This window comes from Giraffa tippelskirchi, chromosome 6 (genome assembly GCF_054371585.1).
Source record: "Giraffa tippelskirchi isolate mGirTip1 chromosome 6, T2T-mGirTip1v1.2.pri, whole genome shotgun sequence".
Classification (NCBI taxonomy): domain Eukaryota; kingdom Metazoa; phylum Chordata; class Mammalia; order Artiodactyla; family Giraffidae; genus Giraffa; species Giraffa tippelskirchi.
In genome coordinates this window covers 3,565,518-4,686,360 of record NC_137280.1, presented here as the reverse complement: position 1 = coordinate 4,686,360, position 1,120,843 = coordinate 3,565,518, and the positions used below count along the sequence as shown (strand labels likewise).

At 39.6% G+C, this 1,120,843-nt stretch overlaps 9 protein-coding genes, 8 long non-coding RNA genes, 2 other non-coding genes and 1 pseudogene across 75 annotated transcripts; 8 read left to right on the top strand and 12 right to left on the bottom strand.

Annotated features, from left to right (window-relative positions):
• Positions 1 to 6,568: 6,568 nt before the first annotated feature.
• On the bottom strand, positions 6,569 to 11,626 carry LOC145508973 (uncharacterized). Its single transcript, XR_014055750.1, has 2 exons — positions 11,176 to 11,626; positions 6,569 to 7,057 (listed from the first exon to the last, which is right to left on the bottom strand). It is a non-coding gene; the product is annotated as an uncharacterized LOC145508973 (long non-coding RNA).
• Positions 11,627 to 13,417: 1,791 nt separating this feature from the next.
• CA3 (carbonic anhydrase 3) lies at positions 13,418 to 23,171 on the bottom strand. Its single transcript, XM_081496787.1, has 7 exons — positions 23,107 to 23,171; positions 22,233 to 22,430; positions 19,852 to 19,970; positions 18,050 to 18,142; positions 16,953 to 17,015; positions 15,926 to 16,081; positions 13,418 to 14,396 (listed from the first exon to the last, which is right to left on the bottom strand). Exons 1-7 carry the CDS (start codon positions 23,138 to 23,140, stop codon positions 14,277 to 14,279), a joined length of 783 nt encoding a protein of 260 aa, XP_081352913.1. The 5' UTR covers positions 23,141 to 23,171; the 3' UTR covers positions 13,418 to 14,276.
• Positions 23,172 to 79,952: 56,781 nt separating this feature from the next.
• Positions 79,953 to 80,710, top strand: LOC145508970 (nucleolar protein 16-like). Of its 2 annotated transcripts, XM_081496786.1 has the most exons (2): positions 79,955 to 80,281; positions 80,352 to 80,710. In XM_081496786.1, the coding sequence occupies exons 1-2, from the start codon at positions 80,067 to 80,069 to the stop codon at positions 80,626 to 80,628; spliced, it is 492 nt and encodes a 163-aa protein (XP_081352912.1). In that variant the 5' UTR covers positions 79,955 to 80,066; the 3' UTR covers positions 80,629 to 80,710. The 2 variants fall into 2 exon arrangements, with proteins under 2 accessions (XP_081352911.1, XP_081352912.1); XM_081496785.1 differs by having other exon boundaries at positions 79,953 to 80,611.
• An 8,408-nt stretch (positions 80,711 to 89,118) lies between these two features.
• On the bottom strand, positions 89,119 to 93,106 carry LOC145508969 (uncharacterized). Of its 2 annotated transcripts, none has more exons than XR_014055748.1 (4): positions 93,026 to 93,106; positions 92,389 to 92,462; positions 90,123 to 90,370; positions 89,119 to 89,757 (listed from the first exon to the last, which is right to left on the bottom strand). It is a non-coding gene; the product is annotated as an uncharacterized LOC145508969 (long non-coding RNA). The 2 variants fall into 2 exon arrangements; XR_014055747.1 differs by having other exon boundaries at positions 92,602 to 93,070.
• Positions 93,107 to 117,992: 24,886 nt separating this feature from the next.
• On the top strand, positions 117,993 to 125,867 carry CA1 (carbonic anhydrase 1). Of its 2 annotated transcripts, XM_081496783.1 has the most exons (7): positions 117,993 to 118,053; positions 118,546 to 118,743; positions 120,101 to 120,219; positions 120,498 to 120,593; positions 121,528 to 121,590; positions 124,080 to 124,235; positions 125,174 to 125,867. In XM_081496783.1, the coding sequence occupies exons 1-7, from the start codon at positions 118,017 to 118,019 to the stop codon at positions 125,288 to 125,290; spliced, it is 786 nt and encodes a 261-aa protein (XP_081352909.1). In that variant the 5' UTR covers positions 117,993 to 118,016; the 3' UTR covers positions 125,291 to 125,867. The 2 variants fall into 2 exon arrangements, with proteins under 2 accessions (XP_081352909.1, XP_081352910.1); XM_081496784.1 differs by lacking the exon at positions 118,546 to 118,743 and having other exon boundaries at positions 118,017 to 118,053; positions 125,174 to 125,290.
• On the bottom strand, positions 119,977 to 136,821 carry LOC145508968 (uncharacterized). The gene is made up of 4 exons (XR_014055745.1): positions 136,704 to 136,821; positions 123,435 to 123,473; positions 120,452 to 120,780; positions 119,977 to 120,211 (listed from the first exon to the last, which is right to left on the bottom strand). It is a non-coding gene; the product is annotated as an uncharacterized LOC145508968 (long non-coding RNA).
• Positions 136,822 to 166,811: 29,990 nt separating this feature from the next.
• On the bottom strand, positions 166,812 to 216,908 carry CA13 (carbonic anhydrase 13). Of its 3 annotated transcripts, none has more exons than XM_081496776.1 (7): positions 216,788 to 216,908; positions 211,073 to 211,270; positions 200,380 to 200,498; positions 193,827 to 193,922; positions 192,478 to 192,540; positions 191,788 to 191,943; positions 166,812 to 167,815 (listed from the first exon to the last, which is right to left on the bottom strand). In XM_081496776.1, the coding sequence occupies exons 1-7, from the start codon at positions 216,822 to 216,824 to the stop codon at positions 167,702 to 167,704; spliced, it is 783 nt and encodes a 260-aa protein (XP_081352902.1). In that variant the 5' UTR covers positions 216,825 to 216,908; the 3' UTR covers positions 166,812 to 167,701. The 3 variants fall into 3 exon arrangements, with proteins under 3 accessions (XP_081352902.1, XP_081352903.1, XP_081352901.1); XM_081496777.1 differs by lacking the exon at positions 166,812 to 167,815 and adding an exon at positions 178,048 to 180,619 and having other exon boundaries at positions 216,788 to 216,882; XM_081496775.1 differs by lacking the exon at positions 166,812 to 167,815 and adding an exon at positions 178,048 to 180,208 and having other exon boundaries at positions 216,788 to 216,882.
• Positions 216,909 to 234,098: 17,190 nt separating this feature from the next.
• Positions 234,099 to 260,393, top strand: RBIS (ribosomal biogenesis factor). 25 transcript variants are annotated; one of them, XR_014055718.1, is made up of 8 exons: positions 234,990 to 235,067; positions 237,370 to 237,486; positions 241,362 to 241,478; positions 241,751 to 242,162; positions 249,344 to 249,442; positions 252,581 to 252,643; positions 254,804 to 254,978; positions 257,465 to 259,189. XR_014055718.1 is itself a non-coding variant. In XM_081496782.1 (4 exons), the coding sequence occupies exons 2-4, from the start codon at positions 237,373 to 237,375 to the stop codon at positions 241,820 to 241,822; spliced, it is 303 nt and encodes a 100-aa protein (XP_081352908.1). In that variant the 5' UTR covers positions 234,099 to 234,329; positions 237,370 to 237,372; the 3' UTR covers positions 241,823 to 244,613. The 25 variants fall into 25 exon arrangements, 4 of the variants coding, with proteins under 4 accessions (XP_081352908.1, XP_081352907.1, XP_081352904.1 ...); XR_014055735.1 differs by lacking the exon at positions 241,751 to 242,162 and having other exon boundaries at positions 234,990 to 235,060; positions 255,287 to 259,189; XR_014055720.1 differs by lacking the exon at positions 241,751 to 242,162 and having other exon boundaries at positions 256,024 to 259,189.
• Positions 241,863 to 264,253, bottom strand: E2F5 (E2F transcription factor 5). Its single transcript, XM_081496774.1, has 8 exons — positions 263,955 to 264,253; positions 249,972 to 250,081; positions 248,967 to 249,128; positions 247,683 to 247,726; positions 245,675 to 245,739; positions 244,147 to 244,414; positions 243,598 to 243,645; positions 241,863 to 242,634 (listed from the first exon to the last, which is right to left on the bottom strand). Exons 1-8 carry the CDS (start codon positions 264,144 to 264,146, stop codon positions 242,525 to 242,527), a joined length of 999 nt encoding a protein of 332 aa, XP_081352900.1. The 5' UTR covers positions 264,147 to 264,253; the 3' UTR covers positions 241,863 to 242,524.
• Positions 264,254 to 272,447: 8,194 nt separating this feature from the next.
• On the bottom strand, positions 272,448 to 312,722 carry LRRCC1 (leucine rich repeat and coiled-coil centrosomal protein 1). Of its 3 annotated transcripts, none has more exons than XM_081496773.1 (19): positions 312,569 to 312,722; positions 310,054 to 310,263; positions 309,718 to 309,783; positions 303,384 to 303,551; positions 301,285 to 301,460; positions 300,981 to 301,190; positions 295,891 to 296,087; positions 295,474 to 295,621; positions 294,210 to 294,358; positions 285,705 to 285,909; positions 284,816 to 284,955; positions 283,689 to 283,890; positions 282,930 to 283,115; positions 281,989 to 282,163; positions 280,909 to 281,072; positions 277,619 to 277,827; positions 277,392 to 277,529; positions 274,637 to 274,772; positions 272,448 to 272,780 (listed from the first exon to the last, which is right to left on the bottom strand). In XM_081496773.1, exons 4-19 carry the CDS (start codon positions 303,544 to 303,546, stop codon positions 272,658 to 272,660), a joined length of 2,721 nt encoding a protein of 906 aa, XP_081352899.1. In that variant the 5' UTR covers positions 303,547 to 303,551; positions 309,718 to 309,783; positions 310,054 to 310,263; positions 312,569 to 312,722; the 3' UTR covers positions 272,448 to 272,657. The 3 variants fall into 3 exon arrangements, with proteins under 3 accessions (XP_081352899.1, XP_081352896.1, XP_081352897.1); XM_081496770.1 differs by having other exon boundaries at positions 310,058 to 310,263; XM_081496771.1 differs by lacking the exons at positions 295,474 to 295,621; positions 295,891 to 296,087 and having other exon boundaries at positions 310,058 to 310,263.
• TRNAG-CCC (transfer RNA glycine (anticodon CCC)) lies at positions 288,414 to 288,486 on the bottom strand. The gene has a single exon. It is a non-coding gene; the product is annotated as a tRNA-Gly (tRNA).
• A 168-nt stretch (positions 312,723 to 312,890) lies between the features above and the next one.
• Positions 312,891 to 341,818, top strand: LOC145508966 (uncharacterized). Of its 6 annotated transcripts, XR_014055738.1 has the most exons (6): positions 312,891 to 313,596; positions 316,136 to 316,171; positions 319,928 to 320,019; positions 338,337 to 338,440; positions 338,692 to 338,794; positions 338,888 to 339,261. It is a non-coding gene; the product is annotated as an uncharacterized LOC145508966 (long non-coding RNA). The 6 variants fall into 6 exon arrangements; XR_014055743.1 differs by lacking the exons at positions 319,928 to 320,019; positions 338,337 to 338,440 and adding exons at positions 330,944 to 331,020; positions 332,647 to 332,695 and having other exon boundaries at positions 338,692 to 339,261; XR_014055739.1 differs by having other exon boundaries at positions 338,692 to 339,261.
• Positions 341,819 to 347,772: 5,954 nt separating this feature from the next.
• Positions 347,773 to 368,089, bottom strand: LOC145509301 (solute carrier family 7 member 13-like). The gene is made up of 4 exons (XM_081497900.1): positions 367,405 to 368,089; positions 365,124 to 365,255; positions 356,498 to 356,859; positions 347,773 to 349,332 (listed from the first exon to the last, which is right to left on the bottom strand). The coding sequence occupies exons 1-4, from the start codon at positions 368,087 to 368,089 to the stop codon at positions 349,039 to 349,041; spliced, it is 1,473 nt and encodes a 490-aa protein (XP_081354026.1). The 3' UTR covers positions 347,773 to 349,038.
• Positions 368,090 to 408,300: 40,211 nt separating this feature from the next.
• On the bottom strand, positions 408,301 to 408,685 carry LOC145509102 (GTP-binding nuclear protein Ran-like; annotated as a pseudogene).
• Positions 408,686 to 485,481: 76,796 nt separating this feature from the next.
• RALYL (RALY RNA binding protein like) lies at positions 485,482 to 1,034,251 on the bottom strand. Of its 21 annotated transcripts, none has more exons than XR_014055712.1 (10): positions 1,034,126 to 1,034,251; positions 889,836 to 890,114; positions 640,199 to 640,274; positions 613,327 to 613,359; positions 577,727 to 577,774; positions 566,226 to 566,389; positions 542,242 to 542,355; positions 525,438 to 525,566; positions 522,648 to 522,820; positions 485,482 to 486,463 (listed from the first exon to the last, which is right to left on the bottom strand). XR_014055712.1 is itself a non-coding variant. In XM_081496753.1 (10 exons), the coding sequence occupies exons 3-10, from the start codon at positions 890,089 to 890,091 to the stop codon at positions 486,446 to 486,448; spliced, it is 882 nt and encodes a 293-aa protein (XP_081352879.1). In that variant the 5' UTR covers positions 890,092 to 890,114; positions 911,392 to 911,455; positions 1,034,105 to 1,034,251; the 3' UTR covers positions 485,482 to 486,445. The 21 variants fall into 21 exon arrangements, 20 of the variants coding, with proteins under 20 accessions (XP_081352879.1, XP_081352880.1, XP_081352891.1 ...); XM_081496753.1 differs by lacking the exon at positions 525,438 to 525,566 and adding an exon at positions 911,392 to 911,455 and having other exon boundaries at positions 1,034,105 to 1,034,251; XM_081496754.1 differs by lacking the exons at positions 525,438 to 525,566; positions 1,034,126 to 1,034,251 and adding exons at positions 994,586 to 994,774; positions 1,009,708 to 1,009,819.
• LOC145508957 (uncharacterized) lies at positions 716,976 to 725,826 on the top strand. The gene is made up of 2 exons (XR_014055713.1): positions 716,976 to 717,062; positions 725,581 to 725,826. It is a non-coding gene; the product is annotated as an uncharacterized LOC145508957 (long non-coding RNA).
• Positions 754,522 to 757,982, bottom strand: LOC145508959 (uncharacterized). The gene is made up of 2 exons (XR_014055715.1): positions 755,853 to 757,982; positions 754,522 to 755,735 (listed from the first exon to the last, which is right to left on the bottom strand). It is a non-coding gene; the product is annotated as an uncharacterized LOC145508959 (long non-coding RNA).
• TRNAC-ACA (transfer RNA cysteine (anticodon ACA)) lies at positions 756,057 to 756,128 on the top strand. Its single transcript has one exon. It is a non-coding gene; the product is annotated as a tRNA-Cys (tRNA).
• Positions 1,009,897 to 1,033,210, top strand: LOC145508958 (uncharacterized). The gene is made up of 5 exons (XR_014055714.1): positions 1,009,897 to 1,010,313; positions 1,010,464 to 1,010,664; positions 1,023,545 to 1,023,623; positions 1,023,870 to 1,024,134; positions 1,031,076 to 1,033,210. It is a non-coding gene; the product is annotated as an uncharacterized LOC145508958 (long non-coding RNA).
• A 25,959-nt stretch (positions 1,034,252 to 1,060,210) lies between the features above and the next one.
• Positions 1,060,211 to 1,094,229, top strand: LOC145511430 (uncharacterized). Its single transcript, XR_014057849.1, has 6 exons — positions 1,060,211 to 1,062,834; positions 1,063,446 to 1,063,531; positions 1,069,474 to 1,069,704; positions 1,075,816 to 1,075,886; positions 1,079,505 to 1,079,588; positions 1,094,142 to 1,094,229. It is a non-coding gene; the product is annotated as an uncharacterized LOC145511430 (long non-coding RNA).
• Positions 1,094,230 to 1,120,843: the final 26,614 nt, after the last annotated feature.

Sequence of the window (1,120,843 nt, the reverse complement as noted above, 5' to 3'; positions counted from 1 at the left end):
CTGTGAAGCTAGCCTGTGGCTTTACTTACATGGAAGTAATAGAAGCACATTTTGATTATTAAATATCTCTAAAACTTCAAACACCACCAAACTGCAGTTCAGGAAATTGATTCTTATTATTCAAGTGAGTCTCCCCTTCCTCTCTCACTTCTGGAAAATAAACTCCTTTTTAGTGGAGCAGGCCCTCCCCACAGAGCTGAGCTTGGAGAGAACTTGCATACTCACTGCAGGCAGAAAACATTTCATCTTTGGATACTCAGTAGAGATCGACACTTTTTTATTAACTTTTTATTACATTGATTGTCTTAGCACTTTTTTCTGTCCTTTTTTATTTTAATGATAGAGATGCCTTTGTGCCTTCACGTAGATGCATTCAGAATTCAGAATGGAACTTTATTTTACTGAGGCATTCCTAGCAGGCAGTCATGATTCAGTTATGTTCAAAAGACTACTCTAAGACTGGATTTTTAAATGTCAAAAATATTAGTTATCCTACACACGTTTCTACTGGACAGGAAGACCCCTTCGTTTAAGAATAATTCTAAATAAAGAAACTGTTACAATACCTGAAGAAAGGTACTTTTTCTCTGTCCCAGAAGGAAAACATGGCAGGCTATATATCAGGAAATTATAATACAAAAATCTTGAAGTCTGTGCTCTAATTATCATAATAAAAAGGTTTCTAACATATTAATCTTCATAAAAATATAAAATAAAATGTAAAAGTATTTGTTCCCTCCAGTAAATATATTGGTAATATATTTTACAAAGTGAAATGTACATAGTTTATTAGACATTTAACTACAAAACTAATAAGATAATAAACAGTTAAGTAGTCTCTTGTTTGTTACAATTACAATTTTCAAGTAAATACCTATGGAGGCTAAGAACTGCTCCCTTTTGGGGGCTCCCATTGGTCTTTGCACACATCTCCATCTATCCTAGTATTTTCCATACCACATTCTAATCTGACACTGTCTTATGATCAGCAGGCTGTAATCCACCACCCCAATAAGCTTCTGGCTGTTCATTTGTAAAGTAGGAATAATGACGCCAATCTCAGGCTTGTTATAAGGACTTAATGAGGGACTGTGTATAAATCACCTGCTACATAAAGGCCCTCAATTCATCCCAGACATTGTTACACTGTTAGAATATAATGTAATAAATGCAAAATTAAATACCTGGGCAAGGCTCAGGGGAACAATTAAGAAGAATGAGGCTCCAGCAGCGTGAGTTTTTTGTAGGGGTGGCGAGGATTCTTCGAGCCATAGAAAAGTCCATTTTAGCACAATTGCATATTAGTTTTTATTAAGCTGAGCCATCTGAGATTGAGAGCTGTATCACATTATTTGACTTTGAGTCCTAGGTATCTGTCACTTTTATCTGGCATGAGCTCCAGGATACAAGTAGTAACTATCCAAGTAATGCTCTTTGAAATTATGAAGTCACTAATCCAAATGGAGGCAATAGCAATCTTTCTTCACAGAAGCCAGTAACAAATAACATTGTGCTGAAATTGGACTTGGTTTTGAAACTGGGTTAATTGACTAACACTCTGACCTTGGGGGAATTGCATGGTTTTGCAAAGATTCAATTTTCTCATTTGAAAAGCCAAAATAATATTACCTACCTGCTGGAGTTGTGGCAAGGACTAATGTTTAAAGGGACTAACTTGTGAAAAAAGATTTAGAATGGTGCCAATATTTAGAGCTTGATGAATCCTAGCTTCCATTACTACTATTACACGGTTTTTGAACTCCTGTTCTGTGCTTACTATTTTTCAGGTGCTGTGTGGGCTGGCAAAGCTGTAGTCATCTGTCCACTCATTGATTCAACAAACCTATCAGGTACTGTAATGTACCAGGCTCAGGGGCTGCAGCCACGGACCAGATGGGCAGGATCCCACTCTCATGGAGCTTACCTGGGGATGGATGGGCGTGGAATACGGTAAATGAATAAGCAGCAAGGGACACGGATTTCCAGTGACGCAGAGAAGAGCAAGGCAGTGGATGTTACCACAGGCACTGCGGCTAGTTATGAAGACCTATTGAAGGCCGTGGCATTTCAGAAAGCGCTCAAGAAATATCCAGGGGAGGACATTCCAGGCAGAGGAAAAGTAAGTGTGAAGGCCCTGATCAAGCACATTTCCAGAGCAGAGACGCTTGTGACGAGAGCATTGTGACTGAGGAAAAGAAGACAAGGAGGGAAGTCAGGGGCAGGCAGGGACAGCCACCCGTGGGGTGTTAGCAGCCTGCTCCCCAGGAGAGACTTGAGACGACAGCACACGGAAGCTGCCGGGAGGCTGGAAGCTGGGGAAAGCGGCAAACCGCAGTGACATGATGCTCTTCAGCACCAGCAGGAGTTCCGAGATGATCTCGTTTGGTTATTTTTTTGGATGAGGAAACTGGGAGAGGTTCCCAGAAAGTGCTGACGGACCCCTCACCACCCCTCACTTCCTTGCCTTGGACCATCTGACAATGACTTTTCACAAAAAGATGTAAGCTCCTTTTCTGACTCATGGTTGACCCATTTTAATCCTGGCTCTGGCCTTCCCCTTGGCCTCTGGGTCTCTTGACATTCTTCTGCAAGGGGATAGGAGGAGTGGCCGAGAGCCCGGGTCTCCTGAATTTGGATTGAGTTTTCCAAATCCAAACTCAGCTTCTACTCAAAGGCTGTGAAAGTGAAAGTCGCTCAGTCATGTCCGACTCTTTGTGACCCTATGGACTATACAGCCCATGGAATTTTCCAGGCCAGAATACTGGAGTGGGTAGCCTTTCCCTTCTCCAGCTCCAGGGGATCTTCCCAACCCAGGGATCAAACCCAGGTCTCCCATATTACAGGCAGATTCTTTACCAGCTGAGCCACCAGGGATGCCCAAGATACTGGAGTGGGTAGCTTATCCCTTCTCCAGGGGGTCTTCCTGACCCAGGAATCGAACCGGGGTCTCCTGCATTTCAGGCGATTCTTTACCGACTGAGCTATCAGGGAAGCCCTCAAAGGCTACTCAAAGGTAAATTCAACCTTTACCCTCTCCTCCACCTTGGATGATTTATATATTCCACCTCCTCACGTCTGTTTCTACATCCACAATGTGATAAGAGTACCTAGGGTTGTGGGAGTGTTAGATGAGCTAATTCGTGTGATACAGTCACGTAAGCTAGCATGCCGCCTGGTGCTATTAGCTGCTCCGTTAAGATTCTCCTTAGTGCAGCAGAGAGGCGTAGACCTGTGCAGTGGGAATCAACTTCATGGGAAAACGGACCTGAGTCCAGATTCTGGCTCCGTCACTCATGGTCTGTGTCACCATCACCCTGAGTGAGCTTCGGAATCCTTCTGAACTCTACTTATTTGTAAATTAGTGAGAAATTCTGCTTCTGAAGCATTATGATGAAACCTGACCTCTGGAAGATAGCAAAATATGGTTCTGGAACATTTTCTTTATTGAATCAATGGTTTAATTGTTATTACAGTACTTCGCATTGTAAAATCATGAATTGGTTTTTCTGTTTCTCTAACTTGGATGAAAAAGATCACATTTACTTAAGGAATATGTTCGGAGTTCCTTCTCTTACAGAAAAAAAAAACATTTATGGAAATCTGATAATGCTGCAAGCACTATCCTGAGGATTTTACAAAGCCCTGAGGCACCGATGTAGCTCAGTCTGCCCCAGGTTGTCCCAGAACAGAGTTTGGGTATTTAGCTATCCGCTGTGCAGCCGCGTGTTATAGTAACAATGCATTCAGATTATGCATGAAGTACTACTCTGTAAAGGGCTTCCCCAGTGGCTCAGCCGTCAAGAATCTGCCGGCAATTCAGGAGCCGCAGGAGCTGAGGGTTCAATCTCTGAGTCTGGAACATCTAAAGAAGCACAAGGCAACCCACTCCAGTGTTCTTGCCTGGAGAATCCCAAGGACAGAGGAGCCTGGTGGGCTACAGTCCATGGGGTCTCAAAGAGTCGGACACGGGACTTAGCACGCACGCACTACTCTGTAAAACAAAGTTATATCGACATGGTCATTTTTAGGGTTTTCTACCAAAACCCCTCTAATCACTGAAGTGGTGGGAGACAGCACCAAGTATACATCTAACGGGGCTTCCCTGGTGGCTCAGCTGGTGAAGAATCTGCCTGCAATATGGGAGAGCTGGGTTCAATCCCTGGGTTGGGAAGATCCCCTGGAGGAGGTATAGCAACCCATGCCAGTATTCTTGCCTGGAGAATCCCATGGACAGAGGTGCCTGGCGGACTACAGTCCATGCGGTTGCGAAGAGTCAGATACGACAGCGTGACTACGCACAGCACAGCATGCATCTAATAAACGGATGAGCTCAACTTCCCTTAGTAAACTGCTCTTCCAACTTTGAAAGCGTTAGTTCCTAAATGTGTCTTTTTTTTCATGATAACCTAGTAACATCTCAACTTTTCCTTATAACTAAGTCTATTTAGTTTTTTAAAGTGGTTGGTAAATTCAAATATTGTTTCAATCAACCAGAACTGGAATGGAAGTATTAGGTGGGATAATTACACTGGAAATGCAAATCATACATTTGTAATATTTTATGTTCCATGGCATCTGCCGCATGGGATACCGTGAAGTACTCAGTAAAAGTCTGCCTCTCCTTAGAGCTTTAGTCAGAGGCGAGACCGCCAGTGTCTGGGACATTTTGGTTTTCACCACTGGTAAGGGCCATTGTGCTACTGGCCTCCAGGAATGCTGTAAAACACCCTATGATTCACAGCACAGCTCTCTGTAACAAAAATTACTCAGTCCAAAACGTTAATAGTACCCTGATCATGAAACCCTGCCTTAAGCGTATCCATAAGGCGATGCTTTTGTAAAAATTATGTATGGGTCCAGCAAGACAAGAGCCCTGGGACAGTTCTTTGTCCATAATATGCCCGCACTCATTTTTGTTGGTTGGATTGGATAGAAAATGTAAAGTCTCACTGCTGTACCTTCCAATGATTGTCCACTTTGCTTCAGCATATCTCCAATAACGGCTCTCCTACCCAAATTATGATAGTTGGTATATGTTAGTCATAACTTCATCACATGATTCAACTTCTCATTTGCTTATAAATCACCACCTTGTACAGGGAATTTTTGACTTCCTCTTAGAAACAAGAACAATTTAATTTTTCCATACAAGGGGAATTATAGGCATGACAAGTAATTTTTTCCCCCTTATCAAGGGCAAGAGTCAGGATTCACTGTTATCATAGAGCAAAACATTCTTTCCCACCCCAATTTTAAATTTGAATGTATACTTTTAATGATTTTGTTGTTGCTGTTTTAGGTTGTTGTTTAGGGTGCCCTCAAGTGTCTCCATGTAATTATGTTTTTCTGCCAATGAGAACCTGGCTTTTACCCCTCTTAAAAGCAGGAGTAAATCACTCTATGCTTCTGGAGCCTCACTCACGCTGGAATAGCCCGTGGAAGGCTTGTTGGTATTGAGTTGCTCAGTCGTGCCTGGCTCTGCGACTCCATGGACCGCAGCCCGCCAGGCCTCCCTGGAAGGCCTTGATCCAGGTCAGTCTGGTTTTCTGAAAACTGTTTTAAGAGTATACAGATGGGAAAAGGGCATTTTTATTACCCTAAGAAATATATGGATAGGCCATAGGATACAGAAATGGTTACATTTTATAACCCCGTAGTTTGTTAATTTTTTACTTATCCAGGTTAACTCGAACGAGAAATTGAGTCTATTTTATGCAAGGAAAGATACCTTGAAAGTTTTGGACTGCTGAAGGAGGATTTGGGGATAGGAGACAAGTAGTCCATAACCTGAAAATACGGCACCTGACGTTGAAGCTCCACGGCACTGTCTTTACACTTTGTTGTTTCATATTACTTATGTGTGTTTGCTTTACCGCTTCACCAAAACTGCCTGTTTTACAGGCCGCAGCGTTTTCAGTTGCTCTGTACAAACCACCTCCGTTGTTCTCAGTGCCTCCCTGTCTCTTTCCTTCCTGTTCTTCTCCTCCCCCTCTTCCTCTCCCTTCTTCTTTCTCTCTCTTTCTCTTCCACTTGAGCAGGGAACGTAATATACACGTGGATGAATAAATTTCCGCACGTTAATATTTTAAGGGAAAAAAGGAACGGTATAGCCAACATCCTTTGATGTGATGGGATGTCTTTTTCTTTCCTCTCTTTCTTGTTTTGTTCCTTTGTCATCTTTAATGATGCTAAAAGAGTTTATAACCAAGTCAAAAAAAAAACAAATGAACCCAAGGTCAAAACTGGTCAGTCGAAACCACGTGCTACACTTCTCACAAGTCACAGCAGGGCCTGTTTGCACTGTTTTTCTAACACCTGTGATGGCTATCCTTTCTACTTTCAGCTCATCCCCACTCGCGGAGACAGTGGATGCAGCAGGCGCCCCCGGAGGTGAGGAACTATAGAACAGACCGCAGCTGGTGGGCTGGCAGGGGTCTGGCTGAGCTGATCCTGCTCGTGCGAGGCTCCCGACCAGCCACTTCCACGTGCGGTGCACGCATATGCTGGTGCACGTGAGGGACTGCTCCGGAGTAGGGAAAAAACACAAGAATGTTTCTCTTCATAGTGATTTTTTTCGCCCCCTGAAAATTTCCACTTTATTTATATTTTATAGCATATACAGTGGCATAATGCTGTGAGTATAAATTTTATTTTTAGAAATTTTGTGTTGGTGGTTCGTCTTCTAAGACTGGGCCCTTGTGGCTACGTCAGCCAGAGTCTGGAGTCACTGTTGACCTGGAGGCCCAGGAGGCCCAGGGCCAGGTTTTGCAGGTTGTGTTTGCCCTTGGTTCTGCTATTTCTTCCTTTTCCCAATGATGCTGATATCACTATTTACCACGTATTTCGTGCCCAGTGTGCAGGGCACCTTGGCCATGCCCGATAAGGCCTTCCTCTCAGCAGTCGTAGCCACACTTGGCACAATTTCTCTTGAGTAATGTCTGAAGGTTCGTTCCTTCTTTCCATTTTTTTCCTCCTCTGTGATGCTTCCAGGTAGCCCCTCAACTACTTCTATATCTTTCATTCTTGACACGTAACAGCTTTCAGAAAGCATGAAATCCTTTAAAGAAAAAGATTTTTTAGTCACTTGTGTATACTTTCAAAATTGTACATCAAAGGACTTCCCTGGTGGTCTAGTGGTTGGGACTTCGTTTTCCAGTGTTGCAGGGTGGGGTGGGGAGGAGGGTAAGGGTTTGATCCCTGGTCGAGGAGCTGGGATCCCATGTGCTTTGCAGCCAAAAAGCCAAAGCATGAACAGAGGCAGTGCTGTGACAAATTCAACAGAGACTTTAGAAAACAATACACATTAAAAAAAAAAAGTCTCTAAAAAAAGTAAAATAAAATTATACGTCAAATATTGAATGCTTTTGCCTAGCCAAAACCGCTCCATTCTTAGCAAGCTCGAACTTTCTTCTTTGCTCCCTATGGTTATTTCATAATTCCTCTGAAACTCCCCAGCCCTCCTGGGGCCTAATCAATGTTTCATATCAATTAAGCTGCTAAGGGCAAGAGGCTTAGTACACCTCACGATCTTGACAACAGGCCTTCTGTTAGAGAAAACAAACTGAAAGAAATAAATCAGATCTCTGATGAAATATCATTAAAATACTTCTTTAAATAAAAAAAAAAAAAATTATAGAGGCAACCAGAGATTTACACTTCAAGTTACAAATTCAGCTGCCCAGTACCATTTCTCATGCACCTCCCCATCCATCAGGAGATAACTCAAGTTTGATTTCCGGTAAATTCACTGTCTGGGTAAACGTTTTTTTTTTTCTTCAAATACTCCACTATACTGTAAAGTAAGCTCCAAGTAGTAACTACAAGTGTGTGAGACATATAGGGTGTATTTGTCTATGTTGTTTATGGAGGGCGGGACATTTACCAATTTGCTTGGGGTGGGGCAGAATGTGCCAGTTGAAACTGTTTATTGAATTTTCGAAACTGTCACACTTGGCTTGTTTCTGGCCCCACCACAAGTATTTGAGTTAAAGAATTATCTTTATAACGTGTGTGGAACAGCAGTGGGCACAAAGGTGAAGGAAAAGGAGAACAAAAAATCACAAATAAGAAAATAAAGGCAAATTTATAAAAGTTCAAGCACTAGCATTAAACTGTGCCGGTTCGTATTGCCAGATTCCAGAGTCACAGGCTCGTTGCCAGCTACCTTCAAGTTGCATACGAGAAGCATGGGTGCTAAGAGATAAATGTTCTGGTAGAGAATCTCCTTTTATATCTCTTAAAATATGTCTCTTCTCTACCCATCTGAATTTGCAGATGATGAGGTTTGGGTGTATATAAAACAGCTATCTCTGCCCGCCCCTCCCTGCCATTCTCTGGGCAGACTCGCCTGGGTGGCAGCAGAAACTGCTCTTTCGTCCAAGCCCCTCGGTCTGTCATTCCCTGCCCCTCTGAGGATAAGCACAGAGTTCCCGCCAGCTCGTGGACTTAGACCGGCATGCATTGTTTTCGGATTCCCTCTGCCTCCTCCATCTGTCCACCTGTCCATCCGTCCATTCATTCCTCCTTTCATTCGACAGATAATTCTCAGCCTCTGTGATCCAGATAACTGTGCTGAGTACTGGGTCCTCTGCAGTATCACAAGACAACGTCCTTACCCTCCTAAAATCTCTTTGCCCCCACTGGTCATCCCACATACACACATATGCACACACACACACCTACTTACATTACAGATAGAATTGACAAGTTACCTTGTTAACTCTTAAAATTAATTCCTGGTGCAAGAACCCGAGCCCCAAGTCGTCACTGGACAAGAGTTTCCTTATTGCTAAACTTTCTAACTGCACCTTTTCCTGCTTGGTTCTCAGTTCTTTCCTGGGCTGGAACCCACCCTTCTACCTTCTCTGCTGGGCTTGTACAATCTCCCTACCCGTGACAGGTCGCTGCAGCGGAGTCTTATGTCCCATTAAACTAATCTCACACACAGGAGTGAGAAGGGCGAATTCTTTAAGTCCAAGTTGCCTGGTATTTTCAAGCACTTCCATTTGTAATATACTTTCAAGGGATTCAAGTGCCCTTGGGGGAATGACTTCCCTTGAACAAACGTGTTTGGAACCACCCAGATTTCACATGAGTTGAGGGAGTATGGTAGAAATACATGGACATGCTTAAACATTTAATGTCCAAAATATTTTTCCTGAGCTTCCAGGCTGCTCTACCTGGGAATAACTTAAATACAAGGGAGAATCTGACTCCTTGTTTACTGCACACAGTCGATTCTCACCTGGCTAAAATTAGCTTTTAACTCACTGGCTTCTACGCCGCTGCCGTGCACGTGGTCCCCTGGGCCTGCACGGTTACTCTCCCTCTTACCCTGCTGATTACCTGTGATTATCTGCCTGGTCAAGCCGTCAAGCGGCTGCCATTAAATGCTTGCAAATCTAAAGGACTTAACTGGCTCTCTCGTCATCTCCTGGATCCCGGATTCATGCCTTGACTGTTTTATTTCCTTTGTACGGTTGGAGCTGAGTTGCCTCCCGCTGGACGGATGACTTGTGCACCTCATTCAGGATTCTGATTTTATGTCGTGCCCAGACAAACCCCAGATTAATTTCATGGCAAGAGACTTTCCATACTTACCATGAGGATAGATTTGCCACTTTACGGAGCACTCCAAGGGACTCTATTCTGCCAACATTGCTAAGTCAGCAAAACAGAATGACCATCACGGTTCCCCACCTGTCTATTTTGGTTTAGTCTTTGAATGTTTTGCTAATCATACGTGTTCTCAGTAGCTCAGGTGTAGAAATTCAGAATAGAACCTTCCTCCAGAAACATTTTCTGAGCCTTCCCCAAATCACTCCTTCTAGCTTTATGCTTGTTTTCAATGTGGCCACAGCTTGTTTTTCCTGCTGAAAAGTATGTGACAAGAGTTATCACCCTTGTTTGCAAAGAGCATTTTCCCTAATGCCAAGCACAGAGGAAACTCGTTAGGGGAGCTCACTGCAGTAACTCCCAAGCATCATCTGAATTGCTAAGATATGGATTCATGACCTTACATAAAGAAAGAAGCGTGATTTTAGGTACTGAAGAAGCCATTAGAATTTTTTCTTAGTTGAAGTAAAATTAACTCACAGAAGGTGATGGTTAGTGTTAAGTCACTTTAGTTGTGTCCGACCTTTGCAACCCCTTGGACTGTAGCCCACTCAGGCTCCTCTGTCCATGGGATTCTCCAGACAAGAATACTGGAATGGGTTGCCATGCCCTCCTCCAGGGGATCTTCCCGGCCCAGGAAGTGAACCAGGGTCTCCTGCCTTGCAGGCAGATTCTTTACCAACTGAGCTATCAGGGAAGCCCAAAGTTTTGTTACATGCTAGAAAAGGTACTGAAGAGGTTTAGGTGTATTAACTCATTTAATTCTTAAAATAACCCTCTGAGCAGGTACTATTATCATTCCTGCTCACAGATAGGAGACTGAGGCCGAGAGAAGTTAACTTGCCTGAGGTCATGTATCCGGGCAGTGTTGTGTACCTTGCCCCCAGGCCTCCAGAAGACTGAACAGGGCTGTAAAAAGCTCATTTCTCATAGGTCTCGATTTTAGTGTAGCAACTACTAACTCATAGGCTTCGCAAAGTGAACCTGTTAGTTGCTTAGTCATGTCCGACCCTTGTGTGACTCCACGGACTGTACCTCTGTCCATGGGATTCTCCAGGCAGGAATACGGCAGTGGATTGCCATTCCCTTCTCCAGGGGATCTTCCCGACCCAGGGATCAAACCCACATCTCCTGTGTCTCTTGCAGATTGATTGTCTACCTGCTGAGCCACCAGAGAAGCCTGGCTTCACATTTGGCTGTGAAAATTCTCAGAAATATGTAAGACTCTCACCACGTTTTCTGTTGCAGATAGGTATTGATGGTTAATGCAGAACATTTGAGAAAAGGAGATAGGGTGTTCAGGATTTAAAAGTAAAAACCCTTATTGCTGTACAAGTGGCATTTCATTTGTCATTTTTGTCATTATTTCGCTGCCCTCTAGTGACCCAAATGAAATTTTTAAATATGTTGCTGCCATCTAGTGATCAAAATGAAAATAACATGCAAATGATTTTGCCTTCTTATTTGCATTTTAAGTCTTCAGTGCTACCGTGTTTAGTGCTAAGTGTTTAGCCCCAATGTCATGTCTGACTCTCTGCTACTGTGTGGACTGTATCTTACCAGGATCCTCTCTGTCCATGGGATTTCCCAGGCAAGTATACTGGAGAGGGTTGCCATTTCCTTTCTTCACCAGATCTTTCCGACCCAGAGATCAAAGTCATGTCTCCTGCTTGGCAGGTGGATTCTTTACCACTGAGCTACCTGGTTAGGAATCGTTTTTTAAAAATCATTAAATATTCATATACTAAATCCAAAATTCTAAAATAATAACATTTGCAGTTGTTTTTTCTTACTTCTCACTTATGCTTTCTCTGCTAAAATAATGTATTTTGCTCATGTCCATAGTCCATTTTCATTTGATATTAAAATATCAAATAAGCAGGTTTTAGAGGAGAAACTAAAATCTAATTTTATTTATGCGTGGTGTCTGATGTGGTTTTGGATCATATGTTTAGAATGATTTTATTTGCACCAATTCTTATTTGAATAACATATTAATTTTTCATATCTATCCAAGCTTGTTTATAGTTGATCAATTTCACCCATATTAATTGAATTACATAAATGATTATAGTTGACACCGAAATCTGCCATTTTACACGTTCTGTGTAGAATTCTTCCCATTCATCTACATAAATATTCACCGACTGCACGTAAAGAATTCCGAACCAGTGGTCCTGAATAGTTATTTACCTCTTCATAAATATATTCTGTCTCCCCATTAAATGGGTGGGAATTATATTGGCAGCCTCAAAAGGTAACAAGGCCTTATGTTCAGTAAATTCTTATTGATGATGCTCCACTCATAGACTTTCAAGGTTGTCATCATCTATTATAACACCCTTCCTTCAAATTAGTTTCTGCCCTTTGTTGACGTTTTAAAATATCTGAAATGATTATATCCTCAAGAACAAGAGTTTACAAATGTGAAACATTTTCACCACAGCAGCTCCTACCCAAGTCGCCTCTGTAGGCTGTGTATGCCTAAAACGTCTTTGTTTGGAAGCCTGTATGTGATCAGAATAATGGTCCTCCCACTGAATACAGACTACAAGTGTGGTTTTGATGTTCTAGTGGACATTTATAGTAACTCAGCACTTTTGAGTTGCAGGCAGAAGTTGAGAGGAAGTTTTAAGTTGAGTGATAATTGTGATCATTGGCAATGACTTGGGTGAGGGGCAGGGAATATACATTCTACTGGAAAGCTACGACCTAAAGCCAAAGAGATCATTTTCCAAGGATATCTAAATTAAATGAAATGAACAAAGAAACAGTATTAATCTTCATCCTGTGTTGTTCAAGAAGACAAGTATTTGTTTTGGGTTTATCTATGTTCATGACATTATTTATTCACCAAATATTTGCTGAGCGCTTATTAAGTGCCAGACACCGTACTAGGCAAAAAAGGGGGAATGTTAGCGTACATGATTCAGGTCTATGCCATCACATCACGGAGCTTGTGATCTAGGGAGACACCTTTCCTTGATTAGATATTTTCCTTAACACAGTTACAGCTTTGTCCAGCCCATCCTTCAATAAGCGCCACTGTGGCTGAAATTAAGCCCTCTGTGCCTCCACCATATAGTGTTTTCATAGTGCTCCCAGCATTACCAAGTACCCAAGTACCCTGAGAGAATCAGCTTGTGTATTACCACTAATTGATGAAACCTCCACACCTCCTAATTTCAAGGGATTTAATTAACACACTCAGTTTGCACTGACCAACCTGGTTTTCCTTCACCCAAGTGGTAATCTATTAAATAACGTTAGCCTCCCAGGACTCTGTCATGTGACTTGACTTCCAGCTTTGCAGGACTCTCCTGACCCAATACCATTCTCATTCCTAAGGGTAATTCAATTATTGCTGCCATTTTCAAAAGTAAGTTAACAGATTAGCCCGTGACGTGATGAGAGTTCATCATGGCTACTAATGGCAAAACTGGACTTTATGTCTAGAGATATTTCACTTTTGAAGGTCTCAAATGTATGGATGTTTGCAGTGTCAGACAGACATCATCTCGATGCGCATTTAAAAATTAATGACATAAAGGCTATAGTCTGACCTGATTCTATGCACCTAACACGGTACTGATAAGGACGCCCTAACCTAACCAGTCTACACGGTCAAGTTTGTGGCTACACATGTCTCTTCTGGCCTGCAGCTCCCTTGGAAGGCCCCCAGGAAATGCTTCGTCCGCTCCACGAGGAATGCAGCTTCCAGTCAAACTCAGAATGAGTCCCTCCAGTTATGAAAACAAACTCACAAAGTTCCCCTCCGCAAAAAACACGCAGCTCGCAAGTGTCTGCATTCATGTCTTTATTAGTTTTGATGATCAGTACAACTGCTTTTACTTCAAATGCAGTCATTCATTCCTGCAAGTTCTAGGAATCGTTAATCCCACCCTCACATTGGAAATATCTCAGAGACATTTTTTACGTTAAGAAGCATGCAAAGATAAAAGTAGTAAAATGAAAAATAAATGGCCCTCCTTCAGGTAAAGAAAAATGTTAGGATAAAGTCAACTATCTTCATGAAGAAAACATTCAAATAATGGGTCAAATTTTTAAAAAAAATTCCTGGTCAGTGTGTTTTACTTTCATTGATAACCAAAACCAGGCAATCTCTACAGCGGTTTTAAATGTTAATAAATGACGCACTTCTTATTGGTTTGTTTAAGGGTTAAAACACATAATCATCTCCATCCTTGATGTTCACAGTCACTTTAATTTCTGCTACAGGATCTGCAGACCCCTCTACACCCACATATAGAAGGACTCACTATTTCTTTAAGATGGATAACGCATCATATGAAAAGGGTAAACAGAAGTTCTGTGAACTTTAAGATGACCCAGAAAGGGTGCCCCGGAGCCACTTTTTCTGTCTTTACTCTCCTCACCCTGTTTCTTCTTCTTCTTTGAAACCTTACTAGAAACGCTACTTTTATAGGAAACGTGATTATCACAGGGGCCAACGCTCTCCCATCAGATCCTGTGACTGTAGCTCTGATTTCCTGGTGATGGCATCTCTCATCTGCTCTGCTCTGTGTGGAGACACGGGGACGGGCCTGGAGCATACCCGAGTCAGAAGCACCAAGAGGAGGCGAGGGACCAAGCTCTGCAGGGCCAGCTTCCTTTCCTGAAGAGGGCGAGCTCCAGCGGCCTCACTTGAACGAGGCCTTCACGACCCTGCCCTTGATGGGCTGCGGGGGGCGCCAGTTCCTCACCAGGGGCACAGGAGGCTCGTTCTCGGCGCTGGAGTACAGGGTGCGCAGCTTGGCCATCTGCAGGCGGGAAGGGGAGCCGTCACACCACGTCCGGGCCCGGCTGGCGCTAAGCCTGCGGCAGAGACACCGCTGGCTTTCTGAAGGAGCCAACCACAAAACCCGTCTCCAGTGTTCAGTCTGGAGTTACTGGTTGCCAGTTTCCAAGTAAGAACAACCTCTTCTTGGTTAAAAAAAAGAAAACAACAACAACCTTTTTCTTCCTTTTGTAGAGGATCACTATGCCCTGTGATTAAAACCTTTTCATCTGGAATTCTGAAACAATTATCTTAATCTGATGAATCCGTCTGAAATCTATCCCTTATGTAAGAGAGGAAGACAGTGTCGCTGCAAATAATAAGCTCAACTGGCCTTCACTGCATAAGTTAATGGAGCCAATTTACATGACTGTAATTTACATGAAGGGAAGCCTAAACAGACAGACCAAAGGCATTCGAAAGCAGACAGAGGGGAGGTGCAATCTCAGATGCTACCCTTGGCTGTGAGGTCATGAGCAAATTACTTAATCTTTCTGAGCATCAGCGTACTTAGCTGTAAAACTGAGGAACTAGTCATGTCCGGCTCTTGCAACCCATGGACTGTAGCCCACCAGGCGCCTCTGTCCATGGGGTTTTCCAGGCAAGAATACTGGAGTGGGTTGCCATTCCCTTTTCCAGGGATTCTCCTGAGCCAGGGATCGAACCCGGGTCTCCTGCATGGCAGGCAGATTCTTCACATTCTGAGCCACCAGGGAAGCCTACACCACACAAGGATGTTCAATCTTTTCCCATCCTCTCTGCAAGGCTGCCTTTATCATCCTATCTGCTAAACAGTCCCCAAACAGTATTTGGGGTTCTCCAAATTAGCAAAGACAATGAGATGGTTGGATGGCATCACCAACTCAATGGACATGAGTTTGAGCAAGCTTCGAGAGTTGGTAATGGACAGGGAGGCCTGGCGAGCTACAGTCCATGGGGTTGCAGAGAGCTGGACATGACTGAGCGACTGAACTGGACTGAATTCATGTGAATCTGAACTAAGTGTTTCTGGAGCACAAGCTCAGGCATTGTTCACCACCACCATCATCTATAAATGTTTTGCACTTAGCCTGGTACCCTTTAGAAGCTGAGTTTTAGAAAGTTAAACAGGCTAATTGTAATTAACCAAGGCAAACTATGAACGCTCCAGCGGTAGAGATTGGGTAAGCATCTATTTAGCAGCTTTATATTTTCAGAGACTTTCACACACACTGTCTACCCTTAGCAATTCCCTGGTGGCTCAGCTGGTAAAGAATCCGCCTGCAGTGGGGGAGACCCGGGTTCCATCCCTGGGTGGGGAAGATCCCCTGGCGAGGGGAAAGGCTACCCACTCCAGCATTCTGGCCTGGAGAATTCCATGGTCAGAGGAGCCTGGCAGGTTACAGTCCGTGGGGTTACCAAGAGTCGGACATGACTGGGCGCCTTTCACACACACACACTTTGCGGTTAGCGCTGGCGTCCCGCGGCTCCCTGCAGACCCTGGAGACCCGCGCCGGCCCGGCGGGCGCTCACCTGGTCGGAGCTGACGGTGATGGGCTCCTTCAGCAGCAGCCACACGATGCACTCCTCGCAGGGCGGCGTGGTGAACGAGCCCTGGTAGGTCCAGTAGTCCCGGCAGGCGGGGAACAGGCAGGACGGGTTGAAGTTGTTGAAGGGCGCCTCCTTGCCCTGCGAGAGAGAGAGCGGGGGTGAGCAGGCGGGCGCAGCACCCGGCATCTCACCTGGGGGAGTTGGGGGGGGGGGCGGAGGGGAGCGATTCCAAAGACAACGGAGAAAACAAGCTTGGGAGCAAATCCGTGTCTTGTAGAAATAAAAGGTGGGTGGGGGGGCAGGTTTGCATGACATGACTTTGGCACAGACATTGTAATATTTTATCCCTTATTCGCTGTCTGTAGAACTATAAATCCACCATTTCTCAAGAAAAAGGATAAACTCATTGTAAACTAACAAATATTTCATAGAAATTAGTTCTGTGATTTCCGATGATACAAAACAGGCTTCTATTTTTATAAAATGTCATCCTCAGAATACTTTACCTGGTGGTAAAACTAAAAGTGATTGACCAGAACAGTCTCAAAGAATTATAAGTGAGTCTCTTAAGTAGAAGAATTTATGTTAAGATTTAAAATACACAGGTGCAATCCAGGAGAGAAAGGGAAACACTAGGACCCAAACCTTTAGTACCTCTGCAAATGTGTAAGAGTGTGTGTGTGTGTGTGTGTCTGTGTGTGTGTGTGTGTGTGTTGGGTAGGGAAATACCACTCAACTTCTCTCTCAAACATTTCATTAAAAATGTAATCATCTGACAGGTTGACTATGAGGATTAAATAAGCTTATGTATGTGAAACTGCTCTAAAACCAACAAGCCATAAAAATATACTAACATAACAGCATTTGCTTTTATTATGGATGCCTAGCATATTCATCAAACAATTTACTAATGGATTTCAGGTGAAAGAAGCACACTTGAAAAATGTAAAAAGAAAAAAATTGACATAACCTGATTTTATGTTCTAAGAGGGAAGATGATACTTTTTACCTTCGTCTTAATTTTGTCCAGTGCATCAAGGAGCAGCTGGAACTCGCCTTTCTCACGTCCTATCTGTAAGAAAAAAAGAGAGAGAAAGAAAACTAACGATTATATTTTCTCTTCTCCATAATTTAGGATTGTCTTAAAAGCTGATTTTAATCCATCCATCTACAACCAGTGTTTATAAATGCCAGAATATATTGCATGAAGCAAAAACATAAGTTTATCCCTCCCCCGAAATTTTAGAGTATGTATTTTCTGAACTAAACTTGGACTCTGGGTCTCTGAAATACAAAACCCCAAAATTACATGTTGATTTACATCTATGTCCTTGACCTTCTCTGTGAAGTCATTCTACTTTTCTTTTTAATATAATTGGAGCTAAGAGGACACAATGTACGTAAAACTAAACCTTTTGTCTTTCTGTTCAGACCCACTCCACTTCCTGTAGTGTTGTGTTCAAGCACTGAAAATGACCCAATGAATTCAGAACATAAAACAAATTAGGTCATTCAAAAAGAAAGAAGCCAGATTTTCACCTCTGGCTTAAAATCTAGATCATGTTACCACTAAATTCATGTGTTAATGACACTAAGTCCTCTCTAAACCAAGGCTGGCTCAACAACACACACATTCCATGTGCTATCTTAGCCTGGGATCATGTGAGTGGTGGCCACCCTAAGCTGAGAGGATGTTCAGCCAGGGACTTGGCATCACAGCGGTTTCCAACACTGGCTTTTCTGGTTTCCACTGCAATTGACGTGGAGCAGCCAGAAAGGGTAATGAATAAGGCTGCCCTTGCCTTCACTGCTGCTGAAATAAGCTCCTTCAAAGGCTCCATCCCCACTGCCCCAACACACACACACACACACACACACCCTGCACCTTCAGAAAATTTAGAAGGGCTAGGGGGACCAAAGTATAGCACAAGGTACTCTTTTAAGGGAGAATAAAACCTTTTGAGCTGATCTTATCGGAAATATCTTGATTAGTTGAATGAATCCTGAACTTCATTCCTCTCTCCCCTATAAATAAAATGAAGTGAAACCTAAGCATTGATAAGGAACTAAACTTTGAAAAAAATATGCACTCAATTTTTACCTTACCTTCAGAAAAACACCAACAACAGCCACTCCATCGGGATGCTTCAGAGCAGTTGCAAAACTGTTATACTTTGTATTCCAGTGAACCAGATGAAGCTGAAACCATAGAACAGAGGTTAGGAGGTACATGCCTAAAATAAGGAAATAAGTGTGAAATTATTCACAATAAACCCAACAATTTTACAGTCTCAGATTGCTGAACACTCTCATAGAATTTGACAGAATTCTAAAAGTTAACATGCGATATTTTGGCAAGACTTTGGCTCAAATAAAAAGTTGTGACAGGTAGAATTGGTGAAATCCAAACTGTCATTAAATCAATTCATAATATTACATTAGCTTTGTATAATATTAGTCCTTTTTCTGATCAAATCAAACACAGAGCTATAAACAGGAATCTGCTAACATTTTAAAGTCACAATTAACTGGGAAGTAGAAGAGGAAAAATAAAGGGACAAATTTTTGGATGTTTTTCATGCCTCTCTTAGCAACAAGCACTCTAGAACCAGTTGGTAACTTATCTTAATAAGGTTAAGGTGCTTATATATGCACCAGTTAAATTAGTCAAAATTTCCACATTGAGTTATACAGAATGGTAAGAGAATACCATAGTTTGTGGCAGCTTAAAAATACTGTCTTCAAGAACAAAACTGTGTGATAATCCCATGTGTCAAGACCAAACTGCAAGCCCTGCCCCTATTGGTAAGGAATATACCAAATTTTCCCCCTTTTGTGGGGAAAGACGTCTGAAAGGCATTCTCAATTTATCCTGTCACTGGCTGTCTGGATGGCCTGCAGAGAAACCGAATGATCACAGGGAAGTACTCTGGGTCTCTCACGGTTCAGTTGAGCTGTTTTGTTAAGTTGAGTTAAGCTTCCTTATGAATCTGCCTGAGAGAGTATCCACAAACGGCTCCGAGGTTGGCTCCTATGTTGACCAGAGCCTGCCTCTGAAGAGTCTGGCAGTGCAAATGGAATTACCCTCACCTCCAGGGCATGTGTCGCCCCTTACAGGCTTGGCTTTATACAGAGAGCATGCTGGAGGCTTGTCTTATTTTCTTGTAATATGATGCCTTGATCTGAGCTGCAAATCATGCGCTTCCTTTAATGGGTTCTCGGGAACAGAGTAGATAGTATCTGCTCGTTTTAAATTGTGTGTATCTATAGCTAGCTATCTCTCTGCTTGCTCAAGTCCACGTATACATATAAAATCACATGCATACCTATACTGACGCACCCCCTTCCTTAAGAGACTAGAGCCTGGGCATCAGCCAGAATTACTAAGTGCTATTTTTAAAGCACCACACTCTCATAAAAGAGGAGGCTTAGAGCACTGGGCAGGATGATGAAGCCAGTCAGCATGAAGCAGAGCACCAGTCTAGCACCACGTACTGTGTGACTTCGTTACGTAAGCTTCTGGCACCTCAGTTTCCTCACCTGTAGCCCATCCCGTAACATGCCGAGAGGACCACATGGGTTAATACCTGCAGGCACTTAATAAGCATTGGCTCCCCTTCTCTTTTCGGTTCCATTCCGAGCCCCGGTTTTATAAAATTATTACTATTAAGCAGCCATTCACTTTCTAAATATAACCTTGCAAGTCTTCAGGCATGACACTAACTCACCTACACTCTCTCTTAACTGTCTAACGCAGAACGTTTGGCAGCTTCCGTTTATGCTAAAACTCCTGCAGCTCTTTTCAGAACCACAGGCTTGAAGGACACGCAGGATGCTCTTCCGCCGTCACCTTTCAGCGCAGGTCTCACTGGGTGAGAGGCAGAGAGGGTCCTGGCAGGTGTTCTTACCTCTGCTGCATACTTGACTCCATCCACGCTGTGCTCTGAGCCATGATCATCCGAGGAGCCCCAGTGGAGGTGGAACTGGCGGAGCCGGTAGGGCGCAGCGAGGGGCCCACCTCTCAGCACTGTGTGTCAGAGAAGCTAGGTCAGCAGTGAGCTCGCGCTTCTTGGACAGAGCCCTGCTTCAGACAGCTACCTTAGAGCAAAGCTTGATGGGCTGGGCTGGCGGTGGCATTCCCAAGGTCACTGGTCTCTTTCTCACAAAGTGAAGCCTTGGGCTGTGTCAAAATAAGTGCTTTCTCTTCTCCGTCTTTCTGATTTTGTTTGCTTGTTTTGTCATATTTGCATGTCAATTTCACACGCATGAAAATAAAATTAAGCCAGCAGATGGGCAATGAAAACAACTAAACCCTAAAATCAAAATCAAAATTTGCTGTGGGCCACTCTGGGGAGAACAGGACAGTTGAGAGCCTGGCAGACTCAGGGTCCAATCCCAACCCCTACCCCTTGCGAGTTGTGTGATCTCAGGCAAGTTGCTAAACTTCTCTGAACCCATTTCTGCATGTCGCCAAAGGTGATAATAATACTAACCTTTCAGAGCTGCTGTGAGGATTAAATGAGATTAAGGACTTTAAACTGCTCATCACAGTGCCTGGCACAGTCGTCACTGAGCAAATGTGAATTCCTTCTCCATGTCTTGCCTCCAACTACACTTTTCTGCAAGACTACAGACAAGAGCTCACACCCACAGCCAATTCAGACTGTGCTTATTCAAATGAGATGGAATGGAAAATTCTGAAGTTTCCCAGGGAGTCAATCAATGCTGACCCTTAAACGAGATGATTCTCCATAGTATGAATGTGAGTTTGCTGTCCAAGTATCTCAACTTGGCACTTAACTCAGTTTCACTTCATTCAGCCTGGAGAGTGATTTAGAAGTTCAAATATTTTCTATAGGATATTGGAAACTATACAGCAGCCATAAAATCAAAGTTTACCAATGTAAGCTAGATCAAAATAGAATTCAGAGGATAGCTATTCTAGAAAAGATAGATCAACTGTTGGTGTTGAAATGGCAGACTGAAAGTCATAGGATAGGTCTCAAGTGATAGAAAGGGACTAGCATGAGCTTGGTCACGTAGCAAGGAGTGTTTGAATTGCATTTTTTCTGCCCATTTTGTCCATTTGATTAATTGCTCTTTGCACTTTTACCATCCACTAGGAACAGTTATAATTCGGTCATGTAAGTCCAATTTATTAGGATGAATCATATGAAAGTGTCAATATTCAATCATATTTGCTTACAAAAAGGCTTCTTCATGTGATCCAACCTAACAGATCCTGTTTAATTTTATTACTTATCCTTCAGAATGGAACTTGACTTAAATGGAGAAAAAAATAACAGATACCAATGAGATAATTATTTAAAGAATATACATTTCTATGATATTCCTTACCTGGAACTTGCTAGTAGGTAGAAATTATAGCAATTACTCTTTAATTACAGGATCACTGAGAATATTCATTCATGTACATCAGTAAGGATAATTTTAACTTTTTTACAAATGTGGTTATAGGAAAACATATATCGTATATCATGTACCAAAACGCTAAAGGTAGATTCTTACCTCATTCACAGTAAAATAAAATATTTCTAATTAGCCTTCTTTTATTTCACTGATTTGCTTAATGGTTATAGATGAAATAGCTTTTTTTAAAACATGCAACTTTTCATTTTCAGTTCAGTTCAGTCGCTCAGTGGCATCTGACTCTTTGCGACCCCATGGACAAATACAAATCAAAACTCAAGGAGAAATTGTCAGTCTTCAAAAACACTCACCAAAATGATTAGTCAGGCGAGCCCCACTGAAGGCTAGTCTTCTTGCTTATACCATGGGTCTGCTCTCTCCCCTGGATCGGCCCCCCCCCACCCACCAGGAGAAGAGAGGACCTACTTGGTTCTTTGCTGTTTCTTGCTCTGTAGGATGGAATCTATGCCACATCTGAGAATGGGAGCCTTGCTCTCCAGGACTTCGTTAAGATGCAAAACCCCCCTCAAGTATAGACCATCAGAGCCCAAAGAACACTCGTTTGGACTCATTACCATCACCTCCCTACTAAGCTTCATTTCAGGGGAACACTGCCAACTTTTAGCTTGGGCATGGGGCCATTTTGGAGCAGCCAGCATGACCGGGGTTAAAGAGTGAGACATTCTTCTTCACTGTATCAATATAATCCTTCAGACGAGAGCAAAGCCAAGTGTCATCTCCATTTTCAGATAAGAAGTGCCCCCTTGTCCCACCGACTCTGTTGCTGTGACATAAATCACATTTTGCCAATACAGCCATTGAGAATGTCCTTGTGTCTCTACCGAGGTGTCATACTTACTTGACCGGTCATAAGTATCATCAAACACAACCCTGCAGGTCTTCCCGTTATTCAGGATGGTCTTGGCAGAGCCCGGGTCATAGGACGCTGTCCATGGCTTCAGGGAAGGGTCGTGCTTGATGTCCTTAGTGTTCAGTTCAATGGGCGACTGGTTCTCTCCCTTGGCATTCGGGTAAAGTTCATGCCAACGGTCAGGACCTAGGAAATCAAATTGAGGGGATTCATTTATCTGGTGGTGCAATCCAAGTCCTCTCTCTAAGTGACTAAACCAGCAAAGTACACGGAGGCTGGACAGTGATTATGAAAAGGTCTTGGATATCAGATTGGGCAATAAAAGCTTGGGGACAAAGACCTGTTCTTAGTTTCGTTAACAGCATACCTCTAAGGCTATATTTAACTCTGTGTATTTCCCCAAAGCGTCCCTGTATTGACTCAAATACAGCCTCAAAGACTTATTTTTGAAGTGAACTTCATCGCATGTTTCACCAATGCCCTCTCCTATCACAGAGCTGGAATCGAACAGCGCTGACCCTAAGTGGGTTTCCGAGCATCTCGTATCCCTTTCCCCACGGGGAGGCAGAAACTGCAGGCAGAGCAGCTCGTACCAACACCAGGCTCAAGAAGAGCTTGCCCAGCCAGTCTCGAGAGAAGGGGACCCCCAGAAGCGGCCCTGGGTGGGTGGGCTTCTCGGTCAGAGGCACTGAGATCTGGGCACGTTACCGGTTCCTGCAGTGGGCATACCAGTCGCTCCAGGAGCCGGAGAGATGAACGCGCGATCAAGGTGAGCCGGCCGGCCGCGCGGGGCCCTAGGGAAGGGTCCGGGGTGGGGGAGCGCCCCCGACCCCCGCGCCCCGGCAGGCCGCCGGACACTCACCGTTGTGGTCGGCGTAGCCCCACTCCTTGGCCATGGCGATGCCGGGCGCTGCCTCCGCTCCCGCCGTGCGTGGCCCGCCGGCGCCCCTTTTATGCCGGGCCCCTCACTCCTGCGTGGCCTTATTAGGTCAGCGAGGGTGGGGCGGGGGGCTAAAGAGACCGGGGTGGTGCTCGGGAGGCGGGCTGGGGGAAGCCAATGAATTCCGCGGGCTGGACAGCTGTCGGGGTGGGGGGAGACGGGCCCCCGCCCCCTGACCCTGGAAGGGGGGCTCCCTCCCGGCTCCCAAAGCGCCAGGGCCCCCTAACCCAGAGCCGAAGTGCAGAGGCCGGCGACTCTCGGCTCCGCTCCTCCAAGCTCCCCCCTTTTTTGGGGGGCGGGGGCGCAGTGGTTGCGCTTGCCTCCAGACTGAAAGCTGCGTCCCGCTGGCTGGCGCTTGCAGCCCCGCTTTGGTAGTTGCTTTCAGCGCTGCCTGTCTGGCGGGCTGCGGTCTCTGGATGCTTCTGCGGGTTGACTTCGCTCCAGCGATCCGGTTACCGTGGCTGGAAAGAACACGTTTGCCTGACCCATGTTTGACTCCTTCGCAGGCAACATGCAAAATCCTAGGCGCAAAGGATGGGAAGAAGCAGGCAAGAGGGCAGGTTCTCTCAACTCCGTTATCCTTAAGAGAGAGATGGTGCCGGGTTCCTCGCGGGTCCCCTCGGTCTGTAGGACGCCGGGGGCTGGGTCTCGGGGATCTAGGTGAGGACTGGACCCAGGTTACTGCGGAGTAGGAGCTTGGTTCTGATCTACCGACCCGGTGAGCTCTACCTCTGCTCACGAAAAGTCCAGAACATTCTGGAGTGTTGGAGGGTCAGGAACATAAAGGGAATCATATTGTTTAAAATGTATGACCTCATTTTCCAAGACATAGTGAAAGCTTCGACGAAGAAAAGAGAGGAAAAGTTTTCCAGAATTGCTTTGTATTTTTTTTCTCCCCCTCCCAAATTGTTTTATAGCATGGTGACCCATGCAAAAAGAGACTAGAACTGGTATACACAGTGTGCACATCAAAAATGTATTTTTAAATATCTGGTTGTAGTTCACATTGAAAAACCACAGTAGTAGATACTTACAATTTTAAGAATATATTGTAAAAAAAAATTTTTTTTTTGTTCTAGGTCAGTATTAATTTTATTTTTTTTAAAAAAAGACAACAGGAAGAGATAAACCTATTTTCAGTACTGTCTTGAACAGAGTTGTAACATGATACTTTTTAAATTTCTTTGACTTTTATTGATGTTAGGATTTTGTGTTTGGGGATTACAAAACTTGAAAAGGAAATATCTTATCATGGTAAAGATAGCTCACGCCGAAGGCATGTGGAATGACTGACCACACTCATAACCTGGACGCCGGGGGAGTCACTCTCCCAGCGTATTTTTGTGCCCAGGGATTATTTGATCCACACAATAGCGGCGCTGAATCAAGAACTGACATGGTTTGGAAAATCCAGGCAAACAGCAATGCAAGTGCTCTTAGCCTCTGAGCTCAATTATGTCAGTGTTGGATTAGAAAGGCTACTGAGTTGGCATATCTGGGCCAGTTTTCTGCTTTAATGTGATTAGTTGTGTGCTGCTGTAGTTTTTAGTTAATGGAGGTTATATTCTGCATAATTATCTGTATTAGTAAACTATGATCCTGTTCCAATTCATTAAATTGTTTCCATTTCTCTTTTTCTGCTATATGTGGTTAGAAGATTGGTAACTAAGTTTCGAGTCATTTGATACAGCAATGATACAGATCAAGTTTTCAATAAACTCTTTATACCAAGCAAGGCCAACAGTATTGTTTGTTGGTATTGGACTTCATCATACTGTTACCATTTCTGCATAGAAAGTTTTTAAGTGGGTTTTCATCAATTAAAAAACTTTAAAAGACTGTACACAGCACATCAATAGCAAACACTTGCACAGTAGCACAAATTTTCACATAAACACTAGTTAGAATTTGCAAAGTGAAATATTTAGTAGTTTGGGGTTTGTGGTCTTGAAAACTGTTGATTGGTTTTCCATTGCACTTTCCTATGAGAGTTAACCAAAATTGGAATTTCAAGACAGTTTTTAGACAGTAATATGTTTTTCAAAAGCCCCAAATTAATCATCTGCATTTTGATTTATTTACTCCAGCATTTTTGTCCATAAATTTCAAAATTCTCTATCCATAAAGCAAAGAGAAAATTCTAAATTGTGTCCAAGACACTGAGATTTCTGGAGCTGGCTTTTAAAAAAGATTGTTGGGTTATACACCAAGAAAAAAGAATGCCAGAAAAAGCCACAAATTATCCCTGAGTATGAGCACAGTGTTCCTCCTAGCACTAGCACTGAAAAGTTGGTGCACTAGGCAGTCTGTAAGATGAGTGTGTTCATGTAGAGAACAGAAGAGGCGGGGACAGAGTAACCAAGGAAGAGAATTTGGGTCAGCAAAATTACTGGGGTTGGGAGTGTCTGGATGCAGAAGTTTCAACTAGGTGGTATACTAAAATTATAAACTTGAGAGCTCTAAGGTGATCAAATTTAAACCTAGTTTTGGTCTTGATTTGGCATTTTATTTTTCAGGATGCTAGGTAATATAAATCTTCTGCAAGTTGATAGCCATTTGGTGTTTCTAGTGCATCAGAAACCCCCCCAAAAAGATGATAAATTGCCTATTTATTCATGTCTAACTGAAACTGTGAGTCGCACAGTCATGTCTGACTCCTTGTGACCCCATGGAGTGTAGCCCACCAGGCTCCTCTGTCCATGGGATTCTCCAGGCAAGAATACTGGAGTGAGTAGCCTTTCTCTTCTTCAGGGGATCTTCCTGACCCAGGGATTGAACCTGGGTCTCCTGCTTTGCAGGCAGATTCTTGACCATCTGAGCCACCAGGGAAGCCCCATCTTGCCTTTTGTGTGTATCACAGAGCACAGGAGCTAACCCACAGACATCACAAAGGATGCATTTGGCTGGTATAAGATAAAACTAATACCCACAGCATTCACCTTCTCCTTGGACTATTTTGAGCTGCCTGGTCTAATGGACCCTTCATGCAGTGGGAATCACAGTAAACCTTTTAAAATATATGTGACCAGTCATGTGCAAAATGTATTAATCTAACAAAATTAACTGAAACTCTTTAAGCACTGTGATAAGAACTACAAAGACTCTTATTCCTACAAGTTTTAAACAGTTCTTTGGTATGTATTTGATAAATGAGTTTTTAGAAATGAAGTGCAATTTCCTCTAAATGACATTCAGGGTCTTCAAGTGTCTATCCACACTGTTTTTCCATTTTATCCTCAGCTTACCTTCCAAATTCACTCACCCTCTGCTTCAGTTACAGAGTGTCCTTCACTCTTCCCATAACACAATTTTTTTCCCACCTCTGTGCCTTTTCACACACTATTACCTTTGACTCCATTATCCTTTCTATCATCTATACCTGGTAAAGCTAAGCTGTTTATAGCAACAGTTCCACAGACTGTATAGTGAGTGTTTATGTAAGATTTTACACTGAAAAGACGTTGGTTCATCTTTAAGGTCAACCTACCTTCTTTTCCTCTCTGCTGCCATTTTAACTCAGGGCCAAGCCACTGATAGAATTGCATTGACGTGTGTTTTGTATTATTTTTATTGGGTGGGGGTTGTTTCCAAAACAACGTACATACTTGTTTGCTTGCCTGAGAAAAATCAATCATCAGCCTCACTTCTCTGAAACCTAGCAAAACCCCAGGTCCACTTCTGGCTTTTCCCATAAAGCACTGCTAGCCTAGGCTGGTCAGAGAGCTTCTCAGAACAGTAATAACTGCCTGGCATGCAACACTTGATTATTAGCACTAAAAAAAGTAATGACATGTGCAAACACTTGCAAACTCACATTTCATGTTTGTAATTATTCTCATGTTAAACAGTTGACTAAATAAGAGCTGCAGAGTTTCCATGCAGGAAGGAAACTCAGTGTCATTTGTTTTTTATTGTAAAGAGCACACCTGCCTTTGTTGTTGTTCTTCAGTCGCCGAGTCCTGCCTGACTCTTCATGACCCCATGGACTGCAGCACACCAGGCTTCCCTGTCCCTCATCATCTCCCAGAGTTTGCCCAAGTTCACGTGCATTGAATCGGCGATGCCATCCAACCATCTCATCCTCTGTTGTCCTCTTCTCCTCCTGCCTTCAATCCTTCCCAGCATCAGTGTCTTTTCCAATGAGTCAGTTCTTCACATCACGTGGCCAAAGTATTGGAGTTTCAGCTTCAGCATCAGTCTTTCCAAAGAGTATTCAGGACTGATCTCCTTTAGGATGGACTGGTTGGATCTCCTTGCTGTCCAAGGGACTCTCAAGGGTCTTCTCCAACAGTACAGTGTCATTTTCTTTTTTTTAATTGTAAAGCAAAAACCTGCCTTTACTGCTAAGTCGCCTCAGTCGTGTCCAACTCTGTGTGACCCCATAGATGGCAGCCCACCAGGCTCCACCGTCCCTGGGATTCTCCAGGCAAGAACACTGGAGTGGGTTGCCATTTCCTTCTCCAAAACCTGCCTTTAGGTATGCCCAAAATCATGGCTTTTAAAGACATTAAGAGACATTAGAGATTGCTTTTCACCAACTTTCTGAATAACAGAGCAGAAAAATATCTGCATTGTTTGAATATTGTAGCCTTTTAATATTATTCAATTAATATTAATATATAATTACATACATTATATATTTTAAATTATATTATATATTTATATATAATATAATATTATATATATTATATTATCACATATATTTATTATATACATTTTTATACAAATAATAATATGTTTATTATAATAATTGTATTATAATAATATAATATATTATTTTATATATATTATTATATATAATATAATAGAACAAAATTTATTATAAATTATATATATTTATTATATTTATATTATTATATAATTATTATAACATTATATATTATATATAATATAACTCTATGTTATATAGTTATATATTTAATATATATTATATATTCAATTATATATAATATAATTATATATAATATAATTAATATTAATATTGAGTAATATTTTCCCTATATTCAGTAACCAAGGCTAATAGGAATCTTTGAATTAGTGTCATATACCACACAGCTGTCTTTTCATATATATATATTCAAAATAAACAATAAAGTTTAAATAATGTATTCTTAAAATATTTTATATTGATATAATTGCAGAATTTCCTGTACTTTTGCAATTTATTGAGATATAATTGACAAATAAAATTGTAAGTTATTTAAACTATATATTGCAGTGATTTAGTGCATGAATACATTGGTGAAGAGATCTCTAGACTTTCCCATTCTATTGTTTTCCGCTATTTCTTTGCATTGATCACTGAGGAAGGCTTTCTTATCTTTCCTTGCTATTCTTTGGAACTCTGCATTCAAATAGGTATATCTTTCCTTTTCTCCTTTGCCTTTCACTTATCTTCTTTTCTCAGCTATTTGTAAGGCCTCCTCAGACAGCCATTTTGCCTTTTTGCATTTCTTTTTCTTGGGGATGGTCTTGACCACTGCCTACTGTACAATGTCACAAACCTCCGACCATAGTGCATCAGGCACTCTGTCTATCAGATCTAATCCTTTGAATCTATTTGTCACTTCCACTGTATAATCATAAGGGATTTGATTTAGGTCATACCTGAATGGTCTAGTGGTTTTCCCCGCTTTCTTCAATTTAAGTCTGAATTTGGCAATAAGGAGTTCATGATCTGAGCCACAGTCAGCTCCCTGTCTTGTTTTTGCTGACTGTATAGAGCTTCTCCATCTTTGGCTGCAAAGAATATAATCAATCTGATTTTTGTGTTGACCATCTGGTGATGTCCATGTGTAGAGTCTTTTCTTGTGTTGTTGGAAGAGGGTGTTTGCTATGACCAGTGCGTTCTCTTGGCAAAACTCTATTAGCCTTTGCCCTGTTTCATTCTGTACCCCAAGGCCAAATTTGCCTGTTACTCCAGGTGTTTCTTGACTTCCTACTTTTGCATTCCAGTCCCCTATAATGAAAAGGATGTTTTTTGGGTGTTAGTTCTAGAAGGCCTTGTAGGTCTTCATAGAACCGTTCAGCTTCTTCAGCATTACTGGTCGGAACATAGACAAAGAATGTTCAAACTACTGCACAGTTGCACTCATCTCACACGCTAGTAAAGCAATGCTCAAAATTCTCCAAGCCAGGCTTCAACAATACATGAACTGTGAACTTCCAGATATTCAAGCTGGATTTAGAAAAGGCAGAGGAACCAGAAATCAAATTGCCAACATCCGTTGGATCATCAAAAAAGCAAGAGAGTTTCAGAAAAACGCCTACTGCTTTATCGATTACACCAAAGCCTTTGATAGTGTGGATCACAACAAGCTGTGGAAAATTCTTAAAGAGATGGGAATACCAGACCACCTGACCTGCCTCTTGAGAAATTTGTATACAGGTCAGGAAGCAACTGTTAGAACTGGACATGGAACAACAGACTGGTTCCAAATTGGGAAAGGAGTACATCAAGGCTGTATATTGTCACCCTGCTTATTTAACTTATATGCAGAGTACATCATGAGAAACGCTGGGCTGGAAGAAACACAAGCTGGAATCAAGATTGCCGGGAGAATTATCAATAACCTCAGATATGCAGATGACACCACCCTTATGGCAGAAAGTGAAGAAGAACTAAAGAGCCTCTTGATAAAAGTGAAAGAGGAGAGTGAAAAAGTTGGCTTAAAACTCAACATTCAGAAAACTAAGATCATGGCATCTGGTCCCATCACTTCATGGCAAACAGATGGGGAAACAATGGAAACAATGTCAGACTTTATCTTTTGGGGGCTCCAAAATCACTGCTGACGGTGACTGCAACCATGAAATTAAAAGACGCTTGCTCCTTGGAAGAAAAGTTATGACCAACCTAGACAGCATATTAAAAAGCAGAGACATTACTTTGCCAACAAAGTTCCATCTAGTTAAAGCTATGGTTTTTCCAGTGGTCATGTATGGATGTGAGAGTTGGACAATAAAGAAAGCTGAGTGCTAAAGGATTGACACTTTTGAACTGTGGTGTTGGAGAAGACTCTTGAGAGTCCCTTGGACTGCAAGGAGATCCAACCAGTCCATCCTAAAGGAAATCAGTCCTGAATATTCATTGGAAGGACTGATGCTGAAGCTGAAACTCCAATACTTTGGCCACGTGATGTGAAGAACTGACTCATTTGAAAAGACCCTGATGCTGGGAAAGATTGAGGGCAGGAGGAGAAGGGGACGACAGAGGATGAGATGGTTGGATGGCATCAACGACTCAATGGACATGAGTTTGGGTAAACTCCGGGAGTTGGTGATGGACGGGGAGGCCTGGCGTGCTGCAGTCCGTGGGGTCTCAGAGAGTCAGCCAGGAACGAGCCACTGAACTGAGCTGATATGTTGTGGGAAGATTCCTCCCGTTTAGTTGGTTAACACACCCGTTACCTCACCTATTTATCTTTTTCTATATGCAAGAACATTTAGTTCTTCTCTCTTAGCAAATTTCAGTTACACAACCGCCATTAACCCTAGTCACTACAGTATACATTAAATCTCTCAGATTTTATTCTTATTATAGCTAAATTTTATAATCCTTTATTAACCTCTTCCTATTTCCAATTTTCAATATTTTAAAAGTAAAAATTCCATCTATAAAAATAAATTAACGTCTTCATTTCCTCCATTGTAGATGCTATTGATCCTGAGATAAATTATTAGTTTATGTCCTGCTAAGAAAAAATGCTGTCAATTAAGCCATCATACACAACTTTTTAAAAATTCCTTCAATAATGTCTCATACATTAAGATATTAATTTTATCCGCTGTCTTTAGAAAAAGTTATGCGGACACTTCTGATTTTGATGCTAAGGGATAAGGATGCTCTTGTCATGTAGCGAATGTAATTTCTGATACATTCATAGCCTTGTATCTCACGTTTCTCTACGTGATAGAAAATTCCCTTGACAGCATTAATTTGGAGGTATAAATGAGCCGCTTTTGGAGTTGATGAGAGCATTAAACTTCATGGGGAAACCCAGATTCTAGTCTCAAGTCTCATCCTTAACTATGTGTGTAACTGCAAAGTTGCCTAACATCCAAAGCAATGTTTTCTCATATATATAAGTGCAAAGGGTAGACTAGAGCCTGGGAATGTCCCTTCATCTTTGCACATCTATGATCATTGACTATCACATACAACATTTCTCTATGTTGGCAGGCCTTAATATTTGGAAGAATTAATGTTTCTCACAGATTATAAGGCTCTAACGTGTGTGTTAAAACCTATATAATGCTTATTATCATTAAAACAAAAAAAATAACAACAGAAAATCTAATTTCCATTCAGCTATAGCTTTACAGTATTGTTTGTTATTTTGTTTTACTCAACCTAATATATCCTCTTGATGTGTGATGATATGGGGAAAATTAATTATTTTCTGTGATATACTGGTAATTTTTCTTATAAATTACAATCAACTGAAATTCCTGACATATATTTTTGTTTTTGGTATTCTAGCAACTTGAAACAAGTATGAGGTGTTTTTAAAGATTTTTCTTAATGTGGACCATTTTTAAAGTCTTTACTGAATTTGTCATAATATTGTTTTATGTTTTGTCTTTTTTGGCCATGAGGCATGTGAGATCTTAACTCCTGGACCAGGGATTGAACCCACACCCCCTGCATTGGAAGGCAAAATCTTAACCATTGGACCTCCAGGGAAGTCCTAAAACCAGTGTGAAATTTTGAGGGTAATTTTCTCAAACCAGAAACTTCTTTAGTTGACCACTGTCATTGTAAAGAAAAATGCAACTATGTAACACAAACACTACATTATCTTCAAGGTAATTGTAGTATATACTCAGTCATATGAAATGCAAAATTAGGAAATTCCACTTGGAGCTGCACTAAACTATTGTTTTTATATTGTGCTCTGTTACATAACCTACCTGCCTTGTTTTAGGAGAGGAATGTTTATGGTAGAATTTTAATATATTTTTTGTGAAATGCTAGCTCACCTTATCCCTAAGAAAAAAGTGTAGTATTCTCTTTCTATGACCTTGAAAAGCATAGTGCAATATAAATAGCTAATCAAATGAAGCCTTGTACAACTAAAAATGTTGAGAGATCAACATAAATATTTATGTCTAAAACAAATGGTTTTCTTACATGCTAGAACAAATAATTTCCTGGAGTCAATTGAATGTGTAACTAGAATGGAAACTTTTAGAATTAAAGTTCCATATCAGAATTGTCTTTAGTAAAATGTGCTTTTCCTCATACATCATAAATATCATGTGAATTCCAAATACTTTAAGGGATTTATATTTAACACTAAAAACTTCTTTTGTAAGAGCCACTATATTTAACCTTTGAAAATTCTTTTTATGATCCAATATGTTTAATCTTCAAATATACTTAACTACCTAATAGAAGCCAGAATTAGTCTTTACAGCTTAATTTTTCAGAATGTCCTACTGAAAATAGAATATAACTGAACGAAAAGGACTTGCATGATGTGTAAAAGCAAATGTCAATATGGAAGAGTCAGAACTTCTTTCTCCAGGCAGTGAAGGCATATTACATCTCACTCTTCAGACCAGAGAACGTAATCACTGTTAGTTAGCATTTATGAGGAGAAGGCAATGGCACCCCACTCCAGTACTCTTGCCTGGAAAATCCCATGGACGGAGGAACCTGGTAGGCTGCAGTCCATGGGGTCGCACAGAGTCGGACACAACTGACGCGACGCAGCAGCAGCATTTATGAATGTCAACAACGTGGAAAAATTGGAAAGCATATCCACACTTTAGGCCAAGAAAGTTCCAACTTGGACTTGATGTGTAAGAAGAACAGACAAGACCCAGTGGGAAAGTGGTGAGCTGGATGGGGAATAACATCATCAGAGACCAAGGGTGTCCTGCTCCCGCTTGGAGATCTATCCTGCAGCTCCCCGTTAATCCCTCATTAAACTCTGATGTTCCACTGACATTAACCCTCAGGACAGTTTATCCCTCTGTACTGTCAGAGCTTGAATCCTCAAGGGTCTCCATTCTGACCAGATTTGGGGTTTTCAATTTTACCCACAATTAGTAGTCATTTATTAACGACCTTAAAGACATTCCTCTTTGCAGAGGGCGTCAAGGACAGGGTAGAGAAGAAAAACTTCATGCAGAGGAACCTCCATTCCAATGAGATGGATGAAACTTGCCATCCCCCATGGGCAGAAGCACAAACAGAAATACCTCGCTCACAGCCAGACTGATGCACATGGCCCTTCCAAAATAAACAGGGAGAGATGCTTTGCTTGGCAATCATTGTGTTCGGACTCACAATTACTTTTCTAAGGTATTCTTTCTTCACACAGGGATCAGAACTGAGCCTGAGAGGAACAGCTGGTCAGATCTTTTCATCTTTGGCTTAAGTCACCAACTTCCCACACTGATATTTGATTGAGAGGATGACTAATGAGCATTGCTGTCCAGGGTTGCTCACACCACAATGCAACCAGCAACGTTGCCTAGTCTGGGATGGGCTGATGAGAGACATACGTGGTAGCCTGGCATGTCTGATGTTGCACAAACTTTCTCCTTGTCATAATTTAAAAGAGGCGTGAGCCCAAAATTGACTCTAAAAAAATGAATCTATCAGTGCTGATTCAGAAACAATCATTTCTTCACACTCTCACATTGCCGAAATGTTGTTACTAAAATCTACATTGCTTTTCTTTAAGGTACATTATTTAAGGAAATAAAGAAGTTTCTTTCTTCGGCAGTGGTAACTTAGAGCTGTTCTTCATTATTTGTCTTGTAAAGAATTTTATTGCTCTTTTAACAAGAACAGATTCATTTTAAAAATTCAGAAATATAAGTATTGCATTGCATAGAAAATATAAATTATAATCATTTATTTCAGAAATGTGATATTCTTTGCTTTGAGCATGTATCTTCAGTTTAGAATTTGCTACAGAAAAAGATAAATGATATGTCACAAATCTCGGCGCAAATCCTGTCGTTCAGAAATGGTTTCTTTGCCAATAGATAGAAACTTCTGAGATCATCACATTTCATTTCATAGTTTTCAAGTTATTGCAATGCAAAAATGTGTTTGTTTTATTCAATGACTGGCCCAACACTGTCTTCCAGCCTTTACTACAAGTGACTAATCATAGCAACTATTACTTCTGAGGTTCCTATTAGTATATTGAAAGTGTTAGTCATTCAGTCATGTTCAACTCTGTGACACCATGGACTGTAGCCTGCCAGGTTCCTCTGTTCATGGGTTTCTCCAGGCAAGAATACAGGAGTAGGTAATTATTCCCTTCTCCAGGGGATCTTCCCAACCCAGGGATCAAACCCAGGTCTCCGGCATTGCAGGCAGATTTTTTACCATCTGAACCACCTGGGAAGTCCATTAGTACATTGGACATACCCAATTCAGTGGATTCCAAATGGGATAATATTTTATCAAAATCCAATAAGTTTTTAATACAGGCCTAAAGAATGTAGTTGAAAGAATATCACTTATTCGTGCCTTCAACACAGTTTTTAATTCCTCCTGCATGCTCCTGTGAGCTCTGTTCTAGGCACTGGGGATAAATTAAGGAGCAAGAGAGATTGTGCACCTCCTTGAGCGTACAGTCTGGTTGGTTGGTACTGGCAGAAGGCAAATAAACAGACAATAACAGTTGGATTATAGGGAAAATCCACTGGAGAGATTGGAAAAGAAAGATCTTCTTTATTTAAATGTGACAGTTATGGAAGAGTTTCCTGAGGAGGTGAAGCAAAAGAACTTAAAAAAGCATGGAAAGGCATTAACCATTGCAAGAATTCAAGAAAGTGCATTTCAAATGGAAGAAACTCCAAGCACACTTTGTGTAGATGGTATTAGTTAGGGGAGAGAGTGGTAACAATGTGAGGATAGAAGGGATGGTAGGGGCCAGGCCATATAGGTCGCAGAGAAGAGCTGATCTTTTGCTACAGTGCAATGCAGTTGCTGGAGAATGTAATGCTGATGAGGAATATGACCTGATTTGCTTTTGCAGATCACTCTGACTACTACATGGGGTGAAAATGGAGGTAAAAAGCAAGAGAGGAACATTAATTTGCATTGTTATGAATTTAGCAAAACATTACTTCCTGTAATGTTGGAGCTACAGATCTCAGTAGCGTTTGTAGTAGCAGCACTAGTGACATTTGTATGACTGCACAAGGAGGAAGACACAGGAAACAAACTCAGTTCCATATTTCAACTTGGTTGCCTTTAAAATGAGGCAATGGAAATACAGAAAAATATCTTGCTTTCTTCCACATTAGGAGACAGGGAATGGTTATCAGAGATTTAGGTTAGCTAATAGGTCATTGATATTGCCCCTGATGATCTCCATTTTGTGTCTTGAAATATATCTAAATGTATGTGGACCAAAGCAGCCAAGAAAAGGAAGTATGCAGCTCTCCAGTTCCCTCCCAGCTAAAGGAAGACCACAGATTCGCTGTGGCAAGAAACAGCTGATGCTTGAACGAGTTTTTCAAGTTCATTCATTTGCTTTTGTTCATGTATTCAGTTAGTTGCTTTTAAAATAGGTGCCAACCTCAGCTCTGCCACTTAGTTAGGGCCAGAAAGTTCCTCGAGCACCAGCATCTGCATTAGCATTAGTAGAGTGAGGAAGTGTTTGCTCTAAGGATTAATTAACATAACACCTCTAAAGTGCTTGAAATACTACCTGGAATTAGTAAGTATTCAATAATTACTAGCTTAAAAAACACAGGAATGTAAAAGAGATAAAATTTTGCCCTGGGTTAATTAGCTCTCGATTAAAAGAAAATTTCATGAAGGCAGAAACCAGCAATGTCTTGTTCATAACTGTATGCCAAATAGCCCATTGCTAGACACCAGGCAGCCTCGTAACACTGATACATATTACTGAAGGAAGGCAGGCAGGAAGGGAGGGAGGGAGGGAGATTTTAATAATAGAAAGTGAATTGTCTGAAGAAGGATCCCATGAAGGAAAGGAATTGCTTATATTCCAAACATGATAAAAGACTGCAACATGTTGAAGACTGCTTGAGATTATATAGAACTAGAATAGAGGTTCTAGAGATATTTGTATGCATATGCATATATATATATAACTATATATATAATTATATATAACTAGAATATGTATATATATATATACATATACACCTAGAACAGAGGTTCTAGAGATATTTGTATGCATATGTGTTACACTTAGAATATTGCGTGTATATAATGTCCATTCTAGTGTCTGATTTCAATTTCCAAAATATACCTCCAGGGTATCCATTTATCGTCATTTCCACTATCAATATCTAAGTAGAAGTCACAGACGTCCCTCCCCTGGACTATCGCTGTGTCTTCTGGGTATGCCAAGAATATACTAAACTCCTTCCAGCCACAGCACCTTTCAGCTTGTCGGATCTTCTATCTGGAATGCTCTTCCTCTGGGATCTTTCCCTTTACTCAGGCTTCAGCTTAAAAGTCACCAGCTCTGGGAATGAAACTTGGTGCAACCACTATGGAGAACAGGATGGAGGCTCCTTTAAAAACTAAAAATAGAGTTACATATGATCCTGCAATCACACACCTGGGCATATATCCAGAGAAAATCATAACTTGAAAAAATAGATGCACCTCAACGTTCATTGAAGCACTATTTATGATAGCCAAGACATGGAGGCTACTTGAACGTCAACGGACAGATGAGTGGATAGAGACGTGGCATATATATGCAATGGAACATTTGTTGTTGCTTAGCTGCTGAGCTGTTTCTGACTCTTTGTGACCCCATGGACTGTAGTCTGCCAGGCTCCTCTGTCCATGGGATTTTCCGGGCAAGAATACTGAAGTCGGTTGTCATTTCCTTCTCTGGGGAACTTCCCAACCGAGGGATCGAACTTGCATTTCCTGTACTGGCAGGTGGATTGTTTTACTGCTGGATTAACTGGGAAGCCCATTAGTGGAACATTACTCAGCCATAAAAAAGAATGAAATAATGCCATTTGCAGCAATATGGATGAACCTAAGATTATCATACTGAATGAAAGTAGACAAGGACAAATATCATATGATATAGCTTACATATGGATTCCGGGAAAAAATGTACAAACAAGTTTATTTACAGATCAGAAACAGACCCACAGACATAGGAAAAAGCTTATGGTAATCAGAGGGGAAGGTAGAGGACCGGGATAAATTAGGATAGGATTTCCATGAACACACTACTTAAATATCTAACCAAGAAGGACCAACTGTGTAGCACAGAGAACTGTACTCAACATTTCGTAACGACCTACAAGGGAGAACAATCTGAAAAAGAATAGACGTAAATATGCATGTATAATATATACATGTACTTGTATATATATACGTATATACGTATATGCGTGCATGCTGAGTCACTCAGTTGTGTCCGACTCTTTGTGAGCCCATAGACTGCAGCCCACCAGGCTCTTCTGTGCATGGGATTTTCCAGGCAAGAATACTGGAGTGGATCGCCATTTCTACTCCAGGGAATCTTCCTGACCCAAGAATTGAACCCACATCTCCTGCATCTCCTGTATTAGCAGACGGATTCTTTCCCACTTGGGAAGCCCCTTATATACGTACATATGTACAACTGAGTCACTATGTGCTGTACATCTGAAGCTAATATGACCTTGGAATTCAGCTGTGCATCAATAAAAAACCATGTCAGCAACTCAGAGTGCTTGTTCTTGGCCATCTCACCCAAGTAGATTCCCCTTCATTTTTGCGAAGACATCATGTCTATTTTCTTTTTTCTGCTTATTAAAATGTATAGTAATTTATCTGTTTGTTTCTTAAAATGAATGGATGAATTTATTTCTGATTTGACTGGCATCAAAATAAACTAGACAAAAATTTATTGAAAGCACTATTGTCCTTTGTCTCTTCTAAAGACTTAAAATTTGTGGTGGGACCTACAAGTTCAAATTAAACACATGTTTTTCCCAGCAGCATATCAGAGAGCACCTGTTAGTCACAGGTTCACTATTTATAGGGAATTAAAACTACTCTGCAAGCTTCACAAAAGTCATCTGCCTACCACAAGAGTAATTACGGTAATTTCCATCTCTTACTCCTTCCACTCTCTGGTAGGCATCTGCTATCATGGCATGCAAAGCAAAATCCCAATTCAGGAATGAAAACCTGAAACCATGCTATCTGCTTTTGTGTACTCTGGCACTGTCTTATTTAAAATTATCCAAGAATGAAAATATGAGCTAAGCTGTTTGCTTTTTTAAACACCGAACGTGTCGATCCTGAAATTCCACTGGACAGGCTTTTACTCCCCGCAAAGATAAGAGTTCCTGCTGACCTTGAATTATTCAGATGTCTAGCAACAAAATACCCTCCAATGTATTCACTCTGAACAGATAGAATTTGAGCCAAATTATCTCACAATCAAAATCAGTCTGTTATAACTCATTAAATAAAATGTAATTTAAAAGAATTTTTAGGAACGCTTTAAGATCTGGGGCTCTGAAATCCAGCAACCTGAGTTTGAGTGTTAGCACTAACAAGCCAAGAATCCTTGGATAGGTAAACTCCATAACTACAGATGAAGCTATATCTTCATCTACAAAATGAAGATAATAAAGTGTTTCATTAAGATCTTGTCAGAACTAAATATGCTAATGCATGTAGAATATTTTCCATAGTAGCTTCCTTAATACATATTAGGGCTTCCCTGATAGCTCAGTTGGTAAAGAATCCGTCTGCAATGCAGGAGACCCTCGTTCAATTCCTGGGCCAGGAAAATCCCCTGGAGAAGAGATAGGCTACCCACTGCAGTATTCTTGGGCTTCCCTGGTGGCTCAGCTGGTAAAGAATCCTCCTGCGATGCTGAAGACCTGGGTTCTATCCCTGGGTCGGGAAGATCCCCTGGAGAAGGGAAAGGCTACCCACTCCAGTATTCTGGCCTGGAGAATTCCATGGACTGTATAGTCCATGGGGTTGCAAAGAGTCTGACACAACTGAATGACTTTCACTAATACATATTAGCTGATACAATAATAATGATTACTATAGCTGTTGTTATTGCATCTTTGATTTCAAATGGATCACATAAATCCTCAAGTCCCAACCTCAGTGATGATCCAGGGACCTCCAATCACAAGTAGTCATCCAGAGTCCTCTTGAATGATTTGCATGAGTAACTGCTCAGCAAATTACAAAATAGATTATTCTTGTTTCCACAACTCCAACTATCTGAAACTAATTTAATCACAAATCTGTCTTCCTATCTTGTGTGGGGTTCTAGTTCTGTGAGAGTAAATAAAATTAAACTAAACCTCCAGCCCTAAGATATGCCTTCAAGTCTTTGATAAAAGTTAATCCATTACACTTCCCCCACCTCAATGGTACTGCACAATTCTTCATACTAAGCTAAACATGAGTTTGGGTAAACTCTGGGAGTTGGTGATGGACAGGGAGGCCTGGCGTGCTGCAGTCCATGGGGTCGCAAAGAGTCGGACACGACTGAGGGACTGAACTGAACTGAACTGAAGCTAAACATCTCCAGTGACACAGTTGCATTTTCCTGATCTCTCTCCTCTGAATATTCCACTTTGCTGATATTCTTCCTAACAATGACTGAACAAAATCCTTCAAAATCTGCCTGACAAGAGCAGTGACTGGAAGTGCAATTACGTTCCTTTCCCTGGACACTAGTTTTCGTTTAATGCAAGATAAGAATGCCTCAGCTGTTTTGGCTCACACCTTTGAATGATATTGAGCTTGCTCTCAATTAAATATCCAAGTCTTTTTCATGCGAATTCCTGTTAAGCCAGTTCTCCCTGCATCCTGTATTAATATCAGCCCATAGTTCCAGTCTGACGAAATATTTTTTGAATGCTGATTCCTTCTTTGAGTGTATTAACTATCATTTCCAGCTTTGTGTCAACAGCGAATGCGGTCAGCCTGCCTCTGCCTTCATTCATGTTGTTGCTAAGTCTGTCAAATAGGATCCAGCTATGGGAAGAACTCTTTGACCACTGTGGGGATATCCCTCCAGGTCGAGGTCAGTCCATGAATTAACATTCTCTGAGGACAGTTATTCTCTCTGTAAATCTCCCTAAGTACAATGCTCCTATTCTTACTTACAAGCACGCTGCTGTTGGATGTGTGACTAAATGGACCATCAGGGGCTTTGGGCCCAAATATGTGCCGTGCTGTGCTTAGCCACTCAGTCGTGCCCGACTCTTTGTGACCCCGTGAACTGTAGCCCACCAGGCTCCTCTGTCCATGGGATTCTCCAGGCAAGAGTACTGGAGTGGGTAGCTTTCCCTCCTCTGGGGGATCTTCCCAACCCAGGGATGGAACCTAGGTCTCCCACATTACAGGCAGATTCTTTACCATTTGAGCCACCGAGGATGCCCAGGAATAATGGAGTGGGTAGCCTATCCCTTCTCCAGGGGATCTTCCAGACCCAGGAACCGAACCAGGGTCTCCTGCATTGTAGGCAGATTATTTACCAGCTGAGATACCAGGGAAGCCCAGGCTCAAATATGACTGGATTCAAATCCTTGCTTAGTCACTTGTTTTGTAACTACCCGTGTAATGTTGGACCATTTATTTAACCTCTCTGAACTTCTTTTGCCTAATTTACAAAATAGTTTTTAACTAGTAAGCTAATTCCATGAAGAGCTGTGTCATGTTGATCTGTGTGCTAAGTCACTTCAGTTGTGTCCAACTCTATGCAACCCCATGGACTGTAGCCCCCCAGGATCCTCTGTCCATGGGATTCTCCAAGCAAGAATACTGGGTGTGGGATGCCATGTCCTCCTCCAGGGGGTCTTTCTGCCCCAGGGGTGGAACCCGTGTCTCTTGCCTCTCATGCAGTAGCAGGCAGGGTCTTCACCACTAGTGTCCCCCGGGGAGCCCCTATGTTATCTCCAATAGCCCACATACTTGAGGCACATTCTCAGTAACTTTGCAAAATGAATTGCTGAATAAATAAAAGAACAGTGATTGAGTCAAATTGCTTATTCTGATCAAAATACATTGCCTACATCCATCTCTGATCTATTTGGTCCACTTATGGAAAATGATAGTAAATGAGATTATTATTAAAGTACTATTCTTAAATTATCCATTTAGCTCCTAATAATCACTATATCTCTCTATTTTTATTGAGATATAATTCACATATTATAAAATTTATCCTTTTAACGTGTACAATCTCGTGGCTTTTAGTATATTCACAGAGTTGTGCGAACATCAGAATTCAACTTCAGAATATTTTTATCATCTGGAAAAGAAATCCTGTATCCATTAGGAGTCACTCCCCCATTTCTTTCAAACTTTCAGTCCTAGACAACTATTAATCTGCTTTCTGATTCTACAGTTTTGCCTGTTATCTAACGTTGTAGGTAAACAGAATCATTTAATAAGCTGTCTTCTGTGGTTGTATTCTTTCACTGCATCTTTTCAGGGTTTATCCAGGTTGTGGCCTGTATCGGTACTTCATTTCCTTTAGGGACGACTAGTATTGTATGGATGTACTATGCATTGTTTACCCACTCATTAGTTTATAGACATGGGAGTTGTTTCAACTTTTTGGCTATTATGAATAATGCTGCTATGACGATTTGCACGAAAGTTATTGGATGGACGTATGTTTTCATTTCTCTTAGATGTATACCCATGAGTGAATTTATTGGTTACAGGGTTACTCTGTTTAACATATTAAGGCATTGTTTTCAAAAGCAGTTATATCAATACCATTTTACTTTCCCACCAACAGTGTAGGAGGGTTCTAAGTTCTTCACATTTTAACCAACATATGCTCTTTTTTTTAGCATTTATTTTTTTTCCTTTTAAAATTATTTGTTTTGCATTGGGGTACAGCCAATTGACAAACAATGTTGTAATAGTTTCAGGCGAACAGTGAAGAAACTCTGCCATACAAATACATGGACCGATTCTCCCCCAAACTCCCCTCCCATCCAGTCTATCATATAACGTTGAGCAGAGTTCCATGTGCTGTACAGTAGATCTTTGCTGGTTATCCATTTTAAATACAGCTGAATGTACATGTCCATCCCAAACTCCCTAACTATCCCTTCCCCTCAGCCTTCCCCCCAGAAACCATAAGCTCATTCTCAAAGCCTGTGAGTCTGTTTCTGTTTTGTGCATAAGTTCACTTGTATCATTTCTTTTTAGATAGATTCCACACATAAAGGATGTCATATCATATTTCACCTTCTCGGTCTGACTTACTCCACTCAGTATGACACTCTCTGGATCCATCCATGTTGCTGCAAATGGCATTATTTCATTCTTTTTAATGGCTGAGTAGTATTCCATTGTATATATGTACCATATCTTCTTTACCTATTCCTCTGTTGATGGACATTTAGGTTGAGTCCATGTCTAGCCAACACTCGTTATTGTTCAACTTTTTGATTGTAGACACCTTAGTGTGTGTGTAATGCTATCACAGTGTGGTTTTGACTTGTGTTTCCATGAGAACAAATGCTGCTAGGCATCTTTTCTTGTGCTTATTTTCCATTTGTATATCTTCTTTGAAGTATTCCTATCCAAAGTATTTGCTTATTTTTCAATTTTTATTTGTCTTTTTATTGTTGAGTTGTAAGAGGTCTTTTATATTCTGGATACTAGTCCTTTATCAGATGTATAATTTGCAAGTATTTTCTCCCATTCCATGGGCTATCTTTTAACTTTTTTGATAATGTCTTTTGAAACACAAATTTTTTAAAAAATTGATGGAGTTATATGTATATATGCATGTATCTTATCCTTATGCTTTTAGTGTCATATGTAAGAAACCATTGCCTAATCCAAAGTTACAAAGTTATATGTCTGTTTTCTTTTATGGCTTCTAAGAGTTTTACAGTTTTGCACTGTCTGAGATTTTTAACCATTTGGAATTAATTTTTATATATGGCATGAGATAGTGGTCTTTCTTCATTCTACAGCACATGAGTAGCCAGTTGTCCTAGAACAGGTAGTCAAAAAGGTTAATTTTTCTATATTGAATATTCTTGGAATCTTTGTTGAAAATCAATTGACTGTAAATTATTTTTTTGTTTTAGTATACTTCCAATTCTCTTCCAGTGCTCTACATGACTATCATTATGCCAGTATCACATTGTTTTGAATACTATAACTTTGTAATAAGTTTTTAAATTGACAAATGTGAGTCCATCTTTGTTGGTTTTCAAGACTGTTTAAACTATCTGGCTCTCTTGTATTTTAATGTAAATTTTAGAATAAATTTCCCATTTCTGTTAAAAAAAAAAATGGACAGCTAGGATTTTAATAGGAATTGCATTACCATGAGAATTTGAGGAGTATTTCTATCTTAAAAATATCAAGCTTTCAAACCATGTATTAGGTATTCATTTATTTCAATGATGTTTTGTGGCTTTCAGTGTATAAGTCATGAACTATTTTGCTAATTTTATTTGTAACAATTTTATTATTTTTGATGCAACTATAAATGAAGTTTTTAAAAATTTCCTTTCAGATTGTTCATTGCTAGTGTTATAGACATGTAACAGATTTTTGCATTATTACTTGTACGCTGAAATCTTATTTATTAGCTGTAATAGGAGATTCTTTTTTGCATCTTCCCTAGGATCTTTTCTATGTAAGATGTCTTTTGTAACTATAGATAATTTTACTTTTTCCTTTCTGATTTTGATGCCTGTAATTTCCGTTTCTTGCTTAATTATGCTTGCTGAATCTCCAGTACAATGTTGTATTGTATGTTGAATGTTGAAGTGGTGAGAGTGGATATCCGTTTCCTATTACTAATGTGGAGAAAAAATTTCATTATTTTATGATCAAGTATGATATTAGCTATGGGAGTTCATAGATGCCCTCTATCAAGCTGGGGAAGTTTCTTTCTGTTCCTGATTTGTTAAATATTTTTTCTTTTTTATCGTGCAAAGGTATTGGATTTTATCAAAAGCTTCTCTGTATCTATTGAAGTGACCATGTGGTTTTTGCCCTTTATTCTATTGATGTGGTGCATTACATTGATTTATTTTCATATGTTGAAACAACCTTGCATTCTCGGATAAATCTTATGTGGTCATGGAATATAATCCTTTTTTTAAAATGTCACTGGATTCAGTTCGCTAGTAACTCAATGAACCAATATTTTCCAAATGGCCGAAGGATGATATTACAAAATCATGCATGGGTAAACAGTCTATTTAAAGTACAAGATAGGCCATGGATTTTAATGTGACAGGACATGAAAAAGTCATTAATATGGTTTTAGATTCTACATTTAAGCTAATCTTTAAGAATCTACTGTTTGTTGAGTTTTAGGGTAATATTAAAAAATTAGCCATAATTATATGAAAAGCCTGTTAAAATGTAGTCAGTTCTGCTTTAATGCATGTTTTGAAAATCTAAAGTTGTTATAAGCAGAACCACTCAAAGAGGGCAATACGCCGCACCCAGCTGAGTGGAGTTGTGTGGGGCTATAGGAAATGCATCTGGACAATACTTTGTGAGTGCGCTGGGCCACATCTTTTCACATCTGATGTTCAAAGCTTCCTTGCAACACCTGTCACCAGTTCTCAGAAACTCCCCAGATATAAGCCTTCTGTCGGCCAACAGCACAGGGTTCCTGCCATAAACTCTCTTAACACTCCCATTGCCTCTCTATTTATCTCTCCCTCTCTTATGCTCACATAAGTCAGTGATCTTAGCATCGAAAATGTGCTAACGTTTAGGAAAAGAGCATACAGGTGGTAATAGAAGTGAGAGACAAGGCATACTGGTGAAAGTGAAGGCACCCACTTGTAAAAGCAAACTTCAGATAATTTTCAAGGTAAAGTACCATGTGTATTACAGTGCTTACTCATTTCTTAATCACTTACCTGTGTAAAACGGTGCTACCAGTTTTAATGTGCCACTGAGAAATTTATGAGTGTTATATCCCTAACCCTATTTCCTAACCCTATTTTCCTATAAGCTTTGTGTATTTTTTATGGGGCTTCAGTCGGTAAAGAATCTGCCTGCAGTGCAGGGGACCCAGGTTCAATCTCTGGGCCTAGAAGATCCCCTGGAGAAGGAAATGGCAACCCACTCCAGTATTCTTGCCTGGGAAAGCCTACAAACAGAGGAGCCTGGCAGGCTACAGTCCATGGATTTGCAAGAGTCAGACACGACGGAGCAACTAACACTTGATACTACTTGATGTCATATCAGTTATATTTACATCTAGAAAGAAAGACAAACCAGCAAAAACAACCAACATCAGTGTCATGAAGAACTCACTCTAAGGAATCTTTCCTAGGTATCTGTTTAGAATGAGAGGTTTCAGTTTTTGGAGCTCTCCCATCTATGTCACACTCTGCCAATGCTTGTGCGTGTGGACATATAACACAATAAACTTTGAACAGAATTAACATGCAGTATTCCTTTCTCTTAAAAGACACCACCATTCCAGTCCTATAATTGCTGACTTATGTGAGCACTGATTCATTCAAAAATTTGTATTAGTATATACCAGGGATATAAAAGTGAACAAAAGAAAAACTGGACGGACATACTTGCCCTCATTTATTCTAGCTAAGGGAAACGGGCAATTCACAAAATTGATAAGTAAATTGTACAGCAATTTAAAATGTGATTAGCACTTTTGAGAAAAAGGAAAAAGTGAGATGCCAATTTAAAAAACAGGTGAGAGATGGGAGAGCCTGGTTTCACCATGGCTGCTCATTTTCTTCCCTGCAAGGATGACGTCTGCACAAATAATTAGAAGATATTGCCATGACTGAGTTTCTCTGTCGAGTTGGTGTCATGATGTTCCCCTCCCACGGCTCCCTTGGATGTGCGGCCCCTGCCTTGCTGCCCGCGTAAAGCAGCCCCGCGGTGCCGTCTGCTGGTCTCCCTCCTCCGGCACCTCCATGCATTCTTGTCCCTTTTCCAGCGCTCATCAAATATCTTTCCAGTGCGCCCGCGATGGAGGGTGTGTTCTCCCAGCAGGAGAGATGTTTGTTCCTCCAAGTGGCATTTTTAAAAAAACATTTGACTTGCATCATGAGTGTCTTACACTAATGTCCTCTAAACAGTCTCCCCTTGCGGACACACCCTCCAAGCCCACCCTTCTAAACCTCCCTTTCCTGCCACAGTGCATGCTTCTCCTGGAACAAGCTGCCCGTCTCTGTTATTTTTTCTGTAGACCATTATTCTCTATTACCTGAGGGATCTGTCTTTTTATATATTTTTAAAAATTTTACAAAAGTCATCCCAGCTATGGGGCTTCTTTGGAGGTCCAATGGTTAAGACTCAATGCTTCTAACGCAGGGAGCATGGGTTTGTTCCCTGGGCAGAGAACCAAGATCGCACAGGCCTGCCACACAGTATGGCCAAAACAAACAAAAAAAGAAAACAAAACAAAAAAACAGAAATAATCACAGCTAACTTTAGAAAGCTATGTTTAAGTTGGTTACCAATGTTTACTCCAATACTTTATGTGTACAAATAGAAAGCAATTTACCAGACACTAGCATTTGAATTAGCAAGAGTCCCCCAAATCTGAAGCCTGAAGAAATATTGGTATCATTTTCCCAAGAATATTCATGCTATCTAAGGACATCTATATTCAAAGAATTTCATTATAGGTAGTGTCATGATGGATACAATTCCTAAAATTGTTGAGTCACAGTTTGGGAGAGATGCTTTCCCCAGTAGGATGCAAAGAGAAAGGAATTAGCATGTGTTCAGCTTCTACTAGATATAAAGTTCAGTGATGGTCCTCACAGCACTGTAAGGAGCTAGACTCTAATATACCCATTTGACAAATGACGCAACTGTGGTCTAAGAAGGTGAGAACTGATTCATTAGAAAAGACCCTGATGTTGGGAAAGATTGAAGGCAGGAAGAGAAGGGACAACAGAGGATGAGATGGTTGGATGGCATCACCGACTTCATGGACACGAGTTGAGTAAACTACGGGAGTTGGTGATGGACAGGGAAGCCTGGTGTGCTGCAGTCCATGGGATCGCAAAGAGTCAGACACGACTGAGCGACTGAACTGAACCGAACCTCCTTCAGGTCAGACAGTTATAAACTGGCAAAGTTCAGACTCACAAACTGGTCTGTCTTTCTAGTAGTTCATATAATAATAGAACTCAAACGACACCCTTTCTAAAGAGTAATTAATATAGAAATCCAAGCCATAACAACTTACTAACCAAACAAAGAATGGTTGAGTCATGTCTAATTCTTAAAGTGCCTAAGGATAGTTAATTGAAGAGCCATCAGTTTACATGAAAAATAGATGCAGAATTTGTGACCAGAAAAGAGATCAAAGGTCAAAATCCCTGTATCGCCCCCAAAACACACAGAGCAGGAAAGATTTTTGTCCTAGGACCTTATAAAATTCTCTTTAAAACCTTTATTTTCAGCATATTTTAAGAAGCAATGACAAGCATTTAACAAATACCCGAGTGTTGAAATACACATTGAATAACACAGTGGTGAACATTCAAGACTGACATGTAAATTTTTGTTCTGGTGCAAAGTATAAGGAGGGAGTGTCTGTCTCATCATTGCCAAGATTGCAATTATCAAGCTGTTACTGGAGTCAGCTTCCCTCTTGGTCCGTGCAGGGGCGTGATCATGGGCCCTGTGGTCATTGCCTCTATACAGAACAGTCAGCTCTGCTCTGAGAACACTTGTTGCATAACCACCAACAGCACTCAAATGAGGCCAGACATCATGAGTTCACTTTCCTGGTCCAAAGAGCAGCTGTGAATGGGAGTGGGGATGACTTGGAGCCCACCGAAAAGAACCATGAGTGGAAAACCAGCTCAGTCACTGAGGTTTAACCAAGGATTGTCACTAATATCAGTACCATGACCAGCAGGCTTCCCTGGTGGCTGAGACGGTCAAGAATCTGCCTTCAAGGCAGGAGACCCAGGTTCAATCACTGAGTCATTACAGTCCGTGGGGTCACAAAGTCAGACAGGACTGCGTAACTAACATTTTCACTTTTCATGATGACCATGCAATTTATCCTCCAAACTAGAGCTCTTTAGAGGGGACTGTTATTAATAAATACCTTGAGATAGCAGAAATAAACTGGGGTTGCCCCCGGAAGTGCAGGACTGTTACTAGTATCATGTCTGTAAATAAGAAGATAAGCATCTTAACAGCGCATATGCACTATGAAGTGTCACAAACTCTCTGGGATCATTTTGGACTAAAGAAGCTATGTGACAATTCCAGCCAGAAGCATTGCCTCTGGTCTGGGCAATAGAGAAAAGTGAAAGTGAAGTCGCTCAGCGTGTTGGACTCTTTGCGACTCCATGAACTGTAGCCCACCAGGCTCCTCAGTCCATGGAATTTTCCAGGCAAGAGTACTGGAGTGGGTTGCCATTTCCTTCTCCAGGGGATCTTCCCAAGCCAGGGATGGAACCCGGGTCTCCTGCACTGCAGGCAAACACTTTACCATCTGAGCCACTAGGAATGAACCTCAGCCTGTGTTAGCGTGCAGAAAGCAAGACCACGATTCTGTTTTACCTTTTGTCCCAAGAATACAAACTCCAAGACAAAAGGGCAATGACATGGAGTAAATCACGACTTTCACCCTCTTCCCTGGAGCCTCATGGCAGTTTGTTCATACTTAAATACTAGTACTCAATAAGATCTGTGGCTCTTCATCTTATTCCCTATCTGTGAGCAACTTTAGAACAAAGAGCATTTATCTTACTCAACTCTGGAGCCCAGATGAGGTGAGATGAGATGAGATGAGATGAGATGGGATTCAGCACAGAGCTGCATAGTGCATCTTCAATAAATGCAAAGGTACATTGAATGAAAATGGTGGGATTGAGATTCTTAATCCTGAAAACTATAGAAGTCTACATTCACTAACATGGAACTACATCCACTAACAACATGGAACTACATCCACTAACATGGAACTACATCCACTAACATGGAACGACATCCACTAACATGGAAATTAAGAAATGAATTTTCCCTCTTGGTTACTAAAGACCCAACTGATTGAGTTTCAGGAAGAACCTCCTTAGAAAATCTGAGTGCCTCTGACCCTCACTTACTTTACTTTGCTTTCATATGCAAATGTAAGAATGAGAGCAAAATAGATCTTTTCAAGCGTATCACAACATTAACGACAGGCTTCAATCAGCTTTAGCTTTGCCAGTTACTTGTTTAATCTCTGCGGAGCCTTTTTGGTGATTTCAGCTTTGTTCTGCCGGCAGGGTATCAGGTTTTCCAGCCTACTTTTGTGTTTGCTAAGCAGAGATCATTGCGGTGTGTCCTAAGACAGGCAGGGATGGTAAACATTCCTTTTGGACTCACCCTGCCGTACCTTTCTCTCTCTCCAGCCGCCATGGAATCAGAGTGCTAAATAAAGAACTTACATGTGTTTTTAAGCAGCCAAATTCACCTCTGTTTATTTCACCTCCAGGAATATTCTTTGGCTAGAATCTCTGGGAGCTTCATTTACTGGTGGCTCAGTTAAGACAGACCACAACATACTTCCAAGATGGTTTCTGGACCGAATTCAACTAGAGCTACTTCAAATTCTTTTCAGACGTGGACAGGGCATAAATACATATATTTTTGATAGCAACTATGGAAGAGTTGCGGCAGCATATCTTTTCTGGAATGAGGTGGGATATAAATAAATAGGTAACTACGCAGAGCTCCATCTCAAATATTTGTTTACAAGGAAAAGGTCTGAAGCCTCCAATCCATCCTCTCTATGCAGCTGGAGTTATTTTCCTAAAGGGAGAAACGGATCCCATCACGGCCCTGCCTCCAAGCCTCCCAAGTCTTAGTTGACCCACCAGTTTGCCTGTCTTACCTCTACTTCCAAGGCTCAGGGAGCTATAAACTTCCCTAACTCACCTCTCCCACCCTCTCACATGCTCCTTCCATTCCTGGGTAGTGGCATGGTCCTCACTTGCCTTGTGTAACACTTCCATGCCGATCAGTGTTAGCAAGAATGACCCCATCCCCTAGCCCTCCACGCTCTGCCCCGTGACCAAGAAGCACCCACTGATTTCCCTACTTGCTTCGCCTAATCGAACGTGATGGGGCTTGGGGTTCATATCCTCAGAAGGCCTTACGTGGACAAGTCATCCTAGGTGAGGTCATCGTAGACAAGCCAGCTCCCAGCTGCAGGCCAGCAGATGGCAGATGCAAGGGTGAACCCTGCCGAGATGGGTGGGGATCGTGCAGCCAGACCCATAGAATCCCCCAGCCATCCACAGCTTCGTGATGAGTGACGCTTGCTTATTGTTCAAGCCACTGGATTGGGAAGAGTAGTGATTGTTTACAGAGACTTCGTGTGGCTAAACAGAATGGATAGACCATCTACATACCAAACTACTTACACTCCCTGAACACAAATGACCTTTCAACTCGCCACTGTTTTTAAAGATGCTATTCTCTCTGCTTGGAGTCTCAGTTCGGTCCACAGTTATTAACAGGTCGTCCACATTCTGCAACATTCATCCCCCCTTTCTTTTTCAGCAGGAGACACTTCCACTCCCTTTTCAAGATCTTGCAACGCAAGTGCTCCCACGACACCATTAATCGTGGGCTGAATTGAACCCTCTCTTTCCTCAATTACTCACTGTCTCCACGCTTCTCAGCATTTCACACCTACCTCTGTTCTAGCAGTTGTCGCTTTATACTGAGTTTATTTTGCATTTTTGTCTCCTACATTGAACTATAAGCTCCTTGAGAGGAGAAGAGAGGCTCTTTTACAGCAGCCAGGGCCTAGGACAGGTCTACACACTTTAGTTGCGTGGCTCTGTCAACTTCCTACTAGAGTTTGTTCCTTATCAATTTCTATGTTCATAAAATAAAGACATGGAAGTATTACACAATACAAGTGAGGACTATAAGTTAATTTTCAATCATATGTTAGCACTATGCTAGCATTAAGGAAATAAAAAACAGGCCATTAAGCCTATAAGAGATGGTTTAAGGTCATCATAAAGATTTGTGGGATAGTCAACCCCTTGAATGATCTGAATTACCAAATTTTTACTTTATTCAGAAGCCAGAAGGTATATTCTTACTGGAACTACTACACATAAGAAGGAAGATACAGGGCAGAAAATGATTTTCACTGTCTAGTAATTCTGTCTTGGCAAACACATTTGATTACTATATCTGATTCCTGCTCAAAGAGCGTATCTTTTGACTACGAGAGAGGACTTGAAAAACGCATAATGTGAATTGAACTTGTTCTAATACTGCCATGCACGCTCTCCTTTTGCGTGGCACCATGTTAAACAGGTTCTTTGGGATGCATGGACTAAAGACTCCACCCAGATAGCTCAGGGAGGGAAGGTCATTTTCAGGATGCTAAGACCGAGGCCAACAGGATCCTTACCTGAAAAACTCTGAGGACAGGAGCCCCAGGGCAGATGCCACAGAGAAGGGCTCCGGAAGGCTGGCCGCCATGTGACTGATGTGCCCCGTCAGCCCGCGGGGTCCCCTGACCCGCCAGCGGCCCCGCGGCTGGCCTCACCCCGGGGCAGAGGACGCTGCCCACGCCCGTCTTCCCGGCCCCCGGCCCCGCTTCCACCGAGACGAGACTCACCATCTTGGCTGCTGTCCTCACAGCCTCTCTCAGAGGGGCCTGTTCATTTTTGCTCCCCTCCGGAGGACTGATTCACTTCATGTTGGTAAATGCATCTCGCCAAGAGACGTTATCTGATTGACACAGCGGCTGCGCCTTCACCCCGCCCGCCGCGGTTCCCCACCCGAGCTGGGGGCCAGCCCCCAGACTGGCTCCCTCGCTCCTTTGGAAAGCAATGGTTCATTAGCTTAAGACTGAAGAATGAAGTGTGTATTTCCTCTGGGCCTTAAATACTCATTATTAGTTTAGCTTTTGTTTCAAAGGAAAAGAGAAGAAGAAAGGAACAAAATTTTAAGATCCTGATTGGTTGAGTTTTTTAAAAAAATAGACAATTTTTATAGCAGTTTTAGGTTCACAGCAAAATTGAGTCAAAAGTATAGAGATTTCCCTTATATCCCCTGGCTACACACATGCACAGTCTCTTCCACTATCAATATCCCCCACCAGAGTGGTTATTATCAATGAACCTACATTGATATGCCATATCATTCAAAAACAGTTTGTACTAGGGTTTACTCTTGTACATTATATGGGTTGTAAGTTTATGACATGTACCCACCATTACAGCATCATAGGGAATAGTTTCACTGCCCTAAAAATACTCTGTTCTCTTCCTGTTCATCTCTTCCCCCTCCTAATTCCTGCCAATCACTGATTTTTTCACTGTCTCCAAACCTTTGCCTTTTCTAGAATGTAAGGTAGCTGGAATCATACACTAAGTAGCCTTTTCAGATTGGCCTCTTTGACTCAGTAAGGGGCATCTCTGTTTCCCCCATGTTCTTTCTTGGCTTGTTAGCTCGTTTCTTTTTAGCATTGAATACTCTTCCATTGTCTGAATGTACTACAGTTTATTTTTATTTATCCGTTCACTTACTGAAGGACATCTTGGCTGTTTCCAAGTTCAGGCAATTACGGGTAAAGCTGCTATCAACATCCATATGCATATTGTTTGGGTAAGCATAAGTTTTCAACACTTTTGAGCAAATACCAAGCTATTGCTGGATCGCATGATAAGAGTGTGCTTAGTTTTATAAGAAACTGCAAAGTGTCTTCCCACTGGTTGACTTGGAAACTTTCTGCTCTCAGAATATTAATGCCATCTTCTCCGAAGCATGGAATCGACGGTGATGTACAATGACTCAGCTCTGCCCTGATCAGTCTATGAAAATACTCTTCTATTGCTTTTCTGATCTCTTTTTCTTATTCTTCACAACAATTTTGCAGTCTCCACATCTTGTCCACTCCCCATCCACACCTGAGGTTGTGATTTCAGAGAAAATGAGGCGTTCTGAATAGAGCCACTTCAACAGTTTCTGGCTGCAAAATAACCTGCCCTTTTCCATCCATCTTCTTTCGCTTTGTCACTCTCTTGCTCTCTCTCTCGCTCGCACTCTCTCTCTGGCACACACACACACACACACACACACACACACACACACACAGAGTTTCTCTTTCCTCCAGCCAAGCACGATTCTTTTATCTGAGCTCTGAACCTCAATCTAACCACATAGTTTTCTGTTTTCCTTTTATGTCTTCAAAAATTTCCTCTTCTCTTTCTTCTCAGTGGGTAAAAAGCTTAAATCACTGGCATCTGAAAGGAGCAATGCTAAGAGCCTCCAGTCATCCTGCCGTAGTCTCTTCCCTCCACGGCTTCTCTCTAGAAGCAGGAGGTCTCCTCTGCTAACTTTAGCTCTCTTTTCCCTCCACGGCTTCTCTCTAGAAGCAGGAGGTCTCTTCTGCTAACTTTAGCTCTCTCTTCCCTCCACGGCTTCTCTCTAGAAGCGGATGGTCTCCTCTGCTAACTTGCTTGCCCTCTTGCCGTTCAGTCCCCTCCCCACTGACCTCTGTGCCCTTCCTCCTCTGAATCTGTGTTCTCTGGGGTCCGCAGTTAACCTCTAATCGTGAAATGCCGTGCCGACTCCTCCGCCTTGTCATGGCTCTGTTCCACTCACTTCCAGGCCTCACTCTGACCACTGTCCCAGTTTGGATCCTACCCCTACCCTCATTTACTGACCTACCTGTCCTGTCTCACGTATGTCTTTTTTGTGGATTATTTCTTTTCAAGCCTTCAGCTGGGCTGCTTAGACCTAACTGTTGTTCTGGGGTGTTGACCTGCATCGTTGACATATTAGTCCAGCACACCTTCACCCCGCTGATGGGTGGCAGGGTGTTTAACTTTATATCATCTAATCAGGTTACTTCAACTCCAACTTATAAGTTTAAAAGCTCACAAATTTAGAACGCACAGTATTCCCTTTCATGATGAATGAGTTTCTAGTTATCCAAACCCAAGTGCTTGCTTCAGTAGTTTTAGTACCTTTGCAATGTGCTAAGTTGCTTCAGTCATGCCCAACTCTCTGCGACCCTATAGCCCGCCAGGCTCCTCTGTCCGTGGGATTCTCCAGGCAAGAACACTGGAGTGGGTTGCCGTGCCCTCCTCAGGGGATCTTCCTGACCCAGGGAGCGAACCTGTATCTGTATCTCTTACGTCTCCTGCATTATCAGGCAGGTTCTTTACCAGTGGCGACCTGGGAATCCCATCTTTGCAATACTCCACTGCAATTCTCTCTGTGCTCAGTCCTCCTCAAATCATCCATAATGCACTGTTGGAGTTGTTATGCTAACAAATAAATCTGACTTTCACCTCTCTATTTAGAAATATTTGATAGCTCTCTGCTACCTATAGAATGAAGTAGAAACTTCTTAGAAGGCAAACAAATCCCTCCTCATCCAGCTTTTATCTGACTCTTCATCTTGGTCTCCTGCTGTGCTTGCTATCACACTTTACACTCCAGAATTACTCAATTACTATACATATGTGCTCCAGAGAACATCTGTCATTTTGGATGCTCAACGGCAACTAGAAAAAAACCAAGACCCACACTAGTTTTGTTAATAGGAAGAATTCAATGTAATTAATCATTTGGACATGCACTGCGGGGCTGAAAAGGCAAAGGAGATAGCTGAGGCAACACAGAGTTAGCAACTGCAGGAGCCATCTGTCAGCCTGTGGTTGGGGGGCAAAGAGAAGAGGTTAGTAGAACCTGGAAGCTTATGGAAAGGGCCCTGTAGAGTTGGGACCCAGATATCCCAGGAAGGGGCAGCCCTCCTGCTGCGTTAGTATCTCAGGAGTGCCTCTCAGTGGAGCTTAGTCCCAGATTACTGAAAGGCGGGCACTGGCTATTTGGAGCAAGTATCTCATTATGGCATTGCTGTTTGAACTGGGGGAAAAACTCAGGACTGGAATCAACTGCCCTTATCAGGTTGGACAATCATTTCTATGGTGCCTCTAGTAGGAGGATGGAGCCAAAGAGGAAAAAACAAGCCCCTCTCAAACTGCAACCTTCCAGTCTTCCTCCTTGACCCCATCAGCAGAATTTATCGGGGGTCCAGCTGGCAAAGAAGAAATGGAGCTTGCAGAGCCTCAGCCTCAGCACTGTGAAGCAGAGAACAGAAGGACAGTGGCTTAATAACCAGCATCCAAACAGCCTTCCTACTTGAGAAATGAGAAGACTGAAGGAAAGCAAAGCTGTGTTTCTAACTCTGAAAGATGAAGGGAAAGAGTGTTCCTTCCTTTCCGAGTTCCATGCAGTTAGAGCACCTCCCTTTACCCCTAAAGACTATCCCTCTCAGGACTCTATCCCTGGAATGAGAAATGCAAAGATGAAGGGACAGTACAGAGAGTTTATTTCAGCTGTGGCTCTTGCAGCAACAGACCACTGCAGGGAGACAGTGGTCTCAGGAACTGCAGTGATGGTGACCAGCGACAAGACCACCAATGACAAGACTCCCAGGGGGTGCTTCCAGGGTCTGCCAGTGCACTTCTAGCTAGCCAGCCGCCTCTTGTGTTTTCTCTATTATGAATTTAGTTCTTTAGATTTCCTGAGGATTCTGGAGGTATGGAAATATCATCCGATAAATTATTTTCTGCTTAAGTTATCCAACATAAATTTCTGTTGATTGCAGAAATGATATCCTGCCTAGTATATCCAACGTGCTCGCATATCTCATGCCTTTACAATTTTTTCCCACTTGTGAGATTCCTTACTTTCATTTGTTCATTACTTATCTTTCAGGTATTACCTCTTCTGCTTCCAAACAGATACAGTTTTCCATCACAAAGAGTGACTGTCTTTATCTTGCACTCTAGTCAAATGTTGGTGTTTTCCCCTCTGGTGGTAACTTCTTGAGGTTTGTGTATCTAAAACAGAGCTTCGAATATAGAAGCTCAAAAATATTTGTTGAATAAATAAATGAATGACTTGAAATTCATTGACATTGCTAATGTTTAGTTGCAAATATCTAGATGCTTTTTTGTACTATGTGAATTATAACTATTAGTAATCACAACTGATCACACTTCAGGCCCAAGCTACCCAATAATTTCAGCATTTATAATTTATAACATTTAGAAACTGCAAGTGTTTCTCTTAGGCCCTATTTTTCTTATATCCTCCTCCAGCATACACATTAGGTTAATAATGTATGTACTGTGTTTCCATGATAGCTAAGTTTATTAATCAAAATATCAGGTTCAGAAAAATTATGTCACAGTGCAGAAACAGTGTCCTTGCAGAATGTACTGTGTGTTATAATTTATTCATAATTCTGATAACTATACATCATAGCTGTCATATGTTATGATAGTTTATACATTGTAGCCATTCTGGTGGCTCCTTTAACAGCTAATAATAGAGGGATCTAAAGTAACTCTTTCCTTTTCAATGAGCCTCTATAATCCCATGGTGGAGAAAAGAGCCTATTCCATGGGTCCTTTTCGGAGAGGCTCTGTGCAGTTAGACGATCGCCCTCTGTCCCCTCTTAGCCTTATACAGCCATTGGCAGCTGACCGTGGCGGTTCTGAAACCTCTCCAGGTCTGGCAGCTTGCTTTTCACTTTCACCAATCTGGTTTCTCGAACCTGTCTGACAGCCCGTGCAGGCGGCTTCCTAGAGTACAAAGCAAGTTCCTGTGCCAATATATTTAAGCATGCTCGGCTAGCCACTCTAGAACAGAGCTTAAACCTCCAAGCACTGGCACTCCTAAGCCAGAGAGTTAAGAGGGACTGAGAGCATTTTATAAAACTATAACCCAAGAGAGAGACGGGGCATATGCCTTAAGGGCCTTCATGACCAACAGTTTATTAAACATTTACTGTGGGCCCAGAACTCTGTCCCTCCTCCCAAATTTGACCCTGAGTATGTCTGAGCAAATTCATTACTCTCTTCTCACTTACCAGTATAAATGGAGGAAAAAATCTTTTCTGTGTCCAGTTTCTGCAGGAAAAGCAAATACATCTATATTGTCTGGGCAGAATGAGGGGCTCTCCCTGAAGAGCCTCTTCCAATTCTGAAATCTACCTTCCAATTCTGAAATCTATCTTCCAATCTGGAATCTGTCTTCAAACCAACTGACCCTGAAAGTCTGATTGAGAGCTTGTCAGTCACAGAGACACTCGAGAATACTAAAAACTAGAGAAATGAAGAAAAAAAAAATGCTAGTCTTGACAGGATTCTGAGTACAAATTTTGTAACTTTATAAAGAATAGTCAGAAATTCTTCCAACATTTTTCTTTATCAAATTGCTATGGAGTCACACACAGAGAATTACATTCACAATATAAAACATTTGTGTCTAGTGTTTTAGCTGCTGTGTCCCAACATATCTTGGAAGGGTAGAGTTACAGAAAAAAATAGAGTTGACTATTTCCAATTCCAAAGAAGGCTGAGAACCAAAGAAATGATGCTTTCAAATTGTGGTGCTGGAGAAGACTCTTGAGAGTCTCTTGAAATGCAAGGAGATCAAACCAGTCAATCCTAAAGGAAATCAACCCTGAATATTCATTGGAAGGACTGTTGCTGAAGCTCCAATACTTTGGCGACCTGATGTGAAGAGCTCACTGGAAAAGACCCTGATGCTGGGAAAGATTGAAGGCAAAAGGAGAAGGGGGCTGCAGAGAATGAGATGGCTAGAGAGCATCACTGATTCAGTGGACATGAATCTGCGCAAACTTGGGAAGGTAGTGGAGGACAGAGGAGCCTGGTGTGCTGCAGTCCATGGGATCACAAACTGTCAGTCTGTTGTGTGACTGAACAGACTGTTCAGTTGTTGACTGAACAACAACAACAGCTTCCAGTTGAGTTCCCTTTGCTGTATCTAGAAAATATCTCCACAATAAAAGCTTTAATTTTTATTATAAAATATTTAGTGATTTAATGATAAGAATTTGCATTCTTTTTTTTTTTTCTCCATTGCTTTTGCACCCTCACTGTGGGTCAGCTCAGGGCCTGATTCATCATTCTGTATCCAGGGTCTAGTCAAGTACCTGACTTCTAGGAGTCACTCATTAAATAGCTTGTGAAAACATAAGTAAAAGCTCCTTAAGAAACAAAAGAGGTAAAAGAGAGAAGTCTTGCCCTTGAGTCTGAATAGAGAAGATTCACATACATGGCACAGTTGAGGAGTTACTATAGGGCAAGGAAAGATGCCCAAGGTGGTACCCTGTCAATTTTGTCTGTGAGAACTGAAGGCATTTCAGATGAAGACAAGAATAATCTGGCGGTTAAACTGGCCTGGGCAGGGTTTCATGGTGGAGAGAATTGAGGCAAACCTTATGGGAATGTATTTAAATTGACAAGAAAAGAGCATTCAAGTAGCGATGAAAACTAAAGATTGTAGCAATGGAATTTTATGGAAGATATTAATGATCATATTATAAATCTGTTAGATAGAGCAGTGAGAGAAAAGAACTTTCTCTTGCTTGAAATCTCCTTGATTTCTCCTCTTTTAAAAAATATATGTTCCTTCTGGTTCAAGATGGCAGAATAGAAGGACAGGCACTCACCTCTTCCTGCAAGAGCACAAAATGAGCTGTTGAACAACCATTGGCTGGAGGATGCTGGAACCCACCAAAAAAAAGACACCCCATGTGAAAATACAAAGAAGCCACAGCGAGATGGTAAGAGGGAGGCAATCATGACAAAATCAAGTCCTGTACCCCCCGGTCGGGTGATCCACAGACTGGAGAAAAATAATACCGGAGGAATTCTCACACTGTTGTGAAGGTTCTGGACCCCATGTCAGATTTCCCAGCCCGGGGACCTGACAAAGGGACTGGGAATCCCGAGGGAATCTGACCTTGAGGGCCAGCAGGATTTGATCACAGGCCTTCCACAGGACTGGGGGGAGCAGAGACTCCAGTCTTGGAGGGCACACACAAAATTTTCATTCACCAAGACCCAGAGGAGAGGAGCAGTGACCCCACAGGAGACCGAACCAAAACTACCTGCTAGTGTTGGAGGGCCTCCTGCGGAGGCGTGGGTCGGCAAGGCCGACACAGGGGCTGGGGAGCTGGAAGGTCTCCCGGGGCGCTGGCGTAATCCCGCTTGGAGGTTGCCACTGACCCAACCAAAAAACAGCAAACCCCAGGGCTGGGTCACCTCAGGCCAAACAACTACCAGGGAGAGGGTGCAACCCCGCCCATCAGCAGATGATTGGGTTAAAGCTTCGCTGAGCAGGCCCTGCCCACAGAGCAAGACTCAGTTTTTCCCACCACCAGTCCCTCCACCAGGAAGCTTCCCCAAGCCTCTCAGCCTCCTCCATCAGAGGGCAGACAGAGGAAGCAAGAGGCACAGTCTCACAGCAGCTAAAACAAAAGCCATATTACAGAAAGCTAATCACGACAAAAAAGCTGAAAGTTATGTCCCGGATGAAGACACAAAGTAAAACCCCAGAAAACAGCTAAACAAAGTGGAGTTAGGCAATCTTCCAGAAAAAGAATTCAGAATAATGATAGTGAAGGTGATCCAGAACCTTGGGAAAGGAATGGAGGCAAAGATTGAGACGATGCAGGAAATGGTTACCAAAGACCTAGAAGGACTAAAGAACAAACAAACAGGGATGAATAATACGCTGGAAGGAACCCGTAGCAGAATACCTGAGGCAGAAGCACGGATAAATGACCTGGAGGACAGAATGGTGGAAGTCACGGCCACAGAACAGAATCTAGAAAAAAGAATGAAAAGAAGTGAAGACAGCCGACGAGCCCCCTGGGACAACATTAAACACACCAACAATCACATTATAGGGGTCCCAGTAGGAGAAGAGAGAGAGAGAAAGGACTTGGGAAAACATTTGAAGAGATAATAGCGGAGAACTTCCCTCACATGGGAAAGGCAATAGCCACCCAAGTCCAGGAAGCACAGAGTGCCAGGCAGGATAAAAGCCAGGAGGAACAGAGACACAGAGTAATCAAACTGACAAACATTAAAGACAGAGATAAAATGTTAAAACAAACAAGGGGGAAAAGACAGACAACAAACAAGGGCACTCCCACCAGGCTATCGTGCCCACCAGGCTATCAGCTGACTTCTCAACAGAAACGCTACCAGCCAGAAGGGAATGGCGTGATATTTAAAGTGATGAAAGGGGAGAACCTACAACCAAGCATACTCTACCCAGCAAGCCTCTTCTTCAGATTTGATGGAGAGATCAACAGCTTTCCAAACAAGCAAAAGTTATGAGAATTCAGCACCACCAAACCAGCTTTACGACAAATGCTAAAGGAACTTCTCTAGGCAGAAAACACAAGAGAAGGAATAGGTCGACAGAAAATAAACCCAAAGCAATTAAAAAACAGTAATAGGATCATACATATCAGTGATTACCTTAAATGTAAATGGACTTAATGCACCAGCCAAAAGGCACAGACTGGCTGAGCAGATGAAACGTGTACACGTATGCACTTCCACTCACCACATCTCTCTGCTTGACACCCCCCCAAGTTGTACATAATTATTTTATATTGTCAGTTATGTTCCATTATGGCTTGCGATTACAATTATCTTTTATTTTTTGTCTCGCTATTGATTGTGAAAACTGATAAACATCTTTTACTCTTGTGATTATGTAACTATTACTCACTTAATACCATTCTATCATGATTGGTCAACAGAATATAAGAGAACTCTAAGTCACCAAAACTAGGATCTAATAGAAAAACCTGTAATCATTTTTTTAAGATCCAGATGCATATCAGAATTATCTTGAAATTGTTTGAAAAATACAAATGCTCAGGTATTGCCTTTTTACTCCAGATATGCTTCTAATGAGCAGTCATGTTTAAAAACAACTGGACTATATGACTATAGTCATAAAAACTAAACTGGACTAAAAACAATTGGACTATATGTTTACTTTTAACTAGTTTGTTTCACTTTTTCTATTTCATATTCAGTGCTCCCATTTCATTGTTCAACTTCTCCATATCTTTTTTTTTTTGAAGTTCTTTCTCAAGTCTTTATCAAGTGTAGTAGAAAAGCTTTTGTATACATATATATATATAAATATGCATAATATATATATTTTAGAAAACTTATGAAATTTGCCTAACTAAAAAAATTATGACATTTTGAATCCACTTTCTTGACTTAGTATGAACAGAATGCTAGATTTCTAATTAAAAATTGGATGTGCAACAAGCAGCAAAGGCTTACTGTACAGCATAAGGAACTATCGTCAGTGTCTTGTAATAACCTATGATGGAAAATAATTTCAAAAGTAATATATGTGTATTTGTGTAACTGAATCACCTTGCTCTGCACCTGAAACATTGCAGGTCAACTACATTTCAATTATATATATATATATATATTTAAGAATATATGTATATGTTCCACCTGTTCTTCAAGGCTGTGTCCATCACTCACTGCCCTTCCCTCGCTGACCCAGCCTCAATCTTGCTCCCTTCTAACAGCTCTTCCTTTGCATATTTGTCCTGTACCATTTGGCACCCAAAGTGTACTACACTGAAGCAGTGGAAAGTAGTGGAAAGAGGGGCCCAAACCTAACATCCTAGTGTTAGCTCTTCAGCCAAATGGCTTGGTGGTGGTTGTTTTCAGTCGCTAAGTCATGTCCGACTCTTCGTGACCCCACGGACTGTAGCCCACCAGGCTTCTGCATCCATGGGATTTTCCAGGCAAGAATACTGGAGTGGGTTGCCATTTCCTTGTCCAGAAATGGCTTGGTGACTTTGGCTAATCATTAAACCTCTATCGACCTCAGTATCCTGGGTAATTTCTAAGGGTCTTTCTACACATAAGAATCTTTTCTTTTTTTTTTCTTTTTGGCCTTTTAACGCCTTAGCGGCGTTGGGTAGGGCCAGGTTAGGCCCGCCACCCCTCGACAGGGGCATAAGGGACGTGCCAGCTACCCTCGGCCGGGGGCCCCTAGCATGGCACCTCAGCCCACTCCACCACACTCGATTGGCTTCCTGCTCCATGGGCAGAAACGCGCTGCCCTAGGAATGTCTTTGCAAGGCTCCCAGAGTGCGGGCAGACACCCAGGCTTGATTCAGTAATTGAGGCCCTGGGAACTGGCCGGAGGGGAAAATATCAGACAGTAGGGGAAAATATCAGACCCAACCTCCAAATCCTATCCATTTCCAGAAGTCTTAGGCTCTTTCTAAGTGTCTGGTCCAGGGTGTGATGTCTTTGTAGCCTTCTCTTGCTACACAGCTTACTCATTTAACCACTCTTCTCTAGTTTATGATCAGACAGTTTTGATTTGAATTCAACTCTATCAATTTCTGTTTGCCTGTGGCAAGTTGCTTAACTTTATTTTGTTATACGCAAAACACAACTGTAAGAGTACCTATTCCTTGTTGTGAGGCTAAAGACTTGTGAGAATTAAAACAGATACTTCATAAAGAATTTAGCACATTTATTCCCAGAAGAAATGCCAAAAGAAGTGATTTTTCTCCTCCTATCCAGTGTGCTGAAACCCTGTTCCAAGAATCACAATTATCGCTAACAGCCATTTGAGCCTTCAGCATAACCACACCTGCCATACTATGGGCTGACTCCACTTGTCTTCATCTTTCAGTTTCCAAGCTGCTTTCTAGACAGGCTTCAATAAGAAATGTTCAATTTTTTTCAACGGGTACTGGTGGTCAGGAAAAACAAGGTTAACATATATATATATGTATATATATATATATGCAACCCCTGGTTTTAGTTCTCCTGTATCTAAAACAAAGAGTCAGACATGACTGAGCATGCACGAATAGCATAGCACAGCTTATCTAAAAGGTAGGAGTGTGTCCCACAAGTATGAATGTTATGTTGCTCTTATCTTTATGGTCTCTTGAATTAACCGATCTCAAATTAATGAGGTTGCGAATTAAGACTTAATTTAATAGGTAGCAAAGAAAAAACTATGAATTTTTAAGAGGTGAATGAACAAGGGGTGAAACTGAGCGAGCACCGGCCGTAAGATGTACTGTATCTGAGGAAAGAAAAGATGTTTGCTCTAAACTGTGTATATTCTGATGGGATGAGGATGTGCTGCTTTTTAAAACACTTGGGAAATACAATCTCACCCAAATGTCAAGGTCTGATTAGTAGAGTTCTATTCTCAGGAACATATTTAGAAAGGAAGGAAAGAAGAGCTTGGCTTTTTAAATGAAAAACCTACACTGCTCCAATCCCCTGGATAGAAATAAACTGAAATGCTAGTTACTCACCTAAGCACATTTCAAGTAATAAACTAGTTTCTAGATCTACGTTGGTATTTTGAAATCCATAGGGGAAATTGCAAATCCTTGTTTCAAGAGTATCTCACTTTAAGAGGAGCAAACAGAATGAAACCTTTGAACCAGTATGTTTTATCATCAGTAACCTATCACTGAACTACATTATGAGTGATGTGCATTTTGGAAACTAAAGCCAAAATTAACTGATCTTGGTACAGCATGGAATAATTAAACAACTACCCAAAATGAGGGCTTCCCCAGTGGCTCAGCAGGTAAAGAATCCACCTGCAAGGCAGAAGACACAGGAGACATGGATTCAATCCCCGGATCAGGAAGATCCCCTGGACAAGGAAATGGCAACCCGCTCCAGTGTTCTTGCCTGGAGAATGCCATGGAAGGCTACAGTCCATGAAGCCACAAAGAGTCGGACACGACTGAAGTGACTTAGTACGCATGCACCCAAAATGAGTACAAGGAAGTTCCATTTTCCTCAATCAAAAATGAGAAAACATAAAAATGAGGTTAAACAATCTAAAACGTCCTGGAAAATAATAAAGTCATTCTCCCCCACATGTATCACATTTTTAAAAACTGAATTCACCGTTTGAAAATAGCACACAACTTTCAGTCCTAAGATTTCCCCTAATCATTTCTCAACTCAGTTTCTATTGAATTGATCAAAGAAAAAAGGCTTTATTATTTCTTAGCCATAAATTTTATTTAGTTTCTTAACAGCTTTATTGAGATACAATTCACATATTATATAATCCACCTATTTAAAGTATACATTTCAATGACTTTTAGTGTATTCAGAGCTGTTTATCTCTCAGCACAATAAGGTTCAGAATGTTTTCATTATCCCAAAAGAGACCTCCATACCTATTAGCAGAAATCCTTATTTTCCCCTATTACTCCAGTCGGCTCTAGGCAACCACTAATCTTTAATACGTGGTTCTTTGTGATTACAAGTTTCATTATGGATGTATTTAAGAATAGAATATACAACGCCCTATTGCAGCTTTGCTTTCACAATTATAGTGGATTAGATGAAGAAATATAGCTCTTTCCCTTTTTCATTTCTGAGTAAATATTGTATGAGAAGACAAAGGAAAAAAGAAAAAGAATAATATTAGGAAAAGAGAAAGAAAGATAGATTTTTCTTAAAGAAAAGCGAAGAAACCTGATGTGTAAGAAGGAAGGGAAGGGATGGACTGGCACTTCCAGCTCCTACTGGAGAGGCGCACTGCTGATTCCTCACTCAGCTTTAAGAGGAGACAAAGGCAGACACAAATTCCTACCACTCTGCAAAATGAACTGAAATACAAATGCTGCACATACGTATCAGAATAAACATCCTGAGTGAGGTCAGACATAGGCAAAAGCTACTGAAGAGTCATGTGCACAGTAAGTAACATGAGCACTCACCCATCATGTTCCTCCTAAATTCTGTTTTTTTTGATAGCCCTGTGTCCTCTGTCCTGACTCTGATTTTAGATACTGTCTTTCTTAATAGTCTCCATTTTTCTTTTTCTCAGCTTTTGTCATCACACACGGCCACAGACGAAAAATCCTTTCTTTTTGTGATGAGAACTTTCAAGATCCATTCTCCCAACAACTCTCAAACATACAAAACACAGCATTATTAACCACAGCCACCAGGGCACATGTTCTACCCCGTGACTCGTTTATTTTATAAGCGGAAGTGTGTACCTTTCAATCCCCTTCACCCAAATGCTTTTGATTACACCGCACGCTTGAAAGCCTCATGAGGACAATGTTTAGTCTGCATCCCCGTAGTCCCTGGCGCACCTATACTCTCTCCACTGATGTACCTGTCCTCATTCTTGATTCTTTACAGATCAGTTGAGGTTGGCAGTGTTATCTTTTCACCTCATGGACTGGCAGTGCCTTCGCTTAAAAGTGTTGACGCTGTTCATACCTCTTAAATGACCTCGACTTGTCCATGCAAACATACATTGCTGCATTATACCAGGAAGGGACTTAGGGGTCATCTGCCAACTTTATCAGAGATCAACTCTCATGGCCTGAATCACTTGCCTAAGCTCTCAGAGCCACTCACTGGAAGAGGCAATCTTTCCAGTCCAATGCTCTTTCCTATTTTAAGTTTTTCTTTAATTTCTATGAAAAATTAGTCAAGTTGTATTATAGCTTCAGGTCTTCAAACTGGAGTGCACAGCCCCTAGGTGCACATAGAAACAATTCAAGGACACGAAGCATGTCCAAGAAATCAGCTTCTAGGTCCTCACCTTCCATGCCTGCCTTTCCTAGTATTTGTTGCCTGAAAATACACCTGTGGTTGAAACTCCAGTTATCTTTTCCTATTTCCACTTCCCTAATTGACCACCTCTTGATCTATAAAAGACCATCTTTCAGTTTATTTCTCATCTTTCCTGAATTTACCATGCACCACCCCATGCAGAAAGGGACAATTCCAAATGCTGGAGTCATCCAAACTTCCTTTCATATCAAGACACCAGATAGCACAATGCGGCTTTGTGTCTTTCCTTTTCTTATATTTATTTCTAAGACAAAAATATGGCATTAGCAAAACAGTATTTTTATATGCTGTTGTAATATTCTAAATTACGTGTGTTATAAAGTGGTAGTTCAGTGATAAGGTTTACTAATGACCTCTCAGTTCAGTTCAGTCGCTCAGTCTTGTCCCACGCTTTGCGACCCCATGGACTGCAGTCCACCAGGCCTCCCTGTCCATCACCAACTCACGGAGTTTACCCAAACTCATGTCCATTGAGTCAGTGATGCCATCCAACCATCTCATCATCTGTCGGCCCCTTCTCCTTCTGCCCTCAATCTTTCCCAGCATCAGGGTCTTTTCCAATGAGTCAGTTCTTCACATCAGGTGACCAAAGTATTGGAGCTTCAGCTTCAGTCCTTCCAATGAATATTCAGGACTGATCTCCTTTAGAACTGACTGATTGGATCTCCTTGCAGTCTAAGGGACTCTCAAGAGTCTTCTCCAGCACCACAGTTCAAAAGCATCAATTCTTCGGTGCTCAGCTCTCTTCAGCACAATAAAGGACAGATGACCTCTAGGATGCTTCAGTAGAGGTGGAAGAAGTTTAGCCTTATCTCACAGCTTTTCTTTCTCAGTATTCTGCTGGGTATTCTGAACAAGGTTTTTTTTTTTCTGGATGTTACTAAATATTTCTCTAAATCCATAAAATTCTTTGGATATTTATGAAGACTGTATTCAATTTGTAAATTACCATAAAGAAGATTGACATCTTTATGACTGAGTCATATTACCCCAAAATAGTGAATATCTTTTCATTTGTGCAATCTGCCTTTGTGTTATCCTCACCCATATTTTGTAAATTTCTTGTTTACTTCTAACAATTTTATCTTTATTATTATTATTTTTTTTTTGCCAAATAGAGTTTTCTGTATCACTTTATCATTTAGCTGATAGTGGAGACAGTATTGTGTTGGCACAAGGATAGACATATGTCAAAGAAATAGAATTGAGAGCCCAGAAATAAACCCATGCCTTACTTATTTTCAACAAGTGCGTAGAGACCATTAAATGCAGAAAGAATAGTCTTCAAGTGATTCTGGGACAGCTAGACAACCACATTTGAAAGAGTGAATCATCTCCCACCATAACAAAAATTAGCTCAAACTAGATCAAAGGCCTAAGTATAAGAGCAAAGCCTATATGCCTCCTATAAGAAAACATAGGATTAATCTTCACGGCACAGAATTCGACAAATGATTCTTAAATAAGATACCAAAAGCCTGAGCAACAAAAGAAAATAATTGATAAATTGAAGTTATTAAGAATTAAATTTTTGCCTCTCAGAAAGCACCACTAAGAAAGAGAAAAGACAGCCCAAAGAATGGGAGAAAATATTTACAAATTATATACCTGACAAGGGACTTATATCTAGAATATACTAAGAACTCTTATAATTCAATAATAAAGACAAACAAGCAATGTTTTCAAACGAGCAAAGGGGCTAAGTAGACACTCCACCAAAAAATATATACAAACAGCTAATAAGCACAAGAAAAGATCAACAATATTAATCATCATAAAAACCAAAACCACAATGAGAAATTACTTCACATCCACTAGGATGTCTAAACACATAGTCAGATCACAGCATGTTGGCAAGAATATGGAAAATCAGAGCCCTTATCCACTGCTAGTGGGAATGTAAAAAGGTAAGCCACTTTGAAAAACAGTCTGGCCATTTCTCACACAATTATTCATAGAGTTACCATATAACTTAGCATATCCACTCCTAGGGATACATCCAAAAGAAATCAAAAATATATCTAAACAGAATCTTACACATGAATGTTTACAGCAACATTGTTCATAATTGCCAAAAATAGAAGCAATCCAAATGTCCATCAATGGTCAAAAAGAATAAGCAAAACATGATGTATTGACACAATGAAATATTACTGGCAATAAAGAAAAATTAAATACTGAAACATGCTAGAGCACAGATAAACCTAAAAATCATCATGCTAAATACTCCAGGCAAACGTGGCCTTAGGGTACAGAATGAAGCAGGGCAAAGGCCAAAGAGTTTTGCCAAGAGAACGCACTGGTCATAGCAAACACCCTCTTCCAACAACACAAGAGAAGACTCTACACATGGACATTACCAGATGGTCAACACTGAAATCAGATTGATTATATTCTTTGCAGCCAAAGATGGAGAAGCTCTATACAGTCAGCAAAAACAAGACCAGGAGCTGACTGTGGCTCAGATCATGAACTCCTTATTGCCAAATTCAGACTGAAGTTGAAGAAAGTAAGGAAAACCACTAGACCATTCAGGTTTGACCTAAATCAAATCCCTTATGATTATACAGTGGAAGTGACAAATAGATTCAAGGGATTAGATCTGATAGGCAGAGTGCCTGAAGAACTATGGATGGAGGTTCATGACATTGTACAGGAGGCAGTGATCAAGACAATCCCCAAGAAAAAGAAATGCAAAAAGGCAAAATGGCTGTCTGAGGAGGCCTTACAAGTAGCTGAGAAAAGAAGAGAAGCAAAAGGCAAAGGAGAAAAGGAAAGATATACCCATTTGAATGCAGAGTTCCAAAGGACAGCAAGGAGAGATAAGAAAGCCTTCCTCAGCAATCAATGCAAAGAAATAGAGGAAAACAATAGAATAGGAAAGACTAGAGATCTCTTCAAGACAATTAGAGATACCAAGGGAACATTTCATGCAAAGATGGGCTCAATAAAGGAAAGAAATGGTATGGACCTGACAGAAGCAGAAGATATTAAGAAGAGGTGGCAAGAATACACAGAAGAACTATAAAAAAGACCTTCACGACCCAGATAATCACAATGGTGTGATCACTCACCTAGAGCCAGACATCCTGGAATGTCAAGTCAAGTGGGCCTTAGGAAGCATCACTATGAACAAAGCTAGTGGAGGTGATGGAATTCCAGTTGAGCTATTTCAAATCCTAAAAGATGATGCTGTGGAAGTGCTGCACTCAATATGTCGGCAAATTTGGAAAACTCAGCAGTGGCCACAGGATTGGAAAAGGTAAGTTTTCATTCTAATCCCAAAGAAAGACAATGCCAAAGAATGCTCAAACTACCACACAATTGTACTCATCTCACACACTAGCAAAGTAATGCTCAAAATTCTCCAAGCCAGGATTCAACAGTACATGAACCGTGAACTTCCAGATGTTGAAGGTAGATTTAGAAAAGGCGGAGGAATCAGAGATCAAATTGCCAACATCCATTGGACCATCAAAAAAGCAAGAGAGTTCCAGAAAAACATCTACTTCTGTTTTATTGCATGTGCCAAAGCTTTTGACTGTGTGGATCACCACGAATTTTGGAAAATTCTGAAAGAGATGGGAATACCAGACCACCTGACCTGCCTCCTGAGAAATCTGTATGCAGGTCAGGAAGCAACAGTTAGAACTGGACATGGTACCACAGACTTGTTCCAAATCGGGAAAGGAGTACATCAAGGCTGTATATTGTCACCCTGTTATTTAACTTATATGCAGAGTGCATCATGAGAAATGCTGGGCTGGATGAAGGACAAGTTGGAATTAAGGTTTCCAGAAGAAATATCAGTAACCTCAGATATGCAGATGACACCACCCGTATGGCAGAAAGTGAGGAACTAAAGAGCCTCTTGATGAAAATGAAAGAGGAAAGTGAAAAAGTTGGCTTAAAACTCAACATTCAGAAAACTAAGATCATGGCATCTGGTCCCATCACTTCATGGGAAATAGATGGGGAAACAGTGGAAACAGTGGCAGACTTTATCTTTTTGGGTTCCAATATCACTGCAGATGGTGACTGTAGATATGAAATTAAAAGGCGCTTACTCCTTGGAAGGAAAGTTGTGACCAACCTAGATGGCATATTACAAAGAAGAGACATTACTTTGCCAACAAAGGTCCATCTAGTCAAGGCTGTGGTTTTTCCAGTAGTCATGTATGGATGTGAAAGTTGGAATATAAAGAAAGCTGAGTGCCAAAGAATTGATGCTTTTGAACTGTGGTGCTGGAGAAGACTCTTGAGAGTCCCTTGGACTGAAAGCAGATCCAACCAGTCCATCCTAAAGGAGATCAGTCTTGAATATTCATTGGAAGGACTGATGCTGAACCTGAAACTCCAATATTCTGGCCACCTGATGCGAAGAGCTGACTCATTTGAAAAGACCCTGATGCTGGGAAAGATTGAAGGCGGGAGGAGACGGGGACGTCAGAGGATGAGATGGCTGGATGGTATCACCAACTCAATGGACATGAGTTTGGGTAAACTCTGGGAGTTGGTGATGGGCAGGGAGGCCTGGCATGCTGCAATGCATGGGGTCGCAAAGAGTCGGACCCAACTGAGCGAATGAAATGAACTGAACTGATAGTATATGAATTAAATCCAATGAAGTTGTTTTTAAATGAAGAAGAAGGACTTCAAAATGTGGGATTTCTCTAAAATGTCTTAAAAACCTTGAAATTTTCCTAAAAGTGCTAGAAATCTTTATTGAATCCATATGATTGTAACTAGAAAACTCTTAATAAAATGTACTACATATTTCCCCCCAAAAATGGAAATTGTCTGCATTAAACTATATGGACATCAGTTTAAGAAGACAGAACTGTGAAATCAAGATCAAGAAATGGTAAAATGGGCATTTGGAAGCCAGGAGCAGAAAGGAAATTAGGATCCATTGCAGAGGTCTAACTTTCAGAAAGGTGAAAGTTTATCAGTTCCTTGGGGGACACAAAGCCTTCTTTTTTGTCACTAATGTTTTAAAAGTTCAAAAGAGATCTTATAGAAAGAGCCGTTAAAGAATTTCAGAAGATGTATAATAAGTCTATCTTAGGAATATAGTTAAAATGCAATGCTTGCCAAGTACTTAATCTGGAAACATAGAGTATCTTGTTTACATATAGCATAGTAAATTTCAGAAGATTTGGTGAAAGGAGGGAAAACTTGTGTGAGAATGCGTAAATTTACAAATGAACAAAATCAAAAAAAGGCAGTCTTTAACCTTTAAATAGACTCTGGCCTTGAAGTCATGGTTATTTATGGAAAAAAGTCATTCTAAACAAAGATGCTAGATAAAAAACTAGCTCAGCACAAAAATCATGCATACAGATATACAAAGTCGTCATATTTTTTCAAAAAGTAGAAGCTACAGTTTATTGAAACCTTCTAGATTCTAGGCACTGTGTTAGTACTTTAAAACATTATCTTATTTAAGCCTTACAAGCACCCCACATAACTGGTGTTTATAACCACTCTTTTTTATATAAGGCAAGATGATCAGAGAAAGTCAGTGATGATGATGACCCTGGACATTAAATATAGCATCAAGGCAGACTTAAATTTCAGTTGGAGTCACTAGTCTGCTGAGAGAAATGTCGTCATTGACTATAAGGATTCTTAGACTTTAAATCAGAGTCCTGGATTTTGAGTGATTGTTCCAAATGGCCCATTAAAATCTAAGACCAGAAATAGCTTTGTTTGAATTCTACAAAGTCATGGCACTGAATCTAACCACAAGATTGACTGATCGTTCATTTTGCAGACTTGGCAGCTTTTGCGATGATGGTTTAAGAACTATCAACTTTCACTTCTTCCTTTCTTCCCGAGTTTATGGAGGATATTTTTATTTTTGGAGTGTTTTCTTACATACAGAGAAATGATGCTTAGCGTTAGTGTCACTCTGACCTGAGGGCTGATTCAACCAATCAGTACTTTTTTCCACAATAACATATTTTTTAAATACTATAATAACAAAAATATAAGCTAAATTACCCCTAAAGTATCCATAAATAATTCTGAACTAGAGTAAAAAAAGCTTTACTTCTAAGTAGAATTTACAAATTATCTAGATTTTGTGTCTCTTCTCCTATTGTTTTCACCTGGCTGCTGGCCCCAGCTCTTAATCGCTGCAGGGAGAATGAGGAAACAGGGAAACGATGATGCTTATTATTTTTAAAAAGAAAAGAACTTGCAATGAACGTGACTGTGTTTATTTGTTTTTGGCTGAGCTGCATCTTCGTTGCTTGCGGGGCTTTTCCCCAGCTGTGGAGCGCAGGGCTAGTCCTGGCTGGGGTGCACCGGCCTCTCACTGGGGGGCCTTCCCCTGTTCCTGAGCACAGGTTCCACGGTGCCTGGTCAGGGGCCAGGGCGCGTGGGCTCAGTAGCCGCACCCCCAGGCTCTAGAGCGCGGGCTCAGCAGCTGCCGCCCCGGACTTAGTTGCTCCGCAGCACGTGGGATCTTCCCGCATCAGGGATCAGACTGTCTCCTGCATTAACAGGCAGATTCCTTCCCACTGAGCCACCATGGAGGCTCCTGCATTTCAGTTATTTATAGATTAAATTTTTAATATGCTTGTTCCCTGTGGCTGTTAACCTCTGATACAGAGGTTGGGTCTATATCTGAATTTGTATCATAAAATTTAAACAAAGTCACGTAAAGATGGATTTCAGTGAGCACAACATTCTGTTTAAGAAATAAGGATGTCAAAGATAGAAGAAAAAATATGGATAAAATGATTGGAATGATTCAGAGTATTTTTTTTTTCATTTCCGGTGATAAATTGATCAGTAATCCACTTTGTCATAAAGGAGATTTCAGGCTGTAGATCAGTTAAAGTAAATTTGGAAATTTATTTCCACACGGCTGCTGACTCCCAGTGTCTTGGCCTTCTACCTTTTCCCTTCTTTTGAGTGTCGGCCTCAATCTCCGGCCAATGCACTGCTCCCACCCCTAAGTAGCATCATTGTCTATGGCTTTCAAATATTGTCCAGATCAGATTCTCTAAGCCAGCTCTGTGTCCTCTCCAATGGCCTTTAACCAACCTAGTCCTGGCATTTACATAAGACCAGGATATTAAAACATTCCCTTGTGTGTGTTTGAAGGTGTACTCATTGCTCAGTTATTTCAGAGACATTTTAGGACAACCGCTCTATCTTTAACGTGTCTGTAGACAGGTGTCAGGATGGACCATCCAAGAGTGTCAGAAGCCATTAAAGGATTAGTAATGTTATTCGTTCTAGAACTTGGCAAAGGCCAAGTGCTTGAGTGGGGTCACTGGGTTTAAAAAACTTGGAATAATTAAGTAGAGGGCTAGAGATTCAATACCTCGACGCTTGAGTCCCATTTCTGACTTGCTTCGGGATCCCGGACAAGACCTCCCTTTCTTTGAGCTTCTCACTGCTTCAGTTTTCCCTCAGGAAAATGGGCACAAGCTGTCTTATTCCTCTTTGGATTCCCTACAAGCTGGGAGAAGGCCTTAGAAAGCATCACTACGAACAAAGCTAGTGGAGGTGATGGAATTCCAGCTGAGCTATTTCAAATCCTGAAAGATGATGCTGTGAAAGTGCTGCACTCGATATGCCAGCAAATCTGGAAAACTCAACAGTGGCCACAAAACTGCAAAAGATCAGTTTTCATTCCAATCCCAAAGAAAGGCAATGCCAAAGAATGCTCAAACAACTGCACAATTGCACTCATCTCACATGCTAGTAAAGTAATGCTCAAAATTCTCCAAGCCAGGCTTCAGCCATACGTGAACCGTGAACTTCCAGATGTTCAAGCTGGTTTTAGAAAAAGCAGAGGAACCAGAGATCAAATTGCCAATATCCGCTGGATCATTGAAAAAGCAAGAGAGTTCCAGAAAAACATCTATTTCTGCTTTATTGACTATGCCAAAGCCTTTGACTGTGTGGATCACAATAAACTGTGGAAAATTCTGAAAGAGATGGGAATACCAGACCATCTGACCTGTCTCTTGAGAAACCTGTATGCAAGTCAGGAAGCAACAGTTAGAACTGGACATGCAACAACAGACTGGTTCCAAATAGGAAAAGGAGTACGTCAAGGCTGTATATTGTCACCCTGCTTATTTAACTTATATGCAGAGTACATCATGAGAAACACTGGGCTGGAAGAAACACAAGCTGGAATCAAGATTGCTGGGAGAAATATCAATAACCTCAGATATGCAGATGACACCACCCTTATGGCAGAAAGTGAAGAAGAACTAAAGAGCCTCTTGATGAAAGTGAAAGAGGAGAGTGAAAAAGTTGGCTTAAAGCTCAACGTTCAGAAAACTAAGATCATGGCATCTGGTCCCATCACTTCATGGCAAATAGATGGGGAAACAGTGGAAACAGTGTCAGACTTTATTTTTTTGGGCTCCAGAATCACTGCTGATGGTGACTGCAGCCATGAAATTAAAAGACGCTTACTCCTTGGAAGGAAGGTTATGGCCAACCTAGATAGCATATTTAAAAGCAGAGACATTCCTTTGCCAACAAAAGTCCGTCTAGTCAAGGCTATGGTTTTTCCAGTGGTCATGTATGGATGTGAGAGTTGGACGGTGAAGAAAGCTGAGCGCCGCAGAATTGATGCTTTTGAACTGTGGTGTTGGAGAAGACTCTTGAGAGTCCCTTGGACTGCAAGGAGATCCAGTCAATCCATCCTAAAAGAGATCAATCCTGGGTGTTCATTGGAAGGTCTGATGTTGAAGCTGAAACTCCAATACTTTGGCCACCTCATGCAAATGGTTGACTCATTGGAAAAGACCCTAATGCTGGGTAGGATTGGGGGTGGGAGAAGGGGACGACAGAGGATGAGATGGTTGGATGGCATCACCAACTCGATGAACATGGGTTTGGGTAGACTCCGGGAGTTGGTGATGGACAGGGAGGCCTGGCGTGCTGCAGTTCATGGGGTCCCAGAGAGTCAGACATGACTGAGCGACTGAACTGAACTGAACTGAACATAGGAGCACCTCAATACATAAGGCAAATGCTAACAGCCGTAAAAGGAGAACTCAACAGTAACACAATAATATTGAGAGACTTTAACACCCCACTTACACCAATGCACAGATAATCCACAGAGAAAATTAATAAGGAAACAAGCTTTAAATGACACATTATACCAATAGACTCATTTGATATCTATAAGATATGCCATCCAAAAGATGAAATAAACTTTCTTTAAGGTATATAAGGAACATTCTCCAGGGCAGACCCTGGCTTGATTTGTGACCTATATCTTGGGTCACAACCGGGACCCAGAATTTTGTTCAAACTTCACAAAATTTTATGCTAGTGTCCATTATTTGTTTTCACACCTTATTCAAGATTCCACATCATATTTAGTTGCATTGAGCAGCTTCAGCTGCATGCAACAAATTCTGGTAAATTCTCCTTTCATTCTTATTCTATTACAAATATTTTCTAATTTTCCTTGTTTTGGCTTCTTAGATACACCCATCATTTAAAAATGGACATTTAATTTCCAAATACATGAGGTTTTTAAAGTATATTAGCTAGTTGCTCAGTCGTGTCCAAGTCTTTGTGACCACGTGGACCACCAGGGACCCGCCAGGCCCCTCTGTCCATGGGATTATCCAGGCAAGAATTCTGGAGTAGGTAGCCATTTCCTTGTCCAGGGGACATTTCTGACCCAGGGATTAAAGCCGGTTTCCTGCATTGCAAGCAGATTCTTTACCATCTGAGCCACCAGGGAAGACAAAGTGTTAGTCACTCAGTCATGTCCAACTCTTTGCAACCCCATGTACTATAACCCACCAGGCTCCTCCGTCCATGGAATTCTTCAGGAAAGAATATTGGAGTGGGTAGCCATTCCCTTCTCCTAGTTTTAAAGTATCTTTGATATTAATTTCTCATTTGGATATTAATTTCTTCTCTTCAATCACCCTTGGTGCTTTTTCAGTCTTATAACTTTATTGAGACTTTCAACGGCTAAGTCAAAGATCTCTCTTGGTAAATGTTACTTTGCATTTGAACAGACTTTGGACCTTGAAATGAAATTTTGCACCTTGTTTTATGTCCCTGGATATGTTCTAGTGTCTCCTAAATGTTACATTGCACTTGAAAATAAGGATTATTTTCAAATATCTTTTTATATTGATTTTAAACATAATTCCACAGTGATAAGAGAACAGACTTTGGACCTTGAAATGAAATTTCTACACCTTGTTTTATGTCCCTGGATATGTTCCAGTGTCTCCTAGTTTATAGTTTATGAGAACTTGAATACAATTTGTATTCTACTGTTGTGTGAAAATTGTATAAATCTTAGTTATGTTGAATTGGTTCATGGTGCTTTTCAGGTCTACTATATCTATCTACTTTTCTGTGTATTCATTCTATTAATTTTTGAGAGTTTGATATTGAAAGCCCAACTAAAAATCTTATCTACTTAAAATGACTGTAATATATACTGGAACTATACATAATTTTGTTCTGTATTTTCCAAGTCTCCTGTAAATGTGTTATCATAGTTTCATGATCTAAAAATAAAAAAGAAAGGGAAAAATATTAAAAAATAAAAATAATGATAGAACCAACACTCTACCCCATCACGACAAAACTAGAATTCCCTCCTTGGTGATAATTCATGCCAGAGAGGAAGAAACACCAAGAAAGAACTAGCCTTTAAGATGCAGCTCCACAACACTCTGCTGCATTTGGTATTATTATGGGTCTAGGTGCTTTCACTGGTTTGTGATCCAGAAGTTCAAACTCTCCAAATAAGCCATTATTTCAACCAAATATGGCAAATTCTGAACCCTAGATGCCATTGAATTTTACTAATGCAAACCTTGTAGCTCCAGATCTCAATGGCTTGCCCAACACCAATCAACAAAGAAATAACTGAGACAAAAGTCCCATAGTAGTTGGTTAAATTGGCAGGGGCCGGGGTGAGGGGTGGGGAGCTTATCTGAAGCTAATACTGGAGACCCCACCTCAGCCATGGATATTTTGTCAAACCATCTAATGGCTTGTTACCCACATGAGTCCAAATTAGGCCTTATGATTTAAAATTTATTTGCAGCAGAACCCCTTTCATCACCTATCTGGGTAAAACCTGGGATTACTGAGGACCTTTAGATTCAGCTACTTTCAAGTGAGGCTTTAATGATGTCTGTTCAAGTTCTGGTGCTTTGCACTAATTACAGTAGTTTCAGGATGCCAGCACCATGCCAGCTCTGCACCCACAAAACCTTTGACATAAAGGATGTTTGCAAGTGATGCTTTCAGGGCCCAACATATCTTCAAATTCTACAAGGCACTTAGACTCAGTATAATACCCTAGAGCCACAGAGATAACAATCTACGTCAACCTCAGTGGACATCTACACCAGAAGGATACTGTAGTGTCACCGTGCCCAAGAGCTGGTCATTGGTGAGGATTTTACCTCTGCCTCCCAACCAGATACAGGAGTCCCAACTACACCAGAGCTGGGAAGGCCTCACCACACACAGAAGACCCAGACTCTTGATTTTCTAGTGACTAATTACTGTTGAATTCTGCTTTAAAAGATGGGACCCACCAGACTGGAGTGACTTTCCAGACATTGCTATTTGCTTGCTGTATGACCCAACTCTGGTTTTTCATACCTGCAAAAGAATACATCCTGCCCCTATAGTTATAAGTCAACCTACACCATGTTAAGCCCCTATGGGACCAAGCACAGTGTCTCCACAACGCTCCATTACCATCCACCTCTCCTTCCTAAAGGGCAGCCTCACCAAAGCTCTCTGACCTTTAACGGGAGAATTCTACTGGCCTCTCAGTGTTCAAACCACGCATCCCCCTTCATCCTCTTCCCCTCCCCCTCCAGCTTTCAGCATCCAGGCTCACACTTTAGTCTGTCTTACCCAACAGTGTCTATCCCTCTTGCCTTAAAAGACTGCAATGCAAGTAAAATGCAAACTCAACACCCTAAACTCGAATGTTTACATGTCTAATACATACATACTGAAATAGCCTCTCATACGCGGACTAGCTATAGCTGTTGGATGTGCCATCAGTCCACTTTCACATATACTACACCGCACATTTATGCAGCTGACATTTGGTCCAGAGAAGGAAAAGAACTGCAAATTAAAACCCAGTGCACACAGCCGTCTCCCCTGTATCTGGGGCGCCCCCTCATGGCGAGTGGCAACAGCTGTCATGGTTCCTCAGTACACACCACACAGGGATCCACCGACCCTCAACAAACACCCAACAAAAATCGCTGTCTTCCTCTGGTCCCGTGCTTTGACCATTCCCGTTTACAAAAAGCAAGGTTCAGCTTTTCAGTCCAAAGACAACACCACAGGACTACACTGTGGTCCGACACATGAGGGTCTCATCTCTTCTGCTTTGCCCTTCTGTTATCTCCTAGACACAGACCACACAGACGCGCTTAACCCTCTAAGGGTCTTCCATTTTTATAAACTTTAATAGTTTTTCCTGACCCTGGCCAGACATGATCGACATGCAGCATTCATACCTGTAATACCGGCGCTCACCACGCCTCTGAGACTTGCGGGAATAGCCAGAGGCTTAGGCCATTGCTTTGACCCAACAGTCAAAAATCAATGACATGTACCTGTGGAAGTCCATAATTCTGCTGCTGCTGCTGCTGCTGCTAAGTCGCTTCAGTCGTGTCCTACTCTGTGCGACCCCATAGACGGCAGCCCACCAGGCTCCGCCGTCCCTGGGATTCTCCAGGCAAGAACGGTGGAGTGGGGTGCCATTTCCTTCTCCTCCGTAATTGTATTATCTCGTATTTCTCAAGTACAGCAAATATTAAGTCTGCTTAATCAAGGCCAGAGGACTCCGGCAAATACAGTTTCTGACAATAGATTCGTTCCAGCTAATCAAGGAGATGTTTGTGATGTTACCCCACCCTGCTCACCATACTTAAGCTGCCCCTCCAGCTCCAACTTGTTACCTTGTCCCCATGTGCAACCTGCTGCATGCCCCTGCATGGGAACCTTCTCTCTTTTGGAGTTGAAAGTGACAGTTCTGTCTTTAAGTTGGCTGTGTCCCACCACCAAACAGTTCTCAGTTCAGTTCAGTCACTCAGTCGTGTCCGACGCTTTGTGACCCCAGGGACTGCAGCACGCCAGGCCTCCCTGTCCATCACCAACTCCCGGAGTTTACTCAAACTCCTGTCCATTGAGTCAGTGATGCCATCCAACCGTTCCATCCTCTGTCGACCCCTTCTCCTCCTGTCTTCAGTCTTTCTCAGCATCAGGGACTTTTGAAATGAGTCAGCTCTTCACATCAGGTGGCCAAAGTATTGGAGTTTCAGCTTCAGCATCAGTCTTTCCAATGACTATTCAGGACTGATCTCCTTTAGGATGGACTGGTTGGATCTCCTTGCAGTCCAAGGGACTCTCAAGAGTTTTCTCCAACAACACAGTTCAAAAGCATCAGTTCTTCGGCGCTCAGCTTTCTTTTTAGTCCAACTCTCACATCCATACATGACCACTGGAAAAACCATAGCCTTGACTAGATGGACCTTTGTTGGCAAAGTAATGTCTCTGCTTTTTAATATGCTGTCCAGGTTTGTCATAACTTTTCTTCCAAGGAGTAAGCGTCTTTTAATTTCATGGCTGCAGTTGCCACCTGCAGTGATATTAAAGTCTGCCACTGTTTCCACTGTTTCCCCATCTATTTCCCATGAAGTGATGGGACCACATGCCATGATCTTAGTTTTCTGAATGTTGAGCTTTAAGCCAAATTTTCACTCTCCTCTTTCACTTTCATCAAGAGGCTCTTTAGTTTTTAGTTTTCTGCCATAAGGATGGTGTCATCTACATAGGTTTTAATTGCAGTTTAACATATTAAAGCTGCCAAGTTTAAAAACAAATTTTTCTGAAGCTTTAGCATTTAGCAAACAAATATTTATAAATCTGGAAATTTAGGTGGGAAATACAAATTATTACTTATACTTAATCCTTAATGAAGATTCAATCCAATGTTAATTCCTCTAAACAAGTAATGGAATTAATAGGCCTGGTTAATGAAATCTCTTTAAACATTTTAAAATATGTCAATTATAAGTTTAGTCTATGGAGTCCCTCAAGCATCTCAAATGTCTGACATGTTAGTCTTTTATACACTTAACAAGTAAAGGCTGGGGTAGAGTGGGGGATGGGCTTATCTAAAAGTAACTCTGGTAAAAGAAATAAATCAAATATACACGTTAGTAAGTTATGTTCTCTTAAACATTTAAACACTGTACAAACTTAAGAAAGTTCTCTTAAATCTTTGAAATCAAATTGCTCATGTATGGAAGATTGAGTTTCCCGAAAGCCTGCAAAACCACGTGCTCCACTAGCCGGAAGGCGTCGCTACACGAGGTAGTTGGAGTGAGAAGCAGAGTCTAGTACCCGGTGCTGTGGTCAGTGCAATGCCCAAAGCCAAGGGAAAGACTCGGAGGCAGAAATTCGGTTATAATGTTAACCGGAAGCGTCTGAACCGGAATGCACGACGGAAGGCAGCGCCGCGGATCGAATGCTCACACATCCGACATGCCTGGGACCGGACCAAATCGGTGCGGCAGAACCTGGCCGAGATGGGTTTGGCTATGGACCCCAACAGGGCAGTGCCCCTTCTTAAGAGAAAGGTAAAGGCCATGGAAGTGGATGTAGAGGAGAGGCCTAAGGAGCTTGTGCGGAAGCCTTATGTGCTTAATGACCTGGAGGCAGAAGCCAGCATTCCAGAAAAGAAAGGAAATACACTGTCACGAGATTTCATTGACTATGTTCGCTACATGGTGGAGAACCATGGGGAGAACTATAAGGCTATGGCCCGGGACGAGAAGAATTACTATCAAGATACCCCAAAACAGATTCGGAATAAGATCAATGTCTACAAGCGTTTTTACCCAGCAGAGTGGCAAGCCTTCACTGATTCTTTGCAAAAGAATAAAATGGAGGTTGAGTGACTGGTTTATGCCTGCCCCAAGTTGAGGCTTCCTCCTGGACCAGAGAAGCAAGGAGGGGTGTGCACCTACAGATGAGGCCGGCCAAACCCCATGCAATCAAAAGGTTACAGTGCATGTGTGCGCGTGTGCACGCACACAAACACACACACACAGAGATACAATCTCGCTCACATTTTACTTTGGAGAAGATACTGTCTCCCAGAGGCTCCAACTTATATTCTTCTGGGGGCTCTGCGAAAAGCCAGAACCTGCTGTTTTCTGAGCGGGCGGTTTGTTTGCATATAGTCTGTGTACAAAAAAATAGTTATTTTTACTTCTCTGACAGTTTTGTATTTGCCCTCCCAGCTAAGCCCTGGGGCTGCCCCTTCAGTAACCTCCTCAACCAAAGTAAAGAGGCCATTCAGTCCTAAAAAAAAAAAAAAAAAAAAAAAAATTGCTCATGTATGTAATATTCTAAAATGTCAGGTTCTGTTCATTATTTCAAGCACCTTAAAGGTAATATTTCATAGATTAGTCCAATGATTAAATAATTCTGAAACCTAGTACAAACATGTTAATACTGTAGTTTTAATTAAGTTTATCATTATAATTAATTTCATCATTTTATCACTGTTTTCTCAATTTTTCAGAGTTGCTTGCTAAAATAAAGAGAAGAGACATAGGATCTCGTTGGGCTGAGGTTACTGATCAAGAAGATCAGTGCCAATTAAAGAATTCCAGGGAGGAACAAGGACCCACTTTGTTGCTAGCCAGGGCTAGGGGGACTCCTCATGGGCCAAAGGTCAACCTGTGGGGTGTGTCCTTGAGGCACTAGAATGTTTCAAGCTCACTCCATCTTTACAACCTGGCACATGACGTGTGTCTTTCCCCAGTTTTTAACATTAACCTCTTTTATAACTTTTTTCTGGTTTGTAGTTGATACTCTACAAGCTAATATTCTTTACCACTTGAGTAAATTTAACTTATCTCTTCATTGCATGATTGGAATCTGCATGTTTTTATACTTTATATATTTGATTTATCTATAATCCTATTGTTTTATAGACCACTCCCTACCTGATAAACACAATCAATTTGGCATTTATTTTAGAGTATCGTCCCTTGGACTGCAAGGAGATCCAATCAATCCATCCTAAAAGAGATCAATCCTGGGTGTTCGTTGGAAGGTCTGATGTTGAGGCTGAAACTCCAATACTTTGGCCACCTCATGCGAAGGGTTGACTCATTGGAAAAGACCCTAATGCAGGGAAGGATTGGGGGCGGGAGGAGAAGGGGACAACAGAGGATGAGATGGTTGGATGGCATCACCGACTCGATGGACATGGGTTTGGGTAGACTCCGGGAGTTGGTGATGGACAGGGAGGCCTGGCATACTGCGATTCATGGGGTCGCAAAGAGTTGGACACGATTGAGCAACTGAACTGAACTGAACTGATTATCTAGGTTTGCACTGAGTTCACGATCTGTAGCTCAGACTCATGCACTCTTCCATCTCCAAAGTCTGGGCTAGAAAGTCCCAGCATATGGTAGTCATGTGGGAGGCTCCACCGTACCTGAGTTCCTGGTTGCAGTTCATCCATCTTATTGAGCATCCCCTCAATACCGTGCACCTTATTTCCCTTGAAAAGACATACATTCATTGAAAGCATGACACTCTTCCCTTGGGAAGTTTTTGCCTATTTTATTTTTTGCTTCTGTCATGTCAGCCTTTGTTTTAATCTTTTCATTTATTGTAAAATATGGGTTTTAGTCATAACTCTAAAAAAAAGGGTAAACAGATCTTTTATGCACATTTGGGCAGGATAAGGGAGGTGGATAGGATATAGAATTAGAGGTACTCAGTGCTAACTTTCTGAAAGTGGAGATAAAAGGCTTGAAATAGGACAGTGCGGTCCTAGTACAGGCCAGCACGAGGCAGGTAAATTCTTCGCTCCGAAGCCTTCCTTGATCCAGGCTGTTTTATGTCTTGTTCATGTGTCTTTGATGTCTGCTTAGGTTTCTCTTGTGGCCCTTGCCTCAGCACTTTGTAACTATCTGAGGGGACTAGCACTGCACTGAGAAACAAAAATGCTGAGACTCAAACAGAGGTGGTGCGACTGTGCGATGCCCAAGTTTCAGGACGCTCCGTTTCCTTGACTCCACTTCCAAGATCCTGGAAGGGCCCTAGCAATGTCTTCAGGTAGTCATATGTTCATATAAAATGCACAGAAGATATTTAACCACAATTATACTTTGAGATCTTACCATCATCAGATTGCCTGTGTCAAATGTTGCTAAAAGGGCTGCAGGTATTTTGAGATCCAGATAAGGGAATGTTGAATTTTAGTTTGGGTTTGATGGGATAGATTTATGTGATTCATGGTCATTTCCATATATTAATAATTTATTGTGAGCCATTAGCGTAGCACCCACACTATGCCAAAACAAACATGAAGAACCCAAAGTTTTATCAAAATGCAAAAGTCTCCTAATGGCTCCAGCTTCAGAAATTGCTAGGTTGTGAAAAGAAAGAGATTGTGAAATGTAGAGAAAGAGTAAACTGTCAAAAAAAAAATTTCAATCACCAAATAAATAAAATTGTAAATAGAGAATTTGATCCTCATCCTAGTCAAGGGAGAAATTTTTTTTTCCTCTTAGGAAGAGATCTGGGAATGCCTTATATACAGTTAAAACCACATCATGTTTTTATAGGAATAATACAAAATTAAAATTATGAGAATCTTATTGGTCGGGCACAATTGTTCAAGGGTATGTAAAGTTTTAGGCACCTCATTGTCAATAACAAAAAACAAATTTTACTCAAGTATACTGGAAGACTAAAATACCTTTCTATTCTTTGTACAGAAAATGATACACATTTTTGTCATATAAAGAGATAATTGAAGGTTATGAAACAAAAATGTAAGGAAAAGATATTATGAAGTTGTATCAGGCAGTTTGTTAATATAAAATATTATAATTTTTCTGGATTTTGTGATGTTTTTATTTGCTAAATTTTTTAAATGTTTGTTATGATCTTTTGTTCTAAGTAGATATTCATCTTAGAAACTAATTTTCATTATTACTTTTGTATTCTTTGTGGTACAATTAAATTTACCATTTTAGGCAAACAGTTTTGTGACGTTAAGTACATTCATCTTGTTATACAACTGTCACCACTGTATCCATCTCCAGACCTCTTTCACCTTCTCAATCTAAAATTCCATTCCCATTAAATCATCTTTCTATTCTCAATAATTCCCCCTCTCTCTCCTCAGCCCCTGGTACTGCTATTGTACTTTTCAGCTCTGTGAATTTTGCTATTTTAGGTACCTCATATATGTGGAATCATATTTGCCTTATTCCTTTGTCCTTTTGTGTCTGGTTTTCACTTGGCGTAGTCTTCAAGGTTCACCTATGTTGTATCATTCATTTTGAAGGCTGAATAATAGTATATTGTATGTATATACCACATTTTATTTGTCCATTCATCTGTCAATAGACACGTGGGTTGTTTACACCTTTTGGCTATTATGAATGATGCTGCTATGAACATAGGTATACAAATATTTGTTCTGGTCCCTGTTTTCAATTCTTTTAGGTTTACACAGAGAAGTGGAAACGCTGGATTGCACGGTAGCTCTACATTTAATATTTTAGGAACCACCGTACCATTTTCCACAATTGCACATTTTATGTGCCTACAAGCAATGCACAAGAGGTTCTGATCTCGCCACATCATTGCCAGTACTTGTCATTTTCTGAGATTTTTGGGGGCAGGGGGAACAGAGATTGTTTTCTTTGGTTTTTTGACAGTAGCCAATTAATGGCTTTGAAGGGTATTCCAGTTTTAGAGGGCCCCCAACACTTGAGTCTTCCCTTGCATTGGGTCAGAACTTCAGCTCCACTGTGGTATATGTCAGTTTACTCAATTTCTCTGTCTTTGTGTTTACTCATTTATAAAATGAGGATAATAATAAGGCTGCCTCTAGAACTGTTTTGAAGATTTGATAAAGTAATATATGTGAAACCCTTAACGCAGTGCCTACACTGAGGAAGTACCAGTACTTTCACTATTTTATTACTATTTTTTATTTGCACACCTTTCTCCTGTACTGTACTTGAGCTGCTCACTCATATTTTTATCTATAAAACCTAGTTTGGGGCCTGACACACAGTCAGGGTTTAATAAGGGTTTGAGGACTGAGCTTAAAATAGTCTGCAGAACACAGGCTGCAGTCCTTTCAGCCACGGTGACTGTAGGAGCTCAGAAGGTCTTTAATGCAGAACTGAAAGTGCATATCAGAGTTTTGCTGCTCTGTAACTCACGGTGTGCAATTCAGGGCTTATCAAGGTAGTCAACTCTTTGCGGCTCTCTTTCTCCAATGCTCACTCATGCCCAGCAAGTGATTTTCCTTTTCTCATCAAGTTATAAGTCAAAGAACCTCGCTGGGTATTACTTTAGACAAATATTTGTGCTGGGCGGACTCTACTTATTGCTGAAAAGCTTTTGGCGCCCCAAGGCAGATGGAGTAAGTGGCATATGTTTTAGAGAGCTGCCTCCACTGGGCTGCTTTCTGCTTGCCTGCACTCTCTGTGACACTAAAGCCTGTGTAGGATTTGTGGATCCCAATCCTAGGTGGGCCTTAGAGTTCATAAAAACCCTAAAACTGTATCTGAAATTGGGTAGGGTGTGTGTGAGAGAGAAAATATGGACAGTTTTGAGAGACATAGATCCGACTTTTATCAGAATCTGAAAGGAGTTTATGGCCGAAAAAGGATTAAGAATGACAAATCTAGAAGGCTTCCGGCATCTGACTCATTATCAAGCCAGAGTCTGAAGTTTAGGAGAAGAAATAGAGCTCTTTATACAAATTGTGATGTAAGTTCAGGTCTTAGCTAGGAGTAAGCCACAGAATCACCTCCCAGCCCCGTCAGTGAAACTGGAGAGATAATTTAAACCTCCTTTAAAGTCCATCAATGCACAGCGTTGATCCACAGGCTGTAGACTGACGCTAAAGTTGGTAGAAATGTCATAATAGCGGGGGGCTATACAAGGAAGCATGCAGGGATCACACAAGGAAACATAACTTTCAATCAACAAGGAACATAATAATGTGAATGATGGATGGGGGATGAGGGGAGGATGTTGAGATCAGTCCACCATAGTGCCAGGTGCCCATTCATCTCCTCTTCAGTTAGAGGCTGAGAGTCTACTTTTTAAAAAGAACATTGTTCATTTGTTTCCTGTCAAGTACAACTTTCACAGCATGCCATTTTGGGGTACCTACTACAACGTGAGGGACCCTAAGAAGCTGCTCAAGTCAAAAACCCCTCCTTCTCTAGCCTGTGCTAGTCCATGAATACAGCCCTTCGCTTGAGTTTAAAACCACCATACAAAACACAGATGTGACTGAGGAAAGCTAAAGAAGTTTTAAACCATTTTCTTCCACTCACACCCTGATGTGAATTCATTTCAAGATGGCTAATTGGCTCAGGTTGGACAAACTTGAATACAGGGTTAGAAGCTAGAGATATGTGTCCTAGGCAGTCCAATGCCCAAAGTGGGTTAGACACGAAGTAGTATTAGGAAACCATAAACTTGGAAAAGAGAGAATACCATGAAAGATGAAATGGATGTGAACAGGAAGTAGGAGGGGAAAGCCATTTCACAGCTGTATCAACCAACTGCAATTTTGACCTCTGATTTCCATAAAGTAAAGATCTTTCACAAAGTAAACATGTTATTTTAAAGAGTATCCGAGATGACCATGCAATTATGATGTGCAGTTTAAATGGATGATGGGAGAACCTCAGAGGGAAGAGCATAGAGACCAAGGTACAAGGCTGTAAGAGGAGAAGAAAAGTGACTACTTTTGCTTGAAAATGTTCTTAACTGACTTGATCTGCCACTGATTTGTAGGCTTCAGATTCCAACTGCAAAGGAAGCATTTTCTGAGCCTCCCTGGAGAAAACCCATGACCTCAAAATCCTCTCCCTGAAGCTCCGTCCAGAGGCTTGGTACTGTCCCAAGAAGAAAGCTGGATTTAGTTTCTGGAAGGCAGGACTGTGTTGGGAGTGTGGTAAGACTGACATGATGGTGACAAGCCTGGAACTTCTTGGCTTTGATGCATGGCTGTTGGACCGTCTTAGGAATAGGACACCAAACTCCCAATATTACACAATTATATCAATCTGGAATTGTCTAGCTTGTTCCTCTTTTTCAAAAACAGTTAAATTTTAAGAAAGATGGAGGGTCAATTTTGAAAAACTATAAGGAAACCCAAAAGAGACTCCTGTGCATGTCAACTGCCTCAGTTAGAATGAAACACAATTATCAAAGGGTATTTATGTTTGTTTTATACAAGCAAAATAGAAAAAATACTTTCATATGCTTAAAGCGATTATGTATCACAACTAAAGACAGAAAAGATTTTTTAAATTACAAATGCAATTTACAAATAATCTGCCATTTTTTCCTCCAATCCTTTGTGTTTTTATTGATTTTCTTATATGAGTAGCTACAAAAGTCAACAGTCCCTCATCTCTTATTCCCTCCAAGCATATTCCCTTCAAGGCAGCAAACGTTACCAGGTTGGCGTTTTTCTGCTCACTCATCAACAAATGCGTTCACATGTATATATGCAAAAAATGTGCTATGTACAAAATCAGGATCATATTATGCTGTTGCTCTGCAATTCACTTTATGTACTTAAAATATTGCAAACGCTGTTATCTAGAATCATTATTTCAGCCATATGCCTTTAGGTTATTTTCAGATGCCTCTTCTTACAAACTCCAATTCAATTAACATCCTTATACTTCAAATTATTTGAAGAGTTAATTGTTATTAATTCTTCAGTAGCATGGAGTTCTAAACATGACATTTAGAAACCCCAGTCTATGTCCATTTGTAATTCAAATGAGCACTACACACTAATGATTGTACCACCTCATGCTTCCCCAAGGACTAGCATCAATGTTTTGCATTTTGCCCTCCATCCTTTCTGTTTCTCATTGCTTTGAATTTCATTTTCTGACTCAATGGTCACATAGAAAGTCTTTTCATACACCATTGTCCATTGGTGAGCAGAGTCTGAACACTATTCTTTTGGAGGCAAGGGAAAAGGTGACCTTTTTGTGTTCTGGATAAGAAAGGGTATGGTGGGCTTCTCCCCTCCCCAGCTGTGTAGATTAGCAAATTCTGCACCAAGTTGCAGGTCTTCCCCAGAGTTGCTAATGTTGACCCCTAAGAAGCAGGCAGCACACTGGCAAGTGGCAAAGCAAATTTTCTCCAAAGACCAAGAAAGATCCACTGGGCTTGACTGGTTCCCCCTCTGGGAGACAGAGTTTCTGAGTTTCTCACCCTGGACCATCAGGCCTGTTTCCAGCAAGGAGCCACTGCCTTCCCCAGCTCCAGAAACACTTACGCGCCACACCTGACGTGTGTTCTTAAGACTTACATTTTGGAAGCCCTTAGGCCTTGCTTATTCAACTTGTTGAATCTTGCCAGCAAGGCATTGACAAGAAGAGAGGGTCATGGATTTGCAATCAGATTATCATTTTCCCCAATTTCTTACGTCTTCTTCATCTGTGTGCTCAGAGATTATGGCCATGGTTGTTCTCCATGAACTTTAAAACAAGTTCATAAGCCCAGGCTGTGTTGTAGGTAAAGAGGAGAAATTTTTTAAATACTTAAAAAGTGGACCAACTCTTTATAAAGTTATCTAGAATAAAACTCACACAAAGTCTATTAAATGACTTACCGATTCTTGCAAACACTAATCTTGAAGTTACATCCTGTGTACGAACGGGTGCAGGACCCTGTGGCATGAAGACCATATTTGGCTTCCCCGGCCCGCAATGTGAGAAATTCCTTCTACTGTAATAATATTAGGGAGGCTGTGTCCAGCCAAGCAGGGGTCACTTTCTTAACTCATAGAGGTTTGTCACGTCAGGTAAAGTTTCAGAATCATTTAATCTCACCTTTCATCATCCATTATGGTGGAGCCTAAACTATCTACTTCTAGATTTATGTGCCTGTAAATTTTGCATGTTGCTCCAAAAAGAGGAGTAAGTTTACACCCCAGATAAAGCCATGTTTCTGGAATATAGAAGTTGTTGTTGTTTAAACTGATGCAATATGGTCTCTTGAGCAGATATTATGACTCAGTTCAGAGACTGTCACCCTTTTATAGGATGAAGACAATCGAAGGAATCGTTCTGCTTCCTGCGGCTGAGCTGCCCCTCTGAGGCCAGCGTCTTCCTGGAGCCCCCGCCCCATCTTTCCGCCCACCTCCCCAGCGCATCTTGGGTCTCTTAGCTGTTGGGACTTTCCGCATCCCTCTCTTGACCATAGATGGAGGGCAGAGGGCTGCGTGCAGAGCCAAGCAGCAGCTGTTGCTGCCAGCACCGTGACCTGAAGCTGAAGACCCCCCTCCAGCCTTCTCAGGCTGCTGCCTCACCACTTACCCCTTGGCTGCACGGCAGCGTGGCCCGTGTCCAGGGTAATTTAATACTTTCACCTCGGTCACAGTTTATGACATATTGAACGTTGAAACATTTATTCTCCAGTTAGGTTTCAGGTTTCTAGTACTAAGATTAGAGCAAGTCTTAAGTAAAGAGACAGTATCCCTTTCCTGAAAATGGTGTGCCAAGATTCTGGCCCCTTTTCCTGAGATGAGATGATTCCTAGCTTAGCGTGTATTGCAGCAGTCTTGCTTGATTGAAAGTGCTGTCATTCCAGCTCCAGCCACATATTCTGCTGGCCTCACATTGCTTGTTCACAGCGTCACAAATGTCCCATGCAAATAAAGAACAGACTAAACTCACTCATTTATCCATCCCAACATTTGACAAATAATTACTGAGGATCTGTTAAGAGTAGTGGAAGATTACTAACATCTTATCATCTAGTAGAAAGACAAGTATACACATAAACATAACCAAGGTTTTCATATGAAAAATGTCATAAGAAAGATATAAAACAAATTCTACAGCCACCCAGAGATCTTTTCCAACTTGGGAGAATTATAAATTTCACGAACGACTTCCTTAAGGAAATACTTATCATCTGAGATTTACGTTGAATAATGGCTGGATTTTCACAAGTGGATATGTGTGTTTGGACTGGAAAGCTGGATGTCCCTCGTGTAAAAGCAGCCCATGGCAAAGCCTGAAGGTGAAGAGAAACACAAAATCAATATGAGGAGAACATATAATCCTGTTTTACTAACAGATAAACAATATAAAAGGAACATGCAAGATATAAGACTAGAGAAACATGTTTGTAGCGCAGGTTGTGATGTTCACCTTATATGAAAAGTATTGGGGAGCTGTCAAAAGTTAACAGATCAGAAATGAGCTGAATGGAACTAGGCCTCGGGGCAATGATCCTCACAGAAGGACCTGAGCTGCACTGAAGGGGACAGAGGCTCAGGCAGTGAGGCCTGTGGGGGATACAAAGTCATGTCAACAAGTGAAAGGCAATGCAAAGGGAAAGGTAGGGAGACAGCCGGGTGCTGTGGAGGCAGAACTGACAGCATTCACGTGTGGTGCTGGTGGTGGTTCAGTTGCTAAGTCGGGTCTGACTCTTGCGACCCCATAGACTGTAGCCCGCCAGGCTCCTCTGTCCATGGGATTCTCCAGGCAAGAATACTGCAGTGGGTTGCCATTGCCTTCTCCAGGAGATCTTCCCAACGCAGGAATCGAACCTGGGTCTGCTGCATAGCAGGCAGCTTCTTTACTGACTGGGCTATGAGGGAAGCCCAGCTTCCACTCATGGAAACCTACGGAAAGAGAGGGGGTCGTGAGAAGTCCAGGCCTGGGGGCTGAGCCCCCGCCCCCCCCGGCTTTGTGGCGACATTAACTGATACATCGGAGGCAGGAGAAGGATCAGGAGACCATCTGGAGGCAGGAAGACTCCGAGTGCCGGCCAGTCACTCGATCAGGGCCGATCTCACAGCAGAAAGACTGAGCAGAGGAGCTCTCAGTTAAAAGAGGAACATTTTGTTAAAGGGGTTTGAGGCAGACTAGAGTTACTTCTTTGTATATTACATATCTATTTCCTGGAAGAAGGAAAGCTTCACAAGGGCAGGAATATTTGTTGAATCACAATGAAGACGGTTGCGATGAGGATTTAGTAACACATGTAAAGCTGATCTTGGGCCTTACTTAATTAAGCATAAGATTGAGTTCACTTACAACCAATATGGGTAGCAGGTTTGAAATGCAGCACTTGCTATTGTCGGATATCAATTATCAATGGCACTGGCTGTTGTCAGATGTACATTTCCGAAAACTTATGAATAAAGTTGATTACAGGATTTGGGGAAAAATAGAGAGTAGCATTTTCTTAGCAATGCCTTGCAAGTATGTAAGTCTACACCTCTTAAATGATTAACAGATGGGACACTTGACAGCATTCATCACCTGCATGAACAGAAATATTTATGGTGCATGGCACTTCACCAGCGGTGGAAAAGATATGGGTAAAAGTTAGTGTTTAAATTAGCTACAAAGAAATTGAAGTTTCTCCCATTAGTTGGAAAAGTAACAAGGGGCTACCTGAAGCCAAAGCGTTGAGAAACAAAAGTGTTCCTTCACTTTTTCCTTAAGCTGTGAGGAGATGAATATGCCCCCAAACACCAACCACGATGACAGAGCAAACCTGTGTGGGTTTATAACAGCCCTTATAAAATAAAACTCACATCAAAATCAACCTGACTCACCTTTATGCAACTGTGCCACAGGGGAATTAAGATGGACAGTGCACATAAATGACTTTATTGGTAATCGTGTTGCCAAATCACACGTTTTCAGCTATTCTTAACCATTTCCTCTTACATATCTATTATTGGCATCAGCATTGATATTTTCTTCAAAATAATATATGATATATGTTATCTTCCTAGAAAATCCAAAAGAATCAATGGATGACTAATTAGAACTTGAAAGTCCAGTAAGATCTCCAGAAGAAATAAAATGTAGAAACATCCACTCCCTTCTGCTCTATCAGCCACAATTGATTAAAAAACGCAAATCAAGACTATAATGAGGTATCACCTCACATTGGTCAGAATGGCTATCATCAAAAAGTCTACAAACAATAAATGCAGGAGAGGATGTGGAGAAAAGGGAACCCTCCTGTATCGTTGGTGGGAGGGTAAATTCATGCAGCCTCAATGGAGAAAGTATGGAGGTTCCTTTAGAAACTAGGAATAAACCTAGCATATGACCCAGAAATCCCACTATTGAGCATATACCCTGAGAAAAATCACAGTTCAAAAAGACCCATGCACCCCAATGTCTATTAAAGCACTATTTATAACATCCAGGACGCGGAAGCAACCTAGGCGTCCGCTGACAAATGAATGTGACTGGATAAAGAAGTTGTGGTGCATATATACCACGGAATGTTACTCAGCCATAAAAAGGAATGAAATCGGGTCTTTTGTAGCATTGTAGAGTCTGTCATACAGAGGGAAGTAAGTCAGAGAGAAAAAAACAAATATTGTTTTATTTGCATATTAATGCACATATATAGAATCTAGAAAAAATGGTACTGATGAACCTATTTTCAAGGCAGAAATAGATAGAAATGGAGAAGTGGAGAATGGACTTGTGGACACAGTAGGTAAATGAGAGGGCGGGATGAGAGCATCATTGACATGTACACACTACCACCTTCAAAACAGAGGGCTGGCGGGAAGCTTCTGTAGAGCACGGGGAGCTCAGCTCTGCGAGGACCTGGAGTAGTGGGGGGGTGGGGTGGCAGGGAGGCTCAAAGGGAGGGGACGTATCATACCTAGAGCCGATTCGCGTTGACGTACAGCAGAAACTGACATAGCGTTGTGAAGCAATTACCCTCCGATTAAAAATCTAAGAAACCACAAAAAATATCCAAAGAGCAATATTCTTTACAATACTAATGAAACTATTACTTTAGCATATTATTTCAAGCACCCTAGGCCTGCCCCCAACACACACACACACACACACACACACACCACATTTATACCTGCATTTTAGAAAGCAAAATCTCTGGATCATTTTAAACTCAAGATGAAGTTAATTTCCCTGACTCTCCTTCCCTAAATGTACCAAGGCAATCATGTCGAGGGACTGAAATCCATCTCTTTTCCCCATTTAGCCAGTTTCCTCCTCAATACCCCACCATCGCTATCAACGTGCACCCCTATTTAATGAATCTTTGAGAAGCTGTTCTCTGCTCCCTATCTGTGGTCATCTGAATGGTTTTTGTTGTTGTTCAGTGGCTAAGTTATGTCCAACTCTTTGCAACCACATGGACTGCAGCAATTTTCTTAAAGAGATCTCTAGTCTTCCCCATTCTATTGTTTTCCTCTATTTATTTGCATTGTTGATTTAAGAAGGCCTTCTTATCTTTCAGGCTTCCCTGATAGCTCAGCTGGTAAAGAATCCACCTGCAATGCAGGAGTGCCGATTTGAGTCCTGGGTTGGAAAGATCCCCCGGAGAAGGGAAAGGCTACCCACTCCAGCATTCTGGCCTGGGGAATTCTGTGGTCCATGAGGTCACAAAGAATTGGACAGGACGGAGTGACTTTCACTTTCACTTCCTTTCTTATCTCACCTAGCTGTTCTCTGGAACTCTGCATTCAGTTGGGTTTATCTATCCCTTTCTCCCTTGGTTTTCACTTCTCTTCTTTCCTGAGCTATTTGTAAAGCCCCCTCAGACAGCCACCTTGCTTTCTTGCATTTCTCTTTCTTTGGGATGGTTTTGGTCGCTGCCTCCTGTACAGTGTTGCAAACCTCTGTCCATAGTTCTTCAGGCACTCTGTCTACCAGGTCTAATCCCTTGAATCCATTAATCACCTCCACTGTATAATTATAAGGGATTTAATTTAGGTCCTACCTGAATGGCCTAGTGGTGTCCCACACTTTCTGTAGTTTAAGCCTGAATTTTGTTATAAGGAGCTGATGATCTGAGCCACAGTCAGCTCCAGGTCTTGTTTTTGCTGACTGTATACTGTATACTGATTTTGGTATTGACTATTTGGTGATGTGCTTATGTAGAGTCTTCTCTTGTGTTGTTGGGAAAGGATGTTTCCTATGACCAATGCTTTCTTTTAGCAAAACTCTATTAGACTTTGCCTTGCTTCATTTTGTACTCCAAGGCCAAACTTACCTGTTACTCCAGGTATCTCTTGACTTCCTACTTTTGCATTCCAGTCCCCTATGATGAAAAAGACATCCTTTTTTGGTGTTAGTTCTAGAAGGTCCTGCAGGTCTTCTTAGAACTGGTCAACTTCAGCTTCTTTGGCATTAGTGGTTGAGGCATAGACTTGGATTACTGTGATATTGAATGGTTTGCCTTGGAAACGAACCAAGATCATTCTGTCATTTTTGAGATTGCACCCAAGTACTGCATTTCAGACTTTTGTTGACTATGATGGCTACTCTATTTCTTCTAAGGGATTCATGCCCATAGTAGTAGATATAACGGTCATCTGAATTAAATTCACCTATTCACATCCATTTTAGTTCACTGAGTCCTAAGATGTCAATGTTCACTCTTGCCATCTGCTTGACCATGTCCAGTTTACCTTGATTCATGGACCTGACTTTCCAGGTTCCTATGCAATATTGTGCTTTACATCATCAGGCTTTACTTTCACCACCAGCCACACCCACAGCTGGTCACTGGTCAGCTGAATAATGGCCCCCAAAGATTATCAAGCCCTAATCCTCAGAAACTATAAATTTGCTACTTTACAGGGGCTTTGCATTAACTAAGAACCTTAGTTAACTAAGGTTCTTAGTTAAAAAATAAGCTCTCTCACTGTTTCCATTGTTTCCCCATATATTTGCCATGAAGTGATGGGACCAGGTGCCATGATCTTAGTTAATCCTTAGTTAATACTTAGTTAATCTCAGATTAATAAACCTGAGATTGTAAAGTTATTCTGAATTATCCAGGTGGGCCTGATATAATCACAAGGTTCCTTATAAGCATGAGACAGAGAGCAGAAAGAGAAAAGATGCTAAGCTTCTGGCTTTAAGGACAGAAAAGTGGCTACGAGTCAAGAAGTGCAGGCAGTATCTAGAATCCAGAAAAGGCAAAGAATCATATCTCCCCTAGAGCCTGGCAAATGAACGCAGCCCTGCCAAAACTTTGATTTTAGTCCCTAAGACTCATTTCAAAGTTCTGACCACCACAAGTGTTGAGAATAAATTTGCATTCTTTTAAGCTGTTAAATTTTGGTAATTTGTTACATCAGCAGTAGAAAACTATTAATATTATGTTACTTCTATGTATCATTTGCCCTAAATCCTGGACCATGAGGCTGTGGACTGCCTGCTGAGAGTGAAGCAATTTGTATGATCAGTGCATACTTCAGTATGAGAGTACTGGAGGACTCAGTATGAACGGCACTGACTCAGAAAAGAAAGTATGAAGTGAGATCCAAATGGAGCTTCTAGTGAGGAACATCCAGTGCATTTCAGACATTGTGCTAAATGCTTTACATATGTTGCCTCTTCATATTTTTCTTGTGTCAGTCAGTTCAGTCACTCAGTCGTGTCCCACTCTTTGTGACCCCATGGATCTCCAGGCCTCCCTGTCCATCACCAACTCCCGGAGTTTACTCAAACTCATGTCCATCGAGTCGGTGATGCCATCCAGCCATCTCATCCTCTGTCGTCCCCTTCTCCTCCTGCCCTCAATCTTTCCCAGCATCAGGGTCTTTTCCAATGAGTCAGCTCTTCACATGAGGTGGCCAAAGTATTAGAGTTTCAGCTTCAACATCAGTCCTTCCAATGAACACCCAGGACTGATCTCCTTTAGGATGGACTGGTTGGATCTCCTTGCGGTCCAAGGGACTCTCAAGAGTCTTCTCCAACACCACAGTTCAAAAGCATCAATTCTTTGGCATTCAGCTTTCTTCACTGTCCAACTCTCACATCCAAACATGACTCCTGGAAAAACCATAGCCTTGACTAGACGTACCTTTGTTGGCAGAGTAATGTCTCTGCTTTTAAATATGCTATCTAGGTTGGTCATAACCTTCCTTCCAACGAGTAAGCATCTTTTAATTTCATGGCTTTTAATTTCATGGGGTAAAGTAGATAAACTTAAAATATATTATAAAGGAAGAAAATATTAAACCTGCTAGTGGTTTTCACATAGGTTCTATGCAAAGAAATGCTCAAAACAGACTCTCAGAGTTCTTCCTCGAGAAATAGGGAAGGTGGTAGTGCCATTTATAGGTGCAATACTGAGAGGGAAAATTGTTGGGGTCGGAGATTAGAGTTACATTTTGTACATGTTTAACTTTGCTAACTTCTGCTTTATTCTAAAATAAGCTTTAATGTTGAGTGTCCAGGATAAACATTTAGCTATATATGTTTCAGGTGTACAGTGTTATAGTTCAACACCTGTATACACTATAGAGTCGTTACAGAAAACTAAGATCATGATATCTGGTCTCATCACTTCACGGGAAATAGATGGGGAAACAGTGGAAACAGTGTCAGACTTTATTTTTGGGGGCTCCAAAATCACTGTGGATGGTGATTGCAGCCATGAAATTAAAAGATGCTTACTCGTTGGAAAGAAGGTTATGACCAACCTAGATAGCATATTTAAAAGCAGAGACATTACTCTGCCAACAAAGGTCCGTCTAGTCAAGGCTATGGTTTTTCCAGTGGTCATGTATGGATGTGAGAGTTGGACCATAAAGAAAGCTGAGTGCCGAAGAATTGATGCTTTTGAACTGTGGTGTTGGAGAAGACTCTTGAGAGTCCCTTGGACTGCAAGGAGATCCAACTAGTCTATCCTAAAGGAGATCAGTCCTGGGTATTCATTGGAAGGACTGATGTTGAAGCTAAAACTCCAATACTTTGGCCACCTGATGCGAAGAGCTGACTCATTGGAAAAGACCCTGATGCTGGGAAAGATTGAGGGCAGGAGGAGAAGGGGACGCCAGAGGATGAGATGGTTGGATGGCATCATTGACTCGATGGACATGGGTTTGGGTGGACTCCGGGAGTTGGTGATGGACAGGGATGCCTGGCGTGCTGCGGTTCATGAGGTCGCAGAGTCAGACATGACTGAGTGACTGAACTGAACTGAACTGAACCACAGATAGTTACCACCCATCACCAACAGTTGACTGCTGTCACCCACTCTGCCCACCCACCAACCCTTTTCCCCTCTTGGCAACCACCAATCCATTCTCTGTATCTATGAATTTGCTTTTTATTTTGTTTTATTTTATTTGTGAGTTTGCTTTGGCTTTGAATTCCACATAGGAGTGAAATCATATAGTACTTGTCTTTCTCTGTCTGATTGATTTCACTGACCATAATGTCCTCAAGGTCCATCCGTGCTGCCATGAATGGCAGAATTTCATTCCTTTTTATAACTACTATTTCACTGTCAATGTATACTTATATACACTGTATGTCCTTTATCCACTCAACCATAGATGGACACCTAGGTTGTTTCCATTCCTTGGCTACTGTAAATAATGCTGCCGTGAACACAGGTGTACGTATCTTTTTGAATTATTGTTTTCATGTTCTTTGGATAAATACCCAGAAGTGAAATAGCTGGGTCATATGGTAATTCTATTCTTAGTTTTTTGAGGAATATTCATATCATTTTCCATAGTGGCTGCAGCAATTTACAGTCCCGTGTTCTTTGCAGGCAAAGATGGAGAAGCTCTATACAATCAACAAAAACAAAACTTGGAACTGGTTGTGGCTCAGAGCATGAACTCCTTGTTGTAAAATTCAGACATAAATCTAAGAAAGGAGGGAAAACCAGCTGGCCATTCAGGTATGATCTGAATCAATCCCTTATGATTATACAGTGCAGGTGATGAATAGATTCAAGGGATTCGATCTGATAGACAGAGTGCCTGAAGAACTGTGGACAGAAATCCACATCATTGTACAAGAAGCAATGACCAAAACCATCCCAAAGAAAAAGAATGCAAGAAGGCAAAGCGTTTGTCTGAGGAGGCTTTACAAATAGCTGAGGAAAGAAGAGAAAGAAAAGGCAGGGGAGAAAGGGAAAGACATACCCAGCTAAATGCAAAGTTCCAGAGAATAGCAAGGAAAGATAAGAAGGCCTTCATAAATCGACAGTGCAAACAGAGGGAAACAATAGAATGAGAAAGACTAGAAATATCTTAAAGAAAACTGGAGATATCAAGGGAACATTTCATGCAAGGTGGGCACAATAAAGGACAGAAATGTTATGGACCTAACAGAAGCAGAAGAGATTAAGAAGAGATGGCAAAAGTACACGAAGAACTGTACTAAAAAGTTCTTAATGACCCAGATAACCATGATGGTGTGGTCACTCACCTAGAGCCAGACATCCTGGAGTGTGAAGTCAAGTGGGCCTTGGGAAGCATTACAGCCAACAAAGCTAGTGGCGGTGATGGAATTCTCCCTGAGCTATTTAAAATCTTAAAAGGTGATGCTGTTAAAGTGTTGCACTCAATATGCCAGCAAACTTGGAAAATTCAGCAGTGGTCATAGGCCTGGAAAAGGCCAGTTTTCATTCCATTCCCAAGCAAGGACAATGCCAAAGAATGTTCAACCTCTTAACTAATTATTGTAATAGTATAGCCAATTTTGTATAGTTAGTTTTACTCTTTTTGTCTTTGACTTATATGTTTGCTTTATAAGCGACTGATTCACTATCTTTATCATACATCTGCTTTTTCCAGTCAGATTTTTACTTTGATGTGTTTTCTTATTATTATGAATCAGTACCATTTCTTTCAGTTCAAAGAAGTCCCTCTTAACATTGTTGGGCCAGTTTAACAGTAGTGAACTTTCTTAGCTTTTGTTTTTCTGGGAAACTTTTAAACCTTCCTTCAATTTTGAGTAATAACCTTGCTGGGTAGAGAATTCCTGATTCAGAAGTTGTTTTGTTTTTTATTTTTATTTTTCCCTTTTAGTTCTTTGAATATCTCACACTCTTCTCTCTGGCCTGTGAGGTTGCTGCAGAAAAATCTGCTGATGGCCCCTGTGTTTAACAAGTTGTTTTTCTCTTGCTGCTTTTAGGATTCTTTTTATCTTTTATTTTTACCATCACAACTACAGCTATAATATTTGTAATTATAATTAATTTTAATTATAATATTTCACTTTTACTATTTTAATTATGTGTTTTGGTGTGAATCTCTTCGAGTCCATCAAATCTGAAACTCTCTGAGCTTCCTGGACCTGAATGTCGGTTTCCTTCCCAGGTTAGGGGAGTTTTCAGCTGCTACTTCTTTAAATAAATTTTCTTTCTCTTGTCCTTCAGGGACCCCTATAATGTGAATATTCTGCTTGATGTTGTCCCAGAGGTCCCTCAGAGTATCTGCACTGTTTTAAATTCCGTTTGCATTCCGCTGCTCTGTCTGGGTGAGTTCCATTGTTTTGTCTTCCGGGTCATTGATTCATTCCTCTGCCTCATCCACTCTGCCGCTGAATCGCTGGGGTGTATTTTTCAGCTCAATTATAACTTCTGTCTGGCATTTGCTTCTACCTTCTGTCTCTCTGTTTAACGTCTCACTGTGTTTGTCCATTCATTTCCCGAGTTCAATGGGCATCTTTATGACCTGACATCATACCAGGCAGATTGTGCGTCTCGAGTTTTGTTTAGTTCTTTTTTCCGAAGTTTTGTCTTGTTCTTTTGATGGGGACCTATTTCTGTGTCTCCTCGTTTTGCCTAATTCTGTTTTCCGTTCTTGCGTCCTGGGTAAGTCCGCCGCCTCTCCCAGACTGGAAGGAGTCGCCTTGTGCAGGACGTGCTGTGGGGCTCAGATGTGGACTGGCACCTGAGCCCCTGCTCAGGTGGTGTCTCCGGTGTGGGCTGCGTGCCCTTCTTGATGGGGCAGGGCTAAAGCTGCTGCTGCGGGGCGCTGGTGGCCAGGGGTGGCTGCTGACCCGGCAGACCCAGCGCGGCCCAGACACAGCAGCGGCAGAGCTGGATCTCAGAACTCTACGGGGCCCAGCCCTGGGAGCTGCCAGCTGCTGGCGGATAGGGTTATTGCCCAGTCAGCTGTGAATCCCGTCTGGGCTGCAGAGGTGGAGGAGGCTTTGTGGCGCTGTGCTTCTGGTACCAACAGATTAGATGGAGGTTTACAAAATGGAGCCTGCCCTGCGGCTGGTGTTGAGAGAGTTGAAGCTTAGGGCCCTTTAAGGAGGAGGTGAACCTTCTCGCTCATGCATTCCTTAAGCCTCATGCAACAATGGATCTTGCAGGAAGGCTGGTCTTTCTTTAGGTCTGGAGCTAATGAATACACAACACAATGTCTTACTCACGGAAATGCTTTTCTTAGGCTCTACGTTAGTGATTAGAATTGTAACAAATCTTGCCTGGGAACCTGTCTCTCAAGACTTGCACCCCTGATGACACAGCAGCTGCGTATCTCACCCAGAGACCTTGCCTGGAACCCATTCTCCCTGGTTAATCTTGTGCCAAAATTTTCTCAGGATATATGCCTTGGGAAAGGGTCTGGTGGAACTCTTACAGATCTCAAGATATTCATTTCATCTGTTCTCAGCAGCCAGTTGAGAAGTATATAATGCCCTGCTTAAACTAGTGAGGGTGGTTCCTCTTTCTACCCCCTGCTGATATCTATGTCAGAAGCTTTCACTGCACAAAGCTCTAAGTGACTGAGCCCCGTCTTTGGTCCCAGAGTTAAATCTTCTCCCTGGGAGACCATGAACTCAGCACCTACAGCCGTCAGCCGCCAGCGTCTCGGTCTCCAGAGAGAGCATCCCGACTGGTCTCTGCCTCTCTAACATATGCTCCAAAGTTAGTAAGCGGATCTCCTTTACTTACAGCCTGAAATGACCAATGTAATGTCTCTGTGATGGTTTTGGAGTCAAGTGAGTCTGTGTGCAAGCCCTTTAAAAGTGAGTTTCCCATTCCCTGTAGTTTTAATAGTTTTCTTGAATTTCCCATTGATTTTCAAAGCCAGGTGCTTTGGAAGCTCATTTCTCCTGTGCAGGGTCTAAGGGTTGGGATGCCTGAAAAGTGAAAGTGAAAGTCTCTCAGTCATGTCCAGCTCTTTGCGACCTGGAATCGATCCGGGGTCTCCTGCCTTGCAGGCGGACTCTTTACCAGCCGAGCCACCAGGAAGCCCAAGAATACTGGAGCGGGTAGCCTATCCCTTCTCCAGGGGATCTTCCCGACCCAGGAATTGAACTGGGGTCTCCTGCATTGCAGGTGGATTCTTTACCAACTGAGCTATCAGGGAAGTCCTTGGGATGCCTGATGTGGAGCTCTTGCTTCTCAGGGAGATAATCATACCTTTGTGACCCTTCCTGACAGTGGATCACCGGGGCGCAGATACTGTTTTATTCTCAGCATGACTATGTCTCAGTTTTTCCGGCCCATCTCAGCGATATCCTTCTACTCTCTGTTGTGGAGTCTCTGTTCATCCACTTGCCATGCCCCTTTCAGAGGAATTATTCCACATGCAGCTGTAGGCTTGTTGTGTCTATGGGAGAACATGAGTTCAGGATCTTCCTAGCCCACCATCTTGAGCATACCTCTTGGGCCAAATTTTGTATTTAATTTTCACCGTATAGGTTGACAGGTAAAGGTGAATAGTGTCTTTGGAACACATGTGTGCCTATTTTCAGGGAACAATGGTATTTCAACTTAGAAATAAAATGGTTGGCTTGATTTTCTATTTAAGATATGACTATTTAAGACGTGACTATTTCAAACATGAGGGGCCAAAAACTATTAAAAAACAAAAACACGAAATCTCATCTTTTAAGTTTTCCTGGAAGGATTTATGGGAAAAGGACTAGGTAATTTGTTCCCAAAGACTGGGTGATGAAGACTTAATGGAGCTTAAACTGTTCTTTCTGTATCTTTATGTCTTCTTCCTCTTCTTTTTTTCTTCCATTAACCGAATGCTGCAACCAGGAAACACAATCTGTCTCGGACAAATACCACATGCTCACCACGTCCCTCCAAAGAACGCCGTCCCCTCAGCGGTACGTCACATATTACACTGGTGAACGGGTTTTGAGTCTGTTGTGCTTACCTTAGGGCTCAGTTTTCAGAGAGTCTGGACATCCCAGGGTAACTGAAGGAGGTCATATGGGCCATGGTGGAATAAACTGTGTTATAACCTCCGTCACGTTGTCAACTAGATGTAAAGTGCCATTGCAAGCAGCTTCCACTGGGTTCTTGCCCAGAGGAAGAGCAGAGAACCTTTGATAAAATCGGTCTTCTGTTTCTCCAGATTCCCTTCACCCTCACTTTATCTCCACGTCAGCCTTTCTTTTAGTTTGAAACCCAGTGTTTTACTCCTTTCAAACTCTCCCCACCAGTTAAAATAATAAAGGTCCTGATGTGATCATTCCCACTTCGTTGAACCTCATTTTTCTTTGTTAGCTATTTCTGGTATATCTGTTTTTCAGTCTAGTTTATATTTCCCTAAGCCTCACCCACCAACCTGTAAGGACAAATTAAATCACTGATTTCTTGATCAGATCTGCTGGAATAAGATTCTCTACATTCGGACCCCAATCAAAACCTCACCCCCACTCATCCTTGGAGTCCTCTAGGTTTGTCATAGCTTTTCTTCGAAGGAGCAAGTGTCTTTTAATCTCATGGCTGTGTCACTGTCTGCAATGATTTTGGAGCCCAAGAAAACAAAACCTGCCACTGTTTCCTAGATAGCATATTAAACAGCAGAGACATCACTTTGCTGACAAAGGTCCGTATAGTCAAAGCTATGGTTTTTCCAGTAATTGTATATGGATGTGAGAGTTGGACCATAAAGAAGGCTAAGTACCAAAGAATTGATGCTTTTTAACTGCGTTGTTGGAGAAGACTCTTGAGAGTCCCTTGGACTTGTAGAAAATCAAACCAGTCCATCCTAAAGGAAATTAACCCTATATAGTCATTGGAAGAACTGATGCTGAAGCTGAAACTCCAATACTTTGGCTACCTGATGAGAAGAGCCAACTCATTGGAAAAGACCCTGATGCTGGGAAAGATTGAAGGCGGGAGGAGAAGGGGGTGTAATTATGTAATTGGTGCTATACCATATCTATTATTATCCAATTTAACTTTTTTGCTTAGTTATGTTTTTGAGATTTATCTGTGTTGATGCATATAGTTCTGTTTATACTCAATTGTATGGCAATGAACTTGTCCATTTTCCTGTTGGATGATATTTGTTTCCAGCTTTTAGCTATTAACCACTGAAAATAATGCTTCAATAATTATTTTTTCCTTCTAATGGAATTTAAAGCAATTATAGTGTGGAAAACTTAGATTAAGGAAGTGTTCTTCGGAGGTTGTGGTTATGGTTGTTGCTGAAGGTCAGACTACTTGGGTTGGGATAAGAGAAGGGTGGTAAGAAAGAACTGTTTTCCTAGAATATCCCTTCCTTTCTCGTACATTCTTTATGACTCTAACAACTTTTGCCTCCTTTCTTTCTGCCACCAAGACTCTCTTATGTAGCTACAAGACCCAACCTAATCTCTTCTAGTAGAAATAGTCTGCATTTGGAATTTCTGCTTCTATGAAACTTCAAACAAAGTGCCATAAACCAACTAAGCTTTATTTTTCTCATCCACAGAATTTTAAATGATATTAATAACTTAGGAGTGTTATTGTGGGAAGTGAAAGATAATAACTGGGGCCTTAAGGCAAATTAGACTCTTCCTAAAGATAACTGGAGTATGTCCCCTCCTGTTGAATCTGGGCAACTCTGTGACTTAGGACCTCTTAATATGATTTCTCTAGCAGGGCAATCAACTCTTTAAATGCAGACTCACGCCTCCGAGAGCTTATTCCTGGATAAAGAAAGTTGAAGTCATCAGCCTCAAGGCCTGACCCTGGAAATCGTTGTGGTCTCTTTCACCCAATTCCACTCGTCAAAGCAGGAATACAGGACTGGAACAGTCCATTAACTGATCTCATCAATCATAAATCCTTTCCTTCCTTCACACCTATTGATAATTTTCCACCTCATTTAGTATAAAAGAACTTGAAGTGTCTAAGGCCCTGAGTGACTGTTTGCGTGTGTACTTCTCTAAATGCATTTCAAAGGTGTTCCCTGTTCACTGTGCTTCAGTTTTATTTCTGTACTTTTGCAGGTAGCAGGCTACCCCAAAAATCTGTGATTTAAGGCAACTATTTTTTTATCTCACAATTGGGTGGTGTGGGGGTTCACAGGATTAGGAAAGCTGTTCTGGTTTTGCCTGGACCCACTCCTGCAGTTGTATTTAACCAGAGGCTCAGCAGGAAGCTAAACTCTGTTGGCACTCAGGGGTGATCAGGCTTGGCTCTCCAAGTGGGGTTTCCATTTGAAGGAGGCAAGACCAGGCAAGGCCCTCTCTCAAGGCCCACCTGTGTTCCAAATAAGTACTTTTCAAGCTTCTGTTGTTCGCTGATGTCCCGTGAGCTGATGAGGTCACATGGCCCAGCCCAAAGTCAATGTGGGGGTGGATTTCATAAGAGCATGGACACCAGGAGGCAGGGTTCGCTGGGGGCCATTAACGTGACAAGACCCAAAGGCCTGATTTCATTTCCTAGAATCACCAGGTCCTTTTCTACCCTAGGGCTCTGCATCGTTTCCGCCTTCAGTCGTTCAACAAATATTTAGATACCCACAGGCGCCGGACAAAGCGCTCGCGGCTCTTGTGAAGTGTTCCTTTTAAGAGGGGAAACACAATTCCCAAGTGCAAAAATAAGCATGGTAATTTTAGATGGTTATGAGAGCTCTGAAGAATCGATCGAGGTTGCGGGTAGAAAGTGACCGGCAGAGGTGGAAACGCTGAGCTGAGCGAGGTCAGGAGGCTCTGAGCAGGCAGCCCTGGATCTGAAATCTGCAGGACAAGAAGGGGCCGGCCCGGGGCGGCGCAGGCGCAGAGGGCTCCAGGCGGAGGCGCAGCCCGCGGCTCCGCCAGGCCCGGGCCCTCCAGCCCCGCTCTTCACGCGGCGGGTACCGGCGCCTGTCGACTTGAAGGCCAGTTCTCTCAGCTGGCTCTCTCTGTCTGCCTAACCTAAAGTCGCCTATTCTTGCCCTCACTATCCCCTAACCTAGTTTAGTCTTTTAAAGAATTTACAATTCTCAGGTATTTGGTTGTTGTTTACTTGTTATAAGTCCCCAATAAGGTATAAGTCCCATGAAAATGGGATCATCTCCCAATGTTTCTTGAATAATTCATTAGTGAGTTCACTTCGGTCGCTCAGTCGTGCCCGACTCTTTGGGACCCCATGGACTGCAGCACCAAGCCTCCCTGTCCATCACCAGCCCCCGGAGCTTACTCAAACTCCCGTCCACCGCGTCAGTGATGCCATCCAATAGAACTATGATTATTCAGGATTCAAAAATGTTTGGTAAGCAAATACATAAATGAATTAAGATAGTCCCAGTCTGAAAGGGTGACCACAAATGGCTGGCGTGGGACAGTTTCCCAAGTCCGATTCTTGACGTGTCCAGACTGCTGCAGACCTTCAGGTTGGTTTGGGACCATCCACTTTCTGGAGGTTTCATTTTCAAAAATTCCTTGGAGCTTCCTGGAGTCTGAGTTTTGGTCAGTACTGCCCTGACTACCTTAACAGGTTTCCATCGTTTTAAAACCCAGAAAGGAAACTTGGGATTCTTTTTCCTTAAAAACTCTCCTGAGATTCTTATACAAAATTCCTACCTTTTTCTCCTGCTACTTTCAAATTCTTCTTGGAGAAAAAAGAAAAAGATTTTAATTCTATATCTTAGGCATCACCTCCCATGAACAATGATAACAGTGGTCGATCATCCTACTTTGCTTACCAGATATCAGACACTTGAAGCATAATGTTATTAGCCCTGACTACAATCCTGCAAGGTAGGAATTCTTTTCCTCGTTTTCCAGGTGGGGAAACAGACTGACAGAGGTCTGTCCACAGTGTCATCTCAGGGTTGAGTGGTGGGGCAGGTAATCAGACGCCTGAGTCTAGAGCTGGCGGTGTTCCTACCACGCACATTGCCCTTATGTTGACCCACTTCACACAGGACAGAGAAATACAGATCCACCATGACTTGCTCCCAACCCTGAAATCCAAAACTTTCTGCAAACCAAAAACTTTTCTGCAAAAATCTGACTTGACTTGGCCTGAACTCATTTATGGACAAAACTTGGCCTGAACTGATATGAAGCTAATTATACTCCTCACTTATGCCGCTTATCAGGACTAGTCATACATTTTGGTATAAAAATAGTAAAATGTTAAATTACAGGGTGCTCTTCCACCTCCTTAGTGCCCCATTAAGGACAGTATGTATATACTATCTGCCCTGTAATGCTCCTGTAAGATCTGAAAAGTTCTAAACTCTGAAGCGCATGTGGTCCCAGGAGTTTCAGATGAGCAACCAGGAATCTGTTATATCTGTGAGTTATCCTATCGTCCACAAAGCTTTTACAAAGTGGAAGTAATTTTTTCTTATTTTCCTCTCACGCCCAAAGAGGAATTGAGGAAATTTTCTAACGTGCCTTATTTTGTTGCTTTCTATAAAGCCACTTCATTCTGTGGTTGCAGGGTATCAGCTGTACTTGATACCAAGAGAAGTTTGGGGTTATTTGTCCAAGCAAAAAGACACTTAATTTTAAAAATTAAATAACATGCTAAGGGGGAGAGGTGAAGGCCAAAAACGTATACAGAGTATACTAGTGTATTCTTTGAAAGAGAAAAATCTGTGCAGTTTTTTTCATGTGTGTTTATCAACTAGAAAAGTATGAGCGAAATTGATAACTGTGGTTCTCTCTGCGATGATTGAGGGAGGTTTTTTTTTATTTTGTACCCTGTCATACCTTTAAGTTTAGAACCACATGAATGTATTATCCACCGAGAAACTTAAAGTCATAAATAAACATACCCATGAATGATTTTTCACAATGTGTGAGAGACTCGAGACACAGGTGCCAAGTCAGCTGAGTTAATGTTCACAGCCCGGCGTCAGCCATCAGCGCGGCACACAGTTAACTGCCCATGCTTTTCTTGCTTTCTCCCTTTCCCGTGTAGGACAGGTGTTTTTCCCCTCATCTTCCATCCCTGAAGAGCGCGCAGTGGCCTTTGCTTCTGGCTCAGGCCAGCCTGCCCTCACTGTCTGCCGCTTCGGTCCCAGACAGTATTCATCTCTGGCAAGAGCTCTCAGCCCCTGGCCTTAAGTGGTCATCTGAGCCTGAACTCGACAGATGGTCCCAGAACAGAACAGGGCAGAATCAGAGGGTTCTGAACAGGAGGCTGGGCAAAGCTGGAGGGCAGGAGTGGTCAGAGTGGGCCCGTGGGTCTGGGCAGGCAGCAGTCGGTCTGTGACGGGCAGCCCCGGGCAAGGGCAAGGGCCAGGTGTGGGTGGGGCATGGGGGCTGAGGTGCAGAGGGCAGAGCCACTGTGGATGGCGCCCAACGGAACTGCAGCTGGGCTCCAAGTGTCGGCCTGACGTTCACGCTGGGCACTAAAAACAGAGCTCAGCTTCCAGAAAAGACAGGCTCATGTGTGTTTACGCCAGAATGGAGCTATAGCGTTCCCTCTGGCCTGGAGAGGACTCTGAGAGTCCCTTGGACTGCAAGGAGATCCAACCAGTCCATCCCAAAGGAGATCAGTCCTGAATAATCATTGGAAGGCCAGATGCTGAAGCTGAAACTCCAGTCCTTTGGCCACCTGATGCAAACAGCTGATTCATTTGAAAAGACCCTGATGCTGGGAAAGATTGAAGGTGGGAGGAGAAGGGGACAACAGAGGATGAGACAGTTGGATGGCATCACCAACTCAATGGACATGAGTTTGAGTAAACTCCGGGAATTGGCAATGGACAGGGAGGCCTGGCATGCTGCAGTCCACGGGGTCGCGAAGAGTTGGACACGACTGAGCGACTGAAGCAAGCTGAACTGGACTAGTTTTAAGCACATTTCCTCTTGAGGAAAATGAGAAAGGTCAGGATTCTGTAGGTGCTGCTTGTAACACAGAGTGGTTGTCATTCCCTCCCCTCCCTCACGCAGGGCTGTCCTGCCCAATTTTATACTCTAAGAAGCCACAGGTCACTGAAATCCCTGCAAACTTGCGTTGTCCTTCCCCTAAAGTTGGGTTGAAATGATCTAGGGGGCAGCCTTGATGGCTAAGGAGGCAGACTGGTGACCTCAACAGCAGTGTGGGTGAAAAAGTGAGTCACACACTCAACCCGCACCTCATTTCAACAACCAGAAGTCGTGGTGCCCAACTGCCGTGGGACCATTGGCCTTACGCTTTGTTCGTATTGTGATGAGGGGATTGAGCTGGGCTCAATTTAGCTTTGTGTAGACACGGCAATTCAAGACTTGTCCGTAGCTATATTTCAATCCTCCTAAATCTAATGGATTTAAAAATCTCTCAGGTGCCTCCGTTTATCATCAGTCTTTGCACTGGCTCAACAGGAGCCTTGCAAAAATTATATAATGGTGCCTCACCTCTATGTTCTCTGCAGGGGGAATGGAAAGAACTAGACTTTCAAGCTCACTTTGAAAGAGGCAAGCGGGAAGGAGACTGAGAGCAGACCATAAATCTGTTGGTTGAGGCAGGACACCTGCCCTGTCAGTCTTTGCTACATCCAAATGGAAAAATGGGTGATCTAGGATTACCTTCCCACAATGCCAATGGTCAAGGCACTGAAAGGTCACATCTATTACGGTTGGCGTTTCTCTCCCCACTGAGCTGCTTTCTGAGTGGATGTCATACCCATCTCATACAGAAGGCATGTTCATCATGCCAGAACATCGCTGCTAATATTTGATCTAATAAAAGACACACTATCTTTTCTTCAAGCTTCATGATGTCTAGCTGCTGTCAGATGATCATTCCTTTCTTCCCTATCATTCCAACTTTGTGTTCTAAGGACTTGAATCCTTAAGCAAAGTTTTATTTGCCACCTCTCATTTTAAAGTTAAAGTGATTCTTTTAAAAACGTAGCAACCAAAATAAACAGCACAGTCAGCTTTATTTCCAGAAGTAACTTTATGTTAATAGTCGGTGTGCCTTTGGAAGGAGCCACTGGCCTTTACTAATACTATCAAGTTCCCCAGCAAACCACATGGCACTATTTGTGTAGTATTGTAAGTGGGGAGAGGAAGGACTAGAAACACAATCTTCACCAAAAAACAAAATTAGGATTGAAACAAGTAGCAACAGCTGGTACCAGCTGCAAGCAACTGCAGGGTGGAATCCTGTCCAACTCTGCAGGCGGATGTCTGAGCACTTTTGGAGCCTGGAGCAGGAGGAGCAAAAGGCCACTTCCTAAGAATGTCAAACCTAAACCCAGCCAGCTAGCGCCCCCAGAAATCGGCAACAGGAGGAATTCATCTTCCTTAGATCCAATCACCGTATAAAATCAGCCCTATTTGTTCTAGGAAGTCCACGCACATGACCTTCATGCTAACTGGAGCTTGGTTCTTAGCCACTGGGGCCCTTAAGGACGCCTCTGGACTCTGTGGGTCTCCATTTCAAAAGCATTATTGACCTGAAGCTGGGGAGGTTTTTCCTGGAGTTCTTTCTCACCAGACTGGTTCCGGCTGCCTCCTGAGTGATGATGGAAAACTAAGGCACTAGCCAACATGTCATTCCCTCATTTTGTAATCATCAGGCAGTTGCACAAAGGTTATGTGGAACTTTACCAAGTAGTCAAAAGCACAGTCCCGGGCAGTCTTAAAGGATTTAGGACTGTTAACGGCACCACCCAAGTATTGCATGTTAAGGAACTCCACCTAGCCAGATAAACTAGGTATAAGGGAATGCAATCAACACCTTTTCACTCTCAACCGTGACGTTTGGAAACCCAAGGCCCATTCAAGTCACAGTTGAGAACTGCTGCTTGGCTAACCTCTCCAACATTTTCTGATTCCAAAAAGGAGCCGTAAGAAACCACAGGAAAAGACCCTGTGCACTCTTGCTGTGGAGTCATTGCTGAAGGAGGAGTATTTTATCAGAGATCTTTAAGAGTCCTTAAAATTCTTCACTTATAGCCAAGTCCATCTTAAAGATCAGCTTAGTATAAGTTACATATTTAGGTGGCTCTCACTTGCCTAAGGGTGTTCCAGGTGGCACTAGTGGTAAAGAATCTGCCTGCCAATGGAGGATATGTAAGAGACACGGGTTCGATCTCTGGGTTGGGAAGATCCCCTGGAGGAGGAAATGGCACCCCACTCCAGGATTCTTGCCTGGAGAATTCCATGGACAGAGGAGCCTGAAGGGCTACAGTCCATGGGGTTGCAAAGAGTCAGACACGACTGAGAAATTTAAAAAACAGCAGAGAAGATTCAGAATAATGCCTCTAGCAACTAAACAAGTAATCTGTATATGGGAGACAGGATCTGGAGGAACTTTCATTAAAATCTTGCTATTTGGCCTTTAGTGCAGAGGACAAGAATCTTTTCTGAAATCCTGTTGTAGGGATTCCGATGTAAATTTTCTTTTTCTTCTTCTAGCCCTAGGAATAGAAGAGAGGAGGATATATTACGGTCCATCCTATGCTCTGATCCTTCACCCTTAGGACTAGAAGAAACAAAGTAGATTTTTGTGTGAATGTAGAAATATGTTTACCAGCTACACTGGAAACAGGGAGTTGAAATCATGTGTAGCTTGGTTTCTCCAAAGACATGTTGGAAGCGTGGGCACTGAAACAGTGTCGCGGGCATTTACCTCTCCTCTCCCAAGTTAACTGCAGTCCATGCAGTTTCCCATTATCAGTAGTACTCTCAGTGGGAAAAATCACAGCTATGTTTTACTGTGCATCAGCTATGTGCCTTTATCTCTAATCCTGATAAAAAAAGAAAACCCTTCAAGAGAGTGCTATCACTAAACCAGTTCAAAATGAATTATACAGTGATGCAGAGAAATCGGGATAGACAAGTTTTAGTTAATGCTAATGACTGAAAATAGCCGTGAAGCAAATGAAAGTCTTTAGAGACCTAAGGAGCATTGTATTGATAGCAATGGCTTCATCCCCATCAGGCGTCTGCGTTCCCTCGCTTACGATCAATAAACAGACCCTCGGCAACGCGTGCGCTCCGAGTCGCTCTGCGCACCCACTATTTCAATTAGTGGTCTTGCCACTCTTCTTTGGTAGCCTCAGTAAGACAAGGATCAGTGAAGAGTAAATTAAAACAGCAACCTCCGGCATGCAGCCGTGGATATTTCCACTGCTAAAAGGCACTTGGTTATTAGGCTTGTCTCCGCTTAATCATGGACCTGACTTGAACACTCGATTCAAAAACTCCTGCAGAGCAAGCCGTCACTCTGGTGATGTTAGCACGTTGACCCAATAGATTAAAAAGCATCAAAAAAAAAAAAAAAAAAAGAATGGAAAAAAGATGTTCTTTTCTGAAGTCAGGAACGAGTAAAAGGATCAAAGGATTTTTAAAGTCTCAGAGGGATTAAAAACTAGTAAAACAGTGAATATTTCTTTCAGTGGCTGCTAATATTTGTATTCTTGCTAAAGGCAGAAGGCATCTCAGGAAGATGATATTTCTCTTCAAAGAGTGTTTGTAAAAGTGTCTAAATGTATTTGATCAGAGACGTTTTCATCGAAGCATATCTTTTGGTAATTAGATTGTGAAGGCAGATTCATATAGCCCCCAGATGCATCTGAAAAGGCAGCAGTACCACTGATACAAACCACTAACGCAACACCACTAATGCAATGCCACTGAAAGAGCTTGAAGTTTGTCAGCAGTCCAGACGGGCTCGGGTCATCTCACAAAAGTAAGGGACTGGATGAGACAAACACAGGCATTTTCATTCACATATCTGTGACTCTAAAGCCAGTGACCTACAGACTGCACATTAAAAACCACAGGGTCAAGAGAGGACATATTCAGTTGCAAATGTGTTTTAGAAATCTAGCCTCTGATAAAAATGGTTTGAGAGCTAATAGAATTATTTGGGAAGTCAAGAGAAAATGTTTTTAAATCTTCAAATAACTTTTCGGTAGATGGACCCCAAAAAGTTTGCATAAAGATGTTACAACAAGGCAATTGATGTGACTGAACTTCACCCCCATTAATATTTAAGTTTGAGCACTTATCTCCTTTAGTGTTTACATGTGGGATTTAGTTTAATCTGTGGCAAGCAGATTTCTGTTACACAACTGTTTGAATTTCAGGCCACATGCAATTACTTGAACTATTTTACTTTATTTCATGTATTTATATTATGTATTTACTTGAGAGTTAAAAATCAAACTTTTTTGAGGCTGAAGTTAATCATTTACACTTGTGCAGTATTTTAAGGTTTGTAAAGCATTATGCATGCTATTTTCTTTTTAGATGAAAAATATTGTTTAACTATGTCATCTGCTATAGAGGAGCTCACTAATTCCCTAAACATGATAGGAGATAAGACATAAATATTATTTTGTCTGTTTTAAAAATAAATATAAGGATGATGCATTTAACCTGCTCAAGTTACCCATTCATCTAGTAGAAGAGGCTCAACAATTAGCTTTAAAGTGCATAAGCCTATATTTTCAGTGTATTCAGTATGTATCTTTCCAATCAGTGATTTTAACATGTATGACAATCAACTAGACATATTTAAAATGTAATGTTTTCAAAAGCAAGAAATTGTAAGAAACCAAAAGCCTCAAGGCTGTAGATTAAAATAGTTACCTACGTAGAGTTGACTTGGTTATTAGAGAAATATTCATTAGTGAATTTTAAAACTGCTTTCAAAATAAAAATAAAATGTTCCAATGCAGGAAATAAAAGGTTAAAATTTTTTCTTTAAGAGTCATGGATTTATGAAATTTATATGTCAAAACTTCAAACCACATTTCAAGAGTTAAGTTTTGACACTTACAAAGTATCAAAAAATTTGACACTTATAAAGACCAACATTCTCACTCTCCCAGCAGTGACTGACAGACACAGACGGGTCACTTCATTCCTCCATTAATAGAACTGAACGGGGAAAGCTTTGTTTTCTGAGTTCCAAATGTGAACATGAGTTTACCTTCAGCAAAGCTCATTCACACCTGAGTTCAGACCAGCACATCTGGGTCAGTGTAGTCCCCGATGAGGGTTCTATTCTTCTAAGTCTTTATAAAAATCCAATAATTGAAGTTCAAAATGACCCCTTAATTGTTCTCTCTAAAATGTTTATTGAACACCACTATTTACCGTGCGTGTTATAATTAAAGCAAACAGTGAGATTAAAAAAACAATAAAATAGCCCATTGTTATCAAGGTGTCATTATAGAGATGGTTATAGGTATTAAGCAAGTAAACAAATAAACTTCAGAATGCAAAAAAATAATAATTTCAAGATGCAACAAATATAATGAAAGAAATATGGAAGGAATTAATAGAGTGACTGAGAACTGGGGAATATGTTAAATTTGAAGGTCAGGAAACCTATCTCTGAGAAGATGATATTTGAGCCTGTGAAAAGATCTGGATACAGAGGAATCCAGACAGAGGGGACAGCAAGTGCAAAGTACTAAAATGGGAACAAGCGTGGTATGGGTGGAGACAGACTTCCATTGGAAAGAATGAAGCTGGTAAAGCAGCTTGTTACAAGTGGAGAGAAAGACTAATTTGGAAGAAATAATCCAGCCATTTCAATTGATTCAGCAGAATTTCCAATTGTCTTACTGAAGAAATGTCTGAGATAATATTACCATTTTCCATGTCCCACTTCTCCACTAGAATTAAGCTTTCTCTTGTCACCCTAAACAGTACCATTTCTGGAGAAATGGGGAAATTAAGGAGCAATGTGAGAGTTATGCCATTTAATAAACATGACACTTGATTTTCACTATGTATATTTCCTTATTTTAGTGAAAATATGGGTCCCAGGAAATCCACTTATCCTATGGAATACTAAACATTATAGAACTGCTACTGTCATTAGAATTTCTTTTCAGTGGCATTTAACAGATTTCTACCATAACGAGACACCATTCTTTCACATTCTTAGTTCCTTCTATACCAAAAAACTATTTTTAATTATAAATTTAAAGTTGTAACTCATCATAATTTACTTGCCTTCATAATAGTTCATGTTTTCAATTTTAAAATATTAAAATAGGAATCAGAGGAAATGTTCATTCAAGAGACTAGGAGGAAAAAAAATCAGATAAGAAACACTAAGACTTTTAAATATAATTTAGAGTTGGCTAAATATGGTTTTCAAATTTTGTGAAACACTGAGAAAATGTCTCTGCTCAGTTGAAAACATTTTAGGGCACTAAAATTATCTTCAGTAAAGTTAACTGATGCTACTCAATAAATAAATGTTATCAGCTATTAAGCAAGTTTAAAGCAAACATTTTATGGACAGCCTGTTAAAGATGGTCATGCGATAAAATAGAGAAGAGGATGCACTATGGGTTTTAGATTCAAATCCTGCCTCGTCCACTTGATTTTCTGAGCCTCAATTATTCCTCTTTAAAAGTAGAGTGAGACTAACCTAACCCCAAGTCTACTGTGAGAACTGAACGAGGTCATCATTTTTAATGTCAATTATTCAGTGAACCGTAGTCTCTTCTAGCCTGTTCCAACACTCCTAAATGCGTGCATAGTGAAATAGCTCACCTTAATCACAGTAAATCTTTTGTGCTCAGATGCTCAGTCATGTCTGACTCTTTGCAACTCCATGGACTGTAGCCCGCCAGGCTCCTCTGTCCATGGAATTTTCCAGGCAAGAATCCTGGAGTGGGGAGCCATTTTCTCCTCCAGGGAATCTTCCCAACCCAGGGATCACACCCGTGTCTCTTATGCCCCCTGAATTGGCAGGTGGATTCTTTACCACTAGCATCACTTGGTTCAGTTCAGTTCAGTTCAGTCGCTGGGTCATGTCCGACTCTTTGCGACCCCATGAACCGCAGCACCCAGGCCTCACTGTCCATCACCAACTCCTGGAGCTTACCCAAACTCATGCCAATTGAGTTGGTGATGCCATCCAACCATCTTAGGAAGCACAGTAAATCTTTTAGCCTCTTTGTAGTTCTTTTTGTTTGTGTGTTTGCTGCAATAATTTTATTTATTGCAAAGGATGGTCAAGAGATAAAATTAGGGCATATGGATTAAGAGTAAAGATAATATCAACATTTTAGCTTTAAGCTTTTTTCAGTAAATATATGACTTCTAAAATTCCATTTTATAAGGTAAAGAAAGCAATCTTTCTTCCCTCTCCCCCAGCCTATTAATACATTTTCATCAAATTTGAAGATTAAGCCAATGTAATTGTTAAAATTAAACATTCTGCACATCATTCTTTCAACATTTAAACATTTTTATTTAAAATACTAAAATCTTTTATTTTAATTTTCTCCATTTTATTGACATATAGCTTGACACTTCTAAATGTTAGCAATTAACCAATTCTCTATCAAAATTTATTTATGCAGTTTTACATTACTTTTTAAAAATATATATGTTTCTCCATCAGCTTACTTGTTCCTGCTTCAGTTGCAAGTACCTATGGATTCGTTTGGAATATTCTAACAGGCCTTGGGAAACCTTCTACAATGTGTGCTTACATTCTGGATGGTTTGGAGGAATAAACTGTTTAAATTAGAGGAGCGGAGTTCAGTGCAGACTAAACTCTTCGGTGCGCAGGAGCATTCCTAAGATTATAGGCGCAGAAAAGTGTCCTGTGAGGATGCTACCGGTGAAAGTGGAAGGAACACAGCGTGAGACATCTGGATTTAGTACAGATATTAAGCTGAAAGAGGTGAAGTTTGTAAGCAGAAAAAGTGATAAAAGTAAATGAGAGGAGTGTCAGGACGTAAAACCATAGGTGCTCATTAAATTTTACATCTTTCTCTATATAGCTTTCTGCTTGTGGTAGTAAACAAACACACCCTGGCTACATAATTGAATAAAGGGTCATAATGGTTAGGATTCAAGCCAATTTTGTGCCCAAACTTTAAATAAATTATCATTCCTATATGAATGTTAAACATTCATGTGATGAATTATCATGCAATCATGTAATAAAAAGGGAGTTATCTTTTCTCAAATAGGTTGATTAATATAGTAGTTCAACTTAAAGTTACTTTTAACAAAGTATCAGTCAGCAGGCATCTTAACTAGACACAACTTAGCAAATAAACAAAAAAATGAGAGCAATAACTGACAGAGTAGCCTATTTCTCTCCTTCTATGAGCTTCTGGGCAACCTGAGGCTCTAAATCTAAAATAAAGTAACCCAAGGGTCAACACTCACTATTGGTCATCTTGAGACAGACCAGTCTGGATCAACCAAGTCAATCCTCCTGCAAACAGAATCAAGTGGAGATAAGCGGGTATTTGTTGACAGTAGAAAGTCAACAAAGAGTGCAAGTGTTGGAGTCAAACAGATCTAGGTTTAAACCCTATCCTGACAAGATGTAAGCATCCACTTACAAGCATTTATAACCCTGAGGAGTTGTCTTCACTTTCTTCTTATGTGGAATACAAATTTTAATGCCTGATTGGGTTATTGTGAGAATTAAATGATTTGCTGCATATAAACCTGTTAGCATAGCATTTGAAATATCCTGGGCCCTCAATAAATGGTATCTTTTAAAAGTTCCCTTTAAGTAATAAATCTTTCTACTTACTAAAGCAAGGAATGGAAACTCAGGTCTCTTCCCATTCTGCATCTGAGCCCATTCTGCATCTGTCATCACCCAAAACGGACAGATAAGGTGTCTCTGATAAGCCTTGCTAAGGACTGTGACAGACCGATTTCCTTCAGAAAGCCCAGGGAGCTCAGAAAATATCCGAATATGGAAGGAGGTACAACTCCCAGGGCATGGAAAGCGTTAATATGAAAGCTTATTTTTTCAGGTGGCGTTTCCTCTGAGCACATTTAGAGCCTTGGAAATGTGGACCTAGCCAAGATCTGACACATATTAATCACTCTTCTTTGCCTCCTGGACAAGTCCTGTGAATCTTCTTATCACTCAACAGCTGGCAAGTCTCACCTCAGTCCAGGCTTCAGCTGGACTTCAGAGGATCAGGCCGAGAAGGGAAACTGGGTATCACCCACCTCCTGGCTCAGCCAGTGTGGCCTTCAGCGGAGATGGAGGCAAAGAAAACAGCTAGACGTGGAGGCTGAAGTCTTGGCTTCTTGCTGGTTGTGGTGAAGAACCCTCAACATCTCTCAGCTGCAAAATGATAATTCTCATGTATAGGATTTTTGTGTGTGGTGTTGATGGTAAAATAATATGAAAGTGCTCTATAAATCGTACGCGTGTGTGAGCACTCAGTCATGTCTCACTCTTTGGGACCCCATGGACTGTAGTCCACGAGGCTCCTCGGTCTGTGGAATTTTCCAGGCTAGAATACTGGAGTGGGTTGCCATTTCCTCCTCCAGGGGATCTTCCTGACCCAGGGATCCAACCCATGACTCTTACATCTCCTGCATTAGCAGGCATGTTTGTTTGTTTATTTTTCTCCTACAAATTGTATAGAACTATACAAAAGAAAGTCTTCTATTTCGATATTTGATGTGTAACATAAATATTGGGCTGTATTTAATTTCAGTATTAATAAAATGCTCTCCATTTATGGTGGCTCTAGTGGTAAAGAATCCACCTTCCAATGTAGAAGACTCAAGAGACACAGGTTCAATCCTTGGGTTGGGAAGGTCCCCTGGAGTTGGAAATGGCAACCCACTCCAGTATTCTTGCCTGGAAAAACTCCATGGACAGAGGAGCCTGGCGGGCTACAGTCCATGGGGTTGCAAAGAGTCAGACACAACTGTGCTCACACATAAAACAAATCTACATTTGTGAATTCCAATACTGCTCAAAAACGAAGAACTTTATTCTCATCTTATATGTCTTTGAAACGTACTGTCATGAATAATATATTGAGTTGGCCAAAAAGTTTGGGTTTTTTCCATAAGATTTCACAATATACTACAAATTACAAACCCAATGTATTACAAATGATTAGTGATTCTCTTATCTGATTTTAAATTAACATCATGATATTGGTTCTGATCTGCCTGTAAATATGCAAATTATTCTGCTGACTGAATTACTGTTGTTAGTATTGTTTAAGTGTCCAGCAAGGGTAAAAGCTGGGAATCTCAAATGCACAGTCCTTTTTAACTAGAAATTCAAAGAATCATGTGTGACAACTCAGCCATATCTTCTACTAACATGAGAATAACAGGGCTTGGTTTTGCATAAGCTAAGATTTTGAAATTTCTCTTTAGCAATATAAGAAAATAAAACAATTGGAACTGACCTTACCTTTGTGAGCTTTTTGAAACCATACCTTTTTTTTTAACATGCATATACTTCCTGATAGATAAAGATGATGAAATAGTGGGCTGAGTGACTAACACACAGGGACAAGGGCAGAGACGTTCTATAAAAACCCTGCGAACTGTGGCTTCCGTTGTCTGTTGCACCGTTATTTCAGGTATTATCTTTGTTTTCAGAATAAGAAAACTAAGTAGAAGATCATGGCAAGTCCTGACTGGGGATATGACGGTGAAAACGGTAAGCATTCTTCTGCTCATGTAGATCAAATAACAGCTTATTCCCTTTTCCAGTAAAAGAGATATTGAGCACTTAAAATAACGGTGAAGTCATAGATTAATGGTTTGAAGTGCCTTTGACTTATACTAGCTTTGCATGAATTTTCAACAGTTGTCCTTTGGGTGATGATTGTCTACAAAATGTATTCTGCGTCTTTTCTCCTCTCTCCCTCTCAGCCTCTCTCCCTCTCTATGTAAAGAGAGGTCTATTGCTAACAGCAAAATATGTATAGTCTGATCCCATAGACTGTGACTATACTATTTCTGTTGACAAAGACACTTTTATAGTGTAGCATAGAAAAGGGACCTTCTCAAACCCTGAATTTCCACTAAGTTAACCAGAATATCATTTAAGATACCTGAATAAATCCCAATCTAGTGAAGTTCTATTCCTAAAACTTGGACTCAAGCTTTAGATCAAGTTTTGATTGTGATCATATGCTTGTCCTGGTAGGTCCTGAACACTGGGGCAAGCGGTACCCCATTGCAAATGGAAATAACCAATCGCCTATCGACATTAAAACCAGTGAAACCAAACATGATGCTTCTCTGAAACCTGTCAGTGTCTGCTACAATCCAGCCACAGCCAAAGAAATCGTCAACGTGGGACATTCCTTTCATGTAAATTTTGAGGACTGTGATAATAGATCAGGTGAGCCAAAAGATCCTTCTAATTTTTGTCTTTGACTTTACTGGGGAAATTGAAACAACAGGGCTTGGAAACATGAGCAGCCATGCTCAGTCTTTTGTGCACATGCGTAGCATTGATGCCATCTACTGTGGCGTCATGAAGTTTTAAAATATTTCCCTGTTAGAAATGATTCTGGGGACTCCCAGCTCTGTCTTTTTTTTAGCCCTTCTCCTTCTCAGTGAGTCTATTCCATCTCTTCTGGTTTTCAGTGTCTTTATGCTAACTTTACACCCTCTGAATAAACAGTAGTTTTTCACAAAATCCTGTGAACCATCATGAATATAAAAACTGAAAAGGCAAATATTTTCTAATTGAGATGAGGGTGGAGGGGCGCATTAGGGAAGAAATACAGGTGAAGAGTATATTTATTTTGTGTGGCCAGAAACATGGCCCCATAACCGTGAAGCCCTTGGGTGCCAGTGAAAAAAACTGGTCTTGGGTGAATCTTGCTTGGACTCATTCTGTCATAAGTATTTTTGTCTAGCTTCCCCTCTCCCTATTAGATCATAGCAACTGAATTATCTTCATCTCCCAAAATCTAGCACACTTCCTCATTCACAGGAAAATTCCCAAAACTGTTTACTGAATAGTTTATTAAATGACAGTTTCATAAATCAGCTCCACTGTCAAAAGACAAACTTTGTCTTAGCGCTTTCCTACAAGGTTCTGAGCCTAAATTTTAGACATCTTGTGGCTATGTCCTCTTTGTTAATATTGGATTAGGTGTGGTAGTGTGTGTGTTTTATTAATCATATGGTTGGCTAGACTCTTTAAAGCAAAATGATCCTTCAGTTTTAGAGTTTTAAAAGTAACCCTACTGTCCTGCTGGAACTTCTTTCGGTCCCTGGCTAGGGATTCTCAGCAAAGCTGTCAGAATACCCTCTTGTGTCTTGATCAGTTACAAGGTATGTGCGGAGTGATTTGTTACTAAAAATAAATTGCTAGATATCTTAATGCATACTGTCCATTACTGTCTGTTGAAAGAATGAATGAACTTATAAACTAAAGCAGATTCATGGAAAGGCCTATAATCCTATAATTCACTCATCTTCCAATATGTTTTCTTGAAAACAGGAAAAGGTAAAATTATAGCCCATGTGCTGAGAACCATAGATAACTCAAGCACTATCTTATGGTGCACTATGCATTGGAAGACCGTCATTGTGGACATGGGGAAAAAACCAACAAGATGGAAACTTTGGCACTGCTGTTTATTCTCATTTCTACTCAATCCAATGTAATGTTAGTCTGTATTAAATGCAAAGACAAGCTGGAGCTCATGGTTGTAACACTAACAGCAGTCTCCCTTTTCTTCTAGTGCTGAAAGGCGGTCCTCTATCTGAAAGCTACAGGCTGCGCCAGTTCCATTTTCACTGGGGCATCACCGATGACTATGGTTCTGAGCACTTAGTGGATGGAGCCACATTTTCTGGAGAGGTAATGTAATATTGAATAGTTATGATATTGTGGAAAAAAGAAGTTTTACTTACTGGTTCCAGGATTTGCAATGTGCCCACTCTATTCAACTCTATTTTCTTAAGAAAACCCTTCTAAAGAGTGCAAACATAGCCCTTCCCATGCCCTGGATAAAGGGTCACACAAGCTTTATCTATCCAAGCCAAGATATATCTTTATATATGACCATGTTAAGGTCTAACTTACTTTTTACCTTCACAGTAGTATGAATAACTGCTCAATCACATTGTGTTTTTTAGCTTCATTTAGTTCACTGGAATTCTGCCAAGTACTCCAGCTTGGCTGATGCTGCCTCACAGGCTGATGGTTTGGCAATTATTGCTGTTTTCTTGAAGGTGAGTCATAGAGAGTCACGGAGCTCTGCTAGAATTATTCCTGACCAGTTAGACCTCAAAATAGGATGAAACACAGCAAAGGGATCTTTGCGTCTTTCTTTTTTTGAAATGTCCACTTCCGCTAGCGACAGCGCAGGTGAACAAGCGGCTCTCTAGCGTATGTTTGCTTTCTCTTGACTTTCCCCTCCTGAAGAGAGAAATAAATTTCAGGCAGAAATGAAAGGGGAACGTGTTGATGGTGGGACTAATTTTTTTACTTTTCAGCTCATCTTTCACTTTCCTTCTAAACTTTCTACATCACAGAGTTGGGAGTTTATCAATTTAATATTTCATCAGGAAAAAAATATGAAGAGGACTTTTGTCCCATAAAGAAACTTCAATTGATATTTAATATGGAAGATTCAAATCTTCTGCAGGAAAGCCCCTGAAAAGTCCTATAGGGAAGTTATTATTAAATTGAGTATATTTGGGTGACCAACTTTTGGAATGATAGCAATTCTAGCTAATCTTTATTTACCATTCATTTTATTGATTATAATTAATAGAACAGACCAAAGAGATTTTATTTTGTATTTTAGTTTTGCTAAATTCATGTATTTTGACTTGCATATCTTTTCTGCTTTTAATTTTTTAAAAATTAACTAAATGGGATTTTACTTGATAGCAATAGAAATTAACACAACATTGTAAATCAACTATGCTTCAATAAATTTAAAAAAAGAAATAAAAAAAAAAATTGACAACTGCAACAGAGGGGGGATAAAAGAAAAAAAAATCCAAAAGAATCTACAAAACAAGTCAAAACAAGAATAATAAATGTTTTCCTTGAGTCAAAAAAAAAAATAAAAAATAAAAAAAAAAAATAAAAATTAACTAAATGGGATTTTACTTGATAACAATTTTTATCTCACACTTTATTTTTTTTAATCTCCAGGTGGGTCAGGCCAACCCAAACCTGCAGAAAGTGCTTGATGCCCTAAAAGCAGTTAAAACTAAGGTAAATAGATAATTAAGTTAGTTTAAATCAGAGAACAAGAATCTACAAAGCCATGGAAATCATTTAATTACATATTTGATATGAGGAGTAGGAAGTCCTAAGCAAAACCATCAGTCTGAAAATCAAGGTGCTGCTCACATGTTCCTTATTTCTGAGGTCTCTGACTCAGTGATTTATTTTGGTTTTGTTTCTCATAGTTACTGCTTATCAATTTCAGCAAGATGAAGCCTGTAGAAGAATGGTTTTCACAGCTGTTTCATAGATCATAACCATGATGCCCACTGTCAGCTTAGAAAAAAGATGGATTTCTCTGATATATTTAACCTTAGCTTCACCATTTTGATAATAAAGAGTTAAATCATATGTCAGAGATTTGCCATTGTCACTCACAGTTTGGAGAACTATCATACTTTTACATAAAATAAATCTAGTTCATATTGAGTCCAAAAAAAATTAAACTTCAAGTGCGTATTTTATAAAATGAGAAAGTTTAAAGATAAATAAGCACTCAATTCAGGAATATAAAAAATGATATATGAAAAGAAAGTAGAAGGAAATGATTAATTAAGATAAGCAAAACATTAATTAAATAAGAAAAAATATGAATAAATACGAAGTAAAATTTTATTAATAAAATGAAAGCTAATTCTTTGGGGAAAAGTAACCCCCAAAAAAGACACTTTTGGCAAGTTTGATGATGGGGGAAAAAAGTATAAATACAAAAAATTATTACAAATAAGGAAATGGGTCATAATTAAAGATGTATTAGAAGGTTTTAAAAGAGAAAAGTTTGTACAGTTGACCCTTGAACAACATGGGTTTGAACAGCACAGGTGCATTAATCTGCAGATTTTTTTTTGATAAATGCTTGCTACAGCACCACACAATTGTCCTTTAAATGCACCTGCTGATGCACAACCATGTTTATGAGGGATGACCATAAAGTTATGTGCGGATTTCTAACTGCTCGAGAGGTCAGCATGCCTAACCCCGACATTGCTCAAGGGTCAGCAGTACCACACTGCATGAGCAAATTCAAAAATTTAGATTACGTAGATGAATGTCTAGGAAAATGTAGAGAAAATGACTCAAAATATGGTGAAAGTCTAAACAGACCAATAATCTAAAAAAAGTTGAAAAACTAGTAAAAAAAAAAAATATATATATATATATATCCAGTAAAAGAAAACTCTAGGCCCAGACCACTTTATGGGGAAATGTTACACAACTTTTAATAAACAATCACGCCACTTTAACTAAACTGCCTAGATTAGGGGACAAAAAAAACTTATTTCAATTTCATTTAATGAAACCTAACACCCAAACTGGGTCAGAACACCACAAAAAGGACACCCCGGGCTAACCTTACTTAGGGATGTAGCTAAAGGAAATATCACAATGGATTACAGCAAATCATATTCAACAGTATATTAAAAGAGTCATGCTTTCAAACTAGTAGAATTTATCCAAGGAATGCAAGGATGATTCAATATTAGACTATTTCCCAATATAATTCATTACATTAGCAAATTTCACTTGTTAGATGCTTGAAAAATGTTTGATTAAAATTCAGTGTCCATTCCTGAAGAGTAAAAGAGAGAAATAAAAAAATTCTATTTAAACTTAAACTGAACTTAAGAAAGAATATCAAATAGAAATTTGAATCAAACATCAAACTTAGTAGTGAAATATTTGAAGCATTTTCATTGCAATCGAGAGTAAGACCAGGGTGTCAATTGTGACCACCACAAATGAACATTCCAATGAATGTCCTAGACAATATAGTTAAATAAGGAAAGAACTGAGTACGTATTAGAATAAATATTAGAAAAACAAAGACAAACCTATCATCAAGTGTAGAGGGTATAATCACTGACATCCACCTGGAAAATTACAAAATAAACATAATTAATACACAAGTTCTAATAAAGTTGACCACATAAAATAGTAGCATATGAATATAAATTTATTTTCTATACACCAATATGACCAATCACTAAAGAAATAGGAATAAAGAATATAGATTATAAAAAAATTTTGAACCTTTGCTTATACTTAGCCAAAGGAAGAAGATAGATCAGTCACAATTCTAGTGTCCCATATTTTCAGTCATCTATTACATTTATTGTTCATATTTACAAACGTGTTGTTGTTGTTTAGTCACTAAGTGGTGTCCAATTCTTTGTGACTCCATGGACTGTAGCTTACCAGGCTCTTCTGTCTGTGAGATTTCTCAGGCAAGAGTACTGGAGTGGGTGCCATTTCCTCCTCCAGGGGCTCTTCCCGACCCAGGGATCGAACCTGTGTCTCCTGCATTGGTGGGCAGCTGAGCCACCACAAACGTACCAATCATGAAATACTATAGAGTAGAACATTGGTTAAATTCTTTGATAAGACCTATCTACCAAATAATATGTATGTCATATATGTAATGATGTAAATATTTTATATCATGGCATAATAATATATTGCTTTTCTTTTTGTTTCAGAACAAGCAAGTTCCGTTCACAAATTTTGACCCCTGTGTCCTCCTGCCTTCATCTCCGGATTACTGGACCTACTTTGGTTCACTGACTCACCCTCCTCTTCACGAGAGTGTCACCTGGATCATCTTTAAAGAGAGCATCTGTGTGAGCTCAGAACAGGTAGAGTATCAGAGTGCATGCGCGGGAATTGGAAGTGCACAGCAGGAACATCAGGTCAATTCATACTGAGGGAAATTATTATTGCAATTCGATTTTGGAAAGTTCCCTTTCCCTTTCAACTGAAAGAGATTTATTGGTGACATCAGGTCTATTTAATAACCAAAAAGTAGAGTGTATTTATAAGCACTTTTTTTTCTTTATGTAGAGATTCTGAATTCTCGCTATTCTTTTCGCCTTACTAAGGAAAAATCCAACCTTGTTACGTATCTTCCTAAGAGTTTCAACAACAAGAGAAAATGGTCACTCGCAGTGCTACTAAGGCTTCGGGGAGCTGTGACTCTCGAGTGGCATACCTTGATCACTGACATTGGTTTTTCATTCTGTTTTAAATCTTAAGCTCTTAAATATTCAGTAAAATATCTCATTAATGTTTATAATTATGATAAAAACTGCCACTGATTGAGCAACTCTTTTTATCAGGTGCCTTACATACGTTTCGTGAGTCAAGTCTCACGGCAAACCTGTAGGACAGGCGGTGTGACCCGTTGGTATAAGAGCTGACACTTTTTCAGCATATGCTATATGCCAAACGCCATTCTGAGAACTTTATGTGCTTTGACCCATTTAGCCTTCACCAAATCACAATGAAATAGCACCACGTGGAAACTGAGGCACCAAGCAGGGAGTCTCTTACCCAAGTGTGCCCAAGTGTGAGAAGCTGGGACTCTAATCCAGTCAGTCATTGATAATTTAAGCCAAATGCTTGGTGCAAAGACATGTGGAAGAACTGTTGGCTTCCTCCCTTTCCATCAGTGAAACCACTGCAGTCTTCAACCCAATTTTGTAAATATCAGTGCGTCAATTATATTAGGGGAGAAAAGTGTTCTGTGTAACATCAGTAGCTTTTGCTTCTTTAAATATGTTATCCTTCCCCCCAGCTGGCGCAGTTCCGCAGCCTGCTGTCAAATGCTGAAGGTGGTAGAGAAGTCCCCATCAAGCACAACAACCGTCCGCCCCAGCCTCTGAAGGGCAGAACAGTGAAAGCTTCATTCTGATGGGCCCAAGAGGAAGCTTCTCTTCCCTCAAGAAACACAGCTCTGCTTCTGATATAATCCAACAAAACTAGCTTTAAGAAACAAGTTTATTTCAATGCTAGTAAGACAGCCTACTTGCGAATTTACTCTGCAGAACGCAAAATCTTTTTCTTCTTTATGTTTAACTCAAATAGTAATCTGTAAGTTCACTAAACTTGTGCTTAAATTCAAATCTATTTCATTGACTTCCTTATAACTGCAATTAAGGCATGTTTAATTTCTTAATGACGTTTACCCTTTCCCATTTTATTCAGTTTAATTGAACCAAAAATCATTTTATCCCTTTCTTCTTGTCTATTATGTACTATACTTTTAAAAGGTGTTAGGTTTCTACCCCATTTATGTTCAAGAATCTTAAATGCTTTCATTTGCAAAATTATTTTGATGCAATATCAGATCTATTACTCAAATGTAATGACCTAAGAGCAGCTTAAGATGAAATGTTAGAAATTCATTTGCTTACTCTTGAAGACAAATATGCAGCTAAGATGACAACTGGATTTTATATTATTATAAAATAAATGGCCCAACATTGCTACCATTTGTGTGCTGTCTTATAAAAATGATGTATCTCAGATAAGAACTGACACTTCTGGTTATTCCTCCACCCGTTAGCAAGGCCGATGGGGTTGTTCCATTATTATAACTAGTCAGCTTACATGAAGAATCTGTACATCAAACTTGGAAGAAAAATCACCTGTGAATTATTTATAAAAATAATGAAGGAATCACTTGACTTAGAATCATATAGAAACATCACATAATCTTTCAGTCAGGTGTGTACTTAATCTGAAGTCAGTTCTTTCTGAAGCCATATCTACACTCAGAATTCTACAAATCTTGTGTCCAGTGTTTAGTTTTGTGATTTACTTACTTTCCCTTCTCTGAGAAATCATAATGGCGTCAAAACCCTCATCCATCCCCATGTTCTAGTCTTGTCTAATGTCACAGAATCAGTCAAAACTTCTCACAACTGTAATCACAGTTAAAAAGACAGACAAACCAGATTCTTTATTGCTCTGAGGGAGCTTTTATGTAAAGGCTGTGTTTATTTTGTACCTAAAAATCCTAGGAGACATCTTTGGAAATTTTTATTTGGAGCCCAGAATTTAAGTGAATCTTCTGTATTAAAAATGTAAGGGCCAAGAAGCACTTCATTTATCTCAACCCCCATAAGCATTCTAAAAAATTAAATACTTTCTTTGCAAACGTAATCTGACTGTGTGTATTAATATCTATTTGCCAGATATTGAGAAGGCCTGAAACAGGCTTGATAAAATTTTCATCTAAAGTTATCAAAGGTCATCATGAGGGCCAAAGAAAGAGAAGTCTAAGAAATACATTTGCAAAAGAGGCTCAGGACCTACAATGTTTGAAAGTATTTTCTGAAAATAAATTGAACAATTTAAAAATAAATCTCATGGCAATGATAAGAAAAGGACCTGACTTGATGACCCACATTTTTTTTAAGGAAGTTAAAAATGGATTCCAGGAGTTAAATACGTCTGTGAGTCTTATTATGGAAAGGGCAAAGAAGTGACAGCAGATATATGATGGTCATCGAACTTTATCCCTTAGCTAAATGCCAGTTGGAAAGCGTGGTTCCCGGTCACTTGCTTCTGCCAGAATTTCACATATTTGGCCGCGCTCACGATGCATTATGGGAGCTGTCCACGTTTCTCTGAAGTAGCCGATAAACGCAGCTGCCAGAGGAGGCATGCGGACAGGACCTCGGACCACCTAAGCATGCAGCTCGGGTCCTTCTCTGACTCACGTTCCTGTTTTGTGCACTCTCCCTTTGTTGCCAACTTAGGTGGAGGATTTGAACGTCCTGCAAGGATTCTCGGTCTCTTCCCCATGTTTGGCCGCTGACTTCCTTTATGCCAAACCTGCTGGGCTTCTAACCATCCAGAAGAACAATGCCAGCTGATGGGCTCAGCAATAGGCTCAAGAGTAGAAAGGTGCTTCTGCTCCCTGGAGTCTTTTGTCTTAGGACCACCCGCTTCATAAACATCACACTGAGCTTTAATGAAACCCTTTAGTTAATCTTCGAGTCCAGGTTCCTCGAGCTGTTTTCTAAATTATTCATTTCTATAAGCTTCAGCAAAATAACTCTGAAAGCATTAAATTCATCAAAGAGAATTAGGGCAAAGGAAAGGAAGGGGGGGAATGTTGAAATATTTAATTTCCTGACAGAACTCAAAAGAGAAAATTTTCATTTATTGTAATTCTGGTTGTTCTGTATTAGTGGTTCTTCACCCTTTTGTGATCATGGATTTCTATAAATACGTGAGTAAAGCTATGAAACTTCTCCCTACCTCCCCACGAAATGAAAAGAATTATATATATGTGAAATCTGACATAGATTTTTAGAGTATTTAGGGACTCATTCCCTTCTTTGGTTCCTCGTAACAAAGTCAATCCTGGACCCCAGGATGAGATCCTGACTCTAAACTATGAAAAAAAAAAGCTGAGCTACAACGGTCTCCTGGTCTCTCTTTATCTCGCTTCTTAACATTTATTTTTGCTTTTGTGCCTCATTTTTTACAGCAGGTCCTTAGAGATAGAATAACAGTGTATTTCCAGTATAGCTCATGAATTATCCCTTTGCGGTTTTTCTATTTTCCAAATATTATTTTGGGTTGGTATGAGGTCCCACTGTAAAAGAGATGAAAAATTTAAAAAGAAAGATAATCCAAACCCCTGTGAATTTGTTCATTTATTCGTGGGCAGACTAACCAAGAATTACAATGAGCATAAAAAGGCTTAGAAGAAAAAAATCTTTTGAGGAAGATATCATCAGATAATAACGGGTTCAAATCACTCTGAAAGTTATGGACACTTTGTATCTAAGACCATGAAAGCATAAGGAAATATTTATATTCTGAACACTATCTTCATGACTATCTATAAATACCAAATACTTATTTACCTACTGTTCTCTATGAGACATTGTACTAGGATTCCCTTATTACTTTTATTAGATTTGGCTATTTTAAATCTCACAAGGTAGACAAAGGAAAGATGGGCATAGATAAAAATGAAAAACTGCATTTATTCCAGGACTGCTCCATTTGACATAAAGGAAACATGGATGTGGATATTTAACCTACTGCCAGAAAATAGTGGATTTGATGTTCCTAGGCTTACATGGACACATTTATAAAGCTAAGGGGAAAATGTATAAAATAAAAAAGATCTTAATAGAAATGTAACATACTTGAAAGAAGTTAGGAGAAATGGTCTCACATATTTCTGCTTACAAATACCACTTTTAATAGAGAAGTAACTCATAGGAGTAACTAGAGTCTTAAATATATGTGTATACCCTCATCTTGTATCTTTACAAGTATCTTTAGTATCTTTATCTTAAAAGTAAACCCATGGACAAAGGGTAATGTTTGCAAGCATTAGAATGCTCAGAGCCCAGGTGCACTCACTAGAGGCTTCTTGGAAGGGCATCTGGGCTAATCCCCTTACTATGAGAAGGTAGAAATAGCAATTATGTCAGAGAGGAAAAGCGTTTAAGTGGCCTTATTTTTTCCCCTCAAAGACTAGAGAATATTACTTCCCCAAACCATCAGCAAATATTCTAATACCCTTTTAGAAGCAGATACATGCCAAGCTATTTGGATGTGTTATTTTCCATCATGTTATTAAATCACCTAAGTAGCCAGCAGAAACAAACAAGCCTACCAGGCAGGAATAATGTTTACTTACTCAGAAAAAATTAGTTAGAAAATCAGTTACTTTGGTGTATCTCACTCATATACCAAAATAAATCTGAGATGGATTGTATTAGATTTTTCAATGAAATAATATGCTATAAAAATAAGTAAATATTTAAATATATGGTAGGAGAAGAACTTTTTCTAAAATACCAAAGACACAAACTGAGAAATAACCTAAATATGTAGGTCAAGCAACAATAACAAAAAACATTTTAATGAAAAGGAAAGTGGTACCTGGAGGAAAGTTTTCAATAGAAACGCCAGCCACAGGAACAAGGCCTTTGCTATAGAAAAAGTTTTCATTATTTGTTAACATAAAAATTGAATTCCCAAGAGAAAATAGCAAGAAGATAAAAACAGGCAACTCTGTAAAGAAGAAAGACAAATGACCGACAAATATATGAAAAAATGCTCAATCTTAATAGTCAAAGAAGTATAGCTTTAAAAATGTTCTCTGATTCTTTGCATATAATATTGGTAAATATTTTTTAAATAATACACAGTATTGTCAGTGATGTAAAGAAATAAGAACTGCCATACATTGCTTTAAAGAGCATAGTCAGTCCATTCATGAATAATGCAAAAGTTATATTCCAGAGGAAATTTTATTACCAAAAAGTAAGTAAACTGTAGGTTCAATGTAGGAAAGGAAATTTAATTTGTAGAATTCTAGACTTGCTGTAATGTGATTAACTTTTCTATTACTCTGATTCCCAAGGCTATAAAAATTCTATTCTTTTTACATTTATGATTTCTCAAATTTATATTTTCATTTGTGATCAAGGTATGAATGCTCTCATCCAATTGCCTTTTTGATGTCTCCACTTTAGCTCAGTTGGTAAAGAATCCGCCTGCAATGCGGGAGACCTGGGTTCGATCCCTGAGTTGGGAAGATCACCTGGAGAAGGGAAAGGCTATCCACTCCAATATTCTGGCCTGGAGCATTTCATGGACTGTATAGACTGCATTCCATGGGGTCCCAAAGAGTTGGACACAACTGAGCAACTTTCACTTTCATTTTCTGTCTCCACGTAGTTGTCACAAGGACATCTCAACCTGTTCAAAACACAACTCTTGGAGCCCCCCCAAGACCTGGCACCTACCACCCCCAGTGGGGCCAGCGCTGACAGAGAGGAGGATTTGCTTATACCCCAGGGGCCAATTGCACTGTTGTTGGTGGTTGTGATTAGTTGTTAAGTCATGTCCAATTCTTTTGCAACCCCATGGACTGCAGCCCACCAGGCACCTTTGTGCATGGGACTTCCTAGGCAAGAATACTGTTGTGGGTTTCCATTTCCTTCTCCAGAGGCTCTTCCCAACCCAGGGATCAAACTTGCATCTCCAGCTTTAGCAGGAGGATTCCTACCACTGAGCCACCAGCAGGGTGGAAAAGGTAAAACATGCCCCTGACTAACTGATGCCACCTTTGAGCTTCAAGTGATTCCTTTGGTTCTAACTTTTCAAACACAACCTTCCTTTTATCACTATAACCCTCTATGTCTATTCCAAAAAGCTAATAAACTGAAACCTCAACAGAACGGAGTCCGGAGGCCAGAATAGGGCGCTCTCGCGTCCTGTGACCATAGCAGAGCCCAGCAGGAAGTGGAGCCAAAGATCTATCTTCCCTGACAAGGACTTGGTCGATGGAAAGCAGTGGATTCTGTTTCCTGTAGCCTCCTACCTTCCTTCCCCTCCCCATGAAAGCTTTCTTCCCTTGCCATGCGGGGTCTTGAATGTGGCTTGCCAAGGTTGCAGACCCACAAACTGCAATTCTCTGCTGATCTTAAATAAACATTTGTTTTCTTTTTTTCGTGGGGAAATAGCTGTCAGTCTCTTTGGTTTAGGTCAACATTCAGGGACCAGAAAAGATCCCCATAGGTATTGGGGCTTGTGAGCAAACAGATAGGACACCCACAATTGAGCTGATTGAGCTCACTGCTCGTCTCGCTGACCCTGGAGCTTGAAAATTTGCTTTTCTCCTGGATCCAAGCTTACATCATTCTTGTATTTGAAGTTCTTCAGGCTTTATCCAGAATCTGTTTCAAGGTTTCATCCTTTCTGGTTAAGACTTCGTTCTATATGTGATAACTCATCCGGAACTTTGGTCTCATTTTGATATACGACTGTTTCAATGGCAACTGTGCTGGTTAACCATCAGCTCACTCCTTTGTTCAGTTCAGTCCAGTCACTCAGTCGTGTCTGACTCTTTGCGACCCCATGAATTGCAGCACGCCAGGCCTCCCTGTCCATCACCAAATCCCGGAGTCTACCTAAACCCATGTCCATCGAGTCGGTGATGCTATCCAACCATCTCATCCTCTGTCATCCCCTTCTCTTCCTGCCCCCAATCCTTCCCAGCATTAGGATCTTTTCCAATGAGTCAGCTCTTCTCATGAGGTGGCCAAAGTATTGGAGTTTCAGCTTCAACATCAGTCCTTCCAATGAACACCCAGGACTTATCTCCTTTAGGATGGACTGGTTGGATCTTCTTACAGTCCAAGGGACTCTCAAGAGTCTTCTTCAACACCACAGTTCAAAAGCATCAATTCTTCGGTGCTCAGCTTTCTTCACCGTTCAACTCTCACATCCATACATGACTACTGGAAAAATCATAGCCTTGACTAGATGGACCTTTGTTGGCAGAGTAATGTCTCTGCTTTTAAATATGCTATCAAGGTTGGCCATAACCTTCCTTCCAAGGAGTAAGCGTCTTTTAATTTCATGGCTGCAGTCACCATCTGCAGTGATTTTGGAGCCCCCCAAAATAAAGTCTGACACTGTTTGTACTGTTTCCCCATCTATTTGCCATGAAGTGATGCAACCAGATGCCATGATCTTAGTTTTCTGAATATTGAGCTTTAAGCCAACTTTTTCACTCTCCTCTTTCACTTTCATCAAGAGGCTCTTTAGTTCTTCTTCACTTTCTGCCATAAGGGTGGTGTCATCTGCATATCTGAGGTTATTGATATTTCTCCCAGCAATCTTTTTTTTTAATTAGTTTATTTTCTATTTTTTAACTTTACAATATTGTATTTGTTGATTCCAGCTTGTGTTTCTTCCAGCCCAGTGTTTCTCACGATGTACTTTGCATATAAGTTAAATAAGCAGGGTGACAATATACAGCCTTGACGTACTCCTTTTCCTATTTGGAACCAGTCTGTTGTTCCATGTCCAGTTCTAACTCTTGCTTCCTAACCTGCATACAGGTTTCTCAAGAGACAGGTCAGATGGTCTGGTATTCCCATCTCTTTAAGAGTTTTCCACAGTTTATTGTGAACCACACAGTCGGCCTTGGCATAGTCTATAAAGCAGAAATAGATGTTTTTCTGGAAGAAATGGGGGCTATTCTGTGGAAACTGGCTGAAAATCCTTTGGCTTGGCTCCTGTAAAACCAAGCTGTTCCCTTAGAACTGACAGGTTTTAGGTCTGCAGGCTGTTAGAATTGTAAGCTATTTGAATTGAGTTGTTTGAGCTCTAAGCTTTCCGAGTTGTTGAAGATTTTGAAAATGATTATTTTCCTTGAGCAAAAAAAAGCCTCTGAGAAACGGAATCCCAGTTTCGAGCGTGCACCCCTCCTCGCACAAAAAGTCCAGTGGGTTTTATGTTTAAAAACTGATGTCCTTCCGCCTGTGCATTTCTAGCTAAGTGGTCATATCCGACTAAAGACAATTTAGAATATCAATGGCCACAACGGGGAACTTTGGAAATCCCCATGCTTGCATTCCTTAAAGCTAAATTGGACAACAATAGTGTTAAAATTTCCAGAACTGAACAGGATGTTTATTTTGATTGGTATTTGGAGCTGTCCAAACATTGTTGGAAGCCTAAATATGCCTCTCTGCAAAATAAGATTCTAAGAGTGACTGAGGCGAACACGCTTTTAGAGAAAGACGAAATGAGTCCCGCAGCCTCCCGCCGGCGTCCCCCGTGACGGCTCCGTCTCAGGCTCAGGTCATCCCACCGTGTCTGTCCCTCTGGTCCTTGAGCTCAGGCGTCAGTCCCGCAGCCAGCACCGTCTTCCTCCTTCCCATCTATGCTGCCTACACCTCTTCTGTACATTGTTTCCCTGTACTAATTCTCTTATCAAACTTCTCCTTTTCTCTGAAACTCTCCCCACTCCCTTTTTCTCTAAACTTATCAGAGCCTATTCCCTTGAAAATTAAGCCTTCTGAGGATCCAGAGGTTAAACCTTTAATTTTTTATATTCCCCAGACTGAAGCAACATTCATAGCTCACCTCCCTTCAAGAGTCAAATACATCCCTCAAAACCTCTCCCCAGAATTAATCAGTGTTCTATGAGTAAAGGAGTTCTTCAAGGCATAAAGCCCATAACAGAAGATTACAAGGCATAGGACCACGTTATTCCTTGTACTAGTCCCTGTAATGTTCCCATTTTATCCCTGAGAAGACCTGAGGGCCCAGGGTGGGAGTTTGTCCAGAACCTCTGAGCAGCAAATCACATTGCTATTCCTCACACCCTGTGGTTCCTAACCCTCATTCTTTCTGACATCCTTTCCCACTGGAAATAGAATTTTTACTGTAACTGATTTAAGCAGTGCATTCTTGAGTGTTCTAGTTCATGAAGCTAGCCAATACTTCTTTTTTTTTTTTGCCTTCTCTTGGAAGAAAAACAATTCACCTGGCCTGAGAATCCTCATTTCTTACTGACCTGAAGGCTAATCTCTATGATATAAAGTTCCAGACAGTGTTGCTTTCCAGTGTAACCTTAACTTGCTTAGCTTGGGATAAGATTTAGTAGGAAACGGTGCTTCAGTAACCAGCTTAAAGGTCTAGTCGCCATTGCCATGTTGCCGCAGGGACCCACTTCCTGTCTCAAGGCTGGCTGCCCCATTCCGACTACAGAAAAATCTGAGCAGCCGGCTAGTTCCCCTCTTGTTCTCCCTCCCCAAATTTTGTTTTCATGTAAAAGACAAATAAATGACCTGACTCCCTTAAAAAAAAAAAAAAAAAAAGTTCCCTAGGGGTTCTACTTCGTGGCAATAGACAGATAATCTGCTTCTTTGTTCTCCTTTTCAAATCTCTTCACAGGAAGACTACATCCACTTGCTAAAGCCTTGAGCCTGAAAGGAACATAAGTCACCAAAGAAAACCTGCAAACCCAGGTTGGGTATTTATGGCATCTGATGTGAGAACAAGTGCCACTCCCTGATCCAGACAGACTTCACAGTGTCCCGAGTTTCACAAAACCCAAAACGAAGTGTCAGCTGCAAGGTTCTCTTGGGCTAGTTGGTTGTTGCCAAAATTGTATTCTAAATTTTTCTCTCAGGTCCAGATTTCTGCATGTTTTACTAAACAGTAGCAACACTGACCCAATCTAATGGGAAAAACCAGATAACATGACTTTTAATCCTTTAAAGAAGAGTTTGATGAAGCCACCTGCCATTGGGCATCCCAAATATCAGATTCCTTTTTTACTTTTTGTGTATGAAGAGGAAGGGAATGCCCTTGGATACTTACTCCGAAAATGAGGGGACCACCATTGACCTACATAGTATTTTAGCCAGCAAATGGAGCTTGTGAGATACGGCTGTCCTCTTGCCTTATTGCCATTATGGCCTCTGCCCTTTTTATTAAAGCCACCAAGAAAATCATTATGAGGTCCCCTTTAATCATTTGTATATCTCACGCTGTAGAAGCTGTCCCAAATTCTCAATTACACTCAGTGTTTCTCAGCCAGCCATCTCACCTTCTACAAAGTCCTTTTGTTAACTCCCCCTAACATAACTCTCATACACTGTGATGACCTTAATTCTCCTTCAATCCCTGATGAAGTCCTTCACAAATGCTTAGCACTGACAGGTCACCTCCTGACTCTCTGTGTCGATCTGCAGGAAATTCCTCTGGGTAATGCTAATTTTTCATGGTTCACTGGTGGTTCCTATTTAAAAGATGACAATGGTGACTATTGTGCCAGGCATGCTATTGCAACTCCTTTTGATGTTGTTGAGGCAGCTCTTTCACTTATAATTACTTCTGCCCAACAGGCTGAATTATACCCTCTTACATGGGCTTGTACTTTAGCCAACAACAAAGCTGCCAGCATTTATACTAATAGTAGATATACTTTTGGAGTATCTCATGACTTTGAAATGTGGAAACAGCATAGCTCCCTAATTCCAATAAAAATAAAATTTTAATTAGCACCCATATTCAGGAATTCTTAGACCCAATACTTTTACCTGCTGCTTTAGCTGTTATTAAGATTTAGGGGCATTCTCAACTTGACTCTGCAAGCTAAAGGACATCACCTTCCTGATATTTCTGCAAGGAATGATGCCCTTAGAGTGACCAACAGCAGTCAAACCTCAGTCATGTTCCAAAGAGATGTTTCTCCAAGTAACTAGAAAACTTCATAGAGAAGCCCCAAAATTGGTCTTGGGGGGAAAAAATTAAAAGTTCAACAATTGCTGGTTTGATAAAAAGAGAAGGCTCTGTTTTAGATCAAATAACAACATAGTCCTGCAGAAGACCCTAAAATTCTCACTCCTCACCACTGTCCATGCATTAAATCATTGTTGTACTACAAAGTGATAGCCTTCATGAATCAATATTGGTGGGAAAACGTTAACAAAGCCACAAAAAGCGTCTGCCTCACTAGTTCCCAGGTGGCGCCAGTGGTAAAGAACACCCCTGCCAATGCAGGAGATGTAAGAGACACAGTTTTGAACCTTGGGTCAAGAAGATCCCCTGGAGGAGGACATGGCAACCTGCTCCAGTATTCTTGCTTGGAGACTCCCATGGACAGAGGAGCCTGGCGGGCTACAGTCTATGGGGTCGCAAAGTCAGACACGACTGAAGCTTAGCACACACTAGTTCCACTTGTCCTAAGTAAAACCCAAGGAAGCCTGTTCGTGCTGCTCCCAAACATTTTAAACTGCTTAAAGAACAATTTGGGGTTTGGCAAATAGGTTTCATATATTGTCTTCTGTTTAATGGTTATATTTGAGTCATGGTCTATGTGTTTTCACACTGGTCTGAAGCCTTCCCTTAAAGACAGCCTTCAAGGGAAAGTCCTTTTGGAGAAGATTATCCCTACCTGGGGAAACCCTCTGAAACATCATAGGGATCAAAGAACCATTTTACTGATCAGATACTTTGACAAGTATGTGCTGTTTGGACAGTTTTACAACTCTTTTCCTGTGCTTACCACGCTTAATCCTCTCGTTTAGTCTAATACACTAGTAACATTACTAGAACACAATTGGCAGCATTTGTAGAGGCCTTCCAAATACCTCAACCGAAAGAATTGTCGTTTTTCTTTGTAAGTCTTGAACCCACACCTTTTGGAGTTGGTAAATTTTTAAACTTTGAGATAGTCACAGAATGCCCGGTGTACTTCTCTCCCGCCTTCTTTGACCCATAACCCATAAAAAGAGAGCGATTTCAGTAATTGCAAAGGCCTGATTGCTTCTATTAAAAATAACCATGGTTTGGTAGAGCAGTCCTTTCACAGGATGCTCTCAGGAGACAGAGACCATGCAGTTTGTAGATTTTTGCCTATTGGAAAAGGCACCTCTAGAACTCTCTTCAGTCTTACCAGCCAGGCTTCCTATCAGGTACTGCTAACCAATCCTTGTGCTGTCAGACTCCGCAGAATAGATACCTGGATTCAAGGTACACACCTAGAGAAAGCACTGGACCCCAACTGGACCAGCAGCACATCATCTGGTGGCCTGAAAGTAAAGATGATCCAGAACTGAAGTAGATGACATCCGGTGCCATGGCTTTCCAGAGGCATCCAGACCAGGCCTGTTAGAAGCTTGTCCCCAGCCCTTTGATGATGACACAATGCTTTAGGTGATCTCTAGTTGACACTGACCTTTGATCGTGATAACATGTGGATTTTTAGATAAAACATGCTTGAGAGTTTTCCCTCTTACCCTTCCTTCTTACTCAAATGTGACCTCAATACGTTTCCAGCCTGTGCACTTTCCCTTCAGCATGAGACGCTACACCCAGGAAGTGTTCTTTCTATTATTGAGGGACAGAAGGTTACTGACACCACGAATCCTAACGCTTGGTCAACACTGCTCTTCCAGAGAAAGCTCTTGATCAAATGGGGAAATGTAAAAAAGGAATCAGTAGGAACCTTCTCAAATGGAGTGAGGAGACCAGAAGGGAGAGCCCAACAAGAAAGAAGACCGACTCCTCTTCTTTCTCGGCAGAAACTGAGCCAATGAAAACCAGGAACTTTTGTTTACCGTAGCCCTCCCAACTGTCTTCTCCTTTTTATAAAAGAATTCTCCCTCCTGAGCTGTGCGGGGATTTGCACATGGCTCACTATGGTTGCAGACCCTGAAATGTAATTCTCTGCTGATCCCAAATAACTGCGCGTTTTTCTCTGAAGAAATAACTTGAAATCTATTTGTTTTCGGCCAACACTGTCATTAAAAGAAAAGTGCTCTCAGACAAATCTAAATTCCCTGCATTTTTCTAGTCCCAGTTCCAGATTCCTAGGAAAAGAACTCCAACTGACCCAGCTTAGATGAAGCTCAGCCTTGTTCCTGTAAACTCTGGCTGAGGACTGGGTGGGGGTCTCATTGAATTCAGGGGCTTCCAAGAACGCATAGGCTCTGGGAGCAGAAGCAGTTTAGAGCGTCATTGTGAGCCAAATGGACACCCCAACATGGGTTGCTATTGCTCTGAAGGTTAGGAACAAAGAAAAGAAAACTTTAGACTCATAGGTAAAGTTTAAACTGGCCTTATTGTAGAAAGACTGGCCTTATTGTAGAAAGACATCTCCAACTCTGGAATCGCGAATGTTCCCTAACATATGCAATGTCAGAAACTTATCACGTCATTTGGGCATCAAAAGCAGCAATTTCCTGTCACTCACCATATGAATTGCATAGCAGGTAAAGAAATTATTTTTATTTTGTAAGTGCAAGAGCTAATCATTAAGCCAGGTCCAAAAAAAAAAAAAAAAAGTCATGATCTTCAGAAAACTAACTCAAAGGGAAATCTAAGCTCTCAGACGAAACATAGATAAAACAGGGGCCTTTTTGGTTCCATAGAAACTTGGAGCCCAGAAGGTTCTGCAAATTGAAAAACAAGTAAGGGAACAAGAATCATCTTCAGTAACTTTTATCACTTTCTTAGATGGCTAAGACTCAATGAAAGCTAAAGAGAAAAGAGGTACTTGGAGAAAAATCTCAAAACTAAGAGATCACTTAGCCATGTTTTTTCCTTTCTAAAACTGGAAAAAGAATGATTCCTTTTTTGTATTTTTGTAAATCTGTGTTGTGCAAGAGTGATCTGTAAACTCTTAATTCCTAACTCCAGTAGGAATGCAGTTTTCTGTTGCACTAAAAAAGGACTTAATTCCAGAGAGCAAAGTCCCAAGTCAAAATTCAAGTGCTCAGACAATGGTATCAATTCTCATTAAAGACCTGCTTAAGCTATAGTCCCATCAGGAATTTGGCTCACTTTCCTGTTGTTCATGCTTTTCTTTTCTTTTCTTTCTTTCTTTTTTTTTGCTTTACCTCCTGGTTCTTTTCTTGTAATATTTTTCCCTTGGTTTCACAAGGCTAAGCAAACAGAAACTGAAGCACACCCATCCCCTCCTTTCCTATTTCAGGTCTGTATTGCGTGCGTGGGTGCGCTCAGTCATGTCTGACTCTTTGCAACCCCAAAGACTGTAGCCCGCCAGGCTCCTCCGTCCATGCAATTTCCCAGTCAAGAATACTGGAGCGCGTTGCCATTTCCTTCTCCAGGGGATCTTCCCTACCCAGGGATCGAATCTACATCTCTCTAGTCTCCTGCATTGGCAGGCAGGTTCTTTACGACTAGCGCCACCCGGAAAGCCCACGGGTAACACAGTTCTTTACTGCTTTACCCTAAATTACTAAAACAGATTTCAAACTTTTCCCTTATCTAAGCCCTGAGGTTAACTAAAGTTCCTCTTCCTGAAGGTGATTTCTCCCCAAACCAGAGTTATCAGGCCAACTCGTTATATGCTCTCAAGGCACCCTAAACTTCTTGACAGTACTTCATACAGTTGTAATGTGTGCAAATATTCATCTTGTGTTGATTAACCTTGCCAGACCACAAACCATGAGATCCATGACAGTATCTGTTGACCTCCTTTCTATATTTCCAGTAATTAGCCTAATATCTGTTATATAGTAAGCACTTAATAGGCTTTCCATGAGTAAAAGAATAGAATTCCCTAGCCAGTAATCTATATTCAAAAGTGACTCCCAAATCTGGAAAATATTAACCATCTGAGGAGGTTTCATTTGTTTTCTAAGTCACCCTAATGTTCTCATTCTACGGACCTGAGTTGATCCATTATCTTTCTCAAAGATCCCCCAAGCGATTATGAAAATTAAGCACAGTCAATTTGATATGGTTTCTGATTTCTATGCAAGAAAAATATAAAACAGTAAATCATTGACTCAGACATTTGAATTAGAATTCTTATTCCTTCTTATTTCAAATGTTTACAAAGTATTTTTGTATGTTGACAGCACTACACTCACCTGTGGGGGATCAAGAAATGAATAGAACACAGATCCGCTTAATAAGCATCTTACAAAGTCTAATTTTGTGTTTCTTTTATCTTCAGCCATTTACTCTGTGTTTACCACTTGGAGGACACTGTGTATGCCGGGTAAATACAGAGATAAGTAAAATAGGCCCTGTCAGACAGGAGCTTACAGTCTATTCCAGGAGACATCTATGTAAACAACCATAAATCAAATTAGGTTTAAATATATAATACGATAAATATTTCGGAGAAGGCAGTGGCACCCCACTCCAGTACTCTTGCCTGGAAAATCCCATGGGTGGAGGAGCCTGGTGGGCTGCAGTCTGTGGGGTCGCTAGGAGTCAGACAGAACTGAGCGACTTCACTTTCACTTTTCACTTTCATGCTTTGGAGAAGGAAATGGCAACCCACTCCATTGTTCTTGCCTGGAGAATCTCAGGGACAGGGAAGCCTGGTGGGCTGCTGTCTATGGGGTCGCACAGAGTCAGACACGACTGAAGCGACTGAGCAGCATGATAAATAAAAATACAAAACGGTGCTATGGGAAGGACAAGGAAGAATGACTTCACTGCCTATAACTTCATCTAGCAAGATTGTTCTGCCTTATCAGTTCAGTTCAGTTGCTCAGTCGTGTCCGACTCTTTGCGACTCAATGAACCGCAGCACGTCAGGCCTCCCTGTCCATCACCAACTCCTGGAGTTTACCCAAACCCATGTCCATCGAGTCGGTGATGCCATCCAGCCATCTCATCCTCTGGCGTCCCCTTCTCCTCCTGCCCTCAATCTTTCCCAGCATCAGGGTCTTTTCCAAGGAGTCAACTCTTTGCATCAGGTGGCCAAAGGATTGGAGTTTGAGCTGCAGCATCAGTCCTTCCAATGAACACCCAGGATTGATCTCCTTTAGGATGGACTGGTTGGATCTCCTTGCAGTCCAAGGGACTCTCAAGAGTCTTCTTCAGCACCACAGTTTGAAAGCATCAATTCTTTGGTGCTCAGCTTTCTTTATAGTCCAATTCTCACATCCATACATGACTACTGGAAAAACCATAGCCTTGACTAGATGGACCTTTGTTGGCAGAGTAATGTCTCTGCTTTTTAATGTGCTGTCTAGGTTGGTCATAACTTTCCTTCCAAGGAGTAAGCGTCTTTTAATTTCATGGCTGTAGTCACCATCTGCAGTGATTTTGGAGCCCAAAATAATAAAGTCAGCCACTGTTTCCACTGTTTCCCCATCTATCTGCCATGAAGTGATGGGACCAAATGCCATGATCTTACTTTTCTGAATGTTGAGCTTTAAGCCAACATTTTCACTCTCCTCTTTCACTTTCATCAAGAGGCTCTTTAGTTCTTCTTAGCTTTCTGCCATAAGGGTGGTGTCTTCTGCATATCTGAGGTATTGATATTTCTCCTGGCAATCTTGATTCCAGCTTGTGCTTCCTCCAGCCCAGCATTTCTCATGATGTACTCTGCATATAAGTTAAATAAGCAGGGTGACAATATACAGCCTTGACGTACTCCTTTCCCAATTTGGAACCAGTCTGTTGTTTCATGTCCGGTTCTAACTGTTGTTTCCTGACCTGCATACAGATTTCTCAGGAGGCAGGTCAGGTGGTCTGGTATTCCCACTTCTTTAAGAATTTTTCACAATTTGTTGTGATCCACACAGTCAAAGGCTTTGGCCTAGTAAACAAAGCAGAAGTAGATGCTTTTCTGGAACTCTCTTGCTTTTTCTATGATCCAACGGATGTTGGCAATTTGATCTCTGGTTCCTCTGCCTTTTCTAAATCCAGCTTGAACATGTATCAGATACAGATTTGCATGTCTTTCAAGGCACCGCCAACCCTCTTTAACAAGCTGGACATAATAGAAGGGTTTAGAATCTATTTTCAGTCTTGTCTTCTGGAGTGAGGAATGTGCTAGGAGAGAGTAGACTTAACTCAGTGAAGTGAAGAAATGCCATCTTGTCACGCAAAGTAAAATATGTAAAAGGTAAGACACAGACAAAAACTAATGCACTTATAGTAAAAGATAAAGCTAATGCCATGCCTATACAAGCTAATGCCATGCCGTCCAGAACCAGCTGGATGATCCAGAATGCAGTCGCCAAATCAAGAGCCGCATACAGAAACCTGAGATTGATAAGCCAGGTTTCAATTCCTGAGTGAAATAAAAAGAAGATTAAAGCAATTATTATCCATATCCTAAGAGAATTGTCTTATCATTGCTTGGACTTTGCTCTACAGAGTCTGGGCAAAAGCAGTAGTTTTGAAGTTGTAGTAACAAGATCAGTAGCAGGGCTGGTAGGTGTGGGGACCCAGGTTAAGGCTAGATATCTCATATCCCTGTATTTAAGGTCAGGATAAGTTTTAGAGACCAGCAGAATTAAATTTGCATCAAGTGGTCCAGTGGCCCCAGCTGTGATGAGAAGACTTACTAAGCATGGATAAGAAGAAATTTTTAAAGAGAGATAAACAGCATAATCCTCATTGCCTATGACTATCAAAGTCCCAGGCCAGCTTCAAGCTACATGTATTATAAATCTGCTCCCAGTCAGTTTTGAAAGGTTGTTGTTGTTTAGTTACTAAGTTGTGTCGGACTCTTTTGCAACCCCATGGATTGTAGCCTGCCAGGCTCCTCTATCCATGGGATTTCCCAGGCAAAAGTACTGGAGTGGGTTGCTATTGCCTTCTCCGGGGGATCTTTCCAACCCAGGAATCGAACCCATATCTCTTGCGTTGGCAGGTGGATTCTTTACCACTGAGCTGCCAGAGAAATCCCTTTGAATAGTTACATGAAGTCAAATAAAACACAATGCAACAACCCAAAAAAGTCATTTTAGGTTAAACTGGATTTATAAATAAATGATTCAGCAGTTTTTAAGAACAAAGGAACATTCTCTAAAGTTAGAGTCTATTCAGAAAACTCAAGAAGGTTTCCAACTACTTCCCATTGAGCAAAGCAGACAAAGACTCTTACCAAAAGTAACTAACTGAAGGGCAACGTAGTATGTGCAGAAAACTTTTTGATGAGCAGTTATATTAAAACCCAATTATCTCTGACCTGACGGGCCTGTGAGTTGAACATCTTGGACTCATGGAGACAGCAGCCAAGAAACTGCTCATCCTGGGACTGACCACAGTTGCGTAACCGCATCAGACCAGTTTCACTGAGAACTTCTTGGTTCTGAGTCTCCCTGGAATCAGTCTTTTCTTAGTAAGAATGCACCCACTTTGTAATTCAAAGTATTAAAATAATATATTCAAATTAATTCACAGGGAGACAAAGGCGTGTGATAGTGTAAGTAGTTAAAATGCTGGAGGCGATGGAAACAGGAGCACAGTTCACTTCAACAAACATCTATTAAATCACCACGAAATGCCAGGACTACCCAGAGCTCCGGCTTCTTGCCAAGTCCTGGATCCCTCTCAGTTTCTCTCATCATCTCCATTTCCACCACAACTTTCTTAAGGTCATCGGTTTCTCACTGGAATAACTGCCACCCCAGTTGGTACCTGTGCCTCTGCTCTGGCCCTTCACCAACTGCTCTCTACAACGAAGTTCAGGCTAGACAAATCCCTCCCCTGTAAGAAATCCTTCACAGTTCCTCCTTGTTTCAGGCTAAGTTCTCAGTGGCCCTAAGACCCCTGTGAGGTGTCCCAGCTGTCTCTCCCCCTTCACTCCCCACCACTCCCCTCAGGCCTCCTGTGTCCAGCCGTACAGGCTTGTTTCCAGTTCCCTACAGGCTACGCAAGTAAGCTCAGTGCCTTTGCACATGCTGCCAGCAACATGCCCCATGGTGCTGTTTCCTTCAAGATTCAACCAGATAGTTCCCTCATCTAAAACATTCCTTGGTCCCAGAGGTAATAGTTACACAGCGTCATCCTTAGACCCAAGCTAGAAGGACCCTGGGCTGGGCCCTGCCCTTTGGAGGGCCTTAGACATCATGAGAGCTTCCCTGGGGGCTCAGACTGTAAAGAAATCTGCCTGCAATGCAGGAGACCAGGGTCTTTTGATCCCTGAGTCGGGAAGACCCCCTGGAGAAGGGAATGGCTACCCACTCCAGTATTCTTGCCTGGAGAATTTCATGGACAGAGGAGTCTGTTGGGCTACAGTCCATGGGGTTGCAAAGAGTCGGGCATGACTGAACGACTAACATGCTTCAGACATCACAAATAAAAATAAACGTACGAAAGATAGTGTGGACCCTCTGTCCCTTGGGGTCTGCTGCTCAGCGCTGACACAGCAAGATCCACAGCCCTGGGTGTCTGCTCTCTGACTAACACGACTCAGGCCCCTAGGTCATCTCCACACCTCTAGCTCTGCTCTGCTTCCTCGTCCCTGAGGCTGCAGGCTCTCCCACCTCTGCAGCGTGGGGAGGATTTGAGCAGCAACCACATCGACAAGGGAAAAGCCACTGTAATCACTTTTTCCAGATAGCATTCATCCTTGCCAAGCAAACTGCTGTTCCCAGCAGAGCCAAGGACCCATTTTCTTGTTTGTTTGTGGCCTCAAATTTATGCTTCCAGAGCTACTCAGAAATTAGTGAGTATTCACAGCAGTTGCACATGGCAGCTGGGGAAATTTTGCAATTCATATTACTCTTAAATTTGTATATAAATAAGTCTAGATGTAATATGTGTGACTCATCAATCCAATTAACAACTAGGTGACTGTTGATTGTTAGAATGGGGATGCCTTTGATTTTTATAGATAACAATGTTTAATACAATTTCATTACATTTTCAAAAAATGAATAAAAAATATCAGCTGTAGTTAAATAAAAACTTTAATGCTTTTTATTTTCTATTTTATTTTTAACAGATAACTTTGAATACATGAAAAATAGTTTTTTGAAACAATATGAAAGGAAATAATTTAAAATTTGTATATGTTTAAACAAATAATTTGATGAAAATATGCTCAAGTTTTTGACTCTTTGTGACCCCATTGACATATAGCCCACCAGGCTCCTCTGTCCATCGGGATTTTTCAGGTAAGAATACTGGAGTGGGTTGCCATGGCCTCCTCCAGGGGATCTTCCCTGAACCCAGGGATCAAATACAAGTCTCCCACATTGCAGGCAGATTCTTTAAAATCTAAGCCATCAGGAAAGCCCAAGAGTACTGGAGTGGGTAGCCTAACCCTTCTCCAGGGGATCTTCCCAACCCTGAAATCGAACCAGGGTGTCCTGCATTGCAGGTGGACTTTTTTACCAGCTGACCTACCAGGGAAGCTCTAAACATACAATTTGGTGGAAATATGCTCAAATTTTATGCAATTTAAAGACAGTGTATATTGAGACATTTAAGTCATCAACAGTATAAAAAGTATGTGAAAATCTCAATCATCAAATTATCATTAGTTATTTTGCTAAAGTCAAGTCTAAAAATATATTAGTGGACTATATACATTTTAGTCCAGGAAAGGGAAGATTGACGTGCTGCAGTCCATGGGTTTGCAAAGAGTCGGACATGACTGAGTGACTGAACTGAACCAATATGCATTTTATTTACTAATTGTGCTTATTTTTATTTTATTACTCATCCAAATATTGCCAGCTCTTCTGCAGAATACACAGACATGCCCACTAATATTTAATTCAGCTGATTTTGATATTGTGCCAGCTTCTACTAATAAAAAATGCTTAGATTTAAACATTTTTCAATTTTTTTTGTCACAAAAACAGCATTGTGAAACTTGGTTTTCAATGTTTAAACATTTTGGCATAAGGAGTGTGGTTTTCCATTTGCCCTTGTTCCCAGCCCCTCAAATCTTCCAAATGGGCCTGGGTTAAGCTTTCTCTCTGCTGTGCTTCTTTAGAGGCTGCCCATTTGTTTGCTATGGATGTGCAGCATTGTATTACAAGTTCTTTTTTCACAAACCTCTTTTTAGTTCTAACTGTGGTAGTCTCAGGGCAGAGACTACACTTTTGTAACCCAATTGTGCAGGACACAGAAGTTAAATAAATAGGTTGAATTAATACATAGGCAAAACAAGGCAGCATTGTCTAAGAACAGAAACTATTGAGCCTAACTGCCCAGGTTGCAACCCCAACTCTGATATTGTCTCTTAATCGAGAGCAGTAACCTCTTAACCCCTCAGCTCCTTGAGTTCCTCGCCCACAAAATAGAAACAACAAGAGAGCCTACTTCATAAGGTTGTCATTAGCACTGAAGCATTAATGCAATGACAAGTGAGCTCATAGTTACAAAAACTTAAAATTGTGGCTGCACATTAGGTAGTTAGTATTTACAAAATCAATCCCTAAATAAAATCAAATTACATTTGTTTAGGTTTCACTAGACATAATATCTCATTTTATCACAGCAATCCTTTGAATCATGTACAGTTATTATCCTTATTTACAGATGAAGAAACTGAAGCTTTTACAGGCTTTTGATGCTTGTTAAAACCCAAATCTAGCAAAACTGGGATTGAAATTCCAATTTTGTGGCAGCAGAGCCTGAACCTTTAACTACCAAATGAATTTTCTTTCCAGATACGATTATTTAGAAATATATGTACATCAAACCAGTCAATCGTAAAGGGAACCAGTCCTGAATATTCATTGGAAGGACTGATGTTGAAGCTGAAGCTCCAATACTTTGGCCACCTGATTTGGACTGATTCATTGGAAAAGACCCTGATGCTGGAAAAGACTGAGGGCAGGAGGAGAAGGGGACGACAGAGGATGAGATGGTTGGATGGCATCACCGACTCAATGGACATGAGTTTGAGTAAGCTCCGGGAGTTGGTGATGGACAGGGAGGCCTGGTGTGCTGCAGTCCATGGGGTCGCAAAGAGTCGGACACGACTGAGCAACTGAACTGAACTGAATATATATATATATATATAAATTATGAAAATTTAAGAAAACTGCTTTCTTAAAACCAAATTTTATTTAATTTTTTAATTTTCATAATGTTCTAAAAAGATTTCAAAGGGAAAGTTTTTTAAAATTCTAACAGCAAATCAATAAAAGTTTAGTAGGCAGCAAGTCAAAAAAGTAATATGTTTTATTGTTAAATGTGAATAAAAGAAATGAGCTTAAATATTTGTCATTAGTCCTTAAGAATGCAGTATGCTCCGCCTAAAAGGCCTTGGATATTGAAGGAGTTTATGAGCACTGTTATGCTAATTTGTGGTACAGGAAGTATATAAGAATTATGGAAAGTTTCCTGGTAAAAAAAAAAATGAAATGACTTCTGTCAGGTCATCTTTGGAGCTTAGACAATGAATTGAATTTGAATGAATAACTTTGAATTATAATTGCTCTAACATCATACGTCTGAATTACTAAGCAATTTCATGAGATTTGAGGGTGTTGTCACCCTGTTTTATGCTCTCAAGCTTATAAACATGACATGAGATATTCTCTACTGTTAATGACTTTATAATGTAATAAGAAAGCAAAATAGCCAGGCAGAGGTTTTATTAAAAAGCAAACAAGCAGTACAAACATAAAATGTACTGCTAACATGGCCAGAAATGGGAAAAATTTAAACTTATAAACATAGGGATGTTGCATTACTCTGTGTTTACCCTGGAAGGATGAACTAAATAATATAGTCAGAAAAACATACTAAGAAATAGGCCAAATGGCCACAGAGGAATCATAATGAACGAACAGGACAATCCACTTGCCCTGTTGAAGCAAGAACAGTCCAGATGAAGGAGATTTGGTCAAGATGGTGATGCCATAGTAGAAACACCCAATATCACAATTGTAGAAATAAAATGTACTCTTCCTGCCTTGGGCTGTTACTCTTACATTCTCTGAGTCACTCTATAATAGTTATAAGTTCATTATATGTTCTTTAAGAATTCATTTGCTGCACAAATTGAGTGTAGATCCTAGACCACAGATGCATAAGACACAACATTAATTCTTAAGGGGAGCCATTAAAGGAGGAGAAAGAGAAAAGGCAATAGACAGTCCCACATTGCCCTCCTTCCCAGCACTCATCACATGTATAATTACACATTGATGTTTGAGATTCCTGTGCGGTCAGGGGCCTTGTTTGTCATTTCACTGACACATTCCGACTGCCTGACACATAATAGTTACTCCACAAATATTTGTTCATTGATGTAGACAATTTGTTTGCCAGTAGGTAAATTTATTTTGTTTTTGTCCTGAATGAAATTTTGTTGTTCTTGGTGGAGGAAAAAAAAGCATATTTGTGAAATTATACAGGAAAGGTCTGCCAGAATTCTAATATGGTGGTAGCAAGGCTTCCATAGAGAACATGCTGGTTTTCTTTATTAACTTCCAAAGTCTTCCATTTCCTAAATTTCACATATGGAACAAGTCCAGTTAAAGAAACAGGACCAGCAAGAAAAGGATGGATTGGAGATGGGCAAGACAGGCTTCCCCGGTAGCTCAGTGGTAAAGAACCCACCTGCCAAAGCAGGAGACACAGGTTCAATCCTTGAGTCACAAAGATCCCCTGGAGGAGGAAATGGCAACCCACGCCAGTATTCTCACCTGGGAAACCCCATGGACAGAGGAGCCTCACTGGTTACAGTCCATGCAGCCGCAGAAGAGTTGGACACGAGTTAGCGACTAAAACAGCAACAAAGACAGCAGGAAGGAAAACGATTTCGTAGACAGACCTCTGCACCTCATTCTCTCAACTGCAAACTGGTGATAATTTTTTGAGACTATTCTGAGATAGCAATGATGTTTAAAGAGTATTCTAAAAGAACAAATTATAGATTATAATTAGACCTGTATATATATATATATATATATATATATATATTCAGGTATAATAGAAACTGATGCATAGTCCACATTCAATAAATCTCATTGAATCTAATGAGTACAAGTATTGTCCTTTAGAAGAAATATTTCCAGAAGGAAGAGAGAAAGTTGTCTGAAGTTTACATGAGAACCAGGATATAGAAAACTTCAAGATCCCCATTTTCAAGTGCTTGCTAAGGGACTTCCCAAATCACTCTCCCTGAGGAAAGTTCTCCAATCCTTTTCCAGTTTACTGGAATAAAGATGCTTACTCACACACTCAACCTGCCTGAGTTAAGAACCTCGTTCTTATCTGTACAGTGTTGTTTTGAAACATCTTTCTCAATCTGTGACCTGATGGTCTGAGATTTGTCACAGTTCCCTTCAGGAGCTTGTTAATAGATAAAAGTGTTAGTTGCTCAGTCAACTCATTGTGACCCCATGGACTATAGCCCACCAGGCTCCTCTGTCCATGGGATTCTCCAAGCAAGACTACTGGAGTGGGTGGCCATTCCCTTCTCCAGGGGATCTTCCAGACCCAGGGATGGAACCCTGGTCTCCTGCATTGCAGGCAGATTCTTTACCATCTGAGCCACCAGGGAAGCCCTATTAATGGGAACTTCTGGAAAAAAACGTTTTGAGACTAAACACTGGCTCAACCCAACCTCTTTCAAGGGACATTTCACCAGTAATTTCAAAATTAATTTTAAAAACTCTATACATTCCACTCTGTGGTGTAACATTTTAAAAATTTGAATTGCAATATTTTATTTAGATCTTAAAAATGAGTGTCAGGTGAACTAAGGAATATTGAGCTCATTTCTACCACTGCTCATTACTGGTAACATAAACGATAATTAGGTCAGTAGGTCCTGTGTGTCTCCTTGACACCCACAGACTTTGAGAGACGAGAATGTAAAGCATTAGTGTGGAAAAGACAGTCTGGACCTTTTAGTAGCAAAACAACTGAAAGATTATACTCTGCTGAAATTGATTCTGAACAAATGCCTTTGTGGTGCGTTAAAGTCACCATAGTATTGTTTGCTTACTTCCTGAACAAACATTGTCCTTAAGAATGGATTCTGTTGGCAAGAGTTAGTCCTTATCTAGCAAAGTTTTTAAAAGCTCGTAGTAATCACAGTGAGCTCTGAATCTGGGTGGGCATGCGGTGTTGAATGCTCTGGCGTGGGAACCTTACTTTGATAATCCCTGAGCTGAAAACACGATGCAGAACACAAAAGGCATCCCGACTGCAGGGGCTGGCAATGCTCCTCTTTTCTGTAACCAAACCAGTATGACCCGTCATTGCTGAACCATCTTCACTTCTGCTCTCCCCATCAGCATTTGCTGCCTTGTATCATTGTAGCTTGCTGGTCTTCTCTAAGAAGAATTTAGAACTCTTTTAAAGGAGACCCAGAATATCATGCTAGTCTTCTGAATATATGGAGACTAGGAAATGTGATGCTATATATGTGCAGGAGAAGCATTGCCTTTCTTAAACAGAACTGTGAAGTTGCCACCCTCTGGCATTTTCCAGGATGTGCAGGAAGTAGGATTGTAATACAGGCTCACTTTGTAAAACGCAAATCATCTTAATGAATGAATAAAGCTTATCCATAATCTTCGAACTGGTTCAAAATTGAAGAAGGAGTATGTCAAGGCTGTGTATTATCACTCTGCTTATTTAATTTATATGCAGAGTACATCATACAAAATGCCAGGCTGGATGAATCACAAGCTAGAATCAAGAGTGCCAGGGGAAATATCAATAACCTCAGATAGGCAAATGATACCACTTTAATGGCAGAAAGTGAAGAGGAACTAAAGAGCCTGTTGATGAAGATGAAAGAGGAGAGTGAAAAAGCTGGCTTAAAACTGAACATTCAAAAAGCTAAGGTCATGGCATCTGGTCCCATCACTTCGTGGTAAACAGATAGGGAAAATGTGGAAACAGTGTCATATTCTCATTTTCTTGGGCTTCAAAATCACTGCAGATGGTGATTGCAGCCACAAAATTAAAAGATGCTTGCTCCTTGGAAGAATAGCTATGACCCAGCTAGACATCATAGTAAAAAGCAGAGACATTACTTTGTCAACAATGGTCCAACTAGTCAAAGCTATGGTTTTCCCAGTACTCATGTATGGATGTGAGAGTTGGATCATAAAGAAGACTGAGCACCAAAGAATAGATGATTTGGGAATGTAGTGCTGGAGAAGGCTCTTGAGAATCCCTTGAACGGCAAGGAGGTCAAACCAGTCAATCCTAAAGGAGATCAACCTTGAAATTCATTGGAAGGACTGGTGCTAAAGCTGAAACTTTAATACTTTGGCCACCTGATGCAAAGAGCTGACCCATTGGAAAGGATCCTAATGTTGGGAAAGATTGAGGGCAGAAGGAGAAGGGGACGGCAGAGAATGAGATGGTTGGATGGCATCACCGACTCAATGGACATGAATTTGAGCAAACTCCAGGAGATAGTGAAGGACCGGGAAGCCTGGCATGCTGCAAGCCATGGGGTCACAAAGAGTCAGACATGACTTAGCAACTGAACAACCACAGTAATCTTACTACCCAAAGACAACTATTCAGATTTGGTACACAATCTCCAGATATGCAAAGTCAACTGGAGAGAGAGAGAAAGGAGAGAGAAGGAGGAAGAAAGGAAGGAAAGGGGAGAGGGAGGACAAGTTAAGATTTATTCTTCTATGATTTGCTTGCTTCATTTGTCAATAATTTTTGAATGTTTTTCCATATCAATTAATACATTTCTATCAGGTAATCTTTAACGACAAAATAGTTTTCTAGACGTTGGTGTGCCATGATTCATTTCTAATCCTTTAGAGTTAGACATTTGGATTGTTGTCACTTTTGTTTGACAGGCGACTGTGTGGTGATCATATTGCAAAACATGTACATAAATATTTACACACTTAGGTTTTCTTCCTTGGTGTAAATTTACAAAAGCTGGAAGAATAGGCCCATTTCAAGCTTTTGGTGCATCATTTCCTCTGAGAGGCATGCCTGGTGTCCTAGGACTAGAGTTGCCATTGCTCAGGGACAATCAACCAAATATGGTGAAAGGGGAATCTTCTTAGGAAAAAATGATGTCAGGTTTTTGTTCTCATTTGAAGGAAATCTGAGCTTCCCTAAACCTTGCAAACTAGCCTTGGCACCCTCAGCGTACCCACTGGGCCATGTTTGATCACCTGTGACAGTTGAAGGGGGCTTGGAGAAATGAGAAATTCCTATCTTTAACAAGGTGTCAGGAACTACCTGCCTGCCCTAGGGGAGGAAAAGCGAACATTGTCGTTCTCCATTAAGTGGGATTTAGGAAATCCAAATCCATCTTCTCTCTACAGCAGAGCCTCAGATCACAGACCTGCCAGCTTTGAAGCATGGTTCTTCCAGTTGTGACATATTCACAGAGTGCAACGGCTTTGCACTTGCCATTTTCTCTCTCACGCTTCCAAGAATCCACCCATACTTTCTCTCTTATGTAATTTTTATAATCCTTTATAAACTATAAACCTTTTTATGGACACTCCCTTCTCACCCTCTTTATTTACCACATGCACTTCCCTATTGCATGAAATTCCTACATCTATATTTAATCCCTGTTCCTGAGTCTCCTTCCAGATGACCTCAGTCTTTGTGAGAAAGGGCAGGAACTGGATCACTAATGATCTGGGGGTAACCTGGGAAGTAGGTTACATCATGGAAAACAACCTGAACGCTTTCTGCTGATTGTAGTCAAAATTTTCAACAATGGCTTTGAGTTAAAATTTAATTTACACAAAGCCTCAATGAGATACCATATTACACCTCTCAGGATGGTGTTGATGAGGGTGCAGAGAAATTGGAATGCTGTCCATTGCTCGTGGAATAGAAAATGATAAAGCAGCATTGAAAACCGTTTGTCTGTGCCTCACAAAGTGAGACATACACTACCATGTGATCCAGCTATTCCACAACTAGGTATTACCCAAAGAATTGAGAGCAGGGTCTCAAACAGATATTTATGCCAATGTTCACTGCAGCATTATTCACAACTGTCAAAACATAGAAACAATCCAGGTGTCCATCAACAGATGAATGGATGAACAGATAAATGCATCATATATGCAACGAAATATTCAGTTCAGTTCAGTCTCTCAGTCGTGTCCAACTCTTTGCAACCCCATGAACTGCAGCACGTCAGGCCTCCCTGTCCATCACCAACTCCCAAAGTTTACCCAAGTTCATGGCCATTGAGTCGGTGATGCCATCCAACCATCTCATCCTCTGTCGACCCCTTCTCCTCCAACCTTCAATCTTTCCCAGCATCAGGGTCTTTTCCAATGAGTCAGCTTTTCGCACATCAGGTGGCCAAAGTATTGGAGCTTCAGCTTCAGCATCTGTCCTTCCAATGAATATTCAGAACTGATTTCCTTTAGGATGGACTGGTTGGATCTCCTTGCAGTCCAAGGGACTTTCAAGAGTCTTCTCCAACACCACAGTTCAAAAGCATCAATTCTTTTGTGTTCAGCTTTCTTTACAGTCCAACTCTCACATCCATACATGACTACTGGAAAAACCATAGCCTTCACTAGATGGACCTTTGTTGGCAAAGTAATGTCTCTGCTTTTTAATATGCTATCTAGGTTGGTCATAATTTTCCTTCCAAGGAGTAGGCATCATTTTATTTCATGGCTGCAGTCACCATCTGCAGCAATTTTGGAGCCCCCCAAAATAAAATTTGTCACTGTTTCCATTGCTTCCCCATCTATCTGCCATGAAGTGATGGGACCAGATGCCATGATCTTAGTTTTCTGAATGTTGAGCTTTAAGCCAACCTTTTCACTCTCCTCTTTCACTTTCATCAAGAGGCTGTTTAGTTCCTCTTCACTTTCTGCCATAAGGGTGGTGTCATCTGCATATCTGAGGTTATTGATACTTCTCCCAGCAATCTTGATTCTAACTTGTGCTTCTTCCAGCCCAGAGTTTCTCATGATGTACTCTGCATATAAGTTAAATAAGCAGGGTGACAATGTACAGCCTTGACGTACTCCTTTTCCTATTTGGAACCAGTCTGTCATTACTTGTCCGGTTCTAACTCTTGCTTCCTGACCTGCATACTGGTTTCTCAAGAGGCAAGTCAGGTGGTCTGATATTCCCATCTCTTTCAGAATTTTCCACAGTTTATTGTGATCCATATAGTCAAAGGCATTGGCATAGTCAATAAAGCAGAAGTAGATGCTTTTCTGGAATTCTCTTGCTTTTTAAATGATCTGGTGGGTGTTGGCATTTTGATCTCTGGTTCCTCTGCCTTTTCTAAAATCAGCTTGAACATCTGGAAGTTCACGGTTTACATATTGCTCAAGCACGGCTTGGAGAATTTTGAGCAATACTTGACTAGCATGTGAGATGAGTGCAATTGTGCGGTAGTTTGAACATTCTTTGGCATTGCCTTTCTTTGGGATTGGAATGAAAACTGACCTTTTCCAGTCCTGTGGCCACTGCTGAGTTTTCCAAATTTGCTGACATATTGAGTGCAGCACTTCCAGAGCATCATCTTTCAGGATTTGAAATAGCTCAACTGGAATTCCATCACCTCCACTAGCTTTGTTCATAGTGATGCTTCTTAAGACCCACTTGACTTCACATTCCAGGATATCTGGCTCTATGTGAGTGATAACACCATCATGATTATCTGGGTCATGAAAATCTTTTCTGTACAGTTCTTCTGTGTATTCTTGCCACCTCTTCTTAATATCTTCTGCTTCTGTTAGGTCCCTACCATTTCTGTCCTTTATTGAGCCCATCTTTGTATGAAATGTTTCCTTGGTATCTCTAATTTTCTTGAAGAGATCTCTAGTCTTTCCCATTCTATTGTTTTCCTCTATTTCTTTGCATTGATCACTGAGGAAGGCTTTCTTATCTCTCCTTGCTATTCTTTGGAACTCTGCGTTCAGATGCTTATATCTTTCCTTTTCTCCTTTGCTTTTCACTTCTCTTCTTTTCACAGCTCTTTGTAAGGCCTCCTCAGACAGATATTTGGCCTTTTTGCATTTCTTGTTCTTGGTGATGGTCTTGATTCCTGTCTCCTGTACAATGTCATGAACCTCCGTCCATAGTTCATCAGGCACTCTGTCTATCAGATCTAGTCCCTTAAATCTATTTCTCACTTCCACTGTATAATCATAAGGGATTTGATGTAGGTCATACCTGAATGGTCTAGTGGTTTTCCCCACTTTCTTCAATGTAAGTCTGAATTTGACAACTCAGTGAAACTAAACCATGTCATGTGGGACCACCCAAGACGGATGGGTCATGGTGGAGAGGTCTGACAGAATGTGGTCCACTGGAGAAGGAAAAGGCAAACTGGTTCAATATTCTTACCTTGAGAACCCCATGAACAGCACGAAAAGGCAAAAAGATAGGACACTGAAAGATGAACTTCCCCAGGTTGGTAGTGCCCAATATGCTACTGGAGATCAGTGGAGAAATAACTCCACAAAGAATGAAGGGATGGAGCCAAAGCAAAAGCAACACCCAGCTGTGGACGTGACTGGTGATAGAAGCAAGGTCCCATGCTGTAAAGAGCAATATTGCATAGGAACCTGGAATGTTAGGTCCATGAATCAAGGAAATTGGAAGTGGTCAAACAGGAGATGGCAAGAGTGAAGATCAACATTCTAGGAATCAGTGAACTAAAATGGACTGGAATGGGTGAATTTAACTCAGATGACCATTATATCTACTATTGTGGGCAGGAATCCCTTAGAAGAAATGGAGTAGCCATCATAGTCAACAAAAGAGTCCAAAATGCAGTACTTGGATGCAGTCTCAAAAATGACAGAATGATCTCTGTTCATTTCCAAGGCAAACCATTCAATATCACTGTAATCCAAGTCTATGCCCCGACCAGTAACCCTGAAGAAGCTGAAGTTGTATGGTTCTATGAAGACCTACAAGACCTTCTAGAACTAACACCCAAAAAACATGTCCTTTTCATTATAGGGGACTGGAATGCAAAAGTAAGAAGTCAAGAAACACCTGGAGTAACATGCAAATTTGGCCTTGGAGTACAGAATGAAGCAGGGCAAAGGCTAATAGAGTTTTGCCAAGAGAACGCCTTGGTCATAGCAAACACCCTCTTCCAACAACACAAGAGAAGACTCTACACGTGGACATCACCAGATGGCCGACACCGAAATCAAATTGATTATATTCTTTGCAGCCAAAGATGGAGAAGCTCTATACAGTCAGCAAAAACAAGACTGGGAGCAGACTGTGGCTCAGATCATGAACTCCTTGTTGCCAAATTCAGACTTAAATTTAAGAATGTGGGGAAAACCACTAGACCATTCAGGCATGACCTAAATCAAATCCCTTATGGTTATACAGTGGAATGAAATATTATTCAGTCATAAAAAGAAGTTCTAATACATGCTGCAACATGGATAAATCTTGAAAACGTTATGCTGAGTAAACAAATTAGACACAAAAGAACTCCACTACCACGGACTATCTAAAACAGACAAATCTGTAAAAACAGAAAACACATTAGAGTTTACAGGGTCTGAGAGGAGGGAGGGATGGGGAGTTATTGCTTCATGGTTACAGAGTTTCTATTTGCGGTCATGAAAATGTTTTGGAAATAAATAGTGATGATGGTTGCACAATATTGTGAATGTAATTAATGCCACTGAATTAAACAATTAAAATGACAAATTTGGTGCGTGCTAAGTGACTCAGCCGTGTCCAAATCTTTGCAACTCCATGGACTGTAACCCACCAGGCTCCTCTGTCCATGGAATTTTCCAGGGCAGAATACTGGAGTGGGTCACCATTCCCTTCTCCAGGGGACTTCCCAACCCAGGGATCGAACCCAGGTCTCCTGCTTTGGCAGGCGGATTCTTACCACTAGTGCCACCTGGATTTTATGGTAATTCTGAATATTTTATTGCCATGAAAGAAGTCAAAATGTAATACACCAAAAAACATTGAATTTTACACCTGAAGTGGGTGAACTGTAATGGTATGTGGACTGTATCTGAATAGTGTTATTTTTTAAGTTCTCTTATAAAAATTCGCCTACTTTGCATCTGAATTACTTTCGTTAAGAAGAAAGCATAGGCAAATTTGGACATATTTTTAAAATTAAGTTTCGGTGGTTATTTTTCCTTTCCTACCTACAGTTCCCGGTAGCACAGAAAAATGCCTTACCTGCACTATGCTATGTGTGCATGCGTGCTCAGTGGCTTCAGTCCTGTCCAACCCTCTGTGACCCCATGAACTGTAGCCCGTCAGGCTCCTCGGTCCATGGGACTCTCCAGGCAGGAATACTGGAATGGGGAGCCATTCCTTTCTCCAGGGGATCTTCCCAACCTCAGGATTGAACTGGAGTCTCCTGCACTGCAGGCAGATTCTCTACCACCTGAGCCACCAGGAAAGCCCTGAATAAGGCAGTATCTGATACAGATGGTTTTCATCAGAGCTCGGCTTCGTGCTGGAGAATTCCAAGGACAGGGGAGCCTGGCAGGCTACAGTCTACAGGGTTGCAAGAGTTGGACATGACTGGGTGACTAAGCATACAGGCTTCATGCTGTGAAAAGGGTGCAAACCACTCTCAATGATGGAAGCAAAAATCAGCTAACCTAAGGCTGAGGAGGTTACTCCAACTTTTTAATTCTTGAAATATTTTCAAAAACTAGTTTGGGGAAAATAATATATACCCATTTTTGCACCAGACATAGAAAACAAAACACAACTTTTGGAGGAAATCTTTATTATGCTTCAATACTCAAGGATACGTAATAAGATTAGGAAAAAGACTGACCCAAACGTACGGGAAAAATTGAGGGTGACGGACAATCTGCAGGGCATCATGATGGGCTTTGGGTCCTTCTTCCTCTACTTTTTGGATGGACCATCTAACATTTTTCAGTTTTGCTTAACTTCTTATCCACAGTTTTTCTTATATGAAATAAGAATAATACAAATTAGGGTAGTCGTGAAGATCAAACAAAATATTTTGTAAAGTGATCAACAGCATGTTAATTCTCAGCAGTGAATACCATGTAAGAATCAGCTCATGAGAACTTGTTTGATCCTTTTTAGATGTCTCAAGCAGTGGCTAAAGATTTTATTTCCTCCTTTTTCCAACAGAACTGTTTTTATCATTAGTCGTTATCAAAGTATCAAAGTTGTTTCACAATGTTGTGTTGGCCTCTGGTGTACAGCAAAATGAATCAGTTATACATATACAGATATCCACTCATTTGTAGATTCTTTTCCCATGTAGGTCAAAACAGAGTATTAAGTATTGGAGTTTCAGCTTCAGCATCAGTCCTTCCAATGAATATTCAGGACTGATTTCCTTTAGGATGGACTGGTTGGATCTCCTTGCTGTCCAAGGAAGGACTGATGTTGAAGCTGAAACTCCAATACTCTGGCCACCTGATGCGAAGAGTTGACTCATAGGAAAACACCCTGATGTGGGAAAGATTGAAGGTGGGAGGAGAGGGGGACGACAGAGATGTTTGGATGGCATCACCGATTCAATGGACATGAGTTTGAGTAAGCTCCGGGAGTTGGTGATGGACAGGGAAGCCTGGCGTGCTGCAGTCCATGAGGTCGCAAGGAGTCGGACACGACTGAGTGACTGAACTGAATTGAACTGTGCCTATGCAAAAAGAAAAAATTCTTTATAATAGACTCTCCCAATGCTCCAGTAACTCGGGGTCTATGGTTTTGCATTTTCACACCTGGAGCCAATACTCACCCCCACACCTCCAAGGAGACAAGCGGCTCACTTTCTCCTACAGTGGGGGTGACATTTGTTTCTACAGAATCTTCAAGAGCATGCATCTCACTGTTGTATTGTATTGTGTCCTGATATAATAGATGCAGCTTTGCATTGTCTTTCCTAATTTAAAAAACCTCACTCAAGAAAACTGATAATACTGGTAAGAAAATTGTAAAATGTCTTCAGAGTTCCATGCTATTCTAGAACGCCAGCTCATATACCACCCAGGTGTTAACTGAGTCATTTGCTCAAAAAACATTTGGCTTCCAAAAATAGGACCTGGCTTATAGAGCTCATTCTCTTTACTCGTGGGTTTTTGAATGATTGCATGCCCTCCTTTTTGGAAGCAGGGGCTGAACTGTCTTTCTTTCGGTATCCTTTGTAGTCTTGTGATTCTATGCATCTGGATTTTACTCCCTGTAGAGTGGGCAAAAGACTGTTGCCTCTGCACAAGTTCTTGTTTTTATCTTTTAAATTGTTTAGTTTACGCAATTTTTAGAAGTTACTATTTACAGTTATTACAAAATATTGGCTGTACTCCCCACATTGCACAACACATCCTTGGGCCTATCTTATAGTCAGTGCCTCGGGCCTCCCACTCCCCACCCGGTATGGCCCCTCCCCGATCCCCACTGGTAGCCATAGCTTGTTCTCCATATCTGTGCATCAACATCTCTCCTATTATGTTGACTAGTTTGTTGAAACTTCAGAATTCCACGTGTTAAGTGATATCATACAGTATTTGTCTTTCTCAGTCTGACTTACTTCACTTAAGATACTGTCCCTCAAGTCCATTTGTGTTGTCGCAAATAGCAAACGTTTGTTCTTTTTTATGGCTGAGTAGTATTCCATGATATAAAGATACCACATCTTCTTTATCCACTCATCTATCATTATTATTATTTTTTTGGCTACACTGAGCAGCATGTGGGATCCTAGCTCCCCAACCAGGAATCGAAGCTCCCTGCATTAGAAGGTGGGCTCTTGACTGCTGGACTGCCCAGGAAGTCCCCGCCACTTGTTTGTTGATGGATACTTTGGGTGCTTCTATAACTTGCCAGATATAAGTAATGCTGCTATGAACACCGAGGATGAGACATGCCTCTGTGTCCTTGTCTTTCGAAGTACAGCGCTGACTCAAGAATCAGTGATTGGGAATCGTGAAGGTGTAGAAGCAAAGAAGAGCTGTTGGCTAAGGAGATGGTAACAGTTTAGACTGTAAGTCGGCCACAGAGCAGAACCACCAAACTCCCTGAAAGACTAGATAAAGGCTGGACACACACACCTAAGCTGTTTTTACAGGAAGCAGACCCTCTTCCGGATGGAAACTTCTGACCATAAGAGTATAAACCCTAGACTGGCTGACACCCGAAGGCTGGTGATGCTTGGAACGTCACCTTGCTGCCAACCAACGCAAGGACTGCCCACCGGCTGACCACGCCCTGCCCCTGTAATGCTCTGAAACCCCTCGCCACCCCCTCCAGACTGGGTCACACGGCCTGGAGGCTGTTGGCCCACTGTGGCCCCCTTTGCCTTGGCAAAGCAGTAAAAGTGACTCTTCTCGAATTCACCCAAGACTCTCTCCGTGTTTCCATTTGGCACCAGTGAACAGAGGCTGAGTTTTGGCAACAAGGAGCCTGTACTTTTTCAAATTCGTGCTTTTTTTTTTTTCAGATACATACCCAGGAGTGGGATTGCTATGTCATAGGTCCTTTTATCGTAACCTCTGACCTTTCCTAAATGCCAGCGGGCTCTCTCAAGCTGCCCTTTCGTGTGTCATAGGTCATTAATAACTGGGACTCCTTGTGTCGCTTGGCCAACCAGAGGAAGCCTCTCGCAAGCGCTCCCTGCTAGCCTGTGAGGCAGGCTTACACCGAAAGCAAAGCCTGATGTAAGACTCTTTTATAGTTATCTTGTTAAATTCTCACTTTAAGAGAAGAAGGCCAGGGATGTTTGTGGAGATACAGTCGCTTTGCTGCTAGTGTTTCTGGAACAGTAGAGAACCTCAGCAGGGCTCTGGCAGTGAAGGATAAAAACTCTCCCTCTCTCTGTCTCTCTCTGTCTCTCTCTCTTTCTGTATTTCTGGGGCCACTGCTCTTCTCCCCGGCAGTACAAACACCCAGGACTGCGCTCTTGCTGATAAAAGAAAGAGGAATTACTCATAAACATATCTTTTTCTGTGTAGCACAGCCCAGAAGTTAAATATAGTTTATATGTTTTTGCTACTTATACTCTTAAAATGCCACGACTGACTCTAAATTCACTCTGAAAAAAAAAGTCAAGTTTAAGAACATTTCTCTATTTTACAAAACAAATAAATGAACAGACTCCACCCTTATACGGCCACCCTTATCTCTCTCACAAGGCTGTGAACCCTTTCAGGTTAGGAGCAATGTCTTAGGCAGCTTCCCATACCCGCGCTCATCACAAGGCCTGGCCCACAGTAGAGACTCAGGAAGGAAGGGTTGTGTGCCAAGTCTCTTCAGTCATATCCGACTCTTTGCGACCCCATGGACTGTAGCCCGCCAGGCTCCTCTGTCCATGGGATTCTCGAGGCCACAATACTGGAGTGGTTTGCCATTCCCTTCTCCAGGGGATCTTCCCGACCCGGGGATCAAACCCGGGTCTCTTAGGTCGCTTGCGTTGGCAAGTGGATTCTTTACCACTAGCACCACCACACCACAGTGACTGACACAGGGTAGGGACCAGGAAAGAATGGTTGAATAAACACCAGGTGTTGGTAAGGTGCTCACTGGAAGGACTGATCCTGAAGCTGAAACTCCAATCCTTTGGCCACCTGATGCGAAGAGCTGACTCATTGGAAAAGACCCTGATGCTGGGAAAGATTGAGGGCAGGAGGAGAAGAGGACGACAGAGGATGAGATGGTTGGATGGCATCACCGACTCAATGGGCAGGGGTTTGGGTAAACTCCGGGAGCTGGTGATGGACAGGGAGGCCTGGCGTGCTGCGGTTCATGGGGTCGCAAAGAGTCGGAGACAACTGAGCGACTGAAGTGAACTGAACTGAACCTTTACTTTTTTTAATTCGCCGGTAACTATAACCTATTTATAAATAAATGAGTTTGTTCAAAAACATTCAGCACTATGTGTCTGATGCCGTGTTAAAACTGGGATAAAAACATGAAACGGACACAGCCCCTGCCCCAGAAGAGCAGCGGTAGGCCAGCAGCGGGGGAGGCAAACCCAAAGGATTGTGTTACAAGGTGGGCCGGGGCCGCAAACGAAATAGACTGAAGCAGAGTTGAAAAAGCTCTCATTTCTGCCCAGCAGAGAGAGACGGTCACAGAAGGATTCTGAGAGGAGGCTGCTTGTGCTGGTCCTTAAAGGACAAAGGAATAGAGAAAAGGAATCTAGTGGGAAAGAAGAAAAGCATGAGCGCAAGCAAAAGGAGCAGAGAGCAGGGCTTGCTTAGAGCTCGCGAGTTGCCTGGAAAGTCCAGGCACCGGGACTGCGGGAGAGGTGCTTCCACTGAGTGGCAAGAAATGAGGCTGGAAAGGGGGTGGAGGCAGAGGGCAGCCTTTGAAGGTGAAAATCCTTGATGCTAAGCCTCCCCTCTGTCAGCTGTGTCGCCCCCATCAAAGGTGTGCAGCTGGGGAAGAACCAGCAGGTCTGCGTGGTAGAGAAGCGATCAGTACAGAGGGGAGGCTTTCGGGCCAAGGGCAAGAGAAGGGGCGGTGAGGACCATCAGACCCTGCACCGGAGCACACACGGTGTCCCAGCTCACGGCTCTGGGTGAAGCTGTGAGGTGCAAGGCATTCAACCACCCCATTCGTCCAGTCCTGACTGCATCCCACAGAGCCAAACTTAAAACGATTTCTCTGTGCAAGACGGTGAATGTATGACTTTTGCCAGTTAAAATCCTGGCGACTCTTTGCATACCTATTTAACAAAAAAGGCATGTTCTTTCTTTGTTTGCGCCACCCTTAATCCTGCCTCTGTGTGACTCCATAGACTGAATATCTCTGCCTTACGGGAAGAGTGATTAGCACCTCCGGGCACTGTGCAACATGCTTCAACCATTTGCCACCACCCTGCCATGGATGATGTCATGTGGAGGTGAGGAAATAGAACAATTTTTCCTCCCGTTCTCTCTACTGAGCTTGCAGGCAGAGATGCCAGCTGGAGGGTTTCTGTTTCACTGAGGAAAGTAAACTACAGCTTTTGGCTTTAAAAAAAAACAAAACACAGCCTTTATCCTTCACATTATAAAATACATTGTAAGTTTCTACAAATCTGGAACTTTCAAGCATGGAGTCACAATCAATTTATCTGATACCGTCAATTTTCCACTGCATTATCTGATCTATAAAAAGTAAAACAAACTTTCAGAACTTGATAAAAGCAAGATGCACTAGAGAGTCATTGTCTCAATACTAAAAAAGGCAAAATGGTCAGAGTGTTATTGGTGTGGAAGTAAGAAAATGAGTGATTTTTTTCTCTTTTTTTTCTCTTGTCTTCAGTAAATGGTATTTTAAAGCCACTGCCTGCACCTGTTAAACACATTAACATTTTCCCAGTAGAGCCTGTGAATGGGGTGCTCCAATTAAATCCTGCCTGTCTAAACCTCAGAGGCAAGATATCTTCCGGAAAAGTCCAGTTCTCCAAGTCAGACTCCCCTCTAGGGTGGCCCCTCACAGTTCCAAGATGCCAGAGTCTCTCACCTTTTCTGTGGTCCCTGAATAGCCCTTTGTGAGTGGCTTCAATAGACCCCTTATTCAGAATCAGGCTGCTTTCCCACCGACTCTCTGGCCGCCTCCACAGCTCCTCAGCAAGCTAAAATTCTTCTCGGCCAACCCGGCTCAGCCACAGTCAACCTCCCGTTTGAGGCCCAGCTTGCCTTTTCAATTAGGTTAGTTTAAATACACTAACTCGTGTTGCCGAGTTTTCATTTGCTTGTTTGGTATTTTGCTTGCTTTTGCCTGTTGCTGTTGTTTTGTTCTTTAAAGCTGTTACCTTTGGGTGGCGAGTTGGCTGGCTTTGTGCTCACATTGTGGTTGGCAGGGTAAATTGTAAATTGCCTCAGACAGAAGCTTGCTGCCTAAAATGCTTATACACAGGAAAAGAATTCAAGGAAAAATTGATGCTCTTAAGAGTATTGTTTATAACAATAAAAAATGGAGCTAAACTAAATGCTCACTAGGGGAATTATAAATTACATATTTTTTAAAAAATTAAATAGAAAAAGAAGATGTTCTTAGGAGTACCATTTATAACAATAAAAAACAGAACTAATCTAAATGCTCACTAGAGGAATTATCAGCTATGATATAGTTAGTTTAAACTTGGTTGAGCAGCAGGAACATCTTCGTTGAAACATTACACATAAGCTAAATATGCAAGTTGGTGTGAGATATTTTTGAATATGAACTGCTGTAAGTGAAGCAGGAGGAAGGGGAGGACCCAAGGCCTTCCTGTTTGTGCCCCCACCCACCCTCCACTCTGCACGGGGCCCCAGACCACCTCTGAGACAGCCACAGGGCACCGTGGAGCATGGTGCAAAACTACTGCTGCACCATACCTGTTGTCACTAAAAATAAGTGTACAGCCACACAAGCAAAATGTTTCTGAGACAATGCTATGAAGTAATGATAGATGAGTAGGGAGGAACTCAGGCACACTATGCACACGTAGATACATACAACTGTATAAAATGTACGCAATTAAGACGATTGGAAAGATGGTAGACAGGGGACCATAACTGGTCTTATCTTGTGCTTAGTCAGTCATGTCTGACTCTGTGACCCCATGGACTGTAGCCCCCCACACAGGCTCATCTGTCCATGGGATTCTCCAGGCAAGAATACTGGAGTGGGTTGCCATTCTCTTCTATGGGTCTAATCTTACAAGGTTGTTTTAGACTTAATGGAAATGTATTTTATCAATGTCACTGAGCAGCCCTAATGCTTTAGGCAATTAAAGTGGTTTTCCTCAACATTCTCATCTGTAAAATGGCAATCATGGCGTTACTGTGAGCCTCAAACCGGTTGATTTGTGTACAGAGCTTAAAGTAATGGCTCGATAGATATTAACCATCATTAGTGATATCATCAGTTCCTTACACTCAGGTGCTGTAAGGGACTGATGCCTCAGCTGGTAAAGAATCCACCTGCCATGAGGGAGACCTGGGTTGAACCCCTGGGTTGGGAAGATCCCCTGGAGCAGGGCATGGCATCCACTCCAGTATTCTTACCTGGAGAGCCAAGCACAGCACACTCAAGCGGGGTACCATGGCCTTAAAGAGTCGGACGTGACTTGGCGACTGAACGACAACAACAGCATTCAAGTGTAAAACTTTTGAGGTAAAGTGACAGCAAAAGAGAAGCGTTCAGATTTAGCCAGCTGCCCATCTCCCTTCTCTTTTGCTAAATGCAGTAAATATCTGCCACGCTCGCTATGGAAGGCCACCCCTGATCTAAGACTCTCCATCGCTGCAGAGGTTTCTAGATTTCCAAGCAATCCTCTTTTTAACACTCTATTAAAATTGTATTTCCTTCTCAAACCTCTAATGCAATTAACAAAATCAGCACAACAGGAAACTTCATTCTTCTTGGGTGTATAATGAATTGGGGAATTTTTGCTTTAGATTATTTTCATTTAATCTGATGTTCTACACACATACAGACCAGAGAAGGTACTTGAAGCAAGGCTTCAGTATTTAAGTACATTGACTACATATTTTGTGGGAAAAGGAAGATCTATATTTATATGACATCTGTCACGTAAATAAAATCAGTAGGATGCTTTATGTCTTATTGTCTTTCTAACTTCTGTTATTCATCTGTTTGCTAACATTCCCTCTCCAACATCTCATCCAAGCCTCTAATTTCTGAGGCTGATTCCCTTGCTTTAAGCTTACATCAGAAGCAGCGGCATCTTAAATATAGTGTCAGTATTTATTCTTGTACCAACTTGAATTGGTTAATCAGCAAACCATAACTGGCTTACTTGATGTCTAAATATGTTGATTAAAGTCATGATTTTTCTAAAGCTGACTCACTTTTATTATTGTATTTAAAGAAATGCTTCCGGGCTTACATTCTTAAGAAAGCAATCCCTGCCCCCATCCCTTTTTTTTTTTCCTTTAAAACGTTTTTTTTCTACCTCCACTTGGAAAGTACCAAACATCAGCAGTGACATCTAGTGCCTGAGTCTAAAAGGAATCTGGAACTTTTAGATTGCTGTTGCATCTCCTTGGCTGACAGACTGGGTTCATTCAAGCAATAAGTTTCTTGAGTCTCCCTGTGATGACACCTTTAAGCATCTTTCTTGTCTACGTTGCATAACCAACTCACTGTGTCGAATCCCTTTTTCTTCCTTTTTTTGTGGATTAGCAAAATGAGACCTGAAGAAGTTGAGACACTTGCTGCTGCTCACAAGCCATTAAACTTCCCCCTCCTTTCTGATTAGAAACAAGGCCCCTGGGCAGCCACTGTCTTTAACCTCAAATCTAAAAATGTCCAGAAGCTCAGATTAGCCCCAGGTGATACCCTGCGGGAAGGTAGGGCCAGAAACCCTGAAGGCTTTTCAAAAGCCTTTATCTTTTTGGTGAAAGATTTTTTTTTAAAAAAATCACTTTTCTCTTATATGAGAAAGTAGTAATCTGATATCTCTAGAATTTTATGACAAGAAAAATCTTACTTATGCTCCCTTTTTGTTAACATTTTTTGTGAAAATTTTCATTGTTGTTTTTTAATTTCCCTAATTGTAAGAATTGATGCTTTTGGACTGTGGTGTTCGAGAAGACTCTTGAGAGTCCCTTGAACTGCAAGAAGATCCAAGCAGGCCATCCCAAAGGAAATCAGTCCTGAATGTTCATTAGAAGCACTGATGCTGAAGCTGAAGCTCCAATACTTTGGCCATCTGATGGGAAGAACTGACTCATTGGAAAAGACCCTGATGCTGGGAAAGATTGAGGGGAGGAGGAGAAGGGGACGACAGAGAATGAGATGGTTGGATGGCATCACCGACTCAATGGATATGAGTTTGAGCAAGCTCTGGGAGTTGGTGATGGACAGGGAGGCCTGGCGTGCTGCAGTCCATGGGATTACAAAGAGTCGGACATGACTGAGCCACTGAACTGAACTGAACTGAAATATAAGAATGGTCTGGGAGGAGAGGAGGTGTGTGTGCCTTGGATGGATATACGGGGATCTGTGAGAGGAAAGCTAGGCTGATCAAGGTGGTAGACTGCCTTGAATGAAATCTCTGAGCCTTGAAGGCAGCGATGACGTTTTGATACAGAAGAGAATGAGGACTGAAGAAAGAATACCAGCTAGTCTCCTAACTCCACCAAGAATCGCAACGAGAGTGTGAAGTGAAAGTGAAAGTTGCTCAGTCATGTCCAACTCTTTGCGATCCCATGGACTATACAGTCCATGGAATTCTCCAGGCCAGAATACTGGAGTGGGTAGACTTTCCCTTCTCCAGAGGATCTTCTCGACCCAGGAATCGAACGGGTGTCTCCTGCATTGCAGGCGGATTCTTTACTGACTGAACTATCTGAGGTGGTGCCAAAGAGAAGATCAATATGGTAAAAATGACACAAATGTCTTCATAAGAGGGCATCTGATAAGAACACTTTTAATAAGTAAATTTCTGATATCCGCCAATGTATCCTGAACACTGTTTACAGATCCCTGACCTAATCCATCCCTTTTGCACAGAAAGAGAACACTCGCAGATGAGCCTTTATGCCATTCATTAAAAAAAACAAAAAAACCAGGAAAAAAGGATGACATATTTACAGCAGTACGGGTGAAGAGCTGCAGCTCAGCATTAAAGCAGGTCTGACTCCAGGGACATGTCAGGCAATCTGAGGCCCCTTCCCTGGTCTTTCGCTAGCAAAAGTAGACTGCAGAGGGCAGGGACGTCCTGACTGTTACCGAGTGCTTCCTCAGCCTTCTCCCCCTGGGCAGGGCGGAGAGGCGGCGCAGTGGGATCTGCATGGTGCCCAGAGGATTAGACTCGCAGAGCAGGTGGCAGGGCTGCACCTGGAGGGCACGGTAGCCTGAGATGTACCTGAGGGAGGGGGCGAAGAGGAGGCGGGGACAAAAGAGAGGAATTAAGGACCAAGCAGGAGCACACCGACTCGGGAGCACAGAGGCGGCACTCGGTCTCATACTGAGGAGTAAAGGAGGGGGAGCCTTTGTCAGGAGGTGGGAGGACAGCACAGGGCTCCCCTTGGAGGCCCGGGAGGCGCGATCTCCCTGCAGCCTCTCCCCCCCGGGGCTCCCATCAGCCTTCCTTCTCCAACAGCACCATCTGGGGGCAAAAAAGGAACAGGTCGCGGCTGTCCACTGCCCTCCTCCTTTCTCACCCTTTAGGGAGATTCTGCTCACACGAATTTTTCCTCTAAAAGTTTTTTTTTAATTCCTGATAAAATACTCTTTTTCTTTCACCAAACGTTCTCCCTTCAGATATGGATGCTTTACTGCAGGAACATGTTTTCCTGCTCTGCGTGCTCTCCCGCGCATCCTTTCTCTCCTTTCTTTCAGCGTGTCTCTCACAGGAGCTGCGCTGCTCTGGAAGGTCAGCTCTCAGTGTCTCTCACAGGAGCTGCGCTGCTCTGGAAGGTCATCTCTCAGTGTCTCTCACACAGGCAGTGCTCTTCTGGGAGGTGGTCTCTCGGTATGTCTCACACGAGCAGCATTGTTCTGGAAGGTCTTGTGTCCAGGGCAAAGTGACCACCTGAGTTGGAAATACATCATCCATTAAACCGTGAGGGAGGGTCTTCGAGGGAATTCACGACTTGACAGTAAGATTTATACACTCATAAATTGCATGATAACTTGCAAAAACCATTTGAAGTACTAAAGCAAATTGCAAATAGTGTGTGCACATATATGTATATGCATTACTGTACTAACTCACACCTTAAAGACCGCTAGATCTTGTAAAAGGTTTTCTAAGGAATACTGCACGTTGTATATATGGTACCAAAGCTGACATATAATTGTAAGTCTACACTCAGTCTTGTGCAGAAGCACAAGACTGCTCCAGAAAATTAAAGATTATATTGTGAATCATGGTGTTATTTTACTTGTTTTTATTGAACTATAATTAACATACAACACTGTGTAATTTTAAGATGTACAATGTGTTGATTTGATATACTTATATATTGCATTAGCTAACACCTCTCTCTTGACACATAATTATCACTTCTTTTATATGGTGAGAGCATTTAAGGTCTAGTCTCTCAGCAACTTTGAAATGTATAATACAGTAGCATTGTCTATAATCACATTTCTGTGCATCAGTTCAGTTCAGTCGCTCAGTCACGTCTGACTCTTTGCGACCCCATGAACCGCAGCATGCCAGGCCTCCCTGTCCATCACCAACTCCCGGAGTTTATGCAAACTCATGTCCATCGAGTGGGTGATGCCATCCAACCATCTCATCCTCTGTCATCCCCTTTGCCTCCTGCCCTCAATCTTTCCCAGCATCAGGGTCTTTTCCAATGAGTCAGTTCTTCACATCAGGTGGCCAAAGTATTGGAGTTTCAGCTTCAAAATCAGTCCTTCCAATGAACACCCAGGACTGGTCTCCTGTAGGATGGACTGGTTGGATCTCCTTGCAGTCCAAGGGACTCTCAAGAGTCTTCTCCAACACCACAGTTCAGATCTTCAGAATTTTCTTTTTCGAGTTGCAAGTTGGTACCCTTCGACTATGTTTATTTTAAATTTGAGTGAAAAAATATTCATTTGTTCATTAAATAGATATTTATTATATCTATCATGTGCCAAGGACTATTTCAGTGCTCAAAACTATAGTTAACAAAGTAAAACCCCTGTTCCTAAGAAAGTTAACCTTCCTGTAGGAGAAGATGACATTAGAAATGAACAATATTATGTTATATTAAGTGCTATGAGAAAATAGGCAGGCAGGGTAAGGAGAAAGAGACTGATGGGTGCTACCTCAGTGTGGTCAGGGAAAGCCTCTCTGAGGGGGTGACCTTTGGACGAATGAAGGCGTGATCCGTGAGAAGACCCAGAGAAGGGCCTTAAAGGTGAAGAGACTGAGAGATGGGAGGACTTGAAAGGCCCGTTGGAGGAAGCACAGGGGTGTGCGGGCAGCGGGGACAGAGGCAGCCAGCGCACGGTGCCGCGGGGCCCCAGCCCTGTGAGGACTTAGGCTTTTATTCTGAGTGACAGGAAGTCCCTGAAGTGTGGTGCTGGATGGAACGGAGCCCTTTGACCTATTGGCTTCTGTTTTAAGGTTTCCTCTGGCTGCTTTGTGGAGAAGACAGTAGGTGGCAACAATGGAGCAGGCAAACCAGTTAGGAGCTGCTCTTTAAGTGTCCACAGGGCCTGCTGAGAGACTGACGTGGTGTGAAAGAGGGGGTTGAGAGATGACTGTGAGTTTGGAGAAGCTGGTGGTGCCCGTCCCTGGTACGAAGCTCCTGGGAGAGCGCAAGGTGCAGGGAAGAGCAGGGGTCTGTCTGGATGTGTCGGCCGTGGGTGTCCATCAGAAACCCCATGCAGCTGTCCTGTAGGCAGCCGGATATATGAATTAGAAGTTCAGAGGAAAGGTTGGGGCTGGACTATACATATGTGTATTTAAATGTTGTTTAAAGTCATGGAACGAGAAAACGACTCACCCACAGAGGGAGGGAAGTAGAGAGAAGACCAGATGAGAAAGATACAGCTGGAAAGGACAGAGGAAACCAGGTGTGTCTCAAAAAAGTGAAGAGATGCCTACACGTGTGTGTGTGTGTGTGTGTGTGTGTGTGTGCGTGTTTGTAGGGCTCTGTGTAGGGCTTCCCTGGTGGCTCAGGCGGTAAAGAATCTGCCTGCAATTCAGGAGACACAGTTCAGTCCCTGGGTAGGGAAGATCCCTTAGAGCAAGGAATGGCAAACTACTCCAGTATTCTTGCCTGGAGAATTCCATGGACGGAGGAGCCCAACGGTCAACAGTCCATGGGGTCACAAAGAGTTGGACATGACTGAACAACCAACACTTTCACTTTCAGGACTGTGTGTGTGTGTGTGTGTGTGTGTACAGGTATGTATGTGTGTATATAGATGTATATGTGTGTGCCTGTGTATGTATATACATGTATGTGTGTATGTATATCCATGTCTAGTTTTTAATTATTTAGTTATTAATTAGTCAATAATTAATTTCATAATTAGGCAGTATTTCTCTGATTCTGTCCCAAGACTACAGGAGATTAAAGGAACTTTGGGGAGAAGGAGCACAGATGATTTTGGGCTTTGATTTATGACTTCATTGCAGAACATTCACATCTAAGCCCACATATCAGAAATTATTACAGAACAATAGAATGTGATTAAGTTTTACCAAGTCATTTGTAGCATACTATCTGATCTGGTGATTAATTGACACATCTGCACAGAATCAGTTATGGGGACTAATACCAGAATGATCTGTTGTTGAACATTAGCAGTTTGGAGATGTATATGAAATAATTCTTTTATTAAAAATATTTTTAAAAGAATATGCCTCATAACCTTGTCAATCTTCCTAATTTTTTAAAAGGAATCATCTTCATTAAATGCAACAGAGATTTTTTTGCTTGGATAGAAATGCAGTGTATCCTCATAATAATGACAGTAAGTAGAGCTCTCAGCTTCCTCCTTTCCTTAATATTGGTTGCAAAGCCAGATTTGGATTTTCTTTTTCTATTATGTGAAAGAATAATCGGGGATCAAATCTCAAACTCTAGTGATAAGTGAGTATACTCGGCCAAAAAGCGTGCTTCTGGGTAGCTCCAAGTTACAACAGACCCTTCCATTGTTTGAGGAAGGGGCACTTCAAGCTCGTGTCTGTCCAGGCTCCCATTTTAAAGGAAAAACACAGAAAGTATATTGACCACACAGCAAATAAAAGGAGCTTTAGGAATGACTGTTTCCTGGCTCTGTTTCAGGATTGAGTGGCGGCTGGAAAACCCCACACGCCGTAGCAGAGAAGAGAAAAAGGCATGGGGAGGTAAACGATACTCGAGAGACCCCCTGGGATCAGGGCTGCAGGAGTGTCCCGCATCCCAAAGATGTTCATTGTATAACAGACCCGAAAATTGTCTTTAAAAGTCTTTATACATGCAAAATCTTCAGTCACAGAATTGTGAATAGTCTGATTGGTATTTACCACAGTCGATGCCTCCCATCTATACCCCTGATTTCACCCTTTGGTTTCTCATCTTGGCTGACTTAGTAAACAGTGCATCTGTCTGTATCACGTATTAAGTTTGCCCAACCTAAATTTCCATCAATAGATGAGTGCAAAAAGAAGATGTGGTACATATATACAATGGAGTACTACTCAGCTGTTAAAAATAATGAAACAATGCCACTTGCAGCAGCATGGATGGACCTAGAGATTAGCCTACTAAGTGACGTAAGTCAGAAAGACAAATACCATATCATATCACTTATATATGTGAGATCTAAAATATGACACAAATTAATGTATCCACAAAACAGAAACAGACTCCCAGACACAGAGAACAGAACTGCCTTTGCCAAGGTGGGGAGGGAGGGATGGATTGAGAATTTGGGATTAGGAGATGAAAGCAATGGTATACAGAATGAATAAACAGCAAAGTCCTGTGATAAACCATCATGGAAAAGAATATGAAAAATAATGTATACATGTCATTTTAATGTACAATAGAAATTAACACAACATTGTAAATTAACTACACTTAAATAAAATAATTTGCCAACAAAGTTCCATCTAGTCAAAGCTATGGGTTTTCCAATAGTCATGTATGGATGTGAGAGCTGGACTATAAAGAAAGCTGAGCACCAAAGAATTGATGCTTTTGAACTGTGGTGTTGGAGAAGACTCTTGAGAGTCCCTTGGACTGCAAGGAGACCCAACCAGTCCATCCTAAAGGAAATCAGTCCTGAACATTCATTGGAAGGACTGATGTTGAAGCTGAAACTCCAATACTTTGGCCACCTCATGTGAAGAGCTGACTCCTTTGAAAAGGCCCTGATGCTGGGAAAGACTGAAGGCAGGAGGAGAAGGGGTCAACAGAGGATAAGATGGTTGGATGGCATCACCAACTCGATGGATATGAGTCTGAGTAAACTCCGGGAGTTGGTGATGGACAGGGAGGCCTGGCGTGCTGCAGTCCATGGGGTTGCGAAGAGTTGGACATGACTGAGGGACTGAACTGAACTGAACTGAAATAAAATAAAATAAAATGTTGTTTCCCTAGGAGAAAATCACCATAAAAATAAAACAAAATAAAATGAAGAAACAGGATACATTGAGTTCTTTTTAGTATGCTGTCTCATTCTTTGTTTTCTTTTTTATCTATTCTGTAAATAGATTTAAACAATACCATTGTTAGTCTTGAAAGATTTACTGAGACCTTCCAAGGGGAAAAAAAAAAAGGCTTGAGAATAAGAAAAATAAGTTTAAAAGTTTACATATCAGCTAAATAGCTCTACGAGTTTGGTTTTATAATCTATAGATTATGAATAAGAGCAGACTTTTGAAAACTCTCCTTAAAGCGCAGAGTGGCCTTCAGATTTTAAACTCTAACTTGAGTTAATGTGACTTGTCCAAAAAAAAGAGTGTGCCAACTAGGGAAAAGGTTGATTCGTCACAAAAGAACAGAGAAAAGGAAAACTGCAGAGGTGCATATTAATAAAGTTTATCCAAGCATGACCCAATGCTGAGATAATATTAGCCAAGAGACCAAAGTCCTTCTGCCAAAATTATCCGTATTTTAGAGGCAGTGCTATGGAGATACAACCAACAATATTCTATCATTATAGTCTCATTTTTATTTTTTTTTTAATTTATTTATTTTAATTGGAGGCTAATTACTTTACAATATTGTAGTAGTTTTGTTATACATTGACACGAATCAGCCATGGGTTTACATGTGCCCCCTGTCCTGAACCCCCCTCCCACCTCCCTCCCCAGCCCATCCCTCTGGGTCATCCCAGTGCCCCAGCCCTGAGCACCCTGTCTCATGCATTGAACCTGGACTGGCGATCTGTTTCACATATGATATAATACATGTTTCAATGCTGTTCTCTCAAATCATCCCACCCTCACCTTCTCCCACAGAGTCCAAAAGTCTCTTCTTTATATCTGTGTCTCTTTTGCTGTCTCGCATATAGGGTCATCGTTACCATCTTTCTAAATTCCATATATATGTGTCAGTACACTGTATTGGTGCTTTTCTTTCTGGCTTACTTCACTCTGTATAATAGGCTCCAGTTTCATCCACCTCATTAGAACTGATTCAAATGTATTCTTTTTAATGGCTGAGTAATATTCCATTGTGTATATGTACCACAGCTTCCTTATCCATTCGTCTGCTGATGGACATCTAGGTTGCTTCCATGTCCTGGCTATTATAAACAGTGCTGCGATGAACATTGGGGTACACTTGTCTCTTTCAATTCTGGTTTCCTCAGTGTGTATGCCCAGCAGTGGGATTTCTGGGTCATATGGCAGTTCTATTTCCAGTTTTTTAAGGAATCTCCACACTGTTCTCCATAGTGGCTATACTAGTTTGCATTCCCACCAACAGTGTAAGAGGGTTCCCTTTTCTCCACACCCTCTCCAGCATTTCTTGTTTGTAGACTTTTGGATAGGAGGCATTCTGACCGGTGTGAGATGGTACCTCATTGTGGTTTTGATTTTTAAAAGCACCCTTTTAGGGACTTGGATGTTTCATACTCTTCCAGGTCTAGTCATAAAACACTTACTGCTTCTATTTATCCTCTTTGTTCTGAGTTCCATACACACCAGGCAAACTTTTGATTCAGTTTTCTGTGTATGGTAGTCTTCCTAGTGGAACTCAGTAAATGTCCCCTGAATGAATGACCCAGCTAAGAACTATACTCAAGGTCCAGCTTGAGTATTTCAAGCTAAGGTAAGACTTGTATTACTCTTCCTAAATTAATAACTTGAGTTTTGTTTTATATAGCAGCCTTGCAAACTCACTCTTTGGGTATGCACTTGAAAAAGGTATTCATTGTTGTGATGAACTGGGTTTCAGACCTTGCAGAGCTGAGCCCTGTGTCTGGACCTGGAGAGTTCCGTCAAGGCAGATCCGCTAGTGCAATTTCTTAGGAAAATACTGTGATGGCCAGCTCCTGGTCGCACATTCCCTTCTTGTATTGCTATGACCCAGCAAGAAAGCAGAATCATAACTAACCTGTCAGGACAGCTACTCTTTTCCAAGAGGAGAAGCAAGAACTGGAAGATAGAAGCCCTGGAGAGACAATTCCCTAAGGGTGGAAGAGAAGGAGATACCAAAAAGGGGATCAGGGGTTAGGAAAGGATGTGGCAAGGAAACTTGAAGGTCATGGTCAAAAGCATTCAGAAACACCCCATCAGAAAAAGAGAAAGGGCTGGGAAGAAATTTTTCCAAACTGAGTACTTAGAACAGAAGGAGGAGAAGTTTGCTAGAAGCAAAAAGTCAGTGGAAAATTTCTGTTAGCAGAACCCAGGGAACTACGAGGCCAGGACCTCAAGTGACTACAATAAGTAGTGTGGCCTTGAAATCAAGGAGTTAACCTAAATTTAGAAAAAAATTGTATTATTCCTTCAGCACCTAAACAGGAACTAATGAAAATTTCTTGACCTTGAACTTGATGTTAGGAAGAATAAATCTAGAAGTACCTGAAATTAGGTAATTAATCCTATGTCAAATAATGTGAGATGATGTGACTACCATTTACCTTTTCTATGTGAGTAATACATACATATATATATATATGTACATGGGCTTCCCAGGTGGTGTTAGTGGTAAAGAACCCGCCTGCCAATGCAGGAGACTTAAGAGCCATGGGTTTGATCCCTGGGTCAAGAAGATCCTCTGGAGGAAGGAATGGCAACCCACTCCAGTATTTTTGCCTAGAGAATCCCATGGACAAGAGGAGCCTGGTGGGCTACAGTCCATCAGACACAACTGAAGCGACTTAGCACTCACACATGCATATGTATGACTACTAATACCATTTACATATCATTTACAGTCACAACCCTGATGCTAAGAAATCAGCAGTTTTAAACATCATTGCTTTTGCATTGGTAATGCAAGTGTCCAGTAGTGAAAAAGGCAGATAGCTTCCTGGGACAATTAAACAATAGTTTTCTTTTTCTTTGAGTTTTTTTTTGTTGTTGTTGTTGTTGTTCATTTGTTTGTTTGTGTCTGTCTATCTTTATTGAATTTGTTACAATATTGCTTCCTGTTGTTTTTTTTTTAATGCTTTGGTTTTTTGGCTGTGAAGCATGTGGGATCTTAGTTCCCTGGCCAGGGATCAAACCCACACCCCCTGCCTTGGAAGGCGAAGTCTTAACCACTGGTCTGCCAGGGAAGTCCCTGTTTTCTTTGGTTGATTTGGCTGTGCTAGGATCTTCCATATTTTCAGTGGTACATGGGATCTTCGGTTGTGGCCTGTGGGATTTAGTTCCCTGACCAAGGATTGAACCCAGGATCCTGGCGTGGAGAGCCTAGAATCCTAGTCACTGGACTACCAGGGAAATCCAGAAAATAGTTTTGACTTCACTGACCCCTTGAAACTGTCTCAGAACCCTCAGGGGTCTTCAGACCAGACTGAGGGCCACTGGTCTGTAGCACTTGCTGTGGAAGGAAATTCTCGAGTTGTCCAGGTGAGGGCAATAGAAGGTTTTGCTCAGAGGAGAGGTGTGAGAACCTTGGCTTTTGCAAGAAGGGCAATAACTTGTCTGGAGACCGTCCTGGGGTTCCTGGTGGCTCAGATGGTGAATCCGCCTGCAGTGTGGGAGACCTGGATACGAAAGAGTCGGACCCGGCTGAGTGACAAGGCACAGCACATCCTGGGGAGAGGGTGTCCCGTTTAGTTACGTCACAACAATGCAACCTATAGCCCCTACACATTTATCTTGGGTTAATTTCACAACTGGTAAACTAACATTTCCTTTACAGAACAAATTGCTTGGATTTTTAGCTTCCCTGGTGTCTCAGACAGTAAAGAATCTGCCTGCCATGGGGGGGATACCCAGGTTCGATCCCTGAGTCAGGAAGATCCCCTGGAGGAGTGCATGGCGACCCACTCCAGTATTCTTGCCTAGAGAATCCAATGGACAAAGGAGCCTGGTGGGCTACAGTCCATGGGGTCACAAAGAGCTGGACACAACTGCGCGACTAACATACAGAATCCAGATCAGTTACTTACGGGCACTTGCTAGTTTATTGCGGAAGGACAGATTGCAGGATGTGCTAAGTTTACACAGAATCAGTATAGTTATCCATTCCTGTGTTGACTGGTTAATTCTTTCAACAAATGCTTCTTGAGCCATCCGTGAATACAGGGCCCCGTGACTAGTTAGAGATCATCAGTCCACACCGGTGGATGGACAGATTCGACGGAGGCTGGAAGAGGTGAGGACAAGGTCTAATGGAGACACCTTGCCTCCTGAGACCTGAGAGCTCACCAGGAGACAGACCACAGTGGTCAGAACCCGGTGTCTACACTCGGAAGACTCGCTGATCGGGTCCACAAGCGTCTCTGTCCTTATATAGGCCAGGTTCTCCGGTTCCACTTCGGGTACCACATTTGACAGATCTCTGGTCTTCCTTCTCACTGTGGGAAAGGACCCATTTATCACTTCATCAAAGCATTAGTAAAAAAAAAAAAATTTGATCTCGTGTCCTTTTCTGTTTTAATGTGCAGGTTTTTTTTTTTTTTTAACATTTTTTGAATTTTATTTATCTGTTTGTGACTGCACTGGATTTCCACTGCTGAGTGCAGGCTCTCTCCAGCTGCGGGGTCGGGCTTCCCCTTGCAGAGGCTTCTTGTTGCCGCGCAGAGGCTCCGGGCTTCAGGAATTGCCCGGCATGGGCTCTCCAGCGCCGGCTCAGGAGCTGCGGTGCGTGGGCTTAGCCATGCCGCAGCACGTGGGATCTTCCCGGGGCAGGGACTGAACCCGTGTCCCCTGCATTGGCAGGCAGATTCCTAACTGCTGGACCACGAAGGAAGCCCTCTTGTGCTCTTCTCCTCCCGTCTTCAATCTTTCCCAGCATCAGGGTCTTTTCCAAAGAGTCAGTTCTTCGCATCAGGTGGTCGAAATCATGAAACCAAAGACTGAGGACCAGTGCCCAACCGAAGGAAACGCAATAACCGCAAAGAGATCAAACCAGTCCATCCTAAGGGAAATCAGTCCTGAATATTCATTGGAAGGACTGATGCTGAAGCTGAAACACCAATGCTTTGGCCACCTGATGCAAAGAGCTGACTCATTGGAAAAGACCCTGATGCTGGGAAAGATTGAGGGCAGGAGGAGAAGGGGACGACAGAGGATGAGATGGTTGGATGGCATCACCGACTCAATGGACAGGAGTTTAAGCAAGCTCTGGGAGTTAGTGATGGACAGGGAGGCCTGGTATGATACAGTCCATGATGTTGCAAAGAGCTGGACACAACTGAGCAACTCAACTGAACTGAACTGAGTCTCATGGCTATTTTAGCCATACTACGGTTGTGTAGGGTTTGCCAGGTGGTGCAATGGTAAAGATTCTGCCTGCCAATACAGGAGACATAAGACACACAGGTTTCTTCCCTAGGTTAGGAAGATCCCCTGGAGGAGGGCATGGCAATCCACTCCAGTATTCTCGCCTGGAGAATCCCATGGACAGAGGAGGCTGGCGGGCTATAGTCCACAGGATTGCAAAGAGCTAGACATGACTGAGTGACTGAGCGCGCGCGCGCACACACACACACACACACACACACACAGAGTTCTGTAGGATAATGTCCTAACTTGTGAAAAAATACACTGAAGTTTCTGAGATGATGCAGTAACCTGTTGGCAACTTTACTCCCAAATTCAGAGGGAAAAAAAAATGTGCTTATAATTTTTCTGTGGATTTGAAACTGTCTTCTAAATACAGACTGTAAAAGTGTAATTTCATTCTGTATCTTGCATAAACAAGTTCAAAGTTTGTCTCATTATCTTTATTGTGATTGAATCCAATTTAAGTTAAAATACAAAATGCTTAACAAATATAAATCCAATACAGGTGGGAAACAAAAGATTAGTATTTACAACTCTTTAATCTTTGCAAAAGATAACAGTTTTGGATAACACTTAGACCTTTTTGCCTCTGAGAGATAAATAAATTAGCAGACAACCTTCAAGGAAATCAGTGCCGTATGGACTTTTTTGTCTACTAAAGTCCAGTCTGTAGCATAGAACTGATGGAATACTGTGGCAGAAACCATGAATTACAAAGTGGTAATGCTCATACACAGTAACTAGAATCCCTGTCTTACATGTTAGTTACTTTCTCTGAGAAAACAGACTTCTTTGACTCACTAGGATACTTCACAACATGTCTTTCCAAACTAAAGAAATTCATTCAACACCAGTCTTTCTAAAGCCATTAGAACTTCTGGTTACACAGGCAGATTTAACAAGTATTCCTTTAAGAAAAAAGTAATTTTCAAGAGATAAATTGCACTTTACTTGTTACATGAACTTAGCAGTACATTTGATTGCCAGCAGCAAGATAATCACCAAAGATACAGAATAAAGGTTTAAGATATCCAATTAATTACATATTTATTATATGTCAATCTCCTACAAGGCCTCAAGCTAGATAACGTAAAGTGAAAAAGAAAATCAAAGGAGCTTTCATCTTAGGAATTCATCTTAATGCAAACATATACGTCATTGTTACACAATTTACTGAATACTTCCAGTTATGAAAATCTACATCCAGAGAAAGACAGGTGTATGAAACAAATCATCACAATCAAGGAAATTCAGTTAACTTCTTTCAGAAGATGACAGGAGTGTAGTATGTGTTCGTCTTAAATTTGATTATTAAGTTAAGGCTTAGTGTCACTCCCTTTGTACCAGAAAGAGCAGAAGGACCTCTCCCTTTCTTCTTCACCAAAACCAAGCAAAAATATATGAGATAACAGGTTAAAGTGAGTATCAAGGACCAACTTACAAAACTGCTTAGGAGATGCGGGGAACACGTGCGTAAGGGGAGCTAGGCACTGCTATGGAAAAGGGCTGACGGGACTGTGGACCGAGCGAATATTTGAGACTCGAGTAATTCTCCCCATTAGTTGACAAAACAGTGATGTTCACAGGACTGCTCTCTGCTCTGCTGCCAAAACACAGGGCAAAATTAGGCAATCTGTCCCTCGAGCCCACAGGCAGCTCTGCCCGCGTGGTACCACTAGTTTCAAACCACGCCATAAACATCGTTTATGTCATAAACTGACAATCACTGTGTCTGATCAATTATCAGCCAGTTTATTATTAACATCACCAAGTGAATGAGATAGGTGTGTAAATCATTAAAGTTTAAATAGCTACTTATATCCTGGGGAAGTCCTCAGGAAAACTGGATGGGCTCTTCTTGAGCTGTGGAATAGGTGCTTTAATTCACTATATCCCATCTCCCCACAGCTCTCATTCTGTTCGCTTTATCAGCAGTACTCCACAATGAGACCCAGCAACATAATCCAAATGAAAATTCACTTGAAAAGGAAATAGTATCTACTTTTACGAATTGGGATGATATCAAGATATCCAGCAGAATCACTTGTTTAGAAAAAGGTACCACTATCCTATCACTCTGGGAATGTAAGTATATCGCCAACACCACTGAGAGACGTGACTGATCAGTCTCTATGGCAAGGGACGATTCCTAGTACGTTCTGAGGTTTGAGATGCCCGCCCTGTGGTCACACAGGTTGAAAAAGATGTATTCTATGGGCTTTAATACACATCAATGTTTGCTGCTTATATACGTAAGAGTGCAAATCTGAGACAGATGACTTAAGTCAGTTTGATTCAAAAGATCTGATTTTCTTTGGGCACAAGCTGATGGCAAAATGGCTATGTCACCCCATAAAAGTCACCCCATAAATTACAATTCTAGGAAAGAACAGTTAGTCGGGAATTTTGCGTTTGTTTTGTTTTCTCTCCACAGGCATGTCTGGGGTGGTCTCTTGGTGACAACTTTTAACGGAAAGAGGCTCTCACTTTTCGGCCCCTCAAAGGCTGTGGTGGACGGTGATTGCTCAGCAAAAAGGCTGCTGTTTCACCCTCCCCAGTACACAGGAGCGTGCGGAAAGCGGCCAGCTGTTGAAGAAAAGACAAGAGTTATTAGCAGAGAAAGTCACGCCAGTGTTAATGAACTGCCCTGCCTAGAGAGTTAAGAAGCATATAAGCTTTCTTCTACTAGGAATTAAATGTATTTCAATGAAAATTTTCTAAGTTATGGCTCACATATCATAAAGCAACTCTTCTGCTAGATTCTTGCCCCTATACAAACACCTATGGGTTCAAAAATAAGTATAGAAGCATTCTTCATTTGAAGATCAAATAAGGGAGAAAAAAACATTTAGGATGTGGTTTAAAGAGAACATGTGTAGAAATCAGAAAACGTGACCTCCAGTGGCTTTGCAGGCTGGGTCCCACTCCCACTTCTGCCACTAGGAGCTGTGTGACCTCGGGAAATTCACTTATTGTCTTTCATCTTCCTTTCCTCACCTATAAAGTGAAGCATCGGATTAGATTAGCTCAGCAGGAGCCATCAGTGCTTAGAACTACACTGGACACTTAGGAACACTCCAACATAACAGGGCCCAAGGGAGCAACGTGGTGTTCACCCTATAGAATGCTCATCTTTCATGTGCTTTTTCCCTTAAACGGTGATTTACCCCTCACCGTAACTGTGCCTTACCAGCAACTAACTAGGGGGAAAGTCTAGAGTCCTTCACTGCTGGCAATATTTCAATACAGTTTAAGTGGTATAGGAGTATTTCTCATTACAAAGCTTTACTTTTCCTTATCACACACACAACAAAATGCTTACTTACCTTCATGTAGTACACGTGTCAAGAAGAAAATAGAAATTACTAGTAATCACATCACAAAATTTAACCACTGTTCACATTACGGAGTATATCCTTCCAGAAGTTTCTCTGTGTACAAACACTATGCACTGGTGCATGCATTTGACAGTTTTCGTGCAAAATAAGCTCAATATATTTACTCATCTGAAACCTTATTTTTTCACTTAATATATATCTTTTGCATGTCAATAGATATTAGTCTATGTCACTTTTTTTAACTGTTGAAAAGTTTATGTTATAAGCATGTTTATGAGTTATTCAGCAATTCCTTGGTGATTTAATATTACTAAGATTAAGAACAGGTTTATAGTGGTAAAATGAAAGTTGGGTAAAGTATCTGAATAACTCTGCTGTCTCAAAAACATTCACTAAAAACATATGCCACATGAGTTAAGTTTTTGCTATTTGTTGTTTGCATGTGCACAAATTATTAAACTGTTGAAAACAGCCTTTATTCTCTAAGGTTTGATAGTCATCTAATCAAAGAGTCACAGAAATTCAGACCAGGACATGTCACTTAGATTTCCGTCATTACCATTTATCTAAAGCCTAAAATAGCTCTCTTACAGTACTAGCCAGGATAGGGGACAGAGGTGATAGCGGTCCTTCACAATAAATAGGCAATAGTTTATAACCATGCTCCACGGAGAAAAGTTCAAGCACCATACAGAAGCAGTCACGTGTTTCCACAACTGATATTTTGCAGTGTCTTTTCAAAGAGTAGAGATATGGGGAGGATAAGATAAATATTTACAACTTGCTATTACTCATGTTTCATTAGACCACATCACTATGGCAAAAGCAAGACGAGACATAAATAATTCTCTGCTAAAGTCAAGTTGCTGCTGTTGTTATTTAGTTGCTCAATCATGTCCAACTCTTTGCAACCCCATGGACTGTCCATAGGATTTCCCAGGCAAGAATATTGGAGTGGGTTGCCATTTCCTTCTCCAGGGGATCTTCCCCACCCCAGGATCAAACCCTCACCTCCTGTATTGCAGGAGGATTCTTTACCGCTGAGCCACCAGGGAAGCAGAGGCTGATGAAATCTAACCTCCGGAGCCACCAGAAGATGTGCAGTCTTCTGCAGGTCATGATGACCCAGGTCTGTCTGGAGTGGCCACTCCAGGTAACTGCAGGAATCTGGCTACTGACTCATTGGCCTCATCAAGCACAACTAGCCTCCCATGGAAACTCATTCCTCTGTAGATCTTGGCTTAATTTATACCCTTGTGAAAGTCACTCAGTTGTGTCCAACTCTCTGCGACCCCACGGACTGCAGCCCGTCAGGCTCCTCTGTCCATGGAATTCTCCAGGCCAGGATACTGGAGTTGGTAGCCTTTCCCTTCTCCAGGGGATCTTCCCAACCCAGAGATCGAACCCAGCTCTCCCGCATTGCAGGTGGATTCTTTACCAGCTGAGCCACCAGGGAAGCCCAATATACACCCTTAGCCCTCTCCAATGCCTCTGCAAACTGATACTGGTTCCCTATGTCTGCAGCATTTTAGCCTCATCAGTTTAGAACTGGAACTTAACTCTAGATCTTTCTCTGACCAGTTTGCTCATTTTGCTAAAAGTCTCTGAGCCCATCCTGATGTCTCATCAAACTCCTTCCCTTTCTGGCTCTGGCTCCTCCTCCCAGTCACTTAGACCAGCCCTGTAGACCCTGCATCACCCAGGGTTACACCACTTACACTGCTTACACTGGTTTCTCTTTGCTTCCGGGTCCTTCACCGCCGCACTGGCTTCAAGATGCAGACCCTTGACTGGCCGCTACCAGCCTCCTGCCCTCCCCAGGCCTCTGGCTTCATTCCAGCAGAAAACCTGTCTCTCTATTCCTAAGGCTGACGCAACCTCTACACAGCTCCTGCGAGAACCTCTGCAGCTCAGTTGGAAGGCTGAGGTTGGTATGACCTGTCTTACTGTTTTCTTGGGCTCTAATACTGAAAGTTTAAATTTCTTCTGTAATAACCCCAGTGAGCAGAAATAGCTTTTCTGATGTTTTGGAAACAGTTTTGATTAGTCACTCTAGGGCTCAAATGTTTTTACTAGCTCTCCGTTGCCGGACAAAGTTGAGTAATAATAAAAATAAGCTCTCTTAAGAAATATGATGGGCCAGGCACTGTGCTAAGTGTTTTACATCGCATATCACATTTAATCCCCCGAACAAGCCTATCAGTAATATACTATTATCCCTATTCTAAAGATGAGGAACTCGAGGGCTCGTTAAGAAATGTCAACAAATGAGCCACCCGGTAAATAGACATGCAAAACCGTCTGCATCTCTACCGCATCTACTACCACAGCACTACTCTGCATCTCTAAGTGGTTTTCTTGTTTTTGTCTCTTGTTTTTCACCCTTTTCTTCTGATCTCTTCTTATTTACTTTTTACTATGGAAGCTTTCAGACATACACAGAGGTAGACAGAGCAACATGATAAACCGTCACCAGCTTCAGCAGCCATCAGCACACGGCCAGCTCTGTTTCCTCCACACTCTCACGCATTCTCTCTCTCCATTTCTCAGTCCTGCCCAAATTGCATTATTTTGAAGCAAACTCCAACTATCATTTCAGGTATAAACATTTCAAAATAGATCTCTAACATGTATGACATTGTGAACTTTATTCAGGCCCCAAAACAAACTTGTTGGAACAGCTGCTAAGCCTCTTGGCCACCTGGTTGCAAATCATCTCCAAATCATCACCTATTATTCCACACACAGGTCCCACTCTAAGGAAGTTTTGTGAAGAGGGTGGGGAGGGGGACCCAGAGAATCTGAATGGAAAGACTTAGGGGTTATTCTTAAACCTTCAGATTCCCGGACCTCATCTCAGACTGCTAAAGCAGTTTTCTAGTAAGGCTCAAGGATCCACATAGCTTTCTCAGGTGATTCTTCATAATATATATACATAATATATATATATAACTCTACTTGTGTATCTGTTTTTGGCTGTCTAGGTCTTCGTTGCTTCGGGGCCGCTCACCGCGCAGCCTCTCCCGCTGCAGGGCGGGGTCCTGGGCGCGGGCTCCGCCGTGGCCGCTCGCAGGCCTTAGAGCGCAGGCTCAGTTGTTGCGGTGAACGGACTGTGTGGCTCCGAGGCGTGTGGGATCTTCCCGGCTCAGGGTAGAACCCGTGTCTCCTGCACTAGTGGGCGGATTCTCTACCGCTGAGCCACCAGGGAAGCCCTGTCTGGTGATTCTTGCATACACTAAACTTTGAGAACCACAGGTGCAAAGTTACCCACATGGTTTTTGCATAGTTCCTTCTCACCTTTATTTACACTACTCCTTCTTGAAATTCCCCCTTTCCTTTATACCCCCAAACAGTTCCCACTTTTGAAACCAACCCAAATGTCAGCTCTTTCATGAAGTCTTTTCCTAATCTCTCCACTGAGAACTAGTCTCTCCCCTTCTGAACTTCCCTTATACCTTATAATTCTCTCACAGTACCAAGCAAAGCCACTGGGTGACAGTTTTTATGCTTTTATTGTATCCTCTGTATTAGATTCTAAACTGCTGGAGAACAAGGATCCTTTAAACACTTGTCTGTATCTCTTGCATCATGCCTTATAAGAACTGGCCATTATTAAACGATGCCAGAAATGACTTGTAGTGTCTTCTATGATTTAAAACTTTAATTGCGAAGCTAAGTGATACAGTTTTATATATATCAGGTTGAGCAATGTTGAAGTGAATGAATTCTTTTCCCCATTTCATGCATAGTCTAAAGAGGCAGAAGTTAGGAAAATTTTCCTAGACTGTTAATCATCATTCACTACAAAATACAAAATTTTACTATTAAAAAGGGACATTAGGCTTTTGATTCCAGATATATTGGACTAAAAACCCTGAAGACAACCTTCCTACAGAAGATAACTCTAAAACCCAGACACAATTCAAAAAAACAATCAGATGCAGGTACTGAAGAGTGAATGGAAGTACAAGGATTCAGATGAGAAGTTCATGTTCACTTAGGAAGGTGACTTCCTGTCTCTACAGTTTTTCACCTAGACAGGGTGCTGTCTGCACTGGAGACATACCTGCCTTGCAAGGCATACCCCCCCAAACTCTATACCAAGAACCTGACATGGCTTTACTGAGACTGGAGCTACTGCAAGAGAAAGAAAATTTCCAATTCAAATCAAGCCAAGAAAATTATCTGCTAATCCAAAGGAAACAACAGTCATCAGAGAAAAATAACAGATTCAGAATCTCCACAACTTAAAATTCATAACATCTAGGTTGCAATACAAAATTACTTAATATACAAAGAATCAAGAAAATGTAAACATGATCAAAGAAAGAAAATTCGGTGAAGTCAGACTCAAGATGAACCACATGTGGAACTTACAAGGATTTTAGAGTGAATACTTTCACTACCTATGAACTACTTGAAGTTAAACAAAGCACATTTCTTAGTGTGTGAGAAATCCCAGTAGAGTAATGGGAATTCTCAGAAAAGAAATAGAACTAAGAAGAAAAACATAAATTTTAGAACTAAAAACTACAATTTCTAAAGCAAGAAATTCACTGGCTAGAATTAACAGTCAAATGGACATGACAGAGGGAAAAACAAATGAGCTTGAATATAGATCAATAGAAACTATCCACAGTCAGTTCAGTTCAGTAGCTCAGTCATGTCCAACTCTTTGCGACCCCATGGACTGCAGCATGCCAGGCTTCCCTGTCCATCACCAACTCCCAGAGCTTACTCAAACCCATGTCCATCAAGTCATTAATGCCATCCAACCATCTCATCCTCTGTCATCCCCTTCTCCTCCTGCCTTCAATCTTTCCCAGCATCAGGGTCTTTTCTAGTGAGTCAGTTCTTCACATCAGGTGGCCAAAGTATTGGAGTTTAAGCTTTAGCATCAGTCCTTCCAATTCAGGACTGATTTCCTTTAGGATGGACTGGTTGGATCTCCTTGCAGTCCAAGGGATTCTCAAGAGTCTTCTCCAACACCACAGTTCAAAAGCATCAATTCTTCAGCACTCAGCTTTCTTTATAGTCCAACTCTCACATCCATACACGACTCCTGGAAAAACCGTAGCCTTGACTAAACGGACCTTTGTTGGCAAAGTAATGTCTCTGCTTTTTAATATGCTGCCTTTGTTGGTCATACCTTTTATTCCAAGGAGCAAGTGTCTTTTAATTTCATGGCTGCAGTCACCATCTGCAGTGATTCTGGAGCCCCCCAAAATAAAGTCTCTCACTGTTTCCATTGTCACCCCATCTATTTGCCATGAAGTGATGGGACCAGATGCCATGATCTTAGTTTTCTGAATGTTGAGTTTGAAGCCAACTTTCTCACCCTCCTCTTTCACTTTTATCAGAGGCTCTTTAGTTCTTCTTCACTTTCTGCCATAAGGGTGGTGTCATCTACATATCTGAGGTTACTGATATTTCTTCCAGCAATCTCAGTTCCAGCTTGTGCTTCACCCAGCCCAGCATCCATTGTGAAGAGCAGAAATTAAAAAATATTTAAAACTAATAGAGCCTTGGGGGATCTGTTCTGAACAGGTCAAATGTATGCATAATTAGAATATCAGATATGAAAGAAACCTATGAGTCCATCAAGAGATGAATGGATAAAGGTGTGGGGTGTATTATATATGGTACATATATACATACATACATATATATATATATATATACGGTGTACATATATGTGTGTGTGTATATATATATATATACATCGTATACATATATACACACACATACACAATAGTATATTATTTGGTCATTAAAATGAAAATGCCATTCGCAGCAATAGGAATAGATCTGGAGAGTATCATGTTTAGAAAAATAAGTCAGAGAAAGACAAATATTGTGTTTTCATTCATATTTGTATCTATAAAATAAAACAAATGAATGAATATAACAAAACAGAAACAAGTTTACAGATACAGAGAAGAAGCTAGTGGTTAAGGAAGGTAGAAGGGTGGGGGAGAGGTGATACTGGTGAAGGTGATTAGACGCACAAACCATCAGGTAGCATAGAATAAACAAGTTACAAGGATATAAGGTGCAGCGCAGGGAATGCAGCCAACACTTCACAGCAACTTCACACAGAGTACAAACAAAAATAGTAAATAATTACATTGTACACCTGAAACGATACAATATTGTAAATCAACTGTATTTCAATGTAAAAAAGAATATCAGAAGGAAAGGAAAGAGAATGGAGCATAGCATACCCCAAAACTGACTCATAAATAATATAAGACTTAAATGTAAGAGCTAAAACTATTACTTAAAGTAGGAAGAATATTTTGTGGCATATAGCTAGGCAAAGATTTCTTAAACAAGACACCAAAGCACACACTATAAAAGGTATTTTGATAAAATGACCTTCATCAAGATTAAGAAGTCTTCTTTAACCTTGGCTCTTCAAAAGACATAGCAGGGGGGAAAAAGACAACTTTTTGTAAAGCACATGTTGAAAACAGGGCTTTTATCTGGATTGTATAAAAAAAACCTCTTGCAACTCCACAATGAGAAGACGAAACAGTCAAATTTTAAAATGAACAAATTATTTGAACAAATATTTCACAAAAGAAGATAAAAGCATAATCAATAATTATATGAAAAAATGGTCAACATCCTTAGTCATCAGATAAATGCAAATTAAAAATCACATACACCATACATACCCACTAGAATGGCTAAAAGTTAAAGTTACTTACAAAATCAAGTGTTAACAACGATGTAGAAAAGCTAGAAATCTTTTGCATTGCTGGTGCAAATGGAAGACGACAGAGTCACATCAGGAAACGAAATGGCAGAACCTTATAAACACAGACATGACCTAGCAATCCAGGGCTAGGTATTGCCACAAGAAGTGAAAATATGTGTCTACATGGAAGTGTATATGCCAATTATTCCTAACAGCTAAATATGGGTAGTTATTATTTATAATGGTCCCAAACTGGAAGCAATCCAAATGGCTAATCAGTTAGAGAACAGATTAAAAAGGAATGCCGTATCCATACCATAAATATTGCATGCATGCGTGTAAAGTTGCTTCAGTCATATCTGACTCTTTGAGACCCCATGGACTGCAGCCCATCAGGCTCCTCTGTCCGTGGGATTCTCCAGGCAAGAATATTGGAGTGGGTTGCCATGCCCTCCTCCAGGGGATCTTCCAAACCCAGGGACTGAACCTGCATCTCTTAATATATAACCTGCTTTGGCAGATGGGTTCTTTACCACAATCGCCACCTGGGAAGTCCATAAATATCACTTAGTAACAAAGAGGAAATCAATATATCTTAAAAATATTATGTGAAACGAAGTCCAACACAACAGTCCGTGTACTGTATGTGCGTGTGTGCTCAGTTGCTCAGTCGCGTCCGACTCTTTGTGACCCCATGGACTGCAGCCCACCAGGCTCCTCTGTCCATGGGATTCTCCGGGCAAGAATACTGGAGTGGGTTGTCATTTCCTTCTCCAGAGGATGTTCCTGACCCAGGGATGGAATCCGCATCTCCTGCATTGGCACGTGAATTCTTTACCGCTGTACACTTATGATTCCATTTCAATAAAATTCTAAAAAAGACAAAATTCTTGTGACATCTCAGTGGTTGCCTAGGGCATGGGTGAGGAAGAATGTGGAATATAAAGGAGCACAAGCAAACTTTTTCAGCCAAGGGATCTATTCCATACTTTGATTGCAGTAGTAGTTGTTGCAATAATCAAAATCATCACCTGCATACTAAAATTTATTAATCTTATTGTATGCAAATATCATAATAAACAACAAAGGTAATTTTTTTGAAAAAAAAAAAGAAGCTCAGAATTAAATTATGCACATCAAATTTCAGCAGATGAGGAAGCCAATTTAGATAATCTGGGATAAACCACAGAGACTTGGCAAGAGACGTCAGCCTTCCAAAGGATGACAGATCTGTTATCAGCATCAAAAACAGTGTATCTTTTTACTGGCCTGGCAGTTAAATCAAACATTTCAGCAAATGACTCTAGGGAGAAAAATGGACTTGAATCAAGAAAAAGGAAATGGAAACCATCTGATTTGCCCTTTAGGTCAAACAGTGACTTGGCAAGAAATAGAAGCAGGGAAAAAACCTTGAAAAAACCGGCACCAACTTACTAAAAAGAGGATTTAATCTTCAAAACTAAGGACATTATATAGTGGAATTGGAAAAGAAATAAAAACAATATTTTCCAGATTCTTCTAAAATAAAGGACTGCTAAAATTGGTATTAAAAATTACCTTTTGTAAAGTAACCCTCAACTCAGTGGTATACACAAAAAGGACCTTCCTTTTACTTTATACAAAAGAGCTAAGCAACTAAATAATCTTATCAACCGATTTCATGTGTGGGAATATTTTAAAATCTGCTTTTTATTATAGAACAGTTTTAGATTTACAGAATTACTGCAAAGATAGAATAATTCTTGTACATCCCACAATTCAATTTCCCCTGTTTTTTTTTTTTTCCTTTCACTCTCAAAGGATGCACACAGAAGTGCCTCCTGTTATTAACATTCTGTATTAGTATGGTACATTTTTAGCAATTAGTCAACCAATACTAATATCATTAACTGAAGTCCATTCTTTAGTTAGATTTCTTCTGTTTTTACCTAATGTTGTTTTCTGTTCCAGGATCCTATCAGGAAATAAATTCATACTTGTTGTTTGCTTGAGTATTTCATGATTATGACAATTTTTTGTTTTTGATGACCTTGACAGTTTTGAGGATTATTGATCAGGCATTTTGAGAACGGGGCACGGCCTGATGTTTTTCTTATGGTTAAAATGGGACTGGACTTTTAAAATATCTTTTACTTCATTCTTTAAATCTTAAATCACCATAATAATTTGGATTACTAAGCTATTATAATCATCATAATAATTGTGATTACTACTCAAATAATCATTTCAATCTGACTGAAAATGTCTGGCAGTGTTCCTGCTACAGCAGATTTAAGTGAATGTCTCAGAATGAATTACCACTCACACTAAAGCTCTAAAATACAGCCGTTATTTTATAAACTCTAACTGCATAAAAACCACATTAATAATTAATATTAATAAATGGAACCTCAAAATGAATTATTGCTCACACTAAAGTTCTAAAATACAGCTATTATTTTATAAATGGCATAAAAACTACACAGTAATTAATATTAATGATTAAAATGAGATACAATAGTGAACTCACATCTAGGCAGTCATTCCTACACTTGCAGGGTGTTATTTTTGATTAGGTTAAATGTATGTATTGTATGTGCCTAAATAATATTTTGATATATTCTCTTCCAAATCACAGGTGGATTAAAAATATATATTTTCCAACTGGTTTTAATGGATAAAGTATTTCTTAAAAAGTGAGAAAAAACACAATTCCCTTATTAACTGTTACTATTAACCTGTCAAATTTAATAAAGGAAAGTAAAAGTAAACCATTTAGTGCATGAAGAGGAGAAGAATGAACTGCATTAAGAAAGCCACTGAGTCCCTGGGAGGTCATTTTTCTCATGATGCAACTTACCTTATTTATGATGGAAAAATCCACAGGAATTTCCATGTCAGTCAAGCTCTGGCTATCTACCCAGATTTTTATAAAATGTTTTAATAAGTATGAGCCAGATTATTATCTGGCTTTCATCCTAAACACAAGGTCAACATAAGTTGGATGATTCAACACCCCAAGGAGAAACGTTACCTGATACCACCTTTGTGAAGGTGAACCAAGTCTAGTCTTTGATTAGGGGAAAGATGTAAACAGTTAGGCATGTGGGCTAGCCCAGAACGGGAGTACATCATTAGCTGCAAAAATTACCAGGCTCTGTTCTTGCTGAGATTTCACAGCATATAATTCAAAAAATAAAACAATGACAAAACCCAAACCAAATCCATTAGGCAAACAGCATCCACCCAGCAGATTGGTCAGTCCCTTGGTGGGCTTCCCCGGAAGATGCAGATTTGACCCCCGGGTCGGGAAGAGCCCCTGGAAGAGCCCCTGGAAGAGGCCACGGCAACCCACTCCAATATTCTCGCCTGGAAAATCCCAGGGACAGAGGAGCCTGGCGGACTACAGTCCATGGGGTCGCAGAGAGTCAGACACGACTGAGTGACTGATCCACCACCATGGGGGATCACAGCTCTATCTGGAGTTTCTGGGCATCAAAGACACGCTGAACCTGCAGACCGTTTGGCCCATGGACCACGGGAGCCTTATCAGAAGAACGAGAGAGAAAATGTGTTCCCAGGAAGAGCACAGGCGGCCACCCACAGCTTCTTAGCAAATGCTCAGCTTCACAATAGCTGTGTCAACAAAAGCCAGAAGATCAGACGGATTTCTTCAGTCTAGCAAGTACAGAGTGCTGCGCCCACCCCACGGCTGTTCTCACTGCTCCCTTTCTGAACGTGAAATCTGCAGGAGGAGCAGGTCCAGGCACCAAGGTCAAAAAGGAGAATGTCGCTCTTTGAGGGAAGCCTCTCTCCTGATTTTCCCTTTTGTATCCCAGACCTTTAACAGCTTGGGCCACACAAGAGAAGAAAGAGTGGAGCCCTTACAGGGGCACTTCACGTCCATCCATGCCTGTCTGCACATTGCATTTCTAAGAAATGCGAAAGAAAGAATCTACTCATAGAAGGTCAAGTAAGAAAGGAAGGGAAACCTCATCGGGTTCTACCGCTCATCTGATTAACGAAGGGAAAACATAGGCTTCCTAACAGCAGAAATGAAGGGCAAGGTGTGAAAAACACACCCACACAAGATTCAGCCCAGTTTCCTCTAGAGAGTCAGGGTCAGCGTGGAGCAAGCGATGTACCTGTTGAGAGCTGATGTTTATAGGCTGTTTTAAAATGATCCAAGTGACGCTCTCCAGAAGAGGTGGGACTGTAAGAGACCCAGGATACGTCCAATAATCCCGGCATGGAGGAAGCAGACACACCGGGTCAAAATTCGTGAACCGAGTTTGTTTACCCTGAGGAAGAAAAGAGAATTCTCGTAAATTACAATGGGAAAGCTTTACACAGACCTAAAAAAATAAATATCCGTGAAATGCTATTTCACTGGAATTCTGCAATTCATGGAATTATTTACTATCTGCTGTTAGGTCTTTAAAAAAAACTATCGGCCTTACTCTAAAAATTGAAGATGAAGTAGCTCCTCACCTAGATTTATTTAAGTAGCACTGGATTTCTTTTTAATGTAAGTGGCCCTACATTATTTGTTGTAGATAATTTAAGATATTTAGGTAATTTTAGAAATGTTAGCTAATTTACATAAAATTTAATGTAAATTTTAAAAATTTACATTATTGTTTTAGATAATTTAAGACCCCTTCATAATTTTCAAGAGATAAGTGGCAATGTTACTTCCATTCTATTGGTCAAGGATGTTCCAAACCTGCTTCTAAGCCAGCAGCATACGCTATGTCGAAGTCTAACAGAAGATAAGAGAATTCAGGAGAAAACAAGGAACATATTAGTCACTGGTAAACAGTCATTAATTTTACCTTTTCTTTAATGGAATCCAAAATGTCAGTAATCTTTTGCAGTTGGGGATTATGTTCACCAATCTGAAAACATGAAATTACAAAAGAAATGGTTACTGTCTGACTCAGTCCATTTCAGTCACTATTGTTTTATTTTTTTTAAACCCTAAGTCACCTCAGAACAAGCAGTGATTGTTCTATAATGAGGCTCTCTTTCACCTGCCAGCCTTATCACACCAGAAAAATCTAAACAACAAGATAATATTACAGGGCTCCTTGGCTGAACTATACCTTTGATTCCAAAGCTGGAAGTAATGGCTTCATATTTTTTCAGCTTTATGAACGTTTAGGGTACAGGTTCTCTCAAGAGAAACTTTGCTTAGGAAACTCCTCCATAACACCTGCACTGCTTAATTAGATGTGACTTTCAGACCCTGATTCTTGGTGACGTCAAACATTAGAGGAGAACATCTCCCACTTTCAGCTTAAAATGACTTGAGGTTCTGAATCAACAGACTATGTCATCATGAGGAGAAGCCTTCAGAAAATATATATGTACTTATTTTTCTTTATTTGGGGTGTCCTGAATTATCTGAAGGTTTTAAGTCATTCAGGGTTCAAGTATAATGCCTTTCCCCACTTGGACCTCACGCCACCATCAGACCTGGGGGCCAAAAACAGCAGCTGCTGCCACGCATGCAGGTCTCCACTCTGCCCCTCGCTTCCCCGAGCCCTGGGCAGCGAGCGACACCACACACAGAGCCGCTGGCATCACAAGAGTGCACACCCGAAAGAAGCTGGCGCAGTGGGGGTTGAGCCGCCCAGCCCTTGCACTGGTATTAGGACAGTGACGCTTGCTAACCTCATATGAATACCAGACAAAGGAAAACACAACAAAATCTTTTAAATCAGTCAGTGCTTTTGGGATAATAAACCATAATAAACTAGTGGTCAAACTAGTGCTTCAAGAATCAGGAACTTGAACTTTACCCTAACCTGTCTCTCCAAGTATTGAGCAATCAGGAAGAGCCTATCATAAAGATTTCCTTCTCAAGGTATCAGTGTAATGCTTCTGCTGTTAGGTAGCACTTCTGGTATTATTGTTCCTGCAGCTACATCTGCTCTTCACTAAAACTGATCCGTGGACAAGACGACGAATCATAAGACAACCCTCCTAGGGAGGCTCTGGGCCCTGAGAGGAACCAGAAACTAACACACAAAATGTGAACATTCACTTCAAAAGGACAACATTAAGCCTAGAACAAGCTTACTATTATTGAATAAAAAGTGGAAGACTATCTACTCCACAATGAAACTCTTTATCCAACACAGCTGACTAGTTATTCAAAATGAAATCAATGGATTTTCACCTGTAAAAATATTCCCAAGACAGCTAGTCCATCTGGCTCATGAGCTGCCTCAACAAAGCTGGGGTATTTGTCTGAATTCCAGTGAACAACGTGGAGCTGCAAGGGAGGAACACGGCATAATTCAAATATTATTTTTTAAATACCTTTAAAAACATAAATGCAAATAAAACATTTATATATATCTTTCTGTCCTATGCACGTATGTGTATAATGTATTCATCACAAGAACCTTGGACAGAATCCTCCTATTTACTTGGGTCTAAAAACTACAAAAGGAACGGACCCTGTCACTTAGCTGGTCTGTGGTGTCCTGTGCTGAAGTGTACATCATAGAAGGTTCTGGAGCATCCTGCCAAGCCCCTCTAGCCCTGAAAATCTCCAGCCATCACTCCCAAGAGACTCAGGGCTCCCCCACATCCACAGTTCAGTTCAGTCGCTCAGTCGTGTCTGACTCTTTGCGACCCCATGGACTACAGAACGCCAGGCCTCCCTGTCCAACACCAACTCCTAGAGTTTACTCAAACTCATGTCCATTGAGTCAGTGATGCCATCCAACCATCTCATCCTCTGTCGTCCCCTTCTCCTGCCTTCAATCTTTCCTAGCGTCAGAGTCTTTTCCATTGAGTCAGCTCTTCGCATCAGGTGGCCAAAATGTTGGAGTTTCAGCTTCAGCCTCAGTCCTTCCAATTAGTATTCAGGACTGATCTCCTTTAGGAGGGACTGGTTGGATCTGCTTGCAGTCCAAGGGACTCTCAAGAGTCTTTTCCAACACCGCAGTTCAAAACACCCACGCCCACAGAGGGAACTGCAATTGGGGAGCTTCCGTCAGCCCCCGCTGGCGGCCGAGTCCAGCACACAGGCTCACGCTCACAGGCAGGTGGGGAAGTCAACCCCCCCCCAGAAGGTAATCGGGCACAGTCCTGCTCCTAAGGGCAGTGCCCAGTGGTCCTTGAAAAGTTTTAAGTCTTAAAAGTTTAAGACTATTTATGGCTTGAAAATGCAAATTCACCTTAAAAATAATTGCTTTTAGCAATAGTTACATATATTCGACCTTCTATGAATGCTCAAATTCTTTGCTGAGACGAAGTTTTAACAGGGAAAAGAGGTCTCAGGGTGTTGCAAACAGAGGCATCTCAGGAAGAAAATGAGAGGCAATTGACAAGGGGAAAAGGAAACTCAGGGAGACGAGGAGGCGGAGGCCTTGGCGCTGGAGAAGACGGGCTTCACCCGCTTCACGGCTCCACCCCAAAGCGGCTGACTGCAAACGCCAAAGGTGAGCTCCGTGTCCCACCGCGGGACGCAACGCAGAATCCCCAACTCACAACCAAGTGTGAAGGGTTGCAGAGTGGCAGCAAGGCGGAAAACCGTTCCTGGAGGATCTTCATCCCTGGCTAAGGGCGGGACAAACCAAGACAGAAGCTGGAAGGCCATGGGCCCCCAGCCGGCTCGGCCAAGGCCATGGCGAAGGCCGGGCTTCAGGCGAGACCTCCTCCAAAGGAGCCCTTCTGGCGCTCAGGGAGGAAAACACCGATGGAGGGTTTCATGCGCAGATCACCCTTCTAGCTATTACAGAGAGAATTTAGCACCCTCAAGTGAATGGTTTTACCCATTCCTTTAAATATAACTTCCTATCTTGCAGGCAACAAATATGGGAGGCTTGTAAGATAAATAAGAATTCTAAACCGTGAACTATAAAACTTTAAAATAGTGCGCCATCCAGAAACAATCAAGGAAGAAAATACAAAAATACAAGGATTCTTGTGGTGCCATGCTCCGTGCTGATTTGAGATAGTCGGGGGGGAGCACAAAGCCTGAAAGCTTTGGATGATGAAACAAAATTCATTCGGCTCACATGAGACCAGTGCTGTTCCCCAGTGAGGGAGGGGCAGGCAGGTACACTGAGCTGTTTGCAATGGCTCCAAGAAAACACAGCAGTTCACTTAGTAAGAGATGAGACCAAAGAGACAGACAGATGGGAAATGCCCTCTTCAGGTTCACAACCCCACAGGACTAGAAAACGAATGTGTCACTAAGGAGGTGGAAATCTATCTATCTTTCCACTGGTTAAAAAGCAACAGGTATTTGAAATACTATGGGAAACTAAAGCAAGAAAAATCTTTTGTTCTTTTAAACGAGTCCTTCTCTCTGCCACACACCTTGCTTAACTGGAAGTGTCACCTAAGGGGAACTGACGCAGCTTTTATTAGCATTTATATATGAACTAAACCTCAAACTAATAACAAACACATTTCCGAACAGTGACAGCCACAGTGATTTGAACTGAATGACAAAAAGTTATCATAGCCAATGTACAAATGGAAATAAGATTCTCCCCTATTGAAGAGCAGTTTCTAAATAATAGCATTATTCAACTTTAGTGTTTTTAAATTGCATACTACTGATACATAAAATGAGCTCATTATGCTGAAAGTCCCCATTAATGTTGAAATCATAACTTTACTATCAGCTACACATTTAATATGCTTATCATATATTTGGTATAAATTATAATCAGATAAAGTTCCAAATATGCAATGGACTATTAGCCTACTTTTTTTTATTAATAGATATGCAACTCTTGGGATAAAGTCTTCCATGATTTAGATTATTTTAATCTCTGTAATGTCACAAATCATTAGATTAGACTCCAGATTAAACTAATCATTAGATTAGACTCCAAATTAAACTGTTTATCTAGGTTACAGCTTTAAAGGGCTTCCCTTGTGGCTCAGCTGGTAAAGAATCTGCCTGCAATGCAGGAGACCCAGAGAAGGGAAAGGCTACCCACTCCAGTATTGTGGCCTGGAGAATTCCTTGAACTGTATAGTCCATGGGGTCGCAAAGAGTCGGACACGACTGAGTGACTTTCACTCACAGCTTTAAATGGTTTTTCCTTTCATTTTTTTATTTTTTAAGAGGATACAACTTGATGATAATCCTGAGCTTAGGTACAAAAGTAGCTGAAAAACTAAGGTAATTCATTGGAATCACTTCTATAGCCAAACACAAAGGGATCCTTTTGAACCTGAAGCCAAATGCAAATGAATCCCAAATGCCTCCGTTGGCAGCTCTGACCTCTTCTTTAGACTCAGGTTTGTATCCAGTACCCTACTTGAACGCGAGCCTAGAATATCTATGTTGTCGCTGTTTAGCTGCTAAATCGCGTCCAACTCTTTGTGACCCCATGAACTGTAGCCTGCCAGGCTCCTCTGTCCATGGGATTTTCCAGGCAAGAGTACTGGAGTGGCTTGCTATTGCCTTCTCAGGGGAACTTCCCCACCCAGGGCTCAAACCCCAGTCTTACCCCTCCTGCACTGGCAGGCGGACTCTTTACCACTGAGCCACCTGGGAAGCCAAGCCCGAGGCATCTCCTGATTAACACATCGCAGCAGTTAACTCCTGTCTGCAACCTGCTCCTCCCTGAACTTTCCTGTCTCAGCAAAAAGGACAACCATCCTCACAGCTGCTCAAGCCAAAATCTTTTGGCTTGAGTTCTCTTTTTCTTTCCTTCAGTCTTGACTTCCTTCTCCTGGACAGGTTGCACAGATTTTACCTCCCAAACATATCCCGCACCTGTTTAACTCTCTTTACCTCCACTACCCCAAGGCACAAATCACCATCATCGTGCATGTGAACACGTTCACAACCTTCTAGTCTGTCTCCCTGCTTCCTCCATGCTTGCTCAACCTCTTTGCCACAGAGCAGCTAGTTATATTTTATAAAATATAAACCAGGATATGCCATTGCCCTACTCGAAACCCTCCACTGTCTTGGTCCTGCTACACAGAGATAAGCTGCAAACTGCTCACCAAGCCCCCCAAAGCCCAATGCAGTAGGGTCCCTGCAGCCTCTCCGGGACACGACTTACAACTTCTCTAGTTCGGTCAAATCCTGGAAGCCAAGGTCTCTCTTCTTGAACATGCCAACCTCATTGTTTGCCTGAGAGCCTCTGTACCTGCTGTTCCCACTTACTAGAAAGATCTCCCTGGATCTCCTCCGGCCATTCAGTCTCAAAGGTGATCACATGTCATCCCAAAGAGGCCCTCCTTAAGCACCCAGTCACTCCACCAGATCATATGGTGGTGTTCCTGTTAAAGACCCTACCGCATACGATTTATTTATTTGCCTACTATCGACCCCGAACACCCACCGACCCCGAGGTCTGACCCAGACCTCCCCTCCCTCCAATAACCTTCCTGTTTCTCGCCAGAAACACTGAGTCCTCCCCTGCCTTCCCCTCGCCTCTAATCAATCACCAAACCCCAAGGAACCAACCCTCCCAGGGCACCCTCTTCTATTCCCTGGAACTTCCCCCAAAAGCCTCCTCACTGACTCCCCTCACCCACCCCTGCTTCAACCCAATCGGTTTTCAAACTGTAGCTTAAATGATATTTTTAAAGCACAAAGATGATCACTTCTTGATTCAAAGACAGTCAGCGGCTTCCGCTTGCACTGAAAGTTTGTGATCCTTACACGATTCCCCTGCGTACGATCAGGCCCCTCCGGCCTCCCCGACTTCACCCCTGAGAACCTGCCCTTTGTTCTTCATGCTCCAACCACACTGGCCATTCTGTTCTTCAAACGTGTGATAATAGGTGATCCCCTTCCTGGCCCCGAGTGCTCACACAGGACTCTCTGCAGCTCCCTCTCTGCGTTGCCCGGCTCACTCCTGCTCCTCCTTCAGGCCTGGGGTGAGAAACCTCCCAGGAGGAAGTGCTCCCCGACCCATCCCTCCTCATGCCCAGCACTGCCTTCGTGATGAGCACGGGTAAGCTGGGCCCCGACTAGGCTCTCAAAGGAATGAATGAATGAGCGCGTGCACGAGCAGATGAAATAAACAGCCTGAAATACACACGAAGAGCAGCATGGAATTCCAGTCAAAGCTTTACCCACGTCAAGAAGGAAAACCTAAAGAGATGGCCCTTGCCCTACGAGTCAGGACTCTGAGCCTCCGGCGAACTGCAGGATCTGAGGGCCCTTTTCAGGAAAGGCACTTGCCAGCTCACAGTCTGCCCCTCTCAGACGTGCTTTCACGTGTAGGAGGCTAGAAGGCATAGCCATACAGCAGCGCGACCGAAACTCGCCTAAGTGACGTAGGAAAGTTACGAGACAGTGACCCAAAGCCAGCTCTCAGTCCCCACAAAGCTTCTGAGATGTAGAACAAGATATCAAATTCAGAACACAAAACTTTGGGAAGCAAACAGGAAAACTATTCAGTAGGTGATATAAACTGACACGCCACACAGATTCAGGAGCCCCACTTTCCACATGCCTGGCATTGTTTTGTCCACTTTAGACGTAAATCTTATTCCTCCAGCCCAGGGACAGGGCAGGTCACATATCCTAAGCACTTGGCCTCAGACAAAAGTGCCTTAGTAGGCAAAAAAGGACATTTTGATTGATGGTCTCAGAGAGCAGCTGTACATGTCAATGGAAAAAGACAACTGGAAAGGGGCCTGTTTACGGAATCTCTCTCATCAGCAGGGCTATGAAAGCATATCTCAACTCCACAACTCAGTAATTAAGAGAAAAATGAAGAAAAATTGGACGTGCCTGGTAACATTGCCCTGTCTTGCTGAGACAACTCACGAGACACATTATATATTTTCGCTTAAGTAGCTTTGGTTGAATCATACAATGATTCACTTTCATCTCATGGAAAAACTAGGCGTTAGCAATATTTAACTGTATTAAAACTTGAAGACTATTATGCTTTATCCTTTAACCAGAGGGTTAGAAAAAGCAGAACATAATTAATGAATATCAGGTATAAGGAAAAGAAGTAACTCCCCAATGGAAAAATCAAGTCAATGAACACTTCATCCTGTTCTACTTTAGCAAGGACTTAAAGAGTTAACAGAAACTCCGTTTTAATACTTGGGGTTGTGGAGGTAAGATAGAGTTCAGGAGAGTCTGTGACTTTACTTTTTGTCCCTAAAGGAATTTTGCCATTTACAATTAACTCTATAATATGGACTTTACATGTGTGTACACAGTTGGGCCTGAAGCAAATGTTTCTTTCCCTTCCTTCCACTTAATCTGTCTGTAGTTTATTCATTTCTAAAACGGGCACAATAACCCTAATCTTTAAGGCTCAGAAGGGGTGAATTTGTGGCTCTCGTGTTAATAAACTCTCATACTGACAGAATAAAGCAATTTCAGCCACTGAGATACACCAATCTGGCGTAAAGAGAGTTGTCTCATGCGTCCCTTAAATCCCATCACATAGACAAACTCTGTGAATATGTATAAATGAGCCAGCTAAACTAACAGCATCCTGAAACAACTGTACTCCCGCACGCCAATAAAATTTTTAAAAAATGATAAGGACCTACTGTATAGCACAAGGAACTCTACTCCATACTGTGCAATAACCTATATGGGAAAAGAATCTGAAAAAGAACAGATATATGCACATGCCTAACTGAATCACTTTGCTGTATACCTGAAAGTTACATGACATTGTAAATTAACTATATTCCAATATGAAATAAAAAGCAAATTAAAAAGAAGGGAAAAACTCTGAGCCACAAATACATGGCTGCTGACTCACCTCTGCAGCGTATCTCACGCCGTCCACCACGTGTTCAGAGCCGTGATCATCAGCGGACCCCCAGTGAAGGTGAAACTGCCGTAGCCTGTAGCTTCCAGTCAGGGGGCCCCCACACAGGACTACACATCAATACAGTTTAAATTGTTAGTAGGAAAAAAAAAAAAACATGTGAATATCCTGTCCACAAGCCACAGCGTCACCCTGGATCATTCAACATCTCCATGTCCTCCAAGGGATGTTTTTTATAAATGTGTCATTCAGTTTGCTGACAGGAATACAACTTTTAGGTAGTCAAGGAGTAAAACCAAGTGTTTTAAAAGGTTAGAGAATCCACAATAGGTTTTTACAGAATATCTGGGAAATCGGATGTCTGGGAAACAGAATATCTGGGAAACAGACACGCTGATTAGAAAGTAGAAAAACTGGGAGTTCATCAAGGTAAAGAATTGCTCCGTGAAATGGAAGATGTCAGCCTCTCTAAATAAGAATGTGAACTGCAAAGAGGTCCATCTTGAACTCTGTGGAGCAGCCCAGCATTCCAGACCGAGAACAGGCCTCAGGGTTAGAAGACCTGGGCTCATACTCTATTTACTGGGTCTTCTTGCACACCCTCTAATTTTAAAACCTCAGCTTTCGTGTCTATAACTTCAAGAGAGTATACCTCCTCTTAAAGCTGCTGTGAAATCAGAAATAAAACTGGACACAAAGCACCTATCACTGCCTGGCAGACAGGCAGCATGCTGGACACGCTAGCTATGACTGCTGTTTCATTGCGGTTACAATCACTGCAGACACTGGCAAAGTAAGCACATCTTTTATACTTGAATTCCATCTTCTTGGAGAAGCATGAATTACAAAACAAAATTAACTCTTTTAAGTTAATCCATCACATCTTTGTCACTTTGGCAGAGTATATTTTAGTCCTTTGCCTCAACACATATGATCTCTAAAACCATGCCAACAGAATCATATCTTAAGTATACAGTAAAGCTTCTTAGTAGAAAACAGTCCTAAACTGTCTCCTCCCAATTAATCTTTATTGGGCAAATCTTCAAAGGATATGTGAGGATAAGAAAGTAGGGCAGGTTGATTACATCAAAAGCATGACTCATCTCTCATCAACACCAATAGGCTTGAGTGTGGAACGGTGAGCTGCAGCCTTAAATAGTAGCTTAATTTAAATGACCCTCCTCTTCAGAAGAAACATATGCACATATATATCTCAAAACTCATCAAGAATGATCCACCTTATATAAGCAGCAAAAGATGTTAAGCGGTATCATGAAGTGTTCTACAAACAACAAGAAATAAAAGACAAAACTATTATACAGAGTGAAGTAAGTCAGAAAGAGAAAGACAAATACTGTATACTAACACATATATATGGAATCTAGAAAGATGGTATCGACGATCCTACGTGCAGGGCAGCAAGAAAAGACACAGACGTAAAGAACAGACTTTTGGACTCAGTGGGAGGAGAGGGTGGGATGATTTGAGAGTAGAGCATTGAAATGTACGTTACCATATGTAAAACAGATAACCAGTGTGAGTTCAGTGCAGGAAGCAGGGCACCCAAAGCCGGTGCTCTGGGACCACTGGGAGGCAAGGGACACATGTATACCTATGGCAGATTCATTCTGATGTGTGGCAAAAAACCATCATAATATTGTGATTATCCTCCGATTAAATAAATAAACAAATATCAACACTAAAAAAAAAAACAGACAAAATAATACATTTGCTTAAGGCACAGTCCTCTCCGAACTATTCTGTAGGTGAAAGAATGATCTAGACTCCATCCGTATTGACCAGTACAACTGAACTCATTTCTCCCTTGCTTGTTTGACCCAGCAGAAGCTGAACACCAGTGATTAAGAGCTGGTGATTAAGATCAAGGAATAGTCCCAGCTCAGCTGCTAAACTGTGGCATGTTTCAAAACTCACTTAAGCATCCATGGGCTTTAGCTCTCTTGTCTATGTTTGTAACTGACTATTTTTAATTAGGAGATTGGAATGGATCGTAGAAGTTAAATTCTATGGTTCCCAAAACTGCCTAAGGAAAAACAAATTGGGAGCATATGGAATAAAATCTTTTGTAAGATTAAATGGTTGGGACTTCCTTTAGATTCATTTGTGTCCAGATTTCTTTATGATAAATAAAGATCATTGTGTTTCAAGCCCTCTGAAAAACAGAAGGGAAGAGAGAATCACTTATACCAAACTTGAATTCCATCCTCTTGGAGAAGCATGAAATACAAAACAAAATTAACTCTTTTAAGTTAATCCATCACATCTTTGCCACTTTGGCAGAGTATATTTTAGTCCTTTGCCTCAACACATATGATCTCTAAAATCATGCCAACAGAATCATATCTTAAGTATACAGAATCATATCTTAAGGCACAGTCCTCTCCGAACTATTCTGTTCGGAGCTCACTCTTCTGTTACTCTGACACGAAGAGAAAATTGTAGTTTCTCCTCCCACTGGACAGGAGGACACTGTCTGCTTGGGTCCCTGCCACACCCTCACCTAACACAGTAACCATCACAGAGGAGATGAACAGCAAATATCTGACGAAGGAATGAATAAAATATTTTATTTGTATTTAGACAAACAGTTTCAAGGATGCTGCTGCTGCTGCTAAGTTGCTTCAGTCGTGTCCGACTCTGTGCAACCCCATAGACGGCAGCCCACCAGGCTCCCCCATCCCTGGGATTCTCCAGGCAAAACACTGGAGTGGGCTGCCATTTCCTTCTCCAGTGCATGAACATGAAAGTGAAGTCGCCCAGTCGTGTCCGACTCTTCATGACCCCATGGACTGCAGCCTACCAGGCTCCTCCGTCCATGGGATTTTTCAAGGATGATTCACAGATAAATTAATTTAAAAGGCACGTTTCCCTAAGTGACTCCATACAGCATGGACGTAGCAGCATTTCAAACAAAAAGAAATCAACACTCCTATTTCTTTTTCGAGCTGAACCATGAAGTCATTTCTTCACATACAAAAAGCAGATTAGAGAGCCTGAGGGCTCACGCAGAATGAACTTTGGAAGAGGAGGCAAACACGCCGGCTCAGGAGAAAGACCGTGATATTAAAAATCACACACCTTATTAGGGAACGTCCAAGAACACTGGGTGATCTCTTGAAAGCTTGCTCTGAATGCAGGGTTTAAAAGCCAGATTAGCACAACTCTGCTTAGTTAAGCAGTGGAGACTGCCTTACTCTTTACATATCTGGACTTTGTTTCGATTAAAATGTCCAGCCTGGGACTATGATCAGCAAACGTCTAACCACGAAGACTGTTCTCTAGGGGCAGTGCCCTACCAAAGAAACACAGAGTGGGAAAGAATGAGTCCAGATTCCAAAGCTAATCACAAGTGCTGAGATGGTCTATAAGCAAACAGCTCAACGATGGCAGAAAATGAACAATGGTGACAAAAATTATTTTTAATGAGGATGATTCAGTGTTTGCACAAGTCAAATTATTCACCTTACTTTTCAACCTAGATGAATAAATCTATCTTGTTTCCATCTTAAGCTTGAAAATTAGCAATTATTTCACCAGAATCATATATATATGATCTCCAGGGGATCTTCCCGACCCAGGGATCAAGCCGAGGTCTCCCGCATTACAGTTTCTTTACCATCTGAGCTACCGGAGAAGCCTCATATATGTATATATGCCTCCAATAAGATTTTAAAAAGCTATTTCAAGTAAAGCTCATATAAGAGTCTACACCAATTAAGAAAGCAGGGTTGATTTTAAAGTTTGGGAAATTTTAATAACTTGGTAAATGGATGTCTGTCATTTGCTGTATGCTGCAAAGACCAACTGGAAACATATGTGTTACTCTGATGAACTTAACTTTTTTTAATTGTTAATGCACTGTAGTAAGTTGCCTAAAATGATAAGCAAGCCTGGCAAAACAAAATTAGAAAAAAATTAATTTAAAAATCGAAACACCTGTCTGTTCACGCATTTACCATCTATCTCGCTAGGATACAAACCCCCTGAAGGCAGAACTGATCTCATTCTCCTGGATAACCAGTGTGGATGACAGTGCCCGGCTCAATAAACGTTATAAAGTAAGAAAGAGAAGCACTCCTTCACAACCTTCAGTTTGTACGGATGCTACTGAAGCACCCTGGCCATCACTAAAGTCCACAGTCTCAGGACTCTGTGAATCTAATGAACGTCATGGCCTGATCACAGTGGGGTCAACAGTTCTCTGAAGTAAAAGTAAATGAACAGCACATCTGTGCTATGGTTGGAATCTAGGAAAAGAGGAAGCAAAGAGAACAAACCCACCAGGATTATAGCAAGAGAGAGAGAGGAGACAGGAATGGTCCCAGCTGCTGGGCTTGAATTCTTTCTAGACCCAGGAACTCTTCACTAGTCTGGCTTCCTCTCCTCTGAGCACAGACTCGTCAACTTACTCTCCGCTCACTCATTCGTTCAACAACCCTTAAGAGCTTAGAGTGGGCCAGCAACTGTGTTCAGGGTAAGAACGCGTGAGCAGGGCCATCTCTGTATCTTGGCTGGGGCAGGGGTGGGAGAGCATGTCTAAGGTGTGCTACACAGCCCCATAACGTTTCCTATTTCTTCTTCTTTTTTAATATGTAATTCGAGATCCTGTACATTTGCTTAACTTCAGGCAGTTACCTAGAACTAGATAACAGGAGTATAACTGAGAAATTGACAATTTTTAGACTTGAAAAATTATAGTACAACCACTGAATCCATCAAGTGACTGGTATTCGTTTGTTGTTCAGTCGCTTAGTCGTGTCTGACTCTTTGTGACCCCATGGAGTGCGGCACACCAGGCCTCCCTGTCCATCACCATCTCCTGGAGCTTACTCAAACTCATGTCCATTGAGTCAGTGATGCCATCCAACCATCTCATCCTCTGTTGTCCCCTTCTCCTGCCTTCAATCTTTCCCACCATCAGGGTCTTTTCCAATGAGTCAGCTCTTCGCATCAGGTGGCCAAAGTACTGGAGCTTCAGCTTCAGCATCAGTCCTTCCAATGGATATTCAGGACTGATTTCTTTTAGGGTGGACTGCTTGGATCTCCTGGCAGTCCAAGGGACTCTCAAGAGTCTTCTCCAACACTGAAGTTCAAAAGCATCAATTCTTCAGGGCCCAGCTCTCTTCATGGTACAACTCTCACATCCATACATGACCACTGGAGAAACCATAGCTTTGACTAGATGGACTTTTCTCAGCAAAGTGATGTCTCTGTTTTTTAATTCATTGTCTAGGTTTGTCATAGCTTTCCTTCCAGGGAACAACTGTCTCTTAATTTCATGGTCGCAGTCACTGACTGCAGTGATTTTGGAGCCCAAGAAAACAAAATCTGTCACTGCTTCCACTTTTTCCCCTTCTATTTTCCATGAGCTGATGGGACTGGATGCCATGATCTTAGTTTTTTTTTGAGTTTCAAGCCTCCTTTTTCACTCTCCTCCTTCACCCTCATCAAGAGGCTCTTTAGTTCCTCTTCCCTTTCTGCTAATAAAGTGGTATCATCTGCATATCTGAGGTTGTTGATATTTCTCCCATCAATCATCAATCATAACACCGGCTTGTGACTCATCCAGCCTGGCATTTTGCATGATGTACTTTACATATAGCGCTTCCCAGGTGGTGCTAGTGGTAAAGAACCCACCTGCCAATGCAGGAGATGTGGGTTCGACCCCTGGTTCAGGAAGATCCCCAGGAGGAGAGCATAGCAACCCACTCCAGTATTCTTGCCTGGAGAATCCCATGGATGGAGGAGCTTCACAGGCTACAGTCCACAGCGTAGCAAAGAGTTGGACACAACTGAAGTGACTTAGCACAGCACTGCAGCACTTTGCATATAAGTTAAGTAAGCAGAGCAACCATATCCAGCCTTGACGCACTCCTTTCCATTTTGGAACCAGTCCGTCGTTCCATGTCTGGTTCTAACTGCTACTTCTTGACCTGCATACAGGTTTCTTAGGAGACAAGTAAGAAGGTCTGGTATTCCTATCTCTTTAAGAATTTTCCACAGTTTGTTGTGATCCACACAAAGTCTTTAGTGTAGTTGATGAAGCAGAAGTAGCTGCTTTTCTGGAACTCCCTTGCTTTCTCGATGGTCCAACGAATGCTGACAATTTGATCTCTGGTTCCTCTGCCTTTTCTAAATCCAGCTTGAACATCTGGAAGTTCGCGGTTCACACACTGCTGAAGCCTGACTTGAAAGATTTTGAGCATAACCTTGCTAGCACGTGAAGGGAGCGCAACTTCATGGTAGTCTGAGCATCTTTGGCATTGCCTTTCTTTGGGATTGGAATGAAAACTGACTTTGCCAGTCCTGTGGCCACAGCTGAGTTTTCCAAATTTGCTGGCATATTGAGTGTAGCACTTTAACAGCATCTTTTTAGGATCTGAAATAGCGCAGCTGGAATTTCATCACCTCCACTAGCTTTGTTCATAGTGATGCTTCCTAAGGCCCACTTGATTTCACACTTCAGGATGTTTGGCTCTAGGTGAGTGATCACACCATCATGGTTATTCAGGTCATTAAGACCTTTTTTTGTACAGTTCTTCTGTGTATTCTTGCCACTTCTTCTTAATCTCTTCTGTTTCTGTTAGGTCCATACCATTTCTATTCTTTATCATGCCCATCTTTGCATAAAATGTTCCCTTGATATTTCCAATTTTTTTAAGAGAGCACTAATCTTTCCCATTCTATTGTGTTCCCCTATTTCTTTGCATTGTTCATTTAAGAAGGCCTTCTTAGTTGTCTTCCCTATTCTCTGGAACTCTGCGTTCAGTTGGGTAGGTCTTTTCCTTTCTTCCTTGCTTTTTGTGTCTCCTCTTTCTGCAGCTATTTGTAAAGCCTTCTCAGACAACCTCTTTGCCTTCTTATATTTCTCTTCCTTTGGGATGGTTTTGTTCACTGCCTCCTGTACAACGTCAGAAACCTTTGTCCATAGTTCTTCAGGCAGTCTGTCTGCCATATCTAATCCCTTGAATTGGTCTATCACCTCCATTGTATAATCATAAGGGATTTGATTGAGGTCATACCTGAATGACCTAGTCATTTTCCCGAGGTCTTTCTTCAACTGAAGTCTGTATTTGGCAATAAGCTCATGACCTGAGCCACGGTCAGCTCAAAGTCTCTCTTTTTTTTTTTTTTGCTGACTATATAGAGCTTCTTCATCTTCAGCCGCAAAGAACATAATCAATCTGATTTCAGTATTGACCATTTGGTGATGTGTAGAGTCATCTCTTGTGTTCTTGGAAAAGGGCATTTACTATGACCAGCATGTTCTCTTGGTAAAACTCTGTTAGTCTTTGCCCTGCTTCAAGACCAAACTTGCTTGTTATGCTGCGTATCTCCTGACTTCCTAATTTTGCATTCCAATCCCCTATGATGAAAAGGACATCTTTTTTGGTGTTAGATCTAGAAGGTCTTGTAAGTCTTCATAAAACTGGGCAACTTCAGTTTCTTCAGCATCAGTGGTTGGGGCATAAACTTGGATACTGTGATTCTGAATGGTTTGCCTTGGAAGTTAACCAAAATTATTCTGTTGTTTTTGAGACTGCACCCAAGTACTGCTTTTCAGATTCATCTGTTGACTATGATGGCTACTCCGTTTCTTCTAAGGGATTCTTGCCCACAGCGGTAGATATAATGGTCATCTGAGTTAAATTTCCCATTTCCCATTCATTTTAGTTCACTGATTCCTAACATGTCGACGTTCACTCTTGCCATCTCCTGCCTGACCACTTCCAGTTTACCTTGATTCATGGACTTAACATTCCAGGTTCCAGTGCAGTACTGTTCTTTACAGCATCAGACTTGACTTTCACCCCCAGACACGTCCACGACTGAGCATCACTTCCCCTTGGCCCAGCCGCCCCATTCTTTCTGGAGCTGTTAGTAATTGCCCTCTACTCTTCCCAGTAGCATACTGAACACTTCCCAACCTGGGCGGCTCATCTTCGGTGTCATATCTTTTTGCCTTTTCATACTGTCCATGGGGTTCTCGTGGCAAGAATACAGGAATGAGCTGCCCCTCCCTCCTCCAGCGGACCACGTTTCGTCAGAGCTCTTCACTGTGACCCGTCTGTCTTGGATGGCCCTGCGCGGCACGGCTCACAGCTTCACTGAGTTTTGTGAGCCTCTTTGCCATGACAGGGCTGTTATTTACTATATTCCAGGAGCTATTTCACTTTTTAAAATTTAAAAATTAATACCACAGCCTATAAAAAATTCAATGTTTGAACAATGAATAATCCACCAATGTGTAAACTATTTAGGTATCAAATGGTAAATATTAATTGATTGCTGGTGGTTTATAATTTTATTGAGACTTTGCCTACATAGGGCTTCCCTGGAGGCTCAGACAGTAAAGAATCCACCTGCAAGGCGGAAGACCTGGGTTCGATCCCTGGGTTGGGAAGTTCCCCTGGAGAGAGAAATGGCAACCCACTCCAGTTTTCTTGCCTGGAGAATCCCCATGGACAGCGGAGCTGGTGGGCCACAGTCCACGGGGTCACAAAGAGTCAGACACGACTGAGCAGCTAAGCACAGCACCTTTGCCTACATATACCATAATGCCATAGCATGGTATTTTCCACATCCTCCAAAAAGATCATCCCCAGAAAATATGCTTTTAACTGCAACATACATATATTGACTACTTGCTGTGCTAGGCGCCATGCGAGGTAGCTGAGCAAGACACAGCTGGCAGCCACAATGCAGGGTGGGAAGTTCTGCAGGAGGGCAGGTCTGGGACTCTCCAGACGGCGTGGAGGAGCCAGTCTGGTGAGATTCCCAGAGAGATGGGATCCTGTCTGGTTTCAGAAAAACCAGAAGCTCAGGTAAGAACACTCTTGTCTTTCCTCATCAGATGACTATTTCCCTTACTGTGGCCGAGAGGAGTTCTTCCTATGAGACTTCTTCCTGGGTGAATTTCATATCCACCTGTGCCCCTTTTACAGGACCATTAAAATTCTGAAAGGCAGGTTAATCACTGGTTGTGCCTCAGCCTAGCCCAAGAAGCCCTGCCAGGACCGTGCAGAAAGTTTCCTGCCTGTAGTTCTGTGACTGGTGGGATTCAGAGTTAGCTGGGGGGATAACTGCTTCTTTACAAAATGGAAACTGCTTTATTCAAATTAAAGTGACCTGCTACGGAAGTATCTGTGTTTTTTTATCACTTGTATTAGCTATGGTGGTCTCCACCTTTTAAATAATTTAACCCCTCAAATCACCATGAAACATCCCCTTCATTTATCGTGAGAATAAAAGAATGAGAATCATGACCTATATTTATGCAGCTTCTGGATCAGAGGAATACAAAGGACCTTATGGTGATTTCCAATTAACCCTGGTAATTTCATTGTGATCTAGATAGGAATGAGACCCTCGCTTATGGGTGAAGGCACACACTGCCCATCACAGACCCAGTGTCAAAGGTGGAAACAGACAAACTGATTCCACTGATTAACCCAAGGTAGAGAGAAAATGAGAGAAAGAGAGAGGGAGTGAGAAGACCCAGATCATCCCTGCACAAATTAGAGGAAGAATTTTTCGTAACTAAGGTTTTTTATGATGAAGTACAAGCTAATCAGTTCTTACTCTAAAAGTTGGAATGGATAGCCTCAGTTTTTTGCTTGAAACATCATACACAGTATCAAACTACTATGGGGGTATAAACTTTGTACTCAGAAACCTTGGACTACTATAATGTACCTATCACATCAATCATGTCTATTAATACGGGTTCATAAAGTTGAGGGCTTGAAAGACAATGTAATACATGTAAAAAGTGAGGTTGCTTCTCCCCCCCCCTTTATGCATTTTCTAAAATGTTCTGATGAAAATGAATCACTTTTATGAAGTTAAGAAAGATGAGGAAGAAATGGAATGGGCTTATCATTTTTGCTAACGACACAACAGTACATAAACACAAGATATGATTACTTATCTAAATCTAAGCTTAATGAATAAATGGGGAATTCCCTGGTAATCCAGGGGTTAGGACTCCATGCTTCCACTGCAGGGGCCCTGCGTGTGATCCCTGATGGGTAACTAAGATTCCTCAAGTCAAGTGCCAAGGCCAAAAAAATGAATACATGAAGACTTCTAACTAAGGATTTTTATAATTTAGCTATATTTTTCATTAATAAATACAGCATCATCCTAATATTAGACTAAAAAGTTATTTGTCAGAAACCTTTAAAAGTATTCCAAAATATGATTCTAATTTTCTCTTTCATCTACTTTTAAACTTGGTATCATCTATTCTTTGGGCAAGAAGTATACTTGAAGGAGGATTAAATGTTCATTTTCAGGAAACGCTCTTTTCTACTTCATCCAGTTAACAAATATACTAGTTTTTTGTTGTTGTTGTCGTTTTCCAGTTGGCCCCTTATTTATTCACAATGTGAAAGACCTTATCCCATGAACTAATCACACAAAACTTTATTACAGGTTCTAGCAGAGCACTAACAAGGAACACACAAGTGTTTCAAATGTGGAGGATAAGGACGTGCCATCCACCGATTCATGCCAATGTTTGGCAGAAACCAGCACAATCCCGCAAAGCAATTACGCTTCAATCAAAACTAAATAAATTCTTTAAAAAAGAAGAAGAATGCGCCATCCAATCATCCAAGCTCCTCACCCCCAACCAAAAAATAAAAAAGGAAGAGGCAACCTGATTTGTCGTCCGTGTCATCAAAGTCAACATTGAAGGAATGGCCACTGTTACTGATGATTTTAGCTGAGCTGGCATCGTACTTGATACTGAGAGGTCGGAGGGAAGAATCATATCTCACTTCTTTGGTTTTAATCTCAATCGGAGATTGTTGATCCCCATCAGCAATAGGGAAAAATTCATTCCAATGAACAGGACCTTCAATATACAGGACCAAACAAAAAGGAAACAATAAGTTATTTCGTTCAACCAAAGACTTGTTGAGTACCATGCTCTGTACTTTGACACATGTATTAGTAAAAACCGATCTTCACCTTCAGTACTTTAACATCTAATTGTTTTGCTTTGTTTTACAAGACCCAGTGCTTTTATTATAAGTATGCAAACCTCTTGGTTTGCCTTAAATCATCTTCAGAGTTAAACTCACCCTTGTTGACAAAAGAGTATGTAAGTTTTATAAAGGACTTTGCAAATGCCTTCTACCAAACTAAAAACAACAGTACAGTTCATCACTGAAAACAATGAGACTCAGTCTCAGCTCCAAGAATGAGCTGTGATGGTGCGGCAGGTCAGGCTTCTGAGCTAAAAGAACTAATGTGGCTGAGAAAGCTGTCTAGTGAGGAGAGAGTGTCATTCTTTCAAATGTTCTTCCCACTTTTCTTCATTCATTGTATCCTCAGGTATCACCGAGGCCACAATTTAATTTCCTGTAAATGTGCAACAGACAAACTAAAGAAATAAATAGATTTTTCACATAGCATAGTCCATATAAAAAGACTCCACCATGTCAGGAAATATAATATGGTTGGTTTTCTGCAATAGAGTCAAGTAACAATTTATTTCTCTTTCTATATTCCAGAAGGTCCCTCCATGGTTGTCTTGCCAATACTACATTTGAATTCCCACCCAAGGAACAACTGTCATCCCAGTCCTGCATTTATAGTCAAAATTCACTATGTTCCCAAATTAAGTGTGTTTGGTAAACAGAGGTGAACCAATAAACTGGCAATTCCCTTGTCCAGTCTCTTCATGCCTCTGGGAGATTCATTCAAGCTCTGCCTCTCAAAATCAGCAGCAAGATGCAACTTCAAGTAAGCTCCAAGCTAGTCTCCAGACTTTACAAGTTAGAGGTTCTTATGACCTTCTCTTCTCTGCCTGCAATTCACACAACCTCTACCAGGTCAGTAGAGAAAGCTGCTGACTAAGCTTTTCCCTGGTCACTAAGCAACTTACTTGATTTTTCTAAAACTCAAGTACTTACTAAAATGACACAGCATGACAATGAATTAAGCATTTGCTACTGACAACAAGAAATATTTTTTTTTAAAGATAAGATTTAGAATGAAATTTCAAGAAGTGCAAATATATCAGAGTTATCAACAGCTTCAGTCTCTAAATCTAATGTTCCTTATTATTCATTTTTGCAAAGGAGAAAGTATAAATTCTTTACTTCACACGTGCATCAGGTACAAAAAGTCGGAACATGAATACGTAACCACACACGTAACTTAGACATTATTCTCTTATGAATCATACACTTTGGACTTAGAAGCAACTTGAAAACCAAAATTCCTTGGTTACATCTTATTACAGGAAAGACACTACATTTCCTTATTTACTAAGTACTGTCATTCACCTTTCTAGCACTGTTTTTGTATATAAGCCAGTCCTTTTTCAATGTGAAAAAAATAATGTTCTATTTCACTGCCCACAAGTATGCATTAACCTATTGAGAATCAGACTTCAAATATACATGTGTGTCATAGTATGTTGTTAACTATTTTTCTAACTAGGAAAGAGTTTCTTTCTACTCTTAATTCCTTTACGCTTCTATATCCAGTTCTGTATGGCCAGAACTACTTTTTAAAACAGAGGCAAACCAAAATAAAATAAAAATAATATCATTTTGCATCAGTCAATATTATCTATTAAAAACGATGGTATGTTCATTTCCCTGCCTGTTAAAAATGCCCCTTCCTCTTTTAGAAATTCTCCATAACATGCAATTTTAAAACTCTTCTAAACACAGTTGTAGAGATACATGGTAGTTCTTTCATTGATTCAGGAACTTTTGAATACCCATGGAGATACGTAGTTTTCAATGACTGTCACATATCCTAAACTAAACTAATAAAATTGTCAAAGGTTCATGGAAGAAGTTATAAGTTGCTTGTGAAGGTGGTGACATCTTCCAATGCCTCACCTTTTGATATTCCATTTTATCATTGCTACTATTTCCAGTTTGTTTTCTATCTCCTCATTCACTGATCTTGCCAGTGTAAACTGAAAACAAGCAACAGAACTTGTCCAGTCAGGAAACAACACATTAATAGGATTTTGCCAAAGTTGATCTACTTAAAGGCGTGGTCCTCAGAAAGCTATTGAGTCTAAAATCAGGGAGTGTTAGTCAGTAGTATCCAACTGTTTGCAAATCCATGGACTGTAGCCTGACAGGCTTCTTTGTGCATAGGCTCTCCCAGGCAAGAATCCTGGAGTGGGTTGCCATTTCCTTCTCCAGAGTATCTTCCTGACCCAGGGATCGAACCTGGGTCTTCTGCATTGCAGGTGGATTCTTTACTGTCTGAGCCACTGGGAAGTCAAAATCAGGGAATAGCCCTACAATTCTTAGCAGAAATATAAAATAACTCCTTGTTAATGGCTTTTCTAAGAAGGATTTTTCTTTTATGCTTTCAATTTTTAATTTTTTCCTCCAGTTTTATTGAGATGTAATTGACATACAGCACTATGTAAGTTTAAGGTGTACAGCATAACAGTTTGACTTACAATACATAACCCATGATATGATTACCATGAGTTTAGTGAACACCAATCACCTGATATCGATACAGAATTAAAGAACAGACAAAATATTTTTTCATTGTGACGAGAACTCCTAGGACTCACTCTCTTAACTTTTATATATAACATACAGCAATGTTAATTATATGTATCATGTTGTACATTAAATTCTTAGTTATTTTATAACCGGAATTGACCACCTTCATCCAGTTCCCCCTTCCCACTCACTCTGGTAACAACCATAAATCTGGTCTCTTTCTCTACATGCTTGTTTGTTTCTGAAGCATAATTTATCTACAACACTATGTTAGTACCCAGTGCACAACATAGTGATTTGACATTTTTATACACTTCAGGATGATCACCATAAGTGTAATCACCATCTCTCAGCACACAAAAACATTACATAATGTTTTACCACATTGCCCACTCTGTACATTTCATTCTCATGAATCATTTATTTTGTAACTGGAAGTTTGTACCTCTTAATCTCCCTCACATATTTCTAAGATGAATTTTTAAAACTTCAGATGCACTTCACTGGAACCAATATTTTTCTAACCTATTAAAGAGTAATCAATATTAATTGATTGAAAATACTCTTTTCCTTCCTAATCATAATCAGGGCACTGTTAACACCTAGTAACTATTAAATAGGGAAGATTCCCTGAAGTAGGAAATGGCAACCCACTCCAGTATTCTTGCCTGGAAAATCCCGTGGACAGAGGAGCCTGGTGGACTACAGCCCATGGAGTTGCAAAGAGTTGCACATGACTGAGCATGCAGGCGCACAACTATCAAATAATAACAACAAAAATTATTCCAACAAAGAGGAAAATTAAAAGAAATTTTAATTTTCCCAAACATAAATTGAAGATTAGCAAACTGTAAGATTATAGTCTCAATCAAAGAGAAATCCACCTAAGTTATACTTTTCATTATTGAAATGCTTTCACTAGCTGCCATTTTTCAACTGGCAAGTTTATCATAGTCTCAAAAATGCTACAATTAGAAATGAAACTTTTCTGTTTCTTTGTGGAAGCAAGCTTTCTATAAAACTAAGTGTACACTACTGCTCAATAATATGCATGCTGATCCAAGGAAAGTATTATTACTATTATCATTCACAGATCTAATATTGGCAGTAAGACTTTCTTGGCAAATAATGGTTACTTGAAATAATCAGTTTGCAAATAATGGCTATTTGAAATAATCAGTTTAATGTAAAAATAAGAAAAATAGTTTACTTTTGATAACTTAGAATATACAAGAAGAAAAGTATACATATTATTACTGTTGCTCCTATCAATAAACATGTTTTGACCAACGCGTTAAAATTTGAACGATCCTTTGCTAATCCTCAGTCTCTGCAAGAATGAGTGTGGAAGGAGAAAGAAAAAACGTGGAGAAGTAGCTTAAAATAGAACTTCATTTCTCAAAAAGAATCTGAAATCTTGCTAAAATCAGCAGTTCCAGGCAACCGACTGCACGTTGCTCAGGGAACATTTAATAGTAACAGCTATTAAGAAACTTGCGGTGCATTGGTTGCCAGGAAGACAGCTTAAATCTCAGTGTTGCAATTCAAGTCATTAAAACTTCTTAAGTATATTGTCAGATATTGTCCACGATTTGCCTCCCCTAAATGAATAACGAGCTTAAAGTAGTGAAAAAGCAAGTCTGTCCTCAGTTCATTAAAGTCTGCCGTCAGATCTGTGAACCGCGAGCGTTTGACGGGTCACTGGTTACTGCTGGGGGCAGCTCTCGGCCGGTCAAACGCCAGGGAGCAGACGCGTCCAAAGGTGCGGGACCGGGGTGTGCGGACCCGGCTCACCCCCCGCGCTGTCGGCGTCTGCACGGCGCTCAGCCCCCCGCGGTCCCCGGCGCCGTCCGCGTCCACGCGGCACTCAGGCCCCCGCGGTCCCCAGGTGTTGTCCGCGTCTACACGGCGCTCAGGCCCCCGGCGCCGTCCGCGTCTACACGGCGCTCAGCCCCCCGCGGTCCCCCGTGCGCTTGTCCGCGTCTACACGGCGCTCAGCCCCCCGCGGTCCCCCGTGCGCTTGTCCGCGTCTACACGGCGCTCAGCCCCCCGCGGTCCCCCATGCGCTTGTCCGCGTCCACACGGCACTTAGGCCCCCGCGGTCCTCGGGTGTTGTCCGCGTCTACACGGCGCTCAGGCCCCCGGCGCCGTCCGCGTCTACACGGCGCTCAGCCCCTCGCGGTCCCCGGCGCCGTCCGCGTCCACACGGCGCTCAGCCCCCCGCGGTCCCCGGCGCCGTCCGCGTCCACACGGCGCTCAGCCCCCCGCGGTCCCCGGCGCCGTCCGCGTCCACACAGCACTCAGGCCCCCGCGGTCCCCGGGTGTTGTCCGCGTCTACACGGCGCTCAGCCCCCCGCGGTCCCCGGCGCCGTCCGCGTCTACACGGCGCTCAGCCCCCCGCGGTCCCCGGCGCCGTCCGCCTCCACACACTCAGGCCCCCGGCCCCCCGTGCGCTTGTCCGCGTCTACACGGCGCTCAGGCCCCCGGCCCCCCGTGCGCTTGTCCGCGTCTACACGGCGCTCAGGCCCCCGGCCCCCCGTGCGCTTGTCCGCGTCTACACGGCGCTCAGGCCCCCGGCCCCCGTGCGCTTGTCCGCGTCTACACGGCACTCAGCCCCCCGCGCCCCCCCGTGCGCTTGTCCGCGTCTACACGGCGCTCAGCCCCCCGGCCCCCCGTGCGCTTGTCCGCGTCTACACGGCGCTCAGCCCCCCGCGCCCCCCCGTGCGCTTGTCCGCGTCTACACGGCGCTCAGCCCCCCGGCCCCCCGTGCGCTTGTCCGCGTCTACACGGCCCTCAGCCCCCCGCGGTCCCCGGCGCCGTCCGCGTCTGCACTGCGCTCAGCCCCCCGGCCCCCCGCCCCCGGCCCGCGGGGCGCTCACCGTCGTGCTCGCCGTAGCCCCAGCTGAACCCCGACATGGCCCCTCTCGGCGGAGCCAGCGGCGGGCGGCCCGGCTCCAGGCCCCGCGGCCCCGCCCGGCCCTCCTCCGCCCGCCGCCTCCGCCCGCCCCGGGGCCGTGTCGGGGTGCAGCCGGGGGCGCCCTGGAGCCGCGGCCGGGCGGGGGCGCGCGGGGCCCGTCCGGTCGGTGCGATCCAGGGAGGGACGCTGGGCTCGGTGGGGAGGCGGGGGCTGCAGACGGAGAGACGGAGGGGAGGGAGAGGGAGGCTGCCCAGGGGGGCTGCTTCTAAGCAGGGGTCCTGCTGGAGGGGAAGGGGCTGCCGCGGGGCCGTCGGGGGCTGGGGGACACCCCCCGCCCCGGCTGTTTAATGCAGTTTCATTTATGTTTAAATGCAGTTTAGTTTATGAACAGATTCATGCAAAGAGCTTCTTAACTGGCATGAACCAGTGAAGTTTCTCAGTCGTGTCCGACTCTGTGCGACCCCATAGACGGCAGCCCACCAGGCTCCCCCGTCCCTGGGATTCTCCAGGCAAGAACACTGGAGTGGGCTGCCATTTCCTTCTCCAACGCGTGAAAGTGAAAAGTGAAAGTGAAGTTGCTCAGTCGTGTCCGACTCTTCGCGACCCCATGGACCACAGCCTACCAGGCTCCTCTGTCCATGGGATTTTCCAGGCGAGAGTACTGGAGTGGGGTGCCATTGCCTTCTCTGGGACTAAGTCCATGGGGTCGCAAAGAGTTCCCACACACAACCAAATGACTTTCACTTTAACACAAACATATATAAAACTATTATATTTTCCTTCTTTAGTAAATGATACTAAAATAATCATGGGCTTCCCAGGTGGCTCAATGTTATAGAATCCACCTGCCAATGCAGGAGACTCAGGAGAGAGACACGGGTTCAATCCCTGGGTCAGGAAGATCTCAGAAATGGCAACTTGCTCCAGTATTCTTGCCTGGGAAATTCCAGGGACAGAGGAACCTGGTGAACAGTCCACGGGGTCGCAAAGAGCCCTACAGGACCGAGAGACTGAGCATGCATGCACACATACATAGATTTGCAGATTTTCTCGAAAATAAAAAAAAAAAAACAGATAAACCACAAATTACCAAAAATATTTCCCTGTAGCACATGGCTGAGGACGGGGTGTAAGAATAGGGATGAGAGTGAGATTTCTCAGTACATCTTTTTAACTTTCTAGTCATAAGTGTTTTATATTTACAGAAAAATTAAAGAAGATAAAAAACAAAACCTAAAATTGAATTTTGGCAGAACCTAATGAACTTAACTGTATTAATGTGATAATGTAACCACACAGAAAAAAAAAATTATGTTTTGAATAGAGTACTCTGGTTATATATCCTTAGTAGAATATATTATATATGAAGAAGAACAACAAAACAGTCTTGAACTTTACTGCCAGATTTAATTTTGATAATACTGTTAGTGTTGTGATTGAGAAACCATTTTTGTCTATACTTCTTAGGTTAAGAAAGACCAATGAGTAAATATATTGTTTTACACATCGACTTTCATTCTGGCTTATACAAATATGAAATGCAAAAGCTAAGGTGGTACTGGATTTCAATATTCTGTTCACTGATGCTGAAAGCAATAATACCCCAATGCCAGGGAAGCTAAGAAAACAAACTTGATAGCTCATCGTTTATGGACCTCTTGTAAGGCTCAATGCCAGATTTTATATTCGTAACTTTGCATTCTCTTTTTAAAAAAGACAGGTTCCAAAATTATTGGGTTGGCCAAAAGGTTCATTCACTATGTTTCATAAGATGGCTGTAGTAGCACTTAGTTGATTTAACTTCATTTGTAGCACTTCATATAGTACCATTTAGCTGTCTTTAACAACTTTGTAAGTTGTATTGTGTCAACATACATTTTAAAAATTATCAAAATTGGTGAATGTTTGTGTAGCTGTTAATATTGAAGATGGAAGAAAAAAGTAACATTTTCAGCATATTATGCTTCATTATTTAAGAAAGATAAAAATGCAACTGAAATTTGTAAGAAAGATTTCTGCAGTGTATGGAGAAGGTGCTGTGACTGATTAAACATGTCAAAAGTGGTTTGTGAAGTTTCATGCTGAAGATTTCTCACTGGTGGCTCAGATAGACCTGTTGAAGTTGATAGTGATCAAAATCAGACATTAATTGAGAACAATCAACGTTATACTATGCAGGAGATAGCCAACATACTCAAAATATCCAAATCAAGTGTTGAATATCATTTGCACCAGCTTGGTTATATTTATAGCTTTGATGTTTGCATTCCACATAAATTAAGTGGAAAAAACCTCTTGATTCCTATTTCTCTATGTAAATATAAAGAAAACATTCCATTTTTATGGATTAAAGATCTAAATGTAAGACACAAAACTATAAAACTCCTAGAGGAAAACATAGGCAGAATACTCTCTGACATAAATCACAGCAAGATCCTCTATGACCCACCTTCCAGAGTAATGCAAATAAAAGCAAAAATAAACAAATAGGACCTAATTAAACTTAAATCTTTTGCACAACGAAGGAAACTATAAGCAAGGCGAAAAGGCAGCCTACAGAATGGGAGAAAATAATAGCAAATGAAACAATTGACAAAGAATTAATCTCCAAAATATACAAGCAGCTCATGCAGCTCAATGCCAGAAAAATAAATGACCCAATCAAAAAATGGGCCAAAGAACTAAACAGACATTTCTCCAAAGAAGACATACAGATGGCTAACAAACACATGAAAAGATGCTCAACATCACTCGTTATCAGTTCAGTTCAGTTCAGTCGCTCAGTTGTGTCCAACTCTTTGTGACCCCATGAACCGCAGCACGCCAGGCCTCGCTGTCCATTACCAACTCCCAGAGTTTACCCAAACTTATGTCCCTTGAGTTGGTGATGCCATCCAACCATCTCATCCTCTGTTGTCTCCTTCTCTTCCTGCCTTCAATCTTTCCCAGCATCAGGGTCTTTTCAAATGAGTCAGCTCTTCGCATCAGTTCAGTTCAGTTCAGTTCAGTCGCTCAGTCGTGTCTGACTCTTTGCGACCCCATGAATTGCAGCATGCCAGGCCTCTCTGTCCATCACTAATTCCCGGAGTTTACCCAAACCCATGTCCATCGAGTCAGTGATGCCATCCAACCATCTCATCCTCTGTCGTCCCCTTCTCCTCCTGCCCCCAATCCTACCCAGCATTAGGGTCTTTTCCAATGAGTCAACTCTTCACATGAGGTGACCAAAGTATTGGAGTTTCAGCTTCAACATCAGTCCTTCCAATGAACACCCAGGATTGATCTCCTTTAGGATGGATTGATTGGATCTCCTTGCAGTCCAAGGGACTCTCAAGAGTCTTCTCCAACACCACATTTCAAAAGCATCAATTCTGCGGTGCTCAGCTTTCTTCACCGTCCAACTCTCACATCCATACATCAGAGAAATGCAAATCAAAACCACAATAAGGTATCATCTCACACAGGTCAGAATGGCTATCATAAAAAAGTCTACAAACAATAAATGCTGGAGAGGGTGTGGAGAAAAGGGAACCCTCTTACACTGTTGGTGGGGATACAAACTAGTAAAGCCACTATGGAGAACAGTGTGGAGATTCCTTAAAAAACTGGAAATAGAACTGCCATATGACCCAGCAATCCCACTGCTGGGCATACACACTGAGGAAACCAGAATTGAAAGAGACACGTGTACCCCAATGTTCATCGCAGCACTGTTTATAATAGCCAGAACATGGAAGCAACCTAGATGTCCATCAGCAGACGAATGGGTAAGGAAGCTGTGGTACATATACACAGTGGAATATTATTCAGCTATAAAAAAAGAGTGTATTTGAGTCAGTTCTAATGAGGTGGGTGAAACTGGAGCCTATTATACAGAGCGAAGTAAGTCAGAAAGAAAAACACCAATACAGTATATTAACACATATATATGGAATTCAGAAAGATGGTAACGATGACCCTATATGCAAGACAGCAAAAGAGACACAGATATAAAGAACAGACTTGTGGACTCTGTGGGAGAAGGCGAGGGTGGGATGATTTGAGAGAATAGCACTGAAACATGTATATTACCATGTGTGAAATAGATCACCAGTCCAATTTCAATGCATGAAACAGGACACTCAAAGCTGGTGCACTGGGATGACCCTGAGGGATGCGCTGGGGAGGGAGGTGGGAGGGGTTCAGGACAGGGGGCACAGGTACACCCGTGGCTGGTTCGTGTCAATGTGTGGCAAAAATCACCACAATATTGTAAAGTAATTAGCCTCCAATTAAAATAAATAAATTTTAAAAATAAATAAATAAAATTATATGACAAAAGAAAGAAAACGTTCCATTTTTAAAAGAAATTGTGATGGGTGATGAAAAGTGGATACTGTACAATAATGTGGAAAGGAAGAGATTGTGGAGCAATCTAAATGAACCACCACGAGCCACACCAGAAGTCAGTCTTCATCCAAAGAAGGTGTTGTTGTGTATATAGTGGGATTGGAAGGGAGTCTTCTATTGTAGCTTCTTCTGGAAAACCAGATGATTAATTCCACAAGTGCCGCTCCCAGTTAGGCCAGCTGAAAGCTGCTGTCAATGAAAAGTGTCTGGAATTAGTTAACAGAGAGCCGAACTCTCCGTCGGGACAGTGCAGACCCCACATTTCTCTGATGACCAGCTTGGCTGGGAAGTTCTGATTCATCCGCCACACCCACCAGACACTGCACTTTCAGATGTCCATTTATTTCAGTCTTAGGAAAATTCTTTTAATGAAAACATATCAGTTCCCTGGAAGCCTGCAGAAGGCACCCGGAACAACTGTTTGCTCAAAAAGATAAGTTTGGGGAAGATGGAATTATGAAGTTGCCTGGAAAATGACAGCAGGTCGTGGAGCAAAATGGTGAATACATTGTTCAATAAAGTTCTTGGTGAAAATGAAAAATGTGTCTTTCATTTTGACTTTAAAAAAAAAAAAAAAAAACGAAGGAGATGTTTGGCCAACTCAGTGTATTAGCTTCAGACTCCGCAAATCTGCACCTACCTCTTGCAGTGGAACATCTGGTACCCAGATTGTGATTTCTGAACTCCCTTGCCCTTTACAAGAGATCAGAGTCCCTTGGAGAAGTGGCTGCTTTCAGAAACAGAACAAGGAAAGGTCAAGGTGAGCCTAGAACCTATTTTTTATGCCAGAAACCTAGACAGTGCTCAAAAACTGAGTCAAGAGAATGAGACAAGACACAGACTGGAGAAAAGGCTTTCAAAGGACTGTTATCCAGGACAGACACAACACTCTTAAAACTTAACAGGAATAAAATCACTTGATTTTTTAAATGTGCTAAAGGCACCTCACCAAAGAAGATATACAGATGGCATACATGCCAAGTCACTCTCACGTCTGAATCTCTACGAGCCTATGGACTGTAGCCGTCCAGGCTCCTCTGTCTGCAGGATTCTCTAGGCAAGAATACTGGCGAGGTTTGCCAGGCCCTCCTCCAGGGGGTCTTCCTGACCAGGGATTGAACCTCTTACATCTCCTGCATTGGCAGGTGGGTTCTTTACCACTAGCGCCACCTGGGAAGCCCTATACAGATGGCAAATAGGCACAGAAAAGATGCTGCACATAGTGTCATCGGGGAAATGCAGAGTAAAAGAAGATACCACCTATTAGAGTTGGTGAAAACCCAGAACGCGGACCAGACCAAACGCTGGCAACGATGTACAGCAAAATGAACTGTCGTTCATTGTTGGTGGGGATGCAAAATGGTACAGCCATTTTAGAAGACAGTTTGGCAGTTCCTTGCCTAAGTTTAAAAACTAAGTTAAGTTTTGAAAGTTTTGGCAGTTTCAAAACTAAGCATGCTCTTACTGTACAATCCAGCTATTACACTACTTGTTTGGGATTTTCCCAAATGAGTGGAAACGTGTGTCTTCACAGAAGGCTACACACGGGTGTTTATAGCAGCTTGATTTATAATCACTAAGACTTGGAAGCATCCAAGATGTCCTTCAGTAGGTGAGTAGATAATATTATTTAGGAGTAAGAAGAAATAAGCTGTCATCATGAAAAGACACAGATGTACCTGAATTGCATATCGCTAAGTGAAAGAGCAAGAGAGTAGCAGAAAAACATCTATTTATGCTTCATTGACTATGCCAAAGCCTTTGACTGTGTGGATCACAATAAACTGTGGAAAATTCTGAAAGAGATGGGAATACCAGACCACCTGACCTGCCTCTTGAGAAACCTGTATGCAGGTCAGGAAGCAACAGTTAGAACTGGACATGGAACAACAGACTGGTTCCAAATAGGAAAAGGAGTACGTCAAGGCTGTATATTGTCACCCTGCTTATTTAACTTATATGCAGAGTACATCATGAGAAACGCTGGGCTGGAAGAAACACAAGCTGGAATCAAGATTGCCGGGAGAAATATCAATAACCTCAGATATACAGATGTCACCACCCTTATGGGAGAAAGCGAAGAAGAACTAAAGAGTCTCTTGATGAAAGTGAAAGAGGAGAGTGAAAAAGTTGCCTTAAAGCTCAACGTTCAGAAAACTAAGATCATGGCATCCGGTCCCATCACTTCATGGCAGATAGATGGGGAAACAGTGGAAACAGTGTCAGACTTTATTTTTCTGGGCTCCAAAATCACTGCATATGGTGATTGCAGCCATGAAATAAAAAGACGCTTACTCCTTGGAAGGAAAGTTATGACCAACCTAGATAGCATATTAAAAAGCAGAGACATTACTTTGCCAACAAAGGCCTGTCTAGTCAAGGCTATGGATTTTTCCAGTGGTCATGTATGGATGTGAGAGCTGGACTATAAAGAAAGCTGAACACTGAAGAATTGATGCTTTTGAACTGTGGTGTTGGAGAAGATTCTTGAGAGTCCCTTGGACTGCAAGGAGATCCAACCAGTCCATCCTAAAGGAGATCAGTCCTGGGTGTTCATTGGAAGGACTGAAGTTGAAGCTGAAACTCCAATACTTTGGTCACCTCATGTGAAGAGTTGACTCATTGGAAAAGACCCTAATGCTGGGAAGGATTGGGGGCAGGAGGAGAAGGGGACGACAGAGGATGAGATGGTTGGATGGCATCACCGACTCAATGGACGTGGGTTTGGGTAAACTCCGGGAGTTGGTGATGGACAGGGAGGCCTGGCGCGCTGCGATTCATGGGGTCGCCAAGAGTCGGACACGACTGAGCGACTGAACTGAACTGAACTGAAGTGAAAGAGGCCAATCTGAAATGTCTACAAACTGTATGATTCCAACTATATGACATTCTGAAAACGAAAAAACTATGGAGACAGTAAACAGGTCAACGGATGCCGAAGGGGTCCAAGGTGAACAGGTGGAGCACAGACGGTTTTCAGGGCAGTGGAACCACCCTGAGACAGTGCAACATACAGCATCACCACCAGCAAAACAGTGTGTGATAGTGCTATGATGGACACGTGTTATTATAAATTTATTCAAATCCATAGAATGTAAAACACCAAGAATGAGCTCCAATGTAAGCGGTGGTCGTTAGGTGATTACCACGTGTTAAGGTCGGCTCATCAAAGATACCCTCTGGTGGGAGAGCGTTGAAAATGGTTGAGGTTATCGACGTGTCAGGGTAAAGGGTGTTTGGAAACTCTCCGTACCTTCCTCTCAATTTTGCTGTGAACCTAAAACTGCCACCCCAACATAAATCATTAAAAAATGGGCCCATAAAAAACCTAATAGGGTCATGTGAAACACATATACACTCTCCCATATGAGCTAGCTTGCAGGAGATCCCACTGCCAAATTCGGGACAATTTGGCCAACAGAAAGAAAAATTATAGTAATACATTAAACCTCTCCTTCAAATGTCCGGGAGTCCATAGTGATGCGGAACAAGGGAGAATGAGAGGGCATGAACTTCCTTACGAGAGAAGAGCAACTCACACAGATGAGGTGGTGGCATTTTAAGCAGCCATTTTTGCAAGGTCAATGTTATGCCTATTTTAGGCAAGGATCAGTAACAGGTGCTAAAACTTCTGGGTGGAAGATTTCATTATTGGTGAATAAGATATTCACACTATCTAGGATTAAGAGACAAAGGGTACATATCAACAAAACACAATGCGTAAATGCTTAAAAAAAAAAAACAACCTACAATGTGTGACCTCAGTTACAATGTAGATTGAGGGGAAGAGCTGTCACAGATGCTTTGGGGACAGCTAGAGAAATACAGGCACAGATGCTGTGTGATATTGTTGAAAGGACGTTAATTTCTGTAGATGTGATGGTGGTACTGGGAACACTTTAGGAAATGAATGTTAAAGCTGTAAGGCTGAACTACCCGATGCCGGCATCTGACTCTCAGTCAACAACTGTGACATTAGTTGAGGGGTGTTTGGATGCTAGTGATACCATTCCTGCAATTTTTCTGTGGGTTTTAGCTTTCCAAAATCTGTGGGGACAAAAACCTTCTACTTCCTCAAAGCAATGAACCTGTTAACTTGCTAAGGAATTTTATAATTCTGTGTGGACGTTCATTAACAAGAAGCCTCTGTCTCTGAGATCGCAACCATCAAGTAAAGTGAGGTTACCACTAGCCAGAGAACCCAGAAATCCTGACCAAGGACGTGGTCATGCCCTCCACTTCATGCTTGAATGAGTTAATCCAGTACAAGCTTCCTTTGCAGAAAAGCACGCTTAAATCACCTCTCCTCATTGAATCAGATACTATACGTTATGTGAGGCACTTGTATGTAAGTTACCACCCTAGCCATGCAAATATTTGATTAAACATAGTAGCATATTCAAGAAATATCAAAGTATGAATTGAAGTTCTTTTGTTAGGGAACATACACAGACTTTTCCTCTGAAATAAACATTTTTCTCCAGGGATTCTTTTTAGAAAGTCTAAATGTCAACTGAAGTGACAAGCTATGTCAAGCTATTTTCATCTGACTTTTGGTGGTGGTTTAGTTGCTAAGTTTTGTCTGACTCTTGCGACCCCATGGACTGTAGTCGGCCCAGGTTCCTCTGTCCATGGGATTCTCCAGGCAAGCATACCGGAATGGGTGGCCATTTCCTTCTCCAAGGGATTTTCCTGACCCAGGGATCGAACACAGGTCTCCTGCACTGCAGGCAGATTCTTTACCAGCTGAGCTACGACTTACCCATCAGGAAACTGACAAGAGCAAGCTTCCTTATTCCTCGGTTACCTCGAGAGGCAGGAACACAGCCTCCACCTGCAGAGTCCCAAGTCCAAGGCTCTCACTTTGCACCCGTTCCCTTCATTCACCAAGTCCTGTGATTTGCACCACTGAGACTGATTAACCGAGAGACTGTCTTATCATTTGCTTTGTTTGATGTCTTGCAGAAAGTGTTGATTTTATGGAGCTGATACGGTATGCCAGTTTCGATGTCTTTAATTTTCCATTCCTAAGGTTATCCTGAGGTTAGAATTGCATAAGGCAGGCTCTCCGGGAGATTACATTGAGGCCCAAAGGGGCTAAAGCTCTTGTTTAAGGGACTGAGATTTCACACCTGGAGGAGAACTCTCAGATCAGAATTGGAAAGGTGTCTATAAACAGTCAGCTCTTCAGTCACTTCGCAGATTACAACTTTGAGAAGCTAAACAGTTTATCCCTTAGGATCAGAGAAAAGCACAGTGCTAAAACCCTGCCTTCTACATTTTTGGTCTTTTGTTTAATCTCACATTGTTTTGTAAAGCAGTAGAAATGTATCCATACCATATTTTATAGTATTTTGTGTCTTATTTGAACATAGTATAAAAGCAGATAAAGTGTGACAAAGGAGAGCCAAGATTACTTAAAAGAACAGGAAGCTGCATAAACATCAGAACGGTGTTGAAAAGTCCAGATAATTGATGCCAAAATAATTCAAGTGCCAAAGAATTTAGTTATTCCTTGACTTGGAATGAGTAAGTCAATGTCACTCTACTTCTGCCAACATTTTGAAACATAATGACAGAGATAAAGTCAGGTGCTAACAGACATTCTGTCATCAGCTCTTCTCAAGCTTATTTATCCTGTTCTGTCCTCTAGGAAAGGGCAGTCTATTCTATCAAGAACAGTACCCATATCTCCATCTCAGTACCAAGCAAGGCTTGATACAGCCTCACCTGGATCCCAGAATTCCACTACTGAAGGTCTGATGCAATACCCTTGCACATCTAACAAAACCTCCCACTCCACATACCATTATATCCTTTATAACCAACGTTACCAACCCACTCCTTCATCATTGCCATCAGCATACTAATAATGTGTTCTAGAATTCTCTCTTTTAGGGGGAAGTTTCTCCCAGAACATACATACAGCTCCCATTGGCTACCCACCCATCGTCTCTGGTGTTTCTTGGGTTTTTCTCTCTATGCATGTTCAGTCACTCAGTCGTCTCTGACTCTTTGCAACCCCATGGACTGTAGCCCACCAGGGTCCTCCACCCTTGGAATTTTCCAGTCAAGATACTGGAGTGAGTTGCCATTTCCTTCTCCAAGGGATCTTCCTGATCCAGGGATTGAACCTGCGTCTCTTGCATTCCTGCATTAGCAGGCATATTCTTTACCATGGCACCACCTGGGAACCCCTTTTCTCTCTCTATTCAACTATATTAGTGAGTTTTATCCAGAGATACAGGAACACATAGTGTGGGTATGTCTGTGTTATAAAGACATTTATTATAAGGAATTGGTTCACACAATTACGGAAGCTGACAGGTCCCCAGATCTGCAGGGTGAGCCAGCAAGCTGAGGACCCTGCAGAGTCAGCGGTGCAGACCCAGGCTGAAGGCTGGCAGGCGTGCGACCCAGGAAGAGCCAGTGTTTCAGTGCCAGGCCGAGGGAGGTGAAAAGCTTATGCCGCGCTTCCTAGGTGGTCAGGCAGGAGGTAGTCTGTCTTACTTGGGAAAGGCTCAGTCTTTTTGTTTCATTCAGGCTTTCAGTTGAAGGATGAGAGCCACACACATTAAGCAGGACAATTTGCTTCACTCACTCTAATGATTTCAATGCCAGTTTCATTCAAAAACATCCTCACAGAAGCACCCAGGATAGTGTTTGACCAAACATCCTGGCACCTTGTGACCCAGTCAGCTTGACATAAGAAACTCACCATCGCACAACCTTTAAATTTGGGGGGATTGGGCCTTCCCAATAGGTTCTCTCCTCTCTCTGCACTCTCTTCCTACGTCCTTCTATCAACTTCTAGGATATAATCTCCAGAGATCAGATATCTACTTTGGCTGGATATCCACTAATGATGGATAATGCTCTTCCAGCATTATCCACATTTTACATTCTCAACTACTTACATTTTTTTAAAGAAGTAAAAATAAAAGTGTTTAAGTAATGTGTCTCATTTAACCCGATATATCCCAAACCTCATTGTTTCAACATGAATTAATACAAAAAATTAGTGAGTGTGCCAATTATCAATTTATTATTAGATTGATTAATATTAGATTAAATATCATGAAATTCAGCATTGAACTACCTGGTCTGTGATAACAGAGCTTTAAGAATCTCTTTGCAGCAAGCACAGAGATGTTTTTTCTGTAGAGGGACACTGTAAGGGGGGAGACTGGCTTCCTGGTTCTGGCGTGCTGCGTTTTTTTTTCTGTTTTCTTCTTGCTCCTCTTGGGCGCCTGGCAGGGACACGTGTGAGTGTGCTTGCGGGGACACCTTGCCGCAGCCTCACACCAAGAGTGTGTAGTCGCTTGGCAAGCTCACAGCCTCAGCCCCAGCCCAGCGAATGTTTCTCTGCCCCTCCTAGGGCGGACCCCACATGGCCTAGCTGTCAAGCCACCCTGTTGGCATAGAGATGCCCCCACTCGCTGTGCCCAGCTGCTCACCAGCCTCGAGCAGTCTCACCACAGACAGAGTCCACCACGGTGCTCTTGACCAAGATCTTACCGCACGCTCTAGGCTGTGTGTCACCCTGCCAGAGCTAACTTCCCATCTCTGAGTCCCTTTTGCAACCTGCACGCCAGACTTTTTCCTCTGTACTCTGGAAGGGCATTTCTGCTAGCCTGGCAACCGTGCACCAGCTCCGATCTGGGCCACCCTTGAAACTTCTCTTCCACCCAATGGGCTGCAACCAGGCTTCTCCATTGATCCGAGTCCTAACTTTGGGAAGGAGGCCAACCGCCAAGCTTGTCCTTCCTTTGAAACTCTCCCTTAGCTGAAGGGTGTTCCTGACATCTTAGTCCCTGTGAGAGTTATTAATTCTTTACAGTAAACGTTTCCTGTTCAAGTTATTGTGTGATTTCTGTCTCCTGATTGGCTCTTAAGCGAAACAATATAGCTTTGACGTTCTTTTTTCTCAGGAAGTCTTCTAAATCTGTTTTGTATTTTACTCTGACGGACTGTCTTCGTTCACCCCACCTCATTGTAAGTGACCGCTGGCCGTATGGGGTCAGTGGCTACTATACTGGCTAGCACAGTTCTAGGTCCCCTGGGCTGTACTCAACCGCTGTAAGTTTAGGTGTGATTTATCTCCTCTCTGCGCCATTCTCCTTCTCACAAATTTCTCTCTCATTAAATGACACTACCCCACACTCAGCTGCACAAGTCAGAAACTTGCTACTCATATTTCCAGCTTGTCTCTTTCTCCCCTAACCTCTAAATTTTATCAATTTTGACTCCGAAATAACCTGTTGATATGACAAAAACAGAAAAGAAAACTGCACTTTAAACATATAATGAGGTTCAAAAGATGTGTAATTCTATAAAGGTCTTTATGCTCTTTCTTCCTAACCAAAACTTCAGTTTCTTAAAAGGCATCAACGTTCCATATTCATAAGGATGCAATGAAATAGGCATGTTCATACTCTGTTGGTAGAAACATGAAATATATGTTTCTATTTCTGGAAACAATTTGGTAATTTAAAGCAAGTATTTTAAGTGTTTATAATCTTAGATCTTATTCCTCGTCATGCTCTCCAAGAAAATGTTAGGAGATTGCTCAAAGGTTTATGTAGAAGGGTATTTATCACAATGTATTCATAACAGAAGAAATCTAGAAACAATGGAAATGCTAATGATAAGATGATTGAAATAATATCAAACATCAACAAGATGTAACTTTAGAAAGATACTAAGTATATTTTTAAATATGCTTAGTAAGTATATACGTTTACATTTATAAATTATCTAAGGAAAAATTCCAATTTTTAAGAAACAACATAGTATCTCTGCTTAGAAAAAAAGCTGCAAAGAAAAATATCTTTAGAAAGTCAAGTGGTGGAATTTATTCATTATTCAAAAATATCTGTTGGGCTCCCTTTACGTGCCAGGCACTGTTATAGGCACAGGGGATACAGCTGCTGCACTAACCAGCTTCTGAGACAGTCTTCAGTGATCCTCACCCGGTGTTCAGCTCCTTTTGTAGTCTCCTCCACCGAAAAGGGCCAGCATGTGTAATTGTAAAAATTCAGTGGAAGCAAAGGTGTACAACTTCTGATTCTAGGACATAAAAGATATTGCAGTTTCTCCCTTGCTTTCTTGGATCATTCAGTCTGGGACTAGCCCACTTCCACAGCAGAGGACACTCAAGCAGCCCAGCAGAGAAGTTCAGGAGGGGATTTGGGGCAACCTGGAAACAGCCAGCACCAGCTTGCAGCCATGTGATTTGCTTTGCAAGAAAACCATCCAGTCTTAGCCAAGCCCTCAGATGCCTGCAGCCTTGGCCAACATCCAACTGATCTCGTGAAAGACCCTGAGCCAGAACCATCAAGCCAAGCCTCTCACAAATTCCATGCCCACTGAAATCATGAGAAAATAAATGATGACTCTTATTTGGAGCAACTCAATTTCGGAGTGATTCATTATGCATTAGAGAACTAATAAGGCAGCACACAAAACTAGATAAAATGCTTTGCCTCTATGGAGCTTACATTCTAGCAGAAGGAGACAGGTAATAGGCAAAGTAAATAAAAATATGGGATGCTATGTGGTGATAACGGGTGGTAGAGAAGGAGGGCAGGCACGTGGCTGCTGCTGCTGCTGAGTCGTTCAGTCGACTCTGTGCGACCCCATAGACGGCAGCCCACCAGGCTCCCGCGTCCCTGGGATTCTCCAGGCAAGAACACTGGAGTGGGTTGCCATTTCCTTCTCCAATGCATGAAAGTGAAAAGCGCAAGTGAAGTCGCTCAGTTGTGTCTGACTCCTAGTGACCCCATGGACTGCAGCCCACCAGGCTCCTCCGTCCATAGGATTTTCCAGGCAAGAGTACTGGAGTGGGGTGCCTTTGTCTTCTCTGCAGGGATGTGGAAGGCCTTGGAATTTTACAGAGGTAGTCGTGAAGCCCTCGCTGAAAACAAGGGCAAATGAGAGAAGGCCTGAAAGAGGTTCCCAGGTGGCACAGAGGTAAAGAATCCGCCTGCTAATCCGGGAGACGCAGGAGTTGGGGGCTGGGGGGGTGGGTGTGTTTCGATCTCTGGGTTGGGGAGATCCCTTGGAGGAGGAAATAGGAACCCACTCCAGTATTCTTGCCTGGAAAATCCCATGGACAGAGGAGCTTGGTGGGCTACAGTCCATGGGGTCACAAAGGGTGAGACGTGACTGAGAGACTGAGTACACACTGAAAGAAGAGAGGGAGGAGCTTTGCAGATATTTAGTGGGCAAGCACCCCAGGCAGAGAAGCAAGAAAGCAGTCAGGGGTGGGGTGGGGTGAGGGGCGGGGAGGAAGGACGGTTGTCAAATAGGGCTTCACAGGCCATTGTAGGTACTTTGGCCTTTATCCTGAGTGATGTGGGAAATACTGAAACTTCTGAGCTAAGGAATGACATGATCTGATTAACATCTTAGCAGGATTCCTTCTGGGGTGGGTAGAGATTAAAGCAGGGGAACCAGTTAGGAGGCTATTACAGTAATCCAAACGAGAGAAAGACTGTGGTGAGTTAAGGCAGAATGCAGTAATTGCTGGCTGTTCACTTCCTTCTTTATACTTTTCTGAATTTTCCAAATTTCTACAAGCACTCTTCATGACTTTTCTAATCCAAAAGGGAAAAAGTCATGAAATCCTTATAGTCCTCAGCAATTTCCGTCTTATTTAACAAAATATAGATGATTACGAAATTCTTAGTAGGATTTCGGAACAACATAGTTCTGAACAAACAACACATAAAAAAGAGCTGGAAACTGTCGACTTTAGTCTAGATATGATCTTGGGTGGCCTGGGCCTGCAACGCCTTGGAGCAGGGCTGGGGTTCCCAACTAGAGATGGAGGCTGGGTCATGGCAGCGAAAGCACCAGATCCCAGCCACTAGACTAGCAGTTAGCGACAAGGGCCCTGGCCCTTCGGCGTTGCAGAAAAGAACTTCCACGAAGACAGAAAGTGGTGAAGCAAGTAAAGTATTTATTAAGAGGAAAAACTACAGTACATATGGATAGACACATGGGCAGAATCAGAGAGAGTCCCTGAGTTGCACCCTTGTGGCAGTTTAAATCACTTATGCGGGGCATTTCTTCCAGATTTCCTCTGGCCGCTCATTTTGATTTGCCTGGGTTCACAGTCCATATTCGGGATATCTCAGGATCTTCCCATGTGTGCGCATGCATCTAAGCCAAGATGAATCCTACCAAAGAGGCCTCTGGGTAGAACAGCAAAGGAGCCTTTTTTCTGCATGTGCTGCCAAGGAGGGTCTCCTGACTTTGGGACGAGAAATATGTGCTCTGTGCAGGGTCCAACTCCTCTCTTTGATGACCCTGCTATTGTCTTGGAGTTTTGGTCAGGAGAAAATGAATCTCTGATTGCTTTGCCCTGGGGGGCCCATCTGCCTCCTACCTCGTCCGGACTCTGAACAAACAATATCAACTGAAAAAAAAACTCAAAATCGTTGCTGTTTTAGACAACTTGAGTGTTTACATTATCAACTAAACATGATAATTACAAATCACAGCGGCCTTTAATTTTGCTTTAAACACTGCTGAAATTTGGAGTGTCAAATGATAATTTAATAGCTCACTGCCTCCTTTGCAGTTACCAATTTTCTGAGTTTTAAACATGCATTTGCTAAATATTCCCCAATTCCTGTAACTTTTAACCATTGCTTGCATTTTAACCTAGCATCACAAAAAATGTGAAAGGACTTCATGTACTCTTTGAATATCTTTAGTGCCTTTGTAATAAGGATTTCACTGTTCCTCACCTTCAGATATTTCATATGCAAGCCATCCTTTGTGACTGTAATTAGTTCAGGTTCAGGATTTCTAGGCATTTGGCCAGGAGATTACTCTGAATAAAATCTGCTTGATTAAATTAAAAACATATTTGTCAAACATCTATCACTTCCAAGGAACAGTACTACAAGAAGCTAAAAAGAAGTGTTCTGGGTATTTTTCAGTCGTGCTAAAGATGATACGAGCTTTAAAGTCATTTTTAGTGTATTGGCTACAATCTCTTCTCTGCTTCTTATACTTAAGGAAATTTTATTTCATTCAGCAAACGTTTATGCCACACCTTCCATGCACTGGAAATACAGAATCCTGGATGGATATATAAAGGTGAGTAGTGAACCTGGCCCCTGGCGAGTGCATGGACTAGTGGAGAGACAAACATACATACCAGTAATATGATATTTGATTTAAATTATAGAAAATAAATAATAATAAAAATATAAAGCCTGTGATCCACCTCCTACAACTTTAGAATACCCTGAGGAAGTGTCGTTTTTCCTTCACTGCAGTGTTACTGATTCTTATCCTAGAGCTATTTCCAGGAATTTGACCTAGACAAAAAAGATAGGAGGTCCTGTCTGCTCTGCTCTACTTTATTATAGAGAATATGTTATAGATGCTTATTCTCAGTCTGAAAATAAATTGTCCTGTCACTGAGGGGTTAAAGGAAGAAAAGACTGCATTCCTATAATCAATCATGAACCTTTTCATGATAATTGGCTCCTCCCAAGAAACGCAGATTTCATCGAAGGGCAGCTTTCAGTACTGGAGAGGGAAATGCCCACCCCAGTGTTCCGGCCCGGGGAATCCCACGGACACGACTGGGCGGCTCCCACTTCATTCTCGCCGCTCGGCCTGTCTCACTTTCCTGTGCCTCCGCCGTGCTGTCGGAAGTTCTCACCTGACTGAGGAGCGCACCTCAGCTCCGGCTCACCACAGCGCTCCCCTAGGAAGCCCCAGCGCTAGCCCTGGGTCCGCTCAGACCCGAGGCGCTCGGTGCCGCCCAGCGAGCCTGCGGCGCCCCCCCGCGGTAAGCGGCGCCGCGTCCCGGGAGCGCGGCCCGGCCAGCCCGCAGGACGCGGCCGAGGGCCGACCCCCGTGAGACGGCCTGCGCGGCTCTGGCGACCAAGACGCGCCGGCTGGTTTCTGTACGCGAGCCCGCGCGAGGAGCTCGAGGCCCGCGGCGTGCTCCGCGTCTCCGCAGAGGCGCGCTCCTCAAGGCAGCCCCAGGCCGGAGACGCTAACGGGCGGGACTCCACACGGCGGGCGGGACTTCTCCCTGTGGGCGGGAGCTCCGCGGCGCCCCGGCCCTGTGGGCGGTCCTACGTCGGGTGAGTGGGAACCAGCCCGTGGGCGGAGCTACGTTCGGTAGGCGGGGCTTACCTCCGTCTGTAGACCGAGCTCCTGGGACAGGATTACGCTCTGTGGGCGGGGCTTCGCTTCGTTTAGGGGCGGGAGCTCCGCGGCGGAGACGGCCCTGTGGGCGGTCCTACGTCAGGTGGGTGGGAACCTGCACGTGGGCGGAACCACGATCAGTGGGCGCCCGGGGCCTCTCTCCGTCTACAGACCGAGCCCCGGGACCGGACCACTCTCTGTGGGCGGGGTTTACCCCTGTCTACCCACGGAGCTCTGGGACGGGACCACGCTCTGTGGGCGGGGCTTACCCCGTCTACCCACGGAGCTCTGGGACGGGACCACGCTCTGTGGGCGGGGCTTACCCTGTCGGAGCTCTGGGACGGGACCACGCTCTGTGGGCGGGGCTTACCCCGTCTACCCACGGAGCTCTGGGACGGGACCACGCTCTGTGGGCGGGGCTTACGCCTGTCTACCCACCGAGCTCTGGGACGGGACCACGCTCTGTGGGCGGGGCTTACCCCGTCTACCCACGGAGCCCCTGGACGGGACCACCCTCTGTGGGCGGGGCGTCGCCCGGGGGCGGACCCGCGGCCTGGGGGCGGACCTTTGACAGGCCCGCTCATCCCGGAACTTCCGGGCTCTATCGGGTGCAGATGGCGTCGCCTGGAACTTGAGAGGCTACGTACACGAGGGTGTCGGAGGCCTGGTGAGAGGTTGGTGAAGGACAGTTCTCGGGCGCTGGCGCGAAGCTTCGCGGGGCTGGGGCGGGCCTGGCGGGCCGCGGGCCGCTGCCGTCCGGAGGTCGGCTCGGCCGCTCGCTGCCTTGGGCGGCAGTCCTCGGCCGCCGGCCCGCAGGCTCTGCCCGGAAGGCCGGGTCCCGGGCCCTGAGCCCGGGGTGGGGGACCAGTGTCTGGTCGTTCTTTAGTCATTCGTTTCCACGGGGTCGTCACGGAAAAACCCTGTCCCCGCCCTGCCCCCCGCTAGCTGTCACCTTCTGCACGAGCCTTCCCCAGGTCCTCAGGCCCGTTGGGTCTTTCCGTCTGCTCACTCCGCTTCATGCTGCCAGTGTCAGCCACTGTCTTGATGTGTCTTGTGTTTATGTTTCATATGATGCATATGAGCTCTGTACCGCACTTGGCACATAGTAATTCGTTAATGAATACGAGGTGGATTGATCGGATTTTATTTACCCATTGGAAGGATTTTAATTTGGAGTGACTTTCTATGTGCATTTTCTGCTTGTATAATACGTATTTTCTACTGTGTTCTCTTGTTTTAAATTAGGAGTACTATTAGGGTTCGGGAAGCTTTGCCGTCTCTGTTGTTTCCTGAAGTTTGACATTGAAGGAGGAGAGATACAGTGTGAGCAAAGGGAAGAAAGGAAGAATGTGCCAAGTGTCTTTCAGAGATTAATTAGTATTCTAAGGTGGCTACAGAGATATAGCAGAAGATACTTTTGACACCTTCATGCTAGAATCAGGTTTCCTGCAACATGTCAGGACAGAGAATATCGCTTCTTGTGGGTTGGAGGAGCCATTGGAAGGATTTTAACATTGGGATGGTTCATTTTGTACCACTGTGCAGGATAGACTTGAATGCATATGGCTAAGCCAGGGCTTGACAGTCTTTCTTTAGAGGGCCAAATAGTAAGGATTTTTTGGCTTTGCAAGCCACAGTTGTAGCAGGAAAGCAGCCACAGACAATACATACATAATTAAATGGACAGAGCTGCGTTCTAATAAACAGTCATTTACAAAGACAGGTGCCTGACCTGATTTGGTCTGTGGGTAAAGTTTGTCCAACCCAGACTCAGTCATAGGCACTAAAGCAATAACCCAGTCCTGAACTAGGCAGTACTAAATCGTGGTTTTGTATTGCATTTTTATGTATACGTGAGAGGCCATATCACATAATGAGAGCTCATGATCTAGTCTTCCAGGCTTTGATTCGTGGCATCCCCTGACTAACAGTGTGACAATGGGCAGATTAACTTCTCTTTGCATCAGTTTTTTATCCATAAAATGAGGATAAAATAGTACCTCCCACAAAGTGTTTTTGTAAGAAGTAAATTAGTTAAAGCACATAAAATGTTAGCATAGTGCTTGTACATGTAGTCAAACTTCATAAATCTTAACTATTAATATTTTTGAAATTGTTGCTCACATGCATTGTTAAAGACAGGTTTGAGAGATGTTTCTAAAGTAGAATTTATAGGCTTAGTGTGTTTAGCTGTAGAACAAAGATAATATCTAAAGTTTTTAGGCAAGAGCCATTCACACAGAAATGATAAGGAAGTCATGAAAGTAAGGCTGGGATTAGGACGTGCACAATTAAGTACTGATTTTGAGGAGCTGGGCTTCTTCTGTGGTAACTCAGAGCTAAATAATCTCCCTGCAGTGCAAGAGACCAGATTTCAGTTTCTGGGTTGGGAAGATCCCCTGGAGGAGGAAATGGCAACCCACTTCAGTATTCTTGCCTGGAGCATCCCATGGACAGAGAGCCTGGTGGGCTGCAGTCCATGGGGTTGCAAAGACATGACTGAGCGACTTAACTTTGAGGAGGTGCACACAGGAGTGAAAATGGGGCAAGTAAGAAGGAATGAAAGAAGGAAGAAGAAAGGAGTCAGTCTTAGAGTATGCAAGGAACCCCAGTGGGACAGCAGTATGTAAACTAGCAGAAGGATGGGTGGTGATGGTTAGCATTGTCAGATGCTACAGAAAGCTGAAAAAAACAGTTGTGTTGATAATATTAATGAGTCTAACTGGCAGAAATTAATGTGGAGCTGCTTACGGTACAGGTGATGGAGATGGAAAAGAATTAGATAATCTCTGCACTCAAACAGGAGAATCTGTAGGACCAAAAGGCATGGAATTTAATACAAGTAGCAGTTTTAAAAATAATCAGGAGTAAGGTAGATCTTCTTAAATTTAATTGGTACCTTTACTTCCTAAATTTTAATTGATTTACAGTTCATAAATGTGGGCAACTTAATTGAGCTCTTTCTTTTTTTCCTAGATAATGGCCAAGAACAAACTAAGAGGGCAGAAGTCCAGGAATGTATTCCACATAGCCAGCCAGAAAAGCTTTAAGGTTAAAAATAAAGCAAAACCAGTTACCACTAATCTTAAGAAGGTGAGTATCGCTAAAGCACTCTGCGTTTACTGTTTACAAGCAAAGCATAATTGTAAAGCTGAAAGCTGAATGTTAATATTTAAAACAGGTTCTTAGCCTTTCCTACAAAAGCAAGATGATTTTAAGTATTTCTTTTAAAAAAGAAAAACGATGAAGAAAAATAGCCTCCCTTTCTTGAATCCAAATGTGCAAAAGGAAAACATTTAACTGCAAATGTGTGAGGCTCCAGTTCAGTTCAGTTCAGTCGCTCAGTCGTCTCCGACTCTGCGACCCCATGAACCGCAGCACGCCAGGCCTCTCTGTCCATCACCAACTCCCGGAGTCTACCCAAACCCATGTCCATCGAGTCAGTGATGCCATCCAGCCGTCTCATCCTCTGTGGTCCCCTTCTCCTCCTGCCCCCAATCCTTCCCAGCATCAGGATCTTTTCCAATGAGTCAACTCTTCGCATGAGGTGGCCAAAGTATTGGCGTTTCAGCTTCAACATCAGTCCTTCCAATGAACACCCAGGGCTGATCTCCTTTAGGATGGACTGGTTGGATCTCCTTGCAGTCCAAAGGACTCTCAAGAGTCTTCTCCAGCACCACAGTTCAAAAGCATCAATTCTTTGGCGCTCAGCTTTCTTCACCATCCAACTCTCACATCCATACTGACTACTGGAAAAACCATAGCCTTGACTAGACGGACCTTTGTTGGCAAAGTAATGTCTCTGCTTTTAAATATGCTATATAGGTTGCTCATAACTTTCCTTCCAAGGAGTAAGCGTCTTTTAATTTCATGGCTGCAATCACCATCAGCAGTGATTTTGGAGTCCCCCAAAATAAAGTCAGCCACTGTTTCCACATCTATCTGCCATGAAGTGATAGGACCGGATGCCATGATCTTAGTTTTCTGAATGTTGCGCTTTAAGCCAACTTTTTCACTCTCCTCTTTCACTTTCATCAAGAGGCTCTTTAGTTCTTCTTCACTTTCTGCCATAAGGGTAGTGTCATCTGCATGTCTGAGGTTATTGATATTTCTCCCGGCAATCTTGATTCCAGCTTGTGCTTCCTCCAGCCCAGCGTTTCTCATGAGGTACTCTGCGTATAAGTTAAATAAGCAGGGTGACAATATACAGCCTTGACGTACTACTTTTCCTACTTGAAACCAGTCTGTGTTCCATGTCCAGTTCTAACTGTTGCTTCCTGACCTGCATACAGTTTTCTCAAGAGGCGGGTCAGGTGGTCTGGTATTCCCATCTCTTTCAGAATTTTCCACAGTTTATTGTGATCCACACAGTCAAAGGCTTTGGCATAGTCAATAAAGCAGAAATAGATGTTTTTCTGGAACTCTCTTGCTTTTTCAGTGATCCATCGGATGTTGGCAATTTGATCTCTGGTTCCTCTGCCTTTTCTGAAACCAGCTTGAACATCTGGAAGTTCACGATTCACATATTGCTGAAGCCTGGCTTGGAGAATTTTGAGCATTACTTTACTAGCATGTCAGATGAGTGTAATTGTGTGGTAGTTTGAGCATTCTTTGGGATTGGAATGAAAACTGACCTTTTCCAGTCCTGTGGCCACTGCTGAGTTTTCCAAATTTGCTGGCATATTGAGTGCAGCACTTTCACAGCATCATCTTTGAGGATTTGAAATAGCTCAACTGGAACTCCATCACCTCCAGTAGCTTTGTTCATAGTGATGCTTTCTAAGGCCCACTTGACTTCACATTCCAGGATGTCTGGCTCTAGGTGAGTGATCACACCATCGTGATTATCTGGGTCATGAAGATCTTTTTTGTACGGTTCTTCTGTGTATTCTTGCCACCTCTTCTTAATATCTTCTGCTTCTGTTAGGTCCATACCATTTCTGTCCTTTATCAAGCCCATCTTTGCATGAAATGTTCCCTTGGTATCTCTAATTTTCTTGAAGAGATCTCTAGTCTTTCCCGTTCTATTGTTTTCCTCTATTTCTTTGCATTGATCGCTGAGGAAGGCTTTCTTAGCTCTCCTTGCTATTCTTTGGAACTCTGCATTCAGATGGGAATATCTTTCCTTTTCTCCTTTACTTTTTGCCTCTCTTTTCACAGCTATTTGTAAGGCCTCCTCAGACAGCCAGTTTGCTTTTTTGCATTTCTTTTCCGTGAGGATGGTCTTGATTCCTGTCTCCTGTACAGTGTCACGAACCTCTGTCCATAGTTCATCAGGCACTCTGTCTATCAGATCTAGTCCCTTAAATCTGTTTGTCACTTCCACTGTATACTCATAAGGGATTTGATCTAGGTCGTACCTGAATGGTCTAGTGGCTCTAAAGAACAGTTAATTCTCAGAGCCTGGAAATCATTAAAAAAACAAAACATGTTATGGAAAAGTTATCTCTAAATTCATATATATTCAAGAAGCTCTCAACAGAGCCAAGACATGGAATGTCAGTCAGCACCCATTCTGTTTCTCCTCAGTAATTCTTATTTCTCTGTGGAGCTATCTAGAATGCAAATAAAAACCTGAAAGTAGATAAAATACTTTGTTTCTTAAAATACAAAATTTGAAAAGAAAGTTGCTTTTCTTCTTTTCAAAATATTTGGGGAAAATGAGAAATTTCTTCAGGATTAAGTAGATGCCTTAAGATTATTCAAGAAAATGTTTTCAAGCTTAAGTACTAGATGGAGTCAGTTCTCAATGACTTACTAATTATCATAATGGTCCATAGAAATGTAACATTTTATCTTTCATCTTCATTAACTAGCTGAGTTAAACTTTTTGGTGGAGCAGTTTCATGTCTTTGGAAATGCTGAAAGGGAAATAAAGCTGAATGATATGACTGGAGTTTGGGGGTGACAACTGTAGATAGAATCGTCTTCAAGGTTGATGCTGAAGCTGAGACCTGAGGGATCGGAGCTAGTGAGGCGAAGAGCGGTGCAGTGTGGGGAGCAGCAGCCTGTTCCAGGCGGGAAGGATAGCGTGCGCAGAGGCCTCCCGCTGGGGAAGAGCTTGGTGCAGGAAGGATAGAGAGTGCAGAGGCCTCCCGCTGGGGAAGAGCTTGGTGTATTTGAGAAAGATCACTTTGCTTTTATAGGAAGTCCTGGAGACTTTGTGGATGCTGCAGGAAAGGACGTGTGGGGAGGCAGCCTGGGTGGAGAAGGTATCAAGTAACTTTCTCAGAAAGTAGCCTAGCTTATTAGGGTAAGATTGCCAGGCAGCACATAAATGGTAAATTGAAGTTGGTGGTTATGAACTTACATGAAGCCAGGCAGCCAGTTGTGATTTCCTACAGCTTGTTTCAGGCTCAGAAAAGGCTGATAGTTGAGTTTAACCAAGTTGCCACACAAGTCTGATCAAGGGAGAGGAGGAGAGTTAAGAGGGTGTAAGGAGTGACTGACGGGTGGTCATGGGATCTGCGTAGGCTAAAGGAAGAAGCGGAGATGGAAACGGTTGGGGAGCAGCAGTGAAGAACAGAACACCGCCCCCACCTTGTAGATTCAAGCACGGAGGGCTGCCTGGGCCACTGTTCTCAGGAGACTGCCCAGCGCTTCCATCAGAGGGTTCGGAGACGCGCTCTTAGGACTCTGGAAGGGTTCTACCCAGGGTCCTCGTTTCACAGATAAGAGATGGTAGCGTCATAGCCTGGAAAGATTATGGGCACATATTTTGGCCTGCTTATACCAGGGAAGTCAAGGTAGAAGGTATAGCTACATAATTCTTTTTTTTTTTAACAGAACCTTTTGTCTAAAGTATCTCAATAAGACCATGAGAATTTTAGTGTGAATTATCCGTACAAATTGGTAGGATGGATAAGAGTTTATAGATTTGGGGGGCTTAATAAGATTAAAGTTGCTTATATTTTATCTGTAATGGTTTTAAGATCATGAATTACTGCTCTTTTTTCTTTTTTTAAAAGATAAACATTGTGAATGATGAAAAAGTTAACAGAGTGAATAAAGCTTTTATGGATATACAGAAGGAATTGGCAAACTTCTCAAAACGCCTTTCCCTTGAACCTCTGCAGAAGCAACCGGTGAGTCGAAATCACTTGGCTTCTGTTCTGGCTAATAAATTAAATTCCAAATTTTCAAAGCCCATATTGATTATTTTTAGTACTTGGCTCTGTAGTATGCATAGCACATTCAGACTTTAAAACATTGAGTCTAAATATGGGAATTTACTGTTCTACTTCCAAAAGTACGACTGGAAGAAATTATATCGGATAATAAATTATATGTCAGTAGACTGTGTCATTTTTGTTTGCAGTTGTTATCTAAATTTTTAAATGTAATTTCTTCTCTCTAGATATCTCAGCAGTGTCATGAAAACGTACCAGTTAATGTTGATGAAGCTACAAGATTAATGGCTCAGTTGTAATACACAGTGATGCATCAGATTCCCCAAAAAGACCAATAAATTTAATCTTTTATACAATTTTATTTAAAAAATCTTGTTAATGTACAGGCATTGGCACATTTTAAAAACAAACTACATGAACAGATCTTTCCTGTAACCTAGGAAAGTGGAATGTCAGAAGTCAACAAGATGTGATAAAACCTTAAAGTGCTAAAACAGAAGGCACTTCACAGACTCTGTTCACTGAGACAGTTAATGTACCCTAGTTTACACTCTGCACTTTGTAAGTGGCAGTGAATGTCTGGATTGGAGGACACAAACACGGACAGTCTCGTGGCAGTAAAAATGGGAGACAAAACAGGTGATGAGCCCTTGGCCAACCTTTTTTTTCTGATTGACCTTAAGTCTACTTTAACTTTGTTCTCATATAAGGTAAAAAAACAGAAGGGTTCAGAATGGGAAGAGAAGTTGAAATTTCAGAAAGTAATTACTTGAGGGTGGAGGGTTGGTGGATGTGAAATGATTTTTTCTCCTGAAACAGTCAGAATCCTTTGTTTTTATGGTTGAAGTTTTGTGAAGCAAAAAGAAAGTTTTAGGGAAGAACATTTCAGAATCAGTGAACTAAAAAGGTGTTACATTCATTATTTTAAATACTTAGGTTATTAAGAAGTCTAAAATGTTACACAGTTAGAGGTAGATAACAGTCCCAAGTTTCCATGGAATCTAATAATTTAGTATCTGGACATCAAACAGATCACAAACGCCTTCATTATCATCTAAATTAAAGTTGTAGTCATCTGCTGGGGTCGGAGAAAGCCGTAAGAGCGGAAACACTGCAAGTGAAAACACAAATTCAGTGTTAAAGATGGTTTCTGCACACAGGTAATGATGTCTAAGATAAAATACTATCAAAAACATCAAGCCAAATTATGCTTCCTGTGTTATACAGGAAATTAAAAAAGAAAATACAGTAGGAAAGTAAAAAAATACAGTAGTAAATGTAATGATCAAATTAATGATTTGTATTTTGTGTGTATCTTCACAGATTCTTATTTAAAGACATTTTATGCACTGATTATAGGTTTAGCTTGGGAAATAGAAGTTAAAATTTTTATTGGTTGAACTCATCACTAAAATGATTCAGAAACACTAGTCAGTATTTTCTCTGATCTGCTAAATAAGCTACCACTTTGAAAACAGAGAAAGGAATCAGACATAAATTAATAAATATGCTGAAATTCTCTGGTTTTACAGAGATGTTTGATAAGCCTCTTAAGTGGGTACTAGAACACTTGCTAATTTAACAGCTGCCGTGTTTGTTGTATGTATGTGTTAGGAATCCAAGAACTTACAGAAAGGTGAGGCCCAGAGAGTAACTGTTAAAAGTAACTACAATTATAATTAGTTGATTTTTAGGAATTATTTCTGGTTAGATGATGATGTGGCTAACACGGGAACTGGCCAAGATGGGCATATTTACAAAACCAAGTTTTCAGATTTCTTGTTGACTCAGATATATTGTTTTACTGTTCTTGGCCAGATTTTTCAGGTGTGAAAAGGGCTAGTATGCCAACAGTATAGAAGTTTATTCTGTAAACGTGATTAAGTATCCCCTTATGAATTATTTTTCCTAAAAATGCAGGCAAAGAAATTCTTCATGATGCCTATAACTTAACTATAAATTTCATGAACCATCACAGTACATTAAGCAGTTAAAAAATACAGGTTCTTTTAAATCATAATGCCACTCATAAATTCTAGAAAAGCATTATTAATATATAAGGTTAAGTACTTACCATCAGAAGACATTAACTCATCAATGATATCTCCACTAACAGATCCCACTGGAAATAGAAATGTGATAAATTTCTTTTTTTACATTTCTTTTTATATATTTTAACAGCAAAAAGAACACAGTTTAATTCCAAAATGGAATCCTAGGGAAAACTAAATATGTCCATATTTACAGTCTATCAAACTAGTAGTAGTAATACAATTAAATGGAGGGGAAATGGCAGCCCACTCCAGGATTCTTGCCTGGAGAATCCCATGGACAGAGGAGCCTGGCGGGCTACAGTCCATGGGGTCGCAAAGAGTCGGACACAATGACTAAACAACGAAATGTAATTCAAGACAGGATCTGTTTTTAAATTTTCCTCATAATACGTATTCCAGTGCTGGGCACACAAGAGGCACAAAATCAATACTTGTGTTGATTAGGTTTACTATTCTGCCTCTTACACTAGATAAGAGAATAACATCACAATTGAGAAATTCAGAAAGCTTTAGAACTTGTTCAATGCAGTATTCATATTTTCCCCTCTACTTTTGAACTCTGAACTCACCTGAAGACAAGTCTGTGGCTGGCGTGTGCTGAAGATCCTGGCTTCGTTCGGAGCCGGGTGGCTGAGGCAGGCTCTGAGCGGCCGTGCTGGGCTTGTGTGGAGGCACTGGGACGGAGGGCTGAGAGGGAGGCTGCGTGAGGTCGTCCGGTGGGGGGACTGGGAAAACCATGGGCTCAGACGAGCTGGACTCTTTATTTATGAGCAGCACACGGATGGGTCCTGAATGACTCTTTAGATTGATCTGGTATTTCTTTTGTCCATTCTGACCCTTTGAAGTTATTGGGCATAAACAAATGAACAAAGGTCAACATTTCCAACCAACGTGAAACATTAAAAATGAGACAAGCAACTACTGTATCCTTCTACTTCTCTGTGTATTCATTCTATTCTTGCGAGTTTCATGTTGAAACTCCAACTAAGAATCTTTATCTACTTAAAAAAAAATTGTAATATACAATGGAACTCTATGTAACCTTGTTCTGTATTTTCCAAGTCTACTATAAATGTATTAACCATATTTTCATTAAAAAAAAAAAGGCAAAGGTATAGGGACCAACTAAATACACCAAAAGTAAGTCATTAAGTCAAAATAGTGTCGAGACTGGGACTAGAATGGGATATTGAGGACTATAAAGCACTTGACCCTAAAAAGTAAGCTTTTCTCAAATACTGATCATCAGAAACTCCCAGTTGTAGAATGCTGGAAGCCATCTACTTTTGCTCTAATTATACACTCCACGCTCAGCAGTGCTCAGTGTTCCCCTCAGCTGTGGAAGGCCATCTCCTTTGGCATCGGCAGCCATGGTTGTGGTGGTCATCTCAACGTGGTCTTAAATGGCAAGTTTCACAAGGCAACATTTTTTTCCATTCAGCAAAGCACAAAGACAACTGATTTTTCCTACAGAGAGATACATGTAAAGTCCGTCCATTTCAAAAAGGTAATTTGTATCCCGAGGCTTCAGAAACTATAAATGCCTAAATACAAACTTCTAGAATACCTGGGAGAAGTGAAGGCGATAATAACAGTCATTTTTTCCTACCTTTTTAAATTGTTTCAGTTTTCAAATCTGTTTTAGAAAATGTGAAAATGAAAATCATGAAATTTATATTAGCATAGAGTCAATAGATATCTTGGACTCAATAGCCAGAAAATGCTTTTTAAAAGACCTAATTTAAAGCAGTATATTATTGTTGATACTCAAAGTGAACTTTTTCCTCATGATTGCTACATATTGGCTATAGACTGGTCAAACTGATTTTTTTAAGGTTATTGACTGTATCATTACTCATTCCTTGATGTCTTCTAGCTCAAATAAAATTTTTAAAAAAGTAATATGTTTAATGATCAATCACGTCCATAATTTTGCTAAAGTACTGAAGACATCTAACTTCAGATATGAAAACTTACAGACAACTTAAAAGCAGTAACTTGAAAGTGTTTACAATTAGCTCGTGTTCAGCTCCAGAAAATGTCTGTCCCTCGTGAAACAGCAGATCCATTTTAACAAAAGCTATCCTACATACGTACCATTTCTGGAATGGGTACCTCCAGTTGTGTACCAGAAGGTGCTTGAATGGCCAAAAGTGTATCACCTGGTCAAAAAAAATTAATAAAGATTTTTTACATTTTTAGGAAACACTATTGATCTTGCAATACAGTGGCCAAGAGAGTGGGCTGTGGAGTCAGAATGCTCGGATTTGAATCCTAAGCTAGGTGACCTTGGGCTCTGGTTCTTAATTGTGTAAAATGGAGGTGGTGACATAACTTAATGCACAGGGTATTTTTTTTTGAGGATTAAATGAGGTAATATATCTGTCAGTTGTATATATAGAGATACAGATAATGTCATTTAATCCTCAAGGGCTTTCCTGGTGGCTTAGATGGTCAAGAATCTGCCTGCAAGGCAAGAGACCTGGTTTTCACTCCTGGGTCAAGAAGATCCCTTAAAGAAGGGAATGGCAACCCACTCCAGCACCCTTGCCTGGAGAACTCCATGCACAGAGGAGCCTGGTGGGCTACAGTCCATGGGTTCGGAAAGAGGCAGACACGACTGAGCGACTAAACACACGCATGTGTTAGTAGATCTTAGAACAGGGTAAATGTGTTCTCTCTATTCTCATTAACAAATTCTGCTCAAGTTAATTTTGCTTTCACCCAGTCTCATGTCATGTCTGAGACTCTTGAAACCTTTTAGCCTTAGTTAAATAACACTGTTTAGTTAAGTATTTATACTACTTAAATAGGTATGATACAGTGAAATCTTAAGCTTACATGAACTTTTGAAGCCAGATTCTACAGCGGTACCTGCTGAGCTGAACGTTAAGAATACTTCCCAAACTTTCTTTGAAATCTTGGGAAATATGGCGACCAAGGAGAGCAATAAGGCCACATATGAAACCAGTGCAGTTTTAGATCAGAGTCAGATTCTACTTGGCAAAGCGTTTGGCAGATTTTTTTTGTGTGCATGAAACAAGACTGTCCTTTTAATAGCCCATGGAAGGCAATGGCACCGCACTCCAGTACTCTTGCCTGGAAAATCCCATGGACGGAGGAGCTTGGTAGGCTGCAGTCCATAGGGTCGCTAAGAGTCGGACAGGACTGAGTGACTTCACTTTCACTTTTCCCTTTCATGCACTGGAGAAGGAAATGGCAACCCACTCCAGTATTCTTGCCTGGAGAATCCCAGGGATGGCGGAGCCTGGTGGGCTGCCGTCTATGGGGTCGCACAGAGTCGGACACGACTGAAGCGACTTAGCAGCAGCAGCACATTTTACTTGTATTATATATATTATGGGAATTAAGCCCCCACCCCCATTTTAGTTATTCATAGTGGCAAAGATCCTGCCCGCCAGTGCAGGAGATGCAAGAGATGCAGGTTCGATGCCTGGGTTGGGAAGATCCCCTGGAGTAGGAAGTGGCAACCCACTCCAGTATTCTTGCCCGAAAAATTCCATGGACAGAGGAGCCTGGCGGGCTACAGTCCACAGGGCTGCAAAGAGTTGGACATGACTGAGCAACTGAGCATGTCATCTTAAGGGGAAAACATGGAAGCTGGGGATGGAATAAGGTGAGGAATAATTTTCCGGATTATAAATAGATAAACCTTACTGTGTCCTCACGCTTTCTTTGAGCATTTTTTGTGCATTTTTCGCCAGCACATCTGCTACATGTATTTTTATCAACAGTACCAATGAGAACCATGTTCTAGTTCAAGTTTATTCATTGACTCTGTGATTCTATGACTCTGAGACTGTTATTTAATCCCTCTGACTTAGCTGCCTCTCCCACACGGAGTTTATACCTACCAAGGCAGGAAATGAAGTGAAAGCTGGGAAAAGCAGTTATTGTCATGAGAACAGAAATGAAAGCAGCCTATCAACACATAGCATAGCACTGTAGAAGGAGACCAAAAAATGTCCACAAATCCAGAAATAATGACTTGAGGTGACTGCACGGGGAATTTTAAATCACATTACACTAAATACTAAATTGATCAAAGGAAGAACGTAAGAAAAAATTTACGAACAGTACTTACCATTAAAACAATTACAGATGTCTTCATGAGTTACATAGGAAAATGTACTGTCATAGAGTTAAGGAACAACATACCAAGGCCTGGATGTATAAATTAAGAAAATAAATCTGAAGGCCAAAGTGGCCAAATGTATAAAGGGACTGTCACACATGGTCAGATCAAAAAAACCACAAGTCTTTTGTCTGAAAAGACAATCAAATAAAGATCCATAAGAGAAGCATCCATCCTTTGCTCTAAGAAGAAGCCACTTTGGATTTGTGTCATCTGAGGACTCTTGGGAGAGGGAAGGAAACATTCCATGGAGACAGGAGCTTCTGGGAAGGACACTGATTGGGGGAAGGATGCTGTCAGCAGGAGTGAAGACCACCTACAGAAGTCGCTGCATCGAGACTCTTCCTGGGTCATGGTTTGGGGAACTGGGAGTGCCTGCGATCTTGGCAAGCGGTGCAGCAAAGTGCATGATCAACTAGTTCAATGCTTTTTGGAATCTTGGGGCTCCACAAGGCACAGCTGAAGACCCCCATTATTATCAAACTGTTAAGGAGTTCTGATTCTAAAAAGGAAATAACAAATGACATCGTGGACTTGTTCACCAAAGACAAGACAACATGAAAAATAAATTATATACACAGTTAAAAGTTCATGAGAGGTGGTACAAGATAAATGTAGTTAAAATGTTCCATACAAGTACAGGTAAGTTGCAAATCAACAGTCACATATCTGAAGGAACACAGTGATCATAAGAAACACATGGAGTATATCACTAATGTTTTTCCCCAAATATCGTAGATGCACCTACCCTCTACTAAAGTACTATCTTTGGGTTAATATTAGGCAGCATGTATGCTGGACTGATTGCAGGCCTGTGATGTTTCCTTTTCAAACCAAAATTAATTTTTTTAAAAACTCTGAAGAGCTGCTGAACTTTTACCACTTTGAAACACTGAATGATTTAAGTTCAGAACAATGATTTAACAACAACTTCCAAATTTGCAGACTCCCTCTAAGTACACTTTAGCTAGCGTATTGTATCCTGTCAATGGGTAGACCAAATATAGGGGAATTTGCAACAGATGGATCTATTTGCTAATAGATGTACTATATGACTTAAAAAAGTAAAAATTTTAAAATATTCATATAAATTATTAGAAGAATGTTATAAAATTAAAATGCTATAATCACTTGCAAAACTGAAGTCTCTAAAAACACAAAGGAGCTGCTCTTCAGACTGAAAGAATACATAAATACATATTACGTCTGTGTATAGTTCATTTAAAAGGATATCTATTATTAATGGAGTCATCCATCACATTTTTGATGCTTTGCTGTAGCCACAACTTCTGCTGATCAAGTTCTCTTTCCTTCAGTTCTAGATCTTCAATTTCAGCTTTGAGATATCTTAATCTATCTATGACTTCTTTAGTATTACAGCCAGCACCTACACCTCTTAAAAACATATGAAAATTAATATCCCCAGTATTATACCCAGGTTAACATCACTTAATTTTTATAGTAAAAATTGTCAAACTCACTGAATATATTCAAGACAAAAATCTTTACACTCTTCTAAAATCATTAACCATTAAAATCTTTAGAAAACTTAAACACCATACCACTGTCTAAACAAACACCCAAATTACAAAACTCTCCATCTGTTCCAGTGTGCTGTCATCTAGAAGGCAGGCTGGTGACTGAGGCACCAAAGGATGTCAGAGGCGAGTCGTCACAGTGGTCGTCTCATTACACAGACTGAGATGCGGGTAAGACAGATTATGGTCTTTTAGTCTTTTGTTGGGATTTTTAGCTAAAATAAACTGAAAAGCTAAGGATAAGGGGGGCAAATTTGTGGAAAAGAATGTGTTTGTCACAAACATACAACAGTTAACAAATGATAACATGCATTTCAACTAATCATTATTTATAAAGTACATATTCTTGTATGTATAAGACTTAGTTCCTGTTTTCAAGGAGTTTATATTAGGTGAGTACATAGAACACCCAGGCAAAGAAGGATTAATGACACAAAGCAGGAAGCAGTGTGTACCAAGTGAGCAGCTGGAGGGAGAAGAGTTGAATTGTACGAGTGTAAACAGCGGAGTGAGCCAGGGGCCATCCCGTGTCACACAGGAGGGACACAGAAGCCCAGAGGTGCACCCAGGGACACACGAGGGCCCGTGTGGCCAGCGTAGACGGCTGAGACAGAGGACTCGGGAGACGTACATGGCAGAAAGGTCAGAGTTCACAGAGCACTGAGAAGAAAAAGGAAGACTGGCGCGGTTTGTAACTTACTTCCATTGTATACTATTTTTTGACTTTTTTTCAATTAAGTCAATTCCTTCCAAGACATTGGTGATATCATAAATTCTTCTTTTTTGCCTCACAGCCAAAGTATCTGCAGCCTGTTTAAAAAAGGGGGGGAGGTGAACAAAGATATAAATTACAATTCAGATTTTAAGGCCAAAAAGGCTTGGTTATTAAGGTCACAGCGTGAGAGCCCAGTCTTATATTTGACCCCGTCAGTTGCCTGGGAACAATAGCGGGTATGTGCAAAGCAACCCGCAAGCACTGAAAATACCAAAGAAACGATTCCATTTAAAAGCCAGCAGATGTTGGAATGGGAAAAAAAAATGAAAAGGTCATGACACAAAGCCCACAAAAATAAAAGAACACAATGAGAATACTTCATATCACCTTATGAGCTAATCCTTAAGAGGCCCTGCTAACTGTCTGCCCTTGTCGCTTCCTATCTTATTTCTCTGTTCATGAACAGTCTTGTTTAAAGACAGCCTTTTTTTTTTTGAAACTTTGAAAAATTATATCTCAGCGATTTCTAAATAATGAAGTCAAGATACTTGGGAGAAGATTCTAAATTATACACACATTGTACAATACCTTGAAATACACAATCTGCATTTTCTAAATTCAAATGAAAATAGTGGAAAGAATCATGCCATCCCAAAGCAAAGCATAAAATCGACAAGAAATCAAAACCTATTGCACAAGGTTGTGGTACTAGCAAATACAAAAGCTTGGTAGTTTCACTGACGTTAGGTAAGACCAACAACAATATTTCATGCTACCATGTCATGAATGAACTGAGGAATGCTGTTATAGTTCCTATAGTTAGTTCTCACTCACATTTCTGATATTTGTTACCCACCAGTATAAACAGAACCTCAAAGAGGTTACCCGAAAGCTCTTTTTTCAGAGTAGATTAGTCAACAGACTATTTTCAACGGGGAGTCACATTTTAAGATTCATGGTAGTAACAAAAAAACACATTTATATCCTTACTGACAATATTCAGTACATTATCGACAGAATTTCGTCCCTTATGAGTAGTTACTGGCTACCCTAGGGCCTCACTCACTGCTTCACTCTGTATATAAAGAAAAAGCTCCTCCTACAAAAGCCAGGGCAGCATTTTGTTTCCTTCCACGGGCAGCAAGTGTGACCACAAGGGCTCGCTCCGCAGGCATCTGGAACCTGTGAGTGAGACCTGGTGGTTGTATTACCAGAAACGCCAAGTGCCTGCTGCCAACCTCTCAGGCCTTCAGAAGGGGCTTCGTGCCTCAGAGAGCAGACCAGAAGGGTAACTGGATGTGGCAGACAGAAAGAAGGAAGAAGCAGGGCGTGAGGCTGTTTGAATCCCCGGCTCTATTTGGCTCATCTGTTCTAGAAACTGAGAAAACGAAGAGAACTCGCCACAGTCTCACCCACACCCTCTTCACTGAATGCGGCGGTTCCCTCCCTGTCTCATCTACCGTCCGTCCGAGTTTCTGCTCTGAGTGTGAGGCTCTTTCTCAAGAGGAATCGTCTGCAGCAAAGCTAACTGTAAGAACCTTACATCGTGAATTCGTGTCTCCTTTCTCTCTTGAGAAGCAGCCAGAGCGCTCCAAACGCGCGTCATCCATAGCTACGGACTCACACACCAACGCCGCTACAACCTTAGCAACAGCTCACCAGGCATGAGCCAGGTCACCAGGCAAAGAGCCATGAGATCTCAAGTTCAAAATCTGTAAAAAGGATCTCACTTACAGTTTATTTGTTGTTGTTCAGGCACTAAGTCATGTCCAACTCTTTGTGACCCCGTGGACTGTAGCCCGCCAGGCTCCTCCGTCCATGGGATTCTCCAGGCAAGAGTACTAGAGTGGGTTGCCATTTCCCTCTCCATTATTATTTATCACTGCTTAACAATTACAGCTCTGGGAGTTGCTGGTGGACAAGGAAGCCTGGCGTGCTGCAGTCCATGGGGTTGCAAAGAGTCGGACACGACTGAGCAACTGAACTGAACAATTACAAAACTGAATCCCTGTTTCCCAAAACGAAATATCATTTCTTAAAAATCTATTAAAGCGTATAAACATACACGTGACCAGAATTAAAGAGGATCTCCAGGAGGCTTTTAGCAGCTGGATCAACCGAAGTCTGGTTCTGGAGCTGGGCACAGCGTGACACAACCCAGCCCTGTCACTTCCTGTCTTCAACTGCCTTCAAGCTCTTTAAACCTCATTTCCTTTTCATAAAATGAGATAACAACATATGCTGAATTGTGGGGGCTATGCAGGATAATCTTAGCACAGTGTCGTCTAGGTAATTTATACTTAAATGTGGGTAACAGCCTCATCATCAAATACAGGTTGAAACAAGGGATCAAGGGTAAGAGTTGGCGTGGATACGGACCGATCATATTTTATGTAGTGTTTTAAAAAGTTGCATTAGATTCTTCATTTTATTAAGTAATTCAAGACCTCTGCATACATAAACCCACACCATGAATCACCACCACCTTCATTCATCACCATGGGGTGCCAGGCTTGTTCTAGGTCTTGCGGATACAGTGGTGACTGAAAAAGAGGGAGGCAGTGAATAGTGTATTAATGCAAGTATTATCTTAGGAGGAGTGCATGCAGGCCGGTACTACATTTGACAGACTTTTCAGAGAAGGGCCCCCTGATAAGGTGAGTCTGAACTGAAGACAGTGGCCCCGGGAACACCTGGAAGAGGTGCGGAGGAGGAAGGCGGTCCGGCAGGAATAGTGGGGGGACGGGAGGTGGGGAGAGAGAAGAGGGGGGGAGACAGGGAGAGGGAGGCAGAGACGACAAAGACGACGCGGCGGCCGGGGCCGGGTCACCGGGTCTTCGTGCAGCCACTGTGAAGACGTCTGCTGTTAGCCCCGCTGAAACAGAAAGCCACTGGGACGCTCTGAGCACTCGGTAACTTGGCTCCACGTTTTCAGAGGTTCTCTGGGGCTGCTCTGGGTGGAAGAAAGGAAACCAGGAGAAGGCAGGTGACAATCCGCTCAAGAGAGCGCCGTGGAGACTGAGAAATGGTGACATCCGGGATCTGTGTTGACGGTACGGCAAGCAGGCGACACTGAGAAAGAAACAGACAGCGACTCTTCCCTTTCTGACGCGGGCAGCTGGAGACGGGAAGGCTGCAGGAGGAGAAATCCGAAAGACCACCGGACATGAGAAGTGTGTGGGTTAAGGGAGAAGCCCCAGCGGAGGTACAGTATCAGGAGTCCTCAGTAAGTAAGACATTTTAGGACACAGCCTGGCACCCGCTGGATTCGCCTAGGAGGTGAGCATAGAAGCGGAAGATGTCTAAGGGCCAACCCTTGGGTTTGCCAGTGTTTAAGATCCAGGGAATGAGGAGCAGGCTGCCACTGAAGTAAGAAAAGTAGGGAGAGTGGGGTCTTGAAAGCCAAGAGTCAAGAAACAGTGAGTGTGTTACGTGCTGCTGGCAGGGGGAGCCGGTTCACCGAGACTGGATCCTTGGATTTGACTATGGGCATCATGGTGACCTTGTGGCCAGTTTTGACAGCGGAAGAGTCGAAAGCCTTCTTGGAGAGATTAAGACCAGAGTAAAGGAAAGTTGGAGTGGACAGCTCTTCTGAGGATATTTACTGGGAAGAGGAACAGAGAAGTGGGGCAGCGGCTGCAGGAAACTATGTGGCCTCCCCAGGAAGTCTCTTCTCTGCTTCATCTCCTTCCTTTTAAAGATGGAAGGGTTTCCACATGTGAGGATGCTGACAGGGATGACCTGGTCAAGGCGGAGGGGCGGGGGGGAGGCGGATAATCCGTGATGCAGGAGACAAAAGGGACAGCCACCAAAGAGACGCGGAGGGTGGGCGGCGGGGGATGTGACCAGATGAGCAGGGGTGGTCAGCCCCAGACAGAAAGAGGGCACATCACCAACCGGAGCTCGGCCGGAGCGCTTGTGTACGACGGCAGATACGGTGAGAGGTTATACGACGGTAGATACGGTTATACGACCTCCTTCTGGGTGCTTTCCTTCAGCAGCAGAGAGAGAAGTGGCTGAGAGAGGAGAAAGTGTGATCCTTGTGTAGAAGGGCCTGAGATAAGCCGTGGAACAGCAATGCTAGGCCCCACTAAGGCCCTTCTGGGCTCAGTGGTCCTGAATTTAAAGTGAGAGCCACTGGCATTACTGGACATTTGCCTGATGCCCTGCAGAACGCCGGGGTGTTGACGAGGGGCAGGCAGAGAAGAAAACGGGGGTGGCCTCATCCCACGCTGCGCTGTAGCACTGAATAAACGCACATGTGTCAAATGCATCAAATTTACTTTAAAAGTTTACATTTACTATTTTAACACCTGACCATAAAGGGAGCATAAGCCATAAAGGAAGCATCTATCAGATGCTTGAGTTTTCAGGACAAACAGAACCCTTTGCAAGACACAGATCTCCCCTCCAAATATTAGATCTTTTCCTAAGAATGTTACCACCAGTGAACAAAGTGATATCCATAGTTGGAACAAAATAAGAGCTTGTGATGCTTTTAAGAGGTGGACAAGTCAAACAGAACCCGGAGAGCGGACAGAGATCACGAGTAAGTGCTAAGGGCTTCAGGGACTTGCTGGCCCCGCCCCTTCACTTTAGCAGATGACTTCCCTAAGACCAGGTGCTAACTCGGGGAGGGAGAGGAATGGCTGCTAGCTGTACTTGGGTTAGGATTAGTTGCAGCCCATTTGCTCAAGGATGTTATCCCCATGGAGCCTGACCTGCGTTCAGAAGGGCTGACAGAAACACAGTAACTATGGGAACGTCCTGTCTTGCAGGTTCTCCACCTGCAAAGCAGAAACTTCCCTCTCTTCCAGGACCACAACCGCTGACCCACGTGCACTCCATGACTCAGCTACTGTGCTTCAGAGACTGACATTACAGCGAGGAGGTCGGTCCAAAAACCAGACCTGTGCAACAGAAACACGACCAAGCATCAGTTACACACACACGTGCACACACGCGCACACGTGGTGCGATCCTGAAAATAAGGTAGGAGGACCTCAAGCGATGCATCAAGATGGCTTATAAAATATTTTAATGAGAATTTTTTAAAAACCTGAGTAAATTCATTTTCAACTGTGCTCGATAATTTTGCTTTATCTCATGATAAGATTACTCATTTCAAACACTGTTAAAGATAATTTAGATGTAAAATGTTTGATTTCAACCCACAGTTAAGAAGAACCATTTATAAGCCAGTAATGGGATAATTGTGTAATAGGATCTTTCACAGATATTATCTAATTTAATGCTCACAACTGCTTTGTAAAGTAGGTATCATTCTTCCTGTTTTTTAGGAAACATATTCAGAAGGCTAATGATAGTCAGATGGAATTTGGCATTAATTATACATTTATGAAACAAATTTGTGGCAAAATATTTCCAAATGGGCTATCATTTTAAAAGACTTTAAATACATGTGTTGGACAGTCAAAAGTTCCCAACCTATACAGATGCACTGAACAGCAATTCAAGGACCACTGATGGTTTGAGTGTATAAAAATGGTCGGAAAAAGCAGAAAGATCTTCATTTCCATTTCCAGAAAGATCTTTCATTTCCAAAAGAAAGATCCTCTTTTATTATCTGAAAATGATGACCAGTAAAAAAAATTGTAAACGCATTCAAGGCTTCGAGATCATGGCTACCACCTTCCAGAATGAGGCTGAAAAATGAAACAGTTCTGGAAAGTGAAGTGTTACAAGAGACTGAAAAAAGAGAGGTTTCTGAAGGTGGGGGCAAAAAGGTCAGAGTTCCTGGAGGAGCCTGTTTTTGTGCTTTCAAGGCATCTGCAGATGTTAAATCAATAAGGAAATTAAACACCACAAAATACCGTACTTACTTAAAGGATACAAACCGCTCCCTCCAGAAGCAGCACTAAGCGTGCAAGCGTTTTCAATCAGTAACCTTTTCCCGAAGGAATCTCTCCTTAAAACTCTGCGGTGCTATCACTACCCCAAACCAACTGCTACTGTATATGATATTTTCAAGTGCATAAGCTTTAACTTTGTTCTAATTCTTAAAATGTTTTAACAGGCTCTGCATAAGCTTTTAAAAAGAAGCTTAAGTGTACTGTCTTACTTAAGTCACCAAGGAGTTCTCAAAAGGAAAAAGAAGACAGTTGATAAAATACCTATTTAAGTAGGAAAAGCCTGCTAAGACTCAGTTCTAGAGATTGCTCACCCAAGTCCCCAGCTGCATGCTTTGAAATTCTCATGTATGTTACGTTGTTACACCAGGAACCAAACTAAGCAGCATCTGCTATTCTACACCAGGCTCTGCATCTGCACATTTTTTATAACCCTGATAGTTCATGTATGGATGTGAGAGTTGGACCATAAACAAAGCTGAGCGTTTAAGAATTGATGCTTTTGAACTGTGGTGTTGGAAAAGACTCTTGAGAGTCCCTTGGACTGCAGGGAGATCCAACCAGTCCATCCTAAAGGAAATCAGTCCTTAATGTTCATTGGAAGGACCGATGTTGAAGCTGAAGCCCTAGTACTTTGGCCACCTGATGGGAAGAACTGACGCATTTGAAAAGACCTTGATGCTGGGAAAGACTGAAGGCGGGAGGAGAAGGGGACAACAGAGGATGAGATGGTTGGATGGCATCACTGACTCACTGGACATGAGTTTGAGCAAGCTCTGGGTGTTGGTGATGGACAGGGAGGCCTGGCGTGCCACAGTCCATGGGTCACAGAGTCGGACATGACTGAGCGACTGAACTCAACTGAACTGAAAATCTGCCTGGTGCTTCTCAGTTCACAACTACTGCCACCGCTTAGGATGGCTCATCCCTTCTTCCTCCTTCCACCTTAACGATAAGACAGAAAGGATATGGGACATAGCCAAGACACATTGCTGACAAGTGGCAGAATCAAGACCAAGAACTCGTTATTACTCTTTTAGCTACAAGCCTGTCCAGAACTGGAAAATGAGACAGTCGGTTTCTTTTTTTGTGTGTATTTTCTTGTTCTCTAAAAAAAGTTGTTCTTCAGATTATACCAAAACTTTGGAGGTAGGCAGGTACTTTGCTTAACATGGCATCAGTTCTGACATCAGATTATCTGGGTTCTTACCTCCTTTTCTGTGGATACTGGCTGTAGCCAATTAACCTCATTAAACCTCAATCTCCTAATGAGCAAAATGAAAGTATAATAACTAATTTATAGTTTTGTTACAAGGATGAAATGTGCTATTAACAGTACAGCACCTGGCCTAGTGCCAGTCACTTAGTATTAGCTACTAGTAACCATGTGTATTAGTGCTGAAGAGCTTTAGTCTCCTAAGGACTCCCTTTTCCCATTTGGTCATGCATCTGGTATTCAACAATGTTTAATAATTAGACCCTCGAACAGATGTATCCAGAGAAGCTTCACATATGCATTTTAATACATTTTTTAGAGTAGCTTGAGGTTCATGGCAAAACTGTGTCAAAAATACAGAGATCTCCCTTATGCTCTCTGCTCCCCCACAGGCAGAGCCTCCTCCACGATCCACATCCTCAGCAGAGCGGCGCTTCACCACTGATGAACCCGCAGTGACACATGACAATGACCCACAGCCCACCGCTCCCACTAGGGCCCCTGCTGCGGTGCCTCCTGCGGGCGCAGGACACCAGTCTCACTGCCCTCAACGTCCTCTGTGTTCCACCTGTTCCTCTTGCTCCCTGAACCCCGGGTCTTTTACTGTCTCCACAGTTTTGGCTTTTCCAGACCCTTCTATGGTAGAGTTTTACAGGGTAGGCTTTTCAGGTTGGCTTCTCTCACTTTGTAATATGCATTTAAGACTCCTCCATGTCTCTCCGGGAGAAGGCAATGGCAGCCCACTCCAGTATTCTTGCCTGGAGAATCCCAGGGACGGAGGAGCCTGGTGGGCTGCAGCCCATGGGGTCGCGAAGAGTCGGACACGACTGAGCAACTTCACTTTCACTTTTCACTTTCATGCACTGGAGAAGGAAATGGCAACCCACTCCAGTATTCTTGCCTGGAGAATCCCAGGGACGGAGGAGCCTGGTGGGCTGCCGTCTATGGGGTCGCACAGAGTCGGACACGACTGACGTGACTTAGCAGCAGCAGCAGCAGCCATGTCTCTCCACGGTCATAACCGGTGTTTTCCAGCACTGAATACTATTCCGTTGTTTGGATGCACCACCGTTTACTCATTAGTTCGCCTGCACAAGGACATCTTGAACGCTTCGAGTATCGGCAATGATGAATGAAGCTGCTATAAACATCCATGTGCAGATTTCTTTGTGAACATAAGTTCTCCACTCCCTTGGGTAAATACCAACTAGTGTGATAGCTGGATTGTACGGTAAAAGTATGTTCAGTTTGGTAAGAAACTTCTGTAACGCTTTACATTCCCTCTGACACCAAATCCAAGTTCCTATTGCGCCACGTTCTTGCCAGCATTTGCTGGTGTTAGTGTTTTGGATTTCTGCCATTCTATTAGGTATCCAGTAGTACTGCATTATTGTTTTACCTTTTTTTAACTGCAGTAAAATGCACATAATATAAAATTGGCATCTTAATCCTTTTTCAAGGGTACAGTTCAGTAATTTTAAGTACCTTCACACTGCTGTGCAACCAATCTCCAGAATTCTTCTCATGTTGCACAACTGAAACTCTACACCCACAATATTAAGTGTGCTAGGGCTGCATAATAAAAATACCACAGACTGTGTGGTTCAAACAAGAGAAAATTTGTCAAAGTCCCGGAGGCTTGAAGTCCAAGATGAAGGTGTGGGTGGGCTTGATTTCTTCTGCCGTCTCTCCTTGGCTTGCAGACGGTGCCCCTCGCCATGTCCTCACCTACGCTTCCCTCTGTGCGGGCATCCCTGGTGCCTGCGGGTCCAGATTGCTGCTCCTCACACGGACACCAGTCAGACTGGCTTCGCTCACTCCAATGGTCTCATTTTAACTGAATCATCTCTTTGAAGGCCCCGTCTCCAAATACAATCACATTCTAATGTACCTGGGGTGAAGACTTTTACATAGGGATTTTGAGGGAGCACAACTGAGCCCCAAAACACCCACGAAGCAACAACTTTTCATTCTCCCCTGCCCCAGCAACAACTCCTCTGTTTTCTGTCTCTATGAACTTGACCACTCCAACTACTTCATGTAAGTGGAATCATACAGCATTTGTCTTTTTGTGACTAGCTAAGGTATTAAAGGTTCATCTATGCGTGTGTCAGAAATTCCTTCCTTTTTAAGGTCGCATAACCTTCCATTATACATATATATCACATTTTGCTTATCTAATTCATTTGTGGATGGACCTTGGGTTGTATCCACATTTTGGCTATTGTGAATTATGCTGCTATGAACATAGTATACAGGTATCTGTTCAAGAGCCTGTTTTCAATTATTTGGGGTATATACTCACAAGTGAAATTGTCCTGTGAAGATTTAAGCACGTACTAAAGTTCTGCCTGTTCCACCTAAATCTCTCTCCTTAGGATAATCCTTGCTTTATTCTGTAACATCACATCTTTGCTCAATGTCACAAACTAAGGCCTTAGATTAAACCATGTATTTCTTGCAGGATGTGTATTAATCAACTAATCATAAATGGGTGTGAGTCAAGGACCTGTGAGATAAGAAACACCATAAATATTTTATCATATGAATCCAAGTATCATTCAGGTAATTGATAACTTGAACAATTATAACAAAAGAGATAAGCAATCGAGCATACTTTAAAAAGTTGAATATGCCATCAAAATGGCAAATATAAAAACCTAGTTATACTAAGAATTTTCAAAACAACATATAGATAGTCATAACTATCCTAACTTACTTAAATTCTTAGTTCTAGAAAAATAGGGCTAATTTAATTAATGAAATATTATGGAATTTGCCATCAATATCTTCATTTTCAATGCAAGAGATTAATACTTTCTCTTCTATCATGAGTAGAGGTATAATAAAAATAATCATGTATTTTTCTTTCAAGAAAGATTCCATGCCCTTACACAGATGAAAAACTTAAATAAGAAATTAACTTTTTTAGGAGTACTGAAAGGCAGTATAGCACAGAAAGTAAGAAAAAATGGTCTAGTTTCAAGTCACAGCTGTCACTTTCTACTGTGTGACATTAGGCAAGTTACTTAACCTACCAGTTTTCTCATGTGTGAATTGGGGATAATAAGCCCAAATTTCTCAAGTTAGGAGGATAACATTAGTTAACATATGTAAAATGCCTGGCATGTACTAAGCTTGCAATAAATGCCAACTACTAACAGCATAAATTGACAAACCACATAAATGGAGAGGACCATGACGTAACTCGTCATCTCACTGGAATAAAGAGAGAGTAACTACCCCACTCCCACTGTTGTAAACGAGGCTATGTGGTGGGGGTGTAGGAGGAAGATATTGAATAAAAATATCTTAAACTACTTCAAAGGTGTTTCCATTCCCTCCTTATGGTTAAATTATACTAGAATAGCGTTATTAGAATGTGTCTGCTTTGTTAAGCTATGTCCTCAATTAGTTAAATTACTAAGAAGAAAGTCATCACTAAGATACAGCATTATGTTCTTATTCTTCAATAGTATATATCCTAAGTTAGGAAAGAAAGAGCATCTGCGTGGTGTGGATATCTAAGACACTTGGATGGGATGGTTAATATTATTTTTTACATTCATGATATTCACAGAAATTTTTCATTAAGTGCTTTTAAAAAATATCAAGTGTATAAGGTTGAAATAGACCACCCCCAAGTAAGAATGTAAGAAATACACTACTCCCAAGAATATAAGAGAAAATGATTTTATAATTAATTTCAAATTAGAGAAACTTATCAGAGTTAATCCATCTTCAACATGTATCATCATAAGTCGTTATCTTTTACAATGGTGCACAGTAAGCAACATCACTGGAAAGATTTCAATATAAGATTTTTATAATATAAGGTTTTACACATATATAAGCAAATGTAAATAAATGAAATTTACAAACATATTCATATATGTTTCAAACTGCTCTCTACAAGTAAAAAGTCATTAATATAATGAGATCTATTTTTGGGGGCTCCCAAATCACGGCAGATGGTGACTGCAGCCATGAAATTAAAAGATGTTTACTTCTTGGAAGAAAAGTTATGACCAACCTAGATAGCATATTAAAAAGCAGAGACATTACTTTGCCAACAAAGGTCCGTCTAGTCAAGGCTATGGTTTTTCCAGTAGTCATGTATGGATGTGAGAGTTGGTGAAGTTTCTTCTTTCTGTGAAGAAAGCTGAGTGCCGAAGAATTGATGCTTTTGAACTGTGGTGTTGGAGAAGACTCTTTTGAGTCCTTTGGACTGCAAGGAGATCCAACTAATCCATCCTAAAGGAGATCAGTCCTGGGTGTTCACTGGAAGGACTGATGTTGAAGCTGAAACTCCAATACTTTGGCCACCTCATGCGAAGAATTGACTCGTTGGAAAAGACCCTGACGCTGGGAAGGATCGGGGGCAGGAGGAGAAGGGGACGACAGAGGATGACATGGCTGGATGGCATCACCAACTCGATGGACATGAGTTTGGGTAGACTACGGGAGTTGGTGATGGACAGGGAGGCCTGGAGTGCTGCGATTCATGGGGTCGCAAAGAGTCGGACACAACTGAGCGACTGAACTGAACTCAACTGTTACTGCAGAAACTTTTGAACTTTTAGGAAAGTTTCAGGATGAATGAAACAAAGTTGTTATGCTATGCTATGCTATGCTAAGTCGCTTCAGTCGTGTCCGACTCTGTGCGACCCCACAGATGGCAGCTCACCAGGCTCTGCCGTCTCTAGGATTCTCCAGGTAAGAATACTGGAGTGGGTTGCCATTTCTTTCTCCAGTGCATGAAAGGGAAAAGTGAAAGTGAAGTCGCTCAGTCGTGTCCGACTCTTAGCGACCCCATGGACTGTAGCCTACCAGGTTCCTCCGTCCATGGGATTTTCCAGGCAAGAGTAGTGGAGTGGGGTGCCAAAGTTGTTACGAAATATTAAAACTCCACTTCCCGCTCACTGCCTTTTTGACTTCTGGACAGCAAAATGTGACCATAGATGAAACAGGAAGAACACAAAGAATTGAGGGAAAAGCCAGGGCCAAGTTCCATCCTATTCCAAGGCAAGTTGCAGAAGCCCTCACAGTCAGCCCTTAGAGCTCAGTTTCATCTGGAAAACCCCAAATTTTCCTGATTCTGTACTGAAGTCACAGGCTACAACTGAATTTCTAGATTCTGAATAGCAGTTTGCAAGCTGTGTTGTGTAACAACCCTGGCTTTCACCGATGACTTCATGACTCCTTGTGAAATTCTTTAAACAGAATCCAATTTAGTTCATAACAATTTAAATACTATTATAAATGCCATAAACCACTTTTAGGGAGGGAGAGAGGTATGGAAGAAAGAGCTGGGGGTGGGGAGCAGGGAAGAAAAGGACCGGAATTTCCAAAAGGTGTGGGGAAATTCTAGGAATAACACTTCCAAAAGAAAAGACTAGAAATCACTTCCAAAAACGCAAAATTTGTGCATCACGCCTTGTTTGTATAAAGTAGAACAATTCAGATAACTCAACAATCACTTACTGAACACCTACTACACCCAGCAGATGGAGAGGACATTCAAAGACACAGCTCACCTCCTGGGGTAACCTGAGAGGAGGGCTCCTAGCAGGGGCCATCAAGTTGGCCTCTTTTTTTGAGTTTCAGGTCAGGGAGAACTAGAAGACCCTCCCTGCTCAGATGCTGCAGCCTACTCTCAGCGCAGCCTTGGTAACTGCAGCCTTCAAGGGAGGTAAGGCTGTCCCAGCACTCCCTTCGCTAGGACCAATCCCCCGAGTCAGACGAGATTCAGGGGTAATGCCTAGGAAAGGCCTGCGATGCTTACTGACTCATTAGTAATTTTCGTTTCTTCTTAAAGCTTTAGTTCTTACTTAAACTGGGTGTGCTGGCTGAATTTTAATTCAAGTGATCACATTCTCTTGCTCCTCAGCGCTGTGGAATCCTTCCAAATCCGGCCTGGAACGGTTAAGTCACTTTGTTTAACCAAACAGCTTTTGATGCATGTTGTTGTTTGAAAAGTCTGAAACTGTAGTAACAGACCAAGCACACGGTCTCAGGAAACTGGAGAGTTTACGCGGGGTTTCCATCTCTTTTGGTGGAAGTTATCAAACATCCCCTTGTCGTGTGATGGCAAGTCTCACTTTTATAAATGTGTATCAGATACCAAATTAAGTTGCAAATCAAACATCCCCCTTAGTCATCAGGGTTATGAAAAGAAGTGCAAGAGAGCGAGAGGTGTTTTTATTTACTATTATTATTTTAAGAGGAGGAGGGAAGAGTTCACTTTGTTTTTGTTTCATCCAGAAGAGGTGGCAAACTCGGGGTTTTGCTTGCTTGCTTCAGATACCAAATAAACTCACAAATCAAACATCCCTCTTAGTCATCAGGATTGTGAAAAGTGCAAAACAGGTGCTTTTATTTACTATTTTAAGAGGAGGACTGAAGAGCTGACTTTGTTTCACCCAGAAGAGGTGGCAAACACCGGTTTTGCTTGCTTGCTTCAGATACCAAATTAGCTCACAAATCAAACATCCCTCTTAGTCACCAGGATTGTGAGTGACAAGAAGTGTAAGAGGGAGTGGTGCTTTTATTTACTATTATTATTCTAACAGGACTGGAGAGTTCACGTTTTGTTTGTTTCATCCAGAAGAGGTGGCAAATTCGGGTTTTGCCTGCTTGCGCGTTTTCAACAACCGACAGACGCCCTCACAGGAATCGCCTACGAAAGCCGCCAGTCCGCACCGGCGGAGGCCCCCCGGGCGCCCCGGCCCAGGCCCGCGCGCTGAGGTGAACGCGCTGAGGTGAACGCCACGCGGGCGCCGCGGTTCTTTGTCGGCGGCGCGGCGCGGCCCCCGGTCACGCCCCGCGCCCCCCACCCCGCGGCCCGCCCTTCCTCCTCCTGAGACTGCGTCCCGCGCTCACCGCCTTGAGGTCCAGCACGCCGTCCTTGGCCTCCTGCAGCAGCGACACGAACTTGGCGGTGAGCAGCCCCAGGCTCTTCTCGTGCCGGCTGCTGCCCGCCCCGGGCGGCGCGCAACTCGCGGGCTCGGCCGCCGCCATCGCGTCCCCGCGCTCCGCCACCTGCCGGGCCGGCCCCGCGGCGGCCGCGGCCATCGCCGCCCGCCGAGGGCGGGACGAGGGGTCGCGGGCTCCCGGCAGCTACAGGTGCGCGGCGCCCACCCGCCTGGAGCCTCCGCCCCTCCCCTCCCCTCCCCGAACCCGGGGCCGCGACGTGGGGGCCGCGACCGGGGGGCGGGGTGCGAGCGCGAGCCGGCGCGCCGGGGGCGGGGCCTGCCTTTAAATGGCCGGAAGTGACGCGCGGCCCGCCGGCGTTGGGAAACGCGCTTCGCTGAAGGCGGGAGGGGAGGGCGGGGCGAGGCGGGGCGGGGCGGGGCGATAGGGGCGGGGTGGGAGGGAGGGAGGGCACGAGATGGGTGAGCGGGAGGGGGCGGAGCGAGATGTGGGGCGGGGGCGGGGGCGGGGGCGGGGCGAGATGTGGGGGGCGGGGCGGGGCGGGGCGAGATGGGGCGGGGACGGGGGCGGGGACGGGGGCGGGGCGGGGATTCCGCGACTGGGAAAAGGGGCTTCAGTTCAGTTCAATTCAATTCAGTCCCTCAGTCGTGTCCAACTCTTTGCGACCTCATGGACTTCAGCACGCCAGGCCTCCCTGTCCATCACCAACTCCCAGAGTTTACTCAAACCCATGTCCATCGAGTCGGTGATGCCATCCAACCATCTCATCTTCTGTCGTCCCCTTCTCCTCCTGCCTTCAATCTTTCCCAGCATCAGGGTCTTTTTAAATGAGTCAGCTCTTCACATCAGGTGGCCAAAGTATTGGATTTTCAGCTTCAGCATCAGTCCTTCCAGTGAACACCCAGGATTGATCTCTTTTGGGATGGACTAGTTGGATCTCCTTGCAGTCCAAGGGACTCTCGAGAGTCTTCTCCAACACCACAGTTCAAAGGCATCAATTCTTCGCCGCTCAGATTTCTTTATGGTCCAACTTTCTGTTTAGCATCAGTGATTTCCAATACCCTGTCTTCCAGGTTGCTGATCCATTCCTCTGTATTATTTAGCCTACTGTTGATTTCTTCTAGTGTATTTTTCATTTCAGTTATTATATTCTTCATCTTTGTTTGATTGTTATCTGTATTTTCTATCTCTGCTGTTCAATACTTCTAGTTCTGCGCTAAAGGATTCCATTCTTTACCAAGTTCTTTGATCATCTTTAAAATCATTCATCCTGAATTCTTTCCAGATAGATCGCTTATCTCTACTTCACTTCTTTTTCTGGTGTTTTATTTTGTTCCTTCATTTGGAACATGTTCCTCTGTCACTTTATTTTGCCTAACTTGATGTTTTATTTCTGTGTATTTGGTAGGTTGCTTATATTTCCCAGCAGTAGCTTCTTGTAGGAGATACAGCCATGAGTCCCAGCAGTCTTCTCCCCTCTTGTCACAAGAGGTAAATGCTCCGGGGGTACCTCGATGCGGGCTGCTAGGGTCTTCTGTTGTGGTGGGCTAACTACTGTGGGCAGCCTGATAGGCTTGGTTAGTCCCTGGTCCAGCTGGTGGCCGGGCCCTGCCTTGTGTGGAGGCTACTGACCATTGGATATTGAGACCAGGTCATGAGGTAGCTGGCTGCAGAAGTTCAGAGGACTAATACTCAACAGTGCAGTGGGCTGAGTCAGGTTCCAGGAGACCCCAGGGTTGGTTCCTGCCCACTGGTGGGGGAGGCCATGTCTTGGGGCTAGTGCTAACCTTTTTGTAGGCATAACCACGTCTGAGGTCCACATGCAGGGCCCGTGCTGTCCCGGAGCTGATATTGGATAGCACTGGTGCCTGACACCCATCTAATGTGTTCTGTAGCTTGTGTGGGCCTGCTGGTGGGCAAGGCCAAGGCCTACCAGTCCCAGGGCTCGTGCTGGACTGTTGGTTGGTGGGCCGGGTTCATCGACTGTGGGGTTCAATTGTCCCAGGATTACGATTTGCCCTCTGGCCTCTGAGGCTGGTTCCAAGGCTAGAGCAGGCTCACTGGTGCGCAGGGCTAGGTGCCTGCCTGCTGGTGCTGGTGACTGGGGGCTGGTGGGTGGGGGCAGGGCTGGGTGCCTGCCTGCTGGTGCTGGTGACTGGGGGCTGGTGGGTGGGGGCAGGGCTGGGTGCCTGCCTGCTGGTGCTGGTGACTGGGGGCTGGTGGGTGGGGGCAGGGCTGGGTGCCTGCCTGCTGGTGCTGGTGACTGGGGGCTGGTGGGTGGGGGCAGGGCTGGGTGCCTGCCTGCTGGTGCTGGTGACTGGGGGCTGGTGGGTGGGGGCAGGGCTGGGTGCCTGCCTGCTGGTGCTGGTGACTGAGGGCTGGTGGGTGGGGGCAGGGCTGGGTCCTGAGGCTTATGAGCTGAGGGAGGATTCCAAGTGGGCACTTGGACGGCACCAGTGTCCATGAGGTAGAAATGAACTCCCTAAAGAGGCTTCTGCCAGTGTCTAGGTCCCTAGGGCGAGCTCTAGTTGCCTCCTCCCTCTCCAGGGAACTCTCCCAAGATTCCCGTGTAGGTCTGACCCAGGCTCCTTTCAAACCACTGCTTCTGCACTGGGTCCCGAGTGTATGAGAGTTTGTGCACACCCTCTAACAGTGGAGTCATTTTTATGTTTCTCTACCTTGGAGAAGTGACACCCCCTGCTGTGTGTCCCCAGTGTGCCCTCCTCTCGTCACCCAAAGGCTAGGGGCCAGCTGGTCCCAGGAAAGTGTCTGGCCTGCATGTGTGGGCTCAGCCTGCAGGCTTTGGGACTTTAGTTTTCTTACTTCTGGTATCTGTGTCCCGGTAGTTAAGGCTGGTGTAGAGGCTTGTGCTTATTTAACTTGTATGCAGAGGACATGATGAGAAACGCTGGGCTGGAGGAAGCACAAGCTGGAATCAAGGTTGCCGGGAGAAACATCAATAACCTCGGATACGTAGATGACACCACACTTACGGCAGAAAATGAAGAACTAAAGAGCCTCTTGATGAAAGTGAAACAGGAGAGTGAAAAAGTTGGCTTAAAACTCAATATTCAGAAAACTAAGATCATGGCATCTGGTCCCATCACTTCATGGCAAATAGATGGGGAAACAGTACAAACAGTGACAGACTTGATTATTTTGGGGGGCTCCAAAATCACTGCCAATGGTGACTGCAGCATGAGATTAAAAGACACTTACTCTTTGGAAGAAAAGTTATGACCAACCTAGACAGAATATTAAAAATCAGGGATGTTACTTTACCAACAAAGGTCCGTTTAGTCAAGGCTATGGTTTTTCCAGTGGTCATGTATGGATGTGAGAGTTGGACGGTGAAGAAAGCTGAGCGCCAAAGAACTGATGCTTTTGAACTGTGGTGTTGGAGAAGACTCTTGAGAGTCCCTTGGACTGCAAGGAGATCCAGTCAGTCCATCCTAAAGGAGATCAGTCCTGGGTGTTCACTGGAAGGACTGATGTTGAAGCTGAAACTACAATACTTTGGCCACCTGATGTGAAGAGCTGACTCATTGGAAAAGACCCTGATGCTGGGAATGATTGAAGGCAGGAGGAGAAGGGGACGACAGAGGATGAGATGGTTAGATGGCATCACCGACTCGATGGACATGGGTTTGAGTAAACTCTGGGAGTTGGTGATGGACAGGGAGGCCTGGCGTGCTGCAGTCCACGGGGTGGCAAAGAGTCAGAAATGACTGAGTGACTGAGAGGCTTGTGCAGGCTTCTTTCTAGGCAGGAGGGGCTGGTACCTACCCCTCAGGGGTGGAGCTGGGTCTTGGTTCCATGGTGGGCAGGACCATGACTAGGGGTGTGTCTAGAGGTGGCTCAGGAAGTCTTTCTGTCTGTCTGCTGATGGGTGGGGCTGTGTTGTTTGGCCTGAGGCTTTCCCTCTCTAGAGCCTACAGGCTGTTGGGTGGGGCCAAGTCTAATGATCCAAGCAAGATGTCTGCCTCCAGTGAATTCACATAGATGACCACTCCCCTGTATCTCGGCCATCACTGTGTATGTCCTCAGGGCAGGGCAGAGCTGCCCCTTGCCTCCCTAAGAAACCTTCTAAGACCAGCAGGTAGGCCTGGCCTTGGCACCTATCAGATTAGTGCTTTCTCTGTTGGTCCTGGTACACATGAGATTTTGTGTGTGCCCTTTAAGAATGAAGTCTATTTCCCCCAACCCTGTAAAGCTTCTGCAGTCAAGCCTCACTGGTCTTCAAAGCTGAATGCTCTGGGGGTTTCTCTTCCTGGTGCTGGACTCCCAGTCTGGGGCTCCTGATGAGGGGCTCAGAGCTCTCACTCCTGTGGGAGAACCTCTGTAATGTAATTATTCTCGAGTTTGTGGGTGGCCCACCTTGTGGGTATGAGACTTGATTATATCGTGGGTCTGCCTCTCTTGCCAGTCTCATTTGGTTCCTTCCTTATGTCTTTAGCTGTAGAGGATATTTTCCGGTAGGTTTCGGTCTTTTTAAGTGATGGTTATTCTGCAGATTGTTGTGATTTTGGGGTGCTCCTGAGAGCAGGTGAGCTTAGGTTCCCTCAACTCTGCCATCTTGACTGCTTTTCTCCTGTAGTTTTCTAGTTAAGTTTTTAAATGAGGAAGTGTGAGTTTTCCGGCTTTTTCTTTTTGAAGAATGTTTTGGCCTAGATTCCTTGAATTTCTATATGAATTTTAGAGACATGTCAATTTATGCAAATAAGCTAGCTAGCTGAGATTTTGGTGGGGATTGCACTTAATCTGTAGATGAATTTGGAGGAAAATTACCATTTTTTCAATATTGAGTCTTCTAACCCATGAATATTGTCTCCTTTCAATAATGTTTTGTAGTTTTCAGAGTATGAGATTTGAACTTTTGTTAAATATAAACCTAAGAATTTTATCTTTAAACTTTATTGTCAATGGAATGTTTAAAAAAAATTTAAACCACTTTATTAAGGTATGAGTGACATGTAAAAGCTGTACATATTTAATGTACGCAATTTGATGAGTGGGAATAAGTATACACACATGAAATTATGACCATCATAAGGAAGTAATCATATTCATCAGCTTCCAAAGTTTCCTCCCACTCTTACTGTTATTTCCTTGTATTCATTCTTGATTCTAGTAATTTAAGCCTTTTTTTCCTTAATTAATCTAGCTCAAGATTTGTCAATTTTTCAACATCAAAAATTTAGGTGTGTTTTTTCTTTCGTTAATTTTTGCTCTATTTTTCTTTCATTGTGTCTGCTTTGGCTTTAGTTTGCTTCTTTTTCCCCGGTATCTTATAGGTAGAGGGGCTTCCCTGGTGGCTCAGATGGTAAAGAATCTGCCTGCAAGGCAGAGACCCGGGTTCCATCCCAGGGTCGGGAAGATCCCCTGGAGAAGGGAAAGGCTACCCACTCCAGTATTCTTGCCTGGAGAATTCCATGGACAGAGGAGCCTGCTGGGCTATCGTACATGTGATCGCAGAGTTGGACACGACTGAGTGACTAACACTATAGGTGGAAGGTTAGGATGCTGATTCGAAATATTTCTTCTTTTGTAATATAGTTGCTTGCAGATAAAAATTTCCTTCTAATTACTTTAGCTACATCTTGTATTTTCTATTTCCATTTGCCTCAAAGAATTTTTCTAATTTCGTGATTTATTCTTTGATCCAGTAGTTGTTCTTTGCCACACTGTAAATTTCCCAAATTTGTTATTCTTTTCTAATTTCAGCTCACTGTGTTCAGAGAGCATACTTTGTGTGACTTCAATAATTCCAAATCCACTGAGGCTTGCGTTTTGACCTTGCATCTTATCTACACTGCAGAAGGTTCCCGGTGCACTTCGGAAGGATGCGAAGATTCTGTTTTTAAAGTGTTCTACAGTTGTCTGTTAGGCCTAGTAGGTTTATTGTTGTTGAAGTCTTCTACTCTTGCTGATCTGCCTCGTTGTTCTGTCGGTTGTTGAAAGTGGAGTGTTGTTACTGCTTCCTTATGACTTCCCTGGGTCTTTGTTGCTGAGCGTGGGATTTAAGTTGCGGGGAGCTCGGTCTACTCTCCAGGTTCAGTGCACGGGCTTCTCTAGTTGCAGACCTTGGGCTGAAAGTGCACCGGCTTAGTGGTTGCAGCACTTGGGCTGAAGTAGCTGTGGCTCGCCAACTCCAGAGCACAGGCTCCCTAACTGTGGCGCGTGGGCTTAGGTGACCTATGGCACATGGGATCTTCCTGGTCCAGGGATCAAACCTGTGTTCCCTGCACTGGCAGGTCGATTCTCTACCACTGGACCACCAGGGAGGTTGTGTTACTGTTGCATAATCGTGTCCCCCACCCCACACCCTGCCTTCAAGTCTTGTCAGTTTTTCTTCATGAATTTTGGGAATATGTTGTTAGGTGTATATACTTATTATTCTTGATGAATTGACATTGTTTCATCTCTTTTCTTCTAGTACACTTTTTTAGTCTATTTTGTCTGATATTAGTATAGTTACTCCATCTTTCTTATGGTTGCTGTCTACATTTTTCTTTTTACTGATATTTCCAATCTATTTGCATATTTGAAAGCGTTATATAGTCGATCTTGTTTTATCTATTCTTTTGATTGGATCACACTTAATGTAATTATTGATATAGTTAAATTATGCAAATTTTAAAATTTACCTTTGCCATTTTACTGTTTTCTATCTTTACTGCATTTAAAAATTGCTTAATACTTTATTGCTTTTTCCTACTTTTGTATTATACAAGTATTTTCTAGTGTAACATTTTAATTCCCTTTTTTGTTATATGAGTTACATTCTTAATGACTGCACAAGTTTATATATACAACAGATTTATACTAACCCAATTTCAGTGAAATGTAGAAATGTTTCTATTTAGTTCTATTTTCTTCCTCTTCTTGTTATGAAACTGATTGTTTTATATGAAGTCTAAGTAGGACAGCAAATACATAGTCATAGTTAAATTAATTTTTATATTTACAACTCATCACTGTCACTTGTTCCTATGGGTTTCAAGTTACTATCTCCTATTTCCTTACTTCCCAATACAGCTTTGCTTCCATCCACCTTTGTACTGATATGGGGAAATGTTACATTTTGTTTTGCTCCCAATAATACAATTATATACATTATTTTATATATTTTGGTTCTTTAATCAGTTAAGAGATGAAGGGAAAATATGTATTTATATTTTTATAATTATATATTTAGCTTTATGAGTGTTTCTTTTTTCTTCTCATGTTTATTCAACTTATTCTCTAGGGTCACATTCTGAAAGGATTTGAAGAACTTCCTTCAGCCTTTTTTGTTAAGGTGGGTCTGGTAGGAACATATTTCCCAGCTGTTACCTGAGAATGACTTTATTTTGGCTTCATTTGAAAGACAGTTTTGCTGGATATAGAATTCTTAGCTGATTTTTTTGTTGTTGTTGAAAACTTTTGTCAGCCCACTGCATCTAGTGTGTTTTGCATTTTATTTTGAAGGATAATTTTGTTGGATGTAGAATTCTCAACTTCCTGTTTTTTATTTCCTGTACCTAAAATATGTCGTTCACTGCCTTCTAGTCTCCATTATTTCTCATGAGAAATTTCTCAACTGTTAATTATTCCTTTACATTAAATCATATTTTCTTGCTACTTTCAAGATTTCCCCCAGCAGTTTCACTGTGAAGTGTCTAGGTGTGGTTCTCTTTGTGTTTATTTATCCTGGGTTTTACTGAAGTTCTTGAACATGTAGGTTCATCTTTTTCATCAAATTAAGGAAGGTTCCAGCTATTATTTTCCCCAATATTTCTTATGTCCTCCCATCCCCCTATAGGCTCCCATTACATGTGCTGATATGCTTGATGTCCCACAGATTTCAGTATAAACCTTGCCTGTAATGAACGGGTCCCTCTCTTTACATTGTTTTCTGACTGCATTTAATTTTAAAAAACATAGTTCACTGGCTATTAGTTAGAGTTTGGTATTATATTCTCTTTCTTTCATAAATAGTAAGGAGAATAGTATTCAGATCTTTGTTCTGCATACACAGGAACATAAGAGATGACAAAGTTGAAATAGAAATAAATGAACTGATATGAAATGGAATAAAAGGGTTTTAAGTTGTAAAATAAGAATTCTCCTCATTAACTAACTAAAAAGGAGTCATTATGAGTGATGTGGAGACATACATATGCATTCTTAAAAATACCACATCTCTTATACAGATTTAAAATATTTTTTGGCTACACTTATGAGCATTTTAAAAGAATGGAGCTACCTCAACTAAAGGACAACCAATAAATATAATTAGTTCATCAACACAGTAAGGTTAACAGTATTAAGATACTTTCTCTCATGTAGTCAAAAATACTAAATTTTCATTAACATACTTAATAGGCAAATGTGTAATGACCAGACAATGTATAGCAGAGAAACAAGAAAAAGTGTTTTAAGTCTAGTTATTTTGATAGGTTTTTCTAATACACACAATTGTCAAAAATTTATTATAAAAAAACCTACATATACAATTAATATTTGATCAAAAGTCTTTTAAAATATAATCAGAATGAAATGTGTAGAAAGAGACATTTCAAAGTCACAGCAGTTACTACTATTACAATATTTAATCATTTTTACAATAGGCCTGCTGATCCATTTCAGTTAAATTTGTTCTCAGAACCATCAAATTTCTTGCTGAATCTGACTCAGAGCAAACGCAAGCTGCTTGATTTTTGTTTCCATCGCTTTTTTGTTCTTGCATGTTTCTTCCAGAAGTCCACGCATTTCTTCTTCAACCCGATGAACCTAAACGAACATGTACATTTTATAACGTTTAAATTTCTCAGTGGAAATGCATTTTAAACAATGCAGAAAAGTAAAAAATTTATTTGTATACATTTTATAATTTGTGATGTGATGTTCATTTAAAGCAAGAGGTTAATAAAATGTTAACCTATTCAAATAGTAATATGGAAAACAATGTCATACTGTATACAAAATATTCACATGTGTACTATCCATTTATTTCTCATAGGTTCTTGTAATGAACACATGGTAATTTAACTCTATTTTATAGTTTAGAAAACTTGTTCAAGGTTGTGGCGCTTCTCAGTAGCATATCTGGATGAAACCCAGTCTTCTGACTTAATCTTGCGACTTAATTGCTTTCTCATTCATAAGCAATCCTATGCTTCTTATGAATGTCAAATCCTGACTCCTGACTTATCCTTACAAACTTTCAAAACTGAAATCACCTCCCTTCCCAAAGAAACTCTTTAAACACTGCATTTCTAAAACTGCTGCTGGTGGTTATACACTACCATCTTTTTGAGAGATAATTTTATGATTTACTGTTAACCCATATTTATTCTCCTAGGATTCAATGTATTTGATACTATTAATTTCTGCTTGAAACTCTCTCTCCTATTATACAACATTCCCAAGGGTACTACCAATATAGTCATCCCTATCTGTCTACTTCCCTCTTCCTAATCTCTAATATAGACTTCCTGATTTTTTTCCTTCTAAAAATTAACATTTCTCCTAACTTAAATGATCACCTGTATGCGATACCTTTTTCCATGATCACCACATTTAAACTTTGGTGCCATTTTTCTAATTCCCTAACAAACACCTCCCTATGATATTATATCATACTGGTAAGATGTCCAAAATCAAACACAGTATTTTGCTTTGAGCTAAAGGCCTAACATCATACCTTATTTAATAATACCTAGTGTACTCTTGTTCAACACTCAGTAGATTTTAAATATCTGAAACAACTGCTGAACTGAAATAAAGAACTCAATTTTGAACAAACTGTATTTCTTTATTAATTGTTGATTCTTTTCAAAGACCTAATTCCCTCTTTCTGGTTATACAGGCTCCTTTAATGTCATTTAACTACACGACCTTGATTATAAAAGATGAAGTATTCCTTTCCTTTTCTATTAACTCTTTTCCTTTTCTAGTTGCTGATTTCTGAATTTCCAGTCTTAAAGATACGTGTTTCTTATTAACAGTTCAGGGAAAAATAAAAGTTCAATAACTGTCTCATTTAGTGGATCTTAGCAGTGGAGTCACACAAGAATCACCTGTTGAGTTTTAAAAATATCTAGGTTTGAACCTAGTCTTAGTGAATGAAAGTCTGAGGGGAAAGCTCATACATAAGTATTATTAAAAAGCTTCATAAGTTAATTCTGATGTTTCCCTGTCATTTAGTATCATCCTAAACCCATTCCTTTGTTAATGATAAACTTGACAGTCTGAACCCTAATTCGTAATAAAACAATCCTTGAGAACTTGTCCAAGGCAGTAATGGATTGTACTTAATACATTCACATTCTCACCTTGCCTATGTGTAACCAAAAGGGCTTCCAGCTGAAATTGGTGAGGGATATATAAATTTTTATCCAGAGCTCATGGAGCAGGTGCACATCAGGATCAAATTTATAATCTTGGTTTCATTAAAATTCTATTCTACAACTAATCTAAGTATTACCAACATGTTGGTGTGGCTTCATGATTGCATTAGTAACATTCTTCGTATCTATTTGGTCATTAAATCATGCTGCTTTTTCTCCTTATCACTGTTGAAGATCCAATTTACTTAGCTATAACAATTTAATACTGATTATCAAAGTGAATTTTACTTATGGTACCTTTAAATTTGCAGAATCAATACATTTCTGTTTTTCATTTGCCAGTTGTATTATTTCAGCTTGATGAGCTTCAACAATTGCATCAACTTGTTTCTTAAAGGCATCATCCATACTATGAAGCTTTTCCATTGCATCCCTTAAAAACAAAACAAAACCACATATCTACCTGGATGTATAAAAATTAGGATTTTTTTTTTACATGGAAGTACTCATATTCATATTTTAATGGAAGCATAACTCCGCTGAATAGCAAAAGACTATCTTGAGTAACTAAAGTTATAAGTAGTTCATCATCCAACAGAATCTGTTAGTAACAGTTTAGAGTAGGGTAACATAAGTGGAAGTTTGTTACATTATCCTCTGAAAGTTAGGATTCTTGGTTCTCACTTATTGTGAGTCTAAGGATTTGCTTTATCAGCATCTTCACAGATGCTACTGTCAATTTTTTTTTCTCCATGTATTAGCAGTATGATAATAATTTACAATGTATATACTATAGGCAGGTTCAAGTTTGTAAGCATATATGTCTGATTTTCCTATGTGTTTGCTTATCAGATAAAACCCTATGTTAATAAACATAAACAGTATTTACAAAATTTTAGTGCTAAATGTTTCTTATAGGCAAAATACCCATTTCTTAATATTAAATATGAATAATTTTATTAAAAACATTAAGCTCATAATGAACAAACTCCCTGGTTTGGACAGCCCACTGCACTAGTGGACTGAACATTAGGGCCGAAGCTGTGCTCCAGGCACGGAAGCCTTTCTGAGTCCCCATTTCTTGTTTGCAGGGAATAGACTCCAGCCTCCAAGACTTGCCCTGAGTTTCAACGGGTAGATTTGAACAGTCGCTTATCACGGAAGGGAGGGGATGCAGAGATTAGGAAGACCACCTTAGGCTCGACCAAAGGAGTACAGGCCCTGTGCATACCTTACTCTTTAGTAGCAACTCCACCCCTGAACCACTGCTATAAACTCACCAAATCCTCCCGCGCTGGGACACAGGTTTTGAGGCACAAGCCTGTTGCATCCCCCTTTGCCTGGCAGAGCAACAAAACGATCCTTTTCTACGTCACCCAAAACTGTCTCTGACACTTTGTTGGGCACAGGTGCAGGGAGACTGAACTTTCAGCATTAGGATCATGAATCAAAAGCCTTTCTTTTATTTCTGTTGCAACATTTGGTAGCTATGTGACCAAAGGCAAGTTCACAACCTCTGGATTTAAAGTCTGTCAACTATAACACGATAATCCTGCCTGTTTGGCTAACCTCACAGAATTACTGCTGGGTTCAAAGTAAGATATAAGAAAAAAACCAGTTTATATATTATAAAAAGCTATGCAAATAAAATCTTTCTTATGAACAATGATTTACTTATTTTATTAAAATTCCATTAAATTAAAAATCATACCTACCAATCTTAGTCATAGGAGCATTAAGGTAAAAATCAGGCCTTTTTATTGTTTTGCTCTTAAAAACACAATAAACAACATAAGAGATTCTAAAAATTGTCAGGCTTTATGGTTTTTATTAAGTTTAGGAACGTCTAGTTATATGAAATGATTGTGTCTTTTAGGATCAAAAGGACTTCATACTGCAAAGCTGTGACCAGCAGGAAAGAAAACAGGCTCTAAGTCAATGTTTGGTTGCATTAATGTTTGGTTGTAAAGCAAAGTATAACAGGGTCCATTAGCAGCCAACTGACTGTATTATCAATTAAAACTTCTGGGGTGTACAATAACACCTTTTACCTTTCCATTTACATTGAGTTAAAATATGAAAAATCAAATTTCGAGGTGCTATTAGATTTGATATAATGGGAACCTACCTCTATATGAGATTTTTGGGCTACCTACATGCCACATTATCTACACCATTCTATATTTTGACATGAGAACTGGTCACTAAACCATGCTACCTATTTTTTAGGTCCATTAATTTTTTAAATTATTTTAACAAGTCTAGTCATATAGTTTACAAGGTAAAACCCTCATTTCCTCTAGAGTATTTTATAAAATCCATACAACAATGGCGTACGTGTATAGATTTTCTTCCCCTTCTCTAAAATCAGCTTTCATCCTCAGCTGGTGCAGGCTAACTGCTACCTGCATCTATTTTAGATTCTTCAGGAGCTCTCTGTCCCTGGTAGTCAGTGATTTTTTTCCTCTAAACTTCACATGTTGTTGCTTAGTCGCTAAGTTGTGTCCAACTCTTTGCAACCACACGGACTGCTAGGCTCCTCTGTCCATGAGATTCTCCAGGCAAGACTACAGGACTGGGTTGTTATTCCCTTCTCCAGGGGATCTTCCCAACCCAGGGATTGAACCCCTGTCTCCTGCATTGGCAGGCGGATTCTTTAGTGCTGAACCACCAGGGAAGCCAAAACTCCACACACAACTCCACATAAAACAGCCAAAAATATTACCTGTTTCCATTCAAACAGAATTTGAAAATAATAATTCTAGTAATAAAAGCTAAATATTTATACAGCAATTACTGTACATCGGGCACTATTTAAATGCTAAATAACCCAAACAAATCATATACATACATAAATACACATATACACAAAGTTTAAACATCCATCAAATGTTAAAGGAGGAACTATTATAATCTTCATTTTATAGATGGAATGGAAATTAAGTACTTGGAAAATAACTATGTCCAAAATGTTTTTACCCTCCTCACGCCCACCCATCCCAATTCAGTTTTCTTTCAAGATATTCCACATACTTTAGGACTTAATGCTTACTTTTGTAGTTCAATACTTTTGTCTCTTTCCGCTTTAAGTTTTCTTTCTTTGTTTTCAAAGTTTTCTTTCACTTCTTTTACTTGCATTTCAAGATGACACAGAAGTTCTCCTTTATCATGCCACTTCTGATTAAGTGTACTAATATGAAAAGCAATAATTTTTAAAAACTGGTTATTTGAAATTATTAAGCCACATGTTATTTCTCAATAGGAAATACTGTATAATACCTGTAAGCTTTTCTAATTTCATCGAGTTCTAATTCCTTTACTTTCAACTGCTGTTTTAGTTTTTCTTTTCTTTCATTGTGTCTTTCTAGTTTCTCAACTATTTCATCCAGTTGTGAAGATTTTTCATCAAGTTGTTCTTGAGTACATTTTTGTATTTCAGTGATTTTTTCATGTAATACTTTGATTTGTTCCTCTCTTTCCTGTAAACACTTCATTTTTACAGAAAATAAATAATTAAAAAAATAATTTTTATTAATTTTAAATATCTTATTTCCTAATTCAGTATGGTTTAAAATTATTATAAAAATTACAGATTAAAAAATAAATTGAACATTCAGTGAATATTTTAGAAAAGATTTCTATAGAACATTTTAAAAGTCACAATCAATAAGGAGTAGCACCACTACTTTGTTTTAAACGCCATTAAGAATGATACACTATGTACACTTTTTATTTCATTAAGTTACTACCAACCACACAAAAGGAGTACATGGGAAGAAAAACAGTAGGATGACAATCTTATTTAACACAGAATATAGCAAAGATTGATATTCACAATGCATGTATGACATAAATTAAAATACTATTTCTACTCTGCTAAGCAAGTGTCTTCTGCATTAGAGTGAACAAATACTTGAATGATTTCATCACTATTGAAATGCCACATGAAAATAGGCTCTACATTCCCCCAAACTTCCTTTCATTGTATCTTCTGTCCTGTGAGGCCAACTGTATCCTCTATTTGCATACTACAAATCAGAGGATTAATGAAAGATCAAAACTACCTTAGGCACTGTTAAATGTTTGCAGGAATTAGGCCTCAAATGACTCATTTTTGCCAATGAAGGTGCTTTACAGGGGCATGCCTGGATGGCTGGAACCCTGTAACAACAACTAACGATATCAGTCTCCACAAGTGAGAAAAAAATGAAATTAGCAGTCCTGCTTCCATCCTGTTTCCCCTGCCCACCTTGCCTTGTTTCCCTTTTAGGAAGATGATGAAGGCAAACAAACAAATACTGAATGAGGCTAATTTAGGAATGAATTCATCAGTATTTTATAAAATGTGGTTCAATTCCTCAGTATGTTATACATCTAAAAATTCTAAGCAATGATATCAGGTAGTCTTGACCAACATTTCCATAATTTATTTTCTCCCCACAACTCTCATACTTAAGTACTTAGGGGAGAGTAGTCTTGCTAGATTATTAGAAATTCATAGAAGCTACAGAAGATTCTTATGAAATAACCCTGTTAATAAAAATAACATTGTAGCATCAGAGAATCTTGTGACTCATACTTAAAAGTACCAAAGTAATACATATGAGGAAACCAAATCTCAAAAATCCTGTTTTAGAATCTACTTAATTCAAAATATCAAACTCCAAATTTTACAGATTAGGTCATTATCCCTTTAAGTTATTAGCTATGGTGAAATATTTGGGCTTCCCTGGTGGCTCAGGGTAAAGAATCCTCCTGCCAGTGCGGGAGACACAGGTTTGATCCCTGAGTTGGGAAGATCCCCTGAAGTAGCGAATGGCAACCCACTCCAGTGTTCTTGCCTGGAGAATCCCATGGACAGAGGAGCCTGGTGGGCTACAGGCATGGAGGTGCAAAAAGTCAGACATTATCGAGCAACTGAGCACATGGTGAATTTATTTCTATAAGAAATTATACCTAGTTATCTTTGTATGTTCTGTGATGAGCTGGGATCCACCATTAATGCTCATATCTTTAAGGCTGATACAATGGTCTTTAAAGTAAATGTACTAAATTGTGAAAAGAAAGAAAAATGATGAGTTGGAAACCTGAAAAAATTTTTTTTAAGACCAAAAATCTAAAACCAAAAGTCATTTCGTTTTTGGCTCCACTGTGTTATTCATTATTAGTCGTTTTTTCCCCAAAACTCTGTTCAGAGACTGATAAGCAGTAGGCTTACTGCAGAACTAGTTATGTCAAACACGGTATTATACTCAGCATAAAAAAATGCTTACCGCTTAAAAATTCTGAATAATTTTCAGTGTAGCTTGACATGTATGACAGATGTAACAGAAATTTTGGTTTCATCCAAAACCAAAAAATGATATAATTGTTTAGGGTAATTATAGTACCTAAACACAGTTCAAAAATCACAGTTCAAGCATTCATAGTAGAAAGCTAATTATGGATATAAAACAACATGGTGATAATGTTTCTTTATTTTCTGTACTTGAAGTTCTGTTTCTTACAAATGACTAAGGGGAAAAAAAAATCAAATCTTAGGTAGTTATAATTAAAGAATGAGTTCCTTAAAAAAAAAAAAATTAAAAAGAGAATGAGTTTCTAACTTTGTGGGTGATAATCCCATTTAGAAGTTTCTTAAAAACTCTTTTCTTCGGCTATTTTTTTCACACCTTGAAGACAATCTTCAGAAGAAAATTTTGGAGTTCAAATTTGATTCAAATTTTAGGGTTCATGCTAACTTTCAGAGCATTTCTCTGGAAGTTTTCATGTAATATACTTTGAAACAAGAGATCCTGTTAGTTTTCTCCAAAACAGGCCATACTGAAGAAGAGGGTAAAGCGGTGTCTCTTGGAAATGAGCATGAATCTTCCACGTTCTGTTCATGGGTTGCAAAGAGCTGGACACGACTGGGCGACTGAACAACAACGAGGCTTTGTCACAGATAATTCTGAGAACTGATTTAGCAACACTGGAAGGTACTAAACCACACAAAGTTCACATAAAAAGGCTAACTTGTTTTGATTCCTAACCCTTTGTGGGGTTCTGAAGGCAGGAACACTGAGGTGGTTTGCCATGTCCTTCTCCAGAGGACCAAGCTTTGTCAGGTCCTGACTAGCAGGGACGTGCCCTTCAGCCGCTCCACGTAGCCAGACAACATGCCTGGCGCCCTGCATGTCCCACTGCTGGTCCTCACTGAGTGTGCAAAACTTCACTGGCCACCGAGGCCCAGGAAGCCTAGTGTGCAGTAGTACATGGGGTCGCAAAGAGTTGGACATGACTTAGCAACTGAAGAGCAACAACCGCCCATTATAGACGCTATTTTCAATTACTCTGAAGGGCCATAATAACACTCTCCATAAAAGTGAGGTAAAAGTAATTTCAAGTTAATAAATGCTATATGTAACTTTTAAAAGCAAAGTGGCAAACATTATTAAAAAAACACAATAGTATGTCTTAAATTCCACAACAGTTGGGATTCATTGAGACAAATATTTATTAGGTACTTTAATCCACGGATTTTCAAACCTTCCCTATGAGCTTTTCCTAAAATAAAATGTCAGACTTACTTCTTTTAATTTTCCAATGGTCTCAGTTTGGTCGTCTATGATTTTACATTTAATTCTTATTGTGTCACTGTCGCGCTCACTTGCTTTCCGCAGAGATTCGTTCTCCCTACACAAACTTTCAAGCTGAGCCTCTAGTCTCCCATGATTTTGGACTAGAGAAGACCCTAAGAAATAAACATCATGGTAAAACACTTACAAAGACCTTAGAGATTTGCTTTTAATGAGCATCTAATTTTACAGTGTATGATATAATACATAAAAGAAGCTGAATAAAGAACAAAATATGTAATAGCACAATATGAAGTGGAAAGAGAAGAAACAGGCCTTTTAAGAACTGTGGGTCTTTGAGAACCTAAAACCACAGTAACCATGCAAGCAGTTACTTTTGTGAACAAGTACCTAAGACACAAAATATTTAATGGGTCATGTTATGCTGTCCATACAAAATTAATTTGTAATCACGTTACAGATTCCTACATGGAATGGTCAAATAAGCAATGTTCCATTTAGGCAAACATCTACTAGCCATAATTTGTAAAGTCTCCATGAATGCCTTAAAACAGTGTGTATCTCTTGCTTTACGGTGATTGGAAAGGGAATGAGACTAAGGGTAAGTTTACCTGAACCTAAAATGGTTTTTATTCATAACTGATTTCACATTTCTCCACATGTAACAAGATAAATGTTAGCAACATTTATCTTGTTAGCAAAAAAATGAATGTTGCATATGTACAAACAATTTAAAATCACTCGATAAGAAAGAATTGTTTTCAATGACTTATGCAGCTGTAGCATCATACAGGTATATCTGTTCAGAAACGTAACCAAATTATACTGGGAACAAAACCACAGCAAAATATCAGAGTTATAACTTGAAAATGGGTGTAATAAACTCCTTCTCAATCCCTTAGTATAACGTCATTCCTGTTTGACTGACCAGTGACCAGTCACCCTTCCATATGAAGCGTCACCTTCCCTCCTGGGACGTCCAGGCAGTTAAGCCCCCCCTTTTCTAATGCACTGGTTTGCTGCATTAGCAGAATGGGCTATTTTTTCCCTTTGAAAATTTGAGAATTTTACCCTGTAGTGCCAACTCATGTCCCCATACTTTTCTTTCTGTCCTTAAACCATAAATTAGCGATTCCTTGGCAGCTAGCTCGGAAATAAGCTGCATTTTTTCATGCTTGAGAAGTTCTATTTGAATACTCTTCTGCTTGTCATCTTCAATTAAAATTTCAAGTGTGTTGATTTGATTCTGTATACCACCAAAAAACATTGAAAAGAATGCAAAGTAATTATTAAATTTAAGTACTTCTTTATTTTCTTTCTGTTAAGTACTTCTTTATTTTCTTTCTGTATTTTATAGTGAGAAAAAATGTTATTTAAGCAAATACAAAGTAATGTTCCTAAATTTTACATAGAAAATGTTTTAATTTTATTAACTAAAAATAAATGTAGGTCATTAAATAAAAAGTCAAATTTTAAGAGGCTATTCCTGTAAAAACTCTGAATTTTATTTAATATTTTAAAAGAGCAACTACACATGTATTACTCAAAATTTTTCACCAAGGATTTACATCAACAATCTAAAGGTCACTTATATAAAGTGAGTCCTTTTAAGCAAAATATCACTAATATTTAAAATTGAGACAACAGAAATAAAGTAATTAAAAATTATTACAGTTAGGTATATTAATATGTAAAGACATCCACTACCACAAAATTAATATCAATAATTCCTTTGATATTTTCCAAATTTCAACCATCTGTACCACTGTGAAACTGATATCTGTTTACTTAGTATGCTTCTTAAAATTAATTCACTTATTTAAATACGATTTTAGTGTAAGTAGTACAACCTGGGCAGCCATGGTTTATCTCCTAATTATATTAGTCTTCACACACATAAAAATATACTTAATGTTATCTAGTTCACAACTGTATACTTCCTAAAATGATCACAATATACTTAAAAAAACGATGTCAAAGTTAAAAGGAAATGTGACGGTGCAGTGTCTTACCTGTAAATTTGCTGTTGTTTCCTGCTTCAATTTAGAAACTTCTGCAAGTTTAGTTTTTTGTTCCTTCACCATACTGGTTAGGTCTTTAATTAAAGAGGAAGACTCATTTTCTTTTCGTTGAGCCCAAACAAGAGCATGCTTGCTCTTTGCCAATTCAGTTGCAACATTTTCAAAACCATCTTTAACCTATATTTTAAAATTGCATTATAAATAGCAGTTCTCCGAATATTTAGAAAATATCTGATTTTGGAAACAGCTTACTTTTTTCATTTTTAGTCTGAGTGTTAGCAATAGAATAAGATTCACTGGCTTTGCAGGTCAGCCAGGCCATATGCGTTTATGTTTTAAGGTCTGGATCCTGCTATTTTGACACAAAAGCAGCCAGACACTGTGTAAGCAAGTGAGCATGGCTCTGTTCTCATGAAGCTTTACAGAAACAGGTAGTGGGTCAACAATAGCCCAGGCTTTAGTTTGCCAATCCCTGCTCTATAGTGCTAAATAATAGATAATGCAGGTTTCCTAATTTCTATTTGAGTCCTCTCTTTACTTGACCATTTATAATGTCACTTAGCTTTGGCAACAGCGCTGAAGATCAGCTGTTATTTATGTAAAGAAATAAGGCTCTAAGAACGTAAGTAATTTGCTTAAGATCCTATAGGCAGCATGCAGATAGAGCTAGAATTCTAAAATGTAGTCCTCTTTATCAAATCATAACTTGCTGATTCTGTTTTCAATAAAAAGCTAGATGCCAGTTCTTACATCTTTAAATCTTCTGGCTTCAACAGTTAAAGCAATACGGAATTCATTTTCTAAATCCATATACTGCTGATTTAATGCATCAATTTTGTCTTGATATTCTTTTATAACTTGCTCATGCTTTCTCTCTTCTTTAGCAATTTCTTTAGCTAAGGCTTCCTGGAACTCAGCTTCACTAAAAAACTCCCTTGTTTCAATGTCTTTCCTGGAATGAAAAACAAGTAAAAATCAGAGGATGCTCTTTACATGGAAAGAAGAACTTTAAAGGCCTTTAAATACTAAATATTCTATATTCCCTATTGTTAAAGATCGGCTCCTTACTTTCAAACACAAAACTAGGGACAGGATGGTAGATACAGAAAGAACGTGAGTTTTATTTGACTGTTTATTCAGTGGTGACAGCGATATGCCAAGTCTTCACCTCACTGAGATAGTTGAGAGTAATTTTACGGTCTCTAATATCCTTTGGGTGCATTCACAGAAGTCAGGTTCTGCTTCACTGCACCTTCTACGTTGCTTGAGCCTTTAATAAACAGTAAATACAGTCTACTGGGCAAAACTACAGCCCTTGGACCAAATGTGGCCTGCTGCCCTTCTTGTGGGGAAATAAACTGTTACTGGAACACAGCATGTCCATTTGTTCACACACTGCCTATGGTTACTTTTGTGCTACAAAGAGACAGTTAGGCATGACCTGAAAAGCCTGAAATATTTTCTATCTGGAAAAAGTCTTTTTCCACAGGAAAGAGTCTGCTGAATCCTGCTTCAAAGGAAAAAAGTATACTGATAATTTAACAAGGAGTTACTTGGAAGTCAATTAAAACAGTTTTCTCTATATTATAATGATCAACTTTTGGTTGGGCTTAGAGAAACGCAAAATGAGCTTCATTGCTATAAATTCATACTTCAACCTTAACAAAGTCACTGATTTGTTTTTAAGTTACAAGTTCTTACAATAAGACTGACTGATTCTAAAGTATACATAAACATGTCATTTTTCATGACCTAATTCTGTCAGACTTCACCATTGCTGAATCACGGCCTAGTTCTGGGGGGAGGGGCAGAGAGAACCAAGTGACTTTTTGTTTTTAAATGTCCGTATTTTCCTGATATGTACGTATTTCACCTACCGGTGTTCTTGTTCTTTCAGTGCAAGCAGTTCATGGAGTTGTTGCACCTGTTCCTTCTCCTGATGAAGAGAAGTCCTAAGTAAGTTTATTTCTCTATCAGCAGCAGCAGCTTTGAGTTCCACCTCTTGGATAAGTCGCATCTGAGTAAAATACACACAATTACAGTATTTAGATAATCTCTTCTGCTTCTATTTTAATGTCAGTTCCCCAAAGAAAAGTGTCTTCTAAGTAACAGGACCTAGTGACTAAGCTGATTTTCAAAACTAACTAAATAACGGTGTGGTTACATCAAGTTAAGTCTTAGAAGCATCAAGGGCTTCCCAGGTGGTGCTAGTGGTAAGGAACCGACCTGCCAAGGCAGGAGACATAAGAGACGCGGGTTCAATCCCCGGCTCAGGAAGGTCCCCCGGAGGAGGGCAAGGCAGCCCACTCCAGTACGCTTGCCTGGAGAATCCCATGGACAGTGGAGCCTGGTGGGCTACACTCCACAGGATCACCGAGAGCTGGACACGACTGAAGCGACTCAGCACGCATGCAGAAGCATCAAACGTATTAGCATCAAATCTTATTTGCACCATGAACCTTAAAAAAAATTCTATTCAGAAAACACAAAAATTAAAAGCCTTCAAGCACCCCCAAGGAGTCACTTAAAAACTGGCTCTAATAAAACACAAGCCTAAGAACTAGCAGTATATCCACCAACTCTTCTTATACCTGCTTTGTGAATGCTGGCAGCCTTAATTCAAGAAATAATTCCGCAGGTTAAATGACTGGCACGTGTAATTTTTGCATCCAACCCAACATCTCTGTCTGTGTGTGATGACGCAGCGTGTTTCAGGAGAGATGCTATGAGCGTTTACCTCGCGGGACCACGGATGACGGAGCATACCTGTGCGGCTTGCTGCTGCGCCTTCTGCCTCTCCATTTTCTCCAGCGCTTTTTCCAGGGTTCTTAGGTGTCTAATGTGATCCTCTTGTTGATCTCTTGCTTTAATTAATTCAATAGTTAGTTTTTTAATTTCATTTTGAAGTCTGTGAACCATAATTTCCAGCTGCAGCTTGGAATTTCTCTCTTTAAAAATAGTTTCTTTTAACCTAAAGCATAAATCACATTTTAAGTATACTATACATGTAAAAAAGATGAAAAGGGTACTAAACAGTAAGCTTAGAGAGGAAGCAGAGAGGAAGATCTGAAGTATGTTCCAGATTTTCATTAGATTAAAAAATAGCTGAAAGACAGTATGCCATCCCCCTGATCCCTGAAACTAGCCTAAACTAGCCTTGTGTCAAAGGGAAAACATCTTACATAAATTAATGAATCTTTATCTTTTGTGAACTTTACTATTTGACAGCAAAACTTTACAAAACACCTTATTTGTTTCAGGCATTGTGCTAGATGTGGGCTTAAAAGCAAATAAGGCAATCAAGACACAGCCTGGCCTTCAAAGAGCTGAATACCCGGCAGAGGACACGCCTTCCTTTATAAAGCTACAGTTGAGAAGCCATATCTGCACACGTGCCCGCACGTCAGCTCTGACTCTCCTGCACGCTCCCCAGGCATTCAGTCCCACATCCCCGTACTATACTAGCTTTGTGTTACTTCAAGAGTCTTTTGACTGAAAATTCTCAGTTTTAGGAAGAAAGGGAAATTTAGTGAAACATATAACTAACCAATTCAGAGGCAGGGATGGTACTATTCTGAGGGACACAGAAACCAAGGACATGAACACCATAAGGTGTCTCTGATTCCCGACAGGCTGGGCTGAATTCTTCCCACGGTGGGTTTTTTATAATGCATTCAGGGGAGGCAGGGAAGGCTACAAACATCTCTGGACTCATGTTCTGACAGGAGTGAGGACCAAACAGAAGAGATTCCCTTTCTCTAGCTCAACTTAGAACTGAGTTCCAGGAAAATCCCTGGTTAGTCCAATTTGATTCACATGCCCACTTCAAGCACCAGTCACTGTGGCCACAGCTAAGGTTTACCTTTACCCATCCCAGTCAGGGGTTCACCTCTTAACCAATATTATAGACAGACAGTCAGTTCATGACAGAACAGGAGTGTTTGAAAAGGGGATAATGAATAGCAAAGACAGAGCCTCATGAAGGACTTTCTGAGCTAGGCAGCCACTCAAATGTGTATTTAATTTCCAAGTCATAACTGAGAAAAATCCCTGTACCTATCAACTTCTACACTAGTCATCGCCCAATTTCTAGTCTTATTATCTCTCTTCTTGCCTTTGAGAGTGGTCTCCAAACTCGTCTTTCAACTCTAGTTTGGTATGTTGTATGAGAGAATATTAGACTTTAGTCTGTGAAATATATGGTGGAAGGGGCAGAGAAGCTACAAATCAAAAGAATTAAGAGTAATCCTCTGAGCAGAAGATAAGGGCCTAAACGAATGCAACAATTTGGGGATAGAGAGGAGATGGTTCAACACCTTTTAAGTAGAATGAAGAGGGTTATCAATACCTACTGGTTATGAAGTCTGAGAAAGAGGAAGGAAGCAAAAAAATGATTCTGAAATTTCTACCTTTGGTGGCTGATGATATGTAACGTCATTAATAGAACAAGGAATATAAAAAAAGGGAGCAGGATAAGTTGACCTAATGATATGTTGATCTTAGGAACTTAAAGCTACGTAGACAAGGAATTTTTAGTAGATGATTAGATGTACAATCTCTTAATCAACAAGGCCTGGATAATAGACAAAGATTTGGGAGTTTATAGATTAGGCATTAAAAGGCATCAGGTGAGTTCAGTCGCTCAGTCGTGTCCAACTCTTTGCAACCCATGGACTGTAGCACGCCAGGCCTCTATGTCCATCATCAACGCCTGGAGTTTACTCAAACTCATGTCCATGGAGTCAATGATGCCATCCAACCATCTCATCCTCTGTCATCCCCTTCTCCTCCTGCCTTCAACCTTTCCCAGCATCAATTCAGTTCAGTTCAGTCACTCAGTCGTGTCCAACTCATTGCGAACCCATGAACCACACCATGCCAGGCCTCCTTGTCCATCACCAACTCCCAGAGTCCACCCAAACCCATGTCCATTGAGTCGGTGATGCCATCCAACCATCTCATCCTCTGTTGTCCCCTTCTCCTCCTGCCCTCAATCTATCCCAGAATCAGGGTCTTTTCCAATGAGTCAGCTCTTCACATCAGGTGGCCAAAGTATTGGAGTTTCAGCTTCAACATCAGTCCTTCCAATGAACACCCAGGACTGATCTCCTTTAGGATGGACTGGTTGGATCTCCTTGCAGTCCAAGGGACTCTCAAGAGTCTTCTCCAACACCACAGTTCAAAATCATCAATTCTTCGGCACTCAGCTTTCTTTATAGTCCAACTCTCACATTCATACATGACCACTGGAAAAACCATAGCCTTGACTAGACAGACCTTTGTTGACAAAGTTATGTCTCTGCTTTTAAATATTCTGTCTAGGTTGGTCATAACTTTCCTTCCAAGCAGTAAACGTCTTTTTTTTTTTTAAAGCAATTTTTATTTTTTTATATTTTTATTTTCTTTTATTTATTTGGCTGCACCAGGTCTTAGCTGTAGCACGCAGAATCTTTAGTTGTGACATGTGGGATCTAGTTCCCTGACCAGGGATTGAACCTGGACCCCCTGCATTGGGAGCACAGAGTCTTAACCACTGGACTGCCAGGGAAATCCCCAACGTCTTTTAATTTCATGGCTGCAATCACCACTTGCAGTGATTTTGGAGCCCAGAAAAATAAAAGTCAGCCATTGTTTCCCCATCTATTTCCCATGAAGTGATGGGACCAGATGCCATGATCTTAAGTTTTCTAAATGTTGAGCTTTAAACCAACTTTTTCACTCTCCTCTTTTACTTTCATCAAGAGGCTCTTTAGTTCTTCTTGACTTTCTGCCATAAGAGTGGTGTCATCTGCATATCTGAGGTTATTGATACTTCTCCTGGCAATCTTGATTCCAACTTGTGCTTCCTCCAGCCCAGCGTTTCTCATGATGTACTCTGCATGTAAGTTAAATAAGCAGGGTGACAATATACAGCCTTGACGTACTCTGTCTTTTCAAATGAGTCAGTTCTTCACGTCAGGTGGCCAAAGTATTGGAGTTTCAGCTTCAGCATCAGTCCTTCCAATGAATATTCATTGGAAATCCTAAATTTCCTTTAGGATTGATTGGTTGGATATTGCAGTCCCAAGGACTCACAAGAGTCTTCTCCGACACCACAGTTCAAAAGCAACAATTCTTCCACGCTCAGCTTTCTTTATGGTCCAACTCTCACATCCATACATGACTACTGGAAAAACCATAGTTTTGACTCGATGGACCTTTGTTGGCAAACTAATGTCTCTGATTTTTAATACGCTGTCTAGGTTGGTCATAGCTTTTCTTCCAACAAGCAAGCATCTTTTAATTTCATGGCTGCAGTCACCAGCTCCAGTGATTTTGGAGCCCAAGAAAATAAAGTCTCTCACTGTTTCCACTGTTTCCCCACTTATCTGCCATGAAGTGATGGGGAAAGATGCCATGATCTTTGTTTTCTATATGTTGAGTTTTAAGCCAACTTTTTCACTATCCTCTTTCAACTTTCATCAAGAGGCTCTTTATTTCCTCTTCAATTTCTGCCATAAGGGTGGTGTCATCTGCATATCTGACATTATTGATATTTCTCTTGGCAATCTTAATTCTGGCTTGTGCTTTATCCAGCCCGGCATTACACATGATGTACCCTGCACATAAGTTAAATAAGCAGGGTGACAATATACAGCCTTGATGTACTCCTTTCCCGATTTGGAACCAGTCTGTTGTTCCATGTCTGGTTCTAACTCTTGCTTCTTGATTTGCATACAGATTTATCAGGAGGCAGGTCAGGTGGTTTTTAAGAATTTTCCACAGTTTGTTGTGATCTACACAGTCAAAGGCTTTGGTGTATACAATAAAGCAAAAGCAGATGGTGTTCTGGAATTCTCTTGCTTTTTCTATGATCCAACGGAGGTTGGCAATTTGATATCTGGTTCCTCTGCCTTTTCAAATCCAGCTTGAACATCTGGAAGTTTGCGATTCACATACTGTTAAAGCATGGCTTGGAGAATTTTGAGCATTACTTTGCTAGTGTATGAGATGAGTGCAACTGTGCAGTAGTTTGAACATTCTTTGGCATTGCCTTTCTTTAGGATTGGGAGGAAAACTGACCTTTTCCAGTCCTGTGGCCACTACTGCATTTTCCAAATTCACTGGCATATTGAGTGCAGCACTTTCACAGCATCATCTTTTAGGATTTGAAATAGCTTAGCTGGAATTCCATCACCTCCACTAGCTTTGTTCATAGTGATGCTTCCTAAGGCCAACTTGACTTCGCATTCCAGGATGTCTGGCTCTAGGTGAGTGATCACACCTTTGTGGTTATCTGGGTCACGAAGATCTTTTTTGTATAATTCTTCTGTGTATTCTTGCCACCTCTTCTTAATATCTTCTGCTTCTGTTAGGTCCATACCATTTCTGTCCTTTATTGAGCCCATCTTTGCGTGAAATGTTCCCTTGGTATCTCTAATTTTCTTGAAGAGATCTCTAATCTTTCCCATTCTGTTGCTTTCCTCTATTTCTTTGTATTTATCACTGAGGAAGGCTTTCTTGTCTCTCCTTGCTATTCTTTGGAACTCTGCATTCAAATGGGTATATCTTTCCTTTTCTCCTTTTTCTTTAGCTTCTCTTCTTTTCTCAGCTATTTGTAAGGCCTCCTCAGACAACCATTTTGCTTTTTTGCATTTCTTTTTCTTGGGGATGGCCTTGATCACTGCCTCCTGTACAATGTCATGACCCTCCATCCATAGTTCATCAGGCACTCTATCAGATCTAATCCCTTGAATCTATTTGTCACTTCCACTGTAAAATCATAAGGGATTTGATTGAGGTTGGCTCCAGAATCACTGCTGATGGCGACTGCAGCCATGAAATTAAAAGACGCTTACTCCTTGGAAGGAAGGTTATGGCCAACCTAGATAGCATATTTAAAAGCAGAGACATTACTTTGCCAACAAAAGTCCGTCTAGTCAAGGCTATGGTTTTTCCAGTGGTCATGTATGGATGTGAGAGTTGGACGGTGAAGAAAGCTGAGCGCCGAAGAATTGATGCTTTTGAACTGTGGTGTTGGAGAAGACTCTTGAGAGTCCCTTGGACTGCAAGGAGATCCAATCAATCCATCCTAAAAGAGATCAATCCTGGGTGTTCATTGGAAGGTCTGATGTTGAAGCTGAAACTCCAATACTTTGGCCACCTCATGCGAAGGGTTGACTCACTGGAAAAGACCCTGATGCTGGGTAGGACTGGGGGCGGGAGGAGAAGGGGACGACAGAGGATGAGATGGTTGGATGGCATCACCGACTCGATGGACATGGGTTTGGGTAGACTCCAGGAGTTGGTGATGGACAGGGAGGCCTGGCGTGCTGCAATTCATGGGGTCGCAAAGAGTCGGACACGACTGAGCGACTGAACTGAACTGAACTGATACCTGAATGGTCTAGTGGTTTTCCCTACTTTCTTCAATTTAAGTCTGAACTTGGCAATAAGGAGTTCATGATCTGAGCCACAGTCAGCTCCCCGTCTTGTTTTTGCTGACTGTATAGAGCTTCTCCATCTTTGGCTGCAAAGAATATAATCAATCTGATTTCGGTGTTGACCATCTGGTGATGTCCATGTGTAGAGTCTTCTCTTGTGTTGTTGGAAGTGGGTGTTTGCTATGACCAGTGCTTTCTCTTGGCAAAACTGTGTTAGCCTTTGCCCTGCTTCATTTTGTACTCCAAGACCAAATTTGCCTGTTACTCCAGGTATCTCTTGCCTTCCAACTTGGCATTCCAGTCCCCTACGATGAAAAGGACATCTTTTTTTGGGTGTTAGTTCTAGGTTTTGCAGGTCTTCATAAAACTGTTCAACTTTAGCTTCTTTAGCATTACTGGTTGGGACAGACTTGGATTACTGTGATATTGAATGGTTTGCCTTGGAGATGAACAGAGATCATTCTGTCATTCTTGAGACTGCACTCAAGTACTGCATTTCCAAGTCTTTTGTGGACTGTGAGGGCTACTCCAATTCTTCTAAGGGATTCTTGCCCACAGTAGTAGATATAAGGGTCATCTGAATTAAATTTGTCCATTCCAGTCCATTTTAGTTCACTAATTCTTAAAATGTCAATGTTCACTCTTGCCATCTCCTGTTTGATCACTTCCAATTTGCCTTGACTCATGGACCTAACATTCCAGGTCCCTATGCAGTATTGTTCTTTACAGCACCGGACTTTACTTCCATCATCAGTCACGCCCACAGCTGGGCAGTGTTTTCACTTTGGCTCTGTCTCCTCCTTCTTTCTGGGGTTATTTCTCCACTGATCTCCAGTAGCATATTGGGCACCTACTGACCTGGGGAGTTCATCTTTCAGCGTCATATCTTTTTGCCTTTTCCTGCTGTTCATGGGATTCTCAAGGCAAGAATACTGAAGCGGCTTGCCATTAAAAGCACAGCAGAGATCAAAGATATGGCCTCTCAGGTGGCTCAGTGGTGAAGAACCCACCTGCCAATGCAGGAGACGTGAATTTGATCCTTGGGTTGGGAAGATCCTCTGGAGAAGGAAATGGCAACCCACTCCAGTATTTTCGCCTGGGAAATCCCATGGACAGAGGAGCCTTATGGGCTATAGTCCATGGGCTCACAAACAGTCAGATACAACTTAGGGACTAGAAATAGAGAATATTCAGTTTTTGAGATAATATATACCCATAGCTTGCTACCTAGATGCCAGACCCTGCATAAGTATGAGGAATACAGAGTCCCTACCAAGTCACATAAGGGAATATGAAGACTGGTGAGGATCTGATCTCCAAAACCCATTTTGGGCCATAGATGAATCAGAACAGACTGAAGCTAAGTTTTCAAGAGAACAGTGAATATGTAACATCGGAAACATGACACAACAACAGAGGTTAAAGAAAGACAAAGGTGAGGTGTGTCCAAAGCTTTCCAATTAAAGCAGAATCTGGCTCACAATCCCAGACACAGCTTCCTTTAATAGTCTACTAGGCAATACTTACAAAGCAGAGTAAAACAAAGATGCACCCACAAATGACTCTAAACAAGAGAAAACATAATGCCAAAGTCTGGGAGGACTTTCAATAATAAGCAAATGGAACTAACAGGAAGATAAATCCCTCTCTTTCCCTGTCTGATTGTGACACATCAAGTCACACAGTCTGTACGTATCTATCATTAAACCATGCTGGCCACCTGTGCACCTCCTGCAAACAGAAGTCCTGTTTCTTCTAAGTGGTCACAGGACTGTTACTTATCCATCTGCTGTTACCTTTGTCCAGCATCTTATTCTATCAGTAACAGCGACTTCCAAAACATATAAGGTAAGAAATTGACGGCTAAGTGGTGGATTGTCTAGTAATGGCATAAAGCATCGTAGTTTGTCTAATTACAGAGGTTTTCATAGAACACATGGTGCATATTGTAATTTTCCTTATATTCCATAGGTACAAAGAATGAGAGAATCTGATAGAAAATACCACGTCAGGACCACGAAACTTTACTAGTTAAATGTATAAACAGAGTCTGGGAATTGGGCTGAGGCCCATGTACACAAACTTACTAATCAATCAAGACTGTAGAAAGGGAATTATCTACTGTATACGTAGGTAGGAAATGGAACCAAGAGCAACTTCCTAATGCCTACTTGTTGGCAAATACCAAGTCTAGAAATCTAGTGCTTGTTCAAGGGTAGGAAGAGATAAAAATCAAAAGGAACTCCATGGACAAAACCCTTAACCTTTTGAGAAAAAGCATAACTTTAGAAGTAATTGCCTACAGGAAACCGAACAAAAAAGTTATTGTCATTTCAGAAGAACTGTGTGGTATCCTCACATATTAGAATAAGACATTCCTGTATTACATAATATAGAAAAAAAAAGATAAAATGGGAAATGAAATAAGACGGAATAAAAACACTAAAATTAAGAAACTTGGGCTATCTGATACCAAAGTCCACTGTGGAGAACAGCACAGAGACTGATTATGACTCAGGAAACCTGCAGAGAAAGTGCGCCAGGTCCTGTCACTTACAAAACAAGTCTGCCAGCCCCTGCTCTATGCTATTCCTGCTTTTCACTTGTAATACTTTATCTATCTGACATCTCCCACCTTGAGGGCTCAAATTAATATCCTGAATCCTTTGTTTATATAAAAAGCTGATACAGCCCGAAGTCTTTAAATAAAATTAATTCAATTCAAACTAAAACCACATGCATAGTTTTCGATCATACTGCAGCTAGTTTAAAACTAAGGCATTCCAGTTCCAAGCTCAGCATGTTTTGTCCTATGAGATAACTTCAGGTGTACAGACTTTTCCCTTACCTGTCTGTAGTAAAAAGAGCCAGGCTATGAATATCTTTTTTTTCATTTGCATGTTTATGCAGTTCATCAATATAATCCATAAGCTTCTTTTCAGTTTGTTCAGCTTTCCATCTCTTCTCTCTCTCTTCATCTAGTTCCTCGACAAGTGCCTAAAAAATACACCAATATATTTGTTATGTGAACTCAGAAAAGTTACGTAGCCTCTCACTGCCTCAATTTTCTCATTTATAATATGGGAATAGAAGCATCTAACTCAAAGGGCTATGGTGAGAATGAAGCAAAAGATGCAAGTAAAGCATGCAGAATAGTGTCTGGCATAAAATAACCACTCAATAAATGTGTGAGTGCGTGCTAAGTCACTTCAGTCGTGTCTGACTCTTTGTGACCCTATGGACTATAACCCGCCAAGCTCCTGTGTCCTTGGGATTCTCCAGGCAAGAAATACTGGAGTGGGTTGCCATGCCCTCCTCCAGGGGATCTTCCTGACCCAGGGATTGAACCAGCATCTGTTATATCTCCTGTACTTGCAAACAGGTTCTTTACCACTAGCACCACCTGGGAAGCCTTCAATAAACATTAACTGCTATTATTATTGTCATAATGAATATTACTATTTTCTAAATACTAAGGCCTTTATAACCGAGAACAAGAAGACAAAACCAATAGCATAATACTGGAAGTAAAGTGTACAATGAAAAGTATAACCAGTCGTTCACAAGTAAAATAAAGGAAAGTAAGTAAAAATTATAAAATAAATCAACGTGTACTAAAAATGCCTAAATGACTCTAAATCTGGAAACCATGGGTCCAAAATTGGGTTTCAAAAGAGTCCATGAAAACCCTGAAATTATTTTCAAAATATTACTCAAAATATTTTATGAGTTTCTCTAAGAAAGTTTCTCTGAGAAGACCTATAGACCTATAGATTTCCTTAGATACTTAAAAGACTCTTAAGACTCCTAAGTTAGGAATCACTGTTTTAGGAAGAATTTGAAAACTTAGACCTATTTTCTCCTTCTGAAGCATATGACAAACTGATTTCATTAAAATCTGATCTAAAGTGTGTAATTTCCATTCCTTTAAAAATTATAAAAATAGTAACATTACACAAAATCTGGAAATCAGGACAGGGAAAATGACCCAACTTCATCCCCTCAATACAATATTTTGCGCTCAAAAAAACACCCATTATTTTTCTGGGACTAACTTGTATTTAAAACTAAGATTATTCATATTTAATTTTCCTTAATCTCTTAAATCATACCCGGTAAGTGGCATCCTCTAAACCATTATCGTTTACTTTCATTATTTCAGTCTTCTGGTTTTCTGATTCTTCTAATGTTCTATTGTTTGGCAAAGATGAACTTATATATAATTCCTTAAGGAAAGGTTGCTTCATTTTACGATTACAACTGCGAATAAAACACACAGTTAATAACCCAAAGAAATGTGTGACACTTTTAATTTTTACAACTTAGGTAATGACAATCTAGCATAAAGAGATCCTTTTACATAAATTTATATAAATATACTGACCAAACCTGAGCTGCCAAGGCTGAAAAGTCAACTCTTTGACGTTAGAAAAGTAAAAAAAATAAGACCATGAGGCAGCTTTAAGAAAGGAGTCAGGAGTATAAACTTCTGTGTGTCTTATCTGAATTTCTAGAACTTAAAGAAGTACCTTATAAAAGTACTGCTGTTTTTACTGTGGTGTTTAATAGTCTGAATAGTTTTGGAATAATAGGGGATTTTTGATCTTCGAGAAGTTTTCTTACTACATTCTTTTCTGTTTCCATAGTCACTTTCAGAAGTCACATCTGTGTCTCTTTTTGGTCTGGGATCTTTCTCAGGAACATTATCTATTATAGAATTAGAAGTCTAGAATAAAAACAACAACAACAAAGTGTTTTAAAAGTTCATTTTGGTATAAAAGAATATAATTTGACGTTTTCTAAAATGTTAAAACTTTTTACAAGTTTAAGGATTTATAAACTAGGTATGTTTGCAATTAAAGACAAGGGATTCAGCTTCTAGTACGGACAAGTATGATTCTATGAGATTTGATTCTCTCAAGATCACAGTTACAAACCATGGCAAAAACACAAATCAAACAAAGACTACTTAGAGATCTTGGAAAGTGAACAAGAGCAAGCTTATTCTAAAGAAGAGTTGACACTTGAAAAAATAACCAGAATTAATTGTTTCTGCCTTATGGTTTTTAGCCTAAGAACATATCACAATTGGCACTATGTAGGGAGTCTTAAAACTCAAGTGGAAAAACCACAAACTTTTGAGTCTGAAGAATTAGAGAGTATGGAATAGACTGCAGGAAGCTCAGTAAAGGGTTCAAAGAGCAGCAGTGAAATCAAAGCAAATTAAATGCTTGCTGTAACAAAATTATTAACACTCTCTGGAGGCCTCCAGCAGCATCTGAAGTCGCCACAAAATGACACTCACTCTGTCCAAGACAAAATTCAAAATTACTCACAATAGGAAGAACCAAAAAACTATGACCTATTCTCAAGAGAAATGGCAATCAACAGAGACGTAACCCCAGAGACCTAACTGTTACAATAAAAACGTACAGAGCCTCAGGGGACTGTGGGTTACATCAAAAGGTCTAAATGAAATTTGAAAAAAGAGGAAAGAGAATGGGACAGGAAAATATTTGAAGCAATGATGTCCAAAAATTCCAAAATTGAGGGAAGACATAAATGTACATTTCAGAATGATAAAAGGGGACAGTTCATTAGGAAGAAAATGTAGTCATAAAAGTGTATGTGCTTAGTCATAGAGCTTTAAAATATAAAAAGCAAATATTGAGAGAATCCCAGGAAATAGACAAATCCACAAATAGACCAAAAAAAAAAAAAATCAGTAAAATTAAAATTGCTGTTTATCAAAAGACCATTAAAGAAATGAACACGCAATTCACAGGTTGGGATAAAATGTATCTGACAAAACATTACTATTCAAGATACAAAATAGATTCCTATAACCCAGTAATAGACTAACAACTCAATAAAAATATGGGCAAGATTTTTGAACACTTCACAAAAAATTCAATAAGCACATGAAAAAGTGCTTAACATCACCACTCATCAGTGAAATGCAAATTAAAATTACAACTAATACCAGTATACACTCACCAGAATGGATAAAATAAAGTCAATGCTGACATTAAACACAGCTGAGTATGTGGAACAACTGAACAGTCAGTTATGCGCTGCTGGTGGGCATAAAATGGAACCATCACCTTGGGAAAGCACCGGCCGTTTCTTATTTACCTAAACAAACACCTACCCTGTAATCTAGAAAGTCTGGTTCTAGGCTATTTACTGAAGAGAAATGAAGATGTAAGTTCACAAAAAGACTTGTACTGTATCGTTCAGTTTTATTCACAAACCTGGAAGGAATCCAGTGGCATATCAATAGAGATAATGGAAAAATAAACTTTAGAATACTCATACAACAGAATAGCACATAGCAATAAAAACAAACTACTGATACACATAATAACAGACTGATTTCAAGGTTATGCTGAGTGAAAGAGGCCTTACACAGAAGTGTTACATACTGTATAATTACATTTACATTAGGTTCTGAAGAAGCATTAAATCACCTACGGTAAAAAGGTGAGAAAAGTGATTGTGCGGTGGGGGTGGGGGTGGGATGAGGGAGAGGACTGCCTGTGAGTAGTGTGAGGGAACGCTCTGAGACGACAGTGATGTTCATCCCCGTGTAAGTCTGGGTAACACGCAGTTACTGCTACTGCTCACTTCCCTTCGTGGACCACAGCCCTGCTGTGGCAAAGGGACTGGTGTAACTCAAGGAAGCCCTGGGCCACCAAGTTGGGTGCAGGGCCACCCAGCTGGACAGGTCACAGTGAAGAGCTCTGACAAAACGTGGTCCACTGGAGGAGGGAAGGGCAACCGCTCCAGTCTTCTTGACACGAGAACCCCGTGAAGCACTGTGAAAAGGCAAAAAGACACGACACTGGGTGATGAGCCCCCCAGGTGGAAGGTGTCCAATATGCTACTGGGAAGAGTGGAGGGCAATTACTAACAGCTCCACAAAGAATGGGGCAGCTGGGCCAAGGGGAAGTGACGCTCAGTCGTGGATGTGTCTGGGGGTGAAAGTCAAGTCTGATGCTGTAAAGAACAGTATTTCGTAGGAACCTGGAATGTTAGGCCCAAGTTAAGGTCCATGTTAGGTCCAAGCTAAGTTGGACGTATTAAAGCAAGAGATGGCAAGAGTGAATCTCGACATCTTAGGAATTAGGGACTAAAATGGAAGGGAATGGGCATGAATTCCTTGGAAGAAATGGAGTAGTCCTCATAGTCAACAAGAGCCCAAAATGCTGTACTCGGCTGCAATCTCAAAAACAACAGAATGATCTCGGTTCTCTTCCAGGGCAAAACGTTCAACAGGACAATAATCCAGGTCTATGCCTCAACCACTAATGCTGAAGAAGCTGATCTGTTCTATGAAGACCTACAAGACCTTCTAGAACTAACACCAAGAAAAGATGTCCTTTTCATCACAGGGGATTGGAATGAAAAGTACGAAGTCAAGAGATACCTGGAGTAACACACAAATTTGTCCCTGGAGTACAAAATGAAGCAGCGCAAAGGCTAACAGGAGTTCTGTCAAGAGAACGCACTGGTCAGAGCAAACACCCTTTTCCAACGACACAAGAGATGCCTCTACATATGGAATCACCAAATGGTCAACACGAAAATCAGACTGATTATATTCTTTGTGTTAACAGGCAATTTAGAGAATTGTAGGGCCAATTCAGAGAATACAAACATCTCTATTTTACATCAAAAGTAAAAAAAAAAAAAGTAAATGTAAATACTTTAAAAAAAAACACTGAACTCTATAAAGATACACAGGCTTAAATATTTATAGAGGGAAGAGTACTGACATGTGCAATTCACTTTGAAATGTGTCACAGAATAATAACAGTTTGATAAATGGATAGACATATGATGAAACAGATACAGTAAAACGCTGGTAGTGGAATCTAATTGGTGGATATACTGGCATTCACTAAGAAAGTCTCTTATATTGCTCTAAGTTTTAAAACATTCAAAATAAAATGGTGTTGAAAAATGAAAACCTAAAGACAGAACAGTCTTTCACAGAAAGAATTCTCACAATTAGTATAATAATTAAAGTACAATAATTAGGAAGAATAACTATCACTATATTATAGTACATTTTCAGTAACTTTATGACTTTACTTATAATTTAAGTGTATATATCAACTGAAATTCAAATTGTGCTTACCCTTTACACTAAGGTAGTAAAATAGAAGTGCTTCCCTGGCAGCTTAGCTGGTAAAGAATCCACATGCAATGCAGGAGATCTGGGTTCGATTCCTGGATCAGGAAGTTCCCCTGGAGAAGGGATAGGCTACCCACTCTAGTATTTTTGGGCTTTCCTGATTGCTCATAGTCAAGAATCCACCTGCAATGCGGGAGACCTGGGCTCAGTCCCTGGGTTGGGAAGACCCCTTGGAGGGCATGGCAACCCACTCCAGTGTTCCTGCCTGGAGAATCACCATGGACAGAGGAGCCTGGCGAGCTACAGTCCATGGGGTCAGAAAGAGTTGGACATTATTAAGCAACTAAGCACAGCACAGCACTCCACAAAAGAGGTCCTTCTCTTAACATTTTTTATATGCGTAGCAATAAATCATCCTCTCTCCCCGGCCGCCCCGTCCCTCCCCCACGAGCTAGACTCCTATTCTTAGCCATAAAGTAGGAAGAATTATCACTGAGTGAGACGCATGATTGTGGAAAGGATGTCAGAGTGGATTTTAGGACATCTGAGTTTGAAGTTCAACTCTGCCTCACTAAAATAAAGGACTCAAATAAACTGAGTTTCTATTCTGTTTAACAACAACAATTTATTAATCCTTATCTACTTGATTGAACTGTGAGAAATGAGGATGGCCTAAAAGAAGCTGAAAAGTTCACTTCAAATGAGCATGTTAAGTTTAAAGATAAGCTCTGACACCAGCAGAAGAGTCGGCAGTTAGGAAAGATGGACGATGAGCTCTGAGGAGACGAAGGTCCTACCAGCTCGGTGGGATGTTATCAGTGATGCCAAAGAATGCAGCTGCCAGCATCCCCATCCCGGTTCTCCTCCAATCCACCTCTGTGGCCCAAGCTGAAACCTCCAGGCATCTCTGGCACATGGGATCCCTACAGTCTTATGCATGTGCTCACCTAAGGTAGACCTCATGCTTATTAAGCACTGCTAGTGTTAAAGATAATAGTTCAGAATTATTACAAACCAATGAACCATAATCATTCCATATTACCCACTCCCAGGAACTGAAGCAGGAATTTTAACTTGCCACTTAGCTATAAGTTCTAGAAGTGGTTTTAACTATAAAAACAACTGAAGAGAAAGTAGAGGCCAAAAGTTGCTCAGACATCCTCTGTGTTAGTAAGCACTGAATCCCAAGAGTTCTGTTTGAAATAAAAGGTAGATGGGTGGAGATAATGTGAAGTACAGCAGAACACCCAATGAATTACATAAGATTGAAAGAAGATCATTTGGGAAAATGAGTGAAAAAAGTGTGTTACCACTACTACTACAACAGAATCCTATTTTAAAGAAAAAAAAAACATACACACCAATGCAATAAATATAGATTGTTTCTGGTTGATCAGCTTGTATGCAATTTTACTGCCCATTTTCTTAATTTTTTTCTTCAACAAACACACTGCTTAGAAAAGCAGGAAAAATACTTACTTCACTGAGAAGCTGTAAAATTTGATCATCTAATTTCTGCAGTTTCATCTCATTCTGAAAATCACTTTCATGATTAACTTTCTCTGGCTCGGAAGAGGGACACACAGACATAAGCGATGTCAAACCAGTATCTGTTGGTGTGCTTGCAAACTGATCCAAGGGAGCTACCTCATCGATGGGGGGTGGTATCACTGGCATCTCGTCAATGATCTGTGACACAGAAACAAACCAAAACCCTTCATGTTTACATTTATTAAAATTTGAAAATATCTTATATATTAGAAAAAACAAAACAGTACTATACCTCATCTTCACTTATATTTAGGGGAGAATCAGAAGAAACTAAATTATCCAAAAGACCTTCAAAGCACTGTAGGCGTGATGAGTTTATTTCTGCCATATTTACTGGCTCACCAAATATGTTCTTACAGTCTAGGATTCTGAGCTGCGGCAAAGTCTGGAGCATAACTGCTCTGTATCCTTGGAAACACATCATTCAAATGAAAACTCAAGCATAAGAAAAAGGTTCATTACATTTAGAATAAAGTAAACTTATCAGCTACCACATATATCACTGCAATGATAAAATTAGTCCTGGAATGCAACTAATAAACTAACAAAACACTACTCAATTTTCTCCAGTGTGCAATCATTAAATACAGCACAAACAAAACACTATGCCCAACTCCCTCCCAAACAATCCTCCCGATGAAATCAGAAAGTTAGTATCATTTCTGCATTGTTCATAAAACTGCCTTAAAGGTATAAATGCAGGAAACCAGTAGCAATGTACTCTACACAGGGAGGCCAAACACACCTCTTGCTTGTTTGTAATACAACTAGTACAGATGTAAATCAGGATGATAAGAATAACAATAAGAAATCAAAATTTTGCTAGTGAGGCTATAAGTATTAACAAGCTCGAACACTTCCACTTTCTCCTCTTACATTACATATAACTAGGATTAAAATAGGCAATCTATCAAGTATTCAAGAATATGATCATCTTCCTTAAGTACAATTAAATAGGAGAAATCTGGCAAATGAACATTAATTTGGTTTTTAGGCTAAAAAAAAAATGCTTTAATTAATTTTGCTCAACTGCAAGTAAGGTGGTTGGAAAAAACTCCAAAAGAAGTCTGGCAAATTAACATTAGAAATTTTAAGGAAAGAAAAGTAATTTCAGTAATAAATAACTCTGGGGGGTGGGCAACCATGTTCAGAGAAATACATCTAGGAAAGAAAGGGAAAAACAAGGGTTCAAACTATTGGAACTAGAGGCTCTTGAGATGAGATTATTAGAAAAAATAAACCCAACTTGTGGGTTAGTGAAGGAAAATAGACTGTCTTAGGGATAAGGTTTTCTTCTAAGAAAAGGATTTCCCTCCCAAACAGAAATCTGTTCTGATGTTCAGGGAGATTCTATTATTATGTGGGCTTAGGAAAACAGGTGATCTCAAACCTCATATATTCTGCAAAGTAAAACTATCAAAACAGGTTTCCATTCTGGGAAAAGCTTTCTTATAACTGCGTATTAACGAGACTAGCGCCTCTTCAGCCAACTTCTATCCAAAAAGATCTTAAGAATGTTTGTTCAGTCTACATTTGAACCCTATTGTTAGGTTAAGTAATTTGAGATAAATGAGTTCTAGAAATGGCAATCTGGTCCGCTTTATCTTCACAGATCTCAATGATTTTGAATTAGATCAAATGGCATTTCAGCAGCATCTTCTAAACATCATACTAAGTTTAAGCTTTCTTCTTAAAAAAATCATTTACTTATTAATAATTTAATACATTCACATGGTGTAAAATTCAGAAAACAGTAAAAAGTTTTTCTAACATTTCCTGATTTTCAGCTGCCCTTTTCACATTTCCTGATCCCTACCCACTAAATACTGAAGCTAAGTTTTATTATCAGTTTTTTTGTGAATCCTTCTAGCTGTTTTATATGTATACTCAGCAAACATACACAGTTATCCCTTGCACACAAACAGTAGCCTATTATACACACTGCTTTGCAACTTGCTTGCTTTTCTTTCTCTTAACAGTGGTATATCTTGGAGATAACTACTTATCAATAGCTATAGAGATTTTATATTCTTTTTTTTATGGTGGCTTAATATTATACTATAAAATATATCATAAACACAATTTAATTTTGAAGCATCATTTATAAAATATAAAACTGTCTAAATGCAATTACTTATCTGTTCAGCTTGTATCCCTCTTTTAACAGTAATTTAGTTTGTCTTAATAAAATAATTTATTTGTAATTATAGTCTTCCAAAAATATTAAGTTGCAAAGTTTAAGACAAATTCAAGGAGGTCCTAAATACTTGCAGAAAATAAAGAAGATTTTAATATCACTGTTATAAGAAGTGTTAAGTGAATCGCTCATACCTGGTAAACGACAGACAGGATTATCCTCTCCGTTTTTTTCCAAAATAAGATCAGTCAAGAAGTGCAACCCTACTGTACACTGAAGCAGGTGGTGGACACTATCTATACAGTTACTATGCAGGTCAATATATCTAAGTTTATGCTTAATTCCATGAAGAGGCATCAAACCTGCAATACGAACAACGCTCTTATGATGTCACAGCAGTCATTTTTCTAATAGCTAATTAAAAATAAGTTTCATATTCGTTTTATTTCAAGAGGCAAAGGAGCTGCATTAATAAGACTCTGCTGCAAACAGCTATCTAATGAACAGGGTATCAGCAAAGTCAGCTGTTGTTTTGAAGAAACGAGGGTTTGGCATCTCTCGGAGGCAGAGCCCAGGGGTACCTAGGCTCTAGTTCTCTTCCAACTAAAAAATGGGCCTCCCCAGAGCCATACACTTTTATGAGAGTAAGAATAAGGCAATGCCTGCCAAGTTCTCAACCAACACATCTTTTTAAATTATCAGACATAAGCTAATACTCCAATTTTATTGGGTTGAGTATAAAATAAACACCAATAGCACCCCTTTGATTTAGTTCCCTGGCAACGTTTCTCGCATAAGCTCATCTAGAGCAAGGTGACATCAGAAGCTGGGTTTGCAGTAGAGGCGCCTGGTGCCAGCACAGCCTCAGCCGGCCTGACTTCAGCCGGTGCACAGGGGCCACCCTCAGAGTCTTCCTCAAAACGGAGTGTGCTGAGCGAGCTTTAACCTGGAAGTGAGAGGCAGTCAAAACACCGCCAGGAGCGCCCCTCAAAAAGAGGAGAATCCCCTGCGGGGGCAGGCCCTGGCTTCCCTTCTTTTGGAAGGGCCATTCTTTGAAAAGGACCTCTCTACTCTGCTCCACTAAAGGTCTTAGTTTTCGAATTTTGCCTGGTTTAGTACTCTCCATTCATAAATACACAAACTTCTAGTTATTTGAAAACATTAACACAAACAGGAAGAAAAAATATAAAAACTGCCCTAACATAATAATAAGAGGAAAAGTACACAATATAGTACCGTGCTTAATCGCTCAGTCGTGTCCAACTCTTTGTGACCCCATGGACCGTAGCCCGCCAGGCTCCTCTGTCCATGGGATTCTCCAGGCAAGAATCCTGGAGTGGGTTGCCATTTCCTCCTCCACGGGATCTTCCTGACCCAGGGATCAAACCCAGATCTCCCGCATTGCACGGGATGCTGGAAGCCCATTATAGTACTATACTAACACTATTGACAATAATGTAAGAGCACTCACCTTTCTTTTCTTCTTCAATTTCTTCAACCTGACTGGAATTCTCTTTTCTCCTCAGTGATCTCTGTTTCTTGCTAACTTCTACTTATCTTTCTTTACAGAGCTGCCTCTTTTATTTTCTTCCTAGGCTTTATCACTAACTTCTGTTCATCCGTCACACCCTCAGAAGTCTTCTTTGACCACTCACTACAAGATCAGATTTCCTGTCATGGATTCTTATGCGTACTCAACATTCTTAATTTACCATCACATTTCCGAGTTCCAGTTCCCTGTTACCCATCCTTAAGTTGCAACTTCACGTCCCGTTCATGTTTCAATTTTAAAGTGTCGCTGGGGGCCCATTCCTGGTCCTCCTTCTCTACCCACTCACTCTCCAGAATCCCCCAGCATCATGGCAGCAAACACCACTGAAGGCCGAATCTACAACACCCACTGTGATGTGATGCCCTACCCCCAAACTGCAGATCAAAGATACACACACACACACCTCTAATGAGGTTCTCAAATTTAAGACAGAATCCTTAATTCTTATCCCTGCACACGTGTGCGTGCGCACGCGCGCACACACACACACACACACACACATATTACCTCATGAGGTTCTCAAATTTGAGAATCTACAATTCTTATCCCTGCTCCAATCTTTACCATGCCAGGAAATAGCACCATCATCCACTCATCATTACAAAGAAAACTCTTAAAATACCTTTTGATTCCTTTTCCCTTCACTTCCTCATCTCAATCTATCGGCAAATGCTATGAACTCCACATGCAAAACCTACGAATTTACTCCTCTATACTATTTCCATACTAGTCCAAGGCCCCTCATCTCACACCCAGACCATGGAAAGAGCTTTCTAACTGGTCACTGGCCTTTCACTCCTGTCCTACTAAAGTTCATTCTCCTTCACCCACTCAGTAGCCAGAGTGATTCTTTAAGCAGATGGATTAAGTACTTACTGGTTTAAAGCTTTTCAATGGCTTCCTACTGTTCTGAGAATAATATGCCAATTTCTCACCCTGCTTATGAAGCTGCATGTGATCTGATTTCGCCTACTTTCCCACCTCTTTTCTTAACACAGCAATCCATCATTTGCTACACTCTAATTGCAGTAGCCTTTTTCCTGTTCCTTATTACACCTTGGTGTCTCTGTATGTGCTTAATAATATAGACTGTCATTACCTACTGAAGTTTTTAAACATATAAAATATCATTCCAAGAATTATCTATTAGAATTTATGGTTTTGCTTATTATATTTTCCTTTGGACTGCAGACACATCAAATCAGTCAATCCTAAAGGAAATCAATTCTGAATATTCACTGGAAGAAATGATGTTGAAGCTGAAGCTCCAATACTGTGGCCACCTGATGTGAAGAGCCGACTCAATGGAAAAGACCCTGATGCTGGGAAAAATTGAAGGCGGGAGGAGAAGGGGACGACAGAGGATGAGATGGTTGGATGGCATCACCGACTCGATGGACATGGGTTTGAGCATGCTCTGGGAGATGGTGAAGGACAGGAAAGCCTGGTGTGCTGTAGTCCATGGGGTCACAAAGAGTTGGATACGACTGAGCGATTGAACAACAAAACTATGTATTTTCTGTATAGAAAATATATACCTAGAATCTGATGTGCTTTAACAAACATTTATGGTTATATTACCCTTACAGTGGAGATGAAGAACATTTTCATCACTCAAATCACTGTGTCCCTATGTAAATCAATCTTCTCTTGTCTTCAATCCCTGGTAACTATCTCATTTCTGCCTTTGTATCTCTGCCTTTGTCAGAATATCACATACACAGGATCACAGAATATAATCTTCTGTGATTTGCTCCCTTCACTTAGCCTGAGTTCAGTTCAGTCCCTCAGTTGTGCCCGACTCTTTGCAACCCCATGGACTGCAGTTTTCCTGTTCATCATCAACTCCCAGAGCTTACTCAAACTCATTGAGTTGGCAATGCCATCTAACCATCTCATCCTCTGTCGTCCCCTTCTCCTCCTGCTTTCAATCTTTCCCAGCATCAGGTTCTTTTCCAATGAGTCCATTCTTCGCATCAGGTGGCCAAAGTATTGGAGTTTCAGCTTCAGCATCAATCCTTCCAATGAATATTCAGGACTGATTTAGGATTGACTGGTTTGATTTCCGTGCTGTCCAAGGGACTCTCAAGAGTTTTCTCCAACACTACAGATCAAAAGCATCAATTCTTTGGTGCTCAGCTTTCTTTACGGTCTAACTCTCACATCCACACATGACTACTGGAGAAACCATAGCTTTGACTGGATGGACCTTTGTTGGCAAAGTAATGTCTCTGCTTTCTAATATGCTATCTAGGTTGGTCACAGCTTTTCTTCCAAGGAGCATCTTTTAAAATCATGGCTGCAGTGATTTTGGAGCCCAAGAAAATAAAAGTCTGTCACTGTTTCCATTGTTTCCCCATCTATTTGCCATGAAGTGATGGGACCAGATGCCATGATCTTCGTTTTTTGAATGTTGAGTTTTAAGCCAACCCAAGTCTCCCTCATTGCAGATTGATTCTTTACCAGCTGAGTCACCAGGGAAGCTCAAGAATATTGGAGCGAGTAGCCTACCCCTTCTCCAGCAGATCTTCCCAACCCAGGAATTGAACCGGGGTCTCCTGCATTGCAGGCAGATTCTTTACCAACTGCACTACCAAGGAAGTCCTCACGTAGCGTAAGTTACCGTAATATTTTTAGATTTATCTATGTTGCTGCCTGTATCCATAGTTCACTCTTTTTTGGGGGGGAGGGGCTATACATGTGGGATTTTGGATCCCTGATCAGGGCTCCGATCCACACCCCTGCACTGAGAAACATGGAGTCTTAACCACTGGACTGCCAGGGAAGACCCAAAAGTTCATTCCTTTTCATTGCCAAGCAATAACGCATCCTGTGGATGTAACACAATTTGTTTATCCATTACCAGGTGACAGACGTGTGGGTGTTTCTAATTTTGGAGATTATGAATAACCATATAAACATGATAATCTAGAAAAGAAATATAATCGTTTTACCATTCATATACAAGTCTTTGATTAGACATGTTTTCATTTCTGTTACGTAAACACCTAGGAGTAGAAACGCATGATTATATGCTTGCCTTCAAACTATTTTCCAAAGTAGTTTTACCATTTTGAATTCTACTAGTTATGTATGCAAGCTTTAATCTATCTCAACAACATTTTGTGTTGTAAGTTTTTTAAACTATATCTAGTCTAGAGGTATGAAATGGATCTCACTGTGATTTTAATTTGCATTTCCTTAATTACTAAGGATGCACAACTTTTTTTTTGGTGCTTGTCATTTGGACATCCTCTGGAACGAGAGTCTGGTCAAATCTTTTGCTTATTTTTATTAGGGGGCTGACATGATCTCATTTATTTGTTTTATTTCCCCACTACAGTGTAAGCCCTGCGACAAGAAACTTATCTATTTATTATAATATTTTTTCATCACTATTGAATAGTGCTTGATAGAATGTTCTTCATAAATATTTGTTGAGTAAAACTATGTTACCCAAGATTCACATTTTTCAGTTAAGGAAGCTGCATCCAAAGAACAATATACTTTGCCCAACATCACACAGCAGAGACAGAGCTATGGTTAATACGCAATTCCAGTACTTTCACATTTGGGGGGAAAAAAATGTTTTTACAAATTAAAATACTGTTGCTACTTTGGTTAAGGGTAGGGACTAGGTCATTGTACTTTATTTTTTTATACTAAATTCCTGGCATAGGATAGTATTTTCCTAGCAGGGGAGAAAAGCTAACAAATGAAATAAGACTGCTTCAAATACAGTATTAATAAGGATTACGAAGATAATTAGGGGCTTCCCCGATAGCTCCGTGGTAAAGAATCTACCTGCCAATACATGAGACGCAAGAGACAGAGGTTCGATCCCTGGGTCAGGAAGACCCCCTGGAGGAGGGAATGGCAACCCACTCCAGTATTCTTGCCTAGAGAGTCCTGTGGACAGAGGAGGCTGGCGGGGACTGGGTTTGCAAAGAGCTGGATGCAACTGACTAACAGACAAGCAGCAGCATGAAGATAATTACAGAATTTCACTGGTTCTGACAGATTATTTAAGAATAATAAAACTCTGCTCACTTTGTTAAAGTGTATCACTGTAAGTCATTAAAAGACTAACAGTTTTCAGTGTTCTTAGACATGGAAATGTCAAAAAGAAAAAACCCTTTGTTTGCTAGTCAATTTGCTATAGCCTTTGGAATGCTACACATCTATGGTATATCCAGTGTGGTAGCGCTAGCCACATGTGGCTTTTAAAATTGAAATAAAAATTTAATTAAAATTAACTAAAATTACAAATTCAGTTCCTCAGTGTACTAGCTACATTTCAAGAGCTCAAAGGCACATATGTCTATTAGTTGCCATATCAAACAGCACACACAGAGAGTATTCTCATCATTGTGGAAAGTTCTATTGGTACTATTCCTCTTTACATATTGATAACAGATAACCCATCAATTCTCTAAGATTAAAAGTACATCCCTCCCAAAGTATGTCCTTCCTAACCAAATTTTTCTGTAACTCATTACTCTAGTTTTTATTCCTGGTTTTTCATTCAGCTATTGCTTCAGCTCCAGCAAAAAAATATGACTGAGAAACACTTTCTAGATGAGACTTTAAGTCAAAAACTGGATTATTCGGTTCTACAACATGGCACAGCTATATCACTCATTACATGTGGCCAGTACTCAACTTCGGAGAAGGCAATGGCACCCCACTCCAATACTCTTGCCTGGAAAATCCCATGGATGGAGGAGCCTTGGTAGGCTACAGTCCATGGGGTCGCTAAGAGTCGGACACGGCTGAGCGACTTCACTTTCACTTTTCCCTTTTATGCACTGGAGAAGGAAATGGCAACCCACTCCAGTATTCTTGCCTGGAGAATCCCAGGGACGGCGGAGCCTGGTGGGCTGCCGTCTATGGAGTCGCACAGAGTCGGACACGACTGAAGCGACTTAGCAGTAGCAGTACTCAACTTCATAGAAAACAGAAGCTTATCTACTTACCACTAAGATCATTTATGTGGTTGTAAGATAAATTCAGTCTAGTCAGATTACTTAGTGCTTCAAGACCTAAAATAAAATAAAGTCATTATAAGATTCAAATAATCAACTAATTAGGATTATATAGTATTACAATACTATTTCAGATTGCTTTGAAGCACATCTACAGTCTGATAACAAAGAAATCAATTTTACTGGTATTTTGCAAAATAATTTTTTAAAAAATTGGTAACTTTTTTAGAAAAAACTTTTTATATAATGATTTTTAGAGTCAGCTTTGAAAAATTTATGAATATTTATCATCTCCCTTACACAAAGTAATACATGAAAAGCACTTACAAACCTTCTATTCTTGTGATCAAATTGCAGGACAAATTTAAAGTGCATAGTTTTGTCAGTGTGTTCAGTCCTTCAATCTGACTTATTTGATTAGATGACAGATCTAAATGTTGTAAATTCCAAATGTGATCAATGGATGTGATCTTCGAGATGTTATTGCAATGAAGATTGATGGCATGAAGAGATGAATCTAAAGATAACTCTGATATGCTACAAAGGAAATATATATTATTAAAAACAGGTAAAAAATGGACTTAAAAATCATGACTAAACAACTAAAATTAACCAAAGAGCATGTAGATAGTATGCAGGTACTCTATTCATTCTATAATAAAATTCTTCCCACTTACGGTAGCTTTGAAATGTCTCATAAGGTGCAATATTTCTTACAACCAGCCAGCATTTGGTACCATTTATATAAATAAGTAACTCAATCAAGAAAGGAAAGGGATGCTGGGCATTTCTAGGTTTTATATGCAAACAGTCATCAGTATAAAGCAAAAGCAATATTTATAAAAGTTCACATCTGCACTTTTTTTTGCTCTGTTATTTGAGTAAATGAATTAGTCTCTCTAAACTTGTTTCCCCTGCTCATTTAATCCTCACAACTCCAAGCAGTAGGTATTTGAGGATATGATTTACAGAAAGTAGGTAACTTGTCCAAGTTCTTGTGCATATTACCTAATTGAGCCAGGATAAATATGGATCTGACACTCTCATCACTGTCTGCAACGTCTGTTTAACCCAGAATGTAGTTGATTTGAAAATAAACTACTAGCTATTGCCATTTGTAGTGAAAAAGTCCCTGTTCTCCCTTGCTGAAATTTGGATTGCATCTCCTCTAGATGGAACTCATCTTTTCATTCTCTGAATTGCTATTTTTAACTAGAGTCTCTTCTGAAGATAGGAGTTCCAGGAATATAAGCTACACTGCACATAATTCAGATATGCTGGAACTGGGACACATAAAATCAGGGGCTTAGGGTCATCTCTTCCATATTTTGTAGCAGCTACAGTAAAGCTGTAGAAAATCTCACAGCAGGAAAATGAGTTAGCAGTCAAGGAGTAAAAAGGGAAAACAAGGAATTCACGTTTGCTTCCAAATTAGTATTAAAAATCTCACATTTAAAATTGAAACACATAAAGTTTGAATATGCCGTAAGATCATTCAGTTTATGCTTTAGTCTTCAGACTGAAGCTCATAAGAACTCCTGGCAGAAAAAGATTATGCGTTTCTAAATTTCATACTAGCACTCTCTGAATGTGACTATTTCTAATATTTTCTTATTATCTAGCTTCTGTCATTTACTGGGGCTTCCCTGGTGCTTCAGACAGTAAAGAATCTGCCTGCAACCCAGGAGACCCATAATGAGCTATTATTTAGTGCCAGATCTTATGCTAGTAACACATGCTCTTAATGACAGCCATTTATTTTCTGAAACATTGTTTCTGGAAATTAATATTGTGCAGATATCATAGTATAGTTATCTGTCTGAAAAAGCAGACTGTGAAATTAGACAGAAATGATTTTTAATTCAAACTTAGTCCACCAGCTGCATGAAGGTGGGAAAGTTATAAAGATCTTCTGAGTCTCAGATATGTCCCCTGTAACATTACTTACTACCTTGCACAATTCTAAGGATTGATGATAATACAATCACACACATAGATGGCATTCAATGTGGCAGCTATTATTAAATATAAATGTAAACATTTCTTTGAAAAAACACCTCCGTGTTATTTTCGGGTAAATTTTAGATCGAGATCCAGAACAAACTGCTCTAATTATCAGCAGGGTGTGCAGAGAGCGCAAGCAACAAAGAAACCATGTATGTGGGAAGGCAAAGACAAGCCTACTGTGGCACAGAACTGCCTGCCTGGAGCTTTAGTGTGGCTAATCACAGGGAGTCAACTGGAAAAAGGGTGAGGGGTGAGACTGAAAAAAAGCACACAGGGACCAATCAGCAACGCAGAACCAAGAGCCCAATATCGTGCACACATCTGGGCTGCGTGAAACAAGGAAACGATAAACTAAATAGGTTGAGCATTTTCAAAAAGCGTGAACAATGCACGTATCACAGATCTCTGCAAAAGAGAAATCAGAATGGGGGCAAAGAGAACCGAGGCAAAACCAATGAAGAGCAGCCACGTCTTACTTCACAGCTGCCAGACACTCCGCTGCCACTTTCTGCCACAGGGAAGGAGCAGAGAGGACAGAACCCGAGAGGACCAGGAACGACAGAGCGAGCAAACGAACAGCAGCGGTGAAGAAAGGGCCAACAAAGGCAGGCAGGGACGCGGGCAGTCCCGGGAGCGGAGGGCGGGCGGCCCGCTGGACACGGGCCTGGCACCGCAGCAGCGCGGCGGTGGCGCGGAGCGGCGGCCGGAGCCAGACGCCTTCGGGCGCGGCCTCGGAGAAGCCTCCCCGCACCTCCGCTCCCCCGAGGCCGCCCGAGGCCCACGACCCCCGCCCGGGGCTGCGCGGGCCGCTCCCGCGGGCGGGAGCGCCCTTTACCTCCTCAGGCCTTTGTCCATGAAGCACAAATCCCCGCAGTTGCTGTCGCCGTCCTCATTCTCGACTTCCGTCTCCCCCGGCGCCTCCATGGAACCGGCGACGGGGAGCCGGGTCGTAACCGGCGCCCAGCGCAGGGCCTGAGAGCCCGGAACACGCCTCCCCGGTTGGCGGAAGCCCGACCCGATGGGGCGGGGCGAAAACCCCTCCTCCAACCGACGGAGGGCCCTTGCCCTTTCCTGCCCGGACGGCGTCGCGAAGCCGGAAGCCGGAGAGTCTCCACAGAGGGCGTCCTTCCCTTTTACGGCATCTGTGGCGAATGCTCGGGACTTGCCGTAAAGCGAGACATCTTGCGGGCCGTTGGGTTGTTGGGGAAGGAGTAGGTCTTTCCAGTGTGGCGCTTCTGTATGGTTTTGCATTGTGGGCGACCGACTTCTGAAGGCGATTTTACAGCAGCTAGTTCTTACAGATGTATAGGCTTTCAGTTCAGTTCGGTCAGTTCAGTCGCGTCCGACTCTTTGCGACCCCATGGACTGCAGCGCGCCAGGCCTCCCTGTCCATCACCAACTCCCGGAGTTGACTCAAACTCATGCCATCCAGCCATCTCGTCCTCCGTCCTCCCCTTCTCCTCCCGCCCTCAGTCTTTCCCAGCGTCAGGGTCTTTTCCAATGAGTCGGTTCTTTGGCCAAAGTATAGGCTTCCATGTCTATAAGTTGTTCCCCCCGGGGGCTATTGGCTCTCCTGTTGATTCCAGACATTTGTGGGATGCCTTGCTTGTGCCAGGGACTTCACCTTGTGATACGGAATAAGATGAAGCCCATTTTCGTTCCTGGAAGCATTCATAGTTCAGTAGAGGAAATGAAGAACCTTTGTGCAGCAATGCTGTTGCTTGGAATAGCACAATAGCATTTACGGCCAACTGCACAGTTCCTGTGGGTAGTGGGGAAATTTTCTAAAATGAGGTCATCAATAGATGCCTGAGCAGGATCTTACTAGGTTACAGTGTGTTCTGTACAGAATGGTCATTCCAGGTAAGCAAACAGGGCCCAGATAAGGTCAAAGAACACTCCTGGTTTGATTGTTCTACGTGGCATGGGAAAAATTTTGTTATGTTTAGTCACTCAGTCCTGTCCGACTCTTTGTGACCCTATGGACTATAGCCCTCCAGGCTCCTCTGTCCGTGGGATTCTCAGGCAAAAATATTGGAGTGTATTGCCATGCCCTCCAGGGTATCTTCCCAACCCAGGGATGAAACCTGCATCTCATATCTCCTGCGTTGGCAGGCAGATTCTTTACCACTGTGCCACCTGGGAAGCCCTACACAACCATAGTATGGCTAAAATAACCATGAGATTCAGTTCAGTTCACTTCAGTTGATCTGTGTGCCTAGCTGCTTCAGTTTTGTCCAACTCTGTGACCCCATGGACTGTAGGCCACCAGGTTCCTCTGTCCATGGGATTCTTTAGGCAAGAATACTGGAGTGGGGTGTCATTCCCTTTTCCAGGGGATCTTCCCAACCCAGGGATTGAACCAGCATCTCCTGCATCTCCTGCCTTGGCAGGCAGATTCTTTACCACTGTGCCACCTGGGAAGGCCACTGGGAATATCTTAAAATGGAGATAAAAGTTATAGCTCAGCCCTGGACCTGTCACTGTCCTGAACTAAAATCTTCAGTGGTTCCTCATTAGTGATGGAAGAAATTTTCACATATTAAATCATGCAGAAGTCATTCTGGCTTTTATATGATTTGTCTTTATGCTAACTAGAACTTCTGTGTTACATCAGACATGCAGTGTACATCTGCTTTCACCATTAAATGAGAGAGTGTATTTAAAAATCAAAATGGATTAACTGATTCAGGCATTCAAAATGGAGCTGAGTGACCGTTGTGGATGTGGTTTCAAATACTAGTGCATCTTTGAGAATTTGAATTTTCTATGCTCTGTCAAACTCCAGGACACCACCAGTTGTTTTCAAAGCAGTATCTGCTAGCAGCTACCAGCTGCAACATGATGGTCACAAGTCTCTCCTTGTAACTATGCAACCATTTCAGACCCCAACCAATCCTTGTTTAATAAGCATCCATACTTTTTGCCAGCACCAATCCTAATTTTGGCCAAAAATTTATATAATTTTGCTGTTTTTGCCTATATAGACTTTCCCCGTTTTGCAGCCCAGCAGAACATTATTTAAGTTCTTGAATCTGTGCCTACTGAGCTATAATCTGTAGTTTGGTTGGAATAAAGCTCTTTCCTATTCTCATTATAGATTGTTTATTCATTATCAGTGTCAACATTGGCCATCTAAAGGCCCAACTTTCTAATCTAAAATGGAAAATATTTACAGACTTAACTGTCATTAGTCACATGCGGAGCCTGGTGAGCTGCCGTCTATGGGGTTGCACAGAGTCGGACACGACTGAAGCGATTTAGCATGTGTAGGTGTACCTAATATATTCTAAAGCTTGTAGCCACAATTCACTGTTTCTTACAGTTATGTGCTTTACCATGTGTCTGCAGCTCCTTTTAACAAAAGGCGGAGGCATGAACTCTTTACTAGCTCCTTAATTCTGGGTTTATATGTGACTTTTTGTCTTGGTCAGTAGAATTCATTGAAATTGTAGTGCTAGTCCCAAGATATCTAGTGCTGGGCCTCAAGATGTCTTGCATGCTTCTGCTCTGTCTCTTGGAAGACTGCCTGAGCTGCCATTTGAGCAAGCTACATGGAGCAGAAATAAGTCACCCCAGCTAAGGACAGACAGACGCATGCATGAGCCTGGAAGCACTTAGTTGAACAAGTGCAAATCGCCAAATAATGAAAATAGAAGCTAAATAAACAGTTTTGTTTTAGGTCAGTAAATTATGAAGGAAATAGGATTAGATGACAGATAAGTCACTTATACGGTAACTGAATGTCAATTAAAATAGAGATTTTTTTCAATTAGGATAAGTATTATAGTCTAACCTTAAACAAACAACTGATATAAACCCATGGCTGATTCATGTCAATGTATGGCAAAAACTATTACAATATTGTAAAGTAATTAGCCCCCAACTAAAATAAATAAATTTATAAAAAAATAAATAAATTAATTAATTAATTTAAAAAAAAAGAAAAGAAAGAAATCATTTTAAAATGATTTTAAATGTACCAGATCTTTCCTACAAAATTAAGTGCATTATAATTCATTAAATTAATTAACCAATATATTTATTATAGTTAGTCAAGTTTAAAACTTGTAGATTGTATCTGAGTTGCCTCAGGACTGAAAGATTGATTTTTTTCAGAATGATAACTTGGTGAATTATATTTCTATTATTTGCCTGTTAAAATCACTAATGCTTAGAAACCTGAAGTTTTGCTTCTAATTCTCTATATGCAAAAGGGATTGTTAAAATAGTTTCTATAGGAGATCTCAGTTCTAAAATTAAAAAAAAAAACAATATCATGGTAAATAATCTGTAATCAATCCTTTTCAGTAATGACATTGAAATTTTATTTTATATTTTACATTGAAAAAAATTCCTTTTAGAGAAAGTGTATTTACTTGTGTATTTTTGTCTCTGCTAGGTCTCGGTTGCCGTGCATGGGCTTTCTCTAGTTGCGGTGAGTTGGGGCCACTCTTGGTTTCAGTACATGGGTTTCTCATTGCAGTGGTTTCTCTTGAGCACAGGCTTTAGGCGCACAGGCTTCAGTGGTTGCAGCACACAGGCTCAATAGTTGTGGATTGTGGGCTCAGTGGTTGCGGCTTGCCAGCTCTAAAGCCCTGCTCGGTAGTTATGGCACTTGGGCGTAGGTGCTCCACGGCTTGTGGGATCCTCCGGGACCAGGGATTGCATCCATATTTCCCCCACTGGCAGTCGAATTCCCATCCACTGTACCACCACGGAAGTCCCTATATTTTACATTTTGAATTGCACTGCAGTCTGCCTTTGACTTGCTTTACATGATGTCTATGAAGTATTTGTGGTTGCAAAATGGGCAATATATTTGGAAGCAATCTTATCAATGTGTAGTCAAGCATGAGATAGTCAGTCAGGTCGATGAGCTGGTATTGTTGGAACGCTAGAGATAATAGTATCTATTCTGTAAATGATAAGTTATGTAGAAAGGCTGGTGTGTGATGAGGGTGTGTGTGTGTGTGTGTGTGTGTGTGTGCGCGCGCGCGCACAAGAGAAGGCAAGAGATGAGGACAGAAAGGTAGAAAGTTAGTCTTGAATCAGATCTTGGAGAACCTACCATAGTCAGCTTAGGAGTTGATACTTGCTCTGAAGAAAGGTGGTGATGAGGTGATGGTGTGGTGGTCGCACAGTTGTGAGAGTGAGATTGGGAGAAGATGCAACAAAATGAGAAGGCGGGATATTTAAGCAGGAAGGAGATAGGATTAGATTTGTGTTTTATGATATGTATAGAAACGGAGTGGAGGCTGGATCAGAGGGAAAATATTGGTGGCGGGTGCATAAATTAAGATACAGTGGCAGTAAACTAGGTGAGAAAAATGAAAGCCTGGATGAAAGCACTGGCGTGGGGCTGATGGGAAAGAAAAATAGCCGAGATGTTACAAGCTCTGTTGACTGATTTGGGTGCAGGGTGTAAGACAACTATTGTTGTTGACTTTTTCTTCATCTTGATAGTTTTTAAATATCCTCTTGTGTTATACTGCCTTCCTGTGAGACCAAAATGTAATGGCGGTGTTACACATCCTGTAATTTACATTTGTCTTTTTCTGTTAGACTCTACTGGCACTTTTATGATAATTTTTTCAGACAAGACACAAAACCATTTTTCTCTTAACCACATAAAATGTGTACAAGCTTTTAGCAAAATAAAACCCAAAGCTTTTAAAAACGTTATGATGACGTGATACTTTCAGATCCCAGTACAGAACATCAGGTCAATGACATGGGCACAGAAGATCAGTCTCCTTTGTAACTTGTGGCCTTGAAAAGAATCTGCATCACCCATGAATTCTAGTTATGCTTCGTTGTGTACATCACCCCCTCCAAACAATGGACAGAGCATGCCAGAGCATCCTGGCCTTTCATGGAGCTGCTAGAGGGGCTGGCTGTGGCATTCTGTGTGGGGGCGGGGGGGATGAGGTGGGGAGCTAAGAACAAAAGAAAAGAGACCAGAGGCTTGTTGTGTATCCAGGCACAATTCTGCTAGGTTGGGAGAAAGCCCGGACTTGAGGCTTCTCACAGGAAAGTAAGGAGAACTGTGGAACTGCCTTCCCAGGCCGGCCTTTAGTTTATACAGAGGTCGTGCACCAGAGGGAGTTAGAGGCTATGGGCTCCTGAAGAAAGAGAACTAGAGACTAGAAAACTGTAGGACAACTCTACAAAACAGTTGTTGTTGTTGTTTAAGATTAAATGGAGAAACTGTTGGATCAACAGAAAAAAAGAGGGAAGACTCATGAAGCTAAAAACGAGCAAAATATATCCTACATTAGTTGATTAAGAAGAAACCATAGTTATCTTAAGGAAGCCAGGGGTTATTTAGTAGAGTCAATATTTTTTTCATAATTAAAATCTTAGCAAGTGAAAAGTAGACAATGGTATAGATAACTAAACAGCATTTTCTAAACACCTATAGCAAATATCTCACTTAATATTAAACATTAGAAATATTTTCACTAAAGTCGTGAGCAAATTCAGGATTCCTGTTTTTCTTTTAAAATGAACTAGAACTGATGCTGTAAGAAAGAAAAAATATGTTTTAAGAATTTAAAAATAAGAGATAAACTTCTTTTATTTGCATAAGATATAATTTTGTTGGATTTTCTAAATCAACATAGCAACTAAAATTGTAAGCTGTGAAATAATTCTAACAGGAAGTATGCAAAGTTTTGTGTAAGAAACTAAAGCTTAGAGAAAAGCTTCCCCCTGCTCCCTCAAGCAGTTTAATCAAGAGAAACCTTTAATCATTACTATAAAGGTGTTAATTTTCCCTAAATACACTTCAAATAAAATTCCATTATGAGAGTCCCAACTGAATCTTTTATGGAACTTGACAAAATTATTCTAAAATGCATATGGTTTCAACTAAAGAGCCTCTTGATGAAAGTGGAAGAGGGGAGTGAAAAAAAACTGGCTTAAAACTTAACATTCAGAAAACTAAGATCATGGGATCTGGTCCCATCACTTCATGGCAACTAGATGGGGAAACAGTGGAAACAGTGACAGACTATTTTGGGGGGCTCCAAAATCACTGCAGATGGTGACTGCAGCCATGAAATTAAAAGACACTTGCTCCTTGGAAGAAAAACTATGACCAACCTAGACAGCCTATTAAAAAGCAAAGACATTACTTTGCTGACGAAGGTCCGTCTAGTGAAAGTTACAGTTTTTCCAGTAGTCATGAGTTGGACTATAAAGAAAGCTGAGCGCTGAAGAATTGATGCTTTTGAATTGTGGCATTGGATAAGACTCTTGAGAGCCCCTGGGACTGCAAGGAGATCCAACTAGTCAATCCTGAAAGGAAAATCAGTCCTGAATATTTACTGGAAGGAGTGATGCTGAAGCTGAAACTCCAATACTTTGGCCACCTGATTCGAAGAACTGACTCACTGGAAAAGACCCTGATACTGGGAAAGATTGAAGGTGGGAGGAGAAGGGGATGACAGAGGATGAGATGGTTGGATGGCATCACCGACTCAGTGGACATGAGTTTGAGTCAACTCCGGGAGTTGGTGATGGACAGGGAGGCCTGGCGTGCTGCAGTCCATGGGGTCGCAAAGAGTCGGACACAACTGAGCGACTGAAGTGAACTTAACTGATATGGCTTTAAAAATTAATTTTGAAGCTAAAAGAGATTTCATATTGAAAATGAGCAGGTAAAGAATCTGCTTGCAATACAGGAGACATAGGAGATGTGGGTTCGATTCCTGGGTCTGGAAGATCCCCTGGTGAAGGAAATGGCAACCCACTCCAGTATTCTTGCCTGGGAAATCCCATGGACAGAGGAGCCTGGCGGGCTACAGTCCAAAGGGTCTCAAAGAGTTGGATACAAGTGAGTGACAAAGCACACACACTTAACATTTTAATTCAAAAACTTTTAATGGTAATCTCTTCAAGTTCTTAATGATGACCATCAATGAGAAACTTTGCTCTTGGAGGAAACAATAAAATAACTTTACAAAATTATTTTTTCCCCATCTTCTGTTGCTATACGTTTCACCACTTCCCTACCTGTGCTCCATGGACACCTAGAACCTGTCACAGACACTGGAGTATATAGCCAGATGGTAATTAGGTTTGAGCAGCCATTCTTAAGTGCTAAACAAAAGTTTGATCCAATGACCAAGGAAAGTAACAGAGGATCCAAAAGCTCTTTTGAGGGAATAATACTGTGTTCCACTTCTAGGGCAGGTTGTCCCCAGCTCTGCGTGGCTGAGAGTGGAGATCAAAGTCACACTACACAAGCTGCCCAGATACTCAGAGAGACAGCTACCTTCAGTAAGTTTTTTTTTTTTCAATTTGGGAAACCTGGATTTAATGTAGTTTATTTCCCTGGTGGCTCAGATGGTAAAGCATCTGCCTATAATGCGGGAGACCTTGGTTCAATCCCTGGGTTGGGAAGATCTCCCGAAGAAGGAAATGGCAACCCACTCCAGTGTTCTTGCCTGGAAAAATCCCATAGGCGGAGGAGCCTGACAGGCTACAGTCCATGGGGTTGCAGAGAGTCGGACACAACTGAGCGACTTCACTTTCACGTTCACTTTTCACCTATAACAAAAGGGTATTTTATGTTCCTATAGAAATAGAGGGCTCCCCAGGTGGCTCAGTGGGTAAAGAATCCGCCTGCAATGCAGGAGATGCGGGTTCAATCCTGGATTGGAAAGGTCCCCTGGAGGAGGGCATGACAACCCACTCAAGCATTCTTGCCTGAAGAATCCCCATGGACAGAGGAGCCTGGCGGGCTATAGTCCATAGCTTTGCAAAGAGTCACGACTGAAGCAACTGAGCCCACACACAGGCATAGGAATAGAAGACCTGTACACTAAAAAAAAAAAAAAAAAAAGGTTTCACTTCCCTTCCTCGTACACTTTCCTTTCTTTTTTAAAAAAAGTTTAAAAATAATTTTATTAATTTAATTTTATTTATTTAATTTAAAATTTAAAATTTATTTTTAATTAATTAATTTAATTTTGTGCTGGGTCTTCATTGCTATTTGGGCTTTTCTCTGGTTGTGGTGAGTGCTGACTACTTTTTAGCTGCGGTGTGTGGACTCTTCCCCACGGTGTGTGGACTCCTCCCTGTGGTGTGTGGACTTCCTCCCCGCGGTATGTGGACTCCTCCCTGTGGTGTGTGGACTTCTCACTGTGGTGGCTTCTCTGGCTGAGTTTTCCCGGCTCCAGAGCACAGGCTCTATAGTTGTGGCACATGGGCTCCGTTACTCCCACATGGCATGTGGGATCTTCCCAGACCAGGGATCGATCTTGTGTCTTCTGCTTTGGCAGGAGGATTCTTTACCACTGAGCCAGGAGGGAAGCCGCGTTTAAATTTTTTTAAATGGGACTTAATTGCTTTAGTGAAAAAGAACTAAACAGCCTCTTAATGAAAGTGAAAGAGAGAGTGGAAAAGTTGGCTTAATGCTCAACATTCAGAAAACTAAGATCATGGCATCTGATCCCATCATTTCATGGGAAATAGATGGGGAAACAGTGGAAACAGTGTCAGGCTTTATTTTGGGGGGCTTCAAAATCACTGCTGATGGTGATGGCAGCCATGAAATTAAAAGATGCTTACTCCTTGGAAGGAAGGTTATGACCAACCTAGATAGCATATTTAAAAGCAGAGACATTACTTTGCCAACAAGGGTCCGTCTAGTCAAGGCTACGGTTTTTCCAGTGGTCATGTATGGATGTGAGAGTTGGATGGTGAAGAAAGCTGAGCGCCAAAGAATTGATGCTTTTGAACTGGGTGTTGGAGAAGACTCTTGAGAGTCCCTTGGACTGCAAGGAGATCCAACCAGTCCATCCTAAAGGAGATCAATCCTGGGTGTTCATTGGAAGGACTGATGTTGAAGCTGAAACTCCAATACTTTGGCCACCTCATGCGAAGAGTTGACTCACTGGAAAAGACCCTAATGCTGGGAAGGATTGGGGGCAGGAGGAGAAGGGGACGACAGAGGATGAGATGGATGGCATCACCGACTCGATGGACATGGATTTGGGTAAACTCCAGGAGTTGATGATGGACAGGGAGGCCTGGTGTGCTGGGGTCGCAAAGAGTCGGACATGACTGAGCGACTGAACTGAACCGAACTGAACTGAGTTGCTTTAGTGCTGATTTGTGCTGTGCACCAATGTGAATCAGCTGTAAGTATATGGATATCCCCTTCCTGTTAGGTCTCCCTCCCATTCACACCCCCAACCCACCCCTTTAGGTTGGCATAGAGCATGGAGCTGAGTCAGTGAGGCATATTTTAATACACCTTTGGAAGACACAAAGATTCCTGCTTCTGTTGCTGCCCTCAACATTAAAATGTTTCCAAGGAGGAATCCTATTGCCTTCAGGAGTTGCTTGCTTTTACCTTTTACACCCCCCTCCTTTTTTTAAATCCTGAAAAAATAATTTTAAGATTTCATGTGAGTTACTGTGTTTTTACATTTTCCTTTCATATTCCTGAAAGTCACCCCAAACAGTGACGTCCCCTTAATTTCACCATCTCAGCCCTCCGCAAGCATTTTATTATTAAACCTTAGTTGGTTTAAAAAATGATTGACTTGCAAATTGTTATAGGATGTTGTGACCACTTTGAAGGCCAGAGTTAAAATGTTTCTCATGTTAATTATTATTATTTTTTTTAATGACCTAGACCACTGAAAAAGTTAGTCACGGCTAATTAAGAAAGGAAGATTTCAAAAGTTCTGGGTGGAGACGTCTGCTCCGGAAGTATAGCAATGATATTATTTAACTCTGAAATAGTCCTTTGTAGATGAGTATCTAGGGAAGAAGTTGTAGTTTAAAGGAAAGAATGTAAGCTTTGCATTCAAGTCAACAAAGGTTTGAATTCCACTCTGCCATTTACCTGCAGCATGGTTTTCAGCAACTTGTGTTATTTTTTTTTAAGAATCCACATTTCATCATCCATGAAATGAGGATAACAGTTTAATATTATAGGATCAGTTCCATAGTATTGAATGAGATAATATATGTGACATACCTACTGATTTCCTCACATATTAGAGATAATTCCTCCACAGTTAGGATTAATTAGAATATCTGTATCAGTCCATCCTAAAGGAGATCAGTCCTTGTTGTTCATTGGAAGGACTGATGTTGAAGCTGAAACTCCAATACTTTGGCCACCTCATGCGAAGAGTTGACTCATTGGAAAAGACCCTGATGCTGGGAAGGATTGGGGGCAGGAGGAGAAGGGGAGGACAGAGGATGAGATGGTTGGATGGCATCACTGACTCAATGGACATGGGTTTGGGTAAACTCTGGGAGTTGGTGATGGACGGGGAAGCCTGGCGTGCTGTGATTCATGGGGTCGCAAAGAGTCGGACACGACTGAACGACTGAACTGAACTGAATTGACCCTGAGGATATATGCAAACCAGTCTAGTATTAAATTTATGTAAGGCTACTACTCTTCCCCTAATATATACATATTAATTTAGCCAATGTGTATTTATTCATTAATTCAAACATTTATTCCTGCCCTAATTTGGTCGCAGGATCAGCCATAGAGAAACTAAGGTGTACTGATGCTTTGTCCATTTCACCCATGTTATATAAAGGAGCCAAAGGTGACCCCTGCATATTGGATTCTAGGTTGTTTGGTTCCTCATAGCAGGCTGAGACCCATTAGCCCTAAAGCCAGCAAGCACCAAACTCAAGTTTTTAAGCATTCGATTGTTTAACACATAGCCCAAGAAAGGATATGTTTAGCCACTCAGAACTTGCCTGCTTTGCATGCCCCTTGAAACTGCACAGCACATCTGTTAGCCACAAGTAAGATAAGCTCAGGGCAGTAAGGACTCCCCATCGCTGCTGCCCCTGGGGGCTCTTTGACGCAGAGACTGCCTGCTGTGCTGCCAGTGACCTCCTCTAGACAGGCAAGCCCCTTTCTCCTTTCTCCCAGGCATTTTCTTGCTTTCCCGTCTTCCTGGAAGGTGCCTTGCTATGGCCTCTGGGAAGTGTCTCGCAAAGCACAGCATTGCCCCAGTAAGGCTTGTGTGTGCTATCACAGGCTGCAGGCATTGGCAGGCGGATTCTTTACCACTGAGCCACCAGGGAAGCCCATTCTACAACTTAACAATGTTTAAAAATAGCTTAAAGACAATAAAAGGTGCAAGTAACTCAGAAAGGTGCACTTGACCAGATATCGAGTAATCCTCCCCTCATCCCAATTTCAAAATCTTTAACAAGTTTTCATGTCACTGTCCCCGTTTGAAAAAAAATAGTGTTTTATTTTTGTTTATACTAGAAATAGAATAAGATAAAGTCACGGTCAATTCAGTATTATCGGACTTGAGAAGCTTTAGTGTTGCTGTGTTCTTTTCTTCCCCTTTCAATGCCACTTAATGCATTGATTTTAGGATCCCACAGAATTTGAGAAACATCTTGACAAACTTCTCTTACTAGTTATGAACTCAATTGATACAGACATGTTTTTGAGGGCCATGATACAGCGTTTCCTGCTTTACAAAGGCTAAACACAGAGGCCTAAAATTAAAATATTTTCTTTTAATTGGTATCACTGTGAAGAGTTTAGACCAGTGAGTAGGAAGCAATAATGTTTATTAATATAGATTTCAGATTTACAATATTTTCTGTTAGTTTTGCAGATACACCTTACATTCATTCACTCAACAAATATTGACTGTCTGCTATATACTAAGCACTGTTCACCAACAAACTTCTCTTCCTGGCAATGATTCTTTGTTTTGTTTTTTTTTTGCTTGCTTGTTTGTGTATTTATTTTATTGATATATAATTGACATACATTTTATTAGTTTCAGGTATACAATATTATAATATTTCAGGCATACAGCATTATAATATTTTCTACACACAGAAATAGGCAGTAATTAAGTGATTAAGTCATATTATGCCCTTTTAACTTTGTGTGTGTTTGTGTGTGCATGCATTCATTTAAAATTTCTGAGCAGGAAAAAAGTGGTGAGAAACATATTGGACACTAGGGAGCTAAAGCTTCAGTTACAAGGAAAATGATGTGAACCGTAAGGAATCCGAGTGCATAACTGAGTGGGAGGTAAATCTGATATGTGTAGTCGGGAGCTGGGCAGGAGGCGGCAGGCTTTGCGTTTATGAGCGCACAGTTTAAAACAGAGTGTACCTTTAAGATAAGAATGTATTCATTCACTAAAAATTTTACATTGCAAGATTTCTTATTTACAAAAAGATTTCTTTAAGATCATTTTTTTTTTCTGTTGAAATGCCTTCATTGTGGTCTTCAGGTGGTGAAACATTAAACAGTAATTGTAAATAGCAGGTGACTTTGACAAAACACACAGAATGTTGATTAAGATGAACATGAATCCAGTAACACAAGAGTCCGCTGAATATAAAGATAAGCCCATAGACATGCTCCATTTTAGGAGTTTTAATCACTGGCGTCAAAATCAGAAACAAAGATATACCTATGGAACCAAATATAAATGGCAAAGGCACCTGAAATTTAAAAAAAAAAAAGATTAAGATTAGTGATGACATTGTCTAAAAGTTTCTATGAACAACATGAGAAAAATCTCTTTCTTTTGGAGCGTTTCCAAACACCAGAGAGAAAACTACAAATATATTTTCAAATATATTTAGAGGGAGAGTGTCAGTATTACATTATAAAAAGTAAATCAAAGGCAGACTGAATGGAAAAAAGTAAAACTATTTAATTTTATTCATTTTATGCTTATCAAGAATGCCTACTCTAGCCATCAGATATTGTCATTTATTTACTAAGATTAGTGCTTTACTTTCAAGCATAGAAAAAGAATACATTCAAGCATCATCATCATAGATAAAAATTAGCTGTGTCATCCTAGTATTAGTCACTGAAGCACTTCTACTTTTGGGAATATGGAAATCCAGTCATGTCATAACTGTAGTATTTGTTTATAGTGCTTCTTTAATGGGGCATCTGCCAGTCTTTCTTAGCGGAGCATCAAGTAATAGAAATAGCAGGAACGCTGGAATCAGAAAAGTCTGGTTAGAAATGCAACCTCTGTTATTTTAATTGCTCGTTCTTTTGAGAAGTATTCACTGAAATTCTAAGTGGCACGTGCTGTGCTTTGGGTTTTTGTTATTGTTGTTTAGTTGCTAAGTTGTGTCTGACTCTTTGCAACCTCATGGGGCTATAGCCCGCCGGGCCCCTCTGTCCATGGTATTTCCCAGGCAAGAATACTGGAGTGGGTTGCCATTTCCTTCTCCAGAGATATTTAAAACAGATAAAGAAGGTTCTTCTCCAGGAAGCTTAGTGCCAGTATGTAGCAGTGTAACTTTGGTCTACCTAATTAATCTGATCTTCAGACCCATTTGCAGAACAGAGCCAGCAGGTGGCTCCCCAAGTGCCCATCCCAAGGAGACCCCAAACACGGCAGAGTGAGATCCTCAGGGCCCCACGCCCCCCAGCCACCAAAGGAAGGACGTGGTGGGTCAGCAGGTGCTAAGGGACAAATATGTTCAGAGGTTTTCAATCAAATCTTCGTGAAATATGTCTGTTTTGTGTGGAGAAGGAAATGGCAACCCACTCCAGTATTCTCGCCTCAAATATCCCATGGACAGAGAAGGCTGACGGGCTACAGTCCATGAGGTCATAGAGTCAGACATGACTGAGTGACTAAACACACACACACACCATTTAAAGTCTGAGTTTCAAAAAAAAAAGGGTCCTCTGAGACCCATTTGCAAAATGAGTTTTTTCTGGTCTTCTGAAGTCTTTGTCAGAATTGCATACAGTGTGCTTCAGTATAATGTGCTCAACAAAATAACATATCTTAATTAACCTTATAAAAATAATTTATATACACTTCTTGCTCTTCTATGAGACTAATGAAAAGATTCATCTTTATTTTTCTGAACTGCCGAGTAAAGTAACTGAAACACAGCAGGTAGTCACTACATATTTGTTGAATAAATGGATGACTGAAATCCAAGATATTGTTCACTCTTTTCAACAAGAAGCATGGCCAAGAGGGATCCATTCTGGGGGGGAAGAAAGTCAAGATTGTCTAAACTAGCGTTTCTTAAAATATGATCAGTTGACCTCTCTGCATAAGAATCCCAAGATAATTGATAAATACACAGATTCCTAAGGCCCAGCTAAGATCTAGTAAATTAGAACCCCTGGGGTGAGTCTGGGAATTCAGATTTCAGTAAACATACTCAAGTGGCTTTATGGTCAGTGGCATGAAATAAGGGACTATCATTTTACTTTCCACACAATCTCTACAACCAGGAAGTATCTTAATTATATTGACCACTGGATTATATTTATAACACAATTAAAGAGTAAAACAAAGACTACTTGAGGACCTCCCTTGCAGTCCAGTGGTTAAGAATCCACTTTCCAATGCAGGGCACATGAGTTTTGTCACTGGTCAGGGAATTAAGATCCCTCATGCCAGGGGATCTAAGCTGGCACGTGGCAACTAGAGAAAGCCCAAGCACTGTAATGAAGACCCAGCACAGTCAAGGAACAAAACAAAACAAAATATTACAAAGACTGTTTGGTACATTTTAGGATTTACATTATAGCAAGGTATGGCTTATTTTCTACCAAGACAAAATAAATGAAAATAAGAAAGAGAAATGAGGGAGATAAATATGGGTAAAGAATGAATTTGGCTCACAAAATGCATGCCATGTAGCCTCATATAGATTTCTGGAAGCAGGCCACCGAAAGGCATAGGCTAAACCATTGTTTAGAAGAGGCCCAAGTATTCCTGATGCTAAAATCAGAGAAAATTTCCTCAGTGGATATTTTATAGAATACAGATTTCATCACTATCTTTTCAGTAAATATAACAAAATTTTGGTTTCTGAAATTAGCATGTGTGGTTTAAATCCCATCCCTGATCCTTTCCACTAGGGTAATTTACCTAGTCTCTGAGCTCCAGGATTCTCCTAAAGTTGAGTGGAGTAAAACTAAGAAAATCTATGCCAGCTGTTTGACCTGACCAGGTCACGCCCATGCCTCCTTCTAATACACTTCCCACACTATTGTCAGAATGGTCTTTTTTTCAAATGAGAGTTTGATTTTATTTCTTTTGTATATGATTGTTTGCATGCATGGTCAGTTGCTCAATCGTGTCCAGCTCTTTGTGACCAGCCAGGCTCCTCTGTCTGTGGAATTCTCCAGGCAAGAACACTGGAGTTGAGTGGCCATTTCTTACTCCAGGGGATCTCCCTGACCCAGGGATCGAACCCATGTCTGCTGCACTGGCAGGTGGACTCTTTACCACTGTGCCCCCTGGGAAGCATATGGCTGCTTAGATAGTTCATGGCTCATACAGGCAGACCCCTCTGAGGGGGGCAGACCCCTCTGATATCTGGCTCGTGCTCTGCTCACCAGGCGCTGCGTCTGGGCGTGGAGCTGTGTCTGCCTAGAAACAGGGGTGCTTTATTATTTTTTGCACAAAGACACTTTAGGAACCTACAGCAGCCCTGCCGACATCACCTAGAGGATGGTGGTTCCATTTTGTTAGTTAAGTTCAGGTTCAAAATTTTTAGAATCAACTAAACTGAGGTTTAGAGTACCATCTTGTTGGATAAAATGAAGACCCTTCAAGGACATACTCAAGAAGAGAATGCCATGTCATGGGTCGTAGGTCAACAAGAGTTGACATTGGGTCATGGACTGAGGGGATGCTTTTAAACAGGGCCAGGATTCTTCCCTCAAAAGTGTTATTGCCTAACTCCTGAAAGATGATGAAAAGGATAACATTTATCTTCCTCACAGAGAGTCAGTTCCGACATTATACTCTAGAAAAATCAAACCAAATGCACCCCATATGGCCAATTACACATTCAGTTCAGTTCAGTCGCTCAGTCGTGTCTGACTCTTTGCAACCCCATGGACTGTAGCACACCAGGCCTCCCTGTCCATCACCAACTTCCAGAGCTTACTCAAACTCATGTCCGTTGAGTTGGTGATGCCATCCAACCATCTCATCCTCTGTCATCCCCTTCTCCTCCCGCCTTCAGTCTTTCCCAGCATCAGGGTCTTTTCCAATGAGTCAGTTAATTACACATTAGTAAGCTGGGAAATGGAGGTCTGGTTCAGATGTTTCAAAGTTTGACTCATGATTGGTTAGAAGCACCCCATATAGAATAAAAAAGGCTTCCCTGGTCCCTCAGATGGTAAAGAATCTGCATGCACTGCTGGAGACCTGAGTTCAATTCCTGGGTTACGAAGATCCCCTGGAGAAGGAAATGGCAACCCACTCCAGTATTCTTGCCTGGGAAATCCCATGGACAGAGGAGCCTGGTAGGCTGCAGTCCAGGTAGTTGCAAAGAGTCAGACACGACTGAATGACTAACACTAACACTTAATATAGAATAAAAATTATATTCTTCAAAAGAGAATAGAAGTTTAATATTAAGATTTTAGACTTGATTTACCTTGTAAGGTCTAGGTAGATTGGGTTCCTGGTACCTTAGTTTAAGTAAACCTATCATATGTAGCCCTCTTAAAAACCATAAGGCTAATCCTGAATATCTTATTAAATGGATTAAATCTGAGGTTAGAATAACAATGGACGTTAAGATGATTATCTGGCTAACAGCCATGGTTGGACAGGAGTGGTTATTGAGCATAGAGAAGATCAAAGGCAGTTGTCCTTCTTGGCTTGCTGTGAAGATCATCCTGGATGCTGAAAGCACTGTACAGCACATGCTGCTAAATACGGAAGTTGAAATTCCAAAAGAAATGACCCATTGCATAGAAGGGATTATTTTGTCCGTCCAGGTGAGAGCAACAGCATCTACAAAAATTTTAGAAAAATTTCAAAATGGTCAGTCCCTTTGCTTGATTGAAATTATGGCAATAATTCTTCACTTCCTCCTGCATCAATACCATTTGTAGTAAATCTTGTAGCTTATTCTAAGAAAGGGAGTCTTTTTACTTATTCTTGAACACAGCTTGACCTTGTGGTCTGTTTTGGCCAGTAGAATGTGCTGGAAGGGGTAGTTTGCCCCTGCATTTCAAACTTTCTAAGACTAGCTTTTGCATAAGGTTTAGGAGGCACTTTTCAGTACTTTTCAGGGCTCAAAGTGTATTGAAGTGAAAGTAAAGTGAGTGTAAGTTGCTCAGTTGTGTCTGACTCTGTGACCCAGTTGATGGTAGCTGGCCAGCCTCCTCTGTCCATGGGATTCTCCAGGCAAGAATACTGGAGTGGGTTGCCATTCCCTTCTCCAGGGGATCTTCCCAACCCGGGGATTGAATCCAGGTCTCCTGCACTGCAGGCGGATTCTTTACTATCTGAGCCACCAGGGAAGCCCAAGTGTATTGAACTTTGAATCAATCTTATTAGTGGGACATCAGGCAGGAGATAGGCATCTCAATCAGGCTGAGTGGGGTGAGATGACATTGTGGGGGAGGCAGAGAGTATCTGTTCTGGAAACAGTAAGCTGTTTAGAAAGGCTGTTGTGTGGTGAGGGTCTGTGTGTGCACAAAGAGACAGAGATGAGGATGGAAAGTTAGGCTTCGGTCAGATCTTGGAGAACCTGCCATGTTCAGCTTAGGAGCTGATATTTGGTCTGAAGGAAGGTGATGATGGCGTGAGAGTGAGCTTAGGAGGAGACGTAAGAAAACAAGATGACAGAACACTTAAGCAGCGAGGTGACAGCATTATATTTGTGTTTTATAGAGCCCCACTCTTTGCGACCCCATGGACTGTAGCCCTCCAAGCTCCTCTCTCCATGGGATTCTCCGGGCAAGAATACTGGCGTGGGTAGCCATTCCCTTCTCCGGGGGATCTTCCCAACCCAGGATTGAACCCAGGTCTTATGCACTGCAAGCAGAGTCTTTACTGTCTGAGCCACGAGGGAAGCCCCTCATAGAATTATTTCTTGAGATTGAGTGGAGGTTGGATAGAAGAAGAAAGTTCGAGGTGAAGGTGTAAATTTGGAGGTTGTTGCTATGAATGAAGTGAGGAAAATAGGGGCCTGGACACTGGGGGTGGGAAAGAAGAGGAAAGAACACCTGAAGAGATGTGAGTGAGGTGGGTCTTCACAGAACTGGCAGCCTGGTTTGGAAGTGGGGTGAAAGGCAAACTATAGCTCTCTCCTTCAGTTTAATGGTTAAAAGAATGCTCCTTCAGCGTGTTACTGTGTTCCTGTGAGACCAAATTGTGGCAAATAGCACGTTTTTGTTTACTTTTAAAAATTTGTATTTCTCTTTTCCTTTTAGAATCAACACACCATTTTTATACTCGTCTAAGAGAAGGTGCAGAAATACATCTTTTGGTGTTTTTGAGCCATGTAGAGGTTTGTTTGTTTCTTTTTTAAATGAATTTCAAAGCTTCTGATTTTGGAGAAGGCTTTGAGTGTGGATGACAGCGCAGAGCTCCGGTTCAGAGGGGCGGCACATCAGACTGACCCTCTGTGGCCTCTGCCTTGAGAGCACACCCACTGCAGGGGATTCAGGTCACGGGTTGACACCGTTAGCCCCTCCACGGCCACACACACCACACGTGGTCATGCGCCCCTATGCCTGTCTGTATGGACAGCATTTTTGTAGTCTGTGTTTTCGTTGATGTGTTATTTGGCCTTTATCCAGAATATTTGAAGAGCTAGTCACTCTCGATAAATGATTTTTCTAGATAACTAAACTTCTTTCAGGAATAACTATTTTTTAAAAATTAAAATTTGGGGGAATTTTTCTAATATATTTCAAACACTACTCGGCCTTTTTAAAGTAAAATGAACATAATTTAACATTTTTTGGGGAAAAAGACCCAATGTTGTCATTAAAAATCATCAGTTAATTCTGTGGAAATATAATTATCTAGTATTAGAAAAATGATTTTTTTCTGATCATAAGTATAAGAAGCTAATTGTGGAAAATATGAACAGTATAAAAAAAGAAATAAAAATTTCTCATAATCTTACCATTCAGATGGCACCATTTACTATTAACTTTCTGTTATATTTCCATTTAGTCATGTCTATGTGTGTATGTTATAGAATTATATGTATTAATAAAATCTATCGCCTGATGTATATTAATATGTATTCATACGATTGCTTGCTTTGCTTTGATTTCCTTCGCTTATATTGAGCTACTTCAGTATGGTGATTGAGAGCGTAGGTTTTGGCGTTCACATGGATTTGAGGCTGGCTTTTTCAATTACAAGCTGTGCAGCTTTGAGCACCATACTTGGTAGAACTGGGAAGAATATATTTTTTGAAGGTCAGATCTTATAAACTGCTGTCTAGATTTACAAATGGCAACCCACTCCAGTACTCTTGCCTGGAAAATCCCGTGGATGGACGGAGGAGCCAGTTAGGCTACAGTCCATGGGGTCGCAAAGAGTCAGACACGACTGAGCGACTTGACTTTCTTCTTTCACTTTCACTAGCAATAACCTGGACAGGAAGCAATCTTTTATCATGAGAAGAGCATGACTGAAACCTACTTTTGAATCTTATTAAGTTTGTTCATTGCTTGACTCCCAGGCACTACAGTTTCCTCATCTGAAAACAGAAGATGATACTGCCTGTCCCAGATGACTATTTGAGGGCGGTTACCTGGGTGCGCCCCAGGGGGTGGAGCGTCTCCTGACAAAGCGGTTCTTCTTTGCCTTCTGCCTTGCTCACTCCTGTGTCTCTTGTCTCTCTCCTCTGTGTCCTACTCCTTCTCTTTTTCCACCTCCTTCTCCTCTTTCTCTTTCCAGTTCTCACTGTTCCACAGTCTTCTACCCTTTGATTTTGGTCTTTAGCATGTACTCATCTTTTATAGATTTTTAGATGATTATTTTTCCTTTCCTTATAAAAACCAAAGCAGGAACCCGTTACATTTGTACTCTTATGGGTATACTAAACAAAGTAGTAGTATATAGGAGTCCTTGTTTATTCAGAATCGACAGTAGTGACTATTTCCTCTTTGTCTAGATACATTCATACCTGCAGAGATGATTTCCTTGGGAGTCAAAACTGCCAGGTAGGATACATTAGCCAGTAAGTAAACCACAGCCACCATGGGAATGCCAGTAATCAGAGATTTGGGAATGTTCTTGCCAGGATTTTTTATCTCTCCTAAAAAACACAAATAAACTCATCAGAAAAGGACATATTATGAGACTCTTGAAGACTTTGTGATAAAATGTATGAAAAAGTATTATTCATACATCTGTTGTTTCCTCATCTGCTTGACTGTTTCTATGTTGGTCCTGTGCAAATTTTGCCTGAAAGCTTGGATTTTTCACCATCTTATACTAAAAATCCAATTATTCCAGTCATTTCATGATTATGGGTTTACAGTGATGGAAAAGACTATGTAGTACAAGCTACTGTGTACAAAATGATAAGCTATAAGGGTATGTTATACAGCACATGGAATGTAGCCAATATTTTATAACTCTAAATAGAGTATAACCTTTAAAACCCATGAACCATTCTGTCGTACACCTGAAACTTATACAGTATTGTAAAGTAACTATGCCTCAACACAAGAGAGAAAGAAATGAAACAGAGATGAGAGCAGAGTGGGGGAGAAAGTTTGTGTTAAACCAGACAGCCCGGAAATGACATCTGAGGGAAGACCTAAGGGAAGTGAGGGAGGGAGATATGGGAAGAGCTCAGTAGGGAGCCTTCTATGCAAAGGGAACAGTAGGTGCAGAAGGAAAACAACTCCCCTGCCCCTCCTCACCCCAGCAACTTTTTGTGAGCACTTTTATGTCTCTGCCTGTCACAGAGGCTTCCACAGTGTGGTATTGAATACCCGCCACAGTGCTAAGGACATATTGGGTTGTGTCTACATTTCAAACACAGAGGAAACTGCAGGGTCTCAGAGAAGGTAAGAGACTCGCCCAAGGTCACACAGCCACTAAGTGGTGAGGGAGGGATTTCAAACCATTTAGTCTGACACCAGACAGTAACCACTGCACCCTCCAGCCTGGGTATAGCTAGATCTTTTGGACCTTGGGGTGATGGGTTTCTTGGACAGAAGGTGCAGAGTTCATTTTGACACTTACTCCCAACCTCTTGGATAGAAGTCCTCAGTTGGGAAAATCTTTGAGCTCTGATACATAATAATGTTTTCAAACCAATAGCAGGGATGAGCTCAAATCACCTAACAATGTCAGTTTCTGTCAATTGCAGGGGCCTTATCTCAGGGGGAGAAGGCAATGGCACCCCACTCCAGTCCTCTTGCCTGGAAAATCCCATGGACGGAGGAGCCTGGTAGGCTACAGTCCATGGGGTCGCTAAGAGTCGGGCACGACTGAGCGACTTCACTTTCACTTTTCCCTTTCATGCACTGGAGAAGGAAATGGCAACCCACTCCAGTGTTCTTGCCTGGAGAATCCCGGGGACAGCAGAGCCTGGTGGGCTGCCGTCTATGGGATTGCACAGAGTCGGACACGACTGAAGTGACTTAGCTTAGTATCTCAGGGGAGGAGACACCGTATTAGCAGTGAATTCTGGAAATTGACATATTATCTCAAAATTCCTAGACATCATACTGTTTTTCTTAAAAAGGAAGTTCAGGGAAGTAGTTAAGAACATAAGCTCTGGAGCCAGAGGGTTCAGGGCTTGAACCTGGCTCTAACCCTCACTAGTTGTTGGACCTTGGGAAATAGGCTTTGCAGTTGGCAACAAAGATTGCCGGTTCACAGATCTGTACAAATAAAAAATGTACAGTTGTTAAAGACTGTTTAGTATGTAGCCTGTCTCTTCACCCCACCTGAGATATGTCATTTTCCCCCCCTTTTTTCAGAAGTAGTGGTTCTCTTGTCATCTCTTTCCCTCAAGCAAACGGACCTCTGAGGAAGTTCCTTTCCTTCCCTTACTCTCCCAAGCAAGCTTTTCTTTAGCTAGGCTTAAGTGTGAATGGAATTCATCTTATGGAATATGAATGAAGTAGTAAGAGGGAAACAATTCAGAGCCCATTAGGCAATCAAGAGATTGCTTGAATCTACTCAAGTGGTGAAGGAAATTTGTTGTAAGCCATGCAGAAGAGTCTGTTCACCCAAATTCTGATTGGGAAGAAGTCAGGAGATGATGATATGAAATCAGTGTTAGGTGAATTGTGAGTTCTCTGGGTCCCCTATTACCATAGCAATAATGTGACGGAACCAGTCTGTGCATATGCAACCTGAAGCCTGAAGTGCTCGGATGACATGTTCTGTCTGGAGTCTGGGCGGTATAAGTGACTGTGTGCGCTGGCATCTCCCCCCAGCAGCTTCAGTCACCGGAGAGTGACTCTGAGCCCCGGTGTGACTTTACAGCATGGTAGCCAGGTGCTCCCCTCTTCCAGCTTCGGGGAGCAACGGCCGCTGGCTCCCACAGCTGACCCCGTCTCCTGAGATTTGCCCTTGGTCCTTGGGTGGCTCGGCAGGGATGGGTAAGCTGCCTTGCTTAGAAAAACCTACAAGTTTACTTTCTCCCCTCAGAGGCAGCCCCCAGTCGTTGATTAACAGATAAAAGGTACAAAAGTCCATCCCTAAGGCTGCTACTTGGGAACGTTTTGTATTTTTCCTACTCTAACAGTACTGTCTAATTAAAATATACTGTGAACCATTTATGTATTTTAAAATTTCTATGGCTACATAAGAAAAAAACAGGTGAAATGGAATTAATAATATATATTTATCCCCAAACATCCAAAATATCATCATTGCAGTGTGTAGCATTTGTAAAAAATTAATGAGCTCTGGACAATGGACAATGTTTTATTCATTCAAGATTTTGATTTCTGGTGTGTATTTTACATCTGTGGAACACCTCGGTTTGACTGACTACATTTCAGATGTTCACTGGTTCCATATGGCTGGTGGCTACCAGGCTGGGCAGTGTGGCTCTGTAGGATCTATCTGAGGCTAGACTTCAGCTGAAACAACGTCTGCTCAGCAACTCTCCCTTCCCTGTCCTGCTTCCTTCACTCCTCACCGCTGTCTCTGGGAGGCAGGTCCTCAACAAAGTGCTGGCACAAGGATCTCCATCTCAGGCTTTTCTTCTCATTAACCCAATGTAAGATGGGAATGTTTCAAATTAAATACAACAGTGATCAGCCCCTGACACCATTTATTTTCTGCTAAATTATAAAAATTGTGTCAGTGTCTAATTTTTATGAGCATCTGGCAGGTTAGATAATCTGAAAAGAACAGCCTTGTTACTTAAATTTAAAAGGTAGATGAATTTTCAGATGTGTGATTTAAAGTTGCAAGTATAGGAGACATGAAGTTTATAAGCCATATTTAAGTGTTTAAGGAAATAAAATTCATCTTATATGAGGCAATGTTTTAGCATTACAGGATAGGAGATTAGAAAGGTTTTTCAAGTCATACATTTAAAATGCTTAAAAATTAAATACATTTTAACACACAATTGAAAGAGGTTATATTCTTTAGTGAAATTTAATATGTTCAATATATTAGTCAATCACTTAATAAAGAACGAGAAAAAGTGAATTTTATGTAAAATATTCAGTTTTATATGTGTATCATTATTTATAAGTTAATGGTTTATGAAAAGTTATGATTTTGAATTTACACTGTAAGAAAATTGACTAATAATTTTAACTCCAACTTTGGGAAGTTCTAAAACTCACATTAACATATAACATGAAATTTTTTTTTTCTTTAAGAAGGGAAGAGTAAAAGATAAGAAAACTTTAACCTGTGCCAGCTTAACAGTGCTTTCTTCTTCATCCTACCTTTTCCCCACCATAGTTCAGATAAACAGCATCCTTTATAAAGAGTCCTTTGGGAATGCTGTCTCTTGGTTCAGCCTGGCTGTTTTTAATGTGGAAAATTCCTTGTCCTCCCAAACAGACCTCAACTTTGCTCAGATCCTTAGGACCTGGGAGTGTTATCAAACTTTAAGTATGTCCAGGGAAGTAGTAGACTCTTTAGGTTGTGTTTCCTGCCATATTCCTGTCTTCAGTGTGAGCTGAGACCAGGGCCTCTGATTTCCAACCTTAGGAGAGGGGACGCCTATGGAGGAGGATCTGCCTGCTTACACTTCCTGATTGGTCTCCCACGAAGGGAGGGAAGATTAGGCCTAATGAGCCTTTTTTTTCTTCCATGTGTGTACAACTTCAGTTTCTGGAGGACTAAAGTGGATTCTTGAGGGTGAATGAAGTCTGTCATAGATTTCCATCTTGCAGCAACTTAAACAAGAGAATGGGTGCTTCAGGCTCTCCAGTCCTCAAGAAGTCCCTCTTTCCCCCTGAAAGTGACATACAGCACCCCACCCCCCACATCCACAGTTTCATGATCCATGGTTTCATTTACATGCAGTTAACCATGATCTGAAAATATTAAATGGAACATTCCAGAAATAAACAATTCATAAATTTTAAATCACATGCCATTCTGAGTATCATGGTGAAATCGCATGTCATCCTGCTTGTCCTTCTCAGGATGAGAATCACCCCTTTTTCTAGGATCCATGCTGTATATGTATCGAACCGATCCCTTAGTATAGGAAAATGCATAGTATATATAGGATTCAGTAATATCCATGGTTTCAGGCAGCCACTGGTGGTCTTGGAACAAATCCATTGTGGATAAGGGGGAACTACTGTATATTGCAACATGCTCAATGTCAGGAGGAGGGTTTCCAAGTATTTATGTGTATTCTGTCTCTGAAAAGTTCCTCTAATAGTCAGCCAATCAGGGTGTTGCTCTGGCCAAAAGTGAATTTGTTTTGGGCAACCTTGTGTGCAGCACTGGAGAACCAGACTTTTCAAGTCTGCTTTCAGAGCTTTGGAAAAGGAGTGGATGCAAATCTAAGCTAGTGGAGTCATTTATTACTGCAGCTTTCTTTAAGGATCAACCAAAACTGCAGCTATCTATTTCTCCTCCTAAATTCCCTTCACTAACAATGGAAATGCTGGGCAGGTTATGAAATCTGAGGCTCTCTTAAATTGCTCCCAATATTAATGTGTTTTATGTGATCCTGATTTTCTAAACAGCATACCCTGGTTCCTTGCAAGGATTGTTCCTTGCAAAAGTCACACAAGTCATGTTACAGAAGCAGAGACCTTTTGTCCTTTTGTAGTTGCACGGATAGAACTCAAATCCAACAATTCTCTACATCACTAGAGACTTCTCTGAATATTGTCAGACCTGCTACTGAGATGGCTGCACTGATGGCTTTGAGACCTAATGAAAGTGAAAGTGAAATTCACTCAGTCGTGTCTGACTCTGCAACCCCATGGACTATACAGTCCATGGAATTCTCCAGGGCAGAATACTGGAGTGGGTAGCCTTTCCCTTCTCCAGGGGATCTTTTCAACCCAGGGATCGAACCCAGGTCTCCTGCATTGCAGGCGGATTCTTTACCAGCTGAGCCACTGCTGCTGCTGCTAAGTCGCTTCAGTCATGTCCAACTCTGTGTGACCCCATGGACAGCAGCCCACCAGGCTCCTCTGCCCACGGAATTCTCTAGGCAAGAGTACTGGAGTAGGTTGCCATTTCCTTCTCCAAGCTGAGCCACAAGGAGACGTAATAAAATTCCTTATTTCAGAATTAAACATAAGGATGTCTAGTGGTGCTTGGGATTCAGTGTTATTCCTTCAGGAGACCCTGGCGTAAGACTCTAGATGCAAGCTGTCTATTCTGTTTATACTTGGTCAGGAATACGACAGCTCAGAAACTCTGCGAAGCAAACCCGAGGGAGCTAGTCTTTCTAGCCAGGATCAGCCTGTTTTGACACAGAAGAAGCCAGATCTCTAAATCTGGTAAGTTAATGAAGTGCTGGTTCTTCTAGCCAGCCCCATTCAGTTAGCCCCAAGTTCTGACCCTGTTACTGCACTCCTGGCATTCAACCTTCTGCTCTGAGAGTCAGACCTGACTGAGTGCCTGAGCGCGCACTGCTTGTCTGCAGATCTGGAAAATCTCGCTGGACCTTTCCAACACAGCCACATTCACCTGAAGTTGCTCACATTTCCCTGACCAGCTCCAGTTATGAGATTCTTGTCCTTAATTCAAGGTTTCACTTGTTTGGTGACAAATCCACCCAGGGAGCAGGAGGAGAAAGAGCTGAGTGCTGCAAACAGAACTGAGTCTCCAGCTGCACGGTGCTGTGTCTGTAGGTAATGATCACTATCAGGAACACCTCTGCTTGCTCCTGTGCGATGCTTTGCTTTAGAAGGGGTGCTCCAACATCTGGGTATTTAATTTTGCAGAACCGACCCCCCCCGCCCCACTGACCAGGTGACCTCTGGAGGATGCAGTTGCACAAGCAGTGACCTGTGAAACTCTGCCTCCATGTATATCCAGGGTTTCCACTTTGCACTCATGTACCTTTTAACAGCTAAGCTAGCAGCGAGGTGATTATGTTATAATTTGTGTAGATAAATTCAGGTCTCATCATTATTTGAAAAGCCTTGATACTCAAAAATCCATTAATTTTATAGTGCGACATTTCAACATTACATTTGCCAATTAAAAAAAGAAAATGTTAAAGTACTTAAGGATCATATCAACTACTAAATTTTAGTAATCTACATGAGTGAACAAAGCATCTCATTGACCAACATAAAAAACATAAAAAATAAAAGTTTCAGTAATTCAAAGATTGAGAATTTGTATACAGATTTTGTTTGGAATTTTATAGAACTTTGGTATTTAATATACCCTTAATGTTTTATATTCATATAATTTTATAACCAAAGAGTAATATAAAGAATTATTTTCTGTTTAGTTCTTTTGTTTACTCTAGAGAGCTGTGCAAGTATTACCAAAATCTTTTGGTGCCATGACGTCAGAGGGAACAGTGCTGCCTTGCAGAAACAACAGTGCACATAAACAGGGAAGCACTGATATTACACCAGTCCTCATAACTGAAAAATGGGAAACATTTCAAGTATCCACTGTTGTGAAAGTGCAGCAAAGCCATTCTTAGGAATATTATGCAGCAGTTAACAGAGAATGTGCTGGGTGACTAAGAACTACTATGGAAAGTTCTCTAAGACATACTGTGGAATCAAAATTAGGATGCAGCATCTTACCAGTGCAGTAGGGGATGTATAAAATCTGATGGTTTCATTTTTTAAGTTAACATTATATTAACATATTTCTAATATAATTGATATTTAACTCAAAATGTCTTGAAAAATTGCTAGAATAAATTACAGTAGAATCTGAGAGTGATCTTTTTTTCGGCAAACTTTTCCCAAGTTTGTTTAAAGGAGATGACCAGAAAAGCACTAAATTCTAAGTATTTTATGTAGATAATTATCTACCAAGGCTTAATGATGATTAAACTGTGCTGCTTGCATGTAGTACAGAGAAGATTCAATTCAGTTTCTCCCAAAGAAACAAATTGGATATTGTCTTTCTCCAGAGGGTTGTAGACAAAACTTTATGCCTACAGCAGAAGTATGTCAGCAAGAGATTTACCTGCCATGCTGTTCAGGATTGACGTGCCAGAATATGCAAACAATCCTTGAAGGAAGGCTTCTGCAATCTGCGAGATGTCAGGAAGCTCAGCGTCCAAAGCGTTCTCGAACCTGGCCACATTCTCCTTTTTCCCCTTCCCTAACAGCACAATCCCAGTGAGGCAAATGAAGCAGAGGACAGTCATCTTCGCCAAAGTACTGACAGTCTGAAGCCAAGTCACAGTCTGCACCCCTCGAGCATTTAGAAGTCCCAAAGACCACAGAATGGCCAATGCTAGACACCTCTTTGGTAGCTCTGGAGCTGGGCACCCGGCGTAGAAAGGCTGAATTGTATAGGTAGACAATAACAAGCTTTCAGTAGCTAGTCTTAAGGGATGAGTGAATAGTTTGATCCAAAGGCTGAGGAAAGCAATGGAGGATCCAAGAGATCTTTTGAGGAAATAATACTGTGCTCCACTTCTAGGGAAGGTCGTCCCCACCTCTGCATGGCTGAGAGCGGAGATCAAAGTCAGCACAGCGCAAGCCGCCCAGATACTCAGGGAGACAGCCACATTGAGTGAGGAATATTTTAATACTCCTTTAGGAGACACAAAGATTCCTGCCCCTATTGTGGCGCTTAAGATTAAAATGTTTCCTCGGAAGAATCCTATTGCCCTCAGGAGTTGCATGCTTTTGCCTTTTCCCTGTTTGTTTTCTTAATCCTGAAAAATAATTTTGAAATCTCATGTGGATTGCTAACTCTTATACATTCCTCTCACGATTCTTCTACACCATGTTTTCGTGATTTAGCCGTTGTCCTTACATAAGCATTTTATCACTGCACTTAACTTGATTTTAAAAATGATTAACTTGTGAAGAGTTCTAAAATTTTGTGACCTCTCTGAAGGCCCAAGTTAAAATGTTCCACACGTTAATTATTTAAAATTCAGTTATGCCTGTTGATGATTGCGCAATACTCTGAATGTGATTACTGCCACTGAATTGTACACTTCAGAGTGGCACATGTTGTGTTCTATGCATTTTGCCACAAGTTTTAAAGAGTCATAATATACAAAAACCCATACAGTTGTATACTCTAAATGGGTGAGTCATCTGGCATATGAATTATATCTCCACCACATGCACCCTTGAGGGAAGTTTTGCCCTGAATTGAACTTATTGCAATTGGAGATAAATGAGGTTTCTATCTACTGATTCCTGATGCAAGGATGTTCCTAAGCATGCAATAACTGGCTGTCTGGATTATCTATTGTATAACTTGTAGTTTTGGAATTAGAGCTTCACATTAGAAAAGGAACTGAAGATGACCACTCCAAGTACATAGAACTAGCAAGTATTTAAGCTTAGGGACAAGAATGTTGGCACTGGAGGTTTGAAGTGATTGGACTCTTGATATATTTTTAAATTAGATGTGGGGGTGTGAGAGATTGACAGGAATAAGATTCACCAAGGTATGTGGGCCTTGCAACTGCAAAAATGAAGATGACTTTACAGTTTGCTATTTACATTTATGTAAATAGAATATAACTATAAACGTAATTACAGATATTGCATTTACATTTTATGTCTATAGAATGTGTAGTTTTCTATTTATATTTATGTAAATAGAATGTAATTGCAAATGTAATTTCAAGTATAATTACAAATATTACATTTACTTCTATATCTATAGAATGTATCTATCTGCCTTTTGATAAACTTCTTTTCATTATTAAATTCAGTGTGGCAGGAGCATTTTTTCGTCTTTAATATACATTTGAGTTTATCTATGATAATCATGCTTCCCTGGTGGCTCAGCGGTAAAGAATCATCCTGCAGTGCAGGAGACGTGAATTCTATTCCTGGATCGGGAAGATCCCCTGGAGAAGGAAAAGGCAACTCACTCCAGTATGCTTGCCTGGGAAATCCCGTGGACAGAGGAGGCTTGTGGGCTGCAGTCCATGGGGTCGCAAAAGAGTCAGACACGACTTAGTGACTAAACAACAAAGGTATGATGGTAGGAGTAGAATTGCTGGCTCACAGGGTTCTGCTGATTTATTAGGTGATTTTCCAAATTTCATATCTCTGTCAGCACTTAGTATTGTCAGTCAAAGTTTTTGCTGATTTGATGGATGTGAAATTATATCCCAGGAGTATATTAGGCTTGTGCCCATATTATACATGTTTATTTGGCTTCCTATATTTCCATCTTTTATCTCTTCATATTTCTGTCTAGGTATTTTATTTTGATGTATCTTCTGGTTCACCAGTTACATATTGTCAAATGCTGAATGTCAGGCTCAACACTCCAGCTTTCTTTTTTTCTTTAGGATTTTGACTCCTTAAACCCCTACTGTTTTGATATGCTTCTTGTTTTCAAGCATACACTTAAATATTTTGTACATCTTTTAAAAATTGTTTTTGTTGGGAAGGTTGTTTTTGATACAAGCTAGTCCACTCAATTGGAAACAGAACCCTCTACTTTCAATGCCGATATGTTAGGGTGGAACTCCTGTTATCATTCTAACTTGTTTAAAGCCTCAGTAGATTTCATTATCACTCAATTGATCAAAATTATATTTAAATAACTTTGATGCTTTCTTTCATCCCCTACATCCAATCCATTACCAAGTCTTCTTGGTTCTATTTTGAAATCAAAGCTTTGTTTGATCATGTCTCTGATTGTACTACAAATATCTTGATCTTACCCACTTTTAGTTTCCTCTTAGGTAATGGTGAAAATCTCTGAACTCATCTTTCTGCTTTAGCTCCTTTCTTTTCCAATTCATTCTACATAGACAAAGAATACTCTAAAAATGAATCTTAATGTCCTTTCATATTTTGATTGAATTTAGAATTAGGTACATTGTGTTTATTTTTGCTTGTAAATTCTGTCTTTTAAACATTTTCATATTATTTGATGCTGATGTGTAATTCATAATTGACCTTAGGTGCAGATTAATCACTTAATAATACTTTTCTTATTAATTCTAAAATATTGATGATCATTTAATCTATATGTTTGTGTATTTTTTCCTTTATCTTTTTTCTTTTACTTTCTATTTTTTAAAATTCTTTGATGTCCAAGGCATATCTTACAGAGATAAGATATAAGAATGATCACAACAGTGGTGTTTCTCTTTTTCAAAAGTTTAAAGGCATGTACGTGTCCATCAAAAAGGAGAAGGAAAATATAAATCATACTACATTTACAAAATGCGGTATCACAAAGCTCTCAGTGTGAATGAACTAAGATAACAGTGTTAATGTGTATATATTTAAAAACACAAAATTGAACAAAAGAGCAAGTTTCACTATATATATATGTGACTATATAGTGTTACTATTAAAAAAAGAATGTCATCTATTATTTGTGAATATATACACGTATAATAAAAATATAATGATATTCAAGATAGGGGAGACTTCTGAGAGTAGGTGGGGGAATGGGAAAGGAGAGTTGCATAGGGCTCTTCAAAATATTAGTCGTGCTTCATTTCTTAGGGTGAGTGTTTATTATTCTTTATGTTAAAACATGCTCCATTGGTAGGACTGTTGCTGAAGCTGAAGCTTTAATATTTTGGCCAGAGCTGATGCAAAGAGCTGATTCATTGGAAAAGACACTGATGCTGGTGGGAAAGATTGAAAGCAAAAGGAGAAGTGGGGGCAGAAGACGAGGTGGTTAGAGAGCACGAGAGTTTGAGCAAAGTCTGGGGGACACTGAAGGACGGAACCACGGCGTGCTGCGGTCCACGGGCTCGCAAAGTGTCTGACGCAACTCAGCGACTGAACAACAACAACAACTATTACTTTCTTTGTCAGATCATATCCCCTGCTTACAACTCTCCTGTGGTTTCCTATCGCCCTTAGAATAAAATATCAACATAGCGTGGTCTGGGAGGCTCTACAAAATTAGTTTCCTGACTATTCTTTCCAATCTCCTCCTATTCCCCTTCTCTTCTTATTCAGAACACATTAGTCATGCTATCCTTCAAATTCTTCACGTTTCTAGCTTTACTGCCTTAAGAAAGTTACTTCTTTGCTCATTTGTAAAGTGTGGATAATAAAAATACCTATTTCATTGGGTTACTTCAGTGTGGATTAAATGTGTTAGAACATAAGCTGTTGGAATGGTAGCTGGCATATAGTAAGCAGTCAGTAAATATTAACAATTATCATTGCTGTTATAAACATCACTGATGACATAATTTGACCATGAAAAACCTCTCACTGGAAGTGGCATTTAAACTGAGAAGTTAAAGTGCAGAGCTTGGGAGGGAGGAGAATTTCAGGCAGAAGGAAGAGATATGCAAAACTTTGTAGGTGAAAAACAATGTACTCAGGAGCTGAAAGATAGGTATTGTGTTGGGAGTGTAGTGAGTGAAGGAGGAAATGATCAAGGAATGATCAACGAAGGTCTTTTAATTTATACCTTACAAAGTTGTATAATAATGGGTATTGTGTTTGTACTATAACCAGTTAGGTGCTCCTGAGGTTATGCAGTAGTGGCTTTGTATTTTACTATGTGTGTGCACTCAGTCGTGTCTGACTGTGCAAGTCCATGAACCGTAGCCTGCCAAGCTCCTCTGTCCATGGGGTTCTCCAGGCAAGAATACTGGAGTATGTTGCCATGTCCTCCTCCAGGGGATCTTCCCGACCCAGGGATGGCACCTATGCTCCACGTGTCTCCTGTATTGACAGGCAGATCCTTTACCGCTGCGTCACTTTGGGAGCCCTAGTAACGGGCATTGCGCTTGTGCCTGCTCAGTCGTGTCTGACTCTTTGTGACCCTATGGACCATAGCCCACCAGTATCCTCTGTCCATGGGATGCTCCAGGCAAGAATACTGGAGTGCGGTGCTGTTTCCTCCTCCAGGAGATCTTCCCTACCCAAGGATCGAACCCAAATCTCTTGCATCTCCCGCACTGCAGGTGGATTCTTTATCTGCTGAGCCACTGGGAAAAGCCAGTAGTAAACATGGGAAGGCATGAATTATAGGTGCCCAGGAAGTATCTCTGAACTCAGTTAACAGAAGGACTTAGTTTACTTCCTCCTAGCTGGTGAATTGAAGATACTAGTGAAGTTACAGAATCAACATACTACTAATCTCCAAAAGTCAAACATTTGTATTTTTCCTTATTCTGTGGATTCTCCAAAAAGAAAGTAAGGCATACATTAATACTTTATGCCTGCCTATGCTAAGAAGTTTCCAGGAATTATTTCATTTGATCTTTACTCAAATTGATCTTATGGTTGTCCTCATTTTATTTACTTGTTTATTTTTTTGCCACACTGTGTAGCTTATGGGATCTTAGTTCTCTAGTCAAGGACTGAACCCATGCCCCCTGCAGTGGAAGAGTGGAGTCCTAACCACTGGACGACCAGGAAGTTCTCTGTCCTCATCTTAGAGAAGAGCAAATAGGCTCAGAGAACTTCCGTAACTTGTCAAATATCCATATGCCACATTAAAATGAAGATTTGAAATTAGATCGTTTGATTCTAAATTTCATGCTCTAAACCACTGTTCTATACTGCATTCCCATAGTGGCTAAATATCTTTTCCCTGTAAGTGACAAGATGAAAAGTTAATACGCATCATTTGACTTGCTCTTTTTCAGATTTTAAAATTCTTTGTCTACAAATGAACTTAGGCATAACGATTTCCATTCTGTTCAAGCCATTAGGCTACTTTATTTTCTTCTTACATGTTAGAAATATGGGTTAAGTGGTCATAGACATCTCAGCTAAACCCAGATGGATAATTTTTAAATGATCTCTTCTCTACGTAAAACATTTTTTCTCTTGATCTTTATTCAGTACCTCAGACAAATTAACCTGCTAACTGTTCATGGCTATAAAGTCCTTACCAAGTTTTACATAGATTATTTAGATGCCTTGTTTCATCTTGAAAGTCTCTGGTTAATAATCATCACGGTAATTACACAGCATAATAATTTTAGGTGACTGAATGCTAAACGTGGCAGTAGTACCAATTCTTTCATTCGTCTGTGCCTTGATTGTTGATTGGAGGTAGGGACTGACTTTAAATTTCTGCTGAACAAATTTTGTATTTGCTTCAAGGCGGGTGGTTGTGAAGGGACTATTAGAACCCTCGGAGGCTTTGTACTCATTTATATGGGCCCTACTTCCACTTCTCTTTCCATAAATGTATATATATTCAGAGTATTGAGGGTCTTTGTCTGGAGTAGAATCCTGGTACCATGTCAGGTACAAGGGGACTATGCATAGGATGGCATGAGTCTGGGAATTCGTATGTACCCACAGTACTGTGTCTCTAAACTTCTTTGACCCTGCCCTGTAGCTTGTGTTATTAGTGATTTTGACTTCTACACCTTGAAGTGAATAAATGTGGATCCATTTTCCTGGTAAAATGGCCTTTCAGAAGCACCTTCATGGCCAACTCTGATAATACCGGGTTTGGAAAACATTTCCCTTAGAGTCAAGGGCAGGACACTTGACAAGTAAGGCTGTCAAGTGATATGGTAGTTTTAGAAATTTAGAACTGAAACTCTGGAACAGTAAGTCGTCCATGCAAGACAAACTTGGGAATTATGAGGCTGCTTATGGTGTGTGGAGCATCCAGAGGAGCTCATTACTGCTGGGTTCCTGCACTGGAAAATGGTTTGTTTTCAAATCAATCTACAATGAGGTATTCTCTCATACCTGTCAGAATGGCTATCATCAAAAAGACAAGAAATAACAAGTTTATTAAGGATAGACTCCTTAGTGACTATTTCCTCTAGAAATAGTTACCTAGAAATTCTGGAAAGGCCATAATGAATTCCTCTTCTGTGCTGTGAGACTGCAAATGTTACCTATAAATGAGCTATTCATGTCATGATCACTATTTTGTCTTTGTTTTCATGCCTTGCCTGCGGCTGGGGATTTTCACTTGTCCTAATTGAGGATGACTTTGGATACTACTCCATGGAAAGGATGAGCTGGCTCTTTGTGGGTGGGATGAAAGGCTTTGATCAGAAACATTTCACAAACCTAGGAAGTGCCTCTTTAAAGGCAGTTTAAAGGCAGCTTCAATGCTTTGGTCACCTGATGCAAAGAGCTGGCGGAAAAGACCCTGATGCTGGGAAAGACTGTGGGCAGGAGGAGAAGGGGAAGACAGAGGGTTAGATGGTTGAATGGCATCATCAACTCAATGGACGTGAATTTGTGCAAACCTCTGGGAGGCAGTGGAGGACAGGGAAGGCCGTTGTGCTGCAGTCCATGGGGTCACAGAGTCAGACATGACTGAGCGACTGAACAACAAAGGAAAATTTAAAAGAGAAAATGCCTCTTTTGGACATTTAATGCCATACCAGCCATAAACAGCTTCGTCTTTTTAATAAGCAATGGGACCTGGGAGTGAGGAGCAATAAACTAGCTGTAGTTACTACTAATCTGTATTTGCTCATGCCTGCTGAATTGACACCTTAACTGCTAAGCTGAGAGTCTTTCTACACAGTCGAATCTCTACTCTTTCCCAGCCTCCCTGTGGAAACGCTAGGTGGCAGTCCGTCAGGAGTCTCTCCTAGAGTGGCGCCCTCAGTGCTTCCAGCCCACTTGTCCTCCTCACAGCCAGACACACCTTCCTGGCTCTCCTGAGTCTGCGTGACCACCTGTAGTCTACTAGCCTTGTGCCTATAAGTTATCTTGAGTCTGCAGAAGCTGTCATTCGTGATGTTTTCCTTTGACTTGTGTCCTACAAACCAGACTCCCTAGTTATTAATATAAAATGTCAAAGTTTAAACTCAAAGGCCTATATTCTAGAACATTTGAATCAACTTTCAAACAAATTATAGACTACACACCATTCAGATACCTGCTATTTGTAAGTTTCTTTGCCAGACACATTTTGTCAAAAACCTCACTGAGACAAAATTGAATGGAAGAGAGGGGCTCTGTCTTATTCAGTGTTCACGAGGTCCTCACACATCCCTGTGGTAAGCTAGTATATGTGCTACACCTAGTTTTGTCCTCAATTACCCATAGGGGTTTTTTTTCTTTTTTTCTCAGCCTAGGTTCTCTGATACCTATTTGCCCTCTCTGGGATTTGATTTTCATTTTGTATTAATCCTTTCAATACTAGCACGAAAAATGGTTTGCAGTGATGTTTCGAATAGTGATGTCAGGTCCCCAGTAGCCATTGTGATAAATACAAATGGGTACATTTATGTTGACACTGGTAGGGTCATATTGACAAAAGCAGTTTCAGAGAAGTCAGTTAGGAGGTGAAAGAGAATAAATATTTGGTAAGAACTAGTTAAACTCTTCTTTGATACTATCTCTATATAGCATTCCAGCCTCAGTCATGCTGAAATGTAGACCTGTAATCATTAATGGACTACTTCTAAGGTGCTGCCAAGAACCCAAACTGAGACAGGATATCAAGGGAGGTGCTGTTTAAAGGGATGTGTACTGACAGTCCATTCACTTATTCACTCACTTGCCTGTGCATTCAGATATTTATTTTATAGATTGTCTATTTTTATGCACACAGTGTCTTAGGGAAAGAGTATATAAATTTAAATAAGTGAAGGTAATTAAAAATTTTTTAAATGGCTAAGGAATAATCCCTACCTTTGGGGAGCTCACTGTCTTTAGGGAAAAAGTAAGTAGACAATTAAAAAAGAGTGTGGACTATGACATGTTAATAATAAACTCAGAAGCATTAGTGCACAAAGAGGGACATCTACTACAGTCTTGGGAAACTGGGAATCAGCATGCTTTACTGGAGAAGTAAGGTTTCGGTTACAAACAACAAGAGTTAAAGTGTTAAAGTTCTGGACATTAAGTATTTTGTGCGGGTTGTGTGTTACATATGTGGCATGTGTATACATATACATAAAGAATATGTATATATATATGTATTAGGAATATTCTAGTCGAAAGAGAAAGATGCTTTTAATAAGTCAATAATTTGCCAAATATGCATAATTTATTTATTCTTTTTTGGTTGCAGTTGCAGGTGAATTTTTCTGTACATTTTCTCCTGCTGAAATATATTCATCAGAGTCATCAGTAGGTGAAACATTTAGTAGTAACTGTAAAAAGCAAGTTATCTTGTTGAAATATGTAGAACCCAAATTAAAACGCACAAAAGGCAAATAAAACAAAAGTCCGCTGAGGATAAAAAGAATAACGTAGATGTGGTACATCTGAGGAGACTTGATGATGAGTGTCAAAACCAAGAACAAAGACATGGCCGTGGTTCCAAATACAAATGGCAAACGTACCTGAGGACAAACATAAATTTGTATTAGAGTGGACTTGGAAGTTATTACAAATAATAATGTAAAATATTTTATATACAAACATTTGTTTAATATGGAGGAAGTTGGTTTCTGATAAAAAAAAATATTTACCAGGTCTTCCTTAGTTTTATATAAGAGAAAACAACCTGCTGGGGACCTCCTCAGAGTGTGAAATCGCAGAAGTGAAAGATTTTTCCTAATAATTTCAATGTTTCGCTCTCCCTTTGATTTTTTCATAAGCCCATGCCATTTGTCCGTTTAGCCCTCTTTATTTATTTTGGCTGTGTGGGTCTCCGTCACTGCATGCAAGACCTTTCTAGTTCTGGTGAATAGGGGCTACTGTCGAGTTGCAGTGTGTGGAGACTTCTCCTGTTGCGGGGCACTGGCTCTGGCACACAGGCTGGTGTTACAGCTCGTGGGGTCTGGCACACCAGCTGGTGGTACAGCTCATGGGCTCTGGCACACAGGCTTAGTTGCCTTGTGGCATATGGAATCTTCCTGGACCAGGTATCGAACCTGTGTCCTCTGCATTGGCAGGCAGATTCTTAACTACTGGACCACCAGGGAAGTCCCATTCAGATCTTAGTATGGAAACATTCTATACTATTACCATAAAGCATTTTTTCATTATAAATTTTTTCTAACTTTTTATTGTCAAACAATATCAAAATTAATATTTTTTGTACCTCAATCTAATATTATTCATAAGGACGTCATACACAACCTATATATAACCTAATATGACGGACTTTATTTTTTTGGGCTCCAAAATCACTGCAGATGGTGACTGCAGCCATGAAATCAAAAGACGCTTGCTCCCTGGAAGGAAGGTTATGACCAACCTAAACAGCATATTAAAAAGCAGAGACATCACTTTGTCAACAAAGGTCCATCTAGTCAAAGCTATGGTTTTTCCAGTGGTCATGGATGGATGTGAGAGTTGGACTATAAGAAAGCTGAGCACTGAAGAACTGATGCTTTTGAACTGTGGTGTTGGAGAAGACTCTTGCAAGTCCCTTGGACTGCAAGGAGATCCAACCAGTCTATCCTAAAGGAAATCATCCTAAATATTCATTGGAAGGACTGATGCTCAAGCTGAAACTCCAATACTTTGGCCACCTGATGTGAAGAACTGACTCACTGGAAAAGACCCTGATGCTGGGAAAGATTGAAGGAGGGAGGAGAAGGGGATGACAGAGGATGAGATGGTTGGAATGTATCACCGACTCAGTGAGTTTGAGTAACTCATGACACGAGTTTGAGTAAACTCTGGGAGTTGGTGATGGACAGGGAGGCCTGGGGTGCTGCAGTCCATGGGGTTGCAAAGAGTTGGACACGACTGAGCGACTGAACTGAACTGAACCTATATATAATTCCTTTGGGGAACGTTTTTATTGTAAAAGGACCACAGGGTTGGATTCATTTTCTCTGATCTTCACTTTTACCTTAACATGGATCTTAACAATGTATATCTTTCAAATTTGTGTATCTTAATTTGGATAGTTAAAGAATACACAAACATGCACATTTATATATAATTAAAGAGTAGTAATTGCAAACAGTAAAATGCTTAGCTAAATGCTGTTGATTCTTTCCTATTACTGTATTTTGTGTAACTCTTCTCTCTCCTGTTAGACTAGGAAGTTATTGATGCATTATTAATGGGCAATTTATCCATCTATCTTTAAAGTGTTTAGACTAGTGTCTTCCACATAGTAGTTCCTTAGTAGTTGCTTCAGTATTTATTGGATCATTAAGTGACTCAGATGTAAGATTATCATTATCTTTCTTTCTTTTCAATTTTGAAATGTGGATTTCTGGTCCTCACCCTAAGCATTAGAATCCCCAGGGGTGATGTCTAGAAATATGAATTTATACAAGAAACCCAAATGTGATTCTTTTTCACAGTAGACTTTAAAAGTCTAAATTATTAAACTGTGTTAGTTTTCTTTTTTAACCTTCTAGTCGACCCCGCAACTTTGTGTACTGCTGAGGTATTTCCGCGGGTATTCCGCTACATCCTTTTACCTTATACAAAGTCCATAATAAAAGAGGCCCATTGATTTATTTAGAATATGATTCATTGGTAAAACAACGATTATTTGAAACCTACCCTTATTAAAAATGACTTATAGGCCTAACAATAAAAGGTGATATAGCAAGACACGCGTGCCGTCAGCCTTTTAACGGACTAAGTGAGTAACCACTGACTCAGCTTGGAGCGTTCTAGCAGCCTGCATGAGAAGGGAAGCATGGTCTTACAGCCTAAGTACTTAAGCTGAGCAAGACCCCGTGGGACTCCTGGGTACAAAAGCCTTTCTGTGTCCCCCATTCCTTATTTGTAGGAAATAGGCTTCATTCAGCCTCCATGACCTTCCCTGAGTTCCAAAGGACAGTTCAAACAGCTGATAGTCAGGGAGGCCAGGGGATGCCGAGACAAGGGAGAAGCCGTTGGGACTCGAGAGGGCTGCGCCGGGGCGGGGCCGGGCTTCCCCTTGACGGATATGCATAGCAATAACTTTGACTTCTGCAGAACTAAAACCACCACCAGATGGAAGATTTTTAACTGCTTGATGAAGCATTCTTCATTCCAGAGAGAGAGCCTTAGAGAGAAAGTCATTATGAAAGCCCCAGATGTCAGAGGATATTTGGATTGAAGGAAGGCAGGCCCTGCAGGTCCCCTGACCCTTATCAGCAACCCTGACCCTGACTAGAAGACTCCTCACAGTTCTCCTGACATCAGGTTGGGACACAGTCTTGAGGGCATTAGCCCACTGTGGCCCCCTTTGCCTGGCAAAGCAATACAGCTACTCTATTCTACTTCACCCAAACTCTGTCTCCAAGATTCTGGTTGATACCAGTGGATACCAGTGTATCCTGATTTTTGGTATCAGGATCTGTAAAGAAAACTAAATAATCTGCCTAGAAACCCAAGTATTTCTGATATAAATATTAGAAGTAACTTTCTTTGGTGGCTCTAATATAGAGAGTAGCATAATGTAAAAATAAACCACTTACTGTCTTTGCAATAAGTATAGGAATGTGTTGCTGGGGGTTGTTTGGTTATACAGAATATTGGTTAAATCCACAATATAGATGGATGGGTTATAGTAGACAATTAGAAGAAAAAAAATTTCCATAAGCTTCTATGAAAGATTTCAAATGCAGTTGACCTAAATCGAGGTTTTGGTAGTTTGAGGTATCAATAGAGTACTTATCCCTCAGTCAGTCATTCATAGATATTCTGTCTCTGACGTGAGATTTTAAAAGATGAATGAGTTTGCAATTATACTACCTCACAAATACCTAGAGGGTAGCTTTTCTGTATTGGCCGTAAAAGCTGGACACTTATACGTTCAGTTCAGTTCAGTCGCTCAGTCGTGTCTGACTCTTTGTGACCCCATGAACCGCAGCACACCAGGCCTCCTTGTCCATCACCAACTCTCGGAGTTTACCCAAACCCATGTCCATTGAGTTGGTGATGCCATCCAGCCATCTCATTCTCTGCCATCTCCTTCTCCTCTTGCCCTCAATCTTTCCGAGCATCAGGGTCTTTGGCAGTGAGTCTGCTCTTCACACCAAGTGGCCAAAGTATTGGAGTTTCAGCTTGAGCATCAGTCCTTCCAATGAATATTCAGGACTGATTTCCTTCAGGATGGACTGGTTGGATCTCCTTGCAGTCCAAGGAACTCTCAAGACTCTTCTCCAACACCACAATTCAAAAGCATCAATTCTTCTGTGCTTAGCTTTCTTATAGTCCAACTCTCACATCCGTTCATGACTACTAGAAAAACCATAGCTTTGACTAGACGGACCTTTGTTGACAAAGTGATGTCTCTGCTTTTCAATATGCTGTCTAGGTTGGTCAAAACTTTCCTTCTAAGAAGTAAGCGTCTTTTAATTTCATGGCTGCAATCACAATCTGCAGTGATTTTGGAGCCCCCAAAAATAAAGTTTGTCACTGTTTCCCCATCTATTTGCCATGAAGTGATGGGACCAGATGCCATGATCTTAGTTTTCTGAATGTTGAGCTTTAAGCCAACTTTTTCTCTCTCCTCTTTCAATTTCATCAAGACGCTCTTTAGTTGTTCTTCACTTTCTGCCATAAGGGTGGTGCCATCTGCATATCTGAGGTTATTGATATTTCCCCCGGCAAACTTGATTCCAGCTTGTGCTTCTTCCAGCCCAGCATTTCTCATGATGTACTCTGCATATAAGTTAAATAAGCAGGGTGACAACATATAGCCTTGACGTACTCCTTTTCCTATTTGGAACCAGTCTGTTATTCCATGTCCAGTTCTAACTGTTGCTTCCTGATCTGCATACAGGTTTCTCAAGAGGCAGGTCAGGTGGTCTGGTATTCCCATCTCTTTCAGAATTTTCCAGAGTTTATTGTGATCCACACAGTCAAAGGCTTTGGCATAGTCAATAAAGCAGAAATTGATGTTTTTCTGGAACTCTGATCCATTGGATGTTGGCAATTTGATCTCTGGTTCCTCTGCCTTTTCTAAAACCAGCTTGAACATCTGGAAGTTCACTGTTCACCTGTTGCTGAAGCCTGGCTTGGAGAATTTTAAGCGTTACTTTACTAGCATGTGAGATGAGTGTAATTGTGTGGTAGTTTGAGCATGCTTTGGGAATGAAAACTTACCTTTTCCAGTCCTGTGGCCACTGCTGAATTTTCCAAATTAGCTGGCATATTGAGTGCAGCACTTTCACAGCATCATCTTTCAGGATTTGAAATAGCTCAACTGGAATTCCATCACCTCCACTAGCTTTGTTCGTAGTGATGCTTCCTAAGGCCCATTTGACTTCACATTCCAGGATGTCTGGCTCTAGTTAGTGATCATGCCATTGTGATTATCTGGGTTGTGAAGATCTTTTTTTGTACAGTCCTTCTGTGTATTCTTGCCACCTCTTCTTAATATCTTCTGCTTCTGTTAGGTCCCTACCATTTCTGTCCTTTATTGAGCCCATCTTTGCATGAAATATTCCCTTGGTATCTCTAGCTTTCTTGAAGAGATCTCTAGTCTTTCCTTTTCTATTGTTTTCCTCTATTTCTTTGCAATGATCGCTGAGGAAGGCTTTCTTATCTCTCCTTGCTATTCTTTGGAACTCTGCATTCAGATGGGAATATCTTTCCTTTTCTCCTTTGCTTTTCACTTCCCTTATTTTCACAGCTATTTGTAAGGCCTCCTCAGACAGCCATTTTTCTTTTTTGCATTTCTTTTTCTTGGGGACGGTCTTGATTCCTGTCTCCTATACAATGTCATGAACCTCCGTCTGTGGTTCATCAGGCACTCTGTCTATCAGATCTAGTCCCTTAAATCTATTTGTCACTTCCACTGTATAGTCATAAGGGATTTGATTTAGGTCATACCTGAATGGTCTAGTGGTTTTCTCCACTTTCTTCAATTTCAGTCTGAATTTGGCAATAAGGAGTTCATGATCTGAGCCACAGTCTGCTCCTGGTCTTGTTTTTGCTGACTGTATAGAGCTTCTCCATCTTTGGCTGCAAAGAATATAATCAATCTGATTTTGGTGTCAACCATCTGGTGATGTCCACGTGTAGAGTCTTCTCTTGTGTTGTTGGAAGAGGATGTTTGCTATGACCAGTGTGTTCTCTTGGCAGAACTCTATTAGCTTTTGTCCCACTTCATTCTGTACTCCAAGGCCAAATTTGCCCATTATTTCAGGTGTTTCTTGCCTTCCTACTTTTGCATTCCAGTCCCCTATAATGAAAAAGACATCTTTATTGGGTGTTAATTCTAGAAGGTCTTGTAGGTCTTCATAGAAATGTTCAACTTCAGCTTCTTCATCATTACTGGTCAGGGCATAGACTTGGATTATTGTGATATTGAATGGTTTGCCTTGGAAATGAACAGCGATCATTCTGTCGTTTTTGAGATTGCATCCAAGTACTGCATTTTGGACTCTTTTGTTGACCATGATGGCTACTCCATTTCTTCTAAGGGGTTCCTGTCCACAGTAGTAGATATAATGGTCACCTGAGTTCAGTTCACCCATTCTAGTCCATCTTAGTTTGCTGATTACTAGAATGTCGATGTTCACTCTTGTCATCTCCTGTTTGACCACTTGCAATTTGCCTTGATTCATGGACTTAACATTTCAGGGTCCTATGCAATATTGGTCTTTACAGCATCGAACCTTGCTTCTATCACCAGTCCCATCCACAATATTGGGTGTTGTTTTTGCTTTGGCTCCATCCCTTCATTCTTTCTGGAGTTATTTCTCCACTGATCTCCAGTAGTACGTTGAGTAGCATGGCTGAGAGGAGCTACCCCACATCCAATGTCAGGAGTGGCGGCTGAGAGGAGCTACCCCATGTCTAAGGTCAGGGGCAGCAGCCGAGGAGAGCTACCCCAGGTCCAAGGTAAGGAACAGTGACTGTGCTTTGCTGGAGAAGCTGTGAAGAGATACCCTACGTCCAAGGTAAGAGAAACCCAAGTAGGACGATAGGCACTGGAGAGGGAATCAGAGGGCAGACAGACTGAAACCACAATCACAGACAACTAGCCAATCTGATCACACGGACCACAGCCTTGTCTAGCTCAACGAGACTAAGCCATGCCATGTGGGGCCACCCAAGATGAACGGGTCATGGTGGAGAGGTCTGACAGAATGTGTTCCACTGCCCAAGGGAATGGCAAACCACTTCAGTATTCTTGCCTTGAGAACCCCATGAACAGTATGAAAAGGTAAAGAGATAGGACACTGAAAGATGAACTCCCCAGGTCGGTAGGTGCCCAACATGCTTCTGGAGACTTATACATTGACAGACATTTAAATTGATAAGCCTGAAAAGCCTTAGGCAAGCCTACAAGGTAATATAAGGTAGTACCATTAAGAGGACACTCAAATAATCATTGGCCCTGGACACTGGTCAGTTTCATACACTGAGACAGAGTACAGACCTTATGCATCTCACATATGGTCCTTCTTGACTCAAATCTCACTAGTTGTAATACAGTAGAATATCCTAAATATAAAATCTATTCTCAGATGTTCCTAAAATGGGGTCACAGTGGGTTAGAAAGATTTTTCATGTAGATATAAGAAAAAAGTATTAAAAGTACAAAATGCTCTTTAAAAAGATATAGGATTTTTTTTTCCTGGTTTGACTTACCTTATAAGGTCTGGATAGGTTGGGCTCCTGGAATCTCAGTTTAAGCAAGCCCATCATCATTAGCCCAAGTTGAATCCAGTCTGTGAATCCCACATAATTTATTAAAAGTATTAAGTCTGAGGGAATAATTAAAATGGAGGCAAAGATGAGCATCTGAATCACAGCTGCAACTGGACAAGAGTGAATATTCAAAGTTGAGAGGATCAAAGGTAGCTGACCCTCCTGGCTTGCCATATACCATAACCTTGATGTTGAAAATACAGTACAGTTGAGGGAGCTAACTATTGAGGAAGAGACACCAAGTGAAATAGCCCATTGCATGGAAGGGATTACTCTATCCATCCAAGTGACAGCAACAGCATCTGTAAAAAAGTACAGAAGCCACTAATTATGCAACTGGTGTAATATTTATACTGTATAGTATTTTTAATTAGCTTAGAAAATATTAAATTATAATTGTAGCAAAGACAAAGGACTGGTGTAAGTAGTAGGTTGAAACTGCCAAAGTTTTCTAAAAATCACGAATGACTCTTGGATTTTGTCAAATGCATTTTATGACTCTCTTAATATTATAAGAGATTGTGATTTTTGTCTGTTATATTAATATAGTAAAATATTAATTGCTTTGGGGATGCTAAACCAACCAATGATAAACCTCACTTGTTCATGGTGTATGCTTCTTTTTATGTGTTGCTAGACTCAGTTTACCAGTGTTTTTAAGAATTGTGTTACATTGTAGTTCATGGAACAATACATGTTGTATGTAACATGTGGATGTAATTTCTTTCTTTGTGTGAAGAAATTTTCTGGCTTTGGTATCACAGGAATACTGGTTCTATAAAATAAGTTTGGATGTGTCCCCTCTTCCATTTTCTGAAAGAGTTTGTTTAGGAGTGGTATTATTGCTTTCTTAAATGCAATTCAGCAGTGAAGCTACTCAGTTCAGTTCAGTTCAGTCACTCAGTCGTGTCCGACTCTTTGCGACCCCATGGACCGCAGCACACCAGGCCTCCCTGTCCATCACCAACTCCCGGAGTCCACCCAAACCCATGTCCATTGAGTTGGTGATGCCATCCAGCCATCTCATCCTCTGTCGTCCCCTTCTCCTCCTGCCTTCAATCTTTCCCAGCATCAGGGTCTTTTCAAATGAGTCAGCTCTTCGCATCAGGTGGCCAAAGTATTGGAGTTTCAGGTTCAAAATCAGACCTTCCAATGAACACCCAGGACTGATTTCCTTTAGGATGGACTGGTTGGATCTCCTTGCAGTCCAAGGAACTCTCAAGACTCTTCTCCAACACCACAGTTCAAAAGCATCAATTGTTCTGCACTCAGCTTTCTTTATAGTCCAACTTTCACATCCATACATGACTACTGGAAAAACTATAGGCTTGACTAGATGGACCTTTGTTGACAAAGTAATGTCTCTGCTTTTTAATATGCTGTCTAGATTAGTCATAACTTTCCTCCCAAGGAGTAAGTGTCTTTTAATTTCATGGCTGCAATCACCATCTGCAGTGATTTTGGAGCCCCCCAAAATAAAGTCAGCTACTGTTTCCCCATCTATTTACCATGAAGTGATGGGACCGGATGCTGTGATCTTAGTTTTCTGAATGTTGAGCTTTAAGCCAACTTTTTCACTCTCCTCTTTCACTTTCATCAAGAGGCGCTTTAGTTCTTCTTCACTTTCTGCCATAAGGGTGGTGTCATCTGCATATCTGAGGTTATTGATATTTCTCCCAGCAATCTTGATTCCAGCTTGTACTTCCTCCAGCCCAGCGTTTCTCATGATGTACTCTGCATATAAGTTAAATAAGCAGGGTGACAATATATAGCCTTGACATACTCCTTTTCCTATTTGGAACCAGTCTGTAGGGACTGGGATTTGATTCGTGGGAAGATTTTAGATTATTAACTCAATTTTTTTTTTAATATAGATCTATTCAGATATTTTATGTCTTCTGGAGGCAGTTCTGTTAACTCAAGAGTAATAAAAAGTACTCAGTGGCACAAAGGCACTCTCTTTTCCATGGCCTCTCCCCTTCTCCTCCTCAACCTCTGGATGAGGATAAAGATGACTAGAGGTGTGACTGAGGTCTCCCTACCCCAAAGGCTATACCCATCGAAGTGGCTGGAAATCTTTATGACGGCTCTTAGATATGGGTTTCCAAGTCATCAACAAGCCCAGGACTGTGGAGTGAAAGGTAGATTCAGCTAAGAGGGATCTGGGTTGAATTCACAGTGCAGAAGAGAAGCCCTCTCCCCACAGAAGTTCCTTTGTGAATAAAGCCCTTTGGGCCCACTCAAAGTGTTACAGTTTCATGGCTTCCCCTGTTGGCTATTTGTTGGTGTTGATATTTCAGGTAGAGGTGTGTGTGGAGAGCACTAGTGGAACATGTGAGTTCCTCCGAAACCCCTCTCCTTCCTTCCTCCTGGTGTGGTTCAACAAACAGTGTCGAATCTCAGTGGGAGAAAGATCACAGACCTGATGGAAAACTTAAAGGCAGTGATGGTGGTGGTAAAAGATGCAATATCTCCATCTAACTATGATGCGACCAATGACAAAAGCTACTCGGAGCTGGAGGTTTACAGGGGATTGTTACTAAGTGATCTCTTGTTGTCCTCCAGCCCCAGCTGTGGTTGTTCCCGACACTGGGACTGTAATGGAGACAACGTATAGATGGATGCCAGTTGATATCCTGTCTCAAACATTGCCAGCACTTCTTTTCTATTCACTTGCCCCTGAAGACCAAGACTAATTCACATCCATGTGGCAAGGCCGTCAGTATGCTTTCACAGTACTCCACTAGGATTCCTAAACTCCCCGGCTATTTGCCTCCAGCTGGTCTTCAGGATTTTTCAAGAGTGCCTCTGCCATCCGAGATCCAAAATTTACACTATATTGTTCGTGATCAGTTGGTTGATAAGTTAAAAGCCTCAGTCTAAAAAGATCTGAATTGGTATTATTACACTTCTACCAACAGGCTGATCAACCCCAGTAAAATGGAGGGTACTGCTTGCCACGGAAGTTTCCTTGGAAACATGTAGGTAAATTTGCAACACTTAGTCCCTCTGGTAGTCAAAAAAAATTGTGTCTGGTTCCCTACCACTAAAAGAAGACCCAGCACTTTATGAATTCTTCGTGTGTTATAGTTAGTATGCGTCTCACTTGGGATTCTGCTTGGTCTTCCATATCAGCTAATTCACAGATCAATGTCCTTTAACTGGAGGATCAAATCAACGGACTGTATTAAAAGCTGTCCAGCAAGCCGTGGCACACTTTCTACCAGTGGGGATCCACAACCATAATTACTGCTTTGACTTAGAAGTCTCTGTGACTGATGATGGTCTTCTGCATTGCAGGCAGATTCTTTACTGTCTGAGCCACCAGGGAAGCCCCCTTTTTTTTTTACTGCATTTCACAGCAAAGAGAGGCACCTTATAGCTGGAGGTGGCCCTTGAAGTTTTTTACTTGTTTCTTCCTTGATACAACTATCAGGTAAATTCCTTTTGAAAAAATAATATTAGCTTAGCAAGTAGCCCTGGGATATTGTAAAACTGAACACCTGACTCATGGAGGCCTTATGACTTTCCAGCCTGATAATCTCATTTTGGGATGAATCAAATTGAATTCAATTATTGAAAAGGTATGAAGAGCCCAACAAATCTCTCTTAACAAGTGGAAATGGTGTATTCAAGAACACAGCTAGCCTGGCCCAGTGGCTTCTTGGTTTTGCCTGAAAAAGTGCAAATTACATCCCAGTTTGCTGACTGAAGCAGAGTTGCTGGTTCAGCAGGGCCCTCTGTTCACAAGGGTCCCTGTAAATATCTGGTCATGGTCCACTGACAGTTTAGCTAAGCTGAAACCCTATGGTGCCCGCCAGGCTGCTATAGCTGCTAGCCTCAGCACCAGCTATGCAAAATGGAAAACAGACAAGGATATTCTACTCAGTATCTGGTGATCAAAATCAGATTATTCAATCAGCAGCCTTGATTTTTTTCTATAGCTTATGGCCCTGGAGAGGGGTGTCTTTAGTCTGCCAGCCTGTGGTTTTCCAAGTGACGGACAAAACACCCAGGCCATTGACAACAGTTCATGTCATTAGAAATACAAGCATAGTTCGTCAAGAGGGGAATTGGCCAGAGCTATGAGAATAGCCTTAAGTTCTGTCCATGGAGCCCATTCTCTGATGAGAATAATTGGAATAAAACTGTTGATTGATACTGAACTATTCAGATTGCCATGACAATGTCTGAATCCATCAGCTTTCTAGACATGGCAACACATTGACTATGATATATTGGACATAAGAAAAAGGACTCCATATTTTTGCTACAGAGGCTAACACCAAATGTTACATTGTGACTTCTGCCAAGATTTGACCATTTGTTCACAGTGAGGGGGGCCGCTTGCACAAGATATTATCCCTGCTCACTTCTGGCAAATTGACTACATTGCACCTTTGACCCTCTCTTGGGATGACAGCTCATAGCTGCTGGCGCTTTTTCAGGTTACAGCATTGCTGTTCCAATTTGATCATCCCTCTGTGGCCACACCACTGTGGCCCTTGAAACTAATCTGTGTTATGTGTTTGGCCATTTGAAATGTGACAACTGTACATCACAAAAGCACATCAACATGCTGAAGGCAAAGGTATTCAATGTATCTTTCATATACACCCTTTGAATGCATCTGATATTGTTTGGTGTTTGGATGGCTTCCTCAAAAATAAACCCAGAAATATTTCTGACTCTACCTCTCTCACATTCTTCTGGCCCACACACCTTGGTCAGGTAGTTTGGTCATTGAATAAAACCATCCCTAGAGAGTGATCTTCCCTGGTGGCTCAGACAGTAAAGAATCTACATGCAATGCAAGAGACCTGGGTTCGATCCCTAAGTTGGGAAGATCCCCTGGAGAAGGAAATGGCAACTCACTCCAGTATTCTTGCCTAGTGAATCCCATGGACAGAGGAGCCTGGTGGGCTACAGTTTGTGGGGTTGCAAAGGGTCGGACTCGACCGAGCGACTAACACTTTCACTCTCAGAGAGTGATCACCTACTTTTGGCTGCTTCCTGAGTGACGGTCAGGGAGAATAGCATAGGAAGTTATATATTCCTATTTTGAAAACTCAGGAGGCTTTCCTGATCATAACTGGATTTTATGCTTCTTCTTTTCCTCACACAGCAACCCCAATCTACCTGGTTGGTATAGCCTCTGGGCAGCAACTTGATCATAAAGAAGCCAAGAGGATTCAAAATCAGTTTTGGTTCACACACCTGAATCCTCTTTTTGGACTGATGTGGTCGTAGATTAAAAAGATAATAACCACTTGGCTGAGGACACTCTTTGCTAAGTCCTCTTACAGCGGCAATTGTGATGTTTTAGAAGGGAATATCTAGACTGAAAAATATGGGGATGGAAGGACAACAATGATCTTTTGTCTTTTAGAGCCATTCCTGGGACCTGTCTTCTGAATGAAGACTTATAAAAGATTTGAATTCCCTAAGCTTGAGGATCTTCTACTGTTACGTGGACATATCACTTGGCCTTCCTTGCTTTGTCTTTTGGGAATTGGGGTTTGGGGAACAGCATAATAATGACGTTCTAGCTATTGCTATTATATGGAAACTAAATTGTCTTTGTCTCCATTGCCAGCATCCATGAAACTATGCCAGACTAACTTATGAGGGGGTTAAATCTCAGACTTGTCATAGTTGTTGAGAGTCTTGTGATTTCTTCCTTGACCCATGGGTTATTTAGAAGTGAGTTGTTTAATTTTCAAATATGTGAGATTTCTCAAGTTACGTTCTGTTGTTGGTTTCTATTGTGTATCTATTGCTGTTGAAGGAAATATTTTGTATGATAGAAATATTAAATATTTTGAGACTTGTTTTATATCCTGACATTATGTCTATCCTAGGGAATGTCCCATAAGTGCTTGAAATAAATACATATTCTGCTTCTGTTTGGTGGAGCGTTCTATAAATGTCAATTAGATCAGTTTGATTGGTAGTGGTGTGCAGATCTTCTATATCTTTATGGGTTTTCTATCTAGTTATTGAGTGATGTACTGACATCTGCAACTATAGTTGCTGAATTGTCTATTTTTCCTTTCAGTTACATTAGTGTGGCTTCATGTATTCTGGGGCTGTGTTATTTAGAGGTGTATACATTTATAATTGTTATATCTTCTTCATGTAGTGATCATTTTATTAATATCATTACAAAATACCTTTCTTTGTCTCTAGTAATCTTTTAGTCTTTAAGTTATTTTGTCTTAATAATATTACTATTCTAGTTTCCTTACAGTTAATGTTTGCATGATAAACTTTTCCAGTCTTTTACTTTATACTTGATTGTGTTTTGAATCTAAAGTGTATCTCATATAGACAGCATATAGTTGGATTGATAATTTTATCCAGTATGACAATCTCGGCCTTTTATTGTTGTGTTTGCATACTTTCATTTAATATTATTGATATTGTCATATTTACCTATGTCACTTTGCTATTTGTTTTTATGTCTTATGTATTTTTGTTCTTCTATTTTTTATTTTATTTATTGTTATATTTTATCATTTATTTCTTGTTTATTTTATCTATTTATTGTTAAATAGTTTTTTCTTTTTCTATACCATACCCCTTGTGGGATCTTAGTTCCTTAACCAGGAATCTAACCTGAGTCCTGGCAGTGAAAATGCCTAACCACTGGACTGCTAGGAAATTCCCTAAAGAGATATTCTTAATGTGCCATTTAATTCCTCCGTTGATTTGTTGAGTTATTTTCTTAGTAGTTGGTCTGGTAATTACAGCATCCACCTTTAAATTCATCAAAACCAATTTCCAGTTACTTTCAGTAAAATATGACAATGTCGCTACTATAGCTCACTTCCTTGTGTTTTCTTTGTGCTAGTATTGTCATATAGGTTATATTTATATATTTAATAAAGCCTACATTTAAGTTGCAGAGTTATCATCTAAAATAATCTAAGGTATTTTTAAAGAATTCAAAAAATGTGTATATACACATATGGAGTCTTTTATATTTACCCATATATTTAATATTTCTGGTTATCTTTCTTCCTTCCTTTTGATCCAAGTTACTTTCTTTCAGTCTGAAGAATTTCCTTCAGTAAGTCTGCTAGCAATGAATTCTTTCAGTTTTTGTTAGAGTACCTTCACATACATTTTCACGCTCATTATTACTACTAATGCGTGAAATGAACAAATAATATACTCTCATTTTACTTTTTACATTTTAAAAAAATTACAATATTAGTTGATTCAGAATATTGTGTTACTTTTTTGATGTACAGCAAAGTGGTTCAGTTATATATATATATTTTCCAGGTTCTTTTCCCTTATAGGTTATTATAAGATACTGAATATCATTCCCTCAGCTATGCCGTAAATCCTTGTTGTTTCTCTGTTTTTGTGTAGTGATGAGTATCTGTTAACACCGGACCCCTAATTTATTCTTTCCCCCTTTCCCCTTTGGTAACCATGATTTGTCTTCTGTGCCTGTGAGTTTGTTATCTGTTTTGTAAAATAAATTCATTTGTGTGGTTTTTTAGATTCCACAAATAAGTGATATCATACACTATTTGCCTTTCTGTGTCTGACTAACTTGACTCAGTATGATAATCTCCCGTCCATTCATGTCACTGCAAATGGCAATATCTCATTCTATTTTATGGCTGTGTAGTGTCTATCTGGGGCTTCTCAGGTGGCACAGTGGTAAAAAATCTGCCTGCCAGTGCAGGAGGCAGAAGAGACACGCGTTCAATCCCTGGGTTGAGAAGATCCCCTGGTGTAAGAAATGGCAGTATTGTTGCCTGGAAAATTCCATGGACAGAGGAACCTGGGGGGCTACAGTCCATGGATTCACAAAGAGTCAGACTTGACTGAGCACACACACACAGTATCTATTTATCCATCTATTTACTACATCTTCTTTATCCATTCATCTGTTGATGGACACCTAGGTTGCATGCATGTCTTGGATATTGTAAGCAGTGTCATTTTAGAGTTGAGATAACTGAGGAGCATCAAGCTTGGATGTAAGATAAGCCTTCTTCTTCTTTTCAATTAAAGCCTATTACTGATTTTCTTTTATTTTTCTGAGAACTGAAAGTGTAAAGTATATATATACATATATATAGGATTCATGTCCACTTCACTAATAGGAAAAGTTAAGTACTCAAGCTCTGTATAGATTTTGGGGATATGTCTGAAGACAAAATGTATGAGTTATATTTCCTGGAGGCAAATGCTGACCCAGAGCATCCATCTGCTCTTTATGAAGTATATCTCAAGAGACTTTGGTAAGTATTCTCATATTTTCTATTCTATTCTATCCGTTGTGTTCTGCTTTTTTTTCCTTTTACGTTTCTTGATGTTTTCCATATTTTTGGCTGCTAGACCTTACCCTTTACTACATGCTCTAAAGAAATTGCTTGACCTTTTGAACGTCTACCTTTAAATAAATAATTAAATAAATAACCCAAACATGAACCAAATTAGCATAATTCTCTTAAAGTATGCAAAAAGATCCACTGTACACTACAAACTCCCTCTATTCCGGACAGTGAAACAGTGTCTTCCCTCTGGTTCTACGCAGCCATACCTGAGGACATGATTTCCTTTGGCGTCAGGACGGCGAGGTAGGAAACGTTAACCAGTAAGTAGATGAGCGCCACAAGGGTAAGGGCAGTGACCACACATTTGGGGATGTTCTCACTAGGGTTTTTCAGCTCTCCTGCAAAAAGAAGTGCCACTCAGAAAAAAATGACTGATCAGACCATCTTTGGAAGTAGCTTCATTATAACATACAATAACTAAAAGAAATAGACACGACTATACACAGCGTCCCTGGTGGCTCAGACAGTAAAGCGTCTGCCCGCAATGCGGGAGACGCGGGTTCGATCCCTGGGTCCGGAAGATCCCCTGAGAAGAAAATGGCAACCCACGCTAGTACTCTTTTCTAGAAAATTCCATGGACTGAGGAGCCTGGTAGGCTACATAGTCCATGGAGTGGCAAAGAGTCGGACACGACTGAGCGACTTCACTTTCACTTTCTTTCACTTTCACACACACCAAGAGTTCATTTTTTGAATGCTTATTTACCAAGTTTAGACAAAGTATTAACTTTAGCAGCAATGGAATTTTGCTGAATTCTGGGTTTTACTCTTGTATCTTTGATGTGCCCAACATAAGCTTTTTGGGTGAGAAAACAACTCAGAAAACCAGGATTCTAGGCCAGGAGGACTGGAGCAAATATTCCCTTACCTTTCGGCCAACACTATAGAAGTACAAGTTTGTGTTAATGAAGGGTTGGAATAGCTCATCTGTTAATCTGGTCACAGCAGTCTAGGACATTAGGGTAGATTCTCCTGCTCTTTTCACTCCTTAAGTAAGTTTCTAGACTAGCTAAATCTTAGATTAAACTTGACTGTATATTGCCAACACCAATTTGACACAGATGTTTAACTACTTGGAAAATTTTTAACTTACAGTATGCAGCTCCCTCAAAATAATTCACATGTATTGAAAAGAAAAATTTAAAGACGATAAAGATTTAGAGAAAAAAAGCTCAGATACATATTTATCTAAACCTTGAGATGGGGAAAGACTTTTCAAGTATGGCGATAACGAAAAGTTAAAAGATAGATAGTTTAATACTTGTAGGTATTAAACTTCTAGTCTTTAAGACTGAAATTTTTAAAATCTTATGAACAAAATGGAAAAAAAAAAAAGGCAAACAACAGAGACTTCACTGGTGGTCCAACGGTTAAGAATCCACCTGGAAATGCAGGAAACATGGGTTTGATCCTTGCCAGGGAACTAAGATCCCGCATGCTGCAGGGCAACTAAGTCCACATGCCTTAACTACTGAGCCCACATGCCCAGCTGGAGCGCCCATGCACCACAAAAGATCCTGCAGGTCGCAACTAAGACCTGACAGACAGATGAATGAAAACAACTGAACAAGAAAGCCATTTACCTGTCTTACAAGGAAGAAATTGGTCATCAGCATTTGCAAAACTCTTCCCTCTCACTAGACATTGAAGAAAAAATGAGGTCTGAAATTTTATTCTCACAACTTTAAGTGACTAAAGAGTGAAAAAGGTTTGATGATTTCAGGTGTCATCATTTTAATTCACACTGATAGACATTTGTAAAGCCTTTCTGGGATGCAATTTGGCAATATTTCTCAAGACATTTCTAAATATTTGTATGGTTCACTTAGTAATTTTACTAAGATTTTTCAAGACTTTATTTCCTAAGAAAACAATGAGAGATCCACAAAGATTTATATAAAAGGATGCTGACTAGAGCAATAACTATAAAATTTTAAAGTGAAAAACTAGAAAAAATTCTGATATCTGACAATGGGAGGTGCTTAAAAAATGGTCAAATTGCATATGATAGAATATTGTGTATTCATTTAAAAGCATTTATATTTAATAATATTTATGAATTCTCACTATGTGCTGTAAGTAAAAAAATGAGTATGTGTACAAGTGTGACCCCTGCCTGTGTGTACATACAAGATAATTGGTAATCTTTATTTTAATTTATATTTTCTGCATTTAAATATTTTCTCTGATGAGCTTTTGTTATTAAAATATTTGTTCAGTAAAACAATGCAATTGTTGTTGAGTCCTTAAGCTGTATCAGTTCTACAGTTACTTGTTTTAATTTGTAAACACCTAGAAAATATTTTGCTTTCCAAAGTTAGAAAACCACATTTGTAGAGAGTTTAGTGCATTTCCACTCACCTGATAGAAGAGAGACACACGTCAGAGTGAAACAATGTTGTGTTTCTTTCTTAGAATTAAGTTGATTAACGCTTGTGTGTTTATAGCCTGGTGGAGCTCTTTATAATTTAAAAATAATAACTTTACCTGCTATTCGGACAAGGACTCCCCAACCAGAATATGCATATAATCCTTGTAAGAAGGCTTCGGCAATCTGTGAAGCATCCGGAACTTCAGCATCGAAAACTTTCTCAAACCTGACTAGGTTCTCTCTTCTTCCTCTCACCAACAACACGATTCCAGTTACAGAGATGAAGCCGAGAACTGTCATTTTCACAGCGGTACTGACAGTCTGAAACCACGTCACCTCCTTCACTCCCCGAGCATTCAGAATTCCCAAGCACCACAAGATAGCCAGTGCCAAACATTTCTTGGGTATCTCAGGAACAAAACAGCCAGGATAGAAAGGCTGTGTAATGTACCCTGCTAGTAGCAAGCCGCGTGCAGCAATTCCTGCGGGAGTACTAAACAGGTTGATCCAGAGGTAGAAAAAAGCAATAAAGGGTCCAAGAGACCTTTTGAGGAAGTAATACTGTGCTCCACTTCTAGGGAAGGTGGTCCCCATCTCTGCGTGACTCAGGGCAGCCAGCATAGACACTACAGCACAAGCAGCCCAAATACTTAGGGACACCCCAACGTTGAGGGAAGAGTATTTTAACACCCCTTTAGGAGCAATAAATATTCCCGCACCTATTATGATACTGAATAAAAAAATTGTCCCATGGAAATAGCCTATTACCCGCTGAAGCTGAGTACTTTCTCGCATCTTCATTTTCTCAAGTCTGACACTTAATGTCCAAAGCTAACATAAATTCACTGTTTACTCTGTGACACTGGTGAGGGGCTTCAGCCAATCTTCTTACAGTTAAATGCTTTGGTTCCCTCCTCTTCTCTTCTTCAAAAAGACTTTCTCACAGCACTTAGCATAATAAAAAAAAATTAACTTGTAAAGTTAATTAAACTAAAGTTTATGAGATCTTAAAATTAGGGTTAAAATGTTTTACTGTTAAGTATTTAAAAAGTTAAACACAATTAAACAAGTTAGACACAGCTAATTGGGAATAAGAGATGAAAACGTCCCGGTCAGTTTTCCTCTATGGATATGTAACCACATTCATTTTGATCCTTAAACAAGTAATTCTTTAAAAGTTTGTACCATAAGGAAGTTTGTAAAGAATGTCAAAAATACAAGGTCTGAATCATAAGTTTGCCCCTAGTTAGCAGATCTTGGTTTGAATCACACACACACATCTGCCACTTACTAGAAAATCCACGTCCCTTTTGGTTTTTTTATTTTGAAAAATGGGACTGATAATCCTTATCTTATTTTTTCTTTAACAGAATTAAATAAGGTAATTTATTGATGAAGCAAATACTAGTACAAAGCTCCTAGTACTATGCCTAACATAGTGTGCATGTCTGCTCAGCCATGTATGACCCTTTGGACTGCTGCCTACCAGGCTCCTCTGTCCATGGGACTTTCCAGGCAAGAATACAAGAGTGGGTTGCCATTTCCTCCTTTAGGATATCTTCTTGACCCAGGGATTGAATCCTCATCTCCTGCGTCTCCTCCATGGGAGGCTGATTCTTTACCACTGAGCCACCTGGGAAGCACCACCTAATATATTTTAGGGAATCTATAAAAGTTAGTTTTGTCATTTGGTTATTTTCAGTTCAGTTCAGTTGAGTCCCTCAGTCATGTCCGACTCTGCAACCCCATGGACTGCAGCATGCCAGGCCTCCCTGTCCATCACCAATTCCCAGAGTTTACCCAAACTCATATCCATTGAGTCAGTGATGCCATCCAACCAACTCATCCTCTGTCATCCCCTTCTCCTCCTGCCCTCAATCTTTCCCAGCATCAGGGTCTTTTCAAATGAGTCACCTCTTTGCATGAGGTGGCCAAAGGATTGGAGTTGCAGCTTCAACATCAGTCCTTCCAATGAACACCCAGGACTGATCTCCTTTAGGATGGACTGGTTGGATCTCCTTGCAGTCCAAGGGACTCTCAAGAATCTTCTCCAACACCATAGCTCAAAAGCATCAATTCCTCGGCACTCAGCTTTCTTTATAGTCCAACTCTCACATCCATACATGACCTCTGGAAAAACAATAGCCTTGATTAGATGGACCTTTGTTGGCAAAGTAATGTCTCTGCTTTTCAATATGCTGTCTAGGTTGGTTATAACTTTCCTTCCAAGGAGTAAACATCTTTTAATTTCATGGCTATGGTCACCATCTCCAGTGATTTTGGAATCCTCCAAAATAAAGTCTGTCACTGTTTCCACTGTCTCCCCTTCTATTTGCCATGAAATGATGGGACCAGATGCCATGATCTTAGTTTTCTGAATGTTGAGCTTTAAGCCAAGTTTTTCACTCTCCTCTTTCACTTTCATCAAGAGGCCCTTTAGTTCTTCTTCACTTTTTGCATAAGGGTGGTGTCATCTGCATATCTGTGGTTATTGATATTTCTCCCAGCAATCTTGATTCCAGCTTGTGCTTCATCCAGCCCAGCATTTCTCATGATATACTCTGCATATAAGTTAAACAGGCAGGGTGACAATATACAGCCTTGACGTACTCCTTTTCCTATTTGGAACCAGTCTGTTCTTCCATGTCCAGTTCTAACTGTTGTTTTCTGACCTGCGTACAGATTTCTCAAGAGGCAGGTCAGGTGGTCTGGTATTCCCATCTCTCTAAGAATTTTCCAGAGTTTATTGTGATCCACACAGTGAAAGGCTTTGGCATAGTCAATAAAGCAGAAATAGATGTTTTTCTGGAACTCTCTTGGTTTTTCAATGATCCATCGGATGTTGCCAATTTGATCTCTGGTTCCTCCGCCTTACTTAAAACCAGCTTGAACATCTGGAAGTTCACGGTTCACATATGTTGAAGTCTGGTTTGGAGAATTTTGAGCATTACTTTACTAGTGTGTGAGATGAGTGCAATTGTGTGGTGTTTGAGAATTCTTTGGCATTGCCTTTCTCTGGGACTGGAATGAAAACTGACCTTTTCCAGTCCTTTGACCACTGCTGTGTTTTCCAAATTTGCTGGCATATTGAATGTAGCACTTTCACAGGATCACCTTTTAGGATTTGAAATAGCTCAACTAGAATTCCATCACCTCCACTAGCTTTGTTCGTAGTGATGCTTCCTAAGGCCCACTTGACTTCACATTCCAGGATGTCTGGCTCTAGGTGAGTGATCATACCATCATGATTATCTGGGTCGTGAAGATCTTTTTTGTACAGTTCTTCTGTGTATTCTTGCCACCTCTTCTTAATATCTTCTGCTTCTGTTAGGTCCATACCATTTCTGTCTTTTATCGTGCCCATCTGTGCCCATCTGAAGTGTTCCCTTGATAGCTCTTATTTTCTTGAAGTGATCTCTAGTCTTTCCCATTCTTTTTTTTTCCCTCTGTTTCTTTGCACTGATCACTGAGGAAGGCTTTCTTTTTTTTTTTTATAAAAGGAAGAACTTTTTTCAGCTATCTTTCTTTTTTTTTTTTATTTTTATAAATTTATTTATTTTAGTTGGGGGCCAATCACTCCACAACATTGCAATAGTTCCCGCCACACACCGACACGAATCAGCCATGGGTCCACATGTGCTCCCCCTCCCGGACCCCCCACCCACCTCCCTCCCCATCCCATCCCTCTGGGTCATCCCATTGCCCCGGCCCTGAGCCCTTGTCTCATGCATCGAACATGGAATGGTGTTCTGTTTCACATACGATAATATACATGTTTCAATGCTATTCTCCCAGAACGTCCCACCCTCACCTTCTCCCTCAGAGTCCATAAAATTGTTCCATGCATCTGTGTCTCTTATTCTGACTCGCATATAGGGTTATCGTTACCATCTTTCAAATTCCATATATATGCATTAGTATACTGTATTGTTGTTTTTCTTTCTGGCTTACTTCACTCTGTATAATGGGCTCCAGTTTCATCCATCTCAGTAGAACCGATTCAAATGTATTTTTTTTAATGGCTGAGTAATATTCCATTGTGTATATGTACCACAGCTTCCTTATCCATTCGTCTGCTGATGGACATCTAGGTTGCTTCCATGTCCTGGCTATTGTAAACAGTGCTGCGATGAACATTGGGGTACACGGTGTCTCTTTCAATTCTGGTTTTGAGGAAGGCTTTCTTATCTCTCCTTGCTATTCTTTGGAACTCTGCATTCAAATGGGTATATTTTTCCTTTTCTCCTTTGCTTTTCCCCTCCCTTGTTTTCACAGCCATTTGAAAGGCCTCCTCAGACAACCATTTTGCTTTTTTTGCATTTCTTTTTCTTGGGGATGGACTTGATCACTGCTCTGTACAATGTCACGAACCTCCATCCATAGTTCACCAGGCACTCTATCTATCAGATCTAGTCCCTTAAATCTATTTCTCACTTCTACTGTATAATCATAAGGGATTTGATTTAGATCATACCTGAATGGTCTAGTGGTTTTCCCTACTTTCTTCAATTTCAGTCTGAATTTGGCAATAAGAAGTTCATGATCTGAGCCAAGTCAGCTCCCAGTCTTGTTTTTGCTGACTGTATAGAGTTTCTCCATCTTTGGTTGCAAAGAATGTAATCAATCTGATTTCAGTGTTGACCGTCTAGTGATGTCCCTGTGTAGAGTCTTCTCTTGTGTTGTTGGAAGAGGGTGTTTGCTATGACCAGTGCGTTCTCTTGGCAGAACTCTGTTAGCCTTTGTCCTGCTTCATTCTGTACCCCAAGGCCAAGTTTGCCTGTTACTCCAGGTGTTTCTTGACTTCCTACTTTTGCATTCCAGTCCCCTATGATGAAAAGGACATCTTTTTTGGGTGTTAGTTCTAGTAGGTCTTGTAGATCTTCATAGAACCATTGAACTTCAGCTTCTTCAGCGTTACTGGTCAGGGCATAGACTTGGATTACCATGATATTGAATGGTTTGCCTTGGAAACGAACAGAGATCATTCTGTCATTTTTGAGATTGCATCCAAGTACTGCGTTTCAGACTCTTTTGTTGACCATGATGGCTACTCCATTTCTTCTAAGGGATTCTTGCCCACAGTAGTAGATATAATGGTCATCTGAGTTAAATTCACCCATTCCAGTCCATTTTAGTTCACTGATGCCTAAAATGTTGACGTTCACTCTTGCCATCTCCTGTTTGACCACTTCCAATCTGCCCTGATTCATGGACCTAACATCCCAGGTTCCTGTGCAATATTGCTCTTTACAGCATCACCAGTCTTACTTCCATCACCAGTCTCATCCACAATTGGGTGTTGTTTTTGCTTTGACTCCATCCCTTCATTGTTTCTGAAGTTATTTCTCCACTGATATCCAGTAGCATATTGGGCACCCACCGACCTGGGGAGTTCATCTTTCAGTGTCCTATCTTTTTGCCTTTTCATATGGGATTCTCAAGGCAAGAATACTGAAGTGGTTTGCCATTCCCTTCTCCAGTGGACCACATTTTGTCAGAACTCTCCATCATAACCCGTTTGTCTTGAGTGGTCCTACATAGCATGGCTGATAGTTTCACTGAGTTAGACAAGGCTGTGGTCCATGTGATTGGAATGGTTAGTTTTCTGTGATTGTGGTTTTCAGTTTGTCTGCCCTCTGATGGAGAAGGATAAGAGGCTTATGGAAGCTTCCTGATGGGAGAGACTCAGGGAAAAATTGGGTCTTCTTCTGATGGGCGGGGCCTTGCTCAGTAAATCTTTAATCCAATTTTCTGTTGATGGATGGAGCTGTGTTCCCTCCCTGCTATATACCTGGGGCCAAACTATGGTTGAGGTAATGAAGATAATGGTGGTCTCCTTCAAAGGATCCCATGCACTCACTGCTACACTCAGTGCCCCCAACCCTGCAGCAGGCCACTGCCGACCTACGCCTCCCCAGGAGACACTTAAGCACAGTTCTGTCTCAGTCTCTGTGGGGTCCCCGGGTCCTGGTGAGCACGAGGTTTGCTTGAGCCCTCTGAGCATCTCTGGTGGGAATGGGGTTTGATTGTAAACGTGAATTTGCCCCTGCTACCATATTGCTGAGGCTTCTCCTTTGCCCTTGGATGTGGGATATCTCCTCACAGCTGCTCCAGCACCTACTGTCTTACTGGGGTTTCTCTGACCTTGGACGTGGGGCATCTCCTCACGGCCACTCGCTGCTCCAGTGCCGTGCAGCCGCCAAAATAATTGGTTATTTTAATTATCACTGTCTGCATTATATACAGAGTTCTTCAGCTTCTTTAAGGTGTTGTTTTTTTTTTTTTTAATTTTACTTTTTATTATTTTTATGCAAGGTCTTTAAAAAACATTTTGTAGTTAGCTGCAAATTAGACTTCATTTTTGACAAACAGCTCACGTTGCACACATATTTAGGGTTTTGCATTTTCCTGGTCAGTACTCTAGGAGGGGCATGATTAATCTTTTAAGCAGTATTAATTTTTTCTCTGTTTTCGCTACTCTGATTTAGGGCACCGTCTGCTGAGCGTCTGCTTTTCGCCTGGTACTGTGTGAGTCAGTGCGTGTGCAGGAGTGACTGAGACACAGCCTGGGTGTTGTTCCCCAGTTTACTCCAGCACCTGGCCCAGCTCGGGTTCCACAGTATGTCTCAGAAAATCTGTTTTGATGATTCTTATCCCCCAGAAGCTGCTGTTTAGAGAAGATGTATATAAATTAAGACTTTTTAATACTGGTTGTGAGCTTCAACATGATAATACTAACAGCTAACATTTACATGGCACCTGCTGTGTGTCCAGAACTTATATTAAAACACTTATATTAACTCTTTAAGTCAAATCGACCACCTGTGATATAGTAAAAATAGATAAGGAAATTGAGGAATAATAAGTAATTTGCCACGATTACCTAACTATTCACTTTAATTAATTAATTTAATGTACTTTACATGTTTTTAAAATATATTTATGATTTTACTTAAAAATAAATCCATAAAGCCACCAAGAACCAAGAAACAACTTGCAGTATCAAGTCAGACTCACAGCTGTGAGCACATCACCAGCCTCACTCTCCCTTCTCTCACAAGTGGCACAACTACAATGGCCTGTCAGCGCAGGTTATTGCAACTCGATAAATAGTCTTTAATTCAAGTCTTGCTGTAGAATAGTATTCTGAAGATCACTAGACATATTATGACATCCTGTCCCATCACTTCATGGTAAATAGATGGGGAAAAAGTGGAAACAGTGACAGGTTTTACTTTTTCGGGCTTTAAAATCACTGCAGATGGTGACTGCAGCCACAGAATTAAAAGACGCTTGCTCCTTGGAAGAAAAGCTATGACAAACCTCGCCAGCATATTAAAAAGCAAAGACATCGCTTTGCCAACAAAGGTCTGTCTAGTTCAAGCTATGGTTTTTCCAGTCGCCATGTATGGATATGAGAGGGTTGGACCATAAGAAGGCTGAACATCGAAGAATTGATGCTTTCGAATTGCAGTGCTGGAGGATTCTTGAGAGTCCCTTGGACAGCAAGGAGATCAAACCAGTCAATCCTAAAGAAAATCAACTCTGAATATTCATTGGAAGGACTAATACTGAAGCTGAAGGGCCAATACTTTGGCCCCCTGATGTGAAGAGCCGACTCACGGGAAAAGATTTGATGCTGGGAAAGATTGAAGGCAGGAGGAGAAGGGGGCGACAGAGGATGAGATGGCTGGTTGGCATCATCGACTCAATGGACATGAGTTTGAGCAAACTCCAGGAGATAGTGAAGGGCAGGGAAGCCTGGCATGCTGCAGTCCATGGGGTTGCAAAGAGTTAGACGTGACTTAGTGACTGAACAGCAAAAGACATATTTCTACAGTTACAAGTAAGATTCTTTGGGAATAGTCTATACTTTTTATAGCTTAAAAACAGTCACAGACCAATGGAACAGGATAGAGAAATAAATGCATGTGTCTATAGTCAACTAGTATTTGACACAGAAGTCAAGAATACTCAGCGAGGTAGGGATAGTCTCTTCAATCAATGGTGTTGGAAAAATCAGATACTCCCATGCAAAATTAGATCCCTATCTTATACTGTGAGGCATGCATGCTCACAATAACTAAACTCAAAATGGGATCAAAGATTTAAACATAACACTTAATAGTGTAAGACTCCTGAAAGAAAACAGAAAATAAGATCCTCAAATTGGTCTTACTAAAGATTTTTTTGGATATCACGCCAAAAGTGTGAGCAACAAGCGCAAAAATAAGCAAGTAGGACTACATCAAACTAAAAAGATTCTGCACAGCAAGAGAAGCAACAAGCAAAATGAGACAGCATGGGATATCTGCAAACCATCTATCTGATAAGGGTTCATATCTAATATATAAGGAACTCATTTATATAGCTCAATAGCAAAAAAAAGTCCAATTAAAAGCTGACAGAGGACTTAAAAGTAGCTAACAGGTACATGAATATATGCTGATTGCTTTTTTGTAGCTGTTTACTTGTAACTCTGGACTCCCCAAGTGGCACAGTGGTAATGAATCCACTTATCAATGCAGGTGACGCAGGAGATATGACTTTGATCCCTGGGTTGGGAAGATCTCCTGGAGGAAGAAATGGTAACCTGCTCCAGTATTTTTGCCTGAAAAATCCCATGGACAGAGGAGCCTGGTGGATTGTGGTCCACGGGGTGTGCAAAGAGTCGGACACAACTGAGCACACACACACTCACTTGTAACTCTCCCCTTGTCTCTATGCTTTTAATTCCTAAGGTAGTAATTTGATTTTGGTGCTGATGTTTGACTGTGCTTCTGAATAATTTTTACAAACTCCCTGAGTGCATTAGTTCTTCAGTGTTAGTAATAAACTAGGCTTTTGGAATATTTGTCATATTGAAGCACAGGATCTTTGTTCTGGCTGACTGTGTAAACTTAGAAATTTCCTTTTTTTCAATGGATTTGTTTCTGTCATTTATAAGTTAATGAAGCAGGACTTCATCTGTAACTCTCAAACTGAAATACTCATTGCTCAAATAACCGTGTGCCAGGGAATGGATGGAGCCATGCGAAAAATGTCATTCATCTGCCACAAAGTACATTTTTTAGGAAAATGTTTGAAGCATTGATTTAAACATTCAAATTTATTTTGCAAGACTTATTTCAAGCATGCATATATTATGGAGTAGAATGTGAAATTAACATGCTTTTTAAGATAGAAAACAATCTTCAGAGATATTGTAGTCATCCCACTGAGATGGAATGGACCCCGTACACTGCCATCCAAAATTTGGTTCAGATATCAAAATCTATGATATGTCTTCTTTTTAATTGGCATGTAATTGAAACATAACATGATGTTCGTTTTAGGTGTACAGCAGTATTGTGGTAAAATGATCACCACAGTAAAGTCTTGTTCACATCCATCACCACATATAGTTACAAATTTTTCTTGTGACAAGAACTTTTATGATCTATTCTCTTAGCAACTTTCAAATAGTCTGTCCCCATGACTTACTTAGAGGTGGAAGTTTGTAATGCATTTTGACCGCCTTCGCCTATTTCACCCAGTTCCCGTCAATCTATTCTCTGGCAAACACCAATCTGTCCTGTATACTTGAGTCTGACTATTTGTTTAAGTGACATCAGATGGCATTTGTCTTTCTCTGTCTGACATTTCACTTAGCCTAATGTCCTCAAGGTCCATCCATATCATGGCAAATGGCAAGATTTCTTGCTTTTTTATGGCTGAATGATGTCTTAATATATAAATTTAATCTCCATATACGGTGAGTAGAACACAACTGAGTGACTTTCAGAAACCAGTGTGTGGGTTCACTTCTGAGCACTCGGCTCTGTTCCGTTGATCTACGTGTCTGTTTTTATGCCAATACGTTATTGCTCATTATATTAATAACTTCATAATATAGTTTGAAATTATGAACCATGATGCCTCCAGCTTTGTTCTTCTTTTTGTCAAAACTGCTTTGGCTCTTTGCGGTCTTTTGTGGTTCCATGCAAATTTTAGACTTGTTTGTAAATTGTATGGACATTTTAACAACATTGATTTTTCCAGGCCATGAGTGTGGAGTCTCTTTCCATCAGTCTGTTCTCTGGCAAACCCCTATCTGTCCTCTGTATTTATGAGTCTGTTTATTTGCTTCAAAGATGTGGAACAGCTTTCCACTTACTTAGGCCTTTTCAGTTTTCTTCGTCGTGTCTTCAGGAGACTCTCACTGAGAGTATTCACAAGTCTTCTCCAGACTCCTTTCTTCCTGTACCCGAGCACATTTACAGTTAAAGAAATAAAGTGGACAACTGTTATTCCCGTATACACTGAAACCACGTACTGAAACTTCAAAAAATCAAGATTTCTCAAGACTTCAGAATCACCAAACAAAATCCTTTCTGAGGAGATCCACTTTGGAATGTCAGGGGTGGAAAGGCTAGGTAATCAGCTCTACTGGCTGTGAAGTTCTGCAGGCCCCTCTGCTGTTGAGACATCAGGGGGGTCAGAAGGTCGAGAGCAGAGTACTGTGCTCCGATTCCAGAAAACTGTCCTGGTCTCTGCATGATGAAGAGCAGACAGTGCGGGGACCGCTGACCACACAGCCCAAGCCGCTGCGGTGACTCTCGCTGAGTGAGGAGTACTTCAGTGTCTCTGGGAGACAGGTTCCCACGTCTGTTTTTCTGAAATGCTTGATTCCCGAAACAAAAAATCCATCGCTTTTGGAAGCGTGGTGGTCTCTATTTTGCAATTTTAACATTTTCAAAAGGTCATTGGTTATGATAATTTTTTTTTTTCCTATTTGACTCTCAAAAGATCTCACATAACTATCTGAAGAGAAATAAGGAAGCATGTTTTTTAACCATTTTGTTATAAAATTTTATTTTGGTCAATTGTCATGTCTTTTGGATAATTTAACTTATAAAAAGACCTGAGGTCTCGGCTCGGGAACTGTTTTTAAAGATTGATCATTGCTGAGGTCTGGTATGAATTATTGTCTGCCTGGGGACTTTGTCTCCTCATCTGTAAAATGCAAGCATTAGACAGCTGTAAGTCTGTCCGGGCTTTAGGAACATTCATCTCACAAAACATGTAATTTTACTCAAGTTTTTATGTTTTTCAGAAATACTGTGGTTAATGTGTTTTAAAAATTGTAGGTCATGTTAATTGGTGAACACCAGAAATACAACTGAGGTAAAAAGGACAGTGCTGGCTTGTAATGTTTAACATTAAACAAATATTGGATTTAAACTTTTACCAACATTATGCTTGGTAGACTTTAAGAAATTTTTATATTTAAAAAATATTGTAAAGTCAGATTTTAGGCCAAGTAATGCTATTTTTTTTTTCTTCCACATTTCAGAGAGGGACTGATTATAAGGATCCAGTCCTGTGTTAGAGATTTAAAAAATCTGCACAACAGAATATCAATTAGTAAAATTAGAAGAAATAATAAAGTTAAAAATCATTTTGCTGCAATCATCATAATAATTGATTCAAACAAGAATGCTTAATGGCTGTTAAAATTTTAAAGAAAACTTGATAATATCTTTAAACAGTTCCAAAGACTTCCCCCAGAAATTATTTACTAATATTAATGGAAAAACTAGTAGCTGCATTGGAGAAAATGGAGGAATTCTATCTTGGCCAAGTTTTCAAAAGTAACTAACATAACCAGTAATGGAACAACATACAGCTAGTGGTTATTCCTGCTAAAATGTGTAAACTGAATCTATCCACAAAACAACTTCAGAGAAATCCAAATTAAGGAACACTAAAAAAATGTTAATGTCATGAAATAAGAATGTACAGCTAGTGGTTATTCCTGCTAAAATGTATAAACTGAATCTACCCACAAAGAAACTTCAGAGAAAACCAAATTAAGGAACACTAAAAAAATGTTAAAGTCATGAAATAATAAAATATTAGAAAACTGAATTCAACAATATATTAAAAAGATCATGCACCATGATTAAATGGGATGCAAAGATGTTTAACATCTGCAAAGCAATCAGTGCAATATACCACACTGAAAAAACATAAGATAAAAATCACATGACCATTTCAACAAGCGCAAAACCATCAACATTCATTCATGATTAAAATTCTCATCAGAGTTGGTAGAGGGAACAGAGTTTTTGCATCTATATGCAATAGAAATATTGACCTATAGTTTCCTTTTCTTTGTTGCATCTTTGTCTGGCTTTAGTATTGGGGTACTGTGGCCTTGTATAGTGAATTTGGGAGTTTCTTTCCTCTTCAATTTTTGGGGAAAAGTTTGAGAAAGATAGTCATTCAGTCTTCCTTATATGTTTGGTAGAATTCCCCTGTGAAGCCTTACAGTATTGGACTTTTGTTTACTGGGAGTTTTTTGATTACTAATTCAGTTTCATAACTGGTGATTGGCTTGCTCAGATGGTCCATTTCTGCTTGGTTCAGTCTTAGAAGATTGTGTGTTTCTAGAAATTTATCCATTTCTTCTAGGTTGTCCAATTTGTTGGCACTTAGCTATAAATAGTATTCTTTTATGATTTTTAGCATCTCTGTGATAGCAATTGTAATTTCTCCTCCTCATTTCTTACTTTGTTTATTTTTGTCCTCTCTCTGTTATATTAATGAGCCTGACTAAAGGCTTATCAATTTTTAAAATTAAAAAATTTGTCTTTGTCATTGATCTTTCCTATTCTTTTTTAGTCTCTATTTATTTTCTCTCTAGTCTTTATTATGTCCTTCTTTCTTTTGACTTTGGGCTTTGCTTGTACTTTTTCTAATTCTATTAGATAGTATGTTAGATTGTTTATTTGAGGTCTTTTTTTAATTGTAAAAGGCTTATATCTCTAAAATATTCCTTCCTGTAACTTCTTTTTCTGTGTTCCAGAAAGTTTTGTTTCATCTGGCTCAATTTATTTTCTGATTTCCTCTTATTTTTTTCATCAGCCAATTGGTTTTTTAGTGGAAAGTTTAGTCTCCATGTGTTGTTTTTTTTTTCCTGTAGATAACTTCTAATTTCACACCACTATGGTTGGGAAAAATGTTGGTAATAATTTCTAACCTCTTAAATTTGATGACATGTGTTTTGTGGACTACCACATGGTCTGTGCTGGAGAATATCACATGCGCACTTGAGAAGAATGTGTACTCTACTGTTTTAAGTGGAATGTGCTGCAATCACTCATCAACTTCAATTGGTTTAATACATCACTTAAGAGTACTGTTTCCTTATTGACTTTCTGTCTGAATGATTTGTCCATTGATGTAAGTGGGGTGTTAAACTTTCCTATTATTATTGGATTATTGTCAGTTTCTTTCCTTATGTGTGTTTATATTTGCTTCACATTTTTAGGTGCTCATATTGTAGGTGCTTTGATCACTGGGTTGGGAAGATCCCTTGGAGAAGGAAATGGCAACCCACTCCAGTATTCTTGCCTGGAAAATCTCATGGACAGAGGGACCTGGTGGGCTAATGTCATGGGGTCACAAAGAGTCAGGCATGACTTAGTGACTAAACAACAATAGCAACAATTTATGTGCATATATGTTAACAAATGCTATATCCTCTTCTTGTATTGACTCTTTCATCGTTATGTGATGCCCTTCTTTGTTTTCTGTTGAAGTCTTTGTTTTAAAGTCTACTTGGTCTTATATGATACTGCTACTTCAACTTTCTTTTAGTTTCCATTTGTATGGTATGTATTTTTCCATCCCCTCACTTTCAATCTGTGTGTGTCTGGTTCTGAAATGAGTCTTGTAGGCAACAAATAAATAGGTCTTATTTTTTATCTAATCTGTCACCCTATGATTTTTGCTTGAAACATGTAGTCCATTGACACTTAAGGTGATCATTGATAATTTGTACTCACTGCCATTTTGTTACTTGTTTTATGGCTGTGTTCACAGTTCTTCTTTGTTCTTTTCTTCTTTTAGTCTCTCCCCTTGTGATTTGGTGATTTGCTTTAGTGATATGCTTGTGTTCTTTCCTCCCTGGTTTTATATATCTATCATAGGTTTTTGATGTGGTTACCATGAGGTTTATATATTTCAGCCTATACTTGTAGGTTTGGTTGCTTTGAACTAGTAGTCATTTAAGTTCAAACATATTCTAAAGATCTACATTTTTACTCCTGTGTCCTCTCACAGTTTGTATTTTTGTTTTTATGTTTTACATCTTCATGTCTTTCCCTTAACTGTTTATTGTAGTTATAGTTGATTTTATAATCCCAATTTTAAGTCTTTGTGCTAGCTTATTTTAGTGATTGACCCATAGATTTTTCTATATATTTGCCTTACTAGTGGGATTTTTCCTTTCCTATGAATCTATCATTTTGTAGCCTTATCTTTTACACTTAATGAGAAACATCTAACATTTTTTGTAATTTTGGTGTAGTATTGATGAGCTCCTTTAGTTTTTGCTTGTCTGACAAGCTCTCTTTATCTCTTTTTTAATTCTGAATGATAACCTTGTGGGTAGAATGTCCTAGGTTTTAGGCTTTTTTCCTTTCAGCTCTTTAAATATATTATGCCACTTCTTTCTGTCCTGCAAGGTATCTGCAGAAAAATCAGCTGATAGCCTTGTGGGGGTTCCTTTGTATGTAGCCCTTTGTTCTCTTTTGAAGACTTAAAAATTCTCTAACTTTTCCATTTTAATTATGGTGTGTCTTCTTGTGGCTATCTTTGAATTTATCTTGTTTGGGACTCTCTTTGATTCCCCTACTTGGAAATCTGTTTCCTTCTTCCACTTTGGGAAGTTTTCAGTCATAATTTCATCAAATATATTTTTGACCCTTTCCTCTTCTCCTTTTGGGACTCTTACCATGGAAATGTTAGTATACTTGATGTTGCACCATATGATTTTTAAACTAGTCACATTAAAATTTTTTTTTTTGCTGTTCTGATTGGGTGATTTTCATTATTATGTATTCCAGATTGCTTCTGCCTTCTTTATCACCTAGTCTGTTTTTAATTTTCTTTTTTAATTCAGTCATTGTCTTTTTCAGTTCTGGTTCTTTTTTATATTTTCTAGTTCCTTGTTGATATTACCTCTGTGTTCATCTATTCTTTCCCAAGTTATTAGCTGTATTATCACTATTGCTTTGAACTGTTTATCTGGCAAATTATTTATTTCTGTTTCTTTAGGGTTATTTTAGGATTTCTCTGTAGCTCAAATGGTAAAGAATCTGCCTGCAATGCAGGAGGTCAGGGTTCAGTCCCTGGGTTGGGAAGTTACTCTGGAGAAGGGAATGGTGAGCCACTCCAATATTCTTGCCTGGAGAATTCCATGGACAGAGCAGCCTAGTGGGCTACAGTTCGTGGGGTTGCAAAGAGTCAGACACGACTGAGCGACTAACACACCTAACAGGTTATTTTCTAGGATTCCTTTCTTTTTCTCTTTTGAAATTATTCTTCTGTCTTTTCGTTTTGTTTATCTCTTGCTGTCTCTATGCAATTAGATGAAACGGTTCCCTACCCCTGTCATGAAGTTGTGTCATTGTGTGGGAGCATGCCTAGGCAGTCTTTGCGTGCGCAGTGGCTGTGATGGGATAGCTGGATCTAAAGTGGGAATGCATTTCTTCTTTCCCTGGGGTGAGCTGGCATCTACCGCCTTGCTGGGAGGTGGGCTGGTGATGGAGGGGCTCGAGCCAGTGACAGGTGTGAGTTGGGGCTTCTCCTCTGTTGAGTGGCCATCACTGCTTCATATTGGGAATGGGGATGGGGCACATATTCTGGACCGTAAACCCTGAGGGTAAGGTCCTGAGCTGGTTACATTCCCTCTCATTTGTGCGCTGTCCTCAGCACTGGCACTTTTGTCTGGTGGAAAACTGTGCTAGAGCAAGAAGGGGTGGGCAGATGCCCGTGCAGGCTGTGGGAAGTGCTCTGGCAGTCACAGAAAATCTGGCCAGAGCCGCAGCTAGTTTTCAGTCTGCGTCCTCAGCACTATTCCAGGGATAAACAAGCCTTCGTGTGTGCGTTCTCCACCGCTGGAGTCTTAGTTTCCTAATGTTGTTCAGTCCCTCAGTCGTGTCCGACTCTTTGTAGCCCCATGGACTGCAGCATGCCAGCTTTCCCTGTCCTTCACCATCTCCCAGAGTTTGCTCAAACTCATGTCAATGATGCCATCCAACCATCTCATCCTTGACTGCCCACTTCTCCTCCTGCCCCCAGTCTTTCCCAGCATTAGGGGCTTTTCTAATAGTTGAGCTATATTTTATACTCACAACAAGAACAGGTTGCTATTGCTACACTAGTGAAAGTGAAAGTGAAGTTGCTCAGTCATGTCTGACTCTTTGCGACTTCATGGACTGTAGACTACCAGGCTCCTCCATCCATGGGATTTTCCAGGCACGAGTACTGGAGTGGGTTGCCATTTCCTTCTCCAGGGGATCTTCCCGGCCCAGGGATCGAACTCGGGTCTCCAGCATTGCAGGCAGATGCTTTACCATCTGAGCCACCAGGGAAGCCTCATTGCTACACTAGACATAAACTAATGTTCATGTAAAACAGTAAACTGTATTCTTACTGGTGGTTAAATGCTTTCTTTTCCAATTGTGAGTTTTGGTGCTGGAAACAGGCAAAAGGGAGGTTAAAAATTATTTTTACAGACTCTTGTGAAATTTTAAACACATTTTAAATTATGTTAGCAATTGCTAATATAATTTTCTGGGATGTCTGACAGTACTTTAAAAGGTTAAATTTCCTTTATTAGGATAGGGGTTACTCCTGTGCTCCTCCTGCTTAGATTTGAGTGCAACAGTGTTTCCAGCTCACAAGTGTAAGGGGTCAGGGAGGGGAAGAGAGAGGCTGAGATTGATTTGGGGTGCTCTGTATTCTGTCCTGATGGTTTTCGAGTCAGCTAATGTAACTTCATTTCCTGATGTCAGACCCCGATATGCAGCTTGACTCCCCATGCCACAGAGAAGGTCCTCAAGCCCGTGATACTCCCTTCTTCTCTGCCCCCTGGTTGGGGCATAGGTGCTGACTTTGCCTCCCTTCCCACCTGGCTCTATTGAGCTCTTCCTTTACAGCATTGGTTGTGAAAGAGTCTTTCTGCCGGTCTCCAGTTTGCTTTCAGTGAGAGTTGCTCCATGTGGATAGGTATTTCTGATGAGTTCATAAGGTGATGTGACCTTGATGCCCTCCTATTTGGCCATCTTGATCATCTCAAAGTTACTTCCTGTTCTTTTCTGAGCTCATCTCCATATATCAAAATAATGTAATTAATTGTTATATTTTTTTAGTTCAAATATTAAAATATTTAGCTAAAGAAATTTAGCTCTCTTCTATGTCCCCACCACACCCACTATTTTCCCTCTTCCTATCTTCTCAATGCAGTTATATCACGATATTGATTGATTAAATCAATATTTAGTTTTCACATTATTATTGCTTTATATATATACTTCCCAGTTGGCACTTATTATTTTAATATTTTTTCTTGTATTTAAAATTTTTTCTAAATTTTTTCTGTATCTATGACTAATTCATTCCTGAATATTCTGGAAGAACTATAATATCCTCTCTATATATTCAGACAGCAAATTTTTAAAATATATATATTTCTTGGAGTTCTGAGACTTCCCTTCCTGACCATCCTGGAGATTTGCTTTATTTCTTTCCTTTGTTGGATATTCTGCATGCTGGATACCATATTTTCACTTTTCTTTTTTTGGTTTATACTCTGCTGGAGTATATATCCCATAGAACTTTCTTGAGAAGGATTTGCTATATCTTTAATTTTTGAGATGTTCTTAGGTTTTTCTTCTTACTAGCTTCACCTGTTATTTTCCATAGCTTTTGTTGTTTTTGGTTGCTAAGTCAGGCCTGACTCTTTACAAAGCCATGAACAGCATGCCCAGCTTCCTTGTCCTTCATTGTCCCCTGGAGTTTGCTCAAACTCATGTCCATTGAGTTGCTGTTGCCATCCAACCATCTCATCCTCTGTCATCCCCTTCTCCTCCTGCCTCCAATCTTTCCCAGCATCAGGGTCTTTTCCAATGATTCAGGTCTTCGCATCAGGTGGCCAAACTATTGGAGTGTCAGCTTCAGCATCAGTCCTTCCAGTAAATACTCAGCATTAATTTCCTTTCAGATTAAATTGTTTGATCTCCTTGCAGTCCAAGGAACCCTCCAGAGTTTTCTCCAGCACCACAATTTGAAAACATCAATTCTTCGGCACTCAGCCTTCTTTATGGTCCAACTCTCACATCCGTACATGACCACTGGAAGAACCATAGCTTTGACTAGATGGACCTTTGTTGGCAAAGTGATGTCTCTGTTTTTTAATACACTGTCTAAGTTTGTCATAGCCTTTCTTCCAAGAAGCAAGTGTCTTTTAATTTCATAGTTGCAATCACCATCCACAGTGGTTTTGGAGCCCAAGAAAATAAAATCTTTCACTATTTCCACTTTCCCCCCATCTTTTTGCCATGAAATGATGGGACTGGATGCCATGAGCTTAATTTTTCAAATGTTGAGTTTTAAGCCAGCTTTTTCTCTCCTCCTCTAGCACGCTCATCAAGAGTTTCTTTGGTTCCTTTTCTCTTTCTGCCATTAGAGTGTATCATCTACACATCTGAGGTTGTTTGTATTTCTCTAGGAAATCTTGATTCCAGCTTGTGATTCATCCAGGCTGGCACTTTGCATGATGTACTCTGTGAATAAGTTGGCTTTCTCTAATGGTGGTGTCAATTACCATCCATTCTTTTTTCTAAGTTCCAAAATATTATTGCATCTCTTATCTGATACTTATTCCTAACTTCTTCTCTTTATCTTTATAAAGTTATGCATATTTTATTCATTTCTTAATGTTTTAATTTTCAGGAAGGAGCAGATAATAGCACATTTGTTCTAATATATCACATTAGCCAAAGATCTTTCATCAAAGTTTTAGTTACCAGAATTCTAGAATGGCTGATACCATGTCTATATTGAACGGCAAAGGAAGGTCAGAAAAAAAAAATATTCAAGCGGCCAGTTGACGTGTTAAATTGCTATTGCCAAATGGATATTATGGATTCCTCACTGCTAAGAATTTTTTTTTTGCCTTACTTTATTTTTAGCTTCACTAAACAAAATGGACACTAGATGGCTCTATAAAAGCATGTATATTTAGAGCATTTCATTTAGTTCAAGAATTTGAAGGCATCATAAAATCTTTTATAACAAAAGAAAATTAAAGAAATAAAGCAAATTTTTAGGTACAATAAAGTGAGTTAAAAACCACTGTGAGCCATTAAGGAATGAATTCAGAAATTTGTGAATTTTCCAAGTGCACTTTTTTATCAATAAATGTTTATTGAGTATCTACCAAATGCCAGTTACTATGAGAAATGCTGTAGCTGTGCAGATAAGCTAAGTAGATGTGGTCTCTTCCACATGGAATTTCCTGACAACAAGATTTCAGAAGCAAAATGAATAATTACAAATGATAAATTGAACAGTTTCAAATAAGTAAAGCTTTTGTGAAAAGATATAAGGTGCTATTGGAATACATAGGGGGATACCTAGTGTAGACTGGGCCAAGGAAGTCTCTGAGGAAGAGAGGCCCAAGCTGAAGTCTGCAGGATGAACAGAGTGCTGTAGCAGCTGGCTGGAAAGACTCGGTCTCCAGGCTGAGGAATGACATAATCAAGGTCTCAGTGACACAAGCAAGACTGTGGAACTGAGAGAAGGCCAAGCTGCCACCTCAGGAACAGAAGTCAGGGGCAGGGTAGTGGGACGAGATGAGGCTGGTGAATTCCACAGAGGTCAAGTCAGAGAGAGTCTTGGATCTTCATCCTGAGGCAGGAAGCTATGGAGTGTTTGAAGCACAGTGCTTCAGTTCAGTTCAGTTCAGTCGCTCAGTCGTGTCCGACACCCTGCAACCCCATGGACTGCAGCACGCCAGGCCTCCCTGTCCATCACCAACTCCCAGAGTCCACCCAAACCCATGTCCATTGAGACGGTGATGCCATCCAACCGTCTCATCCTCTGCCGTCCCCTTCGCTTTCTGCCATCAATCTTTCCCAGCATCAGGGTCTTTTCCAATGAGTCAGCTCTTCGCATCAAGTGGTCAAAGTATTGGAGTTTCAGCTTCAGCATCAGTCTTTCCAATGAATATTCAGGACTGATTTCCTTTAGGATGGACTGGTTGGATCTCCTTGCAGTCCAAGGGACTCTCAAGAGTCTTCTCCAACACCACAGTTCAAAAGCATCAATTCGTCAGCGCTCAGCTTTCTTCACCGTCCAACTCTCACATCCATACATGACCACTGGAAAAACAATAGCCTTGACTAGATGGACCTTTGTTGACAAAGTAATGTCTCTGCTTTTTAATATGCTATCTAGGTTGGTCATAACTTTTCTTCCAAGGAGTAAAGCGTCTTTTAGTTTCATGGCTGCAATCACCATCTGCAGTGATTTTGGAGCCCCCCAAGGTAAAGTCTGCCACTGTTTTCACTGTTTCCCCATCTATTTGCCATGAAGTGATGGGACTAGATGCCATGATCTTAGTTTTCTGAATGTTGAGTTTTTGGTTTTTTTTTTTTAGGATTGTGGTGCAGTAGGTATTCTCACTAGACAATTTTGCCTCCTGACTTAGGTTTAGGGTGATCAAGAGTCCCTTTAAAAAGAAAAGGAAATAGGGGTAAAATAGGAGCTTGGAATTAACATATACACACTACATATCTTTTTCTCTTTCCTCTTTCACTTTCATCAAGAGGCTCTTTAGTTGTTCTTTGCTTTCTGCCATAAGTGTGGTATCATCTGCATATCTGAGGTTATTGATATTTCTCCTGGCTGTCTTAATTAGATTTTGTAGTTTTCAGCTTTTCTTAAGTTTTTCAAACCATTTAATAATTATCACCAAAGGATACTTGCAATCAGGGTATAGAAGCAATGGCTTTGAGGGTCTAACTTAAAATCTGGCTAGAGACATAGAAGTTCCCAAAATGAAATAATCAAAGGAAATTTTGGAAGAGGAATATGTATAAATGTATGAATATATATAGTAAGTATGAATAACTATGAATGTATAAATACATAATGTATGGATATGTATGATATATATATATATGTGTGTGTGTATATATATATATATCACCACAGCTAAATGCTCATAGTCAATGTGACCTATATTATGATTATTTTTTCTGATAGTACTTTACCTTAAATTGACATTTGGTTTTGATTACATCATGAAATGTGAAGGGACTGAGAAAGAGTTAAAATGGCATAACTCTGTTTCCTTTTTGTCATTTCTCTTATATTATGGAAAACAGAATAGCATTCTCTGCTGTGTGTTTGTACGAGTCTAGCCATTACCTTTTGAGCCTTCATTTGGTCTAACTGAACACCACAACCAGTAGGAACACAGTACAGAACTGTATAGAAGTTTTAGAGTGGGAAACGATCTTAGTGACCATGTTTCCTTTGTGGGTTTCACACTGTTTTGTGGAATCTGGAATACTTCCTTTCGAGTATCTCAGAGTTACCTGGGAAGCAGAGGAGGGTTCAAGCTGGCATTTCTCTGCCTCCCTTGCTTCCCTTTACCGGAGAAACACTGCTTATCTGGTGAGCTTTTGCGAAATATGTTCTGTGAAGAGAGTTTTATGCTGTTGGAAAGATGGAGAAACACTGATTTTGTCAATATGTGAACTCTCATGGGAGGACTCTGAGAGCAGTGGTTGTTAAAGGCTTCTTCCAGGTCCTAGTGAAATAAATAGATGTCTTGCCCCTAGACATCTAGTCTAAGCAACTCACTAATTCCATCCACCACACAGCTATGCTGGTTTCTAAATGAATTTGTGTGAATTGTTTTAATGAGAAAGCCCAACCATTTCAATGAGAAACAGAATTCCCAGAGAAAACTGGAATTAAGAGTTATACAATGGGTCCATTAAAAAAAAAAGAAAATATTGTTCTAGCATGTGATAAAACAGTTTTCTTGTTTAAATTGTACTGCTTTATTTAGGTCTATGTTTAAATATAATAATGGTCACCATAGTCCCTTACAAGTAAATAAATATCTAATTTTTTTTCTGACTCTTTTAAAGAAGAATTTAGAAAGGCACTACACAGAAAGTGGTAGAAAAGGCCTAGCAAACTATTTTTCCATTAAGAATTGGCAAAATAATTAGTTACATTAATTATAGCAGAAAATTTGATATTTAAATAAGGCCATAATTTTTCTTTGGAGTAGCATATTTAATCTTTCGTTACAAAAGTAGTGCATAAACACCTTCTAGTTGTAAAAATGTCAAACATTGAAGCAAGGTCTTTAGTAAGTAATTGGAAGGGTGGTTGAAGACAAATCCATGACTAGGAGGTAAGTCTAGAGGTGGGAGGACATCCCAGGGAGTGGAAATAGGCGTGCAAAACGGAGACATAGACAGCACGGGGTATTTGGGAAATGCGAGTCAGTAGTGCAATGCCCATGGTGCACAGAGTATTATGGGAAGTGATTGGGGATGAGACTGCAAAGAAAGTTGAGTCAAGGTTTGTATACTATGTTTAGAAGCTTAGCTTTGTCTCTCTTAGGCAGAGTAATAACTTGATCAGATTTGTACTAGAAAGATCATTTTGGGAATGGTCTTAAGTAGGAGGGGACTGAAGGCCAGGAGTCTCAAGGGATTTCATCTGCATAGTTTATTTTAAATCTCACAGACGTGAAGTCTGTTATTTCCATTTTCTTAAAAACATTTTTTGAGGTAGAATTGGCTTAGAGCATTTAGGTAAGTGTCGCGTGCGCACCATTGTGCCTTCTGTCCGCACTCCGCTGGGCTCACCGCATGTGCTCACACCATTGTGCTCACACCATTGTGCCTTCTGTCCACACTCCGCTGGGCTCACCGCATGGTTAGTCTCTGTCTGTCACCGTGCAGTCACCCCTCTTTAGCCTTATGTTTCCCCTCTGGTAACTGCTTTTCTGTTCTCTGTGTCTGTGTGTTTCTTTTTTCTTTGATTTCTTGTTTGTTTTTATATTCCACGTATGAGCAAAGTCATATGGCATTTGCCTGTCTCCATCTGACTTAATTCACTTAGCATAATACCTTCAAGCTTCATCCATGTTATTGCAAAGGACAAGGTTTCATCATTTTTTATAGCTGAGTAGTGTATGTTTTTTATGTACATGTGTGCATATGCATCTATCTACATATAGATATATAGATTTCTATCTATCTATATATCTATATCTATATAGATATATAGATGGACACTTAGGTTGTTTCCATATTTGGCTATTGTAACTAATGCTTCAGTGAACATCAGGTGCATATATATATCTGAATTAGTGTTTTTGTATTCTTTGGATAAATACTCAAAAGTGGAATAGCCGGATCATATGGTAACTCTAGTTTTAATTTTTTGAAGAATCTTCATACTGCTTTCTGTAGTGGTTACATCAATCTGCCTTCCCACCAACAGTGCACAGTATTCCCTTTCATCTCATCTTTAACACTTACTATTTCTTGCCTTTTAGATAATAGTCATTCTAAAAGTTGTGAAGTGATCTCTCATTGTGGTTTTGATTTTCTTTTCCTTAATAAGTAGTGATGTTGAACTTTTATTTTCATGTGCTTATTGAGCATCTATATGTCTTTGGAAAAACATCTATTCAGAATGTCTGCCCATTTTTAAAATCAAATTGTTTGGGGTTTCTTGTTGTTGTTGAGTTGTATGAGTTCTTTATATATTTTGGATGTTAACCCCTTATTAGCTATGACTTGCAAATATTTTCTACCATTTGGTGGTTTATCTTTTTATTTTGTTCATGGTTTCCTTTGCTGTGCAGGAACTTTTTAGTTAGTTGAAGTGCCATATGTTTATTTTTTGCCTTTGTTGCCCTTACCTAAGGAGGCAGATCCAGAAAGATATTACAAGACTGATGTCAAAGTCTACTTCCTGTGTTTCCTCCTAGAGGTTTTATGGTTTCAAGCCTTGCAGTCAAGCCTTCAATTCATTCTGCGTTGATTTCTGTTTGTGGCGTAATATAGAGGTATAGTTTCTTTCTTTCTTTTGTTTCTTTCTTCCTTCTTCTTCTTTTTTGCATGTGCTTATCCAGTTTTCCCAGCATCACTTATTGAAGCCATTATCCTTTCTCCATTGTATGTTCTTTACTACTCTGTCATAAATTAATTGTCCATGTATGCGTGGATTTGCCTGAGTCTTGTTCCATTGATCTGTATGTCTGTTCATCTGTCAGTACAATGCTGTCTTGAATTCCATAGCTTTGCAGTATAATTTGAGATCAGGGACTATGATACTTTAGCTTTGTTCTTTTCCCTCATAATTACTTTGGCTATTTGGGATATTTTTTGGTTCCATATAAATTTTAGAAAAAAACCTTTTTCTGTCTCTGTGAAAACTGTCTTTGGGGTTTTGATAAAGACGGCACTGACTCTGCAGGTCTCTTTAGGTACTAAGGCCGCTCTAACAGTGCTAGCTCTTCCAATACGTGCGCTCAGGGTGTGTTTCCGTTTGTTTGCATCATCTTCAGTTTCTCCCAACAATGTCCTACAGTTTCCAGTGTACAGATCTTTTACCTCCCTGGTTAAATTTATTGCTAGATATTTTTTTCTTCTTGTTGCAGTTGTAAATGAGATTATTTTTCTTAATTTCTCTTGCAGTTAGTTCGTTATTAGCACATAGAAAAGGGGCAGGTTTTGTACACTGATTTTGTACCCTGAAACTTTACTGTATTCGTTTATTCTTTCTAACACTTCTTGTGGAGTCTTCAGCGTTATATACATGCATACGTATATATGCATAGATACAAAGTCATGTCATCTGTGAGTGACACTTTTACTCCTCCGTTTTCAGTATGAAGGCTTTTTATTTCCTTCTATTGCCTATTTGCTCTGGCTAGGATTTACAATAGTGCACTGACCAAGAGTGATAACAGTGAGCCCCCTTGTCTTTTCTTGATCTTAGAGGGATAGCTTTCAGAATGTCACCACTGAGTGTGCTGTGAGCTGTGGGTTTGCTATGAATGTCATTTATTATGATAATATAAGTTCCATCTATACCATTTTATGGAGAGTTTTTACCATAAATTTGTTTATCATTCACTTCAGTTCAGTCGCTCAGTCGTGTCCGACTCTTTGCGACCCCATGAATCGCAGCACGCCAGGCCTCTCTGTCCATCACCAATTCCCGGAGTCTACCCAAACCCATGTCCATCGAGTCGGTGATGCCATCCAACCATCTCATCCTCTGTCGTCCCCTTCTCCTCCCGCCCCCAATCCTACCCAGGATTAGGGTCTTTTCCAATGAGTCAACTCTTCGCATGAGGCGGCTGCAACGGCTCTGCGCAGAAGCCTGGCCAAGAGGAAATAGGCCGGGCGGGGGGCCGGGAGCCAGGGGTGGCGGCCGAGAGGGGATAGGCCGGGCAGGGGGCGGCGGCCGACAGGGGCTAGGCGGGGCCAGGGGCCGGCGGCGGTGAGGAAATTACCCAAGGCCCAAGAAGCAGGGGCTGCATGGGCACAGGAGGGCCGAGAGGAGTTACTCCACATTCAAGGTCAGGAGGGGCCGTCGTGAGTAGATACCCCTTGTCCAAGGTAAGGAGCAACAGCTGAACTTTGCTGGAGAAGCCGTGAAGAGATACCCCACGTCCAAGATAAGAGAAACCCAAGTAAGACGGTAAGTGTTGTGAGAGGGCATCAGAGGGCAGACACACTGAAACTAAAATTACAGAAAACTAGCTAATCTTATCGCACGGACCACAGCCTTGTCTATCTCAATGAAACTAAGCCATGCCGTGTGGGGCCACTCAAGATGGATGGGACATGGTGGAGAGGTCTGACAGAATGTGGTCCACTGGAGAAGGGCATGGCAAACCACTTCAGTATTCTTGCCTTGAGAACCCCATGAACAGCATGAACAGTATATCATTATTTTGTGTCAAACGCTATTTCTGCATCTATTGAGATGATCACATGATTTGTATTCTTCGTTTTGTTAATGTGGTGTATCGCATTAATTGATTTATCGATATTGACCCATCCTTGTATCCCTGTAATAAATCCCACTTGATCATGGCGTATGATCCTTTTAATGTACACTTGTACTTGCTTTGCTAATATTTTATTGAAGATTTTTGCATTTCTGTTCATCAGATATGTTGTCATGTAATTTTCATTTTTTTGGGTTGTCTTTGTTTGGTTTTGTTATCGGGTTTTGGTACTATTGGCCTCATGAAATAACTGAGGAAGTGTTCCCACCTTGTCCATTGTTTTGGGAGAATTTGGGAAGGATGGGTATTAAATCTTCTTTGAATGTTTGTTAGTATTCACCTGTAAAGCCATCTGGTAGTGGACATTTTTGTTTTTGATAGCCTTTGCTGTCTTAATCTCCTTATGAAGAATTGTTCAATTTAGATTTTCTATTTCTTCAGGACTTAGTCTTGGAAGTTTGCATGATTCTAAGAATTTATCCATTTTCTTCTAGGTTGTCCAATTTGTTGACATATAGCTTTTCATAGTAGTTTCTTTTAATCCTTTGTGTTTCTGTGGTATTGGTAATAATTTCTTCTCTATCATGTTAGGTTTTATCTGTCTGAGTTAGGGAGTCTAGCTAAAGGTTTGCAATTATGTATACCTATTCAAAGAATCAGCTCTTAGTTTCATTGATCTTTTGTATTGTTGTTCTAGTCTCTATTTCATTGATTTCTGCTCTGATCTTTATTATTTCCTTTTTGCTACTGACTTTCGGCTTCCTTTATTCATCTTTTTCTAGTTCCCTTAGTAGCTCAACTGGTAAAGAATCCGGCTGCAATGCAGGAGACTCTAGTTTGATTCCTGGGTCAGGAAGATCCCCTGGAGAAGGGATAGGCTATCCACTCCCGTATTCTTGGGCTTCCTTGGTGGCTCAGATGGTAAAGAATTCACCTGCAATGCAGCAGACCTGGTTTCGATCCTTGAGTTGGGAAGATCCTCTGGAGGAGGGAATGGCAACCCACTCCAGTATTCTTGACTGGAGAATCCCCATGGACAGAGGAGGCTGGCAGGCTATGGTCCATGGGGTCACAAAGAATTGGACATGACTAAGCATAGCACAGCACAGGTATAAGTTTAAATTGTTTATTTTGGATTTTTCTTGTATTTCCTGTCCACTTCCCTTTTAGTACTACTTTTGCTGCATGTCATAGATTTTGTTATGTAACATTTTCATTTATATTTGTTTTCAGATTTTTTTTTTGTTTTCTTCTTTGATTTCTTCATTGAACCAATAGTTGTTCAGTATGATGCTGTTTAGTTTTAGATGTCTGTGATATTTCCAGCTTTTCTTTTTGTAGTTGATTTCTAATTTAATACCCTCATGGTCAGAAAAGATGCTTGACATGATTTCAGTCTTCTTAAGCTTATTGAGGCCTTTTTTTGGTGTCCCAACACACAGTGTGTTCTTGAGAATGTTTCAATGTTTCACTTGAAAAGAATGTATATCCTGCTGCATTTTGGTTAGTTGTCCTGTATAAATTTATTAAGTGCATCTGATATAATGTTTCCTTTAAGGCTGAGGTTATTATGTTGTTGTTCTGCATGGATGATCTATTCACTGATGGAAGTCAGGTTGTTAAAGACTTCTACTATTATTATGTTGCTGTCAATTTCTCCCTTTATGTTTGCTAATAATTTCTTAATATATTTTGATTCTCCTATGTTAGATTCATTTATATTAATAGTTGTTTGATGAACTGTCCCTTTATCATTAATACTGTCCATGTTTGTCTCTTGTTACTTTTTGGCTTGTCTATCTTGTCTGAAATAAGTATGGCTATACCAGCTTTCTTTGAGTGCCATTTGTTTGGAGTATTATCTCCCATCTCTGCTTTTAAGCTCACGTTTGCCTTTAGGGCTGAGATGAATCTCCTGTAGGCAGCATGTAGTTGGGCCTGGAAGCTCTGTGTCTTTTGGTTGGTAAATTCAATCCATTTACACCTATGGTGCCTGTGTGCGCGCTCAGTCCCTTCAGTCGTGTCCGACTCTTTGTGACCCCATGGATGTAGCCCCCCAGGCTCCTTGTCCGTGGGATTCTCCAGGCAAGAATACTGGAGTGGGTTGCCGAGCCCTCCTCCGGGGCACCTTCCTGACTCGGGGATCGAACCCGCGTCACCCGCACCTCCTCCGTCGCGGGTGGACTCGTTACTCACTGAGCCACCCGGGGGCCCTTACGCTTAAGGTGCTTATTGACAAATGCGAACTCGGTGCTGCCGTTTTGTTTCCTGGTGGCTCTCTGTCTCCGTTGTTTCTTGTTTCCTGTGTTTCTGTTACTTTAGTTTGATAGTTTTCTATGAAGCCTTCTGTTTCCTTTAAAAAATGTTTGTGTCTGATCTGTATTTATATTTTGTTGTTACCATGAAGTTTGTATCAAACATTTCAGAGATAAGATAGTACTTTTTCTGCGGAAAGCATCTTACCTTCCCTTGCCTCTCTCTTCTTCTTTTATGATTTTGTTGACTCAAGTGACCCTTTTCTACATTGTTAATTTTTCCTTCGACCTTTATGCTATGATTGTTTAACGACCTATTCTGATGCAGAGTCACAACTTTATGATTTTTGCCTGTCTGTTATCCTACTCAAAATTCTGTGTACGGTTGTCTTTTTGTTTCAGGTAGAAAAGCTCCTTTTAACATTTCTTGTAAGGCAGATCTGGTGGTGATAAACTCCCTCAGCTTTTGTCTGGGAAAGCCTTTATTTCTCCTGCGTATCTGAACGATAACTCTGCTGAGTACAACATTCTTGGCTGAGAGTTTTTAATCTGTCAATATTTTGAGAATGTCATTCCACTCTCTCCTGGCCTGTAGAGTCTCTTCTGAGAATTCTGCTTTTAGCCTAATGGAGGTTCCTTTGTAGGTTATAGGTTATTGTTCTTTAGTAGTTCTCCTGGCTACTTTTCTTTTTCTTTCGTTGACTCTCTAGAGTTTTAATATAATGTGTCTTGGAGAAGATCTTTTTGTGTTGAGATAATTGTGTTCTCTTAGCTTCATGGAGTTGTATAGCCAGTTCCTTTCCCCGGCTTGGGAAGGTCTCAGCTATTATTTCTTTAAAGAAACTCCCTGTTCCCTTCTCTCTCCTCTCTCTGGGATACCCATTGTCTTATACTGCTCTTCCTAATTGATTTAAATATTTCTAGTGGAATTTCTTTATTTTTTTAAAGCTCTCAATTCTCTCACCTTTTCTACCTGTATTATTTCTAGATTTCTATCTTACAACTTTCTAATTCTCTCTTTCGTCTATTCTGCTCTATTTCCAGTGCTTTCTAATGCATTCTATATCTTGATTATCAAGTTCTTCAGCTCCAGAATTTCTGTTTGGTTCCTTTTTTGCATTCTAATCTCTCCGGTAAAATATTTAACTCACTAATTTTATTTCTGAGCTCATTGAACTGCTTTTCTGAGTGTTCTTACCGCTCCTGAGTTTCTTCATGACAGTGTTTTGGATTCTTTATCAGTTATAGTCACAATATTCCATGACTCGGTTTCAGAAAAACACTTTTTTTTTCCCATGGTGCTTGATGAGTTCTTCCAATGCCAGTGCATCTGAAGTATTAATAGCAGATACCTTTCTTCTTTAGGTACATTTTTTTTTTTAATTTGATTCTAACAATTTTACAGGTTAGCAATTAGAAGTCTTTCTTTTGTTTTCCAGGAGATGGCGTCACACAGCAGGAGTTTTCTCTCACTTGACTGCTTCTGGCTGTTTTGGGGGATTAACGGTTTTCGGTTTTCCCTTTTCCTCAGCCTCTTCCAGAGGCGCTGCCTCCTGTCCTTGTTCCTGCCTGTGCCTCCGGGGTCCCTGTGCTCTCCCTCTGGGATACTGCAAAGGCAGGTGTTTTTGTTGCCTGTAAGGCTGCCTGGGTAATGCTCTCCGCTGCTGTGATGGGGAGAGAGAGAGTGACCCCAAAGCTGGAGGTGCCTGGCGGCGCCTAGGGCCGCTGGCTGTGTAGGTGTGTCTGTTGCAGCCGCAGGGACCGGGTCCGTGACTGTCTCTGTGGCTGAAGGCACAGGGTCATATTCTCCTTCTGCTTCCCGGCTCCCCATGACTGTGGGACCTGCTGTGGCTGGGAGACCAGAGCTGTGTGCACGGCCTCCCTTGCTGGGGCAGAACAGTGATTGGACCTCAAACCGTAAGCTCAGGGCTTTGCTCCAGCCTAACCGGCATATTAAAAAGCAGAGACATTGCTTTGCCAACAAAGGTCCGTCTAGGCAAGACTATGGTTCTTCCAGTGGTCATGTATGGATGTGAGAGTTGGACCACAAAGAAGGCTGAGTGCCAAAGAATTGATGCTTTTGAACTGTGGTGTTGGAGAAGACTCTTGAGAGTCCCTTGGACTACAAGGAGATCAAACTAGTCTATCCTAAAGGAAATCAGTCCTGGGTGTTCATTGGAAGGACTGATGTTGAAGCTGAAACTCCAATACTTTGGCCACCTGATGCGAAGAGCTGACTCATTGGAAAAGACCCCAATGCTGGGAAGGATTGGGGGCAGGAGGAGAAGGGGACGACAGAGGATGAGATGGTTGGATGGCATCACCGACTCGATGGACATGGGTTTGGGTAAACTCTGGGAGTTGGTGATGGACAGGGAGGCCTGGCGTGCTGCGATTCATGGGGTCGCGAAGAGTTGGACACGACTGAGCGACTGAACTGAACTGAACTGAACTGAACTGGACTGGCATCCCAGTGGGGAAGCGATTAGCCTTTAGGGAAGAAACATGGAAGGCACTGAAGGCAGGGCAGTGAGCATAAAGCAACCAAGGATCAGTTAAGGGCGTGGAGTTACTGACTAACGTGGGGCAGCAGTTCAGAGTCTGGGGACTAGGAATGAGAGGACTTGGCTCTCTTTTCATCTCTGATCTTAACTGGGCGGGTGACTGTGGGACATCGCCGAAGCATTCTGTCCTTCCATCTCTTTCACCATAGAGTGAAGAGGTTGGTCTAGCTAGTTTCTAAGGGCCTTCTCAACCTTAGAAATCGTCATACATACTGCTGTGGGAAGGTATGTTTGGAAAGTGTCACAGAGCATGTGAAGCTAGTCATTATTTCTATTTCAATTTAAGATGTGGTGAATGTCTTTTCTCTCTTTCTTTGGCATCAAATATGTGAACTGAATATAGGACATAACCATAATTGTAGTTGCTTACAGGGGTGATATTAAAAATGCTTAAAACCACTTTAAAATAGGCACTAACATAATATAAGCACCAGAAGTGTGCTTTTCTACCTTCTAACAGGTAGAAAGGTCATCTGGTGCACACTAGCCAAGTATCAGTTCTGATTGTTTGCATGTTTAACTAACTCTCTTTTAGACTGTGAGTCAAGGTTAGGAGCTGTGTCTTTCTAACTTTGGATCCCAAGTTCTAATGCTTACCTCAGAGTAGGTGCTCAATCTGTATTTGTTAGGTGAACAAATAATTTTCAGCATCTCCTTAGTGTTTCACAGGCTCATGCGCTCAGTGAATGTAGCCATATTACATGAGCTTGTAATGAAAGAAAAGGATGCCTCCCAAAGTCCTGCTTCTAGAAGACAGCTGCCAACCCTGGGGTCAAGAGTCACAGAAATACTCAAGATAATGGACACTCATTAATTTCCAACGATATTTTATTTCTTCCTTCTAGAGTCAATTATATCATAAAATTTGAACTACATAAGTTTCTTTTTTTTCAATAAAAAAGTATTTCAAGGGCAAAAAAATCATTACTTCTTCAAACTTACTTTATAAGCTGTGACATTTTTCAGTTACAAAAAAAAAAAAAAAGCCAATATAGGTTTAAGTCTTATCAGCATCTCAGGGCTGTCCTTTCTTAATCTCTTCCTGACAGTTTGTCCTTTGCCTTATTATCTAGTCATGTTACTCTGTGATTGTGAGCTTTCCACGAGACCAGGATGGCTGAGTCATCATTTTGAATTTATATTGGAAGCAGCTACAAGAAGAAATAAAGACCTTGGCCAACAATTGTTGGTTAAAATTTCTCTTCCTTGTATCATGAATTGTACAATCTCCAGTCCCCTTGTCTCTAGACTACCGTCACTACAGCATCAGTGCCTGGATCAGACGGGCAGAACAATTATATTAAAAGCATGGAGCTCCAAAAAAATGTTTAGAAAATGTGTATCTTCAAAGCTGTGATGACTTCACGTGCTTTTTTTCCCTTTTCTTGTCTCTTGTTTTCTTTCCTATGGAATAGATCACTTTGTCCATTTCTCCTTTGCAGTACAATATTAAGATTTTCTCTAATAGAAGCATTTGTTAATTTCCCCACAGGATTTGAATATCCTCCAGTCGAACATGTTAGCATCTGTTACAGATTTCTTTTCAAATAGATTCGGTTCTTTCATGTTTTGAGTTAATGGCATGTGTGTGAATTAAAGCATGATGACGGATGTGTGACATGTGAGATGGAAGTATCCAGGGATGCATGAAGACTGTGGACTCTGGAATCTGCAGCCTGAATTCAAACTCTGGCTCAGCCCTGCCCTCCTCCCCGAACTGGATGTACGTCCTTGAGAAAGTTACTTTATCTGAGACTTGGTGTTCTGTTATTTAAGGGGGGGTGTAGTAATGATACCTAGACTGAGTCCCTGGTGGCTCAGAGGTAAAGAATCTGCCTGCCAGTGCCTGCTAAGGCAGGAGACGGGTTCGATCCTTGAGTCGGAAGATCTGCTGGAGAAGGAAATGGCAACCACTCCAGTATTCTTGTCTGGGAAAATGCTATGGGCAGGGCTACAGCCCATGCGGTTACAATGAGTCAGCCATGACTTTGCAACTAAACAACAACAACAACAGCAACAATGATATCTAGGTTATAGAAGTCTTATAGCTCCCTCAGTATAGGGTTTGGAGTACAGTAAATTCAAATAAATGTTGCTTGAGAAGTAAACATATAATGGAACTATAAAGTTCATATAGATGCATATTAGATGTAACATTTTTTGCATGACTCAGCAAAAAAATCACGGTTAGCTGTTTCAAAATTCATTTTTAAAGTGAATTTTATTTCTTGACATTGATTGATTAATTCATTCTTGCCTTTTTAAAACTTATGCACAACACATTGTGAATACTAATGTAAACCCCAGTGGTCATATTTGGTTGTTACCCGCCTCTAGCCATTGAGCATTAGAGTTAATCTTCCTTTACTACTTAGATAGTCATGTTTTGAATCCTTCTTGCCATGATGAGTTACCCAACATCTCTTCCAAGAAAAAGTTTCTGTATTCCTCTCTGCTTCTACTTACACTTGTTCGGTTATTGGCTATGTTCGCATATTGTCCTCTATTTGCAGTGTTTTCTCTTCCCTCAGTGGCTTCCCTGGTGGCTCAGATGGTGAAGCGTCTGCCCACAATGTGAGAGACCCGGGTTTGATCCCTGGGTCGGGAAGATCCCCTGGAGAAGGAAATGGCTACCCACTCCGGTATTCTTGGCTGGAGAATCGCCTGGACGGAGAAGCCTGGCGGGGGCTACCGTCCACGGGGTCGCAAAGAGTCTGATACGACTGAGCGACTCACTTTCTCTTCCCTCACATCAACCCCACATGGTCACGGTCCTCAAAACACTTGATTTCCTCAAGACCCCACTCACAGAAAGCACCCGTGTGAGTTAGACTGTTTTCTGAAGGATTTCCTAACCTGGGATCGTGTTTTAGATGATCCAAAATGGGATATTTCATATTTTCCTCCCTAAGTGTCCCTCTTCTTCCCGACACAGGAAGCTTTGTTCCTGAATCTTCTGTCCTCTTGCCTTGGGCTGCCCTTCTCTCTCCAAAGGCTCCCTACCCATGAACCTCCGTCTCCCACATCCCTCAGAACTCACTGTTTCTCCAAGTCTATCCTGCGGAACAATTCAGTCCTCGGTACCTTTGTCTTAGTTCACTGTGGCCTTTGTCCCCAGGACTTTATTTTTCTAAACAAACTTTTTCCCCTTGAGAGGAAATCTGCTGCCAGCTTTAAAAAGAATTCTCCCTCACCACCCTTACCTTAGAGATGAATAAGCTAGAACTCTTCTTCTCGTAGCCAGAGTTTATTCTCAACTGTGTGATACTTTAAAATCGTCAGTCGGTTCATGTCAGTCCTCTGCCCACAACTCTCTCTGGCTCCCCAGCTTGCTCGGAGTAAGAGCCGAGATCTCTGCAGTGTCCACAGGGAGACAGGTCCCGCCTGGCCCTATCTCTGCTTCCGTATTGTCCCACTCTCCTCTCGTGTTTTCCCGACAGCAGTGGCTTTTTTGTTGTTCCTTGAACCCCAAATCGACAAGCCGCATATTCACCAAACGTGTGTCCCCCTTAGGGTCTTTATACTTCCTTTTCCTTTTATCTGGAAAGCTGACCCCTAGAAAACTCTGAGAGAGAGGCAGTCATATGTGTAAAGGCATAAAGGACTAAGGTAATTTTAGAAACCATAGACTTTTAATAAGACCCAACCATAAGTTCTGCATGTGCATATAAGGCAGCAATGCTCCAGGTATTGGCCATGAACCTGGTGCCCTGGTGCCGATTTGAGCATAAACTCACGGAGCCTCGGCATCCCTCAGTCCCACGAATGCCTTCCAGAGGCCTGGGGAGAGGCCTTGTCAACGTGCTTAGAAGGTTATGTGTTTGCGTGAAATTTGCCAAAGTACTTTAACTGCATTTGGTTAAAATGATGCCCTCTTTTCATGCTGACTCACCGTTGTCACATTTCTCAGGTTGGGTGGTGGTGAAAGTTCACAGGGAGTTTAGATTTGGCCCCGGGGAAGAAGAGCTGGGGGTGCCTTTTATCTGACAAAAGTGGAATAATCTCACGTGGTTCACAGTCATTTCTGTGTACAGCCAAGTTTCTGTTAACTGTCTGAGTGACTTCCAGGAATGCTACAATCTATAGTACGAGTTCACCAAACAGCAAGACATGAAACTATAAGGCCAGGGCTCGTGCTGTGTGACAAACGCGTCCTTTGGTGCCCAACACCAGAGATAGAAAGGGAGCGAGCAGGAAAAAGAGAGAAAACGTCAGAGCCAGAAATTAACTGACAAAAAATTTTCAAAATCTTTCAGCTCATCTGTAGAAGAAACTGACATTTCCCCACATTTGAAAACAGCCATAAGAATTTATGTGCGTTACCTGCAATAAGCTGAGACAAGTTCCCTAAACCGCGCGGCCCTGCACTCCTGTGTGGGTGTGGGTGTGGGTGTGTGTTAGTCGCTCAGTCTTGTCCGGCTCTTTGCGACCCCATGGACTATAGCCCCCAGGCTCCTCTGTCCGTGGGGATTCTCCGGGCAAGAGTACTGGAGTGGGTAGCCGTGCCCTCCTCCATGCCCTCCTCCATGCCCTCCTCTGCTTTCTCTTTTCCTGCTCATGCTGTTTCACTGCTGAGCACAAGCCTGTGCAGCGGAGCGCCTCTAATGAATGACATTAAATTCCTGTCCTCTGATGTGACGAGAGACAGTCTATCCCTGCCGCTCAGGCTTCTATTTATCCATCTTCAATTAACTCCTATCAAGTTTTCCCATTAAATTATTCTGAAATTTCTCTTAATCTCAATAAAACACTAACCCGCACCCACCTAACATCAGCAGCACTCAACTGATGCAGTTATGATTACCCTCCATCCCCACTTGCTTGCCTGGGTCTCACACAAAGAGGAACACTCGGTGCTAAAATTGGAAACATTCTTGGAAAACTGTGACAACTTGGTCACCTGTGTACTTTTGTCTTCTTTATCAAGAATGAGAACCTAAGTGACAGCTTCTGGGACTTTATCTTCTCTCCGCCATAAAATTAATCTTTGTTTCTCCAGTCTACTGATAATTTATTCCTACTTGAGGAAAAAGTATTTCTCCTTCTTTACAGATATGGTCCCTACTCCTGCGTCCTGATGTTGGCCCTTGTCTTTCCAATGTCGCCTTGTCTCTTTTTCTGCCATTTAAATGCTTCCCTTTCCACTCTCTTCCCTCTTATAAACACACAACTTCCCTTGGCCTTGTCCCTCTTAAGCTATCCTTCTATCTCTTTCCCTCCTACAATACAGTTCTTGAAAGTAGGCTAAGAACTCTGACTGAACACTCTCATTATGCCTTCTCTTGCTTTTGTTCTCAACATCTCACCAAAACTGTTCTTTTAAGACCAGTAACAACCGCCAAGTGGTTCAACCAGATAGTCTTTGTTTTTTCATCTGTTCCCTCCTTTGGAATCTCTGATGCATTTTCCTTGTTGATTTTTCTGCCTGACATGCTTTTCTGCCTTGGTACCTTCACACTGCCCACCCCGAAGCTCCTTTCAGTTTTTTGACTGTTTTTCCGTTTCTTCTACTGACTTATTTTTATCTTTCCATCCCCTAAAAGTTAGTGTTCTTCAGTGTCTTGCCTGTAATCTTCTCTCCATATTCCACTAGTTGGCCATTTAATCTATTTCTATGAGTTTAACAATTATTTTAAAATAGGTTACAAGTCCTGCATCTTTACATCCAGACCTAAAGACTGAAACTTTTTGTCCGAGATATAATTTATGGATATCTTTAACCAGAAATCCTTCTGAACTCTAAACTTAGCATGAAATCAACCTGAGTTTAGGATATTTGCTTCCCCATCCTTCCTACCTCTCACAGAAGAAAAGTCCTCTTCCTGAGTTCTCTGCTGCTTCTAATAATAGTACACTTATTTTTATGGTTATCTGTACTTATAATTCAAAGTTGCATTTCTCCAGCCTAAGGTTTTAACCAATCACCAAACTTCATGGAGTCTCTTGTATCTGTGTTCCTTCTTTGTATTTTTATTTAAATTGAGGTGTCATTGATGTACAATATTAAGTAAGTTACAGATGCACAATATAGTGATTCACAAATTTATACTTCATTTATTATAGTTCATTTATATTATAGTTCTTATACTGGCTATATGCCCCATTTTGTACAGTATATCTTTGTAGCTTATTTTATCCCTAATAGTTTGTACCTCTTAAGCCCCCATAGGAAGCCCCAGTAACTCAACAGGTAAAGAATCCATTTACAATGCAGGAGACACAGTTTTGATCCCTGGGTCAGGAAGACCTCCTGGTGAAGGAATTGGCAACCCACTCCAGTATTCTTGCCTGGAGAATCCCATGGACAGAGGAGCCTGGTGGACTACAGTCCATAGAGTCACAAAGAGTCGGACATGACTGAAGTGACTTAGCATGCAGCAAGCATATATATATATACATACATATAAAGTAGTAATAACAAAGACACAGAAATCTTTACATGGAATAACTTTATTTCCATTATTAGATGATGTGAGTATTTGATATCTGAACCCCCACTTTATCATTTAGAGAGTACTTATGCAGTTCTTACGTTATTCTATGTCTCGTAAGGCTAACCTTGTATCTCCCATAGCTCCCACTGTGTAGACCTCAGCTCAGTAAACCTCTGGTGACTCTTCTTTGACAGCAGGTGAACAAGCTTGCCAAGAGGAGAGTAAAACCATCACCGTGGGGACTGTGTGCCTGCCCGGTCACATTCTTCACTGACATCTCTGGTTTCACTGTCTCATTGACTTGTTATGTAAATATCTTTATTGTGCAGTTAGCATCTGCAGGTAAGTGTGGGGATCACAGTTTCCTCTGCTTACAAAGCTATTTGTGACCTGATAATTGGAGATTTAGGTGACTCATTTATAAGTGTCCTTCTGGAGAACAGTATCAAGGGTGCAGCTCATGATTTAATGAATTGACTCAAACCATCCCCTTCCTACACCTCACTGACTTTTACGACTCCTATGGCTAGCTGTCTTTATTTTTCTCATTTGAGTATATCTGATGGGAGCAGTCTATTTTCCCCCAAATTTCTAAGTAATTCTGTTAAAAATGTTCTGCATTTGTTAAATTATACTGAACTTTTAAGAGAAGAAGCAATGCAAAAATTAACTAAGAATCAGAAGACCTAGACATTGGTTTCAGGTGTTGGCTCTTTAAATAGAAAGAGATCTCTAGACACATATCCTCACAGCTCAGCTTTCATCCCAAAATGACAGTTTTGAAGATTTGGACTCTATTACTTGGTAACTACTGAATTTTTAGTTGGAACCATTTCTGAAGAAATATTTTTTGCCAAACTCCCATAAAGCGTCATTGCTAAGATGCTGCTAAGAGAAAACAGCAGCAAATGTGCTAATAAATGTGCTATAAATGTGTCTAATTTATAATTTATTAATTATAACCAGCTGCAGAAAAGGGAAAGTAGCTACTAGATGGTGGGATGAAAGAATGAATTTTTAGAAAGTAGAAAAGTAAAAAATTAAAAAAGGGGAATATCCTCTAGATAGAGGGGTGACTGGGTAACTGACCCTGAGCTGGAAAAGAGAGTTTAACAATAACATAAAGTGTTCTGGGGAAAGAAGATCAAAGTTCTCTTCGAGGACTTTTAGTTAACTAAACGATCAGGTGGACCTGTAATAGTACACCAAGAATTTTTCCGTCCAATGAAGAGACTACAAGATGTGGTGGCATTCCATTTATTGGCTAACAGAAGGCAGATAGATCTGGAGGCAATGTGGATCTCCAGGAATCTGCCTCAGATCTTTAGAATCAAATGTCTCAGCACTGCTTCAGATAAAGATGGAACGACTTCTCTTCTGCCATCCCCCTATTATGAGCCTTTGCTTCTTTTTTCTTTTTTAGGTGTTTGAAATAAAACTGTATTCAGATACTAAATGAAAAAAAATGGGGATGGCAGTAACAAAGAAGATTCCACCTCTCAATATTGTCATGTTACTATTCATTGTTGTTCAGTTGCTCAGTCGTGTCCAACTCTCTGCAACTGCATGGACTGCAGCATGCCAGACTTCCCTGTCCTTCACTGTCTCCCAGAGCTCGCTCAGACTTATGTCCATTGAGTCAGTGATCCCATCCAACCATCTCATCCTCTGTCGTCCCCTTCTCCTCCTGCCCTCATTCTTTCCCAGCATCAGGGTCTTTTCCAATGAGTCAGCTCTTTGCATCAGATGGCCAAAGCATTGGAGTCTCAGCTTCAGCATCAATCCTTCCAATGTATAGTCAGGACTGATTTCCTTTAGAATTGACTGGTTGGATCTCCTTGCAGTCCAAGGGACTCTCAAGAGTCTTCTCCAGCACCACAGTTTGAAAGCATGAATTCTTTGGTGCTCAGCCTTATTTATGGTCCAACTTGCACATCTGTACATGACCACTGGAAAAACCATAACTTTGACTAGATGAAACTTTGTTGGCAAAGGAATGTCTCTGCTTTTTAATATGCTGTCCAGGTTGGTCATAGCTTTTCTTCCAAGGAACAAGCATCTTTTCATTTCAAGGCTGCAATCACCATCTGCAGTGATTTTTGGAGCCCAGAAAAATAAAGTCTGTCACTGTTCCCATTGTTTCCCGTATTTCCCATGAAGTGATGCGACCAGATGTCATAATCTTCGCTTTTTGAATGTTGAGTTTTAAGCCAGCTTTTTCACTCTCCTCTTTCACCTTCATCAAGAGGCTCCTTAGTTCCTTTACACTGTATGCCATTAGAAAGGTGCCATCTCCATATCTGAGGTTACTGATATTTCTCTTGATTCTAGCTTGTGCTTCATCCAGCCCAGCATTTCTCATGATGTACTCTGCCTATAAGTTAAATAAGCAGGGTGACAATGTATAGCCTTGATGTACTTCTTTCTCAACTTTTAACCATTCTGTTGTTCCATGTCCGGTTCTAACTGTTGCTTCTTGATCTGCATACAGGCTTCTCCGGAGCCAGACAAGGTGGGCTGGTATTCCCACCTCTTTAAAAATTTTCCACAGTTTGTTGTGATCCACACAGTCAAAGGCTTTGACGTAGTCAAAAAAGCAGAAGTAGATGCTTTTCTGAAATTCTCTTGCTTTTTCAATGATCCAATGGTTTCTGGCAATTTGATCTCTGGTTCCTCTGTGTTTTCTAAATCCAACTTGTACATCTGGATGTTCATGGTTCAACGTATTGTTGAACCTAGATTGAAGGATTTTGAGCATTACCTTGCTAGTGTGAGATGAGTGCAATTGTGCAGTAGTTTGAACACTCTTTGGCATTGCCTTTCTTTCGGATTGGAATGAAAACTGACCTTTTCCAGTCCTGTGGCCACTGCTGAGTTTTCCAAGTTTTCTGGCATGTTCTGTGCAGCACTTTAACAGCATCGTCTTTCAGGATTTGAAATAGCTCAGCTGGAATTCCATCACCTCCACTAGCTTTGTTCACAGTGGTGCTTCCTAAGGCCCCCTTGACTTCAGCTTCACATTTCATTATGTCTGGCTCTAGATGAGTGATCACCTATTGTGGTTATCCATGTCATTAAGACCTTTCCTATATAGTTCTTCTGTGTATTCTTGCCACCTCTTCTTAATATGTTCTGCTTCTGTTAGGTCCATACCATTTCTGTCTTTTATTGAGCCATTCTTTGCATGAAATTTTCCGTTGGTATCTCCAGCTTTCTTGAAGAGATCTCTAGTCTTTCCCATTCTTTTGTTTTCCTCTATTTCTTTGCACTGATCCCTGAGGAAGGCTTTCTTGTCTCTCCTTGCTATTCTCTGGAACACTGCATCCTGTTGGGTATACCTTTCCTTTTCTCCTTTACCTTTCACTTCTCTTCTTTTCTCAGCTATTTGTAAGCCCTCCTCTGATAACCACGTTGCCTTGTTGCATTTCTTTTTCTTGGGGATGGTCTTGCTCACCGCTTCCTGTACAATGTCACAAACCTCTGTCAATTGTTCATCAGGCACTCTATCAGATCGAACCCCTTGAATCTATTTGTCACTTCCCCTGTATAATCGTAAGGGATTTGATTTAGGTCATACCTGAATGGACGAGTAGTTTTCCCTACTTTCTTCGATTTAACTATAGCAGTTTTATATTTGAAACCGAAGGAGTAAGCAATGATGTTCCAAGACACCTAAATATGCAGGTCCCAAAGGTGAGGGCACTTGTTTAAGTGCCTCATTCGCTCTGAAGCCCGTCCGTCTCCTTCCACATCCAGAGATCAAACACATGCTCTGCTTCGCCACACAGTCAAGTGGCAAACACACTGCACCCCGACATCGCAGGACAGCTGCCTTCTGACGCGGGGCCCCAACCTCACTTTCTCACAGGTCACTCTCTCCGTCCGGGAGAGGAGTGGTCTGGGCAGCTCTGGGTCGTGCTCCTGCTGCGCTGCCCAGCCTGGGTCCACGACCACCCCTGGCGGGGCTGGAGCAGGCTGGGCAGCAGACTCCGGGTCAGGGTCTCCGGTCAGCTCTCTAGCACGCGAGAGCAAGGGCTTCTCAGAGGTGTCATGACTTTCGGCAGAAATGCCACAGTACTGAAGAGTGTTCTTTTGGTGGAAGACAGTTGACTTGCCTTAACCTTCACGTCCTTAATATCCACTTTGTTGCCACACAGCACAACGGGGATGGTCTCACACATTGGCCTTAGATCTCTGTGCCGGTTAGGCGTGCTCCTGTAAGTCACTCTCGATGTTACCTCAAACATTACAATGACTCACTGGGCTTGGACGTAACACCCAGTTTCTCCTGACCAGCTGAATCCCATATGCTGAGCTTAATAGGCCCCCTGTTGGTGTGGAGCACAAGGGGGATGCACCTCACCACGCAAAGGAGCTACTTACGTCTCATATTCACCGGTCAGATGACGTTTCATGAATGTGGTTTTCCCAGCACTACCATCATGAACCAGGTTTGAGCAGAAACTTGGGTCCTCCTTGGGCAGCCTTCGTGGTGTTGCTTTAAGTAGCGTCTCCGTGCCTGTCTGACTGAGGGTTGGAAAGATAGAGGATGCACTATTTTTTTCCTGTTATTTTTTCTGAACCGGTGGCTATGAGACCTTGCTGAGAACCTGATCCATTGCTTATTCCACATCTTGCCTTTTGGTTTCAGTTCTCATTGGCAGGACCACCTACTCGGTGGGCAACTGCAAGATCCTAACTGACCTGGAGGCTTGCATGGACAGTCAGTTTCCTGACAGGGACAGTCCGTACTATGAAAGATTCAGTCATGTCCGTCTGCATCTGTTTGGAAGCAGACAACGCCCTTTACCGGGTTCCTGGGAAGACACCTGTCACAGCCTATAATCAATAAATTCTAAAGCTTGTTCTAAGCAGCACATTCTTGTTGGAAGTGTGGGACTTCTTTGTACATCTGATTATGGAGTGCCTATGAAGTACTAGGCTTTTTCACATGCGTATTGCATATTTCTCACAGTAACTTTGAAAGTAGATATTGCTATGCCCATTTGACAAAGAAGAAATTGAATTTCAAAGACCTTAAGATGTCAGAGTTGAGAGGTAATGGAAGGTGCCATCTGTATTCAAACCCCTTGATTAATTCTTTCCACTATACTGCTGAGCCTGCATGGCTCTGAATGAGTCAGTTAGTTTTGTGTGGTTTTTCCATAACTACAATACAAATTGTAATATTGGCCTATAGGATTGTTGTTCACTTAATGAAATGTATTTATTATGGGCTACATCTTATAAGGCTAAAGTTTTGATAGAATCCAAAATATAGAACTGAAAGGTCAAGTACTTGGCTTATAGAATGTCTTTTTAATAACAACCACTTTGTGCCTCTGAGACATTTATGTACCAGGTATTTTGCAAAGTTTTAAAATGTCAGCGTGCCTGATGAACAAACTGCACCTCCCTTCCGCCGTTCCACACCATCAACTGTGAACAAAGCTCGTCTATTTTATTCTCCAGTTTTCTGGAAGAATCACTTAATTTCTGATTCTGACAAACAGCTTGAAACTACTCAAATAACTGTCTATAAAATGGTAATTTTTATATTCATGGCACTTTTTGAGTATTACTGACATATTCTCATGTGATGACTTGGATTGACAACGCAGGAAAACTATTTTTTCTCTTGATTTGCTCTTTGTGGTAGACTAGGTTCTAAATGAATATGTTTACTTGAGCGTTGAAAGGTACTGTTGAAATGATGTGAGAAAAATCCCATTTTAAGAACTATGTTACCAGATTACTCTGAATTTCTCCCAGTGTGTTAATAAAACGCAGAGTTGGAGCAAGGCATTTTTGTGCTGGAGGCAGTTTTTTCCCAGGGGTTTTCCTTTCCCTCTGCTTTGCTTTGTGGACTGTCAAATTATGGAGTTTTCTTTGAAATCTTTTGAAGCAGCCACTGTTTGTTGCTTATCCGTGAATAAGCATGTAAAGTGGTCATCTATTTTGCTTAAGAGATCTTAATTTTTCAATCATATTAGCTAATAATTGATATGGGCAGGCACTCTGCTAGGCATTAGCATGTAACATCACAACTCCTTGAGGCAGGTGCTATTATTGTTAACCTCCCTTTATAGAGAAGGAATCTAAGAATCAGAGATGTTGAGGACTTGCCCAATCTCACACAGCCAGAAAGTAGTGGAGCTTGAATTTGATCCAGGCTGTTCCATGGTCCCAGGTCCAGTGTCTTAACCCCCACTGTCTGCTGTTACCTCTAGGGCTGTGAAGCACCCCCTGTATTTCTCACAGAGCTATTGAACACACGTCAGTCTTCCTGAGACTTGCAAGAGTAATATTAAAAGAGTGTTTGTAATACTTCTTACATTTGTGCTTGAAAGTAATGACACTGTTCCCTTAGTTTCTTTCTCTCTGAACAATCTGAAAGAGGTTTTAGTATCAGAATTAATTAAGGTTTTTACAAATATTTTGTTTGAGCTTTTACCACTGTGTTTTTGGCCTGAGTACTTTGTCTTCATGAATAATCTCTTGTATGTTGGTCCATGCCTCATTGAATGGGAAAACACAGTTAACCAAATTGAAAAATAATACTAAGGGCATAAAACTTAATGAGTCATTTTAGATCTCTTTCTCTTTTTTTTTTTTTTTCAGTTCCAATCAAAAGCTTAGAAATTTTTAGCTGTTTTTGTAAGAATATTTGTATCACAAGAAGAGTGAATGAGCTATTAAATAAAATGTGAAGGCAGAAGTCAATAGCCTTGAGTTGTCATCTGAATTTTCCTTTTGATCTACTAAGTGGTTTAGAATAACTTTTCTTTTGCTGATTTTATTCACACTTAAACTCTTCCTCCCCACCCCCCCCCAAAAAAAAACCCTTCCTCCCTCTCCTCCTATTGCTTTTACTTTAGTGTCTGCACACTGGCCAGGATATTCTTTTATTTCAGCTTTATTAAGATATAGTTGACATAGCATTGTATTAATTTAAGATATACATCATAATGATTTTATACACATATATTGCAAAATAATTATCACAATGTTTAGTTAACTTTCCTCACTTCATATAGTTCCAAGTCATTTTTTCTTGTGATGAGTACTTTGAAGATGTACTTTCTTAGCAACTTTCAACTCTACAAGACACTGTTATTAACTCTAGTCACCATGCTATACGTTACATCCCTAGCACTTATCTTATAACTAGATGTTTGTACTTTTTGAACCCTTTACTTGTTTTGCTCACCCCACACCCCTTGCTTCTGGCAGCCATTAATCTGTTCTATTTTCTTATGAGTTCATTTTTTTTTTTAGATTCCATATATAAGTGAGATCTTATAGTATTTGTCCTTCCTTTACTGACATTTCCCTTAGCATAATCCTCTCAGGGTCAAGCCATGTTCTCACAAGTGGTAAGTTTCTTTTCTTTATTGTTGCTATCTATTGCATGTATATATATATGTGTGTATATATATGTATATATATAACATGAGTTATACATGTGTGTGATCTCAAATGTTCTTTATCATCCAATGATATGCAGTTAGTTTGTAGGTTGTTTCCATGTCTTGGCTGTTGTAAACAATGAGGCAATGAACATGGGGGTCAGATATGTATTCCAAAGAGAGACTTTGTTTCTTTCAGCTGTATATCTAGAAGAGGAATTGCTGAATCATATAGCAGTTCTATTTTTCATCTTTTGAGGAGCCTCCGCACCATTTTCCGAAGTGGCTGCATCAATTTCCCAGTATCAGTGCCGAAGGGTTTCCTTTCCTTCACATCTTCATCAACAGTTCTCTTTCCTCTTTTCGGTGACAGTCATTCAAACAAGTGCAAGGTTGTGTCTCATTGTGGTTTTGAATTGTATTTCCCTGATGGTTTGTGATGCTGAGTAAATTTCATGTACTTCTTGCCATTTGTAGGCTGATGAGCATGGATTGGAAGAACTAATATTGTTAAAATGTTCATACTAGCTAAGCAAACTACAGATTCAATGCAGTTCCTAATCATGACTTCATACTCTACCTATTTATAATAATATTATGAAGATTGGTAAATTAAGTATTTTGTAGGAACAGGTGTTAGCACTTAATGGAGTGAAACATAGCTCTGCTTCCTCTATCCCACCGTTTTAGAAGGCAGCTTTAGTTCATAAAATATGTTGAACTTGGGGGATAAAACTATTACATGCATGTTCTTAAAATGAGTCCTTCAAGAGGCTAAGTAAGTCAAGCTGATGTAAATTCTTTATACACTATACCAAGATGACAGAGGGAAAAAGAGAGTGTTGAAATAGTAGATAATTAGCTATTAATAAAGACTGCCTTTGGGTTATGGGAACAATTGGTATGCTGATGGGAGATATATACATACATCACATGTAAAGCTTTGTGTAATGTATATAAATGTGATGAATCATGTCAGTATAGAATTTGAATGTGTTTAGTTGGTGACAAGTTGTTAGGTCCTAAAAATGTTCACAGTTCTTTGGAAAATACTTCTGCTAAAATCAGAAACAATGTATCTGTTTTGAACTTTTTCGATTCTACCTGTGAACATGAATTCACTCATCTAAAACTGTGGCTATGAAAACTGTTTTAAGAAGTTGATTAATCTTTTAACACTTGTTTATCTCTTCAATTTTTCATTTTTGGTGGCACATGGTCTTTGCTGCTGCTCGCAGGCTCCCTCTCCTTGTGCTGAGCAGGGCTGCTGTCATTGCAGAGCCAGGGCTTCTCACTGCAGGGCCTTTTCTTGCTGCAGAGCGTGGGCTCTGGGTTTTAGTACGTTTGGCTCATGTACTCAGTAGCTGTGGTGCATGGGCTTAGTTCCTCTGTGGCGTGTGGGATCTTCCTGGACCAGGGACCTAACCCGTTTCCCCTGCATTGGCAGGCAGATTCTCAACCACTGGACCACCAGGGATATCCCAGAAGCTCATCAATTTTATTTCTATTCAAATATCATGTGCAAAAAATGTAGGCAAATGGTTTTAGCTTGATAAAATAATTGTTCTTTGTGTCAAGTATAACCTTATTATTATTAATATTGTGAATACAATTGATATGATTATAAAGCAATTATACTTCAACAAATACTGCAAATTACTCTGTAACTGCATATTTTGAGGTCAAGTGTAGCTTTCAGGTCACACATGAGCACTAAGTATAATGTACTCCTTCAAATTTATTAGGATGATATCAAGTGTAAATCTATTCTTGATATCAGTATTGAAAAAATTTCCCATTGAACATTTGCTTCTTTATTACTTTGACCAAAGATTTGTTATAAAATTCAATGTAAGGAGGTACAAATAAAAATGTTCTAGCTAGGTGAATACTGGAATGTCAAGGAACTCCTAGATTACACTTTTGAAGATTTTGTTGAATGTAAAATCTTGCTTCATGTTCTTGGGTTAAACTTTAACAATGACAGTTGCAGCAGTGAGAGCAACTAATAGATGGACCTAGAGTCTGTCATACTGAGTGAAGTGAGTTATGAAGGAGAAAAACAAATATCATACATTAGCATTTATCTATGGAGTCTAAAAAAATGGTGCAGATAAGTCTGTTTGCAGGGGTGGGGACAGAGACGCGGAAGTGGAGGACAGACATGTGGACAATAGGGAGAGGGGAGGGCAAGACGGGCTGGGAGATTAGTGTTGGCATACACACACAGCCACGTGTAGAACAGGGAGCTGGCGGGGAGCTGCCCTGTAGCACAGGGAGCTCAGTTTGAAGCCCCGTGACGACTTCCAGGGGCTGTACAGGGGAGGGCGAGAGGGAGGCTCGAGAGGGAGCGGATATATGTACGAGTGTAACTGAGTCACTTTGTTGTATGGCAGAAACCAACACCACGTTGCAAAGCAATTATACTACAATTAATAAAAATAAACACAAATCTCCAAGGAAAAAAGTTAACTGATATATATTAGTGAGCATATTAAATGCCTTTTGTGTGTTACTGTATGTAACTTACGATCTTAAAAGACGATGTGTGGTGATATTATCTACGCTTTGCAGATGAAGAAACCAGCACAGTTAATAAGGGTGGGGGCCAGAAGTTCACGCAGCTAAGTCAGTGGCATAGCCTGAGCGAGAACCCCTTTTGTTCAGCATCAAGGACAGTTATCCTCCATTTAAATGAATAAATTTAAAAAAAGATGGGTCCTTAACCATCAGTGCTGTTAGCAGTTGCTTAAAGGAATATTGGCACATTCTAAAATTAGCCCTTTTTTTTCTCTTGGGTTTAAATATACACCCAAGAGTTTATATGTATGAAATATGTTAGGACAATATATGATGTGTTAGAAACATATTTTATTGATGAGGTCATTAATATGTGAAATTAATAAACTTTTAACCACTTTGAATTGAAAATGTTTTTGAGATTGTAAAGAATTAAGGAAAAACTACATGTAAAGAGCTAAAGGAAACAGTTTTAATGTTTGGAGAACATTAAAGTTTGAAGAAGATTGATGTCTCCCCACGGCTGTTCTAAAAGAAGCCCATGGCCACCTGTGTTTGCAGTAGACAGCTCTGTTTACTAATTGCAGAATGGACGGAAGAATCAGAGACATTTGCAACTGGAGACCTTAGAAGTTATCTAGACAAACAGCTCAAAATTTTCCAGACAGATGTTCATCTCATTTTCCCTTAAACACCTCCAGTGATGAAATGTTCTCTGACTTCTGGGATGTCAGATTTTATTTTAACAGTACTTGTTAATTCTTTCTTTCAGTTGAACCTAAATCTATATCTATAATTTCTATTCCATCACTCTCTTTTCTTTCCTTATCCTAATGACGGCCCACATCTTGTTTTTCTGGTTCTGATTTCCTCAGTTGTTCCTATGTGACATGATTTTATTTTATTTTGTCCTTCTGATGGGTTTTCACAGAATATCCTTCATTTACAAGTGTTTGTCCTTGAGTATGTGGCTTCAAGCCAAAGACAATGCTCAAAGAACTGTTAGTAAACTGCAGAAGTGTTGCTATCATCCTTGATTCATACACCGTGTTTTATGTGGCTAATACAGCAAAGACCGAATATGGTGATTTTATGCAAACATTCTAAAGGCTACTTAAAAACTCTGGGTATTAAAATATACATGTTATGAATTTGGGGACTGGAAAAAGAAATTAGTAGGATCAAGAAGTAAATTGTTAAGAAGTTTGAGAAGGAGGCTGCTGAGATAGAAAAGGTCTTCCTCAAGAATCTACTTTAGTCTCAGGAAAATGGTTGTGAATGTGGAATCACCGGTAACAGCTCCCTGTGGAAACGGGAGACCTGCAAACATTAAGTGAGCCCTGGGATGTGGAGAATTATTATTAAGTCTGATTATAGACACTTCATTTTTTCTGCATTTATGGCTGGTACTTCTAGGAACATTGCTCGAGTTTACACATTTTATAACAAAGATATTTGCTGTTGGCAAATATATTTCACCAAGCTATTCTAGAGTCTGACTGTTGTCACAAAAGTCAGCAGTTACTTTTAGAAAGCTGACAACAGTGCACACAGGTAGGATTTATTTGTGTCAATTTTCTTTTCAAACTGTGATAAAATGCCTGAGTCAAGTTCTGATAAGCTTTCACTCATGAGATAAGTTTTGGATTGTATAACATCACCAACCGAACTTACAAAATCTTCTATCTATTGCTCCAGATTATCTTCAAATTTGGAGTAAGTTGTTCCCATAGGCTTTATGGAGACTAGTATTCTAAGATTACACATAGTGCTTACCTCTGGTCCAGTCAGAAGGTCAGCTGAAGTGAAGCTTGCTAAATAGCATCATGACAGCGTAAGCATAGTTAGTTCACCAGGAGACAATGTGAACTTCACCGCTGAGACTGAGTTCTGCAAAGTGGCTAGTGACAGCAAGAATGCCCATCAATGGCCACGGCCGGCTTCACGGCACAGCACATTGTCCCAAGTCATCCGGGCCAAAGCAAAGCTAGCTCTGTATTCATGCTTGCTTTTGTATTCCTCACATTTCTTAAAAGTTTATTTGGCTTAAGGGGCAAGATGGCAATATTGGTAAGAAGCTGGGAAGATTCCAACTCTTCAAAGCAGATGATGGTCCTGATACTGAGACATTTTCATGTAAATTCACGTTGTGTTGTTGCATGTATCTTCTCAGTTCAGTTCAGTCGCTCAGTCGCGTCCGACTCTGGGACCCCATGGGCCACAGCACGCCAGGCCGCCCTGTCCATCACCAACTCCCAGAGCTTGCTCAAACTCATGTCCATTGAGTCAGTGATGACATCCAACCATCCCATCCTCTGTCGTCCCCTTCTCCTCCTACCTTCAATCTTTCCCAGCATCAAGGTCTTTGCCAATGAGTTGGTTCTTCACATCAGGTGGCCAGAGTACTGGAGTTTCAGCTTCAGCATCAGTCCTTCCAATGAACACCCAGGACTGACCTCCTTTAGGATGAACAGATTGGATCTCCTTGCAGTTCAAGGGACTCTCAAGAGTCTTCTCCAACACCACAGTTCAAAAGCATCAATTCTGCGGTGCTCAGCTTTCTTTATAGGCCAACTCTCACATCCATATATGACTACTGGAAAAACCATAGCTTTTACTAGATGGACCTTTGTTGGCAAAGTAATTTTTCTGCTTTTTCTTTTTTCTTTAATTTATTTTTTTATTGAAGGATAATTGCTTTATAGAATTTTGTTGTTTTCTGTCAAACCTCAACATGAATCAGCCTCAACGTGAATCTGCTTTTTAATATGGTGTCTAGGTTGGTCATAGCTTTTCTTCCAAGGAGCGACTGTCTTTTAATTTCATGGCTATAGTCATCATCTGCAGTGATTTTGGAGCCCAAGAAAATAAAGTCTGTCATTGTTTCCATTGCTCCTATGTTGGGTACATATATATTTATTATTGTTATTTCATCTTGGGTTGAACCCTTGATCTAGTGTCCTTCTTTGTCTTTTATATTAATAACAGTCTTTCTTTTAAATTCTATTTTGTCTGGTATGAGTATTGCTATTCCAACCTTCTTTTTATTTTCATTTGTGTGGAATATTTTCTCCCATCACTTTACTTTCAGTCTGTAAGTGTCCCTAGGTCTGAAATGAGTCTCTTGTAGACAGCATATATATGGATCTTGTTTTAGTATCTACTCAGCCAGTTTATGTCTTTTGGTTGATGCATTTAATCCATTTATATTTAAGGTATTATTGATAGGTCATGATCCTATTATCATTTTCCTAATTGCTTCAGGTTTATTTTCTGTAAGTCTTTTCCTTCTCTTGTATTTTCTGCCTAGAGAAATTCCTTTAGCATTTGTTGTAAAGCTGGTTTAGCAGTGCGCTTAACTTTTATTTTTCTGTAAAACTTTCGATCTCGCCATCACATCTGAATGAGGGTCTTTCTGGGTGGAGTATTCTTGGTTGCAGTTTCTTCCGTTTCATCACTTTAAGTATGTTGTGCCATTTCCTTCTGGTTTGTGGAGTTTCTTTTGAGAAATCAGCTGATAACCTTATGGGAGTCCCCTTGTATATTATTTGCTGTTTTCCTTTGTTGCTTTTAATATTTTATCTTTGTCTTTAATTTTGATTACTATGTGTCTTGTGTTCCTTCTGAGGTTTATCCCGCCTGGGACTTGCTGCACTTCCTGGACTTGGTTGACTATTTCCTTTTCCATGTTAGGGAAGTCTTCGGCTATTTTCTCTTCAAATATTTTCTCAGGCCCTCTCTCCCTCTCTTCTCCTTCTTGTACCCCTGTAATGGGAATGTTGGTGCATTTACTGTTGTCCCGGAAGTCTCTTAGACGGTCTTCATTTCTTTTCGTTCTGTTCCTGTGTCCTGTTTTGTGACAGTGATTCCACCATTCTGTCTTCTAGGCCACTTATCCGTTCTTCTGCATCAGTTATTCTGTTATTGATCCCCTTCTAGTGTATTGTTCATCTCTGTTTGTTCTTTAGTTCTTCTAGGTCTTTGGTAAACATTTCTTGCACCTTCTCTATTCTTTTTCTGAGGTCCTGGATCATTTTCACTATCATTCTTCTGACTTCTTTTTCTGGAAGGTTTCCTGTCTCCAGTTAATTCAGTTGTTTTTCTGGGGTTTCATTTTGCTCCTTCATCTGGGAAATGATTCTATGCCTTTTCATTTTGATGGGCTTTCTGTGATGGTGGTTTTCTTTCTGGACTTTAGTTGTGGGACGTTAGTTCTGGACTTTCTTGTGGGACTGTAGTTCTTCTTGCTTCTTCTGTCTGCCCTCTGGTGGGTGAGGCTTAAGGGCTTGTGCAAGCTTCCTGATGGAAGGGACTGGAGGTGGGCAAAACTGAGTCTCTCTGGTGGATAGCACTCAGTACAATTTTAATCCGATTGTCTGCTGATAGATGGGGCTGCACTCCCGTTAGTTGTTTAGCATGGGATGACCTAGTTCTGTGGTCTACACAGTCTATGGTAAAGCTAATGGTAACCTACAAGGGCTTATGCCAAGAGCAAGCTCCCAGAACTGCTGCTGCCATTGCCCGCATTTCTGTGGTGAGTCTCTGCTAACTCACGACTCTTTAGGAGACCCTCCAACACTCACAAATAAGTCTGGGCCAGTCTCCTGTGGGGTCACTGCTCCTTTCTCCTGGGTCCTGGCGCACACAAGGTATTGTTTGTGCCCTTCAGAAGTGGAGTGTCTGTTTCCTCCGGTTTCGTGGAAGTCCTGCAGTCAAATCCCACTGGCCTGCAAGGTCAGATTGCCAGGGATTCCTAGTCCCTCTGCTGGATCCCAAGGCTGCTGTGGGACTCAGACCTTCATAAGAGTGGGAGAACTTCTTTGGTATTATTGTTCTGTAGTTTGTGGGTTGTGCACCCAGTGGGTATGGGATTTGATTTTAACATGCACCCCTCGTACCATCTCACTGAAGCTCCTCACTTGTCTTTGGACATGGAGCATCTTTCTTTGGTATGTTCCAGCCTCCTCCTGCTGATGGTTGTTCCACATCTAGTCGTGATTTTGGTGCTCTCGCAGGAGAAGATGAGCACAGGACTCTCACAGGAGTCCTGCTCCTCCATCTGGAACTAATCTCCTGCAATTATCTGTCTTAGAGGAATGAAGAGTCTTCACATTAACACAGAATCTTATATTGGGTCTAAGAATTTTCTAGGTGGATAGAAAGGCCAATATAATACCATTTATTTTTTAGAAAAAATGGAAAGTTTATGTTCTTTAGGACTGTTTCACATGGACAGTATATATACTATATTATGGATCTGTATATATACTGTATATATACAGATATATATATGTATATATATATATACAGATATATAATATTATATCCAATATAATCCAAATATTACTAATTGTAATGAATAAGTGATTTAATTCCAAATGAGATTAAATTTTAAACAGAGATGCTATTTTTTCTTAGCTTAGGCTATCACATTCTTCATAATTTGTTAAAAATATTACAGATCTTGTCTTAGGGAAGATTCACCAGAAAATTATGGCATTGTTTTTAGGGGCATGAATTTAAGAAATGCTAATTGAAAAGGTCCTTGAGTGGTCCTAGAAATTCCACTTAGAACTTCTCTTTCAGAGTTTATTTTTGAGAATCGGGATGATATTTGTGTTTTAACCTACATTGCTGACATAGAAATCAAGATATGAACTATGTTTGAGCAGCTTTTCTCTTTGGACAGAAGACCATGGAAAAGATGCACTGAAAATACAGCCACTTGTCCACATTCTACCACTGCCACCTAAACACAGGGGGAGAGAGAGAGAGAGAAACAGCAGAAACAAAACCCAAAATCCCTGAAAGGTGAAAACCTCACATCTATAGGGTCTGGACTAGCATTCTGTTTAAGACTTTCTTTTCTTAGCGCTCAAGTTAAGATTTCTCTGATTGTGAGGAATCGACTTCTAAATGTATAACTTCGTAGATTCTTCAAACTTACCTGAGTTGGAAAAAAAATGCTTTTTTTATTATTCCACAAAATAAAAGACTGCTGAAAGGATGAGCACTTGCTGTCATTACAGTCATTTAAATGAGGTGCCACAGACTTTGAAAGCAATTCTAAAAGGGAAATAGAAAGAGTTTGAACAATGAAAGTGTTACAGCATTATGTATGGTGAGCTGACAACATCATTCACTTTTCATTGTGCATTTACATTCCACCTTATTTCCAAAAGGTTGAGAAAGGCTAACACTTACTTGGAAAAATACACATTTGATATTTTAAAAAAGACAGTCATATAACCTTATTATACTATTACCACACTTAAGAGTATAAGAATTTTTACCACTCTACATTAAGATAAATGCAAAACATTTTTCAACATGTCATTCTCTCTTTTTTTTTTGTTTTTGTGTATGAATTTATGAAAGAGGCATTGACTGGTACTTTACATTTTGCCATTTTAAATACTGTTTGGGGTGGAGATAGAGGAAGTAATTTTTTTTTTATTTAATTGCTTTCACCTAAGCCAAAGTGGTACATACATAGAAACATCACATGTGAAAATCAGAGAATAGTCTCTTTGTTAATATTCTGTTTACCATAGTTTTGCTAATAAAATTACTTTCAAGAAAACCCTTTAAAAGAATCATATTTGACTTCAGTCATGACTCAGAGATGCTCTGTCTGGAAACTCAGGGACTATTTGTTGTTGTGAAAGAAATTATACAGCCCCTATTTCACAGCACGGAGCTTCTTACTTTCCTGTAAGCAGTGAATGGAAGGCAGTGACTAATGAGCCTCTTGGCTTGCTCTTTGTCTCACTCGTGACACATTTTGCCAAGCGCTTCGGCCTTCCTAAGCTCAATTACCAACACAATTATTAACAGTTTAAACTTCTGTGAATCCTTCAAAGCAATTGTGGTAAATAAGAGTCATAAATCTCTGTCATTTTTAAATAAGAAATGTATATTCATTGACCAGCATTAATAAGACACTAGTCTCTATTTAGATACTCTTCGAATTTTTAAGAAATTTAGGTTCTTCAAAATCTTGGGTGTATATGTGGTCAGAAAACTCATTTTTAAGTTTTTATTATGCTTCCTAACTTACGTTTATGACTTTGGACCATGTTTCTCAAAATCTTTGTTGTGTCTCAGTTTCATTATTTTAAAAATGCAAAAGATAATAGTGGCAATGACCTCACAGGCCTGGGATTATGAAAATGCTTTGTAAATAAAAGTCACAGTGCGTTGTTACTTGCATTATTGTGGACTGATTAAAGGAGCTGTGGTTTACCACCATCTTCATCACAATGTCACCAGTAGGAAGACAGGAAATGCCACATGGCCCACGCTACTTTGTCTGTTTCTAAATGAACGGGTTAGGTATTCCCACCACGAGAACTGTAAATATTGTAAACGACATAAAAGTGTGTAGAATATGAGAGGCCCCTTGATGTGGTGGAATGAGCGTAGACCTTGGGTCCAGGCCCTGCCGCTCGTTCTGTGACCTCAGGAAAATCACGTGGCTGAGCTGAGCCTCTGCTCCCTCATCTGCAAATGAGGTTAATAAACGGGCATCCTACATGATTGATATGAAGGCTGAAAACAGTAAACTGAGTCAAGCGCTCAAGCGCCCCGCACAGCGCACGCTCTAACGCTGAGTGTGCGCATGTGCTCTCAGCCGTGCCCAGCTCTTTGCCACCCTGTGGACTCTAGCCTGCCATGCTCCTCTGCCCATGGGATTTTCCAGCTAAGAATACTGGAATGGGTTCCTTTAATGCTACTGGCTGCCAATCAGCTATTTCTCTTTCTTTTCCTTTCTTCTACCCTGGATTCTGGAGAAGGAAATGGGAACTCACTCCAGTATTCTTGCCTGGAGAACTCCATGGACACAGGAGCCTGGCAGGCTACACTCCATGGGGTCGCACGAGTCAGACACGACACAGCGACTAAACCACGACCACCCTGGCTTCTATTCTTAAGCTATGTGATCAAGCACATATCAGTTAAATTGTTTGTCCCCATCTATAAAATGAGGGATTTGGATAATTGATTATAAAATCCCTTTACATTTCTTGCATCTGGTGACTCCAGAAATGAGTGATGTCCTGCTGTGGCAAGACTTCCCCAGATCTGTCCTTGAGATGCTGGTGATGACTGAGCCAGTTGTGGATGTGAAGAGATGAAGCTGTGCTGGGGCCCCCAGGAATCTGGAGGCCAACAATAAAGAAAGCCAGAGCATCCTGTCAAGGAAAAGCCCAAACCGTTAAAGACCCATTTCTTCTACTTTGTACTGGAATTTGGTCACCACTTCTTTGCAGAAGACACATAAACTATGGATATAACCACCACAAGGTAGCTACTCAGTCAGGAAAACCCTGCGGAATGCCCTTTCTGCCTCTGCCTGCAGTGTGAGGGGTCAGAGTTCTACCCGCCCAGTTTGCCCCAGGCTTTCCTATGTAAGCTGCTCTCTTTTCAATTTATTATCTAGTATGACTCTCTGGATCAACAAATTCTGTCTTCTGAGTTCATTTGGTGCCTAGTGCTGAGTACTTGTTAAGAATGGACAACAATGGTTACTTCCTCCAATGTGATAGACTTTATCCAAAGTGAAACAGATTTGAACAAGCACAGTGCGTGCTTCTGAACAGCCACACAGACCTCCTGCAGGGCAGCTGCAGGGTGATGGAAGCTCACATTCTTAACAGTGACAAAGGATGTCATTAGAAAATGGTGGAGTCTGTGGGTGTCTCTAGTGATTTTCCATCTCTTTCTCTTGGTTCAACATTCCTGACCTTTCAAATTTAAATTTACTTGCCTTGGACTTGCCCACTGGCCATTTGATTGATGGAATATACAATGACATTAAAAAAAACCCCACAAAACATCTAAGATTAGATATTACCCACAGATAATTCTTCTGGATAATCAGTAAACTATCCGAATCTGTAATACCATCCTCACACCCAAATGAGCTGGGCCTTTGCCCTGCTCTGGTTCTTCATCATTTGTGATATTCTCCACGGTCAAAGAGTTCATGGGTCCAACTGGACATACCTATGCAGTTTTTGCAGCATCACCCCGTTTAAACCATGGGGTCCAATTGGACATACCTATGGGCTTCCCTGGTGGCTCAGTAGGTAAAGAGTCTGCCTGCAGTGCGGGAGAGCCGTGTTCGATCCCTGGGTTGGGAAGATGCCCTGGAGAAGGAAATGGCAACCCACTCCAGTATTCTTGCCTGGAGAATCCCATGGACAGAGGAGCCTGGTGGGCTACAGTCCATAGGGTCACAAAGAGTCAGACACGACTGAGTGACTAACACTAACACTGCAGTTTTTGCAGCATCACACCATTTAGACCATGTTCTGAATATTCAGGATGCCAGACTTCCACTCCCCAAAAGCATTATACTTAGCAGAGTCTGAATGAGTCCCCTGAGTTTGACATCTGGCAAGATTAATGATAGACTAGTCCAGATGGAACGGAGCATCAGTGGTTGATCCAAGGGGTGGCTAAAGTGTGGCTTCTTGCACAGTGAGGGATGTAGGCAGAGCCTAAATATGTAGGCTGGAGTAGACATTCCTATGGCATGAGAGTCTTCATGCCAGGTGCAAGAAAGTGGATTTGGGGTGCCAGGAACAAGGGTCAAAGTGGGCATTGATGTGGAAATCGCTTGTCTTAGACTGCTACATTCCTGGGTGGCAGTCTGAGAAATCTAAGAACTGCAAAGGGAGGAGGATATGACATTTTATTTAAGAGTTTTTTGGCTTGATTTATAACTTTAAATATTTAGACATGTTCCATGTGACTCCCCTGGTGGCTCAGCTGGTAAAGAATCTGCCTGCAATGCAGGAGACCTGGGTTCCATGCCTGGGTTGGGAAGATCCCCTGGAGAAGGGAATGGCTACCCACTCCAGTGTTCTGGCCTGGAGAATTCCATGGACTGTATAGTCCAGGAGGTTGCAAAGAGTTGGACTCTACTGAGCAACTTTCACTTCACTTCACTTTGTAGGGTATAGTTCGGGCAAGGCAGGAAAGGAAAGACAACCTCAACGGAAGTAGGTTACCTTTATTCAGGCAAGGATGGGTGACAGTCAGCCTAACGACAAGGCTGAGCGCTGAAAGGGATCAGGGGGACTCCACATTTATAGGGGGTTTGTTGAAGGTTTCTGGACAGGGGGTGATAAGTCTTCTGGGAAAGTGTAGAGGGGTGGAAGGTTTCTGAACAGGGGGTGATAAATCTCAGATAGATGCAACCAGCCTGGAGCATCAGGGTGGGACCTAAAGTCCTGTTTTGTTTTCTCCGAAGTTAGATGATTCAGCAAGGGCCTTTGAGACTGTTGTTTTCTTTTCTAGGCCCAAAAGACTCCTTCACACTTCATGTGACTCTATGTTACTCTTGTTCCAAGCTTCCCAAATATCAGGGGATTTGCTTGGTTCTATTTAGAAATTCATCCTTAATGTCCAAAGAGAAACATGATTCTCCCAACTTTCTTGGCCTTCTCAAACACTATTTTTGTTTCTTACTTGAAAAGATAAATGAAACCCCAAAGTTGATTTCACAAGTGTTCATTTACCATTTTCTATGATTATTGCCCTTGACTTGGAAGCATTTATCTTATGGACCCTAGAAAGGAAGTGCATCATGACACAGGTTGTCTTAGAAAAATTGCAATTCTGACAGTTCTCAGTTCTTAGACTTTGGGGAATGTTGACAGTACCTCCTACCCTCAACTTCAGTATTAATGCCTGCAGAACTGCTGAAACTGGCAGGGGTTTAGTTCATAGGCCTGAGTCAAAGAATTTTAAACATTTGGGGGTTTGATATAACAATTTTCCTGATATTAGGCCCCACAAAAAAGGAAAGCAAAAGAAAAAAAACAGTGGTTAAAGCACAAAGAAGAGGTGCTCCTGACTATCTTCAAAAAGATGTTAGAATGTGATTAATTTTTATAAAATGTATTTGAAAAATTTGCTAGTTAATTGTATTGCTATCCAGAGTGGGAGCGTCTCTTTCACAAGCTCCTTATTCTAGAGTCTTGCACATCAATGCTCATGATCCCCTAGGTACAATAATAGCAAAACTTATTTACATCTACCTCTTATTTGAAGTTATTAAAATGATAAATATTAATAGATGCTATTTGGAATCTGCCTCTACTTTAATACCACGGTGATAGTACAGTTCAGAACTTCATGGCTCATCTGAACAGTCTTGTTTGCTGTTTAAATGTTCTAAGCTTCATTTTCATGATAATGGTCATTAACAGGGAAGCTACGTTCTTCACATTGGAGCTGCATTTGTAACTGAGTCCATTTTTATAAAGGAAATCAAGAAGTGACAAGAATTGTAGTTGCTTTTATGTTCTATAAATTATTTAGGTTTTAGCAACTACAGAGGAACTACTACTATGAATCTGGATATTTTCTCTTTTCTTATTATGCTTAGAATTGCTTATTTTTATACTTTGTTGATCTTTCAATCTAGAAGGAAAAAATTATCTCATTATTTCCCCTCAGAAACAATAATAATTAGTAGATTTTAAGATGATCAATCAATAACCTTTCATAAAAGATTATTAAAAATTCTGCTTCACTGAATTTTCTATGTTCACCTAATATTACCTAGGGGATAATTTTGTGCCTATGTGTCCATAAGTTTTTTTTTCTTTTTTAAAACGTCATGTAGTGAGTCATTTGTTAGACAAAAAACTGTGCTGTCTAAAAACTCTTGTGTAAGGAGAAATCGAAGTGACAGCTATTATACTATACTGTTCCAAAGCCTCTCTACCCACCTGCAAAACAGGCTACCAACTCAAATCTTCAAATAGTGTAAAAAAAGATAGTGAATTTACCTAATGGTATGACAATAGGAAAAGCTGAGCAAAATGTTAATAACTATCACTGTAACTTCTTTACTGCAAAACGGAATAAGGAACGACTACTAAACTACCTAATTTTTCTAAGATAAAAGTGTGTAATAAAGCATAATAAAATGAGAAGTAGTGTTGACAATAGGCTACAAAAAGGATGATTTATTTTTTTTCTAAATCTGACAGCTCACATATTCCTCGTGTGTAAGCTACTCATGCTTTGCCTGAGAATAGAATTTACAGAGTTAGAATAATATGGAAGGAGAATGAAAAATCCCTCAGAAGTCCAATTTCACATGGAAGATGCAATGCATATTCCTGAGACTGTGATTCCCCTGGGACAGCTTCAGTGATGCTCTCTGAGATGAACAGAGCTGAGTCGATGGCCTCTTCTAGAAAGACAAGGGGATGTTCCCAAGTTTGGATCGTGTTGCCCATTCTACCCCCACTGTTTTCTACAGACAGCAAGAGTGGAAGTCATCACTGCAGTTTTACCCGCTGTCGTCAGCTGTCATCGGCGTTTATTTTCTTAGAGAAAAATGCTGTCCGATAATGTAAATACATTTAAGTGTACTGTTAAGACAGTCAATGTTTAATAGTAATAAATCTGATAAGTCAAAGGCATCTTCAAAATAATATGATTTAATATCAATTAATGGGATTGAAATTATAATTTGTTCCCTATAATATTTACTATAGTTTGACCAAAAAAAAAAAAAATGAAAGTGACATAACTTGATCAGTGTTTCTGGCATAAATCACTTCCCTGGTTTTTACTTACTATGCGGTCTACATCAGAGTGTTATTTTTGATGGAACTACAGGATATATTTCATAAAGGATAAAGGACAAAGAAATAAATCAACAATAATTTCACTGGCAGAGTGAGCTCCTCCGGCTGCCTTATTTTATTTTTTGAGACTCAGGAAACTTAGAAGACTATCAGTGAAGTGGATTAGCATTTAGATACACAAGCAAACACAAAGCCTTTGGCTTTTCTCCAGTTTTTATCCCTTGGTGTCATCTGGGAAACAGGTTGGCCTCACATCTGATACGGGAGAATGGAGGCACGAAGGAGATGTCAGTGACGTTAAGGTGAATGTCTGACGCAATCATAAACACCAGGGTGATGCCAAACTTTCCAGCTTTCTGGGCTCAATCTTATTGTAATAACCAATAAAATAATTGTATTCTTATTTTGAATTTTGTCGCAGAAAACTTAGAATCCTCTTGTGATCGGTGGGACTTTCAAGGCTTTGATTTGGGTCATTGCATGTCCTGACTGTTGTCTATAAGCCCTTTCAACTCTTCCTGCCAAGTCTGCTAGGCTTTCTCTGAGCATTTATAACTTCTCCATGCTACTCTAGCTCTTTCTTGTCTATTTCTACTCAAAATAACAACGAGATTCTTTTCATAATGCTTCAGGTCCAGGGACCTACCTTTCACTTACCAGGTGGAAAACTAAATCTTCATATAGTTTTTGCATAGAGAGCAATTAAGCTACTGTGTTTCAACCTGGATGTTGTCTATCACAATCAAAAAGCTTATAAATACATGTTTTTCTAAACACTTAACTTTTTGAGCTCAGGACCTCCTAATACTCTTAAAACACTGAGGGACCTAAAGAGCTTCTCTTTATGTGGGTTACATGTGGTGTGTTAGTCACTCAGTCGTGTCCAACTCTGTGCAACCTCATGGACTGTAGCCAGCCAGGCTCCTCTCTCTGGGGAATTCTTCAGGCCAGAATCCTAGAGCGGGTTGCCATGCCCTCCTCCAGGGGATCTTCCCGACCCAGGGATGGACTTGTGCCTCCCACACTGCAGGCAGATTCTTTACCATCTGAGCCACCAGGGAAGCCTATGTGGGTTGTGTTGTATCTCCTGATATTTATCCTACCAGGAATTAAGAGAAGTGTTAAAACTATTTATATATGACTAATTCACTAAAATAACAGTAATATATGCATGCAATTAACTTTTTATGAAAAATAACCATATTTTCCAAAACAAAAAATTCCTGACAATGATAACCTTGTACATTTTCACAATTGTTTCATTTTTATTTATCTTTTGTGGTTTGTACATTTTATTTTATTTTTTAAAGCTTTTTAATTTGTATTGGAGTATATCTGATTAACAAACAACGTTGTGATCGTTTCAGGTGAACAGTGAAGGGACTCAGCCATGCATATACACGCACCCCTGCTTCCCCAAACTCCCCTTCCATCCAGGCGGCCACATAACATTGGGCCAAGTTCCATGTGCTCTACAGTAGGTCCTTCCCTGTTCTCTATTTTAAATATGGCCACGTATCCATGTCCATCCCAACTCCCTAACTGTCCCTCCCCCTCACCCCTCCCCTGGGCAACCGTAAGTTTGTTCTCTAACTTTGTGACTTTCTGTTTTGTAAGTTCATGTGTATCATTTCTTTTTAGATTCTGCACTTAAGGGACGTCACACGATATTTATACTTCTCAGTCTGACTTACTTCCCTCGGTACGACACTCTCTGGGTCCATCCACGTGCTGAGAATGGCGTTGTTCCTTTCTTTGTGATGACTGGTGCATACGCACCACATTTTCTCTATGCCTTCCCCTGTCGATGGACATTTAGGTTGTTCCAGGTCTTGGCTACTGTAAACAGTGCTGCAGTGAACACTGGGGTGTATGTATCCTTCTAGATCATGTTTTTCTCTAGATACATGCCCAGGAGTGGGACTGCAGGGTCATATGGTAACTTTCGGGGCTTCCCAGGTGGCACAAGTGGTAAAGAACCCTCCTGCCAATGCAGGAGACACAGAGATGCAGGTTTGATCCCTAGTTCAGGAAGATCCCCTAGGGTAGGACATGGAAACCCACTCCATTATTCTTGCCTGGCGAATCCCCTGGACAGAGGAGCCTGGCAGGTTACAGTCTAGGGGCTGCACTTGCACATGACTCAAGCGACTTAGTACCGCATGCATGGTAGCTCTATTTCAGTTTATTAAGGAGCCTCCATACTGCTCTCCACAGCGGCTGTGCCAATTTACATTCCCACCAACAGTGTAGGCAGGTACCTTTCTCTCCACACCTTCTCCAGCATTTATTGTTTGTGGATTTTTGATGATAGTCATTTGACGGATGTGAAGTGATATCTCATTGTAGTCTTGATTTGCATTTCTCTACTAATTAGTGGCGTTGAATATCATTTCATGTGCCTCTTGGCCATCTGTATATCCTCTCTGGAGCAAAGCCTATCTAAAAGCCTTCTTCCCATATTTTGATTGGGTTGTTTGCTTTGATGCCGTTAGTCTTCATGAGCTGTTTGTAAATTTTGGAGACTAATCCTTTGTTGGTCACACCATTTGCAAATATTCTCCCCCAATCTGTGGGTTGTCTTTTCATTGTGTTTATTATTTCCTAGTAGAATACAATGGATTCACATTTCTGCTTCTGCGTGGGAGACGTTATGGCGCAGTGTTTTGGTTGAAGTATATGAAGAAAATCTGGATGAAGTTTATGGAGGCTAGGTAATATTCAAAGAAGTATATGAAAAATTCTTTGGGAGGAGTACAGTCAGTTCTGCAAAATGGCATGCATGCATTCCTAGAAAGCTCAGGAAAAAATGATTTGAAAAGGAGGTTGGGAATGGATATAGTACTTCAAAACTTCTCAGTGAGATGCAAAGAACTACTTAGGAATTTAGTTTTAAAAGTGATAGGAAAATAAAAAGTTAAAAAAACAAAGAAAGAAACCCAAACAACAATAACAACAACCACAAAACCAGGCTGGCATCTAGTAAAATGGTAGTACAGTTTTACACATTAAATATTATAAATGAATAAATACTATAATAAAGCACATTACCTTGCGAAAGACCTACAGTTTGTTCAGGTCTGGCACCCTGGCCTGGCTATCTGCCTGCTCCCAGGCCGACCACTCTAAGAGTAAAGGGAAGAAAACAAGAGAGACAGAAAAAATGAGAGGCGAGAGATAAAGTGAGAAAGGGGAACACAGACATGGGAAAAATTCAGATCGATAGAGAGGAAATGGGGAAAACTAAGGAGGGGAGAGGGTGGGGCCGGGTCCTGAGCAGCTGGAAGGGCTGCGCCTTGTGAATTTCTGTGTAGTGGTGGTGGGAGGGTGATGTGAAATCTAATGGAGCATTGGAACACTGCATTGATGGTGCATCTCAATAGCCTTGTGAGAAGCATAAGTGTGTCTTATGTATTCCTACGTAGCTCGTTGCAGCTGGGTGCAGTTTTCTGCATTCATCTATTGATAACTGTAGGAATAAATTCCGAGTTTCAAAACAGGCATTAAAGTAGTACTTTTGTAGCTTTCTCAGATAATTGTATTTTGATACTGGACCAAAATTCAACAAGTTGTAGGTTCTTAAAAGCAAATTGCAATGTGGAATCTAAAACAATATTAATGAGATTTTTGTGCTCTTACATTAAAGTCACATATGATTTTGTAACATCTTTTGGTCATTTGGTGAATATTGGTTCACTTAATTATGCAGATCTTTCGAATGGTGATACATTTCATTGTACAGTATTTTTAAAATTACATTTGTTAATACCACCACTAAACTCATAAGAAAAGTTGCTAGAGAGCCACATTGTAACAGATTAAGTTTCCCTAAATTTTCAATATTTAAAAAATTGGTTATTTTACTATTTCATCAAAGACGTCTTGCGTGAAACTGGCTCTCTCTCTCTCTTTGACTGAGGGTGTGTGGGTACGGAGGTGCAGGAAACAGGGAGCGCTCGTATAGTTCGGTGCCGCCGCCTTGATTCCCACTAAGACAGCAGCATTTTCACCCACTGTTTTTTGTAGCTTCAGAGTGCACGTTATCAGCAAAAGGAAAAAGATAAACAATGTCTATGTAGTTTTATGAAAAAATTTAACCTTTCAGATTCCCTGAAAATACCTCAATTTGTAGTTAATAACTTGAGAGCTGTTCTGTAGCAAAGTGTCTAGTGCGTCCGACCTTTACCTTTTATCGTATAGAATATCGGACAAAGCTCTGAAATGACAGCATTTCTTAAATAGCCTTAAATAGCCATAAAATTCTTACAGTGAGTTCTAGGTCAGCTCTTTTCAATGAACTGTCTTGGAAAGTGGAATGGAGGATAATAGAATACATTTTCTCCCAATTAAAAAATATAGTTCTAGGGTTTAAAAAGCCATATAGGAAAAATGTTTCACATACATATTTTTTGTTTCACCTGAACATTGAATTTTAATGGCCTATATAAAGAATTTTATTACACTGAGGGATTTTATCTGTTAATGTTGACATTTTAGAATGTCAGTGAGCTCATGGTCTGAGAAAGAGGGTCCTGAATGGTGTTTTTAAAGATCACTTTCTCACCCCCACTCCAGGACCATTGGTTATAGGACAATGGACTTCCCGGGAAATATGTATTGAGGCTGGAAAAAGTAAGAGAAAGAAGGCTTGGAATTCTTTCTCTTAGGAAGAAGAAAGACATACAAGAAGAAAACTTTTTAATAATTTGCATTCCCTGTTAATTGATACATAATTAGAAATTAGGAGACCCCGTAACCCCAATCCTGAATAATTCCAGCCAGCATTTGATACTGGGAAAGCCGGATTGTCTCAGGTCCCACAGTTTGTCACACAGGTTTGTGCACGTCTTTGTTGAGAACCTGGAAAAAAAAACACATGACTTATGTTTGCAATCACGTAATCCACGTATTTTCCCCGCTTATACATGATCCTGTTGTTTAGTGAAGTTTTCTCTACAGTCTTAGTTGATAGATTTCTGTTTCTTCTTTACATTGCCTACTAGAGACTTGGGAAAGAAATATAGGGATTAATGGGTTGAAGCATATAATGTTGCTTGAAACCTCATAGGACTGTTTATATATAAATTATTAGCAAGAGAAATTTCCGGTTAGAAATTAGAAAAGCCGTATATAGGGTTAGGTTTGGAAACACACACAGACACGCGCATGCAGCAGAAAACAATCTCACGAATAGCAGTGGTATAAACAAGACAGTAATTTCTTTCTTGCATAAGCTAAGCCTGGAAGTTGATAGCTCAGGAATGGTACAGATTTTCCTCTATGTGTCAGGTATCCTAGTTTCTACGTTTATGCTCTGCACCTCAGCAGTCATTCCTGTTTCTTTGGAGGATTCATTCTGGGACCCCCTGCAGATACCAAAATTTGTGGGTGCTCAAGTCTCTTACATAAAATGGTGCAATATTTGCCTATAACCTACACATATCCTCTCATATATTTTAAACCATCTCTAGGTTACTTATAATACCTAATATTTAATAAAAGGTAAATGTAAATAGTTGCCAGCCTGTGTAGCATTCAAGTTTTGCTTCTTAAAAATGTCTTAATTAAAAAAAATATATTAAATCCCAAGTTGGTTGAATTCATGAATGTAGAGCTCCTGGATACAGAAGGCTGCTGGAGCTCTAGATATCATGTCTACATTCCAAGCAAGCAACAGAAATAAGTTCTTATTATCTTGAGGTTATCTCCTTCCTTTTTGGAGACCCACATAACATTTTTGCTAACAACTCATTGGCCCACATTTAGTCACATGGTTTAGTCACAGAGCTGTGAGGGCAGAGGGAATGCTTTATTTTTTAGTTGGACAAATGGATATCTGGAATAAAATTAAAGAACTATGTCTCTGCCACAGAAATGCTCACTGATTTTTTAAAAAGTTTTGTTTTTCTTGCTTTCATTTAATTTTTATGTAAAATTTCTAACACATGCAAAATAGTGTATAAACTCTCATACACCTATTGTTAAATCATGGCCAACGTTTTTCACCTGTATTACCACTGTCTTCCTTTCTCCTGTTTTTTATTCTTTATTTTATAATTGAGGTGAAATTCACATAGCATAAATTAACCATTTTAAAGTGGACCATTCAGTAGCATTTAGGGGGCATTTACAATGTTGTGCAATTACTTTGTTATCCACAAAGTAATTTATCCTCTGAGCAGCTGCTTCCATTTCCCCAATCCTCTCAGACCGTAGCCGCCACCAACGTGTCCTCTGTCTCTGTGATAGTTTTGTTGTCTCTCTTGTTCTTATTTTTGTTTTTACTTTAATTCTTTTATTCTTCCTATTTTTAAACTGAACTATGGTTGTTATTCAATATTAGTTTCAGGTGTACAAGAGAGTGAGTGGTTCAATATTTTTACAGATTATAGTTGATTTAAAGTAATTATAACATATTGGTTATATTCTCTGTGCTATACATTATATCCTCATATCTTATTTAATTAGTAGCTTGTACTTTTTAACCCTCTGCCCCTGTCTTAACCTTTCCCATCTCTCCCTCCCCATGTGTAGCTAGGAGTTAGCTCTCTGCATCTGTGAGTCTGGTATGGTTTTCTTATATTCACTTGTTTGCTTTATTTTTTAGACTCACATATAAGGGAAAACAGTATTTGCCTTTTTCTGTCTGACATTTTATTAAGCATAATACCCTCCACATCCATCCATGTAGCTGTAAATGACAAAATTTCATTCTATTTTATGGCTGAGTGTTATTCTGTTATGTACACACCACATCTTTATCCTTCATTTGTTGATGGACAGTTAGATTACTTGCATGTGTTGGCTACTGTAAATAATGCTTCTGTGAACATTGAGGTGCATATGTCTTTTATATTCAGTGTATTTTTTTTTCCTTAGAAATATACCCAGCAGTGAAATTGCTGGATAATATGGCAGTTTTATATTTAAGAAGAGGAACGTCACTGTGTCCCATAGCATCTGTAACAATTTACATTCCCACCAACAGTGTCCTTGAGTTCCATTTTCTCTACATCCTCAGTACAATTTGTTTTTTCTTGACTTTTTCACAATCGCCATTCTGACAAGTGTGAGGGTATGTCTCATGGTAGTTTTTTTTTTTTTTTTTAATTTATTTATTTATTTATTTATTATAAATTTATTTATTTTAGTTGGGGGCTAATTACTTTACAATATTGTAATAGTTTTTGCCATACATTGACATGAATCAGCCATGGGTTTACATGTGTTCCCCTTCCTGGACCCCCCACCCACCTCCCTCCCCATCCCATCCTTCTGGATCATCCCATTGCCCCGGCCCTGAGCCCTTGTCACATGCATCGAACCTGGAATGGTGTTCTGTTTCACATATGATAATATACATGTTTCAATGCTATTCTCCCAGATCGTCCCACCCTCACCTTCTCCCTCAGAGTCCATAAAATTGTTCCATGCATCTGTGTCTCTTATTCTGTCTCGCATATAGGGTTATCGTTACCATCTTTCAAATTCCATATATATGCATTAGTATACTGTATTGTTGTTTTTCTTTCTGGCTTACTTCACTCTGTATAATGGGCTCCAGTTTCCCTGATGATTAGTGATTTGAGCATATTTTCATGTGCCCGTTGGCCATCAGTACGTCTTCTTTGGAAAAATGTCTATTCGGGTCGTCTGCCCATTTTTAAATCAGGTTGTTTGCCTTTTTCTGATATTGAGCTGTATAAGGTGCTTATATTTTGGATACGTGCATGCACGCTGTTGCTTCAGTTGTGTCCTACTTTTTGCTCCTCTGTGGACTGTAGCCTGCCGAGCTCCTCTGTCCGTGGGATTCTCCAGGCAAGAATACCGGAGTGAGCTGTCATGCCTTCCTCCAGGATATCTTCCCAACACAAAGATTGAACCAAGGTCTCCTGCGTCTTCTGCATTGCAGACTGATTCTTTACTGCCGAGCCACTGGGGAAGCCCTATATTTTGGATATTAAGACTTTATCAGACTTATCATTTGCAAATATTTCCTCCTGTTCACTAGGTTGTTCTTTCATTTTATTGACAGTTTAACTTGCTGTGCAAAGCTTTTAATTGTCTCCCATTTGTTTATTTTTCTTTTTTCTCCCTTTCTTGAGGAGGTAGATGCAAAAAAATTATTGCTAAGACTTACGTCAAAGAGTGTATAGCCTGTGTTTACTTCTGGGAGTTTTATGGTTTTTAGTTTTACCTTTTGAGTCTTAATCCATTTTGAGTTTATTTTTATATGTGGCAAAAGAAAATGGTCTAATATCATTCTTTCAGACTTAATTGCCAAGCTTTCCCAGCACCACTTATTGAAGAGACTGTTATTTTCCCATTGCATATTTTTATTGAAGATTAATTAACCACAGACATGTGGGTTTATTTATTTCTGGGCTCACTATTCTGTTCCATTGATTTATGTATCTCTTTTTGTGCCCTTCCATACTGTTTTGATTACTGTAACTTTGTAGCATAGTCTGAAGTCAGGGAGCATAGTACTCCAGTTTTGCTCTTCATTTTCCTCAGGATTGCTTTTGCTATTTGAGGTCGTTAGTGATTTCATGTAAATTTTAGGATTATTTGTTCTATTTCTGTGGAAAATGTCATGAATATTTTGACAGGAATTACATTAAATCTGTATACTTCTTTGGGTAATATGGACAGTTTAGCAACATTAATTGCTCCAATTGATGAACATGGGATTTCTTTCCATTTAGATATATGTATTATCTTCAGCTTTCTTCATCAAAATTGTATAGCTTTCAGAGTATATGTCTTTAACCTCCTTAATTAAGTTTATTCCTAGGCATTTTATTCTTTTTTTGTGTAATTTTAAGTAGAATTGTTTTCTTGCTTTCTCTTTTGATGGTCCATTATTAGTATACCAAAGCAACAGATTTGAGGATATTAATTGTATATTCTGCATATTTGTTTAATTCACTTACAGTTCTAATGTTTTCTGGTAGAGATTTTAAAGTTTTGTATATTGCTTTCCTGATGGCTCAGTGGCAAAGAATTCATCTGCAATGCTAGAGACACAGGTTTGATCCCTGAGTCAGGAAGATCCCCTAGAGAAGGAAATGGCAACCCACTCCAGTATTCTTGCCTGGAGAATCCCATGGACAGAGGATCCTGGTGGGCTGCAGCCTATGGGGTCACAAGAGTTGGATATGACTTAGCAACTAAACCACCACCATATATAGTGACATGTCATCTGCAAATAGTGACAGTTTCAGATGCCTTTCCAGTTTTATTCTTTTTTATTCTTTTCCTTGTCTGACTGTTAAGGCTAGGACTTCCAGTATTATCTTTTTAAAAAAATATACTTATCTTTGGCCATGCTGGGTCTCTGTTGCTATGCATGGGCTTCCTCTAGTTGTGGCGAGCAGGGGCTGCCCTGCTTTGGGGCATGGGCTTCTCATTGCAGTGGTCTCTCCTGTTTCAGAGCACAGGCTCTAGACACACGGGCTTCAGTAGTTGCCACATGTGGGCTCAGTTGTTGCAGCTCCTAGGCTGAGTTGCTCCATGCCACGTGGGACCTTCCTGGAACAGGGATTGAAGCCCTGTTCCTTGCATTGCAACCTGATTGCTATCCACTGTATCACCAGGGAAGTCCCCAATACTATCTTAAATAGAAATGGCCAGAGTGGGCATCCTTATCTTATTCCTGCCATTAGAAGAAAAACTTTCAGTTTTCACCATTGAGTATGATGTTAACTGTGCATTTGTCATAAATAACCTTATTTATGTTGAGTTATATTCCCTCTATAACAACTTTGATGAAAGTTTTTATTGGAAATAAATGTTGAATTTTGTTAGATGATTTTTTTGTGTCTATTGAGATGATCATGTGATTTTTGTCCTTCATTTTGTCTTGTTTCTTTTTTCCTATGAGTTTGTCTTTTTAAATTGTTTTACTTTTATTTTTAATATTTTGAAGTATAATTGATTTACAATATTACATTAGTCTCAGGCGTGCAGTATAGTGATTCAGTATTTTTACAGATGATACTCCATTAAAAGTATTTACAAGATAATTGTTGCATTTCCCTGTACTGTATATCCTTATTGTTTATTAGTTTTTTGAGGAATCTCCATACTATTTTCCATAGTTGCTGCACCAATATACATTCCTATGAACAGTGTACAAGAGTTCAGTTTTTTAACATTTCCCGTGAACATTTGTTATCTGTAGGCTTTTTGAGGAAAACCATTCTGATGGTTTTAATATGTGGTTTTAATATGCATTTCTCTAATAATTAGTGATGTTGATCATTTTTTCATGTGCCTGCTAGCCATTTGTATGTCTTTGAAAAAATATGTCTTTTATATTTCTTTGAAAAACCCATTTCTTTTAATTGGGCTGCTTTTTCTTTGATATTGAGTGGTATGAGTTGTTTATGTGTTTTGGATACTCACCTTTTGTTGGTCATGTCATCTGCAAATATGTCCTCCCATTTTGCAGATTATCTGAGTGCTGAGTGGGAGTAAACAGCATGTGTGGATGCTCTTCTAGGTTGGAGTCTGGGCTTTTACAGCCCTCTGCAGCCCCACTGGCTTTCAAACCAGCTAAGGGAGCTCATCTTTTTGGTGTTGGACCCTGGGCTGGGGTGCCAAACATGTGGCTGGAATTCCTCCCTCCCCAGGGAGGGTCCCCAAGCATGCCAGGAGTGAGGCTCCTGACCAAACTGATTTTCCTCCCTTCCTACCGGTGTCAGTGTGGATTTTTTTTTTTTTTCTTAAATAGCTTTCGTTGTAGAAGAGATTTTCTGTCACTCTCCAGATTTTCTGTGAGGAATTTCCACTATTTTCAGTGACAGTTCTCCATCTGTAGTTGTATTTTTGATGTATTTGTTCAGCATTCTCTTAGTTAGCTATCTTGACAGTATTTGGAATGGTCTTATTATCTTTCATTAACAATCTGGTGATTTTACTTCATGGCCATCAAGACACAGGAGAATATCATTAATCTTATTTTTTTTAAATATTCCAATAACTTTCTATACTTACTTAAAAATTAATTTAAACTGCCTGTTCTATAATTATTAATCTAGCATTTCACATGCTAGTAAGGTGATGCTAAAATCCTTCAAGCTGCCTTCAGCAGTTTGTGAACTGAGAATTACCAGGTATACAAGCTGGGTTTAGAAAAGGCAGAGGAACTAGAGACAAAATTGCAGACATTCATTGGATTTTAGAGAAAGCAAAGAAATTCCAGAAAAACTTCTGCTTCATTGATTATGCTAAAGCCTTTGGGTGGATCACAACAAGCTGTGGAAAGTTCTTGCAGAGATAAGAATACCAGACCACTTAATCTGTCTCCTGAGAAACCTGTATGCAAGCCAAGAAGCAACAATTAGAACCTTACATGGAACAACTGACTGGTTCAAAATTGGGAAAGGAGTATGACAAGGCTGTATGTTGTCACCCTGCTTATTTAACTTATATGGAGGGTACATACTGTGAAATGCCGGGCTGGATGGATCAAAGCTGGAATCAAGATTGCCGGGAGACATATCAACCTCAGATATGCAGATGATATTACTCTAAGGACAGGAAGTGAAGTGGAGCTAAAGAGCCTCTTGATGAGGGTGAAAGAGAAGAGTGAAAAAGCTGGCTTAAAACTCAACAATCAAAAAGCGAAGATCATGGCATCTGGTCCCACCCATCACGTCTTGCCAAATAGAAGGTGAAAAAGTAGAAACAGCGACAGATTTTACTTTCTTGGGCTCTAAAATCCTGTGGATGTTGACTGCAGTCATGAAATTAAAAGATACCTGCTCCTTGGAAATAAAGCTATGACAAACCTAGACAGGGTATTAAAAAACAAAGACATCACTTTGCTGACAATGTCTGTACAGTCAAAGCTATGGTTTTCTAATGCCGTGTGCAGATGTGCGTGTCACATGTATCAACCTGTGTGTGTATTTTTTAAGCCGTTAGTCATCTAAGTGTGAACACCTTCTAAAAGCTCTACAGTTTATACTCCCTTCATATGTTTTATATTTCTGATTAAATATTTTAGATTTTTTCCTTTATTCTTTAACTGTTTATAGTTAAAAAAGAAAGTTGATTATGGTTGACTTTATGACCTTTTTAAACCTTTATACTAGCTTTTTAAGAGTTTGAGTCACTACCTTTACTATATATGTACCTTTACAGTAAGTTTTAAAAGTATATTTTCTTATTTCTTGTTATGGATTTTTCTTTCTCACTTAAATGTTGCCCTTTAACATTTCTTGCAAGTCTGGTTTATTGCTAATAAACTCTTTTCAGTTTCTGCTTATCTGAGAAACTCTTTATCTAGCTTTTTTCTGAATAATAACTTTGCAGTCTGAAGTATCCATGCTTGGAGGATTTTTGGCTCCTAGCACTTTACATAGTATCATTTCATTTTATTCTGGCATGCAAAGTTTCTGCTAAAATATCAGGTTCTAGCCTTATGGGTGTTCCTTTGTATATGATTCTTGGCTTTTATCTTGCTTCCTTTAACAGTCTCTCTTTAACTTTTGTCAATTTGGTTATATCTTGGCGTGGATCACCTTAGGTTCCTCCTGTTTGGGGCTCTCTTTGCTTCCTGGATTTGGATTCAGGTTGGGGAAGTTTTCAGTCATTATTTTGTCAAATACATCTTTCGACTCTTTTCTCGTTCCCTTCTCTTTCTAGGGCCCCTATGATGTCAATGTCACTGCGCTCGATGTTGCTTCAGGTGTCTCTTGAGGTGTCTGTAAATCCCTTTTCCTTTGCAGCCTCGGGCTGATTCTCACTGCTCTTCCTCTCGGGTCACTCCTCTCTGTCACCCAGGCTGCTGCTGGCTCCCCACGCTGGACTTTTCACTTCTTTTGTGTCTTCTTCAGCTCTAGACTTTTTTGCATCATCTAATTCTTTGTCAAAGTTCTCACTGTTTTCATCTATTCTTTTCCTGAGTTTGGTGAGCATTTTTTGACCATTGCTTTCAGTTCTTTATCTAATAAATTACTTATCTTCATTTCATTAGGACTATTTTTCTTGAATTTTTATCTTGTTTTTTCATTTGGAACATATTCCTCTGTTTTCTTATTTTGTTTGGTTTTCTGTGTTGGTCTCTATGAATTAGTGAAATGGTTACCTGTCCCTGTCTTAAACGTATGTTTTTTTTAAATTAATCTACTTTTTTATTGAAGAATAATTGCTTTACAGAATTTTGCTGTTTTCTATCAAACCTCAACATGAATCAGCCAAAGGTATACATATATCCCCTCCCTTTTGAAACATCGAAGCAACCTAGATGTTCATTGACAGATGAATGGATAAAGAAGTTTTGGTACATATACACAATGGAATATTATTCAGCCATAAAAAGGAACACATTTGAGTCAGTTCCAATGAGGTGGATGAACCTAGGACCTATTATGCAGAGTGAAGTGAGTCAGAAAGAGAAAGATAAATCTTGTATTCTAACACATATATACGGAATCTAGAAAAATGGTACTGAAGAATTTATCTACAGGGCAGCAATGGAGAAACAGACATAGAGAATAAACTTCTGGACATGGGGAGAGGGGAGGAGAGGGTGAGATTTATGGAAAGAGTAATGTGGAAACTTACTACCATATGTAAAATAGATAGCCAACGGGAATTTGCTGTATGGCTCAGGGAACTCAGGCAGGGGCTCTGTATCAGCCTAGAGGGGTGGGGTGGGGAGGGAGATGGGAGAGCTATGTCTTTATGTGGAGCACCCCCATGCAGACTGTTTCTCAAATGGATTTGGTGGGAAGCCACAATAGTTCTACTTTGGAGCCAAATTGGTCATGAACCAAGGGTTTTCCCAGGGCGTGCCAAGACCGCCACTTTGGCGGAGATGTGTAGAGCCGGGGCCTCTCCTGGGACGTGATGGAGGTTGCCTCCTTGGCCGGCAGAGGCAGAGGCTGGAGCAGAGCTTGATGTGGGTTGAGGGATGTGCTAGAATGGTCTGGAAGAATGGCTAAAACCCTGGGCTCTTCTCAATGTGCTGCCTCTGTGCGGGACTTGGAGCAAATACGTTTGGGTGGAGCCTTGGTTTCCTGCAGCCCTGTGACTCACCCGACTGTGAGCCCCTTAAGGGGATTTTTCCAACACGAGGCTCAGACCCCTCACTTCCTATGGAAAAGCCCTGAATTTCTGATTTCCCCTTCTACTTCTGGGTTGCTCATCAGAGCTGCGGGTCTTGACTAGATTGCATTTCTGCTCCTTCTAAGCATCTCGATGCGATTTTTCCTTTATATGCTTAATTTAGAAGAGCCACTCTGCTTGCCTTTAGATTGTTTTCAGAGTTCCTCTCTGTGCTGTTGTGCTTTTGGTGTGTCTGTGTCAAGAGGTGAGCTCATGGTTTTCCTACTCTGTCATCTGAATCTCCTCTCTTCAAATGTTTATACAGTCTTATTTCTTCCTCATCCCCATAAGAAATGTAAAAAAAAAAAACGCACTAATCCAGGGGACCTCGGTGGGTGGAACTGTTTATATCCCAAGGGGTGTTTGGCAATGTCTGAAGAATTCTCAGTTGTCACAGCTGCTGAGGGAGAGTGGGAAGATTGCATTAGAATCTAGTGAGTAGAAGTCAAGGATGCTGTTAATAGCTTACAATGCACAGGGCAGCCCCAAACAACCAAGAATAATCTGTTCCAAAATGTCAGCATTACTGCTGCTGAGAAACCCTAAACTATAATCCAAGAGAGATTTGAATATCAATTTCAGCTCAAGACTACACAAATAGTTTGCTTTGTTTATTGAAAAAAAAACACTAAAATTTGAGGGAATAAGTGATTTCAGAAGCTAAACTGTAGACAATCAGACTCAGAAGACATCTTCGGCATCTTGGTGAGCCAGAGGCGCTCAGAATTTGACATGTCGTTTTCCCTGTAATACTTGGCCGACTTTGTTTCCAAGCTGGTTTCCCAGGACTCCATGCATTTGCTCAATATGAAAGCCAGCAGTTTATGTCAGCTGGTTATTTTTCCAAAGCCAATTCTTTAGAGGAAGGGGATCCAATCATATCAATTGTCAGATAGCTGGAGCCGTGTCTGACTTTTCAGCAGTGATAGCCCACCATCTGAGTGATACTCAGATATCAAGCATGTTCTAGAGAGGTTGGATAGCAATTTTTTTTTTAAATCTTCCAAATGATTTCGGGGATAAAGTATTAGAACAATGGTCACTTTGGGAAATGGAGTGCCATTTCGGGTTGTGTTTCTCAGGATGTGTGTTCGAGGAGGGTGTGCTGTGGGGGTACTGTCACACTTCCAGCCCACACACATTTCACCCGCCTCTTCGTCAGCACGTACAGTCACCCTGAGAGCAGGGCTTATATTGTGAATGTCCAGCCTATGAACAAGAATGCAAAATAAGAACACAATTTTGTACAGGACAAGTTATACCTTATAGTATCATAAGAGATTTTAAAACCTTTATATTTTGGGAGTGCAAATCAGCTACCATTTCCTTCTAACACAAGAAACGAACTCATTTAGAAAAGTCGGCCAGTTTCCTTTGTATGGCTCAAGCAGAGTGTACTCTCGTCTTGGAAGGCTCTAATGACCTAATCTGATGAATTGAAGAGATAGCAAGATTCTCATCTAAGGTACTTTATTTATGCTAATAAAGGAGTTCTATTTTACATTTCATCTAAAATTTAAAGGCTTTTTTCCTCACTTGTGTTTTGATAGAACAATGTCATTTATTCCAGATTTCTTACTTATGAAAATGAGTATTTTGTAGATTACTATTCTTGGAATTGGAAATACAGATAGGCAAGTCATAAAAATAGCAAACCATTTATTTCAGAAAATATGCTGAATACTGTAATTGGCCACTAAAAAGATAAAGTTACAATTAGGGCTTTTTCCAAGAAATGAGAACCTGAGGATTTTATAATGAGATCATTTCTTCTAATATCTGGCAGTCTTCATTTTCACAAATTCTCTTTTAATATACATATGGGTTATTTCATTCGAGGTTATTTTATTTCTACTACCTAGAGGACTATGGTTTTCTTTCATCTACGAAAGAGACTGTATAATATCCTGATAAATTTAATATACTCTTTATATTATGGTGTTAGCCATGCAGAAAAAGACATAAATATCTTCTCTCTAAATGGAGACATTGTATTATAATTAGATCATTAACTGTGGTGAGTTGGTCATATTTACAGGAGAAAAAAGTCTATTTTTTTTTTTTTTTTGTCATGAACACTTGGTTTATATCTAGACAAAAGAAACTGAACTTTGTAACATTTTTCTGACCATCTTGGTGAGAAATTTATTTCTCCTCAGTTTTCTTGTACTCCTATTTAATTCCAATTGATAAATATTAAATAGTTGTCTGTATGGCACTGTTATGGAGGCCACGTACTTTATTCACGGTGCATTTTCCACCATGAATTACCTGATATTTGAGAGCAGAGTTGATGTAGAAGGCATTCATGTACGGTTTTTCCCTTAGCATTATTTTCTTTTTCTATAAAAGTACATTTTATAGTGACAAGATACAACTGGTAAAAGCAATTTGAAGGATAAAACCATGCTCTAGATCCTTAACATAATTTACATTCAGGTTCAGCTTGCCTGGCATGCTGCAGTCCATGGGGTTGCAAAGAGTCAGACATGACTGAGAGACTGAACTGAACTGGACGAACTCAGCTCATTCAGAACACCATGGTTGTGGAGGTCAGCACATCCTTACTGCCTTTTCTTCAATATGCCATTATTTCTTCTTTTTTTTTTTAAATTAATTTATTTATTTTAGTTGGAGGCTAATTACTTTACAATATTGTGGTGGTTTTTGCCATACATTGACATGAATCAGCCATGGGTTTACATGTGTTCCCCATCCTGAACCCCCCTCCCACCTCCCTCTCCATCCCATCCCTCTGGGTCATCCCATTGCCCCAGCCCCGAGCACTTGTCTCGTGCATCGAACCTGGACTGGCGATCTGTTTCACATATGATAATATACATGTTTCAATGCTATTCTCTCAGATCATCCTACCCTCACTTTCTCCCACAGGGTCCAAAAGACTGTTCTATGCATCTGTGTCTCTTTTTCTGTCTCGCATATAGGGTTATCGTTGCCATTTTTCAAATTCCATATATATGCATTAGTATACTGTATTGGTGTTTTTCTTTCTGGCTTACTTCACTCTGTATAATAGCCTCCAGTTTCATCCACCTCATTAGAACTGATTCAAATGTATTTTTTTTAATGGCTGAGTAATATTCCATTGTGTATATGTACCACAGCTTCCTTATCCATTCATCTGCTGATGGGCATCTAGGCTGCTTCCATGTCCTGGCTATTATAAACAGTGCTGCGATGAACACTGGGGTACACCATCTCTTTCAATTCTGGTTTCCTCGGTGTGTATGCCCAGCAGTGGGATTGCTGGTTCATATGGCAGTTCTATTTCCAGTTTTTTAAGGAATCTCCACACTGTTCTCCATAGTGACTGTACTAGTTTGCATTCCCACCAACAGTGTAAGAGGCTTCCCTTTTCTCTACACCCTCTCCATTATTTCTTCAAATGAAGGAAAGCCTGTACTTTTAAGTTTGAAATGTCCTGGCTTGACTGTCAACATACTCTGCATTTGGCAGATGATACATAATATGGCTTGGTTTGCATGTTAATGAGAAATTAAACTTGTCAAGTGGTTTCTATTTCAACTGTAATGCACCTGTGTGCATTTATTTTGTAACAAAAATACGTTTTAAAAGATTAGCTTTTTTTTTCATATTGAGCTCCATGAGCTGTTTGTATGCTTTGGAGATTAATTTTAGCCTTGGCTTCATTTGCAAATATTCTCTCCCATGCTGAGGATCGTCTTTTTGTGTTGTTTATGGTTTCCTTTGTTGTGCAAAAACTTTTACATTTGATTAGTTCCCATTTGTTTATTATCATTTTTTTAACTTCTTATTTTGCATTGGGGTATAGTCAATTAATAATTTTGTAATGGTTTCAGGTGAACAGTGAAGGGACTCAGCCTCGCATATATTTGTATCCACGCTCCCCCAAACCCCCTCCCATCCAGGCTGCCACATAACACTGAGCAGAGTCCCATGTGCTGTACAGGAACTCCTTACTGGTTATCCATTTTAAATATACAGAGTATACATGTCCATCCCAAACTCCCTAACTGTCCCTTCCGCCTGTCCTTCTCCCTGGAAGCCATAAGTTTGTTCCCTAAGTCTGTGAGTCTGTTTCTGTTTTATAAGTAAGTTCATTTGTATCATTGCTTTACAGATTCCACATATAAGGGATAGGGAGTCATAGAACATTTCTGCTTCTCTGTCTGACTTCACTCAGTATGGCAGTCTCTAGGTTCCTCCATGTTGCTGAAAAAGGCATTATTTCATTCTCTTTAATGGCTGAGTAGTAGTCCATTGTATATCTGCGCCACATCTTTATGCACCCCTCTGTCGATGGACATTTCGGTTGCTCCCACGTCTTGGCTGCTGTAAACAGTACAGTGAACACTGGGGTGCAGGCGTCTGTTTGGATCATGTTTTTTCAGGGTATATGCCCAGGAGTGGGATTGCAGGGTCATATGGTATCCCTTTTTAATTTTTTAAGGAACACCCATACTGTTCCCTGTAGTGGATATACCAATTTTTACATTCCACCAACAGCGTAGAAGGGTTCCCTTCTCTCCAGAGAGTCAATTCCTAGGCAGGTTGATAAGAAATCTGGGGTCCCAGAGGGGGAGAAAGGGGTCTGGGGCTCTCAAGGAGGAGATACAAGTCTGACATTCTCAAGGAGGAGGAAAGGACAAACGGCTTTTTTCTACATTCCTTAGTAAGGGTTATATAACAACAATGTATCCTGCTTGAGGACAGTTTCTCCTTCTTGAAAAACCTTCTGACTAATCCTGTTATCTTAAAACGTATGTTATGGGAGTGGGTCTGGTAAAATCTTTACAACATTGAGACATTCTTTTGATTTATTGTAGTAATTACTTTTAAAAAGTATACAGCTCCCTTGCTTAGACTAGTAAGTGGGGCACTCTCCGCCCCCTTCTGATGTCTCTGTCAGAACCTTTCTCTCTCCTCTTTCACTTTAATAAACTCTGCTTCACAAAAGCTCTTGAGTGGTCAAGCCTGGTCCCTGGTCCCGAAGCTAAATCTTTGGAGATCACGAATCTGACATCATTCACCGTAAGCTATCTGTATGTCATTTAGGTTTTTTAAAATACTTTTTCTATGGAACAAATGACCCTCAAAACTTACTTTAAAATCACAGATATTTTTATCTCATATAGTTTCTGAGGGTCAGTAGTCCATAAGTGGCTTTGCGGGGTGATTCAAACTTGGGGTCTGTTGTGAAGTTGCAGTTAAGCATTTGGCTGATGTGGTGATCATCAGATCACTGAACTGGAGCTGGATGATACTTTTCTAAGATGACCCTCTTATGTTGCTTAGAAGTAAGAGAGTCTTCTAAAGGACTCTTTAGATATCCTTTAGGAAGGACATCTGTCCAAAGGAAGGATTCCTTACTTCCTAGCTGGTGATTGGCAGTGGGTCTCAGTTTTTCATCATATGGGATTTACTTCAGTGTCCTCATGATATCTCCTCTGTGCTCTAAGACAGAAAGATGTAGATACAATAACTGTTATTATCTAGACCTTGGAATCACATACCATTTATTCTGCTCTTTTTTAAATTTATTAGAGGCAAGTAACTGTGTCCAGCCCATATTGAAGTGAGGTACAGTTAGACTGTACCTCTGGAAAGGGGCAAACTGAAGAATCTGTAGGCTTATGTTTAAAAATCCCTATTGATACCCTGACCACAAAATATTCTTCTCATATGCGAAATCCACTGTTTTTTTCCTCCCAGTACCCTTAAATGTCTTACACCACTATAATATCACCTTGGAGTTCAGGATCTTGTCATTGAAATCAGATCTAGGTGCACTTGGGACTCCTTGGGTATAGTTCTGTTAGTTCAACTCCTTAAGTACAGTTTCTCTAAATCTGAAAGCCTGTAACTAAAGAGATAAGTATGTTCCTTTTTATATGTCAGTCACATGATGATGGAACAAGCATTAAAATAAAATTTCATAAATTTCTGTGTAAAAGAGAAACATTCTGAAAATTCACCTGGGCCAAGGTTGGAAATTCCTGGATGAGGACTCAGATCTACTCCTATCTACTCCTCTTGGCTGAACCCTCTGGACTGTTGGTTCTACCCTGTGGGTCATTCTCTTTGTCCAAGAACGGTAACTCATTTTTACTGCTGCATAGTTTCTCAAGCATTTCAGCGCCAAAATTTGTGGGTATAAAGACTACATTCATCAAGTGTCATTTAATGTCCTTTTTATTCCAAGCTGGAAGTGCTTCTGAAAACATAATTCTGTTAAAAACTCTATGGGTTTCCTGTGAATCTTAGTAAGGATTCACTCCTTTAGATAAAGGCCATCCCCACAAGTCACATGCACACAAATCTCTTTGGGATAAGCCCCTTCTCTATTTTAAACTCCTCCTGAGATAGCTGAGAGATGGAACCCTTAAGCTTCTTAGAAATACTGTTGTTGGGAGACACGCCTCAGTCAAACATACCCTATTGTTCTTTGGCCTAGTACCCTTAGGCACCAGCTTAGAGCTCTTGGCAGCCTTAAGGAATAATTTTAATAAAGATTGAAGCCATGTTCTTTGCTTCATCACAGACCAAGTTTTCTTGGCAGTGCTCTGAAGTGCATCTTTATTTGGAAGCCATTTCTTACTTCTAGCATCATTTGCAGTCTAGTGAGGTTGGGAAGCTTCAAGCCAGCAAGTCCTGGTTCCTTTTGATTTAACAGTTCTTTTTTTCTCATCTCTATACTCTTGTATTTTATTATAAGCTTCAAGTATACATGCAAAAGAAGGAAATTAGAACACTTTCTAATGCCATACACAAAGATAAAATCAAAATGGATTAAAGACCTAAATGTAAGACCAGAAACTATAAAACTCTTAGAGGAAAACATAGGCAGAACACTCAATGACATAAATCAAAGCAACATCTTCTATGACCCACCTCCTAGAGTAATGGAAATAAAAAAATAAATAAACAAGTGGGACCTAATTAAACTTAAAGGCTTTTACACAGCAAAGAGAACTACAAACAAGGTGAAAAGACAATACTGAATGGGAGAAATAATAACAAAGGAAACAACTGACAAAGAATTAATTTCTGAAGTATACAAGCAGCTCAAACAACTTAATATCAGAAAAACAAACAACTCAATCAAAAAGTGGGAAAAGACCTAAACAGACATTTCTCCAAAAAAGACATAGAGATGGCTAACAAATGCATGAAAAGATGCTTAACATCGCTCATTATTGGAGAGATTCAAATCAAAACTGCAATTAAATACCACCTCGCACCAGTCAGAATGGCCGTCATCAAAAAGTCTACAAACAATAGACGCTGGAGAAAAGGGAATGCTCTTGCATTGTTGATGGGAATATAAATTGATACAGCCACTATGGAAGATGGTATGGAGATTCTTTAAAAAAACTTGGAATAAAATCACCATATGACCCAGCAATCCCACTCCTAGGCGTGTACCCTGAGGAACACAAAATCGAAAGAGACACATGTATCCCATTGTTCATTGCAGCACTATTTACAATAGCTAGAACATGGAAGCAACCTAGATGTCCATCGACAGATGAATGGGTTTAAAAGCTGTGGTACATATACCCAGTAGAATACTACTTAGTCATAAAAAGGAATGCATTTGAGTCAATTCTAATGAGGTGGATGAACCTAGAGCCTATTATAGAGTGAAGTCAGAAAGAGAAAGATAGATATCGTACTCTGATGCATATATATGGAATCTAGAAAGATGGTACTGATGAATTCATTTTCAGGGCAGCAGTGGAGAAACAGACATAGAAAGTAGACTTATGGGCTTGGGGAGAGGGGAGGAGAGGGTGAGATGTATGGAGAGAGTAACATGGAAACTTACATTACCATATGTAAGATAGATAGCAACGGGAACCTGCTGTATGTCTCAGGGAGCTCAGACAGGGGCTCTGTATCACCTAGAGGGCTGGGATGGGGACAGAAGTGGGAGGGAGAGGACACAGGTGTACCTATGACTGATTTGTGATGAATGACAGAAAACCACAAAATTCTGTAAATCAAATACACTTCAATTAGAAAATAAAATGGCAAAAATAAAAAGAGAATAAACCAAATGGCAATTTTAATATTATGGTTAAGCCTTTGCTAGATCACATAATAAATTAGGTACATTTTCTAATTTCTATGTAAATGCAATTCAAAGTAGTGCTAAACTTTCTGTCACTACAGAACAAGGACTTCCTTTTAGTTTCCAGTCACATCTTCCTCAACTCCCTTCAACTTTCATCAGAAGCCTCTTCAAAGTATAGACTTCTACTCACAGTCTACTCAAAGCACTCTAGACTTTCACTAACCATCTCCTTAAAGTCCTTCCAGATTTTCCCACTGCCAGGTTCCTGAGCCAAACTCACATTTTCACTCATCTACCATGAGAGCTAGGAAAGCCACGGCAGACCTAGACAGTGTACTGAAAAGCAAAGCATCACTTTGGAGACAAAAGTCTGTACAGTCAAAGCTATGGTTTCTCCAGTGGTCATGTATGGATGTGAGAGTTAGACCATAAAGAAAGCTGAGCACCAAAGAATTGATGCTTTTGAACTGTAGTGTTGGAGAAGACTCTTGAGAACCCCTTGGACAGCAAAGAGATCCAACTAGTCCATTCTAAAGGAAAATCAACCTTGAATATTTATTGAAAGGACTGATGCTAAAGCTGAAGCTCCAATCCTTTGTCCACCTGATGCGAAGAGCCGACTCATTGGAAAAGTCCCTGATGCTGGGAAAGATTGAAGGCTAAAGTCGAAGAGGGCAGCAGAGGATGAGATGATTGGATGGCATCACTGACTCAATGGACATGAACTTGAGCAAACTCGGAGATAGTGGAGGACAGGGAAGCCTGGTGTGCTGCAGTCCATGGGGTCACAAAGAGTCGGACACGACTGAGCGACTGAGCAACAACAGCTATGACAGCCCTCCGCTTAGTAGTTGTGAATGTTTGTCATTGCTATCTACTGCTAAGTAACAAATTACCCCCAAAGTTAGTAACTCCAAACAACAAAATTTTGTTATCCATGTAGTTTTTAAAGTTCACTAATGAATTAACTTGATTCTGTCTTCAATGCTATCTTGAGGTTACATTCAGCATGTTGGCTAATGTTGAAGTCATCTGAAGGCTTGACCGGGTTGAAATTTCTGATTCAAAGATGGCTTACTTACAGGGCTGTTGGCAGGAAGCCTTAGCTGCTGGCTGGCTTTTGACAGTAGGCTTATTTCCTTATCACATGGGCCTTTCCACAGGGCTGTCTGAGTATCCTTATGACATGGCAGTGGTTTTCCAAGAGTGAGTAAGAAAAGAGAGAAAGAGGAAGGAATGTTTTCCTTTTTTTTAATGACCTGGTCTCCAAAGTCACATATCATCACTTCTGCTTTTTTGTTTTTGTTTTCTATTTGTAGGGATTCACTAAGTCCAGATCTTATCCAGTAGGAAGAGAGTCAGGCCTTTTAAAAAGAGGGATATCAAAGAACTTGTGGGTATGTTTTGAAAACACCAATCCCCAATTTTGTTTTAGTGTTAGATCTCTAGTTAAATAGATCCACTGCTCACCATCAGCTACTTTTATGAAGTTTCTCCAGTTATTTATTGGTTGAGTGGAGACTTCCTGTAGGAAATTCTTCAAGAAGAACACATAGGAACAATAATTCTTCTGTTCTGCATTTTCCAAATTGTTTTGGTACTTAAGTTCATCTAGGCTAGATGAAAATTTGTATGTACACTCATTGCTTTGAGTATCTAGTAGATATTGTGTGACTATTCCTGGAGTTCAATGTGTTATGTGTGCAAGATAATTTCCTCTCTTTTATAAGTAGCTTTTTCTTGGTCGGAGTTAACATTGTTGTCATTTTACCATATCATTTACCATGTATCTGCTTGTAGTGTATCTACACCGTTTTTTATTGCAGAAAATGTCTTGAATTTTGAATTATGATTTTAGATGTGTTTGTATGTATATATGTGTGTGCTCAGTTGTGTGTGACTCTTTGAGACCCCATGGGTAGCCTGCCAGGCTTCTCCTCTGTCCATGGAATTTTCTAGGCAAGAATACTGGAGTGGGTTGCCATATCCTCTTAATGGTTTTAGATACTTGTATTTAATTGTTTTAGATTTCTTCTTCAGAGAAAAATACACATATACATATATATGATTTTGTAAGTTGAATTATATCCTCCCCAACAATAAAGCTATGTTGATGTCCTAACCCTGAGTACCATAGAATATGAATTTGCAGGGAAATAAGGTCAGAGTAGACGTAATTATTTAAGATGATGTCTTGCTAGAGTACAGTGGGGTCTCTAATCAAATATGACTGATTTTTTTTTTATAAGAAGACAGCAGTGTGAAGACAGAGAGACGCTCAGAGGGCGCCATTTCTTTCATGTCAGTTAAGATTGGGATTGGAGTTATAACACAGCTAAAAGCTAAGGAAAACCAAAGATTACACGCAAATCACTAGAAGCTAGGAAGAAGAAAGGAAGGATTCCCCAAAAGATTTCAGAAGAAGCATAGTCCTAATGATGCCTGGATTTTGGACTTCTAGTTTCCAGAACTAAGAGACCATAAATTTCTATTGTTATGAGCCACCCAGTTTGTAGTTTTTTGGTATAACCACCCTAGGAAGCTAATGCAACAATCTTCTTTGCATGACTTTTATTTATATCATTTTGTCTCTAATTCCTTCTAACTATTTCTGATCACTTTTCTCCTTTCAAAGATTCTGCTGCTATGTTAAGAGCACTTTATTTAGCATAGGATGTTTTTTTGCGGTCAGGATTGCTCTGATTTTTAAAACATGTTTCAATGGGATTATACTCTCAACTGCTTCCATTCTTCTTCTTCATTTACTAGCAGGTTATGTCTCGAAACAACACTGCATCAGCTTTCCAAAGTGTGTCTCTGTCTCCTCCCAAGGCAGTCTTTCTGGAACCCTTCCTTAGCAGTGTTAATAAGCCTCAGACATATCTTCAGAAATTTTACTTTTTCAGCATGGAGATCTCTTCTTTGGGGCATTCACCCTGGTTGGTCCTACTTACCACTTCTGCAAAGACTTTCCTACACAACTTTGTACATTTTCTTCTAGGCTCCCCAAGCTGCTCTAATCTGGTGGAACTTTTCCTCCTAGTAACACAGTGAGTAGTAGTTATGAACACTTTTTTCATTTGGAAGTCTATTTATATGATAGGGTGTAATTAGGGATCTAACTTAAAAGTTGAAGTGAAGCAAAAACACTAGGCTTCCTGTCTTAAAGGATCTGTATCCTCATTTGTTTTGGCACAGAGAAAATGACTTCCATGGTTTCTTAAAAGCTGGGATCATTGATGCTATGACAGGTCTTTAATTTTATGAAATTGAAATGGACTCCACTTCTGCTTTATCAATTCACAAATTTTTGAAAGTCATAGTGGAATTTATATTATCTGCATACAATGTATACAGGTATGGATTAAAATAAGGGCTTCCCTGGTGGCTCAGACGGTGAAGAGTCTGCCTGCAATGCGCGAGACCTGGGTTCAATCCTGGGGTTGGGAAGATCCCCTGGAGGAGGGCATGGCAACTCACTCCAGTGTTCTTGCCTATCCCCATGGACAGAGGAGCCTGGCGGGCTACAGTCCATGGGTCACAAAGAGTCGGACATGACTGAGCGATTAACACACACACAGCACAAGATGTGCAGCTTCTCCAACCTTCATTTCCCTTATTTATAAAATGCTTCTAATATTAGTAATTTTGCAGTAGCTCTTAGTTCTATATTTGCTAATTCATGTGAGTACAATATTTTTAGCCTAGAGCCTAGTATATTTTAGACATTCAAAATTGGTATGTGTTATTATTCAAAATAATATGAATATTACAGTCAGTGAATCAATTCTGTACAAGCTAATTGGGATTATTAGCCATTTTAGCATTATAAAACTGACTTCAATCACAAAGCTCTTCTGAAGTCCTGTCCTCCTGTCAAAGGAAACTGAGAGGTGATTAAAAAGCCCTGGTTAGAGAAAGATACTTGCAAATTCGTTTTCTCACCTAGCTAGAATGGCACATGCTAATAATACATTTTATACTCGGCACTCTTGATTCTTTTAAAGCCTTGGATTAAAATGAAAATAATTGAACTGGAAACTGCATCATCTGCCCATTTCAGGGAATATTACAGCGGCTCCTGCCCTGGACTCAGGTGCCTTTAAAACAAGTATACACCCAGGTACTTTGCTCATTTTCTACTTGGAAAATAATGTTATTTCCTTCACATCAAGTGTCTAAGGACTTCATTTAATTCTTTTATGGAAGCTCAAAGCTCATAAAGAGAACTGATGGTGTAGAAGATTGGACCTTTATATTCTGTGGTAAACAGAGACAAGTTGATTTGCTATCTGGGTTGTATGTGAATATTATGGTGTCATCATATTTGTTTAAGCTGTAATTTAGGCCGTGGTTCCCAAACCTGGCTGGCCATTAGAACCACCTCAGGGTCTGTTTAGACAAACATATCCCTATGTCCCACATCTATGGAAACATCATCTATCTGTTAGAAAGTTCCTCAGAAGCTTGTTTCTGACTAGCCTATATTTCATCGGACTTAGGTAATAAGGTCAGAAAGTGGGCTATGCAGTTAGAACTGTTAGAGGAACAGCATAGACCTGTGCTTTTCAAAGTGTGGTTCTCAGAGATCAGCCTCACCTGGGAGCTTGTTAGAAATGCAGAACTCAAACCTTTCCTCAGATATGCTGTATAAAACATACATTTTAGCACAATCCCTAAGTGATTAGTATGCATGTCAAAATTTTAAAAGCACCGACATTGACCTTTCATAATGGCTTCCCTGGTGGCTCAGTGCTAAAGAATCCACTTGCCAGTGCCAGAGACGTGGGTTCAGTCGTTGGGTTAGGAAGATCTCCTGGGGAAGGAAATGGTAATCCATTCCAGTTTTCTTGCCTGGGATATTCCATGGACAGAGGAGTCTGCTGGGATACAGTCTGTCGGGTTGCAAAAGAATTGAACACAGCTGAGCAACTAAACAGCAACAGACTTTTCATAGAATAGATTTTGACATTTTTACCCAAAAATTGAACATAGAAATTTCATGTGCCATCCAAACAGAAAAGGGAAAATATTGTAGTTTACTCTATATAAAACATCACGTTTTTATTGTAATTATAACCAACCTAGTTCATTGTCCAGTCTGAAGTTAGAAACGGGTTCACCTACTGCCACTCATTATTTCTGTGCTGCTTATAATGATATGTAGTCGGGAAGCTGGAGGCCTAAGTTTGAATTGTACATTATTCTTGCCTTACTGACATATGAAGTTTGTAATGGAAGCAGCAACGACTGCAGAAAAGCAAAACCTGGAAGTGAAAGGCTTTCCTTCTTGAGGAAAATCATTTTCCAGTGTGGTACACTATATTTGGTGAAAAGATTATTAACTTTTCCTGTGTGTGCTCAGTCGCTCAGTTGTGTCTGACTCTTTGCAACCCCGTGGACTGTAGCCCGCCAGGCTCCTCTGTCTGGGATTCTCCAGGCAAGAATACTGGAATGGGATGTCATGCCCTCCTTCAGGGGATCTTCCTGACCCAGGGATTAAGCCTGCTTCTCCTGCATCTCCTGCATTGCCAAGAGCACCACCTGGGAAGTCTCCTTTGGAAGCCCAGAAGTGGGCCTGCTGGATCATATCGTAGTTCTATTTTTACTATCTTAAGGAAATCAGCTGGTAAAGAATCCTCCTGCAATGCGGGAGACCTGGGTTCGATCCCTGGGTTGGGAAGATCCCCTGGAGAAAGGAAAGGCTACCCACTCCAGTATTCTGGCCTGGAGAATTCCATGGACTGTATAGTCCATGGGGTCACAAAGAGGTGGACACGGCTGAGCGACTTTCATTTTTACTCTTTTGAGGAAACTCCAGACTGTTTTCACTGTGGCTGTACCCAGTTTACATTCCCTCTAACAGTGTGATCTGCATCCTTGCCAGTATTTTTTATCTCCTGCCCTTTTGATGATGGCCATTCTAACAGGTGTGAGATGATACTTCACTGTGATTTTGATTTGTATTTCTCTGATGATTAGTGATGTTGAGCACCTTTTCATATACCTGTTGGCCACTTGTATGTCTGATTCAGAAAAATGTCTATTCATGCCCTAACTGGTTTGTTTTTTGCTCTGTGTGGTATGAGTTCATTGCATTTTTTGACGTTAACCTCTTATTAGACACGCAGTTTGCAACTGTTTTCTCTCATTCCATAATATACCTTTTCATGTTGTTGATGCTCTCCTCTGCTGAGCAGAAATGATCTAGACTGATCTATTCTTACTTGTTCATACTGTACAGGAGGCAGTGATCAAGACCATCCCAAGAAAAACAAATGTAAAAAGGCAAAACGATTGTCTGATGAGGCCTTAGAAATAGCTGGGAAAAGAAGAGACGTTAAAGGCAAAGGAGAAAAGGAAAGATATACCCAACTGAATGCAGAGTTCCAAAGAATAGCAAGGAGAGATAAGAAAGCTTTCCTCAGTGATCAGTGTGAAGAAATAGAGACTTATATTTAGTCCTGCTATAATAAATGTTTGGAGGAATAGTAACATTCTTGCAATAATTTGAAAATATTTTAACATGACTATTTTGAGTAGTAACACATCCTTGGATGCACAGATTATGATGTTCTTGTTTAAAAAAATCAATTTCATTTTCACAGTGTAAACACAGCAAGTTTGTTACGTGAGCTGAATTTGGAAAATAGCTATTGCAGTTTAGAGATTAATATTATTTGGGAGAATACATTTTCTGTCATTAAATCAATGATCTGAATTCTTCAGTGTCTCTGTGTTTAGATTATAAACTTAATAATGTAGTGGATGGTTGCCCATTGTCAAAAAATAGTATTTTCAAAAGAATTTGATAACATCTTACTAATTCTAGTTCACGCCTTTTATAATATACTATTTTGTAGAATGATTATAAAATGATTAATGATTCATTAACTATTTCCTACACTTGCCTCATCAGAATAATTGGGAGATTTTAAGTTCTAAAAGCAAGTCTCTTAAGCAAATGATTTGCTAGATTTAAGCAAAGCAAATACAAAAAGAAGGCAACATGTATTTTACCTGTCAGAAATATAAATAAATCTTATCAGCTTGGTTGGGATTATAAAATACATTTTCTCCTTCTCAGGCAGAAACGCACATAAGAAAATGACTTGTACAGTTGAAAATGATGGCCACTTGGTTTTTAATTGAGAAATGATTAGTACCAAATGACATCTCATAAATATAAATGAAAGAGCAAACAAATGAATGAGTGAAGAAATAGCAGGTATCAATGGCTTATTAATATTCAAAACCTCTAGGCTAATGCAGTGATATAAATTATTCTATCTCTTTTCTTTCATTTTGCAGTCATCCAAGATACAGTCATGGCTTAGCTGGTAAAGAATCTGTCTGCAATGTGGGAGACCTGGGTTCCATCCCTGGGTTGGGAAGATTCCCTGGAGAAGGGAATGGCTACCCACTCCAGTATTCTAGCCTGGAGAATTCCATCGACCATATAGTCCATGGGGTTGCAAAGAGTCCGACACGACTGAGTGCCTTTCACTTTCAAGGTACAGTAGATGATTCTGAGTCTATTTAGTGATTTAAAAGGAGAGATTTATTTTACCTTTGTATGACATTGTTCTCCCTATTGAATTGTTCAATTTTCTCTGTTTATTCATTCCAGAATATTTCTATAACTCTATTTCAGATACATTTGCTTTTATATTGTGTAAGGTAAAAATGGGCATTTAATTTATTGAGGCATGTATCAATTCTATGTAGGCCTGTCAACAGAAAGTAGTTTTTAAAAATTGATGTTTACAAGTAAGAAAATAACTATGAGAGTAAAGGATTTGGAGATACAAGATACTTTATTTATTGTCATATACACTGATGGTGACTGCAGCCATGAAATTAAAAGACGCTTACTCCTTGGAAGGAAGGTTATGGCCAACCTAGATAGCATATTTAAAAGCAGAGACATTACTTCGCCAACAAAAGTCCGTCTAGTCAAGGCTATGGTTTTTCCAGTGGTCATGTATGGATGTGAGAGTTGGACGGTGAAGAAAGCTGAGCACCGAAGAACTGATGCTTTTGAACTGTGGTGTTGGAGAAGACTCTTGAGAGTCCCTTGGACTGCAAGGAGAGCCAATCAATCCATCCTAAAAGAGATCAATCCTGGGTGTTCATTGGAAGGTCTGATGTTGAAGCTGAAACTCCAATCCTTTGGCCACCTCATGCGGAGGGTTGACTCATTGGAAAAGACCCTGATGCTGGGTAGGATTGGGGGCGGGAGGAGAAGGGGACAACAGAGGATGAGATGGTTGGATGGCATCACCGACTCCATGGACATGGGTTTGGGTAGACTCTGGGAGTTGGTGATGGACAGAGAGGCCTGGCGTGCTGCAATTCATGGGGTCACAAAGAGTCTGACATGACTGAGTGACTGAACTGAACTGAACAGTCTTTATTTCCTTGTTTTGTTTTTGGAATAAATATCTAACCCCAATCTTAAGTATGATATTAATTAGTAAAATTAATATCATAGGAACACACCTCAGTGAATCTATGGATAGAAATGAAACCACATCAATAGCAAACATTCATACAGTGTTTGCTATCTACCAGATTTGCTAAACACTGAAGGAAATTGAGCTATAGAAAGCTCAAACAACTCGCTTAATGTCACACAACTAGGCAATGGCCAAAGGAGTTCTGATCCTAGGGTCTATATTTTTACCTACCTCCCTAGGTCGTCTTTCTTAAATTTCATTCTATTTCCCTGGTGCCTCAGGTGGTAAAGAATCTGCCTGCAATCCAGGAGACCTGGGTTCGATACCTGGGTTGGGAAAATCCCCTGGAGAAGGGAAAGGCTACCCACTCCAGTATTCTGGCCTGGAGAATTCCATACAGAGAGGAGCCTGGTGGGCTACAGCCTATGGGGTTGCAAAGAGTTGGACGTGACTGAGCAACTAACACTTATTCACACAAGAAACAGAATTCCAATCTGTTTATATTCTTCTTTCATTCCACCTTAAATTATCATTTTTTTATTGATCATAATCTACTTCCCCTTCCTCCAAAAGACTGTATTTTCCTTTAATTACACAGTGTTATATAGTTAAACACAAAACTGCACAGGGTATAGTCATCTAAGACTTTAATAAAGAATATTGGCATAGCAGGAGAAAGATGACACATCAATATCAGAAAGGTGTGAAACATCTAGGCACAGCTCATAGGGCTTTGGGTTCTTTTCTTTTTCTTCCACAAAATATGCTTTTTCTTCAGATTGCAAACCACCAAGAGAGTGCAAAATACCTTGGTCTTAAGGGAGTAAATCACAAGTTCACTGGGGTCTTTTATCAAGCCACTGGTCACATTGCTAAAAGCCACACCACATGACTGATGAAATCAGGTGCAAACTATTAACATATCTTTTTATAATATATGAACATCTTCAATAGTTTCTATTGATATGCATTCAGATTCAGTAATCTTTTCTTCTACCATGCTTAACCTGTTGTTAATTCCATCCAGTGTACTTTTTTTTTTAAATCTCAGATAATGTATTTTTTCGTTTTTAGAAGTTTGATTTGGGAGTTTAAAAATATCTTCCATGTCTCTACTTAGCACATGCAAATTTCTCCTAGCTTCTTGAACATAAAGAATGCAATATAATAACTGTTATGATATCTTTGTCCATTATTTCTTTTATCTGTATCATTTTTGGTTCAGTTTCCTTTGATTCATTTTTCTCCTCACTAAGGGCCGTGCTGTCTGTATTTTTCATGTCCGATGATTTTTGACTCAATTCCAGAAAGCATGTTGATCTTTGGGTCTTCGTTTTATTTTCAGTAGGTGGTACCAGAGCAACGTTTAGCCTGGGGATAATTTTTCCCCACTCCTAAAGCAAGATCTCTTTTACTTCTATAATTTATATCCAGTGAATTATGAAGTTTCCCACTGTAATTGTTGGGTATTGGCACTGTTTCAAGTGCTAGGAGATTCCCGGGCACTATTCTTTTTGGGGGATGGTTATTCTTCAAACTCAGGTAGTTTCCACATATGCAAGTGCTCACTAGCACTCAACTCAGTACTTAAGGAAGAATCTCTAATGGTTTCTGGAGGTGTCTCTCTGTACAGCTCTTGCCTCTTCACGCAGGGCCCAGTACCACGTCTTCAATTCATGTACACTAACCTAGGGTTTTGCCTACGCTGGTCATCTCTGCCATCTCCAGAGAGTAAACTGGGGCAATTTTAGGATTCACCTTACTTATTTTCTAAATCTCAGGACACCATTCTTCATTTAACTATGTCAAAAGCTATTGTCTCATACATCTTGTTAGGTTTTTAGTTCCAGTCCCTGTAACTCCATCTTGACTGGGAGGGAGCAGTAGTCTGTTCATTTTCAATAAACAGTGTAGACAAGCTAATAACGAATGCCTCGAGGATTTTTAGATTTTAAACAGCACATTTTAATCACCAGCTATGACAATATTTTTCTTTCTTGACCAAGGGTCAGTCCCATGGCTCCTGGCTTCCCTGGAAACAAGCATAGAAGTACCACAGAGACCAAATGCAAATTATCCTTATTCTTGCATAGGTCCCTGGAAACGCCACTGTTGCCGACCTCCATATGTTTTCCTGCTGCTTGCCGTTGTCTCCCTTTCTGCCTGGCTAGTGCTGTCTAACTTCTCAAGCCAAACTGAGCCTGCACTACCATTATACCTCATTCATTATTGTACTGTTACATTGCATTATAATTATGTGTGTACATATCTGTCTCCCTGTGAGATCATAGGATCCCTGCAGCGAAAGATTATGTCTCTATAGCCCCAGTGTCTGATCTTCTTGGGGTTTCAATAGTAACACATTGACTGAATTAATGAATAAAATGAATGAATATTGGAATACAAATTATTTTAACCAATAAGAGCACAGTACATTTGGAAATTAATAATAGAACTGTAACAAAGTATTTTAAAGGTGTTGCCTAAAATTGTGCTCAAAATAGCTGAATTGCATGGAAGAATAATTTTATTCCTTTTAATTTTTCACTTTCTCACCAAATCATTTTATAGTTTCAAGAAATATGGCTTAAAATAACTCTTTTAGGTACTTTATATTTCAGAGACTGGATTAGTTGAATCTTCTCATGACTTTACTTAAAATCTTGTATACTAACAGGACCAGTTAGATATTATTATCATAGCTTTTGTAGTTAAAAGACCATATGTGACTCAGACGGTAAAGAATCCACCTTCAATGCAGAAGACCTGGGTTCTAGCCCTGGTTTGGGACGATCCCCCAGAAGAGGGCATGGCAACCCACTCCCATATTCTTGGCTGGAGAATGCTCATGGACAGAGGAGCCTGGCAGGCTACAGTCCATGGGGTTGCAAAGAGTCAGACACGACTGAGCGGCTAAGCACAACATACATCTCCAAGGTGAAAATGTAGGATTTTCTTTTATAACTGAACATATTTTTGTTCACTTATTCTTGAGCTGCAGAAAATTAACTTTTAACTCTTAGGTACTAAGTTTAACCCAGAAGTTCTTCGGCTATATTTAGATGTTACTATTTAAGCTGGTTGATTCTACACAGGTCAGCCGGGATTCCTCTCGCATTCTCTGCCCCTGAGTTGCTTACACGCCAAGCAGAACGTACATAGATACACTTCAGGTAAGTTAGGGCGAGTGAACGGAGGCGGCGAGCCCGGCCGCTGGACGTGCCGCTCGCCCTGTGTGACTCCCCAGGTCCGCACGTTCCACGTGTGGGGAGACCAGTAAGATGGCGCCGGTCGGGCTCTCGCACCCACGCGCTCACGCCCTCTTGCCGCGTGTTCCGCAAACCATGACTTTGCACGGTTATGCGCCAGCTGAGCTCACACAGAGCACCGTGCGCGTGTGTCACGAGGTACTTGCTTGGTCCTGGTCTACCTTGTGAGGCACACGTGTATGGGCTTCCCCATGACGGCTCTGGCCACTGCCGCACCGGGCTCACCTTGGAGCGACCCCGAGGTTATGTCGTCTGAGGTAATGGTATGGCTGCTGCGTCAGCCAGGGGCGGACGAACGTGTCTGCCGGTCCTCCGGCTCCTCGCGTCTTCTTCCAGCCTCTTAGCTCACGCCTTGCCTACCCTGCGTTCAGCGAAAAGTGCAAACGCGGGACAGCTGGCGTCCTGAACGGGATCAGCAGTGCACCATGGCTGTAACACGGCAATGTTTGATGCCACTGTATCCGCGGCTAGCTCTCTCTCGTGGCTTCTGGAGCAGCGTTTTCCCCCGAACATATGTTGATCCAACGTCTGTAGCTTGTGCTGAGGCTGTTGTTATGAAGGAAAATAAAACATTTTGTGTGATGACTGCTGTTATTAATCCACCAAAAATCAGCACTTCACGTATTCTTTAGCTTCACAGGTAGAGCCTACTCCTCACTTAGAGACTCACCCGCTGCATGTATTTGATTCATCTGCCTCAACATGGAATCTTCAAAGGAGTTACAAGGCATTTTACCTCAGTGTTCTCTAACACTTGCTAAAACTATCTTTCAGGAATCCTGGGAGGTAACCAAAATGAATTGAACGTTATTTAACTGAGACATTCTGAAGCTTCCCAAGGTGTGAGGTCTTCTGTAATAAATTTGAAATTGTCAAGAGTGAGGATTCAGATTGTTTCATATCCTTTCTGGCTACTCTTTTGCTCTAAGTAGCAGGTAGATTTCTTTCCTGACAGATTTATTTCAGGTTATCAAACATTTATATCCTTGGCTCTTCTACTCTTCAGGCGTAGAAAGCTTTTATTCCAGAAGTCAAATTGGAAAAAAGTCATTCTTATTTATTTTATTTTTGCTTGAAGCTACAGCTTGAATTCTGCTTTGAATTACTTTGCAGTATTCTTCCATTAGGTAGGGATCTACATTCAACAGGTGGTCAATAAATGCTCTACTTAAATTACATAAAAAAAATAAAAATGACAATTCAAGTGGCACATGAGAAAGAAAATTTAATATTTCACAGTCACCCTAACTTTTGTAAATGGCCAGTTTTGTTGATTAGATAATGAAACGAGACTCTAATCTAGTTCATTGTATAGATGATAAATGAGGTTACTAATGACATTAATAAGATAATAAAATCTAGAGTTTGGCACAATTTAATGACAGAAGCATTTTTCATAATTACAGTAGTGAAATTATTGATAGATTTTTTGATAACCATGTTTTATTCATTAAGTATGAGTCTCTGTGAGTGGTTTAAATCTGGTGTGAAAGGCAACCTTCACGCATCTAAAACGAAGCCATATATATAGGTTGTGCTTAAACTAGATAAAAGGGAAGAGAATGAGAATGGAGTCCTAATAAGAGGGTTGAAACAGTGTTCTTGGACTTGCTGACTTGCTAGAAATCAGTGAGTCCACACTCATCCCAACCAGGATATAACAACTGATCCTTGGAGCCAGGCTCTGTGCAGCGTTCCCTTTGGTGATTCATGTCTGGCTTGGGTGGGAAGCTCATCCTTCAGAGTAGCTCCCCATTGCCACCATTCAGTATAAGCACAAAAGGATCACTCAGTATTTACTCTTTAGTTCATGCTTCTGTCAACCTCCTTAGATTGTGAATTCTTAAAAAACGATTTTGTTTTACAATCCTTTGTGTCTGCAGGATGTTCTCTATAAACATTGAATGAGAGCAAATGAGTAAACAATTATAAATAGTGCCCAGCTTAATTCCTAATAAACAGGGTGCATATAAATGCATATGTACATGCATAATTTTATTAAATATAAATGAGAAGGGGAAATAAGAGCATTAGCAGCTCCTAGAAAAGGCAGGGGTTTTCTAGTCATAATACTGTATAAATTACAATGAATATTACACAAATATTTAAAATGCAATTGGCCCTTGAACAGCACAGACTTGAAATATGGAAGTCCACTTACACCTGAATTTTTTTCAGTAGTAAATACTACAGTTCTCCAGGACCTGTGGTCAGCTGGATCTGTGGAGGAACTGTGTATTTGGCTGATGGTAAGTGATATGAAAATTTTTGACTGCTTGAAGGGTTGGCAACCTTAACACCAGATTTGCTCAAGAGGCAACTGTGTTTAATTTTAGTGAAATGAGAGACTGAAGTGTGTTTGTTTTGCTAAAAACACTTTACTTCCCCCAGTGACTCAATGGTAATCTCCCTGTAATGTAGGAGACACAAGAGATGCAGATTTGATCCCTGGGTTGGGAAGATCCCCTGGAAAAGGAAATAGCAACCCACTCTAGTATTCTTGCCTGAAAAATCCCATGCACAGAGGAGCTTTGTGGGCTACAGTCTAAAAGGTTGCAAAAGTTGAACACGACTGAGCTCACATACACATATAGGAAAGTAGGAACAGAGAAGCCCAGATAATTCTGGATGTCAAATGCTGGAATGAGTAAGGAATGCCAAGTCGTTCGTGTATTAAAGAGTAATGTAATTTTGTTTTTTAAATAAGGAAAGTAATGTGACCATATCTGTGCATTAGAGAGATTTAGGCAGTAAGAATAAGTATTCTATTTAAAGATGAAGGTTGAAGATTAATAAATTGAAAATATACTGAAATGATAAGCGGTCTTTTTTTTTTTTTTAAATGACAGACGTTCACTGCATTGCCAGTTAGAGCAAGGTGAAAGAGAAAGTATCAAAATGAAAAAAGGTCAGTAAAAATGCATTTGGTTTCTGAGAGTTTCTGATAGTAGTTTTGACACTTTTTAAAAGATAAAGCCTTTTATATTAACTACAGTGAACTAATCTCATTTGACTTGCTTTGAAGCCTACAGTTGTCAAGAAGGAATTCAATGCATTAGAAAAATAATTCAGGAAGGCTAAAGAGAAGGCTAGTCTTCTACACAGACTTTTTTCTATTTATCTATAAACAGAAGGTGCTTTCAGCCTTAGAGCCTAACAAACAAAATCATTAAAAAGTTAATAATACTTTCTCCCAAGCGTAAGGGTAAAACTAGAGTTTTGAAGATATCTAAAAATAACATAAACAGAACACAATGCATAAAGGCAAATTATGACTCCAGAGAGGATTTTTACATCAAAGTTTCTTTCATTGGAACAGAAAATTGACAGCAAAGCTGAACGTGGATGCTCTTTTTGTCTGTTTGGAGGTAAACAGAGAGAACTGAAGTTGAGAGAGGAATAAGTGGCCCTGAATGGGGCTGTCCCTTCTAAACTTGAACAGTTGTTTGCTTTGCCGTTCAGCAGCTCAGTTGTGTCTGGCTCTCTGAGACCCCATGGGCGGCAGCGCGCCAGGCTTCCCTGTCCTCCACTGATTCCCAGTTGCTCAGACCCATGTCCCTTGAGTTGGTGACGCTGTCTGACCATCACAGCCTCTGCTGCCCCTTTCTTCTTTTGCCTTCAGTCATTACCAGCATCAGGGTCTTTGCTGGTTTGATCAGTTCTTTGGTGCTCAGCCTTCTTAATGGTCCAACTCTCACATCTGTACATGATTACTGGAAAAATCATAGCTTTGACTGTACAGGCTTTTGTCAGCAAAGTTATACCTCTGCTTTTTAATATCCTGTCTAGGTTGGTCATAGCTTTCCTTCCAAGGAGCAAGCATCTTTTAATTTCATGGCTGCAATCACCATCTGCAGTGATTTTGGCTCAATAGTAATGCTAAACAGCAAGAAGCCACAAGACTATGAAATTCATGGATGGCTTTGCTCCAAAGGCTTTCAGTTTCCATTTGAAAAGAAGCTAACTAAACATTGATTATTGGGGCATAGGACAGAGTTGTGGACAGGATATATGTAGAAGACATATTTTGACAAATTTCAGGTTAGCTGGCATTTCATTAATGTCCAAAACAAGCAAGCAAAGAATATCTTTTACAGGGTTAGCTTTACCTATAGACGAGACCCTCCAGGAGGTATATAACCTGTCATGTACCTGTGTCAGGCTAATAATTTTGGGCATTTTCTCATAGATGATCGTTAAAAATTTCTTTGACACAATTGTTTGTGTGTGTGTCGTGTATATGTGTTGATGTGAAGGTGAATGATAGAAGAATGGAGAAGGGTATCTGGAGGTTGATCCCTCATTTAAATATTCCTTGAACAGAGAGAAGACCTGAGATAGTAAGGTTCCATCCAGTCCTCCTTTATTATCGGCCTTCTTGGAGCCAAGGGGGGGTCATAGTAATCCTTCTAACTGCTTACAGTTCTTTTCTCAAGAAATGTCTTCGTAAACAAAATTTTATCCTTCTTCTATTTCAAATAATTCAGTTTAGCACATTTTATGGATTTTTGCCTTGACTTCTTTCACTCCTTAATTCTGCCCTGATTACCAGTGAGTAAGGTCTTTTTCTGCTCAAGTTTTACCCTGAGTGTTGAATGATATCCAAAGGGAATTTAACAAGGAACTGAAGGCTGAGATTTGAGTTTCTAAGATAGATTATCCAAAAGCGGGTGTGAATTGACGGGTAAGTAGACACTGCTATCTATAAAAACTGTTAGACACAGTTCACCTATGCCCCTAATTCTGAGGAGGGCTTCATCTACAGAATGTAGAAATATTTGTAACAACTTGTGACAAGCTGTTGAAGTCTCCTGATTATTCTTTCTGATAGATCTCTTGGCCCAGTTGCACTGATATTGTAAAAGGACCATTTGTAGGTTCAATACAAAGGGTTTTGGTTCAGTGTTGATCTGATGGAGTGTCTGAAGAACTATAGACAGAGCTTCGTGACATTATACAGGAGGCAGGGATCAAGACCATCTGCCAGAAAAAGAAATGCAAAAGGGCAAAATGGTTGTCTGAGGAGGCCTTACAACCTTATAGCTGTGAAAAGAAAAGAAGCTAAAGGCAAAGGAGAAAAGGAAAGATATACCCATTTGAATGCAGAATTCCAAAGAATAGCAAGGAGAGATAAGAAAGCCTTCCTCAGAGATCAGTGCAAAGAAATAGAGGAAAACAATAGAAGGGAAAGACTAGAGATCTCTTCAAGAAAATTAGAGATACCAAGGGAACATTTCATGCAAAGATGAGCACAATAAAGGACAGAAATGGTAGGGACCTAACAGAAGCAGAAGATATTAAGAAGAGGAGGCAAGAATACACAGAAGATCTATACAAAAAAGATCTTCAATACCCAGATAACCACAATGGTGTGGTCACTCACTTAGAGCCAGACATCTTGGAATGCGAAGTCAAGTGGGCCTTAAGAAGCATCACTAGGAACAAAGCTAGTGGGGGTGATGGAATTCCAGCTGAGCTATTTCAAATCCTAAAAGATGATGCTGTGAAAATGCTGCACTCAATATGCCAGCAAATTTGGAAGACTCAAAGTGGCCACAGAAGTGGAAAAGGTCAGTTTTTGTTCCAATTCCAAAGAAAGGCAATGCCAAAGAATGCTCAAGCTACCGCACAATTGCACTCATCTCACATGCTAGCAAAGTAATGCTCAAAATTCTCCCAAGGCAGGCTTCAACAGTACGTGAACTGTGAATTTCCAGATGTTCAAGCTGGATTTAGAAAAGGCAGAGGAACCAGAGATCAAATTGCCAACATCCGCTGGATCATCAAAAAAGCAAGAGAGTTCCAGAAAAACATCTATTTCTGCTTTATTGACTATGCCAAAGCCTTTGACTGTGTGGACCACAACAAACTGTGGAAAATTCTGAAAGAGATGGGAATACCAGACCACTTGACCTGCTTTTTGAGAAACCTGTATGCAGGTCAGGAAGCAACAGTTAGAACTGGACATGGAAAAACAGACTGGTTCCAAATAGGCAAAGGAGTACGTCAAGGCTGTATATTGTCACTCTGCTTATTTAACTTATATGCAGAGTACATCATGAGAAATGCCAGGCTGGGTGAAGCACAAGCTGGGATCAAGATTGCTGGGAGAAATGTCAGTAACTTCAGATGTGCAGATGACACCATCCTTATGACCGAAAGTGAAGAAAAACTAAAGGGCCTCTTGATGAAAGTAAATGAGGAGAGTGAAAAAGTTGACTTAAAACTCAACATTCAGAAAGCTAAGATCATGGCATCTGGTCCCATCACTTCATGATAAATAGATGGGGAAACAGTGGAAACAGTGTCAGACTTTATTTTCTTGGGCTCCAAAATCACGGCAGATGGTGACTGCAGCCATGAAATTAAAAGATGCTTACTCCTTGGAAGGAAAGTTATGACCAACCTAGACAGCATATTAAAAAGCAGAGACATTACTTTGTCAACAAAGGCCCATCTAGTCAAAGCCATGGTTTTTCCAGTGGTCATGTATGGATGTGAGAGTTGGACTACAAAGAAAGCTGAGTGCCGAAGAATTGCTGCTTTTGAACTGTGGCATTTGAGAAGACCCCATTTGTCCACCTGATGCGAAGAACTGACTCACTGGAAAAGACCCTGATGCTGAGAAAGATTGAAGGCGGGAGGAGCAGGGGACAACAGAGGATGAGATGGTTGGATGGCATCACCAACTCAACGGGCATGAGTTTGAGTAAACCCCAGGAGTTTGTGATGGGCAGGGAGGCCTGGCGTGCTGCAGTCCATTAGTCACAAAGAGTCGGACACAACTGATCGATTGAACTGACCTGAACTGGAGGCCTTGAATCATATAGTAGCTCTGTTTTTAGTTTTTTTTGAGGACCTCTCATACCCTTTCCCAGAGTGTCTTGCACCAATTTACATTCTCACCAACAGTGTACAAGAGTTGTTTTTTCTACATATCCTTGTCAGCATTTGTTGTTTGTAAAGCTTTTGATGATAGCCATTTGGGCATTTTTGAAATGACATCTTGTTGTGATTTTGACTTGCATTTCTTTGATGATTAGTGATGAATATTTTTCATGTGTCTTTTGACTATTGTATAAACCCTTTGGAAAAACATTCTGTTCTTCTGTTCAGTTAATTAATTGGGTTCTTTTTTTGTTATTGAGTTGCATAAACTGTTCATATATTTTGGATATTATCCCCTAAAATTGTACATATCATTTGCAAATATTTCTCCCATTGGGTACATTGACTTTTCATTTTGTCAATGATTTACTTTGCTGTGCCAAAACTTTTAAGTTTAATAAAGCCTCATTTGTTAATTTTTCTTTGGTTTCCTTTGCCTAAGGAGACATATAGAAAAAATATTGCTATGACTTACGTCAGTGTTCTGCCTATGTTTTCTTCTAGGAGTTTTATGGTATCCAGTCTTATGTTTAGGTCTTTAATCCATTTTGGGTTTATTTTTGTACATTGTGTGGTAAAATGTTCTAATCTCATTATGGTTATTTTTTTACATGTAGATGTCCAGTTTTTCCCAGGACTGCTTATTGAAGAGTCTATATATTTTTACCATTGTGTATCCTTGCCTCTGATACCTGATACTTTGTTCTTTATCACATGATTATTTTGGCTATTCAGAGTCTTTTGTGATTTCATATAAATTTTAAGATTTATTTTTTTTAGTTCTGTGAAAAATGCCATGGGAAGGAATTTTGCCATTTTGATAGGAATCACAATAAATTTATAGATTGCATTGGGTAGAATGGATTTTTTGAAAGCATTGAATATTTCAATTAAGAACACAATGTATCTTTCAAGTTTTTTGTATCATTTAAAAATCTTTCATCAATATTTTGTAGTTTTCAGGGTATAGATCTTTCCCCTTCTTAGTTAAGTTTATTCCTAGGCATTTTATTCTTTTGGATGGTACTATAAATGTGACTGCCTCATTTTTTGTATCTGATAATTTATTATTAAGGTTTAGAAAACAAATTTCTGTATATTAATCTTGTATCTGTAACTTAACTGAACTCATTTATTAATTCAAATAGTTTTTTAGGTGGAGAGTTCAGGGCTTTTTTCTTATATATAAATATCATATTATATTAAAAAAAGTGACAGTTTTATTTCTTTCCTTCCAATTTGGATGTCTTTGACTTCTTCTTTTTTTTTGTCTGTTTACTGTGGTCAGAACTTATGCTGCTGCTGCTGCTAAATCACTTCAGTCGTGTCCGACTCCGTGCGACCCCATGGACAGCAGCCCACCAGGTTCCTCTGTCCACAGGATTCTCTAGGCAAGAGTACTGGAGTGGGTTGCCATTTCCTTCTCCAGGTCAGAACTTATAGTACTATGTTTAATATAAGTGTCTAGAGTAGGTATCCTTGTATTGTTCCTAATTTTAGATGGAAAGGTTTTAGGTTTTCACCAGTGAGTCTGAAAACATTGTCATAAATGGTGTTTGTCATATTGAGATATGTTTCCTCTATACTAATTTTGATGAGAGTTTTTTTTTTTTAGTCATCAATACATGTTGAATTTTGTCAAACTTTTTGCATCTATTGAAATGTTCATGTGTTTTTAATCCTTCATTTTGTAATCTGGTATATCACGTTGATGACTGGATACTGAGCTGTCTTTGCATCTCTGAAACAAATTGTACCTGATCATTATGTAGGATTCTTTTTATACATCGTTGAATTTTATTGCTAACGTTTTGTTGAGTTTTGCATCTACATTCATCAGAGATATTAGCCTTTTTTGGCAATGTGTTTGGTTTGGTATCAGGCCTTGTAGAATAAATCATCAGTCAATGAGAGGAGAAAGAAAGTGAAAGTGTCAGTCGTTCAGTCGTGTCTGACGGTTTGTGACCCCATGGACTGCAGCCCACCAGGCTCCTCTGCCCATTGAATTCTCCAGGCAAAAATACTGGAGGGGGTAGCCATTCCCTTTTCCAAGCATATTCCTGATACAGGGATCAAACCAGGATCTGCCACATTATAGGCAGATTCTTTACTGTCTGAGCCAGTAGGAAGCCCTGAAACGTATGTACTTCTTGTCATTTTGTTGCTTGTTTTCTAGTTTTTTTGTAGTTCTTCTCTGTTCTTTTCTTATTCTTTAGTATCTTCCCTTGTGATTTGACAATTTGTCTTAATATTACACTTTATTTTATTTAATATTGTTTTCGTTTCTCTCCTTTTGATGAGTATCTATTGCATGTTTACGATTCGTGGTTACTATGAGGTGGAAATATGTTGAGTTATGAACATATCTACTTGTTTTAAAATTGTAGTCAGAGGTACAAGGTATTAGGTATAAAATAAGGTATAAGGATACATTGTACAATGTGGAGAATACAGCAAATATTTATAATGACTATAAATGGAATATAACCCTTAAAATTTTTGAATCACTATATTGCACACCTATAATTTATATAATATTATACACCAACTATGCTCAATTTTCAAAAAGTTGTAGTCATTTTAGTTTAGCCACATTCTAAAAGATCTATATTTTACTCTCTTCCCCCATGTTTTGTGTTTTTGATATCATATTTTGCATTTTAATGTCTATCCTTTAACTATTTTAGTTATAGTTGATTTTATCATTTCTGTCTTTTAACCTTTGTACTAGCCTATGTAAGTGGTTGATTCACAGTCTTTACTATATATTTGCCTTTTCTAGTGGATTTTTTCTTTCTTATAGATTCTTGTTATTATAGCCTTTTTTCTTCCACTTAGAGAGTACCCTTAGCATTTCTTTTAGGGTGGCCTGGTACTGATTAAATCTTTTAGTATTTGTTTGTCTAAGTTTTTTTTTATCCCCCCCTTTTATTGTAAATGATGATGTTGCTGGGTAGAGTACCATGGATTGTATGTTTTTCCTTTTCAGCAGTTTGTATACATCATGGCACTCCCCTCTTGCTTGCAAAGTTTCTGCAGAAAAATCAACTGTTAGCCTTGTGGGGTTCCCTTGCCTATGACTCTTTATTTTTCTTCTGCTGCCTTTCAAATTGTCTTTGTGTTTCACTTTTGCCATTTTAATTATGATAGGATTTGTTATTGGTCTATTTAGATTCATTTTCTTTGGGACCCTCTGGGTTTCCAGTACCTGGATATCTGTTTCCTTCTCCATGTTTAGAAAGTTCATTAAATGCATTTTTGACTCCCTAATCTCTCCCTTCTCCTTCTGGGATCCCTATAATGTGAATGCTGGTACACTTGATGTTATACCAGATGTTCTTTAAGCTGTTCTTATTTTTTTAATTTATTCTTCTTTTTGATGTTCTGATTGGGTACTTTCTACTGTTCCATTGGATCACTTACGTGTGCCTCTGTATCACTTCGTTTGCTCTTAATTCCATCTAGTGTATTTTAAATTTCAGTTATTAACTCTTTAGCTGACTGATTCTTTTAAAATTTTCTAGCTCCTTGTTGAAATTTTCACTATGTCCATCTATTCTGTTCCCAAGTTCATTAGCATTCTTATCACTATTGCTTTGAACTCATTTTCTGTTAAATTATTTGTTTCACTAAGGTTTTTATTCTGGGTTTTTATTTTTCTCTTTTTGAAACATATTTCTGTCTTCTCATTTCATTTAACTTTCTCTCTCTATAAACTTAGGTGAAACAGTTACATCCTGTTCTTGAAGGATTTTCTATGTGTGGGAGCAACCTTATGCAGCATACATATGCCTCGTGGCTTTGATGGGGGCTCATCTCAGTTCAGTTACTAAGCCGTGTCCGACTCTGCAACCCCATTGACTGCAGCACTCCAGGCCTCCCTGTATGTCACCAGCTCTTGGAACTTGTTCAAACTCATGTCCATTGAGTCAGTGACGCCATCCAATTATCTCATCCTCTGTCATCTCCTTCTCCTCCTGCCTCCAATCTTTCCCAGCATCAGAGCTTTTTCTAAAGAGTCAGCTCTTCAAATCAGGTGACTAAAGTATTGGAGTTTCAGCTTCAACATCAGTCCTTCCAATGAACATTCAGGACTGATTTCCTTCAGGATGGACTGGTTTGATCTCCTTGCAGTCCAAGGGACTCTCAAGAGTCTTCTCCAATACCAGTTCAAAAGCATCGATTCTTCAGTGCTCAGCCTTCTTTATGGTCCAACTCTCACATCCAGACTTGACTACTGGAAAAACCATAACCTTGACTAGACAGACCTTTGTCCTCAAAGTATTGTCTCTGCTTTTTAATATGCTGTCTAGGTTGGTCAAAGCTTTTATTCTAAGGAGCAAGCATCTTTTAATTTCATGGCTGCAGTCACCATCTGCAGTGATTTTGGAGCCCAAGAAAATAAAATCTGTCACTGTTTCCACTGTTTCCCCATCTATTTGCCATGAAGTGATGGGACTGGATGCCAAGATCTTCTTTGTTTGAATGTTGAGTTCTAAGCCAGCTTTTTCACTCTTCTCTTTCACATTCATCAAGAGACTCTTTAGTTCCTCTTCTATTTCTGCCAAAAAGGTGGTATCATCTGCATATCTGAGGTTATTGATATTTCTTCCAGCAATCTTGATTCCAGCTTGTGCTTCATCCAGCCCAGCATTTTGCTTGATATACTCTGTATATAAGCTAAACAAACAAGGTGACAATATACAGCCTTGACGTACTCCTTTCTAATTTTGAACCGGTCTGATGTTCCATGTCCAGTTGTAACTGTTGCTTCTTGACCTGCATACAGATTTCTCAGGAGGCAGGTTAGTTGGTCTGGTATTCCCATCTCTTGAAAAATTTTCCACAGTTTGTTGTGATCCACACAGTCAAAGGCTTTAGCAAAGTTAATGAAACAGAAGTAGATGTTTTTCTGGAATTCGCTTGATTTTTCAATGATCCAGTGTATGTTGGCAATTTGATCTCTGATTTCTCTGCCTTTTCTAAATCCACCTTGAACATCTGCAAGATCTTGCTTCACGTATAGTTGAAACCTAACTTGGAGAATTTTGAGCATTATTTTGCTATTGTGTGAGATGAGTGCAATCGTGCTGTAGTTTGAACATCGTTTGGCATTACCTTTCTTTGAAATTGGAATGAAAACTGGCCTTTTCCAGTCCTGTGGCCACTGCTGAGTTTTCCAAATTAGCTGGCATAGTGAGTGCAGCACTTTCACAGCATCATCTTTTAGGATCTGAAATAGCTCAACTGGAATTCCATCACCTCCACTAGCTTTGTTCATAGTGATGCTTCCTAAGACCCACTTGACTTCACACTCCAGGATGTCTGGCTCTAGGTGAGTGACCACACCATCATGGTTATCTGGGTCATTAAGATTTTTTTTTTATATATATAGTTCTTCTTTGTATTCCTGCCACTTCTTCTTAATATCTTCTGCTTCTGTTAGAATTTGAGTTTGAGGGCCAGTGGGATTTGATTGATGGGAGCTGGATCTAAAGGGGGCGTGAGTTTCTCCCTCCCCTGGGGTGGGCTGCCAGCTTCTACCTTCACCTGAGGTGGGGCTGGAGGTGGAGAGGCTCAAGTCAGACCCAGATGTGAGTTGAGGCATTTTCTCTACTCAATGTCCATCACTGCCTTATTAGGGGCAGGAACAGAACCCATAGTCCTGGACCAGGAGCTCTGAGGGTCAAGTCTGCAGCTGATTCTGTTCCTTCTAATCTGTGCCGTCTCCCTAGCAATAGCACCTCTCCCTGGGGGACAGAAGTGCTGGGGCAAGAAGGGCTGCAGCAGGTGCCCGGTGTGGACTTGGGTACATGTTGTGTGCCAGGGGAGACTGGCAGGGTCGGCAGACGCTTTCAGTCTCGTTCCTCCATGCTGTTCCCAGGAGTCAGGAAATGTGTGTATGTCCTTTTCACGAACAGAATCCCAGTTTCTTACAGACCTTGGGTCAGCTTTGTGTGTGTTCAGACCAGCGAGGGGGGCTCATCTTCTCCCTGCCTGACCCCAGGAACAGGCTGCCCAACCTGTGGGACAAGCTCCCCGCTTTCCTGGGAGGCTCCCTGAGCCCTCGACGTCCCCTCCCGTTCTGCGGCCTCCGCGCGTGGTGTCGGCCCAGACTGACTGCTTCTGCTCCCTTCCTGCTCGACTCCGTGTGGCTCTGCCTTCACGGTTTCGGTTGCCGCAGAGCCCTTCTGCCCGTCCTCGGGTTGTTTTCAGTTCGATTTACTCCCCGTGCCGATGCCCTCTGATGTGTTGGTGCAGGGAGGCGAGCTCGGGGCCATCCTCCCCTGCCGTCTTGATCCCCCTCCCTGTTTCTGCCTGTCTTTAGCTCTAAACTTGTCACCATGTCATTAGAAATTCTACATAATTATAATGGTTACACCATTTGCCAATGTTCTTGAAACATACTGAGACATATCGTCAAATCCCTTTCCAGAAAGTTTGCCAGTTAATACTCCCACTAGCATTTTATGAGAGGACTTACATATGCGAATTTAAGAGTTTGACCCCCACTGTTTCCTAATCAAAACTGAATATTATATATGCTTTAATATCTGCTATTTTTGTCGCTGTTAAACAGAATCTCAATGCTCCTTTAATCTGCAATCTTAGGTTTATTAGCTATTTAGTCATAGCAGAATTTCAATTGTGTTTGGATCAGTCAGAAGAAATGACACGCACATAATGCTATAAAGCCCCAGTCTGGAAAAAGCTGCAAAATTTGTCAGAAAAGATATGGCTACACAGAGCAGAAGCAGATGTAATGTATATCCATACAACTTTCTTATTGTTCTCACCGCTGTGGGGCTGGCAACTTTTCCAAAGTTGAGAAAGAAGCAGAATTATCACTTCACCAGTTTCTGTTATATTCAGTATCACATCACTACTGCTAAAGAATAATCCTAACAACTCTCCTATAAGGTTACGTAGACAATAAGTCATCCTAGTTCCCGAGCCAAGCATGTTAGTAGGAAGACCGTGTCCAGCTCCAGGAGTCAGTGCTCAGGTGACAGCCCTGTCCCCGGCTGGGATTCAGGACTGTCAGGTTTTTGCAAATTGTCTGTGTCATTTGCCAAGATATCTAGTGATGTGCTTGAAGTCTCTCACCAGTTTAATCTTTTCCTAACATTGTATATTAATCTTAAACGTTCAAAGCTGCTTACAGTTTATTTGTTTGATAATGTTGACTTACAAACATTCCACTGTTTTTTGGTGATAAAATCTTTTCCCTACTGAGTTTTTACTGTTTTTATGCATAGAAAGTTCTTCTGTATCCTGAGAAGGGATAGTGTTAGTTGAGAGCTTAAAGTGTTTTTAAAATTTGATTGAAAATACTAACTTCAAATGTAAATGTTTAATTTATTGTGATAAGCAGTGTAAGGATTGGCATTAAATTTTATGTATCTATATACCTAATATATATATATATATCTTATATACCTAATCAACTACCCCAGATTTATTTATTAATTATTGTATATTTTTATTGATATAATAAATACTTTTATTAAATATTAAGTTCTTTCATATAACGGGGTCTTTCCAGGGTGATCTAGTCTACTTAATAATCTGCTGCCATTTTTTTTTAACTGTTTTTCTTTCTTTTTTGTCTTTAATTTCTTAACATTCTGGTTTAATTATTATTGTAATGGGATACCAAGTTCTTCCTTCATTGCTTTCCTTCAGAATTCTTTACTGTATTATTAATTTTTTGCTATATATTTAATTTATTGGTCAAAAGGTAGAATTTAAAATAAACAAGGTTTCCATTAAAACCCAAATTTCATTGATGCTCTCTTTGGTTTTATGCTATTGCAAGGCACTGAGCTAGATGCTGAATGTTGAACAAGCAGACAGAACCCATTCTTCTCAAGAGCTATAGTTTAGTCAGGAAGACAGGCGGTAAAAACATCAACAAGCATGTAAATTACAAATCATGAAATGCCACAAAACAAGCCATCAAGATGCTTTGATAAAGAATAATGGAGTCAGGGCAAAGGATGGGGCAGACTGCCTCAGGATGGTGTAAACCCTTAGCTGGTAATGGAGAGGTGGAGGGTCAGCCTTCTAGACATGAGACTAGCAAAGGCGAGAGGCTGAAGCGTAAGAGACTCCGGTTTGTTGAAGAAAGAGAAGAGGCAGGGAAGGCTGCAAGGGGTTGGCTCTTTGGAGCCTCATGGGGAATGCCAAGGGCTTTGGGTTTACTCTAACGAGGCTAATTGAGAAAATATGTAGGCTTTGAAATAAAAGTGTAACAATTTACACTGAAATTTTAAAAAAGATGACTTTTAGATTGGAGCTATCAGTTCAGTTCAGTCGCTCAGTCGTGTCCGACCCTTTGCGACGCCATAGACTGCAGAGCTATAGGTGGTATAGAAACAAGGACCTAATTTGGGGGTGATTTCTGGAATATTAGATGGAATTGAGAAAAGTAAAAGGACCCAGGGTATATTTGAGGATGGAAGCAACAAAATGCCATGGGAGGTTGGAGACAGAAGTAAGAGAGAAGAAATCTAAGATGACTCCTAGGTTTCTGGTTTAATAGTGAGTAAATGGGCTTCTCTGATGGCTTAGCAGTAAAGAATCCACCTGCAATGCAGGAGACATAGTTTTAATCCCTGGGTCAGGAAGATCCTCTGGAGGTGGAAATGGCAACAAAATCCAGTATTCTTGCCTGGAAAATCCCATGGGCAGAGGAGCCTGGTGGACTACAATCCATGGGTAGAAAAGAGTCAGACACGACTGAGCAGGAACGCAGTGAGTAGATAGAGGTAACCATTAACAGAGATGGATTCTCTAGAATAGGATCCATTTGGGGTGGAAAAGCAAGAGCTGAGTTTGACATGTTTGTGGGGCATCTAAGTGAAACTGTCCAATGAGAAGTTGGCTGTAGAAAATAAGAAGCCAGGATGGTAAGTAAACTTTTGGGATTTATCAGCATTTAAAATGGCATGAAAGCAAAGGAGTAGACAAGATCTTTGAGACCTAGGGAAAATTTTATATTGAATTACTGTACAAAGGATTGATTTATTTAAAACTTCAAAACTTACCAGCTAGTAGCACTTTTATCTATTCATATATTCGTATCTTTTATTCTATGAATAAAATTTTGTGGTGTTCACTATGTAGCTTTGTGCATTTCTTATTGGGTTTATTCCTAAGTATTTTAAGTGGGTAGTTTAACATTATAAAAATGATTATTATTCATTAGATTTTCCACAGTTATTATTTGTAAAATATAAAGGTATATTCACCTGTACTTTTTTAAATATTAAAAAAAATTAACTCATAATTAAGCCTGATAGTGTTTTTTTCTTACTTTCTTGGCTCTTGAGGTTGACAATCACATCCTACGCAGTCAAAAAATGTTCTCATCTTTCTAATTGTCATACTATTAATTTCTATTTATTGCTTTACTGCACTAACTTCCTCATCTAGAACAAGTTAGAAATATTAAGTAGAGGGTATTCTTGTATTAATGTAAGTTCAATTGTGACATCTGTTTTGGTATGAAGTGTAATGTCATTTTACGATGCATGTAAGGGTGCGTGTTTGCATTGGATGTAGTTGTTTAGTTGCCAAGCCATGTTCCACTCTCTTGCAACCCCATGGACCTTCCAGGCTTCTCTGTTCATGGGATTTCCCAGGCAAGAATACTGGAATGGGTTACCATTTCCTTCTCCAGTAGATCTTCCAGACTCAGGGATCTCCCTGCATCTCCTGCATTGCAGGTGGGTTCTTTCCCACTGAATCACCAGGGAAATGTTTGCATGGATGCTCACACACAAATATGTACCTATGTATGAGAGTATGTGGGAATTTTTGTCATGAAGTCCTAGTTAATCATAATCTTTTACATCTTGTTGAATTTTTTGCTTATATTTTGTTTTATTTCAGTTATGTCTATACTAGAGAGCTATTTATATTTGACTTTTGGGTATTACTTTTTGATCAAGATTTTCTGTGATAATCATACTATCTTCATAAAATGAATTGGGTAGACTAAGTCTTTTTTATGTATCTTAAAATGGATTTCATGGCAGGGAAATGAACTGTTCTCTGAATATTCAGGAATAACGTGATATTTGTGAAACTGCTGAACTTTAAGTTCTTTTGAAGATTTACTTCTTCATTTTTAACTTTTTAGTGTTATTTTTCTTATGACTCTTCTAAGCAACACATCGCATTTATGGCTAACCCAATATTGGTTGTGTTTAACCACTCAATAGGGTGATTAAGCGGTTTCACTTATAATTCTAAGTGGTGTTTTCTCCTTCTGTATTTAGGCGTTGAAAACAAAGCCTTGCTTCACGCTCAAGCGCCTGCCCGCCTCCCTCTGTCTCCCTCCTCCCCTCCCACCGTCCTCTCTCCTCCGGGGGTGCAGACGATGTCGGGCTCGATTTTGTCATCTTTGAGAATTTATACTGTGTTTCTCATTCTGTTAATGATTGCTTTTATATAAAATATAGACTTGACACTTGCGATTTTAAACTTCACCAAGGTTGAGGATTTCATTTCTTTTATTCACTGATGGATTCTAAGAACCTAGGAGAGAGTCTGACACTCTCAATGCAGTCATTTGTTAAATGAATGGATCTATATAGGATGGGGCATTAACATATTTCCTTGTCGTGTCCTCTCCTAATGAACTGTTTTAACTCAATCCAGAATTATTAACCTGGCTGTTGTTTAGCAGTAATTATATTTACATAAAAGTATGTTTTTTATGTACGTTTTTCTTTGTTGTTTTTATATTTCATCTTATAAATATCATAGCAGTTATGTATGTGCAATTCTCTATGATTTAGTGAACTGAGTGATTATCATTAGGTATTTGTATTATAAATGTCTCTTGCAATGTTGTTTTTAGTTTTTGAAATTATAGAGTATAATGCTTTCAGGTAAATTTTTCTGTAATTTCTTTAGAAACTTAACGTGAATGATGTGTGTTCTGAGTCTATAGATATCTGAAATATTTCACTGGTGCCTTAACACATTAAGTGCAGGTTTGTAGGTGTAGAATTTTGAACATAAAAGGTTTCTTCTCAGAACTTCAGTTTTCCCTATTCTGGAATGATTGAGCACTTTCTGGGTTTCTTCTTTATGATGTTGGCGTTTCTTTTAAAATTGGTATTTCTGAGAATATGGTAAGCCTTTCAGTCTTTCCAAATTTTCTTCAATTGTGTCTGATTTTCACAACTTTTGTTTTGATCTGTTTTCTTCTTGAGGCTCACCTGTGATGTTTATGTTGGATCTTCTTTCTCTGCCCTCAGGGTTTTTTGTGTTTTTAATTTATTTTCAATTGAAGGATTACCATCAGTGTTTAATGTCATCTTTTTATACATTCACCTCTTCACTTTTACTCTGTACTCTTTGGAAGTCTCATAAGTTTGCCCTCCAAAGACATTATATGGTTTGATGAAGCAAAAAGTCTGCTTTTGTTATTTTGTTCTGGGGATTCTTGTATTTTCATAAAAAAATTACTGTGTTTAATCAGTTATTTTAAAAATGCATGTGTGGTCAAATTTTATTACATTTTCATTATCTTTTACCTTTTTAAAAAAAGTAGAACAATTGTTTTAAAAACATTCTCCTGTTTTATGAAAAAGATACTTTTAGGAATCTGATCATTTTCTTCATTTTGGCTGAAACATTCCTTCTTCTTTACAATGCAGCTTGTTTCAGAAATATTTTGTGTTGATTTCTCTCTTTGCCCACACATCCATCTGTGAAAACAGGGTTGTGTCTCCTGTTTGCCCTCACAGGGGAGGTGGGGGATTTCTTGATCGGCTCTCACTGATCGCATACGGTCACTTCCCTGTCCAAGATTCAGGCTTCTATGGCAGGTTGCTTGCCATAGTCTCGGGTACAATTTGCGGTACACAAAAAGACTTTTGCTAGCTTGCTTTGCTCTGGGATTAACCGATATTTTCTCCTATTTTAACTATTCTGCTCTCTGCCAGAATAGAGTACCAAAAAAGGAAGCTCTTTATTGACATACATTATTTAAAAACAAAACCCTAAAAACTTTTTCCTCCACTATTCACTACTTCTAATTAGCTTCTTATTTTTTTAAAGTAACTACAACAATTATTTGGGATTTTTGTCCAGCTGCATTGAACAGAAAACACAACTCTAAGTTATTTGAAATAAGAAACATATTTTTTAACTCACATAGTAAGTCTAGTGGCAGTGTGGATCCAGGCCTTTACATTTAGAGGCTCAAAGACATTATAAAATCCCAGGTATTTTCCTTTTTTTTCTCTCTGCCATTTTTAATATGTTGGCTCCTTTCTTCATAATTTAGAGGTGGCTGTAGGAATTCCAGACCTCACATTCTCGCACAGCTTGGTTTGCAAGCAGGAGCAAAGAATCCAACTCTCACCTCTGTCTTCTGAGGAGCAAGCATCCTTTCTGAAGGGAGATCCGGCAGGAACCCCCTCATATCTTGTTAGAAAGAAGTGCACTCTATGCTTCTTCCTAAATAATCACTTGTTAGGGAGATACATTTCTATAACTGGCTTAATGCCAGTGGTTCTCAGTCCTGTTCAGCTGCTAAGTCGTGTCCAACTCTTTGCGACGCCATGAACTGCATGCAGCACATCAGCCTTCCCTGTCCTTCACTATTTCAAGATCTTGATTCAAAGAAGGGGTGGCTGACGGGCCGTCATTTTTATGCTGTTCAGCTACCCACCGTTTTGTGTGCTGGGTAAAGTGTCCCCACAGCTGTGGAAAGGAAGGAGCTAATGGGTATGCAGACATATGTCACCACTGTGACTGACTTGGAAGAGAGTGCCATTGTATTTGGGGAATAGCTTTGTTTTCTTCAGTATTTCAGGAATCAGGGTAGAAAGTTGTGGTGAATCCATGCTTTGCGTTTTATACTTTGGAGCACCTATGTGTCTCTGTTTCAGCAGATTGAACAAAGTTAAATTAAAAAATGCATGTCAGTCCACTTCCATCAGAGCTGTAAGGAACAGGACTTTGGCAAAGAGTGCTCTTTTTAATTTGCAATGTTGTTTTAAACATTTTCTTTATCCTATCTTTATTCAGCTAGTTTCCCATATTATTCCAATTTAATTAGTTTTTTGTTTGTTTAATTGCCCAAGTAATTTATGTATAGACAGGGTTGAGAACCACTGACCTAAGCCAGTTATAGAAATCTCTCTCTCTTACCAGTTGCTATTTAGGAAGGAGCAGGTAACACAAATCTTTCCATCAAGATATGAGGGGATACCTGCTTGATCTCCCTTCAGAAAGGTATGCCTGCTCCTCAGAAGACAGGGGTGAGGGTTGGAATAATACTGTTCTTCCCTAGACTAGGTGCCTTGAGCAAAGAGACTCTGTGTCATCCCTGCATGCCCGCTGTCAAGTACGCATATGGGATACAGTAAGGGTTCAACACAGATTTGGTGAACAAATGAACAGGCTTCTCTGCTCTGAGCAGACCAGTCTAGTCACAGGCCAGAGTCATAGAGCTGTTTATCAACCTTGAATGCGGGGACTTTCGGATTCTTTACTTCTCTATAGCCTATTCTGGACTTAATAGCCCAAATGGTTCTTTAAGTTGGATCATATAATTCCTGTGCTCAAAATCTTCCCGTCCAGTGCAGCTAATGCACCCAGTGAACTCGGAATCATGTTTACGGCTCTGTGAACTGAAACCACGGCTTTTCTTCGGCCTCATCTACTTTCCTGTCCCACATTTAATTCTAATCCAGCCGCACCACCCTGCTTGCCTTTCCTGAACACACCGAGTACATCCAGGCTTCAGGGGGTTTATGTCCTGAACCTCCTGCTCAGGACACTTTGCATAAATGGCCCATGGCTCAGGCCCTCCCTCGCGGACTCCAGCTCCTTGCCAAAGGCCACCCCAGGGAGCCTTCCCTGATGAGCCCCTGTAGACACCCAGCAGAACCTCCCCAGGTTTTCGTTCCCTCCCAGCTCTTCTAGTCTGTCGATCGTGATTCCCTGCAGTTCTAGACACTGGCTTGTTAACTGGCCTATTGTGTGCCATTCCCCTTAACAACGTAAGCTTTCCAAAGACAGGACTTCCCAGTGTCCAGTGTTTATAGCCGGACCCTATTGTTAGCAATAGCGCTTAGCACAGAGTCGGTATCCAATTAAAAACTGTCTGATTAAAAGACCTGCATTCTTTACTTGGAAACTGGAGCTAACCATAGCTCTCCTGCAGCTTTTCTGTGCATTCATGATAATTCATATAAAGGTATGAATATAGTTCTCAGAACATAGTAGTTGCTTAAAAATTTTAGCTTTAGCTTTTTTTTTACAGTAAGGTAGAAACTCAGAACATACCCTCTTTCATTTAATTCCACAGACATTTATGGAGAAATGACTAGTTAAGTCAAAGGCATCATTTGTACAGGATACAAAGATAGAAAAGGCATAGTCCTTATTATTAGAGAGGCAACAGATAAACACGGGGGCTATGCTACATGCTCGGGCACCCCAAACTCGTGCATGAACCATGTTTAACCCTAGAGTGGTTCTAAATACCTCAAAGGCTGACAGGAAGTCTTTTCATTAACAAATAAGAAATTCACTTATAAGTTCCTCCTCTGCAAGAATGGCTTAGAACATTAGAGTAATGCATCGCTCCTTCTTTAAGTTTTAGTCTTTGGAATCTGAACGTCTCTAGAAAAGGTAGATCACAAACTTACAGATTTCTGATTGATTCAAAGATTCAAATTTCTACCTTTTACATGCTATTTATATCACCCACATCTCTATATCATCAATATGTATATTTCTATGTACCTATATATAAACGTTTTGAAATAAATCACACACTTTTATCATTCTAAAGTATTTTAAGCCTGCAAAAGCATAGAGAAAATGAAATGAATACCAATGTGTATGTGTGTGTTTGCTCAGTCGTGTGTGACTCTTTACAACTTCATAGGCTGTAGCCCGCCAGGCTCCTCTGTCCATGGGATTTTCCAGGCAAGAAAATTGGAGTAGGTTGCCATTTCTACTCCAGGAGATATTCCTGACCCAGGGGTCAAACCTGCATCTCTTGCATCTCCTGCTTTGGTGGGTGGATTCTTTATCACTGTGCCTGATCTATCTTTGATTCAAATATTTTTCCTAATAAATTAAAAAATGTTACAGATGCTATTGAATACCTTTATTCTCCATTCTTTTTCTTTCTTAAAAAATTAATTTATTTAATTGGAGGCTAATTACTTAACAAAGACCACTAATTACCATTGTAAAGTAATTAGCCTCCCTTTTTTTTTCGTCACAGAGATAACCCTGAACTTGTTGTTTCTCATTACTATAGGATTTTTGAAAAAATTTTTTATTTTTCAATTAGAAGATAATTGATGTAAAATGCTGTTATGGTTTCTGTGGTACAACAGTGCAAATCAGTTATAATCACATACACGTATCCCCTCCCCCTTGAGCCTCCTCCCCCCTCCCATCCCCCTGCTCCGGGTCGTCACAGAGCAGCAGGCTGGGCTCCCTGTTGTACAGCAGCTGCCCAGCAGTTATCTGTTTTACACACGATAGTGTGTATGCGCCTACTACTTTCTCAATCTGCCTGTTCCCCATACTGTAGAATTTTTTTGCTTTGTTTTGTTTTGCAGCTACTAAATCCTAGATATGGTTTCATTCATATTTACATTAAAGCAAAACAAAATAGGAAATCTCATTTAAAACTCTGGGTGTCTGCCTTCTCTGGAAAAATCAGGAAAACGGGTGAATCCAGGTCTACATTCCATCTTCATAGCTGCCTTGAAGGTCTACTAACTTACTTCAGGCCTGATTCGTGCATTTGTACTTCTTATCAGGCCACTGCAGACATTTGCATTTGTAATTCCTGGTCTCCGAACTTTAATCCATTTAAAATAGTTTCTTCTTATCTTCTGTTTCACTTCTATCATTTTTTGTGTATTTCTGCTTTGAAAACTATTCTTTTGTTGAAGCAGGTGGATGCAAAATTGGTATTTTCCCCTTTCCATTATCAGCAGTGCCCAGTTTACCGAACTGCCCAAGCAGTGGGCCTATTGTCCCATATTTTTTTCTTGAATTGAATGCACTGAGAAATGTCACTTTCCTTTCTTTCATGAGACTGACGTTATCTGAGTTAGAAGTCCAGCCTCCTCTCCTCATTTCTTAAAATCTTCCTTGTTACTTATTAAAGTAAACCTTCAGGGATCATTATTCCCAATAATCTATATTTTGTTGATCTGGTGTATATTTTGTTCCATCCTTGTCATCAAAGGAGATTCTTAAGCCAGGAATGGGTAATGAATAAAGAATAAGACCCATGGTTTTATATTTCAAAGCCTGTGTGGAGAAAATCAACTCCAACAACAAAGAATTATTTCATACACTTGAATTATTCATTTTATTTTGAGAGCAGTTAGTGAATATCTGAGAAAGTGTAATGTTCTAGATTTATAATAATAAGTTATATAGATGCTACACTGTTTATTGACTACTATGAGGACAGACAAATGGCAAATTTGGAAAAATATACACGTGTATTTTCCTAGTAGACAGTACCTGCAACAGCTCCTTTCTGGAGCATCAGATTATGCCAAGCAAATGCATCTACTTGACAGCAAACTATGAAATCACTCTGTTGATTTTATTCTCTTACAGAAGGGTGCCGTGCTTAGTCGCTCAGTTGTATCTGACTCTTTGTGACCCCATGGACTGTAGCCCACCACGCTCCTCTCGCTATGGAATTCTCCAGGCAAGAATACTGGAGTGGGTAGCTATGCCCTCTTCCAGGGGATCTTCCCAACCCAGGGATTGAACTCAGATCTCCTGTATTGCAGGCAGATTCTTTACTGTTTGAGCCAACAGGAAAGCCCATTACAGAAACATATACAGGCTCTTTGCAGCTTCAGAATTAAAACACAGCAATTAGGAAATCTCTAATAGTCACTATGGTTAAAACCAGTATTCTACATTGTAGTTTTCACATTTCCTTAAGAAGGAAACACATTCCTGATCCAGCCTCTAGGTTGTAGTAGGCAAATTGTTAAAGACTTTAAATAGGAAAATGCAATATATTTATTTTCTTTAATAACAGAGTTCCTTTTGTTCTTCAAAATTCGGTATTTTTATATTCTTTGTTGGATGAAATTGTGTAAGACTTCATTAGTTTACCATTAAAAGACAGAGAAAGAGGATTACTCACCTTAGTGAAATTAAAGTCGAAAAATAAAAGAAAACACACAAAGGTGATTTTAGATGCTCAATTCCTTTGGAGAAAGTGGTCTTAAACCTATAAAGTGCTCCTGGTGAGGTCGCGTGTTTTCTCTCTGCTCTTTAATGATGAGCTGACAATCATTTAGTAGCAGAGTTTTAGTTGGGCAGAGAGTAAATACATAAATCCAAGTAGTTTTGCCTTCTATCCTGAAATACTTTCTCAAAATTCTATATTCGGATTAAAAATATGCTTTCTAGAAATATAAACCATACTGTGCCTTCCGTCATGGGTTGAGGGCCCTCTGACTCTCTATTACATACCAAATTAATGTGCTCCGGAATATGTCATCCCATAAAACGTGTAGGCATATAGAACATGTAATCTGCATATTAATAAGGTTATGCTGCTTTCATTATTGCACTGATTTTGTGACATTACAAATGACTTAAAAATTCAAACTAAATGCACCCCAAAAGAAAGATACACACCAACTTTGTTTTAAAAGAAGCAGTATTTATTAAGAAATTATACACTTAATTCTCCTAGTCTGTGAAGATGGTTTCTCCCATTTCCACAGCACAAGACAACAGCTAAGGGCATCTGAAAACACTTGCATTGCCAGGGGATGGAGAATCCGTAGTAACAGGAGACGGAATGAAGTGATGTGTGCACTGATTCTAACTTTTGGATCCAAAGGTAGGACAATCTTCCCTGCCAATTTAGTTCTCATCTGTATTGGCATTAAAACCTGTCCATGGGATCTCCTACCCAGACTGAAATATTGGGTATTAATTGGATCATTTCAGTTCAGTCAAGCAGAGGATGCTCAATTTAATTACAGGTCAAACCAACAATCCTTTAACTATTGAATCACATCTGAAATATTTGCATTCTTTATTAGTAAAAATGGTGCTTATTGAGGGCAGAAATACAACTTTTTCAAGTATTTTATCCTTATGATCTGAAGTACTTTAAACTATAAGTTAAAAATAAATTATAAAAACTAGCATACAATGTACCTTTTCTTACATGACATTGTTGGAAATAAGTTTTAAGTTTATAATTGCAATATCACCTGACTTTTATATATGATCAACAATAAAACATGCTAATCATAAAAATAGCTTTTACAAATATACATTTGTATACAGTGTCTCCCTTACCGTTCATAAATGTCCTTCACATTTTAAGACTTTTAAGACTTAAAAAAAAAAACATAATTAGCAAAGGGAAGAACACATTTACAATCTAAACCATAAAAACCTGACAATTATACAACTTAGAACATAGAAGAAATGGAATTTCTAAAATTGAACAATACTGTCCATTTTGTTTATTTGGGTTTTTATGAATTGAACTGAAGATGCTGTTATCCTGTAGGAAACCTCCTTTCACATTTCGGGGGGTTTTCACAGTTTCTCTTTTTTGCTTTGATGGCATCATTCATTACTTCAAATCACTTTATCTGTAGAAACTGAGAAAGAAAAATTATTTAAAATATAGAAATTTTTATTTCATTGCTGATAGCATGCAAAGATATATAAGTTAGATTTTAAGGCTTAATGAGGCAAAAGACAAAAAGAATCTTAGATCTCTAGGATAAATACTTCTGAGAAGCTTTAAGTTCTCAGATCCTTTGTTGTACACAATACTAAAATTATTTATGTTTGTAGCATGATATGATTTTTTTTTTTAATTCAGTTATTCACTGACTGAGACCAACAATTATTTTTCAGTTATTTGTCGAGGTCAGAAGAGAACCACCAGTAGGTCTAGGCTAAGAGGTCTGAGCTGCTCAGGAACCTTTGCTGCCCCTAGAGAGGGGACACGGAGTGTTTTCCACCTGGAAAAGGCTTTTAGCAGCGCATTCCTAAGCCTTACATACCTAGGATGCGGGAAAAACTCCATTCAGGGACCTGATCTGAGTTACACAATGTCAGTTACAAAAGGACTCTACAGGCAGGAAGGACAGTGAAAGACTCAGGCTGCAACCGTGAGCCAGGAAACACCATGTAAGAGTGAAAATTCAATTGGCCAAAGAACTGAATTGAGAAATTGAATATGAATATGAAGATAAAATAATGCAAGATTATTTACACTAGTGGAGAAGGGCAATTATTTATTTTAGAATCTTATCAAGTTTGAGGTCTTTGTGTTTAAGTAAAATATATAATTAAACCTACTATCCATCAACTTCAAAGATTTTTTTGGGTAGATGGGAAACCTATGTCTTAGAGTCAAAGGTAAGCAAATCAATTTCGATGGGAGTTGCTGTTGAGAGGAACATCATATATCTGTTATCAATATCCCTAGCAGCGCTCCTGGTTATCAACCCCAGGGGATAACTCCAAACATTTTTTTCTTGGTATTGTGGTATCAAAGTTGTCAAGCAAAACCCGACACGGTCAAGCATTGGGTGGAATGACCCTTGACGCTCTAACAGTGTGTGCGGCCCCCATGGTTAGCGAGCCTCCCTGAGAGCGGGTGGGGGGTAAGTGATCTACGAATATCCCTGCTGCTGCCAGAGAAGGAGCCGGAGCCCGCTCTCATGAAGTCTGAAGCGTTAGAGGATAGAGGCGTGTCCGAAGACCACTGGTTTACACCTTTAAGCAGGACAAAGGAACACTTATTTAACTGAAAACCAAGAAAGTATTGGGTTGGCCAAAAAGTTCGCTTATTTTTTTCTTCCCCTGTAAGCTGGCTCTAGTTGCCTTTAGTTGCCTTTAACTTCACTGGAAATAATTTTGTTAGAATGTATTATGACAGCTGTCATATCAGCGTCCATTAAGAAGAAAAAATCCTTTTCAAAACTGGTGAATTTTTGTGTAGCCATTTTAGTATTGAAGATGGAAAAATAAAGCAGCATTTATGGCATATTCAGTTCAGTTCAGTTCAGTCACTCAGTTGTGTCCGACTCTTTGTAACCCCATGAACTGCAGCACACCAGGCCTCCCTGTCCATCACCAACTCCCAGAGTTTACCCAAACCCATGTCCATCGAGGCAGTGATGCCATCCAACCATCTCATCCTCTGTCGTCCCCTTCTCCTCCTGCCCCCAATCCTTTATTATTTCAAGAATGTTAAAAATGCAACCCAAATGCAAGAAAAAACTTGTGCAGTGTATAGAGAAGTTTCTATGACTGGTCAAGCCATGTCAAAAGTGGTTTGTGACATCTTGTGCTAGAGGTTTCTTGCTGGTCAATGCTCCAAGGTCAAGGAGATCAGTTGAAGCTGACAGTGATCAAATTGAGACATTCATTGAGAACAATCAAAGTTACACCACACGGGAGATAGCTGGCATGCTCAAAATATTGCTGAAAAGCATTTGCATCAGCCTTGTATGTTAATCACTTTGATGTTTGGTTTCCACATAAGTTAAGTGAAAAAAAATCCTTCTTGACATGTACAGAACTTCTGTACATGATTCTCTGTTGAAACACAACAAAAACGCTCCATTTTTAAAACAAATTGTGACAGGTAATGAAGAGCGCATACTGTACAACAATGTGGAATGGAAGGGATCAGGGGGACAAGCCAAGTGATCCACCACCAGCCACACCAAAGGCAGGTTTTCATCCAAAGGAGGTAATGTTGTGACTATGGAGGAATTGGGAGGGAGTCCTCTAGTTTGAGCTCCTTCCAGAAAACCAAACAATTAATCCCAAGTACACTCCCAGTTAGACCAACTGAGATCATCACTCCGTGGAAAGCGTCTGGAATTAGTCAACAGAAAATGCATAGTCTCCATCAGGATATCACAAGACCGCAGGTTTCTCTGATGACCAGGGGAAAACTGTTACAGCTTGGCTGTGAAGTTCTGATTCGTTTGCTGTATTAAGCAGACATTGCCTCTTTGGATGTCCATTTATTTTGGTCTTTGCAAAATTCTCTTCAAGGAAAAACAATTTCAATTCTCTGGAAAATGATTCTTTGCTCAAAAAGATAAATTTGGGGAAGATTTTTGGAATTATGAAATTGGCTGAAAAATGGCAGAAGATAAGGGAACAAAACAAAGTTCTCGGTGAAAATGAAAAATGTGTCTTTTATTTTTACTTAAAAACCAAAGGAGTTTTTTGGCCAGTCCAATATTTCCGTACAAAGCTGTAAGGCTGACAAAAGCTTGGTGGGCTCTTTACTTCTCGGTAAGAAAATGTTGCAAACCAAAGCCCCGTCTCGTGAGGCTGAGTGAGGGCTGGCAGGTCACGTACACAGGCTGCTTTTTCCAGTACTTACTGACACCTACGAGTGGCCGGAGAACCCGGTAACGACGTTTTACTAAAGTCTGGAGGCCTGTGATACAGAGGTCATGAAAAAGATTGATATGGCAGTTGAGGTGGTGAGAACGGCCCTGGACGTCTGCAGCTTCATGTCACATGTCCCGTCAAGATCCCAGGCTGAAAGGAGCTCAGTGACCCTAGATGGGATTTTCTCTTCTTTCATGGGTATGTGCCTTTCACACTCAAGAGCAGATGTACATCTCAGTGATTTCAGTTACCTGGACGTCGTCTTCCTTAGTGAGCACATACCTTTTAATTCTAGGAAGATTTAGAGTTGACTCAGATATGTTTACAGGAACAGAAATCATAGTACTAATATTTTTGTGTTAAGAAATCTGTGAACATTTGGTACTGTAAAGGTGTTATTTCAAATAATTTAGTCTATTAATGTGACAGCCTTATGATTTTGTCTTGGAATATGCAGTTAAAAATTGAGACATAATATTTCAGTTTTGTGATCTGTCTTATATCCACACCTTATATTCAAGTATGATACTGGAAAGTCTAAGAAAACTTTAGGACATCATATTAATACATTTAACTTATTAGATTTTAAGAATTATTTAATTCTCAGAAAGATTTTGTTAAACCAGACAAATGAAGTACTTAAAAACACGATATACAATATGTTAAATTTACAAATGTCATTTACAGCTTTTAACTAATCAGGGACAATCATTTTTCAAAGAATTTTTAGAAGTACTTTGTAAAATTTGCTCCACTAATAAATATAATCCTAATAATGAATGCCTAACAATTTTGATTTAAAAACTTTCATACATTAAACAACTAAAAATAACAAAATATATACCCTTAATAATCTTTTCTCCAGTCAAAGCATAGAAAAAACTTATATCACTAGGAAAGAAACTTCACGGGTTCAGCTTAAGTACATTTTAATATTTTGACATTCTCTCTCTCTCCCCGCTTCTTTCCCTTAGTCCCTCTTTCTTTTTCTTCTTCTTATCTTCTTCCTCACACAATATATATTATATCCTTACTGACAAAATATATATGTATTTTAAAAAATTAAGACATTATTCTATGTGTTCTTTATGTAGTTCCAAGCTGTGTGCATTTACATGAGAAGAGACACTTAAATCTTGAACTTAAGAGTCAAACTCAATGTGCTACTTTTTGTGTGGTGTAAAGAAATTTTTACATTTACATTTCATATATACATGTATCAAAAATTATCCCTTATAAATGTGGAATGAATACCTTAATAAATAAAATTAAACTTAGCCTATAGAAGGATAAAAGTGAAAAGTGAAAGCTGCTCAGTCGTGTCCGACTCTTTGCAACCCCATGAATTATACAGTCCAGGAATTCTCCAGGCCAGAATACTGCAGTGGGTAGCCTTTCCCTTCTCCAGGGGATCTTCCCAACCCAGAGATCTAACCCAGATCTCCCGCATTGCAGGTGGATTCTTTACCAGCTGAGCCACCAGCGAAGCCCAAGAATACTGGAGTGGGTAGCCTATCCCTTCTCCAGTGGATCTTCCTGAGCCAAGAATCGAACTGGGGTTTCCTGCATTGCAGGCAGATTCTTTTACAACTGAGCTATGACTGACTTGCAAGCATAAGGCATTGTGGTTTGGGGGGTTTGATGGATGATTCATGTGTGCATGAGGCTATACGCTTGCATTGCACTCTTTCCTCCAAGACCTCCATTGATCACTTTATTATTACAGATGGAAGTTGCTTAAAATGCTGCAGTAGCTGTGTATGCAAAGTTTACTAATCGTGTTTCTTCAGGTTAAGTGATGGCAGATTACATGAAGTGGGTGTTATTAACCACATGGATACAAAGCATGACTATAATTCTCCTTATCTAAACCAACAGCAAAATATATTCACTGTGCTTTCCATAGAACTTGTAGTCTGAAAAGACTAGTTGTTTGCTTCTAAAGACATGCGAGAAAGGGAACGACTGTGACATTCCTGCTGCCTTTTTCTCAAAAACGACTGTCGCTTAAAGAGCTGATTTGTTTAGTATAATGTGAAACTAATTGTGCTTTCCTTCTGTTGAACAGTGGGTAATTTATCTACTGGCTGTATGGGGGCTTGGATGCTTTTAAAATAAGTTCTCCTGATGATGAATGCTTTTTCAACTCTTAGTGTCTCCTATTTCTGAAAAACAAGAAAAAGAGTCGCTCATATGGGCTAAGTTTGTATTGAACCAAGCAATTTACTTCTATTCGACAAAGTTGAAAAGGAGAGTATTAATCTACAGGGAAAGCACATTTAATTTTAAACTGCATGAATTAAGAATTTTGAAATAAAATAAGTACAGCAAGATATTGAATAAATACACCTTATTTAGAACTCTACCATAAAAACATACTTCAAAGAAATAGTCTTGCTTTCATGTCAGAAATGCTTCTGTTATCTTTTTTCGAATTGAGATTTATAATAAATAAATATAGATAATCTGTATTTCTATAAAAGCAAAAAAGTTAAAAGAAAAATGTGAGTAATGGAAGCTATATAACATTTTATGGAAAAGCAGTTCCCATGAGCAGGAATAATCTATGTTTTTGTCACCATTAATCATGTTTACTGAGTAATTATTCAACCATCCACTTTTTATAAACAATGTGAATACATCTGGCTTTTACAAATGCCTTATTACAATTGGGATCCAATTCAATCCAAATTTCTAAATAATACAAACAGAATCCCAGCAGTGACTGTTTATTATAAATTAAAAGTTACCTTCTATTGATAAACTCTGGGGCCAAAATTGCATTATACTTTAAAGTGAAAGAATGACAGCAGAAAATCCACAATCGAATGAAAACCAGGAGGGTAGTGACTCACTGCTGTGTCTACAAGTGCAGGCTGCTGTTCTATGTGATTCTTGGAGGCTGGCAGCCTCTAATCCTGGACAGGGACTGAGCAGGATAATTAAATAGTAAGCTCAGAAACCCCACTAGGGGATTAAAGGCAGAAAGGGAGTTTTAAGGGAGCTTGAGAGACGTTACAGGCTTGTACAGTTATTCTGGTGGGAGTTCTCCTGCTTCAGTTGTCTAACTACCATCAAGCATTTAAGTTGGGTGCAACTGATGACCGGGTCTACAGTGCACATTAACTCCAGTGAGTCTGGTAAGTCAGGACTCCGTTGGCCAACCGTCTTCTGGACGTGCTGGTCACTCTTACCACCTCTTTCCTATCTCCAGCCCATTTCCTCCCTCCTGACTTATCTTTACCTCTAATTCCTAACAGTTCAGCTTTATAATCCACTCTCATTATTCTGTCCCTATTCCCATATTTTTATCTTATGCTCCATCTGTCTTTCAACATTCATCAAGTAAGTATGACCATGAGACAAAACCCTAGCCATTTATACTATAGAAGTTCACAAATATCCAGATCCTTAGGCTTTATTTCATACCAAATGGAAAGATGAAAAGACTAGGAAAATCATTTTCTATAAAATCATTGGATTTACTACAAAGGTAATGCTCAGATGTTTGATGTCTTCTCTTATAAAATGAAGAAAAATAGAAAGCAATATTATAAAACCATCAGAAAAGGAAAAAGAAAACAAAATTAGTGTTAATTTAACTTTATTTACCAAATCCAAATAACCTGTGTTCTTACAAATATTATAAAGTGACTGCCAAACTTATGACATTCATATTTTATGGTATAGATAAAATATGGTTTTTGATATTGAATTGAAAATAATGTGCTAATGTAAAATGACAATTAAAAATGCCATTTTCTTTATGGATATTTGGTTTGGGACATGGCTTACTGTATGTAATTTTTAAAAAACTCTTTCAGAGTTAATTACATCATTTTGTATCTAAAAATGGCACCCTACTCCAGTATTCTTGCCTGGAAAATCCCATGGATGGAGGAACCTGGTAGGCTACAGTCTGGTTCAGTTCAGTCGCTTGGTCATGTCCAACTCTTTGTGACACCATGAACCGCAGCATGCCAGGCCTCCCTGTCCATCACCAACTTCCGGAGTCCACCCAAACTCATGTCCATTGAGTCGGTGATGCCATCCAACCATCACATCCTCTGTCGTCCCCTTCTCCTCCTGCCCCCAATCCTTCCCAGCATTAGGGTCTTTTCCAATGAGTCAGCTCTTCGCATCAGGTGGCCAACGTATTGGAGTTTCAGCTTCAACATCAGTCCTTCCAATGAACACCCAGGATTGATCTCCTTTAGGATGGACTGGTTGGATCTCCTTGCAGTCCAAGGGACTCTCAAGAGTCTTCTCCAACATCACAGTTCAAAAGCATCAATTCTTCGGCGCTCAGCTTTCTTTGTAGTCCAACTCTCACATCCACACATGACCACTGGAAAAACCACAGCCTTGACTAGACGGACCTTTGTTGACAAAGTGATGTCTCTGCTTTTTAATATGCTGTGTAAGTTGGCCATAACCTTCCTTCCAAGGAGTAAGCGTCTTTTAATTTCATGGCTGCAGTCACCATCTGCAGTGATTTTGGAGCCCAGAAAAATAAAGTCAGCCACTGTTTCCACTGTTTCCCCATCTATCTGCCATGAAGTGATGGGACCGGATGCCATGATCTTAGTTTTCTGAATGTTGAGCTTTAAGCCAACTTTTTCATTCTCCTCTTTTACTTTCATCAAGAGGCTCTTTAGTTCTTCACTTTCTGCCATAAGTGTGGTGTCATCTGCATATCTGAGGTTATTGATATTTCTCCCGAAAATCTTGATTACAGCTTGTGATTCATCCAGCCCAGCGTTTCTCATGATGTACTCTGCATATACGTTAAATAAGCAGGGTGACAATATACAGCCTTGATGTACTCCTTTTCCTGTTTGGAATCAGTCTGTTGTTCCATGTTCAGTTCTGTTGCTTCCTGACCTGCATACAGGTTTCTCAAGAGGCAGGTCAGGTGGTCTGGTATGCCCATCTCTTAAGGTTACAGTCCATGGGGTTGCAAAGAGTCGGACACAACTGAGCGACTTCACTTTCACTTTCACTGCTATCTCTAACAAATACATTAGTGCAGTAATAGTTTTTACATCTATACACACAGATCATTTGTGTTTCTAGAGTCCACTTCATTTAATTGCAATCACAAATAATGTTCAAATAAGAGGCAAATATTGTCTTCTTTTGGATTCATTAATTCATTGTTTACCACAGTAAACAATTTGTTTAGTGTGATAAAATACAACAGTATCAGGAGCCATACAGTTCTTCTCTATGGTCACTCCAGAAGCATTAACGAATCAGAGTAACAGAGTGGTTAAGAAAGTGATTTATGAGTGAAGAAGGACCTTGCCTGACTCCCCAGCCAAGGCAGGAGGGCTTTCCCTGGTAACCATTGCTGATGGGCACACAGTTTTGACCTAACCAGCTTAGGAGGACACAGAGCTCTTCACCTCACAAAGACTCCTGCTCCATTTGTGGATAAGAGTGGTTAGTAGAGAATTTGCTTCTTTGAGACTAAATCTGCTAATTGGCTAAGCTATATATTGAGACAAAACCTAGAGACTGTGGTAACATCAGACAGCCAGACCGAATTTGAGAGGTACAGAGGTACCAGGAGGATCCCATCCATGGGACAGGAATTCAGGTCATTTCTCCAAATAGTAAGAGAGAGGAAGGCAGAGGCCAGCTCTATGGGGAGTGGGTTGGGGTTAGACAAAACCTTAGAGCAGGAATTTGTTTTGATTCACTTATTGATTTCTATATTTGGACCCCGTCTGTCCCCAGGAAGAAAGTAGGATCCAGTTGTTAGGATGAACCTAGAGAAACTGACAAGCTCACAGTAAGAGAAACAAGACTGTCTTACAATCTGTGGCATCTGAATCACTCAGCTAAGACCCCCTTACTTTGCCCCAAGCAAGTTGATTGTGTTTGGGCTATTAGCATCTGGGCCTGGGTTAAGACGGTGGGTATGGACAGCAATCAATATAATAAACTTTATGTATATAGTGTGTGAAAGTTCATAGAACACTCTAAGTATGTTCCTGTTTGATTTTAATTACAAACCAGTGAGGTAGATCATTGGGCAAGAATCAGCCTCACCTTAGTCACTTATCCTTGGATCAGACAGTGAGTGCCTTGACTAAATCAAATCCGTGGTGCTTTATTGAGGAGCGGTGCTTTCTGTAGTATCCTATTCTGCCTACTTGTTAGGAGGAGGACAGTAGGGAGTCAGGCGTGTGCACGCTCAGTCGTGTCCGACTCTTTGCGGCCCCATGGACCGTAGCCCGCCAAGCTCCTTTGTACGTGGGATCTTCCAGGCTGAAAACCGGAGTGCCTTGCTGTTTTCTCCTCCAGGGGATCTTCCCAACCCAGGGATTGAACCCAATCTGCACTGCAGGCAGATTCAGACTGGGCACGATATTAATTTTAGCACAGGTGATCTCAACTGGGGTGTGAAATTACACTGGTGTTCTAGTGGTTGAGTGGCGTAAAAGAGACGGAATTACTGAGAAAGTACTAGGATTTGTATATAGCCTACCACCTACCTTTCTCTGTTTGGATTTTTTTTAAAAAGTTCTGCCTTGGATTAATTCAAAATCATTTAAATTAAAATCTTGCTTTAGGCATCTGTCTAAAGGAGACCTTTTATGTTGTAAAAATACATTTGATTAAGAAAAAAGAGTGTTTAACTTCAGAGTAAAATTATCTAATGTGGGTTACAAGTTTTATTTAAATTGTCTGTAAAAATTTAATTAAATACTGAAAAATAATTGCTGAATTATATGATTTACCAGACCTTGAATGTTCTGTTCCACAAAGTAACACATTAATATTTCTCTTAATTATTTCAAAACTGTTCTCTGATACTTTCTGAAGATAATTATGATTGTGTTTTGGGCTCACTGACAATCATATTTGAGTAGCTGAATTGAAAAATCATAGTAATCTTATTTGGCCCATAACTTGTATTTGATCATGCACTGATTTCTGATTTCTCACGCTATATAGTGTCTAACAACCATTAGTTACTCCCAATGCTGGTAAAAGATAATGATAATTTTAGGATAATACTCCAAATTGCTTAAGTTAATTCCAATGCTAGAAGCCAAATGCTGATTAATGCTAAGATTATTATCAACTTTGAAATTTTACACATTTTATTCCTTTCTACAGTTCTTTGAGTAACTGCTTTTGGCACGCAAGAAGAAATATTTTGAAAATTATTTTATATATAACTGAAAATGTGATTTAGAATTGATTGGTCTAGAGATTGAAATTTAAAAGCCTTTGACAATAATGTAGTAATTCACAACCATTCAGAATAGCTAGGGAAAGGTTTTCATGGTTATTTAACAATTTCCACTAAATTTAATTAAATTTACTGTATATACTTATCAAATGATTAGAACATAATAAAATATCTTCAATTTTAAAGTTGAGCAAAATTAATCTGAGAGAGCAAGTGAAATCATAAAGTGAAAGAAATAATTATACTATTATTTTATTAATAAAGTGTTTTTATCAATATATTTGAGAAATTCAGTTAATTAAAAAATCTTATGGTTTAAAGTTTTGGAATATATGAAAATACTCTTGGCAGTCAAATTATGCTGGACTTAATAAAATCCTGAATAATTCAGAGAGATCTCAGAGTCATACTGCCTGATTATTAAAAAATACTCCCAGAATTGTAAAACAAGAAGGAGGTATTGGAAATTGGACTTTGTCTTATAGGACAAATTTATATCATACCGCCTACTAGTGCCTTTTTGAAATAGGTTTTGGATTCCAGCTCACTTACCTCTGTTTTCTTTTTAATACTGTAAGAGAATGTAGAATTTAGAAATAGTATCAATTATATGATCATTCTGGTACGAGTCAAGATAAATAAGGGCTTGGAGCATTTTAATTCAATAAATTGATGAAATAATTAAAGATAAACTGAGTTCTTGGAGATTTCTGTGAACAAATCTGTCCCCAATTTTTATTGGAAATGATTTTTTCCTTTATAATTAGATTCCTCTAGGAAATCACACTTTATGGACCTGAACAGAAGGCAGTCTCATCATCTGTTCATAGGATTTGACTTTGGAAATCTACGAAAGACTCATGATCACTAAACTGTGCTGTGTGTTAAAGAGGAAGGGCACTGTGTCCGCCTAGCTTTCTGTAATTATCACCTACACCTCGTGTTTATTGCTGAGTAATCCCTCTGTGGTATTACTTGGCACATAAATGCAATATCTCCTACAACTGCCATGTACATGTGAAACTATAAATGATTTCCATAGCATTTTACAAATGCTCAAATCTTAATGAAGAGAAGTCTGAGGCAGTAAGGAAAGAAAGTCACCTACCCAGGGTCTTATTGAAAGGGTTTGTAAAATAAATCCAGTCCAGAATCGCACTGTGGCCCTTATTTGAAGGCCAAACTGAAATAAGTACTTGGTTTGGAATAAACATCAAAGAATAGGTGACCCATGTCCGAATGTAGGCAACAACGTGCTCTCCGCACAAAACTGCCTCTAAAACATGTGTGTTCTCGATGGGAGGTGCTGGAAAATAATGGTTCAGATGAAGTTTCAGATGGAATGTCTCCAATGACTTGTTGGTTTGTTCAGGCCTCAGGAGCTGCATTTTGTCTAGTGGGGTTTTGGTAGGTGAGTGCTCGGAAGCCGACAGAGAAGGCGTTTATGACACTATTCTGCAGATTCTCAATTTTTCTGCTAACAATGTAGGCAAGTAAAAGAGCACAGGAAATTGGCTTCTGAGTCACAAAGAATTACAAATATTTACTTATTTGCACATAACCTTAAAACATCTTAAATAAATAGACTTTATCTTAGAGGGTCATAGAGAATGGTATCTTGTAGTTGCACTCCTGTATCATTTTTTATTCTTACAGCGCTGTCGATGGCTACATAACTATAAGGTGGTAACTACTACCCATTAGTAAATATTTTAGTGTAATCATTTCATTGGCTGAACCCATTTGAGTTGTGAAAAGAAGTAACCAATTTTATCTGAAGAAAATATACCATAAGAAAATACTATACCTCATATAGGAAAGAAATCAATTTTATGGTGAATGTCTTCAACCTAATTTATTTTCCTGCTGGGCTGGATGAAACTCAGGCTAGAATCAAGATTGCTGGGAGAAATATCAATAACCTCAGATATGCAGATGACACTACCTTTATGGCAGAAAGTAAAGAGGAACTAAAGAGCCTCTTAATGAAGGTGAAAGAGGGGAGTGAAAAAGCTGGCCTAAAACTCAGCATTTAAATAACTAAGACCATGGCATCTGGTCCCATCATTTCACAGCAAATAGATGGGGGAAAAGTGGAAACAGTGACAGATTTTATTTTCTTGGGCTCCAAAATCACTGTGGACGGCAACTGAATTCACAAAATTAAAAGACGCCTGTTCCTTGGAAGAAAAGCTATGACAAACCTAGACATTAAAGTATTAGAGTATTAAAAAGTATTAAAAAGTATTAAAGTATTAGAGTATTAAAAAGCAGAGATACAACTTTGCTGACAAAGGTCCTCATAGTCAAAGCTATGGTTTTTCCAGTAGTCATGTATGGATGTGAGCTGCACCATATAAAAGGCTAAGCATTGAAGAATTGATGCGTTCAAACTGTGGTGCTGAGAAGACTCTTGAGAGTCCCTTGGACTGCAAGGAGATCAATCCATTCAATCCTAAAGGAAATCAACCCTAAATATTCCTTGGAAGAACTGGTGCTGAAGCTAAAGCTCTAATACTTTGGCCACTTGATGCGAAGAGTCAACTCTTTGGAAAAGACTCTGATGCTGGGAAAGAGTGAGGGCGGGAGAAGGGGGTGACAGAGGATGAGATGGTTGGATGGCATAATTGACTCAATGGACATGAGTCTGAACAAGCTTCGAGAGATGGTGAAGAAAAGGGAAGCCTGGCGTGCTGCAGTCCGTGGGGTCAGAAATAGCTGGACACGACTGAGTACTGAACAATTTACTTTCAGAAATAGTTACTTGATTTAGAGATAGTTCAAGGAAAAATGTCCTTGCTTAGCATTAGTACTTACAGAGATCAAATGTACCCTCAATGATTAGAAAATGAAATTAATCTTAAATTTTAAGGCTATTTAAAATTCTGGATAAAATTTGGGACTGACTTCATAGTTATTATTTTTTATATAAATACCATGATAATGTAAGCTTTTTCAATTCATACTAACATTTTTCTTACAGTAAAAGTTGAGAAAAAAATTTTTAAAGAGATGACATTGACTGCTTTTTATAGGAACAAAAATTGCAAATTTTGAGCACACAGATAAAATCCAGAGGAATGAGACGCATCAAGGTATTTAAATAAGAAGCTATGCACGTGATTAGAAAGAAGTATCAAATTCTGTAAGATTTGCCATACTTTCCTAATGCGAGCTAACAAGTCAATCTGCATGTAAAATTTCTGCCAATTTCAAGCAGAAAACTACAAGGCAGATGCGGGTAGGAGGGTGATGGCCAATCAGAATGTCATCGTCTCATCAAGTGTGGCGTGCAGGGTGGCACCGCCGAGCTCCCTGCTCTCAGAGTGGTAAGCGAACGGCTGCAGGTGCCCAAGACGCTGTTAGGTGGGGAGATGCATTCCAGACATGGACTCGCATCCTGAGAAAATTGTCCCGCTCCGTGTTCTTACAGTTCTGATTGCATTAAAGAGAAAGTTTCTGCTCACGCTTATTCTGACATTTCTCTACCACAGTCTACATTTCTTGTCTTTGTTTTCAGCGGGAGAGGGCAGGGGGCAAGACAGAAAAACAGGAATGCAAGATCTTTCAACATATGAAAACAACAAACTAAATTTAAAAAGTCGTGTCTTTTCATTAAATTTATTTAAAATATATTCCTTACTTACAAAAAGGATAATACGGTTTTCCACTTACTGGACTGACCTAAAGTTTAGTTTTAAAGATATGTTTATTTTACATTAAAAAGATAAGTCAATTCAATTTTAAAATTAAATTAAATTGTCACCAAGGATCATAAAGGTACAGCACCAATTAAAATTAGTAACATCTGTAAACAGTAGTCTGTGAAAGTATCTAAGGTCACTGGAATCTTACAGACCCTTACTGAATTTTGATTCTGCCTTTATTATCAGGATGACCTTAGGGAAGTTACTCTCTAAAACCAGTTACTTATAAAATACCTATTTCCCAACATTATTTTAGGCAGTAAATGAAATGGCATATATAAAAAACTCATTATTCCTGGAAGGAAATGGAAATGGAAAAAGTCGTTTCCTTTTCCTGTTTTTATTTATTTTTTGACTTGGAATGAAATAAAACTCTTGTCTCTGTGTGTGCATGTGTGTTTCTGTGTATGTATATATTGTATCACACATTTTCAGTTTTCTGCCTTTGTAAGATAAGCTATTTTTCTACATTTTTGAAATAATTAAGTCCCCAAAGATTCCACAACTTATCCAATTCACAGAGCTTTAACTGGCAGCAGCTATAGATGTTATTTCCAGTAGACCACGGGTTAGCAAAGTTTGCTTTTAGGAAATGTTACTGCACATTATTAATATGTATTCCTAAAAATGTGGCACGGTAGAAAATATCAAACACGCACAAAGTATCCAGAATACTTATCAGGTTCCAGTTGATAAGCATTCTTATCTTCCAAAGGCCTGAACTTCCACCTCATCCCAGGCTACCCTGAAGCTTGTCATTTTTCCATATTCAGAGCAGGCCTAGAGACCATGGAGTTCCGTGAGGGGAGACTCTGAGGTGGAGCGGGGCTGGCGGTGTGGACTGGTTTGCTCTTGCCAGAGTTTGAAGCCCTGGGACCAGCTAGACACAGCCCCTACTGCCTCGTAATAAAGGCACACGGTGTGGGGGTGAGGGGTTGGCATGTGGAGGGGGAATGTGAAGTGAAGATGCCCTTTGTAATTCAAATGCTGCCTGGGTATAAACTTCATATCACTGCAGGCAAACAGACTCAGGAATTCACTTCCAGAATATGGGGCAAGGAGTGTAAAAGGTTGGCACCATTTAGACAATTAATTTCTTTTCCACTGTGACTCTGTCAGTTGAGCTATGAATCAAATGGAAAAAAAACTTTTTTCCCCTTTCTTTCAGTTTCTTATTTAATGAAAAGCTTCCACACCTTTTCTCATTTCTGCCACAGATTATTAGATTCAATGTAGCTTGAAAAGGTATAACATTAGTTCCATCAGAAATACTGCTGTTAATGACTTTCTTAGCTTGCTCAAGCACTAAGTTTTCAGCTCTGATATTTATCAAATGATCACAGTCATTTAACTACTTTTAAAATTTTTGTTCTGAAGTTTTTTAAGTTTATCACACTCAATATTTTAAAAACCAGCAATAAAAAGTCAGTAAAGTCCTATGTTTATAATACTTGGTAATAGATCAACTATATTTGGAACATTAAAATTCAAAACTTAAAAAAAAAAGAGCTAGTCATTTGGTGGGTAAAATTCTTAGGCCAATAAATTCAACAACCTTTGTATAAGACAATGGGAGGTTAGCATCTACAATTAACTGTCTCTTTCTGGAAATGTCTATTAACCTATCCAATAGACAAATGTTGGAACATCATCAAGTGTAATTTGAGTATACTTTAACACTTTGGATGAATGAATTGCCTGATGTATCTAAGAAATAGTTTCTGATATTTCCAGATAGAATATTACTTGTGAATAACATTTTAGATTTAAAATAAAGAAAACATAACTGAAGTTTTCAGTGTTTTATAGATTTGATATTATAGAAATAGAAATTATTACTAATATACAGATCTGGAAGAATAAATTGATAATTTAAAAAATTTAGTATCATATAGCATTAGTGCCAGGAGACTGAAGGAATATATTAGTATTGTGTCAGGGATCCAACATTCATTATTTAATAGGATGAAATGAATTACTTTTATGGACATCTTTGAATATAAAGATAGGTAGGAAAGGTTTAAGACACTAATTTTCACCTGGCTGTTAAACAAATGCAGTGAACACATTCACATGCACTTCAGTGTCTGGAGTCTTTACTGACACACGATTGTCCATTTAAAAATGGTAAGCTGTGAAAAGGCACCAGAGAATCTAATAGAATTTGCATATGATATGCCATGGTACACACAGGACGCTTTAGAAACCAGGACTAAGTCTAGTTAAAATTTTATGACTCTAAAATGATATTTCCATGGTTACAGGGCAATTTAAAAAATGCCCCTTCACAAGATGCAATTTGTATTCTCTATGTTTCCCCTAAACTGAAAGTAATTCTAGTTAAAATGATCCTTTAAAAGTCAAATGAAGCAAATCTACACCTACTAGGCAATCAGTGAATCATTTATTTCTCATGAGTGACTGACAGAAAAAATGGAAGCATTTTAACAAATATGTAATAAGCTTTGTTGAGCATACTCATAAGCACATGTGTTCACATATTTCAAAATTATTTTATTATTGAAATAATAATAAAATCATTTATTAAGTAAAATAAAATTATTAATAAAATAATAAAAATTCTTTTGATTCTTTTATTCTTTATATCATTTCCTCAAACTATTTTTATTTCTTAAGGATTAGTGAAAGTCATTCAGTCGTGTCTGACTCTTTGTGACCCCATGGACTATACAGTCCATGGGATTCTCTAGGCCAGAATACTGGAGTGGGTAGCCTTTCCCTTCTCCAGGGGATCTTCCTGACCCAGGAATCAAACCAGGGTTTCCTGCATTGCAGGCAGATTCTTTACCAACTGAGCTATCAGGGAAGGCCTTTATTTCTTAAAAATACTGTATATTTGTTTCAACAGTATCTTATAGTTTACAGAAAAAAGGTCTTTTGCCTCCTTAGGTGGGTTTAAGTTGCTGATAAAAGAAACTGAAGACAATGCGAACAGATGGAAAGATGTAACAGCTCTTGGGCTGTTAAATGACCAAGTGTCGGTCACTTAAATACTATTAGAATGACCGTACTATTCAAGGCAATCTAGAGCTTAAATGCATTCTTATAAAAATACCAAGGGCATTTTTCACAGAACTAGAACAAATAATTTTAAAATTCATATGAAAATACAAAGGACTCCAAATAGCCAAAGTAGTATTGACAAAGAAGAGCTGGAGAAGTCATGTTCCTTGACTTCAGACTATACTATAAAGTTACAGTAATCAAAACAGCATGGCACTGGCACAAAAACAGACACATTGATCAACAGAACAGAATAAAGTCCAGAAATAAACCAATAAACTTATGGTCAATTAATCTATGGGAAAGCAGGCAAGAATATACAGTGGAGAAAAGACAATCTCTTCAATAAGTGGTGCTGAGAAAACTGGACAGTTACATGTAACAGAATGAAATTAGAATATTCTCTTACAACACATACAAAAATAAACTCAAAATGAATTAAAGACCTAAATGTAGGACTGGATACTATAAAGCTCCTAGAGGAAAACATAGGCAGAACACTGTTTGACATAAATCCCAGCAATATGTTTTTGGATCTGTCTCCTAAAATAAAGGAAATAAAAGCAAAAATAAACAAATGGAACCTAATTAAACATAAAACCTTTTGCACAGCAAAGAAATCCACTGACAAAACTAAAAGGCAGCCTACTGAATGGGAGAAAATATTTGCAAATTATATCATTAATAAGGTATTAATATTCAACCCATATAAATAGCCTATTCAACTCAGCATCAAAACCAAATAATTCAGTTAAAAAATGAGCAGAAGAACTACACATTTTTCTAGAGAGGAAATGCAGAAGTGCCAACAGGCACACGAAAAGATACTCAACATCAGTAATCATCAGAGAAAGGCAAATAGAGCCACAATGAGATGTCACCTCACACCTTTTAGAAAGGCTGTCATCAAAAAGAACATTAATAAATGCTGGTGCGGACGTGAAGAAAAGGAACTCGTGTATACACTGTTGGTGGGAATGTAAATTGGAGCAGTCACTATGTAAGACAGTATGAAGGTTTCTCAAAAAACTGAAGACAGAGCTAGCATATACCTAGCAATTCCACTCCTGGTTTTATATCTGAAAAAACCAAAGACACTAGGTTGAAAAGAAACATGTATCCCAATGTTCACAGAAGCATTATTTATAGTTGCCAAGATGTGGAAGAAACCTAAGTCCCCATCAACAGACAAATGGATAAAGAAGATGTGATATGTATGTATTTAAGACAGAACAACATGCTGCCATCAGCAGCAGCGTAGACGGATCTGGAGGGTATTCGTGCTGTGTGCCTGCTTAGGTGCTCAGTCGTGTCTGACTCTTTGCGACCCCATGGACTGTAGCCCATCAGGCTTCTCTCTCCATGGACGTGTCCAAGCGAGGATATTGGAGTGGGTTGCCATTTCCTTCTGCAGGAAATCTTCCTAACCCAGACGTCTCTTGCATCTCCTGCACTGGCAGGTAGATTCTTAACCACCGCGTCACCTGAGAAGATGCTCTGCTAAGTGAAATAAGTCAGATAGAGGAAGAAAAATACTGTCTGATATCACTCATATGTGGAATCTAAAAAATACAGGAAACTGTTACCAGTGAGGGGAGGGGCGATACAGGGGTAGTGGGGAGACACACATTATTGGACATACGATAAGCTTAATGCAAAGCAAACAGACTTGAGTACACAATGGGGGAAGATAGGGTGAGACAAATTGAGAGAGTAGCATTGAAACATATACACTGCTGCTGCTGCTAAGTCACTTCAGTCGTGTCTGATTCTGTGCGACCCCATAGATGGCAGCCCACAAGGCTCCCCGTCCCTGGGATTCTCCAGGTAACAACACTGGAGTGGGCTGCCATTTCCTTCTCCAATGCATGAAAGGGAAAAGTGAAAGTGAAGCTGCTCAGTTGTGTCTGACTCTTCTCGACTGCAGTCCACCAGGCTCCTCCGTCCATGGGATTTTCCAGGCAAGAGTACTGGAGTGGGGTGCCATTGCCTTCTCCGAAACATATACATTACCACATGTAAAATAGAGAGCCAGTGGGAAATTGCTATATGATGCAAGGAGCTCAACCTGGAGCTCTGTGACAACCTAGAGGGGTGAGATGGGGTGGGGGTTGGAAGGGAGGTTCAAAAGAGAGGGGACATATGTATGCCTATGGCTGATATGTTGATGTATAGCAGAAATCAATATAGCATTGTAAAGAAATTATCCTCCAGTTAAATAAAAAAGATAGGCTCAGTGATGTACTGTACATGAGGAATATAGCCTGTATGGTAGAGTAACTGTAAAAGGAAAGTAGCACTTTAAAATTGTATAAAAATTTTTAAAAAATAAAAAAATTAGAAAATTTTAGTAGCTTTAAATATCACATATTTTTTAATACTAGTTTCATTAAAGGTAAAAATTTACAAAGCACTGGTTGATTACTGGTGGTTAATAGAATTCACTTTGTACTTATACTTCTATTCACCTTTCACAGGCCCTCTAGATTATCTAAAGTATCTATCATATTTATTTTCTTCAGAGAATTCCAAATAGACCTTTTAATTGGAAAGTTAAAATTTAAATAATGAAGGAGTGCTTAACAATGAACAATCAAGTAACCATTAATTGAATACTCTAGTGATTGTATTAATTTTATGGAGTAGGTTCAGATTGAAGAATATGTTTTAGAATATGTCTCGAACTAGAATGTTAGCCTCATTCTATGTAACATCAGATATGCAGATGACACAGCCCTAACGGCAGAAAGCAAAGAGGAACTAAAGAGCCTCTTGAGGAAGGTGAAACCAGACAGTGAAAAAGGTGGCTTAAAACTAAACATTCAAAAAACCAAGATCATGGCATCCAGTCACTTCATGGCAAATAGATGGAGAAACAGTGGAAACGTGACAGACTTTATTTTCTTGGGCTCCAAAATCACTGCAGATGGTGACTGCAGCCATGAAATTAAAAGACACTTGCCCCTTGGAAGAAAAACTATGACCAACCTAGACAGCATATTAAAAAGCAGAGACATTACTTTGCTAACAAAGATCCGTCTAGTCAAGGCTATGATTTTCCCAGTAGTCATGTATGGATGTGAGAGTTGGACCATAAAGAAAGCTGAGTGCAGAAGAATTGATGCTTTTGAACTGTGGTGTTGGAGAAGACTCTTGAGAGTCCCTTGGACTGCAAGGAGATCCAACCAGTCCATCCTAAAGGAAATCAGTCCTGAATATTCATTGGAGGGACTCAGGCTGAGGCTGAAGCTCCAATACTTTGGCCACCTGATGCGAAGAGCTGACTCACTGGGAAAGACCCTGACGCTGGGAAACACTGAAGGAAGGGGATAAGGGGACAACAGAGGATGAGATGGTTGTGTTAGGTAGTTAGAATAGGAAAGACAAAGTGGTGGCTAAAAGACAAAGAAAGGGAAAAGCCAGTGAAAATAGACCAAAGGAAGGTCCAAGGACTGGAGTGAGAACCTCAGGTGAAAGAAACAGCCCTCCTGGCTAGCCCAGTTTACAGAGGGCAGGCTCAGCAGGAGGAGAAAAAACATAAAAAGAGGAGCCGAGATTGAGCCTCTCTCTTCTCTGCTCGTTTTTTGGGTTGGCCCACCCTCATGCCGTGGGGATGCATTTTTGTTTGCTTGCCAAATAAAACTGAGCTGTAAGCAAGCTGTAACACTGGTCCGCCACTTCAAATTTTAGCTGTGGCAAGACAGAACCAAGGAAATTACATACCTCCCAACAGTTGGATGGGGCTTCCCTGGTGGATCAGAGGGTAAAGTGTCTGCTTGCAATGCGGGAGACCTGGGTTTGATCCCTGGGTTCGATCCCTGGGTCAGGAAGATCCCCTGGAGAAGGAAACGGAAACCCACTCTGGTACTCTTCCCTGGAAAATCCCATGGACCGAGGAGCTTGGTGGGCTACAGTCCATGGGGTCGCAAAGAATTGAATACAAGTGAGCGACTAAGCATGGGAAGCAATTAACCAGAATGTAAACTTCCACTCATCTACCTCCCCAGAGAGGTTTTTTCTTTCTTATTCACTTTCTCTTACCAGTGCTTAAAATGGTGCCTATGCATAATAATCATCTAACAGGTATTTGCTAACTGTCTGAATTAAAATGGCATGAATGGAAAAACACATATCTACACTCAACTATTTATATTTCATAAAGCTCAGTGTCACTGAGGACCCTCTTTCCAATAGTTTTTGCCCTTTGGGATTTGGGAATAATTTAAAGGAAGAGAAAGATAATTTTGCATCTTCAAATCTTATAAGAATTTATTGACTTAACGTTTGGCTAGATATCATGAGAACAACAGCATGGGTTTTGCCCTTTTGACATAAAAGTAGGCATTATGAGCAGACCACACAGACAGGCTCTTTTAGGAATCCTATGTTACCAATGAGTGTGTGCAATCTTACTCATCCTTAATGGAATAATGGTTATCGCCCAGTTAGCCAGAATAGGATGCGTCTTTTCCACAGATAAAACTTCCTGTGTGTGTGTGTGTGTGTATGTGTTTGATTCTTTGGATCGGAGTCTCTGCATTCAGACTGAAGACAGCTACTGAAGTCCAGATGCCTAGAGCCTGTGCTCGGCAACAAGAGGAGCCAGCACAGTGATGGTGATGCGAAGCCCCGGCACCGTGACTGGAGAGTGGTCCTCATTCGCTGCAGCCAGAGGCCCACGCAACAAAGACCCAGCGCAGACAAAAAGAAACCAATAAAACTTAAGAATAAATAACAAGGACAAAGGGACCAAATTCCCATCACCACTTTTCTTAGAGTGTCTGTTAGGAGGTCGAGTGAATCTGGATTCTTCTTCCAACTTCTGACACAGGAATAAATCTCAACAGGAATTAACCCCACTCTCGAATGTTTACAGTGTAGAGATATCTCTAAAATCATGGGCCAAATAACCTCTGGAAGTGAAATTGTTAGTTACTCAGTCATGTGCAACTCTTTTGCAACCCCATGGACTGCAGTTCCCCAGGCTCCCCTGTCCCTGGGATTCTCCAGGCAAGAATACTGGAGTGGTTTGCCATTTCCTTCTCCAGGGGATCTTCCCCACCCAGAGGTCAAACCTGGGTCTCCCGCATTGCAAGCAGATTCTTTACTGTCTGAGTCACCAGGGAAGCCTACATAATAATGTTGAATTTTACTTGAGCCCTGTGATCCTAAGAAACTCTGATGGTCAAGAATTCCACTCACGGCCCACCCACCCCCGCCAAACCCCAGTCACTATTTCACCCTTTGTGTTTTGGGAGATGTTTCCTGCAAAGAACCACTATGATTCTGGCAAGATCACTAATGTTTCCTTGTTTACCTATGACACAGCTAGACACAGAGGAATTCTTATTCTTGAACCCATAAATGATTAGCTAAACTGTTTTATCCTTGTTGATCAATGATAACAAAATTCTCGTTAACCAAACTTTGGATAAACTTCTCCCTTCTGGGACACTGAACTTTGGCCCACCATCAACCTGAGCCAATATACAGTCCCTCTGGAAGAATCCCTCCTGGAAAACAGGCTGCTCCCAGCGTAAAACATCACCCCATTACTTCCATTCACCCCATTTCCTAACATTCAGTTCTTTCTAGTCTTGTTTACCAGAGAAGGCAATGGCAACCCACTCCAGTACTCTTGCCTGGAAAATCCCATGGACAGAGGAGCCTGGTAGGCTGTGGTCCATGGGGTCGCTAAGAGTCGGACACAACTGAGCAACTTCACTTTCACGCATAGGAGAAGGAAATGGCAACCCACTCCAGTGTTCTTGCCTGGAGAATCCCAGGGACAGGGGAGCCTGGTGGGCTGCTGTCTATAGGGTCGCACAGAGTCGGACACGACTGAAGCGACTTAGCAGCAGCAGCAGCAGCATATACAGTGCAATTTTTTTTTGACATTAACTCTGTGGTCACTTTGGTGCTTATATGCATGTGAATGTATGAATGTTTACTCAAGAAATTGCACTTTCTCTTCTGTGTTGGTAGCCTAGGGTCTTTTTGTTGGCAGAATTGTTTTATTTCTCCAACAACTTTCATAACTAGCCTTTTGAAATCTGACAGCGTTAATGCTTCAGATTGCTCTATTTTCCTGTAGCACATTACGCATTACTAGAAAAACGGTGCTTTTCCTGTCTTTTTATACACTTAAGACTTATTTCTGGACTGCCCCTCATTTCCAAAGGACTTCAGTACCGTTCTATTCCCTTCATCTTTTGTTTCTCTCTGTATAGAAGCTCTGGGATTGTGAAAATATCTTATTTTGTTTGAGTCTATACTCTAGATTTATTATTCTGCCTCTTCACGTTAGTAGAGAGACCGTTTGGAAATTGCCTGTGTACCACAATACTTTTAACATCTCAAAATTCCTTAACTCTAGAGACCACATTGCCCTCCTGCTGAAGTCGGAATCACAACATCTAGTATACTTATCTGGGCATAGTTTAGGTTTGAATTCTCTGAAGTTTACTTTCTTATGAACGTGTAATTTTTTTGCTTTTTTGTATACTTTTGGGGCTTAAAAGTTGCAGATGGGGAAACTTAGTTTCTGTTTGTTTTATAGCTTGGTGTTCTAGCTTTCCTAACTAAATTTGGGTTACTTAAATTTGCATTTTTATCCCCCACGGAGGTAATAATACAAAATCATGGAAAACCAACACAGCAGAGTCAAGGCTGCCGGGCCGACTTTGATGTGCGCTGTTAAGCCTCCTGCTGCTCCTCCTCAGGGCCTTGATGGTGCAGGCTGCTGCCCGAAGGACCGAGGAAGTCTTAGTGAAAACTGCTTGCTCCTCTGCTTTGTATAAGAATCCTCTAAGTCACAGAGGGATCGCACACAAGTGTTATTTAGCACACAATACATAATAAAATGTACTTAAAAACGATAAGAGCACTCCCAGTTTGAGCTAATCTGAGGATATGTTTCTCCCTTTCTTTAACAAATACTCATTCACATTAACACGCGCTAAGCACCACACAAAGGAAAAACACCAAAGAAAATAGGCCCTGAGAAAATCACAGATCAGTGAGCCAGAAAGAAAGGAAGTCACTAATTATAACACAGCAAGTTAGGTGTGAGGACACGCAGACACCGGGGTGTAAGGAAGAAGAAACCCAGTGGTGTCCAGAGCAGGCTGGGGACCTTGTGCGGGGGGTGGAGTCGCGACATGTGACACAGGTCCTCAAGAGACCAGTCAGATGGCACAAAGAGTGTGGAAGGACATTCAAGGAAGGAGGGACAGCGTGTACCCAGAAGTGTGGTATAATGCGTCAGATATTGTCAAGTAGTCCAGAAGCCCTCTGTTCCGCCCACCTCACTCATCCCTATGTCCTCCCAGATGATGAAGGCTGGGTTATGCATGAGAAATCCAAAACCAAAAGAAACCATCCAGCCTGCAAGGGGTGGAAATAGATTTTTTAAAAGTAGTAGCGGCAATGAAGTGAGTGTACTAATAAGGTTCTGCATAGGTTGTAGAGGACTCAATTAACTCTGGGAATATCAGGAAGGTTTCCAGAGGCTATGGCATTAGGAATTTATTTTTATTGAAATAAAAATGAATTTTCACCAGAACAAGGAAGAGAATGACGCTTAAGAAAAGTCAGTCTGCGATCCTAACTTACATTTCAGGCAACTTCTATTTATATAAATGCAATCACACAGTACTCTTTTGTACAAGGTCTCTTTCACTAAGAATAATGCTTCTAAATTTGCCCACATTGTTGTACATATCAGTAGTCTGCTCTCTTTTATTACTGAGTAGTATCCATTGTGTGAATAGACCCCACTTTATATGTCCATTTTCCTGTTGATGAACTGTTTCTAGTTTTGGGGGTACTATGAGTAGAACTGCTAAAAGGTTCTTATTCAAGTACTTCCTAGACACACAGCTTCATTTCTTTTCAATGCTTAGGAGTTGAACTGCTGCCTCAATGATGTCTAGTTTTATAAGAAATTCCCAGACACTCTAAACGACTGTTGCACGGTACCTGCCTAAGCACACTGGACAGTTTCAGCACTCCATGCCTTTGCCAACATGCCAACATTTGATCCTACCTGTCATTTCTGGCCATTCTGGGGGAGGGTGTTTCATGTTACTTTATTGTTGGCTTAGTTTTTATTTTCACGAATACTAGTGGTTTTGGATGAATTCTTACATGTCTCTGTCTTCTTTGGTTAAGAGCCTATTCATCTTTCTTCATGTACTATGTGCTCTATCTCATGGGTCCTCAACCCTGGCTACCCATTAAACCATCTTTGGACTTCTGCTTGGGCCCCACCCCCCAAGTTTAATCTGATTTAATTGCTACAGCTTGAGCCCCCTTGTCACTGGGATTTATAAAAAGGTACACTTGGTAATTCTATGCGCACCTGGATTTGTAAATTCTGGTGCTGTAGTCCAGTGATTTTCAAACTATAAGTAACAGAATCACCTAGAGGGCTTGTTAATACACAGATTGCTGAGCATCACCTCCAGAGATTTCTGATTCAGGGAGTCTGAGTTAGAGCCTGAGAATGTGCTTTTCTGGAAATCTGCCTTTCTGAAACGTTTCCACGTGATATGGTGCTTCGGGTCCTGGGATCACTCACTGAGAACCACATCCCAAGAGACACTGAAGTCAAGCCTTTCCTCTTGGTATTTTCTGTTGGTAATGCCATCTAAGCCTTTGTTTTCCTTGTACAAGCTTTTTCTTTAAGAACCAAACCCCAAATATGTCTCAACCTTTGCGAAGCCTGTCCAGATCCATTTGCTCTGTCATTTTACTTCCCATACGCAACTGTCCTGATGCAAGGGATAACTGTGCTTGTCACACTATTTTGTTAATATTTGTTTATTTTTTCTGGTTACAGCACATTCCTCTCTTACCCAGTGAGCGCACTATGGAATCAGAAGCCAAGCCACTATGCCATGTTCTCTGACTCTTCACCAACTAACAATATCTGGTACATTACTGAGTTTCCATTATTTCATTCACAAATTTCTTGGTTCTTTTAATGCGTGAGTGGCTGGATGACCACAGGAAATGTGATGTATAAGGCTTCTCACATGCTCGGACTCTTCAAAACCACAACTGACCATCTTTTAAATTAAATTGGTGGCCAGATCACATGAGCCAGAGAACAAATCTATAACAAAAACTAAAATAAAAGCCATATGTCACTGTAGGCTACAGTTAGGATTATCTTTCTTTTTTTAAGTCATTAAAGGACTTGGAAACGAATTCTTTTGAATTGAATAAGGAAGCAAGTACAAAATCAAAGAAAAGTTTTACAAGATGAAAACAAAGTATAATTCTTCTCAGAATATTACATTTGTTTCCTGAAGGCTTTCTTATCAAATAAGAAGTGCTTTCAAACAAATTTGACTCTCTAGAGACTTTAAAGACCTAAACTTCCATATGAAAGACTATGTTGCTAGAAATTCTGTAATATTTTATTGAAAGCTTCACTTGCAAAATGAGATGGCAGCTATAATATTAATAATGATAATAGCTGCAATTTGCTTCTTAAATTGTGTTGGAGACAGTGTGAAGTGTACTTCATGAATTGTCTCATTTAATCCTTACTAGAGCCTTATGTTGTTCAGTTGTTCAGTCCAGTCTGACGCTCTGAGGGCCCATGGACTGCAGCACGACAGGCTTCCCCGTCCTTCATCATCTCCCTGACTTTGCTCAAACTCATGTCCATTGAGTTGGTGATGCCATCCAACCATCTCATGCTCTGTCGTCCCCTTCTCCTCCCGCCTTCAGTCTTTCCCAGCATCAGGGTCTTTTCCAACGGGTCAGCTCTTCACATCAGGTGGTCAAAGTACTGGAGCTTCAGCTTCAGCATCAGTCCTTCCAATGAATATTCAGGACTGATTTCCTTTAGGATGGACAGGTTTGAGATCCTTGCCTTAATTTGTTCAGTCATGTCTGACTCTTTGCGACCCCATGGACTTCCCGGTCCTTCACTGTCTCCCAGACCTTGCTCAAACTCAAGTCTGTTGTGTCAGTGATGCCATCCAACCATCCCATCTTCTGTCGCCCCTTCTCCTCCTGCCCTTGCCTTATGAAGGGATATTATTATTCCACTTTCATAGGTAACAATGAAAAAAAGTTAAAAGAACTTAAATAATGTGTTGAAGGCCAGTATTCAAGCCTATTTCTATGGAGAGTTGCCAGATAAATTATAGGAAGCTCAGTTGAATTCGAATTTCAGATAAATGATATTTCTTTTGTTACAGGTATATCCTCATGGAATATTGGGAACATAATAAGAAAACTATTCATTGTTTATCTGAAATTAAAATTTAACTGGTATCCTATGCTTTGAATTGCTCACTCTGGACAATCTACTTCTATCTCACTCCAGAAAAACTTGCATCAGACCGCTAGGTTACATGCACCTTAATTCTCTCTTGCTGCTGCTGCTAAGTCACGTCAGTCGTGTCCGACTCTGTGCGACCCCATAGACAGCAGCCCACCAGGCTCCTCCATCCCCGGGATTCTCCAGGCAAGAACACTGGAGTGGGTTGCCATTTCCTTCTCCATTAATTCTCTCTTATGTACAGGTAATTCTTGACTTACATGCAATTGTGGCAGAAACTTCCAACATTTAACAGAACCTCAAGCGCCCTGTACTATGTGGATTCCATTTTGCGGATCTCCACGAAGGGGGCATCCCACACGCGCTGTGGGCAGATGCTGGGCGCGGGGTGTGTCTGGGGGTGAGTGTGCCTGCTGCGGGCTGAGTGGAGAGAGCTCAGAGCAGACCAGAGAGGGAATGGGCCTGACGGTGCAGGGTGTGGGGATTGCTGTGGGGACCTACGGTTCTCCTGTGAGTGAGGTGGATGGGCTACCAGAGAGCTTTAAACAGAACGACCTGGCTTAAGTTTAACAGGACCACACTGACCACGGCTTAGGGAGGGACGAGGGTGGAAGCGGGGAAGCAGGGAGCAGCGGCAAGTATTCAGGCAGCAGCTCAAGAGGCTGCTTCCCACGAACTGTTGGCCTTCAAAGATTTTACTGGCTCAGGCTTCAAGCTCCGGGTGGTAACGTCTAATGTGGAGCGGGAGGGAGGGCTATCGTTCTCCCAGTTTTAGTTTGGAATCCAGTGTGGCTTCACACAGAGGCCTGAGGAGACCCGGTTCCAGGCGCACCGTGTGGGTGCTGCATCTTTGGTGAGGACTAGGCGGCCCTACTGCCAGAGTGACATTCCGTCACAAAGGCGGCAGCAGAGGCTGCGGCGGCAAGATGTGCTCTCAAGGGAGGGCAGGGGAAGGGCGGGCGGCAGGAGATGCACTCCGGCACAAGGCTGGGACCCTCCCGGGGTCCCCGAAACGACCCGGAGAGACTGGGCTGGGCTCGCGCGGCGAGGTCCTGCAGCCATGCGAGGATGCATGTGATGCTCTTAGACGTCTATTGATAACTTAACTGGGATCTAACCTACACCTAGAAAGGCATGGAAGCCCTCAGGGTAACAAGATTAAATGAATGAGGCTAAACACACATGCAAAATACAAATGCCCTACAACAAAACTGCAAGCAAGTAGCAAACTTTTCACAGAAGGTCTACTCTGGGCTATGAAAGACATAGATAACCGGCTTGTCCAAAGTCATGAAGATCTGAACTGCTTCTGACAGACTGAAGACAAAGTTCAGTTTTTAACAACCCAGTCAGCTAGCCTTCCAGGGAAAATGAAAGTTTGCCCTAATGGGCTAAGCAGAGTTCTTCAGCTAAAATTAAAATGATTGAAATCAAGGGAGATGCCAAATAAACTAGTGCGAGAATCACTTTGAGGAACATTTATTACAGAAAGGGCAGAGGAAGAGGCTGGATTCCAAGGTGGGACACCAGAGCGGAAATGTCAGCCTAGCACACCCTTTATCGCAGATCAAAGGCTTAGCCATAGCCTATTTCTCTTGAGTAGTGCTGTTCACTTAGCTGTCATGGCCCTGGCCATTTGTACCTCAGAAGCAGGTCCTGCATGCTGTACACACACACCAGGACTGGTCATCCTATCCCTGACTCCTTCCAAATTATGGGTGGAAACTTTCTTTCTGTCATTATCTGTGGTCAGGAGGATTGGGAAGACAGCCTATGGTGGAGCGCCAGAGTTCGAGATGAAGGTCTTGAATACAGACTCAAATCAAAGGCTGAGTAAACAGTTTCTTGCTCCCTTGTGGTAAGTACCGCTAACTAGCTCACCTGGCACCACCTTCGGGAATGTGCCTCCCAAATTCTTGTTTGTCCTATAGTCAGTGTTTAGTCCAAATGACAAAACCAAAAAGAGACTGCAGCATGGAGGATATGGGGGACCATTCAGGTGAAGGATTTAATTAGGAAAGGAACAGAAAGTTTCAAAAAGAAGGAAATGTTTTCAGTCCAGTTCATAAGGATAGACCAAGAATATTGATTAAAATGCTTTACACATTCCAGTTTTTCAACGGTGTATCAGAATGCCTGCTTTGAGTTCTCGTCAATTACAGCACCGGATTTGCGGTCCACACCTTCCCAAATGTGCACAGGAATTCAATAGCTTGTATGCCCAGGTGACTCACTGCTTAGCTGAATATTTTGTTAAATGCTGAAAGATGTACTATAATGTAGCACTCAACCTGCATACCTAAGTATGAGACTAATCAGCTAGGTAATTCTACTGGGGATTCTTACTAGATTTGCCTGATTTGACTACACGTAGTCAGCAGAAGTAATTACAAGTAGAATTCAAAAGAGCTCAATTTCTTTAATGCATTTAAATGTTTGCCCTGTCTACAGTTTCCTTTGGGATTTTATGTCACTCTGTCATTTCAAACCTCAGACTGATAAAAGTACAGATTCCTGGACTCTTCCCCAGATAATCTTTATTAGCATTTTAAGAAGCACCTTAGGCCTTTGGATATAAGTCGACCAAAAACTTTGCTTTGGAAAACACTCATCAGACTCTCAACGTCTCCTGAACGAAGCTGACAGCTTGTGATGCCCTCAGATGCACACAGTCCCCTTTCTCATCCGTCTTCTCTCACACACCGGGGGAGAGTTCATTTGGCCTTTGAAATTAGCAGGGCACAAATCAATTCTGAATATTCACTGGAAGGACTGACGCTGAAGCTGAAGCTCCAGTCCTTCAGCCACCTGATGTGAAGAGCCGACTTACTGGAAAAGACCCTGATGCTGGGAAAGAGTGAAGGCAAAGGGACAAGAGGGTAGCAGAGGATGAGATGGTTGGATGGCATCACCGACTCGATGGACATGAGTTTGAGCAAGCTCCAGGAGATGGTGATGGACAGGAAACCTGGGGTGCTGCAGTCCATGGGGTGACAAAGAGTCAGACACGACTTAGCGACTGAACAACAACAAAGCCCTCACGTCTCTATAGAATTTCCATTTCGGCACTGATTACTTCTTTATGGATTATGTCATTTTATATGAAAGGGATTACAACTTTGCTGGATATGGAAAAAGTAAAAGAGTTCGAAAGGCAAGTATATTATTTGTGAAGTTTTTAGTAGTTTTATAAAAAAAATCTACTTAGCTATCTCTCTGTCTCTGCATCCATGCTCCTACCCCCCACATAATATGAAACATCTAATGTATTTTGGACATTAAATATACTTTCCGTAAAATGATCTAAAAACGATGAAGGGTGACTTGCATATTCTTTCTGCGTGTTAGCAGGGGCTGTTCCTTAACTCAGCATCCTTTGGGGTAAATTTCTAATATTGCTTCTGCCAGGAGCCTTTGTTGACTTCCCAGGTGTGTGTGGTCCCCAGTTGTAAACTGAATCTTTCATATGGGTCTTATCATGACACACCGCTTGGTATGCTTTTCTGGTAGCCTTTATCCTCAGTTAACTCACAGCCTTCTTGAGGGAAAAAAATACGATTTCCTTCATTATTCCCATAGCAAAAATCTTATTAGTGGTCAATCAATCAATATTTGCTAATGGATTTTTTTTTAGAAATGAGAATGGTAGCAGTTTGATAATGTATGCACAATGTGGCAATCTAGAGTTCAATTTAAAATATATTCAAACCTTAACTTACAGGCACTAATGAAATATATGGGCATAGATTATTGTAGAGTCACAGATTTTCAGCCTTGGCTGACTTCTCATAAATTATCAAGTCCAAGTCTATTACTTTTACATAAGGAAATCAGTCTTCTCTAGGCACAAGCTACTAGAGTAAAAGAACCATTTACTTAAATATTTCATTTTACAAAGAAGCAATAATTCTAGTTATCTGCACAGCTTTTGTAGCACCTGGTTCACACACAAAAGGCACTTAAACATAGACTGAATGGATTGCTTAATGGAAATGGAATCCACTAACTGGATATTTAGATCTAGGCAATGTATGGAGCCAGTGTTCATGCCGTCAGCTTTTCACAAGCCCTGAAAGGGACGCCACCACTTATGGCTGCCCTCTGACACATGTTGCCGGATCTCCCCTGCTTGAGATACAAGTCTTGTTTCCCCTTCATTTTAGATTTTCTCTGAGCAGCTGCCTAAAGCACATGGATACCAGCTCTTGTTTTTAGTTACAACTATAATCACTAAAAACCTAATTATTGATAGACTGTATTCTTGCTGAATCTGTCATCATACCTGCCCTTCAAAAAGAGAAGATATATGTCTTTCCTTTCCAGGAACCAAGGATGACTCAGATCATGTGGTCTGGAAAAGCGAGAACAGTAGAACAGGGAATCTTCTCTTGGCCAGTTCCTAGGAGTGACTCCCCAGTCTCTGTTTAGACCACAGGACTGAGTTTACTCAAGCTCAGTCATTATTTTCCAAGTCTTAGAAACAAAAGGAGATACTGGAGATAGTATCCTTACCTCCCATTGGCTAAGTCCCCCAATATAATGCAGAGGTGGAGGAAGAAAACCCGAGACCCTCCGGGCAGCAAGAGTTCTAATCAGTTACCTCCTGTGTGTTTAGAGCCTAAACCAAACACCACGGTTTGGCTTTGTTCCCTTGGCTGCATCCTAAACCCTTGACCTTCAGAAATGGTGTTCCTGGAACACAGATTCACTCAGAGGAAAGATCAATCGATTTTAGAAATTTCCAATCTAACTCTGTTATTTGCAAATAAAGTTGAGAGTCAGAGAAGTTACACTGAAGGTGAATCGACTGGATCAGACAGTGACAGATCTGGGACTAGAATAGGCCTTGCTGTCTTTTTCACGACAGCTGGCATTTTCTGTCTTCCTCTTACTTCTATCTGATATTTGGAGTGATCTCACGCACATGTAGACGAGCCATCTTGTGTCTGAGCCTCTCGCTTTCTTGAATTCTCCCTGACTCGGGGACTTTTCCTCTGATCCCACTTCCATCAGCCCCTCCCACGGACTTTCTCATCATCTAACTGTCAACATCTCTGAAATATGTCAGTCTCTGAGGACAGCCATCACTTTTCTCTTGTTTATTTCCTCTTCTTTCCTCTTGTCCGTAACAGTGTAGGGGCTTCTGTTCACTCTGTGCCTCTGCTTTCTCCTTCTCAGTCCCCCGCTCTGTTCCCTGACTTCCCTGCTCAGGTTCAATTCCATGACTTCTCTAGTTAACCACTCTTTTTTACTTATGTCCTCAACTCTATTTATTGTTTTTTGCTTGATTTGTTTGACAACAATCCAACTGATAAAATCCGGTGGAGAGAACCCCACGGCTATGCTGGCTGATGCCTCCGTAACAGCGGTTCTCCCCACACTGTCAGCAGAAGCACCACATGAGAACCTGTTAGAAACGTGAATTCCCAGACACACTCAGTGTACCGAGTCAGAGACGCTCGGAAGGGGACACAGCAACCTGCATTTTAACAATCTGGAATGGGAGTTAACAAGCTCCAGGTACTTCTGATACACCTTAAAGTTAGCAAAATAGTACTCTAATTCTTGGTCTTTAACCTCAACTAGCTATGAACATTAACCATCAATCTTTATATATTTTCAAATTAGTGGTCTTCTATGCTTTTCATATTAGCTTCTTCAAATCTTCTCAATTCTCCTCAAATCTATGATAATGCCCATCTCTCCTCACTCTGTGGAAACAGTGACAGGCCTTATTTTCTTGGTCTCTAAGATCACTGTGGATGGTGGCTGCAGCCACAAAATTCAAAGACTCTTGCTCCTTGAAAGAAAAGCTATGACCAACCTAGACAGCATATTAATAAGCAGAGACATCACTTGGCCGACAAAGGTCCATGTAGTCAAAGCTATGTTTTTTTCCATACGGATGTGAGAGTTGGACCATAAAGAAACCTGAGCATCAGATAATTGATGCTTTTAAATTGTGTGCTGGGACTCTTGAGAATCTCTTGGACAGCAAAGAGATCAAACTAGTCAATCCTAAAAGAACTGAACCCTGAATATTCATCAGAAGGACTGAAGCTGAAGCTCCAATACTTTGGCCACCTGATGTGAAGAGCCGACTCATTTGAAAAGACCCTGATGCTGGGAAAGATTGAGATCAGGAGGAGAAGGGGACAAAAGAGAATGAAATGATTGAATGTCATCACTGACTCAATGGCATGTCCATTGAGCACAGTCAGGGAGATAGTGAAGGTCAGGGAAGCCCAGCATGCTGCAGTCCATGGGATCACGGAGCTGGTTACAATTTAGCGACTGAACAACAACTCACGCTTCACAGGTAATCACCTTCTGACTTATAGTTCATGCTTGAATGCCCTTAAGGACCTGCCACCACATCCTCAGACTTAATACAGTTTGTTGCAATGAAACAGTGTCCCTCTTCATGTTGAAGGTCAGCCTATACATACATCTACATCCTAGATTCCTTTCCTATCAGCTGCTGCTGCTGCTGCTGAGTTGCTTCAGTCGTGTCCGACTCTGTGCGACCCCAGAGACAGCAGCCCACCAGGTTCCGCCATCCCTGGGATTCTCCAGGCAAGAACACTGGAGTGGGTTGCCATTTCCTTCTCCAATGCATGCATGCATGCTAAGTCGCTTCAGTCATGTCTGACTCTGTGCGACCCCATAGACGGCAGCCCACCAGGCTCCGCTGTCCACAGGATTCTCTAGGCAAGAATACTGGAGTGGGTTGCAATTTTCTTCTCCAAGATTCACAGCTGTTAAGTAGTAAAGGCAGATTTTGATCTCCCTGGGTTCCAAAGCCTTTATTTTTACCACAGTTTGAGGCAAAATGATCGTACAGTATCACCTAACTATATGGGTGCAAAGACTAATTTTTTTCACCACTCTAATGCAGTGCTCAAGGCTTAGGAGGTAATATGTTCTAGGGGGAAAAACATGGGCTTTTTGCCAGACCAGGGTAAGAATTCTAGTTCTGCCACCTATTAATAATGACTAGCAATTAACATCTCTTAAGTTTTTATTTCATGATATGTAAAAGAGATGACAGTATCTCATGGGGATAGCAAAAGAATTAAGCGAAATAATGAATTTAAAACATTTTGGACAGTTCTTAATAACAGGTAACATAAATTCTCTGGCACACAGAAAATGTGTAATCAATGTAAGTTCCCAGCACCAGGGACTTTCTCCATTTTTCCTCACCAAGTTCTCTCTCTCACTTTCTCTCTCTCTTTCCTGGACTCTTCCACCCAACTTCATCATAATTTAAATTCACACACTTGGGGATTTTGATTTGAAATATGATAAAAAGCACTGTAGATTTTAAGCGAAGGAGCAGCATTGTCTGGGTTACAGTTTAAAATGACTTTTATCCTTCTTGTGCAGAGAATGGATTGCATGGGCTGAAGCAAAAAAGATCAGCTTAGCTGTACCAGAGATGTAACTAGCTTTGGGCTACGATTTGGAGGTAGAATTAATGGGGATAGGTGGGACAAATCAAAAGTAATCTTAGTCTTTTTGGTTTTCAACAGCTGTGTGGATGATGATGCTATTTACGAGGATGAGGAAGACTGGAAAGGAATAAGATGGCTGGAAAAATCAAGAATGTTTCTAGCATGTTAAGTTTCAATTGCTCATTGAACAGCTCTGAGGAGACAGGCATCTAGTCGAGTCTAGAATTCCAGGAAGACATAAGAAGTAGAAATGTAGATTTAGAAATCTTTGGCCTATAAATAATACTTAAAGCTCTGGTATTTGATGAAGTTACACTGGTAAAGTGTGTAGAGAGAGAAGGTGGCCCATGACAAAGCCCTGGACTACTTCGCTATTTAAAGTGGGGAGATGGAGGGAAACTTTCTAGCACAGGTGAGTGCGAATGAGCAATTGGTATTCTGAGAAATTCTCCTAAACAGTTTCCAGCCAAATTCCACTGAGGGGTAAATTAAAATAAGAACAGAGAGGCAACCGTTAGTAATGACATCATGGCAGCATTCTGAGACCTCCATAAGAGCAGTCACACTGAGACAGAGACAACAAAAGTCTGATTGGAATGGGTTGAGGAACTTGTGTTGGTGGATGAAAGTCCTGCCTGAGGAGAAGCAGAGAAACTCTTCAGCCTTTCATTCCAGTCCCCGCTCAACAGATTCCAGAAATCAAAACAGTCCTAAAAATAGGTACTTAAACCCTTTAAACTGAGGCAGACTTTTGTAGAAATAAGAATGGTGGTTAAAGGCTCCTATCTCAAAAGCTTAAATAAAGGTACCATGCAATTTAAACAGATTTGGAATGTTAAAAAATCAATATAGAATTCCATAAATGAAATAAGGAAAGGGTACTTACCATGCTAAAACAACAACCACAGCAAAATTACCTCAGTAACAATAGGTATTAAAACAGATTGGAATCTGATATCACCTAGGATTAAGTCAAGTTTAATATAATCAGTCCATATATATTTGAGAGTTGGCAGCGCACACACACACACACACACAGACGCTTGCCTTCTCATCATTTGTATTAGTCAGTCCCTTAAAGATCGCATGTTTAATTTCATGGCTGATAAACTATCAGAAATAGCATCCTCATCAGCATATATCTACCAAGTCCCTGGTGTGTTTATACAGGAAAGAACATCTGGAAATGAGCAGTATAATTATTACAACACTGAGAAAATAAAACATGTGAAGAATCAAGTCTTAAAACTCATGAGAACTGGTGGTCAAGCAGGACAGGCACCGAACATGATAAACTGGCCTCGCGCTGCAGGGTAACCTGAGTGAGCAGCGGTACAAAGGACTGCTGACCATGTAACTATAATCACCATCAGAGAGGGACACTGTTAACTGAGGGGGGCCGCGTGCCTTCCGGTAGATGGCTGTTTTATTGCCAGGATATCATTCCCATGTACAGCTCGTGCGTAACGGCTCAAACGCAAGGTTCCTGTTGTGACGAAGCACTCGAGAGAGAGAATTTTTCAGTTGAGACTGTAAACACACTCAATTCCAACCTATAATGTTCTTGCTCGTTCATTTTTTCCCTCGTATTTTAAATTAGCAAAAGGACATTGAGCACTTATTATGTGCAGAGCACTTGTGTGGCCTTAAGCGTGTGCACAGGAGGAAGAAAGCCGCGCCCGAACGCACGGTCGCGGACGCGCGGGGACTGTCTCCTACCAGCTCGTGGGCGCCGTCCTCCTCGAAGTCCTCCTCCACGCCGTCGGTCAGCTCCTCGCCGTCGGCGTCCGGCGCTCCCTCCGCAGGCTCCTCTGCGGAGTGGTCTGCGTTCTCGGACACACACTCATCCTGGATCAGCTCTAGACTCGCTTCCAGCTGCTTCTTCTGAGCTTCTGGGGGGGAGAAAGCAAATGACTGCTACCTTGGGGTGCTCACGAGCCATTTGGATAAACCGGGAAAAAGCAGTCTATGAATGGGTAAACTGTACAATTAAGGGTGCGAGGAAGACAAAGTCATATTAAGTTAAGGTCGAATTAATTCAGCTGTGTAAATTACGTTTATATACAGGCATGTATTGACATGTAAGTATATTACGTGTTACGAAATTAGCAAAGTTTGGGGAATCCAGAGGGTCCCTGTATACAAAGCAGCAGAGATTTACGTAAACAGATGAATCTTTCTGGCTACATATAGTCCTTTCTGATAAGGATGCTTTCTCTGAGGAGAAAATACAGCAACAAAAAAGGGGAACATCAGATAAAACATAGGACTTGTTCACTCAAGGAAGGAGGACGAAGAAAGCTCATTGACAAGTTCAAACCCAAGTGAAAAAGACAAAAATTTACTGAGGAAAAAAGTACAAAGGAGATATGCTGACTGTCAGACAGCATGACTGTGTGAACAATCCTTTGATATTTTATTCTAAATTTTGTTGGTAGATGTGATTAACTGCAATGGTTAAAATTCTGGGGTTGGAGAGCCGGGTTCAAGGTCGAGCGTCATCATTCACCAGCTTTGTGATTCTTAGTGATTAACCCTCCTTGTGCCTCAGTTTTCTCACCACACAATCAGGACAGATACAGCTTCAAGTAGTGGGTCAAAGTGCTTAGTATAGTGATTTGCAAATAATAAGTGCTCAACAAATGAAGCTAAATTCTACATTAATAGAATTCTTTCTAATACCAGGGTGTGTGCATTCCATTAACAGAAATTTGCCCAAGTGGGAATTATGCAGACAACAAAATAATTATTTTCCCTAGTGGTTGGTTTTCATCTCTTGTGAAAATGTCAGGAAGCATCGAGTACTGAGTAAATGACATCATTCTTCCGTACATCCTTCTCTTTTTCCCATGTGAACGTAACTACCCCTAAAGCGGGGTGCTTTTCACTCATTTTGACTATTATTATTTGATCAGATGATTACCCCATTATTTGCTTTGAGTTTTAAAAGATGTTACACTTTGAGTTGGCTTATATTTTATCGCAGTAAGGATAGTTTATAGGGCCAAAATATTTTGGAGTATTCATTCCTGGACTCTTTCATAATATGAGTTAAAAAGAAATAAGCATTGTAATATACATTTTGACTCAGCACAAATCTTTGCAAATATAAATAATATGTAAATCAATAAGTGGATAAACATTGTGTACAAATAAGCAGAGATCCTCTTCTATAAATAATTTAAAATTGCAATAATAGTTACTTATATAAATACAGGTGTAACGTCAAGGAGATATGTGGGTTCAGTTTGACCATTGCAATAAAGTAAATATCAAAATAATGCAAGTCACATGAATTTTTTGGTTTTCAGTACATATAAAAGCTATGTTTACACTATAGTCTATTAAGGGTGCAATAACATTATGTCTAAAAAACAATGTACATACCTTAATTAAAAAATACTTTATGGCTAAAAAATCATAATCATCATCTGAACCTTCAGTGAGTCATAATCATTTTGCTGGTGGAAGATTTAAATATTTCAAGAAACACCAAGATGAGACACAAAGACATGAAGTGAGCAAACGCTGTCGGAAAAATGGTGATGATGCCTCTAAATGAGTTCTTGCATTTTAGATCTTCAAATAATAAAGTTTATGTATTGAAAACAAGACAGAAGTGTTGTGCCGTGGCCCTGCTGCAGAGGACAGAGTGCTAGTTCCAGCTGGGTCACTCACCGGTGGAATTACACACAGGGGACTGAGTCTGTTTTGGCTACTTGGTCAGGCCATGCAAACATATTAAGCTGACCTTTCCTCAATTACAAAAAAGCTTTCAAAATAATATGTAGATTATGAGGATTAATGAAGTTTATATTTGGGAAGTGTTTTGCAGACTATGGAGGACAACATAAATGTGTATTGTTACATACAAAAGGGTATGCTTTTCCTTGTGAATATGTTAAGATAACAATAACAAAATCAACAAGTCTGAAATAAGAAGCCTGATAAGGTCAGAGAATAACAGTGAAAAAACCTGTGGGATTGAGGTTGTTCAGAAGAAAAAAGCTGACTGATTCAACCAAAGCTAAAAATAATCAGTATAGGCATTTTAAAATGACAAAACCTTGGCACTTTCTCTTCACATTTACTTTACATGTATAGATGCAGACTATATACTCCTTCATAGATTTTTTAAATCAATTTGTTAGCTTCAGATTTTTCCATGTAACAATATAATGATGTAAACTCTGTTTTGAAAGCTATACATTTTATCTTCATTTGTATATCTGAATATTCTGATGGAAGCAAGTAGCATAAATTCTCCCTTTTTCTCTGATGTCTAAATAAATTTTAGCATAGAAAGTCCTATGATCACTACAAAGTGGTTACTGTTAAAGCTAACCAAGGTTTTTTTGGTAAATCTAGGAAATTATTTATTATTTTATTTCCAAATAGGGAAATAGTTTTAAAAAAAAAAGTTTAATCTAGAGAAAATAACCTAAATATCTGGATTAAAAGGAAGGTAAATTAGGCAAGAGATACAACCAAAACCATAGTGAACTTAACTGTTACTGAAAATTGCGAGGTTTTATTCATCTCATCTCTCTTCTCGTATCACTGCTTTCTGCAGTTCCAGACCTTTAACTGAGGCTGACCAAGCCACACACATATGACTAGTACCCGCTGAGAAAAAAACTGTGATGAAAAACAGAGTTACATATAATCCACTCCTGATTATCTATATAATCCCACTCCTGAACATATATCCAGAAAAGATGAAAACTCTAATTCGAAATGATACATACACCCCAATGTTCACAGCAACGTCACTTTCAATAACCAAGATATGAAAGCAATCTAAGTGTCAGATGAATGAATAAAGAAGATATGTCTCACACACACACACACACACACACACACACACACACAATGCATGGATGAATGGATAAAGAAGATAGGTCACACACACACACACACACACAATGCAATATACTCAACCAGAAAAAGAATGAAATGATGCCACTTGCAGCAACATGGATGGACCTAGAGATTATCACACTAAGTGATGCAAGTCAGGTAAAGAAAGACAAATGTATGATATCACTTATATTTGAAATCTAAAAACAGTACAGAGGAACTTATTTACTGGGTTAGACAAAAAGTTTGCTCAGGTTTTCCAGTAACATCTTATGGAAAAACCTGAACTTTTTGTCCAACCCAATACAACAGAGAAACAAACTCACAGATGGAAAAATCTGTGGTCACCAGGAGGGAAAGGAGGGGACAGATAAATCAGGAGTAGGGGATTAAGAGATATAAATTGTCACATTTAAAACAGATGAACAACAAGGATTTACTGCATGGCACAGAGGACTATATCCAATATCTTGTGATAACCTAAAATGGAAAAGAATAGAAAAAAGGATGAATCATTTTGCTGTACACCTGGAACTAACACTATATTGAAAATAAACTATATTTTAAATTTTAAAAAAAGCTACGATGGGCAGACTAGTGAGAGCACAGAAAAGCTTGGAGTCCTCCGGCATTAATCATGTCATATACTCCTCTCTGTCGCGTCTGTGTCATGATACCGTGGACGGCTCCTGGATTTGCTACTCTGTCTAATCTTCTGCTCTTTCTCCTAAGAGAGGTTTGTACTTATCACTTGATGCCCTTACTTCTAGCCGCTTTGGGTCACTACGTTGCTTGTTCAAATGCTCCGGCTCTCAAATCCCTGTGTTGGCATTTTAAGACCAAAAAAAAAAAAGAAAGAAATGAAGGTTTGGGATTGGATAACTATTATTTTATTAAATAATGTTCCCAACTTTACAACTTTTCCCAGTGCCAAACTTTCTTATTTTAAATCATTGTGTTTATTCTTTTGTTGTCATACATAAATGGGCTTCGGGTTGAAATTCACATTCTATTGGAAATTCATTTGATCTGGCATGTCTATTTCTTCTCTAATAATTTCGGAAATATTTGTTCTTTAAAAATTACCACTTTTTGATGTTGAAAGTTCATATATATATATATATATATATATATATTCCACACCCCCCACCCCCGGAAAATCTCTGGTTACAGAATCTATGCAGGACCAGATTTTGGAGCTGTGTAGTTCTCATCTGGCTTTGCATAACAATATGATTCAGTTATCTTTGGAATCCAAGCTGACTTTCCTGATCTTCTTAGCTGAATACAATCCCTTCTCCTTTGATTAACCAAAGCTTCGATCAAATAGTTCTCTTGTTGTCCTCTCCTTTTCTCATTAGTGTTTAAGCTTCCTTGAAACTTGAGCTATTGCTTCAAAAGGTCATTGTCACACTCTAAGCAGGTAATAAAGATATCGATCTTTTGTAAAGTGAAAAATGCAATACAAGCCAGCTATCAGGAAATAGTTTGATGTGCTCTATATCCTCACTGAATGCCTCCTACACAGAGGAGAGAAGGAATTAGGGAGAAGATAGGATTTGAGATCCACACTTTTGCTAATTACTAGTTCTAGTAACTGTAACTTTCTTTTCTGAAAGATGAGCATAAAAATAACATCTTTCAGAGGGCTTCAGTGTACTCAAATGAGGAAAAGAAGTGAATATGTTTTTAAATAAAGGCCACACAAACATGTTAGGAGAAGGCAGTGGCACCCCACTCCAGTGCTCTTGCCTGGAGAGTCCCATGGACGGAGGAGCCTGGTGGGCTACAGTCCGTGGGGTCGCTGGGAGTCGGACACGACTGGGCGACTTCACTTTCACTTTTCCCTTTCATGCACTGGAGAAGGAAATGGCAACCCACTCCAGTGTTCTTGCCTGGAGAATCCCAGGGACGTTGGAGCCTGGTGGGCTGCCGTCTATGGGGTCGCGCAGGGTCGGACACGACTGGAGTGACTTGGCAGCACACAAACATGTTACCTTAAATGGTTCCAAATAATTATTGAGTTGAATCTGTATTGATTGCTTAATGGCTATAGGTAAATTGTCCATGGCAAAATAATTCATCAATACTGATCATTAAGAAGTATATATTACAAAGACAATTTTGGCTTTGACATGGTCCCTTAATTTCTGTTTAGACAGACAATGTTTTAAGTTACTCTGTTTTGTGTATTAATATGCAACATACCTGTAACGCTTCTGGTGACCTGTTTCAAAAGCAGTTGTCCATTAATATAGCTTATTGCAAAAAACCCTATAACATCCTCATTCATCCACTCACTAATTTGAAAGCTAAATGAATGGGAGATATTATCTGAGTTGAGAAAAAAAGCTTAATTGATTCATAGGAGTTTAACAGAAATATAATCAATATGTGCTTTAGTAATGTGGTCATCACAAATTTTTGTCATTATCACTAGAAAATGTTATAATCACTAAATGGTGATAGGTTTCATGAAAAAAGCACACACGAAAGCTTATCTTGTTTATTAAACTGTTGGTTCACAATAAGCAGTTTTGATCCAGTTACTATATTGCTGAAATAGAAAGAAAGCAACTTGTTTTATTTGAATAATTACCTAATTTTACTTCCACTAGAAATGAGTAGCTTAGTGGTAATTGTTAGTTTTTTAGTTTATTCTTAATGTCATAGCAGTCTCTTTATCTGCATTTCTTTTCCTACTTATCATTTTTACCTTTTATTGTATGTGTGTGCATGCACATGTACATTTATATCTCTACTATGAAGTTTCTTTGGGTCAGAAACATTTTTATAGATTTTTGTAACTCAGAGCCTTCTGTGCAAATTAAATATTTGTTGAATATATTCCTGGATTTTTATGGAACTAAAAAAATGAGAATAAATGTTTGTGTGTCAAATTCTTTTCACAGAGTCAAAGCGATTTTTGAATTTGGCACCATGGTAGCAAAAATATAAATTCAGCAAGAAACTAAAAGAAACCTCCTTGCCACATTCTACACAACAGCCCCACTAAGGCAAAGGCAACTGTGGAGTGTGAGAGAGTCTCAGAGAAAAGTTGTTCATGGTTATACTGACAGGTCTTGAGGAGAAAAATAAACTGTCAAGTCTTCAGGTGTAGTCGGGAGGCCGGTTGCCTTCGAACACTGGTGTCTGGGAGTCTTCACTGACTTTTCAAGTCAGAGTAAGTGTGACCACAACATTTCTTTTGGGAGAAAAGTGAGTTAGTTTTAGATTTTTTTAAAAGAATATGTCAGGAGCCAAAAAGTTAGCAGCTTGTGTCTAAAAGATATCTTTAATATTATATAAATTATGAATTCCAACAGAAAAAAAAAGAGTTTATTTTGGCTGGAAGTTAGTGAGTTCTAGGGCTTCCCTGGTGGCTCAGATGCTAAAGCGTCTGCCTACAATGCAGGAGATCCAGGTTCAATCCCTGGGTTGGGAAGATCCCCTGGAGAAGGAAATGACAACCCACTCCAGTGTTCTTGCCTGGAAAATCCCATGGACAGAGGAGCCAAGTCCATGGAGTCACAAAAGTCGGACACGACTGAGCAACTTCACTTTCACTTTAGTGGGTGCTTACAAAGTGCTGACTATGGGACATTCATTACTCTTAGACATTGAGACATCCTGAAGGGCAGGCTTGTCTCATTTTCCAGAGGGAGAAAATGAGGCATTCAGATGTTTGGTGAGTGGCCACAATGAGCTGGAATTCCCATCGAAGGTTTTCTGACTCCATAGCCTGGGTCATTCTCTAACATATCTCAAGGAAAAGGCCTAATTTAACACACTGGGTGAGTGCTGAATCAGAAACCAGACAGTTTTTTTTAGGCTTAAATTTTTTAAATTTTAAAATCTTTTATTGAAGTATAATCGGTTTACAATACTGTTAATTACTGCTGTACAGCAAAGTGATTCAGTTACACTCATATACACACACAAATGTGTGTATATACACTTCTATTCTTTTTAAAAAGCATTCTTTTCTATTATGGTTTATCACAGGCCAGCAAATGTAGCGCCCGGGGCTACAGGGACTGCTTCTACAGTGAGGCAGAGCCTGTTTCTTCCTTCTATATAGAAGCTGACATCTGCTAACCCCACCTCCCCGGTCCCCCTCCCTGGGCCCGGCGCCATCGTCGGCAAGCACAAGTGTGCTCCCTATGTCTAGGTCTGAGTCTGTTTCACAGACAGCTTCCTTTGGGTCATATTTTAGATTCCACATATAAGTGATATCATATGTTGTTATCTTTCTTTTTCTGACTTACTTCACTTAATACGATAATCTCTAGTTGCATCCATGTTGCTGCAAATGGCGTTATTTTGTTGTTTTTGCAGCTGAGTAGTATTCCTGTGTGTATATATATATATATATATATATACACCATCTTTTTTATCCATTCATCTGTCCATGGACATGCAAACTGTTTCCATATCTTGGCTACTGTGCACAATGTGGCTATAAACATAAGGGCGCGTGTATCTTTTTGAATTATAGTTTTGTCCAGATATATGCCTAAGAATGGGATTGCTGGCTCATGTGTAAATTCCATTTTTAGTTTTCTGAGGAAGATCTATACTGTTTTCCACAGTGGCTGAACCAACTCATATTCCTACCGACAGTGTAGGAGGGAGGAACCAGATAATTTTAAATTCAAGAATGAAGAAGTCTGCTTAGGGATACATGTTCAAACTAAACAACAGCTATCAAAGGAAAAGACGTGCAAGTGACAGGTAAACACTTCTGTTTAAGGAAAAATGCCTCAGGCTCTAAAAAGCCCTAAAAGAAAAGAATTTGATACTAAATTTCAATCCTCATACTCATACTTTTTCTGTACATCTCATTTCTATTTCAACACATATATATGATCTAGAAAACAAGTTAGAATTGTTGGGATTTATGTTCGAAGCATTTTTATTAAATTCAGTTTGCTGTAGAGCTATTATCATTAATATAACTCTGAAAATTGGTTGAGTTGGCAATTAAGTTTTTTGAAATGCTGGCTTAATTGCTAGCTAATTGCTAGCTGAATTGTACTTAGCAGATGGTTGGAAAGGATGTTGACATAAAACAGTCACATTACTCATCAGAGTCAGCTAGTATCCTGAAACCACTGTTTTTGCATTGGAGTATAAACTATATCTTTTAAAAATTCTGCAACACCTGTATATAATATGAATTTAACTCAATTATTCCAGTAAATGTCAATTAGAAAGATGTATGTTTTATGACCCGCATTACTAACGATGACATAAATGAGCATCAGGGAAGTTATTCAAGAGGAATGCTCTTAGATTAAAATATTAGTTACATCAGTACATTCTGGGACAAGATGACCTCAAAGGGTTCACGAGACGGCAGAGGTGACCACAAATTCAAAAAATCATTAAAAAATTACCGAGATACTGTGTTTATTTAAATCCCACCAATTTTAAGGAACAGATATTATTTTATACATTTTATAAGGACCTTTCCAAATTCTGTGCAGCTAGTAAGTCCTGGAACTAAGTTTCTTGTAGGGTGTGAGCCCAGCTCTGTTTAATTTCCAAGGCCGGGCCCTTGGGTGTGTTAGCAGCATGAGTCTATGTGTCCCGTGGAAGACGAATTAGGGAGGAAACAAACTGGAACTGGAGAGAACAGCTAAAAGTTCTTAAAAAAAATAAGAAGAGGGCAACGGAGCACGTGAGCGGGCTCGGGTATTAGCAGCACCATCGGAAAAAAGGACAGACACCGCACAGACTTAACAGGAGCAGAAGACATGAAGTAGAGGTGGTAGAAATGCACAGAGGAAATATACAAAACAGATCTTCATACCCAGATAACCATGATAGTGCGATCACTCACCCAGAGCCAGACATCCTGGAATGTGAAGTCAGATGGGCCATAGGAAGCATCACTATGAACAAAGCTAGTGGAGGTGATGGAGCTCAGTTATTTCTAACCCTAAAAGGTGATGCTGTGAAAGTGCTGCACTCAATATGTCAGCAAATTTGGAAAACTCAGCAGTGGCCACAGGACTGGAAAAGGTCAGTTTTCATTTCCAATCCCAAAGAAAGGCAATGCCAAAGAATGTTCAAACTACCTCACAATTGCACTGTTTTCACATGCTAGCAAAGGAATGCTCAAAATTCTCCAAGCAAGGCTTCAGCAATACATGAACCATGAACTTCCAGATGTTCAAGCTGGCTTTAGAAAAGGCAGAGGAACCAGAGATCAAATTGCCAACATTCACTGGATCATAGAAAAAGCAAGAGAATTCCAGAAAAAATTCCCGGGGAAACAATAGAAACACTGACAGACTTAATTTTCTTGGGCTCCAAAATCATTGCAGATGGTGACTGCAGCCATGAAATTAAAAGATGTTTGCTCCTTGGAAGAAAAACTATGACCGGCATAGGCAGCATATTAAAAAGCAGAGACATTACTTTGCAAACAAAGGTTTGTATAGTCAAAGCTATGGTTTTTCCAGTAGTTATGTATGTATGTGAGAGTTGGACTATAAAGAAAGCTGAGTGCTGAAGAATTGATGCTTTTGAACTGTGGTGTTGGAGAAGACTCTTGAGAGTCCCCTGGACTGCAAGGAGATCCAACCAGTCTATCCTAAAGGAAATCAGCCCTGAATATTCATTGAAAGGACTAATGCTGAAGTTGAAACTCTAATACTTTGGCCAACTGATGTGAAGAGCCGACTCATTAGAAAAGACCCTGATGCTGGGAAAGATTAAAGGCAGGAGGAGAAGGGGACGACAGAGGATGAGATGGCTGGATGGCATCACTGGCTCAATAGACAAGAGTTTGAGCCAACTCCGGGAGATGGTGAAGGACAGGGAAGCCTGGCGTGCTGCAGTCCATGGGGTCGCAGAGAGTCAGACACGACTCTCTGAGCGAGTGAACAACAATCAGAAATAGAAGGTGTTGAGGAAAAAGATGCCAGAGGTCAGAGTTTGCAACACTAGCTACAGTAGAGTGAGAAGATGATGGTTGACAGGATTTATTACGTGCTGATGTGACAGAAGTTGGACATGGAAAGACGTGTGTATTTAGAGGAGAAAGAGGTCAGTTCTGAAAGGCTATGACTGCGCTGCTACAAAGAAAACCTTCATGTTACCCTCGGCCTGACTGCCTTTTGACAGCCTTCATTCTGACCGCGGTCCTGACTTCCTTTTTCTTGGAGTGTTTACTTTAGAATCCTTGCAACTGTGGATTCTTTCTGTGCTTCTTTGAGGTGTCCATCTTTTTACAAATCTGGCATGTCTTCTCAAGACCTGGAGGCCCTCCCTTTGAAATGTAATCATCAGAAAAAGATGAGACGACTCCTGTCTCCTGGTCTCCGTGGGCCTGCAGGAGCCTAACTTCCATAGACTCAGTCAGCAAACACAGATGGCCTCATCATATTGATCAACCTCCCTACTAATAGCCTCCAATACATTTTCATCATCTCACTCCTGCATTTAAAAACCCTCCTACCTTTTGTTTTAGTAGAGTTGAATTCAATTTCCATTCCCCATTGCAATAGTCTTTTTTTTTTTTTAATTGCAACAGTTTTGACCCCGACTACAGCAGTCTTGAGTGAAGTCTTCCTTGTCATTTTTAACAAGTGTCCAGTGACACTTATCTGATGGATGTCACAGGATCTCTCCAAGAAGTAGTTGGAAAAGTTCTGATCCATTTGCTAAAGACAACTCAATCTCATCCCCTGCATCCTATAAATTGGGCTTCTTGAAAACAATTTTTGTAGTTAAATATTTCCACAAGATTTGTTAAGAAAAATAGCAAGTCCCACTTGCTTCACCATTCTCAGCTCTTTAAGGGCTTTACATTTGCATAGCTGATCTGTTAAAAACTTGGCTTTGTTTCCCAAACAGCATGTTTCTATTGCTACTTCTTGATTAGTTTTATTCATTGTCTATTGACATTACCCTTGGGAGACTGGAGACTCAGTTCTCTGTCTACAAGTCCCCACTTCCCATCTCCTTAGAGAGCTATATTGTAAACTAGATTAGATCAATTTTCAGGTTTTACATAAATTTAACTATTTAAATGCTTTGGGAAGCTAAGCTGTTAGTATATAATGAGTATTTTTTTTCTTTCCCAAACAGTATTTTACTTTCTTTGGAGGTAAAAGAAACACCCATTTCCGTTGGGTGTTTGTGTGTTGTTAACTTAGTTCTCTACGTACTTCTACGCCTCTTTGACTTGTAGAAATGCTCACGCAAACTTACCTGCTCCTTAACCACATGTTTACCTCTCATCTCAATGAATTCTCTTCCCTACCTATTAGCCACTGGATCCATTTCATCTTCTTGAAAAAGTCTCTCCCAGAACTTCTGAACTGGTCTCTCTGGACTCAGTTCTTTCCAGGTCTCTTTCTTAACTCATATGCTAGAATCTTCCTCACCATCATCCTGAGGATTCCCTTTGCCTTCAGATTCCTTGCTTTGGGAAAGTTATGTTTTCCCTTTCAGACTTTAACTCTTTGTTTTGGGAATTAGGTATAGAACTATAGCCTGCAAATATTCTTCTCTCAGAATTTTTAGGGCATGTTTTCATTGCCTTCTAGCTTTTAGTGTGGCTGCTGAAAACCACATTGGCTTTCTGATTCCTATTTCTTTATATGACACATTTTCTGTCTCCTTTCCTTCATGTCTCTCTGGGAGCTTGTAGGATCTTATCTTCGGGCCCATCTTCTGAAATGTCACAGTTTCCTGCTTTGATGTGCATCAGTTACAGGCACCCAGGGGACCCTTTCAGTCTTGTTAATGATGTTCTTCAGTTTTGGTTAACTTTTTCCCCCCGAAAACCTTTTTTTGGATGATCCTTCTCCCTTTTCTTTCTGAAACCCTGTTTTTCAGATATTCATCCAGTAATTTCCATACCCTTCCCTTCCTATTTTCCACCTGTAGTTTCTTTTGTATTGTCTGGGAGAATTTCCTCAATTTCGTCTTTCAATTCTGTGTTATTTATTTGCGCTATCATATGTTAATTTCTAAAAGCACTTTTATCTGCCTTTTAAATACTGAGTTTTAATCTTGTGCTCTTATTTCATGAATGTAATATCTTCTCTTTGTCTCTGAGGGTATTCATCAGCGGTTCACTGTTTTATTTTGAAGTTTTATTCTTCCTGCACAATATGCTTCCTCCAGTTTTTTTAATTCTTTTTCTCTTCTTTTTTGGTATTTGCTTTTAATGTTCAATGCTTTCTGCCAAACTTGTCTGCTCATATTAATGGTATTAAAATATGAATGGACAGTTTTGTAAGAATAACGGGATCTTGTTTCTGCAGGGTGATATTGTTACCCATGCCAACGTCTTTAAATCTTTTTTCTTAAGCTGCTCATATTCCCAATTAAAACCTCTTCCAGTGGCCTACCAGTAGTCTGGCAGCCGAAGGGGAAAAGAATTCTTGGAATTTCTATAGTAACTGTGTAAACTTCTGCTTTTCTCCCTGTTAAAAACTGCCTTTAAATTTGTTAGTTGTCTCTTAGCTCTGAAATCTGTTGTTTTCACTTTCCTAGGGGAAACTTCTTAGGGCTTCTAGTAGACCAGGAAGAGCTGGGAATGGTGACATAGGAATCTGTTTCTTAACAGACTTTTAGCCATTTAGACCCTCTTTTCCATAGGAATATGATAGCTTTGATTCTGAGCCTTTCGGGAGTTCTGTGGTTAAAACTGGACTCATTTCTAGGATGTGTTAAGTCAGGCAGAGTTCTCCATCAGCTGTCCAGCTTCTAAAATTTTGTTCTCATTCTCTTTTATGTCTAAGAATTTTCAGTTTTAAAGCCTAGACATTATGTTAATGCAGGATCAGGAGGGAGCAGAGTTTAATTCATGTGTGCAGTTCAACATCTGTAACCAGACACAATACCAATCTAATCCAAAGTCTAAGTGATAGCAGTTAGGTATTCAGAACAGAACTAGTAGTCGCATTATAGGCTGCAGCAGATTATATCTGGAGCACCATTTTCCATTCTGAGTACCACAGTCTGTAGTTGATATACTATAGAAAGACCAGAGAAGAGGGATAACAGTGGTTCAAGGTGCAAAACTAAAGTACAGGAGAAATAGCTGAAAAAATCACTGACATTTATCCAGAGTCGACAAAGGTCCATCTAGTGAAAGCTATGGTTTTTCCAGTAGTCATGTATGGATGTGAGAGTTGGACCATAAAGAAAGCTGAGCACCGAAGAATTGATGCTTTTGAACTGTGGTGTTGGAGAAGACTCTTGAGGGTCCCTGGATGCCAAGGAGATCCAACCAGTCCATCCTAAAGGAAATCAGTCCTGAATATTCATTGGAAGGACTGATGTTGAAGCTGAAACTCCAATACCTTGGACAACTGATGCAAAAAGCTGACGAATTAGAAAAGACCCTGATGCTGGGAAAGACTGAAGGCAGGAGGAGAAGGGGACGACAGAGGATGAGATGGTTGGATGGCATCACTGACCTGATGGACATGAGTGTGAATAAGCTCCAGGGGTTGGTGATGGACAGGGAGGCCTGGCGCACTGCAGTCCATAGGGCCACAAAGAGTCAGACATGACTGAGCAATTGAACTAAACTAATCCAGAGAATAGAAGGCTTCAAAGATTCTTTGACTAAAATTTGAATGCAACTAAGTTGAGCATCTATGGCCATTTAGATTGACTTCCTATTCAGAAGTTTTGGAAGGGTTATAATACTACAACTCTTTTATGTATTTAATTGGCTATTATATACATAAGAAATTGACATTCAGCTTGGTTTCAAAGGGCATAAAAGGATACATGAACCAAATACAAACAAAGGCCATTTCAGCTCAGTGTAAGGAACACTGAGGCACAAATACGTGGTATTTGCTTGTAATATTCTAATTTTTGGACATTATTTTAAAAAAAATCTATATTTTTTACCAAATATATTCAGTTCAGTCCTCAGTCATGTTTGACTCTTTGTGACCCCGTGGACTATAGCATGTCAGGCCTCCCTGTCCATCACCAATCTCCAGAGCTCGCTCAAACTTGTATCCATCCATCTCATGGATGGTGATGCCATCCAACCATCTCATCCTCTGTCGTCCCCTTCTCCTCCTGCCCTCAGTCTTTCCCATCATCAGGGTCTTTTCAAATGAGTCAGGTCTTCACATCAGGTAGCCAAAGTATTGGAGTTTCAGCTTCAGCATCAGTCCTGCCAGTGAACACCCAGAACTGATTTCCTTTAGGATGGACTGGTTGGATCTCCTTGCAGTCCAAGGGACTCTCAAGAGTTTTCTCCAACACCACAGTTCAAAGGCATCAATTCTTTGGCGATTAGCTTTCTTTATACTTCAACTGTCACATCCATACATGATCACTGGAAAAACCATAGCCCCAACCAGACAGACCTTTTTCAGCAAAGTAATGTCTCTGCTTTGTAGTATACTGTCTAGATTGGTCATAGCTTTTCTTCCAAGGAGCAAGCATCTTTTAATTTCATGGCTGCACTCACCATCTGCAGTGATTTTGGAGCCCAAGAAAATTAAGTCTGTCACTGTTTTCATTGTTTCTCCGTTTGTCATGGAGTGATGGGACTGGATGCCATGGTCTTCATTTTTTGAATGCTGAGCCTTAAGCCAGCTTTTTCACTCTCCTGTTTCACTTTCATCAAGACTCTCTTTAGTTCCTCTTCACTTTATGCCATAAGGGTGGTGTCACCTGTGTATCTGAGGTTATTGATACTTGTCTCAGCAATCTTGATTCCAGCTTGTGCTTCATCCAGCCCAGCATTTCTCATGATGTACTCTGCATATAAGTTAAACAAGCAGGGTGACAATATACAGCCTTGACGTACTCCTTTTCCTATTTGGAACCAGTTTGTTGTTCCATGTCCAGGTCTAACTGTTGCTTTTTGACATGCATACTAATGTCTTAGAAAGCATTAGTCTGGTATTCCTATCTCTAAGAATTTTCCACAGTTTGTTGTGATCCACATAGTCAAACATTTTAGAGCAGTCAATGAAACAGAAATAGATGTTTTTCTGGAACTCTCTTGCTTTTTCGATGATCCAGCGGATGTTGGCAATTTGATCTCTGGTTCCTCTGCCTTTTCAAAAACCAGCTTGAACATCTGGAAGTTCACGGTTCACGTATTGCTGGAGCCTGGCTTGGAGAATTTTGAGCATGACTTAACTAGCGTGTGAGATGAGTGCAATTGTGCGGTAGTTTGAGCATTTTTTGGCATTGTCTTTCTTTGGGATTGGAATGAAAACTGACCTTTTCCAGTCCTGTGGCCACTGCTGAGCTTTCCAGATTTGCTGGCATATTAAGTGTAGCACTTTAACGGCATCATCTTTTAGGATTTGAAATAACTCAACTAGAATTCCATCGCCTCCACTAGCTTTGTTCGTAGTGATGCTTTCTAAGGCCCACTTGACTTCACATTCCAGGATGTCTGGCTCTAGGTGAGTGATCACACCATCATGGTTATCTGGGTCATGATGATCTTTTTTGTACAGTTCTTCTGTGTATTCTTGCCACCTCTTCTTAATATCTTCTGCTTCTGTCAGGTCCATACCATTTCTTCCTTTATTGAGCCCATCTTTGCACAAAATGTTCCCTTGGTATCTCTAATTTTCTTGAAGAGATCTCTAGTCTTTCCCATTCTATTGTTTTCTTCTATTTCTTTGCACTGATCACTGAGGAGGCTTTCTTATCTTTCCTTGCTATTCTTTGGAACTCTGCATTCAAATGGGTATATCTTTCCTTTTCTCCTTTGTCTTTAGCTTCTCTTCTTTTCTCAGCTATTTGTAAGGCCTCCTCAGACAACCATTTTGCCTTTTTGCATATACCAAACATATAGGCAGGATGAATTTATCCTATGGGACTGAAGTGTGACCTCTCTAGTGGACATTACTTTATTTTAAAAAATTCTATATTTTTATCAAACATATAGGCAGGATGAATTTATCCTGTAGGACTAAAGTGTGACCTCTCTAATGGTCAGGTCTACTGGGTAGGATAGGTTAGCTATTTTCTTGGAATTGTCCAAGTGAGTCTGACAGGTCACTCATGAGGCCTACCACTGAGAATAAAGTTGAATTAAAGAATGTCTAATTGCCTTTTCATATCAGAGAGTCTTTGCGGGAAATTTGATTTTTTAAAAGAGGTCACTGTCCATTGTATGATAACTTCTTTAGTTTTACTTCTCTCTCCTTTTAACTTTTATGGCCATTTTATATCACTGTGTAAACCACATATAAATTGTGCTCTTTGTATGTGTCAGTTTATGACTCTCTTTAAGAGGATCATCTAAGAAGGACAACAGGAGGCTAAACTGATATGTGTTATTTGTTGTTTATAATAATCCATAGTCACCATATTCCAAAGCAATGTTATTTGAATTATTCAAGTAGGAAAAAATAATACTTGCAGAGTGGATTCATATTAATCATGATTTAAAAGGTAGAACATATGTTTGAGGCCATAATCCCTTCCTCTAGTTTTCATTTGAGGGGCCTGAGACGTAGAGAAGTTAAATGACTTGCTAAATCATGCCTAGTGCATAGTACACAGTGTTTGAAGATTTAGAAAAGTTAGTGAAAACATGACCTTGTTCTGGGGAAGTTCACATCTTCAAAGGAAGAGACAGGATACAATGCAAACATCTATTAGCAGCAATTTAAAGCATAAAAAATCCAAAATGATGTCATTATAACTTCATTACAATTACTCCTGATAGCTTAGGATTTCATATAAAAAAGAAAAAAACGACCCTATGAAACTTGAACTCAGGACAAGTTCCATGCTGTGTGGCTTTATCCTGCTTGTAGCCCTCCATCTCTTTGCTGCCACTATCCTAAGCTGGAAATTTTCGTCATCAGATGGAATAAGTTGGCAATGAGAGGTCTATAAAAGAGCAATAGTGAAGAGTGAATGTTAACTACTGAATAACTGGCCTGCAACCAAATAAATAAAATGAGTATCCCCTTAAATTCAATAAGAAGCTATCGGGCACTTAAAAAGATTTAAAATATTTCTCTCCACTTTCTATCATGTAGTACAGACACCATACAACCCTGATTTCTTTTCATAAAGAAAATTTAGAAAGTGATCATCTTAACTCCATAAATATGAATATTGTTCAGGAGACAATTACTAAGAGAATGAAATTACAAATTAAATAATTCCATTTTCTTCCTAGTGTTCAAGTAAGAAAGACATAAATATCAAAGGCTTAAGCCTATCATTTTAAAGATAACTGCCTTGTGACTGGGAAGGTTTAAACACATACAAAAATAAGGTGACAGCCTTTCATGAAAAGAAAATGCAAGCTTTGAATTTTAGTGTCATGTTTATAGATGATCTTCTAAGAAGATATGTGGAAGGTATTTTTCATTGCAGGAAACTGGAAATTATAATATGATGGAATAAGGATCACATTTTTCTCTTTGAGGTGATTTATATTTAAATGAGTTCTCCATAATCCTTTAAACTGAAGTGCAAATTGGTTATCAAAGTCCTTCGCTGTAAGGGTTGTTTTACATAATAACGAATTTCACAGAAGTTCCTCAAAGGGAAACATTGATTTAGGCAACATCACAGGATATTTCAGTTCCGGCAACAGTTTAGATTAGTGCCACAGACAGCAGATAAAAAACTTTCTAAAATCTCAATTTCTCTATTAAGAAGTATAGGCAGCATATCTTTTCTCAATAGAAAATGTGACAGAAATTTTTAAGAAAAATGATCTTATTTTGTCTATTATTTATCATTTCTTCTTCACACTAACTTAATAAAAGTTAATGAGAATCTAGGCACATGGCTTATGATTTAAAAAACTGGTGTCATGAAAGTCGTAGGAAGTATTTGTTTGCCTATATATACTTACATTTCTATGGACACTAAATGGCTCCAATTATTAAGCAATTATTCTGGGCTAGTAAATAACTTACATATGCTACTTGACTCGCTTCTCACGATGTCAGCCATTATGTCCTCATGTGATCAACGGGAAAACTGAGGCTAAGCGGCGTGTGAGGACGTGAGCTGCAGCGCGCTGCTCTCATCATTAGGCTCTAACACCCCCTCAACCCTGGCTTCATTTCTGAGCCCCGCGTCACTGACCACGGGGTCGCCGTTAGTCCGCTGCCCAGTGACACAGTCACCAGACGGGCTGGTTCTCCTCCTGGGCGGTTACCCAGGGAGCCTCACTTCAGGGGGATCCTGAGCGGCACCGAGGCTGATACCTGAGAGAAGGCACCGCTTTCCCTCACCAGACCTGGCTTTGAGACCCAGGTCTATCTCGAACTATTTGTGTGGTTATGGAACAGTCAGTTTACCTCCTGAGCCTTCCTTTTCTCACCTGCAAAATGAGAAAGCTGGATTTGATGAGCGGTTTTCAAAATTGTCTTGCCTAATTTTCAAAAGTGAAGCTCTTTTAGCCAATGAAATCTTATGACGAATTTCAACGTATGAAATAGACACAGGTAGAGCCACACTGTTTGGAGAAAGGGCTGGGTTTGGAGGAGCCATCAGTTCCTCTGGCTCCGAGGTCTCCTTCCAGCCTGCAGCTCATTTTCAAGGAGCTTCTGAGACATCAAAGACCCAGCAGAATGCAAATTTCAATTTATGCACTAGCTCATCTCTCAGTTTATCCCAGTTCTGTTTAAAATGTATAATTTTAAAACTCTCGGTTGCCATATAACAGGGTGTTAGACTAGGGAACTCAAATTGGCACTCTGCAACTACCTAGAAGGGTGGGATGGGGTGGGAGCTGGGAGGGAGATTCCAGAAGGGGACACATGTGTGCCTGTGGGTGATTCATGTTGATGTGTGGCAGAAACCAACACAATTCCGATTCTGTAATGCAATCATCCTTCAATTAAAAATAAATAAATTAAAAAAAAGGGATATTAGCATGGAACTAGGGTCAGGGCTGATATTTCAAAGAAGAGAGGACATTAAGTTAAAGAATTAAGCCAAATGACGTGGCCTTGGGTGGCCAGGCATATCGTTGATACTGACATCCTGAAACTGAGTTCTGAAGTTTTGCGGAGTTGCAGCAATTCAAGAGTGGGACTTCACAATCATGGCTTCTGAAATCTGTTCAATTTTGCTGCAGTTAATTTAATGAAATATGAATATAATTTTAGCCCTGATAGAATATTCCATTTATTGATTTAATTTTCTTAAAGGTCACTTGATATTGAGATATAAACCTTCAATATAATCCAACTGTTACTTATTAGCATCAAAATACTTTTCCTTTTCCCCTCTCTTTTTAAAAATATGAATTTTACGCAAACTGGCTCATCTTGTCTAAAAAGTGAAAAACCAGATTCCATCATTGCAGGTCTAAGTTTCAAGATGATATTTGTGTATCGGTGCTGAACGCTGTCAGACTCAGCCAGTGTGCCCGAACCTGCTCGGCCTCGGTGACTGGCAGGGTGTGAGTGGTTTAACTCCGACACGTCTGCGGCCGCAGCTCCTTTTCACTTACCAGCCTCCGCCTTCTGCTGCTTCTCGATCTTCTCCAGGCGCCCTAGCAAGGAGTCAATTTTAGTTTTGATCTGGGTTAATTCTTTCTTGATTGTCTGTAACTCATCTGATTTCACTGGAAAGGGGAGAAGGGAAAGAATGCAATAGAATGTCAAATGCGCCATGACCCGATTAGAACGTAACGCACAGACACCCTATATTTCCTCAACACTCTGTCACATCCCACAGGATACCTCTCAGTCTTATCTGTTTCTCATTGCTTCCAGTGACCCTGGAATACTGGACGACTTTGCCAATTATAAGCAGTGATTCTCAGCATTTGACACTGAATCTTTTCACTGAAGGTTATGCAGTGGGACAGAAGAATCCAGAAATGTTTTATGCAATAACTAAATGATACTGAATTCAGCTTTTGAAAACGGTAGAGTAAATCTGTTCTATCAGATGGATTCAGATTGAGAAATGATTAAATCATGACAGGTATGTTAATACTGCTTTGAGGAACTATGTTGTAATATATGTTTCAGCAGTCAGTGATATTTTTAATCCAGTTCCTTGATGACTGATTGAAATCAGGGCATAACATTTATCCTCTAAAGAAAAATCTTTAATGCTAGAGAACTCTCTCCAACTTGCTGGACTTTTGCTACTTTCTTTATTAAAAATTGCAGCAGTGGGTTGAACATGCCTCTTTTTAAGCCCTGCGGCTTGAAGGAAAGGAAATTCACTGAAGTTCCCACTGATATTTTCTACAGTAGTGGTTCTTCTTCGAGGTTTTGGGTGTTTAGTGGGACTAACTAAAAATGAGATTAACACAAGATTGACTATTTTTAATTTTGCCAAGTAAGGATGTTAAAAATAACAACAAGCATTCAAATATCAATGATAATAACAATTATTTTATAAAGAAATGGGCTTAAGAAAAGGTCAGTTTCCTATTTAAGGACAATCCTTTCAATGAAAAATGCTTATGTTTATGAAAAATTCACTGCCCTATCTTATTTTCTCATTTCTCTGAGAACCACTGGAAACTCTGTCATGAACCCTCAGTAATAAGATCAAAGATTTTCAAAACTGTAACTCTAGAAGAGCTATACTTGCCTGTGAACTTTCATTAAGTGAGTTTTTGGGTACCCATGCCTCAGTGGAGAGCTATGCTTCAATATCTGTGGTAAGGATCTTGATGTTAGCCTACTATCCATCTCTTTCACTTTTCCTTTCAAGTTTATAATAATCTTGGTTGGATATTCCTGAAGAAATTGAGTGTTTAGTTTGAGTCTTTAGTCTTCAGGAATTTTTGTAAGTAATAAAAGACTAAATGCAATATATGTTTGCTTGAAACAGAGCTATCTGTCAACTAAGGCATATGATATAAGCTATATGATAAAGTATGCCTCAATGTACATTAATTGCTCACCAGACTTTCTCCAATATAAACATGAAAAAAACATTTTCTATTATAAAATAAGAAATTTTCCATAACAAGCAAATTTTTATTTATGATATAAAGTAGTTTGCAAAATAAAAACTGCAAGAATAAGTGACCCCATAGAGAGTTTCTATTATGAAGAACCAGATTGAAAGGAGAACACAGTTTAAAATAGAGAATTATTCCTACATCAATTATTTCCAAGACATCAAAGTGCCATTGTTAATCTCAACTAAATTTGAAAATCATCATCTGTCATAATTGCAAATTGATTCCGCTTTGAAGAATGATTTTAATTTCCTTTGATGGAAGCATGTCATGTAGTTTTACTTAAATCTATCAAAAGTGATAGAAACTATTTTGTCTTAAAACATTAGATGTTGAGCCAAGAGAAATAGGACTGTGGCTGGAGATTAAAAGAATATATATTTTCAGTAAGCAGGGTCACTCCTCAGCCCAGAAATGAGGTTGACTAATTATCTCCTTAAAAAAACATAAACAAATAAATCACTAACACCCCACCTAATAGAATGTCTTTTAAGATTGGAGTGATATTACTACAAAGGCGATTCAAGCTTAGATAAAACTAACGATGTAACCCAGATGTCCTGCCTTCTCCTCCCTACCAGGGAATTCTGAATCAGACTTCAGCCCTGTGCAAACTGTCCAGCTCCAGTCGCGATGGTGAGCAGCAGATGCTCATTAGAGTCCTGCAAATTAGAGCCTAGACCATCTTGGCTGCTTCCCGAGCAACTGGGAAAGTTGTTTGCTTCGTGCCCTTCAGGGCTCTGCTCAGGAGAAGGCTGCTTGCTCACCTGGCCTGTGGTCCCAGAGCCTCCTCTTTCAGTGGGGTTATCTGTAGGTGAGGTCTGGTTCTGGGCTGCTGTATCTGGTTTCCACATGATGCTTCTGAGACAAGCCATCTCTGTGTCCAATACGCTTTTGTCTGTTATCTTTTCTGCCTTTTTCTACTCTGGGAGGTGGGGCTCTTGTTAAGAATGTTTCTACTGAACCTGGGATTGAGCTCCTGCTTGTTTTTACTTACTCTGCCAAAATAGATGTATATTTTACAACTATAGATTTCCAAATCTAAAATTTTAAAAATTTTGCAACTTAGACGTCAGACATTTTTTGAAAACTTAAAGTCAGTTCAGAATTGAGGAGAGTCTTAGGTGTAAAGCATCCCTGTCCATTTTCCTTTCTTTTCTTTTTACATCTTTCTTTTCCTGTCCATTTCCATGGAACTCTTCATTGGGTTTCTGCTTTTAGTTTACGTCACCTCTTAAATAGTGAATGCAAAGTCATATATATATAAAAGCCATAAATCCTCCGTATTGAAAACTCCCAGACTGTCCCAATTTCTATAGAAAAAAGATCAAAAGCACAAAGAAAGCTGAGCACCAAAGAATCGATACTTTTGAACTGTGGTGTTGGAGAAGACCCTTGAGAGTCCCTTGGACTGCAAGGAGATCCAACCAGTCCATCCTAAAGGAGGTCAGTCCCGAATATTCACTGGAAGGACTGATGCTGAAGCTGAAACTCCAATACTTTGGCCACCTGATGCGAAGAACCGACTCATTAGAAAAGACCCTGATGCTGGGAAAGATTGAAGGCAGGCGGAGAAGGGAACAGCAGAGGATGATATGGGTGGATGGCATCACCGACTCAATGGGCATGAGTTTGAGTAAACTCCGGGAGTTGGCGATGGACAGGGAGGCCTGGCATGCTGCAGTCCATGGGGTCGCAGGGAGTCGGACACAACTGAGCAACTGATCTGAACGGAACACACGCACCATTCTTCAGACTGGTCTCCAGGGTCTGCTCTAAAGTATATTTCCAGGTATATATTCCATTGTTTACCAAAACAACGTCATTTGAACAGAATAACTTAATGCTTGATCTAACAGTGTGTGCAACCAGATAGACTCTGATTTGCATCTATGTTTATTGGAGGATCACTTGTAATTACTAAGATTCAGGTTCCTTACCTCTAACTTCCACCCTTTACCCTAAAGACTTGTTATAAGAATTTAATGAAACAATGCACATAAGCACTTAGCATCATGACCAGAATATCATTAAGCAAAATACATGGTAGAAGCAGAAGATATTATTACTATTGTTTACATACCTTTTCCAGCAAGGAGTCTTTCTTTTCTCGATTATGTCTATCTGCTTTTCGGAGCTTAGTTTTAGTCTTACCTGCCCAACTAATTCTTCTTAGTTTAGCCCACTGGAAGGTGGATCTCTCATCTGCAATCTATTTAACAGCACTTCACATTTACTGCTAGACACTGTGTGCCTGTTGGTTTTTCCTTTATGTATCTACTTTTCCTATTAAGTTGTAAGCTTTTTGAGAATGAAGATCTGATTAGGCATTGAAGAATTTGAGGGGTCACGCTTTTCTGTGTTTAATAAGCTCCTTCTCTTCTTATAATAAGCTCCTGGACTTCCCTGGTAGCTCACACGGTCAAGAATCTGCCTGCAGTGTGGGAGATCCGGGTTCCATCCTTGGGTTGGGGAGATCCTGTGGAGGAGGGCACAGCAACCCACTCCAGTATTCTTGCCTGGAGAATCCCATGGACAGAGGAGCCTGGTGGGCTACAGTCCCTGGGGTCACAAAGAGTTGGACATGACTGAGTGACTAACGCTTTCACTTTCTCCTCTTATTGACTGATGAGCCTCCTGATGCTTACCATGAGGTCCTGGGCTTTAGAGTCTGTCCCCCTTAATTAAAAAATGGCATCAACAGTTTTAAGAAAAGATCCCATATCAGACTGGTACCTAATGACAATTTTTTATGTTCTCTGATACAACATCCATGGAAAAGTATTTAGATTTCTGTTTAAATTATTCAGATCACTCATGACACAACATTTCAAAGAGAAGAAAACTTTGGATGGTTGTCTGAAGCAATGCATATTAATGGATTTACCCCATCATAGGCTCTCTACAACCAAACTCTTTTTGAATGAAGAGAGGACATCAAATTCCTTCCTCCCACTTTCTCTCCTCTCTGTCCCTACCTCTAGTTCCTTCCTTCCTGCCTTCCTTCATCCTTTTGCATTCTTAATACAACTTAGTTCAGTGTATTAAACACAGTTGTTGTTGTTCAGCTGCCCAGTCGTTTTTGACTCTTTTTGACCCACAGACTGCAGCATGCCAGGCCTCCCTGTCCCTCCCATCTCCCGAAGTTTGCCCAAGTTCATGTCCATTGCATCGGGGATGCCATTCAGGCATCTCATCCTCTGATGCCCTCTTCTTTTTCTCTGCTCAATCTTTCCCAGCACAGGGGCTTTTCCAATGAGGCGGCTGTTCATATCAGATGACCAAACTACTGGAGCTTCAGCTTCAGCATCAGTCCTTCCATCGAGTATTCAGGGTTGATTTCTGTTAAGATTGACTGGTTTGATCTCCTTGTTGTCCAAAGGACTTTCAGGAGTCTTCTCCAGCACCACAGTTTGAAGGCATCTATTCTTTGGTGTTCTCTCTTCTTTATGGTCCAGCTCTCACAACTGTACTTGAGCAGTGGGAAGACCACAGCCTTGACTATACAAATCTTTGTTGGTAGAGTAATGTCTCTGCTTTTCAACACACTGTCTAGGTTTGTTATCGCTTTCCTGCCAAGAAGCAATTGTCTCCTGATTTTATGGCTGCAGTCACCATCACAGTGATTTTGGAGCCTAAGAAAACAAAATCTGTCACTACTTCCACCTTTTCCCCTTCTATTTGCCATGCAGTAATAGGGCCAGATGCCATGATTTTAGTTTTCTTAATATTTAGCTTTAAGCCAGCTCTTTCACTCTCCTCCTTCACCCTCATCAATAGGTTCTCTAGTTCCTCTTCACTTTCTGCCATTAGAGTGGTATCATCCGCATAGTGAGTTTGTTGATGTTTCCCCGCCTATCTTGATTCCAGCCTGTAACTCACCCAGCCTGGCATTTCTCATGATGTGCTCAGCATAGAGGTTAAACAAACAGGGTGACAGCAGACAGCCCTGCTGTACTCCTTCTCAATCTTGAACCAATCAGTCGTTCCACACAGGCTTCTAACTGTTGCTTCTTGACCTGCATACAGGTTTCTCAGGAGACAGGTAAGATGGTCCGGTATTTCCATTTCTTTAAGAGCTTTCCACAGTGTGTTAAGATCCACACAGTCAAAGGCTTTAGCGTAGTCAATGAAATAGAGGTGAATGCTTTTCTGGAATTCCCTAGCTATCTCTATGATCCAGTGAATGTTGGCAATTTGATCTCTGGTTCCTCTTTCTTTTCTAAACTGAGCCTGGACATCCGGATATTCTCATTTGCATAATGCTGAAGCCTAGCATCCAAAATTTTAATCATGACATTACTAGCCTGGGAGGTGAATGCAATTGTCTGATGGTTAGCACATTCTTTAGTACTACCCTTCTTGGGAACTGGGATGAGGATTGACTTTTTCCAGACCTGTAGCCACTGTTGGGTCTTCCAGATGTGCTGACATATTGAATGCAACACCTTGATGGCATCATCCTTTAGGGTTCTGAAGAGCTCTACTGGACTTCCATTGCATCTACTGGGTTTATTAACAGCAGTGCTTCCTAAGGCCCACTTGATTTCACTGTCCAGAATGTCTGGCTCTGGTGACTCACCACACCATTGTAGTCATCTAGTTCATTAAGATCTTTTTTTGTTTGCTTTGCAATTCTTCTGTGTATTCTTTCTATCTCTTCTTGATCTCTTCCGCATCTACTAGGTGTCTACCATTTCTGTCCTTTCCTGTGCCCATCTTTGGGTGAAATATACCCTTGATATCTCCACTTTTCCTGAAGCGATCTCTAGTCTTTTCCCTTCTGTTGTTTTCTTCTAGTTTTATGTACTGTTCACTGAAGAAGGCCTTCTTGTCTCTCCTCGCTATTCTTTGGAACTCTGAATTTAGTTGGATATACCTTTCCCTTTCTCCCTCGCTTTTCGCTTCTCTTTTTTCTTCATCTATTTGTAAAGCCTCCTCAGATAACCACTTTGACTTCTTGCTTTTCTTGTTTTTTAGAATGGTTTTGTTCCCTGCCTTCTGTACAATATTAGGACTTCTGTCCATAGTTCTTCAGGCACACTGTTTACTAGACCTAATCCCTTGAATCTATTCATTACCTCCACAGCATATTCATAGGGGATTTGATTTAAGTTGTACCTGGCTGGCCTAGTGATTTTCCCCACTTCCTTTAGTTTAAACCTGAATTTTTGTATGAGCAGCTGATGATTTGAGCTGCAGTCAGAATTAGCAAATACCAGAAAATCTGTAGGCATGCTTATGTATTACAGATATGGCCACTTCATGCCAACTTCAAATAGACCAACAAATTTTATTAAAAGCTTCGCGTATGTCCTGGCAATACTTTTGGATTGACTGTCTAATGGGGAGATAGATAAGCAGACAGGCACCGCAAAAAAAAAATATATATATATATATAATGAAAATATGCTTTTCTCCATCAGAAGCACTGTGATGAAGGAATATGAAAGTAACCCATGACTTGGGCAAAACTCTTTTCCCAGTTCCACCTGTGTACTCTAAATGCATAATCTTCATCATTAAAGATATGTTGTAGAGGATATAACGCCATTATTTATTTTTGTATAGAGTAGCAGATAGCATGAGTCAGGAGTATTTCTTTTACTAAGAATAACATTTTATCAACTTGCTATTATGCAATTCACTGCCTTCTGTACAATATGTTCCTAATACAGACAAGCTGGAAGCTTGGGAAGATTAGATCTAATTACTAAAGATTATGTCCCTGGAGGAGGAAATAGAAACCCACTTCAGTTTTCTTGCCTGGGAAACCCCATGGACAGAGGAGCCTGGCAGGCTATGGTCCATGGAGTCGCAAAAGAGTCAGACGTGACTTAGAGACTAAATAACAATAACAGCCCACCAGGCCAAGGCTTCCTGGTGGCTCAGCAGTAAAGAATCCGCCTGCCAATTCAGGAGATGGAGTTCGATCTCTGAGTTGGGAAGATCTTCTGGAGAAGGAAATGCAACCCACACCAGTATTCTTGCCTGGTAAATCCTATGGACAGTGGAGCCTGGTGGGCTACAGTCCATGAGGTCTCAAGAGTCGGACATGAGTTAGTGAATAAAACAAAAACAATGAATTCTGCAATTTAAAAATCACAAATTTTGGAGTTTGAGAAAATCGCTTTATTTCCCAGTCAACCCCAGGTCGCTCTCTCATCTCACCTTCTCCTTGCCTTTGTCACTATCTCAGTCTCTATGCAGCCACATCTGTTCAGCGCCCCTTAACGGTGTCTTGCGTTTTCAGATACCCATGCCTTTGTTTCTTTGTTTTCACTGGCCTGTCCTACACTCTCACCTTCCTCACGTGGTAAATGACATTTAACACTTAAATATTTGGCTCAAATGCTGCCAACATTGTAAAGTTATCCTCGACCTGTGATCCTCTTCTTCAAGGATCTCATCCTCCTCACAACCATACTTCTTTCCGACGATACTTTGAATGATCATTTCTTTAAAGGTCTCTGTCCACAAGGGAAGGAGTTGCCCTCATTTTTTAACTCAAGTGTCTGAGGTATTCGCTCGATAGAGTGTATTATTGTCAGGCTCCTTGCCAGGAGCTGTAGATGTGTTAGTTAAAGAGAGAGACTTAAGTCCCTCAAATTGTGGAACTCTCATCTGGGAGTGGAATAAGAGAATAAACAATGCATATAGGTTATTAAAGACAATAAACTACATATAGAGTTTGGGAGAGAGAGAAAGAGACTTGCAGCAATTTTCCTTACAAATATACATTTTCAAAATGGAAATGTCAGCTTTTATTTATTATTTATTTAGGTCCCGCTGCGTATCACGTGGGATCTTAGTCTCCCCATCAGGAACTGAAACTGTACCCTTGCACTGGAAGTGCAGAGTCTAAACCCCTGGACCACCGGGAAAGTCCCTACAAGTATAAATTTAACACAATGAAGTAAACACTGTCATAGATGAATCTGGTTAAAAGGAGTGTATCAATGTGTATCATCTGATAATTATTTCAAGCAACAAACTACACTGTTTCGAACTACAGTGAAATATACATCCCTGAATGGAGAAAAATACTGAAAACAAGAACGGAAGGAATGCCTGGCTGGGAAGTGAGGTTTGCCATTTTATACAAGGCGGTCAGGGGTCAGGGAAAGCTTCGCTGATGAGGTGAGACTGGAGGAAAAGTCTCAGCCCAGGGACTGTCCAGGGATGATGGTGTGGGAAGGGGGCATGTGAGGCAGAGGGGTGATAAATACTAAGGCCTGAGACAGAAGTGTGCTTGGGTATGCTGGAGACAGCCAAGAGGGTGTGCCAGAGACAGCCAAGAGGGTGTGCCAGAGACAGCCAAGAGGGTGTGCCAGAGACAGCCAAGAGGCTGTGCCAGAGACAGCCAAGAGGGTGTGCTAGAGATTGTAAAGAGGGTGTGCTAGAGACAGCCAAGAGCCCGGGGTGGCTGGACTGGAAATTGCTACTGAGAGAAAAGTACAAGTAGTCAGGGGAAGACAGAGACTTGAGGAGGGGAAAGGACGTGGAGAAGACTGTAGTCTTGTGGCCAAAGTCCCACTGTGGCTTGTACTCTGAGTGTTACAGGGCTCACTGAGTTTTTGAAGAGCATCCTTCTGACTTCGTGTTGTGAAAAGACTGTAGGAAGGTAAGCGTGGATTCAGTGAGATCACTAAGAAGCTTGTGGATATAATTCAATGGAGGGATCTCAGTAGACTGGATCGGACCAAAGTATTAGCAGTTGCATTGTGAGAAGTAGATGAATCCTGCATATATTTTAAAGATTTTTAATGAGAAAAATATGCAAACAGTAAGAAGTAAAGTGTAGTTGAAAGGGGGAGTCGACAAGAACTCCAGAATTTGGGGTCTGGAGGTAGAGCTGGGAAGTAGAGCCTTGCCATTTGCTGGGATAAAGACTTCTAGAAGTTCAGGTTGAGGAGGAGGTTCAGAGGGTCTGTTCAGACTTGTTGATCGTCAGATGTCTATCTGTGTCCAAATACATGTGATAAGTAGGCAGTTGGGTACATAAGCCTGGACTTTATAAGAGTGATCAAAGGTACAAAAGTAAATTTGGAAGTAACCAGAGAGATAGTGTTTCAAGTTAAAGAGAGAATGAATTTGTTCTCGTGATTGAGTACATATACATAACAGGTGTTTTAGAAGACATCAGTAATATTATCTTCAAAGGAAAATGTCTTTTACTCTTTCCATTAGATAGATTCTACAACAAAAAAAATTGCAAAAATTATACATGAAAGAAAATATATTATCATACAAATCTTTGGTTGTCCAGATGAGTATAATAGTTTATTTTTGTATGGGTGATTACCAGACTTGAATTTAGAATTATTCTTCAAGATCAGCAAAATGATAAATTTAAAAAAAATAACAAAGTTCCTAGGATAGATTCCTTTAGCTTGTTTTTAGACAATAGAGAAACTAGGAGCCAGGTTATAGTATACAGATAATCTTAAATATTATTAATTAACATTATCCAGTAATGAAATGTGTACCTTAATTAAGCACTATTTTATATAATATTATATATTATATACTTAAATATTATTAATTAATGTGAAAGAGGAGAGTGAAAAAGTTGGCTTAAAGCTCATCATTCAAAAACTAAGATCATGGCATCCAGTCCCATCACTTCATGGCAAATAGATGGGGAAACAGTGGAAACAGTGGCTGACTTTATTTTTGGGGGCTCCAAAATCACTGCAGATGCTGATTGCAGCCATGAAATTAAAAGATGCTTACTCCTTGGAAAGAAAGTTATGACCAACCTAGACAGCATATTAAAAAGCAGAGACATTACTTTGTCAACAAAGGTCTGTCTAGTCAAGGCTATGGTTTTTCCAGTAATCATGTATGGATGTGAGAGTTGGACTATAAAGAAAGCTGAGCACAGAAGAATTGATGCTTTTGAACTGTGGTGTTGGAGAAGACTCTTGCGAGTCCCTTGGACTGCAAGGAGATCCAACCAGTCCATCCTAAAGGAGTTCAGTCCTGGGTGTTCATTGGAAAGACTGATGTTGAAGCTGAAACTCCAATACTTTGGTCACCTGATGTGAAGAGCTGACTCATTTGAAAAAACCCTGATGTTGGGAAAGATTAAAGGCAGGAGGAGAAGGGGATGACAGAGGATGAGATGGTTAGATGGCATCACCGACTCAATGGACATGAGTTTGGGTGGACTCTGGGAGTTGGTGATGGACAGGGAGGCCTGGCGTGCTGTGGTTCATGGGGTCACGAAGAGTCGGACACGACTGAGGCGACTGAACTGATACTGAACTGATAATTATTATTAATTAATATTATGCAGATAATCTTAAATATTCTTCTTAAACTATCATCATAGTTTTTAGTTAGAAAAAAAGAAGCCACATTAAATCATTTCAGACATGCTCTGTCTAAACAGTTTGTTGACTTGGTGATAAATGTTATTGCATTCTGATACTGTCAACAACATGATGTCTGGGCCTATTGCTGTGACGTGAGATGTAATCCAAACAGGAAATTAAGCACACAGGATGACACCATCTGCCTATAAAAAATGTGTGCATCTCTGATTTATGTGGTGACAAATATTTCAGTTTCAATTTATTTTAATCACCTGTGGGAAACTCTATTTAGAGACAAAGGAAGACTCTTCAGCTAACTTTCTAGATCAATGGTACTGAACAGAGGGTAGTATTGCCCTGCAGGAGACATTTCAAAATTTCTGGAGACATTTTTGACTGCCATGGCTTGACAAGGGTGGTGCTGTTGCCATAGAGGGCATCTGGTCTGCTAAATGTTGTAGCATGTACAGGCTAGCTCCTGACACCACACCAGAGAATCACCTGATCAAAGAGGTACCAAGTCTTAGAAGCCCTGGTTCTAGCCCTTGCCTGGACTATAGACTGTCCCTCCCAATGCCAAGCTTCCTATGGACACTGAGAAAAGTTTAAAATGTTTGAATCATGGGGATTTTAACAATAGTCCACATTAATTTATGTTACTCTTTTATTCCCCATGCTTTGAAAAATTATTTAAATATCAAAAAGTATAATTTGCATGGAATTTATATTTACTTTTATATATACTCTTTCACCAATAAGAAGCCTGAGAATCTGACAATTTACATGGCATTCTCAAAACCCTTATAATAATTCTGTGTAATGTAGTAACCTGGAGGTGGAGCTTGGGTACAACTCTAGGTCTTCTGACTATAAACTAATATGTGGAAGATTATTTGCCATCCTTGTAAATATTTTTGAAAAGTCAGACTTTAGAAGATTTTGGTAAAAATTAAAGCAATTGGCGTATTTCTCCATATATATACATAAATATAAGACAGCTGTTACCTCTCTTACAGATAGAATTTTCTAGAAAAAGCAATTACATTATGTGTATGTGTATGCACTCATAACACCTTCACTTACATACACATCTATACCAATTATTTACATATATTTTTAGAAAGAGAAAATGAAGTGGAGACTGAATGTATTATTTTATGCAGTAACTATTCATTAAACACCTGCTGTATGCATCCATGCATCTAATATTTCACTAGCAGCCACACATGGGTTTCCCTGGTGGTTCAGGGGTAAACAATCCTCCTACCAATGCTGGAGATGCAAGAGACTCGGATTCAATCCCTGGGTTGGAAAGGTCCCCTGAAGTAGGAAATGGCAACTGACTCCAGTATTCTTGCCTGGAAAATTCCATGGACAAAGGTGTCTGGCAGGCTGCATGAGGTTGCAAAGAGTCAGACAGGATTGAGTGAGTGAGCGACTGCTCATATACCATACCATTTTAATCCTTAAGATAAACATGCAAAGTATATATTATTAAAACTGTTCTATGAATTAGAAGAATGGATGTTAGAGAAGCAATGTGTTTAAGGTAGCCTAAGAGAGAGGCAACCGAATCAAGTTTAGAGTGGACAGCCTGATTCTAGCCGTGCTTTATGCTTGCTTGTTCGATTGATAATTTTTTTGGCCCCAAGCCTGCCTCCTTGTTTTCATGGAATTTACAACTAATGGAGGAAAAAGAATTTGTAAAAAACTTATTATAATACATAAAAGCATAAAATATGTCAAATAATGGAGAAATAAGTTAAATATGTTTATTGCTTGATGTTGAAGTTACTTTCTGGTCTTCCCCAGCAGACTGTAAGTCCCTGAATGAAAGATCCTGTCTATTTCATTTCTATAGAATATTTATTTCTTAGAGGTCACATCTACTTCACCTAAGGAACATCAGTTTGGAAGCAATTGAAATTATGTCAATTATACAAGTAAAAACAAAAGCACAATTAATTTCCATGTGGTTAGATGTCCAGTCATGAAAATATTCATAAAAAATAGGGCCTTAAACTAAAACTGGAAGGGTACTTTGGATTTCAGCAAGCAAGCACGCTCTTCTAAGTAAAGGAAGGAGTAAATCTGAGCTTGGAAAGGTGCATCAACACCCTGGCTTCTTTTAGACCCCTAAGAGCAGGTCAGAATTTGTCTCCTTATTTCACTAACATGATATTCTATAACTGAGTAGAATTCTAAAGATGTAGCTCATGGTCAACTATGACATATACAGAAAAAAATAAAATGCAAAAAGCCAAAATAATATTGATGACACACATTCTATTATTTGAGAATATACTTTGTGCAATGCAAAGGTGACTTGAAGGGCAAATTTGTAATCTAAAATGGAATGATTAGATGTTCATGGAAATAGCTATAAAATTAAGCAGAAAGTCTTAAGTAACCTAATTAGGAAGATGAATAACCGGTTTGGCTTTAGAGGACAGATGCTTCCTTTGTGCCACAGAAGCGTCCAAACCTGTTTCACAAGAATGGTATTACCCCGGTTGGATCTGGAAGACAGGTAATTTCATGAATGACACTTATTTGTCTATAAGAGGTAGATAATGTGTTGGTAACACATTTCTTGTGATAAAAGAAAGGGCTTTCACATGGAGGTACATGGACATAAGTCTGGAAGCATTTACGTGGTCAATTAAGCTAGGAGAAGAGTAGCTGAAAACTGGGAATGGAAGACCAGTTATGCCTGGAGAACTACAACGAAGAGCTTGGACTCTTCCTTGGTAAATGACAGTAATTTTGAATTTTGAGTGAAGAAGTGACAAAGCATTTAGTTGAGAATAATCTTGCAGTTGGTCATGCAATTAATGAGATTGGGGGAGAATACAGGTCAGGAAAATTAATTTGTAAGAGACTATTAGAGCAGTCAAGGATCTGCTTATTAGGACCAGACCTAGAGAAAAGAACAGGGGAGGAAGAAACAGAGGCTAGAAATGTTAAGTTTCACTGCCTGGACCTAATGCTCACAAACTTTTATAATTCCACTCTGGAACAATTTGTTCAGTTGCGTCCGACTCTTGCGACCCCATGGACTGTAACCTACCAGGTTTCTCTGTCCATGGGATTTTCCAGGCAAGAGTACTGGAATGGGTTGCCATTTCCTTCTCCAACCTTCTTTCTTTTTCTTTCTGGAACAATTATAACTTTTCTGGTGCTGTTAGTGGAGCACAATGAAAAAACATAAATTCTACAGTAGAACTGTATGCCCCAACCACTACTGCTGAAGAAGCTGAAGTTGAACGGTTCTATGAAGACCTACAAGACCTTCTAGAATTAACACCAAAAAAGATGTCCTTTTCATCATAAGGCACTGGAATGCAAAAGTAGGATGTCAAGATACCTGGAGTAACAGGCAAGTTTGGCCTTGGATTTCAAAATGAAGCAGGGAAAAAGCTAACAGAGTTTTGTCAAGAAAACACAGTGGTCATAGCAAACACCCTCTTCCAACAACACAAGAGAAGACTCTAGACATGCACATCACCAGACGGTCAATACTGAAATCAGACTGATTATTTTCTTTGCAGATGAAGATGGAGAAGCTCTATACAGGCAGCAAAACCGGGAGCAGACTGTGGCTCAGATCATGAACTCCTTATTGCCAAATTCAGACTTAAACTGAAGAAAGTAGGGAAAACCACTAGACCATTTAGGTATGACCTAAATCAAATCAAAGTGGAAGTGACAAACAGATTCAAGGGATGTGATCTGATAGAGAGAGTGCCAAAGAACTATGGACAGAGGTTTGTGACATTATACAGGAGGTGACGATCAAAACCATCCTGAAGAAAAAGAAATGCAAAAAGGCAAAATGACTGTCTGAGAAGCTCTTACAAATAGCTGAGAAAAGAATAGAAGTGAAAGGCAAAGGGGAAAAGGAAAGATATACCCATATGAATGCAGAGTCCCAAAGAATAGTAAGGAGAGATAACGAAGCCTTCCTCAGTTATCAGTGCAAAGAAATAGAGGAAAACAATAGAATAGGAAAGACTAGAGATCTCTTCAATAGAATTAGAGATACCAAAGGAAAATTTCATGCACAGATGGGCTCAATAAAGGACAAAAACTGAATGGACCTAACCGAAGCAGAAGATATTAAAAAGAGGTGGCAACAGTAAAAGAACTATACAAAAAAGATAGCCATGATGGTGTGATCACTCATTTAGAGCCAGACATCCCAGAGTGTGAAGTCAAATGGGCCATCACTACAAACAAAGCTAGTGGAGGTGACAGAATTCCAGCTGAGCTATTTCAAATCCTAAATGATGATGCTATGAAAGTGCTGCACTCAATATGCCGGCAAACCTGGAAAACTCAGCAGTGGCCACAGGATGGGAAAATATCAGTCTTCATTTCAATCCTAAAGAAGGGCAAAGCCAAAGAATGTTCAAACTACCATATAATTAAATTCATTTCAGGTTAGCAAAGTAATGCTCAAAATTCTCCAAGCTAGGCTTCAACAGTACACGAACCAAGAACCTTCAGATGTCCAAACTGGGTATAGAAAAGGCAGTGGAACCAGAGATAAAATTGCCAACATCTGTTGGATCATAGAAAAAGCAAGAGAATTTCAGAAAAACCATCTATTTCTGCTTCATTGACTACACTAAAGCTTTTGACTGTGTGGATCACAACATACTTTGAAAAATTCTTGGGAATACCAGACCACTTTACCTGCCTCCTGAGAAACCTGCATGCAGGTCAAGAAACAACAGTTAGAACTGGACATGGAAAAACTCACTGGTTCCAAATTGGGAAAGGAGTATATGTCAAGGCTGCATATTGTCACCCTGAGTATTTAACTTATACACAGAACACATCATGCAAAAAGCTGGACTGGATGAAGCACAAGCTGGAATCATGATTGCTGGCAGAAATAGCAATAACCTCACATATGCAGATGACACCACCCTTATGGCAGAAAGTGAAGAAGTACTAAAGAGCCTCTTGATGAAAGTGAAAGAGGAGAGTGGAAAAGTTGGCTTAAAACTCAGCTTTCGAAAAACAAAGGTCATGGCATATAGTCTCATCATTTCATGGCAAACAGATGGGGAAACAATGGAAACAGTGACGGACTTTATTTTCTTGGGCTCCAAAATCACTGCAGATGATGACTGCAGCCATGAATTTAAGACACTCCCTCCTTGGAAGAAAAACAATGACAAACCTAGACAGTGTGTTAGAAATCAGAGACATTACTTTGCTGACAAAGATCTGTATAGTCAGAGCTACGGTTTTTCCAGTGGTCATGTATGGATGTGAGAGTGGACCATAAAGAAGGCTGAACACCGAAAAATTGATTCTTTTGAACTGCGGTGTTGGAGAAGACTCTTGAGAGTCCCTTGGACTGCAAGGAGATCAGACCAGTCGATCCTAAAGAAATCAATCCTGAGTTAGAAGAATTGATGCTGAAGCTGAAGCTCTAATACTTTGGCCACCTGAAGCAAAGAGCTGTCTTGTTAGAAAAGACCCTACTGCTGGGAAAGATTGAAGGCAGCAGGAGAAGGGGGCGACAGAGGATGAGGTCATTGGATGGCATCACTGTTGCAATGGACATGAGTTTGAGCAAGCTTTGTGAGGTGGTGGAGGATGGGGAAGCCTGGCGTGCTGCAGTCCATGGGGTCACGAAGAGTCGGACAGGACTGAGTGATGGAACAAAGACAACAACAGTGGGACTGAGAAAACCATTTCAAATGCTCAAAGGCTATGTTGATATAAAGATTTTATCGAACATTTTATTTTCTTTCTTTTCTGCCTGCATTTTAAAATCTGGTTATGTTAATGAGCCACATTAAAGCCTAGCAGAAAAGCCAAGCACAGATGCTTATAAATGTATTTATTTATTTTAAACACACTGTAATTGTTTTGGTTTGGCTGCTGTGTATCTAAATATCAGGTGGTGATTTTAGTAAGGACTTATTACTCTGTTTATACAAAGTGCTCATCAGTGTCCAGACTGTGAAGCCATGTGTGTCTGAGAAATTCAGTGTGTTTACCCGGATGAGCTAAGTAAAAAATATCCAAGAAGTTGATTATTAAAATATAAAGAGCTGAAGTGTATGCTGAGATCTCCACATTTAGCTCATGTTCTATATGCACATAACCCTGTGTTATGTGATGAGTTCTGTATCCACCTCACATTTTATGTATGAAAGTTCTAGACCCAGTGCCTGCCACAGTGTGACTCTATTTAGACAGAGGGCCGTGAAGGAGATAATCAAGTTAAAAGGAGGTCACCGGACCCAGGAGGCCCTCATCCCATATGACTAGAACCCTAGTAAACACACATATACAGAAGACCAAAGACGTGGAGACTCAGGGAGAAGATGGCCCCCAACATGCCAAGGAGAGGGGGTTACCCAGACGCTGCCCTCAGGCCCTTCGAAGGAACCAATATGGCTGACACCTGGATCTCCAGCTCCCAGCTTCCTGAACTCTGAGGAAATAGATTCCTGTTCTCTAAGCCATCCAGTGTGTGGTACTTTGTTACGGCAGCCTGAGCACATGAACATAACCATCACATAAGTTTCTTAAACTACTAATATCATTTTGATCAGACAGCGTTTTTCTGAGAGTCTTTCCCCTCAGCCCTGTTTAAAATTTCAACCCTCAACACTCTCCACAGTTTTGCACTCTCCCGTTAACCATCTTTATCTTTTGTTTTGTCTAATCATAATATCCTTGGCTTCTTAACTGCCAAGGCTAGTGATAAATCTTTGCTTCAGACAGTACTAATAACAGTATTATTATTACTAAGGCTTATTATTAAGACTTTCATCATGGGAGACACTATTCTAAGAGCTTTGCACGTGTTAACTCACTTAATCCTCACACAAACTTTATGGAAATGGTGGTGAGATTATCATTCCCATGTTACAGATGAGGAAACTAAGCCACAGCAAACAAAGAATCTTCCCCCAAAGCATGCAGCTCGCAAACGGCAGAGCCACCACTGGACTCCATTACACCAGATTCACACCCCATCCTCTTACCTGCTACACTCTGCTGTGCTACTAACAGCGACAATAAACCTCACCGATCATTCACTGTTTGACAAGACTTGACTAAGAACTTTATATGCATCAGCCATTTAATTCCCATGACAAAGTGCTATATTTAAAGTATTATTATTTCCGTTTTACAGATAGAAAATAAATAGAAGCACACACGCATTAGAGGATTTCCTCACGACCACAGTATTAGTATGTTGTGCAACACGAATTCCATCCCAGACCATCTGAGAATAAAGCCTTTGCTCTTCTCCACTCAGGGAAACGGACGTCTCTCGTACTTTCTTTCCAAACCCACCTATCCTTCTAGGCTCAATTCAGTGTTCTCAATACTACTGAGACTTCTTTAACCCTGCTGGCCAAATATTTGAAAGCGTAATAAATACCTTGGCCAAAATAACGGATGGAAAGGGATATTTAGTGATACTTTGCTGGATATTAACATTTGTTTCTCTGATTGATGCTTCAACTCTGTACTAAAATCATATGGATTTGCGGGGGGGGACCAACACAACAACACTTCCTTAGTGTTGAGGAAAAGTTCTCAACTACTACTTCTGAAATTTAATTGAACTGCCTTTAATTGCCTCTTAGGTGCTTCAGGGATCTTACAGTTGTACGTCACCGAAAACTGCACCAACAGAACTCCAAAGGCATAAAAACTTACTGGGATTTCTCTAGCTAGATCTTAGGATTTAAATTAATTACTTAAAGAAATTTATTTAATATTATACTTTTTTCAGAGGGCTGATTTTTTTTTCTACTAAGAACATCTGCCAAATCTCATAGATGTTTGTGTCTTCTCTTTTATAAAATGTTTATTAGTAACATCACATCTTAATTTTATGATTCCATGAGGCGGAACAGGACAAGCTGGTTATAGTTTTAGCTCAAGTTGATTTGAAAAAAGACAGAAATACCTAGTCGTGATATAATTTCTTAAAAGAGCAATCCATTTAAAAAGCTTATCAGTATTCAACCTTGGCAAATTACAGCACTAATATATTTTCTTTGTATAGTTTTTCTCCTCAGTAGAATTAAGCACTATTAAAAATTCTGAAATACGAAATGACAAATTGCCTAAGCTATAACATTAATTTCTTCCTCTAAACTTACCAAGTCATTTAGTACTGGGAAAGAGCTATTAATAAAAGAACAAAATATATACCTCGGTAAATAGTCATTCACTTAAGCCAATATTAACATAGTATATTGCACACTTCACTAAAGTTTTTCATGTGTGATTTGAATTTTAAAATTACTGTTATTCCCACAGATCAGGCTAATTGTAAAAGTACTATCAAATAATTAATATTTGTATTCACTCATATATACTTATATGCACATACTTCTATATATAATATAGCCTGCTAATATACTTTTAGAGAGAATGTGCAATTGTGAGAGTATAATCTTACCAATTAATTATATACAAATCTTGTTTAGATTTATGTTTCACTAAAATAACACTAAACTACAGTTTTTGTGAATTGAGTCTTTAAATATATAGAACCGTTTGAAACATACACAGAATTGATCAGTCTGTTGCCTTTAAATATTAATAATTTTATTTAAATTAGCACATTTGAGAATTAATACATCCATAATAAATTTCAAATAATTATTTTACTAGATGGTCTTTACAGAAAGCTAGTTTGGATTATGTTCACAAGTAGCTGACTTTGGCAATTTGTGCTTCTGCAAACGTCCTTTCATTACTGATTTATTCCAATGTAAGAAAACAGTCATTAGCTTTTTTAGTCCTTTGGGATTTCTGAGGGATAGAAACACGCTATGCCTGGATGACTTAACCTCCAAAATATAATTTTAAATTAAATTATAAAGTAAGATAAATTGTGGCTGGAAACGGGAGGAGCATCCATATATACCTGCTGCTAAGTCGCTTCAGTCGCGTCCGACTCTGTGCGAGACCCCATAGACAGCAGCCCACCAGGCTCTGCCATCCCTGGGATTCTCCAGGCAAGAATACTGGAGTGGGTTGCCATTTCCTTCTCCAGTGCATGAAAGGGAAAAGTGAAAGTGAAGTCGCTCAGTCGTGTCCGACTCTCAGCGACCCCATGGACTGTAGCCTACCAGGCTCCTCCGTCCATGGGATTTTCCAGGCAAGAGTACTGGAGTGGGGTGCCATTGCCTTCTCCACCATATATACCTATAAGACCTCATATCCCCTGAAAAAAGGCATGAGATTGGAGTGTTTGTACATGCAGGGACAAGAAAAGACACAAAGTACATAGGTGTTCAGAAAAGGGCTAAGGAGCCTCTCCTGGAAGACTGGACAGAGTGTTAATGTTCCCTGGCCGGGTTGGGCAAGAAGAGAGGAATGCATTACATATTCTCTTAGAGCGATGAGGACCACGCCTAACACCTCGCAGTGGATTGTCCGGGAGAGTCTGAGAGTCCCATCGACTCTAGAGGCATTCCCTGAGCGGAGAGGCGCTGCTGAGTGGACAGTTAGCTCGGTTTACACTGGTGAACAAAGACGTCTTCTCACAGGTCAGAAAAGAGGCCCAAGACAGCTACTCATCAAGGTGATTGGAAATCACATTGACTTTTAGTTCCTCACTTCCTGAGGGACAAAAAGTAGCTTGAGGTGCACAAATGTCAGGGAATTACACAAGAAAGCAAGTGTCTAATGGAGGAGCTTTTTGCAAGAGAGTGAAAGCCCCTCAGTCGTGTCTGACTCTCTGCGACCCCATGACTGTGTTTGTTGTTAAACCATTCAGTTTGTCTTAATGTATTACATGCGCCCTGGGAAACTACTGGCAAAGACAGGTGGAAAATAAATGGTAATGCGATGGAAATGCAGACCAAAGTGAAGAAAGAAAGAAAGGAAAGCCAAGTCTCTCAGTCGTGTCTGACTCTTTGCCACCCCATGGACTGTAGCCTACCAGGCTCCTCCATCCACGGGATTTTCCAGGCAAGAATGCTGGAGTGGGTTGCCATTTCCTTCTCCAGGGGATCGTCCTGACCCAAGGATCGAACCTGAGTCTCCCGCATTGTAGGCAAATGCTTTACCGAGCCACCAGGGAAGTCTTAATACAAACCAATAGAGTCTTATCAGTAAAGGACCAAGCAATGTATCAAAAAAAGCAGAATTCTAGGGTACAGATAGAAAATGAAATATTACATAAATGTGAAAGTTATAATTCTCCAAGAAGTCTTAGAGAAACAGTACTAAAAAGGGCACAGATATAAGATCCTATACACTAGAAACAGATGCTCTAGAATCAGGCTTTAGTTTCAGGCTGTTACTAAACAGCTCTATGATTTTAGGGATATTACTTAACTTTTCTATGCCCCATTTTCTACACTTATAAAATGAGAATGATAATAATATTTCAGTTATTGGCTGTTATGAGAAACAAATGAATTAATATATTTAAATTAATTTATATATGCAAATGTATGTATTAATATGTGTTTAAAGCAATAGCTACCATAGAACAAACATCAAAAAAAGTTATCTATTATTTAACTACTATTGTAAAACATCATATAAATACCATCCAAGCAACATGGAATATAAAATTAAACCTCAAGGAAAGAAGAACTTTATAAGGTCACTAATTGGTAGAGAATTTTAAATAATCACTTTCAGAATTTCACTTATCAATTTGCCACAAAAGAACAAAGTCTACAGAGGACCGGACGATACAACCAACAAGATAAAAGACACACACAGTATTATACCAAGGGCAGAAAATACATCCTATTCCTACTCACAAAATCTCATTATTATGAAACCAAGAGAAATTCTAAGGTACTCAGAAAAGATTTTATAATTCACATTCTCTCTCTATGAGCCAAAAGGATTAGAAATCAAAAATAAAAGGCCAGAAACATCTTAACCATTTGAAGATCAAGATATTTACACCAAAATAACCCCTGGAAACTATCACTGTCCCCACATCACTGGGGTTTACGGCGGCCGGGTGGCTGAGTCGCACAAAGCTGCACTCGCCCAAGAATGGCCAGAAACTGTTGGTTCTAAACCAGGGTGGTTACATCTCCTTAAGGACAATTTAGAAATGTACAAGCACACACAGAGTTGTTAAGAAGACTGGAGTGCTGCTGGCCTTGAAGGTTTGAAAGGCAGGGATGCTGAATGTTCTGCAAGGCTTGGAATATTCTTACACAATGTAGAACTGCCATGGCCAAAACATCAATAATACTCTCACTGCTCAATAGTGTTCTAAAAGTGACTCCAGGGCAAAGCATCCACAGATGCTCAAGATATTTCTATTTGAAAGTAACTTAATACTACTATGGTGGAAAAAAAAAGTCTTCTATAAGCACAGCAGACAATTCAATGCTCAATTTTCCACAGCAAGAACCAAATTCAAGAACCTTCTTTATTTTTGAAAATAGGCAGCATATAAGATTGTTTAGAGATTGTTGCAGAAACTCATTTTCTTTTATTACTAAGACTCAAAAAGGGAATTCACATTTTTTTAATCCATAGAAGAATTAGACAAACGGATGAGTCAGTACATGGGGAAATAAATGTAAATCTGTGTAATTTGCTATTCAGTTTAGATTAGCTAATTTAAATTCTGAGTGCACCAAATTTAGTTAACAGAATCATCAGTGCTGAGGGTAACTATTTTTCACACTTCTTCGTATGAAAACAAAGTATCTCAACAGTGTTCTTTCTTAGTATTTCTGATGGTACTGAGGTACAAGGCAATGTTCTAGAGTAGACAGCATATGTAGGGATGAGAATGAAGGAACACAGGTTTAGTGTTGGCTCTACCATCTACTATGTAACATTCTCTGTGCTTCAGGTCAGTTCAGTTCAGTCGCTCAGTCGTGTCTGACTCTTTGCCACCCATGGACTGCAGCACGCCAGGCCTCCCTGTCCATCAGCAACTCCCGGAGTTTACTCAAACTCATGTCCATTGAGTCGGTGATGCCATCAGCCATCTCATCCTCTGTCGTCCCCTTCCTCTCCTGCCCTCAACCTTTCCCAGCATCAGGGTTTTATCCAGTGAGTCAGTTCTTCGCTTGATGATCTAGCTTCTCTGCGCTAACCCACCAGTAAAATTAGGATAAAGGATTTGCTTTACTTGTCTTGAAGGACAGATGCAAAGTGACTAGAAAACCCCTACAGGGACCTAACAGGTTGCACTGGAACTGGCCTTTGCTCTACCTTATTTCCCACCGCGTTTCCCCTTCACTCTGCGGCCCTGGTCTCCTTGTTCCAGGGTAAGGTCTCTGCACTGACCCTTGCTCTGCCACTGACAGCTTCACGCACACACTCCTTCCCCTGCCTCCGTGGGGTCTCTGCTCAAACAGCACCTTGTCTGAGCGGCGGCCACACACCATCCCCTGAAACACAGCGCTCCTTTTCCTCTGTGGCTTCATTCTACTTTATTTTTTGACATAGTGATGACCTACCGTGTTAAAACCTCAGATTTTACCTTGCTTGCTATTGTCTGTCTCTTCTTGGTAGACTGTAACCTCAAGAAATGCAAGAAAAACTGCTATCTTTACCTTAGGAATAACATTCTAATAACAAATTATATTTTTCTGGATTTGTCCATATAAAAACTTAACAATGTGTTTAGTTGGGAAGTTTGTAGCTCTACTTTTTATTAGTTCATGTGAGATTATATCAATATTATTTTTTTGATATTACATGTTTTCGGACACCACTCTCCTGATTTAGAATAGTATGGAAAGTTACCCTTTTAGCCTTTCTACTGTTTCCCTCTTAGTTATCCCAGTGCTCAAATATTCAAAGCACGCACTGATTTTGCATACTGCTTCTCTGAAAAGATACTCTATGACTCTTTCTGGAAGTGAAATTTGTTTCTTCACCAAAAGCAGCATGTTATATTTCAAGACTGGGATGTGTCACCAGCTAGGTGGGTCAAGAGCATGTTCTTCGCTCTAATAAAACACCTTATTGATCGCTCCCAGGTTTGTGTTAGTCATGTCCGTGTCAGTCCCCACCACACTACTCCAGTGTAGTGTGGTGGAAAGCAGAGACCGTTTCTTATCCACTTGATATTTCGCTCATACATGGTACATAGCAACCCTGCCATCATTCTTGATTAATTTACTCAATACAGACATTCATGCAATGGTACACATCCCCACCCTTCTTTACGGGGAAGCGAAGATTACTTACGTTTCGAGCCCGATGAAGAAGAGCCGCTGACAGCAGATCTTGATCCTCCTTTCATGGAGAAAACTCCTTTTCCCCTGCGGGTGGTCGTCACTGCCGCTCGGGGCCGCTTCAGCGGGATGACCGCGCGGGGCGGCGGAGGCACACGGCCGTGGTAATCAAACAACCTTCACGAAACACAAACGCGGCTGAGAGCTGGCTTACACCTGCACCTTCTACCAAATGTCTGAGATGATTAAGAGAATGGCCTTGCAAAAAATGTCAATAATTTTTTTTAATGTTGTAATCAGGAAGATTCATTTTCACTAAAGGAACAGGATGCTAATATAGTCTATGCTTTCTGAACACTAAAATCTGACTCTTCATTGGAACTCATTTTTTTTAAGGCATGAAAGAACAAAGAACTTTGCAACATGTTGGAGTCATGCTGACCTTCATCCCCAAGTATATTTCTTTGCTTGATTTAACAGATTTATCCTTCTTAGGAACAGAAATCTTCCTTTTCCACATCAGATACTTAGTAAGACATTAGTTTGAAAGGAGGAAAAGATCGTGCCAAATCAGGGACAGAGCAAAGAAAATTAATGTATAATCAGAAAACAGCTCAGAAAGGGGAAAAAAATAGAAGCATGACTAGTTTAAAGAGGGCAGCTGTGAGAGAAAAATCAACATGGTTCCTTCCCTCTCACTAAGGACTTTCTTAAGTAATGAAAAGGCTTTCTGACTACAGAAAAAGGGGAGCTGAACTTGGATGAAAGGCTGGTAGCACGAGGACAAAACTTTCTTGACTAAAGAACTGATAGAAAATGTTTATTGGGATGATATTTTATTTTTCTGACCATTTGGTAGATGTGGAAATTGAGACTAGAGATATTTGTAGTTAGCTATTAAAAATTTCTCTAACAAAGAATACCAATAAAACTCTGAAGCTTCTGCTTAAAAGCGAAAAATGATATTCACTATAACCAATGCATTTGCATTAGACAATAAAGGGGATAAAAGTATAAGAGTATTTGCATATTTATATAAATATGTAATTAATACATTCAAAGTCTCATACTGCATACAGACAACAAATTTTTGTGTGACTAAGCACATTTGAGCAGCATAAAAGGACCAGAGGGAAAAATGATGTATATATATATATATATACTCATTTATTTTTAAAACTATTTGCCAGTGAACCAGAGGTATTATTGCATTGTCTACTATAAATACAATAGCATTATTGACTTAGAATGATGGTTATTATATATTTTATTATGACACTGTTATATGGATTCTCATAATTGGTTTAAAACAGTCAATAGAAAAATCTAATGTGAAAGACAGAAATGAGAAAATGAGAACAGCTTTAAATTTTAAACTATTTAAAGCCTTCTATAATTGGTTATTTCATAAAATTACGTCTTATTTGTATATACAGATGGAAATGTGATCATCTCTTTTTGGAAAATAGCATATGAAAGGTAATGATTAAGATAGGCTAGTTTCCAAATATTCATTCAGAAACACTGAATGCCATGACACTAGGAGGGAGAAAAGTTGGACATACACAGATCACATTTGAAGCAGAACTTGGTGCTCAGAATGTCTTTTATATTAGAGAGCTAAAGGATCCCAAAACGATTTGGGAACGTGCTAGGGAAATACTAGGAGACGTCTGGAAAGGAAAAGAAATGAAATGAGACAGAGTTCAAGAGAGGGGTCATCCTCTGTGCATAAGCAAAGTCCATTAGAGCCAAAGAACTGCCACCAAAGAGCAGGCCATGGATGTCAACACATTATAGTTTACTTCAAAGGGTAGAGGCTGATGAGGCCGAAAGGCGTTGTGAATCATATTCATACCACTAGGGGCTCGAAAATCAGAAGGGTCAACTAAGCCTGCCCCTCATTTCAATCACAAAACAGGACCTACATTATTTATTTATAAGTTGAACTCACAGAGCCACCTAAGTCAGTGAGCCAAAATACAAAAGGTGCTTTTCATGAGTTACCACCCCCAACGTTACTGAAAGAACAGAAATGTGACAATTGACCCATCTCTTCCAGGGTGGGAGTTGCTGCTTGAGATGAAAGGGAAGCTCTTTTGGAGGAACCATTTCCCCAGGACTTCAAAATGCAGTTTATCAGGTTCATGAAATAAACTAATCTATACATGGAGTTAAGAAAATCTCTAAAGCACAACTGAAATATAAAATGTAAAAGTGCTATACTGGATATCAGGTCAAGTAAGGACATCATACTCACTACTACTTTAATGATAGTGCAATTCAATAATATTTTACACAGAACTGCACTGTTCATCAATATTTCTGTTGTTTCCCTCCAAACAAGGATTACCAAGCTTCCAGGGTTGGCCAGGTATGATCTCATGCTGAAAAAAGAGAGTTGCGTTTGTTCACTATATTTGTGACATACTTTTAGTAGGGGATGTACATTTTAGTAAAGCAGTGTGTGTTGTGTTCTTTGTTGTAAGTTCCTATAGAGAGAGGTCCTTGTTTTCTGAATATTTGGATGTGTTACTTCAAAGAGAGATGACTCCTTTCCCATTACAGAATGAGGTAAGGTTTCGTCACTTCAGCCTGTCACTCTGTCGGGAAGATACGCAGCGTTAGAACTTGATTTTGATAAAAGTGATATTGTAACAAACAAAGCTAAAAGGGCGTTTCATATGAGAGCATGATTTTAAATTTTAATGGAGCTGGATGTTTGTTCCTTTTCACTGGGCAAAGTTGAGCTTACCAGAAACCAAGAGAAGGAAGACTGGGAGTTGTTTTCAAGCATGAAAACATATTAATAACAAGATAAGGATGGGAAGCAAGGCTGTCCTCTGGGGCTGCAAGATGTAGGAGTTCTTCTAAATACAGAAGGAGCAGGTGAAAGGCAGCCTATGAAGGAGACACAAACACGGGCTTTCTCATCGGAATCTTGTCTCCAGCAAATCAGAGAAAACAGTCCAAGAGAAATTTCCATCTGATAGAATTCAATGGAATTCAAATCTCCAAGGTCACTTGAAAACTTAAAATTCTTTCCTTCTTCTTGGTATTTTGTTCTTCTACTCTCAGAATTGTATTCCCTTTCCTTTCCTTTAACGGCCCTTCATTTTCCCTAATACTATTAGAATACTATTTTTCCCATTATGTTTACAGGTCAAACAAATAATGATTTATAATGAAGTCAAACACATAATTCTCCTTTCTCTACGGCCTGTTTTAAAACAAAAACTTTAAAAGACCTACTCTCAAGCAATAAATAAATGTCAGATTTTAATAAAAACAACAGATTGAGGAAGTTTGAGGGTCTATTTTATTTAATAAACATTTCTATTTTTCATGTGACCATTTCCTGTTTGGAATTTTGTTTGCTTTAATAATATCTGAGATGTGTAATTTCATTATCAAACAAAAGCTGAAAAGTGGTAAGCAATTTTAATATTGATTTATTTGATAAAAAATAGACACACCTTGTGTCTAGAAAGAATAAGGATATTATTTTTAACAGTTGCTTTTTGGACAAAGACAATTTAATGGCATGCTGCTGCTGCTGCTGCTGTTAAGTCGCTTCAGTCGTGTCCGACTCTGTGCGACCCCATAGATGTCAGCCCACCAGGCTCCTCCGTCCCTGGGATTCTCCAGGCAAGAACACTGGAGTGGGTTGATTTAATGGCATATTGATGTATAAAATGAATATAATTTTGAATTCTTGTTTTTACTAAAAGCCTCTTGTTATTAAACTTCAACAACAAAAAAGCAACATTTTAATGCATTTTCAGAAAATATACATGGAAAAAATAACCTCCTATCTCTTACGCTAAAACAATTACTGTCATTTTCTAATCTTTTTCCTACAAGAATTCATATTTTTTTATGTAATTGAAAACATAATGTATGTACAGTAATGTATCCTGGCTAATTCTCTTTGGTTTATATTAAAAACATTTCCCACATCTGGTAAATGGTCTTTCTAATGTTTATTTTTAGCTCAGTTGGTAAAAAATCCATCTGCAATGCAGGAGACCACAGTTCGATTCCTGGGTTGGGAAGATCTGCTGGAGAAGGGACAGGCTACCCACTCCAGTATTCTTGGGCTTCTCTTGTGGTTCAGCTGGTAAAGAATCTGGCTGCAATGGAGGAGACCTGGGTTGGATCCCTGGGTTGGGAAGATCCCCTGGAGCAGAGAAATGCTATCCACTCCAGTATTCTGGCCTGGAGAATCCCATGGACTGTATAGCCCATGGGGTCGCAAAGAGTTGGACATGACTGAGCGAACTTCACTCACTCACAACATTTATTTTAAGTTCTGTGGTACATTTTCACAAGTAGATATACCACAGTCTAATAAATCATTATTTGATTGCTGGACTTTTAATTTGATGCCCATTTTTCACTGTCAACCAACGTGATTTTAAAATTCATGAAAAAGATTGAAAATGTAATATTTGTGTATTATTTTGTCACTGAACACTAGATTATCATTTAGATAAATAATAACTTAAAAATTAGTAATTATCTGTTTTCTTCTAAATTTCCCTCATAAAAATGCTTTTTAATTTTCCTTACTTATGAACCCAAATTTACAGTCACCATGTGATTAAATGCTAACCAAAAAATGTAGTCTGTACTTCTGGTTAAACAACTGGCCTGCCCAGAACCAGAATCTGACTACCTACTCAGGGCCACGTTCTCCCTGGACCCTCTTAGCAGATAAATGAAGATCAATAACTCGAGGATCAGAGATCTTTGGCTGTGTCTTCATTCAGTCTTGTTGAGTGACGAGAAGGGTTTCTGTCTTCAGCTTATTTGACTTCTGATAAACAGAGTCTATGAAACCAAACTAAGATGCCTATTCATTTTTTAAAAAGGCTATATTTGAAATCCACGTGAATGATTCTAGCCTATTAGAATATCTGCTTTCTGTACTGTTTGAACTACTTGAAATTCATAAAATCTGTTTATAATTTCTACCTTGACTTCAAATAAGCTTTTGGTTACAGCTGAATCCAAAAAAATGCTTTTTATAGGCACACTTCACTTGAGACCAGTAAATGAGTAATTCTCATTTCTGTTTTTTTGTCACTAAACTTTTCCATGATTTTCTGTGAAGCCACCCTTGCCAACAGCTCACCCCTTACCAGCAAGCCCCATCCCTGGTCTTGTATAAATGCTTCTTGAACATGCTTTTAGAAGGTTGACTGTAATCATCAATGGTCTATTTTAGCAATATTTTGACCCTAATCTAATCTTTATATTTTGTACAATTTTGCTGTCTTCTATATCTTGTATACAGCTTTGGTGAATTAAAAAGTGAATTCAAGTAGCAATTGCTGCTGCTGCTGCTGCTAAGTCGCTTCAGTCCTGTCCAACTCTGTGTGACCCCATAGACGGCAGCCCATCAGGCTCCTCTGTCTCTGGGATTCTCCAGCCAAGAGTACTGGAGTGGGTTGCCATTGCCTTCTCCAATGCACGCATGCATGCTAAGTCGCTTCAGTCGTGTCTGACTCTGTGTGACCCTATGGACAGCAGCCCACCAGGCTCCTCTGTCCACGGGATTCTCCAGACAAGAACACTGGAGCGGGTTGCCATTTCCTTCTTGTGAGGTTATAAATCAATAAAATGATTCTCCTATTTAATTCTTATAATTCTGTTACATGTGTATTGTTAAGCCGTTTTGCCCATGAAGGAAACTTGTGGGAAAGGGATGAGATGACCCCCCAGGTTTAACCAGTCAACACCCGCACAGTGAGGCCTGCAGCTCATCTTCTGACTCCGAATCACATCCTTTGTCAACTGTGCCATGATAAGGCTTCCAAATGTTTTAAGTGGAATCCCATTCTACCAGATGGTAATTTAAATTTGCATAATGAAACAGACGTTGCTTCTTGCTAATATGTTTTTCCAATATTCATGAATATATACTGTGCTCTATAATCAATGATCTGAGACAAGTACAACTTGACTTAGAGTTTTTTCTCATTAACTGCAACTCTGGTAGCTTCTCCTATGTTAATTTACTCAATGTCAAAATGGATCCAGATCTGAGCAATGCCCCATTTTGAATCACTGATATGTATGAGTACACACACACACACACACACACACACACACACACACACACACACACACATATATATATTTATGGTCAATCTGCTCCAGCATTTCTTTTTTTTTCCCCTATCAATAGAAGTTTGCTCATTACTGGAGGTTATAAATGGCTCAGTGCCTTTCCTGGTACTATTGAAAAGAGGTTGGATTAAAACTGCTGATATCTCAGAAATTGAAAACACTCCTTGGGGGTATTCAACAGAATTTTAGGTATACTTCTCCTTTTACTTTACTTGGGATAGTACAAATATTTATGTTTCATTTTAATAACATGTAATGTCCTTCAGTCAGAGTCATACGTGACCTTTTGAAAGAAAACGCCATTGAATGCTGTAAATTATTGGGCAGCTTTTGTGTAATACACAGAGATAACTGAATAACCACTCAAGTCTATTATTTAATGATACTCTTCCCTGGTGGCTCAGACAGTAAAGAATCTCCCTGCAATGTGAGACACCCAGGTTTGAACCCTGGATTAGGAAGACCCCCTGGAAAAGGGAATGGCTACCCACTTCAGTACTCTTGCCTGGAGAATTCCATGGCCAGAGGAGCCTGGAGGGCTACAGCCCATGGGGTCGCAAAGAATCAGACATAACTGAGTGACTAACACTTCACTTTCACTTCATGATTCCTGAAGCTATGGAGAGACACTAAATTAGTTTTTGGAAAAATTACTGTTGGGTAAATACATTGAAACATTCACATTCAGATGGAACTTTATGTAGAGAAGTTTGCTAAGCTAAAACAATGCAAGAGTTGAAATCCGCCAATTATATAAGAATTCCCAAACCTGGCAGAAATGGGCTAACAGTAGGATATAAATGAGTGTCAGTTATTGAGATATTATCTCTCAGCTTCATGTGAGGCATTAGTGACACCTTGAGTTGAGACTCAGTCAACCACACTTCTGTGGGCGCCAGCTGGCTCCTTGCGAGGTTCAGCCATTTAAAGACTGAGAAGGAGACTAAGATTGGAACAGGAAGAGAGGACTCTACCCTTTCTGTCTTGCTTCCTGGTTTTGTTTTGGCTTCTTGTTTTTTCAGCATTACCCCAGCCTTGTTTCTTCACCCTGACAACAGCAATGCATTCCAGTAGTAGCAGCTGAATCCAGTGTGAACACTTCTGCAACATTTGCAGAACAGTCTCCGCATTCCCTCAGAGGCCCAGGCACCAGTTGGCACTGCTTCCTTAGAGCTCTGGATTCCAGCCCCTGGGTTTCTTCTCTGGTTTCAGATAGAGCAGCAGCAGCTAAACAGAACTTCCTACTCTCAGTGTGAGCCCTGTAAGTCCCCTTTTCTAGAGTGATATTTGGTAATCCGACCTTTTCCTGTTTTCCAACCCTAGAGACGGTAGAGGTGGAGGCAGTTTGCTGACTCCATCACACCATTGTGGGTTTTTTGCCTTTTTAGATCCTTAATACATAGTTAGAACGTTTTTACAAGCAATTCTCCTTGTTCAGCATAACTATATGATTTCTGTGTTCCTGACAGAAAACCAAGCAGCGTGGAGTGAATGGAACTAGCTGAGTGTTGATAAGAGTGTTCAGCTGCAACCGGAATGCTCTAAGAGGCAGGAGGAGGGAAAACAATACAGAAAGAATGATCCAGAGGTGTCACAATGGACTTATTACGGAAGGATGACTGATCAGTCACTGTATTCCTCAGTCACAGGGACATTGCTACTTGAATATCAGTATAAGGAACATGTTCTCTATCACTATTAATGGTTACTGTTAGCTACCAGTAGCTAACACTGATTTAAAAAAAACACACCAGGCATAATGCAGGTCATAAAAATATGCTACTTCATTTAATCCTCAGAACAATATTATGGGGTAGGCATTAACGTCATGTTCACTTCACAGATGAGACAAGTTTTTGTGGTGTTAAATAAATTGCCCACACTTGTGCCATTAGTAAAAAGAGCAAAAAGTTAACCATAAACACAAGCAGAATGTAACTAAGGAGGAATTACTGTGGATAAAACCGTTAGCACCGGCCTGTTGGGCTATTTCTCCCGTCCAGCCTCTCCACTCTTTCCCTTGCCTGGGGAATCTATGTCCACAGGGAACTCCTGACTGTGTCTGCTTTGGCGGATGCTTCTCTCTCTCTTAGCCAAAAGCAAAAGATGAAAAATTAACTAATGAGAGCACAGACTGCTCAGACAGTCTGTTAGCAACACACCCACACTGATCTCTGTACACCTATAGACCAAACAGATCTTATATAAGACAAACAAATGATTTGGGGACTTATTCAGAGTTAGTTTTCTTGTGTGTGATGGAGAACCATCTGAAAGCTTCAGGCTCTGTAATTACTTGCTGATTAAGGCTCTTGTTCATTTGCATGTAAAATATATTTATCTATCATCTATCTATATATATATCTTACAATTTTTTGAGCTATAATATATGCACAGTAAAATGCAAATATTGGGTGAGTGCTAAGTCACTTCAGCTGGTGTCTGACTTTTTGTGACCCTGTGGGGTGTAGCCTGCCAGACTCCTCTACCAGTGGAATTCTCTAGGCAAGAATACTGGCATGGGTTGCCACGCCCTTCTCCAGGGGATCTTCCCCACCCAGGGATCGAACTCACGTCTCCTGAATTGGCAGGCAGGTTGTTTACCACGAGTGCCACCTGGGTCACTGAGAAAACTGTAAACCTGACTAGTTGCCCAAAGGTTACAGGTTGACTACCAGAACTTGGGTCTCCTACCATCTACTCCATTTTAGGCAGAAATTCTTTAAATGTGTAAGGAAGTCACATGATAGAAAACAGTTAAGAGATGACAATGAGAAAACAGTTTCATATTGACAGTCTAAAAGACAATGTATATTAGTTGGCAATTTTATTCATAGCGATGAAGACAGTGTTCTGCATCCTGAAACACAAAAGAGTATCAGAAAATGTTTTGAAATTGTCAAAAACTGAAATACTCAATTAATTGAAAGACTACTTAAATGTTATCCTTTTTCTTTTTTCATAGTAAATGGGATTATTTTAATGCTGCCAGATCTTCACATCATTGTTAGGATGGGTTATTACAAGCTATTAAATATTTAAAATTAAATATTATACTTTATATAAATTGTAAAAATTATTTGAGAAAGTCATCCTTAAAAATTTATATTTGGTCATGAAAGGATGGCTAGAGAAATCACTTGCTTAGCTTTGAACACAGTGGTGATAAAGGTATGGCTGTGGATTTGATTTTGTGTAGATAAGCGTATTTTGTTTTATGTAATACCATAGGCCAATATTGTTCCCCTTCTGTTTTGTGTATCTGCACAGTTGGTTATTGAATATAAATGGAGATCTAGTTTATGATTGTAGTGCTGCCACTAATTAACTATGTGACCTTGGAGAAAGCAAAATGTCTCTAAATCTAAAGAGATAATAACAAAAACTGAGTCTCCAGTATGCGTGAGACTTAATGCTGGTGCCTGAGGATACGATAGGCAGAGCTGAGCACCTTTCCTGCCCTCCGGGAGGAAGGAAGGCAAGCAGAAATAAACCAAATATTGTCACTGCAGAGAGAAAGTCAGCAATGTAAACGAGGAGCAGTGCTGTGAAGGAACAGTAACAGGTGTTGAGAGCGGAACAGAAGCAGCTCATTCAGTCTGAGAGGAGTTCATGCTGAGACCTGGAGAAGGGAGTCCTTAAGTAGATGGTGGAGAGAAGCAGGGGAGAAGAAGAAAGCGGAGGACGGTCCCCAGACAGGAGGGGACATGCAGCTCTCCTGGGACCGGAAGAGGACCTGCGCTGAGCGGAGGATGAGACCCTCCCAAGAGACTGCGTAGTTTCTTCCCTACGTAAAACGTCTGTTCTGTTTGTCTAACTTTGCATTCTTATGCCTTGGGATATTTGTTTCTTTGTTTGAATAGAACTTACAATTAAGCTTAAACAATATTTACTTTGTTTTTGTATCTGTGTGTACAGTGCAGTGACCTACACACAGCCAGTCCTTGTTTTGCGTACCTCTACTACGAGAATTTCATTTGCCAGTGTTAAGCGAAATACCACCAGTCCCCCCAACAGCAAAAGGCAAATTTCAGTTTTACCACGTATATTAACTGTGAGTAATTTCATAAAGTCCAAGCTTTGCTGCTGGTTTTTCAGCCCATGAATCTCTACCTAATTAACAGATGTTCATGATGATCAGGGATCAATAACATCACCTCTTTCAAAGTCCGTCGGTGATTTGTCGCTGTGTGTTTGTTAGTTCACACATAGATCTCTTTGCTTCCTGGTGATGAATCCAGGTGGAATTTTATAGGAATGGATAATCAAAAGAGGGAATTGGTACAATAAAGAACTGAAGAGTGAAACTGGGAATAAAATTAAAATTAAATGCAAATGGAATCACAGGAGAAGTAGCTGATTGTAGGGATGTGGCACTCTTCCACTCAAGAGACTCTAGAGATGGAGACAGGAATTTAGTAAAACAAAACATCCTGACATAAATAAGGAAAGCGGTTGTGATGTGCTGAAAAGGGAGGAAGATGTCCCAGAGGAAGTGACACTGGCAAAGAAAAGAAATCATCTTGAGGAAATCTTAGAGGTGGTTCACAATATTGATAAAATGTCAAAGCTGACCCAGTATTAGTAGCACAACAATTCACCGAGGGGTAAAAGAGGTGCTTGCCGCGTATCACAATAAAAGAAGCAGGCTAGTACTATTCAAATTCCTTTCGATAAGTCATTTTTACAAGAAACAAAGCACGCTAACTCTTAGTATTTTTACGTCACAATGTTCACATTCTAAATGAGGATTCTAAATAACTGCCTCACTGTACTTCCCTATATATATGCATGAGGAATTTCTATATATGTATACATGTATAATATATTTATAACAGAGAGTTTTTAATGTTTTGACAAAAAAATTTTAAAGGTCATGGAAAATCCTATTTCCCACATTGATTATTAACGTCACTCTGCATGATTTTCTTTTATGGTCCCACACTACCATGCAGAGCAAGAGTTGTCCATAATTTTTACTGAATTTGTGTGTTGTATGAAATTAGATGTATTTTAGAAGGTTGGACTCATTGTCTGAATTTATAAATCTCTCAGTCTTGAAGAATTCCAAGTCAAGAATTCCAATTTCAAGATCTTGAAAATAACGTTGGTTAATAAATCTTTAGAATCTCATCCAAATATCAGAAACCAAATTTTAGGCTTAAGCATCACCAAAGTCTAAAAGCCCAAGATCTTCTATACTGCAGTAGGTACAATCAAAAGATGAAAATCTGTCCATCTTATATTTTATTGAGACTTATTTTGTTACTGTAAAATATCATTTAAATGTATTAGTCAATAATATCTGTGAATGAATGGTACAGAAGAGTTAAAAGATAATTTCAATTAAAGGGAAACAAGGATGAGAAATTTACATACCGATTGTAGAAATCATCTCTGTAGTAATCATAGTCAAAGACATAGCCACTGAGGAGGGAAACAAGAAATTAGTTGTTGACATCACAGTAATTTTGGTATTAATCTATAATGTAAGGGCAATAAATTTATATTACCTTTGCATATTTATTTTCCAATGTAATTATGTATCCAAAGGACTTTACAAGATAGTGTCCAGTTGGATATAATGCCATGTCAAATTCTTATTATATGTTTGATAATGTAAACACCGATAATGGATTGAGTTGTTTTGGAATGAAGATAAGAACAGAAAGCAAAATTATCTTTTTAAATACTTGTAATACTTGTAGAACCATTTGTCCCCAAACAAGATATAATATAGCTATTCCTTCTTCCTAAGCTATGTATAATGAGGCTAAATAAACAATAAACAAATGATATAGAAATAATATAAATGGAAAAGTTTAATGTAAGAAAAGTAAATACAAATGGGGTTTCCTCAGAAATTCAGCATTTTCTTTTTATTCTAAAAACTTGCTATTCAGTACTTGATGTAGAGAAAAATTAACAAAAAAGAAATTTTGAGTCTTACCAACAATAACAATATTGCAGGGCACTTAAAGAAGAGTTAATAAGTACATTTCAGGGATAAGATTATTACTAAGCTCCTTAAATGAATGTATAATAAAAATTTCCCCATCCACTTATATAATTGTTAGAGTTTACCAAACACTTTATATGCACTATTACCCTTTATTAATAATTTTAAGCTCTCAAAACAGCTCTATTGGTTATTATAACTGGAAAAAATTAAAGTGCAAGGGACCTCAGTGGCTAGCTCAAATTTTATATCTAGTAAGTGACAGGGCTGAGACTGGAGGAAAAGACCTCTGAATCCATATCTGGAGCTGTTTTTCATCACCATGCAACCTTCCTCAGCCTGGAAGTTTAGTTCAGTCACTCAGTCGTGTCTGACTCTTTATGACCCCATGAATCCCAGCACGCCAGGCCTCCCTGTCCATCACCAACTCCCGGAGTTTACCCAAACTCATGTCCATTGAGTCGGTGATTCCATCCAACCATCTCATCCTCCATCGTTCCCTTCTCCTCCTGCCCTCATTTGAAAAGACCCTCAATCTTTCCCAGCATCAGGGTCTTTTCAAATGAGTCAGCTCTTCGCATCAGGTGGCCAAAGTTCTGGAGTTTCAGCTTCAACATGAGTCCTTCCAATGAACACTCAGGACTAATCTCCTTTAGGATGGACTGGTTGGATCTCCTTGCAGTTCAAGGGACTCTCAAGAGTCTTCTCTAACACCACAGTTCAAAAGCATCAATTCTTCAGCGCTCAGCTTTCTTTATAATCCAACCCTCACATCCATACATGACCACTGGAAAAATCACAGCCTTGACTAGACAGACCTTTGTTGGCAAAGTAATGTCTCTACTTTTTAATATGCTGTCTAGGTTGGTCATAACTTTCCTTCCAAGGAGTAAGCGTCTTTTAATTTCATGGCTGCAATCACCATCTGCCGTGATTTTGGAGCCCCCCAAAATAAAGTCAGCCACTATTTCCATTGTTTCCCCATCTATTTCCCATGAAGTGATGGGACCAGGTGCAATGATCTTAGTTTTCTGAATGTTGAGCTTTAAGCCAACTTTTTCCCTCTCCTCTTTCACTTTCATCAAGAGGCCCTTTAGTTCTTCTTCACTTTCTGCCATAAGGGTGGTGTCATCTGCATATCTGAGGTTATTGATATTTCTCCCAGCAATCTCGATTCCATTCTGTGCTTCATCCAGTCCAGCGTTTCTCATGATGTACTCTGCATATAAGTTAAGTAACCAAGGTGACAATATACAGCCTTGACGTACTCCTTTTCCTATTTGGAACCAGTCTGTTGATCCATGTCCAGTTCTAACTGTTGCTTCCTGACCTGCATACAGGTTTCTCAAGAGGTGGGTCAGGTGATTACAGGGGATTACAGGGGCGTAATCATTTTTAATATTCATTTATTTTACTGTTATAAAATATGCATAACTAAATTTACTTTTCTGATCTTTTTAAGTCAATTTTAAATGTCAAAATTCAATGGCAATGTTGTGCAATTAACCATTTCCAAAATTTTTTATCATCTCAAACAGAAACTCTGTGCCCATTAAACAATATTTCCTCATTCTCTCACTCCCTTGCCCCTTCACCAAGCCTTAGTGACTGCTATTCCACTTACTATAGCTGTGAATTGTCTATTCTAGGTACCACATGTAAGTGGAATCATATACTGTTTGTCCTTTTTTGCTTGGCTTGTTTTACCTAGTGTAATTCTTCAGGGCTTATCTATGTTCTATATCAGAATTTCAATCCCTTTTTATGCCTGAATAATTCTCCCCTTTGTGTGTGTGTGTGTGTGTGTGTGTGTGTGTGTGTGTGTGTGTAATTTTTGTTTATCTATTCATTTGTTGATAGAATCTGAATTGTTTCCATCTCCTGGCTGTTGTGAGTAATCCTACTGTGACCTTTGGTTAGCAACCATTTTCGGGGGGGCTCCTACTTTCATCCCTTTTGAGTATATACCTCAAAGTAGAATTTATGAGTCATATGGTAATTTTGTATCTAACCACCATACAACAGGCAAGTAATTTTATATTCCCCAAATATCAATTTAATGGTCCTTCACAACTTTTCTTTTGTTAGGAAAATTGAGAGGGCTTGTCATTCGTGGTTTTCAGGGTAGATTACGTATTTGTCTTCATACTCATTATGTGCAGCGCAGGGGTACTGACCTAGCACAGCTGGCTTATCAGGTAGGGTTGGTTCCTGTCCAACACAGCCTGACTGAACACCCTGAGTTTGAACCCAAGTTCTGAAATGTAGAGTAGAAACCTACTCCATGTGAACGTCTAGATGGAGGACCGAACATTGTCTAACCAGAGCAACGCTGCTGTTTATCCACCTCTGTAGCCAAAGAAGACAATGAGAGACTGCCAAAGCAGTCGGAACAAAAGTAGCCACTTTGGTCCCACAGTTGCAGATTGTTCAAGTTATAATGTTTTATGCTTTAGTTGCTATTACTGGTGTTAGACTCAACTATGGCATTGAGTCAAGGGGTTTTAAAGACAACCTATTGGTTATCATCAAGTTCAAGGGATAAATTTCACCCCAAAACTTTCCTGATATAGCAGTGCATATAATTTTCATTGTGAAGAGATAAGATGGCATCTTAGCCAAAATTTTGAACATCTCGAGTCTAAGGTTATGCTACTTTCATACACGTTTGTCATAAGTAATCACTGTTGTCTCTTAGGCTTGATTATTTTTAAGAGCATGTTGGTAGAGCTCCACAACTTATTGATCTTACAACTGAAAGTCTGTGTCCTTTGACCGACACACCTTCACCTCCAGGCCCAGCTAGTCACCATTTTACTGTTTCTATGAGTCTAGCTTTTTCAGATTCCACATATAAGTGACACCATGTAGGATCTGTCTTTCTATGAATTATTTCACTTAGCATAATGCTCTCAAGGTCCGCCATGTTTTCATTAATGATGAGATTTTCTTCTTTGTTGTGCTGAATAATATTCCATTATATATACATACCACATCTTCTTTACCCATTCAGTTTATCACAGACACCTTAGGAAGTGATAATTTTGGGTTGTGATGGACCTGTTAACTAACTCTATGGTGGTAATAATTTCATGGTATGTACGTGTGTCAAATTAATATCTCGTATACCTTAAACTTGCACAATGTTCTATGTCAATTATACCTCAACAAAGCTGGGGAAAGAGAATACTTCGGTTGAATACTAATATATGTATAATAGCATTCAAGTCTGGACACACAAAAGAGTTTTCTACCAGCCAAAGCAAAGAAAAAAGAAAAGACAATTAAAGCAGTACATCATTTTAAGAATTTTGTTGAAGCGTAGTTTATGAAGCATGGTACCTGAGGAGAGAAACATTCTAGTTATTGAAACAATATTCTTGGTGCCTTTCCATACATAACCTGATTTAGCCTTAACAGTAGCCTATAAGGTATAGAATATTACTCCAATTTTATAGGACACTAAGGCCTAGGGATATTAAATACCCTAAATAACACAGATAAGTATTCTAGTATTCTAGCATAGTCATTGATGTGCTCCTTTACCAAAATGTGATTAAGGACCTACAGTCAGGAACTATATTAGGCACTTAGGTTTAGAAGTGAAATAGTTTCTTTTTTGCTCACAAATCTCACAGTCTAGTGGTGACTAAGATGGTCCTTGATATCTTGTCCATCTTGACTAAACTATAGGCAGATTTCTTCCTGAACATGGGCCTCTGACCTCTCTTTTGTTAGAGCATTTACTTTAGAACACTCTGTAAATTGTAGTTGTAAATTCTCTGCCACTCACATGTGTAAACTTTCTCCCAGTCTCATGCCTTGTCTTTCTTAAGGACCTGGGAACTATCTTTGAAATTAAACAATACCATGATAATGGTGTTAATGGTACCAATGATAACAATTATATAATGTTGAGAAGTTATTTACTTGAATAGATAAATTTGATATTAACTTAAGTATCAGACATGGTGATAGACATTTTAGATGCTTTAAATAGCTATTGTTTGATGGGACAATAGTTGTCACATGGTGAAGATTCTCAATATTTTCTGATGTGACTGAATAGAGAGAATATGTAGCTAAATTGTTTCATCTTTTATTCTGAAACTCTTTTTAAAAATATTATAATATCAGAGAGTAGAGTAAGATGAAAATATGACGTGTTACTAATGTGAATGTCAGTGATGATTCTACTCATAATTCTAATATCTTTAAGAAATACCTCAATAATTTACCAACCTTCTGGAAATTGAAGAGTGCATGAGAAAAAAGTGTTCATTTTTATTTTTCTCAGTTGATGCTTAAATTATCTTGTCTAATCTGCTTACTTTTTGTTAAGTTCTGACTGGTGATGCATATTTGCAAGGACAAATTAGAGCTAAGTACCCTAAACTGTTTGATCCCCAAGTTGCACTGTCTGCCGTCATAAACTCAATTTCACCTGTCAAGTTAAAAATGAAATAAAATGTACAAACAGTTCTGTGTAATCTTGACAAGGCTGCTTTTGCCTTAATGGTTTGGACTTTTTGCAAAAGTGCCATGGCTGTCGTTGGGTCAGGGCCTAAGCTGTAAAATTAAGCTGGTTTCTAAGGAAGAGGAAGAGATTCAAGGAGATGAAAAGGGCAGGTCTGATCTGTGGTTGCCACGGGCCTTCCGCAGTATTCCTCCTGCTCGCAATTCTTCTTTATCTTTTTGTTTCCTCTCACAGAGTCTCCCTCATAAAAAATCCCTTCTTTTTTCTTTCTGTATGAATCTCTATTTGAAATCAGCTGTCAAAAAGTGACATTTCCAGGAGTCATATCCAGCACTGTAAGTATCTTATGTACCCTAGAATTGTGGTGCCAGGAAAAGCTTATCTTTTACATTAGAAAAGATCCCCTTTCCCTGATACAAGCCAGGAGTGATGCTGTTATGCTCATGAGTTAATCTATTTTGACTTTTTTTTTTTGTAAATTAATTAATTTATTTTAATTGGAGGCTAATTACTTACAATATTGTGGTGGTTGTTGCCATACATTGACATGAATCAGCCACGGGTGTACATGTGTCCCCATCCTGAACCCCCTCCCACCTCCCTCCCATCCCATCCCTCAGGGTCATCCCAGTGCACCAGCCCTGAGCACCCTGTCTCATGCATTGAACCTGGGCTGGCGATCTATTTCACATATTTTGGCTTTTAGACGAGGAACTTTGGCCACTTTCATTGTGGTAGTTTGGTGTGACAATCTGGTTCTTAGGCCATTGAAATAAAAATGAGAATAAAAGAGATGTTTAGGGCACTGTCTAGGAGGAAGTTAATTCCAGTGATTGAAAATGGTTTTGTCATTTGGGGGCATGGTCAGTGACAAAGGGCAAGTACTTGACTTTCTAGAAAAGTGAAACAATATCTTTGAGTTTAACACAGTTTATATTTGAAATTTACAATCTTGTACACATTTACAACATTTATTCTACCTCTCAATGTACCTTTATTCTATTTGCTCAGACCCCTTAGAAATTTAATGGGAAATAGGAATTGGTAAAATGATTGTTTAGAGTTGCACACTCACACTCTTTCTTTCTTTATTGGAGATTAAATGAGACCTAGTAACTTTCCTGGAATTTCACTGAAACTGTTTCATTTATAGAAGAAGAAATCATAATTCACTGGGTTTGCAATATTTGTGGTCCACGTTATATACCCCTTTTGAATTCGTAAAACCAGTTTCATATGAGTAGACTAATATACAGAAGTACTTTTTATTTTTTATCATAGAGTGTCATTAAAATATAATCTTAAGAATATTAATAAGCTTCTTAACACAAGGAAGGAGCATTTTAGTTGTTTATTAGCAGACATCCTACAAATAATGATTGAAGACTTCTCAATTACTATATCTGGATTCATAAATTAAATCAAATAATTTAAATCAAATAATAAATCATTTAAATCAAATAATAAATAATTTAAATCAAACATTAAATCAAATAATCGATTACTGAAATTTATTTTAAATACAATATTGGGAATTGTGAATAATGATATCATATCAGCAGAGCATGGCTTCTAACCTCAAGGAATATCAAAGTTTAAGGGACAGGCAAATACACAGATGTACATAATTCAAAGTCAAATTTGATGAATGTTAAAATAAAAAGTAAAACTACTATGAGGGCTTATAGGCAGAAGAAATAGGATGTAAGGAGGACAAGGACTCGGGCAAGGTTTCATAAGAGAGATGATCTTTCAATTAGTCCTTGAAAAGGGATATAGGTATTTGACAAGTGAATGTTAAAAGGTAGTCCTTCTAGATGACAAGATTTAGCGGTAGAAAAATGTGGAACAATTATGGAGAACAACACTTTATGGCGTTATTCTCTGTTTATCACAGCTATTCTTCAGAATACCTACAGAAGTTGTGAATGCAAAAGTTACAGTGTTGGACAGCTGAATTTCCAGAGTAAATTTCCCTACGGTTGAGGTTCCCAGTGGATCAAAAGTTTCCTCAGAGATACATACAGGATTCTACTTCTAACTTACAAAATCTGATGTGGGTTTCTCACTGTCATAGTATATACAGTTGAACAGACTTATAATTTTGCTAAGACAATATGTGGACAAAAATCTGTCTATTTTCATTAAGGAGTACAAATAAATGTGTATATTTACTTTGGAGTGTGTTGGGGGGGGCGGGGTGGATACACATAAAGACACAGATTCAAAATGCAAAAACAATGGAATAAGCTATTAAGTCTACACTGCATTGGCAAAACACTCAGATTGACTACCAAGGATTTTGGAATGGGGAAGGAGGCTGGCAGAGACCCAAGGATCATGGCACATTCATAAAATTTCTAGCTAACTGTGGATCAGGACCTGACAGCTTAGAAAGATGAAGTGACAAGGAAGTTCAAAGATTAAAACAATCCACTCAGTTCATTTAAGAGTTCTGGTCTCTTAATTGTGAGTCAAACTTACGGTCTCACACATTTAAAGGATGATTAATTGAAGGATTGTGTGAAGAGTAAATTCTAGGAACAAGAAAGAAGAGGGAAAAAAAGAAAAACATTTTTCTCTCTCTTGCTGGGTTAACACAGGAATTCTGATTTTGGAAGTGTCATCTTAAACGGGGTATGATTCTTACCCTTGTCTATGCTGTGTTCCCATAGGAAGGATGTTCACAGATGTAGTTCCAAAACCGTGTTGACACAATTCTTTTTTTTTTTTTTTAACAGAATATAAAAGATAAACAAAAGAGAAGAGCAACCAACCCCCCAGTGACTCCCCGCGGCCTCCAGGTAACGGTCAGACTCATCCTTCCAGCACTCTCCACATGCAGCTCCTTCTCCTGACATTCTTTAACCATTCCTCTAATTACCCTTTTATTCACTCAGACTCTCCCAGCGCCTACTCTCTGGGTGGAAGAAAGTGGCTCCTTGCTCTCACACACAGGTATTCTTGTGTCTCTCCACAATCTTCTGCATTAGCCCAACTGGCAGCTCAACAGAAATTTCCTGTCACGGGACTTTGCTCAAGCTCTCATTTGTCAACACAGGTGTCTTCCTTTTGTTGAATGTGTGTCCGTACTTAGGGCCTAACTCAGGCCCTGTCTCTTCCCCAGTAAAAAGTTTGTAGACTTAGGCTAAATTCCACTTACTGTGCTATTCTTTGAGTATAGTTTTTTGTATTTACACCTGACCCATGCTTGTTAGTTTTTCTCTTTTCTTGTCATGTACGTAATCTAATACATAGATTTGTCTTAGACTTTCCTTCACAAACCAACCTCTCTATTCCATTTATCATTCTTGTCTTCCATCTTTGAACTTAATCGAATTTGTCTGATTTTCTTGACACTGAAGCTTTCAGAGTAAAATGTTCCAGGAAGACCTGTGTCAAAATCCTGTAGCATATTATATATCTTTTTGTTTTTGGTGAATTTATTTCAAATGTGTCGACTTTATTCTTACAGCTTCTTATACACACTTCAATCTGAACATATTATATTGCAATTGACAATACATGACTCTATTTCACAAGATTGTGAGCTTTGAAAACACAAGGCGTTTACTTTTCCTTTTTAATTGGAGGAAAATCAGTTTACAATGTTGTGTTGGTTTCTGCTGTACAACAATGTGAATCAGTCATAACTACATATATATACCCTTCCTCTTGACACAGGGTGTTCGCAGCACCCAATAGATATTTTTTCAATTGAGTATTCGATTTCTGTGGAAATTTTCACTACAGTATTTATTTTTATTGCTCTTTGTGAGGAAATAAAATGTCTGTATTAGAATTTTAAAGACCTGAAGATTAATATTAGAACATACAGATCATTACGGTTAGGTTGGACCATGTTGGGTTAGAACTTTTTTGCCAATAAGTATCCATTTTTTGCCTCTTAGCTCTAAATCTACCTCCTTTTTCTCCTGCTTTGTGATAATGGAGCTGAATCTTGTAGACATTTTCCCTTTGACAGCTGGCATCACAGCTGAGCCACTCGCATACATGCACCATGTTAAGAGTTTGCGAGTAGAGTCTTTATGGCGGGAATGGAAAGGCATTGAAGAGAAAGGGGCTTCTTTTTCCAAATTCCCATTGTTTTCTTCCTCGCTTTTTCAGCACAGCTGTTCACACCACACAGGACACACACTGAAGCTCACTGGCACCCCAGAAAGTGGGTGCCTACACATCATCCCCAGACCATCAATGCTTCAACAAACGTCTCTGACATGCAGAGGGCTGAGGGCACCTCTCTCCAAATGAGACGTGCATCTTAGCCTAGGAGAAAGAGGGTCTTCTAGGATGTTCCTTCCTTAGATACTCTCCTTCAGCCACAGAGATGTTAATTGTTCCCTACGTCCTCTCATACTGCTTTTCAGTCTCTTTTATCCTCCTTATGTAGTTAAACATATTTTGCTAGTTAATAATCATTCATATTGGGGGAAAGATTGGCAATAAAATTAGAAATGAAAAAGAAGAAGATACAAAAGACACCATAGAAATACAAAAGATCATAAAAGGCTAATACAAACAACTAATATGCCGATTAAATGGACAACCTAGAAGAAATAAGCAAATTCTTAGAAGGGTACAACCTACCAATACTGACCAGGGATAAACAGAAAATATGAAGAGACCAATCACAAGTACTGAAATTGAAACAGTCATTAAAAACCTTCCAACAAACAAAAAGTCCAGTAGCAGACAACTTCACAGACAAATTCTGTCAAACATTTAGAGAAGAGTTAACCCCTATCCTTCTGAAAGTCTCCCAAAAAATTGTCGAGGAAGGGACTCTCCCAAGTTCATTTTATGAGGCCACCACTATGCTGATAACAAAACCAAACAAAGATACTGCAAAAAAAAAAAAAAAGAATATTATAGGCCAGTATCACTAATGAACATAACACAAAAATTCTCAACAAAACACGAGCAAACCAAATCTAAAAACACATTAAAAGGATCAAGTGGGATTTATACTAGGGATGCAGTGTCCTTCAATATCTGCAAATCAATCAGCATGGTATACCACATTAACAAACTAAAGAATAAAAACCATGTGATCATCTCAATAAATTCAGGAAAAGCATTTGACAAATTTCAACACCCTTTAATGATAAGAAAAAAGCTTCTGAAATTGGGCATAGAGGAGACTTATCTCAACATAATAAAGATCATCTATGATTCCCTGATGGCTCAGATGGTAAAGAGTCTGCCTGCAATGTGGGAGACCCAGGTTTGATCCCTGGGTTGGGAAGATCCCCTGGAGAAGGAAATGGCAACCCACTCCAGTATTCTTGCCTGGAGAATCCCATGGATGGAGGAACCTGGCAGGCTACAGTCCATGGGATTGCAAAGAATCAGACATGACTGAGTGATTTCACTTTCTTTCTTTTATGAGAAACTCACAGCTAACATCATTCTCAATGGTGAAAAGTTGAAAGCATTTTCTCTAAGATCAGGAGTAAAACAAGGATGTCCATTTCCCTACTTTTATTCAACATAGTTTTCGAAGTCCTAGCTGCAGCAATCAGAGAAGTAAAAGAAATAAAAGGAATCAAAATTGGAAAACAAAGTAAAACTGTCACTCTTTGCAGAAGACATGACACTATACATAGAAGATCATGAAAATACTACCAGAGAACTACTAGAGCTCATTAGTGAACTTAGTAAAGTTTCAGGATACAAAAGTAATACACATAAATCTCTACATTCCTATACACTAACAAGGAAAAGTCAGAAAGAGAAATTAAGGAAACAATCTCATTTACCATTGCATCAAAAAAGAATAAAATACCTAGGAATAAACCTACCTAACGAGGCAAAAGACTGGCAGTCAGAAAACTATTAGATACTGATGAAAGAAATCGAAGATGACACAAAGAGATGGAAAAGTGTACTATGTTCTCGGTTTGGAAGAATCAATATTGTGAAAATGACTGTATTACACAAAGCAATCTAGAGATTCAAAGCAATACCTATCAAACTATCAATGGCATATTTCACAGAACTAGAACAAAACAAATTTAAAATGTGTATGGAAACACAGAAGACCCTGAATAGTCAAAGCTATCCTGAGAAAGAAGAATGGAGCTGGAGGAATCAGGCTCCCTGACCCCAGACTATACTACAAAGCTACAGTGATCAAAACAGTATTTTTATTGTGCTGGCACAAAATACAGGAAGATAGATCAATGGGACAGTGATCATTTTGTTGTGCTGGCACTGGCACAAGATACAGTAGTCATAACAGTATGCTTCTGGAACAAAATACAGAAAGATAGATCAATGGAACAGGAGAGAAAGTCCAGAGATAAACTCATAGACTTATGGTCACCTAACATATGACAAAAGCAAGAATATACAATGGAGAAAAGAGTCTCTTCAGCAAGTGGTGCTGGAATAAATGGACTCTCCACATAAAAGAATGAATTTGGGACATTCTCTAACATCATACACAAAAATAAACTCAAAATGGATGAAAGACCCACGTGTAAGATCAGACACTATAAAACTCCTAGAGGAAAACATAGGCAGAAAACTCTCTGACATAAATCACAGCAAGTCTTTTCTGATTCATCTCCTAGAGTAATGAAAATAAAAGCAAAAGTAATCAAATGGGACCTAACTAAATTTAAGAGCTTTTGCATAGCAAAGGAAAACATATACAAAATGAAAAGGCAACCCATAGAATAGGAGAAAATATGTGCAAATGAAGCAACCGAAAAGGAATTAATCTTAAAAATATGCAAACGGCTCATGCTGCTCTATGTTAAAGATATAAACAACCCAATTAAAAAGTTGGCAGAAGATCTAAACATTTCACCAAAGAAGACATATAGGTGGCCAAAAAGCACATGAAAAGATACTCAACATCACTAATTATCAGAGAAATGCAAATCAACACTACAATGAGGTATTACCTCACACTGGTCAGAATGGTCATCATCAAAAAGTCTACAAGTGATAAATGCAGGAGAGGGCGTGGAGAAAAAGGAACCCTTCTCTGCTGCTGATGGGAAAGTAAATTGGTAAAACCATTATGGAGAACAGTATGGAAATTCCTTAGAAAAACTCAAAATATAATTACTATTGGAGCCAGCAATCCCACTCCTGGCTTATATCCAGAGAAAACAACAATTCAAAAAGATATATGCACCCCAATGTTCATCGCATCAGTGTTTACAATATCTAGGATGTGGGAGCAGCCTAAGCGTCCATTGACAGAGATGGATGGTATATATACATAATGGACTATTACTCAGCCATAAAAAAGAATGAAATAATGCTATTTAGAGCAATATGGATGGGCCTAGACTATCATACAAAGTGAAGTAAGTCACACAGAGAAAGACAAATGTCATATGATATGATTCATATGTGGAAATTAATTAAAAATGGTAAAAGTTAACTTATTTATGAAAGAGAAACAGACTCACAGATTTAACCTTTGACTACCCAAGGGGAAACATGCTGAGGGAGGGATAAATTAGGAGCTTGGGATTAACATACACAGAGGAGCCTGGTGGGCTACAGACCATAGGGTCACAAAGAGTCAGACATGACTGGGAAACTACCATTTTCACTTTCACTACCATATATAAAATAGATAACTAACAAGGACCTACTGTAAGCACAGGAAACTCTACTCAGCATTCTGCAATAACCTATATGGGTAAGATATATGAAAAAGAATATATACACACACACACACATTAGGTTACTCATAGTACCTAATACAATGCAAATGCTATGTAATAATTCCCAGCCTATGGCAAGTTCAAGTTTTGCTTTTGGGGTCTTTTTGGAATAAAATTGCAATACATTTGAGTAAGTACACATTTTAGCATTTTAGCTATTCAAAAACCATGTATATCCCCATTTAGCTATTCATATTCAGAAAGTGAAAATGGTAGTTGCTCAGCCATGTCCAACTCTGCAACCCCATGGACTGTAACCTGCCGGGTTCCTCTGTCCATGGGATTCTCCAGGCAAGAAGACTGGAGTGGATTGCCATGTCCTCCTCAAGGGGAATCTTCCTGACCCAGAGATCAAACCTGTGTCTCTTATGTCTCCTGCATTGGCAGGCATGTTCTTTACCACTAGTGCCACCTGGGAAACCCTCACTGTGCTGTACACCTGAAAGTAACACATTATAAATCAACAAATCTCCAATAGAATTAAACAACTAAGTGACACATGTGATATATAGTCAAAGGGTACACATTGTTTATTTGTAAGTGAACCTTTTTTTCATAGCTTGTACAGTTGATATTTTTATTTTTACTATTATTTAATTTATTGAATTATAATTTTTATAAACGGTTTTCTTTCAAGGGTAAATATATCAACTGCACATGTTCACCATGGTAGAAACTAACATAAAAATATTTGGGAGTGATGTCAAATGGGAATAATAGTAATAATAATAATATTGTCAATGATAATGTTTACTGAATGGTCATTTAATTGTCTTAAAAATCCTCTTAGTATTAATATTATCCTGATTTCATAAATGAGAGAACCAAGGCATCATCAATATGACCAATTAAGGTCCATAGCATAAATCACTTTGTCTATGGCCAGATATTTTTGTAAGAAATATTTAGGTAGCTTTTCCAACTGCAAACTCAGTATAAACCAGGAGAGTGATACCACTACTATAAAGCTAATGCAATCTTCGACAGCATTAAATGAACTGTAGTTTCTTTTGGAAAAGGAGGTAACAAGTCTACTGGACTTTTACTTTTGAGACATCTTTGTAAATGTTTAGTTCAGTATATTTCAGTAAAGTTTCAGAAGGATTTCAACCAACTGGCACACATACAGGTGAAAGAAAAAAGAATGCCAAGAAATCTCAAAGCAATACCCCTGCATAAAAATGGTTGAATTAAATAAGAATATTTGGTCTAGACTTCCCTGGTGGCTCAGACGGTAAGGCGTCTGCCTACAATGCGGGAGACCTGGGTTCAATCCCTGGGTCAGGAAGATCTCCTGGAGAAGGAAATGGCAACCCACTCCAGTACTCTTGCCTGGAAAATCCTATGGACAGAGGAGCCTGGTGGGCTACAGTCCGTGGGGTCACAAAGAGTCGGACACGACTGAGCGACTTCACTTTCACTTTCACTTGGTCTAGAGAGAAAAGCCTTTGGGAAGGGAGGAAGCTAACTTATTCAAATATATGAAAGGCCATCTAGTGGAAGAGGTACTGAATTTATTCACTGTGACTCCAGAAGGTAGGACAAGTTTTAAAGAGTAGTAATTACAAGAAAGAATGTTACTGTTAAATATAAGAAATAAATAGAATAATGAGTTCCAAATATCTTGAGATTTTAGTAGTTTATGAAAAAGAAAAGAATCATAAAAAGGAAAACACTGTGACAAAACATTGTATGATCTAGCATGTGAAATGAAGTGTTAGTTGCTCAGCAGTATCTGACTCTGCGACCCCGTGGAGTGCAGCTCACCAGGTTCCTCTGTCCATGGAATTCATCAGGGAAGAATACTGGAGTGGGTAGCCATTCTTTTCTCCAGGGGATCTTCCCAACTGGGAGACTGAATCGGGGTCTCCTGTGTTTCAGGCAGATTCTTTACCATCTGAGCCATCATGATCTAGCATGACAGTGTAACAAACACATATGCTTCCAGAAGAGCCCAAAAAAGATTTGTTAGGGATTTTATAGAGAATTAATGCATTACATGTTTCTAGGATAGCTTCCAAGCTGAAATTTCATGATTTTTATTAAAATCAAGTTACATTGCTAAAATGTAACATTTAGCTACTCACATACATATTGCAGGAAGCTGGTGACCCGAATCTGACTATTCCCTACCAGCATCAGTTCTAGACTCCTACATGCTCTTAAATCAAACTGATGCAGGATTAAAGAAGAAATAAAAATTTAACTTTCATATTATCTAGAAAGAAATAAAAAAGAATACTTCTTCCAAAACCTATATATATATAGGTATGTATATATATATACATATATATATACATACATATGCATACATACATACATACATATATATATATATAACTTTAGATGTTTCACTGTAAAAGTCAAAAGATGAAGAAGAAAGAAATTCAGTCTTAGTCTCGTTAAAAAAAATAGCAACGTAGTACCACACTTATGACAGAAAGCAAAAAAGAACTAAAGAGCCTCTTGATGAAAGTGAAAGAGGAGAGTGAAAAAGTTGGCTTAAAACTCAACATTCAGAAAACTAAGATCATTGCAACTAGTCCCATCACTTCATGGCAAATAGATGGGGAAATAATGGAAACAGTGGCAGACTTTATTTCTGGGGGGTCCAAACTCATTGCAGATGGTGACTGAAGCCATGAAATTAAAAGACACTTACTCCTTGGAAGAAAAGCTATGACCAACCTAGACAGTATATTAAAAAGCAGAGACACAGTACTCTTGCCTGGAAAATCCCATGGACAGAGGAGCCTGGTGGGCTGCAGTCCATGGGGTCGCTAAGAGTCGGACACGACTGAGCGACTTCACTTTCACTTTTCACTTTCATGCATTGGAGAAGGAAATGGCAACCCACTCCAGTGTTCTTGCCTGGAGAATCCCAGGGACGGGGGAGCTTGGTGGGCTGCCGTCTATGGGGTCACACAGAGTCGGACACGACTGAAGTGACTTAGCAGCAGCAGCTGCAGCATGGCATCTACAGTGGTGCAGTAAAGAACAAGGGAGTTTTTTTCTCTACTGCATTGTACACTGGCTGCCTTCACCTTATCTTTCCATGTGAAAATAAACTCCTTCCTTGTAAAAAAATAATAATAATAAAATAAAAATAAAAAGCAGAGACATTACTTTGCCAACAAAGGTCTGTCTAGTCAAAGCTATGGTTTTTCCAGGAGTCGTGTATGGGATGTGAGAGCTGGACTATAAAGAAAGCTGAGTGCCGAAGAATTGATGCTTTTGAACTGTGGTGTTGGGGAAGACTCTTGAGAGTCCCTTGGACTGCAAGGAGATCCAATCAGTCCATCCTAAAGAAAATCAGTCCTGATCATTCATTGGAAAGACTGATGCTGAAGCTGAAACTCCAATACTTTGGCCACTTGATGCGAACTTACTCATTTGAAAACACTCTGATGCTGGGAAAGATTTTTTGTTGGAAAACAGTTGCTTTACAATGTTGTGTTAGCTGCTGCTGTACAGCAAACTGTATCATATATATATATATATGCAAAAATCCTCAACAAAATATTATCAACCAAATCTAACAACACATTAAAAAGATTAAAAACCATGATCAAGTGGGATTTATCACAAGGATGCAAGGGTTCTTCAATATATGGAAATCAATCAAAACTATATGATCACAACAATAGATGCCAAACAAATATGATCCCACGAAGAACATGGTATGTCTCTCCTTGTGTTTGTGTTATCTTTGGTTTCTTTCATCATCACCTTATAGTTTTCTGAGTATAGGTCTTTTGCCTCCTTAAGTAGGTATATCCCTAGACATTTTTTTATTCTTTTAGAGGCACTAGTAAATGGGATTGTTTTCTTACTATCTCTCTCTGGCCTTTCATTGTTAGTGTACAGGAATGCAATCTATTTCTGTATGTTAACTGTGTGCACTGTAACTTTACCCAGTTCATTGATCAGCTCTAGTAGTTTTCTGGTGGCATCTTTAGGATTTTCTAGGTATAGTATCATGTTATCTGGAAACAGTAACAGTTTTACCTATTTTCCAATTTGGATTCCTCTTATTTACTTTTCTTCTATGATTGACATGGCTAGGACTTTCAAAGCTGTGTTGAGTAATAGTAGTGAGAGTGGACATCCTTGTCTTGTTGCTGGTCCTAGAGGAAATGCTTTCAGGTTTTCACTGTTTTCACAGTTGAGAAAGATGTTCCCGGTGGGTTGTCATATATGACCTTCATTACGTGGAGGTAGGTTCCCTCTATCCTCATTTTCTGGAGAGCTTTCAGCATAAATCAGTGTTGAAATTTGTCAAATGCTTTCTCTGAATCTACTGATGTAATCCATAGTTTTCGTTCTTCAGCTTGTTAATATGGTGTATCACATTAGGAAATGTCAACCTACTCTAGCAGTCTTGCCTGGAGAATCCCATGGACAGAGGAGCCTGGCAGGCTACAGTCCTTGGGATTGCAAAGAGTCAGATATGACTAAAGTGACTTAGCAATTCACGCTAATTGATTGGCATATGTTGAAGAATCCTTGCATCTCTGTGATAAATCCCACTTGATCATGGCATAGGGTCATCAGTGATATCCCTGTCTGGTTTCAGGTGTTGATGGCTTCATAGAATGATCTTGGGACTTCTTCCATCTACAATTTTTTGGAAGAGTTTGAGAAGGATATGTGTTAGCCCTTTTCTAAATGTTGGATAGAATGTCCCTGTGAACCCATCTGGTCCTGGATTTTTGTTTGTTGGAAGTTTTTAAATCACTGTTTCAATTTCAGTACTTGTGATTGATCTGTTCATATTTTCTGTTTATTCCTGGTTCAGCCTTGGTAGGTTATACCCTTCTAACAATTTGTTCATTCCTTCTAGGTTGTTCATCTAATTGGCATATAATTTTTTCCAGTCGTCTCCTATGATCCTTTGTATTTCTGTGGTGTCAGTCGTATCTTCTCCTTTTTCATTTCTGATTTTATTGATTTGAGTCCTTGCCCTCTTTTTCTTGATGAGGCTAAAGGTTTATCAATTTTGCTTATTTTCTTAAAGAACCAGTTTTCAGTTTCATTGATCTTTACTATTGTTTTCTTCATTTCCATTCATTTATTTCTGCTTTGATCTTTATGATTTCTCTCCTGTTACTGACTTTGTGTTTTGTTTGTTCTTCCTCTAGTTGCTTTACATTGAAGGTTAGGTTACTTATTTGAGATTTTTGTTTGTTTGTTTCTTGAAGTAAGATTGTATTGCTATAAACTTCCCTCTTAGAACTCCATTTGCTGCATCCCATAGGTTGTGGATCATCATGTTTTCATTGTTATTTGTTTTTAGGTATTTTTTGGTCTCCTCCTCTTTGATTTCTTCAGTGATCCATTGGTTATATAATAGCATATTGTTTAGCCTCCCTGTTTTTGTATTTTTGCATTTTTTTTGCCCTGTAATTGATATATAATCTCATAGCAGTGTGATTGGAGAAGATGCTTGATAAGAATTCAATTTCTCAAATTTACCAAAGCTTTTCATTTTTGATCCAAGATGTACTCTATCCTGGAGAATGTTCCATGTGCACTTGAGAAGAAAGTATTCTGTAGCTTTCTGATGGTATGCCCCATAAATATCAATTAAGTCTGTCTGGTGTAATGTGTCATTAAAGGCTTGTGTTTCCTTATTAATTTTCTCTCTGGATGACCTATCTATTGGTATAACTAGAGTGTTGAAGTCCGTTCCTATTATTGTGTTACTGCTGATTTTCCCTTTTATAACTGTTAGTGATTGCCTTTGTATTGAGGAGCTCTCAGTTCAGTTCAGTCACTCAGTCGTGCCTGATTCTTTGTGACCCCATGGACTGCAGCATGCCAGGCCTCCGTGTCCATCACCAACTCCTGGAGTTTGCTCAAACTCATGTCCATTGAGTCAGTGATGCCATCCAACCATCTCATCCTCTGTCATCCCCTTCTCCTCTCACCTTCAATGTTTCCCAACATCAGGGTCTTTTTCAGTGAGTCAGTTCTTCACGTCAGGTGGCCAAAGCATTGGAGTTTCAGCTTCAGCATGAGGAACTCCTATGTTGGGTTTATAAATATTTACAAATGTTATCTTCTTGGATAGATTCCATCATCAATATACAGTCTTTCCTGTATATACATGTCTTTCCTGACTCTTGCAATATTCTTTATGTTACAGCCTTTTATCTGATATGAGTGTTGCTACTCCAGCTTTCTTTTGATTTCCATTTGCATGGTGTCTCGTTTTCTATTTCCTCCCTTTCAGTCTGTCTTCCCTCTCTTTTCAGTCTGATTTCCTTGTATGATATTTTTACTTTTCAATTGCTGCTTTTAATATTTTTCATTGTATTTAATTTTCATCAGTTTGATCCGTATTTGTCTTGATGTGTTTCTCTTCAAAATTACTCTCAGTGGGATTCTCTGTGCTTCCTGAACTTGGTTGACTATTTCCCTTCCCGTGTTAAAGAAGTTTTTAACGGTAAGATTTTCAGATGTTTTTCTCAGACCCTTTCTCTTTTCCTTCTTCTTCTGGGATCCCTATAACTCAAATGCTGGCGCCTTTAATGCTGTCCCATTGGCCTCTGAGACTGTCTTCGTTTATTTCAGTCTTATTCTGCTTCATGGCAGTCAAATCCACCATTGATTGTATCTTCCAGCTCACTCACTCATTCCTCTGCCTCGGTCACTCTGCTACTGATTCTGCCTCAGTAACTCTGCTACTGATTCCTTCTAGTGTATTTTTTTTTTGTTTCAACTATTGTATTATTTATTACTATTAGTTTTTTCTTTATTTCTTCTAGATGCTTATGAACATTTCTTGTTTCCTCTCCATCTGGGCCTCCATTCTATTTCCAAGGCCTTGAATCATCTGTATTATCCTTCCTCTGAATTCTTTCTAAGGTAGATTGCCTATTTCCTCTTCCTTTATTTGGTCTTGTGGATTGTTCCCTTGCTCCTTTGTCTGCAAAATACTTCTCTGTCATCTGATTGCGTCTGACTCACTGTTTCCGGCCTTCTTCCCACACACTACAGGGTCCTAGTTCCTCCTGCTTCTGGTGTCTGCCCCCTGGTGGGTGAATTTAGGCCATGGGCCTGTGTATACTTCCTCCTGGGAGGGACTGGTGCCTGCACTCTGAGTGAAGCTGGGTCTTGCCCCTCTGATAAGCAGGGCTGGGTTAGGTAGTATGTTTTGGGGGTGGGTTTATGGGCTTAGTAGGACTTCAGGCAGCCTGTCTGCAGATGGGTAGGGCAGTGTCACAGATTTCCTGTATTCCTGGTTGGTTGGCATGAGCCTCCAGCACTGGAGCCCACAGGTATTTGGGTGTTACCAGGTCAAGATGATTCCATCTTGATACCATGGATAAACATTTCCTGGGGTGGGGGGAGGGCAATTCTCTGCAGGTCCAGATCCTGGACTTGGTACTCCCACCCTGGATACTGTGACCAACTCTTGGCCTGGGAGCCAAGACACTGCAAGTATTGCAGCACGGCAAAAAACGGAAAAAAAAAAGTAAGAAAACAGATAAACAAAACTCAAACCAAATAGCAAAAACAAACAAGCATTAACAACAACAAAAAACAAAGAATGCAGAAAACAAGAGAACAATCAAACAAAAGAACTCCAAAATGAAAGCAAACTAAAAAACAAAACTAACAGGGAAAGAAAGCAAACTAAAAAAGGTAAACGTAAAGAAAATACACAAAAATGATTTTAAAAAGATCAAAACAAGACAAAATAAAGAATAACAAGAAAAAACATAACAAAAAGTTAATGTAGAAAAATAAAAAACATATGTTAAATATTTTTGAAAGAAAAGAAAAATATTAAATAATAAAAAACCGCCACCACCACAACAGAACAAAATGACACAAACAAAAATAATAGTAATAAGATAATAGTAATAAGAATATTTTCCAGAGGCCTCTGCCGTCAGCGTCCCTGTCCCCACAGGGAACCTCAGCCAACCCCCACCTCCCAGGAGGCACTCCAATACCTCTAGGTAGGCCCCTGAGCCAGCAGTGGGTACTGTGGGTGCAACTCAGCCTCTGACCTAGCCCAACACCCGCCTGTACATGCTTCCAAAGTCCACAGCTGCTAAAATTAGATGAATCTCAGTTGTGGAAGCATTTGTTGTCCATTCAGATATTCTTCAGATGCAGGATTTACCAAGCTGATAGTGGGTATTTAATCTGCGGCTTCCCTTGTGGCTCAGATGGTCAAGAATCTGCCTGTAATGCAGGAGACCCAGATTTGATCCCTGGACTGGGAAGATCCCCTGGAGAAGGGAATGGCAACCGACTCTAGTATTCTTGCCTGGAAAATTCCATGGCTGGAAGAGGCTGATAGGCTACAATCCATGGGGTCGCAAAGAGTCAGACACAACTGAGTGACTAAGGCTTCTGCACTTCTGCCAGCTGTGCATCTGCAAGGGAAGGCACTGCAGTGGTGAGCCTGACCCTTCCACAGTGGCGCCTCGCTTCTCCGCGTCTTGGGCTTCTTCAGCGAACTTGCCCAGTTGCGGAGCTCCTTACTGCTGTCCGGTCAGGTTCCCTGTTCACAGCCGACGGCAGTCCTCTGCCTGGGTCTGCTCTCCAAGCCCCACTCCCCAGCGATCAGCCCCCTCTCCACTAGGAGACACAGACTCAGACCAGGTGTGTAGGACCGCAGCGCTGACCCCGCGGGCAGCGCTGACCCCACGTGCAGCGCTGACCCCGCGTGCAGTTCTCACTTGGCCCTGCCCCCCACAGACCAGCTGCTGCCTTCCCCTCTGATCCCCCCAAGCTCCTCTTCTGCTCCAGCTGGTTTCCCAGGGGAGGGCCTTTTCTAAGTGTGGGGATTTCTTCTCATCTTCAGCTACCTGTCAAGGTTTCTGGTCCCTTCCAATTTTCTTTTCTTTTTTTCCTCTCTTCTGTCTAACCTGGTTGTGTGGGGATTTTTCCTGTGCTTTTAAGTGTCTCAGGCCTTCTGCTCGTGTTCAGCTGGTGATCTGTGAGAACTGTTCCATTTGTAGATGTACTCTCGATGTACTTGTGAGTAGAAGCAAATTCTGTTTCCTCCTGTTTTACTCTATTTTATCTTCTTTAGATTAGACTTACCAAGCAATGTATGACATTAAAGATATTAGCTCATTTGCTTTATCCTCTTTATTAAATAACATCCTTGAAGCAAAGGCTTAGTCTTAGTTAAGTCTTCTTAACTTATTGTATTGAGGGATTAGGTCTTTAATTTTAAAATGACCAATCCATCACAAATTGATGATTTCAGAAAATACAAAATCATACAATTAGATGTCACAGCAACATCAAAAATGCTATAAAAGTTTCTAAATGCTTACTCTTCTTCTTTTGTACCTTAATTAGCCATAAACTGGTCAAAAACAATTCATGGATTGGCATTGTTTTACTGAGATGATGGTGAGAAACTCTAGTCTAGCTACCTTTTTATCTTGCTTTGCACCTGGCAAGATGGCTTTAACAGAATTTTACACTGCATAAATTTCATCCAAGTACAACTGATTTGATATTCAGAACTAAGGATAAAAATCTTGGAAATGAAGCCTTGATTAGAATGAAATGATATCATAACATCCACTTCTTGTTTTTAACTTTCTCTTTGAAAGTTTAAATGTTAAGCAATTAACACTGCTCAACAATATTGTGAACTGCAGAATATTTTCAGCATACTAGATATTTAAATCTAAATAATTTGTCATCATCCTTCACTTGTCATTGTCAAAAATAAATGTCTAAACATTTTACAAAATTCTCCAGCAATGGTAATTTGGTGTGATCTTTGCATGGAAGGAAAGCTCAATATTCAGTCACAACAATAGGAAACTATTCTTGTGTAGCGGCTGGTTTAGAACTGCAGCTGACATTGTTATCACATAATATTTTGCACACACTCTTACAGTGCCCTTCAAATAATGAATTGATGCACATATTGGAACTGAATGGCTCTTCATTATACAAAGAGATGCTATAAAATTCCTCCTCACGAGCTTCAAACCAAAACCTGATGACTAAAGAAAATTAGGGTTAGGATGCTCCGAATTATTGAGCAGACCCTTAATCTAGAACTTGGTGGGCTTACACAGAAAGTTGGATAACTTAGACTGCCATGAGCCTACGAAGATTAATGTGGATGATCAAGGGCCTGTGGTCAAGGAACACAGTTTTAAAATAACTTCTCTAGAGACCCTCACATTTTAAAAAAGTTTTCCAAAATTGTTAATATCCAGTTGGGCTATAACATATACTTCATTGAAATACCTCCTGCATGTTATGATAATTTAGCCAATTTCTGAGAAAAATGTCTCATAAAGTATTCCATCTTTTATATGCTTTTTACTGAAGCTAAAGAGAAGTTATTGTCAAAGGTTGTCCACCACTGAGTCAAACTATAGGCACCATTATATCATTTTGAAGTTGAACATGGTCTGCAGGTTGTAAACATTGAGTTTTAAATGTGACCTAGTAAGAACTACACAAAAGAAATAATAAGGTTTTTAAAAACATAAAATATTTGGGACTTGGCTTTTCATTTTAAAATTACACCTTAGTTAGCATGCCAAAATATAGCTGCTCAGTGAGTTTCTTTTTTTTTTTTCCTGATAAGCTTTAGAAGTACAAAAAATGCCAGGCTTTTGCTAATAATACAGTGTAGTTCAGTCACTCAGTTGTGTCCGAAACTTTGCGACCCCATGGACTGCAGCACAGCAGGCCTCTCTGTCCATCACCAACTCCTGGAACTTGCTCAAACTCATGTCTGTTGAGTCGGTGACACCATCCAACCATCTCATCCTCTGTCATCCGCTTCTCCTCCTGCCCTCAATCTTTCCCAGCAGCAGAGTTTTTCAAATGAGTCAGCTCTTCATGTCAGGTGGCCAAACTATTGGACTTTCAGCTTAAGCATCAGTCCTTCCAATGAATGTTCAGGACTGATCTCCTTTAGGATGGACTGGTTGGATCTCCTTGCAGTTCAAGGGACTCAAGAGTCTTCTCCAACACCACAGTCCAAAAGCATCAGTTCTTCGGTGCTCAGCTTTCTTTATAGTCCAACTCTCACATCCATACATGACTATGGGAAAAACCATAGCCTTGACTAGACGGACCTTTGTTGGCAAAGTAATGTTTCTGCTTTTCAATATGCTGTCTAGGGTGGTCATAACTTTCCTTCCAAGGAGTAAGCATCTTTTAATTTCATGGCTGTGGTCACCATCTCCAGTGATTTTGGAGCCCCCCAAAATAAAGTCTGTCACTGTTTCCACTGTTTCCCCATCTATTTCCCAGAAGTGATGGGACCAGATGCCATGATCTTTGTTTTCTGAATGTTGAGCTTTGCGCCAATTTTTTCACTCTCCTCTTTCACTTTCATCAAGAGGGTCTTTAGTTCTTCACTTTCTGCCATAAGGGTGGTGTCGTCTGCATGTCTGAGGTTATTCATATTTCTCCTGGCAATCTTGATTCCAGCTTGTGCTTCATCTAGTCCAGCATTTCTCATGATGTACTCTGCATTTAAGTTAAATAAGCAGGGTGACAATATACAGCCTTGATGTACTCCTTTTCCTATTTGGAACCAGTCTGTTGTTCCATGTCCAGTTCTAACTGTTGCTTCCTGACCTGCATACAGATTTCTCAGGAGGCAAGTCAGGTGGTCTGGTATTCCCATCTCTTTCATAATTTTCCACAGTTTGTTGTGATCCACACAGTCAAAGGCTTTGGCATAATCAATAAAGCAGAAGTAAATGTTTTTCTGGAACTCTCTTGCTTTTTCGATGATTCAGCAGATGTTGCCAGTTTGATCTCTGGTTCCTCTGCCTTTGCTAAATCCAGCTTGAACATCTTGAAGTTCACGGTTCACGTATTGCTGAAGCCTGGCTTGGAGAATTTTGAACATTACTTTGCTAGCGTGTGAGATGAGTGCAATTGTGCAGTAGTCTGAGCATTCTTTGGTATTGCCTTTCTTTGGGATTGGAATGAAAACTGACCTTTTTCAGTCCTGTGGCCTCGGCTGAGTTTTCCAAATTTGCTGGCATATTGAGTGTAGCACTTTCATAGCATCATCTCTTCGGATTTGAAATACATCAACTGGAATTCCATCACCTCCACTAGCTTTGTTTGTAGTGATGCTTCCAAAGGCCCACTTGACTTCGCATTCCAGGATGTCTGGATCTAAGTGAGTGATCACACCATCGTGATTATCTGGGTCATGATGATCTTTTTTGTATAGTTCTTCTGTGTATTCTTGCCACCTCTTCTTGATATCTTCTGCTTCTATTAGGTCCATACCATTTCTTTCCTTTATTTTGCCCAGTTTTGTATGAAAATTTCCCTTGGTATCTCTAATTTTCTTGAAGATATCGCTAGTCTTTCCCATTCTATTGTTTTCTTCTATTTCTTTGCATTGATCGCTGAGGAAGGCTTTCTTATCTCTTATACTAATATTTGGCCACTATTGGTTATGCTGTGATAACTGATTTGTTCTATAGAGTTAAGCAGGAAATCTTTTGAATCAAAAAGTATTCTGTATTTTGAAAATGTCATTAAAAATGTTTAAAAAGTCACAACTTTGAGATTGAAGAAATAAAGATCAGTCATTCTTGGCTGGATGAACAGAATTTAATTGGAAAGTGAGGCTTTGAAACTTTTGCCAGCGCTTTTATAATGCAAATCTGGGATTTGTAATACCTCTGAAAGCAATAAATAACTTTTTATGTATTTTTCTGAATAATTAAGGGTATTATTTAGGCCTTCATGATGACTCTAATGAATATGAAACTCAGAAGAGAGCATGAAGTGTTAGTATGCATGAAACTGGCAGCTCTGTAAACAAAAAGCCTAAGCTGGAGTCCATTTCAGTGGCTACCGACATGCTGTATGTCTTTATGGACATTACATCATTGTTCTGTCTGTTTTCTTGTATTGAAAGAATTGTAGTATCTATAGTATCTATTTTATCTACATGAGAATTAGTAACGATTCAATGAGCAACAAAAAATAAAGGCTAATCAATACCTTGAGCCCTCTATGAAGAGTATTTACTGCTAGGGAATTATTTAGATAATCAAGTATGGTTCAACTAGAAAGCCAGCTTTAGGTATATTTTATGGAGCTTTAAAAAAAGCAAGAATTTATTCTTTTCAAATAAGCTTAACCAATTTTCTTTCCTTTGAGCTGGGTTGATTTCAGATGAATGAAAGCAAACACTTTATTTTGTGTACTTATTTCCAGTGAGTGAGTGTGTTCAGGACAGATTCAATAGCACATGAGACTAAGATTTTATTCCAAATTGGATGAATAGCACTCTCTTCATGCAGTATTTCTACACTGACATCTAAACATCTGAGCCACCATTTCTATTTTATTCATAAATACATTCAGTAAACATATCTATCATCAATCAGATTATATGCTTACCCTTTCCAATGTGGATTCACATTTTAAAAACTAATTCCTCAAAAACAGTATTAGTGGCAATATGGAAACAGTGGTAGTTGTGTTAGTTAACATACCTGTCAAAGCCTTAATTGTTTTGATTTGATTCCATAATATCACTCAAGATTAGTTCTCCTCATTGTGGAATTTTATGTATGCCAAGTTTAGCAATTTATTTTCTTATATATAGGTATTTGATGTCTATAAATTTGCTTGGATAAGTTAGAATTGTGTGATAAAGACATGATTTTAAATCCTCCACAGATTTTGTAGTCTCATTAGTCTTGCCTTTTAAAAATAATTAAATGGTGAAAATTGTAATAGCTGAGAGTTTAGCTATGTTAAATTGGTCAATATTATTTTTACACTTTTAACAACATTTATGTTAAACAGTCTTATAACCTGTATCATACCAGATTTGTTGTTGGGTTGAATGGACTTAATGACTGAACAGGTGCTTTTTATTTCTACGTGTATTTATATCAAAGGATAAATTAATTTTAAGTGACAATTATGATCAAAGATCTCATCCAAATTTTGGAGGGATGCTCCCTGTGATATATAATGACAACAATTTCAAAATAAAACTGATGTAAATTGTGACATTTGGCTTAATGTGACATTTTATTATATGAACAAATTAGATAGTAGTGAAAGTGCTGATAGAACTCTTTTGAAATATCATCAGCTATAAAGTCCTGCACCACTGCTTTCTTTATAAGCAGAACTTAAATAAATCTATTTAATGATCCTATGTATTTTCTTCCCTCCAAATAACACTATATTCCTGCCTGCTATAATCCGCAATTACTTCCTTTTCCCCAAGGAGAACATTTCACTAAAGCAGTAAAAGCTGTTTCAGTCACAATCAGCCTCTCTGTTTCCTAAGACATTTTTTAAATTGTAAGAATTGAGGAAGACTCTTTGATGACTGTACTGTATTTTAGTATTGAAGCATAATGATTGCTTCTTAAAAGTGTGTCCTGGAACCTATGCATTCAAGACACCACTGTCAAAATATATACATACATGATTGATTATCCAATTTATTGGTGATATTGTATTTGCTATCATAGTGCACTTTAAATGATTTTGACAAGTACAGAAGAGTGTCATTGACAAGTGCAGAAATAAATGATGGGTTTAAGCGTTCAAATGTTTTTACAGCATTTTACTGAGTGGCAGGTTGATAAATTAAAATTACAGTTGCAGCATCAGGCCTGAAAGCACAACTGCTTTAGATTACAAAAATAGCACTGTGGAAACTTTGTGTACTCTCCAGAGAAGTAGCCTGGAGGACCTTGGAAAAAATGAAACAAGTGCAGTTGCTAAAAGAATCATTAATTTTGTGGTAGCACAGTGTCTAAAAAAATTTTAAAAATAGATTTTTAGAAGAAGAAAATTGACTTTATCCCCTTATCCCTTTTTCCCTGGAGACCTAGAGAAAATTGGATCCACACCATCAAAAGATAGGTTTTGAATTGGCCATGAGTGATCCCATGATGTCTGATGGGTGTATTTAAAGCTTCGAGGCAGTTTCTTGTTAACTCTTCCTTAGTCTCAATGTCACACCTGGATTTTAGCCTGTCATTCTGTCACCATGATCCCACCAAATTCAGTTGAACTTCCCTAAGACGTCACTCAATCACTCACTGATTTTGATACTATTAAAGAAAATAATATTTCATCAGGCATTTCTTTTCCATTTTTTTCTTTGAGATTTGATTGTTTTTAACAAATGGAAATTGCATACATTTAAGGTATACAACATGATGTTTTGAAATTATGTACACATTATGAAGGGCTTCCCATGTGGCCCTGGTGGTAAAGAACCCACCTGTCAATTAGGAGACATTAGAGATGTGTCGAACCCATTAGAGATGGGTTCGATCCCTGGGTTGGGAAGATCCCTTGGAGGGGGAAATGGCAACCCACTTTAGTATTCTTGCCTGGAGAATCCCATGGAAAGAGGAACTGTGGTGTTGGAGAAGAAACTTGAGAGTCCTTTGGACTGCAAGGAGATCCAACCAGTCCATCCTAAAGGAAATCAGTCCTGAATGTTCATTGGAAGGACTGATGCTGAAGCTGAAGCTGAAACTCCAATACTTTGGCCACCTGATGCAAAGAGCTGACTCATTGGAAAAGACCCTGATGCTGGGAAAGATTGAAGGCGGGAGGAGAAGGGGACAACAGAGGATGAGATGGTTGGACGGCATCACCAATTCAATGGACATGAATTTGAGTAAGCTCCGGGAGTTGGGAAGGACAGGGAAACCTGGCGTGCTGCAGTCCATGGGGTCGCAAAGAGTCAGACATGACTGAGCACCGGACTGAACTGAACTGAATCCTAACAGGTGAAAGTGATGTCATTCTGCTCAAGTTCTGATTCTTTTCAAGTCCTGCCTGAGCTACTGCAACAGTGTTCTAAGTGGCTCTATTACAACCTCACTTTGGAGAACATTCTTCAGTTAAAAGCAAAACAGACAAACAAATACACATACAATAATTCAAAGTGAAAAGTGAAGGTGAAAGTCTCTCAGTCGTGTCCGACTCTTGGCAACCCCATGGAATAGTCCATGGAATTCTCCAGGTCAGAATACTGCAGTGGTTAGCCTTTCCCTCCTCCAGGGAAACACGCCAACCCAAGGATCAAAGCCAGGTCTCCTGCATTGCAGGCAGATTTTTTACCAGCTGAGCCACCAGGGAAGCCCACAATAATTCAATGACTCTACTAAATCCACAGAAGGTAAAGAAGGTTCCTTGCATTAGTATAATTTCTCTGTAAACAATCACTAATTTAACCCGTCAATCTTAACCTCTCCTATCTTTTCATGAACCTTCAAGTTTGCTAGACTGGGGTACCTGATGTGCTTGGGGCACTCAATTCTCTCTGCTGCCAATTCTTCCTTCCAATTCCTTCTTCCGGGGACGCTATTCTTAATACTTCTCTGTTGAATTCTTAGTTCACATGGAGAATAGACTCAAGTTCTACTTTTTGTTTTAAAAATTTCCCGGACTATTTGGCCAATTTCTTTTATGTCTCAATTCCTAGATCAAACAACATTTTAATTCCTAAGTGATTGGTCAACACCAATCATTTTACAGTAGTCATATACTTCTCTTGTTTACTTTTTGAAGCTCTTTTATAATTATCCCTAAGGCGGCATTGCTCTCCTATTTTCATGCTCTTATTGCAGTTTTAAACAGTGTGCTTGCTATTTTATATAAATGTAAGCACTTTCCAAAATTGTGTCCTGTCTTCATGCTATTTTTTTTCTTGTCTGTCTTCCTCAAAGATCTCCAAGGTAAAGTCCTTGTTGATGACTGTGCTGATTTCACTCTCTTCTGAGCTTCTTTTCCAAGAATTCAATTCCATTACCACTGTTCTAGAATATTCAGGCCTTCGAATTTAATGAGCTGGAATTTCTGTCGTTCAGAAGAACTTGCTTCTTTAGGAAAGATTTATAATATAACTTAGCTGTTGCACAAAGTGTTGATGACAAATGATATCTATTTTCTGTTTACTATATGTCAGATACTGTTCTAAGCACTTTGCAATATTATCTCACTCACAACATCCCTAAGAGTTAGTTATTACCTCAAGGGAGAATATGAAGGTTCAGAGGGCTTAAATTGCCCAAGGCACCTAGCTGGGAAATGACAGAATGGAATTCAAATCAAGGAAATTAATGGCAGAATTTAGTCTCTTAAAACAGGCAGCTATGGTATAATAATGGAAGGCATCAGTAAACACAAAGTTTCAAACAAAACATGGATAGAAGTAAACTAATGTAAATCTTTGATCTGATAAGAATGTCAAAGTGTAACAACATCTTTATAACACCAGCAGAAGTACACTGAAGCTCCAAACTCAGTTCCAAGACTGGATAGAAGAGGGGAAAATATTCCCCAAGGAAAATTATTTGACAAAATGTAGGTGTTGGCAATTATATGAGGAATACTTTTAGCTGCAGAGTCCAGAGCTTCGGTTCAGTCCAGAGCTTTGCTCTTTTGAGAGTGTAAGCTCCTTCTCAGTTGGACTTAGTAGAATGGGTCAGGGACCTCTCAGGGGTGCAGGAACTCCAGGCTTGGCTGGGGCATGATCGACTCACTCTTAAAGCCAGTGCTTTAACAGATAAATATAATAATTTTGATAATTTTATCCTTAATGTGTTTTTGAATCTCTCTTGGCCAAGCCTGAGAAACAATGCATTCTGAGCTATATTAATAAAACAATTTAAATTCTCCTGAGTTATTTAAATTATTCTAATACAATGAAAAAAGGCTGAAAAAATATTTACCCATGCAGTAAATAACCATCCTCATAATAAAGCTACTTATAGGGAAATTCATCAACCGAAAAATTGGTATGATTCAAAATTTCAATTCCAAAATACAACTCACTCATATTAAAAGTTTTCTTTGAAAAAGGTTAACTTCATGCTAAAGAGATAAGAAGAAATAATTCACATGGAAAATTTCAGTTAGTGCCTCGAGTATACTTTTAAGTGGCTCAGCGTCTGCAAACTGTCGACACAGCCACTTGCTCTTGAAGGGAATTCATGCATTGTCTTGATGTGTCCTTTTACACTATGAGCCTCAAATGTCAAGTGAACAGGAATTTCCTTTCCCCTCATCTCTCTTCATTAAAAAGCTGTAAAACTTTTCTAATGCAAGACATTTTAAACTAAGATTTATATCTTAGATTCTTAATTGAGACCATCACCGGGTTCTTACTCATTTTTCTGAATGCAAACTTGACGTCTGTTCTCTCCCAGTTGATTTCCAAAATCAGAATCTAACTGAGGCCACATACAAGAAAATATTTGCCAGAAGAGTTTTCTAAATCATTCTAAAATGCAATGTTTTGAGGATGAACAGACTATCAGCCATCTAGGACTTTTTAGCAGTCAAGCTAAGCTTTGTTCTAAAAACAGCTGATTTTTCTTTTTCACTATTGAGAGGTGAGTGAGATAGGAAAATACTTGAATTTTTGAATCTATTATTTAAATTTATTATATTTATAATAAAATGTATTCTATGTGATATATTTTAATCAATTTACATATGTAATGCATGTCACATGTAAACTATATTTATTTAATTATATTTGTGATTTTAAATATAAAGCATTTTCTTTTCATATAACAAAATATCTATTAAATATCCCAACCTTAGGTCTAGGGCACCATTAGAATGAGCTTTATGCCCCTGAGCACAGGTGGTGTGCTCCCTGTGAACCATGGTGACCTCCAAGGCACATCTTCTGGTCTCTTTACATCTATCCTGGTCTCTGATGGACAATTCTAGATCAGTGTGTCCACCTCTGCCATACACATCCAAGACAGGAGGAGACCCATAGGAAGCTGTGTTTCACAGATTTTCTGAAGAGATTCCACCAAGCTTAAGTGTCTGCATGAACAACCTGTAAATGTTTGTAAGGACAGGATGAGGGAGGCTGCAACCACGATGCGGACGCTGGTTCCAAGCCTGGCTGGTACCAGAACTGCCTAGATAGCTTTGGAAAATACTGCATCTATTGACCTACCTGAATTAACAGACTCAGACTCTGGGATGAGCCTTCATGTCTCACTCTAGACTCAAGTTTATTTTTCATTTTTCCTAATGACATTATTTTACTAATATTTCACTGGTGCATATGAAAGAAAGCTCCTCTTGTATCACCACACAGTTGAAGGTCTAAGATCTGAAATTTCATTTAACTTCCTTTCATAATTCCCTAACCTTCTTCCATAAGCAAATATTTCCTTGTGTTATAACTTTCTGTGGCAAATTTTTCCACTGGAATCTTTGGCTTGAATTTATGTTTGTAATATTTAAAATTTTATTCATAATTACTGTAGCACATTTATCAAAGGAGGAATTTTGCTCCCTAATTTACATTAAGAAGAGATGCACATTAAAGTTTTATCAATATTTTTTCCATTAAAAATTTAAATAATAATTATTAGTGCTCATCATTGAAATCTGAAACTGAATATCTGTACTCATGTTTATTCCATTTACAATGTTTATGTCATAAAAACAACAAGGCTGTTTATTTAACTTATAGGCAGAACACAGCTTGTGAAATGCCAGGCTGGAAGACTTTCAAGATAGAATCAAGTTTGCAGGGTGAAATGTCATCAACCTCAGATATGCAGATGATACCACTCTAATGGCAGAAAGCAAAGAGGAACTAAAGAGCCTCTTGATGAGGGTAAAAGAGGAGAATGAAAAAGCTGGCTTAAAACTCAATATTGAAAAAAGCAAAGATCATGGCATCCAGTCCCATCACTTCATGGCAAATAGAAGGTGAAAAGGTGGAAGCAGGGATGGATTTCCTCTTCTGGGACTCCAAAATCACTGCAGATGATGACTGCAGCCATGAAATTAGAAGATGATTGTTTCTTGGAAGAAAAGCTATGAGAAACCTAAAGAGTATAATATTAAAAAGTAAAGACATTGCTTTGGTGAGAAATTCAGTCAAAGCTATGGTCTTTCCAGTAGTCGGAATATAAAGAATGCAGAGCATCGAAGAATTGATGTTTTCAAATTGTGGTGTTGGAGAAGACTCTTGAGAGTCCCTTGGACAGCAAGGAGATCAAACCAGTCAATCCTAAAGGAAATCAATCCTGAATACTCATTGGAAGGACTGATGCTGAACCTGAAGCTCCAGTACTTTGGCCACCTGATGCGAAGAACTAACTCCCTGGAAAAGACTCTGATGCTGGGAAAGACTGAGGGCAGAAGGAGAAGAGGGCAACAAAGGATAAGATGGCTGGATTGCATTCACTGATTCAATGGACATCAGTCAGTTTAGTCGCTCAGTTGTGTCCATCTCTTTGGGACCCCATGGACTGCAGCATGCCAGGCCTGCCTATCCATCACCAACTCTCAGAATTTGCGCAAACTCATGTCCATCAAGTCAGTGATGCCATCCAACCATCTCATCCTCTGTCATCCCCTTCTCCTCCTGCTCTCAATCTTTCCCAGCATCAGGGTCTTTTCCAATGAGTCAGTTCTTCTCATCAGGTGGCCAAAGTATTGGAGTTTGATGAACTTGGGCAAACTCCAGGAGATGGTGAGGGACAGGGAGGCCTGGAGTACTGCAGTCCGTGGGGTCACAAAGATTCAGACAGGACTTGGCGTCTGAACAACAACAACATAAAAACGTCTTTTGGTTTCCACATGTAAGCCAAGGGACAGTCTGTAAAAGTCGAGGTTTATTCTCTGAACTATTTCAGAGCTCTCTCATTGAGAGCTATGAACGGTGCTAAGAACGATGCTAAATCCTTGATCTAAATTTTCTGTTTTGATATCCATTTCACAAATTAGGAACCTGAGGCTTGGGAGTTCAAGTAACTGCAGAAACCAATAAAACTAGCTTATAAATGTCAAAGCCTATGAAGGCAAAAGCAAATTCTAGAAGTACATATATACAGAAAAGTGCTTTCAGACTCTGTCAGGCAATGGACTGAAACATGCAATATTTAGTACTTATTTATTCATTAATATAAGTTTTACTGACTATAGAATTAAAATTAATGTAAGTAAGGTGTGCAGGGCTCTAGAAAAACTCAATCATATATACTCACATGTCAGCTGACACCATAGACAATACATCAGATTATTTACTCCCTTTGGCAAGTGACTAAATTAATTTAGTCACAAATTTGAATCATGGTTCTTATGGTAGATGGCCTTTGCCTAGTAGGCTCATAAACATCCATTATGCTCATTATCACCCTTCCTCTTACTGAACAGGGTAAGGAGTGAGGTTCATATATACTTTTGAAGGGTCTTATTTAAAATCATTTTCTTGGAGGGGAGTGGAGACATTTCGCTATAAGTCAAAATAGCCGGTCAGCAGGACTATTTGGGTTGCTTGTTTCACCCCACTTTATTTTAAGACATATCTAAGGAAAGCAATATATTCTTGCTGCCCCACTGGTTTTCCCATTTTGAGTAGTATTTGCGGAGTGATAGATCATTCTTTACGGGAAACTTTTTCTCAGTCCTTTCATACTGAGTTCTAAACTTCTGCGACGTATAAAACGAAGATTACTCAAAGTCTGCCCTTGTAAAACAGAAGTTTGCAATCAAAAAATGGGTTTTTGTCTCAAAGTAGTCAGGAGAACAGGAAATGCGGCCGAACAACTGTGTCAAGTGAAGCATGAAGAAAAGCGATTTCAGCCTCCAGACTTGAGGGCCGGACGCACGTGAATTCAAAACAAAAGATTACTTCAGGCTTAAAGGTCTTTAACAATGGGAGCTGATGATGAAGGAAGGAAGAGGCATGCTCTAACGATTTTTGGGGCCAGGTCAACTTGACCTTTCATTTTTCATGAAGTCCTCCAATAAGTGCCTCTACTCTGTTTTCCTCTCCCAGAAGCCCCAACAATTACTGTTGATTCTTGTGATTCAAACGGCCTCCTGAAACGCTTTTAGGAGGACTGGAAGGACAGAGGGAACTGTGTTGTTCAATGAGTGAGAGAAATATTCAATGGCTGTGAACAAAGTAATAAAAGAAAACCAATGCCATCTCTGAAGATTGCAATGCCATCCCATGCTTCTGGCCTTGACTGCCTATATGTGATTTATTTATTTTTTCTCATCAAATAACAGCATGCTTTCTTCTGAACTAGAGGTCACATCTTCAATGCTTTCTGATATTTTATAACATCCACCATAATGCTGCAAAAGTCCTTTAGTAAGACATTTTGGTATGTTAGTGAAAGATTACATGGTAGATCAGTGAAAACGTCTTTGGAGAGTCTCAATTAGCTAAATGCCAAAAAATAGTACATGGGTATTCCGGTCAGCAGTATATTATTATTGGAACACGTGCTGTGACTCAGAATGATACTATCAGAGAGGGCAAGTGTTAGTCTTACTTAATCTGCTCCAGGGTTCCTCAGCTTTGTGTTCAAAGAAGCAGTCAGTGTAAGCAGTGGAGAAATAAAAGTGAAATGAGAGACAGGGGAAAAGATAAAGATTTTGGCGACAGATTTAGAGGAAACGGGGAATAAACACTGACTGAGGTAGATGAAAGGCAACAGCACAAAAATGAGCGGAGTGATGAGGAAGAGTGGGGCTGTGGTTCAGAGGGGTTTTCAAAACCACCAAACCATGCCTTCATCCGATGAGATAATCAGTGTGAACGTTTCTTTAGCTCTTATAGAGGATACAGGATTTCATATACTGGTTAGTTAAACTTCTGAGTCACAAAACAGTGATCTTAAGGAGCATTTTAGTTGTCTTTTAGAGGTAAATAGCCACAGTGCTGAGGAAATGGTGCATCGGTGGCAGGTTATGACCTTGAATATGGGGTTTGATGACTGAAAACATTATCTCAGAAGACCTTGTTAATTTGCATTTAAGATGTTAGAGAACTGAGATTTTGAAAATTTAGACGTATACTCACCCAACTGACAGGAAAGGCTCCTTTGACTCAAGTCTATGAAAAAAACATGAAAAGCTTATTTTAATATAACAATTTTCTATGTTACATAAATGACAGAATTTTGAAAAATTTTCTTTTACTTGAATGACAGAATTATTATACTTGTTTGGAGGAAAATGTACAATTTCGTTCCATTAAAACACCATAAATAATATATTAAGACTTAATCTAGACTAATTCAAATTCTGGCTGGATTAATGTAGAAGCTAAATAAAAGGAGAGAGACATGGAATGGAAATGTAGCATTTAAATAATACATTAAGGTAATATGGTTAGTCTAATTCTGATTTGTACTTTCTACATTTACTTATTTTCTTTTTTAATGGTAATTTGTGGAAGTTTTAATACATCTCTTTATGGTTGCTGTAGTAGTGAAGCAATTTATAATGCATTTGGTTAAATACAGACTGAATAATTTATTTCCAGTGAATATTTTGCAATGAGGAGAGAAGCGGCATGCCACTCCTGGTCACTTATTGGAAGCACCCCCGCTTAGGGCTGCAGGAGCCGAACCAGGGCACTCCTCCCTGCTCTGAGTTTCTTAAGAGCCGTTGTTCCTTCTGCTTCCTAACAGACTGAAGGGGAATGATAATCCCGAAGCGTCTGGCTACCTGTGGCATCTCGTGCAAGCCAATTAAAAACCTTCTGCTGCTTACTTTTTCCACTATAATACAGGCTAGGATTGCTCCTTGCTAATTTTCTGATTTCATAAATTAACTACTTCTGAAAGGTAAATGAATCACGAAAGGATCTACTTCTAAATATTTCCTAATAATAGCTATGGAGACCAGCTACTAGGTATATACTGACCACTTCATTTTCATGTAAGTTTTTCAACTTATAATTATGGGTTAAATGTAGGCAAATATTGAGGACATTTTAATCTAAACCTCAATGTTTAAAAATTTTAAGAAACTTTCATCTTTTAAACTATTTTATTCATATATAAATAGTTGTAGGAAAATGGCAAGAAATTTAATTCTGCACCAAAAATTTGCTGATTACCAGATGATTGTATTTTGACATGGAAAACTAAAGGGACTATTTTAGAACTAAGCCAAACATCTTTACTTTTCTACAAGTCTAAACAATGAAGACAATAATATCTTCTTGGTCTCTATTTCATTCTGTATATATAAAAATGGCTTATTAGAAATATGCCTTTTCTGCTTACTGGATGAGCTGATATGCTCTCTGCCTAAAGCCCTGCTGCTTTGGTAGCAATATTATGGCAGGAAGGGACTCTTTTAGGGAGCAGGCACCCTAGAGTCCCTCTGAGCAGCAACACTCAGGAAAGAAGCAGAGAAAATCAATTGTTGGTGTTGAGTTGGAGACACATATTTATGCAACTTTTTCCCTTACTGAATTCCAATATTATTAAGACTTCCACATAACTTATTGGTCATACTATATGCTTGTTTTTCCCATATATTTATGATATGGATAGGCAAACAGATCTAAGAGAAAAACGTTGAGGATAAACAATGAAATATATTTGTTTGTTTCATAAGACATGACCAGTGCAAATGATCAAAACAAATTACCTCAAAGAAATGAGGGGGATTCTATATTATGTGATTCAGGAGATTATTATACTTATTTTGGCAATCAAATCATCATGATATCACTGCTCCCTTATTTTTCAATCTAATAATACTTGAGAAATACCCAACATGTGGGTATTAATAGAATCCCTCCTCCCTGTGTTTGCCAATGATTCATCCTAACGTCAATCAGACTTCACTTTAAGTGTGTTATTTGCACGTGTAAGGTGCTCGACCTTACAGAAAAACATCTACTTCTGCTTTATTGACTATGCCAAAGCCTTTGACTGTGTGGATCACAATAAACTGAGGAAAATTCTAAAAGAGATGGGAATACCAGACCACCTGACTGGCCTCTTGAGAAACCTGTATGCAGGTCAGGAAGCAACAGTTAGAACCACACATGGAACAACAGACTGGTTCCAAATAGGAAAAGGAGTACATCAAGGCTGTATATTGTCACCCTGCTTATTTAACTTATATGCAGAGGACATCATGAGAAAGGCTGGGCTGGATGAAGCACAAGCTGGAATCAAGATTGCCAGAAGAAATATCAATAACCTCAGATAAGCAGATGACACCACCCTTATGGCAGAAAGCGAAGAAGAACTAAAGAGCCTCTTGATGAAAGTGAAAGAGGAGAGTGAAAAAGTTGGCTTAAAGCTCAACATTCAGAAAACTAAGATCATGGCATCTGGTCCCATCACTTCATGGGAAATAGATGGGGAAACAGTGGAAACAGAGGCTGACTTTATTTTTGGGGGCTCAAAAATCACGGCAGATGGTGATTGCAGCCATGAAATTAAAAGATGCTTACTCCTTGGAAAGAAATTTATAACCAACCTAGGCAGCATATTTAAAAGCAGAGACATTTTTTTGCCAACAAAGGTCCATCTAATCAAGGCTATGGTTTTTCCAGTGGTCATGTATGGATGTGAGAGTTGGACGGTGAAGAAAGCTGAGCGCCGAAGAATTGATGCTTTTGAACTGTGGTGTTGGAGAAGACTCTTGAGAGTCCCTTGAACTGCAAGGAGATCCAACTAGTCCATCCTAAATGAGATCAGTTCTGGGTGTTCACTGGAAGGACTGATGTTGAAGCTGAAGCTCCAATACTTTGGCCACCTCATGCGAAGGGCTGACTCATTTGAAAAGACCCTAATGCTGGGAAGGATTGGGGGCAGGAGGAGAAGGGGACGACAGAGGATAAGACGGTGGGATGGCATCACCGACTCAATGGACATGAATTTGAGTAAGCTCCGGGAGTTGGTGATGGACAGGGAGGCCTGGCATGCTGCAGTCCATGGGGTTGCAAAGAGTCGGACACGACTGAGCGACTGAACTGAACTGAAGGTGCTCGCTCCAGTCTCCTCTCCCCATTTCCCAAGGCCTCAGCTGGCCCCGTGCCCCTCAGCGCTGTGTGCTTCTCAGTCAGCAGTGTTGAGTGGGTTTTTCCTTTATGTTCCTCTCGTCTGTTTCGTCACTCAGCTCCCAGGCTCGTTCCCCTCCCCTATCCCAGCCTGGCTGGTCTCTCCACATGTAAATCTTTGTTCAGAGTTACTCCAACTCGATGCGCTGGACCCACACTAAGCTTCCTTCCACGTTGCTGCCCACACCACTTGTTAAGGGACTTCACTGTGTCATTTTCCTTCCAGGCATCATGTGCAGGCTAGTTGCTCAGTCGTGTCCAACTTTTGCGAATCCATGGACTGTAACCCACCAGGCTCCTCTGTCCATGGGATTCTCCAGGCAAGAGTACCAGAGTGGGTTGCCATTAATAGAAGCAAGACCCACCACTTGCCTTTCCCTGTGTGATTACTAAAATGCCAAATTCAGAATGTGTTTAAAATAATTGTTGATTGATTTTCCTTTTTTGTTGTTGTTGAAGATTTCATATAAGTAGCTGGTGGATTGGAACATATAAGGTACATATGTTGCCCCCTGACCCCAGCGGTTAATATGGTTAGTCTTACTAGTTAGTTACCTTCTTCCACTTTCACCACATCACTCACCACTTCAACTATCTCCTTCCAAGTTCTCAACTGAAGATCTCAGAAGAGAATCCAAAGTTTTCAAAATGATGCTGGACAGCATTCTGACTGATGTGCTATAAACCAAGAGTTTGCAAATCCTGCTCACCACCTGGTTTTACACTGCCCACAAGCTAAGAGTGATTTTTAAGTTTAATGGTTGGGAATAGCAAAAGAAGAATATTTTGTGAGCTACGAAAATTATATTAAATTCCAATTTCAGTGTCCATAAATAAAGTTCATTGGTACACAGTCATGCTTATTCATTCATATTTTGTTTAACGAGGCTTTGTGCTATAATAGTAAGTTGAGAGTAGTTGCAACAGGGACTATATCCTAAAATATTATTTACTATATGATCTTTACACAAAAAAAAGGTGCCATTACATATGAAAAATGATACTACTGGAAGGAACTGGAAACAACTCAAAAGTGGCACTCTTTATTTTGATACAGACTTCAAAGTTCAAAATAATTTGCATTTCTTCTCTCTAATATCAAGTCAGTCTCTGAGCCTACTGAAAGAATAATTCTAAAATAAAAATTTCATGTTACCACCTTTCTTGATAATGTTACTAACCATAGAAAGATGCCCAGACTTTCTAGCTTGCCATTTGAAAGCTCTTCACAAACATGCCTCATATCAACTTTCCTTGTTGTTTTTTTAATCATTTCTCTTGCCAATCACATTATTTCGGGAGATTTGTCTATTTATAGCCCAAACAGATCTGTTTTAGCTTTGTTTTGGTGTAATTTTTGCTCCTATACTGGAATACTGTTTTCCCCTTCCTTTCTCTATCATGCTCTATTTATCTTTTGAGTTTATCTAATTTAAAAAGTCAGTCCTGACACCTTCATCTTCCAGAGACCATCCTGTCTCTAAGCTTCTATTACTTATTATCTCTTGCACTATGTCATAGTCTCAGGACATTAATCCTGGTTAATAGGCTAACTGAGAGTTTCATTAAGACTGGTAAGAATATTAAACTTGAGTTTCTGCTTGGATAAGAAGCTCCTGACACTCTGTGTTAAGCCTTCCAATGGGCTCATGTGGCACATGTTTGCTGATGCTATATGAGCTGAGCAGAAAGGCAAGATTATTGCCCATTAGTCACCATAAGTCATGAAGTTAAGGTACTCTGACTCCCAAGCATTTTCAGCGGTGAGGTGGAACAGGAAATCTTAGTGGGGAGCACTACCGGGAAATCCTATCTCACGTCTTATCCTCAAGATGATGACACACAGCCGAGGAGAGGGACAGTTAACCCACACTGAACCCTGTTGTGCTTTGTAACCAACTATCCAATCGTTGCTCATTACGTGAAGTCAGCTTTTCTCACCTTGAGATGATTCAGAGAGCCTTACATTGTTCTCATTAATTTCATAGCAAACATCATAGTCAACTCAAGGGGCTACTGTGAAGAATACAGAAAAACTAACACAGTTCCTGGCAGAGAGGGGATCTTGACAGCCACAACTGTCCCAAAGACAGATATTAATAGTTAACTCTAAGGGATGAGTTAGAGTTTGACTTTGACTGTGTGGATCACAATAAACTGTGGAAAATTCTGAAAGAGATGGGAATACAAGACCATCTGACCTGTCTCTTGAGAAACCTGTATGCAGGTCAGGAAGCAACAGTTAGAACTGGACATGGAACAACAGACTGGTTCCAAATAGGAAAAGGAGTACGTCAAGGCTGTATATTGTCACCCTGCTTATTTAACTTCTATGCAGAGTACATCATGAGAAACGCTGGGCTGGAAGAAACACAAGCTGGAATCAAGATTGCCGGGAGAAATATCAATAACCTCAGATATGCGGATGACACCACCCTTATGGCAGAAAGTGAAGAAGAACTAAAGAGCCTCTTGATGAAGGTGAAAGAAGAGAGTGAAAAAGTTGGCTTAAAGCTCAACGTTCAGAAAACTAAGATCATGGCATCTGGTCCCATCACTTCATGGGAAATAGATGGGGAAACAGTGGAAACAGTGTCAGACTTTATTTTTTGGGGCTCCAAAATCACTGCAGATGGTGATTGCAGCCATGAAATTAAAAGACGCTTACTCCTTGGAAGGAAGGTTATGGCCAACCTAGATAGCATATTTAAAAGCAGAGACATTACTTTGCCAACAAAAGTCCGTCTAGTCAAGGCTATGGTTTTTCCAGTGGTCATGTATGGATGTGAGAGTTGGACGGTGAAGAAAGCTGAGCGCCGAAGAATTGATGCTTTTGAACTGTGGTGTTGGAGAAGACTCTTGAGAGTCCCTTGGACTGCAAGGAGATCCAATCAATCCATCCTAAAAGAGATCAATCCTGGGTGTTCATTAGAAGGTCTGATGTTGAAGCTGAAACTCCAATACTTTGGCCACCTCATGCGAAGGGTTGACACATTGGAAAAGACCCTAATGCTGGGTAGGATTGGGGGCGGAAGGAGAAGGGGACGACAGAGGATGAGATGGTTGGATGGCATAACCGACTTGATGGACATGGGTTTGGGTAGACTCCGGGAGTTGGTGATGGACAGAGAGGCCTGGTGTGCTGCAATTCATGGGGTCGCAAAGAGTCGGACACAACTGAGCGACTGAACTGAACTGAACTAAGGGATGAAAATGCCTTGAATCTATGAATAGCTTGTTTTTGCAATTTTAGTTCTGAAAAGTGAAAAAAATATAAAAGAAAAAAACTGTTAGGAGAAATATACCTTTGGAGAAAATTGTTTATCAATTTTATCCTTAGCAACAGGTGATTATGTTGTGATATGCCCACAGAGAACTTTTCTGAGCTTTTTTTAAGGTAATTGTTTTGCGAAGAAAAGGATTGATTTTATCTTTCCTGAGATTTTCTTTGAACATGAAATAGGTAGTGCATTTGGTAATACTTTATTCAGGACTCCCTAGAATTAGGAGTAGAATAAGATAAACAAATGATAGCCTTCAGAAGAATAAGACACAGTAGAGAATAAAATGGAATGAGAAATGAAGATCAATGTTTGGGGCTAGAGGATTTATAATACTTTGTATTTAACAACAATAAAAAAAACTAAGCTGTCTTTACTAAGGGCCAAGGTTGCTCAAAATGCTTTGTAAACAGTGGCTTCTTTTCTCATCCTGATGCCTCTGAAGTAGGTCTTATTTTGCAGAGGAGGAAACTGGTGCCCAGTGATGCTAACTGTCTGGCACAAGGTGACAGGGCGGAAGAGGGGCTGAACCCGGGCTTGAATTTAGGCATCTGGCTTCAAAGTTCTTGTGGTCATGTCTTGCATGGTGTGGTGCCTGGCACTAGTCTATTTATTCCATTGGCTGTGTTTTATTTGTATGTGTGCCTTCTGGCACTGCCACGTTCCCTCTCTTTATACACTCAGTGCTCTACTGAGAAACCTTGTCTGATTTCAGCTGTCTCCAAACGAGGGATATTCATAAACTTATGTCTGGAGCACCGCACTATTTGTCGATACATGCTGTATCCACCCACTATACCTCTTCAGCTGTAGATGCCTTTAACTTCACATGGTTCAAATGAAATTCATCTTCTTCTTTCCCTTTGCTCCTCTTTACCCCTAACTCAGTGTAACCGACCACCCAGATAGTCAGACTAGGAAGGTTGGAATCTTTCTCCTTAACTCCTTTATAGCAACACTCACTTTCAGGAGATTCTCCTAGTTCTGCTGTTTTTATTTCCGAAAGTCCTCTTCATTCTGTTTTCCCTGTCAATGATTATCACAGTTCAAGTGATCACCAACTTTTACGTGGGCTAATAAAATAATGTCCTCAGTGACCCCCCTTCTTCTGTATTTCTTTGGAATAGGTGTATCTATTGGCAAAACTATCTCTCTACAATACAAATGCTATCATGTAATTCCTTTCATTACAAATATCTGAGTGCTTCTGGGAACTATTCCTTTATAAGGCACCATAGGGTGGTTAGGAGCGCTTCATAAGTGTTCCCATAGCCCCCTGTAACACTTAATCATGATGTATTACGAATTGCAGGTGTATTTTCCAAGCTCCTCATTAAGACTGTATACTCCTTGAAGGCAGTAACTCACTGTCTTTCAAATACCTGCAGACACGCCTACTTCATAGGAGGCTCTCAGTAAATGATTTTGTCAAATGAACTTTCCATGCCTGGCTCCTTGACCCCTACTTCCACTATTTGCCTACAGAATAAAGTCCCATTTCTTTACTATAACTGAAGTTCATCCACAGTCTGGTTCTCGGGTCCCTTCCCAGCCTTTGTCCGCTACCACTTTAGATTCTATATTCCAGCCACGCTGAGCCAACAGCTCACTTTGGGTGGCATCTTCTTCCTCAAATCCATGTGCTTTGGCATTTACTGGGTTTTTGCAGAAATGACTTCAACTACCTTGGTTCTTGAGGTAGGATTAGAAGGATTGGCTCTTGGAGAAGGATTATAAAACTAGTAATCTTTTATGAAACTAAAGAGACATAAATATGATCCATTACTATATTTATATGATCTTGTAGTTAAAATTTTGAAGCAACCGCAATTCTTTACTACTTTTTAATCTATCCTCTTTAGCAATGATAACCCACACCAGACCGACATTTCAGATGGATGTACCAAAGGATGCAATTTGTATAATCAGACTGCCAGACTCCAGTCCTGACTCTACCTCCTTTTTTTTTTTTCATTTTTAAATTTTATATTTTATTTTTTAAAATTTATTTATTTTAATTGTAGGCTAATTACTTTACAATATTGTAGTGGTTGTGCCATACATTGACATGAATCAGCCATGGGTGTACATGTGCTACCTCCTTCTGATTGTGTGATCTTGGAAAAGTAATGTGCTTTTCTTTGTGCCTCAGTGATCTCATCTGCAAAATGGGGGTAATAATAAATCTAACTCTTAATGGATGTTGAGATAATTAGATAAATAACTAAATACAGCACTTACAGGGAGCCCAGGTTTGGGAATAAATTGTTGTACCAGTTATACATGTTGGGCTATGTTGGTGAGATATATTGGAGGCAATAGATGAAAATGCAGGCCTGGAACTCATCCGAGGAAATAGATTTAAGAGTCATGTCATCAACACAGAGTTAGTATGTGATATCATAGGAGATAATGAGGGTCCCCAGAGGGAGTGTGTAGAATGGGAAAAAAGGGTTCAGGGGAGAATATCTGGGATCCCTAGCAGGCTTCCAGATGTCAGTGCAGAGTTCAGAAGAGGCAGGAGAACTGTGGCCACTGCTGCTCATCTGTAACTGGCATGACACCCAGCACAGAGCTGATGGCCCCCCATGTGGGCTGAGGGAGCAAATGTGTTCCTGGATCTCTCACCAGCCTTCAGTCAGTTCTGTGGGATAGGAGTAAATTCAAAAAGGGAAGGTTTCTCGCTAGAAGTAGCTCACATGTGCTAAGCTAAGAAAGGAGGAGAAATGGAGGAGGATTACATTCTTAAATATAGATCAGAGTCTATTTATAGGTCAAAGCTAGTACTAAAATCTAGTAACATTTGAAATATAATTTGTAATGAATGAATGAATTACTCTATTAAAGGGATGGAAGACTTTTATTTCATTGCATAATTTTTTTTTTCTCAAGAAAAGACTGATCTTCCTCTACATTTCAAATAGTGTTTTAAAGACAAACACGGGTGCAAAGGTTTTATGTAGAGAATGGTGTGCTTGATTCCTATCTGTTCCATCATTCTCTGCACAAACCCTGGGAGGCAGTAATAATGATCACCACAGGCAGAGCTAACTATGTGCCAAAACTTACGCTGGGCTCTCCGACACATTTAATTTTGACAAGAGCAGATGAGAAACTTAAAGTTCAGAAATGTTATTAATTTGCTCAAAGTCACACATAAAATTTATAGAGGCTGAATTCAATTGCAGGCCTGTCTCCCACGTCTGTATTTGAGCCTCTGCTCTATCCTCTAAGAAATGGGAGAGGATGGAGTAAATGCTTTGCTGGCTAGACCTCTGGTCTCTCTGGCCCCACATGGGACACGGAGCGGTCCAGGTCACTGTGAGTTAATACTTGTTAACCAACTGTTCTTTACTTATGGAATAATTTGATACGTTACTTTATAAATAGCTTAATAACCTTCTGAAGGATTACAGGAATCTTATTTTGATACTTAAAATTTAGCCTACATTTCATCCCCCTTCATGGATCACATCCTGCTAGTGGCAAAGGGGCTTGCATAACTCAATGAAGCTATGAAGCTATGAGCCATGCCATGCAGGGCCACCCAAGAAGGATGGGTCATAGTGAAGTGTTCTGACTAATCATGGTCCACTGGAGGAGGAAATGGCAATCCACCCCAGTATCCTTGCCACGAGAACCCCATGAACAGTACAAAAAGGCAAAAAGACATGAAATGGAGAGATGAGCTGGCCAGGTTGGAAGGTGTCTAATATGCTTGTGGGGCAGAGTGGAGGGCAATTACTAACAGCTACAGAAGGGGTGAGGCGACTGGGCCAAAGTGGAAACGATGCTCAGCTGTGGATGAGTCTCGTGGTGAAAGTAAAGTCCAGTGCTATAAAGAACAATATTGCATAGGAACTTGGACTGTCGGGTCTATGAATCAAGGTAAACTGGGCATAGTCAAGCAGGAGATGGCAAGATTGAACTTCGGCATCTTAGGAATCAGTGAACTAAAATGGGCAGGAATGGATGAATTTAACTCAGATGACCATTATATCTGCTGCTGTGGGCAAGAATCCCTTAGAAGAAATGAAGTAGCTCTCACAGTCAACAAGAGTCTGAAATGCAGTACTTGGGTGCAACCTCATAAATGATAGAATGATCTCAGTTCATTATCAAGGCAAACTATTCAACATCACAGAAATCCAAGTCTATACCCCAACTACTCATGCTAAAGAAGATAAACTTGACTGGTTCTATGAAGACCCACAAAACCTTCTAGAACTAACACCTAAAAAGGTGTTCTTTTCATCACAGGGGATTGAAATGCAAACATGGGAAGATTAGAGATACCTCAGGTAGCAGGAAAATTTGGCCTTGGAGCACGAACTGAAGCAGGGCAAAGGTGATAGAGGTTTGTCAAGAGAATATGCTGGCCATAGCAAACACCCTCTTCCAACAGCTTAAGAGAAACATCCACACATGGACATCACCAGATGATCAATACTGAAATCAGATTGATTATGTTCTTTGCAGTCAAAGATGAAGAAACTCTATACAGTCAGCAAAAGCAACACCTGGATCTGACTATGGCTCAGGTAATGAGCTCTGTATTGAAAAATTCAGGCTTAAACTGAAGAAAGTAGGGAAAACCACTAGACCATTCAGATATGACCTAAATCAAATCTATTATGATTATACAGTGGAGGTAATGAATGGATTCAAGGGATTAGATCTGATGGAGCACCTGAAGAACTGTGGATGGAAGTTCATAACACTGTGTAGGAGGCAGTGACCACAACCATCCCAAAGAAAAAGAAAAGCAAGAAGGCAAAGTAGGTGTCTGAGGAGGCTTTACAAATAGCTCAGGAAAGGAAAGATGTGAAAAGCAAGGGAGAAGGGGCAAGATATACCCAACTGAATGCAGAATTCCAAGGAATACCAAGGAGAGATAGGAAAGCTGTCTTAAATGGATAATACAAAGAAATAGAGGGAAACAATAGAATGGGAAAGACTAGAGAAGCTTCAAGGAAATTGGAGATATCAAGGGAACATTTCATGCTAAGATGGGCACAATAAAAGACAGAAACAGTAAGGACCTAACAGAAGCAGAAGAGATTAAGAAGAGGTGGCAAGAGTACACAAAAGAATTATACAAAAAAAAGATCTTAATGTTCCAGGTAACCATGATGCTGTGGCCATTGGCCTAAAGCTAGACATCCTGGAATGTGAAGTCAAGTGGGCCTTAGGAAGCATTGCTATGAACAAAGCCAGTGGAGGTGATGGAATCCCAGCTGAACTGTCTAAAATGCTAAAAGATGATGCCAATAAAGTGCTGCACTCAATATGTCAGCAAATTTGGAAAACTCAGCAGTGGCTACAGGGCTGGAAAAGGTAAGTTTTCATTCCAATCCCAAAGAGAGACAAAGCCAAAGAATGTTTAAACTACCGCACAATTGCACTCATTTCACATGTTAGCAAGGTAATTGCGCAAAAAAAATCCTTCAAGTGAGGCTTCGATAGTGTATGAACCAAGAACTTCCAGATGTACAAGCTGGGTTTCAAAGAGGCAGAGGAACCAGAGGTCAGATTGCCAACATTTGTTAGATCATGGAGACAGCAAGAGAATTTCAGAAAAAAACATCTACTTCTGCTTCACCGACTACACTAAAGCCTTTGACTATGTGGATCACAACAGACTGTGGAAAAGAGACAGGGGAGCCAGACCATCTGACTTGTCTCCTGAGAAACATGCATGCAGGTCAAGAAGTAGCAGAACTAGACACGGAAAAACTGACTGGTTCAAAATTGGGAAGAGTACGGCAGGGCTGTGTATTGGCTCCTTGCTTATTTTATTTCTACGCAGAGTATGTCATGCAAAATGCCAGGCTGAATCAATCACAAGTTGGAATCAAGAGAGCTGGGAGAAATATCAGCAACCTCATATATGAAGATGATACCACTCTAATGGCAGAAAATGAAGAGGAACTGAAAAGTCTCTTCACAAAGGTGAAAGAGATATGATAATGGCATCTAGTCCCATCACTTCATGGTAAATAGAAGGGAAAAAAGTGGAAGCAGTTACAGATTTTATTTTCTTGGGCTCCAAAATCACTGCAGACAGTGACTGCAGTGACTGCAACCATGAAATTAAAAGATGCTTGCCCCTTGGAAGGAAATCAATGACAAACCCAGCTGGCATATTCAAAGGCAAAAAACGTATTGCAGACAAAGGTCCGTCTAGTCAAGGCTATGGTTTTTCCAGTAGTCATGTATAGATGCGAGATTTGGACCGAATAGAAGGCTGAGCACCAAAAAATTGATGCTTTCAAATTGTGCTGTCGGAGAAGACTCTTGAGAGTCCATTGGATTGCAAGGATATCAAACCAGTCAATCCTAAAGGAAATCAAGTTTCAATATTCATTGAAGGGGAGGTGATGCTGAAGCTGAAGCTCCAAAACTTTGGCTACTTAATGTGAAAAGTCAATTGGAAAAGACCTGATGATAGGAAAGTTTGAAGGCAAGGGGAGAAGGGGGTGGCAGAACATGAGGTGGTTAGTTAGCATTACCGAATCAATGGACATGGATTTGAGCAAACTCTAGGAGCTAGTGGAAGAGCCTGGTGTGTTGCAGTCCATGGGGTTGTAAAGATTCGGACACAACTTAGCGACTGAACAACAGTAACAGCTACATTTCATCATTAGTCATTTGTAATCTAAACACATCCACATGACACTGTCATCATTCTAAGGTCCTCTTGTTTACTCTCCAGTCCAGAATCCTGGAGTGGGTAGCCTTTCCCTTCTCCAGGGGATCTTCCCAACCCAGGGATCAAACCCAGGTCTCCTGCATTGCAGGCAGATTCTTTACCAGCTGACCCACCAGGGAAGCCCAAGAATACTTGAGTGGGTAGCCTGTCTCTTCTGCAGCGGATCTTCCTGACCCAGGGACCGAACCAGGGTCTCTCGCGTTGCAAGCAGATTCTTTACCAACTGAGTTATCAAATTCACCTCAAAGCTGTAGCGAGCCAGGCTCCTCCAATCCTCTGGTGCAATTTGCCTACAATGGATTCCTTTTCTCTGGGAGTTTAAAAACAAACAAACAAACAAAAAAACCAAAAAGCTTCCCTTGATATTTTCTGTGACACTTTTTTCAAGAGCTCTCACACCCAGTTGAAATCTCTGCTTAGGGCTCTCAGGCTCCTTGGCACATTCTATCCACAGTCACTACTATCTGTGGGGGTGACCCCAGGGACAAGTTGATGGATGGCTGTGGTGTCAACCAAGAATCTCAGGGGCAGCTTTGACACTCACAGTGATGACTTTTCCCACCTTGGAAATTGAGGCTGCAAAGCTCATCTCCCTTGGACAGGTGTAATGTGCTTTCCTAGCTGGACCGAGAGGCTCAAGCCACAGCAAGAGGGATGGAGGTTAAGAATGAAGAGGAATCTCCTGGTAAGAAAGATCATCAACCATTGGCAGGTTCCCCTAGGAGACTTGAAGTGCTTTCTCCAACAGTCCTGCAATGTTTAGCAAAGTGTCCAAACACTGCTCTGCTCTGCTTCCAGAATCAAGCTCGTGATTCCTCACATTGCAGGCAGAGGCACACAACTCTGGATGTTTCTAGTGAAATAAGAAAAATGATTTTCTGAGAAGAGATGCTTTCAAGCTCCCTTAGTTTCACATTGGAAGATTTGCTCCTCTCAGTTCCAGCCATATGTAGTGAAGGGAAGTTAAATTCAAGAAAAGCTAGCAAGTGGTTGCTCAGCTGTCTCTTTCCATTGTCTTATTTAGTTACTCTCTAATGGCTGTTAAATCCTGCAGAGAAACTGCAGCTGCCCAGAGCACAGGCAGGAAGACAGGTCATCAGTCACAGAGCCACCCAGCTTCCCATCTCAAACCTCAGTCCCTCGCTTTGCAGGATTCTAACGTCCTGTATCGTTTTTCCTCCATTTTAAAGGAAGCTGTCAGAGCCAACACGTCTCTGGGCGGCCTTCTGACTGCCAGCCGTAATGAGGTGTTCAGAGCGGGAGCGGCGCTGAAGGACATCGGATGCGGATCTGCGGGGCTGCCCCAGGCGGCTGAGCGGCGTGCCCACTTCCGCCCTCACCAGCCTCTCCTGCCCACACACCGGCCCTCCGCTTCCTCCAGCCTCCACTGCTTGCCTGTGCCCCACGTTCTCACACCCGGTTTGGTCCCAGGTGCCACCTCCCCGCTCTCCTCCGCACGAGAGGCTCGTTCAGCCTGTTGTAGCTAATGTCCGATCCAGGCTTGGAAACAGCTCCTGTTTACGTGTGCGGCTTAACTCAGCCCTGCTCTTCCCAGCGACACACCTGTCCGGCCGATAGTCTCCTGGCTGAGTTCTCGTCTTGGAAAACTTGGGTTCTTGTCTTGGAAAACTTGGGTTCTTTCAGACACAGTTCCTAACCGGCTGGTTTAAAATATATATATATATCTGGCTCTTAATATCAGACATTAATGAACTCCATGGTCACAACTGGTACACATCTGTGCCATGTGGTCACAACTGGCAAAACTGTGTGATGCGAATTGTCTACCTGGGCTACTCAGCATTACCTCTTCCTGGACTGTGTTGAAAATTCCATCCGGCTGGTGAGGCTGTGTGTTAGGGTCCCTCTAACTCCACAGCTGTGGCTGTCTCACAAGAGCATGGCTTTATGATTCTAGGTTCCAGCCCCTCCTGGGTTGCTCCCTCTGCAGGATCTGACCATGACCCCAAATCTGATGGATACAGTTTTGTTAAAGATTCCAATGCTCCCCAGAATGCTGAGTCCATGGAATTCTCCAACCAGAATACCAGAGTGGGTAGCCTTTCCCTTCTCCAGAGCATCTTCCCAACCCAAGGATCGAACCCAGGTCTCCCGCATTGCAAATGGATTCTTTAATCTGAGCCACCAGGGAAGCCCAAGAATACTGGACTCATTATGACCGGCTGTCCTGCAGTGATAGATGTTCTCTGTGGAGAGTCAGGAACACAAAATCTCTGCCCTCTCTTTCTGTCATGGACGGTACCCTATGCACTGAGGCTAGAACCTGTGCTTTCTTCGAAACTTCTCTGTTGCTATTTGTAGCTCGCTACCCTGTGCCCTTTCAAAGCAGCAGTGACGGCAGCGGTGGCAAAGTGGCTGAAATACAGCGTTAAATACAATGCAACAGTTAGTGTCAGGCGGTCCCCACTTGCCTTATTACTGGCTCACTAATCTGTAGTCAGAAGGACTGCCATCCCCATGCGTCCCTGATTAGCTATTTTATTGCACCACTTGAAGGGCTCATAAATTTTGACTTTTTTGTTTTTGAAGATTGGATGACTTCAGTTGCGTCCCTGCCTGCACCCTACTCCTCTCTGCACTCTGAGCTCCTAATCCTGCGTTTAGCCCCGGCAGGGACCCCTTCTTCACGTGGGCTGCTGGCCTGAGCTGACCTGTAAGACAAATGTTAATGAAGCTGCCCTTTTAGAAAATGAACTTTTCTAGTAACCACAATGACTGAGAGTCTCGCTTTAAAGATGAAGGGCTCTGGCTGTTTAACTGGCTTCACAGCACTGAGCACAGAAAGTCCTCATTCTTCCTCGCCTGTGTGCTTTCGTGCTTATCATCCCCCGCTGGTAAAATCTGCGCTTAAAATCTCTCTCCTTGGTTATAACATTCTCATTAAAGATAATCTGCATTAGGTATTAAAGTTGCAATAAAAGTATTATCCATATTCTCACTGTCCAAAGACAATTACAGCTAATATTTGGATCTCAATTTTTTCTCTTCATATATTTGTTTCATTTGTAAGTAATTTTGTTTTTCTGTGTCTATAATCCATACTGTTTATATAATTAGATGCTACTATATATGCTGTCTATATAATTTGTTTTAATTCAACTTTTACATCTTTTCCCTTGTTACTTGAATACCTTATGAGCATTCTGTCTAGTGGATGTGTCATATACATTAGCGCAGAATACTTGGGTTGAATCAGATTATTCAATATTGTAAATAAAACCACAAAGAACATCTTGGGAATAATATCACTTTTTTTGTGTTTTAAAATGTTTGGGATTATTCACTTAGACATACTTCTGGAAATGGAGTTACTAAGTCAAAAGATATGAATATTTGAAGATACTGGGTAGAGTATGAAGGAATAAAAGCATAAACCTGATAATGAAGAACCTATGCCTTATTTTACTCTCTGGATTAGAAAGTAAACAGCAAGATCGCAGAATGTTACCAATGGGAATCAATGAAGAAATCAGTACCGATAGTGAATACACTCCATCTTGTGACCAAGCCAGGGCACTGTCCTTTCAGGCACAGAGCACCTCCCTGCTGACTGCTGGTGCCCTGGCTCAACATCTCACCATGCAGAGCGAGAAAACCAGAGTGAGACACGGAGAATACGTCACACAAGGCAATAACACCCGAGTTCTGCTTTTCAGGAGGCTTTTGTTCAACAGAAAACCTTGTTTTTACAAATGAAAGAAAACAACTATTTCATGACATGCGGGAGATTCTAAAGCACAGTAAAATTACCAGCTAGAGGAAAAGAGTTGTGTGCCTTCACCACACCTGCCGACTACCAGGATGGGGTGAAATCTCAGCCCCTTCTCGCCCGTGCTTAGGGTTATCATCGTTTCCTGTTTCTCCCAGCTCCAGAAGAGGGGGGTTAAGTAGCAGGTCAAGAGGCCCCCGTGTGAAGATCATAAACATCCAAGCGCGGTCGTTTTTCTTCCCGTCTCCGGGGCTGGGGAGCCCACTCTTGCTTTCGGCCTCTTCCCATCAGCCAGCTATGTGACTGATTTGAACCAAGGCTGCTCCACAGATCTGGGCACCTTGGGACATCACTCTGTTTGAGTTTCATGCGGTTCGTCACAGGATAGTAAATTGCTTCAGAAGAAGCAGAAAGCAAGACTGTGTGGCTTGTTGCACTGCCGTTTATCCTTGATTTTTGTTGAGAGACTTCATGAGAAAACTCCCATTAGTTTAAAAATAGTGTGTGTGTGTGTATGTGTGTGTGTGTGTGTGTGTGTGTGTTGTATAACTGTTACTGAGGGTTGTATCTATGTTGTTTAGATGATTTCACGTGCAATAGTAATCCTCTCAGAACAGAGAGTTAGGGGAAAATATCAATTTCTTATCACGGATTGGAGGACTCTCTTTAATAGATGATTAATAGATTATCATGCACTCCCTTTTGGGTTGACTGCTAGGAATCTCATAGCTCAGTCTGATGCCCACTTTTAATATCTTATGATTGTATACTTTTTCTAAGTATAATTTCCTGACCCTACCCCTGCCCCCCCACCTCCCCCCCACTCCCACCTTCTACCTCATTCTTGGCTCTTACTTCTTAAAATTGATTGTATGATTTTTGCTTCCTTTGATTTTATCATAAATTGCCTCAAATCAAACAAATACAACTATAGTCTTTCAAAAAGTTTTAAAGATGAATTTTCTGCATCAAGGAACTGTACTATTCAGCCTCTTTGTACCAGTACCATGTTTTTTTTTCTATAAGCAAGAATATATTCATGGATATTTATGCATTAAGAACATAACAGAAGACTGCAAATAGGTCATCCTTTAACCTAGCAGAGAATTGCCTGCAGCAGAACTATTTTAATGGGTATTGTGTCAGCATTTTTTTAAACATTTTACATTAAAAGGTTTATAAATTATATTTGCTTCATGTTGAAATATGAGCTATATACTATAAGTAAGCATAATCGTTTATTTTCAAGTCTCCTCTTTAGGCAGTTAAAGGAAACGTTAACCTGTTTAGTTAACTGAATTTTAGCAGCATTATCATAGCTCACAGCTCATTTTAAATAGCTTCTTAAAATACTTTGTTATAGAACTTTTTAAAATTATCATAATAATGAGACTAGCTAAGATACAGAAAACATTTATCAGAGTTCCAGGCTCTTTAAACACATATTATCTTTCAGAAAACTTTTCCCCTTCCTTTATGAAGCAGAAAAAACTAAAGAATAAGAGCTGCACTTTGAATTACTGGTGATTTTAGTTTAGTTGAATTACTGGGGATTATGCTCTGCCAGTTTTAGGATCCAGGCCACCTAAAACTCTCTTCATCAAACACAATTTTGTGCACAATTTCGAAGCAACCACAAAGTAAGTGTTTGGAAGCTATTCTGGCTCAAAAGCATTTTATGTTTGCTTGGGAAGTGAGAGTTAAAGAGAAGTCACCCTCAGTTACCCAGATATATGGATGTTCAGCTTTGAGTTTTAGAAGTAGACACTGTTCGGTGTGCATTTTCTCTCGTGGATATTGGCAACCACACTTTTCCATGATAGTAAGTTGGTTGCCCAGGGAAGACTGGATTAGGAGCAAGAAAAAAAGAGAGAGTGATTTAAGAGATAGTGACTTCTACACAGCCCTGGAGACAACTTGCTTTCAAATTGAACCTTGGAGGCATGTCAAGGCTGGGCCTGTATCCATTTCAGGACAGGATGCATTAGTACAGGGGGTAGGAATACATTTCCCTGTTCTCCGTACAGTCCATTTAGAAGTCACAGAGCCCATTTCTGAGTGGGTTCACCAGACTAGACAGGTGAAATAGATGCCTCTACCAGTGCAAATAGACGCCTTTACCATTGACGCTGGAAGGACTGAGCCTCTGAAAGTGAATGTGGATTATCCTTGACCTTATACAAGAAGACGTTAAAACAAATGATCAGTAGCTAACTGGTAAACATCTTTTTAGCAAACAGAGCAAATCAATACAGTGGAGATATCCAGACTGCTTTTCCTTCATATTGATTTTTAGTGTTTAGCATTAGCTGAAATTAGCTCCTATTGCTTTCATTTCTATTGTTAAGGTTCTGCGGGACATTATGGATCACCCGAGGGTCCCTCTTTGCTGTGATGTGCCAGAGTCACCGTGAGGAATGGTAGTAGAACTCAATGGGTCAAGTGGTAAACAAATCACCAGAGATATTTTGCTGCAGAGTCAGCTTACTTGGCCACACTTTGTAAGTTTTTTGATCATTGATTTTCCTTTAATGTAACCTGCATTCATGGCTTTCACCTCTAATTTTGGTGATCTTAAAGTGGTAATACTATAGGTTACTCTGTGACCATCTTAAGAAGTCTTGAAGGCTCTTGAAGGCACTTGAATTGGCAATCTCAATTTCCATGGTCATCTCTGTGGGGTGGGAAGGTTGCTATGAAAAACAACTTTATAATAGCAATAAAGCCGTATTTAGGAATGATCCTTAGTAACATCCATGCGATGAGTAGAATGAGACTTGATGCCTTACGTGTCTTACTGAGCTGTGCTCCCTGTGACCCAGAGAGCCTCCTCTGGGTGTTAAAACCTGCGCTCTTCAGCTTTGATAAATAATATCTTTGTTCTCTAGTTGTCAGTTTTACTCACATCAGAGAGGAAAGGTCTGCCTCCTTTACAAGCAGAAGCAAAACCATCATACAGTTATTCTCATTTAGCAATTGTTTAGCACTAATTGGAACTTGGCATGCTGGGAAACTCACTTCCTGGGGGAGAGTTATTATTTCAGAGCACCAGGGATACTTTGTAATGTGCATAGCACATGTGAAGCAGCAATTTATGAAAAGTGACAACATTCTTCCTAGAGAATGGATTTGCTATTCATTATTAGGACTAGGTCTAATATTTATGGAGTGTTCACAAATGATTAATTACATTTCATTTACAAATAGCCTCTAACACGAGACACTTTTATTATAAGTGTTATTTTAATGAACTGTCTGTCTATGAATTCATGGGCAAAGACTGAAATAATTTTATTTTTTGTTTCTTTTCCCCAACCCCAGACCTGAACTTGCTGCTGCTCATCATGGCTTTCTTGTTCCTTTAGTAGAATCAGTGCTCACCGCCCCCACTGCCAGTTGCCCACGCTAGAAACCCGGGACCTGTCTGTAACTCACACGCATCCTAACACTCCATTTCCAGTCACTCATCGTATTCCAACGGCGCCTTGTTGCCAGCAGAATAAAAGCCGAATTCCCTTGTCTGGTCAGCAGTCAGAGAGGGATGACTGAGCCAGCGTGGCATGGTGATCTCAGAGGTGTATCCCAGCTCTCGGCGCGAGATGCCGTCTTCCCCTCTGTGACTGTGCCCCACGTGCTCTCCGCCTGGCATGCCCATCCTCACATCCTTTGTCTGCAGAGTGAGTGCCTGCTTCTTCAGAGGTTGGCCCGAGCGTCAACCAGGCTTTTCACTTCCTGTCCACCAGGCGGAATCTATACTTCCCTCATGTATTTCCTCATAGAACTGTATGTGTCCTTCATTTATGCTCCTTACGTATGTGTGTATCTAACTTATGTATGTGATATTAATACACTGAAGCCTTACTATGCTTTTTAAGAATTGTATCTCTATGTATTGTGATGATCTAGCACAACTTACATGCTTCGTGAAGGTTGGCTAAACTGAGAATCCTCTTAGAAGAAGTAACAAATCACAGGAATGCCTCCGTGAATATTCCTTTGTAAATACTACTTTGTGGTTGATGATGCAGATAAAATGGGCATAAGCGAAGAAAAAAAGTCTACTGGCAGATCACTGACATCCCCAGTAGAGGAAATAGACGTAGAGACACTGTAGTTTAGGGCACAAAGAGAAATCAGAGGTTACTCATAACCATAAAGATGGTTTCCTTTTATTTCATTATGCTCTCTCCTTGCCCTGCGGCCTTTGCATTTTCTGGGTCATTTGTCCAGAAGAGCAGCTGCCTCAGTGCCTAGACCATAGTAGACACAGAATGCTTATGTCTTGCATGAAAGAATGAATGAACAAATGAAATTATTGTAGCTCTTTCATTTTACAGATAAGGAAAGAGACCCGAAGATGCAAAGAGTAGCAAAGTAGAAGCCACCCGTTTTCAAGCTGCTACTATATTCCCTCCAATGAACTAAGTGCTTTCATCTCAATTATTCTGTTTTATGTTATCAAGAAAAATGATAGAGCTATTACGTTAGGTAAAGAACTTGAAACGCAAAACCTGTGCCCTATGAGAACACAGATCAGTGGCAGTCTTGTTCTTACGCTAAGCAGAGTGTACAGGCTTTCCTTTGTCACCTGCTGGCAAGATGTTCATGGACAGAAACATAATTGATTGTTGGTTTCGGTGGGCAGAAATCTCTGTGTTTTAGAATTTGCATTGTTTATACTGTAGCAGGTGAGTAAACACAGGGAGTTGTCATCAAGTGGCACGATCTTCAGACTCGAAGGCTGAAAACCAGAGTTCAGTTCCTAGTCTTGTTACCTTCCTTCAGGAAAATCCTTTATTGTCTTGGAAAGTTAGTTTTCGCGTCTATGAAGCAAGGCACATAATATGAACTTTGTCGTGTTCTGTGGTGAACCGATGAATAATGACTGTGGAATCACAGATGGTCCACATAAAGTAAAGTAGTATTATTATTAAGCCACGTGAGGACAAGGGCGTGTGTATAAAAGGATTTTGAGCTGCATCTTCAGGCTCTTTTGTTCCCTCTGTTATCGCTTTTCTTGCAATTTCAGAACGTCTCAGCCTTCTTTTGTGTAAACAGATGAAACTAGGATAAATAAGCATTTTCCCTCTAATGTTTTGTACATAAAATATCAGATTTAAATAAACTTCTGCTTCTAAGTCTTCTGAATTCACAATTCAACATAACTGAGAGAAATAACAGTTAAAAAGACATTTGTTTCTTGTCATAAGCCTCTATTCTCAAAAGAAAACCAAAACACTCTAAGAACAGGGAAAATACGAAATTAACATCATTGCACAGGCAGTGGAAGTTCTTTGATGAGAAGAAAAGCCATTGGCAACTTTTTCTGATAATAATTGAAATTATGACATTTCAAAAATTCTGCATTAGCTGCATCTCTATGCATACACTTTAAAATCAGTCTGATCGTAAATTATTTGCACTTCTCAGTTGCTTAAACATTGTCCTTTACCTCTAACAAGGTACAGAAAGCATCATTTGGCTTTTGTTGATGACTTCATCTCTGACCTTTAATATCAATACTGCTTTATGACCAATTACCAACATTTGATAAGTCCTGTAGCTTCCTCTTTTTATATAAAAATGTTTATTAAATTAAATAAAAGGACATGGCCAATATGAAAACTCAATTAAGATATACTTCCAGTGTGTCTTTTCAGATTGCTGATGGTCATAGCTTAGAGAACCCTGGGGCATTAGGCGTGAAAAGGCCCTTAGAACTCACCTAGTTCTGACCCTTTTACTTTATAGTCCGAGAAAGGAAGCTGTGAGTGGCTGAAAAGGAGATAGGCTAATTTTCAGAGAACAAAGGCAAGAAGAACACAGCTCCAAGCTATCTTTTGAGGGCTCTTCATGCAATAGGATATCAGAATATAATTGATTTTGATATACATAACTCATTCTTCTTTATTCAAATGATATCAGGAAAAAGGGGCCTTGCTCACCACTTACGTTAGTTCTTTGGATGTGGACCCTGGCAGAATGAAGATACGTATCTGGGACAGGGCCAGATAAACTGGATGATAGGTGATCTCAACAGCGTGGGACAATTGGCTAAGTCTAACGAAAGGGGATTTAACAGAGATGCAGACTCAGCACTTAGATTACAAAAAGCAATGGCAGAAGTACATGAAGTGGGACATATAGCTTAGCAGCAGAACATTTTTTTTTCCAAAAGTGGCTCTTTTTAAAGAATCAAAATTTCCATGAGTTTAATCTTGACATCTTATCCAAATCAGCTGAATTTTACGTAACCAAACAGAAGTCTATACAGAACAATACAGTCTAGTCTAAGTAAGAGTGTCCTACTCTAAAGCAATGACACTAACTCGGGGCATGTAGAGGAGAAAGACCGGAATGTTAAACTGACTCAGATTCAAGTATGTAAGGAAAGATTAAAGGAATTAGTTAATATCTCTCTAGAAAAGAGAAGGATTGTACTTGTTTCTTTGATGAAATAGAGGTGATAGAAACACATTGCTTGTAACAAAGAGGCTGAAGGACCTGTTGGAAAGAAGTCAGGGTGTGGCATCAGAAAGCATGAGCTTGATTATTGGCGCCTTCATTTACCGACTCAGTGGACATGAGTTTGAGTAAACTCCGGGAGCTGGCGACGGACAGGGAGGCCTGGCGTGCTGCAGTCCATGGGGTCACAAGGAGTCGGACACGACTGAGCGACTGAACTGAACTGACCCATTATTTACCAGTGGCGTGACCTAGGGAAGATTTCTGAGAAATGACATATCAGGTTCTTGATCTGCAAGATCAGAGTAGCAATATCTGCACTGCAGAATTGCTCTGAAAATTAAATAATATATATAGAGTATGTGCAGTGCATGACATGCACTAGTCAGCAAATATTAACTTTTCTACCACTTGTTAGGTAGAGTCATAAGAGATTTTTATTAGATTTTACTAGAGGAATATCTTGTAGAAGGGTTGCTTAAGTGAAGATGAAAAGGTTAGGCCAGATCCCTAACAATGCTCCTTGATGTAGATATACCACCAACATTTTGCTGTACTTTATGCCAATAAGGATTTTTCATTAGAATATTTGATTCTTTATAGGCTATATACTCTTTAAAAGCTGTAAGAATTTTTACTACTACAAATCATAAAATATGCCACTTCAGCATTCTTACCTGGAGAATCCCAGGTACAGTATGAAAGGCAAAGAGATATGACATTGAAAGATGAACTCCCCAGATCCGTAGGTGCCCAATATGCTACTGGAGAAGAGCATAGAAATAGCTACAGAAGGAATGAAGAGGCTGAGCCAAAGCAGAAAAGACATCCAGTTGTGGATGTATCTGGTGGTGAAAGTAAAGTCCGATGCTGTAAAGAACAAGACTGCATAGTAATCTGGAATGTTAGGTCCATGAATCAAGGTAAATTGGAAGTGATTAAACAGGAGATGGCAAGAGTGAACACTGACATCTTAGGAATCAGTGAACTAAAAATGACAGGAAAGGGCAAATTTAATTCAGATGACCATTACATCTACTACTGTGGGCAAGAATCCCTTAGAAGAAATGGAATAGCCTTAATAGTCAGCAAAAGAGTCTGAAATGCAGTACTTGGGTGCAATCTCAAAAACGACAGAGTGATCTCTATTTGTTTCCAAAGAAAACCATTCAATATCACGGTAATCGAAGTCTATGCCCCAACCACTAACGCCAAAGAAGCTGAAGTTGAATGGTTCTATGAAGATCTATAAGACCTTCTAGAACTAACATCAAAAAATAAAAGATGTCCTGTTCATCATAGGGAACTAGAATGCAAAAGTAGGAAGTTAAGAGATACCTGGAGTAACGGGCGAGTTTGGCCTTGGAGTACAGAATGAAGCAGGGCAAAGGCTAACAGAGTTTTGCCAAGAGAATGCACTGGTCATAGCAAACACCAGCTTCCAACAACACAAGACGTGACTCTAGACATGGACATCACCAGACGGTCAACACTGAAACCAGATTGATTATTTTCTTTGCAGCCAAAGATGGAGAAGCTCTATACAGTCAGGAAAAACAAGACTGAGAGCTGACTGTGGGTAAGATCATGAATTCCTTACTGCAAAATTCAGACTTAAAATGAAGAAAGTAAGGAAAGCCACTAGACAATTCAGGTAGGACCTAAATCAAATCCCTTACGATTATACAGTGGAAGTGATAAAAAGATTAAAGAGATTAGATCTGATAGAGTGCCTGAACGATGGATGGATGTTCATAACATTATATAGGAAGCAGTGATCCAAACCATCTCCAAGAAAAAGAAATGCAAAAAGGAAAAATGGTTGTCTGAAGAGGTCTTACAAATAACTGAGAAAAGAAGAGACACGAAAGATGAAGGAGAAAAGGAAAGATATATCCTTTTGAATGCAGAGTTCCAAAGAATAGTAAGGAGAGATAAAAAAGCCTTCCTAAGTGAATAGTACTAAGAAATGGAGGGAAAAAATAGAATGGGAAACACCCATTGCATGAAATGTAAAGATGGGCTCAATAAAGGACAGAAATGGTGTGGACCTAACAGAAGCAGAAGATATTAAGAAGAGGTGGCAAGAATACGCAGAAGAACTGTATAAAAGATCTTCATGACCCAGATAATCACGATGGTGTGATCACTCACCTAGAGCCAGACATCCTGGAATGTGAACTCAAGTGGGCCTTAGGAAGCATCACTAGGAACAAAGATAGTAGAGGTGATGGAATTCCAGCTGAGGTATTGCAAATCCCAATAGATGATGCCATTAATACGTTGCATTCATCATGTCATGAAATTTGGAAAACTCAGCAGTGGCCACAGGACTGAAAAAGGTCAGTTTTCATTCCAATCCCAAAGAAGGACAATGCCAAAGAATGCTCAAACTACCGCACAACTGCACTCATCTCACAAGCTAGTAAAGTAATGCTCAAAATCCTCTAAGCTAGGCTTTAACAGTACATGAACTGAGAACTTCCAGATGTTCAAACTGGATTTAGAAAAGGCAGAGGAACCAGAGATCAAATTGCCAGTGTTTGTTGGATCATAGAAAAAGCAAGAGAATTCCAGAAAAAACATCTATTTCTGCTTTATTGACTATGCCAAAGTCTTCGACTGTGGATCACAACAAACTGTGGAAAATTATTCAAGAGATGGGAATACCAGACCACCTGACCTGCCTCCTGAGAAATCTGTATGCAGGTTAGGAAGCAACAATTAGAACTGGACATGGAACAACAGATTTCCAAATTGGGAAAGGAGTATGTTAAGGCTGTATATTGTCTCCCTGCTTATTTAACTTATATACAGAGTACATCATAGGAAATGCTGGGCTGGATGAAGCACAAGCTAGAATCAAGATTCTCAGGAGAAATATCAATAACCTTATGGCAGAAAGTGAAGAGGAACTAAAGAGCTTCTTGATGAAGGTGAAGGAGGAGAGTGAAAAAGCTGGCTTAAAATCGAACATTCAAAAAGCTAAGATCATGGCATCCTGTCCCATCACTTCATAGCAAATAGATGGGGAAAAAATGGAAATAGTGACAGACTTTATTTTCTTGGGCTCCAGAATCACTGCAGAGTGTGAGTGCAGACATGAAATTAAAATACGCTTGCTCCTAGGGAGGAAAGCTGTGACAAACTTAGACAGCGTATTAAAAAGCAGAGACATCACTTTGCCAACAAAGGTCTGCATAATTAAACCTATGGTTTTTCCAGTAGACATGTACCCATGTGAGAGTTGGACCATAAAGAAGTCTGAGAGCCAAAGAATTGATGCTTTTGAACTGTGGTGTTGGAGAAGACTCTTTAGCATCCCTTGGACTGCAAGGAGATCCAACCAGTCCATTCAAAGGAAACCAGTCCTGAGTGTTCATTGGAAGGACTGATGTTGAAGCTGAAACTCCAATACTTTGGCCACCTGATGCGAAGAGCTGACTCATTGGAAAAGACCCAGATGCTGGGAAAGATTCAAGGTGGGAGGAGGAGATGATAGAGGATGAGATGGTTGGATGACATCACTGATTCAATGGACAAGAGTTTCAGAAAACTCTGGGAGATGGTGAAGGACAGGGAAGCCTGGAGTGCTGCAGTCCATGGGGTCGCAAAGAGTGGGACATGACTGAGTGACTGAACAACAAAATCATAAAATAATGCTTGCTTACTCACCTGTAAAGTGCAGAAATGGGCCTCTTATTTCCAGGTTTTGGTCTGTATGGTTTTGGTTCTCCTGCCATATTGATATCTGAAAACATAAAATAAAATAACACTGATTAAGAAAGTATTAAACCTGTTGTGAAAATAAATTGTGAACTTGCATTATCTTTTTGTTTTTTGTCTATAAAATGTTATATGACATTCATTTATTCACAAGTGTTTTTTGAGCACCTACTCTAGGCCAGCTTTGTTTGAGATTTGTCATGTGTCGAATGGGTTAGATCCGTACCCTCGTGGGACTTGTCTTCTATGGGGAGGGAGGGCATAGATAGTAAACCACAAACATAGCAAACAGGAAAATGACGTAACATACCAGAAGGTGCAAAGTACAATGAAAAAAGCAAATACTGGACTAGGTAGAGGGGTCGGGAATGCTTGCTAAAACTAGAGAGAGAGACTGGGAAAGCAGGAGAACGATTGTAAAGCGAATACACTCCCATAAAAATTCATGTAAATAAAAGAAAGAGGCAGAATGACGTATCCTGCTGATTTGCGGTTTTGGCTGGAATGTCTCTGTATAGACGTTTTCATAGAACGAAGCTTTGCTCATGAGAGGGATTGTTACATCTCCTTTGGTAATATCTTCTCCACTTCAGCAGGGAAGAAGTGTTAGAAGGTTGGACTATAAGGCATAGCAGGTTTACTGAGGGAAAAACAAAGCACATTCAGTAACTGGCCTGTGTTCAACTACAGAGTTCTGGGGTGATTTGAAGGGAAAGACAGCGCGTCGCTTGCTTTCAAGAACTAAAACTATAACAAAGTCTCTAAGATGAGACAAGAAGATGCCTAAATTAAGTACATGACAAGAGGGCACTTGCAACAATTACCAACCTTAATATTTTTTAAAAAATGTGTAAAACTGTTAAGAAGTTGGGTGGTAAAGGCTTGGGAAGCGATATAAACTATTATATTTAATAAAGTTAACATTTCCAGAGGATGATAAAAAAAGAAAATCTAAAGGAGGTGAACTTTAAGAAAAGCTTTGAAAGAAGTGAAGGACATCATTTTGACAGAAAAGAAAGGCCAAGTTCTATTTCTCATAAGTGAGAAACAAAGGTGTTAGTTGCTCAGGTTGTGTCTGACTTTGCGACCCCATGGACTGTAGCCCTCCAGGCTCCTCCGTCCGTGGGATTTTCCAGGCAAGAATAATGGAGTGGGTTGCCATTCCCTTCTCCAGGGGATCTTCCTGACCCAGGGATCAAACTCAGGTCTCCTGCATTGCAGGCAAATTCTTTACCGTCTGAGCCAAATACAGGGGACTACATACACTGTCTGGGGATGGATGGACCACCCGTCAGCAAAAGCAACCAAAATATCTAGATGGAAAATAATAGATCTCTTTTAAAGTAACTTATATTGGTGTATAGATGATTTACAATGCTGTGTTAGTTTCTGCTGTATAACAAAATGGAACAGTATGTGCATACCTATCTGCACTCCTTGATTAGGCTGTACTCCCGTAGAGGTCATTACAGAGTGGCCAGTGGAGTTAGTTCCCCCTGCTGTACAGCAGGCCCTTGCTAGTTACTGACTTTATATGTAGTTGTGTGTAGATGCCAACCCCAGTCTCTCAGTTTACCTGCCCCTCTTCCCCCTTGGTAGCCACAAATTTGCCTTCTACACATCTGTGAAGCTATTTCTGTTTTGTAACTAGGTTCATTTGTACACATGTTTTAGATTCCACATATAAATGATTTCATATGATAGTCATCTTCTCTGTCTGACTTACATCACTCAGTATGACGATCTCCAATTCTAATCATGTTGCTTCAAATGGCATAACGTTATCTCTTTTACAAAACACATCGGGCTAACGTGAAAGTAAGGCATTCACAGAAGCCTACATCTGAGTGGACGTGGCGAGCCAGATGGACTGGAACACTGAACCTGGCTTGGTCTTGAAGACGTCTGCTGAATCCAGAACCTGAGCTTTCGTTCTCACGTCCTTGGAAATCCGAGGGGACCGGAGACAGGGCCCACGTTAAAGGACAGGAAACGCATGCTCATCTAATCAACAGCCAGATGTGGGAAAATCCTTAACTAGGAAGAGAGGGAAACCTCTTCCATCTCCCGAAGAATATCAGTATAAAATCCACAGGAAATGCCACACTTAATAGTGTGTTACTGGGCACATTTTCTTTACGATCGAGGGATTTACAAGGGCGTTTACTGTCACCATCTCTACATAACATTGTACTGGATATTGTAGACAGTGAAGTAAGACAGGAAAACAATATCAGGATGGGGAAAGAAGACACTAAACTGTCATAATTGCTGATAACATGTGGGTCCACAAAAACACTCTGAGGCATCCGCAGATTGCTACAACTAAAGGAGAGTTTTTTAAGTTTCTTATATTCAAAGCCAATATACGAAATTTAGTTGCATGTTCCTACGTAGCAATACATATTTAAATATATAATTTTAAAGGCTGCCACTTATGTAACATAAAAGTACTAAGGGATAAATACCTTATAAAATCTGAAAGATGTTTCTGAAGAAAATTATAATTCTGTACTGGGAGGTTTTATAGTTATTTTACATAAAAAGAGAATTTGGAAGAATTGATAAATATATATCTCAATTCCCCCCCAAGTTGATCTATTGAGTCTACATATTTACAGTAAAATCCCCAAATACTCTTTTCATGTCTGTGTGGCATTTGACATGCTGACTCTAAAATTTATATGATAGAGCAAAACATCAAAATAACCCTAATACACTTGAAAACAAACGCTGGCGAATTTGCCTTATCAGGATTCAGTTTAAAGCTGTAATAATGAAGACAGCAGTCTTGATACAAAAAGAGAAAACAAACCAATGGAACAGAGTAGAGAACCCACAAATTGACTTACACATACATGAAATACGTAAATTATGATAGAGCTGGCTCAGCTGACAAGTGAGTGAAAGATAGACTTTCGATGCTGTAACAATTGGTCATTGGTTATTATTGGTTACTAGTTATTGTAGCAAGGACAAATATGAAATTAGATCTCTAATTTCATCATTCAGAAAAATAGATTACTTATTGGATTAAAACCTAAATGTAAGAGGCAAAATATAAACCTTTTAGGAGGAAATACAGAAGAATATCTTTATGAGATCAGAGTATGGAAGGATAATCTTAAACCAGACTTAAAGATCACTAGCCTTAAAACATAAGAATGATAAATTCTACTACGTTAAAAATCAAGTGTTTCTGCCCATCCAAGTCACATTAAAAATGAAGAGTCACAAATTGGATAAAGAAGTCCTTGATGAAGGATTTGTTTCAGGAATATATAAAGCATTCATGTAATAGGAAAAAGAGACAAACTGCCAAATAGAAAATTGGGCAAAAACTAGTTAAGACACTTTACAGAAGAGAAAATATGAACGCTGAATAAACACATGAAAATATTCTCAACCTCAGTAGAAGTGGTAAATGCAAGCGAAATCACAGTGACATATAACTGATACCCACTGGATTTATAATAGTTTGCAACGTCTGACAATATCACAAGTTGATGAAGCTTCGGAAAAAGTTAAACTTGTATACATTGTGACTACAAGCATAAATTAGTAAAACTGTTTTTAGAAAATAGTAGCTTATGATACACATAAAATGCTCAAGGCTTTGAACCAGGAGGCATGTACCTATAGAAACTCTTGAGTGTGTATCTTATAAGAGTGTTTATTGCAGTGCAGTAAAAAATACATGGAAAAACACAAACATCCATTGGCAGATAACTGGATAAAAGAATTTTGTGATACATTTACACACAAGCATCCTACAAAGCAGTAAAGAGGAGCGGGCAGAGAGAGGGAAACGCGGGGCTGTTGGCGACAGTGCGCTGCACTGGTGACTCTCAGGGACATAACACTGAGCGAAAAAACGATATCCTGGAAAAACAGTGACAGACTGAATCCTTTTATGTTAATAAAAGTACAAGTTTAAACAATATGCTGCATAGGAATGAAAATACATGCAATGAAACTAAGAAAGCAAGCAGAAATAAGCAAATGAGTTCAGGATGAAGGTTGCCTCTAAAGGGGTGGATAAGGGTATGGGACTTGTGAAGGATATCTAAAGGACTTCAAAGCTAATCATAATGCACTATTTCTTAAACTCGATAGAGGAAGTAAGTTTATAATATAGCATCACTCTGTATAACTTAAATACATTATAAATTTTATTTTGAATATAAAATTGTATATAACTATTTAATTTTATTCATATATTTAAATTTAATGTATACTCAAAAATTTAATTTGTATAATAACTAATGCAAAATTACAAAATAAAATGATAACAAAGGTGGTAAGGTGTGTGTTGATAAATATTCAGGTCGGGGCAGAGGATTGTGGTGAATAAGGATTTTAGGGGAGATGGCGAGTGGGGAACCAGAAGGAAAGAGCAGTTGGCAGGATGGCTTAATGGACGTGAGAAGATTATTAGAGCCTCCAGTTAGAAATTTTCATCTGATTTGAGTGGGAAATAACTTTGGATTCCGAGTAAAAAACAGTCCTAAGAATGAATTAGGAAGACACTGACTCTTGTATAATTTGGAATAAGGCCCAACAAAGATCTAGGCTGTCTAACCCTTCATATATGACAGAGTTGGAATATATAAAGCAAAAAAGTGAGTGAAACAAATGAAGATTTCTGTTATTTTTATAAGCTCTGTAATGACAGTAGAGGTACATATCCAGGAAATATCATTAGACACACTATTGTATTTCTGTCTTAGACTTCACTACTTTTGAACTGAAAACAAAAAATATTCTCATAAGTAAATTAAAAAAAAAACTTGAGACTTAAGACTATCACAACAAGTATCGTAACATCCATTTCAAAAATAATGTGTAGCTAGTGATTCTGAGTTTGACAATGTATACATACAATGGGGGAGCTTCCGTGGTGGCTCAGATGGTAAAGAATCTGCCTGCCAAGGCAGGAGACACAGGTTCCCTAGGCTCGATCCCTAGGGAAGGAAGATCCCCTGGAGAAGGGACTGGCTACCCACTCCAGACTCTTGCCTGGAGAATTCCATGACAGAGGAGCCTGGTGGGCTACAGTCCGTGGGGTTGCAAAGAGTCAGACACGACCGAGTGACTAACACTAACTAACTAACTACATACAATGCAGTGCTTCCCTGATGGCTCAGTAGTGAAGAATCTGCCTGCCAATGCAGGAGACGCAGGTTCAATCCCTATGTTGGGAAGATCCCCTGGAGAAGGAGATGGCCACCTACTCTATTATTCTCGCCTGGAAAAATCTAATGGACAGAAGAATCTGGGAGGCTACAGCTCATGGGGTCACAAAAGAGTCGGACGTGACTTAGTGACTAAACAACAGTGGCTCTACGTCTGTTCAGCCGTGTCTGACTCTGTCGAGGGCCCATGGACTAGAGCCCGCCAGGCTCCTCTGTCCATGGCATTTCTCAGGCAAAAATATTGGAGAGGTTTGCTATTTCCTACTCCAGAGGGTCTTCCCAACCCAGAGATCGAATCTGCAACTGCTGCATTGGCAGGCAGATTCTTTACCACTAGTGCCACCTGGGAAGCCCCAACATACAACGGAAGACGTTTTATGAAAGGTTGTTACACAGCCATTTCAGACATCACTGTCTGTTTGAAGGTAATAGAAAGTGTAAAAATTCTTTTTTTTCTTATAGACACTGGATAGTGTCTGAACACTGAATACTGTTCAAATGCATCATTTTCCTTTGAATGTTTATAAATGTATGCTTAAATATGGAAATTTTTGTATGTTACACCGCTATAGTAAAGATCATCCATGTCCTGCTGTTAGTGGACAGGGATGCGTGTGGGAGGGGATGGATGTAGACAGGGGAGCAGGAACAGCAGGCGTGAGCTCAGGAAATCAGTGAACATGAAGCATGTCCAGGGTCCGGATGAGGGAGCATTTCTTTTGTGTTTAGCTTTATTGATACAAGATTTCATTGTGTTTTGGGAACAACCTGTCTTATTTGGAAGCAAAAGTTCAGGTTCTTCTATCTCAAGAGCTGTTGGCCTTGAAGAAAGCCCACAGACTGTAAATAGCTCTGGACACTGAACTTAGTGGTCAGCTACAGAGAGACCTCCCAAGACTTCCTTCCCTGATTGTGCTGGTGCTGTGCAAGCCACCCACAGGAGGGACCAGGGGAGGGATGACCAAGGTCCAATTTTCTGCCACTCTCACGAGACGGGAACTTTGGAATAAAATGCTGAGATACAAAAATAAAGTGGTGTTTCTTAAATTTCCGAGTTTGTGGCGATTCACACTAACATTTAAAATCTTACATTACCCTCAAGAAAGAATGTAGATTTAATCATCGCAACAAATGCTTTTGAAATGGGTCAAAAAATCCTAGTTAAATTCCTACTTGTTTTGGCAAAAGTACATGCTGAGGTACTTATATACCACGGTGATGGACTGTATTATCTGAGTATTAAAATCATATTCTCACAGAGGGCATTGATAAAACTAGACAAGCACTGTGCAACAGGAGTCTCCTGAGGAGTTTCTGTTGGGTTTGAGGCCGGCTGAGACCTGGGGCCCTTTGTGGCCGTACTGCAGTGTTGGCGCCTAGACAAACGTCTCCTCAAGCAACAAACTACAGAAATTACAAGAGACTAAAAGCAACTGCAGAAAGTGAAGAACTAAAGAGCCTCTTGATGAAAGTGCAAGAGGAGAGTGAAAAAGCTGGCTTAAAGCTCAACATTCAGAAAACTAAGATCATGGCATCCGGTCCCATAACTTCATGGCAAATAGATGGGGAAACAGTGGAAACAGTGGCTGACTTTATTTTTCTGGGCTCCAAAATCACTGCAGATGGTGATTGCAGCCATGAAATTAAAAGACTCTTGCTCCTTGGAAGGAAAGTTATGACAAACCTAGACAATGTATTAAAAAGCAGAGACATCACTTTGCTGACAAAAGTCCATCTAGTCAAGGCTATGGTTTTTCCAGTGGTCATGTATGGATGTGAGAGTTGGACGGTGAAGAAAGCTGAGTGCCGCAGAATTGATGCTTTTGAACTATGGTGTTGGAGAAGACTTGAGAGTCCCTTGGACTGCAAGGAGATCAAATCAATCCATCCTAAAGGAGATCAGTCCTGGGGGTTCATTGGAAGGACTGATACTGAAACTGAAGCTCCAATCCTTTGGCCACCTAATGAGAAGAACCAACTCACTGGAAGAGACCCTGATGCTGGGAAAGATTGAAGGCGGGAGGAGAAGGGGACGACCTAGGATGAGATGGTTGGATGGCATCACTGACTCAATGGACATGAGTTTGAGTAAACTCCAGGAGTTGGTGATGGGCAGGGAGGCCTGGTGTGCTGCAGTCCATGGGGTCACAAAGAGTCGGACACGACTGAGCAACTATTGCTTTCTTTCAGGAGATGACTGGAGACCCCAGGCCTCTACGTGGAGGGAGAGGAGGTATTTGTACTTTGTCATATGACATTATGAGCCTCGGTAAGAACCAACCATGAAGCTTATCAAACAGATCCTATATCTATTTTGAAGTTTTAATATTTCAAATGAGCATGAAAAAATGTGAAAAAATCCAAATGAACTCCAAAATTGTCCTTCTACTATTAAATTTCAGATTCAAACAATTGAAAAATATCCTGTTGGGTTGCTAACTATATCTTTTCACAGTAAATTTCTTGAAGTATATTAAGTGTTTCAAAATCTAATCAATTTTCTTCTTTATTTTTAAACTAAATAAATGAAGTTAATACCATGACAGAAATATGCTATAAAGTCACAGAACTGAAAAATGTCAATGAGCTGAACCTATTCTGGTTTGAGGTAAATGAGATGAGGCAGATGGGAGACAGGTACTGTTCCAAAGCATCACCCCTGAAAATGATATCTGACACGCGCAAATATATTTATTTGGCCAATTCTTGTTAGGGTACTACTAAAGACGATAGTAAAAGCATTCAATAATTTAATGCTTTGGACTCTTGGGAAGATACCTCCAGTTCTACACCCAAACAGATGTGCCTCTCCTCTGCACACCCGATTTACTTCATTACATCCTTCTCCCAGAACTGACCACTGAGTGTCCTCTGACTTTGGACTTCTAAAGGGTGCTCACAGCTCAATTCTAGGCTCTTCAGTACCCTGCACAGAGCCATTGGTGTGGTAGGTGCTCTAGGAGTCCACTGGTTAACCAAGCCCAAAAAAGCCAGAAGAGGTGTTCTTGTATCGGTTGTAATGTGTCCAGCCAAACACACTTTGTCACAACTTTTCCTAACGTGGTATTTATCTAAACAATGTTTTGGAAGACGTTAATAAGTAGGTTGCCAAATAAATAAGTCAAGGTGAAATAAATTTGGTAAAAATGTGATAATATTTCTCTTTCTCAGATATTTGTAATGGATATTAAAGGAAAAGATTCTGGAAACAAGAAACATTCCATAGTGTTTAACTCAAATGCATATGAGAGAGAGAGATAAGTTTTTGGACAGTGCACTTGTTAACATTCAGCAAAACAGAATGCCCCTGAACTCTGGTGTATGAGATACCCTGAAATATATACAAAAATATTTCCCATTTATTTCTTTGTTGTGTTTTCAATTTGGAATATCCCCATTTGAAAAGATAATTAAACATTTTAAATTACACTACTACAATAAACAAATACTTGCTACTTATCCCTGCCAATAGTGATCCCTGATGGCATCTGTTATTTCCAGAGAAATTTATGCTTGATATTGAAGTGACCTCTAACTGATAATACGGCATCCACATTATCAAGGGTTTTTGTTTGTTTGTTTGTTTTTTGTAGATGAGGAAAAATGAAAAGAGATATTTTTGTAAAGAAATTAATTAAAAGTAGCATCTTTACTCTTGGGATTGTTTTGTGTCTGTTTCTTTCCTCAGGTTTAAATGAAAGTTTAAATAATTCAGCCATGGCATATAGACTGCCAGGAAAAGTCATTCAGACTGTTTTATTGTTCACATTTGGAAGATTTAGGGATTCATTACTGTTCCATTGAATAAAAATTCAGGAGGTAAAGAAAATAGTCAGTTATGTTTGACAAGTGAATGCATGAAACCATACCTTACCCTAGGATAAGCACTATACCATCACAAAGTGCTTTTGCAGTTATTGTTAGTTTAGAGCCTCAGACCATCCTGTGAAATGAGCAGAGCAGGGGTCTTTATTTTCTGTGTCATGTATATAGATGTTTGAGACATTGAGAAACTAAACAGCTTTCCCAATAATATCATCAGCTCATCTCACTCTCGTCCTTATTATTGAGCATGGCGCAGGTGCCAGGCCCTGAACCAGCAGGAGAGGGGGTGCCCTGCCCTGTCCCACGAGAGGCGGCTGACAGTTGGGCATGGGACCAGATTCACGTTCTAGAACTTTCCGTACAATCACATTGCTCTTAACCAGACTTTGGATGCCATGTTTTTTAGCCGCTTAAACCTGGTTTGGCTGTGGAAAGACCTGTAAACTAATACATTCTGAATCCCCAGGCGTTTTGGCATCACTGAGGAGGGTGTATGATTCAAAGAATGCTGTAGGGAGATCTGGCTGGCAGCAATGGCAGAGACACAGCTGACTTCAACTGAGCTGCTTGAGATGTCCTGGCCAGGCAGGCTCACAACCCTGTGGTTTGATGGTGCTGCCCCAAAGTGCTTTTGGTTTAGTCGCTAAGCTGTGTCCAACTCTTGCGACCGCATGGACTGTAGCCTGCCAGGCTCCTCTGTTCACGGGATTCTCCAGGCAAGAGCACTGGAGTGGGTAGTCTATCCCTTCTCCAGACAATCTTCCAGACCCAGGAATCAAACCCGGGTCTCCTGCAGTGATGGCAGATTCTTTACCAAAGTGCTTTTACTCTGAGAGAAAAATGCACCAGATTTGCAGAGGCAAATGTATGTTCTAAAATATGGCCATTTGAAGCATTTTAAGCCTAAATCTGAGCGTGGAAACAATTCCGCACAAAAGTAAATGGCTTTCTAATCTTGTTGTTTTTCCCTTCACAGAATCAAAGCTAGTTTTCATACTTGATATATATCCTTAATAGTATGTTAAAATATTCTCTGTTATGGGAATGAAACTGTAGTCTAATTTTACTGGGCAGTCACTGAAATGTGACCATTTTAATGAGCCTTTGGATCTAGTTTCATAAATTAGTTCTGACACAGCTCTATGGCATGCTTGCCTCTGGTTATTAGAATGCTAATGCAAAGATTACTGGTTGGCCAGATTCCCATTTGTTACCAGCAAACGCCCTGATGCTCCCAGGCCCCGTCTGCAAGGACAAATCAACATGGGAACTTGAACTTATTACTAATGAACTGGTAAATCTGATCACTGTATGACTTATTCAGATTCAAACTGCTTTTAACCCCAACAGAAACTGAAGTAAAAAAAAAACAGGCATATATACTTGGATGCTTATTTTTATTTATGTCTGTTACTTCCAGTGGTTATATTATGAAGAAAATAGAGATGCTACAAATCATTCATTTTCACTGATCAAATAATTATTGAACGTACAGAATGTGCCGGGAACTGTGCTAAGGATTTGGTAAATAGATATAAATATTGTCTTTGTTTCCAATTTTAATTGAGAAAATACTTCTATAGGTGTTGAAGAAAATAATATCAGTAATAATTATTAGTGGAAAACATTCTCAACTCTATTTTTATGTTGATATGTGTAAATATATTAGTCCAAATATTTTCATAGGTACTGTCTTTTTACCATTCATAGAGTACTTTTCCTGATACTTTTTTTTTTATAAGTTAAAACTTATCCAACATGTCTAATGTCCTTTTGACTGTTCCAGCAAATGTAGATACCATCTAACCACAGGCATTCTCAATTTCATTTCATTCTGGTATAAAATACAACTATCTAATCATAAATAGAAGCCCCACCAAAAGGCTTTTCTGTCAAGTTGAGTTATTTCAAAGCACTGTCATAGAAAAATCAAAATTAAATCATGTATATCTTTATAACATTCATTATTTATCTACTCGTCCTTGCTTCTATAAGAATTTGTATTTCATTTGTGAGATTTGCTTTTAATAATGGAAATTCTTTAAAAACTCAAAATTTGAATTTTGTGAAACATTTCAAAGAGAGGTTTCCAATTACTTTTGAATAAAATGTAATCAACATTTAAAGGATTTGCAAAGTAGTTCTTCAGAAGCTCAAATATTTCTAAAATTCAATTGACAATAGGTGGCAACTGGAGACTATATGGTAATATACTTATGCTGTCTTTTTAGTTTAAAAAAATTCATCAGAAAAATTTTGTAGTGTGGTTTTCTGACTATATAAACATAGTTCAGTTCAATTCTGTAGCTTAGTCGTGTCTGACTCTTTGCGACCCCATGGACTGCAGCACACCAGGCCTCCCTGTCCATCACTGCCTCCCTGTCCATCACCAACTCCCGGACTTTACCCAAACTCATGTCCATCGAGTCGGTGATGCCATCCAACCATCTCATCTTCTGTTGTACCCTTCTCCTCCCACCTTCAATCTTTCCAAGCATCAGGATATTTTCCAATGAGTCAGTTCTTCATATCAGGTGGCCAAAGTAGTGGAGTTTCAGCTTCAACATCAGTCCTTCCAATGAACACCCAGGACTGATCTCCTTTAGGATGGACTGGTTGGATCTCCTTGCAGTCCAAGGGACTCTCAAGAGTCTTCTCCAACACCAGAGTTCGAAAGCATCAATTCTTCGGTGCTCGGCTTTCTTTATAGTCCAACTCTCACATCCATACATGACCACTGGAAAAACCGTAGCTTTGACTAGATGGGCCTTTGTTGGCACAGTAGTGTCTCTGTTTTTTAATATGCTGTCTAGGGTTGGCCATAACTTTTCTTCGAAGGAGTAAGCATCTTTTAATTTCATGGCTGTGGTCACCATCTCCAGTGATTTTTGGAGCCCCTTCAAAAATAAAGTCTGTCACTATTTCCCTTGTTTCCCCATCTCTTTGCCGTGAACTGATGAGACCAGATGCCATGATCTTAGTTTTCTGAATGTTGAGCTTTAAGCCAACTTTTTCACTCTCCTCTTTCAGTTTCATCAACAGGCTCTTTAGTTCTTCTTCACTTTCTGCCATAAGAGTGGTGTCATTTGCATATCTGCTGCTCCTGCTAAGTCGCTTCAGTCGTGTCCGACTCTATGTGACCCTATGGACAGCAGCTGACCAGGCTCCTCTGTCTACAGGATTCTCTAGGCAAGAATACTGGAGTGGGTTGCCATTTCCCTCTCCACTGCGTATCTGAGGTTATTGATATTTCTCCTGGCAATCTTGATTCCAGCTGGTGCTTCATCCAGCCTGGCATTTCACATGATGTACTCTGCATATAATTTAAATAAGCAGGGTGACAATATACAGCTTTGATGTACTCCTTTCCCAATTTTGAACCAGTCTGTTGTTCCATGTCCAGTTCTAAACATTGCTTCTTGACCTGCATAGAGATTTCTCAGAAGGCAGGTAAGGTGGTCTGGTATTCCCATCTCAAAGAATTTTCCACAGTTTGTTGTGATACACACAAAGGCTTTGGCATAGTCATTCTGCTTTCTAGCAGAAGCAGATATTTTTCTGGAACTCTCTTGGTTTTTCAATGATCCAACAGATGTTGGCAATTTGATCTCTGGTTCCTCTGCCTTTTATAAATCCAGCTTGAACATCTGGAAGTTCACAGTTCACGTACTGTTGAAGCCTGGCTTGGAGAATTTTGAGCATTACTTTGCTAGCATGTGAGATGAGTGCAATTGTGTGGTAGTTTGAGCATTCTTTGGCCTTGCCTTTCTTTGGGATTGGAATGAAAACTGACCTTTTCCAGTCCTGTGGCCACTGCTGAGTTTTCCAGAATTGCTGGCATATTGAATGCAGCACTTTCATAGCATCATCTTCTAGGATTTGAAATAGCTCAACTGGAATTCCATCACCTCCACTAACTTTGTTAGTAGTGATGCTTCCTAAGGCCCACTTGACTTCACATTCCAGGGTTGTGCTTCCCTTGTGGCTCAGCTGGTAAAGAATCCTCCGGCAATGTGGGAGACCTGGGTTCGATCCCTGGTTTGGGATGATCCCCTGGAGAAGGGAAAGGCTACCCACTCCAGTATTCTGGTCTGGAGAATCCCGTGGACTATGCAGTCCATAGGGTCGCAAAGAGTTGGACATGACCGATCGACTTTCACTATATAAACATAAAATATCTAAAAAATGTGATACAGCTCAGTTTGAATAAATCAGTAGAAATCACATGATTGCATTTGCTTGATGCATTTATGGGTTATTTATGTAACATAACCAACTCCAAGTGTATTGTAATTTGTATGTATGTTAATTTACTAAGATCATTATTTTTACTACTATTCTATATTTCACCCAAAGTTGTATTCAAAGTATCACTACAAAAGTCACATAATTTTATCTTCAGTGCTGAATTTTTAAACTAAATGTAAACCATCATTCACATATAATCTCATCAATTTCACAGTCATCATTTAGTAATCAAGGATAAGTGTTTCTTCTTTTATATATATATATATTATTATAGATGTTTATTGATTTTCTTTCTTTTTTTTTTTTCTTAAGACTTTTCTTTTCATTCTAAGCTTTTGAATTTGAATTGGACTATAGCTGATTAACAATGATGAGATAGTTTGAAGTGGACAGCAAAGGGACTCAGGCATACATATATATATGTATCTGTTCTCCCCCAAGTAGTCATATATGGATGTAGGAGTTGGACCAAAAAGAAAGCTGAGCACCAAGGAATTGATGCTTTCTAACTGTGGTGCTGGAGAAGACTCTTGAGAGTCCCTTGGACTGCAAGGAGATCCAACCAGTCCATCCTGAAGGAAATCAGTCCTGAATACTCATTGGAAGGGCTGATGCTAAAGCTGACTCATTGGAAAAGACCCTGATGCTGGGAAAGACTGGGGGCATGAGGAGAAGAGGCCGACAGAGGATGAGATGGGTGGATGGCATCACCGACTCAGTGGACAGGAGTTTGTCACTCAGGTGACAGTGAAGGACAGGGAAGCCTGGCGTGCTGCAGTTCATGGGGTTGCAAAGAGTCGGAGATGACTTAGCAACTGAATAACAATTCTCCCTCAACTCTCCTCCCATCCAGGCTGCCACACAACATTTGGCAGAATTTTCAGTCCTATACCATAGGGAATCATTGGTCATCCATTCCAAATATAATAAGGGCTTTGGTTTTAAAATAAACATTGAAATGCACATAAGTAAATTAACTTATGGCCTTTTAAAAGTTATGAATAAATTAATTAACTATTGTTTTTTAAAAGCCTTTAGACTAATCATTATAGCTAAAGATTGCTCATAGGATGAGAATCCAGGACGATAGGTGATTCCTCAGAAAAAAATCTTATTTTCCCACCAGACCTGGTGAACAGTCTAGCGCCCATTCATAGTAACGCCTGCTCCACCAGATCTGGTGGATGTGCTCATCCAGGCCTGGAATGGCTTTACTGCAGCCCCCATACCACTGATCCTGGAAGATGTACACATGCCACACAAAGAATCCCACTGAACGCCTAGCATTTCTTGGCCCTATGAGACTGAAACACAGACAGATCTTGGCACCAAAGCACTGCACAGACAGACCACAACACCCTCCCAGAGTTCCAGTGACTGCTCCTTCCAGACGGGCAGAGACAGCAGTTTCATCTTATACACAGAAACAAAGAATCAGGCAAAATGAGGAGACAGAGAAATATATTTTGAATGAAAGAACAAGAAAAAACTTCAGGAAAAGACATTAATAAAAACGGAGATAAGCATCTACTTGCTAAAGAGGTTAAAGTAATGGTCATAAAGATAATGAATTCAGATAAAGAATGAAAAGCATGGCAACATTTTCAACAGAGAGATAGAAGATATAAGAAAGGTCTGATGTTTTGGAAGTGAAGAATGTGATAGCTAAACTGAAAAATACACTAGGGAGATTCAACAACAGACTGGATGAAGCAGCAGGATGAATCCCTGGACCGGAAGACAAACCAATGAAAGTCATCCAGACGGAGCCGCAAAAAGAAAAAAATATTAAAAAGTTAAAATTCTTCACGGAAACTTTGAGACAACATCAAGTGGAATACATTCTCATTATAGGGTTCCCATGAAAAGAACAGGAAGAGAAAGTGCCAGCAAATGAAGTTAAAGAAATAATAACTGAAAATTTCCCCAACCTGAGGAAAAATATAGATATTCAGGTGCAGGAAGCCCAAAACATCCCAAATAGAATGAACCCAAAGAAATCCACACAAAGGAAAATTGTAATTAAAATTGGAAGAGTTGAAGAGACAGCAAAAATATAAAACATGATCAGGGGAGTAAAAATGTAAACATTTAGAGTGTGTTTAAATTTAAGTTGCTATCATTTAAAACAGGAGCAATATGCGAGCCTCACAGTAACCACCAAGCAAAAACTCATAGTAAATACACAGAAGAAAATGAGAAAGGAACCTAAACAGAACAAGTAAGAAAGCTAGCAAACACAAGAGCAGAGAGACAGGGAAGAAGAAAGAAACAGGAGCAACTACAGAAACAGACATCTTTAGCATCTGAGCCACGGGGAAGCAAACAGACATCACATGTAAACAAAATGTCAGTAATTATTTTAAACGTAAATGGGCTAAATTCTCCAGTCAAAAGATAGAGTGGTTAAGTGAAGGAAAAAAGGAAAAAGGAAAAAACAAGACTCACACAAGACCCATCTATATGTTTTTCATAAGAGATTCACTTCAGAAGTAAGGACATACAGAATGAAAGTAAAGGGATGCAGAAAGCTATTCCACTCAATTGGAAGTGAAAAGAAGGCTGGTGTAGCTATACTCATATCAGACAAATAGACTTTAAAACAAACACAGTAATAAAGGACAAAGAAGAGCATCATATTTTTGATAAAGGAGAAATCCAGTAATAAAATATAACATTTATAAATATATATGCACCCACCACAAGAGCACTCAGATATACAGAGCAAATATTAATGGACAGCAAGACAATGAAAGCAGGGTCTTTAACACCCCACTTCTATCAGTGAACAGATAAGCAGATAGAAAATAAATGAGGAGATACAGACCTTGCATGGCACACTAAACCAGACTGACTTAACAGATGTAATCAGAACATTCTGAACCGGAAGAGGGGCGTGTATGTGGAGACTAAAAAATATGCTATGGAATAATCAATGGGTTACCAAAAATCAAAGAAATAGGAAATGCATGGAGACAGTGCAAGCAGACGACATCCAAACCCATGACATGGAGCATAGTGGGTCTAAGACAAAAACTCATGCAATTAAAGCCTGTCTCAATAAAGAAGAGAAATCTAAAACCATAGAACTCATTCCTAAAGAAATTAGAAAAAGAACAAGGCCTAAAGTCAGTAGAAAGAAAGAAATAATAAAGATTAAAGTGAATCAGATGACTTCATTAGTGAATTCTATCAAAAATTGAAAGATTTAAAACCTATACTTTTCCAACTCTTACAAAGGATTGAAGAGGGAAGAGCCTTATTTCATGAGGCCAGCATTACCCTAATATCAAACCTGGACAACGTTACTACAGAAATGTCTTTAATGAACACAAATGCAAAAATTTTCAACAAAATATTAGCCAACTGAATTCAAGAACACATTAAAAGGGTCATAAATCATAATCAACAGGGATTTATTCCAAGGATACAAAGAGCATTCAACATCCCCAAATTAATCAATGTGACACACCATATTAACCAGACAAAAGATAAAACTCATATTATCATCTCAACAGATGAAGGAAAACCATTTGAAAAAATTCAACACTTATGATAAAAGCTCTCAACAAAGTGAGTATTAAGGGAATGACTCTCAAGATCATGAAGACTATGCATAATAAACCCACAGTTAACACCATCCTTGTGAAAAGCCGAAAACTTTTTCTCTAAGGTCAGGAACAAGGCAAGGATGCCCAGTTGTTACTTTTATTCAACATTGTTTAGGAAGTCCTAGCCAAGAAAAGTAAATGAAAGGCATCCAAATCAAAAAGAAGCAAAACTATCACCATCTGCAGATAACATTATAATACTTTATGTAGAAAATCTTAAAGACTCTGTCAAAAAAACTGCTATACCCCTAAAGACTCCACCAAAAAGAAAACCCTGTTAGAACTAATAAGGACTTCCCTGGTGGCTCAGATGGCAAAGAATCTGCCTGAAATGCAGGAGACCTGAGTTCGATTCCTGGGTTGGGAAGATCCCCTGGAGAAGGGAAAGGCTACCCACTCCAGTATTCTTATCTGGAGAAGTCCATGGACAGAGGAGCCTGGCAGATTACAGTCCATGGGGTTTCAAAGAGTCAGACATGACTGAATGACTAACACTTTCATTTGACTTTTCAGAACTTATAAATGAATTCAGTAAAGTTGTGGAATACAAAATCAACCTAAAAATCAGTGGCATTTCTATGCACTAATAAAAAGCTGTCAGAAAGTGAAATTAAGAGAGCAATATCATTTACAGTTGCATCAGAAATAATAAAATAGCTAGTAATTCAGTTAAACAGGTAGGTGAAGAAAACTGCAAGACACTAATGGAGAAACTTAAAGAAAGTGCAAATAAAGGAAAGCTAGTCTGTACTAATGGATGGGAAAAATTGATATTGTAAAAATGTCCATGCTACCTAATGTAATCTACAGATTCAATGCCATCCATTTTAAGACACCAATGGCATTTTTCACAGAACTAGAATAATTCTAAAACTTGTACAGGACCACCAGAGAGCCTGAATAGGCAAAACAATATTAAGAAAAAAGAAAAAAAGCTGGCAGTATCATGCTCCCTGATTTCAAAGTACACCACAAAGCTACGGTAATGGTATCATAATAAAAACAAACACATAGATCGATGGATCAGAGTTGAGATCCCAGAAATAAACTCAAAAGATACAGAAAACCAATTTAGGACAAAGGATCAGGAACATGCATGCGATGGAGAAAAGACAGTCTCTTCAAAAACTGGTATTTGGAGAATTGGACAGCCACAAGCAAAGGAATAAAACTGTACCACTGTCTCAACACTACATAAAAGCAATAACTCCAACTGAATTACAGGCTTGAATGCTGAGATCTGAAACCATAAACATCCTAGATGAAAACAGAGGGGGTTACCCTCCTAACCCCAAGGTTAGCAATGTTTTTGTGGATCTGATTCCAAAGGCAAGGAAGGGTAAGAAAAGCAAAAAAAAGACAAACGGGTCTACATCAAATGAAAAATGAAGGAAAATCATCATCAAAATTAAAAGGCAACCTGCTAAATGGGAGAAGATATCTGCTAACCACATATCTGACAATAGGTTAATATTCAAAATATATAAGGAAGTCATGCAACTTAACAAAAAAACAAACAACAGGTTAAAAATGGGCAGAAGACCTGAATAGACACTTTTCGAAAGAAGACATACAGATTGTCAACAGATACATGAAAATATGTTCATTATCACTAATTATTGGGCTTCCCTGGTGGCTCAGAGGTTAAAGTGTCTGTCTGCAATGTGGGAGACCTGGGTTCAATGCCTGGGTCAGGAAGATCCCCTGGAGAAGGAAATGGCAACCCACTCCAGTACTCTTGCCTGGAGAATCCCACGGAGAGAGGAGCCTGCTAGGCTACAGCCCATGGGGTTGCAAAGAGTCGGACACGACTGAGCGACTTCACTTTCACTTTCACTTACTAATTATTAGGGAAATGCAAATCAAAACCACAGGTGTGAGACACCACCTCCCCCCTGTTGGAACGGCGATCATCAAAAAGATAGGAAATGACAAATGTTGGAGAGGATGCGGAGAAAAGGAAGGCGTAAGACACTGTTGGTGGAGATGTGAACTGATGCAGTCACTGTGAAAAACATATAGAAGATCCTCCAAAGGTTAAGAATACATCCACCATATGATCCCGCTAGTCTACGTCTAGGTATTTATCCAAAGAATTAAAAAAAAGGAACACTTTAATTTGAAAAGATATATATTCACAGAAGCTTTATTTATAATAGCCAAGATATGAAAACAACCTAAGTGTCCATCAGTGTATGAATACATAAAGATGTTGTGTATATACACAATGGAATAGTTATCAGCCATAAAAAAGAATGAAATCTTGACATTTTTAACGACATGAGTAGACTCGATGGTATTATATTAAGTGAATTAAATTGAAAGGTGAAAGGCAAAAATTATATGATTTCACTCATGGAGTCTGAAAAAAGTGAACAAACAAAGGAATATAAAAAACAAACTCATAGACGTAGAAACAGATTAGCGGCTACTGGACTGGAAAGGGGACTGGACGAAGCAGAATGGCCGAAGGGCATCTGGTACATGGATATGGGTTGTAATTGGGCTTTGGGTGATAAAAACTTTATAAGGAACACACGTCTCATCATAGCACTGAACACCTGAAACTTACATAGTGTATATACCAGCTTTATCTTAAAAAAGAATGAGTCAAAATTATTTTAAGGGCTCCCCTGGTTGCTCAGTTGGTAAAGAATCTGCCTGCAGTGCAAGAGACCCAGGTTCAATCCTTGGGTCTGGAAGATCCCCTGGAGAAGGAAATGGAAACCCACTCCAGTATTCTTGCCTGGAGAATCCTATGGACAGAGGAGCCTGGCGGGTTACAGTCCATGGAGTCACAAGAGTTGGACAGGACTTAGCAGCTAAACCACCACCAAAATTATTTTAGGGGAGGGGGGAGGGAGGGATGTTCCAGTGGGAGGTTTACCTATGGCTGATTTATGTTGATGTTTGGTAGAAGTGTGTTGGAGAAGACTCTTGAGAGTCCCTTGGACTGCAAGGAGATCCAACCAGTCCATCCAAAAGGAGATCAGTCCTGGGTGTTCATTGGAAGGACTGATGTTGAAGCTGAAACTCCAATATTTTGGCCATCTCATGCAAAGAGTTGACTCATTGGAAAAGACCCTAATGCTGGGAAGGATTGGGGGCAGGAGGAGAAGGGGACGACAGAGGATGAGATGCTTGGATGGCATCACGAACTTGATGGACATGGGTTTGGGTAAACTCCAAGAGTTGGTGATGGACAGGGAGGCCTGGCATGCTGCGATTCATGGGGTCACAAAGAGTCGGACACGACTGAGCGACTGAACTGAACTGAACTGAACACAATCCTGTAAAGCAATTATCCTTCAATTAAAAATAAATATATTTTAAAAATAAATAAAAGTCATTTTAGTTGATGTATAACTGACATATAACATTACAGTAGCCTCAGGTGTACAATATAATCATTTGATATATTCATATATTGCAAAAGTCTCATCACAATAAGTTTAATATCTATCACCAGAAACACATACAAACTATTTTTTCTGATGATAACTTTTAAGATCTAACTCTCTTAGCAACTTTCAAGTATATAGTACAGTATTATTAACTACAGCCCCCATGCTGTACATTGCATTCTGTGACTTATTTATTTTATAATTGGAAGTTTGTACCCTCTTCACCAATTTCCCCCACCCTCCACCACCCCAACCCCTACTCTGCAACTCTGGCAACCATAAATCTGTGATTTGTATCAATGATACAGAGATCTATGAGCATAATGCTGTCAGAGTACACCCATGTTGTCACAAATGGCAAAATTTCCTTCCCATTTTTTTATCCATTCACTCATCGATGGACACGAAGTTTGTTTCACACTAAGTTAGTTAGTTTCTTAGCAACTATAAAAATGCTGCAGTGAAATAAGCCTGCAGGTATTTTTTCAAGTTAACATTTTTATTTCCTTTGGATACATACCCAGAAGTGGAATTTCTGAGTCATATGATAGTTCCTAATTTTGATTTTTTCCTCAAAAAGAATCCTTGATGTCTAGGTTAGGTACTTGTCTCAGGGGCTCAGAATTACAAATAATTGGTGGAATATCTAGAATTTGGCTTTAAATAAATATTACTTATTAGTGACTTAGGGGCACTAAAGGAAAAATTTAATGTCACAGATATGTAGTGGGGTTAATAGTAACCATTTAATAAACATATATTAGATTTTGGACAATAGTGAAGACTAAATAACTAATAAATTTCTGAATTAGAAACTAACCCGCACAATATCTGTGCAATGTTCTATATTGTTTTCACCATTTTACAGGTAATTAAATTTTAGGCAAGAGAGAAAAATAGCTTGCATAAGGCTACTCAGGTACTGTTCTTGCAAAACCCGCATTTAAATTAGATTCTTTCTGAATCCAAAGGTACGGTCTTCAAACTATACTCCAATTATCTGTTCCTGCTTTATGGGTAGAAATTTTATGCTATTGCTCTTGGCAATCACAAAAGCTTGAGAAAAAGAAAGGAAGAGATGTTTATCTCCACTGGATATTGAATAACTGGCGCGGGCAGCTCGTTGCAGGAGTTATTAGCGTCTGATGAAGATCTTTGAGGGACAGGATCTTGAGTGCATGCATTTGTGAAGGAGACAGATTCTAGGGACTTTATATGATAGTGATTGACCACGATTGATTACTGTGGTAGCTTAAAATTCCACATATATCCTGGTCCACAAATTCTTGCAAACATGTAGTAAGCTGAATAATCATCTCCTAAAGGCATGCATGCCCTAAGTTCCAGAACCTGTGACTATGTTTCAATACAGAGCAAAGGGTAATTAAGGTGACTTTAAAATAGGGAGATTAGCCTATCTTATCTGCCTGGACACAGTGTAATAACAATGATCCTTAAATGCGGAAAAAGTCAGAAGGTCAGAATGATGCAGGGTGAGAAGGAATCAGCCCACTATTTTTGGCTTTGAAGATGGAAGAAAGGGACCATGAGCAAAGGAGTGTGGGAAACCTTTAGAAGCCAGAAAAGACAAGGAGACAGACTCTCCCTAAGCGTCCCAGAAAGGAACACGCCCAGCTGACACCTTTACTTTTACCCAGTGAGACCCGGGCTGGATTTCTGACCTACAGAACTCTAAGATAATAAATTCATATTGTTTTAATTCTCTAAATTTATGGTCCAGGCATACTTAGGAGATAATGCAGGTTCGGTTCCAGACTACCACAATAAAGCAGCTTTTCACAATAAAGTGAGTCACATGAAACTTTTGGGTTTCCCAGTGAATACAAAATTTATGCTCAGCTGGTAAAGAACATGCCTGCCAATGCAAGAGACACAAGAGACACAGGTTTGATCCCTGGGTTGGGAAGATCCCCTGGAGAAGGAAACAGCAACTTACTCCAGTTTTCTTGCCTGGAAAATTCCAGGGAGAGAGGAGCCTGGTGGGCTACAGTCCATGGGGTCGTAAAGAGTCGGACTCAACTTGGCATGTGTGTGCATGCACACACACACATAGTATAGTTTAGTAAGTGTGCAATAGCTGTATGTCTAAAAATGTACATTCCTTAATTCAAAAATACTTTATGATTAAAAAATGCTAACCATCATTTGAGCCTTCAGTTCAGTTCAGTCCAGTCACTCAGTCATGTCCAACCCTTTGCGACCCCATGGACTGCAGCACTCCAGGCCTCCCTGTCCATCACCAACTCCCGGAGCTTACTAAAACTCATGTCCATTGAGTTGGTGATGCCATCCAACCATCTCATCCTCTGTCATCCCCTTCTCCTCTCACCTTCAATCTTTCTCAGCACCAGAGTCTTTTCCAATGAGTCAGTTCTTCACATCAGGTGGCCAAAGTATTGGAGTTTCAGCTTCAACATTAGTCCTTCCAATGAATATTCAGGACTGATTTCCTTTAGGATGGACTGGTTGGATCTCCTTGCAGTCCAATGGACTCTCAAGAGTCTTCTTCAACACCAAAGTTCAAAAGCATCAATTCTTCGGCACTCAGCTTTCTTTGAGCCTTCAGGGAGTAGTAATCTTTTTGCTTGGCTTGATATTGCTGACTGCTGACTGATCAGGGTGGTGGTTGCTGAAGGGTGGAGTGGCTGAGAAAATTTCTTAAAATAAGAGAACAACAAAGTTTGCTGCCTTGATTGACTCTTCCTGTAGCATGCAATGAATAAATGCAATTCATTCATTGCATGAATGAATGAAAAGATGAATCAATAGCGTTTTACCCATGGTAGAACTTCTTTCAAAATGAGTCAGTTCTCTCAAACCTTGTCGCTGCTTTATCAAGTTTTGGTGATATTCTTTACCCTTTACTGTCATGTCAGCAATTTTCACGGCATCTTTATCAGAGGCAGATTCCATTTCAAGAAACCACTTTCTTTGCTCATCCATAAGAAGCAATTCTTCATCATTAAAACTTTATCATGAACTTGCAGCACTTCAATCACATATTCAGAATCTACTTCTAATTCCAGTTCTCTAGCAAGTTACACATCTGCAGTTACTTCCTTCACTGAAGTCTTGACTCTCTCCAGGTCATCCTTGAAAGCTGGCATCAACTTTGGCCAAACTCCCTCTTAAGGTTGAGATTTGACCTCCTCCTGTGAATCAGGAATGTTCTTAATGGCCTCTAGAATGATTAATCTTTTCCACAAAATTTTCAATTGACTTTGCCCAGATATATCAGGGGAATAAGTATCTATGGCAGCGATAGCCTTACAAAATTTATTTCTTAAGTAATAAGACTCAATTCAAAATTACTCCTTGACCCATGGACTGCAGAATGGATGTTGGGTTAGCAAGCATGAAAACATTAATCTCATAGTACATCTCCGTCAGAGCTCTAGAGTGACCAGGTGCATCGTCTATGAGTAGTAATATTTTGAAAGAAATCAACAGTGGGTTTAAAATATTCGGTAAATCATGTAAACATATGTGCTGTCATCCAGGCTTTGTTGTTTCATTTACAGACCACAGATAGAGCAACTGAGCAAAATTCTTAAGATGCCTAGGATTTTTGGAATAGTACACGAGCTTCGGCTTCAACTTAAAGTAGCCAGCTGCATTAGCCGCTGACAAGAGGGTCAGCTTGTCCTTTGAAGCTCTGAAGTCAGGCATTGATGTCAGCTCTTGCTATGAAAGTCCTAAATGCCTTCTTTCCATGGAAGTCTGTTTTATCTATATTGAAAATCTGTCGCTGTGTGCAGCCACTTTCATTAAGTGTCTTAGCTAGAGCTTCCAGATATCTTGCTGCAACTTTTACTTTATCACTCGCTGCTTGACCTTGTGCTTTGATGTTACGGAAATGACTTCTTTCCTTAAACTTCATGAACCAATCTTTGCTAATAGCAAACTTTTTTTTTTTTCTCCTGCAGCTTCCTCACTTCTCTCAGCCTTCATAGAACTGAAGAAAGTTAAAGCCTAGCTTTAGGTTAGGCTTTGATTTAAGGGAATATTGTGGCTGATTGATCATCTATCTGGACCATGAAGACGTTCTCCTTATCAGCAATAACGATACTTTGCTTTCTTATCATTTGTGTGTTCACTGGAGCAGCACTTTTAATTTCCTTCAAGAATGTCCCCTTTACATACACGACTTAGCTAACTGTTTAGTGTGAGAGGGCTAGCTTTCAGCCCTCGACATGCCTTCCTCACTAGCTTAATCATTTCTAGCTTTTGATTTAAACTGAGACATGAAAGTGTTGCTTTCACTTGAACGCCCAGAGAGCATTACAGGGTTATTAACTGAATTAGTTTTAATACCGTTGTGTCTCAGGGAATAGGGAGGCCTGAGGAGAAGTGAAGAGAGGGGTAAACAGTTGGTCAGCGAAGCAGTTAAAATGCCCACAACATTGACTAATTAAATTTGTCATCTTATATGGGCACAGTTCCTGGTAACCCCAAATAGGCACAATACTGACATCAAAGATCGCTGATCATATATAGCCAGAACAAATATAATAGTAATGAGAAAGTTAGAAATATTACGAGACTACCAAAATGTGACATACACACAAAGTGAGCAAATGCTATTGGAAAAGTGGCACTGATAGACTTGCTTGATGCACGGTTGCCATAAACCTTCAATTTGCAAAACACACACACACACACACACACACACACACAAAAGCAGTATCTGTAAAGTGCAATAAAATGAAGTATGCCTATCATTTGTTAAAGCAACAATAGAAATGTAAAATAATACTCTTTTCTTCAACAAGTAGAGTGTAATTCACCTCTGTGTGAGTGTGAGCTGGACTTACATCTAATGAGGAGAATGGGAGACCCACTTTTAATAAACAGAACTTAGCAGGAGATGGAATGGGCTTCCCTGGTGGCTCAGCTGGTAAAGAATCTGCCTGCAATGTGGGAGAACTGGTTTGATCCCTTGGTTGGGAAGATCCCCTGGAGAAGGGAAAGGCTACCCACTCCAGTATTCTGGCCTGAAGAATTCCATGGACTGTAGGCTGAGCGACTTTCATTTACATTCACAGCAGAAAATGGAACATTACTTCCTAGATTAGGTTATAAAAAGATGGCGTCTCCCATCTCGGGTACACTCACTTTTTCTTGGATTTCTTCTGCTTTTCCAAGGCACCTGTCATCAGTCGCTCTGTGAAGAAGCCACATGGTGCAGAGCTAAGCACCATCAGCAACCACACGAATGATGTGGGAAGAATGTCTTCCCCAGTCAAACCCTGAGTTGGCTGTAGCCCCAGCTGACACCTGGACGGAAGCCTCGTGAGAGACTTTAAATCAGAACCACCAGGTAGGCTGCTCTGAACTCTTTTCCCGCAGAAATAATGAAACAGCCAGTGCTTGTTACCTTAGACTGAGGCTTTATGATAGCTTGTTATGTAGTTATAGGTGTCTAATGGTGACTCTTGCGACCCCACGGACTGTAGCCTGCCCAGCTCTTCTGACCATGAGATTCTCCAGGCAAGAATACGAGAGTGGGTTGCCATTTCCTTCTCCAATAGATAATTAATACAGTTTCTCTAATGTTCTTTTTTTCCCCCTAATGTTCTGATTTACCTACTAAAAGAGGAAACAAGTAGAAAAGAAAAATAAAATGCAACTTAGGTGAATATTTCTCCTTTTCTACAAATAAAGTGATGTGAATGTGCTTATTTCATTGGTAAGTCATAAGAAAAGCATGCAATATTTTAAATGTAAAATGTATACATACAAAAGCTGACATTTCTATAAATGTAATTTATTCAGCTTTTATTCAGATTAAAATGGAATTAAAACAACAATATTTGAATAAAATTTCTCCAAACACAGTTTTACTGAGAATACAATCATCCATTTCTACACATATTTTAATGGATCAGAGCTGTCAAAACTACTGTGATAAACTAAGGCAATTAACCTCTGATTTTTTCCTCTATTCTTTCTTCTCTTGTATTTTGCTTTTCCCTTGAAGTTTATACTTAATAGAATGAAGCACGTCATAAACTGAGATTAATTAATGGGTTTTTCTAATTTGCTATATAGAAATATTCTGTAGACTGTAATTTATGAAGTTTAATGATTTCCAGCCAAAAATATATATACATATATGCATATATTCAGAGAAGGAAATAGTAACCCATTCCAGTATTCTTGCCTGGAGAGTCCCGTGGACAGAGGAGCCTGGTGGGCCGCTGTTCATGTGTTCGCACAGAGTCAGACACGACTGAAGTGACTTAGCATGCGTGCATGCATTGGAGAAGGAAATGGCAACCCACTCCAGTGTTCTTGCCTGGAGAATCCCAGGGACAGAGGAGCCTGGTGGGCTGCTGTCTATGGGGTCGCACAGAGTCGGACACGACTGAAGCGACTTAGCAGTAGCAGCAGCATACATATATTCATCAACTAAAGAAAATAGTCATTAACTTCATGATACTCCTAAGCTGAATTTCAAGTTGAATATGATTACTGAAACAGAGCATTTTTTTCCTATTATAAATATAAGTCATCTCAACTAGAGAAAAATATATACTATTATCCACGAATAGTCATTAACTTCATGATACTCCTAAGCTGAATTTCAAGTTGAATATGATTACTGAAACAGAGCATTTTTTTCCTATTATAAATATAAGTCATCTCAACTAGAGAAAAATATATACTATTATCCACGCTACACTTATCACATGAGAAGTAGCCAAGTTCTCTCCATCCTCTTTTGTAATTTGACTAACATTCAGATCACAGATTCAACACTCATAATTTCTTTTAAATGGAAATGTTATTTAATCAAATCCACTGCTCTTGTATTGTTAAAATATAATTCCCCAAATTCAGTTTAAATATTGACTTATATGTTAATCAGCTCATGTTCAAATTTAGGAGATGCACAAACTGCACACTGGGGATTTGTCTGCATGAGGTTGAATGAATTTCCCTAATTAAATGTTGCAGTAGGGAAAATCATTATTTTATATAAATCAGTATCTGTTATTGATTACCCTGTGAAATCAGTATCAGTTTTATCTTTTGTTAACTAACTCCTAAGGAAATTTCTAGGGGATAAAGATTATATAGACTGCCACGCTTCTCTATCCATGGGATTTCCCAGGCAAGAATACTGGACTGGGTTGCCATTTCTTTCTCCAGGGGATCTTCCCCACCCAGAGATCAAACCCTCATTTCTTGCATTGGCAGGCAGATTTTCACTGCTAAGCCACCAGGGAAGCCCAATGTCCTCTACTGATACAGTAATATTTGATATTAGATCTGATTTGAGCTTAATTTATAGCATACAGCCAAATATTCATGTTATCACAAATATTTATAAATTCTACTAATATTCAGTTCAGTTGAGTTCAGTCGCTCAGTTGTGTCCGACTCTTTGCGACCCCATGGACTGCGGCATGCCAGGCCTCCCTGTCCATCACCAACTCCCAGAGTTTACTCAAACTCATGTTCATCAAGTTGGTGATGCCATTCAACCATCTCATCCTCTGTCGTCCCCTTCTCCTCCTGCCTTCAATCTTTCCCAGCATCAGGGTGTTTTCCAATGAGTCAGTTCTTCGCAACAGGTGGCTAAAGGACTGGCGTTTCAGTTTCAACATCAGTCCTTCCAATGAGTATCTGGGACTGATCTCCTTTAGGATGGACTGGCTAGATCTCCTTGCAGTCCAAGGGACTCTCAACAGTCTTCTCCAACACCACAGTTCAAAAGCATCAATTCTCTGGCGCTCAGCTTTCTTTATAGTCCAACTCTCACATCCATACATGACCACTGGAAAAACCATAGCCTTGACTAGATGGACCTTTGTTGGCAAAGTAATGTCTCTGCTTTTTAACATGCTGTCTAGGTTGTTCATAACTTTTCTTAGAAGGAGTAAGCATCTTTTAATTTCATGGCTGCAGTCACCATCTGCAGTGATTTTGGAGCCCCCCAAAATAAAGTCTCTCACTGTTTCCACTGTTTCCCCATCTTTTTGCCATGAGGTGATAGGACCAGATGCCATGATCTTAGTTTTCTGAATGTTGAGCTTTAAGCCAACTCTTTCACTCTCCTTTTTCACTTTCATCAAGAGACTCTTTTAGTTCTTCTTTGTTTTCTGCCATGAGGGTAGTGTCATTGGCATATCTGAGGTTATTGATATTTGTCCCGGCAATCTTGATTCCAGCTTGTGCTTCATCCAGCCCAGCTTTTCTCATGATGTACTCTGCGTATAAGTTAAATAAGCAGGGTACTAATATTCAGTAACAACAAATTAGCTCCACATATCTACATAGAAGATGTGGAGTCTATTTCTCAGTAGTAATTTTTCTCCTTATTTTAAATTTTGCTTGTTAGTGAATGAACATGTATGTTTTTACTGCTAAATTTAAGAGGGGGACAAGATATAGTACCATAGAAAGTTTTAAATAAGAATGGTTGAGTTCATGGTTGTTGGCCCTAAATCAAGTAAGAAATTGATAAATGAGAAAAATAATTTGTGCATATTTTAAAAAGGGAAAACTAATCGTGATTTTATTCACAGTGTAATCAAAATGTGCTTTCATTAAGTAAAGGAAAATGTGCTCATCTACAAATCAATTAGTTCTGCTAACAAAAAGTAGAACAGCTTTTTAAAAATGTGTCTTTTATTATGCCTTTGCCCTGCATATAAAGGTTGGATAATAAATCATGACCAGCAATATGAATATTAAAATGTGAATATAATTAATTATGCACAACTGCATCCCTCCTCAGAGTGGAGCTCCACGATCAGCAGGTGATGCTGTATAAATTATTATGTTAGCAGGGGAATTGTTGGGAAGAGAGTCTCATTATGAGTGGGTTCCTAAAATATGTACAAAAATAAAATGACATTAAGCCATCAATATTTTATCTTAGAAATGTGACAATTCAATGCTGGCAAAGCAAACATTTTCAATTGTAGGTGTGGCTTGTGACGATGATGTAACTGTTACTAGAATGTACTAGCGTGTTTAAACTTCTATCTGTAGGAAAGGATAGGAAACTACCTCTGAGGGGCTGTTTTGTGTGTCCGTGATTTTAGGGAAGTTATTCAGGTATTTTTGTATGCTCTCCCCATAATCTTTTCCCTTCGTCTTAAGTGCTGCCTATTAATAAATTTGTATCACTCACACTTCTTATTTACCTCTCTTTTTTTGCTTTACTCTTTCTTTGTTTACTTAGAGATTAGGCATCTAAAATGTCTGAAACATTTTATCACTTCATATTTCAATATTCCTGCTATGTTTCTGGTGGGGAGAATGTTGTAGATGCCATGTGAGTAATAAAATCCATGGTATGTTGGTATAGATAATGTATGTCCCTTATACTTTATGCGTATATCACTAACATCAAAATTCAAAAAGCTGTAGGTTACCTCTATTTGTTGGTGGCGATAAATTATAACAATGTTTCTATAAATCTTTTTGGAAATACTCAGGTTAATCATAGCTCACATGATTCAAAACTCCGACTTCTGTACTTCTAACTTATAGGTACTGTCAAGGGTCAAGGGGACTTCCAGGGTGGCTCATTGGGAAAGGAATCCGATGCCTGCCAATTCAGGAGATGCAGGAGATGCTGGTTCCATCCCAGGGTTGGGAAGATGCCCTGGAGGAGGAAATGGTAACCCACCCCAGTATTCTCGCCTAGAGAGTCCCATGGACAGAGGAACCTGGAGGGCTACAGTCCTTTGGGTCACAAAAAGTCAGACATAACGAGCCACTGAGCACACACACACACACACACTCACACACTCACACACACGCACGCATACACACGCACGCACACACGCACACACACTCACACACGCGCGCACAAGTGTTAAGACCATTCAGTAAAAGGTTGATTTTTTTTTTCTTTTTTACTATATGCCACATTTTACCTTTCTTATAACAGCTGTCAAGTCATAAAACATTTGCAATAATGATTAAATTAAGTGGATTACAAATTTAGTGACAACATTATATAATTAACATCTTGGATTTCTACTGTGGCTGTATAATTCTATTATTACGTTTGCATTAGTATGTAAGATATGTGCATTTGAATATTGTAAAGCAACATAAGATAGATAATTCCCTATTTCTTAAAGAGGCAGCTTTATAAAGACACAGCCCTCATACACATACAAAATCAACCATGTTGAAAAATCTACGAATTCAGTAAAAGCAACAGTTCACCAGTTCTAACTAGAAAATCTTTAAACGTTTCAATTTGCCTTTGCAAGACTGAAATAAAGTCCACTTTATTCATGGTTACAGCATTTGTTAGATGTGTGGGCATACTGAAACAGTACAAAAGAAGTCTCAATAGTCATTGAGATTTAAAGCACCTGCTATACATCAGCATCCCTGAAGCCTTAAGAAGGTTATTCTGTTGACAGCATGTTGCTCATGTGTGCAGCTGTGACAGAAAAGACTGATACGGGGTCAAAAATGATCTTTAATATCCCTTCCAAAAAACTGTTACTTGGTTTAGGGAACGTAGCATCTGTCTGTAGGAGATATGACTGCTTCTTTGGCCACACCAGAACTTTATTCTGACTCATCCCCTCTCTCGCAGCTTTAGAGCATACACATGACATTTTCTCATGTTTCAATATTTCCTTTAAATTGTACTTATGCAGTCTCCCTGTTATCTTGACAGTTGAACCTCAAGGTCCCATGGTGCCTGAGAATCAATATATTTGTAGCTGATCATACCACCAGGCTCAGGAGCAAGACTGCTTGGGATCAAATTCTAGTTTTGATACTCACTAGACTGGAAATGAGAAAATCATCCAACTTGATGCCTCAAAAAAATTATACTACCCCAACATGCTTGAAAGTGAAGTTGCTCAGTCATGTCTGACTCTTTGCAACCACGTGGACTGTAGCCCCGCAGGCTCCTCTGTCCATGGGATTATCCAGGCATGAATACTGGAGTGGATTGCTATATCCTTCTCCAATATGCTTAGGGGAGTAATTATGTGAAAGAGTATATGAAAAACTCTTAGAGAGAGGTTGGCATATCATTATATGATACTCATTGGTAGGCTTCTGTGGTGGTTATTTTTATTTCAATTCTTACTGTTTGTCTTATTATCATCTACCTCCCATACCTATTGTTGTTCTTCAGTCACTCAGTCGTGTCCAACTCCTTGCAACCCCAAAGACTGCAGCACACCAGGCCTCCCTGTCCATCACCAACTCCCGGAGCTTGCTCAAACTCATGTCCTTTCAGTTGGTGACACCATCCAACCATCTCGTCCTCTGTTGTCCCCTTCTCCTCCCACTTTCAATCTTTCCCAGCATCAGGGTCTTTTCCAATGATTCAGCTCTTCACATCAGGTGGCTAAAGTATTGGAGTTTCAGCTTCAATATCAGTCCTTCCACTGAACACCCAGGACTGATTTCCTTTCTGATTGACTGGCTTGATCTCTCTGCAGTCCAAGGGACTCTCAAGAGTCTTCTCCAACACCACAGTTCAAAAGCATCAATTCTTTGACATTCAGCTTTCTTTATGGTCCAACTCTCACATCCATACATGACTACTGGAAAAATCACAGCTTTGACTGGGCAGAACTTTGTTCTCTTATTTGTTCTCTTTGCTCTCTTATAAAATGTCTTTTATTTTTAATACACTGTGTAGGTTAGTCATAGCTTTACTTCCAAGGAACAAGTGTCTTTTAATTTCAGTTGAACTGAAATGGCTACAGTCACCATCTGTAGTGATTTAGTAGCCCAAGAAAATAAAGTTTGTCACTGTTTCCATTCTTTCCCCATCTATTTGCCATGAAGTGATGGGGCCATATGACATGATCTTCATTTTCTGAGTGTTGAGCTTTAAGCCAGCTTTTTCACTCTTCTCTTTCAACTTCATCAAGAGACTCTTTAGTTGCTCCTTACTTTCTGCCATAAGGATGGTGTCATCTGCATATCTGAGGTTATTGATATTTCTCCCAGCAATCTTGATTCCAGCTAGTTCTTCATTCAGCCCAGTATTTTGCATGATGTACTCTGCATATTATTTAAATAAACAGGGTGACAATATACAGCCTTGATGCACTCCTTTCCCAAATTGGAACCAGTCTGTTGTTCCATGTCTGGTTCTAACTGTTGCTTCCTGACCTGCATACAGGTTTCTCAGGAGGCAGGTAAAGTGGTATGGTATTCTCATCTCTTGAAGAATTTTCCATAGTTTGTTGTGATCCACACAAAAGCTTTAGCATAGCCAATGAAACAGAAGTAGATGTTTTTCTGAAATTTTCTTGCTTTTTCTATGATCCAACAGATGCTGGCAATTTGAACTCTGGTTCCTCTGCCTTTTCTAAATCCAGCTTGAACATCTCGAAATTCTCAGTTCACATACTGTTGAAGTCTGACTTCTAGAATTTGAGCATTACTTTGCTAGTATGTGAAATGAGTGCAATTATGTGGTAATTTGAACATTCTTTGGCCTTGCCCTTCTTTGGGAGTGAATTGAGAACTGATCTTTTCCAGTCCTGTGGCCACTGCTGAGTTTTCCAAATTTGCTGCCATGTGGAGTGCAGCACTTTCACAGCATCATCTCTTAGGATTTGAAATAGCTCAGCTGGAATTCTATCACCTCCTCTAGCTTTGTTCATAGTGATGCTTCCTAAGGCCCAGTTGACTTCACATTCCAGGATGTCTGGCTCTAGGTGATTGATCACATCATCATGGTTTTCTGGGTCATTAAGATTTTCTTTGTACAGTTCTCTGTGTATTCTGGCCACCCCTTCTTAATATCTTCTGCTTCTGTTAAATCCATACCATTTCTGTCCTTTATTGTGCCCATCTTTGCATGAAATATTCCCTTGGTATCTCTAATTTTCTTGAAGAAATCTCTAATATTTCCCATTCTATTGTTTTCCTTTATTTCTTTGCATTGTTCACTTAGGAAGGCTTTCTCACTCTCCTTGCTATTCTTTGTAACTCTGCATTCAGATAGATATATCTTACCTTTTCTCCTTTGCCTTTTGCTTCTATTTTTCTCAGCTATTTGTAAGGCCTCCTCAGACAACCATTTTGCCTTTTTTTCATTTCTTTTTCTTGGGGATTATTTTGATCACTGCCTCCAGTACAATGTCACGTACCTCTGTCCATAGTTCTCAGGCACTCTATCAGATCTAATCCCATTTATCTATTTCTCACTTCCACTGTATAATCATAAGGGATTGGATTTAGGTCATACCTGAATGGCCTAGTGGTTACCCCTACTGTCTTCAGTTTAAGTCCGAATTTGGCAATAAGGAGTTCATGATGACCCACAGTCAGGTTCTGATCTTGTATTTGCTGACTGTATAGAGCTTCTCCATCTGCGGCTGCAAAGGATATAATCAATCTGATTTTGGTACTGACCATCTGGTGATGTTCATGTGTAGAGTCTTCTCTAGTGTTGTTGGAAGAGGGTGTTTGCTATGACCAATGTGTTCTTTTGGCAAAACTCTGTTAGCCTTTGCCCTGCTTCGTTCTGTACTCCAAAGCCAAACTCACCTGTTACTCCAGGTATTTCTTGATTTCCTACTTCTGCATTCCAGTTTCCTATAATGATAAGGACATCTTTTTTGGGTGTTAGTTCTAGAAGGTCTTGTAGATCTTCATAGAACCGTTCAACTTCAGCTTCTTCAGCATTACTGGTCGGGGCATAGACTTGGATTATTGTGACATTGAATGGTTTGCCTTGGAAACGAACAGAGATCATTCTGTCGTTTTTGAGATTGCATCCAAGTACTGTATTTTGGACTCTTTTGTTGACTATGATGGCTACTCCATTTCTTCTAAGATATTCTTGCCCACTGTAGTAGATATAATGGTCATCTGAGTTAAATTCACCCATTCCAGTCCATTTTAGCTCGCTGATTCCTAAAATGTCAACGTTCACTCTTGCCATCTCCTGTTTGACCACTTCCAATTTGCCTTGATTCATGGATCTAACATTCCAGGTTCCTATGCAGTATTGGTCTTTACAGCATCGGACTTTACTTCCATCACTCGTCACATCCACAGCTGGGTGTTGTTTTGCTTTGGCTCCGTCTCTTCTTTCTTTCTGGAGTTATTTCTCCGCTCTTCTCCAGGAGCATATTGGGCACCTACCGACCTGGGGAGTTCATCTTTCAGTGTCATAGCTTTTTGCCTTTTCATACTGTTCATGGGGTGCTCAAAGCAAGAATACTGAAGTGGTTTGCAATTCCCTTCTCCATCGGACCACGTTTTGTTGGAACTCTCCACCATGACCCGTCCATCTTGGGTGACCTTACACCGCATGGCTCATAGTTTCATTGAGTTAGACAACTTTGTGATCCATGTGATCAGTTTGGTTAGTTTTCTGTGATTGTGGTTTTCATTCTGTCTGCCCTCTGATGAATAAGGATAAGAGGCTTGTGGAAGCTTCCTGGTGGGAGTGGGTAAAACTGAGTTTTGCTCTGGTAGACAGAGCCATGCTCAGCTCAGTTCAGTTCAGTCGTTCAGTCGTGTCTGACTCTTTGTGACCCCATGGACTGCAGCATGCCAGGCTTCCCTATCACCAACTCCAGAGCTGACTCAAACTCATGTTCATTGAGTCAGTGATACTATCCAACCATCTCATCGTCTGTCATCCCCTTCTCTTCCTGCCCTCAATCTTTCCTGGCATCAGGGTCTTTTCCAATGAGTCATCTCTTCGCATCAGGTGGCCAAAGTATTGGAGTTTCAGCTTCAGCGTCAGTACTTCCAATGAGGACTGATTTCCTTTAAGATGGACTGGTTGGATCTCCTTGAAGTCCAAGGGACTCTCAAGAGTCTTCTCCAATACCACAGGGCCATGCTCAGTAAATCTTTAATATAATTTTCTTCTGATGGGTGGATTGTGTTTCCTACCTGTAGTACGGCCTGAGGCCAAACCATGGTACCTGTAATGATATTAATGGTGACTTCCTTCAAAAGCACTGATGCCAGCATGCTTCGGTTCCCAGGACTGTTGTAGTTAGTGCCCCTGACCCTCGGCAGGCCACTGTCAACCCACACCTCCACCACAGCCTCCTGGACCCTCACAGGCAAGTCTGGCTCAGTCTCTTGTGGGGTCACTGCTCCTTTCTCTGGGTCCTGGTGCATACAAGGTTTTGTTGTGCACCCCAAGAGTCTGTTTCCCTGGGGGTTCTCAGTGCTTTTGCTGGATCCCCAGGTTGGGAAATCTTTGTGGGCCCTAGAACTTTTGCAACAGTGCAAGAACTTCTTTGATATAATTGTTCTCCAGTTTGGGGGTCGTCTGCTCTGCGGCTCTGTAGTAGGGATAATGGCGCCTCCTCCAAGAGGACCTATGCCACACGCTGTACCTCCCAAGTCCCTGTGGCAGGTCACTGGGACCCGCGCCTCTGTAGGAGACACTCAAACACTCAAAGACAGTCTGGCTCAGTCTCTTGTGGGGGTCACTGCTCCTTTACCGTGGTCCTGGTGCACACAAGGTTTTGTTTGAGCCCTCCAATTGTCTCTGGTAGGTCTGAGATTTGATTTAAAATATGATTGTGTTCCTCCTACCATCTTGTTGGGGCTTCTCCTTTGCTCTTGGTTGCAGGGTATCTCTTTTTTGGTGGGGTCCAACATTCTCCTGTTGATGGTTGTTTAGCAGCTAGTTATGATTTTGGTGTTCTCACAGGAGAATATGAGCACATCCTTCTACTCCACCATCTTATATGTGGGTTGTATAATAATGCTTATTGGGTGGTGTTATCTATCACTCCTCTTTCCTCCTTATCTTTCTCCACTTTATTTAATAAGAGAGGAGCGGTTGGGATGGGTAGAGCTGCCTAGAGGGAATGTGCAGTACTTATGAACCATCCTTTCCTTTCTTCTTCACACTGAGAAAGGAGAGAGTATACCCAACTTGAGTACACCTCTAAAGATTTCAAGAAAATCACTCATAAATGCAACGATTTTAAGATGAAAGGACTATTGATGGCTTCATCATTGGATGTCTACCTAATCACTCAGCTTATCTGATCTTCCCGGTGCTACCTGCAAAAGAAAAGGGGAACTTGGGAGAAGGTAAGGTGGGAGAGCCTACTCATTGGAAAAAGACCCTGATGCTGGTAAAGATTGAGGGCAAGAGGAGAAGGGGCAACAGAGGATGAGATGGTTGGTTGGCATCATTGACTCAATGGACGTGAGTTTGAGCAAACTCTGGGAGACAGTGAAGGACAAGGAGACCTGATGCACTGCAGTTCATGGGGTCACAAAGAGTCAGACACGACTTAGTGTCTGAAGAGCAACAAAAAAGTCAGGATGATCAATTAGCAAGGGGCAAGGATCACCATTTTGATTTCACAATTCAAATCAGGATTATGTTCCGTCACTGACAATAAGTATGAGTTATCCATGGAGGGTAATTGGCCTTTGCAACCATAGACTTGCCTGAAATTGCCTCAACCTGGGGACAACAAGTTGCACATGTCAGAACTTGTTGGAGTGATGCCAATAATTGGATATCAGACCAATACCTGAACTCTCCAGAGACTGAACTCCTTGCCAAAGGAGCCTGTTTAGGCCATCACTCATACTTATGATCACATAAAATAGGCTCAAAGCAAGCTGATGTGGTCACAAAACACATTCCCAGAGTCAGACATGTAAAAAGATAATGTCCAGAGTCCCTTCATCTCCTCCTGTCCACGTAGGAGCGAAGTTAGTGCAGGGAAGACAGAGGCAGCATCAGAGCAGGTGGACCACGGCCACTCCCACCGGCGGGAACGGCTGGTCAGCTATCGTCAACCAAGAGCAGAAAGACAGCACTGCCAGCATAAAATCACAACAAGGTAGAAAAAGTCTGAGTCCCATCACAGCTACTACATCAGTCACAGGTAGCCAGTATTCAGACATTTATGTGTGAAGTGGACTTCCGTCTTGTTAAAAGCCCTGCATTTTGCTACAGTGCCTAATACGCATCTAACTAATATAGTATTAATGTATCATTTCTTAAATGATTATTTAATCTATTTAATCAGCAACTAGTCTTGATCATGTGGAATGAAAAGCTTTTTATGCACTATATTGTAGATGCCCAAAGATGCTCTGTCTTTTCTCTTATCAATTTATGCCCTGTGAATTTTTGCCTGACTAGTTTAAAATTCAGTTTAGCTGTCATTTCTTCAGGGCAATTTTTCCTTGACTTCTTGGTAAAGTTCCTTTCTCCATGCAATTCAAGCGTATGTCTTTCATAGTATATAGACTATACTTATTAGTGACTTTCCCTAAAAAAACAGTGCCTAACAGTTTCTCAGCACATAATAAGTGTTTAAAAATGGTTTGTAAGATAAATAAACACAGGACTCAAAAGAAGGATAATTAGAAGTTGTGCTCTAGACAAAGTGATATGACAAGTCTGTAGAAAAGTGTTAGCAGCAAATGCATCAGACAGTGAGATCAGTTAACACATTGTTAAAACGATGTGGACGAAAAATTATAAAAAGGCCATAAACAATATTAGTGGTTGGGGTAAGAAACACTGCAAAAGTTAGTAATATTTATTTTCTTACAACTCCCATAATGTGTCACAGAAGGATTCTCATATCTAGACTTTATATTTCTTTGAACATTTGGCATATAATTTTCTTTTAACTTCACTACTTCACTTAACTAGCTATTGGACAATGGGGAGGTTAACTTATCATTCAGTTCATTTCTCAGAACAATACCACTGCCATTGCAGAGAATTCTCTCTTTCAGAAAGTATCGAAAACAAAAATGATCAAGTTAATAGGGCAAGTGAAGATTGCCAAGGAAAATAGTAAGGAGACAAAGGACATAAAAGATATAAGAGAAAATGGCAGAAAATGCCTGCTCATTGATACTTTGTATTGTATCAAAACCTACATCAAAATATAATCAATAGGTTACAGGGTAATGGCTTGTATTCATAATGGTATTTGGGAAACTTTGGTATGATTACACAGTTCTAGATTATTAAACAAATATTAGGGCTTCTCTGGTGGCTCAGACAGTAAAGATCTGCCTGCAATGCAGGAGACCTGTGTTCGATCCCTGGCTCAGGAAGATCCCCTGGAGAAGGGAATGGCAACCCACTCCAGTATTCTTGCCTGGAGAATCCCATGGAGAGAGGAGACTGGCGGGCTGTAGTCCATGGGGTCGCACAGAGTTGAACACAACTGAGATGCATACACGCATAAACAAATATTAAACATTTGCATTCAACCAGTCAGCAGACTCCAGATTCTGATCAAAGGACAAAACACTATATAGTTTAAAGTCAGGATGCAAAGTCAGTGTATTTGAAGTGATCCATTCATGTAGAATGCTAACACAAGGAGGCGATGCTTTACTATAAGCTATATATATATATATATATATATATATATATATATATATATTGCTACAGTAGCTATTGGCTTAAAAAACTTCCAGACAATATACCACTTCCTTTGTTTTTTATGTCACTGAAAGAATTTCAGGTATAGAAACTTGAGGCGGAATTATAATAGATCATCCTTTTCTCAGTGATTGTCAAAGATTAAATATGAGAGTCAGGCTAGAGGTAGATCTTATTATTTTTCATTTGAGCTGCTTCTCTCCCATCTTACTCATCTCCCATCCATATTATCCACATGCTCTTCAAGCTTGTACTGTGAAAACTGAAAGGTGCATATTTTATTTGACATTTGGGTAAACTATGCTTAACATTCCACTCCAGACCTACTATTTCTACCTGCAGAGATACGGTTGAGCTAATCAACTTTCTGTTGAATCACGGCCAAGAGTTAGAGGAAAAAAAAATAAGAAAAGAATTCAGAATCCTCTCAGGCAGTGAGAAGATTAGATGAATTCCTTCAACAAGTGCTGGAAGCTACCTGCAACCTTAGTGGGTTACAAAATTATACTTCTCCATCCAATGAGCTAAAAACAGAGTCAAGAGATCATGATAAAGTGGAAAAGAAAAAGTGATTCACTAAAGCTGCAAAACAAATTCTCAGCTGAAATATGTGGACTTGTCTTTTATTTGTGACCAAGCATATGGAATTAACTCTATGAAAAATTTTAAGGCATTTACCTGTACCTTGCTCAGAACCTGAGAGAATATATAGGGCCCAATGTTTTCCTTTGGGCTCAAATACATGATAAAGAGATACATATCTATATTATGATCTTGTATTCTGTCTGAGTACAATGGAAACTCTATTCTCCTCTCTAAGTATCTTTAAGCTCTAAAAAGATGAAAAAATAAGTAGAGAAAAGACAAATTAAGTCACTATTACAATTTTTCTGTTAACTTTTAAAATATTTAGTGTAATCTGTTAAATTTTGTTAAGTTACTTGAAATAATAATTATAGCTTAATAATATTTATAGCATCTATTTAGAAAAAGAGTGCATGCTATATTTATATCTTCCCTTTAGGCATTTAAAATATTGAGAGAAACAGATGTACTAAAGTTATATATTTAGTTCCATGAATGTTTAAGACATTATAATTGTTTGTAAATTGGATTAGTTTTATAGAGAAATTCAATTTCTTAGAAAAGAATTAACTTAAATTTCAATCAAAGAATATATTAAGAATAAGCACTTATTTTTATTTTAATACAATTACCAAAAGTATAAGTATAACTTAGAGTTATATAAGACTGATGAACCTAAATCTTAAGAAAATTAAGACTTGAATGTGCAACTTAATAAATTAAAAGTTAACTTAAATAAAAATTAACTTAAATAAGCAAAAATGAGCTTACTTAAATAAATTTAACTTACTTAAACATCTATATATTTAACATTACACATGTGTATATAACACTACACATGGAGTACCTGAGACGTGGAGATGCGGGTTCAATCCCTGGATAAGGAAGATCTCCTGGAGGAGGAAATGGCAACCCACTCCAGTATTCTTGCCTGAGAAAAATCCCATGTGCCTGGTGGGCTACAGTCCATGGGGTCTCAAAAGAATCAGACACCACTGAGCCACTAAACACCAACATTAAATTGCAGCCCATTATTTGGTTTTTAAGTAAATCATATTATTTTGAAGGACCATATTATGAAGCCTTGGCTGTGTGGGTCACAGCAAACTGTGAAAAATTCTTAAAGAGATAGGAATACCAGACCACCTTAGCTGTCTCCTGAGAAATCGGTGTGCAGGTTATGAGGCACCAGAAGTGGACATTGAAAAATGGACAGGTTCAAAATTGGGAAAGAAGTATGTCAAAGCTGTATATTGTCACCTGATGGAATCAAGATTTCTGGAGAAACATCAACAACCTCAGATATGCAGATGATGCCACTCTAATGCTCGAAAGCAGAGGAACTAAAGTGCCGACCGATGAAAGTGAAAGCGAAGAGTGAAAAAGCTGGCTTAACACTCAGCATTCAAAAAACTAAGATTATAGCATCTGGTCCCATCACTTCATGGCAAATAGAAGGGTAAAAAGTAGAAACAGTGACAGATTTTATTTTCTTGGGGCTCCAAAATCACTGCAGATGGTGACTGCCCCCATGAAATTAAAAGACTTGCTCCTTGGAAAAAAAGATATGACAAGCCTAGAGAGCATATTAAAAGCAGAGACATTACTTTGCCAACAGAGGTCCATATGGGCAAAGCTATGGTTTTTCCAGTAGATAGGTACAGATGTGAGAGCTGGACCATTAAGATGGCTGAAGCTGAAAAATCGATGCTTTTGAATTTTGTTGCTAGAGAAGACTTTTGAGAGTCCCTTGAACTGCAAGGAGAACAAACCAGTTGATCCTAAAGGAAATCAATCCTGAAGCTGAAACTCCAATACTTTGGCCACCTGATTGGAAGAACTGACTCACTGGAAAATACCCTGATGCTGGAAAAGATTGAAGGCAGGAGGAAAAGGGGGTGACAGAGGATGAGATGGTTCGATGGCATCACCAACAATAGCCGGGAGTTTGAGGAAAGTCTGGGAGGTAATGAAGGACAGGGAAGTCTGGCAGGCTGCAGTCTATGGGGTTGCAAAGAGTTGGACACGACTTAGTGACTGAACAACAATTATTTTTCAGTGTTTGACATTCAGGTAAATTGCCAGATTTCTCTGTATTCCTTCAATTTTATACATGGAGCTAGTTTCTTATTGAGCTAGCTTGGGGAGTACTAGGCCATTGTAATGCAACTTCTTATCAGGTTATAAATATAATTTATTTTTCTCACTACAAATATATAAGAAAGAATACTTTCCAGGAGTTGTGTTTGGTGGTGTAGTCCAATAAAATTGAAAGGCCGCAAGACTCCAATGTAGGGACTAACACTGGTCCCCTGATTGTCTCCTCGTTATATACTCCGCCTTAGCTCTGCTCTGATGAAGAGACTGCTGTGCCCTTTCTGAAGTAGAAGCTTACTCTTTGCCAAGTTGTCTGAGAATTTTAAAAAGTATGAGTTTTTTCAAAGGACTCAAAGCATGGTTAGGGTTCCAGTGTTCTATGTGTTTTTACATAGCTTTTTCTTTCTGATAAACAATATTACGCCTATGTCAATCTAAATAGGTTATATACTTGTGACAAAACTAGTATTTGTTGAAAAAATTCTCATTATTATTGTTATGTCATATTTTGGGGGGGGGGGTGACTTTCCCCCATCCTGTGGGAGGTGGTAAGGGTCTACTGCCTTGGATTCAAATTGTTATTACAGGATGAACAGAGGAAAAAAAAAAGAAAACTTTTTTTTTTTTTTTATCTTTCCAATGTTGATATCCAGAGGGGGCTTTTTTGATTCTGAAACTAGAAAACAATCTTGAAAGCCAGGCTTTGTTGGGAGATAAAAGAATTTCTATTCTTTTACTCTTTCTTAGTAAATATCAAGAGACACCCTGTAGACCAACCTTAGGTTCTTCCATAGCCTACAAAAGTTAGTGCTTCAACTAATCCGCCTGAAACGTGAGGCTAGTTGCCTCAGGAAGAGACATAACATGTAAGAGAAGTCCAAGCCAAAAACTATAGAGGTGGAAATCGGACACTTTTAACTGCAAGGGGTATAGGAAGAAGGAGACAGGAATAGAAGTAGGAGGTATGCAGTGCGATCTACACATCAAAAATACAGTGATCAATTTGAAGGAAAAGACAAAATTATGGGATTTTTAACCAGTTTCTGTGTGGGATTCTGGAAAGACAGGTTCCAGACTGAGATAACTTGCCTAAATAAGATATACCTCATGAGTGTAAAATTCTGTATGCTACCAATCAAGTGGGAGCCTCATGAAGAAAACTATGTAGTTGCAGAAAGATAAGAGAAGCCACGTTTTCTTTGCGTTACTGAACAGAAGAGAGTAACCTCGTGACACCAGCTTACCCAGGAGAGTCACTTCTGTTACAATGTGTGCCTAGAAACACTACACTCTGCACACTGCACAATAAAACCCGCAGTTTATGGGGAAATGTGGGTCGTTGCACAGCACTCAAACACCCCATCAGTGATACATTAAAAAAAGGACCCTAATAAAAAGAGTAGCAGTTTTACACATACTAAGCTGTTGAGACACGCAGAAACATTGCAATAAATACAGCACCTTATCTTGAAAGAAGACCTGACACTTGCTTGTTGTGACTTGTGAGTCGAGGTGAAGCGGTGGAAGGAGGGGGGTGATCTGAAGTCGCAGGGGAGCCTGGAGCAGCAGGTATGGAGGACTAAGGTGCTCGGTGCATTTAGCTGTGGCTGTTTGAGGGTATGATTCTGTGTCTGTGTTTGGGAGTAGGGGTTGTGCGCTCATCCTTGGCCAGGTTCAACTGGGTGAATGTTTTTTGCTCATTTAATGTTTCTCCTAGATAAACTTATAGACACAAGGAGATAATTCCTGTTATGCTTAAATTACTCGTTAGTAGATGAATTACTTGGGAAGAGGTTCACAGTTTCAGAATAACTGCCTGCACTTCAAGGGTGAATAGCATCATCTATTGTTCATCATCTCCAGTGCAGATGAAATGGTTTAAAATGGATGCACCATTCGGATACCAGTCCCAGATCTCTACTTCTCTAAAAAAATGATTCCCTCTAATTTTAGTATCAGCAAAACAGAAGGCAGTTCCGGGCCTTCTATGAGTGATCCTCCCTTAAGAAATCTTGAACGACCTTGACCTTTCGTGAGTAGATTAAGTTGACGATTTTCAAAGTGTCGTCCACAAAACACACCTCACCCCTACACAGGCCACCCCTACACAGGCCACCCCTACACAGGCCGCGCTGTGTTTTAAACGAGCCCACGCAACTAACTGGGATCTAGTTTCTTCCCAAAGAGGTTAAGCACTCAGGTTAAGCACTCGGTGTGCTGAGCCTGCTAGGGTAGGTGCCGACTTCTTGTCTCTTTAAGGGTGTGGCTTCCTGCTTTACTTTGTTGGGACCCAAAGAGACAAAGGTAAGGGCAAGAGAATGCCTGGCTCAGTCCAGCAGCACTTTTCGGCAAAGGGGAGCAACCCTGGGCTTGTGGGCGGGCCGCACAGTGGGGCTCCCATGCCTCCCTTCGCCCCTCCAGCCAGGGCGCAGCGGCGCCTGCGGGTCAGGGCTGTTTCCCGAGCCTGCAGCCTAGCGTTAAGGATATTGCTGAGTAAGCAGTCACTAACGAAATATCTGCTCCTATTCCATCCCTCTCATAGTTCTCCAATATTTCCTCCTTATTTCCTTTTATTTTTTTAAGTTGTGATAAAATATAACAAAATTCACCTTTTTTTTAAAGAGCACAGTTCAGTGGCATTAACACTGATGTGCGATCAGTACCACATCCATCTCTAGAACTATTTTGTCTTCCCAAAATGAAACCGCCTACTCATTAAACAACAACTCCTCACTTCCCCGTGCCCCCAAACCCTGACGCCCACCATTCTGTCTTCTCTTACTATGAGTCCGACCACTCTAGCTACCTTGTGTTGAAGGAGGAAACAGACAGAAGAGGCTCCATCTTGAAAGCAGGACTCCATCCTGGGCCGGACTGTGGACTGTGAGCTCTATGCCCAGTATCTATGGAAACGACAAACCAACTGGAAAACCAGACCTGGGAAGGAAGAGCCCCAGGGCTCGTATCTAGAGTCTCCGTCACCTAAAAGAATACCCTAATAATCTGTGTAACTGAATAGAATCATACATTCTATTATGCTTATTGGGGTATGACCACAGGCCTATGGATAATTGTCCACTGTTAACTGCCTAGGCTTAAGACTTACGAATCACGAATCACGGGTTTAAGGCGTACAAATCACGGGTTAACTTTGATTGTATCTTTCTTTTTCCTTTGTTCAGACTAGTTTTACAGAATTTGGGGAGGTGGGTTTGAGCACGTACACTTAGGGTATATAAGGTTTTCACCAAAACTGGTCCGGGTCCTTGGCTAAGAGGAGACTCTGCCTTGGCCCACCGCTGTAATAAACTGCACTCCACTATCTGCATTGTCCTTCTGAGTGAGTTTGTTTCCCAGAACGCATGGCTACAACAGTATAAGTGGAATCATACAATATTTGTTTGGTTTGATTCATTTAGTGTAATGTCTTCAAGGTTCATTCACATAGTAACATGTGTCAGAATTTATTTCCTTGTAAGACTGAGTAATATTCCTCTCTAACTTTCTTTTGATGTTGACCAAAAAAAGTACTAAGTATTTATTTCTAGACCTTCCATGTCTTGGCCTTTTTTGTTGCAGCACTTAGGATAGTGTGACCAGATGTTCATAGTTGACACCATAGGCTTGAAAATATTGTTACTCCTCAGGCTTTTCTTCTTTAAATAATTCGAGCTTTTAAAACAGTGAGTCCCATCCAGTAACTCTCCAGCTAGGAATAAAATTGGTGACTGAAACATTGAAACCATTTTCTTAGACCAGTCTGTTTTAAAATATTGAGCACGACTTGACAGTGCTTCCACAAGAGGTACGTTCAGCTTGGTAAGGGGAAGACAATTAAGCAAGAAGGCTAGGTGACATTTCCTGGGGCCGTACCTGTTATTTTCTGATACTCATTGTGGCTGAACTGTTTCAGGTGAAGGAGTGAGGAGTCACACTCAGACGCAAAGTGACCTTTGAAGCAGAGGAAAGAGCAAAGAGAAGAAAACTTCTCCATTGAGCTATATCCCATGTCAGGGAATCACTATCTTATTTTAGAATGCTGTCATTTTAAAGCTTCGAAATGCTTTCTATAGAAATGATTACATTAATCCTGCAGTCAATTTGTCTGAAGTTAGCAAGTGTTACAGCTATCAAAAGTGATACAAAAATAATTGAATACATTTTTAAAACTAGTAGATAGTGTGACTGTAATTTATTTTCTTGGGATTGCCGGGAAATAGCAGGAGAGAAATAACTCTATCAGGCACCAGACAAGGGATAGATAAATTGAATAATGCCAAGCTTAATGTTATTCAATGATCTCACTTGGTCAATAAGTAGCCTTAACTTCTGCTTTCAATTATTTTTCCCCTTAGGAGCACACAAAATTTAGGACAACTATCTATTCTTTCCTGATTTAAACTATATGTGCCCAAGTCAGCCTGATGGATAACCTAATCCGATTGCTGAAGGACAGGCTGATTCTCTGTAACACTTCACCAGGACCAAAGTGTAACATATTATTCTAGGAAAGGTATTGTCTTCCCTTGGGGGATGTTCCATTATATCTGCCTTCCCTTGCTTTAAATGCTTGATGCACTTCAAAATCATTGACCTATAGGAATTGATGTCTACCTCTCGCTGTTTTCTGCAGATCTTTCTTACGCCTGGAGTCACAGTTATGACATGCCTAACTGAAGGCAGACGGCTGATAAAACTTGAAACAAGGAGGAACAGTTATTTGGGTGTATCCCTTTTTCTTCTTCTTTTGATAGAGTTAACTTTTGGGGATTGATTTTTTTTTTTAACAAATATTCTTATTCTAATTAACTTCTTGGATTCTATTGTTTTCATGAATTGATCGGTTACCCCTTGCTTGTAATTGTATACTACTTGCTGAGGAAATATTTTTCAGGAAAACTAAAATTGCATGATGGAGAAGGAAATGGCGACCCACTCCAGTATTCTTGCCTGGGGAACCCCATGGACTGAGGATTCCGGCAGGCCACAGCCCACGGCGGTCGCAAAGAGTCGGACACGACTGAGCAACTAACATGCAAACACAAAATTGTATGATAGTTCAAGTTATCACAAAAAAATTTTAAAGTACTGTATTATCAGAACACTAACTCCTTTTGTTGGCAGAAACTTTTGCTATTATATATAAAATGCTAACCAATTGTCCGTGAAGGTATTTGATGTTATACTGGATATTTATCCATTACATTCATAAGGCTATAGTCCAATGCCTGCCTAGAGCCTTGCCAGGGTTTTTCTATCTAAACTCGTAACAGACAAAGTTATCAAGGACATTTGAGCCTTTAAAAATTAATCCTTATTTGACTATCAACCTCTCATTTATATGTTTTCATCTCTTCTTTGTCTTTACATCCACTCCATTCTGCACCCTACCTCAGACTCAAGGGGGAAGCTAAATTAAAATATACAGCCTTGGAAATAAATGCCCGGTCTAATTTCCAAACCTTGGATAATATTGGTTCACATTTTTAATCAGCTACCAACTTAAAGAATATGTAGTACAGACAATGGTGAAAATTAAATCTCATTAAACTAAGCAAGGTTCTTATAGGAGGGGTTGTATATGTGCTATTTATGTCTGTCTGTCTGTCTGTTGTTGTTGTTCAGTTGCTAAGTCATGTCCGACTCTTTGTAATCCCATGGACTGCATCATGCCAGACTTCCCAGCCCTTCACTATCTCTAGGAATTTGCTCAAACTCATGTCCATTGAGTCAGTGATGCCATCCAACCATCTCATCCTCTATCACCCCTCTCTCTTCTTGCCCTCAATCTTTCCCAGCATCAGGGACTTTTCCAATGAGTCAGCTCTTCGCATCAGGTGGCCAAAGTATCGGAGCTTCAGCTTCAGCATCAGTCCTTCCAATGAAAATCAGGGTTGATTTCCTTTAGGATCAACTGGCTTGTTCTCCTTGCAGTACAAGAGATTCTCAAGACTTGTCTCCAGCACCACATTTTGAAGCATCAATTCTTTGGTGCTCAGCCTTCTTTATGGTCCAATTCTCACATCTGTACACAACTACTGGAAAAATCATGGCTTTGACAAACATTACTTTGTTGCAAAGTAATATCTCCGCTTTTTAATATACTGTCTAGGTTTGTTATGGCTTTTCTTCCGCGAAGAAAGAGTCTTTTAATTTTGTGGCTGCAGTCACCATCGTCGGTGATTTTGGAGCCCAAGAAAGTAAAGTCTGTCACTACTTCTATTTTTTACCCTTCTATTTGCCATGAAGTTAAAGGACCAGATGCCATGATCTCAGTTTTTTGAATGTGGAGTTTTAAGCCAACTTTTTCACGCTCCTCTTTCACCCTCATCAAGAGGCTCTTTAGTTTAGATGTTTGGATGGCATCACCGACTCAATGGACAGGAGTTTGAGTAAACTCCGGGGGTTGGTGATGGACACGGAGGCCTGGCAAGCTGCAGTCCATGAGGTTGCAAAGAGTCGGACACGACTGAGTGACTGAACAACAATAAAAAAAATTCATTGTTTTAGTCAATTACCTTATTTTTAAATGATGAGAAAAAATATTTTGCTCTAAAAACAATTTCATTTAGTAAATTAGTTTTTCAGAGATTTAAATTGAGTGATGATAGGCACAACAGAAATAGACAATGAATTAACAGCAAGATATTCAAGGATGAGCAGAAATAAATCTGACTGCCCACTTGCTGATTCAAATAGACTGTGTAGAATTTGTATATTGCAATCTGTGTGCATAAATCATGCAGTTCATACAAATAAACCAAGACTCATTTTCAACAGTATCCCCAAGTATAATGATTGTGTGTACTTTCAAACAGAAAGAATACTTCGTAAGTAGGTCAACACTCACATTCATTTTGCTGCAACAGCAAACATTGTTCTGCCTTTTTAATAGCTTCATTAGCCTCACTGAACGTTTAATCCAGAGGTGTGATTGTGTGTACGTGTGTGTGCTAAGTCACTTCAGTCGTGTCTGACTCTGCCCACCAGGCTCTGTAGCCCACCAGGATCCTCTGTCCATGGAATTCTCTAGGCAAGAACCCTGGAGCGGGTTGCCATGCCCTCCTCCAGGAAAGCTTCCCGACCCAGGGATGGAACTCATGTCTCTTACTTCTGCTGCATGGGCAGGGACGTTCTTTACCACTAGTGCCACCTGAGAAGTCCCATCCAGAGGGAGATGGCAGCTTTGTGCTGCAAATCTCTCCCATCTCTGGACTTGATCGACTGTGACCAGTCAGGTGTTTCACTGCTGACCACCATTCATCAAGGGCTCACTGGCCTGTGCACAGGGCTGAGGGTTTTGAGGAAACTTTCCTGTTTCATAAACAACCATATGATGGAAATCCTACTTATACAGATGAGCAAACAGGCTGGTGAGGCAGGGACGTGTTCTAACTTTGGCCCACTTGATTCCAAGCAAAGTGCTTCTTTATTCATTGAAGGGTAGTTGATTTACAAAGTCATGTTAGTTCCAGGTGTACAGCACAGAGATTTGGCTATACACATGTATTTATATTCTTTTCAGAGTCTTTTCCTTTGTAGGTTATTACAAACTGTTGAGTATAGCCCCCTGTGCTATGCAGTAGGTCCTTGTTGGTTACCTGTTTCATATATAGAAGGGTATATGCTAATCCCATCCTCCTAAATTATCCCTCCCCCACCGCTTCGCTATGGTAACCATAAGTTCGTTTTCTATAAAGCTTAGACTAAAATTGAGTTCTCTTATAAATGCCACTATATTCTTTTCCCGTTTCCTCCATCGTTGGGACTAACTTCATCTTTCTGTTTCCAGTACTAACTTTTTCATTATGTGTACTCACATAAACCACTGTGCTCATAAGTTCACAGTGATGGGTAGATCAGGGATAAGACCATGCAGAGTTGGAATGAACAGAAATCCTAAGTTTTAGGTTAGTTTAATTTTTTAATTTGGTAATATGAGGACATTTTTATTTTGTACAAGTGAATGAGAAAGTATATCTTAGGGATCTGGGGCAAATGACATGTGGATGACAGTTGACAATGCGTCTCCGGCATTGCAGGTGGATTCTTAACACTGAGCCACCCGGGAAGCTCTGATTACTCTAACCCTGTGTCTGATTTGTTCACTTGAACACTCTTCATAGTCTCCATATACCTGATAGCAGTAAATATGAGCATATCAAAAAGGTAACATAATAGTATGGTGGGTCACAGTTTCGATTTTTGTTGGAGAATGACTAGTGAAATGATTTTCCCCAGACTAATATCTGACTCTGAGCCCCAAAATGATCAGGATAAAAAGCCTATTGATTTTCAAATTAAGTACTTAAAATTATGATTATAAAAATACTCTTGTCAAACAGACTCACAGACATGTGAGTTGCCAAGGGAGGGATGGAGTACAGACGGACTAGGAGCTTGGGATTAGCAGAGCGAACTATTGGATAAACAACAGGGTCTCACTGCACAGCACAGGGAACTATATTTAATATCTCATGACAAATCATAATAGAAAAGAACATGAAAAAGTGTATATATACATATCTGAGTCACTTTGCTGTACAGAAGAAATGGACACATTGCAAATCAGCTATACTTCAATAAATTAAAAAAAAATTAAAAAATAGTCTTGTCAAGTAAGTTGTAAGTACATCCTTTTTAGACACTGCTAAAAAATTTAAAAGTATTTTTATTTAATTTATACGAAAAGACATTTTCCCTCCAATTAACGTTAGTGTTGTCCTTTGACATCGCTGATGTCTGATATTTTTATAGTACAATAATAGCTTTTTTTAGTACTATATATATGTTAACAATTTTGCATGAATAACCTTACTCATTGGATTGTGACTATCCCTTTTCATCTAATGGGGAAAGAAAAGCTTCTGGAATTTAAGAAAATTATCCAAGGCCTTGCATTTAGTAAATGCAGGAGCTAGTATATAAACACAGATGGGGCTATTAATCATTCATGGTTCAATTGAACAAATATTTACTAAACACCTACTTTGTCTTGGCGTAGGTTCTAAGTATAAAACAACAAACACAACATGTGATTTCTTTTTCAGGTGCTTCTAGACAAATGGAAGGAACAGACAGCAAACAAAGAACACATTTGTGAATCCATATGCACCAAGTGAGGTGAGGGTTACACAGAACAGCACAGAGAGCTTGTGTGGGCGTGCTCAGCTGCTCCATCATGTCCAGCTCCTTCTGACCTCATGGACTGTGGCCCTCCAGGCCCCTCTGTCCGTGGGCTTTCCCAGGCAATACTGGAGTGGGTTGCCATTTCCTCCTCCAGGGGGTCTTCCTGACCCAGGGATCGAATCTGAGTCTCTCAAGTCTCCTGCATTGGCAGGCAGATTCTTTACTCCTTCACCATCTGGGAAGCCCATAGAGAGCTTGAGAGCCCCACAAAAGGGAGACCTTCTCAATTTGGGAGATAAAGGAAGATTCCTGAGGAAGCTGCATCTGACCTGAGGTTTCAAGGACGAGAAATGTATGTTACATAAAGAAAGTCTAGGAGTGAGGATTTAAGAATGGTTTATGAAAGAAAACATCATGGAGTCCCAACTCGTTGAAGGATGGGAAATGATGGCAGGGTGGCTGAGATGACAGAGCGACATGGAATATAGGCTGAAGGTACAGGGGTGGTCCTGCCAGCCTAGATGTGATCTTGTCAGTGGTTGAAGGACTTCGGTCATTTACTAAGGGCAATAGGAAACCATTAAAGATGTTTTGTGTCACTTATTTTTATCTTGGGGAGCTAAACATGAAGATTAGATTTGAGTTTTTACATGACCCTGGCTAGAGTATAAAAAATAACCTGCAGCATGGAACTGAGAGATGTGGGAGGCACCACTTTAGAAGGTTATTGCAGTAGCCCAGTTATAAGACATTTAATGCTTGCTTGGTAGGTGTGAAGATAGAGAGAAGGGGATGGACTACAGGACAATTTAAGAGAGACAATCAGTGAGGTTCAGGGATGGAGGAAAAATGGAGGATAAAGGAAAAGGAGACTCAAGGATGATTAGCAGATAAACTGCTTGCATAATCATTATGCATGCTCCTTCTCTTTATTCAGAAAGAGAGGGAGGTTTTTAAAGCAGAAAATCCCACCCTATGCTTTCAGGTAAAATGCTTCTCTGAGCTTTATCCTGGAAAGGTTAACAGTTCCACCCTGCTCGCCTCACTGGGAGGTCAAGGGATCCTGAGCTCTGCCCTCCAGGTCTCTGTTTCTTACGATACAGGCTCTGTGGCCTCAGGCAAGAGAGGTTTTCCCAGCCTTCAATTCCTGCAAGTCAGAGATAATGATATCTGACATATAAAGTTGTCAAAAAAGCAAATGAATATTCCACGTAGCCTGCTTGTTTAGTCTCTTTCTTGTCAAATGGGATTTTTCAGGGAATAAATTCTCCTGTTCCTCCTTTTCACTTTTTCCTCCCCCCCACCCCTGTTCCTCCTGTACCTCCACCTCCACCCACCCGCTGTAGTTAGCATTTTTCTCTTTCTCCTCCTCCCATCTCTTCTTACTCATTAACATCTTCATTCACCTCAACAGGACTTTTCGTTCCCTTTGTGTATTGGCCCTTTTATTTCCATACCCGTTACCACCACCGACTATTGGACTTTATTCCTTTATCCCTCTCCTAAGATGAACTGTGTCATTGCTTCTGGACTTCCACCTCCAAATCATGTGATAGCCCACCCCCCCAATCCCCACCCTCCATCAGATTAGTCTTCTTAAGTCTTCCTAAACTACTATTTTTTTACCACATCTCATTATACTGCTTGGAACCTTTTGTAGTTTCTCATTGATGAGTATGTGAAATCGAAATTTGTGGCAACCCACTCCAGTATTCTTGCCTGGAGAATCCCATGGACAGAGGAGCCTGGTAGGCTACAGTCCAAAGGGTCACAAAGAGTTGGACACGACGGAACGACTTCATTTGGAGTCAGAAAGGTTGTTTTGTTTTGTTTTTTGGTTTGATTTTTGTTCAGGCATTCACCAGTTTAGAGGGAACTACTGCGTGTCTCTAAGGCTTGACTCTTCTAAAAATGGAGACACTGACTCCTTATGGGCTTGTTCTGAGGATCACTGAGATAATGCATCCAGATGCTTGGAATCATGCCTCATACATTTCAGGAGGTGTTTAATAGTTGATGTCATTATCATCACAGAATGAACGTCACGCTTCTAAAGTAAACCCTTGAAGATCTTCCAATCCAACGTCTATTCATACTTACACCTCATAACTCCCTTTCCAGCAGAGTTGTTCAAGAGGACTTCCAACTTGGGGATAAACTTAACCCCTCTTTATTCTCTAAACCACCAACTTCCAAGTCTCCGTTTCTGTTGCACTGTATACCCTCCTCCCTACTTCCAATCACCAATAGTCTAACTGTCCTTCAAATTTTAAATATCATAGCAGGAATAATCTTATTTTCTCAAGATGACAAGTGAATTTTGAGCACAATTTGTGTTGTATTTGTGTAAACTTCTTTAGGATGTTCAGTTCAGTCGCTCAGTCATGTCTGACTCTTTGCGACCCCATGAACTGCAGCAAGCCAGGCCTCCCTGTCCATCACCAACTCCCTGAGTCCACCCAAACCCATGTCCATCGAGTCGGTGAGGCCATCCAGCCATCTCATCCTCTGTTGTCCCCTTCTCCTCCTGCTGCCAACCCTTCCCAGCATTAGGGTCTTTTCCAGTGAGTCAACTCTTCCCATCAGGTGGCCAAAGTATTGGAGTTTCAGCTTCAACATCAATCCTTCCAAAGAACACCCAGGGCTGATCTCCTTTAGGATGGACTGGTTGGATCTCCTTGCAGTCCAAGGGACTCTCAAGAGTCTTCTCCAACACCATAGTTCAAAAGCATCAATTCTGCGGCGCTCAGCTTTCTTCACTGTCCAACTCTCACATCCATACATGACCACTGGAAAAACCATAGCCTTGACTAGACAGACTTTTGTTGGCAAAATAATGTCTCTGCTTTTAAATATGCTATCTAGATTGGCCATAACCTTCCTTCCAAGGAGTAAGCGTCTTTTAATTTCATGGCTGCAGTCACCATCTGCAGTGATTTTGGAGCCCAGAAAAATAAAATCAGCCACTGTTTCCACTGTTTCCCCATCTATCTGCCATGAAGTGATGGGACTGGATGCCATGATCTTAGTTTTCTGAATGCTAAGTTTTAAGCCAACTTTTTCACTCTCCACTTTCACTTTCATCAAGAGGCTCTTCAGTTCTTCACTTTCTGCCATAAAGGTGGTGTCATCTGCATATCTGAGGTTATTGATATTTCTCCTGGCAATCTTGATTCCAGCTTGTGCTTCATCCAGCCCAGCGTTTCTCAGGATGTAGACTACCTTATATACATCTACAGCCCCTAGTATAGCTTATCATTAAATAAACATTTGCTAAATATGTGAATGAATTTAATGGTTTTATCACTTAAAATATCCATATATATTTTATGGATATTTTATATGATATTGCATATTTTGTTTCCAATGTGGATTTAAGCCAATTTATGCTTTATAAATATTGCTGTTAAAAATGGCAAATGCTGTTTTCTCTCTTTTGAAGGTCTAAATAGAGTTTAAATCATATTATGTTAATGATTATCCTTCAGTTATAGCCCACAAAAACCAAGTAAACTGCTAGGTGGTAACTAAAACATCTCTTCGGACTTTCTCTAATTTTCTGACCATTATCTGTAAGAAAGATAATACATATGACTACACTCCCAGAAAAAAGTTATGTAAATGTAATCTGGATCAATTTTGCTTGACTCTTAGCAAGTTTGTCTATTATGAAGCTATTCAAAATGATAGTTATTTAAGGCTTTCTTGATTTCATACATTCAACTTCCTTTAAGGCCATTTTAAATATTTGAATTCACTTTATTGTTTTTGTTCCCTTAAAATTTTGTGAAGTAGTAATAATTTATTGTTTTATATCCAATTAAAATACAAACCTACTTGCTTAGAGAGAGTAATTATTTTCATAATCTTCATCTAAAATTTAAAGGAGACCAATGATTTCCAACTAGATTTTTCAATGTTATTAAAATGTTTGCTACTCCTGTATGCATCCAGAAAAAAAAAAAACAACATAAAATGTATTTATGCAGGTTGTTTACAACTAGATTAAGCTTTTCATCATTTCTAGTGTTTATGAGTAGAGTATATAGAAATCTGTATCATTCATTATGAGATTCACGTATCTGGGTTCTGGCAGTTTTATTATCTCTTTTACAGTAACTCATATTTCTAAATTGAAGGACTCATAGATATATACTACATAATGTTCACACTCAACTAGAACATGGGGAATGTAAAAATTATTATTAAAAGAACTGAAGATCACATTTTTTTTAAAGAAACATTGCTTTTTAATGCATGAACAGATGTGTTTTCTACCAAAGGACACTACAGCTCTTTTTGATTAAAGCATGCATCAAACTAATTAATCTACTTTAGTAGTCCATTCTAATCTTATCAAACTTCTTATTTAATGCTATCCTTTTTCCTTGGTAAACTGACTAGATTGATTGGAGTCATTGTTCAAAATAATTAACTACCATTATCACAAATCAAATTTCTACAGTAATGGGGAAAGAAACCAGTGTGGCCTATATCCTTTCTTGGTTGGTTTTTTGTCATGACAATATATTCTCATATATAATTTAATGACCCTGGCAATTATGTTATATCTAGAAAGAAAAAAAAAAACTATAATTAACCCACTTCTCAAAAGAGGAAAATAACATTTTGACACAATGCATTTGAATAACACTGGTGCTCAGATGATTAAAAAAATAATACCAGTTTAGGCAGACCTTAAGCAGTGAGAAATTTAGAGAATATTCATTAAATACATACAATTAAAGTATATACAGTGATTTTACCTGCTATTAAATTCAGACCATGATAAATAGCAGGTTGATTGCACATCAAGGAAAAGAATGAATGAAGCTATGCTCATAATTAATATGTGATTGCAAAATAGGATATTCTTAAAACTCATAATACTATTCCTATTATGAAAATAACATTGAAATGTTCCATTGGGGGAGATTAATGAGGCATTGTGAAAAATACAGAGTACTTCTACTTTGAGTTTAATTATGGACTATTGATTTGATAGTTATCTGGTGAAGTTCCAAGCACAAATTTCAGGGAAATGAGGGACTTGCCTATAAAATATCAAACAGTGTAATATGCATAGTATAGGGGGGGAAATGATGAAGTAAGATCCAGAGGAATAGTTGAGGATTGTGGTAATCACATAGACAAAATATAGAGGAGGATTTTTTTTTTTTGGACTTGGTTATATAATGATTTGGTAAGTAACAGGGCAGAGGCTAGAACAAGTTGCTTTAGAAGTCCTCAGTCAAAGCCTGTGGCTCTGGGCCAGAAGAAACAGAAGAGATGGATTGTAAATGAATGTCAAAGATGATACTTTTTAAGTTTGCCAGAAATTGGAGCAGTAGGTCAAGAGTCTTGGACATCGTTCTTATACCACAGATAAACAAATGGCTAACTGAATATCTCTAATAAAGGTGCCTAGCACTCTAAAGGGGTGAATAAATTATGATGCAATATCTTTAATTCAGATGTGAAACCTGTCTTTATATTGTTACTGAAATACAGACACTCAAGTTTTCAGATTATTAATTTGGAATAATTATTGGATTGCCAACCATGAAGAGAAGTTTAGGTTTGAAACTTTGTAATCTTGCACATTTAAAAACCTGCCAAGAGGGACTTCTCTGGTGGTGCAGTGGTAAAGAATCTGTCTTCCAGTGAAGGGGGCACAGCTTCAATCCCTTGTCAGGAACTAAGATCCCACACGCCAAGGGCAAACTAAACCTGCAGGCTGTGAGCTACCGGGCCCAGGCACTCGAGAGAAGCCACGTGCAGCAGTAAAGATTCTATGTGCTGCAGTTAAGACCTAACACAGCCAAAAATATATAAATATTAAAAAAAACTGCAAAGAATATTATGGCTGCCTCAGGGACAATTTCATTAGAAGGTAAATATATGTGTCAGTTTATGTTACTGAATGTAATCTTCTAAGTTAAAGAATACAATAAAAAAGACGATAAAACTAAAGTCAAAGACTTAACTATTTTAGTGAATTCATTCATTTATTCATCAAATAATCATTGAGCTCCTACCATGAGCAGGGTACAGAGTCAGGTCAGGTACATGATACAAAGATTAAATCTAGACCTATGCAAAGAAATAGATAGAACTTGGAATATGGTAAGTGTTTCGCTAGATATTATAAAGGCTAATGGAAGAGCATGGAGGAAGAAGTCATGTGGTAGAATGGTGAGTTTAGAAAAGGTGGCTGTAAATAGGAAGATAGACGGCTGTAATAATAAAAAGAACTCCTTGAAAACTGAAGATCCTCTGGAGAAGGGAATGACAGCCCACTCCAGCATTCTTGCCTGGAGAATCCTATAGAGACGGGCTATAGTCCATGGAGTCACAAAGAGTCAGATACAACTGAGCCACTAACACTTTCACTTTTTTCTTTCTTTCATTTAAATATAAGAAAAGAATATTATCACAAGTATTTCTATTAAACCTTAGCTTTTCAGTAACAATGTTATTTTTAATGCAATAACTAGAGCTGAATAAACCCCTAATGCCCCATTTATCACAATAAATACTGATGAGTAATGGAATAAATCCATTTCTCATCTATGAAATAAAGACATTAGCAGAAATAACTTTGCAGTCTTTTTGCTTGCTTCTATGTCATTGTTAGGTAACATTTATAAAAAATGGAGCATGAATCAAATGAAAGTCCTGACAATTCTGTCCAGCCAGACCCGTCTATGGAGCACTGTGACTGTGTGTGGTGAACATGGTAACTTTAGGTTCAAACTGGAAGTAAATCAGTATCTTGTCATCTACACTGTTTACAGAGGTGTAACATATGTGGTTATTAAAAAGACTGTCATCCTAACTAGATAAAATTGGAAATTTCACTACTAATTTTACTTAAATCAGGACCTGAACCCATCCTAATTCTTCCTCGATGAAACAAATCTTAGATTCTTTCATGGTCAGCAAAGTAAATTTTCTTAGAGAAATTTAGTCACGCTCCTCTGAAGCCTTGAAGGAACAGATAATAGAATACTTTATTAGTTTAGTGTCCTTCAAAATACCTAAAATTTAACTTATGCCTGCTAAAATGAAAAGACTATGATGAAAAATATGAATTGAAATTAACTTCACATCCTTCTGTGAAGCAAGCCTTTTTGGAAATTGTAGATGTTCGTATTCTGTGAAATTCCAAGTGTATACACTTGATCAAAAAGAAAGTTAAGGTGGTTGAATTTTAAGTTTACTGCCTTTATAAGGCAAAATAAGAACAAATAATTTATTCCAACAGAGGTGTACTCCATTTTGTATATGAAGGTGTCACAAGCAATGTGGCACAAATATTATATATATAAAAGTATATAAAAGAGACATTGTAGTTCTGATGGCTGTGTTTGGCCCTACTCTGGTCTGTCTTCCTTATTTCATCAGTGTTATCTTGCAAGGAGGTCATTCTTTGAAGGATGGCTGGGCAGGGTGACCACAGTGGTCCCTGATCCAGAAAAGGGGTTAAGCCATCTAGGCGGTGGAAACCTCAAATTTGTGACCTTGGAACCTTTAGCTTGGTATTCTAACCAACTCAGGTAAGACATTTGAAATACATTTATCAAGCACATAATATTTTACTTTCTTTATTGAATTTCTTATTGCTCCTCTAACAATTTTATCCTTTTTTAATTACCAAGTCCAGAAAGTAAAATGACTTGTCAGGAAAAATTCTTAGAAATCTCAATTATACTTAAAAAAGAAAAAAACATGTAGCATGCAGATCTTTTCAGAATCTCTGCGTTACTCTAACAGCTTCTTTTCAGCCGTTCCATTCTAAGCATTTATGTCAGAAATTTGCCAATGCTGAGAAAAAATTTTGTGCTCTAACCATTCAGGTCAATTTGATGTGCAATATTCATTATTGACACGGATTGAACATCCACATATTTGAAACATTGAAAGCCCTTGAGAGAGCTTTTACCTGCAATAACTTTAAATGCTTTGGAAATGAGGTCACTTTTAGTTACAGTTCAAGAATTTCTAGTTGATATCACTACTGAGTAGGGAGAATAATAGAAAGGACATTGAAAGAAAAGAAGAAAAAAAGTAGGCAGTGAAATTACTTTATATGATCATTCTAATTGTATCCCAAAGTTGAAAAGTGACATCACCACTTAGTAACACAGATATATTATGTATGATGTGAAGTCTCAACTTGCAAAGATTCAGCCGGTAGGTCCTGGGTTTGGTTCAAGTTACTCTTTCTAGTCTGTCTCTCTGATGCTGAGGTCTGAAAAAATCAATCACTGAGTTACTGCTGTGATTAATAGCTACAAATCTGTGGAGAAACAATTTGTTCTTCTAACTGATGCAAAATTGATTTAACAAATAATGAAACCTAGAAATAGAGCCAACCCTGGATAGGGGAAAAAACTGAGAATGCAGAGAAGCAAGTTTTAATTCTGAGTGTGTTATCAGCCTTAAGTCTTCAATTCTTGTAATGAGCCAAACATCTGGAAACTTTAACTAGAAACTAGCCCAATGATTAATGCAACAGAAGTCCTTGGGAGAAAGCTATTATTTCATATCACTTTCAAAGTGTGCCTTAAATTTGGGGTAAACAATACTAAATTACCCAAGACATAATGTAACTGGTTTTCAGTTCAGTTCAGTCACTCAGTCATGTCAAACTTTTTGCGACACCATGAACTGCAGCACACCAGGCCTCCCTGTCCATCACCAACTCCCGGAGTTTACCCAAACTCATGTCCATTGAGTCAGTGATGCCATCCAACCATCTCATCCTCTGTCGTCCCTTCTCCTCCCGCCCTCAATCTTTCCTAGCATCAGGGTCTTTTCAAAAGAGTCAGCTCTTCGCATCAGGTGGCCAAAGTATTGGAGTTTCAGCATCAACATCAGTCCTTCCAATGAACTGGTTTTAGAGTCCTCTTAATACGTCTTAAGAAATAAGTATATTAGAGTTGTTAATAGAGAAAAACAACTCTAAAAGCTGAGGCCCAAAAGGACTTAGTACATGAACATCATCCATGGATATTTTTGAATATAAAAAGGAAAAAATATTTCATCGATAGACTATCAGTGATTTGGGGGGGAAATAACCGTAGTTTCTAGTTTGTGAAGCAGGTGCATGAGTAAAGCAATCTATTCCTTTAATCCTTCAACAACTATTGATTGAGGGTCCCCCGATGCCAGACCATGTTGGGATGTAGCAGTGAAGAAAGGGGTCTATAGTCTCTGTCCTCAGGGGCTACAGTTAAATGACTGGGTAGGTTATAATTTACACACAAGGCACACACAAGTACACAGGAATGCATATGAAGGTCAATTCTACTAGTCTCGTGGAGCTTAGAGACATTAATCAGTAGGAGATGATTGCCTAAACTGGCCCCTGAAGGATAAGTAGGAAATAACTAAGATGGGGGTTGAAGTGAAGTTGCTCAGTTGTGTCCGATTCTTTGCAACCCCATGGACTATAGCCTACCACGCTCCTCTGTCCATGGGGTTTTCGAGGCAAGAGTACTGGAGTGGGTTGCCATTGGGGGTTAAGGTGTTCTAAATATAAGAAGCAATATAAGGAACTCATAATGGAAAGAATCCTTCACAGAACAGAAGAACCATACACAGAACGGCATCATACACTGCACCAGAATATGCAAAGTGGGATGGCCAGGAGTGAATCCACACACAAAGTAAGATAATGTCTCATCAGGGAATGAATACCTTGTAAGTTTTTTTAAAGTCATAACATTAAGCAACGCTCTCTTAACATATATTTTAATGCAATGATTGGAAAGTCTGTTCTCTATAACACCTATGCAACAAAGTTTAGATGGACAAGTAATATGAAGACTTTTAATATTGATGTAGACATTGACCCAGAATAACTGAGAGGAGTAACCCACAAAACTTTTAGTTGATTAACACAGAGTGATGATGCTTGCTTGTCAACTGAAATGACCTCTAGACTCACAGGGGTTTTAAGGAAACTTGGCAGTTAAAGTTTATTTAAATTAGAACAGGTAAAATATAGTAAAGTGTAAAAACTGTCCACTATATCAGAAAGTCTCCAAGAACCAAGAATTGTTTGGCAGTCATATTTTAAGTATTAGTCTGCACCCAGTGACTGAAATCTTAGTCAAGAAATAATACAAATGAACTAATATTTAAAGAACAGAAATAGAGTCAAAAATGTAAAAAAAAAATAAAAGAACTTAGAGTGACAGGAGCAAAGGAGGAGAGGGATAAATTGGGAGGTTGGGGTTGACGTTTACACACTGTGTGTGTGCGCTCAGTCGTGTCCGATTCTTTGAGACCCCATGAACTGTAGCCCGCCAGTCTCCTCTGTCCATGGGATTCTCCGGGCAGGAAGACTGGAGTAGGTTGCCATTTCCTCCTCCAGGGCATCTTCCCAACCCTTCCAGGGATTGAACCTGTGTCTTTTGCATCTCCTGCATTGGCAGGCAGATTCTTTACCACTGTGTCACCTGGTAAGCACATATACACCCTACTATATATAAAATAGATAACTAATAAGACCTACTGTATAGCATACATACTATATTCAATACTCTTTGATGACATATATGGGAAAAGAATTTTTAAAAAGTGGATATGTGTATGTGTATAACTTTTTTGGACCCCATGGACTGTAGCACGTCAGGCTTCTCTGTCCTGCACTATCTCCTGGAGTTTGCTCGAATTTCCATGGAGTTGGTAATGCTATTTAACCATCTCATCCTCTGCAGCCCCCTTCTTCTTTTGCCTTCAATCATTCCCCATCAACTATACTCCAATAAAATTTTCAAAATTACAAAAATCTCCAAAGATTAGTGGGATATAGTCATCACTACAACATACTTTTTATATTTCCAGGCTTTTAATTATCCTGGTCCCCAAATAAAGTTACATTGTCATAATGATGTGACTGCATTGAATTACAGTATTTAGATCATGCTTTGGGGAAAAAAAAGTATTTTATTAGATATTTCTTTACAACCAATTCCTAGGTTAACACTGATATAATTTAACAATGTGGGCAACTTACTGAGAATTTCGGGCTCCGAGAGGCTTGATCCTTTAGTGTTCAGATAAACAAGGCAAGATTTACTTAATTGGGCTTAAAGTATATGGAAAATTACTACAACTGTTGATTCAAGTACTGTCAGTGGTAATCTAGGAGAAATAGTATTACTTATGTTGACTCAAAGAAAATACACGTGACCTAAAAGTTGGGAGTTTTTATTCAGTGGGAATGTTAGGACTTGAGCCCGGGAGACAGTATCTCAGGTGACCTCAAGAGAGCTGACTCCGAGGAGGTGGGGGAGAAGCCGGGCTATATACAAGTTCGCAGTAAGGGGCAGGTAATCCGAATATCAAAAGATTACTGCTAATTCAGAAAACCCAGATCTCTCACGTGAAGACATTTGGTGATCTCCCCTGTATGGGAAGAGACAAGTGTCCTGGCGTGCTGAAATGCTTTCTTTCATATTTGCGTGGGGCCAATCCTGCTTTCTTAATTGCTCACAACCTAATTCCTTGTTTACCATCAGAGTGTGGTGGCCGACAGCCCCTCACAGCCCCCCAGCTCCTCAGCTGACGTAGCTGATGGCCTCAGAATAGCTGGCTTTGTTTCGCTTGGACTCAGGAATTCTTATTTGGAAAAGGCTTGTTTACTGGTAGGGTGTAGAGCAGAAGCATTTCATTTCGTACTTACATCTAACAGCTTCCCCACTAAGTGCTGTAGATGACCGTGTCCAACTGACAAACACAGCTTAGAAACATCTTTAACCTGATGGATTACTAGTTAACTTAGTAAGGTTCCAAATTCCAAAGCCCCATTTCCATAGACTCAAGAAAATCACAGCAGCAGCCTTATCTACGATCCTCATGACACGGTTTCTTATATCTTGTTCCTGCGCTGGCTTATTAATGTTTTCCTTAAATATTCAAGAACCAAGAGGGTTTTTAAAAGAATTTTAAATGACTTGATTTTCTCTCAATTGCAAATAAGTTTTTCATCTCCATTCAAATAGCCTCCTCCCTCCAAATCAAGCTTGGGTTCTGGAGAACTGGCATGGCAAATCATCTGAAGATGTTTTGTCTAAATTGTGAATAAACAAGCAAATCCTAGAAACCTTCATGGAGTATCACTGCACAGCCTCTTTGGAAGACTCTGTACCCATTAATCAAATCTGAGCATATTATCTTTGTTAGAAATGATCATTACAAAAAGGCTTCTTTCATATAAAAAGTCCTCTGAGGACAAATCCAGTGCTGAGAAAAATCTTGTGACCACTTTTAAAATCCCAGTGTCCATTTTTCCCTTGCTACCTTAGCAAAGCCAAAGTGAAAAAGTAAATGAATTTTTCCTTTCATTCCGATTAAAAATAACTGTTTTCTGAATTTTTGTATGTGAACTTTTATTTAATTATGAACTAATCTCTCATTAACTACTGACACCATAAATTAAGTGGAATTAAATACTCCAGGGAGCCTGTACCTTTACAGGTGTAGTATGTTTTTGATATTGTATTTATGTTATGTTTGCTATCATAGAAAATAAAATACCAAAAATATCATAACCTGAAAGTACAGGTAAAGGTTAAGTTATGACTATATGCTGTTGTCATATAGTTTATTTAAAAACATCCTTGAGTTGAAAGACACTGTTCAATTATGGAAGGAAAAAGGTATAAAGTAGCCAGACACCTACAGGAATCCAGCAGAGGTGACTTCAAAGTCAAAATTCCCATTGCCTGTGGAGACTATTAAGAAGACAGATACTAGCAATTCAAAGAACAATGTGTGTTTATTTAAGGAAATACATCCAGCTGTTCCTCTAAGGCGTTTTCAAGTTCACTGAGGGTCAAAAGAATCCTATAATATAAAAATATTCTTTCCAATGATAAGCAGCCTAAGGTATGAAACATTACAAAAATATATGCCACAGTCTCTATAGGGAGTTCAAGGAAATAGATATGGACTTTATCTTTATTTTAAAATACAAATGACTTTCTAGAGATAATATAACGTCAATGGTAAGACACCATTAAAACCTTGAATCCACATGAATACATATATAATGTAGGTCTGTATAACTAAAGGTCATCAAAAGGTGATGCCACACAATTTAGATGTTCTAAAACAAGAAGAGTATAACGACTCTCAATGAATTACTAAATCACTGTAAAGCACTTTGCTTTTTTAAATTCTGAAATCTTTACTCTGTTTGCAGAAAAGATAGCACACAAAGTAAACGCATTCATATGTGAACATTTCATTGAATATATACATATGTAAAACTTTTCCTAGGGATATTGTTTTTTTTCTGTTTTTATATGACTCAAAGAATAGGGATATTGATCAAACAGTATATTTTGCCTTTTAAAGTTAATTTCTTAGTTTCCTCAGGGGACATATAAGCTTATTCTTTCACTCTAGTCAATAGGTATTTTAATTTAGCTTTGGGCATACAATTTCCTAAAGATTAGAGATCAAAATTATAAATAATATTTTGAAAGTGCAATGAAAATCAAAAGTGCCATGGATTACTATATTATTGCTTTTACATGTTCAATTATTGTTCTATTACATAAATTACATTAGCCAGAGGTACCAAAATGCTTAAAACAATACTTGGTCTATAGCAAGAATTCAATAAATGTCTAATGTTATTTTTATAGTTTTTGATATTATTTTTAATTCATTTACAGAAGCCCCATTTTTCATTTGGATGGAAGCAAGTTTCTAAAGCTAAAATCATGTAAAACTAGAAATCAAATTTTTAAAATAAACATTTTAAGTTTGGTGGAAGAATGGCAAAAATTTGGATACTGGTTGAAGCCCAGTAGAATGTGTCACTTGGAAAAGAAAGGTCATCTTAATTAACCTCTGCTGACAAGGCTGAATATACTTTCTTTGTGTACGGTTAAATTTACATATCATAAGGAACAACAATGGATACATTCTCTTACTTAATTCTACTCTTTTAGCATATGAAATACTCATCCTTAGCTTACCAGGGCTTCCCTGGTAGCTCAATTGGTATAGAAGACTGGGGTTCAATCCCTGGGTTGGGAAGATCCCCTGGAGAAGGAAATGGCAAACCACTCCAGTATACTTGCCTGGGAAATCCCGTGGACAAAGGGGCCTGGTGGGCTGCAGTCCATGGGGTCACAAAGAGTCTGGCACGACTGAGCAACTAACACCTTCACGCTTAGCTATAAATGTCCTTGACATTTATAATGTCAGCTTGTGTCAATGTTTTAGCTACCTGGCCCCACCTATTTTAGGCCAGCTTCTTTCATAGCTGGTATTTATATTTAACAATGTGAAACTGTCATTTTTTACTTACAAAAAATGACAACTTAAAATGGCTCAACCAAATGCATAGATTGTCCAAAAACCATAATTATACTAAGATTACCGTTTTTAAGAAAGTTGCTTTCCAAGTGGGACAAAGACTACTTCCTATATTTTTCCACCATCCATCAATGCTTTTGAAAGGTCATCTTTTCATATAATCATGTAAAACATCCCTGCATTCATGACAATATGTTAAAAAGGTGTATTGATATCTACTTTAACAACAATCTTATTTTGCTAAGAGTCTAGTTGCCACATGTGTATCTTCTGTGCTCAATAAATACAAATCTACAGTGTAATTTCTAACTATAACATTCTTTGAGAGATAAATGCCGTTTGTTAGAGAACATTTACCGGAACAACTTGAGGCAGAGGCAATGCATGGTTTTTATGCAGGTCCAGATAAAAATGCAGCACAGATGTTAGGCTACAGAACCTAGAGAGCAGGTAATATATGAGAGCCACGTTGTTTTCTGAATGTAGATCAGCTAAAAGAAAACGTACAAATGCTCACAAAGTGACCTTTACTTTTGCGGAGCATTGTTAGATTGAAAAATACGTGGAGTAGATTGAGAGAGAGAGAAATGAATAAGTATTTCCACAGACAGAATCAGTCGCAGGCTGGAGCCTATAAAAGCAAAGCAAATGATTAAGGATGCAGGGCAGACCACCATGCATTTCCATATAAGGTCAATTTGTGTCAAGAGTGTTATCAGTCAGCCTTTGTACATCTCTGCTCCCAAACTGGCAACTATGGTCCCATTGAGCATGCTCAATCAGATCATCCTGATTCTATCCATGCAGACATGATTCCATGGAGGAACGTATAAAGTCACAAATTATCAGTCCATACCAGTTATAGAATTCATACTAAGAACTTGAGAGAGAAAAAGATTTGAGAAATTTCAGATGTCAAAGCAGAATTCCCAATAATCATCAATAACAGAAAAATCAAGGATTGAGTTTAATAGTGTATTCCAGAGAGGACAGTGGCCTCGTGTCTTTTTGCCTAAGCCTTAAGAAGTCTAATAACAATTCTATCAAACTATAAACTTATTTTTTCTCATAGCAAGATTTTTAAAGAGAGTGTTAACATATCGAGAATATAAGGGTATTTCAGTTCAGTTCAGTTCAGTCGCTCAGTCGTGTCCGACTCTTTGCGACCCCATGAATCTCAGCACGCCAGGCCTCCCTGTCCATCATCAACTACTGGAGTTTACCCAAACCCATGTCCATCGAGTTGGTGATGCCATCCAGTCATCTCATCCTCTGTCGTCCCCTTCTCCTCCTGCCCCCAATCCTTCCCAGCATTTATAAGAAGATAAATCAGAAAATATTCTTGTTCAAATAATATCTTTCTGACCTCTGGATGACCACTGTTTGACCGTCATTCAACTAGTGACTGGAGCCTTGCCTGGTATAAAGTGTAACGAAATTAAAACATTCTCACAATTGTCATTTTAATCAAAGCATTGCGTGAGTCACTTAAAAGTTAACAAATAGACTTTATATCTCAATTTAATTATACATAGAATATACCATTCCATTTAATTCTATGACTTGGTCTACCCAGTCAGTGCTCTCAATGCTTTTTATTTCAAAGTCTTTTTTTATTGAAGTATAATTTATTTACACTGGAGTGTTAGTTTCAGGTACACAGCAAAGTGATTCAGTTAAACAAAACTATTATCTTCGAGGTTATTTTTGATTATAGGTTATCATAAGACACTGAATACAGTCCCCTGGGCTATACACTAGGCCATGCTGTGCTGTGCTCAGTCATATCCAACTCTTTATGACTCCATGGACTGTAGCCCGCCAGGCTCCTCTGTCCATGGAATTCTCCAGGCAAAATACTGGAGTGGGTTGCCATTCCCTTCTCCAGGGGATCTTCCCAGCCCAGGGATCAAACTGGGGTCCCCTGCAGTACAGATGGATCCTTTACCAGCTGAGCCACCAGGGAAGCCTCCAGTAGGCCATGGCTGTTTATCTATTTGATATACAGTAGTGTGTATCTGGAGAAGGCAATGGCACCCCACTCCAGTACTCTTGCCTGGAAAATCCCATGGGTGGAGGAGCCTGGTAGGCTACAGTCCATGGGGTCGCTAGGAGTCGGACATGACTGAGCGACTTCACTTTCACTTTTCCCTTTCATGCACTGGAGAAGGAAATGGCAACCCACTCCAGTATTCTTGCCTGGAGAATCCCAGGGACGGTGGAGCCTGGTGAGCTGCCGTCTATGGGGTCGCACAGAGTCGGACACGACTGAAGCGACTTAGCAGCAGCAGCAGCAGCAGCAGTGTGTATCTGTAAATGTCAGTCTCACGTCTTTTCATTAACTCCATTTATTGCCTCCTTTGTGGTCCTCCAACATCCCAAGTACCCTAGGCACCTTGCACATGCCGCTTCTTCCTGAACTGTCCAGGAATAGAGCAAATAATGGGAAAGGAGTTTCAGAAGATGGGGTGGGAAATAGGGGGCTTCCTGGTGGCTCAGGCAGTAAAGAACCTGGCTGCAATGCAGGAGGCCCAGGTTCGATCCCTGGGTTGGGAAGATCCCCCTGGAGAAGGGGATGGCCACCCACTCCAGTATTCTTGCCTGGAAAACCCCATGGACAGAGGAGCCTGGTGGGCTATAGGACATGACTGAGCAGCTATCACTTTTCAGTGGGGTAGTCAGGAAGAGCCAGTGTGATTAAGGTAACACTCGATCAGACAGCCAAGGGAGACGAAGGAGCAAACTCTGCTTCCTGGATAGCAGAGATGCTTTCTACACATTAAGATACAAGTGAGGCCACGCATCAACAGGAAGACGTATGGGCAGAGACACACAGGTGAGAGAGCACCTGAGGAATTTTGGGGATGATGATGTGGCCCGATGAAGGCTGGGATACAGGATCAGGAAGGAGTGTGCAGTGAGTGACAATGGCGTAACTGTCTGTGTTATAAGGTTAGGGTTGTATTTCATTTTCTAGTTCAGCAACTCCCAATATTTGAGAATATGAAAACACCTTTTGAAAATTTGAAACGCGAGATCCCTGTGTGATATAGTTGTCTTTCTTAAATATAAAATACATGGCATTAAAGGCCATTAAAAATTCAGCACAACCTTTTAAATACATTAGTTTTCATTAGAACCAAATAATAGTATGTGGGTATATATGTACGAGCATACAATATACGCATTTTTATCATTATTGAGGCAGTGATTAGTATCCATATAGATACTAGAGTCTCTCGTAGTAAAACCACGGTCACATGGACAGGAAGCCCACGAGACAAAGCCACGGTAGAGGGGATGAGAATTTACACCTGCCTTTCGGTGGGAACCTTACATGACGAGGCCTACGTTGTCAGAGACTGAGGGTCAGAGATGAAAGGCACTGGAAAACATCTGTGCACAGTCGGCTGAAGTTATAGAAGAGGAAATTGCAACCCACAGAGATAACAGGTATCAGCTGAGATTGTGAGCCGAGAACTGTAACTAGCCTTCAGTCCCTGAAGTGATCTCATCACCTATTTCCATAATACGACGGATAAGATCACCCAAACATATCATTAGCAATCAAAACCCTGTTCCTAGTTAGTAAAACAAAACGGTACACTCTTAAAATTCAATGTACACAGTTTTCTCTTCCATGGTACAAAGATTGTAATATTTTTCAAATTCTATATCTAATATCATATGGATCCTACTATAGTTTTTCTCTTAAGTCTCTATTTCAAAAACATTTCATCTTTAAGAATGTTATCTCTACATCTCTTTTAAAAACCAAGAATTATTTCCTCAAGGTCATCTGGAATTTCAGCAAAGGAGATTACAGATGTACCTTACTTTATGCATAATAAAGATTTTTGAAAATTAAACATAAGCCACACACTTCAATAAACAGATTGATTCAATATGTATAAAATCAATATTTAAATGCTAAAAGAAAAATTTATACTGGTGATGATTACTGCCTCAACCTAATTTGTAAAAACAGGCTTATATATGTTAAGAGTTCCTTAGAGTGGTTTCTACCTGCTTGGCTCTGACAAAATAAACCTCTGACACAGGGAAACGTTTTTAATACCACTTGAAAAATTCTGCATCGAATTAAAAGCCCTCACGCAGTTATGCACAGGTAAGACCTGGTGTCTGAAGGGACACTGAAGCCGGTTCCTTTTCTATAACAGTTGCTCCATTTTGATGGAGCAAGGAAAGGGGGCTCTCCCCTCTCTCTCCTAGTTCTCTGCCGGGAGGTATGAACCGCCGACCTAGACGTGACGAAGGGTGGGTCCCGCAGCCCCCAGGGCCCCTAAGGCCCTGCGCAGTGCGCAGTTTAAGGTGTGTTTGCAGGGGTTTGCTCTCCTGCTTCTGCCCAAACCCCCCGCATAATCTTCTGGGCCTTTCCTATTTCTCCTCTTGGAGCCTCTAAACAAAGTTGCATTATTTTTACTAAAGGACATTACATTAGATTGCTAGGGGATGAGGACATTAGAAACTTTACTCACGTAATGTTCCAATTCAAACAAAAATCATAAGAACACTCTCTCTCCCACACCGAAACGTGTTAAGTGTGCAATTATTGCTTTAATTGGATTACAACTGCCTCTAGGTTAGTTCATGTTCTTCACGGGATCAAAAACACACATAAAAGACATGATTTAAAATGGAAATGCACTGAATTTTGGTGATAGGATACTTCAGATATTTTCAGATAGCAGATAATTGTATGACACTCCACTTCGGCAAATGTTATTAGTGTAAGAAAGAACTTCATTTAAGGATTCTATTTGCTTTTATTGCTAAGCTTTCTATATACTTTATTGTATTCTTGCTCTCCAATATTTTATATGGTTAGAATATAGAAAGTTAATTCAATATATTACAACTAACTGATACAATTAAACATAAGTAACACATTAGTTTTTTTTTTTTAAACTAAACCATTCAGTACACCCTACTGTGTTCAACCTGTATAATTATACATCTTCTAACTTGTCTCATGTAATTCACAATTTCTTCCTGCTGCTTAATCGCAGACTTCAGCAAGCACATTTTAGGGGGAGAGATTCAGTATGATTTTTCTGTGAATCTTTTATTTGTCATGGGCATTAAGGCAATGATTACTCACATGGAAAGAAATGAGGGGGTGTAGAAAAGATACAGGAGTAAAGCTGCAAGATGGTTTTCAAGTACATGCACCATTTAGATCCATTCTTGTGGGAGGAAATCACAAGGGAATTAATCAGCAATATATTTGTAGATTTTGCACCAATCACTTCTATAAGGAAAAATGTAGCAAATTTACTGCATGTTGCTTCTCAATCACAAGAAAGAAATTGTCTCAAAAGGCAATCAGGCATAGAAAATCAGACTGGTAGTCCTGTCCCTCAGAGCTTCCTGTGCTGCGTAAAACTTTGAACAAGAGAAATGTCAGTGCTCGTAGCTTAAATTGAAAAATGAACAACAACAAAAAAATCACTCTTAAAAAGATCACTTGTCTGTCATAGTTTGGTCTTTTGACAGAGTGATTAATGTTAGTGGTCTTCCTATATTTTAAATAGTTGATAATGTAAAGATAGCATAGGGATCATGGAAAGTGCAGACTTTGGCTGTAGAACAAGTTGTAGTCACCTGTCTGCAATGGCAAATAAAGTCAGTGACAGGACACACTGGGCTCACCACGGTGATAATTACTTTAGGCATATCAAGAGAGCGAGTGATCCAGAGTTGGGCTCCCTGGAGAGGGAGGTGCCTGGAGAGCTGTCCGTGACAGGCATGTTGCTTTACCATAAAACATGGCTTTACTGGGAGACTTCTGATTTTTAGCTGAATCCTAATGGCTTCCAGTTCCATAATCATCTTTGTTCTGGACTCTAGGCCAGGGGGACGGTGCTGCTCCTTTTCTGTCAGAATCGGTCCCTTTAGGTTAGATTACAGATGACTCCTTTTAACCCTTGGAAACGGTGCCTGTAGTGAATTATGTTACAAACATGCTCTGGACCAAGAAGTTTGGCGATGAAGATCCTGTTACATACTCAGCTTGTCATTCACAATTAATCCTCTGCCCTCCATTCAGAACCGTTTTGTTTCCCCTGAGAGTTATGACCGAAATTGAATGAATAAATAGAAGTTTTGTTTTTTTTTTAAAGGAGGGAGAGAGAGAGAGGGAGAGGGAACTGTCCAGTTACCATGCCTGTATGAAGGATGCTGAGCTAGACTGAAACTGCATTTGATCAGTTTCTCTGTCGATTTTGTAAACCTTTCCAAAGGTTTCCATAGTAACAAGTGAATCAGTCCGATTCCCCCCCCCAACATCTTTCAAGCATGTAACATGGATAAAGATGAATGTTAGGCTGAATAAAGCTACAATATCTTTTCTACTCCCAGGATATATCTGAAGTCATGATTAGTCTTTTAAGAAATCGAGTATGTTTCCCCCACCACAGTCATATGAAAAAGTTGGTTCCGAATCTACTTACATCTCTGATGTCTGCGTTTGCTCCTGTACATGGTCATTCTGAAAAAAATCCGACTTTCTAAGAAGTAATTGCTTTGACCACGGAGACAAAGAGACGGGTTGTGCTCCTGCTTTGCAGTAAGACTGTTGCTCACTGACAGAAGGTAACCAGCAATCACACAGTGAAAGCCAGGGTAATACCATTCTCATAAAATTACAGGGGAGATGCTACAGCCTGTAACTACTCTATCTAATGCAAATCTTCTGGAGCAAACTGTATTTCCTTCACCTCCCCCAACTGACATCACTTAACTTCTCTAATAAAATCACTGCTGCTAAAGTGCTGTGCTCGAAGCAATGGTGGATTAAGAGAGGATTCATGTATTTAGCAAGAATGGTAAACCTGAAAATCTAAATGTGAAATATAAGAACCTCTGTGATATTCACAGAAATTAAAAACTATCCCGTGGGTTCCCATGTCTTTCAGCCACTCTAGAATGTTTAGATTTGCCTTTTATTCTGAAACGACTAAATTCTTTCCCTCTCTGAGCTCCCAATGCACTTTGTGGGTTCAATAATTAAAGCCATTATCGCTTTTAGTTTTGTCTCATTCTCCAACCAGACTGTTTCTTGGGCAAAGCAGGGGTTGCACGTTTCCCCGTTACAGCCTCAGGCCTAGTTCAGACCACACAGCAGGGTCTCAGGTTTGGGGAGCGCCCACTCTGGGCTCCAGGCTTGGCCCCCTCCAGAAAGAAGCCTGTCAGGAAGCCTCCTCCTGCCCTCACCCTGCCGCCTCGCGTTAGTCCGCAAACCCCTATTTTCACAGCACGTTTTCGCAGTATCTTGGGCACATCCTTATCTGAACGCTGTCACCTCAGCTGGACACTGGAGAAGCTTTGTCTCCGTACGTGTGGCTCTCTCGGCTCTGACCGCAGCGCCTGGCGCCCAGCTGAAGCCCAGGGCCTACCCCTCTCTCAAATCCTCCACAGGAATGTCCGACTTCAAATTGCCTTTCTGTGCTCGTTAGGGTGTCTGCAACGTAGGTTTTATTTAAAACACAGAAGAATTTACACTAGTAAAGAATTTCTGTGTGCCATGACGTGACTATGCAGAAACCTTCATCTTCCAGCCAAAACCAGGAAACATCTTCAACTGCCAAAATTCTTTCTCAGTGTTAGCGAACTCAAGCTACTTATTAATAGGAGGAGATATCATTCCCCCAACTCTTCATAACAGAAGGACTCTTTCAGTGTTATTAGTACTTTTGTATGTAAGTACTCACTACAGTTTGTACTCCCAGATACCAAGAACAGCATTTTAAGTTTTTAGCAGAATTCTTCTCTAGTTTCCTTGATTTCAGACTAACAAACTGCACTGTTTAGTAAGACTCCGTCAAAGGCCACGGTGGGTATTTCTTACCATAAGGCAGAGTCAGTATCTGTATTTAGCTACATAAAATGTGAAACCCTAGGAGGATTTTCCTCGGGTTTTCTATAATAGTGAGACAAAAATATTTCAAACAGAAGGCGGGCCTTTTCTGAATGACATATAACCCACCTTATGGTCCACAGCCTTACTTGCTTAGTTTTCCTCCGTCGCACCTGGTGACCACCTGACATGATCTTTAGTCACTTGTTCCTTTTCCTCCTGTCTGTCTCTGTCTGTTGGAACATAAGCTTCCGGAAGATGGAGCTTTCTTCTCCACAGAGATGTATCGCCAGACAGTACGTCAGTGCCGGGCATAAGGCAGTCTCTCAGTAAACATTTGCTGAATAAATGACTTTTATGAGCAAACTTAAATTATAAAAACAGTATGATCACAGATTATTTTTTGATAAATTAGTGCAATAGCCAAATTCATACTTACTGACTAAAATTACTTTTGTACTTAATGCAAGTGCGTGTCATTCCCATCTGTCTTTCGGTCCCAGGTTGGTCTGAAGGAATTCACTGATTTAGATGAAATTGTTTATATTCAGAGATTTGTGTGTGTGTGAATGTTGTGTGTTGGTCACTCAGTCTGACTCTTTATGACCCTATGGACTGTATTCCACCAGGATCCTCTGTCCATGGGATTCTCCAGGCAAGAATACTGGAGTGGGTTGCCATTCCCTTCTCCATGGGATCTTCCTGACTCAGGGATCAAACCTGAGTCTCCTGCATTGCAGGCATGTTCTTTACAATCTGGGCCACCAGGAAAGAGATGTGAAGATATATTTTTAAATGTATTTTAAAATAAGCAGAGTCACAACCGATAAGCAACTGGTTGTCCTTCATAAAACCAATAAGTTCTCCTTTATAAAATTACTCATTCCATAAGACCAAAAAACATAAAACCTATTATCATCAAACAAAATTAAAACACGGTTTGTCTGAGATATATGGAATATATATTTTTGATATGAATAACCATGTCATTACTGATTATTAGGCAGAAATAGCCTAATTACATAATGGCACAAATGCTATTAATTTTAACAATATTACATGGTGCAATCAAGTTTGTAGTTTTTCTTTAATTCTTCATTATCTGTAATTAACATCCACCTGAACACTCTTTTCAAGGATCGTGTAACAATGTAATTAACTTCATTCACATATCCAACAATCCCTTCATTCACTATACAATAATGAACTTCATTCACATATCCAACAATCCCTTCATTCACTATACAATAATGAACTTCATTCACATATCCATTACACACACAACAATCCTTCATCTAGCCTCATTCATCATCACACGCACACACAGACACATGTTAAAGCAAATATCCTCACTCATGATTGTCAATAATTGACACACCTTGTACCAAAGTTAACAGGTTCTATATAGGGTTTTTTAATCTCATCAACTCCTTTCTATATTACTTTTCCCACCTCAGGGTATATAGAGCATCCACTCCTGAATCTTATATCTCGGGCCAGTGGCTTAAATGCTGTTTTAAAACCATCAAAACTGGGGATCTCAGATATACACGATGAGGTAAGGCCACATTGATGAGTCCCACGATGCAGTCCAGGTAGGAAGCCGAGAGAGCAGGAGCAGGGGCAGGGGAAAGGAGGCGCTTTAGTAAAAGCAGAACCGGAACCAGGAAACTTTCAGCCAAGAGAAAGGAGCGGAAGGAAGCAGACGCAATGAGACCAGAGATCATTCAAGAAAGGACGTGTGTGGGCGTATCGCTCTTTTTTCCCACCCTCTTAAAAAATCCAGATTGAATAGAGGTGTTTTGCCTTCAAAACCAGCTTTATGCCTATCATGGACAGAGATCAAAGCTCACTTGCTCTATAAAATAGCTCCCCATCTATTCCTCTACCATATGATTTCCCTTAATGGGATCAATCTTTTTACTTTGTAGTTAAATATAAATTCAATGAATGTTGATTAATGAGGAAGGATGAGTTCCCATCTAAAATCAAACGATTATATCAGCAGTGTTTCCTTTGTGGATGGTAGGAATCAGTGAACTAACAGTACCTGGAAAAGAGAAGGATGTGTGTGAGTAACACATATGGAAGGAAAGGGAGGAAAGAGGAAAAGAGGAAGGAAGAAGCAAGCCTCTTTGTGGGTGTGTGTCTGTGAGTGTGTGTCTGTGTGTGTGTCTGTGTGTGTGCCTGTGTGTGTTTGAGTGTGTCTGTGTGTGTGTCTCTGTGTGTGCCTGTGTGTGTGTGTCTGTGTGTGTGTCTGTGTGTGTGTCTGAGTGTGTGTGGGTGTGGGTGTGCCTGTGTGTGTTTGTCTGAGTGTGTCTGTGTGTGTGTCTGTGTGTGTGCCTGTGTGTGTGTGTCTGTGTGTGTGCCTGTGTGTGTGTGTCTGTGTGTGTGCCTGTGTGTGTGTCTGAGTGTGTGTGTCTGTGTGTGTGCCTGTGTGTGTTTGTCTGAGTGTGTGTGTGCCTGTGTGGGTGTGCCTGTGTGTGTGTCTGAGTGTGTATGTCTGTGTGTTTGTCTGAGTGTGTGTGTGTGTGGGTGTGTCTGTGTGTGCCTGTGTGTGTGCCTGTGTGTGTGCCTGTGTGTGTTTGTCTGAGTGTGTGTGTGCCTGTGTGTGTGCCTGTGTGTCTCTATGTGTGTGTCTGTGTGCCTGTGTGTGGGTGTGTATATGTGTGTGTGCCTGTGTGTGTTTGTGTGTGTTTGTCTGAGTGTGTGTGTCTGTGTGTTTGAGTGTGTGTGTGTGCCTGTGTGTGTGCCTGTGTGTGGGTGTGTATATGTGTGGGTGTATCTGTGTGTGTGCCTGTGTGTGTGTGTGTTTGTCTGAGTGTGTGTGTGTCTGTGTGTTTGAGTGTGTGTCTGTGTGTGTGTGTGCCTGTCTGTGTTTGTCTGAGTGTGTGTGTGCCTGTGTGTGCCTGTGTGTGCGTCTGTGTGTGTTTGTCTGATTGTGTGTGTGTGTGTCTGTGTGTCTGAGTGTGTGTGTCTGTGTGTGTGTTTGAGTGTGTGTCTGTGTGTGTCTGTGCCTGTCTGTGTTTGTCTGAGTGTGTGTGTGTCTGTGTGTGTTTGTCTGATTGTGTGTGTGTGTGTGTGTGTGTCTGTGTGTGTGTGTGTGTGTGCCTGTGTGTGTGTGCCTGTCTGTGTGTGTGGTGCCTGTCTGTGTTTGTCTGAGTGTGTGTGTGCCTTTGTGTGCCTGTGTGTGCGTCTGTGTGTGTTTGTCTGATTGTGTGTGTGTGTGTCTGTCTGTGTGTGAGTGTGAATGAGAGAACTGCTATATGCCATGTGTGGAGCACTAGGCTAGTGATGCACTGTGACACTCATCTTCACAAGAATCCTGTGCCTTGAGTTGAGAGTATCCTCAACTCTAATTTAGAAATAAGTAAACTTGAACCAAATGCGGACAAGGACAGGTAAGATTCAGGGACACTGCATGACTTACACAGTCGTGCTGAGAACGTGTAACCGGGAACTAAACCTGAATGACTTCAGGGCTGAATGAGGGGGCACTGCCCGGGGCGCTGACCAGAGATGACTTCTACAGAAGGGTCACTATAACGTCAGTGGTAATGTACTGAAAGCAACAAAAGGAGCTCCGCTGGAGCTCGTCACGGGGAGTGAACACTGTTCGGTTTAGTAAGAGCTGACGCACTTAGGGAGCTCACGCCGGGGCTCGGCTCTCTCCCACAAGTTCACAGGCCTGACTCCGTGGGTCCTGAAACAGCTCTGTGATGGATTTATAATCACTGTTATCATCACCATCCCATTATTTATTACGATTCTCATCATCCTCATTTTACATTTCAGTAAAACAAGGCTGAGCGCAGAAGCGTTCCATCTGAAGTCTCAGAGAGAACGAGAGGCCGTGCCCCGCTTTGAAGTGGGGGGCATTTCTCCAGAGCCGGTTCACTGTAACACGCCGCGTGAGGCTGAAGGGTGCTTCGGTAGCTAGTGCGGTGGCGGGGGATGGGGACTCACGAGGGACATGTCTCCATAACAACGAGTGGTGTCACACTAAGTTTTAAGCTGGGTGGAAGTAACTAGCTGCAGAGTTCTGGTTTCTGGCAGGACAGCCAAGTCCAGACGCACAGCAGACCACCGGGACAGGACAGGTCTGTCATCTCCGCGGCAGTGGGGGCTCCCCTTTGTCAGACAGGGCACCTCCCCGCGTCTCCTCCCCAGGCCCAACCTTCATCCTCTCCTCCAAATAATACACCAAAAGAATATATCAAATATCAAATTTGATCTTTGAGTATCAAATTATTAGCATGTCCAGAGTTCTAACATCCTTATCTGGTTTTCTAGATAAAACTTTTAAGAATTTCACCAGGACATCACTGCAGACCATATAGAAATATTTCATTTGAATTGCATGATGCTTATATTTCAGATAAATACTTATATTACTGACAAAGGTCCGTATAGTCAAAGCTATGGTTTTTCCAGTAGTCAAGTATGGATGTGAGAGGTGACCGTAAAGAAAGCTGAGCGCTGAAGAACTGATGGTTTTGAACTGTGGTGACTGTTAAGAGTCCCTTGGACTGCAAGGAGATCCAACCAGTCCATCCTAAAGGAAATCAGTCCTGAATATTCATTGGAAGGACTGATGTTGAAGCTGAAACTCCGATACTTTGACCACCTGATGTGAAGAACCGACATTGGAGAAGACCCCTGATGCTGGGAAAGATTGAGGGCAGGAGGAAAAGGGGATGACAGAGGATGAGATGGTTGGATGGCATCATCGACTCGATGGACATGGGTTTGGGTGGACTCCGGGAGTTGGTGATGGACAGGGAGGCCTGGCGTGCTGCAGTCCGTGGGGTCGCAAAGAGTCGGACTTGACTGAATGACTGAACTGAACTATATTTCAGAGTATTATTAGGATAATAAAATGTTGAAACTGAAAAAGTATAATGAAGTTATGCTGCCCAAATCCCTCATTGATAGATATCTGGTCCGTCACAGACAGCTCTTACCAGTTTGATGGATGGAAAATGGAAGGCACCCGTGACAGTGACCTCAAGCCTTGATGCTGGTCCTTCCATCCGTGACTTCAGCCTGAGTCCCTGGAGTGAGCCCACAGCTCCTCCCTCTGAACCCACTAGTTCTAAAACCCCATCCTTAAGTGATGTACATGATAGCTCAGCTCTCCTTTGGTCTGTTTTCCTCCAGTTTGGACAGAGAGCTAAGCTCTCTCCTACGACCTTCTTATCCCTCAGCAGCCGATGTTCGGACGTGGACCTTCTCTAGCCTTCCCCAGCTGCCAGGCCAGCTGGCCCATGGGAGCACTGCTGCCTACCCTCTCAGAGAGAAACTCTATTTTCTTCTTTAAAATTTATGTTTTTGGAGTATAGTTGATTTGTAATGTGATAGTTTCTGCTGTCCAGCAAAGCGGTTCAGTTATACGTATATTCTTTTTCACATTCTTTCCCATCACGGCTTTTCAAGGATACTGAAGAGAGGTCCCTGTGCTATACAGCAGGGTTTTGTTATCTGTCGATTTTATACGTAAGATTTTCCATCTGCTGATCTCAAACTCCCAATCCAACCCTCCCTCTCAAATCCTCCTTGGCAGCCACGAATCACCTCTCTAGATCTGTGAGCCTGTTTCTGTTTCATGAAGAAGTTCAGTTATGTTGTATTTTAGATTCCATGAACGCTATTTTCTTTACTGAAACATCTCCTTGCTAGTGTTGTCCCTACACATTTTTGACAGAAGTGCTTTCCTCGGGTTCTTTCAGGGATAACATCCAATCATTTTCTGCCCCGGCACAATCACCACCCCCTCTTCTTAACAATTGAAGAAAATATATCTACGTTTTCTGTACGTGTCTACACTAAGCGATTTGCTGTCTTGCCTGATGCCTCTGAACCTGCACCCATGTCTCTCTGTCCAGAGTCAAGTGCTCTCCTTTAGAGGATAATCTGAAAATAGCTATTAATTAAAATACTGATTGGCTAGCATATAAAAAAATCTTTTCATTTTACCTAGCACCTCATATTACTAATATATTTGTCACTGTTCTTTTTAATCAGAAGAAACATAAAACTTCTTAATGTTCGATGTAAGTTTTCATTTGAAACATTGGTTCAAATGAAGGGAAAAATTTCCTGAATGATGCTTCTTTATACTTGACCATTGTTGAAACTGAAATAATGAACAAACAACTCAGTTTTGCGTTCCTCATTTTGGTTCATTAAACGTTGTTAGGTATCTGGAAAAGACTTTTCTAAGATTTTTGTAAATTATAATTGGATTTTATTATTAAGTCTTCATTTATTTCTTTGGACTTCCTCCAATTTCTTATGCTCTGATATCAGGCAAGTCTTTGAAATCATTAATTTTTTGAAACATTTAATACTTAGGAGTATTAAATACAGTTAAAATATTTCTCCTTTATAACTCACATTAGAAATGACTTTATTTTCATTGAATCTCTTGAGTGTTAATTGTTTTTGAGCATTTTCACATTTGCTTGCTACCCTTTCTTTGTATGGTTTCCATTGCATATTATCTCAGTTTTCATCTTTCCTTTCAGCTGAAATTTGATTATTCAGACTTAGTTTTATCTTCTTCATTGTCTTATTTGCCCATTTTTATTTGCATACATTTGCATCATCTCAAGGATAATGGCATTCTATCTTTTTAATCACATGCTTTTGTTGTTGCTCAGCCACTCAGTCGTGTCCAACTCTTTGCAACCCCATGGACTGCAGCACACCAGGCTTCTCTGTCCTTCACTGACTCCAGGAGTTTGCTCAAACTCATGTCCACTGAGTTGATGATACCATTCAACCATGTGGATGGGGCCAAATACCGAATGGTTACTAAAAAAAAAAAAAAATTAAAGAAGACTAAAACATATATTTAAATCAACCTTGACTTTCTCAGAGTATGAAGTGAATTATTTATGTCTGTGTAAATAGTTTACCTCACTTCAACATATCTTAATAAATGTTGTTAACAAATTACCCAAGAAAGATGTAATAATCCTAGACCTAAATAAACCATCTCTTTGAGATCACAGGAGCTTCCCTGATGGCTCAGTGGGTAAAGAATCTGCCTCCAATGCAGGAGACACAGGAGATGCGGGTTTGATCCCTAGGTCAGGAAAATCCCCTGGAGAAGGAAAAGGCAACCCACTCCAGCATTTTGCCTGAAAAAAATCCCATGGACAGAGGAGCCTGGCGGGCTACAGTCCATGGGGGTTGAAAAGAATTGGACACGCCTGAGGGACTGACACCTTCACTTTCACTTTGAGATCATAGGCACATTAAAAGGTACTATCCGATGACAAGTCACCTCGCAGACACGGGAACACAGTAATATAATTTACTGGAGGTGGGCATGATGTGGGAGAATTGCTGTGCCACGTTCCTTGGAGGTGTTTCATTTATGAAAAACATGTGCTCAGTAGTTCCCAGTTCTGTCTCAGAGACACCATATCCACTGTGTCCCAAGAAGGAGGGACACTCATGATTTACAAGGCATAGAGATGAGAAAGCATCGCATCCCTCAAGTCATTATGGTTTCCGTGATTATGAAAATGATGTCTAGAATTTCACTATAACAAAATTTACAAAATAGGAAGCATATACTCTGTTATCTATCTATATGTATACTTTCCAGCTCTTTTTCTGCCTGCCTATCTTAAAAGCCAGTTGGGAGTCGCAGAGCGACCTAGCAGACGAGCTGCTGGGGTGCTCGGAGTGTGTCCTTCCCCAGCGGCCGGAATGTAACTGGAGAGGGTGCTTTACACGGCGGAGATGCCGGCAGAGTGGTGACCACAAGCGGCACCCAAGTCAGAGGAAGACAGGAGGCAGCCGAGCTCCCCGGAGAAATGAAGCGCTGGACGTCCTGTTGCCCAGCTGAGGATTTCTCAGGGCCCTGCCTGTCTCTTTCTCTGGCTGATTCTTTCTCTGTTAGCTTCTTTCATCAAACATCTGGTCTTGTCTTTCTAGCCCATCGTTTTTCCTCCTTGCTGTCTTTTGTCTCTATGAAACTATACTTCATGGTATACATGCATAGTGGGGTAAACTGAGGTTAATTACCTCACATTCTTATTGGTATTAGGAAAGGAGGAGTACATGATGACAAAAAAGGCCGACCCATGAGATCTGTCACTTTACTGTTTGATTCATTGTACTGACTGCTTTAAACAGCATATCTTATTACAGTTAGGATCAAATATACAATTTCACATCACCATCTCTAGAGTCCACCAATATTAGTTTCATAACATAAGCAATGTAAATATACACGAGATACTTCAATTAAGGACTGTTCACTAATTATAAACATTGAATGGAATCATAAAAACGATTATTAAGTGCTTACTTTGTGCCAGAACACTATCCAGCATTTTATTTCAGTTTGAATTGCTGGGCTTATTACTATTATTTTATAAAATATGTTACTTCATCTAACCTTAAGACAGCTGTGTGAGGATGGGGTTGTCACCTCATTTTACAGATGAGGGAATGGAGGGTCAGGTGTCAAGTTCACAGAGCTGCCAAGAAGTAGAGCTGGAATTTGAATCCAAGTTGGGGAACCACAAAAGTCACGCCAATCCATGATACCGCTACCTTACACACTGAGCAAGTAAAGGTTAGACAATAAAAGCAAACTCCGAGAACAGCAGATAACAGAAAGCGCTGTTTAGGATTTCACTTCTGTTTGAATTGCTAGGGGTCACTGCAGTTATTTTGGAAAATAAACCTAATTTTAATGTGTGATACAATGGGAAAATAAATTTGATATACAGAATTTCAGTATAGAATTCATGCTGATACTCACCCATCCTAGTACTCCAAATAAAGGATTCCAGAGTTGCATATATGAGAATTCTAAAGATATTCAGATAATGGCAGAATAGGGGCTAACCAATACATACGATATATTTGTATTAACCTAAGGTCTAGTACAGCGGCTTCCCTGGTGGCTTGGGGCTTCCTGGATGGCACTGGTGATAAAGAACCTGCCTGCCAGGGCAGGAGATGCAAGAGGCGCAAGTTTGATCTGTGGGCCAGGAAGGTCCCCTGGAGTAGGGAATGGCAACCTGCTCCAGTATTCTTGTCTGGGAAAGGGGTTGCAAAGAGTTGGACATGAATGGTCACGAGTACTTGAAAGTCTAGTATGGACTTTTAAAATATTTTTCAGGAAAACGAATTAAGTAATTCAGAATGACCCAGAAAAAGTCTTCAATTAAAAAGGGATAAAATTAGGTCAAAAAGTTAAGTACACATACACACAAAATATTGAAAAATATTGGGCTAGACATTACAATAATTTTCATTGTTTAAAATATAATATTTTAAATAGGCAAAGACCAATACTAGGTATGTGATTATGGACTTTTAAAACATAATTAGCAAAAACAAATATCTATTTATGGATCACATTCAGTACATTTTGGTTTCTAATGATAATATCAAAATTGTTACTTCAAAATGTCTAAGCATTTCCAATGTAAAATGTGCATAAAGTATCTTAAGTATATACTAATAGAATTCATTTCAGCCTGTCTATAAAGCAGTATACACAGCAGTCCTGTTCTCCTAATTCCTTTCCTGTTCATATTTAGTTATAATTATCACATTGATGAGCTACTTCAGCCTGCTGAGTTGAATAGATTGAATTTTCAGGTATAATTTAGCATTACATAGCCCACAGGTATTTCAGGAATCCAGCTCCAGTCCTCATTTTGTGTGTGTCTGTGTCTGCTAAAGGGCTCAGAGCCACCTGGATAGTCTCTGACCCCGTGTGTGTGTTCAAAGACAACTATTTCAATAAACTCTGCATTTGCCATTACAGTGCAGCAGAATGTGAAGAGTAAATATGTAAATGAAATTCTCTATTCTCCTACTGTCCTAAAAACCATTTTTAGATGTTTACTTAAATGGGTTTAGATATAGAAACAGGAGCTATAGATGGAAAAAAAGAGTCTCAACTTTTGTTTCCCCAACTGTCTCCTTTAGCTCTGTGGACAGACACTAAATTGCATGCTATTGTTAAATTATACCTCAAAAGCTTTAGAAAGCCCACCTGAATTGTGCAATACAAGTCATTAAGAGGCTCACAAAATATGAAGACAAATACAGCGTGTTAAAGGTGATTATTCAATTTTAAAAACCTTTGGTTCCTAACTTCTAGGACCAACTAGGGAAATTGTAAGAAAATAGTAAGATTGTAAGAAAATAGTATAATGAAGAAGGAAGGGGGATTCCAGCTTGTAACTGTCTGGATTTGTTGTTGTTGTTGTTCAATCTCTGGGTCGTGTCTAACTCTTTGCAACCCCACGGACTGCAGCACCCCAGACCCCCCTGTCCTTCACTATATCCCGGAGTTTACTCAAACTCACGTCCACCGAGTTGCTGATGCCACTCAACCATCTCATCCTCTGTCGTCCCCTCTTCCTCCTGCCTTCAATCTTTCCCAGCATCAGGTCTTTTCCAAGGAGTCAGTTCTTCACATCAGGTGGCCAAAGGACTGGAGCTTTGGCTTTGGCATCAGTCCTTCCAATGAATATTCAGAGTTAATTTCCTTTAGGATTGACGGTTTTGATCTCCTTGCTGTTCAAGGGACTCTCAAGAGTCTTCTCCAGCACCACAATTCAAAAGCATCAGTTCTTCGGCGCTCTGCCTTTTTTATGGTCCAACTCTCACATCCATATGTGACTACTGGGAAAACCATGGTTTTGACTATACAGACCTTTGTTGCCAGAATGATGTCTCTGTTTTTTTAATATGCTGTCTAAGTTTGTCATAGCTTTTCTCCCAAGGGGCAAGCATCTTTTAATTTTGTGGCTACAGTCACTGTCTACAGTGATTTTGGAGCCAAAGAAAATAAAATCTGCTACTGTTTCCACTTTTTCTCCATCTATTTGACATGAAATGATGGAGCCAGATGCCATAATCTTAGTTTTTTGAATGTTGAGATTTATGCCAGCCTTTTCACTCTTCTCTTTCACCCTCATCAAGAGATTCTTTAGTTGCTGTTTGCTTTCTGCCACTAGAGTGGTATCTGCATATCTGAGGTTGTTGGTATTTCTCCCGGCAATCTTGATTTTACCCCGTGATTCATCCAGCCCAGCATTTCACATGAAGAACTGATGCTGAAGCTGAAAGTCCAATACTTTGGCCACCTGATGTGAAGAACTGACTCATTGGGAAAGACCCTGATGCTGGGAAAGCTTGAAGGCAGGAGGAGAAGGGGACAACAGAGGATGAGATGATTGGATGGCATCACCAACTCAGTGGACATGAGTTTGAAAAAGCTCTGGGAGTTGGTGATGGACAGGGAAGCCTGGCGTGCTGAAGTCCATGGGGTTGCAAAGAGTTAGACATGGCTGAGCGACTGAACTGAACTGAGCTCTGCACAGAAGTTGAATAAGCATGGTGACAATATACAGCCTTGATGTACTCCTTTCTCAATTTTGAACCAGTCCATTGTTTCATGTCAGGTTCTAACTGCTGCTTCTTGACCTGTTTACAGATTTCTCAGGAGGCAGGTAAGGTGGTCTGGTATTTCCATCTCTTTCAGAATTTTCCACAGTTTGTTGTGAAAGTCAAAGGCTTTAACATAGTCAGTGAAGAAGAAGTGGATGTTTTTATGGTTATTTTTATACAGAAGAACTATCTTGACAAAATGAAAAAAAAAGTATGTTTTGCTTTTTCTATTTTCTAGAGGAGCTGTACAAGTTTCCATTAGCATAACTATCCACATTCCCACCTGGATCAGGTTAACCTGATTCTTTATTATTATAAAATTTAGGACTCCAAATATGCACCTTCAATGAAATTAAATTAACTTGTTTTCTTTCATATATCTAATATATACACTTTATGCACTTTGGAGCTCTGAGCAAAAGCAGATGTGATTGTTCATGCAGCTTTTATTTTAGTGTGGAATATAGACATCAATTGAGTGATAAATTGAGTGATATGAAAGAATATATTCTATAGGTTCAGAATAGGTATTCTGAAAGTAGATGTGTAATCGGTCCTATTCAGAATGTATAAAACAATTAGTCTTTGACAGTAATTAGGTCCATTCTCTCTTCTCTGAGGTTATACGGAGGAGGGCCATGGATGGTATGCTGAAAGAACAGTCATGGGTGATCATAAAGTATTAGTGAGAGAATTACTGAGATGAGTGGAAAGCTTCTAGGAAACACATGTGTTGATATAGAAAGTCAATGATTGTATACCACTGGTATTCAACAGATAATGTTGATAAAAGTTATTAAGTTTGTTTCCAATTATCATCATATTCCACATAGTTGTTCATTACTCAAATTAAAGCAATAGTAGTTAATAGAATTCTATTCCTTATTACTCCATCCCACAAAAAATTAAGTATATGCTTTATAGATATAGAAGGCAGGGGAAGACAGTAAAATGGTTATGATCTTAATCTTAAAATTTTATTTACTAATAGATAGTAGTTGAGTCTAAAGGCTTTAAAAATTATGTTTTAATGAAGATATGTGTCTGTATCAAAGAGAATAAATGTATCCAGAACCCTGACATCCTAAACACTGCTTCTAGTTTTGCAAAAGTGGCAGTGAGTGGTGATAGAAATTTGTGTCATAAATCAGTAAGTATCTGACAAGAGCTCATTCCATGCAGATCACTGGACGAGATATTTTGGGAAATTTCAACGGAAGTAGAAGACATAATACCTGTCCTAGAGACCATCGCAGAAACATAAGCCAAGATACATGTATGTGAGTCGGTGACCATCACATGAATGGGTGAGTGGCAGCTGCCTACATACACCGGAACAGATGAAGCAAATGAATTGCTGTAAAGTATGTGCAAAGACCTGATATGTTACTAGGAAACAGTGGCTAATAAATATAGATGTAGAAAATAGTAATAAGAAAAGTTTATGAAAAGAATACCAAATCAAAGCATTTCTGCTTAATCTTCATTCTACTTGATATTAATTAATCAATATTTGACAATATTAATCATTACTTTTTTCTTGAAAACTCCATTTCTTGGCTTATATGCCATGATTGTTTCTTATTTTCCTTACCAGAAAAATATTTTAATATGAATATTAATTAATTTTTAATATTCAGTGTATTAATATTTATAGATATAACTCTGCAGAACTACAGATTCAACTTCTATATTTGTTAAAAGTGCTTTCAAGCTCAAGATTCTGAGCCAGACTGGCTTGGTTTATTTGAATACCAGTTCTGCCACTCACCAGCTTTGTGATCTTGGGCAAGTTGCTTTGTATATACATGTCATAGTTTCTCCATCTGCAAAAGTTTCCTCATCTATCGCATCTTCACATTATTACTTATAATTAATATAGTTATAATAATTAAGCGAGTTAATAAATAAAAAATGTTTAGAACAGTGACCAGCCTAATAGGTATTATTGCTAAATACATTCATGTAGATGTTCAAAAGTCATATCAGATCCAACATGGTGCAAAAAAAACAGGTGCTTCTCTTTCACTGTTTCTGGACAGATTACAACATACCATAAAGTTATAATAGTATAATCTACTATGTCTATCTTATTTGCTACTATACCCCTGACATCCCACTCAGTATCTCAGATATACTAGTTGCTCCACAATTATTTATTTATAAATTAGTATATTGGTTTTCTATTTTTGATGCAAAAATTACCACAAATTTTCTGACTTAAAATAGCACAAATTTATTCTCATAATTTGGGAAGTCAGAAATTGAAAATAAGGTGTTAGCTAGGCTATATTCTTTCTGAAGAATTCAGAGGAGACTCTGTTGTTTTTTTTCCCCCAACTTCTAGAGGTTGTTTTCTTCCTTGGCTCATGCCCCATTCTTCCACCTTAAAAATTCATCATTCCAATCACTTATTCCATCACCATATTTCCTTCTTCTTGCTTTGTCCCTCTTACCTCTCTCTTATAAAGATTCTTACATTTGTATTGGCCCACTCAGATAATTCCAGTATTTTAAGATCCTTAATTTACTCATACCTGCCAAATTATCTGTCTAATATGGTAACATACACACAAATTCTGGAGACTGGGATGTGGACATATTAGGAAAGTTGTTCTTCTTTCCAGTACAGTCTTCCTTCTAGCTCCCAAAGAATTACGTCTATCCCACGTACAGCATGCATCCTACGAGGTCTCAGACCACTACACCATCAACTTAAAGCTGAAACTTTCATTTTATCTCGACTCCAAAGTCCAAAATCCAACTGGGATACTTTCACCATGATTCAAGGCCTGGGAAAAACCCTACGTGTTTCTCGGTTCCTCCCTCGAGGACCAGAGGTCTATGCTCTGAGCTCTGGGTTCCGTCCTCTGAGTCCGAAGCTCCACCCTCAGAGACATTCTGATTACTTCTTGAGGGTAGCCAATGTTTGCAATAGAGAAATTGTATCATACTGTCTCCTTTCCCCAAAGGAAAGTATTTCCAAAATACTGCAGAAGTTTGGGAACTCAGTAGGCTTTGTTTACTTTGTCCTCTCTCTGTCCCTTCAGTTCAAGCTGGCAGCATCTCTGCCTGTATAATGCCCTTAAGAACCTTGTGGATCTCCCATGAAGGGCATGGGGTATGACTCCATCAGACAAGATCATCCACGATTCTCTTGTGGATAATCCTACCTCTATTTCTGGATTCTGCTGAGATAACTGAGAGGATCCATGAGACACATGCTAATTATCTCTTCAAAGAGTCTGTGTGACTGAACACACAGGCTATACTTATCCTTTCAAAGCACTAGCAAAAAATTGTCCAGTCACACACTCTGCAATATCTTCAGAGCAAGCATTCCTGACTGTGAATTTTATTATTATTTATTTTAGCACCTTTTGCAGTCTGAATAGACTGGGCATTTCCCACATCAACAAATCCTGGTTCCTTTTGGTTTAACAGTAATTTCCTGAACTTATTTCTTTCTTTTTGCATTTTATTACAAACAGCAAGAAGATATTAGGTCATACCTTCAATTTATTACTTGGAAATTTTCTCAGCTAAATATCCAAGCTCATCATTTACCACATGGCTATATTATATGTACACATAACAACTCATCTGCTTTCCACAAAACTGCAGAACACAGCTAAGCTTTATACCGTTATATGAAAAGGATCCACTTTCCTCCTGTTTTCAGTAACATATTCCTCTTTTCCTTTTGAACCCTCACCAGCATGCCTCAATTCAGATTTAATGTCCTGTTCCTACCTGTGTTCTGCTTAATGAGTTACGTGTTCTCTAAGACAATATAGACCTTCTCTATCATGCTACTCACTTCCTTTTGGGTCCTGTCTAGCAACAACTTTAACATCCATATCCTTACCAACAATTTGTTTAATGCAATGTAGGATTTTTATCATGCTCAAAATTCTTCCAGCCTCTAGGCATTACAACACCCAATTTGAAAGCCACTGCCAAGTTTAGATGTTTGTTACAACTACACCCCATTGCTAGGTACCAAAATCTTTTATTAGTTTCATTTTGCGGCTGTAGCATATTGTCATAATAATAGTGGCTTAAAACAACCAAACTTTATCAAGTCTGGAGGTGGAAGATCTAAACCTGTGGGCAGAGTTGCAGTCCACCCAGATGCTTCAGGGTAGAATCTGCAGAATCCATTTCCTTGCCATTTCCCGCTTCTAGAGGCTGCTGGCCTTTCTTGACTTACGACCTTTTCCTCTATCTTCAAAGGTGCAGATCCTACTGCAGAACACTTCTGATTATAAGGCCAATCCAGATAATAGAGGATAATCTCTCCCCATCTCAAGATCTTTAATTTAACCACATTTTCAAAGTCTTGTTTGCAATTTAAGTTAATGTGTTCACAGGTTCTGGGGACAAGGACGTGGATATTTTAAGAACACTATTCTGTCTACCACATTGAGTGGGTGGTATACCATACTCAAGCTATTTTTTTTACCCATATTCTAAGGCTCCTTCTCTTATAACTAGTCATGTCATTACTAATTTACCAACATATCCCTTTCATGTAGGTTTCTTTACTCCATTTATACTATCACCATCTTTTTCCACTCAAATCCCTCCGCTAGTGATGGAGAAGTCTCTCAGCTCCAGTTTTTCAATTGGCCCGTCCAGCGATCACATTGCTACCAGAAATGTTTCTCCTTATCCCCTCCCATTTCGGTGCCTTGTTTAACTGGCTTCCAAATAACTAGAGACTAACACCTAAGATTCTTAGCATGGCATTTATGACCTTCCATAATCCAGACTCAACAATTTTTCTTTCATATTCTTAGCTTCCCCCACCTATAAAATAGGCAAAGTACATGGATTTAGGTTGTTTTATAAACTTAACTGTCGGTTAGTAATATTTTCAGTATGTCTGTTTTCCGAAACGTTCTCCCTTCTACCTTAGTTAATTCAAAGAGAACATCTGTTCTGAAGCTCTCTCCAAATACCCTCATCTGGGTATTTGCTTTTCCTTCTTTTATGTCAACATAATCAATTATTTACAATATTGATCACAATCTACTATAATAGACTACAGTGGGATTTGTTTTATAATTAAACGTAAATATTTCTGTCTGCTTCTTCCTCAAAGCCCAGACTAATACCTCTGTATGCAATATTCATGTGAGCAAAATTTGTATTGAAAGATAATATACACACAGAGAAGCGAACACAGAATACATGAGGAGTTTAGTACATTTTGGCAAAACGAGCACACGATGTAAATCAGCATTCGCACCAAGAAAGTCTCTCCATCGTGCCCTTTCCCAGCGACCTCTTCCCAAAGTTAACCAGCATGCCAACTAGTAACGCCGTGCATTGCTTGTGCTTTTAAATTGCTTATAAATAGAATCATACCCTCTACCCACTCCAGTATTCTTGGGCTTCCCTGGTGGCTCAGCTGGTAAAGAATCCACTTGCAATGCGGGAGACCTGGGTTTGACCCTGGGTTGGGGAGATCCCCTGGAGGAGGGAAAGGCCACCCACTCCAGGATTCTGGCCTGGAGAATTCCGTGGACTCTATAACCCATGGGGTCACAAAGTGTCGGACACGACTGAGGGACTTTCACTTTCACTCTATACATTTGGCTTCTTATGCCCAAAATTATGTTTGTGATATTTAAACTTGTTGGTGGCTGCCATATATTCTGTCAATTTTCATTAGTATTGTAGTGGTTGATTGTATCAATTAAAACAACTTTTTTTTTGTTCATTCTACTATTGATGGACTTTTAGATACTTTCAGTTTGGGGTTTTTAGAATTAACAGTATTATGAATATATTTGAATGAGTCTTTTGGTAAACATGTATATTTGATTTTAAGGGGCATATATTTATATGTAGGTGTGAATTGTTAATTCATAAGATAATACACAATCAGGTGTAATAGATATGCCCAAGATGTTGCTAATTATTGTAGCTTTATAATGTTTTCCAAATCGCTTATACTAATTTACATTCCCACCAGATATGCATGGGAGTTCAAGATGTTCCACATCTTTGCCAACATTTGTCAGTATATTTATTTTAATCATTTTGGTGGCTATGTACTGGGATATCACTATGCTTTTAATTTGCATTTCCCTAGTGATTAATGAGGTTGAAAACCATTATATTTTGCTCGTTTGCATATCTTCTTTTTTAAAGTGCTATTTCAAGCTTTTCTCCATTTCTCTGTTGAGTTTGCAGTGTTTTTTCCTTGAATTTGATTTGTAGGAATTGTTTACAAATTCCGGATAATAGTCCTTTGTATATACATATATATACAGAAAGGGAGAGTATTCAAAAGAAATGATGGAGTGGGAAAATATAGTCTAAGTTTTCTCATGGTCATAGATGCAGAAATCTAAACCAGAGCAAAATATTAGCACATCATATGTGGTGATCCATAGAAAAGATAACATATCATGATCATATCGGGTTTGTTCTAGAAATGCAGGTCTGATATAGCACTTAAAATCGATCAAATATTTCAGAATAAATGAGAAAAAGCCATATTCAGCAGTAGAAAAAGAATACATCAAATTTCTTCTATACTGTGGCTTGCTTTTCACTCTCCAAAGAGTTCTTACTTTAAATAAGATCTAAATTTTCAATTCTTTCCTGTTGTAGTTATTATTTCTGTTATTCTTAAGAAATCTTTGCACCCACCAAGATAATGAAAATATGCTATTATGGTTACTTATGTATGTTTTATTATTTTCATCTTTTGATCTCTAATTATTTCTTGTATGGTGTGAGGTAGGGCATCAAGATTTAGAGCTATTTTTTAATGGAGATTCAATTTATTGCACATCATTTAAACAGACTATTCTTTTCCTGCTGAACTGTAGAGTCACCTTTGTTATGAACCAATTTACTATGTATATGTAAATCTGTTTCTGGAGTTTATATATCCAGTTCCTTTAGTCTGTTGATTTATCCTTGTACCACACACATTGTCTCAGTTATTGTAACTTTATAATGAGTTTAGATATCAAATGGTATATGCCTACCAATCTTTTTTTGTTTCATGAGTGTTTATATATTCTTAGTCCTTTGTATTTCCATATTGAATTTTAGCATAAGATTGTCAGTTTTTATTTAAAAATTTTGGGGGTTTTGATTAAGTTTACATTGAATCTAAGGATTAATTTGCTTAGAAATGATATCTTAATAGCAAGTCTTCAAATCCATGAACAGGTCTTGAAAGTTTCAGTCCACATCTTCAATTAGATTTATTCTGAAATAGTGGGATTTTTAAGAACAGTTTTAAATAATGTGCCTTTAAAATTGCATTTTCATGTTTGCTGCCATTGATGGTATAGAGAAAAAATGTTGAATTTGTATATTGACCTTCTGGAATTGCTAAACTAATTCTAATTGATTATAACAGTCTATATTGTTTTAATTTGTTATATAGCAATCACATTATCTGTAAATAAGAATAGTTTTTATTCCTTTCTACAAAGGCTATGACCTCCAGTGTAATGCTAAATATTAATGGTGAGAGTGGGCATTCTTTTGTCACTCTTGATTTCAGGACAAAAAGTTTCAATAATTACCAGCAAGTATGATTTTGCTCTTTTTGCATATATTTTTATTTTCAGAAACATCTTAGCACATTAAAGACATTTTTCTTCATTTTCAAGAGTTTCTTTAAAATCATGATTACATGTTGAATTGTGTCAAATCTTTTCTGCATCTACTGATGCATGTGATTTTTTTCTCATTTATTCTGACATATTTTTATTGATTTGTAAATGTTACATCAGACTTGCTTTCTACAACAAACTCAATGCGATCATTAAATGTTATCTTTTCTATGGATTACTGCATTTGACTTACTAATATTTTACTCTTGTTTAGATTTTTGCATTTATGCATTGGAGAGAAGTCAGACTAGATTTTCCCACTCCATTGAGTTCAACATGTACTTGCTTTCTGTGAAGATACCCGCTCTCTGCCTTTCTTTCAGGAGAGACGGAGCCATTCTCTTCTATGGTTTTCGTAGCACCTGAGTATTCTTCTGTGATGGGCCTCACCACTGCCACACTAGACTCAGGAGAAACGAATGCCCGTATTGGTAGCTAGGAGGTTCACCACTAATCTTTCTTAAATTAAGTGGGATGGTGATTCATTCCTTAGGGACACAATGAGATAATAATTTGGAGATTTTGCTCTTCATCTTTGATTCTTATTATACCTTTTCTTTGGGCTTCCCTAGCAGCTCAGTCGGTAGAGTCTGCCTGCAATGCAGAAGACCTGGGTTGATTCCTGGGTCGGAAGATCCCCTGGAGGAGGAAATGGCAACCCACTCCAGTATTCTTGCCTGGAGAATCCCATGGAGCCTGGCGGGCTACCATCTATGGGGTCGCAAGAGTCAGACACGACTGAGCAACTAAGCACACATCACACAGCACCTGTCCTCAATTCACTCTCACTCCAACCACACAGCGACAAAAATAAACTGCTCTTATTAAAACGCGCGATTTCATTTTCCTGTGGCAAATAGACTCCGAAACCTAAAACATAATCTGTACTTTCAAGGAGCCAGAGATGGCTAGAAGGTCCCGCATTCTATCTCGAGAGATGTAATGCGAAACGCCGTACTTCATGTGTGACAGGGACCAAAGTCCTCTGGCTTTTCCTCAGTAGCGGCTCATCACCAGCATGTTTATTGTTTCTAGATCTTTTATAAAGTTATCCTGACAGACAATGCAAAATGCACTGCAATCAAACTGAAGAAAGGAATTTTAACTTTTTAGGTTTAATAAATACCAGCCATGTGGAAATTCTCCAAACAGTGCTTTAACTTGCCTGTGAAAGTGTTATAAGGGTAAAATGCTTACAGATGCTAGATTTCTTTTCCTTTTAACCTCAAAAATCACTTTTACAAGGACAAGAATTTTGGCAGTCACTGTTCTAAAGTGGTTATGCTATTATTTTTTCTTTTTTTGCCTGCAGATTCACATTTCTCTTAGTTTCATTGATAAACTTACAGAAATATATGAAATGACATATGCTGTGTCTAAAAACTGGGTGATCACACTCCAGCTCCTTAGACTTCGTCATCCACTTCTCTTCATTTTCCTGTCTTAATTATTTAATATTTGGTCATAAAACTGAAAGATCGATTCTCTCCTTTATATTATTTGTATATGATTATAAAAGATAATTTTAAGCTGTAGGTGTTCTTTGATATTTTAATTAGTGATTTCTCATTTACTATATTTGCATATTATCAATGGACACATCTTTGACTGTATTTGTACATTATCATTTTGCCGCCTAACATCCTTAAATGGTAAGACTCCAAAGCGTGTGTGCGTGCTCAGTCGTGTCTGACTCTTTGCGACCTCGTGGACTGTAGCCCACCAGGCTCCTCTGTCCATGGGATTTTCCAGCCAAGAATACTGGAGTGGGTTGCTATTTTCTCCTCCAGGGGATTTTCCTGACCCAAGGATTGAACCCATGTCTCTTGTGTCTCCTGCACTGAGCAGGCAGATTCTTTACCAACTACACAAACTGGGAAGCCCTAGGACTCCAAATAAAGTTTATCCTGATGAACAAGACATATTTAAAATATACGGCGAACTTACCCACAATTGTTTTATATTACAAATATTCATCCAAAGTTAAACAAAAAGAGAAATAAAACAACGAAGAATAGAGAAATAGCCTATTAATCAATGGTATTTGGAAAAAAGAGCCAAATAAAGTGAATATTTAGAGTTCTCATTAGTCCATTATAATCTTTTAATTTGATTTATCCCAATAAACAATAGTAAAATTAACCGATACTAAGTTCATTGTCTATGCCATACTATTTCTAGCTGCAAAATATCTAAAGTAAAGTGAACTAAGTAAAATCAGCAAAAGGTCAGGAAAGGTCAAGGGGAAAAAAAAAAGAATCAAAGAATCTGGATAGCAGTCTTAGATAATAAGAGTCACTATAGTAACTATCTCTGAGATTTGAGTAAAACAAGCATCCTCAAAATGTGCTGGGAGAGTTAATGAATACCCAGAACACTAAAGTACTAAAGATTTTTTGTGGAAAATGAAAGAAGTATTTAGAACATTTCATAGATCAATTCAGAGCACCCTGAAGGAGACAATGTACTGCACAGCTTGAACAGGTTTGATGATCTTGCTGATAATGTAATGCTTTTTCATCACTACAATACTCTGTTTCTCAAGTGACTGCTTCATCTGTAAAGATATTTACCAATATGAAGTAGTAAGTTATGGAGAAACAGATTTCAGTCTAATCCTCAAAGGATTAGACTCTAAAGCAAATTTGATCATCCATGTGGAAAAACAAGGACTACGTCTATCAGGAAATCAATTAACACAATCATTTGAGTGAAGGAAATAATATTGTTATATTTTACTGAAATATTTCTTCTCATTCAGCATGCTTCCTTCAAAAGTGCATTGGAAGTCTTATGATGTATGAATTGAAATGAAATAGAATCAGAGACCAAAGACCATATTACACATATGGCAGGAATTTAATAAGTGATTGTTAATTAATTTAATGAATCCATGTAATATAAGAACACATCTTCTGTCTTATTAACTTGTAACAGACTTCGAACTGTGGTGTTGGAGAAGACTCCTGAGAGTCTTGGACTGCAAGGAGATCCAACCAGTCCATCCTAAAGGAAATCAGTCCTGAATATTCATCGGAAGGACTGATGCTGAAGCTGAAACTCCAATACTTTGGCCACCTGATGCGAAGAACTGACCCATTGGAAAAGACCCTGATGCTGGGAAAGATTGAGGCAGTAGGAAAAGGGGACAACAGAGGATGAGATGGTTGGATGGCATCATCGACTTGATGGACATGGGTTTGAGCAATCTCCTGCAGTTCGTGATGGTCAGGGAGGCCTGGCGTGCTGCAGTCCATGGGGTCGCAAAGAGTTGGACGTGACTGAGCAATTGAACTGAACTGAGTAGACTAAGTAAATTATACCCCTAGGAGCAATATTTCTTTAGCTGAATTAAAAATTCTAACATTAATTTTAGTCTCTACATTTGTAATATTTGAGAATACAGATAAAATAAAAACATGATTATCCCTGGATTAGAATTCATAAAGTTGCAATTTTACTCATTACAAGTATTCAAATGAAATTAATTTTGCTCATTCCAAGAATGTAAATTCCCCTTAATTCAGGACCTGGAAGGACTATCTGTAATATTTAACACCAAGGTAAAACCCATTCAGTTGTTAAAATGAAAGCATTTGAAATGTGTACAATGTTGTCATGTTATCTGGCGAATTACACAAAAACAAAAACACATATGAAATGCTTTTTAGATATCAAATGAAGGCAAATAACTTCCCCAAAATTATAAACAATAACAAATCAAGTATTGGAAAAGAAAGCAAATTAGAAGTTACTATGAGGAAAAAAGAATTTTCAAAGCAATAAAAAATATGTATAAGGGATTAAGATAAGAAAATCACACATTGAGAAATTTGCCAAAGATGAAATTCTCTTTCATACCTGGCCCCCTGCGTGCACACTTCTTTTCACCTAGCTCTCTTTCCTCTTTTCTGCTGGTTCACATGTTTTCACGTCATCACCTTTAGGGTGATTTTCCCATCTGCTCCAGGCACAATTACACTCAGTTCTGCTCTGATGCTTATTTTGAAAACGTAAATTTGTTCCAGAACAATTGATAGAAGGGAACAATTTGAGCTGGCTTATGTGTGATTTCCTCAATGAGAAACAGGGAGTGAATACAAAAATGGCCCTGGTTGAACCTAAGCTGAGTAGAAATACACGAAATGCCCTGTACACAGCCCTCAAACATGCTGCCAGCTCACTGCACACGTCAGCCACGTCCATCTGCATGAGCTACGACCTTCCCTCGGATTTCAGCTCTCCATTCCTTCTGTCCCTCACAAAAATGCACAGCTACAACTCTTCCAATGGCAAATACAAACTTCAGGTTTTAAGGTAAAAGTAGCCTATATGTTGTATTATTTATATATTTGATAGCAACCCACTCCAGTATTGTTGCCTGGAGAATCTCATGGACAGAGGAGCCTGGCAGTTCATGAAGTCATGCAGAGTCAGACAGGACTGAGTGACACACACACATTATTATATATATATAGTTATATATTAATATCAATATATTAATACATATAATAGCAGAGGATGAAATGATTGGATAGCATCACCGGTTCAATGGACAGAAACTTGGGCAAACTCCAGGAGATAGTGAGGGACAGGGAAGCTTGGCATGCCGCAGTCCATGGGGCTGCAAAGAGTCAGACACAACAAAACCAACTGAACAACAGCAATATATATAAACAGTGCTATGCTTTTATTAGATTGTTATCAATGTAAAACCTGTGTCACTAATGAAATGTTTTAATGTTATGCTCCAAACCCAGATCTCATTAGTCTTGTATATTTTTTAATTGCACAATTTTTCATAGTGCGGTAATTTTTAGAAAAGCACATGCTATATTGTAGCAGAACTGACTGTACCTTCATTAGTCGCTTCCTCTTCTGTAATCCAGTAGTACTTAGCATACGGGGTTGCATTTCTTTGTATACTTATCTATTTCTTCCACCAGAATATGCAAAGAATCAGGGACTTGAAGCAAGCTGTTCAGAGTCACTATGTACCTAGGAGGGTGGGTGAAGGATCGCAGTGGAAATAATGGGTGGGTGATGTGTGATGTGCAGGAAGGAAACCAGGATAAAGGCTAAGCGGTAGCCTCACCTGGTGTCTTGGAGTTGATGGATGACAATGAAGATGGAAAAGTGGACTGCCTTTTGTCCCACAGCTCCAAACAATCAATCACCAAAACCCACTGATTTCATCTCATAACTGCTCTTTTATTCCCCTACCTGAAGCCTTCATTATCCTGCCCGCTTATTGTGATGACAACCATTTGCTCTCCTGTTAACAGAACATTTGCATCCTCCCCAAATTCCTGTGTTGAAGTCTTAACCCCAAATATGATGTGGTTTGAAGATGGGGCTTTTAGGAGGTAATTAAAGTTAGAAGAGGTCATGAGGGTACAGTCCTCGTGATGGGGTTACTGTCCTCAGAAGAAGAGATACCATAAAGCTCACTGTCTCTCTCCCTCTCCCTCTCTGCTCAAGCACAAAGAAGTGATCATGTGAGCACACAGCTACGTAATGGCGACCTAAAAGCCAAGGGAAGAAGCCTCAGAATGAAACCTTCCTTACAGCAACTTGATCTTGGACTTACCAGCCTCCAGGAATGTGAAAAAAATAAATTTCTATTGTTTAAGCTGCCTGAATGGGAACATGAAAGTCACTCAGTCGTGTCCAACTCTTTGTGACCTGATGGACTGTACAGTCCGTGGATTTCTCCAGGCCAGAATACTGGAGTAGGTAGCCTTTCCCTTCTCCAGGGGATCTTCCCAACCCAGGGATCGAACCCAGGTCTCCCGCATTGCAGGCGGATTCTTTACCAGCTGAGCCCCCAGGGAAGCCCAAGAATACTGAAATGGGTAGGCTTTCCTTTCTCCAGCAGATCTTCCCAACCCAGGGATCAAACCCAGATCTCCCACATTGCAGGTGGAGTTTTTACCAACTGAGCTATCATGGAAGCCTAGTCTATGATAACCAAGCTGCCTAGTCTATGATAATTTATTCCTGCAGCTAATATATCCCCATAAATGCAAACTCTACTTTGAAATATATGTAAGATATGTATATAAGCAATGAAGAACCTTTGAAACTCTTGATTGGCTTCTCAAAGCTACAGGATAAAGTTTAAATATCTTTGAATGTCATACCAGTTCATGATTTTAACTATATATACCTTCCCAGCCTTATCTCTCATCAGTCTAAAGCTTCTCAATACCAAAATCTCAGTAGCTCCCTAAACACAGAGAGTTTTCCTATTAATACTTTTGTTTATACAACTTTTCTGTTTAGAATGTCATTTTGCTTGGCCTTTATGTGAAAATCTTCTAATTTATCATTTAATATTTAGCTCCGTCCTCAACTCCTCCAGAAAACTTTGCTAAGGGCTAGTCTATTCTTCCATAATAACCCCCATAGCATATCTTTATCATTGCTTTAAAGACATCTATTTCAATATTTGATTATAAGTTCTTTGAGGACAGTGGTCACTTCTCTTTTTCTAATTCTTTCATATTACTGGATGTATAGTGGATATTCCATAAATATGCATTGAATAAACAAACAGATGTGCCCAGCACAGAGACTTGGCAGAGCATCATGTACTCAATAAATGGCAGTCGTTACATTACTTATGTTATGCCCTAATGCTCAATCAGCATTAGCTTTCTGCGGGAAATGTGAAAATAAGAAAGAGACTTGAGAAGCAACTTTATGTTGAAGTAGATTTACATAATTTTTGTGACCTTTTGCAGCCTCTTAAAAAAATCTTTATCACACATTTATTGTTGGCTGTGTTAAAAAATGCTGCAGGAGGTTCTTCAAATAGTAGGTAATCCACAAAGCTGACAATTCAGCTCTAATAATCAGTCGTTGTCCATTCTCATATAGACAATGTTTAAAAAAAAGTGAAAAAAATTAAAATATTCCCATATAACTTACAAAATAGGTGGAATTTGAAATTTGGATCTAATTTTTTTTTTCCAGTGGACTGATAATTTGAGAGAAAAGTCATATCACTTCACTTTGAAATACACATCCTGAAAAATCTATAGCTCCAGCAATCCAAAGTTCAACCTCCTATAAAGAGCAAAAGAGAAAGTGGTTTTATTTTCCATTTGTGCTATATGTGTTTATTTCTTTAAAAATGCTATCTGAAGTAGGTAAAGTGAAAGTAGTTCAAGCTAATAATTTAGACTAGGAATACATGCACTGAGGTACATTGAAAATATCATAGAAAAGTCATCTCATGTGGGAGCCAGTTTAGCCATTGCTCTAAGAAGGTTTCCTTACAAAACTGCTTTGACTGAGAAAGTAGTTGAAGTAATTGCATCTTTTATTGCACAAAATATCAATAAATACTGCTGGTCTTAAGCATTTTCCATTCAGAAGCAATCTTCATTCTTTTCTATTTCCAGGTTTATCACCAGTTTAAATTGTTAGATAGAGTATGTTGTACATACATTTTTCTGATTCAGAAAGTCTCTGGAAAAATACATTTTGTTATGATCATTAAGGAATAGGCAAATTATTTATTCTTAATATTATAATATGACATTTAAAAGGGGTAAGCTATTCTTATTCCCACTTACCATACTTTCTTTTATTTCTTTTTAATGTTATAAGAAGAAACTTGACCAGGTTTTAATTGTTCATATCATCTCCAATCTATATTTATTACTGCCTGAAAATAGCTGAACTGTATTACTTACAATGCGTTTTACTAGGACAACAATGTTAACTATTTACTATCTTACTTAGCAAGGACAAACCAAGGTCAATTTTCATTTCATCCAGGACTTTGACAGTTGGAACAAAGCAAGCTAAGTCTTTAAGGCTTAATTCAAATGGTCCCACTTTGATGAAATTTTTCTGCTTCTTCTTTCCTTTAATTCCAGTTTATTCCTCCAACGTGTATGTAATGAAGCTTAAGCAACAGAAAACATTTTTAGAAGATTATAAAATCTTCATTCATTTTATTCATTCTTGTGTTCCTCATAAATGCTGAACACAGATGGCCCTTGATAATCATTTGGTTGGTCATAACTATGGCATAACTAGCTATTATTTAGCTGAGTGGAATCCATAACATTTTTCTAGGATTGGGTGGGGATCTTAAATTGTCATCTGCTCTTATGCGTAACACACTGAATCCAGAGACAGATTTAGAAACCTCATGGCTTACAGTTTTACAGAAAACTGTAAGATCAGTTTTCTCTCCTGACTAAATGCTATCTGGGACATGGGATTTTGGAGCACATTAAGAATATTAGGCCATGGTTTTGATTGCAGCATCTGCCTAAAAAATCCACATGGAGAAGTGTCATGTCTGCAATCAAGCTTTGTAGTAATACATTTACATGCAAGCCACAAATTATTATCTATTTCTGCCATATGGACAGCTACAAAATCTCACAGATTACTTGAAGAAAGGAATAAACTGCACTTTTAATATGATCATAGGATAAGCAATCCTGATTTAACACTTTTATTTCTAGATCAGTGATTCCTTCACTTTGGGATTTCATGAATCAGACTATCTCCAAGAGGGACAACTTCTTTCAAGTGAAGACATTAAAAAAATAGTACCTCCCATGATCATCATTTCATAAAGAAAAGATCACCCAATACCTGCAGGTTATTATTAAAAGACACGAAGTGTAGTATCTGTGGAAAATGGAGGACTAAAAGATACAGACTTCTATGTGTCTGTATCATGAAATATTAAGGAATTTGACAAAGAAAAAAAAGTTTGTCTTCCAGAAGAAAAGATATATTTGAATTTGATAATATTTATTTTTGAGGCATGAATACCATCAAATATCTTTCCCTAAATTAAATATCATCTTCTAAAATTTCAGTTAGTAATTTAGTTTTGAAAATATTCCCCAAGTTTTGGATGGCAGATTTTGTACTTTTGAAGCGAATTTTAAACTATTAGTTGGGGAATCAGGCAAGTACCTATAGTTCCCCTATGATCTGTATTTAAAGAGTATTTTGCAAGGTTTTATTTAAGATAAATTAGGTAAAAACATTAGTGGAAAAACAATTGAACTGGTAAATTGGTTATGCTTATATGCTGCTGCTGCTAAGTCGCTTCAGTCGTGTCCGACTCTGTGTGACCCCATAGACGGCAGCCCACCAGGCTCCGCCGTCCCTGGGATTCTCCAGGCAAGAACACTGGAGTGGGTTCCCATTTCCTTCTCCGATGCATGAAAGTGAAAAGTGAAAGTGAAGTCGCCCAGCTGTGTCCGACTCTTGGCGACCCCATGGACTGCAGCCTACCAGGCTCCTCTGTCCATGGGAGTTTCCAGGCAAGAGGATTGGAGTGGGGTGCCATTGCTTTCTATATACATTTTTGAAAAAAGAAATTCCTCAAACTGATCTCTGAAACAAATTATACAAAGTTACATTTAATAAACATATCTAAGAAAGTCCTGCTGATGGGTGGGGCTGTGTTTCCTCCCTGTTGGTTGCTTGGCCTGAGGCGGCCCAGTCCTGGAGTCCACAGTCTTGATGGCAGGGCAAAAGGCTAGCTTCAAAAGGACTTAGGCCAACACGCACTCCTGGACTGCTGCTTGCCAATGCCCCCGTCCCCATGGCAGGCTGCTGCCAGCCCACAGCTCTTCAAGCGCCGCTCAAGCACTCGCAGGGTGGTTGGCCTCGGTCTCCTGCGGGGTCACTGCCCTTCCCCGGACCCTGCTGGGCACAGGGTTCCTTTGTGCCCTCTAAGAGTCTGTGTTTGCCCCGGTCTTGTGGAAGTTCTGTATCCAATCTTGCTGTGCTTCAAGGTCAGATTCGCTGGGGATTCCCAGTCCCTTTGCTGGATCACGAGGTTGAGGAGTCTAACGGGCAGCCTAAAACTTTGCAACAGTGTGGAAACTTCCTTGGGATTGTTGATTTACTAATCAGGACCCTGCCCGCCAGAGCAAGACCCAGCTTTCCCCATAGCCAGGGCCTCCCATCTGGAAGCTCGCACAAGCCTTTGATCCTCATCCATCAGAGGGCAGACGGGAGAAGTAAGAACTATAATTGAACAGCCTCCACAGAGAAAAACATAATCACAAAAGCTAACCAAAATGATCACAGGGATCACAGCCTTGTGTAGCTCAGTGAGGCTATGAACCATGCTGTGTAGGGCTACCCAAGATGAACAGGTCATGTTGGAGAGTTCTGACAAAATGTGGTCCACGGAGAAGGGAATGGCAAACCACTTCAGCATTCTTGTCTTGAGAACTCCATGAACAGTACGAAAAGGAAGAAGATATGACACTGGAAGATGAGCCCCCAGGTCAGGAGATGTTCAGTATGCTACTAGGGAAGAGCAGAGAAAGAGCTCCAGAAGGAATGAAGTGGTCAAAGTGAAAACAATGCTCAGTTGCAGATATGTCTAGTGGTTGAAGTAAAGTCCGGTAAAGAACAACATTGCATAGGAACCTGGAATGTTAGGTTCACGAATCAAGGCAAATTGGACATGGTCAAGCAGGGGCTATCAAGAGTAAACATTGACATGTTAGGAATCAGTGAACTAAAATGAAGTGGAATGGGCAAATTTAACTTAGATAACCATTATGTCTACTACCATAGGCAAGAATTCTTGAGAAAAAATGGAGTAGCCTTCACAGTCAACAAAAGAGTTCAAACGCAGTACTTGGGTGCAATCACAAAAACAACAGAATGATTTTGGTCCATTTCCACAGCAAATCATTCAATATCACAGTAATCCAAGTCTATGCCCCAACCATTAATGCTGAAGAAGAAGAAGGTCAATTGTTCTGTGAAGACTTACAAGGCCTTCTAGAACTAACACCAAAAAAGATGTCCTTTTCATCATAGGGGACTGGAATGCAAAAGTAGGAAGTTAAGAGACACCTGGAGTAACAAGCAAGTTTGGCCTTGGAGTACAAAATGAAGCAGGACAAAGGCTAACAGAGTTTTTTCCAACAGAACGTACTGGTCATAGCAAACATTCTCTTCCAACAACACAAGAAACGACTCTACACATGAACATCATCAAATGGCCAATACTGAAATCTGACTAATTATATACTTTGCAGCCACAGATGGAGAAACTCTATACAGTCAGCAAAACAAGAATAGGAGCTGACCGTGGCTTAGATCATGAGCACCTTATTGTAAAATTCAGGCTTAAATCTAAGAAATTAGGGAAAACCACTAGACCATTCAGGTATGATGCTGCTGCTAAGTCACTTCAGTTGTGTCCAACTCTGTGCGACCTCATAGATGGCAGCCCACCAGGCTCCCCCATCCCTGGGATTCTCCAGGCAAGAATACTGGAGTGGGTTGCCATTTCCTTCTCCAGTGCATGAAAGGGAAAAGTGAAAGTGAAGTTGCTCAGTCGTGTCTGACTCCTAGTGACCCCATGGACTGTAGCCTACCAGGCTCCTCTGTCCATGGAATTTTCCAGGCAAGAGTACTGGAGTGGGGTGCCATTGTCTTCAGATATGACCTAAGTCAAATCCCGTATGATTATACAGTGGCAATGACAAATATATTCAAGGGATTAGATCTGGTAGACAGAGTGCCTGAAGAACTATGGGCAGAGGCTCATAACATTGTACAAGAGGCAGTAACCAAAGCCATCCCCAAGAAACAGAAATGCAACAGGGCAAATGGTTGTCTAAGGAGGCCTTACAAAGAACTGAGAAAAGCAGAAAAGTGAAAGGCAAAGGAGAAGAAAAAATAAAGATATACCCAACTGAACACAGAGCTCCAGAGAAAAGCAAGGAGAGATAAGAAAGCAATCTTCAGAGAAGCGATGCAAAGAAATAGAGGAAGACAGTAGAACATAGAAAGTCTAGAGATCTCTTCAAGAAAATTGGAGATACCAAGGGAACATTTCATGTACAGATGGACACAATAAAGGACAGAAACTGCAAGGACCTAACAAAATCAGAAGAGATTAAGAAGAGGTGGCAAGAATACACAGAACTATATAAAAAAGGTCCTAAAACCCCAGAAAACCACAGTGCTGTGGTCACTCACCTAGAGCTAGATTACCTGTAGTGTGAAGTCAAGTGGGCCTTAGGAAAAATTACTACGAACAAAGCTACTGGAGGTGATGAAATTCCAGCTGAGCTATTTAAAATCCTCAAAGATGATGCTGTTAAAGTGCTGCACTCAGAAAAGTGAAAGTGTCAGTTACTCAGTCGTGTCCAGCTCTTTGTGACCCCACAGAGTGCAGCCCTCCAGGCTCCTTTGTCCATGGGATTCTCCAGACAAGAATACTGGAGTGAGTAGCCATTTCCTTCTCCATGGGATCTTCCTGATCCAGGGATCAAACCCAGGTCTCCTGCATTGCAGGCAGATTATTTAGTATCTGAGCCCGCAGGGAAGCTCATGCTACACTCAATACACTAGCAAACTTAGAAAACTCAGCAGTAGATACAGGACTGGAAAAGGTCAGTTTTCATTTCAATCCCAAAGAAAGGCAATGCCAAAGAATGCTCGAACTACTGAAGTATTGTGCTCATTCCACATGGTAGCAACATAATGCTCAAAATCTTTCAAGCTAGGCTTCAACAGTATGCGATCTGAGATGCACAAACTGGATTTAGAAAAGGGAGAGGAACCAGAGAGCATATTGCCAACATCGGTTGGATCATAGAAAAAGCAAGGGAATTGCAGAAAAGCATTTAGTTCTGCTTCACTGACTATGACTCTGTGGATCACAACAAACCGGAAAATTCTTAAAGACATGGGAATATCAGTCCACCTTATCTGCCTCCTAAGAAATCAGATAAAGAAGCAACAGTTAGAACCAGACGTGGAACAATGGACTGGTTCAAAATTGGGAAAGGAGTACATCAAGACTTATTGTCACCCTGCTTATTTAACTTATATGCAGAGTACATCATGTAAAATGCTGGGCTGGATGAATCAAAAGCTGGAATCAAGATTGCCATAAGAAATATCAACAACCTGAAATATGCAGATGATACCACTCTCATGGCAGAAGGTGAAGAGGAAATAAAGAGCCTCCTTATGAAGATGAAAAAGAAGAGTAAAAAGGTTGGCTTAAAATTCAACACTCAGGAAACTAAGATCATGGCATCCGGTCTTATCACTTCATGGCAAATAGATGGGGAAACAAAGGAAAGAGTGGAAGATTTTATTTTCTTTGGTTCCAAAATCACTGCAGATCATAATTGCAGCCATGAAATTAAAAGACAGTTGCTCCTTGGAAGAAACCTATGACAAATCTAGACAGCATATTAAAAAGCAGAGAAATCACTTTGCTGACAAAGGTCCATATACCCAAAGGATAGTTTTTTCAGTAGTCATGGACAGATGTGAAAGGTGGACTGTAAAGATGGCTGAATGCCAAAGAATTGATGTTTTCTAACTGTGGCGTTGGAAAAGACTCTTGAGAGTCACTTGGACTGCAAGGAGATTAAACCAGTCAATCCTAATTGAAACAACTTTGAATATTCATTGGAAGGACTGATGCTAAAGCTGAAGCTCCAATACTCTGGCCACTTGATGCTAAGAGCAGATTCATTGGAAAAGACCTTGATGCTGGGAAATATTGAGGGCTTGAGGAGAACAGGGTGACAGAGCATGAGATGTTTGGATGGCATCACCAACTTATTGGGCATATGTTTCAGCAAACTCTGGGAGGTACTGCAGGATGGGGAAGCCTGGCATGCTGCATCCATGGGGTCACAGATATTTGGACATGACTTAGCAGCTGAGCTACAACAGCAAAAACATTTCATGGAAAAATACAAGTAATTTTCAATTGATATATTTGTTAACCTTTCAGAATAACATATTTATCAAATAATTTGGAACCGGCAGTACAGAAAATCTTGTTGAATATGGGTTTTTATGTTTGAAAAATCCTTTATTTTAGTTCTTTAACTAGGCACATTTATATTTTAAGAACTCTAAGCAACTTAATAGATAAAACTGAATTTTGTCTTTTCTGTTTTGCACCAAAGACATTGGTATATGCCCTCTTATAATCGAATTGAATGTAAAAGTAAGTAAGACTAAATCTAAGGACCATGTTCAAGGCAACCTCTGTTTCCTTTGAAGGAATTACTCTAAAATATTCTATAAGGTTGTATTTCTTGCGTTACTTAGTAAGCAAGAATGGATCACACTAATGACCATATGAGAGCTGTTTTGTACAATAGATTTTTATTGAGTGTCCAGTATATGCTAAAATATGCTAAAGCTAAAAGAAAATTATCCTGTCCACCAGGATTACTCAGTCTTGAAGATATAAGAAAAACTACCTTTTTGATACTTATAAAGTCCTGTATAATCGTCCTGACTATACAGATGGGTCTGTGCATGAAGAGGCCAGAGGATCCCCTGAGAGGAGCTGATATCAGGAGTGATGCTGAGGAGTGTGATGGACAGAGAGGGCGGGCGGGGAGCAGGAAGTCCAGGCCTGACCCGGTCCTCCTGAAGCCCGGAATCTAGCAGTGCCCACCGTTCCGTGGCCCTCGGGGCAACCACCCGAAAAATGAGAGCCTCAAATTCAACCCTCCCCCCATCTCTTCCAGTTCCGAAAATTCAGTAAGTCTTTTTTTTAAACCATAGTCAAGTTAGTAAAGCAAAATCTTTGCAAATTTGTCCAACACAATTAGAAGAACACATTTTTAGATATCAGAACTTCTTGGTGAGAGGAGCTGAGATTATTGGGAGATTATTAATATTCTCACATTTTTGGCAATCATCGCATGAAGAAAGATAAGATCCATGATGTTTCCTTCCCAAAGTGTCTTCTAAAGGGACAGTACACTGAGGCATTGTTAGGGTTTGGGTTTATGTGGACAAAATGCATTGAAGGCCTGGGAGAAAGAGTTATGAGTAATTCCTTACACAGGAAAAGAATAAAGGCAAAACAGATCTTTGAGGTTATTTAGGTGTCTTCTCAGGGGAAAAAGTTAGAGCTGATCCTGAGCAGAAAGTTCATAACCAGGATCCCAGCAGCAGGAGGAAATCAGGGCAATAGAAGGAAGAAGATGGGTTTTCTTTTCTGTCGGTGTGAAATAGTTAGAGAAGATATCTTAAAGTGAAGAGAGTTAAACCCTGCTGCGGAGGAACAAGCTTTCAAGAATTTTGATGTCAAGTAAGCAAGAGTCAGCTTCAACCACCTGGGGGTGTTTTGAGACTAAATTAAGGAAGAAGAATATAAGAAAAGAGTGGAAGGCCTAGGCATCAGTTTGATGCGCACTGTTAGATGCGAGCTGCTCTATTTACAGAGATGTATCAAGAAGTAAAATGTTTATTTAAAGTTAGTTTGATGAAACTGAAAGGCGATCCAATCAGTCCATCCTAAAGGAGATCAGTCCTGGAGGGACTGATGTTGAAGCTGAAACTCCAATACTTTGGCCACTGATGCAAAGAGCTGACTCATTTGAAAAAACCCTGGTGCTGGGAAAGATTGAGGGCAGGAGGAGAAGGGGACGACAGAGGATGAGATGGCTGGATGGTATCACTGACTCAATGGACATGGGTTTGGGTAAACTCCAGGAGTTGGTGATGGGCAGGGAGGCCTGGCGTGCTGTGGTCCATGGGGTCGCAAACAGTTGGACACGACTGAGCGACTGAACTGAACTGAACTGAACTGAAGTGATGAAAATGAATGTGTTTATGCTTATTTAATAAGCACACAATTTTTAAGGAAATTGTCATTCACTAACCTGGTGGCTCAGACAATGAAGAATCTGCCTGCAGTGCGGGAGACCTGGGTTCAATCCCTGGTTTGGGAAGATCCCCTGGAGCAGGAAATGGCACCCACTCCAGTACTCTTGCCTGGAGAATCCCATGCACAGAGGAGCCTGGCTGGCTATAGTCCGTGGGGTTGCAAAGAGTCGGACATGACTGAGTGACTAAACACACAACCTAATATACTGCTGTTGTTATTTATTTGCTAAGTCGTGTCCGACTCTTTTGTGACTCCATGCACTGTAGCCCACCAGGCTCATTCTATCCATGGGATTTTCCAGGCAAGAATACAGGAGTGGGTTGCCATTTCCTTCTCCAGGAGATCTTCCCAACCCAGGGATCAAATCTACAACTCCTGAATGGGCAGGCAGATTCTTTTCCACTGATCCACCCTGGAAGCCCTAATCTAATATATAGAACCAAGGAAAAAGACACAGCTCCACTAGTGATAGAAGCATCCCCTTAACTTGAGGCCTGAACAGTAAGAGGGGAACTGTCACACTTCACTGAAGAGGGATTATGACTCCTTAACATGTGCTCTGGACAGAGTTGATCATAAACATACTAGATTCACAAACACGCTCACACGAGTGTTCTGAAGTGGGAATCCACACATGGCCCTGCCCAAGCACAGAGACTCTTATTGATCAGTCATAACGTCAACATGTAGCAAAAATGGGCAAACGTGATGTTGCCTTTGGTATAAAATATTGAGTCAAAGAGTGAAGAGTAGACACAAGTGAGATAGGACAGATTAGAGGTGTCGTGATGAAACTAACACTAGATTATTTCAAGTTTCTATCCCCTGCTAGCTATCAGTTCAGTTCAGTTGCTCAGTCGTGTCCAACTGTTTGCAACCCCATGAACCGCAGCATGCCAGGCCTTCCTGCCCATCACCAACTTCTGGAGTCCACTCAAACCCACGTCCATCGAGTCAGTGATGCCATCCAACCATCTCATCCTCTGTCATCCCCTTCTCCTCCTGCCCTCAATCTTTCCCAGCATCAGGGTCTTTTCCAATGAGTCAGCTCTTCACAAGAGGTGGCCAAAGGATTGGCGTTTCACCTTCAACATCAGTCATTTCAATTCAGGACTGATTTCCTTTAGGGTGGACTGGTTGGATCTCCTTGCTGTCCAAGGGACTCTCAAGAGTCTTCTCCAACACCACAGTACAAAAGCATCACTTCTTTGATGCTCAGCTTTCTTTATACTTCAACTCTCACATCCATACATGACTACTGGAAAAACCATAGCCTTGACTAGATGGATCTTTGTTGGCAATATATATGTATTTATATATTTATATGTATACATACACATGTGTGTGTGTGTATATGTTGTTTAGTCTCTAAGTCATGTCCAACTCCTTTGCAACCCCATTGACTGTAGCCTGCCAGGATCCCCTGTCCATGGGATTTTCCAGGTAAGAATACTGGAGTGGGTTGCCATTTCCTTTTCCAGGGGATCTTCCTGACCCAGGCATCAAATGCAACCCACGTGTTCTGCATTGGCAGGTGGACCCTTTATATTGAGTCACCAGGGGAACCTATATATACATATATGTATACACATATATGAAACGCTAAAGATACCCCAGAAATTGCTTCAAGATAACTAATATCATGAAGTACCATTTCATATCAGTAGGTAAATATGTTTTATTGAAATTAGTCACGTTGAAACAACTAAATTGACATAGGAAAAAAATACCTTATTTCTTACTCTAAAATATTTTCAAGTGGGTCACAGTCTTAATGATAAAAATATAAATGTAATCACAAAATTTCTAGAAGAAACATTTTCTAAGAAACATGTTTACGAAAGAGCTTCTGGGCCTTGCCTGGTGGCCCAGTGATTAAGATTCCATGTCTCCAGTGCAAGAGGCGTGGGGATGATTCCTGGTTGGGGAACTAAGCTCTCACATGCTGCACAGCAAGGCCAAAAACTGTGAAAAAGGAAAAGAAAAAAGAACTTCCTAGGAATTACACAGAGAAAGAAATGTTTTAAAGTTTGATTAATTTGACTGCTTATCTATAGACTACAAAGCTTTTTCTAGATATGATTTTAAAAGTAAAAGTTAAAAAATGGTCATGATGCAAATAAAAATTTAAAACTATGATAATGCAATTACTTTTACCATAGAAAATATGTTCTGTAAATAAGTAAAAAAATATTTAATACTTAAGTATATAACAATAAATATTAATATGTGCATCACAGGAAAAGCTCATGAATGTGAGCTAATTTCATTTATAGTTAAGGAAATGCACATAAATCAGCAAGAATGCATATTTTACCCACCACATTAATAAATGTAAAAAGTTTTATAAGACACATTTTAAACATGGGGCAGATGAAACAGGCATTCTCACACACCGTTTGGGTGAGGAGACGTGGATCTCACATCTTTGCAAAGCCTGCACTGTGTCTACAGTCCCCTCCTGGGCACTAGTTAAACAGATAATGACATATTATTCACTAGAATACTATTGCAAACAAATAAGCTAATAAGGAAACACAATCACCCTAGCATAATAAGACTGATCCTAGGTATCTAAAAGTCCACAGAAACTTTTTAGAAATATACAACAGAAATCTTTGAAAATTTAAAAATATTTTGTATACATGAATATTTAGGAATAGAAACAGTGTGAAAACTTGTAGGTAAAAGCAGTCACTCTCTGCCTCACTTCTCTCCGCTTCTGTTATTTCCCTGGGAGTGTTTAACTCTTAACAACTTTAAAGAAATCCTCCAAGTAGTTTCTTATATTTCTCTAAATAATATGATTCCTGCTCGCATATTACAAGATAGCTTATTTACACTATCATTATTTTCTCATGTCATTCCTTGAAATATAATCACATCACTGTTTTCATTTCACTATTGACAATCATTCAAATTTGAGTAATTTACTTAAACCTCCACTTCATGTCCCATTAAGATACTTGATCTTTGCTTTCCCACTTTACCTTGTAACCCGGCTCTTTCTGTCTCTACTTTCTACTCCCAAACATCAATTCTCTATAATTTTAAATTTTGACTATTAGTGTGAAGAACAAATGCATTTTGTTTTATAACTATCAGTCTTCTGAATTTAAGCAGGTTGAACATAAAATCAAAGAAATAAATGATGTTGACGCTATTAAGGCTCTGTAAAGACAAATGGTTATTATATTGACTTCCTGAAAAATATTACCTTGACTGTCTCCGTCCTCCTAGTCCACTGCCACAGATTTTAAAATAGTCTTCTTTTCCTTTTTTTATTTTTTCCCTTGCAATCGCTGCCTTTGTCATTGTCTAGCTTTTCTGATGTCTCAAGCATTTTATGACACTACTTAGCTCCCCTTTAAGGGAGAACCTGCCTCAGCAGTTGAAAATTCTGCCAGCAAGCTGCCTTTCCTCAGCTGACAGTCCTTGCCAGATTGCCTCACATGCAGAGAGCTGCAGTGACCAAGGACACATACTTGAGAGTGGCCCTCATGAGACAACGGATCCAGGCAGGGGGAGAAAAGCTCTCCCATTCTGGGCCCAATGGAGAGCAACTCGGACAGACTGTATTCACTCCAGAGATTTCCTGGGACTGGCTGAGGCCGCTGAATCTGCATCACAGGTCCACTTCGCCCTCCCTCAATCCTGTTTCCTCCTCCCTTTCATAAAGGTCTTGACCCCCATTGCAGTCAATCCCTGGTACTAATCTCATCCCAGAGTCTGCTTCCTGGAGAACCCATTTGCAACAATGCTGTTCTAGTCTGACTAGCACTTCGCTCAGTGACCTGGAGATAGGCCAATACACAGAATGCTGGTAGAGTCTAAAACCACTCAGTCAGTTCAGTCCAGTCTCTCAGTCGTGTCCGACTCTTTGCAACCCCACGGACTGCAGCATGCCAGGCCTCCCTGTCCATCACCAACTCCCAGAGTTTACCCAAACTCATGCCCATTGAGTTGGTGACGCCATCCAGCCAAAAACTACCAGTACTAAAGAAAAATTCCCCAGGTGTCCTTTCTGAGCCATCCCACTTGTGGTAAACTGTCCTCTCTGGCAGCAAGTCAGAGTCCATCCAGCAAGACCTCTCTTCATTCTTTTTCTACTGGGGCACACTTATCAACTGAGGGATCCCATATCCAGCTGCCACCTGAGACATAAGCCTGAAGGAGAATCGCGTAAAACAGCCCAAGACTCAGGGTTCTCTCTCCCTCTCTCATTCTCTCCTTCCATCTCCTTCTTCCCCCAGCTCCTCTCCTGATGCCTCCCTTTACTATGTCAGAAGGCATCCTTTGTCTCCTTTGTCTTACTCTGTCTTACTCTGCCTTATACTCTGTCTTACTCTGTCTTATACTCTGTCTTGCTCTGTCTTACTCTGTCTTACTCTGTCTCATACTCTGTCTTACTCTGTCTTACTCTGTCTTATACTCTGTCTTGCTCTGTCTTATATTCTGTCTTACTCTGTCTTACTCTGTCTTATACTCTGTCTTACTCCGTCTTACTCTGTCTTATACTCTGTCTTACTCTGTCTTATACTGTCTTACTCCGTCTTACTCTGTCTTATACTCTGTCTTACTCTGTCTTACTCTGTCTTATACTCTGTCTTACTCTGTCTTACTCTGTCTCATACTCTGTCTTACTCTGTCTTACTCTGTCTTATACTCTGTCTTACTCTGTCTTATACTCTGTCTCATACTCTGTCTTACTCTGTCTTACTGTCTTACTCCGTCTTACTCTGTCTTATACTCTGTCTTACTCTGTCTTACTCTGTCTTACTCTGTCGTACTCTGTCTTATACTCTGTCTTACTCTGTCTTACTCTGTCGTACTCTGTCTTATACTCTGTCTTACTCTGTCTTACTCTGTCTTACTCTGTCTTACTATCCTAGACAGGGAAGGTCCATCATCTTCAGTTTTCTATTGGTCTTAGACAGTCTGAACTGCTGTAACAAAATACCACAGACTGGATGCCTTGTAAACAACAGAAATGTGTCCCCTACACCTCTGGAGGCTGTAAGTGTGAGATCAGATTGCCAGCATGGTTGTCCTGGTGAGAACCCTTTGCAGATTTCTGACTTTTCATTGTATCCTCACGTGGTGGAAACAGGGCAAAAGAATTCCCTGGGACCCATTTTCTAAGAGCACGAATCCCTTTCCTGAGAATGGAGCCTGCAGTATGCAATCATATTTCAAAGGCCCCACTTCCTAATACTATCATATTGGGGTTAGGATTCTGCAGATAAATTTTGAGGAAACACATTGAATCCATAACACTATTTATTTCATGTTTCCTTATTTATGTCTTTTTATAACTCTTAGAGCCACACAGAAAAACTTCATCTTCCAGCAGATAGGCCATGAGCTCTGAGGGGTCATTTCTCCTCTTGGGCTATTGACCCATCCAGCATCTTGTAATACAACGTCCCAACCTTTTCCTATACGGTCATCAGCACCAGTGACTCTGGCACACTTCCTGCTGTTTCTGAAACTTTATGGCTTACCCACAGTTTCACATGTATACATTTTCATAATAATAGTGAGAAGGAAAAAGAATGAAAATATCTGCTTTTACAAAGAAATGTTATCCATACTTTAAAAATGGACATGAACTTAAACAGGAGACCAGCACTCTGTTAACTGAAGGCCGCTCTTTCTTTCTGAGATCCTCTCCTCCTATACTCCTCCTCTCCAGCTGCTCCTCCACTTGGTGGGGCCGGGTTCAGCCAGGACAGCCCCCTCTCTAGCCCGCTGCACAGTCTCATCCGGAATTTGAGGCAGGGTCTCCTGAATTTCTTTTCTTCCTTCTTGATTTGTGCCCCCACTTACAGGAAAGACACCCCAAGTGGCCCCTTGTGCCCCCGTTACGGGGTCGCTTCACTTTGGGACATTCTCACTTCTGTTTCCTCTTTTGACTTTTCTTCCATCAAAATCGGTCTCCTTGGAATTGTTGAAGGTATTTGTTTGCAGATGAACACCATTCTGTTCTTTCAAAACTTGCTAGTGTACATTGTTTTAAATCCTTTTATTAATATAGTATCATGAGGGAAAATGTATCAGTATGAATGCTTGCTGTCAGCTAGAAGTCTTCCAGGAAACTTGGATGATTTTATCTGGTAGTAAGACTGGGATTCTAGGAAGGAAGGGACACTTTCCTTTGATTGCAATTATTTTGAGCTATTGGAAATTTTTACTGTGAAAGCATATTCATTTGTTTTTCAATAAAAGAAAACTAATTTGACAAATGGACAAACATTTAAAAAACAACTACTGTGTATCAGGCACTGCTCTGAACAGGTTTTGAGGGTACAAGAGATTGAAGAAAATCCAACACCAATTAAACAATGTGAAAAAGAAATTATCACTAAAGCAGCAAACCAATTTCTGGATTTGTCACTATGTGGAAAGTCTGTTGAAACCTATAGATTTTTGGTATGCTTTATAAAAGTACAATGAAAGCAATCTTTATAGTGTCAGCAGCTGAAATTCCTTTCGCTTGCATAATGTGATCCCTGAAACAATTTTTAGCATCATGTAAAATCTGAATCAGCATCTTAAAGTGAGCTCTTTCTGCCATGTAAGAGATTTTTCCATTGTCTTATGTGTTTGAGAATGATATTAGCTATAAAATTATAATCAAAGTCAAGTAAAATGAAAGAAAAAACCTCCCAAGCTACTTTAGATATTTAATGGGAGAACAGACAAGATTAATCTCATATGGCTCCTTAAACTTAATGTATTTTAAGACATAATGAGTTTTATTCATTTTATATGCACTTAAGGGATATTTACAAATATATAGGTAATGCTTCCTTTAATTTTCACAATTTCTCTAATTTCTAGGAAATCCATACTCAATTTTGGGTAAGTTTATATATTTACATTCAGTTTTCAAATACAAGGGAGCTCTAAGGGCTGGTAAAGAAAATAAAAGGCACTAACAACTTTTGAATGTTTACTGCTACCAAGCATTGTGAAGCTAGTTTAGAACTCTGGTTTTTTTTGTTGTTTTTTTTTTAAACTACAGTATCAGAATAGTAATATTTCATCTTGGCTTCTGGAGCAATATTATACATACCAACATTCACATTATAGGGGTCTCAGGAGAAAAGAAAGAGTTTGGGTCTGAGAAAATATTTGAATATATTAAATCTGAAAAAACTCCCTAACATGAGAAAGGAAGCACTCACTCAAGTCCAGGAAGCAGAGTCCCATATAGGATGAACTCAAAGAGGAATATACCAACACATGTATTAATCAAACTGACAAAAATTAAAGACAAAGAAAAAATATCAAAAGCTAATGACCTATAAGGTCATCAGCTGATTTTTCAGCAGAAACCCTCCAGACCAGAAGGGAGTGGTGAGATATATTTCAAGTGATGAAAGGGAAAAGTCTACCATCAAGAATGCTCTACCCAGCAAAACTGTCATTCAGATTTGACAGGGAAATCAAAAACTTTACAGTCAAGTGGAACCTAGGAGAATTCAGCACCACTAAACCAGCTTTACAGCAAATGCTAAAGGGATTTCTCTAGGTGAGAAAGAGAAGAACAATTTAAAACAAACTTGTACATTTATAGACTGCTAAATCAAAATCTCATGGGAACAACAAACTCAAAAACTACAATAAATACACACACAAAAAGGAAAAAGCAACCCAAATGCAACACTAAAGATGGTTATCAAACCATAAGAAAAGAGAACAAAATAGTAAAGAAATAAAAAAGGCCTACAAAAATAGACCCAAAGCAATTAAGAAAATGGCAACAAGAGCATTAATATTGATGCCATGGCCTCCTCCAGGATATCTTCCCAAGCCAGGGATCAAACACAGATATCCTGCATTGCTTTCAGATTCTTTACCATCTGAGCCACCAGGGGAGCCCATTCATATTGATAATTACCTTAAATGTAAATGATTGGATGTTCCAAACAAAAGACACAGACTGGCTGACTGGATATAAAAACAAGACCCATATATATGCTGTCTACAAAAGACTCACTTCATACCTAGAGGCACATGCAGACTGAATGGATTGGATGTTCCAAACAAAAGACACAGACTGGCTGACTGGATACAAAAACAAGACCCATATATATGCTGTCTACAAAAGACTCACTTCATACCTAGAGGCACATGCAGACTGAAAGTGAGGGGGTGGAAAAAGGTATTCCATGCCAATGGAAATCAAAAGAAAGCTGGAATAGCAATATTCATATCAGACAAAATAGACTTTAAAGACTGTTACAAGAAATAAGGAAGGACACTACATAATGATCAATGATCAATCCAAGAAGACATAAAAATTGTAAATATTTATGCACCCGGCTTCCCTGGTGGCTCAGACGGTAAAGCATCTGCCTACAATGCAGGAGACCCAGGTTCAATCCCTGGGCTGGGAAGACCCCCTGGAGAAGGAAATGGCAACCCACTCCAGTACTCTTGCCTGGAAAATTCCATGGACGGAGGAGACTTGTAGGCTACAGTCCATGGGGTTGCAAAGAGTCGGACACGACTGAGTGACTTCACTTCAGTTTATGCACCCAGCCTAAGAGCACCGCAATATAAGGCAAATAAATAAAACGATAAAAGGGGGAATCAGCAGCAATAGTGGGGGACTTTAACACCCCACTTACACCAATGGACAGATAATAAAAACAGAAAATTAATAAGGAAACACAGTCTTAATTGACTCAATAAACCAGATAGACTTAATTGATACTTATAAGACATTCCATCTGAAAGCAGCAGAGTACACTTTTTCAAGTGCACATGGAACATTCTCCAGGGATAAATCACACCTCGGGTCACAAATCAAACTTTGGTAAGTTTACGAAAAGTGAAATTGTTTCAAACATTTGTTTTTCTGACTGAGACACTATGAGATTAGAAATCAATTAGAGTAAAAAAGCTGTAAAAAGCACAAACACATGGAGGTCAAACAATATATTAATAAACAACCAATGGATCCTGAATAAATCCAGAGAAAATAAAAAAGTACCTAGAGAAAAATGACACCAAAAACACAACGATCCAAAACCTATGGGATGCAACAAGAGCAGCTCTAAGAGGAACATTTAGGGCGATACAGTGCTACCGCGGGAAGCAAGAGACACTCAGGTCAACAACATAAACTTACACCTAAAGCGAATAGAGAAAGAACAAGCCCTAAAATTAATAGAGGGAAAGATGCTAACCATCAGAGCACCAGCAAATGCGGCAGAGGCAAGGGAAACAGCAAAGGTCATTGAAACAAAAATTGGTTCTTTGAGATTAACAAAATTGATAAACCTTTAGTCAGACTCCTTAAGACAAAAAGGGACAGGATTCAAACCAATAAAAATAGAAATGTAAAAGAAGTTATGACTGACACCGCAGAAGTACAAAGTATCATGAAAGACTACTACAAGCCACTCTATGACCAGAAAATGAACAACCTAGGAGAAGTGAACAGATTCTTAGAAAGGTAAAAGCTTCCAAGACTGAACCAGGAGAAACTAGAACGCATGAAAAGACCAATCACAAATATTGAAGTTGAAACTGTGATTAAAAATCTTCCAACAAACAAAAGTCCAGGACCGCATGGTTTCACAGGTGAATTCTAGCAAACATTTAATGAAGAGTTAACACCTATCCTTCTCTGACTCTTCTAAAAAATTGCAGGAGGAATACTCTCAAGCTCATCCTATGAGACCACCATCACCCTGGTACCAAAATCAGACAGAGAAATCATGAAAAAAGGAAAATTGCAGGTCTATATCACTGATGAACATAGATGCAAAAATTATCAACAGAATACCAGCAAACAGAATTCAACAACACATTAAAAGGATCACATACCATGATCAAGAAGGATATATCCCAAGGATGTAAGAATTTTTAAATATACACAAATCAATCAATGTGATACACCACATTAATAAACTGAAGAATAAAAACCATATGATAATCTCAAAAGATGCAGAAAAAGCTTTTGACAAAATTCAACACACATTTATGATAAAAACTCTCCAGAAAGTGGGCATACAGGGAATATACCTCAATGCAATTTAAGACCACATATGACAAACTGACAGCAAACATCATTCACAATAGTGAAAATCTGAAAGCATTTCATCTAAGATCGGGAACAAGATAAGGATGTCTACTCTTACCACTGTTATTTGACATAGTTTTGGAAGTCATACAGCAGTCAGAGAAGAGAAAGTAAAAAAGAATCCAAATTGCAAAAGAAGAAATAAAGTTGCCACTGTTTGCAGATGACATGATACTATACATAGGACACGCTAAAGACACTACCAGAAAACTACTAGAGCTTCTCAATGGATTTGTAAAGTATTAGGATACAAAATAAATATACAGAAATCTTCTTCATCCCTATACGCTGACACTGAAAGATCAGAAAGAGAAATTAAGAACAATTCTATTTACCATCAAATCAAAAAGAATAAAATACCTAGGAACAAACCTACCTAAGGAGAGATATACCATGTTCTTGGATTGGAAAAACCAATGTTGTGAAAATGACTGTACTACCCAAAGGAAACTACAAATTCAATAAAGGTCCTGTAAATTATCAATGACAGTTTTCACAGAATTCAAAAAAGAAATTTTACAATTTGTATGGAAACACAAAAGACCCCAAATAGCTAAACTAATCTTGAAGAAGAACAGAACTGGAGTAAACCGGTTCCCTGACATCAGACTTACTATAAAGCTACAGTCACCAACGCAGTATGGCACTGGTACAAAAACAGAAATACAGATAAATGTAACAGGATAGAAAGACGGGAAATTAACTTCAACACCTGTGGTCACCTAATCCACAGCAAAGGAGGCAAGAATATACAACAGAGATAAACCAGTCACCTCAATAATTGTTGCTGGGAAGTCTGGACAGCTACATGTGAAAAGGTTGAAGCTGAAACATTCTCTAACACCATACAAAAGAAATAAATTCAAAAAGGATCAAAGACCTAAGTGTAAGGCTGGCCACTATGAAACTCATATAAAACTCTGGAAACATAGCCAGAATACTTTCTGAGCTAAATGACAGCAAGATCAACTTGCATCCACCTCCTAGAGTAATGAAAATAAAAACAAAAATAAACAAATGGTACCTAGTTATACTTTAAAAAGTTTTGCATCAGAAAGGAAACCATAAACAAAACAAAAAGACAATCCAAAAATGGAAGAAAATATTTGCAAATGAAGCAACTGATGAGGGATTAATCTCTAAAATAAAGAGCTCATGCAGCTCTATGTCAGAAATACAATCCTCCCTCCAAAAAAGTGGGCAGAAAATCTAAATAGACATTTCTTCAAGGAAGTCATACAGATACCCAAAAAGCACTTGAAAAGATGCTCAACATCACTAATTATCAGAGAAACGCAAATTAAAACTACAATGAGGTATCACCTCACACTATTCAAAATGGCCATCCTAAAAAAGTCTGTAAACAATAAAGGCTGGAGAGGGTGTGGAGAAAAGAGAACCCTCCTGCACTTTTGGTGGGAATGTAAATTGCTACAGCCACTGTGGAGACCAGCATGAGACTCTTTAAAAAACTAAAAATTGAGCTACCATATAACCCAGCAATCCCACACCTGGGTATTTATCTGGAGAAAACCATAATTCAAAATGATAGATGCATCCCCATTGCTCATTGCGGAACTATTTCCAACAGTTAGGACATGGAAGCACCTAAATGTCCATCATCAGAGGAACAGATAAAGAAGATATTGTACATGTATACAAAGGAATATTACCAGCGATTAAAAAGAATTACCATCCATTGCAGCAACATGGATGGACTTAAAGATATGCATACTGAATGAAGTTAGGCAGACAGAGGAAGATAAATATATCACTTATATGTTGAATCTAAAAAAAAATGCTACAAATGAACCTATTTACACAATAGAAATTGAATCACAAACCACAGACGTAGAAAACAAACTTCTGGTTACCAAGGTGGGAGGGAAGTGGAGGGATAAACTGGAGAACTGAGAGTGGCATGGACACGCTGAACTGTGCTGTGCTTAGCCGCTCGGTCGTGTCTGACTCTTTGTGACCTCATGGGCTGCAGCCCACCAGGCTCCTCTCTGCATGGGATTCTCCAGGCAAGAATATTGGAGAGGGTTACCATGGCCTGCTCCAGGGGATCTTCCCAACCCAGGGATCGAACCCAGGCATTCCACATCGCAGTGGATTCTTTACCATCTGAGCCACCAGGGAAGTCCAAGAATACTGGACTGGGTAGCCTATCCCGTCTCCAGGGGATCTTCCCGACCCAGGAATTGAACCAGGGTCTCCTGCATTGTAGGCGGATTCTTTACCAGCTGAGCTACCAGGGAAGCCCCCAATACACACTATCATAAATAAAATAAATAAATAATAAAAACCTATGGTACAGCACAGGAAATTCTATTCAATACTCTGTAATGACCTATATGGGAATAGAACCTAAAAAAAGAGTGTATAGATGTGTAACTAATTCACTTTGCTGTACAGCAGAAATTCACACACAATTGTAAATCAACTATGCTCCAATAAAAAATTAATTAAAAAATATAACCTTGTAAATTTCAAATGATGACTGGGTTTGCCTAGCATATAGTCAGTAGTCAGTCAGTGAGGTTATTTTTCTTTATTGTCCCATCTTCATGAGTTAACCTAAATGAGATTGGTCATATTACTTTGAATGGAAAAGGCTATTTCAAGGGAACAACTGTTTTTCATAGTTGCCCATAGAATCAATGATTAATATTTGCCTATCAAATGGGAACCTTAAGAATATCAGAAAGAAAGCTGTCTTGGACCCTTGGGAGTCAGCTCTTCAATATGTTGTAACTATAAGGAAATGAGGCTGGATTCACAATCCAAGAAAGAACATCAGTCTTAAACTTTGTGTTTAATCACACTTCAAAAATGTCCCATTGCAATAGGAAAAACACAACAAACAAGCAAATAAAAAAACAACTGACTGGTTATAAATAGAACCCCTGTGTTTTGATAACTATAAGAAAGAGTTATATTATTTAATTTCATATCCATCATGTTGCATTATCGTGAGTTTTGGTAATATGTATGCACAAAAGATGTAACCAGTGTTGGTTCTCAGAGATGGCTAATATCCAAGTAACCAAAGGAAGCTGCTGTTCCCGTGAATCACCACGTTAAATCTCTGAAACATACTTCCAACAAGAGTGTCAGAGCATTCATCTCTAAGCTGAAATTCAGCATATTCAGCATCTATTTCTTCATTCTTTTGGTCAACAAACATTTATTGAAGACCTACAATATGTCAGACATTATGTTATATATTGCAAGAATATTAGTGAAAGAAATAGACACTAAAAAACAAAGCAAAGCAAAATAAAAACCTATTCTCAATGGGCTAACCTTTTAGAGGGGTGGATAAAGAATCAAAAATATGTAAACTATACAGTATGTTAGAAAGCACAAGTTTGTCGAGTCAAGCAGGGGGAAAAAATAAGGTGTGTGGAGAATGAGTGAATGCTGCTTTAGTTCAGTTAAACGGGTTTGCATTAGAAGATGACCTTTGAGCAAAGACCTGAAGGAGAAAAAGCAAGCAACGAGAATCTCAAAAGGAAAAGATTTCCAAGTGCAGGGAATGCCAACTGCAGAGGCTCCAGGGGTCATTCAAAAGCTGACCAGATGCTCAGCTCGTCTATATACGTATAGATGATTATTTTGATGATAATATTTTTAGAACTCTGTTGGCTGGAAAAATAACCTATCTTGTTGTAAGTCACTTAGAAAAATAGTGGTGGGGAATTACTATAAAAGCACTTGAAGAAGAGCACCCTTTATTAATACATTTTAGTCAGGGACAGGTTCTTTCCACAAATCATGTTTGCAGCCCGCAAGTTTCTATACTAACCCCTAGTGCCCAGCCCATGTTTCATATCATTTTTTTTTTATCATGTTAGGCTACCTGGTGTACACACTGATACTCATGCAAATATCTGTTAGACATTAACTTGAATAGATGCTTGGGTTCTCTTTTTAAATTTTTTAAAGCTCTTAAGTAGAAACCACATTTCTAGCTTTCCACCGAATTGATTTTGTGTCTGGATCTTGATTAAGTAGTTCTGGTTCCTTAGTGTGAGCTAGAGTGACCGTTCACTTCATCATCTAAGGTAGGACACTTTGCTGGAGGAAAAATACTAAACCGGAAGGACATAAATCAGAACTGTCCCAGATAAGCAGACCATATGGGCCCAGGAGATAGATCAAACAAGAGTGACGTTATCCATATGTCTAGTCTCGACGTTATCCATATGTCTAGAATTGGAAACCAGCCTTACCTCTTATGGACGCTTACCCAGGCTGTGTTAGACCCATAATATGGAGTTAGGAAACCTAACTTGGTTGCCTAGGAGAATTTATTCAGATGAAAACACAATCATGTCCAGGACAGAACCATTTTAAAGAGTCAGATCGAAGCAGAAATGGGAAGTCTGAAAGAATTATATTCAGTTATTATAGAAATTATTGAAAGGGGATTATTATAAAAGTTTCCTGGGCTAAGTTTAAGGCCCTAGTAGTGTAGAACCATAATGACTGCTTCAAAGTAACCAGTAGTGTTTATGAGTTTACTCTGGAATGAATAATATTGCAGTCCTTATTTCTTTAACTGAAATCATAAAAATGGAAGTGATGGAATCATGAAACATAGTATCCATAGTCTTAATGTCAGAATAATGAACCTCAGAGAAACAATTTTTAAGTTTTTAGTATTAGATTGATTGATTAAAAATGGGCAGTTATGATATCAAAAGTCTGTTTGGTAGAAGAGATTTACAATGTTCCCCTCCTCTTAAAGTTATAGTCCGGTGCCATATCTATTGCTGAAACACATTTGACATCAAATCGCTTCGCAGTTCAGATTCCTACTGGGAGTCCTCATGGGACATTCTGTGCTCTTGAGATTGAACAACATGTCCAATTTTCATGTCAAACACAAATCTGAGTGTACTGGCCAAGGATTCTAAGATGCTTTCTATAAAAGACATTAAAATATTCTTGTTTTCTGAAATTCAAGATATTCAGACTTCTGCTACTCTTTTCAATGTCAATCAATCAGTTTTTCTTCCCCAGCCTTTATTCACAGAATCTGACATTCTTAATAATTATCTATTTTGCTCCCAAAATCTACTCCAATGATTATCTTTATTTCTTCATTTCCACTAGACTGTATATTTCTATTTTTTAAAAAAATTCATATAATATGCAAAGTTTTATGAAATTATGGTAATTTTCAATAGTCATCTTAACTTTTGACAATTTGCATAATCTGTAATATATTTCAGGTGACAAATCTACAGATTCTGTTGCTTATTTTTGACACTTTGAACTCAGATGAAATAACTTCAAACCCTTTTTATTACACAGAAAACATTTGCTCCTATCTCGAAACTTAAATACTGCCAAAACTTGGAGTTTGAAGTACATTCTGGGGTTCATTAAATTTTATTATTTGTCTTAATGTGATATGTATTTTTATCATTTCTTGTACTTTGAAATAAGTTGTCTAATATTGTGGTTCTAGGCATATTACTAATAGTGCTGTAAACATGAATTCTGTTAATAACAACATTTATACCATGTTCTCCATGTTGCCTGGCACTATTCTAAGAGAACTTAAAGGTTTTAAAAATTCATATATTCCACATGATAACAAAGTTTTGGATAAAACATGGGCAATCAGTATGTATACCTAAGAAAAGATTGAATATTATTAATTAATACAATGTTTTATAAAAATAATACAGAAAGTGGGAAGTCTTGAAAATAAAATACCACTATGTGAGATTTAAATTCAGACAATATTTGCTGAATGAATGAGACTATATAATGTCATTATGATCAAAAGCCTGGTGGGTGGATAAGACATGGCGTCTTTCATCCAGAAGAACGCACTTCAGTGAGAAATAATTTGGTGAGAACACCTCCAGAGACAGGTTGATAGCATCATCATGTATTCCCTGCATAATTTATGTTAAACTGTTCCAGCATTATTAAAATATATATGTGTGTGTGTATGTAAACACACACACATACATATTCATAATTCAGTACATTGACTCTATATTCAAGTCACGCGTGTAATATTTTTACTAAAACGTTGAAGCTGTTTAATTATGATTATGAAATGTTAGAAGTAACTTTTTCCTTTCTAACTCATTTGAAATTTCTTCATTTAAATAGTTGTTGAGCAGACTTGTAAGTATTCACTCCATGTACTATGTGAATCTAACAAAGTTCTAGATTTTTCTTATGTTAACAATTCTTCAAATATGAGAAATGCTTGACATGGTCAGAGAATAAGTCAGAATCCCAGCAAATACTTATTTTGGCCTTACGGTGAGAAGCAACTCTCTGGCACCATCTACTGACCGAATTGCTTCATTTTTGCATCAAGATGTATGCAAATTAGTACTGAATGAATGAAACATCATCTTTCTTTCTTATTTTTTGTTAATGATGAGTAGCCTGAGCCATCAACACTGACAGTCGTTGATGCCATCAGAAGTGTCGGTAAATTTATGCTGCACCTCTGGAATCCGATGTTGCCTTCTAATCACGAATGAAAACTTGCTTTAATGTTGCCTGCAGGGGCCCATCTGCACCGGTGACATTCATGCAGAAATGTCTAATCAGAGGCTCTCTTGTATGCCTTTTTCTCCTTTAAAGCATTTAAACTCTGCTGGGGAACCACTGACGCCACCCTCTGTGGTGCTGAGTCTGAACCTGGGCATCAAAAGGACAGCTATATAAAAAGCATCGGTTAGCGTCGTTACTTAGCTATTTGCTTTGGCAGAAATGATTCAGTTGAATCCTAACCCAAATTATAGATGAGGAAAGGAAGTGCAGAGAGATTAAGCATCTCGCGTTAAGCCCTCGGGTCTCAGGTTTGTCACTTCCTCCAGGAAGCCCTTCTCCAGCAACTGTGCCTGAAATTTTGAACAGCACACCCCTCACATTTCCTATTCCCTTTCATTGTTTAGTAATTACCATGATAGCACCTATTGTATGTATCTTGCTTCCCATCTGTCTCCCTCCATGGAATGTAAGTTGCATGATACTAGGAATTTTAACCTGTTTTTGTTCATGACTGTCATCTCAGCACCAACACAGTCCCTGGCACAGAGTAGATGCTCAGTAAACATTTGTTAATTAAATGAGTAAATCAATGAATGTCTAGGTGATGGTAAAGCCAGGATATGAATCCGCGATTCTTTACATGCTCTTTCGACTGCCAGAAACTATGATGCTTTCATCCTGTGCGCCAGCACCGTCCCCACTGTCTCATGGACTTAAGCCATTCAAGGGTTGTACGTTTCAACTCCTCTGCGTTAACCAGAAAAAGGACACACCTCAAGTGGCCACTCATTTCTCCAGGATTTAACATATTCCTGGCTAGTGGCTTCCAGGTACTAGGCACACAGTAGGAATGCTGTCTCTCATGTGCTTGTGCAAATACCTGCATGCCTGACAGTTCTCTGCAGGGCCTTCCTGTAGGAGGCAGAGAGGGGGCCGCAGACCAACATTCCGCTGATAGACCACGGGGGCAGGGAGGATCAGGACGCACTGGCTTCTCTTATTTGAGGAAAGATCGTGGGTGTTCTCTCTGACCTTCACTATTTACAGCACACACTGCCCTGTGCTTTAATGATCAGCTTATAATTGCATCCATCCTTGTAACCCCATGCATTCCTTTGTGTTTGCTTCCTGACTCTCAGAAGCAAGTGACAAGCAGTTACTTGACTATATAGTACTGAATGGGGAGGGCTTAAAAGGAGTAGACTTGTTAAAAAGTTTCCTTCACTGCTCTTTCTTTTTCGGATACTCCCAGTGCTCCTGATGAGAAAGCATGTATCTAACAACAACACAAGAGACATCCGACTCCCCTTATCTTTTTCAATAGACGCAGTAACGACTTAGACACAAAGATATTTGAAATTTGCAAAGAAATTTAAGACACAGAAGAGAGACAATACAATCTCCACTAGGTTATTTTAAAGAAATCCATGGATTTCCCTTACCCCAGTTTATTTCCAGTAAAAATGCTATGAAATTTATTTCTTTGTGGTTGAAAGGGAAGGACATAGCCCTTTGCTAAGGAAGTGGAGTCAAAGGAGAAAGAGATAACAGCCTCGAGATAAGAGCCTCCTGTCAATTATCAGGGAATGACAGCAAGAGAGAAATACAGAGATAGGAAAAGGCAGCTAGAAGAAAAGACTTAACCTCTCTCTAAGAGTTCAGTAGATTTTTGTAGAGATAATGTACTTATTCTTGTGCAGAGAGATGATTCTATAAACCAGATCAGCTAAATTCCATGGGCAGCCGTGGGGAAGCTGCTTAAATGTGCCTCAATTTCTTCATCTTTAAAATAAAGAATTGACAATATACTTAGTTCTTAGGATTGTTTTGCAGAATTAATGATTGAATATATATAATGGAATTACAGTAGTTCCTAGCACATAATAAGCACTACATAATGTCAGTATTACAGGTTTCGTTATTTCATTGTTTCCTTTTTGCTTCTAATAAATCTTTGGTTTTTTAGCTTCTATATTTACTATAGTTTTAAAAGATTTACAAAGGTATAAGATAAAGGATTGCCTATTGGTCTGAATAGCATGTTTAAAGGGTTCAATTACTTCCTAGAACTGTGTGCAGGGACGGCAGGGAAGTGTCTAGCCGGCTCAGGGGGAGGGCAAAGACCAGAGATAAATTGGGTCCCCAGTGGTATTTCCACACCAGAACATTATTGTACCAATCCAAAAATTGGAGAGTCTGCATTATAGCTTTAATTTGGGTGAACTTCATAAAATTCTTTGTGATGAACATATTGTGCAGGGAACACAGGTTGGAGACAGATTTAGATTTGAATATCAGCTCCACCAACTGCAAACCTCAGACCAGCTTATTCAGCCCGTGCAGTGCCCCGCACCTCCTTTCCTCTCTGACCTCGCACCCGACTCTCTCCCCACCAGCTGCGTCCGCATCCACGGTTCTAGCCCCCTCTGCCTCCGCCCATTTATTTCCTCAAACATCTCAGACAGGAGCAAAGGTTGTGCAAAATTTGCATATTTGGAGTCTTTGAGGAAGAAAGGTAAAACCTTGGAACAGAACTAACATTTACAACTATAATCCAAGACAACTTTCCATAAAATAAACTTAAATCTGCATATCAAAAGGGCCAAATGGTTATCAGAAAAAACTGAACTAGAACAAGCAACTCCAAAATATATCTGATTAAAACTATTAGACTTTAGAGAAAATTAACATTCTCAGGACCCTCAAAAATGACAAAGGCATGAAAAGTAAACAGGCAATCAGACTTCTCAAAAATGAAATATAAGTCAACTCAACATTGAAGAAGCATTTCCAGAAATAAAAGAAATCCTGACGTGAGTTTTTTCAAGTGTCAAAATAATAGAAAATTAGTTATCATAGTATATTGAATATACCTCCCTGTGCTCTATAGTAAGACCTTGTTCCTCACCCATTCCATATATACTAGTGTGCACCCGATAACCCCGAACTCCCATCCCGTCGCTCCCCCACCCCCCTTCCATGGCAATCACGTGTCTGTTCTCTATGCCTGTGTGTCTATTTCTGTTTTGTAGATAAATTCATTTGATCATATTCTAGGTTCCACTTGTAAATGATATCATATGTTAGAAATCAGTTTTGAATGTGCAAAATCTCAAAGAATACATGCACCTTTCTAAAGGAACCCACTAGAGGATGAGTTTTTTCCAGTCAAAAGCGAACAGGAGAAACTGATAAAGCGACATGAACTTGGGCAGATTCCAGGAGGTGGTGATGGATAGGGAGGTCTGGCGTGCTGCAGTCCACAGGATCGCAAAGAGTCAGACACGAATTGGTGACTGAACAACAGCAACAAAAACAACAAAAATTCTAATTTTTAATTATACAACTAAGAATTATAGAAGAAGGATATGTAAATACAATATATTCTGACAAAATAATGAAACAAAGAAAAAGTGAGGAGATGAGAAAGTAGGATTAGTCATTGACAACTGCATCTATATTAGCTAGGAGTCAAATTAAAATACTAACAGAAGAGATGTAAATGTTTAAAAGAGAGAGTAAAGTAAAGGAGAATTAAATCACTGTGAACAGGTGGCATTAATGGTAAAGAACCTGCCTGCCAGTGCAGGACAGTAAGAGACAAGGGTTCGATCCCTGGGTGGGGAAGATCCCCTGGAGGAGGGCATGGCAACCCACTCCAGTGTTCTTGCCTGGAGAACCCCATGGACAGAGGAGGCTGGCGGGCTATGGTCCACAGGGTCGCAAAGAGTAAGACACAAGTAAAGTGACTTAGCATGCACGCAAAAGTATTATAATAACATAGTAACAACTAGAACAAAGATAGAAAGCATTATATAATAAATACCAAAATATAGTATAAAATTTATACCAAAATAGAGTATAAGATATCAAAGTATAGTAGATACTTTGGTATATATATATATATATATATATATATATATAAATAAGTATATAAGTATTTAAATAAATATATATATATAAATTAAAACACATATAAATATATATACAAATACATACCAAAATATAGTGTAAAATTTATACCAAAATATAGTATAAAATACCAAAGTATAGTTTATACTTTGGTGTGTATATATATATATATCAATATATAAGTATATAAATAAATATATAAATTAAAATATACATAAATATATATAAATACATACCAAAATATAGTATAAAATTTATATCAAAGTATAGTATAAAATACCAAAGTATAGTATAAAAATTTAAAGAAATAAATGATATTAATAGCAACGAGGATATACAAAAACAGAGTAAAAACACAGTAAAAGTAAGATAACATAATACACATGGTAATTATAACATAAGATAGTATGACAGAACTGAGATCCAACCTATTAGTAATCTAATATATGTCTTTAGGCATGCTCATTTAATGAAAAAACAGATTTCAAATTGGCTCATAAAGCAGTCAGACCCTACACTCTTTACGAGCCACCTGAAATACACTGATTCAAGCTCTAAAAACCAAAGAAACAGGCAAAGTTTACTGCAAGATGAAGCAAAAGAGTGCAGAGATCACAGTCCTGATGTCAAATGCAGCAGAATTTAAGCCAAAAGCTTTAACGGAGGGAAGAGTGACTCTTTACTGCCCCAGACTCCCTGCCGTCACTCCAGCAATCGGATCTTCCTTGCTGCTCCACTCCTTCTGTTTTCTTTTTATTTTCTAAAGAACGTATCCACTTCTAACCTATAGTTTACCTCATTTATAATGTCTGATAATAAGTGAGTGAATCTGTTGTCAGCACGCCAGCCCATGAGAGCACATATTTCACCTGCTTTTGAATGGGTGTACACCGACTTTCTAGAATTTCGGGGGAGGCCCTTTCCAGAGCGCCCTCCCTGGCCCCCCTCCTGTTCTCCCGGCTTGTCTGGCCCGTAGCTCTTGGGGGTTCAGGGTGGGTGGGGGGTACCCGGTAGGGCCCCCAGCCCATGGCTGCGTTTCTCTTCCCGCCCCTCTGCTGACCAGGAGGGACCCTCTCAGCTGGCTGGGCGCAGGGCCAGCACGCCCAGGGTGGGGGGCCTGTCAGAGCCACGGCCGCGGCCAGAAGGAGGGCATCCCCTGCTCACCTTCCCGTTTGGGTGAAATAAAAGCAAGTCTCTGGGGTCAAAAAAACTGCTCAGTAAATATTGGTTAAGTGAATGAATAAATAAACTTTATCTATTTTTCTTACCTGTGATGTGAAAACAAGAGAAAATGCGTTGAAATCTTTAGCAAAGGCTCACCTGACCTCTGGATGCCTTTAATAATAGTAATACTAATAGTAACAATAGTAAACATTTCATATCTAGCTCCTTATGTCCTGAAACACCTTGGAATACTGTTTTGAAGGAGCAAACTCATCCTAAAGGAAACAAAACCTGAATTGACGGAGTCTTATCTACTTGTCGCTGTTTACATCAAATGGCTGAAAATTGGTCTCCAGCTTTCTCTACACCATCTTCTTCATTGACAGAAACACTATTCTATTGAGTAGTAATAAAATTTAATGAAGGAATAAACGCATTTTAATTCAACAGAATTTAATTACTATGGTACACATCATACTCCAATTCCTGCCTTCAATATCCACGCATCACAAATTCACTGAATGAATTAACGTGCAAGAAAACACAAGTGGTAAGCAACCATAAGATATATGAGCGACTGGTATTAAGACATACGATTCTTTTTTAGCCTTGATTTTCTTCCATTTCCCCATTTTCATTGTGTATAAGTCTAATGAAAAAGAAATGTTGAAAACCATTTTAGGGTGTTTAGGTGTACGTTTAGGACCATCTGCAGGCAATGGCACCCCACTCCAGTACTCTTGCCTAGAAAATCCCATGGATGGAGGAGCCTGGTAGGCTACAGTCCATGGGGTCGCTACGAGTCGGATACGACTGAGTAACTTCACTTTCACTTTTCCCTTTCATGCACTGGAGAAGGAAATGGCAACCCACTCCAGTATTCTTGCCTGGAGAATCCTAGGGACGGCGGAGCCCGGTGAGCTGCCATCCATGGGGTCCACAGAGTCGGACACGACTAAAGCGACTTAGCAGCAGCAGCAGCAGTAATATGAATTATCGATAACTGTAATAACATCAACTGAATTAATAATTTGTGTGTTTCACATGCATGTAGAATCATAAACTCACAGAATTTTGGAACATGAAGTATAGAAAACTCTGATACTGTAATTAAACATAGCTCTATTATATAGAGCTCTACGTATACATAGCTCTGTGTGTATTTTCTGAAAAGTGAAGAAGTTTGACTACATTCTTATTTTAACTTTCATATATGACTCTAAACTCAAGCTTCACAAAGATAGAGACAAGCAACAGCACAATAGTTAGAAGTCAAACAAAGAGCCCTTCTGGTTGGGTGACATGGAGAAAAAGAATCTGTGAAGGTGTTTTTCTCTGCAAGGAATGCAAGATATTATCTTATCCTTAAATAGATTTGATGTACTTTAATACCGCTATATATATTTATTCTTGCATTCTAAAAAAATCCATGTCACTGTGAGTGATAGATTTTTTTTATGGCTGTGGAAGGACTTTCTTGGTTAAAAAGAAAACAGTCTGAAAGAATCACTGCTTGTAGGGACTTTCTGGGTGGTCTAGTGGTTAAGACTGTTGCTTTCAATGCAGGGGGCACAGGTTTGATTCCTGGTCAAGAAACTAAGATCCCATATGAAACATGTGGGTGTTGATGAAAAGAAAAAAAAAAAAAGGCAAAGTGCTAATCTTGTAGCAACGTGTTCCACACAGGCTGGCCAGCTAGACAGAGGACATGGTGACTTGGTCCTACTACAGGTCACCCAGCTGACAGAAGCAACATGTCACAGAGAGCTACTGCTGGAGGTTTCTTCTGGATTCCTTTACTCTTATAAACGAAATGTGTATCGCTCTTAACTTGTCCTACTTACAAGTCTCACAGGAAGCGTCCTTCCCTAATAATAAAGAGAGTTGCTTCAGCTTAACAAAGTACAGAGAGAAGCATATGTTTCCAACTTTGAATTTATACTGTCCAGAAGAGAACCACTGATAAGGGTCATGATTCCACATTTTAGGAGTGCAATGCAGAAATTTTAGAGCAAATATAAGAATGATAACTTCAAAGAGTGATGTGACAAAGGAAGGTGGCTTTTTCTGAATGTGTACAAAATTAAATTCTGGTAAAACAACCAGATCTCTGGCAAGAAAAAATTCAGAGGCCCTACAGAAAGTGTCTAGTGCTACTGGACTCTCAAATGGGCTCTTGATGGAGAAGTGTGCTTTAAATTACAGAAAGAGATCAAAACACAGGGTGAGTTAGCGTGGGAGGCTGAAAAATAAACGGTGCCTGAAGGTCTCAAGTCAGGAATAAGCAGAGGTTCATGAGCCAAAGGTGGTCTTTGTTACTCTCAGAATGAGAAAACCCAAGGTTCCATAAATCCATATATTGGGTTAAAAGACCCAGTAAAGTTGTTTGTTAAGATTGAGAAACCTGAATCATTCAGCTCCCTCATCTCTAGGACAAAAAATTGATAGTAACAGGCCCTAGAATTTGTTGAGTATGTGTATTCCTGGCATCCTAAGAGGAGCCTTATGTGGAATAAGATCCCTTCTAGAGCTGTACTTCCAGTCCCATTTTATCTACTAGAACTAAAGAAACAATGACCCCCAAATTATTCATATCCAAGGACAAGGTGACATAATTTCACTTTATATGAAAAGAATGACAGGTTTTTATGACTTTTGTTTAAATCTCTCAACAGCATGTAACTGCAGAAAAGCTGGCTGTAAAATAATGTCAGGAGATCTGGAGTTTATACAATAAAAGAGATAATTATTCCGCTGTGTTTGAAAGACTATACCCAACAGTGCTGTAGAAGAGGTCACGGTGCACATTTAGAATATCTGGATAAATTTATCTAGGAAAACAAAAGGCTTGAAAATTGTGTCATGAAAGGAATAGCTCTTCTGTAAAAGGCAGTACTTAGAGAACATGGCAGTTGCTACAAAAGTTGGAAAGGATGTAAAATAAAAGATAATTGGACTTATTTTATCTTCTCCCAACATAGCAGAGCAATTAAAATTTCTTTCACTTTTTATCTTCATTAAGTATAGATTATAATATGATAGGCTTCCTAACAGAATCATTGTAAGAATCAAATGAGAAAACATGTCGAGAATACTTAGCATATTAATTAACTCCCTGTGAATATTCAACAAGCACCACCCTTAGTAAATAGGACATACACTTCATAATGGCAAGGATTAGGAATCACGACTACCTATGTATACCCTTATCACCATTATCTGGCAAATAGCAGGTCCCTCTAACCACATGATGAATATATAGATGTGGACTTTCTGGACTCAGAAACAGAACTGGGAGTGTGACTTACAGAGTGAAAAGCTTCAACTCAATAAAGAAAGTGGAACCAACCTAGCGGAACACAGTGGTTTATCGCTTTCCCACCACTTGCCTATCACAGGACTCACTCATGAAAACTGGAGTGGCTGTCAGTCCAGCATGTTGACCTCCCCCAGCTCTTGTTCTCTCGGTGACACACAGTGGTTTACCACCGACCTCTTTGACCATTCCTTCTGCTTTTCTATTGAACCTTCTCCACTGTTCAAACTTCAGTCCTAGAGGATCCGCTGCCTTCACACTCTATTCACTCTCTCTGGTGATGTTTGTATCTAATTTTGTGGTTTCAACTATAATTTGTATGCTGATGACTTCAAATCCTTGAAATGCTTAGCTCATCTGTCTAATCAGCTAGTAACTAAATACTGCAATTTTAGTTTGACCACAGCTAATCGAAAGTCAATATCTTCTATCCGCTTCTCTGGTGGCTCTGACGGTGAAGAATCCGTCTGCAATGCGGGAGAGATGGGTTCAATCCCTGGGTTGGGAAGATCCCTTAGAGAAGGGAATGGCAACCCGCTCTAGTACTCTTGCCTGGAGAATCCCATGGTCAGAGGAGCCTGGCGGGCTATAGTCCCTGGTCAAAAGAGTCGGACACCACTGAGCAAATAGTGCTAAATTCTTCCAGGAAGCCAGATATACGATAATTCTCTTCTCATGTCACAATATCAATTCCAAGCTCAATAAATAATACAATCTAAAATTAGATACTTCGGAATTAAATGACTGAGAACTAACTGCTCTTCTCACTGTTTTTGTTAAATGCATAGCCAAGTTGATCTATCATTAATCTAAGTGATGTTTAAATCAACATGAGTCTTGACTAGCTGGATTTCCTCAATATATGGACTATGTCTTTTAATTGCCTGTGAAATATTATTTAGGAAAATTTTATCCACTAGTGAAAAAGTCCTTTCTACATAGTTGCAGAACACTTATTTTGGTAAAGACAGCTTACAAACATTAGAGACTGTCCTCACATTGGATGCACTGCTATGACCATCAGTGCCTGTGTAAGCCCCTGGGGTTCCTTGTCTGTAGCCCCTTCTGGTTTGTACAGCTGTTTGTTACGATGAGTGCATTCATCTCAGCTGATGCTGAATCATCTTATAGCTTCAAACTGCTGTTTGTTGGAGGCATGCTTATCCTTGGTGATAAACACTTTATTTTTACTCCGTAGGAATCCTTCACAATCTATTGACATAAGTAGAGTTGGTTGCTCTCCCACTAAAAGGTCCAGTTTGCCATTCTTATAATTTATTCTAGATCGTTCCTTACCATTGACACTCTATAATGCTGTCATTGAGTGTGCTCCAAGTGATTCCCTTCCATTCTTGATTATAGTCTATGGTACTCGGACTTAGAGAGGACTTAACGGTTGCCAGTGGAAACCAGGTAACTAATATATGAATCCCTTAATTTAATTTTATATATATATTATTAAGTCAGTACGCTCTGATCTGAGTACTGAGAAACCTACAGAGTAAGCTATAGGCTTCAGGAGAATTGTATTCATTAGTATTTAGAAGCATTTCCCTCCCTTTTTTTTTTTTTTAATTTTAGATCTACACCTATGTTCTTGACAGCAGTCTACCAGAAATGTGACAAGGCCAGCTACCAGCTAGACAAGCCAAATCTCTAGCACAAAGCACACACTGTTATTACCTACTGTTATGGATGTTTTATCCTTCCTCAGTGACTTGCAGATAGAAACAGCTAGAAAATTTTGTGGTAAACAAATAAATGTATAGAGTACACAAGGCTGTGTTACGAGCAGCAGAGAATACAGAACTGCATACACGCATATTTTGGTCTAATGGGGCAGATGAATATTTCATAAATAGTTGCAAACATTGATCATAATAGATACTATGGGAATGGCAGACAAGGACAGATTTATTCGAATTGCAATATCTGAAAAGACTTCAAGGAAGATATAACGGTTCAGCTGGGTTTTCGCCAATGTGTGTGTCTTTGAACAGCAGGTGTGAAGGCAAGGGAAGGCTTTGCTGGTCAAAAACATGAAGGAAAGAAGTGTAATGAGGAGGACGCGTCTAAGGGCAGCACGTAAACTGTGTGATCAGAGCATTCAGTTTGCTTGTGCACTCATTGCAGGTTGGAACTCACACACAAAGAATAATCTTATACAGTTCTATTCTAGTTTAACATAAAAATTAATCTGGTTGAATCTTAATCTCATCTGTAATCCTTAACAACTACAACTATGAAGACAACTATTAATTAATGAGGATTTTGTTTGACAGGAACTATGCTTAGTTCATTCAATATATCATTTGTTTGTTAGTTAACCCTTCTTAATGTACAAACTTATAATTCCATTTTGAAGACAGGTTTAAAATAGCTAAGTAACTTGCCCCAAATTAAAATAATTGCAAGTTGCAGAAGTATTCATTGCTAGGTTTGATTGATGGAGGAGCCTGACAGGCTACAGTTCTTGGGGTCGCAAAAAGTCAGACATGACTGAGCAACTTCACTTTCTTTTTCTTTTGCTTATCTTAATTTAAAAAGGAATAACATGTTTATCAAAAAAAATAATAATCAGGGTTTTTTTAATAAAGTTTCTGTATTTCAGTTGAATACCAAATCCATTTAAAAATGTTATTTTTATTGAAACAGCTATCTTTTGGTATCTCAGATTGTGCAGATCAAAAGAAAAAGAAAAAAAAAAGACAGTGGAGATCCAATTTCCACTTTATTTACTCGATATCATAAGCAGTTATCTCCTACCATCCACAGTGTATCTGGGCATCATCAGTTTGTGATCATATCTAGCTGTACATTTTATTACTGAGAAACAGGGTATTTTAAAGTAATACAGTTTATAGGGTTATCTCTGGAAAAATGCAACAAATGGAGATACACTCAGGAACAAGTCTTCAGAATTCTAACAACCACAGGCAATACTGGAGGGGGAGGTGTGTGCTAAGTCACTTCAGTCATGTCTGAATTTTGGAAAAATGTTCAATTCTGTCAGTTGTAGTAAACAAACTAATTTATCCCAAGTCTAAATCTATGGCTAACTCTCCAATTTTATGGCCAGTAAAAAGTAGTCAATTGCAGTTACTATCATAAACATTTGTTTGATAGATATTTAAACTAAACTGTATTCATTCTGGCCAGAAATGTGATACACACAGCGTAAAGTCATTATAGAGATGTGCTCTGAAAATAGTGTGCAGTGAGAATTCAATATCGCTGAGATAAAAACACTGTATATTCCCCTGGGAAAAGCTCTACTTCGTTTCCAATTCAAAATAATGTTTGTTTGGAGATATTCACAAGGCTTTCCACAAAACTAGCTTCCAGACAGTCTCTGTGCAGTACTTTACAAAATAATAGCATTTAAAGTATTGCTTTCAGCAAGACTAAATCAAGGTCACTACTACACTGGAATATATTAAATGTAATGTTCAGACAGAAAGCTACTGAAAAGAGTAGAAGACACACATGTATGTGTGTATGTATGTGCATGGATGCACGCATGCAAACAGACATGCATGCAGTATGTGTATGTATGTATGTGCACACGGATCTTACTGTATTTTCAATAATTAAAAAAGAAGACTTTGCTTAAATACAGAGATGTTGCAAAGGCATTTATCTAGTTTATCAACCTATTGATGCATCAGAAAAGGAAATGCAGTGTGGGGCTTGTTAGTAGTCATATGCTGTCCTCTCGTGATCACTTTTTTTTCTAGAATGTTCCTAAAACAAGTGCGTGCTTTCCAGAATTGTACCGGGAATTATTCTCAACTTCATCAGTCTGTTGTTATGTAATATTTTTTACTGTGGTAAGAACACTTAACATGAAATCTACCCTTTTCACAAAATCTTAAGTGTCCAATATCATGTTAACTATAAACAAGGTAGAGAATTAGCTCTCTAGAAACTTAATCACCAGGTACAACCGAGACTTCATCCCACTCAGCAGCAATTCACATCCCCCCGTTCCCTTGCTCCTGGCAGCCACCATTGAACTCGGTTTATGGATGCCTCATCTAAGTGAAATCAGGTAGTATTTGTCTTTCTATGTCCGACTTACCACATTTAGCATAATGTCCTCCAAGTTCGTCCAGATTGCCACATACGGCAAGACTTTTTTTTTTAAATAAGGTTGAGTAATATTTCATTGTATTAATATGTGTATTAATTTTTTCTTTATCCATTCATTTGCTGATGGGCATTAAACTTGTTTCTACAGCTTGAATCTTGTGAATGAATGCTCCAATGAACACAGGATTGCAAATATCTTTTTGAGATCAGATTTCAATTATTTTGGATAAATACTCAGGAATGGGATTGCTGGATCATATGACAGTTCTGTTTTTAATTTTTCTAGGAACCTCCATACTGTGTTTGGCTGGATCATTTTACATTGCCACCAATGGTGTAAAAGGGCTCCAACTTCTCCATATCCTCACGGACACTTGCTATCTTTTGTTTGATAAAGCCATCCTAACAGGTGTGTGAGGTGATACTTCATTGTGGTTTTGATTTTCATTTTCCTGGTTATTAGTGTTGCTAAATATCTTTTCATGCGCCTGTTGGCTACTTGTGCCCTTTGGAAAATGGCTATCCAGTTTTTCTGCCCATCCAGTTTCTCTGCCCATTTTTAAATTAATTAATTCTTTTTTCCTTTGCTATTGAGTTCAAGCAATTCCTTACCCTTAACTTTAATAATGCCTTAACAGATATCCTGTTTGCAAATGTCTTCTCCGTTCAGTTGACTGAGACGTTGTCTTCTCTCTATTGACTTTCATTCTTCTAACTCTCGTTTCCTTTGCCGGGTGCACCCTTTTCAGTCTGACGCCGTCCTTATTATTTACTTTTACTGCTGTTGCCTGTGCTCTCGGTATCATATCCAAGAAATAATTGCCAAGATCAAAATTACCAAGTTTTTCTTATGCTTTCTTCTAGGGATTTTGTAGTTTCAGGTCTTACGTTTAAGTCTTTAATTCATTTTGAGTTCATTTTTGTGTATAAGATTAGAATCTAAATTCCCCCTTTTTTTTGGTATGCAGATAGAAAGTTTTCCCAACACTACTTGTTGAAGAATCTATTAGTTTCCCATTGTATGTTCTTGGCATCCTTGTTGAAGAATAACTGACTATATATGCATGATTTTATTTCTGGATTCTCTATTCTGTATCAGTCTATATGCTTGTCTTCCTGCCAGCTTCATTTTATGTATTTACAACAATCTATCTAGAAAGAGAAACTAAGAAAACAAATATTTTTACTACAGTCTCAAAATAATAAAATACACAGGAATAAACTTAACCAAGGGAGTGAAAGAACTATACACTGAAAACTATAAAACACTGATTAAAGAAATTAAAAAGACACAAATAAATGGAAAGACGTATCACATTCATACATTGGAAGAATTAACATTGTTAATATGTCCATACTGTCCAGTATGATCTATAGATTCAATGAAATTCTATCAAAATCCCAAATGGACAGAAATATAAACAATTTTAAAACACATTTGGAACTACGAAAGTCTCCAAATAGCCAAAACAATCTCTAGAAAGAAGAACCAAGCTGGAACTATCACCATTTCTTCTTTCAAAATATATTATTAAGCTACAGTATAAAGCAGTACACAATACATTTTAATTTTAGCTCTTGATAATTATGTTTTATTCACCTAATACTATCCAAGTTCCCTGACTTTTACAAAATCAAATTTCATGATCAAGTTTTTCTTCTTGTATTGTAGGATTTAACCCCTTAGAAATGCAGATGGATTTGTTAAAATGTTTATCTTTCCCTGAAATTCTGAGCAATTATGCTGTTGTCCAGATATTTCCTGAAGCAACAGCCATTGAGTTATGCACTGAAAATACAGTTATTACCACTCTTACTAAAATACTTTCCACTTGAGTCATGAAAACAAAATTTTTTGATCTTTAGTTTTCTCAACATCAAATTCTTATAGTTGCTAATTTGAAGTTGAGCTTTATTGAGGAAAAACGTGGAAGAAAAAGGGAAACCGCATCAGTCATTTTTCCATGTTTAACATCTAACAAAGTGAAAATACACACGTCAATGCTTGGATGAGAAAAGACATGAGAAATGAATCTTAATACATCCTGTGCTGAAAAGAAATACCTGATAAGTTAAGAAGACGCATAAAGGCTGGTGGCTGCAGAATGAGAGGAGGGAAAAGTGACTCCAAATACAGGAGGAGGGTAAGCACCAGTCAGACCAGATCAGGAAGGTTAACAGAATTTTATTTTATATTCAGAAATAATTCACTAAAGTGTTTCACACAGTGAGTAACACTATGATTATTTCTGTAAGATTACTTTGACTGAGGCTCTAGAAAATGGATTGAAAGAAAGAAAAGAAAGAAAAACATGACACGGAGTAGTAGGTTAACACCATAGTCTGAGTGGGAAATGATGGTCTGTTTCAGCTGATGGCAACAGAAATAGAAATAGGAGTAAATTAAGCTGGGTACTTGATTTGGAATAAATTGCATAAAGTCTGCTTACGTGTTGGCATCAGGGACGGTAGAGGAGAAGGGGGAGCAGACACAGGCGTCAGCTTCCTGACTTGCATGAGCGAGAGAATGGGACGATCATGCCATTCATTGCAGTGGGCTGGCAGACGTCATCAAGAATTCAACTTTAGCTACAAGACAGGAGCTTAGAGAAGAGGTCTGAGCTAGAGAAATAAGTCTGGAGTTTATCAGAGTGCAGAGTCGGAAGTGAAGGAAATAGGGAAAAAGACACAAGAAAGAGTGGCCGGTAACACAGCAAGAAAGGTGGAAGAACGGAGCGTCCCAGGAAGCGAGGCCTGTGTCCCCCTGGGAGACCCAGAGCGCTGGAAGCTATCTACCGGTTCCTACACCCGGCCACTGTCCGTGCGCTCAGTAAGACGGCTTTCTGGAGAGTCCTGGGAAGGAATTTAGGCGACAGGGAGATTCAGAATGAGTGTGTTAGCACTGAAGCTTCCTCCAAACAATGTCCTGATACAAAGATGTCACCAGAGACAGGAATTTCAGAGACCCTGATTCTGAAGAGAGAATTGGAAAAGTATCACAATCTAAAAGGGAATCGTTCCAAAAGAACTGCACCACATAAGGAGAAAAATGGGATCCTGAACTGGGGAGAGGAATGCTAAATATTAAGATTTTACCAGCTTTCTTTTTAGGTCATTCAGTACAGCCCAGAAATGACATGAACCATGTCCCTTTATGGATGCAATAATTTTTTCCAGAATCCGTCAGGCCTTTAAATTTTCTTTGAAATAGAGATTTGATTGGTCCTTCAGCATCACGTGAAATAAAGCCTGTGAACACACAGTAAACTGTAAGCTTCTCCACCAACACCAGATATTTTATGGTGCTCAGTTCAGCTCAGTTCAGTTGCTCAGTCGTGTCTGACTCTTTGCGACCCCATGGACTGCAGCACACCAGGCCTCCCTGTCATCACCATCTTCCATTGAGGTGGTGATGCCATCCAATCATCTCATGGTGGTGTTACTGTATTCTAAACTATCTAAATTACTATCTAGATTACCATCTAGATTATTTGATTAATAACCACTCTAAAACATTATTAATCAAAGATCAAAGACAGATAAATCTCTGGTAATACATGCTAAATTTGGCAGAAACATACATACAATGGAATGTAATTTGATGATATACTTCTGTACAAGTACTCAATGATTTTTAATGACTTTAATACTTGGTTCAGACTGTTAGGGATATTAAATGGAAGTCCTCTGTTCAGGCTTCAGAGAAAAGCAGGCACAGAAGCTTCTGAGCTGCTGGGACACTTACCTGACAGCCTGCTTGCTGTGAGTGCAAGCCCAGGAGCACCAGAGACAAGAAGGAGGCAGATCTTGGAATTGTTGAGTCCCTAGAGGGGGGTCTGGCCAACTGGAACTAGGGCTTAACAACATTTCAGGATTTGCAAGACAAAGCAAACAGCATTGTAAGAAAGATTAACATAAAACCAGAGCAGCAGTTTGCTCAAAAACTGATGATATCAGTTTAAGGCCTGAGATTGTAAGTGGGAACCCTCAAACTACAAAGATGAGCAAAATAAAGTACAAAATGGTACGGACCTAACAGAAGCAGAAGATATTAAAAGAGGTGGCAAGAATGCACAGAAGAACTGTACAAAAAAGATCTTCACAACCCAGATAATCATGATGGTGTGATCACTCACCTAAAGCCAAACATCCTGGAATGCGAAGTCAAGTGGGCCTTAGGAACCATCGCTAAAAATAAAGCTAGCGGAGGTGATGGAATTCCAGTTGAGCTATTCCAAATTCTAAAAGATAATGCTGTGAAAGTGCTGCACTCAATATGCCAGCAAATTTGGAAAACTCAGCAGTGGCCACAGGACTGGAAAAGGTCAGTTTTCATTCCAATCCCAAAGACGGGCAATGCCTAAGAATGTTCAAACTACTCCACAGTTGCATTCGCCTCACACGCTAGTAAAGTAATGCTCAAAATTCACCAAGCCAGGCTTCAACAGTACGTGAACTGTAAACTTACAGATGTTCAGGCTGCATTTAGACAAGGCAGAGGAACCAGAGATCAAATTGCCAACATCTGCTGGATCATCGAAAAAGCAAGAGAGTTCCAGAAAAACACCTACTTCTGCTTCTTTGACTACACTAAAGCCTTTGACTGTGTGGATCACAACAAACTGGAAAATTCTTAAAGAGATGGGAATACCAGACCACCTGACCTGCCGCTTGAAAAATCTGTGTGCAAGTCAAGAAGCAACAGTTAGAACCAGACATGAAACAGCAGGTTGGTTCCAAATAGGAAAAGGAGTACGTCAAGGCTGTATATTGTCACCCTGCTTATTTAACTTATATGCAGAGGACATCATGAGAAAGGCTGGGCTGGATGAAGCACAAGCTGGAATCAAGATGGCCAGGAGAAATATCAATAACCTCAGATAAGCAGATGACACCACCCTTATGGCAGAAAGCGAAGAGGAACTAAAGAGCCTCTTGATAAAAGTGAAAGAGGAGAGTGAAAAAGTTGGCTTAAAGCTCAACATTCAGAAAACTAAGATCGTGGCATCTGGTCCTATCACTTTATGATGAATAGATGGGAAAATAATGGAAACAATGACAGACTTTATTTTCCTGGGCTCCAAAATCAGTGAAGATGGTGACTGCAGCCATGAAATTAAAAGATGCTTACTCCTTGGAAGGAAAGTTATGACCAACCTAGACAGCATACTAAAAAGCAGAAACATTACTTTGCCAACAAAAGTCTAGTCAAAGCTACGGTTTTCCCAGTAGTCATGTGTGGATGTGAACGTTAGACCATAAAGAAGGCTGAGCACAGAAGAAATGATGCTTTTGAACTGTGGTGTTGGAGAAGACTCTTGAGAGTCCCTTGGACTGCACAGAGATCCAACCAGTCCATCCTAAAGGAAATCATCCTGAATATTCATTGGAAGGACTGATGCTGAAGCTGAAACCCCAGTACTTTGGCCACCTGATGCGGAGAGCTGACTCATTTGAAAAGACCCTGATGCTGGGAAAGATTGAGGGCGGGAGGAGAAGGGGACAACAGAGGATGAGATGGTTGGATGGCATCACCTACTCGATGGACATGAGTTTGAGTAAACTCAGGGAATTGGTGATGGACAGGGAGGCCTGGTGTGCTGGGATTCATGGGGTTGCAAAGAGTCAGCCACAACGGAGGGACTGAACAACAACAACTCGGACTGCAATTGTGAAGTTCCACTAGTGGCACAGATACACTTCAGGGACCTTTTTCCAGCTGGGACTCCAGATTGCTATTACACAGGACTTCCCAGCACTGTTTGAGTCTGCCTGTCACTGAAAACCCAATTTGGAGATGTATGCACTGTTATTCCCCTTTACTGTTCCATTTCTCTTTCCATTTAATGATTACTTATTGAAAATAAAATAGATAAGTCTCTATTAAATATTAGAATTATTTATTTGTGTTTATAAGGAGTGTTTTTGTTGTTGTTGTTAATAAATCCTTCTAACCTGAGATGAAAGTTGAAACTTTCTGTGAAACATTGACAAAATTTGTATTCAATCACTATGAAACAGCATTCCTTTCTCAAGTGGTTATATATTTATGTCTTTTTTTTTCCAGTGTCTCTTCTAAGAATTATTAAAATCAATGCTCCTGAATTAATTTTTTTCAGCCATCTGGAATTTCATCTCACCAATATGTGGCTGGTTGTGAATATTTATTTCATTAATTTCTTGTCTAAAGGAACCTAAAATTTTCAGAGGAGTATTCTGGTAAGTTTAAACGTCTTTTATTACATCTAGTATTTACCTGCATGGATTTGCTTCAAAATCAGTATGAGGAAAAGTGGAGAAAGGGCTCCATCGCGTGGTCGAAGCTGAGTAACACAACAGCCGTAGAGGAGGGAGTGACTCTTCTATAGGGCACTCTTGATTCCGAGATTCAGAATCTTACTGACAAACCGTTTAGAGAGTAGAGCGCACAGAACGAGCACAGCCGAGACACCTGGACCGCGGTCAGGGCGCCCCTGGAATCCAGGGCTCAGGGGCCATGGGCTCACACTACCCTGTCTTCCGCCCGGGGGTCCTCGCTCGGACTTGGGTTGGTGCACGTCGCTCTGTCGTGTCCACTCTGCGACCCCACGGACTGTAGCCCCCCAGGCCCCTCTCTCCATGGGATCTTCCAGGCAACATCACTGGAGCGGGCTGCCATGCCTCCTCCAGGGCATCTTCCCACCCGGGAGTGAAGCCCGTCTCCTGCGCGTCCAGTACTAGCAGGCGGGTTCTTGACCGTTGGCGCCCCCTGGGAAGCGGTCCTCTAACTGAGTGAACTGCAAACCATCCTTCTCAGAGTTTGTACTTCTTGGTTCCGTGTGCCCGCCTTGCACCCTCTGCTTAACGCACCCAACTGAAAACTCCCTCCCCACACTTCTCCAGGAGAACTTGTATGACGTCAGTGATGATCTCAATATTAAGAGAATAAGAATTCAACTCTGCTGCTGTTGGCGGTTTACCACTGGAAAAAGTGAAACTTAAGTGGGTTTTGCAAAATACTGATTGGGAAATTTATTAATTTCACAAACATGCCTATTCTAATCACTATACTTCCTACACATAACAAGCAATGCCTTTTAAAACTGAATATGGTAGTAGCTATTTCATATGGTGAATTAGCTCAAAACATTGTTTCATGTTTTGAATTAATATTATAATTTAACACATCAATTCTTTTCCAAATGCACAACCTGTTCTTATTGAAATTTTAAACAGTAAAAGAACAAGTACAACAGCATGTCATAGCTGAGGAACAGAACTGATCTAAGATCTGAAAATGCAATAAAACTAAGAGCAAGTTCTTCATACAGAGCCACAGTCAAATTTCTGTTAGGTTATCACTGTTATTATTATTTGTTACTAAGAACTTTGCATACTGTACTGAAAGTGAAAGTTGCTCAGTTGTGTCCAGCTCTTTGCGACCCCATGGACTCTACAGTCCATGGAATTCTCCAGGCCAGAATACTGGAGTGGGTAGCCTTTCCCTCCTCCAGGGGATCCTCTCGACCCAGGGATCAAACCTAGGTCTGCCACATTGCAGGCAGATTCTTTACCAGCTGAGCCACCAGGGAAGCCCAAGAACACTGGAGTGGGTAGCCTATCCCTCCTCCAGGGGATCTTCTTGACCCAGGGGTCAAACCCAGGTCTCCCACATTGCAGGCAGATTCTTTACCAGCTGAGCACTAGGGAAGCCCAAGAACACTGGAGTGGGTGGCCTATCCCATCTCCAGAGGATCTTCCCGACCCAGGAATTGAACTAGGTCTCCTGCATTGCAGGCGGGTTCTTTACCAGCTGAGCTATGAGGGAAGCCCCTTGCATACTGTAATCATGATTAATTTTTAGTTAGCCAAACATCTTGAATTTTTGAGTACATGTGATGTGTACAAAGCCTTCAAAAGAGATATTCACTTAAAATTTTATAAGACTATCTCATAAAACTGTGGAATCTATCTAATTTTCACTTTATACAAGACTTCAGATCCATCATCTAATAGTTTATCCCCATACAGGTAACAACTTGGGATTTTTACTCCAAATCTTGTGCCTTGAAATGTGTGTTTTTCAAACTCAAAAATACTTTTTCTCGCTTTATTTCCCATTATATACTACATAAGCTTTTCATGATCCACAGGACTTTATGTTGGCAGAGTTTAAACACCGCGTAGATGCTTGGATCCTTCTCATTGCATAGTAAGGAAATCAGGGGTTCATTTTATGAGCTTTAAAGGACTTTTCTAGAAAAATTATACCAATGCCCATGAGATTCTGTTGAGCGCGTGGCCTGTCTTCTCACCCAGGCACACTAGCCCTCAGGGAATTCTTTTCCTTCCAACATTTGTGGATGCTGTTTTTCTGGAAAATTTTGATCACCTCTGTAAAAACCTGCTCAAAGTTCAATGGCTCCAATTAGGTTATAAAAACTGTTGAGTGCCTGGGATATGGTCTGGCCAGTAAATAATGAATGTTCATGTCTGAGAGTGAATTCCGAGTCGGGAGAAAACCACTCTTCAGGTTTATCTGACATTATCAATAAAGCAAACACTTCTATATTTTCCCTAGAATAAAATTTGAACAAGGCTTTCATGCTGAAATACAACTTGGGGCTAGCTTTTCGCTTGCATCTCTCTAGGTTATTGTCACCCACTGCCGTCTCTGCTTTGAGTCATCAAACATATCTTTCCTCTCATTTTTATAGAAGCACAGGTCCAATTCTCACTCACCACTGCTTTTGTCCTGAATTGTTCCCGCCACAGTTCCATTATTGACATAGTATCAGTTTTCTGTGGCTTCTCCTGGTTCATTTCATACATTCAAGATTTTAACTCAAATGTTTCAACTATTGACATTATTAAAATAATTATACAGACATAGTTTCACGAATAAAAAGTGCTATGTCTAGAGAAGTCTGTGCTAAAGGGTAAATTAGCCTCACAAAAAAGAGACCTAAAAATAATGGCCAAATTAACACAGCGTAGACTTAGGAACCCACGTAGGATTGACATCACACACATTCAAAAGAGTCCCTTTTCAGGGGGTGGGTTGACATGCAGAGCCCTTTACACCCTTTACAGCCTGTCTTAGCATCCTGAGGTTATTGCCACCCGTAGTGTAAATTAATACAGCAAATGCTGGGCTGCACTGAAGTTGTGTTTGTTCTTAATGAAGGGTCTGTAGTCAAGTTCTCCTGGAACCTACTGACTTAGATGTAGTCAACTGTTTAAAGCTGACTAATCGAACTTAATTTGACTCGGCAAAACTTTTGTTGAGAGACTCAGTGGTTGCAATTCTTTTATGGACTAAGATAGCACATAACCTCACGCCAACACTGACTGCATGTTCTGTGCAAAGGCCCAAGCTAAGTACTAAGATGCTGCCTGATTTTCCTTTTTTTTTTTTTAAATTTTTTATAATTTTTAACATGATAGCGGAAAAAGAAGGCTGGCTGCTTAAAGCTGATATAGTTGTGAAACAAGATTTAGTAGGAGAGAAAGATTCCATAACTCTTCTCCGAAACTAGTTAAATTAGGTGAACTAAACTCAATTTAGTAAAAAGAGTATAGCCAAAAAGTGATAATCCATTTTAGAAAAATTTCCATAGAATATCACAAAGCATCTTAAAGTGGAACTTTATGAGATGGTTCTATTTAAAAAGAAATGTACCTAGGTTTATTTATTAAATATTTTTGAAATACCTATATATGATGGCACACAAGGAAATAAGTGGCTTCTGCTTACATAGTCTAATTTTACAGTAATTTATGCTATCATTCCCCAAGGGCAGGGATCAGGAACATGTTTTCCTGAAGTCAGGAAATGCCATGTGCAACATAAACAAGGCATCCTCATTACCATACAAAATATGCACGTGTTTTCAAAAGAATACAATTGAAAACAAGGAAGGGAAGAAAAATTTAACTGTGTCACCAGTATTTTATTAGCTAGCACATTCTGTAAACCTCTGTAGAGACAAAAGAGGTGAATTCAATGACATCCAAGGCCCCTTCCAACCTCAAACACCTGAGTCCCTAAAGTGTCCCACAGGCAAGTTAAGCAACCTATTCTTGAGGAAGATTGAAGAGCTAGGCCCGCAGTCCAGTGGAGAGGCAGGGAGGTGTAGGTTGATTACACCCTTATAATTTCAGCACGGAATCTCAGCAGAGAGGGAATGACTTTTCCTCTGTTCTTGAAAGATCTCATTTACAGATGAGGACATGAAGGCTTACCTACTCAATCCTGGGTGGCTCAGCTGGTTAAGAATCTGCCTGCAATGCAGGAGACCTGGTTCATTTCCTGGGCCTGGAAGATCCCCTGGAGAAGGGATAGGCTACCCACTCCAGTGTTCCTGGGCTTCCCTGGTGGCTCAGATGGTAAAGAATCCGCCTGCAATGTGGGAGACCTAGGTTTCATCCCTGGATTGGGAAGAACCCCTGGAGGAGGGCATGGCAACCCACTCCAGTATTCTTGTCTGGAGAATCCATGGACAGAGGAGCCTGGGGGGCTACATGGGGTTGCAAATGGTTGGACACGACTGAGCACAGCGCAGCACAGGGTTTATAAACTGTAGAGTTCTGACTTGAAAGGGCAGACACCTTGCTTCAAAATACTACATGATGTAGCCCAAAGATGGAAGGTGGCTGTCGGTCTCAAATTCTGTAGCTTTTGAAGTAGGAGTGGAAAAGTTTCCATACGGAATTTCTCAAGAATTATGAAGTAAATTATTCTGAGTAAAAGCTATAGAGAAAATTTTGATTTTAAGAAATAATTCAGTGTAAATCAGGAAAATATTTGAGACATTGCAACACCTGTGATAATATTAATCCTTTCCTTGAGTAAGGCAGTGTAATTTTTCACAGGGTAAAATGAAGAAAATGGTGCTCAGAAAAGTTTAAAAAAAAAAAAACTTCTGAAGCTCTCAAAAAAATCTAAATTAGATTGAGTGATTTCTATGTGCCAAGCACAATAAGGATCTAAACTTGAGAAATTCTCATGTCAGCAGAAGCATGGAAATGAGTTCTGTCTAATGTAGAGTTAAACTTAAAGGAGAATTCATTTATCAGAGAGATTACTGATATCCCACGACAGCCCAGCATTTACACAAAGCACTGGCTATCCACGGACAAGACAGACGTAGCGTCTGTCATGGTGAATCCACAGTCCTCACTGTGAGGGTGGCTGGTTCTGTGACTCTGTGACCCGCACAGCGGCAGGGGCCCTAACAAGAACCTGACTTGATTTAACGCCCTGCCATTTTCAGAAGTCATTAACCAGAGGCTCCACACGCATTTTGCACTGTTGTTGGTGTTTAGTCGCTCAGTTGTGTCTGACTCTGCGACCCCAGGGACTGTAGCCCGCCAGGCTCCTCTATCCTGGATTCTCCAGGCAAGAATGCTGGAGTGGGTTGCCGTGCCCTCCTCCAGGGGATCTTCCTGACCCAGGGATCGAACCCATGTCTCCTGTGTCTCCTTCCTTGGCGGGTGGGTTCTTTACCCACTGAGCCATCGTAGCCAGCTCTGACCAGAAGCATTGGCACCGTTTGAGAGGTTTTTAGAAATATGGCCTCGCAGGCTGCACTCAGATCTTCTGGGTCAGAAGCTGCACCACTAACAAGATCCCCGGGTGGCAGGTGTGCACATTAGCTTTGACGAGCACTGATGCCCTGAGACCAGGACTGGATCTGTGTCTTCACTTTGCTGACTACTTTGTGAGTTTGGGTAGATCACGTAATTTCTCTAAGTTCCAGAATCTTCACTTGCAAGATGTGGAAAAGAGCAGTTGCTAAATTAAATATCGCAGCATGATGCTTAGGGCGGTGACAGGCACATGGGCAGAGTTGGTCAGTGTTAGCTCTGTATTACCAGTGATATTACATTATGGCCTCACCGTTTCTGCTTTGCTGCAAGCTATTGGCCAAGATACTCAGGAGCTTAAAGCTTTGCCTAACTCCTTCTCAAATGCATTACTTTATTTTAATGGATTCCTGTGTGTGAAGTCGCTTCCATTGTGTCCGACTCTTTGCGACCTATGGACCAAAGCTTTAGGGCCAGCCAGGCTCCTCTGTCCCTGGGATCCTCCTCCAGGCGAGAATACTGGAGTGGTTTGCTATTTCCTCCTCCAGGGGATCTTCCCGACCCAGGAATTGAAGCCATGTCTCTTGTGTCGCCTGCATTGCCAAGCGGATTCTTTACCACTGAGCCACTCTTAAGAGTCAGTGTCTTGCACTTGGTAAGTAAGTATTCAGTATATTCTAACTATTGTTTTCAGGATTATTATTAAAAGTCAGGAAAATGCCATGTGAGCTTTCTGCCAAAATTTTATGATTACATTTAGAATCAATTATTTCTTGAAGGATGAATACACAGTAAAACATTTTCAGGGCTGTATATTTTTAAAGAAATATAGTGCCTACTCTTTGTAACTAAACTTACGGTGCTAACACTTATTTTTTTAAAGGATTCATTCTTAGGTCTTATGAAAATAGAGACTAAGGTTCCTGATTGTAATTCTATAAGACAAGCATAACTTTTTCCACTTAAAATATTTGACATTGAAATTCCGTGTTTACTTATGTATTTTATATTTTCCAGCATTTGATTAAGTTTTTTTATCTAAAGTAATGCATAAGCCCCTAATCTTTTCAAGCAGCTTTTGTACTCCGTGAAGTTGGATCACAAGTAAACACTCTGCAACCACCTTCAAAGGAAGGAGTGAATATAATCTATTCTGCACAGTGTATTTTACTACCATAACTAAATTACATTTACTGGAAAATATAAGTAGTTTACATGCAGTGACAATCTTTTTATTTGCACGGTGTCACTGTGGGTTCACTTTAAACTTATATTAGCAATGCTGTTCTAAGCACCTTGAACGAAGTTGTCATATTCTCTTAATCCCTTGTTTACTCAGACCACATTTAAATGATTTTTGTAATTTTCCATTTTACACCGAACCACACAAAGCAGCCCTCCCAAAGTAACACAGCGATGTACATTTTTCAAAGTTCTCATATTGCTCTAACAAAAAGAAAAGAAAATGTGATACCTCAAATAAAAGAATCATGTGCTCTCCGAAAAGAATATTGGAGCTTATTGATTTTCATGGTGTCTTGTCCTGGAGCGCAGTAATAGGCTGGATCTATTTTCTTTCTCAGAGTGACTTCCCAAAGCAGGTAACGGCTGCTTATTGGCTTTGAAAATGCGTTAGTGGTCTTGCTCCGGCTCAGAGATAAGCGCCGTGTGTGCTGCTAACAAAGCGCGCAAACGTGAGGTTCTGTCCCAGGCACCGTGATTCTCTGCTGTGCTTTTGCGATATCGGCCTTCTGGTAACGGATATGACCAGGTATTCAGGACTTGAATTACATACTGAAAACCACGCGAACCACTTTTGATGCTGGTTTTGTAATAAATAACATTTTTTTGGGGGGGTCTCACAGATGACAGCAGAGCCAGAAATCCTAAACAATAATAAATACATTTGACCATGAGAGACAAAATTCTCTAGACAAAAACTTCCGTATGGCAAGCAGACAAACCGCAATCCAAGAGAAAAAGTTCAGCCTATATTAGAAAACACGCTAATAACATTACTAAGAAAGAGCTCTTATTAGTAAGACAAATATACAAGTAAACATTACAAAAAAAATGGAATAGTGAATTCATAAAAAATCAAAGACAAATAATCAAAAACATAGGAAAAAAACTGAAGCTCAAACAAAGAGAATCCCATATTTTATCCATCAGAAAGATAATGCTTTGTGTTATGGGGTTGTGCACCCACCACAGCTGTGGCTGTAATTGTAAAATTTCTAAACTATTCTCAAGATCACAACATACCTCTAGGATAGAGGAAATACAGATCAATGAACTATGAAAAGAAAGCAGACGGAAAATATTTCTAAAAACAGAAATGCGATATGTAAATACCTAACAGAAGGCTTCGGAGAAGGCAATGGCACCCCACTCCACTGTTCTTGCCTGGAAAATCCCAGGGACGGGGGAGCCTGGTGGGCTGCCATCTATGCCATCGCACAGAGTCGGACACGACTGAAGCAACTTAGCAGCAGCAGCAGCAACAGAAGGCTTGGCCACATAATTATTGCATTAATGAAACATTCTATAGATTCATATAATCGATCATTCATTTAACTTAGAAGTATTTATCGAGTGCCTATTATGAGTTGGGCTTCTCTGATGCCTCAGATAGTAAAGAATCCACCTGCAATGCAAGAGACCCGGGTTCCATCCCAGGGTCGAGAAGACCCTGGAGAAGGAAAAGGCAGCCCACTCCAGTATTCTTGCTGAGGAATGCCACGGACAGAGGAGCCTGGCGGGATACAGTCCATGGGGTCGCAGAAGAGTTAGACATGACTTAACGGCTAATACAACTGTGAGTCAGGCGTTAAGCAAGGGATAATGTGATGAAAATATCCAGATGAAATCCCAACTTTCATATGTGCTTGTGTGTGTTTACACACACACAGACATGAACACATAAACACAGATACCTCTGCATCTCTACCTGAGTCTGTGCCTAACACCCAGTGGCCATGGTTAGAGGAGCTCTGGATGGGGGCCATCTAGACAGTGTTGCTAAAACTCTCCTGGTTTGAAAAATCAAGGTCCTCCATTCTGGGAACTCCCTCAGGCCCAGGAAAACTGGGATGCTCTCACCATTGGAAGAAAAAGCGTTAGCAAAATGGAAAATATGTGTATATCACTGCTAATTTTTATAAAAATAATTACCTTACCTCTTTGATGTATATAATAACTTCTAGGATGTTAATGACCTTCTCTATGCATTAACCCATGAGTCACTTACTGGAAAACCCCATTGAATATGGTGTTTATAAAAAGCACCCAACGGCCTAGTCATAGAACACCATTTCTAGATTTTTGCAAAGTAAGATAAACCATGATAAAATCACATTGTGAATGTGGATGTTGAGATCCGAATGCCTGAGAGAAACAGCACAGCAGGAGTAACAATACATCGGGGGCTGGGGTCTTAGTTTCTAAAGTCATCTCCACTGAGCAAAAACGTGAGCTCTCTGGAGAAATGGCTGATTCTGGGGCCGGGACAGGGGACAGACAGACAGACACACACACACACACAACACACGCGCACACACACACACTGATGCCACTGTGTCAAAAAGCACAGGGCCCAAGTGACAGAGCTCCTGATGGTCAAAGCTGGAACAACATGAGCAACAAGGTAAATGAAGTGCTATTGGACTGTCCAGTTCAGTTCAGTTCAGTCGCTCAGTCGTGTCTGACTCTCTGCAACCCCATGGACTGCAGCACGCCAGGCCTCCCTGTCCATCACCAGCTCCCAGAGTTTATCCAAACCCATGTCCATCAAGTTGGTGATTCCATACCACCATTGGACTGTAGCTATAACTATACATATTTATGTATATGTAGATTTGTGTGTGCTAAGTTGCTTTGACTGTCTGACTCTTTGCGACCCTAGGGACTACAGCCCTCCAGGCTCCTCTGTTCAAGGGATTCTCCGGGCAAGAATACTGGAGTGGGTTTCTGTACAGTCCTCCAGGGGAATTTTCCTAACCCAGGATCGAACTTGTGTCTTTTATGTCTCCGGCATTAGCAGGCGGATTCTTTACCAGTAGCACCACCTGGGAAGCCTCATATTTGTGTGTACATGTATATAGGTGATATATGTATGTGTGTGTGTGTATATATATATATATAGATACATATATATATGCATATCCATGACTTCATGGTGATATAAATAGTTGAGTAAGTTTATAAATACATGAGAAAACTTCCAAATAAATTACATAATGTGCTGCGCTGTGCTAAGCCCCTTCAGTTGTGTCCGACTCTATGACCCTCTGGCCTGTAGCCCTCCGGGCTCCTCCGTCCATGGGATTCTCCAGGCAAGAACACTGGAGTGGGTTGCTGTGCCCTCCTCCAGGGGGTCTTCCCCACCCAGGGACGGAACCCGCGTCCCTTACGTCTCCTGCATTGGCAGGTGGGCGCTCTACCACTGGTGCTGCCTGGGAAGCCCCACATTACTAATACTCTATCCTAAAGGAGGGGAGCCGCAACTCACCATTTCTAAGTGTGACTTGTGCATAATGACTTCCTTCCAAAGAGGAGGGCAACAGAGGAGAGCAAGGGAAGGAGAGTGTAGAACCCTAACAAACACCACTTCAGCCGGTGACCAAGGTGACCAAGGTGAGCATCGACAGCTGTAAATACATCGAGAGTATGAACCTGCAATATGAGATGAGATGGATGCTCTATCTCTCTTGTCTCCCTTCCGAAAATCTATAATCGCTGTCTAATGACAACAAAAACATCACACAGAATTCATTAGAAGAGCATTTTACAATACACTCGACCCATATTTCTGAAAACTACCAAGGTCATTAAAAACAAGGAAAGTCTAAGAAAATGTCACAGCTAAGAGAATCCTAAGGAAACATGACAATTATTTATTTATTTTTTTTATAAATTTATTCATTTTAATTGGAGGCTAATTACTTCACAATACTGTAGTGGAGACATGACAATTAAATGGAACCTGCTATCCTGGATGGGATCCCAGAAGAGAAGAAAGACATTAGGTGAAAACTAAGAAAATATGAACAAGCTAAGAGTTTTGGTTAATAACTATGTGTCAATATTGGTTCATGAATTGGAGCAAACATATCAGATGTTAATAGTAGGGTGAGCTATAGGCAGGGGCTGGGATTTACATGTACTCTTCAGTATCTGCTCAGGTTTTTCCTGTAAATCTAAATCTATTCTCCCATAATAGTATATTGATAAAAATCCAATATTGAACCAGGCATCAGTTATAATGAATTTATGCCTCTTACTTAGTATTGTTAACATGCACAATTATATTTAATAGCCCCAAGTGTTTGGAGTCAAGAAATGGACTAGAAAGGGAAAGGAATTCTCATTTGCTGAGTTCCTAATATGACACAGCACGGGGGACAAGTACTTACATATATATCATTATCTTAAATTTTCATAGGAACTAAATGAAGTAAGCAAATCCCCATTTTATAGGTGGGAACTGAGGTTGAGGGATGAAGCTGACCAGGAAGACAGCGTCAGTTAAGATGCTCAGTTTGAATCTGAGAGTATGAACTTGTAAGACTTTTGAGCCCCCAACACCCTCTACTATCCCATGCCTCCTACCAGCTGGAAGAATTGAACACACCTAGTAGAAACTCCTGTTTACACAGTTTCTTGGACCTATACGGTATGCAGCAAAGACAGACAGAATGCAGAAGCTCCCACTGGCTTGACTCTCAGATGTGTGAGGAAGAATGATAACCGGAAAGGTCCCTGACTCAGCTGAGGGCCTGTGGGGAGGGTCCTCCCTTAGGCCATGCACTGGCTGAGATTGGAGGTCACTGCCTAAACTCTCTGGACTTCGGATCCCACATCTGTTTAAGAGAGGCCGTGGGGCCGTGCGCTGCTGAGCGGATGGGCTTGGGTTTCTGTGACCTGAGGCTCTGAGCACGCCTGTGTGCAGCACGTCTCTGCTGAATTAACCGAGTGGAGGAGTCACGGTAGAGCTGGGGCCAGGACCGGGGTTCGTAACACACTGCTCAGAGGCAGCTTGGCCAAGAGGTGTTAAAGCCGCCAGAATTCAGGGACTCTATGGCAGTACAAGCAGCATCTTGGGAATCTGTGCATTTAGGACGTGCACACTGTATTTCTCTTCCTGTGTGCTGTGCTCCATTGTGTCTGACTCTTTGGGACCCCAGGGACTGTAGCCCACCAGGCTCCTCTGTCCATGGGATTCTCCAGGCAAGAATGCTGGAGTGGGTTGCCATGCCCTCCTTCATTATTTCCCTTTAACAACCTGCTAACAATTTACAAGATCATTCTCAAAAAAAGGAAAAAGAAGAACCCTGGATGGGAATACAAAACAACTGCACAAAAAATGGAAGCCAGCGGAAAGAGCCACACAGGAGGCAGGCAGGAGCCCAGGATGGGCCCAGCAGGGCCGGGGAGACTGGGCGGCACCAGGCCCTCTGGGGGAGAGAAGCATTGGCAGAACAGCAAAGCTCTCCCAGCCCAGCTCCAGCGTTGGCAGGAAGTGAGGCAAGAAGGTAAAGGCAGGTGCTGCGGGGCCCAGGTCCCTCCGTTCTCGTTCCAGGCCTGGTCCTTCATGGGGGGGCCTGTGACCTCACTTGAGGACACGTGGGTCCACATGCTCAGGGGCCAGCCTTAGTCCTCCAGCCTTGGCCAGTAGTGGTCCTGGGGCCCCCGCAGGCCTTGGGGTTCCTCGCCACCTCGGGGAGAACGAACCTGGAGAAGAGACTCCAGGGCCTTGGAGCCTCTGGATAGGAAATGTGAGGGTCTCGAGTATTGAGGTTGCAATTTAGAACAAACTACTCTGTGAGTATCTGTGGACAGCGGCTGTCTATAAACTCTTTGCTATTAGAACTCATGGTGGTATCTACAAAAGTTGGGAGTAAGAGCTTAAGAACTTAACAACAACTTGATAGAGTAATTTTATGTCTGTTGAAACTAAGAATAAAAAAAAATTGGAGGTTTACAATTTGTATATCTCTTAAAATAAGTGTTATCTTCCTAGAAATTTATTTTTATTGTATTTTATCAAAATATTGATGCTATCCTTCCCTCACGGGGTCCAGAAGTCTGTTCTCTATGTCTGCATCTCCTTTGCTGCCCTACAAACAGGACCATCAGTACCATCTTTCTAGATTCATATACATGCATTTACATATGATATTTGTCCGTCACTTTGGGACGATTTGAGAGAGTAGAATTGAAACATATACACTGCCGTATGTAAAATAGATACCCAGTGGGAATTCAGTGTATGATGCAGGAAGCCCAGAGCTGGTGCTCTGTGATAACCTCGTGGGGCGGGATGGGGAGGGAGGTGGGAAGAGAGAGGGGACATATGTATACCTACGGCCGATTCATGTGGATGTACGGCAGAGACCATCATAAGACTGCAAAGTGACTACCTGACAATTAAGCAGAAAATAAAAATTTTAAATATATTGATCTTAAACCATGCGCATGCTAAGTTGCTTCAGTATGCACGCACACACACTGTTTAGGATCACTATACTTTTAAATTTTACTTCATTTTTCATTGGAGGATAATCCGGTCCTGAATTTTGTCTTAGGGGACAAAAACGGGTCCTTCCCCCAAGAGAGTCTGAGAAACACTGTTGAGAAGAAGGATGCCAGTTCAGATGCACACATGCCCTTGGACCTACAGATTCCTCACCACGCGAGCAGAAAAACAGAGGTGGAAGACAGAGAGGAGCTTATAAAGACCAGGGTCCAGGGGCCAAAGTACTGCTCAATCTGACCGAATGCCCCTGCTTTCTACACTTTCACAGTGGATGAGAGCACATTTTGAGCTCTGATCAGGGTTTCTGTCTACCTATGCGCTCAGGTATGTTGGAACACATTTGAGGAAATTGTTGGATATCTGATCTGATTTCAAGTTTTCAGTGAAAAACCTGATTGTTGAAACAGGCTTTGTAAACCAGAACATTTTTTTCACATGATGAGTGAAAATTAATTAGTCAAGTGTGTGTGCGTGAATTGGCTTCATTCACAACCACGTGTGTTAGTCACTCAGTCATGTCCGGCTCTTTGTGACCCCATGGACTGCGGCCCACCAGGCTCCTCCATCCAGGGGATTCTCCTGGCAAGAACACTGGAGTGGGTTGCCATGCCCTCCTCCAGGGGATTTTCCCTACCCAGGGATGGAACTATGCGTCTCTTGTCTCCTGCCCTGGCAGGCAGATTCTTTACCACTAGCACCAGCTTACCTGCAGACAAATTCATTTGCCCCTGGTCCGCGGTAGATCTGACCTGGCAGTGGCGGCGTTTCAATAGGAAGACTGCCCTCAAAGGGGCCCAGGCTCATATCATAGTCCCATCACTTAAAGAAGGTCAGAACTCAGGGTAGTGTTCTTCACTCGCGAGTAAGGGATGTGTTCAGATACTGAGGCAGGAGCGCATCATGCTGGTTGGACCCACAGGACGGGGAGAAAGCATGATGGACCTCCAGGGGCCCTGGGCGTCTGCAGGGCTTGTGCCAGGCACAGCAGAGTCTAGGGCTGGGAACGGCTCCCACGCACGGGAGGCCGCTGCGGCTGCTGACACGGACCTCCTGCCCCTGAGCAACCAGACAGGCCCGAGCCTGCAGGCTGGGAGCCCTCCCGCAGCCGAGAGCCTCCGCGGAGGTTGGAGGCCGGTGGGGATGAGCAGCGGGTCCCCCGCGGGCGGTGAGGACGAGGCTCTGGGCCGTCAGCCCACACAGGCATGGGGACCGCGGACACGGCGGCGGCTGGGGTGGCGGCGCTTACTGCAAAAGGCCGGCAAGAAGGCCGAGTGTTAGTTCTGGGGGACTGCTTACAACAGTGCCTGGCTCTAGTAAGCCATTTTAATGGCCGTGAAAGAAAAGAGTCACAGGATTGATGCTCTTTTCATTGAAGCACAAATATACCCCTGCCTGATGTTGTGTACTAACAGGGAAACCTAACTGAGAGGGATTGTTTTAGTTCAAAGATAATTTTTTTTGAAAATGCTTAAATAAAGCTTGTGAGTTAAGACTTTCTCCATATTTCACATTAAAGAAAAAAAAAACATAGAGAAGTACTTCGGCTGAAAAGTTAAATGCTTTCCAAATCAATTTCTGACACTTCTTTGATTTGCTTTATAATAAAAAAAATCACCTTTTCAAGGATAATGAAAGGATTTTAGGAAGATAATGTGTGTACAAATAGATTGAGGAAACCCGTTTCTGAAAATAATTGAAAAATACCACGTCTTTCCCACAAGGTGGCACCAAGGGGCTTTTCAAAGACAACCTTCCTGCCTTTACACATCTGTTGCATTCCCTGGTCGCCTTCATCTATCACACATAATAACTAAAAGCTACAGAGCGTTCTTCATGTTCTAAAAGGGAGCAGGAAACCTGACAGTTAAGTTTCTCTTGGTAGCGAATCCCAAATGAGACACGTGGATGAATTTCAAATTGATATGAGGTTAAGGTAAGGAATAAGAAAACAACGCTATGAAAATGTGCCACAATTTCAGAAACAATAAACCTCTTAAAGAATGTGTGGCTATTCTTCCTATATGTTCAATTTATTTGCAGAATTTATTCAAATTAAGAGTATGTAGGAGTTTTTGCAAGGAAACACAGTGCACCCTGCTGGCACAAGCAGGAAAAAAGACGATGTTTTTGCACTCGGAGAGCAGAAGGTCCTCAGGGTATTTCTCATCAATCTCACCTGGACGTGGAGGGCACTCAGACCCACCTTATTACATGTGTTAGCAGGTGCCCTTTGTGTAGGCAGCAGAGGTTTAAGATGAAAGTTGTTGAGATCAACAAAAAGGAAGCCACATGAAGATCGGGTATTGACAGACAATAAGCCCCATGTTATTTAGAATATTTTCCCAATGTTCACAGCTTACAGGCAGCCAAAATAAAATATTTTCAGTGAGTAGGACATGGAAATTTATTATTTATCGTTAGAGGTTTGAATAGATTAGTCTAAAGCCGTGCTCTTAGGTGAAGGACCCTGATTTTAAAAGAGGAGAAAAACACTCATCTTATTTAAAATTGATCAGAGAAAACTTGTTGAGAAGGAAATGCTAGGTGTTAGCTTTCTCACTCAAGTCGCTGGCTCCATACAGGCCCGGCTCTCATAAAAACTAGGCCAATGAATAGAAAATGCCAGATAGGGACAAGTGTTATTTACAAAATAGGAAGGAAAGGAAAAAAAAAACAAAAACAAAAACCAATGAGAAAGAAGGTCTAGAGCAAGAATAGTGAGATTTCTCTTAAACTAGGCTCTGCGAAAGCACTTCTCAAGAAGTGTTATATTAGCAGACTTGAGTAAACTGACTGACAATGAGCTACACAGATACTAGATTTAATCAAATCATAACCATAAGGACATATCTGTAGCCTATGGTGCAAATGTCCGCATTTGTTACAGAAGTGTTACTTATAAGGGTAGCACTTGCTTTTCAGCCAGCCAGGTTAGGGTCTCATCCGAGCTCTTTTACTTACTCAGGTGCCAAATTGGTGAGGTACCTGACCTCTTTTTCCTCTGTTCTTTTGTTCTAGAGTGGAGAGAATGTTAACCCTCTCCGCATCTTGTTCTGTGAAGTCCAGTGAAATTTCAAACCTAATTCAGAGTCCTTTCTTCCCCTCTTTTTTCCTGATTCTTAAAATATTTTCTCACTTATCATAGAATAGCAATACTACAATGTTTTATTATAGTATTCGTTATTTATGCATCCTTTTATCCAATAATCATCTATTCAGTTCAGTTCAGTCACTCAGTCGTGTCCGACTCTTTGCAACTCCATGAATCGCAGCACGCCAGGCCTCTCTGTCCATCACCAACTTCCAGAGTCTACCCAAACCCGTGTCCATCAAGTCGGTGATGCCATCCAACCATCTCATCCTCTGTCCTCCCCTTCTCCTCCTGCCTCCAATCCTTCCCAGCATTAGGGTCTCTTCCAATGAGTCAACTCTTCGCATCAGGTGGCCAAAGTATTGGAGCTTCAACTTCAACATCAGTCCTTCCAATGAACACCCAGGACTGATCTCCTTTAGGATGGACTGGTTGGATTTCGTTGCAGTCCAAGGGACTCTCAAGAGTCTTCTCCAACACCACAGTTCAAAAGCATCAATTCTTCGGTGCTCAGCTTTCTTCACCGTCCAACTCTCACATCCATACATGACCACTGGAAAAACCATAGCCTTGACTAGACAGAACTTTGTTGGCAAAGTAATGTCTCTGCTTTTAAATGTGCTATCTAGGTTGGTCATAACCTTCCTTCCAAGGAGTAAGCGTCTTTTAATTTCATGGCTGTAATCACCATCAGCAGTGATTTTGGAGCCCCCCAAAATAAAGTCTGACACTGTTTCCACTGTTTTCCCATCTATTTCCCATGAAGTGATGGGACCAGATGCCATGATCTTAGTTTTCTGAACGGTGAGCTTTAAGCCAACTTTTTCACTCTATTAGGTTCTAATTATACACTAGGTTCTCTGCTAGCTACTGTTGATTTAAAGATGAATAAATCCCAGCATAAGCCTATAAAGAATTTAGTCTAAGGAGAGAAACAAGCATGTGATTATACTTTTGGGGGGAGATTAGACACAGTTTATCTTAGTGTCTCTCTCACTGCTTACCCTCCTCCATCATAGGCCTTCTGACAACTTCTAGAATGTTCCAGCCTCTACCTTTTGTTCACATTTAATAATTTCTGATCCTCACGCTTTAGGATCCCATCACCGTCAACCCTTCACGCGGCTGAGTCCTTCTCACCCTGTAAGTCCTAAGGCTGTCTTTTCAGTGTGACCCTTCAGATCATCCATTCTAAACTATTGTCCCCCATTATCATTTCAATGATAGAAATCTATTTTATTTTACTCATCACAAGTTGATCTCCTGTCGTTGACTTTTAAAATTGTCTGTTTCCCTTACTCAACTGTAAGCACAGTGAAGGTCAGGAGAAATCATCAACCCCAGCAGTTAGCCTGGTTCTCACACACATCACGTACTCAATAACTGCTTCTTTAGTGGATAAATGGACGGGAGTACAAGGGGCAGATCACGTAGCTAAGCAAAGGTCAGGAAGTGCTATGCTGAAAGTGTGCACTAAATCCTAAAAGCTCTGGAAAATCCTGGAAGGATCTTAGTGAACGCACGGAACCAATGCATGTTTCAGTATAGAAAGTCCCTTGGGTGAAAATGCAGGGGAATTGATTGAAATCAGGACAGGCTTAATTCAGGGAGATCTATCAAGGGCCTGCCACAGGCATTCAGGTGATAAATGCTGCGAGAGTGTAGGCTAAGTGAGCAGCTCTAAGGGTGGCCTGACTAGACAAATGGACAGACGTTGGTGCATGACTAGAAATAAAAAAGGGAATGCAGAGAAATCTAAAAGGACTTCTTAGATCCCTGACATGGACAACCGAGGAGATAAGAAAACAAAATCTGTGCCTGAAGATGAGAAGTAGGTATTGAATGTTTTGAGCTTAAAGTGCTTTTGGATGTATTTTGGTCTGGAGTGCAGGTGAAAGGTCTAGGATACCGACTGGAGAGTCGGATGCAAATGATGTCAGGAGCAGGGTGCTTTAAGGGCAAGGGCGCAGGGCTACTCGACAGCCGGTGGAGGATGAACTCACGGAAGGCATCTGTGGTGAGGGTCTTAGGGAGAATGGGGACGGGAGTGACACCAGCTTTGGGAGGAATCAAACATCCATCGTTTTTGTCCACACCCCCCCACTCCGGCCTGCCCAAACAACAGCATTTTGGCATCCGTCCACAGACATTTTGGCGTCCGTCCACAGACATTTTGGCGTCCGTCCACAGACATTTTGGTGTCCGTCCACAGACAAAATGCCTGGGCTGGGCTGTGAGATACAGCAACAAGTGCCAAGGGGCCCAGGATGAGTCTCACAGCCCACATCTCGGGGTGCTGAGCACATAAACCCCGGTGCTGGCTGCGGACCCTGCCGGGCCCCTCGGGGCTGCCGTCTGGAGGCTCAACGAGTCGGCCCATCACCACGGCCAAGCGCGCCTTCGCGGAAGTCCCCTTTTCCAGAGCAGTTCCAGCGCCCCATGGACCCCCAAAGGCAGCTTAGATGCACTCGGGAGGGTAAGGAGAGCAGCGTGGCTGAACCCACAGCGCGCTGCCCTCGCCCTGGATGCTCCGGCCGGCCGCGGGCTGAGGACAGGAGAGGTTTTCAGCGCTCGGTCTGCCCCGAGGCGGCGGGGGTCGCGCGGGCCGGCGCCCAGCCCCGCGGCTGCAGGAGACGCTGCCCCAGCGGCTGTTCTTCCTGCCGTCAGTGGGCCCTGAAAAGGCATGTCTCTCCACAGGCAATGAGTAAAAACCTCATAAGAAAGACGCCAGTGCCAACCTTCAAGATGATAAAAAAGTCAAGAAACTATGACATCAGCAAAAAAAAAAAAAAAATCACAATAATCCTTTGGTAACCCATCCCAAAAAGAGAGGTATGATGCCTCTGACAAAGAATTCAAGATAATTGTTTTTAAGGAAACCCAGTGAGCAACAAGACAACACTGAAAAGCAATTTAATGAGATTAGAAAAGTGATATGTGAACAAAATGAGAATACGAGCAGAGATAAAAATTATAAGAAAATTATACAGAAATTCTGGAGCTGAAGAATACAATGAATGAAGTGAAAAAATAGAGAGCATCAACAGATGAAAAGAACAGAAGAAAAAGACCTGTGGATTAGAAGACGTGGCCCTTTTAAATTACACGGAGGAGAAAAAAGAAAAATTAAAAAGAGTGAAGAAAGTCTATGTGATCTAGGGGATACCTTCAAAAGAACCAATTTGCAAATTATTGGAGTTCCCAGAAGGAGAAGAGTGGGAGAAGGAGGCAGAAAGCTTATTTAAAGAAATAATGGCTTAATACTTCCCAAACATTTGGGAAAATTTGGAAATCCCTTTAGCATATGGTGTTCAGAACATTGGATAATCACATAATACAGAAGAATGAAATTGGGCCCCTTTTTTACACTACTCATGAAAGTAACTCAAAATGTATTAAAGTTTTAAACATTAGACTTGAAACCATAAAACCTTTGGAAGAACATATAGGGAGAAAGCTCCTTAACAATTGTCTTAGGAGCAATTTTTTGGACATGACACCAAAGACACAAGAACAAAAGCAAAAGTTCTTCAGTGGAACTATGTCACACTAAAACACTTTTGCACAATAAAAAAATCAACAAAATGAAAAAGCAACCAACAGAATGGGAGAATATATCTGAAAATCATATACCTTTTAAAGGGTTAATATGCAAAATATATAAAGAACACATAGAACTCAATCGCAAAAAACAGAATCAACCAAATCAATATTAGAGGAACTAGACTTTTGTTTTTTCCAAAGAAGACACAGAAAAGGCCGAGTATATGAAAAAATGCTCATCATTAATCATCAGAGAAATGCAAATGAAAACCACAGTGAGATGTCACCTCACACCTATCAGAATAGCTATAGTCAAAAAGACAAGAGACAGTAAGTGCTGGTGAGAATGTGGGGAAAGAGAACCTCTGTGTCCTGTTGGTGAGAATGTGAGTGGCACAGCCATTATGGAAAAAGTAAGGAAGTAACACATGATCCAGCAAACCCATTTCCAGTTATATATGCAGAAGAAATGAAATCACTACATTGAAGAGATATTTGTTATTCCATGTTTCTTGCAGCATCAGACACAATAGTCAATGTGGGAAACAACCTTGAGCCCACCAATGGATACACAGACAAAATATGACATATACACACACACCATATTGGCATATATGAAAATATGAAATTGGCACATGAAAATATGGCATATACATATATGAAATGAAAAATGAGGGACTCCTCAACTTGTAATAGCACTGATGGACCTCAAGAACATTATGCTACATGAAATGTCAGACAGAGGAAGACAAATGCCATATGATATCACTTGTATGTGGAACCTTAGAAAGCAAAGCTCATGGTAACAGTGGACTGGTTGTGGTTGCCAGGAGCTGGGGGAAATGGGGCCTTGATGGTCAAGGGGTACAAACTTTCAGTTACAAGATAAATAAACTCCTGAGATCTAACGGATAGTGTGAAGAATATAATGCTGTATCTTATACTTGAAAGTTGCTCAGAGAGTCAACCATAAGCATTTTCTTCAAAAAGGAGAAGTGATAATTATGTGAGGTCATATAATCATTTTGCAATATATAAATATATAAAATCATACACTTTAAACTTAAGGTTATATATCATTTATATCTCAATAAAGCTGGAATAAAAAAGAATGGAAACTTGAGGAATAGTGGGAATAGCACTGAGACAGGAAGTGAAAGTGTCTACAGAAGAAATGTTTATGGCTAACCAGACAGTTATCCCGAAACCAAGAATAAGTAAAGCTATGAAAGTCAGTGAAAGCAAAAACGTCCAAAAGGAAGAAGATAATAGCATTACAGCATCAACGCACTTGCGTGCTCGGTCATTCCAGTCGTGTCCGACTCTTTGCGACCCCATGGACTGTATAGCCCGCCAGGCTCCTCTGTCCATGGGATTCCCAGGCAAGAATACTGGAGTGGGTTGCCAAGCCCTCCTCCAAGGGATCTTCCCAACCCAGGGATCAAACCCTGTCTCCTGTGTCTCTTGCATTGCAGGTGGAATCTTTACTCACTGAACCACCTTAGGTTAAAGGTGGATTTTGTACTTAAATTTGCTCAGCTGCAAATACCAGAAAACCTGCTTTACAATGGCTTCAACCAGCAGGGCATTCTTTTTCTCACAAAATAATAGTGTGGAGGAGGGCAGCTACTAGAAATGCTCATCAACTCCTCAGACCCAAGGTCTGTAGACTCTCTTGCATTTTTTCCCACATTGCAAGATGTTGGCAGCAACTTTGGCCATTGAACCTATGTTTAAGGCAGGAAGATAGGGTAGGATAAAGACAAGCAATGTCAGCCTCAACTGACGTACTTAAGAACTCGTCAGTAGACTTTGGGCAGGATCTGTTCCGAGGTCGTTATTTCAGAAGGCTGGTAAAAATGGATATTTCCTTTTTATACCATTTTAATGGAGGTCTGCCACGGCACTGAGCACATTGCTGGTTTTCTCTTCTCTGTCTTCTCTTTCTCTAGGCATTATTGCGTATTGCTAAGCAATAATATCATAGGCTGGGACAGGCTCCACTCCTGATGGCCTGCGGGACTTGAGGCCACAGCCCTGCATCTTCAGTTTTCACCCTTGTAAAATGAAGATCACTTGTCATAAGATTAAATTATTAAATGTAATAATATATAACATAGTTTAGTGGAGTAAAAATATATAATATTAAGATATGTGTTATTAACATCAATACCATTCTATCTGTATATATAAATTATATTTCTCTCTGACTGCATCTTAGCTCTGGCATTTTGGGACCTTCCTGAGAGAAGGAACCACATCTTAGGTATCTTTGCACGTCTGAGATTTCTATAAGCTTGCTTTATGCTTTATAGGAACTGACTGACTGTTTCCTGAACCTCTTGCTGAGTTTAATTAATTCCTGATGGTAACTAACAGCACAATAATACAAACTGTTAAGCAGAAATACACAAAATCTTAAATCTAATGCCTTTCCCAATATACATAAACATTTTGACAGGCTCTCGTTGATGTTTATTTCCAATGGTGGTGTCAGTTTTTTCAGGATGGTGGAATCATGTTCCTTCTAACAATGGGGCTTTGCATTAAAAGAAAAACAAATCATTATAATAACAACTTTTTCCAATTCCCTCTTCCTTCTCCTCAGTCATATCCAAATCATCTTGGCTTAGGGTTGCCTCACCAGATGGGCCGTGCATGGAGCCCCAGGGCCTGCAAATTCAGGCTGGGTGAACTGCAAAGAAAGCAAATGTCAGTGAGGAGCAGCCTCCTGGAAACACATTTTGCCTCGAATACCAACCTCTCTTTACCTATTAACGTCTTGAAGAGAAGACCTTTCTACCCAGTGTGGGAAAGACAGAGTGTGCGCTCAGCAGGCAAATAACAGACAGTGGATGGCCACAAGATAAACTAAAGACACCAAGCTGGGAGAAAGACTCTAACATCAACAAAAATGTAGGAAAACAGCTCACGATCAGTCCGTGACCTGTCTGTACAGAAAAGAACGAACACTTCAGCTCATCCCGGGACAGCGGTCACTATTTTACATGCTTTAAGAAAGCAGTTAGGTAGGGAGTTCGGGACTGACAAGGACACACTGCAATATCTGAAACGGATAACCAACAAGGACCTTCTGTATAGTACAGGGAATTGTTATATAACAACCTAAAAGGGAAAAGAATTTGAAAAAGGATAGATACATATATATGCACAACTGAATCACTTTGCTGTACACCTGAAACTAACATGACATTATTTAATCAACTATACACCAATATAAAATAAAAAAGTTAAAGAAAATACTATACTTGGGGAACTGAGGATGAGTCCCACTTAAGGGTCAGAGTGTAATTAAAGATTACATCAGCTATTTTGCTTTTAGTGAAGAAACAAAATAAAAAAACCGACATTAAAGTAAAAAATAACAGCAAAATTTTCAAATTAAAAGTTCAGGGTTGAACAAGTCAAACACTGACTGAAAACCCACCAGTGTCTGCTTAGGATGCTACCCGTCAATTTGGCAAAGAGTGGCAACGTCATAATTACATTCAAAACAGAAAATGATCCTATCCTCAGGTTACAGCAGGGGAAGAGAATGAATCTGTTGATCCTCTTAAACCTCAGTAAAGAACCTGCCTGCCAATGCAAGAGACCTAAAAGATGTGAGTTCGCTCCCTGGGTCAGGAAGATCCCCTGGAGAAGGATATGGCAACCCTCGCCAGTATTCTTGCCTGGAGAATCCCATGGACAGAGGAGCCTGACGGGCTACCGCCCGTAGGGTCCCACGGAGTCAGCCACCACTGAAGCTCTGAACCGATTTCTCACATTACTCTGCAATAAAACTAGAGTGTTCTTTTTCAGAACAATTAGCTTGAAGGAAAATAACTTTTTTTTAATATCAGAAACAAAATTTCCCTTGTTTGAAACACACACACATCCCTTTCCATTTAACTGAATAAATCATAATGCTCTTTTAAAGGGAGGGGATAAAAGGAATGAATGATAAATCACTTAAAACACTAGATTTTTTTTCCCCCTAGAAATATCAAAGACAGTAATTCCTTTTTCTATGTCAATAAGTTCAAGTAAATTTTAGCCATTGTAAGTTCACTAGATAAATACTATCTTGAATTTTTTCAATAACATTTCACTACTATTCAAATATATTTAAATATATTTAGTGATATATTTAGTGTGGTTATTTTACTAACTCCTGTGGGAGGAAGCAGTTTATTTTGCTATACAGTTTGTTGACATGCAAAATATAAACAAAATATCATCTAGAAATTTAATGTCACCATACTAAATCTTTTCTTCTAGCCAAGATTGCGTACATAAAATATTTCAGCTACATGAGGTTTTAATTTTCTCTATTTATAACCAGTACATTTATGACATTTTTAATGGTCAATGATACATGTTAATAAGGGATACTGGCACGCTTAGTTGTTTAAATATTTATTAAATGTGTTATCCAACGCTATGATAGAAATTTATTTTTGCATGTAAAAAAGTAGCTTAAGTATATATATTTTTGCTGTAATATTCCCAAACTGAAAATCATATTTTTTGTAATGATACCTAAAAATTAAGTGTTTGGAAATAATATTATTAATGCATTTGTGTGACAGAATGATTTTTTTATAATTATGCACAAAGTTTTCTTTCAAACTTAAGTTATTGCTAATTAACTCATGTGCCAGATATTTTAAATTATTGAACAAACACTACTTGAGCCAATATTAAGTGAAGGACGTTGTGGTGTTCACTTGGGAGAGAAAAAGAAACAATACTCTTGTTCAGCTAGTGAGCTTAACATCCAGAGCTTGCTCTTTAGACATGCATAAATCAGTGCCCATAAAATAATGTAATATGTGGAACATGAGATGTCAGGGAGGACACCTCGCTCTGGGGAGAAGTCTAGGTAGCTCCCTGGAGGAGATGGCCTCAGTACTGCTAAAGGAAGGAGAAACAGGAAGCTTCCAAAGGGAGGAATGGGGCATCCCAGGAAGAAAAGCGCAGGACCCCAGGCAGAGCAGTGCCGTATGGCAGAGGTGGGCCGAACTGCAGAGCCCTGCTGACCGCGGTCTGTCTATCTCGCTCGGGAGGCTGGTTTGTCCTGTAGGTGACGAACCATCAGAAAAAGACTTTGGGCAGAGGAATCACGGGGTCATCTCTGTGCTTCAGAGCAGGGCAGGGCAGACTCTTGCTATGAAGGGCCAGACAGTAAGTATTTCAGACTTCTTGGATCCTACGGTCCCTATCACAACTACTCACATCCACTGTTAAAGTGCAAAAACACCTACAGGCAATAAGTTAAAAAAAGACGTGTGGCCGTGTTCCTATAAAGCTTTAGTTATGGATACTGAAATCTGAACTTCATACAATTTTCACATGTCTCAGAATCTTACTTTTTGATTTTTTTCAAAGCCATTTAAACACATAAAAATCATTTTTTTTGTTTGTGGGTTGTACAAAAGTAGACAGCAGGTCAGATTTGATGTACAAGCTGTAGTTTGTTCATCCCTGTTTAGATGTATCACTATCATCACTATGGCCAGATCTATGGGGCTTGGGGCTTGAATGAGACCTGGCTGGAGTCACAGAGACCTCAGTGACTGAAGTAAATGAGGGCAAGTGGCTCAGTCGTGTGAGACTCATTGCAGAACCATGGACTGTAGCCCACCGAGCTCCTCTATTCATGGGATTCTTTAGGCGAGAATACAGGAGTGGGTTGCCATCCCCTTTTCCCGGGGATCGTCCTGACCTAGGCATCAGACCTGAGTCTCCTGCATTGCAGGCAGATTCTCTACCGTCTGAGTGATGGTGGAGCTCCAGAGACACGTTATTAAGAGACTGCTTGTTTCAGGCAGTCAGTAAAAGAAGTATGTGAGAGCAAACAAGGATATTGCTCACAGAAATTGAAAGGAAGAGGGAAAAATCTGGAATATGTAGGCAATAAATCAGCAGAATTGGGTAATTAATAAATTAACCTAAGGAAGGAATCATAAACTACAAATAGGCTTCTGGAGTAAATAACTAGGTGGTGCCATCCAATATGGTAGAGAAGTTAGGGAAAGTGGGTCTAGATTAGGGCGAACAATGATGGATTTAGAGAGTTCTGAGAAATTTTAAAACCATAGTGATCAAGCTTACTCAAAGGACTAACTAAGCCATATTTCATTACTTCAGAAAGACTTGACTGTCTTCTCTGCTTTTACATTTATGAACATACTTCACTGCTCTGAACACCTTGCATTATTTCAAATTTTCTTATTTCAGAGCAGCTAGCTTTTTAAATGGTTCATTTTCCTATTGAAGCTTATACACAGTTTTTTTAAATTAATTAATTTATTTTAATTGGAGACTAATTACTTTACAGTATTGCAGTGGTTTTTGCCATACATTGACATGAATCTGTAGCCTCTTGGATTTTTGTTTGTTTGTTAATTTGTTTTCTGTTATTTATTTTATGTTACCTTAAGCTTGCATTCCGCTTCTTTAAGGGACAGGGAGAATCTGCCACTCTCTCCCTTTCTGCTCCATTAATCAATACAACTTCCTCTGGCTGCTAGACACAAGTCACAGGATTGTCAGTAGAATCTGTGAGCCTGCCTTAGTAGAAACTTTAAACAAGTCCTTGACCCACAGAGAAGGTCACTGTTAGAAAAGATATGTGTCTTATGAAACAAAATGAAACCTGTGAAGAAATAGTTTGGTAATTGGAAAACAAATTTATAAAGAGAAATAACTAAGGGATTTTTATTGTCACTATCATCTGAACATCACAAACTAGAAAACTTACAAAATGTTCTTATCTGAACACTGTGTATTAGTTGGAAATAAAGAAAAATACATGAATGGTAATCAACTATTTTTTTAAACTCCCAGTTGGGATTTCTGTCGCTGGAAAACAAAGGTAACTTTGAACATTGCAAGAGGCCTGGGAGGTGCCAAGCACATTGATGTGTGTCTACACTGTATTAGCTACTGGATCTTCCTAACTCCCCCCGAGAGCCCAGCTGAGCACACAGGTCATTGCTGAAGAGCTGGAAGAAGGAAGCTAGGGCAACAGCATATCGAGGAAAATCAATGAAAGAAAGAAAGAAAAAAAAAGGCTTGTAAACCCAGGGAGTCCTTTCTTCTGTATACCCTCACTTGGGTAATTAGGAATCATTCAAGGAAGTTGGCACCAGGAAAAATTTTTCCCTAGGACTCAAAACCCAGGCTGGAAAGAAAACAAGAGACAGGAGAAGTAAACTCACTTTTGTTTCTGTAATTGCATTGGCTTCATTGTAACCCTTGCTCCCACCAGACTGTCCCCAGCAGGAAAAATAACAACAAAGCAGTTAAGGCCACGTATGTTTAGGTTAGAGTCAGCCCTAGGTATCCGCGGGGTGTGTGTCTTCAGATTATTAACTTGGATAGAAAATATTTGAGAAAAAAAATGCAAGTAAGTTCCCAAAAAGCAAAACTTGAATTTGCTGTACCCTGACAACTATTTCATAGCATTGATCGCATTGGGTATTATAAGGAAGAGCTTCCCTGGTGGCTCAGTGGTAAAGAATCCACCTGCAATGCAGCAGTCGCAGGAGACACAGGTTCGATCCCTGGGTTGGGAAAATCCCCTGGAGGAGGGCACGGCAACCCACTCCAGTATTCTTGCCTGGAGAATCCCATGGACAGAGGAGCCTGGTGGGCTACCGTCCATGGGGACGCAAAGAGTCAGACACGACTGAAGTGACTTAGCACACACATAAGTAATCTAGAGATGATGCAAAGTATACTGCAGTGTGTGCATAGGTTATATGCAAATACTACACCGTTTTGCATAACAGACTTGAGCATCCACAGCTTTTGGTATCCCTGGGGGTCCTGGACCCAATCCTCTGAGGAAACATAGGAGTGACGGTACATAAATTGCCAAGAGGCTTAGCTTAACACAAATGGATTAGGAAATAGGTGTTCTCTGCTGAGTAAGACTGTTTCTTCTAACCCTAGAACACTGATGGCCCCATCCCAAACCCTCTTGGGAATTTAGAACCAGGTGTCAGAGGAGCATTCAAAAGGAGACTTTGCCAGAAAGGAGAGAGAGATGGCTTTAGAATCATTGTAGTCATTGAGGAAAAAAAAAACAACAACAAAAAACTATTGAAAAAGCTAAAATACAGAGCAAATAAAATACAGTAAGTTATATGAACACAAAACAACACAAAACTGCCAACAGCAATAATGAGAACAAATGGACAATGTAACAAAATAGTGGGCTTCCCTTGTGGCTCAGCTGGTAAAGAATCCGTCCTCAATGTGGGAGACCTGGGTTCGATCCCCAGGTAGGGAATACCTCCTGGAAGAGGAAAAAGCTTTGAAGACCTGTTTGAAAGTGTCAGTATGTTTGAGCTGAACCATAATATCCTGAGTTTTCTTCAATCTTTACACTGCGGCCAAATAAACAGAATTGTGACTTAGATGTCAAAATTTGCAGAGCTGGTTTAGTTTTTTGGTCCATTTGCTAATAAAATAATAAGATGTCTAAGAAATGCTTAGCTGAGCAAATTCTCTTGTCCCATCTAAGGAACATGTATGTCACGTGAAGTGTTGTAACTGGATGGAGAGAGAGGGCGGTTTTGGGAGCAGGTGTTTAAGTTTCTCTAACTCTGTAAAACTGTGGAAAATTCTTAAGAGATGGGAATACCAAACCACCTGACCTGCCTCCTAAGAAATCTGCATGCAGGTCAAGAAGCAACAGTTAGAACTGGACATGGAACAGCAGACTGGCTCCAAATAGGAAAAGGAGTACGTCAAGGCTGTATATTGTCACCCTGCTTATTTAACTTATATGCAGAGGACATCATGAGAAACGCTGGGCTGGAAGAAACACAAGCTGGAATCAAGATTGCCACGAGAAATATCAGTAACCTCAGATATGCATATGACACCACCCTTATGGCAGAAAGTGAAGAAGAACTAAAGAGCCTCTTGATGAAGGTGAAAGAGGAGAGTGAAAAAGTTGGCTTAAAGCTCAACATTTGGAAAACGAAGATCACAGCATCTGGTCCATCACTTCAGGGCAAATAGATGGGGAAACAGCAGAAACAGTGAGAGACTTTATTTTTCTGGGCTCCAATATCACTGCAGATGGTGACTGCAGCCATGAAATTAAAAGACACTTGCCCCTTGGAAGAAAAGCTATCACCAACCTAGATAGCACATTGAAAAGCAGAGACATTACTTTGCCAACAAAGGTCCATCTAGTCAAGGCTATAGTTTTTCCAGTAGTCATGTATGGATGTGACAGTTGGACCATAAAGAAGGCTGAGAGTTGAAGAACTGATGCTTTTGAACTGTGGTGTTGGAGAAGACTCTTGAGAGTCCCTTGGACTGCAAGGAGATCCAACCAGTCCATCCTAAAGGAGATCAGTCCTGGGTGTTCATTGGAAGGACTGATTTTGAAGCTGAAGCTCCAATACTTTGGCCACCTGATGGGAAGAGTTGACTCATTGGAAAAGACCCTGATGCTGGGAAAGATTGAGGGCAGGAGGAGAAGGGGACGACAGAGGATGAGATGGCTGGATGGCATCACCGACTCAATGGACATGAGTTTGAGTAAATTCCGGGAGTTGGTGATGGACAGGGAGGCCTGGCGTGCTGCAGTCCGTGGGGTCGTAAAGAGTCAGACAGGACTGAGCTACTGAACTGAACTGAACTATGTTCCCTGGAAAGGTTAACCTCAGTGCAGTTCATGTCTGATCAATTTTCATGAAGTGTTTTTTTTTTGGAAATGCATGTCTCAAGCCTCAGGCTCACGGCACAAACCCTTCAACCCTTCTTGCTCTCATTTCTTGCACTTTAAAAACAAACAAACAAAAAGCTTTTCTGATTTCAATTTCACTCCCCATGATTTTCTACAGAGGGAAAAATGCTTTTGCCAGAAGATGGGATTTTCTATGGCCCTTGGTGGTTATGTTTCATATTTTATTGCCACTATCTATAGAGTGGCTGCATTTCAGAAGTCATAACTACAAATACTTTGTCTAACGTGCAAATTTATGGAAGCACATGTTATCCAAACTAAAGGGCTATTGAAAATTAAGAAACTTACCCAGAGACGCATAACTTCAAGCACAGCTGCCAGGGTCCAATCTAGTTCTACTGGACTCCAAACGTGCATTCTCGCTACTCCACTAAATGGTCTCCTTATAAATCAGTTTTGCAGGAAGTATTCGAGTGCTCTGTGAGCTGCTTAGATTGAGATAGTCACCCTGTGTCCATTTCATTCTGGGCACCAAACTCTGTAGACCCAGGCAAATCACATCCCAACAATTCCTCTTAATGAGTCAAGAGGCAAGTTGTATAACTGCTTGTTCAAGGACATTTTCAACTGTTCATAAATATGGCTCAGTAATTTATTAACTTATTATCATAATTTGATGCATAAAAGTTATCATTGAGGAATCATTATTTTTACTGGAGTTTTTTTTTTTACTTTTTTAGGCTTACCAGTGTGCACCGTGTCCTAGCAGCTATGACATAATACTTCCTTCCTACTGCTCCGCAGGTCATCTAGCTGCATATTTAAACATGTGCATTGTTCATTTAGCTTGCTTGTGGGGAGGTTATTATAAACAAAGTTAGTTAGCCCTAATATCTGTCTTACAGCACTGACTCAAACTTGTCAATGATGTAAAATATTGCTGGAGATGATTTCTTGCTTGCTCACTCTCTCTCTCTTTAAAAGCAACCATGCTTTAAAAATTCAAGGTTAATAAAAGTGTGACTGGACGATCAATTTTCTAAATGGAGGTGGTTCATTCAAGCTGAAACCCCAACTTGATAGACTTCTCTGGTTTAAATATTCCATTTAATGAAATGAATCAGTTTTATTTGAAGATGTGGATGTAGGATCAATAGGTTGGAATCATTTAAGTTAAAAGAACCTCAGGACTGTCAACCTGAAAATGTCTCCTCTCCTCTGTTAGCCAAAAGCACATTTGGTTTTAACTGAAGTAAAGATTGTAGAGACAGGAGGAATAATGATTTGTGCTATAATAATAAAATATCTTCTCTATTTAAAGAGATAGGCTGATTGTGGTTTGCCCATTTTTTAAAAGTGTAATGCTTCAATTATTTTCTCCCCAGTGCTATTTATAACAATGTATTCTGAATATTGAAATTATTTATGACTAATTATATTCATCATTACATATAGATATATAATATAATATGGATAATAAAATAAATCCTTAAAAAGTTTTCACTGAGGACCAAAAAAGGAAGAATTTTTTGTCTTATGATGAGTAATTTAATCATTTGGAAGATTTTTTGAGTATATCATTAAATGCCCACCCAGGGATGATTCTCTCTTTAGGGCTTCCCTGGAGGCTCAAGCAGTAAAGAATTTGCCTGTAATGTAGGATACCTGGATTCGATTCCTGGCTTGGGAAGACCCCTTGAGAAGGGAATGGCTACCCACTCCAGTACTCTTGCCTGGAGAATCCCATGGACAGAGGAGCCTGCGGAGCTACAGTCAGTGGGATCACAAAGAGTAGGACACGACTGGGCAACTAACAAATGCATCATAACATGGTTATACTGCCTAAGGTATCCTATTTTGTCTAATTTATTGACACTGTACCATGACTCTTTTCATCTCTGACAAAAGGTTAAATTATTAAATAAGAATAAATAGTTCAGAGATATTAATGGCTTTTAGGTATTGGGGTTGAATGATAGATTATATTGAAAGTGGGCTGGGAAATTAGAAGCCACATGTATGAACTGAATGAGGATTGCAGTAAAGACATGGATGCAAAGGAATCTAAGTGGAAACTGTTGAGATCTGTAAGAAAACGTGGTGGGAATTGATGCAGAAAGAGCTACAAGAGGCATTAAAATGGGCACAAATGCTACCATGATGAGACAGAATAGTGGGTCACGGGTCACAAGGGAGATAAATTTAAGCAAGCAGATGGGAAGGATCTAAGAAAGACTGGTGTATGTATGGGTATCTAGGAAAAAGTAGAACGACTAGGCCTAAACTGAGGCAGCTATGAAGGAAGATGTTCACTTTGCAAAGGAAACGTTATACCTCAAACCAAAGAAATATATGCAGTATTCCCCTAGGCCTAAGGCAAATAATCCCTAAGCTATTCTCACCTCTGATTTAAGAGAATCAGCTTGAAGACAAAAAAAAAATACAACCTATGAAACTACAAATGGTCTATATGTACAGAGATTTGTACTGGGTACATAAATCCAAAAATACTTACATACCTAAAGCTTTCCTTCTAACATTTCTATCACTTCTGCTCTCTTAAAAGGCACACTGTTGTTGTTCACCCGCTCAGTCATGTCCGACTGTTTGCGACCCCATGGACTGCAGCACGCCAGGTCTCCCTGTCCATCACCAACTCCCAGAACTTGCTCAAACTCATGTCCATTGAGTCGCTAATGCCATCCAACTATTTCCTCCTCTGTCGTCCCCTTCTCCTCCCGCCTTCAATATTTCCCAGCATCAGGAACTTTTCTAATGAGTCAGCTCCTTGCATCAGGTGGCCAAAATATTGGAATTTTGGCTTCAGAATTAATTCTTCCAATGAATATTCAGGACTGATTTCCTTTAGGATGGACTGGTTTGATCTCCTTGCTGTCCAAGGGACTCTCAAGAGTCTTCTCCAACACCACAGTTCAAAAGCATCAATTCTTTGGTGCTCAGCCTTCCTTATGGTCCAACTCTCACATGCATACATGACTACTGGAAAAACCATAGCTTTGACTATACATACTTTGTTGGCAAAATAATGTCTCTGCTTCTGCTTTTCAATATGCTGTCTAGGTTCATAAATTTTCTTTCAAGGAGCAAGCGTTTTTTAATCTCATGGCTAAGTTAAAAGGCACATGGCTACATATTATTTAATATACTGTGTCAACATGCTATTTCATATGATTGCATAAATGAGGGTAGATGCAAAAATATATGTGTATTTACTAGATTAAAAACCATCTGATAAGCTGCTAGGGAGATTTTTCAAAAGTTCTGCCCAAGTTGAGATCTTGGTATTTAGTATCAGCTAGATTTTCTTTTTCAAGATTCTCAACTAGAGATTGGAGATACATGTAGAAAGTTTACCAGTTGATAGAGTGGAAGCCAAGAGTCTTTAAGATAGAGTAAATAATATGAAACATCTGAAAGCTTGAGTTGCAGAAACTGTAAGTAATCAGAAGTTATGAGTAGCAGAATCAAGAGGTAGAGAAGATCAGATATACAAGGGAGAGTTTAAATCAGGTTGTAGGTAAACTAAGAACTACAGAAATAGGAAAAAAAAAAAAAACGAATTTGAACCCCTACTTCAAACCATATACAAAAATTAGCTCAAATGGAGCAAAAGATAAAGGTAAGAGCTAAAATTGTAAAACTATTAGAAGAAAACATAGATGTAAATCTTCATTGTCTTGGATTAAGATCAATCTTCTTGATCATTTAGATATGACACTTTAAGTACAAGCAACCAAAGAAAAAACACATAAATTGGACTTCATCAAAATTAAAACAACAACAACAACAACAAAAGTTTGTGTTTGAAAAAGATAGTCAAGGAAGTGAAAAAAATGAAACACTAAAATACCACAGAATAAGGGATAATTCTTATAAATCATATATTTGATAAAATAAACATTTCTCCAAAGAAGATATACAAATAGCTACTAAGTGCATTAAAAGATGCTCAACATCATTAGATAGCCAAGAGGAAAATTCAAATTAAAACAACAGTGAGATACCGCTTCACATCCATGAGGATGGCTGTGATCATAGGCAGAGACGAGTGTTGGCATGGGAGGAGAGCAGTGAAACACGCTTGCAGTGCTGGGGGTTGTCAAACGGTGACACTTTGGAAAGCAGTGAAACACGCTTGCAGTGCTGGGGGTTGTCAAACGGTGACACTTTGGAAAGCAGTGAAACACGCTTGCAGTGCTGGGGGGTGTCAAACGGTGACACTTTGGAAAGCAGTCCTGCCGTTCCTCCGAAGGTTAGACATGAAGTTACCATATGACTCGGCAATTCCACGCCTAAGTGCATACCCAAGAAAAGAGAAAGCCAATGTGCACACAAACGCATGCACACAAATGTTCACGGCAGGATTATTCATAACAGGCAAAGAGGAGAAAAATCCAAGTTTACATCAACTGATACATGAATACCTAAAGTGTGGTATATCCACGTGGCACTTCGAGAATGAATACTGAAAATACTATGCTAAACAAAAGAAGCCAGTCACATAAGACCCCATTCTGTATGATTTCAGTTATAAGAAGTGTCCAGATAGGCAGATACATAAAGACAGAAAGTAGAGTAGTCGTTGGCTCAGACTCAGGTGGAGAGGGAAGAGGAAGGGGTGCTGCTCAAGGGCACGAGGTCTCTTTTTTTGAGTGATGAAAATGTTCTAAAATTGACTCTGGTAATCATACAACCTTGTGAATATACTAAAATCCATTAATTTTTAAATTAATGGATTGTATATATGTGAAACAGCTTAACAAGCTGTTATCAAAAAGATGGATTCTATCAGTTTTCTAATAATTTTTCAAGGTCCATAAATTATAGCGACATATCTTTTGCTGTTGCTTGCATTCTAGCTGTGTGTCACAGGTACCTACCTGCCCATTTCCACATTTTCCATTTCATGAATCACGCTCGTTACTATATAATGCATGTTTGACTCGACTGTATGAGTTCAGGAAATGCTAACAGACGGGTTCACATGAAGATGTCTCCAGTTTCACAGCCTGCACTGTCTTAAATGTGTGCTATGAAGCTACGGGATTATGAGAAAGATCGTTAATAGGAATTAAAAGGAAAATCCCCGAATCTATTGAGCAGAATCCATTCTTCGCTTGGGTGTTTGGGATGGCTATCATGTAGAAAAATCCCACAGGTTTATCTGGGGGAGGCCTTGGTTCAAATAGAGACTTTCTTATTTTTAGGCAATTACAAAACTTTACCTAAGAAAAACCAGTGTGTCAATATATATTATAAGCATCTTCCTGGAATTTTTCTTCACAAATTAAACTTTAAAATTCATAGAAGGGGATTAAGAGACTAGCCTCGGTTTCAATATTCATACTGTCATAACCTCTTAGACTACGTAATCAGGTGTCTAGATCACAAGCTTAATGATCTTCCTACTCAAACCTATCACTTTATTTAAAACAGGTTTTTTGTGTTTATAATATACACTGTGTCCAATTGTTTTCCTAATATAGGACTGATATGCTAATGCACACAGATATAAGACCCCAGAACACCCGTAGTGTTTTTTAGTATACTACACATTTCCAGCGGTGTCTGTCTTCATTTTTCCGGTGCTGGAATTGCAAACCCTGACTCAACTGTGCTTGGCAGATGCTGAATTGTAAGCATATATTTTTGAATGAGTAGCTGTGTTTGATTCAATAAACCCATATGTATTTGATATGAATAGGTAAGTGGAGTCCTAGCCGCTAGTACCTGTGAATGTGACCAGATATAGAAAGAAGATTTTTGCAGATGTAATCAGTTTAAAATGGGGTCATTAGGGTGAGCCGTGATCAAATATGACTAAAGAAATTGTTAAGACCTGGCAGAGACACACAAGGAGCGTGCCAGTGACAAAGAGTCGGATGCGCCTACACACCCAGGAAGGCCAAGGAGTTTCGGTCAGCCCCAGAAGCTCGGAAGGAACCGACTCTTAACACCTTAATTTCAGAGTTCTAACTTCGGAACTGAGAGAAAGTAAATTTCTTTTGTTTGAAGCCACCCAGTTTGGTATTTTGTTACAGTCGCCCTCAGAAACTAGCACAGTGCCCAGAGGGGACTCATCTGACATACCAAGTAAATCCACTGCGACCTCAGCTTTCTTTCAAGGAACCTGTTCACCTCAGGAACCCTGAGATTTATAGGATCACAGTTCTTTTTTTTTTTTTTTTAACTATGGTACTAAATATCTCATAGGAGAAAGTCTTTTTTTTTTTTTTTTGCAATATTCCAACTTATGTCAACATTCTGAAAGCAACAAAGTAACAGAACAATGAATGTTCAGCATACACTATTTCTGTCCTGGGTATAGAAATTATTTAAAATGTACAGAGAAATTTTTTATTTATATGTCATGGTAAAGGACAGGTATTTTTAGAAGTAGACATATTCTACAACCTCATCTAATTCTACAACCTCATCTATAACAATCAACTGATTTTGAGAAGAGCAAAAATATTTCTTTCCCTTGAGAATCATACAGGAAATGTTAACAGAGGAGCTGGTTCATTGCAAATAATACTTTGTAGGTCATAATTTTTAAAGTATTCTGTTCAGTTCACTCTCATTTAGGCTGGATGTAAGCGACTGCAAGAGGGCTTGTATACTGTTCTTGGCATGTTTTGGATGTGATACGCTCAGTGTATGGGACTCAAGGAGGGCACCCTCGTGATGACATGATTAAGAGATGCTGGTTGTTGGCTGAGTGAGGCAATCCACAGTTTAACAAAGGAGACAAAGATAACACACTACAATATGAGGTGATGACTGTTATAATGAGCACTTACAAAACACTGCCAGCTTAGAGAGAACACTTCAACTAAACATGTCTAGGGGATTTCAGGAGGACCTAAAGGAGGCAGGAACATTCTGCAAGGTTCATGAGGGAGCAAGTGCCTGGCCCACATCCTATTAGAGCGGCGGGCTAGCTTATTTCTGTTATAATACTGAACTGCTGAGACAGAAGATACTCTCAAGGAATTCTGTCTGGAGGAGAAAAGCCCTGATGCTGTTCAAATGAACTCCATACATTTCACCTCGGAAGACCACTGAAGACCCTTTGGAAAAGCCAAACCAGCATTTCTATGAGCAAAAATATGTAAGATTTATAGAACCATTTTAAGAGACATTAAGTTATTCATTTAAGAAATATTAGGGTGATTTAATATTTTTTTTTACTTTTAAAAAACTGAAATATAGTTGATTTACAATGTTGCATTTCAGGTGTATAATAAATTCATTTATACATATACACATATAAAATATGTATTCTTTTTTTACATTATCTTCCATTATAGGTTATTGCAAGATATTAATATGTACTCTGTACTACACAGTATGTCCTTGTGGGTTATCTGTTTATACACAAGAGTGTATACATTTCAATCCCAAACTCCTAATTTATCCCTCTTCCTCCTCCTCCCCTTTGGTAGCCATACATTTGTTTTCCGTATCTGTGAAATTTTTAGACCAAAAAGGAAAAGTCAAGTGTTCAACTTTGTGTTGTTTCACCATGTCTTTCTTTGGGGGCAGAGACGGTGGCATTTTCTGTGTCTCAGTGTTGTGTCAATGACTAACACGTAGCCCTTTAGCTCCTTGCAGTCCAGAAAAACAAGAGGGCTATATCAGATGTATCAGCAAGGATCTAATACAAGTCCTAAATCTGTAACTACACTGGTAGACAAAAGAAAACCCGTTTGGACTTTTGCATAGCACAGTGGCCACGAGGTCTTTAACCAGTTATTTATATGTAAGTTTATGATTTGCTGTTGCTGTTTAGACACTCAGTTGTGTCTGAATCTTTGCAATCCCATGGACTGTAGCCCGCCGGGCTCCTCTGTCCATGGGGTTCTCCGGACAAGAATATTGGAGTGAGTTGCCACGCCCTCCTCCAGGGGATCTTCCTGACTCAGGGACTGAACCTACGCCTCATATGTATCCTGCATTGGCAGCTGGGTTCTTAACCAGTAGCACCACCTGGGAAGCCCCATGTGTATGGTTGTCCTCTCTTAAAAATTAAAACACCTACAGTTACAGCTTCAAAGAAAGTGGGTAATTTTTCTGCAAGTAGGCAATTGTTAAGTCAGACGGTAAAGAATCTGCCTGCAATGCGGGAGACCCAGGTTTGATCCTTGGATTGGGAAGATGCCTTGGAGAAGGCAATGGCAACCCAAGCCAGTATTCTTGCTGGAAAATTTCACGGACAGAGAAGCCTGGTGGCCTACAGTCCATGGGGCCACAAAGAGTTGAATACAACTTAGAGACTAACACACTTTCTCACTCTGCTTAGTCCCATAAAAGATATTAGAGACCCTGCTTTACTGCTATTTTTCATGCTGAAGAAATTTTTAAACTTCAAAAAAATTTTTTTTTATTTTAAATTACTTTTAAACACCTAATGTAGCATCAGATAATATCTAGACTTTCAGAGACAACTGAGGTGTCTAATAACAATGGGTCGACTGGCCTTTACAAACATAAGGCTTATTTCTGCATGTCAAGAGCTGTTCTCAGCAGAAACCGGCCTTGCGTCCCGGAACTTGTATTCTGTTGGATACTGATGGTCTCTGTCATACCCTGTCCCTCATTCTTTTTAATCCTAATCTGGGGAGTGTTCAGGTTGTGGGATCCACGGGACGCTCAGTCTACCCCCGATTTCTGCCTCGGTTCCTCTTTCCCTTGCTCTCTGTCTCTCTCTCTCTTGTCCTTTTCAATGATTCATTTATCAAAGGGGAACCAGAGCTAGAAAAGGAGCAAAACTATGGATGAAAAACCCTCACGTGTCATGTCTGACTGTTAGATGTCTGTCATGATGGTGTGGAATATACGATCATACATTTGTATTCTAGTCCCTAGGTCCTACATACTCAGTGGTAGTGGATAAAAACAAGCAAACAAAAATTGTCCTAAAAAGATAATAAAAGCAAGAACCATATGCAATAGTAAATGAGGAACCCTAGGTCAAAACCCAATAAAGTTAGAGCGGGAAATGCCTTAGAGATCACATAGTCTAATCTTATTTTTACAGATAAAGAAAGTGAGACCCAGACAAGCTGAAATAATACAGCTGAATATATGCAAAGGATTGTGCTCAGTCCTTTGTATATATATTGTCTCATTTGCTATGCAAGACCTAAGTCTGGTAGGATCGGTCATGATTAAACAGCAGGAACCTGAGGATTCAGCTGGTGATTAGGGAAATGGTGAAGGCAGCCGAGTTGAGGGTAGAGTGGAGAGCCCATCTGGCTCTCTTTTCCACCTGTGCTCAGAATCACTTTGTCACACGGAAAGGATAAGCATCTCTGGGACCTCAGTCTAACCTTTAGAGACACCGTCTTCTCTTTGAAAACAAGTAAGATAGGCATTTCATTATCCGTCTGTTAAAGTAAAAGAATATGATCCAAACAAGAACATTTTAACGTTTACCGTAAGAAGATGATGTCTGAAGTTGATGCTCCTAATGCAGTTTTGGAGTCTAAGTGCATTCTATTTACCCAAGAAGCATGTCTCAGGGACTTTCAAAGAGCCTGCTAGCTTAAAATGCACCTATTAAATGTGACTATGCTAATCTATTAGTGGATGATATCTTTATCCTTGTACATAAATCACACAGTGATGAAGGCAGAAATGACAAATTTAATAAAGAATATGATATTCAGCTCATTTTATAATTATTGAAACATTTTATGAAAATTGCGATTTTTATTCTTTGTCCTTGAAAACTCAGTCTGCTCAGTTCAACTATAAGCTGTGGAGTACTTCCTCTGTTTCAGGTATTATTGTGAGAAAATATATATCTCATTATAATCATATAATCATCTACTTGATTTTGTATGCATTAATTATCATTGTTCAATAGTATTCAAAGGCCCCCATTCAATTAAGTACTTCATAAATCGTAGCTGACATTCACGATGAGAACAGATTCCATGAAATTAAAATTAGTAATTCTTTATAGCAAAAAGCGGCACAGAATTTAAAGAAATTTAAACCTTACATTCCAGGCATCCTAAATAGACATATCTGTATAATTTATAAACCTTGCCTATCTACCGAAGAAAAAAAAAGAAAGCAAAGAGAATGAAGGCCTTGGTTATTTCTGAATAGAGTGAACACTGTTATTTTGGAAAGGGAACTTGCCATCCCTCAAAGTTTTAAAGTAAAAAAAGGATCTTGTTCCTGTATATTTTCATGACAATATCTACTATCATCTTCCTATGTCTTTAAATGGAATTGCTGGTCTCTGAAGTATGGAAACCAACCAAGTTGCAGAAATGTTTATAGAGGACCTGGCTTTTTGGAGACTGTGCTTTTATAGGTCAGTTTTAAGTGTCCCATCCTGGTTAGGGCCACATCTCTCCAAAATGACATGCTAGCTGCTCACGTGTGTGACCAGTGAGATTAGAGCTAAAGTACAGACTAACAAGGGTACAAAGGTAACATCTGAACCACAAAGAAGAAACAAACTATTGTGAAGATAAAATCACAGGTGTTCTATCAATAAAAAAAGCTACAAATATCACAAGAGTCGTAGCTAAGCTACTGCTATCTGTGCACTGTACACAAGGGCTACCGTCCATAGGGTCACGAAGAGAAGAACACAACCGCAGCGACTTAGCACTACATAAGAAAAAAGTCTAGCGTGAAACGAGACGCTTACATAAGTAGCCGTGGTTTAGTAAGACAGAATACAAATGCCCGTGAGAGAGTTGATGAGTTACATAAGTGAAAAAATACAATCCAAGAATCTTAAAATCAAAGAAACTTTGCAAGTGACATAATCATTTCTTCCAGATTTGATTGCAGAAGAGCGTTTTATATAATCAGGCTTCCTGACATAGTCATTGCTTGGAAATGTCCAAGGACACTAGAGACAAGGCACTCCCTATCTTGCAATGTAGTCATTTCCATATTTGATAGTCTGGCTGCTAACGTGTTATTTCTTGAATTTAAAACTGTCTAAAGATTAAATTCCCTGGTTTCACCTGCCTACAGCGCTAATCCTTCTTCCACAAGAGTGTCCTTCTTGTGTGATGTTTTCACTCTTAACGGGGCCCTTATTCAGCAGTTCATTTGTCAACATGTGTCTCCACACACTACGTTCGCACAAATGATCACTGATGCCCAAACACATATGTTTTCATTTCTCCTGTTAAATTTCATCTCACAGATTTTGACTTTAAATTCCAGATGGTTGAAATAATTTTGAGTCTTGATTTTGTTTTATATCTGTGGCAAGATGATGACATAATTTGATGGTCAGGTATGCTGCAGAAATTACTAAATGAGTTTAACAATTATATTCTGAACCAATGATTATGCATAAACTTGATGTTAGTTACCTATGGAGATTTAACAAGGACTAAAAATTGAGACTGCAAGTGCAAAACTTTTGATCATTATTGCTTGAACGTCCTGTGATATTTTCCCTTGCTATTTTTAGGAGGAGGATAAATTAATTATCTGACTTGTCTCTAAAGAAATGAATTAGGAAGATTGTGTGCTCCAGAACGGACAGGACAGAGGAATTAAACCACATAGGGTTCAGCGTTATTAGCGATAATATATGGCCACTGGCGCTAAAGAGCTCTCATATGTCCTCTTCATTTCTCTAAGTAATTAGATCCTCTCATTGGAACACAATCAATTCATCATGTCCAATGTACAGATAATATGATGACTGATGTCTCTGCCACCGGCTACATGACACAGAGACATTTTATATGACTTTTTAAATAATTTTACAAAACCAAATGTCCGAGTTTATTTCATACTCCTGTGCTCCTTTTCCCCTTTTGGCACTCTTATCGTTCTTCTCCTAAATGTGACACAGACGGTTAACCGAAGTCGCCACGAACCCTCTTGTCCTGACAGTCTCAGATACGATCAGCAGAATATGATTAATATAATAACTGGGCTTTGAGCTATGAATGAGGATAACAGAATACAATATTAGCTGTTTTAAAGTATTTTCCTGATACAAAGTCTGATGTTCTAAAATATGTATTTTCACAATGGATTATGGTCACTATTATTTCATTAGCTGTTATCTATAAATTACATATCTGTATATGAAATACATGCTACTTCCTAGATTGTTACATCATTAACCTCATCTGAAGTTAGTAAATTTATATTATTTTAAGGATGAATACTTACCTTGATAATTCAACATAAAATCAATTTCAAGGAAATTAAGAATGATGTCTGAAACAGGCATATTAGGCAAGCAGAGTCTAATAGGAAATGATTCAGAAAAGAAGCTTTATTTTTCTCAAGTCTATGTGCTCAATATGCTCTTTGGGGAATCCTTGGAGCCCTAGAATATGTCTCATGGGAGAGCTTTACAGTCACTATCATTAATTAGAAAAAATCCTGTTATCAGGCAATGGGGGAAAGAACAAAAACAAAAACCAAAAACTCTTATTTATTAAGCGTCCCAGTCCTAAATACATCTGAAATTCACCCCGACAGCCAGTTAAACGTTCTTCTTCCCCCTTCATTTGGGTCTGAAGCTGCGTCTGGAGACCCCGGGGGGAAGGCCGCGCGGCTTAGTCATCCACTGTCCTGCCACCTGCATCTCCCGAGCTTTCCAAGGTCAGTGCACGTGAAGAGGAATTTCAGGCAGACACGCGGAGGTCTCAGCTCCCCGGCAGGTCTCCTCTGGCTAACAGGCTGACCATACCAGGCCCTCCACTGCGGCACGTCTGCAAATAAGAGCTTTTTTGGGAGGCACGCTTGTGATTCCCTAGAGGCCTCCTCAGGGACACTGCCCTACGCTCACTGCCCGCGCAGACTTCTGCACCACTCCTTGGTGAGTCGGGGCTCTCACGCTTCTCCCACCGCCAGCGGTACACCACCAGCTTCTTTCTGCCTTCTCGGTGGCCGCCGTGGTTTGATAATCGCTGGGGCCACTTGCATTAAACTCATACGTTCGACACACTCTGGACACACTCTGGACATGCAGAAACAGAGACCTCCTTCCTCATTCCTTCGTGTAAACCGTAACTTCCCACAGCTTGAAAAATCTGAGGCATGACACTCCGGAACTCGTCTCCATGTTCATGGACATTCCTTAATTTATTCACCTAAAGCAAGTTCTCTTAAGAGTCATTTTGCTAAATGCACCTGGGAATTCCACCCATTCCTTCAGCTCAGCACTTCACCAGCTGAGAAGACTGAAGTAGTGAACCATAACGCTCTGAAGTTTGGCTTATCGAGGCAGTGGAGGGTCCCCACTCCTGCGCGCGCGCCTGTGCGTGCGTGCGTGCGTGCGTGTGTGTGTGTGTAGGAGTGGCATGTGCCCGGAAGGGAAGTAGGCATGTGGAATGACATTTCAGTCTCTAGTGAGGCTGACAACTCTACTCCCAAGGCTTTGGGCCACCGGCCTTTTGAATTTGTGGCCTTCTCTTATATGGGTAGAAGAAGACCCCAAAACTGCTGAGCATCCCTGCTTTTACTCAGGTATAATGAATGCGCTTACCCGTTCTAAGCAGATTGTGGACCAGTATCAGTTGTTCTCAGTTTTGGAGTTTCAACAATAATCTGAGATATCTAGAAATTTCCATTGAACTGGTTCTTAATTTACATATGGATACTTAATTGAAGTATATATACATATGCTTAATTTAAAATTTAAGCTAATAAAAACAGTATATTATGCCTATTGCAGTATTTTGCCTGGAAAATGCTAAATTTTAGTTCCTAATCATAAAATATTTCTTACTCAAATAAGTTTGGAAGTGCTGCATTCTATAGCTCTTTTCTGGGTGATGAAAAGCTCTAAAAGATGTTATAGAAAAAATGTACTTATTTAATTTGTTTTAAGTGACAATTTTTTCTGCATAAGCTACTCTTCTATCTTGTGGAATGAGTATCTCAGGATCACAGTTTATGGAACAGATATTTTAAAAATAACATTTAAAACTAACATACAGCCTTCTGAAATTCAATGCAACAGTTCTGAAGCAGGAATGGATTGTAGGTTAATGTCAATTACCAATGCCTTAAGAAGTGAGTGATTCTCTAGGACTTAGTCTCTCGAGATTTCATCTCAAGGAACTTGTAGCCTCATGTAGGTCTAGAAATTAATAGAAAATAGAGTTTGACACTATAACATTTAGTCAAAAAGGCAGTATCTCAATGTTGCCATCATAATGAGTGAATAAAATGGCCACTTTTAGTATATGTTTATTCCATAACCTTTCGCTATACAAATAGAAAAATGCCAGCACCAAGAAAGCAAACTTGACTTTCCAGGGCTTTGTCTGTAGTTTTTGCTCCTCAAGAGTTAGTAGTGCTACTTGAAGCCTGTGCTGAAGCCTCTGACTATTGTATATAGTGATACATATTGTAACCATCCATTTTTCAGGCTTGGACACATATGTTGCTTTTTAACTGAAGTGAATCAAATGAGTCATATAATTTTTGTGAAATGTCATGGGTATCACAAAATATATCATATAGTACTCTGACATTGGGCTTCATTGGTGGCATGTGGTAAAGAATCTGCCTGCCAATGCAGAAGATGCAAGAGATGCGGGTTCGATCCTTGTGTCAGGAAGATCCCTTGGAGAAGGAAATGACAATCCACTCTAGCATTCTTGCCTGGAAAGTTCCATGGAGAGGGAGTCTGGTGGGCTACAGTCTGTGGGGTTGCAGAGTCAGACACAACTGAGTGTGCACACAAACGCCTGCACATATGCACACACACTATCATTACTGAGTCAAAGCATTAGAACGCATGCACATATGCACATGCACATATGCACACACACTATCATTGCTGAGTCAAAGCATTAGAAAATGTGCTTCTCCCATAAGCACAGAGTATTATCAGGTCAAGAGACACATTTTTAAATATTAAGAATATTATTAAATTTACCTTTAGCCCTAAGAGCATATAGAAACCTTCTTTGTGTTTTTTTGTGCTGCAGTCCATGGGGTCGCAAAGAGTTGGACACGACTGAGCGACTGAACTGAACTGAGTATTATTTTCTAGCTTAATTTTACAGTATTAGCTTGACACTGAGCATTTAAATATTATTTATCATTCTTCTATGGATAATATCTATTAATAATTCAAACCATAAGTTCATTATACATCCATAAATAGATCAAATGAAGAAAGGCTTCCTAATTCTCTAAGTGCTTGGATCTGAGAGCTTTATAAAGGAGTCATTAAGTAGACAGAGTTTTGGCTTCATGTGTTGCCAGTCTGAATTCAAATCTCTACTCTGAGACTTTGGACAAGTTAATCACAAATATCACTAAATTACAGTTTTCTCACATGGAAATGGAAATGAAATAACTCCTATGGTTCTTCTGAAGCTTTGGCTAGTCCATGATAGTGCTTAACACGGTCCCCTCTTGGAATAAAGAAAGACTTATTAAAAGCAAATTTCCTAAGGGACTCTTAACTTTCCACCCTGGCCCGTCCCTGCATTTAGCACCCAGACCTGCACGCGTCTGCTCACTCCTGTGGGCCTTGCGCGACAGGCAGACTGAAGGGCGAGACCATCTCACGTGTCTCTTTGGTCTTCACTATGTAGCTGAGTATTCTGCCCATTTGACAAATATGTTAATGTATAAATAAAATGTATTTACTGAATTAACTCAAATGCCTACAATATTTAGATGTATGCTGCCTACTTCTATTAGTCATTTTAAAGGATACTTAAACGAAGTGTAAAACAGTCATCCAAGAAACATTTTCTGTTACAATGTGGATATGGAAAACAATCATTGTTAACCATACACACACACACACACACACACACACAACTGTATTTTGCTCATTAAGAAAACTTAGGTCCAGTTATCTACTCCCAGTAATAATCAATGCATATTATTATCACGGCTGTGAATCAATAACATCCACTATTAATGTTGACAATTACATTCATTGATAAACATTTACTTAGCTCATGCAGTGACTTTAGAATGTGCACAGCACCAAATTAGACTTTTCCCAGAGAGCTTTGATTCCAAATTAGACAGGCAGACCAGGCACAAACAGAGAATGAAGGTTAATGCATGCAGGAAAAAAATGAGCGACATCATGGCACACACATCAATGCCTGATGCTTAAGAGGAAAGCGAGATTCTAAATTGCTTAACACAGTTCAATGCCATTATCAAAAATACCCATAACAACCAAAAGACTTAAGCACGCATTCTGGATGAAGGTTGACTTAAATGTCTCTTCAAAGAAGGACCCCAGATATATTACTCATTAAACAATCAGTGAGGCAAAAACAAGGGTCGAATTTCCCTAGATGCTAGTGACATGACATAGAACAGAGTCGCTCTAGGAAATTCCATTCACCAAAAATAAAACAAAAAAAAACTTTTAGTGGAAGTCAAAAACCATCTGCTTAGCAGGTTCTTCATGATCCTAAGAAAATATTAGAAGATGGAAAAGAGGTGTGTTTTAGTGGATCTGTTACCCCTGTGAGATAGTTACCTTATTTTTTTCCCAGCTCACAATCTCAGCTCTCTAACATACCCATAATCAAGTTTCTTTTGCTTCTGTGTAGCTCAGGTGATTACAAAATAATATTACTTGATGGAAAAAGAAACTTGAAATAAAACACATGTAAATATTAATAATTTTTTCAAAGCATAAGAAAAAAATAATCAAAGTATTAAATCCTTATTAAATTTAATCCATTTAATCCTTGTTGCTGTTCAATTGCCCAGTCGTGTCTGACTCTCTGCGACCCCATGGACTGCAGCTCTCCAGGCCTCCCTGTCCCTCACCGTCTCCCGGAGTTTGCCCAGTTCATGTCTATCTCATCAGTGATGCCGCGCAGGCATCTCATTTCATCCTTTAGTCTCCAAAGGTATATAGGAAAGAGCAAATCCCTGAAGGTGTTTAAGAAAGGTAAGAAATTATGGAAATATGCTGTATTTGTTTGTATAAGCTTTCTGTATATATTCTTCCATATAATCTGTTCTGATATCATCCAATTATTTTCCAGTTAAAAATATCCTCAGATGTGTGGCTACCCAAAACTTTGTGATCATGGGTTATATGCACACTCTAAATTTTCCCAGGTGAATTAAATGTGGCTAATAACGTCACTATTTCTTCAGCCTCTATTTTCTCAACTTTTCAATAATAACTTCCATCCTTGTTGGAAGGATTTAATGATGTAATATATTTTAGGTTGGCATATAGCGTATCATGGTGGTAGGGTTTTTGACTAAGTTTTATAATTATGCAGAGATGTTCCCTTCACTGTTCCAGAAATTTAAAACAATCTAAAGATCATCTTAAGGTCTGAAAGTAGATAGGAAGAAAGCTTACTGTATACAGACACGGTTTTCATCAATTAAGTTTATTACCCATATTCTGGAATTCAACATTTAATTTAGAAAACCTTTGAACTCAACAATCTGGAAGTATTCTTACCCTAACTAGCCACAAGCCTGATTTCAGTAAGTTCACATGTGAAGTAAAGATTGAAAAGTCTATAAAGTTATTTCATTTCACGGAAAGAGCATTGTTATTTATCAGAAGATCAAGAAAATACTGGGCCAGTTTTTACTGGAAAAATAAAACACTGAACAAGGAAATCAAAGACCAAATCACTGTTATCGATTTGTTATTAAGGCAGCTCAATGTCTTTTAGTATGCAGATAGATGGGAGTCAGGAAGAGAGTCAAGAATGTCATTGATTACTTAGGAATAAAGGAAATTTAAATTAGTATTTCATAACATCCCAAACTCTATACAGATTTTAGTCTATAAAACTGTATATTTAATATTGCTTGTTACAATGAGACACAAATCTATGCATAGTTTATGAAATCAAAGAACATTTGTAGGTAAATGACCTCATATTTGGGCTTCCCTTTGGCTCAGCGGTAAAAAAATCTGTCTGCAGTGCAGGAGTCCCAGGAGCTGTGTTATATACCTGGGAAGGGAAGATCCCCTGGAGGAGGAAATGGCACCCACTCCAGTGTTCCTGCCTGGAAAATCCCATGGACAGAGGAGCCTGGTGGGATACAGTCCATAGGGCTGCAAAGAGTCAGACAGGACTGGAGTGACTTAGCACAGCCCTCATATTTGCTAAATCATACCAACCATTATATCCCAAACCAGCCCGGAAGTAACAAAATCATTTAATTTGTTAGCAACTGAGAGAAGACTATAACCCGGGTCTCCTAAACTCTCATCTTAGTGATGTTTTTACTGAATAATTTCACCTACATTTTAAAACAGTTTTCTTATCATTATATGTAAACTATAAATAGGAGGGTAAAAGCAGCGTTTCACAAAATATTATGCATTTGTAGCAATATCAGTCAAATGGGTCATGTAGAAAAATGACAGATCCTTTAACAACTTAAGTAGGATGCCTGGCACTTTTTCAGTTACATTGTAGAGTGGGTAAGAGCTTCAGCTAACTCACCAGCCCAATGTACTATTTTCAAAAAGATGTGATTCTTTATGGATTTATATATTTTTCTGTTCAGGAAATAAAAGTAAAATTTGAACAAACACCTAAGTTATATTTGCTTAACAGTAGTTATTTTTGTAATTCAATAACTCTTCAACGTTTATTGATAAAATTAACCAGCTTTAAACTCTATTAGTCATGATTGGAGTATGAAGTTATGGTTGAACATATATGAAGAGCAATTCTTAGCCACTTAGGAAGTACTGGATATACCAAAACATATAGAATGGGAAGCCACGATGAAATATTGTTTGGAGCTCTTTTACTTAATGTTCTACAGAAGCATAAGAATCAGTCATGTGAGAAGACATCTAATTATCCTAATTTTATTTAATTATAAATGTTTTCAATGCTCTGTATTATTAAGATCAATCTATAAATTTACTTTGATTTGATTAGTCTTAGACTATGTCAAGGACACAAATGTATTAGGTAATAAAATATACCATCATTAAACCCAGGCCCCAGATTTGCCCCTCTCTATAGATTTGAGTAGATAACTACCTCTTCCTCTGAATTGTTGTTTAAAAGTTCTTTCTCCGTGGAGTAATCTATAGAGAAATTTGTTGGAGTTAAAATTTGTTCTGGACATGTCTAGCCACTAGACACTAAAATTTGTTCTGGACAAATTTTCATAAAAGATTTTGCTTACTGTGTACCAGATATTATAATAAGCATTTATATGAATCATTCCTAAAATCCTATAAAATTCACTATTATTATCATCCTTGTACAAAAGGGAAAAAGAGGCTTAGAGAACTGAAGCAATTTAATGAAGGCAAAACATGTAGAAGTCAGTGGAGCTGGAACTTAAACAAAGATTTATCATTATGGTAATAGCTCTCTAGGACACTTAAAGCTAACAGTTATTGTGTATATAGAGTGTGTCAAGCCTCTGCAGAATAGTTACCATGTTATCAGTTAAGGTAATCCTCACAAGTCCATAAAGTGTGTGCAGTAAGGTGGCATTATATCAGACTCTGGGCGTGCAGAAATGAGATCTCTGTTGAATCTCTGAACATGGTCATTATCTGGAGTCACAACAGACGAAGACTGAGGGGAACTCAAAGAGCACGCATGACGTGGGCATGGCGAAGCAACGTTTTCAGAAGGAAAAATTATGTGACGATTGTAAAATATGTTCTCAAATTCTCTGACACTCGAGTGGAGAGCGGAGGTCTATGTCACCTCTTATTGAATATGGACTGAACCTCAATGACCAGCATGCCATCAATCCAAAGGAGTGAAAATGCTACAGTGGGAATTACACGCCAGGGCTCCTTGGGTCTCAGCTGGAACACTTACACCCACAGCCCTGAGCCTCAGGGGGAAAGTCCAACCACCGCAGGGCGCCACGCTGTCAGGGGGCCAGGCCACACCCCAGCTCACGTCTCCCGGCTCTCCCAGGTTAGACACCAGGTAAAGGAATGAACAGAGAGTGCAGAGGGTCCCAGCTCCCAGATACCGGGCCATTCTTCAGACTTCCTGAATCACGTTCAAGGCTCTAGAACTTGGGTATCATAGACATGTCACTCCTGCTCTGCCTTTTTTAGTACTGACCATAGCACCCATGGTCCCTGGTGGCTCAGACAGTAAAGCGTCTGCCTACAATGTAGCAGACCTGGGTTCGATCCCTGGATTGGGAAGATCCCCTGGAGAAGGAAATGGCAAACCACTCGAGTACTCTTGCCTGGAAAATCTCATGGACGGAGGAGCCTGGTAGGCTACAGTCCATGGGGTTGCAAAGAGTCGGACACGACCTAGTGACTTCACTTCACTTCACTTCATAGAACCTGTGAGCATAATAAAATCGTTGTCTTACCCTAATAAAATGTGGGAAAATTACTATGCAGCAATAGCAAATGGAACAATGTTTTTTTAATAATTTTAACAATATTCGTAATGATAAAATATACCTGAGAAAAACCTCTAACAGTAGATATTCTTTAGCAGTGAAAGTGAAGGTCACTCAATCATGTCCGACTCTTTGGGACCCCATGGACTATACAGTCCATGGAATTCTCCAGGCCATAATACTGGAGTGGGTAGCCTTTCCCTTTCTCCAGGGGATCTTCCCAACCCAGGGATCAAACCCAGGTCTCCCGCATTACAGGTGGATTCTTTACCAGCTGAGCAATCAGGGAAGCCCATTTTTTAGGAGAAAGTAAAATATTACCCAAAAGAACTTGAAATATAGTTTAGTATGTAATTTAGAATATAAAATACACCTAGCATTAATAATATCTCATTTATGACTGTTAAGCATATAATGAATGAATAAAGGTAAATTATCTAAATCAGTGAGATTGGTTATGGTATGTAGCCACTAGACACATGTGGCTATTGATCAAACTGAGAAGTGTTATAAGTAGAAAATACACATCAGAGTTTGAAAACTTACTATGAAAAATGATGTAAAAATCTCATTAATAATTTTATATTGCTTAACCACTTAAGAAATAGTTTGGACATTATCTCAGTAGTTTGTATACTGATTGTGTCTGCATGTGCTACGTGACTTCAGTCGTGTCTGACTCTGTGCGACCCCATGGACTGCAGCTCTCCAGGCTCCTCTGTCCATGGCATTCTCCAGGCAAAGATACCAGAGTGGGCTGCCATTTCCTCCTCAAGGGCATCTTCCCAACCCAGGGATTGAACCTGTTTCTCTTACGTCGCCTGCATTGGCAGGCAGGTTCTTTACCACTAGTGCCACCTGGGAAGCCCAAGGTGAAATATATATTTAAATAATATTTTGAATAGTAGGTTAAATAAAATACATTATAAATTAATTCCCTGTTTCTTTTTCTGATTCCTAGAAAATTTTAAATTTAACTGTCTTTCATATTGTATGTCTATTGGACAGAACTGGACAACCATAATTCTTTCTTGAAAAGTTATTAGATACTTAACTAATAAAAAGGTGGAACAGAATCTAATTAATAAATCTCATCTTGTCACAATTTTATCCAATTCTGAAAAGCAAGAAGACTCGTTTTAATTTATCTAATGACTTCTATAAACCAACTCATTAATAAATGAATTTTAATTGTCTCTCATTTCAAAATAAGGGGGGGAAAGAGTTAGTATTAGAAACACATAGTAAAGCTAATGGTGTCACATTAGATGCTGAGTTTTATTAAAGCAAGAACGCTTTATTTACTATTTTTTGCACTATTTAAAATTCTGATTGTTTCAAAATATTTTCTTTATTTTTACACGGAAATACCACGAATCAAGCTTTTCACATTTTATTTTCTTATTAACTTTAAATTTATTTTCTCTACTCTCTGTCATCTTATCAATGTAATTTATTTATATTTTCCTAGACTTTCACCTCCCTTAAAGCAGAGACCAGCATGACAAAAATGTAATAAATACATAAAATGATCTTTAAGCATAATCTGACTATACTGGGAACTGTTGAAAAGGAGGATTTTACAGTATCTTTTTTTAAGTAAAGAGATTGAAAGCTTGATTTCCCTAACATTGTGGACGTTGCTCTTTTGAACGGTGAAATAACTGTGCAGGCATAAAGCAGCACACATTCTAGGCTCCGCGCTGCTAATCAAACCCCGCAGGCGCTCGGGCACAGGCTGCCTTTTTTCCAGCCTCTCTTCAGCGCCCGCCTCTCCCGTCGCTCTTCATTCTGGACGCCACCCGGCCTGCCGGGCTGCGAGGGAGCTGCAGCGGCCCCATCTTGAAAGCCTGACACTTAGCCTTTCCTCCTCAGCTTCAGTCAGTCAACTGCTCGAACTCTGTGAAGGCATCTTGCAAAAAGGGGAGAGCGTCAGCCTGACTAAACGCTGTGAGACTGAGCGCCTCCTTCCCCGGGGAAGCGTGTCATTCCGCCGCGCGCCGCCGTCTGACGGCCGTCCCGCCTCAGAGGGACCCGGGCGCCTTCAGAGAACAGCTGTGCGCGCCGCCGTCGGCCCGCCCGTCTGACGGCCTTCCTGCCCCGCGGCCTTCCCGCCTCAGAGGGACCCGGGCGCCTTCGGCCCGCCCGTCTGACGGCCTTCCGGCCCCGCGCCCGCCTCAGAGAACAGCTGTGTGCGGCGGCCGCTGTCCGCCCTGGGGAACCACCTGCCGGCTTCTTCTGCAGCCCCCAGCTCAGCGACAGGAAGAAGTCAAGGCGGGGGAAGGCCACAAAAGCAGGGGGTGCTGTGGCCTGGAGAGCAGACCGGCCGCGAGCTCCGCCAATCACTGTGTCACTCTCAAGACGCTCACGGAGGTTTAGAGCTTCTGTTACAAGTTCAGCTGTTTTCGGAGCCAAGCGGGTAAACTATTAGTGGAGAGACCAGACATTATTATTATTGCTACCAGCGTCATTGCCATGGTCGCTGGTTTTTGTTATACGTCAGATATAGCTTCAAGCAATATCTGTATACATTCACTTAACTGTCACAAAAGTGATATAAGGTACTATGTAATTCTCCTCATTTTACAGATAAGTAAACGAAGGCCTGGAGGAGTGTTGTGAAGGTCACACACTGTGGCAAGTGTGGGATTCAGTTTCAGACTTGCTCCTTCCAGAGCTTGCAGTCTTCATCTCAAGCTCCCCTGATACACGGGGTGGTGGCACCTGTGTCAACCCCCCAAAATGAATGTGTTGCCTGAAGGCATTCCCTTTTGGGGGCAAAAATACCCCAACCTGCCATTCAGTTTAGCAACTGATTTATCTACAGTCACAGGCAAGATAAAAGTTGGCACAATTTTTCTAAATTCTAGCCATGCGTTTTCATGCAATCCAAAATTAGATATAAATATCTAACTGTGAAACAGTTTGATTTGTAACAATCAAACTGCATCCTTTAAAAAGCCTTTTCTATACTTATATTCCTTAATATTTGGAAGGAAAGTTATGACCAACCTAGACAGCATAGTAAAAAGCAGAGACATTACTTTGTCAACAAAGGTCCGTCTAGTCAAGGCTATGGTTTTTCCAGTGGTCATGTATGGATGTGAGAGTTGGACTATAAAGAAAGCTGAGCGCCGAAGAATTGATGCTTTTGAACTGTGGTGTTGGAGAAGACTCTTGAGAGTCCCTTAGACTGCAAGGAGATCCAACCAGTCCATCCTAAAGGAAATCAGTCCTGAATATTCATTGGAAGGACTGATGCTGAAGCTGAAGCTCCAATACTTTGACCACCTGACGCAAAGAACTGACTCATTAGAAAAGACCCTGATGCTGGGAAAGATTGAGGGCAGGAGGAGAAGGGGACGACAGAGGATGAGATGGTTGGATGGCATCACCGACTCGATGGATAGGAGTTTAAGCAAGCTCCAGGAGTTGGTGATGGACAGGGAGGCCTGGCGTGCTGCAGTCCATGGAGTTGCAAAGAGTCGGACATGACTGAGCGACTGAACTGAACTGATTCCTTAATATTTAAGTTCACTGCTTGTTTTATTTATATTTCTACAATAGAGAAGAAACTAACATTAAAAACTTCACACTGCATATAAAAGAAAGTTGTTCATTTTCACAGTTTAACATATAGAGTTAACGTCTTTTTTTTTTCACATGAACAAGTAAGTGGTTGAAGAAAATATATACTGATCAATGTTACGTGCCAGCCTGGATGGGAGGAGGGTTTGGGGGAGAATGGGCACATGTATATGTATGGCTGAGTCCCCTCGGTGTTCACCTGAAACTATCACAACATTGTTTATCAGCTATACCCCAATACAAGATAAAAAGTTTAAAGTTGAAAAACAAACAACAAAAAAGAAAATATACACTGGTCATCCCAAACAGTAGATAATTTTATGATCAAACAAATGCCTGATAATTTCCTCTTTAATATTAACTATTAGACAAACTATTATAAATTATTCTATTTGTTTTACAGTTAAGGTGGGATGTGCTGTGATAAACACCTGCTTCACATCCAGTGTTGCAGTTGCTAGACTGTAGGGTAATCAAAAGGGGGACTGTCTCTAGTTGCTGTCTCAAAAGTAACCATCAAATTTGGGTGATTGACATGGCTTCTGTTAATTTTCAAATACAGACTCTTGGATATACAATAACAGAATTCTCTCTCACTACTTGACCTGATTAATAAAGAGAAGGGAGCATGCAAGTCTGTATTCATTATGGCACACCAGTTCTCATTGATGTACATGTGCGTTAAGAATGAGCTTTTGCTGTGTCAGCAAGATAAGCCCCACAAGAATGATCCTTTATTGACCCAACTGTCCCTCTCAATCTCGTGAGGGAGACCATTTCCATGCTGCACTAGACAATTATTGACCAGCACGAATGCCTAAAAATGTAAAGCAAATTGTTTTATGGAGAAAACTGTTCTCAAACTAAGGTAAAGCAAAACAATTATCCCCTTCTAGGATTTTATGGAAGGAAGCAAGTTTTTCAAACTATCCTTAGTTACCTTCTTAGGAATTTTTTTTTAAATGAGCTTTCCCTACTTTATATAAAAATATCTCAAATATAATATTTTATGTTTATATTTATTATAGACAAGCAATATACAGACACATTTAGTTTTGACTTGTAGACCAGCAACAGACATGCATCAGATTTTAGTGGGAGAATAAATGGGAGACTCAGCAACACTGAACTAAACAGAAAAGATTTTAAATTTCTGCTGCAGAATAAAAATGTAATGTTATTATAAGTCACAGTCAATTTTTTTTCCCATTTTAATTCACAAATCTGAGGCTGGAGACTTTTACATCTTCATGGTAACAACATGAAAGCAAAACTGTAATTATTGTGAGACTGGGTGAAAATAGTCAGAATTTTCTACATCCCAGGGACTTTTGCCTTACATGCCACATAAACAACAATTGTCCAATTAGGGACACAAAAGAAAAGAATATGATGAGGATTCTTAATCAATTTTTGCATGATGACAGAAGAATGGAGACATACCCAAATAGTTAGTTTTATGTATGGCTTAAAAATGCAAGGTAGAGCATTACTGACTCCCACTTTCAGCCATGACAGAATTACTAAAATCATCTTGCCCTATTGCCGTAAATCTAAAAAATACATATAAAGCAAACATGTTCAGACTCTGAACAGCAGACAGCATAAGACGGAGAAGACAGAGAAAAAGGAAAGCTGTGAAATGAATCCTGTGGTAACAATCCCAGCGTTTTGCCAGGAGGCTTTTTCCAGATCAATGTGCTGGAAAGGTAGAAAGAGGGTGGAGATAAATAGATACAGCGGACTTTCTCAGTTGAGGGGGCAGATATATGTTTGGTAACTGAAGCAGCTGGAATATCTAGGGTAAAGGACTAAAGAATGGGGAGCTATGAGAACATGGAGAAAGAGATTCAGGGGTCTGCATAGTGGTCTGCCTGAGATTGTTCCATATTCTAATGGGTGTATAGTGGTATCTCTCAAACTCTATATACGAATCAATAAATTGATTTATTAAAGTATTTATTTATTTAATAGTTAAAGTATTTTATTTATTATTTAAATAGAAGAGGGAAGGCGTGGGCGGTGAAATGAGTTAAAATACTGAGTGAAATGAGTATATATTCACTGAGTGAATGTACAGTGAAATGAGTTAATTTGGTCAATACCAGTGTACAGATACTCTCCAAAGAATCAACAAAATGAATGTGTATGTATGTGTGTGTGTAATTTTAAGACACAGGCTCACACAGCTGCAGCGGCAGGCAAACTCAGAATCAACAGGGCAGTACATAAGACAGCAAACTCAGCCAAAAGTTGGTGTTATGGTCTTGAGTCCACAATCTGTAGGTCAAGTTGAAGTGTCAGAAAGGATTTCTATGTTATACTTTTCAAGCAGGATTACTTCTTCTCTAGGAAACCTCAGTGTATGTTAGGCTTTTAATTTAATGGATGAGGTCCATCAATTTTATCAAGGGTACTATCCTTTACATGAAAGGCAAATAAGCATAAAAGTTCACCACATCTACACCTATCTTCAGAACCACATCTAGACTAGTGCCTGATTATATGACTAGACACTACAGCCTGGCCAGTTTGACAAAGTTTGGTTATCACAATCAGTCAACTTTTCTGGACATCCAGCTCTGCAACTGGTCTGGCTCATGACTGGTGCTGGACTTCCCAGGCGCTTGGCGGTAAAGAATCCACCCGCCACTGCAGGAAACGCAGGTTTGATCCCTGGGTCTGGAAGATCCCCTGGAGAAGGAAATGGCAAGCCACTTCAGTATTCTTGCCTAGAAAATCTCATGGACAGAGGAGCTTGGTGGGCTACAGTCCAAGAGTTACAAAGAATCAGACATGACTGAGCGACTGAAGAACAAAAGGCTGGTTACAATCTGTGTGTGTGTGTGTGTTCCTTTTGAATCATTCTTCTCTTCTTATTTAATCCAAAAACCACCTTTCTCTTTAAGTGCTTACTAAAAACTCCCTTCTCACAAGTAAATCCATTCAGCATTGGTTTTTTCCTTCTGTCTTTTTTATACAGTATGCATTTTAGTTTCCTTCTGCTTATAACCTATTTCTGCTCATGTGTATGACTTTATTTTCATTCATTTGATTGTAAAGTGAGCAGGACAAAGTCCATATAATCAATCTTCTAAAGTCTTTCTGTAAAGCCTAACTTACTAAAAAAGAAATCTCCACATGTTTCCATAATATGTAAAAGAGTTGATTTAATAAGATTGAAAGACAAAGACAGGTTGTGATTTGCTATTCATATTGTTTTCAGAAAACTTTGTTATCCTCAAAGCAATTTTTCTTTGTACCATGTAGACAAATAACAAGAGTTTTGAAAGGGGGAGGTTAAAGGAAAGTATTACAGTGTGAAACACCATGTAAACTGATTTGAAAAGATGTTACTTGGTCTTTACACAAGAGGAAGTAAGCTTCTCAATTCTCTTAAAATTTTTAAAGTACTGGTTTGGTTTGCTTCAGAAGCCCCATCCTTTGTGCTGACATAATTATTAAAGAAAGCCCTCTTTCACTCTCTAATGAATCCTTATTTAGAGAATTTATTATATGACCCCTCAAGTAGGAAGACGTGCCAATATTCAGGCCTTAAATACTTGTTATGACAATGGGTTAATTTTGATGCATTAGAATCCCATTAAAAACATAGCTATCTACATTCCTCAATCTTATTCCCTTTATCCCAATAAATCTGGGGCAGGACTTGGGCCTTTAAAACTTAACATGTTTGAAGCAATCCAAATTTTGAGAACCACTAATCTCTAGATTCCAATACACTTTCAATTATTACACCTAGTGCAAATCCCAATTTACACTTCTTCATGCAGAAAACATCACACTTGACTACTGCAGGCCATCTGAAGGATCCTTACAGCTTGTTATTTTTCCTTATACACTCAGTATCCTAGAAGGACCTCAGAAGGCCTTTGAAACTATACCATTACTATTCTTTGTCCTCGAGAAGCCATGAGGGAAAATGACGGCAAGAAATGATGCTGATAATTAAATGACTCAAAGATGCGATTCTGTCCACATTCAGTGAAAATGATGAACAGGAAGAAGTTATTCCAGGATACAGGAGAAATTTAAAAAGAAACTGTCAAAGAAGAAAATTATATTCAAATGTATAATTTGAATATAATCAGTCTAGAACAGTCAGTCTGGAAAACCAAATATAATCACAGACTAAAGAATATTCTGGTTGTACAAAACAGTGTAACCTGAGAAAATGAGGCATAGAGCATTTCAATAATTTAAATAACTTCCCTCAAAATAATAATTGGTTTCAGAAAAACTGCCTGTCTCATTTCAGCTTTTTAAAAATACTACATTACCCAGTAGAGTTTGGATTATGTACTCTCAGAATTAGCTGTCTGACTCTATTTGTTCATTAACTTAGATAATTGAACCATAAATGTCTGCAACATCTGAAAAAAAATCATGGATATGATGTCTCATTCAGTTACATTAGTTTTGAACAGACATTCACAGGTCAATATGCATTTGTAGCACATAAGTAAAATAACTGCTGCTGCTGCTGCTGCTGTTGCTGCTAAGTCGCTTCAGTCGTGTCCGACTCTGTGCGACCCCATAGATGGCAGCCCACCAGGCTCCCCCGTCCCTGGGATTCTCCAGGCAAGAACACTGGAGTGGGTTGCCATTTCCTTCTCCAAAAATAACTGAGGGAAGTAAATAATAAATGCAGTTTATATGCATATATGCAGTAAACATAAATGCAGTTATACAATAAATATATGTAAATCAAAGAGAAAAACAAACGGCTCTAGCATATATAAAGAAGGAAAAAGAAACCCTTTGTTGTGCCGTAGCTTTCTAAACTCTTTAGTCACTTCATCTATAATTGTTTCTAAGTCAGAAACTCATCCCCATTGTTTTGATTGCTTTTCTTCATAGTCTCCATACTTACTCCACCGATTTTTTCATATTGTGAATTTATGAAATTGTGCATTTGTAATTTTTATTCCAATATAGCACTATATCATCAGGATATAGTTTTTCAATTCTCTTATTGCAGAAGGACTTCTCTTAAAAAGGCAAAGAGTAAAGGGTATAGCATGAGAAAGCACGGAATGTTCTATGCAATTCAAGATCATCATTCTTTCTTCTAAAGACATTCAAATGGCCTACAGTCTAATGGCCCTTATGAAAAAACACACACCATAATACATCCATTATGGATGGATACTAGTAGCCAAATGACCGAAATCCTCCCTGACCTAATTCAAATGAATTGGTTTTGTGTTCAATGCATTAAGGCACAAGGCAATTAATCCTTTTCATCTTCAGTTACTGGGGGGAGGAATAGGATAAAGAAATGAAGAGAACTAACAATTTTGTGCTGTTCTATCAATTTTTTTTTTTAATTTTTCATTACGATATAAGTGAAATATAATTATATTTCACTTCAGGTGTATAATTTAATACTTTAATATTTGTATATATTGCAAAATGATCACCACAATAAACCCAGTTAAGATGGGTTACCATACAGAGCTACAAAATGTGGATTTTTTTTATGATGAGAAATTTTAATCCTCTTCTCTAGCTACTTTCAAAAATGAAATCTAGTATCCTTAACTATAATCACCAACCTGTACATCACATGCCCAGGACTTAGTCATTTCATCACTGGTAATTTATATAGGGCATTAACCTTTCGACCCCTTCACTCATTTGCCTACTCCTAACCCCGGCCTCCATCTTGGGTGGCCCCACACTGCATGGCTTAGTCTCACTGAGTTAGACAAGGCTGTGGTCCGTGTGATCAGATTGCCTAGTTTTCTGTGACTGTGGTTTCAGTCTGTCTGCCCTCTGATGCCCTCTCTCAGCGCTTACCATCATGGTGGAGAGGTCTGACAGAATGTGGTCCACTGGAGAAGGGAATGGCAAACCACTTCAGTATTCTCGCCTTGAGAACCCCATGAACAACATGAAAAGGCAAAAAGATAGGACACTGAAAGGTGAACTCCCCAGGTCAGTAGGTGTTCAATATGCTACTGGAGATCAGTAGAGAAATAACTCCAGAAAGAATGAAGGGATGGAGCCAAAGCAAAAACAACACCCAGTTGTAGATGTGACTGGTGATAGAAGCAAGGTCCAATGCTGTTAAGAGAAATATTGCATAGGAATCTGGAATGTCAGGTCCATGAATCAAGGCAAATTGGAAGTGGTCAAACAGGAGATGGCACAACTGAACATTGACATTCTAGCAATGAGTGAACTAAGATGGACTGGAATGGGTGAATTTAACTCAGATGACAATTATATCTACTACTGTGGGCAGGAATCCCTTGGAAGAAATGGAGCAGCCATCATAGTCAACAAAAGAGTCTGAAATGCAGTACTTGGATGCAATCTTCAAAACAACAGAATGATCTCTGTTCATTTCCAAGGCAAACATTCAATATCACGGTAATCCAAGTCTATGCCCCGACCAGTAACACTGAAGAAGCTGAAGTTGAACAGTTCTATGAAGACCTACAAGACCTTCTAGAACTAACACCCAAAAAAGATGTCCTTTTCTAAGGGACTGGAATGCAAAAGTAGGAAGTCAAGAAACACCTGGAGTAACAGGCTAATTTGGCCTTGGAGTACAGAATGAAGCAGGGCAAAGGCTAATAGAGTTTTGCCAAGAGAATGCACTGGTCATAGTAAACACCACCTTCCAACAACACAAGAGAAGACTCTACACATGGACATCACCAGATGGTCAATACTGAAATAGCATTGATTATATTCTTTGCAGTCAAAGATGGAGAAGCTCTATACAGTCAGCAAAAACAAGACCGGGAGCTGACTGTGACTCAGATCATGAATTCCTTATTGCCAAATTCAGACTGAAATTGAAGAAAGTAGGGAAAACCACTAGATGATTCAGATATGACCTAAATGAAATCCCTTATGAATATACAGTGGAAGTGAGAAATAGATTAAGGGACTAGATCTGATAGACAGAGTGCCTGATGAACTATAGACAGAAGTTCATGACATTGTACAGGAGACAGGGATTAAGACCATCCCCAAGAAAATGATATGCAAAAAGCAAAGTGGCTGTCTGAGGAGGCCTTACAAATAGCTGTGAAAAGAAGAGAAGCAAAAAGTAGGGGAGAAAAGTAAAGATATACTCATTTGAATGCAGAGTTCCAAAGAATAGAAAGGAGAGATAAGAAGGCCTTTCTCAGTGATCAATGCAAAGAAATAGAAGAAAAAAATAGAACGGGAAAGACTAGAGATCTCATCAAGAAAATTAGAGATACCAAGGGAACATTTCATGCAAAGATAGGCTCGATAAAGGACAGAAATGGTATGGACCTAACAGAAGCAGAAGATATTAAGAAGAGGTGGCAAGAATACACAGAAGAACTGTACAAAAAAGATCTTCATGACCCAGATAATCACGATGGTGTGATCACTCACCTAGAGCCAGACATCCTGGAATGTGAAGTCAAGTGGGCCTTAGAAAGCACCACTATGAACAAAGCTAGTAGAGGTGATGGAATACCAGTTGAGCTATTTCAAATCCTAAAAAGATGATGTTGTGAAAGTGCTGCACACGATATGCCAGCAAATTTGGAAAACTCAGCAGTGGCCACAGGACTGGAAAAGGTCAGTTTTCATTTCAATCCCAAAGAAAGGCAATGCCAAAGAATGCTCAAACTACGGCACAATTGCACTCATCTCACACGCTAGCAAAGTAATGCTCAAAATTCTCCAAGCCAGGCTTCAGCAATACGTGAACTGTGAACTTCCAGATGTTCAAGCTGATTTTAGAAAAGGCAGAGGAACCAGAGATCAAATTGCCAATATCCGCTGGATCATCGAAAAAGCAAGAGAGTTCCAGAAAAAACATCTATTCCTGCTTTATTGACGATGCCAAAGCCTTTGACTGTGTGGATCACAATTAACTGTGGAAAATTCTTAAAGAGATGGGAATACCAGACCACCTGACCTGCCTCTTGAGAAACCTGTATGCAGGTCAGGAAGCAACAGTTAGAACTGGACATGGAACAACAGACTGGTTCCAAATAGGAAAAGGAGTACGTCAAGGCTGTATATTGTCACCCTGCTTATTTAACTTATATGCAGAGTACATCATGAGAAACCCTGGGCTGGAAGAAGCACAAGCTGGAATCAAGATTGCTGGGAGAAATATCAATAACCTCAGATATGCAGATGACACCACCCTTATGGCAGAAAGCTGAGAAGAACTAAAGAGCCTCTTGATGAAAGTGAAAGAGGAGAGTGAAAAAGTTGGCTTAAAGCTCAACATTCAGAAAACTAAGATCATGGCATCTGGTCCCATCACTTCATGACAAATAGATAGGGAAACAGTGGAAACAGTGGCTGACTTTTTTTGGGGGGCTCCAAAATCACTGCAGATGGTGATTGCAGCCATGAAATTAAAAGATGCTTGCTCCTTGGAAGAAAAGCTATGACCAACCTAGACAGCATATTAAAAAGCAGAGACATCACTTTGCCAACAAAGGTCCATCTAGTCAAGGGTATGGTTTTTCCAGTAGTCATGTATGGATGTGAGAGTTGGACTATAAAGAAAGCTGAGCACCGAAGTATTGATGCTTTTGAACTGTGGTGTTGGAGAAGACTCTTGAGAGTCCCTTGGACTGCAAGGAGGTCCAACCAGTCCATTCTAAAGGAGATTAGTCCTGGGTGTTCATTGGAAGGATTGATTTTTAAGATGAATCTCCAATACTTTGTCACCTGATGCAAAGAGCTGACTCATTTGAAAAGACGCTGATGCTGGGAAAGATTGAGGGCTGGAGGAGAAGGGAATGACAGAGGATGAGATAGTTGGATGGCATCACTGACTCGATGGACATGGGTTTGGGTAAAGTCCGGGAGTTGTTGATGGACAGGGAGGCCTGGCGTGCTGTGGTTCATGGGGTCGCAAAGAGTCGGACACGCCTGAGTGACTGAACTGAACTGAACTGCATGCGTGCATGTTCAGTTGCTCAGTCATTTCCAACTCTTACAATACGATGGACTAGAGCCAACCAGGCTTCTCTGTTGATGGGATTTTCCAGGCAAGGGAGTAGGTTGCCACTTCCTACTCCAGGGATCTTCTTGACCCAGGGATCGAACCCATGTCTCTTGGATTGACAGGCAGATTCTTTACCACTGCACTGGGAAGCTCTACCACTACTATCATGGAGTCCAGTAACTTTTAGTCAGTGAACCAAGTAATCTTTCAGAGTCATCTCCAGCTGCAGAGCTAATTCGTAAGAACAGAATCTCCAGCAGGTCCATCCTTATCCATGAACTCAGCCAGACCTAGTTATTTATTCCACTCTTCTTGGTCGAACACCCTTAGAATCCATTCTCATTCATTCTTCAGATTTCTGTTGATATATATTTACAAAGATTTGTAATTCTTTTGCTCTGTAAGCTATTTTTCTCTGAGGTAATATTATATATCTGTCCCTCTTGGAATATTTCATTCCAATTATGAGTATAGTAGCAAGAGGAATTAGTGGGGTTTGCAGATTGGATTCCTTTTTCAGATGTTCATCCAAATGAGGCTGTCACAAGGTTTCAAACAGAAGAAAATTAGCATCCTCAGGTCCCGGGGGAAAGCTACTTCCACTGGGATGGGCATCTCAAAGTGATCCGGGGGCTCAAGATCATCAGCTTTATCTACGCCAAACAACAGAGGTTCACTTTCCAAGATGTGGAGTCCTATTCTTTATCAGTCAATGCTCTGAGTCACACGAGACATGTGTCAAGACTGTGAATTCAACTGGAATTGTAATACAACCATCCACACAATTACATTTTGTGTTTCACTTTTGGCTACATCAACCCTGTAGCTACCAGAAATAAGAGCTTTGTTTAGGACTACTATGGAAACTCTAATTCTCTGACTAGTTATCTGAACTGTTTAAAACCTAGCTTGAGTGTAGTAAAACTAAATGATACTGAAATGCTATTATAATCTAAAATACATATTTCCTAATTGAATACTAGAAATAGTATATAAATTAAAAGCTACAGCAATTGAAAATCTTAACTTTGGCAAGATATTTCATAACTTTTCCTGTGCTAGTCAAATAGGCAATATTACAGAAGTATGGTTATATAAACAGCTTGGCAGATTTATGTCTTTGAAATTCTGCACTCAAATAGTATTAGATAATTATCTTATTTTATCATCATGTACCTAGGTCACTTATATAGTTCTGAAAAGTTTTAGGATATAATTTTGTACTGTCACATTCATTAGTCAAGTTCTTAGCTGGTGCCGTGGTAAAAGAATCTGCCTGCCAATGCAGGAGACACAAAAACGTGGGTTTGATCCCTGAGTCAGGAAGATCCCCTGGAGCAGGAAATGGCAACCTGCTCCAGTATTCTTGCCTAGAAAATTCCATAGACCAAGGAGCTTGGGGGTTTACAGTCCATGGAGTTTCAGAGTCAGACATGACTGAATATATGCACACACATTCACTAGTCACCGAAAGATAGGCAATAGAAGTCTGTGAGTGGTTGCTAATATATTAGAAAATAAAATTTTTTAAAATTAAAACAATTTCCTAATGGGAAATTATGAAGCACAGTTAATAAAATGAATGTTAACAGTGATAAATATAATGCCTTGGCATTACATTGAGATAAACAAATTGCATGAACACAGCATGAAAGAGAATTTTCCTAAATAGTATTTTATGTGAACAAGATTTTAATACTTTTTTATTGAAAATCATTACAATGTAAAATAAAACATTGCTAAGTAAGACATACATTAAATTGGGGTCATATTTGCATAGATATGGTAAAGTATAGCTTAAGAGATTTGGACTTAGGAAAACTTTCTCACGTTCAGACAATAATTGTATACATTTAAAATCCCCATTGTCCACAAAAGTTACCAACAATTTGGGTAGGAACTGGGTAAGGACAAGCAGGTACACAAAAAGTCTAGAAACCATCCATGGGAAGAATCTTGAAGAGATTTGGACTATTTAGCACAGAGAAAATATGACTTTCATAGGACAATGATGGCAGTCTTTAAATATCTGAATGGATGTTATATGGATAAAGGGTTACGCTTCTCTACAGATACAGATGGAGACCTTGGGATACTGGGACATATCTATTGTCCCATATTAGGAGAATATTAAACATTAGAAAAATGCAGACTTAAATTTAATCCAAAATATATTTTGCAGCAGTATTAATAATTCTTGAAAGCATTCAAGAGAAGCCAAATTATCATTTGTAACAGATAATATCCAGGGGCATTTCTACACTGATGACGACATTGAGCAAGGGATAGCCAACATCACCCTATGTCCTAAGATTCATTATTCTGAGTACATACAAGCATCTACCAAAAGGAAATATATACCAAGAAATGATAGAGAAAGGCAGGCTATTTAACTTATATTTTTGGATCAAATTTTTCATCAATTATATTGATGTTTAGGCTGGAATTGACCTAACAAACATGGTTAGAAGAATTACATCTGAGAGAAGTAAGAAAACTGATAATATCCAGCCACCTGAAATAGATTATATAAATACATTTTTTGTTTAGACATATATCGTCAATTCTTCTATGGAAATTCTCAAACACACTTTCACATAAGCATAAAAATCTAGAAAACCCTGAATTAATACTGAAATATTTTAACTATTAAAATTATGGTCCTCAAAAACAACAACAACAACAACATTTGGCAAAACCTGGAGCAACAGACTGGTTCCAAATCGGGAAAGGAGTACGTCAAGGCTGTATATTGTCACCCTGCTTATTTAACTTATATGCAGAGTACATCAGGAGAAACGCTGGGCTGGAAGAAGCACAAGCTGGAATCAAGATTGCCAGGACAAGTATCAATAACCTCAGATATGCAGATGACACCACCCTTATGGCAGAAAGTGAAGAAAAACTAAAGAGCCTCTTGATGAAAGCAAAAGAGGAGAGTGAAAATGTTGGATGAAAGCTCAACAATCAGAAAACTAAGATCATGGCATCTGGTCCCATCACTTCATGGGAAATAGATGGGAAAACAGTGGAAACAGTGGTGGACTTTATTTTTTTTGGGTGGGGGGCTCCAAAATCACTGCAGATGGTGACTGCAGCCATGAAATTAAAAGACACTTGCTCCTTGGAAGAAAAGTTATGGCCAATCTGGACAGCATATTAAAAAGCATAGACGTTACTCTGCCAACAAAGTCCATCTAGTCAAAGCTATGGTTTTTCCAGTAGACATGTATGGATGTGAGAGTTGGACTGTGAAGAAAGCTGAGCGTTGAAGAATTGATGCTTTTGAATTGTGGTGTTGGAGAAGACTCTGGAGTCTCTTGGACAGAAAGGAGATCCAACCAGCTCACCTAAAGGAAATCAGTCCTGAACATTCATTGGAAGGACTGATGTTGAAGCTGAAACTCCAATACTGTGGCCACCTGATGCGAAGAGCTGACTCATTGGAAATGACCCTAATGCTGGGAAACATTGAAGGTGGGAGGAGAAGGGGATGGCAGAGGATGAGATGGTTGGATGGCATCACTGACTTGATGGACATGAGTTTGAGTAAACTCCAGGAGTTGGTGATGGACAGGAAGGCCTGGTGTGCTGCAGTCCATGGGGTTGCAAACAGTAGGATATGACTGAGCAACAACTGAGCTGAACCATAAAGTATATCTGCCAAACATACATAGAATCTTATTATTAAAATAAGCAACAGATTCATAATATCACAAACCTTTAAGGTTACATAATAAAGAGACATTCCTTTAAAACATTATCTTTAGCCACAGTTTAAGGAAAAGTTTTATTTCTAGTGAAGCAATTCCCTGCACGTAAAAACAACAAAGAAAAGATATAAGTTCAGTGCAGCATATTGACTTCTGGGAATTAGCAAAAAAAAAAAAAAAGGGAAAAGTTCCCCGATTTAATCACTCTGTTTCTGCTTATACTAGAGACTCTAAATCTGTCCCAGACTTCTGGTGTTTCTAAGATAAAGCACAGAGCTTTCCCTGAGGTTCCCTTGGTACCCAAAATTACACCTCTGCAGAAAATTGTTCAAAGAGTCACACCAGCAGTTGCTATGATAATTATGGTAACCGTGGAGTAAGAAGAAGATTATCATTTTTTTTTTTTTAAATCAACTCTACCGTATCCTAATCCCCAGCCCCAACCCTGTGGTTGTGTGATTGGAGGTAAGTTTGTGGATAAATAGATACGTTCACCATTCTTAGGTTTTCGCCAACAGAGGTATCTCTTCCTGTTTCCCTTTTTGAAGATATGCAACTCCTAGGCTAGCCTAGACTAGGCTAGATTTATCACATGCTATGACCCCGACACAGTCCTGCTGAAGAAACTGCCTATCTTGAGTCAGGGAGAAGCGGGGCAGTGGGAGGCTGCAAAGGGACTCAGAAATGAGGACACAGATTGACTCAGATTGCCCAGGGCTGTGTGCAATTAAAACATTATCCCCATTTTACAGATGATAAAATCGAGGCTTAGATAAAGAAATTGTCATCATGTATCATTTTATCATATTGCCATGCTTACTCTTTATTTTCTGAAATATATTTGAGTTTGAGTTTATCTAATCTCTTGACTAGTCAGGTTAAACTTCAGATATACATTTACATTGTTAAATCACATAAACAACAAGCTATCATTTGAAAAGAAAATTTGAACAAGCTCATGAAAAGTTTGGGATCATTTCGGATGTTCAAAGTGAACTTTCAGATATGCATTCAAACTATAAATATGAGCAATTATCTCTCGCAGATAAGTCATCTGATAACTTTCCCTTCTAAAAAAGGCTATTTTTTATTTTTTTCACATTAATGATGACTGATAAAAATAACTTGCTCCTACTCCAGAATCTGAATAATAAGAAACTTCAAATTTCCACACATTTCTGGCAAAATATCAACAGTTTCCATCAGAAGTTCAGTTTTACAATTCTAAAGATATAAAGTGACTATTAGGTTATTAAATATTAAATGGCATTGACAGTAACATCGATGCTAAACATTAGCCTTCACTGTCCACTCTAAAGAAATCTAAGTAATTCTAACAACCCTCTGACTCTTAGCACTAGGTCTTTCTATATTCTACTTCTATCCTACTCAGAATAACTGAATTTTTAACCATGGGCTGTTTCAGAGGGGCTGGTCTGATGACAGTTAACTGTCTAGTTCCCCATTTCCTTTTCCATTCCAGGAGAGGTTTGCTCTCCACTTCCACAACGGTAATCAACCACGTGTTTCTCTATCGCATCAAAATAAAACAGAAGCTGGATCCCTCTTGCCCCGCTGGCTCAGTCACTCCACCACCTCCGTCTCTCGCTTCCCTTCCAGTTTGATGCCTTAAACCGCTTTCGCTCTTCACGGCTCCCCTCCCGCTTCCTTCAGTAGAATGCGTGCCCTCCGCTGAGGGTCCTCCTCCGCCAGCTTGGCTCTACTGAGATTGTCCAAAAATCTTAATCTCAAGCAATTATTAGGTTTCTCTCCAAGCACATTTCTTCTATTACAAAAATCTTTGTTTTATTACAAATTCCTAGTCACTCCAACACTATTCATGTAGATTTGTACACACACGTACACATATGCACACAACGGGACTCTGCAAGCTTCGCTGCTTACTGCTTCCTTATCAAGTCCCCTACTCCTTTCTTGAGGTTTCTGTTTTGATTCATTAAGAGTACTTTTAACAAAGTGACCTTAGGAGTATTTTTGACAGAGTATAAAATGGATATAATCTCTGAGTCCTTGTGTTCTTGCAAGGTTTTTTTTTCTCCTGACAGATGAATGGTGTTTCGGCTGGGTATATATTTCTTCGGTGGTGCGGTTTTTCCTTCAGGAGTCATCTGTCAGTGTTACTCTATGGTCTTCAAGCCTGTAATGTTGTAAATGAGTACTCTGATGATAGACTATTCTAAGTTATTTTTATTTTTGCATGAAAATTTGCATTTTTTTCATTTTTAGGCATAGATTTTGAGAATTTTAGCAAGATATGTCTAAGTAATTTATTTTGTAATCAAGCTTTCCCATAGCCCTTTCAACATGTACTCTCAGGAAAATGTTTCTCTATTATCTTTTACTTACTGATTTTCTTCCATCTCTAACTTTTTCTTTATAATTCCAATAAAGCACTACTTTGAAATGCCTTATCTCATTTCAACCTTTTCCTTCATGGTTTCTACCTTTTTGCATTTTGGCTATACATTTTTAAATGTTTCTTATTCTAGATATTCTAGGATAATAATCAAATTCTCAGCAGTAACCTTCCTCTTCTTTAACTCATTTATTTAATTTTTAGCGTCAAATGTTTCTGGCACCACAGTGGAAATTTTTATGCAATTGATTCCCTTGGTTGCTTTTGTTTTCATTTTTGTTTGGTGAAGGTAATGGTCTGTCTCCTCCAATTTGTACTTACTCTCTAGCAGATGTCTATGGTGATTACTTTCCTCAGTCTTCTTCTGTATAACGTCTCCGTGTGCTCAGGGACATTTCGTTGTTATTGTTGTTGTGTTTGTTTTCTCATGAACCTATTTTCTTATGAGAATCAGGTCAGGATGCTATAGAATTCTATGCAGAAGCAATCTTACGTCGAATCCTTTATTCTGTAGGTCTTTGATAGACCAGCTGGGAAGCAACCAGTCCTCAAATAACAGCGTCAGGCAGCATCTCTACCCCCAGGTCTCCTTGCTGTCAAGCCCAGTGTTGTGTAGTTGATCTGTTTCAGGAAAAGACGGGTATATTCAGCACTGCACCACCAAAGCCATTCATCTGTTTCATGGGAATCATCAAATATGTGCTCTCAGAACTGCCCATGTACAAGTGACTGTGATTCATTTCCAAACATTACACTTCCCTGTAGGCCAAAGGAGTTCCAAGAATTCTGACCTCATATCCCGTGACCTCTGTGCCATAACATGACAGGCTCCTACACCACATCTACAGTAATTAAGTCCTGTCCTCAGGGCCTCTCTGCACGGCCTCTGATCTGTCTTTGCTCATCTCAGGAGATTAACGTGATGCTTCTAACTTTAATGTGTGCAAAAAGGTAAAAAAAAATATTAACTAGAAGTTTTATTAAAATATAAGTTCTGATTCAGTAGCTCTCCATTTGGGCTCAAATGTCTCCCAGGTGAGGTAGGCGTTTTTGGTCTGCAGACCGCACTTTGCATAACAAGGAGGTAGTTGATGTAGTTAGTAGTAATTTGTACAGAAAAAAGTGGCAACCAAGTCTATTCTTATTTCCATATTCCTAAACCTCCTTTAAGTGTCCTGTCTGCTGGTGCCCTTACGTGCAGGATAGAGATACCCCTGGGTCACGAGTCCAGCTCAATGAATCAATGATGCTCAGTGATAAAGCTGAATGCCGTTTGTTTCATTTTTGAGAAACTTTCCTTATGAAATTCCTGTTATACTCATTTGCCCGCTTGCTGGAGTCCCTAGTTTCAACAGGTTGGGATGCATTTTTTCATAACATTTTGATATTATTCTTGGCTTCTTTGACTTCATTCGTCACTCCAGTTCCAGGTCCTGACCTTGAATGATTTGCACAATCTGCTCTGGTGGTTTGGGCCATGGCCTAATACAGAAGAGTAAGTAGATACAGTAGAATTGCTGCAGACACTTCAAGTAGGACAATTGGCATGGATGCCTCAAGTGCTTATTTGCTTATTTAAATAAGTGCCATTAAGTTAAATAAATAATTAGCTGATAATGTAATCAATATTTATGCTCTAAATATCGCTGTATACCAAAGCTGGCAGGCATCCTCATACTCTAGAAAAAATGGTTGTTTGATGCATTCATTCAGCAAACATATATCGAAAATCTATTATGTGCCAAAGACCCCGCTAAGTGATTGTGATTTAACAGTAAACAAGGCAGGCATTGCTAGTAATCCTTAATGGTCATCACTGGTTAGAAAGAATTATAAATGGGCTTTACCAGGTTAAGGAACCTCATTAGATTATACAGTCTGCATATGAACTGAATTTGGTTCAAGATCATGTAAAAAATAATCTCATAATTCTGCTTGCCTTTAAATGATTTGTGGATTATATCAATATAAATGTATTCTAATAAACATTAAAGTGGTGAATTTTTAGTGTATAAAGTGAAACTGAAAGCTACTCAGTTGTGTCTGACTCTTTGCGACCCCATGGACTATACAGTCTGTGGAATTCTCCCTGCCAGAATACTGGAGTGGGTAGCCATTCCCTTCTCCAGGGGATCTTCCCAACCAGGGATCAAAGCCAGGTCACCTGCATTGCAAGCAGATTCTTTCCCAGTTGAGCCACAAGGGAAGCCCAAGAATACTGGAGTGGGTAGCCTCTCCCTTCTCCCGCAGATCTTCCCAACCAGGGATCGAACCCAGGTCTCCCGCATTGCAGGTGGATTCTTTACCAACTGAGCTCTCAGGGGAGCCCGTTTTGTTTTGTTTTTCAGCGTGTGTGTTCATATACGAAGACATGGATCCAAGTTCTGCTTCTGGATTTTTGATACCATTAAAAATGGAAGGCATCAATGTTATGGCAGAAGTTAACCACAGGAAGGCAGAAAGGACTGTGTAAGCTTTAACTTTGATGGAAAACTACAGTTCACCCTCCATATGCAAATTATATTGTAATGAGTAAAATCATAGGCAAATAAAAAATTATCAATCAGGGATGGGTTTATATGATAGCTGGTAAGCTCCCCTCTGGCGGAAGGAATTGGGTAAATATGGGGGATCGGAGAGGAGACCTTAGGGGAAGGGCTTAGAGAGTAAACAGGAGATGCTGGAGAGGACTTGAGCTGCAGGGCATCCTGGTACGGGCCTGGGCTCTGTACACGAGGCTTAGAAGACATAAACCAGGTGTGTCAGAATGGCCTCCAGGGTTCTGACTTTCTGCACTGCTGCATTGTTGAACTCGTCTGCTAGGAAATGTGGCAGCTCATTCCTTTGGCAGATTTTCTGAGTTGGTATGATTATGGACTTTTGTGCCAGGATAGAATTTTTTAATTAATTAATTAATGATAATTGGAGGCTAATTACTTTAGAATATTGTGGTGGTTTTTGCCATACACTGACATGAATCAGCCATGGGTGTACATGTGTCCCCCATCCCGAACCCCCCCCCCCCACATCCCTCCCCATACTATCCCTCTGGGTCCTCCCAATGCACCGGCTTTGAGTGCCCTGTTTCATGCATCGAACCTCGACTGGTGATGTTTCCCATATGGTAATATATATGTTTCAATGCTAGTCTCTCAGATCATCCCACCCTCGCCCTCTCCCAGAGTCCAAAAGTCTGTTCTTTACATCTGTGTCTCTTTTGTTGTCTCTCATACAGGGTTGTCGTTACCATCTTTCTAAATCCCATATCTGTGCATTAACATACTGTATTGGTGTTTTTCTTCCAGACTTACTTTACTCTGTATAATAGGCTCCAGTTTCATCCACCTCATTAGAACTGACTCAAATGTGTTCTTTTTAATAGCTGAGTAATAGTCCATTGTATATATGTACCCCAACTTTCTTATCCATTCATCTGCTGATTTTTATTGCTCTCCCTAGCATTTGTTACTGAGAGTCAAGCCCATTTGGGGTTGGGTCATAATACGTAAGTTAGAATAATTAGTATATGCCATCGTTGAGCTTACAGTATATACTATAAACATGTGAATCATTCCCAGCTCTAAAGAATGGCAAGAATACATATAAACCTGGGTCAGGAAAACTATATGCAAAGTCAATATGATTCATGAATTATGGGGAATGCTGTTTTTTATACTGTATAATTATATTCCTAATAATCAAACAATAGAAGATTAAAAAGTAGGACGACTAGGTCAAAATACAACCAAAACTAAGGAAATGATTGTAACCAGTCTTCTAGAGGGCTTTTACTGGAAGTTAAATGACAAGATGCATCAGCTTTCTATAATTGCCCCATTGATCAAAACCAAAACAGGGGTCATTCAAATGGAATTCTTCCAGATGTCTCTGTAAGAAAAGAAGCCAAGTGAATTGAACAATGATGTAGAAACAGATAATATCATTCGAGTGCTTGTTATGCACCAGTACCTGATTAACTGTTTTACATGAACACGGCAGGTATTTTTTAGATTAACTGTTTTGCAGACAGATGGAAAGAGACTTGGAAGCACATACTTCAGTCACACAAGTTGTCAGTGGTGTGATCAGGATTTAAATACAACAGCATTTGGCTACTGAGTTTGGATGTTTATTCACTCCTATGTCCGTGAATTTTCCAGACGAGAATACTGGAGTAGGCTGCCACTTCCTACTACTCCAAGGGATCTTCATGACCCAGGGATTGAACCCTGCATCTCTTGTGTCTCCTGCATTGGTAGGTGGATTCTTTACCACTGGCGCCACCTGGGAAGCCCTAATATAAGCAGAACAGATAGGCGAACCCTTGGAAGTCAAACTGAACTACAGCTTCTGAAGCTTGGCATGGCTGTGAACTCCTACAAGGTGACAGGAAATAAAACCATCTTACATGCCGAAAACAGAGAAAGACTGCTGAGTTACATCTGAAAGGCATAGCTGAAAACAGTTCATAGGCACAGGCTTCGGCCATACTTCAAATTACGTGGATGACCTTAACCAAAGTAGTTCCTTTGACCATCAGGTTTGCAAAGAGAAACACAGAATGCTTACATGCTTGCCAATTTTGTTTTCTTTCTTCTTCCAGAGCCATTACTTAGACATTATTCTTTAGAATTCTTTATGTGTTCATATATACTTAGTTCCAATTTAAAAAGTAGATTAACTGACATGCTTTATCTTTGGTATTTTTGATGAGAGTTTTTTTTTTTTGGGTGAGAGTTTTTCATAGCCTTTTTAGGGAAGAAAATCATTGCTACAACTAGTAATCGCAATTATGAAGCTGAAATAGTGATTGTGATGGATCCTTAATAAAAATATCATTATGTTTTATGCTATGGCACTTCTACTTTTGTTGTGTTGTTCCTTCAGAAGTTGTTAGGTATCTATAGAATTATCTGTGGCGTTAGACAGCTTCGAGCCTTTGCTGCTATTATAATTATCAACAGTTGTTGTTGTATAGCATCCATTTCACCTTCTTTGGGTAATTCTTCTTTTGAGAATTTGTCTCCTCTCCTCCTGTTTGCAGCCCAGGCAAGCTTTATGTAAGCTGTGTTGCCCTTCATAGCCAAGAGGCAGCTGGATAACCCAAGCCTGGCATTTGCACCCTCTCCTGACAATCTGAATCACACAGAAGAACAAACACTGAAAATGCACCCCATGAGTCTAGGAAGCACTCATACCTTTTACACCCTAGAGTCACTTGGGATTCATTGTTTTCCATGTCTGGTTCTCTAATCTTCTGCTGAATGCTGTAAGCTCTCACATAGTCTTTCAATAAATTCTGGTTTTTATTGCTTATGCTAGCCAGAGTTAGTATCTATGTTTGGGAATTTTAAAAACCCCAATGCATTGCTTGGACGTGCATTCCTCTTGACATGCAACACTCTCACCATGCCTCCACAGCTCCCTTGAAACTTGTCCCCTGGCCTCCCTGTCTCTGAGCACCCTCCCTTGCCTCCCGGCTCTCACTGGCTCACAGCTGACCTGCGCTAGTTTTCCGCTCTCACTTGATCTAGTCTACTTTAAACGCTTGACCACAGATTGGTCACACCCTGAGAAGTCTAACTTTCCCCAACGTGCGCCCCACGTATTCTGAAATAAGTTCTCACTGTTGTTAACAGGAATATTATCAGCCAGATCTTGGCCTTGTTACTCTTTATTTAGTAATCATATACTAGTCTTTCTCATTTTACTAAACCATTTCTAACGCTCTCGTGATTATTCAAAGTAATACTTCAATATAATAAGTTAAAATCACGATCATCTACATGAAATTAATCAGCATGAAATATAAATTTAAGTCCATCAAAGATAAATATTTTTCAAACTGTCCAGTGGGTTACAGCAAAGACTATGTTAATGACTTCAAAATTAAAAAAAAAAAGCAAAGAAAAAAGAAGTCTCATTTCTGCTATTTTAGAATATCCTAAGATGTATTTTGTAGTGAGTTGCAGTGGAGGTTAAATAAAAGTCTAGTTTGTTTCTAAGAAAATTCTGCTTCTACTTCCATAAACACAGTTACTTTTCTATATTGTCACACTGAATTTTTATGATTTCAAAATAAATCTTGCATTAAATACTTATAAATTTGCTATAAAAATACTTCATTAATCAAACTACTAATATGAAGACAAAAATACCATTTTATCATCTTTCCTTCCCAAATAAAGAGCAAATATCACTCAATAATTTCAACAGAAATGTTACAGAAAGAACCATATGAATGAATATAAAGTACTATTTTGAGCTTAAGGGAACAAACATTCAATGACTTTTCAGAAAAAAATATGATAATTACTTGAAAATGTGATTACTGTTTAATGTGCTATTGTATTATTTATAGAGCAATGTTATTGTTGGTTGCTATCGTGTTCTGTCACAGTCTCAGGACAGTTGAAGCTGCAGAGGGCAAAGGCTAGTGACCTTCTTCAGAAGAAAGAGAATTGATGTGTTTCAACTGCCGCTGAACTCAACGTGTGGTGCCAAGGACAAAATCAGAAAGTGCCAAAAGCAATTATAGAGGACAATCCTCACTGAAATTTACAGCACATGTTGAAAAACTACATCCATATTGCCTAATTGTCTCTGTAGGGAACTTTCGTCTCCGGCGACCAGAAATTTTAAATTCAAATTTTAGTATATATAGGTCAACATAAACCCAGAAAGAAAAAAAAGGAAAACTGATAATTGCAAAACTGGGAAATAAATTAAGCCCACAGAAGTGATTTTGGCTAACAGAAATAGTACAGAAGTGAGTGTTGCTAACAGAAATAGCAACTATCATTCCAAACCAAATTTTTAAAAAGCATTCTTTAATGCAATACAAGAAATAGTCTAATCTTCTACAACTAAAAGAAAGTCTTTAAGTGACAACTCACAAATAGTGACTCCTCACCTCTTAAAGGTCAGTTTTGCAGAGTCGTATCTTTACACAGGGAAACTGCAGCCTCAAATGGATCGTAAATGTCAGTTGAAAGGAAGAGAAAGAGTTTGATGCATTTTTTTTCAATGGAAAAAGGTTTTTATCATTTGGAATCAAAGGGAATTTGGCCAGGAATACAGGGCATTGGCTGTATAAGTTTCAAGGAAGAAATTTTTGTGCATGAAATTTCTGGATCTAATAATATTTTGAGGGACAGTTTAAAATGATCACATCAAGAAACCGGGCTTCTTTACTTCCAAAATACTCAGATATTCCAGTGAACAACTTACATATTCCAGGAAGAGGAGGGTTGTTCAAGGAACTTTCATGCACTGAGCTCTCCAGGGTTTTGGGTTATATAGTTGAGAGAACTACAGGGCATCTAATGGGTACCTTGTCGTATTGGAGAACATCTGAAAACGCCAATCTGGGTTGATGAGTGCAACAACTGGATGCATAACAAGCCAAGGAAAGTAGCAGTTAATGATGGATTGAATTTAGGACAAAAATTCTTCCCCTTGGATGCCTGTCAACATTCTCGAAACCTGGCATAAAGATGCTAGTGTCTGTGAATGAAGCTTTTCACTTCTGTTGTTACATCAAACAACAACTGCCTTTAAAGGATTCTAAATTTTGTCAGTAGAGATTACTGGACTTCAAACAAAATATACTCTTTCATATCACATTATGTTAGCTGCAAATATAGCTATCATATGTCACATAAAATTAAAACCGGGCTCTTTCAAGAGCAGGCTTTGTCACAACTGCTTCCTGAACTTCCTTGCAGTAGAGCAGATTATGAACTCAAGACTTCCAGTCTCATTCTCTCTAAGTATTCATTTACCCGACACAGATTTTCTATCCCATGCCCTGCTGAGTAGGAGAATTTTATAAAGTAAAATCATTTGTGAATCTTAACGGGAAACTTCATAGTTTGCTCTCTTTGTAAGTTTAAGAATGGAGATACACTATATATACATGAATATAAATATATATATATTCCTCTGGAGAAGGAAATGGCAACCCACTCCAGTACTCTTGCCTGGAAAATCCCATGGACAGAGGAGCCTGGTAGGTTACGGTCCATGGGGTTGCAAAGAGCCAGACACGACTGAATGAGATATATATATATATACACACACACAGATATGTAGATAGATAGATATGAGTATATATATATATATGTGTGTATATATATATATACACACATATGTATATACACTTGGAGAATAGAATTTCTTTAATGAGTAGAATTCTATAAAGAGAAAAGCAAAATTCTTGCAAACCTCAGTGTTGAGTTAGATTATATTTTTTACACTACTTAAAAATAGATAAACCTGAAACTAAATATAAATTATTTATATCAATATATAAATTAGGTATAGAATTAACAGATAAACTAAACATATAAAATTAACCTCACACAAATTAAAAACAAAGCCATAATATCAATAAACTCAAATTATCAATATAAATTTAACTTGGTGGATAAAGCTGTGTCACAAACTAAATTGTAGCTTACACAATTAACACATAACTTAGCTGTGTGATGCAGGTTTTCTAGATTTCTGCTTTGTGGAAAACCCCAGGGCTATGCACTTAATGACAGCATTACATGGCTTTTCTTGGTAACCTATTGCAAAATCTTCCTTCGGGCAGTGTGACTTGAAGTCTTATAACTTTGTTCTTGACTCAAATGTATCAGTGTCCTATTACATCAGCCTTTGTTCTCTTTCCATAAGTCCAGGAAATTATAGCTGTGACATTTGGTGTCAACTCTATTGCAAACACATACTTTCATAAACTTCTAGCACCAAAATGGTGCAGCATACACATTTAAAAGATGGTCATTCATATACTTCAGATTATGGTGTATCTTTCTCACCCTAAACCACGATACATATATTGAAATGTTTAAAGAGAACGTGTAAGCTCCAGTAATACATTTGCTTATTCCAGCCTGTGTTATAACGTGGTCACAGTGATATAAAGGAAGTCAGGATATTCCTTTTATTCTGTGCCTGTGCCGCTTTTCCGTCTGCTTTTAGGCTTCCACCCTGTCCTCCCCAACCAGTGAACACTGATCACTCAGGATCCACCCCAGATCCAGCCAGTCATGGAGAAAATCACTTTGATGAACACATGTGCAGTAAAGCATTGCTGTCACGATGAGCAGCCACTCCCAGGAGTATTTATAAGACAGTATCTGTGCAGAGAAACCATGCTTATACAGAATGCATGATTTCTATCCCCGACCATTGTAAGGATATATGTTTTTATAGAAGCCCTTTCTTGGTATCAGGAAAACAAAACTATGCTGGCAAACTGTATCCTGTCTACGTCAACAGAATTAGATAACATTTAACCAGTGCTATCTACATAGGGCTTCCCAGGTGGCACAGTGAGAAAGAATCCTCCTGCCAATGAAGGAGATGCAAGAGACAAGGGTTCGATCCCCTGGGTTGGGAAGATCCCCTGGAGCAGCAAATAGCAGCCCACTCTAGTATTCTGCCTAGAAAACTCCACGGACAGAGGAGCCTGGCAGGCTACAGTCCAGGGTGTCACCAAGAGTCGGACACGACTGAGCACAGTACACACACGTCCACATAGGATGAATATGTTTTTCTAGAGCAACTTCCTGTTTTCCATAAAAATTAAAAGAGTGCTGTGACAAGTTAGGTTTTCTACTGTAAAATGCTACCAGTGATCATTTTAGATTGATTTAGGTTATTTCACTGGAGAAGGGCATGGCAACCCACTCCAGGATTCTTGCCTGGAGAATCCCCTGGACAGAGGAGCCTGGTGGGCTGTGGTGCACAGGATTGCAAAGAGCTGGACACGACTGAAACAACTTAGCACAGTATGTCACAGATGCTTGGTACATGGATTATTCAGATTTCTCTAGCTCCACTAAACTCAAAACCCCAGTGACTTTAATATTTATTTCCCATTCAAATAACATGTGGTTATGCCTGTGTATCAGACTGTGGTCAGTGTGGTCAGTATTCAGATCTGCACTATTGTCTTCTCAGGGGCTTAGGCTAAAGGAGCACCTCTGACATAGTCATGTTGTTACATTATCAATGATCAGAAACAGAAGTGGCAAAATTAAACAATATGAGTAAAGAGAGTTGCTTCTTAGAAGTAACATAGTTCACGTCCGTTCATCTTGTATTAGTCCCAAAATGAGCTTCATGAGCAGGGTGAATAAATATTCTACCTACAAGGAGTCACTGCAAGAGTCTGGGAGAAGTAAAAAAAAAAAACTGAGCCCAATGTTACAAAACTTACTACTTTAAATAATGTGTTAGGAATCTGATTAAGCGATAGAGCCAATTTTCTTATCTTTTACAAATTCCTCATGGTGGCCAGGAGCTCAGTCTTTCAGTCAAGCAGCCTTGATGAGAGTCCAACTCTGACACTCACTAGCTGTTTGGAGAAAACTGTCTCTGCCTCCATTTTCTCATCTAAAAAATTAATAATAACTGTCTCACAGCTTTATTCTCAGTATTAAATGAAGTAGTGTAGAAATCTTAAATATCCTTTTAGAAAATTTAAGCTACTTTGTATATTAATATGCTTTCCATTGCTCCCTCATCCATCATCTCTACATCGTATATCACTTTAATTCTGAAAAGTACAGGCAATGTGCAATTTAAATAGTCATTTTTAATACTATTTTGCATGAATCACTCTTGTCCTGAATGAAACAAAACGACCTTATTTTGTTTTTATCATTTGTCACGTTGTTCATGCAAATGTATATGATATAAGTGCAATCAATCTGGGAAGAGAGCACAAAAATTCCATTAAAAAATTATTCTGGAGAAGTAAGCCCAAGTGAGCACCAGGTTCAGTCGCTAGTCATGTCTGACTCTTGGATCCCATGGACGGCAGCACGCCAGGCTCCTGTCCGCCACTATCTGCGGTAGTTTGCTCAGATTCACGTCCATTGGTTCGCTGATGCTATTTAACCATCTCATTTTTACCACCCCCTTCTTTTATTTTTTAATAACTTTATTTATTTCTTATCTATGTTTGCTGCGCTGGGCCTTTGCTGCCGCACTGACCATTCTCCAGCCGCAGAGAACGGGGGCTGCTCTCTCGCCGAGGTGCGCGGGCTTCCGTCGCTGGCTTCTCTTGTGCGGAGCGCAGGCTCGAGGGGCACACACTTCTCGAGCTGCGGCTCCCAGACTAGAGCGCAGGCTCAATAGCTGTGGTGCGCAGGCTTAGCTACTCCGAGGCGTGTGGGATCTTCCCCGACCAGGGCTCGAACCCGTGTCTCCTGCATTGGCAGGCGGATTCTTTACCACCGAGCCACCAGTGACGCTCCCTTCCCCTTTTGCCTTCAGTCGTTTCTAGTATCTAGTGCAAGTATGTACATGCTATATTTATTTCTCATTAAACTGTTAGCCAGTAGCTTCATGGTTATGTATTATTGTCACAATTTCTAAATGACAACACATTATTAGCCTAGGATGATCTTCATACACGTAGGAAACGTTCTACATGTGGAGCATGGGGCTGTTTCCAAAAGATGGGAGGTCAGTTTTTAGAAGCTAAATCTATTTCCAAAAAAAGAGAGAAAGCCTAAGTGAACTAAATAAAACCCTGGAACATATTAAATGAAAATTTCTAGCCAAAACCTTAGCATTACTTCAAGTCATTCAAATGTTCATTGATTAGGAAAATGGTTCTGAAGAGTTACACCGTTTATGGAAAGAGAAAGGAGTGATTTCCTGCAGTGAGTCTGTGGCGTGGACCAGCCTAATGAGGGTCTCCAGGGCCAATCACGAGCCCAAAGAATACCAATATGTTACCTGCCAGCCACTGGGAATGTGCTGGTGTATATAGCAGTGATTTGGCCCTATAGACATGGAAATTACAACTTAGCTAAGGAAGGAAGTGCTATATAATTGTGGGGGAGTAAACATGTCACACCAAGTTAGGATCTAGAGACAGCATATGAAGTCCAAAAAAAAAATAATAATAATAACAATGATTCAAAATTATCCTAGAAAAATTCCTTAAAAAGACCAAAAATGTATGACTCATTATGAAGGTAGATACTTTGCCATATTTTTTATTTTTTGGAAGAAATAATTTATAAAAATTTCTACATTAGACCTAAAGAATACTGTAGTCATTTACCTTTTATTCACTTGGATTTATCTAGGATCACTTATCTTAGGGAACAAGACGTTGTAGCCCATGAGAATGTTGCAAAGGAAGTAGTGAAATGAGGGTGGAGGTGACTGACGTTTGGTTTGTGATTAAAAAAATGGAATATATTATGGGCCAAAGGGTTCTTTTGAAGCAGGAGAACAAGACTCCCAAGAAGTATCAGTTGTTGAAGAAAACAATAGGTCAGAGGGGTGTAAGGATTAGTGGAACGAGGTGTCTGGGATCTCTTTAGCATTTTTTGATTGATACCAACACTTACTGGAATATAATTTGGCAAGTTTTATATTTTTGCTTTGTTCAACTGTGTTTATTTATAAGTGTTCCTTGCAAAGACAGAAAAACCTGTGAATTTGCAATAGAAACGTGTGTACATGCTAAGTTGCTTCTCCTCTGTCCATGCAATTCTCCAGGCAAGAAAACTGGAGCGGGTTGCCATCTTCTCCTCCAGGAGATCTTCCCAACTCAGGGATCAAACCTGCGTCTTTTATGTCTCCTGTATTGGCAGGTGAGTTCTTTACTAATAGCACCACCTGGGAAGCCCACTGGACAACAATTAAATTACTTTGCTATTTTGTCTTCAAAAGATACAAACTCACATTTTTTTAGATTAAAAAAAATATGGGGGTATAATTGATTTACAATGTTGTGTTAGTTTCAAGCATATGGAAAAGTGAATCAGCTATGCATTTGCATATATCCACCATTTTTTTTAGATTCTATTCCCATATAGATCATTACAGAGTATTGAATAGAGGTCTCTGTGCTACACAGAAGGTTCTTATTATTATCTCTTTTATATAGAGTAGTGTGTATATGCCAGTCCCATCTTCCAATTTATCTGTCCCTCCTTAACCCCCTTGATAACCAAGTTTGTTTTCCACATCTCTGTGACTATTTCTGTTTTGTAAATTAGTACATTTGCACACTTTTTTTAGGATTCCACATATAAGCAATATCATATAGCATTTGTCTTTCTGTGTCTGATATAGAGATTGTCAAGATACTGAGTGAAGTAAGTCAGACACACTCACATTTGACTGAACTCATTTTGACGGAAAAGCAAAACACAATGAATTGCCAGAAATTGCGATAAATTGCTACATTTATTACGTTTTCAGTTTCTTAAATGTGTGATAGTCTAATTAACTTAAAGCGAAATATACTGAGATGATTTCAGCTAATGATAAAACACTGTTGCCTACAAACATGAATAAATGTCTTTCAGCCATGATTGGTTAACTTTGCAAGGAATTTTGTTATTATAAAACTACTATTACATCATGATAATCAAGTTTCCGAAAGAAACCTATTAAGCTTCAATTCAGTAAGAGAATTAAAGGAATATGAGAAAATAAAACTCCATTAAGAATGTGATTATGTCACATTAATTCTTTGTTCTAAAGGCTTTCAGAGGTCAATTTAGCATTCTAAATTATCTTAAAATAGTTATGTGTATGGAAAGATGATTCATCTCACAGCAAATGTTTGTACAATAGCTACTTGTTCTGTCCCCACCACTTCATATCAGTAGACTAACATAAATATCTACTAACATAGGTACACGTGTAAATGGGAAATAGGCAGCAAAGGCCAAGAACATTAATTTTCTTAAAGGTCCACTGTCACCTATAGCTTGATTTTACATGGGTTTACGACCTGATTTTCATTAAATTCTCATTCATATTTTTTCCAGGCAGAGATGCCAGGAAGTTACTAATTTTCATGGTGTTCTACATACCTCCAGAAAAGGTTACTCTAGTTCTTTTTAGAGGTTACTAAATAATTTACAAGACAATCTTACAGGAACACTTCTAATGTTCAGTGTTACTATTTTGCCTTGAAACAGTTTGAGGAACAGAGCTCAGCCCCCTAAACATGCCTCATTCAAGGGGTGATGCAAGGCTCGTAGGTGAAATCTGCAAAAAATAACTTGCTCAGCCCCAGAATATTCTATTGGCCTCACCTCCATGCTTGGCAACAAGGAGTGGAGTCGTTTCCTTAGCAAATTATTTGACTTGATTGTGAATTCACTATATGTGAATTTGAAATTGTTTAAAATATGCAGATTTTGACATTTAATTATTTTGAATGATAGCGTAATATTTCTTTCTTCTTCATACAGATCATTTATGTGTGTCTGCGTGAGTCTCTGTATGTGCGCGTGTGTGTCTGTCTGTCTGTGTGTTTACATCTGTGTGTGGACTTTTTCCTCTCTAATGCCTTTTGACCTTCACTCCAGCATCTTAAACTCCTTTATTGAATAGCCGCCTCTGTGTTATCATTATGTTTCATGTTGAAGACTCTTTAAACACAATAACTTTATTTCAACAGTTTCTTCTTAAATGTAATTTGATGTAAGTATTTTAAATGCAAGGCTGGTAAATTGGATAGAATCCATATGAGCACTCCACTCCATGAGGCTGTAACAAGACGTCGGCAGTTAGAATATGAAGAACAAAGTGGGTCTAAGTAGGAAGCCAAAGTTAAAAAAGATCCAAAACCATAGCACCAGGTTTAAACAACAGCATGACTATAAAAACTAGGCTACATCAAGAAAGGACCGCAGATAATCTGAACAGGATCGTTTGTTTCTGCTTTTAAGTGGGATTCTTCTCATCAGAAAATTGGGCTAATTTGCTTTATCCTGTAAGAACAAGATGTGTATATGGATGAGGCCATATAGGCAGACAGACACACAGTGACCTCACTGTGACAGTTACCATTGCTATATCCCCATTGTACCAAACAAATAGACATCTCACTAAAATTCACATGACAGATAAAACAAAAATCTATGTCCTAAATTTAATTGGAAGTATAGCTATCTTACTTATTACTTTCACAGAACTTTTCTGAAACCACATTGCTCCGAGTTCAGCACAACTTTGGAGTTATTTTCAAACTCGTTTTCTCTCTTTTTTTTCATTTTCCATATTCAATAACCAAGTCATAAAATTTCTTCCCCTAAAAGTTTCTGACAGAGTTACTCCTACTTTATTCATCACAATACTTTTGAACTTATCAAAATGTACTGAAATTATATATATTCCTGTCATTCTGTAGCCTCCAGGAAAATGTGAAGATCTGTAGACCAGGGCAATGTTTTATTCCCTTTGCGGTAGGCATTAAAGCAGAGCTGAGGACGAATGAATGATTAAATGAATCCTCTTCATTTATAGTTACTATTTTGGTCCAACCATGTAAGAAATGACTGGGATCTATTTCAACAAATATTTATTCAGCACCATTCACTAGCCTAGGAAATGGGGATACAACCCTGAACAACTTGATGTGGACCTCTGTCCCCCAAAAGGAATTATCTTTTGTAATTATTTTTCCTTGCTCCCCACTGTAGTCAGTCGCTGCCACAAGAATTATCCACTTAAGAATTTTCTTTCCTTACGGTTCTTTGTTAAGTTACTCCCCTTAACAGGAATATGGTTACCGACACCTCTGCCAAGTCATTAGTGACAAGATTTTAACTAAAAAGTCACCTTATAGAAAAGCAAGCTTTACCTAATTACTCCTATCACAACTTCCTTTATTTTTATACCATGTTCACCTAGAAAGTATATATAAAATAATTTATTCATTCTATGAACTATAGGTAGATCTGGACTTGAATGATTCAGAGGTACAAACTGTGTCATATATTATTTCATTTTCAAACCAGAAGCAAAATGCTTATCAATAAATCAGTTTTTAAAAAGTTTGTTTACTGAAAATATAAAAAGTTATATTGTGAAAAACGCTTCATGTTTCTGGTATAATTATTTAAAAAGGCCGATTTTGTGTATCATTTGTATTTTTTCTCTAGAATTTATCTATAATATATCTAAATTTCAGTAAAAAGCAAAACAGGAAATTATAACAAATATAGTAAATTTAACTTTAAAACCAGGAAGATTTGCCATGTTCTCTTGTTAATGCCTCCTTGATTTGCATCTAAATATCTACAGCTTTGAAAATTCTTGTTGTATTTCATTTTCCTTGTTTTTTGTTTTTAATGTTAAGTTCTATTTATAAAATAAGTAATAGTTATAAAACTAAGATTCAATACCATGGAGTAATTATTTTCTTAACTTGAAAAATAATTTGTTTCCATGTTTCTTATGGTATTTTAAAGTGAATAAACAAAATTTTCAAAATTCACTAAGACATTTGGAAAGTCTATTTTTTTATTGTAAATCTTTATTTTCAATAGTAGAGAAACATTTTAGAATAATAGCATTTGTAGAAATTCTGTTTAGAGCTTTTATATTCTGAAATAATGTCACTATCTTATGAGTTTCTGAAGGTCTACAACATTTTGCTATAATATAAACCTCCTTTTGTTTTTGCAAACTAAGGTAGAAAGCTGTATAATAAAAAGTATATCTTTTTAGAAATGAGTAAGTATTATTTTAACTAAATATACATGGGCAGATTTTCAATTCACTCAGCGATTAAGTGGTTAAGCAAGGAATGCTATAATACAATTTGAAGTCTAAATACACACTTTGAATATCATGGAAGAAATATAAAGGAAATAATTTTGTTCCCGTATTTTGATTAAACTTTAATTGCTGTGTTTCTCAAGGCTGTTCAGTTTTTAGAAAATATCTCTATTATTTCCCCTAATACTTCTCTCTGGAATCTTTAAAGAGATGAAACAAAATAACTGTCAACCTAGTTTTTATAACTTGTGAAAACAGCCTTCTACATGTAGATTACTATGGAGAGGTGGTGTTGGCAGCATGGATTCTAACATAGCAACCCAGATGGTAACGGTACAAATCCAAATATAACATATGCAACAAATATCAGTAAGGAGGTTGAAGAGTTCAGCTCCCAGCTAGAAATGTTATGTGATTTTTCAGGCCTCAGCATATGCAATGACAAGGCTTGAGCTGGCAGGCCTCATGGCGCAAAGCTGCACGCCTTACCCCAGAAGTGCTGCAGAGCCGGTGCATGGCGGTCTCTGAATGGAGCTGTGGTCAAGCACTCAGCGTGCCCTCCTCGGCCATGCTCTTCTGCATTACTAGCCCAGACGCCTCTATGCTAAACTCTCTTTGTGTGGAGCCTTTCCAAGGTATTTTCCTCAGAGTCTCTGCCAAGACCTACTAGCTGCAGGAAGCAGGAAAGCTTGAAGACACTCTTTTCCACTCTGACTCAATGCTCAGGACTTTCCCACACCAAGCCCTGCTCTTTGCTCTTCCCTTAGCCTTGGGTTCATAAAACGGCCGGAGCCTTTTGTTCATGTCTCCCTCAGCAATGAGAAGACAGAGATGACCCCTGTATCTCTTCCGATCGACCTGACCCTCAACCAGTACAGCAACCCTTGGGGAAAAAATGGAACAGGGAGGATTTAACAGAAAGGCTGAACAAGGGAAAAATAAAGAAAATAAAAAGTTCAGGTAAAATTGAATAAAGAAACACAGAAAAGAGATCTCAAATTGTAAGATGACATATGAAAACAATGTAAGAATTTTAAAGCTGTGAAACTACAAAACTTATTCTGACCTCTCTTCTGAAAACATTAGATAATGAATTTAATTTTAAAATTGTAAGCAAATACAATTGATCACAAGTATCAAAATAAGTCTTAAGAGAAAATAAAATAAAGTAAGGAAGATAAAAAATACTCATGTAATGGCAATAAAACTACACCAGAAATACATGGCCACGAAAAGAACAAAATTATACCTTATGATTTTTAAATTAGTTTCAAGACTTAAGGAAAGTGTAGAAGCTTACAAAATAACTACATTAATCAAAATAAGAAAATCTCTGAAATAAAGTGAGTGGAAGGGACTTCCATGGTGGTCCAGTGGTTAAGATTCTGTGCTTCCACCACAGCGGGCACAGGCTGGATCCCTAACTCACACCCTGCATGTTCTGTGGTGTAGCCAAAAAGAAAAAAAAAAATTGAATGGAAAAGATATCTGTAAATATATAACAGAACTTGGAAGTTCTGGAAATAATAGAAAAATGTTTTCTCAGAGAAAATCTAATATATTGAACAAATAAACACATCAGATGTCTTGGGAGAAATAGGAACAGAAAGGAGGCAAATTATAAAAACCATAATTAAGTGAAGAAAAAAGAGAAAAAGAGTTTGAGAATAGTTTTATATATATATATATATAATAGCAAAAAACCTCAAATGATGTAACAACTATAAGTTATAATTAAAGAATGATTTCCTAAAAGCAAATTTTAAAATATATACTAAAAGAACACATTGCATTCCTGAGAATATTGACTGAAAATAGCCAACACAAACAGTCTAAACAAAGTGTCTTTTAAAACATACTTTAAAAATCCTTAATCCATAGTTTAAAAATTCCTTCAAAAATATTAAGTCACTTATAATGGCAAGAAAATCAATTAGTTATCATAGCCCTACAGCAAAGCTTTATAGCAGAAAACCATACAGAAATGTATTTAAGAATCAAGGAAAGGCACAGATACACACTATATAAATAAAATAAGCAACGGTGATTTACTGTATAGCTCAGGGAATTATATTTAATAACTTATAATGAGAAAGAATCCAAAAGAGAACACACACACACACACACACACACACATATCCCTTTTCTGTGCACCTAAAAGTGGTCTGTTTGTATCTGTCAAAATATGGTGAGTCAACTATAATTCAATTTAAAAAAAGAATCAAGTAAAGCAAAAGTAAGACATGGATTTCATATCAATTCAAACTGACTTTCAAAAATAAAAACAGAACTTTGAGGAAAAATGCAAAAACTTGGGGGCTATTATTTCCATGAGCTTTCCTGAGGAATCTGCTTAAACCAGGCTTAAGACAAAACCGTTTAAGTATTTGTGATGAGCATTTAAAATATAGAAAGAGTATAGAAAACCTAAACAACACGATCAGTAAGATAGTTATTATTGCGGTATATTAAATTATAAAAAATAACACTGGAGACTTCAGTTCTTGTAGTTAATATGGAATCCTCACATGAATATTCACCAAAGCCTGGCTCCATCTTAGACAATAAAGAAAATCTCAATAAGACAAGAAACTAAAAAAAATTGTTATTCTTAGGGGTAAAAGAAAAATACTATTAAGTAACTGTGATCAAAGTGTAGATAAAAATAAAATTACAGAATTAAAAAAATAAGAATGAAAGCATAAGATATCAAATGCCACAAATAACACTAATAATCAATATCAATTATAGAATCAACATTAATAATAAAAACAGCACACACTCAGAAATTTAAGAAAGAAAAACTATTAAAAATATTGAAGATAAAAACAGAAATAACACATAAAAATAATACATTGATTATTTATTGGAACTATGTTTTTTAAAAGTTAACAAAATAGACAACTATCATTCAGTTCAGTTCAGTCGCTCAGTCATGTCTGACTCTTTTGCGACCCCATGAACCGCAGCACGGCAGGCCTCCCTGTCCATCACCAACTCCCAGAGTTTACCCAAACTCATGTCCATTGAGTCGGTGATACCATCATAATGGAAATTAAATGAGTGGGGAGAGGTAAGATATCACTAACATTATTGAAGATATAAACAGTAATTTAAGCACCTAAACACAGATAGTTATCTAGGAGTATTCTACCAAATCTTTAAATGATCAGATAACCTCAAACCTACTTAACACACACCAACCACAGAAAAAGTAGGAAAACTTCCAAACTAACTCATATAATGAAGAGAGTATAATACTATTGTCAAAATCTGAGCAAAATTGCTTCAAAAAATAAACCAATCAAGTTCACTTTAAAAATCAAGATAAAATACTAAATTCTAAAACGTATCTGACAGAATACAGGAGCACAATAACAAAGACGGCGATGAAGCGAGGCTCACTCTAGTGACGCAAGGATGGCTGATCGTCTCAGCAGACGCCAGAATAACGCTGGATGAAATTCAGTGCACAAGCACTAAGATCCCCCCTTACACACGCATACACACACCAACACAAACACACACAGGCATAAACACAGGTCAAAGAAAGACAAAGTCACAAAAAAAGATGAATCCCTAGGTTCACACCAATATACATGATAATTAAAACGGCAAAAACGAAAGATGGAGAATCTTAAAAACACTAAGAGAAAAGCAACTGTTTACATATAAAAGAACCCCCTAAGGCTATTAGCATACTTTTCCACAGAAACTTTGCAGGCAAGAAAGGGCTACACACAATATATTAAAGGGTGCCAAAAGAAAAGAATGAAAAAGCAAACAAATTAACAAATAAAAATGGAAAACAATAATAATCTACATGGTGAGGTTATCATTCAGAATTGAAAGAAAGGCAAGAATTGAAGGAGAAATAATGAATTTTACACACAGGCAAAAGCTAAAAAAAATTATTACCATTAAACTGGAATTATAATGAATATTAAAGGGCACCTTTAACCAGAAAAGGAAAAAAAAGTTGTATTCCTACAATTAGAAATAAAAAAAAAGAAAGAAAAAAATATCTCACCAGTAAAGAAAAACAAATAGTAAATCTACAGGTTCAACCATATATATACCTAGTAACAAAGTTAAAAGGCAAAAGTAGCAAAATCATCTGCAACTAAAATAAGTAGTTAAAGGAGACACAAGATAAAATATAGAAAATATAAAACATTGTCAGAAAACTAAAAATTTAGGGCTTTTATATGCATTTAAAATTAAGAGATAATCAACTTAAAATAGACAGATATATGTAAATCATTATATACAAACTTCAAAGTAACCACAACTGAAAATCTATGATAGATACACAAAAAATACAGAGAAATAAATCTAAATATAATACTAAAGGCATTTACAATAGAGAAAGTGAGCAAAAGAGAACATCTAACAAATGAGAACAATTAACAAGGTGGCAATAAGGATATATGTATCAATAATTACTTTAAATGTAAGTAGAAAAGAGGCTCAAATCAAAGTACATAGGGTGACTGCTTGAATAAAAAAGTAAGACCCATGTATAACCTGAATACAAGAGACTCATTTTAGATCTAAAGACAGTCACAGACTGTAAGTGAACTGATAGAAAAAGATATTCCATGTAACTGGAAACAGTAAGAAGGCTTTACAAGCAGTACTTATATCAGACAAAATAATTTTAAAACAAAGACTGTAACAAGAGAGAAAGAAGAACATTACATAATGATAAAGGGAATAATTCAACAAGAAAACACAACACTTGCAAATATATATGCACCCAACATAGGAGCACTTAATACATAAAGCCCACATTGACAAATATAAAAGGAGAAATTAACAGAATTGCAATAGTAGCAGGGAACTTGAACACCCTGCTTACATCAATCAATAGATCATCCAGACAGGAAATCAACATGGAAACACTGGCCTTGAACAGAGCATTCGTTCAGATGAACTTACTAGGTATATAAAGAACATTCCATCCAAAAAGGGAAGAACAGATATTCCATTTGAATTTATATGAAACATTCTCCAAGAAAGATCACATGCTAGACTACAAAACAAGTCTAAATAAATTTGACAAGACTAAAATCATATAAGTACCTTTTATGACCACAAGGTAAGTAAATTCAGAAGACATGTGAATATATCAATACATATGCCAGTGATGAACTTCCTTGGTGACTCAAACAGTAAAGAATCCACCTGCAATGCAGGAGACTCAGGTTCAATCCCTGGGGGGGAAGATCCCCTGGAGAAGGGAATGGCAACCCACGCCAGTATTCTTGCCTGGAGAATCCCATGGTCAGAGGAGCCTGGAAAGCTACAGTCCATGGGGTCACCACTAAGTGACTAACTCCTAATGAACAATTAGGAGATGAAATGTCTAAAAGGATGACATTTACATTAATATCAGTACTATTTACAGTCTAAGTATCTATAGCACAAATGTAACTATATACATACATTGATACTAAATAAAATTCTATGTCTAATTACATACATAGTATACTCTATATTATATACAAGTATTTACACCTTTGTTCTATATTCAATCTGACATTTCAGGGCAGTACAGAAAGAATAAATTCTTCAAAAATGTAATTAGTTGAATATTTGTATGGGAATAAATAAGTGAATATGTTCACTGACAGGCAACATAAAAAAAAAAAAATTCAATTCCAAAAGTACAGTGATAAGGTCTAAATGTAAATGGTAAAATTAAAAAGATCTCCTTGGAAGGAAACCTGGAGAATGTATTCATGATAGCTGAGTAAACGGACAGTTCTACAGAACAAAAAAAGCACAAACCATAATGAACATGAGGCCTTCTTGGGGACTTATAGCCCACGCTCTGCTCATATATGAACAAATCAGAACTCAGGCATGGTAAATTCGTGAATAGGCTCAACACTTCCAGAAAGCTCAAATTAAAGACCAGGACTCCAACTTTCTGAATTCAGTTTTAGGAGGGTTTCAAAATCATTAAACAATAGAACTTAATAAGATGTCTGAAAGTGAGACTGTTAAGTCTCTCAGTTGTGTCTGACTCTTTGTGACCCCGTAGAGTGTAGCCCACAAGGCTCCTCTGTCCATGGAATTTTCAAGGCAAGAGTACTGGAGTGGGTTGCCATTTCCTTCTCCAGGGGATCTTCCCGACCCAGAGATCGAACCTGGGTCTCCCACATTGCAGACAGACTGCTGCCTGAGTCACCAGGGAAGCCTTAAGAGATGTCCAGTCTTTCACTTTCCTTTGTTTTTTTACAGCACTTTGTACATCTGGGTGATGTTTTAAGCATTTTACATATATTGAAGCATTTAATCTTTAAAACAAATCAATGAGGTGGACTTTCTTAAGATTATCTCTATTTTACAGACAAGGAACCAACACTAAGACCTTTAGTAACTTGCCGCAAATTATCCAACTGGTCCGTGGAAAGGTAGAATTCTAACCTAGGAAGCCTGAATCCAGAACCTTACTCTTAATCACTATCTTTCACAGACAATGGAAAGCTTAATTTCAATTTCTGTGTTTTAATTTCAATTCATTTAAACTCAGAATTGTACTATCTACATTTTTTCAAGAGTTAATATTCTAATATTTAGCACCTATTTTGGATATTTCTAAGCTATTTAAATTGAAATCTACATTTCCCAAAAGGTCTTCTCCAAATAGTCTCAAAATATTGCAATCCTTTTAAAAAATTCCCATAACACTTAATGTTGTGCATTGTAATATGTTCTCCCTTTATAGTTTCCACCTTCTATTGGGTGTTATGTCATACTTGCATATTTACTCCACAGTGGCCCCAATAAACTTATAATACTTTATTTTTTATGGTAACTGATATGCATTATGACAAGCTTTATCTTGTATTTGCCATCTTCATCTGCAGACTATTTTATATGTACATAGTTTACTACACAGTATATTTTCTAAGGGCAGTCTATTTAATTGTATTGCCTTATTTTACTTTATATGTTACTTCACTTAATTTTGGTGTGGCATTGTGTTTCTCTTTCTGTTCCTTTAGTGCTTCATATGGGCTGACTAGCATCTGAGAATTACACAAATCCAGGTGAAAGAATAAAAGCTTGTATTAGTAGGGTACTTTGAAATCAATTCCCAAGTGACTTTCAGACATTTTGTTAAGATTAAAGGACAACAAGGTATTTTATTTTATCCATTATTGTGTCTAGGTTTGTTCTAGGGAAGAAATTAGAACAGGTTAGAGTTAATAAGGTCCTTCTAACTGTTGCTTAGGAGTTTACAATGAGAATAATAATGAAAAATTGCTCAGGAACAGTATCTAGCACTGCTTTGACTAATCTAGATTCAGTGATTGAGTCAAATAAACAATTTTAGAAGTAGAAAAGATAAAAAAGCAATCCAGTGGTTAAGAGTCTGCATGCCAGCGCAGGGGACATGCGTTTGATGCCTGGTCCGCGAAGGTTCCACATGCCGCAAGGCTACTAGACCTGCGCACCACAGCTCCCGAGCCTGCACTCTGGCGCCTGTGAGTTGCAACTGCTGAGCCCACGTGGCGCAGCTATTTAGGCCTACGTGCTCTAGAGCCCATGCTGTGCAACGAGAAGCCACCGCAATGAGAAGGCCACGCACCCGAACTAGAGAGGAGCCCGCATGTGCAGCAATGGAGACCCAGAGCAGTCGAAAAAAAGGAAACATAAAGAAAATCCCCCAGGCTTTCTCCCGTATGTGGGGGCATGTATCTCCCTGGCTGACATTGTTAATTCTGCAGTTCACTATATTTTGGGATTGTGCTAATTAGCATTTGTTTAGAGAGCGTGAAATATTGTAGTTCTGTTTACTGAAAACTTGAAAAGTCTTTTGTGCTCTGCAGTCTACAGAGTATTGTTTTTAATACTTATTATCTGAGAACAGTGAATGATGAAGATGAAGATGGAAGCAAGGAGAGGATGAAGACTTTTTAAACGATTACCAGATGTTCTATGTATAGGTTGGATAGCAGAATTAAGAATAACCTACAATAACTTTGAACAATACTAGAAGGAAATTCCAAGACTTCTCTCTCTTCATGAAAAGATGCTCTGTGTAACATTTAGCACACTATAAGATTTGCTGTTTGTAAAATGGGGTTAATGAAACTAACAATCTAGAATCCATGACAGATGTTGGAAAGATAATGTTTTTAAATGTAACAAAGTGAATCTTGAATTTCTTTGACAATTTTGAAGAGTGAAAATAATGTAGAATTGATAATGTTCTTACTAAAGCCTACTATTTTAAAATAGTAGCATATTTCTGTCAATTACAGTAAAGATAAAAGTGACACATTGAATTCTACCCAATAAGTAGTTCACTTGTGCATACCATTCAAGAGCCTTCACCATGCTGTGAATAGAATTTTGAAAACAAATAGAATGGTCATCTAAATACAACATTTTGTAACTGGTGACCATTTTGTATATCTGGATAATATAAAATTGTTGGAAAACTGGTTGCTTAAAATATAGAGATGTATTGGACATCAGGGGAGAAAAAAAGGTGGAAAGGTAAATAGATTTAAAGAAGAAAAGATTCAAAGATTTACTAATAATTCAATGTTCATATTCTTATTGCAGCTAATATTCAAATTAACTGAAAGATTAGCATATGATTTATATCTTGGGAAGTAAAAACTGTCAAACTATCAAGTTGATAATGTCTGTTAATAATACACTCTTTAGATACTGAAGCAGGCAAAAACAAATTTCTTATCAGTAAAAATTGCAATAGGTTTATATAATGATGCCTTACTAAAAAATGCTCCTTATTACTAGCAGTACTCTGAAAGTTTTCTACAAGATTTTCATGACTTAGAAGCCCCTACAAGGATTGTGTATGTCTCAAGGCATTCTGCAACAGTCTAGCTTGTCCAAAATAATCATCTGTACTCATCATTTTGGCTGAGGTTATCTGACTATCTGTCCTTACTGTATGTTCAGACATCACATCTAATTCGTATCTGAAGGAGAATAACTCTCACCAACATGGAGGAGGACAGACGCAACGGGAGAACCAACGTATTTGTTAGAGAAAACGCCAGCTAGGGATGCTGCGCTTCTCATTTCTTTGTTTAACAAGCTTTTAGAGCTACTACTGAGTAACATATTTGAGCATCCTTGAGCGTCTGAGCAGTCTCAACACTCAATATTTTTCACTTGCCACTTTCATAAGGCTTGTTCGTCACAATTTCTAGTGGTGATCCGAAATGCTTGAATGGAAAGATTGAATGGAAGAAATCATATCTCTGCAAGGCACTATACTAAAGATGTGAAGAGAAAGAGAGCTTTAAAAACTGTTTAAATCAATAAACATATAAACCTGTCAACAGATGGATTAATTTGTTTCTGGTCTTTGTGTTTTTAAGGATTAAAGCAAACCAGTGACACAAGTGGTAAGCAATGGCCATAAACACATGATAATAATTTCTCTGAAATGTACCTGCTGAGTGTTCCTTTTCTGGACAAACAGAAAAGATCTATCAATATTATAAATAATGTTATTATCAAAATAATGACAAGGCACTATGTGTTTTCATATAGTGAAACCATTTATCTTATTTGAAACCATTAAAATTTCTAAATTAATGGACTTTATTTTGCTATGATTACTTTAAAATAGTGCTAGTGGTGTTAACCAGCAGTGGTTTGGCCCCTCAGAGGACTTTTCCTTATCACCACTGGGAGTAGGTACCACTAGGGTTGAGCAGGTAGAAGTCAGGATTGCTTCTAAACATTCTACAGTGCACAGAACAAGCCCCCAAAACAAAGACCCAAAATTTAAACAGCACCAAAGTTAGGAAATATTGCTCTAAAGATTTCTATGACCATATACAGTCCACCAGAAATTTCAAAATGAAGACACCATGTTACTTAATGACAGATAACTATAGCAACAAAGAATAAAAATGAAATACTCAGTAAATAGCATGTACAATTGCACTAAATCTGAGTGTAATCTTCATTTCCAGCAGACCTCACCCTAGCTGGTAAAGACTATTAATAATTCTTTCACAACTGAAGGAAGAAGTGAATGAATATTTCAGCAGTACAAGGAAATCAATATGCATATTAAATAATATATTACATAACTAAAATGTAACAGCAACTTAAATGATTGTTAACAAATATAAAATATTCTTTTGAAGCCAATCTTCATTAGAGTGAATACAATCTCATAAATATTTCTATATAATTAGATTTAATAATATATCTTGCAAGACCCTGCACGGCCTGGCATCAATCTGATCTCTCTTTACTTTATGAGACTATTCTTCATCCACTGGGCTTTATTCACCTCTGCCCAAATTGGGACTCCAGATATAATGCTTCAGCCATGGAGAATTGCCTCTCCATATCCACCCAGGCTTCTAATTATGATTCTAAGTATCTGCTTTTCTAGAGTCATCTCTCATTGCACTTGCAATCACCTGAATTAATCTCTTATTCTCAGCAATTACTGACTCTACTCTTATGGACAGTCTATACCATGTATTCAAAATCTGCCCAGATTGATGTAGCCAAAAAAAACAAAAACCAGAACACAGAGGACTTTTCGCAGCACTAGATTGATTTCAGAGGCTGAAATCACCATGTACAAATTTTTATCACAAGGTTTGTACCATAAGCAAGTAAGGTTCTAAGCCCTTCGCAGATATATGAGTTCTGTATTACACACTGGACTGAACACTATTATTTCCACTTTACAGATTAGGAAATGGATTCTGAATGAATAACTTCTTCAAGTTACTTTACCAAATGTGGGAAAGAAGTTTCTGCCCGCTGAAGATTCACTGGTTATTGGTGGGAGTGGCAGCCCCATATGCGTCGAGGTGCATGCCTGCCAAGTTGCTTCAGTCGTGTCCGACTCTTTGAGATGCTACGGACTCTAGCCCACCAGGCTCCTTGTCCATGGGATTCTCCAGGCAAGAATATTGGACTGGGTTCCCATGCCCTCCTCTAAGTCTTCCTGACCCAGCGATGGAACCTATATCTCTTATGTCTCCTGCATGGCCAGACAGGTTCTTTACCACGAGTGCCGCCTGGGAAGCTACTAGCATCAAGGGGTGGACCCTGAAATATGAGCAGCTAGATGAGCACTACTTTGAGGATTGAAATGCAAAACTGCCAGAGCGCCGGCCTCGTTTCCCACTAGTCCACCGGTTTGACATTTTTCTGGATCCATGGTAGTGATGGTGTTCAGGAGATGCCAAAATATTCCACTTTGGCATATTTATTATTACATTATTTATTATTTTGAATTAGAGTTACTTGAGAGACAGCCAGTGCAAGAAGGACACTATGGCCCTTTTTTGTCCCCCTGAAGTCAAGAAATAAATCTCTCATAGAAAAGGCGCTCACTCTTCCTGCACCCCGAGTTAGACAGACATCCTCATTACCAGAAATCAGGAATTTTGAGGCTCCGAAGACTCTGTAAACACACTTTGTTACTTCTTAAATAATCCACTGCCCCAAGGCCAAACCACTTTGTCTTGTCAACTCTTCACAAATTTTTTGTTTCTTTGTCTAAAAGCTATAAAAGCTGCCTGCTTTGGTCACTTCTTTGAGTTTAGTATTTCTGATAAGCTCCTGTACATACAAATCAAATTTTCTTTTCTCCAGTTACTCTCTCTTACATCAATGTATTAATTAGATCCACTAGCGAACCTTGAAGAGAAGAAAAAAAGGTTTCACTTTCCTTACAGCAGCCACTAACCACAAAATGTAAGAGCACGCTACAGCCTGGCCCCTGGATTAAAGATGGACAGAGCTTTCATCCTCACCCATCTCCTCCTTAGGACACTGATTGTACTTTATATGAGAAAGGAATAAATTTCTACTGTGTTAACTATTAAAATGTTGGGGATTATCTGGCACTGAGGCTAGTATACTTTAACTAAAATACTGTACAACAATTGTCCTATAAGAAATATCAAGCAAGTTGACAATTCTACTTTAAGTAAAAGTGCAATAGATAATAAAGACCATGCATTCAAGGTGCCTGTTGTAAGCCTGGCATCACAGCAGAATCATAAATAGCGTCCCTTCTCATTCTCAGAATTATCCTGTTTTGGATGATAAGATGTGCAGTAGCTTTACTGATATATTCAGATGAAAAAAAATTGCTGGCAGGAATAAAGAGTGGGATTTCCCTGGTGGCTCAGTGGTAAAGAATCTCCTTGTCAATACAAGAGATGCGGGCTCGAACCCTGGTCCAGGAGGATCCCGGGTGTGGTGGAGCAGCTAAGCCCACGTGCTGCAACGGTTGAGTCCGTGCTCTGGAGCCCAGGAATCGCAGCTCCTGAAGCCCACGTGCTCCAGAGGCTGAGCCCCTCACCAAGAGTGCCTCCACAACCAGGAGCGCACGCACCACCACTAGAGACCAGCTCTTGCTCTTCGCAGCTGGAGGAAGCCCGAGCAGCAGCGAAGACCCAGCACAGCCAAACAGAAATAAATAAACAACTTTTTCTTGGAAAAAGAATAAATAGTGAAAATAATTGGAATGAGATTACGTGAGTTTGACATCCAGCAGCAGCCTCTGAGTGCTATAAGGCAAGTTTCTTTCTCTGAGCTCCAGTTCCTACCCAGTAGAATAGACATGACTACTCATATTACATATCTCTCAGTATTGTTGTGAGAATCAAATAAGATAATCTGTGCTGGTGAAGCTTTGACAATGATGAAGTACTGTGAAAATACCTAGCCGTTAGTAATAATAAAAAAGCTACTAACGGGTGCCATTTTAAGGAATGTAAAGAAAGCATTCCATGAATAAAATCTCTCTTTAAACCCATATATCATTTACTACAACCTTTGGACAAAACATGTATATGTTAATATTTGATGCTTATTAAAGGCTGGGCTATATTTAGAAAAATAGTCGGGGCTATTGAATAGCCTGGGCTTCCCAGGTGGCGTTAGTGGTAAAGAACCTGCCTGCCAATGCAGGAGACATAAGAGGTGGAGGTTCAATCCCTGGGTCTGAAAGAACCCCTGGAGGAAGACATGCAACACTGTCCAGTATCCTTGGCTGGAGAATCCCAAGCACAGAGGAGCCTGGTGGGCTATAGTCCGTAGGGTCGCAAAGAGTCGGACACGACTGAAGCTACTTAGCATGCATTGCATAGCTGTCTCTGGGGTGTCTGATTTTGAGACTGAATCCCCTCATAAGGGGACCACAGTGCCTTCTCTTCACAGCAACCCTATTATAATTACTTCCTTCCTTGGGAACTTGCAGCCGCCGCTTTTTCTTTCTTTGCCTGCTCTTCCTCCTCCTTCTCCTTCTCCTCCTTTCCCTGTCTTCCTCTTTCTGTGTTACACTTTTCAATGGGCATAAAAGGCCCTTTGGGGCTTCTCCAACGGCTCAGTGGTAAAGAATCCACCTGCAGTGCAGGAGAAGCAGGACAGGCGGGTTGGATGCTCGGGTCAGGAAGATCCCCTGGAGGAAGGCATGGCAGCGTACCCAGTATTCTTGCTTGGAGAATCCTGTGGACAGAGGAGCCTGGTGGGCTGCAGTCCATGGGATCACAAAGAGTCAGACATGACTGAAGCGACTGGGCACAAAAGGCCCTGTAGAGAAATTCACCTCCTCCTCTAAACGTTCAGCCGTTCACCCAGAACATACGGAGCGTTCATCATGGAGGTGTCAGCACACTGCATGGTCCCAGAAAGATGAATATAAACACACAGTCAGTGTCCTCAAGGAACGAAACCTATGGGCAGAAGGAACAGGCACCGATCGCAAAATAGGATAAAAATATAACTGGAAAGAAGATACGTGCTGGAAAGGGACACCAATAGTTTTGAGGCATCAAAGGAGGTTTACAGTCGACTGAAGGGAGTGCTGAAGTGGAGAAGTGAGGCAGGGTGGCAGGGAGCTTGGTCAGGAAGGATATTCCACAAGTTCAAACGGCATGTGCACAGGTCCTGGTGACGGAAAGGAGAGGACTTGTTCAGAGAACAAGCCGATTTAGATGGAGCACCAAGAAAGGCTGAGAGGACAATGTGGTAAGTCCACAGATGAGCAGAAAACAAACGGCCTAGAAAGCTGAAGGCCACAGGAAGGGTTGCAGTCTCTTTTCTGAGAACAATGAGGAATCACTGATAATTTTTTATCAAAGGTGATATGGTTAAATTTGTCTTTTGAAAAGATCACTCTGAATGCAAAATAGTGGCTGAGAATAAAAGCACTTTTGAAATACATTACTCATAGGACATGCCCGATGGAGTATTACCAGCATTTTTTTGCTTACTTCTTTGTCCATATTCAGGATTGTTCTCCAATATCTTTCTTCTTTTCAATTCATTTTCTATCACTTCTCTCATGATCAGGATTAAAATTATTCACCAGATTTATTTTAAAATTAGCAATCCTTATTCATGCACTTTCTTTGCATTCCTTAAGCAATTTCAAGAGATTTATAGTATAAATACAAATTAATCTAATTATCTATCTTAATCTAATTATCTGTCTTATGTTCTTTCTTTTAAGCTAGACTTTGAACCTCAACAACACGAACCTGTATACAGGTGTTAGCGCAAAATGGTTTCTGCAGATAAATGATTATTTTTAGTGTTGGATTTATCCTACTATTAATAACTGACTTCCTAAGTTCATAAATTGTGCTCTTGCAACCATCATGAGTGAAATTATCTAAAAATAAAGACATTACAAATGTTTATTTATAGCCTGTGTGTAATCAAGCCAACTGTAATCAGTGCAAATTGGAACTGATCTAGACTTAGTCTCCAACCTCTGCATGATATTTTGGTACAAGATGACACTTTATGTGTGACCTCTCATATAAAAATTGTCAGTATTAGACATTGCAAATGTTTATTTCATCTTTCACATAATGTGTTTGAGAAAAAGTAGTTCCACTGGCTAAATTTGGATTAAAAATATAATAAATATTTCTAACATTAACAAAACCTAGAATACAATTTCAATGAAATACTAAGAGGATTCTCATTTAAATTTTTAAAATTATTTTAAATAACCAAATTGAAATGCATTTTTGTAAAGAGCTCTGCATTATAAAAATTAAATTTTTTTACAAAACATATTCAGAATAATTTCACAGTTAGATTCTGATTTTTTAAAATCCCCAAGTACTGTGGATGAAATGCAATTAACTGTTCTTTTCCACAGTTCAGCAATCATTCATTACATATCAAAGGCAGGACACCAGGGATAAAAAAAGGGGCATCACTTTTCCAACTGTAGCACAAAAGATGTGTTGAAGAACTGAAGATGTATACTCCAAGAAAATTAAATGTTGTCCAAATTTCCTCTTCCTCATCATACCCACAAGATATGCTGTTGTGGGTACTAGGAAGGCAGCAATACACAAAATCCATCACTCCACCCAGTTTATTTATTTAAAATACTTTAATGTGTTCAAACATCACTTCTCCAAGCAAAGGATAGAGAGTATTTATCAGGTTAATTTTTTCAGACTGTCAACTGTGCCCTGGGAATAAGAAGAGCTCTCAATGGAGAAAAGAAGAGAGGATGATTCTGAAGCATGTCACAGACTGCAATCACAGCTGGCACGATGCCACATGCCCCACAGGTTTGAATGAGTGACTGTGAACTGAGAAACAAGGGAATAAACTTTAAACAGCACAGGAAAGGGGAGAGGGCACCGTAATAAACATGTCAAATCCACAGTCAGGTTTGGGATATGACTTGATCACAGGTTTAAAAAAGAATGGAGACATTCAGTGCATTTTGAGGAAATAGATATTTTTCTTTGTTTTTTGTTTAATCATTCTAGAGTAATAAATATATATAAGTCTAATCACAAGGGAAACGTATCACCTTAATTACTAGTTTATGTGCTATAATCCTTCAAGGGAAACAACTTCAGCAAACAAACTTTGTATTCCATAAAGCATTCCGCGGGTTCATTATCATGTTGGTGAAAAGGCTAGACCATGGAACTAATTCAAGGTGCCTTTTCATGAGTTATGGTATAAAATTTAGGAATGTTGTCAGCATAGTATGAATAAAAAATGCAAGGGAGAAAAGTTAATCAAAACATTAGACTGTGACCTACTTTCAAAATTCAAATTAGAGTTCCGATATTTTGAACTCTAATTTCTGAGCTCCCTTAGTACTCCGTGCACTATAATTTTTTGGTAGAATCCAGCAATTTTTAAAATAATTTCTCATTTTACGTGAATTTGAGAAGAATGTAAAATATATGCTTGCTTAAAATTTCAAATGAGAATTTGATGATAATTTCATGGTTAAAAGATGTTTTCACCAGAAAGATACAGAATATTTTATAGTACAGGTATATGGAGTTCTGGTTCTTAACTGTTCAGGTATACTAATATCGTCAAGTGAGTAAAATCATCTTGACTGGGTCTGCAATGATTGAGTTTCAATTGGTTGAAAGATATTTATGTCAATGGTTTTATTAAAGACAGACACTGAAATTTGGCAAGTTGGGTAAAGTTTTCTCTGCTACTCGGCTGAACAAATGGCTCTGAGTATAGAAGACAATGATAGGGAAAGAAGCTTAAACTTTGAAGATACTATGCTTAAGCTCTCCTAAATGAGATTTTTAAGTATTAGAATAAATAAAAGCACTGCACACATGGCCTTGGGAGTTTGGGAATCGTTAGTATTGACAGCGTAACAGAACTGACAAGGATCAATCGCTAAGAAGGTAGTGATCCAATACAGGAAGTTTAGGAAGGGCCCAGTAACTGCAATTTAGAATTGGGAGAGCAAAGAGCTGTGCAAAAGCAGTTCAGATGGAGATCTCCAGCAGGCTTATTAGAAAGACTCTTCTAGTTATTTGGACTCAAAGGTTTCTCCACAGATCCATCTTCAGCCAATACTCTTTTCACGCTGTGCACTTTCCCGGGTGAGCTTATCCATCTCCATAGTGTTAACACTGTGTTGATGACACATGTTTTTTTACTTTTAGTCTAAATCTCTCCTCTTAGTTTGAACTTGCAAGATTCTACGAGATACATGTACCTGGATATCCTGAAGCAGGTACATCAATCTCAACACATCTATTCAATCCTGAACTCACTGTGCTACACAAAAATCTTTCTTCCCTTTGGAAATCATTCCCACCAACCTAGTGATCCACGAGGCAATTCAACAGAGAACTCAACCAGAAATATGGGAATCATTCTAGATTCTTTCTCTCTGGCTCACCCATTTTGAGAACTAGTCATCAAGTCATTGATTCTGCATCATTTCCCTGATTTTTCCCTCTTCATTTCTATAATTTGAAACCTGGACTCTTTTAGTGCTCTCCCAACACACACCCTTGTTTCTAGTTTTATATCACGTTAATTCATCCATCAAACTGCTAACGGATTATTCTTTCAATAAAACATTTTCAACAACTTAAAACACTTCAGTGTCTCCTTAGTTGCACACACAAAGTGGCTATTAATATTTTCCACTTGATAAAAACTAGGTTTTGTCACATGCACAATCAAATCTCAATTTAAGGATATATCTATAATTCCATAGAACTATGAGAACTCACATTAAGATGTTTAATTTTTTTGATACTATTGATGTTTAATTTATAAATTGCTTTATAAAAAATTTAAAAACATGCGATATGAAGATTGTTTCTATTAGGAAGTTACTTGAATATGCACTGAGATAAGATGATATAGGTAAAGTACTAGCCCAATGCATGCCTTAATATTAACTTTCTTCCCACTCTAAAGAAAAAGAAAAATGCTTATATAGGTTGTGGTACATGAAGTTAATATCAATTTTATATGACAGGGGTCTATTATTTGATCCATAATCAATCCACTTCAAATTAAGAGCTTGTAAGATTTAGTGGTAGCTGCAAATCATAAACAATCTCATTAAGAGTCTAAAATTTCAAGAGACAAGTGATATTACTTACATCTAAGTACCCCCTGTCACCAAAAACAGAATGCATAAAGCCAGAAATGGGTATACCTCCTGGAAAACTAAGTATTTTCTTCAGGAACCAGCTTCCTATAAAGAACATCCTGAAGACAAGCCTGAGTCTCTAGCAGTATGGTTTAAGAAAAGGTAGGTATACTGAAACATGAGTCCTGAAAAGCAAAGTTATTACAAAGCACTTTGTATGAAAAGGCATTCAGATTAGACACAAGGAATGAGAGACTCGATTTCAACTCTAGTAAAAGTATAAAGTCTTTGACTTGGATTGAGGCAGAAAGGGTGATTGTGACTGATTAAGATATGTGGCCCAGAGGTTAAACTGAGGACAGAACTGAGACAGGATTCCAGAGGAAAAAAACGGCATCTTATTAGAAGCACAACTGAATTCTGTGGCTCTCAAATAACAGTGATTTGGTGTCATGATTTTTTTCTCTTGGGTTTTTCTAAGTAAGGCACTAAATTTTTAGTGTGGCTATTGCCCCTTTCCCACTGCATTTTTCTCTGATAAGGGAGTGGTGATGGGTGTTTGGACCAAGGATAGGTGGCCCCAAAATATGCCTCATTGGCATATGGATTATTTTGAATTAAAGTTACTTAAACAGTTGATGCAAGAGGGATGCTGTACCTCTTCTCTGTCTCTCTAAAATCATGAAATAAATCTCTCTCATGTGAAAGGTGCCCTCTCTACAATTGGAGGATGAAGGACAGACTTATTTTTAGAGATAGGGAATTCAGGCAGAAAAACCTGTATGAAAGCAACTCTTTTAACTTCGGTACTAATGTACTGCCCAAGCTCAAACTTTGTTTAAATTCCTTAACTAATTAAGTCCCAAAGCCTAAGTTTCTTTGTCCCATCAATTCTTTTCAAATTTATTGTGTTTTTTTTGTTTTTGTTTGCAAATAGATGGGGAAACAGTGGAAACAGTGTCAGACTTTATTTTTGGGGGCTCCAAAATCACTGCAGATGGTGACTGCAGCCATGAAATTAAGAGACGCTTGCTCCTTGGAAGGAAAGTTATGACCAACCTAGACAGCATATTAAAAAACCGACATTACTTCGCCAACAAATATCCATCTAGTCAAGGCTATGGTTTTTCCAGTAGTCATGTATGGATGTGAGAGTTGGACTATAAAGAAAGCTGAGCACCGAAGAACTGATGCTTTTGAACTGTGGTGTTGGAGAAGACTCTTGAGAGTCCCTTGGACTGCAAGGAGAGCCAACCAGTCCATCCTAAAGGAGATCAGTCCTGGGTGTTCATTGGAAGGACTGAGGCTGAAGCTGAAACTCCAATACTTTGGCCACCTGATGCAAAGAACTGACTCATTGGAAAAGACCCTGATGCTGGGAAAGATTGAAGGTGGGAGGAGAAGGGGATGACAGAGGATGAGATGGTTGGATGGTATCACTGACTCGATGGACATGAGTCTGAGTAAACTCTGGGAGTTGGTGATGGACAGGGACGCCTGGCATGCTGCAGTTCATGGGGTCGCAAAGAGTCGGACACGACTGAGCGACTGAACTGAACTGAACTGAACTGAAAAAGTATAAAAGCTACCCGTTCTGGTTATTTCTCAGGCAATTCTGTGAGACCTCGATGTGACTGAATTACAAATTGTTTCTTTTTCTCCTGTTAATCTGAGCTGTGTCCATTTTATTATTAGCCCACTCACAAGAACTCAAGATGGGTAGAGGGAGAAATGGCCCCCTCCCCAACATAGGAAAAGGGACTCTGGGAAATTAATTATAGTTCATTAACACATGAACTGACTTTATATTGGTAATTAACTTTTTAAAATTAGTAATTAAATGCATTTCAATAAATATGTACTAGTCTTATAATAATCAGGATACAGGTAATAAATAGTATTTCTCTGATACTTGGCTCAGACGTGGCCTTGAAGTAGAGATTCCAATTTAGAAGGTAAAGCAAAATAGGTCAAAAAATTCCAATATCAAGGCAAAGAAATAGAATGGTGACTCTGAAAAAAGAGGCAAATATAAAGCTCACCAGCATATTCAGGAAGGCTTTATTTTTCTTTAGAATATAGAAAAGCTAATAGGAGAACTATAAATAAAACTATATTCCTATATGGTAATGACTTTCCTTGGTTTTACTGCAAGCCCTTACATAACACTTCTTTTTTTCCCTCAAGACTGTTACCTCAGACTTCACTCTCACTATTGAATTCCATACCTTCTCCCAAAATTTTTGGTAATTACATTATATAACTTTGATGCAACATTCTTAACACTCTTAGCTTGATTTGTCTATGCATTTTTATCTTGTTTCTTTTACATGCATTTTTATCTTTACATCTGTGGACATGATAGAAGTAACATCATAAATTAATATATGTAATTGCAGGGAGTGCCCTGGTTGCCTAGTGGTTAGGATTCTGAGATTTCACTACTTAGCCTGTTTGCATTCCTGGGCAAGAGTACTGAGATCATGCAAGCCTCACGGCACAGCCACAACGTACAAAAGAAATGTAATTCCAGATACATGAGGGCCATGAGAAAAACAAAGTATAATAATCCAATAGACAATGCAGGCAAGAGAGCAGAAGACTATTTTATTTTCGATAAGTGGGTCAGAAAACCCTTTCAGAGGAAGTAGAATTTGAGAACAGCATAAAGTAAAGCACGGAAAAACTAATTAGCAAAGACCTGTCTGAGCAGAGGGAACAGCAAATGCAAAGCCTCTGAGGTAGGAACAGTCTTGGAATGTCTGAGGTACATTGAGACCGAAGCGGTACAAGACGGCGAGAGGAGGAGCTGAAGAGGTGGCAGCCTGGGGCATCATAGCCGTGGTACGGGATATCAGCAATGCAATGCAAATGTATGAGGCGTAAGAGGAAATTAATGGCGTATCTCATTTATGTTTTTAAAGGGATATTCCGGCAGGACTGGAAAGAGACAGACCAATTAAGGGGTTATTTCAGGAGTCCCCCTGAGATAATGGTGGCCTGTATAAGATGGCTACTGGTAGAGATTTAAAAGTCGATGGGTTTGGGACATACCGGTGGTGAGAAACATGATGATGGATTATATTCAGAGAGTGAGGGGAAGGGAAGAATCAAGGTTTACACTCAGGATTTTATTTGAAAACTGGATAAATGAAGGTTCCACTTATTACGATGTGGAAGTGTGAGGGTGGAGGAAGTTGTGATGTGAAAAGTCAGGAGTACTGTTCTGTGCTCTGAGCATATGAGCCAAGATGCCTGTTGGATATCCAAACGAAGACAATGAATAACCAGTTTAATATAAGAACCTCAACATGACAAGAGATATAAATTAGAGAATCACTGAGGTATTAATTCTACTTTTCCTTTAAGTAGAAAAAGGATTGTCTAATATTTTATTTTTATCTGCATACTTACTACAAAATATTTTCTCCAAATAATTTTCTTTTTACTTCAGACTATATGCTCCTTTCTTTGAAAAAAGAGCTATATTATTTCCTGGATACGAGACATAAATCTGATTATTGCACATGACCAAACAGGCATAATGGACAAGATTCTTGTCTAGATAAGAAAGAGTACTTTATACTCATTTTCCAGTTCTCAAGATTTACTTCTTTTTGTTATTTTCTATCCCTTCTCCTCCCAAAATAAAAACAATAAGTGAGGGAAATACATTAGCCTCTCAGAATAAGTACTATAAGTATAAAAAGTAATTATGATTCTTTCGCTTCACATAGTATTTTTTGGAAGATAAGACATTAATCAAGTCAAACAAAGTTAAATGTTGATGCATATTTTTCATTTGCCTATTAAGACTGGTGGCGGTACTAAGTATCACAAATCAGTCTTGATCTCAAGCTTATAACTTGTAGAGAAAATAAGACACTTATAATTAATATAATATGAGAACAAGAAAACAATATCCTTTATAAATGTAAGAGCACTGTATCTGGTTAAGAAATAAATATCATGGTAGTGCTGGCTTTGAAACAACAGCATTATGTCCAGGTGTGCTTGGAGAGTAGAACTCCAATGTGAAGCCATAGTCAGCGGGACTTACCAAGCGGTTGGCCTGCAATGATTCTGGCGTTTTCCCCAGCGACCGCCGCTCTTGCATGACGCTCACTCATGTACTGTACAAATGCATAACCTTTGTGAACTGAGCAGCCAACTATTTTCCCATACTTTGAGAAAATTGCTTCGATGTCCACTTTTTTGACGATGGCTGTATTCAGGTTGCCAATGAAAACTCGAGAGTTGATGGACTTAGGGTCGTTCTTATTGGTGACGTTGCTAGTCTGTGTTTTCCCAGTCATGGTTGGCTCAGCTTGTTTTAATCCTTAAAAGAAAGATCAAAAGGAAAATAATTAGATTGAATGGATACCCCTAGCTTTCAGCAATTTTTCAGTAGTTTACCAGGTAATCTCAAATCCCCAAGTACTATCAATTTTCTTGAGAAGAAAATTTAGTAATATAAAAGATGAATATTGCATTGCAAAATGAAGTAGAAAAATAATTATAATTACTTAGCATACAGTTACAAATTCCTGATTAATTTATCTAAAATTCAGGCCTACACAGCAATTAAACATCTTGTAGTGGTTTTTATTTTTACGTCTAGAAGTATTTCAGAAGCAAGTTTGAGGAACAAGCCACATTTTCTATTACTGAAAAAAAAAATTCAATATGACCATGGTCCAATGATGGAATATAGTACTGTAATTTATTGTTGAAAACCTGCATTTTTATTTCTACATTTTCTATAATAGGTAGACATATTGGCTGTTTCATTACCAAATTCCTTCTATTGGAAACTAACAATTAATTTCAATAAATACTGTAGAAGAGAAAAAAGGTATTAAAAATAAAAGAAATTGATTAGAAAATTTAACATAAAAAACATAATTTTGAAAGTAAATTATTTAACCAGAATTAATTCTGTATATTCTCTTTAACAGCACCACATCAAAAGTCATTTAAAAAGAAACAGCATGTACAGCTAGTTTTCATCAATGATCAACAAATAGTGTAGACTGGGTATCTGTGTGGAAACATCCATTCTCAACCTCACTTTTAATTCATTTAACTGTCAGCTCATATGTTGCCTAAGGACTGCTAGTATTTCTAAAAACTGCTTTCTGAGGTTGGCAGAGTGTTTAATTGTGCTTAATTAAACTTAATGAAACTTTTATTTCCAAGTACTCCAGCACTTACAATTTATTTTTTAAGTTTTTAAAAATTCATCCATTCATCCAACAATATTATTAAGCATGATTTTTTTTTTTTTTTTGGACAGATCTCATCTTCCAAAGTGCCAAACAATTTAAAGGAACTAGTATGGTGAAAATAAAATCTCAGCAAGGATATAATCTCTAACATTGGTGATCATTGTTGAAGACTAGTTAATTGATAAATTTTATCAGCAACATTATATTTCTGTACAAATAACCTCTTTTAAAATCTTATAGCTATAATATAATTAACAAGTATATTTTATTTTAAAAATAATTTAAAATGGCATTTCTAAATTGAGCACTAAAGATGTGGAAATTTTAAAGGCATGTAAACTGAATATACTTGCAAATTTACTCACTACCTGTTTAAACTAGCTAATTTTAAAATCAAGAGCAACCATGTATCACAAAATGTTTCAAATTAGGTTATTAATTATGAATTCTTAGATTACTAAAATTTTACTAAATATTGGACACATTATATATATCTGCTTATAAAGGTTGACTTCATAAACAGTAGTGCACATAAAAATTAAAAGTATGGCATCAGTAAAAACAGGGACTATATTGTTGCCTTGTTTTATCTTAGCTACATTTAAGAGCTTTCTTTAAGAATTATTCAAGGTTAGGGCTGAAGGAAAGGAAAGCTGATAGTTTTTTTTCCTTTGTTTTGCAATTGGAGCTATTGCATGAGTGAGTGTATGTGTGTGTGTGTGTGCCCAGGCGTGTCTGACTCTTCTGTGACCCCGTGGACTTTAGCCTGCCAGGCTGTTCTGTCCATGGAATTTTCCAGGTAAGAATACTGGAGTGGGTGCCATTGCCTTCTCCAGGGAATCTACCCAGATCAGGCATCGAACCCGTGTCTCTTGTGTCTCCTGCATTGGCAGGTGGGTTCTTTACCAGTTGAGCCACCAGGGAAGCCCATGCCTCAAGCTAATGCTCTGAGATTCAATTCTAACAAAAAATAATTAAGATGTACACATGTATTTTAAACATTCAACTTCTTCATATAATCTAGTATATTTTAAACACACTGAGGAGAAAAAATAAACTAAATATCCAGTTTGTGGCTCTAGAATGTATTAAGGATTATTTTTCTTACAACTCTAAATCAACATCAGTAATGCAATACATAGAAGTAATATTATTACTTTTTGCTCTTACATGATGTATATTTTTAGAAATATCATAAAATTACTTTCAAGAATGAATGATTCTTATAGTTGATGTTTTCTTTCTTGGACAGGAATCTGTTCAGTTCAGTTCAGTCGCTCAGTCGTGTCCGACTCTTTGCGACCCCATGAACCGCAGCACACCAGGCCCTCCTGCCATCACCACCTCCCGGAGTCCACCCAAACCCATGTCCACTGAGTCGGTGATGCCATCCAGCCATCTCATCCTCTGTCCTCCCCTTCTCCTCCTGTCTTCAATCCTTCCGAGCATCAGGGTCTTTTCCAATGAGTCAAATCTTCGCATCAGGTGGCCAAAGTACTGGAGTTTCAGCTTCAACATCAGTCCTTCCAATGAACACCCAGGACTGATCTCCTTTAGGATGGACTGGTTGGATCTCCTTGCAGTCCAAGGGACTCTCAAGAGTCTTCTCCAACACCACAGTTCAAAAGCATCAGTTCTTTGGTGCTCAGCTTTCTTTATAGTCCAACTCTCACATCCATACATGACCACTGGAAAAACCATAGCCTTGACTAGACGGATCTTTGTTGGCAAAGTAATGTCTCTGTTTTTGAATATGCTGTCTAGGTTGGTCATAACTTTCCTTCCAAGGAGTAAGTGTCTTTCAATTTCATGGCTGCAGTCACCATCTGCAGTGATTTTGGAGCCCTCCAAAATAAAGTCAGCCACTATTTCCACTGTTTCCCCATCTATCTTCCATGAAGTGATGGGACGAGAAGCCATGATCTTAGTTTTCTGAATGTTGAGCTTTAAGTCAATTTTTTCACTCTCCTCTTTCATTTTCATCAAGAGGCTCTTTAGTTCTTCTTCACTTTCTGCCATAAGGGTGGTGTCATCTGCATATCTGAGGTTATTGATATTTCTCCCGGCAATCTTGATTTCAGCTTGTACTTCCTCCAGCCCAGCGTTTCTCATGATGTACTCTGCATAGAAGTTAAATAAGCAGGGTGACAATATACAGCCTTGACGGACTCCTTTTCCTATTTGGAACCAGTCTGTTGTTCCATGTCCAGTTCTAACTGTTGCTTCCTGATCTGCATACAGGTTTCTCAAGAGACAGGTCAGGTGGTCTGGGATTCCCATCTTTTTCAGAATTTTCCAGTTTATTGTGATCCACACAGTCAAAGGCTTTGGAATAGTCAATAAAACAGAAATAGATGTTTTTCTGGAACTCTCTTGCTTTTTTGATGATCCATCGGATGTTGGCAATTTGATCTCTGGTTCCTCTGCCTTTTCTAAAACCAGCTTAACATATGGAAGCTCATGGTTCCCGTATTGCTGAAGGCTGGCTTGGAGAACTTTAAGCATTACTTTACTAGCTTGTGAGATGAGTGCAATTGTGCGGTAGTTTGAGCATTCTTTGGCATTGCCTTTCTTTGGGATTGGAATGAAAACTGACCTTTTCCAGTCCTGTGGCCACTGCTGAGTTTTCCAGATTTGCTGGCATATTGAGTGCAGCACTTTCACAGCGTCATCTTTCAGGATTTGAAATAGCTCAACTGGAATTCCATCATCTCCACTAGCTTTGTTTGTAGTGATGCTACCTAAGGCCCACTTGACTTCACATTCTAGGATGTCTGGCTCTAGGTGAGTGATCACACCATCGTGATTGTCTGGGTCATGAAGAACTTTTTTGTACAATTCTTCTGTGTATTCTTGCCACCTCTTTTTAATATCTTCTGCTTCTGTTAGGTCCCTACCATTTCTGTCCTTTATTGAGCCCATTTTGCATGAAATATTCCCTTGGTATCTCTAATTTTCTTGAAAAGATCTCTAGTCTTTCCCATTCTATTGTTTTCCTCTATTTCCTCGCATTGATCGCTGAGGAAGGCTTTCTTATCTCTCCTTGCTATTCTTTGGAATTCTGCATTCAAATGGGTATATCTTTCCTTTTTTCTTTTGCTTTTCACTTCCATCTTTTCACAGCTATTTGTAAGGCCTCCTCAGACAGCCATTTTGCTTTTTTGCATTTCTTTTTCTTGGGGATGGTCTTGATTCCTGACTCCTGTACAATGTCATGAACCTCCATCCATAGTTCATCAGGCATTCTGCCTATCAGATCTAGTCCTTTAAATCTATTTCTCACTTCCACTGTATAGTCATAAGGGATTTGATTTGGGAATAAATTGGTCAAAATGCAAACATAAGAATTGTTAAATTAAGTTGTAAACATAGCTTAGAGATCCGAGTGGTCTGTCTTTGACAGTAAGCCTGAGTCAAATTTAAAATGGGGGCACAGTTGCACTCTGAATTCTCACTGTGTCAACATGCTTTCTCTGAGACCATCCTTATACTTTATGCAGATGTCTCTCATAACTGTAAGTCCAAACTGCCATTTGTATAATTCCCTTTAATGACTTTTGATCACCTTAAATATGTATGTATTTAATCTCTCACAAGAAGACTGACTTGCCAGTTTCTATCAGGTTTTAACGACGGATTTTTGTCATTGTGTTGTACACTATCAACATTCTCTGCAAAATTTTGTCTTAACATAATGTAATATTTAGCTTGCGATTCTCTATTACATGAATCTTCATCAGTTGAAGAAGCCATGATGGAATAACAAGGGTTGAAGTAACTTTCAGCCATAACGGAATAACAAGGGTTAAAGTAACTCTCTGACTCAAAGAATTAGAAAATAAGGCTAATGTACATGAAACAAATGTTTTTTTTTTTTTTTTCTGACATAAAGCCACAAGCAGCGTCAAACTATGGTATTCGAGCAAAACAAACAGAAAATAAAGGAAGTTCTAGGATAGCCTTAGTTTTTTGTCTGGAAAGTGTATTTCATGTCATAAAATTGGTCTGTGTGTGTGTGTGTATGTACATGTGTGTGTGTGTGAGAGCATGCATGTATATTACTGAAAGCAGAGACAGCGACCTTACTGAATTTAAGTGATAGATCAAGGTTTAAGGCAGGAAACTGTGAGGGAGATTTCTGTAAAGAGAGCTACACAGAGAAGTAATCCCATAAACTGTCTTACAGATCCCTTGAATCTATGCTGACTTCCAGCATATGCATTCAGTGGGTGAATTTCTATGAGGCAGGTTAAAAAGTTACTGGAAAGTTGTGAGCTGAATGCCTCCCAGGCCCACAAAAGGCTGCGAATCATTCAGCTCCTACCAGCAGCAGTGGAAAGTCCTAATAGGCATCTTGAAGCATTAAATTTAGACATCTGAAGGGTCAGGACTTAGTAATGGGGATAAACAATTCCTGCAGTAAAAATACTCAAGGACCACTCCAGCAAAATTTAAAAACAGCTCTCAAGATGATCAAACTAAGCCAAAAGCAACTAACTCTCTATGCTGCTAAGTCGCTTCAGTCTATGAGAGCAAAGCATAATACTCCTTTTTGAAAACTAGAACCCAGCCACTAAAGAGTAAAATACAAAATCTTTAGAATCTAATTAAAACCTCCTAGATATCCAAAGATCAGAAAACAAGACCAATAATCAGGAGAGAAATTAAAGATATAAAAAAGAATCAAGTGGAACATCTAAAGATGAAAACTATAATATCCAAAATAAAAAACTATACTTGATAGATGTTATACCTTAAAAGACTCTAGAACAGATTTGTGAATTTGAAGTTGTAGAAATAGTGAATATCCAAAATGTATCAAAGAGATTAAACATTGGGACTGGTGGCTGAATGGTAAAGAATCCACCTACCAACGCAGGAGACATGGGTTTGATCCCTGGTCGGGGGAGAAAAAGCATTGCTATAAATTACTTTGATTTATAATTAGAAAAAGAAAAACAACTGAAATGAAATAAACTAATGTATTTAAGTATCTCTTCCTGGAGAAAATAAACCAAAAGAAAGTCAGAATTTATTCTTCAGAAAACCATCCCCAATTCAGAAAAATATAACATATCCATCGGCACAGTGACAATTCTTCAATAGATCTTAAGCATCATAAACACTATTTTGTGAAAATAGGACAATCACCAAGTATATTTGGTAATACCTCTACCATTCTTAAAGACAAATGTCACAGTTACAATTAAGATTCAATTCTTAAGCCTCAAACTGCTCCCTACTTTGAAATAAATCAGAGCAACTTTTCAAAAGTAAAGATTTTTAGGGGATATGTGCAACGTAGGAAAAAAATATAACTCCAACCTGAAAAGATACTTATTGTTAAATCTTTGATGTATTTTTCATTTCTTTCTAGCATTTAATAAAAATTGTAAATTACCAAAAAAAAGTCATCATAATTTACTTGCAAATAATTTACATCCAAGTGCCATTACTTATTACTGCAATACCCATTTTATTATGTTATTAAATAACCTTACTGGGTTTAACAAATAGGTGCATGGTAATAAAGCTATAGCATAATACTTTTCATTCTCTTAATGAATATTAAGCTTGTTTCCAATTTTTTAGATCACAAAACATCTCAGATGGACACTTTGGCAAATTCTGGGCAAAAAAAATGATAGAATAAGATGTTTTTTAAGTTGTTTAATTATCAATGTTCAGCTATTCTCCTGAAATACTTCACACCACTCCTCTCTCCCAGCAGTGGCTATTTTAGGACACTCGAAGTAATTTTGTTAGTGCCAAGTTCTTTGCCCCATGATCAGGGAGTCTAAACACACTGAACCGTCCAAGTCTGGAGCAGAGAAAGGTTTATTGCAGGGCCATGCAAGGAGAAGGTGGGTCACGCCCGAGACCGCTAAAGCGATTCCGCAAAGCATTTTTAAAAGCCAGGGGAGGGAGGCGGGTCACAGGGTATGGGATCGCTCAGGCACAACTGTCTGATTGGCTGACGTTGAGGAAACAGGGTGGGGTCACAGGGAATCAATTATCAGTCCTTCCGCTCCAGGAGGCCTGATTCTAGATGCTCATGGTCTACAAGTAGTTAACATTTTCCATCTGGTGAGGGGTTTTCATATGTTTCATATTATATCTGTTTTCATATCACAAGGCCTTCCCTGGTGGCCCAGATGTTAAAGAATCTGCCTGCAATGCAGGAGACCGGGGTTCGATCCCTGGGTAGGGAAGATCCCCTGGAGAAGGGAAAGGCTACCCACTCCAGTATCCTGGCCTGGAGTATTCCACGGACTGTACAGTCCCTGGGGTTGCAAAGAGTCGGACACAACTGAGCGACCGTCACACTTGGATATATGTAAAAATAACTCAGTAATGTGCCTCAAACAGTTCTCTAGGCATTGCAGAGAGGAACCAGAGCAGAGGATTTGGGGAGTCCTGTCCTGGGAAGGCCCGCAGGGTCCTGCTCCGTGATAGTTTGATGTCTGCTAGCTCCTCCCCACGTATTCGAGTCTGACTCCGCAGGTTGTAGGGGAGGAGTGGGCAGATCATAAACTAACTGAGAGAGGGATAATCTGATCTCTGCAATGAAGGAAAGGAAGTCTGTCTAAAAGCTTAGCTAGACAGGCTAGTAATAGAAGCAGCAAAATTCCCCGGGTCTCAGGGAACATGAATTAATATTTGGAGCTTACCAGGCATATCATCAAAGTCCTCAGTATTAAAATATGTAATAAAATTTGTTCTGATTTCATTTGTTAAATGCATACTTTATTAAATCTACATATTGTGTTTTAAAATATTGGTGAATAGCACGTGTTCAATGTTTATTAAAATTTTTAATTGTTAATATAGAAATTAAAAATTACATATTAAAATGGTTGATAAGACAGAGAGCCCTTCTATCTTAATATTGCAATTGAGTTGCAACAGCTATGAAAGACATACAGAAAAAAAAATGAAATTTTCTACTTATACAGATCTTGAAAGCATATTGCTTATATTCACAGCAAATTTTTTATAACTTTCTTAAACTATGCTCCTCAGAAATTGAGTGTGATATTGTGGCATTAGCACCATATAAGAAACTAGAAACCCAGTTTTCATTTCCTTTTATAACTAGTGATCTGTGTGTAAAAATATTTAAAAATATAAAATAGCTTTCTTTTAATAAGGACTCACTAATAATAAACATGATATGATAAATTTCATAAAGATGGATTAATATGAGATACTATTGAAAAAAAGTGTTTTAAAATTACAATATGATATAGGAATGTTTAAAAGTGAGACAGTTCAATAGCTTGAGGCAGAATATAAATATTTAATAAAATTGTGTAAGAAATTGAAAAATTACTATACATAAATAAGAATGGCATTAATTTTACAAATCAGTATTAGCTAATATAGTTTCATAGCAATGAGTATATTTGATTACATTCATTAACTACTAAGAAATAAACATTTTTCATCTAGAGATAGAGTTCAAGTAGTTGAGAGCAAAAATAAATATATAATTATAAATAAGGTAACAATTATAAAGAGTTAATGATTTTTATTGATTATTCTGACTATAAAGTTAGAAAGCAATGAATATTGGTAAGGCAACATTTCAAACTTAGTTAAGAATTTGGAATATTAATCAATTTTGTGTTATGTACTCATGTGTGCTAAGTCCCTTAGTTGTGTCCAACTCTTTTGTGACCCCATGGCCTGTAGCCAGCCAGGCTCCTCTGTCTACGGGCTTCTCTAGGTAACATTACTGGAGTGGGTTGCCATGCCTTCCTCCAGGGGATCTTCCCAACCCAGGGGTTGAGCCCGCATCTGTTATGTCTCCTGCACTGGCAGATGCGTTTGGTAAATTTGGTTAACAGAGGCATGAGAAGTGTTAAACCATCTACTGGGAAACGTTTAATGAGTTGCTGCAGATCCAGTCATTACTGAGCAGAAGGTCACATCTCTAAGAGACCCACCATCACCTAGGTTTGTGTGAAGTCAGAGAGCTCCATGTGGAAATCATGACCAATCCAATAGAACACTGGCTGGGCAGGGCAAGCATTAAACATAAAGTAGGAAACAAATGGAGCTTCCCTGATAGCTCAGTTGGCAAAGAATCTGTCTGCAATGCAGGAAACCCTGGTTCGATTCCTGGGTCAGGAAGATCTGCTGGAAAAAGGGAAAGGCTACCCACTCCAGTATTCTGGCCTGGAGAATTCCATGGACTGTATGGTCCATGGGGTCACAAAGAGTCAGACATGACTGAGTGACTTTTAGTTTCAGGAAACAAATAATAAGTGTAACTTTTTTTTACTGACACATTAGTCATCGTGGAGTGCTATTAATAGAACAAATTACCAGAGGCTGGGTGGCTGAAACAGCACACCTTTGTTTCTCACGTTTCTGAAGCCTGGAAGTCCAAGATCAAGGTGCCAACTCATGCATTTCCTGGTGATATCTCTCTCCCTGGCTTTCAGATACCACCTTCTCCTGTCCTCACGCGGTGGAGAGAGCACTCTGGCCTCTCTTCCTCTCCTTAGAAGGCACTGATCCCACCATAGGACCCCTACCTTCAACACCTCATCTAAACCTAATTACTTCCCAAAGGCTCTTCCTCCCAATAACATCACACTGCAGGTTAAGACTTCAATGCATGAGTTTTTGAGGGGATATAATTTAGTTCTTACATGTTCACATCACCCAAGGTTAAGAATCTATTTGTGTTTGGAACTTTTTGGAATTCCAACAAACTTCCTCTGTATCACTACAGACATTGTGATTGATGTTGTGTTTGTTCTATCAGGGACCATGTAAACATTGTCTATTTATCTCATCACTACATTCAATGTAAAACATTCCAGTGAAATTTATATAAATAAGAAAAATTAGCTATCAACTTTAAATTAAAGCCAAAAAATTCAAAGAGATAAAAGTTATATGGTATTTGAGTTACTGTATAAATCAAAAATATGCACTTAATACAGTTAGGAGTCCTTAGATATGCTTATACTCATATCCTGCAGAATATGACAAATTGATATAATTATAGGAAAAAGTGAGAGTCACTCAGTCATGTCCAACTGCTTTCGACTCCATGGACTATACAGTCCCTGGAACTCTCCAGGCCAGAATACTGGGGTGGGTAGCCCTTCCCTTCTCCAGGGGATCTTCCCAACTCAGGGGTCGAGTCCACGTCTCCTGCATGGCAGGCGGGTTCTTTATCAGCTGAGCCTTTACTATATATGATAGTTTATTCTGCAAAATAGAGCCTTTAGTCACACAAATTGTCTAGGATAATGACTGTAATTGTGCTTCCAGGATAACTTTCCGCTGGTCGACATGACCTAAGTAGAAGATTGTTTTGAGTTATATACGGAAGTCAAATCAACAATAATTAGATGCTTTCTACTTGACTGGGGGGAATAGTTCAATCAGATTTGGTACCCACTTGTGACATAAGGGTTTTGCAAAAGGAAATGATTAAGAAACAAGCTTCCTCTGAACTACCAAAGATGCTGTAATTGGTGCTCTGTCTATATTATCAGGGATCATGAGCCAAGGACAGACACAGTCTCAGGGCCCTAACTGCTATTTGAACCATTATCTGTCAGAGAGCCACGGACCAGGAGACACCAGTACCTCAGTTTGTGATTAGTTAACCGCACCCGTGTAGAAACCAAGACCTATTTGGAAAGATCCCTTAGTGCTCCGGTACCTGCAGTCAGAATAAAGGATCGACCAAGTGTTCAGGGCCACTTCATTATTTGTCCCACACCCTCTTTTTTAAAAATGTCTGTTAACAAACATTGCTAAAGGGGCCCCATTTAGAAAATTTTGAATTTTAAAAGATGGCCTATAAATTGTTAAAACTATCTCAAAAGCAGTTTTACAACAACTGCATTATACTTAACAAGCACTTCCCTGGTGGCTCAGATTGTAAAAAATCTGCCTGCAATTCAGGAGACCTGGGTTCGATCCCTGGGTTGGGAAGATCCCCTGGAGAAGGGAACAGTTACTCACTCCAGTATTTTGGCCTGGAGAAGTCTATGGATAGAGGAGCCTGGCAGGCTATAGTCCATGGGGTCACAAGGAGTTGGACACGACTGAGAGACTTTCACTAACAAACATAGGGCACTTATTATATACCTGCTGTTGGTTTAAGTGCTTACCAAATATTCACTCACATACAGTAGTAAGGAGAGGGTGCTACCTTTTATCCTAATTTTCTCTGAGATCTTGAGTATTTCCAGAGAAGAGTTCCAAGTTACTTAAGGAAGACACTGTACACTGCAGTGGCCAAGGGTTCTATACCAAGAAGCCTCTTCACCACCAAAACCATTCACATCATGCTGAAGCAGGAATGACAACAAACTGCTAAGATTTCATCTGTGATTTATATTAAAAATGGTATAAAGAATGACAGGGAACACGTACTTTGAGAATGCCAGAATTATTTTGGTATTTTTTTCTCAGAATATATAAGATCCATCTATTTCCCAACTTCAACTTTGTATTTGCCTTCTCTGAGTCACAAGGAGTCCATGGGGTCACAAAGAGTTGCACATGACTGGGCCACTGAACAACAACCACACCAATCACACAGGGAAGCCTCGTGGCTCAGCTGGTAAAGAATCTGCCTGCAACGCAGGAGACCTGGGTTCTATCCTTGGGTGGGGAAGACACCCTGGAGGAGGAAATATTAACCCACTCGAGGAGTCACAGAGGAGTACATGGCATAGCATAGTTTACTTAATCAAGTATAAAAGGAAAACATGGCAATTCAAAGTAAAAGCATCATAACGTCCATTTGTAATTAATGCAGGATGTGAAGCCAGTGATGGAGAAATAGTAAGAGGATTATTCTTGTGTCCTCCCTGAAATAAAATTCTGCTCTACCCCTGTGTGCCTCCGCTGAATAAAACATCCTTCTTCCATTTTAAGACTCTCAGGTCGGTTAGAGCTAAATTGCAGGAGGTAAACACTGTCATGCCCAAAGGAGAAATTCACTCACTCCTGCTTAACAGGTCCATTCCACTCTTGTCTTCTTTGTTCAAACTGTCAATCATGACAGTTCCCGCAAGAGTTAGATTCAAACCACTGAGTGATTTCACGTAGGCGACTAAACTGCCCGCAGAGATGAACAATTTTCAGTCATTATTGATGTGGCTTTGGAAGACTGGCCCTAGAGTAAAAGGTCTTAAATCCCACAACCGATCCCCTAAATTTTCTGTACTCTCTTAAAATATAAATAAAATGCCCTACTATAAGTGCAACGGTGAATTTCCCACCACAAACTTGAATGTTCAGGGTTGTATCAAGTAGCAATAAAAATGATATAGTGAAAATGCCTACTGTACGTCTAGATCAGATAAAATTGTTGTTTACAAATTCCTTAAACAAAACAGCTATGAAGGCAGATGCAGTGTTATTCATGATAGCATCTCACAATTCATGCATCACACACAAAAAAAAGGATTCAGAACATACTTTCTCTTTGGTGGAATAAACCCCAGCTCTGTAGATATAATTTTCTATCATGACAAACAAGACGTCACAATTCTCCCTCACCTTAACTATATCATGCAGAATCTCCACAAAACATTAGAAAATCCCAGGGGATGTAGAAATTAAAAAATATGGATGCTCTTTCGGAATGAAATATATAAGGTTATTATTAATGATCACACATTCATAAGCTTAGTAAAAGTTAACACCTGTTAAGATTTTACTTCTTAAATAATTGTTAAGGGAAGGATAGACTCTAGGTAAGATAACTACGCCACTTAAGAATCCTAATTCACTTGTATTGCCCATATGTAATAAGGAAGTACAAACCTGACTCCATTTTAGATCTGTTTCTTTTACTTTAACCATCATATTCTATTGCTTTTGCTACAAGTTAATCACTAAAAGTTGGCTTAAAACTCAACATTCAGAAATCTAAGATCATGGCATCTGGTCCTGTCACTTCATGGCAAATAGATGAGGAAACAATGGAAACAGTGACAGACTATTTTGGGGGGCTCCAAAATCACTGCAGATGGTGACTGCAGCCATGAAATTAAGAGATACTTGCTCCTTGGAAGAAATGTTATAACCAACCTAGACAGCATATTAAAAAGCAGAGATATTACTTTGCCTACAAAGGTCCATCTAGTCAAAGCTATGGTTTTTCCAGTACTTATGTATGGATGGGAGAGTTGGACCATAAAAAAAGACTGAGGGCCAAAGAATTGATGCTTTTGGACTGTGGTGTTGGAGAAGACTCTTGAGAGTCCCTTGGACTGCAAGGAGATCCAACCAGTCCATCCTAAAGGAAATCAATCCTGAATATTCATTGGAAGGACAGATGCTGAAGCTGAAATTCCAATACTCTGGCCACCTGATGCGGGGAACTGACTCATTTGAAAAGACCCTGATGCTGGGAAATATTGAAGGCAGGAGAAGGGGACGACAGAGGATGAGATGGTTGGATGGCATCACTGACTGGATGGACATGAGTTTGAGTAAGCTCTGAGAGTTGGTAATGGACAGGGAGGCCTGGCGTGCTGCAGTCCATGGGGTCACAAAGAGTCAGACACGACTGAGCCACTGAACTGAACTGAACTGAATCACTAAATAGATGTCGTCTCTAATTTAAAGTATACATATTGGCCCATCTCTGGGAACCTCGCCTCCCATACCTGAACTTTATGCTAACATACCTGCATTCAGCTCACAGGAAACATTCTGACCAGACCTGCCTGTGGATGGTTGCCAGAAAGAAGAAATGAACACTTCCAAGACCAAGAAATACTTGCAACAACTAACGCCTTTATTATTTTATTGCCTCACTTACCTTTTTTTTTTCCTATAAAAGAAACTAGCATCCAAACCTGGGCAAGATGTTTCTTTGGGACAGTAATCCACCATCTTCTCATCCTGCTGGCTTTCTGAATTAGGTCCCTACTACTTCCCCCAGCAGCTGGTCTCTGTATTTATTGACCTCTTGGGTGGCAGGCAAACACAGAGACCAGGTTTTAATATTAGCATAACTAGTATAACTCATCACACTTGAGGAGTAAACTCACATTTTAAAGAATGATGTTACTAGAGTTATACAAACAAGACTTCCAGTCTTAACTCTGCTTCCTTTTGGATGAGTAACTTTGAGCAGTTATTTAACCTCCAATGCTCTTGTCCTATCCGAAATTTAGAAATAACAATACCAACTACTGATACGATTCTTAAGAGACTTAAGCATAATAAAACACTAAATGCATCAATATTTGCCACATAAGAATTGATTAAAAGATGTTAGCTGAGTTGTTATTCCAAACATAGAGATAAGTTAGAAATTCATGCCCAGGATTATTGTTTTTCAGTGAATATAGTATTTATCCATTTTCAGGTACATAGAGTTGAGTCAAGGATAATTTACATCTCCCCTTTGAATGCTTCCAGATTATCAGACAATGTTCTGGTAATCTGATAACTTCTCTGAGGCTGTATTTGAACTCTGATATCTAATGCTTTACATGAAGTATTTCCCAAAGTGCTTTTGCAGGGCACTCTAGAGATATGACACAGCTTCAGAGAATATTGCATCTGAGATCATTGCAATATTAAAGTCAGCATATTGTTCTCAAAAGGTTTTCTTGTGAATCAACATACTGGAGATGTTTTAATGAACAAATGCCACACCACAGCCTTGGTTGATATTTATCATGTATTCTTGAGCAATTGTGATTGGACAGGTATCTTGCCTTTGGTATTATGACCTAGCCCTTAAACATCTCTGACATATACATAAGGACCTGGTGCTATAGAAGTTCTGGTGTTTTGCTCTGTACATACACTTTCAGAAATGACTTTCATGTTTTATGTTTCTTCTCCTTGAGTCCTTGATTTTGCAAGCAAAGCCTGCAATAGCCTGCAGAGGAACCACAGTGACTGTGCAGATCCAAGTTTCATCCGAAGTGTCATTTCATGTACTCAAGTAATACCATTGGTCAGGGCTCTTTTTGAACATATATATTGGAAATTTCTCCTACAAGTCTGAGATGCTGTATGAAAGTGAAAGTGTTAGTTGCTTAGTCATGTCTGACTCTTTGCTACCCTATGGACTGTAGCCCGCCGGGCTCCTCTGTCCATGGGATTCTCCAGGCAAGAATACTGGAGTGGGTTGCCATTTCCTTCTCCAGGGGATCTTTCCAACCCAGGGATCAAACCCACATCTCTTTTGTCTCCTGAACTGGCAGATGGGTTCTTTACCATTAGCCCCACCTGGGACTATATATTCTACACACACCCACACACACATACATACATACACAGAATTTTCAACAGAAAATTTATTCCATATGTAAATGTCCGCTACATGCAGAGAGTGATTACTGTCCTTTTAGGCATTAGCAAAACACCTAAATCAAATAGAAGAGCTTAGATTAATTAAATATATATGTAAACTAGATTGAAATACACAGGGATGTATAGCAGGGATTATCATGCTTTTGGAGAGAAAAAGCACCATTCTGAGAGTCAGAGACGTGTGGAAATGTTTTAGATTATTATTGTTAATAATATGTGTTTTTAAACATCTTCACAATTTTTGTGAACAGCGTTGAAAGGAATATGTACTCAGTCTGGATTAAGGGACATGCAACTCTATATTTGGAATGGATCTCATTACTTTAAAATGGTGTGTAAACTCATTCCTCTCCATGAAAACACTTAACACCCACAATACACGATAGACTCAAACAGGAAAGGAGCTCCATTAAAAAACATTGGCTGGGGACTAGTTCCCTCTATTGTATAAAGAAAAAGCCTGCATTTTACTAAACTATATTTAGAAGTAATAGCTATTCCTGTGTAGCTATTGTTTAGATGACAACTGTGTACTTTATTCAGTAAAATAAAATTGAATGTCACTTAGGGTCATAAACACAAGCAGTAAGATCCACAACTTTGCAAAGATTTGTACAGAAAAACATAGATATTGTAATACATAAGTAGATTTTATAGGCTTGAGAATCCAGAAACCCAAATGACTTTTAAAAGAGTGCTGATACTTTCTTACCTATTGCATATTCACTGGGCATTAACTGTAGTGTTATCTGATTATCTCTGACTTCTATAAAACACTTTACTTGTAACAGCCACTTCTAGAGGACCATCCGCTAGAATTCTAGGGGCTCTCCAGAGGACTTCCTCATCTATAATAATGCAAACACATTCAAAACCCTGTGTATTTTCTGGAGTAGCCCACATCTGTAGACTGCAATCCACACACAGCGCGAAGGCTGCTTAAAATTTGGATAAAGGCTCATAATACCTATTCTTAGAGTCAGAAAAGTGATGACCATTGTTAACTTTTAAAAACACCAGCAGATCGAACAAAACCAAACAGAAGTTCTTACCACATTATTAGTGTTTATGACACAGCAATGATAGTAAGCTCCCAAGTATGCTGTTATTTTTAGATGCAGCATTGTATTTCCTTGCTTTGTAAAGCCAAAGTTAAGTCGGGAGCCTTAGATGGGTGTGACACATCGGTGTCTCTGATCTTCAGAGAAGGAGTTTATATTAAATGTGTGCATGTGTGTTCTCTGGCACTTCAGGCATGTCCGACTCTGTGCAGCCCTATAGACTGTAACCCGCCAGACTCCTCTGTCCATGGAATTCTCCAGGCAAGAATACTGGAGCGGGTTGCCACGCCTTCCTCCAGGGGATCTTTCTGACCCAGGGATCGAACCCACGTCTCATATGGCTCCTGCATTGGCAGGTGGGTTCTTTACCACTAGTACCATCTGGGAAGCCTAATTATGCTTTCATCAATATTAATTTTCCCCCATATTTTACATTTTATGAAACAATTAATTTATATCGATTATGTGATTATCAACAAGAAAGTTAATTTAGAATTCATGCATCATTTAAAAAAACAAAACTACTGAAACCTTGTCTAAACATAACAAGATATTCCATTTCCTGATTTCAAACCTCAGAGACGGATGTTCAAGAAATTGTTCAAGATCGTGAGTTTGTGATTTTGGAGTAGAGACCTCAATGAGTCAGTAGTAACATCCCTTATAGACATTCACCACTTGTTAAACACTCTCTTCTGGCTGGTAAGTCTCTTCACTAATAAGGCATTGATATAAGGGCTGAAAGTCAGTGGAAAACGAATCCTTATTACCGTCAGTCATTATGCACATTTTAAACTCCTAAAAAAGTAACCCTTAACAATGTCAGCACTTACATATGTCCTGCTCTGTAGGTGTGGACAGTGTACAGGGCACCACTGAAGGTGGGTGAGTTGGTCATAAGTTATAACCTCTAAGCAGAGAAATGAGACAAACCAACACAAAGTTAAGACATAGGGGAAAAGCTTTTTGATGACTGAAAATTAAGAAGGGAGGGGAAAAAAAAAAAAAAAAGAGCAACCAAGGGGAAAAAAAGTCCAAACAGAACCAAGTGAACTCTCAAGGTTTTAGCCAGATTTCATCCTGTCGGTTTCTGTCCGGTTACTAACAGCTGCCGTGTGGTGGGCCCCCACGTTTGTTAGAGACTCTCCCAGGAAGTCAATAAACTACTCCAAAGTTAAAAAAGCATAGCAAGCAAGCGGTACTACTCACGTTTCACTGGTCACCCAAATGAGGCACACGAAGGTGAACTTGTCTGAAGTGACACAGCTACAAAATGGTGGAGTCCGAATTCAGACCAGGGTGGGCCTCGTCGCAGTGCCTCGTGCTACTAAGCCTCATTCAGCAGCACAGCTCATCTCAAACATTCCAGTACTGGAGGATTTGATAAGGAGGCAGAGCAGCTCAAATGCACGCAATCCCTTCTTATTCTGAGAAGATCCTCTCCCTTAAAGAACGGTTTGGAGCACTAGCATCAATTCTTATATGCGCGTGCTCACTTGCTCAGTTGTGTAGGTCTCTGTGGCCCCATGAACTACAGCAGGGCTCCTCTGTCCCTGGAATTTTCCAGGCAAGAATACTGGAGTGGCTTGTCATTTCCTAATCCAGGGGATTTTTCCCCACCCAGGAATCAAACCCACATCTCCTGTGTTTCTTGCATTGCCAGGTGGAGTCTTTACTACTGTCCCACCTGGGAAGGTCTGGCATCAACACCAGTGACCTGTATATCAAAAGGAGTGTCCATCCATGCAGATAACCCCTACCTCTTTAAACTGTAGCATAAAATACATTGTTTTTAGAAATTTCTCTTTCTCCAACCAAATGCCTATTGCAATATAATATATATGTGTAGTCAACATGCTATATATGTTTTTTTTTGTTCAAAAAAATTTTGGCAAACAAACATATACATAGAAAAACAATTTTTTGTTCTAAAATTTTTGGCAAACAAATGTGTAAGTAGAAAAATATTTTGGGAACCCCAAATTTATTTATCAACCAGAATCACATTCATGTTCATCTAACATGTTTATGGATATTTATCCTTCTTACAATTGATTCTTAAATTTTATAAAATATGTCTACTTTAGTTTAAACTCCTTTATTATTAGAATTTGTTTAATGCGTCATCAACCTCATACAAAGGAAGTAACAGTAGCTTGAGAAACATAATCAAAAGCAAATGCATAACTTCTTTGCATTTTTGGTTTCCTCTGAGGAAAAAGGCTCATATTTTTTATTAGTTAAAACTCAATCACAAAACTTTGAAAAATCCTGTTTGAACATATTACAGATAACCTGTGCGGTACTTACCATATTGTACTCATTAATAAATGTTAATGATCAGCATATGTGTCACACTGCAGTTCCCTTCAATGTTTTTATTTAAACTAAACAAAATGCTTAATTATTATTATCTCACTGATTCTTAAACCTCGTGAAGTATATGGGACTTGCAACTCTGGTGCTGCTACACGGAAACCAACTAAGGTTCAGATATCCAGTGATATTGATCATGTAGCTACAGAGTTGAGTACTAGGGACCAGTTAAACACCTAACTGAGCATTTATGTTATACAATGCTCTTTCTGTTTGTGATGCATTTTAGTATAAACCACTAGACTAACTCATTCACTGTAACTTCAGTGGAGGTCTCAAGCACTTGGAGAAGTGTTTACCTCATTCACAAATTTGAGGATCTTGTTTTCTTCTCAAGGTGTGCAAACCTGAACATCATATTGTACAAGAATTCCATTCTACTGGGATGACCAGGAGGGATGGGATGGGGAGGGAGGTGGAAGAGGGGTTCTGGAAGGGGAAAACATGTACACCCATGGTGGATTCATGTCAATGTATAGTAAAACAAATACAATATTGTAAAGTTAAAGAATAGAAAATAAAATAATTAAAAAAAAAAGTAGTATTTCTGAAGTTCTATAAGATCTTTTCCATAGACCTAACATACCTTCCTTTAATTTTTTTCTCTGAATCATTTCACTTTACAATGATAGTGACAAGAGCACGTAGACTCTAACGCATCATGTTAGTAAGCGTTTATTTAAATTCTTTGATACAGAGTCTTGGAAATATCAGTCATCAATGTACTGTCAAGTATCGATTATGAAATATGTCCTTAATTTCCCTCCTTTAAAAAGGATTAGCTTTGTATACAAGGCTTTCCAGAGGTAAAACCTACCATTCTCTTTTGGCTAACAGTGAAATATACTGTTATCTGGGACTTAATAATTACTGTGTGAGACATAAACCCAAGGAAATGCCTCGTAACTGTCTATGCCAGGGTCCAAAGTCGTTGGCTAGAACTCACCTATATGAACACAGGGCAAGACTTTCTCTGTGCCATACATGTGCCCTGCTATTGGAGGGAAAAATAAACCTCTGTTAGTTGTGAAGTCACTGGGGCTTATCTCCTGGGTCACAGAGCAACAAAGGAGCAAAGAAAAGCCCTACGTGTTTAATGAGACTTGACTATCCGTCCTTGATGGCAAATTAATATACTTTGTACATAGGCGGACCTTTGTGTGTCCTCCTAATTGCAAGATACTAACCAGACGCCGCAGCCTGCATTCAAGACTGGAAAGCTATTAGTTTATCCTGCCCAGCCACAGTTTCTACATACTGCTTTCCTGAGAACTCACATTTGAAGAATTCATAATTAGATTTCAGTGTCTGATAATTAAATAATTAATTAGAGTAAAATGGGTCACGCATGGACCAATGATGCCCCTGTCTCATGAACTGAGATTTAATTTAATTCACTGCACTTGAGGTTAGTAAGAATCAATCAAAACAGAACCTTAAGCTTAAATAATTATATTTCTAGATTTAATGGATAAATAGCTTTTGGGGACACTATTTTAGTAATTCTAGAACATTTCTGTTCTTCTTTAAGAAAAAAGAGGTGGAGCAGAGAAAGTAGAAATAGTGAAGGACAATACCAACACCACTATTGTTAATTTACCAGGTCAATGGAAAGAAAAAAAAAAAACAAAACAGTTCTACTGCATATTTCAGACACCTTTTTCAAAGAACAGTGGTTTCTAAATAAATACCAGTTACATGACAGCTTTTCTCTGATTATATAAGTATATACAATTTTTAGTTAAATTGAGCTTTGCTTTGTGACAGATTTCGGATATGGAGACATATTTCCTTTGTTACCTTCAGAAAAAAACAAAATATCAGGTATCATGAAAGTTTAAAGAGCAGATTGATTTAGGTTGAAAGGATTCAACCTAAAAATGATATTTCAACCAGGTAAATTTGTACTTGTATTCTAGCTCAACTAAAGTATTTTAAAAGTCACAAATAGTATGGGTATCTTATGCATGTAGATTTATTTTTTGTGCATTTGTCTTTTTTTTGGAGGGGCAAAATACAAAGTAACTGGGAATTATTCTACTGTAACTAAATTTATTATTTAACCTAAATTTCAAGACCATTTTTAATTCTAATTAGATTTAGAAAAGCTACTTAACATCCTTGTCAAAAGAAAAATCACTATTTCATTTAGCATAACTAAATATATTCCCAAATCTGAAAAAATCTAACAACCTCATACTTCACAAAATACTTTGATTACTAGTGCTTTAGAAAATGATAATGTGAATTATAAACATGTCTTCCTGTGCGGCACACTGGTAAAGAATCCACTTGCCAGTGCAGGAGACACAGGAGATGAGGGTTTCATCCCTGGGTCAGGAAGATCCCCTGGAACAGGGAATGGCAACCATTCCAGTATTCTTGCCTGGAAATTCCAAGGACAGAGGAGCCTGGTGGGTCACAAAGAGTTGGACAGACTGAGCATGCACGCGTATATATACTAATTAATGAAGTAGATAACACTTGGAAAAATCCAATTTACTGTGAATCAAGTTATAAACATGGAGGCAATAACACAACTAAAAGCACTAAATCTGGAGTCAGAGGGCCGTGGTTCAGATGGAGCACAACTTCCTATCACTTGTATGTGTTTGAGGAAGACATTTACCTTCCTTCACCTTTGTTCACCCTTTCTGTAAGACTGGAATAATGATACCACTTTTCTCATAAACCTGGAAAGGAGGAGAAGGCAATTATTACAATCCCTGGGCACACAGTAAACACTTAGGATATTAGTGACAGCAGGATGATCTAGTTGGAACAGAGTTGGTCATAACAGGAAAATAACAATGATGCATAGAAACAAATCAGAAGTTGCAGAGAATAGTATCATTCTAATGTCATGGTCAATTTAATCAATGTTAACTTTGTCACCACTAAGACTTAAATAGTAATCGTGGAGTTCTATATCACAATACACTAACAAATATAAAGAAGATTCACAAAATAGAAAAACAAACACATAATGATAATTATACATGAGTGAAAATGGCAAAATAAAAGTAGCTACCATATATTCAGTGATTCCCACGCATAATGTACTGCTGTCAACATTATTATGAACCTTGCCTCTTAAACTTTACTACCAAGCGGCTATTGTTGAAACGCTAATGAATTTCCCTTATGGTTTCTATTTATTGTATTTCAAGCGTAACACTTAAAAGTATTTCTAATCTCATGCAATTTAGACTTGTTTCATTTAATATTAAATCATCCAAAATTCTCTACCCCTTCTCTGTATTGACTATCTCTGACGAGCTACATTTGAAACTTAATACAGCTTTACTTGGTGTGTATGTATGTATGTATGTGTGTCTGTTTGTCTCTGCATATGCTGTAACTCACCTAACACATCTGAGTGTCATATTACACATATTATTTGCAACTTGTTTATGTTACTTAACAATACAATATGGACATCTTTTCAGGTCAGTACAAATATCAGGTCAGTTATTCACTCTTTTTAAATCTTGCATAATATTTTCTACAACAAATTAAATGTTAATATATCTTGATCAACCTGTCCCTTATACAATTACCATGCAAACACTTCTTGATTTTTGCCACATAAATAAATAATTTAAAAATATTTGGTGCTTGTATGTGCTACTGTCCACAGGGTCATGAAGAGTCAGACACAACTGAAGCGACTTAGCACCCGTGTATGCATGCTTACTCTATTGGCATTTTTGTTTATGTAGAAAAATTATCAAAAGTGATTACTGAGCAAAATTATATTTGTAGTTTAATTTTTATTAGACATGGTGATATTAACTTCAAAATTTAGTATTTATAGGGAAGATCCCCTGGAGAAGGAAATGGCAACCCACTCCAGTATTCTTGCCTGGAGAATCCCCATGGACAGAGGATCTTGGCGGGCTGCATTCCACGGGGTTGCAAAGAGTCGGACATGACTAAGCAACTAACACACACACAGTTCCAAAGACATTTGAGGTTTCAGGGTGCCAATTCTTCCATTCCCACAAAAGCATTAATTATTAAAGTTTACTTTTTACCAATGTGAAGGGTGAAATGGTAGCTCATTGTTATTTCCCTTTACATTTCTCTACTAATAGATTGTTAGCATCATTTCCTATATTTATTATCCATATGCTTTGCCTTCCTTTGAATTGCTTGCTAACACTATTTGTCTATTTCTTTTAAAAACATATGCTTACTTATTTTAATTGGAGGATAATTTCTTTACAATATTTTGATGGTTTTTGCCATACATCAACTATTTCTTCAAACCAAATTTGTTGTATTTTTCTTATCAATTTTTAGTTGCTCTTTGCACAAGAACCATAGTAATTATTTTATTTAAGTATCTTCTAGGATTCTCTTTGTATCTTGGTTCTATGGTGACTTTCATCAGCAAGGCATTTTTATTCCTATGAAATCAAATAATACATTAATATTTTTCTTTAAGCCATTTGGATTTCATGTCTTCATTAATATACATTCCTCTATCTTTTTAAAATGTTACTAATTAACCTTTTAATACTTGAATAATTAATCTTCACTAAATTTTTATAGTTTTCTGGTTTGCTTTCATTACTTGTTTAGAGATGGAATTTGCCCTCTTGCATTTCAAAAGAAATGGTTGTTTCAGGAGGTTGTCTGAGGGAGCTTTACTAATAGCTGAGAAAAGAAGAGAAATGAAAGGCAAGAGAGAAAGGGAAAGATATACTCAACTGAATGCAGAATTCCAGAGAATACCAAGGAGAGATAAGAAGGCCTTCTTAAATGAACAATTCAAAGAAATAGAGAAAAACAATAGAATGAGAAACACTAGATATCTTCAAGAAAATTAGAGATATCAAGGGAACATTTCATGCAAAGATGGGCACAATAAAGGACAGAAATGGTATGGACCTAACAGAAGCAGAAGACATTAAGAAGAAGTGGCAAGAATACACAGAAGAGCTATAGAAAAAATGTCTTAATGACCCCGATAATCACAATGGTGTGATCACTCACCTAGAGCCAAACTTCCTGGAATGTGACGCCAAGTGGGCCTTAGGAAGCATCACTACAAACAGAGGTAGTAGAAGTGACAGGATTCCAGTTGAGCTCTTTAAAATCCTGAAAGATGATGCTGTGAAAGTGCTGCACTCAGTATGCCAGTAAATTTGAAAAACTTAGCAGTGGCCACAGAAATGAAAAAGATCACTTTTCATTCCAATCCCAAAGAAAGGCAGTGTGTCAAAGAATGTTCAACTGTTGTACAATTGTGCTCGTCGCATATGCTAGCAAGGTTATACTCAAAATTCTTCAAGCTAGGCTTCAGCAGTATGTGAACCAAGAACTTCCAGATGTAAAGGCTGGGTTTAGAAAAGGCAGAAGAACTTGAGATCAAATTGCCAACATTTGTTCGATCACAGGAAAAACAAGGGAAGTCCAAAAAGACAACTACCTCTACTTCACTGACTACACTAAAGCCTTTGACTGTGTGGATCACAACAAACTGTGGACAATTCTTAAAGAGATGGGAGTACCAGACCACTTTACCTGTCTCCTGAGAAACCTGTGTGTGAGTGAAGAAATAACAGAACCAGACATTGAACAATGGACTGGTTCAAAATCGGGAAAGGAGTACGTCAAGACTGTATAATGTCATCCTGCTTATTTAAATCATATGCAGAGTACATCTGCGAAATGCTGGGCTGGATGAAGCACAAGCTGGAATCAAGATTGCCAAGAGAAATATCAGTAACCTCAGATATGCAGATGATACCACTCTAATGGCAGAAAGTGAAAAAGAACTAAAGAGCCTCTCAATGAAGGTGAAAAAGGAGAGGAAAAAAGCTGGCTTAAAACTCAACATTCAGAAAACTAAGATCATGGCATCTGGTCCCATCACTTCATAGCAAATAGAAGGGGAAAAAGAGGAAGCACTGACAGATTTTACTTTCTTGGGCTCCAAAGCACTGCAGATGGTGACTGCAGCCATAAAATTAAAAAACAAAAACAAAAAAACCAAAAACACTAGTTCCTTGGAAGGAGAGCTATGAGAAGCCTAGACAGTATATTAAAAAGCAGAGACATTGCTTGTTGACATAGGTGCATATAGTCAAAAGCTATATATGGATGTGAATGTTGGACCATAAAGAAGGCTGACTGCTGAAGAACTGGTACATTCAAATTGTGGTGCTGGAGAAGACTCTTGAAAAGTCCCTTGGAAGGCAAAGAGACCAAACCAGTCAGTCCTAAAGGATATCAACTCTGAATACTCATTGGAAGGACTGATGCTGAACTGAAGCTCCAATACTTTGGCCACCGGGCTCATTGGAAAAGACCCTGATGCTGGGAAAGATTGAAGGCAAAAGGAGGAGGGTGGGGCAGAGGATGAGATGGTTAGATAGCATCACCGACTCAATGGACATAAATCTGAGCAATTTCCGGGAGATAGTGAGGGACAGGGGAGCCTGGAATGCTGCAGTCCATGGGGTCACATAAAATCAGAGATAATTTCGTCACTGAATTCTAACAACAGAATTGTAAAACTGACCTTTTATAGATGGATGGCCCAATATATCAATATTATTTACTAACTATACAATTTTGTTGTATGGGCAGACTTAACACTAAAATGCCCTTCCTAAAATTTAATCTGTATGTTTAATTCAGATTCCATCAAAGGCACATTTTTTTAAAAAATTGGTTGATACTCCCAGTGCCATGCTGAATAGAAGCAGTCATGGGAAATATACTTGAATTTATTTTTTAATCATCGAGGGAAGAACTGTAAGTCCTCATCACAACAAATAAGGCCTCTTTATATAAATTCTCACAATAATTAAATATTTCCCGTATTTTCTCTATTGCAATGCCAACATTTCTCATTTTGGTATTTGATTTTTTTTCTCTCAACTTCATTCTTCAAAATAAACTCTAAATCACTTTTCCAGTTCTTTAAAAGAGTGGATTTTTATAAACATGTTTCAAATCATCATACTGTATATCTTAGAGGGACTTACACTATGTTAAATTTCAATGAAATCGCAAGAAAGAGAAAAGAATCAAACTAGACATCATTCTAAAGATGAGAACTTGAAGCTCTTCCCTCAATGATTAAAAAAAAATCCAAGTGTATTTCCCATGAGTACATCTATTCAGCATGGCACTGGAGGTATCAACCAAAAATAAAATATGTCTTTGATGGAATTTGAATTAAATATACAGATTAAATTTTAGGAAGGGTATTTTAGTGTTAAGTCTGACTATACAGCATCATTTTCAGTCATTTTTAGGGCAATTTTGGTCAAGGGATGTATGGGACTTACAGAGCCTCATTTACTTCTTCCCCACCTAGGAAGAGCCAATTATTCCAACACCACATACTGAACAAACATTTGATTAGCCAATGGTTGCAATCCATTTCTGTAGGATATAACACAATCTTATACACATCAGGATTATGCTAAGTATTGTATATACAGATGTGTATTATGTGAATATCTAATATTGCTGCTCTTACTACATTTATTTCAAATAGTATATAGAAATGTAACTACTTTTAGATATGAACTTTAGATTAATATGCCACTTCTTAAATTGTTTTAAAAAAATTGGCATTTGTTTGGATTACTGTACAAACTATAAATTAATTTGAAAAAAATCTATATCTTACAATAGTCAATCCTGCCTTCTAGAAACGCGGCTGGTATATTTTCATTTATTTAAAGTTTCATTTACTTAAAGTTTTAAATTCTGAGTACAATTCTAATTTTTTAAATACTGATCAACAGGCCCCAGTCCTGGAAGTACAAAAGAACCTCGTAAGGAGTTTCTAAAAAATGCACCTGGAAGCCATCCCCAAAGATTTTGATTTTATGAGACTGAGAGAGAGCCAGAAATGCTGACTTAAAAATAGACATAGATTAATAAATCAATATAATCTAACTTTCTTGAACACTGATTTTTTTATAGTGATTTTTTTTTGGTTTATACAAATGGTTTTTATGTAATCAGTGGAAAATGATAATTTCAATTATGTTTGTCTTATTGCATTGACTTACAGAGTAATATTAAATAGGAAGTTTTTTGATGACTTTAATTGTAATATCACAAACTTTCACAGTTTTATAAAGAATTATGATGGCAAGTAAAATTGTCTGTAAATGTGTATATAAGACATGATGCATTATTTCTGGCATTCTAAAATATCTATGAAGAAAGTTAAATTGGATGTGCAAATGACATTTGTAGGGTAAACAGTATGTATTTTAAATGTTACTTAATTTTGAAAAACAAAATAAACAACAATTTATATAACTGCATCATTTTAAGGAGTTCTAGAAAACAGTATATTAAAATTGGAATACTGGCTTAAAACTTATCTCCTTGTTAACTGCAGTATTTTGTAAAAACAGTAAATTCCTATACACACACAAAGCAAATTTGATGACTACAATGAATATTCCATATGTAATGGCACTATAGATGATGACTTATATGTTACATTCAAGGTTATTAACATGAACTTCAGTACTAAAATAAATGACCTGATTAAGTTTGACAGCCAGAATTGAAGATTATTGTTTAATATCATCTTGTCATTCCAAATAATTATAATATATGTGAGGAAGGTTGTATACTCTCAACTTAGTCCTGTCAACAACATTAATTATTTGACAGAACTAATTATTTTGAGAAAAAAAATCTGCTCAGCAAGGATAGAAATTGCACTTTTACAGGCAAACCTAGCTCCCAGGACATGCTGCCAGAACACCCAGCATCACATTTAATTTTCATTAGTGAGGCCAGTCATTATTTTAATATGATTACCCAGTGTTGTAAAATATTCTTTTTTATGAAAAGCAATTAATTTTCATTTAGTAGTATTTTGGATGCCAAGTATTTAGAAGTGACTCCTCAGAAGGCAGTTTTCCTACAAATACCTGAATTTATCCCCAAATCAGTATTGGATTGACAATAAGGACAAACCAAGAAAAGCATGAAGACCAGGAATTTTTTTTTTTTTTGAAGACCAGGATTTTAATTGCCATCATTAACACCACATTAATTTTGAATATTTCCATTCATCTCAGGATGTCAATAACAAAAAGAACTTTTCTAGTTCTAGCAACAGGAAAAGGCATTAAATAGCAGCACTTAAAAATAGTTACTTAAAAAAACTATATATACATATATATAGGAATGAAATAAGCATATGTAAATGCTTTTTTCATCAGATTTGATTACATACTGATTGTAGATGTTATAAGTTATTCAGCCTTGATTATCAGTAAAGTTTACCAGATGGTATGTAGTAAAAGGCCAGAAAAAGGTTGCAAAATAAACACTGCCACTCTGAAAGTCACTGAAAAGCAACCACTTGCAACAGTTGGAAAATTGCATTTTTAAAAATCATATTTCAGTTTTATAGTTAGTGTTCTATATATGATGTTAAATTTATACTGCTTCAAATTATATTGGCTATAGAAAATAATTTACAAATCAGCTTATCTATAAACTCTCAAGCAAGAGAATAGGTTTTTGCTCAAGAAATGCCAATGTGTTTAATGGCCCCTCAATTAAGTATCCAAAGTTAGATCTTCTCACTGAGAAGGTGAGGAAGCACCATGATTTTTTTCTTGATTGACTTTGCCTTTCCTGAGAGTTCCCTAAATTAAACTATAAAAGTATAATACACAACAGGTCTCCACTGTCTGTGATCGGTGCTTAAAAAAACACAACTGCTTAACTGGTTGAAAGATGGTGAGATAGGTAAATAAAGTTTAAATAAAAATAACTGTCAATTGACTGATGAACAGATAAAGATGTGAGCTATAAGTATCACACAATTCACTAACTTAATATACATATATATATATATAAACATAAATGTGATATATATGTAGGGAACGACAGAGGATGAGATGGTCGGATGACATCACCAACTGGATGGACATGAGTTTGAGCAAGCTTCAGGAGTTGGTGATGGACAGGGAGGCCTGGAGTGCTGCAGTCCATGGGGTCGTAAAGAGTCGGACACGACTGAGCGACTGAACTGAACTGAACTGAAATATATATATATATATATATGTATATATACACACACACATATACATACAGTGGAATATGACTCAACCATGAAAAAGAATGAAATAATGCTATTTGCAGCAACATGGACCTAGAGATTATCATACCAAGTGAAGTAAGGCAGACAAAGAAAAATATCATAGTATATTGATCATTTATATGTACAATCTTAAAAAAAAGGATACAAGTGAACCTATTTATAAAACAGAAATAGACTCACAGAAATAGAAAACAAATTTATGGTTACAAAGGGGAGGGAAGAGAGAGATAAATTAAGAATTTGGGATTAACAGCTACACATTGCTATATATAAATAGATAACCAATAAGGACCTACTTATAGCATAGGGAACTCTACTGAATATCTTGGAATAAACTATACTGGAAGAGAACATAAAATTATATGTTATATATACATATATATATATAAAACTTTACACCTAAAACTAATGCATTGTAAAGTAACTATATTTTAACAGATGTTTAAAAATAATTCTCAGATCTTATTAATGACTTCCAATGCTTCTCATTTTGTTTTTTTCAGCTTTACAGAATATGGGCAAATAAAAATTATATGTATTTGGGGTGTGCAACTTGATTTCTTAACATATGTAAACATTGTGAAATTATCTCACTTACATAAAGAATCTTAAATAGTCAAACTCATAAAAGCAGAGAGTGAAATTGTTAGTCTCAGCGCTGGAGGGAGGGGGAAGGGAGAGATGTTTTCCAAATAGCACACAGTCTCAGTTCTATCTAAGTCCTGGAGGTCCAAAGAACAGGTGATGCCCAGTTAACAATAATGTGTGTATACATTTGACATTTGCTAAAAGGGTAGATAAGCATCCTTGTGAGGGTCTGAGCCTGGTGGTGGAGAATGATAAAGCTATGAGGAGATGGATATGTCACGCTGGCGCATGATTGTGGTGAACGTTTTGTTTCTTTAAGATTTGCTAAGAAACCTTACAAATCACTGACTTAATATTTACTCCTATTTTCCCCAAATCAGTATTTTATTGATAACAAGGAAGAACATGAGCTGGAAAAAGCAATTTTAAAAATTCATTATAAGCTCTTCCACCACAATATAAGCTACTGAAGAAAGATGGTTGCATAGTCTCAGTATTGTATTTCTACTTTTTATTCACAAGACTATTTCAATAGTAAATACTTAATAAAGTATTGCCTAATGAAACATGTCTTAAGGCAGAATAAAAAGAGAAAAGTATCAGCAAAAAATCTTTTATATCCTGAATAAATAGGAGTTCGCCAATCATAGCTAGGTGAAAGTGAAAAAAAAGCTATGAATATAATTATCATGCTGGATATTATTTGGACTTGCTCCTTATGGAATCATAAAATGTCTTTCCTATCATCTCAGGAAATAAAGCATTTCAACTTAATATGTTGAAAAGTATGTAATCATTACCCTGTTCTTCCTAAAAGAATATGTTAGAAAAAAGCCGTTTCATTGGGATATGAATAAGAACAAAACATATACAGAGCTCTGTGGAAGCTTTGAAGATTGAACTTAAATGTATATCAATTCAAGAATCTCCTACATCCCTCACTAGAGATTAAAAGTCCTGTTAATGGGCAGCTTCAATACTAGGAAGGTTAGAAGTACATAGTGCTATCAAGCATTGAGTGCTTTATTCAGGTGCTATGTTAAAAAATCCTAAAAGGGATCCATTAGTAGTTGCAATGAGGCTTTTTAGTAAAAGTGAGTAATTAATGGAATTATGAATAATGGTTATTATTCAATTCAATCACAGAAAATGACACTGAATATAAAAAGAAGGACTTGATATTGCTCAATAAAGTAGTTAGAATTTTGAAGAGCTAATCATATAATGGAAATAATATCCTAGGGTGATGATGCTCAGTCTACAAAATGCAAACTCAAGACAGCTTATTCGTTTGGAGTGTGAAACTCTTTTATGAATTTACAGTGTATAAACCTGGGTATTACATTAGCTTCTACAGGACACATGATAATCGTGTTGGTCTCAGTGATTAATAATTACAGCAAAGTTACACTGGCTTCCAGAAAATAGGAATGGGATAATTTCTTTACTACACACACAAAAAAAGCAAACTTAAAAGTCATTCATTTCTTCTTCTGAAGTTCATTTCCTCTTTTTTATTATTACTTAGATGAAAGAAAACACTGTTAATAATGTATACAATGCTTTCCCTGTGTATACAGTCTTAAGTGTTTAGTATATCATGAAAGGGGAGAAAGTTAACTTTCTTATCCAAAGGTGGCTCTTTCCATTCTGCACATATGTACAAATTAGGAAGCGGGAGTTAATTAGGTAAACTGATTTTGAGTCATCTAATAAACTGCAGTGACCAGCAGGTGTAGTCACCGTGAGTTGAAAGTACTAATCCATACGTTGCTCCCTGTCTTCGGAGAAGGCAGTGGCACCCCACTCCAGTCTTGCCTGGAGAATCCCATGGACGGAGGAGCCTGGTGGGCTGCGGTCCATGGGGTCGCTAAGAGTCGGACATGACTGAGCGACTTCACTTTCACTTTTCCCTTTCATGCACTGGAGAAGGAAATGGCACCCCACTCCAGTGTTCTTGCCTGGAGAATCCCAGGGACGGGGGAGCCTGGTGGGCTGCCGTCTATGGGGTCGCACAGAGTCGGACACGACTGAAGCGACTCAGCAGCAGCAGCTCCCTGTCTGAGAGAACTCGGTCAGTAGGCAGATTCAGTCAGTAGGCTGATTCAAGAGGCTCTACAAGCTCCCTTTCTCTAGTTCTTTCTCCACATAGATGTTTGAGCAGAGATCACGAGGACATGCTTCTACACCTGTTGCAGTACTTACCAGTTCTCTACCTACTATCATTCAGTAGATCTGAATGAAGGTTTTAATGGGCAATAAGAGGTCCCTCACTAGATCACCACTAGATCACAAGCCCAAGTGGTGTCATGACCCAGTTTTTCCAGAGTTTGAATTAGAATGTTAAGTGTTCCAGCAGATATTAAGGCACATTTGGATTCTTATCAATTATTTATGTATTTAGCCTCACTGGGATTTCAGTAAGAATGAGAAGATTTCCATTTTTTTGATTTAGGGGCCATAATACCATGGGAAAAAGATCAAAATGGTCCTAACATTATACTGATTACTTATAATAGACACTAAAACACGGGAGAACGTTGAAGACAAAACTGAAATTACATTACTCTGGATCTGACTGTGGTTTGATGTGTTCTTGAAAAATTAAGTCAGGGCTTAACTATATGTACAGAAGAACTGTACAAAAAAGATCTTCACGACCCAGATAATCACGATGGTGTGATCACTCACCTAGAGCCAGACATCCTGGAATGTGAAGTTAAGTGGGCCTTAGAAAGCATCACTATGAACAAAGCTAGTGGAGGTGATGGAATTCCAGTTGAGCTATTTCAAATCCTCAAAGGTGATGCTGTGAAAGTGCTGCACTCAATATGCCAGCAAATTTGGAAAACTCAGCAGTGCCACAGGACTGGAAAAGGTCAGTTTTCGTTCCAATCCCAAAGAAAGGCAATGCCAAAGAATGCTCAAACTACCGCACAATTGCACTCATCTCACACGCTAGTAAAGTAATGCTCAAAATTCTCCAAGCCAGGCTTCAGCAATACGTGAACCGTGAACTTCCAGATGTTCAAGCTGGTTTTAGAAAAGGCAGAGGAACCAGAGATCAAATTGCCAACATCCGCTGGATCATCGAAAAAGCAAGAGAGTTCCAGAAAAACATCTATTTCTGCTTTATTGACTATTCCAAAGCCTTTGACTGTGTGGATCACAATAAACTGTGGAAAATTCTGAAAGAGATCGGAATACCAGACCATCTGACCTGTCTCTTGAGAAACCTGTATGCAGGTCAGGAAGCAACAGTTAGAACTGGACATGGAACAACAGACTGGTTCCAAATAGGAAAAGGAGTACGTCAAGGCTGTATATTGTCACCCTGCTTATTTAACTTATATGCAGAGTACATCATGAGAAACGCTGGGCTGGAAGAAACACAAGCTGGAATCAAGATTGCCGGGAGAAATATCAATAACCTCAGATATGCAGATGACACCACCCTTATGGCGGAGAGTGAAGAAGAACTAAAGAGCCTCTTGATGAAGGTGAAGGAGGAGAGTGAAAAAGTTGGCTTAAAGCTCAACGTTCAGAAAACCAAGATCATGGCATCTGATCCCATCACTCCATGGGAAATAGATGGGGAAACAGTGGAAACAGTGTCAGACCTTACTTTTTTGGGCTCCAAAATCACTGCTGATGGTGACTGCAGCCATGAAATTAAAAGACGCTTACTCCTTGGAAGGAAGGTTATGACCAACCTAGATAGCATATTTAAAAGCAGAGACATTACTTTGCCAACAAAAGTCCGTCTAGTCAAGGCTATGGTTTTTCCAGTGGTCATGTATGGATGTGAGAGTTGGACAGTGAAGAAAGCTGAGCGCTGAAGAATTGATGCTTTTGAACTGTGGTGTTGGAGAAGACTCTTGAGAGTCCCTTGGACTGCAAGGAGATCCAATCAATCCATCCTAAAAGAGATCAATCCTGGATGTTCATTGGAAGGTCTGATGTTGAAGCTGAAGCTCCAATACTTTGGCCACCTCATGCAAAGGGTTGACTCATTGGAAAAGACCCTAATGCTGGGTAGGATTGGGGGCGGGAGGAGAAGGGGATGACAGAGGATGAGATGGTTGGATGGCATCACCGACTCGATGAACATGGGTTTGGGTAGACTCCGGGAGTTGGTGATGGACAGAGAGGCCTGGCGTGCTGCAGTTCATGGGGTCGCAGAGAGTCGGACATGACTGAGTGACTGAACTGAACTAACTATATGTATCTAACTGTATACATATATTTATCTAACTATATATATATATGTGTGTGTGTATATATATATGAATCTATAGTTAGTTAAGTTAGCTAAGTGTTGCATCTAACTGTATGCATATATAGTTTTATATATATATATATATATATATATACACACACACACACATAAATATAGCTAGATACACATATAGATATATTTAGATAAGTATTCCCAGATACATATATATAATATAACTGCATAGTTTTTCATATATATAGATAAGCTAATGCTTGCTTCACTAAGAGGGTTCATCATAGGAATGATAGTTATGCCTTGAAAGGATTTGAGTATACACTCAGCAGTTTCCTTTGCTTGGTTAGAGAACTGTGCCAATAAAGGCATGGTGATGAGTTGATTGTTACTATAGAAGTAAGCATCTAATCACACTTGAAGGGGCAATATCCTGTTAACCCTGTCACACCTCCCTTTGAGGGAATCTACAGCATTCCAGATGTACTTACCCAATCCAAACCTGAACACCTAGTGACCGTACTAACAGGTTTGCTCACTTTGGACCATGACTATCTTTGATATTCTATATATAAACAGTGCTTTCACTACCTTGCTTTTATACATGGAAAAGAGATTGGGGTATAAATGGCCCATAACACTATGATTAAACTTAAAATTACAAAATAGAAAGAATAATAAATTCAGAATAGTTTCCATTTGTGCTGACATTAGTATTCTTGCCTGGAGAATCCCACGGACAGAGGAACCTGGCAGGCTACAGTCCATGGGGTCGCAAAGATCGGACACGACTGAGTGACTAAGCAAAGCACACAACCAGTGATCAGCAGTTCCAATGGTTTCCTCATTATTGCTCCTTCCGAGGAGATGCCCTATGCATTCACTTCTACTCATATTGTGCAAAGGAGCCAGAAGTCGGAGAGAAGAGAAAACCTAAAACTGTTTAATTTTAAGGTTGTAGAAAGTAAGACAAGGAAAGGTGAGTACCTACCTAAAGTTTTCAGAGTGGAGATAAATAGAAATGAAAGGTCCATAAGAGAGATAAAACAATTTTTGAATACCATGTGCCTTATATAAATAAATTAGTTACCTGTTTCTACGCCAGGTAAAAATGTAAAATTATGAAATCTCATAGTTTTATATCAAGTTATATTTCTTTAAAAGATCATGGTTTAATGGATAGTTTTAAAATATCAAAGAATAATAAGCACTAAAAACAGAAAATAAAAACTTAAATCAAGAGTTTCAAATAAGCCATCACAAACTCAGTATGACACTTTTTAAATTGATGTCTCAAAATTTTTTACATCTCTCTGACACTGCACTAGCTATTGTGAAAAGAAGGAGAATCCATGTACCACTGTAGGCATATCTAAAGGCATATAAAGTATTCACCATTTGCTAATTTGCAGGTGATTTTTTTTAATAGAAAATTTTTCCCCAAGGAAGAACTAAAGTGAAGATCTTAGTCTGTATTGTGTATATCAAAGATTAATGTATGTTTTGTCTGCTTCAATAGGTGCTCTTGTATGGAAAATATGTAATACTGGGATGCTTCTGAGAGTTTATACTCTATTAAAGGGCAAATACAACCATAAATACAAGTATAACTATAACACAAGAAACTATTATGTGTGATGCCTTGTCAAAGATGTATTCATTCACTTTATAATGTATACCCATTTGTATTATGGATATTCATAGTAGGTAAAAACACAACCTCCAGTATACTTTACGAAGCTTGAGGCATTTTAATGGTTAGTTAAAGAGAAAGGTTTTCAACAGATTAAAAAAACATGAATAGCTACATAGAATATTCAGTTTGATGAGTGCACTACATACATATAAAAGGCAGTTTGGAGATCTGCTGAAAAGACAAATTAAGGTCAGACTGTAGAGATTTTGAATGCTAAGCAGAGGAGTTTAAATGTAATTTAGAGAGCAAAGAGGATTTATTGAAGCATTTGTTTGTTTGCTTTTGGAGCAGAGATATAGTTATCTAAATATTTTCAAAAAATATTTTGTAATCAAATCTCTTTTAAAAGCTCTGCTTTAACTTATACAATTGAATTATATAAATGAATTTCTTAAGAGTGATTGCTTCTAAGAGCAGGAATTATTGTTCTGGGTTTGGGATGGAAAGTACTTTTGATTATATATCATTTAATTTTTTAACCATGAGTCTGAATTACCTTCACATTGAATTTAAATAGAAGAAACAGAAAAGAAGTGGAAAAAGCCTCGTTACATTATGCAATATATTTGAAACTTGCATTCTCTCAAATTAAGTTTGTGTTATTGTCAAGTGGCAATATACCAAATAACTCAGTTATTTATAGTTCTAAGTTATATATTGATTCCATAATTATTGTATGGAATTTGTATATTTGTATTGTATAAGAAATTGCTTTATTTGTATGAAAAATTTTGCCTTTCAAACTAGGATAGCACAAATTGCCGTTCACCTATTAATTTCCGTAATTTTACCAAAAAGTATAATGACAAGTATCTAGGGAGTAAGAATAAAGGGCTGGATCTAATGCACCAATAGAGACATAAAACTAGAAAGGAATCTGTAGAGTGATAAGGCTACTTGCTTCTTAATACAGGAATTGATTCTGTGGTGTCAATGAAAAATCATTTTCACAAAATTATAAGACAGTTCTTAGAATAACCAAAATCCAGAACACTGACATCACCAAACGCTGGTAAGGGTGTGGAACAACAGGAATGCTCATTCACTGCTGGTGGGAGTGCCAATGCTACCATCATCATGGAGCTGGTTTGGTGATGTCATACAAACTAAACATTAGTGTTACTGTTGTTCAGTCACTCGGTCGTGTCTGACTCTTTGTGACCTCGTGGACTGCAGCAGCCGAGGCTCCTCTGTCCTCCACTAACTCCCAGAGTTTGCTCAAATGTATGTCTACTGAGCCAGCGATGCCACCCACCCATCTCACAGTGACTGCCCTCCACTTCTCCCCAGTAGCACACTGGACACCTTCTGATCTGAGGGCTCATCTTCCGGTGTCATATTGTTTTGCCTTTTCATACTGTGCATGGAGTTCTCTAAGCAAGGATGCTTCAGGGAGTTGCCATTTCCTTCTCCAGTGGGCCACACTTTGTCAGAACTCTTCACTATGACCCGTCTGTCTTGGGTGGCCCTACATGGGCATAGCTCATAGCTTCATTGAGTTGCACAAGGCCCTTCATCATGACAATGCTGTGATCTATGAAGAGGAAAACTAAACATACTCTTACTGTATTCAGCCATCATTCTCCTTGATATTTACCCAAAGGAGTTAAAAATCTATATCCACACAAAAACTTTCACCTGGATATTTATAGCAGTTTCACTCATAACTGCCAATCTTAGAAGGAACTAATATCTTTTAGTAGGTAAGTGGTAATTAACCCTAGTGCATCCAGATGATGAAATATTACTCAACATTAAAAGCAAATGCACTATTCAAGTTATGAAAAGACATGGAGAAACCTTAAATACATATTATTAAATGAAAGAGGTGACTCATTGGAAAAGATCCTGATGCTGGGAAAGACTGAGGGCATTAGGAGAAGGGAGTGACAGAGGATGAGATGGTTGGATGGCATCACCAACTCAGTGGACATGAGTTTGAGCAATTCTGGGAGATGGTGAAGAACAGGGAAGCTTGGCGTGCTGCAGTCCATGGGTTTGCAAAGAGTTGGACATGACTTAGCAACTAAACAATGAGTGGAAGAAGTCATTCTAAAAAAGCTACATCCAACTATAGGACAATCCAGAAAAGACAAAACTGTAGATACAATAAACAATAAATAACTGGCCCCAGTTTTTAGGGGCCAGGAAGATGGTGAAGAGACTGAGGACTGAGGATTTATAGGGCAGCAAAAATATTCTTTATGATACTAAAATGATAGCTCAATGTCATAGTTTATTATTCCAAACCCATAGAATGCACAAGACCAAGAGTGAACCAAAATATGGATCTGGTAATTTTAATGCAAAAATGCAGGTTCATCAATTGTAACGAGTTCTTTGGGGGCTGAGGTATATGGAAAATTTCTCTATCTTTCTCTCAGTTCTCTTGTGAATCTGAAACTTCTCTAAAATCATCAGTAAGAGTCTGTAAGATTGATTTAAATAATAGGTTAACTACTTATTTTATGACATCCAAATTCATTTTTTAAAAATATTACTTGGTAGTAGAAAGATCTGTCCTGGAGCTTTCATCTTGAATTTTTGTTGAAGCCTTAAGAAACACAGAGAAAATGTTAGGGCCACTTTTCAGAGCCCCCAACCCTACTCCACAGATTGAATCTAACAAACTCTTCTGAGACACTTAGTTCAGCACTAACAGAAGGGCTCGTTCTGGCTGTGTGTGGAGGATTGGCACTCTGCCATGTACAATAAGATTGAACAGTTTGTCTGTGGACCACACTGAGACACTGAAGATTATGGCAACATGGAGGTGAGGTGAAGATTCAACTCTCCCTGGTCCATAGGACTGGGTTTCAGCATCATAGATGCCATTGTCATGATGACCTATGGGCAAGGCGGCCCTAAACTGGAGCCATGCACACCCTACAATACCATACAGGCAGCTCACTCCTGGAAAGGAACACCTACTAAGTCTCTCTGGCTTAGTAAGAATTGCTTTGAAAGCTATCCAAGTAGGTTGACTTCTGTCTTATCCCTGAGTCTGAAACTTGTCTAAGGCTTGAGACCATAAAGAACTGGGACCCAAGAGTCTTCTCGCTGGAGGACAGAGAGCTTCAGAGTTGATACACAGCCAGCCAGTGAAGACACTGTTGCTCCTCACTTCATCTGCTGGTTTGTTTTCTCTTGAGACATCCCACTGACGTGACCTGCTCCAAGCATCACCAAGGACATGAGCAGATAAGAAGAGAGTAACAAAGCACCTCAGATCTCAGAAGGAGGGAAAGGGGGAAAAAGAGTACTAGAACAGATGGCTCCTAGGGCTTCCCAGGTGGCTCCGATGGTAAAGAATCGGCCTGCAATGGGGGAGACCCAGGTTCAATCCCTGGGTCAGGAAGATCCCCTGGAGAAGGCCATGGCAACCCACTCCAGTATTCTTGCCTGGAGAATCCCATGGACAGAGGAGCCTGGTGGGCTACAGTCCATGGAGTTGCAAAGAGTCAGACTTGACTGAGTGACTTTTACTTTCACTTCTCTTTCACAGTGACATAACTGCTCAACAAGAAAGAGCAATTTTCCCGAAGAGGGAAATGAAGGAAAGGAGGAAGGGAGGGAGGAAGGTGAAAAAGAGGAAAGACAGTAGGAAAGACAAACCGTCTCTATAATTTTCTTTTCCAGAATGTCATATGGTTGGGACCCTACAGTATGTAACCATCTCAGATTGGTTTCTGTCACTGGGAATCATGCATTTAAGCTTCATCCCTGTCTTTTCATGGAAGAAAGAAAGGGGAAAGAAAAGAAAGAAGAAAAAGGAGCCCCCTAATGAGAAATTCAGCCTAAACACTTAAGAACGTCAGGAACTAAAAGACAAAATATCGTTCACTCCTGAAAAACAAAATATATTTTGAAACATAGAGAAAACATGCAAAAAGATAAAAATAGCCAGGGAAATATAATAACGAGGAGGTTATTACAAAGCTGGGAGAAAGAAAATGCAAACTCAAGTTATAGTAGAAGGAAAAACATTAACTCGTGGAGAAGCTGCTGCTGCTGCTGCTGCTGCGTCGCTTCAGTCGTGTCCGACCCCATGTGACCCCATAAACGGCAGCCCACCAGGCTCCCCGTCCCTGGGATTCTCCAGGCAAGAACGCTGGGGTGGGGTGCCGTTTCCTTCTCCAGTGCATGAAAGGGAAAAGTGAAAGTGAAGTCGCTTCAGTCGTGTCCAACTCTGTGCGACCCCATAAACTGCAGCCCATCAGGCTCCACTGTCCCTGGGATTCTCCAGGCAAGAACACTGGAGTGGGTTGCCGTTTCCTTCTCCAGTGTATGAAAGGGAAAAGTGAAAGTGAAGTCGCTCAGTCGTGTCCGACTCTTCGAGACCTCATGGGCTGCAGCCTACCAGGCTCCTCCGTCCATGGGATTTTCCAGGCAAGAGCACTGGAGAAGCAACTGAAATTAAAAAAAATAATAATAATGCAAAAGTTCCCTAGTTTAAAGGAAGATTTAATTCTGCATCACAAAAAGGCTAATTCCAAACAGAATTTTTTTAATACACGTATGTATAGCTACATAAAGTGTGAGAGGAAATTTTATTACTTCTAGACAAAAAGAAAATTACAGGGAAATAGATAAAATAAGATTTTCTTACTTATATCCTAGGAAACTAGAAATACAACAGAGAAAACACTATAAAGGATTCTAATTATAGATTAATATACAATATAATTAACTATGGTTATCTGAGTTGAAGACACATAAGGTTAGAGAATATAAAGAAAAGGGGCAAAAGAAAAGAGAATCATACTTTTAAAGCTATTTTTAAAAATCACCCCTGATGAAGATACTGTGTATCATATAATTCTATTTACCTCAACTCTATATGTAAGGATATTTATAGAGAAAGTAGCAAAAAGAGCTTTTTGTAATGGAACTTCAGATTTTTTAAATTTTCTTACTCATGCTTTTCTTCATTCTCAAAAATTATTATCATGCATTACTTACATTATCAGAGGAAACAATAAATCTATTTTTATTTTGGGGAAAAAAAGTTCTTCCAAGTTTTGACTCCTCCCAGAGGTCTTCAAATCTGTTTACAAAATTCCACAATGTAAATGAAATTCTTCCTCTATATAAAGGATGTCTAAAAATTTGAATGAATATTTGCAATGTATATGAAGGTAAATTTAAATAATTTTGAATGATCCCTCCAGGATTCTTCTATCTGTGCTCTAGAAATCCTTGCTTCCTTCCCAGAAAACTTCTTCCACCAACTGCCATTCTTAAAACTGAAGTATTCCCTCTGAGTTTACCCTCAGCATAAATTGAGCTCAAATCTTTTTTTCTTCCTGGAAAGTCTTCTTGGAGACATCCATTTCCTTCACATAATAAATATGTATTCTCTTCTCAAACTGTCGTCTAGCCCCAGCCTTCCTTTTCTCCTCCTTCCTATAGTCAGATGTCTCAACAGATACTTGTCTCACGGACTTGTGTTTTTACTTGACAGTTCCAGCCTTCATTATCTAGAGGTAACTTTAAAACACCAATACCCGAAAGCTGCTTGGCTCCAGGAATCTTTCTGGGCAACACTGTGAGGCAGATGTTAAACATTATTTTAGAAACAGGAAGCTACATATAGTCCATTTATTTCCAAGGTGGGCCCAGTATTACCCTGGAAATGATCTTTATAGGAGTCAACTAACTGCCTCTGGGCTATGCAAATGCCTGGCAAGTAATCACCCTTCAGAGAACAGGGAATGGGGGACAGTTTGACCTTCAAATCTAACACTGTCCCAGCCAGTGTTCTTTGGTCATAAGAAATGAATGTGAAAGAGGAAATAGATTAATTAAACGAGTCCAAGGAGCCTCCTGGGAAGAAAAGGAGCAAAACTCAGAGGTTCAACCCAGGGCCCAGAGAAGACTGAAATTTTATATTTAGGAGCAGTTTGTAGCAAAGAAACAGCGGAAACAATAAAAACCAGGGCTGTGTGAAAATGGGAAGCTCTTGGGTACTGACTGGGATCCAGACTACTGGTATGTTTCTTAGACTAGGAAACCTCAAACCCACTGCAATTCTGGATTGACGAGGCCTCTAAAAGCTGGCTCAATTGGTAAAGAATCCACCTGCAATGCGGGAGACCTGGGTTTGACACCTAGGTCGGAAAGATCCCTTGGAGGAGGGCATAACAACCCACTCCAGTGTTCTTGCTTGGAGAATCCCCATGGACAGAGGAGCCTGGTGGGCTGCAGTTCATGGGGTCACAAAGAGTTGGACACGACCGAGTGACTAAGGACATGTTTTTTAGACTATGATATCTCAAATCCACTGCAATTCTGGATTGACGAGGCCTCTGAAAGTTAATATTAAGCCTTTTGCTAAACCCTATAGGTGATAACTCATGCAATTAATTGGACAAGTACAGCATTCAATCATATTTGTACCACCAAACTTGTGAAGCAAGTCGTACAACTTAAGCTGAAGGGGGAAAAAATCACATTTGTTATGATCTTTTCCAAATATGAAGCGGTTGTACCATGAGAATAACTGTCTCTATAAAGTGAAGTTATAAATTATCTCATGATAAATCATTTCCTGTTACTCTACCTTGCACAGATGCTAACACTTCAATCATTCTTTCTCTGTAATGCTATTTTGGTTCCAATATTAATGCAAAAGCAGAGTTAATGTTTCATAATCTCACTCTATGGAAACAAACATCTTTCCTCTGTTGAATTCACAGCCCTGTTACAAACACTTGCCTCAATAACATTTTTCTCTGATAGTAAATCCTTACTGCATACATCTTTGCCAAAGTAGATCAATTTTATTTGCTTTTCTGTTTCTCATTAACAGAGTTCAATAAATAAATTAATTATAAAGTAAACTTTAACACCTAATTTGTACACAAATGTAACAGAAAAGGTGTTCACAGCCTTCTTATAAATGGACTGCTGCTGCTGCTAAGTTGCTTCAGTTGTGTCCAACTCTGTGTGACCCAATAGACGGCAGCCCACCAGGCTCCCCCGGCCCTGGGATTCTCCAGGCAAGAACACTGGAGTGGGTTGCCATTTCCTTCTCCAGTGCATGAAAGTGAAAAATAAAAGTGAAGTCGCTCAGTCGTGTCCGACTCGTAGTGACCCCATGGACTGCAGCCCACCAGGCTCTTCCGTCCATGGGATTTCCCAGGCAAGAGTACTGGAGTGGGTTGCCACTGCCTTTCCTATGAATGGGCAGAGAGTATAAATTTTAGGCTTTGCAGACCATTTGATATCTATTTCAAATACTCAATTATGCTATTGTAGCTTAAAGCAGTCATAGACAAATGTAAATGAATGAGCATGGCTATGTTCCAATAAAACTGGTGGCAGACAAGATCTGACCTCTGGGTCATAATTTATTGACCTCAGCCCTATATTAAAAAACGAGGTTAATAACTTCATATATAAAAGGGTTTTTTTTCTTAATCTATTAACCAACCACCAGTTCCAGAGTGTATTTATTGTATATCAAAGATTCAGCCAAAGTGAAGCAGAACTTGATTTCTGCAAATGTATCTAAATAAGTTCATTAAAGTATATTTACCTCATTTTTCTTATTATTATCATCCCATAATCCATTAGCCTACCAAGGGTGGGCAGTGGGAGCAGTACAGCAGAGTGCAGGCAATTTTAACTAGTATCGATGAAAAAAAATCCTTTCCTTGAAAAATATTACTGATCAGTCTAAAATCTACACAACTGTTTTGGTTATTTTAAAATTTTAATGTTTTATTTGTAAGTTTCAAATTGTTTCGTCTTTATTATTTATCTTTAAAAAGAAAAAAAACACATTCTACATGGACATTAATTCAGACAACTTGTTAAACAGGTTCTGAGACATTCATGAGTATTTCTATCAAGAGTAAATCTGTGAAGTTCTGGACCACTGGAACTCACTTTCGGCACAATCCGTGTTTCTAACCCCTGTGCTGCTGCTAACTCCGCACTTAGACAGTAGGCTAGATACAAACAGGAGTGATCCGGCGACTGTACACGGGGAGAAACCGAGTGTGAGTCACTGCATCTCCGTCATTTGATGGAATTACTTGCTGTTTCATGTATTTATAAATTTTCTGGAGTTTATTGTGAAAGGGAAATGTTTTTGCAACTAATTTAGTCTTATATTAAGAATATGCTTCCAGGTTTGTGTATATCTTCTGCTTCCTGTAGAAAAGCTTTTTAAAATCAAAGCTAATAAAAGTGTTCTTCAACCAGCTACAAGCATAAAGAAATCAACAAATCTACTCATACTGTCTATTAAACATGAATAGACAAAGAAGAGTAATTTGGACAAAGTCATTGAAAATTTTTAGAAGTGAAACCTGGAAAACAAAATGTTAGTATTTATTTTTGCAACTAACTAAAACATAGGTATAAGTTTTTCCTTTCTTTTCCAAAAAATGTATTAGTATAATTTGCCCACTAAGAACTATTACTGAACACTTGTTTTATTTTTAATTTTTATGAGTGTTTACTAGTGTGTGTGTATATATATATATACAAAGTTCAAAAAAAGAAAAATTTGACTGTAATCCTTTTCTGGCTATTATGATTACTTGTTTCATTTCATAATTATTATAGAATAAATATATTTTGTCTAGAGGAGGGGAGTCTTAAACAAGAATCCTCTGCAAGTGTTAACTATAGCAGGCACAGAGTTAAGCGGCAGATCATGTGGGCTCTAAAAGCTAGAACTTTGACCCTTAGAGAAAAATAAGCTCCAGGTCCATCCATGCTGCTGCAACTGGCATTATTTCATTACTTTTCATGGCTGATTAATATTCCATTATATATATATATATATATATATATATATATGGCACATCTTCCTTATCTACTCCTCTGCCAATGGACCTGGAGATTATCATACTAAGTGAAATAAGTCAGACAAAGAAAAACAAATATGATATATCACATATATAGAATCTAAAGTTTTTTGTTTGTTTGTTTGTTTTTACTTTTTGTGCTGAGTAATTGTAAAATGGGCTTCCCAGGGGGCTCGGTGGTAAAGAATTCGCCTGTCAATACAGGAGACATGGGTTTGACGCCTGGGTTGGGAGGATCCCTGAAGAGGGAAATGGCACCCACTCCAGTGTTCCTGCCAGGAAAACCCCATGGACAGAGGAGCCTGGTAGGCTACAGTCCATGGGGTCGCAAAGAGTCAGACACGACTTAGAAATTCAACAAGAACAACAACTATAAAAACAGAACTGTTACCAACTGACATGATGAAGGCTGTAAAGAAGACAGGCTTGGTGACTCGAGTAGGAATTCAAATTTGGATGTGCTGAGTACAGGATGTCTATTTGCCATCGCTGTGGTGATGTCAAGTAAGTAGTTTAATATATGAGTTTGTAGCATGGGCAAGGAGTGCAATCTTGCTTAGTGCCATGGATTTCATTTCCTTCTCTATCCTGGCAACAATCACATTTCTATATCCAACAGGGTAGTTGTGATTGTTGCAAGGTGATTGTTGCTAGGATAGAGAAGGGTATGACATCCAAGGCACTGAACAAGATTACCAAAGAAGTGTGTCTATGGAGCCAAAGATGAAACCCTTAATCACTGCAGCATTAGAAAGTTAGAAGAAAAGTATAAATCAGCAAAGTTGCCTGAGTGGGGTAACCCAAGAGGAAGAACACATCCATATTATATATACATTAAGCCACTTTAAAAAGCCTTTGCAAGAATAAGATAATGCTTGAAAGAAAAAAAAAAGTTAATACAGTGTTTCGCAAATAATATGCACTCAATAAAACTAACCATTGCTAGTTTTAATTATAATAAGTATAATTTGTGATATACTTAAATTGACTGATCTATATTTAATTCACAGGTCAATGAAAAAAACTAGTTAAGAAACTAGTTTACAGCTTAATTGGAGCTCACAGGGCTCCAAAATAAAACTCACACATCACTTTAATGTTGATAATTAGATTGTAATTGGTTTTGTGATTCTGTTCATATTTAATGAATAAATACACTTGGAACTTTACTGTTGCAGAATGAAAAAATATGACAGATTTGAAATAACATTGTAAAAAAATTGAGTCAGCACTACAGACAGGCAAGCTATTTCTTTCCTTTGGAAATGCTCTGTTCATTACTCATGTTTAAGAGAACTGGCCCTAGACGGCAGGTCTTCTAGACTACTCATCACTCCCTGTACACAGCCTGACGTTTCACACCTCCCTGCCTTTGCTTATATTCTTTCCCCTGCCTGGATCCTTTCACTTGATGAGTTATTTCCCCTCTGAACAGCACATCCAGAGTTATTAACTCCCTCTTTGGTTATCCTATGGCATCATAAATATATCTGCGTTACACTGCCATGATAATTTACTAGTTTTTATTTTATTTAATTTCCTACTTATTTATTTTACCTTCTAAAACTCTAAAAATAAATGAAATCTTATCCATCCCTGCTGCAGCTTTCTTAGCATCTAGCTTATTTCTGGTAGTGGAGGCACTCAATATTCGTTAAATGAATGCGTTTATTGAATGACCCTTTTTTCTTGATTTTCAAGATGCTGTCTATGCCAAGAAAACCTGTAGACTTAATAAAAGATTTTCCAGAAAGAGACTCTGCATTAAACATATGCCAGTTTAAAAGTGCAACTTAATTTCAGAAATATTAAATGGAAGAGTTATTTACATGCATGGATTGATGTAATTCAGTAGTGTCTGTCTAAAAGGAGATCTAAACATTTTAACAGGAACAGAACGTACGTAAGTAGACAAGGGAAAGAAGAAGTAAAGCATTTTACTCTATAACTATATTCTGTCTTAGAAAATGACATTGCTTAAAAAAATGGCTTTCAATTTAATTCAGTCTGTTTTGCCTCTTACTAGCTTTGCAAAAACATGATAATTCTATCTCTCTGTTCTTTCTTGATAATAACTGCCTTCCCAATTAATCATCTCATCCTTTCATCAATTATCACATTTACCACCCTTGAGTTGATGATGTCCTTGCTTGGTTGCATGTAGGTGGAATTAAGCTTGAGGACAAAGGTACATCATTGAAATGATTTACAATCATTTGTGTTATTATTAAACAGAGAACAGAGGACTATTAAGGGGTTGTTAAAATGTTCAGAGTATCAGCATCCTAAGAAAGTTATTAATCAGTTACAGCTTCGTAGCCTGATTGACCCCAAGCACTCAGAGGTCCTCAGTGACCACAGGGTCGACGTTGCAGCAGCAACTAATACTCTCCAACTCAAGGAGAAGATGAAGAGAGAAAAAACAAGTACCAATTCTAGTATCTGAAAATATGATGTCTCATCTCCAGAGGAAAAATGTTAAGCTCTGCCTTTTCAGAGTATTAGCAAAGCACCATAGCATGTTATGAGCATGCTCAGTCACATCTGTCTCTTTGCCACCTCACGGACTGCAGCCTGCCAGGTCCCTCTGTTCATGGGATTGTCCCACCAGAAATACTGCAGGGGGTTGCTATTTCCTCCTCCAGGAGATCTTTCTGAGGATCCAAGGATCCAACCCAGGCAAGTCTCTTTTGGCTCCTGTATTGCAGGTGGATTCTTCACAGCTGAGCCACCAGAGAAGTTCTTTCATGTTACATAGGTATGCAAATTAGAAGAATATAATTTCAAGTTTAGACATAAAACTGAAATTTTCAATTAGAAATTTGAAGAAATAATTTTATCTTTATTTTAAATGTTAAATCTCCTTGAATGCTGGATTTCATGTTGATTTTACTCTAATTTTCTGCTTTGTGTATTGTCAAGATCATTTAAGTGTATACTGTACAGCAAAGAATCACAAAAGTATAAATATTACATAAGGAGGTTGGTTGAGACAGAATATAGAAAAATAATTTCAAATATAGTTCTTATATTGAGTGTCTTAGCAATCTAGGGATAAAATCAAAACTGTTATTTTACTGTGTCTGCTTAGGACATTTATTTATCAATAGTGAATCAGTGACCTACAAGGGTGTCACTATTTCTCACGAAAGTGCAAATATCATTACACTTAAGCCATCACAAACCAAATTATTTGGTTATAATGCAATTCTTTTAATGATGGGTGCATTGGGGAGATCATCTGGTATCCGTAAGAGCAGGAAATGGAACACACAGCTCCCCATAGCAGCTGTTAAAATAAAAAGCAAGTACTACTGTGAACCACTGTTGAAAAACACACCTTGTCATACACACATCACTGTCGGGCGTGTCTATGTTCTGTTGGTCTTTATTCAAGAGCAGTTTTAGCAACTTAAGGGTAGGCAATTGCAGACTGATGGAGATTTTGAGGTTGCTAAACACTGAATGGGATTTAAGACTGGCTAAATTCTTGCAGAAGTGTGCTGTTAAATAGCTCAATCATTTAACAGAAAACACGAACAAACAAAGCTATTCTTTGAGTGTAAAAGAGCACACAAAAAAAGTCTGAAACAAAATAAAATTAGTGCGGTGAGTATTCATTCTAACCAGACAAGCAAAGTAGTTTTATTACAGACCATAAGATTAAAAACAAAAATAATTTTGTTCCACAGGATATATTTTAAAAGGCTACATAATATGGGAGACTATTTTTATCCATATTTGGAAAATTAAAAAAAGAAAAACTAAAATGCTATTCCTCTGTTTTCAATAATGTGGTTCTACCAATTTATTTTTATGTATTCTTTTATTTATTCTGTTTTTAAGTACTAAAGTAAAGCATAAGCATATATTAACTGAAGAAAATCCACTATTAAATATGTTTATCAATTTTCTTAACATGGTTTTGCATGTAAGTTTCCAGAACAATATTAGAACATAGTTAATTTTTATATTTTCAATTTTTATTCCTTTTAAAAATTAGTTGTTATTCATATACATTAAAATTAACACTTAAATATTCAATTTGATGAAGCCTAACAGCTGAGCACATTTACACAGTACTGCCCAAACAAGCTATACTGCATTTCTACCACCCCATGATATTTTCTTGTCCTTTTCTTTCTTTTAATGGAAACCAACAAGGGACTAGACTGTGATCGATATCTGGGCTCTCAGTGGAGAAGTAGGTGCTTCTTTCAGGGGGTGTGTCCCAAAACAACCAAGAAACACTAGATTCTGGTCCCTTATTTTTGCTGTGATGTCTATATTTTAGCCCGTGGTACATGTGAGTCTATGCTGTACAGGGAATAACAAAGCAGTCCTTGCCTTTTTTAATCGAAGGAACTATTTTATTTAATGGATTTATTTTGTGGATAACATACGCAGAGCAAAGATTTTAAGTCCTAGATTCAAACTTCACCATGGGAGCTAATGCTGAGGAATTATAACAAGTTTAAAAAATGTAAAACAAAAATTATCTAAGGATATATAATTGTATAGCTTCTTATGTTTTGCAAAATGTCTATAAGATTTATCCATGTGTTAGCTTTTCCTTTCCTTTTTATTGCTGAGTATGAATATGTTACTATGTTTAAAATCCACTCAAGTATTTTACCCATTCTCTTACAGATGAACGTTTGGATTGATTTCAGGTTTTGCTGATTATAAATTCTGTGCTCCAGGATTTCTGTGAGCACAAATTAAAATATATTTTTGATAAAATTCAAGACAGGAAGAGAACTTAGTCTGATAAACGGTATCTAGGAAAAGTTCTACAGTAAATACCTTACATAATCAAGAAATATCAAACTTAGTTCCCTTAGGAGAAGGAACCAGGAAAAAATGTTTTCTATTACTACTTTATTTCAATGCTGGAATTTCTAGCCAGTGCAATACTCTAAGAAAAAGAAATGAGAGGCATAAAATTGGAAAGGAAGAAGTAGAATGGTCAATGTTCTTAAACAACATCATTGTTTATAGAAAATATCCTTAAAATGTTACCAAAAAACCTAGAAGATCAATACCTCAATTTTGTAACACTGTAGGATGCAGTCAATATACAATATAGTGAACATTTGGAAAATGAGATTTAGAAAAATACAATTTATAATAACCATAAATCTTTTAAGCAATGTCACTGAAATATAATAGGCAAAAAGGCTGTACATATTTAATGTATATAACTAAATGAGTTTGGAAAAAAATAGTAAATAAGGAGACTAGGAGGAAACTTTTAAATGTGATGAATGTTTACAGCACAAATAACGCCTTAAAAACAGACTATTCTCAAATTCTGGTTTTCCTTTACATCCTGCGCTGGCCAAGACTTCACCTCCTTCCGCTAGCGCACTGTACCCCATTTCTCCTCTTCTTACAGTAACTAGCTATGGTAACAAAGCATGTATTGTGTAGCTAGTACATTCAGAGATCTGCAAACTCAGAAGATACTAAGCATTATATTAATATAAGACATTAAAGGAATAGTCAATTATTTACTTCATTTTAAAACTTTCCATGGACCACTTTTACTAGCTCTTTTCCTTAGAAGGCCACCACCCCTCAGCTACAGAGCAAACTAATTACAACCAAGATGATTAAAAGTACCTTGGGCACACGTTCACACCTGTGCTCTATTGCTCAGAGTCAGTAATCTGTAGGGATGTAAAAGTCATTTCCACTATTACTGGTCCTTGTTCTTTCTACCCGGACGGAGCTCTAGAAAACGACTTCTCTTTTCAGCCCCATGGGAACGACAACACTACTTTGAACCCTAGTCTGTTGCTGCACTTCTTTACTTTCTTCTCTCCATCTCCGCTTTGACTTGTCTACTTTGTCCAAAATTCTCTGTATATCTCACTGCAGAATAGTTCTCTCACCAAGCTCTTAAGCTATCTGTTTTTCCTACTCTATCCAATTTAGGCTGTGCACAGAAGTCTTTAATTACAAAGCTAAAGGCTCTCATTAAGCCGTTTTGGTAAAAAAGACAGTTGTCTTCCTAAGGGAATCCTATAGACAGCTCTTAAACTAAGCATTTTTCCCCTCAGTGAGTCAAGATCATTAGAAGCACAAATGTACAGTCAAACTCAAGATCACTAATCCACTTTAGTTTTCTTTTGATAACGAAGATGAGTCACAGTCATGAGTCACAATTACAGTGTAGTTTTCTATCTTATAGTTTCCAGTTATTCATCATAATATTCCAAATGTGGAATATACATTAGAGGAATATCTCTTGAACCCTTTGAATAATATTTCATTTATATTCACTTTAAATATAACTAATAACCAAAGTCTATTTATTTGACAACAATAGGAGCAAGGAAGGGATCAAGATTGGGCTCCACTGGTCTACAAGTTTATTATGTGTCAGAGGATTTAGAGAGGAAAACGCTGTTCATTATACCAAGCAGGGCATGACTTAAGCTCTTAGTACCTGGGAATTAATTGATATCAGTTCCTTTGGAAACAAAAATAGTTCCCAGTATTCTCTCTCTTTTCAGTAAGAGTAGTCTATGATGTTATTATGGATCAAAATTGATTTGCCCAGATCAGTTCTGAACGCAAAGACTCAGGATGCAATTTCCAACTTCAGTCAAAATAGCCCGTGACGAGTGCTGGACGTTAAAATATGTTCTGATGGTCCGAAGTGGTTAATATTTCCAAATTCTCATCAGATTAAGTAATGTACTCTGGGAAGACTGACTCAAATGGAAAACAGTTGGACTTTAATTAAGAGACTACTTTGTAACAATGTGGCTAGACTTGCAGGGCATTATGCTAAGTGAAATCAGTCATGGAAAGAAAAATACTCTGTGATATCATTACACATGGAATCTATAAATACGCAACACTCACAGATAAAGAGTCGGACACGTCTGAGAGCCTCTCACCTTCACAGATACAGAAAACACACTAGTGGTTACCAGTGGGGACAGGTAAGGGGGAGGGACAACACAGGGGTTGAAAGTCAGAGGCAGAAACTGTTAGGTACGAAATAAGCTGAAAGGATATATTGTACAACATGGGGTATAGAGCCAATATTTTATATTAGCTATAATTGGAGTACAATCTTTAAAAATGATGAATCGCACAATACTGTACACATGTAACTTACACAATATTAGACAGAAGCTACACTTCAATTTGTAAAGCGAGGATGCTTTAGGACTACAATCAGGTGTGTGCGTGTTAGTCACTCGGTCGCATCCGACTCTTTGCAGCCCCGCGGACTGTATCTGCCAGGCTCCTCTGTCCGTGGAATTCTCCAGGCAAGAATCCTGGAGTGTGCTGCCATTTCCTTCTCCAGAGGACTACGGTAAGAGATGTTTTTAGCGTACAGAAACCAGACATGGAAGGAGGCGGCAACAGTATAAGTAGCCAAGTGATCTGTAAAGTGCACCTCCCGCTGCACTATGATTTTCCTCTCCTGTAAGAGTAATTATTAATTAAACCAACAATATACAGACGTTTCCAGAACAAAGCCCCCACCCTGTCAGTGACTGACTATTTTGAAGATATGAATTAAAATAATTTGAAAATAACTATTCATTGCTTTCCAAGGTGAAACTGATCCTTAGTTTTGGAATGGCATACACCATTTGAATGTTAAACACAGGTTCCTGTCATTTTTGGGGGAAAAATCTTGTACTATTTTTGTGGCTAATAAAATGATTGACCCAAATGTTCCTTTGTGCTTATTCTATGCTGCCACCTTCACTTACAATATTAATGGGGGGAGGCGGAGAGACTGATTTCTGTATTGGAAAGAGGAGCTTTGTGTTAAGCACCCATTGTCATGTTATATTTGTGCATAATGATGATAAACAGTCAGGGTCTTCAGGAAAATGAAGCACACTTAATGTAGGGTAATTTAGGAGATTTTAATAAGGAATTGTTTACAAAACGTGTGAGATTGAGGGGAATGTACAAGAGGCATGCAGAGTCCTGTGTGTAGCATCTGAATGGATAAAGCCTGGTGGTGATGACAGAGTCTGAGGAGGACACCTCTGGATAGAAACAGCGAGAGACACAGACAGAACGACTGCCCCTATGTTAGCGCATGGAAGCTGAGACTGACCCGGCAAACAAGATGCATGATCGTCCTATTTCTAGAGGTCATCAGATAATACCTAGAGCTTCTTCAAATGCTAAGAGAAGCAGTCTACATCCCCAAGTACTCTGATTCAACTTATTTAGGGTAGGGTTACACATCTGTAATTTTTAAGGCCAAAATAGATGATTCTGCTATATAGGCAATATTGATAGACTGCTTAGTATTTTGCTTGTGTAAAAAGTGATTATCATAGAAATGTGGACACTGTAGTTATTCTCATGTAGACATAGACCACATTTTCTTTTCTCTCTCCTACACCCTTCAGCTGCTTTCCATCTTCAGAACATGTTATCCTGCTTTGTATTTATTTATTTATCTTTTTGTCTTTCCTCCATTTGGCAATAAATTTTTACCTCTCTAACCTGGATACATCTGTGGTCTTGTGTGTGATCTTGGTCTTGTGTGTGCGTGTGTGTGTGTGTGTGTGTGTGTGTGTGTGTGTGTGTGTGTTCAATCACATCTGACTCTTTTGACCTTATTGACCATAGTTTGCTGGGCTCCTCTGTTCATGGGATTTTCCAGGCAAGAATACTGGGATGGGTTGCTATTTCCTTCTTCATTTATGGCCTTTTAGTAGGCTAAATCAGTAATGTTCTGAACAAAGGTAGAGATAGATTGTGTTAAGGCATGAGTAAAAGCCACAAAGAAGTGACCCCTGTGTCAATATACATAAAAATGTTGGATTTTAAAACTATTCTACTCCACATTAACACATACCCTATGTCACATATTACTGATAATTTCACACTGAGAATTCATGCTTGAAAGAGTTAGGAACAGAGCTTTAAAGTAAGAAAAATTAAAATGTTATTTGAGCAGTTAAATTTTAAAAGCTGTTTCATTTATTCAACAAGTATTGAGTTGGAGACATTACAAAAATTAATGAAAACTATTCCTCACCATGAAAACAAAGGAGGTTCTATTCTGATACTTTTATACTTTACTTGTTTGGTTTGATGCAATTACTGTTTAAGTCTATTTGACAGGAATCATATCTTTCCTCTGAATCCTGAAGGGAGTTAAAGGTATCACTGGTAGTCACTTTATGACAGATAATGCTAAAATACTATTGTTTCTGCTCTGAGAATCAAGATGAAATGTTAAAAGTCACTTTCTATGAAGCTATAATCCAATTCTTTTGTCTGAACTGCAACTTTCAAAAACTGCTTAGTATTTTTTACCTTTGCATAAAGTGATTATGAAAGGGAACTGGGACTCACATTGAATTTCAACAAATAGAACGCTGGTGGTGAGAAAGACACGGGGTTGGATGCTAAAGAAGAAAGTCGAACATCCAACAGTTACAACATGCTGAATTTAGACGCAGATGTAAAGAAGCACAAAGCCGTCTGTGAGTGAGGTCAAAACAATCAATGCAGCTTATTGGGATAAGAAGATCAGAAAGATCTGAGATTGAATCTAGAAAATAAAGTAAGGATGAAACGTATATACTTTATAAAGGGCTAAGTAAATCAAACAGAAACAAAGAAAGTGGCATACTGTGACCCCAAGTTTTCTTTCACAATGTTTTCGCCCTGTGTGAAGAGTCCAGAAGTATTCCCTGTGTTCCTATTGTTCTATGCTATCTCTCTGAATCACCTCACCTTCCAAAACTGTGCCTTAATTACTGCATAAAAATCTAACGCTATAGGTGTATTTACACCTGAGTGCCAGGTATAGTTACTGCAGTTATCTACAGAGCCTCTTCAAAATAAAAACATTCACAACTGAATTAAAACTTTCTAATGCTGTACCCTTTCTGCAGCATTTTAGAGCTCCAGCATTGTTACCAAGTTGATAAGACACAAGCCTGGGGGAGTGTAGGAAGGGTGTTTGCTCTGGTTCCATGGGCATCTATAAATAGAGCCAACGCATCTGAGAAATGTAGCGATGAGGTGGGAAAGATACTATTGTGATAGACGTGGGTTGGAAGAGATAGTAAATGTGAGCCATGAACCTTCAGGTATGAAGAGGAATGTGACAAATCTTTAGAGATTATCAGTGAGTTAGCCTCTGTCAGCCTCAAAGGAATAATGATGAGCTGAAGAAAAGCATTTTGATGAGATTTTTCCTTTAAAAAAAAATGAAGGATACTTCAATTTTCTTGATTTTGATCTGTTTAGAAAGCAAGACAAGATTTTCCACAGAGTTAAGGTGTTGGGTACGGAAGTAGAAGCTTGACGACTGAGCGACTGAACTGAACTGAACTGAAAGCTAAATTGAAAAATTTTCCATACTGTCATTCTTTGACTAAATAATATTTTTAATTATCAGGCATTCAACCAAAATATGCCAATTTAATAGATTTTCTCAAACGAGTTCATCAGTGCAACAGACTTGATCCACTCCAAAGTGACAAGACAACTGCAGTAAAAATAAAATAGCAGTCATACTGCCAATGATTTCTTTAGCCATTAGGTACCAAAAACAGCTTCTTTATTAGAAGCCTCTTTTAACACTGTCTAATGAATCAGCTAACAACTTTTCACAATCCACACGAAAGAAACTTTAGTCCCCTCTCTTTAGTATATATCTAAACATATTTTTCTATTTTTCTGGTCCTTCACTAAGCTAGAGCTGTTTGCCCTCAGAAATTTTGTAGTAGAGATTTTCCCCATCCATCCAAACTTGTTTTATACATTTTAAAATACCTTTATAAAGGAGTTTATGTTTGCAATTTTTCTGTTTCGTTATTTCAAAGAAATAGCAGAGTACAGAGTACACTCACCACACAAAACTTAGTTTAAGATACTTCTGAAAAATCAAAGTTTCCTCCGCAAAAGCACTTCCAGGAAGTAGATGTACAGGGATGGCTCTTTACAATGCCATGGAACTAGAGTTTTCATCTTCAGGACAAAGTCAAGGTAAAGCCTAAGAAATTACTACATACTGTAATTGCAAATATATTTCCTAAATGGTAAACCATGGAACTTGAAACTCCATTGGAGGAACTTATTCCTCATATACAATGCTTTAAAGAGCTAGAAAATTTACTGAAGCACCATGCAATTTTCTCATGAACTTGCACTTCTCCCATTTCCTGGTTATAACAATATTTTATAACTAATTAACCCACATTTATAGCAGGGAAAAATAATTAGAAATTTACTTTACCCAAACAGTTACTTACTAACTTTCATTAAAAAGATTTTTTTAAAACTCAACCATTTTCAGAGATTTCCAAAATTTGGGGCAAATAAAAATAAGACCTTTTACAGAAACAAGCATGAAACTACTAAAGTAGAAATTATGTTATTAGCATTTTGTATTCAGCTAATTTAGCCTTTCTATCTTGACATAAGCTTCAGTCAACAGTGCATTTTACTAGTAAGCCTCCTTTTCTTTCCTATTTTAAATTCTGTAGCAAAGATGGTGCCAGCAGTGGTGAAACTGACAATAAATAAATTATTGAAACAGAAAATAAGCCAAATTTATATTTCATCCCATACCTTATAATGAAAAGAATCTCATGGGCTACTTAATGCATCAGAAATGTTAATTCCTTGAATTAGAAGGCACTTCAACAGAAACAAGAATTTCATATTGATAAATCGCATTCCATTTTATTAATATTCTTTGAGTCAGGGATTTTCACAAATAGATTTTATGCATAACAGTCCTAATAGTATCTATAATAACAATAGCAATAACATAGAGTACTTCACATAGAACTTATTTGCATGATATGCAGGTTTCATAGCCAGACCAGAGTAATAAACGTAGCATAAATAATTACAGCTTGATACCTAAAATGTATGGAAATTTTAGTTTTTGAATTGACACTGTCTTTATCTAACAGGTTGGAATGTTAAGATTTTCTCAACTTAAAATGATTTCTAGTAACTAATGAAAACTCAAAGCACATTGGTAAACTAAGAAATGTACACAAAATACACAACAGTGTGAGATATACAGAATAATGTATATTATATTTAAAATACTTTATCATATGAGGACTATTTTTAAAAGTAAAAAAGATCAAATAAAGAAGATTTCATTCTTTAAAACATCCAAAGTTTGAAAAATAATAAAGGAGATCTATTAGTAAAAGTAATAAGTAAATTTGAATAATTTGTACTGAATATTAGTTGCATAAATTCACATTAAATTTTTCATTTATCTCTTGGTAAAAGTATTTTAAAGGTTATTAAACATTTTCAAGATGATGATGATGATGGTAAGAGCCTATAAAATCTAATATATCCCTTCTAAACAGAGTTAAATGTATTCTAAAATTATCTGCCTAACTGGATTATCTGCTCAATCTAAAATGTTTCCTTTGACATTCCTTTGCTTTTAAGTGTATAATTTAAATTAAGGACTTCTTAAGATTTTGTTGCACAAATATTCTATTACATATGAGAGTTTAATTCTTTTAAAAAATCTGAATAAGTCAGTTGAAAAGATGAAAGGGAGGCAAATTAAACCATATTATTAGTATATAGATGAATCAAAGGACCACTTCCTCCCTCAAAGATATGTACAGGGACATAAAGGACTAAAATAAATTCATTTAAAGCTTTCTAACTTGTTCCCTTTTTCTTTTGTTTTTGTCTGACAGAATTTCAAAGCTGTGAGCCACCAACGTCAAGGATTTGGTTTCACAGTTGCCATAAGAAGAGTCTTCTGGCACAATTTCAAAGATAATTCCATTAAAATAAACCCTTGCAAGGGAGTAAGTCAGAAGGTAATCCACAAAGAACAGTTTTCAGAAGAAAATAATGTTTTTGGAGTTGTTAGAACGAAGGCGAGCTTTCAGAAAAGTAAAAATGAATAAGTCAAGTGGTATTTATCATCCTCATTAAATCTCTAAATAGTATCCAGTTGGATTTCATTAAAAGATATGAACTCATCCACTATTTTCCAGGTTCGAGTGCACACTCTCTGCACAAAACTCTCATTTGCATTCATAACCGTCTGTGATCTGATCCAACTGTATTTCCAATCTTATTTCCCCAGTCCTTCTTTATGTACTTGATGTGTTCCAATCACATCATTGGGACTAGGCTTCCAATACTGACTAACATATTGTATGTTGCTTGACCCCTGGTTCTATCGTTTCCTTTGCCCGAAATTCTCTCTTTGCTTGTCCCAAAGTGCTTCTTCATCTCAGTTTAAAGTTTTACCCAGTCTCTCAGAGAGAATCAATAGTGCCACAATTTCAAACTCCCGTGGGACTTTTCATCTTCCTTCTGCCACCAAACAACTTTTTGTAATAGGAACGAAAAAATCGGACTCCATATTAGATCTACTCTTTTTCCTGTGTTTAGTCATGCTGGCTCTGTGTCTTACAGAACGTTATCTACAGCCTGAAATATGCAGGACAGCCTATTCTCAAGGCTCTGACCTTTAAAAGTCCATTCATATAGAGATTAAAAAGTTGCAGAGCAGAGATTAACATTTGTCTTGGTGGAGGTTCACAGGTACATCATGACCTGACCAACAGGGATAGCTGCAAAAACAAAGGATTCCAACACCAAGAAGTTTGCCCGAACTAGTCACGCCCCTCCCTCCCTTTGTCTCAGCTGCTTTGCTGAAATCTTTCAGGGAGCTTGGGATTCTCGGGGTACAGCCACCTGTCTCCTTGCATGGTCCTGCAGTAACCCTTTCTCTGCCCCTAACCCCCACACTTTGGTTTCTTCAGCTTCACAGCGTGTACAGCACACTTGTGTTCGGTAACATTTTACCCCCATGTATGACAGAAATGCACACATTTATCTCCCTTGACAGAAGAAAGGAGAGGTAAAACACCTATACATGCAGACATGTATAGCCAGGGACACAGGAGATTCTAATAAATGATAAGTGAATGAATGAGTGGTGAATGTCATATGGAAGGATGAATTGAAAAAAACAAGTTTTTCCAAGTTGTACATCGATGCATGGTTACTGGATTAGCAGCAGATGAGAAAATAGCCAATCCAAGGTAATTATTAGGATATTTTATATAAAAGGATAAATATTACAGTACTCATTGTGAATAAGGTCATAAGTGCATTTTAACTGAGAAGTTTGTCATATAGACAAACACTGACCCCTAATTTCTATGTGTAAATCACTGTCCAAAGTATTGTAGTTCAGTATACTGCCAAGATTACTAGATTTATTTCCCTTATAAAACAAACAATCCTCTATGTTTTATGAGCCAGCTAAATGTCCCCAGAGCTTTACCAATATAATTCATTTTTTCCTCATAAAATTCCTTGAGAAAGGTTAGTACCCTCATTTTACAGATGCAGAACTGATGCTCACAAGGTTAGGAGATTTGCTCAAAGTCATAGTGAGGATACATAGTCTATATTGTATCTTGCAAGTGTGGTGTGCTCTGCAAAATGCTTTTGGCTGTATGGTAATTCTATATGTATTAATTTATGGTAATACGACTTTTGAGAGACTGGGAATCTTCTAATCCTGGTTGTCTTCTGTCTACTTTAAAAAGCCTCAAGTCAAAAACTTTTAAAAATCCATTATTTCCATTTATAGCAATAACTTTGAAATACACTAATTCAATATATTTCCCACTAGGTGTGGTATAATTTGATTTTCTAAGAAAATTTTGAGGAGAAATCCTACTTCTGATACCAGGTCTGTGTATTGATTCCAGTCTTAGCAATCTCAAAGCCAAGAAGCAACGTCCAATGTTATACAAAAGTGACCTGCTGAACGGGACACGAACATGGCCTTCATGAGACATCAACAGAGTCTGATTCGCGGAAGTGTCAGTGAGAATGCCGTGGCATCTGCATTTCAGGGAGAGGGAGCTCCTGCTTAAATAATTGTGATTAACAACCAAAGCTCTGTATACTCACAAGCCAAGTTGGATTGTGATTCGTTTGTGTAATCATCCCTCCAACCTATAATTACACACATGGCCAATGAATTAGTAACAAACAAAAAAAAAGGAAATGGAATAACTTTCAGACCTAAAGAGGCAGGCTCTGGAACACAAGCTGGCGTTCAGCCTGCATGCGGCTGCTACAAGAGCTACTCCACAAGATCATTCAGAGAGCCACTGGGAATAATAAACAGCATTCACATGTGATGGGCCCCACCCCATGCCGGCAGGCCACAATGTCTGTAAAACAGCAAATTGCCAACAAGATTTCATGCTGCTAGTAAAATCTGAAGTGTGCAATTACTTTAATTTTATACCTCTCTTGTTCAGCTCAAAAGAGCTTTTTTTGGCAACTGGAAAAAAAAAATCCTACACAATCAGTCATACCTTGGCCTTTTAATCTCACATGTCAAGAAAACCACCTCCTGTTTTTAATTTCATTTCAAACTATATGACTACAAACATGACCAAGTTATATTTTCTGAAAACTATGCCCTTGGGAATTCAATTTTCACCTGAAAGAAAGAGATATATATTTCCAAAATGATGGTACAAGGCTTAGGAGAACTATTAAATTGCCATTGTTTTATTTTATGGTAATAGATGTATTACATATTTTTATTCAATTCAGTAACAACAATAAATTCATAAAAGAAATACTTTCTAATCTTTTTCTCAAAATATATTAATTGGATTTTGATACAATTAAAAACACCTTTTCTTCATATACCAACAAAAAGGAACAAAGTATAGATAAATATGGTAGCATGAAAGTGAAAGTGAAGTCGCTCAGTTGTGTCCGACTCTTCGCGACCCCATGGATTGCAGCCCACCAGGCTCCTCCATCCATGGGATTTTCCAGGCAAGAGTACTGGAGGGGGTTTCCAGTGCCTTCTCCAATGGTAGCATGGGTAAATATCAAAGAATATTATCAAAAGTGAAGAAAGTCACATCTGCTATGATTCCATTTATAGAACATTCTGGAAATGGCAAAACTGTTAGGACACATAGTATATTAGTGATTTCCAGGGTGGACCACAAAGAGGCTGCTGGGAATATGATGTCTATACTATGATTTCAGTGGTATGTACATAAGTATATAATAGAACTGTACACCAAAAAGGATGACTTTTACTGTATGTAATTTATTGCTCAGTGAATATTATTACTTACAAGTTATTTTCGTACATGTTTCCATATGATTGTTGTTGTTCAGTTCCTAAGTCGAGTCTGACTCTGCAACCCCATGGACTACAGCACACCAGGCTTCTCTGATCTTCAGTATCTCCTGGAGTTTTCTCAGATTCATGTTAATTGAGTTGGTGATGCTATCTGACCATCTCATCTGCTGCCATTCTCTTCTCCTTTTGCCTTCAGACTTTCCCAGCATCAAGGTCTTTTACAAAGAATCGGCTCTTCGCACCAGGTGGCCAAAGGACTGGAGTTTCAGCTTCAGCATCATTCCTTCCAATGAATATTCAGGGTTGATTTCCTTTAGGATGGACTGGTTGGATCTCCTTGCTGTCCAGGGGTCTCTCAAGAGTCCTCTCCAACACCACAGTTCGAAAGCATCAATTCTTCACTGCTCAGCCTTCTTTATGGTCCAACTCCCACATCTATACATGACTACTGGAAAAACCACAGCTTTAACTATATGGAATTTTGTCAACAAAGTAATGCCTCTGCTTTTTAATTTGTTGTCTAGGTTTGTCATAGCTTTTCTTTCATCAAGCTAGCATCTTTTGCAGTCACCATCTGGAGTGATTTTGGAGCCCAAGAAAATTAAATACATCACTGTTTCCATTGTTTCCCCATCTATTTGCCATGAAGTGATGGGATCGGACGTCATGATCTTAGTTTTCTGAATGTTGAGCTTTAAGCCAACTTTTTCACTCTCCTCTTTCATTTGTATCAAGAGGCTCTCAGTTCCTCTTCGCTTTCTGCCATAAGGGTAGTGTCATCTGCATATCTGAGGTTATTGCTATTTCTCTCAGCAATTTTGATTCCAGCTTGTGATTCATCCAGCCCAGCATCTTGCATGATATACTTTGCATATAGGTTAAATAAGCAAGGTGATGATATAGCCTTGATGTACTCCTTTCCCAATTTTGAACCAGTCATTTTGTTCCATCTAAGGTTCTAACTGTTGCTTCTTGACTCACATATAGGTTTCTCAGCAGACAGGTAAGGTAGCCTAGTAGTTGCATTTCTTGAAGAATTTTCCACAGTTTATTGTGATCCACACAGAAGTCTTTGGTATAGTCAACAAAACAGAAGTAGATGTTTTTTCTGGAATCCCCTTGCTTTTTCTATGATCCAGTGGATGTTAGTAATTTGATCACTAGTTCCCCTGTCTTTTTTAAACCCAGTTCGCACATTCAGGCATTCTCTGTTCATGTACTGCTGAAGTCTAGCTTGAAGGATTTTGAGCATAACCATACAAGCATGAGAAATGAGTGCATATTTCCCAAAACTCACTAGAAGATAGACAGGGCAAGTATTGCTATCTTCACTATTTCACAGAGGAGTACTTAGTGCTCAAAGAATTTAAATCACTCACTTGAGAATAGCTAGTATATATATCAGAAACAAGCTTAATCTGGGTCTTCCAATGCCAAATCCAGCATTTTTCCTATTATAGTACGCTGCTTCTTCAGATACTTTTGTATAATATTTGATTCAATTAAAATTAATCCCCCACTCTTAAATTCACTCAAGGCATCTCATAGTGAGATATTCCATATTTAAAAACAATATTGGACATGACCATCAGGCAAATGCTAACTTCATAGTGAATTTAATATAATGGTGTATTATGACATTTTGGCAGCAAACATATCAAAGATTTAAGTCTTACTTAATAGAGATGTCATTCAGGTCACAGAAAATAAATAGATGCACTGCACTATACCAGATGGATGACTTCTAGAGCAGGATATTTATCTGAGTCAATAATGTTTTGAGAGGAACACAGACAAATGAAACTTCATTCTGATTAAGGTACATCACTGTCACATTAGCGACGTCTGAAAGAACAGGAAAGTGTTAAACTGAAAGACAGAAAGGGGGCATTCTAACATCTATCAAAATCTGTATAAAAGAGGATATCGATGTTTGTATATTGCTCAAGAGAACTAGGCCAAAATCTTATAATTTTAGGTTCAGTATAGTTTTTAGTTCAATATCTGATATACAGTGAGTGTGAAATGTATTTTGAATGAATGAATGAATTACAGCTTGGGTTACCCAACCCAGGGATGAGTTGCTTTATTAAGTCATCACCTATCCTTTAATAAGGATTTGATGATTAGGTGCAGGGATGCTATGAAAGACATTTCTCCATTAGACAAGGGGTTGGTAAAAATGTGGACGGTTTCTTCTAAAGGTATGTGTTCTGGGGAGAAAACTTTGAGCTACAGAGTAGAAATGAGCTTGAATCCTTGCAATTTGCCCATGGAAACAGAAAGTCAGTGGATAAAATAGAAAAAAAAAAAAACAACACCTTTTTTTGATGAAAGGTTTTTAGCAAATGATGTTGGAACAACTAGACATCCACATACAAGAACGTGACTTGTATGTGGACTGTAGACACAGACCTTTCATTCTTCACAAAAATTACTCAAAACCAATCATACACCTAGATGTAAAATGCAAAAATATAAAACTCCTAGAAGACAGCATAGCTGAAAATCTCAGTGCCTAACATCTAGTGATGATGTTATAGATATAAAACCATTTTAAATGTATGAAAGAAAAAATAAATTAGACTTCATTATAATAAAAACTTAGACTGTATGAAAGACTGTTTAGGGAATGGAACAAGTCTCCAATTGGGAGAAAATATTCACAAAATATATATATGAGGAAGAACTGGCAACCAAAATATACAAGGAATGCTTATAATTCAACAATATGAAAAACAATACAGCTAAAAATGGGCTAAATATCTGAACAATCACCTCACCAATAAATAAATAAATAAACAGACAAAAAGTAAGAACATGAAGCTGTGCTCAACATAGTATGTTAACAGAGAATTGCAAATTAAAACAATAGATATTACTACATAGCTATTAGAACTGTTAACATCCAAAACACTGACAGCATCAAATGCTAGCAAGGAAGTGGATCAACAGGAACTTTCATTCATTGCTGACAGGAATAGAAAACGGTATTGCAATTTGTGCAAATGCAATACTTGGCCAATGAAAACAGTCTGTATAACAACATAATAGTGGATACTTGTCATTATACATTTGTCAGAACTCATGTACAACATAGGATGAAGCCCAATGTAAACTATGAACTTTAATAAATTGCAGTACATCAATATTGGTTCATTAATTGTAACACATGTGCCGCTATAAATACAAGATGTTAATAACACTGGTGATGAGGAGGAAAGGATAAAAGCTAACATAATTTCAGAGCTTAAGAATTTGCAAAAGTTTCTATTACAACTCAATTAAAGAATATTTCAAAGACTCTAATTGGAATTATAATGGATACATTAAATATAAGTTTTTAAAAATAATTATTCTGTCCTATGAATGCATCTAATATCTCTTTGATCTATTTCATGACTATATATTTAATAGCCTTGTAAATTAGCAAATTAAAAAATACAGTGGTATTTCAGATTTTATTTTACAGTTTTACTAAAATTCCTAGCTTCTTCCTGAAATCAAAATTTTGCAGAGATTGTACTTTTAAGATATGCTCCTCTGAATGTTTAATGTAAGTTATTTCTTTATTGTCAATTATGCTGAAGATATAAAACAAAATAGCCATTCATTTTAGTTGTGAGTTATGTGGGCCTTCTAAAAATCTATACTATTCTTCATTAGATTTTTCTTGGAGACTCATTCTTGCAACTTTCTCTTAATTTATATCAATGAATATACTTTATTTATGATAACAGATAAAAGTTCTTCATAGGTATATCTGTCACACAAGACTGATCTTCTATTCAAATGAAAGATGTAATAGATGAATCACACTTATCCCTATTAAATTTTATTGCAATCTGAAATATCATTTCCACATTTGAAAGGATGGAGTTTCAAGAATTATTGAAAAGTATTTTTTAAAATTACTTTCCAATTTACCCCAATGTAAACAATGTTATGTGCACTGAGATATATACACAATTGTTCTTTAACAAAAAGTGGAGAATAAATATTGCCTGAAATGCAATCCTGCCACTCGTTATATCCACACTGATATTTTGGGGTGTGCTTTCTTGTCTTACTATGACTGCTATGTATAGCTTTATCTATAATTTTCTCTACTGTGTCCCCAAGATAATTATTTTGAATGTATTTCCAAATCACTAAAATAAAATTTTACAATAACTTTTATGTTTAGATTTATTATATAGCTTGGGTTTTTAAAATTTCCAAATGGTAATACATTCTTATGATTCAAAATTCACAGAATGAAAAAGATATATTATAAAATAACTATGAAAGTTTTTCCAATTCTGTTTTCCTCACCCTCCAAAATCTCTTCTCATCGGTGACTAAACTTATCTGAAACTGATTTATACACATATACATATGTATGGAAATACATGTATGAACTTTCCCCTTTCAATATAACATGACATTATACCACATACTCTGTTCTGTTCTGAACGTTGTTTTTTACTTTTTCAATTAACAATGTATCTTGGAGAACATTTCACATTAGGAAAGAGTTTTCAAATTAAATTTTTATAGTTTCATAATATTCCATTAAATGGATGTACCAGGCAGTTCCCTACTTATGGGCATTTTACTCTTACCAACGATGCAGCTACAAACTACCTTGTTCATTTTGCATATATATAAATATATCTTTAGGGCAAATTTGTAGAAGTGGAATTCCTGATTGAATGACATTTGCATTTAAAATTGATGGAAAAGGCTGAATTGCTTCCATAAAGGCTCTACCAATTAATACTTCCACACATATTTTGATTTGTCATAATTCATTTAAACCCTTCTCTGTTACTGGAGGATCCCTGGTCAGGGAAGATCCTCTGGAGGAGGAAATGGCAACCCACTCCACTATTGTTTCCTGGGGAATCCCATGGACAGAAGAGCCTGGCGGACTACAGTCCACAGGGTGCCAAAGAGTTGGACATGACTGAGGTATTGAGCGTGAACGCACAAACACACTCACTTTTTTGTAATAATTTGGTATTATTTACAAAGCTCTAGTGAATATCTTAGGTTATTAATAATATTTGTGCCATCTTGAATTATTTCCTGGTGAATAATCATAGAGATAATAATGATAGGATCCTTTAAGATTGTTTAAATACATTTTCACTTCATTCTCTTACAAAACTACATCATTGTTTCTGAAAGTTTTTAAGGTGAATCTCTCGAACTTTCCCAGAATTCCTCCACCTTTAAAACTGTAAACTCCAATACTCTACGCTTTCAGCATGATCACATGCCCTTTCAGGATTCTCATACCCTTGTGTTTTCTAAACATGATCTAGACCAGTAGGCATCGATTTCTAATCTGTTGCTCCATCCTGCCTTCAGTCCCTTCTGTATCTAGTCAAGACTCTGCAGCTTATCACTTGGCTGCCTTCCCATATCCTTAACCTCTGTTCCTGTTTTTTATGCTTTTTAAAGCCCAAATCTCAAATCAACCTAAACTCGGATGTCTGTGCCTTAGGGACTTAGCTGCAATGTTTTCTGGCCTTTCTGGGATGTGAACCAGTGCCATGACAAATTGAAAGGAAAGATTGTCAGTGTGTACCAATCACTTCTTACAACTTCGCGGGTCAGTTCTCTGCCCCGTTTCCCCACAGATGATACAGCACATTCCATAAACAAGGCTACTCCGCACTCCTCATCCTCACTCACAGGGGACAATTTCAGCAATTTACTTCTAGAGAAAATAGAGGCTATCCAAGGAGAAACACTCTCCTTTCTCTCCAGACTCCCTCTCCTCTTTGATTATCAATATCTTTGGCTGCAGAAAAAAAGGATGTAAGGCTGACACTGGCATTTCTGCTTCAGTTCAGTTCAGTTCAGTTGCTCAGTCATGTCCAATTCTTTGTGGCCCCATGGACTGTAGCACTCCAGGCCTCCCTGTCCATCACCAACTCCTGGAGCTTGCTCAAACTCATGTCCATTGAGTCGGTGATGCCATCCAGCCATCTCATCCTTTGTCGTCCCCTTCCCCTCCTGCCTTCAATCTTTCCCAGAATCAGGGTCTTTTCCAAGGAGCCACTTCTGGTAAACTTCTTTCAATAACTCCCCATTGGGAGTTAAGATAAACTCCCTAACGTGACCTAAACAGTCCTTATGGATTTGAACGCTTCCTGCCTCCTCATTTTTATGTCTCCACTTCCATGTACAGCTTAAACTTCCTCACAGTTCCCTAATATGCCATGTTTTCCCTAATCTCTTACTTGTTTGAAATGCATTTCACTTTCCTTACTATTTTCATAGTTATGCCTCCTACTTTTTCAAGACTCAACCTAAATGCAACATTTTCTAGAAAAATCTAGACTCCTTTGTTTTGGTCAGAAGTCACTTCTAGATGCTCTCAAGGTCACTTTTGTAGACTTTAATCATAGCATTTATCATATCGTATGCAATTATCTATTATGTAGACATCAATTGCATCAGATGTACATACAGAGTAGAAGCGAAATAAAATGTTATAAAGTATTCATACATAAATTGACTTAGATTTGTTACTTATTATCCTTTTTTACACTTAACTACCAAGTCTCATGAGTATCTAATACCAGATGCTTTTATTTAAAAATAAAATCAAATTAATTGATCACTATGATTTTGTTTCCATGAGAAACCTTCATTTTTGTGCTTTCTCACTTAATTGAAAAAAAAGTATATACTTCATTTGGGGAAGAGAGTGATCAAATAAAAGTCATCTACTTATAATATAATAACTTTATAAATATACATTTATGAACATATATTTTCCAATTTTATATTTTAAGGCCATAATAAATAAAATCTTTAAAAATTTTTTCAAGTTAACAAAAATTCTCTTTATGTGTTATTTCATTCTTTTTATCAGTCATAAACTTAAGGTAGCATTATAAATACTAGTAGATTCCAACCTAGGACTATCTCTTCTTTTTATATGTTTGTGAAATATATTTTACATTGAATTTTTCTCAATTGTTTAAATGTATGTTTTTAATTAAGAAGAGAGAAAGGCAAGATAATGGATTAGCTCTCCACTAGGAGAAAGCATGCAACAGTGTCATGTGAAGAAAATTTTGGAAAGAGAAATGAATTTCTGTCCCAAGACTCAAGACTTGATATAGCCAACATTAAATATTACAACAATTATAGATACAGTACAGAACTTTAAACAATGTCCTTTAAAATTATTGGTGGAAAGGTTTAATTTTGAGTCATGTTTGGAAATTTAGAATTGTACATTTGTGATGTCATGGTTTTACATATATGAAGATTTCTACAACTATCTATACTTGACCTGGATATGAAGATTCAAGACTACATGTCAACCATTTTGACATTAATTATATCACTTAAATAGCAAAGAATCAACTGCCATGTTTAAGGAACTACTAAAGGAAAGTGCAGTTGAAGTTGACTATTTCAACATTATTTCCTGACAATTAAGCTGAAATTAAGCAAGATATTGATTTATTTGCCAGCAAGAATCAGTTTTTGTGCAGATGCCTAAGTCTTTTATACTATAAACTCTTCAGAAGTCTAAAAAATAGTTATTGAGTATCTGCTTTATGCCAGACACTATCCTTGGCAGTAGGGCTAAAAGCATAAATAAGATAGAGCTTGATATCTTGTGGATATCATCGTATAAATCAGAAGACAGTTAACTAAATATAAGGTGGTAATTGGCAATAACATAAGAAAGCAAAAAGAGTTGTAGAAACACCAAGGAAAAGAAATATAACTTTTTCTGACCTAATATTCAGTACAAAAGGGTTAGTAATTCAAGTTCATTTCTTCAAGATGAATGGAAAGGAGAAAAGCATCTGGGAAGAAAAATTAGGCTTAGAAAGAGCACAAATTTAGGTAATTTTAGCTACTCTCTATTGTTTTCTAAATCCAGGCACGGTGGTACAAGCCTTACCTAACAATGATATTACTCATTTCATTAGGAAGGTGAGATCCATAGGTAGACAGATATCTCAGGAGCTAGAAAGAGTTAAGCAATTTCTGAGGAGCAGCACAAATATACTCATCAATCATATTTGCAACAGTAAAAATCTGAACAAAGCATTAAAACTTCTTTGTTAGTTATCACCTGTAATTTCCAAGTATAACCCTTTGGTCACCATTAGTAATTATTTCCATCAATGCTTTAAAAGACTATACTGATACACGCAAAACTCTCTTTTAGAGGATTTACTTTAAAATATTTTTCTTTCTTAAAAGATTGCATAATTAGTAAATTATTGAAGAATTATCATTATTGTACTTTAGCATAAAATTATGTTTGTTATCAATATAAGAATGAGTGGAATTAAAGTTGAAACAGAAAGGCATTAATAATAAGCGATAGCTCAGTGACTCCCATATCTTGAGTAATGAAATAGACAAGGCAAAAAATATAATGCATAAATATACACAAGCCACAAAGTTTTATAAATCTAAAATGTTGTCATATGACAGCACAATTATAAAGTGATTCTATTCCTTGGAAGGCATGTTTCTAAACATGGAGGCACAGTAGTATGTCCCTTTTCTGTAATGCTGCAAAACATGCTATGTGTAGAGAGTCGCAAGACATTTTGTAAAAAATGAAATGGCCTACTAGACTATGGTTAAATCAGGAGAGGAAAATGCTATCAATAAACACAAAAATGAAAGCCACTCCTGCCATCAAAGAGCATCTAAAAATTTTAAAGTATACTCGAGTTTTTATATTATCCATTGCCAGGTTTAGAAAAGTGCCTGTGAAAATGACATCTTGTAATATCCCTTATCTGCTCTATGAGTCATGGCTACATAATTCAGGGATGGGGGAAAACAGCTTTTATTGCTTTTTATTCATGCAAAGCAAATATAACTTCCAAACTCTATATTCCACTTATTCTTCAGAATGACAATTGGAAAGGAAACTAAGATCCTAGAAGTGTTAAAGTTGTGCTTGGTTATGAAGAGAGAATAAAATAAAAAAAATTTAGGTAAGCATTTTCATTGTCAGTGAAAAATAAAATAGAGATACTTGATTTTAGATTAGGCTTTTTATTTTCTGATAGTTTTATAAACTGTGTATTGCAGATAAATGTTTTTATTTTCTGATAGTTTTATAAACTCTGTGAATTGCAGAGAAATGTATAGATGCAAACAAACTCCTAAAATTGAGCAGCTATGGAGGGCAATTATGATAATTCACTACAAAATGTACTTTAATATCTTTGTCAGAGTCAAATGTCTACCTGGTAGAAGATAAATTTTTAAGCTTTTCTGAAAATTGTCATTGCACTTATTCTAAAATGAAGTAATGTAGGACAAACATTTCTAGGACACAATGTTAACAAAATACAAAATGTTATAATACATTTTGCTTTTATGAGTCTCAGTCACCTGTAGTCAGTATATATTTATTCATTTGTATATTCCCAGTGCATGCCTCAGGGTAGGGATGCAATAAATATTTATTGAATTAATGACGAGATCGAGGTTAATAAGTACTTTGAGCAGGCATACGAGCAATAAATCATTCATCAGTCTTTTGGGAACAAGGTCAATCATCCAGTACTTTCAAAGATGTATCAGGTGAGGAAAAGGAGATATTCAGGAGTGTGTGCTCTGCAGCAGAAGCCTAGGGTCGTTATCACAATTATCATGATTATTCTATTATAGCAACTACTGCACCACTTACTAGCTGTCTGACCTCAGAAAAGTGGCTTAATCTCTATCATAGTTTTCTCTGCCTTCCTCTTTGTTATAAGACAGATAACAAGATCAGATGAGTGTTGTACTAAATGAGTTAACAACTGTGAAGTGCTTAGAATGGCTGTAAGATTGAAGCTTGAGCGGTCATCCATTACTGTACTGCAAAGTGTTTGAGAACTTGCCATGTTCCAGCACCCGTGCTGGGCACTAGTGAGTAACCTCTTGCACAGCTTCTGTCGCCAAAAGCCAAAGTGGGGCAGAGACAAAGGTGTTTTAGAGTTGTGTACATTGTGCTCAAAAGACAGAGAGGAAACAGCTGAAATAGACTGAAAAATGCCAGAAGGTAGACTTGAGCTGAATTCTAAAAGATAGGTAAGGGCTAAAGAGTTATCAGGTAAAACTGAGACTTGATTTAGGGTTCTAGGCAGAAAAAAACAGCGACGATGAAGACAGCTCGGAACTAAGAGGCTACTAGAAAGATTTTAAGCTATCAGACTAGATAAATGACCACGGGTAAGGTTTTGTGTAAAATGTTTGGAGAATACGTGTGTTTCTACGACCTTAAGTACAATGGTAAAACAGACGTGAAAATGTATATGTATGCAAGCTGACATACAGATGATTTCAGTCCAGTTAACTTAAAAGTTCCTAAAAGCGAGACTGAATAACTGAAATGATCTACTAATGCTTAGGAAAATAAGTAAATATAAAGAAGCTCTTGATATTTGATTATTGTAGATATTTGTGATTGATTTTGTGTTCTATCAGGTTTAGGTTAAACCTGTTTTTTGATATTTAATTCCTGAATGACATAATTCTTTGAAACTAAGAAAATGGTCCAGGGTCCTATAAAATTATATATTTTCTCTACAAATTCAAATGTCAGTGATTTGGGGTATTTATTTGAACAAAAGCTAGTACTTTTGGAAGACAGCTAAATCACAAATTTATCCTACTCTATTTGAACTTATTTTCCCTACTCTAATTAAAGACCTCTTCTTCTCTCACAATAAACTTTTTTTTTTCCTTGTTAGAGGAAAATAATCCCACTTTTCTGGTTTTGTATTCCACAGTGAATGCCTTATCTTTTATACCAGACTTAAGGTATGCCAGTCCTGAAGCCTTGAGATATTTCAACAAGAAAAAAAGTGTTAACATGAAGAAAGCAGTCTGTTTTGAAGCGCCAGCTGAACAATCAGGGGAGACAGATTACCACCCAGAGATTTGCTTACATAATAGGCCTCTACTTCAGAACTGTTCGCCAGTCAGTGTTCCCAAATTCTGTGCTATGCTTGGCTCATTTCTGTTCCCCTTTGCATGGCAGTGCATCTTATATTATACTGTATATATGCATCCCAATTCAATTCGTATAAAAAAACTTGTTTCAGATTACATGAAATTTTTTATGCATTGATTTAGTTTCTAAAGCTGTGGCAAGTATCCTAGTCCCTAGCACAGAGCAAAATTTTCTGTACACAATATAGCAGTTGGCTTTTATTCATTCACAAGATAAAGATTTTCTCCCACGTGCCTGGCACTGTGCTGGAAACAAAGATTCAGAAAGAAATAAGACACAGTTTGTTCTCTCCAAAAGTTGTGACTTTATTACAGAAGAGAATTATGAGATTTAAAAAGGTACTGAACAAAGGATGGTAAGGGCAAGCTTCCCAAAGGATTAAATGTATGAATTGGTTCTTAGATAAGATGACAAAGAATAGGACAAGTGGGACAGAGCACCAGAGTTGCCACCAAAGATTCCGCCAACGCACGTGAGCAGGTCAGCCAAGTGACTTCTAGCCACAGGCCTCCACATTGTGGTTCTAATGCCGGTGTCCATCAGGGAGGGCTTCCCTGGTGGCTCAGACTGTAAAGAATCTTCCTGCAATGTGGAAGACCCAGGTTGATCCCTGGGTTCGGAAGATCCCCTGGAGAAGGGGATGGCAAACCACTCAAGCATTCTTGACTAGAGAATTTCATGGACAGAAGAGCCTGGCAAGCTGCAGTCTCTGAGATCCCAAAGAGACAAGGATGTTATATTGAACACGCATCAGGCTGACCTGAGATGTAAGGTTCTTTATCAACTGAAGGAAAATGCCCTCCTTCCATTATCCCTGCCTCTACTTACCCACTGGTGCTTAAACTGGTAAAGGTTTCACATAGTCTATGAAGTCCGCGAAATTACGTAATGGTAGTTTGCACGTATTTGTGAAATTTTCTTGGAAGAATTCAAAAGCTCACACCAGAGTTTCAAAAACATTTGCCCTACCTTCCGAAACAAACCCCACCTCTAGATGTCTAATTGTCTATCTATGCGATGCTAGCTACCATTGCCCCCACCTTGCATCACTGGAATGACTCTGGTTTGGAAAAGTATTCTATCCTTTTTTGTTTTTCAGTCGCTAAGCTGTGTCCACCTCTTTGCACCCCATGGGCTGCAGCGCGCCAGGCTTCCCTGTCCATCACCGTTTCCCAGAGTCTGCTCAGAGTCATGCCTGATTGAGTTGGTGATGCTGTCTAACCGTCTCTTCCTCCGCTTCCCTCTTCTTTTGCCTTCAGTCTTTCCCAGCATCACGGTCTCTTCCAATGAGTCAGCTTTTCACATCAGGTGGCCAAAATATTGGAGCTTCATCTTCAGCATCAGTCCTTCCAATGACTATTGAGGGTTGATTTCCTTTAGGATTGACTGGTTTGATCTCCTTGGAGTCTGAAGGACTCACAAGAGTCTTCTCCAGCTGTCTGCCTTACCTGGAAGAGGCTCTGCCCCCTTCTCGCTGGTACCCACCTGTGGGACACTCAAATTACACTATACTCACTTTGTTCTTTGTAGAAGTATCCAGTCTACCTTGAAATCAGAGGTGTGCTACTTCTGATACTGGAATTCTGGAGCTGCAGGAGGTCCTCTATTGTACCTAATCCTAGCCATGCCTTTATACCAGACTGTAACTTCTGCTAGCCTTTTAAATTTGAGACTGAGTTAGCCTACCCCTGGGCTTGGCAAATAATATACATACATATATACATACATCCATAAAATGGTACAAAATTCTTCAAATATAGAAAGGCAGTCAAAGTTCCATTTTCACTTAAGGCTGTCAAATGTTGTCTTTATGTCTGCTTATACCAATATGCTCCCAAAGTATGCAATTTCTTTAAAAACCTGTGACTTGTTTGAAATAACATTAACAAAACTCATGACATTGACACTGTGACCCCAAATGAGGACAATATCAGCATCACTGAGACAGTTGTTCAAGGCTAAATTAATAGTCCTTTCCTTTTGCTGGGTCAGATTAGCAGTTTGAGTCTATTTCTTTGATTGCCGTCTCTCGCTTTGACTGTAAATTATGTGTGTTCATTTATCTCTCTTGTTAGATTTTAAACTCGTTGCAGGCATGGAGTCTGGCTTGTTTCTGTTTACATTCCTGTTTGTATTCTTGGCATGTGGCTCACTAAGCGTAACCAAACAAATAAATAATGTGTATGCTAAAACGTTGCTTCCTCATCAGTCATTACGTCTATGCTCACTCTCTCTCCTTCATCCCCTTGGTTCCAGAGACATCATGTCTAAAGTGACTATACACGAAGCTGTACAGACTGTTAAGCACCTCTAAAGGCTGAACTTGTAAACAGCCAAGAATTCCAATTGTATTTATATTATATGTATATGTACACACACACGCATGTTCATCCACGCATGTATTTGTGAGGGTGTGAGTATAAAAAAATATTGCTTATTCATATAAAATTATATGATGCAACATAACATCACTTATCATGAGTACAAAGTTCTTAGCCCTTAGAACTATCGAATTCTATGTCAAGCTAATTAATTCTTTAAAAGTACTAATGAGACACAGTAGGAACTACTATACTGCAACTATTTAAACAGTGTACTCAAATAAGATGAAAATGATCACTCTGAATAAAATTTATAAGATCAGAAAATGGATTGATTTTTCCTCTAAGGAATAATGCTCAAAAAATCTCAATTATAGGTAATACACATATATGGAAATGTAAAGAACATTTTCCTTTTTTTTTAGATATTTTTATCTCATGATCTATTATATTTTGCATTTAGAAAATTAAAGGTCAAGGAAGAAGTGTAAAAAATACATTAAAAGTTCAGCACCAAATAAAATGTTTTGTGAACAATGCAATTTTGAAAATTGTGATGATATTTCTTTAACTCTTGAAAAAATTTTGAGCTGGCTAAGACTTATAACACAAGATTTAGTATTTTCCTTCTAAAGAGTTTCATAAACAATTCAATTAACAATATAATATATCAATATTGATAATCAATGCTTTCTCTATTTTTTTTACTAGTGGGAGGAGAATCAAAATAATGTTGTAATATAGACTAAAATGTAATGTATTATTGGGCTTTATAATTTGGCAGAAATCTATATGTAAACTTTGTGCCTAACATAATTGACACATACACATTTTCTAACAGTTGTGTTGTATTTCAGATTATCTACAATTAGAACTGAAATAAGTAAAGAATGAGCTAAACATCTGAACACAGTTGACTGGCCTCAGACTCCAGTGGCGTGCCGTTCTGTTGGCTCTCCAGTTAGCAACTCGGGAAAAAAGAAGCATCAACAACCAGCCGCTGTCACCCTGATCAAAGTTGGAAAGGTCAATAAGATGCTTTGAGGGTTAGACAGACTGCCTTATGGGTAAGAGATTTTTTTAAAGCCATCTTGAGAAAAACAGAAGAGTTGCACACTGCCCTATCTGTGGGGAACCATTTATTAAATGGGTCAAGGAACACATATTTCAAGTTAGACTGTTGGCAATAAAGGGCATAGATTCAGTCTGTAATAAACACCAGCCTGATGTTCACTGAAATAACACTGTCAGGACTGCCCTTTAGAACATTGATCCCTCACTGGTAAATATCAGGTACAAGAACAATAGAGAAAGTACAAACCGTGGGCATTTTGAATTGTATTACAGTTAAAAGCAAAGCATCAAGTAGAAAGCAAAGAGGGGAAGCAAGCAACGCCAGATATTCTTAATTTTGAGATGCTAGATTAAAAAGTCTTAGCCATACGGCAAATGTTTCTGGGGTATTGTGAACTAATATTCAAAACACTCATTTTGATAGAGTAGGGATGGCAAAACCCAATGCTTAATAAGATTTTAAAAATTTGTTATTCTAAGATGTTGCTCCCTCTCTTTGTGAAAATTATCCAGTCTTAATTACACCGATTTTAAGTCACAACTTTTCTATCAGCTACTCAGAATTCCGGCCCTCATCCAAAATCTAAGTAAGGCATATTTTAAGTCAGTAATTTACAATATTATTCAACAGTTTGCAGATGTGTCCACTATGTACACAAATAAAGAAAATAAACATATTACTAACTTGAAACTGTCATGTGAATTTAACTGATCACTGCTGCCTTTGGGCCAAAGACCTGACATTATTTTGGAGTCAGAATTTTTTAGCTCACCATTGGAACACCAGGGCACTCTCTCAGATTTAGTTTTTTAGCACTACCTGAATTTGGGAAACAACCGATAAGTTGATGGGAATGTTGAACTAAAAACAGGTGTTTAAGAATGCTGCTGCTGCTGCTGCTAAGTCGCTTCAGTTGTGTCCGACTCTGTGTGACCCCATAGACGGCAGCCCACCAGGCTCCGCCGTCCCTGGGATTCTCCAGGCAAGAATACTGGAGTGGGTTGCCATTTCCCTCTCCAGTGCATGAAAAGGAAAAGTGAAAGTGAAGTTGCTCAGTCGTGTCTGACTCTCAGCGACCCCATGGGCTGTAGCCCACCAGGCTCCTCTGTCCATGGGATTCTTCTGGCAAGAGTACTGGAGTGGGGTGCCGTGCCCTCCTCCAGGGGATCTTCCCAACCCAGGGATCAACCCAGGTCTCCTCCATCTCCTGTGTTGTGGGTGGGCTCTTTACCACTAGCGCCACCTAGAAGTCCTATAAAAAGGGGAGGTGAATTATCAAAAGTTCAGTGTCTTTCTGGACCATGAAATTTGGCAGCAGTTAAATTAAGTCACTTATAGACTCTTCTAAAGTATTTCACCCCTTTTGCCCACAAAATTGGGAAAATTAAGCACAGTGAACCAGGACTTAATAAGATGTTATTTTCCTGCAGTTTAAAGTTAAATAAAATTCCATAAAGTGTCTAACTTTTGCATGAAATACATGTGGGAAAAAATGCAAGGATTTTTGCTCTTTTATAGGCTTTCAAAAAAGCAATTTAAAATTGAATAAAAAAGAAAGATATTATCTGAACTGTAGGTATTGTGAAAGTTGTGCTTCAAAAATTAAAATACTAGTTTGCGCCGCAGCCATAAATTACTAAACTAATTATCTAGTAGCAGGCATAACTGAATCATTCAAAGGAGTAATTAGCAATCAGACATAATGAGTACTGCTACTATTTCTTGTCATACTGTATTTAGCTTCCATGCAGGCTGGAGGAACTGAATTATTTCCTATCCTTCTCAGAGGGCATTACTGCTATATTGAGTGCATCAGCCCATATTATTACTCCCAGTAGTTTAATTCTTCACTGGACTGCACATTTCTGATTTCCCCTGTCAAAAGTTTCCCAGTCCTCCCAGGTCCTTTAAAAGCAGTCATTTTCCTAGTAATCATTCTTTAATGTGTATGTAAACTGCATCAGAACCAAATGATGTATTTTTCTTTTACTGAATTCTGACCCAGTCCCTTAGGCAGTATCATTTTAAACAGTATTTTTGTAGTAATGGCAAAAGTTTTAATACATACTTAAATTAAAATACTTCTAGACCTTTTCATATATATTTTAAACAAATATCTGAACAATGCTATAACTCCTCCGTTCATTCATTTTTTTTTTTTCCTACTGAACACCTTCTACAAATTCAGACATGAGTCTGCGTCCTGGGTCATGAAAATGGGGAAGATATGGTGCCTCCATCAAGGATCACAAAGTCTACTCTAGGTATACAGGTACTTAAATTTTTGCACTAGAATGTGGTAAAAGCAATAATGAGGCCGTTACTTGAGCAGCTGAATGTATTAACACCCTGCCATACACCACTTCCCCTTACTGCCTCCACATATTAGCAGCAAACTCAAAAGACTGGATGGAAGAATAAAATTAATAATGCAAATCAATTAGGGGAGTGAGTATAGCTTTGAGAAAAAATAAAAATTTAATTAAGTCCATTGTTTTATTCAGTTGAGATTTATTAAACACCCATGATAGGAAAAAGTGCTGTCTCTGAACCTTAGCTTCAAACGGCTAATATTCTGAGTTATGATTCAGAAACTCCCAGGCAGCCAGGGCTGGAAAGCACTGCACATAGGCACTGAAGAGTTAAAAGCAGCAAATCCCTTTCTCAGCCACTAGGTTTAGCCAAAGAACTCGTGGGGACGTTTATGGTGGAAGAGAGATTATAGCTATAAAGGAAAGGGTTTTGAGTAATGGGAAAGAGCTTTGCAGGCAGCACTCAAATAGGATCATAAGCTTTCTTCTCCCCTGAGTCCGTCAAAGAACATCACATTCCTTCTCTCCCCTGTGCGGAAGGTGCTAAAGCGCTTCAGAGCCCACTACTTTTGCCTTTGGGGTGAGGACACACCTTGCGCAGTCCTGCTGGGTCCTGAATGAGAGCAGCAATTAAAAAGACAAAAAGGTAGAGCTACATACATAGACATGTTTTAGGCGAGGCAAAGTTCTGTTCTTAAGGATTTATTTTTTAATCTCTTGAGAGGAGATCATTCTGCAATTAGCATGGAAACAGTGAAACTAAGAAGAAATCAGATAGTCCACAAGCCCTGTACTCTGAGCTTAATAACTTGGTTCCATTATTTCGATGGGACTGGATCTCATATTTGCTATATACTTTCATATCATCATTATACATGGGGATAAACACCGCCCTTATAGCAATTGATATTCTGAATTTCTTTGGGGAGAATGTAAAGCAGACAGCCTCTTGATGAAAGTGAAAGAGGAGAGTGAAAAAGTTGGCTTAAAACTCAACATTCAGAAAACTAAGATCATGGCATCCAGTCCAAACACTTCATGGCAAATAGATGGGGAAACAGTGGAAACAGTGGCTGACTTTATTTTTTTGGGCTCCAAAATCACTGCAGATGGTGACTGCAGCCATGAAATTAAAAGTCGCTTACTCCTTGGAAGGAAAGTTATGACCAACCTAGAAAGCATATTAAAAAGCAGAGACATTACTTTGCCAACAAAGGTCCGTCTAGTCAAAGCTATGGTTTTTGCAGTAGTCATGTATGGATGTGAGAGTTGGACTATAAAGAAAGCTGAGTGCCGAAGAACTGATGCTTTTGAACTGTGGTGTTGGAGAAGACTCTTGAGAGTCCCTTGGATTGCAAGGAGATCCAACCAGTCCATCCTAAAGGAAATCAGTCCTGAATATTCATTGGAAGGACTGATACTAAGGCCGAAATTCCAATACTCTGGCCACCTGATGCAAAGATTTGACTCATTGGAAAAGACCCTGATGCTGGGAAAGGTTGAAGGTGGGAGAAGAAGGGGACGACAGAGGATGAGATGGTTGGATGGCATCACCGACTCGATGGACATGAGCTTAAGCAAGCTCCGGGAGTTGGTGATGGACAGGGAGGCCTGGTGTGCTGCAGTTCATGGGGTCGCAAAGAGTTGGACACGGCTGAGCAACAGAACTGAACTGAAAGCAGAGAGAAAGAAAAAGGGACTCTTATGTTATGACCCTAGCATCCATTCTGCACCAAGTATCATACTGAGAGTTTTAAAGGTGAAACTCATACATCCTTTCATCTGAATGAGATTCCTAGTCCCTGTTTTGAGCATGATGGTTGTTCTCTTTCTCTTCATTTTGGGTTTTTATTTCTTTATTACCTACCTAGGGGCAAGGATTCTCCAATTCAGAGTCACAGAGGAGCTCCTCCCCGACCCTGTACAAAATGCTTGAAATCTGATGTGTATTTTACACTTACACCACTTCCTAGTTGGTGCAACACTTCTTTTTATTTTATCTTTTAACACCAAAAACATTTTGTATTGGGGTACAGTCAATTAACAATGCTGTGATAGTTTCAGGTGAACAGTGAAGGGACCTAGCCTTACTTCTTTCAAAACTCACTTATTTTAAAATACCCATTACATGATAAATAATGCTTTAGATGTGGTTATTTAAATAAGCATGTTATTAACATAAAAAAACAGAGACACAGAGGAAATACTCTGACATTATTTTTCTATTGCAGAAAAATAAAAGAAGAAGCATTTCTATCAGCGCCTTGTTAAGGCAGCACAGATTCTAGACTGTGAATAATCCTGCATGAAATCCTGTATGCTGTTCATTATCCCTCTTCATAAACTGTTTGTGCAGTATCTAGAGAGCAAGAAACTGAACTGAGGCAAAAAAGTCACCTGTTCAGAGTGAACACTTTTAACGAGCCTTCAAATGGAAATTGTCCATGAATTGTTCATCAACTCAGACATGTCAACAACCAAACAAGGAAACCTCTAAACTCTGCCTACCACAAACACATCTGCTCACACACACATACACACTCACACATATGCACAGGAACACCAGTCATATAATGCTTAGGATAAGAAACCTGGTTTGTGTGAATGGATGGTAGGGTGGTTGGGCTGGACGGTGGTTGCTAAGAAATGGAAGGTTCTTCCTCTCACCTATGTAGCCACTCCTAGCAATTTATCTCTTTTAATAACTGCAACAAAAATGATATTGACTCTGGTCACTTATATATAAACTCATATACTAAGCCATACAAAATTCTGCGTAGTTCGAGAGCTACCAGGTAGAATGAGGGCTCATACGGTTGTTTATATACAATATTTTGTATGTGTGTTCTCCCACTGTCCACAGCATTATAATGTATTCCTTTCCTTCATATCTATCTTTCTCAGTAGAATCTTAAAATAGTATTCAACACATAGAAGGCAAAAAATAGATGTCTTTGTAGAGAATAGACTTATGGACATGGGGAGAGGGGAGGAGAGGGTGAGATGTATGGAGAGAGCAACATGGAAACTTATTATTACCATATGTAAATAGAGAGCCAATGGGAATTTGCTGTATGGCTCAGGAAGATCAAACCTTTCAACTCTAAGTTCTGTCAGTCTTGGAGGGAACTGACATCAGCCTAGAGGGGTGGGATGGGGAGGGAGATGGGAGGCAGGTTCAAAAGGGAGAGGATATATGCATACCTATGGCTGATTCATGCTGGGGTTTGACAGAAAACAGCAAAATTCTGTGAAACAATTATCCTTCAATTAAAAAATAAATTAATTAAGAAAGATAAAAACAAACAAAAAGTAGATGTCTTTGAATAAACAAAAATACACATGCATTTGTAGCTCTGGCTGTCCACACCAAGATACTCATGTCCATCGTATTTTTTCATCTCTCTCTGAAGCATCACAAACAAGCCCATGTCCTGAGCTTCCCACAAAAGGTTTTCATCTGGTACCAAATTTTTTAATGCAAAAGGAATCTAATTACTACATTGGAGCCATTCAGTAAATGTGTTTAGCTTAAATTAGGAGCTGCCAAAGTCCCTGTTCTATCAGCCCATGGACAGTGCCTCTATGCTTAATACACGGGTCATGGAAATATGCTATTTCCCACAGATGTGTTCCTGTAGAAAATAAGTTGAAAAGCACTGATTTGGTTTAATTATCTTATTATACAGGTGAGAAAAGACACATTTCAAGAAGGAAAATGACTTGCCTAAGGTTATGCAAGTAGTTCATAACAGGGCCAAGATTAAATCTAGTTATTTTATTTCACAGCCTGGTACTGAAATGATCTTGAAAGACCCTTTCAGAGCTGGGTCCATAAAATTAACCATTAAGCAATTTTTTCCTCGCTACATTCTCACATGCAAAAACACAGGCGTAGACACACAACATACAGTCTTTCCTTTTAAAAATAGCTCCAGTTTTAATTTTTTCTTGTTAGGTTTTCTCATTATAGGCATTCTTAATCGTTCATCGTGCACACTGCTTCCTTGAGCAACATAGAAACAATAAGCGTGGACAGATTGCAGAGCAAAACGAAGAGAAACACCACCCATTATGGGAGAGACAAGCGCATCTGTCACACGGAACATTCACAATATAAAGTGAACAGTGGGCACAGCCGGGGGGGCTGATCAGCCAAAACGTTACAGGGATTAATTTAATTTCTCCAAACAGTTTTCAAAAAATCTAATAATATTGCTACTAACAAAATGCAAAAGAGGGAAGGCAAATTTCTTCTTTCCTCTTTTCCTTGGTATTTTCAACATAACTTTTAATATATTAAAATATACACACATTTTAATACAAATCAGAATCTAATATTGGTCTCTTTTTCAAAAAAACTGGAAGAATTAATTAACAAAGAAAATAATACTATTAAATTATAAAATAATTTTATATATAATATTATTAGAAAAAAATTAAAGGACATAGATGACTGATGTAGTTTGGCACAGAAAAATGTTAAAAATAATTTATTTTGTCACAAGAGGGAGCCCATGTTTTTCAATTAATTCAAACACACTGCAAATAAATAAAATGAAGGTAATTTGACCCTGACCGAATACAAAGTTCTAAATAGTATAGTATAACCTATTAATGATAGCAAAATATAAATTAATATTAAATATCAGCAGACATCTCCCTCCCACTTCAGTTTATCTGGTTAAAAATGAGGGAAAAGATTTTAATATTTTTTTCCTAAACAGAACTAGAAGGCATGCTCTTCTTGATATGTAAGAAGCAAATGAAACATGTAAAACAGTTTTAATAGAAAAAATTAAAAACTCAAATACACTGCTCAAATGTATTGTGCTCTAAAGAGAAAAGTAAAGACTAGTTATCTCCTGTTTCATAATTATGTATTAACTTACCTTCTAAATGAACCTAAATCTTTCTAGAACAGCTATTGGATGAATAACCAACAAAAGGAAAAATACTGATTATAAAGTCATATACTTTCCTGAAAAAATATGTAACTACTATGAAACTAAGTTTCCCACACCTGTAAGAGAAGGATGCTTAGCTATCATTTAGCAGAGTTAGGAGAATTAATGAGATAATCTAAAAACATGTGGAGCTGGCACTTGGTAATTGTTAATAAAAAGCAGTCTCCTCCTAGAGGGGTGGGATGGGGAGGGAGGTTTAAGAGGGAGGGGACCTACATATGCCAGTGGCTGATTCATGTTGATATTTGGCAGAAAACAACAAAATTCTGTGAAGCAACTATTCTTCAATTAAAATAAATAACCAAATAAAACCAGGGGAAAAAAAGGTAGCTTCCTTCCACTTCTGAGTAAGCATTAGAGAAATTTCCCTAACTATAAATATTTTTAAGTCCATTTCATAAAAATAAACTCCTTCCTGATAATTAATTGCTCTTCTACTTACTTCAAACACCTACTCTTCCCTTCCTGGTCTAAATTTTTCAGAAGAGTAGCATACGCTGCCCATGATGCTTCTTTGTCTACCAGAAGTCCTCTGATTAATTTCCCAGTAAATTCAAAATCTTTATTTATTTCACTGGCTATTTTGGAAGCATATGATGTTTGCTGCTTCTAGACTTGTTCTTCTTCTCTGATCTTTTCTTCTGTTTCTTGTTTTATTTTATGTTGGAGTATAGCTGATTAATAATGTTGTAATAATTTCAGGTTACAGGAAAGTGATTCAGTGATACATATGTGCTGTGCTGTGCTTAGCTGCATCCAACTCTTTGCGACCCCAGGGAGTGTAGCCCACCAGGCTCCTCTGACCATGGGATTCCCCAGACAAGAATCCTGGAGTGGGTTGCCATGCCCTCCCCTGGGGAATCTTCCCAACCCAGGGATCTAATAGAGGTGTCCCACACTGCAGGCAAATTCTTTACCCTCTGAGCCACCAGGGACTTTTCAAATTCTTTTCCCACTTAGGTCATTACAGAGTATGGAGCAGAATTCCTTGTTCTATTCAATAGGTCCTTACTGATTATTTTAAAAGTAGCACTGTGTACATGCCAATCCCAAACTCCAAATCTATCCCCCCCCCCCTTAGCCCCTGGTAATGGGAAGTTTGTTCTCTAAGTCTGTAAGACTGTTTCTATTTTGTAAATAAGTTCATTTGTGCCACTATTTTTTAGATTCCATATACAAGCAATCATATGACATTTGTCTCTCTTTGTCTTACTTCACACTGTATGATAATCTCCAACTCCATCCATATTCCTGCAAATGGCATTATTTCGTTCCTTTCAATGGCTGGGTAATATTCCATTGTGAGCATGTACCACTCTGCTTCTTCTGTATGCCCTTCTCTCATTACCTGTTATGCCCAGGGTTCAACCATGGGCTCTTTGATTGTTCCATTGTATCCAAGTCTCCGGAAATCTTCCATTCTTCCGTGGTTTCACTACAACCTCTGGGATGATAGCACAGGTAGACAAATGGATCTGCAGCTGAGCACTCTCCTGACAGTCTCCTTACCTAGACGGAGGCATTGGACTGGGAGGGCACACAAACTGTTTGGCTGGCTCTTACACTGTTGACCCACGCAGTATTCTGTTTAGTGTTTTTATTTTTATTACTTATCCACAAAAATAAAAATAAAACGTGAGATTCCACTACTCTAGCTTTCCCTGAAAAATGGGGGAAAAAATGAAAATACGGGGCCTCATCCATCAGCAGTGAGGCAGAGCTATGTAGTGTGTTTGCTTAGGTGTGTCACGCTTTCCTCAATCCATCAGCGTCCTCACCATCCCTCACCACTTTACTGGCATTGGGCGTTCTTATTCATCACTAAGCTTGTGTTGATTTACTTACTAGGATATAAATAAAAGGATAGTGAAGCACTTTTTCTACCCAAGTCAGTATCAAAAAATGGGAAAACTAGAGCTAAAAAAAAGGGCTGCACACTTCAAGAAAAATTCAAAGAAAATGTTCTGCAGCAAAAGAATTAACTTAAGAAATTGTGACAGACTTAAACCTGCTGCCTTCCTCAGAGTGTACCTGTTCCCGGAGGCACTGAGATTGTGATCACAGCACATGACCCAAGTACCCACTCTGTACCAGCAGGAACTAAGGGCTTCGTAGGCAAAGACTAAGAAAACAAACAACAGGAAACTCATATTCCCAGTCCACGTTCTCACCACAAGGCAACCAGCCAGGCTTGCTGGTGGATTAGACAGAAACCCCAGGCTGTGAGAGATGCATTACCACACGTTAACTGAAAATAAAATATCCAGGACACAGTAGTTATTCTCCTCGTCTTCATTTTGGGCTTTTTAACCTAACTAGTTGTCAGTGAGTCCCTAGTTTCTAGAATCACAGAGGCGCAACTCCCTGAAGATATTTTGTAATTGCAGAAAACATCTCCAATGGGGCTTTGTTAGGTGCCATTTACTTCCTGTGTGATGTCTGACTTGTAAGTTAACCCCCCCCCCCCCCGAGCATGAGTTTCTCTTCTGCAAAGTAGGGCATTTATACATACATCCCAGAAAAATTGTGGGTACAATTCACCAGCCCAGGTAGCAATGTGATAATGGTAGCTGGACCTTCGTTAAACACTAAGTACTTAATGATGTGTCCATGATCCTCTCCTCTTTACAGGCAGTGATATGATCAGCTCTCACAGCAGCCTCCTAAGATCTGCGTCACCTCCTCCATTTACAGGTGAGGACACTGATGGGTAGAGGGGGAGACACACAGCAGAGGACTGTCAGAACTAGAGCCGGCGCCAGGCTTGTTGACTTCACAAACCAAAGTAATACACTTGACCAATATAACATGCTGGCGCCCTCTCAGTAAAGGGTAGGTAAATAGATAGAAGTCTGTAGCATGATATGAAAATTCTTTCATGACCAAATCCTGGTTGTTTTCTGTTATTCACTGTCTTAATCCTTACAGTCAATGAAGCAGAAATGCATGCTTTTCTGAAAATAGTACTTCTGCTTCATTGACTATGCTAAAGTCTTTGACTGTGCAGATCACAACAAACTGTGGGAAATTATTAAAGAGACGGGAAGAGCAGACCACCTTACGTGCCTCCTGCGAAACCTGTGTGCAGGTCAGGAAGCAACAGTTAGAACCAGACATGGAACAACGGACTGGTTCAAAATTGGGAAGGGAGTATATCAAGGCTGTATATTGTCAACCTGTTTATTTAACTTATATGCAGAATACATCATGCAAAATGCTGGACAGGATGAAGCAGAAGCTGGAAGCAAGACTGTCAGGAGAAATATCAACAACATCAGATATGCAGATGACACCACCCTTATGGCGAAAAGCAAACAGGAACTTGATGAAGGTGAAAGAGGAGAGAGAAAAAGTTGGCTTAAAACTCAACATTCACCAGACATGACTGAGTCAACATCTGTCTGCTCCTTCCATAGGCGTTCCCATGGAAACTTTGAGCAAGCTCAGGGAGTTGGTGATGGACAGGGAAGCCTGGCACGCTGCAGTCTATGGGGTCGCAAAGAGTCAGACACGACTGAGTGAACTGAGCTTGAACTGATGGAAACTTCATCCCACATTTGAGTTAAGCACCTTGAGGATAGGAAGGCGATATTGCTCACTTTTGCGCATTAAAGTTTTTTATAATTCTTGATATGTAGAAGACAAGCAAAAACGGTCATCATATGATGAGTGAAAAAATAATAAAAACACTATAAAGTGTTTGATACTGAGGAAAATAGATTCTATATGCAACTTTTAAATTTGAAACATTTAATTAGAATCAAATCGCAAGTGCTAAAATAAACTGATCCTAATTCAAAAACGGAGCATCCATAAAATATTTTGTCACCATTTAAATTTAGCTGTGTCATCACGATGGTATATATTTATAGTCCTTTTCATATTTATACGCAAATGAGTATGGCAAGAAAATTTAAAGTTTAGAAGAGTTTGTAAAATAGAACCACTCCATAACTATTAGACACAATCCTGATAAAACGAAATAATGCCCCAAATGTCAAGCAGTTAAAACTCTCATTTATTTCTGGTGAGAATGCAAAATGGCAAACTCTCAATGGGTGATGGGTAAGCAAACTGTGACACACAATGGAATACTGCCCAGCATGAAAAGGAACTGATTATTACATGGAACAGAGTGACGAGTGTCAAATGCTAAATGAAAAAAGAAGCAAGACTTTAAAAAGACTATATACAGTATGTTTATAGTCATAATGACACTCTTGCAAAGGTAAAACTATAGGGACAGAAAACTGCTTTGTCTTTGCCAGGGACAGGAGAATACGGCAGATTAATTATAAGAGTACAGTGAGTCGCCTCCATATGAACCTTCAAGTTGCAAATTTTCAAAGACGTGAACGTGGAGCTTACTAATGCAGGCCTGATGGAAGTGGAGGCCCGGAGAAAGGACAAAAAGAGACAAGAGGAAGGAGAAGTAACTGAAGGACCGAAGAGATTCAAGACACAGGAGATGGCAAGGGGACCTGAGGCCGCGCTGTTAGCTTTTGAGGCACAGGACCCAGAGACAGAAGGTACGGGAAGGTGGCAGGAGCTGCTGAGAATGCAAGCCAGTGCTACTATGTCATCGGTGTTCAGGAAAATATAGTTACCACCCAGACGCCACTGGATCATTTCTTTAAGTGCTTAGATATGATTGAATCCAGAAAAAAAAAAACAAAAAAAACAGAACTTGTACGGTTAACTTCAGGCATGAGTGAAATTGCAGCTCGCCCTCCACCTCCTGTCGCTGACGATACTTCAGCTCCACCATCTCCCACCCCTTTCCTCCCTCCAGGCGGTAAACTCCTCTAGGCTGTTCACTTGATGCCCGCCCCTGTGTGCCAGCTGCCGTACTGCACGGCTGTATGGTTCAGTCCTGTGCTGACTGTACCATAAGATTGAAACTGTCTTATTTTTTTGTTTCATGTCTATTTCTGTGGAAATTATTACAAACATATTACAATGCAGTACTATGTAGCTGATTGTGTTAGTTGGGTACCTAGGGTAACTTTTTGGACTTACAAACATGCTCTCAAAATGGAACTCATCCGTAGGTAGGGAGTTACTGTAGCTTCATTCCCGCGTGCTTGCCATATACCATTATCTTATTCGTTCCCTCCAATATAATCCTACACAAAGCAGAAACTATCTTTTATCTCTTCTCAGAAGACAATGAATTTTTTTTTAAAAAGCAGAATTTGAACTCGGGTTTTATTTTTAACCATTTTTCTATTCTGTCTCAAGAGTTTTTAGGGCCATGTCAAAATTTTATTCATAGATACTATAAAAGAGATGACTTTTACCATTAGCAAGTATATACTTTTTCAGTCCTTTTAAGAAAGTATGCATTCAAAATCCTGAAAATAAATATCACTGGTGTTGGTGAATAAATATTCCAAATTATTATCTTCCTAAAACTATAATATGAAAAGTCATTTGCATATGAAGTGCTGTAAGTTTTTTCTTTCTCATAATATTTCATGATAAGTGCCTACATTCTGCCTTAATTATAATGATTTAAAAAGATAAAATAGCATAACATGGAGATATTATGAGTTAATAATAACTCTATAATATACTGCACTGTTTTAAAATTTGTTTCTAATAGTAATTACAAATAAACACATCATCATGTATTGTGTTACTTTAAATAATTTGAGGTTAAAAGTAAAGGCTATTGGTATGCAGGTATGAAGGATTATCAACTATAAATTCAGCACAGCAAATCAACTGATTGTTTTAAATGCAAAGAAAACATTTTCAAAAACATTTATCTTAAGTACAACCATAAGAATCTGACATGTTATTAATTTTGACTGAAGAAGATATTGTATAATTATCTGTGCCTTAATTATTAAAATCACACACACACACACACACACGCACACACACCTGCGCAGGCTCTATGTGTGTGCTCAGTCGCTTCAATCACGTCCAACTCTCTGTGATCCCATGGACTATAGCCCGCCAGTCTCCTCTGTCCGTGGGATTCTCCAGGCAAGAATACTGCCGTGGGTTGCCATTTTCCCCTCCAGGGGATCTTTCCAAATCAGGGATCGAACAGCATCTCCTGCCTTGCGGACAGATTCTTTACTGTGTGAGCCACCAGGGAAGCACAGACACACACATATATAACAACAAAATATCAATCACAATTAATCTAGTCTCCATAATAGAGAAAGAAAAGACCATGTCAAAAAACTCATACCATGCAAAACTGCTTCTATTATGCATACCTAGGCTTGAAGTTAGCATTTGATCTAATATAGTTAGCAACTTCTAGACACGCCCGCTTTGCCATATGAAATAAGAGCATCTCTACAAGGATAGTAGAGAGAACACATCAGAAGAAAGGGAGCAAACTGGAATAAAAATTACTCCTATTAGTCTGCTGGTAGATTATTAATCCACCATGGCCGTGCTTCCAGAGAAGGAACTTCCTCTCTCTCCAATTCTGAGTCTCTGTCAAAGACTGCTGGAAGGGCGAGATCTGGGGAATACTGTGCTAGAAAGAGTAGGAGAGACTCGATCCTGACCTGAAAACACGATGTGATGCCTCGTCTGAGGAGCGAAAGAAAAGGCAGTTCTAGAAGTAAGTAAGGGCGAGCAGGCGTCAGGGAAGACAGGCTGGCCTCAGTCTCCCTGGTGAGCATGGGAGTGGTTGCTTTGAACATCTGATTCCTGGAGAAAAGGAAGCGGTAGGATCTATGATATTTTCAGATAAAAAAATGACAAAATCTAAGTAAAGCTCCTCACGTGACTCAAACTTGTTATACAGTGGGTACCTAAAAGTAGTTGTCAAGGCTGTATATTGTTACCCTGCTTATTTAACTTATATACAGAGTACATCATGAGAAACGCTGGGCTGGAAGAAGCACAAGCTGGAATCACGATTGCTGGGAGAAATACCAATAATCTCAGATACCAAGATGACACCACCCTTATGGCAGAAAGCAAAGAAGAACTAAAAAGCCTCATGATGAAAGTGAAAGATGAGAGTGAAAAAGTTGGCTTAAAGCTCAACATTCAAAAAAGAAACATCATGGCATCCAGTCCCATCACTTCATGGCAAATAGATGGGGAAACAGTGGAAACAGTGGCTGACTTTATTTTCTTGGGCTCCAAAATCACTGCAGATGGTGACTGCAGCCATGAAATTAAAAGACACTTGCTCCTTAGAAGAAAAGCTATGACCAACCTAGACAGCTTATTAAAAAGCAGAGACATTACTTTGTCTACAAAGGCCTGTCTGGTCAAAGCTATGGTTTTTCCAGTAGTCATGTACGGATGTGAGAGTTGGACCATAAGGAAAATTGAGCACCAAAAAACTGATGCTTTTGAATTTTGATGCTGGAAAAGACTCTTGAGAGTCCCCTGGACTGCAAGATCAAACCAGTCAATCCTAAAGGAAATCAGTCCTGAATAATCATTGGAGGACTGAGGCTGAAGCTGAAACTCCAATACTTTGGCCACCTGATACGAAGAACTGACTCATTGGAAAAGACTCTGATGCTGGGAAAGGTTGAAGGCAGGAGGAGAAGGGGATGACAGAGGAGAAGATGGTTGGATGGCATCACCGACTCTATGGACATGAGTTTGAGTAAACTCCGGGAGTTGGTGATGGACAGGGAGGCCTGGCGTGCTGCAGTCCATGGGGTCGCAAAGAGTTGAACACAATGGAGCAACTGAACTCAGCTGAACTGATGAAGTAATTGTACAGCTGTGTTCAGTCCTATCTGACTCTTTATGACCCCATGTACTGTGGCCCACCAGGCTCCTCTGTCCAAGGGATTTTCCAGGCAAGAATACTGGGGGGGTGGTCAGTTTCTCCTCCAGGGGATCTTCCTCGCCCAAGGATTGAACCCGCATGTGGCTCCTGCATGGGTAGGCAGATTCTTTACCACTGTTGCCACCTGGGAAACCCATAAAGTAACTATAGCATGTGCTTAATTTCATTACATTAATGTATGTTTCTGGAGTCAAATTAAAATGCCCTTCTAAATAAGGGATTTTCTCTTATTTTCTGTGAATATTCTGTAAACTACAAATTATTACTTAACGTTCTTCTTTTCAGGACATGCCTGAATGAGCCAATCTACTCAGCACCATAAATTTGCATTTTGAAAACAAATTTTCATCCAAGATTTGTAACATCTCTACCAATAACAGTGACAATGTTATGTCTATAACAGATGTTTTTTAGAAAAGAGAATCACATCTCTTCTCACATACAGAAATAAATTTGAGTTATATAAAACTATAAATTGTAATATCTGTGTCCGCTACTAAGCTCTGGTACAGAGCGAAATAATCACAGTTCCTAGAATCACAGAATTCGACACATCAAAGAATGTAAAAGCTTCCTTTTTTCCACACTAGCTATTTTCCTTACTCTTCAAAGTTTCTCAGACTGAAACACGACATCCTTTAAAAGACTAATGCAGTTTTATTCCATCTAAAACCAATGGGTACAAGTGAATAGGTCATGTTATATTTTTTAGAATAGTTGTACTAGTATCTTCAGAATATTAGTGAAATTAATAAATATCCATTACGTTCTAGAGATATTATTACTGGAAATATTAGGAAAAAAAACTATACAAAATCAAAACATATATTGCCAGTTTGAGCAGGTATTTTCATAAAATAAATATTAACAAAAATTAAATCTCAAATCTCTCAAATTAAATGCACTTATTTTTCTTAGTTGAAGAAAATTTCCAGGTTGAGAAACAATTCTATTACTATTAAACATTGACACTTGTTTACATGGTACTAAATCCTGTCTCCCTGTCTCCTGATGGAGTGTACAAGAATTTCAAGGTTTGCAGATTTTTAATTTTAGAAAATGATATATAGGAAGAGGTTTTTGTTACAAGATTGCCATAAGCACAAATTTCCATACCACTAACCTATAAAAAGATAGGGATAAACATGTATGGAGTGATTATCATACCTAACACATTGCTTACAATCATATATATAACTTTATACACATATCATATACATATTATATATTTCCTACATTAGTTTCCTAGAAGTTCTATAAAGAAGATCACAAATTAACCATCTAGGTGGCTTACCACATCAGAAGTTTATTTTCTCACAGTTCTGTAGGCTGGAGGCCCCAAATCAATATGTCAGCAGAGCCATTTTCCCTCTGACACTCCTGGCACTCTTCATCTCTCTGTCTCTCTCTGGATTCTGAAGCTGGCCTAAAATCCTTTCTGTTCTTTTTTTTGGAGCTGCATAATTCTATCTCTGCATCCGTCTTCACATGGCATTTTCTTTTGTATGTTCATATCATCTTCTTATAAGGATTCAAGTCAGGTTGGATTAGGGACTCACTCTATTCCAGTAAAACTTCATCTTAACCAATTACATCTGCAGTGACCCGTTCCCCAAATAAGGTCACATTCTAAGGTCCTGGGGGTTAGGATTGTAGCATATTATTTTGGGAGACACAATTTCAAATGCAACTACAGAGGCAGATGGAGAGATAGAAGATACATAGATAGATAGGCATATTTTTTAGAGAAATTTACTGTGTTGTAGGAGAAGGCAATGGCACCCCACTCCAGTACTCTTGCCTGGAAAATCCCATGGACGGAGGAGCCTGGTAGGCTACAGTCCATGGGGTTGCTAAGAGTCGGACACGACTGAGCGACTTCACTTTCACTTTTCCCTTTCATGCACTGGAGAAGGCAATGGCAACCCACTCCAGTGTTCTTGCCTGGAGAATCCCAGGGACGGCGGAGCCTGGTGGGCTGCCGTCTATGGGGTCACGCAGAGTCGGACACGACTGAAGCGACTTAGCAGCAGCAGCAGCAACTGTGTTGCAGGTGGTGGGAGTCAGCACACTAAATTGATCAAGTACATAGTATGTTGATCTATGGAGTAAAAGCGTCTGGCTTCCAATGCCGTGTAGTCTTCCCCTCTACCTGTCCTCATGTATAAGTGGAAGTGGCCCGCGCAGACATACCTTACAAGGTTGTTGTGAGGATAAATATACTCATGCCTGTAATAGGAGAAGACAGCACACACAGTGCTAAGTACTAACTATGCTCGCTACCATCACCACGGTACTACACTGGTTACTTAATTCTCCCTGCAACTTGTATGAGATGGATGTTAATGCCCCACTTTACTGAAAAGAAACTCATGCTCAAGGAGGTAAACTAACAAGCCTAACATCACAGAGAAGGTAACTGTGACATCATGAAACCCAGCTGAGTGACTCAGGAGCTGACCCGCTGTCTGCTATTACATGCTGCTGCGATGCCGTGGCAGGCACTGTCCCATCTCAGTGAGAAATACATGAAATTAGCCCCAGGTATGAAAGAAGCATGCTAGAGGAACATTTTCCTCACCCCCATAATCTGAAAGTTAGTAAGGAATCCACATATTTTACTTATTATATAATATAAATCTATCTAGTAAGGAAATTTTAACATAAATAATGCTCACAATGTTAAAAAAATCAAAACTATTGTTCATAATTTTATTTAAAAGTACATTTGTGTCTTGTGATGCATGATTTTATAAATAGTTCTTTATATAATTACACTATTTTACATAATTTTTACAAAACTACCTTGATTTTATACCCTGAGAACTTTTAAAAAAAATAAAAAAGCACAAATATATTATGTGGGAGAAAGAAAAAAATTGTATTTGAATTTTCACTTCAAATGAGCAACTCTGTAATGCTGGTTATTTAGGCACTTAAACCCTGACCTGGAATGACAGTTCAGATAAAACATGAAGCTTATAATTTCTAAAATTTCCTCCCTGAAAGTCCTTTCATGAAATAATTTCAAATTTTACACTAGAGTAAGCCACTGACATTGGTTTTCTCACAGTGGTTCTTACTGTCTATAAAGCTGAGTCTCGGGTAGAGAATAAGGATGTTTTTCTAGTCTCTGCACATTACCACTTTGTAAGTGACTTTCTTTCCTCACTTTGAACAAAAAGAAGAGTACATTTGCATTTGAACTTAACAACAGAGTATAGAATAAAAAGGATCTCCAAAAAGCAGTGAATATTCCCCAAAGACAAAACTGTCTTCAAATTTAACTAATGCTTGAAATATACAACAGCATGATAAAGGGGGGAAAAAAAATGCTTTTGAGGCAGGCAGAAGTGGATTAAAATCCAAGCTACCGGCATCCCTGAAAAATTTTCATCACTATCTGGATTTCCATTTTCTTACTGGAAAAGCAAGAGAGGGTTATTGTGAAAAACACACTAAATATAGAATTCAGGTAACTAGCAGATTGTGTAACACAGAGCATGCACTCAACAAATGTTCCTACTGCGGCAAATCTAACAAGGGAAAGTGAAAATCTAAGTTGCATAATCTCCATAAAAAAATGGGACAATTTGTTTAGCAAACTCTCTGTAGAAATCCATGCTCTGCCTTTTGTTGTTTCCTCCCTCTTCTTTTAGAGCAAAATGCTAAAATTTGCAGTGGGAATGATAACAACTTCCCTGATAGCTCAGCTGGTAAAGAATCACCTGCAAGGCAGGAGACCCTGGGTTCATTCCTGGGTCAGGAAGATCCGCTGGAGAAGGGATAGGCAAGCCAAACCAGCATTCTTGGGTTTCCCTTGTGGCTCAGATTAAAGAATCCATTTGCAATTGGGAGACCTGGGTTCCATCCCTGGATTGGGAAGATCCCCTGGAGAAGGGAAAGGCTACCCACTCCAATATTCTGGGCTGTATAGTCCATGGGGTCGCATATTGTTGAAAAGAGCGTAGTAAACTCTATGTGTCTAGTAAATGCAATGTTTTATTTAAAATCGCTGATGGGAAATTTAACTGAAGATTTTAAGAGGCTGATACCTAGATTTTCCCCCACTTCTATCATCTAATCTCTACCCCCACACCTGTCCTGACCTCCAAATAATTTGGAAATATTTCCTCTGCGCCAGTTACTCTATTTACATGAGAGTTCGGGACCTACGGGTCTTCTAACATGTTAAGAAAAGCAATTCAACTGCCTCAGCAGTAAACATGTGAAACAAACTAAAAATAGATGTATACCTGTCTACATCTATTTTTCATGCAGAAGTATAATGTAGCCTTTGGAGGAAACATGTTGGTTTTTTTCCCTTAAAAACACTTAAAAGGGCTCATTTATTTCAGTTCTTATTTAAGATATTGGTCCAAAATACACTGGAACTTTATTCAACAATGGAATAAAGATCAAAACCACAGCTACAATATCAGCTTTTTAAAGATGTCAGATCTCAACAGCACTAAACCGGTTCTTCATTGTTCCCTATTTTATTCTTATTTTGTAAGTACTCAAACAGCCTGTGCAATTCTTCACTGCTTCTTTTCTGCAATGATTTCCTTTTCAATGATTTAAGCAGTCTATTCTCAAAAGCAATGCTCAGAAATCCAATTACCATTCCAACACCACGCTTTTGTAAGCCCAGAGCATTAAACCATAGAATACGCCTCTTCTTGCCCCTTCCTTACACCTCTCGCTCAGGCACTCTGCCTTCCCTATCAAAAGGGGTTTGGGTTTTGTTTCGCTTTGCTTGGCTTTTTTTGGATAAGGAAAAGTGAACATAAATTTTGTTAAAACAAACAGATGAAAAAAAAATAACTATAAATCTTTCACAGGAAAATAAATTCAAGGAAATATATAAAAGAATAATTGAACAATAGGCAATTTCTCCCTTAAAATAGTGTTGTCAATTCTATCTTAAAAGTGGTTTACGAATTATAAGTTGAAACATTTTAGTAGACATAACCAACACCTAATTGCCTTCATATTCAATGTCTAGTTTGGCAGATAAACTAAGAGATTTAAAGTAGAAGGTCCTATGGTAATTATAGCAGGTAACTTCCCACTTACATACGTCACCTTTGTGAATTTATTCATCTCATGAATATGTTATGTGTGTGTGTTTCTATGTATGTCTGTGCACATGAGCATGTATTGTAAACAAATAAAAAAGGATAGAAATTGATAGACATATTAGAGCAAATTTTTTAACTTAATTTCTGAATGCAATAAGCAAAGACATTGACAAAGGGTCAAGGAAAGAAAGAGGTCTTTAATTGGATTAAGGCTGACTGAATCCATTTAGAACAAGAGCTCTGTGTTTTAAGTTTTGTTTAACCATGAGCCATTTCAGATTAGCTGTATCCTAAAAAAAGACAAAAGAAAGTAAATCATTTAAACTATAAATCTGAAATGAAACCAATTTTTCACAGCTCATGTTAGAATAAAGCCAAGATACACACAGGACTCCTTAGAAGTGATGGAAATTTTATGAATACAGAATCAAGAGCTCTTATGACCAATGACCATCTGGTCACCTGAATGTTTTTTAGTCTAACATTAGCTTTGAGAAATAAAAATACGCTTTATAAAAAAAATCATAAATAACACATTGATTTTATATATTCTACAGAACTCATTTTTAAAATAATTTCAATATAAGCTAAGTATATTGAATAATTTTATATGTATGTATATGTATATAGACACATATGTATACATACATAGAGTGGAGAAAGAACATGAGAAGACAAGTAATACATAAGACCTGCATATTTAAGGGCAGACAGCAGAAAACGATAGTAAAAAACGGACTTTGAAAGTGTTTTGTTTCATGTAAATTTGTTTGGACGTCATTATGTAGGTCAATGTTTTCTCAAAATGTGCTCTTTGGAGCAGTGGCAATAGAGAAACACAGCATGTTTAATTAAAATGCAGATTGCTGGGCAATCTCGGAATCTAAAATCTGTAGGATGCAGTCCAGAAATCATCATTTTACCAAGCCCTCCAAGAGCTTCTGTGGAAGTCTAAATCTGAGAGTCACTCCTAGATAAAGTGCAATAAGAAAACTATCAGTTTCTGTCTACAAACAAGACTGAAGAGAGTGTCAAAAGGAGTGGAGGGGCTGAGGCAGAGGCTGGACTTCTGGTTGACCGGCTGTTCCAGTTGCTGAGGCACACTGTTGTCTATGTCATCGTGTTAAAATGCTCCTCCCATGTATGCTGTTAGGGAAATTAAAATGGAGGTAGTCTTGCTTAGGCTTCAGAAGTAGGGGGACAAGACCCTGAGCACCTGCTGACCTTCCCTGGATCCGCCTGGACTACATGTCTGCTGGTAAACACACCAATTGTTACCAGCAAGTCAACCAGCACTTTAGATAACAGAGGAGTGGGTTTGGAATTTCTTAAGTCCCTGGGGGTCTACGCAACCCCTCCTCCACCCTCCTCTGGGCCTAAGGAAATGTTCTGACTCACAAGCGGAAACAAACAGCCTTGTACGAAGAAAAAAGAGGTGCATTTTTGCTTACAAACTGATGATGATATCAGTTTGTGACCTGGGATTATAAGCAGAAGCCCCCAAAGCTGCAATTTGAAGTCTCAGCCGGGGTGTGGGGGCGGGGGCGGGGGTAGTGGCCGCACCACGCAGGTCAGACCCTTTCCCAACTGGGACTCCATATGGCTGTTAATATGAGGGACTTCCAAGTTCTGTTCAAGTCTGGATGTAGGTGGTTGACCCAATCTGGTGAGTATACACTGTTACTTCTGTCTATTGTTTCTATATCCTTTCTTCTAGTAACTGTATCATGAAATTAAGTCTAATAATCTTCCATAAAGAATGGAAATGATTGGTGTGTAAGGAGTGGTTTCTTTTGTTAACAAATCCTTCAAACCTAAAACAAAAGTAAAACATTCAGCAAAACATACACATTTGCTCTTTTCCATTTTGAATAACTGGAGGTAAATTCCTCTCTGTTTTTACCTTAGTAAATGGGACTGCAAAATTAGTAAAACGGCCCTGGATTTATGTGTGTGTATATATATATATATATATATGTATGTACTCCAAAGTATAAAGAAATTCAGGATAACTACATCTTTTTACTTATCTTTGGCTGAAAAGATATATACTTATAAGATGCATATATACTTGTATATATGTGAAAGTGAAAGTCCCTCAGTCACATCTGACACTTTGCGACTCCATGGACTACACAGTCCATGAAATTCTCCAGGCCAGAATACTGGAGTGGGTAGCCTTTCCCTTCTCCAGGGGATCTTCCTAACCCAGGGATCGAACCCAGGTCTCCCGCATTGCAGGCGGATTCTCTACCAGCTGAGCCACCAGTGAGTATATCTTATTTCCCAATTTCATCACCTCAAGTGCTGCTGCCCAGATGCTGCAGTGGTAGCAACAAACCCAGATTTACCTTGCACCTCAAGTTGTCAATTTTTGACACTATTCTCCAAGCACCACACACACATACACACACACACACACACACACACACACACACACACACAATTTTGTTTCCTATCAACTGATGCTGCAGTTGGACCCCACAATTGGGCTGATCAAGTTTCCTGTGGAGCCAGTATAGAACATCTGCTTTGATAATTAGCTGGAGAGAAAAGTTTTGAATTGCTGTTTTGCAAAATCAGACAAAAAGCTGTTGAAGAACATGTAAAAGTTAAGATAATTTGTATTAGCAATTCTAGCAAGCATCTCAGTATAGGACTAGACAAGAAAGTCTATTAGATTAACGCAGGTAGGAAGGATGATGCTACAGGTGCAGAACAGGATAAAAAGAGTTGAAAAGGCTGGAGAGATGGCGAGTTCCAGGCAGAACAACAAAAGCGAAAGCAGAAGTGATGACACATAGTAAGTTTCCTAAAGCAGAATTCATGAGCACTGATATTAAAGGGACCAAGGAGGTTTAGGGTGCTCTAGTGATGGCATAAATTATGAACGTGAAAATAAGCCATGAAGCAAAGACCTCCACGAATCTACAAAAGGGTCACAAGAAGAAACAAAACTCAGCATGACTAGAGAGCTACCAGCTGCGGAAGAGCTGAGGCTGGACAATAAAAGAGAAAGAGCCTAGAAAGCAGAAATGTGAGCTGAGAAGCTCATAACGTCTCCCTGACATCCTTTTGTTTCCACATACAGAACTGGAGAGAAACCACAGCGGCCCCCAGAGGCGGCTGCAGAGGAATCAGCACCTTAAGGAAAGAACTGGGTAGTTTGTGGCCCAAGAGAGCGCTGGGGATCCTTAGGGAGACATTGAGACAATGCAGGGGAGGGCCACTTAAGATCTAAAGGATGCTAAGACAGAAAAAGCTCAAAGATGTTAGCACTGTGAGGGAGGTGAGGAGAACAACAGACGCAGAGGCTGGTTGCTGGAAAGGGGACAAAGATTCAACTACATTCACTGAATTTAAGGATCTTAATGGAACTACATTAAAACTAGAAGACTAAATTCAGAGTCCCACTTACCTGGAAGGTAAGTTTTAGTTAAGTACTAAATTTGGAGTTTATAGACTCCATTGCATTCAAGCAAGGGAATGATTCATCTCTATTGGGGAAGGGAGTCTGGGGTCAGGACTTTCTCTCCTGACTATTTCTATTCAGACAGCAGCAGTTCCGGAAAACATGTGAATTAACTTGCCATTAAACATTTATAATACCAGCTAACACTTATTGAGTGCCTAATATACGCCAAAGACTGTGCTGTATGTTCCATATGGATTATAGCATTTTATTCCCAATAGAAGGTTATAAGGAAGGCTTTATTAATACCTCCATTTTACAGATGAGGAAACAGATACACACTGAACCTCAATAAGGTGCTCAAAGTCCCATAATCAGCAAGCAACAGAGTCAGAATTCAAATCCAACCGTTCAACTCTACAGTCCTTATTTTAAGCACCACACAGAATGGTGCGCTTGAGGATGCACGACCACAATGCTTGAGCGTCATTGTGTGGTGTGTGAGGACACCCAGATGAGATACTATAGTTCCTATCAGGTGTGTCTCCTTGGGATGCATGTCTCCTTGAGGATGCACGACCACAATGCTTGAGCGTCATTGTGTGGTGTGTGAGGACACCCAGATGAGATACTATAGTTCCTATCAAGTGTGTCTCCTTGGGCACTTTAATTGGAATATAAAGAGGTCAGCAATTACTCTACGCCAGGAAAACCAGGTGATGCATTACAGGGTCAATTTCTATTCCCATATTTCCTTTACGTCATGTGATCATCCTCTGTTCAGCCACATAAGGAGAAAGAGGACCTTTATGTTTTCAAGAAGGTGCTTTTACTCTTAAAAAAATAAAGAGGAAGGACAGAGTAGAATGGCAAAATTCTTGCTTTTGATTTCTAAGAGCTGATGCACTGAGACAAGCAATAAATTGAAAAAAAATACTCGCTAGGATTTTAATATTTTCCCAGTTGAGAGCTACTAGGTGTTCTCTGGAATAAGGTAGAAAAGAGAGAACTAGGGTGGAACAAGGTCAGTGTCAATATGAAGTGTGTATCTCTGGGACGGGCCTATGTCTTGCCTGTTTTCTCTACCCTGAGATAACATCAGGATACATGCATGGGGTTACAGCATAGAGAGGACCCATCCCCCTTCCCAACTTGATATCTGAAGGTAGATAGTAATCTCATACTGTGTAATGAGAGTAAGAAAAAAAAAAGGACTCTAGTCCCAGCAATAAGGACCATGATAAAGACTCAGTCCACCAAGGAAAGCTGCCATAGAAGAAAAAAGACACAGCAGCGCTAAGGGTCTCCATCTGATTTTGTAATATCATTTCTGCCCCTTGAATTTTATTGCAACCCAAAAGGAAAGTACTGTCACCATTAAAAGAAAGTAGTCCATGTTTTACCTGGACTATGTTCCCAGCATTTTTCCTCCATCTATTGAATACTACGGATTCTAATTAGGACTTTCCATTTTCCACCCTGCCTTGTCAAAACGGTTCATGGAGCTTTGGACATAAAGAGTCTGGAAGAACAGATTTTTCAGTTGATATTTTTGGAACACCAAGAAACGGACACTACTCTCCAGGAAGGCTTCTACAAATACTCTTTCCTTTCCTAATTGGTGCATATAGTACAGCGGCGCCTATGCTGTCTCAAAAACCTCGTCAGATTCACTGCTTCCTCATCCTCCTTGACATTTTGTACTCATTGCCTAGCATTCAGTCAGAGAGTGTAGATATTCAGTAAATATTCAAATATTTCTTTGAAATAAGGAAAGGAAGAAAGGGAAGAAAAAAGCTTAAATACTGATTGGTTGGTTTATTGCTGTATGGCAAGAACTTGTATAAATTATATAAAACATCTAAGAAAGCTGTGAATTCATAAGCATTCCTTTCTATGTAACTTGGTACAAGAATTGACTTTAAAAGTACTGGCTTTCATGTTAAATAGACTGATCATAACAAGTATCATCCAAGCTAGAACACACTTAGTAAAAGGCCACCGTCAATACTTGAGTCTGGAAAAGTGCGCACGAGGAACAGGGCAGGCTAGGAAAACCGTTATCCTGGCTTTCAGTGACCTTCAGCAAAACCAGACTCACTAATTCAACACGTTGCTTGTACAAGGATAAGAGTGATGCTATACAATACAAAGATATCTCTAACCTTTCTTTTATCTTTAAATGATCCTTGATCAGGTACTTTTGTTGGCATTGAAAAAGTCTGATGACTGATGTTGGTATCCAAGAGTAACAGATGTGTTCAAGGTTGAATACTTCATAAATGAATGAATAAGAAGCATGTTTATAACACAGGGTGAGTGCATTTCCTATAAAAATATACATAAAAATTGTATACACCCAAGGGATACACATAATTAAATAATTAAGTGATACTGCCAAGACAACTCAGCAATTTCTTTTTGTCATCTATACAGGAGTATCAGTTTTTATTTCTAGATGTGGTCGGGACATCCGGACACAGTGCCTCTAGGACTCAGAGTTTAACAATTCAGTCAGAATTGCAGAACATGCTGGTGGGTCCAGGCAAGGACACTGTTCACCGAGTTTGTGTTTAAACTGAAAATGAGAGTATCAGGTGGCCTAATTCTAACTTCAATCCTGCTAGTAAGAAATTACTTGTGTTCTTATATTCTTTCTGGAAAATTAAATGCATGAAATAAATATTTTCAGTCTTGACAGGCCATCGCCATCACTATAGACATAAAAATTAGGAATGCCTAGGGCCCACTCTACCACTCCAGTGTTTAGCCTGGAGAATCCCAGGGATGGCGGAGCCTGGTGGGCTGCCGTCTATGGGGTCACACAGAGTCGGACACGACTGACGCGACTAAGCAGCAGCAGCAGCAGCAGCAGCAGGACCCACCGTAAATCTCCGATATCAGTGTTTCTAGGGTATAGGTCTAATCTGGTTTAAGATGGTTACCATATACATTCGAGGATAGGAACCAGTGCAGTACTGGGATGGGACTAGACTGCAGAATCACTGCAGTCACCTCTCTTATTCCAGATTTCCTAAGCCATATAATTGGGCTTCAGCATGGACCTCTAAGGTCTCTCCCAGAACAATATTTTTCTTTAATTATTTTGACTGAAAATGAAGTATAAATACCATTAAAGCCATAAAAACGCAAACAAAGAAGAATCACTTCTTTTCAGATATTCAGACATCACCTGTAGTGATAAAATGGCACCAGAACTTTATTAAATTTTAATAATAACATAAATGCTAGTAGTTGAATCCTGAATAAGTCTGTACCTCAACTATATTCAAAATCATTTGTCTTGGATGCTATAGAATCACAGTGGAAAGTACAAAAACAGGAATAACAGACGCTCTGTGTTCTGTGTCCGTCAGTTACACTTGGCATACTTCTCCATCTGCTTTCCTTTTCCTACCATTAAAGATACTGAAGATATTTAGTCATTTGAAATATTGACATAAGTAAACTTTCTAAACTACAGTCACATATAAGAGAGGCTATTTTCAGCAAGCCTTTCCTGGGAAAATCACATTAATGTACAATGAATAAAATAAAGAAAGACCATCAGAAATAGACCAAAACAGGATAATAACAGAAAAATGTTAATGTTTCTTTACTACAATGAATAACCATTAATGTAGAATTTATATTAACAGAGGTAAATATAATTTTTAAGAAAATTATGAGATTATGGGAAAATAAATCTCATAGGGGACCAAGAGGGAGGAACATGATGAAACCACTTTTTAACACACTATGGTTACACATATTCTTTTACAAATTCATATTAAGACTTCTTTACCTAAAAAATGATTTGAGATCATATTGAATATAATAAAAAATCTAAAATGCCAAAATGAGATTTCAGTAAGTAGAAAACCCCACCAGCATATTTGCCATACAAAGAAAACTAAGATTAGAAATAATAATATATTCCAGTCAGCAAAATCTAAGCTACATTCTTAATGATGAAAGATTCAGATCATGACTTAAAATAGAAAACAAGAAACTGATCTTCTTGATTACATTAGTAACTCCCTATAATAACACTCATTCTATATGCAAATCATTCATGAAATGAAGATGATTCAATTCATATAAAACCTTATGCATTTCTCCTTCATTTTGAGTAAAGCATCAGACAGACATTATAACAATTTGTACTTTTATACATGTTCTAATTGCAGATCAATTGTGTTTGACAACTTTAAATATAAGGCTTTCTACAAGGAATACATTCCAGAGAATCATGAAAAAATAAGACAAAGTGAGATAAATTCTCCTTTTTCACATGTAAAACATACACTGAAAGATGTTGGAAGTTCAACTAAGTTAAACTGCTCATCCAAAAACATTTCAAATATATAGTATTTGGGTGTCAATATAATCATGTCTGACATGAAGAGGGGATTGTTTTAAATACATAGTGAGCAGTCAGAATAACACCTAACTTTCACCCCAAAATCTATATAATTCTTTAAATTAATGAAAATTACACAAGGTATCCCCTGGAGTAGAAAATGGCAACTCACTCCAGTATTCTTGCCTGGAAAATTTTAAGGACAGAGGAGCCTGGTGGGCTATGGCACATAGGGTTGCAAAGGGTACACATGATATAACGAAAACTGAGAAATACATAACTTTAAAAATACTGAAAAAAGACTAAAAATATCTAAATATTTTTAAATTCTCAAGGCTTGCTGTTAGTTGTCTTAACATGACAGTTTTGTTGGAGACTTCTACTTTTGACAATGGATTTTGAATAGAGAAATTTCAGTACTGACACATCATTATTTGTGTAACTAATAATGCATATGGTTAGTACTACCCTGACAAAGCAGCGGTGAGGGAGGAATCACAGCAAACTTCTCCTTAGAAGACCTTCATGGACCCTGTTGCTTCGTCTCTGTTTCACTCTCCCGTTTTGACCTCTCTCTGCTTTCCTTTTAGTGAACGTGTGGTCCATCCTCCAAAGTCTGTTTGGTTTCGCTTTCATAACCTCTAGGTAAGTTCACCATTTATGAATGCACCTTGGAATTCTGGAGTAAAATGTCTTTACCTTATACTGTATGCTGCCACCTGAGCCCAATCCCTTGTACTATTAACTGTTAGAGAATTGCAGTTACCTGGGATCTTAATGACAAAGTTTTCCTGCGTGTCTAAACCTATTTTCTCTCTAAGGAGCCAAGAAGGTATCTGCTTAATTGCTTTTAGCATAAAAGTTATTTCAGATTACTTTTATCACTAATATAAAGGCTGGAAAAAAAGGAAAAGAAGCCTATTATTAGGAGGTTATTAAAGAAGTAAAACCAGGACCTTAGTATCCCAGTTACTAATATCATCTTACAATGTAAAAGCCTTTGGGATCTGCAATTCACTTGTGATATAAATGAAAATCACAGTAAAATCTCTCTAGACTGAAAGCATCCTGCTTTCCTTAATAAGGGACAATCTTGGATCCCTGTGAGAAGAATCTAAGTGAACATCAGGTAAACAACACAGATAGTGCTTTGGCTTCTATTGTATTCAGAAAACGAAACATTACTTTCATCAAAAAATAAATAAAATGAAATAAAATTCAAGTGAGCACCTACTCACCTTAGGGTCTCACACTTGATCCACAGTCAATCAGACCCCCTCAATCCACTGGATGCTTTTCTCCCTAGCTCTTAATAGCATTTGCAGTTTTATATTTATTTAATTTATTTTTATGTAATGTTTTCATTTAATTAATTTTTGTTCCTCTTTAGAGGGAATATATTCTAAATTGTCTTATATTCTAAACTCATAGTGATTCAAGTTTCAACGTATTTGCTGAAATAGTGAATGCTGAATACCATGAAACCAGTCACAGCTAAGCTTGTTGAGTGTTTAGCATGCGCAGCTTCTTATAAGCACTTTACATATACTAACATCCTCCCTCCTCTTTACTGCACTGGCTATAGACTCTCTTATAACCCATCTTGATCGGTGAGGAAACAGGCAAATTTAAGTGTCTGGATATTCATCCTGTGACAAAGGGGAAATATGAGTCTAGGGAGTCTGGCTCCTGCTCCGTTGCTCCTAAACACTATTTTATGCAGTTATTTTTGGATATTAGCAAGCATATGGACATTTCCAACAGTTTGAAATATATCTTGTTTAGAAAGGTCAGTATTTTTACTGAAAAAAAAAAAACAAAAAAAAACCCCACAGATTTTAAACAAGTAATCCATGTTTGAATCTTTCCCCACTATTTAATATGGAAAAAAGAAATAATAGTTATCATTATTACTTGCCTGGCCTGACACTAAGCGTTTTACATGAATCACCTCATTTAATCCTCAAGATGGTGAGGGCTCTGCTTGTCAAAGTAACTTGCAGACAGACAGCGGTAGAAAAATGTCGAACTAAACTGCTTGTTCTAAAGAACAAAACCAGGAAAAACTTTCAGCCATCTCCGTTTAAATTAAGGAACTTGAGATCACCTGGTTTAGAGAGAGAAGGAATAGAAAAAATGTGATGAAACTGATGAGGACAAATATTGGAAAAGCCACTAAAAGGATAACAAAATTAACTTGTTGAAAATTAAAAAAGAGAGAGAGAGAGAAATACCAGCTGAGAGTTAATCTGAAGCGTCATAGGCAGTGGACCCCGAAGCTCTCCTCTTTCCCCTAATCGCGTTCTGCGATTCAGGCAGAGCAGCGGAAAGCACAGATGCTGGACTAAGGGTCCTCAGTGACGCGAGGGTGAGAAAAAGTCAAGCATAGAATGTTTGACTCGCTCATTCTGAAAACAGCACACATTTTTGGAAAAAAACAAAAACAAAAACAAAACACTGTCCTGGTTATTGCCAAATTCCCATCCATATGGCATTTATTTCATTTTCAAGCAATTTCTGGGGAAAAAAATGTTATCTTAGTTTCTAAATCTAGAATAAGAGTATTCATTAACACTGAATGCTTTTGAAAAAAATCTCTTACTTTCAGAAAAACAGCCATAACTTATTGAAATGAGATTCATCCTAGAGTTTATTTCCTTTCTTGTTTTGTATGTATATCATAAGCTTGGAATTCAAGCAGAAAATAATTGCATTTTCTTTCTCTGGTTTAACATACACTTTAAAATTCCAACTTAAATACTTGAGTAATATTTTCTTTAGGCATTAAGATGACAACGATAAAATAAACACACTTTAATCAAACTTGGAAAATGGCTCTTATTAAATCATTTTTTGTAACTTAATCTATGAAATGCTCGGGACTTCCCTGGTGGCTCAGACAGTAAAGTGTCTGCCTACAATGCAGGAAACCTGGGTTCAATCCCTGGGTCGGGAAGATCCTCTGGAGAAGGAAATGGCAACTCACTCCAGTACTCGTGCCTGGAAAATTCCATGGACGGAGGAGCCTGGTAGGCTACAGTCCATGGGGTCGCAAACAGTAGGACACTACTGAACGACTTCACTTCACTTCACTTCATAAAATGCTCAAAAATTTAACATAGTATCACTGTGGTAGGTTAACAGACTCTCTTTTAGAGTTTGGCCTTAACAATTAATTAAAAGCTGGATATTATAAATAGTAATTCTTTTTATTTTAACTGGCTATCATTTACAAGTTCATACTCGAAAAAAAGAAATAAACCAAAAATAACAGGGCAATGAGATAAGGGATCTATTTTGTTGAAAAGACATAATACAATGACAAGAATTTATGTACTGTGTGCTTAATATACGACAGAACATTCTTTTGTTATTATAAACTGTATTATTTATTCAAATAAGATTATGCAGCCATTATAAATCCCATTTGACAGATGAGAACACTGGGTTAAGAAACTTGCCCATATTTCAAAAGCTAGGGCTATTGGCATCAGGCAAGGAACCCAGTTAGGCTGGTTGTAGAGTACAGATTCTTAACATTACTTAATATTGTAGAAAAAAGAGAAAGCTTAAATATATGCTAATCGGAGGTGAATTTTCAGAGAGTATTTTTTGCTGTCCGGCATATGAAAGGCAATCAAAGAAAAATATAGTAATTTCAAGTGAAATAATATTTAGTTATTTCTAAAAACACCAAAGATGTATTCTGCTCTTATGTTTACTGAAGGCCATATTAATGGAGATTCTGTGGCTTGGCCATTTCTTGGTTCAGCTCTGTGTCAGTCAAGGAGAGACAGGCCATTTGTTCTACAACATAGAATCATTAGGATATAAAAATGATAGTCTGGACTATAAGATGAAAATATATACATATATAATAAACTTCACATAAAACATACATCATTCTTAGTAGGTTTAGAAGAAATGAATATGTATTCTAAAGGAATGAATATAGATATCTGCCATGAATGTGCAAGATTTAATTCTAGCCTTTAGAGTCTTAGCTGAAGTTAACATTGTTTTATAGGGTAAGGTCCTTAGGTCCTATTTACAGATGTGCAGTGAATGATGGGAAAATTGTCATATTAATCACTCCTTATTAAAAAATGTCATCAACTTGAATGAGATTTGTTCATCTATAGAAAATATTGTTTATTTTCACTGACCCTCAGATTTCTCAATCTATAACATAAGATTCTGTTAAATGATGTCTGTGAAAGTTTATCTCCTCTAAGATTGGACAGATCATAATCTGGAATCCTAAAATAGTGTGGCCCAAAGTAGTGACTTTTGCCCCAGGTCCTCATCACTGTCTCATCTTTGCCTGTTTTCTGGGATAATTACTAAAGATATCCCTTTACTTCTCAATGGTGTCCAGTTTAGCTAATAAATTATTCACATTAAAAAGAATCAGAAATAGTGATAATTTTGACCTATATATCCTAGAGTACCTAGTATAATATTTAACTATTTTTAATATATAATGAACAAAATAACACATATCACAGATGGGTAAAGGGAACTCAACGAGATATAAAAATATATATTTAATGTTGTTTCAAATGCTAAGATATTTTATATTAAAGTTATTTTATGCAACATTATGTGTGATCTAGTAAGGGGTGGGCATGGCTTCTAACCCTGGTCATCTCCTTCAGGGAAGTCAAGCATTTCCCCCCATAATATAATCAAGACAGATTTATCACACTACTTGTCTCAAGTGAGGATGTCTATGGTTAATTACACCACACTTCTATGCATTCAAGGGTAGTATTTTTCTAAATATTAATAGAAAAGTATAATGCAAGATCAATACTTTCTCTTTTTCTTTTAAATTTTAATCCTACATACAATGTAGAGTTGCTAGAATTAATTAGCAAAGAAAATATAAGGCATCCAGCTAAATTTAAGTTTCAGGTAAACACTAAATATATTTTTAGTAAAAGCATGTCCCTAATACAGCATGTTTGGAGAAGGAAATGGAAACCCACTCCAGTATTCTTGCCTGGAGAATCCTGTGGACAGAGGAGCCTGGTGGGCTATAGTCCATGGGGTTGCACAGAGTCGGACATGACTGAAGTGACTTAGCAGGCATGCATGCATTGGAGAAAGAAATGGCAACTTAGCAACTTAGCAAAAGCAGCAGCAATACAGCATGTTGTTATTTTTTTAATCTAGAAACCCTACCTATATGACATTCTTATTCCTGGACTTCTTAACTGATAGGTGTAAGCACTTTGAAAAGCGCCGTGGTAGTCAGAAAGGCCTGCGTATCTTGCCTCTGCCATGTCCTGGTGTTGTGTCCTTAGGTAATAATATCTAACTAAGAGTGCTTAGGAACTGATGCTTTTAACTGTGGTGCTGGAGAAGACTCTTGAGAGCATCTTGAATAGCAAGGAGATCCAACCAGTCAATCCTAAAGGAAATCAACCCTGAATATTCATTGGAAAGACTGATGCTGAAGCTCCAATACTTTGGCCACCTGATGCAAAGAGCCGACTCATTGGAAAAGACCCTGGTGCTGGGAAAGATTGAAGGAAGTAGGAGAAGGGGACGACAGAGGATGAGATGGTTGGATGGCATCACCGACTCAACGGACAGGAGTTTTAGCAAACTCAGGGAGATAGGGAAGGACAGGGAGGCCTGGCATGCTGCAGTTTATAGGGTTGAAAAGAGATGCACATGACTTAGCAACTAAACAACAGCAACAAATGATTCAGAATCCACATGTAAAAAGTAACAATATTGGTTTCTAACTCAGAGAGCTATTGTGAGGAGTAAATGAGCTGATCAGCCTAGTAGAAAGTATGCAACTGATCAATATGAGCTACATTTTAATTATTCTTATGAATAAAAATGTACCATAGTTTAGTCATTTCTCTAGAATGAGTTTTAACAAACTGGTAGCCACTCACTAAAGTCCACAGTCTCCTCTTCATTCTGGGTATTCAGCTGGTTTGTATTTCCCAGGGTTCTCTTGCACTAGAAATGTGGCACCATACTGCTGAGTTTCAGACAAGAAAGGCAACAGGAAGTATTGTGTGGTTTTTCCAGGTCAGTCCCACAAAATTTCATCTTGAGTGCTCCTGTGGGCTTTCTGCCCATTAAACTAGCAGCAATGGAGAACCTTTCCTATACTTATCCAGGTCAACACTGTAAGCCCTGGACTATCAAATCAGACTCACACACACACACACACACACAAAACACAGATCTTATCCAATGTCAAACTTTATTGATCATTTCCATGATACCAGAAGGCAAGACAAAGTGAAGGAAAGCTTAGGACCACTTTAGGATTCATTCTTGCCCAGACTGAACATGAATGTCTAAGAGATAAATACAGTCATCCCTAATACAACAGAGATTTTCTTCATGAAGCATCCCTATTTGATACTTCATCTTTATGTCCTTTATATGACAATTTCCAGGGATTTATGTGTCATAAATTTGCACATAATTTTAGTCTAACCAGGAACATTCCAATAGATGAAACACTAAACAAACAAACAAAAAACCTCTCCAGAGGGTAAATATCACCAGTGTTTTTACAGGAGGCCTGTCATTAGTCAGCTTGCATACAAAAAGATTTGACTTCTTCACCTTTCCTTCTTTTTGGGATTCCCCAAGTGAGGCAGATCATGCATTACAAACCTATTGCAAATTCTTTCCTTTCAAAAAGCCAGGTGGTAAATGCAGAATTCTCAACCTGCTTGGGCTCCTAAATAACTAAACGGGTAGAGCTGCATAGATATACTGTTACCTGACCCAATCCCATCAGAATGAACAAGAATGAACTTTCCCTCTCTTTGTGCCATTATATATATTTAGATCTATTAGTGCAGCAAATGACTTAGCCTATATAGATACCATGGGCTACCCAAGTGGCTCAGCAGTAAAGAATCTGCCTGCAATACAGGAGATGCTATTTCAACTCCTGTGTCAGGAAGATCCCCTGGAGGAGAGCATGGCAACTCACTCCAGTATTCTCGCCAGGGAGCTCTCGTGGACAGAGGAGGCTGGGAGGGTATGGTCCATGGGGCCACAAAGTGTCAGATACGGCTGAAGAAGCTGAGCACACATGCATATGTATAATATGTATATTACAGTTGTATCATTGCAGGTATAATTAAAATGATAAATACATTAAAAATTTTATCTTTAAATAAGAATATTTCATACCCTTTCTGCTGCTGCTGCTAAGTTGTTTCGGTCGTGTCCAACTCCGTGTGACCCCACAGATGGCAGCCCACCAGGCTCCCCCATCCCTGGGATTCTCCAGGCAAGAACACTGGAGTGGGTTGCCATTTCCTTCTCCAGTGCATGAAAGTGAAAAGTGAAAGTGAAGTCGCTCAGTCGTGTCCGACTCTTAGCAACCCCAAGGACTGCAGCCTACCAGGCTCCTCCGTCCATGGGATTTTCCAGGCACGAGTACTGGAGTGGGGTGCTATTGCCTTCTCCGTCATACCTTTTCTATTTCTAGATTATTAGGCTAACCAAGAACTTCCAGATGTACAAGCTGGGTTTAGAAAAGCCAGAGAAACTAGAGATCAAATTGCCAACATTGACTGGATTACGGAGAAAGCAAGGAAATTTCAGAAAAAAAACTTCTGCTTCATTGACTACTCTAAAGCCTTTGACAGTGTGGATCACAACAAACTGTGGATAATTCTTAAAGAGGTACGCATATGAGACCACCTTACCTACCTCCTGAAAAACCTGTATGAGAGTCAAGAAGCAACAGTTAGAATTAGACATGGAACAACATACTGGTTCAAAACTGGGAAAGGAGTATGATGAGACTATATATTGTCACCCTGCTTATTTAATTTCTATGCAGAGTACATCATGAGAAACGCTGGATTGGATGAATCATAAGGTGGAATCAATATTGCCAGGAGAAATATCAACAACCTCAGATATGCAGATGATACCACTAAAGACAGAAAGTAAAGAGAAACTAAAGAGTCTCTTGATGATGGTGAAAGAGGAGAGTGAAAAAGTTGGCCTGAAACTCAACATTTAAAAAACTAAGATCATGGAATCTGGTCCCATCACTTCATGGAAAATTGAAAGTGAAATAGTCGAAGTAGTGACACATTTTATTTTCTTGGGCTCCAAAATCACTGCAGATGGTGACTGCAGATGTGAAATTAAAAGATGCCTGCTCCTTGGAAGGAAAGCTATGACCAACCTAGACATAGTATTAAAAAATGAGACATCACTTTGCCAACAAATGTCCATCTAGTCAAAGCTATGGTTTTCCCCGTAGTCATGTATGGATGTGAGAGTTGGACTATAAAGAAAGCTAAGTGTTGAAGAATTGATGCTTTTGAACTGTGGTGTTGGAGAAGACTCTTGAGAGTCCCTTGGAGTGCAAGGAGATCCAACCAGTCCATCCTAAAGGAAATCAACCCTGAATATCCATTAGAAGGACCGATGCTGAAGCTGAAGCTCCAATATTTTGGCCACCTATTGTGAAGAGCTGAGTCATTGGAAAAGACCCTGATGCTGGGAAAGATTGATGCCAACAAGAGCAGGGGACAGCAGAGGATGAGATGGTTAGATGACATCACTGACTCAATGGACATGAATTTGAGCAAACTCTGGGAGATTGTGAAGGACAGAGGAGGCTTATGTGCTTAAGTCCATGGGGTTGCAAAGAGGAGGACATGACTTAGCGACTGAACAACAACAATAAATAGTGCTTAGGAGTAATCTCTGGAGACAGCATTGTATTTATGTTCTAGTCTTGCCACTTCTCTTAGACAATTTACAATCAGGAAAAAGCCTCAGTTTTTCATCTATATAATTATTGTACTCTTTAAAAAGGTTGCTGTGAGAATTGAAATGATGTTGTGTCTAGTTCTGAGTACTTGATCAATATTTACAGCTAATATTATCATTGTTGTTATGCTGATGAAAGATCTATAAACATGCTTTATTAATAGAATCAGCTTTTCAAAGTGAAACAGTTTTAAACATTTATAATTTAAAATTTCATTTTCCAGTAAAAGTTAATTCAATTAGTTTTCTCCTGTCTGTCTGTCTAAAGACAGACCACCACCAGCAGACATAGTTCTTTGTGACAGATACACAGCAAAGCTTATTACAAAAAGAGGTACAGAAAAAATGCATGGGAAACTAAGCCCGTTCAGTCTTCAGTCAAGATATTTTCATTATGTCTGCGAATGATTTGCTCTAACACTGTTTGCCACTGTCGATCATTGTTGAACCTAGGTTATAGGTATATATGTTTCCTTAAATCATGGCCTCAATTTTGTATGCTTGCAATTTACCATAATATAAATTTAAAAAAATATAAAAAGACTCTCTTTTTGGCTTTTTTACTGCTTTTAAACTCTGAAATCATTGGCTATCACGCAGAAGGGAGGAACCTGTGTAGGGGCACATATTCCACAATTAGTTATGCCGACTAACAGGAACAGAAGCCACTAAAGGATCTACTACTCAGTGACAATGTACACCAAGACATATAAATACAGCACAGAAATCAAGTTCTAAAAACAACCCATGTTTGATGCCCATGTCTGAAAAAATAACATTAAAGAATCATACAAGCAAGTATTAGTACTTATCATGTGTTAGTCAGTCTTTTGTATGTCCTTCATTTAGGCCTGATTTCACCCTCAAACCAAACCTATGATATATGTGCTATGATTACCCCCATTTCACAGAAAGGGAAATGGAGGGGTATCTGGTTCTCTGGGTTCTCTGGGAGCATTAAGATCTTTTTGTTTAGTTCTTCTGTGTATTCTTGCCACCTCTTCAAAACAGATTAGTATATTCAAAGAAATAATTCTGTTCTCCTATTGAAACTTTAATGTCAAAGTCATCTTTCATACTACAATTCAAAGGGCATGCTAATCTTTTTGAAATGAGTTTAAAATCTGAAGGAGCACATAGTTTCCACATGAAAGTCTTGGAAATGATGTTAGCAGTAGGTAATTTCACCACCAACATCCAGCAGGAGTCAGCACTTCTTGCTTCTTAAAGTCAAAATCATCAAGCTGAAGGATAGTATTAACTCCTTTATTCAATATTGGGTCAATGGACTTGATCTTGTTTCAGTCAACTGGTAGGCAGTTGAGTAAATACTTCTTACTTTTTCAGAGAAGTCATGAAAGCTCCCCTTATTTCTAGAAAGCAAAAATCTTTATTACCATTACATAGTCTGCATGTTGAAATCTAAGTCATGGATTCAAGGTACCTCAAACAGCAAAGGATATTAAAGAACAGATTCCATTTAACTCCTGAAGTGAAATTAACACAAATGCACAATGTAAGGTGAGCTCTCAGGTTCTTCATTTTAGGTAACATGTTCAACATGCTGATGCCTTTGTGGTTGAGAACAAGGCATTATTTCATTATTTATCATCTAATTCTCTGTAGGATTTCAATCTGATATAAAGAAAACAAAACAAAAGCCAACTCTCTTGACCATTTACAAGGTTCTTTGTCAAACCTGATGTGGAAAGAAGAAATGGAAGAGGGAGTAACATTATTCTCAACCTGCCTGTGCCTTTGGAGATTATTCATACTTGCATTCAAGAGAGAGGTTACACAAGGGCCATCAAAGAGTAGAAAGATCTTTGAGCATAAAGTGAGAGGTTTACAAGTGACTTCATCAAAGAGATGAGATCTGAGCTGAGCCTTAAAAAAAAACAAACAGGATTTGGACAGGGTAACTGAAAGACGTGCTCAGAGGCAGAGAAAGCATGAGCAAAGCAAGAAAGGAAAGTTCTAATCAGAAAAAGAATTAGTTTTACTGCAGTGATTTTCAGACTTCAAGGAAAAGACCCATTATGATATCTCATAAGTACGAATCATCTTTTTCATGAAAGTATTTTCCAACCTGTTTGACCACATTCAATTTACCTTGATGCATGGACCTACCATTCCGGGTTCCTATGCAATATTGTTCTTTACAGCATCAGACTTTACTTCCACCAACAGACACATCCACACCTGGGTGTCATTTTCACTCTGACCCAGCCTCTTCATTTTTTCCGAAGCTATTTCTCTGCTCTCCCCTAATAGCATATTGGACACCTACCGACCTGGAGGGGCTCATCTTTCAACATCATATCTTTTTGCCTATGCATACTGTTCATGGGGTTCTCATGGCAAGAATGCTGAAGTGTTTTGGCATTCCCTTCTCCAGCGGGCCACATTTTATCTGAACTCTTTACCATAACCTGTCTGTCTTGGGTTGCCCTGCAGGGCATGGCTCATACTGTCATCGAGTTACGCAAGGCTGTGATCCATGTGCTTATAGTCTTTGAACTGTGTGGATCACAACAAACTGTGGAAAATTCTTCAAGAGATGGGAATAGCAGACCACCTCACATGCCTCCTGAGAAACCTGCATGCAGGTCAAGACACAACAGTTAGAACTGGACGTGGAACAACTAACTGGTTCAAAATTGGGAAAGGAGTATGTCAAGGCTATATATTGTCACCCTGCTTATTTAACATATATGCAGAGTACATCATGTGAAATGCCAGGCTGGATGAACAACAAGCTGGGATCAAGACTTCCAGAAGTCATATCAATAACCTCAGATATACAGATGACACCACCTTAATGGCAGAAAGTGAGGAGGAACTAAAGAGCTTCTTGATGAAGGTGAAAAGGGAGAGTGAAAAAGCTGGCTTAAAACTCAACATTTAAAAAACCAGTATCATGGCATCCGGTCCCATAACTTCATGTCAAATAGATGGGGAAACAATGAAAACAGTTACAGAGTTACTTTCTTGGCATAAAGAAAGAGGTTACTTTCTTGGGGTCAAAAATCACTGCAGACAGTAACTGCAGCCACAAAATTAAACGATGCTTGCTATTTGGAAGATAACCTATGACAAACTTAGTGTATTAAAAAGCAGAGACATCACTTTGCTGACAAAAGGTCTCCATAATTAAACGTATGGTTTTTCCAGTAGTCATGTACCCATGGGAGAGTTGGGCTCTACAGAAGGCTGAGCACTGAAGAATCGATGCTTTTGAAGTTTGGTGTTGGAGAAGACTTTTGAGAGTCCCTTGGACTGCAAGGAGATCCAACCAGTCCATCCTAAAGGAGATCAGTCCTGGGTGTTCATTGGAAGGACTGATGCTGAAGCTGAAGCTCCAATCCTTTGGCCATCTGATGCGAAGAGCTGACTCAAGGAAAAGATACTAGGAAATATGGAGGGCAGGAGGAGAAGGGCACAACAGAGGATGAGATGGTTGGATGGTATCATCAATCCAATGGTCATGAGTTTGAACAAACTCCAGGAGACAGTGGGGTCACAAAGAGTTGGACACAACTGAGCAACTGAACAACAACTTTTTCCCATCTACTTTAGGATGTTTAACAACATCCCTGACCTCTGGCTACTAAATAGCTTCCTTCTATTATTTCACTTATGGAGAAAACAGAAAATTCCCCATACATTTTCAGATGCCTCCTAGTGGTAAGTAAGCTGCTCCCACATCCAGCACTGAGTCAAGGATTCACTGAAATGTATTTTTAGAAATAGAAAGTAATACAGTAGTGGGAATGCATTAAGTGCACTATAGCAGAAATAGTTACCAAGAAATGAGGATCTTGTCATAAATGACCACTGACCTGTTGAATTTTAGAGCTAATAGGGACCTGATCAAGCATAGTCTCAGTGATTCTCAAATTTCATATTTTATTATCACATCCAGTGAAAAAAATCTTATAAATCACACACTAAGCAACATGGCAATTAAAGGGCAGAAGATTCAAATAACATGAAATTAAGGATTTCTGCTATAAATAAAATGAAGAGTTACTGGAGATTTTTGAGAAGGGAAAACTTAATTAAATGTATCCAGAAAGATTGTGCTAATTCAGAAAAATATATTTTCTCCTTAAATAATCAAACAAATAGCAAATGTTTTCCTATCCTTTTTTGTTAGTTGAAAAGTACGCAATGAAGATCCCTTAAATGAATTTCTACACCTAATGAAACTAACGGTACCTGCAGAGATTTTTCATAGCTTTTCCTTAGATAACTTAAGTACTTTGCTATCTTAAATTTTTATGTGCAAAATTTACATACAGTTCACCCCTCACCCCTCAAAAATGATCCATGTCTACCTTCTACCATGGCTGGCAAGTGCAGACATGCAAAGTTGCTTCAGTCATGTTCGACTATTTGTGACCCTACAGACCACAACCTGCCAGGCTCCTCTGTCCATGGGATTCTCCAGGCAAGAATAATGGAGTGGGTTGCTGTGCCCTCCACCAGGGGATTTTACCAACCCAGGGATGGAACCTGTGTCTCTGAGGTCTCCTGCACTGGCAGGCAAGTTCTTTACCATTAACGCCACTTGGGAACAATCACCTACAAACATAGAAAGCTGATTTAGAAGTGTTGCCTCAGCTCCCTTTACTAGCGGCCATCATCCCTCTATTCATGACCATAAGATAGTTAATGCCATAGGTTGGATCTTAAATAAATTCTTCCAACCCTGCCCATATATGCATCTTTCTCAGAACTCAGTGTTTGCCTTGGCTTTTGAGTCTGAACATTCCTCTGATTTCAGTATCTCCCAGGCTCAGATAAATAGCTTCCTCTTATGTCCTGAGATCGGGACAAAAAAAATGGGCAGGACTTTGTCTTAACAGGGTAACAGGACAACATATTTCCGTTCACATTCTGTTCAAAGGAATGTTTACATGCCCTGAGAAAACGTGAATAAGATTAAAAGTAATAAAGGAATAATTATGGATAAAAGTGGATGCTTTTTAGAGCAACGTGGCTTTGAGTAGAGCTCAAAACAGGCTGAAAGCCGAATCAGTTCAGTCACTCAGTCGTTTCCGACTCTTTGCGACCTCATGGACTACAGCACACCAGGCTTCCCTGTCCATTACCAATTCCCAGAGCTTGCTCAGACTCATGTTCATTAAGTCAGTGATGCCATCCAACCATCTCATCCTCTGTCAGCCCCTTCTCTCACCTTCGATCTTTCCCAGCATCAGGGTCTTTTCCAATGAGTCAGCTCTTCGCAACAGGTGGCCAAAGTACTGGAGTTTCAGCTTCAGAATCAGTCCTTCCAATGGATATTCAGGACTGATTTCCTTTAGGATGGACTGGTTGGATCTCCTTGCAGTCCAAGCAAAAGTCTTCTCCTATACCACAGTTCAAAAGCATCAATTCTTTGGTGCTCAGCTTTCTTTATAGTCCAGACCATTGTTGGCAAACTAATGTCTCTGCTTTTTAATATGCTGTCTAGGTTGGTCATAGTTTTTCTTCCAAGTAGCAAGGGTGTTTTAATTTAATGCTGTAGTCACGATCTGCAGTGATTTTGGAGTCCAAAAAAACAATAAAGTGTCTCACTATTTCCATTGTTTCCCCATCTATTTGCCATGAAGTTGTAGGACCAGATGCCATGATCTTAGTTTTCTGAATGTTGAGCTTTAAGACAACTTTTTCACTCTCTTCTTTCACTTTCATCAAAAGGCTCTTTAGTTCTTCTCCACTTTCTGCCATAAGGGTGGTTGTCATCTGCATATCTGAGGTTATTGATATTTCTCCTGGAACTCTTGATTCCAGCTGTGCTTCATCCAGCCCAGCATTTCTCATGATGTACTCTGCATACAAGTTAAATAAGCAGGGTGACAATATACAGCCTTGACGTACTCCTTTTCCTATTTGGGACCAGTCTGTTGTTCCATGTCCAGTTCTAACTGTTGCTTCCTGACCTGCATACACGTTTCTCAAGAGGCAGGTCAGGTGGTCTGGTATTCTCATCTCTTGAAGAATTTTCCACAGTATGTTGTGATCCACACAATCAAAGTCTTTGGCATAGTCAATAAAGCAGAAATAGATGTTTTTCTAGAATTCTCTTGGTTTTTCTATGATCCAGTGGATGTTGGCAGTTTGATCTCTTGTTCCTCTGCCTTTTCTAAAACCAGCTTGAAAATCTGGAAGTTCATGGTTCACAAACTGTTGAAGCCTGGCTTGGAGAATTTTGAGTATTACTTTGCTAGTGTGTGAGATGAGTATAATTGTGTGCTAGTATGAACATTTTTTGGCATTGCCTTTCTTTGGGATTGGGATGAAAACTGAACTTTTCCAGTCCTGTGGCCACTGATAAGCTTTCCAAATTTGCTGGCATATTGAGTGCAGCACTTTAACAGCATCACCTTTTAGGATTTGAAATAGCTCAACTGGAAAGCTGAATGCAATCCACAAATATGGATTGGTTACCCAGTGTGTAGTTTAAATAGAAATGCATTTAATTTGTAATCAGTTTGCCACAGTCTCCACCATTCCATATTACATTTTACTGGCAACTTTATAAATCTGTGTTCTTCTACGTATTTGAATTTTCAATTACTGGCAGAGTATTTACGAGCATGGACTTTGATGTCAGAGAGGATGATTCAAGACTACTGCTCTGCAAGCTACTTTTAGCTGTAAGATCGGAAAAGCCAATGCATTAAGTTAGATAAGGCATGTAAAGTACCTAGCACATGCTCTAGCATATAGTAATTAATAAATGTTAGTTCTCATTATTCTTGAGTAAATGAAACCCCTGCTGCTAATGATGTTGTGTTAGAGCAGAGAACAAGAGTAAAATGCTTTGCCTAAAAGCAGTAGCACCTGGGCATAATTTCAGGAACATAATTTTTATGAGACTGCTTTAATGGGACCTGACATTAGGGAAGTGAATTTTAGTAAATGACAGAACTATAATAAGATTTCTTTGGATTGGTTTTTAAATGTGCTACATTGCACCAAAGCAGTTCTGACCATTAGTTCTAAAGCAATGTAGTTTTCAGTCATGTGTTTCATACATCATGTTTTCAGGTATGTAACACCATGAACTAAGTGTTTACAAAATTAAGGCAGAGAATGCAAGGAGGAGATGACTACTGTGAAAGAAAAATCCACGCTTATCTTGAGTTTTATAAAAATGAGATGTTTCCTAGGTCCTCTTAGCTGTCACATTATTTTCTGAAAGAAAAACTCAAAACTTATAACCTCCACTTTATCCAAGGGAACACATGCAGGCTAAAAATGTTGTCCAGGTATAAACTACCTGAAAAATAATAGAGATTAATAATGCATCAGCAAGGTTAAATAAAAAAGGGAAACTTCACCTTGTAAAAATCAAAAAAGCTTCTGTTAGCTGAGAGGTGGATTAGAATGTTCGAAGTGCTTGGGGACCGAGCGCTCTGTAAAGTCTGATTTACACTCTGCAGACATCACACTGCCTACCTACTTCAGAATGACAAATAGTGCCAAGCTGAAGTCGCAGCAGCAGCCCTAGAGTGCTAACGGCAAATGCCTCCATCTCAATAGCTGAGTCTGTGCCATTCTGTACACTTAAAATTCTGAGCATTTAACACTTCTTGTTGCATCTAAATCCAGATACAAAAACCTTCAAATCAAACTATTTACCTCAACTGGAATCTGCCTTGAATAATTCATAAGGAGGGAGAAAGATGGCAGTGAAGAAAGCCAAAGAGAGTTTTAATGAACTCTATAGAGTTTCAAAAATAATGGCACAGAACCTATTACAGCTTTTCCCCTCACCCAGTGAAAAAAAGACTATCTGTCTCTCTGACACTGAATGCATCCAGAAAACAGGAAGAGCAGGATAGGGTTCAGTTTTCTGCTTGTCTGAGATTGATATACAAACAGCACCGCTCGGATTATTTACCGGGAGAGGTTCTTTTTTGAATGTGTAACAGTTGAGGAAGCATCTAAAGTATTCACATTCAAATACTTTCTTCTCATGTTGCTCTCTAAAATTCCAAGTGCATCTGGAGATTCTGTTAAACAAAAACTAGGACAATCAAGGATTTCCCAGGTGGCACTAGTGGTAAAGAACCTGCCTGCCAATGCAGGAGACATAAGATGCGAGAGATGTGGATTCGATCCCTGGGTTGGGAAGATCTCCTGAAAGAGGGCATGGCAACCCACTCCAGAGGAACCTGGAGGACTACAGTTCATAGGGTCCCAAAGAGTCGGACACAACTAAAGGGACTTAGCACTCACCATGGCTCAGACAGTAAAGAATCTGCCTGCAATGCAGGAGACCCAGATTGGATCCCTGGTTGGGAAGATCCCCTGGAGAAGGAAATGGCAACCCACTCCAGTATTCATGCCTGGAGAAATCCATGGGCAGAGGAGCCTGACAGGCTACAGTCTGTGAGGTCACAAAGAGTCTGACACGACTGAGCAGCTAACACAGACACACTTAACTATCAAGAAATCCAATGGCTCTGGCCTAGGTCCCACCAGTGCCTGCTTTTGTGTTGCTTTGAAGACTTAGTTGTCATGATGAGTAGAGTTAGAAGCTACCTACCTAAGTTTCTCTGGAAATAATAAGTAGGCTTCCCATTCTGAAGGACCAGGGGCTTCCCTGGTGGTTCAGACGGTAAATAGTCTGACTGCAATGTAGGAGACTCAGGTTCAATCCCTAGGTCGGGACGATCGCCTAGAGAAGGGACTGGCAACCCACTTCAGTCTTCTTGCCTGGAGAATTCCATGGACAGAGGGACCTGGTGGGCTATAGTCCATGGGTCACAAAGAGTCAGACACAACTGAGGGACTATCACTTTCACTTTTTCCTAGATAAGCATCTCTGCAGTGATTCATCTGGTGAATGAATTTAGGATTCTAATTAAATTACCAAAATAGAGGCCTTTTGACAGTGTTACTACTGTGTAAATGTGTATTTGTTTCCTATTGCTGCTGTAACAAATTATCACAAACTTAGTGGCTGAAACAACACACATTTATTCTCTACAGGTCAGCGATGCAGAAGTCCCAAACGAGACTTATGGAGCTAAAATTAAAATATGAGGTGGCTGCATTCCCTCTGGAGGCTCCCAATAACTCATCTGCCTGCCTTGTCCTGCTCCTGGAGGTGGTCCACGTTCCTTGGCTTGAGCCTCTATGTCACTCTGACCTCCATTGCTGCATCACATCTTCAGTCCTCTGCCATGGAAGGTAACATTTTCTCAGGACGTGGGGATTAGGAGGTGGACATTTTAGGGGGCCATTATTTTGTCTACAACAAGGTTGCACTAAGCTAGTATTTTAAGGAAGTTTTATTATTCATTTTAGGTTGCACTGGGTCTTGCGTTCTGTGCACAAGCTCTTCTCTAGTCGTGGGGAGTAGGGGCCACTCCCCAGATGAGGTTTCTCTGGGGTGGCTTCTCTTGTTGCAGAGTGCAGGCTTTTAGGGCCTTCAGGCTCAGTAATTTTGGCTTAGTCGTCCTGTGGCATGTGGAATCTTCCTGAACCAGGGATCAAACATGTGTCCCCTGCACTGGCAGGTGGATTGTTAACCGCTGGACCACCAGGGAAGTCCATAAGTAAATTGTTTAATGGAAATATATTTACACATTAGAAATTAGGTCCCATGTGTATTAATTGCCAAAAAACTAGAAGAAAATCTCAGTAATTGTAACATGACAATTTTTTTCAAAGTAATATTTTCTACAGCCATATTTCATAAAACTTTATAAAATTAACTGACAAGCTTTAAAATATATAAATTTATGAGTTGCTCCTCTTAGCTAATTAAGAGTAACCAGACATTTCAAATATAAATAAGACTGAACTATCTGTATCAAAGCCATTTTCATTCTTTTTTTTTTTAAATGTGTCTGCCATTCCCTTCTGTTTTGCAAGTGCTTACTACCTAGAACTTAAAACATAAATATTTTTTTAATGTTTATTAAAATGAATGAGTGAATGAAGCTATTTCAGAAGGTTAAATGTTAAAACCTAGTCAAAGCTGTGGTTTTTCCAGTGGTCATGTATGGATGTGAGAGTTGGGAGTATAAAGAAAGCTGAGGGCCAAAGAATTGATGCTTTTGAACTGTGGTGTTGGAGAAGACTCTTGAGAGTCCCTTGGACTGCAAGGAGATCCAACCAGTCCATCCTAAAGGAGATCAGTCCTGGGTGTTCATTGGAAGGACTGATGTTGAAGCTGAAGCTCCAATACTTTGGCCGCCTGATGCGAAGAGCTGACTCATTTGAAAAGACCCTGATGCTGGGAAGGATTGGGGGCAGGAGGAGAAGGGGACAACAGAGGATGAGATGGTTGGATGGCATCACCGACTCCATGGACATGAGTTTGAGTAAACTCCGGGAGTTGGCAATGGACAGGGAAGCCTATCATGCATTGGTCCATGGGGTCACAAAGGGTTGGACACGACTGAGTGACTGAACTGAACTGAACTGAAATGTTAAAAGACAAAACTCTACTTTTACCTTTCCACATTTTTTAAGCAAAGTAGAATTTCTGTTTGAAATAGTAAATTCAAACCTGATGGTCAGTTAACTTTTAAGAACCATATAAATGCTTTTGTCAGACAAGCCTTATTTCATATACACATTAGTACCTTTTAAAGAAGTCCTTAATAAGACAAGTCAGTCTTATGATGGGAACATTTTCAATTAAAAATGATCCACATATATTCTCATTCATTTCAGAAGCATCCTGATCTAGTATCTACTCTAGATGCCTATGACAAGTTCAACATGTTTCTAACAACCTGCTGAATTTGCAAGACCAGTTAGTACACTTTTGCTATGATTCTTACCAAAGCCATGAGATAAATATTTAATTGATAAATAACTGATGTGCAACAAAACAATGAATTAAATAAAATTAATATATTTAATACTTTAAAAATGCATTTCCTTTAAAATTGTTTACAAAATCAATTTCCAAATTAATATATGATCACATCAGGGATTACAAGCTTATCTAAAGAGGAAGATCATTTTAACAATCTATAAATTAAAATTAGTTGACTTAAATTTATATCTCTGGAAAAGATAAATGAAGTAGTTTCTCACAGTTTGAAATTTAATTTCAAACTATTGCACTCTTCATATTTCTCATTCTAGAATTTTTTTTTTACCAAAGACAAGACCTTTATTTCACTATCAATCTCAAAAAGTAAAGAGAACTCATTTATGTAAAATGGTTTACCCTCATACTAATATTCTCCATTAGAGAACGTGAATACTAAATTTTGTTGATGTTTTAAAAAATGTTGGTGATAATGTAAATACTTGTAATATGTTAAATGCTATTCAATAGAAAAATGATAAATGCTATTGATTTGAATTCCTATTGTAATTTGAAGGAAAAGGCAAGTGCTGATGTTAAGTTACTTCATTTACATTTTACACTAAAGATTCTTGAAACTAATTCTAATGGCACTTCTTTTTACAAAAGAAAAGAAACATAAATATCTGATTACAGAAACTATCAAATATTTTCAATTCAAAATTCCAAGTTACTGAAAACAACCATACTGCATAATACACTAGTAAAATACATAAAAAATTACATTTTAAAATATTTTATTCTACTTTTTTAGTTGAAAATGCGGAAGCAGGAATTGGGTATTGGGGTAGTAGTAGCAGTGGAAATAGAACATCTTAAACATTGCAATAAATATAGGAACAAAGAACATATAAAGCTTAAATCTCTACTACGTGCATACATATGTTTAAATAAATCAGAGACATTTTAAAAACTATTAAATAAAATACTAATATAAATAAAAAACGAGCATATGATAAATGTCTAAAAGAATATGCATTAAATGTGGATTGTGGTTGTCTATGGGTTATGATGAATTTTTATTTTCTTCTTTATATCTTGGGTGTCTCCAAATGTTTTGCCAGGAACATGCGTTACTTTAGTAAGCAGAACTAAAAAATATTGATCTTTCTGTAAAAATATACTTCATGTTTAATTTATGAGCCAAACTAAAGATGAACTTAGTTTCCCCATATTTTCTAAAGAAAAAAAAGCAGAAAATGCCATGCCTAACTTTTTTTAAATAATACTTTCTACTTGTATGTGAACTTATAAGAACTGTTCACTTAGTTAAAAAAAAAGCTTACAGCTACTTTTATGCTTTTGTGGATATCCTCTGCACAAAACTGTGAATTATCAAGAATATTTTATTGAGTCATGAAAATCCATGGTCAAAAACATTTATAGCATCATATTTATACTGGGTTAAGATTTCAGCATAGCATATGGATAAACACTGCATATTTATAACTCTAAGAAAAAAAATCTGACCAAGCTGTTAAATGCTTATTTTAATCAGTGAAATATTTTATTCAAGAAATAAGAAATATCTCTTTCTTTGTAGAAAGGAATAAATTACAATTCAACCTCAGAGCTTGCTTTTAGACTTGTATTAATATTGAGGAATGACAGAATTGGGATTTTTCACTCTATGTATCCTGATTATATTATTGCCAAATCATCAGACTCATGTTAAATGAAATAGATAAAAGAATCATGAGGAATCAAATTGCATAGCTGCACTTCATTTTCAGTTTGTTTCATGCCTATTTTCATGAATCTCTATTTTAGTGAGGAGGTAAATATTAATATCCACCATTAGATCATTTGTAAACTACTATCATTTTCAAGAATAATCTTCGTGAATATCATTGTACTAGTCAAAATTGAATTACTTAAAATTGTTCTATGATTATAGGCCATCTATGCCATTAGTAATAATCCTTCCTTCTTCCTTCCTTCCTCTTTTTTTCATAAATAATTATTTGTTTTGCATGGATTAAAACATACCTGAAATTTTTTTTCGGTTTTGTACAACTTACAGATGGAATATAATCTAACAAACATATTGAGAAGAGAGTGACTCACAGGCTGAAATCATGCTATACAAGGAACATTTATAGAAACAAGGAGACCTGGAATGTGCAAGGGAGGGAAAGAAATGGAGGCAACACATATGCTGTCTTCTGATGCAATTTAAAGGCAGGGCTAATGTTTGAAAATGAATCTGACTTGATTAGTAAGTCCCATCTTTTCAACTAAGTTTAACAGGAAGAAGTTTCAGAGAGCTAGATTTCAGGTAAGGAGTAAGATTTGTACCCAGATTAAAATAAAAAATAATAATAATATTCATTGAATGCTTACTATTTGCCAGGTACCATGCTCAAAGCTTTACATTCATTGTTGTGTTTAATTTTCAAGGCAACGTTATCAGGTATTGGAGAACTAATGCTTAAAGAGTTTAATAAATTCCCAGACATATGGGAAGTTAAATAAAAAGAGTCTGATTAGAAGGCCCCCACTTACATTCTCTATTCTGTAATATGAAAAAGAATTAAAGCACTTGCTGATGTTTTTCTGATGGATTAAGCCTGTATAGTTAGTTGAATCAATTAGGTTTCCTGTGGTAAGGAGCTTTTAAGATGCCTTCCAATGATCCTTTGCTTCCTGGCATTGATACCTTTGTGAATTCCTTTCTCTTGAGTATTTTGTTTCTAACCAAGATTATATGGCAATGGTGAAGGGATACAACTCTCTGTTCATGTTGCTGTTGTTTTTCAGTCAACAAGTCGTGTCTGAATTTGCAACCCCATGTACTGCAGCATGCCAATCTCCCATGTCCTTCACCGTCTCCCAAAGTTTGCTCAAACTCATGTCCATTGAGTCAGTGATGCTATCTACCTCATCCTCTGTCATCCCCTTCTCCTCCTGCCCTCAATCTTTCCCAGCATCAGGCTTTTTTCCAATGAGTCAGTTCTTCGCATCAGGTGGCCAAAGTACTGGAGCTTCAGCTTCAGCATCAGTCCTTCCAATGCACACTCAGGGTTGATTTCCTTCAGGATGGACTGGCTTGATCTCCTTTCAGTCCAAGGGACTCTAAGCACCACAACTCAAAAGCATCAGTTCTTCGGTGCTCAGCTTTCTTTATAGTCCAACTTTCACAACCATTAAATGACTACTGGAAAAACCCATAGTTTTTTTTCCAGTTATCACCATGTGTTCGATTATAAAAATTATAACTTCATTTCCCTAGTTGATTCTCTCCAATGCCTTCTCAGTCTGTGCCATTTAATGAGGGGGTCGTATTGGATGAGGCCTTTAGCCAAGTTACTGAGAGCAGCTTCTAGTCAACAGCCAGCAAGGAACTGAGGCCCTAGGTGCAAAGGCGCTCAAGGTATTGGATTTCGCCAACAAACACGTTAGTGAGCTTAGAAGCAGATCCTTCACCAGCTGAGCATTCAGATGAGAGGCCCAGGCCTGGCTGACATCTTGACAGCAGCCTTGTAAGACATCTTGAATTAGAAGGTTCCCTCAGACAAGCGGTGCTTGGATTTCTGATTCACAGAAACTGTGAGATGATAAATGTGTGTCATCTAAAGCCACTAAATGTTAGGGATAATTTGTTACACAGCAGTAGACACCTAATACACCTTCCTGAGGCAAGGACTATACCTTATGCAACTGCACGTATCCAGCAACTGTCACAGTTCCTGAAACACAGAAGGAAGCTATGACTGTCAACTAAGTGGAGAGCAAACAAAAGCAGCAAAGGTTAAACTAAATGATCTTTCAGATAATTTGAAACTTGAGATTCTATTATTATTACATGGAGAACATAATTAAAGTAGACTTTTCACGATAGCCCAATATACTTTGTCAGAATAAAAGATTTTACAAGTGAAAGAGCCGAAATTCAATATTTTTTTCTCCCCCGCTCCCCCAGGTTTATTGAAATATAATGTAGATACAAAAGATTCACCCGTAAGTATGCCATTTGATAAATTTTTGAACTGAGAAATAGTCATGTCACCATCATCACAATCAAGATATAAAGCATTTCCAACTCCTGAAAAAGGTTTCTGTGCCCCTCTGCAATCAATCCTCCTTCCTAACTCCTTCAGGCAATTACCTACTGATGGTTTTTCCTTAGTATGGTTTTACATTGTCTAGAATCTCATACACAGAAATGTTTTTAAATGTTTGGCGTGTGTTGCAAATGCACTAGGTATAAAGATATCAGACTCTATAAGTCAGCTGTAGCTGAATTTAATATTTTTTTCATTCATAATTTCATATGTAAATCTCTTCAACAGATTCTCTTTACAAATAAATAATATTATCTATAAGAAAAAGACTATTTCCAATGGCATTTTTACTAATTGATCTTTAATAAATTAATCTGACCAACAGAAGTTTTTCTAAAATTCCTCAAAGATCACTGGGATACATTCAGAATTTTCTCCTCTGAACACTGAGAGAAAAATTAAGCTATTCTGCAGTGCCCATTTATCAGCATTTTTTAATTTAACAACTGAAAGAATGTTGAGGCTACAGTGAAGCAGGAAAGGATTTTACATTTAGAGTTAGAATTCTCTAGATTTTGCTACAACTTGGCTCTTTTGAATTGGTTCTTGCTGATTAAATTTTCCACCCTGACACAATCAGGCTGCTTTTGAACAACCATTCTCCTAGTTGCATGTAAGAGACATGCAGTCACCTAATAAAAATGCTCAAGACATTTCCTTGAATGTAAGAGCTGATGATGGACGGATGAGCCGCAGTGAGCCCCACACAATGGCAGCAGCCAACAGAACTTGACAGTAGTCACTGTTTGCAAGGACTAGCTGTACCGGGCGCCTTTGAATTCCTGCAGTCTTTCACTTAACACATATTTACTGAATTCTCCAAGTGAGCAGAGTACCAAATTTGCTATATCAAATGTTTCTGCACTTACTGGGAGAAAATAACTAATAGTTACTAGTAGTTGCAGCACCAATGCAGGAGTCAATTAAGTTGGAAAAGCCTTGACATGCCTACAGCATCAAAGCTCCGTTTCACGTGGCAAGTATCTAAATAAATCCCAAAGAGTGCCACAGATGTCTGTCTCAAGTTGTAGATGCCCTTTGGTAATGACTTTCGGTTGAATGATTGCATTCGGAGGTAAACAGGACAGTGAACAGAAGAGTCTGTTTGGGATCAGACTAACCTAGGTGCAAATTGGGTTTTGACTTTCACGAAATAAGTTTAGAAGCCATAGGAAGAATAACCGAACTTCTAGAGACACAGTTTCATCGGATGTAAATGAGTGCTTTATATATATAACAAGACACAAAGCAGGGCTTTTCCTGTTACTTCAAACATTTCACCTAAAGCCTAAAATAAGAACAATAAGAGAAGGTGTTGTAAAGAACAGCTGCTAGGCACCCCTCCTAGGGTTTCTAATCAAGCAGTGAAACTGGCTACAAACATAGCCCTTCATTTGGATTATCAAATGCAGAAATTTGCAGTGCATCGGGAGAGAAAGTCTTTAAGGCAATGAGACATTATCCAAGGGAGGGGTTTCAGCTTATCCCCTCCCTGCACAAACACTGCACACACTTAGGCAAGAGGGCCAGCTCCAAGGGATCTAAAAGCAATGAGTCGGGCGCTATCAACCCTGGAGACCAGTGTCTTGATTCTGACTGCAGTCTTGCTGAGCAGAAATGTGCCGGCTGGTTTCTGCATGAGAAACCAGAACTGCAGTTCCTCATCACAGTTTCTGAGATGAGAAGACCTTGGACCAAACTGACCTATGGCCCCTGGAGTTTGGGGAAGCATTTGAACATTGAGATGACTGTCCCTTTCCCTCCTGGAGAATTTAGAAAGCAGAATGCTGGCTGGAAGACAGCAAAGCAGACCTGCGTTCCATTACTTGGCAGGACAGGAATGCCTGCATCTCCTATAGGCTCAGCGCATCCCTCAGAATAAACTGCTATCCTTATGGGCTCCTACAGAAAAGAACTTCCTGCCAAAGTAAGAGAAGGAGGTTAGAGGATTGATTACTCTGTGCTGGAGCTAGGTGATAGCTAAAATGCATATGTCAGTTGTCAGAGAGCTGAGGTCCCAAATAGTGGTGTATGGGAGAGATAGTAAGGCTCCAAAGAGCCTACCACAAGGCTGCTAGCTCTTTCAGTAACAGAGTATCACTGAAACTAGAAAAACCCCAGTCAATTAAAAACTTATTCTAAAATGCAGGGCTAGAGCTAGTGGTAGGCTTGAACAGAGAGGATGGGAGACACTTTGAATTTTATATGAATTAAGGACAGCTTGGAAATTTTAATAACTGAAAATAAATTTCAGTTGTGGAAATTAAATTGTGTTTATAGCCAACAGTCTGAAAAACTCTGGCCTCTGCCTAACACAGTACCAGATCTCAGGGTCAGAAGATGTGATAACATGGCTGCAAAACAGACACACAAAAAAAGTAAAGGGGCTTGCTGCTTATATTGGCTTTGAGTTCAGATCACTGAATAAAATCGTTACTTAAGGATTATAGATAATACATGTTAAATGCCTTCCATAGTACCTGGCACACAGAAAATGAGTTTAATAAATATGAGTTATTGCTAGTTTTATTACCATGTCTCTGGCACTGTTAGTTACTTTACTTACATATATTGCCTCTAATCCCCCCAATAAATCTACAAGGCAGCTATTATTATATTTATTTTACAGATTAAGAGAAAGAGGAAACAAAAGTGAAAGAGGCAGTCTTTATCATGAGAAGCTTAACCTAAGGGAAGTCAAATAGTCCATTAACAGTGCTACTGGCTCAAACAGGGCCAGTACAAGGTGTCTTTGGAAGCCCACTCGGACTACAGGCTTTCCCAAAGGATCTGGTCAAAAACTATAAGAGTTAACTATCCAGGTAAAAAGCAGGGACAAAGTTTCCAAATGCTGGGCTTTACAAGAGGCGCAGGAAGGGGCGGAGCTAGAGGGGAACAGAGCGGCAAGATGGAGCGATGCAAAGTGATGTAACTCTCCTGGCTGCTTACCCAGAAGACAGTGTGGGAGCAAGAAGCAATCTCAGCGAGGGAGTGGCCACTGCCATGTAGGGATCTCCACACAGAACCTAGAAGCCTGGTGTTACAGCCAGAGAGTCCCTACTTGCTGAATCAGGCTGATTTTTAATGTCCTAATATTTATATGGAGTAAAGATAACACCTACCTCGTGGAACTCTACTGAAATGCTAGATTACAAAATGCTACACAAGTCTTACACTATGAGCTCAAACACGGAAAATGTCAGTCAATTCTCCCCAGTGTTTTTCACAATGAACAATTGCTTTGATTACCACCGATTACATTTCTCCTCTGCATTTTAATACGTGATGGACACCCAACAAATTTTTAAAAACTCATTCTTTGTACTCGTCTAAAAACATTCAGCTGGATCCTTAACATCTGTGTTTCTACTGTAAGTTCTAACAAAGGCAGAGAAAACTACGGCAGGAAAGTCAGGATGGCTAAGGGCAAAAGCTAACGATGGCGGCTTCACTCAAAGGTCTCGGTGGCAACAGTAATTACAGGCTTGGAGCTTGTGGCAATCATAGCAAATTCTCAAGTACAGGGTTTCTCTTTCCTTTATAATCTGTGGTGACTTGGTGACCTAATCCAAGTATCAGAAGAGATCCAACTCTGACAGATGCCCTCTTCCCTCAGTGGATGTTTGCATTTCTTTGAGTAAGTGCCAGGAAAAAAGAGAGAGAGGGAGAGACTGAAGTTACCAGGGTGGAATATAACGAGGGCGTCTTGGGAGGCAGCAGAACGATACAGGGGGCAGAAGACGGCATCTCTTCCTGGAATCAGTTCCTCCCTGTGGTCACTCAGAAGCACGGTGAGATGGACTAACAAACTTAGATCAGAAGGGAGAAGGGTCAAGGGCAGGGCCAGCCACTGGTCAGCTCGCTGGGTGCAGTGTGGGATGTCTGAGGACGACCTGACACCTGAGGCTGGCCCTGACGTCGCAGGGACCTCCCCTAGGTGCAGCTGGGAGAGCCACAATGCGCACAGCCAGGGCCCTCATAAACCCAGGACCTGTTTATCAGCCTCTGATACAGAGAGAGTCAGCCTTGAGAAAAGGGCCTGAGACGATTCTAGGGAAGAGGTGCCAAGGAATAAAGATACAAGCTATGCAGTGGTGGTCATAGGAGTAAAGTGGTCAAGGAATAAAGACACAAGTGGTGCAGAACAATGCCTGGAACAATGGACCTACTCCTTCCAGAACCTGGGAAGGACGCCTTCAGAACTGAGGACTGAGGGTAAATGGAGGGGGAATCAGACTCCCTGCCCTTAAATGATCTTTAGATGAAGGAAGAATAATACCCAAGGTTCATTTTTATTATAACTTTTCTCTCATATGATTAGATGGTCTTTAAGGACTTTTTAAAAAATAACAGTACATATCTAAAATTTGGCTTATCTAAAAATACATTCACGTATGACCTAGATCAAATCCCTTATGAGTATACAGTGGAAATGACAAATAGATTTAAGGGACTAGACCTGATAGACAGAGTGCCTGATGAACTATGGACAGAGGTTTGTGACATTGTACAGGAGACAGGGATCAAGAAAGTCCCCATGGAAAAGAAATGCAAAAAAGCAAAATGGCTGTCTGAGGAGGCCTTACAGATAGCTGGGAAGAGAAGAGAAGCGAAAAGCAGAGGAGAAAAGGAAAGATATTCCCATCTGAATGCAGAGTTCCAAAGAATCGCAAGGAGATAAGAAAGCCTTCCTCAGCAATCAGTGCAAACAAATAGAGGAAAACAACAGACTGGGAAAGACTAGAGATCTCTTCAAGAAAATTAGAGATACCAAAGGAACATTTCATGCAAAGATGGGCTCGATAAAGGACAGGAATGGTATGGACCTAACAGAAGCAGAAGATATTAAGAAGAGGTGGCAAGAATACACAGAAGAACTGTACAAAAAGGATCTTCACGACCCAGATAATCACGATGGTGTGATCACTCACCTAGAGCCAGACATCCTGGAATGTGAAGCCAAGTGGGCCTTGGAAAGCATCACTACGAACAAAGCTAGTGGAGGTGATGGAATTCCAGTTTAGCTATTTCAAATCCTCAAAGGTGATGCTGTGAAAGTGCTGCACTCGATATGCCAGCAAATTTGGAAAGCTCAGCAGTGGCCACAGGACTGGAAAAGGTCAGTTTTCGTTCCAATCCCAAAGAAAGGCAATGCCAAAGAATGCTCAAACTACCGCACAATTGCACTCATCTCACATGCTAGCAAAGTAATGCTCAAAATTCTCCAAGCCAGGCTTTAGCAATACGTGAACCGTGAACTTCCAGATGTTCAAGCTGGTTTTAGAAAAGGCAGAGGAACCAGAGATCAAATTGCCAATATCCGCTGGATCATCAAAAAAGCAAGAGAGTTCCAGAAAAACATCTATTTCTGCTTTATTGACTATGCCAAGGCCTTTGACTGTGTGCATCACAATAAACTGTGGAAAATTCTGAAAGAGATGGGAATCCCAGACCATCTGACCTGTCTCTTGAGAAACCTGTATGCAGGTCAGGAAGCAACAGTTAGAACTGGACATGGAACAACAGACTGGCTCCAAAGAGGAAAAGGAGTACGTCAAGGCTGTATATTGTCACCCTGCTTATTTAACTTATATGCAGAGTACATCATGAGAAACGCTGGGCTGGAAGAGACACAAGCTGGAATCAAGATTGCCGGGAGAAATATCAATAACCTCAGACATGCGGATGACACCACCCTTATGGCAGAAAGTGAAGAAGAACTAAAGAGCCTCTTGATGAAGGTGAAAGAGGAGAGTGAAAAAGTTGGCTTAAAGCTCAACGTTTAGAAAACTAAGATCATGGCATCTGGTCCCATCACTTCATGGGAAATAGATGGGGAAACAGTGGAAACAGCGTCAGACTTTATTTTTTTGGGCTCCAGAATCACTGCTGATGGTGACTGGAGCCATGAAATTAAAACACGCTTACTCCTTGGAAGGAAGGTTATGGCCAACCTAGATAGCATATTTAAAAGCAGAGACATTACTTTGCCAACAAAAGTCCGTCTAGTCAAGGCTATGGTTTTTCCAGTGGTCATGTATGGATGTGAGAGTTGGACGGTGAAGAAAGCTGAGCACCGCAGAATTGATGCTTTTGAACTGTGGTGTTGGAGAAGACTCTTGAGAGTCCCTTGGACTGCAAGGAGATCCAATCAATCCATCCTAAAGGAGATCAGTCCTGGATGTTCATTGGAAGGTCTGATGTTGAAGCTGAAACTCCAACACTTTGGCCACCTCATGCGAAGGGTTGACTCATTGGAAAAGACCCTGATGCTGGGTAGGATTGGGGGCGGGAGGAGAAGGGGACGACAGAGGATGAGATGGTTGGATGGCATCACCGACTCGATGGACATGGGTTTGGGTAGACTCCGGGAGTTGGTAATGGACAGAGAGGTCTGGCGTGCTGCAATTCATGGGGTCGCAAAGAGTCAGACATGTCTGAGCAACTGAACTGAACTGAAAAATACATTTATATACCGCTTAGAAGTTGATTAAATTTAACTTCTTGCATTTGCTATTCCAACCAGCAATGCTTTTATTCTTTAAGAGGTTTGGAAAGTAAAAGTAGTCCAGTATTATAACAATCAGATTTGCTAATTTTTTCCAAAACTGGCAACTACTCATATGCTTGTAAAATGCTCTAATGTATACTGTATATGTAGAGAATTTGGATGAACCACTTACTTTCCTGGATTTGGTGGGGGGTAGAAAGAGATGGGCATCATAAAACCTGTGCTCACTCAAGTAATTGTGTCACGCTTGTCATTGTTATGTCAATGTCCCAAACAAATGTTGTAAGCATTGAAGCAGTAGCTGGTGCTAGTGGTAAGCCAGTGCAGGAGATAAAAGAGATGCGGGTTCCATCCCTGGGCCAGGAAGGTCCCCTGGAGGAGGGCATGGCAACCCACTCCAGTGTTCTTGCCTGGAGAATCCCGTGGACAGAGGAGCCTGGTGGGCTACAGTCCATGGGGTCGCAAAGAGTCGGACAGGACTGAAGTGCCTTAGCACACACACACAGCAAGTGAGTTATAGAGAGACTTAAGAAAAACTTAGAACTTCCTTTGACACATAGCTTTTGGCTTTGGTTGGAACCAAGCCCCACTTCCAATCTGCTCTAAACGATGGGGCTGACGGTGCTATGTGTTTACAACACCTTCGTTGTCTGGTTTGATTTCTAGGACAGACTGGCACCAGTGTGCAGGGCCCGTGGATTGTGCTTGTCCTACAACTCAGACTCACAGAAGGACAAAAGGCTAGGTGAGGAGAGAGGAGGAGGGGATGGACAATTATACTGTTATATGATACCCTACCTGCTGAAATCATTTCATTGCATCCATATAATAAGGGGAAAGGAAGCTATAAAATGAAAGAGATGGGGAAAAACTCTCAGAAGTATAATGGTCCTTGAAATGTGTATTAGTCTTCATCCAGAGTTCAAAGACTATCTATAATAGAAACAATATTATGCTTTCATGAAAATGCATTTGTTGTTGATTAAAACAGAGTCCTGTGATGAAAATCTGTGGGACGTGCTCTACAGGGATCAGAAGAGTGACATGACAGATGAAACTTAGCCTTGTTCCGGGTTCACAGAGGGCGCTGCGTAATCGTGATGATGGTGGCTTGCATTTGTAAAGGATTTCAGCTTTCAGAGTGCTTTCACACCCATCATCTTTTCCGATCCTTGCAACAGCCCCATGAGCTAGGTAGGGCAGGAATTATCATCTCCATTTTAAAGAAAGAGAAACTTTACATCTCTCTCAAATAAGTAAGTCTGTATTTAAAATGAGTGCATAACGTTTCACTCTTCTTGCTATCTATGCTAGCTGCTTAAACACTCATTTATAAGAATACATTTTAAAAGTAAGAGTTACTGAAAACTAAGTAAAATTTGTAAGATGGAAATATTCTAGGAGAAACAGGTGCAATTAAAGAGAATGAAATTGTGTGAACACATATGCCAGTAGGTGGACCTGGGAAGTTATCTTGTATAATAGCGTTTAAGCAGTTTCCTTATTTGGGGAGATATTACCATGGAACTTCTGGCTACCATCGCGAAATTTCGTGTTAAAAACTAACCCTTATCTCTCAAATTTCTAATCTCTAACTACAGAACCCCAATTTATGTCTTTACCCAAATTAGCACGGTTTTAGTTTGCTCACCTCTTTTTTGTCTGTTCAAAATCAATCACCCCACCTTTTTCTTTCTTTAATCCCAGCTGTGTCCACCTAAATTCCAGATCTTCCCTCACTCCATTTCACACTGTACTCGAGTTTACCTGATTTACAACTTAACTTAGCTCCTGCAATAGGAGGTGATTCTTTTCCCCACAAACATGCATTAGATCCATACACACACACACACACACACTTTTTTTTCTCTCTAAGGCAAAGAGGACTTCACTTGCCTTTCAGAATTCTCTTTCTGTGCACACAGAAATGCTATCCAACCTCCAGGCACTCTCCTCCCTCTTTTAGCGAGCCCTGGGGCTCCTGCCTTTCCAATGGTCTATGCCTTCCTTCCTCAAGCCTTCAGCGTCTTACTCCGTCAAGTAGGAACCGAAGCTCCCCTCTTTCCTGCACGAATCTCTTCTCCTCACCTTCTCCTCTGCTATCACTTCCTTGACTCTGGTTCTCTTTGGAAGGCTCTCATTGATGAATACCTACATGATTTATACGTTGTGAAATTCAAGCAGCATCTTAATTATATAATGTCTTATACTAATCCATATTCATTAATCCGTACCTTCAGTTATGCTGAAAGCCTCTGGCAGGAGGCAACATGTTCTAGTATTTTTCTGATGCCCTCAGGCACCGAGCAGGGATGAGACCTAGGGGTGGCTCATTTTTAATTCATAACTATGTTCAAAGCACAGAAACAGAAGTCTGAAAATAAATGCATTCACTCACACTAACCATGCATTATGTTAAGTGCTGAGAATATCATGTCAAGTCAGAAAGGCCTGCTGCCACCGTCACTGAGCGCGCAGTCTCCTGCCATGGAGGAACCCAGTGAACACCCTCCATGGGCTGCTGCCTGCCTAACATCAAGGAAAGTCACGACGGAAAATAGGAGAGGAGAGCTAATCAGTACTTATTACCAAAGAAGGTCACAAATGAAACGACACCTTTCGGCTTTACGAAGCTTCGGTGGTGGACGCCTATTGCCATTTTCCATGCGGCAGCACAGGGAACTCAGGTGGCTCTACCTCACATGACGTACGGGGATCAGGGACACGCTTGGCATCTCAAGTTGGCAGCTAGAGGGGAGATGATCTATAATTCAACAGTATATATTTTTATATTCATCAAACACTGTATGTTTAACATCATTTATTTTTTAAATAAAAATGAATAATTAAAATTACCCAAACAAGCATATAAAATAGCCTGAAGAACTTTAAAATTTTGGTTCTTCACTAACAGAACAGATAAACTATGTTAATTTCAGTTAATTCTTTAAATTTTTACAGTAATGTTGAATTTAACTTGCAAATGTTTGATAATCTAAGGTACCATAGAATAATCTGGTTAGCTGATTGATTTTCTTTATGCTTCAGTATGTATTATGTACAGATTTTTGAAGACTTAATTAACCATATTAAACCAAGGCAAAAATTAAAGCCAACCTTAAGAAAAACTATTTCAAAACAGTTATGTTAGTCATATTGCAGTTTAAAAAAAAAAGAAACCTTTACTGCAGTAATTTTTTTATCACAGAGCTGATTTAATGTTGAGAAAGAACATATATTTCATTCCTATCCCAAATGTATTTTAACCAGCAGATGTCCACTTTTTGACATTCTCATATACGATATGCCCAATCAATCTCTAATGCAAAAAATATTTTTTTATGATACTGATTGTATGATTTACTTATAATTTAGAGGCATTCAAAACCACATTAGATAGAAATTACATTTCTAATCATAAGTGAAACTTATGTAATCAACAGACCATAAATGTTTCAAAAGATGCTTTTAGTTTTCTTCTTACATAAAAAGTCTTTAATACTTAGAGGAGAAAAGAGCAAGAAAAAAGCTACATAAATAATGATCGGGTATACAGAAAGAAAATAAAAGAAAAACAGAATCACAGAAAGTAGTGAAGAAAACTATATCAGGAAGACAGTAGGGCCACGTTAGATGCATCAAGACAGTTAAAATGAGGGGTGTGTGTTTAGTCACTCTGTCGTGCCCCAACTCTTTGCAACCCCAGGGACTGTAGCCCACCAGGCTCTTCTGTCCATGGGATTCTCCAGGCATGAAATACTCCAGTAGGTTGCCATGCCCTCCTCCAGGGGATCTTCCCGACCCAGGGATCAACCCAGGTCTCTCATTGCAGGCAGATTCTTTACCATCTGAGCCACCAGGGAAGTCTCAAAATGAAGGATAAAAACAGGCCAATTAACTTATTAATTAGGTCACAGATAAACTTGGCTTCCCTGGTGTCTCAAACTGTAAAGAGTCTGCCTGCAATGTAGGAGACCTGGGTTCGATCCCTGGGTTGGGAAGATCCCCTGGAGAAGGAAATGGCAACCCACTCCAGTATTCTTGCCTGGAGAATCCCATGGATGGAGAAGCCTGGTGGGCTCCAGTCCATGGCGTCACAAAGAGTCGGGGCATGACTGACGACTAACACACACAAACTTGGCATAGTTTGAGTGCAGGGAGGGTGGGGAAGCCGAGGTCCTGAGGACGAAGCCTCTTCTGCTTGAACATCCACTGGCTGCGTCCTTCTTTCTACCTACACTGTAAATGAGTAAAAGGAACAAGCGGGCCTCTTTTTCGTCCCATGTGATCTAAGTTTATCTTCCATTATCTGGTCCTCATTCACAGAGGCAGGAAGCCTCATGGTCTAGGGAACTCAGCTAGAAAGATTATCTTCTCCGTAACATGAAAATAATTCTCCAGTGAAGGTCCACACGGGGTGGTTGTTGATGTAGACCTATGGGCAACCAGGGGCTAGAGATTACCAAGGAAGAAAATGCTGGTTCATGCAGCTCAGAAAGATCACGCTTCTTAAATATGTTTGTAGAGGAAGAAATTACAGGGATCAATAACGGATTGGGTGTGAAGACTGAAGAAGTCTGTGAAACAGACATTATTCATCCCATCTCACAAATAAATAGACCAAGGCTTTAGAGGAATTAAGTTACCTGCAGAGCATCAAATGAGGGCAAAGACAGAACTCTAACCAAAGTGCATATTCCTTCTATTAATAAATTATCTAATCTTTCAAGAAACATACAGACTACCGGCATTAAAATTTATTATGATAGAGAGATGGATAAAACACAATTCGCTAAATATCCTGTGAAATCTGATCATTCATGAAAACTCTCAGTATAAACCTTCGAGCATTAATCAACCAGTATTAAAGCAAAATAAGCAATATCTTCACTGAGATTGGAGGACAGTACAGTTTAATGAAAATCTTTCAATTCAATGCACAGCTGGCACCTGTGAAATTTTTTAAATTGTCATTAAATTTACTACACGTTGCATTTATTACTAAAGCTAACATCAGTAATATATATAAATACACTGTCAGAGTAATATGAATTCTAAGAAGTTTTCCTCTTTTACTGAAAAGTACTTGCATGTATGTACTAACAACCCTTAACCTCGCCGTATGTGAGTGAAAGTTGTGCAATCAATCAAAGTGACATAAAGCACTGTTTTTAAACCAAAGAAAAACACTTAATCTGGTCCTAATTTGGTCACCTCTCTCACCACTGTTATTATTGATAATTACTACAATTAAATCATCATTAACTAATCCACCAGAGGATTACAAAAATTGTTAAGTATCTTCCCAGTGCCTCCTAGAGTGAGATTTCGCACGGAGGCAATTAGAATTGTGTTGCTTTTTGAATGCACTGTTCAAATGTAAATTTCCCTATTCCAGACTGAAGCCTGCTCTAAATGAGCAAGTGTTTTGGGACATATCCTCAGAGCCTGAGAAAGCAGGCAGCAACTGAGCAGGACAGGTACTGAGAGGACAGGTGGCGTCCAAGAGCAAAACTGAATTTGAAACCCAAGCTCACAGACGACCAGCAGTTCAATGTATAAGGGCCAACAACAGAAACCCAGAGCTAGAACGCCTTATCTGTTATCTAGTGAGCACTCAAAAAATAGGAAAATTCTGTGAGTTTACCTGAAGCAATAAACTATAATGCCACATTATCATATGCCGTACTACAGCAAACTCAAAGCAGGGTAAGGAGTTTTAGTTTCTTCTGGAGAGCAGAGAAAAGAGCCAAATGAAGTGTCTCAAGGACAGAAGTTACCATCTCATCATGGCATGTCGGTGAGATCTTGTGGGAATCATATGATAATCATCATTCTAGATTCGGCTCTGTATTCCAAAAAGCTATCGTTTATAAGTAAAGCATTTCCCCCATTTTACAAGTAAGTAACTCAGCCACAACCATAGTGAAGTTTTTATGAAGGTCAATTCTCCACACTCATCTTTTTTTCTTAGAAGGATGCTGGCTTCTATGCAATTGAATTTTAAATATACACATATCTTCTTAAATATCTATGAAGATATGAAATATTGTAATTCCCTCAAAGGTAAAACTGTTATGTGAAAATCCACATTTAACTATAGTTGTTTAAGGATAGCAACACACAGTTCATCTTTCCAAGCAGGACATTTTCAAAGTAACGTGCTCTAGAAAGAGACCACTCTACTAAACGTTACTTCAAAAGCACCACGTGGGAAAGCATCATTCAGCCAATAATCTTACTGCCTTGCTAAATTCTTTAAATAAGGCATGGGGAAATCTTCACTCATCAGTCTCACATTTTACTACTTCTTTTTCAAGATGATGTACACTGACAACTTAGGAATCCTGGTAATCATAATTTACAGTAGACCTTTGAACTATGCGGGGGTTGGGGCACCATCACCCTACCTTCAGTTGAAAATTCCAAGTATAAGTTACACTCAGCCCTCAATATCTGTGGTTCTATATCTTTAGCTTCAATCAAGAGTGCATCTGTAGTACTGTTATGTATTCAGTGAAAAAGATCCATGTTTAAGTGGACATGCACAGTTCAAACCAATGTTTCTCAAGAGCCAACTGTATCTTGTATCTTGAAAACTTTAGGGAGTTCTGGTCTAAGCATAAGATCAGCCAACACTTGTTTCAAGGATTTGCAATTTTTACTTTGCTTGGAGAGTCAAAGTTTGAACTCACAACTGTTTCACACGAAAATAATCCTATTTGCTGGTTCCTAGGTTGTGGGCTGTATCTGAGGAAGGGATAGATAAAATACAAGAATATTTCAAAAAAAGTTAGTATGGAAAAGGATCATCTCACATGTTCAAGAAAACTGAAACGAAACCTCTCCCTGGAGACATATGTTTCCACTCCTAGTGGAGAACAGACGGATACAAATTTCTTACTGCCTCAGGCTGTGAAAGGTGGTATTAACTCCAAAGAATAAAGTTTTGTGGGAAAACAGCTGCCCTCAAAAATGTCTCCTCAAAACATTAAGGCTATTTTTCCAAAGCAATCCTTGCAGCTTCCCTTAATAACCCATTACATCTATAACTAGGCATGCATGCACACTAAGTCGCTTCAATCATGTCCAACTCTTTCCAGCCCTATGGACTATAAAACCCCCAGGCTCCTCTGCCAATGGGATTCTCCAGGCAAGAATACTGAAGTGGGTTGCCATGCCCTCCTCCAGGGGATCTTCCCAATCCAGGGATTGAACACAGACTATAAAGAAAGCTGAGCGCCGAAGAACTGATGCTTTTCAACTGTGGTGTTGGAGAAGACTCTTGAAAGTCCCTTGGACTGCAAGGAGATTCAACCAGTCCATCCTAAAGGAAATCAGTCCTGAATATTCATTGGAAGGACTGATGCTGAAACTCCAATACTTTGGCCACTTGATGAGAAGAACTGACTCACTGGAAAAGACCTGATGCTGGGAAAGATTGAAGGTGGCAGAAGGGGACAACAGAGGATGAGATGGTTGGATGGCATTACCGAGTCAATGGACATGAGTTTGAGTAAACTCTGGGAGTTGGTGATGGACAGGGAGGCCTGGTGTGCTGCGGTCCATGGGGTCGCAAAGAGTCTGACACGACAGAGAGACTGAATTGAACTGAACCGATGTATTTCAATGTGTACCAGACTTGCCTGTTTATGGAACTCATGGCACTTGGATTCAGACTCCTAGAGCACTTAATAAACTGTACATTTATCTCATACCACTCATGATACTTAAAATATGGAGTCTGGAATCCACTGATGCATTGTTTCTCACAAATGATCCAAGATTTTTACAATATACTTGTGTTTAGTCTATGACGACCAATTTCAATTTTATTAACTTGCTGCTGCTAAGTTGCTTCAGTCGTGTCCGACTCTGTGCGACCCCATAGACGGCAGCCCATCAGGCTCCGCCGTCCCTGGGATTCTCCAGGCAAGAATACTGGAGTGGGTTGCCATTTCATTCTCCAGTGCATGAAAGGGAAAAGTGAAAGTGAAGTTGCTCAGTCGTGTCCGACTTTTAGCGACCCCATGGACTGCAGCCCACCAGGCTCCTCTGTCCATGGGATTTTCCAGGCAAGAGTACTGGAGTGGGGTGCCATTGCCTTCTCCCGATTTACCTCTTAATCCTAATATTCTCTTTTACATTATTTTTACATATTTTTCCATTTGAAATTTATACTTTTTTTTCATTTCAGTGGCTGTTTTTCGGCTTTGCTATATATATTTTTTTCATATCTGAGGCCTAAGTTTGAAATCAACCCTGAATACTCATTGGAAGGACTGATGCTGAAGCTGAAGCTCCAATACTTTGGCCACTTGATGTGAGGAACTGACTCATTGGAAAAGACCCTGATGCTGGGAAAGATTGAAGGCAGGAGGAGAAGGACGTGACAGAGGATGAGATGATTAGATGGTATCACCAACTCAATGGATGTGAATTTGAGGAAACTCCGGGTCCTAGTGAAGGACAGGGAAGTCTGGTGTGCTGCAGTCCTTGGGGTTACAGAAAGTTGGACATGACTGAGCAACTGAACAACAACAAAGTTTGCCGTAGTATTCTGCTGCTGCTGCTGCTGCAAAGTCATGTCAGTTGTGTCTGACTCTGTGCGACCCCATAGACGGCAGCCTACCAGGATCCTCTGTCCCTGGGATTCTCCAGGCAAGAACACTGGAGTGGGTAGCCTATCCCTTCTCCAGGGGATCTTCCCAACCCAGGAATTCAACCGGGGTCTGCTGCATTGCAGGCGGATTCTTTACCAACTGAGCCACCAGGGTAGCCCAATTAACAAGAGAGGTCGTACTTTATATGTGCTAGTCTCCCTGTGACCTGGGTTTCTGTCTTTATCTCTGTCACAGGCCTCACTACGTGATACTAACTGCCTCCGATGTGCGGAGCTAAGCAGTAACCTTCTAGCCGTATGCGTATTGGCCACTTCCAAAGCATTATCTTACATTTGTTGACAATAAAACTCACACACAATTTTATTTTCTTCACAAATATTTCTGGCATACCTGGAAACCCTCAGTATTACCTGCCAATTACAAACACACTAGTGTCAGATCTTTGGTAAAAATGTAAAATGCAACTATTCCCAGTAATGAGCTTTAGTTCACAGTTTTTCCATGCAAAGAATCACCTGTTTAATCCCTTGTTTCCTGTCTGTAAGTCGATTCTCTATCCATGACAAAATAAGCCATCCTACAGTGACTTAAATCTTAAATGGTCTTTAGTGTGTAGCCTTTACAAAGGGCTTCTTAAAGCTGCAAATACATTAGGCATGGTACATTTTCCCTGTAAACGTATTTAGTTTTTTCCTCAAAGAATTCTAGAAGCTTTGCCTTTCTGAAACTGTGACCTTCCTCCTTCTATTCTGCATGTTTAATTCCACCAGGTTGCCAGATTAGAACATGAAAATCACGTCTTTTTTGAAAATGGCTGTCACATTGCTTAATCAACCAAGATTTTTGTACATTAACCATACAGAGTAGTGGATATGTTTTGGCCAAAGACTTCACATTTCCCTCTTACTTATTTTCAGCTCTGTGTTGAATGACATTATCTTTATAAATTATTTATATCTACTTCAGCAAATTAAGCTGAATGTTCATTAGTATGTGTTAGAATATTTATTAACAAACGGATTAAAAATGATTAGAAACGGAGGTCTTTCTTAAAGCATGTGGTATATCTTTGCCTACACCATTGTACTATTAATACCCCTGCCTGTGCTCAATTTTCCCAAGAAGGGAATCAAGTAATTTTCTCTATAGCTTCCTGTTACCAGTGTGTTCTGTAAAATAGCTTTAGGCCTTTGAATCTGTGAGGCTCAAACTTCCACTGAATTATGCATAAAATGCCTACTTAAATCCTTAACTCAAGAGGTATTTTTTTTAACCTATCACTGTGTGCTCTCTTCCAGACTGCAAGCAGTATATTTATGGTAAGCTGTAATTCTAAACTTTAAGAAGCTCACAATACTAAAGAATCATACGGCTGAGATCTGGCTCACAGTGGAAACTGGGACAGTTTGTATTCACTGTGGTATCCGGGTATCACACATGGGTTGCAGTCAAGATTCCGGGTGACAAATTCTTGCCTGGAATTCCATGGACAGAGGAGCCTGGTGGGCTATGGTCCATCGGATCACAAAGAGTTGGACATAACGAAATGAAAACAGATTAAGTAGTATTTCAGCTATACACAGTGAAATTGAATACTCATTGCCTTTTAAACTTAATTCTTCAACACCCATTGGGAGAAATGAGTTATTCCTCCTAGCAAAAGAATATAAACACATATACTTAGAAATAAAATGATGACAAAGACCAATATTATTCGAAACTTGCAGGCTTTTGTAAAGCATCACTGTTGGAACGATGTCCCATTGCTGTTAATGAAATTTGAAATTGATGGAATTAGAATGAAGAAAGGCCAAACAAGGCTCCCTGCTGAAATCGTAGCTTGTGTTGAATGTTCAGTATCTGAATGTCTCTAATCCTTCTGTTTTGAAACTGTGCCACCTAAATGATGTTCTATTTTAATCTATTACATTAATTGATTGAATGCTTAAATAGCTTTCTTTGGGAAAAAGGGTTCATTAGAATTTTTTAATGGTTTGCTATAGGCTAATATATTTTAATAGGAGAGCACTTTCCTATAACTACTTAAGCTAAAGCATTATGTGAGAGATTAATATTTTCTATTCACTAGTATCATTTGTTTTCTTTGTTCTTTTACAATATGAAACCCAGCTATCTGATTTGCAGTGTTACGAGGTCCAAAGTAAATATAGTCTGACTTAAGGAAATCTAAAATAAATGCTTGAGTGAAGGTAAAACTAGTGATTAAAAGAGAAAGAAGTTCTCCTGGAAGTGTTTCCACAACCTACTCTCCCACTGACCCTTCCCAGGTCCCTTCATCTATCATTAAATCTTGATCAGAAGACCTGTAGGAAATGACTGAACAGGACAGAGAGGTGTCTTCACATTTAGAGAAGAGAAACCAGGTGCAAAACCCAGAACTCCCGTCAGAAGTCTTTACTGACAGAAAACAGGCACACGGTCCCCAGAGAGGCTGCTTTCAACCTCTTTTCCTTTGACCTGCACCGATCAATTATTTTCCCAGAAAAAAAAAAGGTCTGCCCATCGCAACTGTTCAGCTTGATTCCGACTCTCTAGTGTAGACTTTACTGGATCCCAAGAGGACAGTGAGGGTGCTGCTTACTGTAACGGGGGTGCTGCTTACTGTAACCCACGTGTTCCGCTCTCCACTTCATCGCCCGAAGAGCTCTCCTTCCCGGCAGAGGAGCCACTGACTCCTGGACAACAGGCTGCATGTGGACGTGGCGTGCGTCACTCCCGACACAGGCGCGTCGGAGACGGACGTGGCGTGCGTCATTCCTGACGCAGGCGTGTCAGAGACAGACGTGGCGTGCGTCACTTCTGACGCAGGCGTGTCAGAGACGGACGTGGCGTGTGTCACTCCTGACGCAAGCATTTCAGAGCGTGAGCTTCATTCCAGTCTTCACCTCCTTTCCACAGTGACCTAGAGACCACGTTCCCCACAAGGAACGAGTAAAAGATGGTGGAAACTCTGTCAGCTTTGCCCGTGAGTGATCATGTGAGGCTGAGCTTTCTTCAGACTGACTTAGAGGAACTGTCAGTAAGAAACTTTTGTTGTGTGAAGCAAAGGTGATTTCAGGGTTAAGTTGCTGCCGCAGCATTCTCAATGAGGAAACATGCTTTCCGTTTAGAGAAGAGGTATTAGCGGGCACCCGGGTTGCTCTGCGACTTCCCTGGTGGCTAAGGTGGTGAAGAGTCTGCCCTCAATGCAGGAGACCCAGGTTCGATCCCTGGGTCGGGAAGATCCCCTGGAGAAGGGCATGGCAACCCACTCCAGTATCCCTGCCTGGAGAATCCCATGGACGGAGGAGCCTGGAGGGCTAAGTACATGGAGTGGCCAAGAGTCGGACACGACCCAGCGACTTCACTTTCACGTTTCTTTTGGAGTGTCTCCGCAGGATTCTTAAGACAGATGGAGAGGCTCAAATTTCAAAATAAATATCTGCGGCTCAAAAAAGATTTTTCATTCTTGATTAAGGCTCTTTCAGATGAAAGTAATTGAAACCTTGTTCACACTCTTACAGGTAAATGAATATACACTGATTTGTCAAATCCAGGGGACTCACAAAACTCCTGGGAACGTGAGGGTTGCAGATGGGACACTTCAGGAACCAGAACCACAGACTGCAATGCTGACAGGACGCCCTCCAATCCTCAACGCCGCGTCTCTATAGCGGCTCCCTTCATTTATCCTCTGTGGCCAAACTGTTCCCACAGGCCAAGAACAGCTCCTGATGGCTCTCAAACCTCTGCCGCCAGCGAGAAAGTGACAGATGGACTGGGCCTTTTTGCAGTAAGTTAAAAATGCCAACGAAAAATAGATTGTCATAGCTGGAGTAAAATGTGGCCCAGGTGGACCAAGCAACCGTGTCCAGCCAGGGAGGTGGTCTGTAGACACCATTAAACTTCAGTGCAAAACACGTAGGTGGATCAGAAAAGCAAACCCAAAAGCTGTTTTCAAAAAGAGGGAGTTTCTGGGCAAACAAAATACTCAGGAACAACTTCAAAATCTATTATGATATAGATAAAATCTAAAAATCTCTTAGAACTAAAGGTTTTGTTTTATAAACATTTGATACCATTTGCTTATTGCCAAATTCAGACGTAAATTGAAGAAAGTAGGGAAAACCACTAGACCATTCAGGTATGACCTAGATCAAATCCCTTATGAGTATACAGTGGAAGTGACAAATAAATTTAAGGGACTAGACCTGATAGACAGAGTGCCTGATGAACTATGGACAGAGGTTCATGACATTGTACAGGAGACAGGGATCAAGAAAATCCCCATGAAAAAGAAATGCAAAAAAGCAAAATGGCTGTCTGAGGAGGCCTTACAGATAGCTGGGAAGAGAAGAGAAGCGAAAAGCAAAGGAGAAAAGGAAAGATATTCTCATCTGAATGCAGAGTTCCAAAGAATAGCAAGGAGAGATAAGAAAGCCTTCCTCAGCGATCAGTGCAAACAAATAGAGGAAAACAACAGACTGGGAAAGACTAGAGACCTCTTCAAGAAAATTAGAGATACCAAGGGAACATTTCATGCAAAGATGGGCTCAATAAAGGACAGAGATGGTATGGACCTGACAGAAGCAGAAGATATTAAGAAGAGGTGGCAAGAATACACAGAAGAACTGTACAAAAAAGATCTTCACGACCCAGATAATCACGATGGTATGATCACTCACCTAGAGCCAGACATCCTGGAATGTGAAGTCAAGTGGGCCTTAGAAAGCATCACTACGAACAAAGCTAGTGGAGATGATGGAATTCCAGTTGAGCTATTTCAAATCCTCAAAGGTGATGCTGTGAAAGTGCTGCACTCGATATGCCAGCAAATTTGGAAAACTCAGCAGTGGCCACAGGACTGGAAAAGGTCAGTTTTCGTTCCAATCCCAAAGAAAGGCAATGCCAAAGAATGCTCAAACTACCGCACAATTGCACTCATCTCACATGCTAGCAAAGTAATGCTCAAAATTCTCCAAGCCAGGCTTCAGCAATACGTGAACTGTGAACTTCCAGATGTTCAAGCTGGTTTTAGAAAAGGCAGAGGAACCAGAGATCAAATTGCCAATATCCGCTGGATCATCGAAAAAGCAAGAGAGTTCCAGAAAAACATCTATTTCTGCTTTATTGACTATGCCAAAGCCTTTGACTGTGTGGATCACAATAAACTGTGGAAAATTCTGAAAGAGATGGGAATACCAGACCATCTGACCTGTCTCTTGAGAAACCTGTATGCAGGTCAGGAAGCAACAGTTAGAACTGGACATGGAACAACAGACTGGTTCCAAATAGGAAAAGGAGTCTGTCAAGGCTGTATATTGTCACCCTGCTTATTTAACTTATATGCAGAGTACATCATGAGAAACGCTGGGCTGGAAGAAACACAAGCTGGACTCAAGATTGCCGGGAGAAATATCAATAACCTCAGATATGCGGATCACACCACCCTTATGGCAGAAAGTGAAGAAGAACTAAAGAGCCTCTTGATGAAGGTGAAAGAGGAGAGTGAAAAAGTTGGCTTAAAGCTCAACGTTCAGAAAACTAAGATCATGGCATCTGGTCCCATCACTTCATGGGAAATAGATGGGGAAACAGTGGAAACAGTGTCAGACTTTACTTTTTTGGGCTCCAGAATCACTGCTGATGGTGACTGCAGCCATGAAATTAAAAGACACTTACTCCTTGGAAGGAAGGTTATGGCCAACCTAGATAGCATGTTTAAAAGCAGAGACATTACTTTGCCAACAAAAGTCCGTCTAGTCAAGGGTATGGTTTTTCCAGTGGTCATGTATGGATGTGAGAGTTGGACGGTGAAGAAAGCTGAGCGCCGCAGAATTGATGCTTTTGAACTGTGGTGTTGGAGAAGACTCTTGAGAGTCCCTTGGACTGCAAGGAGATCCAATCAATCCATCCTAAAAGAGATCAATCCTGGGTGTTCATTGGAAGGTTTGATGTTGAAGCTGAAGCTCCAATACTTTGGCCACCTCATGCAATGGGTTGACTCACTGGAAAAGACCCTGATGCTGGGTAGGATTGGGGGCGGGAGGAGAAGGGGACGACAGAGGATGAGATGGTTGGATGGTATCACCGAGTCGATGAACATGGGTTTGGGTCGACTCCGGGAGTTGGTGATGGACAGAGAGGCCTGGCGTGCTGCAATTCATGGGGTCGCAGAGAGTCGGACACGACTGAGCGACTGAACTGAACTGATGGCAAAACTTGACTTGATCCCAACTAATTTGGCCGGCTAAGCATGAACTTGATGCGAGGCTACTGCAGTTTTGTTTTTTTTTTTTTTTTTAAATCAAGGTTTTATTTTCTAAGTGTAATATTCTGCATTTTTTCTTTTTCTTAATACCATTTTGATTTTTTAAGTGTAATACACGCACATGGCAAACATTCAGCTGCGCAGTTTATTTGTGCACAGTAAATACATTTCAATATAGAAATATTTGAATGTAGAAATAATTGTAGAGTGTTTGATTATGGGTTGCCACTCAAATTCTTCTGGGGGTGTTATATAAAGCATGCTGCTGCTGCTAAGTGGCTTCAGTTGTGTCCAACTCTGTGCGACCCCATAGACGGCAGCCCACCAGGCTCCCCTGTCCCTGGGATTCTCCAGGCAAGAACACTGGAGTGGGTTGTCATTTCCTTCTCCAAGGCATGGAAGTGAAAAGTGACAGTGAAGTCGGTCAGTCGTGTCCGACTCTCAGGGACCCCATGGACCGCAGGCCACCAGGCTCCTCTGTCCATTGGATTCTCCAGGCAAGAGTACTGGAGTGGAGTGCCATTGCCTTCTCCATATATAGCACAGTATAAGCATTATGTTACTTTGCAGATTATAATTTCCATAACATGCTCCTAAAGGTTTCAGAGAAGAGACTGTGTATCAGGAATTATAATGCAAATATAAATATCCACAGAGTAAATTATGTTACAGTAATTTTAGAACTTATGTAATAGAAGTAGAGATCTATCTTCCTATATCTATATTCTCTTTCTGAGAGAGTGAGAGTGCACATATCCAAATAGATATATGGATATTTGTGTTTCTTGCACATTTAACTTTCCATTTTCACATACACATTCTTAACAGGAGAGTTAATATATCAAGAAATATCAGTTCAAAACAACTTCTGCATACAGTATTAGTTTATAACTTGCTGAAGTAAGGAGTGGTGATGGAGTCACACAGATTCAGAGATGAGAGTGGTTTTAGCAATCATTTAGGATACTCCCTCATTGTCATATGATATGAGAAAACTGAGAAGGAGTGAGAGAAAGTGACTTTCTAAGCACAAAGAGTTGGTGATAGTGTGGTTATATAATTTTTTTTTCAAATTTTCAAATTTAAAAAATGAGACACAGCTTTCTTAGCCTTTTAGCCCACTGTGTGATTTGAGTCCTTTCAGATTTACTTATTTGCTCAGATATCTTAGCTAAATTATGACCAAAAGGATAGGGAAAACTTATAAAAATACATACACCCTCTTACACTGTTGGTGGGAATGCAAACTAGTACAGCCACTATGGAGAACAGTGTGGAGATTCCTAAAAAAACTGGAAATAGAACTGCCATATGACCCAGCAATCCCACTGCTGAGCATACACCCTGAGGAAACCAGAATTGAAAGAGACACGTGTACCCCAATGTTCATCGCAGCACTGTTTATTATAGCCAGGACATGGAAGCAGCCTAGATGCCCATCAGCAGATGAATGGATAAGGAAGCTGTGGTACAAATACACAATGGAATATTACTCAGCCATTAAAAAGAATACATTTGAATCATTTCTAATGAGGTAGATGAAACTGGAGCCTACTATACAGAGTGAAGTAAGCCAGAAAGAAAAACACCAATACAGTATACTAACACATATATATGGAATTTAGTAAATCGGTAAAGATAACCCTGTATGTGAGACAGCAAAAGAGACACAGATATATAGAACAGTATTATGGACTCTATGGGAGAGGGCGAGGGCGGAATGATATGGGAGAATGGCACTGAAGCATGTAAATTATCATATGTGAAACGAATCGCCAGCCCAGTTTCAATACAGGGTGCTCAGGGCTGGTGCACCAGGAAGACCCGGAGGGATGGGATGGGGAGGGAGGTGGGAAGGGGTTCTGGAAGGGGAACACGTGTATACCCATGACGATTCATGTCAATGTATGGCAAAACCAATACAATTCTGTAAAGTTAAAAAATAGATAAATAAACTAATTAAAAAAAATACAGAAGTGGTCTTGGATGAAAGGTGCTATAAAAGTATTATTTCTTATCAGAAGTAAGGAAGAGCCTGTTATGTCTTGTAACAAAATTTGTGAAACTCAAAATACTCTGAAAAATACTCAAGTACTTCTATGCTGATTCTAACCTTTGGACTTGTTAAGGCATATGAAAAAAATGTATTTTTTTCCTGACAGATGTAAACTATATTGAAATTTATGAAAAATTATGAAACATACAGTGGTGTATTATATGAGGTACATTTCTCTTAAATCACTATATAGTTGGCTTTATTTTCAAAAGAGCTTCTAAAAAGTGTTTTTCTCTAAACTCCACAATGTAGCTTGCCTCACTTTGTTGTAAATAACCTGAAAGATTGCTATATTTTGTCACAGCCTATTTCCTGCTTCTCCCAGATCCCTCATCCTGTCCAACATTCTTGTGAAAGTTTGCCTTAGAAGTAATAATATCTAGCTGATATTATGGTGTTCATGGATGCAGTGAATCGCAATCATCGTTTGTCAACTAACCTCCAAGTCACCCATCTCTGTATCGCGCGTCAGTGACCGTGCGAACATTTTCCTCACAGCACTCCATCACTTCACCCTCGCTGACCCAGGTCGTCACTGGTGGTTATGTTTGCCCAGTGTGTTTGCACTATCTTTCCAAGTGATCCTAAATTATAGATATCCCTGTCTTTATTCTGTAGGTTTAAAAATTATCTCCAGAGAAGTCAAATTATGTGCCTGCTTGGATCACACAACTTTCTAACGGTTTTAGTACTCATTGGCTGTTCTGATACATGCAAATTTCACATTTTACATACATACAATTCATAAACTAACTTTCTATAGCTTCCAGTTGGAAGTAGGGTCTTCACTCCCACAGCAGAACCAGAAAATTCCAGTTACTTGCTCTCTCTGGCTACAGGCGTCACAGTGTAAACATGTGACTCAGGTCACCCACTAGAAGACATTATCTGGGACTGATGTCTTCCCTTGGAAGAATTCAGTTCAATTGCTCAGTTGTGTCTGACTCTTTGCGACCCCATGGACTGCAGCATGCCAGGTTTCTCTGTCCATCACCAACTTTCAGACTTTGCTCAAACTCATGTCCATCAAGTTGGTGATGCCATCCAACCTAATTGGAAGAATTAGGGGCAGGTTAAAAGTCAACTTCCTGGGTGGTGCTAGTGGTAAAGAACCCTTCTGCCAATGGAGGAGATACAAGAGACACTGATTCCATCCTTGGGTCGGGAAGATCCCCTGGAGGAGGGTGTCGCTACCCACTCCAGTATTCTTGCCTGGAGAATCCCATGGACAGAGGAGCCTGGAGGGCTACAGTCCATAGGGTCATAAGGAGTGGGATCCCACTGAAGTGACTTAGGATGCACACAAAAAACAATTATAACTGCAGCCACAGTGCACCACCCGTGTGTTCTGTCTGTGCCCATAGTGTCAGTGGGGTCCAACATCAGCATAGGAATATCCCAGCCTCTATTCAAGTGGCATGATTTTGCCAAATAGATGCCTTAGGTTCCTAATAATTTCTAAATCTGTGGTTTGCAGCATTCCATTTAATTCTATGAGCTAACCATTTCCAAAAAACTGTCTTTCATGTTTAAAACCAGTATTTGTTTTCTGTTGTTTAAACCAAAAACTCTGATGAATGTCAGTATGGAGTTAACGCACAAGCTCACTGACCCTTAAAGCTTTATTCTTTTTCCATCATATAAACCTCACTGCTTTCATAAAAATAAATTTACTTTAATTTTCTAGGCACCATCAGTGGTACCTTCCACTGCCAATAATTTCTTTTTAATTGTTCAATTTTTTATCCTTTTATTCATGATATAAATTGGGTTTTAATTACTAACATCAATTTTTTGTATAAATAGCTTATAGACTGTAGGCAAGGTATTGACTTTTTTGGCCAACATTAGTTTTGCAACACTGTAAATCTGTTTCATCCTACAGATGAAGACTGATTTATAGGTCATTAATACAGTCTGAAAAAGAAAAACAAGTAGTGTCTAGCTGAGAATGAGAAAAACATTGGATGAATATATGAGAGAAATATTTGTGTTTTAAATATTCAATGGTGGAATATTATGTAAAATATAAAATACATCAGACATGTATATCTCACCACTCCCAAACAGCTATGCATCTTAATATTATAACTGACTAGTAGATAGGTTACCATTAAAAGGAAGACTAGTTAATAATCAAAGGGTAGAAATCATTCATTTATTTACTTACTTATTCATCCATTTATCTGTTTATCAGCAAACAGTTCTAAAAGCACCAACCTTATATGCCAGTTGTCATCGCTGGTTTATTACCTGGGAAAGTTTAATAATGCCTCTCTCTGCCAGAGGAGGTTTGTGCACTAAAATGCATGGGAGAGACATATATAGAAAGTTAAAATAATTCAAAACCATTTATTTGGAACTGAAAATAAGATTTTCTCTAAATTTCTGTATCTCATATATGGTAGACTGCTAAATCATGTTAATTTCTCTTAAAATGCATTCAATTAATTTTCTGATGTAACACTTGAACTATATTTAAAAAACTTAACCTGAACAACTAGAAAAAAATTATGAGCTGAAGAACAAGTGTAGAATATACGTTACTAATAAGTGTTGTTTGCAAAATTTTAAAAATGCAAAGCACTGTTTTATAAGTTAGCATTTATGAAACCTAATATTTATCATAAGATACAGAATTTTTTCCTAACAAATATCATTTATTTTTGTTATTTCAGGATCGTTTACCCTTTTAGTAACTTAATTTAATCATAACAGTAGATGGCATTTTATTCAATACCAAATTAGAGTCACAGTTTTAATGTTATTAAACTCCTAATATTATTAGTTGGGGGAAGAATAAGCCAACATTATGTATTAATACCTTCTTATTTTCTTCCAACTTATACCAATAAGTTGCAATAAAGGCCTTTTTCAATAGGTCATATGCTGCTTCATTAAACATTAAAATACTCCTATTTCAGTTTACATTGCAGGACTGTTGTCAGAGCTGTTAGATATCTGTATTGATTATGAACATCATTTTTTGGTCATGGCCTAATCCACAATACTCGATTATTTAATATAAGTCACACCTGGTGAGCTTATGACCCTAGTAATAAAAGAACGTTTTATATGTAAATGGTAACACCTGCCATTTTCTGGGGAGGGATGGCAGGTAGCGTGCAGAGGTCCCAGCTCCGATTACACCAGGGCGTGGGGCAGTGGTAACAGCACCCGCGTGTCACTCGGCCTCCCCCTCAGCCTCTCTCCCTTACTTCTCCGTCCCCACCCCCTTCCACTCCCCTCGTCTGAAAGGCTTTAGGTGGCTCAGTGGTACAGAATTCGCCTGCCAATGCAGGAGACGCAGCTTCGATCCCTGGGTTGGAAAGAGCCCCTGGAGAAGGAAATGGCAACCCACTCCAGTATTCCCGCTTGGGAAGTTCCATGGACAGAGGAGCCTGGCGGGCTACGGCTCATGGGGTCGCAAAGAGTCAGACACGACTGAGGGACTGAGCACGCAGGCATGCAAGACGGAAGAAAAGTTATACAAGACTCTCTTCCTGTCTTTAAGGATCCAAGAATCCATTAGTTAAAAAAACAAACAAGTTACTTCTATGGAATACGCAACAGAGGTCTACAGCTTTATTCCACACAGATCACCCAGTGGAAGACGCACATTTGCACCAGCATTGGTGATTTCTCTGTGTGGCTCTGTAGCGGTAGCAGGGTGAGTTCTCTTCCTCTAAACCGAAATCGGTAACTAAACTCTCAGTATGTTGGGAGGTGAACAAACAGAAGCAGAAGTGAGCAGTTAGAAAAAGCTCTTCAAGTGATTCTTGGGTGCCTCCCCTTCGTCACCTGTCTCTACCCTTCCCACCCCCTCCTCCGCCTCCTGCTGGGAATCGCGGCTGCTGCTGCTGCTGCTGCTGCTGCTAAGTCTCTTCAGTCGTGTCCGACTCTGCGACCCCATAGATGGCAGCCCACCAGGCTCCCCGTCCCTGGGATTCTCCAGGCAAGAACACTGGAGTGGGTTGCCATTTCCTTCTCCAACGCATGAAAGGCAAAAGTGAAAGTGAAGTCGCTCAGTCGTGTCCGACTCTTAGCGATCCCATGGACCGCAGCCCACCAGGCTCCTCCGTCCATGGGATTCTCCAGGCGAGAGGACTGGAGTGGGGTGCCATCGACTTCTCTGGATGCAGACAGGGTTAAATGGAACCACACTGCGAGGAGCTGGGCTATGAGGACGGTGATACCAAAAGACCTCCCTCTCTCAAGGGAGGTTTTGCTCTGTGCCGACCTAGTAAGGCTGAAAATGGAATCTCCCGGAATTCTCTTCCCTGGGTAGTATTGGGTTAGTTTGGTAATACAGGAATATGCATGATGTATGGAAAGCGGGATAAAGCATCACTCCTTATTCTCAGGAGGTCTGCTCAGTGCCCGGGGAGTCACTGCGTTTCAGTCACATGGGGGCTGACCTGATGGCTCATTATGAGCACAGAAAAGTGGCCAAACGAGCAATTCATCCAAAATCACCTTCCCTGCATCCTCTTCCGCTCCTGGGCGTCCTGAGTGAGGAGCATCTCCAGGGCACTGGTGAAGCCGCCGGATTCTTCCGCAGATGAACAATTGTAACACTGAGTTTCAGGAAACGCGATGGCACCCCACTCCAGTACTCTTGCCTGGAGAATCCCATGGACGGAGGAGCCTGGTGGGCTGCGGTCCATGGGGTTGCGAAGAGTCGGACACGACTGAGCGACTTCACTTTCACTTTTCACTTTCATGCACTGGAGAAGGAAATGGCAACCCACTCCAGTGTTCTTGCCTGGAGAATCCAGGGACGGGGAGCCTGGTGGGCTGCCGTCTATGGGGTCGCACAGAGTCGGACACGACTGACGCGACTTAGCAGCAGCAGCAGCAACACTGAGCTTAGATGTAGCGACAGAAGGACGTGGCTTCCGGATTGTCCTAATAGCTTGGAGTGTGTCCTTATGGGTTCCAGCTTGCCCTTGCTCTGTTACATCCAGCTGCCCAGCTGACTGACGATGATGCCATGCCTAAAACCACATGCCCATCTGTGGTAGCCGCTTTCCACAGGCCTTCCACAGAACTTCCTCACCATGCATTAGTGTTTTTTCTGACCACTCAGATCTTTTCAGATCTTTTATTTCCCTTTTCAGATCTTTATTTCCCCAGAGCTTTTTACACTAATTCCAATAAAAATGAAACTCTTATTTACTCATGGTTGATATGCATTCCTACTCAAACGCTAACATAATTTCTTTTGTATATATATATATATATATATATATTTCATATGTATGAAAACCTTTAGCAGCACCTCAATTCTGTGAGACTGGCTAAAGTGCTGTTATCCAAAAAGGAAGAAGTTCCTCTGGAGAGAATAATTAGAGACACATGAAATATTGAGAGGTCTGAAACCATTAGGATCCCTATAAGAACAGATACCCAACACTTGCAGCTCCTCTCTGTGCTTGACTTGGAAGCTTGGTGCCTTCCTCTCTGTAGTGAGTACTATGGCAATACCTTGCTACCAGTGATCTGTATTCTAAAGGAATTTAACCATCTCCTGATCGTATCCTCTGCCTCCAGCACTCTGTGTATATTCAAGAATTAGTGAACAGATGAATGAAGGAATAATGCAGTGAAGGAATGAATGCTGAAAGCCCTTTCCACCCACTGAAATTTCAATATAATAATGTTCATTGATTCTCTGCTGCATTATAATTGCACAGTGATTGTTCAGTTTTAAATACAATAACCTGGACGATAAGAATCATTATTGGAATTTTACAGATGATGAAACAGAGATTAAGTATCTTGCTCAGAATCACACAGCCAATAGGTGAGAATAAACCTGGGTTTGTCTCACCCCAAAGCAAGGACTTTCTGCTATGTCATGCTATCAAAAGGACATTCTCGCTCACAAAGCCTGGCGTAGACAATTTTATCTTGACTTCCTCACCCACCCATCTCCCCAGAGAGTGTTCTCTTTCCAGGGTCAGTTCTTGGTTTTCTTTATGTGGTCAGCTATTCTCAAATACAGTTTTCTGCAGATTTGAAATGCCATCTGTCTCCAGACTTTGATTCCTGCTTCTCCCAAATTTTGCCTTGTGAGTATGACTCAGCCTGACCTGCTTCTGTTTTCTATTTTAAACTTGGCTAAGAATTACATCAATGGATTAAAAAAAAAGAAAAAAAATTTAGTCATTGGCTTTTTGGGTGAGTTGTGGCTCTGAATTTCTTCTTTGATGTACCGGATATGTGGCTAGAATCACTGCAGCTTTGAAGTAGCCACACCATCCTCCGTGGCAGAAAGCTCAGCTCCACTGTACCAGTTTGCTACCCATCCAGCTTCTTCCAGTGCCTCCCGAGTGGGTGTCTCCGGCCACTTCCCAGCTTCCCGGTTCTCTGTGGCTCTGACCCATGTGCCCGTAGCCACAGGCTTGAATATCAGCTGGAACACCAAGCTTGTGTCAGTCTGATGGGAGTATTTTCATGCAAAATGAGGAGTGGGGATTATTATGTGTAAAACTCTGTCACTCAGATTAAAGGCACAGATCATTATTTCACATGCATTCTCAAGTCATAGTAACACAATTTTCTCTCAACTTAGTAGCATAATAAGAATATGAGATTTTCCAAGAATAGTATTTACATTAGGATTCAAGTAATTTCCTTCTTACAAAAGGAAAGGAAATGCTAATCCACTTCAAGAAACCCTGCTTCTCAAAATGGAAGCAAAACACTAGCATTTTGTATTTTTCATGTTTTTTTTTTAATTTCTTGTATTTGAAAAGTTGTTGAACATTAGGTAATATTTTGGCCCTGATTCACTGTTAGAAATGGCAGTGTGCAAACCTGACTCCCTGAAGAACACAGTGAGAATTATCCAACTTTATAGTCCTGTACAGATTCATGGAATTGTTGGTGTAAAAAAAACATGGCAGTGAATCTAATTCATCCTCACACTCAATGCCTACCAGCATATCACATACCTCCCTAGAGAGACTGAAATGTATTCTATTTTTAAAGACTTCCCAAAATCCTATAACCTCACTCAATAAATCCTTCCAATGTGCGATTACTTTCCACACCAGGAAACATTTCTTTATATCTAACTAAAATCCATTTTTCTATAGTATCTTCGTGTCCTCTGCTTCCTCTTGTCCTGTTTGTGGTCAAGATTAAGAGTGGATACTTTCTTTAACATATATATATATATATATATATATATATATATATACACACATGTATATAAATCACTTTGCTGTACACCTAAAATTAATACAATATTGTCAATCAACTATACTTATGTAAAAAGAATGGGTGCTTTCTGTTTTGCCTTATTTATTGGCCTTTAATCTTCATTGGAATGAATAACTCATTAAAACTTTCTCGAACATTTCAGTGTCTCTTTCACTAGAAAGTTCCTGAATATTTTAATATCTTTTTCAAGTAGGTAGTTTTTATGTTAATACAATGTCTTACAATATTCACAACAATTATTGGATTAATACAAATGTTCACCGTCATCATCCAACTCAAGTGATTGCCTGGGATGGTCTCAGAAAATATTTCTTAATAGCTGACAAGAGTTTGGATTTCCAAATTCTACATTAACTGCAACAAGTAAACCCTAACATGATCGAAGAGTATTCAAACAACACTCCTGTGCTCCACAGCAAGAGATGAATTCACACTATTTTTAATTGTATTTCATTTTCATTAATTTAAGTTTAATGAGCCATACATAACTAATAACCACTGGATTGCATAGGGCATGTCTAGTAAATACAACTCTAAAATTATATTTAGAAATTTTATTTGGAAATTATTAAATTTTAGGAAAGGGATTTTATTTCTTTTTAATCTCAGAGTATAAATACTACAGGAGTGAATTCAGATTATCAAAGTATCTGCTTTTTATAAACAAACTGGGGAAATCTATTTTTTATTTTATTATACAGTATTTTCAAAGTGATTAGACAAAATATGGAATATTTTTCTAACTAAATAACTAAACATAACTAAATTTAAAACTAAATATAAAATCATTATCATTAAAGATGCTTCTGTATTAAACTAAATTAAAAGAAACAATTCCTGAAGATAGTTAAGAACCTTAAAGATTTAAATATTAAGTCCATATATAAAATAAGCATTTTGTAAGCAGAGTAAATGCTTTCTTAATTTACTAAAATAAATTTATCTTTACATCTACAAGTGATTCATTTCTAATCCAGTAGCTGATTCAATCTTTCCTTCTATTCACTTCACAAGGATATATGGTTAATTTAACAAATGTAACTTTTCTGATTCAGTAGAAAACTACAAGACAATAGCATTAAGCTGTGGATATTTTTGTCTGGATTTGTTTGCACTTTTAAAACCGTGCCTTAAAAATAATTTAAGGATTTTTACCTTATAATTCAGAGTCTCTAGCTCCCAGCCCCTTCCTCTAGGAAATAAAATAAGTTATATACTATAAAATAGTGAGTAAAATAATACTTCTTTTAATACATATTTAATAAAATTGATTAACTTGGTTTAATAATGTGTGTATATATGCATAAATTCATCCACCTAGAGATACATAAATAGATAACTACATACACATAAATCTTTTCTCATTACCAAGTTCTATCTCGAGCATCTACATGGTTTTTTTTTTGGCAAGCAATTTAATCTTCTAGTCTTTGGCGACCTCATAATTGAACTACTTCATCAGTTTTTCATCCGTTCTGGATCCCTCTAACCTTCCTCTTATCCAATAAGATACCATAAATCTATTTCACATTGAACTCTTCTAACACCACCCTCTTACCTAAAGTAGCATCTCTGGAAGATTTTGCCATTTTTGTCATCTGAATCTATGACATTAAATCAACCATCTCCTTATTCTCTCCACGTTCATATTTCTAACCATTTTAAATTCTTCATTAACACACTTTTATCAGGGCAGCTAAGTCATTCTACCTCCATAGCCAGTTCAAGACCGCCTTATTTTCTCCCTATTTTCTTAGCCCTCAACACCGTATCATTACTTTCACTGTCACGTATCCATCATTTCCTTCAAGCCCCTGAAAAAAAAAAACATGCTCATCACTTGCTAATCCATCATTCACTAATCTCTTCCTTATGTATGTGTGTGAGTCACTCATTCGTGTTTGATCTCTTTGCCATCAGCCCACCAGGCTCCTATGACCATGGAATTCTCCAGACAAGAATACTGGAGTGGGCTGCCAATCTCTTCTCCAGGGAAACTTCCCAAGGGATGGAACCCAGTCTCCCGAATTGCAGGCAGATTCATTACCGTCTGAGCCACCAGAGAAGCAATCTCTTCCTTAATCTTTTCTAATCAGTCCTGCTTTAGAGTTTCCTGATCTCAAACCTCATAGCAATAAGTTACACAATTTCACATATTCATTGAGGCAGTAGTCTTTGTTATTTTACAAAACATACATGTACACTCACAGATCTACATAATTTTGTCTTCCTGCCTAAACACTGTGATTCTGGGGTATTCTCAGAATTCCACTGTAAAGTCCTGTAACCAAAGTCCAGGACCAGATGGCTTCGCATCTGAGGTAAGTTTCATCAAAATTTATAGAGGAGCCAACACCTATCCTTCTCAAGCTCTTCCAAAAAATTGCAGAGGGAGGAACACTCCCAAATTCATTCCAAGACCAAATTCATTCCAAGAAGACCAAAATATCACAAAAAAAGGAAAATTATAGACCATTATCATTGATAAACATAGATGCAAAAATCATAAACAAAATACTTGCAAACAGAATCCAACAACACATTAAAAGCATCACACACCATGAGCTAGGGGGATTTATTCTCGAAATGCAAGGATTCTTCAATATACACAAAGCAATCAATGTGATACACCATATTAACAAAGAAAGAAAACCATATAATCATCTCAACAGATAACAGCAAAAAAGCTTTTGACAAAATTGAACACCCATTTATGATGAAAAATCCCCAGAAAATGTGCACAGAGGGAACTCAACATAATAAAGGCCATATACCATAAACCTATAGCAAACATCATTCTCAATGGTAAAAAACTGAAAGCATTTCCCCCAAGTTCAGGAACAAGAAAAAAATGTCCATTTTTACCACTTTTATTCAACATAGTTTTGGGATTGAGAAATTAAAAACCCAATGCCTTTACTAAGAAATTGCAAATGAGAGAATTCCCTGGAAATCCAGTGGTTAAGACCCCATGCTTCCACTAAGGGCAGGGGCCCCATTCCGTCTCGGGGAACTGCCATCCTACATGCCACATGATGTGGCCAAATTTTTTTTTTAATTCCAAGTAAAAAGCAATAAAATAAGACTTCATATTTAAATTCGTTCTTCAACATCTATTTCTATTTGTTACTTGAAATTGTTTGATTAGTGAGATAATTCTAATTTACCTTAAATGCAAAATGTCATTTTAATGGCTCTATAAATATCAATGGATTTTTCAAAAATTTTTTTTATTTAAAAACTATTTTCTTATTAGCCTGTCCATGCAGATGGAGAACCAGATTGCAAAGAGACATTCTTATTTGCTTCATGTAGCAGAAGAAAAAAAGTCAATCATTTTAAGTTTTAGTGAAATTAACCTTTATTATACTAATTAAATTTCTTTTTGTTTCTCAGTTCATCATTTTCAACTTAACTGCTTTTAACTTTTGATTTTTAATGAGCAAATAGCCTTCAGCAAAAAACGTTTGGCAAGTTAGATTACAGTGAATAGTAAGAAAAAAAAAAAGTTGAAGTCTGGCTAGTTCGGTACAGGATGAGAAGCTGTATGAGCCAATAAATTAAAAGAAAACATCATAAAGTGATGAAACTTTTTTCTAGAGATTCTAAACTATAAGTTAGGTATTTCACTGCAAGTCTTGAGAACATGGATTAAAAGTTGTTTTCAGTGGATACACTTCCCCAGTGCCTAAGATACTGAGCAAGATTTTGCAAGGAAACTTTAATCTTACAATTAGTGTTATCCTGGACAGAATTAATCAGATCCCTTAGGGCTAGACACATAATGAGAATTAATGCAGGGTAACCTTTAATTTAGCTTTATGGTGAATGTCTGTAATAGCTATTGGCAGTATGGTGGGAATGTATGAGATGCCACTCAAAATCAGGGAAATCAATCTTTCTTCGCCTTCAGTTGCTCTTACATTCCTACTCTGATCTACAGTCTGCCAATCACACTTTTTTCCCCTGGAAATCTGCCTGTCACAAAGATCAGAGTCACTATTGGCACAGATTGCGGGGGGGAGAGGGGGGTTCCTGGCAGTGCCTCGGTGCAACACAGAGAAAAAAGTGCTCATGGTAGAACCGTTCTGCATTCCACACACTCTTCAACGTGCCTCCAGGATTGGACTTCGCATGTTGTTAGTATTTTTGTGCTTTTTTTTTTTTAAATTCACCAAGTGCTACTGAGACTTGTGTAACAGTTTGCAAAATGGTTGATAGCAATACCACGCACTCTGTCTGTGACAGCAATACAGCACACACGTGTCAGTCTGACCACCAGGGCTGTGCTGTGGTGATTCTACATATTGCTGCAAACAGTATTTACCCTAAGCTACGGTGGCAAACATCCAACTACCTCACTGTGAATCTTGCCCAAACATTTATGCATCCTTTTATTTTTTCTATTTTATGACAAATGGAGCATTGTATATATTTTTTTCTTATGAGGTACACAGGTAGATTATATTGTTCATGAATTTCATTTCAAATTTCTACCAGGGGGTTTGATGTCTAACATGAGTGTGAACCACTGTTCTAAGCCAACTGTGAGGATCCCTTTCTCTTTTACCAAGCATTATTTGCAGCAAGGGGAGGCCAAGGCCAGGGAAAGCTATAAAGGAGTCTTCTGGTGGTCTTAGAGGAAAGCATTTGCTAACTGCTTGTTCTAAAGGGTAAAGAATGAGAGGAGAGCGTGTCGATCTTTACTCTTCTATTCTTGTGCCTTCAGTAAGAACATGACTGCACTGTGACAAAACGCGGCCACAAGCTTGGAATAAATGGGCAAATGCCACTGAACCAACGGATCTCCTTGGAACTACTTTCGATATATTGGGGTAGAGGAGTTTACATGGTTTAAATGACTGTTACGTGGATTTTACAGAGCCTAAATCAGTTGTACCTGGTGCATAACTGAATTGAGTATCTTGCCTTCAAACCTGGTTATCACCCACTGTTTTAAACACCATTTACCCAGATCTTAATGTCAACAACCTTAAAGTTACGTTTATCACTGTCCTTCCCCCACGTCTAAGCAGTCTTAAGTGCTGTGGATCTGACCTCATAACTGTGAGAAGTCCATTTACATTTTTCATTTTCCTCTTTCAACGTCCTAAGCCAGATGACCATCACGTTCTATCTGCATTTTCTGTTACAACCTTCTAATTGACCTCAGTGGTCTCCCTCAACCACTACCATACAGTTTACCCATAAGGGACTTACCTTTTTAAGATATAAATTTAATGATATTAGTTCTCTCGGGAAAAGAAGCCTCCTCTGACACAGAACAAATCCCCGAAGCTTTACCCAGGTACATACCCTGAATCCTGTGGTCTACACATTAGCTAGGCTACTCCCCCTGCTCGAAAAACTTTCTTCCCACTGGTCTCTACCACCGCATCACCCTACACATAGACTCAGTCTGCATCACTAGTTCATAGTCACTTTCAGGTAAAGTCAGTTTAAAATATCACGTCCTTGTAAAAGCCTTTTCACATCCATAGATTCAGTCAGTCAGGAGTTACTCACTCTCGTGAAGACTAGGCAACATGAAAGTAGTCCGTTTGACAGACTTACCGTTGCAGGCCTGCTTCCCTGCAGGGTCCTCGTTCGAGACTAAGTGACCAAATGACAGTGGTAGAATGATGGGACAATGAGCTGTTCGGTCTCCTCATTTGGATCCTAGACACAGCGAGCACTTTTCCTGGGATAAAATTTGGGTCTCTCCTTAGATCTTCAGGGAGGAAATGAACCAGGCATTTCAAACGAGATCTGTCCTCTTAAAAACTGCATTTGCCAATATAAATTAATTAGAGCCTGGAAGGCTGCGGCCCATAGGGTTGCAGAGAGGTGGATACAACTGAAGTGACTTAGCACACATGCACGCATTCTGATTTTACACATGGGTCTCATGTAATTGTGATTAGCGTGAGATAGAAGTGCTCTTCGATGCTCACAAAAATCAGATTCACTACAATGCTGAAGGCTCTTTCCTGGAGAGATGGTATATTTAGCCAAGTAAATCCAACTTTTAAGCCCCTATTGGTGTGGCTTTCCCAAAGGACTATTACTGAAAAGTAAATTAAAATCTTAAATTCTTACTCTGATAAGGACAAAAAATATCAAAATACAAATAGACACAAGCTTTCTGCTATCCATCCCTTCTAAGAAGGAATATTCCATTGCTCTGCTTGGCTCTAAAAACTCTTGTACTGATTTAGGAATTCAATGTAGAGAAAACTAGAAGACCTCTTGAGAGGCTAAACTGAGGTATACAAGAGTGAATTATCTGCCACAGAAAATGTAAAGTTAAGAGGGATAAGAGACTCAAACTGGTATGAGAAAGGCCTGGAGCTAAAGCCAGAAATCTGAAAAAGAGACTGAGGGGAAGTGAGCTGGCATGGCCATCGAGAGGTGTCTGGATGAATCTGACACCGTGAGAAAGAGGAGGAAAAGGATTTCTTAGCAAGTTCGCTTCATGGCATACAGTGTATAATCCCACACCACTATGCATTAAAAACATTGAGTAAAGAATCTAGGAGCTGTCTGGAGTTAGTTTTATATTTTATTTTAAGGGAGATCAAGCCTTAGGGCAGGTATGTAGGATTACCAAGTTTGCCAAATACATTTAGTAAATTGCCTTCCACAAACTTGAAAATTCTAACAAACTGTCTTTAGCCAGGATGGCATTCCCCAAGCTGAGTCAAAGGAAAAATTGTTATTATATATTGAATAAAAATATAATCATTAACACTGCTTCTAATAATTTATTTGGGTAACCACAAGGAAATGTCTCTTAAAGGGTCAAGTGAAATAAAAAAGATTAGAGTAGAAATAAATGAAATGGCAATAGAAAAGACTAATGAAACTAAGAACTGTATTTTTAAGATAAACAACAGACCTTTAGCTAAACCTACCAAGGAAAAAACAAGGAAAATGCAAAGAAACAACTAGATATGAAAGAGGAGACATTGCAACTGATACCACACACAAATACAAAGGATCATCAGGGGCCACTATGAATAATTAAATGCCAAAAAAAAAAAAAATGACCAACCTAGAAGAAATGGATAAATTCCTTGAAGCATACAACCTCACAAGGCTGAATCCTGACGAAATAAAAAAAATCTAAACAGATCAATTAGTATTAAAGACATTGAATCAGTAATCAAAAATCTCCCAACAAAGAAAAGTCCATGATTAGATGAGTTCACTGATGAGTTCTCCTAAAAATTTAAAGAATTAATTTCAATCCTGGGATATCCCTGCTGGTCCAGTCGTTAAGAAGCCACCTTGCAATGCAGGGGATGCAAGTTCAGTCCCTGGCTAGGGAACTAAGATCCCACAGGCTGTGTGGCAACTGAGCCCCCGTGCCTCAGCCCTCATGCTCTAGAGATGGCATGCCACAACAAAAGAGCCTGCATGCCATGACAATGATCCTTCATAACTCAATGGAGGTCCCATGTGCTGCAACTAAGACCTGATGCAGTCAAATAAATAAATATGTTTTTTAATAAAAAATACCAATCTTTATCAAACACTTCCAAAAATCAGAAGAGAAAGAGATGCTTCCAAACTCATTTTATGAGATCAAAATTATCCTGATAACAAGGCAAGATGTGGACTCTACAGGGAAAGTAAATGTATAGGTCAATATTCCTGATGAACATATTCTTCAACAAATATTATCAAATCAAATACAACAATATGTTAGAAGGATCATATATCATGATTAAGGGATGCAAAGAATATTCAACATTCACAAATCAATTAATGTAATATACTGAATTAACAAAATGAAGGACAAAAAGCCTACAATCATTTCAATAGATGTGAAATACATTTTACAAAATTGAACACCAATTTGTGATAAATGCCTTCAACAAAATAATTGTAGAGGGAACATACCTCAACAACACCAAGGTCATATATTACAAGGCCACAGTTAACATCATTCTCAATGATGAGAAGTTGAAAACTTTTCTCATAAGACCAGAAACAAGACAATGATCTCAGCTTTTGCCACTTTCACTTTCCTTTCCTTCCTATTTGGATGTGTTTCTTTTTTTCCTAACTAGAACTTCCAGCACTGGCTCATTGTTTGCACATGACCTGATCTTAAGTACAAAAAACAATAAAGACTCCCATCAAAAAACTGTTAGAACAAATAATTTAAGTCAATTTCAGGATAGGAAATCAACAAAAATCAGCTGTATTCTTGCACAACAATAAGTAATTATCAGAAAAAGAAATTAAGAATATAGTCGCATTTATAAATGCATCAAGATTTAACACTTAGGAAGAAGTTTAGCCAAGGAGGAGAAAGATCTGAACATTGAAAATTGTAAGACATTGATGAACTCAATAGAAATTGACACAAATAAATGGAAAGATATTCCATGTTCATGGATGGGAGGAATTAATATTATTAAGACTTTCATATGACCCAAAGTGATCTACAAATTTAGGGCAATCCTTATCAAAATCCAATGTCATTTTCACACTAATAGGAAAAGCAATCCTAAAATTTGTATGGAACCACAACCACCACCACCAAAACCCAGAGAGCCAAAGAAATCTTAAGGAAAAGGAATGAAGTTGGAGGCATCACACTTGCTGATTTCAAACTATAATACAATGCCATAGTAATCAAAACATTGTGGTACTGGCATAAAAGCAAACATAGCGCAATGGAACAAAATACAGATACAAGAACTAAGCTCATACATAGATAGTCAATTAATGCATGACAAATGAGCCATGAATATACAATGGAGAAGGACTGTCTAATAAATGATGTTGGGAAAACTGGACAGTCACATGAAAAAGAATAAAAATGGATTTCAAATTTACCATTCACAAAAATCAACTTAAAATGGTTTAAAAATTTGAGCAGAAGACCTGAAATAGTAAAATTCGTAAAAGAAAACATTGAAGTTAGGCCCTTTGACATTGGTCTTGGCAACAATTTTTTGGAATTGACACCATAAGCAAAAGTAACAAAAATGAAAATAAACAAGTGCAACTACATCAAACTAAAAAGTTTCTATCCAGCAAAATAAACCTTTGACAAATGAAAAAACAACCAATGTGATGGGAGAAAATACTTGTAAATTACATATCCAATAAGTGGTTAATATCCAAAATTTACAAGAAACATACAACTGAATAGTAAAAAATAATAACAATCTAGTTTTAAAAAGGGCATAGAGTCTAAATAGACATTTTTCCAAAGGAGACATACAAGTGATCAACAGGCATATGACAAGATGCTCAACATCACTATCATGTAGGAACTGCAAATTAAAACCACAATGAGATAGCATCTCATACCTGTTATGACATCTATTATCAAAAAGACAACAGATAACAAATGCTGCAAAGAATGTGGAGAAAGTGAAAACTTTGTATATTGTTGGCGGGAACATAAACTAATATAGTCACTATAGAAAACAGTATGGAGGTCTCTCAAGAAATTAAAAATAGAAGTGCCATGTGATCTAACAATCTCACCCCCGGGGTATATACCCAAAGGAAATGAAATCATTATCTGGAAGAGATATACATATTCCCATGTTCACAGCAACATTATTCACAATAAGCAGGGCATGGAAATAAGTGTCTCTTGGCAGATAAATGAATAAAGAAAATGTGAGAGACAGGTAGGGAGATAGGGAGGGAGGGAGGGAGGGAGGTAGATATAGACAAGTAGATATTCAACCTTAAAAAAGAAGAAAATCCTGTCATTTGCAATAGCCCGGGTGAATCTGGAGGGCATTATGCTAAGTGAAAACATGAGCCAGGCAAAAAGAGAAAAACACTGTGTGGTATCATTAACATGTGGAATATTAAAAGTCAGACTTAGACAAACATTACAGAGAAGTGTCTGCAGGGGACAGAGGTTGCGGGTGCAGGGAAAGTCGGCGAAAAGGGACACAGTTCAGTTACAAGATGAATGGGACCTGAGGATCTAATGTATGGCTTGGTGACTACAGCAATTGATAACACCGTTTTGTATAACGGGGATTTGCTACGAAAAGAGAACTTGAGTATTCTGAGCAAAGCCAAGAAAAAAATGTCACAATGGATATCTTAATCAACTCAGTGGGGGAAATCCTTTCACGATGTACATGTACAATGCATGAAATCATCACATTGTGCACTTTAAATATCACACAGTTTTGCCAATTACCCCTCAGTAAAGCTTGAAAAACAAAAATCCTGATTAAAAAAAGGGCCCTGTGAAAAAATATTTTAATGAGAATTGCCTCAGGCATGCCAACAAAGGCCTACACAAATAGCGCTTTTCAGGGCTAGCAATTGGCAATAATTTCAGACTCTCCAAAACTATCCTAGAATATTTAATAACAAATACATGTGTGTTTGAAAACTGAAAACCTCTTACATAAGGTAATTATTTTGTAATATAATAACTTTCAAAGAGGAACAAAGGTACTTTCTGAAACTATCAAATATGGGTGAAAATATTTCTATTTGATTTTAGAAGATCTTATTAAAAAAGATACTCAGCCACTGTTAACACCACTGAGAGAAGAACTCCTAGTTCTTTAACAAATTTTCATAAATCTTTTTAAGTGGTTGAAACTTTTTCCATAAATGAGAAATTCAGTAAATGTTCAATCACATGTGCATGCTAAGCTGTTTGAGTCATGTCCAGCCTTTTGAGACCCTATGGACTGTAGCCCGCCAGGCTCCTCTGTCCATAGGGATTCTCCAGGCAAAAATATTAGAGTGGGTTGCCATGCCCTCCTCCAGGGGATCTTCCCAACCCAGGGTGGAACCCACATCTCTCTCTTATGTCTCCTGCATTGGCAGGTGGGTTCTTTACCAATAGTACCACCTGGGAAGCCTGTTCAGTCACATACCTTGTAACATTTCTCTATGCCATATGACCAAAGAATGAATCTCATTTCCTGAGTGACTCATTGACTAATTGCAAATTTCCATTTCTAAAAGTAGAAATTTGATGAAAGTTCAAGCTACCAGGAAATTACAAATATCATCCAAGCTGGAATCTATTTAAGTTGAGAGATAGATTTTAAGAAGCTGTAAGTTTATATGCTTATCATTGAGAAAAATGTAAAAGAAGGGATGCATTGGGAATACTGCTGCGGTGGATGTCTACGAGAGATACAGAACTTAAGTAAACACAAGTCCTGTCCTATAGGGGCATAAAACCTGGATGGAACATGTACACATATTATCAAGACTGTGTATTAAACGACTCACTGGAGTAGTGATGGCAGTAAAAACAACTATATGAAGGCCCAGAATTTCTTCTTTATATTCAAGTAGTTTCCTCCTTGAAAGAGTCTGCAATTCTTTTGTAGAGTAGAAAAGCCATAGGTTTTTCAGTCAGAGCTCAATGGTCAAAAGATGGTTGGTCAAATGGGCAACGTAGGAAAATGACTTAACCCTGCTAAGCCTGTATTTCATTATCTGCAGAATGGAAACGATAAAATCTAATCCACAGGGTTGGGATGAGAAATAATTGGGCACTGAATGACAGCAGATTATTTATCATACAGTTTACATTCAGTGGGTATTAGCTCCCTTTCCATTTCACTGGTTTTTTTTTTTTTTTTAATGAAGCTTATTTCCACATATAATCTGATTACTTAGTCTCAACCATCAGCTAGTCCTGTGGCTCTGGGTAAAGTATTTGTCTGATCCTCAGCTTCCTCTTTTATAAAATGGGAATCAAGGCGGTACTCATTCACAAGCATCACAAAATCATGTCAATTTGCCTTTTAAATATCTGAATTTTATTTGAGGTCTCTCTATTGGGATTTTTTGGGGAAGAAGGGGACTTCTAAGGTGGCTCAGTCAGTGAAGAATCCACCTGCAATACAGGAGACCCAGGTTCGATCCCTGGATGGGGAAGATCCCCTGGAGAAGGAAATGGCAACCCACTCCAGTATTCTTGCCTGGGAAATCCCATGGACGGAGGAGCCTGCCAGGCTACAGTCCACGGGATCACAAGAGTCACACATGACTAAACCAGCAACCACCACTGGAATTTTTAAACATTTATTTCTATTCAGTATTTATAACTTCTGTATCTCCTGTTTATTTGCTTTCATTATTCAATTTGTATTCCTCATTAATTCTGGTGCAGTATATATAAATGAAGGGAATATAATAAAAAAACAGCAACCTTTTGAAGGGGTCTCAGCTTTTCAAAGGTTCTGCACTACTGAAGAATATCACCCGAGGAAGAACCAGGCAAAATTTAAAACAAGGAGGATCTTTTCGTCTGAACTTGGCACAGGAGTATTTGTATTACAGGCCCTGGAAAAGCAAATGAAAGGAAAAAGAACATTTTCTAGTATCTCCAAAAACAAAGCAAGAGTTAAATTAAGTTGAAAAGATATTGGTGGATAAAACTTTCTTAACTGAGGAGCTCTTGTAATCAACTTGCTTTCAGGGCAAGAGAACAATCTCTGCTGATCCCTCTCCACCGCAGGGTTGAAGGTCAGGCTTACAGGTACATTGTGTTTGCTGGTGTGCTCAGCCGCGTTCAACTCTTTGGGGTGCTATGGACTGTAGCCTGCCAGGACCCTCTGTCCATGGGATTTTGCAGGCAAGAGCAGTGGAGTGGGCCGCCATGCCTTCCTCCAGGGGGTCGTCCCAACCCAGGGATCGAACCCACATCTTTTGCAGCTCCTGCATGGGCAGGCAGATTCTTTACTACAGAGCCACCCAGGAAGCCACCGTAGAGGTACATATCTCAGTGTAAAAATAAACAATTATTGCAGGCTGTGAAATTAACTTCTCTATATCACTGGCAAACTCTCACTCCTACCCCATTCCGTCTCTATAAACGTAAATTCTTTTCTTTCCTACGTAAACTGAAAATGTAACCAACGTATTAGAATGCCAAAAGGTTTACTATTATGAATAGATAAGCTCAATATGTAATTCAAGATACTCTGCAATATCAAGCACCTTATACGCCCTCTAGTAAAGCTGTGGAGCAACTGATAGCAGAAACAGAAGCAAAATTTACTCATCTTAAGGAACTAACTAGGACAAACCAGAAGACACTGCCAACAGAAAATGTTCAGATTAATAACAAGACAGTTCATCAGCGAGCACAGTCCAAAGTAGGGCTATATTCAAGAACCACGAGGTGGCCACGCCCTAGGGATCTTGTAGATGTAAGTCAATTATCCACTGGTCACCAATGTAGTAGAGGGAAATTCAAGCCATCCCTGAGAGGTGATAAAGTCCCTCTGTTTCATGGGATTCTGTGATGCTAAGTACAAAATGATGAAGAGTTAACCACCTTTTAAAATGGATGCCCCAATACAAAATACACATTCAAAGTAAACCACAGTAAGAAATAGCCTAAAGGAAGAACCATGAGAATATAAGTACTCAATATCATGATCACTTAGTAAAGGAATATAGGAAAATAAATTCAGATTTTAATAATCCTCTCAGGTATTGATCAGTTTATAACATTCTAAAAAAAAAAAAAAAACTTATTTAATCAGATCCAAGATGACAGTAAATAACTATTCATCCCTGAACTGGCTTTAAATGGGTAACATAAACAGGCATTTCACTTAAAGTAATACTGTATATTTAATGTTCAAAGGAAGAGTAACTCAGAACAAACAAAAGGCAATACATTATTTATCATTATTTTTTGATAGCTTGTTTTGCTATTGACAACACGATTTCAAAAATCCATGCTATAGCACAACCCCCCAGCGCCAGGAGGCCCCTCCCCAACCCAACCCAAGTTAGTCCCAGGTCCCGAAAGGCCAGGGTCATTTTCTACTCCAAAATAACTCCATTTTGCCGCTGAACAAAGATAGGTGAAAAAGCTTCTCTGAGCAGAGAAAATAACTCTTCTATCGATCTCTCTCCTTCAACTGGTGCTCCAATCCTCCTCTCTAATTATAGCATTTTAGTCACCACAAAACTCCTTGCCCCTGAGTGTCTGTAGCTACTTTCCTCTGGAGAGTTTTATTTGCGTTTTGCTTATTTGGCAGTATTGTCCCAGTAATAATGAGGAGGGGCCATCATCATTGTAAATGGTGCAGCACTCTAATTAATGTGCCTTCGTCAAGTGTACCAGTGCCCTGATCCTAGAGCAATGGACTCACGACCTGCTCATCACCTGTTTTTACTTATTGTTTGCTTGCTTGCTTATTGGCTTATTTCATCGTGGGGACCCCAGGCAGACCAGTATAATACTGGGTAAGCCAAGGACAGTATAGATTTCAAAAGAACATTATAAACACAAGAAAAATAAAATGTAAAACTTGAATTCATGGTTAATATTAGGAAACAATTGCTTCATTTTAGAAAAAACTTTGCACATAGCACTCGATTGCAACTGCTTCTGCATAGTTCTATATGGCAAATGTTATTAATGTATTATTAATGTTATTAAAGTTTGCATTTGGGGCCTGTAAATTGGTCAGCTGGAGGAGATATTTAGGAGTGAAGAGTAGAGCGAGGTAATTAAGTTACAGGGCTAGCCAACTATGCTGGACATTAGTCATAAATGGGGCTGCACACTGTCTATTGAAAAGCCCTTTGGTGCTTGAACAAATTTTCAAAATACGACTTTCTCCATTTCCATTCAAAGCACAAATTGAAATACCCAAATTCCCTTAAATTGAGATGGAGGTGTGTGATCCACGCTACAGAATCAGTTGCAGAAACAGACAATTGCATTCGGATGGGAATAATGTGAGGAGGAAGCTTCCAATTCTGTTGGGGGTTTGGGGGTTTTTCAGTGTCCTCTGACTATTCCTGGTGACAGCATCAGGGGCCATAATGACCCAAACGATGGCAGGTCAAGCTCCTGGCTCAGACGTAACCTCACGGGGATGGTAGGCGTTCCTCCATGCTATCGCGTGGCAGTCGCAGGGCTAACGCTCCTGTACATGCATGTTAGCTTATCTCCTGATGATGTAGCCTCAAGCCTGGTTCTCCAGGACGCCCACCAACTCTGTGAGCTATCAAGTCCCTTATAATTAATACCTTTGCTATTTAAAGCCTGTATCCACTGATTGCAATTAAGAATGATGACTGCTACTAACTAGATTCAAGATTGCATTGCAGGGAGAAAAAAAATGTGAAGGCAGTCTCAAGATCTAAAGCTCAGATAACTACACATGATTGACCCGTTGTGCAAAGGTGTCCGATCTGCTCCAAACCACAGGTGAGTATACCAGGAGTGTCTGACTCTCCACTAGTCTCATGTTAACTTACACACACTCACACGCCATAAACTTTCTATCATAGACCTGGAATCTGTAAACAAGTTAGTTCTCAATAAATATTTGTGGAATTGGATTAAACATATAAATTAAATGCTTCAGAGAAGCTGCTGGAACATGGTTTTCTTGTTATTTTGAACTCCAGAAAAATGTTCAAGGTTGATAAAACAGTAATAGTTCCTGGTGGTTTAATTGCCTGGTGCTGTGCAGTGATTTGCTCAGTACTATCCATATACTTCTGTACATTAAATGGACAACTGACTGAGTAAAATAACCAGCTTTGTAAAGTGATGTTCACAGCAATCTAGCTGCAAAACCGCCTGAGAGGAATGGATGTCAGTGGGACATTCAATGAGCTCTTGCAAGGTTAACTGAAATGAAGAACAGTAAACAGAGGACACAGGAAAAAACTGCATGCAAACCAATTTCAAGTTCAGTCATAGCTTCAAACAACAAACCAACCTCTGGAAAAGTCACAGCATTTGACAAGATGGCCCGGCACAGAGAGATCAAAGGTAAAATCGTGACTCAAAAGTGATTTTGGCAACAGAGCATGCGAGCAAAGCTGCAGAGCCTGACCCTCTGCAGAGAAGCTCGAGTCACCAATCCCAGTCAGAGCCAAGCCACACAGATGAGGAGAGGGTTCAAACATTTGGATGCAGTCTATGCATTTTTGATTTTTTTCTGCTTATAGAACAGGCAGCAGAGGCCTATACCCTTGCCTGGACTGGAACCAAGATGAACCTATGGGTAAAAAGTAGCTTTAGGGAAAATATGAAGGATAGGGCAAAGGATACTGATGAGGATACTGATACCATTTGCAGAGCAGGAATAAATGCGCAGATGTAGAGAAAGGCCTTGCGGACACGGTGGGGATAGGAGAGAGGGGGATGAGCTGAGAGAGTGGCATTGCCTTACGCACACTACCGCGTGTGAAATAGAGGGCTAGGTGGGGAGCTGCCGTACAGCACACGGAGCTCAGCCGGTACTCTGTGATGACCGAGGCGGGTGGGGTGGCGGGGTGGGAGGGAGACTAGGGAGGGAGAGGACGCATGTATACACGTGGCTGATTCACACTGTTGCAGAAACCAACACAACCCCGTAAAGCAGTTATCCTCCATTACAGACTGAAATCAACTACATAGGAAGAGATTTTAACCAGCTGACAAGAGACAGAACATCCGCCTGAGAGAGGATGTGGTGGAGGATCAGGTAGGTTCCTCGGAAGCCCAGAATCACAGATGAAGCTGTAACATACAGACAGCAAGGGCATCAATGGTTAAGGGAGGAAGGAGAAACAGTAAGGGTTAGGCATACCAGAGACGTGATATGGATGGGGTGGCAGAGAATGGCCAAGTCCAGGATCTGCACAAGTGAGATGAGAAAATGGAGAAGAAATGGGAAGGACTGCGAAGAGATTGAGAGCTTAGAGTACTTCATAATAAAAAGATGGAGAAGTTAAAAAATACTACACTAGTAAACACACTAGGTTCATAAATATAAATGTTTATATAAATATTTCATAAATATAAATACTGTATTATTAGAAATTCTACTTGTGTATACTTTTATGTATTCTGACATGTTTACTTTCAAGCTAGGGACTGTATTCATTTTCAAGACTCCAATAAAATCAATGTTTTGGCATAAAAATTCCAGGCCTGAAAGAAACATTAGAAAATGTCATTTATCAATTTCTTCTGCAATGAGAATAACCATTCATTCATTCATGCAATACATATTTATTAAGTCCCTACTATAAGTACAAATATACTCTCTGGGTAAACAGAAACCATCTGTAAAGACAAAAGTCAACATGTAGTAATAAAACTATGTGTGAAGAAAACAGCCTGTCAGTCAGTCAATAACACTATTAATAGAAGCATTTGAGGTTAACAATCTTCTGAATTTGGCAAATCAAGTCAGAGGCTGGATGTCAACTTGTTTCAATACTAATTTATATGATGTTAAACAATTAAGCTATGAGGTATTTTATTCCTCATTATTGTTACTGTAGTATTGCATTCCTTCTTATTATTGCACTATTTTATTCACTATTCTTACTGCCCATTGAATAAGTGCCACAGGGCCGGACACCTTGCCATGGGCCATGCCTGCAAAGGAGATAAAATCGTGCACTTGTCCTTCACAAATTTCAGTCCAGGTGAAAGCATCCACACAGGAAAATCACTGCGTTCAGAGGAATTATGGATAAGCAAAACAAAAGAAATTCACAGAAGGCACAAGGGTGTTCCCAAATAACGGAAAAGTAACGCAGGTTGGAGGGCTGCAAGGAGGACTCACGCAGGGGGAGCACAGACAGAGCTCGCTTATTCCCAGCAGCAGGCAGCCTGGAAAACTGCCCCCCCTCCACGCTCAGCCCTGAGCTGCCCCGCGCTGGGCCTCGGAGTTGCAGCTATTCGGGAGCATTCCCTCTGACCTCTGAGAGACCCCCACGAAGAGGATCGGGTCCTTCTGGGCCACTGGTATTCAACACCGCCATGGAGCACGGGGCCTGGCTCGTCGGCGCCTGATTTCCATTCCTGTATAAGTGAAGGGACGGGTCCCGTATTCTAGAACACGGAACCAGAGAGAGGAGCGAGAGAAGCGGGCCTGGAGAGGGACAAACGGAGAGAGTTTCAAAAGAGGGTGTTGACCACGTTCGAGAGGAGTTTAGACTTTACTTCGAAGGTAATATTTCAACCAATGAAATTCCTTAGTTGCTTAGGGAAGACAAGAGAAGACCTATGTATATTCAAAAGATGCTGTTGGGTAAGTGTAACACCTCTTCGTAAATACGATAGAATTCTGTTTACCTTTTTAAAGATGTTTTTCCAAACTGCCTTTATGAGAAGAGGCTGACATTTCCTAATGCAAAACCCATGAGTACCACGGAGCTAACAGGCTCTGGGAGCATCTTCTAGGTAACATTAAAAGGAAGCCTTAGTTGGTGGCTCTCCCTAGCCTAGTACGTCACAAGACTGTATTCTCTTTGGCTCCCCAATAATTTTAACAGTAACTATAAAAAGGCAAGTGTTAATGTTGGTTAAACTACAACCAGATAGATACCATAATCTTACACATTCCCTGCTGAAGTCATTTTATTCACTTCTGTCAGTGCCCTGAAAGTATTTCAGTGTATTATCCTACTTTACATAAAAAACAAGATAGCAAAGGAAACTGTAGAATTTGAAAATATGGTAAACAGTTTTTCTTATGAAAAACAATACAATTTTCTAACTGTAATGTAACAAAACATGTTTTTTTTTGTCTTGATTAAATGTCAGAAAGACAAGCATTTCTTAATAAGTTAATTTGTAATGTATATACTTAATCACATACTTCTCTGTGAGATCACAGACTGCAATTGCCAGAAAAGGTAAACCAAAGAAGTAAGTTCCTTTTCAAGTTCCCTCTCACTGTGGCAAATGATTTATTATAAAAATAAAATTTCTATTACACAAGATAGCGTTCTTAATGATAAACATTTTAAGAAGTACTAGTCATTTTAATGTGAAATTGGACACACTCAGGATTTTTCTAAGCGTGATCAGTAAAGCAATTGCCGTGCCTCAGTGTAGATTCCATACAATGACATTCCATTTTTATATATGTAATTTCCATTTTATTTTTGTGAAAACATGAGATTGTGGTTAGTCATCTGTATGCAGTTTTTTTTTTTAGAGAGGGAGAATTAAGAAAAGGAATAACTTTAAATCAGAGTAGAATGACTTAACTCATTTCTTCCTTTAAATATTTCAATTATAAAATACAAGACTGCTTATTCTGTTTGGTCTTCCAGGTTTTCAATTTTGTATTATTTACATGATTCTTTGCTGAGCTAGGTAAAAAGAGATCAATGTCAGGATTGATAAATGTATGCACTTTATTTGCTTTTCAAAGTGTAAGGAGGATGTATCCGATATTCTGAGTGAGCACAGCAATGCTTATCTGCATTGCTGAAGCTCTGCAAAAGTTCCATAAATTGTAAGAAACTGACAGAACTAATATTTCACACCACTGTGAATATAACTTGCTAATAGTATAAAGCTATTGACAGTAAATATCCTTTGTGACTTTCTGTGAGAGGATTTTCCCATGAATTTTCATTAAGAGGTAACTTACAGAACTAAATCTTTAAAATACACCCCTTTGATAGAAACTATTCTTAATGCTGGGATCAGGAGTTGTCAATTTCTGATCCACTCTGAATTTAGAGTGACGTAATTCTTTACCTCTCTGATGTCTACCAAATAATCAATGCTTAAGCATTTTATAGCACTTAGAGTTTCTTTGCATTTGAGAGATTTGCATATTTCCATTATGGCTCTTGTTTCAAATTCCAAACAGTAGAAAAGCTGGAGCCCAGACCAGGATTCTGTTTATCTGATATACACTATATTCAGTGACTACAGCTAGGACAAAACACCAGCTTCAACAGACTTTCCCATGCAGGTCATTTCTTTTTTCTATAATATATTGATATGCCAAAGGAAGCCAAAGCAAAGCACAACTTGACTCAACAAAATATGACTCAGGCACGCAGAAGTGACATGAGACGAATCTGCATGATCGTGGCTAGCTGAGTCCCAGGGTCCCACATCAAGGATTAATTGGCATACGAAGCTTAGGTCAAGTGTTTATCTATTCAGTAAGCAATTATGGAAACTCTTGGCTTATCCACTTGGAAATAAACACCTACTTCACTGATTTCTTTAGATAATGGAAACTCACGGCTTAAAGACCGAAGCTTTTGATTTCATCTTCATTTTCTATGAAATGTATTAGCTATTTCTCTGTTACCTCTCTGCTGGTGCTTTCACAATGTTTGCAGGCCTGGCTGTTCTCACACTAAATGACTTGGGATGACCATGCTTTTTGAGTTTATGTGCGGGTATGTGTCCGACTCTCTGCAACCCCAAGGACTGTAGCCTGCCAGGTGCCTCTGCTCATGGAATTTTCCAGGCAGGAGTACTGGAGTGGGTTCCCATTTCCTACTCCAGGGGATCTTTAAACTGTTCTGTACCCTCACTCACTGTCAAAGCATTGTTAACAATTTTTGATATTGTGAATTTAACTGACTTTATGATAGGCTGTTCTTCTTTACTTTCTTTTAAAAACATTCCTTAGCAATGGTTTCTTGAGTAACAGTTTAGTTCTCCTCCAAGATAAAGTGTATCGATTTTAGTGTGTGCGTGTGTTCCTGTTGCACTTAACTAGTCAGTGCTGTTTGCTTATAACACTTTTCCTTATGTCTATAATGATGATGATAATAACAGCATTTACCCTTTACCACGCGCCATGCTCTGTGTTGGGCTTCCCTGGTGGCTCAGCTGGTAAAGAACCCACCTGCCATGTGGGACGCCTGGGTTCGATCCCTGGGTTGGGAAGATCCCCTGGAGGAGGGCATGGCAACCCACTCCAGTGTTCTTGTCTGGAGAGTCCTCATGGACAGAGGAGCCTGGCGGGCTACTGTCCATGGAGTGCAAACAGTCAGACACCGCTAAGTACAGCACAGCATATTCTGTGTTAATCACTTTACCTATGTAACATAATTAAATCATCATCACAATTCTGTAAGGTACGACCTATTATTGCCTACTACATTCTACACATGGGAAGACTGAAAAAGATGTTAAATGAATTTTCCAGATTCCCACTAAAGTTAGTGTTAAGAGCTAGAGCTCAATAACCAAAGGCTGCTTGGCTTCAAAGACTCTAACTTCAGCAACTTCCAAATAAATGATGTTTGTTATTATCGAATAGTGAATTGAATAGTGACTTCAAGACGAATGAAGCACATCTAAACAATGGTTTTCTTTACTGCTGAATCACATTGACATAAGATGCTAATAGGTATATAAATGCAAAACTGATCCTTTATAGACAAACAGCAATAAAAGCAGAGACATTACTTTGCCAACAAAGGTCCGTCTGGTCAAAGCTATAGTTTTTCTAGTAGTCATGTATGGATGTGAGAGTTGGACTATAAAGAAAGCTGAGTGCCAAAGCATTGATGCTTTTGAACTGTGGTATTGAAGACTCTTGAGAGTCCCTTGGACTGCAAGGAGATCCAACCAGTCCATCCTAAAGGAAATCAGTCCTGAATATTCATTGGAAGGACTGAGGCTGAAGCTGAAGCTCCCAATACTTTGGCCACCGGATGTGAACAACTGACTCACTGGAAAAGACTCTGATGCTGGGAAAGATTGAAGGAGGGAGAAGGAGATGACAGTGATTCAATGGACATGAGTCTGCGCAAGCTCCAGGAGTTGGTGATGGACAGGGAGGCCTGGCGTGCTGCAGTCCATGGGGTCGCAATGATTTGGACATGACTGAACGACTGAACTGAACTGAACTGCTATTTTATATTGGAGTGTAGATGATTAACAATGTTGTATTAGTTTCAGGTGTACAACAAAGTGATTCTGTTTACAAAACAAACAGCAATTTAAAAAGGAAAATATTAAGCACTTACTAATCACCAGGTGTTAAGGGATTGCATGTCTACTAACCTCATTTTTACTCAGGCAACAATTATCTCAAATTTAAAGTCAAGGAAAGTGGGCTCAAAGAGTTAGAATTTGAACTCAGAATTTCTACATGCTAATCAAGTTAAGAGGAAAGTTAATTGGCTATGTAATAATCGAAATCATGCCACATAAATATACTTGAAAGACTGGTAATGTTTAGTCTAGCAAAGGCAAAGCTTAACAGAGACATGATGCCTGTCTCATAAAGTGAAGGAGTGGTTTCATGAAGACACATCGGATTTGCATTGCAGCTTTCTGCCAGCAGGGCTAGGAAGGGCCGAAGGGAACTTCAGCTAATGGAAAGTTTCCTTGTCATCTCCCTGTGCTGACGGAGGAACTTCCTAGTCCGTCTAGGTTACAGCTTTTCGGTGGTCCCGCGTTGCTCCTGGGCTACTCCATAGCGTTCCCCCTCAGCCCTGGGTCAGCCCCACCCTCAGACCATGTCTGACCCAGTCTGAGTTTTGCTGTCCTTTTGGCATGTGGTGCTCTTTTGACTTTCATGGGTTTTGAGGATATCCCTTACTTGTTTGTGAGCTCTTGTATGCCTGTACACAAGATACTATATTTTATTTAGAATGTCTGGAAGTGATTTCAGGTTACCAATTTTCACTTATTTTCCAGAAGCATCAAAATGAAATTCCTTGGAAAAACCATCATGTTCTAAAAGAGTACTAAGTCTCATCATTGTTTCTCTTCCTGAAATTCTAAATTATTATCCCTGGGAGATTGCCTGAAGAAGCAATCTGTTAGTCAGCATTGGATTCCTTTTTTCACGGTAATACTGCACAGAACCACAGAGTATACAACAGATCAGAAGGCTGGTTGATTTGAAAGCCTGGCAGCAGCTGCACAGTAAGTTTCGTCTCCACTCACAGTGTACAGTAATGTTCTTATTTTAATAGAAATCTTAAATGTTTCTCCAGAGAATAGGTTGGGTTAATATCGCTAATAACACTCAATCAGCCCCAAGGTGTTTTAGTCATTCCAGCACCACAGCTAATTTCAGCCTTTTAGATATATTAAAATGTAGCTCTTGATTAATTGATATTAACATCTTTAGTTCACTTTGGATAATTCTTATTCTGTGTGCTTTCATGTTCCTACTGCAGTTAGATTAATTTCTTTCTATCACTTAGGAAATGAGAACTATATACTAACGCACAAGTGTCAGCATGGCGCTCTCTCTCTGTTACGGGCATTCATCTCTGTGCAACTTCCCTCACCTCTAAAACGGGATAGTGCATAAACTTCCCAATTTATGGAATTATCAAGAATATGGGTGTTGTAAAAATATTCTTTAAAGTTTCATAAAAGGTGGATGAATGTAAGGTATCTTTTATTTTCTAAAAAGAATTTATATTAAAAACCAGAAAGCCAAACATTTCATATCAAAATAATTTAAACAATCTCTAATTTCTTGGTGCGCTCATTTATGATTTTGGCCCATATGTAGTTTCATTTTTTTGCTTTTGAGTTGATTTGAACAGTAAAAATTGTCCACAGGGTGGCATATACTATGGTTCACAGACCAGTGCTGGTAATGAGCACCTACCGAGTGCACGTGAGCCTCCTTTTATATGGCTTTTCCTCAGAGAAAAAGCTGACTGTGACACAGAGAGGGAGAGAAAAGAAAAAGCTCCGTGTGCTCAGAAGGTGAGTTGAGTATCTTTTACCAGTTTTACAAGGTGTATCGCGTGTCTATTTACAAAAGTAAGGAAACTGTCAATTTGATGCAGTACGACTCACAACTCATTAGTGTTGAACACAGAAGAAGTATTCCACATCAAAAATGACTGCTGAAATATTCACAATTACCAGCTGCTCAGAAACCATTTTATATGGATAAAAAACATGTCACATTTAATTTATCAGCTGCTTTCTACCTTCATACTTTTCTTTCATTCAGTGTACTGAAAAGTTATAAAAACAACTTCAGTCTCGTTGTAACCATGTATAGACATTAAGAATAACACAAATCCATTATCTACCACAATATAATTGTATCTACATGGATGAATAATCTTCTACAGCTTCTTTGCACTCAATTCTGAATTAAGTATTCCTTTAAAGATATTTGAATACACAACATTCAGTACCTCTATTAGAAAACTACCATTTCAATATAAAGGAAAAAATCACATTCATTCCTGAAGCTATGTTCCTTGAATGAGCTGGCGTGATTAGCTCCATTTCTAGAGTGACTACAATGGGAAACATCATCAGAAAAATAATGCTGTATTAATTTTCTAACATTGAAATGAACCAAATAAGCACTCAGACACTTGTGAAAATGAAATAGTAATAGTTTAGCTTTCCAGTGTGTATAATTCTGTGATGTAGGTTTCGAGTAAAAACGTAGCCATCAAATTAACCCTTTGCAAAGATCATCAGACATCAGACACAGTCAACTGCGATGACCTACCACTAACTCTACCTTGGAAAGCCCAAGAATAAGCAGACTCAAACAATCGCATACACACATGCACACACAATATAATTATCCCCAAATAAAAACAAATGAGCGAGCCAATAATAACCCACGTGTAGGTTTCAGTCTTGCATTTAATTCACTGCTAACAGCGTAGTGTTCAGGCCAGTGTCTGAGGACAGCCTTGCTTTCCTAGGCTATGCCAAATGTGCAATGAGCCTCGTTTCACAAGACCGCGTGCCATCAGCTCCGTCCTGTCAGGGACTCCAAATGGTGGCCCTCACTTGCTTCTGCCAGTCTCAGCTGCAGCTACGGTTATGGCTCTATTTAAACTGCCATCAGAAGCCATTTAAAACCATGAAAAAAATAAGGCCTGTTTTTCTTAGAGTACGTCATCTAAAGAAATTTGAAAAATTCCTAATATTACAGATTTGCCTGATTTTTAAATAATTCCCCAACCACTCTAAAAGGATCTATTAGAACATTTAACTCTTTATATACTTAAAAAGTATCCTATCCTGTCTTTAATGCATATAGAAACTTAGAATGAAGCTCTTCCCTGATATGAAATAAAATATTACTATCTATCCTTCCAATAAATTTATTCATAATTTTCTTGTTGCAAAAATAATGTTTCTCATGCCAGGCTATAATTGAAGGGAAAAGTGAAGAAATTCATGGATATGGAAGGAAAATAAAATAAGCCTGAATTGTATGAACAGGCAAAGCATGAACCTTAGAGTTTGGCACATTTTCTGGACGTGGACAATGATATTAGCTCCAGTGGGTCCAGTGCTCATTGCAAGTGAGAGACATTTCACTGCAGGGTGCACAGCATTAAAAAAAAGCCACTCAGAAGAAGTACAACTGTTCCTAGAACTGAACACTGAACAAAAATTCTCCTGTAGTCCACAAAGAGAAGTGACTGTAATGGAGAGAGCAGTGTAGCCAAACAATCTTGAAAATTACATAAAGTTCCCAGAATGGTCTTAAACTCTCAGTAGATGACTTATAGTATAGTTTTCCATGTTTAAATCAGTTCCATATTGAGAAATATCCTTTGAATGTTGACCACTATTCTGGAGTGGCACATTTGAAAGCCGTTCATTCTAGGTTTTACTATTCATGAATTTATTTATTGAGCAAATGTTCGAGAATCCACTATTTGCCCAATAGTTCCAGGCTTGGAGAAATACTAGTAAACAACATAAACAATATCTCAGGTTTCCTGTGGTTTTTATTCTAGTTGAGAAGGGTAAAAAGAGAGTTGGCATAAGTGTACACAGAGAGGAAACAGATAATACAAGAGTAAAGGAATAATTGAACATAATAATTTTAGATCTGTACTATGGAATAAGATAGCCACTAATTAAAGGTCTGTCTAGTCAAGACTATGGTTTTCTAGTAGTCATGTATGGATGTGAGGGTTGGACTATAAAGAAAGCTGAGCTCCGAAGAATTGATGCTTTTGAACTGTGGTGTTGGAGAAGACTCTTGAGAGTCCCTTGAACTGCAAGGAGATCCAACCAGTCCATCCTAAAGGAGATCTGTCCTGGCTGTTCGTTGGAAGGACTGATATTGAAGCTGAAACTCCAATACTTTGGCCACCTCATGCGACGAACTGACTCATTTGAAAAGACCCTGATGCTGGGAAAGATTGAGGGCAGGAGGAGAAGGGGATGACAGAGGATGAGATGGCTGGATGGTATCATCGACTAGATGGACATGGGTTTGGGTGGACTCAGGGAGTTGGTGATGGACAGGGAGGCCTGGCGTGCTGTGGTTCATGGGGTCGCAAAGAGTCAGATATGACTGAGTGATTGAACTGAACTGAACTGAATTAAAGCTGGCCATTGAGCACTTGAAATATCGCTAGTATGACTGAGAAACTGAACTATGAATTTCATCTGGTTTTAACCAATTTAAAATTTTAAAGTTACGTGTGGCTGGTGGTTACCATGTGGCCAGCACGATTCTGGACAGTGCCAAGCACAATAAAAAACTAAAATATGGTGAAGGGAGATATAAGGCAAGGAGATTATATTTGAGCTTAATTTTTAATAATGTTAAGAAATGTTATTCAAACACCTGGTATATGATGGTCCTGAAAAAGGAAAGAATAAATGCAAAAGCTATGAAGCAGAGAGCTTGAAACAAGGACCATGTGACTAAAAGCTTAACAGCAAAGGCAACCGTGGGAGAATGAGGCTTAGAGGACAAGTTATCATTGCATATTTGTAACACTGGATTTAGTGGCAAAACTAAGAGGTTCTCTACAAGAAAACAAGAATTATCTGAGTTCTATACTGATTGCAATCTTCTGAGGCCCATAACAGATTCCTATCCAAACAAACAGGGCCAAGTAAAATTTGAAAAGCATCATAAAAAGATGTTCTTTTGGGCTTTCTCAACAAGTAAAATACTTTTGATTAGAGGTAGAAAACTCATGTTTTGAGCCTGTCTCCTTATGAGAAATATTATATTTTCTGTATTCTTAAGCTAGGTCTGTAATTTTTAGGGAAAGAACTGTTGACTCTCAAAAGTGGAAGAAAAAAAAAACACTCTGAATCTAAGCAATGAGGCCTATCCTAGTAAAGTCAATAAAGGTAAACAATGGGAAGGACAGGAATTTACATGACTGAGTGGTACGTAGAGTGAGTTAGAGACAGGACATTGTCACAGGGCTCCTCATTTAGCTTCATCGTCAACTGTGCTCTGTAGAAGGGAAATCAGACACAAGCTTGTAGTATAGATTTCTAGGCAGTTGACTTTGGAATGTAAACTAGAGGAAAGATGCTTTTCCTTAGTCAACCAGAATCTGGGAAACTACAGTCCCACTCACTAAATTCATACCACAAGTGATTACAGCAGATTCTCACCAACAAAACTACGGGTTCACCCCATGCTCCCTAGATGATGTATTATGTTTCAGTGTAGCAAGACAATATCATGTTGATGATAGACTTTTCTTTTAATAAAAGTTCACCATCTTCTGAATGTAATCACTTCTGATTTTTTATATGTGATTTTTCTAAACTGACCAAGACTTATTATATGTGCCATTTGTTCCTGACTCAATACATTTAATGAATCAGAAATCAGAGGGGTTAAGTCTACATTTTGTGGACATAGATAAACATTGTTCTTTTGTTTTGTCTTTAACAACTCATTGAAGAGAGACAAGAGGGAAACTTCTCTCTCAAGACAAGTGAGTTTGATTTGTTTTGTTTTGTTACTAAGTTCCTTGGGTAGACAAAGCCAAATACTTTCGTTCCACAAATCAAACCAGATTGGAGGATAGTTATACCAGGTTAAAATGACAGTGAAAGGTCCATGTTTTGCTTGGACCATGGTATCAGCGAAAGGACCGTAGAGAGTAAAAAGGAGATAATTAAAATGTATTCTAGGAGGTCGGCATCCAGGTTGAAAACACTGTAAAAAGCTGCTTCTACATTTATCCCATATGTCACCATTAATCAATGTTAGATTATTTAAATATAAATCTAAAAAGAAACTATCTACTGTGATTATTGCCTTAAACTCTAGAAGAATTACATAAAAATAATTCTCTTGCCTCAAAATGTCAATGCCCTCACTGTACTGAGAGTCAATGCAGAAATAATTAATACTGCAAAAGTGTGGATAGCGTAAGTCAAAGATTGCCCGTGTACAAGCAGATGCCCAAGCAAACAGTATGGAAGTTAACAAGTAGAATGTAGGTGTCAAAATAAAAGCATATTCAGCTTGACAGGAACCAAATGCAATCAGGAAATGAGATTTCCCCCATATGAATACCAGAGAGCATATTAGCAGCTCCATTGAGATAGACAAAAATAAACCACAAAATTCAGCTTTCCTTCCGCCAAGTTTTTGATGATCAAATATATAAATGACTTTAAATATTGATTCTGGTGAGCTAAATGGCCAAAATCTATTTTTTTTACACAAGGATAAAGTATGGAGAGCTAGCCTTTCTTGTAAAATTCTTTAAAAAAATACTATTGAGGTGAACTTGTTGTTCAGTCACTCAGTTGTGTCTGACTCTTTGCGGCCCCATGGACTGCAGCACACCAGGCCTCCTGTCCACCATCTCTCAGAGCTTGCTCAAACTCATATCCATTGATTCAGTGATGCCATCCAACCATCTTGTCCTCTGTTGTCCCCTTCTCCTCCTGCCTTCAATCTTTCGCAGCATCAGGATCTTTTTTAAAGAGTCAGCTCTTCGCATCAAGTGGCCAAAGTATCAGAGCTTCAGTTTCAACATCAGTCCTTCCAATCAATATTCAGGGTTGATGTCCTTCAGGATTGACTGGTTTGATCTCCTTGCCATCTGAGGGATTCTCAAGAGTCTTCTCCAACACCATAGTGAATTGAGGTGAGTACTCTAGGGGATTATCTGTATCTGAAAACATGCAGCCATTGACTTTTCCAAAGATAGCTATCACAACTCCAATTCCCACATAAGCCATTTGACTCAGTTCTAGAAAGTCAAGGTCATCAGACCCAAACTGCAACATGTCTTAATTTTTTTCTAGAAATGAAGGTGTCTGAAAGCTTTCTAGACCAATCTACCTATTGGGGAGGAGACCATTGTTGACCCAGCCAGGTAAGGAAGATAAAGAAAACCTCCATGGACTACTATTAGAGAAATGGGGGTAGACAATCAGTGGTCATTTCAAAGTCAAGTTAGAAGACTTTATGGTTCTTCTAATGGTTCTTCAGTTTCAGTTTCAGTTCAGTCGCTCAGTCCTTCTTTGCAACCTCATGAACCACAGCATGCCAGGCCTCCCTGTCCATCACCAACTCCTGGAGTCTACCCAAACTCATGTCCATTAAGTCAGTGATGCCATCCAGCCATCTCATCCTCTGTCGTCCCCTTCTCCTCCTGCCCCCAATCCTACCCAGCATCAGGGTCTTTTCCAATGAGTCAACTCTTCACATGAGGTGGCCAAAGTATTGGAGTTTCAGCTTCAACATCAGTCCTTCCAATGAACACTCAGGACTGATCTCCTTTAGGATGGACTGGTTGGATCTCCTTGCAGTCCAAGGCATTCTCAAGAGTCTTCTCCAACACCACAGTTCAAAATATTAAGGGTTCTTAATATTTTTCTGTTTTAGTTATTATTAAGATACATGTATTATTTTTCCTATTAGTCTGGGAACTTTCTAAAGATAAACTCTGCTTTTAATTTATGTTAATAGTACCCATCATGCTTTAAACAGGTGTTTCAATTATAAGAAGAACATTAATATTAAAAGACACCTCTGGCCCTCTACTTTTATATGTCATTTCACTGATATTCATGAAAGACCGATCAAACTGAAAAAATGTAGTTAGCTGTCCCATATTAGCACATAAAAGTAAGGTATGAATTATCTATTTAAAAGTGTAAATTCAGAAGGAAGGGAAAATGGAGTTATTAATTGCTGGGCATGAAGTTTCAGTAAGGTAAGGTAAATAAGCTCACAGATTTGCTGTAAAACATTATATCTATAGTCAACAATAATGTATTGTTCTCTTGCTGCTGCTGCTGCTGCTAAGTTGCTTCAGTCGTGTCCGACTCTGTGCGACCCCATAGACGGCAGCCCACCAGGCTCCGCCGTCCCTGGGATTCTCCAGGCAAGAATACTGGAGTGGGTTACCATTTCCTTCTCCAGTGCATGAAAGGGAAAAGTGAAAGTGAAGTCGCTCAGTCGTGTCCGACTCTTAGCGACCTCATGGACTGCAGCCCACCAGGCTCCTCCGTCCATGGCATTGTCCAGGCAAGAGTACTGGAGTGGGGCGCCAAATTGTTCTCTTAAACTCTGTTAAAAGGACAAATCTCATATTAAGTGTTCGGACCACAATTTTTTAAAAGGTATTAATTCATAGTTAGGCTTTAGATAATTTTCCTGGCAATGAATAAAATGAAAACCAAAAGAAGTAAATTAACCGCAGATAAATGGAGTCTAAAGCAGCTGTGATTAAGCTTCCGTAAAATATTTAAGAGTATTTCTGTCTTCCTCTCCCTTTCTGGAAACTTTGTTCCTTAGCTCAGGAAGGTAGTACAGTCTGTTTTTATGCCTAAGTGGTGTGAAATAAAAGGACCACTGATATATTTTTAGAGAAAACACCCAGGGACCTTCTATAAAATTTAATTGTCTAGGTTTACTTCTGGATCTTAGCTCAGCTTCCAGGTCACCCTTCCTTCCCTCTGGCTCATCTCTGAATCCAGAGAATGGGCTCTGGGGATGCGTCTTTGCTGCCATTATCCAGGCATACTTGTATCAGAGTCCTTCTCAGCTCTCAGATCCTCTTATGAAATTCACTAGGGAGACACCAGCAGGCAGAGGTAACAGGGAAATAGGTATGAGTTTAAAATCACAAACTCAGAGACATTTAAAAGGTGAAAATCCTTAAATACCTGGACATCATTATCAATATTCTTCACAAAAAATTAAGTCAAGATGGCTCTTTAGTAACATGCTCCTTCATTGATAGTTTGGTTACTAGCTTTTTGTGCCTTTGATCTTTTTTTAATAGGATCAAACCTTGTATGATCCTTCTATTTCATTTCTCATACTTGTGAATGTCCTCTCCTTTGCTGTTTTGTTTTGAATCAGACTATCTAAGAATAATGGGCGCTGGATCAAGCCTTGTATGATCCTTCTATTTCATTTCTCATACTTGTGAATGTCCTCTCCTTTGCCGTTTTGTTTTGAATCAGACTATCTAAGAATAATGGGCGCTGGATCAAACCTTGTATGATCCTTCTATTTCATTTCTCATACTTGTGAATGTCCTCTCCTTTGCCGTTTTGTTTTGAATCAGACTATCTAAGAAAAACGGGCGCTGGATCAAGCCTTGTGTAGTGCTTTCATCTCCCTTTCTCCGGTTGTAGACCCTTTCCCTTCCCAGATGCCTCCTGTATTTTCTGGCGAATCTGACCCTGAAAGTATTAAAAGAAAAGAATATGACAGGCACCCAGACCTGTAAGGCTCAAAAAAAGTGAGATGACACTTCAAGATGACATTTTAACAAAATGCCCTTCTGTTTTACACACGAAAGTCACTGTCTTTTCCTTATAAGCAAGACATTATTTGAGAAAGCCACATTGGCTACAGCACCAAGAGAAGCTAAAATCCTGTAAGACATGGAAGGTAGAAGACCTACAAAAAGGAGATTCAAGAACTGCCAAATGTTGCAGGAGGGGCTATTAAATGAACACTTAAATAGCTTTGATTATTTTATGAACTTCACAACACAAACATGTAATTTCCCACGATTCATATAATACAGCCTGTACCTATTTACCATAATGTTTTGTATAACTTTAAGAAATCATTATGACTTGCAAGACTATAATCATGACTGAATCATCCAGAAAATATGGAAGCTATGCACTTGATTACAGAATATTATGCTTAACAGGTCAGGACATGTCTAATATTTATTCCCACATTGTCATGGATATAAGAAAATAAGACAATGATAAACTGGTTGACTTTTTTTCTGCATAGCTTAGTAATAGCAAAATGCACTTCACTGACAAAAATTTAGGGGAAAAAATCGTGTGCATAGGCTTTTCAGGTAAGGTTTTCTTATTCAGAAGGCCTTTCTTCATCTCTGCCATGGACTCTTAACTATGAGCACAGTTATTGACTTTAGTATGCCTAATGAAGACACAGCTTTATGGGGATTTCTGAGGATGCTTGAAGAAATATGTGGAGTCCAATTTCAAAGGGTCTATAATCTATCAAAAATAGCTACTACTTTAAAATGTAAATTTGGGTTTTTGTGGATAGAGGAGCCTGGTGGGCTAAAGTTCTTAGCTTCACAGAGTCGGACACTAATGAAGCAACTTAGCATGCACGCACACATCCAAATGTATGAGGACGATAGAAGGATTTAACTCTGGGACTCCAGAGTCACCCATATCCTAAGTGTATAGGATAAGATGAACACTCCTGTTTCTGTGATGTCAAACACACGTGCTCTGGGCTACTGCTTTAATAGTTAAGATCACAGATAGTTGTTATAAGTGAAATATCCCTGAAATTACAATGATGAATATTATGGTGACTAGCTACTTGAATTATTTCTTAAAGTATTATTGATACAAGATCAGTTTCTGCAGAGATGTTTTGATGAGCATAAATATCATCCTACACATCAGGATGTTACAATGTCTTATGTACATTTTCAGTAAATGGAATAAATCTGCACAACTCTTTCTGTTTATAGAGTGCTGCTGCTGCTAAGTCACTTCAGTCGCGTCCAACTCTTTGCGACCCCAAGAACTATTCCTCTCTCCATGGGATTCTCGAGGTAAGAGTACTGGAGTGGGCTGCCATTTCCTCCTCCAGGGGATCTTCCCGACCCAGGGACGGGACCTGTATCTCTGGTGTCTCCTGCATTGACAGGTGGGTTCTTTACCACCAATGCCACCTGGGAAACCCATAGAGAAAGTATATTAAATTCCACCAAAAAAAAAAATCTAGCTTAAAATATCAGCATCTCGTCATCATTTTTAAGATAAAATACTATCCATTGTGCATAGCATACAATGCCCTCCATGGCCTTCTCACCAGACTCAATTCATAAATCTTGCCCAGATGTATATAACAGGAGCCTGGTGGGCTACAGTCTATGGGGTCGCAAAGATTCGGACACGAGTGAGTGACTAACACACACACACACACACACACACCAGTTTAGTTTACAGAAATTCTTGAAATCCCTCAAAAATGCCACCATATCTGTACCTCTGCACATTCTATTTTCCTTGCAATAAATGTTCAAATTCCTGGTTACTGCTCACCGTATTGATTTCATGACTCATGACTTGGTCAACAATGACAATTTGAAAAAAAAAAAACAAAAACACAAGACTGAAGGAAAGAGTATGAGAAAGGAAGTGAGAGGTAGAACTTCGTGAAATTCAGAATTTAACTGCTGGGCTGGGGAAGAGGAACCTTCCAGAAGAGGCAAAATCCAGATACTCAGAGACAAATATAGGTATACTGTGCAGGAGGCAAAGGGAAGAGTATTTGGAAGAGAAGCTGTTGTTTTTACTCATCACTTACAATATGCAGGTGTGCATGCTAAGTCACTTCAGTCATATCTGACTCTTTGTGACCCTATAGACTGTAAACTCACCAGGCTCCTCTGTCCACGAGATTCTCCAGGCAAGAATGCTGGAATGGAATGCCATGCCCTCTGCCCGGGGAACTTTCCAACCCAGGGATCAAACCCACATCTCTTATGTCTCCTGCATTGGTAGGCGGGTTCTCTTACCTCAGTGCCACCTGGGAAGCCCCACTTACAACATAGTAGCTGAAAAATAACCACTTGATGAGGGCACCATATGGTATTCTGCCAGTTGTCAGTGGATGATAACTTTGGATAGTTCTAGTTCTCAGGACCAATAAACATGTCACATGAGCCATATTATGCAGGCATCTTTATATCTTTGCACTACTATTTCCTTAGCATATATTTGTATAAAATTATCAAAATGGGGATGTAAATAACATGACATTTAAATCGTAGAATATACAGCCAAACCGCCTTCCAGAAAGACTAAAAACTGTACTGTTGTAAACAGAAGATTAAAGTGTTTATGTCTTTATGGACTCAAACTACTGAGCCTAATACTTTTTATTTATCTTTATAATCACATAAGTAGAAATATTAGTATTTCATCATGCTTTTAATTTGCATTTCTGTTATCCCAGTAAGGTTTTGCATTTTTTTCACATATTTATTACCATTTGCATTGATGAATTTAATATCCATATTTTTGCTAAATTTTTGATATCAATTTTATTTATGATTTTTAAGTTCTTTATGTATTCATGATAATATATTATTTTTATGATTTACCAGTTTGTGCATTTAAAATGTCTTGAAGGGATTTATCCAGTATGGTTTCCAATGAGGAAGAGACTTTTCTGAAAACAGAAAGACCCATGTCTGCATCTAAAGGCATCAAATCATTCTACATTCTCACTATACAAAACAAAAGGTAATTCCACAACATGGTTGTCATTTAAAATCCAAGAAACTTATGGTAAATTAAATTTCTATGAGGATAAAGAAGTTCTAATAGAATCTGCTTATTTAATAACAGGTAACAGTGATGTATATTGCATTAGTAAAAGAAAATACTTTTATTACAACAGACACAAAAATCACACAAAGAACATTAACCTTAAAACCCTATGGAAAAAAAGGCAATAAATGAAGCGAACAAAAGTGCAAAAGTTCATGGCTTAAGGCATTACCTTTCAAGTACACATTTGCCAAGGCAAGACTTTTGTATATACAAATATCACACTCCAAAGTGACTGCTGTTGACAGGTGAAATTTAAGCTCACAAAGGACAAAGGTAATGCAGTAGGTAGTAATTATTTGAAGTATAATGTCTGTCAGATTAGTGTAGACTTAATGAATGATGTTCATTGTGCATTAACACCGTATGACAACTTCATGAAGAGTTCTTTAAAAGCTTCACATTTAAGAAAACCTGAGGTAGCTTGGTTTTGAAAGAAGTCATTCTGAAAGCTGACGAATTCCTCGGTCTAGGTAGAGAGTGCGCTAACCCTGACCTTCTCTGCGGTGGTTCAGGGTTTGTCGTGGCCCGTGCCTGCTAACCCTGACCTTCTCTGCGGTGGTTCAGGGTTTGTCGTGGCCCGTGCCTGCTAACCCTGACCTTCTCTGCGGTTGTTCAGGGTTTGTCGTGGCCCGTGCCTGCTTTGGCGTAACAGCTCCTGTTGCGCTGGAGTGACAGTGAACACAACCGTGATGATTCCCAATAATTAACGTTACTGTGAAAGTTCTAAATGAAAGAAACTCAAATATCAATTAAAATAGCAACCAAAGCCCATCAATTCTTTCAGTGTAAAAGTTTTGGTCCTTTTAAAGCAAACTCTAATATCTTTTTGGCAAACTCTATAATCCTTTCTGAATTAACTTACCCCAGTGGCATTAAACAAACTATTTATAGTATATGCTCTTCTGATCCTTTTTCGTTCTACTCTCAAAACATAACCTATACTAACAATAAAACAAAAACAAAGCAAAACAAAAAATACTTTATCACGACATCCCAAATAAGTTGCTATTCCATACTCTCCCCAATTAATGGACTTCTACTGCTTTAAAACCTCCAAAGAGGAATCCTTTTATTCTGATATGTATTATGATACACCTCACTACCTAGAATGTCTTAGCCCATTCTTCACCTGGAAAATTCTAATTAAACTAAAATTCATTCACTAATACCTAATCATCTCTAGAGGTTTCTTACCCCTCCCCTATAAACTGCATTAATGACCCCATTCCTATGACAAATCTAAACAACAAATTATTAAGCAGAGACTTCACTTTGCTGACAAAGATCCATCTAGTCAAAGCTATGATTTTTCCAGTAGTCATGGACAGGTATGACAGTTAGACTGTAAAGAAGACTTGAGTGCCAAAGAATTGATGTTTTAGAACTGTAGTGCTGGAGAAGACTTTTGAGAATCCATTGGACAGCAAGGAAATCAAACCAGTCAATCCTAAAGGAAATCAACCTGAATATTCATTGGAAGGACTGATGCTGAACTGAAGCTGCAACGCCTTGGCCACCTGGTGTGAAGAACTGACTTATTGGAAAAGGCCCTGATGCTGGGAAAGATTGAAGGTGGGAGGAGAAGGGGTGACAGAGGATGAGATGGTCGGATGGCATCATCAACTCAATGGAGATGTATTTGAGCAAACTCCAGGAGATGGTAAAAGACAGGGAAGCATGGCCTGCTGCAGCCCATGGGGTTGCAAAGTCAAACACAACTTAACGACTGAACAACAATTCCTAAGTTGACACTGTATCTTAACTCCTGTCCTCTGCCTCTCCTTATCACAAGGACTAGCTTAAAATCTCCAGGGTAAAGATTATATTCCATTTATTTTTAAATTACCAGGATCTAGCTTATGATCTAGCAATGTCAAAGGATGCTCAAACTACCACCCAATTGCACTCATCTCACATGCTAGTAAAGTCATGCTCAAAATTCTCCAAGCCAGGCTTCAGCAATACATGAACCGTGAACTTCCAGATGTTCAAGCTGGTTTTAGAAAAGGCAGAGGAACCAGAGATCAAATTGCCAACATCTGATGGATCATCGAAAAAGCACGAGAGTTCCAGAAAAACATCTACTTCTGCTCTATTGACTATGCCAAAGCCTTTGACTGTGTGGATCACAATAAACTGTGGAAAATTCTGAAAGAGATGGGAATACCAGACCATCTGACCTGTCTCTTGAGAAACCTGTATGCAGGTCAGGAAGCAACAGTTAGAACTGGACATGGAACAACAGACTGGTTCCAAATAGGAAAAGGAGTACATCAAGGCTGTATATTTACTTATACAGGCTTGTATACAGCCTATTTACTTATACAGGCTTATACAGCCTTGTATACAAGGCTGTATATATGTACATCAACCCTGCTTATTTAACTTATATGCAGAGTACATCATGAGAAACGCTGGGCTGGAAGAAGCACAAGCTGGAATCAAGATTGTGGGGGGAAATATCAATAACCTCAGGTACACAGATGACACCACCCTTATGGCAGAAAGTGAAGAAGAACTAAAGAGCCTCTTGATGAAGGTGAAAGAGGAGAGTGAAAAAGTTGGCTTAAAGCTCAACATTCAGAAAACAAAGATCATGGCATCCGGTCCCATCACTTCATGGCAAATAGATGGAGAAACAGTGGAAACAGTGGTAGATTTATTTTCTTGGGCTCGAAAAATCACTGCAGATGGTGACTGCAGCCATGAAATAAAAAGATGCTTACTCCTTGGAAGAAAAGTTATGGCCAACCTAGAGGGCATATTAAAAAGCAGAGACGTTACTTTGCCAACAAAGGTCTGCCTAGTCAAAGCAATGGTTTTTCCAGTTGTCATGTATGGATGTGAGAGTTGGACTATAAAGAAAGCTGAGCGCAGAACAGTTGATGCTTTTGAACTGTGGTGTTGGAGAAGACTCTTAAGAGTCCCTTGGACTACAAGGAGATCCAACCAGTCCATCCTAAAGGAAAACAGTCCTGAATGTTCATTGGAAGGGCTGATGCTGAAGCTGAAACTCCAATACTTTGGCCACCTGATGTGAAGCGCTGACTCATTGGAAAAGACCCTGATGTTGGGAAAGATTGCAGGTCGGAGGAGAAGGGGATGACAGAGGATGAGATGGTTGGATGGCATCACTGACGCGATGGACATGAGTTTGAGTAAACTCCGGGAGTTGGTGATGGACAGGGAGGTCTGGTGTGCTTCAGTCCATGGGGTCACAAAGAGTCAGACACAACTGAGCAACTGAACTGTACTGAACTGAGCTTATGATGAGAGCTCCAAAAAGTTGTTTCTGAAGTAAGACCAGAGAAGTCTTACTTATACAGAAGGTGGAGACTGCTAGTTGCCTCTCAATCACCATTAACATCCTTAGTAGAAGAGTTTGTATTTTAAACAAGCTTATGGCTGCCTTAAAAAAAAAAAAATGACCATTTTTTTCTTTCATGGAAAGGCATTTTACTTTAAATATAGCAGTGTTTACATGTCAATCTCAAATTTCCAATCTATTGCTCCGCCCACCCTAACCCCTCTGGTAACCATAAATTCACTAAGTCTGTGAGTCTGTGTCTGTTTTGAAAATAGATTCATTTGAGTCATTTTTTTAGATTCCACATCTAAGTATATATTTGAAAATGACCATATTTAAAGCCTCCATGGCAACCAGTTCTACCCAGTGGGATTAGCACAGAACTAATGTATGCAAATTCGAGGTCATGCCCTTAAAGGGAAAAGACGTACTTTTATGTGAGAAAAAACTTATGTTTTAAAATCACTCTCATTTCAGTGTCTATCATACACTGATTACATTTTTGTCTTAATTATATAAAAAACTTAACAATTATAATTTTTATAATTATAAATTATTAAAAAATTGATACACAATGTCAATATTCTGATCTTAAAACATGTTGCTATAGAATATGAAAATATTTAGGTACTAGGTGGGTATAAAATTTTTAAAAATACCTTTTGCTATTATAATATTATTTTTAAAATAAAATTAACTAAATGTTTAAGGCATAAACTAGAGAATTAAAATTTTCAACTGTCTATTGCAGCAATTATTTCACTCAGGATAGGAAAAGTTAAGGAATTGGCTTAAGTATAAAAAGAAAACATTCTAATTTTATCTCTTATAAAAAGAATGAACTGTCCAATTAGGATAGTAAGTGGCTATTAACAGAGAAGTAATCAGAAAGGCTAGAATCTGATACAGTTTAAAAAGGACCATGAGATTATCTTAAGTAGTATATCAAGGATTAGAGTCATAAAGAGAGTTTTCACTGAAATCCAGGTGCTGTAATCTATGCATCATATATGGTACTATAACATATGCAATCGTATGCTGCTGCAGCTAAGTCGCTTCAGTCGTGTCCGACTCTGTGCGACCCCAGAGATGGCAGCCCACCAGGCTCCCCCATCCCTGGGATTCTCCAGGCAAGAACACTGGAGTGGGTTGCTATTTCCTTCTCTAATGCAGGAAAGTGAAAAGTGAAAGTGAAGTCGCTCAGTTGTGTTCGACTCCTAGCGACCCCATGGACTGCAGCCCACCAGGCCCCTCCGTCCATGGGATTTTCCAGGCAAGAGTACTGGAGTGGGGTGCCATTGCCTTTTCCCATGTATGTATATTAAATTGTAAATATGAAATAAACCTAGTAGTTTGTAATAAGTGTTAATTACTTATTGTTTTTAAATAATACAAACAAAATGTTTTTACTCGTTTGATTTTTCCCCAAGAGACACAAACCAAAAGTCACCTGCTGCCCACACAGAATGGCAGCAGCAGAGTATAACTTTCGCAGGCGAAGAAGCAGGCCATCTTGAGATACTAACTGGGAAGCTTAAAACAAATTGTCTTCACCTCCAGCAGAGGAATAGAGGTGCATAAATGTTGGAGAATATATAACAGGGTTAAATTCAGGTTCAGATTTGCCAACTGTCAGTTCAAAGTTTGTTAGCTGTGAACTTGAAGGTGGAGTACTGCTGAACGATGAGGCTTTTCAAGCCTTGGTATAACCACTGGTGGCTGAAGTAAAGGCATGTCAAATGCCAGGGAAGCTGAGGAGATCAGCAAACTATGAGTTTAGGATATTTCATCAGTTATGAAGTCACTGCAGAGGCTGTCAGAGAACAATACAATTATAGGAACTTATCCAGGAAAGTGGAAATCTAAAATTCCGTGAAGAAGACTGACTAGGATATCAAGACTGAAATATCAAAAGAATCACTTGTTCATTAAACATACATGCAGCTTGATGATAGTGAAATAATGAAGGTGGTATTCAGGGCTGAGTGGTGAGGTGCTCTTTCCCCATAACAGTGAATCTTAGACCTGAACTTGGTGATCTCCACTGAAGATTCTGCAGAAATGTGGGCAGAGGAATATGAAGGGAAATGGCACTCTTTTTCCACTAGTACAACAATCCTTATGTGACAATGGGAAAGGCAATGTGAAGTCTAGGCATCGATGAATTACGTACATAGTTTTATTGAAGCTTCCTAGAATTAAGTGTACCAGAGCAAGTAACAACTCAGTAGGTAAAGAGCCCGCATGGTATATTTAGGACCAGCAGCAGCCTGAGGAGAGCATGGTGGTACAGGTCATGTGGGAGGCGCATGTCACTGACAGAATTATGAATTTAACACCTTCAGAATCCCAGGTAGGCAATTAAGGGCTACAACCCATTTCTAATGCAGGAATCAACATTCATGCATCCGTGACGTAGAAAGAAAGCACGACGCAAGAAAGCGTGACTAGCTCTACGATAGTCAAACTGAGTCCAGTGAAAACAACAGCATGACACCAGTCACCAGGAGTTAATTGTAAGTCAAATCCTCACTGACATGCGCGTGGGTGTGTTTGGTCGTCCAGTCATGTCAGACTCTGCAGTCTCACGGAATGCACTCCACCTGGTTCCTCTGTCCCTGGGATGTTTCAGGCAAGAATACTGGAGTGGGTTGCCATTTGCTACTCCAGGGGATCTTCCCTCCACAGGGATCGAACCCGCATCTCTTGCATTTGCAGGCAGATTCTTTACCTCTAGTGCTACCAGAGACGCCTCGCTGATAAGCATAATACTGAAAAATACAAAGACTTGAAAGGTTTCAAAAGGAATACAATCGTCACAATGAAACTGCACAGGTTTGGTCCTTAATATACTGAGAAAACTTGATGACGTTACCTTTAAATGAGGAAGCTGAGTCTTGGAGTGATTAAGAGAGGTCAGGGGTGAATGGCCCTAAACTAGACCAGCGGTCAAAGCGCGTCTTGTGTGACGTGCAGACTGTGAACGATGTTATCCACAGTCACAGGCAGGCAGGCAGGCAGGCAGGAAGCAGGGTGGAGTGAGGGAGGGAGAGAAGGAAGGAAGGAGAAAGGGAGGAAGGGGGAGAAAGAGGGAAATCAGCCATGGGTCAACTAAAAAACCTGACTGATTCAAGAGTAAAACAACCAAGATATTCAATAGTCAAATAGTCAAATAACCAATTGACTTAGTTTGAATAGTGCAAATCACCAACACACGAATCTTAAAACATCTAGTGAAATAGAGACCCTTTAATTCTTCAAAATATGTATTCAGTAGATAAAGTATCATCATTCACAACCCACACACTGTCACAAACACAGATGTCAAAATGCACTGCAGCACAGCTCTATGGTTTCACATATTCTATTAAGTACGTTATGTGATGCAATTATGTAACAGAGGAGACTGAAAAATATCGAAAAAGATGATTCCGTAACTGCTACAGTGTCATTCCAAGCTCTTATAACACACTCCCGTATTCCAACCCTGTGATCACCAGAATAATTAGCACTGAGTCATGCCGTAGCGCTCATCTGCTTTAAGATGGCATGTTTAAAATTTTAACTGACGAAACGCGCGATGATGAATGGTGGAAATCAGAATACAAGAGAAGCTTCCTTTCCTGGTAAGTCCCTGGAATGTACTGTGAGTGGTCATGTAGGCAGTCCTTGATTTTCTTAATTCAGTTTATTTGAAGATATTTAATTTAGAACTACATTTCAAGTGCCTTTACCTACTATTGTACTGGTCTACCAACTGAACACTGTGCACTAAATTGCAAAGAGGAAAGCAGACTTCTTTTTGGAAGAGCTCAGCCCTAGGCCAAGAAATGGAATGACTTTCTGTTTGTTAAGGGACATATATGGAGATCAAACGGAAGCATTATTCAAAGATCCAAAGACAGTCTTTTTCAGAAACCTAGGTCATCTAAAATACTCTATCAAACAATTTTAAATTTAAAGGAACAAGAAAATGGAAGTGCTTTTTATAGCTAGCTTGTTAGATTTAGGCCAAATTTATGATACAACAGAGTTATTTTATTTATGTGCTATCTGAATGCCATTCTGCATTCCTTTGTAAAAAATAGATTTAATTTTCTATGCAATATATTTATCATACATTTATGAGCTTTTCCTAAAACCTGAGGCATGTTTTACTATTTTAAGCAATTATGAAGGACTGCAACTCCTCCAACATTCATTAAAACAATTTCTATTTGCACAACCCAAGCTGTAAGAAACAGAGATGAGTAAGTTATGACCCTTGCCCTTAAGAATCATGTAAAGTACTTCAGTTCATCTTTGCTTGGTGGAAAATTATATGACAATTTAGGAGGAAAAAATATGGTTTCCTTATTCTAATCATCTCCTCTAGCTTCTACACCAGTCGTGGTCCCATAAGCCAAGAACAGTTGATACTTCCAAATTCTATGTGCAGACCAAGTTACTAACTTTACTGTAATAATAGCATTTTCACTCATTTAAATCACATTAAGTGATGGAGGCAGTGTACTTTATTCAGGCATCGTGGCAGCTCTAAACTGATCTGCAGAGTAAAACAAGCCTTATAGCAGAGGGGGAGGAAGGTCTGAGATCCAAGAGGGGGCTGGAGTTCGAGAGCCTGGAGACTGGTTAGGGAAAGGGCATGGGAGCAACAGGAGGAAGAGTGCCGGGAATCGGTCGCCCTATACGATGCTTACTGATGAATGAAGCCAACTAGATGTGAGGCATCTGGCTCAGCTTCATAAAAGACAGTCTTAACACCATATTTATAGAATCAAAAAAGTCAGGTTCTGGTGAAGGTAGGGTTTCTGTCTTTGAGTCTTGGCTCTGTTACTGACAAGCTACTAAACTTCTTTGTACTCTCTTTTCCCCTGATAAACTTCCTCCTTCTGATGTCTACTTTGTCTGAAATTAAAAGAGGCACATCGGCTTTCTTTGGAACATGGTATATTTTCCTCCATTCCTTTACATCTAGGTCTGTGTCTTGAAGCCCTTTCAGCTAAAATCAGCTCATAACTATACTAGAGCCCTGTTAGCATGGTGGTAATATGCAGAGAAGGGGGAGAGTTCTGTAATCTTATGACTAAATATCAGTCACGACCGACTCTGTGTGACCCCTGGACTGTAGCCTACCAGGCTTCTCTGTCCATGGGATTCTCCAGGCAAGAATATCGGAGTGGGTCACCATGCCCTCCTCCAGGGGATCTTCCTGACCCAGGGATCAGACCACGTCTCTTACATCTGCACTGGCAAGTGAGTTCTTTACCACTAGCACCACCGAGGAAGGCTATGTAAATCAGCTAGTAAAGAATCTTCCTTAAATGCCAGAGACCTGGGTTCGATCCCTGGGTTGGGAAGATTCCCTGGAGAAGGGAAATGCTACCCACTCCAGTATTCCAGCCTGGAGAATTCCATGGACTGTATAGTCCATGGGGTCGCAAAGAGTCGGGCACGACTGAGTGACTTTCACTTTCATACATATATATATATATATATATATATATATATGTATGTATGTTTATATATAGTATAAACAGGGGCTAGGCCGGGCCGGGGGCCGGGGGCCAGGGGCAAGGCCGACAGGGGCAAGGCCGGGCCGGGGGGCCGGGGGCCGGGGGCGGCGGCCGACAGGGCCTAGGCCGGGCCAGGGGCTGGGGGCCGGCGGCGGCGGCGAGAGGAATTACCCAAGGCCCAAGGTAAGAGAAACCCAAGTAAGACGGTAAGTGTTGCAATAGGGCATCAGAGGACAGACACACTGAAACTAAAATTACAGAAAACTAGCTAATCTGATCACACGGACCACAGTCTTGTCTATCTCAATGAAACTAAGCCATGCTGTGTGGGGCCGCCCAAGCCGGACGGGTCATGGTGGAGAGGTCTGACAGAATGTGGTCCACTGGAGAAGGGCACGGCAAACCACTTCAGTATTCTTGCCTTGAGAACCCCATGAAAAGTATGAAAAAGCAAAAAGATAGGACACTGAAAGATGAACTCCCCAGGTCAGTAGGTGCCCAATATGCTAATGGAGATCAGTGGAGAATTAACTCCAGAAAGAATGATGGGATGGAGCCAAAGCAAAAACGATACCCAACTGTGGATGTGACTGGTGATAGACGCAAAGTCCGATGCTGTAAAGAGCAATATTGCATAGGAACCTGGAATGTTAGGTCCATGAATCAAGGCAAATTGGAAGTGGTCAAACAGGAGATGGCAAGAGTGAACGTCAACATTCTAGGAATCAGCGAACTAAGAGGGACTGGAATGGGTGAATTTAACTCAGATGACCATTATATCTACTACTGTGGGCAAGAATCCCTTAGAAGAAATGGAGTAGCCATCATGGTCAACAAAAGAGTCCAAAATGCAGTACTTGGATGCAATCTCAAAAACGACAGAATGATCTCTGTTCGCTTCCAAGGCAAACCATTCAATATCATGGTAATCCAAGTCTATGCCCCGACCAGTAACGCCGAAGAAGCTGAAGTTGAACGGTTCTATGAAGACCTACAAGATCTTCTAGAACTAACACCCAAAAAAGATGTCCTTTTCATTATAGGGGACTGGAATGCAAAAGTAGGAAGTCAAGAAACACATGGCGTAACAGGCAAGTTTGGCCTTGGAGTACAGAATGAAGCAGGGCAAAGGCTAACAGAGTTTTGCCACAAGAACGCACTGGTAATAGCAAACACACTATTCCAACAACACAAGAGAAGACTCTACACGTGGACATCACCAGATGGTCAACACCGAAATCAGATTGATTATATTCTTTGCAGCCAAAGATGGAGAAGCTCTATACAGTCAGCAAAAACAAGACCGGGAGCAGACTGTGGCTCAGATCATGAACTGCTTATTGCCAAATTCAGACTTAAATTGAAGAAAGTAGGGAAAACCACTAGACCATTTAGGTATGACCTAGATCAAATCCCTTATGAGTATACAGTGGAAGTGACAAATAAATTTAAGGGACTAGACCTGATAGACAGAGTGCCTGATGAACTATGCACAGAGGTTCGTGACATCGTACAGGAGACAGGGATCAAGAAAATCCCCATAGAAAAGAAATGCAAAAAAGCAAAATGGCTGTCTGAGGAGGCCTTACAGATAGCTGGGAAGAGAAGAGAAGCGAAAAGCAAAGGAGAAAAGGAAAGATATTCCCATCTGAATGCAGAGTTCCAAAGAATAGCAAGGAGAGATAAGAAAGCCTTCCTCAGTGATCAGTGCAAAGAAATAGAGGAAAACAACAGATTGGGAAAGACTAGAGATCTCTTCAAGAAAATTAGAGATACCAAAGGAACATTTCATGCAAAGATAGGCTCGATAAAGGACAGAAATGGTATGGACCTAACAGAAGCAGAAGATATTAAGAAGAGGTGGCAAGAATACACAGAAGAACTGTACAAAAAAGATCTTCACAACCCAGATAATCACGATGGTGTGATCACTCACCTAGAGCCAGACATCCTGGAATGTGAAGTCAAGTGGGCCTTAGAAAGCATCACTATGAACAAAGCTAGTGGAGGTGATGGAATTCCAGTTGAGCTATTTCAAATCCTCAAAGGTGATGCTGTGAAAGTGCTGCACTCATTATGCCAGCAAATTTGGAAAACTCAGCAGTGGCCACAGGACTGGAAAAGGTCAGTTTTCGTTCCAATCCCAAAGAAAGGCAATGCCAAAGAATGCTCAAACTACCGCACAATTACATTCATCTCACATGCTAGTAAAGTAATGCTCAAAATTCTCCAAGCCAGGCTTCAGCAATACGTGAACTGTGAACTTCCAGATGTTCAAGCTGGTTTTAGAAAAGGCAGAGGAACCAGAGATCAAATTGCCAATATGAGCTGGATCATCGAAAAAGCAAGAGAGTTCCAGAAAAACATCTATTTCTGCTTTATTGACTATGACTGTGTGGATCACAATAAACTGTGGAAAATTCTGAAAGAGATGGGAATACCAGACCATCTGACCTGTCTCTTGAGAAACCTGTATGCAGGTCAGGAAGCAACAGTTAGAACTGGACATGGAACAACAGACTGGTTCCAAAGACGAAAAGGAGTACGTCAAGGCTGTATATTGTCACCCTGCTTATTTAACTTATATGCAGAGAACATCATGAGAAACGCTGGGCTGGAGGAAGCACAAGCTGGAATCAAGATTGCCGGGAGAAATATCAATAACCTCAGACATGTGGATGACACCACCCTTATGGCAGAAAGTGAAGAAGAACTAAAGACCCTCTTGATGAAGGTGAAAGAGGAGAGTGAAAAAGTTGGCTTAAAGCTCAACGTTCAGAAAACTAAGATCATGGCATCTGGTCTCATCACTTCATGGCAAATAGATGGGGAAACAGTGGAAACAGTGTCAGACTTTATTTTTTTGGGCTCCAGAATCACTGCTGATGGTGACTGCAGCCATGAAATTAAAAGACGCTTACTCCTTGGAAAGAAGGTTATGGCCAACCTAGATAGCATATTTAAAAGCAGAGACATTACTTTGCCAACTAAAGTCCATCTAGTCAAGGCTATGGTTTTTCCAGTGGTCATGTATGGATGTGAGAGTTGGACGGTGAAGAAAGCTGAGCACCGAAGAATTGATGCTTTTGAACTGTGGTGTTGGAGAAGACTCTTGAGAGTCCCTTGGACTGCAAGAAGATCCAATCAATCCATCCTAAAAGAGATCAATCCTGGGTGTTCATTGGAAGGTCTGATGTTGAAGCTGAAACTCCAATACTTTGGCCACCTCATGCGAAGGGTTGACTCATTGGAAAAGACCCTGATGCTGGGAAGGATTGGGGACAAGAGGAGAAGGGGACGACAGAGGATGAGATGGTTGGATGGCATCACCGACTCGATGGACATGGGTTTGGGTGGACTCCGGGAGTTGGTGATGGACAGCGAGGCCTGGCGTGCTGCACTTCATGGGGTCGCAAAGAGTCGGACACGACTGAGTGACTGAGCTGAACTGATATATAGTATATGTATTATATATGTATATAATTGTATATGTGTTATATATGTATTACATATTATATATATATATGTATATATGTATACATGCATTATAAAGTTGACCCTTGAACAAGAAACATTTGAAATGCATGTGTCTATTTATACCCGAATTGTTTTCAACAAATATGTATTACAGTACAACACAATCCATAGTTGGTTGAATCCAGCAGATTTAGAGGACTGACTAAAATTATAGGAGGATTTTCTCCTGCAGGAAGGGCTTCCCTTGTAGCTCAGTCAGTAAAGAATTTGCCTGCAGTACAGGAGACCCAGGTTCGATCCCTGGTTTGGGAAGATCCCCTGGAGAAGGAAATGGCAACCCACTCCAGTATCCTTGCCAGGAAAATCTCATGGACAGAGGAGCCTGGTGGGCTGCAGTCCATGAGGTTGCAAAGTGTCAGACATGACTAAGTGACTAACACTTACTTACTTACTTTCTCCTGCAGGAGGTAGAGCTGATGCCCCTAAGCCCTGCCTTACGCAAAGGTCAACTGTAATTACATGTTGAATACAATTTTATCACAGTGATACAAACTGAGAATGAGAAACAGGTTTGTTTGTTTTGTCTGTGTGTATATACACATGTATACACACACACACATATATATATTTTTATATATATACACACACACACACATAGGCCATACATGTGTAGGTATATATGCTATACATACATACATGGAGAGACAGAGAGAGAGGAGTGGATAGGGAATTGGCAACTTGAATAGATAAGGAAAATTTCAAGCTTAGAAAGTCCCTGGTGCTAGAAAATATCAAGGGCAGAAGAAGAGGGAGTCGGAAAATGAGATGGCTGGACAGCATCCCTGATGCAATGAACATGAACTTGGACAAACTCTGGGAGATGGTGAGGGACAGGGAGGCCTCATGTGCTGTGGTCCATGGGGTCGCAAAGAGTCGGACACAACTGTGTGACTGAACAAGAACAATAACAACAACAGAATGCCCACTATGTACCTATCTATAGTTTCATATCAGTCTACATTAGATAACACACATTATCATTTGGTATTATGCCCTTCACGATAAAGCAAATATAGAGAATCTAAATCTCATATCATTATTCTGACTTTGATAGTTATATGTGCTCTCCTATAAAGTAATTACTACTGCAGAAATTCAGAAATTTTAGTATAACTGTTGGGATGTGAAAATGGATAAAGCATTTACCTAGCTTACATTTTTTAAAATGAAAACTTATTTAAAGACTTATGCACAACTGACACCATTCCTGTATTTTAAGTATATTGCAAGAATCTTACATATATATTTAAAATAATTTGGAGAACAAGAAAGAGAATAAAACGGGTTACATTTTGAATTCTACTTTCACAAAATTCCTTAGAGAATTTGTACTGGTTGAAAAACAATTCTTCTGTGACTAACACCGTTCAAAAGATACATTTCCTTGGGAAGTTGAACAGGAACACATTCTAATAGATTTAAATGATGAAAGGATGAAAAAAAAATGTTTCTTCACCTCAAATAGCTTCATCTTTCCTAAGCTTTTTGTATGCACCAATGACTCAAAAACTGCTAATAAAAGCTTTACTTACCTTTGGAAAATATCAAAGCTTCCTAAAAGACCTGTCTTCTAGCTCTGAATAAAGGAATGGGAAGTTTAAAAGACGACCAGCAAAGCACTTTTGAGCATGTCACTTGGTATCTGCAATAACCTTAAGAAAAACTTAAGGAAGTCCTCCCATGTCTTGCTATCACAGAAAACAAAAAGGAATTTTGGTCTCTCTCCTCAGAAGGAGAGAAGGGTATGCATTTGGTCAGCTATTCACAACATAAATGCAGTTCAGATTCTTTCTATTACAAGTATTAAAACTACCTTCAGACCAAAGGTCTGAAGTATTAAAACTACCTCTGACCCCTTGGAAAAGTCAAACATATTTAAGAAAAACTTATCATCTAAGTTCACTATGAAGACAAAGTACAATGAAGAAACACTGAGAAGTTATTTCCAGCTGACTTAAAACAATCTGCGCATCAAGATAAATATAACCATGTCTTTACTTTAAATATAAGCAGAATCAATCTACTGATTCTGGGAGCGGAGAAGGGAGATGGACCTTCTTCAAGATGCCCACCTGAACATTGTTCCAGCATCTGCTTCAGGCGTGCACTTGTCTGAGACTGAGTTACACAGGAAAGGGTGCACATTTCAAATTCCCTTAAGAAAATCCTCTTGGTTGAGCATCAGTGGAGAGTGTATTAAGCACTTCAATTCACTTAATTCTGTTAATGGCCATTCCTAAGCAAAACAGTCTTATCCATATCAAAATCAACCCGTGTTGAAGGCCACTCTATTCTGCACCAGTAAAACCTGCAAGAACTATATCAAGAGAAAAGTGATAAATCGTGTTTCATTGACTTAATTTAAAATACATCAAAATTTTACACACAATGAAACGAATGTACTAGTGTCATAGAATCTCACTGTTTGTCCGTATTATAAGGATTATTGTAACAAAAACTATAACTGTCCTGCATTCCACTCTATCTTCATCAGGCTCATTCCGCCATTCAGCTGCTGAGTATTTATGGACACATTTCTTTTTATGTGCCTGACATTGTACCAGACAGTAAAACTCTAATCAACAAATAAAAATATTTGATCTTCCTGAGAAAATGGCCAGGAAGACAGTAAAAAAAAAAAGTATGCAAAACAAGAAAAATTTTATTTATAAATGTTACAATGGCTACAAAAAAGCAGGGCTGCACAATGGAAGTTTTTCAGTTATGAAGTCAGTGGAGGTTTTCAAAGGATGTGATGAATGATATGATTTGAAAAATGAACAGGGCCAAAGGGAATGACAATGCAAATACTGGGTTGGTCAAAAAAGCTTATTCAAGTAAGATGTTATGGAAAAACCTTAAACAACTCTTGGCCAACCGAATAACATGTCCAAATGTCAAGTGACTTGGTGGAAGAAGGGCAGTGAAAGAAAACATCCACAGCTGGAGTCCAGAGAGGTTAGAGCACAAACTAGCATGCTGTAGGTGTAGACAGAGAAGGAGGCCAGTAACATTTAGCTCACGGTAAGGATGCGGGTCCTCATGCTGAGAACAATAGAATGGGTCTCCCTGGGGATAGGGTGGAGGAAGAGGTGTAGACGGGGCCCAGGCTCATGGGAACATGGTCGGGGCAGGTGCCGCAGAGCCACGTGCTGAGTCTAAGGCTCTGCTGTTGCCTTTTTATTGAGGTTTTTAATTAAGCTTTATATTAAAGCTTTAATACAGTTTTGAAAACAAAACCTTCATTTTGGACTTGGCCTCACAAATGATGTAGCCAATCTGATTGTAGGGGGTCAACAGGGGATGAAGACAGACGGGTTTGATGATATTTATGTTGTCTGCAAAAGAAATAACTATAAGACTAAGCTGGAGATGGAAGGAAATGCTATTTAAGAGGGAAAAAAGGCTGATAAATATTTAATAACCGAAATGACAATTACATAAAATAATAAAGAACAAAGAAGAGAAAGAGAAGAAAGGGAAGAAAAAATAGAGAAGCATCACACAGCCAGTTTCCATGAACCTTAGCATGTGCTTTTCCAACTGTGCCAAACCTACATGTCGCTTGCCAAGACAGTAAGCACAGCTTTGATCATGACACATTGCTCCTCAAAAATTTTTAATACTACAGCAGATATTAGCAGTTATCTAAACCAAATCTATTCCGTTTCTGGTTCCTCCTTGCTCCCTTGATTTTGTTCTGTTGAAACCCCTCTTACAAGGCCGTGTGCTTCAGTAAGCCAATAGGGAGAAAAACTGTTCTCTTTGCTGGCTATTGGTTTGAAACGGGGACTGTTCTGACTAATGCGATATGATAGGAAATGTGCTTGAGAGCTTCTGAAAATACTTCCCCATTGCTAAAGAAACACATCCAGTCTTTCCTCCCCGGCTTTTCCACTTGACCTTACCATGTAACCCAGAATCAGAGCAGAGCTCTTGACTCAGTGAGGAAATAGACTCCAAGCTCAGACTAACAGGGCAGCAAGATGCCCAAATCCCACTTTCAGTGGCTGAATTACAGAGCCTCTGAGCACTTACTTCAGAAATTCTAATGTGCAATCATAAAATTCCTTTTGTTTAACCCTCTACTAGATTTAATATCCTTGAGGTCAGAGGCTGTTTTATTCATCTTTGCTTCGCCCTAAGCATCTAATGCAGTGTTTGCAATCTTATAACTGTATCACATGTCATGAAAGATGAGTTAATTTATGAGCCAAGGATTGCATGTAGCTAAAATATCACAAAATAATATTTGGTACTGATTTACATGTACTCCACCCCTGCTGTTCTCACTATATTCCGTTTAACATGGGATCATTATCTTGAATAACAAGTGAGTATTTTTGCTTCTACAAATCATAAAGTTGAGCTTTGGAGTGCTTTTCAGAACACCTAACCTAATTAAATGAAGTGTTATTAAATTTTAATTAACATGTGCTATTCAAAATTAATCTGATCCATAACTAAAATTGTGCCTAGCAAATGATCACACACACACCTAGACACACAAATGAAGCTCTCTAGTAATCTCAAATTATGTTGTGTTTAAAAAAGGGTTTAGTTATGTGAAGTCAAGTGGGCCTTAGAAAGCATCACTACGAACAAAGCTGGTGGAAGTGATGGAATTCCAGTTGAGCTATTTCAAATCCTCAAAGGTGATGCTGTGAAAGTGCTGCACTCGATAGGCCAGCAAATTTGGAAAACTCAGCAGTGGCCACAGGACTGGAAAAGGTCAGTCTTCGTTCCAATCCCAAAGAAAGGCAATGCCAAAGAATGCTCAAACTACCGCACAATTGCACTCATCTCACATGCTAGTAAAGTAATGCTCAAAATTCTCCAAGCCAGGCTTCAGCAATACGTGAACTGTGAACTTCCAGATGTTCAAGCTGGTTTTAGAAAAGGCAGAGGAACCAGAGATCAAATTGCCAATATGCGCTGGATCATCGAAAAAGCAAGAGAGTTCCAGAAAAACATCTATTTCTGTTTTATTGACTATGCCAAAGCCTTTGACTGTGTGGATCACAATAAACTGTGGAAAATTCTGAAAGAGATGGGAATACCAGACCATCTGACCTGTCTCTTGAAAAACCTGTATGCAGATCAGGAAGCAACAGTTAGAACTGGACATGGAACAACAGACTGGTTCCAAATAGGAAAAGGAGTACGTCAAGGCTGTATATTGTCACCCTGCTTATTTAACTTATATGCAGAGTACATCATGAGAAATGCTGGGCTGGAAGAAACACAAGCTGGAATCAAGATTGCTGGGAGAAATATCAATAACCTCAGATATGTGGATGACACCACCCTTATGGCAGAAAGTGAAGAAGAACTAAAGAGCCTCTTGATGAAGGTGAAGGAGGAGAATGAAAAAGTTGGCTTAAAGCTCAACGTTCAGAAAACTAAGATCATGGCATCTGGTCCCATCACTCCATGGGAAATAGATGGGGAAACAGTGGAAACAGTGTCAGACTTTACTTTTTTGGGCTCCAGAATCACTGCTGATGGTGACTGCAGCCATGAAATTAAAAGACACTCACTCCTTTGAAGGAAGGTTATGGCCAACCTAGATAGCATGTTTAAAAGCAGAGACATTACTTTGCCAACAAAAGTCCGTCTAGTCAAGGCTATGGTTTTTCCAGTCGTCATGTATGGATGTGAGAGTTGGACGGTGAAGAAAGCTGAGCGCCGCAGAATTGATGCTTTTGAACTGTGGTGTTGGAGAAGACTCTTGAGAGTCCCTTGGACTGCAAGGAGATCCAATCAATCCATCCTAAAGGAGATCAATCCTGGGTGTTCATTGGAAGGTCTGATGTTGAAGCTGAAACTCCAATACTTTGGCCACCTCATGCGAAGGGTTGACTCATTGGAAAAGACCCTAATGCTGGGTAGGATTGGGGGCGGGAGGAGAAGGGGACGACAGAGGATGAGATGGTTGGATGGCATCACTGACTCGATGAACATGGGTTTGGGTAGACTCCGGGAGTTGGTGGTGGACAGAGAGGCCTGGCGTGCTGCAATTCATGGGGTCGCAGAGAGTCGGACACGACTGAGCGACTGAACTGAACTGAACTGCTGAAATAGGAAGCCTCATATCTGGGCTTAGTTTTAACCTGGTCAGAATACAGACTGATAAAGGTTCTAGATGTAAAGAAGGGTTCAGTTCAGTTCAGTCGCTCAGTCGTGTCTGACTCTTTATCACCCCACAGACTGCAGGACGCCAGGCCTCCCTATCCATCACCAATTCCCGGAGTTTACTCAAACTCATGTCCATTGAGTCATGGTGCCATCCAACCATCTCATCCTCTGCTGTCCTCTTCTCCTCCTGCCTTCAATCTTTCCCAGCACCAGGGTATTTTCCAATGAGTTTGTTCTTCACATCAGGTGGCCAAGGTATTGAAAGTAACAAAGGGTAGGGTCTTAAATTTCAAATTATTGAGAGCTGGTGAGTTTAAATCATCGAATTTATGGGTACAGAATGAGAGTGAACATTTGCACATGCTGAAATAAAAAATAAGATCCACCAGGGAAACAACTACAGTTAAATTTAACAAAGTTTAAGCAAATGGTAGAAAGGATGTTGGACAAAAATAAATAAATAAATCAGTTAAAATTTAGCTTTTACTCTAACTGTACTTAAGCAGAGACGTTACTCTGCCAACAAAGGTCCTTCTAGTCAAGGCTATGGTTTTTCCAGTAGTCAAGTAAGTATATGAGAGTTGGACGGTGAAGAAAGCTGAGCGCCGAAGAATTGATGCTTTTGAACTGTGGTGTTGGAGAAGACTCTTGAGAGTCCCTTGGACTGCAAGGAAATCCAACCAGTCCATCCTAAAAGAGATCAGTCCTGAGTGTTCATTGGAAGGATTGATGTTGAAGGTAAAACTCCAATACTTTGGCCACCTCATGCGAAGAGTTGACTCATTGGAAAAGACCCTGATGCTGGGAAGGATTAGGGGCAGGAGGAGAAGGGGATGACAGAGGATGAGATGGTTGGATGGCATCACTGACTCGATGGACATGGGTTTGTGTAAACTCCGGGAGTTGGTGATGGACAGGGAGGCCTGGTGTGCAATGATACATGGGGACGCAAAGAGTCGCACACGACTGAGCGACTGAACTGAATTGAACTAACTGTACTTAACAGAATGCCTGGAGGAGGGCATGGTGACCCACTCCCCTGCTCTTGCCTGGAGAATCCTATGGACAGAGGAGCCTGGCGGGCTGCAATCCATGGGGTCGCAAAGAGTCAGACACGACTGAAGGGACTTAGCATGTATGCATGCACTTAACAGAATGCACATGTAATTGATAAAAATCACCTCTAACTTTATATCTAATTTTCTATATCAATTAAGAAAACATGTTAACACAAATGTTAATAATAACTCAACAAAACTTATAGAAATTAACTTATCTTTCTCAATTTTGAGCATGATATACACAAATAGTTTTAGAGAAAAGTCTAATGAGTGATTTTGAGTACATGACATGTGATTACAGAAAGGAATACCAGTAGTAGTTTTCTATATCTTTCTTAAGCAGAATTTCTGTTTAATGCAAATGTAAATTGCAAACCAGGCATTCAGACACTTAGATCAGAGATGCTGAAGAGTAAATTGATTAACTAGAGAAATTCCAGTAACTTCTGGGAAATCAAACTAAAGATTGGCTTGGAAAAAATTGTGATAGAAACTTGAGTAAAAGAACTTTCTAAATGCCTGATGACCTGGGCTTCTAAGTTAGCAAAGTGGAAGACACATATATTACATACATCAGTACTCACATGCATGTGCAATTCCCAAACTGATAATAATATTTTTACAAAGCATTAGATTCTTTGCTTTTTAGTCAAGTAATTTTCCTAAACATGATCAGTTATGCTAAAAGCTAAATCTTACTTCAATTTTTAATGAACTATTATCAAAGCAACCTATAATTTTCATTAAATTTAAAACTTCAAGGAGATATTATATACATTTTTAATGTGTGTACCTGATTCAGAAAAAAAAAAATTGCTAGGCAGTGGGATAGCAGAACGTAGGAAATTTCTCACTCAAATATTCATAATTATCCATATGCAGCTAGTGACTATCCTACACTCTTGGGTTACATTCCATTAATAGGCTACAAGAAGCTTCATTGTACCTTAATATGCAAACCCTAGTTAACTAGACTTAGATGATTAAGAAATTGGTCAGCTTATTCAACATCTTTTATCAATGTGTAGATTCCCCAGAAATTAATAATCTTCTTTATTCAACCTAAGATAAGGCAAAACGACATGGTTCAAAATTCAAGAGGTACCAAAAAGGCAGTCACTGAAAATCTCCTAACATGCAATTCTCCCTCAGACCTGAAAATTCTCTTCCTACAAGATGCAAATTTTATCAGCCTCCTCTTTATAAAGTTAGGTACATAGTTTTGCACATTCAACAAACATGTTTGAATATTCTTTGCATCTCTTTTATACAAATAGTTGTTTATCAGTTCAGTTCAGTCTCTCAGTCGTGTCCGACTCTTTGTGACTCCATGGACTGCAGCACACCAGGCCTCCCTGTCCATCACCAACTCCCAGAGCTTACTCAAACTCACATCCATTGAGTCGGTGATGCCGTCCAACCATCTCATCCTCGGTCGTCCCCTTCTCCTCCTGCCTTCAATCTTTCCCAGTATCAGGGTCTTTTCAAATAAGTCAATTCTTCACATCAGGTGGCCAATTACTGTTTGCTAATAATGTGATTCTGTTCTATTTGGTTCTATCTCATGGTTTCTGAAGAAGGCAATCGCAACCCACTCCAGTACTCTCGCGTGGAAAATCCCATGGATGGACGAGCCTGGTGGCCTGCAGTCCGTGGGGTCACTATGGGTGGGACACGACTGAGCGACTTCATTTTCACTTTTCACTTTCATGCATTAGAGAAGGAAATGGCAACCCACTCCAGTGTTCTTGCCTGGAGAATCCTAGGGATGGAGGAGCCTGGTGGGCTGCCGTCTATGGGGTCGCACAGAGTCAGACATGATTGAAACGACTTAGCAGCAGCAGCAGCAGCACGGTTTCTGCTTTTTTTTGGAGGTCTTTGCTTTTACAGATGGCTTATATGGATTCAAGCTATATTGTTTGTATACAAAATTATTGTAACTGCTCTATTTTCATTGTATTATGTATACTTTAACATTATGCTTGTGTTTCAATTAGCAGTTATTGGCCTCAATCAACATTTTGCAATTTAACAGTCACAATCCTTGATAGCTGTTTGTTAGCATTTGTTTTGTTTGTTTTTGCCCACATTTTTATTATCAAGCTTATATTATCCATCTTTGTTTAGTCACTAAGTTGTGTCTGACTCTTTGCAGCCCATGGACTACAGCACACAGGCTTTCCTGTCTTTCACTGTCTCTCAGAGTTTGTTCAACTCAAGTTTTTCCACTGAGTTGGTGATGCCATCCAACAATCTCATCCTCTGTTGCCTCTTCTCCTCCTGCTCTCAATCTTTCCAAGCATCAGGGTCTTTTTCAGTGAGTTAGCTCTTCACATCAATTGGCCAAAAATTGCAGCTTCAGCATCAGTCCTTTCAATGAATATTCAGGACTGATTTCCTTTAGGATTGACTGGTTTGATCTCCTTGCTAGCCAAGGGACTCTCAAGAGTCTTCTCCAGCACCACAGCTCAAAAGCATCAGTTCCTCGGGGCTCAGCCTTTCTTATGGCCCAACTCTCATATATGTATGTGACTACCGAAAAAAAAAATAGCTTTGATTATATGGACCTTAATTGGCAAAGTGATGCCTCTGCTTTTTAATACACTGTCTAGGTTTGGCATACCTTTTCTTCCAAGGAGCAGAAAGTGAAAGTCACTCAGTTGTGTCTGACTCATTGTGACTCCATGGACTGTATAGTCCATGGAATTCTCCAGGCTAGAATACTGGAGTGGGTGGTAGTCTTTCCCTTTTCTAGGGGATCTTCCAACCCAGGAATCAAACCATGGATCGAACCCAGGACTCCCGCATTGCAGGCAGATTCTTTATCAGCTGAGCCTTAAGGGAAGCCCAAGAATACTAGAGTGGGTAGTCTATCCCTTCTCCAGTGGATCTTCCCGACCCAGGAATCAAACCAGGGTCTCCTGTATTGCAGGTGGATTCTTTACCAACTGAAATATAAGCGCCTTTTAATTTCATGGCTGCAGTCACAGTCCACTGTGATTTTGGAGCCCAAGAAAAGAAAGTCTGTCACTGTTTCCATTGTTTCCCCATCTATTTTCCATAAAGTGATGGGACTGTATGCCATGATCTTCGTTTTTCAGGTGTTGAGTTTTAAGCCATCTTTTTCACTCTCTTCTTTCACCCTCATTAAGAGGCTCTTTAGCTCCTCTTGGCTTTCTGCCATTAGAGTGGTTTTTCAGCTGAATATCTGAGGTTATTGATATTTCTCCCTGTCATCTTGATTCCAGCTTGTGTTTCATCCAGCCCAGCATTTCTCATGATGTACTCTGCATATAAGTTAAAGAAGCAGATGACAATATACAGCCTTGAGGTACTCCTTTCCCAATTTTGAACCAGTCCGTAGTTTCATGTCTGGTTCTAAATGTTGCTTCTTGAGGTGCATACAGTTTCTCAAGAGGCAGGTAAGGTGATCTAGTATGATCTAGTATCCCCATCTAGTGATCTAGTATCAGGTGATCTAGTATCCCCATCTCTTTAAGAACTTTCTACAATTTGTTTAGATTCACATAGTCAACAGCTTTAGCATGGTCAATGAAGTGGATTAGATATTTTTCTAGAATTCCCTTAATCAATCATTAAGAATCAACATATTAGGAAAGTATCTATTGTTTAAAGGACAAAATTGAGCTTTGATTTGTGATTGAATATGGTATTAGTTTCATTTTAATAGGTATAGTTAACCCATATTTATTTATTTATTTATTTATTTATTTATGTCACAAATATTTACTTGGTTCTGACCGTTCATTGTAATATATTCTGTCCTTTTAATATGTGCATTTTCCCCCATTTAACGTCTCTAAAATTGGGATGGAGTATTAAAATCCACAAAGTGATCCCTCTTCAGTCTCTTACTGTTGGTTTTGGGTGGAGGTTGTTGCAGCTTCACTGCCAGGCACGCACAAACTCTGAGAAGCACACTGCGTCCCTCCTCATTCTGGTGGCATGGCTGGACATCTGCACTCAGCACACCTTTAAGGATCATCTGACCATTATCTGAAACCTTCTGCTGACCACCTGAGGAAGAGACCTAGAAAGTGCCAGGATCCTTCAAATCAAAGCCATGTAAAAACCTGGGATCGAGCGAAGACTGTTTCAGATTTTTCAAAGACTTCACATGTAATAATAACAAGCTTCTTGTCTTTACATATGTCCCATGAGCTCTTGTTTCTCTCTGTCCGGTAATTGGTCATAAATGGATAAGATTTTTAAATTTTCAGCAAAATTTTTCTCTCCTATGACTACAAATTTTTAGTACGTACTTTTTGGTTTTCTGACTTCTGTGTGTTTTCTTTCTTTTAACAGAAGCTTTCTACAGACATTTTGCTGCTTCCTATTCAATTATTCATTCTTTAAGTCTCTGAGTTTTTCCTTGCTTATCTATTTATATGTTGTTTGTATTTAGGAGGAATTAGAATTAAGTCCCAATTTGAATGGGATTTTCTTTCTCTTAAATAGAGTTTGGGGTTGAGGTTCAATAAACCGTAGGAGTACGTCAAGGCTGTATATTGTCACCCTGCTTATTTAACTTATATGCAGAGTACATCATGAGAAACACTGGGCTGGAAGAAACACAAGCTGGAATCAAGATTGCTGGGAGAAATATCAATAACCTCAGATATGCGGATGACACCACCCTTATGGCAGAAAGTGAAGAAGAACTAAAGAGCCCCTTGATGAAGGTGAAAGAGGAGAGTGAAAAAGTTGGCTTAAAGCTCAACGTTCAGAAAACTAAGATCATGGCATCTGGTCCCATCACTTCATGGGAAATGGATGGGGAAACAGTGGAAACAGTGTCAGACTTTATTTTTTTGGGCTCCAGAATCACTGCTGATGGTGACTGCAGCCATGAAATTAAAAGACGCTTACTCCTTGGAAGGAAGGTTATGGCCAACCTAGAGAGCATATTTAAAAGCAGAGACATTACTTTGCCAACTAAAGTCCGTCTAGTCAAGGCTATGGTTTTTCCAGTCGTCATGTATGGATGTGAGAGTTGGACGGTGAAGAAAGCTGAGCGCCGCAGAATTGATGCTTTTGAACTGTGGTGTTGGAGAAGACTCTTGAGAGTTTCTTGGACTGCAAGGAGATCCAATCAGTCCATCCTAAAAGAGATCAATCCTGGGTGTTCATTGGAAGGACTGATGTTGAAGCTGAAACTCCAATACTTTGGCCACCTCATGCGAAGGGTTGACTCACTGGAAAAGACCCTGATGCTGGGAAGGATTGGGGGCGGGAGGAGAAGGGGACGACAGAGGATGAGATGGTTGGATGGCATCACCGACTCGATGGACATGGGTTTGGGTAGACTCCGGGAGTTGGTGATGGACAGAGAGGCCTGGCATGCTGCAATTCATGGGGTCGCAAAGAGTCGGACATGACTGAGCGCCTGAACTGAACTGAATAGAAACTGGCAACTCCAGGACTTCCCTAATTTCCCTGCTATGGAGACAGACTTGTCCTAAAAATACAGTTGAGGTGCATAGTCTTCATTTATCTTCACCCTCCGTGGGAAACCATCTACATTCCAGGAAGTTCCTGATTCGGACGAAGCACCCCACTCTAAGTTCTTCAAAGAAAGGACCTGGTCTTGTGTCTCAGAGTGTGCCCTCAGAAGAGTGGATCTGACTGGCTTTCTGAGAGGCGCACTGGAGTGTGCCCACTCCTCTCTTCCTAATTCTCTTTTCCCTCTCCACGGGTTTGGCAGCCTTTCTAATTTACTGTCTCCAAAAACATAATTAGAAGTTTGTTTTCTCTTCTCCTTCTGGCCTTAAACAATTTTCAGAAGGAGAAAGAGGAAATGTATGCTCTTAATGTCATATCATTTTTAATTAATATTACCTTAATCAATAAAAATTACTTAAACAATATATGGCTTGTATTTTAAAAAATCTGGCTCTGAAGAGTGAAAATATATAAACTAGGATTTAGAAGGAAAGGTAGATTTTCTAATTTATTTTTATTTTTCTGATCAAAGACCCACTGTTTGTATTTTCCTAGGTTTTAAAGCAAAGACCACTGTCCAGGGGTGTTTAGAAATTGATTAATCACATTATAGGCCAGGGTGAAGTATACCCATAAGAGGCTAAATCAAAAAGGAAGGAAAAAAGGCAAGTCTACCCTTCAAACAAATGCACAGAAGAATTCTCAAAAGGCAGGTTCTGTGTTATTCCTAATTCACAGAAAGACACTTTCCTCTATAATGAATGCAAATCATCATGGCAGCTGCCAGCACGCGTCCCATTAACTGTTTGCCTGAAGCTTGCGTTGCAGCTTCTGAAGGACGGAGGTAAGTTGGCTTTGCTCATGCAGATACTGTAATAGAAGATGTCACTTTTCCCACAGCCACCTAAGATGGAAGGATCTCAAAGGCTTTCGAACTGTTAATTCCATGCCCCACGACGTACACATTAAGAATGGAAAATGTTCCCCCAGGGTAACTTACGGCGTCTCTCCCCAGTTTCCTGGATTGTGATCTTAGAGCCAGCATATAGAACTCGGGTCACTGAACTTCCTCCCCTGGGGATGAGTGTTCCGCTTTGGTAGAACAAGCCTCCTACTATGGGAAGTCTTTGTCCTTCATTTTGGTCCACGGTTCTTCATCCTCAAAGTCTTTGTGCTGAGTGTCCACGTCCAGTGCTCTTCACTATCAAACAGGGGTGGTTCCTTCAGCTGAACTGAGGCAAGGGGCCAGTCTTGCCTCAACTAGTCAATGGCCATGGACTGTGCCCTAAGAGGAGGTTTAACCTTGGACGGGCAATTTCCTAAAGTTGAAGGGAGGTGCCCCTGGTACTCCAGCCGCTGGGGAAGGGTAAACTGGCCCTGAGGAGGAGTGACGGAGGAGCTCCACTGAATCCCTACAACACTAAAGCTTGACCAAAGCTTGTTGGGAGATGATCATCTGAAAACACGTAGCCTGGTAGACGGGATTCCAGCATCAACCTACCTAGTAGACCCACCCAAAATCTAGGTTTGAAAACCATATTTTTCTTTATATGTATCATTTATAAAATGTCCTAAAAACTCACCACAGCCAAAGTATTTGCTTAAGAAATCTTCTTTGGGCATAGTCATAGACATCTAAGATTTATTCTGAAAATTGTTGGAATAATTTTTGCCACTGAAAAGGGTTACTAGTTTTTTGAAATCTCTTTGCCTTAAGATCCTGGAGCTACCTGCTCTTCTCCTGTTTTCTTCCCCTAAGGATTGTAGAATGCCTTCATTTATTTCACAGGAATATTTTACTTTACATTCAGCTTCTCAGTCGAAATCATCCCACTGGTGTTGACTATTCAGTAAAGGAGGCTATGTCACCTCCTGGGATAAACAGTCACTGTTACACTCAATTACCAGCCAGTGTGGGTTCCTTACCATTAATGGAGGAACAGTAAGAATAGGATTAGAAGGTGAAATATAAGCTTTTTAGTCAGCAAATATGACAAATGACACATTATGAATCCAATTTTACTCCTTCTAAAGCATCTATAAATAATAGAAAACAAACAACTACCATTCAAGGAATCGGAAACACACCTTCTTTTTATTTGTTTCCTTGTCATGCAATTTCTGTTCCCTTTCTTCACATTTCACACAATAAAAACTATGTAGGTTTTTTTCTAATTGCCTCATATATATCCCACTAAATTAAAGCTTATTCATACTTTCTAAATAACTGTGTGCTTTTCATCTCCCTCAATTCCTGAACATATTGTTTTTTATTTTATGTAAATGAGCATCTGTTGCTGCATAAATATCAGCTGAATGACTTGATGAATTATTAAAGGAAGGAATCAGTGACAGCTAGAGGTACATACAAGTCTTTTAGTACTCCATGGTAAGAATTTTTAAATGAAAACAATTTACCCTGAAACAAAAAGCTCTCTTGATTCAGTTTTCACCTGAGCAAATATTATGTTTAATAAATACTGGTTATATGCTTGGATGAAAGGATGAATAAACGAGTGGCATTTTTTTTTACCCAATAGTTCATGTATCTCTTAAACATTAAACTTAAAAGAGAAAAGCTAAAGCTCTCTTCTAGTTTTATCACCTCCATCTCACTCTGTAGGTTCAAGCAGTTTTCACAAATCAGCTCTGTAACTTATGTTTCCCAAAAGTCATAGGAAAAATACTTTTAAAAAGGAAACAATGTAACTTGACAACAAAAGCTTTTATCATTAGCACATAAAATTTCCAAGATCAGAAACTGTTTGCGTTTACCATAAGTCAAGTCGGCATCTAGAATTCTCTGGAATCAATGTGCTTATCTAAAAGTACATATACAACATTAACATTCTGCTTTCATTGCTGCACAACCTCATTTATTCTGATCCATTGCTATAAACTATAATATTACAAAACATAAAACAGCCATCCTTCTATTAGAATGTACAATTATGTTGAAGAAGCAAAATAATTCTATAACTTTTCTTTAAAAACTTGTGTGACTGTGAAAAAAGTAAAAAATTAGAAATCATTCCTTGATAAAAGAGCATAACTATTTGTGGGACTTCATTTCACATAAAACAAAGGATATGATTCAAAAGTTCTAGTGGTTTTGAACTGTTTACAAAAAGTATTTTCAAAAGAAGTAACTGAAGTTAAAGGATTTTTAGGTAAAATATTTCAATAATATCACATTAACAGGTGACCAGAAATGCAAAATTGATACAGACTTTAAAATATCACTTTAAAACATGGAAAAGACATGGTGAATTTTATGTTTTATCAATAAATTTCTAATAAAAAGAAAAAAATTTGTTTCAAATATAGGCCATAGAAATGTGCATATACTTCTGCTAATCTATGTTTCAGATGGAAACTGAACTATCCATACAATCACAGATGTGTACATAGGATATCTTTCTCTATCCAAAGGACCAAAAAGAAAATATCATTATTCTGCAGAAGAAAATGAAAATATTCAATTGTAACAATATTACTCATGATTATTATGTTAAATCCATGGAATTTTTGCAGTTACTAAGCTTTAGCTTCAGGTCACACATTTCTGTTTTAAATTTCTTAGCATGGTTTAATGAAAGACTCCTAAATACCTACATCTCCCCCTGATTAGCTATCTTGGAAAACTAATTAAGTAATCAATAAACAGAACAAGTATAAGTCAATAAGACTTCTGATAAGCACGCATGATCTTAAACCTACAACAACACAGTTGTTAGCAATTATAGGGGAAGCTGTATCTTAAAGTTCATTAAAACACATTTGTAAAGCCATTAAATGTTATCTGAAAATGGTTTCTGTATTGTTTATAACGTGGCTCTTCATTACTAAGCTTTAACTCAGTCTATTTTTAAACACAGTAAATAATAGCACATTTTACCCAACTTAAATAAGGTAATTTGAATAACAACTACATATTGTCCCTTTCATTTATTCATTCATTGAGCTAACTAACACTTATTTATTATATTCCTAATATGTGCCAGGTGCTGTGTTATTACAAGACATAAACATCAATATGTCACCTTATTGACCATCAGTCAGATTACAGTTTAGTGGAAGAGACAGCCACACAAAGAGAATAATTTTATTTATCATTATAAGCAGAAATAGATCCTGAATGCTCCCTAACTTCAAAATGTTGGTAAAAACAAAATCATATTAGCATTAAAATTCAGTGTTGCTGGTTCATAGACTCCCATCTACAAAACTGTAGGACTTAAGATGCTCCCTCTCAAAGTCTTCCAAGTCATTTCTGGGAGTGCCTCCGCTGTCCGGGAGGAGAGTGTCTCCGCTGTCCAGGATAACTCCTTCACTGGCCTTTCCTGTTTCTCTGCTCCAGCACCCTTGTGGGTGCCCATCGCCTCAGGGGAATCTGGAGGGCTCCCTTCAGCAACATATCTCCTGCCAGTGCTCTTTACAGAACAACACCCCTCCCTCTGGTACTGTCTCGTTTTCCAAAAGCTGTTCATACCTAAGCATCCAAACAGGTTGACTTCACTTCTTGTGCCAGAGCCAGAATTTATTTTGCACAGGGATGGTAAGAACACTGCAAGCCCAGACTCTGACCACACACTGCTACCAGTGTACTGAACCACTGATCCCTGTGTTAGTCCCTTGGGGGAAAAAAATGAATTTACATCCTACCTTTATTTACAACCCTCCTGTTTTTTTTCCCTAAGGGTTCGACCTGGTCACCAAAGTAGGGTCAAGAAACTGAGACCATGGCTCTCCATCATCCCTGACACTCCCCAGGAGAAACTGGACAGAATACCCTTCTTTCAGAACTCTTAAATCCACTCCATTCATGTAAATATCAGTCCATGCATATTAATTCCCTGGGGCTCCTCAAGAGCCTACAATTATTCTGCTACACAAAACCACTGAGTTCCCTGCTTAATGCCTTGTAGGTCCATACACTCCACTGTTTAAGCTTTACGTGTTCCACTAGTCATGTAAATGATAATGTCCATTATTTGATTTATAATTAAACCCCCTCTAGATGCCACTGCCCCTCCCTAACACCACGTCATTTTCTAAAATTCTGCATAGATATTTTTATAAGAATGCAAAGCTATATATCGTATTTTTTCTGCCTGCATATACTTTTAAATGCCTTTCCACTGATCTTATATAGCCAAAGAAGACACTCTAGGGCTTTCCTGGGACAGACCCTGCCTCCCACCACATCTTCTGACTGCTTCTTATTGGGAGAAAAGTCAGAGTTTCCCAGGCCTCCCCTGAGTCATGGAAACCTGGCTCAAGAATTAATGACGGAAAGGATGTGAACATGTCGTGAGAAAATAGCATCTGGGCCAGGAGAACTGGTCACACTTTATAAACAGTAAATCAGCCATATGTCAGTCACAGGATCTTTAGCTCCTCTGTGAAGTATCCAGATAACGATATCTGATGCACGTGTCCAGAGTTGTTTTACAGATGCTAAAACCCCCTCCAAACAGAGGAAGTAAACAACATGATGACCATGGACGCAAGCCTCTTAAACCTACTGAAGTCTGAGGACTGATAATGCTCCCCCTGCGATACCAACCTGCCCTTCAGCAACCAAGCAGAGGATTGTGCACGAGCTGTCCACACTCCCCGTGAGTCCCTTCCCTCAACTTGCCTTTTAAAACGCTTCCCTGTAACTCAGCTGGGAGTTTGAGTTTTTTGAGCATCAGCTGGCCTCATTCCTTCTCTGGTACCTACAATAAACACTGCACTTTCCTTCACAACCTAGTGTCAATAGATTGGCTTTACTTTGTGCAGGCAAGTGGAGCCATGTCAGGCTTACAGGATACTCTAACTTTCATTAAGGAGACTTTTAGATGTATTTTTTGGTATGGCAAGTGCAATGGATAAAATCCACTCTTAGGAAGGAATATGATGATTTACCAGGGCAAAGAAAATATGTTCACTCAGTATCATAAAATATATGATAAGAAGATGCAGACAAGTACTATTCAAACTAAAATTAATGTTATTTTAAAAAATAAAATAATTCTCAATGGTTCTAATCTTATTATTTTTATATAACATTATGGTTTAAATTATAGTATGCTAAGTAAATATTAGTTTTACAATTTTTTAAATTTACTTATATGTTTATACTTTAAGAGAGTTTTTGACATTCATAATGTCCCACAATGATTATCAAAATTATTTTGCATAGTTTCAGCTTGCACAGTCACTTTATGGTCTCACACTCCCACCTTTGCCAACAAAGGTCCATCTAGTCAATGCTATGGTTTTTCCAGTAGTCATGTATGGATGTGAGAGTTGGACTATAAAGAAAGCTGAGTGCTGAAGAATTGATGCTTTTGAACTGTGGTGTTGGAGAAGACTCTTGAGAGACCCTTGGACTGCAAGATCAGACTAGTCCATCCTAAAGGAGATCATCCCTGAGTATATATTGGAAGGACTGATGCTGAAGCTGAAGCTCCAATACTCTGGCCACCTGATGCAAAGAACTGACTTATTTGAAAAGACCCTGATGCTGGTAAAGATTGAAGGCGGGAGGAGAAAGGGATGACAGAGGATAAGATGGTTGGATGTATCACTGACTCAGTGGACATGAGTTTGAGCAAACTCCAGGAGACAGTGAAGGATAGGGAAACCTGACGTGCTACAGTCCATGGGGTTGCAGAGTCAAACACAACTTAAAGACAAAGCAACATTCCCCCACAAAGTAAGAAATACCTGTGCTCTCTTAATTCTTACCTTACAGCACATCAATCCACAGTTTTCCAATTGTTTACATGACCAATTCAACTGTTGCCTATTTAGGCCTCTCACCACATGTACATCTACTCCATAAAAGTAACAATGCCAAGGTTTCTAAGTCTCTTTAAGAAAAAGATCAAAGTAAAATAAGGAGCTGATCAATCATTACATATTCATTCAGTTGTGCAGTAGTAAGTGGGTACCCCTATCAAAAGTTCATTACCTGATTTTATTGACTAATTTTTTTTTTTTTTAAGCAAGAGAAACTACTAATTACTTCCGATTTACAAAGAACCAAGTAAGCTTGGAGCAGGTTTAATTTTTACTAATTTTTTGAGTGGTATACCTCTCAGCCAAATAAATGCAAGAGACGAATGTCTCCTGGACCATTTTTTTGACTCAGTATGCCACATTTTTACATGCAGAGCTCTGGAAACTGGATGGAATAATTAACATAAGGAGCCTGGGGCCTTTTCAAGGGAATGGGAAGATGACTGCAGTGAACAGGATAAAATGTCACAGCCCCAGGAAATATGTATCCTGGGATATATGTGTGGGATTAAAAGCATTGTTCACTAAGATAATACTCGGGTTGCTTGGGACTCTTTTGGCTTTGAACTCTCTGATCTGAGTTTATTATTAGGGAAATTTCCATGCCTTGAATAATTGCTACCTCTGCAGGCAACCTCCTTTTAGCCAGTAGTAGATGCTACAATGTGGTTTTGAGGATAATATAGCTTCAAGTTACTTGAAAGACACATACAAAAAAAAAAAAAAAAAGGCCTGTCTGTCATGCAGATACAACCGAACACAAAAAAATCTACTTTATAGACACTCCGGAGCTCCCCACTGTCCCCTTCCTGAGGACGACGCCTATTTGCAGCTACTCACAGTGCTTCCCCTCCTCACCTCCCCATCAGCTCTGAGTCTCCTGGGACCAGCAGACGTATAGTTTATGTTACCATGCGTCAGACACACAAACTTCACTAACAGATTTTGTTCAGAGGAAGTGTCCTTTGTATCATCAGCAGGACCAAACAAGATGAAGTGCCAAATGATCCAAGGATACTCAGATCCATACCGGAGACTTCTGAATGGATTAAATAGCATTTGCAGAGAATATCTCTCTACAGCGATTCCCTGGTGGCTCAGGTGGTAAAGTGTCTGCCTATAATGCGGGAGACCTGAGATCGATCCCTGGATCGGGAAGATCCCCTAGAGAAGGAAATGGCAACCCACTCCAGCATTCTTGCCTGGAGAATCCCATGGATGGAGGAGCCTGGGGGGCTATAGTCCATGGGGTTGCAAAGAGTTGGACACAGCCGAGTGACTTCCCCTTCACTTTCTTTCACAAGGGAACATAGGGTACAACCCTGAAGAAATGCTTTGTGTAAACCAGAGGATGAAATGAACAGGACTATTCCATCTATTATGCAACCTTCAATATAGGACGAGAGCATGTAAGGGATGCAAAGAGGAGATGGTCCGTTTGAAGAGAGAGAACTAAAGCTACCAGCTCCTACAGTCACCCTGCACACGGAGAACCAACACCACACCTCGCTGTACTTTTTAACAAAATTCTCAACAGATTCTTTAACTCCCCCACAACAGAGCACTGTCAAAGCTTTGTGAGGTAGCATTCGCCCCGGTTCAGACAAGCAATAAACTCGGCTTTGTCTCATCAGCAGGTTCTGGTTGGTGACAGCTGGGGAGTGACAGCCCCTATATGACAAAAGAACACCAACCCGCGGTCACTTTAGCAGGCGGCTCAGAGGGTCAGCACTTGGGCCAGTGACCTCCAGCTTCGCTGATTTCTGGCCCCATTGCAAATTCAAGCCTGACCAGAAAGGGTCAACTACTCTCTCCACCAGTCACAAAAGATGTCCTCCAATCAAGACAGTCTACTTCCAGCGTCCCGTGTCAACATCCTCAATCAGAGAAACACTAACACCTTCCCAGATTTGTTATTATTCTAAGCTTCCCCACTCCCTTCTGCTTTTGAGCCTCTGCCCAGTACAAACGATGGGGGCTGACTCCACTGTTATGACTAGCTCAGACTAAACGGCCTCTGTTTTCCCCATTTCAGTAGCCCTCCTTGTTTTCCACAGGAGTTGGTTTTTGACCACAGAATTTCAAAAGTATCAGACAAGCTTTTAGAAGGAAAGATCTGGCAGCATATTCTTCAGAACTACTAATATTTTAGCCAAGCTTGTAATAGAAATTGACAAACTCCCTGCCCATTCAATAGTTTAAAAGTTAGTTAGCTCTGACCTCATATGAAATCAGGATACCAAAAGCAAGCATTTCTGAACAACATAATCTAGTTCACATATAAAATTCGCCATCAAATCCTGCCTCTTAAAAAAAAAAAAAAAACAGTTTTCTACTTTACTTTTCTCATTTTTCATTCTTTACTTCAATACCTGGTTATCTAATCACAATTCACTTTTATTTTCTTCAGCACCACTTATGATAATGCTAAATTCTCAATTTACTACCTTTAAATCCTTCTTAAATGTCAGTGACATTTTCCAGGTATCTATTTTTTCAAAAGGAACCAAAATAAGTTAAAAAGTAGACTATAGAGGACTTTTTTTTTTTCCCTTACAGAGAGTGGAGAAGGAAAAAATCTCCTGCAATTTCTTAGGCCAGGAAGAAGGAAAGCATACAACGTTGCCTACAGAGAGAGGCATGTAATTTTTCTCCAGGGTAGATGGCTACTCAGAAAAATCACGTTTCAGGTTGCTTTTGGTATAAAAAGTCAGAGCTTTCTGCAAACAAGAAGAGTAGAGAGAGAACTAAATTTCATACATAATAAAATGTGGAGAAACTAAGAAGAAGGAAAATAGTGGGGAAGGTTTCAGTCATCGAAGGCTGGGGACTGTGAATCTAAGCAAGGGTCACGGACAGTGAGGACGTGGGTGTCCACTGACAAATGACCGCCTGGGGAAATTTCAAGAGTGGGAATAACTCGGACTGTTAAGAATATTCTAAGGATCAGTTTGTCAGTTGTCTACACTGTACAACCCAAACTGCCTTTTTTAAAAAAAAATTTATTTACTTATTTGGCTGCCCCTGGTGTTAGTTATGGCATAAGGGGTCTTTAGTTGCAGCATGTGGGATCTAGTTTCCTGACCAGGAATCGAACCGAGGCTCCTGCATTGGGAGCAGGGAGTCTTAGCCACTGAACCAGCAGGGAAGTCCCCCAAACTGGTTTTAGAAAAACTGTGCTAAATTCAAGAGCTTTGTGATCATGAGTAATTTGAAGAACCAAAGAAAAAAGATGCCTGTATTTACATCAACCGAGAGTGCAAAAGATGTCGGAAGACTGAGAAATCACAGGAAATGTGAAATCAGACCCAGAGGTGGTTGGAAGAAATGCACATCCCAGGTATGTGTATAGATGTGTGGCGCAGTGCTGACTTTTTTATAATAATTGGGATGGAAACTTAGCTAACCTGTACTTACATATTAAAGGAAGAATAAAGGTCAGAGAATTGGGGAGCTCCAGGCAACACGTGATTCTGTAACTATAGCCATATAAATGTTAATCACTGGTGAGTAAAGACTCACCATTAGGGGTTGCTTTTTCTTTGTTTCTCTCTCTCTCTTTTTTTTTTTTTTTACAAATGACCTTTATTGGTGAGTTTGTTGGTATTTATTATGATTTACCTGGTTTGCACTGTTAAGTCTAGAAGTTGTTCTTTTTCAATTCCTCTTTGTACTTTTCCCACTATCATATTAAGCAAACTGCAATACAGAAGTAATTTAAAAAATTATTAGCATTCTAATATTCAAAGCATACAAGCATGATGAGGAAAGGAAGGACTGAATGAAAAGCTATTTCCTTAGGGTTTGAGGTCAGGTTTTTAAGCTGAGTTTTCTCAGATAACAGTCCCATGTTAGTAGGAAAGATCAGGGAGGCTCAAATTTCAGATCAATGCTGTGCTAAGAATAGAATAGTATCCATTTGCAAATTTGTAACCTGGGGTTCCAGAATAGATGTATTTGAAGATTATGTATGTACACATACACATGCATTTAACATAAATATGTTCACATATATACATATATATTTCATTTATATACAAATTCCATATGTGTATATTCCACATATATATCCTATATATACAGCTAATATATATTAACATATTCATTATAGAATATATATAATCCCTGTATGTGTGTATTACATACACAATTATATCTTTATTTTAATTATTTTCATGGAATTGAGCCATAGGAATTTGAGGTAATATCCTTTCTTATCTAACCAACAGCTCATTAGAGAAAGCATAATTGATTATCATGCAGCTTCACTGCGATTCTACAAAAATATAATGCTATTTTATTGATTATGAATTGAGATAGAAATTGTCATTTTTTCAAAGGCAAGCCCTTCCCATTGAAATGATAAGCCCTCTTGAAACTAGATGCCAATTATATTTACAATAATTTCCATAATTAACATACATTGCATGATATTTAACTAGCTTTATTAGTATTCTCAATCAGCAATAAAGTCAGGTTATTAACAAGTCAATAAAATGTCAGCTCTAGTTCCTAGGCAGTGATTTAAAATAATTATTTTTATAATTAATATTTATTAGGAACAAAAATATGTGATATTTTTATATCCATAATATTTATGAAAATTTATATATTATATTATATTAAAAATCTATTAATGCTTGCTCATTTATTCCACATACCTTTTAAGACCAGTTTAAATGTCCCTTATTTCACAAACTTCTATATATTTCTACTGACCAAGAATTTATTGAATGCCTACTATGGTCAGGTCCATGGTAAATTCTGAGAAGATTAAATGTAAACAGTGCTCCTCACAGATCTTTTTTTAGGTGAAACTAGACCTGCCTCAGGGCTTGGCAGTCAGAAGACATTTAATGAACTTAGGTTACCCTTCCTCACCTTCCCTCATTTCACACTTTCTACCTTGTTGAAGTCTATAGTTAAATACACAGCATTGAAACTGCATGTTTTATGACTGTTCTCTCTAGAATGAGCTTGTAGGGTTTCATATCAGTATTTCAAACCCAACGAATACATACTGTCTGTGTCAGAACAGGCAATCACTTCATTAATTATTTGAAAAGGCAACAGGAGGATAAAATTAATAGACAAAGAAAAATAGACAGAGACCTGGAAGCCATCAAAAGGAGAATTACATTTCAATGCGCTACTTTTCTCCAATGATTTATGACTCCTCCTGAGAAAAACTGAAGCTTTCAGAATTTAATGAACTTGTAGGAATGGGGACGCTTTTAAAAAGACCAAGTGTGTAAACAAGAGGTGACAATGGATGTGTTACAACCAAGGGTATTTAATATAACAAGCGGAAACATTTAAGGTGCACACCCGCTGTGCGAGGTGTGGCGGGGGTGGGTGTTTCAGGAGAAAGAACTGGGCAGTCAGCGAGAAGAAACGTTTTCTTTAGTCAGAGTTTTGATTGTTATTTAATGTTTCCTGTAAAATATTGAGCCTCTCCTTGTCTCCCTCCGATAAGCAGTGAGTGTCTTCTATGCACCAGAAATGTCAGTGTCTAACATTTTACTAAAGCTAAGACACAGCAATTCCTTCTGCCTGAAGCCAAAATGAAGAAAATACCTTCGAACTAGACATATTCTCTTTCTGCAGCTGTTCTTATTGAAAATTAAGGAATTCAGTCACAACCAGGTTTGAAATGTACAGGGAAAAAACAAATACCTGGATTGGCAGTTAACTCTTGATACGTTTTACTGATTTTTCTCCCATTTACGAACTGTTAAGCAGAACGACACTGCAGTTTTGTTTTGAAAACAATATAAACAGTGTAAGAGAAAAAAGAAAACAATGGAATGGCAATTGCCAACAGAGGAACTGCAGATGGACAATAAATACACGTTTTCAAGTTCATTCTCACCGGTAATTAAAAGTATGATATTCATTCTTCAGTTAAAAATTGCTCAAAATACAAATACCGTTTGATATCACTTATATGTAGAATCTAAAATATGAAAACAAATGAACTTATCTACAGAACAGAAACAGACTCACTGGCATAGAGAACAGACCAGTGGTTACCAAGACGGAGGTGGAGTAGGGGCAGCATGGACAGGGAGCTTGGGATTAACAAAGGCAAACCATTGATGCATAAGGACAACTGAATCCAGAAACTACCACAACACTGTAAATCAACTACACTGCAATAAAATAAATGTTTTAAATAACATACTGCTCAAAATAAAGGCTGAAAATAGCTTCTTTTACCACACGCATGTTGGCACTCATATAAGAAAATAGAATCCCTCATGCCCTAATGGTGACAATACAAATTAAAAACAAAACAGAACGTTCTGACATTCTGACAGTGATTTTCTACTATGAATCAAATTGTAAAAGCATTCGTGCACTCGTCACGCAATTCACAGCTCTTGCTTAAGAATTAACGTTATGAGATGGGCATTGATGAAAATAACCTTGATTAAACTTTAGTCAGACATCATTCTGACTCTAGACTCTAACTTCCCTTTTCTTGGAGTGTTTACTTTAGAAAAGTTGGCATTACAAAATCTCTCTGTCCTTTGAGGTATAAATGTGTTTTAAAAGCCTCTTGCTACCTTTGCTGCTGCTGCTAGGTCACTTCAGTCGTGTCCGACCCAGTGCGACCCCAGAGACGGCAGCCCACCAGGCTCCCCCGTCCCCGGGACTCTCCAGGCAAGAACACTGGAGTGGGTTGCCATTTCCTTCTCCACTTGCTACCTTTAAATCTTTCTCAAGGGCCTGGGGGCCGTCGTGAGAAATGTGACACCAGAGGAGACAGCACCCCATCTCCCAGTCTCCGCGAGAGGGGGAGCATCGACTTTCTGCCCTTGCTTTGCTCCAAATTATAAAACTACCTCCTGACACAAAGGTGAAAGAAACCTTGCTTTTCCTTTGAGTTCAAAGGATTTGCAAATGCAGATGGCTTCTAGTCCCCCTCTCACCCGGAATTTAAAAGTTCTCCTGCCCTTCACTTCTTAAGAGTTGGTTTCAGTTCTGGTCTCTCTCCAGTTCAAGTCCTGGGTCCCGAAGTTCCCCTGGAGAAGGGAAAGGCTACCCACCCCAATATTCTGGCCTGGAGAATTCCATGGACTGTATAGTCCATGGGTTCGCAAAGTGTTGGACACGACTGAGTGAATTTCACAACCTTTCTCCACTACTGTGATAGCTTTAAATAAAGTCTGCCTTTCCTGTTTAACTTTGTGCAGTGCACTTTTTAGTTTGGAAGCATAAAAAGGTATATGCAACTATATTTATGTGTCATTTTTAATAGCAAAAAGAAAAATATTACATGTTCAGTGATACATATTCCTTAAATTCTGAGAATTATGAAATAAATAAAATACATCAGAGGAAAAAAATTTTTTTTTTCTTTTTACAAACCTCCACACACAGATTTTAAGGTAGGGAAGTGAGCTATAAAATTAAACTACCATGCATTTATTCCCATTCTTTGGATTAGTATCTTTGTTGGCTAATCATGGTTTTAAACAGGGCAATAAAAGGGTTAGTACCTGGGTCTCCTGCCTTGGAGGCAGATTCTTTACTGTCTGAGCCACCAAGGAAGCCCAATAGAATAATAATACACAACTAAAACGCAAAAGGAACACAAAGTGACATTAGAAATCTTCCATATGTGCAGAATTTCATGCAATTGATGA

What these genes read in the sequence shown, in the direction of transcription:
- CA1 (XM_081496783.1), top strand. Translation starts at nt 118,017, where the DNA reads ATGGCAAGTCCTGACTGGGGATATGACGGTGAAAACG. An exon ending in GAGCCACATTTTCTGGAGAG is followed by an intron (nt 120,220 to 120,497) that starts GTAATGTAATAT and finishes TGTGTTTTTTAG; the next exon opens with CTTCATTTAGTTCACTGGAA. An exon ending in TTATTGCTGTTTTCTTGAAG is followed by an intron (nt 120,594 to 121,527) that starts GTGAGTCATAGA and finishes TTTAATCTCCAG; the next exon opens with GTGGGTCAGGCCAACCCAAA.
- LOC145508970 (XM_081496785.1), top strand. Translation starts at nt 80,067, where the DNA reads ATGCCCAAAGCCAAGGGAAAGACTCGGAGGCAGAAATTCGGTTATAAT.
- RALYL (XM_081496748.1), bottom strand. Translation starts at nt 1,034,216, where the DNA reads ATGCAGCCTGTTGTCCAGGAGTCAGTGGCTCCTCTGCCGGGAAGGAGA. An exon ending in CCCATTTCTGCACTTTACAG is followed by an intron (nt 613,360 to 640,198) that starts GTGAGTAAGCAA and finishes TTTTTTTCATAG; the next exon opens with ACTTGAGTCAAAGGAGCCTT. An exon ending in GAGCCTTTCCTGTCAGTTGG is followed by an intron (nt 577,775 to 613,326) that starts GTGAGTATACGT and finishes TTCCCTCCTCAG; the next exon opens with TGGCTATGTCTTTGACTATG.
- LRRCC1 (XM_081496770.1), bottom strand. Translation starts at nt 312,657, where the DNA reads ATGGAGGCGCCGGGGGAGACGGAAGTCGAGAATGAGGACGGCGACAGC. An exon ending in TTTTACAGCTTCTCAGTGAA is followed by an intron (nt 296,088 to 300,980) that starts GTAAGTATTTTT and finishes TTTTTATTCTAG; the next exon opens with ACTTCTAATTCTATAATAGA. An exon ending in ACATGAGTTGGCACTACAGG is followed by an intron (nt 281,073 to 281,988) that starts GTAAAATTCTCA and finishes TTTATTTCTTAG; the next exon opens with GGTCTTCTCTAGTCCAAAAT.
- E2F5 (XM_081496774.1), bottom strand. Translation starts at nt 264,146, where the DNA reads ATGGCCGCGGCCGCCGCGGGGCCGGCCCGGCAGGTGGCGGAGCGCGGG. An exon ending in GCGTGCTGGACCTCAAGGCG is followed by an intron (nt 250,082 to 263,954) that starts GTGAGCGCGGGA and finishes TTTTTTAAACAG; the next exon opens with GCTGCAGATACTTTGGCTGT. An exon ending in CATCTGTAATTGTTTTAATG is followed by an intron (nt 245,740 to 247,682) that starts GTAAGTACTGTT and finishes TTTTTTGACCAG; the next exon opens with GTGATACACTTTTGGCCATT.
- CA3 (XM_081496787.1), bottom strand. Translation starts at nt 23,140, where the DNA reads ATGGCCAAGGAGTGGGGCTACGCCGACCACAACG. An exon ending in GGGCTACGCCGACCACAACG is followed by an intron (nt 22,431 to 23,106) that starts GTGAGTGTCCGG and finishes TTGATTTCCTAG; the next exon opens with GTCCTGACCGTTGGCATGAA. An exon ending in TGATACTTATGACCGGTCAA is followed by an intron (nt 19,971 to 22,232) that starts GTAAGTATGACA and finishes TCTGACACACAG; the next exon opens with TGCTGAGAGGTGGGCCCCTC.
- LOC145509301 (XM_081497900.1), bottom strand. Translation starts at nt 368,089, where the DNA reads ATGAAGATGCGAGAAAGTACTCAGCTTCAGCGGGTAATAGGCTATTTC. An exon ending in AGTCCTTGTCCGAATAGCAG is followed by an intron (nt 365,256 to 367,404) that starts GTAAAGTTATTA and finishes TTCTTTTTGCAG; the next exon opens with GAGAGCTGAAAAACCCTAGT. An exon ending in ACCTATCCAGACCTTATAAG is followed by an intron (nt 349,333 to 356,497) that starts GTAAGTCAAACC and finishes GTTTGTCCTCAG; the next exon opens with GTACGTTTGCCATTTGTATT.
- RBIS (XM_081496782.1), top strand. Translation starts at nt 237,373, where the DNA reads ATGGCCAAGAACAAACTAAGAGGGCAGAAGTCCAGGAATGTATTCCAC. An exon ending in TTACCACTAATCTTAAGAAG is followed by an intron (nt 237,487 to 241,361) that starts GTGAGTATCGCT and finishes TTTTTTTAAAAG; the next exon opens with ATAAACATTGTGAATGATGA. An exon ending in AACCTCTGCAGAAGCAACCG is followed by an intron (nt 241,479 to 241,750) that starts GTGAGTCGAAAT and finishes TCTTCTCTCTAG; the next exon opens with ATATCTCAGCAGTGTCATGA.
- CA13 (XM_081496775.1), bottom strand. Translation starts at nt 216,824, where the DNA reads ATGTCGGGGTTCAGCTGGGGCTACGGCGAGCACGACG. An exon ending in GGGCTACGGCGAGCACGACG is followed by an intron (nt 211,271 to 216,787) that starts GTGAGCGCCCCG and finishes TGTATATTGAAG; the next exon opens with GTCCTGTTCATTGGAATGAA. An exon ending in GCGTGAGATACGCTGCAGAG is followed by an intron (nt 193,923 to 200,379) that starts GTGAGTCAGCAG and finishes CCTCCCTTGCAG; the next exon opens with CTCCACGTTGTTCACTGGAA.